The 1,153,433-nt window shown below is 38.2% G+C and overlaps 14 protein-coding genes, 2 long non-coding RNA genes, 10 other non-coding genes and 4 pseudogenes across 42 annotated transcripts; 11 read left to right on the top strand and 19 right to left on the bottom strand.

Moving 5' to 3' along the window:
• Window positions 1-55,887: 55,887 nt before the first annotated feature.
• On the bottom strand, window positions 55,888-60,601 carry LOC143379218 (uncharacterized). Its single transcript, XR_013154495.1, has 4 exons — window positions 60,472-60,601; window positions 56,573-57,417; window positions 56,340-56,442; window positions 55,888-56,259 (listed from the first exon to the last, which is right to left on the bottom strand). It is a non-coding gene; the product is annotated as an uncharacterized LOC143379218 (long non-coding RNA).
• Window positions 60,602-64,855: 4,254 nt separating this feature from the next.
• Window positions 64,856-75,139, top strand: Prdx6 (peroxiredoxin 6). Its single transcript, XM_076832438.2, has 5 exons — window positions 64,856-65,015; window positions 67,881-68,037; window positions 71,825-71,971; window positions 72,637-72,783; window positions 74,068-75,139. The coding sequence occupies exons 1-5, from the start codon at window positions 64,921-64,923 to the stop codon at window positions 74,194-74,196; spliced, it is 675 nt and encodes a 224-aa protein (XP_076688553.2). The 5' UTR covers window positions 64,856-64,920; the 3' UTR covers window positions 74,197-75,139.
• Window positions 75,140-79,823: 4,684 nt separating this feature from the next.
• Slc9c2 (solute carrier family 9 member C2 (putative)) lies at window positions 79,824-130,090 on the bottom strand. The gene is made up of 26 exons (XM_076872943.2): window positions 129,961-130,090; window positions 128,410-128,510; window positions 127,012-127,140; window positions 121,714-121,879; window positions 116,591-116,707; window positions 115,126-115,287; window positions 114,248-114,347; window positions 113,846-113,989; window positions 112,351-112,519; window positions 110,819-110,900; window positions 109,018-109,184; window positions 108,292-108,402; window positions 105,020-105,117; window positions 103,992-104,111; window positions 102,717-102,915; window positions 101,862-102,050; window positions 98,447-98,596; window positions 93,441-93,492; window positions 91,245-91,393; window positions 89,123-89,248; window positions 88,012-88,110; window positions 86,352-86,519; window positions 85,239-85,370; window positions 84,022-84,207; window positions 82,091-82,175; window positions 79,824-79,900 (listed from the first exon to the last, which is right to left on the bottom strand). The coding sequence occupies exons 1-26, from the start codon at window positions 130,088-130,090 to the stop codon at window positions 79,824-79,826; spliced, it is 3,408 nt and encodes a 1,135-aa protein (XP_076729058.2).
• Window positions 130,091-136,003: 5,913 nt separating this feature from the next.
• Window positions 136,004-162,233, bottom strand: Ankrd45 (ankyrin repeat domain 45). 2 transcript variants are annotated; one of them, XM_076831444.2, is made up of 6 exons: window positions 162,208-162,233; window positions 155,374-155,713; window positions 148,846-149,013; window positions 142,490-142,584; window positions 139,860-139,998; window positions 136,004-136,804 (listed from the first exon to the last, which is right to left on the bottom strand). In XM_076831444.2, exons 2-6 carry the CDS (start codon window positions 155,696-155,698, stop codon window positions 136,773-136,775), a joined length of 759 nt encoding a protein of 252 aa, XP_076687559.1. In that variant the 5' UTR covers window positions 155,699-155,713; window positions 162,208-162,233; the 3' UTR covers window positions 136,004-136,772. The 2 variants fall into 2 exon arrangements, with proteins under 2 accessions (XP_076687559.1, XP_076687558.1); XM_076831443.2 differs by lacking the exon at window positions 162,208-162,233 and adding an exon at window positions 161,622-161,860.
• Window positions 145,826-147,315, top strand: Tex50 (testis expressed 50). The gene is made up of 2 exons (XM_076832132.1): window positions 145,826-146,152; window positions 147,082-147,315. The coding sequence occupies exons 1-2, from the start codon at window positions 145,826-145,828 to the stop codon at window positions 147,313-147,315; spliced, it is 561 nt and encodes a 186-aa protein (XP_076688247.1).
• Window positions 162,234-176,009: 13,776 nt separating the features above from the next.
• Window positions 176,010-216,466, top strand: Klhl20 (kelch like family member 20). 2 transcript variants are annotated; one of them, XR_013088470.2, is made up of 13 exons: window positions 176,010-176,125; window positions 177,030-177,093; window positions 189,135-189,708; window positions 194,702-194,860; window positions 195,831-195,925; window positions 198,418-198,533; window positions 203,459-203,642; window positions 205,808-205,951; window positions 207,163-207,296; window positions 208,155-208,363; window positions 210,383-210,489; window positions 212,692-213,127; window positions 214,005-216,466. XR_013088470.2 is itself a non-coding variant. In XM_076831890.2 (12 exons), exons 2-12 carry the CDS (start codon window positions 177,071-177,073, stop codon window positions 212,774-212,776), a joined length of 1,830 nt encoding a protein of 609 aa, XP_076688005.1. In that variant the 5' UTR covers window positions 176,010-176,125; window positions 177,030-177,070; the 3' UTR covers window positions 212,777-216,466. The 2 variants fall into 2 exon arrangements, 1 of the variants encoding a protein (XP_076688005.1); XM_076831890.2 differs by having other exon boundaries at window positions 212,692-216,466.
• A 2,461-nt stretch (window positions 216,467-218,927) lies between these two features.
• LOC143412148 (putative monooxygenase p33MONOX pseudogene) lies at window positions 218,928-219,723 on the top strand (annotated as a pseudogene).
• An 11,506-nt stretch (window positions 219,724-231,229) lies between these two features.
• Window positions 231,230-241,773, bottom strand: Cenpl (centromere protein L). Its single transcript, XM_076831707.2, has 5 exons — window positions 241,437-241,773; window positions 239,555-239,743; window positions 237,963-238,214; window positions 233,670-234,212; window positions 231,230-232,012 (listed from the first exon to the last, which is right to left on the bottom strand). Exons 2-5 carry the CDS (start codon window positions 239,738-239,740, stop codon window positions 231,941-231,943), a joined length of 1,053 nt encoding a protein of 350 aa, XP_076687822.1. The 5' UTR covers window positions 239,741-239,743; window positions 241,437-241,773; the 3' UTR covers window positions 231,230-231,940.
• A 277-nt stretch (window positions 241,774-242,050) lies between these two features.
• Window positions 242,051-265,559, top strand: Dars2 (aspartyl-tRNA synthetase 2, mitochondrial). 3 transcript variants are annotated; one of them, XM_076831679.2, is made up of 17 exons: window positions 242,051-242,694; window positions 243,340-243,439; window positions 244,936-245,002; window positions 246,824-246,925; window positions 247,294-247,389; window positions 248,815-248,938; window positions 249,656-249,702; window positions 250,355-250,461; window positions 251,541-251,610; window positions 252,445-252,624; window positions 253,776-253,883; window positions 255,913-255,975; window positions 258,803-258,955; window positions 261,039-261,257; window positions 261,471-261,581; window positions 263,545-263,620; window positions 264,315-265,559. In XM_076831679.2, exons 1-17 carry the CDS (start codon window positions 242,568-242,570, stop codon window positions 264,527-264,529), a joined length of 1,965 nt encoding a protein of 654 aa, XP_076687794.1. In that variant the 5' UTR covers window positions 242,051-242,567; the 3' UTR covers window positions 264,530-265,559. The 3 variants fall into 3 exon arrangements, with proteins under 3 accessions (XP_076687794.1, XP_076687795.1, XP_076687796.1); XM_076831680.2 differs by lacking the exon at window positions 263,545-263,620 and having other exon boundaries at window positions 264,315-264,392; XM_076831681.2 differs by lacking the exons at window positions 263,545-263,620; window positions 264,315-265,559 and having other exon boundaries at window positions 261,509-261,582.
• Window positions 265,560-268,694: 3,135 nt separating this feature from the next.
• LOC143379236 (uncharacterized) lies at window positions 268,695-272,786 on the bottom strand. 7 transcript variants are annotated; one of them, XR_013088443.2, is made up of 10 exons: window positions 272,753-272,786; window positions 271,961-272,043; window positions 271,761-271,787; window positions 270,894-271,566; window positions 270,602-270,639; window positions 270,210-270,322; window positions 269,555-270,025; window positions 269,267-269,289; window positions 269,040-269,079; window positions 268,695-268,863 (listed from the first exon to the last, which is right to left on the bottom strand). It is a non-coding gene; the product is annotated as an uncharacterized LOC143379236 (long non-coding RNA). The 7 variants fall into 7 exon arrangements; XR_013088448.2 differs by having other exon boundaries at window positions 269,040-270,025; window positions 270,894-270,931; window positions 271,214-271,243; window positions 271,534-271,566; window positions 272,753-272,774; XR_013088446.2 differs by having other exon boundaries at window positions 269,040-269,672; window positions 269,979-270,025.
• LOC143379796 (small nucleolar RNA SNORD81) lies at window positions 268,928-269,005 on the bottom strand. Its single transcript, XR_013088571.1, has one exon. It is a non-coding gene; the product is annotated as a small nucleolar RNA SNORD81 (small nucleolar RNA).
• LOC143379720 (small nucleolar RNA SNORD47) lies at window positions 269,147-269,224 on the bottom strand. Its single transcript, XR_013088507.1, has one exon. It is a non-coding gene; the product is annotated as a small nucleolar RNA SNORD47 (small nucleolar RNA).
• On the bottom strand, window positions 269,794-269,873 carry LOC143379724 (small nucleolar RNA snR60/Z15/Z230/Z193/J17). Its single transcript, XR_013088510.2, has one exon. It is a non-coding gene; the product is annotated as a small nucleolar RNA snR60/Z15/Z230/Z193/J17 (small nucleolar RNA).
• Window positions 270,091-270,172, bottom strand: LOC143379797 (small nucleolar RNA SNORD79). Its single transcript, XR_013088572.1, has one exon. It is a non-coding gene; the product is annotated as a small nucleolar RNA SNORD79 (small nucleolar RNA).
• LOC143379741 (small nucleolar RNA SNORD78) lies at window positions 270,714-270,778 on the bottom strand. Its single transcript, XR_013088524.1, has one exon. It is a non-coding gene; the product is annotated as a small nucleolar RNA SNORD78 (small nucleolar RNA).
• On the bottom strand, window positions 271,002-271,063 carry LOC143379722 (small nucleolar RNA SNORD44). The gene has a single exon (XR_013088509.1). It is a non-coding gene; the product is annotated as a small nucleolar RNA SNORD44 (small nucleolar RNA).
• Window positions 271,331-271,397, bottom strand: LOC143379740 (small nucleolar RNA SNORD77). Its single transcript, XR_013088523.1, has one exon. It is a non-coding gene; the product is annotated as a small nucleolar RNA SNORD77 (small nucleolar RNA).
• LOC143379794 (small nucleolar RNA SNORD24) lies at window positions 271,632-271,712 on the bottom strand. The gene has a single exon (XR_013088569.1). It is a non-coding gene; the product is annotated as a small nucleolar RNA SNORD24 (small nucleolar RNA).
• LOC143379742 (small nucleolar RNA SNORD75) lies at window positions 271,866-271,927 on the bottom strand. The gene has a single exon (XR_013088525.1). It is a non-coding gene; the product is annotated as a small nucleolar RNA SNORD75 (small nucleolar RNA).
• On the bottom strand, window positions 272,465-272,545 carry LOC143379721 (small nucleolar RNA SNORD74). Its single transcript, XR_013088508.2, has one exon. It is a non-coding gene; the product is annotated as a small nucleolar RNA SNORD74 (small nucleolar RNA).
• A 2,119-nt stretch (window positions 272,787-274,905) lies between the features above and the next one.
• Window positions 274,906-284,298, top strand: Zbtb37 (zinc finger and BTB domain containing 37). Its single transcript, XM_076831901.1, has 3 exons — window positions 274,906-275,828; window positions 277,530-277,629; window positions 283,287-284,298. Exons 1-3 carry the CDS (start codon window positions 274,906-274,908, stop codon window positions 283,773-283,775), a joined length of 1,512 nt encoding a protein of 503 aa, XP_076688016.1. The 3' UTR covers window positions 283,776-284,298.
• A 15,790-nt stretch (window positions 284,299-300,088) lies between these two features.
• On the bottom strand, window positions 300,089-312,663 carry Serpinc1 (serpin family C member 1). Of its 2 annotated transcripts, XM_076831775.1 has the most exons (7): window positions 312,623-312,663; window positions 310,323-310,692; window positions 307,112-307,327; window positions 306,142-306,279; window positions 303,991-304,381; window positions 302,726-302,790; window positions 300,089-300,265 (listed from the first exon to the last, which is right to left on the bottom strand). In XM_076831775.1, exons 1-7 carry the CDS (start codon window positions 312,661-312,663, stop codon window positions 300,089-300,091), a joined length of 1,398 nt encoding a protein of 465 aa, XP_076687890.1. The 2 variants fall into 2 exon arrangements, with proteins under 2 accessions (XP_076687890.1, XP_076687891.1); XM_076831776.1 differs by lacking the exon at window positions 306,142-306,279.
• Window positions 312,664-320,099: 7,436 nt separating this feature from the next.
• On the bottom strand, window positions 320,100-405,124 carry Rc3h1 (ring finger and CCCH-type domains 1). Of its 3 annotated transcripts, none has more exons than XM_076831886.1 (20): window positions 404,874-405,124; window positions 372,173-372,582; window positions 366,253-366,373; window positions 364,983-365,222; window positions 364,325-364,500; window positions 359,670-359,870; window positions 355,137-355,269; window positions 350,026-350,144; window positions 348,450-348,562; window positions 343,765-344,046; window positions 343,266-343,477; window positions 340,761-341,128; window positions 339,907-340,077; window positions 335,143-335,295; window positions 333,032-333,245; window positions 332,569-332,659; window positions 332,317-332,449; window positions 329,745-329,915; window positions 328,576-328,691; window positions 320,100-327,481 (listed from the first exon to the last, which is right to left on the bottom strand). In XM_076831886.1, the coding sequence occupies exons 2-20, from the start codon at window positions 372,401-372,403 to the stop codon at window positions 327,331-327,333; spliced, it is 3,396 nt and encodes a 1,131-aa protein (XP_076688001.1). In that variant the 5' UTR covers window positions 372,404-372,582; window positions 404,874-405,124; the 3' UTR covers window positions 320,100-327,330. The 3 variants fall into 3 exon arrangements, with proteins under 3 accessions (XP_076688001.1, XP_076688003.1, XP_076688004.1); XM_076831888.1 differs by having other exon boundaries at window positions 355,137-355,263; XM_076831889.1 differs by lacking the exon at window positions 328,576-328,691 and having other exon boundaries at window positions 327,423-327,481.
• A 95,857-nt stretch (window positions 405,125-500,981) lies between these two features.
• Rabgap1l (RAB GTPase activating protein 1 like) lies at window positions 500,982-1,113,949 on the top strand. Of its 4 annotated transcripts, none has more exons than XM_076872863.2 (27): window positions 500,982-501,127; window positions 561,957-562,026; window positions 563,630-563,816; window positions 568,800-569,010; window positions 570,124-570,298; window positions 578,296-578,453; window positions 580,278-580,388; window positions 601,116-601,182; window positions 611,380-611,482; window positions 614,304-614,470; window positions 636,626-636,767; window positions 675,138-675,231; window positions 684,802-684,952; window positions 849,374-849,487; window positions 881,114-881,188; window positions 893,954-894,079; window positions 896,116-896,259; window positions 937,892-937,933; window positions 978,972-979,100; window positions 1,080,017-1,080,109; window positions 1,086,882-1,086,968; window positions 1,091,042-1,091,152; window positions 1,098,445-1,098,549; window positions 1,101,360-1,101,443; window positions 1,105,793-1,105,864; window positions 1,109,940-1,110,137; window positions 1,111,331-1,113,949. In XM_076872863.2, exons 2-27 carry the CDS (start codon window positions 561,970-561,972, stop codon window positions 1,111,481-1,111,483), a joined length of 3,156 nt encoding a protein of 1,051 aa, XP_076728978.2. In that variant the 5' UTR covers window positions 500,982-501,127; window positions 561,957-561,969; the 3' UTR covers window positions 1,111,484-1,113,949. The 4 variants fall into 4 exon arrangements, with proteins under 4 accessions (XP_076728978.2, XP_076728976.2, XP_076728977.2 ...); XM_076872861.2 differs by having other exon boundaries at window positions 561,957-562,137; XM_076872862.2 differs by lacking the exon at window positions 1,086,882-1,086,968 and having other exon boundaries at window positions 561,957-562,137.
• LOC143412147 (translationally-controlled tumor protein-like) lies at window positions 512,895-513,267 on the bottom strand (annotated as a pseudogene).
• LOC143379509 (elongation factor 1-gamma pseudogene) lies at window positions 693,770-721,425 on the top strand (annotated as a pseudogene).
• On the top strand, window positions 728,861-729,946 carry Gpr52 (G protein-coupled receptor 52). The gene has a single exon (XM_076832247.2). The coding sequence runs from the start codon at window positions 728,861-728,863 to the stop codon at window positions 729,944-729,946; it is 1,086 nt and encodes a 361-aa protein (XP_076688362.1).
• Window positions 744,547-744,894, top strand: LOC143379600 (large ribosomal subunit protein eL30 pseudogene; annotated as a pseudogene).
• Window positions 1,113,950-1,123,259: 9,310 nt separating the features above from the next.
• On the top strand, window positions 1,123,260-1,132,147 carry Cacybp (calcyclin binding protein). Its single transcript, XM_076831812.1, has 6 exons — window positions 1,123,260-1,123,464; window positions 1,127,987-1,128,206; window positions 1,128,784-1,128,880; window positions 1,129,375-1,129,474; window positions 1,130,676-1,130,773; window positions 1,131,823-1,132,147. Exons 1-6 carry the CDS (start codon window positions 1,123,444-1,123,446, stop codon window positions 1,131,977-1,131,979), a joined length of 693 nt encoding a protein of 230 aa, XP_076687927.1. The 5' UTR covers window positions 1,123,260-1,123,443; the 3' UTR covers window positions 1,131,980-1,132,147.
• Window positions 1,132,148-1,135,726: 3,579 nt separating this feature from the next.
• Window positions 1,135,727-1,138,871, bottom strand: Mrps14 (mitochondrial ribosomal protein S14). The gene is made up of 3 exons (XM_076831375.1): window positions 1,138,776-1,138,871; window positions 1,137,900-1,138,058; window positions 1,135,727-1,136,227 (listed from the first exon to the last, which is right to left on the bottom strand). The coding sequence occupies exons 1-3, from the start codon at window positions 1,138,818-1,138,820 to the stop codon at window positions 1,136,045-1,136,047; spliced, it is 387 nt and encodes a 128-aa protein (XP_076687490.1). The 5' UTR covers window positions 1,138,821-1,138,871; the 3' UTR covers window positions 1,135,727-1,136,044.
• Between the last annotated feature and the right edge of the window lie 14,562 nt (window positions 1,138,872-1,153,433).

Below are 1,153,433 nucleotides of genomic sequence, written 5' to 3'. Positions count from 1 at the left end.
GGGAAACAATTTTTTTTAAAAATCCAAGTATATGATAATTCAAAATAAACTTAATTGTTTATAAGTGTTTAAAAATAAATAAACCTGGGGAATAAAAAGACCACAAATACTTGGAATCTCTTAAGTACTGTGCTGGTAATCCCCTCCTCAGTAAGATAGTTTGGGGAGGAAATATTTTATGTTCCAGATTCTCAGGAACATAAGAAATTGTGAGTAGACATAAGAAATTGTGAGTAGTACCAATTTGAGTACTCACAAATTGTGAGTAGAAGGAAAAGCTCTTCTAAGTTTTTAAATTAGAGCAACATAATTATATACATGCATGCAATAATTTGCATGCAATAGTATACATGCAAGTAGCAAAAGCAAGGGCTGGGGATGTGGCTCAAGCGGTAGCGCGCTCGCCTGGCATGCGTGCGGTCCGGGTTCGATCCTCAGCACCACATACAAACAAAGATGTTGTGTACGCCGATAACTATAAAATAAATATTAAAATTCTCTCTCTCTCTCTCTCTCTCTCTCTCTCTCTCTCTCTCTCCCCTCTCTCTTAAAAAAAAAAAAAAAGTAGCAAAAGCAAGACACTAACCAAGATTTTCAAGAACTCCCTACTCCTTCCTAGACTATAAAGACCTGGTATAAACTTCCCTTGAAATATAATCTTCAGTCTAGAAACGGGAAATAGGAAAAGTCTTTCCTCTCTCTCTTTCTTTTTTTTCAAAAACACATGATATACCCAGGTTAGGCCAGCCCAATCCAACCCATATGCCCCCTTCTTGTAATCCTGGCCAGTGGCAGCACAGCAGAATCAGTGCAGGATGCAAACACATTCCATGGCTCTGCCTGGGGCCCGTGTCAGAGCTAGAAAGGCAGCAGCCCAAGAGCCGCTGTTCAAACTGTCCCTCAGCTTCCATCTGATGGTCAAGAAGCCACTGTACGTATTAAAGAATGAATTAATCAGGAAAAGCTAGGTTATGCCGTAGCACCACCAAAATGCCAAATTAACACAACAGAGACTATATCCTCACAGTTTTCTGCAGGTCCAAGAGGCTCTGAGGCAACTCCTCCACGCAGCGGCTCAGGAGTTGAGATTCCTGAGGTGTCCACCAGCCCATAGCTGCAACGGCTAGAACACACAGCCTCCCCGCTTGACACAACAGGAGAAAAAACCCTGGGCCTTCTCCCTGGCAATTAAACGTGACAACCTACAAATAATAACTGAAACCCAGAAATGGGGAATTTTTATTCATTTCTGGGAGTTTGGCATTCGATTTGCAAATAGCAAGAGGCCCTGGGCAGCTACCCGCAACCTGTCCTTGTGTGAGATGTAGCTAAACCAAGAGGAACAGCCCAAGGAAATAATGACTTTTGTGAGATTTGCCAAAACTGAAAACCTCTCATGACTAGGCAACAAGGGTCAGAGGCGCATCGTGAGGCCTCCAGCTTTGGGAAGACGTCCGTCCCCCGTGACCCCGTCCTCCACCTTCATAGACATTCAGAAATCAGCTTCCTACCCAGAGGAGCCATGTGGCAAGAGACCCCTCTTGTCCTCTCGTGAGCTTTTGCAAGGAAGCCACCTTCTTTGCCTCAATATCTCGTCTCTTGACGGATCGGCCTGTTGTGCAGCGAGCAGCCAGACAGGGTCCAGAAACGTCACTTCTGCTCCCAGCAGAAGTAGCCACCTGGCCCTGTTACCTGCAAAAAGGTAGCGCAGTGCAGCATCTTCCTGCTTCTGGAAGACGGGCAGAGAAGAGGGTCTGGATAAGCTCCAAAATCCCCCTGGCAAGATGACCCCCACCTCCCTGAAGATGAGAGGAAGCTCCAGCTCTGCCACTCAGCCGTCCGCGGGGAAAACGCGTCCCGGGTGCTTCCTGTGGCTTCAGAAAACAGACTCCAAGGTCTTGACATGGGCTCAGTGTGGTCATCACCATCTAGGCCTGCCTGCCTCTCAGCCTCTTCACCCTCCACCCTTCCCACATCCTCAGCGTGCCAGTTACACTAGGTTTTCTTCCTCCCCAAACACACCGCGTTCACCCGAGTCTTCCCCGTTCTGTTGCCTCCGCCTGGAACACTCTTGCTGGCCCCTTCTCATGGCTAATTACCACCATCACTCGGATCTCAGCTGTGCATCCCTTTCCAGTCACCCCAGGCTAGGCCCAGAGTACCCTAAATTTCTCTGCCTCATTTCTTACACTTCTAATTGCTCAGCTACTATTTATAAGCACTTGTTTAACATTTGTGTTTCTTAAAGAATGATGTTTAAGGACCACATCTGTCTCTTATTTTGAGACAATTTTAAAAATCCCCATTTCTGGGTTTCAGTAACATTATTTGTAGGTTGTCACGTTTAATTGCCAGTAGCTCAAAACAGGTGCTCAATAGCTGTTGACTCGCTATGCCGTGTCCTATGGTTGCTACAATGAACTGCTACAAACTGGATGTCTTAGAACAGCACGAATGTTTCATCTTATGCTTCTCAAGTTCAGAAGTCCAACACAGGTCTCACTGGGCTGAAGTCCAGGGGTGGAGTAGGCTGGGTGCATCGCTACCCGAGGGTCTATGGGAGCATCCCCTTGCCCTGTCCACTTCTGGAAGACACGGCATCCCTGGGCTCTGCCCGCTCCTCCAGCGAAGCATCACTCTGACTGCTGCTCCTGTCGGCCTGTGACCTTCTCGGGCTCTGGCTTTCCTGCCTCCCTCTTTCCATCATAAGATCCCTGTGGTTACACTGAGCCCAGCTGGACACAGAATGCAGGATAAGCCCCATCTCAAGGACCTTAACTCAGTCACCCTACAAAGTCCCTTCTCGCACAGTGGCAGGTTCACAGGTTTGGGGATTTAAATGTGGACTTATTTAGAGATGAGGGAGCACGACTCTTCCTGCCACAGCGACTGGCCCTTCGTTTCCACCTCTCTCACCAAGGAGTTGTAACCCTCAACCCTCTTACAGATGAGAATTGTGGAAAGGGCAGAAAGTCCCCTCTTGCCTATGACAGGTCAGAAGAAGCCACAAACGGACCTTCTCACTTCAGATCCCAGGGAACACACACTCACTTGATGCCTGCATGACAGGAGCTGGGGAACCAGGATGCTCTGCTCTCTGGAGCTGTGGACCAGGGCCAGACACCTGATGGAAAGAAGCCACCGTTCCCATCTGCAAATGGCCCCAGCAGGCCAGGCAGAGAACTCGAAACGTGTGATGACATCAGGTGGAGGCCACAGGAGTGGTGGTGATGCTGAGCTGGAGTTGCTGCTTGCCTAAAGACATTCTGACTCAAAATCAATGTAGACCACTGGGCTGCCCAAAGCAAACAAGCCTGCAACTTCCATCAGCACCCCCGTCCCCCACGAGGTTGTCAGTCCCAAGGAAATCACACAGATGAAGGGACGTCAGGTACCAATACGATTTGTGAAGAAAGCAAGACAGAGCCAGGTGGTGGCAAACACCTGCGGGGGGGGAGGGACGTTCTGGCCTTTCAGGGAAGGTGACCCATTCCGGGCACCTCACTTTAACATCTCTATCAAGAATTTCCAGGGAGGAACTCACACCACAGAAGAGGCATCTTCTCTGGCCTGTGGTTATGATATGAAGCCACCCAAAGTTCCACTTTGATGAGAAAAGCTATAAGAAAGAGCAGAAAGATTGTCTCTTCTATGGAAAATCTTGCAAACCAAAAATAGAGTTGAGAGTCAGGTTCAGCAGATCTAGGCAGAAGCCTACAGGCACAATTGTTTTAATAGAAAATTGCTTTCATTTCTCATAATTCCTTCCAGAAATCACATACCATAAACAGTGTGATCGACTCTTCTTGGGCTTTTTGGTCTAGAACCTGACTTTGATCCTTGTGAGCAGCTTAAATCCAGCTGTGTATTTTTTATATTACATTTCTTCCAGTAGAAGGGGGTTCACATCCTGCCTCATAGTTTTTTCCATGGCCTGAGCTATATTTCTTTGGTGTTTTTCACCCACCCTCAGCAAGATGTTTCACATTTATGGTCATGTCTGGTTGCCAATTACTTTTGCGAGTTTTTCTGACTTATAGGCCTGACAATGAGCGGCATAACTGGCCGCTGTGCTCTCTGGGTATTTATTAGGAAGAGGTGAACTGTGTCTGGAAATCACTGTTGCGGGGGAGGACATGAGTTTTTAAGAGTAAGAGTAGGCAGAAGTATAAATATAAGCACAGGTGCACACCAGGCCTGGTGCTCACAGGGTCTTGGGTTGGTGGCAGAGTGGGGTTTCTGTGTGAGCAACTCTCATTTATACCTGGTTGAGAAGGCAGCTCGGGATCTTTCAGTCCTTCTCTATCTATCTACCCTCCTATCTCTCCATTCTCTCTTGGAATCAGGGATAAATGAAATACTGATTCATCCCATTAATGGGCCTAAATAAAAGTCCAGGGCAGAAGGGAAATGAAAAGAAAGTCAGTTGACTTTGGCATTCAGTGACAGTCAGTGGAGAGTTGTGTGTGTGTTTCAACAGCTTAATTCTCAGGCCTTGAGGTGATTTGTTCAGGGAGAGAAAAAAGATTTCCTCTCAGTAACAGCTCACATCGTTCAGTGTGAGTGGTCAGGCTCCAGCCCTCGGGAAGGCGGGGGAGATAGGAGGGTGCGTCTTCTCCCTGGTAGGGACAGAATCCAGCAGTGCATACGATATTTATGCTTATATTGCATTAGATCTGCTAATATCTGCATACTGGCCAGAACTTTGCAGTAAGGAGACTTGGAAATACATCTTTAACTCCCTCCAGTGTAAAATCAGGGGTTCTGTACTAAGATAATGGAAAGAAAACTCATGTGATAGGCAAATTGAGTCTATCATAACTAGAAGACAGAGCCACAGAATTAAGGTCCACAGCAGAAGCTGAATGACCCTGGAGAGACTGTGGAGGACATCACTCCTCTTGTCTCCAAAGATATCCTGTGGGTGGGTCCCCTGCTTCTATCATTGTCATCAGTCTGTCCACCTGTACCAATGCACAAGCCATGGTCGCCACAGGGTCTTACTTTGGAGGTGCCATTTGTTCACCCTTTCAGGGCTGGAACCTACAACCATGCTTGACTCCTCAGCTAATGCAGCTGGCATTGCTAGAAAGCCCACGTCCACCACACACCACTGTGCTCCACTCTGGAGACACAGCCCTGTGCGTTGGACTTCCCTGCACCTCCCCTGACTTGGGGAGCTTCACGTCTGGGTACATGGTGCGTTGGATTTGTCCCATTTCACTCAGCTAGACACGTGCTCCTTGACGTGCAGTGGGGCTGCGCCCATGAGCCTGCTGAAAGTTGAACGTGTGATCAACACACCTAACCTACTGAATACCGCCACTCAGCAACCCAGGACACTCAGAGTACAGGTTGCCCCGGTGATCTCGCAGCTGAACTTCCTGCCACGGCCCAGCACCATGAGAGGCATCATACTGCACGTCGCCATACAGGGTGAGACCAAAACTCAAAATCCAAAGTACGATTTCTACTGACCATCTATTTATTTTGCACCATGGTAGACTCAAAAAATTATAAGTCAAACCATATAAACCGTCGGTACATGTACATTCCATTTCAATCGACCTTTAAAAAGAAACTCAGTTGAAGGATCATCTCTGGCTTCCTAACTACTCCCAGGAGAAAACAGCCCATTCCCCTCTAGGTGTTTAACTGACCTTGTGCAGCCTCTGGTAAGGTCTTATCAGTTGGCCTCGTCTTCTAAGCTAGAGAGTCCTGGAGAACTACGGCATTTCTAATTCATCTGAATTCCCAGACCCCAGCACACAATCGTGTTTCTAAAATGTGTGCGGAGTTGAAGGCATAAATAGATTTCTGCTTGTGCAATTCCTTCACATCCAGTCCTTTTAATAAACATTTATTCAGTAAATATTGATACATGTCAGGCACTTTGTTAGATTTCAGGATAAAAATTCATAAATAGTCCTTTTTTCTCAGGAAGTCCAGAGTCTAGAGGAAATGACAAACAAATGTTAGTTGGACTCCTAGAGTTAACAAAAAAAGGAAAAAGGAAAAGGAAAATTCAAGGACTTTATTTCCCCCTGTTAATATGTATGTATGCATGGGCTGGGGTTGTGACTCAGTGGTAGAGCACTTGCCTAGCATGTGGGAGGCACTGGGTTTGATCCTCAATACCACATAAAAATAAATAAATAAAGATATTGTGTCCATCTACATTTTTAAAAATATTTTTAAAAAAATATGTATGTATGCATACATTACAAATACAGGTATAGACGCCTCTCACCATCTGCTCTCCCCCTGCCATCCCATGGCACTCGCTGTCCTCACTCTTACACATTAGTGTATGGCACTACACTGTCTGGTCTGGTTCACCTTCATTTCTCCTTTCACGCTGTATTTTCCCTCATCCTAAACCCTTTCCTGACTACCAGCCTTTAAGACCCACTGGTCTGTTTCCAATCTTTCCACTTCAGCACACATGGAGAAAATTACAACATAGTGGATATGAAATAGAAGAGGCTACTTGAGGCCCAAAATGAGCCACCCCGTGCTCCCTGGTGCCCCAGGCCCTGCCTGGGCTCAGAGGTCTGGGGTTGACGGCTCAGCATCTTGATAACTCACTCTCTCACACCAGTATTCCACACAACACCAGATGAGAGCATCGGTTAGGCCATTTGACCACAGAGTCAATGATGTGTTCATCACATTGTCCACCCATGCTATGATGACCACTTAGGTCATCCACAGCTATTAACCTTGGCCTCTTCCCAATCCAACTAGCCCAAGTGTTTCCACCCTTGAGAAGAAGCATGAGTCCATATCCTTTGTTTGGAGACTTTTTGTAAGTGTCTGTTGACAGGTGAAGACGATATGATCATGAAGGTGACACCTTTTCCTAAAAGTCTCCTGGATTCCCATTTCAGTGCCTGGGGCCTAGTAAATGAGTGCTGTCAGGACCTCAGAAGTTGTTTGCCTGACGAGCCACTGCTGACTCTGGCAGAAAAAAGCCTTCCAGGCATTAGACATTTCCTTCCACTACATGTGGGCTGCAATAGCTAACCATGTTGATAAAATAAATATGACAATTTTGGAGATCAAAGGTTGCCTGTAAGAGGACACAGTTGATTCCACTTACCATACTTGCTCTATATTTATCAAAGAGAGCTTCAGATCCTGGAATTGTCTGTGTAGCTCCAACCAGCTTTTTGGTTTTTATTGTTGCATTACAAAAAGTGAATCCCTGGGAAATACAGCCCTAGCGATGGTCTGCGAGTGACAGTAACAGGAAGAGGTCCAAAGGCATAGAAAAGAACTTAAACAAGAAACTAGTTGAAGGGGCCCCTCATGGAAAGAAACTTCAGAGCAGGACTCACCGGGCAGCCATGGAACCCAGCTGTGAGAAATTAGGGGGTGGAAAGGAAGTAATAACCCACATAAATTATTAAAGCCATCACGTGAGCAAGAACAAGGCTACAAGGAAAGCTGCTACACTCCACATTGCTGATGGGGAAAAGGGTGACCACACTCAGATGGTAGACGGGCCTCAAACCTGGAGGGGCCTGTCAAGCTGACCACAGGACCACAGTCCTGGGAAGATAAGAGGAGGAGGAGGGTGTGTGTATTAGAAGTCACCTCAGAATGTTGACTAAAAGTGGGTTACAAGAAATAGTTTGACCACCTCTTTCAAAGGAGGAAATGAGAGGTGAATTCCCCATAAAAGTGTGCATGAACGACACCAGATGGTTGTCAAACCCCTCCTCAGATAGGTCCAGCCAGCTGGAGAGTTTTGATCTGCTCCTGAGGTCTACAAATCTGGACCAGAACACCACTGTGGAGGAGATAAAGAAGCAAAGACCTACTGCAGGGACCTTGCCCCCCTGCCCTTTCCCCCCTTCCCACATGAATTTGGCCAGCAGCTCTGAGAATGCCGAGGTCCCCCAGGCTTAGCCAGCTTGGCACAACCGCAGACCCCAGGCTGGCCTGGCTCATAGTAAGACTTTAACCATGTGGAAGCTAGTCCTTTCTGAAGGATGATTTGGTAATAAGCAATGGAAATGTTTAAGCCCATTGTCTTTGCTCCAGAAACTTGGAAGAATTTGGAAGAATTTGGAAGAATCTGACCTCTGGAAATACAAAGACTCTTAGTGAAGCATTGTGTATCATGGAAAGAATAAAAATATCCTAAATATCCTTCTATAGGAGATTAATTCAATTATATTAGATCTAGATTTTGCTTCTCTTAGAAACAGAATAGATATATATTTACTGATACAGAATGGACTGATTGTTCAAAGAGTAAAAGACATGATATTTTATCATTTCATTATGTTTATTTGTTAAATTTTTAAAAAGTTTATGTGTGTACATATTTTGGGGTATATGAATACACACACACACACACACACACACACACACACATATATATATATTATTTTTTCCACAAGTACATAAATTGAAATAGTGTGGGAAACAAAAACACCAAATAATCACCTCTGAGTAACTGGAAGGGGGAGAAAAGAACTTTGATTTACTAATCTATCTATTTTTGCTCTATTTCCTCTATATTATTATAATTTTAAAAATAAAATATTTTACCTTATTAATTTCAAAATCAATAAAGTTACTTTTTAAATTAAAAGCATGTTTTTATGTTGCTATTCAACTGTAATGAACATTACTTTAATGCATAAGAAAATTGTGTAAGGTATTTTTTGTTTTCTTTCAACTTATAACAAATATAGAGAAATGGAACCATCACATCATGAATTGTCCAAGGGGACCCATACGCCATATCAGACAGGCAGGGCAGGAGCCAGGTGTTGTGGGACCTAAAGTTCATCCAGTGGGATTTCCACTATAAATACTCCTCTATTTATTGTGGGATCAGGTCCTGATAGGCCAATTGCAGGTCGTAAATATCATGGGCTGAGAATGCACTGCACACACCTGAGCTGCACAGCACCTTGTAGGTGTGTGGCTTCTATGAATGTACATTGCTTTCACACCATCTTAAAGTCAAAAAATCATAAGTTGAACCATTATAAATCGGGAACCACTTATATATAAATTTAAGAAAAAATACAAAATTATGAATATCAGACATAAGAGTGAATGTTTATTTATAAAAAGGAAGGAAATCACAAATAAAAACTTTAAGAAAGCTGACAAACACCACAATCGCATAATTCAGATAAACAGGATAACTTTTATTAGCTAATATGTTTCTACAAGACTATTGACTTTTCTGAATGGTATTTAACAATGATTTTATAATGTCATTTTGTTTGAAGGGAGTATACTAGTTTTCCCCCTAACACAATTCATGGAATTTTTTTTAATCATTGCTAATTTAAAAGGGTTTTTTGTTTCACAATTCTTTATTGGTGATGGCATTCAAAATATTTAGGATTATTTTCATTTGGGGAGAAATCCCTATCAAGTTCCATATGTGAACTGTAAAATTTCAGGGCATATAAAGTTTTCTGGTAGAGGGAGTAACTAATCTCAAATGATGGTTCTTTAGGATTACAAATTTGTCATCAGTGTCCTAATGGCAGTGGCATATTGAGTTTTAGGCTATTTTTTGTTTGTTAATAATCAGCAAGAGATATTAATTTTTTCAAGTTGTGCTTATACAATTAATTCTCCTTCATTAATTTAATTGTCAGGTAAACTAAAAGTCAATTATTACCTCTGTTGAAATTTATTTCTTCCTTCTAATGAAATAAGTTTTGGGGGTATGATCTGCCTTGTGTTTCACATGGAATCACCAAATTTTTTGTCAGGACAAGATCATCAAATACCGGACCAGGGTGTAGCTCAGTGGTTAGAGCACTTGCCTAGCACAGGTGAGGTATTGGGCTCAATCCTCAGCACCACATAAGAAGTAAATAAATAAAATAAAGTTATAAAAAATATTTTTTAAAAAGGTCATCAAATACACACAGATGTTACACTGGACTGAATCATTCAATGGGAATCTAATTCTTGGCTACACTTCCACAATCTCATGATAACCAGAAGACCTTCCTAGCTTTCATCTTCACTGAGGGACTCCAAACTGTGCCTCCCTTCATGAGTCAAGCCATCTCCTGTCCCTCATTATGTTGCGGCACCAGATGAGCCCACACACCTAGAGGAGCCAGTATTCCTGGAGGCATTCAAGTGCAGGAATATCTAGCAATGATTCACTTGCAGAAATGACAACAAAACATATAAATACAAAACCACTAAACCTAAAATAAACAAATCCTCAATTTAACTTTTCAAAAATGCTCATTGCCAACCCCGACATAAAGGACGTTTGACAGAGGGGATTTTGGAGTATTGAAAGAAAAGGATTTTATCTTATGGTGTAAACATATCTGATTTTTGCAGATTTTGTTAAAACAAACATCATGCAAACCATGGGCTGATATCCTAAGGAGCCCATGTCCTGAGGGACCCTAAGGTTTTAGTTTCTTTAGCTTCATGAAAAGTCTTTCTTTGCATAGAAGACATTGTTGAGGAGGAAACTCTAAGGAAAAGTGATCAGCGCGGTCCAATAATAATTCACCAGTGGGCCAGATGAAGACCCTTAACATGGCCTACAAACCCTGCCAGGTGGATCTCTACCTGCTCTCCAGCCTCATCTCCAACTGCGGAAGCTGGCCCTGTCTACACTCTCCCTCTCTGGCTTCCTTCTGTTACTCCTGTGTCACTCTTCCCTCAACATGTGTTTTGTCTACAAACACGGTTCACAGACCTGGTGGTGCAAAAGAACCTTCTGGGGAGATTTTATAAATATCAATGCCCAGGCCCCATCTCAGGGTAATTAGATCAAAATCTCTAGGACTGGATTGCCAGCTTGAGTGTTGAAAATTCTCCCCAGGTGATTCCAGAGTGCAGCTAGGATAAGAGCCCTACCCTATAGTGCTTCTCTTCAAACACCCATTGACTCCTATTCTTTCTTCACATCCCAGAATGAGACAGACCTTTCCTTGCCCACCTGGACTTTGTCACATCCACCATATTGCCTACCCTCATCAATCATATATGATAATGACAATAGCTAATAACATTGACCAAGTTTTATTTTGTTAGCCACCCTTCCAAGGGCTTTGCTATTGTCAAAAGCAAAGAAAGCATCTGAAAACTAAGAATGAGCAGCTAAAGATGCTGCACCTTTGTTTGTGGTACAAAATCAATGGCAATCACCTGTTTTGAGTACAAACTTGAGCTCTGGTGACCTGCTTTAGAAACTATGCTTGACATCAGATCATGCTTCTATCTTAGTTATCACCAGCATAGGTTAGGGATAAAAATTTGTCATTTCTATTATTCACTATAAGAAGCCAGGGATTGAAGGGCAATATTAGCTTTCAATGGGGGGAAGCCAGCAATGTTGTTAAATACCTTATAATGTACAAAACAGTCCTACCACAAAAAAGAATTCTAAACTCAAAGTATCAATTAAAAATCCTAAATATATAAATAAAAATGAATGTGTTCACACAGAGAATTAGAACATTTTATCAATATTTTCTAAATAGAAGTAATAGAAAAACCAAATTTTTGTGAATACCTTCTTCTGGAGGTACCATTTAAGCCCAGATTCATTATCATACATTGCATGCATAACTTTAATATCAAATTATCTTCTTTAACAAACAAAAAGAAGAAGAAGAAAATTGATTTGTCTCTGCGGTTTGTGTAGCTTGGACTTCTCCATTTATTTATAGTATTAGTATAACATCATCACTACATGTGCACCGTTTCATCTTCTAGGGAAATGTAACTCAAAAGTGACCCAAAGAGATGTTAACTTAAAGAATCCCTTGTTAGCTATCTCTGGTATGTTCTTGGTTATTTCTACATTTTTAACTGACTGATTCTCTCTATAGCTGCATCTAATGTATTATCCAACCCTTCCATTGAGTTTCTATAGTTTCCCTATAATGCTTCTCTTCAAACACCCATAAACATAAAATAAAATAGTTCTATTTTATTCTTTTTTCAAAACTGCTTAGTCTCTCCTGTCTCTAAGATTTTGTTTCCTTCTTGTTTCTTATTCCTTCACTAATTTCTTTATTCATTTTGAACAAATTTACTTTAAATATTTGAATAATCCCCAAAACTGGAGTTCCTAAGGATTAATTCTATGGCTTGCTTTTGGGGCCTGGGTTGAGGATATGTTCTTCCAGAGAGATTTTACATTTGCTTCTATCAAATGTTCAATAATTCACTTTTATGATAATGTCTTGGTTTGGTTGTTATTTCAGCATGTGAACAATATAAGTTTGAACCCCCAAACTATGTGAGAATAGTATTGTAGCTACTTATACGTCAGGAAACTCTTTTTTCAAGTCAGTCCTGAGCCAAAAGCATTCCCTGGTCCATCCTGTTCCCTGTTATTGCTGCCTTTGTTAATGCTACTTTATGCACAGGGATCTCAATTTCATATCCAGCTGGCCTAAGCCTTCATCTTCTGTCCTTTTTGAAGCCATTAAAACACAAATGCAGTGATTACTAAGACCTACAACCATTCTAGACTTTGGTTTTACTACAAAGATTTGGCTCTGGGAATTTTTCTTTTATTGTAAACTCAGCAGTACACTGTATTTTGTGTACAGCATTTCTTGTATAGTATATACATAGCCAGTAACATGGTCTTAAGTCATCATTATCAAGTGTTACGTATCGTATAACACTAGCAGCACAATGGGTTGTTTATACCAGCGTCTCCATAAAGTCGTGAGTAATGTGTTGCACTATGATACTGGACTGGCTACGCTGCTAAATAAGAACTGGGAATTTTTCAACTCTGTTGTGATCTTGTGGAACCACTGTTTTATATGTGGACCTCTGATGACCAGAACATCACTATGCAGTACCATATTGGTTCTATTGCTTGGAGAACCCAGACTGACATAGTCATATGTCCACGCAAGATTTACCACTCAAATTAAATCCATTTTTTAAAAAATATTGGTAATGTCCTATTTTGTGGCCAAGGGCTTGCGAGATCTGATTAGATCATCCTTATTTTGGCCTCATAATGTGATCAACTTGTACTAGAGCTCTCGGCCACTCCAGGTTGTTTGTTTGCACTTGAATTATTCCTATTGTCTTCAAAATCTGTGGTTTCTTTATAAGAATTTTAAAACCATTTGTCTCAAATTCTAAGCTTTATTTTCTATTTTCAAATGTTTTCTATTAAGGAGAGGCATCAGCAAGATGGCTGACTAGAAATGCTGGGCATGCTTCACTACACAGAGGCAGAGGGGCGGGAGAGAGAAGACCAAACAAAGAAATGCAACAGCTATTCCCCCAGAGCCTTGAAGCAGTGCCAGAGTGAGTGGGGATATGGCAGAGACGTCCCAGAGCATGGAGCACATCATGGTCTTTCAAAGAAGAGAACCAAGCACACAGCATCTACGAGCCTGTGTTTTGAGCAAAGAGGCCCTTAGCAGTCCTAAACATCATTATGTGGTTCATGACTGTGTTTACGTGTGTGTGTGTGTGTGTGTGTGTGTGTGTGTGTGTATGTGTGTGTGTGTGTGTGTGTGTGTAAAATCTCCTATTGATTTGATTTCTCTGGAGAATTCAGATCTATATAACTGTATATTTGGGAAAGGCTCATCATTAATAATAAACCCATTTTTTAAGAAACTGCTGACAACTTCTGATCACCACCGATCATGCCACGACACCTGAGCCATTTAGTGCTGGAGAAGCTGCCAGGTTGCCACTACTGCATGGCCCCAGAGAAAGAGCCCAGCCCATGGGAACCCTCGCCCCACCAGCATCCTGCTGCATGGCTCCAGCTTGAGATGAAGCATCCAGGCAGCTGACCTGAGCAGCTTAGCCAATCCAGCTCTGCAAACTCACCAGACAAGGTCTGCCCTGTCCCCAGGTGTCCTTGGAAAGCCTCTGAGCAGCCCTCCCTAATGTAGGGCTTGGCCACTAAGACAGCCCCATCCATCATCCTGTGGCCCCAAGAAGCAATGCGGCAGGCTGTCCTGAGAAACTTCGTCAGTCAAGTACCCAAAAAAGCATCCAGGAAGCCCCACGTCTAACTCTGGGAAGTGGCCAAGCAACCTGCTCTGAAAGGCTCAGCCCACTGACACCCTTAGGAAGCAACTAGGTGGCACCATCCATCCTTCCGCTTCCAAGAAACAGCCAAGCAGCCTATTCTGAGTGACTTGGCCCACTCTTGGCCCTGAGAAGCAGTCAGACAGCCCACCCTGAGCAGGTTTTCCCCTAGAGACACCATGAAGTCACACAGCTAGCCCTCAGGAAGAAACGGGTGCCCTATCAGGGCATATGAATTCAACCTAGCCTCCGTGCAGCCCTCAAAGGGCAGACAGGTGCCCTCCTCTGCTACCAGGCGCGCTGTACCACACCAGTCGAGGCCCACCAGGTGAGCCCCACTTCCACAGGCTCTTGGGACATGACAGCCCCTTGCCTCCACTGCTGCACTGTGTCTCACCTGCCTCCCGAGGACCCCCTCCACCTGGACCATGGAGACTGACAGATGTCCCACCCCTATCCCACGTCTTCCCAAGCACCCTGCATCCAGAGCTTCTGAAAACCCTCCCTGCCTAAGAGAACCACACCCCAGCTGTGGTAAAATCCCACAAGCCCTCCAGCCTAGGCCACTGAGATACCCACAGGCATCACTAGTGTTGACTACAACTCAGAAAGCTACACAGACCCTTCACCAGAGCCCCCACCTGGAACCAAAGCTAAAGCAGTCTATCCAAGCAGTGGCCTTGGACTCCCCGGCAGGAGAAAGTCTTTCTCTAGGAAGGCTACCTATAACATTAGAATATGATTCATCAGATGCACAAATTCCAACATAGGTGCACAGGAGCATGACAAACAGCCAACAGTATGCTTCCAAAAGAACACAATAACTCTACAGGAACAGACTCCAAAAAATGGAAATCGACAAATTTCCTGAAAATAATCCAAATTAATGATGTTAAGGAAACTCAATGAGATACAAGAGAATACTGAGAGACAATGCAATGAAATTAAGAAGGCGATTCATGAACTGAATGAAAAATTTAACAACAACAGATATCATTTGAAAGAAAGAAAGAAAGAGAGAGAGAGAAAGAAAGAGAGAGAGAGAGAGAAAGAAAGAAAGAAAGAAAGAAAGAAAGAAAGAAAACCAAGCTGAACAGGGTGGTACATGCCTGTAATCCCAGTGGCTTGGGAGGCTGAGACAGGAGGATCACAAGTTCAAAGCCAGCCTCAGCAACCTTGTGAGAACTGTCTCAAAACAAAAAAATAAAAATGAGCTGGAGATGTGGCTCAGTGGTTAAGCACCCCTGGATTCAATTTCTGGTACAAAAAAATAATAATAACAACAAAACAGAAAGTTCAGAGTTAAAGAGCACAATAAATAAAATTTTAAATACAGCTTAAAGTCTCAATGGCAGACCATATCAAGCAAAAGAAAGAATTTCTGAGCTTAAAGACACGACTTTGGGGGCTGGGGTTGTCAGCGGTAGAGAGCTCATCTAGTACGTATGAGGCACTGGGTTCAATCCTCAGCACCATATAAAAATAAATAAAATAAAGGTATTGTGTCCATCTACAACTAAAAAGTATTTAAAAAAAAAAAAAGACAAGTCTTTTGAAATAACCCAATCAGGCAAAAAGGGAAAAAAAGAAAGCATATAAGACTTATGGGAACCATCCACACCAGCCTTCACAGGACCCATGCTCTCAGACCACCCTTCCAGCCTCTGGTACAAGACCACCCCTTCCAACCAGCAGACCACCTCAGGAGTTTAGATCCAGCCCAGATGCCCACACCAGCCCTTGCAGGACCCACATTCTCAGCAGGTCCAATTTACCCCTCCCCTGGTGGGGCAGACACCCGCTAGAGCCTAGCCCCTTCTGACCAGCAGACCACCAAGGTAGGTCAAGCCTAGCGGCCCAGATCCACCCACACCAGATCCAGGATGCAGTAGCACTCATTGAGGGACCCCAGCAGGGTCTGGAAGCCCAACATCAAGGTGAGGTACAGACAGTCTGCATGGGCACTACAGGAATATAGGGAAGAAACTGTAATATCTCAGATCCACACTGCAAGAACAAAAGACAACATGAAAAAACAAGGAAGGAAAGTGCCCCAAACAAACCAGACACTATAATAACAGAACCCATGGACAGCAAAGTTGATGAAACGTCAGAGGAGTTCAGAAGGTTCATAATTAAATTTAAAGAATGACCTAAATGAGCAAATACAGTCAAAAATTGATCACTCAACAATGAGATAAGAGAGCAAATACAGGTAGCAAAAATTACTTCAAGAGAGAGATCGAGACCCTGAAAAGAAACCAGTCAGAAATCCTTGAAATGAAGGATACAATAAATTAAATAAAAAAACTCAATAGAAATCATAACCAACAGACTAGATCCCTTGGAAGAAAGAACATCAGATAATGAAGACAAAGTACACAATCTGGAAAATAAAGTTGACCACACAGTGAAGATAGTAAGAAACCATAAACAGAACAACAAAGAATTATGGGACAGCATCAAAAGACCAAATGTAAGAGTTATTGGGATAAAGGAAGGCACAGAGTTCTAAACCAAAGGAATGCACGATCTCTTCAATGAGATAATATCAGAAAATTTCCCAAGCATGAAGAAAACCAAATACAAGAGGCTTATAGGACACCATATGGGCAAAATTAAAACAGATCTACACCAAGGCACATTATAATGAAAATGCCTGGCATACAGAATAAAGGTAGAATTTTAAAAGCTGTAAGAGAGAGAAATCAAATCACATATCGGGGGAGACCAATCCGTATCTCAGCAGATTTTTCAACCCAGATCCTCAAAGCCAGGAGATCATGGAACAACACATACCAAGCTCTGAAAGAAAATGAATACCAACCAAGAATCTTGTATCCAGCAAAACTAAGCTTTAGATTTGATGATGAAATAAAACCTGTCATGATAAACAAAAGTTAAAAGAATTTATAACTAGAAAGCCTGCACTACAGAACATCCTCAGCAAAGTATTCCAAGAAGAGGAAATGAAAAACAATGATGAAAATCAGCAGAGGGAGGGAAAATCTAATCAGAGGAGAAACCAAGTCATATTAAATACCAAAAATAAACAAAAATGGCTGGAATACAAATCATGTCTCAATAATAACCCTGAATGTTAATGGCCTAAACTCACCAATCAAAATACATAGACTAAGAAGTTGGATCCAAAAAAAAAAAAAAAAAGACCCAACATTATGCTGCCTCCAAGAGATTCCTCTCATAGAAAAAGACAACCACAGACTGAAGGTGAAGGGTTGGGGAAAATCATACCACTCACATGGACTGCGAAAGCAAGCAAGGGTTTTCATCCTCATATAAAATAAAGCAGACTTCAAACTAAAGTCAACCAAAAAGAATAAAGAAGGACACTACATACTCCTCAAGGGAACCATACACCGACGAGACTTAACAATTATTAATATATATGTCCCAAACAATGGAGCATCTACATCCATCAAACAAACTCTTCTAAAATTAAAGAGAAAAATAGATCACAACACAATAATTTTGTGTGACTTTAACACACCTCTTTCATCACTAGATAGATCTCCAAACAAAAGCTGAACAAAGAAACTATAAAACTCAATAATACAATCAATAACTTAGACTTAACTGACATATATAGAATATTTCATCCTTCAACAAGAGAATATACTTTCTTCTCAGCAACACATGGATCCTTCTCTAAAATACAACATATACTATTCCATAAAGCAACTCTGAGCAAACATAAAAAAGCAGAGATACTACCCTGCATTCTATCAGATCATAATTGAATGAAAATAGAAATCAATGATAAAATAAGAAATAAAATCCACTCCAACACCTGGAGACTAAATAATATGCTACTAAATGAACAACAGGTTACAGAAAACATCAGAGAGGAGATTTAAAAACTTTTAGAGGTGAATAAGAACACAGATACAACATTTCAAAATCTCAGAGACACTATGAAAGCAGTTCTAAGAGAAAAGTTCATTGCATGGAGTTCATTCCTTAAAAGAAGAAAAAGTCAACAAATAAATGACTTAATATTACATCTCAAAGCCCTAGAAAAAGAAGAACAAATCAACACCAAAAGCAGCAGAAGACAGGAAATAATTAAAATCAGAGCTGAAATAAATGAAATTGAAACAAAAGAAACAATTGAAAAAATTGATAGAACAAAAAGTTGGTTCTTTGAAAAAAAAAATAAAATTGACAGACCCTTAGCTATGCTAACAAAGAGAAGGAGAGAGAGAACTCAAATCACTAACATATGTGATGAAAAAGGAAATATCACAACAGACACTATAGAAATACAGAAGATAATTAGAAATTATTTTGAAAACTTGTACACTAATGAAATAGAAAATATAGAAGGCATCAACAAATTTTTGAGTCATATAATTTGCCCAAATTGAATCAGGATGAGATACACAATTTAAACAGATCAATTTCAAGTGACAAAATAGCAGACACCATCAGAAGCCTACCAACCAAGAAAAGCCCAGGACTGGACGGATACACAGCCAAGTTCCACAAGACCTTTAAAGAAGAACTAAAACCAATACTCTCCAATTTACTTCAGGAAACAGAAAAAGAGGAAGCACTTCCAAACTCATTCTATCAGGCCAATATCACTCTGATTCCAAAACCAGACAAAGACACATCAAAAAAAAGAAAACTTCAGACCTGAAAGAATGAACAAGGCTCATCATCGGAGAAAATGCCCGTTTATTGAGGAACAGCTCTGCATATTTATAGAGCCGGGGCAGTTTGACAGTTATGACAGTTTAATGGTTGAACGGTTTAACAGTTGGCATGGGGTGCTTTCTGATTGGTGGGTAAGGATCATGTGAGTCAGCAGGGCTAGTCTGATTGGTGGGTAAGGATCATGTGAGCCAGCAGAATCAACAAATGGGATGAATTCAAACTAAAAAGTTTCTTCTCAGAAAAAGAAACAATCTGTGAGGTGAATACAGAGCCTACATCTTGGGAGCAAATCTTTACCCCTCATACATCAGATAGAGCATTAATCTCTAGGATATATAAAGTATAGAACTCAAAAAAGCTAAGCAGCAAAAAAACAAATAACCCCAATAAATAAATGGGCCAAGGACCTGAACAGACACTTCTCAGAAGATGATATACAGTCAATCAACAATATATGAAAAAATGTTCATCATCTCTAGCATTTAAAGAAATGCAGATCAAAACCACTCTAAGATTTCATCTCACTCCAGTCAGAATGGCAGCTATTATGAAGACAAACAACAATAAGTGTTAGAGAGAATGTGGGGGAAAAGGTACACTCATACATTGCTGGTGGGACTGCAAATTGGTGCAGCCAATATGGAAAGCAGTATCCAGATTTCTTGGAAAATTAGGAATGGAACCACCATTTGACCCAGATATCCCACTCCTTGGCCTATACCCAAAGGACTTAAAAACAGCATACTATAAGAACACAGCCACATCAATGTTTATAGCAGCACAATTCACAATAGCTAAACTGTGGAGCCAACCTAGATGCCCTTCAGTGGATGAATGGATAAAAAAAAAGGTAGCATATATACACAATGGAATATTACTCAGCAATAAAAGAGAATAAAATCATGGCATTTGCAGGTAAATCATTGGAATTAGAGAAGATAATGCTAAATGAAGTTAGCTAATCCCCGTCAAAAAAAAATGCTGAAAACTTTCCAAATCTTGAGAAATATACTGATATCCAGGCCCACAGATCTCAAAGGACCCTTAATAGAGACACCAAAACAGGTTTTCTCCAAGACATATTTGAGTCAAACTGTCAGAAGTGCAAGACAAAGTGAGAATTCTAAAATTAGCAAGAAAAAAGCATCAAGTCACACAAAAGAATAGCTCTATTAGGCTAAAAGCCTACTTCTCAGCAGAATCCTTATAGGCCAGGAGAAAATGGAATGATACAGTCATAGTTCTGAAAGAAAAAACTTCCAAAAAAGAATACTAACCCCAGAAAAGCGATCCTTAAAAAAATAATGATATCCTTACAAAATAAAGTGTTTGCAAGACAAGCAAAGAGGAGGGAATCCATCACCCCTGGGCAGCCCAACAAGAATGCTTGTGGGAATCCATGTTAGAAGCAGAAGGAACAAAGACAGCAAAGTACAGAACTCATCAACAGAGCAGATACACGAGAGAGAGGAAAATGAAATTTGACCATACAAATAACCACCAAGCCACAACAATGAACAAGAGAGGAAGAAAAGAACAAATCATATGCAAAACAAGGCAGAAAAAATTAACAGGAGCATGTTCCTACTCATGAGCAATAACCTTGCACATAAACAGATTAAATTCCACAAATAAAAGATTTAGATGAATTAATTGGATAAAAAATAAGACCAGATGATGTTGTGCTCAAAAGAAACTAACTTCACCAGCAAAGACATCCAAGGACCAAAAGTGAAGAGACAGAAAAAATTCATACCACAAACGGAAACCAAAAACAAGCAGAAGTAGCTATTTTTATATCAGATGAAATAGACTTTAAGTCAAACATTTTAAAAGGGAGACAAAGAAGGTTCCTATAGAGTGATAAATGGACCACTCAGCAAAAGGAAATAACAGTTGCATCCATGATGAGACAGCCTGTCACATAAAGCCAACGTTACTGGACCTAAGGAAAAGAGGTTTCAATATCTTAATAGTGGGGACTTCAGTGCCCACTCCCATCAATGGACAGATCATCCAGACCAAAAAACAAATGAACAAAGAAACATCAGAGTCAAACTACACTATAGAACAAGTGGACCTAAAAAAAGTTTACAGAAAATTCCATCCCACCAATGCAGAATACACATTCTTCTCATCAGAACATGGGACAGTCTCCAAAATAGGTCATTAGGCCACAAACAAGTCTCAAAATATTATTTTTTAATTTGAGATTATGGCTTGTACCTTATGTGACCACAATAGAATAAAATTAGAAATCAACAAGAAGAACCCTGTAAGTTACACAAACACAAGGAAATCAAACGACATTCTCTTGAATGACCAATGAGTTGTTTATGAAAAACTTGATATTCGTGTGCAGGAAAAAGAAACCAGACCCTTATCTCTCACTGTATTAAAAAAATCAACTCAAAATAGTTCAAAGACTTAAATATAAAACTCCAAACTGTGAAACTACAAGGAAAAAAACATAGGAAAATGCTTCAGGACATAGGTATAAGCAAAAAAAAAAGGGAAAAAAAAAACATGTATGTGACCCAAAAAAAAGGACAGACAATAAAAGCAATATTTGAAAAATAAGTCTGCATAAAACTAAAAAGCTTCTGTTCAGAGTGAAGAGATGAACTACAAAAAGACAGAAAATACTTGCCAACTATTTATCCGAGAAGAGGTTGATATCTGGAAGATATAAAGAACTCAAACAACAACTAAGTCCGATTTTAAAAGGGGCAAACCATCTAAATAGCCATTCCTCAGAAGAAGATATGCACATAACCAGCAAGTATGAGAAAAACACTCAGCATCACTGACCATAAGGGAAATAGAATTCAAAACCACAATGAAATATCTCACTCCAGATAGAAGGGCTTTCATCAAAACGTCAAAAAATAACCAATTCTGGTGAGAAGGGAGAGAAAGGGGAATTCTCAGACACCACTGGTGGGAATGCACATGGGCACGGTTATTGTGGAACACAGTATGGATGGTCCCCATTAAAAATAGATCTACTATACAGTCCCTCAATCCCACTACTGGGCACAGATCCAAAGCTGATGAAATCAGAATATCAAAGGGAAACCAGCACTCCCATGTGTCTTGCAGCACTATTAACAATAGCCAAGACATGCTATCCAGCCAGGTGTCCACGGACAGATGAAGAGATGAAGAAAATGAGGTATACAGACACAGTGGAATATTATCCAGCCATCAAAAGGATGCGATCCTGTCATTTGCAGCAACATGGGTGGAACTGGAGGGCATTGTCTTACATGAATTAAGCAGGCACAGAAAGACAAGGACTACACGTTCTCACTCACATGGGGGAGATCTGATCTCTTAGAAGTGGAGAGCAGAACAGTGATGACCAGAGCCTGGGAAGGGGGTTGGGAAGGTGGATATGGTGAGGATGGTTAACATGTACGAGGTACGGCTGGAGAGGAGACACAGCTTCCGGTGTTCTCTAACACAGTGGGGTAGCTGTGGCTGAAAACAATTAATTATAGATTTCAAAATAGCTGGTAGAGAGGATGCTGAGTGTCCTCAACACAACAGAATGATAAACTTCAGGAGGAATGGACATACCAGTAACCCCGGCCTGATCATTACACACTGTGTCCGTGAATTGAAATGTCAGGCTGTACCCCACAAATAGGCACAATTGTTATAAAAATAAAAATACATCTAAAAAAAGGAAAACAGTATTAGTAACTTTAAATGTCTATTTTAAAGCCAAAAAAAATGATTTTGTGGGTGTCAGGAGGCAGGTCAAAGATACATTCTGAATTATTCTCCCCATGCCCCAGCCAAAAGGCACAGCATGTTCACGAGCCTGAGAGGTTGGAATAATCAATGCCCGCGTTGTCCTGGGGCTGATTTGCCACAGAACACTATAGAATTACTTCACTTACTACTAATCGGCCTTCTGTGCTTTGCAAGAGGAATTTCCAAATCCTAGCCTGCCCAAACCACAGCAAAGCTTCTGTGACTGCACTCTGCTCCTGTGAAAGTCCAGCTGGTGGGAACTTCCAGCCACAACAAAAGCCCAACTAGTATAAGACTTAAAAGTGCCCTTTAGTGCATCACCTGACCTAATTTTGTAATGCCCTGGGCAATTCTTCATGCCAAAGTGTATATCTCCTTCATCGGGCAGATGCAACACGTGAAGCCAACGGAAAAGTGCACAAATTCCAGTTTTCCCCAAAGAGTGCGTCAACCATCCTGCCTTGAGCCCATTACCATGTTTGGCAAGTGAAGCTCCCTGCTTGCACATCAGACAGCTTGGACACGGAGCAGAGAAGGATGAGTCCTGGCCACAAAGTCATAGGTCAGAAGAGGGGCCAGCGGCTTTCAAACAGTCCCCTAGAGGGCTTTCCTTGACATAGATCACAGAGCCCCACCCTGAGTTTCTGATTCAGTGAGTCCCAAGTAAAGCCTGAGAATCTGCAGTTCTGACAAGGTTTCAGGTGAGGTGGACGCTGCTGACCCTGAACCACACTTGGAAGAGGACCCTAGACTAGACCAAAGAATAAACCAGTATTTGTCCAGCATCTTCTGCCCAGTATTTTGCAACATAAAGAAGTTTGAAAAATAGGTTTGGGTCTCTTCTTGGGAATTCCCTAGTTTGTAGGTTCTCTGTGCTTCATATAAGCCCAGAGAACAAGAGACAATCAATTCCACTTGCATTTTCTGATAGATACACACCCATAGCAATTAGGATTTGAAAAAGTGTCATCAGACAAGTTAGGGTACTGAGTGTTCTTCCAACAGTTTTCGTTTCCTGTTTGTTCTTTGCCTGCTTTCTGGCCTATTTGTTTAGTGTCTGATTCTGAAGGGGTAAATGGAAAAAGCAGGGTCCCTGCAGAAAGAGGCCTGGAAATCTACTGAAGGAAACGAGATGCATCCGGATAGGCTCATTGCCAAGCCTCAGGTTGATGGTTTACTGCCTTCCCCTACTGAAGGCAAGTTTCCCCAGATCAGGGGTGACTGTCTGTTTTTCTCACAGAGGCATCCCAGGTACCTAGAAACGGAAGGCCAACTCTCCCGCAGATGGACAGGTTGCAAAGATCTCTGGCCCTGTGAGTGTATGGCTCCCTCTGCAGCTACTCAACTGGCCTTCACCTGAACAAAGCAGCCACCCATGGTGCATGAAGTGGGTGCAGGTGAGGTCCAGTGAAACTTCGTGAGCACTGAAACTTGAACACAACGTAATCTTCACACATCACAGCAGATTTTTTCCCTTTTTATTTTTTTTCCGACTGCTTAAAAATATATAAGCCATTCTTAGCTCACAGACCTCACTAACAGGCAGCGGGCTAGATTTGGCCCCCAAGCCCCAGACTGCCGACCCCTGATTTAGAACACAGCTGGGGTCCAAGTGGAAATCGTGTGCCAAGATACTTGAGCGCACTTGAAACTGGCGTGCCACGTTCAGTGTGGTAAACACGCCGTATGTGATCCTGTATGTGCTCCTGATGTGTTGCCAAGGGCCTTGTGGCTTTGCACACCGTCAGTGTGGCTCATCTGGGTGGGCAAGACTTGCATATGAAGGGTTCTCAAGTTTCCACAGATGGCAAACAATCCTGATGCCAATCTCCTCGCCCCTCTCCCACTGTTCCTCAGCAGTACTAAGCCAGCCTCAGCAAGTCTCAGATTTGGTTTTATTATAGTCTTAAAAAAATTGAGAGAACTAGGAAATGGACAGGTCCCGGGATGTGTGCGCCTTCTGCTGTCACTCACGCTGGGAGGAGAGGGCGCTGCACAGAGCACAGCTGTGCGCCACAGGACCTAGAGAGCCTCTCAACACCGCACCCCCAGCCCCACTGGGGAACAGAGCGCTGGGGGACGGAGGCGGGAGCCACATGGGTCCTCACGCTGCCCCGCACCTCAGGGTGACTTCCTCAGACACTCTGCTGGCCTGCGACTGAACTAGACAGGCACAATCCCACACTGATTCACACCAAGGAAGTAGGTCCTTGGCATACAGTAAGTGCTCCATAAATACCTGAATGAATGAACATACCGGTGGCTCCAAAGTACTTACCCTGCCTACTCCTGTCCCCCAGGGCAGAAACATGAGCTATTTATTGTGCCAGGCCTGACCACTGATTTTTAAACAGAGCTAAGGTTTATTTAGACAGAAAGTCTGGGTCACACCCAAGTCCAGGGAAAATGACCAAGTCAGGTGGTTTTTCAGCCGTCACCTCTACCAGGGACCCAAGGCAGAAAATCCTCTAGGAAGTTGTAAACGTGAGTCTGGGTGGAGATCAAACCTGAGATAGAGAAGTGTTAGGAATGGACGCTCAGACGTGGATGGGGCCACCCAGGGGTGACACAGTGGGCAGTGGCCGGGGGGGGGGTGACACGAAGTTCATCATGGTCGTGAGTGAGCTCCGTGCACCTAACACTGGTGACTAGAGAGCCCCAGAGCCCCAGACCGGGTGTCGGCCCACGCAGGGCAGAGTCGCAGGGAGCAGGGGAGCGCCGGCACCCTCCTGGCCCGTGTGCACAGCCCCCACCCCTCTGTGGGCCACTCACTGCTCAGACATCCCCTGGGAGCCCCTGCTGTGCTCCAGGGACCCACAAGGAGCCTGGCCTGCAGAGCGGACTGGGGCTCCACAGGCTGCACTGAAAGCTTCTCCATTGCAAGATTTAAACTTTTTATTGTGTGTTGGCACACAGGGGAACCTGATTCCGGCTGAAGTCATTGCTGCATTTTTTTATTGTTGTATTCATTGTTTCTTTTGAATTTAAAAGGAATGAACATTAAAATATTTCTGTGAGCTCCCAAGGGAGAGGGCTCTTCTTGCTGCCTTCCAGCCGCTCGCCCTGATGCCTCGGGGGCTGAGCAAGGAAGGTGGGGATGGGGCTGATCCCAGGCGAGAAGGTGCAGAGACAGCAGCAGCCAGTAGAGGGGTGTGGGTTGAGGAAGGGGTCTGGCTGAGGGTCAGTGGGCAGAAGGGCAAGGCAGGAGGAAGGGGGGAGGACTGCATGTGAGTGCCAGCTGCTGCAGCCCCGGTGGGATAAGGAGGAGGACCATGCAGGGAGCAAGGTGACCATGGTGCCCCTGGGGGACCACCATGGGGGGAACGGGACTCAAGAAAGAGAGGAGACAGAAGAAACAGCTCCTCATGGACAGTCTGGCCCAAGCAGGACGGGGAGGACATTAGCAGCGGGTGGGGGGTCAGAGCGTGAGGAGGAGGAATCAAAGGAACTTTGGTCAAAACTTCTCACAGCCAGAAAAAGGACTTTCAGACCTGGAAGGAGAGAAAACCAAAACGACTCTGTGCTAGTAGGTGGGAGTTTTTCAGGATCAGTATGAACTCATGTTCCTCGGTGTACATGAACACACCTAAAACACAGATAAAACACAGATGGGCACGGATGTGTGTGTTCCCAGCTCTGCTCCCACAGAGGGGCTGGGAGCAGCAATCCCTCAACAGCAGTGTTGAGTTGCTGTCCACTGTTTGATTTCTGCTGTGGACCAAACACTTGTGCCTCCCCAAAGGTCACCTATTGAAATCCTAACCCCCAAAGTGATGGCATTAGGAGACGGAGCCTGCAGAGAGGTGACCGGGTCATGAGGATGGCCCCTGTTGAGTGGCAAAGGTGCCTTTGTCAACAGGCCCCAGGGAGATGGCTTGCCCCTTCTGCCATGTGAGGGCACAGCCACAAACCAGTGGACAGTAACTCAAGAGGGCCCTGTCCCAAACTCAACCACGCTGACAGCCTGATCTTGGACATTCTGTGTGAGAAACGAATTTCTGTTGTTTATAATCCATTCAGGCTATGATATTTGTTATAGCAGCTCAAACAGACTCATACAATTTCTGAATACTTTTCTCTACTAAAAGGGAGCATAGATATCCAGAGGATGTAAAGACAATTACAAGAGAAGCTTAGATTACTTTGTCCTGGAAAGCAAGGAAGCCTTCAGAGAACGATAGGGACCTTAGCCAAATCAGGGACAATTTGATGAAAACAGATTTGAACTCAATGAATAAAATCAGACTCTATAAGGAGTTGATCAATTGTTTAATAGGGAAAAGAGAAACATTTTCCTTAGAACAGAATGCCAAATAATAAAAGTACAACAAATGATTAGAAAATTTCTACCAACCGTCATGATGATATTGATTGAGACAAGAATGAATGATTACCAACTCTAATGGGTGAATGTCTGGTGCAGACTGCACATTTTAAATAGTCTCAACGTACTTCCACAAAATATTTACTAATTATAAAGGAGAAAGAATTAAATGGAGAAGTCAGACGCTGTGGTATATGCCTGTAATCCCAGAGGCTCAGGAGGCTGAGATAAGAAGATCAAGAGTTCAAAGCCAGCCTGGGCAACTTAGCAGGAACCTAAGCAACTCGGTGAGACCCTGTCTCTAAATAAAATACAAAAGGGGCTGGGATGTGGCTCATTGGTTAAGCGCCCCTCAGTTTAATCCCTGGTACCAAAAAAAGAAAAAAAATTAAATGGAAAATCTTTAAATTTTTACAGGTAAAGCCAAAGATGACATAATTATTACTGAACTATGGGATTTCCTGAAGGACATCAGCTTTTAGTGCTTCGACATATTCTTAGAGAGGTATTTTTTTCTGACATAGAACATGGCTCCCCCGCGCAGAACTGGTGGACCCTGAGAGACTGAGTGGGAGAACGCCGGTGGCGGGAGATGGAGGAGCTTCTGCCGTCCCACCTGTGACCTGATCCCGTGTTCACCCTCCAGCTGAACATCTAGGATTTGTGCTCTTCTCTGTATATATGTCATATTTCAATAGAATTTAAACTTAAAATAAAAAAGACAGCGTTTGGTCTTTGAAAAATTCACAATCCACCATAAATGCGAGATGATGGATGATAATTCCGTCACGGTTTCTTATCTTTCACCCACAAAACAACAGTGAATCATGGAACTAACCTGCTATGAAACCCTGGGTCTGAGGTTGAACAGGAATTCAAGGGAGAAGGTCACTGGGGCCCAGAAGAGTCAAAAACACACCCGACTCACCAACTTCCTCTGCCATCTTCTCAGCCAAGAGTGGTAGGTGGATATCAAGATCGAATTTTGCTGCTTCATTATGGCCTCCTTCAAAATGTGAGGGATATTTAGAAGCTGTTTATTCTGAAGGGACTGGGTTCATTAGAGAGGCCCCGATGATGCTCTGACCAGTATGGCTTTGTCCAAGAGGTCCCCGTGGTCTGGGATCTAAGCCACGCTGGCCACCAGCATTCCAGAGGGTGTTGGTCAAAGAAGAAATGGCACCCCTGTTCCTGCCTCGGCTGGGGGAGGTTGCAGGGAACACCAGCCAAGTGCTCCTCACCAAGAGGGATTTTCACCTAGATGGGTGGCCCCCGCACCTGGAAAGCACCGTGAGGGTACTAGCACATGGTCCCACTCCCCGGAACAGGCTCCTTGCCTCCCACCACGGCTCTGCCTCTCTAAGTCCCTCTCAGGCCTTAACCTGGCGGTCCTCTTACAACATGGGTTCCCGCTGGGGTCAGGTGAGAGAGTCTGCTTTTCTTACTGGTTGACCACTGGCCTTAAAGCCCAGCCCTCAGCCCATGCATAAGCTTTGACAGATGAATTTGCTGAGCTTCTTTACGGTTTACAATTCATTTCCTCGCTCTATGTAATCAGTTAGTCCGTGTCATTTATTTATTCCTTCACGGTTCTGCAAGCACGAACAGAAGGAGGTCCTGTCGCTGACGTGTGGCGATACTTCTCACGCCTCTGCCCTTCTCAGCTGTAGATGCTCACGGTCCTGCACCAAGACCTTGGCTCTCGATCTTCCAACTGATGTGACTTTGGGGCAAATTACTTACCTTCTGTGAACCTCCTTCCTCATCTATAAAATCACAACAATAATATTTACTTTATGATGCTCGTATCCAGTACAATGCAGCCCGGGAGGCTGACAGAACCCAGCACTGTTCACACCCAGGGCGGGGAAAGAAGGCAGAGCCACGGCCGTGGCAGTGAAGGGCATCGAGGGGCGTCCCCCTGGCAGCACTGGTGAGGGCCTTGCCTTGGCAGGTAGGGCTGGTAAACAGGAGTGGGCAGGCAAGAGGAGCAGGAGGACAGAGAGAGACAGAGACACAGACAGATGCGGAGTAGCTGTTTCTGCTTTCCAATTCCTGGTTCTCACATCTGTGAGTGAAGCCCCGCTTTCTATTTAGGGGTTCTGCAAGATTCCCCGGTATCTTTGGGGGAACTTGTCCTTTTTGGCCACCTGGCATTGTGAACCTCCTATCAGTCTGGGGAAGTCCCCACCCGTGGATCTTGGTGAGAGGTGGAATCACCTTCCACTCTCAGTGCTGGAAGCACCAGGGCTTGTTCCCAGCTCTCCCAGCAGAGATGCTGACGGGTGACCTAGGCTCCGCCGGAGAGCTAGCACTGCTCTGGAACTGCAGGGTCACCAGGCACAGTCATCCTGTGGGACCAGGAGGCAGAAGATCCAGTCCACCTGTGCTGGTGCTGTCCAGCCCTCATGGTGTCTGAGGAACAAGTGGCAGGAGTGATGACCAGCAGCGTGGCCCTATGGTCCTCATGTACCAGTGAATGACGCTTGACCCTTTTGCCCAGCTACGAGGCCCCAAATCTGATGCTCAAGCTTCCTGACAATCCTGTGCTTTATGCTGTCTATATATGAATAGTTCTTTTTGAGCCTAAATCAGCCAGAGCTCACTGACGGTGCTGGACACCAGCAGCCCTGGCGGACACTGGCAGTGCGGTAGTGAGGCTCTCAAATGTCCCCCCAGGCCAACGTGTTACAGGCTGGTCCCCAGCTTGGCACTACTGGGCGTGGTGGAGACTTTAAGATGTGGGGCCTGGCAGAAGGCTTTAGGTAACTGGGGTCTCCACGCTGGACACTGTGCCCACCCTGCAGAAGAGAAGCAGAGGTGCCCACCCCTCCCTCTCCCTTCTCTGTTTTGCTTCGTTCGGCTTCTGGGCCACCAGGAGGCAAGCAGCTGCTCCACCGCCAAGCGCTGCCTCGCCTCAGCCCAGGCAGGAGCAGGCAGGAGCAGGCAGTGCCGACGAGCTGGGCAGAGGATGGTGCGAGCCTTGGGCGGGCGGAGCAGGATCTCCCGAGATCACATCCTGTTACTCAGAGCAGGCATCAGTTTAAGAGGAATTGTTTATTCCTGGGATTTTCCACTTAATAATTTTGGAATAAAGTTTACAGGCATCTGAAACCACAGAAATGAAAACCACAGATAAGGAGGGACCAGTGCGTGGTACTCAAGTTTCACATTAAGTCCTCGACACAGGAATTGAGGAGTCGGGGGCGGGGGGGCTGCCATCAAGAGAGGATCACACTCCAGAGGGATCGACAATGAAGACGTCCAGGATCAGCAGGTCAGAGACTTCAGGCACGGTTCACCTTCTTGTCAGGAGCCACTCTGGAAATACATGCCCTTAGGTCCCAAGCAAGAGATTGTGAACAATTATTGCACCCCACGATAACTCGGGCTTGGCTTCCACTCGGATGATGAGGCGTGGCTCCAGGAGCAGGCGTCCCCTGGTGGGGTTGAGTTACACTCACCGGTTCCTTTGTAATCCTACCCAGTGCCCGTTTTTTGGATAGAATGTTCTAAGAAACAGCATCACCCAATAAAAGCAAAACTTTTATTAAAAGCAAAAAAAAAAAAAACTCCAGAATGTGCACCCCTCCCCCTCTCTCGTCAGCCTCTTATGACTTTCTCTTGTCCCCCTTGTGGGAGCCTAAGGCCAGGGACTGGGGAAGCCATCCTGAAGCTCATATAAAAAGGTATTCCATGTCTGTGTGGTATTTTGCATCACGCCAAATTCACACGAGTGACTTTGGTTCCATTGCCCGTGCTGGATGGGGGCAGCAGACTGGCGCCCAACGTGAGGCATTCGTTGTGAATTTGGCGAGTTCGCTTTGGTTGAGCACACTTCAAAAATTCAGAGTAACGTTGGACTGTGTTGTGAGAGAAAACAGGTTGCAGACAGAGAGTAAGGGATGCTAATCAGTAACATGGGGAATTCATCAATGGTGTCTGTCTGTGGTTTTGTGAGGAAGAATTGCCTAATTTGCATGCATGGGAGAGGGTAGGTAGAAAGCTGGTTAAAGGTTGCCTCTCCACTAAACTACCTAGAAGTTCAATAGAGAATATTCAGAAAGTCTAGACTGCCTTAGGAATGTGTCCATTCCCAGAGCAAGAAAAGGACCCCAGGGAATTGTTGGAAGGGCTGCAGAACACAATTAGGACCTTTGAACATGGCAAACAGCCTTGTGTCCCAAGACGAATTTGTCTGTCTGTGCCTGGACTAAGGGCAGAGTCAAGTCACGCCAGTCTGTAGCTCGTAAACCTCAGACAGAAAGCCTCGGGTCAAGACCCAAGACTATTCAAATTACAGCAGATCAGGGCCAAGAGAATGATTCATACGTATCATCGAAACTTGCTGGGAGTGCATGTGCTGGAGAGACCGTAACCTGGAGTGTCAGGAAGGGAAATCCAAGATGGAAGGAGGAAACCGCACAGGGAAATTCCAGAGAGACCCAGCTGAGGGGTTCAGAGAATTCCCAGTCTGATGGAGAAATGATGAACCCAGCCTAATTCCATCTTAAGATTGGGAGCCATCTCGTCACAAAGTCATGAAAGTTCATTTGTTTTACTATAAATTACTGTGATTTCTAAACTTGCTTGGAATGCCTGCCCATACCTTGAACTCACCCACGCCTGGTTTTCCCTGACCAGATAACAACCCTCTCTGAAACCTTAATGGCTCCTCATAGTTGGGAACTAAATTTACTCCCTAAGTGCTGAACCATTCAGAACATTAACCTACCACCTGCCTTTGTATTATGCTTGTCAAAATCCTGTTATCTGTAAGTTCTCAAGACATCCCCCTTTTTCAACTTTTTGTGCTATAAAACTGCGCTCCTGGAGAGCTGGAGTACTATTCTCTAACCCAAGGATTTGGGAGAGACAGTCCTGGTTGGTGGGGATTACAAGCTTGCTTTAATTTGATTTAAAATTGGAGTCGGTGGTCTTTTCTTTGTGTTGTGGTTTAATAGAAAGTGAGCTGGAAATGAGTTTTAGTAATTATGGAGATCAAACTGGATGGATTTTTGCAATGAACAAATCAAAGGAATCTCCAGACATGGTATTGATAGCCCCGTAGAGATGCTAACAGGAACGGGACAATTTGCTGATTTAGAACAACAGTTAAATTATGACTGGCCAACTTATGATCAGTTGGTACATATACTAGGAGAGCCTGGAGAGAAATACCAAATACAGGTGAAAAAAAATTGAGATTTCAGTCAGATCCGGCAGGGACCAGAGGAGAAATTCTCGATTCTGTGGCACACCTTTACCAGAGAGCTAATAGGACCACTGGTGACTCAAATGCACTGGAGGTTTGGGTCAAACAATCAGCTTTTGAAAATGCCAATGAAGTCTGCCATCGGAAAAAAGGAACTGTTTCTGAATTTATTCGCCTTCGTTCTGACGTGGGTCCCCTGCAATAACAAGGTTTGACCGTCGCTGCGGCTTTAAAGCAAGTTCTATGGCTCCAGGCTAGGAGATGCCATTCTCAGTGGCAATGTTTTAACTGTGGTAAGGCTGGGCACCTGGCTCGGGACTGTGGGTCGCCACACAGCCAGGGAGATCACCTGGTTCACGCTGATGCCATTGGAGAGGTGACCACAGTGGAGAGGTGACCACGTGGCATGGGAGCTCTGGCAGGCCCAGCACAAGTGGCCAGCCACCGTTCGTGGCTTCACTGCCATCACCACTGTCACCACCAGGCCTGCCTCAGCCCCGCCAAACAGTGGGGGCCTCGCAGTTTACGCTGGAACAGGAGCTGCAGGCTCACAGTCAGAAGGCATCAAGACTAGCCCAGCCGGCCCGGCATTACTATCCTTCTGGGTGTTTCTGCATCAGGGTTGGAGAGCTTGGGACTGCGACCAGCCATGGGACTGATTTTAACTCCTGAAATGGGCCCATAACAAATCCCTACAGAGATCCACGGGCCAATACCATGTGATGAGACGAAGCAATTGAACTCAAGGAGGTACGCAGGTGTTGCCAGGTGTCGTTGATCCAAATTTCGAAGGAGAGATCAGGGTTACAGTTCAAACGAATTGCGTATTCAGCTTTCTCCAAGGGATGTGGTAGCACAATTCAGAGTCACTCCTCAGCCCCTGGTGAAAACCTGAGTTCCAGGTCCCAGGACGGGGTGAACTGGGCTCAACTGGTTAGACAGGAGCGCCCTCTGTTGGATCTTAAAATCAACCATAAAAGTTTCAGAGGTGTGCTCCATACAGAAGCAGACAAGTCGGTTATTTCTAGCAGGTACTGGCCAAAGAAGTGGCCTTTACACATTGCACCTGTCAGCTTAGAAGGATTGGCCAAATTTCTCAACCTGCTCAGTATCTTTGGTGGGAGGATAAAGATAGGAATTCTCGAGCCTTTAAGCCCTATGTCCGAGAGACTGTGCCAGTAAATTTATGGGGTTGAGATATTCTAAGCGGCTTGGGTTTGTTATTAATAACTCCAAACTCCATTGTATCATCTCAGGGACTTAATCAAAAAATTATTTGGCCTAGGAAATTTGGAGGGAATTCACATGAAGGGTACTTACCTATAACCCAGTATCCCCAGTGAAGACTACTTAATTCATCCAGTCAAAATTTTTGTAGGAGCACTGACTTTCTGCCAAAAAATAGCAGAAAAGATTAACTGGCTTACAGAAGAGCCAATCTGGGCTTGTCAGTGGTCCTTAACAGGGGAGAAACTTAAAACAGCCAATATGTTGGTCCAGGAACAACTTCAGGCTACAGTTGAAACGAATCGAACTTTCTTTTAGTCCATGGAATACAAAAAGTCTGGTAAATGGAGGTTGTTGCAAGATCTCAGGGCAATTAATTGTGTTATCGAGCCCATGGGAAGCTTCAACTATTGGGTTCACACCACCACAAGAGTTATTCAATTTGTTTCATACTTTGCAGAAGACAGTTCAAATGCATCAACATCCATGTTTTATAGGCCATACATGGGCCCACACTGGTCTCCCAGGGCCTTTACCATCAGGTAATGATAAGATTGATAAAGTGATTGCTGTTTGTCAGCAAATGTCTTTGTGTGACTGGGCACATGCTTCATATTCTTTACATCGTCTTATTCGAGGTACACAAAATGATCTTTTGGATCCTACCTCTTCAGCTGATCAAATACTTCAGGAGTAAAATGGCTCTAACCCTGGAAACATACTGAAACATTCTGTGTGGTATATTATTGAACTGTTCTCTTTGCTATTAATCCTCTCTTGCATTGTAATCACAGGATGCCGTGCCTTCAGAGTAAGAATTCAGGAACTCGAGAGAGAGCGCTCATCACCTACTTCTTCAAAGAAAGAAGGGGGAACATGTGGGAGCCACTCTGGAAATACACACCCTTTAGTCCGGAACAATAGGTACTGAACAATTATTGCGCCCCGCAATAACTCGGGCTTTACCTCTGCTCGGATGATGAGGCGTGCCTCCAGGAGTAGGCATCCCCTGGTGGGGTTGAGTTACACTCACTGGTTCCTTTGTAATCCTACCCAGTGCCCTTTTTTGGATAGAATGTCCTAAGAAACAGCATCCCCCAATAAAAGCCAACTCCAGAATGTGTGCCACCGCCGCCACCACTCCCCCCCCACCCCACCCCCCACCCCCGTCAGCCTCTCGTGACTTTCTCTTGCCTCCCTTGTGGGAGCCTGAGGCCAGGAGCCAGGGAAGCCGTCCTGAAACTCATATTAAAAGGTGCTCCGTGTCTGCATGGTATTTTGCATCACCCCAAATTCACACGAGTGACTTTTGTTCAGTTGACCGTGCTGGACGGGGGTCAACACCTCCTCGCTGACTTCATGTGGCCTTTCTTCTGTGGACGCAGAGTGGAAGAAAAATCCCTGATGTCTCTTCCTCTTCTGATAAAGACATTAGTCCTGTTGGATCAGGGACCCAGCCTCACAGCCTCCTCTACCTTAATTACCCCGTAGAGGCCCTACCTCCAAGTAGTTAGGTGAGGGTTTAGGGCTTCTGTATATGAATTTGGGGAGGGAGGGGCACAATGTCGTCAATGGTGGTGATTGTCTCAATATTGCAGAAGAGAAAAATGAGGTCAGAATCCTTTGTTCAAGGTCTAAATAAAGCCTTTATACTTCTCACTCTTGCTTTCAGTAGAAAGAATCAAAACCCTCGAAATTCAAGCTTATAAAGCACTAGAAGAAAAGTGTGTGGAAGTCGTGGCTGTAAGAGATGAAGGAATGTGAGATGAAGCCAGCAGCCTGTCTAAAGGCCAGTCCTGAGCCCGGGGCTAGAAGAGCCCAGGTATGTCCTCCAGTTGCCCCCAGAGCCCCCCACCCCCGAGCCCCTGCCGTGTCCACGGCTGGCCCACTACACCTCCTGTTGCTCTGGGTTCTGAGTTCAGGTCCCGACTCTCACAGATTTCATGTGTGCTGGCAAAGACTTCCTTCCTGACCAACTTGAGTCAGGCTCCTTACCTTCTTCTAACTAGGCCTCACCCTTGGTCTGCTGAGCCCAGTTTTGGCAATGAATCCCGGGGGCTCAGCCCATTTATTGAGAATTCCCAGCCCTCTTCCTCACACCTGATACCTAAGCACATTCCTCTTGGTAATTTTCCATCCGCCCCCTCACCCTGACCACGGGCTGTGGGATCCTGCTCATTCCAGTTATGTCCGGGTTGAGTTTAACCTCTTACCTGTTGCAATAATCTTGGCCTCGTGCAACTGTCCTGAACAAAGTCCTTCTTGCTGCTTTTTAACAGGTGTCAAATAATCTTTTTTTTCTTTAACGGTTTATTAGGAACAAAGGTACACCTCACATCTCTCTTTAGGTATCTCCACAACACTTGGCATGTGGCTTACCTGTCAAGGGGCAAGTCCGTGGGTGGAGCTAGGTGAGCTGGAGTCCCGTGGACAGTTACAGAGAGAAGTCAAAAGCACCTGGAGGCCTGAGAACAGCTGCTTTCCAACCTTCCGTGTTAGGAACAGAAGGGAACAGAGGTTCCTAAAGGAGGGAACCGGAGGCCTGACGCAGGGGCTGAACTCTGCAGGAGTTGCGCTCACTCTGTGGCTTTGGGCTGCTCTAGGGGCCAAGAGCACCAATCTTGGTAGTCCAGAGGGCCCTGGGTCCCCGGGACAGCATGTGACAGAGGGACCAAAGCTGGCTGGTTGTTCTGGCCTGGCTTTGCTACTCTTCACTGTGTGAGCCAGGCCTCTGAGCTCAGCCTTCCCCGTGGGAAGCGGGGTTAGGACAACCCCCTCACAGTGCACGACCAGGATGCAGGGCGGAGTCAGCTCTTCCTTTGTAGTAGTGCTGGATACTCATTGAAAAGAATGCAAATGCTCTTTCTAGGTGGCCTTCAGGAGCTGGGTTGGTGCCTGTTTTGTCTGTCTTGCTTGGTCTGTGGTCTGAATGTACATCTGTGGGTCTAGGACGTTCTGGGAGAAACTGGAGCTTGGGAGAAAAGGTCACTCTTCCACTGCAGGTACAGGGAGCCCCAGCAGCCCACTGGCCGGACAGGGGCAGGTCCTAGAAGAAGGTCAGGGACTAACCAGGCTGAGACTCTGGCCCTTTTGGGGGCTGATGAACTATCCAAATCAATGTCCAAAAAGGTGTAGCCAACTCTAGCCTCCCCTAGGTCGGGCCTCATCTCTGAAGGCAGTGGTCTTCTGGTGAGGGTGGGGGGTGGCAGGGTAGGTCTGGGCAGATGTAGGCCTGCACTGGGGGTGGGAGTGGGGGCTCAGCAGGGGGGCTCCAGGGTCTGCTCAATTGTTGCAGGGACCTGGCCTGCAGTAGATGCATCCAGATTCCAAGAGAACCCGTCCTGGGGCTGGTCCGAGTAGGCAGGGCAGGCTGCTAATGAGGACTTCATTAAGGACAGGACAAAGGGTTATCCCTGGTGGAAGGGAAGTATCCTTGGCACCCACTTTCCAAATCATCTTGTAATCATTGCAACCTGAGATTACGTTATTCCCTCTAGTTTTTAGTTAGGACATGTATTTCCCCGGGGGGCAGCATTTCCAAATTGTGTCCATGAATGCTAGTAACAATACTGAGAGTAAAGGGTAGCCAATTTTAAAATGTTTCTCTAACCAAATATGTTTGAGAAATAATGCAGAGGAGTAGTAGTACATTCATGAGCACAGAGAGAAATCCCACTAATCAATTTCCTAGTTCCACGTACTCCCTGAACTTCAAAAGAACATATATTTGCTGTAAAGTTTAAATTATTTGTAATGAGCTGTATTGCCCCTTTGTGCATGCGTGTGTGTGTGTGTGTGTGTGCATGGGTGTTACCAGGGATTGAATGCAGGGGCCCTCTACCTTTGAGCTATATTCCAGTCCTTTTTATCTTGAGACTCGATCTTGCTGTGTTGCCCAGGCTGAGCTGGAACTTAGGGTCCTCCTGCCTCAGCCTCCTGAGTAGCTGGGACTACAGGTGTGCACCACTGTGGCGTTGTGTTGCCTTTTTAATGGGGTGCAGGGGACATACTTTAAGAAAATGTTAAAGACTTTGCTTGGTCATGCTGAGCTCCAGGAAGACCTCCCTGGCACCCTTGAGTTAGGCGCCCTCTTCTGAGCTCACAGAGCACCTGCTCCCCACCTGTGCTGCAGAATGCACCCCCAAGATCAGAAACTCTCCAAGAGTTTGTTCGCTGCCTTCCTGGACATCCAGCTACTGATCCTCAGGGGGCCCTGATTCTTCATCTAGGTACCCCCTCCCCAACCCCTCCAATAGTGGGCGGGTAGCACAGCTATTGTTACCAGGCTGCTCCCTGCCACTGGTGAATCTATGCCTATATCTGGACATCTTCCTCGACTTGCAGGGAGGAGTGGGGGGCTAGATGATGCCCCCCACACAGGATGGGCACTCCCACAGTGCACATTCTAAGGCTCAGAGCAGCATTCTTATTAATCCCCAGAAATCCCCTGGTCAGGGGCCTTTGGGGTGACATCTAGTATGTAAATGCCCAAGGTAAGTTCCTGCTGACTGGTAGCAACAGTGCCATGTGCCAGCTGTGAAAGTTCCCTGGCAGGAGGTCTCTTCCATTAGTCATTTCAATGCACACAGCTGAAAGGAACAGGGCAAAGTTAGACTTGGCGGGGGTGAGTGGGGAGCACATTTTCCACTTGCAGGTGTCTCAAAACCTTTCACTCTTAAAAAAAAAAGTGAGCAGGCCCTGGCAAGTGGTCCCTGCTCCAGGTCCTCACTTGCAAACAGAGATCCTAACCCACCCTGAGGCGGTGGGTGGGCAGCCCTCGAAGGTTAGCATGGTTTGAGCTACAGAGGAGGGAAACTGAGAAGTCAGAGGAGGTGGGGGAGGCTGGGGGACAGGTATGGAAGGTTCCTGCCCCGCATGTCCCTGCAGGGCTTGGAAAGAACCACTGAGTCAGAAGACAGGACAAAAGGAAGGAGCCCTTCTTAGGTCAGGAGACCCAAACTAGACTCCAGTTACGTCCCTACAACAATGAACTTACAGATTTGTTACATTTTTTTAATTTTTTTAATGGGGGGGTTTTACGAGACTCCTAGATTCTACTGATAACTTTACCCTGGACACTCCCTGATTTCCACCTCTGCGTATTTGTGTGGAAGAAGAGAAGCCAAGATCCAACTACTGTTTGGTTCTCCTGCTCGCCTTCAGCATCTCTGAACTCACCACACAAGGTTTGATCTTGTGATACAGTTATGCATTTAACACCTGCTGACTGAGTGAGCCACATGCAACGGGATGTGAGCAAAAGCTTTCTTTGTCCCCTTTGTTCTTGGTTCCTTCAGCCCGCTGCCTGGTTTGCCCTCTCCTAGCTTGGGATCAAAGCTAGGCAACCACAGACTCTGCTGACCTCACGTGGCCAGTAAAGGAAGAAGCCCTTTGTCTTGGCCTTTAAGAGAACTGTCATGGCAAGGCTCTGGACTCTGCCCAGCCCAAAGCTTCTCCTGCACTTCTTTGCTTCAGGCCAGAGACCTGCAGCACACAGGAGTGGGAAGGACTTCCTCATTTTCCCTGCTTCACTTCTCTTAGCCAGCTGCAAAGGACACAGTCCCTGGTAGACACAGCTTGGTGCCCTCAGTTCAACAAAACCCCTAGGGTGGCTCTTGGGTACATCAGTTAGAGTACATGGCCACCAGGGGGCAGTAGAAGCCTTTCTTCCCTCACCAACAGGTTTAACACGGCGGCCTGGTTTCTTCAAGATATAGTTAAATGTTTTTTTTCAGCTTCAGAACAAAACTAAGACAATAAATACCTAAAACAAAAGCACAAGTTAAAAATCATTTAGAAACAATACCCCAGGGAACAAACTTTTAAAAGAAAACATAAGTAATTAATTATAATATATAGTGATTATCACTGCTTAATTATCTTACTCCCAGACTTTGATTATGACTCATCTCTCCTTAGTTTAAAGTCAGAACTATCCCCCAAGCTCCCAAGAGGCAAAATGACATTTAGAGACATTTATTAATATTGACTATTATACTAAAAAATGTTCTTTTTAAAATTTTTTTAATCTAATTTGTTATATATGATAGCACAATGCATTGCAAATCATATTGCAAATATAGAGCACAATTTTTCATATCTCTGCTGTACACAAATTCACACCATTTGTGTCTTCTTCATACATGTCCATCTCATTCCACCATCTTTTTTTTTACCCTCTTACCCCCACATCCATTGGTTTTTGACTATACCATAGTTTAAAACCTTACCAGTAGTAAGACATAAATGTAGTATTATTTTATCTCCACAACACCCCTCCTACAAGATACTCATATCAACCCCTCCCAAATACACACACACACACACCACACACACACACACACACACACACACACACACACTTATGTCGCCAGGTAAAAAACAGAATGCAAAGTTAAATCAGAATTTCAGATACATAAGAATTAGTAGTTTAGCATGTCTCCCACGCGACACTCGGGACACAGTTATTTCATGGGACATAAATATTTCATAGAATGTATTTATATGAAAAATAAGTATTATTTACCTGAAACTCAAATTTAACTGATCTTCTTGCATTTTTATTTGCTAAATTTGACAACTCGGCCTGCATTTTACAGATAAGGAAGCAACATCCAGGAAGGCAAGTAAGTTGACCAGGCCAACAGCTGGTGACCAGTGTCCCTGAGCTCAGGACCCCAGGCCCTCCATGAGTTGCCTCCTCCTTGCTGCCCAGGGAGCTATCACCTGACAGCTGCTTCCATCCTCCCGTAAAATAACCCTTGTCCCAGTTCCCGACTCCCTAAAGGACAGCTCTCCTCCTGGCTGAGGACTCCCTGAACAGAGAAGTCCTGTGACTCCTTTTCTCTTTGCCAAACTATCCTTTTTTGGAAAAACAGTGAAAACTTCCCTCTTTTGCTTGTCTGTTTGTTCATTTATGGGGTTTTCATCTGGTTGGGGTTTTGTTGGGTTTGCCTGTTGTTATTGTTGTTTTGTTTTGTTCTTATGCAGGACATTCCTGTTTCTATGACTCTTTCAAGGCTACCTCTTTGAACTCTGAACTGACATTTAAATACAATAGTCCATCCCAACTTGTTCTTCTGGCTTAAATTACATGAAACACAATACAGTAATTTAAACCTAACATAAAGAGGGGAGGAACTACAAGCCTTCGAATTATAAGGAAATAAAATATTCACTACTCTTGATGCACCCACATCTTCAACTTGTATTTCACTATAGGGTTTATTTTCCTAAGGTGGGACCATAACAGGACAGTACCTCCCACCCCAAGGTCAAGGTTAGTCCTTAGTAGGAAAAAAAAAAAGGCAACAAAGGAACTTTTAAAGGAGCTTATAAAAGTAAAGTTGCTGAGCAAATAGTGCAAGATCTAGTGTTACCATTACAATTAACACCTGGGATCATTATTGATGGTCAGAGCAGGAAGTGTCTCTAATGAAAATCCATTAACAATGCTGAACAAGAGAAAAGAAATGCACTGTTGGGCATGACTTTACCCCCACCCCGCTTGGTGTGGGGAGTAAAAAGATAGGGCTGGGAGAGACTGGAGAACTGTACTCACTCATTCAACAGTCACCTAGTAAGTGAGTACTGTGTGCCAGTCTCCAAGGGCAGGGTGGGGTATTGTGCAATGAGAGAGCAGTGCCCTTGGTCAAGGTGAGCTAAGCCAGACTAGGAGGCCAAAAGGACTCCAGAGAGGCACCTCAGCTGGCTCTTACTGGGCCAGTAATTGCTGACCAGGCTAAGAAGATGCCACGTCCCAGGAGAAGAGACACCGATGAGCACAGGTGCAGACTTAAAATGACAAAGCATAGGCAGAGAAGGTGGAGACAATTCAGTTCCCCCTCCCTTGGAAAACCAGGCAGCCTACAGTCCTGGAGTGACGGAACGCCCATCCACGGTGCCCCGCAGAAGGAAGAAAACTGCCGTCTTCAGCAAGCAAGATGGTAGGCATCACAAGGTGGGAACGTAGGTGACGTGGAGAAAGGTGACAGAAAGGTCTGTCACTTCAGTAGTGACCACAGAAGATGCTGGTCCGTGTTGTATCTTAACTTCGTTCAGAGCACTTACAACCAGAAGCCTTCTAACCAATATGGGGCTTTCACACTAATCTTACCACCACCCTACAACATAGATCTGATTACTTCCATGTCACATATGAGGAAACTGATTTCCAAAGCAATTATATGATTCTCTTTTTTCAAGATTACAAAGCCAGTAACAAGAAGAGGAGGAGCTGAACTTCGCCGTCGGGCATAACTTTACCCCCACCCACTTTCTACCTCTTCTATCAGACGCAGCCTCTGATCCTGAATCCCACTTCCTCTGCAGAGCCTTCCCTTCTCCCTTTCATGTGGCAGGGGCTCAGTAACAGCTTGATGGCCGTGTCAAGCTGTCAAGCTGGGTGGTGTGGGCCCAGGAGCAGTTCTCCAGGAAGGGCTGGGCACTGGAGGCGGGAGGGACATCCCCACAGAGGTGGAGAAGAAATGATCTGTGGAAGGACACAGAAGCGAAGTCCAGCCAAACTACACCTCCCTTCTGTGTCTCCAGCTTTAACTCAGTGGCTGTTGCTTAATGACAGGAAGCAGGCTGAGAACTTTGCCTTTAGGCAGTTCTGCTATTGTGCAAGTGCCATGCACTTACACTAACCTCAAGGGTACGGCTCCATCATGCCATGTGGCCTCTGGATGCCACCAGGATGCAGTGGATACAAGGTGTGTGATGCTGCTGCAGGCGTAACTTGTCTTTATAGGTAGAGGGCACGCACACCACGGGAAAAGTACGAAGTAGCAAGTGTGCAAACCAGGAGCACAGTCACGTATCATGAAGTACTGTGAACCGTGTGCGATTGCAGGTGACTTTCATGTGGCAGCACGGCAGGTTGGTCTACACCAACATCCCCATGACACAGGAGCATCGTGTCTCCCGGTGATGTTAGGTGTCTGCCCATCACTAGGCAGTGGGAATTTTTCAGCACCATTATAATCTTGAGGGGGTGCCGTCACGTATGTTAATTAAGTATCTTGGTCCACGGTGCTGCTGTAACAAAATATCTGAGACTGGGTAACATGGAAGAAAAGAAAGTTAGTTATCACTGTTTTGAAGCCTGATGAGGGCCCAAGATGAAGACAGCAGAGGTTTGGTGGCTGGCGAGGGCCTGGTCCCTGCTTCAGGAATGCCACGAGGCTGGGACCTCAGATGACAGGAGAGCAGATGTGAATGACTCCAGTCCCTCACACCCTTCCATCAAGGCCCCAACCCCATCCTCTCGGTCACTGAGTCCTGAGGCCAACAGCTGGTGATCAACAGCTCTTCCCGGTGAGACTCACAGCCTCCTGGGGCCAGCAGTGTGGCTTCCGGGCTTCCCAGGGTTAGGACGGGCTCCAGGACTTTTTAGGCAGAGGGAACCATAGAGGAAAAGAAACAAAGGAGGGACAGTTAGGTCCCAGGAGTGGAGTTTGGCTTCATTGCCACATGGAGGCTCAGAGAAAAGAGTGAGATGCGAGGCTGGGAGCAGGGTGCAGGCAAACCCTGGAGTGGGAAGCACAGGGAACTTGGGTCCTAAAACAGAGGGCCAGTTCTGTCACCTGCTGCCTAGGCGACTTGGGGTGACTTCCACCCTCTGAGCCTCATCTGTGATGGCACCTGACGGTGGGTCTTCAGGCTGCAACCACGGGAAGCCCCTCCAATCAGGTCTCCTTGTATGTTTAGTCAAGCTCTTCAAAAGGAAACGTCGAACCCTGCCCGCCCGGCAGCAATCCCCGGCTTTCCAAGCAGCTTCGACCTTCCTCCCAGCAAAGGTGTCCTTCTCTGAGGCCTCTGCTCTCCTTGAACTGGGTTAAGGGAACTAGAACAGGCGCTCATAGCAAATGTGGCTCCTAATGGTGTCTTCTTGTCTCTGATGGGCTGGTTCCTTGAACTTCTGCCTGGGGCCTGCCCGTGGGCTGGACTCGGCTGTCTTGGTTATGAGGAGCAACAGGATCCTACATGCAGGGCTCCACTAAAGTGACTATTATTGCCACGGACACGGGGTGGGAACTGGAGCCGGGGAGACTGGGCAGGGCAACTAGGAAGACCAGTTCATAACATAAAGTTCTGAAATGAGAAAGTGGCCCTGGGAACAGGGAAAAGGGATGGGTGACAGCATTCTCATGGAAATGGGATCCCTAGGACCTACAATGGTTGTCACAGGAGATGAAGGAAGGGTGGGGCTGGGATCTGGCCAGCAGCACCAGCCAAGAGGAGACGGGTCTGCCAGGGAAGCCGATGACACCCCTGGGGACACGGTCAGTTTGAGGGGCCAGGAAAGAGCCCAGGCGGTTAGAAATCCAGTCCCACCTAAGAGAGAAGTGGGAGAGGGTGAGTGTGTCCCAGGAGAGTCTGTGAACTGGCGGCAAGGAGCCACGCCTGGGACCGTGACCACATCATGGGCCATGCCCACGTTCCCCACAGGCTGTTCTCTGTTAAAATCCCGCTTCCTGCCTCAGTTATACACGCACAGCAGGCAGAATAATAATCCCCCAAAGACACCATGTCCTAATCCCCAGAACCCACGGCCACTCTGCTCACACCTCCTGGCTTTTGGAAACAGCGCAGAGACAAGCCAGTCCCCCAGACTCAGCCCCAGTCCTGAGCGCAGGCCACCCAGGGCCTCCACCAGCTGTGAGCAAGCCCAGCGCTCCTTCTCCCCAGAACCTGCAATTCGAGGGCTTGGTTTTTAAGTGGAGGTGAATAAAAATGCTTTATGGGACTTTTGAAATATCCTCCATCTCCCTCATGGGTCCTTGTGGCAGAAAAACTTCTCCTTAACCACCATGATCCCTTCTAATGGGGTGGCCACAGCAGACACAGGTTTCTGTGTTGGCAAGAACCTTCTGGGAGGTGCTGGGCTGCCTGTCAGCCTTCCTTTGAAAGCGAGACCCGTAATTAAACAGCAGCTCCTCCCAAACCCACCCCAAAGCTACACGTTAGTCTTAACCTTTGTCACAGTCCTCCAGAGGAAGCTGGAAGGCCTCTCCAGGGCGGCTCACTCTAAGGCAGCTGCCCCTTTTCCTGCTCTGCCCTTCCTGCAGGGCCATTTCCACTTGAGAAGGGAGCAGAGCCACAGTTCACACGCTCAGTCACAGGGTCCCAGGACACAGAGAGGCGCTTGCTGGGGAATCTAATATGCAGCACCAAGGAAGCACACTCCGCCAGGTTGCATTCTTTCCTGAGCCAGCCGGGCACCTCAAGTTTGCCAACACAGGTGGTTACATCACCACGGTGCAGGATTCACAGCTGCTTCCTTAGCTAGGTTTATTGCTCACAGATCTTTTTTTAAATTTGCATGTTCATGACCATAGAATCCATTCTGATAAAATCATACAAGCATGGAATATATCTTATTCTAAATAGGACTCCATTCTCACAAGTGGGCATGATGGTGATTCACTTAGGTAATTTCATATGTGTAAATAAGAAAATTATGTGAGATTTATTCTACTGTCTTTCCTATTCCCATTCCCCCCTCTCTCTTTCATTCCCCTTTGTCTCATCTACTAAACCTCTTCTTCCCTTCCCCCACGTTATTGTGGGTTAGCCTCCACATATCAGAGATAACACTCGACCTTTGTTTTGGGGGGATAGGCTTATTTCACTTAGCATGATAGTCTCCAGATCCATCCATTTACTGGCATATGTCATAAAGTCATTCTTCTTTATGGCTGAATAATACTCAATTGTGTATATATACCACAATTTCTTTATCCATTCATCTGTTGATGGGCACCTAGGTTAGTTCCATAGCTTAGCTATTTGAATTGTGCTACTATAAACATTGATGTGGTTGTGTCACTGTATATGCTGATTTTAAGTCCTTTGGATATATGCCAAGGAGTGGGATAACTGGGTCAAATGGTGGTTCCATTCCTAGTCTTTTAAGGAATCTCCATACAGCTTTCCAGAGTGGTTGCACCAATATGCAGTCCCATCAACAATGTATGAGTGTTCCCTTTTCCCCATCATGTATAACACTAAGACAAACCAATTAAAAAAAATAGGAAAAAAAAGGAAGTAATGAAGAATTATGCATATTTCCAAGCCAAAATAATTAAGGCTGATTTTTAAATCACACCCAACAAGAGCCACAAAGATCATTGTAGCATCACATAAGGTAAAAAGCTTATAGTTGAATAACATTTCATTGTTCGTCAGTCAAGCAGCAGGTACAGCCAAAAGGAAACTGCATATTCAGTGTAAATAATTTTCACAAAATCTTCTGCTTTCTCTGTACCAGGCTGATGTTACGAACCTGTTAGCCAGATTGAGACAACAAAGGTATTGGGTTAGGATGCCATAGGAAGGTCAATTTAGAGAAGAGCATTAAAGGGGAACTGATATGGTGGGTTTCTTTGTATGTTGTGAATCTTTTCGTGTTGGTGGTTCTAAGACTCAGCCGGTGTTCCCTACCATGATGTGCTGCCTCACCACAGGCCCCAAAGCAATGGGACCACCCAACCCTGGCCTGAAACCTCCAAACCTGAGCCAAAAGGAACCTTTGTCTTCCTAAGTTCATCATCTAGGTATTTGCTATAGGGACAGAAAGCTGACACACACAAAGACTAGGCATGTTTTAAGCCAACTTGATAAATATTTCCAAAGTCCCCACCAGAAACGCTGAATTGGTTTACACTCCACAAAGGAGAGGATGAGAGTGTCTATCTGCACACATTCCTGCCACGTGTCTTTGTTTTGGTATCTCCCAGAAGCAGACCTTGAGACCAGGATTCAGGTGCAAGACATGTAATAAGTTTATTTGAGTAACATGGATGGAACAGGGGAAATGGATAACGGCATCCAGAGGCACAGGTGGCCCAGAGTCGTGGGTCCCTACGCCAGCTATCTCAATGGACAACCCAAGCCTAGTGTCCCAGGGAGACTGTGGGAGGTGGTACAGAACGCCTCAGACTGTTCCCCAAGGCAGGAGACACCGAGGAGGGCTGCTTGAGGGAGCCGCAAGGTGCGGGGCAGGAGAGGTCTTCTGTAGTTAAAAAATGGAAAAATAAAAGGTCCTCAGGCTGCAGCTGGAAGTCCACTGGGGTGTGTTGAAATGTCCAGGATTGCATCCCAACAATGACACAACTTGATCAACTTGATAGGCACAATATGCTGAGTTGCTCTTTAGTGAAGAACTCACCTCTGGCTGTGGCCCTTGGTTGCTGGGAAGTGATCGCTGGGGCTCTGAAGCCCTGCACTGAGTGTGGCCGCCAGCCAAGGCAAAGATTATTTGACTTGGGATGGGGCTTCGACCCTCTGCACACCAGAGGCCCTGATGAGTCCCTCAGTTGGCAATACTATGTACCCCACTGTGGCCAGGATGTAAGGCTAAGGTAAAGGCCAAAACCTGCACTGGGACCCCCTCAGACCTGCCCTGTGGGTCTCTTCCCTCTGCGGACCTTAGTCTCCTTCCTTCATTGTAATAAAATGGTATGAATATGGCGCTCTCCATGAATTTCCACCCTGAGGGTGCTCCCAGCCAAGCTCTCCAGACTTTTTCAATTTTAAGGAATTTAACTTTGTTGTTTGGGGGAGAGGGGACAAGGGTTGTGAAGAGCCTGTATTGTTTGCCTATTAATTTAGTTTGTGATAGTTTTAAGTTATTGTACAATCAGTGCTATTAGCCTTTTCCTGGATGGCTTTTGTTAATGTAAAAAAAGCCATTCTTCTTATTATAAAATCCTAAAGCATTCATCTTTGTTTTCTCATATCTTATACTGTCATTGTCCTCCATTTAATTAATTTCGCTGGAATTTGTTTTGTTGTGTGCTTTTAGGTAAACCCTTGAAGGGGATTCTGGACGTTGGCTTCTTCCTCTCTTTTTCAGCCATGCAGTGAGTGGTTTTGCTACACCACACACTCCCACCGTGGGGTGTAAAGCAATAGGGCTACGTGTTCACGGCCTGAAACCTCCAAAACATGCGCCCAAACAAGCCTTTCTTCTAAGTTGATCGTCTCAGATGACTGTTACAGTGATAGAAAGGGCTGACCAACACTAGTGCACCTGATTGCATCAGTCATGCTGTGGCTGATGAATGCCCCAGCCAGCTAATGTCATCTGTGAGTCCTCTGAAAGGCTGTGAAAATGACACCATCCTACAATCCCCTCAGAGGGGTCAATCCCCCAAAGGCACACGTTGTGAATGTAGAGTCACAAGGTGGCATTCTTAATAAGAAAGTTGCTCCAGCGGCAAATCTACCCAGCAAAGCTAAAGAGCAGGAAAAAACATCTCCAGAACACCAAGTGCGGTGTCTGAAAACCACGACTGGAGTCCTGACCCCATCACCAATGGCTTCACCTTGACTAAATCACTTGATGAGTTTCCGTTTCCTCTCCCCTAAGCTGGATGAACTCATAGCATTGCTACAAAAACTAAATGAGGAAATCCACGAGTGTTCTGCAGAACCTGTAATCACTGCTCACACAGGTTAGCCTATGAGCTAACCTGAGATATTCTGCTTCTCTTGCTGAGGATGAGACGGTTCACCTGCGTCCTTGGCTGGACAAGCACCCTTTGGTGACCCACTGCCTCCTCGTGGTCACACCTACGTCTTAGCTAAGACACCCACAGCATCTGTATACCCAGGAGTGTCCAGAGCCCTCGGGTGTCCTGCTCTCACCTTCTTCCTTCCCCCTCATCCTTCCAGCCTTTACATTCCTCCTCTCCATGGGCCTTTTCTTAAAATTGGTTCATAATAATCGTACCTATTTATGGGTACAGTGTGATAATTCAATACCTGTCCCATGTCAAACCGGGCAATTAGCCTTTCCACTTCATCAAACACCATTTCTTTGTGTTGCCCTTCCAACTCTTCTAGTTTCTCATAAAATACATTATAAGCAGCTGCATCCCATCGTCATGCCCCTGTGCTTGGAGGGCTGGGACACCTCCTGCCTGTTCTCTGGCTCTGCTGTCAAGTGCCCCTGCTCTCCCCCTCCTCTCCCAGCCTCTGTGACACTGTCCCACTCTCCACTTCCATAAGATCAGACTTTTTAGCTTCCTCATACCAGTGAGAACAGGCAGCATTTGTCTTTCTTCACGGGTCTTTTTAAAACTGCTCTCTGCTTCTCGTTGAAAGTAATTAGATATACAATTTTTAAAATTAAAACTGTACAGAAGAAGATTGACAAATTGTAGCTCTCCCTTCCTCCCAGGAGGAACCACTATACTTTTCTCCTTCCAGAAATCTCCCTGCATATGCGTAGGTGCAGCAGTCAAGTTTTTATGGTCAAAGGGATGCTCTTGTACATCAAAGGAGCACGGCAGTTCCCTGACTCATACGTGATACTTAAGGTTGTAAATTCTTAAGTTCTAAAATGCCTTTAAGTTTATCCCAGTTTAAACTGTTTTAAACCTAGTTCTGAAAGCCCTCAGGTTCAAATTAAGATTATTGTTATTCTATTTATACATCCATAATGTTGATATAAATATCACATCTCTAAATGTAATGTATGTGATCATCTCAGCCCCTTCTAATTTCCCACAGGCCGTCTTAGGAGCAGAGGCTGTGGAAGCCCTTGAGAAACTCCTGCAAACCTGAAAAATCAAACCTGTATGTGACCCATCAGGTTATCTTAAACATGTAACCATTACTTGTATATTGACATTTTTATATATTTCAAATTAAAATAATAAGTCTACTATAAAATATTTCGGAACATTTTAAATTAAAAACACAACTCAATGTATCTGATCATAGTGAAAACTTTTCAAACATCTTCAATAATTAACAAAACATACCACAAAAATGCCCCCACTTATTCTCAACTTAGTACAAAATGTCCACAGCAAGGTTTGCTTTACTTCATCATCCTACACTCACTGCCCCTGAGGCCTGTGTGTTGGCTTGGTCCCCAGCCTGGTGCTGCTATTGGGAGGTGGTGGGACTTCAGCAGGTGGAGCCTCGCAGGAGGTCTTAGGTTCACTGTGGGCACGCCCTGAAAGCCAATAGTTGGATCTCCGTCTTCTCCTTCACTTCCCAGCCGCGAGCTGATCAGTTTTGCTATGGTTTGTGCTCCCTGCCATGGCTGTGTGACACTCTCACCGAAGCCTGAACATAATGTAGGCAACTGATCATGGACTAGAACCTCTAAAACTGTGAGTCAAAATAAACCCTTCCTCTTTATAAGTTGCTTGTCTCAGGTATCTGTTATGGTAATGGAAAGCTGGCTAGCACACTTACTTATGCACCCTCCCAGAGTCGCAGCGTCCTCCATCAAACTAAAGGAGCTAATTGCCCTCCCAGGGGTTGCCGAGGTCACTCAGCGGACTCAGGGCTGAGATCTGGATGTGGATTCAGGTTTTGATCCAAAATTCTCAATAAGAACTAGGACCAGGGCTGGGCTAACCTTTCAAGACATGTCCACCCAGATCATGACAAAGTCAGAACACAGTGGGAAGGCATCCTGGAAGGGAGGGGCATGATCACAATCACGCCCTTAAAAGATCAGAGGGGCTGAGTTACTGGAAGGGAGTGGGCACACCTGAGGGCTGCTGCTGGCTTGTTCTGGTCCAAGAAAGTCAGCTGCACACGTCTCCCATGTCACTTCCAACACGGTGTGTAGGTGGCTAAGAAGGCCACTGTGCGAGGATTGGTACTAGGAAACTTGCAAACGCTAGTCAGACTTCCCCAGCACCTCCCCGGGGGGAGTCTCAGGCCACTGCTGGCTGGAAGGCCTGCAGCCCGGGAGAGAGGAGCATGGGCTGACGGCGGCTTCCGCAGGGGAGCGAAGGGGAGAGAATGGATTTGCAAGGCTATTTGAAGATGTAATCAGAAGGATTTGCTGAGTGATTAAAGATGAGGCGGGGTGGTTGGCAGAGGGCAGAGATAAGAATATCTCCCAGGTTTCGATGAGTCTGTAAATGTGGAATCTTTTAGGCAACAGTTTGAGTTTGGCTCTGAGACTGGGAATGTCCTGGGCTCATGCAGCGAGGGATCTGAAACCCACACACCACAGGTCTCAGGCAAGCAGGACCCGGCCTCAGCCCAGGACTTACCTGGCCACTGTCTTCTCAGCTCTAGACTCCCCAGCCTCAGGGCCTTCCCACAGCCATTCTCTCTGCCCAGAATGTTCTTAACACCACTTTCACTTTCGGCATGGTTGGCTTGTTTTCTCCACCAAGTCCCAGCTAATGGAGTGCTCTAATTGCTCCAACTATGGCTCCAGCCAACCTTGCCCACCAGAGCAGTGCCTAATTTACTTCTTCCCTGGAGTTTATCTCAACTTATAATCTTGTATGATCTGTCTTCCTGTTTGAGTTCTGTCTCCCACACTGGACCGTATGACTTTAAAAAAAATTTTAATTTCCTAGCATCTAAGGCAGTTTGCTGAATAAATTAATAAGCAAGAGGAGGAATGAACAGTCCTGTACCACCCTTCTGCAGTGTAGCCCTCTAAACACCTGTAATAAACATCTGTCCTTAGGACAACAGTCAAGACTGCAAGTAGCTCGTCTGCAGAACAGGGTGGTGACAGGCAGAGGCACGTCCAGACTTGAAGCCACTCAGCTGCCTGGGCTCCCTCACTTTCCCAGTCCAGATCCAGCTAAGGAACTGGGAAGTGCTCACCACGTAGGTGACAAGTGAAGAAAGACCTGTGTGATAAGTTTCTGTAGCAGCCACAGCTCACAAAAGGAGACTGACATTTTTCATGGATTCTTACATGACAGTACAGTAGAGAGATGAGACGCTAAAGGCCAACCTCTTAGAGCTAATAAGTATAAAACTGGTTGAAAGTCCAGGCCACCGGCCTCTGAATTCAGAGCCCAGTGTACTGTTTCCATTTACTCCCAGTAGCTTCATGTGCCCACCACGTGGCAAACAGGCAGGGACCCGACAGCAGGATGAAGCACAGTCCCTGGCCTCATGCAGCCACACAACTGCACAGATCAAACAGGTGGAGCTGCCCCTCCCCAACACAAGCTGGGCTGAGGGGCTTAGAGGAGAAGCAGGAGGCTGGGAGAGCAGGCAGGCAGCAGGGCAGGGCCAGCCTGAGGCCCCCAGGGAGGAGGCGACTGTTCACTGTGTCCCTCCTTAACCTTCACTCACAAGGCATTTCCGAACAAAGAGCCTCTTTTCTAATCAACAGCAAGATATGCAAATGTTTTACATTGTCACAGCAGAACTCTCCTGTTCTAATAGTGCTGGGCCAGCCTCCCGTCTCTGGCCCTTCTGTCATTTCCTTCCAACAGTGAACAACAAACTCGGCAGCACACACTTTTCAGAAATCCACAAATTAGAATCAGAGTCACTCATCGTAGCTGCCACTCCAGCAGCCCAGCCTCTGACCGCCCAAGCAGGTGCCCTCCGCTGGCCTCTGTGGTCCCGACTCCTCCTCGGAGCTGCTTCTGCCACGGCATCACTCTGAAGGCCCTGGTGGTGGCCTGTGGCCATAATCCTGCATCCCTCACAGAAGTCAGGAGGGAAGGAACAACAGAAGGAAAGAGGAAAGTGTGTGATGGGAAGTTAAAGACACCGGGCATTGCTGGAGGTGCCCCAGCCAGTGGACCCTGGACACAGCGGGCAGCACCATCTCTCCCCTGTCACCACCATCAAACACGTGGCTCGTGCCCCGTGAAGGAAATCTACCCTCCCCTGGGTGAGAAGCCGAGATCTGTCCGATCTCAATTCCACTCTGTCTGAGGATGACACTGGAGTCAGTCGCGTCTGCCGAGAAGCTTCAAGTACAACAGAATTTTCATCCTGGTGAAAACACTTACTTTTTTTCTTTTCGTGACACTGGGGATTGAACCCAGGGTCTCGTCCAATGAGTTATATATCTAATCCTTCTCTTTTTTTTTTTTTTTCTTTTTATTTTGACACACAGTCTTACTAAGTTGCAGAGGAAGGCTTCAAACCTGTAATTCTCCTGTCTCGGCCTCAGAGTCACTGAGATTATAGGTGTGCACCACCACGCCTGGCTCAGATTTATGTTTGAACAAACACTGTCTTCGGATGCAATCTGCAGACATTATGAAATGTGGCATTCTAAATCCCTCTTTAAAATTATTAATGCAGCCGCAAATGGTGGTGAATGCCTATAATCCCAGCAATTTGGGAGACCAAGGTAAGCCATTACAAACTGGGGGACCAGACTGGGCAACTCAGTGAGATCCTGTTTCAAAATAAAAAACAAAAAATGCTGGGAATGTAGCTCAGTTGTAGAGCACCCTGGATTCAATACCCAGTGTTACAAAATATTAATAATAATAGTAATAATTAATGCAATCTGTCAGGTATAAAATCCATCAAAGCAAACTATAGGGCTTTTTTAGTATAATGTAATGCCTAAATTACTAATCCAATAGCATTACTAAATTTTAAGTAATTTCATCACAAATATCCCACCCTGATTATAAAGAGTAAATAACAAAGCTGGGAATAAAAGCTACTCCCTACCGGGGATTGCTGCTGACTCCTAGGGCACTGGTCAGAGCAGAGGTCACCTCCTCTCCTTACCTTCCACCCAAGCGAAACCCGCCCAGAGCCCTAAACCACGGGCTCCTCACCCCAGCCTGGCCTCGCCTCCTCCCACCTGCCTCCCCCAGGGCTTTCCTTCCTACCTGCTCCCTTCGGTTGCCTGCTTTCCTCCCCATCTTCTCTACTCTCTCCTCTTTTCCCACTCTTTGCCTTATTCTCATTTCCTCCCCCTTTCGCCATTAAAAGGCTATAAAATAAGCACAAAGATAATTTGTTATGACTTGCTCAGAGAACACTCGATTTTCATCTAAGCCTGGGTGCTTTGAACATTTTCTATCTTTCACTTCAAAATAAAGTCCACTTTCAAGTGTGAGGGTGTACAAGGATGTGTGTGGGGGGGTGTGCAAGGATGTGTGTGTGGGGGGGGTGTACAAGGATGTGTGTGGGGGGGTGTGCAAGGATGTGTGTGTGGGGGGGGGTGTACAAGGATGTGTGTGTGTGGGGTGTACAAGGATGTGTGTGTGTGGGGGGGTGTACAAGGATGTGTGTGTGTGGGGGGGTGTACAAGGATGTGTGTGTGGGGGTGTACAAGGATGTGTGTGTGTGGGGGTGTACAAGGATGTGTGTGTGTGGGGGGGGTGTACAAGGATGTGTGTGGGGGGGGTGTACAAGGATGTGTGGGGGGGTGTACAAGGATGTGTGTGGGGGGGGTGTACAAGGATGTGTGTGTGTGGGGGGGGTGTACAAGGATGTGTGTGTGGGGGGGTGTACAAGGATGTGTGTGTGGGGGGGGTGTACAAGGATGTGTGTGGGGGGGGTGTACAAGGATGTGTGTGGGGGGGTGTACAAGGATGTGTGTGTGGGGGGGTGTACAAGGATGTGTGTGTGTGGGGGTGTACAAGGATGTGTGTGTGTGGGGGGGGTGTACAAGGATGTGTGTGGGGGGGGTGTACAAGGATGTGTGGGGGGGTGTACAAGGATGTGTGTGGGGGGGGTGTACAAGGATGTGTGTGTGGGGGGGGGGTGTACAAGGATGTGTGTGTGGGGGGGTGTACAAGGATGTGTGTGTGGGGGGGGTGTACAAGGATGTGTGTGGGGGGGGTGTACAAGGATGTGTGTGGGGGGGTGTACAAGGATGTGTGTGTGGGGGGGTGTACAAGGATGTGTGTGGGGGGGGTGTACAAGGATGTGTGTGTGGGGGGGTGTACAAGGATGTGTGTGTGGGGGGGTGTACAAGGATGTGTGTGTGTGGGGGGTGTACAAGGATGTGTGTGTGGGGGGGTGTACAAGGATGTGTGTGTGGGGGGGGGTGTACAAGGATGTGTGTGTGTGGGGGGTATACAAGGATGTGTGTGTGGGGGGGGTGTACAAGGATGTGTGTGTGGGGGGGTGTACAAGGATGTGTGTGGGGGGGTGTACAAGGATGTGTGGGGGGGGTGTACAAGGATGTGTGTGGGGGGGTGTACAAGGATGTGTGTGTGGGGGGGTGTACAAGGATGTGTGTGTGTGGGGGGTGTACAAGGATGTGTGTGTGGGGGGGTGTACAAGGATGTGTGTGTGGGGGGGGTGTACAAGGATGTGTGTGTGGGGGGGGTGTACAAGGATGTGTGTGTGGGGGGGTGTACAAGGATGTGTGTGTGGGGGGGTGTACAAGGATGTGTGTGTGGGGGGGTGTACAAGGATGTGTGTGTGGGGGGGGTGTACAAGGATGTGTGTGTGGGGGGGGTGTACAAGGATGTGTGTGTGGGGGGGTGTACAAGGATGTGTGTGTGGGGGGGGTGTACAAGGATGTGTGTGGGGGGGGGTGTACAAGGATGTGTGTGTGGGGGGGTGTACAAGGATGTGTGTGGGGGGGTGTACAAGGATGTGTGTGTGTGTGGGGGTGTACAAGGATGTGTGTGTGGGGGGGTGTACAAGGATGTGTGTGGGGGGGTGTACAAGGATGTGTGTGGGGGGGGTGTACAAGGATGTGTGTGGGGGGGTGTACAAGGATGTGTGTGTGGGGGGGTGTACAAGGATGTGTGTGTGGGGGGGGTGTACAAGGATGTGTGTGTGTGGGGGGGTGTACAAGGATGTGTGTGTGTGTGGGGGTGTACAAGGATGTGTGTGTGGGGGGGGGTGTACAAGGATGTGTGGGGGGGTGTACAAGGATGTGTGTGTGGGGGGGGTGTACAAGGATGTGTGTGTGTGGGGGGGGTGTACAAGGATGTGTGTGTGGGGGGGTTACAAGGATGTGTGTGGGGGGGTGTACAAGGATGTGTGTGGGGGGGTGTACAAGGATGTGTGTGTCGGGGGGGTGTACAAGGATGTGTGTGTGTGGGGGGTGTACAAGGATGTGTGTGGGGGGGGTGTACAAGGATGTGTGTGTGGGGGGGTGTACAAGGATGTGTGTGTGGGGGGGTGTACAAGGATGTGTGTGTGGGGGGGTGTACAAGGATGTGTGTGTGGGGGGGTGTACAAGGATGTGTGTGGGGGGGTGTACAAGGATGTGTGTGTGTGGGGGGGTGTACAAGGATGTGTGTGTGTGGGGGGGTGTACAAGGATGTGTGTGTGGGGGGGGTGTACAAGGATGTGTGTGTGGGGGGGTGTACAAGGATGTGTGTGTGTGGGGGGGTGTACAAGGATGTGTGTGGGGGGGTGTACAAGGATGTGTGTGTGTGGGGGGGTGTACAAGGATGTGTGTGTGGGGGGGGTGTACAAGGATGTGTGTGTGTGGGGGGGGTGTACAAGGATGTGTGTGTGTGGGGGGGGTGTACAAGGATGTGTGTGGGGGGGTGTACAAGGATGTGTGTGTGGGGGGGGTATACAAGGATGTGTGTGGGGGGGTGTACAAGGATGTGTGTGTGGGGGGGGTGTACAGTGTACAAGGATGTGTGTGTGGGGGGGGTGTACAAGGATGTGTGTGTGTGGGGGGTGTACAAGGATGTGTGTGGGGGGGGTGTACAAGGATGTGTGTGGGGGGTGTACAAGGATGTGTGTGTGGGGGGGGTGTACAAGGATGTGTGTGTGTGGGGGGGGTGTACAAGGATGTGTGTGTGCCTGCGTTGTTCATGATGTTCTCCCAGAGATGAGTGAGTGAATCTTGAAAGAGTCCCTGCTCTGGGATCGTATTACTTTGAACAAAACCTCTCAAATATACTTAAACTGAACTTGTGTATAAAGATTCTGCTCCTTCAGCCAGAAAGACATCTTCCCAGAGCCTGCGACCCACACCAAACTGCACCCGCCAGGAGCTCAGCCTCCGGGGCCATCACTTGGACCGAGGCCCTCCCCAGGAACTTCCGCTCTGCGCAGAGTGCCCGAAGCACTGTTCCCCACACAAGCCGTCCCTGCCCAGGACTCCGGCTGCTCTTCCCTGCCGAAGTGCCCTTTGCCCCCCTTCTCCAAGCCCTGCCGGCCGGGCAGTAACGAGCCCAGGTCCTCTTCCTTCTCGGGGCCTTCTCCCACTTTCCAGCCTCGGGATTGGGCCCCCACAGCTCACATATACTTGCATGTCCTTACTCTGCATTTTCTGTGCATACCCAGGAGGTTTTCTTCATCACCAGATTTCCAGTTCCTGAAGTATGTCAGTCAGCTTTCCATCACTATAGCAATGGGCCTGAGGTCATTATAAAGAGAGGGCTTGTTTTGACCCACCTATATGGAGGTTCCCATCCATGGTCAATTAGCCCTGTTGCTGGTGAGCCTACGGTGAGGTAGCCCATGGTGGCAGGAGTCCACGGAGGAGAAAATCATTCACCTCATGGCCACAAAGAGAGGAAAGAAAGAAGCCGGGATCCCACAATGTCCTGCAGGACACACCCCCAAAGTCCTAAAGACCTCCCTCTAAGCCCACCCCGTAAATTCTACCATCTCCCCATAGCCCCCACCTTGGGTTCCCGGGCTTCTGGAGAATATTTAAGATCCAAACTGGAGCCAGGCACTGTGGTGCACACCTGTAATCCCAGCAAATTGGGAGGCTGAGGCAGGAGGATCACAAATTCAAGACTAGCCTCAGCAACTTAGCAAGACCCTGTCTCAAAATAAAAATAAAAGAGGAGTGGGGATGTGTCCCAATAGTTAAACACACCTGGTACAAACCCTGGTACACACACACACACACACAAAAAAAAAAAAATCCAATCTAGAGCAAGGAGTCACCATTTCTACCTCTTCTGTTAGCTGTTTATCCATGAAGGTACTGAACACTAAGAGCTCAATAAACATTTTCCAAGAGGAATGAACAGGCACAAAAGATGTAGTTTTTTCCCTGAACAGGACAGTGTGACAAGACAAAATATCTTGGCCAATTGTATTCCTGGCTACAGAAATCTCCTACAACTAGTAAATGAACTGGTGAAGTGGCAGGATAAATGTTAGGTCAATACACAAAATTCAATCATATTCCTACAGACCAGCAATACAGAGTTAACACTTGAATTAAAAAAAAAGCTACCATTTATAATAGCACCAAAAATAAGAGAAGTACTTAGGTCTAAAAATAATAAAATATGACAGTCTGTCTACTGAATACAAAATGTTGAGAAAATAAATCAAAGAAGAGCTAAGAAAATAGAGATCAACAGTACCCACAGATTAGAAGATTCAAAATTGACAAGATGTCAGTTCTCTCTGACCCAATCTAGACTCGATGCAATTTCAATCAAAATTCCAGCAGGGTGTTGTATAGATTCAGACAAGCCGATTCAAAAATTTTTAAGAAAAGCCAAATAAACTAGAATAATCAAAAAAAAAAGGAGAAGAAAACATGTTATAAGTCTCATATTACCTTATTTTAAGACTTGTAGAATTCAAGACAGTGTGATAGTGTAGTGGCAAAGAGAAATACAGGTCCATGAAATAGAAATGAGAGTCCAAAACGAAATCCTCTCATTTATGGTCAATTAATTTTTTAATAAGGTGCAAAAGAAATTCAACAGAGAAATTATAGTATTTTTGACAAATGGTTCTAGAACGTTTGGATGTTCAAATGCAAATAAACGCATGGATGGATGGATTGAAACACAGGTAGGTAGGCAGGTACCAAGGTAGGTAAGTAGGTACATATATAAGTCTGACTTATACTTTAGAAAACCTTGTACAAAATTAACTTAAAATGGATCATATCACTAAAAATAAAATCTAAAGAAAAAAATAACCCTAGAAAAACAGAGCCCTTCTGTGTCTAAGATGTCTTCCTTCCCACCCACCCCGCAAAAACCCTGTAACCACCTCACTGGGGCAGAAAGAGGATGCCCACCGTCCTGGGAACCTACCCACGCCTCCTTACACACTAGACCCATCCCCAGATAGGGTCAAATTTCAGTGGGATTCAGTGGCAGGAAGTGGCCGTGGGTCTCAGCCCAGGTCCCCAGATCTGCGGCCTCTTCCAGGGAGTCCCTGTGCGCTCTGCAGTTGGAGTCTGGGCCGAGGCAAACTCCCAGTCCTGCTGTCAAGCAGCCAGAGGCATGCCCCGCCTCTCCTGGGCCTTGTTTTCGACGGTCATTTCCCCCTTTGGTCCAGTTTCTGGCTCCAATTTAGGACTCAAAATACAAATCACAAACACAACTCCCAGCTTGGAAAGGAACATGGAGAAGTCATATTGTTTGCTCTCACAGAATATGTCCAGCTCACCGCAATGCCCGGCCTGGCTTCCTAGTTTTTATCCACTGCTATCAGTAAATATTTATTAAGTAACCACAGCAGAACGGGTTGGGCAAGTGAAACAGATCCTGTGCTATGCAGCCAGGAGAAAATGCAAAGCCAAAGTGGTGCTCTCTAGTCCCCTCTAGATCCACAACAAAGGCATGCTTCTATCTTTTTACAGATTGTCCTTATTGGAGCCATTCCAAACTACCTTGGGGGTGTCACATCTGGGTGGAACTGAGTTTTTTCCAACCCCATATGGACAATGTAGCTGGGCAGAGAGTCCTCTCAAAATGAAATTGTCTCCTGGGGAAGCGGGAATTGTCCTTAGCTGAGAGAGGGAACAGGTAGATGGTGAAAGAGCAGAGGGCCAGAGCGTGGGGCCAATGCTCTGCTCCGGCATTATGCAGAAGTGCAGCTTGGCTGTAAAATTACTGCAAACCCAGAGCTTTCTGATTTGAGTTAGTTGAGTCTTAATAAACAAAAACGATTTTTATTACATACCTGAACAGTGTAAAAGAGAGAAAGGAATGGGAAAGAAGAAATGTTTGGGAAAAAGGGAAAGACATATGTACCTACTTACCTTACCTTCTCATCCTTATGAGAAAACAGAGCTGAGGGGAAAGATTGCTTCACTCTACGCTCTGCCTGCCTCACATCTGTGCCCCGTGCACAAAGGCAATGCTTGCTGAACGAAGGAACGAGTGAGTTAGCAGGAAGAGATAAGGCACATACAAATAATTTAACGTTGTAAATAGTCTTAAATATCAAATAAGTCCAACTGTTTAAATACTGATGGAGTCTACAAGTATAACACTCCTCCTCAGCTCCCTGAAGAGAGGAGGCACCTTCAGTTGTTAATCCCATTAGAGATGCTGGCTGTGAACCTGACACCTGTCCTACCCAGCTCCCTCTCTGACCAGGTGCTGATTCCAGAGACAGGACCATGCAAGGGGGCAAAATCAGCAGGCACCCACAGGCCCGCACCCAAGTTTCCCCTTTCAGAACTCATGGCTTGGCTCTCAACTAACACGAGATGGAAATGAGGTCGGGGTGCTTAATGACGAGAACTGACTATGTACCTCAGTGGGCACACAAAAGTAAAAACCAACAGTAAAATGATTAAATTCTGAGCTTCCAATGCATCTATCAATATTTCACAAAGGGTTTTGATTGTTGATTGCAAAATTCACCTAAGTGCCCAGGAGACTCTTGGGAAGGAGTGACCGATGGCACGGGTAAACACTCTGCTTACATAACCCTAACTGTTTAGCCCTCTGTAGGGAAAGGACTTAGTCTAGAGACACTTGGGCTCTGTAGCTAAGGATTAGACATACTCACACTCCTTAGAACAGAGATCCCCTCTTTCCACAGCTACATTCCAGTCATTTGCTAGAGATGACTCAGTGCTCAGAACCTGGAGGGGAAGAGATCTGAGAGAGGCTCCGTCTGCCAGATGCACCATTTCTCCGACCCACGATTACCACCCCCCTGAAGTACCACCGGTACAGTTAGGAAGCTAGAACCATGTCATCGCAGCTGGCGGGGCACAGAGGCAGTCCTGACAAGTGCAGACTTGCCCACAGTCACCAGGCCTGTGTTTCCTTTGAGAGACTTCCATTTACGAGTTAATTTAATATCACTTCGCAATTTTAGTTTTTGAAAAGGTGGTGTCAAAAGAGACTGCTTAAGAATACGGAGCATGGGGCCAGCAAGGCTGTCTCGGCCAACACTCCCTCTGCGGAGCACACAGTGACTCCCTGAGGCGGGGAACCTGGGGACCTGAGCCGGGCACCAGGTTAACTCAGGAACCTGCAGCCACTGGAACACAGTGGAGATGACCCTAATAATGGGCTCGTGAAAAAAGAGATGGGTAAGTTTTGAGGAGAATGGGCATCCTCTCTTTTGTGAGGCATCTGCTCCAGTGAGGTAGTTACTGGGTTCTGGAGGGGAAAGGAAAAGACTGTTCTCGAACACAGAAGAGCCAGCTCCCTGCACTGGCCAGGCTGACCCGGGGTTCAGGGTGCTCAGCCTCATTTGAGTCCAACCACATGTCCCCTGTTTTAGTCAGCTTTTTTACTGCTGGAACTAAAATACCCAACAGAACAATCGTAAAAGAGAAAAAGCTCATTTGAGCGCTCACGGTTTCAGAGGTCATAGTCCACTGAAGTGCGGCTCCACTCCTCGGGGCTCCAGGTGAGGCTGAACATCTCGATGGAGGAGTGTGGCAGAGAAAAACAGCTCATGTGGTGATCAGAAAACAGAGAGAGAGGTCTCCACTGCCAGATACAAAATCTATACCCCATAGCCCCACCACCAATGAACCCCTTCCCCCAGCCACACCCCACCTGCCTCCAGGTACCACTCAGTGAATCCCACCAGGGATTAATCTGATTAGGTCAAGGCTATAACCCGATCATTTCTCCTCCAAACCTTCTTGCCTTGTCTCACACGTGAGCTTTTGGAGAACACCTCACCCTCCAAACCATAACATCCCCACCTGGAGTTTTAGGGTTTCCTGCCTTCCTGAATCAACGGCCCTAACATTTCACATGAAAAAGTGTGAACGGCAAGGCTGTGAATTCAACGGATGTTGTAACTCTGTCACTGCTACAATTAAAATTGGCCTTTGAACTTAACAGTATTAGCCCTGTGGCTACAAGAAGTAAAAGATTATTTTAGGGCTGCCACGGCAGTTCAAGATTTGGACCAACAGTTTAAGGATCGGAGTCTTCAGCCTCATCTGTAAGCACTCCACCACGCTCGGCAATACCCACCCTGCACCGCTCCTGCCCTGACATCAAGTGCAGCAGCCCCCTGGGCCCCCACAGCACAGCTACAGCTAGCATTTCATCACAATCAACCAAGTGTGATCATTTGATTGTGGGGCCAGCGAATGTCAGGGATGACGGCCCTGGGTTGCCCATTAGCAAAGGCTCAGAGCAAAACAACCCCCAAAACAATATTTGAGAGTCTCTTTCTAGCACTACTCCTGGTCCCAACTTCTGTGTCAGTCAGGGTCCAGTCAAGAGACAGAAACCACACACTAACTGAAATAATGAAACTGGGACTGTAATGAACTGTTACCTTGGTTTTAAAAAAAAAAAAAAAGTGGTTAACTACTAAAAAAAATATATTGTATGGTGTAAAAAAAAAGGTGGCAATCAGACTACGGCTATCACTCCTAGGACTGAGGGGAAGATAAACAAGGAAGACATTGAGAAATGCAGAGAAGACCCACAACAGGCCATGATTCAGGCCTCTGAGAAGATGGTCAGCTGCTGCAGAAATATGCCACCCACCACTGCAGTGAAGGGAGACCTCTGGAAGACACCTGCTCACCAGGCCACTGCCAGGGCCAGCTGTGTGATGACCCATTCTGTCATGAACACAACAGGAAAAAGATAAGTTCTTTCTTCCCTCTCCAGCCTCAGGAATCCCTTCAATACCTTCCACTCCAGCTAACCCTACCGTAAGGCCAGACAGCAGGCAGACACACAGCTTGCAGGGCACGGCTCAGTATCCACAGAGCACGAAGAAAGGCAAATCTGGAGCTAAGAGGCAACAAACTAACAGCCCTGAGTGCAGAGGCGAGGAGTAGAGATGGAAACCCGAACAGCTACAAGACATGCTTTGAAGGCAGAATCACTGGAACTTGGTGTTGACTCCTGTGGGGCTTAGGAGAAACCAGGATGATGCTTCTTCTAAAGAGAAAGGGAAAATTGCTATGGATCAAATGAACTTGGGGTGGTTAAGGGTCACATTTTGAACATATTTCAAATGTCTGGGGCACATTCAGGTCAAGGTGTCAAATGGGCACTGGCCGGCCATACAGATGGTAAGCTTGTCTGAAGATGAAAATAGGCATCCTCAGCATAGAGGTGTACTTTAAAGTTACAGGATGAGATAACATCACCTGTACATAGGGAAGAGAGCCATGAGCCATCTACAGCTGTGCTCCTGGGGTTCCTGCCAATCCCCACTCTGTTACCTGGCTGTTAGGACTTTGCTTACTGTCTTATCTGGCCATCGTTCAGCTTCTGACCCTGTGCCCCAGCTGCCTTATTTATATTCCCCGAAAAGAAGCGAATCTAACAAGAAAATTTATAAAACTGTTTTTTAAAACTTAATCCCAACATTCTAACATGAATTTTTTGAGTTTTGCGGGTCCCCTACCACATGCATAAGAATTTTTACCTAATTATAACAGGGATTTTTATTCTCTATTTTGGGGAGACAAGAAAATTTGCAGTTGTGGCTGCAGGAAGGTAACCTTCTATGTTTAACAGGTTACAAATATTTATCAATAAAAAGCAGCCAAATCTTTGAGGGTTCACAATCTAGTAGGAAAGAGATATCATATCATAGTGCTATTCTTCAAAAGGTCATGGCCAATTCCTTCACCTTTTCTTCAATCTGTTCAAAGCAGTAAGGTCAGAAGAGAATGTGAATTATCCAAGCGTCACAGCCTCGGAAGATTCCTGCATCCTCTTCCTTCTTGTCCCTTGGGAGATAGTTCTAAGGATTTCAATGTTCTCTCCAACTCTTGAAGATGCTTGAAAACATTTGTATTTTTCTGGTATCAGCGCTTTCATCTCCCTTCGCCCAGCTCTCCCTTTCCCACATTCTGGTCTCCAGGAGTGCCTCTGCAACTCTCTTCCTTTCCTTCTTTTCCAAGCACTTTTCACTGACCCTTTACAGAGCACCTACCGTGGGTTACAGGTCAGAGGTTAAACTGAATTACCCACAAGGACCAAGCAGAACAGTGCTGTTCCAACTTTGTTTACATATCAAACATACAAGAACCACTCTACTTTTACCAAGAAATGTGCTGATCTAGTTTTTCTTGAAACAGACGGCTCTTGAGTCATTTTGCAGAATTTTGACACACATAGGGAGGCCAGAACTATTTCATTTTCCTTCTAATTCTACTATAACATCAGTAAGTAGTAGAGGACCTTCATCATAATAGCGAACACAAAACTCTAAGAAGGCCACTCTCCAGCGCAGTTTGCCAAGTGGAGCATGGGCCTGGTGTTGCTAGATCTTCTGACTTTTCAGGAGCCAGAAATCCAGGCATTTTTGTGAAAAATCATGTTGTTAAAATGTTAAAAGCTAATTTAAAAGAATTTTAAATGCTGCAAAGGCTAAAGCAACCAAGTTCACAGAATACAGAAGCATTGCCAGTATGCAGCTTCTGGTGCTATAAATTCTAACAAGTGTTTATTATATTTGCTTACTTTACAACACACAGTTATATAATTATGCCTTTGATAAAGATCAATTATCTGTGTCTGAGTTCATTTGTCCATATCTATGGTGTGTCCTGTTTTCTGGCCCATCTCCACAATATGCCATTAACAGTGCCTTAAGGTCAAACTACCCTTCTCTCCCAGTTCTTCATTCTCCCATACAAAAGGAGTGGAAATGTGGTGCTTTTAAAACCAAAGCTTAGAGACAAATTAGAGAGAGTGCATTAGCTATAAGGGGCCTAGCACATAGTAGGGCAAGAACAAGTTGTTGCATGAATCATTGTTATCATCCAAATAACAGCCACCAGTGCTTCACTACTGTGCAGATCTATATTACTCTGGAGTTCTCCCAGACCAGACCACACAATGCAAAGCAACCCTGGATTCACCCTCTAACACATAACCTTATTTTATTTCTCTGCATAGGACTTAAGTCTTTATAATATAGTCTCGTTTACTTACATGCATATTTTCTGACACCTATCATCCTCCCACCCCCCCCCCGCCCACGCAAAAGAATGAAAGCTCTAAGAGAACAAGCTTATCTATGTCGTGCTTGGCACGTTCAAAGGAAATAATGGATCTAAACCTCCCACCTCCCCAGGTGAGAAGTGATTTGTACACACAGATCTCAATTAAGTATGTTTTAAATTTTATAGATTTCAAGATAATTGTATTTAATTTTTCTAAGTTCATAAAGAACCGCTGGGGGGGCGGGGGACAAAATAAAAGTTTGGTTCCATTACCTTAGCACTGACATTGGCCCGGCATTTTTGCTGCAATAAAAAAGCCACTTCCTACGACACAGGGTCCCCCAAACGCCTGGGTCTGGCCACATCCTGATAGAGGCGCGGCTCATCAAGGCTAGGCTGGCCACAGTCACAGGAAAAGAGGGGTGCAAGTGGGAGGTCGCTCGGCCCCACGGTGGGGAGTCGCCGCAAGAAGGTGTACACCGGGGTCTGGGACCCTCCGCGCCGAGGCGCGCAGCTGCAGGAGCCGGCCCAGGAGTCCCCGCCCCGGGGCTCCCCTCTACCGCGCGCCGCTCCTTGCACCCTGGTCCCGGACGCCCTGCAGGGCCAAACCCCGCGCAGCCCCAGCCCTGCGGGATCCACGTTCCCGAGCCCCGCCCGCGCGTGGAGAGGCGGCCTAGGCGCCCGCGGGCTGCGACCAGGTGGGAGGCCCGGCTCCCGGGGACGTCGCGGTCCCCGGAGCCCCGCCCCGGCCCCGCCCCCGGCCCGCCCCGGCCCCGCCCACTCCCCGCGAGCCTGCACCCCTCGGTCCCCGCCAGCGGCTCATTCTGCTGCGGCTGCGCCTGCTCGTCCGCTCGTCACGGTGCCGCCATGCCCGGAGGGCTCCTTCTCGGGGACGAAGCTCCCAACTTCGAGGCCAATACCACGATCGGACGCATCCGTTTCCACGACTTCCTGGGAGGCTCGTAAGTGGCCACCGCAGCCCGGCCCCGGCCTCCGTGCGGCCGGGGCTCCGAGGCGCTTCCCGGTTTCCCCTCGGTCCTGCGCCCGCGCGGCCCCCTGCGCGCCGCCCGCCGCACCGGTTCCCGCACGTGCCTGCCGCGGCGTGTCCCCTGCGCCGCCCCTGCCCGCGCTGCTGCCGCCGCGGCCCGCGGTCCTGCGCGGTCGCTCGGCCCCGGCTCGCCAGGGGAGGGGGAGACCGGGGCCTCGGCGGGTGCTGGCCCTGGAGGCGCTTGTGAATTGGGCGAGCAACGTGGCCCGAGGAGGGAGCGCGGGGAAGGGACCCGGCGGTCAGTTCCCGGGACTAGTGGCGGGTCCCACTGACCTCCGTTCCTCTGCCCTGGAATTTGCTTCCTGGGGGAGGTGGATGCCCAAGGCCCAGGTGGGAGGACACGGCCCGGGTTATCTGAGGGTTCTGCTCGCGCAGTGGTGTTGGCAGATTTCTGGACACAGCGTAAAATTTAAAACCGCCGGCTGGCTGAAAGAGTTTTTGTTCAGGGCCTCCTTCGATGGCCAAGATATGATTTGGTAACAGCTTTGGGAGGAACCAAGACCGTGCAGTGTGTACGTGTGTCCTTCATTCCAGAACTTGCAACACTTGGAGGGAAGTAGCCACAGAGGTGCCAGGACGCGGTAACTCCCCACCCGGAGGCCCTTTTGTTTCCCAGTGGTCCCCTCCCCCTTAGGCCAGCACATGGCCTCTCTGGCCAGATTGACCCATGATCTGGCCTGGCATTCTGTCATCATAATGCCTAGGAATAAACTGATGCCACCCTTTTTTACAGCTCCTGAATCAGCAAAGTGTGCGTTGTTTGGTTTCAATCAGAAACATTCCAGACGAGTCTAATTCTATTTAGTTTTGGAGTTTTGTTGACCCTTTTATACCCCTGCTCCCAGGCTGGAAAATTCCTCCTGGATTTGTGTCCCTTTGTATCCAATGTCCATGCATATATATGTAGAGTGACAGAGAAGCTTATGGAAGGAATCAATAATTGGACAGGCCTGTAGAGAGAACCTGGGAAAGATTCTTACACAACAGGCCCTCCCAACAGCTTTCAACCTCTTAAGTACCTTCTCCACCTTCTGATTAGAGGAAATATTCAGAAAATAAAGGGCTAGGCTAGAAAAGGGGTGACCTTGCCGCAGAAGAGAACTTTAAAAATAGACTATGGCTAGTTCAAACTCCAAGTATAGGTATTCATCTCTTTCCAGGGTGTTCCTTCCCATGCCCCAATGAAACAAAGTCTCACCAGAACTCTTAATTTTGTATGGATTAGGGATACATATTAAAGCATATTCATATTTACTGTGGCAACAATTATGTCCCTTGTTTAAGCCTTCCATACTTTTCTGATTGTTTGTGATCTCTTAATGGCCTCTGGTTTTGATTAAAAGGGTTATCTTTTTAGGGAGCCACAAACAGGAAGACGAGGAAAATATATTGCATCTACAAACAGATACACAAGTCTGCCTAGGGCCAGGCATGGCAGTGCCAACCCTGCCTGGAAAAGAAGTTTTAGGCCTTCATATCATTAAGATTAGCTTTTCCAAAGGCCATTCTGTGTTTGATCTCAGGTCAGACTGTTAATTTCTGATCCAGGTGTCTCTTGGAGAAAAAAAATAAATTAACCCACCCTGAAATCTGGAAACAAAGGGCTTTTCGGTACTGTGTTCTGGGAGTTTACAGAGCACTGTCACTTTTGTGTGTGCTTCTTCATAGCACATCTTCACTGAACAAAACGTCTTTACCAGGGTCTTTCTGGTACATTCTCTTAAAGGGGGAAACCTTTTGTGTTTTGAAAATGAGGAAGGAAGGAAATGGGATAATGTAACTGAATTACTCTTGAATTAAGAGCAGCAACAGAGTAGCAAAGTATTAGGGGAAGGCAGGCCAAGAAGATGGAGGGTCTTTTAATGAAGTGACTTAAAACCAGTTCCCCACCGTGAGTCAGCAAACTCACAATGGAAAAAGACTTCTACTTTCTAACTCATTACCCCCCTTTGACAGTGAGGGAAGAATCGCCCTGTTCAGTTTTTCACAAATTCTGAAGTCTTTTTCTTATTTCTCATCTGATCCTTTCATAAAATCTAAGGCCCGGATGTTACTCATAGCTAGATTATTGCCTGTTATTAAAAACTAAACATGCCACACACCTCTCACCTCTACAGTTAGTATCGCCCCTTCCCCAGCTCGCCTTTTTCCTGTTTGGAGGCCTTTTCCTCTCCTGAAGCTTTGGGAGTTGAGTGGCAGGTGGAGGTGGGAAGGAGGTACCCTCCTCTGTTCTGTTCTTGATGCTCAAGAGACTTGCCAAGCTTTGGGGAGGTTACCTTGGATCAGTAAAGTAGCTTTACAAGAGTTTATATCCACTCTTTGAAGAAACCAAGTGTCAACCTTAATTTTACTTGTAAATGGAGGATAGAAGCCTATTTGTTTTAGATTACATAATCTTTTTTGTTAATGCAGTCAGGCATCTGCTTGGATTTGGGGCATTTGGGGAGCTGAATGTCAACATCTATGCTAGGGAAAAAAAAAAAAAGCCACTTGACTTAAGTAGCACAGATTTTACTAGCCAAAAGAGTCAGGGTGGCTCCGCAGTTATTAAAGAAGGGAACACCCCGAATATTTGATTGAACTGAGCAGTCAGTAGAGTCTTTTCTGGAGCTGGGATTGGAAAGTATTTCTCAACCAAAAGGTTTAAAAGCAAATGTCTTCATAACATTCTTTTAAAGAAGAAAGAATGGAGGGCCTGGTTTAACCCAGATGCTGTGTGGCTTCTTGCGCTGCACAGTGTTTGATGCTTCACTCAGTGGTGACCTCTTCTTCCTTTCAGATGGGGCATTCTCTTCTCCCACCCCCGGGACTTCACCCCTGTGTGTACCACCGAGCTTGGCAGAGCTGCAAAGCTGGCACCAGAGTTTGCCAAGAAGAATGTGAAGTTGATCGCCCTCTCCATAGACAGCGTGGAGGACCATCTTGCCTGGAGCAAGGTATAGTTCTGTGATGTTTGAAATGTACATCTGGCCCTCTTTTGTCCTCCCAAACAACTCCTAAAATTCTTGGCCTCATCCAGTTGAAAAGTGTCTTTTTGTATGCTAACAAGTTGGCAGATGGCTGCCAGGCCCCTTGGTAACTTCAAACTAGAGCTGATCTTTGGAAAGAGCCAGGCAGGATTAGAGGATTGGGACTTTCTGCCCAGCCTTTAGGGAGGGGAAGGTCTGAAGGTTGAGACATCACCCATGGCCAGCGATTTAACCAACCCTGCCACCCTGCCTGTGTAATGAAGCTTGCATAAGAACCCAAAATGACCGGTTCCAGGAGCTGCAGAGTAGCTAACAGGGATCTTCCTGGAGGGTGTGCCTGGGGACAGCATGGGCTCCCCCGTCCTCACCCTATGCAGCCATCCCTCTGTGTCCTTTATAATAGCCTTTTTAATAAGTCAGTAAATGTGAAGGTACCCCTGAGTTCTGTGGGCTACCCTAGCAAAATAAATGAAAAGATTGGGTCGTAGGCCACAGTTTATAGCCCATAAGTCAAAAGCACAGGTGCAGCAACCTGGAACTTGCAGTTGGCATTGGAGGAAGGGGGCAATCTTGTGGCATACGATGCTGGCTCCAGGTACGCATAGTTTCAAAACTGAGTTAGAGGTCACCCGGCAGGTGTCAGAGGCAGAATTGATTGGTTGTTAGTGGGGAGAAAGCCCCACATACTTCTTGGTGACCCGAGGTTTTAAAAGTCTTCTGGGTAGATTGTTCAGTGAGAGAATAGAGGCTGTGTGTCAAGTAAATTGTATCAAGTAGCTTGGTTTTGAGGTAAAGGTACAAGTGAATCTCAGGTTCAAACTGGTTATTTGAAAATCTGACTTGGACGTCACAGTGACATTTCTAAATCCAGTGGTTCTGTGTCAGCCAGTGGTGATTACCACTAGCATCCAGCCCAGCCCATCATCCTGTGTCCTGAAATGAGTCCCCTCCTGGCTTGTGGGATGTCACATCACTGTTCTGCCCCTCAGAACGAGTCTGATTCTTTTCATCTCCTGTCCCTAAGGTCTGCTGAAGTTGCCCCGAGCTTCTTCCTTGGGCCACTTCTAACATCTGAACTCTTTCCCTTGGTGATTCTCAGGTTTCCATCTCTCCTTGCTTCCAGGAGGGTAGAGCCACTTGGCATCTCCGTGGGCTGTCCAGCCATCTCAAGCTGAGCACCTCTCAGAATGGCCCCGTTCCTCAACCCAGGGTCTTACTCGTCTTAGCTAATGGCAACTACATTTTTGTAGTTACTCAGGCCAAAAATCCAGGAGCCATTCTTAATTCCTCTTATTTTTTTCACACCACTTATCTGATTTATCCACAAATTTGTTGGCTCCAGTTGCAAAATCTACCCAGATTCGTGTTTAGAAGACTTGCTCTGCAGATAGATTTAAGCAGCTTGATTTGGGGGGCCTCAACTCAAAGGGCACCCTGTTAAAACCTTCCTTAGACCTCCTTGTCTGTAATTGCAACTCACTCTCCCTCTCCCTTCTCCTCAGTACTTGTGACCAACTAGAACACACTGTGCTTTGCTCTTTTATTGACTCATTCCTTCCCACTGGAGTGGAGCCCAGCAGGGGTGGACTCCTGTTTTGTCCACCCCTGAAACAGAGCCCCAGACTCGGTGCAGCTCAGGCAGTCAGGCGGTGTTTGTTGAATGAATGAACTGAGGAAATTGTCTGCTTGCAGCAGAAGTGTTTACTTGGGACCTAAAATTTGGTCGTCTAAATAGAACTTGAAGGCATTTTAAGGACTTTGCTATGATGTGCTGCTAAGTAATCGCAGCTCCCTTTGAGGAGAGCTTTCCTGTGTTCAAGGCTCTGACGAGCATGTAGGACTAAGTCAAGGACACCCTGATGACTTGTGAGTGCTCACCAGGGCTATATCCCATGGCCAGATCACACCAGTCAATCTGAAAAGTTTAAGATCAGAAGAAACATGTTCAGGAAGAAAGAGGGCAATTATCTTCCTTTAGTTGGTTTTTTTGTTTGTTTCATTCTTTATGTTATTTGGCAGTGAATAACCAGTGTTTCTTAAGGTTTCTCACAGGCAATTTTGGAGACATTTACCCAAGACTGCCTAGCTGGACAATGGTGCTAGTGTGATTTGAACTTCAAACTGATGTTCTCTTTGGTACTAAATGGTGAAAAGTGGAACTGGCCAGATCTTGTATGGATAAAGCCGAAGCATGTGTTCTTCAGTGTCCAGGGGTATGATGTGCATGCTGCCTTTTATGCAAGGGGCAATCATTAAGCAACAGTTGTATAAGGCTTGTAAAGTATAGGAGCACACCCAGGTTCATTACTTCTGGTGAACTTCACAGTTGTAATTGAATCCGAAATTAGGCCAAGTCTCTGGCATAGAACTGGTTATGTAAGAAACCTCCAGGTGCCTCCAACACGAAGCTACACTGGTTTTTCCTTGGTTGTGGTGACTTGATAGGCATCCAGTGATGACAGAGTTCAGGTAATAAAATTTAGAAATATGTCAAAATCTGTTGTCACCCATTTCAGAGTTCATTAGTTTTATCCTGTCTTGGTTGAGAAATGCAAAAAGGTTTTGTACCTGCTGTGCCATGACCTGTTTTACTTTTAAGGCTCCACATGAATTGTAAATAGACTCTTATTTTTGGTACTGGGGGTTGAGCCCAGGGCCTCTGCATGCAAGGAGGCAGTTGCTCTATGCTGAGGTATACTCCCAGCTCGTTTTATTTTTATTTCAAGACAAGACCTCACTAAGATGACCAAGCTGATCTCAGCAGGGATTGCAGACGGCTGCACACCGCTCTCTCCACAGTTTCAAGTCCTCGGTCTCTTTACTTCCTAAATCTACCCAGCTCAGTTCTTCACCCTCCTGCACTAGCTGGAGCGCAAAGCTGCCTCCAGGTCCCATTCATAGTTCTCTCCGTCCTAGAATGCCTGCCTTTCCCAGTGGAGAACCTGACTCCTCCTCCAAGGGTCCAGTCAGAAGTCTGCCCCTTCCTTGGAGCCTCTGCCAGTTCAGCTATGCTGTGAGGATGTCAGTTGCTGCCACCTCCTGTAGGTCCCTCTGAGGCTGAGCCATGTGGTACTTACCTGTATCCCACCTCTGTCACTGGGCTGCTCGGCCCACTTGAGTGTCCTCTCAGCTCCATCAATTAATGCAACTGAACTTTCCTCCAGAAGCCTGAGAGACAGAAAAGAAGACATGAATGAAGTTTTCCTAGGGAGAGGGAGGTGCGTCCGTCTCTTTCCTCTAGTTCAGACTTAAAATGCTTTACCTTTTGCTTGTCCATTCTGTGTTTCTTTTTAAGTTTTGTGACGTACACGCTCATCTCTCAATATCTGTCTTGTAGCCTGATATCTAAGTCACGGGGCTTTTAGGTGGGGACCAGATCCATAGAATTCTCTTTACATGTGACATCATTTCTGGATGTTTGCTGTGAATGATTCCATTGTTTCTGGTGTTCTTTGTAGTGTTCTAGAGTTCCCCTCTATTGGAATCTAAGCCTTTTAAAGCTGAACTGCCTTCTCAAAGCATAAAAGCATGCAGAATTTAAGAGAATTGGGTATAAAAAGGGCTTTGGCCTTATACTCTGCTCTTATTCCTGCCTGAATAATTGGAACAAGAACTGTTTATGAATAATCTTAATAAACTTGCTTGGAGAAAATTAAGCTTACTTTCCCTGCCTTGCAAGATCATGGCCATTAACTGATGAAATTCATTGTGTGTCAGGTTTAGAATTCTCTGCCCCCTTTCCTCTGCCTTCCAGGATATCAACGCTTACAATGGTGAGGAGCCCACAGAAAAGCTACCCTTTCCCATCATTGATGATAAGAATCGGGACCTCGCCATCCAGTTGGGAATGCTGGACCCAGCAGAGAAGGACGAAAAGGGCATGCCTGTGACCGCTCGTGTGGTGAGTTTAGTGACAGCCACACATCCACCTACATGCTCAGGCCCACTGGAGGAAACAGTCCACAACTACGAAATCGCTGTGTATCAATTATGAGATGCTAATGCAAAGTGGCCAAAATACTCACCTAAATTGTTAAGCTGCCCATTTCATAGCTCTTGGAAATCCACAGACTAACAAGTAGTTTGTCCTAAGATGTCATCTAGAATTAAGGAACGTTTTTATAGCCCTCCTGACGGCTCTGTCTTTAAAGTTGGGGGCCATATCCTCCCTCGTAAGACAGCTCAGTGTTTTTTATCCTTATTTGTCTGTCCTCTACCCACTAGGGAGCAAGCCCAATCCCATCTACACAAATGCACAGCCATTAGTATTATTTTCTGGTATTCACCCCTAATTTTGGCATAGATCTCCCAGGGCCTTTTCTGAATTAAATGTGCAGATTGGTTCTTCCTGGGATAGCCAGAGCCAAATACAATTTCCTTCTCTAAGTTTGGAACAATAACATGGAGAAGAAAACAGATGGCAGTTTGGTGTACAGAAGCTTTGTTTCTGTTTTTGTTTTGACATGCCTGAGCACTTTTACCGACTGCAGAGCTTTCTAGGTGGCTTGAATAATCAAAAGCACTGAAAGAACTCTTCGTATTTATGTGCCTCTCTGTGCTTTGCAGGTGTTTGTTTTTGGTCCTGATAAGAAATTGAAGCTTTCTATCCTCTACCCAGCCACCACTGGCAGGAACTTTGATGAGATTCTCCGAGTAGTTACCTCTCTCCAGCTGACAGCAGAAAAGAGGGTCGCCACCCCAGTTGATTGGAAGGTAAAGCTGTTCCAAGGGCAGACCCCCGACTTGCCTGGAAGGCCTGAGCAGGACTCGGGTCTGCGTGACCCGGGGCTCTGTTTCCAGTTCCATGCACTCTCAAGGGTTTTTCTTTGTGGCTGAGTTTAAGATTTGCCACGCCGTCTTTCCACCTTTCATATGTTGTAATATATAATAAAAAGCGACTCCCTAGTTGCTTTCTGACTTTTAGATAATTTGGACAAATTAATTGGTTATGGTGATTTCTTTCTTTCTTTTTTTTAAAAAGTTGAGCATCCCCAATCCAAAATGCCCCCAAGTCTGGAACTTCTTAAGGACATGGTACATTTTAGATTTCAAATTTTTGAGTTAGGAATCATCAGTCAATAAAGCTCATAAAAATATTCCAAAATCTGAAATACTTCTGTCCCCAAGCATTTCAGATGGGGAGACTCAACAGGATTGGGGCGGGGGGAGGTTCTTTTATCTAACCATTGCCTGATGACAGAATATTTCTAACAAAATCTGGATTGGTTATTTTTTTCAAGTCATGGCTGTAAAAGTGTTGGTGTATTCATGTAGTAAGCATTTCATTTCCCTTAAGCTTCCATCTTTTAAACCTATGTAGAAGGCTCTGAAATTTATTCCTAAAACACTGAAGATATCTGCAACTATTTTGGACATGGATAATATCCCAAAATTATCTTCATGTCGATACAGTTTTTAAAATATGCTGCCCTGGATGCCAGGTTTTATTTTTTCTGACAGGCAAATCATTGTAAATTCTGTATCCATTAGTGAAGCACATTTATCAGGCCCAGATAGGGAGCACTGGGGAGGTAGCAGTGAGCAGAAGAGCATGCAGTCTCCGCCCCGTGGACTTACTCTCCAGCGGTGGGCATAGCGGTAGACAGGACTGTGGCCTGTGAGCTGTGACCACCGGTGCTGCCAAGGGTAGGGGAGGAGAGCTGGCTTTGAGATGGCCACCATGGGGAGGACATGAAGCAGGTGGGTGACGGGCATCCAGAGTGAGGGAAGAGCAGTCTGAGGGACAGGAGGGGGCAGGGGACTAGAGCAGGGATCAGGCCAGGTCCCTCCCATGGGGTGTGGCAGGTCACTGGTGGCTCTAAGACAGGACTGCCTCGATGGGAAATGCTTCCCTCACAAAAGGGTCAAAGAGCCACTGCAAACACAGAATTCCTCCGAGGGCAGCAGGGTACTGAGGGCGCCCGTCGGCCCGCGCTGCCCTCCCAGGGCAGCATTACTGTGAGGCTGCTTCTCACCCTTTCCCATGGCTCTCGACAGGACGGAGAGAGTGTGATGGTCCTGCCCACCATCCCTGAAGAGGAGGCCAAAGCACTGTTCCCTAAAGGAGTCTTCACCAAAGAGCTGCCGTCTGGCAAGAAGTACCTCCGCTACACTCCCCAGCCCTGAGGCTGTCTCCGCTAGGGCTGCGGCTGCGGCTCCTGCGGCAGCTCCCCGGGGACATCCAGTGTGATCACGGTGCGGTCGTGGGTCGCTCTGCTTCTGGCTTCTTCAGTGACGTGGCACTAACACCCCTCGGGACCCTACTCTGTGCCTTCACCAGCAGTGTTCTGCTCACACGTCCCAGCTCTCTGAAATAGGTTCCGTGTTTGAGACTCAGATCTGGTTGGGTCTCCGCGGGTTTGTGTTCAGTGTTACTGGTAGATGGTTGTTGAGGAAGCTTGCTTCATGCCTTCGCAGGATGACTAACGTGTGTAGCTGTGTTGATCTAATTTTCGCCTGTCACCCATTTGGGGAGTGTTAGAATGGACGCTCAACCTCCTCTGTAACCGTCTCAGTGTATGGCCCGGAACTTGAAGTAACCCAGACATTCTTTAAGATTCAGTGTTTTGATCACAACTTGGGGGCAAAACTTTTCAATTCTGTACTTTTCTAGTAGATAATTGAAGTGGGAATACAAGGAGAGACATCTATATTTTGCTGTTTAAAAAAAATTTTTTTTTTCAATCAATTTCTTTCAAAAAGGGAGACTGCAGGGGCTGGGGCTGGGGCTCAGTGGTGTGAGGCGTTGGGTTCACTTCTCAGCACCACATAAAAATAAAGGTCCACTGACAACTAAAAAATACTTTTCAAAAAGAGGGTGGGGAGACTTCAGAGAAGATCTTTGCCTGCCAGGGATGTCCCTGTGGGTGTGAGCGAGACAAGTGCCAGGTGCCCTCCGCAGAGTGTTCCCACAAGTCGGGCTGCTCTTGACTGATGATGTGCGTGTGGGAGGGCTCACTGAAGGGAGGCAGATGAGAATGTTTATCATGGACTGTCCTTGCAGTGGGTTGCTGTTTTCTAAATTTTGCTTTTTGGGGATCAGAAAATAAAATCCTTTGTTGAAACTGGATGAGAGAATTCTCATTGTGTTGTTGTATTTTAAAAGCGTATTTTGGACTCAAGCCCCGAAGGGCAGAGGCTTCCCAAAAGACAGTGGAGGGAGGACAGCTGGGGGCTGAGGGGCCTGTGGCTTCCACACACATGTGGCCCACTCTGTCCCTTCGGGTTTCTCCCTCGGGTCCTAGAGTTCTGTGACTGTGATCCCCGGTACAAGGACCATGACCTCAGCCTAAATGGAATGGCGGGGCTTAAAGTCAACCTTGAGGACCATGATAATGGTGCATCCAAGTTCCCTCAGACTTTATTAGACTGTGCCAGCTATCCCATTTGTGGGTCTCGGTCTGGTTGGGCTGTTACAACAAAGACGCCTTAGGTTGGGTGGAACAGTAAAGATCATTTCTCACCATCCCGTAGACGGGAAGCCCAACATCAGACAGTCTGTCTGGTGCGGGCATGCTTCCTGGCTCGTGGACAGCTGTCTTGTCCGATCCTTACCTGACCAAGAGAGGATGATCTCTCCTGCAATCCCAGTCATCAAGGGCCCCATCCTCAGGCTCCAACCTGAATTTTGAGGGGAACATTCCTTCCAGAGCACCAGGTACCTGGCTTCCTCTGTATGAAACTCCTCATCTTTTTATTAAACAGAATTACATAGAACAGGAACCCCAGTGCCATCTGTTTGACAAGTCATCGAGTTTAGTTGCCTTGATTTCTCCGCATGTAAAACTTGAGTGACACTTAAGAATGTTTGACATGTAGGTGAAAATCCCAAGTTGCTCAATATTCTGGGGAGTGCCGGCCTCGGCTAAGAACTGGTGACCTGACTGTGCCCCGGGCCTGTCACTCTCTAGCTTAGGTTCCTCATTGCTCCCCTCCCTTTGACATCTGCCTTCTTCAGTCCTTGCCTCATGGAGAGCCTGGCTTCAGCTTTCTTTTCTGACAGTGCAGAGTCTGAATCTCCAATATTACTCAGATTCTTAAAGTTAATCGTCTGACATTCATTTGCCATTGAATAAGCAAACAGAATCACGTCCTTCAACTTTTCCCCCAACCTCAGTAAACCTATTGCTCCTCACCACTCGGGCATCCGAACCTTGGTGTTCCATTCAGCTGTCTCTTCTCCACACTTTGATGCCATTTAAAAATGCTGAAAGAGCCCAAGGAAAAGAGTCATGTACCCTCAAATCATGTGCTGGTACTTTCACTAAACAGCTTGAAACCATGACACTGCAAGTGTTCCTTTGCAAATATAAAATATTCCATAACGAATATGCATTTTTAGGGCACAAGTGAGCCCAGGTACACTTTAGATACACTATCAGACAGAAAAGGTAGAGTTCCCTTATTGAAAATAGAAAAAGTTCTATTGTGTATCCAAGAATTTATTCATTGAAAGTGAATCAACATGATCATCACAGCTATGTTAGAAACAAGGAATTGGAGAGGCAGTTCACGTGACTTCTCAAGAATCATGAGATGTGTGGGCTGATGGCCTTCTAAGTGATAAATGTGTAACTGATAATGTCCAAAGTCTGGTCTCCCCTTCAACTTCCACAGGAAGGATGGAGATCTGCAGGGAAGCTTGGAGGAGGTACACCAGCAACAATGGCCAGGTCAGAATGGCCACTCAAGCTGCCAATTCCTGGGGGCAGTGAACTGTCAGTCATCTACTCCCTTAGATGTCCATTGACTCCATCTCTGAAGTCGTGCAAATTGCAGAGCAACTTCGATTCTGGTTTGAAGGACAAGGATGTATTAACTGGTTAAAAGATCATTATCACCCTTTTGTTACTGGTTGGGTCAGAAATGGGCACGTGTTTCGCTCTTTGCCTGTGAGATACAAATATGCCCCCACATAGTAGAGATAACGTGTTCTACCAGCAGAGTTGGACAGCACGCGTCTGTTTTCCACCCCTATGCCCTCCGCCTACCTTTGTGGACCCCGAGTTTCAGTATGCACTAAGGCGTCTGAGGAGCCCATCAAAATGCTGAACCCAGGGCCCATTCCCAAAGACCGACACCTCAGATGGCCACAACTCCATTGTTAACAGCCCGGTGATGGTGATGCCGAGCCCAGTGGGCACTACGGTGCCCATTCCCCCCCAGACCTGAAGAAGAGCACCTGACTGTGTTAAGGGTAGCAAGGTCAGGTGCCAGGTCACCTCAGGATGAGCCACGTGGCAGTCTGGCCCTGGAGGGGGCCCTTCCTGACAGAAGGGCAGAGCCTTACCCTCCTCCTGAGAAGCAAAGGGGAGGCCGGGTGTTACAGGTGCTTTGTGGCCAGGAGAGGGAAAGGCCAGGGATGAAGGAGGAGGCTCTTCAGGAGCCTCCAGGCTGACGCTCAGGTAGCAGCAGCAGCAGCCCTGTCCCCCTGTAGGTTGTGGGGTGCTCCTGCAGGACTTCCCACCAGCAGCCCCACCCTGACCCCCACAGGGACACCAAAGGCAAGGTTCTCCTTTCCTTCTATTCTCACCTTGCTATGACTTCCCTAGGTATCATGTGCTCACTGAGATGAGAACGAATAATGGATTCTAAAACATCATAAAAAGTCAACCATAACATGCAACTTTATTTAACTTTTAAAAATAAAATGAAAAGTGACAACCAACAGGACTGGGAACGTAGGAATGTTAACTCCTCAACTTTGCTTTCCGTGACCAGGACTGTGGATCACGGTCCACTTTCCAGTGTTTCCCAGACTGGGGAGGGGAGAGTAACCGGACTTTGACAAATATCAGGAGGCATTAATTATAGTAATTTCACAAATAAAACTTGCAGGTCGTAATGCCTTAGACAGTAGTACATTAATTGTACAACACATTTGATAACTTACTCTCGGCTAGAAGAAGGGTGTCATTTGGTAGGCCATAAGTTTTAAAGTACCTTACATTATCCTGAAGAATTCTGAACAAATCACGTACACTATGCAACTACTGAGAATCGGTTTTTACAGCGGTCCATCCACTGCTTACAGAAGAGATCCAGCAGTGAGCTGTTTCAGCGGTTTCTAAGAAAATCCTTGTCAAGTAATCCTTCAGCACTCGAACCAGGACAGCAGTGCAGCCTTTGACCCAACTCCACACATCCCATTTATGTCAATGCCCTTTTCGAAATTGGTACCTAGTATCCTGCTACAAAAGAAGATCAAAAGTAAAATATTAGACTATGAACATTTCAGGGAAAACGTCTTACCTGCTGAGTGGAACCAGAAAACTTACTGAACAGTTCCCTTTTTAATATCTGGAACATTCCCCCTTAAAACATCTGACTTTGAGTAATGCCTTGTAATTAATTGCACGTGCATCTCTGCACTGGAAGGAGATTCCACGTTAATTCTATCAGTCTGTCAAAAGGTGTGCTTCAGGCAAAGAGGCGTGTTATGAAAGTTAAGTTCCATTTACTGTATGGTTGGTTGCAGAGACTGGAAACTTTGTTTCATTCATTGGTGGAATGAGAGTTTTTGGTTTTTATTTTTGTTTTTAATAACGAATGAGCTCAATTACTTGGCTCTCAATTAGATTTCCACCTGTGAAATAAAGTCCCTTAAAGAGAAAGGAGAGGATGACCCAGGAGGGCTGCATAGAAAGAACCAAGTTGCTTTGTTTGAAGAACTATTGACCATGACCCTGATCAATGCACCTTTCCCTCCCCCAACAAATACACTGCGAACCACCTTGAGGATCAGAAATCACAGGAGTAGGACCAAAATTTTTCTTAGAAGGGTCTTAGGGTGGCTATCTGGTGGGGATGGGGTGGGCCACAGGCCTGCTCTTAAAGCTGCAGTTGCATGATAGATGCATGTTTATTTGGGGTGACCTGACGTCTGGCTTAGAGACTGGCAGGAGGTAGGGCATTGAAGGCCCCTGAAGCTTAGCCCTGTCGCCTACCTGGCCCCACTCTACATTGGCCCAGCACCTGCTGCCCCATCAGAGCTACTGCGCCTCCACTCTGCCCAAACACAGGCAGATGGGCTCTGCTGGGGGGCTAGCAGAGACCCTAGAGCCATAGCGTTGCCGGCAGCACCCACCCACCAGACTCGTCTCTGCTCTGTCCCGGTCCATTGTTTCAAGCCCCCTTCCCTCCCCAGCTCTAGCCCTGGTTTCCAGCACTCCTCAGTCTTTCCTAAACTAGCCGTGATTGCTGAGGAACGTAGAAAAAGATGTGGGGGCCAAAAATACAGGACTTTCCATTTTAAAAATGTTTGGTGTTTTCCTTAAAAATTCATGCAAGTTCGCCATCCTACTCCATAATGTTCACTTTGATATTAAACACTTTAAATAACCCAAGAGTTAAAAGATCTTTCAGCAAAACCGTAGGCAGATGCCCAAGGTCAGTGTGCAGCTACACACCCTGGCCTAGTGCCCTACACACTCCAAGAGAGTGCAGAGTCCAAAGGCAGAAGGAGCATGGGCACCCTGACACTAATGTCCCAGCTCCACCCTGATCCCACAGAGCCTCACTTTTTAACTCAATACCAAGGGAAGAGATCAAGGAAGGGGAAATTGGGTGGAAAAATTACTTATTTCATAAATACTCTATAATTTTAATTTTTAAGTAATCCAGATGAGCTTTATCTTGATTTGTCCAAATTAATGAGCTGCAGCAAGGGGCCTCTTTCCTCAACACCTGCACATTGCTCCTTGACCTCACAGTTTACCTTTGCTCTGCAGTTTAATGCAAAAAGAAAAACCTTTTCAGAGTGCCAAGTTCATTACCATATCTTTTCTCTTCCAGTTGTATTCTTTCTTGGTTGTTCGAAGACCAGTGTTGACTAAGGTGAACCAAGTGCATGTATTGAACAGGAAAAAAAAAAAAAAATGCATTAGGAATTTAAGAGTAAAGACAGCAGAAGAATATTCAAAGTATAGATCTGCTTTCTCCTATAAGCCTCCCCTCACCCCTTTCATTCTCCCTTCCAAATGGGCTCTTCACTTTCTTCCCTCAGAGGTTTGTAAGAGGCTTGCAAAAGCCCAGCACACAGGCTGACAAAAACCCAATGATAAGGTAGGTCACCCAAACACTGGAAGTGGGCTGGGTAAAGGCAGGAGGGAGCATCGTGGACTGCGGCAGATAAGGAGCATCTGTCCCCTCTACAGAGGCCAGCTGGTACTCTCTCCCTAATTGTCACACAGGAATGAGGGCTGAGTGTCCGCAGACCTTGAATTGCAGGGAAAAAAAAAAAAACACCTCAAAATCTGCATTTTAAAAAGGCGAGACGTCTTTCTTCATGTTCCCATGTGGCAACTAATTTTAAAATGTTTAAGAAAATATGTGTGTGGGTCCGACACAGTGTACTGGCTAGATCCCATCCACAGGCTCACCATGTGGGACTTTTCACTCAAACCCACTAAGGAATACAGAGTAATGTGTTTCCCTTTGAATACAAATGATTCCAAGCCAGGCACAGTGGCAATGTCTATAATCCCAGTAGCTCCGTAGGCTGAGGCAGAAGGATCACGAGTTCAAAGACAGCCTCAGCAATGGCAAGTCACTAAGCAACTCAGTGAGACCCTTTCTCTGAATAAAATACAAAACAGAACTGAGGATATGGCTCAGTAGGCCAGTGCCCCTGGGTTCAATCCCCGGTACCCCGCGCGCCCCCCCCCAAAAAAAAAAGATTCCAAAGGGCCTGGTAGAAGTAGGAGGCCTCACGCCCAAGAACCACAGGGCATGTTCCCTGCTTCCTGGTTCCACTCAGTCGCCCTCAGGGTACCCCAAGGGGGCCAATAGTAAGCCCTGAGTCCCCAGCCACCTTGCCACAGACCACAGTGTTCCTAAGTAGCTCTGAAGCAGCAGGGCAGGACAGGGTCAACTTGGACAGTCGACTCAGATGCAGAGGGGGTTCCCTACAACACAGTGCTACCTGTGACCCCAGAACAAGGGATGGAATGTGAGCCATAGGAGTGCCTGAGGTTCAAATTGTTGCTGAGGGAAAATGACAAAGACTTATTTAATGCCTGCCTCTCTTCCTCACCAACTTAGTGCACAGCACACAGTGGGGCTACATCTTACAAGAACTATGCAAATGAGAAATTAGTGACCTATAAACATTTTAATAAAATCTCACTTTTTGCACACAATTTGAAGACAGTGAATTGTTAATTTGGAGGGTTTCCCTAAGAATCGCACACTATTAATTCAGCAGGTCTCACAAGTTGTACACACTGGGATGGTGCTAATCAGAGTTACAAACCAAGGATGACTTCCACAGAAAGATCAGCAGAGTAGGGAAAGGGGGCAGGAGGAGTGGGGGCAGGGACTAAGTACTGGGGACTAAATTGGAGCATACCATATAATGTATAATTGTGGCAAAATGAATCCTAGTGTCGTGTATCACTGATGTGAACCAATACAAAATGAATGTGAATGGGTGGCTCTGTGTCCGTGCTGGGGCGTCGGGGAGAATGCTGGCAGGGACTTGGTGAGGCAGGTGCTGAACGTGGGGGAGGCCTTGCGAGAGTTCTCCCCAGAACAGTCCTGCCTTACTGGTCCTCAGTAGCCCGGTCCACGCAGGTGCTGCAGATGGCCGTCTAGTGACTGCACATACACCGTGACTGGGTAAGAGCACCTCACGCACGTCTGTAGGCCAGAGAACTCGAGGGGTGTGGGCCGGGTTCCAAACTACCTTCAGCTGTCAGGAACACCCCCTTCCCCATTCCCGGGCCCACGTGGGAGAGTCTGCCCTCCGCTTCCTCCACAACCCACAGTTGCACCACCTGGCTCCAGCCTTCCGGGGCAGGCACCCAGCCCAGCCCAGAAGCCGCTCTCCCTTGATGAGAGTATGGAGGGAGAGACGGAGGAGGAGGATTACAGCATCTCCCTGAAACAACGCGGCCACCCCGGGTGGGCCTACGGATGGGCTACTGAGAGCCCACAGGAAGCCCTCTCAGATTGCCTCCTCGGGATCGAGTGAGTCCTCCTTCACCACGACCCTCCTACCACAGGAAAGGGTCTCCCTTACCCATGACATTGGTGTTGCCATCACTTTTGGTTGGCTCAGATGCTTGGATGACCAACAGCTTGCTTACATCTGCAGTTCCCTGGATCTAAAGGGGAAAAAAGTCAAAATCGTGCAAAAGAGCATCTTTGAAGCCTAGGATGGCTGCTTCCCAACTTCCCCCCAAAGTCTAAGAATCGGCCAGAACCTGGGGCTGGGTCTCTAGCCTGACCTCTGTCTCTTTAACTTGGAATCTCCTTTGACGTTGTTTCAAGAAGTCTTAGACCAGCTGATTGTCTCTATGAGTACTTATAAAAACCAGAGAGGAACTTCCTTGGAATCCCCAGGAAACAATGAGGTGCTTTCACTGAGGCTGCGGTGGAGAGCAGGCTCAAGCCCAGCCTCCCCAGGATGCCAGGGCTGACTCCCTCTCCGAGAGGTTTGGCTCCACAGGCCACAAAACCTGTCTTCCAGACGCAAGTCACAGACCAGTAATAACGGCAGCTCTCATTTCTAAATGCTGCCTGTTGTCCCATCTCTTTAACCATCACCCTGGCCAGGGGAGAAGGCCGCCACCCTGACCCTAAGGAGGAACCCAGGGTCAGGGGTCAGGCAGCCTCCTGTGCTTCCCCCCACCCCTCTGGTTGGATTAAGATTTAAATCCAAATTTACCTGACTCTTAACAAACAGGATGGAAGGCAGCCGCCCCCCACCTCTTGTTCCCACCCTTTATTGAAAAGCTAGAGAGATTTCCACTTTCCATTACAAACATTCAAGCCAGGCCCGGGGTGAGCCGTGATCCCTCCACTCAGGAGGCTGAGGCAGGATGAGGAGCTGGCGGCCAGTGGAGCAACCCAGCCAGACCCTGGCTCAAAATCCAATTGAAGGGAGGGGACTGAGACTGTGGCTCAGTGACAGAGCACTTGCCGAGTTTGTAAGAGGCCCTGCGGCCAATCCCCCAGTACTGAAAAAATATTTTTTTAAAAGAAATACATTTTTTAAATTCTATTTTTATTATAAATATATATTTTAATTGATCCTCTGAATTATTGAAATTATTAATGACCTTTCATAGTTTCAACAGACAGAAAAGTTCTCTCCCAAAGAGAAGAAACTTACTACCAGATGAAGACGTCAGCTCTCACAGCCTCCAGTCCTCCTCAGTGGTAGGTTCCACCCTCCCAACCCCCAAGGGTCCAGCAGCAGGTGGCTTAGACCTTTCCTATGCCCCCTGTGTCCTGAGTGTTCCCATTTTCCCCATCCTTAGCTACACAGGCACAGAATAATGAGGCCAGAGGCCCAGGGCCTACTCTCAAGAGGCACCTAGGATCCCAGACAGGACAGCAAATGGTCCAGCCCCTTCCCCACCACCTCGGTCAGCCAGGGAGGACACCACAGAGCACGTGCCGAAGCTGCACTGAGCCCCTCCTTGCACACACGGCCGGGCTTGGCCAGCAGAGAACAGGCGGGTTCCAGCTGTGGACATGCAGCACCGCCTGTGAAGGCCCCACTGCAGAGCAGCAGAGGCCCTGGGGACACACTCACTGTCAGGCTGAGGGCCGGTGAGAACTGCAGGGCCCTCTCAGGGTGGAATTCTTTTTGAGGTTGGCTGAGGTTTATTTGTTTGTTCTTATTTCATTTATTGAATTTATTGTCTTTCAACATCTTTTTTAAAAGTTTTAAATATCTTTTAATTTTTAATTGACACATCATGATTGTGCATGTTTGTGGGGTCACTGTGTGACACTTCAATACATGCATGCAATGTGAAATGGTCAGATCAGGATAACTGGCGTATCCATGACCTCAAATGTTTGTCCTTTCTTGATGTTAGATGCATTTGAAACCCTCTCTACTAGCTATTTTGAAATTCACAATTAATCATCATTTGGGTTTTAAAGCCACTTATGGGCACCATGAACAGCAACTGGCTCTTGAGGAATGGCACCCCTTACCTGCTCACAGGTTTTAGGAATGATGCAAGGTGCCAAATATGGTTCCTCCGTCTTGCTATCAATGACGCTGCCGAACACGATGATGACGAACTTCATGGCCACGTTATCGATAGTCATTTCATTGTAGCTTGATAAAGTCTCCACGTAAGCGTGATTGAGCATCACACACTTCTGAAACCTTAAGTCCTACGATAAAATCACATTTTTTCCATCAATCCTGTGAGCTGACACCTGATATCCAGAAGAAAATGAATTCACAGATCTGAGTTCTTAGAGGGTGTCAGAAGGCCTGGGGACCCTGGGAGCAACAGATTTATTCAGCCTTCAGAATAGCCTCCGACCCCTCCAGAGTGGAAGGCTTCGTGCTCTTGTCTTGGGTCCTTGGATGTAGTTGTCCAGCCCTGACCTAGGAGCTCTCCAACAGCTGCAGCCGGGTGGCCAACCGTGCCCTGTTGGATTTCTAGTTGCACCAAAACCAGTCTTCATTCTCACCCACGGCCCGTGTAGGCAAGGGAAAGGGTTCCCCTCTGGAGGATGGGCTGGCTGAGGAATAAAAGCTAGAAAAGTACTACTACAAAATAACCACAGGGCGCAGAAATACAGGTCCAGAGTGGGGGCAGCGACAGGCCACGCTGACCAGACAGGTACAGCTTCTAGCAAAGAACAGAGCCCGCACCCGGCTTATTTATATCAGAACAGATCAAAGAAATTCGATAGAAAGTTCTTCACCAAACAGGATAGAGGTGTGGGCAGGTAGGCTGCTGGGTTCCTAACGGGTCACGCCCATCTCGGTGCTGCGGGGGACCTCTTGGCAGACAGAAAAGTTCTTGTGACCTTACTGCTCTTTGGAAGAACGGTTCATGGAAGAGGTCTCGTCACCTCAACACACATTTGAAAAGCCAGGAGGTCTATGTTAACGTAGGTAGAGAAACCAGTTAAAAAGTACCAGACAAGTGTTCATTAACTCAGGCCAGTTCATGGTGCGCTTGGCCAAGGGATGTACCCTTTTCACACCTTCTGAATCTACTGTCCTTCTGGAAGGAAGGACTGCAGGTGGCCTGGGAGAACTCACCGTGAGGAAGAGAGTGGTTCCACTGCTAGCAATCCCACTGTGGGGGATCAGACACAACCTTCCTTCTGGCTTTGGACACCATGAAATACATTCTGTGAAAGCTGCAGTACCTAAAAATTCGTCCATATTCAACCATGCAGCTTACCTCATCAGCGAGACTCGATTCAAAGTACTGAGAGGCAGTATTGAGAGCCAGCTTCAGCCAGATTTTATATTCCAGGGATGGCCAGAAGACATCGAAGCCTTCATACAGGTCCTCCAGGGAGATGAAGAAGGCCTGAAACGACACGGACTCGAAGCTAAGCTACAAGAGCCTCGTCCAACAAGACTCCCCCGGACTTAATCTCCATCTTCTCAGAAAAACTCACTGTCAACTCACACAACTGGGATACGCTGCCATTTAAAAATGCCTGTGATGTGAAAAGTCATTGGCCATGTACAACATGATTAATTGTATGGCTGAATTAAAGATCTAGACTTACTAACAGAGCAGGGACATGCCCCTCGGTGGATACATAGAAGAATCTGGTTCATGAGTCCAAGATTCGGGAACTGAAGTCCTATGAACTTATCTGAATGTCACAGCTGGTAAATTCAATTTTACCAACTCATTCACAGCACGTGTTTCCAGAGGCAAACTGCTTACCTGAATGCGGAGCACACTTCCAGGATTCAAGTCAAGGGATGGAAAGAAATCATTCAGCCCTGTGACTAAATTCATGCCTCTGCCCCCTTCCAGAAGGGAAGTGGTATCAAGTTTATAAGGCAATATTCCCTTCTGCTCCTCACACCCCTAAGACCAGATCCTGCTCCGCTGCACCTGACAGCCCCCGTAGATGGGGAGCTCATAGTGGCAGGTGCTCTGGCTCCTTGCTATCTGAATTCTCCACACCTACTGGAGGCTCAAGCTGTCCTTTGATGAACAGATCGCTTCTTATTTGGCAGGTAAAAAAAAAAAAATGGAAGAAAGGACTTTTAAAGCAAACTAAAATTCTTCAGAAACACTGCTCTCTGAATGGCACCATTTACTGAGCACCTACTTGTGACAGCTCAATCTGCATTTCCCACCCCTCAGAACAGCAAGAGGCAGGCCTTCTCTCTAGTGAATAAACATGAAAACAGGACCCAAGGAGACCCACAACCAGGACACAGCAGAGCTCCACACAGCCTGGCAGGGGAGGCTCAGAATCTGCCTTCTTACACCTTTTCCTGGGCCCCCCCAGGATGATGGACACCCTCTGCAGACTGACGGCCTGACCTGTAGCGTGGTTTCGCAGACAGCAGTGTATTCCACCTCATGCTTCAGCAGGCAGCTCAGCTCCCCCAGCACGTCCCCGCTGGTACAGTACTCTGTGAACATGGTTTGGGGCCCTTTATCAGGCTTCAGGCTACTGTCTATCCCAAAGGTAGGAGACGAGCTATGCAGCTGCAAAGGAGAGCAGAAAATCAACACCTTTAATAAGCCTTGGTTAGTCCAAAGGAAGGTGAAGGTTCTTTGTGAATCAGTCAAAAGTGAAGGAAGAATTCGCCTTCACAAAAGTCCTGGTTCCTTTCACATCTCAACTCCAAGAGCAGAGATTCTTCTCATGTTTAAAAAGAAAAGAAGCAGAGGTGCACACCTGTGATCCCAGCAGCTCAGGAGGCTGAGGCAGGAGGATGGTGAATTCAAAGCCAGCCTTAGCAAAAGCAAGGTGCTAAGCAACTCAGTGAGACCCTGTCTCTAAATTAAAAGATAATTTTAAAATTAAATTAATTAAAAAATGGGGATTTGGCTCAGTGGTTGAGTGCCCCTGAGTTCAATGCCTGGTACCCACCCACCCCCCCAAAAGGAAAGAAAAGAAAAATAGGATTCTTATAAGGATTAAATGGTATAACATACTACCTTTCCAGCCACCTTTTGAAATCATAATTAAGCATCCCTAACCTACAAATCTGAAATCCAAAATCTGAATCTTCTTTTGGAGCATTGACATGATCCTTAAGCGAAAAATTTCACACCTGAACTCGAGAGGCAAGGCATGTCACAGTCAAAATGTGGGTGCATTAAAAGTGTTTTATCTAAAACCACCTTCAGCCTAGGTGTGCAAGGTGTGCACAAAACAAAAGCTGACTTCATGTCTAGATGCGGGTCTCATCTCCAAGATACGCCATGATACATAATGGCCTTTTCAAATGTTCCAAGATCTGAAAAAAATTCAAAATCCAGAACCCTTCAGGTCCCAAGCATTTTGGATTAGGACAAGTACCTGGGCATGTTCTACTTTGTTCATTGTCCATCTCCTTCTGTTTCTCCACCAGCAAAGTGCTTGGCAGAGGTGCTTGCCTTGTCCATCTTGTGCCTAGGGTGGACAGTGCCTGCTCCACGGTAGTAACTGGGTAAATATTTGTTGAATGAATGAACCAAACTACTTAGAAGAAGGCTGGATACTTAAAACACCGGAGCTCCAGAGGCTCTGGCTTGAACTCCCACCTGTGTTAGGTGTGCGACTTAAGTCCTGGTCTCCTTGTCTGCCCGTCCCACACGTGACCGCCTGCTCCCAGGACTGCTGAGAGGAAGCAGGCATGGACGCGAGGCCCTTTGTCAAACAGTTCACTCTCAGGTGCAGAGTGTGACATCAGCTCAGCCACCACCATCACCCAGCCAACAAGGCTCATTTGGAAGAGAAGTTCTGACAAAAACTCAATGTTTTCAGTTCCTAAGTTTCTCCTTTTGTTATAATTATACATTTCAAAATATGTCTTAAGAATCAGTAGCTCCTGGGGCTGGGGTTGTGGCTCAGCCGTGGAGTGCTCACCTTGCACGTGTGAGGCCCTGGGTTCCATCCTTAGCTCCACATAAAAATAAATGAAGATATTGTGTCCAACTACAGCTGAAAAATTAAATGTTTTAAAAAGAAAAAGAATGAATAGCTCCTTACACTTGCCATTCCTGAAATTATCAAGTAGATTCCTTGTGGCATTTCCCCTTCTCTACAAATGACATCTCCGTAATCGAAATAAGCAAGTTTAGTTCTTTCCTGAAAGAAAAGAAAAAATAAGAGAGAGAAAAAGTCAATGCAAAATGTTCATAGTCTACTTTCCTAGAAAGAAGTAAAATTTTAAAGTTAGAGTCGTTCTTAAGTAACATAAAAACACAAACTGTATTCTTGGTTTCTTAATTTTAGCATGAATAACTATGTCTTTATTTTAGAAAAAAAGAGATAAGCAAACAAACTATAGACTTTGTGATCAGGACCTAACATAACAAATGATATAAGCACTCAATAAATGCTTTATGGGATGGATTAGTAAATTAATGAAGAAAAACATTTTTTAGCCTTCATCTGGGGCTTGGGCTATAATGGTAACATAAACATATTCCCTGCGGCCAGATGGTCTTTGGTTAGGTTGGGTAGATGCCAATGGGTGTGGTGATTATGTCAAAGGAGACAGAGGCAGAGTACCATGGTACCATGGAACAGTGCAGAAAGGCCACAGGACCTCGTGGTTGTTCAGTGAGACCTTTACAGATGAAGGGATAGCTAAATGGAAACCCAAGAGAAACATTCCAGGATATTCAATAGCTGTTTATTGAAAGGGTCCAAATTCCTGTAGGAAGAGGATGAGCTCTGGAAAGTGCCACAGTCCTCACTGTTCCCTACTGTATTCCACCCCCTTGGGTTTACTTTTATATTATCTGCCTGGCCTGTACAGTCATTTAAGTTTGAGATCCTTGGTATAAAAATATGTTTCTTCCAGAATTCGCATCTGGAAGTCCAGCACTCTAGGTAACAAAATAGAATGCCATTGATAATAATCAGGAAACACAGATGGCCCATCTGGGGAACATGAACCATTGTGAAAAAACAGTCTTTGCCCCCTAGTCCCACAAGCTGTCTGCCCCTAGCTTTGCTGGGCCTCATCTGCTTCTCCTTGGATTGGCCAGTATAGGATTTCCCTTTGGATGTGCTTTTCTGTACATTAGATGGTACAAAAAATGGCGGAATTATTTAACATTTACATCAAGCCCAAGCCAGACAGAAGCTCTACCTTGAAGAACTCAATGAGGACATCTTTATTTTCCATCCAGATGATATTATGAAGGTACTTGTCAGGAGTAGGGGGTGGGATTGCCATTGGAAAATGATTCAGTGCTTTTATTTTCATAAGAAGTACCTAAAAGCAACCAACCAAAATAATGATGATCAGGTACTGTCACAGGAAACGGGCTGTACATTAAAAAAAAAAAAAAAAATCCAACCCTAGGACTCCACATAAATTACTCCTGTGCAGGTTTGACCTTGAGTTAGCTCAAAGCTCCTCTCGCAGGAGCCCATTTGTTTGTCCCCTCCTGCCCTAGTGATCGCCACTGATGTATGAACTCAGATGGAACCTGCCATCTTCCTAACCCCCTGAACATGGTGCCCCAGCTTATCTTAAACACAGATGTCCTAAATCCCCCACTGATTGCTCCACAACCTCCCTGTGTTCTGTTGGTGTGTATAGTCGGCGTCTCTGAGCCTTCTAACTAGGAGCACAGAGTCCTAGCCTGGGGCCTCTGAGAATCCTTCTCTTTTCCAGTGAGAGAAAAATCAGGTCATCACCCTTCTTCCCGGGCACTGCCTCCGTGTCTCCACCATGGGACTCGCTACCCTGTAAGTGCTGTTCTCTCTTCCTTTCTGTCTCACCCCTCCTATTATTCAACTGCCGTTGGTTGGATGAATAAATGACTGAATGAAAAACAAAGAACCGTGGACCTTGGGGTCAGTGTTGTATCCCCACTGGGGTCCCCGAGCGCTTAGTAGGTCTCCAACATGGATTCACTCAATTGCATTGAATCTTCCCCCATGTCCTACGTTAGCCAATCAGTAGGCATTCAAGAGGAGACTGTTGAGGGATGGACTCCTCCAGCAACTTTCTAAACAAACTTACAGGGAAAATAAGTCTCTCTGCTCATAAGAGGTATCGTTTCTTTATAGTAATTAATGGTATTGTTAATTAAGAGGTATCGTTTCTTTATAGTAATTAATGGCAGCGAGCATCCACTTGTCTTATACAAGCTTCAAAAGGACTAATTTTAAAAGGTAGAATATAAGACACAAAAGGGAGAGGACCACTACCAAGTGGCCCTTTCTTCCCTCAGACAGGCATTCGGGGGAAATGGACTGTCCATTTGGTCCTTCCCTGGACCTTACAGAAACTAAAGAGGTAGAGCCCTGAAGGAAAAAGCCTGGCCTGCATCATGTCTTCCCTGAGACCACCGAGAGGGGACCGAGTCAGCGAGTGACCGAAGCACAAAGCAGGTGTCTGTGGCTGGGCGCTGCCGTGAGGAGGAAGAGCGTGTGTCACCAGGGACAGGCTCAGTGAGCAGCACACACGGGCCAGAGCCCCCGTTGCCTGGTACGTGCTAGGACGCAGCTCCTCACATGGGAGCAGAAGGACTCGTACCACACACAGACAGCCTCGGGTCAGAGGTGACAGAGACGCAGGACTGAATGTGGCTTTCTTCCCTTTGTCTTAACTGTTCTGATTTTTTTGCAAGTCTTTTACAAGGTTTAAAAAGTCGATTTCTGTTAGCTGACCGGTCAGGCCACCTTCCGCTCCTCCTCTCGGAGCTGCGTCCTCCGACTCCCACCGACACACATACACACAGGTTGGTCCCCTCCCCGCCATGCGCTATCAGGTGGCTGCCACCTCCAGTGCCACGTCAGTGGGACCAGGACGAACACACTCCACCAGTTGATGGAGAAATTTAGTGAGTCCAGAGCGGAGCCAGAGGAGGGCACCACAGAGGGCACCCCCCGAAAGGAACCGGGACTCTGGAAAGGCCTCCGGGAGTTAGGCAAGTCCTTCCAGAAGCCTGGCCACACAGCCTGGCTACTGTGGGCTCCATGAGATCTCGGTGTCCTTTCGATCAACCCACCAGCCCTATTTCCTTACTAAGCCTCACTCCAGCTGGTTTCTGTTACTTGCATCCAAGCACCTTTGACTAATGGGGTGCAAGAGGTCGAACTGGCATCGTGTGCACGGGAAGCAACCAAGTCCACAGGCAATGCCAGAGGTGGGACCTGCCCGTGAACACTCTTGTCCCCGATCTACCTCACTTGTTACTTCCTGCGAAAGTCATGATGCAGGCCGATGGAATCAGGCAACATGGAAACGGCTTCCTTACCTTATTCAGCTCGATGCCCTCGTGTTCGTCGATGATGCCCCTCGACCTGAGGAAGGTGAGATTCTTCAGAGCTTTAGCGATCACGTTCCGGATTGCCTGCTTAGTCTTCAAAGCAATGACAACATCACGGCCTTCATGCTCTATGAGTCCTGAGGACAGTGTCAATACCCACATGGGCATTCCGCTCAGTTTCCAGGATTCCAGTTCCACACAGAGCCTGTAGGGCTGCCCACCCACTCAGAGGAAAGCACCTCTCTGCCTAACTCGGGCGTCTCCCGCGTCTCCATTATGAGACTCCCCACGGTACAGGGTTGTTTTTACTGACCGCTCTCAACCTCCATGTTGCGTGATTTTTTTTTTTTTTGGCTGGGTGAGAAAATGAAAGACTCAAAGAGGCCCAGGACTTTGGCCATGGGTCTTTCTGAGATCAAGCTGCACATTCTTTCTGCTTTAATAAGCGTGAGGAGTCATGGACTAGAACGTGAGTGGGGGTAAAATGTCCCTGGCTGCTGCTTTGTAACTCTATCACTGAGCCCAACTTGGATGTTACTTGCATCCAAGCACAAGGTTCTCACATCTTTTCATTGAAAAGAGCCGACCAATAAAATGAAGTTAGGCTTGAGGGTCAGGTACTGCAGCAGGAAAGTGAACTCATCGCCCCCTGGCCATAGGGCCTCAGGCAAGTTAACCTCTCTCCTCCTCCGTTGTCGCCTCCTCTGTAAAATGATGAGCACGGTGTTTGCTGACCCAGTAAGCTCCTGACCCAGTAAGCAGGCAATAAGCAGGGGCAATAACTCCTTGGAAACAACTGAGTCCTTTTATGCAACTGAGTCAAGAAACCTTTGTAAGATTCTGTACTGATCTAAAACCTAACACGAAGCAGCCATTCCTAAACCTCTATTCTTTAAAAGTTCAAAAATAAAAATCTGCTAATATATGAATGGCAAGAGTGGGTGTTGGATTTTCTGAAACAGTGCCAAAATATTCTGATCTATTGCCTCCAGACTCACACTTTCATTTATTAGACCGTGTGCTTCTCAGTTAGAATCAGAACGCATGATTCCCAAAAACCCAGGTAGCATTTACAGGGGGGTTAGGCATACAACCTTATCTTTACCGACAGCTCCCATCTATTAAGGGCCCACCCTATGCCAGCCTCTGCCAGATGATTTTGCACCAGCTGAGAGCCTGGCCGTGCCCCACAGGAGGAAAACAGACCCAAGGTGTCCAGCGTGAGACCCTTGAGTTCCCACTCTCTTCTTCAAGGAAAGACGAGTCACTGTAGATGCTCAAAAATAACCTCCCTGCAAGCCACCAAGCCTGGATGCAAAAACTAAGGACACTGTCCTGAGAATTAGTGCCTGGGAAAGAGAGTTCCCCTCCCTTTCTAGTCAGCTTGTCTTCAGGTTAGATAAAGAATTTCCTGTAGGAAAAGTGAACTAATTGATACTTACCCACTCCTACCTTTTGGATTGTAAATGAGTTCCTCTAGGATCTAACTACTTTCCTTTGTAGTGTAAATGCCTCTGTAGAAGCTCTCAGCCCCAGGCTAAAGATTTACCAAGGCCATAGTAAAAAGAAACCAGTTCTTCCTCTTATCACATCCTATGCTTCCCACTTGAAACCAGTTAACAACTGTGTATTGTTCAGATTAGAAAATTTATGACACTAGAGAGCCTATAAATGTGGGGGAATAGGCACTCAGAATTTGGAATCTGATCTCCTCTGTCCCCCACTCCCAGCCTAAAATAAAATCTGGAGTTCTCCTCCTCTCCAAGTGCTGCTTGCTATTTCTTGACCAGTTGGTTTCCCACAACACTAGAGCATCCTTGAAGAAAATAATAATAATAATAATAATAATAATAATAATAATAATAATAAAGCAATCTTGGGTCCCAGGTAACCGTCCCGTGTCTTTTTCTTACAATCTTCAGGATTCTGACCTTGCCACTTCAAAACACTTCCACACTCATCCCCTTCTTTCTTCTATATGCCCCCAGAACCACAGGACCCCCCTTTCTTCCACGTCTACCAGCATGTGCGGATGCTGCGCCAGGTCCTGTCCTCTCCCAAGGATCCAGGTCTACCATCTTGGCTGCCTGAATGAGTGAGCCAGTGGGTGAAATCATGAGCCCAGCTTACTTTGGTTAAATCACGGGACCAGAAGGTCCGATTTCTCAGACTTCAACTACTTACCTAGCTCTTTGATAGCTTCTCTTTTGTTGGTTTCCAGAATTTCATATAATTTCTGTAAGAAATTAAGAAAAACAGACATTTCTTGTTACAACAAGCATTTCCAGATTTAAATTCTGATAAGAAGCTGCATGGTCCAGGAAATCTCTCTTTGTTCGGTTTAAGAGAAATAAATCTTCAGCTCATTTTTCCCCTCCGGTCAATTCTGCTATCTTCCTTGGGCTGAGAATTAAATTGCAGAGGATGTTGTGCAGTCAGTACTTTGCATAGCTACTGTGCCTGAGAGATCTCAAAACAGTCCACCGTGCACCAAGGAGAATTCTCACCGCAGAGCCCAATTTGGAGATGTGCTGAGAAGCTATTTGGAGAGCCAGTCTGTCGGCAGCACACGAACAAGAGTAATAATGGGAAGAAACAGTGCCTATTAGTTCACATTTCCTACAGGGAACTCTGTACCTAACTAAAGACATAGCTTCCCCTCCCTTATCCTCCTCTGTGCTCTTCCTAACACACGCCAATCTGGCTTTTCCGTAGCTCTTTTAATTTTCTTCTGCATTCTACAAAGTAATCCACAACACAGAATTCCGATGCACATTAACGTCTGATCCAGTAAATGCAGGTAACTTCTCAGCCTGCTTCCCTCTGCTGACCTCAGTGAGGAATCAGCCTCAGTTTCCTGGGCTGAGAGCCAGAGGTGACCAATGCTAGCACACACCTTCCACAGACCACGGGCCTCCCGGCCACACACCCAGTCACCCCTTCTAGGGCTTTAAGTTCATTGTTGGGTTTAAAATCCGGAGTTTCATGTGAGCTGAGAAAACTATTGATGCAGTTCAACTATTGACACCATTCAGTTTAGACCCTCATCTACACATACGAAAAGAGAACCCAAATCACCAACCATTGGAGGAAATAAAACAGGACGAAAGCCCCAAAAACAACACATAGGAGAATGAACACCAAGAAGTAGAATCAACACAGGAAGAAACATTTTAAACAAAGGGGTTCAAGAGAATATCACGTTAATTTTTTTAATGAAATGAGAAGCCAAGAGGCAGGGGAGGGCTGTTCCAGTTTCTCCAAGGCTACAAGTGGAAGAACAGTCCCACTGGAGATCTCAGCAAACAGGCCACCCCGTCCTGCCCAGTGCTTGCTGTGGGGACCAGAGTGGCCCCAGGGGAGCGCCATCCAAACGGCACAGAGAAAACCCAATGCAGCGAGGTTGAGGTGGCGGATGGGAGCAGGAGTGCAGTTTATTTTCCCTTTGAATCTGGAGGCTCAGGTGACCAGCTGAGGTGGGAAACTGAAGAGGTGCATGTGACCACCTCTGAGGACTGGGGACGGGTCTCGGGGGGCCACACTCACCTTCTGGGTGTGAGGCGCCTGAGGTACTGATACCTAGGGAGGCCTAGCACCGCCTCTCAGTGTGTCCATCCACACTGTCCGCAGGGAACCTGGCTGATGGAGCAGCCCATTCAGAGCTTGGCGACAGCCCCCAGAACTTGCTGTCCTGGAAGTGCGTGTCAACTCCAGCGGGGGACACTTGCCCTCCCTGTCCTCCTGCAGGAGCGAGGGGTAAGCCAAACGTCATGTCAGCCAGCTTCAGTCCCAGGCCACAGCAGTCAGCCCAGTCCCTCCTCCCTCTAAGGGGTGTGTGCCCAAGAGGACTTGGGAACAGTGCAGATTGGCACAGGAGTGAACGCCGCTGTGGTCCGGTTTCAGCCATCAGCAGAAACAAGCCTTCCATTTTCATCAGGGTATTTTGTATTTGTTGATTGGTTCATATAGTTTTTCTTTCTTTCTTTTTTTATCCTTGACCTGTTTTGTTTGAATTTGTGGTGGGTTTTTTGTTTGTTTGTTTTTTATTTGTTTTGATAGTTTGGGGTTTGAGTTACTCTTTGTCTTCTTCAAATTCTCTTGCTTTCTTTTTATTTTGTTTTAGCTCTTATTTTATCTTTTCTTTCTTTATGGCCTTTATACCTTTTATTCTGCTCTCTTTTTGATTACTCGACCTCCTCTTTTGCCTTCCTCTGCCCATTTTCTTCTTATTATTAATTGCATTTTTACCGTCTCTTAAACTGTGTGGCTTAGATGATTTCTGTCCCCCACCATCCCCATGTGGCTGTTGGTGTAGTGGTGGCCCAGATGGCACCTGGTTTGCTGCTTATCTGGCTCACTGCTGTTTCTTGCTATTGCTGTGGTTCCTGTCACCTTTTCTGTGATGAAATGAGGGGCCCAGCCCAGAGACGGGACTCCCTGCTCAGCACACAGCCCAATCCCACTTGACCTCAGTGAGTACTCAACACAGATGATAGGGAAGATAAACCCCCCAGCCTACAACCAAGCCCCAAGTAGGCATGGCTGGGGGCCTGAAGACCCGCTCCTGGACATCTGTTCCTACAAGTGACAGAGAGAGAAACAAAGATCATGGACACCCCACAGGTAGGGACCTCGACATAGGTCACTCCCCAACCCTTTTAGAACACACAGTGTTGACCAGACAAGAAGAGTAGTCACAAGGATGTGTCCCATATACTTTACTCTTGTGAGACCTACAGAGAAAGTATGTCCCGTGTCAAAGCACACTCTTCCCTGCCCCCGCCGAAAACAAGTCGCAGGGAAACTCTACTCTGAAACCAACTTGGAAATACACTCAACACTTCACAACAATCCCATATCCCAGATCACATCATCCAGAAAAAGCTGATCCCTAAAAAGACCCTCACCGAAAAGTGGAAGAGAACGCTAACCCTACAGATGTGTAAATCTAAACGTAGATGTCCAAGAAATCTGAAAGAACGGGCAGCATGACTTACTCTGAATTTCACAGTTTACAGCCCTCCTGACTTCAAAGAGTGGATTGAATACTGGTCAAAGAATTCTTTGTCTCTTCTGGATTTTAATGCCCAATCTGAGGAGCAGGGCAAAGATGTTCTCCCACTCTGTAGGCTCTCTCTTCACACTCTTTTGTTTCCTTTGCTGTTAAGTTTTTAATATGATGCCATCCACTTATTGATTTTTTAAATTTTACTTCTTGCACTTGCAGAGTTTTGTTAAGGAAGTCAGTTCCTGTGCCAACGTGATGGAGTGTTGGGCCATTTTCTTCCAGCAGTTGCAGGGTCTCTGATCTAATGCCTAGGTTTTAGTGGTCTTTGATCCATTTTGAGTAGACTTTTGTGCAGGGTGAGAGATAGGGGTTAAATTTCATTCTAGTACTTATGGATTTCCAGTTTTTTCAGCACCATTTGTTTAAAAGGTGATCTTTTCTCCAACCTATGTTTTTGGCACCTTTGTCTAGAATCAGATAACTGTATTTATGTGGGTTTGTTTCTGTGTCTTCTCTATTCCATCCATTGGTCGTCATGCCTGTTTTGGTGCTAGTACCATTCTGTTTTTGTTACTATAGCTCTGTAGTATAATTTGAGGTCTGGTATTTTGATGCCTCCTGCCTTCACTTTTCTCAGTAAGGATAGCTTTGACTATTTTGGGTCTCTTTACTATTCCAAATGAATTTCATAATTGCTTTTTCTAGTTCTTAATACACACAAAAACAAACAACCAAATCAATAAATGGGCAAAAGAAGAAGACACTTCTCAAAAGAAGAAATACAAATGGTCAACAAATATGTAAAAAAAAGTTCCACATTTCTACAATTATGGAAATGCTAATTAAAACTACAATGAGATTCCATCTCACTCCAGGCAGAATGGCAATTATCAAAAATATACATAACAGTAAATGTTGGTGAGGATGTGGAGAAAAAGGCACACTCATACATTGCTGGTGAGAATGCAAATTAGTGCAACCACTCTGAAAAGCAGCATGGAGATTCCTCAAAAAAACAAGAATGAAACCACCATAAGACTCAGTTATCCTACTCCACGGTCTATAACTAAAAGATTTAAAATCAGCATACTACAATGATACTGGCACATCAATGTTTATAGCAGCTCAATTCACAATATCTAAGCTATGGACCCAACCTAGGTGCTCTTCAACAGATAAATGGATAAAGAAAATGTGGTATATAAACACAACGGAGTACTAATTGTCCATTAAGAAGAATGAAATGGGGCATTTGCTGGTAAATGGATGAATCTGGAGACTACCATGCCAAGTGAAATAAGATAGTTCCCAAAAGTCAAAGGTCAAATGTTTTGTCTGATATGTAGAAGCTAATTCAAAATAAGAGGGGTGGGAGATTAAAAAGAAAGAAGAAGAAGAGGAAGAAAGACCAGTGAAGTAGTGTAAGGGGAATGAATGAAGTGAAGGATGGGAAATCTGACCTAACATTCCTATATACATACATGAATAAACCTCAGTGACTCTCACCATCATATACAGCCACAAGACACTGACGAAAAACAAAACTATACACACAAAAGATCAGTGGAGCAGATGGAAGGGAATAGGGGGAGGGAGGATGGAAGGGGAAAGGGAAGTACTGGGGACTGAATTAGAACAAAGTATATCCATGCTTTTATAATAATGTCAAAATGAATCTTAGTATTATGTATAACTAAAAATAACTCTTTAGGCCAGGAGGAACCTCTGAATGTTACCAAGTACAAAGTACATATGACATTTAAGATGGGCCTTTTAGGGACAAACCTATTAAACTTCAAAGAATGCCCCGAAAGGACATGTGGGTGTGCGGGAGCCTGGTTAAGAAGTGACTCGCCATCTCCAAGCCTGCCTGGTACTAAGTGCATAGAGCCAGGCAGGATGGGGGTCCTCTTCACCCGCTCCCCAACACCAGCCACCCATGCTGCCCCTGTGGGTGGTTTTCTGCTATGAAGATAACAAGTGAGTTTGATGAGAACAGCTGAAATGTAAAGATGAGAGCTTGTTTCCTTCCTCAGCTCCTTTAGGACATGATAAACAGACCCCTTCAACTTCTGATGTCTGTCTGTTTGGCCGAACATATATAGAAATGATTTAAAAGAAATTAATACATCTAAGTGGTTTTCCCTCCCCTACCCCCCGAAAAACAATGCTTATCTCTCACCTTATAAATTGATTTACGGCCAGAAATTTGTTTTATTAAAAGTTTGGCATCTTCTTGACTTTTGACATAGCCTTTTGTAATATTGTACATCAAGCTGAGGTGTTTTTTGACCTGCACATCTGCAATATTTATCAGCATTGGAACTGCTAACTGGGATTATGGAGAGAGAGAGAGACAGAGAAAAGCTCTGTAAATTTTGTGAAATTTAAAATGGTGCTTTTAGGTCATAAAGCAGAAGTTCCCAAAATATTGTCTCCAGACAAATAACGCAGTATTAGACACTTGTTAGAGATCCAAATTTTGTAAGGATAGCCTGAGGCCTGAGCCTAAATAACTCCTCTTTAAAACTCTGGTTTGAAACCTGCACACCTACAGAGCCCTCCAGTATGGCCCTCAAGCACAATCAAGGGATATGCATCTGCTGGACTTAAAGCCTAAGGCTTGAGACCTTTGATCTGACACTTGAACTTAGCACACAGAGGGAATGTCTGTTATCATGATTCAGTGTGTTTGCAATGCTTAGAATTAATCTAGAATAGTTTGCTGTGAATTGATTATGTCTATCTAGATTAAAGATTGTCATTTCCTTGATTAAGAACCTATAGAGTGAAACTATCTTGAGTGACTTGAGTGAATAAAACATTGGGAAGGGCAGAAGCGTGTGGACATTCTTTATCTCTCCCCTCAACTGCAGATGTCGAACCTTTTGCCCATTGTGACACCCAATCCGACGGTACTTGTGCTCCTAAGCAGGGGATCCAACAGAAACACAGGCATGAACAGAGGGGGCACCAATCAATAATAATGAAAAGGGCGTGGACAGGGGAAAGGTAAGGAAAGGAGGAAATTCCAGAGACCATAGAAAGAACAAGCCAAAACTCTTCCACCAGATTCCTGGCTCCGGGACCCCTGCTCTTTGAAGAATTCTGTCTCTGTCGGTTTTGCAATAAACCTGCTGTATGCATGCTATCTCTGTGTCCTGTTCTTCAATTCTCTGCTGAATGGAGGTAAGTAACCCAGCAACCCTAGATAGTAACATAGTTACTGACTGAAGAACTCACCTCTGTACCAGTGTCTTCTCTTGTGAGATAAGAAACTTAGGGAACTAAGGTCCTTCTTAGCTCTCAATTTCTCTGATCACAGGTTGAGGCAGGCTAACGTAGTGACTTCAAATTTTTAAACATAAACCTGTCTGGCTTCAAATACCAGTGTCCACCAGCTCTGTGACCTGGAGAAAGTTACTTAGTGACTTGGAGGACTCAGTGTCCTCATGTATAAAACGCGGGTAATAATGTGTAAGTACCAGAATTCCAATGGAGACACTGCTCAAAAGCAGAAGCAGTCACTCGCACAACCAGGGAACTTCCCACAGGCTTATAGCTATGTCAAAGCTCAGGGACAGATGGCAAGGGACTGGGTAAAAAGGGGGTTGGGGGGGGCGGGGAGAAAGAACAGGAGAAGAGTATCACAGTGCAGGAATTCAAGATCAGAAAAAAGAAAAAGCTTTTTTAGCCACCATTTGGTTGTGAAACTTGGGGAAAAGGGAGAGCTGTTTAAAGAGGACTTTTCCAAAGCTTTCCCCCACAACACACTGACATTCCCTGAGCTGCCGCAGTCTGGCTGGGCACAATTCACGATCCACTTGTCAAAAGAAAGGAACTTCATTTTTAGTACACACACACCAAACCACACAGCTCCTCAGGAAAACCCTCAGAGCCCAACTGCCACCACCGGTTTCCCACAAGCCCCTCAACCTCCCCCACTCCTCCTGCTCTTGAGGCTGATTGGCTGGGTCGTGTGGGCAGAGCCAAAAAAGCCCCCAATGAGCAGCTCCGTGATCTGAAAGGGCAGGGAAACAGCCCAATGAGCATCACCGCAGAGGAGCCAATCAGTTGGCAGCTAGAAGTTTGCTGGGGCTGCTGTGAGCCAATCATCAGCTGGCAGCTGGAAGTTTGCTGGCAGCTGGAAGTTTGCTGGGGCCCCTTCGGCTGTGGCTCTCAAACTGTGCTGTCCCTTTGAACACAGTGTCAAAATCTCTAATATTCTTCCAAGCTTCCCAATGCAGATTTGTTTATTTTCAAATCTACACGGTGCTGTTAGGGTACCTGTGTATAGTGGTGACATCTGTTATAATAATTTAACTGGATAATGTATGTAAAGTACTTTACACAGTCCCTGGAAAATATATATATAAAAAAAAGCTAACCATAGTAATATTGAGTCCTTAAAGATACTTCATTGAGCTTTGTCTGGAGTATACTAGGAAGATTCCATTTTATTTTTCACAAAGTACAACTTATAAAATAATTGTTTTACATTTATCAGCGTAAGATATCTGTATAAAAACTGATTTCCTAAAGAAAATTCTGTCTTCTATTTTAAGACCTAGCCTCAGTACGTGACTCTTGATTTCTAGAGTCATTTGTATTAGGTAGAGTGATACCTACGTGAGCACTCCACTCTAAACTCAGCCCATACGGTAAAGATCATAGAGAGGGAATTAACCCTAAAAGCAGGTTTTGTGTATACAGCACCGCACAGCAATCCTCATGACATTAATATAAAATTTAAAAATGACCAAAAGGAGTCTATGAGCACAAGCTGGACAAACAATTCTAACTTTAAAAAACAAAACCCTGAAATCTTTCCGAGGAGGGGACTAGGTGGAAAATGCTAGTGCATGAATTTGGCCCCTAGTGTTTACGGCAAGGTTTAAAAATGCCAAACCTCTACCATTTCAATACATACTAATAGACTTTTTTTTTTTTGATGTGATAAGAATTAATAAGAAAAAATGGAGTGGCAGGTATAATCTCTCAACTCCCAAGCTGAATGCTGATGTGGTGCATCTCCATTGGAAAGAGAGAAAGCAGGTGTAAATGTTGAGAATGGAAACATAAAAATCTACCCTCAGAATTCAAACCAGGGCCATGAAGAGAAGGAATAATAATTGCTAATGAACCTGAAGACCACAGGAAAGTTAATTTCCATAGGCAGCATGCTATGTGAGTAGGGGACTGTGGAGGGGGAGAATTTTCCTTGCTATTTCTACATAGTTTGGGTGATAGGAACAAATTCTTCTGACATTTGAAGGACTTGCCCGCTTCTAGAGGCACCTATTTTTTCACCTATTTACTTAACAGGAATATTCACTAAGGACTTAACTACACAGCAGGCACTGTCTTGAGCCAGAGGTTACATCAGTGACCAAAACAAGAAGGCCTGCCTTGGGGGACAGTACAGACAAAAAATGGGGAGAAAAGTAAGAGTTAGCAAACAGAACAGGGTCCAGAGGAAGGAGCACAAGGCTGAAGGTGTGCACAGGTGGCCACTGCTCTTAAAAAAGGAGATTTCTGAAATCACTTAATAAGTGACATAGGAAAAAAACCTAACAATTTAAAATTCAAAGTCTTACCTTGAAGATAGGAAGAAACCTAATTATTCTTAAGTATCCCATCACCACTGTGAGCTGGATAAGGAACAAGTTGCTTGTTCTTAGTCTGACAAAGTATATACAAAAGATATCCACGAGCCCAATAAGCAAAATTAAAAATTCCAAAGTATTCCAATGTTGTTTAAAATAGTTCCTTTTCAGAATAATTAACTGTGTAGAAAAGAAATAGAATATATGTCATTCATAGTACCTATACATGGTGTAAGGGGAAAAATTCTTACAGTTTGATAACTAAGCTCTCGGCTATAAATGAGTTATATTCCAAAAGTTGAGCTTTAAGTTATTCATTTGGAATTTCCCAAAATTCTTTGTAATCTCCAACATCAAAAATTTTAGTGTGAATCAAAATATATAATCTATAATGAAACTGGAGTGCCAAAACCAAGAATATAAAAAATAGCAATAAGCAGATTCATTATAATACCGTTCATAACAAAGTCTGAAAGCAGTTCTGGAGACTGCAGGGAGAGGTCCTCGTGTTATGACAAAGACCAGCAAATCATTGTTGCTTCTGTTTGCTAATTTATTTCTTGTATCACTACTGAAAGTATGTGGAAGAAATCTCTTTGTCTGGATTTTCAACTTTATTTTACCTAATCCTATGATTCTCTCTACTTTTATATTTAGTTAATGTCCAAGACTGTGACTATTCTATTAATTTCATTATTAAACTCAGAAAATTCAAACAAAAGTTACTAAAATTCCAGGACCACATCAACCATAATAACAAATAGCTTCTGTTAACAAATTATTTCAAACTATTCTAAATATCTGCATTATTCTTTTCATGGACTATATTTTTATTTTAAACAGTACCTTCAAAGTTGATTCTAACGCACATAAAAATACAAAATAGTGGTTCATTGATATCAGTGCTGATACATTTAACTCTCTTGCCATTGGCCATAAATGTATTATCATGGGATAAATATACAATAATGTCTTAATATGTCCTGCATATTCAAATTCTTCTGAAAATACAAGGTGATATACAAAAATCAGAAATCTATTATTCCTGGAAAAAAAATCAAATAAAATGTCAGATCACTTCCAAGAATAACAATTAAGAGCTGAAGTTTAACATTTGTTTAAATAAATCATTAAAATTCATTTGAAGACTACAAATAAAATAATAGATAGCAAAAATAAAAGCATAATTTCTGCACATAAAAATCATAATGGAGAAAGATAAAAAAATGTTTCTGTTCATCTATATCCAGGATGGAGAGCATCTTTTTTTAAATAAAAAAAAAATCAATGCTATAGGATACAGGAAATGATGCAAGGATTCATAAATCAAAAGCAAAAACAAAATGACAAGAATATGAGTTACACATCAGCATTATTTAAATGTAAGAATAGAAAAATAACTATTCAATAATTATTATTACATGTATTTCTTAAAACTTTTCAATCCATCTAAAATAGACCCTAATTATTTTTTTGAGCCTGATTTTTTTAAAAATAAATTCCCTGCATATGTCAATATTCTAGGTGTTTGATTTTTCTATTTATCTTTGATTTAATTAAATGGAAGAAAACAAAACAATGTCTGATTTTGTTACAAAAGATCAACACCCACTTAAAATTCAGCAGCTTCAGTGGTGAAGGTATTGTTAAGTCCGAGTTGTATTTCTCCTAAAGACAGACCTCAATACGACCGCCCTGCGGCACAGATGAAATTAAACTGAGCTAGATCTAATGCACCAGCTGGGTACTTCTCACCCTTGCACTGCACCTAGAAGAAGATGTACGCATCCCAGTCCACGACATGACCCCACAAGACCACCCTCTCTTCTTCCTGCCCACGCTTTCATAGAGGCACCAGTGAAGGGGCTGAAACAGAATGAAGGGAAGCAAGCACTCTGTACCTTCACCCCTTCGACAATGAGAGTTGACCATGATTTTAGTTTTATTTTAATAAGGAAAATCAAAGTCATTTATTCAAAAACTATAGAAATATACTATTTTCAAGGGTATTGCTATTAAAAGTTCATAATACTTGTGTGCACGTATGAATATGTCACAACGAATCCCATTTCTAGGTGAAACTATGATGCACAAATTAAAAAACAAGTTCACAATACTTACCCAGGTAGAATAAAACGTCCCTTCTCTCTATGATATTCCAAGTAAGTTAACATGTTTTTAAACTTTATAAGCCAACTTCTAGCTCTTACATAAGTTGAAACATCATGAATATTCATGAATCTAACAAAAATACAACATGCATTATGATAAAAACTGACCATAATAAATAGGGGAATATAAAGGGGAAGTTATACTAAATACAAGTTTAATGAGGATCTACTAAATAAATTCACTGAATCCCAAGCACCCATCCACCTATCCACCTGTGGTCATGGGACATGAGATACCTGTGCCCCCATTCCTAGACCAATCCTTTGGGGTTCTGAAATCCAGCTTCCTTTTGTCATTCACTGCCCAGCCCAAGCCTCCCCCCACAAAGGCCCTGATTTTCATAACCCCAGGGACCAACGACAGCTCTCCCACAAAGATCACTGGGCTGCTGCCCTGCTCACTCTCACCCTCAGAGCTTTGCTGTGAATCACCTGTTACCTAATGCTTGCCAGGACTGTGACCAGATATGCACTTATCTCTGAGACACTGGGTTTTCCCCACCAGATTTCTTCACATCTATCAAAACCAGTTGAGCCGGTTCCCACAGTTCTGTCTACCCCAGAACTGTTTAACCACAGACCCAGGCCTCCGCCTCCTCCTCTAGCAATTTAGTGGATGTGATATGAAAGCAACACACTCATAACATCTGCAGAAGCCACGAAGTTCTCTTCATGGGTCCCCTTGTCTCTCATCTAATTACCTTATAGTAGGACCTTCCTCCAGAGTCCCCTAATGTCACCCAGCTCATAAAACCACACGGGAAAATTAGCAAACAAGAAAAATAGAAAATACATGAATAGATGGATAGATGGACAGATAGATGGATGTGGATAGATAAAATAGATAATAGATTGATCAATCTGGACATTTAACACTCCATTTGTTCATTCTTAATCACATACCAACTCAATTTTGGAAATATCAAATTTAATTAATTAATCAATTAACTGAATTAATCAAAGAAGTATTACACTTACTTTCCTTGGATGGGGCAATAGCTTTTCGTTGCACCAATTAATATCCGGGCTGCCTCTACTCCAAGGATGCCATCATTACACTGCTTTTCAAAGCTACTCTAAACACACAATGTTAAATAAAAATTACAAAAGATCAAAACATGAATATAATCTACTCTGCCTACAACTTACATAGCCCTTGCTATTATTACCAAACTCAATAAATTGGCCCTCTGTATTCATAGTTTCTGCCTCTATGGATTCAATCAACAACTGAAAATATTCAGGGAAAAAACTGATTTATAATGAGAATATATACATTTTTATTATTATTCTTCAAATAATACAGTATAACAACTATTGACATAGTGTTTGTTCTGCATTGTGCATAATTCAGAGATGATTTAAAGAAAACAGGAGGAAAAGCATAGGAAAGTTATATGCAAATGCTCTGCTAGTTCATATAAGCAACAAGAATCTGCAGATTTGAGTGTCCATTTTGCAGCTGGGGATCCTAGGACCAATCCCACGTGGATGGTAAAGCATGCCCACAGATGAAAATATACTACTACAGAGAATCTACAGGAGGAAATAAATTTCATTTGATTCAAATATCTACTCAGAATTCATTTTTTTTTTACTAAGTACAGTCCTAAATGTTATAAGAGATACAGAGGAAAGTTCCTAGCTTTAAGATGCTCAGAACCTACACAATTCAGACTTCATTTCTGCAATATAAACCACACCAGTAGCACCATCCTTGTAGAGCAAAAAGCAGTGCAAAGTATTAATTCAAAGTGTGACTAATATCTCAGCTCCACCAGAAACTACCAAAAGAGAAAGATATTCCCAGGTTAACTTTCGCCTCTAAATAGGAGGCTTACAGGACCACAAGTAGACCTAATCAAATAAGAAGGTCACCAAGACATATCATAATCAAAATAATTAACACAGAAAATAAGGAAAGAATATTAAAAGCCCCAAGAGAGAAAACACCAGGTCATGTTTAAAGGCAAACCAATAAAGCTCACTTCTGATTTCTCAGCTTAGACCCTACAATCAAGGAGGGCCTGGAATGAGATATTCCAAACCCTAAAAGAAAACAACTGCCCTCCAAGATTACTATACCCAACAAAGCTCAGTTTCAAATTTGAGGGGGAATTAAAAATGACAAGAATATACTAAAAGAATTCATGATGGGGGGAAGTACACTTTTACATCATTGGTGGGACTCCAGACTAGTACAACCACTCTGGAAAGCAGTAGGGAGACTCCTCAAAAACTAGGAATGGAACCACCGTATGACCCAGCTATCCCACTCTTCAATATGTAACTAAAAAAACTGAAAGTCAGCACACTACAGCGATGCCACCACATCAGTGTTTATAGCAGCACAATTCAAGAACAAATATGTTCTTCAACAGAAAATTAAAGAAGGATCTACAGATTATAAGAGACTTAATAGAGATATTGGTTAGTTGCAGTGTGTGAACTTCAACAAAACTCAATTTGAAAGTATAAACTGTAAAGGAAGCGTTTATCATGTTTCTAAGACAATTGAAAATGTTAATGATTTGATATCTATTCTTATTAAGTAATTATTAATTTTAGGAACAATATTAGCATTTTACTATGTTCTTAAGAGACTTTAAATTTTAATGTACATTTTTAAATATTTACAGATGAAGTGATATGACACCCAGGATTTATTTCAAAATAATATGGAAGGTGGGGGAGTGATTGAAGAGGCAGAGGGGGCAGGATGGTTGTGTGTGGATAATTGTTAAGGCTGGGTGATGGGCACATGGTGACATATTATACCACTTTTGTGTATGTTAGGAATTCTTCATGACAATGAGTTTTTAAAAGAAAGTAAAAAAGAAGAATGTGAACACAGTAAGTATATTATATACTTGCTATATTGAATAAAATTTGTCCTATTTAAATAGAAACCTAATTTAAAATGTATAATCTGATACAATTGACTCAAACTTGATTTTACCTAGCAATATTCCTGTGTGTATGTTAGAACATGTAAATTATTAATACCAAAATTTGAAGAGAATTTTTGGTTTACCAGATTTACTTTAGCTTATATTTCTAAAAAAAAAAAATTAAAACAAGAGAATTTTGTATGAAAGTCAACCATGTCAAATTCGTAAAAAGCAGTTTCCAATATTTAAAGCTGTTTATCTAAGTATGTAAATGACATTAATAATTACTCTAAAGACCCTCAAAAATAACTACTAGATACAAAATCAGTGTATAAAAATCAATAGCTAGGGACTGACGTTGTGGCTCAGTGGTAGAATCTTGCCTAGCATATTTGAGGCACTGGGTTAGATCCTCAGCAGCACATAAAAAAATAAAGTTATGTCCAGATGGACATAAAAAATTACAACTAAAAAAAATTTTTAAATTTTTAAGTCAATAGCTTTTCTGTAAGCCAATAATGAACCTTTTGAGAAATAAATCAGAAAATTTTCCATTCAAAATAGCTTCAAAAAACAAAATATCTAAGAAGAAACCTAGTTAAGGAGGTAAAGGAACTCTATAAGGAAAATAAAGGAACACTTGAAAGAAAATTGAAGAAGGCATTAGAAGTTGGAAAGATCTCCCATGTTCATGGATTGGCAGAATTAATTTTGTTAAAATAGTCATATAACCAAAGTAATCTACACATTTAATGCAAGCCACATCAAAATACAAATGATATTCTTCACATGATTGGAAAAAACAATTCTAAAATTCATATGGAAGAACAAAAGACCCAGAATAGCCAAAGTAATCCTGAGCCCCCAAAAAGCAATGCTGCAGGTATCATAATACCCAACTTCAAGTTTTACTACAGAGCCCTAGGAACAGAAACCACAGGGTAATGGGGGGGGGGTGGCGGATACAGATGCATAGACCAATGGAACAGAATGGAGACACAGAGTCAAAGCCACACACCTATAGAGCTGGACATGGTGGCCCACACCTATAACTCAGTGGCTTGGGAGGCCGAGGAAGGAGGACTACAAGTTCAAAGCCAGCCTCAGCAACTTAGCAAGGACCTAAGTGAAGGTCCAGGATGTAGCTCAGTGGTAAGGTGTCCCTGGGTTCAATTCTCAGTGAAGGAAGAAAAGAGTCGCTCAGGGAAAGAAGAAAAAGAGAAGGGAGGGGAGGAGGCGGGAGGGGAGAGGAAGGGGTGGAAGAGGAGGAGACGGATGGGGACAGGAGGAGGAGGAAAAGAGGAGGAAGAGAAAGAAGAGGAAGGAGGAGGAGGAAGAGGCGGCGTCAGCAATACCAACCATTTGTATTATCGCCACGTGCAATCTGGCTTCTTCTATTAAAACTTCATCTGTCGGGGACTGCTCTGTTTCATCATCATGTACAACGTGGGAAAGTGGGACAGTATTTGACTAAGTTGTAGAAAACAAAGAGATAAAGTTAAAAATAGGTAAAAAAAAAAAATTATTAGAAGATAGCAAGACTATACTCAGCAAAGATCTCAGTAACTCAGAGTTGCTCAGATAAGGAGCCATGCATAAGCTGGGAACTGTTTCACCATATGAGAAGTGTGTTTTTCAATTGTGATGAAATAAATATTCCTTTAGGTGCATCTAGATAGCCAAATTGTTCTCCAAACTCTCCATGCTTGACTACTCTCAGGATTGTCCTGTTTTGTGCTTCTTAGGACACTTACACTGGGAGCCATCTCTTGGTATCTCTACCCATTGGAAGCATAATCTCTCCTGCTGCCCCATCAGCCAGTTTATGAAAACATCCATTCTCCTCATATTTGGCAAATGAGGCTAACCACCAAGACCTTCTCTTTGGAGAAAGAATTCAAAGTCATTTCCCCAAGGTGGCAAACTCCTGAGTTCTCTGACATTTGGTTAGCAGAATCAGGTTTCTTTTTTCTTTCTTTCTCTCTCTCTCTTTTTTTTTTTTTTTTTTTTTTTACAGACTATAAGGCCAGGCAGACAGACCAAGGGAAGGAAAAGAAGATTATTTTTTGTCAGGCACCAACTCACAGGAATGATGTATTCGATCTTCGCTTTTTCTTCCACTAAAGTCCAGTTGACATTTGTCAACATCTTTTCGGTCTTGTATAAAGTGGTTGTGTTCTGTATTATCTCCTGAATGTGCTGAATGGCATTTTGCATGGCCATTTGTCTTGGGAGGGAAATCGCACAAAAACCTGAGACAAAGAAGAGCAAGGGCCTGAGCCGCACAGTGAGGGCTGCAAGGGAGAACGCACTGGGGGCGACCATGCCGTGAGCTCCCGAGTTCACCTGCAAACCAGAGCATAGGGCAGGTTTTCCACAGAATCACCCTACCCTGTTTCCTTTGGCTATATAACTGAACTGCATCTGGCCCAATTGCTAAAGGCATGACTTAATATTTCAAGGCACCCCACCAGTAATTCTCAAAATGTGGGAAACTACCTGTGTCTTCTCCAGGTAGAAGGGCTGCTGATCAAACTGTCAAATTCCTGGGCTCCGTCCATACCCTCCGAATCAGACTGGCCTGAGAATTTGCATTTTTAACAAGTTCTTCAGCTGTTTCTTATCCATAATAAAATGTGAAAGCCAATAGAGACACCTCACATTTAACATCTTTCTCCTGGCCAGCAAATCTGCACGTGCAAATGTCATCCTCCTCTGTTCTTGCTGGCCTGTGCTCTCCCAGCGTTACTAACTTGGTTTATCAAGGCTATGGGCATTCAGAGGTGGCTACTCTGATAATGATACCAAGTATTTCACACATGGAAGGAAACCATCCCTCTTTAAATTAGCGAGTTGATCTTGTGGTTTATCCGTGAACAAGTGAGTGGGGATATGGAAATTTCTAGTAGTCTGATCAATTCTAGATTCCCTGATGGAATCAGTTCTCGTCCAGCAGAGCTGAGGAGCCGACCCTCCTACAGGACTGCCTAATCCCACCCCAGCTCCCTCCCCCTTGACCACTGCTGCCGCCATCCGATTCTAGATTTCTCTACTGGATGTGTCTCTTGTAACTTTATTATATTTATGCACTTTGTGATAAACAAGTTTCAAATACCTTTTAGATAACAGAAAATGTTCCTGTTTAAATTTAATTACATGTAAACTTATTGCTATTATCAAGCTCAAATTCCTATTAGAAATAGACAACGGTGGCAGAGCTTGGGGCTTGTCTTCCAATGTCCATTCTCTCCTTCTTCCTGTCACCAATAGGATATCTGAACTGGGGGTGAATACATGGCCAGCCAGAAAAAGATGATATTCCCCATCTTCCCTTACAAATGTGTGCCACGTGATTAAATTCTGGATAAATTTATTAAATTCTGGATATTTATATTAAATTCTGGATATTAAGTTCTGGTTATATAGATATTAAGTTCTGGATTGTGCCCTTAAAAGAAAGATGCTTTCCACCCACCCACCTATTCCCATTTCCTCTTCTAGTTGCTTGGATAATAGACATGTGGTAATGAGCAATCTCCTGCCCTGCAGACTAGAGAACAGAGGAGCAACAGAAACAGAAGAACTTGGACCCCTGGATGACCTCGTGCAGCAGAACCATCCCACTCTTTTGGATTCTGCAGTGAGGGGAAAAGAGATTCCTGTGTTTTATTTAAGCCTCTGTTCACTTGGCTTCTGCTAAACCAGATGAACCAATATTGCAATTACACAGCATCATTATTGTTATTAACAAAGATAACGAGTAAATGAAAATAACTGGCCTCTAAACCAGTTCCTTGAACTTCATAAGAAATGTCTGCATTACCCCCAACAATAACTTATTTGCATTTTTCTCCCCAGTTAGGAAACAATTATGCATATACTTTACCTAATGTCCTAGCCGAGAAAGTCATCATGTATGAATTTATTGCCATAGTCAATAGCGATATTACTTGTACATAGAAAATAAACTAAAAACAAAGCATACAGATGATTAGAAAGAAAATATCACCTCAGTTTTCAAAAGGCAAGCATCGCTCATTTAACCACCAACAAAATTCCATCTTAATCTTTTATCTTTAATCTTTACACTGTCTCCAGTGAATAAGCTGAGGCAAAAGGCCAGTTTTGTGGACACTCTTTGAACACGATATACCAGGGAAGACATTATACCCGGAAGAATGTGAACAAAGGAAAAGCAATAGGTCGTGCCAGATAAGGGCACTGAGAGAAGAGTTTTCAGCCATCACAGACGTGGCTGTGAAACACGCAGGTGGGGAGACACCCAGCAACCAAACAGGACGGGGACATACATCTGCTGCCAGCATTTACCGTGGCTACTGAGAGGCTGTGAGGGAGCAGGCTGGAACTGAGGTGCAGTTTGGAGAGGCACCAAACACAAAAAAATAAACAAGTGCCTCTGTAAGTTTGGGCTTTGCCATTTATTGACCATGTGATTGAGGCCAGTTAGCCCCTCTGAGTCCCTCACCATAAAACAGAGTTGATCTCTCCAGGGTGTTTCCCCATCTGACTGGTAACAGTCCCCTCGTGTGCCTGGTGAACACACTGATTCTGCAGATGGTGATTATTACAGATCGCAGAGCCAAGAGGATTCTTAACATCAGACAGAGTTAGGAAACACTATGAAATGGTTACCCAAATGCTAGTTAACATCTTGTCAACTTGGTTTTAAGCCAATTCATTGCTTATAAGAGAATCAAAGGAACTGAAATGTTGGTCATTATGATTTTCCTCTGGTTTACTGGAACTCCCATGTTCCCCTGTGAAGCCCACGTATATAAATCTTCAGGACAGATGCGGTGAGGAATATGATACTCCATCAAGAAAAGCACTTCCTCTTAAAAACTCCTTTAATTCCAGACCACGTGGTAGCAGTTCTTAATGCCACGCTGTTTAAAATCCTTCTTAGTGTGCTTCACTAGCATTTCCGCTCTTGTTCTGACAGATGGAGGGATGGGAATGCTCCTCCATAAAGACATCATTTTTTCCCATGCTTTCTGACATCAATTGAAAAAGAGCATTTGTACACTTAACGACATTTATGGAGCATGTCAAAAGGGTCAGGTGTTTTAGTGAGCATCATCTCCAGCCTCAACTGGAAATTGAGGCTCAGCAAGGCTGGGAACTTCTGCAAGGTCACCAGACCAGGACTGGTGGAGTCAGGACGGTAAGGCAAGTCTCCTTAGCACCCCTGTCCTAAACACATGACCACTGGTCTCTGTCACAATGTCAACCTTAAAGAACTTTCCTCCAAGTTCCCTTCTATTTAAAAGAATGCATTTTAAAAAATCTAATTCAAAACCAGTTAACTTTATTATTTGAGTATAGTAACAAGTGCCACAGAATAAGAAAAAGTGCATAAATACTAGTCACCATGAGACATGATTCTTTTTTCCCTACCATTTGTGGTGCCGCTACTTTTTGATCAGCCATGTTATAAATATCAGGAGACAAAAGTAAGCTAAAAACTCCTTTAATTCCAGACCACGTGATGACAATTCCCCATCGCCAACTATACTCATAGCTGGAATGCATCAAAATCGGGGTCACAAAAATAACAGCAAGCAACCTGTGGACAGAAAAACATTGAAAACAAATAAATCACGCCTCACATATGAATGTTACTTACAGTTGAAACCATCTACTCAATCCTAAATTTTTCAAGATGCCATTCTTAACATCAGACAGAAAGAGAGGTGACACAGTTTATTGGAAAGTCATTCAAGCCTTCTGGGACTGAACAAATCTATCTAAATTTTCTGTGTAATACGAGTCTTGTAAAATAACGCTTGGAGTTCCATGTATGCATACAATGATTTATCATTAACACTATTGTGTACTATTTGCATGTGGGTGGTAAATGCCCGCATGGAAACCTCTTCAAAGAACATTGACAAGATCATCTATTCCCTGAAGGGTCATAAAATGACTGGATTCGGAATCCGGAATGGGAAGACATATTGTAGCTACATGAATAAACTTAATCCAACCAAAATTTTCCTTAGCTTCCATAGAATCATCCACTAAATGTCACACAGATCATTTCAAGTTGTGCCTTCTTTCTATCTAGGTCATTTCTCTGTAGGATCCCAAGGGGATCTGTGCCAAGAGAATATCAGCACTATAGTTCATATGAAGATGAGTGTAATAAGTGTAATGTAATGTAATTGTGGGCTCGAGAACTAAGCTTATGGTGGGACATAAAATTGGTGCAACCACTATGGAAAGCAGTATGGAGGTTCCCCAGAAAACCTGGAATGGAACCACCATTTGACCCAGTCATCCCACTCCTAGGTCTATATCCAAAGAACTTAAAATCAGCATAGTATAGTGACACAGCCCCATGTATTGATAGCAGCTCAATAAACAATAGCTAAGCTATGGAACCAATCTAGGTGCCCTTCAATAGATGAATGTATAAAAAAATTGTGGTACATATACACAATGGAATATTACTCAGCCATAAACAAGAATGAAATGACAGTATCTGCCAATAAATGGATGGAGTAGAGAATATTATGCTATGTTAAATAAGCCAATCCCCCAAAACTAAAGGCTGAATGTTCCCTCTGATATGCAGATGCTAACACACAATAAGGGTGTGGGGGAGAGGGAAGAATAGAAGTTCATTGGATTAAACATAGGGGAAGGAAGGGAAAGGAGGGGAGATGATAACAGGAAAGACAGCAGAATGAATTGGACATAGTTTTCCTATGTTCATATATGAATACAGACCAGTGTAACTCCACATCATGTACAACCAAAAGAATGGGAAGTTATACTCCAGGTATATGTAATACATCAAAATACATTCTACTGTCATGTGTAACTAAAAAACAAATTTTTAAAAAAGAATCTAAGCTCAGTGAAACAAGCTTTAAAATATAATTATTACCTTACAAAATTCACTGTCACAAATAAGATGAAAATGAAAACTACGGTGCTAAAACTAAAATGCTTGATTTCTCCACATCCAACCACGATGCCGAAGAAAGTGTATATCAAATGGTGGTACATAGAGGAAAATATGATCAAGAACCTAGGGCGAAGGAAAAGGATGCCATTGTAAGCAATGCGTTTTAAAACTATTTTCTTTTTACACAAACACATCTGTCTTATGCCAGTCTTTCTCGGCTGAGTGAAGGCACTTGCTTCCATCACTTGTTCTACAGACACCATGTTGCTGGGCGTGGTGGCACACACCTGTGATCCCAGCAGGCTCAGAGCTCCTACAGGGAGTCTAGTGAAGCGCCCACCTTCCATGATCTCTATACCACGTACACAACAGGAAACTTACTTCGTGATTATTAACTCCATCCTCGGCTTGAAGCTTAAGGAATCTAAATTCAGTCCTACAGTGGCCAAAGCAACAATGCCTGACATTCCAAAATATTCCACTGTGGAGAGAAAATACATAAGTAAAACAAATGCATGTAACTCTGCACACTGAGGTACCTTATCTTGGGTGAAGAATTGGGATGCGGGGACTTGAGAATGGTATTTTTTCCTTACAGTGCTGCTTCAGAGGATTTGCCCCCATAGGATCAGAAGCTAGCAAGCAAACTTTTTCTGTAAAGAGCCAGATAGTAAATATCATTCAGGCACCTGTCACAATTTGACTCAGCCACTGTAACGCAAACCCAGTCATAGATAATATGCAGTCAAATGAATGTGTATTCAAATAACTTTGTCTAGACACTGAGATTTGAATTTCACACAATCCTCACACGCCATAAAACTTTTTCTTTCCTTTTATTCTTTTTTAAGCCATCTTATGATGTAAAAAACATTCTTAGTTAGCAGGCTGTCCAAAACCGAGCAGATCTGACCCGGTTGAGGATCGGCTTCGCGATCTCTGCTGAGCACCTCTAGGACACTTGCTTCCCGGGCCAGGGCTGCAGGCCCATCTCAGGGCTTCCTTGACCACAGTGCCCCCAACCCCGAATCCTGTCTTGCTTTCGCCTCCTTAACAACAGCGGGAATTCCCTGGGCTCTACACAAATGGGTAAATCTAGTCTGAGGCAAAAATACCAACCACGAAGAATGTCTGAATATCTCCAAAACCCAACAGCCCCAGGTTGAAAAACCTTCAAATAGCACATTAAAAACATCAGAATCAGACACAAAAGAAGAAAAAGAGTGTGAAAGCATTTTTTTGTACTTATTTTTGCTCACCCACGTAGAAAGTCATATACACCATTGAAAAGCACAGGATGACATTGGTCAGTGTATTGCTAAAAATGTCAGTCAATATAAACTGGATGACTCTTGCACACCAGTATCCACAGATTATGCTTCCAAAAATGTCCAAGCCGAGTCCCACAATGATATGTAACTCTACAGGAAAAAGAAAGAGAGCGCTGAGCTGTCACTTTGGTTTCTTTTACCCATGGCACTTTGGTTTGCACTTGAGATTTCATGTGGGGATCTTGTTCTTCAGCAGAAGGGGGTGTCCCAGGAAAGCCGTTCTGTTGGGATGTCCTTCCTGTGCAGTCTGCAGCTTGAGGCTCACTCACCATCCCCAAGAGTCAGGCAAAGTGTGCAACTGTGAAAACCTGTGCATGTGAATCTCCAAACAAAGGTCAACCAGCTGGGGATGCAACTTGGTGACTGAGCTCTTGCCTAGCAGGTGTGAGGCCCTAGATTTGATCCCCAACATCAGGGGAAAAAGAGAAAAGCAATTCCAATTTTTAAAAAACTATGTCAGGGCCAAATGAAACCTAGCCAGGGTCCTGTCAAACTGCGGTCGGTTTGTGACCCCTGCTCCAGCCCAGGGGCTTTTGAGAAATGGAGAGGTGAAATTTTCATTAACTGAGCTACTAATGGTAGTAAGTGGGTGTGTGTCAGGGTAGTCCTGGACAACAAAGTCCTAAACAGTAGAAATGGCCCACGGCAAACGCCTCTGGTGTCTTCATGGGGACGTGCCCCAAACACGTGCTGCCCACCACTGTCGAGAATTGCCTCCTCTTGCAGTGATCACAAATAGAGATGAGGAGGACACCCTTTCCTCTCCATGCTCTTTCTTTCACCCCTTTCTTCTTTACTAGCACCTCATCTGGAAAATAGTCAGGTAGCCTGCCCCACACCTCAGTGATCGTCAGCCACACAGATCTGGCACTCGCCTCCCTGGTACTGCTGGACCACTTGGCTTTCACCCTCGGGCCCAAATCCAGGACCAAGCCAACGCTTAACATCCATTCACTGAGACGCAGATTGATCCAGGTAAGAAGCAAATCTGCACCAAATGATGCAATTGTGATGTGGGCACGTGTGTGTGTGTGTGGGCACGTGTGTGTGCGTGGGCACGTGTGTGTGCCCACGCACATGCACATGCAAGCACAGTGCTAGGAATCAAACCCAGAGCCTTACACATGTGAAGCAAGCATTCCACCACTGAACCACCCCTCAGCCCCCCCATATATATATGCATATCAAGGGAGATAAAATATTTTTTTCAATGTTCTTTGCTCTATACTGACCAAGAAAACACATAAATGGGCATCTTTTTCTTGTTAACCATTACAGCATTTTAATTGGTTCGAGAGTAAAGTATAGGGAGAGCAGTAGAGACATCTTGGAAGCTTTTTCATTTCAGTAAGAAGGACTTTAGAAAAAGTACAGACCCCCAAAATGGTCCTACCTGTAAACATGGTAATCTGTTCTGAGCTGACCCGAAAAATTCCAAAAAAAATGCAGGCAACACTACAAATGATCAATGATTCTCCTCTAATCATGTCAATATACATTTTAGAAAGGCCTGGAAAAGGAAATAAAGAGTATAAACTACTGAGGTACGTAAAAATGATGCCCTTATTCAGGGAACAAAGAGAAGGAATAGGAGAGAGGGAAATTGAAAGAACAGAAGGAGGGAGGCTGGGGTTGTGGCTCAGTGGTAGCACACTCGTGTGGCATGTGGGTTCGATCCTCAGCACCACGTAAAAAATAAATAAAGGTATTGTGTCCACCTACAACTAAAAAAAATTTAAAATTAAAAAGAAAGAACAGAAGGAGGAAACAGCCATGAGTGGGATGGGTCTCTAAGACAATTACAGTCGTCATTTTTAATTTTCCCTTTGTGCCTTCTGAATTTCCAGGGACAGAGGAACATGACAACAGCACTCCTTGTGTTGGCCAATGTCTCGACCATGCTCGAGCTTCAAGATGAGACAAATCTTAGGACTCTCCATTTAATCTGAATACACATGAATCAGACCCCAAAAGAATATCATTGCTGAGTACAAAGTATGATCCAGCAGTTCTCCTCCTGGGTAGATACGCAAGAGAACTTAAAGATGCAAGTCCACAGGAAGGTTTGTATGTGGACATTTGTCACAGCTTACTCAGCCAGAAAATTGGAACAAGTCTGTGTTCATTGGCTAATGAGTAGATAAACACCTGCGGTCTCTCTCTCCACAGAAAGATATGAAGTACCTACCAACTTGTGTTATAACACGGAGGACCCTGAAGCATTATGCTCAGTAAAAGAAGCCAGACACAGAGCCTCTTACAGTAAGTCCCCCCACCCCCACCCCCCACCATCCGAGGCTTTGCTTTCCATAGTTTTATTCACCCAAGGGCAACTATGATCCAAAAATATTACGTGGAAAAATTCCAGAAATTCCTATGTTTTAAATAACTTATTTTAATATATTGTTATAATTTTTCTAGTCATTATTAGTTATTGTTAATCTTTTTGTGCCCAATTTATAAATTTTTATGATCGTTGTATAAGGCAAAGCATCGTATTTATAGGCTTCAGTACTATGCATGGTTTCAGGTACCCACTAAGGGTTTCGGAATGTATCCCTGTTGAATGGGGGAGGACAACTATATTGTATGGTTTGATTTATATGATTGTCCAGAGCAGACACATAGATACACACCAAAAATGGAGTAGAGTAGAGGTTACCAGGGGCTTGAATATTGAATTCTAAATTTCTGATAACCACTTTCTTCCTGAAGGACTTCCTGTACCTTTTTTTTTTTTTTTTTTTTTTTTTTTTTTTGTGGTGGTGGTGCAAGCTGCTGCTGAGAGATTCTATCAGCTACCATACGTTTAAGGAAGAATTTTGCCTTCACTGTAAGTTGTTTTCACTGAGTGTAGAATTTTAATCTGGGAGTGATGTTTTGGTACTCTAAAAATGTTGCCGCACTGTTCTTGGGTTTGCTTGGTTTCTGAAGAGATTTTCTTTATTATAATTGTTCCTCTGTATATAAAATATCTTTTTCTCAGGCTGCTTTAAATTTTTTCTCTTTATCAAAACTGGTTTTAAGGGATTTATTTTTACGTGCCCTGGCGTAGTTTTGTGTGTGTGTTTGTGTGTTGTGTTAGTCTTGGGGTTTACTAAAATTCTTCAACTTAGGCTTTAGTTTTCATGAAACTTAGAAAATTTTTATTTATCATTTATTCAAATATTTTTGTTTTTTCCTTTTTCTCTCTTTCTCCTTTTTTTGAGACATGTATACCAGGTCACCTGTAGTTGCCCCACACCAATACTCAGTTCATTTGTCCTCTCAGTTCATTTTTCTCTGAGCTTCATTTTGGGTAGTTTCTATTGTGGTGTCTTCAAGTTCACTAACCTGTCTTCTTCAGTGTCTAATCTATCTACAGTGTGGTTTTCATCTCTAGAAGCTTGATTTAGGTCTCTTTTATGTATACAATGTCTGCTGGTGTGCTAATAAACTATCTCTCCAAAATTTAAAAATGCCCAGTTGGCAGTGCTTGCCAATTCCATGAGTACACACTTCAGCCCATTCTAAGCTACCAATGATTAATAATTGTGTTTGCAAAATTCCTGATTATTTAACAATTGGCCCTTATAATCTGGTATGAGCAGGTTCTACACTATGCTCAATCTTTCCTTTATTTTTGAACTCTTGGAATATGTCTGTAATAACTATTTTTTGAGAGAAAGGTTCTTGCTATGTTTACCAAGTTGGCTTTGAACCCCTGGGCTCAAGTGATCCTCCTGCCTCGGCTTTCCAAGTAGCTGGGACAGGGGTGCAGCTGCAGGTCCAGCTTGGGATAACAGTTCTAATGTTTGTCTGTACTAACTATCATCTGGGTTATTGCTGTGTTATTTTCCTGATTATTTTGCATGCTGGGTAATTCTTACGAGATTTCAGACTTGTACATTTCCCCTTCTTAGGTACTGTATAAATTCCTATAAATATTCCTATAAATATTCTTGAGCATAAGAACATAGTTGAGTTACTTGGAAACAATGTGAACACTTGAGTCCTGCTTTTAAGTTGTGAGCACCAGAGCAGCCTTTAGTCTAAAACTAATCCTCCCCACTACGGCGGCAATAACCTTCCAGGGCCTCTCCCTGACGTCCCATGAGTTATACTGTGTGGAAGGAAACCTGGCGGGAGTTACTCCCTTTTCTCTCCCCAGTGCTGGGCACTCTGCTTACATGCAAGCACTGATACTGACCCAGTCAAAGATCCTTCAAGGCAGCTCTGTGAACTCAGGCTGCCTTGGCCCTGGGGGACTCCCGGCTCCAGCACTGCTCAACTTAGAGAAAGTACCAGGCTCCAACCAGGTTGTCCTTCCCCGCCACTGACACCTGAACACTCCTGCCAGGTGATGAACGGAGGCCAGAGCCATCAGGAGTCATGGATCTCTCCCTTTTTTCCCCCCACCCCAGAGGAATCACCGTCCTGCGTCGTCTGATGCCCAACATCTAAGAACTATTTTTTCATACATTTTGTCCAGTTGGTTAGTTGCTTCAGGCAGGAGGGTAAATTCTACCTGAGCCACAGGGGTATAAAAACAGAGGGCCCCCACGTCTCCGGTGAGTTAGGGAACTGCGACTGGGGCCAGCCCTGGACTCCTTTTACTTGACAGCGGAAGCCCCAAACTCAAGAACATGTGACCCAGGGTGGCACATTATGCGCCTAATGCAATGGCCAATTGACAGAGAAAAGATCGCACAACTATACACATTTTAAAAGCAGCTGTTTAAAATAATCCATCATATATATTTTTATAATTATATTTAATATTATATTTAATAAAATCCATCAAGACCTAAACTGATCACATTAGGTGACAATTTTTTTTAAGTGAAAACAAGACCTAATTAACATTCTGATTGTTTTCCTTGGAGGTTTTGAAATGTAATTGAGTAAATGTAGAGAAAAGTCATTTTATATTATTATTATTTCTAAGGACATTATATCTAGTTTAAGAGAAAGGAAATCTCTGCTTTTCGATGTTTGATCTAGATGTAAAACACCAGAATATTCCAAAGCTCAGGGTCAATGTCAGGGGCGCTCAGGTGTGACTGTGGATTAATATTTAGCTGGTTGTGTCTCTCTTCCTGCTTCATTATCATGGCCGACAAAAAAGGCAAGCTCCGCCGCCCTCGACTCTCTCACCACCTGCTGCCAAGTCTGTGATGAAGGCACAAACCCCTGCTTCCTCAGGACTGGGGTCAGCACATGGATGTATCTAGTGAGGAGATCCTTTAATTCTTCTCCCAGATTCAGTGAGATGATGAGGGGCAAGTAGAAGTTTGGCAAATGAGGTTGTATGTTTGATTTGTAGTTGTTTTTAACATTAAAACTTGATAGTAACTACTCTTCAGTGTCTTTATTGTAGAACTAACATATTGGTTCATTGCAAAATTTAGAAAAGGGAAAGAACAAAAATCATCTGAGTCCACAACCCATATACAGCTATTTTAACTTCAAAATCTTTTTTAAGTGTACAAAGAGAAAAAAAGAGCAGAGGATCAGACTCTTGGAGAAATAAAACTACCTGTAGCAATTTAGAACATTACCACCGGGAGTATCTAAAACCCTTCTCTGCTGTCCCAGGTTCAATGAGTGTAAAAATGGGAATATCGCACGGGAAGCCAGGAGGTTTCTCCTCCGGTCATGAGGTGATCTGTTTCCTCTAAATACAACCAGTGCTTTGAAGTTAGTTAGGAAAACATTTGTGAGTCAAAACCAGTAACCATAGCCTCTATTTCATGTTTTTACTGCTATGTTAATAAACATGACAATAGGAGGATATTTTAGGATGAGATCACCTTTCACCTCACTGAGTAATATGGGAAAAAACACAAGACCCCAAACCCTCTTGGAAATAAGCATTTCCTGAAAAAATATATTGAAGTGCCAACCTAAATCTTTACCTCCTCTCTTCAGCTGCCCAACCTGAGTTCTTTCAAAAGGGTACCATTTTTTTGTTGTTGTTGTTGGTTTTTTTATTTTTATTTTTATTAGCATACATGGACCAATATCTTTATTTTATTTATTTTATGTGGTGCTGAGGATGTGGTGCATGTATTTCTATGGTATTACTATCTTATTCCTCACGTATGCAAGGCAAGCTCTGTGCCACTGAGCCACCACCCAGCCCACCAGGGAACCATTTCTAATGAGAGGTAGCAAGGCCTTGGAAAGGGGTCTGTATTTTCTCTCTTTATTGTATTTTCTCTCTTTATCTCACCAATGTGGAATCTTTACCTTGTGGCTTAGAATTCAGTGGCGGAGAACAATAAGGCCAACTTTTGTCACCTTCTAGGAGGGTCACCTTTCCCTCAATTTTATACTGACACTATTTACCTCAGCTCCTCAGTGACCGGCTTCTCTGCTCTGCCTCCTTCAAGTCCAACAGCGCCCTGCCCTCAAGGACGAGAGCACCAATTCCTGCTCTGCTCAATGCACCACTTATGCAAGAAAAATATAATCAAAAGAAAATGAAGTACCCTCTCATCTTCAAGGTGAGAAAAAGAAATAAATGTGACATACCAAGAGTTTTTAGTGAGCTCACAGAATGAAGGGGATCCGTAATGCTGAGAGTGATGCTCAAGAGTAAGCAAGATTGAAAATCCCATGACTCCGAATTGAATTTCATAACCACATATCCAATTATGATGAATGATATAGAAAAGCTAATAAATCCAGTTAACAAAACCTGTGAACCAATTCATAATATGGTATTAGATTTAATATCCAAAGATGGCATGACTGCTTTTTGTTCTAAGAATAAAATCTTGGTTTTATATACCTGTTTTTTTTTCATTTTGTTATTTTTAATTGACACATAATAACCATACATATTTATGGGATACAAAGTATGCATTGTGTAATGATTAGATCAGGGTAATCAGCATATCCACTACCTCAATTTAGCATTTCTTTGTATTAGGAACACATAAATTCCTCTGTACTCTTTTCTGTAATATATAATAAATTCTTGTTAATTAGAGGCATCCTACTGTGCTAGAACTTAATTCTCCCGTCTAACTGTATCTTTGTACCCATAACCAACCCTTTTCTCCCCTCCTCTCTACTCTGCAACAGGGACAGGAGACACCCTGAAATGCTTGAGATACAGAAATTTATGCAATTTTCTATTTCTGTAAATATAAGAAACTTATTTTCCAAAATTATCCCTCAGGGAGAAAAAAAGATGTTACTCAGTCCTTTCATTTTCCACTTTGTCTTTTGTTTTATTTTCTGTGAGTCTCGGCAGCTCTCCCTTTGATCTCTTTCACTGAATTAGTTGAGCTCAACCATCATATTTTCAACTTTCAAGATCTCTTCCTGGTTCTTTGTTCTTTCTATGGTATTACTATCTTATTCCTTATTGTTTCTCCAAGGCTATTAGTTATACATATTTGGAAGTTTTCTGTCCCTTATTTTTATCATAAAGAATGCTAATTTGGGGGCTGGGCTTGTGGCTCAGTGGTAGAGTGCTCGCCTAGCATGCATCAGCCACTGAGTTTGATCCTCAACACCACATGAAAATGAAATAAATATATTGTGTGTCCACCTGTAACTGAAAAATAAATATTTTTTTTTAAAAAGAATGTCAATTTTGTCAAATGCTCTCTTTATATTTATGGTGATATCACATGACTTTTGTACATAAATCTCTTAAGAACATGAATTACATTGAGATTTTTTAAAATGTTAAATTAACCTTATAGTTTTAAATAAACACAATAGGATCATTCTGTTTGATTGTTCGGTGGTGGTTATTGTTTGTGGGTGTTGGGTTTGAACCTAGAGTCGAAAGTGTGCCAGGCAAGCGCAGGGCCTCATCCTCAAACATGCTTTTTATTATCCTTATGTCCCTAGATACATTGTGCCAAAAAAATAGTATAGAATTCTTCTAAGTAGATTTCTGTGAGTGAGATTGGCCCATGAAGTTTCTCTATCATTCTTCTCCAATTTGGGTGTTCAGACTAACCAGGCTTTAAAATAAAAATATGGGAGCATTCCCCCTTATAGTGTTGTTTATAAAACATAAGATTGGGGTTATCTTTTTACTGAATCACAGGTCTTGCATTTAAAATAGTCCCAGTCTCATATTTTCCTTTTTAGGCGATTCTTACCTACTAGTTCAATTCTAATGGTTACAGAGCCATCAAGGTCTTTTAAATTCTAGAGGAAGCCCTTGGCAAGTTGAACATTTTTAGCAATTTTCCATTTCTCTAAAGTTTTTAAATACTTTTGCTGAATCATGGAGAAATTGACATCAGAACCAGAGGGATGCAACTAAAGCCTTCTTAAAGGGAGATTTGTAATTTTAAACGCATGTATTAAAAAATAAAAAGGGAGAAAAGAATAAAGATTGAAAATATCACTAAGATTAAGCAGTAGATTAGACAGTGCTAAAGTAAAAGTGGTAAACGGGAAGCTGCATTTGAGGAAACGGCAGGCGTGCCTTGTTTTCTGTGCTCCTCAGACGCTGGGTTGCTTGTTGCTGTTACCAGCTGAAGGTCCATGGCAAACCTGCATTGAGCAATTCTGTTTTTCCAACAGCAGGGGCTCACCTCGTGAGTCTAGGTCACATCCTGGTATTTCTCAAAACATTTCATACTTTTTCATTATTTCTGGTCTATGTTATGGTTATCTATGAATGGTGACCTTTGATATTACTATTGTAATTGGGGGTGCTACAAACCCTGTCCAAACAAGACGACAAACTTAATCAATAAGCCATGTGTATGGGCTGACTCTTCCTCCAGCCAGCCATCCCCCGACCTCTCTTCTCTGGGCCTTTGTATTCCCTGAGATCCGGCAATCCTGAAAGTAGGCCTGTAAAGTGAAAGGGCCTCACACCTCTTCTCACTTTAAATCAAAGGCTGGAAAATGATCTGGCTTTGGGAAGAAGGCCTTGAACAGCCACAGTAGGCTGGAACCTGGGCCTCTTAGTGCAAAACAGTCAAATTGAGAATGCAGAGGCAATGTTCCTGAAGGAAATAAGAAGGGCTGCTGCACTGAACAGTAACAGACCAGAAATCCAGCAGTCTCTTCCTGATAAGGAGACCCTGTTAGTACATAAGATGACAGCAGCCACCGGTTCCTCTTAGCCAAAGCCCAAACCAGAGCAAGGCCCCAACTCTCTTTAATTCTATGAAGGCTGTGAAAGGTGAGGAAGAAGCTTGAAGACCACAGAGGATGGTTCATAAGGTTTAAAAGAAGAAGCCATCTCCATAACTGCTGCTGCGGGTGAAGCAGCAAGTGTGGCACAAGAAGTTGAAGCCTGTCACCCGGAGACCTAGCCAAGGTCATTGCTGAGGACGGCCTGGCCAAGCATTATTTCCAGTTGAGGTGGAAGAGCCTTCCCTTGGAGGAAGATGCCATTTAGGACTTTCATAGCTAAAGAACAGCAGTGGACGCCTGGACTCTAGTCTTCAAAGGACAGGCTGACCCTCCTAATGCAGCTGGTGACTTGCAGGGGAAGCCAATGTTCCTTGACCATTCTGAAAATCCTGGTGCCCTTAAGAATCCCTCTCAATCTACTCTGTCTGTGCTCTAAAATAAACCAACCAAGCCTGGACAACAGCACATCTATTTACATGATTTCCCTAATATTTTAAGCCCACTATGGAGACCTATTGCTTGGAAAAAAAAAAAAAAAAAAAAAAGATTACTTTCAAAATACTATTGCTTGTTGGCAATGCACCTGGTCACCGGGAGCTCTAATGGAGAGTGCAGAGACTAATGCTGTTTTCATGCCTCCTGTCACAACACCTATTCTGTAGCCTATGGGTCCAGGAGCAATTTCCACTCTCAAGTCTCATTATCTAAGGAACACAGCTCCTCAGGCTACAGCTGCCATTGCCACTGACTCCTCAGATGGCTCGGGGTCAAGGAAACCGAAGACCTTCTGGAAAGGACTCCTCGTTCTAGACACCGTTAAGAATGTTTGTGGGAGAAGGTCAAAATGTCCACCACCAGGAATTTGGAAGAAGTTGATCCCAACCCTCATGGATGACTTTGAGGGGCTCAAGACTACAGAGGCAATAGAAAGAGCTAGAAAGCTGGAAACAGAAGTGGAGCTGAAGATGTGACTGAATCGCTGCAATCTCAGAAGAAAACACGGATGGAAAAGATCTGCCACTCACAGAAAAGCGAAGACAGCGCGTTCTTCAGATGGAAGCCCCTCCTAGTGAAGATGGTGTGCCCCGGGATGGCATGGCAAAGATAGAGCAAACTGTTACACGATCTTAGTTGGGACAGCCGTGGCTGGGTTCGAGAGACCGACTACAGAAGCAGCTCTGTGGTGGCAAAACAGCTACCAAACACCTTGGCCCCATACAGAGAAATTTTTTGTGAAAGGAGGACACAGGAAACTCCTTTGTCACATTAAGGAATTGCCACAGCCATCCCAGTCTTCGGCCATCAGCACCTGATCAGTCTGGACATCTTGAATTAATATCAGTTGATTGACTTTTAGCTTTTGGGGGGATTTTGTGTATTTAAACCTTAAATGTTTTTTGATAGGTAACAGACAGGAGTAGTGGGGACACAAAGTTAAGGGAATCATTCTATAAAGTGGGCCCACTGCGCTGATCCCCCCACATATCCTTTCTTTTAAAAACAAATAAACAATTTACTTGCACCCTGCCTGGCTAAAGTCAATTGGATATGTCACATTCCTCAGCAAACAACCTGTTATCCGAAAGAGAAATGTAGGCCTGAAATGCTGTTGAAGAGAACACAAGTTACCCTGAAAGTTTACACACACCAGATCCCAGAACTCAGGGAGATAAGAATGATGTCCCCAGTCATAAAATCTGCAAGAATAGGTTCAATATAGGATGGGTCGGCATGGGCCACAGTGACCTAGAGTTGTCATGCAGAGTGGGGACTGAGTTGTCCAGCTGTCAGTCAAAATCCAAGAGGTGAACCTGAGCAGGACTCTCTAAACTCCCCTGGAACCGCCAATAAAACTGGGGCGGGGGGGGGGGGGCACACTGTCCTTTTCCTCTGTGTCCCCTTTTCCCAAACCTTTAATAAACTCATGCCTGCTGCTCTGAGTGACTTGTTTAAAATCTTTCTCTTGTGATCACAAGAATGGGGATGAGAAGGGACTGCGGTGGCTGCCTCAGTTTGGCCACTGATGCATGCCCTGGAACAGTGAAAAACCGGGCAGATCTGCAGGTGGTCTATCTCAGGGAGCCTGCTGGCCTCCTGCAGGCTGTATTTGGCTGCCTGCCCCCATAAGAAATAGTGGAAAGATGGGAAGAGAAAAAATGAACTTGATCAAAAGGAGGGAGAGAAACAGCCAGAAGCAGTTACAATTTATAGGAGCAGAAGCCAGGTGACAAACAGGAAATGCACACGTGTGAATTTGGGGAGCTTAGTCAGACCACTGGGGGATGGGGCAGTCTCCACTGTGTTTCCCAGGCACCCCAGGTGGAGGGTTGTAGCCCTTCAGTTTCTACTGTCAGCAGGGGTTGCTCTTAAGTTCAGAGGGGTTCCCCAATTCAGTCTGTTCCAAGCTGAGCCAGGTGTGAGACCAGAACCCAGGTCCTGACATTGATGGATGACTTCTGAGCCACAGTTTGCTTGTGTACAAAATGGAGATGATATTTACCTAGTGCCTTTTCTTGGTGGTCACTAAGCAAATATTAATCCCTCCCACCAACTCTCTTTGATTAGTGGTTCTACACAATGGGAAGAGGGTAAAACAACACAAAAGGCAAAATTCATTAATTCATTAATGAGGAATCTGCTATAAAACAATCATTTTTGATCAACTTGAATAAGCAAGAATGGACTGCAGTTTGTTTCAAAATGTGTTCTTACCTGCCACAACACATTCTTGACTATATAAAAATCCACATCCAAAGCAGCCACAAATACAATTAAAGGCAAAAAATAAGAATAAAGCGAAAAACTTGGTGTTCTTAGAAGAGGGTAAACAACTGGATACACCTAATACAAGGCAAATGAGAAATTAGTTTGCTGCCATTCTCAGATCTTAGAAATTAGGTCAATTCTATGTCCATTCATGTAGACTTTAGAATATTCCCATTTACAACCAGTGAGAGATTATCTCCAAGGTCAGTCTCAGAGTCCTAGAGCAGTAGAGACAGTAGAGAGAGAGATCAGCTGATAGACACATAGGCAAACATACAGTCTTCTATTTACCAGGGAATGTTTAGCCATATGAACACTGCCTGTGGAGGGTAGCCAGTTTATAAAATAGTGATGTGCCTACCATCAGTAATACCTGAAATAATTTTAAGTGATTCACAGATAAGCATTTTTTTATTTGACTATTAGATATTTATTTTAATTGGCTTTAAGCAGGAAAAGCAATACTGCATAGGTACCTGTGGTTTCATATAAATTTCCTTAAGATTGAAAAAATCCTTCAGTTAATCAGTAGAGAAAAATAATACATAATCGTATAATTGGTTATATAATTAGGAAGGCTGCACATAGCATAATGGAAAACACAACAGTGATTGATGTGCTGTAAATATTCCCTCCTAAAAAGTTTATTTTAGCCTAGTCAATGGATTAACTATCATTATTTAACCTCTCTGGGTCTCAGTTTCCTCGTGTGCCAAATAAGAACAGAGAACCACTTCCACTGAATTGCCAAAGAATGAATGTATTAATTCAAGACTTAATTAGTTAATAAATTAGTAAATAATATAACAAACACTCAAAAGATGTTAGCTAGCAAGAGCAGTGGTACATTAGGATGACCAATAGACTCTTGGACAGGTAAAAAACATTATATCTCCATTGTTTAAAAATAAAGAATGAGCAGAGGCAAATGCTTATCAATCATATTGTTATGCAGTTGAAATCAGGAGTTACTAAATCAATGAATTTTTTCTCTTGCTTGGCTTTTACATGCAATCTGCCTCCTCATGGAAACAACTGCTGCGTGTTATAAGGGGCCTCTGCAGGGGAGATAAGAAGCCGGAGCAAGGCTGCAAGGCCAGAGACAAGAACCCAGGGAAGCCAACCAACCCCCTCACTTACCAATTATGGGTTTATCTGGACTTTCCCTAATAATACATCCTGGGTTGTGTTTTTCCATTTGCCAAATGTTTTAGACTAGGTAAGTTTTTTGAATAGCTGTTCACATGTTTTTAAAACATTAATGTTTGGAGATGAGATGAAAGTGGACCTTGTATTTGATATTTGTCCTTTAATTTATTCTCTCATTTATTATACATATAGTACCTCAATGAAATGGTAAGCCAGTTGTCCTATTATAAATCCTGATACAGAAAGAATGGTCAAGACAATGACTTCAGAATTCTTGAAAAACATCCTCGAGAATCCTAAAAAAAAAAAAAAAATTGCACCATTTGAACACAACTTTTACAGTTTCAAAATGCTAATTACCCTCATTTGATCATTACACATGTATCAAATTATACCACACTTCATAAAGTGTCAATTTTTAAAAAATTTGTTAAAGAGTAATTGTGATCACTTTCTGCACTGAAAAAATTCAGAGGGCAGAGGAAAGTAGTTTTACAAACCACCACTCAGGGCTAGGGTGAAGCTCAAAATAGAAAATAATAACGATTTATGGCTTTGAAACGATTTAATGTTCACTCTAGTTACTTATTTTAAACCTTTCTGTGTGTTATATTATTGTGAGAGAATATCTGATGGTCATTACAAATGCTATTATGTGTGAACTTGGAAAATATTGAGGCTTCAACAACGCCTCACTTGCCAACCCAGTGACATATTAGGAACACCATATTGGTATCTTACCAATGGATCTGAAGGTGAGAAATAATGAAAATCCAGTCTTAGTACCTACATCATTCATCTTATTAATAATTGCTCATCCTAAGTTACTTCAATGCATGTTCTATAATTTTTCCTAAAAGCCAGAAATTCTTTTAACTGACTCTAACCATAAAGAAAACTGCCATCACCAGACAAGGAGCAAAAGGTGCTTGCTTTTCTCTAACTGCATTTTTGAACAGCTGACATTTTTCTTAATTTTTCTTTTTCCGAGGTCCGGAAGCTTTTCTCTAATCACTGGTGTTGAATTGTGATCAGAGATACAGCACCTGTGCTATCAAGTGCATCACTGTATCTGCATGAATACCATCTGCCACAACTGTTCGATTCTTCATCATTGTTTAAGAGCCCTTATTTGTAAAGGCTTTCCTAGTTTCCTCTGGGAAGTGGGGTAGGAGTGAAGAAAAAAAAAATCACATCAGGTGCTGTAATAAAATGGGCAAAATTAATGACATCAGCTATGCAAATTGTACCTCGGGGCTTTGCCCAGTTGTCAGGTTTGGTTGGGTCAGGCCTGGCAGGCAGGCACACGAGGTTCTCTCTCCTCCTTGGTGCCAGACACTCAGACAGTACCTTCATGCTGCATGGTAATTTCTGGCTGGCCTGTCCCCACATGAGAGGGCTCCATGAGGCTAAGGACGGTCTCACTCCCCTGGTGTGAGACAGTGCCTACCACACGGCCATGCCCAGCCAATGTGACTGACTGAAGGAACGTCACTAGATGCTACCGAAACCTGAGCGAGGCTAGACTGAAAGCATTCACTCACACGTGAAGAGTCCTGGGCTCTTGATGTGGTTGCAATCACTTTCTGCACCAAGAAAAGTCTCAAAGGACGAAGGAAAGTCGAGTTTCACAAACCGCCGCCCAGGGCTAGGGAGAAGCTCAATGGCACAGTGCCCACCTTACATGTGCCAGGCCAGGGGTTCCATCCTCAGTACTACAGGGCAGGCTGGGGCAAGGAAACCTACCTCCCAAAACAAGAGTGCCACATATAAGCATCATGAAACGGTCTTTCGTGGTGAGGAAACCAACTGGCCTCCCGCAGAGTAAGTCAGGTGTGGTGCCTTCTTTCGGTGCCCAGAAGGAAGAATTCGACATCTTTGCTTCTCCAGACCTAACTTGGTGGATTCACGTGTGTTATGACTTTCTCTGCTACAAACGAACCTGCGATAATGTGCAAAAGAGGAACATGAGGCGGGCCAGGTCTCCTTTCACCCCTCCTGCTTCTGTCTAAGGTTGTCCCAACTCAGACCTGAGTGTTCCTCCTCCACCTGTCTGGGAACACATTACTATGTCCTGTCTGACCTCTTGCTCCAAGAATATTGGAGCAAGCGTCGGCGTCTTTTCCTCTTACCACCACATGCACGTGGGAGAGGGGCTGTATTGATTCCTGCACTTTCTGTGGTCACCAGGTGGTAATGTGTTTCTCAAAGGCCTGGGCGGAACACTGGCTTTCATTAAGGACATGCACACAGCGCGTGGCACAAGATAGGTTCTCCACACACATGTGAGGAGCCAGCCCTGTGAGGGGAAGGAGCAAGGTACCTGGTTCTTCATTCTCTGTGGGTGAAACTCCTTTGAGAATTCCATTTTTCTACTCCAACCCCAATACCTCTTTTGTCTCTCTCCACCTCATCCAAATCCAAAATAGCAAATAGGAAACAAGGTCAGAGTTGAGTGACCGCCAGTCAAGGCTGGGGTGAGGATGGGAGTGAATAAGGTAAAAGCAAAGACCGAGGGTGAAGTCTGATCACACTGCACTGCTGCCTGAACTAGAGACGTCCCCCTTCAGAGGTGCCCGATGACAGGCACACGGCTTGCACAGGAATAACCGATTCAACCCCCACCCCCACTGCAGCTGGTGCCCTGAGGCAGGGCTTAGCCAACCCAGATTCACAGGGTGGTGCGGAGAAGGACTTCCGTGGTTTCATTTTTCCTCACGATTAGCCTTAACCTACCAACTCCTACAAGTTTCTAAGTAGCCCAAATAAAGCTTACAGTTTATCTCTGTTCTCTAGCGTGGTACCTGATTGGTCCACAGGTCACAGTAACGCAGATGTGTAGCCAGGAGTGAGTCAGATGTGGACTCAAAATGCCACATCTTCAAGTCACATCCCCTGTCCCCCAAACGGCTCTTCAGGTCTGTGGCCTCCTCAAACCGCAAATGTCAATGATCCTAAATCAAGTTCTTCTCCAAACCACCAAGACCAAAGACAATGCTCTGCCAAGCCCAAGCGGGTTCAGCGCTGAGAGGAGACAGAGGCTCTCAAAATCCCAAAGCCAGCCCCGCATCTGTTTGCGGGGGACACCTCACCAACCGATAGCCAGCAAGTCTCATTTCCATGCCCCCTTCCCATTGGCTTCTTGCCAACCTGCTCTTGTTCTGATTGGCCGCATGGTTGTCCCCACCCCCGATTCAGAAGAAGCTAAACCCTCTGGTCCCAGGGAAGCGTGTGGTTCTTAAGCTCTTGTCTACACCACAACTGCTGTAACTGACCACCTCGGCTGGCCAGATGGCTGGAATGGCCAAGGATGAAGGGTTTTTCTCCTGCCAACTCTATCCAGTTCAGCCCCGTTTTTAGTCAGCTTTTGTACTGCTGTGACTGAAAGGACCTGACCAGAGCAACTGTAGAGGAGGAAAAGGTTTATTTGAGGCTCAGGTTTCAGAGGTCTCAGTCCATAGACATCAGGCTCCACTCCTCAGGGCTTGAGGCAGGACATCACGGAGGAAGAGTGTGCTGGGGAGGGGCAGCTCTCATCCTGATCAGGAAGCAGAGAGGAGCCCCTCTCCTGGGGGACTGAGGAGAACGTCACAGCAGGAAGCTCACAACCCTGCCCTCAGTCTTCTCTAGCACTTAGGTACTAAGGAAAACGGCAAAGCCCCGGTTCCTAGAGACTAAATGGAATTTCAGTTGACAGCTCTGTACCTGTCCCTGAATATAACCACCACTTTGGCATCCTCCCAGCAACCCCCCAAATCTTCTCTACAACTTTCTATTCTATACAGACTTGTACGGTTGACTTGGGTCTGTTCTTTTAAACCCCTGGACCCCTCCTTGCTGTAAATGCCCAGAGGTCATTTTTTTATTCTAATTTGTTACATACAACAGTGTGGTGCATTGCAATTCATGTTACACATATAGAAAACAACGTTTCATATCTCTGGTTATATTCAAAGTAGAGTCACACCATTCCTGCCTTCACACATGTACTTAGGGTGATGATGTCCATCTCATTCCACCACCTTTTTACCCCCAAGAGGTCTTTCTTTTTTTTAATGTCTTATTCCCAGCGGCCTCCTGAGACCTATTCCTTTACGTGCCCACCTGCCTTTACTTAACTCACCCATCTTCCACTCTCACCCCCACTCATCTGTGCAGGTGGTCACCTCATCTCTCTCAGCACTAAGACCCTCTCCTCGGCTGCACTGCCTCGGGTTATTCTGACCGATGCCCTGTCAGGTTCTCTTCTAGTTCCTGTCCTGCCTTGGTCTCCTCAGGCTCCCTCAGTCCACCTAACCCATGGGTGAGACGTCTGTGATTTCAAGTTTCAGAGCTCAGATTCTCCAAATCTCCACACCTCGGGAAAACATGGAGGAGATTTAGAGTCAGCCCTGGCTTTCGTGTAGTTCTGAGAGACCATCTTCCCAGTTCTCCTGAAAAAGTCCACCTAAAATCCGAGAGGTTCTCGGGGGCACCGTCTTAGGAATTTCTGAGGTCTCAGCAGATAACCTTATAAACCACCCCCCTACCCCGTCCCCTCACCCCGGATTTGATATTTTCCCAGAACTCAATTCTTAGTTTGAGAGAATGAGAAGCAACTTTATTTTCAAACCCAATAAGTACTGACCCCTCTATATTTCTTTTAAAGTTCACTTGAAAGCTGAAATGTTCCTTCTCTTCAACTCCTCTCTCTTCTCTCACATTTTAGAAGCAGCCAGGGGGCACTGGCGCGCTGTCCAGAAAGTCCTTGGCAAGATCTGGGTTCATTACTTCAACAGTGTGGTCACTCACGACAGTCTCATAACAAGGGCCCTGTTCTCCAGCTCCTAATACATTTTCCCCTTTCCCATAAACTCCCACAGGCAGCCTCCTAGAGGCCCTGAAGACTTCTGTAAAAGCTCCACTCAAGGCCGTGGGCTTTTGCTCAGACCCCACTCTGGAAATTTCTGGCTTCTATCTACCATGCAATCCCAAAACCAATGCCACATGTTTTAGGTGTTGTTCTGTCAATTTCTCACTTCCAGTTTCCAAAATGTGCATGTTTTATTGCTTACATAAAAGAACACAAAACTGAGCCTCTTAAAACAACAACTATCATTTATTTAGCTCACAGATCTGCAATTTGGGCAGGGCTCAGCTGAGAAAGTTGGTCTCTGCTGCATTCAGCATCAGTTCAGTGGCTTGACTGAAGAATCCACTTCCAGGATGACTCTCTTCCATGCCTGGCGAGTTGGGGAAGGTGGCTGGCTGGAGGGGGCTGGGGCCTGGGGCTGGGGCCCGAGGCCTCTGTTCTTTTCCGTGTGGCCCTCTCCACAGGCTGGTTTCTAAGTGCAAGGATCTTAAGAGAACTAAGCCAAAGCCATGTCACCCCTTATGATCTAGCCTTGGAGAGCACCTATACTCACTTTTACTGTGGTCACAGGCCTGCCCAGATTCACCAGGAGAGGACAGATACCCCTTCCTCTCACAATCACAAGGCAAGAACCGCACATGAGAAGGGAGAAGGGCCCGTCTTGGAGAGAGCACGGTCCACCACGTATCAGACTGAACACTGAGGTAACTGCCAGTCCTTCACAACTTGGATCACCATGAGAGCCTAACTAGCAGTCCAACTGCTTCGCTTAGTCTAGAGCAGCAATTCTCAAAGGCTGGACCACGCGTCAGTTCTGACTCATAACAGAAGTTCCATTGTATGTGGCAAAATGACAACAAGAAATCTAACATAAAATTCTAAAATAAAGCTTAATTTATTCAATCTAAAGGGTGATCTCCCCAACTTTTCTGATGTTAAATGTATTTTATTAAATGAAAGTAGAATAGGTAGTAGTTGTTTTCTTAATGACATCATATCAATCTCCTCCCTCACTTTTTTTTTTTTTTTTTACATTTTTCTGATCAATGAAACACAAAAGTCTAAAGAACCACTATCTAGAATTTATGCTAACAGAATGCCTCTCAAATACTGTGGAGGCTATCTTGAGTTGTAAGTATGTACTCTGAAGTAGTAATTACTCATGAAGTTCAGGAAAAGACATGCAGCTACCCGGGTAACTGTAACTGAAAAGCACAAGGGAATCTAACTCGTCCACAAATCTATCTATACTTCAGCACAACAGGCAACAAGAAATACCACCTCTCCAAACAGACAAAAGTTATAGATCTATAGAGATGAATAAATGTTCAGATCCCCACATCAAAGGAATCCTGGAAATGAGATCTAGGAATCCCTTGGTGTCACTGGGTTCACATGCCTGAAAGATAGGACACTCCAGAAAAAAGCTTAGGAAACAGGTCGCAGCAGAAACCAGACAAGAGTCACAATGCTGGATGTGTGTGACCTGTACTGTTGGAGGAGGAGGAGTTGAAATGGAGCACAGGCATAAGCAAGGTACGGAGAAAAGGTCTGGGAGTCATTTATAAAGACAGAAGCTCCGGAGATGAATGAAGAGCTCATGAGTTCTTCTAAGAAAAAGGTTGTGTTAACGGTGATTTCATTCACCTACTGTTTACGAAATCTTACAGACTCTTTAGGTATAAGGAAGAACACAGTCTCTCCCTTCAAAAAGCTCTGAATTCACTTGCAGAGATAAAAGTGTGAACAATTGAATAGAACACAGAATGAGGCTACCCGCCTCATTAGTTCCTTATAATATTGGGGACAGGGAGGGTGATGGGGCAGAGAATTACAAATGCTTCACCAGGGGTCAGGACTGAATTCTGAGAGGTTCCCACGGCTGGGCAAGATAAAGAAGAGGAGGTGGTGAAGGGGGTGGAAAGGCAGATTGTAAGAAAGTACAGGAATCGTGATTGGCATAAAGGTGCCGATACAAAGAGTTTTATAAATCGAGCATTAGCAAATCTATCAAAAACTACAAAAGGTTTAAGGATAAAGACTGATAAAAAAAAAAAAAAAAAGGCGGGGGGGAAGAGGAGTTTATTTTATTCCAGGGGGTTTCCAGAAATGCTTCAGTGTTCTTTCAGAATCCCAGAAGTTAAACCCAGGATTCCCTCCACTCCCCAGGAACACGCACCTGGAGAGAGGTGCTGTCCTCAGGATCAAGCTCCGAAAGCAGAGTTAGAACAGAAACAACGAAAATAACCGCCTGCTCTCCCCGGATTATTGCAGTGCTTACAGACACCATGTGGACAGAGTGGAGCAGACAGAGCTCCTTTGTGCTGTTCTGTAAACCCCTGGGAGCCCACCAGAAATGGGGACGTCGCCCTGTGCTGCCGCTCAAGGAAACTGGAACTGCAGGGCTCATGCATAAAATCATCTCAAATTTGAAAAATTTAGGAGACATTTAAAAGTTATCTCAAAATCATGGTTGAGAAAATGTTGAATGGAAAAACATTACCAAATTGCTCATTTATATTCCTTCTTCCTAAAATGGAAAAACTAGCTTTCAGAGCAAGACAGAGAGGAAAAAGTCACAAGAGCAAGGAATAAATGGGATTTTTTGGTTAACATTTTCTTTTCTATTAAAATTTCCCTGAAGGTCACAAGGAAATAGAAGATTCAGGGGCTTCATTGAATACACTAAGAAAAAAAGAAAAGATTTTCCAATCTCCAATGGGAAACCAAGTATGAAATCTAGAAAATATAAAATCTAGAAAATATAAAACAGTTAAAATCTAGAAAATATAAAACAGAACAGGAGGGATACTGGTATGGCATTCCATTTTCTCTATGCTGCCAAACCTACAGAATATGGAGCGCTTCTAAATATAAAACTACACAGATGTGTGTTTATTAATCTAAAAATACAAAGAAGTTAAAGATAAACAGGGATTTTACTCAGAGACTATATCTCACCTTACAGGTAAATTTTAATTTGTAAATAAAAAGTAATACTAAAGGACCCTGATCCAAACAATTACTATTTCCTTGCTCAAAAATGTCTTTCCATAGATTTTTTTTTTTTTCTTTTGGTACCTGAGGATTAAACCCAGGGGGTTGCTTAACCACTGGGCCAGATCCTCAGCCCTTTTTAAAAAAGTATTTTATTTAGAGACAGGGTGTCTCTAAGTTGTTTTAGGGCCTCACTAAGTTGCTGAGACTAGCTTTGAACTTTCAATCCTCTTGCCTCAGCCTCTGAGCTACTGGGATTACAGGCATGCACCACCATACCACGCTAAGATTTCCTTCTGAGAGAAGGAGAATATTCCCCCCCCTCTCTGGAAATAACTATCTTTTTTAGATGGAATTCCCCAGTTGATAAAAATTTCTTGTTTCAGTTATACAGAAAATTATTAAGTTTTCTAAGTGGTTTTCAAAGCCTCCATATGTCTTCGTGAATGATTTCTACCCAGTGAGTTCCTGAAGGAGCCTTTGAAAGCCCTGGAGTTGAGCTTGCAGGAGAGGGGCGAGGCCAGAGTCTGCAGTCAGCAGGCCCCACAGGGGAATAAAGCAAGGATGACTGAGTTTGTACTCGAGCATTTTTATAAAACCCCATATCCAGTTACTTGACTCAAGTGGCATCCATAGATTTATCTTTGATACTGGAGATAAAATGTATGTTCCGTAGAAAGCATGAGCTTGACTTCTCTTCTGACCACGCTTAGGTTACAGATTTGCCACTTTTCACTTGACCTGAAAGGAAGCAGATTTTAAAATTACATTTAATTAGCTGTGGCAGAAAACAGATGAAGCCAGTTTCTTAAAAATGAGCAAAGAGGAAGTCACTAGGTCCTGGCTGGTATCTCAACTGAATACTCTCTCCTCCTTTGTTTTTCAAATATGCAAAGCAGGGAGTCACATTTCCCACATCACTGGCATTAGCCTCCCCAGTTTAGCGGTTGACTAGTCATTCTGCATACACTGTGAACCTCTCTTGTCTCCGTTTCTTCAAGTACAATGAAGACCATGTAGGGGACCCATCAAGATCCAACATTCTATGACACGGACGTGCTCCTTGGGGGATGCACACCAGGGGAGAGAGGTGATCCTACTGCAGGGGAGGGTTTGGAACAGCTAGCAATTGAGGTCTAAACGCCCACTCCTGGGCTGTACTAGTCTCTGTACTATATTCTCCCCTATTTAATTCCTTTCTCTTTACACCAAAGCCTATTTAACAGCACTCCACTGCCCAGAAAATAAAGCCCAAACATCTAAGCTTCCTACAGCAGTTACTTTTTTAAATATTTATTTGTTTTTCCCTGTAGATGGACACAATACCTTTATTTTATTTATTTTTATGTGGTGCTGAGGATTGAACCCAGGGCCTCACACTTGCTAGGAGAGCCCTCTACTACTGAGCCCCAGCCCCAGCCCCTTCCTACAGCAGTTTTAATAAAATGATCAAGAGTGAACGCTGCAGCCTTGTCTCCTGTTGTCCTGGAGGGATGACACGGAGCAGCTGGGCATGGACTCCCCTCTGCTCCCCTCTAGAGCTTTCCTCCTTGCTGGGCTTCCATTCTGGAAGTCTCTTCATATCCCTCCACCCTGGCTTCAAGGGGACAATTCCTCTTGCTCCGTGATGCTTTCTCTCCAGCTTTGGCTTCTCTGAATACATATAGCACTTACTTCACTTTTTTCAGGTGTATGTGTGTTACCTACAACCTAGGGGACATTCCAAAGCCTCTGTCTCCCTCCAGGGTCCCAAGGACAGTGCTACCTGAATGCTAACTAGGTGTCAATTAATGACAGTAAGAAATATCTGCCGCACCACCTAGAGGAGGTGCAGGGTCCTGACCTGTTCAAATCCACAACTTTTGATAAACATAAAAAGGTAAAAGAATGAAACCCCATCTCACACCATTAACAAAAGAAAAACCCACACAAGATGGCTCACAGAACTAAATGTGAAACTAAAACTAAAAACTCTTAGAAGAAAAAGTAGAATTAAATCTTGGTAACCATGGATTAGGCAACAGATTTTTAGATATGATGCTGAAACCAGCAAAAGAAAAAATAGATAAATTACACTTCACAAAATTAAGATCTTTCATGCTTTAAAAGATATAGTTAAGAAAATGAAAAGATAATCCTCAGAATTGGAGAAGATATCAGAATCATACTTCTGATAAGGGGTTTGTATCCAAAATATATGAAGAACTCTTACACTAAATAATAAAAAGCCAACTGCGGTGGCTTATGCCTGCAACCCCAGCTACTTGGGAAGCTCAGGCAAGAGAATTGCAAGTTTGAGGCCAGTCAACAACTTAGCAAGGCCCTGTCTCAGAATAAATAATAAAAAGGACTGGGGATGTAACTTAGTGGTAAAGCACCCCTGGGTTCAATCCTCAGTATCAACAACAACAAAAAAATAATAATAATAAAAAGACAGGAGCTGGCGTTGTGGCTCAGTGGTAGAGCACTTGCCTTGCATGTGCGAGGCCCTGAGTTCTATCCTTAGCACCACATAAAAGTAAATAAATAAAATAAAGGGTATAAAACAATTATATGCTAAAAAAAAAAAAGACAAACCAACTTTAAAATGATGAAGAATTAAACATTTCTCCAGAGAAAATATACAAATGGCCAATAAACACACAAAAGATAATTAGTAATTAGGAAAATGCAAATCAAAACTATGGTAAGATACCACTCCTCAAGATGTTTAAAATGTACAAAAAGACCAAGATGGAGAAATTGGAATCCTCGTAGACTGCTAGTGGGGATGTAAAATGGAACAGTTTGGCAGCTCCTCAAAAGCTCAGACACAGCTACCACGTGACCCAGCAAGTCCACCTCTATTTATATACCAGAGAAAACTGAAAATGTGTGCCCACACAAAAATTCATACATAAAAGCCCACAGCAGCATTATTTAAAAAAAAAAAAAAAGAGTGGAAACTTAAATGTCCATCAACTGATGAATGGATTAAATTTGTATCCATATACAGAATGTTTTCAGTTATAAAAAGGAAAGAAGTACTGACACATGTCCCAACGTGAATGAACCTAAAAAACACACTAAGTGACAGATGTCAGCCACAAAAGGCAACACATAGTTTGTTTCTATTTATGAGATGTTCAGAACAGACAAATCCAGAGATATGGACAGTGGATTAGTGGTTGCCAGGGCTTGGGAGGGAGGGATGGGAAGAGTCTGCCAACGGTACAGGGTTTCTTTTGCGGGTAGTAAAATTTGTACTAAAATTAGAGAGTAGTGATAATTATATAGCTTTTTGACTATACTGAAAACCACTGAACTGGACCCTTCAAAAAGTTGACTTTTATGGTAAGAGAATTGTATCTCAATAAAGCTGTTATTGCAAGAATCTCAGGTATGCCTCCACCAAGACCCGTACACCCACCTTCCCACTCTTGAGCATGGTATTCCCACAGAAGATTTTCCTCCAATACATAATTAAAATTTTAAATTCTGTTACCCCTCTCCCTTACACATTTGGAAATCACTGGCCAAAATCAAAGGCATAGTAATCACATAAAACTTAATGACAGATGATAGTCATATCAATATTATTATTAGGCATTTCCTATATAAAGAATTCAGTTGTTATTAGTAGTTTTATTCATAATGATACCAGGGATCATCATGATACTGTGCCATGGATCAGTGCTGGTAACAAAGTTAATGACTACGTACCGGGTTGTTAAAATCACAGCATCTCAGAAATAACAACACTGAACCTAATTCCATCCTTCTTGACAGTCAGCATCACCTTTCACCTCAAACTTACGTGGCATAGTCATTTTTACAAGGATGGGAGTCACGATATCTTCCAATAGTTGTTTCTGCTCAAAAAGCTCATCAACGGACGCGTCCGGGTGGGTTTCCAGCCACTCGTTTTTTGCCCGACACGCACCGAGGACAATGTTCTAGGGATAGAAATAGAGACTGTATTTTCCACCTATTTGTGAAAATCAAACTCTACAGTATCTCTAGGCGTCTTTCTTTTTTTCCCTGAAGTACCCGGGATGGAACCAGGCTCTTGCTCGAGCTGGGGTCCTCACTGTGTTCTACCTTGGAGCTACAGCCCCCCCATAGTCTCCCCAAACTAGCACAATCCAGGCCTGTGGTTCTGCGTCTGCGTCGGCTGGTGCAGTAGCCATTAAAGATGTCTAGCTGTTGAGCCTAGAAATGTGACTAGTATGACTGAGGAAATGGATTTTAAATTTTGTTTAATTTTAAATCATTCAAATTTAAACAGCAACATGTGGCTTGTGGCTGCTGAGCTGAACAGTGCAGCTCTCACATCGTGGGATAGGAGTTAATGAAACTCACCACCAAGAGACAAGAAGCCCTGTGCTCTCTCCCTAATTCTCTATTTTCTTTAAGCCCTGTGACAAAGAGAAGTGGTTTGCAAAGGCTAGAAAAGGAGCTGATCTCTCCAATGGTTCACTCGGGGAGGAAGTTCATGACATTCAAGAAAAGCTCCGCCTCACCGGAAACCTCTCGACATGCATTGTAAAAACCACCTCACTGCACAATGCAGCAAACTTTTGATGTCTGACTTAAGATATTTATCATGCCATACCTCATAAATATGAACAATGTGACAAAGAATTCAATTAAAAAGTGAAAATAGAGAAAAATGTTCATTGCACTTTGGTTTGTAATAATACAGGGAACTCAATAAGTGTGTGATGTCTCCTGTCCATACTATAAAGTAGCAGCAGATGCAGAAGTGGATTTAGAAAGGTTTCATGAGACATTATTAGGAGCCCAGCATGACCTCACACTCCTGTAAGCCCAACTAGTAGGGAGACTGAGGCAGGAGATGGCAAGTTCCAGGCCAGCCTCAGCAACTTAGGGAGACCTTGAGCGCTGGGGATGGGTTTCACTGGTAGAATGCCCCTGGATTCAATCCCCTCTACCTAAAAAAAGGGGGGGGGGGCGGATATTATTAAGAGGAGGAAAAGCAAATTATAGAATAATATGACTAGTATGATCCCATGTTATAAAACATTTTTTATACACAATATGTTTATTTTATTTATTTATTTTTATGTGGTGCTGAGGATCAAACCCAGTGACTCTCATGTGCAAGTCAAGCGCTCTACCACTGAGCCACAACTGCAGCCCCAATGATCGCATTTTTATAAAAAAAAAAATATATATATATATATATATCCCTTATGGAGCCCTATTATATATGGACATGCATATGTTTTTATAAGTGAAGAAAAAAATATGATGAAATTAGCACAAAATTATTATGAGATCCACATGGTAAAAGACTGGAAATTGAAGCAAGTGTTTTAGTTGTTTCATTTTTTTCTAGTGATTTCTGAGTACACATTTTGTAACTCAGATAACTAAATTTTAAAAAATTGATAAACTGACTTTTCTAATTGCTAACAAAGCACTATTCCTTTGTGCCAAGAAAGTTTTGTTTTGCAGATCTAATAGCTCCAGAAGCTATTCCAATAGAATTTTTCCTTAATGTTGTTTGTTTCACAAGAGATTCTGTAGAGTGTTTTATAAGATTCAAGTGCAATGTGTAACTTATCAAGTTCTCAGAATTGCTGATGTCTTCTTAGCAATGGCTAGTTCTTTTTCATATAAATTGTGTCAGAGAAAATTAAATAAATTATGTCAGAGCATCCTGCACAGAAATACATGAGATAATTTGAAACCAAAATGTATTTCTGATATTTAATACACATCCAAATCAATAAACTAGTTCACAGACAGTACTTAAATATAGCAAGGTGGCAGGCTGGTTAGCAGTTAGCTACCTTCCTATCTATGTATCTTTTTTCCCCATTATGGAAAATTTGATGCACTAAAAAATATGTAATGTATATGTGCATATGCATATATGTTAAAATGTATGATGTACATCTAAGTTTTGAAGGAAAATAATGAAATGAACATCACTGGACCGCAAGGCTGCACCAGAACAGGGCCCTACCAGTAGGACAAGCCCAGCTTTGCTTCCCGCCCCCCACCCCGGGAGAGAAACACCATCTTAGCTCATCCTTTTGTTTGCTTCAAAAAAAAAAAAAAGTTTTGCCCCCATATGTAGGCATTCCTTTATAAATATCTGTGGTCTGTGGTGAGTGGTTTCTACTCAACATAACATTTCTGACTTTCATCCAAGCTGTCAGGGGTGATATTTAGCACATCTCTGTGTCACTGTTCAACACGACTTCATTCCATTTTGTTCAGTCTGTCCCTTGTCCCCAGTTTATGAAGGTAGGAAGCGAAGGAGGCTTCTCTCCGCCTTCTTTCCCCTTTCCCTTCACCCTCCTCCCTCCCTCCCTCCCTCCCTCCCTCCAGGTCTCTACAGCATTAGTGTGTGAATTAAGATGTGAGGCAAAATTCTCAGAATTTTCAGAACAAGAAACAATCACAGTACTGTACCTTGTCTTCCTTAAGAAGCTTCCCTGGTCCCTTTTCTGGGTCCGTAATTGTTAAAGTAACCTTTGTCATGTATTTTTTCAGAGCCAACCTTGCATCTGAAAGACAATAAGAGCAGGGAGTGATGGTACACACCTGGATTCCCAGCTAATTGGGAGGCTGAGAGCCTGGAGAATTTAGTGAGATCCTATCTCAAAATAAAAAGGGCTGGGATGTGGCTTAGTAGTACCTCTGGGTTCAATCACCAGTACAGAAAAAAAAAATATATATATATATACACACACACACACACACACACACACACATTTGGTCAGTTAAGCATATATACATATGTGTACACATATGTGTACACATATGTATATATGCTTAACTGACCAAATGTGTGTGTGTGTGTGTGTGTGTGTGTGTATATAATATATATTATATATTATATATACACACACAACTTTTCATAAAGTATATTACTTATCTTAATTTTGTAAAAATTGTGTGTCCAATATTTGTTGTGGTTTTTGGAGCACTCAGTATGTTCCTAAAATTATGCTAAGTTTTTTGAAAAACAAAAGAAATATAAAACATAAAACTGATTCCAAAGAGAATATATCTATTAAAATTTCTCTTCTGGCAAAAGTAACAACAAAAAAATATTTCTGTCACTTGCTTTACTCCTCTAGATCCCCCCCACAAAAATTCAAAACTAGCTTTTCTCTTAAAAAAAAAAAAAAAAGCTACATTCACTATAGTGCCCATAGCAATGTTATCACAGCATTTGCAAGACCTGTTTAAATAAAGTTATATTTCTTTGTGAGATAAATAAAAGAGTCAAATAAATCAAGGATTTATCATATTCTCAGCTGAAACTACTGAACACTGTAAATTAGATTAGTCCCAGATTAATTTAAATGCTGATGGGTCCGTCTTCTGTGGCTGCTACATAAAACCACCACATATTGGGTGGCATGAAGTGACACAGACTCTTCCCCTTATACTTCTAGAGGCAGCAACCGGAGCTTGGTTCCACTGGTCTAAAGCCAACCTGTTGGCTTGTGACCCCTTAATCTGTCTTCAGTTACACCACTTGACCCCAACTTCCACCGTCAAATTACTTTCTCTTCTATGTCAATCTCCCTCTGCCTTTCAGTTATAAGGCCACCATGATTAGATTTCAATCCCTCCTGTATAATCCAGGATAATCTGCCCATTTTAAGATTCTTAACTGCAAAACCCCCTCCTCCAGAGGAGGCTGTAGCCACAAACTCCAGGGATTAGGCCCTGGATATCTGTGGTACCCATCATTGAGCCTTCCCTCTTGCTCCCTCAGAAGTCACATCTATCCCACATCCAAAATACATTCCCGTCCATCCAACATCCCTATAAATGATTACAACATCAACTCTATCCCAATCCTTATCTAAATAGCACAACTCAAAACTCTCAAACCCTAGACTCCAAATCATCGAAACAAAGTATGGGTGAGATTTGTATGATCTATCCTAAGGCAGAACTCCTCTCCGTCTGTGGACCTGTCAAACTAGAAAACTAGTTACCTTCTTCCAAACTGTAAGGGGGGATGGGCAGAGAATAAGGCATAGACACTGCGGTTCAGAAATGAGCAGAGAGAGGGAAGAAAGGCATCACCAATCCCAAGCAATTTTGAAATGCACAGGGAAAATTCCACTTGGTTTTAAGGCATGGGGATAATCCTCTGTGATTTAAGACTGCCCTCTGGGCCTGAGGTTCTACCCACTCACTAATCCTTCCTTTTTCACAAAAATTGCATGTGCTTGCTGCTAAATACCTCTATTAGTCTATTTATTTAGAATTTTGGGAGAACAGAAACTTTATTTCTTTGTCCTCTCTTTGCCCCTTTGTCTTAGCTGGAGTTTCTCCTGGTGTAACATTTTCAAAAACCTGTGAGTCTCCCAGTATGTCTTAGAGATTCAGTCTATGAGATGAGACTCCTCCACAGATGTTTCATGGAGAATCTCATTTCTACCCCTGACTTCTGCAGAGATGGCTGGGAGGATCCACAATTCACACTCCTATTCTCAAACATACTTCTTGACAGTGGCTTTCTTAAGTTCAAAACCTGTGTTAGTCAGCATTCTGTTACATAATAAGAGAGCTGAGATAGTCAAATATCTCAGCTTGGCTTGTCTGGCTTGGCTCGCAGTTCCAAAGGCTTCAGGCCACAGTCACTTAGGCAGCAAGGAATGGGTGGAGCAAAGCCATTTACCTTGTGGCCAGGAGCAAACACGCAGAGAAGAAGGGGCTGTGGCCCTGCTACCACCTACGAGGGTACACTCCAGTGACCCAAGCTCTCCCATTAGTCCCCACCCTTAAGTTTCCACCAATTCCCAATAGCACCAAGCTGGGAACCAAGCCTTCAACACAGGCCTTTGCCAAATGACAGCAGTACCTTTTGCAATCTGGATTGGCTGGGAATTTCCCAAACCATCAAGCCCTGTTTCCTTTGTGCTTAATAGTTGTTCCCTCAGTTTATCTCTTTCCTTTCACATTTTAGTACAGAATGCCTGGGCTCAATCCCCAGTACTGCAATAAATAAATAAATACATTTATTTCCTGGTAATTCTGAGATGTCCTCTCTGCCTGGCCACCCACCAAAATTCTACTCATTCTTCAAGGCCCCCTCAAGTAACACTCTTGTGAAATTTCCTGATTTTCCCAGGTAGAGCTCATGGCTTCCTCAATGCTGCCTGTTATAGTTTACTCTGTCTCTGAAATCATCTTGGTTTTCCTCTTACTTATAGACCGTTCGCTCCATAAAGGCAAGGACTGAAGGCCACCATTTTGTCACATGCCCACTTCCTTGCCACCTTATCTCTATCCACATGCCATGCCATCTCCCTTGCCCCTTACCCACAGCCTGACAGCACCAGGGGAATATGAGGGACTCATTTCAAGGAGATTTTATTAATATATTGACATTGTTGTTGAATTTACTAATCAGCAAAATATTAGTAAATTCTTCATCTTTAAGAAAATTGAAGAAGCTCAAACCATTCCAGCCAAAAGCAACAAGAGGTAGTTCTAAGAAACCTCAGGGGATTGGTCAGGTGACACCTCTCAGTTCCAGAGCCCTTCTTTATGACATCACCGAGCTTACCCCTGCATCACCAAGCTTTTCCCTGGTATCACCGTGACTGACCAACAGTGGCACAGTGACCATTGCTGCATCTTGCCCACTGTATTTTGCTGACCAACAAGATTTTCTGAAATGCTTCAACTGAAGCATCCTATTAACCAATACTCAGGGCACATTCTGCTCTGTCTTTGATCAATTTTTTAGCTACAAATTTTTCTCCCAAGTGAGAAAGAATGGCGTCTAATGGAGGAGTATCCCTGGTTCTTTTTCTGTTGCTTACCTGCTTCTTCAGGGAGAGTGTCTGCATTTGTGATGGAACAATCTGGACAAAGGTTGGATGGGAGATTTTTCCAGAAGAAGTGCACTATCTGAAAGTTAAGCCTTCTCCCGCTCACTGCCTACCCTACCCCCTGGACAGACTGTGCTGCAGCTTCGCTAACATGGATCTACTTCAGAGTTGTTTGCACCTCACTTATATCATAGCACAAGCTCTCATTGTAATCCTGTCCGTCTTATCTGGGCATTATCTGTGGATAAAATGGAAGAAACACCAAAAAAAGGTGAATTCATGATGTAAATGGTAACAGTCACAGCATCTCAGAGTTTAGAACATAAGATCAGCCATTTCTGTGAAGAAGGGTTATTCCTTTTTGCCACCTGCCCCTCCCGCTCCTCCCCAGCATCCTGCAGAGTGACTTGCTGATACCAGGTGCTCGACAAGTGTGTAATGAATAGAAGGGCCTTAAAATCACCTGGCCCAGCCCTTCTGTTTCAAGTCTCAAAGCACAGCAGAAACTCAGGGTGTCACCGTGGGAGGAATGTGCAGAAAGGGACACCGTCTGTCTGGGCTCTGTTCGCTCCTCCCCGGCTGCCCTGTAAAACCAAGGGTCTGGAACAACAGATCTCTTGCATGACAGTGATCTATCTAAAAAGCTAAGTAAGAAAGTCGGCATGTACTTTTAAAATGGACTGTAAACTCATTTCTAATGTTAGGATGGCTTTCTGGGGAACAGAGCTCCTTAACTAATTCACTACTTTGCCAGCAGATGACACCACAGTTTGAGACAATCTTAAAGACTCACTGACCAAGCCCAGACAACAGACACCAGCCAGAAAACCCCCTGATCTTCAGGAAAACTTAGACATCTACAAGTGTTACCCTATTTTAAAAATGCCTTTGATTTTATGGTCTTGCATGTTTAGGAAGGAAAACATTCTGCTAATATTGAAATAATTCCTCCCAGCAGAGTGCTCTAACACAGACAGCACTAGTTACACGTTGGCTGACAGTGATCGAGGTCATGCTAGTCCGATACCGTGTGTATATAAATGAGCATTTCTTCTGCACTTATACTTTTCTTCTGGAGTAAGTTTTCTTTTACGTAAATAATGGATTGTGTATTTTAATAGAATTTAAGCTTATATGTTCAGAACATGAATTAAATTCAAACTAAGATGCAATCTATGTCATTCGCTTCTCTCCTTTCAGCTGAAAAAGCAAGCCTCCTTAGATAAATCTGGCAATGCTCTAGAAAGCCCATCCATCTATGACATTGACCAAATACTCTGCAGACTGCTGGCCACCACGTCAATGATGACCAAGTACCTGAAGCAGGTGTCCCACCATTCTTCCTCTAAGAAAGTTAAGCACCGCGAATTAAAGAGGAAGAAAAGTGCAGGAGGAGGAGGAGGAGGAGGAGGAGGAGGAGCCAGAGGACACTAAACACGCACACATGCAAATGTAGCTCAGTCAAATATGGAGATTGCAAAGGAATCTGTTGAGAGGAACTTATCTAAGGTTCTTTAGGAGCCTCAACCATTTTTTTTTTTTTTTTTGGCCACAATTATTGCTGAAATTTTCCAAAGATGTCTGGATTTCCCTTCAACTAAGACAGAATCCATACTCACTAACGTGCTCCCAGAACCTAATGAGAGCAGCTGGGCCTGGCACTCAGGGTATGCTCTGGCTGCGGCTGCGGCAGCAGCATTTTCCAAGCGTTGACCACATGACAGGTATTGTGCTCGGTGCTCTGCACCACCTCATTTCACTCTCAAACCCTCAAGAAAACACTGCCACTGCCCCTTTTTCAGAAAGGGAAACTGAGGTATAGAGAACTGAAGTAACTTGTCCAAGGTCACAGAGGTTTCGGGTGGAGACTCCAGAGACCATGTAGTTACCCCTTCCGTTATTCTACCTGTGCTACAGCTTACCTGTGCCAACTATGACCTGCTGCTCCAGTAAAGCGACCTTCCCCCGGACCCCCACATGCCACCTTCATTCCCAGTCGTCTTTGCTCATGCTCCTTCCCTTTTATTGTGCCTTCAAATCCCACCCATCCCCCAAGGCCCAGCTCAGTCCCAATAGGTTGACCTCATCCTCTCCGACGGCCCCATGGCATGGACTACCTGCTCTGCCCTCGACACGATCTTCCTGCTGTAGTTACGTAACCGTTGGCTGTGTTTATCCAACAAATATCCAGAGGCGGGAACCAGTTGTACCCACAAGAAGACTGGCATATGGAATAGTGGGCATTGAATAAATGCTTGCTAAAAACCTGAATGCAGGGCAAAATGCGTGCTGTGGGTTCCATAAGTACTAGGTTTTTAAGCCAATGTTTGCACACATACGAAGTTAGGCGGGCATATTTTCCCAAAACTTCTTTCAGCTATATCTATATGGCCGTAGCACGTAGCTTTCTGAACTTTGTATTGAAATCTGCAATATGCAAACAAAAAAGTGCACAAATTATAAGTATACAGCTCAATAAGTTTTCAGAACCTGCATCCAAATTAAGAAAAAGACACTACATCCCAGAAATCCTCCATGCCCTCAGGGTAACTATTATTATGATTACTAACACCATAGATCAACTTTATCCAAACAAATATTTTCTTAAATATAAAATTTTTTATCTGGGAAATTGAACATATTATTAAAATATGCTAATTTTTAAACAATTAAGGAATCATCTACTTTGCCTGAGTAAGAAAACAGCCTTGAACATGTTGTATGCATAGGCTTATAGAAAATAAGTTGTTAAATCGTTATCAGCTGGTAAGTCCACAATTTCCAATACATACAGCTCCTACTAAGTGCAATAGGTTAGGCCAATAGTGAAATAGAAAAGAAGATTTCATGTTATTGCCAAAAGTTACTGTGGAGGTACCTACAATAAACATCTAGATGGAGGGTGAAGATGCTAACTGTCCCTGTCCATCAGATCAATCCGTTTCCGCTGTGGAGCTTCCTCACCTGCCAGGTCCAGAAACTCAACACACTCAGTCTGGGAATACCGAGCGGCAACATCCCGAGCTCTTTCGTCGTTGTAGTTTAAAGCTTCTATGTCAACATCCAGCTCCACTAGTGCTTTCAAAGTTTCCAGACGACCCCAGGCTGCAGCACAGTGTAGCAGTGTGTACCCTGTCAGACAGAATGAAGATGGTCAGGTCAAACAGCAGACTATGGACAAGTCCCCAACTTAGGATGGTTTGACACGATGTTTTGACTTTAAGATGGCGGGAAAGCTGTATTTGTTCAGTGGAAACCATACTTGGAATTTTGATCTGTGATCTTTCCCAAGGCTAGCAATGGGCATCCAATACTCTTGTGATGCTGGAAAGCAACAGTGAGCCCCAGCTCCCAGGCAGCCTGCAACCAGGCACTCTTCCAGTGTACGGTGTTGATGAGCTGTGAATAGGTCGGATATGTTAAATGCCTTCTCCTTATATGGTATTTTACAATAAGTCTATTGGTCATGACCCCAACATAAGTCAAAGCACATCTGTATATTTTAGGCTATTTTTTGCAGTAGACTATCATAATCACAAGTATTAAACAATTACTATGGGCCAGGTACTAAGTACTTTACATATGGTGAACTCATTTAATTTCATAAAAATTTGATGGTGTCAGAATTATTGTAATTCTCTTCTTACAGATAAGGAAACTAAAGTCCAGAGAAGTTAAGAGACTTGTCAGAGGGACACAACCCGTAAACGATGGACACAAGGCACTGACACAGGCAGCCTGAGGCCTGAGCTCTGACACAGCGTCTGAAGAAGATAACTTCCCCAGTAATTGTCTATTTGGAAGAACTGAATCTCCTAAGTTAAGGAATTTTCATAGAATTCAAAGTACTCTAGCACTACTGATAACAGCGTCACACAAATTGCCACAACTGTGTGTGCTTTGGTTTAGAAATAATTTGTATTAAAGCTAAAATTATGACTTACTAAATTAGAAAGTGATTTCTTAAGTCCTACCGAGGTGACCACCAGAAGGAATGAATTGTAAAGGGGGTGCTTCCTTGCGACTTTTCAGACTGTTTGTTTTTGAATATCAAAGTTCACTGTTTTAATTTACTGTTTTGAGAGCCCCCAGCAGCAGAGCAACTGGCAACCAGGCCCCAGCAGGAAATGACAAGGAACAGAAGGCTGGTGTGCCTTTCATAGGACACTGCTTTCCCTGGTGGACAGCCTAAAGCCGTGACCAATCCATGACCCAGGGTCCCTCACACCTGAAGCGTGTTTACACTGGCGTATGTCCTGTGGCTCTTGTGTGAGTTTCAGCCCATGCTTGCCTGACCATCACTCTGGCACTAGGACCCTGACCTTGCGTCCTCCTCAGTGGCCCCAGCAATGGAAAATGGACTAACACAAAATGTGAGTTAATACAAATGTCAATTAACTAGACTTAACCATTCCTCCGTGTATACATACTTCAACACTCATGTTGTACATGATAAATATATATATATATATATAATCTGACAATTGAAATCAATCAATCAATAAATTTGAAAAACAACAAATAATACGATCATATCTGTTTTCTTAGAGACCACTATTTTGGTTTCTTAAAATGGTAGGTGAGGAGCTGGGGTTATGGCTCAGCTGCACAGTGCTCCCCTAGCATGTGTGAGGCCCTGGGTTCAATCCTCAGCACCACATGAAAACATATAAAAAATAAAATAAAGATATTCTTTCCAACTACAACTTAAAAAAGTAAGTATTTTAAAAAATGGTAGGTGAACATTCCAGAATAGCAGAAATACTGGAACGCTAGTACCTGATCATGCGATCGCTGCTGCTTGCCCTGCCCCATCCCTCCCCTCTCCTTCACTGCTAGGTAAACTCTTAGACCTTCTTCAAGATTCAACATAAACATTTCCCCTCTGTGAAACCTTCCCTGAACGTTCCCAACGCTCCCAGGTAAAGCTGGCTAATCTCGGCCCTGAGATACCGCTGGCCCTTATCCTACCATATGTCGTCATTGGTTTACATTTCTGTTTCTTGCCCAACCACAAACTCACCAAATGGCAATGGGGTCGGATTTGGTGACCAAAGCCTCGCTAGGACCAGACACAGCTCCATGTCAATGAACTGATTGATGCGAGGGCCTGTCCTCGGCTCAGTCACAAAACAAGCCACTTCCAAATAGTCTGAAAGCCGGCAATACACAGAGCTGAGACCAAAAACAGTTTCATATTCCTCTCTCTGGATCAAAACATCCAACTCTCCAAAATTAATATCTAAAGGATATTAATGCAAACATGATTCATCGCTAATCTTGAAAATGATTTTCCTTCTTTCATTTCTGAGTATCATCCACAAATAAACGGCACATATCTTCTCACTTTACAGAGACCCATACACTGCAGTCTTCACCCCAAAGTCTTTTAATTCTGGTGGGTGATTTCTTTTGCCCCAACAGAGCTCTAGCATTCTAGATTCTGGTTGAGTGTATTCCACTGCTATCCCTGAATAACCACAGTCTTTCCTTAATTCACAGAAACTATGATAGTATAAATGTTCTCAATTTTAATTTCTTTCCCTTGAAATATTTTTCTTATGCTGAGTAGCACTTCAAAGTGACATAAAAATTAAACAAATAATGAATGTTATGTTCATAAATAGAAAAAAATGGAGAGGGATATTAGCAGGATGGCTGAACAGAATAGCCTACCACTCATCCACCACCACAAAAAAGACCACAACAAAGATAAACATGTATATTCTGTCCAGAGGGACCGAGGAAGTTCACTAGAGAATAGCTAGGAAGTGGCAGGATCCCTGTGGGATGCAAAACCCAAGGGAACACCATACAGAGGAGAGCAAGACACCTGCCTCTCCTCTCCTGTCTGAATTCTGGATTGATTTGGCCAAGATGGACTTCAAGCTAGAGACCCCCAACAGTCCCTGTTGCTGCGGCAGATGATCACACAGGAGACTCATCAGCCCCCACAGGCCCCAAATACAGTTTGGAGAACTTCCCAGAGTTCACATGGATGTATTGCCACAAAGGGAGCCCACACTGTAAATGCCCCCGACACCCTGAATGAGCTAAGCTGCTATGGTTGGCACCATCCTGAAACTCAACCTACTTCTAGAGGATACCCTGTCCTAGAGGTTAGTGTCCACAGTGTATCTCCATTCCCAAGACTTGGCTGTCATTCTCCCGAGCACACAGCCACAGCACCATGACCCGGCCAAAGAACAGGCCTGGGAGAAAGTCCAAGACCCAGATTTTCAAACCCACATTATACCCCAAACCCCAGAGAATTGGCAGATTTGCACAAAGGTGAAACTAACGTGGCTGGTGGCCCATGTGCACCCACACTCAATGCAACAGCCAGCCGAAAGTCAGCCCTGTCACACCAAGGAGCCTGTCAACACAGCCAGACAAGGTGCAGCACCTGTGCATACAAGAATCCGGTCCACCAGTTAGCCAAACAGGTTAGCTAAATTGCATCTCCAAACCCAGCCTGGCAGCAAGGTGGACAGCAGCACACCCACCATAAAGCCAACAGCCCACAGCATTTGCAAACACCCACAAACGGCCCAGCAGCCAGCCCCGTACCAAATCTCTCCCACAAAATACAGTGTCATACCACCCTGGTTACAAACAGTCACAGCACAGGCCACTGATGCTACTGCAGACATCACTACCAGGACTGCAACTGAACAAATCCATGCCATGGGTCCATCCACAATCAAAGCTGGTACACCCTACCCTCTGTTCACAAGAAAAGGCCTCTCCCTATGGGGGAAAAGACAAAATCACCCATTAAACTGGAAAAAGGAACTATTGCACTAGACGTGTGGATACCATTGTGAGAGACAGAAGAAACATAGAAAAGCAAGGAAAGTACCACCGCCAAGGACATACAAATTCAACAACAACAACAACAACAACAACAACAACAACAGACTCCAAAGAAAAGGAAATTTATAAAGTGCCCAAGAGGGAATTCAAAATAATAATCTTAAGGAAGTTCAGAAAATATAAGATCATACAGACAAAAAAGTTCAATAAAATCAGAAAGAAACTCATGATCTGAATTAAAAGTTCAACAAAAAGATAAATATAAAAAAAGAACCAAGCAGATATTTTGCATCTGGGATAGTCAATGAATGAAATGAAAAAAATATATATACAACTGAAAGCCAAAAAAAAAAAAAAAAAAAAACCAGATCAGATGAAGCAGAAATAATTTTCTGAACTTGAAGTCACGTATTTTGATGAAAAATATAGAAGAAGGAATAAAGAACAAAGAAGAGTGAGGAAAGCTCACAGAATCTATGAGATATCAATAAAGGGACCAGTCACAAGATGGTGGCCCTGAGGCAGGAGAGACAAAGAAAGGCATAAAAAGTGCATGGAAAGAAATGGTAGCTGAAAAAGAAAGAAAGAGTAGTTTAACACTTCCCAAGGCAGATGGATATGGACATCCAGATCCATGAAGCAAAGAAACCCCCATTGAACTCAACCCCAAAAGGCCCTCTTCAGGGCACATGATAATTAAGCTGTTAAAAGCTAAAGTCAGAAAGAGAAAACAGTCACTTATAAGGGAATTCCCGTTAGACTAACAGCAGACTTTTTAGTAGAAACCTGGCAGCACAGGAGAGAATGGAATGATATATTCAGAGCCCTGAAAGAAGAAAAGCTGCCAGCCAAGAATTCTATACCCAACAAAGCTATCCTTCAGAAACGAAAAAGAAGATCTTTATCAGAGAAGCAGAAATTGAAAGAATTCATCACCACTAAACTGGCCTTATAAGAAATTCTTAAGGAGTGTTCCATCCCATCGTGAAAGTATAAAGCTCATTGATAGGGAAAACATCCAAATGACAAGAGAGAGGACTCAAACCTTATCACTACACAAAATCACAAAGGTTTACAATCAGCCACGCATGGTAACATACACCTGTCATCCTGCAGCTCAGGAGGCTGGGCCAGGAGTATGCAAGTTCAAAGCCAGCCTCAGTAATTATCGAGGCCCTAAGCAACTTAGCAAGACCCTGTCTCAAAATAAAATGAAAAAAAGGGCTGGGGATCTGGCTCAGTGATTAAGACCCCTGGGTTCAATCCCTGGTACAAAAAAAAAAAAAAAATTAGTAAATCTTACCTTTACATTTGGAATTTGGTGGCAACGTAAGGGCAAAAGAGACAGATTTAGATTGCTTATTCAATTTCTTTAATAACCATTGATCTAGTCAATAATTCTATTTTTTCCTTGAATCAATTTTGATAATTTATGTTTTTGGAAATATATCCATTTCATCCAAGTTTTCAAGTGCATTGTCACAAAGTTGGTTATAATAGTTTCTAATTATTTTTTTTAATCTTAGGCTTTTATCTGTTCATATTCCATGTTTTCAATTCCAAATACAAATTGTGTTCTCTCTATCTTGCTTGATCGATATTATCACTGAGCCAGATTTTGGCTCCTTATTTCCAGTGTCATTATTCCCCCTACTGCTTCGTGCCTTTCATTTCCTTTGGCTACTCACTTGGTCTTTGTGTCATCATTACTGTGCTGGGGACTGGGCCCAGGGCCTCTGCATGCCAGGCCAGCGATCCACCGCTGAGCCCTCAGGTTTTTTTTTGTTTTTTTTTTTTTCTTCTAACTTCTTGAGTTAGATGCTTTTCTTATTGATCTTAACTGTTTCCTACAGTCAAATATATGCATTTAACTAGAATTTTAATACACAGTGATCCTATTGTCACTTAAAAATTTCTTAATTTCCATGATATCTTCCGTGACCAACAGGTTACTTAAAGTGTTTTGTTTCAAAAATTATGGTTCTTTGGTTACATTTTCTAAGTTTATTTTGTGATGGCCAGAGACCACAGACTGCATGCTATAGATTTTGTGATACTGCTGAGATGTCCCTTATGACTCAACATATGATCAGTTTTTTCAATGTTCCATGTGAGTGGGGAGAGAATATATAATCCTTATTCACTGGAGATGATTGTTTTCTTTCATTTTTCACCAAGATCATGTATCTTATTTGTTATCAGAAAAAAAATTACTGAATTAAAAGAGATAATCCAATAATGACTGCTAAAAGTTAATAAATTTTCAAAAAGAAAACAGTAATACTATTGGGCATTCACAATATATCATGTCACTATGTGCCACGCACAGTGATATTTTTGTATTTATTAGCTAAGTTAAATCCTCAGAACACCCTATAAGAAAAATACAACTATTATCCTCATTTCTGAGATGAAGAAATAAAGAAATGAAAAAGCTTAGGTAATTTGCTAAGCCACAGAGATAATAAATAGTGAAGTCTGTGTTCTTAAAATACTATGCAACACGATATCAACACCGATATATTTACAGGTATACACCATACACATGTTCACATATGTGCATGCATATATGTAAAGTATACAGCAGGCCCATCGAAATTATCTAACCTTAAAGACAGTACCTGGCATCTTTAGGTAGTCATAAGGAATACTGACGAGAGAGAAAAGACAAAATACCTCCAGTGGTTTTCTCGTTCAGATTCACACCATACTTTGCCAAGGCTCTAATGACATCATTTTGCCCAGCCATGCAAGCTGCATACAACAGGTTTCTCCCAATGATGTCTTCTTCCAAGAGGAGCTCCATGGCATGGTCGTGATGAGGATCTTCAGGGTCCTCGAAAATCCTACGCAAGCCTTCTATATCCCCTGTGAGAACAGGCCGCCGGAGAGGGTTCTCCAGGCTCGCTGCCTTTGATTGTTGGGATTCTTCATCTTCTTCTGGCTGTGAGAAGACAGATTTTTCTGAACTCTCTGACTCTAAGTGTCCTTCTGGCTCCATTAACTCCAAAAATACCTAAACAAAAAAAAAAAAAAATGGTAATGATAAGGAATAGAGATTCCAAACCCATCAGTATTTATGTATTCACTTATTTAATCAACTAGAAAATGGGGTGAAAATACTTAATCACTTGAAAACAATTATAAAATTGGATACTTTGGCTATCCAACCAATAAAGCTTATTGTGCATCTATAATGAGTAAATTCATCAAGTGTATACTAAAATGCTACTTTGTGATATCGCAGAGGTCAAAGATCAAAGTGAGCTGAGTTCCTTGGAAAAAGATTGACAGAGAAGGCTGAAGAGACCTACTGGCCTAAACAAGGGCCTCTCTTGGGGAGAAGTGAGATATAGAACTGATCATTAGAACCAACTTGTCAATAGGGTAAGACCATATTTGATTGGCTCCTGTGTTCTGACCCTCCAGAGCGCCCTGGTTCCTGCTCATTTCCAGCCCTCCCCACCCCCCGCCCCCGTGAAGGGCAGCCCCTGGTATGGGACGCAGACTCAGACTCCTGGTTGTCCTCCCAGGGTGTAATCTCCCCTTGTTCAGGGATAGAATTCGTGAGACCGGAACGAACACAAACCTCACAATCAGCTCAGGTTATCCTGAGGGGCGGTCTGGTGGGCACCCAGGGTCTGGGGTTTGTTCCATCTGTCAGTGAAGGGGTCAGTCTGAGTGCTCAGGAATTTGAGCTCTTGGGTCAGAGTCTGTGCTCCGAATCTGGGAGGATTTACTCCAAGGAAGGTCAGTGCCCTCAGAGGCCATCACTTTACTAGGATGAGACACCTCCTTCCTGCCTGCAGTTAGCACAGGAAAGCATCTGTCTTGGGAGATGAAAGCTGTCACTGCATGGCTTTCTATTTTACTCCCTTTTTCTCAGACCACATTATTTGGGGGATTTTTCATTTTCCATAGCTATTAGAATTTCACCTACTTTTCTTGTAACCAGGCTTTTTTAAAACCAGCCTTTGTTGTAGAATAGAACTATCTCCCAGTCTCTCTTACAACATGGTGTGGTCATAGGTGCAAGTGGTAGACAATAATATGGAAGCAGATATGCAGGATGTAACTTCTAGGAGAGCATAACCCCTTCTCACTGGATTATAGGCATGATGGCTGGAGTCTGCACAACTAATTTAGATCATGAGGTAGATATCCTGTCCAAATACAAATATGTTATTTTTACATTGCTTACATTATTTCTATTAGATAATATAGTATATATTATTTGTTTTAATCATACATGCAAATATGTAACTTCTATTAATGGAGTCACTTTTGGGGGGTTTGCTTTATTTTTTCCTTAGTACTGGGAATTGAGCTCATGGGTGCTCTACCACTGAGGTACATCTCTAGCCCTTTCCATTTTTATTTTGATTCAGGATCTTGCTAAATTGCTCAGACTGGCTTCAAACTTGTGATCCTCCTTCCTCAGCCTCCCGAGTCACTGGGATTACACGTGTACACTACTGCACCCAGCTCCAAATAACTTATTGTTCATCAGCTATTACTGTTTTGCCCTGGGTACATTGCATGAATGAGTATATTTACATACATATTTTAAACAAAATAATATTTCTCTTTACTACATGTGACATATTGGTTTTATTTTTTTTAAGGCTGGGTATCACCTACTAAATTGATTTCTTGATCTAATAAATGTTTGCAATCCACAGTGTGAAAAAAAATTAGTCTTGAATATCCTAAGAAACCAATAGGAAGGAAACTAACAGCAGTGCTTAAGGATAATCGCTTGACTGGGAATGGAACCACCATTTGACCCGGCTATTGCCCTCCTCGGACTATTCCCTGAGGACCTTAAAAGAGCATACTATAGGGATACTGCCACATCAATGATCATAGCAGCACAATTCACAATAGCTAGACTGTGGAACCAACCTAGATGCCCTTCAATAGATGAATGGATTAAAAAAAATGTGGCATCTATACACAATGGAGTATTATGCAGCACTAAAAAATGACAAAATCATGGAATTTGCAGGGAAATGGATGGCATTAGAGCAGATTATGCTAAGTGAAGCTAGCCAATCCCTAAAAAACAAATGCCAAATGTCTTCTTTGATTTAAGGAGAGCAACTAAGAACTGAACAGGGGGAAAGAGCATGAGAAAAAGATTAACATTAAACTGAGATGAGTGATGGGAGGGAAAGGGAGAGAGAAGGGAAATTGCATGGAAACGGAAGGAAACCCTCATCGTTATACGAAATCACATATATGAGGTTGTGAGGGGAAAGGGGGGGAAGGGAGAGAACTGAACAACAACAGATGAGGTAGAGAGGGAAGATGGGAGGGGAGGGGAGGGGGGATAGTAGGGGATAGGAAAGGCAGCAGAATACAACAGTCACTAATATGGCATTATGTAAACATTGTGAATGTGTAACTGATGTGATTCTGCAATTTGTATTTGGGGTAAAAATGGAAGTGCATAACTCACTTGAATCAAATGTATGAAAGATGAAAAAAATAGAATAAAATAAAAATAATAATAATAATAATAATAAAAGGATAATCGCTTGAGTGACAAATGTCCCAACATAGCCAGGACGGTACCACATACTGGTAATTTTTAATGGCATCCACCTCCGCTCTCCAACATGTCCGTAACAGACACTAAATGATCTGGTCACACTGTTACTAGCAGCTGTGACCCTCCCTCTGCTACATTTCTGCAGCAGATCTCCATTTTCAAACCTTTGACAAGACAGGCAGGAAGTGTCTGGGATGCCTCGCTGGCCCAGTCGGGGCCCAGACATGAGACCATAAAGACACCAGAAACTCTGCTTGAACCTCAGAGGCACTCCTGCTACTGGGCCTAGAAGAGCTTTTGATCTCTTCCATTCCAACTAACCAAATCCCATCTAGGCCAACCATAAAACCACCTTCTTCCCTGGGCTGCTCTCTTGGAACACCCTGGCCTCTCTCCTCTGCACTCCAAAGGCTGTTACATAGAGTCTATACCACGCAACTTATCAAATACGGTCTTATACTATTATTCGGTGGTTTCAAGTATGTAAAGACGACCCACTTAGATTGCTGGGAACAGGAATGAAGCCTCCCATCTCTTTTCTGTCACTTCTAGACGTAGGACGATTCTTGATAAGTATTTATGTTCAGTAGTTTCCTCCCTCCCAGATGGTACTGGAGATTGAACCCAGGGCAAGAGGAGGTCTCACTAAATTGCTGAGGCTGGCCTCAGACTTGTGATCCTCCTGTCTCAGTCTCCCAAGTCGCTGAGATTACAGGCGTGCTCCACCACACCTGGCTGTATTTGGTAATTATTAAAAGTAAGGTTTGCAATTCCCAATACTTTTCTTCAGACAAAAAAGACTCAAAGCTCCTTTTGGTAGACCCTTCAATAGAGCTCAATCTCCGTATCAGCCCAGAACCAACAAGATCAGGACAAGTGGTTCTCAAATTGTTTGATCTCAGGGCTTTAAACAGTCTTAAAAATTGAGAACCCCCAAGGAATTTTTGTTTATGTGGGTTATATTTATCGATATTTACCATGTTAGAAGTAAAAACTGAAAAATCCTTAAGTACTTATTAATTCATCCTAAACCAATTTTATGTAAACATAAAAATATATAGTTTATAAAAAGCAACTATATTTTCCAAAGCAAATAGAGCAGTGAGCAGAGCGGCACCACTTTACAGTTTTGCAAATCTCCTTAACATTCGGCTTAGCAGAAGACGCGGATCACCAAGTCTGCTCTGCACTGAGGCTGAGACGGGCGGTGCTGTAATGCTACTGGACATCCATCACCCTCGGAGAGCCACAACACACGTGAGTGATGTGCAAGGGCTGGAAATGTCTCACTGGTGAACACTTCTTATGAAAAAAGTTGTACTGGTAGACTTCCTGAAAATGCCTTGGGATCCCCAGGGATTCAAGACCACTGGACCAGGGACAACCCTCAACCCACTGCAGTCTATGGTCAACCCCTTAGGACCAGAAGAATGTCCCTTTTTTTTTTCTTTTCTTTTCTTTTTTCTTCTTCTTTTTCTTTTGTATTTTGAAATATTTGCATAGGCTTTACTGGATTTTGAAGCATTTCAAATTTCTGATTTGGGGATTAATAAATCTTTTTTTATTTATTCACACACACACATTGTATTGGTTCTGGAAAACATCAACTAATACAAAAAAAAACTTGTATTGGCTATACATTGGCTAGTGTGACCATAATAGTTCCCCAGTATTGTTCTGTGATTAGTGGTGATACTAATGAAAGTGGTTTTTAAAAAATATTATAGCAGGGCTGGGGATGTGGCTCAAGCGGTAGCACGCTCGCCTGGAATGCGTGCGGCCCAGGTTCGATCCTCAGTACCAAATACAAACAAAGATATTGTGCCCGCCGATAACTAAAAAATAAATATTAAAATTCTCTCTCTCTCTCTCTCTCTCTCTCTCTCTCTACCTCTCTCTACTTCTCTCTCTAAAAAAAATATATTATAGCATGACATATGCTAATATTTGGAAAACTGATATAACTAAGTGATTTGCTCTTCACCATTTTCCATGATGTCACAAAATAAGGAACAGGTAAAAGATCCAATATAAGACAAGCCAGGAATGGTGGTACACACCTATAGTCCCAACTACTAGGGAGGCTGATGCAGGAGGATCTTATGAGCCCAGGCAACATAGCCGGACCTCATGGCTTAAAACACAAAGATAAGACAGAGAAATAGGTTTTAATGAAACACAGTATGAAAATCTCATTGCTAGAGCTTCAGATTCCACATTGCAACTAGCTTTAATAAACTACCACTTTTCAAGTCTCGGTGCAATCAAATGAAGAACATGCACAATTATCTGATAATACTATCTAAATATTCCTTTTTCCAACTATATCATATGAGAAGGAATTTTCCTTATATATTTCAACTAAAGCAACATATTGCAACAAATGACTAGAGAAGCAAAAAGAAAACCCTGTGCTCTATGAGACCAGGAGTTTAAGACATCTGCACTTGTGTAAAACAACGCCACTTTCTTGTTAATTTTTTAGAAGTCATTTTTTTGTGAGAAATGCACAATTTATGTTATCATATGAGTTTATTTATTGTTTTTAAAAGAATAATTTTTTAAGATTCTCAGTTTAATTTCCAATTTGTACTATATCTCTAATATTGATGATAGATAGAACCCACAAAAGGAAAGCTCTTAGAGATCACTAATATTTAAGAGTATAGTGGAGTCCTGAGACTAAAATGTTTGAGGGAAGGCTGTGTAGAAAACACTCCAACCAGGGCTGAAGGGAATCACAGCAGTAGCTTGGTGCAGTCTGAGAGCCACCAATGAACCACAGGTTGTATCTAACCAAGAGCACCATCAAGGCAAGAAACACCAACTGACCAAGAGAGTGGCCCTAGAGACGGCATATGGCTGCCACTTCTCCAAATTGGTTTCATGAGCCATCACCAGCACCCATATATATACCCAGAGCACCATCTCAAGGAGAATCAGAGACGTTATCTAAGAACCTAAGCATCTGAATCTAAGAAATTAAACACCAGTTGAAGAAGTCAATTGTAGATTGAGCTAAACTTTAAAACCAATTGGACATTTAAATTCTTTCTGTCCAAATACTGAATAAGAAACTAGATGAGTAATAGAAAAAGTAAATTTCTTTGCCCACCCAAGAAATAATATGTAACAAAATTGCAACCCTGCTACATATAACAGGTTTCATAGAGAATATGAGCATTGGAGGGGACAGAGAAGGAACTACAAAGGCATAACGGCAAATCTTAATCCTGATTATTAATGAGGCAACTTTTCTGACATGAGGCAACAACGCTGGGCCTCAAGGACTGCATGGGGGGCAGCCAGTGCAGCAGCTTTTCCTTCCACCTACACGCTCTGCAGCCTTTTGAGACTGCTGAGGCCCGACCTTAGGAAATCACGGAGGTCGCCCGTCAGGCCTTCAGTCTCTGGGGAAGACTCCAGTACGTGAGCAGCGGCCGCAGACGCGGGACACAAAGCCCAGGGCGACGGAGGGAGAAGAGGACGGACTTCCGCACCAGCCGGGTGGCGAGGTCCCGGCGCGCCTCCCCGGAGAGGCGCTGCGGGGTGGAGGGAGGAATCCGGGGCTCCGCAAAAACCAAGGGGCAGGAGGCGACGGGCGGTCTGAAGTTGTGACGCGGGTAGACCCCGAAGGGTCGTTCAAGACAAATGAATTCTTTCTTTAAAAAAAAAAAGAAACAGAAAAAGTCTCCCGTTGTGGTCTCCTCGGACCCCGAGCCGCGGCTCCAGGAGGCCGCGCGCCCCGCTCCGCGCGCCCAGGAGCTGACCCCGGCCCGCGGGATGCGGCGCGGCAGCCCCGCCGCCAACCAGGGGTCCTGCGCGAGGGGCCGCGGCTGCGGGGGGCGGGGGGCCACGGCCGCGCGGGGCGGGGGGCGCGGAGCCCGGGGGCCGCCCGAGACGACGCCCGCCACCCCGCCGCGACCCGGGGCCAGCGGCCCGCCGGCCTCACTCACCGCTCGCCCGCGCGGCCTCGCGTCACCATGGCGACGGCGCCTCCCCCGCGCCCCCCGCGCGAGTCGGCGCTGCAAAGGTGCGGGGCGCCGCGAGGCGCGGGCGCGGGGAGCGGGGCCGGGGGCCGGGGAGCAGGAGCCGGGCCAGTGCCAGGTCGCGGTCCGGACCCCGGCGTGCGGGTTGGGTCTGTGCTCTGTGAATTCTCCGTCATCTGCTCTTCCTTTATTTTACGATTTAAAAGGTGACACTACGGGGTGCGCGTGGGTTGGCGGCGCGTCCCCGCCGCGACCTGTGAGGATGGGAGCCTTTGCCGCAGGGATGATGCTGTCTGCAAACTGCGAGGGACCTGATGACAACGGTGTGCGACTCTAGGTCCTGGGGCTCTTTCTCCTCTGCTTTTGGTCCTCATCACCTCCAGGAGCGTTTCCTGGCCGCAGAGCGCCAACCAGGTCGGAGCAGGGGAACTGGACACCGCATGTCTCCGGATTCAGAAATTTGAGATTCAGAACACCACGGGGTCAGAACACCACGGGGGTAAGGGGAGGCAGAGGAGGAGGATGGGGTATAGAAAGAAACCAGCGAAGAAGGCCAGGCTTGCGCAGTGAGGTACGTAAAAGCTCCCGTCAATCACAGGGTGAAGACTGGGAATTTTTGTGCTGAAGACAAGTGTGAAGGAAAGTATTTTTTTTCTTTCCTATTTTTATAAACAAATCATTAAAAAGGTAAGAGTTTAGAGGGGTCCTGAGGTCCTGAACATTGAGTCAAAGGTTTGAATAACTTCGTTTTTTGTTTTGTTTTGTTTTGTTTGAGACAGAGTCTCCCTAAGTTGCTTAGGGCCCCATAAGTTGCTGAGACTGGCCTCGAACTTGCAATCCTTCTGCCTCAACCTCCAGAGCCTCTGCGATTACTGACATGCACCTCTGCATCCAACTTGAACAGCTTAGTTTTAAAATGAATATTTGGCCTATGGCCCAAGAAAAATATCACCATTGTAAATGTGAAATTCTGGAATATAAGAACAAATCTGAATTTTTAATGTAATTATTGTTAAACTTTTCTTAAGTAAATGGTGGTAGTCAAGATCTTGGAATTCAGCATTATAGACAAGAGCAAAAGTCTAGAAGTTCTGTCAGCTGCAATCTTGCTGCTGACATTACCGTGCAGCACATTGCTCCTCCATACACTCACTTCCTACTGAGATTGGTGATGAGCAAAACTTAGTTATTTCACTTTTAATATGTTCTCTCTTTTTTGTGGGCTTTATTTTTGGGATTTTTAAATATTCAGTCAGAAGATAACTTAGATGAGTAATTTTACATGATTCTGTTTTTGATTCAACTTCACAGGACATGAAGAATTCCCAAATACAAGTGTTTCTTGAAATCTTTTTTAAAAATATTTTTTAGTTGTTGATGGACCTTTATTTTATTTATTTGTATGTGGTGTTGAGAATTGAACCCAGTGCCTGCTAGGCAACCACTCTACTGCTGAGCCACAACCCCAGCCCCTCTTGAAAGCTTATGTTTCATTAAACAACTCAAATTTAGAGTTCTTAAAGATTATTTTTAGAGCTCTGAATGCCAGTACTACAAAGGTGGCAAGACACTAAGTAGGTCTGAGAACCCTAAAAACAAAGCAACCCTGTTCTCTGCTTGAACTCCATGTCAAATAACCATGTGATACATTTAAGTAGGTCGGGTTAAAAATAGGCTTTTGCAGGAGAGTTGAGCCCAGGTGTGGCCCAGATGTAGCAGGAAGGCTCCCTGATCCCCTCTAACCCCTAGCCATGCCCCCTCCAAACTTGACAGGAGAATGCTGTTTTGGAAAAAGACACTGGATCTGAAGGGGCTAAGTACAGTATGCAGGACACACCTCAGCAATTACTTGTGGGTACTAAGTATGGAGATCCATACAAGTCAGTGAAGGCCTGGTGAGCAGATGGCTAAGGAGCAGATGATGTAGGCACTGTTCAGACCTTCTGACTCAGAAATTAGATCAGCTCCAGAAAATCATTACCAGGATAAACTAGTTAAGAAAATTACTCCAAGGTAACTTTACATGCTAAGATACGAAAAGTTATTTGAAGTTATGTTAAGTACATATAAATTGGTGTGTGTGTGTGTGCATGTGTGTGTGTTGCTAGGGGTTGAACCCAGGGCTTTGTAAATACACAGTAAATGTTTTACCCTTGAAATGCATCCCCAGCCCTTTTTTAAAAATTATTTTATTTTGAGATAGAGTCTTGCTAAGTTGCCCAGGCTGGTCTTGAGCTTGTGATCTGCCTGCCTCGGCCTCCCAAGATGCTGAATTTCAGTTATGTGCCATCATGCCTGGCTTCATGCAAATTTTCTGTGATCTTTGTAGCAACCCTGTGAAGGTGATGATGTTCTTGAAACTGATACTTAGGAAGGTTGAGCTACTACCTAAGACCACACAACTAGTAAGGAACTGGACCAGGATTTGAACCCAGTTCAATCTGGTTTGAAACACATGAAAGATTGCCATTGCTTAACTGTAAATTAATTACATATTAGAAGATGCCTACCCAAAGTAGTAATTTTGTGTCAAAATGGTTTATCTTAAGCAAGTATTTCCAGTAGTAATTAGATAATATTAAAGCCACTGCCCTGGTGTGTCGCTATAAACCTGCTTATGCATACAGCTGATATCCACAGCAGGGGAGAAGGAAGTGGGGGACACCATTGTCTTCACCTGCCCATCCTTCCTCTCCTGAGGAAGGGCCTCATGCAGCTAGGCCACCCAGCCATTCAGCCCAATTCAGCCCAAAACCAATACATTGTCAGACCCAAGTTATTTTGTGACTTAATTCTAATTAATGGCCTAGTGGCAAGGAGGAGGGTAACCTACACCTGTAATCTCAGCATCTTGGGAGGCCAAGGCAGGAGGATCTCAAATTTGAGGCCAGCTTCAGCAATTTAGCAAGACCCTCAGCAACTTAGTGAAACCCTGTCTCAAAGTTTAAAAGGTCTGGGATGTTACCAAAAGTATTATACAGATTCAATATCCCATCAAAATACCAATGTCATTCTTCACAGTACTAGAATAAAAACAGTCTTAAAACTCATTTGGAAAAATAAAAGACCCAGAACAGCCCAGGCAATACTGAAAAAGAAGAGTAACACGGGAAGCATTACAATACCTGATCTCAAATTATACTACAGAGACATAGTAACAAACACAGCATAGTACTGACTTCAAAATAGACATGAAGACCAATGGAATAGAATGGAAAACACAGAGACAAACCCACATCAATACAGTCCACCAATACTTAACAAAGGTAAGTAAACCCAAAATATATGTTGGAGAAAAGACAGCCTTTTTAACAGATGATGCTGTAAAAACTGGATATTGGTATGTAGAAGAATGAAGATAGATTCCCATCTCTCACTCTACATGAGAAAGAGAGTAGATGAAAGACCTAGGAATTAGACCAGAAAGCTTGTGACTGCTAGAAGAAAACAAACTCAATACTCCATCATATTGACACAGGCACCAACTTTCTTAACAAGACCCCTAAAGCTCAAGAAATGAAACCAAGAATCAGAAAGTGGGCATCAAATTGACAAGCACCTGGATTGGTTCCATAACTCGGCTGTTGTGAATTGTGCTGCTATAAACACTCATGTGTTTGTTTCACTAAACTATTACCATGCCCAGCTTCTGCACCCGAAAATCTCTAATGACCAAAGTTTCCTGAACTCCAAAAATAATCCCCTCCTCCCTAGGGCTATGTTCTTTGGTTACACCAGCCTTTCCAAGATGAGCCCCTAATCTTTTCCTTCTGCATAACAAAGGAAAGGAAGAGAGAGCCTACAAAAGGGAGAAAATCTTTGTCAGCCGCTTCTCTGACAGGGTATTAATATCCAGAGTACATAAAGAATTCAAAAAACTTAAGACCAAGAAGACAACCCAATCAGTAAGTGGACAAAAGAACCAAACAGACATTTCTCAAAAGAAGAAATAAATGCCCAGCAAATAAATGAAAATTCAGGATGTTCAACATCCCTGACAGTCAAGGAAATGCAAATCAAAACTACATTATGATTCATCTCACTCCAGTTGCAATGGCAGTCATCAAGAATACAAATAATAATTGCTATAGGGATGTGGAGGAAAAGGTACTTTCATACACTGTTGGTGGGACTGCAAATTAGGGCAACCACTCTGGAAAACAGTATGGAGTTTCCTCAAAAGACTAGGAATGGAACCACCATTTGACCTAGATCCATTTCTCAATAGTATTCCAGAGAACTAAAATCCACATTAAGTGACACAGGCACATCAATGTCCATAGCAGCAAACTCACAACAGCCATTATGGAACAGCCCAGGTACCCGTCAACAGATGAATGGATAAAGAAAATGTGTTAATACACACAGTAGAGTTTACTCAGCCATAAACAAGAATGAAATTACATCATTTTCTGGTAAATGGGAGGAACTGAAGAACATGACGCTGAGTAAAATAAATCAGACTCAGAAAGTCAAGGGCCAAATGTTTTCTCTCATAAAAAGAAGCTAGAACAAAGTAAGGAGAAAGGTGCGTGGGGGGACAGATCTCTCCAAAATAGAGGGAAGATAAATCATGGAGTAGAGGAAGATGGTTGAGGAGAAGGGAGGAGGGATTGGAAAAGGGAGGAAATGCAGAATTAAATGACAAAATTATGCTATGTAGGTATATGTTGTACCACAGTGAGTTCCACCTTTCTGTATATCTATACAGCACCAGGAAGACCAGCAGAGTAAAGGAAGGGGAATGGGGGAGGGAAAAAAAGAGGAAAGAGGAAGCCCTGGGACTGAAATAGAACAAATTATATTCCGTGCATGTGTGTCGAAATGTGCCCTGGAAAGCATGAGGCTTGAGCAAGCAGCAGGCTTCAGCCAAGAGGCACCCAGAGAGGGCTGATGCTGAGCCCCTCTGTCAGCACCACCTCCAGCCACTGGTGATGTCCAGATGTCTGCGTGTCACGTTGCAGCATTAACTTTATGCCACCAGTTTGACACAAACTTGAGTTCATTTATTTTTCAACATTCGGGAACTACTTTTTTTCTTTTTTGACTAAATTTTGTTTTAAAATTGTTAAGAAACATTTAAAGAAAATGTTTTAATTTGTTAAAATAAATATAGTGTTAATAAAATAATAAGATGTTTCTTAACACAGATTTTGCTTGAGTGATTTTTAAATTATTAAGACTATTTAATATTAAAAAGATCATATGCTAAATATAGAAAAACTAACATTTTCAAAGCAATCCAGCTTCCATTTCTTAACCTTTCTACCTCATTTCCTCCTTCCCCTACGATGACCCTTTTTATTAATTCTCCATTTATCTTTCCATTTTTACATATGGAAGTAAAGATTTTTAAATATAGGTAAATACATATGCATATGTACATGCTCACAGGTTGTATTTCTATCCCCATCTTAAAAGTTAGCATGCTGGTCAGGGTGGTGGTGCACGCCTGTAATCCCAGCAGCTCTGAAGGCTGAGGCAGGAGGATTGCAGGTTCAAATCCAGCCTCAGCAAAAGCGAGGCACTACGCAACTCAGTGAGACCCTGTCTCTAAAGAAAATATAAAATAGGGCTGGGGCACATGTGGCTCAGTGGTCAAGTGGCCCTGAGTTCAATCCCCAATGTCAAAAAAAAAAAAAAAAAGTTAGTGTGCTGTGAACTTCACTTGGTGCTATAGTTTGGATGATCAGTGTCTCCCAAAGGCCATGTGTTAAAAGTTTGGTTCCTGGTTTGTGCTTTTGGAAGATGGTGGGACCTTTGGAGGCAGGGCCCTAACAGGTCCTTAGTTCATTGAGACAATACCCCTAAAGCCTTTCCTCATTCTGCTTCCTGGCAATGATGTGAGCAACGGTTTTGCTTCTCCACAAGCTCCTGTCATGACGCGCCTTCTCACCCCAGGCCCCAAAACAACAGGGCCAATTGACCATGGGCTTGAACCTCCAAAACTGTCAACCGAAATAAAACTCTTTCTTATAAGTTAACTGTCTCAAGCATTTGGTTATAGGATGAGACATTCCATTTTTATCACTCAACAATATACCTGAGGAGCATGCAATACGTGGATATCCCCTGATTATTTCCACTTTTTGCCATTACAAATAATCCTGCAACGACAAACCTTATGCATAATTTTTTATTTTGTTTCCTTTTATTTACACTTTTTTTAAAATTTACTTTTGCACATGTTTCCTTAAGATAACAGAATTGCTAGGTTAAGGAAAATAACATTGCTAGGTCAAAGAGTAAATATAAATGTAATTTTGCTAGATCTTGCCAAATCTCCATCCATAGGCATTTTAGCATTTTTGTACACACACCGGTCACAAATGTATGTCTGCTTCCCCACAGTTGTGTCAACAAAGCAGATAATCTAATTTTGGATTTTTTCCTACTTTGTAGATGATAAACGGGTCCCAATCTAGCTATAATTTTCATTTATCTTATTGGGAGCAAATAGACATTTTCAAATGAGTAAGGACATTCTATTTTAATGTGAACCGGCTGTTGGTGCATTCTGCCCACTTATCTATATTTTTTGTTCTTCCTCCCTTTTAGAAGCCTTTTTTATATGCCATTATGAACCCTTTATGATACATATTGCAAATACTTTCCTATTGTCATTTTTTTACTTCATTTGTCTTTTTTCTGTGCCATTTTTTAAATGTTTCTTTTAAAAATTTTTTTTTTTATTTTTTAGTTGTAGTTGGAAACAATACCTTTATTTTATTTATTTTTATGTGGTACTGAGGATCGAACCCAGGGCCTCGCACATGCTAGGTGAGCTGCTCTATCACTGAGCCACAACCCTAGCCCTTTCTGTGCCATTTTTATATGCAAATTTATCAATTTTTTTCTAAACTTTTAAATATTTATTTATTTGTTCTAATTAGTTATTCATGACAGCAGAATGCATTTTGATTCATTGTATACAAATGGAACACAATTTTTCATGTCTCTGGTTGTGTAGAGTACAGTCACACCATTTGTGTCATCATACATGTACCTAGGAATGTCCATCTCATTCCACCGCCTTTCCTACCCCCAGGCCCCCTCCTTTCTCCTCCCTCCCCTTTGCCCAATCCAAAGTTCCTCCTTTCCTCCCATGCCTCCCCTTTTTTGCTAAATTGAGTCATGATCAGAGAAGTATTTCTCCACTCTTAAGAAATTCATCCATGTTTTCCTAGTTTTTTAAATGTTTTCATTATTTGTATTCAGATTCCTAATACTTTGGTTGTCATACAATACAAAGACTCAGGCTTCTCACCCCTACAGGAGAAGGGCCATCCCAGCCTCAGAGCTTCCCCTGCGGTATTCAGAGAGCTTTGGTGAGACTGTGGCGGAGTTCAGTCTTTCATATGGAATAAGAAATCAATCCAGTTTCACCGGCTTCCCCAGCTGTCAGCATCATTTGTGAAACAGTGCCTATCTTCCCCTCTGATTTGAGATACTGCCTTTATCACATACTAAATTCCCATTGCTCTTAAGTCTATCTCTGACTTCATTTGTTCATATGCTAAAATCACAGTTTCAATGATACAGGTTTTATATTATATTCTGATATGTTTTTATAAAGTCTCAGTTAACCCCACCCTTTGCATCTTCTATTTTTAGGGCATTTTGGGGTATTCCCATTTGTCTATTCTTTCACATAAATTTATAATCAATTTATCTAGCTCTGTAAAAACTGATGTTGATTTGACTTGATGCTATGGTTTGAATGACTGGGTTCCCTCCAAAATTCCTGGAAACTTAATCCTCAATGCAAAAAGTTCTTAGGAGGTGTTACCTTGGGGGTGATTAAGTCATGAAGGGAATGGGATTAGCTCCTTTATAGAAGGGTTTGAGGTGGGTGTGGTGGTGCACACCTCTAATCCCAGCTACTCAGGAGGCTGAGGCAGGAGGATCATAAGTGCAAGGTCAGCCTCAGTTACTTAGTAAGACACTATCTCAACATGAAAAACATAAAGGGCTGGGGATGTGGCTCAGTGGTAGAGCACCCCAGGCTCAATCCAGTACCACAAAAAGTAAAAAAATAAAACGACTTGAGGTTGAAGGGTGGGCACCTCATGTGCGCACAGAGCATGCATTCTGCTCAGAGTTGCAGCAACAAGGTGGCATCTCAGAAGTAGGGAACAGACTTTGTCAGTCACCAAATGCCAGCCCCTTGATCTTGGATTTTTGAGCATTCAGAACTGTGAGAAAACAGAGTTCTGTTTTCATAAGTCAGTCTAAGGCAATTTGTTATAATGGCACAAATGGACCAGGATACTTGGAGTGTGTTGTGTTTATAAATTAATTTTGGGGATGGTTGGGCTTGGATTTGGTCGAGTGTATCCCTGGAAGGCTCATGAGCTTGGTGCTCAATGTGCCACGTTGAGTGGTGATAGAGTCTTTAAAAGATGAGGCCAACTGCAAGATAATTAGATCACAGGGACATCACCCTGGGCAAGGATTACTGCTTCTCTTGCAGAGAGAGTGAGTTCTCTCACTTATGTTTTGTAAAAGGAGCAAGACTAGCCCCTGAATCTCTGGCTTCCCATGTGTTCTCTTCTGCCTGTGGAGCCACTATAGTGATGCATAAGCTATGAGATCCTGACCAAAGGCTAAACATATGGGGACACACAACCATGTACTTTTCAGCATCCCAAACTCTGAATTAAGAACCCTCTTATTTTATATTCCCTTGCCTCTGGTATTTTATTATAGCAACAAAAAACAGACTGATACAGGGGCACTGTTATCCTTATGAAACTGAGTCATCCTATCCAATAGCATGGAAAGTTTTTCATATATGTTTGAAAGTCTACTTTTGTCTTTTTCAGGAGGGTTTTATAACTTGCCTCATACAAGTCTCATATAACTAATAACTATTGATTCAGAGGTTGTAAGGATTCAAATTTCAACTTACAGATGAGAAACTGAGGATTAAAAGGACTAAGTGATTGCTTGATGTCACAGGGTCAGCTCTGAGACCAGGTCTTCTGGCTCCCATCACAGCACTTCCTGTTATACCACCTGTCTTTGTCAGTTATATGTTGCTCTGATGGAATGCTGGAGGCTGGGTGTTTTAAAAATAAAACAAGTCTGTTTAGCTAATTACTCTGGTGTCTGGAAAGTCCAAACAGCATAACATCTGGCGTTTTGGTGAACTCATTCCCACCCCTTACTCCACCCCCACACTGCGTTAAAAGAAGTGGGAAGGGAAAAGACCATTTTGAAGGGACAAAAATGCACCTGCAAAAGTGGAGGGACATCTTACCACACTTGCCCTTACCCTCTAGTGTAGATAGGATGCCCTGCTGGCTGGTTCTTAGCACCCATCTGTCACTTTCAATTGTGTCTCAATGGTAAACAACTATGTAAGTCATGGTTCAATTTTATAATGCCTATCTTCTCAAGAATGAAAATTCCACAAAATAAGGGGCCTATGGGTCTTGTTTACCACTGAATCTTGGGCCCCTGCACAGTATTTTATCCTCAATGGCTTACATCCTCCAACCACACCCTACCTGCCTACAGTTACACAAGATGTGATTTCTAATTGAACGACTATGAGTTGATGAAATTGAAGGGAGATCAGTAGAGTAGAGGGGAGGGTGAAGGACGGGAGAGAGGGAAAGGGAAGTGTCGGAAAGTGAGTTAGGGGATTGTACAGTTACATTGTAACAACAGATCCCATCATCTTGTATAACTACAATGCACGGTGGAAAATGGGGAGAAACAAAAGACAGAAAGACTTAGAGTTAGCTCAGCAACCCCTGAAGAAGTGCTAGGCTGCTGCCACTGCCTCACACTGAATCTAGGTAACATCTATTTTGGGTGTATCTTCAACTAGAAACTCAAGGCCTCCAACAGCATCATCTTTCTAAAATGATGGAGGTCATGTACTTATTGTAAATGCCAGGTTTGCCATATGTATATTTCTAAATGGAGTTTCCTGCCCTTAACATAAGTAGAAAGAGTGGATTCACATTGAACTGCTCTACTTTAAAAAGAAATAGAGTAGCAGAAGCAGAAGCCAGATTGCAGAGAGTTGGAGAGTGAATCACAGATTCACAAAAGGAGGAGCGACTGCTCTTATCTGGCCCGGAGTTTAAAAATCAGTCTTTGGTTTGCCGTATTCCTTAACATTTTCATACCTTCTTCAATATTATAACTACAAATAATTTAAAATATAATTCACATTTTGGAAAAAGCCTAAGGTCACTTTGAAGATGTTTTTACTATAGGCAATTCACATGTGAAAACCTTAAAGCCAGCTTTTCACACATAAAACATGCTTCACCCAAATTACATTGTTCTATTGTGTGCATGTAGAAATATGTAACAACAAATCCTACTGTTATGTGTAATTACAGTACTCCGTTAGTCTGCTTTTTTTGTCACTGTGACCAAAATATCCAACAAAAATTGATTTTGGCTCATAGTTTTAGAGGTTCAATCCATGGTCAGCTGATCCATTTCTCTGGGCACAAGGTGAAGCAGAGGTACAGCAGAAGGGCATGGCAGAGGAAAGCTACGTGGCACTCAAGACTCAGAAAGAAAGCATCAGGTGCTTGGGACAAAATATAATTCCAAAGGCATGCCTCCAATGGCCTACGTCCTCCATAGACGCCTTTCAGATTATCAGTCACTCAAATGGATTGATTCACTGATTAGTTTATAGCCCTCATAATCTAATTGTGAGCCTTCAGCGGACACCTCATATCCAAACCACAACATGCACCAATAAAAAAAAATGTAAAACAAAATAATTTAAAAAAAAATTTTTTTAAATAATTTTTATTTTTTAAAAGTAAATTGTACATTACAGGAAAAAAAAAAACACAAGCAAAGAACAAAATCATCCAGTCACAAGAAGCTTAGTTGGACGTGCCCCTCTAGGTTGTGTGCATATATACACAATATCCCATTTTGTGTGATTGAGATTGTGGTGTGTATTATGCTTTTCCACACATCATAAATATTCACACAATTCAAAATCCCGAAGCTACATGAGTATTTTTTGATAACCAAGAATACACTACACCAACTCAATCTGTTATCCTTTCTTGGGGACAAAAATTTCACTGAAGACAGAAATGGGAACAGGCCTCTAGATAGACATATTGGCAGAGTTACAACTAAAACAATTCATTCCCTTAATGCTCAATGTAAAATGAAACAGCAACAGAATACACCAAGCTTGTTTCATTAACAGATTTCTACTACTAAAATATTAGCAAGAATGCATGTTCCCAGTGAATTAAAATATTCCTATAGTACAGCCAGAAGAATTTTTTAAAAATTAAAAACATGTTAGCAAATGATAACATTTCAAAGATATTTCACTAGTTATCAGAGAAATATACATCCGAGCCATTTTATACCCATAAGATTGGCATAAACAAGTTGAAAGTTGCGGAACACCAAGTGTGAGGATGATACAGACCAACAAAACTCTAAACCCTTCTTGTGGGAGAGGCAACATAACACTGTGGCTGAAGGCAGAGAGTCCTGAGCCACTGGGCACGGCATCCAGTCCCGGCTCTGACTCTGACTTGCTGTGTATTCCAGAAAGGTGTTTCCCAGAAGCACCTGACTTTGGGCTAGTTATGTATTATCTTGACATCATCTGTAAAATCCGAATGATGATATTAGAACTTTCCTCAAGAGGACTAATGGTTATTGATGAGATAATAAAACATGCTATATTATTTGCTAATGTTATTTAAACAGAACAACTTTCACTAGTGCTAGTAAAGTTGAAGCTGTGCACAGCACACTCAGCAATTTTACTTTAATTGCATACCCTAAAGACATTCTTAGAGGTGCATACAGGAGGCATATGCAAGAATTTACATTACAGCATGTTTGTAATGGAAAACTGGAAACAGTGAAAATATCCATCTGTGAATATTTCAGAAAAAAAAAACATTCTTGGTGTATTAGAACTGGTTGCCAAAGATGGAAGGTGTTGTGAGGCCAAAGAAAAAGGCAAAGAGAGGCAGAATTGCACGTTTACTTTGTTAAGAACTGGCAGAGAGCAGTGTGACTTTAGTGGCAGCAAGACAGCAGGATCCCTGCACCCCTAAACATTAGGAAGGGGGTTGTATGTTAAGGTAGGCAAAGATGGGCTATGGCCAACTAGAATGTATGTGTTTTTTTTTTCAAAAAGTATTAAGTTAAATGTCAGTTAAGAAACAGTCTGGGCATCAGTGACTTTGTCTCACAGGGTTGGGGATGAGTGCTATTGTCACCAGGTGGGAAAAAGGGTGATTATAACCAAGATGGCTGTAGATATGTCAACATGGAACCCTACTGTAGGATAATGGATTTATCAAAATCTGTGGGATATTTATAAAAGATTACCATATAGCAGTGAAAAAACTGTTATTGCAGTGGTTCTTGAACTTTAAATGCATTATAATCACCCAGAGAACTTATTAGAATACAAGTTACTGGGTCTGAGGTTGTAGCTCAGTGGTAGAGCACTTGCCTAGCACATGTGAGGCTCTGGATTCAATTGTCAGCACCACATAAATATAAATAAATAAAATAAATGTATTGTGTCCAACTACAACTAAAAAAATAAATAAATTTTTAAAAGTATTGTGTCCATCTACAACTAAAAAAATCTATTTAAAAAAAATTACAAGTTACTGGACCCCACTTCCAGAGTTTCTGATTCAGTAGATCTGTGATGACCCCCAAGGATTTGCATTTCTCAAGTAATGTTGATGCTTTTGATCCAGGACTACATTTTTAAGAATTATCTGAATTGAACAGCCATTAATCAGCATGGACAGATCTTACAAACAGTGTATTAAGTGGAAAAGACAAGTTGCAAAAGATGGCATACAATTTGATACCATATACGTAATTTTAAAACATAAAAAAAATTTACATGTGTACATGTAGTGATAATCACAGGACTAGGAGTGGAAAGTATAGTTCTTTGGACCTAAACACTATTCATTCCTCATCATATGCTTATTAACAAGAGGCATCCTTTCCTTTTCAGAAACAACTAACTAAATAGACCTAGGTAGATTTCATGTAAAGAACAGCAAAAGAAAAATCCAGTTAAACTAATGCTTAGCCTAGGATAGTTATCAGGAAACCAGCAATGATCTTTTTCTGATATTCTTTAAAATTGTAAAAATATCACACCTTACCTTTGCAGCATTTATTTCATATATATATATATATATATATATATATATATATATATATATATATATATAAAAAATCACAGGGCTATGGGGAATTTGAAGAAAAGACAAATTGAAAGGGGAACACTGTTTTCCCGTAATAGGAAAGTGAGTCCACAGAAGCTGTGCCTGTTGGTAAATACTAGGCACTGCCTTGGAGTCCTGGATAAAATCGTGGTTCCTTGAAAGCTATAGTGTGGGGAATGTGGAGGGTAAGGTCTGTTTCTGATTTGTCTGTGTAGCCTCAGCACTTCACATAGTAAGGGTCTGAGATATAATACACATATATAATATATATTATATTTTTATATATAATATCATTTACATATCTTCATAGAAAGGAGAAAGCTTCAAATACTACCAGTTCAGCAGTAAATAAGGGGTCACTATCCGGGTACAAGAAAGGGACCGAGCACTGGTAGTCTTTGAAGTTTTTGGAATTTCCAACAAAGGGCGCGGCTACTTCCGGAGCGGCGTCGGAATCTCTTGCCGGGATACGTGAGTTTCTGCGGGAAGGATTTAGAGAGAGGACCACTTCCTGCTTCTGGTTAGGGGGAGGGTGCGGGGAAAGGAAATAGTTCGCGGAGCGGCGTCCTGCCTGCGCTAGCGGCGGCAGAGGCGGAGGCAGAGAGGAGAGGAGGGCGGAGGAGGCGGAGGAGGCTGAGGCAGAGAAGAAAGTGTCAGAGCCGGTAAGTGAGCGGCCGTAGAGCCGCGGACACCGGACGGCGCGCCAGGTCTCGCTTTGCAAACGCGGGATCCCAAGTTGCCGAGCTGCCCGCTCGGGTCAAGCCAGAGCGTCGTCGGTCGCCTGTCAGTCGGCGCCGAAAAGAGGCTGTTGGGGCGCCGGGCCGGGCCTCGCGGGGCGCCAGGCTGTGCGCTCGCTGGCTGACAGCCTGTCCTGGACCTGGGGGAGGTGCCGGCCGCCCTGCCGGGGGCGCTGGGGGTCCGCGCCCCGCACGGCTGCCTCCGGCCGTGCGTGAATGCGGGGAAGGAAGCGAGTCCTGGGCGTCCCGTGGAACCCTCGGTCCGGCGAGATCCCGCCGAGTGGGTGGCCAGCAGCGTTTCTGGGGCCAAGGGAAGGGCTCGTGAGTCCGCAGCCGTCCTCTCCCTGCCCCGTGCCAGCTGCCCGGGGCTTCGAGACGAGTGGTTGGGTAAAGGCAGTTGCCGCCCCCTGTGCCTTGTCACTTAGGAGCAAGTTCACACCCTTCAGGTCCCGTGTCAACCCGCGCATTCCCACCCGGTCCGTCCGGTGGGCACTGTTGTGGGTAGCGGCGATTACTCTGGAAATGCACTTGTTGGCCAAGGCGGAATTAAGAGTCTCTGGGGAGTTTTTGAGGAGGGACAAGACTTATCTATAATCAGGACCATTTATCGCACTTTCCTGCACCTCGCAGGTGACCGTCTGAGCCTGCAGAGGAAGGATAGTCCTCCTACCCGCCCTGGACTTCGTGGTGATTAGAAGTCTGAGGGATATTACTATATGAAGTTCTTGATTACTGACAAAATAAGTGAAATTATTATAAAAGTTTTTTTTTGCTGGAAAAATCAGAAATAACTTTTATTAATTTACTGGTTTTTGTTTGTTTGTTTTAGGTTCGGCTTTAGAGTGTAGTGAAGGATACTTTTCATGGTGCATGGAAGGAAAGCCAATGCGCAGGTAGGCATTTAGGAAGAAAACAATAAGTTACACTAAACGAAATTCAGCATGTTTAAACTCAAGGCTTTTTTTAAAAAAGGTTCTCAAATCTTATTAAATTTTGCTTAGAACAAATGATTCTTGTTCTAAAATAAATCATATTCTTTGTTCAAACATGTTTTATGGTTACTGAACTCTATTTAATCATTTGTTATTTAACAGCAAAGGTAACTCCTGGAGCCCTTTTTAAGAGAATCATTTCTTGAGGAGGGTATGAGTAAGAACTAGGAGCTAGAATCAGAATATATTTCCTTTTCTAGTTCTGTTATTTTCAATGGACCTTAAGCTTTACACCTCTGTAGCCCAGTTTACTTTTCTAGTATATCTGATCAGGATGTTGGTAATTCATGAATGTTTGCTGATGTTTTGATATTACTAAATGAAAAGATGTTGTGGAAGTGACATATTCTGTTTTCTTATATGTCTTTCTCTACAATAGAAATATTTGTAAAGTACATGAAGAAACATTAAATGCTTCACTTCATTTTTTTTTAATTTTTTTATTGGTTGTTCAAAACATTACAAAGCTCATGACATATCATCTTCCATACATTTGATTCAAGTGGGTTATGAACTCCCATTTTTTACCCCAAATACAAGTTGCAGAATAAAAACGACAAAATCATGGATTTTGCAGGGAAATGGATGGCATTAGAGCAGATAATGCTAAGTGAAGCTAGCCAATCCTTAAAAAACAAATGCCAAATGTCTTCTTTGATATAAAGAGAGCAATTAAGATCAGAACAGGGAAGAAGAGCATGAGGAAAAGATTAACATTAAACAGAGATGAGTGGGGTGGGAGAGAGGGAGAGAGAAGGGAAACTGTATGGAAATGGAAGGAGACCCTCATTGTTACACAAAATTAAATATAAGAGTTTGTGAGGGGAAAGGGGAAAAAAAAAACAAGGGAGAGAATCACTTCATTTTCTAACATTGCAAAAACCATTGATTGCTTCTCTTCCTCATCTGCCATAAATATCTTATGTAATTGCTAAAATTAGACCTTTTTAAGGAAAGGTAGTGTGTGTGGGAATGTTTTTGGTTTATTAATAATTTCTATATAAAATATTCACTTAATTACTCATATCTGTTCTTTTTTTATCTCTTTTTTTTTTCTTGTTCTATTACATAATACTGTCAGGTATTCAAACTCCTGTTGGATGATTCCAGTGCCATTGTTAAATAACAGCTCTTTCTTCATCACTCTCACTTGGCCAGAGGCTGGCCTGCCTGTTGCTCTCTAGTCTTACTTTTACCTGCTGCCTATTAACTTCTGTCACACTTCCCTACCTTTCTTTGTTTGGCTGTCAGTTGCAGCTGCATCCCAGAAGGTAGTCTCTATAAAATAACGTTGGGTTTATACTCAGCTGCTATTAAAGAAGCTTTGGATGAGAAGTAACTTTATTGAGATTATTTGAATACAAGTTCATTCTCCCTGTTAGATTGGGAGCTGAGTTTCATAGGTCTTTATATGTTTGCACCCCTAACACCTAATGATCACTGAATAATTGAATGAACAGCTTCTGCAGACAATCTGGTAGAGGGCTATGAAAAAGAAGAGACTGAGCTATGCACAATGACTCAGATATACCAGCTATCAAGAGGCTGAGGCAGATGGGTGACAAGTTTGAGGCCAGCCTCAGCAACTTAGTGAATCCTGTCTCAAAATAAAATTTAGAAAGAGCTGAGGATATGGCTCAGAGGCAGAAAGTTCCAGTGCCATACACACATATGTGCGCGCACACATACACATACACACACGCGCGCACACACACACACACACACACACAGAGTTTCAAATTAGTATTAAAGGTATTCTTTTTGTGTGCTTTTTTTTCCCCACTCAGAATTATTTTGAGTTCATATTTATGGAGTAAATTCAATACATGTATACAAGTGTAATAGTTTAATCAAGGTAATTAGCATTTCCATCTTCTGATGTGAATTAGTATAGCCATTATTAAAACAGTAAGGAAATTCCTCAAAAACCTAAAGCTACCATATATCCAACTATCACCTTATGAGATATATATACAAAGGAAATTACTACATCAAAGATATATGCATTCCTGGGCTGGGGTTGTGGCTCAGCGGTAGAGCACTCACCTAGCACGTATGGGGCTCTGGGTTCAATTCTCAGCACCACATGAAAATAAATAAAATAAAAGTATTGCATCTAGTTACAACAAAAAAAATACTAAAGAACAGATATATGCATTCCCATATTTATTATAGCACTATTTATAATAGCTAAGACATGAAATCAATTGAGGTATCCACTGATGGATGAATAGATACAGAAAATGTAATAAATACATGTACACACAGAGGAATATTATGTAGCTATAAAAAAGAGTGAAATCTTGTCACAGCAATCTCAGTGGAACTATAGGACATTTGTTAAATGAGATAAGCCAGGTACAGAAGGACAAATGTTGCATATTCTCATTCAAACGTAGAAGTCAAAAAAAGTTGATTTCAGAGAAGTAGGGAATAGAAGCTGGGCAAGGTGGCCCATGCCTGTAATCCCAGCAGCTCAGGAGGCTGAAGCAGGAGGATGGTGATTTAAAAGCCAGACTCAGCAAAATCAAGGCATTAAGCAACTCAGTGCGACCCAGTCTCTAAATAAAACACAAAATAGAGCTGGGGATGTGGCTCAGTGGTCGAGTGCCTCTGAGTTCAATCCTCAGTACCCCTGCCCTTCCCTGCAAAAAAAAAAAAAAAAGAAGAAGAAGAAGAAGTAGAGAATAGAATAGTGGCTAGGAATTGGGGGAAGGGGAGAGGAATTCAGGGAGGTTAGATAATGGGTACCAAAATACAGTAGATAGGAGGAATAACTTCTAGTGTTTTACAGCACAGTAGGGTAACCATAGTTTACAACACTTTATATTTTATAAACTAGAAGACAAGAATTTGAAGGTTCCCAACACAAATAAATGATAAATGCTAGATATTCTAATTCTTAATTATAAAGTTTATGAAATTAACTGGCATTTTTAATAAAGTTATTCACTTAAGTATTATGTGTACATGATGCAAAGTTTTAAAAATATAGTATATTCAGTGAAAAGTGAATCTCCCAGTGTTGATCCCAGCTCCTAGTTTTCTTTTCCAAAGGCAACCTTATACATTCTTTCAGAGGCATTGTAATACATATAAAACATATGAAGAATATCTGCCCTTTATAAAAAAATTGATGTAGGCATATTATGTACAGTCTTCAATAAATAAGTTATTCAGATATTTTGCTGTTACAACCAGTTCTGCAGTAAATATCTTTTTTGTTGTTGTTTTTATGGTACCGGGGATTGAACCCAGGGCCTTATGCATGCTAGGCAAGCATTCTACCAACTGAGTTGTATCCCCAGCCCTGCAGTGAACATCTTTGTAGGTGGTTTTTACTAAAATGTGTAAGAGTAGAATAAATTCTTAGATGTAGAATTAACCAGGCAGAGTATTGGGCATTTTAAGTTGCTGAGGCTGACCTTGACTTTGAAATCCTCCTGCCACAGCCTCCTGAAACTCTGGAATTACAGATGTGTACCACCACTCTTGATGAGTCTGCACGTTTTAAAATGTTGGTAGATTTTGACTAATTTTCCTCCTCAGAGATTGTATCAATTTGCAATCTTACCAACAATATTATAATAACACTAATAATGTTGTAAGATGTTATTTTTAATAATTTAGAGAAACTAAAACATTTTATAATATAGTTTTCCATTTTCCATAAAAATATAAATTGGAAACTGAGTCTAATTCTATTAGAAATTGGCTCATTTAATCATCAAGTGTTTATATAATACCTGTATGTGTCGGTATACTGATTGTATACAGATGAAGTGATAGAAACAGACATCAGTATTTTAATAGAGATGTAAATCCTGAGGAGGGAACTTCTGCTCTGTAGTGATGTGGAGAGCATCACAGAGATGATGGTATTTAAGCTGGATCTTCTAGAAAGGATAATAACTTACTTCTGAAGAAACAAGTAAATTAATGACACCATAAACAGAAGGAAGAGTTTGTAAAGAAACAAACATAATGGCACCCAAAATCATACATGTATGGAATGTGAGTTTATGGAGTGTAAGGTATATGGGGAACGAAGTGGAAACCAGAAAAACATGGAGAACAAAACTATAGCCATGGGAAAGAGTTTGACCTTTATTCTTTACATATTTAAGAGCCAATAGACCTTGTCTCAAAATAAAATATAATAAGGACTAATTTTCCTCCTCAAAGATTGTACCAATTTGCAATCTTACCAACAATATTATAATAACACTAATAATGTCCTAAGATGATATTTTTAATAATTTAGAGAAACTAAAACATTTTATAATATAGTTTTCCATTTTTCACCCTGAGTTCAATCCTCAGTACCACCACAAAAAAAAAAAAAAAAAGAAGAGGATAGGTTTCAGTAAGCCACGAATACAGTCTGTTTTGTTCACTTGAGGATTATTGTGTCTGTATTCAGCTTATAACTGGATTATGGGTCTGGAACTGAAAAGAGATTTGAACTAGGAATTTCTTTTAAAAATTCTAAGTCATCCTCAGTGGCTAGGGAGGCTGAGGCAAGGAGGATCACAAGTTCAAAGCCAGCTTTAGCAAAAGCAAGGCGTTAAGCAACTCAGTGAGACCCTGTCTCTAAAAAAATACAAAATAGGCCTGGGATGTGGCTCAGTGATGGAGTACCCCTGAGTTCAATCCCCCATTGCTCCCCCCACCCCAAAATTCTAAGTCATAAGTATGCAGAAGGTTCTTCCGGCTACTGACATGAATGAAGGTAGAACAGGAAAGGAGAATGCCAAGGACAGAACCCTAGGCAGTACCAGGGGTGTTTAAGGTGGAACCTAGGAGGAAAACCCAGTAAAAATTCTAAAATGGATAGAGGCGTTAGGTGCTTTGGGTATTATTTACTTGTATCTAGAGATTTTACTGATAACTTTTTACCCATAGTGAAGATCATATAAGCTATTCCATGAATTTACTGATAACTTTTTACCCATAGTGAAGATCATATAAGCTATTCCATGAATTTAATTATCTATTTAGATCTCTTATCTTTAAAGATTTTCTAAAAGGTATACTTAAATATAGTGGAAAATAGATCTGCTTGATCTGATGTCCCCTGGCATGCATATGCAGTAGGTCTGCCTGCTCAGCACCTCTACCCTTCCCACCTTCACGAGGCTCATGAGAAAATTAAATACTGTGCTCTACTTCTTAAGCTTTTTTGCATTTGGGGGTGGCTATGTTATATTATGTTGCCCACAGAGTGTTAGCAGAAGTTGCTGAGAGGTATTCTAGGGAGGTTTTCCTGACACACAAGGAGACCAGCTTGCTGGCATGGCTTCTTGCCCTTCCTCCTCCTCCTTGCCTTGATCCCTGGCCCAAAGCTTATACTCATTTTATCTAGTAAGCAGTGATGAGGTATCTTGAGGCTAAAACATTCACAACCTCTTTTCAGATGAAGGTTAGGCAGCCTGGCTTTTTAGTATGAAATCAGAAAAGGCATACAGTGCCTGGTGGACACCCTTCATATAAGCAGAACTGGAAGAGGGATTCCAGTAGACAGGGAGCACAGTTCCAGTCGAAGGACACATTCCACATATCTTTGGACTAAGAGATAAAATTTGATTACAAATACTTTAGAACCAAGATATGTTTTCTAAACTATTGTGTTTAATTTTAAAATTATCTTAGCCACTTACAGAAAATGATTCAGTTCCTTAATTAAATCATGGATTAGTAGATCTGAGAGTATGATGCAACCTAATAACTCTGAAATTTGAAGTTGACTCTCTTAGGGAGGGCAGAAATGTTATTTGCTTAGCAAGATATAAAAAATTTGTAGCATTTCTTTGGTAAAGGTGAAGTAGTAATTAAGATATTTGATTTGTGGGGCTGGGATTGTGGCTCAGTGGTAGAGTTCTCGCCTAGCACGTGCATGCGAGGCTCTGGGTTTGAGCCCTAGCACCACATAAAAATAAATAAATTAAATAAAGGTATTGTGTCCAACAACAACTAAAAAAATTTTTTTAAAGATATTTGATTTGTTCTTTGGTTCATGCTTTGTACTTGCACATGATTTAATTATTCTCCTCACTGTCATTTTAGCACACATCAGTATTCATGGGATAACCATCTATTTATCCTTGTCTTCCTGAACTCCTGACTTTGACTTCTCTCATTTCAACAGTTCACTTCATCACTCAAAAATCTTCCTGAAATTTTAAACATGACTAATTTGTCCTCTAACCTTCTTGAATATATACTTCATGTCTTCTCTGACCAGTCAGAAACAGCATGCCTGCACTTTTCCTTGTGGTACCTGGGTAGAATCCAGGACCTTGCGTGTGTTAAATGTGTGCTCTGACTGAACTACAACCCTCAGTGAGCTACAGCTGCTGAGCTACAACCACTGCATCCAGTTTCTCATCATCACCCAACTCCTTAGTTTGTCTGAGGCATTTCCCAACTCTAGATTCATCCATGAGTTTATATTCTCTTATCTTGGCTGTTGGGTATTGCTGAATAAAACCAACCACAGGGAATTCATGCTACTGTATCCATGCTCTTCAAAATCATTTGGGCCAACAGTGTCATCATCCCGCAGTGCTGCTGTGAGTCCTGGTTATTGCTTACTTGTTCCACAGCAGGTATTTCACATCCTTACCCATCTTCATGATCCCATCACCACTCTCACTGGGAGCAAATGACGTGTTGCTCCCATTTTTTGGACCTCACAGAAAATAGAGGCCATGAGGTAATGAACTTCCCCAATTTCCTGATGCTTCCCCAGAATAAACACGTCTTTTTTCTGCATTATTTTCCCTGTCATATCCTTCCTCTGATCTCCCAAGGTGAGCTCTTCTTCCTTTATTCTAAGATTCATTTCATCTGCATTTTGGTTATGTGCACTCCCACTCTTCAAGGATCTTGCTCCAGCATTTATTCTCTCCTCTTTATATTTTTAAATTTCTTTGCATCAGTATTTATTCATTTTCAAGTCCTCCCCTGCCCCAGAAGCAAATGGACATCTTACTATATGTCTGCCCTTTTCACACCAGTTTTCTCCAAAAACACTCCATACTCACTGTCTCTCCTCCTTCGTTGATCACTACCATTGAAAGCTTGGTTTCCTCATCACCATGACCTCGGGGCTCTTGAATACCTTGGGGAGGTCATAGAGTTTGTCAGCAATTTACTAGCTGTCTTTCTCCTTATATCACTGTCTGCCACCATTTTTAATCAGTTTTTCTTCTTGTTCTTTCGCCACCTACAACTTTTTAAAATATTTTTTTAGTTATAGATGGACACAATACCTTTATTTTATTTATTTACTTTTATGTGGTGCTGAGGATCAAATCCAGTGCCTCACACGTGCTAGGCAAGTGCTCTACCGCTGAGCTACAACCCCAGCCCTCCACCTACAACTTTATCCCTCCAAATTACTATTATGAGCAGTTTAGTTCTCTTTATTCAATCCTGATATCTCTATAATAGAAGTCTTTTAAATCCTGGTATGTCTTTGGCTGGTGAAATAGCTCAGTGATAGATCTTTTCATGTCTTTTCATTTGTAAGAAAAGGCGCAAATTCAAACCATAGTTCTAAACTCTCAATAGTATCTATAGAAAAACACAGCAATTATAGATAGTGGGGGGCCCCTCTGGAAACAGCAGTAATTAACCAGTCAAAACAATAATAAGTTTCTGTACTTGGTTGGTTAGTAAATTTAGAATATGTGACTAGTTTTGCTGTTACACATTTTAGCTGCTGTATTTTGGATGTCATAATGTTTGGGGCTGAAAGTCACACAAAGTCTTGATGCAGCCCGGCTTCATCACTGGAATAATTTATTTACTGCAAGACCAGAGGTAGGGTGGGCTTCAGGGATGGTTCATTCCATAGCTTGATGATAGCACTTAGACCCAAATTCCTTCCTTCTCTTTCATGTAGTTGCTATTGCATTAGTTTCCTCTCAACCAATCCTTTCTACCACCACTACCAGTGCTGCCTTCTTGTTAATGCCCAGCAAAAGAACCTCTTCCTGAATCTTTTCCTTTGTGTTAACTGCCATCTTAGATAAGGGAATGCCATCAGTTAATGATTTAAGAGAACTGAGAATTCATCCTTAAAACTGGATAAATAGTTAAGTTTTCCTTGACACCTATGGTGGGGTAGAGGAATAAAATCAGAATTATTTTAAAGCTTGAAATAATTGTTGGTAAAATGTCATTACTAGAGTTTATCTTGAAGTTACGTTTTTTTATAACTTCTAAAAGAGTACAATATCTGCTGAAGTTATCATTAGTAGATTTTCTTCCCTTTGATTTTAAAAATACTGATTCTTTCACAAACTTGACATTTACTAAAAATGTTACTTGAGTTTAGTTTCTTTTCCTGTATTTTTATAATGTCATTAATTCAGTTTTTGAATAGAAATCCACAGATTGAAAAGCAAGTAATCTGAGACCCCCCTGGTTTCTCTAGCTGAATTTTTACTTGGACAATAAAGCTTGCTTCCTCAAGCCTTCAGTGAAATCTTTCCTAGGATTCTGCTCCATCCTGGGGAGGGGAGTAGTTAAAGCTTCAAATCAACACATCACCCCTCAGATCTTTAGAGCATTTATTTCATCAGACTCCAAACAAAGAAGTTGTGAACGTAGATGTGGCAAGGTGTGAATACAATCTATTTCTAGGTCTCTTATTATAATTTCCCTTCAAAGGCACCTGGAAAACATATAGAAAAGAATTACTTTCTACCAATAAATCCTTCTGGACATAATGAAAATGATGAAAGGTGTGAGCTTAGATTTTTTTTTTTAAGTGTGCATTTATAGCCAGGCATGGTGGTGCATACCTGTAATCCCAGCAACTCAGGAGGCTGAGGCAGGAGGATCCCAAGTTCAAGGCCAGCCTCAGCAACTTAGCAAGACCCAGTCTCAAAATTTTTTTAAAAATGGACTAAGGATGTGGCTCAGTGGTAGTGAATCCCTAGGCTAAATCCCCAGTCCTCCCCCCCCCAAAAAAAAGTGCATTTAAAAGATGAATAGCACAAATACAGGAAAAAATAACTTTCTGTATAGAATTAAGTACAACTTCTTGTAATATTTAAAATGAGGTGCCTCTTAAATTTTCAGCATACTGGTGATCCCTGTTCTTGTACCCTCTCATTCTCCTAAAAGAGTAGTGTGGTACAATCAAGTGGCCATGTGTTTGCTTTTTCTCCCATTGGAGAATAATAGCAACATAGACCAGATTTCTAAGGTCATTTCCATTTTAAATACTCAGTCCCATTGCCTAAGAGAGTTTGGGATAATAAAGCACAGAATTTGGAGTAAGAGGAGCTAACATTCAGACAAACTCAGCATTGTCATTCCTGGGAGGTACGGAAGGTGATTTCCCCAAGATTATACCTAGTATGTGATAGAGCATAGTGGTTTGTCCGATGCTTGCCTGGCTTCAAACAGAGTACTTTTTCATGAGAACTAGACAAGTAAATTGATGGGTATAACTTATTTTGACAAGAAAAGTTGAATTCATTAGCAATTATTTAGCAGGCCCTGGACTCAGATATTAAAATACAGGAGTGAGCAAGCGGACAAAAGCATTTGTCCTCACCAAGTTTACATTCTGGTTGGGGGAGAGAGCCAGTGTATTATGTCAGGAGGTGATATATTCATGAAGAAGGGTAAAGGAAGTAATTGGAGTAAGAGTTGGGGTTTCATATAGGGTGGTATGTAAGTTGACAATTGAGCAAATATCTGAAAGAAATGAGGGAGAGAGTTCTGCAGATGTTTAGGAGAAGAACCTTTCTGGAATAAGGAGTCAAGCTCTTAAGTAAGAGGAGCTGGGTAACAGATTATGCCAAGTGAGGAAGCACAGTTTGCATACTTAAAGCTTGTACAATGTATAGATGTTGACACGTATATATTGTGCCCTGGTCCTATAATTCAGTGTTCATTGAATTTGGGTAATTTACAGACACTCCTCCAAGGAGTGAGAACCTGTCTCAAAACAAAACAAAACAAACAAAAATGAAATAAAATAAGAAGGGCTGGGGATGGGCTTCGTGGTATAGCTTCCCGGTTTTAATCCCCACTACAAAAACCAAAACAAAATATAATACTTATGTCAATTTTTTTCCACATATCCCTTTTTAAAATAAAATGATTATTTCAGCCTCTGAAAAGTATATCTTTTAACACAGGTAGGCCACACACACTTGAATATACAGTTTATAGTCTTCCACAGTGATGGAGACAAGTATCAGTGTCAATTCCCCAAGCACCAGTGTCACCCTACCCCAAACTGTTTACTTAAAAACCAAAGACAATAGCAGCAAAAAAATCTTTGAGGGGCTAGGGTTGTGGCTCAGAGGTAGAGCATTCGCTTAGCAAGCAGGAGGCACTGGGCTCAATCCTCAGCACCACATAAAGTAAAAGGAGGACCTTGTGTTCACCTGTAACTAAAAAAATAAATGTTTTTTAAAAAGTCTTTTTGAATAATCCAAAAAAAGAAATGTTCTATTTCTTTTCCTTTTTTGTATCTTTTGGCCCTTGTGGCTTAGAACTTTAAATCTTTGGCCAGAACTCCACATAGTGACTTTCAAACTCATTTTTTATAACCTGCAATTTACAAAGGGAACCAGTTATGAAAACATATGTGAACGTGTATATGCACACAGTTGAACATACTTAACTAAATGTATGGAATGTATGCCAGTATTTTCTCATCCTGTCTCATGTTTAATGCTTCTTATAAGGCACTGAATTTTTATAACTAAACCTTGTCCCTATTCATAACACTCTTATTAGGAAAATCTAAACCTCTAAACTGCCAACAAAACTCAAACCTTTGGAAACTACTTACTTACAAATTAAAAAGTGTATGTGGGTTTATTCTTTTCTCCTGTAATCAGAGTAAAGCTTCACTAATTCAGACTGATCTGGAGGGAGAATTTGACATAATGTAGTTTTTTGTTCTGTTTTATTTTGTTTTGGTTTTTGTAGTGGGGATTAAACCCCAACTCTAACGGGATGCTATTCCACTAGCCCAGCCCCAGCCCTTCTTATTTTATTTCACTTTTTTTTTTTTTTTTCCTGACAGGTTCTTACTCAGTTGCCCAGGTTGGCCTCAAACTTGGGATTCTCCTTCCTTAGACTCCCGAGTCTCAGGGATTATAAGCAGGTACCACTTGCTCAGCACATATGTAGTACTTTTAAATGAGGCTCATTGTCATATTTAATGTTTCCAGACCCAAATGAATCTCAAACAATCTTGCTCTAAAGACTCTTCTTTTTTAATTTTTTTAATTATAGATAGGCATAATACCTTTATTTTGTTTATTTATTTTTATGTGCTGTGTGCATCGAGCCCAGTGACTCATATATGCTAGGCAAATGTTCCACCACTGAGACCCCACTCTACAGGCTCTTAAGAGTCCTGCTAGGGGCTGGGGATGTGGCTCAAGCGGTAGCGCGCTTGCCTTGCATGCGTGCGGCCGGGTTCGATCCCCAGCACCACATACAAACAAAGATGTTGTGTCTGCAGAAAACTAAAAAAATAAATATTAAAATTCTCTCTCTCTCTCTCTCTCTCTCTCTCTCTCTCTCTCTCTCTCTCTCCTCACTCTCTCTTTACAAAAAAAAGAGTCCTGCTAAATAAATCAGTACTTTACTGGCCATTTTCTTTACTGTTTTAATATCATCTAATTATTCTGATTATTTTCTGATAACTTCTGGGATGAATTACCCTTTATTTTATAGGATTATGTAGTAAAAGGGCTCTGACTTGGAATTAATGCCAATTTAAGAGACTTTGAAGAAATTTGAGCTTTAGAGTTCTTAGAAAAGGAGTTCTTTAGGGGTGCGTTTCTTTCTCTCAGTAATTGCAAGTTTCCTTACCTCTTGACTTAGGAACACTTTAGTTAGGGCAAAAGAGAGTTTCTAATACTTGTCACCTTCTCTCCTGTTCCCCATTCCCATAGGTGTACCAACATTCGCCCAGGAGAGACTGGAATGGACGTAACAAGCCGCTGCACCCTTGGAGACCCCAATAAACTGCCAGAAGGGGTTCCCCAACCTGCCCGTATGCCCTATATCTCAGACAAGCACCCTCGACAAACCTTGGAAGTGATTAACCTACTGAGAAAGCACCGGGAGCTATGCGATGTGGTGCTAGTTGTGGGCGCTAAAAAGATATATGCTCATCGAGTCATTTTGTCAGCCTGTAGTCCCTACTTCCGAGCTATGTTTACGGGAGAATTGGCGGAGAGCCGTCAGACAGAGGTCGTGATCCGAGACATAGATGAGAGGGCCATGGAGCTTCTGATTGACTTTGCGTATACCTCCCAGATAACTGTGGAGGAAGGCAACGTTCAGACCCTTTTGCCAGCTGCCTGCCTCCTCCAGCTGGCAGAAATACAGGAAGCCTGCTGTGAATTCTTAAAGAGACAATTAGATCCTTCTAACTGCCTGGGCATTCGGGCTTTTGCTGACACACATTCTTGCCGTGAGTTGCTGAGGATAGCAGACAAGTTCACTCAGCATAACTTTCAAGAGGTGAGCTGTACATGGTTGTTTGAATGCATTCTTAACCTATTTGTTGGAAGGACAATATGGGTTCACAATCTCCAATAAATGACATCTGCTTGGATATTTACTACTGGTTTTCATTCATAATATCAAGTTGTTTTAAATTCTAAACCTGGGTTTTTTTTGTTGTTTTGTTTTTTGGGTTTTTTTTTTTGGTATCAAGAATTGAACCCAGCAGAGCTTAACCACTGAGCCACATCCCCAGCCCCTGTTTTTATTTTGTGACAGGGTCTCATTAAGTTGCTGAGCTGGCCTCAAACTTGAAATCCTCCTGCCTCAGTCTCCCCAGTTGTTGGGGTTACAAGCATGCACCACTGCACCTGGCTAAACCTGGTTTTTACTTTAGAGGCCAATGTTGTGTTTTGCCAGTAAAAGTCATTTCTCACTAGCCAATTTATAAAGAGTTAATTTATAAACCAAAATACAGTCCATTAATTCATAAGAGGATCTATTACCTGATAGAATAACTGCAGTCAGTCATTTGCTCAAGGCCTTTTCTTCCTGATTATATGAATTAGTCAGCAGAATAAATTATAGACCAGAGGTTATTTGTGAGTAACCAAAATACCAAGCAATAATCAGAAAAATTTATATGGTATCAAAGAATTTTTCAGTGAACACTATTTTTCACTTATTCATTGAACGGATCTTTATAAAGCCTATTGTGTTTCATCCGCATAGGCTATACAGTAGTAAACGAACACCCGCAGTCTCTACTCATGGAGTTTATAATTTAGCTAATCTAGATGACTATTGTGGGCCTGTTACACAAATAATTATCATCACTGGGGTCTGCAGAGAAGGAAGCCTTGAGTGATTTGGAAGTGTGTAGAAGTATTTAACTTGGATTCTGGAACAGCTCATGCAAAATTCTGAGACACTAAACAAGTTTGAAGAACTGAAAACAAAACAAACAACCTACTCTAGACCCCAAGACCTGGGGTAGGATGTTACCTCATGATTTCACAGAAGGAAGAAGGCCCAATCACATCAGAGTTGATAGACCATGGTAAGAATTTGAGACTTAATCTTTAGAGTAATATAGTTTTAAATTGCATTTCTCTTAAGATAAGCAAAGTCAAACATCTTTTTATGTGTTTAAGGATCATTTTTATAATTCTTGCAAATTATGTAATAATTCTTCCCCATTATTCTATTAAGCTTTTAGGGTTTTCCCCCTATTAACAATAACAACCTTTTATCTATGATATAATGGATATAAATATTTTTTCCAGTTTACATTTGTCTTTCAACTTTGTTTGTTATATTTTTGGTCATGCAAAAGTTTTTGGTTTTGAGTTTGTTTTGTTTTGTTTATTGGGGATTGAACCCAGGGGTGCTTAAGCACTGAGCCACAACCTAGCACTTTATATTTTTCATTTTGAGGCAGGGTCTCACTAGTTTTCAGCCTCACTAAATTGCTGAGACTGGCTTCAAACCCATAATCTTCCTGCCCTAGCCTCCTGAGCCACTGGGATTACAGGCATGTGTCACCACAACCAGCAATTTTTGCTTTTTTAAATGTTGTCAAATGTATCAGTCTTATTACATTTAGAATTTCAAGACAGAATTCAAAAGCCTTCACCTATATCAAGTTACAGAAAAATTCACACAGATTTTTTTTTCTACTATGTATGTGGTCTGTTTATCTTTGTGTATTGTGTGAAATATGAGCCAAGTTTTGTCTTTTTCTAAATGGTCAACTAGTAGTGTGAGGTAGACTGTATCTCAAGGTAGCATCTGTATTATGTACTAGATTTCTGTATGTATTTGCTTTTGTACCTTTGTATTTGACAATGTACTCCACTGTTTTCTGTAATGGTTTATTTATTAAGGCTTTACAATATATCCTTACATGAGATATACATGTGACTCCCACCACCACCACCCTGCAGTGCTGGGCTATGCATGCTGAGCAGGTTCTCTTGTACCTGAACTCTTTTTGCATGTTTATTTTCCCAGATGAACTTTAATATCACCTTATCCAACTCTAAGAAAAAACTTATTTATATATTTATGGAATCATATTAATCTATAAGTTAAGAACAGTCCTATATATGATGTCATATTAAAGAACAAGATTTCACTTCTTTAACTATTTTGAATCACTCAGGAATGTTCTATCATTTTCTTCATGTAGGCTTTACAGATTTCTTTTTTAAGTAGATTTGGTTTTTTTTTCCCTCTCCTATTTAGTTTTTCTCCTCCACTATATCTTCTAACTGGTTATCATTAATGTATATGAAAGTTACTTACTGAATTTCTTATTCTTTGAGTTACTTCTACCATTTTTTTTTTTTAAACTGGGAATTGAACCCTGGCACAGTGGCGCATGCCTGTAATCCCAGTGGCTCCGGAGTATGAGGCAAGAGGATCATGAGTTCACAGCCAACTTCAGCAACTTAGTGAGGCACTAAGCAATTCAGTGAGGCTCTATCTCTAAATAAAATACAAAATAGGGCTGGGGATGTGGCTCAGTGGTCTAGTGCCCCTGAGTTTAATCTCCAGAACCAAAAAGGAAACTGGGAATTGAACCCAAGCACACTTTACCACTGAGCTATATCCCTAGCCCTTTTTGTTTTGTTTTGTTTTGGGAGACAGTCTTGCTAAATTGCCCAGATTGGCCTGATCTTGTAATCTTCCTGCTTTAATCTCCTGAGTAGCATCATCAGCATATACCCTGTTCTTGATTCTTTAGAGTGTTCTTGGCATCCTGTCTTATTTGTGCATATTAATAGTTTATATTTCTTTTCAGTCACAAATTGATTTTTTTAAAGTTCTGCTTTAATCATAACTTTTTCTTAGATCAGAACACTATTAACCATAAGGAAATTCTGCAGTCTCTTCTAGTTCTGAGCTTGCCTTTCAAGGGAATTTGATACATACCATAATGAAATTGCAGTGTATTAGTCCACATAGGTGTAAAACGAGGATCACCATTTGGGGGTTAACACTTATGACACATTTAAATTACTTCTGAACTTTATCAGATTTATCCTTAATTTCCTTCTGTTTTATTAGACCTAGCCTAATGCATACAGTGTCATTCTTATTCAGAAACAAATTTTAAAATTGTCTTTAAACTCAGCAGCACAAAGTTCACCATATACTACATTAGAAAAAGTCTAGGTGACTTTGCTTATTCACTCTGCTTGTTTTTAGCTTTGTTCATTCTCAAATAGTATCTGCGTTCATCTGAAGAAACGGAAAGCAAACTATGATTATCATAATAGTGTGGGTCTTAAAATTCAATCTCCTCAAAACTCTTAGTTAAGAAAAATTTTTAATCATGTTTTCTTAACCTGTCATTTGGTTCAGGGTAGATTTCAGTGCTAGATTTGCCCTGATGATATATTACTAATATCTATTTCTTGTTGCTGAAAAAGAATTGGCATTTTAGCAGACTTTGTCTATCACCAGTATTATTTTTTTACTTTCTGCTCTTATTTTGTGCCAAATATATTTTTACACAAATTTTCATGCCTTCCTGCTATGTCATGTTTTTGTTAAATAATTATTAGTATCATAGTGGTTTATTCATAAACTTTAAACCTGGTGATATTTCAGTAACATTTGGTTTTTAATCAATATGTTGGGAAAAGGAAAAAAATCTTACTCTTTGACAAGATCTTAAAAGAATATTAAGACACTTTACAAAGATACATGATACCATACTTGTACTTAAGAGAGGACATCAGAAAATAAAAAAGGGGAAAGGAAGATTCAGCCATGGCTAAAGTTGTGCTTGATATGAAACCAACACACTAGGAACTAAACTCCAAACGATTCTCGATGTTGTAGCCCTTCACCCACTCCCAACACAGGGAAGCCAGATAAAACAGTACTGTCCATTAAATTTAAATTCCAGACAAACAACAAATAATTTTTAGTATAAGTATGTGCTATATTTTTGTTTGCTAAATCTGGCAACCCTACTACAAAGAATAAAATGCAACCATTCTACTTATTGTTGCCTGACTAAGCAGCCTTAGCTAATATTTATATCCTGAACCCTGGAAAGTATTTCACAGAGATCTTTGAAAACTTGAGCTATTAAAAGGTATAACTGACCTAATGGCCCTTAACTGTTTCATTTTGAGATTTGCGTTTTTTCTAATGTGTTTGAGGAAAACGACCAAATATTCAAATTATTGTTATAGCCTTATATATCCTGCTAAATAGTCTGTTGAGTTTGATGAGGATGAAAATAACCCAATCTCAAGAGAAAACTTGGTCTGCCTCAGGCAGCACAGGGGGAACCAGCTCCCGGCCAATCCTGCTGGACCAGCAGACATTCCAGGTAGCCCCGTCTGGAGGGATGGAGCAGTGGCCACTACCTTTTCTGCTGCATCCTGCCCTTAGTCACACCCTGAGGAGTACACTCAGGAGAGCCTGGAATCTGTGGCTGCCTGCGCCTCCATCTTACAGTTCCCTAGACTTGAGTAAAGATAAATCCTGGCAGTTTGTAGTTCTCATTAGAATATGTATCAGAGTTGTGTGGTCCTCAGAGGTTGGTCTCCTGCTCTCCTCATATTCATGTTGCAGAATTGTAGGCAGCCTCATTCTTTTTTTAAAACTGACCCCTTAGTATTTCTACCCTAAATACTGCTCTTAATCAACTAATCTTCCTCTGAAAGCTTTTCCTGACTCTTTATGTACCTCTGGACATTTGTGGAATTTTAATTTGATATAGTTAATTTGGCTTATTTGATCTTTAAGGGAAAATGTCATTTGTCTTAAATTGCTTAAGTCACAAGTGATTATTTTTGTAAAATTTTGATTGTGATCTCTATACTTTATTTTTAAACCATACTTCAGATATTGTTTTAAACTTACATTCCATTGTGGAATAGTATTGCCAAATAACCCTGAAGAAAAATTAAATCAAATGTACTCATAAGTTTTCTTTCTTTTCTTTTCTTCCCCCCCCCCCCTTTCATTCTTACCTAACTTTGAACAGGTAATGGAGAGTGAAGAGTTCATGTTACTTCCAGCCAATCAACTCATTGATATCATCTCTAGTGATGAGCTGAATGTTCGTAGTGAAGAGCAAGTGTTCAATGCAGTGATGGCGTGGGTCAAGTACAGTATTCAGGAAAGACGCCCTCAGTTGCCCCAGGTAATACTAGAAACACTTCTCTAAACTGCTTTGTACCAGAAGAAACAGTATGCACTTGTCTTGCAAAAATGAAACCCTTGTATTAGACTCCAAGACAGTTTACCTATTTCCAAGGAAGTGTTTAGAAGCATTTGAGTGCTTATCATAGTGAACTTTTTACTTCTTTGCTTCCCTTCTATTTTGGACTCTACTTTTGAGCTATAGCACGATTCAAAAATCTAAATTATATAAAATGAACAAAAAGCAAGGATGCTTTTTGATAGCTTAGAAATCCTATTATACCTTGAATAATAAGTGGATAAATTGGGGCAGGAATGATCACTTGTTATGACTATACAGTAGTCCCCTTTTATCTGCAGGGGATACACTTCAAGATCAGCTAGATGCCTGAAACCTTCAAACCCTATGTATACTAATTTTTTTCCTATACATTGCATACCTGTGGTGAAGTTAAATTTATAAATTAGGCAATGTAGAAGTTTAACAACAATAGTAACAATTACAGCAATATACTGTGATAATAGTTATTTAAAACTTATATTGAATTGTTTATTTCTGGAACTTTCCATTTAAAATTTTCTGCCAAGGTTGACTACCAGTAACTGAAACCACTGAAAGTGAAATTGCAGATAACAGGGGACTATTATACTCTTTAATAATTAACAGAATATTTTTTCAGATTGTGAGTGAATTTGAGTACAGTTACAGAAGAGCTTTAACATTGTTAAAACTTAAAGTAACATTCTAAAGTGATGTTAGTGTATTTCAGTCATTTCACATTACTGACTTGTTAGTTAGAATAAGTCATTTAGTTTTAGTGTTTGTGCCTGTCATCCTTCTTCCTTATCATATTCAACTAGCTACCATAATACTTGGAAGCAGAGTAGGGGAGCATGGGTCTTGTATTTCCTTGACAATCTTATGGGTAGACTTCATGCCTTTAGTATTAATAGTATTTCTTATCTCATAGGTGCTACAGCATGTCCGTTTGCCCCTGCTTAGTCCCAAGTTCCTGGTGGGCACAGTAGGCTCTGATCCTCTCATTAAAAGTGATGAAGAATGCAGGTATGAGTGGCCCTAGAGGAGAAAAATAAACATAAATGTTTTCTTTTAATCTCCTATTGCTTCTAAAATGTTATATTTCTTAGTGCTGAAACCGGGGCGGTTTTTAACAGGTTTTTCTTCTGGGCTAGGGTCAAGAGGAAGAGAATGAAGAAGAGAGGACTGAACCTCCAGTATTCCCTTCCATTAGTTTTTTATGTGTGGTGCTTAGTGGTGTAGAAGTGGCAATAAAGAGGTAGATTTCTAAGATTTTAATGCTAGCTTGACTTTGAAGAGGCAATCTCTGCTTTTTTCTCTTGAGATAAAGTGGACAATGCTGTTGACTCTGTGTTAGTGAGCACTCTTTCATTCCATCACATACGTCTTGTTGGGAAATAGGACCAGACTTGCTTTCTAAAACTGTGGACAGAGTTAAAGACCAACTCCTAAAGTAACTTTGGAAAGATTTCCACTGGAGCTAGTTTCCAAATGTTTTTTGACTAAAACATAACGAAACAAAAAACTATTTTACTAGACTGTCTCTGTAACAGACACAAAATTTAACAAATTAATTTTCCAGTTTGAAATATCTTAAGATTTAGGTTCAAGTCTGAAACCATTAAAAATGAAATCATTTTTAATAATTTTTTTCCAATTATGAAGAATGTTCTAAATAGAAAGGTGAAAGAACAAGTCAGTACTCCTTAAAACTACACTCATCTCTGTGCCTCTCTTGATGATTAAAGAAATTTGGGATTAACCCTAATTCTACAACAGAGGTAGGACATGCAGATTCACTGCATTTCTTCTATAATCCAAGGCCTGTTGTTTAACGGGAGATGCTACAGGGGATTTTAAGATATCTGTCTTTTAAATTTTAATTTTAATAATTCCCCTAAATATTTGCAATAGCAAAAAAGGAAACCATATGAATTATATGCACTGAAATCTGAAGAAACAAAACACTGATAACTCTCCTCCTTCGTTAAGCGTAATCAGATTATTTTAATTCTGATGTAGAAATTTAATGATACTTGTGAAGTTTCTTTTAAAAGAGTCTTCTTGATATCTTAACCTCACAATTTACTAATTTTGTGACCTTGAGCAAGTTACTTTAACCTCTCTGTGCTACAGTTTCTTCATTCAGGAAGTAGGTTAATAATAGTGCCTATTCCATAGAGCTGCTATAAAGATTAAATGAGTTAATATATATGAAGCATGTAAAATAGGGAGCAGCATGTTACTACATTGTTGTTACTATTAATTTTGCATTGGCTTTCTAAGTAGTAGCCCTATAGTGCTCTTTCTAGGAACCCTTGACTGACTTAAAAACTGGCAATTAGGAGATCAAAGTCTTTCAAGTATGGAACTTGAAAAAACTTTTGGCTTTTGGGGCGTTTTTTTCTTTTCTTTCTTTTTTCTTTTTTTTTTTTTTTTTTGTGTGTGTGTTTTGGTGCCAGGGATTGAACCCAGAGGGACTTTACCACTGAGCCATATCCCCAGCCTTTTTTATTTTTTCATTTTGAGACAGGGTCTGGCTAAGTTGCTTAGGTCCTTGCTAAGTTGCCGAGGCTGACTTTGAACCTAGATCCTCCTGCCTTAGCCTCCTAAGTCTCTGGAATTACAGGCGTGCACTGTTGCTCCTGGCCTTTTTGTTGTGTCAATTTTTGTTTTTAGAATAGATAACTCAGAAGGAGCTTTAACAAAAGCTTATGTTGGAAAGTACATTTTTGAGTGATTCTTGGGACTGGTCTGACAGGAATAAATTAACTCTTGGTAACATAAATAATAAGAGAAATCAAAATATAAAGTATTTTAGGCAACACTTTAGCTAAGGAAGAAGAGAGGAACAGAATTTGCAATAAGAAGGCACTGCATTACATGAAGGACTCAAGTGAAGTAAGTACATACACTAACAGTTTGTTTTAGAGTACTGTATTCACAAGCATAATTATCAGGTTCTTAAAGCAACTTAATTAGAAGAAATTTTTATTCATCTCACTGTGCTTGTTAAGATTAAATTATTCATATGATACCAGATAATAAATTAGTATTAAGTAACTCTAGACTATTTCTTTTTAGCAATCCAATATTTGACCCAGTTCTGTTACCTTAATTAATATAGCAAGTATCTAGTGCCCCGGCTAATGTGCTGCTTTTCCAGTATTCTGCAGAATCTAATAAAACTCATTAGAAAGTAGTAACTATGCAAGCTGGTAATTGAGTTGTAATTTTTAGTTTTTCATAAGTTATTGTTGGCTGTAAGCATGTTGAGCTTTAGGCTAAGTCTTCAGAATTATTAAGTCATGATGGAAATCCAATGAATCCACAATTCATAGTGTGACTGGCATCACTGCTTCTATGTTTGTGCCAATTTAATATTGGCTGGCATTCATGATTTGATTTGATTTATGCTTGCTCCCTTTTGCCAATGTATATATTCCTAAACCATATTGGGACTTGAATGGCAATGTTATTTCTACATTAGAATAAAGGCAAAATCTTTTTTTCTACAGAGACTTGGTGGATGAAGCTAAAAACTACCTCCTGTTGCCTCAAGAACGACCACTAATGCAAGGACCACGGACAAGACCACGGAAACCTATTCGATGTGGAGAAGTACTCTTTGCAGGTTGGAATTTTAATATTCCCATAACTAAGTCAAATATTTTCCAATGTGACTTGAATAATTGTTTAGACACTTGTGATATCACTGTACCTATTAAGTCATCAGGTAGCTTAACTCTAAACCCATAATACAACAGTGGTAGTCTCCCAAAGAGTGATGTATTTTTACTGGGCATGGTGACACACACCTGTAATTCCAGCTACTTAGGAGGTAGACAGGATGATAGCAAGTTCAAGGCCAATCTGGGCAACTTAGCTAGACCATGTCTCAAAAGAAAAAATAAAAAGGGCTGGGGCTATAGTTCAGGGGTAGAGAGCCCTGGGTTCAATCCCCAGTACGAAGAAGAGAAAGAGTGCTCTATTTTTATACTTCCAAAAATATCCTGCAGTTATATTTCGTTTAAATGAGTCATATGCAGGCTGGGGTTGTGGCTTCAGAGGTAGAGTGCTCACCTAGCATGCATGAAGCATTGGGTTCAAACCTCAGCACCACACAAATAAAATAAAGATATTGTGTCCACCTATAACTAAAAAAATAAATATTAAAATTTTTTTAAAAAATGAGTCACATGCATTGATTTATATACCAGTGTATGTGTATCAACTTGTAATTTCATGGAGTTGCCAAACAACATCACCTTGTATGTTATATGACACAGACCCTTTCTTGGCTCTGTTATCCTACATTGAGCTCAAGACAGCATGCTATATTGTTTTACTCCTTCTATCTGCCCCTGTCTTTGAGATCTTCCAATTTCATGTGCTTCAGTTCTGCCCTGCAGTCAGCTCCCTTACCCACCTGAATAACACGGAATAACAGCTTTCTTACTATCTATTACAACTTCTTACATGTTGAGTATCCTTTATTGAAAGTCAAAAAATACTCCAAAGTCATGTCCGGACTCAAACTATTTTGTATTTTGGAGCACTTTCATATCTCAGATGTTCAGATTAAGGATGCTAAGCTGGTAATCTATGCAAATACTTCAAAATCTGAAATACTTCTGGTCCCAAACATTTCATATAAGGGATGGATACTCAACCTGCACTCCAGAATTTTTTCAAATCCTGCTTCATCAAACTGGCTGTAACTTATTATAGCCTTTTTTATTTAAGCTTCCAGATTTCAGTAATTCCATGCTCTTAGATATGGCCATTCTCTGATTCTGCTCTTCCATTTTGATACATGAAGTGATCTCTTCTTTTCATCAGAGAATTTTATGCAGTCTTTAGGGTATAATACCCTTTCCTTCCTTCCTTCCCCCTCCCCCTTGGCATTGGAGATTGAACCCAGGGGCTCTATTCCACTGAGCTACATCCCCAGCTTTTTTTATTTTTTTATTTTTAGACTGAGTTTTGCTGAGTTGCTGAGCCTGACCTTGAACTTTTGATCCTCCTGCCCAGGTTCTGGGATTATAGTTGTGCACTACAGACTGGGTGACAAGTTTTCTATTTGTGACTCTCCCTAATAAAATCTCAGTTGCCTCTTTTGATTACATCATGATGATTTTCCTTTTGTACCGTGGATTGAACTCAGAGGTGCTTAACCACTGAGTTACATCCCCAGCCCTTTTTGTATTTTATTTAGAGTCAGGGTCTCACTGAGCTGCTGAGGGCCTCACTAAGTTGCTGAAGCTGGCTTTGAACTCACAATCCTCCTGTGTCAGCCTCCTGAGGCACTGGGATTACAGGTGTGTGCCACCGCACCTGGCTACATCATGATGTTGATGAAGCTACACCCGCTTCACCTTCTTCAGAAGCCTGTTAAATTGGATCTGTTTCATGGTCTCATTGTTGGTTATTGCTGATTTGGTGTCTGGTTCCTCCACTGTATTATCATTAGGTACTGAGGTCAAGGACCATTTCTAATTCGTTCTCATAGTTTCCAGATTGCATTTTGGACTTGTCAGAGTAGGCACTCACTGAAGAATAACTGAACATGAGGAACTCTAATAAGAAATTAGCCCTGATTCTTCAAAAGTATTGGAAAAAGAAAAACCAAAGCCACGTTCTAGCAGCAGTAGTAATTTATGAATTCACTTATATATGAAAGATGGCCTGTTTTTGTAGGTTTGTGGGGTTTTTTGCAGTGCTGCAGTCAGATAACCTACTTTTAAAAAACACATTTTTTTCTCACTATATAAGTAAATGTGCAAGTAGTATAGAAATTTTGATTAGCACAGAAAATATAAAGCAGGAAAATAAAATCATCGGTCACCTTTCTTACACTAGTCAGATTTCATTTGTAGAGAAGAGCCATTAGCTCTTTTCCTTTATCACCAGTATGGGTTTTCTGAACTCTATTTTTTTTTTTTTTCAATGCTGGAGATTAAACCCCGGGGTGCTTTATCACTGAACTACAACTCCATCCCTTTTTGTTTTTTGAGACCAGATCTCGTCGTGTTGCTAAGGGTCTTCTTGCTAAGTTGCCCGAGCTGGCCTCAAACTTTGCAGTCCTCCTGCCGCAGGAGACGCTGGAATTACAGGTGTACACCACCAAGCTCAGCCTGAACTCTTTTTTTTTTTTTTTTTTGGTACCAAGGATTGAACCCAGGAAGCCACATCCCCAGCCCTTTTTTTATATTTATATTTTATTTAGAGACAGGGTCTCACTAAGTTGCTGAGACTTGCTTGGAACTCATGAACCTCTTGCCTCAGCCTTCCAAGCCACTGGGATTACAGGTGTGTGCCACGCCCAGCTCAACTCTGTTCTTGACCAACACTGTTCACCAACATAATTTTAGATCTGGACCCATATGTCTATAATGTTCAGTTTGTTTTTGTTTTTATTTTTATTTTTTTAATCTTTGAAATGCCAAGTCACTAATTTTCACATATCCTTAGAAAATGGAATCCATCTTTCTTCATCACTCTGTGGAAATAAACACTGGAAGCCTAAGAGCAGATGTGTAATCTCAGTAGTTTTTGACTCAGGAGCCTTTTACATCCTATTGATATCTTTGTTTCTGGCTTTTCCTCTTATTTTCTCCTAGTCTTATTGACATCTGTCAGTTTTCAGTTGCCTTAACACTTTTTGACCAAATCTTTGTGAAGTGCTTCTTGTTAGTCAACATCTCATATGTATAAAACTGTATATCCCCCTTCCCCAGTGTTTTTTCTTCAGTATGCTGCTTAACACAAATTGAGAGTTCTAAGAGAGGGACTTGGATTTTGCTAGCTACAGTGTATAAGTCTCCTTGGGCTACCATAACAAAGTGTCATAGCCTAGGTGGCTTAAATAATAGAAATTTATTTATCACAGTTCTTGAAACTGAAGTCTAAAATCAAAGTGTGGACAGGGTTGGCTTCTGCTGAGGCCTCTCTCTTCAGCTTGCAGAGGGTGTCTTCTGTCTCCTTTTTACGTGGCCTTTTCTCTGTGTGCAAAGGTAAAAAGAGAACTCTGATGTCCCTTCCTCCTACATGTACACCAGTCCTAGCAGACAAAGGACTCACTCACATGACCTCATTTAACCTCAGTAATTTCCTGAAAGGCTGTGTCCAAATACAGTGATCATGTGGCTTTGGCATCAACTTGTGAATTTCGAAGGACAGTCCGTAACACCAGTTATGACATCAGTTGCTGCCTTGGAAATCATAATGCACAGATGAATTGCCACAAGGCAGTTTAACAAACATTTAACAAACATTTTCTTGCTTTCCTAAGTCACATGAAAGATTTAAATTTGGTTTCCTAAAGGCCTATTTTTCCCTTTGGTATTGAACATCACCATTTATGAAATATTTATTTGGTTTGGAGCAGTATAAAGCAGTGAACAGCTGTTAGGCTATTTGATAGGTCTCAAGTATTGTAAAACCTCACATTTCCAGTCTGACTTTATTTTAGAGTTAAGAATGCTTTCCCTGATACTGAAATTCCTGGTATATATTTAGTTACAGAATTCAAACTTAACAAATTGCTATTCAAAAAACTTGCTGTGATTTAGTATTAGTTGTACATTCTGATTTAAATAAAAGCATAATAAAGTAAAATTTGTATTTCACATTGAAATTTGAACTTTAAAAAGTGAATTTTTAGATTTATCTTGAAGATGACTAGGAACATTATTGCCTTAGTAGTCTGACTCAGGAATTTACCCGAGACTCTAAGAAACAAGTCATTTTCAAAGGTTTAGAGGTTACAATATCATGACACTTTATTTTTTTTAAGAATCCAGCTCTTATTTTGGATTGAAATAGAGATGATTTAAAAGAAAAACATGTTAAGCTAGGCATAGTGATACACGCCGACAATGTCAGAACCTCAGGAGACTAAGGCAAGAGGATCATAACCAACCTCAGCAACTTAGTGAGGCCCTGAGCAACTTAATGAAACCCTGACTCAAAAAATAAAGAAGGGGGCTGGGGCTGTAGCTCAATGGCAGAGCACTTGCTTCGAATGTATGAGGCACTGGGTTTGATCTTTAGCACCACATAAAAATAAATAAAATAAAGGCATTCTGTCCATTTACAACTCCAAAACAAAATTAGTTGTTTAAAAAAACAAAAGGTACAGGATGTGATTCAGTGGTAGAGCATCCCCAGGTTCAATCCCTGGTTGAAAGAGAAAAAAAAAAAAAAGCAAATTAAGCTTACCTACCACAACTCTACCTTTTTTTTAAGGGTCATTTAGAGGAGCTTCATGGAACTCAGTTTGAAAGTGTTATTCTGAACACTATCTACTCTATTAATATGTTCAGTCTGCCATAATAAAATACTGGGTAATTTAACCAAAAAGAAATTTATTTTCTTACAGTTGTAAAGTGGAAATCCACGACCAAGGTCCAAGCCAACTGTCCTATGGCTGTAATCTACTTTTTAATCTGCTTTTAGACACATTTGTTAGTCCATGCTTTAGGTCCCAGTAAGGTTAGCAGGGATATATTCTGCCTTTAGGACAGGTACTCTCTTAACCTTCTCTTTCCTTCCCAGTTGGTGGTTGGTGCAGTGGAGATGCCATTTCCAGTGTTGAACGATATGATCCTCAGACCAACGAATGGCGAATGGTAGCTTCAATGAGCAAAAGGCGATGTGGAGTTGGGGTCAGTGTTCTTGATGACCTATTATATGCAGTAGGAGGCCACGATGGATCCTCTTACCTAAATAGTGTTGAAAGGTGAGTGAGGCTAATTTGAAATATTTTCATTTTAGATGTCAATCCAGATGTGACTTCTTTACTGTTTCACTGTGGCATCAGTTAGCAACCTAGACCACTTAGCATGACATACAAGTCCTTTATGAACTCACTTCCCCCTGCTTGTCCAGCTTCTCATTGTCATCACTGTTCTCTGCACATGCTACTGCAGACCTAGCAAGTTCCCTGCAGTCCTTTGGGTGTGCTGTGTTTTTCATACCTTTTCCCTACAAGTAGGCATGCTCTTCTTTCTTCCCTAGAATATCTCTGTCCCTTAAGGACTTAGAAATCCTTCAAAAACTCAACTGTTTCTTTCTACATAAAATTTTCTCTAACTATACAGAAGAGTTATTCATTCCTCTGCTCCTCCATGAGTGTTTTAAACATGCGTGTACATATCACATCATGCTGTAATTGTGTGTTGAAACGTCTGTTCCTGTTTCCACGTGCCACAATGCCTAGCACACGGAAAGCTGTGTTTGAGTAGCTTCTTGTTCTCACACACCTTTTTTCATTCTACCATGTTGATTTATTGTGGTTTTTTATATTTACATAATACATCTGTGAAACCCTCTAGCCTATATAAGCTGGGGTGGAATGGGACAGAGGACTCCGTTGAATGGGGCAGGGTTGCAGGGAAGAACTCTTAAAAATAATTGATGAATGAAAGAAATCAGAGTAGAAAAAATTGAATATTTATAACTTAACAGTTAAGCCTGTGCAGGTCGAAATACATAGAATGTAATACAAAGGCAAAGGTAAATGAATGTTAGCTTATATTAATTCATACAACTTGTTACCTGCATTTGAAAATAAGACAGATGAAAAATGAACCTGTGTTTAAATCAAGAAGGAAGGTATACAACAAAGAGCAACAAAATAGAAAGAAAAAAATAATGAGGAGAAAATATTAACAAAATTGAAAAAATTAAAATTGAGAGAATTAGAGCTGGGGTTGTGGCTCAGTGGTTTAGCACTTGCCTCACACATGTGAGGCACTGGGTTTGATCCTCAGCACCATATAGAAATAAATTAATTAACTAAAGGTATTGTGTCCATCTACAACTGAAAATAACTTTTAAAAATTGAAATTACTGTTGGCTGGGCATGGTGGCACACGCCTATAATCCCAGCAGTTTAGGAGGCTGAGACAAGAGGATCGCGGGTTTAAAGCCAGCCTCAGCAATGGCTAGGCACTAAGTAACTCAGTGAGACCCTGTCTCTAAATAAAATACAAAATAGGACTGGGGATGTGGCTCAGTGGTTGAGTGTCCCTGAGTTCAAACCCTGGTACCAAAAAAATAAAATTAAAATTAAATTGAGATAACTGTAAAAAAAAGAGCAATTTGATAGTTTTGGGTTTAATTTATTTTGTTTTTTTGTTACTAGGGATGAAAGCAAGGGCCTTCAAGTTCTCTACCACTGAACTACACCTCCAGCCTAATATTTATTGTTTTTCATAGCAAAAATGTCAAACAGCCTAAGATTCAGTAAGAATTCCTACTGATGTTAGTAGGAATATGATTAAAAAATGGATGGCACATACTGTATAATAAAATAGTTCAGGGGCTGAGATTGTGGCTCAGTGGCAGAGCGCTTACCTGGCACTTATGAGTTGCTGGGTTCAATCCTCAGCACCACATAAAAATAAAGGTATTTATAAAAAAAATAAAATAGTTCAAAGGAAAAATTCTAGAGTTACATTAGCATAATAGATGTCAAAAATTATTGAGAGAAAAAAATAGTGCTTACTATGTGGTATTGTTTTATGTAAAAAAATGCTTGTGCATAAAGAAATACATATGTAGGTACATATTTGCCTTTTTAAGAGCATTTTACTGGAAAGTCTTGAAGATATGTACCAGTTCAAACTGGATAGAGAACAGATTTCAGGTGGAACTCCAGGGATTATAGCTTTATCAATAACATTCTGATTTTTCAAAAAAGAAAATCTACTCATATGTAACTTGTTTAAGTAAAAATAAATTTCAGAAAATAAAAATATAAATTAGATTTTCAAATGCTTCAATTATTAATCCATCCATATTTTGGGGAAAGAATATATAAATCCTTTGATTTGAAATATGTAAACATAGCCAAGCTTCCATTATGCAGTATAAGCTCTGCTCTTGATATGTTCTTTACAGATATGACCCCAAAACAAACCAATGGAGCAGTGATGTGGCCCCTACAAGCACCTGCAGGACCAGTGTGGGGGTGGCCGTCCTCGGAGGCTTCCTATATGCTGTGGGGGGCCAGGATGGTGTGTCTTGCCTCAACATTGTTGAGAGGTAATTTTTTTTTAAAGTCACTTTCAATTAAAAAAAAGAAAAAAACAATTACAGCTGAATTTAGGACACTGATAGATCCACTATTTAGTAGATTTCCCATACGCTTTCAGGAAAATGTTTAAGTCTGGAAAGATGAAAGACATAAAAAAAGATTTTTAAATTTTATGTTTAATCAATAAATTTTATGTAAGTTCATGTTGAACAACATGATGTTTTAAAATATGTATACCATGTAGAAGACCTAAGTCAAGCTGACTGACAGCGTATTACCCCAAATACTTACCATGTTTCATGGTGAATGTACTTAAAATCTCACAGCAGTTTTGAAGTATACAGTATATTATTATGAACTGTAGTCACCATTATTGAACATTAAGTCTCTTGAACTTATTCCTGAAATTTTGCATCCTTTGACTGCATCTTCCCAATGCTCCCAACCCCCCACCCAGCCCAGTAGAGAATAGAGCACATTCTACTTTCTGAGTTAGACTTTCTTTTAGATTTCACATACAAGTAAACTTGTATAAAATTTATTTTTCTTTGCCTGGTTTATTTCACATAATATAATGTCCTCCAAGTTCAACCATGTTGTCACAAATGGCAAGACTTTTCTCTATTAAGAATAAATTCTTGGGCTGGGGATGTGGCTCAAGCAGTAGTGCGCTTGCCTGGCATGTGTACGGCCCAGGTTCGATCCTCAGCACCACATACAAACAAAGAAGTTGTGTCCGCCGAAAACTAAAAAATAAATATTTTTAAAAAATTTAAAAAAGAATAAATGCTGGGTGCTGGGGATGTGGCTCAAGTGGTAGCGCGTTCGCCTAGCATGCTTGAGGCACTGAGTTCGATTCTCAGCCCCACATAAAAATAAAGATATTGTGTCCACCTAAAACTAAAAAATAAATATTAAAAAAAAAAAAGAAGAAATCCTAGGGCTGGGGTTGTGGCTCAGAGGAAGAGCACTTGCCTAGCATGTGTGAGGCACTGGTTCAATCCTCAGCACCACATAAAAATAAAATCAAGGTATGTGTCCACCTAGAACTAAAAAATAAATATTAAAAAAAGGATAAATGCTATTGCATGTGTGTGTGTATGATTTTTTTATACCATTGTAATTTAAATATCCAGTATATCTTAGTGTTATTTTAGACCTTATGGAAACAGCTTCACTCAGTAAGAACATGTACACATCCTGGTCTCTGTCACCATAGGTATGACCCAAAGGAGAACAAGTGGACTCGGGTAGCGTCAATGAGTACCAGAAGACTCGGCGTGGCCGTGGCCGTGTTGGGAGGGTTCTTGTATGCTGTAGGTGGCTCTGATGGGACATCTCCACTCAACACAGGTTAGTCCCTCCCAGAGGCCTTCTGGTTCCCCTCAAACAGCACATTTCCCTGAGGAGACTCCCCCTACAAAAACTATTGAAGGTCCAGGTTATGCTGTAGTTTACTAGGAAAATGTTTTCTCTTCCTTCTAGGAGGATGCAGCTCTTAGCTCCTTCTGCATCCATACTCTTGTATACATTCCTGAAGTATTTCTTTCTCCCTCAGCTTCGCAAACTGATGAAAATTTATAATGAATTAAAACTCCTTTCTGAAAAATTATTTTTAACTCCCCCCACCACAGTCTCCACCTCTCCAAAAAAAAAAAAAAAAAAAAGAGAAAGAGAAAAGAATAATATTACAGTCTGAGAATAAATAAATAAAATTTTAGAACCAGAAACTTTGTGTGTCGTCCTTTCTATTTAGAAGCAGTGGGCGTCTTTGCCTAAGGATATTGCCAGTGGCACTCTCTTCAGACCCGATCAACCGATCCTCTGTTGGGTGGCTTAAACTATAGGAGGCTATAAGCAGGGGAGGCTGTCTATGCCAAAATAATGAGTAGTGAATGGCATTTATGGCTCCTGTAGTCCGGTCTCCTCTGTAAAGGTCAGGAGAGCAAGGCTGAGGCTACCATTGCTGATTAATTATAGCCAAAACGAGAGCTGGAGTATCTTGACTCCAGCACGTGCCCTTTCCACTGTAACACACCTGAGGGCGCTAGTCTGACGAGAACAGATGTGGTTTTGTCCAAAGTCCACAAATCCTACTCAGAAGCAAGTATCAAATTGCTTCTTGGAAATAAGTGTTATCACTGTTTCAGGAAAACTTGCATGAGAGGAAGCGGTTGAGTGGTCACATCTTGGTCTTTCTTTTCCCTGCAGTGGAGCGCTACAATCCTCAGGAAAACAGATGGCACACCATAGCCCCTATGGGGACCCGGCGGAAACACCTGGGCTGTGCAGTGTATCAGGACATGATTTATGCTGTGGGAGGGAGAGATGACACCACAGAGCTCAGCAGTGCTGAGAGATACAACCCCAGAACTAACCAGTGGTCTCCGGTGGTGGCCATGACATCCCGCCGCAGTGGAGTAAGTGCCCAGCTGCCAGGAGATTGGAGCTGTGGAAACCAGGCACCAGGGGAGCACCGTGATAAGGGCGTGCTGGTCTGTGAATCCACTGGTGCCGCAGCGGGGAGGTGACCTGCTGGTGCCTGCAGGTGTTAAGTCTTAAGCTGCGTCACCGGGTGCTGTGGGATGCTTTAAGACAAAATGATGCCTGCTGATTTTATACTAGAAAAAATTCTTTTGATTGCTTTCAACTCTAATAATTATCTTATATCCATTCATTTATTTTATTAGATAATTAGTTTCTTCTGATTTACTTTGAATCAGGTCATTCTCTGGAAGGCATTTCCCTTTATTAGTACTACCTCCTCTAACTTCAGATCCGTTAGAGCTCAGTATTCTTACATAACATTTCTAGCTAGTAGTCCAAAAATTTACATATATTAGTATGCAGATATTTAAGCAAAAATGTACCTGCCCCACCCCCCACTAGTCTCCATATCTGGTTTCAATCAGTCCCACCCAGAGGAGAGGCCAGATCTGGTTGGCCCATGTCATGCTGTAAACCATTAATGACCTCTGGCTACATGCGGCTTCCAGAGTGGAGTACCCAATTCACCCACCCTGGAGCCAGGTGCAGTGGTGCACGCTTGCAATCCCAGCAATTTGGGAGGCTGAGGCAGAAGATTATAAGCTTGAGGACAGCCTGGGCAACTTAGTAAGACCCTGACTCAAAATAAAATAGCCCAGTGGTAGAGTAGAATGCCCCTTGGTTTAGTTCCCAGCACCAAAAAAAAAAAAAATAGAATTCAACAATCCTGGAACATTTGGCTTACTGAAATGTAACCCACATGTAATGACCATGTCAGGAGTCCATCACTATAGGACGCAGCCATAAGAGAAAGGACTGGAGACTCCACAATCTGAGGATGAAATGAATGAATTCAAGTTTGCAGAGATCAAGGACCACAGTGGGAGGTGTCAACAAGTCAAAGCATTCACATGTGGCTTTTCATTACTGGTAACTCGACAGCTTCTTAGTCACATTCCTGTTATTTTCACTGCTATATCCTGTTGACCATATTTTCCCTCATTTAGCAAGCCTTTATTACGTGCTCACTGTGCTGAGGAAGTGGGCTTCTCTTCAAGGAACTCCTAATTTAGGGAAGGAAATTGAAAGGTTTGCCGCCGACTGTAATAAGCCAATGCAGCAGCCACAATGGCGTGCTATTGGAGAGCACGGCAGGAGATGCCTTGGGTTGTGTGGAAATCCGAGTGGGCAGGTAGTGAAGCACCCAGGGACAGTCCACATAGGCTGGGTCATGAAGAAAGAGTAAGGTTTTCCAGGAGGGACAGAAACACCAGTCAAGAAATGACATGTGCAAAGCCACATAGAAATGTACTTAAAAAGACCAGCAGTTAATCCAGTATTTCTGCAGCATGAGTCATGAGAGGAAAAAGGGGACAGTATAGGAGGCTAGACATACAGTGGCCTACAATGGGTTCCTGAAAGGCCTGAGTCACATAGTAAGGACTTCAAACTTATTTTTAGGGGGGAGGGATGCTTAGAAAGTTTTTGTTTTAGGAGGCAGAGGTAGGAGGATTCCAAATTGGAGTCCAGCCTCAGCAACATAGCAAGACCCTGTCTCAAAACTAAATTTTAAAAAGACCTGGAACGCAGTGGTCGGGTGCCCCCATTTCAGTCCGCAGCACTGTGAAAGGGAATCTTAGTAGCAGTGTAGAAAGTGCGTTAGAGCTGGCAGGTACCAGAGGAAGTTAGCAGTTCAGGCCTTAGTGCTTTCTTCTAATGAACATTTCTTCTAAAATTTAAGAAATATGTTTTGGATTCTATAAATATTGTAATTGAATATATAATTTTATGGTTCCCATATTTCACAGATATTGATTGTTACTTTTTTCCTCTGTGTTCAAGTGAACCAGGATGTAAAACCATAAAGAACTAAAGAGATCAATGTAAAATGGGGCTGACGTCTCCCAGTAATTGTCTAGCTCTTCAGCAGCCACTATGCTCTCGTTCTGTAGGTGGGCCTAGCCGTGGTCAATGGACAACTTATGGCCGTGGGAGGTTTTGATGGCACAACCTACCTGAAGACCATCGAAGTGTTTGACCCCGATGCCAATACCTGGAGGTAAACCTAGACTGTGTGCAGTTCTGCTCACTCTGACTCTGACTTGAAATCCTTGAAACTGGGATGGTCAGGGCTTTGAAATCCCCGCCTTTGTACTCTAAAGAGGGCTGAAGCCCAGCATGGTGGCTCACACCTGTGATCCCAGTGGTTCCAGTGGGAGCCTGAGGCAGGAGGATCATGAGTTCAAAGCCAACCTCAGCAAAAAGCAAGTTGCTAAGCAACTCAGTGAGACACTGTCTCTAAATAAAATACAAAATAGAGGATGGGGCTCAGTGGTCGAGTATACCTAAATTCAATTGCCAGTACCCCCCCCCAAAAAAAACCGAATCTGATAGAGGCCCTAAAATGCCAAATTGTCTTAGAAATTATAATTATAAATTATATATATATATATAATTACAAATATAATTATAAATTTGTAAGAGTTAGTTCTCAAACTTAATAAAAAATATTTTTTAACTAAAATTCTAATTCTTCCAAGAGCTGGGTGTGGTAGTATATACCTGTGATCCCAATTAAGCAAGACCCTGTCTCAAAATTTAAAAAGGACCGGTGAAGTAGTTCAGTGTTAGAGCACCCCTGGGTTCAATCCCCAGCACCACAAAAAAAATAAAATAAAATAGAAATAAATTAGTCTTCCAAGAAATCAAATTCACCTTCCAAGCAATTAAGGGTTCTTTTCTTCACAAAATGAGCTTCCTTGCCTCAGCAAATTTTAAAGTTCCCAGCTCTGTGACTGAGGCAGAACATCAAACAGTGTGACGAGTGTGAACGTGAGGTCTCAAACAGCACACTCCAGGAGGTTCTCAGGTCCATCCTGAGAGACAAGCTGAACTCATCTCAGAGGCCATTCCCACTGGGTCCCAGTGAATCACTTCATAATGTGGAGCCTGCAACTAACCACCAAGTTTTTTCCTCTCCCAGTTGGATCAACTAATACATTCACCGAGTTGTTCCCAGTCTTCATCTCGGGAATATCTTACAGATGTTTAAATAAGTTGCTTTATCTGCATGGCTCTCGCAGCTCTGTGTGCCTAAAGTACTAAAGCCAGCCTGCGACACTGGAGTATTTTGTGCTCCAAAACCTCATATTTTCACCACCCTGTTCATTGAAGATTTACTGAGTATTCCAGGCCCTGGAGATCCAAAGGTGAACAAAACAAAGTTCATTGCCCTCCTGGAGCCAGCCTGTGCTCAGGCCAGCTGGGCTCACAGGAGGTGGAAGTGCAGGTGAGCAGGAGAGTGGGGCATTCAGAAGCTAGGGAGGAGTCTGCCGCCAAGGGCCTCACTGACAAGGAAACATTGTGGCAAAACCTACTACAAGTTAAAGGCTGCAGGTTTTCATGAATGGAAGCCTCCTTCTCCTGGGTTTCTTCCATATAGAGTTTTATATTTTTTGTAAGAATTTGTGAGTAAGAATAATTTGGGAAAATTGCCATATTTACTTTTGCTACTTAATCAGGTGTAATCCAATTTATATAAGGACTTGCTGCTCAGTAACCACCACTAGAGTTGTAACATGATGATATCATATTCATGAAATTGTGGAGGGTTGTCTGTAGAGAGATTAATGTCTAAATTTTTGCAGTTATAGATGCCCAGCTTAAAACCAGTTTCACCTCCCTGCTAACTGAGGATCTGGCGTTGTCCATGAAAGTCTGTAGTGTTGAAGATGATCTTGTTGACCTCTGGCTGCCAACACTCTTTGCTTGACTCTAGTTGTGTTCTCTACAGGATTTGAGAAGAGTCAAAAGAGTGCATGGAAGACAAAGAGATAAAAGGAAATCACTGAGAAAGGCTAGGCAGAGGGAATGGGATAGGAAAGTCAACGTAACAGGGCAAAGTTAGACACAAAGCTACAGGGCAGACAGAAGATTCTCTGTCATTGTTGGGTTTGTTTTTTTAACTTTTTATGTACAATTTTAGAAGCCATTCTCTTGTAGAGTTGTAAGGTTCTGATGCACAAAGTAAAATATGGTGCTCTTGACTCTTTAAACAGCCTGTGAATGAGAACTTTTCAGTCGGTGTCTGAAATAATTCTGCTCCTTGCTAGTGCTCAACTCTGGTTTCAAATCTTTGGAAGAGTTGTATGAAGCTGGAAATAATAGTTGTGTAAAACATAGACATGTGTTTGACTTGTGGTTATAGTAGAAACAGTGCTTTTCCCAGCTAGAAAATCTGATTTTGTTTCTATCTTTGCAGGTTATATGGCGGGATGAATTACCGTCGGCTAGGAGGGGGTGTAGGAGTTATTAAAATGACACATTGTGAATCCCATATATGGTGAATATGTAGAAGACTGTCTTGAACCTGCTTCTCTGTATTCTGGAGAGCTCTGACTTTGAAGCTTTGTACAGCTTGAGAAAACATTAGAACAAATTTTATTCTTTGCCGGTGCCTCAACATATGGGAATGCAAATCTGATGACAGTGCTTCACCTGCAAGATGCCACCTTTGCACAATAATTTCCGACTCTGTGCAGAAGAATATTTATTTTTGGTTTTAACTTATCATGGTGTTTTGGTTTGGGGGTGTTTGGGGCTTTGTTTTTTTGTTTTTATTTTTACTTATCCTTCCTCCCAAGAAAAGAAGACAACGACTACAGTTCCAAGCAGCAAAACTTACTTTGATTTTTAAGGTATTAACTTAATTTTGAAATTACAAATACTGATAAGGGCAGAAGGGCTATTATGGTCTGGTGGTCATATCTACTGGACACTCCATCCATGTCCTCCACCACTTACCAGGACTCCCAGTGACAGAGATGGGAATGCACAGTGTGTGAACTACTCGTCATTCTCATACTCAGCACCACAAGACTTGAAAATCTAAAATAAAAAGGAAACATCTCATTAAATAGTACAATTCAGAAGGAATATTAAATCATCAAAAGCAGGAGTCTAATGCTACAGTTTTCATCAGTGGAAGTTTTCGTCTTATTTCCTTCTATCTGAACTTGTTTTCAACTCTAGTTACTAAAGTCTTTTTTTATCATAATATTCTCATGGAGTTTCTGCTAGACCTATACTTTGATCAGTGCCTCTAATAAAAATGGGAATGCATCTCATTTGCTGTCTTGAGACCCCCAACCACAAGCAGCTGTGCAAGAGTTTTCACTCACAGACTTACCAGTGGAAGCCACTTCCCTTGCTGTTTCCTCATTGCTGCCCAGGATAGCAGGGAGAAATGTCCTCTCCCCAGCAGTGAATTCTGTTGTGTAATTTACCCTTGATACTCAGGCCTGGTGAAGCTGAGGCTTACCTTTAATAACAGCCTCCAAAGGAATGAAGTCTTCAGTTCACGTAATCAACTGAGGCATTTTATCAATATCTGGGTTCTTTTAGGCAAACTATATACATCATTAGCTTCACTCTATAAGGCCACTGTTAACTATTTCTCTCAAATTGCATTTTCTGGTGAAAAGTTAAAATTTTTAAGGAAATAAATGATATTCAGTGGTTAAAGTTTTTTTCCCTCATTATATTCATAGACCAATTTTTTCAATTATTTTGCAGGAAAACCTTTGAATAAGACTTTAACCGCACACTGGGCATGGTGGTGCGCGTCTGTAATCCCAGCTACTCGAGAGGCTAAGGCAGGAGGATTGCAAGTTGGAGGCCAGCCTGGGCAACTTAGCAAGACCCTGTCTCAAAATAAAAAGGGCTGTGGATGTGGCTCAGTGGTGGAATGCTTGCCTGTTGTAAGGTCCTGGGTTCAGTCACCAACACCCACAGCAAAAAAAAAAAAAAAAAAAAAAAATTTAACCACAACCAGAAGGAATAACCTTTGCTTTCTCCTCTACAATAAAAGAATAATCTTCACTTTATCCCCTACAAAAAAAGTTTGGCAACTTTTGTGTTTACATTTAAAGATCATTTGCACCTTTTTCAAGGAAAAAAAGTATTTGGTAAACAATTGTTTACATGTATCATTTTATGCTTTTTTCTAGCATGTATAACTTTTTTAAATAAAGGTAGTATTTACCATAAATTCTAATGATTGCTTTTTAATGCTTGTAGTACCTTTGCAATTTAATTTGGGTTTTCTATTTATCATTTGTATTACTTTTATGTAAAGTTGGTTATGAGAGCTTAAACTTGAAAGAACAAAGAGGTTGCCAGCTAGAATTAGCACTTATTATATACTTTATATTACCTGATCTATAATTATATTTTCTGATGTAAAACTTAGAGCCATACAGTTTTAAGTTAAAAAGACATTTAATCCAAACCCATCTATTACGTTGATCTAAATCTGAAAACCAAGTAAGTCTACCTAAAATTAAATAGTCAACTAATGACAGAACTGACATTAGATCCCCACCCCATCTCTCTGTATGCCCCGCTGCCACCTACCAGGAACATGGCCTGGAACAAAATAAGTCATTAGACTGCTGTAGTGTGGATCTAAAATTTCCCCAGCCCCTGGTACTAGTTGAAGGTGATGAACCCTTACAGGAGTAGGACCAAATTGGAGGAAACTAGGTCATTGGAGGTATGCTTTTGAAGGGGATATTGGGCCCCTACTTCCTTCTCACTTCTGCATGAGGTGAACAGCCATCTTCACTATATGCTCCTGCATTCTATGTCTCAACTGGCCAACTGTCCATGGACTGAAACCCCAAGCCAATTATAATAAACCTTTCCTTGTTTTAGGTTGATTACCTCAGCTAATTTGTCACAATAACAGAAAGGTAATACAGACTATAAGTAGTATTTAAGTTAGTCTGGCTAAACATTTTTAAACTAAAAACTCATGAGATCCTTACTATAGTACATCATTATCAGTCTTCAAAGAAAAATCATGTATTTTTCAAGACTTTTTGATTGTATATATTTGAGGGAAAGGGAAAAAATGATAAAAGGAACATAGTTCTCTCATTTAGAAAGTTCCCCGTGGAAGCAATTAATATGGCAGTGATTCAAGAGTAGAGAGAATTGGAGAATCACAGTCTGCAGATAATATTTTTTAACCACTGAAGAAGAGGATTCTCTGGAACAAGCTATGAGAGTTGGGGTAGAGTCTTAGAAACTTTGGTAGGAAACAGACGGGGAAAGGAGACAAAACTGGGATGAGGAAAGAAGTACAAGAAAAAAAAGAGACAAAAAGCAGAAGGCAAAAATGGTGCTTCCTGGCCGTGTTAAGTAGTTTTGACAACTGGCTTTTAAGTCGAAGGCTCCTCTATTCTGGAAATGATTGATATGAGGGGCCCCTAGAAATGACAAAACTCTTCAAATTGTCTCATTTTAGTTATTTAGCCACTTAAGTTAGGAACTTAGATTCTTTTATTTGTATTGTGTGTGGTGCAATTGGACCTAGGGCTCGTGTGTGCCAGGAAGCATTCTACCACTGTGCTACATCCCCAGATTCTCTTAAATGTAAAGAAGAAATGGTATTTATTGTACTAACATTAAGTATTTCAGGTTATTCCAGTAACAGTAACCTGTGATTCTTATCCTAGAAAGATGTGTAAGAACGTTTCATTAGGTTTCAATTCCTAGAACAGATTTGCAGTGTGATTTTAGATCAAGATCTGGACTTCTGCTAAACAAGAAGAGTCCTTTTCTTCGCTTACAGTTGCAAAACTAAGGTTGATCAAGCCTCTAAATCAGTGGTTCTCAAAGTGTGGTCTAAAGACCCTTAAAGTTCCCAAGATTCTTTGATGAAAGAATCCATGAGTCAAAACTATCTTCTTAATAATACTAAGACATTTTTGCCTTTTTTATTGTGGTGATATCTGATGGTGCAAAAGCAATAGTAGGTGAGACTGCTTGAACCTTAGCACAAATCAAGGCAGTGGCACCAAACTGTATAATTAATTATAGTATCCTTCTAAGTGCAAGATAGACCAACAGATCTTATAGGAACAGTATGATATGGTTTCAGATTTCAGCAGACACTTGTTAAGTTTTGATATCCTTATCCAAAGTACATGTATAAAGACATGAATTGGGTGTCAAAACACTTTATATACAAACAGAGATATGAAAAATTGTATATATGTGTAAAAATATATAAAACATATGTATATATTTGTTATATAAATATATATACATATATATGCATATATATTTATACATACAATATATGTGTAAAAATTGTATATATGTGTAATAAGAATTGTAATGCATTCCTGTCATTTTTTTAAAAAATCAATTAAAATTTTTTTAAAAATAAAAAAAGAATATCCATAATTGTCAGGAAAGCTATTAAAATACTCCCTGTTCTAACTTCATGTTTGTGTGAGCCACACTTTCTTCATATACTTCACCAAAGTAATACATTGCAAAAGATTGAATGCAGAAACAGATATGAGAACCCAATTGCCTTCTTTTAGGCCAGAAATTACTGGGATGTGTTAAAAAAAAAAAAAAAGTAAAAGAATGTAACTCATTTTGTTTTTGAAAACAATCATTTAAAAATGTTAATATGTAAGTTTAATTTTTAATTTTTTAATTTATCAGTTTTAAATTCTAATATATAGACATCACTAGATATAGTCCTCATAACCAAAAGCTCTTTTAGAATCCTCAGTAGTTTTTGAAACTATAAAAGGATCTCAGTGAAAAACTGTTTGAGAACTACTGCTCAAAATCTTCCAGTTTATAGGAAATAGAAGAGTGAGTTAACATCATAGGAATTCAATGAACAAAATCCAGAATGTGGGAAACTTTACAAATGATCAGTTTCTCTTAAAGATAAATGAATTGTAAAAAAAAAAAAAAAGTGGAGAGTATGAAAAAAGAATATGTGACTCATAGCATCTAATGCAGTGTACAAACCTTATTTGGATGTTTCAAGCGAATCAATAACAAAAATTTTTGAGTTAAAGAAAATTTCTGGGTATTTGACATTCAAGGATTACTGAAAAATATTTTCAGGAATGATAGTATTATGTTTATGTTATTTTTAGTCCTTTTACAGATGCATGTAAAATATTTGTGGGTTAAATAATTTGGATTTTAGAGAAGTAGAAAGGAGACAGGAATGTAGATGAAATAAGAAGACCAAGTATTGGTCATTGCTGGCATATGAATTCAGTAGGCATTAATAATATTTTGGTATATGTTTGAAATTTTGCATTTAAAAAATATTTTTGAAAAACAAGTTTCAAGTATGAGTCAGGCAATTCTAAAAGTATTGTATTGCAGTATAAAACATGCAAGGACCTAATTATTTAATTAGCCCAGGAGTGACTCAACAGTTGCCCTGATGAGGATTGAAAGAGCCCTCAGAAAGAAGTTGAGCCTGAGAAAATCTGAAAGACATAGCAGTTTTGTTAGGTGGACGAGAGCGGCAAGGACATTCCAGGAAGAGAATGTAGCATGTGTAAATTATACCGAATAAAGGCCACGAGAAAGCATAGGGTATTAGGGGAAAACAAAGATGTCTTCTTTCAGAATGAAGAACAAACAAGCCACTGTGCAGAAATAAGCCAGGAGAAGAAGCAGTTACCATCACAAAGGCCTCTCAACTCAGTAGTTCTTAGCTTTCTTTGCTGCTGCTTTATTGCAATAAATCTTTTGTTCTGTTATGGTGTGGTGCCCAGGCTCCAAGATGGCCCCAAAGACCGCTGCCTCCTGGTATTCACACCCTTTGTAAGCTTCCCCCACTGCACTGGCTGGTCTGATGATCTGTACTCTGGTAGGAGATGTTGATAAGGAAGGAGGTTAGCGTGTCAGGGAGAGGGTGTAGGAGAAATGCCTGCACCTTCCACTGAAGTTTGCTGTGAACCTAAAATAGCTCTAAAAAATAAGGTCTATTTTTAAAGGGAGGAGGACATTTTCTAGTTTTACTTCCAAAACCAGTTTATAAAAAACCAGCCTTCATTTTGTGTGCTTTTTTCTTTTATCTTTCACATTCTGGAAGAAGTAAATACATGGAAACAGAAAATAAACCCATGAACCTCCATGTGCCCATCATCCAATTTCAAAAATTATGAACATTTTGCTAACCCTTTCTTAACTATTTTCTCCTACTCTTTTCCCGTTAAAGCAAATTTCAGTCATGTTATTTCATTCATTCTTGAATAATTTCAATAGATACTATAGCATTATCACACTTGAAAATATTATAATTCCTTAATATCATCTAATACCATCAACGTTAAAATTTCCTTAATTAAAGCTTATGCTCCTTGATCAGTGGTGGGGACCTTCAGGGTTGCCACTTCCCTCACGATGGCTTTAGTCTGGACTGTGCCAGCGCCCCAGAGCCTCATTAGTAGAGGAGTTCAGGCTGCAGACAGAGTGATGGCAGCAGAACAGAACCCCTGGATGGGCTGTTCTGGGAAGCTTTGCTGATGTGCAGCAGCTGGGCAATGTTCCTCATTAACACCAGTTATGAACATCATTATGACATCATTTCACAGTGGTGGCAGGGACTCAGCTCCCAAATATATATAGAAAAAGAACCCAAATCCCAGTCTTTCAATAGTTTCAAGACAACCAGAAGTGCCTGTTCTTGGGCCTAGTGGATCTCTTGGCAAGATGCCCCTGGCTATGGGGATCTGCCACAAGGCATTCAGCTATGATGACCACCTCCAGGGCCTGTGCCCATGCCTCCTCCATTAGACACGGGCAGCATGCCAGGGATCCAGAGCACAAGGATCAACACCTTGCCAAGGCAGAGGAGGGAAAGGCCAGCGTATCCCTCTGCCCTGAACCATCAGTCAACAGTTGCCCACAGTACAGATAAGGTCCCAGGGGTGAAGATTAAAGCTATCCATGTCATCATGAATTCTCTGATCACCAAACAGACTCAGGACAGCATTCAGCAGGTGAGAGGTGCTGGCAACATGCTCCACAAGGGCCTTACCACTGGGGAGACCATGTACCTCCGAGGAGAAGCACGCTCCCCAAGCAGAGACCCAGAGGCTGGTTCACTTCTTGTTCTTCTACATCCTTACCTGCCCGAGGCCTAGCACCATGAGCCCTGGCATTGGGGAGGACAGAGACTCATCAGATATATGAAGCCTCTTTGGGCTCATATCATATCATCAGATATATGGACCCCTTCAGAAGTCTGATTCTGGAGGTTTTGCCATCCAGACCTACAAAAAAAAGCCCTCTCCCTGGAGCTGATCCATGCCCAGACCATCCCAATGGCTGAAGACCCAGCAACCTTCAAGCCACCCAAGATGGATGTCCCATGATTGAAGGGAAGAAACAATTGCTGGGTACCCACAATCTCAAGCCCCAGGACGTGCATGCGTTCATACACTCTGGCTTCTAGGGTGCTTTCCATCCCAGGGATACTGGCTGGGGGGTTTCTTGCTCCTCATTCCACTCCTATGAGATAGACATGGTATGTTTTTTTAAAAAAAAAAAACTCTTACCTGAAGCTAGAGATAGAGACATAATTGGTTTTAAGAAAGATTAGTGCAAGGCGCCCAGCCAGACCGGAGGAGGAAGACGCCAGGTGCCCAGCCAGACCCGAGGAGGAAGTCCGGCCCTCCCCCCAGTGCTAGTCCGGAGGAAGCCCATCAATCCTTAAAACCCATCAAAGGGGGTGTGGCTACCAGCACAGTTCTGCGGCTGATCCAGGTACCCGGTTTCCAACTCCCCCACCCTTAGCTGCAATAACTCAAATTATTTCCCACAAGCTTTTGGGGGCTGTAGCTATCAACACAAAACAACTGTACAGGCACCTGGTTTCTACCTCAGAGACTAGAGTAGGGAAGATACAGGTGGAAGCTCATTTCCTTTCACACTGGCTATACCCACCACCCTGAATACAGAGGCTCAAGCTAGGAATAGACAACGCCACCTACTGGAAGCAAGGAAAACAGTGTTCTGAGAGACTTTTTTTTTTTTTTGCTCTCTTTCTCTTTTCTTCTCTCTCTTCCACAACTTCAGCATGTGTGAAATCAAAAACTGTACATGAACAAACGAATTACCAAAGTGATATAATATAGAGGAATTGCATATACCCCACCTCCCCCCATTTTTTTTTCTTTATTTCTAACTTACTTCCCTTTCCCTTCTCTTACTTCTCTTTTCTTCCTTGTTATTTTTTTCTTCTTTTTTTTAATTCGTATTCTCTCTATCCCACTTTCAATCTCCTAACTTTTGCTCTCTTATACATAGGGTAACTATCTAAATAGATAGGAGGTTGAATATATACATTCTTCCATAAATTACCAGTCTAGTGGTTAGAGTTCTCCAAAGGTGCTAAGTTAGTTTAACCTCATACCCTCACTCCTTTCCCTCTAAGTATAACATCCTTCGTCTGAAATTAAGTTTTCTATATGCCACCAGATATGGTACGCCTTTTATGAACCTAAGGAATATATTCTTAAGTAATAATTAAAACCAATATCTATAGTCTTAGAATGTAACTATAAATGTATCAATAATGAAAACTTGTGCCTAGATAATGTACTGTTGATATTTGGATCTGTTAACATTGTCTTTCTCCGCAAAAGAGGGATTTTGGAGCTATACAAGAACAATACAAATATATAAAGGGAAAAACATTAGCACAACAGTTTCACAAAGCTAGAAAGAATCATGAGCAGTATGAAAAGACAAGGAAAGAAAGGACCACAAACAATACAGGTCAATTTAACATTAGATGAAGTAATATCTGCAGCTGATGGAATGTCAGACAAAGAGTTCAGGATATACATGCTTCAGATGATCTGGAATCTCAAGGAAGACATTATACATCAAATTCAGACAATGAAAAATCACTTTGATAATGAATTACATAAACAAATCCAAGAAGCAAAAGATCAACTCTATAGGGAGATAGAGGATATAAAAAACAAACAGAAATCCTGGAAATGCAGGAAACAATAAACCAAATTAAAATCTCAAATGAGAGTATTAGCAGCAGAGTAGAACACTTAGAAGATAGAACTTCAGACAACAAAGACAAAGTTTTTCAACTTGAAAAAAACATAGACAGCTCAGCGAGAATGTTAAGAAACCATGAGCAGAACATCCAAGAATTATGGGATAACATCAAGAAACAAAACCTAAGAGTTATGGGGATACAAGAGGGTACAGAGGTCCAAACCAAGGGAATGAGCAATCTATTCAATGAAATAATACTAGAAAACTTCCCAGACTTAAAGAATGAAAAAGAAATCCAAATACTAGAAGCCTACAGGACACCGAATGTACAAAATCATAAGAGATCCACACCAAGACACATAATAATGAAGATGCCCAACATACAGAATAAGGAGAGAATCTTAAAAGCCACAAGAGAGAGGAAGCAGATTACATATAGGGGTAAGCCAATCAGGATAACAGCTGATCTTTCAACACAGACTCTGAAAGCTAGAAGATCCTGGAACAACATATTTCAAACGCTGAAAGAAAAAGGGTTCCAACCAAGAATCATGTATCCAGCGAAATTAAGCTTCAGGATTGAAGATGGAATAAAAATCTTCCACAATAAACAAAAGTTAAAAGAATTTACAGCTAGAAAGCCAGCTCTTCAAAACATCCTTGGCAAAACATTACAGGAAGAGGAAATGAAAAATAACAATGAAAACCAACAGCGGGAGGTAGCACAGTAAAGGAAAAACTAAGCAGAGAGGAAAAACAAATCATGTTAAGTATCGTACATAACCAAATATGGCTTTAAATACAAACCATATCTCAATAGTAACCCTAAATGTTAATGGCTTAAATGCACCAATCAAAAGACAGGCTAGTAGAATGGATTAAAAAAAAGATCCAACAATATGCTGCCTACAAGAGACGCATCTGATAGGAAAAGACATACACAGACTGAAGGTGAAAGGTTGGGTAAAATCATATCACTCATACTGACCCCGGAAGCAAGCAGGGGTGTCCATACTTGTATCAAATAAAATAGACTTCAAGCCAAAGTTAATCAAAAGGGATAAACAAGGGCACTACATACTGCTCAAGGGAACCATACACCAACAAGACTTGACGATCATTAATATATATGCCCCAAACAATGGTGCAGCTACGTTCATCAAACAAACTCTTCTCAAGTTCAAGAGTCTAATAGACCACAACACAATAATCATGGGAGACTTCAACACACACCTCTCTCACCACTGGACAGATCTTCCAAACAAAAGTTGAATAAAGAAACCATAGAGCTCAATAATACAATTAATAACTTAGACTTAATTGATATATACAGAATATACCACCCAACATCAAGCGGATACACTTTCTTCTCAGCAGCACATGGATCCTTCTCAAAAATAGACCATATATTATGTCACAGGGCAAATCTTAGCAATTACAAAGGAGTTGAGATACTACCATGCATTTTATCTGATCATAATGGAATGAAATTGGAAATCAATAATAAAATGAGAAAGGAAAAATCCTACATCACATGGAGATTAAACAATATGCTACTGAATGAACAAAGGGTTACAGAAGACATCAAAGAGGAAATTAAAAAATTCTTAGAGGTAAACGAAAACTCAGACACAACATATCGAAATCTCTGGGACACTATGAAAGCAGTACTAAGAGGAAAATTCATTTCATGAAGTTCATTCCTTAAAAGAAAGAAAAGCCAACAAATAAATGACCTCACACTACACCTCGAAGCCTTAGAAAAAGAAGAACAAATCAGCAGCAAATACAGTAGAAGGCAAGAAATAATTAAAATTAGAGCTGAAATCAATGAAATCGAAACAAAAGAAACAATTGAAAAAATTGACAAAACTAAAAGTTGGTTCTTTGAAAAAATAAATAAGATTGATAGACCACTAGCCACGCTAACAAAGAGAAGAAGAGAGAGAACCCAAATTACTAGCATACGGGATGAAAAAGGCAACATCACAACAGACAATTCAGAAATACAGAAGATAATTAGAAATTATTTTGAAACCCTATACTCTAACAAAATAGAAGATGGTGAAGGCATCGATAAATTCCTTAAGACATATGAACTACCCAGATTGAGTCAGGAAGATATAAACAACCTAAACAGACCAATATCAAGTGAGGAAATAGAGGAAGCCATCAAAAGACTACCAACCAAGAAAAGCCCAGGACCGGATGGATATACAGCAGAGTTTTACAAGAACTTTAAAGAAGAACTAATACCAATACTCCACAATCTATTTCAGGAGATAGAAAAAGAGGGAGAACTTCCAAATTCATTCTATGAGGCCAATATCACCCTGATTCCCAAACCAGATAAGGACACCTCAAAGAAAGAAAACTACAGACCAATATCCCTAATGAATTTAGATGCAAAAATCCTCAATAAAATTCTGGCAAATCGTATACAAAAACATATCAAAAAAGATCGTGCACCACGATCAAGTAGGATTCATCCCAGGGATGCAAGGCTGGTTCAATATATGGAAACCAATAAACGTTATTCACCACATCAATAGACTTAAAGATAAGAACCATATGATCATCTCGATAGACGCAGAAAAAGCATTCGACAAAGTACAGCATCCCTTTATGTTCAAAACATTAGAAAAACTAGGGATAACAGGAACTTACCTCAAAATTGTAAAAGCTATATATGCAAAGCCTCAGGCTAGCATCATTCTAAATGGAAAAAAACTGAAGGCATTCCCTCTAAATTCTGGAACAAGACAGAGATGCCCTCTCTCACCACTTCTATTCAATATAGTTCTCGAAATACTGGCCAGAGCAATTAGACAGACAAAAGAAATTAAAGGCATTAAGATAGGAAAAGAAGAACTTAAATTATCACTATTTGCGGATGATATGATCCTATACCTAGAAGACACAAAAGGGTCTACAAAGAAACTACTAGAGCTAATAGATGAATTCAGCAAAGTGGCAAGATATAAAATCAACACGCATAAATCAAAGGCATTCCTGTATATCAGCAACAAATCTTCTGAACTGGAAATGAGGAAAACTACTCCATTCACAATATCCTCAAAAAAAATAAAATACTTGGGAATCAACCTAACAAAAGAGGTGAAAGATTTATACAATGAAAACTGTAGAACCCTAAAGAGAGAAATAGAAGAAGATCTTAGAAGATGGAAAAATATACCCTATTCATGGATAGGCAGAACTAACATCATCAAAATGGCGATATTACCAAAAGTTCTCTATAGGTTCAATGCAATGCCAATCAAAATCCCAACGGCATTTCTTGTGGAAATAGATAAATCAATCGTGAAATTCATATGGAAAAATAAAAGACCCAGAATAGCAAAAGCAACTCTAAGCAGGAAGTGTGAATCAGGAGGTGTAGCGATACCAGATTTCAAACTGTACTACAAAGCAATAGTAACAAAAACAGCATGGTACTGGTACCAAAACAGGTGGGTGGACCAATGGTACAGAATAGAGGATACAGACACCAATCCACAAAATTACAATTATCTTATATTCGATAAAGGGGCTAAAAGCATGCAATGGAGGAAGGATAGCATCTTCAACAAATGGTGCTGGGAAAACTGGAAATCCATATGCAACAAAATGAAACTGAATCCCCTCCTCTCCATGCACAAAAGTTAACTCAAAATGGATCAAGGACCTTGATATCAAATCAGAGACTCTGCGTCTGATAGAAGAAAAAGTTGGCTACGATCTACATATTGTGGGGTCAGGCTCCAAATTCCTTAATAGGACGCCCATAGCCCAAGAGTTAATAACAAAAATAAACAAATGGGACTTAAACTAAAAAGTTTTTTCTCAGCAAGAGAAACAATAAGAGAGGTAAACAGGGAGCCTACATCATGGGAACAAATATTTACTCCTCACACTTCAGATAGAGCCCTAATATCCAGAGTATACAAAGAACTCAAAAAATTAAACAATAAGAAAACAAATAACCCAATCAACAAATGGGCCAAAGACCTGAACAGACAATTCTCAGGAGGACATACAATCAATCAAAAAGTACATGAAAAAATGCTCACCATCTCTAGCAGTCAGAGAAATGCAAATCAAAACCACCCTAAGATACCATCTCACTCCAGTAAGATTGGCAGCCATTATGAAGTCAAACAACAAGTGGTGGCAAGGATGTGGGGAAAAGGGTACTCTTGTACATTGCTGGTGGGACTGCAAATTGGTGCGGCCAATATGGAAAGCAGTATGGAGATTCCTGGGAAAGATGGGAATGGAACCACCATTTGACCCAGCTATTGCCCTTCTTGGACTATTCCCTGAAGACCTTAAAAGAGTGTACTACAGGGATACTGCCACATCGATGTTCATAGCAGCACAATTCACAATAGCTAGACTGTGGAACCAACCCCGATGCCCCTCAATAGATGAACAGATAAAAAAATGTGGCATTTATACACAATGGAGTACTACGCAGCACTAAAAAATGACAAAATCATGGAATTTGCAGGGAAATGGATGGCATTAGAGCAGATTATGCTAAGTGAAGCTAGCCAATCCCTAAAAAACAAATGCCAAATGTCTTCTTTGATATAATGAGAGCAACTAAGAACAGAGCAGGGAGGAAGAACAGGAGGAAAAGATTAACATTAAACAGAGTCATGAGGTCGGAGGGAAAGGAAGAGAAAAGGGAAATTGCATGGAAATGGAAGGAGACCCTCATTGTTATACAAAATTACATATAAGAGGTTGTGAGGGGAATGGGAATAAAATAAGGAGAGAAATGAATTACAGTACATGGGGTAGAGAGAGAAGATGGGAGGGGAGGGGGGATAGTAGAGGATAGGAAAGGTAGCAGAATACAACAGTTACTATTATGGCATTATGTAAAAATGTGGATGTGTAACCGATGTGATTCTGCAATCTTTGTAATGTTTTGAATAACCAATAAAAAAAAAAAAAAGAAAGATTAGTGCAAAGCTTGCTCTTATGTAGAAGAAACCATTTTGTATTGCTTTAAAATCAGACAAAAAAAAATTCTCAGCAGTGGCCTGGGGGCCTCATTGCCATTATTATTTAACCTAGACCAGAACTTTGATCTTTGCTTACTAGGTGAATAATGTTTATGCTATTCTAAAACCCAGGCTTCTTGATTCTTCTCACCGCCATCAGCATGAGCAGGGAGATGCCTTCTGAGTTTGGGCCACTTTGGCCTAGATTCTGCCAATGCTGTGCTCCAGCCTTGTCAATTTGAGGGACCTAAGGCCTCTTTCGGGTCTCAGCATAGTTAATAGCCAGATTTGGCAGGAACTCTTCTTTCTAGGCTGAAACTGGAGTCTCCTTGCTTTTTGATTAACTTTGTCCTGAAGCCAGTTCTTCATTCCTCCTGGGACCTCCTGGGCCACTGCTGTTCGAGGGATGCTTTCTCTTTTACGTGTCACAGAACAAACACTCATCTTGCATATACTTAACTCCAATTTGGGTGGAAACGTCCTAAGAGAAAAAATTAAGTCTATGGATATGATAATGATGAATAGATGTTAAGTTTTGTTTTGTGCTGCTGAGGATCAAACCCAGGGCCTCACACATCAGGCAGGTGCTCTTCCACTGAGCTGCACCCACTCAGGCCCCAGATGTTCAACCTTTTTAGAATAAAAGAGATGGTAAGTACAGTTATATTATAGACTTAAGATTCCTGTAAAATTAGTGTTATTTTGATTTCTTGTCCAGGTCAGGGCCTGAAACATTTTTGGAGGGGAGCTAGAATGTGGGAGGCAACCTTACAGGTGACTGAGTTACACTCCCCAGCTGGGTGCTGAGGCGCTCAGTCACAGATATGGGTGTGTCTTGCTACAGCCCCATGGGTGAAGCTATGCTCACCTGTTCCTTTGTAATATAACCCCTTACCCTGTTTAGGATAGAATCTTCCATGGAAGTGCCTTGTGTGTGTCCCTTCTCCTACTATGCCCTTGGGTGTGGCCTACCCAGATGTCAGTCAACCTGCTGACAGTGGACATCATGAAGATAGACTCAGCCCCCTAAAACCCGACCCCTTGCCTCATATTTGAATAGCTTCTCCTCAATAAAAGGGGTCAGCGCGTGCTCTCGCTCTTTCTGTGGACCCTTAAGGTCAGAGGAGCTGTCACAGCAACCCCAAAGAAAAAGGTATTTGGGTTTCTTGTGTGGTTATTTCGTGCAGCCCAGTTAGCCCAGTTTAACTAGAGTGACCCCTGAGCCTTTTAGTCGTGAGAACAGAAACCCGGCACTAGAAGAATTAAAGTTTTCTATAATAAAAACATTTTCACCAAGATGATTCTCATACCTTTAGTGCAACATATATCCTGAGAAAATGAAACTGAGGAACTTTTTCTTCTCCCTGTACATGTTCATTGTCTTCAACACTATCTTGAATACTTGGTGCTTTCTGTTGTGGATAGCATTTTGTTTACATAAGGAGAAGTTGTTCTCCTAGAGAAGCCCTGGAGTCCAAAACTATCAAAACACCTAACTTGAGTCTGTTATCTTGTTTTGTCAAAAATCCTTACCATGTTCTCAAAAAAATGAAATAAAAAATTTTCCTTAATTGCCATCTTATTTAATGTTTACTAGTATACTTTGGTTTTCTTTTTTCCTCTCTTTTTGCTTACTTAATCAATTTTTTTTTGTTCCTTCACCCTATCATCGTGACAATTTTTCTATATTCTCTATTATAGTTTTATGTGTGTATCCCCAATGTAATAGACATGGTTAAACCTGTATTTCTGCCAGGCATGGTGGTGCACACCTGTAAATCCCAGTTGACTTGGGAGGCTGAGGCAGGAGGATCACAAGTTCAAGATCAGCCTTGGCAACTTAGAGAGACCCTGTGTCAAAATTAAAAATAAGAAGAGTTGGGGATGTAGCTCAGTGTTCAAGCACTTTCCTAGCATGTGTGAAGCTCTGGGTTAAATTACCAGTACCACCAAAAAAAAGGGAAAAGAAGACCCATATTTTTATCTTAAATGTTCAAATTTGTTTAAAAATTAAAGAAGATTCAAATTAAATAATTATAGAAGGGGCTGGGGACATGGCTCAAGCAGTAGCGTGCTCACCTGGCATGCACAGAGGGTGCTGGGTTCGATCCTCAGCATCACATAAAAATAAAATAAAGATGTTGTGTCCACCAAAAACTAAATAAATAAATATTTTAAAATTCTCTCTCTGGGAGGGGGGATAGTACAGGATACGAAAGGCAGCAGAATACAACATACACTAGTATGGCAGTATGTAAAAAAGTGGATGTGTAACTGATGTGATTCTGCAATATATATATACAGGGTAAAAATGGGAGTTCATAATCCCCTTGAATCAAATGTATGAAATATGATATGTCAAGAACTTTGTAATGTTTTGAACAACTAATAATAAAAAAATTTTAAAAAAATAAACTAGGTTTTGCTATTCAAAAGTAAAAAAAAAATAAAAAATAAAAAAATAAAAATTCTCTCTTAAAAAAATAATTATAGAACTAGTTCATAGGTATTCTCTCATTGCATCAATCAGAACATGTTATCTGGACAGTCCCTGTTAGAGGTACTGAGCTTGAGCAGTGTGTTTAGGTGCTACCAGCTGTATCTATTATAAAGTACCCCATCAACTCTGACCTACTGATTTTCACAGACATTAATAATGATTGATGCTTAGACACATTATTTCAGTGGAAGTTTTGGTCATTCATTTACATTTATTGGTTGAAATATCTCTATAAAGAAAAACTTTCCTTAATCATTTATCTTGAAATATAATGTATTTGAAAGACAAAAACCCCTTCAACTTACCAATTTTCAGACGTTATTCCATAGCAACCCCCAAAGGTAAAGCATGAGTTTATAAAATGGCATTTATTATTAGTATGAGCTCAATTTTTACATACTCAGTATTTGAAAATTATCTTTTTGAGAATCATGTTGGAATCTATCCTTGACACAACTTTAAATAGATAGCTACCTTGCTTCTTGATACATAAAATATATTCCACATTTCTTGTCCCAAACCTGAAATAGACTTTAAGAAATCTTAGGGGCTGGAGATGTAGCTCAGTGTTATAGTGTGCTTTAGCATTTGCCTAGCATGTCGACAGTCCCCAGGACTACACATACTCATACACACACACACACACACACACACACACACACACACACACCCCTTTAGTGGGAAATACTTAAAGACCACAGTCTGAGCATCAGTAATGCTCACCGCTAATAAGCTTTCATTGCTTCCTGGCCTGCCCAGTAGAGAGCTAGCAATATATGATTCTGAGCAAAAGAAAAAATAAACCATAAAACATCTCAATGGATGATTTTTTTTTTTTTGGTAAAAAAATTTTGACAAGGTCAGAATAAAAACCCTCAATCAACTAGCAAAGGGAATTTCCTTAACTTGATAAAAGCATCTATGAAAGAAGATACAGTTAACATTATATTTAATAGTTAAAAAAAGACTCAACCTTTCTCATTTAGATCAGGAAGAAGATAAAAATGTACATCCTCCCAACTTCATTCACCATTGAACTTTGAGGGAATTTGGAAAGAAAAAGAGACTGCCTTTATTCATAGAACAAGCTGAACTTATACACAGAAAATCCTAAGGAATTCAATGAAAAAACTACTGAGGATGAACCCAGTGCCTCAGGCATACTAGGCGAGTGCTCTACCTAGCATAGAGTGCTTGCCTAGCATACTTGAGGCCCTGAGTTCACAGTCCCAGCCCTGATTCTAAAATTCTTATGGAAAAGACCCAGAAGAGTCAGAACCACCATGAAAAAAAAAAAAAAAGTTGAAGTTGGAAGACTCACAATTCATGGTTTTAAAACTCACAATGCTACAGTAGTCAAAACTGTGATTCTGGCACAAGCACAGACATATAGATCAGTGAAATAGAATTCAAAGTTCATCTAAAACCAATTGATTTTTTAATGACAATAGTTTTTTCAAAAGATGGTGCTAGAACAACTGAATGTCGATATACAAAAGGATACATCTGAACCTCTACCTCACACTAAATAAAATAAAAGTTATCCCAAAGGGAATCAGACCTAAATATAAGAATTAAAACTATAAAATCCTTAGAAGAAAACATAGGAGCAACGAGGCATGGTGGAGCACACCTGTATAATCCCAGCAACTTGCGGGGCTGAGGCAGGAGGATCCCAAGTTCAAGGCCAGCTTTAGCAACTTAGCAAAACCATGTCTCTAAAAATAAAAGAAGGTTGTTGTTGTAGCATAATGGTAGAGCATCCCCTGGGATAAATCCCCAGTACCACAGCGGGAAGGGGAGCATTATCTTGTATTTTCCGTTTTGATATAATATTGTTTCATAATTTATTGACTTAATATTTTCAGTATTGGGGATTGAACTCAGGGCCTCAAGTATGCTAGGCAAGCACTCTACTTCTGAGCAACATCCCCAGCCCTTATTTCATAATTATATAAAACACTCATATGATTATAAACTATAACCAAAGAACATTCAGGGAAGTCTTAACTTCTGTTAGTGTCTCTTCTACTCAGCTCTTTCCTTTCATCTGTAAACACATTTATTAGTTATTTTGGTTTACCTTTTCATTGTTGCTTGTTCTACAATACTAGGGATTGAACTCGGGGATGTTCTACCATTGAGTTACATCCCCAGGCCTTATTTCTTTGTTTTGAGAAAAGGTCTCACCAAATTGCCCAAGTTTTCCTCAAACTATGATCCTGTCTTTGCCTCCCTGCTGCCTCTGCCTGCTGGGATCAGACATGTGCCACCACAGCTGGCTCTTCCAATGGTTTTTGAAAACATAAGGAAATAAACGCACAACAAAAAACAAAGACACTGAGAAACACACTACTTCATTTTAAAAGTAAATATTTAATTTAACACTGTTATAAGAATTGAACAATATTAAAATCAGAAGCATATTAGTGGCTTTTAAAAAGTTTATTAATCTTTATTTTCCTTTTGAGAGGGTTTTTTTTGTTTGTTTGTTTTTGGTACCAGGGATTAAACCCAGGGGTGTTTAACCACTGAGCCACATCCCCAGCACTTTTCTTCATTTTTTATTTTGAGATAGGGCCTCACTAAATTACTAAAGCTGGCTTTGAACCTGCCTCAGCCTCCCAAGCTGCTGGGATTACAGGCATATGCCATCATACCCAGCCAGAATTTTTGAGAGAATTTTGATGGCCAGTTCTCTACAGCAAAACAATGCTAGCAAAATGTCTTTAGAAGATGAAAATTCTTTGACTCCAAGTCTAAAATGCTTTAAAGGGATTAAAGGTTATAAGATCTAAATCAAAAATACCCAATATTAGATATCACATATGAATTCTAAAAGTTTGATATGAAAAACATTTTTTAAAAAGATAACCAAGAAATTAACAACACAGCATTGCTCCTAGGCATTGAAATCTGAGATCATCATGACCAGTACAAGCGCGAGGCTGTGGTTCACCCAGTGCCACAGTCCTTGTTCTTCTAAATCCTCCTTGGCTTTCATCTGGGCAACTCCAAAGCTACTGTGAGGAAAGCAGAGGCAGAGATACATACCCACTTCTCTTGCAGACCCTTTCAGCGTAGCAACTAACCAAATAATTAGTGAGAAAAGAGTAGATGATCCATAACTTATTGTTCACTCATTCAATTTGAAAAATTGCCAGTTCTGTCAAATATGCCAACACACCAATAAGGTATTTATGACACAGAATCTGTAAAAAAAGAAAGAAAGAAATTTAAAATTAGAATAATATTATAGCAGGGCAGTTTGATATTTGAGTGATCAGTGTTACACTGGTCTAATTTCTGGATTTAGTTCATTGAATTTGGCACATTCAATACACTATTATTTTTATATCTTCTATTTCTTTCTTTTTTAATGCTGATCTCTTCTCAAAATTATTTCCCAGCTTCCATTACATTGTAGCCTCCATTCTTTAAAAGATAATTTATAGAAAACTGTGCTCTTGGAACCTAAGAGAGTTCAAATCTTGACTTCTCTCCTTACTAAGCTATCTTCCATGTATCACTTAAACTTACCTTGACCTTTTTTCTTGTTTTAAAATATAATGTGGATAAAAACACCCAGCTGAGGCACAGTAGTGAACACTTGTAATCCCAACTACTCAGGAGGCTGAGGCAAATGTTAAAGACCAGCCAGGCACAGTGGCACATGCTGAGCAACTTAGCAAGACCCTATCTCAAAAATATAAAATAAAAGGGCTGGGAATGGAGCAGAGTACCCTTGGGTTCAATCCCCAATAAAACATATACGCACACATACACACAATTAAGGTCCTCTAGACAAATATAAGCTTTCCATTTTGTGGAAGCTAAAAAAGTTCACCTCATATAAAAACAGTATAGTGGTCACCAGAAGCTAGGAAGGGGGGGACAGATTAGATAATAAGTACCAAAATATAATCAGATAGGAGGAACTGATTTTGGTGTTCTGTAGCACAATGAGGTAATTATAGTCTACAACTACTTAATATATATTTTAAAATACTAGAAGAGTCTGAAGGTTCCCACACATAGAAAGGATAAATGAAGAGAATAGAAATGCTAATTACTGTGATTAGATCACTAACATTGTACAATCATAAATTATCATACTGTACTCCCATAAATGTGTATCAATTTTAAAAAGAAACAAAAAAATCTCCTAACACAATAACAAGACCATAGGAAATATTCACTGAGAGCATAACATAGCTCTATTTTCAAATATGCTTTAGGGACTAACTCTATTTCTTTTTTTTTAATATTTATCTTTTAGTTGTAGTTGGACACGATAGCTTTATTTATGTATTTTTATGTGGTGCTGAGGATTAAACCCAGGTCCTCCAATGTGTTGGGCAAGTGCTTTATCGTTGCGCCAAACCCCAGTCCTGGACTAACTCTATTTCTGATATTTCTTGTAATAAGCACTTCAAGAGAGTAAAACAAGGTGTCTATTAGTCCTTTCCAATGGGGATAGAAAAGCCTAAAATATAAAGATGATACCTTTTTCTGTGTTTCTGGCTATAAATTTCTTTCTAACATGAAATCTTCTATAACTTTCATAATTATTTCAAAATTTGATAAGAAACAATTTTGAAAGAATTATAACTCATATTATTACAGAATAATAATTTAAATTATTATCCAAGTCTATAGTATACACGTAAAATGTTCTTCCATTATAGGGCTGCACAAACAAGGCTGAAGACTTTGATAAATCATTTATAAAGCATAAAATAAAGTCTATTATCTTCAGTTGGCATACATTCAAATGTTTTTCTTCAATGTGATGATCAAGTCACCATGCATGTTGAAAACTGGCAATAATAAGAAAAAAATTACTTAACCAGATTTGTTCAAACTAACCTTTACTTTTCCATCAGTATGTGCAGAAGCTACAGATGTTGAAACACGGACCAATCTTGTGGCTGATAAATGAATTTTGAAATGCCTATGGAAATGTGAATAAAGGCAGTCCATAAATAAGTCAACTTCCTCCTGGGTAACCTCCCCAGGTGTTTTGTGGACACTATCCCACAGAGCTTTTGCATCCTCTGGATGAATTGCATAAGAAATGTCCAGACTTTGAGGACTACAGGGAACAGACCAAAGAAATTCAGTAGTAGCCATATAGCAGTCCATTTGACATGCAGTCCACATAGCAGCCATCCAGGAAAGATTAAATGCACTGATTGCTAAAGGACTGAAATAACAGTCAAAAGTCTTCTGAAACCAAGTTCCAATTATGGCTGTATTAGACTCTGCTCCATTTGCAAGGAATAAGGGTAGACAAGTGAAATCTTGTGAAACAGTCTCCAGGAGATTATCTCCAAATATACAGCAGAACCAACCAGTCCATAACACTTTACCTTCTCTGTTCTCAGATGGCATTTGAGATTTTGACAAAATCTACAAGGGAAAGTAAAAGTAAAACAAATTCATTAAGTTCAAAAGTACATTTGCTCCTAAATTACATCTTCCCAAAATTAATTAGCACATTAGAAATAAAATGACATATTGTTCAAAAGACAAAAAGGAATAGTTTTGCTAGTCATTATTAGGGTTTCTAAAAATAATGGACTCTTCTTCTAATATTTTATAGAGGTATGTCATATGGCAAGATCTTGGTGCAATGAAAATGCAAAAAAAAGAGATACCTACATAGAATAATTAGGTACAGTTATCTTGAAAAAAAAATCTCAACTTTAGAAGGGATTGTAAGGTCACCAAATTCAACATGCTGAATTCTCCCACTGGGGAAGATACCAACATTTTCTAAGGCAACTCCTTCCATCAACTTAAAATGCAATTCCATACATCAAGCCCCACAGTTTCCACCGAATGGACCTGTTTTCTTTATATGCATGTAAAATAAATAAAATATAATCTCTCCTCCACAGGAAAAGCCCTTCAACTATTTCATGATCCCTACACCACATATACTGCCAAATTTAACATATACAGTTTCTTTTGTGAGAGTAGTGCAGGAATGGGGAACTGGGGCACTTTACCACTGAGCAACATCCCCAGCTCTTTTTAATTTTATTTTGAGGCAGGATCTAAGTTGCTGAGGCTAGTCCAAAACATCCTTCTGCCTCAGCCTCCCAAGTTGCTGGGATTATAGGCATGAGTCACCAAGCCTGGCTCATAACCAGTTTCTTCAACCATTTTTCCTAAATAGACTCACATTATCTTACTATTCTGGACACTCTTTTTTGAAATTCTTATGCATGAGTCATTCATAAGTTAACATGATTATTTCAAAAAAGATCTGATTACAAGATTATCATCATCTTTGATCTATATTACACTTCTATTGGTGTAATCTTAGATTACAGTTTTCTGATTTTTAGTAGACAGTTTTATAAAATTAGCCCTATATATTCAATTTTGCTGTAAATAGGTAAATCTCCCCCAGCTTAGACTGAGGTATAAACTTACTTCTACTAAAATTTTAAGCTCTTTCAATTTAGCCCATTGTACCAATCCATTCAAATTTTGAGGACCTTGATCATATTCCCAGCTTACTGACTAATCCCTCAAACTTTGTAACATGATAAATACCTTCAAGATTTGTTTAAATATTGACCAAGCCAAGGTTAACATCACAGCCATTAGAGATGATCGTTGGAGCAGTTTCTTTTTTTTAATTTTAATATTTATTTTTTAGTTTTTGGCGGACACAACATCTTTGTTTGTATGTGGTGCTGAGGATCGAACCCGGGTCGCACGCATGCCAGGCGAGCGCGCTACCGCTTGAGCCACATCCCCAGCCCCTGGAGCAGTTTCTTTTTACCATAGTCCTCCTTTTTATTTAAGAAATTATGAAAGACTTTTGCATACCTTGAAGCTCAGATATGCTATATTTATCAGACTTCATAACTTAAGAATCCTATAACCTTGTCAAGAAATGAAATTTATAGGACTGGAGTTGTAGCTCAGTGGTAGAGTGCTTGCCTAATATGTACGAAGCACTGGGTTCAATCCTCAGTACCACATTAAAAAAATAAATAAATAAAATAAAGGTATTGTATCCATCTACAACTAATAAAATTAAAAAAAAAAAAAACCTGAAATTTACTTTGAAAACTATCAGAACACTGTACCAGGAATTTATATCATTTCTAATCCTCATGAGAACATCTTTATGATATACAAGTCACAAAATGTCTCTGACATCAGCTATTTTACTTGACAAAGACTGCTGACTACCTGGTATCCATTTTTCCTTCTACAATAAAATAGTCCCTTTACTTAAAGTTGCAAAGTGCCCACTAAAAAAGAAAATTTTCCAGCTTCCTTTCCAACTAGGATGTAAGCAGAAGTTGCTGAATCTCAGCAAGATTCACATTTCTGGGTTTCCTGTTTGTCCCTCTCATCTTCCTTCTACCTCCTGCCTGAAACTTAAATATAATGTTTATAGCTCCAGGAGCCACCCTGGACCATAAGGTGACCTTTAGAATGGAAGTCATCCACTACAGATGGTAGAGAAGAAAGATGAAAGGAGTCTGGGTTGTTAATGACCTCATCATCAAGCGTCATGCCAGCCTTGGACAGTTTGTCTTCATTTACCCTTTCTTTTCAGGAAGACAATGAGCCTATCATTTTTAATCCACTGTTAACTCAGGAATTATGCTATAAACAATGGAACCTAACCCTCAAACACCTTGAGATCTTTGCCAATACCATGACCTATACCAGGAGTTAGCAAACTTTTCCTGTAAATGGACAGATAATAAATATTTTAAGCTTTGCAGTTCATGTGGTTTCTGTTGCAACTATTTAACTCCGCTATCACAGCCCCAAAGTAGCCACACATACATAAGACATAGCATATGAAAGAAGCTACATTCCAATAAAACCTTATTTACAAAACAAAGAGCAGGTCAGACCATGCTTTGCTGACCTTTGATTTACATAAACAAATAAATCCAGTCTTGTTAATTGCTTGAGGATTTCATTTTCTTATTAGTGATTAAGATTAATAAATTCAGAAGAGACTTTATTACAAATAACAAAATAAATCTGTGGTCTTTTTTTAAATTCATCAAAAGATAGCCTTACTTGGGGGTGGGGTGGGGTGGGGGTGGGGTGGATTAAACCCATGGGTACTTAACCACTGAGCCACATCCCAGCCCTTTTCATTTTGAGACAGGGTCTCGCTAAGTTGCTTAGGACCTCACTAAGTTGATGAGGCTGTCTTTGAACTTGTGATCCTCTTGCCTCAGCCTTCTGAGCTGCTGAGATTACAGGCACAGGCCATTATATGCTACCTTTCTAAAATATTACATTTCTAAGAGTAACATGGCATGATATATCACTATATGGAATGTTATATATTTTACTAAAATTCTACTTTTAGGAATTGAATCCTAATAAAAATCAGAGAAAAAAATATATATATATATAAAATCTATAATTATCTACAATGTTGATTGGTAAAAATGCCATAAATTTTAAATGTGATTTTTTAAAAATTTTTTCTTTTTTTCTTTTTGGTACAAAGGATTGAACCCAGGGGCACTCTACAACTGGGTTATAGCTCCATTCCTTTTCATTTTTTTATTTTGAGACAGGGCCTCACTAAGTTGCTAAGGCTGACCTCAAATTTATGATCCTCCTGCTTCAGCCTCCTGAGGTTGCTGGGATTACAAGCATGCACCAGCTTAACTATGATCATTAACTTTCTTTGTACTTTTACATATTTTCAAAGTTTTATAAAATTAACATAATTTTACACATACATATATATGTTAAAAAAATTTACATTGGCCATAATCTAATTATTACACTTTGGTAAAATAACACATAAAATACGTTAAAAAATCACAAGCTTAGGAACTTAAAAAACAGTAAAAATACCACTATTTCCAAACCAAGAAAATGCTGCTGGCCATAGTAGTGCATAATAATTCGAACTACTTGGGAGGCTGAGAGAGGAGGATAAAAAGTTTAAGGCCATCCTTCGAAACTTAGTGAAACCCTGTCTCACAATTTTAAAAAATGGCTGGGGATGTAGCTCAGTGGTAGAAAGTTTGCCTAGTATGTGCAAGGCCCTGGGTTTAATCCCCAGCACTGCAAAATTTTTAAAAAGAACAAAATAAAAACAAAATGTAGATCATTTTTCCCTAGGAAACAAGAATTGTGTATATACTATACTTGGACAAGAAATGCTTCGGGGTCCCTTTGTGTTCCTTTCATTCCCAGGAGAGTAGAGAAAATCACTTTAATGTTGAAGTCTTCTCCCACTTCCACAGCAAGTCCTTTTTGCTTTTCAGCAGCAATAAATGCATTCAGAAGTTTAGAATACTCTTTAAGATTAGTATAGGAGAATTTATATAAGGGAGTTACACTATATAAAGTCCATTGTTTATGCAGGAGGAAAGCAACTTTCTGAGAATCAATATCTTCCTAAAAAAGAAAAAAAAAAGTTTAAAAATTAACAAACATTAGTAAGAAAGAATCAAAGGATTTAAGTATTTATACAAATCTATAACTGAGGTCCAAATCTTTGCATTCCCAAAGATCAAACTAAAGTGGGGTTTGCAAGATTTTTTATAGATCTTCACACTTCGCTGAACATTCCCTTCTAGAATGCTCTTTCCCAGGAGTTTGAATGGCTTGTTCCTTCACTTCATTCTGATCTCTTCCCAATATGCCACTCAAGAGTCTACTCCACTAAAGTAGCACCTGTACCCACTCCAACTTTGTCACTCTATATCTTTATATAAAAATATATATAAAGATCTTTTTATATAAAGATATAGATATATATTATAGATATATATTTTTATATATCTGCTTTATTTTTCTTCACAGCACTTAATTACTGAGTGACAATAAAATACTGTCTGATTTTTATTGTCTGTTTTCCCCAGAAAAGTCCATGCTTTCTAGTATTGTCTCACAGCTCCATCTATTTTTTAAAACTTTACTTGAGAAAAAAATATTTGTTCTGGATAGAACATTTTTGAAACAATTACACTTTTTTCTTATAGTTATCAAAATACATGGCAAAACTATTATAAAGTTTGTAAAGAAGCACAGAATAGGGCATTCCAATCGTCATATAAAATTTCCGTTTTCTGGCTAAAAGCTATCACTTTCATTACCAGCATCAGTAATTTTTCTTTAAGAAAGTTGTTACAAAAATTCAAAACTTGACTCCTATCCCAAGAAATACTAGGCATCAACACTGATAAAAACAGCTACAATGAAGGTCACAACAGCACCTATATGCAGTGCTCCAACAAAGAATATGACTTCATTCTCATCACAAGCAAACATCAGACAAATACAAAATGAGCAGTATTCTATTTAAAAGGGGGAGAAAAGATTGTACTTTTAAAAAAAAATATTATCATACAACAAAGAAATAAAAAAATACAAAGAAAAATACTGTGGAAATGATCCAGATTAAGGAGATAAAAGACAGAATATAGTGCTAATACTATAAAATTATTTAACTGTTTCTCATTTATTTTATTAGTGAAGGGTTAAGAAGATATTATAAACAGTAACAAAACTTGAAATGTTTTGCTCAGATAATCTCAATTATTTATTAATCCACATGGGCTGGGGCAGTAGTTCAATGGTAGATCGCCTGCCTTGCATGTGTGAAGCACTGGTTCAATCCTCAGACCACATAAAAATAAATAAAGATATTGTGTCCATCTACAACATATATATATATAGATATATATATTCTTTTTTTTTTTTTTTTTTTTTCTTTTAAAGAACACAAAGCATACCTGCAATTGTGAACACTGGGGAATTTTCCTTTGAGGCGGGGTTGGGACAAATGAAGTCTTCTTCCTAACTGACTCCAATCGTTTTTGCAGAGGGGTGGCACCTATAAGGTAATCTTTAAGACCTGAGGATGTACTTTGTCTAGGAGTCAATTCAGGTGTTGATTCTGATGCAACATAAGAATCCATGGTCTACATAAAAAAAAAAAAATAATAATAATAATAATTAGACAGAATTCTAAACACTAAAAGATTAACTCATATTCACAGTTCCACAGATTCCTCTACCCACTATAAAATAATTCTTTCTTTTCTTCCCTTTCTTCAACTTTTTCACGAAGTGCTACACTTCTCATTGTCTATAGCCATATTTATGTATACTTTATAGATACCTTCCTTCCAAAAGCTAACTGGCCCACTTTCAAATTCCTATCAATTTTCTAGGAGAACTTAAATGCTTACAGTTCCCCACCTCCACTCTTTCACAAGTAGTCATTCAGCACATTCTATCAAACTCTTCCTTCAACACCTTTGTCATGCATTCCCAAAGCCATGGGCTGGGCTATATTTTTATAACCACAACCAAGAGTCCCAAGAGTGAAACATTTTTCCAGAAATGGCACTCTATTGTTAGTTATCAGAGCAAAAACCTCATGACAATATAAATCCTAAACTCCTCTGCCAGATATTTAAGTCTGTCGAAATTCAGCTTCTCCTTTTTCTCCTCTCCAACCTAGGACATAAATATATTCATATCTTCATGTTTCTGCCTATCAACTGTATCACCTGTCTGAACTGACATTTCCTATTCCACCTCCTTTAAGACCATGTTTGAATGTGACCTCCTTTCAAATTCTGTTTGAAATTTTTTTTTTTTTTGCAAAAATTCCTGTTCGAAAATTCAAACAAGAGGGTTTTTCCAAATCTTTTGCCCCTGAAATGCCTACATTATATGATTCTATCTGTATTGTGGCTCATTCCTGGAAGGTGTGGGGGTGTGGGGGTGTGGGTGTGTGTGTGTGTGAGAGAGAGAGAGAGAGAGAGAGAGAGATCTCATTTCCAAAGGAGTCCAGCAAAATTTTTCAAGAATGTTCTGTAAAATCTTTGGAGATACAGCAGCCACACAGCTCTCCTCACCAAGTCTGAACCACTCATTTTGGCCCCTGTTCATTTATTTTCTTGGTGTGAATTTCTTGTCTCCCCAGCAAGGCTAAGCTGCTTTGACTGAAACAGTGCTTTATAATTTTCTTGCATGACTGCCCTAATACAAAACTGAAGTGCACTTTAATTGTTAACCAAGTATTGGTTTAATCGAACGTAAGTATTCCATAGAGCTCCAACATGAAAATACCATTTCCACTGAAAGGAATAAAGTTATAATTACTCCCAACTACTGTGCTGTTAGTCTTTCAAAAGAGTTTTTCACAAATGAGGTTATACTTACAGTTTTATTTATTTTTGCGGTACTAGGGATTGAACCCAATCTCTACCACCGAGCTACACCCCCTTAGTTGTTGTTGTTGTTTGTTTTTTTGGTCTCGCTAAATTGCCGAGGCTGGCCGGCCTCAGCCTCCGGAAAAGCTGGGATTACAGGTGTGCGCACCATTGCCCCGACGCAGTATTACTACATTTTAATGGTAATTTGTAAGTACCATTTAAAATCCATGGTAGCAAACCAGGACACCCCGAGTTGTCTGTCCTGTAGGTAGTCCGTGCAGAAAGGGGCTTAATCACTTGGGTACACCCCACCAGTCCCTAAGGCCAACAGCTCCGAAGCCCGAGCGCGGTGGAGTGTCGACCACGTAGAGCGAAGCACGTCTGTGCTTAAAGACACAGGCCACAGCCAAGTTCACGGCCAGTCCTGGACCAACACAAAGCAGCTCACCAATAAAGTGTAGTGCTGACGCTGTCAACCATTCCGCGTGCACGAGTCATTCTTCAATCCGGCTCCGGAACTTGGTCGAGGCTGAAACCTCACGAAGTGAAAAAGCCGCCAAAATGACAGCTGAGGGAAAGGCCCGAGTGCCGCCGGCGCTCCCCGAGCGAGCTCCCCCGGACGCCAATGCGCCCAGCTAGGAGGCCGCCGCTCGCTCCTAGCCGGAGGGGGTCGGCAAGAGACACGAGACCATTCGCTCTCCACCCGAGCCCTCCTAAGGTAAAGCCAGATCTGAAAGCCCACGGCCAGAAGCTGCAGCTCGGCTCTCAGCGCCCATCACGGTTTAAAATCATCTCCCGACTCGCTCTGCGGTCCCACGCAGGAAGCCTCCCTGGCGCCCCTCCTATTTCAAGACAGTGAAGTAATCCAGGTCGCCATTTTAACTGAGGTCAAGGCCGGTGTCTTAGTCTTTATCAACTGCGCGGCGCTGCTTCTCGGTTTTCCTCGGGTGCGAAGCGTTCCCCTCCTATTTCCGCCCGTAGTAGGCATGGCGGCGGAAACTTCTTTCTGATTGGTAGAATGCCTTCCTCTAATCCTGGGCGCTGGCTGGGCGGGTACAAGGACCATTGACTCCCCGGGTCTTGCGTGGTTTCTGGCCTAGGAGTGCTCTTGATTTGGTTGCCTTCCTTTTCCTACGGAAAGTCTTAGGTCGGCTGCCAGGTCTAGGAGATTTGGAACGCAGGCTGTTTCTTCCTTGTTTTCCGGTTCTGCCCGTGGGAGCCCTCGTTCTAGCGAAGAGGAGGAAAGCGTGCGCCTGGTGACAGGCCTTTCCGCGTCGCGCTTCACACTGGTCCTATGGTCACTCGGCGCAGCGGCATTGATAGAAGTGGAAGTGATGCCCTGACGGGGAGAGGGCTTTTCCCTATCCACTCATCCAAGGGCCTTCCAAACCTTGCAGATTTATGTAGTTGCTAGACACTCGTACCCGGATGTTCAGCGGAGGAGGGCTTAAATACTGGAGAAGAGTGGGAACTAAAATTTTAAGGGACTTAGGTGCATTTCCAAAACAGAGTTTTGAGCACCGTCCAACACCTGCAGCGTGGAATTTGTGATCATCTCTCGCTGTCCTGGGGTCTCAGCATGTACTTCCTCTCCTGGTTAAGTCAGCTGTGCAGGGGTTTATCCAGACCCATCGGAAGGACAGCCCAGCCAACCTGGGGTTCTTTCTCCCGAAGTCTGGTGCTGAGTTCACAGAGGAGAATTCCAGGTGAAAACAGGGAAGAGCCTGTTCTTTGCAGCCATTTAACCCCAGTCTTGATAGCTGTATGTATGGAGAAATGGAGAAGCAGATCATTTCCTTTTTATATTCCTTATTATGCATTTTTTTCGTTGTTTGTTGTTGTTGTTGTTGTTGCTTTTGTTTTTTAACGACCCTAGAAAGGTAACCGCATTGTAGTCTATTCTGTTTCGTTGATACTACAAGTAGGAAGCCAAAAAAAAAACCTTTCACATTTTTTATATTTTTCCAGTGTCAAGTGGCTATTACACACTAGTTTCATACTACAGCTATATTGTTACTGCACCATCAAACATCTTTAATTCCTAATATATTTCATTTCGGGAAAAAAGTATAATATTTAGAATTGGGCAATTAGGATTTTAGGTCAGTGCAACTGCTAGATCCAGAAAAAGCTAAGTTTCCCAACCCAAAGCAAAAATTTGCATTCAAACAGTTATTCACCTGGCTTTTGACACATTGGCAGATAAATTTAATACTGGATGAATCTACATGCTCTAATTTACACATTTCTACCTGAAATATTTAAGGATCTGTGAATTGAGAATATTTTTAAGCAATCTGCAAGTAATATATTTTTAATATTGCCTTTTACACATTTGTTTTTTTTCCAAGAATTCAATAGCTTTGTTGCCAGGACCAACACATGTGGAGAGTTACGTTCTTCTCACTTAGGCCAAGAAGTCACCTTGTGTGGATGGATTCAGTACCGAAGGTAAATTGAGGTATAAGTGGATGGTGGGCCAAGGAGCAGTGGCAGACCCTGTCTCCTAATAGAAAATAGTTGAGGTATAGCTCAGTGGTAGAGCACCCCTGGGTTAAATCTCCCAATACCACCAAGAAACCCCTGAATGTATGGTAATTGTTTCCCGAAAGCAATTTCAAACCTTTATGAAGTTTTAAGTATTCATGAGAATAAAAAGCTTTCTGTAACCTCTGCAGGACTCTCAAAATTCACTGAATTCTTATTTCTCATTTTTATTTTGAAAGATCCAAATGGTGTCAGTCTTAGTAAGTACCAGAAGAAAATAAAAATGAAGCTTGGTCCTGGAATGGACTAAAAATAGCCCTGGGCTAAATAAATTGGAAGAGTTCCTATGACCAGTAAACTAGAAATGGGCCCACATCCTAGAAACAGCTGGGAAGCTTCAATAGCATGGGGAAAGAGCTTATTTCATCCTAATATTAGGTAGGGAAAAAAACCTAAAAGCACCAACAGTGGTTTCTTGAGATCAGAGACTATTTTTTGTTGTTTAGCTCTGTATTCCAGACCATATGTGAAGAGATTCAAAATACATAGGCTGTGTGACCTTAAAAGCATATGTCCCAGGGCCTGGGGTTGTGGCTCAGTGAGCTCGCCTACCATGCGTGAGGCATTTGGTTCAATCTTCAGCCCCACATAAAAATAAAGGTATTGTGTTCATGTACAACTAAAAAAATAAAAATAAAATTTTTTTTTATAAAGTGTATGTCCCAAGTGGGTGGATATTTACCCCATAAATTTGGTGATTTTTGTTTCCTGAACCCAAAATCTGTACCTCCTTCAGATACTAAAGACAGGATGAGGAGTTTAGATTGAATGTTAAAATTTTGAAATTTGGGGAATTTTTTGGTGATTTGTAGAATTGTTAAATTAGTAGTTGGAACTCTTCTAGGAAATTTCAGATCATATACCTTTTTAGGAAGGAAAAAAACCTTAACATTGCTATATTTCAGAAATGATTTCTAATACCATATTATGTCTGAATTGCACCTTATAAAAAGTTTCCACGTTTCATAAAATTATCTTATGCAGACTTAAGCCAATGAAAAGTTCTTTTAATTTTTTTTTTAATTTTTAGTTTATGTGGTACTGAAGATCAAACCCTGTGCCCCCACGCATGCAAGGCAAGCTCTGTACCACTGAGCCACAACCCCAGCACAAGTTCTTTTAATTTTAAATCTGCTTTTAATAAACTATCTATAGAAGAGTAGTGGGCTATATAAGTGACCAATGAAATTGAAATTTTAAAAAATGACTTTTTTTCATTAATAAGCAATGTAGACAATAATTGCATAAATATAGCTAATGAAAGTACATAGTTATTCATAAAAAAGGAACATGATAAATTGCTTGGGGTTTTTGTTTTGTTATTGAACTTGTTTACTCTGATTAAACTTTGGGCTTAGAGATTTTATCCTAAAATGTTCATTTTATTTTTCATTAATCAGGCAAAACATCTTCCTAGTCCTAAGAGATTGCCACGGTCTTGTTCAAGTTGTCATTCCCCAGGATGAGGTAATAGAAAGTGTCCTACTGTTAAAAGCTTCTTTGATGCTGTGGCTACAGAAAGCTAAGTAGTTTGATATAAGTGTGTTTGAGATTTTAAATTCAGGGGCTTATTGTTGATAAAAACTAAAAACTACCATAAGCAACATTAACATGCCAAACTGGAAAAAAAAAAAAATATGTGCAACTCATGTTACAGAAAATGGCTTCTCTAATAGCTAAAAGGCTATTAGAGCCAGGCACAGTGGTGCACACCTGTAAACCCAGCAGCTGGAGAGGCTGAGGCAGGAGGATCAAGAGTTCAAAGCCAGCCTCAGCCACTTAGGGAGGCACTAAGCAACTCAATGAGACCATCTCTAAATAAAATACAAAAAAGGTTGGGGATATGGCTCAGTGGTTAGGTGTCCCTGAGTTCCATCTCCAGTACCAAAAAAATAAAAAATAAATAAAAATTAAAGAGTACTACAAATCAATTAAAAAAAATAGACCAGTGGGCTGGGGATGCAGCTCAGTGATAGAGCACTTGCCTAGCATGCACAAGGCATTGTACTTCATTCCCAGCACCACAAGAAAATTTACAGAAAATATAAATGGCATGCAGACAAATGAAAGTATACCCAGCCTCACTCACAGGTAGAGCAATATGAATTAAAACTACCCAGAATTGTTTTTAACACTTTGGATTGACAACACACTGTGTTTGGGGAAGCAGGTGCTCATACATTCTTGGAAGGAGTACAATATCATCACTAGCTGTATGGAGAGCAATTTGGCAATATCAAGATTATAATTACATATATACTTTGAACCATTCATTTCACTTCTGGAAAATTACAGTTATCTTACATCTAGACACAGATGCAAAATGTCATACATAAAATGATATTCATTTCAGGTTTATTTTTAATAGAAAAAATGGGAACTACAATGTTCTCAATAAGATATTAGTTTAAAAAATAATGTGCATCTTTACAGTGAGATGTAGAAAAAGAATGAATGGAAAAAGAATGAATCTCTTTACTAATAGGAAAAAAAATCCAAGATATATTGTTAAATGAAAAAAACAAACAAAAAAACCCACAACAGGATATAGACGAACATGTACAGTGCTGTTATCCAGATGAACTATGGTAAGAGATGGAATGTGTGCTCACTGTGTGCATGTTTATACGCATTGTGAAATGAATCTGCTAACATTGGGTGCTTCTGGGAAGGGGAACTGAGGTCCTTGAAGACATGGATAAGATGGAAACTTTTATCTTTTCTATCTTTCTATACCTTTTGCATTTTGAGCCCAGCGAAAGGAAGACCTGCTCTAAATACTTACCATTCATATTAGATAAAAGAACTGCCATCATGCCCATTGGGCACTGTGGGTGCCTAGTTGTGGTAATTTTTACAAATGCTTCTATGTCAAAGGAAAATAAGATTTACTCAGCTAAGTGAAATAGAAGCAGTGAAGAATTTGGAGAACGAGGACTTGGAGGTGAGCATAGCTACCATATAGTCCATTATCGCTATTGGACGTAACTGCCCCTTAGACTAACCCTGGAGACAGTTGTCTTCAAAATATGAGGGAGGTGTTTGCATTACTAATAGTTATTCTTATTTTCCTTTGAGAAAGTTTTTAAAACTCTTAACTGATAGTTTTACTTGCTATATTACATGGAGTCAAAATAAGGATGCAGTTTGCCAAATGTATTATAATACAGTCATCTTATGGGAAGTATTATGGGAGGTAAGTTGTGAATATTAACATTTTTCTAAGCCATAAACTTTCAGATACCTGTAAGTTCATTTGTTTCTTGGAACTGTTTTCCTCCTCTGTAGTCAGCTGCTTCTGTAAAGAAGATTCTATGTGAAGCCCCTCTGGAATCTGTGGTGCAAGTGTCCGGAACAGTCATTTCCCGACCTCCAGGACAGGAAAATCCAGTTAGTAGTTTAGAAACTGTTTATGTAAATTTTACCTGTTTGCATTGGCAATATCTTTATACACATTCAGGCAACATAGACCTGTTGTCTGTTAGGCACTAAATGCTCAGTAAGTTCTACCGATAAACCTATAAATTTCAACATCTTCATTACAAACACATCTATATAAATATGCATGCTAAGACAAAGTATCATCCATGGATAGGCACAAGAACATCAAAGCCATGCACAGACATATATACTATACACTCTAATAAGGACCTACACATTTTACATCTATGAATAAAGTTGTGTGTTTTGTAAATGTGCATCGTGTACATGTCCTGATCAACAGTTTTTAAAATAGGTCTTTTCTCTCTGTCTTTAAGAAAATGCCAACAGGTGAGATTGAAATCAAAGTTAAAACAGCTGAGCTTTTGAATTCCTGCAAGAAACTGCCCTTTGAAATTAAAGACTTTGTGAAGGTACTAACTTCTGTTATTTGATGGCCAGAATTTTCAGAGCTTTTTAAAGAAAAAGTTTACCTTCTACAAAATTAAACATCTTACCAACAAATTGTTCTTAAATAGCGGCAGTTCATTAAGCTGTTGCAGTCTGTAAACACCTAAACTTTTTTCAGACAGGTTGAAATATGGGTCTATCTTTAAGACTAGAGGTGTTATATTTAAGTTCTTTGTTGCTCCAAAATGTTTAATGTTTTGTAAGAAAATTTATATCTATTTTGGAAATCATTGAATGGTGTAGGGGAATCCTGTACCTATTAAATTTAAGCCTCTAAGAGTGATAAAATTGTGGTTAGAGTGACTTCCCAAGCCCAAACATGTAAATAGAATTACTGTAATTCAAGATGTTCTTTGCCAAAGTTTGAGGGATCACCGGAGCTAGATAGCACTGGGTAAGTACATCCAGAGGATTTTCAGCTGGGTCACTGTTACAGGCTTTTTTACTGGAGTGCTGGGGATTAAACCCAGGGCCTAATATGCCATGCCAGTGCTCTATCCAGTCCTATATACCTCATTTTAAAGTGATCTATTCAGGAACTTTTAAATTAATTCTGTAGCCACTTAGTCTTATATTTATAAGTTCTCAATACTCAGAAAAAAACTAATAAAATTACAGAGTTGACCTCAATGTGAGAAAGAAATATACAGATTTCTCAAGATAAGCATTTAGAGGTATTTCTTACTATTTCTGTTTCTATTATCTAAGAAAGGAGCTATTTTGGAGGGAAATGACATTCTTTAAAAAAAGTACTCAGCACAAAGATGGATGCAGATTTTCAGCCTTGAACATAAGCACACCTCACCCATTTCTGCCAGTACAGCAGAGGAGGCTCCACCTGCCATCCCTTTACATTCCTTGCACTTGTAGTCAAGAGTCCCCTCCAGGTAATAATTAAGTCAGCAGTTTTTGATGTGTTTATTTTGTTTTGTTTTTGTAGCAGGGATGGAACCCCAAGGGCACTTAACCACTGAGCCATACTCCCAGCCCTTTCTATTTTTAATTTTGAAACAGCTGAGGCAGACTTTGAACTTGCAATCCTCCTGCCTCAGCCTCCCAAGCCACTGGCATATGCCACCCTGCTGATTGATATGTCTTTTTAAAAGATCTTTAAAATTTTCACTAGTCAATTATGGACTTTAATGAATGGATTAATGATTAATATAATAGGTAAATTTCAATCAGTGAAGGGTGATGTTAATACTCACGAATAGTAAAAAATGTAAAATCTGTATTAGTAACAAACTTAGAAGTTGTAGGAGCTGAGGCTGGCAAGGTGTACACATGGTGCAGATAGCAGGCTGTAGGCTTCCTGGTGATGGAAGCTAAAGACAGAGCTAAAGATAACACCTGTAAAAGTAAACATAAAAATCTTTAAATTTGTTTAGAAAACGGAAGCTCTTCGTTTGCAGTATCGCTACTTAGACCTTCGGAGTTTCCAAATGCAGTACAATCTGCGACTGAGGTCCCAGGTGGTCATGAAAATGCGGGAGTACCTTTGTAATCTCCATGGTAAGGGAAAGCCTGAATATCCTTTGGGGCTTTTTAGCATCTCTTAGGTTGTATTCAGTTTTATTTTATCCTCTCCTTCCGTCACGGGTCAGGTATTGGGAGAAATTTGGAACTGACGCCATGTGTAGTTTTTGAAGAAAATTTATTTTACAGGTGTTTGTCCTAGAGCATAATTTAGTCACTAGGTGCTCACTGGGTCACATATACTTCCTTTTGAAGGTAGTAATACCTGTTACATCATTTAACCTAGCATTTCCCATTGTTATTGAAGGCAGGACAGTCCTTTGGTTGTTTCTACAGCAGAAGTTTTCTTAACGTTTTATTTATTGTTTACTTATTCATCATTTGCTGGAACCTTGGAAATGGCTTGTGAATTTAACTAGATACCTTGGTTAGTTCTGGGGAATATCTGCACTATTTGTGTTATTGTCCCTATGCTTAGAACGTTTTGAATACCAGAATAATTTAGTAAACAAGAATCCATCAAGTATTTAGGATTATTTTGAATCAAAAGTATCAGCTTTATAAAAGAACAGAATCTTTTGAAAAGCTTCAGATTACTTCTTGGACTTATAAAAACCAATAAAACTAGGGTTGGCAGCTTATTTCAGCCCAAGTTATTAATTAAAGGAGAGCCTTTCATTTGTTGGACTGTAGTATAGACATCATATTTGAAAAATTCCTATCTACTAAATTCTGATATTTCTTTCTTTTTAGGGTTTGTGGATATAGAAACCCCAACACTGTTTAAGAGAACCCCAGGGGTATGTATATTCCTGAAATCATTCTATTAATAATGTCTTATTAGTTGTAAAACTGGACCACTTTGCTTTTGTATTCACTTGGTCCACTTTTATTTTTATTTCGTTTTACTTACTGCCACAGGATGGTCACATTAACTAGATTGTCTTAAGAATTGAGAAAATTGAGTCAGTAATTTGAGTCAGAACCTTTTATTCCATGGAGATTTCTTTTCCTTGCAATTCATAGATGTAAATCATTAATGAATTGGTTCCTTAAAAACAAAACCCTTGTTTATTAAGAACTGACATTTTGGGGCTGGGATTGGGGGTGTAGCTCAGTGGCATAGTGCTTGCCTAGCATATGTGAGGCACTGGGTTCAATCCTTAGTACTACATAAAAATGAACAAATAAAATAAAGGTATTCTGTCCATCTACAACTACAAAAAAAAAAAAAAAAAAAAAAGAACTGACATTTCAGCCAGGCATGGTGGCACATGCCTATAATCTCAGTGACTTGGAAGGCTGAAGCAGGAAGATCACAAATTCAAGGTCAGCCTCAGTCACTCTTTAGTTAATTTCATTGATGAGCTGAAGTATACACTTCCATCAGTCAGTTATACCTTGGGTTTATTTTTTTAATAATGTCTCCCCTTTCCTCTCTCTCTTTAAAAGGGTGCCAAAGAGTTTCTAGTACCATCCCGGGAACCTGGAAAGTTTTATTCTCTCCCTCAGAGTCCTCAACAGTTTAAGCAGCTTCTGATGGTTGGTGGTTTAGACAGGTGAGTTTTTTATGTTATAAAAGTTATCAAAAAAATGAAAAGGGAGAAATGAAAGAAAGGGAAAAAATTCAAAAAAATTGTCTGGCCTCTTAAGGTTATAAAATTTATAGGAATTCAAAGAATACTTAATACCCTGAAAACTTCATAGTAGTCCTCATTTAGTAAAAATTTATTGCTAGGCCCAGTGATGAAAGCTAAGGCAGGAGAATCACAAGTTCCAGGCCAGCCTCAGCGACTTAGCAAGATCCTATTTCAAAATAAGAAATAAAAAGGACTGGGGATGTAGCTTAATGGTAGAGCACCCCTAGGTTCAATCCCCAGTACTGAAGGGAAAAAAAGTTTATTTTGTATCTACCATGTACAAAAGTCTATGCTGATAGATGTGACAAGGTTAAAAAGAAGGTTTTGTTGTCATGAGTTAATAAGACTAGCAAAGCAGAATAGAACAGTGAATAAAACCAACTGTAAAATAAACCAAAACATAAATGCATGGAAATTTGAAAACTGTGATCCAGGTTCAGTGGAGTGAGTCTGTAGTCACAGCTACTTGGGAGACAGAAGATGACTTGAGCCCATGAGCTTGAGACCAGCCTGAGCAACAGTGAGGCCCTGTCACAAAGAATAAAAAAGAACTTTACAAACTGAGTGTGAAGAGGTTTGAAATTACATTGAAAGCATCCTGAGTCACACCCTCAGAGAGCTGCATTTCAGCAGGGGTGGGGATGAACATGTAATGGCATAGAACAGGAAACTATAGTGTGTTCCTACAGCAGAAGTACCTCAGTCTGGCTAGAGCAAAAAGGTAAAATGCTGAGAAGCACTGACTAGGAAAAAAAGCATCCAATGGTTTACATGACATTCTAATTACTACTGTCCTAAGGGGCCACAGAATATTTTAGAAACAATATATAGAATAGTAACTTCTCTTGGATCAGCGTGTATCCAATTAAAGTATCATTTTTAAAAAAAAGTTTCTTTTGTCTTTGAGGTATCATTATTAATTTATTTCACAATCTGCCTCTGATAAGTTTGTGTGCTCTTAAACCCATGACTCAGTTGGTGCTTTGTTTCACTTGTAGATACTTTCAGGTTGCCCGATGTTATCGAGATGAAGGTTCAAGACCAGACAGGCAGCCCGAGTTTACTCAGGTACAAAGTTACATGAACACCAGGGAAGTAACTTTATATACCCTTTATATACCTAAGTTCTCATTAAGTATTATCCTGCACATATGTAGTTAAATTCACCTGCAGTTGAGGCTCTCATTATCCAAATTTTGGTCTATTTCATGTGTCCTTTTCATGAGGAGCATGGTCATCAGCTGAGGAATGCCAGAGTTGTCATCAATGTTTGTTCCTGACTTGAAAGTCCTTAAAGCAAATTTCTTGCATAATAAAATCTTATAATTCTAGGGCTGGGGATGTAGCTCAGCAGTAGAGCTCTCACCTAGCACCTATGAGGCCCTGGGTTCGATCCTCAGCACCACATAAAAATAAATAAATAAAATAAAGGTATTGTGTTCAACTACAACTAAAAAATAAATTTTAAAAAAAACTTGTAATTCTGTATATTGATATTTAATTTGTTTATCTGTGGACTTATCAAAGCCATTATGATTTTATTTCTGTATGATAGCATATTAATAAGTATGGTAAAGTATAAAAAATCATACGCTATGGAGTTGGACAAACCAGGGATCACATGTAGTTTCACAACTTCTTGATGGCGGGTACACAGGCAAATTACCCAGCTTCTCTGAGCCTTAAGCCATGAGATGGTTGTGGGAACTAAGCAAGTTAATACAAGGCATTAGCATAGTGCCTGACCTAAAGAAGATATGCAATAATATTTATACTCTCTATATATATTGTAAGTATTTTTGGTACAGAATCCTGTGGTAAATTGAAAGCAGAGAAATGTATATATACATATAGTGTGTGTGACTATTCCAAGTTAGTCTCCCTGTGTTATTTTGGTTTCAGATTGACATAGAAATGTCTTTTGTAGACCAGACTGGGATCCAGAGTTTAATTGAGGGTCTGCTCCAGTATTCCTGGCCCAGTGACAAAGACCCTTTGGTAGTTCCTTTTCCTTCCATGACCTTTGCTGAGGCATTGGCCACCTACGGAACTGATAAACCTGACACTCGCTTTGGCATGAAGGTATTTCTCTACACTTTTCCAGAATCCTGCTCTCAAATAGTTCCACAGTCTCTTAAACCATTTTAATGAAACTTGTGTTACACACTGTTATATTTTTGTTACCTTATTAACAGAACTATAGCAAAAAAGAATAACATGTTAGCATTAAATTGCTTTCTTTCTATCTAATGTGTTCCAAGATCCATTTCCAAGAGCAAGATACTTGCTATAAAGTTTTTATTACAGTACTTACCAGTTATTGATTATAGGGACATGAATAGTAACTTGAAAGAAAAAAAAGTATGCTTTCTATTTCAATTTTTTAAGCCATCATGGTACTTGGAAGGCAAATGATCCAGAGTTCTTCATTTTCCTTGGTCAATAAAAAACTCAAACACTTGAAGACATTTATTCAGATTATTAATATCTATGTGTATGAAAGGACAAGAGTAGAATTTATATAGAGCAGTTTCATTACCAGGCTTTCCATTATTTGCTCTGAGAAAACAGTAGCCCTTGAACTTTGTAATGCTGCTGATATTTCTGAACCTCAGTTCTCACAAAAATTTCTTAGAAATTAATTCTGCCTAGTCAATAAAATCTGTGCTTAGTTTTTAGAATGAAAAAAATATGATGATGGGGTTATAGCTCAGTGGTAGAGTACTTGCCTCGCACATGTGAGTCACTGGGTTTGATCCTCAGCACCACATAAAAATAAATAAAATAAAGCAAATAAAATTGTGTCCATCTTAAAAAATATTTTTTAAAAATAGGATGCATACAAAGTCATAACTGTACATATAGCTACCAACTTAACTACTCATGTCTTCATTTGTAATATGGAATAGTGGGTCTTAAGTCCAACTGCTTGGGTTACATCCTGGCCATTTACTAGCTTTGTCATCTTAGACAACTTTCTTTTCTGTGCCCCAGTTTACTCATTTATGAAATGGGGATAGACTGTCGGCCTAGTACTCTTGTATGAATGAAATAAATATTTGTAAAATACAAGTTATGATGCTCAATTCATGAGCATAGTGCTTAGCCCTCTTTGAATGTAAATATTAACTTATCAAGATCTATTCCCTTCTTTGAAATCTTATTTGTAAAATGTTTTTTGAGATAAAAATGACTTCATGTTTAATTATCTCTTTTTGTTGTCCTTTCACCAGATTGTCGATATCAGTAATGTGTTCAAACACACAGAGGTCAGATTTCTTCAAGATGCACTTAGTAAGCCCCAAGGAGCTGTCAAAGCCATGTGTGTCCGTGAAGGAACAGTAAGTGAAGCATAGTTCTATTTTTTCTATAGTGTATGTTTTGGAAGTAAATATGTTTAACACTGGTACATTTAAACTTGAGGAATAACTGTTCTCTTTAAATAAAAATATGTACTTTTCAAAATCTAGCAGTGTCCCTAAAACTCTAAGTAGAGAACAATAAACCTTAAGAATGTGAGTTTATATTCAAGATCTTGGCCACCCTCTTTTTTTCCTTTCTTTTAAACACAGCTGTACACTGCTATTGTACTTCATTTGAGATAATTTCATTGGCAATACTTTATAAGCATAAATGCTGGATAGGATTTAGCATTTCAATCATAGTGTTGGTTTATCCAAAGACTCTTAGCACCTAGCATAGTCCTGGCCTGATGATTTTTGGTGCTCTGAAAATTCTGGCCTCAATAGGGGAAGCAAAGGAGGTGGCACTAAAAAAGCAAAAGAAAGGGAGGTAAGAGGAGAAAGGAGAGTGGTTGGGCTGAGCAAGCACTAACTGTAAAGTGATGGGACACATTTGGTACTGTAATAAGTATACTTGCTTTGAAAATAATGAGTCATTCCAGAAGTTTCTTCAATCAGATTACTATTTTGAAAGATTATGCTCGTTTGGATACATAGTATATTTAGAATGGGGGAAAGAACTCTTGTCTTATTACTCTATATTCACTTCCTATGTTCAGTGGAAAGTAATTTGGTATCCATACTCTCTCTAGTCCAAATAAAAAGTGTGTTCAGCTATGCCAGGATAACTTATTGCCTGTTGGTATTATTTACCCTGTTTCAAGTGTATCTTTTCGGCTGGGGATATAGCTCAGTTGGTACAGTGCTTGCCTCAAGTGTGTCTTTTCTTCTCTAAGTAGACTACAGGAATATATATTATTTTTCACCTCTTTGTATCTCTTGTTCCTAATGAAATGCCCCATGAGAATAGCTGAGGATGACCAATGTCTCACTTAGACATTAAGATAATTTGAAATTAGATGCAAAGAATTTTAAGAAACTTAATCCAGGGGCTGGGGTTGTAGCTCAGTGGTACCACGCTTGCCTAGCATTGCGTGAGGCACAGGGTTCAATTCTCAGCACCACATACAAATAAATAAAGGTCCATCAACAACTAAAAAATATTTTTTTAAAAAAGAAGAAAACATTAAAAAAACTTAATCCAGTTTATCAAAAGCAAGATATAAAGAATTTTTAAGAAACCTTCAATAAATTCTGAATCCTTTTGTGGATCTGAAATATTTTTTTTCACAGTTCAGTTATATTTTATTTATCCTTTGTATTCCACATCTAAAGACTTCTGGGGAATACAGACACAGCTCTTTCCAATGAGACCTGCATAACTGGGAAAATTAAGACCTATAATAAGTTTTAAAAATGTGTTATTTAGGGCTGGGGTTGTAGCTCAGTGGTAGAGCACTTACCTAGCACATGGGAGGCACTGGGTTCAATCCTCAACACCGTATTGAAAAATCAATCAATCAATAAATAAGAGTTAAATTCTTAAAAAAAAAAATGTGTTATTTAGAAGCCTGTTTAGGTAGCACACACCTGTAAGCCCAGCTACTCAGGAGAGCAAGGCAAGATTACAAGTTTGAGGCCAGCCTCAGCAACTTAGGGAGACCCCGACTCAAAAAGTAATGATTTAAAAAAAGCACTGGGGCTGTAGTTCATATGTAGAACATTCCTGAGTTCAATTCCTCATACAGAAAAAAATATATATATATTTTTGGTCATTTAGAGTTCTAGTGGCTTTGGTGGGGTTTGGGAGAGGTTAAGGTAGGTAAGGAGGTGAGGCAGCTGGGGCCTGGTTTTCCTTACCGCTTCCTGCTCTGGTTTGTGTCTTCCTAGAGAACAGGATCATCCCAAAGGATGGCAGGAAAATTTGTAATTTAGTAGCAGAAATTAAATTTGTATTAAATCTCACTATTGTGATGAAAAAAACAAATATATTTGTGTTCCATTGATGTTATAAACACGTTTATGAAGCTGAGTGTCATATTAATGAGTTTTCTTTATTTTTCATCAGAATTACTTAAAAAAGAAAGACATCGAGTCCATTAGAAAATTTGCAGCTGACCATTTTAATGAGGTAAGGAATTAATTAAAGCAGTTTTCTTCCTTTTGGGAATTCAGTATTTTTAACTGATTGCTTGAGCTTTTAAGATATCATTAATTTTGAGGGTCTTGTTATTTCAGATCACGCTTTGACTTTTCTTCTATTTATCTTTAAAGTTAATGTTACCCCTGGGTATAATTCTAAGACTTCAATTTAATTGAATTAACATTTATCAGAGTATGAAAGCTCAAACATATTCCATTTAAATAAAGGTATTTTTATACAATTTGGAAAGTAAATAGAGCCCTACATGCTCAAGGTTTAATAAAAAGCATTATAAGCATGAATGACTTCCAGTATTCAGGGTTCTTCCTATACCTATTTTAAGACTCTATATCCAACTTCGACAGACACATTTTGTGTTTGAGACCAGCCTGACAACAGTCAAATGAGACTTCACTTTTAGACAATCTCATTCATTTCCTGTTTCTTTATAGTCTATACCTTTGCTTCAGCCAGATCAACATTCTTACAAGCCTGGGATGGTAGTACAGCCTGTTATCCCAGCTACTCATGAGACTGAGGCAGGAGGATTGGCAAGTTTGAGGCCAGCTTGGATGACTTAGCAAGACACTATCTTAAAATAAAAGCATTGGGGATCTTTCTTAGTGGTAGAGCACTCAATTTTTTTTTTTTAATATTTATTTTATTTACTTCTATGTGGTGCTGAGGATCGAACTCAGGGCCTCACACGTGCTAGGCAAGCACTCCACCACTGAGCCACAACCCCAGCCCTGTTTGTTTTTAATATTTATTTTTTAGCTATAGTTGGATGCAATAATTATTTTTATGTGGTACTGAGGATCAAACCAAAGGCCTCGCATGTGCTAGGTAAGTGCTCTACTGCTGAGCCACAACCCCAGCTCCCTTTATTTTTATGTGATCCTGAGGCTCGAACCCAGTGCTTCACGTGTGCCAGGCAAGTGCTCTATCACTGAGCCCCAGCCACAGCTCCTCCAATTCTTTTTTGAGGAGGATTGCTTTAAAACAGGATCTCAATATGGTGCCTAGGCTGTTCATTTGGTCTCAAACTCATGGGCTCAAGTGATCCTCTTGGGTAAGCTCCCAAGTAATGGACTACAGGCATGTGCTGCTGTTATTTTAATTAAATTTAAATAGCCATACCACATAACCATGGTTATTACTTCTCCCATCTGCTGTTACTGATGAGAAGTGTAATATTTGTATGGATTTTTTTCCTTTACAACAGACATGATTATTTGATTATTTTTCTCTTTGGAAGTTTTCAGCCTCCTGAAAACTTTTTTTCGGGGATGGGGGTCAGTGTTGGGGATTGAACCCAGGGAATCATGCATGTGAGGCAAGTACCCTAATGCTGAGCAACACCAGCCCCTCCCAAATCTTGATGTTCTAAAATTTCAAGTTTGGATCACTTTTTTTTGATACCAGGGATTAAACCCAGGAGCACTTAACCACTAAGCCAAATCCCCAGGCCTTTTTATTTTTTATTTTGAGACACAGTCTTGCTGAATTGCTGAGTCTGGCTTTGAATTTGTGATCCTCCTGCCTCAGCCTCCCAAGCTGCCAGGTTACAGGTATGTGCCACCCACCTAGCCTGGATCACTTTTTTATTCAAGTATTGTACACTTGAAGGGCCCTTTCAGTATGAAAGCTCATGTCTTCATCTGGGGAAATTTCTTTTACTATTTAATTATTTTGTTGGATTGTTTTGTTTCTAGGGCTGGGGACTGATGGGGCCTTACACATGCTGCACACCAATTCTATCACTGACCAGCTCTTATTGTTTTGATGTCATCATTTTTTCTGATCTATCTCTAGCATTTCTCCAAGTTGTATGTTGAACCCTTTCACATAGCTTATATTGCTTTTTTTCCCCCCAAGTCCTTTCCTATCATTTTCTCTATCCTTTTATTCTGTTTTCTAGATTTCCTCAAGTCTTCTGTTGAAGTTTTTTTTCATGTTTGTATTTCTATTAGCTCTTTTCATTCTATTTTATTCTGATTTTAACGATTTTTTTAAAAATGTGTGGTGATTGGGCATGTTTAAGTATAAGGCCTTCTAAAAGCTGGTTGGAAATACAGGGTCCTAGGAAAGGCTTTGTAAATGGATAGGTTTAGGGTGAGCAACAAGGTTACTTGGCTGTTATCCTGGGGACTCAAGGGGTATGAGTCCCAAGCCTCTCCAGGATTCTGCTGGATAAAACAGTTCCTTCCTGTGCTGAAGCTGCCTCCATTCTTTCCTAGGCCAGAGCCTTCTTTATCCTGCTTCCTTAACCATCCCTATATCATTCGCTTGGAATCTACCAGAAATTTCTCATCTACTAATATTACTCCCTATGCTTCATTCCCATTTTTTTTTTCATTGTGGTAAGATTATTTTTAAAAATTCCTTTTATGCAGTGCTCAGTGATGCACGCCTGTAGTCCCAGCTACTCAGAAGGCTGAGGCAAGATCACAAGTTGGAGGCTAGCCTCAGCAATTTAGCAAGACACTCTCAAATGAAACAGTCCAGAGATATAGCTTGTGGTAGCATGCCCCCTGTGTTTAGTCCCCAAAACCACAAAAAATAAAATTCCTTTTTATCATTTTGAAGGGATTCAGGGAAGAGAATAGTGATAATCTCATATAAATTCCACTGGGAGCAAGAAATCTTTGTACTATGAGAAAATGAATCAATCTCACTTTTTAAAAAATATGAGTAAGGCTTATGGATGTAGTTCAGTGGCAGAGGTTGCCTAGTATGCATAAGGGCCTGGGTTCAGTCCCCAGTACCACAGATGCACACACACAAAGTAAGTGATTCTTTTTCTTTATCACAGGAGGTCTTACCTGTATTCCTAAAAAACAAGGAAAACTGGAATTCACCAGTTGCTAAATTCATACTGGAGAAACAAAGATTGGAATTAATTAGACTATTGGAGATTCAAGAAGATGATATAGTCCTCCTGACTGCCGGAGAGCACAAGAAAGCAGTAAGAAGTCACCTGCAGGCATCTGTGCAATGGATGCTAAATGTTGCCTCTCTTCTCCTGTGGATGTGCACATTTAAAATGAGTTGTTAATTTCAGAGATGGAGCTGCATCCACTGTTATGTGTCTTTCAGTACTTCTTAATGCACTATGTGAACACTGGAGTCTTTTCATCAGCTGTCAGACTCCATTGGCATCATCACACAAATTAGATCTGACTCAGATTAGGAAATCTGCCTGAGTAGAGGGTCAATAGTTTTAGTTATATAACCATGAAACACTTTTTAAGGTTTGCAGATGAAGGAAATTTGGTAGTTGCTGACTTTTGTATATAGTGCATTACCAAGAGTGGCGGGACGGCTCAGACTGCTGGAGGGCTGCAGGCTGAAAACACTCCTGAACCCGCTTAGTCAAGGCAGGACCCTTTTTTCTCAAGAGCAGTAGTTGTAGGTGGTGAGTGCTACCATGCATTGTGTAAATCACCATTCTTCAGGGGATATGTGGGAGGCTGAATTTACCTTTAAGAATCCTTGAAAGATAGGCAAAAGCGTAGTATAAAAATCAAACATGAGGGGCTGGGGTTGTGGCTCAGTGGTAAAGTGCTTGCCTAGCATGTGTGAAGCACTGGGTTCAATTCTCAGCACCACATATAAATAAATGAATAAAATAAAGGTCCATCAACAACTAAAAATATATTTTAAAAAAATCAAACATGAATATTGAAAATATATTGTAAATGTTAAACATAAATTCAATTTTTTTCACTGTAATTTATATTTTCCCTTACTATTTCTTTCAAAGGAAAGGTTTGTTTTCAGCTTCAAAGCTCAATATAATTCATTATCTTTCCCTTCTGCAATAGCAGAGTGAAGAAATCCATTTAAATACAAATTTTATTATTAATGAATTTCTTAAAAAATACATTGCAATTTTATATAATATAACATTCTGCTGCAAATTAATTTGGTGTGAACCAAACATTCTGCTGTTTCTTTCTAAGGACGGTAGACTACAATTCCTGCTGGACCTTTTTTGAAAGAAAGACACCAGACTGTGGGAAGTAACATTAACTTTCTGAAAAATGTCAGAATGAAGGTGTCCTGTGGGAATAGAATGGATCTCAAAGTGGCCTCCTAGGGGCTGGGTTTGCAGCTCAGTGGTAGAGCACTTGCCTGGCATGTGTGAGGCACTGGGTTCAATTCTTAGCACCACATATAAATAAATTTTAAAAAGAAAGATTTTTTTAAAAAGGTCCATCAAAACTAAAAAAGTATTTAAAAAGTGGCATTCTAGGCATCTCCAGGCATGTGACACTTTTCTGATAAACTGCCTTCTCAGGGAAACTCTGCACACCATAGTTAGCATTTATGAAGTACCTCCTGTTTACCACTGATATAAATACTGTGTACATATTGATTCATTTAATGCCCATGCCAACCCATGAGAGAAGTACAGATGTTATTTTTAAAATAAGGAAACTTGCTGGGCATGGTGGATTACATGCCTATAATCCCAGCTGCCTTTAATCCCACCCACTTAGGAGGCTGAGGCAGGAAGATGCTTTGAGCCCAGGAGTTCAAAGCCAGCCTGGACTACATAGTGAGATCCCGTGTCAAAAACAAATAAGGGGCTGGGGCTGTAGCTCAGTGGCAGAGTGCTTGCCTAGCATGCATGAGATACTGGGTTTAAGCCTCAGCACCACATAAAAATAAAATAAAGGCATTCTGTCCATCTACAACTACATGAATAAATTAATAAGATCACAATAGTGTCTTGGATTAAATATATTCATCCCCACTTTACTGTGGATAAGGGCACAAAAGAGTTCCTAAATAGCCACACTGAGGCTCCAAGCCAAGTCTTTGAAGCTCTGCTGCCTGTGTTCTTAATCACTAGATTACTAGGTGCTCGACACCCAGTTAGCTAAGACTGCTAGTCATCTTCAGGTCTCTGTCTCCTAAGAAAGAACATCTCATTTTCTAGTTGGCTGCTCTTTTCCTAGAGAATAGTGCTTCAGAACCCAGGTGGTGGCATATGCTGCTTATTGTTAAGAAGCTAACTCAATGTTTGTATCTTTTGTTTGCAGTGCTCTCTGTTGGGAAAGTTACGTCTGGCATGTGCCGACATTTTGGAAATGAATGGTATGGTGCTCCGTGACCCAGCCCTGTTCTCCTTCCTTTGGGTGGTAGATTTCCCACTCTTTCTTCCCAAGGAGGAAAATCCCATGGAGCTGGAGTCAGCCCACCACCCATTCACTGCTCCCCATCCTGGTGACATTCACCTCCTGTACACTGAACCTGAAAAGGTACTATATCTGTATTTCCAAATAAAAAGGACATATGTAAATAAAGACAAAGTACTTCAAAGTTCATAGTCTAAAGATAGCTAGGACCAGTTCTGGAAGTCCCAGGAGAAATTGAGCCAGTGGTTAATACATTGTCTAAGTAGCTACAGCATCTTTAATCTGTAGAACAGAAAGCCAGAAGTTTTCCCTAATATAAAGGCTCTGTGAATCTAGGTTCGCAGCCAACACTATGACTTGGTTTTAAATGGCAGTGAGATTGGAGGAGGTTCCATCCGAATTCACGATGCAGAGCTACAGCATTACATCCTGGCGACACTACTGAAGGTAATATACCATCTAACCTGGCCTCACTGTTTTTCCCTTGGTTTTGTTAAACATCCGTCATGATTATTTGCTAGATACAAATAGTTTCAGCTTATCTCTCTACCTTTAGTGTAGGACTTAAAAATGTAAGTGAAATAAGGATAACATTAGTGCTTATTATATGCCAGTAACTATTTATATACTTTCTATGCATTGATACATTTAATCCTCAAAGTAATCTCATGAGATAGATACCTTTATTCTTTGAAATTTCAGAGATGAGAAAGAGGCAGATGAAGTACCTTGACCTATAGTCACACAAAGCACAAGATAAGTAGAGCCAGGAATTGAAGACTGGCTCTTGAGCTCAACTAGCTAACCACTACACTACTCGAAAGTCATTTCCAAGCCAGGCACAGTGGTGCATATCTTTAATCTGGAGGCTAAGGCAGGTAGATCACAAATTCAAGGCCAGCCTCCACAATTTAGCAAGACCCTGTCTAAAAATAAAAATTTTTTAAATGAGCTGGGGGGCCTGGGGGTATAGCTCAGTGGTAGAGCACTTGCCTAGCACATGTGAGGCACTGGGTTTGATCCTCAGCACCACTTAAAAAAATAAATATATAAAATAAAGGTATTATATGCATCTACAACTAAAATAAATTTTAAAAATGGGCTGGGGATATAGCTCAGAGGTGAAGCACCTGAGTTAAATCCCCATTACCATCCCCCGCAAAAAAAGTTATTTCCAGTAAATGAAAATATTGAGAGAGAAAAGTATGAAGAGATTTTATGCCTTTTAATAGATATATTTGAGCTATATGAAAGGTAGGGGTATATTTTAGTGATATAGAGAGTGGGATTTGGTCAGAATTTTAAAAATTGAAAAATAAAGGTCGAGAATTTAAAAATTCAGTGATTTCTCTAGGATAGGATAAGTTTCATGAAGGAAACCATCCATCAATCTGGTCCTAAAAACTAATTTTGTGGGACTAACAGGTATGAAGTAGGATGTGAGAGCCCGTTTGGAAAACTCAAAACATCAGGTGCTCTTTGATTTTAAGGGCATTGTGAAACCTGTGCCCTTTTCTGCCCGAAGCTCCCAGACCTGTTTTCAGCCTACCTTTTTCATTCCTTTCATTGTCAAGCTTTTCAGAAGAGTAAGAATACACTTCTTTGCCTCTGGTGGTTCTTAGCCCTTTCCTACTGCCCATTAGAACAGAATCATCTGGCTGGACATGGTGGCATATGCCTATGATCCCTGCTACTTGGGAGGCTGAGGCAGAAGGATCACAAGTTCTAGGCCAATTTAGTGAGACCTTGTTTTAAAGGCTGGGGGTGTGGTTCAGTGGTAGAGTGCTTACCTGGTATGTGTAAGAGCCTGGGTTCAATCCCTAGGACTGAAAGAAAAAGAAATCTGAATCACCTTTCCAGTTAAAAAAAAAAAAAAAAAAAAAAAAAAAAAAAAAATCCCTGATGCTTGGGCTCCACATAAATAAAACGACTGGTACTCATTTGTTTGAAGTTCCTCACTAGATCCTATCCTCGAGTCTGGCTGGAGAATTATTCCGGTGCTTGGCCTTCAGCCTCTCCTGCCTCTCCGCAGCATTTGATACTTAACGCTTTTCTCTTGGTCCCTGTGACAGCACAGCCTGCTACTCATCTTGCCCTTTTGAGCCTACACCTCCACCTTCCTTGGTCCGTCTTATTCTGTTCCGATTAGCAGAACAGTAATGGCGGCAGTTACTAGGCACCAGGCACTTTTCTACATGTTGTCTGTGATTTGTCTTGTTCCCTTGCTAAACTGTAAACCTCTTTAAAGTTTATTTTTTTGTTTTAACTCTGCTAATGAATTTTCATGATAACTTAGTTAAGTCACGTTAAGGTTAACTCAACTTTATTTCCCATTAGCACCTAAGCCTTGAACGAGTACTTAGTGGACCTTCGGTATTTATATTTACTGGAATAATCTTTTGAATTTCAGGAAGATGTGAAATTACTGTCCCATCTGCTCCAGGCTTTAGATTATGGGGCACCCCCTCATGGAGGAATTGCCTTAGGTAAATAACTTGTACATTTATAAACTACATTTCATTCCATAGCACTGTCTCAAGTTGGGGTTTTTAGCCTATGATAAGTGGCGGGTGGAGTTGAGGTCAAGCGTTCTATGAGAATGTAAGTTTGTTTTAATTTTAGTAATATATTTTTATGTGTGTATTTATTTTTTGGTACTTGAGATTGAAACCAGAACTTCACACATGCTAAAAGCACATGCCCTAAAAGTATATTTTACTAGTTAAAACTTGACATAATTTTGCATTTGAAAGGTTTTTATGGTACTGGGGATTGAACCCAGGGAGACTCTACCACAGAGCTACACCTCGAGCTTTTTTTTTTTTTCCTCCTTTCCTTGAGGCAGAATCTTGCTAAATTGCTCAGGCTGGCCTCAAACTTGGAATCCTCCTTCCTCAGCCTCCAAAGCCACTGGGATTACAGGCATATACCACTACCATGTCCAGTTCAGTTCTGTAAAAACAGAATACTATGGTTGGTGCAGCCTAGATTTTATTTAGAAGTTATATATAGAATTGTAGTTCAGTGTTAAGAGTGCTTGCCTAGCATATGTGATGCCCTGGGTTTGGTCTCCAGTATCACCAAAAATAAAGTTCTCTACAAATTTTATAGAAAAACTAAGACATTCCCAACATTTGATTACTATGTATTTCTCATTGGCTAACTGTATTCTACTCACAGGGTTAGACAGACTGATGTGCCTTATCACTGGAGCTGCAAGCATCAGAGATGTCATAGCCTTCCCAAAATCCTTCCGGGGACATGACCTCATGAGCAACGCCCCAGATTCTGTTTCTCCTCAGGAACTGAAACCTTATCACATCCAGGTCTCCTGGCCAGCAGACTCAGAAGCAGAAAGGAGCTCACTGAATCATTCACACCATCCAGAAAGTTGAACTTGAATTTTGTCCTCTTTGCTTCACCAAGGCTAAAATCAAATCTGGATGTGTCACTCATCTGACAAGTCTGTAGGCGAATATAACCCAGGAAAGATTCTTCACAATAATGTATCAAAATTTCACAACATGCTTTTTTTTTTTTTTTTTTTTTTGGTTGGGACTTTTTTGTAAGTTCCTTTTTTACTTGGAGTTAAAAATATATTTATGGCTCTTTCGCAGGGTATTATGGCTTACACCTGTAATCCCAGCAGTTCAGGAGTCGAGGCAGGAGGATCATGAGTTCCAAGCCAGCCTCAGCAAAAGCAAGATGCTAAGCAACTCAGTGAGACCCTGTCTGTAAATAAAATACAAAATAGGGCTGGGGAGTGGGTCAGTGATTGAGTGCCCCTGCCCTACCACTGCATCCCCCCAAAGGCTCTTTATTGGAGTAATATAGTGGCTTAGTGTTTTCTAATGTTTTTCATGTTTAGATGGTAGATTTACTCAGAACAGGAAATCAAATTATATAGAAAAATGCTTGTCTCTCTAGACTGCCACTTGATGGAGGGTTTCAGTTCATCCAGCCCTGATGACATTTCAACCATCAATATATTAAGTAAGTAGCATAATATAATGCGTGTACACACAAAATCAGTCATGAAGTCTGTTTCACATTAAGCAAATTTTATAGCCTCCCTATTTATGTAAAATGCAAACAGTACTTGTCCTGATTACTTAGTAGGGCTCTTGCAGAAAGAAAAAAGGATTTATGAATCAGTATTCTTTATGTTTTCAATTTTTAGGGATAATCATTAGTCCTTGAATATTTTCCCTCAATTATAAATACTGACCTTAGACCAACTTCAAATATAAAAAAATGTAATTTTGTTTTGATAAAAATAAAAATTTAATAATTACAAAATGAGATTAATCTCAATACTGAAATTCTATTTGATCTTCTGCCTTGATAAAATTCCTTTGATTTATAATTTGTAAACACTATCAGTTTTATGTCCTTATTTTCTCAACACTCTAAGCAATATAACACTATAAGAAAATAAGACTCCACCCCAGTTAACTTGTGACACCTAGAAAGCTATGGAGTGCTAGGCACAATGGCACACACACCCCTATAATGCCAGTGACTTGGGAGGCCAAGGAAGGATCACAAATTCCATGCTAGCCTCAGCAGTTAAACAAAGAACCTCTTTATTTTAAATAAACCTTATTTTAAATGAATAAAAATGGATGGAGATGTGGCTCACTGGTAAAGTGGTACTACTGGTTTCAATTCCCAGTACAGCTTCCCTCTCACAAAAAAAAAAAAAAAAAAAAGCTGTTTTTCCCTACAACAGCAAATTGATTTGCTTTTCCCTAAACTTTTTTTTTTTTTTACCTTGCTTGTGTCTCCCTCATTTGCTGATTCTTGCTGGCAGGGTTCCCTTAGTGAGGTGTCCAATTCTGCCTGCCCTTTGTCAGTAGAATTTCTAGAGATGCCCTTTATTGGATAAGGAAATAAAATTTTACATCCATCAATATTATCTAAGGTTGTTGGCTAATTTCTAAATACATATATATTTACTGTTCAATGCCTAATTCTCACCAACCTGTCCTGAAAGCAAGCTGTATACAGAAGAGACCCACAATCCAGATCTTTTCTGGAATACAAATACCAAAGGCCCTAGGTCTCTGGGAGAGAGTCCTGCCTTGACAAACCAGAAATAATCACTTTGGGCATTACTCAACTTCAGACCATTTGGGGGGGTGGGGACCACTACTGAAATCTAAGGAAATGTTACTATTTAAGGTATCATTGTGGTAAGGTGATATTTGAAATTAAGCATTTTCTTTAAAAAAAAACAATAGATGCATAAGTTTGGAATGCATAAGCTATAGACTGGGAACCAAGAGTATTTCAAATTCAGTCTCCTCAGCCTCCAAGAGAATTTAACTTCTTTTGTCCATTTACGAGACATTCAGCCTTTGTTTTTTTGGGACTGGCTTACTTTGTTTAGCATGATATTCTCCAATTTAAATGGACTAGGGAGCTGAATAGATACTTCCCAGAAGATACACATTTGATCAACAAATATATGAAAAAATGTTCATATCTTAGCAATTGGAGAAATGCAAATCAAGAGATACTCTAACATTGACCTTGTTTGTCATCCAAGAGAACAGGAGTGACAGATGCACTCACCTCTTCTAGAAACTAGGTGCTCTGGCTAGACGTCCTGTCTGAGGTAGGCAAGAAACATGGCACAGGAAACATCATGGCAACATCTGCTAATCTGACTGCCCATGGACAGGCTGATGTGGGAGACAAAAGAGCTACCAAAAAATGAGTGATCTACAGAATCATAGATAGCAAGCCATCAACTCTAGCAAGAGTCATCTATTTTAGATGATCCACTTAGAGGAATCCAAGAAGACCAAGCCTACTCTTACATAATACTGTAGGTCTCCTCAAGACCCAACTAACTTTTCCATGGCCTTGACTATGCAGGCAAGTCTAGTAGGATTAACTCCCAACAAGAGGGACAGAAAAACATGAGAGAAGTTCTTCTAGGCATACAGCTCATCTGTGAATGGGATGAGAACCAATGAGAAAGAAAGGGAATGACTTGCACCCATTGTCCTCAAAGCATAGTGAGTAGTACTATTTAGAAACCATTAAGACAATTTGACAAGGTAATTCTGTTGAATATCAGTAAAAAAAAAAAAAAAAAAAAAAGAAAAAGAAAAAGAAAAAAAAACCAGAATGGCAGTTATTAAGAATACAAACAATTAACATTGTCAAGGATGTGGGGGGAAAGGCACACTCATACACTGCTGGTAGAACTGTAAATTGGTGCAACCAGTCTGGAAAGCAGTGGAGATACCTTAGGAAACTAAGGAACCACCATTTGACCCAACTATCCTACTCCTTGGTAGATACCAAAGACTTAAATCAGCACACTACAGTATCACAGCCATCAATGTTTATAGCAGCTCAATTCATAGTAGGTAAACTGGAAGCAACCAAGATACTCACAGATGGAAATGTGCTGTATATACACACATTGGATCATTACTCAACACTGAGAATAATTGGATGGAGTTGGAAACATCAGACCTTAATTTTTCTTAGATGACTGATGCAGAGGAGCAAACACAGTGACTCACTCATCCCAGACAAGGGCACTACTGCTGAGCCCCAAGTATTTTATTTTTATTGTTGGTTGTTCAAAACATTAGACTTTGATTCAAGTGGGATATGAACTCCCATTTTTAAAAAATGTTAGGTGGGACATCTGAGCAACTGCAGAAACATATTTCTATGACTAGTGATCAAGACATGCCTTGCAAATTCCTATCATTTGGCCAAGCTTCTTGGTTCCATGCAGTCACACATTGGGTTTGTTTTTTTCCAAGTACTGAGGAGTTACACCATGGAGCAAGGATGAATTTAAACCGTGTCCTGAAAGCTTGTATGAATATGGTAAAGGGCATGTTCAAAGACGAATGTGGTAGAAACAGGGCCATTCTGCTTAGCACACAACCAAGTTTGTCAATATTGCCACCCATTATAACAAAAATGACTTATGAAATGCTAATAGATTTCATCAGGAAATTTAGGGAGTTAACTGGCAATTCAGTGACAACACATTGACTCCAGATTTGCAGTTAGACAAAAAAATATAAGGCAAATGCTCCACTGATAAGTACCAATAACCCTAACCCGATCTAATTGCTTTATCTAATGTTATCCATCCTATAGGGTATACCACTTTTGACATAACCATTTATGTCCCTCTTGTCCAAAATATTTGGCTGACAGGTATTTCAATGACCTATTATTTTGAGGTAAATCTCAAAAAACATTTTTCTTTGGGAGGTTTCACTAAGCAGTGATAATCCAAATTTGATATTTCCCTTAGTCTGAAGTTCTCTCCATGACTTGAGATTTTTATTGTCTTTCAGGTACTTTAAGCACTGACCCAGTCTTTCAGCCCCATAACAAACCCTTCAAATATATGGCTCATCCTGAGCAGATCTTATTTCTGTTGGCATTAAATATGGCATTTCAAGCAGAAAAATAACCTTTAAGACATCCAATACCAGTGTATTGCCTACACTGATAATGAAACAAAAGTCTTCATGACTTGTACAGGCTCTACTTCAACTCAAAATGACAAAGCACTAAAATTTTCCTTAGTGACTTTTATTAGGCACCTTTATTCCCTTCCCCATCATGCTTGAAATATACTTCATGGGTTCAACCCCTAACCCAAAACTAGACTCGGATCTCTTCAGAAACAAAGTGATGACATTCAATCTTCTATCCCAAGAGCGAGCATCCATCCAGCTACCTGCAACAAAAAACACTTTTCAGCCACATTTACAGATTACAAATTAAATGGTACTTGGGGAACACAGAATATCAGATCTTTTTACTGTCATCAAGTGATCAGTGAGAGAGTTCAAGTTGGGGTGAGATCATCATGTATTCAGAATAGTATTCAGTGCTGATATTTTCAATACTTACCTAAGGGTTAAGTGATATCCCTGCAGCTGCCACAAAAGCCCTAAAACAAAAAAGCCCATATTAATCATGGCAAAAAAAAATGTTACAGGATGCTTTTTAGGTGTAGTAACCTCAGAATCAAAAATGGAACGGTTTTGAAAGTGATATCATTACATTCATTTGGCAGAATCATCACATCACTGGTTACATACTAAAATATGTAATATATGTACTAAATCTTGACATACCTAGATCTCAGGATGCAGCACACCTGTTAAGAAAACAAGTACACACTTGAAATTTATAGTACTTTATGGTGGAGCATATGAAGCCCAGGGTTCAATCCCCAGCATCCCAAAGTAAATGGTAAAGGTCCTACTCACTTTCATTTTAGTGGCATATTTTTATCTTTAAAAAAAATAGCTAGCTAAGCACCAATTTGGTGCAAGTGAAGTAATTTTTTAAAAAGTACTTATGTTTTAGTTAAGCTAAGTAATTTTGAGTATGTAATAAAATTACCCTGTTTTGGTACTAACCTCCCCAAATCATGAATTCAAGAGTTCTCATTATTGCTTCTCCTGGGCTCATGAGATGGTCAGACCTCAGGATAGTGTAGATAAGAGGATCATAGACACACCTTGTGCAGCTTCACTCCTGGCATTAATGGAAAATACAGGGTAGGACCTGTAAATAGTCATTGCAGTACCAAGTCCACAAAAATTTTGTATGGGTTCAATAAAAGGTCATTTTAACAGAATGAGTTGGATTGTTGAGCCAGATACATCAGATAGGAGCGAAAGACATGATTGCTCATCAGTGAAAATCTGCTGAACTATGTTATCATCATTGTATCGGCTTTGAGAACATCTAGTCTATATTCAACTTGAGGCCTGAGGTGCCCACCTAGTATGTGCAAAGCCTTAGTTCACCCCATCAGTAAAAATCTTGAGACTGATGTACCTTTGCTTAAACTTCTTGCCACTGCTTCCCAAGCTGAGTCTGTGTACCTGCAGGAATTTAGTCTAACTTAGAAATAGGTTTTTAACAAAGATATTTCTAAATATTTTCCAACTACTGTTTCAGTTTAAAGTTAATCTTCATTCTCTTTCAGAGAGATTCCCATCTGTTTCAATTTTAAGTCATCATTAACAGCACCTTACACAGTAAGTATGTAAGATAAATGATACATACCTTTAAATAGTCTCAGGCTGGGGTTGTGACTCAGTGGTTGCACACTTGCCTGGCATGCATGAGGCACTACTGTGTTCGATTCTCAGCACCACATAATAAAGGTCCATCAACAACTTTAAAATATTAAAAAAAAAACAGGTCTCCAATCTGTAAAGTTATTGCTTTAGAAACTTCTTCCCAACAGTTTCATACTAACTTTGAAAACAGTTATTTACCTTATTTACAAATATTTGCAACCCTTGTTAAATCTACTTTATATACAGTAAAGTTATTTCTGGTCTACTGGTCTAACAAGAAATAATCCTTAGACTTAACAATCCATTAGTAAAATTATATTTCAAAATTATAAACCTAAGACATCAGGAACTAAAAAATTGTTTTTGTGGTCTTACCCAATCATGCGATCCAGATCAAAATGTGTTTCCAGGAACTACAAATGAAAGTATGAGGAACTTCGTTAGTATGCTAAATGTCATCAATTCTCTTCAAACTGTATGTCTTGGGTTCTTCAGCATAAAACTTGTCTACATGCTCATTTCAGGTCAGACATTTGAACAACATCATTACAAAAACCCCATTTGGAGCATGCTCTCAAATATGCCAAGTTTTCATTCACTTTTAAATTTATTATGCAACAGGCATGCAGTTTATTGGCATTCTCAGGTAATGCTTTCCAATACTTACTAGAAAAATAAAGCAGATCCAAAGAAATCATCCTCCACCTAATGAATAAGGGGTGATTTTAGAATAGCCAAATATGCAATTTCTCCCAGCCCAAACCAACAATGCCCGAATCAGTTAGAGCTAATTAAAAACTTCAGGTTCAGTCAGTTATCTTCTTATCATCATCCAGGCCACACTGACCTCACAGAAATGGTAACTGGCAAGATACTGGCATTTAATGAATTTAGCCCTCATGCTTGAGTGCTTACTACAAAAAAATGCAATCCAAAAACGCCATCTTTTTTGCCCAGCTACCTATGTTTAGTGGAATGCTTACTCACCATTTCTACTTCTGGTTTTTTATCTAGTGCCTAAAAAAAATATATAAAAAATTTTAAATCTTAAAGTTGCTAATTGCCATATTGCTTATGCTAATTAACAGCATGAACAATAATCCCAGATACATCAGAAAAGGTAAATTTCTTCATGACTTAAATCTGCTGAACTATGCAACCATCACAGTATCTGCCTCTTCCGCCTGCCCCCAGAAGTTTGATTTTGGAATTAGAGCAGATCACATCTGCAAAGGGGGAAATGCTAATAAGATTGTTTTGTCTACTTTCAATTTTAAATAATGCATGAGTATATAAATGTTTCTAACCTCGTGTCCATTGCTGGAGAGGCTCCTTTTTACCTGGGAAGAAACAATTTCATGTTACCGAGGTGCAATCTCTCCAGTCCCCAAATAACTATTTTGTGTGCCTCAGTTAAAATAATGGTGGTTTAGTCTATCGTCATTCTTGCAGTCAAGAGTAGCAAATAAATGTCATCATTGTAGCACATTAAGTAATTAATCTAAATCCTTTAGAGGAAATTTCAGTATCTCACCTTAGTATTCATTCCTTTGGCATGTAACTAGAAAACAAATAATACAAACAATGTGAAACATCCTTGGGTGAATTAAAAAATCAGATTACATGTTCGAAATATTAAAGCCTCAGAATGAAATTTCTCAGAAATCCCTTCTGTCCACTACTCTTACACCATCATAGGCTTAAAAGGTATCTCTATGCATATTTCATTCTTACCTGCACGCAAGATGCCATCCGGAGCCACACTGCAGCTACTTCGGAATGCTGAAGCAAGTAGATAGTTTCAGGGGACACCCTCTCTAAATGGAAAAACGTTTGGAGATGTGGCTCCTGGGTTCAATTTCCAGTGTCCACACAAAATAACCCACATTACATACCTATCCCATACCATTTCTAATACGTTAGACCTTAAATTCATTCGTTCCATTTAAGTTCATATTTGTTACTATCTAATACCGCTAGTTCATACCACCATAGGCTTAAGTAAATGATGCACTTCATGTTGCAAAATAACAATGCAACTAAAGAACCTCTGATAAAATCGTGAGTACATATGAATATGCAGGCAAGAAATACACTGTTATGCACCAAAAATGGTGCACTGCGGAATCCAGCCACCTAAAAGAACCACGTGGGCTCTTCTGTCCTTCCCTCAGATGGAGCCGCTCCAGGCTGGGAGCGCCATTACTGGAACAAAGGCCTACTCTGGCGACTCCGCGCCGGCCGCCTTCAGAGCCGTTGGCAATCTTCAACACTCTTCAGATGTCCCTACCAACAAAGGCTTCATCACAGGCAGGGCACTTGAGCCGCGTCTTCCTCATAGCTTAAGCCCCCAAATCCCAACGCTATCTACGGCGCGCGGGCTCCCAACATGCCATCTCCCCCTCCGCCTTGAGAGGCCTGCAAATGCGCGCCTTGGACCTAGCAAAGCAACCCGTTCGGGAAGGCCCAAACGCTTAAGGGTTTCAAGAGCCGACCGCTTTCAACCACCGCAAAGTAGCAACCTACCTACTACCGACCAGACTCACGGGACCGAAAGACCGATATGGCGCCCGAACTCCAGTATAAGAGCGTTCTGCTTCGTGACGTCACAACGCACGCTCCTCCCCTCGCCGCAGCTGCTCCGCCCCGCACCCTCTCTAAGCCACCTCCTCCTCCTCCAGCCCCACCTCCGGCCCCTCCCGAGGCCCCGCCCGACCTCGTAATTTGGGGCGGGGACACGACCGCTCACGTGACGCTGGGATCCGCCCTGCTCCTCGCCCGGGAGGAAACGCAGAGAGGGGAGGGGGCGCGAACGGAAAGCGCTGGGGGAGGGGGACGGTGTAAGGGTGAGCGATTTCCTTCCGGCACGTCGCCCGCTCCGGGGGAGGGGGCGGGGGGTTTCACTTCCGGGACGGTGTTCCGGCCCATTCCGGCCCATTTCCACCCCCGGAGGTAGGTGCTGCTCCTCTACAGGGCTCGAAACCCGTTCCCCGGCCCCGCCGCCCTGCCCCGTGGCCGCCCCGCCCGTCTGCGCCGCAGCCCGCTCCCGCGACGCCCAGGCGCTTCCCCGCACCGCCCCTCACGGCACCGGCGACCTTCCGCCCCTTTGGCCCTGAGCCGGGCCGAGCCGCAGACCCGCCCTCTCGCGGGGCCCCTCCCTCAAGACCCCGGGTGGGCGGCCCCCTCCACCGGGCCGCCGGGACACACCCAGATGCACACACCCACCTCCGGCCGCTCCCCGCCCGCGACGCACCGCCTGGACCCGGGCCCGGGGCGCCGCCCCCTTCCCAGTGCTCTGCCCTCACCTTTGCGCCCGCTCCCCGTTCCTCCGTGACATGTCGCCCCTCAGCCAGTTCCCTTTCCCCACGCTTCCTAACGCAGACGAAAGCCGCTCAAGTTCCAGAGTGGCCAACCCCATGGCGATCCCGATTCTCCCTCTTTCAGCTCTCACTCCTCCAGTGCCGACGGTAGAGAAAGACTTTACTCCAGGGTCTTCCTCCTCACTGGGGAATTGCCGGAAAGAGCAAACAAAAAAGGCGCTGGTGTAGGCTCCAAAATAAACACATCTGAATTCATGATGGCATCGACAGAGGCTCTTATTGGATTAAAAGTTTCAAAACAAACAATAACGCTTTGGAAAAAGGTCAGATTGGCTAAAGTTGGTTCTTGAAAGCAGTGTGTACACTTCCCTGTTTACTGATAAATGTGTTGTCAATGCGGGGCAATACTGTGAGCTTCTTAGGATGAGTTCCTGCAGTTTCAAGGCATATGCAACTATGAATATAAAACTTTAGATAAGTGGAGGTGCACTGGACTTAAAGCATTGTCTTCCTTATGGGATTTCTACAAACTGAACTCTATAAACTATTAAAACCAATTGGATGCAGTCACATTCTTTCAATGTATTTGTAAATGTTCTATTGTTACCAGCTCTAGGGAAGTAAATTTCAGGATCAAAGTATCATCACCACTCTGAAATTCCCAACCTCAAATTCGAATAGTGGCAGATTTCATGACCTTTCCTAACTTTGAGAACCGAACTTTGAAGTTCTCTGTGTTTTGATCTGATTCCTGACACAGCTGCAGAATTTTTCTTAATGTAGGGTTTGCCTCAGAGTGCCATATCCAAAGGCTTACTGTGGGAGCTCTGACTTCTAAACTTAAAAATTGGCCTGCATTCATATGGGATATTAGTCACTTTACAAAGTAATACGCATAACTCAAGCAGCATGTTTTAAAACGTTAAGAGGTATATCCAGTCAATCTATCTGTGTGTAGATACATTTATTCAAAAAGCTTTCCTCCTTCAAAGTTATAATGTTGTCATAGGATTTTATATTCAGTCTGCAAATACATTGCCATTATTGTCCCTCCTCCCTTTTGTCAAACTTCTGTTTTGATGTTGTATAAAGAAACCATGATCATAGTTTGAATTTTTAGGAGTCTAAAGATTGCTTTTTTGACGTTAACTATCTTGCTGTGAAACAGACTAAAAAACCTGTTGGTAATATCATTTCCATATCTCAACATAAGGTATCTCTTTGTACTTGGAGATTTTACCAAATGATATTTTTAAGTATGTTTGAACTAAAAAGCATCAGGGTAATAAAATTATGATTAATGAGAACACGATTTCTTTCAGCAGGGTTGAATGCCTGCCTGCACCTTCAGGCACGACCATGGAGAAAGGTGGGAACATACAATTGGAGATCCCTGACTTCAGCAACTCAGTCCTCAGCCATCTAAATCAACTGCGCATGCAGGGCCGTCTCTGTGATATTGTGGTCAATGTGCAAGGACAAGCTTTTCGGGCTCATAAAGTGGTACTGGCGGCCAGCTCCCCCTATTTCCGGGATCATATGTCCTTGAATGAAATGAGTACTGTCTCCATTTCAGTCATCAAGAACCCTACTGTTTTTGAACAGCTTCTTTCTTTCTGTTACACGGGGCGGATATGCCTGCAACTGGCAGATATCATCAGCTACCTAACAGCTGCCAGTTTTCTGCAAATGCAGCATATTATAGACAAATGTACACAGATCCTAGAGGGTATTCATTTCAAAATTAATGTGGCTGAGGTTGAAGCAGAATTAAGTCAAACAAGGACAAAGCATCAAGATAGGCCTCCTGAGTCTCACAGGGTTACACCAAATCTAAACCGCTCCCTTAGCCCACGACATAATACCCCAAAGGGAAACCGGCGAGGGCAGGTCAGTGCTGTGCTAGATATCAGAGAGCTAAGTCCCCCTGAGGAGTCCACCAGCCCTCAGATAATTGAACAGAGTTCTGATGTAGAAAGCCGGGAGCCCATTCTTCGAATCAACCGAGCAGGACAGTGGTATGTGGAGACAGGAGTAGCAGACCGGGGTGGCCGGAGTGATGATGAAGTTAGGGTTCTTGGAGCAGTGCACATCAAAACTGAAAATCTCGAGGAGTGGCTTGGGCCTGAGAATCAGCCTTCTGGAGAAGATGGGAGTAGTGCAGAGGAAGTCACAGCCATGGTAATTGACACCACAGGCCATGGTTCTGTAGGACAGGAGAGTTACACCTTAGGGTCTTCAGGAGCCAAGGTGGCTCGGCCAACAAGCAGTGAAGTTGACAGGTAAGTTCTGAGTTTTTTTCCCTTCTAATGGCTCTTGTACAGACATCACTAAGAGGGTCCTCTGTGTGGTACAGACATGTTCACCACATGTACTTAGCCAGAATCAGTTGATGTTGGGGATTTGAGGTGTCCAAAAGACCTGTATCCTTATTTTTTTAAAGCAAGAAGCTCCTAGTCATGACGAATTCACAATGCTGTGAGAACTAGGGTAAAGTTAGACACCTCCATGAATCAACATCTGCAGCCACACTAGGATCAGTCATTGCCAGGGCTTTCTCAGGATTCCCGGCAGGGAACTGATTATCAGTTGGGAACCTGGCAGCATTGCCCTTCCTTGGTTGTCACACAGGTATGTGTCTTGGGGAGTTAAACTTTCCTTTGGAGCACTATATGCTTTTCTTTGTGCCCACCTAACAAATTAGAGGAAGTATGGTATCATCAGTGATTATTTGTTTCACATTAGTGTCAACATAGTACACTGAATCCAAAGAAAAGCTTTTTGGTTATTCTTCATTCTTATTTTCATTTGTCATTTGGTGGTCTCTTATCTGTTCTCTGTCAAAGATGAATGCTACTACTGCAGACTTGAGACTGTCCTTTTTCACCAGTGGTACTGTGCCCTGTGCCTCACTTCTCTCTTCCTAATACATCAAATTTTTTAGAACATTTCTCTTTGATGGAAATAGCACTAATTTTAATCTAAGCCAATTGAAACAAAGAAATAATTTATATTGTAATATTTGTTCTTCCTCCTCTTAAAAGTAAATAAAAATTAGCCAGGCATGGTGGTGCACATCTGTAACCCCAACAACTAAGAAGGCTGTGGGGCAGGAGGATTACAAGTTCAAAGCCAGCCTCAGCAACTTAGCAAGACCCTGTCTCAAATTGAAAAAAAAAAAAAGATGGGCTGGGGATGTGGCTCGGTGGATAAATGCCACTGGGTTCAATCCCTGGTACCAAAAATTTAATTAATTAATTAATTAAAATTGAGCAATGAAAACTAAGGATACCATTTCCTTGGCATATAGCTGATCTTTAGAGACACTACTGTTTCACACATTCAGATGCTATACTGTATCTACTTAAGGTGGTTTTGATTTAAGTACTTAACTATTAAGTGTGCCTTTAATAGTTAAAATATTCTCGAGGGCTGGGGTAGTAACTCAGTGGTAGAATGCTTGCCTAGCACATGTGAGGCCCTGGTATTATGTCCATCTATAACTAAAAAATAGATATTAAAAATATATTTGTATATATATTTTTGAACATTCAACTTATTGGTCCCAATGTTAGCACTGTATTTTCGTATGTTAGAACTTCAACAAAAATATCAATTTAAATGCAAGGATTGTATTTTCCATGATGTATGTCAACAGTCTGAAATACGTAACAGGTTATAATGGGGTCTAGGGGAAAAAACAACCAAAAACCCAATGTTACAGAACCATTTTTTATTTATTCTTTTACCCCTTTTCCAGTACTTATGCAGGGGTAGAAAGTTATATTTCGCTATAGTTTCACCAGCTCATAGGACTTACTATGCATTTTGTACTTTTTTAAATTTACTAGGACAGACCTTTTTACCTTATTTCAAACCAGGTTATGTATTGACTGTGAAAGTATTTTTCAGTCATCAGTTGCTTGGTTGTCCCTTCCTCAGCCACTACTTTTCTATAGTACCTTTATGCTCCTCTCCAACAGATTCAGCCCTTCCGGCAGTGTTGTCCCCTTGGCTGAGAGACACAGAGCCCGAAGTGAGTCTCCTGGGAGAGTGGATGAGCCCAAGCAGCCAAGCTCCCAGGTATGTTGTTGTGGGCTTACAGCTGCTGTATAACTGGAGGAATTACCACTGACTGAACAGAATTTAATGAATGAAAGGAAAGATGTAGTGGCCTTGCTGAAGAAATATTTGATTACTTTATTCTTGTTTATGAGTTTGCCAGAAATACATTTTTGGCATCAATATTGTTTGGGAAGTAGAAAAAAAAAATAACAAGATTGTGATACTCTTTCCTGATTGTAGGGGCCAATCTCTATTCCTGACAGTAAAATTAACTGCTGAAAACTACATGCAGGTAATTTAGGACCCAGAAGAGAAAGTGTATGATTTTGTATGTGTGAGAGTATGACACCAAGCACAGTAACTAATTTATAATAGTATGTATGTATAAACAGATTGCTTATACAATTCAGATGTGTGGTGTTTTGTATGCATGTATTTTCATTTATTCTCTTCCTGAATTTTTTTTTTAAACTTTGTATTAGGGATTGAACCTAAGGATACTTTAGCAATGAGCTATGTCCCAGCCCTTTTTATTTTCTGTTTTGAGACAGGATCTCACTGTGTTGCTGAGGGTCTCGCTAAGTTGCCAAGACTGGCCTCGAACTTGCAATCCTCCTGCCTCAGCCTCCGAGTTGCTGGGATTACAGGTGTGCACCACTGTACCCAGCTTCCTGCATCTTTTGTTAGACTACAGTGTTCTAGAAAGAACAGGAATATCTTCTCTTTTCTTTAGCAACTAGTATAAGAAGTTAATCAATTAATTTTGTTTTTTCTCAAGAATTTCTATAATTGAAGATTGAGCTTTTAGAAAGTGGTAACTCACCAAGTAGAACACAGTAAATTAGATACTTTTGCCTTTTAAAAGAAAGCACTCGGAGCCTGGTTTCGAGCCTCAGTGCCACATAAAAATAAATAAATAAAATAAAGGCGTTGTGTCCAATTACACCTAAAAAATAAATTTGAAAAAGAAAAAGCACTAATAGATTAAGATTAAGATTGCATGGATAATTTTTTTAACCTCTGTATTATACTTGTATCTTGTTAGCTAAACCACTGGATGTTTATGGTATACACGGTAAAGTAGTAACAGACATTGTTACAAACTGTGATTTTTTTTTTTTTATAAGATTTTAGAGAAAATGTCAGGAGCTTGGAGGAAAAGTAGTTTATTCTCATAATTGGGGCCCTTTTTTTCATCTGTCAAATATGGTATGATAACCATGCAAAGATAACTGGTTAAACATATAAATACAGTAATGAGATAATCTTAGAAGCTTAATGGGGGCAGAGATAAGAAAGACCAGTGAATTTTAAAAAAATTATATATATATATATGTATATATATATATATATATGTATGATGTATATAGACTTCAGTAACATTTTTATGGGAATAGATGTACTTAACAGGCTGTAATTAAAATCAGTATACACTTAAGGAAAGTGAATTAACTTTGTTTTTGTTATTTGTTTTCGTGTTTTTTGTTTCATTCTGTTTTTCTTTCTATTTTGAGGGGGAGAGGGTGTGGCAGAGGCAGTACCAGGGATTGAACTCAGGGATACTCAACACTGAGCGACATCCTCAGCCCTATTTTAGAGATAGGGTCTTACTCAGTTGCTTAGTGCCTTGAGGTTGCTGAGGCTAGCTTTGAACGCATGATCCTCCTGCTTCAGCCTCCCATCCTCCTGCCTCAGCCTCCTGAGCCTCTAGGATTACAGGTGTGTGCCACCACACCTGGCTTTTGTTTTGTTTTGTTTTTCTTCTTCTTTAATGAGGTGTCTCACTATGTTGCCCAGGCTAGCATCAAACTCCTGAATTTAGATAATCCTTCAGCGTCAGCCTCCCAAGTAGATGGGACTATAGACACACACTACCACCCTGCCCAGCTATAAATGCAGTTTTTGAAGAAGTTAGGAAGAAGTAATTTACTCTTGTAGATAGGATAGGGATAAGAATTGGAATTCTCAAATTGTTTAGCTGGCTGAAACAAAAGGTATAGGTTATTAAGGAATAGAAAATAAGCAGTACTGTCTGGAGATGATATTAAGGGGTGATATATATGCCTAAACACGTATGAAAGTGTATTGACTCTGCTCCCCAGTTTACCCTGCTGCGGAGGACCAAAGCAGGGCAGGGATTTACATTATAAGAACCTCATTTTATTTTATTTATATATATATATATATATTTTTTTTTTTTTTAATTTTTTTAATTTTTTTTTTTTTTGTACTGGGAATTCAACCCAGGAGCACTTTACTATGGAGCTATGTCCCCAGCCTTTTTATTTTTTATTTCGAAATAGGGTCTTGCCAAGACAGCCAGGCTGACCTCAAACTTGTAATCCTTCTTCCTGCCTCAGCCTCCTGAGAGCTGGGGCTAGAGGTATGCACCAATGCACCTGGCATTGAGGACAAATTTTGATAGACTTTAAGTACTTCCTGATTATAGGGTGAATAAACTATAAGAGACTACTGAAGTCATTTCTTTATTCAAAAACCTTCTGCAGCTTTTTCTTTTTTCTGCCATGTGAAAGTTAAAAATATTTGACCTAATTTTCCTTTTATTTATTTATTTTTTTAATACCAGGGATTGAACTCAGGGATACTTAACCGCAGAGCCACATTCCCAGCCCTTTTTAAATATTTTGTTTTGAGGCAGGTCTCACTGAGTTCCTTAGGGCCTCCTAAGTTGCTGAGGCTGGCTTTGAACTTGTGATCCTCATGCCTCAGCCTCTTGAGCCTCTGTAATAACAGACATGTGCCACCATGCCTGACCTTGACCTAATTTTCTACATAATTTATAATGTTTTTAACCCAATGTTTCCCATCACTCATCAGCATTCACTGTCCATCTCAAACGATCACTTTCTCTATGTGTCACAAGCCCATCATATTATTTCTCTCACTGTGTATCTGATACCCCTCATTCTTCCTGGGTCCTCATGGAGCTCAACTGCTAGTTCTATGTGCCCTAATTAGCCTTGTCTTTTTTGTTCGTGCTTAAACCACTATTACAGCATTTATAATAATATTGCAACTTTACTACAGTAGCCTTTTAAATGAGATTGATCATAATGAATGATTTTTATGATCATAGTTCATCCATATTTACTAAAATACATTACCTTCTGCATGTGGACAATACTTCTTAATGTTAGGAAGGATATTTATGGAATCACACCCTCAAGATTATAAATAATATGAATTTGGGCTGGGGATGTAGCTCAAGTGGTAGCTCGCTTTCCTGGCATGCATGTGGCCCGGGTTCGATCCTTAGCACCACATACAAATAAAGATGTTGTGTCTGCCAAGAACTAGAAAATAAATATTTTTTAAAAAATTCTTTCAAAAAATAAATAAATAATATGAATTTGAAGTTGGTCAGGTGCCACTGAGCAGGGAGGAAACAGGTCAGGAAAAGCTTTTTTTCATATATATGTTTATGTAATATTTAATAATAACTAATAGTTACATTAAGCACATTAGTGTATAAACCCATTCAGTGCTCAAAGCAGCATGTGAGGGAGATTGTTGTTATTATATTCATTTTGGAAATGAGCAAACTGAGGAATAGAATAGTTAAATTTAACTTATTTAAGGTGAAATAATAAATGGAACTTGAATTTGAATCCATGTTCCAGCACCCTTAATTATATGTAATATTATGCATTTAAGATATTTAAGGGTAGCTGGGTGTGGTGGCCAGCAGGAACTTGAATTTGAATCCATGTTCCAGCACTCTTAATTATATGTAATATTATGCATTCAAGATATTTAAGAGTAGCTGGGTGTGGTGGCCAGCATCTGTTGTCCCAGTTATGCAGGAAGCTAACTGAGGAGCATTGCTTGAGTCTGGGGCAACATAGTGAGACCCTGCCAAAAAAATAAATAAGCAAAATTTAAAAATATATTTTAGGGTATTATTATGTTTGATTCTCATGAGAATCCCTAAAAGTTGGCAACACTTAAAATAGCCTTTTCATTTTGCGAATGGGAGGACTAGCTTAGGGAAGTTATCCTGTGCTTTGTCCTTGATCACCTAAGACTTTTTAGTGGGATAATTTATCGTTCTGTATGTGATTTTCGTTTTGATTATCTAGAGAAATAAAGCAGAAAGAAATGTTATATAAAATGAATCAGAAATAAACTTCAGTCTTTCTCTTCAACCCTTTATTTAACATGCTGCTTCCCAAATCTGTTAAGAACTGCCTTTGTTCAAAATGCTTTATAAAAGCACTGTCAGCTAACATGAAGAAAGAGACAAAACAAAAACTCAGGAGAGTTGGTCTGGAGCTGAAGCTCAGAGGTAGAGAGCACTTGCCTAGGACATGTGAGGCACAGAGTTCAATTCTCAGCACCACATAAAAATAAATTAAATAAAATAAACATATTGTGTCCATCTACCAAAAAAAAAAAAAAGCTCGAGATTGATAGATTAATTGCTAACTAGGTAGACTTTCTCTAGTTAATCCAGAGTCAGCTTTGACATTTTACCCTCTTTTCCTTGGTACTTCAGCCTCTGCTATACATATGTCATTCCTTCCAACATATTTTTTTTTAATACAGTAACTTAGAAGTCATAGGCTAAAAAAGTCAGTAGGTGATTTCTTTTCTTTTTAGTAGTAGATAAATACAATACCTTTATTTATTTGTTTATTTATTTATTTATTTTTATGTGGTGCTGAAATGCTAGGTAAGCACTTTACCACTGAGCCACAACCATAGCCCCTCAGTAAGTAATTTCTGAGTAGTGAGATTTTAATACAGAATTTTTGAACCAAAAAGCATTTATAAATCTAAAATTTTAAGTAATTCTCAAAAGGAATATATTCCTTCTCCCACCCAGCTTTCAGATAGGAGAAACCTCACTCTGAAATCAGATAAACTTTGAGTAATTTTTTATTTTCTTTTTGTTTTGTTTTGTTTTGTTTTGTTTTGCAGTAATGAGGATTAAACCCTGGGGTGCTCTACCACAGAACTACATCATGATCCCTCTTTATTTTGTTTTGAAACAGGGTCTCACTAAGATACCAAGACTGGCTTCCAACTTGTAATTCTTCTGTCTCAACCTCCTCAGTAACTTGGATTACAGACATGCACCACCATGCCCAGTTTGAGGAGTTTTTAGAATGAAGATAATCTATTGATATGGTATCAGAATATTTCGGGGTAGAAAGGCATATCATCACCTATAAATTATATACATTTTTATAAAGTTAGATGCTGCTGGTTGAAGTATGGTAATAATGATGTCATAAATATAATTTATATTATGTTTGCCATTATCTCTTCTGTACTGTCTGACACAGTATCCATTGGCTACTGTCATGTGGTGTTTGAATTTATATTTCAGTTAATCAAAAACTGGGTATGGTGGTGCAGATTTGTAATCTCAGCTACTTAGGAGATTAAGGCAGGAGGATGGCAAGTCTGAGGACAGCCTGTATAACTTACCAAAACCCTATCTCAAAAAGTAAAATGTAAGAAAAGAGCCAGGGAAGAAGCTCAAGGGTAGAGCACTTGCCTAGCACACATGAAACCCTGGGTTCAATCCCCAGTGCCATTAAAAAAATATACACACACACACATACATATATAAATATATAGAGAATATTTTGATTGCTTTTAACATGTATGCTTAGTTTATTCTTGCTTATTTTCCTCTCCTGGAACAGGTAGAAGAATCAGCAATGATGGGAGTAAGTGGCTATGTGGAGTATCTCCGAGAACAGGAAGTATCTGAACGGTGGTTCCGATATAATCCCCGTCTCACCTGCATCTACTGCGCAAAATCTTTCAACCAAAAGGGGAGCCTAGACCGCCATATGCGCCTACATATGGGGATCACACCATTTGTCTGCCGCATGTGTGGCAAGAAGTATACCCGGAAAGATCAGCTGGAGTATCATATACGCAAGCACACAGGCAACAAGCCCTTTCATTGTCATGTCTGTGGCAAAAGTTTTCCCTTCCAGGCCATCTTGAATCAGCACTTTCGTAAAAACCACCCTGGCTGTATACCCCTGGAGGGGCCTCACAGCATCTCTCCTGAAACAACTGTCACATCTCGAGGACAAGCTGAAGAAGAGTCACCTTCCCGGGAAGAGACAGTTGCTCCTGGGGAAACTGCGCAGGGCTCTGTGTCCACCACTGGGCCAGATTGAGACATTGAGGGGGAGGGGACAGACCCTCTTCCCCTTTGGGCCGTAAACAGCCTGCATCAGGGCCATGGACTGGTACTTAGATTCACAAAATACCACCTCATTAAACCAGAAGATGCTCCCAAGATGTTGCCAAACTAGAGGATCAACAACATACACAGAAGCACTAAAGGCTCTTCCCCTCCTCCTTCCCTCCTCACACTTTGGAAAAAATCAAGCAAATCAACTTTCTAATTCAGGGATCAACAGCCTTGGTTTGTTAACTTTATAAGAAAAACATTTTTTTTAGCAAAACTATGATAAATGGTCATTTATCTACCAGTTGTGTTTGAACACTGTACTTTGGTCCATAACATCTTGGTGGCTGTAATTGCCAGGATCTAAAAAATGCAACAGGAGTCTTGGCCATCTGAAGCAGCCAGCCACGAGAGAGAAGGAGGTAGTCATAATGATGAGGAGGAAGAATCTTTCCTCTTCCTTCCCTGCCGGAATGTGCATTTTCACATCAAGAAAAAAAGAGTGAATACTGGTGGTTCTTACTGTTCTGCAAGGTTAGACTTTATCTTTGCCCTGACTAGGCATCTGATACTTTGCCTGATCGACTCATGTCGTCAACCATCTTGGAGCAGTATTCTAGTGGGCAGCCTCACCTGAAGCACTTTAGGCACCTGGAAGTAAAATGAGTAGCAAAGTGTTTGCAATAGGTATAGCTGCACTTGGGGGCTTGAGTGATGTATTGAGGAAGAGAGGAGCAGGGAAGGAAGTGTTTCCATGTTTTATAAATGTTGAACAGCACAGAGCCAAACTGCAGCTTCCTGACTGGTATTTGTACAGCGTAGTGCTCATGAATCCTTTGGTATTAAGGAAATGGCTCTAGTTCAGATGAATTAACCTGTTAGGCTGACTACCAAAGTTTCATCCAGTCTCTTTGGCTCCTAGTTTCACATAACAGCAATATTGTACATCAGAAATGTCACTTTCCAGTGAATTGAGCCTGGGTTGTATTTTTAAATCCATAGGTCGTCACGTTTGATAACTTTTATATGAAGTTTTAGACACTTTTTTCCTGCAGTATTGTGGTTGAAGAGATTTAGCACTATTATTCTTACTGCAACCACAATTTCATTTACTTCTACATATGTAGTAGTTTATATTTTCAGTCCAATGAAGAACCTCATTTAAATCTATGTCTTGAGTCTGCAAACCTAGAAATTCATAAACCAACCATCAGCAAATTGCTGCTTACTCCAAGAACTTTGATTTTTAATAACGCACCACAGGGCACTTACCAGAAAACATCATGCACAATCATGTTGCAATAAATGATCAAGGGATCAGTTTTGATCAGGTTTGGTTACTTAATCATTCCTAAGATTTTTAAAACTTCAAGGGACCTTTTTAGTAATTCTGGGTTTTTCTGAGATTCTTAATCCAGCACTGAGATAAAGAACTTACCAAACATGTAGAGCTTTTGATGCCCTGATTTACATGGAGAGAGAAAAGAGAAAATATTGGAACATTAAGGGATGCAGGCAAAGAAATGCTTAAAACTCACAGTGCAAATAACAAGAGAAAAATCTCTCACTTCTCTTGATTTTTAAAAAAATATTTAAATATGTAATGGTTTAACAAATTGTTTTGGTTCAGAGACATAGATGATTGTGAAAGAGATTTGGGAGAAGGCTGGTCATTCCTGCACTGGTGAGCCATTTGTGAGAATGTTAGTCATGTGCTCCTTTCCTGAGGATATTTTGTGGTACATGGAAAGGTGGATAGAAAAGATTTTTTTTTTTTTTTGGTGATAAATTAGAATGCAAAGCGTAGCTTTAAGCAATCTGAGAATTGTACATATGCATACAGCTGCATTCTTTCACTAGAGGAAGGTTTTCTCTTCTGGAAAAGTGTAGAAATTCATCTTTTAGAGGAATGTGATGTTGCTGCCATTTGATAAGAGCCTACCCTGAAGGGCAGCATTGAGGTTGTGTCAGCATTCAGGATACCCAATGGGTCCTTCTCCTCCCTTGTTGGGCAACAGCATGCTAGGGTGAAAACTGTCCCATAGAGCAATATTAGGAATTGACTGTGCTCTGTGGCATCGAAAACATGGAGTTGAGATTAGACTCACATCCTTAGGAAAACGTCTCAGCAGTCAAGAGGCTTTCAGTGACAGAATTTGCCATTACTACATAGGCAGGGATGGGAAAGACAGAAGATGGAGCTTTTAAGCCTACCAAAAAGTTTTCAAGTTCCCTCCTACTTCTGAGAAATAGTATGTGGAAAAGTTCTGTATTGCTTTGTTAATTTCTTAGAATATATATGAGAAAATAGAGTTTTTACACTATTACCAAATTGTAAAGGTGAAGTGCAGTAATTTCTGTAACAAGAAACTGCAGCATCTGGCAGTGCTCCATCCAGGGTAAGAAACAAACATCCTGCCTAAGTAGGGTCTAAGTGGTATGCAGATGCTGTGCGTTTGCTGGGTTCCCCTCCCTTTTCATTCTCCTCTTACAGGTTTTTACTGTGTTGATACTGTGAATGGAGCACTTCCTGGTTATCTAGGACCACATTAGCACAATCAGGTTGGCTCGTTCTCTCCCCTTAGGCCTTGCGAGAGCCATGAAATTCCTTAAAATTCAAGCCAGACTAGCTTGTAAACAAATTGAAGCTTCTAAAAGCAATTTCCCTAGCTTAGTTAGAAGAGATATTATTCTAATTATCTATCCAAGATTCTTATCCAGGTTCACTGTGATTTTTGTCCTATTTCTTAGCTAACATCACTCTTAGCGTCATAGGAGTTTAAGTTCTATGTACGTTAATGAATACTTGTATTGGTGGGTGCATGGACAATACCTCTTAAGGACATACTAAATGGACATTAGCTAATGCTGAAAACTCATTACCAAACTTTAACTTGCACGTGTCACCTTGTGAAGAGAACAGCATTAGCAGTGAGAGCTAATTCATCATTAAGTACCAGTGCCATGAGATTGCAAACACTGGGACTGTTTTCATTTATTGAGTGGCACTTAATAGCAAAGGAGCTATCCAGTATTCTCTGCAGAAGAAGAATATGGCAACATATTAACCTATTTTCATTTTAGGATGTACCTTTCATTCTCTCTGAACTCTGATATCTGTATAAAATGTAGCATTGGCATGACGGTGACACTGTACTTAGGCAGAAAGGCTCTTTCTAATGACTTGTTCTCTCTCTTTACTCAAAACCATATTTACCTCTGAACTGCGTTGAATTTTACTTTATGTAACTTGCAGTCTACCCCACACCATTTATTACGCTAAAGAGTTAATTCTAAGGGTGAATGTATAAAAAAATACTTTGAAAAGGATCAAGATTGGAAAAGAAGAGAGATAGCAGTTAACATTTTCCTGTGTTTTGGCACTTTCTCGTGTTTCAGGTTCCCTCTATCAGTGAAGCAGGACTTTACAAAGGTGGTATGAAAGTAGACCTAGGTTGTTTCCTCATTTCATAGTTGATGACTGACTTTGGTTGGAAGTTATCTGGTGGAGTGTGAAATTTGGAACTTCATTTCTTATAGCTGAGTGATTTGTGGTTGTGAAATGACTTTTACAAAGTTTTAGCTGTTACATGACACTAATTATGTTTCTTTTAATGGGTGAAAACTACATTTTGTTTGACTAGAAGATCAAATTCCAAGAAATGAAAGAAATGGAGAAAGAAAAGTAAATGCAATTGAGTCTTAATCACAGTGGAAAAGGCATCAGAAAGGAGTCAGAATCCTAGATGTTCATTTTTCAGATACAGCAGGCATGATTTTTTTCTCCTCTCAGTTGTTCTCCTTATTTGTTCAAAGAATGACAGATGAGTCTTTATTGAACTTACTCTTTAAAAGTGCAGTTCTTTACTTATGCCATATGAGAAATTGTTTAAAATGTTGAAATAAGCTGGGTACAATAGTACATGCTTATTATCCCAACAACTTGAAAAGCTGAGGCAGGAGGATCACAAGTTCAAAGCCAACTTTGGCAATTTAGTGAGACCCTGTCTCAAAATAAAAAAAATAAAAGTCTAGGGGTAGCTTAATGGTAGAATGTCTCTGAGTTCAATTCCCAATACTGCAAAAAATAATTAATAAACCATTGAACTAATTTGTTAGCTAAGATTTTGAAAAGGGACAATAAGCAATTTTCAGGTAGATTCCTAATTTTAAGAACGTACCCCTTAGCAAAGTATCCCTAGGGCTTTTGGTCAGGGTTCAGCAAACCATAGCCCTGGACTCAAATCTTAAGGCCACCTACTGTATAAAGAAAATCATGTTAGATGATTACAGGGTCACACCTATTCACCTAGGTATTGTTTACAGTTTCTTTCTACTGTAATGACGAAGTTGAGTACATGAACAGCAAAGCTTGAAAATATTTACTGTCTAGAATTTTGACAGAAAAATTTGCAATCTCCTGAATTAGATTTAGAAGATTTGCTCCCAAAATTTGTTATAATAGTTTGATCAAAGTTTTACATTCATACCGTCATATTAAGCATCCATTTCTTTCTCTCTCTCTCTCTCTCTCTCTCTCTCTCTCTCTCTCCCCCCCTCCTTTCACCCCCTCTCTCCCTCTCTGTCTCTCCCTCTCTCTCTCTCTCTCTCTCTCTCTCTCTCTGGGCAGTTTTGGGGACTGAACTCGAGGTCTTGTACAAGCTGTACAAGTGCTCTACCACTGAGCTATATCCCCAACCCCTTTTTAAAAGTTGTTTTTAAACAGGCTTTCACTAAGTTGCTGAGGCTGGCCTCAAACTTGCCATCCTCCTGCCTCAGCCTTCTGAGTCACTGGGATTATTGGCATGCCACCACACCCAGCCAATGAATAGGTATTTTGATTCTTATCCAAAGCACAGTTTCCTAGATTAGAAACCTATAACTTTTCCTTCTTATAAATCTTCAGTTTGATTTCCTCAAGTAAACTTACTGTATTCCTATGTGGAGTAGTAAAAAGCCAAATTTTTCTCCCTTTTTGTTTTTATCTTTTTCTGGATATTTTAAAATAGTGAAACAATCTTGTTTGACTTATATTCCTATCTGTATTGTTGTCTGTAATTCTTTTGAGCTTATATTGGACCATTACATTTTTGCTTTATGAATCTTCATTCTTAGTGTTAAAATAGCTTACCTATATCAGATGGGGATAAAATGGAAAATGTTAGGGTGTTAATAAACAGAAATCCATGCAAGAGGAAATATAATTGCTTCTTGGAAGCAGTATGTGAGCTTCTGAATTTAAATGTTTTTATTTGGACAAAGTTTTCCAGACCATGCTGAAATAGTCCCATGAGTTTGATTTTTTTGTTGTGAGTCCTACCAGCATATGCAAAGTTCAGGTAGGTAAGTGTCTCTTATAGGGTACCTCCTCATGCTTAAAGTTGCCCTCTTCTAATTGGATATTTGTAAATTTTAATATGACATATTCTCTGAATAATAGGTAATCCTCATAATATTCCAGAATGTTTGCCTGGATTAGATCTGCCCTCTCTTAGAGCACTTATACCATAGTAATCATGGCTTCTTAGTATTTGAGAGTATTAATTTTCTGATTTACCTGGAATTCTGATTGATCTGGGATGTAGGACTTGTGAGAGAAATTGAAACTGAAAACATTGGAGTTTGCTAAGCATTGTGATTTTTGATAATTTGCAGTCTTTTTCCTTTTTTGCTTCCTACTTTTTTTTTCCCTGTCTTCAGACTTGTTAATTTTATTTTATTTTTTGTGTTTTGCAGTGGTACTGGGGATCAAACCCAGGACCTCATGCTGTATAGACTTCTTGTTTTCAAATGGTGCTTTTCCAAGGGCCAGTCTTTTTACTTATAAAGTAAGTAGGCTTTCTTGCTCAGGACAAGCTGGAGTTGAATATTATGAGTACTTTGAAACATCTGAATTTGTTACATTCCAAAGAAAGTAATTATTGATAGGGACCATGATATCCAGCCTGAAAGATGTCTGCACAGATTATCCAGTTTTATTGTCTATGCAGACTGTCTTTCTTCAACTGTGACACACAGCATTGCTTAAGAAACATTACTTGAAATCTACATCTTATAGGGGGTACATATGTAAATAAGTTTCCTATCTTACGTCTGTCCCGTTACCTATGTAACAAATACTTCCCATCCTAACCAATGAAAGGAAACCCACTAGCTCAAAAAGCAGAAGCTTTAAACAACAAAGCTATTAGAAAGTCAGAGCACTTAATGGGAAAAAAAAAAAAAATGCTTGTTATCTTCATGTCTACTCAGTAGGTCCTGTTGAAGAGGCTAGAATACACCATCCAGTTAGGAGAATCTCGTGTTCAGCATCTCATATGGCCTCCACCACAATTTAATATACTGTGAAGCTTAGGATCTGAATTAATCCATAATGCCAGAAGTTAAAAGGATCTGTAGGACCCTGTTTCCTATTTGAAATCACTCGTCTTCCATAATAGATAATATATAGGAGAAGCTGTTCCATTAAATAAATATTAAGTACTTTGGTACTAGGCAGCATGCCTGGAATTTGTATAACAAAGTTGACTTTAGACATAGTTTAAATGTGACTTCCCAGACTTGAGAGTCCTAAACTTGCTTTTGGAGTCTGGGATATATGCTTTTAAAAAGCCTGCACTTTTCACTACAGAGATAATATTCAAAAAGAAAAGTCCAGAATTAGCTGTACTGAGTGCTTTAGATGCATAATTGTAGTCGGTCCAGTAATCCTATGAGGTGATAACAGTATTAATAGCCAACTGTTTTATATGCGTGTGTGCTTATTTCTGTATGCTTTACCTTACTTAATGCATCCAAAACTTAGAACCCTCCCATTTCCTCATTTTAGAGGAAAAGAAACAGGCATATCTTGAGCAACACAGCCTAACCTGACACTTAATAGTCTGTGTTACCTCTAGTAGGTAAAATTATTCCACATTTTATAAATGAGGAACCCAACAGGCCCAAGGTTACATACTGGTAAATTGCAGAGCCAGTATTTACCAGTCTTATTCCAAAGACCAGACCATCTTCACTACTCGTGTCATTTGCTTATGAGTTAGGATGAGCTGGATTATATAGTAGCCAATATGGTACTTGTTTTTGTGAATTTGTAATTGAAGAGTAAATGATTACAAGAGCTCTTCAAAAGATAATGCCATTGGTTTCTGAGCAGATCTGAATGGTAAATGTTTGCTGGGGATATTGCCCACTGATTCAGATGAATCACCCATTTGCTAGGTCTAATTGTGAGTCAGTAAATTAGTACCAAGGCATATATTAAAAAATATTTTCCAGTTACCTCTTGCTGTACAATGAACTACTCTAAAGCTCAATGACTTAAAACAACCACCATTTCAAATATCATGATTTTGTGAATCAGAAGTTAAGGGCTTTCTGGACAATTTTCTGCTTCCTATGGTGATGCCTCAGTTCACTTGGTGGTATTCAGCAGATGTTGGACTGGTCTGGAGGGTCCAAGATGATCTCATTCACATGCTTGATACCTTTTGTAGGGAGAATTGCAAGGTTGGACCCAGCAGGGCTTCTCTCACTTTTCACTGTATATCAGGTACTCTCTATATGTTCTTTATGAAGGCATTCAGATGTAATGTGGCAGCACAAGCTTCTGAGATGCTGGGTAGAAAGTGCCAGTCCTCTTAAAGGTCCATAGCTGTCAAGAGTCACCATTTTACTATTTTCAGAGAAGTCTGGTCAGCTCAGATCTGAAGTGAGAGGAAGTACCCTACCATTTTATGAAATACAAGTCAGGGATTTGGGACCTATAATATCTTACATGTAGCATTAGGTTGTTTTTTTCTTAATTCTTCTATCAATTGTTAGTAACATGGAAACCATTTTTTCTGTCTACTGTTGGTCAGTAAAGGATCTACAGGGAGAATGAGACAAACACCTGTAGCACATTTCCTTAGTTGCTCACGTCCTCCCAAGTTTAATTTATAGCAAAATTTCCATTTTTTTCATTTTGTGCTGTATTCAAAGTTGTGAGCATTTGCCCGTCTTTGCTTTGAAGCCACAACTATCAATGCTGATCCAAATAAACTCCAGAGTAAAAAGCTTACTGTTGGAGAATTTGGTTTATTAGAAATGACAGCCAAATTTTACATCTACAAATGGGTGGAAACTCCTATGGTATGGAAAAATATGGCTACTAATTTGTTTTTAATAGGAGTTTCTATTGTGTGACTGGATGGGATCATATTGTTACAATACTAAAAGTTTTACCTGTTTGTCTTGGTCTCTTCTATACCTCCACACCTCTGGCATAATTTTGTGCTTGACTACCTTTTATTCGGGAAAATCTATTGCCCTGTTTTATATTTCATTAATCTTTACAAATTAGCAGTTTCTACTAGCTTCTGTCATTCTAAATAAATCACTGAAGTTTTTGATTTGGGGCTACATTTATCAGATTTAGCATGTTTTATTTAAACTCTTGCTGATGCATAATAATAATTAGGAAAAAATGAGACTATTCCTGCCTTGAGAAGAAATATGAGCAGAGAGTGAGTTTTAGTCTGTGAACATTCATCCCCAAAGCAAAACATGAAGAGAAAAAAAGTTTTGAGATTATCTACTCCCTGGGCAGTGGATCCTGGAGAATTAGTTGTAGAGACTTCTTACTGGCCAGCTCCAGTTCTCGAATAGAAAGAGATCTCTGTCTAAAGTCAGGCCTCAGGAATTGCAATTTTGCAGGAAATAAAAGAGGTGCTCATGGCCAAAGACTTAATTTCAGGCTCTACAAAATTCTGGGAAGGGAAAAAGACATTTGGCATTTCAGTGGATAACCAGAGAGGAAATGATTAAGGTTATTCTAAAGCATAAAGATTAATCACATTAGTTGGGGCAGGGGCTAGGGATATAGTTCCATTGGTAGAGTGCATGCCTCTCATGCACAAGGCCCTGAGTTCAATCCCCAGCACCACACACACAAAAAAAAGATTAGAGCAACGTTTTAATATATGAAAATAACAGTCTTAAAACTCTTTTTGATCCTCATTTCCACCCTGGCATAATCCACTTACCTCAAAATCTGCCCTTTGTCTACAAAGAAAGCCTTTGAAAACAGTCCCAAGGAATGAAAATCTTTATGTTATAGCTTTTGGGTCCTTCTCTAGATTCTCTGGGTGGTTGCACGAGAAATAAGCTCTGTGGTCTTGAAATGAAAAAGAACAAGATCAGAAAAAAAAGGAATCTTATAGATTGACATTATTTTCTTTCTTTTCAGCATCACAAGTCTAAACCATTTCAAGCCAATCACAACAACTCAAGTGAGTAGAAATTGCTTAAGGTTTAGATGTGTGCTTTTAGCCACTTCTTGAAGCAGATATTGATGACATATTTGAAGGTGATCTACCGAGTTTTCTATAGAGTCATAGGAACTCTAGTGGTTAAGAACCACTCAGAAACAGAAATGTTTTGCAGGGACAAAGCTTAAAATGTTTCCTCTGGAAGCCAAGTGCTAAAACAGAGGTTACTAAAAGTGTGGCTAAATCCACCCCTGGAATGGCTATCAGATAGCATAAATATTTAGAATTTATATGGTATTTCTAATATTTTTACAAAAATAATTTTAAATCATGTAACTTGAATTTTTTAAGAATTAGCCTGTTTTCTTTTTGGAAAATTGGCCCAGGAAAAATAGCACTAATATAATTCCAAATGTATATGCATGTGCATTGAACACAAAATGGTATACTAAAGATAGTTCACACAAATAACTTGTGGGAAGTTTAGCTATTTTCTTAATAATTTTTCATAAATGTTTATAAATATATTTACTCATCCACCATGAGCTTGGTAGCATAGAAGCATTTTGTTAGCTGTCTTATTGATTCTAAAAATCAAATTCTTGGCATAGGAGGCTGTGACAGATTTTTGTTAACTTTGTATTTTGGCTAAGAAAATTATTTCTTGCACTTTCTATTTATAAAGATTCTATAACACAATGTACCCACTTAGTGCAGCTGTTCTTTAGAAACAAAAGATGTAGGTGTTAAAATGAAATATATGTCTAGAACCCTGGCAAAAGTAAAGACCTCGGAAAAATAAACGTGGCTTGCATCTACCTGAGAAGGACTGGGGATTGATATGAGATTTAGTTGAAAGTAGCTGTGGGTAGGCTTCCTGTGGCTGTGAATGGCAGTATTGCTGGGTTGCCAGCTGTATGTATTCGCGTTTATGTATGCATGTGAGAAAAAGGTATTTAATGAAGGCAGATAAGTCAGTGTAGAATATTCTACCTCCCACTAGAAACTGAGCACATTCAAGATTGCCCTTAGGCAGGAGCTGGATTCCCTCAGCTACTGTCCACCCCCTTTCTCTTCCATAACTCACTTCAGCTCCTCTACCTCTGAGCACTTGGCTGAAGAAAGAGTGGAGCTTTCTGAAGCAAGCAAAGGATAACCAGGCCCAGAACACAGGCTGCAGTGTCTGAAATTCTTATTATGTGCAGATATTAATGTTTTATGTGTTGCCGAAATGAAAAGTGTCGGAACACTGAGGCTTAACTCTTCTATCCACTGGCTTCTGCCCACCTGTGGAGGTGGGCGCCATTTGTTTTTAAGGATGCACCCAGTGCTTTCTAATGAGGTGAAATATTTGTTTGAGTGCCAGTTTTCTTTTTTAGTTGCCATTTGTGGTCCATTTTGGCAGGACTGGCATATTAACCATCTTTTCCTGATAATGAGTCTCTGCCAATGTCTTACATGGATGTGTGCATGACAAAGGTTTTCAGATGAGCTGTTTTGCTTTTAATCACTCCAAAGAGAGAGTCTCGTTTTTATTGCTGATACTGTTGTAATAGACAAGATGGCTTCACTTGAATGGAGATTTGGTTTTAGTAATAAAAGGCCTTTAGGCAGACCTAATATTAAAGTCCAATGTAGCATTCAATCGATTTCCTGTCTGGGGCATTAGCACATAACACACTGAGTCCAGTCAGCCTGCCTATCTCTTAAACACTTGCGACTGCCACGGGTTAGGGCTGGCCTCAGCAGTCATCCTCAAGTGTGTTCCACTTCTTCATTCCTGTGGTGTTGTCTAACAGGGATTCTCTATTAGGAGTGGAAATGAGAGCATGATTCATTTCAGATGTTTTAGGGGTCACTTTAGGGCACTAATAGATAAGTATTTACTGGTAAGCAAGTGGGGAGTAGAGAACATGTAAACTTCCAAAGAAGGGTTATAATGGATACAGTAATTCCTGCTGGAACGCACCATGAATCCTGAGGAGATGAGGTGGCGAACTATGTGAATCTGTTCCCCACAGCTCTAACTGTAGACTAGTTCTCAGCCTAACAGCCATGCTAACATGCTAGACTCAGGAATTAATTCCTGCTTAGGAAAAATTTTCCCTCTGACTTTTTGATTGATTGTGCTCAGAGTCTTGTCCCAGGCTTGCCTCCTTATGTTTTGCTATAATTCATACTTAAGGTGCAGACTTAACCTAAATCAGTACTTTACTGTTGATGTTGCTGCCTATTCTGGACAAAGGGATTAATTAGGGGAAAAAAAAGTGAGAAATACCTAGGTAGTTTCATTGAAGCATATTAAATCCATGAGTCCAGAAGGAAGCCATAGATAAAATTTTAACTCCCTCTGGCTTGGATGAACACTGAACTTATGCTTTCTATTAAGAAACCTGTTAACCTAGGCCAGTGGTTCTCTATCTTGGATGAGACCCCTTCCAGACATTCACATTTAATTGGTCTGTTGTGCAGCTTGGGCTTTAAAATCTTCCTGTTTCAGGCATGGGGTGCACACCTGTAATCCCCGCTGCTCCCAAGGGTGAGGCAGGAGGATTGCAAATTTGAGACCAACCTCAGCAACTTAGCAACACCCTGTCTCCGAATAGAAAGGTCTATGGATGTAGCTCAGTGATGGAGCATCTTGGGCTCAATACTCAGTGCCAAAAAAAAAAAAAAAAAAAAAGATATGCAGCCAGGGTGGGGAATCACTGCCTAACTAGATAATCTCAAGCTAGTTCTCTTGTCATAAAATATCTTGATTGATATCCTGGCATTAGAGAGGGCCAAGGGTCAGATGATAAATGATACATCCATTTCTCCTCAGAGTAATTCTGGACGGAATTGTTGTGATCCATCCAGCTTCTCCTCTAAACCAAATACTGAGTGTGCCTGAGTAAGCAAAACAAATTTGTGATGTGAATAAAGATTTCTTTCTTTTTTTTTTTTTTGGCAATCATGGATTGAACCCAAGGGGTATTCAACCACTGAGCTACATACATCCCCAGCCCTTTTTTTGTTTGTTTGTTTTTTGTTTTTGAGACAGAGTCTCACTAAGTTGATTAGGGCTTCGCTAAATTGCTGAGGCTGGCTTTGAACTTTCGATCCTCCTGCCGCAGCCACAGCTTCCCTGAGTCGTTGGGATCACAGGCTTATTGCGGGTGGGAAGGTTGAGTAGAGATTTCTCAACTCTGGTAGCTGAAATAGAGTCCTTGAATGTATTAAAGGAGCTATTTGTAAACAGTGAGGTAGCATTGGTGATGGGGAAGAGAAGGATCATGCTTGGGGTCATCTTGATACATTGTCTCCTGGTTTGTCTTCTCAGTGGGATTTCTGTGTTAAGTGACTCACTTTTCCTTGACTTTCTTTGTAAATGAAATTAACTAAGGCATAAATGTTTCTGATTATTATATGAAATGTGAAATGAGTTATTTTAGCATCTTTGTTCCAGTATGACAAAAGATATCACCCAGTAATTCCCAATGAGATTCCATATCTTCCATTCTTCTTACCCCAGGTAGTAAAGGTGTATTTTTCATGGCAGTCAGGGTTTGTTACTGCCTTTGGCAACCTCACACCTGGTAATAGGGAGGGGAGAATTGTTGCATTACCCTTAAAAAGTGAGAACCACTGTTCAAATTAACTAGCCACCGAGTGACTTCTAACTCATGAAAGGAATTTGTGTTTAAGAGCAAGTTCAAATATAGCAGTCTTGTCTTCTCAGTATTCTCAACACCACAGAAAAATTCATTCATGTATTATGTATAACTTACTGATAATTTGAACTTCAAATAGGTGGTGTGTGCAAAAAGAAAAAGTAGGTTGAGGAAAAAGTTGATTAGTGCAGAGGACTGGGTTAGCCTTTGACTATGAAGTTGGTTTGAAGTGCATTTAGGCCTTGCTGTTGCTCAGCATGTCAGTGCCATGGTGTCATCAGACAGGCCTTCTGACCTTAGATTTGCTGAAGTCTTCCTATTAGTGGAAAGACAAAAGCAACAGCCTGTGGGACTCCAAAAAGAGTAGCCCCTGAAGAACATTATGGAGTACTGTGAAATATTGCTGAACTTTATGCAAAGTATATCGCACTGGAATTTTAAGATTTTGAGCAGGGGAGAGTGGTGGGGGAGGATGGGAAAACATTAAAAGATTAATTATAAACACGTACTATGTTTTAAACAAGGAATGAAACAAATTCCTTAAAAGGAATTTCCCAGATGGACTGTGAAGTTAGGTCAACCTCTGCCCTAGTGAGTTGGCTTGCTGATCCCTAAACCTCTAGGGAATCCTTTCTGAAATAGCTAAGCAAATACTAGCCTGACCACAGTCCACCACTGCCCATCCTCCTGCCTTAGCAAAGGAAAAACGTTCCCATATTATAGGCTAACGAAGTGTGTGTTCCAGCTCATCCACCAGCTTTTCATCTGCCTAGATATGCATGCACAATTCTTAGCCTGTCGCATTATTTTGTGATCCAATAGCAGAACTTAAAATGGATTTCACTAGTTCAGTCAGGAACATCAGTATCTTCCTTTCCCTTAAAGAAACCTTAAAATCAGAACTCTGGGTTTTTGGCCTGTCAGCCTACTTGAGTAAAGGGAGAAATAGGGAGAACATTCAGATTTCCTGGTTCCTCAGAATTTGGGGATGGAACCCACTTATGCACTGCCTCCCGAGACACAAAGAGAAGGTTGAGGGTTCAAAGATAGAAAAGTCAGTGTAGCAGAAATGTGGTTTCCTTCAGATGGACACAGTCTGAAAGAAATCCAATGGTTCTCTATGGTGCTTATACGATGGGTGACAGCTCTCCCCATCTACCTGTCCCTGGCACTGTGCCTTCCCACTGGTCACTGTGAAAAGCAGATCACACTGGACTCAGAGGCCAGAACCCAGGACAAGTTTCCCCTTCTCACCTTGAACCCATCACTTTGTACAGCTTATAATGTAGCATTTAACTTCTCTTTGGGAAACTTGGTTCCCCACTCCCCACCAATAAATGAAAAAGCATTGAGAGTAAAATAGAAAATAAGTCTCTGGTGGTAGCTATCAAATAAAGAGATCATAGGAAGATTTCACTCCCCTACAGTTGATATTGATAGCAAGAATCAACTGGGCCTGCTTCTTCCTGAGTTTCTAAAGGCTACTGTAGTATATATAAGTAACGTAACAGTTTTTCACAACTTGCTATTATTTTCACAACTTGGATTCTTATTAAAACAGACAATCAGTTTCTAAAATGTTACCCTGGAAGGGAATGGGATAGAGTATTTTTAACTAAGAACCTACCAGTATGTTTTTTCCTTTTGAAAAACCCTAACATTTGAGACTTGTGTCTTTCATCTGCAGCAGCTACTCCATTAATAATACAGATGCCTCCGAAAGGCCGGTGAGCCAGGATGCCGCTCCCCGCTGGGGATGCCGGACTGGCCTTTCGCATCTTATTTCCTAAGACTATCTATCTGTTTTTATCATGTTCTTAATTATAAATACCTATATATAGGATTAGGACTTTCACCCCACCCTCCCTTAACCATAATCACTTCAGTGTGAATCACCACCTCTCCCCTGTCCCCTTTACTGAAAAATGCACTTTAATTCCTAAGGAGAGTGGCTGTTCTGGCTCTGAAGCCAGAGTACTTCAGGAGGAGAGTGGAGGAGGGAGAACTCTTGCCAGACCCATCAAATTAACCAAATGTCTTATTGTGAACACACAAATAATATCCATTTTTAAGCTGCCTCCCCCGCACCTACTCCCTGCCAAAGGGAGAAAGAAACAACCACCATGTTGAAATTGTTCAAAATGCCTACACTGATTTTGGAAATTTCACTGGAGGGAAGAAAAGGAAAAAACCTAACACTAGGTGATTTTGTCAGCTACCAAATTGTCAGGAACTTCTGTTTGTCTTGTGGGAGGCCAAGGTGTTTTTTGATTAAAATTCAAGTGATAACGATCCAGAATTTCATCATCCCCAAGTATCAGGTTGGTTCTCCCTTTCTTTGACAGGTGTCCTCGCACTCTCCTCCTGCAGACTGTCCTTCCCCTGGTGACAAGCCAGTTATTCTTGGAGGGTAGCATGTCTCCTAGAACCCCAGGAGCCCTGTGGTGTCGGGGAGGGGGGCGGGCAGCAGGGTGGGGGAGGGCAATTCCCAGAAGAATTAAGATGTGGGTTTATATGAACATATTTAAAGCAGTTTAGCAAAAGCTTTCTCGTTGAACAGCTTTAAGAACAATGTGAATGAAATCTTAGCAACTTGGTTAGTAATCCGAAAAGTCTATTAATGTATACTTGAAATTCTGTTTGTATGAAAATGCATTTTTCTCTTTATTTTAACACTGTGTAAAAGACTATTATGCATGTGAGTGGTTTGAGAATTAAATGGTTTAATACTCAGATTTGAATCTGTCTTTTCTGTATATAGAGATCAATTTGTTTATGTTTTTGGAAGTTTTTAATGTGATGGGAATATTGAGAATTCCAGTTAGCCCTACCTTTTCAGGATCGATCTTTCTTTCTTTCTTTTCTTTTTTTTTTTTTTTTTGTACCAGGGAGTGAACTCAGGGATGCTTAACCATTGAGCCACATCCCCCAGCCCTTTTGAGACAGGGTCTCACTAAGTTGTTTAGGGCCTCACTAAATTGCTGAGGCTGGCTTTGAACTCGTGATCCTCCTGCCTCAGCCACCCCAGCTACTGGGGTTACAGGCATGTGCCCATCTTAGTCCTTTTTAAATTTTATTTTAAGACAGGGTCTGGTTAAGTTGCCCAGGCTGGCCTGGGACTTGCAGTTCTCCTGCCCCAGCTTCCAAGTCACTGGGATTGCAGGTGTGAGCCACGGTGCCTCCTCTTTCATTTTCTTGACCTAAGATTGTTCAAGGGGGAGAGAACAGTTGAAAGCATTATTTTACCAAATGCCCCAATAGCCTCTCTTTTTCCTTCCCTTGTCTTCATTTCAGGTAGCAAAGTCCTTTCACAACTGTGGGATGGGAGTAGTTGTATTTATTTTTACTTTTATTCACAAACCAAAATAGGAAGAGGCTCAAAGAATACTAATACTTTAGTGAACACAAGGGTTGGCTACTCTCCCCATGAAGATAATAGTGTTCAGAACAACTTCCCTTATAAGAACAAGGAAGGGCCTGTTGGCCTTGAAGGTCACCCTATTGGGGTTCAGCGAACGGCCGGCGATGCTGACGACAGTGCTTGCTGCTGCTTCGCTGCCTTCCTCGTTCACCTGCAAGTCACACAGGAAACACAACTGCTGTATTAACTGCTCTGGGCTCTCCAAGGCTGGGGCCTCATTCGCAGATGGGCAGCAGTTCCTCGCAAGGCTGTTTGTCTTCCAGTGGTAAAGAATGGGTCAGAGTAAGCTCCCTCCAGAACCCTACTTCTACTCAAATTCTTTTATTTATTTATTTTTTTAAGGTACTGGGGGGGCTGGGGATGTGGCTCAAGTGGTAGCGCGCTCGCCTGGCATGCGTGCGGCCCGGGTTCGATTCTCAGCACCACATACAAACAATGATGTTGTGTCCGCCGATAACTAAAAAATAAATATCAAAAAATTCTCTCTCTCTCTCTCTCTCTCTCTCTCTCTCTCTCTCTCTCTCTCTCTCCTCTCTCACTCTCTCTTTAAAAAAAAAAAAAAAAAGGTACTGGGGATTAAACCCAGGGGCACTCACCACTGAGCCACATCCCCAGCCTGATTTTGTATTTTACTTAGAGACAGGATCTCACTAAGTTGCTTAGCACCTCACTTTTACTGAGAATGGCTTTGAACTCATGATCCTCCTGACTCAGCCTCCCAAGCTGCCTGGATTACAGGTGTGCGCCACCACTGCACCTGGCTCTACTCATTCTTTGACCCAGTGAATGTAATGCACTTGTGTACATCCATCCAAGCCTTGCAAGAGTTCACTCATGTTCCCCTGAGCCAGAAGTCTAAATGTACACAATGATTCCGGCTGGCATCATTGAACATGGTGTCACAAGGTTATTTTGTACTAACTGCCAAAGGAAAGTCTCACCCAAGGTCAGAGCTCCAGATGTAACTACCCCAAATTGCTACTCATGACTCAGCTTATGAAGAGGGTCCTCTGGCTGGATAAGATAGGTTTTTCTTGAAGTAACAGACTGAGACAAAGCTATTTGAACTTGGCTGATAGACAGAATCGCTACATCTAGAAGGACATCAGAAAATGCTGCCTGACTACCCAGAATATCACTAGCTTTGTCCCTGTGGAGAACTTCAGGTCCCTGAGCTTTGTGGTCCTGGTTAATGATGTTTTCCCCTCTCCTGGTCTTCCTTCCACCTTCTTCCTTCTCCCTTCCTTGCCCTCTGTCTCTCCACAGTATCTTTTTCATGCTCATTCTGTTACTAAATTTAATAGCAGATTCGAGCTTTTACCAACAGGTTCAGGATCTTTCAGTCTGCAGACTTCCTCCTGTCCCTTGAGCCATTTCCCTCACAACTAAACCTTTCCTACTGAGCTTGAGCCTTGGAACCATGTTTACTGGCAACACACTCTGCACCTTTTTCTTTGACCACAGCCTTTTTTTTTTTTTCTTTTTGGCACCAGGGATTGAAATCAGGGGCACTCAACCACTGAGCCCCATCCCCAGCCCTATTTGGTATTTTATTTAGAGACAGGGTCTCACTGAGTTGCTTAGAGCCTCGCTTTTGCTGGGGCTGGCTTTGAACTCTCAATCCTCCAGCCTCAGCCTCCCAAGCCACTGGGATTATAGGCATGTGCCAACATGCCTGGGACAACCTCCTTTCTTCACAGCTTCCTCAGTCCCGGGAATATCTCTAACATTGGTCCATCTCCTTTGCCTTACAGTCTGGATTCCATGAAGAATGGTCTACACTGGTAAATCCCAAATCTGATTGTACATCACAATCCCCTAAGAGTTTGTAAATAAACAGATTCTCAAACCCCATCTCAAAATTTCCAATGGTGAAGAGCCCCAGATGACTAACACTGTTGGTCCACAGTTTACCCTCTGAGCACCAGTAGCTCCGTAAGTAATGCAGAGCTATCGTTCTGTCTATGGAGGCCTCTGTTGGGGGAGCGGAAGTTAAGCAGTATTTGACTGTCTTCCTCGGTAAGGGACTTCTCACATCTCAACATGGCAGTATGCATATTAATCTCTCAAGAAGAGGGTACACATTTATTTGTCCACCTAACTTTTCATTTCCTGCAATGTAGTCTAGTGCTCCCATTCTCCAGAACACTCTTCAGGACTGATCCACACCGGTACAATTAGGCATGTTCTGTCCAAGTTCCTCAGCAAAAGGTAACTGCATTCACTTTCAATCTTCTTGCTAGATACTTTCTGTTTTCTTAAAATTCCTCTTGGTTCTCCTCCTCCTCCTCCTCTGAAGTCCTTCTCAGTGGCCTTTGATCGTTCCTTTTCCTGTGTCACCCTCCCCTAAATGTTTGTGTCCCTGTGTCCTGTGTGACCTGCTATGTGGAGTGGGGAAAGGAGGCTGGGACAGCCCCATCATGAGGGTTTCGGAGGAGGGTCGTATGCAGGAGACCTCACAGAGGAGAGGACTACAGTTTTGGGTTGAGGTGCTAGAAGTTGCCCCCTCCACTCCTGTGTCCAGTTGTCCTAGCATCTAGGCCGTAAGGGCTAGTGCAGCAAGACTGCCAGTTACTTGAGATACAGAAAACCGCACTGGAAGGGAACTCACCTCAAGAAAGGCCTTGTGGAATGCATCTGAGACATAGAGGTCATTCCGGCCATCTGCAACAATACCTAGGAGGAAGTCCAGAGAAGGTTCTATGAAATGGGAGGAAGTTGACTTCAACGCACAGACAGGAATTCAGTTGGAATTAAGAGGTCCTTTGGGATTTTTTTGAAAAATAGAAATCCTGGGCCTTCACCTAATAATACCTCCACAGTGAATATGTGTTAAAAATAATAGAGTACTTTGGGCTAGTTCAGCCTGGTTCTTGTGGATCTAACCTCAACCCTCAGCTCTTTGGAGTGGGTGGGGAAAGGTGGGATTTTTGTTTGTTTCCTTGCTACTGGGAATTGAACCCAGGGGGCTCTACCACTGAGCTATATCTCCAGCCTTTTTAATTTTTTTAAATATTTTTTTAATTATAGATAGACACACAATATCTTATTTTTATGTAGTGCTGAGGATCAAACCCAGTGCCTCATACGTGTGAGGCAAGCGCTCTATCACTGACCTATAGCCCCAGGCCCTTTTTTAATTTTCATTTTGAAATAAAGTCTCCCTATATTGCTAAGGCTGGCCTCAAACTTGCTTCAGTCTCCTGAGTAGCTGGGGTTATACTGTGCATCCCCATGCTCAGAAGGATTTTGTTTTTAAAAAAAGGCCCTCACCTACTTTGTAGGAATAGCTTTCTTTTCCATCTAGCCACATTTTTAAGAGGTGGGTTGACCTTCAGAACTAGTTTATAGACGTCAGCCCAGTAAAGATAAATCCAATGACCTACCATCTTATAGAACTTTTTTTTTTTTTTAAACTGGGGATTGAACCTAAGGGTGCTTTACCACTGAGCTCTCCAGCCCTTTTTATTTTTTTATTTTGAGACAGGGTTTCACTAAGTTGACAAGGCTGGCCTCTGTCAGACACTTGCCATCCTCCCGCCTCAGCCTCCTGAGTCACTGACATTACAGGCATGTGCTTCTTCACCTGGCTTCTAATTCCTTTTTGAGTTCTTCTCCACATGGTTCCATCTCCTCTGTAAGATACAGATTCATAGGGCACTAGTGCTAACTGGACCAGTGGCAATACAAGAGCAAATTTCCCCTTTCATAGAAGAAACTGAGGCCTCAAAAGAGGAAGGACTTTCCACAGTTAGCAGAGAGCTGGTACCAGAATCTGATGTCCTCACCCGTGGCTTTGTTCTGCTCTTTCTTCAACTCTTTCCCTTGCTCAGACCACCTTGGGACAGAGAGGAGGAAACTTCCTCCTGTACCCACCTGGGAGCCTGGACTTCTCAGGGGTGAACAGATCAACAAGACCCATGTCTTGCAGCTGTTCCTTCAAACTGAAGTTGTCCTCAATGCGGAAGCGCGGCACGTGGGCCACCAGCATCATCTCTGACAACTCATCCAGCCACTCCTGCAGGACTTCAGGGGTGAGTTCCTGCTCCACCTTGGCCAAGCTCTTCTCAGGCCTGGGCAGGATGAGCACCATGGTGATATCATCTCCTTTGAAAGGCAACTCAAGCACCTGGGTGCCTTCTGCCACACGCCGGTACCGGAACTTGCCCTCCTGATACATCATAGATGCTGAGCATGTCTTCCCATCAGCCATGTAGAACGGCTCCTTCCTTGTGTTCTCAGGGCTGAACTTTGACTTCCACAGCCCCTGGAAGAAGGCGCCAGGTGAGATGGTCACAAAGCAAGAACAAAAACATTCATAGAAGAATATTTATTGAAATGAGAAATATCTTATTACATTAATATATGTAAGTGTAATTATTAGGAAGAATACTGAAGGAGCAGGCCTGAAAAGATTAATAACAACTGTATTGCAGTGATGGAATTATAAATGGGTTTTGTTCTGTGTACTTCCTATATTTCTCAAAATTTCAGCAGTCACTATTGCTTTTATAATCCAGAAAAATAAAAGCTAAAACCAAGAATAACCTATAAACTTCCTCTCAAGTTCACGAGTTTAATCCAAGTTGCCTTTTTTTTTAAAAAATATTTTTAGTCGAACATAGTTCCTCACACATGCTGGGCAAGTGGTCCGCCCTGAGCCCCAGCCCAGCCCTCAAGTTGTCTTTTGCTCTCTGCCTTCCACCAGCCTCATTTTGCAGGTCTAACCTCTGAAGTTCTGGCTCTGCCCCTGACAAGGAGAGGCCAGACAGATAACCGAGGGTTGGCCTGGTGACACCGAGGCAGGGGCTGGGTTCTGACTGACTTCCTGCACCATTCCTTGTCACTTTTTGGCTCTTACCTCTTGGGACAAGTCATTTAACTCTGAGTGATGGCTTCTCTGGGTAAGGTTAGCGGCTGGTGACAGCTAATATTTATAAAATGCTTCCTGTGTACAGTAGGGGCATACAGGTACTACTTCATGCAATTTACATGGATTAATTTTTTCAGTCTCCTCTGTTACCCCATGAGGTAAGTGTATCATTATCATCATCTTATAGATGCCAAAATTTCCAGAGGAAATTCCTGGTGGCTCTCACAAATTCACACACTAGGAAGAGTCAGGATTTGAAACTCATCTATATAAGTGACTCAAGTTCTCTTTTTTGGTGTTGTATCAAAAGGGCTACCAAGCTCTGTTTTCTTTCTTGGATTCCCACTATCTTTAAAAACTACTGAACTCTTGGGGAAATAGAAGAGGAGGCAAACAAATGGTAAATTGTTCTGCAAACTGTAAGGGGTGAGCTACTACACTATGGAAAGGCCCTCAACTCTATTCTTGGAGAGGGGGAACCCAAGAGACAGTGTGATTGGCAACAGCAAAGACTGACTAAACCCCTTGGGCCTCCTGGAGGAAGGAGGGGAGAATGCATATGGAGCATGTCCCAGAATGAATAGTATGCCACAACTCAACTTCTGCTGGTGGGCCTCTTGAAAGCCAGGGATCTGTTTGTTTGCACTATCCTCTTGTTTCTCCTTCTAAATGGAATCAATTATGAAGTCCTTGGAACTCTTGACTCCGAGGAAGACAAGGCCGTCTACATGGTCAAATAACTAGACCTCTGCTAAGGTGAGCCTGGCACATAGAGATTCAGAAGCTTCAGGCAGAGGAGCTGAGTCTCTGTACAAACCACTCCAAACAATCTTGTCACTGAGAATTGTCAACAGATGCTGTCATTTTGTTCCAGATTTCAAATGGAGTCAACAGGATGACAGAAAGGATCACACGTGGGGTTTGTGAGTGTGTGTACTCTGCCCCAAGCTTAGGGATACAATTGAGCCTCCTGGACCTCAGCCCAGCTGTCATGGTCCTAAAAGTTCTATGCTCTCAGCAAATTTATGTCTGCCCAGACCACACATGAACTGTTTCACAGAAGAGAAATGTCTACATGTGCCCAACGGTGTGAAAGAGGGCGAGCAGAAGAGGAAGAGGAAGTCCCTGGGGGCCCCCAGGTCCATTTTGAGTACCTTGAAGTAAATGGTGTTGACCAGCACCAGAACAGTGAGCTCATTGATGGCGTCCCTGGGAATGACGTCAGTGATCCGGCCTTCAGTCTTATTGGCTACCCATTTGTTGATGGTCACTCTGGCCTGCTCTGCATTTTCCTAAGGAGAACAGGAAACAAACCTGTGCTGTTCAGTTGCTTGTCCATAGTCACGTAAAACATTTCATTTTGCTCACCATTTCTCTGCGCTCTCCCACCATTTGGTTTAGAAGCATCACTTTTCCCCAAACTGAGCAAATCTCATTCATCTAATGCAGTGCCACCAAATTTCCATACCGCTAATTAATCTATAAGAAAGAACAAAAAGAAACAGGAAGAAAAAAAGAAACAGAAAAAAAGAAGAGAGTCTGGGAAAAGAAGATAAAATATTTTCTGACTTTGGAAACCTGAACCCACAAAAGCAGAGTTTCCAAACACGCATCCTGTGGGAAGCAGGGAGTTGTGGCAGGCTGAGAGGACAGGGAGGAGGAATGCCCGGCTGGCAAATCAGTTGGAGAAATGCCAGCGTATTTCTTTGTTGCAGAACTCCTCAGAACACTTAATAACTTCTGTGCTTCATGAATTTTTGAGAATGTGAAATGAGCATCATATACCATTTTATTTGACCATGGTAATTGTTTACATTAAATAGGTCTCTTGTAGGACTGGCATCTCCAGAACAGCCTTTGGTATGTGTTTGAACATAGTGATGCAAATGAAGAATCCATGATTTATGCAAGTTTTTCAGAGCAACCTCTACAACCTAGGTATGGGTACCATTGATTTCTGAGGATGTATCAAGTAGGAATATGTATCCCGGGGGTATGGACTTGTACCATCCTCCACCAGTCTTCAGCCTGCAGAGCAGAGTTAATTTGGACCCTGTTTTTCTACCTCCTCAGTTTCTGAGTGGAGAGGAAAAACTCAGGTTAGAGAGGACACCTATACCTCACCTTGAAGTCCAAGGGCTGCAGCTTGGCTCCATAGACCACCTCACTGATATCCTGGTAGGTCTCATTGAAGGTCAGAGATTTGTCTCCAAAGAGGCGGTTAGCTGATACCAATGTGGAAGATTTGTTGGCTTTTCGATAGAGTCGGCAGTTCAGTTTGGCAAAGAAGAAGTGGACCTGATCAGATGTTTTCTCAGAGATGGTGTCAAACTTAAAAACCTAGAGAAGGAAGAGAAGATGCTGGGTTTGTAGGGCAGCCTGGGTGACAAGGTGGTGAGCACAGTGGGGACCTCAGTGTCAGCTACTCCAAGCTCAGTGCCTGGCATGGCATGCGTGCTCAGCTCATATTTCTAAAATGAATAAATGGATAAAAGAAGTCTAAAGGGCAGGAAGGACAAAGGGAAAGACGGAGACTGGGTGCCACCTACACTCTCTAAAGGGCACCCACCAACACAGAGGCACTTTCTCACTGGAATGGGAATGGTCCTCTTGATGATGCTGGACAGGGAGACATGGACACAAGACCACGTCTCCGCTCGTAACAGACACCATCGTGGCATCCTCGGGGTCAGCAGCTCCTGGGGGCTCTGGGATACTGGTTGTGTGAGGGTGAGAAAGGAAGAGAGTCCACCAGTGAGGGAATAAATGGACCCATAATAAAAGAGTCTCCAAGTTGAAAAGGACTCAAAGGTCGCCGTGCCAGTCAGAACCACAGAGTTGTCAGATGCCCGTCCTACCTTCACCATCCCCAGGCGAAACGGTGAGGCTGCTCTTCCCCTCCCAGCCATGCTGTCCTCAGGTGACAAAGGCCTGCCACTTTTATCCTCTGACTGTGGTTTACCTGATTTGTTCCGGTATGCCCCCACTTTTTTCTTTTTAAAGATTGTGCTTTGGGCTGGGGTTGTGGCTCAGTGGTAGAGCGCTCGCCTCGCACGTGCAAGACCCTGGGTTCGATCCTCAGCACCACATAAAAATAAATAAGTGAAATAAAGGTGTTGTGTCCAACTACAACTAAAAAATATATATATATTAAAGAGTTTCTCTTTTCTCTAGAGAGAGAGAGCTCAACCGTACTTCTCTAATACATGGCATCTTGTCTTGGAAGATCTTGTAGAAAGGAGGGCCCGAAGGACATGCTAGTTTGGAAACGGTGTTCTGTTTCTTTTCCCAGCACTAGGGATCAAACCCAGGGCCATGTGCATTGCTAGGCAAGTGTCCTACAAATGAAGCCACCCCCCTAGACCTTGTTTCTGGTCTTATAGGAAAGATCAGATTTAAACTCTCACCTGGGGCGAGAGACAGTGGTATGTGGAAGTGCTTTGAGACCAACACCAATGTATGCAGAGCAACTGAGGAGAAGGCGGTAGCATGGGTCCTAACGGTTTCTGCCAGGTGGGCTCTCCTGTGCTCCCAGCCATTTAGGAGCCTGAGGCAGGAGCATCCCAAGTTCTAGGCCAGCCTCAGAAACCTAGTGAGACTCTCAACAACTCAGCAAGACCCTGCCTTGAAACAAAAAATAAATAAATAAAAATAAAAAGAGCTGGGGATGTAGCTCGTGGTAAAGCACCCCTGGGTTCAATCCCTGGTACAAAAACAAGTTTCTAGCCCAGGTGCAGTGGCCATGCCTATAATCCCAGTTACTGGCAAGAGGATTGTGAGTTCAAGGTCAGCCTGGGCAGCAAGATCCTATCTTAAAATTAAAAAGGATTGGGGATGTAGCTCAGTGGTAGAGTGCCCACTATAACAAAAATAAGTAAATAAATAAGCATTGAGAGTACCTAACAGCAAAAGGATAGTCACTTCAATAAGTCTCTTTTGTGTGTTGGGGTAACACAAAAAAAAATAAATAAATTAGAAGGGCTAGAGGTGGAGTTCTGATGTACAGTGCTTTCTTGGCACACGTGAGGTGCTGGGTTCAATCCCCTCTACGACAAAAAATGAGAAAAGAAAAAAGAGAATAGAAAGAAAGAAGGGGTGGAGGGAGGTGGGGAGAGAGAGAAGAGAAAACCTGAAGAAAGCCAGCCAGGCATTATGGAGGGATTAAGGACCTAGTGTTCCATCTATGACCTCTTATACTGGTATCATTGGCTACTTAATTTATGGCATTTCTTATCTTTTTCCACTTCCCTTCCACAAAAAAAGCAGGATGGGGACTAAGTCACTGATATGAAATGATTAGTTTTTCCCAGAGCAAGAAAAAGCTCTCACATCCTTGGCTTCCCTGGCACCAGATCTCAAGGATCCAAGGTCCTTTTTTGTTTTTTCTTGGTACTGGGGATTGAACCCAGGGGCATTTTACCACTGAGCTACATCTCCAGCCCCAACACTAAGTTTCTTGGGGTCTCACTAAGTTGCTGAGGCTGTAATCCTCCTGCCTCAGCCTCCCAAGTCACTGGGATTACACACTTGTGCTACTGTGCCTGGCAATCCTCGAGTCTTCACCCACAGAGCACATGTGCCCGAGCTCCGCTCCCATAGCAAGTCAGGAACTGAGAGTCTACACCTCCAGGTACATTGTCTGGCACAGAGATAGTGCTGAATAAACACATAACTATGATCAAATGAGTGAATAAATATATAATGAAAGAATGACTGAAAAAAGAAGTTTTAAGAAACACAGGGCTACACCCATTTAAAAACACCCTAAAGAGGCCTGGGGTTGTAGCTCAGTGGTAGTGTGCTTGCCTAGCATGAAGCATTGGGTTTGATTCTCAGCACTACATACACATACAAATAAATAAAGTAAAGGTATATTAACAACTAACTTTTTTTTTTAAAGGGAGTACGATTGGATGAGCATATTTAGGAGCCGACCTTAAAAAAAACAACAAAAAAAAACAACAACAAAAAAACACCCTAAAAGAGGAAACTCGGATTTATAAAGCAGTCATCCAGGTAGTAATTCTCAGTGACTCAGGAGGCTGAAGCAGGAGGATGGCAAATTTAAGACCACCATGGGCAACTCAGTGAGGCCCTGTCTCAAAAATAAAAAATTAGCAGACTGGAGATTCAGCTTAGTGGTAGAGAGCACCTGTCTAGCATGTGCCCTGGGTTCCATCTGCAGTACCAAAAAAAAAAAAAAAAAAAAAAAAAAAAAAATCATGACACATGAAATAGTGACTCAAAGGAAATAATCTGAAATGAGGTCCCTATGTGTTGGTAAACCAAAAGATGCTCCCAGCAAAGAAGCTGAAGAGAGAGCTCCGGGTTGTACCTCCATGAGCTGCTTGAGGGTGTCGTTACAAGCACCCAGCTTGGTCATAGCAAAAGCTGTGGAGATACTCAGGGGCGATAGGAAAATGTTGTCGTTGTCATTCTTGGAGTCTGCCAGGTGCTGATAGAAGGTGGTGGCAAAGCGGGAATTGGCCTTGGACAGCTCCCAGACCCGCCGGTTGGTGGCCTCGGGGATCTTCTGCTCCAAGCCCTCATCCTCAGGCGCTTTTTTCTCTGGGGAGCGGTAAATGCACATGGGATTCACGGGAATGTCCCGGGGCTTGGCTGTGCAGATGTCCTCCACAGGATTCCCATGGCAGGCCACACAGCCCCAGAGGCCAATGAGCAGCAAGCAGAGAAGACACGCTTTCCTGAGAGGGGACAGAAGGCTGAGTTAAGTAGGCTGGGCAGCCCCACCCCACTGGCCACCAGGGGTCTGCCCCAGGAAAGCTGAGGAGGGTGGCCCCCTCCGGTGGCCAGGAGGAGGCCAGGCCTCCAGCTGAGCACAAGCCCAGACTCCTCACAAGCGGATGGCCCTGCCTGGACGGGGTCCTGCTGTTTGACATTCATTAGAATCAGCTGAGGCCCTTGCTGGGCGCGGTGGGGCTTTGGGCTAAGGAAGAGTTAGAAGTGAGGGAGCCGCTTGGCAAGGCTGCTGCGGGAAGCCCTCCCAGATGGAGCGAGATTTCCTGGATCATGAAGGATGTTTAGGATTTAGAACAGAAGGGGTAAGAAAGATTGAGTGGAACCAAGGCTCCGCCCTTCCACTGAGCCCCAGTCCCACTGCTTGGGACACAGGCCCACCTGGAAGTCCTGCAGGTTCCTGTGAAGTAGGACCCGCCAGAGCGTCATTCTCACTGCACCCCTTGTTTCCCTTCCTCAGCTCAGGTCAGGGAATGGGACCCCTGAGTCGCCGCGGATGCCTTTCTTTCACCCTCCTTCTTTAGTTAGACCCCAGAGTTGATTAATTCTGCTCCCTTTTCCTCTCACCAACCGCTGCCCCTGCCTTAACTCAGACCCTCAACCTCTTGTTTGTTCTTCCCCGTGCTGCAGTCTGAACCCTGGGCCTTGTGCATGCCTGGCAAGCACTCTGCCACTCACCTAAAGCCCAGCTCTTTTTTTCAAATTTTGTTTTGAGACAGGGTCTCACCAGATTGCCCAGGTTGGCCTTAGACTTGGTGATCCCCTCCTGCCTGAGCCTCCCAAATGGTTGGAATCAGGCCTTCATTTTTTTTTTTTCTTTGCTTGAAAATTTTAATAGTTTTCAACAGGAGATCACTAGATATAAATGAAGCTAATCCCAGTTTTTAGAAAATGAAGCAGTAGAATTGTAAAAGAGAGAGAGAGAGAGAGAGAGAGAGAGAGAGAGAGAGAGAGAGAGAGAGAATTGGGACACCCAATAAAATAGAGCAAGCGATCACATCTCTGTAATATTTCTATAGATAAGACGGAGCTAGGGCTTCCTCAGGGTGGTTTGGGGTCCCTGGGTCTATAGAAGGGACTCTGTATCTGGGGACTGAGGCTCCTCACCTCCTCCTGGTAGAAAAAGGCAGTAATACAGAGAGCCCCACTGAGGTGGTCTGCTGGGCAAGCAGGAGGCTAGGAGTTGAGAGCAGCTGAGGGACATCTATCTTTTTGTGTGGTTGGAGGCCAACCCTGCAGCTCTGAAGAAAGAGGTGCACCGTGGGAGAGAGGTGGAGGAAGGCAGGGTGGGGAATCTGCCATCCATCTCCCGACTCCATTGCCCTCCGCTTCCCATGTTGTCCTTTAGCATATTTGAAAATACAAATGGAAGCTGGAGGGGCCTTGGAGCTGTGTTAAGCATAAAGAAAAACCATGATGAACTGAGTCACCGCTTCACTTCTAGCCTCCCTTGACAACCCAGATCAAGAAGGGACTGCGCGTGGCATGGGGGTGGGGGTGTCTTGCTGTGAAAAGGGACAGGACTTCAGCCATTGAGTCAAAGGTCAGTGAGACCTCGGGCAGTGGGAACGGAGTGGAAGGAGGAGCAGGGAGGGAGCCAGGAGGTCCTCCAGGCCTCCACGCAGGCAGCCTGGGCAGTCCCCTCCAGCGTCCAGTTCTGCAATCTGCAAGGCATCTTTGCACAAAGGAAGGCACCTCCTGGTGTCTTGGGCTGATCCCGGTGTGGCTTAGGGAAGTGCCTTACCCGGGGAGGGCTGCGGTGCTCCTGCAATGACATCTCTTAACAGGTCCCTAAGTACAAGCCAGGCCTGGTTTTCTCGAGGTGTGGCAGGTGGAAAGCCAGTGAGAGCGTGCAAAGGCCAAGCGCGTCCCTCTTACCTTTCCCCAGCAGCTGCAGTTCCTGTCCCAACGGACCCCATGACCACTGATCCCCCAGGGCGGGCTAGTGGAGATGGTGTGGTCTGAGGCAATCCCTCTGAAAACTGGTTCTTTCCTCTAAATCTGACTAAGGTTCCAGAGGCCAGGGTGGGGGAGGGAGCTGGATAGGAGGGGAGGACTGAGGTCAAAGACTGATGACCAGTTCCCTGGGTTAAGCAAGCATAGGCCCTGGTGTTCAATCAATAGAGAAGCTGAAGTCCAGTCAGCCTAGGGAAGGTAAGACCCACCTTTCCTGTCCACAGTCCCTCACACTCCTCTCCATCTTTATAGAAGAGGAAAAAACATGTTTATGAATACAAACTTGGTTAGGAAATACCTGATTCAGGAGAACCTTGTAGGGATTTTTTTTTAATTTTACTTTATTTATTTTTTTTGCTGGTTATTTAGTTCAGGAAGTCAGAATAGGTGAACTAACTGCCAAATTGGATGTCAGAAACTTCTAGACCTTTGCCTGTTCAGTACAATATCCCCTCTCTCGTGGTTTGGGGGGTTTGATACTGTCTGAATAGAGAGGAAAGCGGAACGAGCTGCAGGTCTCTGGCCAGAGCCAGGACACACATTGGCTACACCTGTGGCCCAGATGGGCCTGTTCCACACTCAGCCCTGAAGCCATGGGAGGGAGACACCAACACAGGAGCTTCAGGTGCAGCCAAGAGTTTATCTGAAGAGTAAGGAGCTGGTTGGGAGCACTTAGCAAAATGGTATGGGGGGATTGGGAGATAGAGTGTGGGGCAGCTGAAAATCTTAATAGTTTCCAACAGGAGGTCACTAACTGTAAATGAAGATAATCTCTGAATAGGGGAACCCAGTTCAGTGTCTGCAGGTGGAAAAGAAGATTTAGTTTTCTGTTTCTCTTCTTCCTCCTCCTTTTTTGGTTTTACACCACTGGGGCTGGCACCTGGGTACTCTACCACTGAGCTACATCCCCAGCCCTTGTTATTTTGTTTGAGTATTGTGAGACAAGGTTTCACCAAGTTGCCTGGTTGACCTGGAACTTGTGACTCTCCTGCCTCAGCTCACCTGGGTAGTTGAGATTACAGATGTGCACCATTGCTCCTGGCTAAATAACACACTTCAAGAGTTTATACTGTTTTTCATTATATTTTCACCTGCTAATTTAAGCCACCCTCAATGACGTTTTGCAAGATTTTGTTGTTGTTACGGGGGATTGAACTCAGGGGCACTCAACCACTGAGCCACATCCCCAGCCCTTTTTTGTTATTTTATTTAGAGACATGGTCTGACCGAGTTGCTGAGGCTGACTTGAACTTGAGTCCTCCTGCCCCAGCCTTCTGAGCTGCTGGGATTACAGGTATGTACTACCATGCCAGGCTTTACAACTTTTTAAGCAGCTTTCCTTCCCTTCCTTGTAATTTGTTTCCTCAAAAAGGGTTCTCACAAAGCCACTAGAATTAAAAGAGATTAAGTCAGACAACACACTAGAATCAGGCTGTGACAAAATAGGATTTTCCTTCCATTACTGTTGGAGTACAAACTGCTATAAATCTTTGAAGGGAAATTTGGAAATATCAAAATTACGAATGCACTTATCCTTTGAGCTGGAATTTCACTGCAGGAAATTCATGCTACAGACACGCTCGCCTGGGTGTAAACAAGGTCACCAATTGTAACCTGCTTCAACATAGCAAAAGATTGGAAATAACTTCCATCTACAAGGGATTATTTTTATAATAACTAATGACAACTATTTATTTACAAGGAAATATGTAGGGAACTAACTTCTAAATAAACCAAGCACCACAATGGAAAACCACACATCGTCAGAAAGAATGAGGGAGCTGTCTACTGCCACGGGAGCATCTCTGGAATAAAGCAGTGGGAAAGCAGCCAGGCAGTGTTCACAGTGGTGCTCCTGTTGTAACAAAGGTGAAGGTGACAGGGTGAGGTGGGCAGGAAGGGGCAGGGTAGGACTCATCAGTATGGACCTTTGAATTTAGTTTCCTGTTTTGAACATGTCTATGTGTCACCTGTGCTGAAAGGTCTTGACTTGCTGGACATCAAGACTGTGGGTGCCATGCAGAGAGGCAGCCCAGGGCAGGGTGAAGGCAATAGCAGCACAGGGAGGACCTGCAGGCTGAGCCCCTGACTGGTGGCAGGAAGAATAGGGGAACCCAGCTCAGTGTCTGCAGGAGGAAAAGAAGATTTCAGGTGCCCTTCCGGCAAAACAATCTCTATTGACTGTATGGTATTTAACCATTGTCTATGATTTAACCATTACTTTGTTAGATATTAGTTTAGGTCAAACTCTTTGAGTATTTAGCAATGATATTACAATGATAGGTGCTATTTTATTTTTATTGTAGCACTGGGGATTGAACCCAGGGGCCCTCAGTTGCTGAGCTAGCTACATCCATGTCACCCCCCCCCCTTTTTTTTTGCAATAGGGTCTTGCTATGTTGTTGATGCTGGCCTCAAACTTGCTATCCCCCTGCTTCAGCCTCCCAAGTAGCTTTGAATACAAGTATATGCCACCATGCTTGGCTGACAGGTGCTATTTTAAAGCACATATCAGTATCTATGCTAAATGCCTCACATACATTGCCTTCTAAAGCTCTCTCATGAGCTCTACCAGGAAGATATTACTATGCCCAGCTTACAGATGAGAAACTGCTGTTTGCTAGGTTTATTACTTGCCCCAAATCACAAAGTTAACAGAGATGTGGGACTATTTTTCTCTGTTATGAGTTGGAAGACGCACAGTCTCCCTGGGCTCTGCTGTTGGGGGTTGGTTTGAAGAAAAAAGAATGATCACTTGGTCACCCTCATGTCTAGAGTTTCTTTCAAGGTCAGTGAGACCTCCTTCCTAGTCTGTCACCTGCCTCAGTGTAACTCCTGTGAGTAGGTCATTTAGCTGGACCTTGCCAGTGGCCTCATATTCTGGGCCGATGTATTATTTTCTTTGGATCCCAGAGTAAGCCCTTGTCAAGAAACCAGAGCCAAGCTCCTCCTGTGGTTACTGAGTAACTCTAAGCTCAACTCTTCCACGGAAATTTGGCAGAACATCTGACACAAAAAATGAAGAAGAGTCTCCAACCCCCCTGAGTTTCCAGTTTATTAGGTGATGACATTTTAATTAAGATGATTTAAAATCAATCAAAATAAAGCCTGCATTATCATTTGACAGCTTTTAGCTGAGACTCAAAGCATCTCACTGGAATTTGTCCCTGTTCTCACAACAGTGAGAAAGTTCAGTTTGGGTTTCAGGGAAATCAAATTAAGACAGTAAATATTTATTGAACACACTCAGTGCACAGCACGGGGCCTTGAGTGTACCAGGTACTCAGTAAACATTGGTGTTTGAAGAAATTCAGATCCAGAATGTCCTATTAACAGAAAATGCTTTAATTTCCTCCTGAACGGAAAGTTCAAATTATTTTTAAAAAAATTTTTTAATATTTATTTTTTTTAGTTATCGGCGGACACAACATCTTTGTTATGTGGTGCTGAGGATCGAACCCGAGCCGCACGCATGCCAGGCGAGCACGCTACCGCTTGAGCCACATCCCCAGCCCCGAAAGTTCAAATTATCGAATCGGGTTTAAAAAAAAAAGAAGAGAAAGAAAATAAAAAATAAAGCAAGCCTATTCATCCAGAGGGATTGTTACCTCACATGAACAGAAACAATGGGCAAGGGTACTCTTAGAAGGTTGAGCAAGAGTTTTGCATGGGGTCAAAGCTCATTGCTTATATATTAGTTCAGGAGTTGGTGGAGGAGAAAAGCAGAGCATAGAGGCAGAGATAGTGGGAGAAAATTCCCTGTAGAGAAACAGGATGGTTTGGACAGAACTAGAAGCAACTTGAAGGAACTCATAGTACAGCTAGTGCTAAGTGCAGACTAGTCATGTGACAGGCCTCTGACCCACATCTTCCAAAGCCTGCTGTAGCAAAATGTGACCAAGTTCATTTGACGGTTGGGGAGGACCAGAGGATCTGGGAATGAAAGCGTGGCAGCTTTATTTTTATTTTTTTGCAGTACTGGGGACTGAAGCTGGGGGTGCTCACGAGCTACATCTCTAGCCTCCCCCCAACCCACCAAGTATTTTGGGACAGGGACTCCTTAAATTACTGAGGCTGGCCTGGAACTTGCTGTCTAATGCCTCTGCCTCCTGACTCCTGGGATCACAGCAGCACCACTGTGCCTGACTCAGCGTGGCAGTTTTGAGCCCTGCCTTCCCAAATGGCCAGTGCTAAAAAACAACAGATGTTGCTTGGGAACAAAAACTAGCACCAAGGTTGGGAAGTAGCCCAGCAAAAGTGCTTGCCTAGCAGGCACAAGGCCCTGGGTTTGATTCAGTACTGCCCAAAACCAATGCCACCTTAGCTTCAGGGATCCTATCTTGAATGGCTGTGTTCAGCTAACCAGGAAAGAAGGGTGCTGGGGGCCAAACCCTTGCGCCTCCCACAGGTAGAGGAGGGACAGCCAGCCCACTCCAGGGAAGCAGATCACACTCTGCTGCATGTTCAGATGTTCTCAGGTTCCCTAACTTGTTGTGGGGAGCAAAAGCCTCAGTTATTTGACAGAATGAGTATAATGACTGAGGAAAATTAGAGGGTTCCTTTTAGATCACAAGGTAAGCATTTGGACCCGAGAATATAAGAGGGTGATGTCAATTGAGGTAACTACAGGTTTTCCTCACAACTGAGCACTTGAAAGGGCTCTGGTACAGGTAATGTATGAACATACCTAGTGTTGGTCATGGGAACCAAGAGAAGCAGCTGACTTTGGCAACAGCCGCCTGTTTTCCTGTTTGATAATGATAATCATGCTTGTGCCATCTGTTTGCATGGACTTGTCCCCATGGCTTCTTCTAAGCCTATTACAACAAACCTTTTTTTGCACTGACAATTGAGTCCAGGGGCATCCTACCACTGAGCTACATACCCAGTCCTTTTTATTTTAATACCAGGGTCTCACTAAATTGCTGATGCTGGCCTCAAACTTGTGATCCTCCTGCCTCAGCCTCCAGAGCTGCTGGGATAACAGGCATATTTGTAATTGGACAAAATACCTTTATTTTATTTATTTTTATGTGGTGCTGGGGATCAAACCCAGTGCCTTGCACATGCTAGGCAAGCACTCTATTGCTGAGCTCCAGCCTTGATCTATTTTTAAAGATAGACCTAATTCCTTTAAGTTCCATAAAAGGACCACATTCTTTTGACTGTACATATATTCCCCTACTCCCCTGGCATTGCCACCCCATCATGTAAACTGTTTCAGACCCCAGCCCTTCAGATGTAAAAACTCCTCAATCACCTTGCTCCTCCAGTTCCTTTCCCTTTGAACAGTCTCCAGGTAGTGCTAATTGTCTTATATATCACTCACTTTATTGTAATTGAAGTCTCTGATAGGCAGAAACAGGATCTTTCTGCTTCTAAAATTACCCATCACATTGAACCTTACTACCCACCAAATACAGCACTGGCACCACCTGCAGCATGATAGCCTCAGCAGCCCCCCTCCACCTTGCAGACCCACGGAGACCCCCGATGAACAGCATGCACATGGAAGTTTGAGGAACTGATGCAGTCTACTGAAGGATTGTGCAAACAGGCACATATCTAGTTCATTTGTTCCCCTGCTTACCACCCTTCCTTGCATTTCCTTTACCTTCAGAATAAATTCAAACCAACATTTTAGCATAATCTACGGGCCTCCATGATCTGGCTCTGCCTTCTCTCAAGCCACTTGGGCCTGCTGTAGCTGCAATGACATGAAAGTTTCTTCAACTCGGCCCCTTTGTTCCTTCAGAATTCATACATCCTATCTTTCTTCTCACTAGCAGTCTTGCCTCCAATATCCACTCTCCCTGCCCCACCATTCTTACCTTCAAGGCAACTTACAGCTGACCAGGCAGGCGAGTTCTTCCTTGTATAGTCTCAGGGATCCTTACTTTTCTGAGAATGGCAATGGTTGAGTAACTTACTTCTCTGCCACTATTTTAAAACTGTGTACTTGGGCTGGGGTTGTGGAGTGCTCACCTAGCATATATGAGGCCCTGGGTTCAATCCTCAACACCACATAAATAAACAAAATGTTAAAAAGTTCTACGATCTTCTCTTTATCTTCTATATTGTTATGCACATGCAGAATACTCAATATTTTTAGGAGGGACTACTGAAGTATTTGAGGAGTAGTTGATAAATTCACTTTTATATGCTAGTTATTCCAAAAAAGGGTGGCAGCCATTTGTGCTATGAGCCAACATGATGGTAAGCAGGAGTTTATACTAGTTGATCACTGCAGATTGCTGGGCACTGGGATTGCAAGTCCATACTAGCCTATGTGTTAGCTAAGAGGTCAGAAAGTGCACTGCTTGTGAGCAGGATAGGCCTAGATAAGTGCAAAAAGACAGGTCTGGTTTTGCAATTCCCACTCTGGATTTTTGTAACCATTAAGGGATGCTGCAGCAGTTACCATCTCCTATGAACAACTTTCTTTACTCTGGCCTCTTCCCTCAAGGTCAGATGTGACACCACTGGATACTTAATTGCTAATTGATGGTAAGGTTTATAACCTTCACTGGTAATGATGTCTATTATTTTTAAAAAAATATTTATTTTTTAATTTAGTTGTTAATGGACCTTTATTTACTTATTTTTATATGGTGCTGAGAACCAATATGTGTAACGTGTGAGGCAAGCGCTCTACTGCTGAGCTACAACTCCAGCTCCTTAAAAATATTTATTTTAAAGGAAACTCCAGCCATTGTCAGTTCTTGCTTCTTTAAAAAAAAAAAAAATGTGGATTATTTTCTTTAGTAACCATGTTGTTATTATTATATTGAACAAAACCAACATTCACCTAATATCCAATACTTGGTCAGATTTCCCTAACTATAAAATGTCAGGGGTAGCGATATGGCTCAGTGATAGATTAATAATCCCTTCTCCTCCCATTTTTTCCCTTTATGCTATTGAGTTGCTGCCTAATGTATATGGTCTCATGGCTATAAACTTACATTTATCCTCTGCCAGGAATGACTAGTGGGCAGGGAATTCAAAAAAATTAGGAAGTCACTAAGAATGAAAAGACATATACTTTGCCTCATGAAGATACCCAGAACAAGACCATTTTGCTTTAGGACAAAAATGGTCCTGATGAGAAGGCATAAAAACCAAGGTGCTGGATGTCAGCTGCGGTCTCACTGAATACTGGTCCTGTGTCTCAGAACCAATGTGCATCAAGTGAAGGAATCTGGATCACAGCATATTTAACAATGAACCCATTCTCATGAAATCCACACAAAGGAGGATGTTCAAGTATGTGTGTGCTTGTGGAAATTAGCCATTTATTTATTTTTCATCTACAAAACACTTCCCCCAAACGGTATAAGAGTATAACCCCAATGATTGAATAAGACGACACAGACTCATTTACAAAACAGACTACACATTACTCATTAATTTATCATTTAATATAAATGCTGACAGAAAGCAGATAAAGACCTTGTAGACACGTTCATATATTTACAATCCAAATGGTGAATCACCTCCTTCTACTTGTTAAAATAAATCCTTTTATCTGCATCTCATGGGAGCCTTAAACATTAATTAGGAGCAACAAGAGGCTGAGTCAGTTTCCAAGGTAATAAAGAAAGGAAATAGCATTTTAACAAAATGTGGCATCTTGATACAAACAACATGCACACAAATAATAGAAAATAGAAAAAGATGGTCCTAATCCTCTCAAATCTGCAAAAAGTGGAACTTGTACTTATTCAGTCAGAGTTTTGCTGCTCTAAACAGTACTATCATTTCTTTTTTTTTTTCCACCTCATTTTGTTCTGAAGGCTGCTTAAAAATTAGAAATACTAAATAGATTTAAAAAGAGAGGAAATGGTCCATTTCAAACAAGGTTCCCTGCCCCCCCATTCCAAAAGAACTTTCAGAGAAGTCATTACAAAGTCTTCAAACAAGATTTCACAGTTTGCCAGATGCTACGGAATTATTCACAGCTTGTGAAATCCCAACCCATTGTCTACTTTCACTTTTTTAAAAATTGGAAACATCTGGAAAAAGTAAAATTTCACAAAATTCAGCAATTAAAATCAGCTGTCACTTTAAGGAAGAACATTAAGTTTTTAAAAATTTCTGAACAGGTGGGTAGAGACAGGCCAAAAACAAACAAACAAAAAAAAAAACCCCTCAAACTAAACAAACCAACCCAGGAATACAAGAAAACCTTTTAAAAAATGACATTTTATCTAGCACTCATTTATAAGAATAAGAGAAAGAATTCTTACTATCCAAAATTCTAAGTGATTTTATTAAATCTCTTATAACCTGACTCAAATCTCAAGGGCTCCTTTATTCACCTAGATTATTTTTGTCTTGTTAAGTATACCTCTGCAGGGCACAATCACATACAATCAATACGATTGGTAAATTACACAAGCTCTATCCCAAGCAAATATGCATCAATGTTAAAAAGTTATTATTATTATTTTTTTTTAAAAAACAAAACAAAATAAAATCCACCCAAAAAGGTGATAATGACTGCAGAATGTCTCTGGGAGACTGGTATGAGCCTAAAGACCAATTGAGCAGAGAAAAAAGGGTTGCAGGGGGCAATGTGAAGAGACCACACACATCAAGAGGAATCTGACAACTGGAAAATGTTTAAGTGGGTGAAAGGTTTTTGTTCATTATCTTAATTCACTTTTTCCATTGTTCATGTTTCCAAGTCATAGATTTATCATAAAGCTAATGAAGTCCATGACCAATAAATAAAATGAAAGAAAAAATTTTTCTTCAAGTTCCATTCTTTCCCACAAAGGATGAAAAAGGGGTAAGTATGAACACTCAGGCAACATCTGAAAAAAGTAGTCTGAAGATAGTGTTTCAGTTGAACAGATAAAGGTAAATATTAGAGGCAAAAAAGCTTAAAATGCCTTTAAATCAAAGGAATATTTTATGGGCTAATTCAGATATTATTGTGAGAAAGGCAACAAATAATTAAGAGAGGTAACACTAAAACATTTTTAGTTTTTAAAAACCCAGGCCAAAAAACAAAAACAAAACAAAACAAAAAAACAACCATCCAACCAATTATCAACCCACTATTTGTTCCCACCCTTTTTTGACCCTCTCACATGCCCCACCTGACAGTTTCCAGTTATAAGACAACTCTGAGTGTACAACCTAAAACGGATGCCAAAGACTTGTGAGCTCTGTCTGCTTAGAGTTAAAAAAAAAAAAAAAAAAACAAGAACACAAAACCAAAGAAAAGCCAGAGACAGTGGAATTTCAATATAAGAAAACAAGTCAACGTTATCTAGTATATAATAAACATACATTAGGATAACAAACTCCACAGGATTTTATTTCTCTAAACACACATTTTAGACACAATATTGTCTACAGGTTTAAGTTTTCCACCTTGGGTTGTTGTGCCTTAATTTCTAGTGAAAATAAATTATTACTTTAGGGATGTTTTGCTCAGGACAAAATTTAGGGGAAATTCAGTGTTTGGCTGAAAACTCTGAGGCTCTGAAAACCAGGGTTCCAGTAGTGAGGTAACCCTGCGACCACAATATGGTTGCAAAGGGCTCTGGACCCACTCTGCTCAGTGCAGTATTGAAAACCCACCTATTGGGAACATTACTGATTAATAAAAGGTGTCACTTATTCCTGGTGTTGGCAGTTTCTTATTCTTAATTAACATTATAGCTAGTATTACTTATTAATTAGAATTTACTGTGAAAAGATTTTTAGCAATCACAAAAACAAAAATCTTAAAATTTCAAATCTTAAGTTATTTACTATAGTAAATAGTACCTTTTGACAAAATAGCTTTAAGTGGCTCAGAAAAGCGGAATTGAGAATTTAAAAAAAAATAACTGCAATTCATCTACAATTCCCAATAAGTCATTTCAGCAGAAAAATTTCATAAAGCTGAGCTGAAGCAACAATAAATATAAAAATAAAAGCTGTCCAAGGTAGAAATGTAGATGTGGATCAGCCAGAGGCCATGAGGGACAATGACACTAGCAGTAGACAGTTTGTCTGTTTAGTCCCCAAAGCTGAATACAATCTGTTTTTAATTTGGCAGCTCTGATTTTAACTTCCAGGGGAAGAGATCACTTTACAACACTGTAACCATGTATCATCAATTAAAATTTTAATGAACTAGTACTATTTTTAAGGTAAAGATTTAAGTGAACACTGCAGTTAATTTTCAGACAAGTTATTAATTTCTTCTAAAAGTAACTGGGCCATTTCTCCTAATGAAATATCATTATAGGTGGTTTTTACAGATATCTATGAAGCCTTTACTCAGTTCTTTAAAATGAACGAAAGTGGAAAAAAGATAGCGAGACTTCCATCCACCACCATGGGTGTATACATATATATATTATATATATGTAAAAGGAAATGAATCCTCTTTAGTGAAAAGAATCTTATTTTTCTCTGAATCTGACTACAATTAATTATTTCTCACTAGCCAGATACTCAGGAAGATTACCCAGTTCATGACCTGACCATCCTGAGAGTGTATCATCCTTCAGGCACAAGTGAAAAAACAAAACCATGGGAGATGCTATTATAAGAAGATAGTCTCAAAAAAGGCAGGTGGTTGCTTACTCAATATTGTAAAAGAAGACATTCACTGGTTTAGAAAAAATGATGAATTTCCATTACTTTTTACATTTTATAAGGCCAGCTAACTTTAATAGTTAACTTTAGATAAATCTACACAGTACAGTCAATTCACAAATACTAAAAGGTTTCACAATCAAAATGGCTACTACATCCCCCCCAAACCAAAACAGTAAAGCACAAGTCTTTGGCTCTCCCTTAAAGAAAACAGCAGGTTACCATTCTTAACCAGACCTCTGTTTGCCTACCAGTAGGGCAAATACCACATTTGTGCATCACTGAGTAATAACACCATTAGAAAAGGCAACTTCACAGAAGTTATTGGCTAAGCGAATTCATTTGAATGCTCTGTTTTGAGGCAGCAAACTGTCACTGTTACAGATTGGGAAGGGCAGTGGGTAAGTCAAGGGGAAACTGCAGAATGGAAAAGGGTCAGGGGAAAAAACAAAACGTTCACGGGAAAACTTAGGAATTAAATTTTGAGCTCCAACAATGGGGACCCATGCAAAAATCTGATGGAGTTACATATGCAAATAAGAATCATATCAATTTGTTATCTTTCAGGCAAACAAATAAATACATGGAAAAGTAGGAAAAGGGAAGGGAAATAAGATGGGAGAAGGGAATCACCCATATTAATGCTGTACCAAACCAATTTCTACACATTCTGAGTAGTTGACATTAAGAATAGTGTCATTATCATTTGAGTAATATTACTACTAGGAACTTATTCTATAACTAACTTCTTCTCAATTAGAAAATAAAGAATAGATCTTTGGTCACTTTAGGCTCTGTACATTAGCCAAAAAAGGGCATCTATTAAACTTACCTTTTGACAATATCTATAAATTTAAAAAAAAAACAACAACAACAACAAAAAAAAACTACATGTAAGACAGGAAACTGAGCCTGGACATCGTATTCTCAATTCTTCTACACTTTTCCAGAAACCCCTTGAAAAAATAATCCAAAACACTTTTTCTATTTCTCATTATAATAAAATCTAACTTTGTTATCTAAACAAGAGTGAACACAACGTGCTCATTACTCCTATCTTAACCCTTTCAGAACTGCTGATGGAGTTCATTTGAGATTTCCAAGACTTGCTTTTGAAAAGCACAAGATCATTTCCAGAAGAAACTCATGTTTAAAAGGAAGCACAAAAAAACTATACCTGATTGGTTTCACTTCTAATGTCTCTAAAGGCACAAATAAATTTAAAAAGCCAGGAAAAAAAAATCAATGCTTTCCAGATTTTGATAAAAAAGCAGTTACAGAGTCAAGTGGTTATGCCCTAATAGGCCATTTACCTTTACTGGCTCCTCATAACACAAAGTATATCCAAGAGAAAAACAACAACAAAATGTTCCTCCCCCAAGTTTAGGGGTTTTAGTTAATTCCCAAACCTGTTGGAGGGCACTAGGAAAGCTGTAACAGTTTCCAGCAGGTAAGGCAGAATGGCCAATTTTAAACAGCTAAACAAGAAGATGGTCTACATTCTGCTTTTCTATCCAAACAGACTGCCTCTAGAGTGTGGGGACAGGAAGGGCTAGAGCTAGAATTCATGCCAGAAAAGACTTTTTTTTTTTGCCCCCAAATGAAAATACATTTTTTAAAAGGCATTAGTGTATATGGAGAAAATAAGAACAAGAATGAAAGAATTTGAAATACTAGGGGAATGGAACTATTTTACTTTTATTCCTAACCTCAACAAAATCATTACCCATAAATTCTTTTCTAATACCAGAATCATTCCAACTTCCAAAAGAAACCAACTGCTTCTAAAACTTAGGAATTATCTGACATGTCCAAAGGAGAAATAAGATATGTCCAAATTTGCCTATAGAAGGTTGGAGGCAAATAATATTGGCTTTTATATAAAGAAATGAAAATTCTCAAGACTGTCAGACATAACAAAAGTTTCTTTCCTTCTCCCAATAAACAATAAGTACTTAAAGTGTAAATATAAAAGGGTTTTTATTTTTTAAAAGGTCAAAAAAAGCAAATGTATGAATGCATTTTTTTTAAAAAAAGGAAATGTATGTATCAACTGAAAAAATGCCTCACCTTCGTTTCAGTGCTTCTACCTCCCAATCAGTCATTTTATCGCAACAGCTGCGCTCATGCGAAGAAATCCTTAAAACATACCCAATATATATACAGATATAGCTATGTATATATGTATATATATAATATATATATATAAATTTTTATTTAAATAAAAAAGAAAGCTCGAATCCCAAGCCAAATGTGTATATCAAATCCTTGACCAGCCAGGTCTGTAGGGCATAATCAAATTCAATGTGAAATAGTATATAAACACGGTGCCTTGACTGGGCAAATTAAATAATCGCTACTCAAAAGAGTGTTCGGTTTGGACTCTCCTACTGGTAGGCAATGGCAGGACTGTTTTACCCTTCCCACCCACCCCCATTTGTTTCAGTTAATAATATAATGGACACAGAGCTTAGACTGAGGCTGTTATGACCTCAGCAGGAGTTAAGGGTTAAGAATATAAGAAACAAGAAAAATATAAACTTTTGCTTTTACCCAACCAAAGCAATGCAGTAACTTATTACATAACCAGTGCTTTCTGATTTAGTAGTATAATCCAAAAAGGGAAACTAAAAATATCAGGCAAACAGTGGACAGAGAGAGTGAAATAATCCCCACAAAACATGCTTTATAGGGGTTAAGTATAGACTCAGGGTATCAGAATATGTGCAGCAGAACTAAAAATTAAAAAAAAAAAAAATCTTCCTCTTTGCAAAATTTTCTTGAACAAAGTTTATCAAGGCTGGAATCCAAATCTATGAAAATTGGTTTCAAAAATATTTACTACTTATTTATGCTAATAATTTGGGATAGCAACCAGTGATCAATTCACAAACCAGCCTTAAGATTCAGGCAGTTTTATATCTGCCAAATCTTTTTTGAAATCCGAGGGCTTCAGTACACAGGGGTTTTATTTTATGCTTTTGTAAGTTTTGAGAGTAAAAGAAATAATGTGTCCATATTTCATTTACTGAAAAAAGGTGTCCCTGTTTAAGTTCAAATAAAGTGTTAATTTTAAAACATGGATGATTGTCCTGTTTTTTGAGCATTCTGATTTTAGCAAAGTTTAATACCAAAAAAAAGCTTCAAATTTCCAACCATGAGCTCAACAGCTAATATACTAATTGTGTATTTTTAGTGCTAACAAATTACATTTCACTCTTAATCTTCATTTAAATCTCATCAAAAAGGACACACTGAATTGCCTTTCTGATTACATTAAGAAAATGCAAAGGATCCTTAACAGGGAGCTAAAACATTAGCTGTTAATTCTCTTTCTTAAAAGTTGAAAATAAAACCCTCCTAAATGGTTGGTTAACAACAAAAGTTTTAATGTCATAGCAAAAAACATTTTTTTATCCATGAACCTAGTGATCCAAAAAGGAAAAAATTCTAAATAACAGGTCTGAGAAATTTAGTTTGCTGCACATTTTCTAGTAACTCAGTCTATTGTCTCTGTTTCTCAAGCACCACAGAATTCTAAGAAACACCAGTGCTTTTTGTCTGTTTTAGTTTAAGGAGTGGTGAGAGTTGGAAAGGACTGGAGGTAAGGAATTATACACTGGGTATGTAATAATACCAAAATACAAGAAAAACCTACTTCATTAAGATCATACAATTAATCAAACAGAGTGTATATATAATATCATCATCTTTTTTAAAGCCCTGGATCCAAGGCGTCCAAAGTTATTAAAATAAAGTTCATTCACAGAACAAAAACAAATTTAATCTGAATTGCTTGCAGATACTGCTAATTTTCTTTTTCTTTAAATTAAAAAAAAAATGCGTTAATGTGAACTATGTGCAGGGTTTGTTTTTAGTAGTGGTGTTTGTGCACATTGCCTCTGGTGCTTTTCCTGGATTTCTCTGACCATTCTTAGAGAGAACACATTTAGAAGTCATCCATTCTTCTACCCTTATGCTCCACAAACTGATTAGGAGCAGAAGAGAATATTAGGATTCCTCATGTTTTAGGGAGCAGAACTGGGAGTAACTCCGGATCTCTGGGAGTCATTGTTATCTCCTCCTCCCTCTGGGTCCTCTGATAGGTTCAGAGAGCTGGTCTTGTTTGACAGGAGGCTGATATTCTCTTGTGTCAAGGCTGATCCATTCGGTATATCACTGTCAGCATTAAAAAAAAAAAGGAGTTACAATTTTTAAAAAGAGGAAAAAAAATCAATTATTTAGTAGAATAAAATCAATAGGGTCATCATTGAATACCATAGAAAAATATATAAATGGATTCCAAATTTTAATTTACAGCTCTTCATTCATGTTTTAATATAGGGTCGGCAAAATAAAAGTAGGTAGTTTCCTGATTGTAAATAAAGTTTTACTGGAATATAGCCTGCTCATGTATTTATGTATTATCTGCTACTATTAAGAGCAGAGTTACAAGATGCAACAAAAACTATAAAGCCCATACCTTAAAATTTTAACCAAATGGTCTTTTAGAAAAAGTGCTGACTTCTGATTTAGCGGGTTTACTAGTATAGATTATTTTTTTGCAGTGCTGAGGATCAAGCCCAAAGCAAGCACTAACTCCTGGAAAGTATTTCCTAACCCTAGGAAGTACTTTTCAATCTAAGATAACACATGGATTTAAAATAGCCAAAAGCCAAGAATGAAAATAACAGGGTATTAGAAATTCTTGCTGTCATCAGAAGGTCAACTCAGGACTATGCACTCAAAAAGACTCAAAGTAGCCTAATAAAATAATTAAAGGTATGCAATTAATTTCAACATTATTTATTGCAGGATTATTCAGGATAGCTGATATATATTTTCCATAGCTGTAACAGGATATGAATAGGACAGATGGCTCCCAGCAATATATTTTATTTTTTTTTAGTTGTAGATGGACACACACTTATTTATTTTTATGTGGTGCTGAGGATAAAACCCAGGGCCTTGCATGTGCTAGTCGAGCACTCTACTGATGAGCCACAACCCCAGCCCAAACCAAAAGATTTATAAAGGTTATTCTGGTATGACCACAAAACATAATATTTTCTTTTGGCCATATTGAGGATTGAACCCAGAAGTACTATACCACTGAGCTATATGCTCAGCCTTATTGGTTTTTTATTCTGAGTCAGGGCCTTGGCAAATTCCTCTTGCCTCAGCTTCCTAAGTAGCTGGGATTATAGGCGGCATTATTTTTCTTTTGTATATTTTTTTGTTTAATAAGACTATGAAAATGTCCCCTTCTTTACCTGAATGTCAATGTAAGGTCCTCAGCTGGAACCTTGTTTTGTGGTTCTGGTTGTCCATTTTCTGCTTGCTTACTTGTATTCAATTTGGTTTTCATGTCCAGAGAACACTGGTTCTCCTTTGAAAGAGAAGGAAATAAAAGCCAGTTATCTTGTATTTAATGGTGCTAATGGGAAAGATTAATACAGATGATACAAACTGATGATCCAGAAATTACATTTTTTAAAAAATATTTTTTAGTTGTTGATGGACCTTTATTTTATTTATTTGTATGTGGTGCTGAGAATCGAACCCAGTGCCTCACGTGTGCTAGGCAAGCACTCTACCACTGAGCCACAATCCCAGCCCCTACATTTAGTTTTATAAAAGAACAAGGAAACAGGCAAACTAGAAGAAAAACACACACAAAAGTGTAATGGGTACAACCCACCTGTTTGCTATGGATTTAATCCCTGGCACCAAAAAACTAGAATATATTACTTTTATCATTTAAAACATAAGGCTATATTTAATATAAATTAAAACAAAGAGAAGAAGACAACACAGTAATAAACTTTGTTAGGAATTAATGCTTGGCCATAGGGGAAAATGCATAAAAACTAACATGGAAAAGTCACATGAGAACTGCATCTCACTCACAAAAATAGGTCATCAATAACTTAAAAGGCTGGGGGCTGGAGCTGTAGCTCAGTGGAAGAGTGCCTGCCTTGCACCTGTGAGGCACTGGGTTCGATCCTCAGCGCAACATAAAAACAAAATAGGGGTATTGTGTACAACTACAACTAAAAAAAATAAATACTTAAAAAAAAAATAACTCAAAGGCTGTCAAAACTAGAATGTTACTTGGTAAATATATCTTTATATAACATAATGCAAAATAGTAAACATCATCTCATCTCCTTCCCTATTGATATTTTAAACAGAAATTTAAGAATTCCTAATTAATCACCATGTTTTCCCTAAAGAATCCTACAACAAAGAATATATCCAAATCAAATGAGAGTAAGGAGAGGAAGGATCCAACATAGGCAGAAGCTCATCTTCATGAGAATTATTCTACTCATTAGAATGCCTTAGATGAGCTCCAGATGATTCAAGAACTCTACAGTCATGTGACACACCACACAGGTTTCACTTCACTTTCCCTCTTCTTTCTCATCATAACACTCACCATATTTAGTTCCCGGGTTCTCTTCCCAATTTCCCTTTCCACTTGATGCAGTTCCAAGCTCAACTGCTCACTTGAGATCATTCCAGGCCACTTTGGAGGAGGCGGCGGCGGCTGTGGCTGTCCCGCCAAGGTGTTTGCTTCCCTCTGCAACACCAGCCTGTTACTAACGGCCTAGTGTTTAAAGCCAAGAACATACATATGTCAACACACTTTCACCATGCACAGAATAACTAGGTCCATTTTCAGACCACAGCTATTTAACCTTACCACCCAGGTATTTGCAATAAAAATGATGCAACATAAGGTGCAATCTCTTTCAAGTATCATGGAAATTGAAAAAAATAAAAGGTATTTAAATTAGATAAATAGTAATTCCATCTTAAATATAATATAAACTCTATTTTTTTGTGGTACTAGGGATTGAACCTAGGAGTGCTCTACCACTAAGCTATATCCCTACCTCTTTTTTATTTTTTGAGAGAAGGTCTTGCTAAATTGCAGGGGCTGGCCTTGAACTTGGGATCCTTCTGCCTCAGCCTCCCGATTCACTGGGAATACAGATGTTTGTCACCACACCTGGCTAAAAATTATTTTTTTAAATATTTATTTTTTAGTTATAGATGGATACAATATTTTGTTTTTATGTGGTGCTAAGGATTGAACCCAGTGCTTCACATGTGCTAGGCAAGTGCTCTACTACTTAGCCACACTCCAGCCCCATACTTTCTTATTTAAAAGAGAAATCAACTATCAATTTGTATCTCCCCCTACCTTTTATGATTCTTTTTTTTTTTTTTTTAAACGGCAGCCAGGCACAATGGTGCATGTATATAATCCCAGTGATTCAAGAGGCCAAGGCAGGAGGATCATAAGTTTGAGGTCAGCCTTGGCAACTTAGTGAGACCATGTCCCAAAAATAAAATAAACAGGGTTACACAGTGGCAGTGTGCCCTTCAAGTTTAATCCCCAGTACTGCAAAACAAAACAAAGCAAAGCAAAACCCTCAAAAATGACTAAGACTTTTAAGTATAAAAAGTTAAATATTCAGTAGCTTCCAAATAATACTGATATTCTTCTTTTCTCTTTGTTTCAGTGCTGAATATAGAATCAGGGCCTTGTGCATGTTCAGCAGGAATTCTATTCTGAGCTATACCCCTAGGCCCTAATATTCTTCTTTTTAAAAAATATTTATTTATTTATGTATATTTAATTTTAGGTGGATACATTAGTTTGTTTTTATGTGGTGCCGAGGATCGAACCCAGTGCCTCATGTATGCTAGGCAAGCGCTCTACCACTGAGCCACCACCCCAGCCCCGTAATATTCTTTTTTTATTTTTTGGGGGTAGTGGGGATTGAACTCAGGGACACTCGACCACTGAGCCCACATCCCCAACCCTGTTTTGTATTTAATTTTGAGACAGGGTCCTACTGAGTTGCTTACAACCTCACCATTGCTGAGGCGAACTTTGGAACTCACAATCCTCCTGACTTAGCTTCCTGAGCTGGTGGGATTACAGGTGTGTGCCACCGCCCAAAGAGAGAGAGAGAGAATTTTAATATTTATTTTTAGTTTTCGGCGCACACAACATCTTTGTTTGTATGTCGTGCTGAGGATCGAATCCGGGCCGCACACATGCCAGGCGAGCGCGCTACCGCTTGAGCCACATCCCCAGCCACCCTAATATTCTTTTGATATAGAAAATGGCTCTAGAAACTCCAACAAGACAAAAAGCCATAAATTTGAGGATAAGGAGTACTGCACCCTGTGGGAACAAAAGATCTGAATCTTTTAATGAAAAATTAAAGACCAACATAAGCAAATAGCATTTTGATTTTTGTTTTGTGGTTCTAGAGATCAAACTCAGGGCCTCCCAAATGGTAGGCAGGCACTGTACTACTGTACCATCAGCCCAGCCTTCTGTTTTTATGATAGGAAAATTTCACACAATCAGAAGAGAGAGGCAATACCACCTGCCTACCATTTCAAGGATATTATGAGGGTCAAATAAGATATGTGGTAGTGGGCTGGGAGTGTAGCTCAGTGGTAGTACCGTTGCTTACCTTCTGTGAGTATGTGAAGCCCTGTGCTAGGTCCTCGGCACTGGGGGGAATGTGTGATTATAATTTATAAACTGTAAATAACTATATAAATGAAACATGTTATACTCTTATATAGGAATTATAGGTTAAAGTTCTAAGTTTCTACCTTCTAAAGATTTATAAAAGCTGAGGATTAAATAAAATAAGAGAAATTTAAAAAATTTCTAAAGCTAAAAGTACTTGTTGATAAATAAACATTTACCTTAAACTTGTACCACCAGAGAATAAAAGCTCCTGCTGGGAAATTTAGATAAACTGTTTTCTCTTCGTAGGTGGCTCTTCTTATATTTCCTATTATCCCAGAATTAAACCTAGTACTGAATTCTTTGATGAATGGACAGCTATACCAATTCTTAAGGAAAAGACCTTAAAGTTTTATGTTCATAATACCTCAAAAGTTTCTCCATTTAAAATCTGAGACCGCTGCAAAAATTGGAATGAAAAAGTATCTATACTTTCAGAGGCTAATACCTCTAATCCGCGTAGCTGAGTCTGCTGGCTAATCTGATGATTCAGTTGCTGTAATTCTAGTCGTAGCTGTTCTCTCTCAGCAGATGGAAGGGGTTTTCCGTGACTGGCTACTTCTGGCATGGATACTCGCTCCCTTTTGTGGGAAAAGCATGAAATAAATTTTAGTTTTATTTTATGAAAACGCTACTTACTGAAAAAACAAAATAAGTTGAAAATTTAAAGATCTGTACAAGTAAAAAGTATGATTCATACCTCTCACTGAAGTGTCCCTGAGAAGTTACATTTTGATGAGGTGAATATGGAGAACCTCCCCAGCCACCGTGGGTTCCATATGGACTGTAATCTGTAAGTGAATGATTTATTGTAGTATGATGCAGATTTGATTCTTCTTCTAAAAAGTATAGACATATTCCCTATAAAGCTGTCTAAAAAAGTCATCTACCAAAATGGTAAATAGGGTGTTGCTATTTGTTTCTTTCCCATAGAACCTTCAGTTTTTATATTTTTTCTTCTGTTTAAATTATTACTATTTTGCTTTTTATTGGTGGATTACAGTTATTTATAATAGTTGGGTTCATTTTGATATAATCACATAAAAATTTGAAAATTACTGACTTAGAAAATTGTTGAAAGCACTGGCAGTAAACAGGAAAGAGGAGTTAAACTGGGAAACACGAATATTAATTTGGGTCAGCATACCTCTGAAGATTCTTACCAGAAATGTTAATAGATTTTGTGGGAGCTCCCTGAGGTGCCATAGCCTGCATTGGGCCAGCACCCTGATACAGCGTTTTGGAAGTTCGAGAGATGGCACCAAACCGAGATACTGTTGGTCGGTCTCCAAATGGGATGAGGTCATCATCACTGGTTTCTACTGCTCTTCTCTGAAGTTCCAATCGCTGGTCTCTCATTCCTTTACTTTCCACATTCTGATGAAAAAAGCAGAATGAGAAGTCTATCCCACACTTAGATCTCTAACATAATTTCTTCTCGTTCTGTAATAAGGTTGCATCATGTCCATATTGGTAAAACTGAAATCTTTAGTGTCTTATATAAAACACTGCCTTTTAGACCAATGACCAGTCCTCATAGTCAAAAATATATTTTATATCATGACCAAGTATGCACATATACAAATATACTCTCACACAGATAGTTTTTGTGGTAGACTGAAATCAGGGCCTAAAACATACTAGTTAAATGCTCTACTAATGAGCTACACCATTAGCCCTTTTTATTTTTTTGAGGACAGGGTCTTACTAAGTTGCTGAGACTGGACTTAAACTTGCAATTCTCCTGCCTCAGTCTCCCTATAGTGGCCAGGATTTACAGGCATATGCCACAGCACCTGATAGAAACATGTATTTATCCACATATATATGATGTATAATGTTATACATACAAATTGTATATATGGGGCAGTAGAGAGATATTAATTCCTAGGTAATGTGTATACAGATTAGTGTGTCTGAGAAACACTGAGCTAGAATTTTTGCGCCTCTGTGGGAGATTTTCAATTACATCTAGATTACACCTAGATTGTGTTAAGAACATTTTTATTCTTGACTGATTTAGGGGAAATTAGCTTTATTTTGATAGCATATATGGTACTTTTTATTTTTTAGTTGTAGTTGGACACAATACCTTTATTTATTTATCTATTTTTATGTGGTGCGGAGGATCAAAACCAGGGTCTCACATGTGCTGGGGGAGCACATGTGCTAGCTGAGTCACAACTCCACACCACATATGTACTTAAAAAATTATTAAAATTTATTGGTAATACCTAAAATATCATATATAATAATATTAATACATGATACATGTTATAATATAGTATGCATGTACTTTTAATGTAATAATCCTTTCAGAAAGTACACCATGTCCAAAACAAGGGTTCCTGTTTAACTCCACCTCCTCTTCTTATTTATGGCCTAAATGCAATGTTTCCTGCCACAGAAAAACACAAAGGTGTGTGTACGCGCGCATGCACATGTGCTAGGGATTAAACCCAGGGCCTCACAAATGCTAGGGAAGTACCATAGCACTGAACTATATAAACCCAACACCTAAAGGCTTGTTTTTGCTTGTTCTCCTTTATATCCCTATCTCTGTTTTTTGGAAGCTGTCATCTATTTGTGTTTATACTACAGACATTAAATCATTTATTTATAGTGCTACCAGTGTATCAGTGATTACCACCTTTTTTTTTTTTTTTGCCCAGGAGTTGAACCCAGGGTACTCTACCACCAAGCTAATCTCAACCATTACAGACTTTTAATTTTGAGACAAAGTCTTGCTAAGTTGCCCATGTTGATTTCAAACTTGCAATGCTCCTGCCACAAACTCTGGAAAATTTCATTTCTTTAAAAAATAAAAAGGCAATTAAGATAAAACAGATAACTTAAGTATAATAAATTTCAATGTCAGAGCTCACTTGAAACTAAATCAGCTTTAATTCTGACTCAAATAATACTCTTATTCACTAGATTCAACTTTGTTTTTTAGAGCTGTAAAAAAGTTTTATTTGGTGAAGCCCAAAATCTTAATTACATAAAACAATTTAGCTTGGGTTCTAAATAATTGGTGGGAAATTACCACCTGCACAGAAATACAATAAATGTTCTTTTGTCTAGATAATAAATTTTTACTTTTACTTGAATGAAACAAAAGAACCATATAGTTTCAATGCAGTTCAACGGCAGAGAAGCCTATCATCTGAAACTCTAAAGCAAAGCTCAATTACTTGTGTCTAGACTATAATGAGTAAAAATTTACTTGGTGTCTCTTGATTTGTATTAATTATGGCTTAGCCATTACACATACCATCATTTCCACACTCCCTGCTGCCACAACATCTTTGGGTTTTGCATCTTTGGTTCCAATGTAGGAGCCGATGGTGTCACATGACCAAGGAGAGTATTGGCTATAATCATTTCCTTTGTATTTCCCAGCTACCTTCAATTCTTCATCCAAAAACTACAGATGAAAAAAAACAAACAAACAAAACAAAACAAACAAACAAACAAACAAAAAACAGGAAATGGGTCTATGAGTAACAAGACAGAGAAAGCAAGGAATTTCTCAGAACATTAAGCTGAAGCAATAAAGTGTTTTACTTTTAAAAAAATATTATTTTTTAGTTGTAGTTGAACACAATTACTTTATTTTTATGTAGTGCTGATGATCAAACCCAGGGCCCTGCACATGCTAGGCGAGTGCTCCACTGCTGAGACACAACCCCAGCCTGTATATTTGACTTTTAAGTGTCAATTTTTATAGTTTATGAAACGAATAGCTTTAGTAAAGAATGGTGTTTTTAGCCATCACACTTTGTTATTGAGAGGTCAAAAAGAAGTATCTCAGTTTCCTACAAGGAATCAAGCCAGGATTTTACAGGTTTCCCCATCCTTTTCTTCATTACATTAGATGAAATCAACAGTTAAGCAAATATGTATTAAGGCATGATTTTCCTAGATCCCCCTCAATGCTGCCTTTAATAACAGATAAACAAAAACATTAAATACAGTTTAAAGTGCAGTGGTGTAACAGCAGAAGATGGAACAATTCGGTTTTTTTTAATATTTATTTTTTAGTTGTAACTGGACACATTATCTAATTTATTTTATTTTTATGTGGTGCTGAGGATCAAACCCAGGGCCTTGCACATGCTAGATGAGAGATCTACCACTGAGCCATAATCCCAGCCCCAGATGTAACAATTCTTTATTAAAATTTCTTTAACAGCAATAATTCTTATCTTGAATATCAATTCTGGTTCATAGGGTGATTCAAGGATGTAAAAAGGATAATATGCATAATTTCTATCTTCTTAATGTAAGTTCTGCAATTATCTAGTAAGAGAATAGCTATTGTTATATTCACTTTTATGTAATATTTGGCATTTTCAAAGTGGTTTCCTGTACACTGTCTCATAAATTCTTCAAGTTCAATAGAGAATAATGTAGATGCGATCTAATCAAAGCTAAACCACAACAGAACAAGAACTAGAACTTTAACATTGCTTTCACTTTGTCACAAGAATATGTAGATCTACTGTTATCTATGGGCTGCTGGTACACTTAAGAGGATCTAAGTCTTATATTTAAGGATCTCTTCTGAGTCATAAGTATAGCCTTCTGCACTGAGCAAGGCTATGTGCTCATCAATACTCACTTCAACCACAATTTCTGTTTCTGCTGTTCAAAACATCTTTCCTTTTGATTGCCCTACCACTTTTTAAGAATTTCATCTCCTTTATATTTCCCCTTCATCTTCAAACTTCATGTATAACAGCTAGCTTTTAAAACATACTATCTACTAAAAAGCACACCCTTTTCACCCCAAATATAATGTGCTATGCAGCTGTTAAAGGAACTGGATAAATTTATATATAAACATACAGAGTAACTAATTAAGTAAAAATAAACTGTAAGCAAAAAAATGCAAAACACAGGCATAAAATCTCAAAATGTATGATCAAATCATCCTAGTAGAAAATAATGTTAGTATAGGATCACAAAGAAAATGAAATACATAACAAATTAACAGTAGCCACAGAAAACAGGATTTTGGAAAATTATTTCTATGTTATGTATTTCTATAATGTTTGAATTTAGTACAACTATATGTAAGCTGTTTATAATAAAAATTGAAGCTTAAATATGTAGAGTTTTCTATGTCCTAAGATAGTTCTATATAAAGTTCTTTAACAGCGAGGCATTATTGTTAATTTTAATGAAAATTAAAATATAAAATAAACAGTTATTATTTACCAAATGTCCACTATGTGCTGTCTTTCAAAAAACATATATAACTATAAGCTTAAGTACTATGTATAAAACAACAAAACAAAACAAATAAATAAGATCAACAAAGCAAAAAGCTGGCTTTGTTTTACAAATAAAATGAACAAATCCATAGCAAGACCAACCAAGAAAAAAATATACCAACAGCCGAAGTGGAAAAATAAGTATCACTACAGATCAGATAAACATTAAAAAGATGCAAGACAACATTCATTCACAATAACTATTAGCACTGTTTTGTAGAAATACAAAGAAGGTAAAATCCAAAGTTATGGTTTACTGTCCTATGGTACAATAATTAGTTTTTGGTATTGTTTCAGTAGTGGGGACTGAACCCAGTGACACTCTACCACAGAGCTACCTCCCTGGCCCATTTTGAAAAAATGGGGCCTTCCCTAGGTTGCCAAGGATGGTCCTGACTTTGAGATCCTCTTGCCTCAGCCTCCCCGGCTGCTGGGATTTCAGGTTTATACTACCATGCCTACTACATTAACCAGCTTTTGGTTTGTTTGTTTGTTTGAAGCAACTTTATTTTAGGGTTCTTGTTTTTTTCCAACTTTGACTACCTGTATTTTTTTTTTCTCTTTATTACCATCCTGTTAATTTTCTCATTACTAAGTTAAATACAAAAATTTAAAACAATAAATGGAAACTTAATCTGATAAAGATCTTCTACCAAAAAAACCTAGAGCAAACATAATAATGGTGAATTATTAAAAGCTTTACCTACTCAAAAATTACCAATGAGTAAAGAATACCAGCTATTATACTTCTATGCAACATTATTCTGGAGTAAAAAACAAGAGACAAAAGGAATACAAAGGAAACAGCTAGTAATTATTCAGAGGACATACTATGTGCTCAGAAAACCCAAAAGAACCCACTAACAAATATTAGAATTAGTCAGGAAATTTAGCCTGCTAAAGAGCAGAATACACAAAAGACTACTTAATTTCTCTATGTTAATAACAAATAGAATATAAAATTTCAGAAAGGATTCCATTTAAAGTAGTTCAGAAAAACATTAGTGCTGAGAGTGTGGCTCAGTGGTAGGCCACTTGCAAGACTCTCCATTGGATCATGGGACGCGGGTGGGGGGTGGGGAATCACTTGTACAAATGGAGAGAGATATCATGTTCATGGAAACTTGATTTCTAAACATGTCATTTCTTTCAAAATTGATCTAAAACAACACTATTCTATAGAAATATATTTTACTCAAATACATAGTCTTAAATTTCTAGTAGACACATTAAAAAATAATTTAAAAAACAGTGAAATTAGATTTTTTTGGGGTGGTATTGGAAAACAAACCCACAGCCTTAAACACATTAGACAAGAGCTCCACCAGTTAAAATTAATCTTTAAAAAAAAAAAAAAAATAGCGAGGGGGCGGGGTACAGGGAATTAAACCCAGAGGTGCTTGACCATATCCCCAGCCCCTATTGCCTTTTAATTTGAAATGGGTCTCACCAAGTTGATGAGACTAAGCCTTGAACTTGTGGTCCTCTCCTGCATCATTTTTCCCATTTGCTAGATGCCACTGCATCCATCAAAATTAATCTTAAAAATGCATTTCACAACTGGGCATGGTGGCACATGCCTGTAATCCCAGAGGCTCGGGAGGCTGAGGCCCTAAGAAACTCAGTGAGACCCTGTCTCTAAATACAATACAGAAAGGGCTGGGTATATGCCTCAGTGGTTAAGTGCCGGTGAGTTCAATCTTCAGTACAAAAAAAAAAAAAAAAGAGAGAGACAGGCATTTCACTTAACCCAATATATTCAGATAGTAAAAAATAAAATATTTTTTTGGTACTAAAAAATGTGCTTATAGCACATTTCAATTTGGATGAGTCTCCTCCTATCTCTTTTTCTTGGCAGCTCTGGGGACTGAACCCAAGGCCTTATGTGGTAGGCAAGCACTCTACCACTGATATATCCCTCCAGCCCCTGGACTAGCTACCACATGTTTCAGCACAGCTTCAGAGATTCAATGAATCTTAATCAAAACTGAAGCAAATATTTTTGTGAAATTATGTAAATTCCCCCCGACTCCCCAGTACTGGAAATTGAACCCAGGGGCACTTTATCACTGAATATACAATCCCAAGCCCTTTTTATTTTACACATGGTCTCATCAAGTTGCTTGGGACCTTCCTGCCTCAGCCTCCTGGGCCAATGGATTACAGGTGTGCATGCTGCAACTGGCTAACATGATAAATAAAACTACACTGAAGGAATGTGGCTGGAGGTGGTAGGGGTGGCCGATACATGGTATTGGTGTAAGAGAATCAAATCAATGGTCACCTCATTATAACAAGGTAACTGCAGGACAAGGGGGAAAGGATGCTCATTTCATTAAATGGTACAGGATAAATGAGATGCCCTTAGAAAGAGACACACACACATACCACACACACACAAAAGGATCATGACCCCAACACAGTTTATATAAAAAAAATCGATTCTAAGGGCTGGGGTTGTAGTCAGTGGTTGAATGCTTGCCTTGTATGCGTGAGGCACTGGGTTCAATCCTCAACACCACATAAAAACATAAATAAATAAAACAAAGATATTAAAAAAGAAAAAAAATGGATTCTAAATGGATTATACATCTAAGTATAAAATAAAATAATCTTTAGAAGAAAACAGCAAATACCTTGATAACTCTAGGAATAGGTAGATAACCTTGGGAATATATAAAAACTATTTAAACAGGACACACACATGCACACAAACTGATAAAGGAAAAATTAATAAAAAACTAAAAAGATGTGCTTACTTCCTCTTGATGGAATGTGGGAGGCAATGTTGGTGAAGGTGCAAAAGGAGGTGGAGAGATAACCTTTCTTTCCTCCAGTTGAGCCATAATTTCCTTTCGTCGGCGATGTAGCTCATCTAGACTAGGATGGGGCTGGGGAGGAGGAGGAGGAAGCCGGCTATATGGAGGCTCCTGAAAATGGAAAGAGTAGTTAAAATTGACAGAGAATTTCAGAACACATCAGTTTATTTAGTTTATATTTAAAATTAGAAGCAGCCTGTATACACACTGTAAAATTCAGAAATACTGACTTAAACTAAAGAAAAAGAAATGCACTAAAATGCTCAAGGTTTCCCAAAAGCTAAATCTAGGTTTGTTTTTCTTGGTCAGAGACCATCATTTCCTAATAGAATCAAAATATTCATTCACTCATTCATTCATTCATTTATGATACTGGAGATTGAATCTAAGGCCTTGCTTGCACTAGGCAAGCACTCTTAACACTGAGCTACATTTTCTAGTTTTAAGTTTTATCTTGACACAGAGTCATACTAAGTTGCCTAGGTTGTACTCAAACTTTCAATCCTTCTGCCTCAGCCTTCTGAGCAACTGGGATTACAGGTATATACCTTCATGCCATCCAGGAATTATTAAGACCATCTAAATTCACAAACTAAGAATCAATATTTGGGAGACCTCCCATTAATACTTTAAAAAAAAAACCCTTCTTGAATTATGAATATAATTTTTAAAAGGAAAGAAACCTTCTTATACAAAATAAGTGATCAAATTCTATCAGCATAGCCAAGAAATTAATGAATCACTGCCAAAAATAAACTGAGTCTATGTAATGAGAAAAAAAAAATACACCATACTCTGGGATACGAAGGTCTGATCTGAGTAGGATGAGGGGCTACTGGATAGTAACCCTCCACTTGCTGGTATCTTTCTCTGGACTCTGGTACATATGATGGTACTGCAGCAGGTGGAATCTCAATGGGTATAGGGCTTTCTCGGAAAATTTCCTCTCTTGTATAAGACTGAGCAGGGTACACTCGACGGCCATCATAGTGAGGTGGGTACATAGGTGGGTACTGTTGTGGCTGTGTGCCATACTGAGAGTTCATAACACGATCTTGGAGGTAGGGTGGATAAGGATCCAAGTAGGGAGGACCAGGTTCAGGAGCAGATGGTGGAGGTCGAACAAAGCGGGATACACATGGTGGTGGGGTATAGTACATACCTGTATAATACAAAGAAAAGGAACCAAAGGCAACAATTTGCCAAACTATTTTCATTCATACACAAACACATATTTTAAATACTGAAACACTGAAGCATTAATAATTCACTTATTTCTTCAGAAGTTTTCCCTCCTGTTTACATTGTTAGGTCAGCTTTATGAGAATATGAAGCTAAAATTATCCTTAGGCCTAGCATGTGTGAGACCCTGGGTTTGATTCCTAGTTCAAATAACCCATGCACCTATAGCCACACAATTTAAATATCACTGGAAAAAAAAAACTAAGCTATTTATAATCTACAACAGTAGACTGGTTCTTACTGTTTGACCCTCTTTCTCGTGTTGTCTTAATGTAATACTGAAAATGGAAAACAAAAAGTTCCATTTTACAGAAATCCTTGAAATTCCATTTCTACTACAGATCTGAATATGAAACTGAATTTACTGGTACGAGAGGTAACATACAAAAAGTCCATTTTGCTGGTGCATATCTACTAACTACTACTTAGTTCCAGAGTTGAGATAAAGCTGCAGTAGTAGGTTTTCAATTTCACTGTAGCAGTTAGAACAGAAGTTTTCCACTTCTGTATTTTCATTGTAAAAGATTCAATAAGCATCTAGTTCTGGGATTTATTCTTGGGAGACCTAGCTTAAGTCTGCTTCCCATAGTCCATGGATAGCCTGGGCATTACACTCCTGCACTAAGCCTCTTTCTGCTTAATATAGCTAGAATGACTTCTGTAATCTACAACTGGGTCCTGACTAGTACACAGTATATTTAAAGTTACACATTAGCCAGCTCAATAAAAATAGCTAGATTTTTCCTGGTCAAAAGAAAGATATCAATCAAGTTTTGTCATTTTTTTTGTTAGTAATGTCATATCAATTAAAAATTATTCTCTTGAATGTACAGGAGGTGACATTTCTTGTTTCAAAATTAAAAGCCTTGAGAAAAGGAAACTAAAGACATCTTAATTGCCTATTTATTTATTTGGTACTGGGGATTGAGCCCAGGGTTGTTTTACCTATGGGCTACATCTCCAGAATTTTTTGTTTTTTTAAATTTTCAGACAGGATCTCACTAAGTTGCTTAGGGCCTTGCTGAAGTGCTGAGGCTGGTCTTGAACTTGTGATCTCCTGTCTCAAGACTCCCAAGCTGCTGGGATTACAGGTATGCATACCTGGCCTCCATTTAACAAATTACAGCATTTCATTCTGTTGTATCTGTGACAGAGATACAACACTTCAATTTTAAAATCTTTCAGCATTTTATAATATACTGTAAATATTAAACCTTAGTCATCCCCTTTCTTCTCCATACCTTTACCTTTTTTTGGGGGGAGGGTACTAGGGTTGAACCCAGGAGTACTCTACCACAAATTATATCCCCAAACCTTTTTATTTTATTTTATTTTTTAATTTTTTTTAGTTGTTGATGGACATTATTTTTATTCATTTATTGATATGTGGTGCTGAAAATCAAACCCAGTGCCTCACACATGTGAGGCAAGCATTCTACCACTGAGCTAAAACCCCAGACCCCTTTTTATTTTAAGTTGCCCAGGCTGGCCACAAACGTGTGATCCTCCTAACTCAGCCTCCCAAGTCATTGGTATTATAGGAGGGCACCACCATGCCTAGAGGATTAACAGTTTTCTAACTCTTCCATGACTCTAGACTTTCTAATCCATTCATAAATTTTTCTTTCCATTCCTAATACCTCTATTTAAAGCATTTTTTCATGGGTTTTTCTGACTCAAGTTCTCAATGATGTCCTTTTTGGTCAGCTTCTCTCTCTCTCTCACACACACACACACACACACACACACACACACACACACAAATCATATATATAAATCATATATAAGTATTCTTTACTATTGATTATATACAATAAACTCCAAAAGGATCAATGTTAGTTTTTCATATATATTTTATAGGTCCAAAAAAATACAGATAACTGTGCATAGTTACTAAGGTAGTTTATTTAGTTGATCATAAAAATCTCAAGTTTTTTCCCCAAAGTAAAAACACAATTACTTGTTTTAAGGAAGCCACTATGTAAATCATCACTCTTACCTGCATAGTTTTCTTAACTCCTAAGACAAGTGAGTGATATAAATGAAATATCCATTACCCTGCTGATAAGGTGCTGGTTCAAATGGTGGGGCAGCTCCTCGAGGATCCTGATAATAAACATCTGCTTGTGCTGGATATAACTGAGAACCTCGTGGTACCATCTGAAGTGGTTTGGTGACAGGCATGGGAGGCAGATCTGCCGGCCCCCTTGGAGGTACAGGATGTGGATTCACAGGTAAGGCAGAAATACTCTTAGGGACAGATTCTAGCCTAAGGGAATAAGATTATACAATCTAAGATTTAGATCTCTAAGATACTTCTAATGTACATAAATTGTTCAATGTAAAAACAAGATGGCCACAATTTGATAAACTGGTTTTTCTAATAGTCATTTCCTCTACCAAATTTGCAAATTTTATCATTTTCACACCTATGCTATTTCTTAAAAACTACTAATAGAATAAAGAAAGAAAACATTTTCTTTAACTAAAACATTAATCTTTCCTTCTTCTGCTGCTTTACATTTAAAAGGAAGAAACTGAGGAAAAATGACGTACAGGTCAGGAGGGGATCCTGGAGCACTACTGCTTAGATGATCTATTTTCCCTGGTTTCAGACTAGAATCATAGTTGGGATCTGTCCCCCGTGGAATCAGTTGTGTTACTGTATTTCCTGCTGGCACAATTCCATTTGGTAGAGCAGGGGGTTTTCTGCTAGGTAGATCCACTGCACCTTCTTCTGGAAGGATGGCTGCAGAAGGCAGGCCCACCTCATTCAACTGACCCAAAGAGGCACTCAGAGGTCTTCTGGGAACTAGACGTTTGTTCATTTTACGAAATCTAAAACAAAAAGCAAAGGTACAACCAAAAAAAAAAAAAAATCAAGACAAAACCAAGAACAAAATGCATTTGAAAATATTTTTTCTTTCTTTCTTTTTTGTTTTGGTACCAGGGATTGAACTCAGGGGCACTTAACCAGTAAGCCACATCCTTAGCCTTATTTTTCATTTCTTTTAGAGACAGGGTCTCACTGAGTTGCTTAGCACCTCGCTGTTGCTGAGGCTGGCTTTGAACTCACGATCCTCCTGTTTCAGCCTCCTGAGCTGCTGGGATTACAGGTGTGAGCCACAGCGTCCGGCCTAAAAATCTTATTATATTCTAATGTGAGAGACTGAGGTAGGAAAATGATTAGTTCCAGGTCAGCCTGAGCAACTTAACAAAATAAAAAATGAAAAGAGCTGAGGATATAGCAGAGTGGTAGACAGGAAACACTGGTACCAAAAATGTGTGTGTGTGTGTGTGTGTGTGTGTGTGTGTTGTGTGTGTGTGTGTGTGTTGGCTCTATCAACTCAAGAACTGTGTGTATACATATTTCCTATAAAATCTTAGGTAACAAAACACACTCATAGAGCACAAAATTCCTTCTAATGAACTCATCAGCATTTTACCATTATAAGTCAGTTTATTAAGACTTTTACTATTTGTTGAGATTTCTATTTCCAAAACTTACTGGTAAAAAGATCTTGAGAAGACAGTTTAAAACATTTACTCCAGCTTTTCCTCAAATTTATTCTTGAGATACAGTAAGCCTATATTAAAAATTAAGAATAAAACAGGACTAAAGGGGTAGCTTAAGTGGTAGAGTACATCCTGAGTTCAATATCTAGCACCAAAAAACAAAAACAGAACCAATGCGCATTGTGAAAAAATAATAATTTACAACATTAAAACATTTGAATAACTGAAAATGTTGACTTTTATCAGAAGTGCTACAGAGATGCTGATGCTATTTGTGCCTACATAAAACTGAAATTATTTTAAAAGTAGGTTAATGTAAACAATACAAAATAATGGCTTAAATTTATGCAGATATCATAGTTAAAAAAAAAAAACAAGGGCACAGAAAAACATTTTTTAATATACTGGGGATTGAATCTAGGGCACTATACCACTGAGCTACATATCAAGCTCTTTTCATTTTTTTTTTTAAATTTTTGAGACAATGTCTGAATTGGTTGCTCAGAGTGGTCTCTAGGAAGAACTACCATTTAGAATTTGAAATAGCATCATACACATTTTTTGCCCTATACACCAAGCTTAGTATTCACATTCCTATGTGTATAACATTATTATTTACAAAAACAGGGTCATATATTACTTAGTCATTTTTTTTGCATTTAATCTTGGATATTCCTTTATGACACAGTTAATTTAGGGGTTTTGGCTATTAAATCAGTGTTGTAGCTGATAATTATGTATATGAACTTGCATCCTAATGTGAATAATCAAACACAGAACTGCTAGGCCAAAGAGTATACATGTTGGGATAGGGATACACCTCAGTTTAAAATATCTCTGGGTTCAATATTCAATACCAATAAATAAATTTAAAAAACTGAATAGCAGTTTTTCAATAATTAGTGAGGCTAAATACAGTTTACACATCCAGTGGCCATTAGTTCTGTGAATCATCTATTCATTATGGATTGGTTACGGGTTGAGTGTACTCTCCAAGGGTGTTAAAGTTTGGTCCCAATGGTGGCAATGCTGGGTGGTGGTGAAAGCTTTAAGGAGAAGGTAATTAGGACATAGGGACACTGCCCTTGCAAGGTATTAACGCTGGTCTTGTGGAATGGATCAATTTTCACAAGAGTGAATTGTTATCAAGTAAAATCACCCATTGACTTGGCTGTTTTTGCTTTCTCACTATATTATGACACAACTGGGGAGGTCCTCATAAAAAAACCTGCTCTAAGCTGTTTGAACCTCCAGCCATCAGATTCATGAGCCAAATAAACCACTTTACAAGTAACCCAGCCCCAGATATTTTGTCAAAGCAACACAAAAGTCAGGAATAATACATTTATATTCATGATTCACAAATATACTGGCTCCTCTCTTAAATATTTGCAGTATTGGGCTGGGGATGTGGCTCAAGTGGTAGCGCGCTCGCCTGGCATGCGTGCAGCCCGGGTTCAATTCTCAGCACCACATACAAACAAAGATGTTGTGTCCGCGGATAACTAAAAAATAAATATCAAAAAAATTCTCTCTCTCTCTCTCTCTCTTTTTTAAAAAAAATATTTGCAGTATCTCATTTTGTGTCAGGAATATCAGATCTGCATGTACTTTCTTTTTAAAATTGTGTGTATACACCATATCTGTTTTTACGTAATCAATTTTAAGAAATCTTTTCTTCATGGATCTACAAAAAAATTCTTTCCTTCTTTAAGACTATTTAACAACAAAAATACTTCAGTACTCTATGGTGTTATTCCTATGACATGTCTATACAGACACTGATATAAAAACTCATTGTTTTGTACAAAGACAGGTAAGAATCTTTCAAAGAGACAGCCATTATCTTTTGTCACTGATGTAAAATGTCACCTTGAGCACATAAGTTCTTATGTTTCTCAAACTCTTTTTAGATGCTCTCTATTACACTTTACTAAGCTACCGTTCCTATGCAATACCAGTTTTTATATTTATCTTAACAACTATTAATCTATTCTCTCTTGAAGACATTTTTTTCCCATAATTTTCCTACCTATTTGCATGTATTTATTCTTTTCAAGTGAATGATTTTGTTGGGTCTTTAATAATCACCACGTTGAGATTTTAATTGGGATCTCACAGAACTTACTGTTTATAAGGGATCTGTAATTTCAACTATTTTCTCACATGGTGCTGGGAATCCAACCTAGTTAATGCTTTGCACATCGCTCTACCACTACCTACACCATCCAATACTCAACTTAATTTTTCTTTCTTTTGTTGGTTTTACAGTTTTGAAGATTGAACCCAACAGGGCCTTGTGTATGCTAGGGCCAACAGGGCCTACATGTTTTCCTTTTTATTTTACATGAGAGTGGTTCATTTTGTAACTTTACATATATCAGCTACTACTTCCAGAATGTTAAGAGTCAGGTGAAATGGCACATACCAATAATCCCAGCCACTCAGGAGGCTGAGGTAGGATGATCCCAAGTTTAAGGCCAGCCTGGGTAACTTAGTGAGACCCTGTCTCAAAATAAAATAAAAAGGGCTGGGGGTGTGCTCATTGGTAGAAGGCCTCTGGATTCAATACCAGAACAACAACAATAACAACGACAACAAAGAGGAAAACCCCAGAATGCTAACTAACTTTCTAGGAGAAAAATCTTACCTTTTTACTGACTTAATAAGATGAAATTATTATTGTACTAATTAAATGCACCATGCTACCATGGTGGCTTTTAAGGTATAATTAATTAACTGGCTGAAAAAGTATCTATGATACTATTATTATACTATAATACAAAGTATCTACTATTGTATTAAAGGATTTTGATCTAAAATTGATGTTAGATTTTATTCAAATGACTTCTGCAATCTTTGGGTATGATCATGTTATTTCTTCAGTCTATTTTAATAAATTACTGAATTCTTTTATTTGGAGTGATTTTTAATATTAATATTTTTGTCATTTTCTTTCCCTTTCTTTCTTTTGTTGGTTTTACAGTGTTGGAGATTAAACCCAACAGGGCCTCGTGTATGCTAGGTGAGTGTCTACCTCTGAGCTATACTCCCAATCCCTAAAATTTTAATTGTATTATCTTTGTCAAAATTTGGTGTGTCATACCGGCTTTATTTAAAAAAAAAAAAAAAAAAGAAAGAAAGAAAAAGAAGAAGACAGGCATGGTAATTCATACCTATAATCCCAGTGACTCAGGAGGTTAAAGCAGGAAGATCACAAGTTCAAGGCTAGCCTGGGCAACTTAGCAACCCTCAACAACTTGATGAAACCCCATCTCAAAATAAAAAATTAAAACGGATAGGGATGTAACTCCTTGGTGTCAAAGCATTGATAGGTTCAATCCCCAGTATCTGGTAAAGGAGGGTGGTGAGAGCAGGTAGTCTTTCTTTCTTTCTTTGGTGTGCTAGAAAACTTAACATCACTGTAATTATCCAGCCCTTGAAATTTCAAAAAACTATGAAGTTGAGCCAATGGCAAAATTCTCCTCAGGTAACACATTATACAATTATTAAAAATTAGCTAAAATTAATGAAAATCGCTAACATTCTAACTTTTTTTGTAGTAAAAATGATTCATTTTGAGATAAACCTAAACACAAAATAGTTTTCTCTGTAGAAACAATGTAATTAATGAAAGCCGAAGAAACCACTCTCCTTATTTCTCAAAGTCAGCACATTGTTCTTGTATCTTATTCCAAAGGCTGTCTCATGCTTTTCACACTTACTTTTCCAGTTCCTCTTGTGAGTGTGCAAACGTACAGCTGGCACCACGAGGGCATCCTCCTCTTTGCTTCATATCTCGACACATGTATGTTTTATATTTGCTATGCTGTGGAGGCTAAGACCAAAATCAAAACATCAGACATAAAACAAAAATTACAAAACCAAAATAAATGCAAATTCCATCTTGCCAGTTTAGGATTTTCACAATCTAGATGAATAAGATTAATCCCCATATTCATCTAAATTATCCAGAGACAAAGTTCTCAAGTTATTTTTCCTTAAGTCTCAGAGAGTTAAAAATATATAAGTCCTGGGCTGGGGTTGTGGCTCAACAATAGAGCGTCTACCTAGCACGTGCGAGGACCTGGGTTCTATCCTCAGCACCACATAAAAATAAAAATAAATAAAGGTATCATGTTCAACTATAATTAAAAAAATAAATATTAAAAAAATATATATATATAAGTTCTAATTTTTCTGACATGTTGATGTTAATTCTCAAACACATGACATCATATAAATTCTTAAACCTCAGGGCAACTTTATAATCTTTCTTCCAAATTTTATAACAGAAAAACAAACCAATGGAATTTAAGACCTGCAATGTATAAACTCTCTTCTAATATTTGTTTTATGCAATGTTCAGACAGATATTCATTTCCTATAAAATACTACAAAATGTACAAAAGGTCCAATAACCAATTCGTGACTTGCAGATGAATATGCCAATGACTTAAAATTCTCCAAAGGTACAAATTAAGCTTATTATTTACAACTTGAGGATAGGCATTAGGATGGATTTCAAAGTTAATATCAAATATAACACAAAAATGAACCAAGTTTAACATATTTTATCACTAATGGCAGACCTTAAAAGCTTGTCTCATTGTTTTTGCTATATTCTTTGTGATAGCCAATGGAATAGAAAGCAACTGAAAGTTTTAGGTTTTTTCAAAATTTCTTAGTCATAAAATAAAGCTCTTTATTTGTGTTTAGAATAAATGGGAAAATCATACCCAGATTATTCTACTAAACAGGGTACTTTTGATATTTTTTGCCTTTCCACAGGGGAAAAAAGATAGATTGCATAATCTATTTTTAATATTTACCTAAGTCAGGGAAATTAATAAGAGTATTAAATTCACAGGCTTTTCACTGCACATATAATAATATAGAAAAACCATCTACAGCTGTATGAGCAGTATTGGATTACTTAATACAGCAGTAATACCTACTGTCAAATTAATATATAATACAAAGTCCAGAGAATAATCTTAAATGGAATAAGGTTTAGCACGGAATATGCTTTCTTCATCAAATGTTGATATATTCGATGTGAAAACTGAATCAGTGCAACATCAGATCAGTAAGGATTAGCTTAATGATGTTGGAAAAAATTATTAGGCTAAACCAGTAAATTGGCTGCCAACCATGCTAATTTATAATTTACATAGTTTTGATTGTCAGAGTCTTAAAATATTCATGTTATCTTTTTGACTTCATATCTGTAGATTTACTCACAGTAGTTTCAAGGTATATGCATGGTGACTTAATTTTAAATTTTAAGCTGCATCTTACCTGCTGTTGATCTGCTCCTTTTTTACTATGGTTCTGTATATAATCAACCAGCCCATGTACAACTGTACGCACAGCTACCAGTCCATTTTCTAGTTGTTCCCACGTAGGAGGAGGAGCATCTATAGAACAAATGACAACAAAAATCTTCTTTAGCTATAATGTTATTAAATATTTGGTCCAATATATTAATAAAGAAGTTGCAATCAAGCATAATGCAGCCTTTCAAATAACTTATTCACCTAACCTCCTTTTTAAAGGAATGGACATATTCTTTTAAAAGATGTGTTTACAAACTAAAATTACCACAGGGAAAAAAAAGGTTAACAAAGGAATTAAGGAAGTCAGAAAAAAAAGGCACCTGTCATTAGAACCTTAGTATTGAACAGACCACAGAGTGTGACATGGACTGCACTGACTGGAGAGCATATCTCTGATATAAATGTATGGTTACCACTCAGCGTCTTCAACTAGTTGTTCTTATATAAAGATGCAAGGTTGGTCCTATAGTTTCCCAGGGACATCTGAAATCCGAGATTCCTAAACTTATCAATTTTTTGTTTTTTAAATGCTGAGAATTGAAACCAAGGCCTTGCACCTGCTAGGCAAGGGCTCTCTACTACTTAATTATACCCCTAGTTAAAACTTAAAAACAGTTTTTTAAAATATATTTTTTAAATATTTTAATAGTTGTAGTTGGACACAATACCTTTGTTTTACTTTCAAACCCAGTGTATTGCACGTGCCAGGCAAGCACTCCACCGCTGAGCCACAACCCCAGCCACAAAATTTAACAGTTTTAAATGTTGGCACCTAACAGATTTAGAACATTATACAGACCAACACAGGGGAGTTCACACAAAACTTAACTATGGACTGCCTAGAGTCAGCCAATTTGTATGTTTATTTTGAAGTTTTACATAATTCAGGTATAGGATAAACAAAATGTTTAATAAGCTTAATAGAAGAGGTATTATATAAAGTAACTCAGCTACAGTCTTCATTTAGTATTTGTTAGTACCAGATTTTTATTATATAACAATTAACCATAAAACTAAATATAAAATAATCTCTAAAAGAAATACAAAATCAAGGGCAAACACATTTTTAGACATGACTTCTTGCTGAAGCCATCATGCAAGACTTCTTGGTGACAACATTTGAATGGGGCTTTGAAGAACAAATGGAATTTCAATAGGAGGGGAAAAAGGAGAACACGGAGAAGCTAAAGTGAACAGCTATTCAAAAATTATATTTGGGAACATCTACCATGCCTGAGTATTGTTCTAGTTGCTAGAGAAGCAGTAGTGATAAAACAAAAATTCCCATTATATTCAAGGAAAGGATCCAGATAATAAACAAGAAAAATAATCAAAACAGAGTTTTAATTTTTTTTCACTTAACATTATATTGCAAGCTTTTCTGTGTTTGCTCCACCATTTTTCAATTTTATATTTATTTATTTTGATACTGGGGATTAAACCCAGGGCACTTAACCTATTTGTCACACCCCTAGCTCTTTTTTTTTATTCTTCTTTTATACTTGAGACAGGCTCTTGCTAAGTTGCTTAGGGCCTCGCTAAATTGCTGAAGCTGACTTTGAACTTAAATCCTCCTGGCTCAGCCTCCTGAGCTTCTGGGATTACAAGCATGTGCCACTGTACCCGGCTCAGAGTTTTTAGGAAATGATGAAAACTGAAAAAAGAGAACAAAGAAAAGAAGTGCAGCAAGTTATATAAACTTTCAGAGAAGCCAGAGGAGGCCTCCTTCAGGAGGCTACATTTAGTAAAAGACCTGTAAAAAGGGTTTCAGAGTGTCTTAATAGAGATACTAGGAGACAATCTTTCTAGTTAAGAGGGAAGAAAAACTGCTAAGACCTTGATGTGAGAGTGTGATTGGCAGGTTCCATACTAGCAAGGCTGGAGAGAGATAATGAAAGACCAGACCATGTGAGGACTTATAGGTCATGGGCTAGATTTTAACTTTTACACTGGGTGAAGGAAAGCCACTGAAAAATTTCGGGGCAGAAAATTAATAGGATCACTTTGGCTCTTGTGGTATGTCATACACAAAACAGGAGGCTAGTCTATAATCTATGAGGAGAGATAAAGATTGTAGCAAGGACGGTATTAAGAAGTTCATGGATTCTAAATGAAATTTAAAGGTAAGGCCTACTGATTTAGCTGATGGATCACATATACACTATGAGATAAAGAGAAGGTAAGAATCTTTCTGAGGTTTTGAACCAAACAAATTAAAGTACAGAGTTGCCACTAACAAGATAAGGAGAGAAGCTCATTTTTAAAGTTTGAAATACTAATTAAGACTCATTATGGTGGCTGGGTACACCCACACACACACACACACACACACACACATACACACACACACACACACACAGAGGCTAGGAAAAAAGTCTGAGCTAGATGAACTCTATGTCAGATTTTAAAAGACAATCAGTTATAATGTCTATACTACTTTATATGGCACCAAAAGAGAAACATATTGCTGTAAATTTCAGAAATGCTAAAATCAGGAAAAAAAGGTAGGCCTTAGAACTGATGAAACATGAATAAATTTGTGAACCATATAAATGATATTTAAACATATGAGACTTGCTGATATTGTCTTAGGATTGGATGTAAGTAGAAAAGAGAAGAGGTACAATGATTAAACTTTGAGACCACCCCAAGAGTCATCAGCTATAGATGGGAAATCAGCAGAAAAAATGCTGAGGACAGCCTAATAAAGTAAGAAGGAAATTAGGTGAATGTGGTGGCATGGAAGCCAAGAAAAAAGCATTTCAAGGAAAAGAAAATAAAAAGTAATGACAGATGCTATGGATAGGTCAAATACAAGAATGGAGAACTGAACTCTGGAATTGGTCACAGGTTAGTCACTGTGACCTTGATGATGTAAGTTTAGATAGAATGGTAAAGAAAAATGCCTGACTGGATTGAGTTCAAGACAGTGGCATCAGGGCTGGTGACACAGCTCCGTGGTAGAGTAAGCCCTACGTTTAATTCCCAGAAACATGCACAAAGTGTTATTAAAAAGGTAAAAAACATTTCTAGGTAGGTGGAAAAAGGGGCTAAAAATGAGTTAAGATGAGAGAAATAACTGTATTTAAATGTTGATAGAAGTACTCTAATAAAGGAAAACTAATGATATCAGAAAAAGGACACTGGTGGAATATGCTTGTCAAGGTGAACTAAAGGGTGGCTTTAGTTCAATGAACAGTTTATCTACAATTATACGAAAACAGCAGAATATACTGGCATAGATGTAGATAGGATCGAACCCTGTGCCTCATGCATGCCAGGCAAGCACTCTACCACTGAGCCACAACATCCTTACTGTATATTCTAGGAAGAGATGTGATGTGGTTTCATTGAGCAATCTTGGAAGTATATCTGCAAAAGGAGGCTGCTTTAAAAAAGTAAGATAAGGGGCTGGGGCTGTGGCTCAGCGGTAGAGTACCTGCCTAGCATGCACAAGTCCCTGGGTTCAATCCCCGACCCCACATGAAAACAAAACAAAAAAACACTAAATAAGCAAAATAAAGGTATTATGTCCATCTCCAAATAAAAAAATAATTTAAAAAACCCTAAATAAACAAAATAAAGGTATTGTGTCCATCTACCTTGTGTGTGTGTGTGTGTGTGTGTGTGTGTGTGTGTGTGTGTGCTGGGGATTGAACCCAGGGTTTGTGCATGCAAGGCAAGCACTCTACCAACTGAGCTATATCCCAAGCCCTACAACTAAAAAATGTATAAAAAAAAAAAAAAAAAAAAAAAAAAAGGTAAGAGGATTCCAAATATTCCTCTGAAAGCAATGAGGTATAAGTGAAAGTTTATGAGTGTGGAATAAGTTCCAGTTTGCAGCAGTTAAGTACACTGGATTGGAAGAATTCATAGGATACAAAGTTATAACCATTCAGTCTGAGAGAAAAGGAACCAGGCTCTCATCTCAGTAAGGTGCAATAATAGGTGTGGAATAGAGAAACTTATAAAAGAAGAACAAATAGATCCTGTTGTCTGAAATGATATGTAGAGTTAAGTGAAAGAAAAGGTATGCAGCAAGACAGAATTCTAAGGTTTTTAAGGTTACGTACATCAGAGAATGTTAGTGAGGAAACAGGAGGAAGAGCAGTCATCAAATGAAGATGGTCTTACTTTGAAACACAGAGCAGTTTTTGGGAAATGGATTTGGAGTGAAGAGATAACAGTGATAGAGATATATGGAACTCTATTTCTATGAAGAGGTAATACCCTGATGCTAAAAACCAACAACCATCATCAACAAAGCATGCAGAGAATACCAAGTTCCAAGAGCACAATTCGACTACAAGTTTGTGGATAGGAGGGAAAAGAGTGGTACAAATCAAGACAGAAGCAGCTTTCAAGACAAAAGAGAACATGAGACTGCAGAAATATAAGGTGTCAGAAGAGTTTCTATACCAAGAAATGTTCAACAACATTATTAAATGCTGACGACAAATTTAAAGGTCTGAAGTCTTTGGAATTAGAGACCTAGAAACTTCTAGCAAATATTAACAGAGTTTTAGTTTAGTAGAAATAAACACTGTGATAAACACAAGTTAAAATAGCTTAGATGCAAACATTAGGTAAAAAATTAAGCTTGGGTATATTTTCAGGTCAAGAAACAGAATATAGGAAAAGGCTGACAAAGTAAAGATACCCAAAAAGAGAAAATTAATGAGCAAGGTATCAAGGAAGAGGCAAAAATGAGATTAAGGAAATGCCAACTAAGAATATAGAATATAGAAAAAATGAGTTTTGGCACAGGTGAGAAAGGTAAAATACAGCACAATTTTGTGATGGAAGAAAAAAGAAATATAAAGGAGCCTAAATAGATCTATTTTCGTGGTGAAGTGATTAGCATAGCTAATCATTAAGTAAATGAAAGTGTCAAATAAATATTATTTTAAGTGAAATAAGGAAGAAGATTTGGGACAAAAAGAATACTATAGAAAAGATCTTGAAAAAATATTCTGGGAAATTCTAGAGGAATGTAACAAAAGACAAATGAACAATCACTGAACAGCTGAGGACACACATAAGATATAGTTCATTAGTTTCCTTTGGGTTTACCTGGACTTGGGTCAATGTTTGCTAATAGTTCCAAATGGGGTCTTAGTCGGTTCAAGTTTGCTGGGTCTCCAGTCCGCTGGAGAGCAATTGTTAGTTCCTGAACACTCTGAGCAAAAGAGGCTGGGGTCTGCAACTTAAAAAACATAAATATTAACTTTCTCAGAGACCAGATACTTCTTATAAAATAAAGATTACTTACAACTCATAGATGTTTCTGAAATTTATCTTATTCACATACTCATATGTTTTGGCCAGAGTGAATTACTTATTACCTAAACAAACTCCTTATATCTTCACAACGTTTGAAACAGGGTATAAACAGGCATGTGGTATAAAGCACTATTCCCTCTGCTTACACATTCTTCAAATGTGGGACCTTTCTTAATTTATCAATTTCATAGTACCACTGTTTTTGTTTTTTTAAATTATTTTTTGGTACTGGGGATTGAACCCAGAATCCCTTTACCACCAAGCTACATTCCTATCACTTTTAAATTTTGAGATAGGGTCTCACTGAGTTGCTTGGGGCATCATTAAGTTGCTGAGGCTGGTCTGTGATTCTCCTGTCTCATCTTCCCAAGTCACTGGGATTATAATCACGCACCACTGTGCCTGGCTCTAACTTTGGTCTTCATAGCAGGGTGTGTTATTTTGGCTCTAAGGGGGTCCTTCTAAATAATTAAAATTTGGAAACACAGTCTACAGGGTCTAAGATCATGACACTGAATACAAATCTTACTAACATCAGAAGCTCTTCTGTTAATAGGAATAAACAATTTCAAGAATTCTACCAGCTCAAACAATCTTAGTTTGGGATTCTTGGAAGCACTCTGTTTGTATAGGTCCCAAAAGTTTAATGAGACACATTCTCACATTATCTACTTCAGGTGGGCATAACATGATCTCTTTAATTTGAAAACACTACCACCCTGATTTTGTAATAGTAATTGAGGGTTCTTGATAAATGAAAACACTTCAATGAGAATTTTCCTCCTGAAAATGGTCACTCTTCAAGAGGTAATGTTTTAAACAGCATACATAAAAAAAAAAAAAGGAAAATAACACAATTATCCTTAGAATCCTGATATGCCTTTATTTAATTTTTAAAATATGTACCAAAACTTATTATAATTTAAAAAAATAATTAAATAATTTGTTATAATAAAAAAACATAGCTATTTATATATTTGTTTTGGCTTAATACTATAATTCAAGCATTTTTAGACTGCTAGCCATTTTGATCATAAACCATTTCAGACAAATATATCTAATGTATTCCATCACCAAGACTTAACAAATAATAACATTTAAGTTTTGTTTTTTTTTTCTTTTGGTGGTATTAAGGATTGAACCTAGGGCACTCTACCACAGAGCTACATCCCCAGTCTGTTTCATTCTTTTTTTTTTATTTATAAATAAATAAATACATAAATACATAAATAAATATTTGGACACAACATATTTGTTTATTTTTTATGTGGTGCCAGGGATTGAACCCAGTGCCTCTTGCATACTAGGCAAGTACTCTATCATTGAGCCATAATCTTGGTCCGTTCTTATTTTATCACAGGGTCTCACTAAATTGGTGGGGTTGACCTTGAACTTGTGATACTCCTGTTTCATCCTCTGGAATAGCTGGGATTACAGGTGCATCACCACACCTGACTCACTGTCATTTTTAATAAGAAAATTAAATGCTATGTGTCTGCTGAAGAGCATTTTCCTCTCAACTAACTTTAGGGCTACATTAGTGTTCTGAGCTTATAAATCTTCTTTAATCACTCCCTTATTTTCTCCATTTAAATAATGTAGCAAATAATACTCCTGAGATTATAAACTCTTTCAAATTTTTTAATATTTCCTTAAAATTAATTATTTGGGCCAGCTGTGGTAGTGCATGCCTATAATCCCAGTGGCTCAGGAGGCTGAGACAGGAAGATCATGAGTTCAAAGCCAGCCTCAGCAATGGAGAGGCACTAAGGAATTCAGTGAGAGAGACCCTGTCTCTAAATAAAATATACAATGTAGGGCTGGGGATATTGCTCAGTGTTCAACCTGAGTTCAATCCCCAGTACCAAAACAACAACAAAAACAAAAATTTATTGGCAAAAGCACATTCAAAGGATAAGAGTATTTTTATAGGTTTTTGGTTTTGGGTTGAATCCGGGGGTATTTTATCACTGAGCTCCATGCACAGCCCCCGCTTTTTTTTCCCCCAGATAGGGTCTCTCGATAAGTTACAAAGGGCCTCAATAAATTGTTGAGGCTGGCCTTGAATTTGTGATCCTCTTACTTCAGCCACCCAATCACTGGGAATAAAATGTGTGCTACTGTCCCTGGTTTATAGATTTTTATTCACTGACAAATTGCTTCCCACAACAATCTATAATGTATACTTTACAAACAACCAGCAATGTTATGAGAGTATATATGTGTGTATATACACACACACAAACTTTAATGGGCAATACTTGGTATGTCACTATTTTAAACGTATATTTCTTTAATCATTATTGCTGGTGATATATTTATTTATTTGTTTATCTATTTATTGTATAAACCACATCTGTAGTCCTTTTTTATTCTGAGATGTTGTCTTGCTAAATTGCTGAGGCTGGGTTAAAACTTGCAATCCTCCTGCCTCAGCCTCCCAAGTAGCTTGGATTAAGTTAGACAGTCCTTTTTTTTATTCTGAGATGTGGCCTTGCTAAATAGCTGAGGCTGGATTCAAACTTGCAATCCTCCTGCCTCAGCCTCACAAGGTGCTTGGATTAAGTCATGTGCCACATTGCCCATTCTTGATGTATTCTCTTTGTGAACTGTTAATTCCTGTTTCTCTCTCTATTAATTTATTGGAATTAGTGCTTTAGGGGGACATTTCTAGTAAATTCTATATTTGTACTGTACTGTATGATAGCTTGGCTATCATATTTAGCAATTTAAGTTTAAATTAATTAAATAAAATAATTTATTTTATTTAATTTCAACTGTTCCACAAGTTACATTTCAAGTACTTAGCAGCAGCTGGGGATATAACTCAGTGGCAGAGCATTTGCTTAATATGTGTGGGGCCCTTGTTTCAATCCCCATAACCAAAACATAAAACAACAAAAACAAATAAAACAGAAAAATTAAGTGCTTACAGCTATGTGGGGCTAATAATCAACACAGTGAACAGTATATACAAAGAACATTTCCATTATTACAAAAAGTTCAGTATTATGTATTGCTCTATAAAATGGCAAGATATGAAATACATTACAAATTTTGCTTACCATTTTGTTGTACAAAGATCTCTGGATTTTAAATTTCAAGCAGGATATGAAAAAACTCTTCTAGGACCTATGCCTAATTATATAGTTCAACTGAGACAAAAAGTTTAACCTATTTGTAAAATCTTTTGAAAAGTAAGCTAAGTTTTTCTTCAGAGGTGGAAAGCAACTACTGTAAAGAGATCATTATTAAAGTTCCAACAAATTATAACCAGTCAGTTGCTTAACTTCAAATACAAGCTCCATTCTAACCTAGGCACATATCAACCTTTAAGTTTCAACCAGTGTTATTATTTTTTTAGTTTGACCCTATTACTCTAAATTAAATGTACGGTAGGCTCTAGAATTGGCAATCATTTCTGGAATTATAAGTATTTAAGGTGAAATATTAAAAGATAATACTATTATTTAACATACTATAGTATGTTTTACATGCTGCTTTAAGTCTTTAAATAGCACTTTCATAAATTTCATTATGAATTACAACCAACAGTTCTAGTATTACTGATTTTTTTGTTGTTGTTGTAGATGGATACAACGCATTTATCTGTTTGTTTATTTATTAATTAATTATGTGGTGCTGAGGATGGATCCCAGTGCCTCACATGTGCCAGGCAAACACTCTACCAATGAGCTACAACCCCAGCCCCTTGTATTACTCTAATTTTAAGAGAAATATAGCTTTTAGCATCAGATACAAATAATGAGCCTGATCTAACATTTACATCTACTTGAATGGTCTTTTTATCCTAAAACACAATAGATAAAATAGAAACAAGTTTCCTGAAAATCTGATCTACCTCAGAATGGTAGTAGCTTCATTATATATGAAATTATTCTGGCTAAGAATCATAAGAAACCACAATACACAGATCTAATAGATCATAAAATGGATACTAAAGAAAGACAATAAAGATTTTTAGAAAGTGGGTTTAACTAATCCTGTGATCAAAACTCAAAGAGAATAACAAAGGGAGAGAGGCAATGACTAAATAAAAGACCAGAGACCCCTCCCAAAGCAATGTGGGAGAGTACTAGATAAAGCATTTTAACATTAATCATATATTTAGATAAACAAACTGGTATTCTGATGTGACTAGTTATAACATGACACAGCCACACTGGATACAAATTACAAAAAGCCTGACATACAGTATTTGCTTCAATATGCATTTGTTTTGCAAATGAATTACCAGATCATAAATCATAAAATACCAAAATTCTAAGGGTAGTCTAACATAAAGGACAAAAGAGGCTCTACCTTGTCAATAATGGACTGCATGTGAGATTTGTGAGACTGGTCTCCATAAAGCAAAGAGGACCACTGGTCTGGTGCAATCCTTAAGCCTGCTTCCATAGCAATCTGTACTATCTGGGAGTCATGCTCTCGTCGCAGAGCTTCATAGGTTCTAAATTCTTCTTTCAGCTGCATCAGAGAAGAGTCTTCATCACGTTTGGTGACCTAGTAAGAAACAGTTAATCTCATAATGAGGTAAAGAAATAAGTTTATGCTTTATATAAACACAGATAACAATTTCAAATGTAAAGTTTCTTCCAGCAACCAAGATTAAATGTAATATGCCATTTTGCTTATAAAACATGCTCCAACAGAGATGTCAAAATCTTCTGCTAGGTCTTCCAGAAAGAATGGACATATATGGGAATGAAATTCAAAGACTGGATAAAACTTAATACATATCTGTGTGTACGTATACCTTTTTGAAAAGAAAATACTTACAGAAGGACAATTATTCTAAAAAGCAGTACTCTAGGGGCTTGCCTGACATTGAACTGTGTGGTACCGATAACTTGAAGAACTTTAGATGCTGATGTGATTATAAAGATTACTAATTTGTACTTGGCTCAATTATCTATGTAGTTCTATAAAATGGGCCACCACCAAGTGTAAAGTTTGAGATGCTAGATTAGAATAATCATAATGTTGATAATTATGTATGTATGCGTGTGCATGCGTGCCCTTGCGCGTGGGACCGGGGGAGAGGCAGTTTACCTAGGATTGAACCCAGGGATGCTTAACCACTTCACCACATCCGCGGCCCTTTTTTGTATTTTATTTGGAGACAGGGTCTCACTGAGTTGCTTAGTGCCTCACTAAATTGCTGAGGTTGGCTTTGGACTTGCGATCCTACCACCTCGGCCTCCCAAGTTGCTGGGATTACAGGTGTCTGCCACCATGCCCAGGTGATAATAATATTTTTAAATAATAAAAAAAGCAACTAAGGGCTGGGGATGTGGCTCAAGCGGTAGCGTGCTCGCCTGGCATGCGTGCAGCCCAGGTTCGATCCTCAGCACCACATACAAACAAAGATGTTGTGTCCGCCGAAAACTAAAACATAAATATTAAAAAAAAAAAAAATTCTGTCTCTCTCTCTAAAAAAAAAAAAAAGCAGCAACTATGGATGGGGTTGTGACTCAGTGGTAGAACGCTCACCTAGCACATGTGGGGCCCTAGGTTCAGTCCTCAGCACCACATAAAAATAAATAAATAAAGATATTGTGTCCAACTACAACTAAAAAGTAAATAAATATAAAAAAAATAGCAACTAGTTACTGAGCACTTAGTATTGTGCCAGTCAGTATGTTAAATTACTGAATTAACCATTACACTACTGTAGTAACTCATTTTTTTAACTTACTGACTTAAGTACAAATGTTATCACTCCCAATAAGTCACATTTTATATCAAGCTGCACTTAGACTAACGGTTTAACAAATCAAAATAAAATAATTAATTCTAGCCTAAGATCATCTACATATTTAGCTTTAACTTTTTCTTTCCATAAAGAAACCTAATATTCTAGTGGAAAATTCTGTTTCCTTCCTCCCACCTAAAAAAAAACCCCAGAATATTGTAGTCAGGATTCCATATCACACTGATATTAATTTAAAATATGTATTCCATCCTCATTACAAAGAAATAAAGTCCAATCTATATTTTGTTGGCAAAGTCCACAGAAAGATGAAAATCAAGCCATTAGTTAAAAAATAAACTAAATTACATTCTACCACAGTTCATGGCTCAAAGACCAAATACACACACACACACATATATATATACACACACACACGTATGAAAACACTCCCACTAAAACAGGCAGGTCGACCAATGGTATAGAATAGAGGACACAAGAGACTAACCCACATAATTACAGTTACCTTATATTTAGACAAAGGTGCCAAAAACATACATTGGAAAAAAGATAGCCTCTTCACATATGGTGCTGGGAAAACTGGAAATCCATATGCAACAAAATGAAATTAAACCCCTATCTCTTAACAACTCAACTCAAAGTGGATCAAGGACCTAGGAATTAAACCAGAGACCCGGCATCTAATAAAAAAAAAAGTAGGACCTAATCTTCATCATGTCGGATTAGGCCCCAACTTCCTTAATAAGACTCCTTTGGTGAAAGAATTAAAATCAAGAATGAGATGGACTCAAATTAAAAAGTTTCCTCTCAGCAAAAGAAACAATCTATGAATAGAGCACCTACATCTTGGGAGCAAATCTTTACCCCTCACACAGATAGAGCACTATCTCTATGGTAATATAAAGAACTCAAAAAGCTAAACACCAAAAAAACAAATAACCCAATCAATAAATGGGCCAAGGAAATGAACAGACACTTCTCAGAAGAGAATATACAATCAATCAACAAATATATGAAAAAATGTTTGACATCTCTAGCAATTAGAGAAATGCAAATCAAAACTACTCTTAAGATTTCATTTCACTCCAGTCAGAATGGCAGCTATTATGAAGACAAACAACAATAAGTGTTGGTGAGGATGTGGGGAAAATGTACACTCATACATTGCTGGTGGGACTGCAAATTGGTGCAGCCAATATGAAAAGCAGTACGGAGATTCCTTGGAAAACTGGGAATGAAATCACCATTTGACCCAGCTGTCCCTCTCCTTGGTCTACATCCAAAGGACTTAAGAAGAGCATACTAGAGGGACACAGCCATATCAATGTTTAAACCAGCACAATTCACAATAGCTAAACTGTGGAGCCAATCTGGATGCCCTTCAGTAGATGAATGGATTAAAAAAAATGTGGCACATAGATACAATGGAATACTATTCAGCAAAAAAAAAAAAAAAAAGAATAAAATCATGGCATTTGTAGGTAAATGGATGGAGTTGGAGAAGATAATGCTAAGTGAAGTTAACCAATCCCAAAAAAACAAATGCCGAATGTTTTCTCTGATATAAGACTGATTCGTAGTGGGGTAAGGAGGGGGAGCATAGGAGGAGTAGGAGGAAAAACATAGGAGAAGGAGCTTAGGAGGTAGAGGTGGGAGGGGAAGGGAGGAGGCAGGGGGTTAGAAATGATGGTGGAATGTGATGGACATCATTATCCAAAGTACGTATATGAAGGCACGAATTGGTGTGAATATACTTTATATAAAACCAGAGACATGAAAAATTGTGCTCCATATATGTAATATAAATTGTAATACATTCTGCTGTCATATATAAAAATAACTAAATAAAGGGTTTCAAAAAATAAAACAAAAAACAAAGAAAGAAAGAAAGAACTCTCAAAACAGGCTAACCTTCATTAAAAGATAAAATTTGCTTTCTATATGACACACTGATTCCCCAGACTCAACTCTCAATACTCTTGAGCAGGGCTTTTTCTCTTTCTGGAGTAGCCCACATTCTTGCTTGAATGTATGTTCCTTGCTTTACCCCAAAAGTAGAGTCTTTCTTGAGACTGCTCCCATTCTCCTTTGAATATCATATATCTACTTTCCTAAATAAACCTCTGTCAATACCAAAAATAAAAGTTAAAAAATAAATAAATAAAGTCCTGGAGCTGTATGGTACTAACAAATTATCTCACAGCTTGAAAAAACTTTTCAAATGAAAATTCAGAAGATACTTAAAGAGTACAGCTGGAACACAGTAACATGAACACACATTCCTAAGAGGAATGCTTAAAGTAGAAAAAATTGGTTTTCAAATTTTTGGGGGAGTTACTGGGGATTAAACTCATGGGCATTTTACTACTGAAGTATATCACCAGCCGTTTTTATTTTTTTTAGATTATAACTAAATTGTTGGGGCTGATCTAGAACTTGTGTTATGATCCTCTTGACTCAGCCTCCAAACCTGGCATGGGCCACCACACTTGGCTTCCATTTAAAAAAATTTTTTAATTTACTGTTTAAATATCCATCTCTTTGTGTATGTGTAGGTGGGGGGAGGGGTCCTAGAACTAAACCCAGGCCTTATGCCTGGTAGGCAAACGCCATACCACTAAGTTACACCCCTAAGCCCACTATTTATGCCTTTATTTTAAGATGTTAGGAAAACAAAACAGAGGAATAATAAATGATACATAGCAGGCACCAATACCTATGTTTGAGGTAGTGTTGATTTAACTTGGGATATAAGAGAATAATATGTCCAACTTTACCACACATGCTGAAACTGAAATGGCAACAACAACTCCATTGCATATGTAGAGGAACAAATTTTCAAGAAAACTTGTTTGTGCTCAAATAACTTTCTTCAGACCAATTTTGTTTACAATGTTGGTGAAACACTGACCCAGCTGATTAGTCTCTTCAATATAAAAATCTGTAAGCCTTGGTTTGGTCTATGTTTTTCAATACCCTCGTAGAAAATTTAGGGCTGGGGATGTAGCAAAGTGGTTGAGCATTTACCTAGCATGCATAAAGCCCTGGTTCCATCCCCAGCACTGAAAAGAATGACAAAAAAAAAAAAAAAAAAAAAAAAAAAAAAAACTTCAATAATATATGATCTACATTCTTTACAAAAGAAAAATTCCTGAGATATTCTGTAAAGGTATAGGCAACTTTATTAAATTTAGGGAAAGGACAATGTTTCCTTTCAAGCAGAACTTTTAATTTAGATTCATACCTTGAAGCAGGAGGCTCTGTAAAGGAGCTGAACAACATGCCCAATGCTAGTTTTAGAGGCTTGAGGAAACCGTGGCTCCAACCTTTGCACCACAAAAAGAACCAGTACTTTTCTTGACAAAGCAGAGCCATCTTCTAAGGCCAGTAGAACCAGCTTTAGAGCTTCCTCCTGCATTGCTAGGAAAAGTTGGGCAAAATCAAAAATTCATCAGGTGCAAAGATGATACATTTTATTTAAAGAACAATATATGATAATTTCTGCAGATATCACTCAATTATTGGGAAACACAATAAAAGACATTGAGAACTATGCCTTTTTTATAGTACCAAGGATCAAACCCAGGGTCTCACGCATGCTAGGCAAGCGTTTTACCACTGAGCTAGAACCCCAGTTTTATAGCTTTACATTTATTAAACCATTTTTATGGGCAATTTGGGCTTATATTCTCTATATTTTATTAAGAAAGTAGATTAGGGACTAATGCATTTAGAAAAAAACTTCTCTGAAAATGAACAAACTTTGGTATTGAGAGAAAATTTTTAAGTTCTCTGAGAAACTTGTCGAGTGGGATATTGTAAACCCAGCTGGTATATATCACAGTTCTACATTATACTTTTAGAATTACTAGGACAATAAATACCAAATTTTAATTATATACCTGGTCCAAGGAACTGACAGCCCCTAGCCCTGACTGCTGCCCAAAGATTGGAAGAGAGTTGCTGAGGATTCTGGTGCTGGAGAATGAGTTCTGTAACTGTTCTTTCACCTAAAGAGCGAGCAGCTCTCATGGCACGAATCCTGCCTTCTTCTTCCACTAGTTGGCAGTGAACCAGAGTCACAAGCTTCCTCTGCATTGGGCGACTCAGAACACTCTGGGTAGTGCTATTCAGACCCACTCCTTTAGAAGAAAAAAAAAACATTATTTATAGGTTTACAGTACAATTTTACAGTCCAGGAGCACTTTCTCTGATGGGCTGATTGTAGGTATGTGCATAGTAGTTCTGGGTCCTACTAGAATATTTAAAATAAACAATGTAACTACACAAGTATTTTAAAAGTATACAAATGTTTATATGTATCACATGAAATTCAACATTCATTATGACATCTGAAATACTATTATTCATTTTAAGATTTGAAGAAGAAAAGAAAAAAGACCAACCAACATTAAAAATTGTTCAAAGACCCAAATCTTAAAGTCATAACAGTTCTAGAATATTATTTCATGGTGATTAATCTTACTTTTATGATCAAATAGCAAGCCCCTTCTGGGAGGTAATAGCAACTTCCATTTTTATTACATCCCCTATTGTGCACCATCTAAAACTAGACAGAAGACAAGACTATTGACAATTGTCGAATGATGGAAAGGCTGCCTTTCTGAATCGCTAGTACTTATACATGCTTACACTTTTAGTCATTCAAATAATTTTCCAACAACACAAACTCTAAATTCACTACTTTATTTAATGGCTTTGCAACATTATTTAGTATGAAGTAGGTCTGGCTTACAATAAAAAAAAAATGAATTTCATTCGTTTACAGTTCACAATTTGTGGGGATACTAGGGATTGAACCTAAGGGTACTATGCCACAAAGCTGTATATACAGTCCCCTTTTTTTATTAAAAAATATATTTTTAGTTGAAGATGGACCTTTATTATTTTACTTATATGCAGTGCTCACACATGTTAGATAAGCATGCTACCACTGACCTACAACTCTAGCCCTTACGTAGCCTTTTTTGAGATAGGGTCTTGCTAAATTGCCCAGACTGGCCTTGAACTTGCAATTTTCCTGCCTCAGCCTCCTACACAGCTGGGTTATAATTGCGCACCACCACACCAGGCACAGCTCATAATTTTTATGGTAACGAAAAGTATACTTCATAGATGTTCGCTTGGCATAGATGGTTTCATGAGATTTACCTCTAGCACTGCTGAGCGGTTTCAGGTACAATGCTAATTCTTCTACACATTTCTTGGCTTCTTCATAATGCTTTGTGTCTTCAACCCCACTACACAAAGTAATGGGCTGCTGTTCAGGGACCTGCAGGAAAAGAGTATTCATTAATTAATTAAATGTTTTATTGTGTATAGTTTATGCACTGATAATTTGAATACTGGCAACATCAAAACTACTAAATTTACTTAAAGATCTTCCTCATATACACATCTACTGAATTGTTCCATCTCTAAAATGGCCTTATTGAGAGACAATTCACATACCATATTATGGATTGATTTTTAAGAACACAATTCAATGGTTTTTAGCACATTCCCAGTTGAATAGCTATCACCACAATTAACCTCAGAATTTCATCCCTCAAAAAGAAAACCTCATACCATTTTAACAGTTACTCCATCATGTCATCCCAACCCACTGTAGGAAATACCAATCTATTATGTGTGGGTCTATGAATTTGCTTTTCCTGAATCTTTCATATAAACAAAATTACATAAACATATAATGTGTGATCTTTTTTGACTCTTCTTTCACTTAGCATAATGTTTTCAAGGCCATTCAAGTTATAATATATTCTAGTGTTTTATTACTGAATAACACCTCTTTGTATAGACATACCATATTTTATATGAGTCATCAACTGATAGACAGTTCAGTTTTCTATTTTTTGACTATAATGAATAATGCTGCTACAAATATTTGTATACAAGATCTTGTGTGAACCATTTTTTGTTTTGTTTTTGCTTTTCTTGGGTACCCACACCTAGTGAGTGATAATATTTTGAAAATTTGCCAGACGATTTTCCAAAAGCAGAGTATCCTTTACATATTTACTTGCCACATATGTAATTATATATTTATCACATATACATCCAAATATATTTATGTATATACATGTATATATGTGGGTGTGTGCGTGCGTATTTTTAAAATATACAAACGTGTTTGTACGTGTATCCTGCACACTATACCCAGGATTTTATGCATGCCATTTGATTTTAATTGACAAATAATAATTGTATATATAGACAATATATAATTGTCTATATTTATATGATATATTGTTCTGATAAATTTACAATCTGAAATGATGATTAATTTTGTCACTTCAGATAGATCTGCTAAAATAATTAGTTAACTGGAATATCTGCTTAACTTCAAACTTCTCTACACATTTTAGACGTTTTCTGGAATGATTTTAGATTCACAGAAAAGTTTGTAAGATTCTCTAAACTTCACTTTCTATGTGGTCAGCTCTCTACTACTACTCTTTCCTAAGTCTTGTCCTGCTGATATGGTTATTCCTAGATTTTGTATTTACTATGTGCCAAGCTGTATAGGCATCAAAGAGGAAGGATATCTTTCACCATGTCTTCCACCCTTTTCTTTCTCCTACTCCCCCTCTTATTTCAAGCATTACTGTACATATATGGTATATGGCACAAACAAGCAAGGAAGGACTATGAATTCTTCATCCCTACTTTAGAAATTTCAAGAATTACTGTGATTGTAGCAAAGCATCATGGGGAATCTCTTTTCCAAAAAAATATTTACACCTTTATAAGCAGCTATAAAAGGACAAATCAATATGTGATAATCTGTCTAAGGCGAAAGGAATCCTTCCTTTTCCTCCTACATCATCTGTGCAAACAGCCTCAGTACAGTTGAGAATAAAGCTGGGTTCAAGGCCTAGCCTATGCAATGGGGCCCTGAGACTGTCACTTTAATTCTGTGGCTCTTTTTTTTCACCTATACACTTATAGAATACTAGAAATTTGGACTAGCTCTGATCCTACATACGTGTTCGAGTGTTCTAATACTTATTGTCTTTAAAACTTGAGATCTTTTCATTTTCTTCTCAGATCTCCCTTTTATTCTAAATATTCTTCTGACACAAGCGTTCTCCTAATTTATTGGGTTATAGTCCTACACTGAGAAATGTGACTTTGGTGAGAGTGAGGGCAGTGGGTATTGGGGATTAAACTCTGTTTGCCTTACAACTGAGTTATATCCATAGTCCTTTATATTTTTTATTTTGAAACAGGGCCTTGCTAAGTTGCTGAGGCTGGACTCAAACCCTGTAATCCTCCTGTCTTAACCCCACAAGTTGCTGGGATTGGACATGCACCACCACACTGAGAAATGCTACTTTTTATGGGAGTCTTGTTGGAACACCTACCATCTGAATTAACACCTGTCTCAGTCGTTAAGTAAGATCAAATCCTAAGCACAAAAACAGAAATGCAATTATGAACTTCCTAAGGAAAAATATAGATGTATCTTTGTGTAAGGATGAAGTTAGTCAATTTCCTACTTTCCATACCCTCCCTCCCTCCCTCCCTCCCTTCCTTCCTTCCTTTTTATTTTTTAGTTGCAGTTAGACATCTCTATATGGTGCTGAGGATCGAACCCAGGGACTCGCATGTGTGAGGCGAGAGTTCTACCCGAGTCACAATCCCAGCCCTCCATACACTATTTTCCAAAGGGAGTCACTATGTATAGCCCACATGTGTATTCTTTGAGGGTAGAGTTTATTTAAATTTATTTGGAATTCCGCATGAGAAATCCAGTCTGTTTCTCTATTCATTTAGGTTTTTATCTGTATATACTTGCATAATTATTTTATACTTTGGTAACAATCCAATATAATTCTATTTGTTTTGTTTTCAAACTGTTTCAGATTTGACCACTGAGAGCTCTTTCAGATGATTCCTGTGTGCCTATGACATATCCCCTTCACTGACTGTATTTGAGCTTTTAGACTTTTTAGCACTAGATGCTCCAACTTCCTATTGCAGGGCTACAATCAGCCACTTTTCCAAAGAATGCTGGTTTCTTTTAGTGAAAAACTGTATTTAGAAGCCAAAATTGAACACTAGGTATGAACGCTGATATTGGGGTATTGTGCTTGCTAGTCCATCTTGGCTGACAAGGAGAAAAAAAAAAAATATGTGTATATTATACCCCAGGGGTGTGTGTGTGTGTGTGTGTGTGTGTGTGTAAATATTACTATAAAACCATTTGTATCTATATTCAGTTAAAATCAAGTTTCCACTGATGCCCCAATTCTAAGCCATTAGCACACAGATCATTCTAGCCTCTTCCTCTTTGCATATCTATAAACTTCCAATAATGAGAAATTTCATTCTCTACCATCTGCCTCCCATTTACTTAAAAGTTTAATTCCCATATACATGTACAGCAGTGTCAGAATTAATTCATACTTTCATGGGGAAGACACTTTTATCAATTAGAACACACTGTTCATATATAATATCTAATGCCTTTAATTTTCTGAGAATTTACTTACTTTGAACTAGTAAGTATCTAAAGTTAATTAGGTTAGCACCTTTCCTCTATAGCCCTTACAGTGAAGTTGTTTCATTTATTTCAGATCATTCTCCATAAACTTTGTAAAGTTTTGTGTTTTAGCTAGGTGTGGTGGCAAACTTCTGTAATTTCAGTGATTTGAGAATCTGAGACATGAGAATCCCAAGACAACATTAGCCTCAGCAACTTAGTGAGACTATCACAAAATAAAAAATAAAAGGGGCTAGGGATGAAGTTCAGTGGTAAAGCGCCCCTGGGTTAAAATCTCTTTTTGAAAAATGCAGAATATCATACATCCAACAAACACAGAATCATATAGTTTAACTGCCCTAAGAAATACCCTACTTTTCATCAATCCTCCTGCCTTCCTACTGAATCCTAGCAACCAATCATTTTTATTGTGATTTTTAATTTTGTATATAATATCACATATTTGGAATCATACAGTATTGTAGGATTTTCAAAGTGGCATCTTTTACTCAGAAATGTATATTTGAGGTTTATCTGTGTCTTTTTGTGGCTTAACTACTACTTCCTTTTATTATTTCATTTTATACAATATTCTAATTATATGAATATACCAATGTTTATTCATTTGCTTATTGAAAGACATCTTGATTACATTTTTTTTGCAATTCTGAATAAAATTGGTGTAAATAGTCAAATAAAAGTTTCTGTGTAAACATATTTTCAAATTAGTTGGGCAATTATCAATAATAAACTAATAAGAGACTACCAAACTGTCTTCTAAAGTGGTTGTTAGATTTTTCATTCCTATAAGTAAAAAATAAAAGTTTGTGTAGCTCCATTCTCTTCAGCATTTGTTGTCCATGTTTCAGAATTTGGTTTTTCTAATAGGTAAGCAAAGGTATGAAAAACTGTGAGCAGTTGCTTTAATTTGCTATTCCTAGTGATAGTTAGCAATTTTTTCCCTATTTTTATTAGTGCATTATAGTTGTACACATTGGTATGATTTGTTGTTATGTATTTGTACATGCATACAATACAAAAATATAATTTGGCCAATATTATTGCCCAGTATTTCCTCTTTCCCTCCTCTTCCTCCTCCCCTTATTTCCTTTCTTCTACTAATGTGAGAAACTTTTCATCTCCATATTTGTGTCATCTTTGCTGGGATGTCTATGTAGATCTTCACCCATTTTTAATTGGCTTGTCTTTTAAACATTGAGTTAAAAATTGTATATATTCTAGATATAAGTCCCTTATATGATTCTAGTATTATTTTCCTCCATTCAGTGGGTTGTTCTTTTTTGTGATACTAAGGATTGAACCCAGGGCCTCCTGAATGCCAGGCAAGTCTTCAACCACTGAGATAATAGTCAAATAAAAGATTCTGTGTAAACATATTTTCAAATTAGTTGGGCAATTATCAATATTAAACTAACAAGACTACCAAACTGTCTTCTAAAGTGGTTGTTAGATTTTTCATTCCCACAAGTAAGAAATACTCAGCCCATTTTATTTTATTTTGAGACATGGTTTTGTTTAATTGTCCAGGCTGGACTTGTAAACCTCCTGCCTTAGTCTTCTGAATAACTGATATTACTGGCTATGTGTCACCAAGACAGGCTCTGTACTTTCATACTTAATAAATATTTAGTAGTGCTGGTGGTAATATCAAGATAGGCATATAAATAAAGGTTTCCTTTTGAATAAACTATCCTAGAATAGCTCTCTTTATCTTCGACACATGTAATAACATCAATTTTTGTCATACTTTAGCAATTTACAGAAGATTAAACTTTTATACTAAATATATGGGACTTCAGACTTAAACTGAACAAATCAATAGTGAAGAATTATCTAAATGAATCATATCTAACACTTGTCTTTAAATCTTGTGAGGAAAATGACCTTTGAGAAGACTAGGGGCTGGGAACGTAGCTCAGTAGTAGAGTGCTTACCTCATATGCATGAAGCCCTGAATTTAATCCCCAGTTCGCTGGAGTGCACGGGGCGAGGGGGGGGGCACAATCCCATCATCTAATTTGAGAACACTTACATAAAACTTTCAAAGTATTACCTTCAGAATTACCAGACTAACTTCCAAATGTAGCTAACCAGGGATATTTGATCCTCTTTTAAATAAGTGCTTCTTAAAAGCTGTGCTTTGTTGATTTTGTCACCTTTTTCATCATTTCAGTTAGTATCTAATATGTAAAACTGCCTGAAGCAGCTTTATCTCTTCTATTAATTCAGTGCAAGGGTTTATGAATAGTATTTTCCTCCATGCAAAGAATTCCTTATGACTTATCTCTTAGGTTTCTCTAGTAATCTGAATAGCTAGGGTTCTTAAAAAAATCTAAGAATAAATGAACATTTCAAAACTATGAATGAAAAATACTGAATTACTAGTGTATCTTGTAATATACTGAAATAAAGGATCAAAATAGTACAAGAAAGCATCATATCTACTTAAATAGAAGACAATGTTATTCAATTCTAGTTCAACAAGTTTTTGTCAAGATCATGCATGTAAACACACAAACACACACACACTCAATTTAAAAACTATTAAGTCACCCATCTTACCTGAGCACCCACTAGCTGCAGCAATGCTGAGTTCACGGGAAGGAGCTCAATGTCTGTATTGATAGTGGTCTGGTCAAATGGGCAAGCCTTGCGGTGGAGTTTGTTCAGGCACATCTTACAGACAGTATGGCCACAGCCCAAACTGATGGGCTTTCGAATTGTTTCGTCGAAAGTCTGAGTGCAAATTGGGCAGGAGAGGAAATCCGTCCATTGTGGAGCTTGTACAGGCATTGCTTCTGGAGTTACAATTCACTAATATACACACACACACACACACACACACACACACACACACACACAAATCTAAAGCAAAGATTCCACTGGAATCAAAATCTTTGAAAAAAGTTTATCTTTTTTTTTTTGTTAAATATCTTCTGTAGATACAGTCAGCACATAGTGTGAAATATAACCTGGAAAACAAAGAAAAATGAAAAAGTTTAGAGTATGTTTCATGTCAATTCAACTGTTGAAGTCAAAAGTGCAGTCTCCACCCTACAACTTCTCATAACAGTTTTATGAGTACAGTAATCCATCTTTTTGCACTTTCACAGAATTAAAGCCATAATAAAAATGTCTAGTCTCATTCCTTCATTTTAGAAATGGGGACTAGTCCCACAGAAAGATGAAATAACTTGCCTAAGGCGATGCTTTAAAAGTTAGTAATAAAATTAGATCTAGGACCTATGTTTCTCAAGTTGATCCATGTCTCTGACTTTATATATGCATATATTTAAAAAGTAACTGTTCGTTGGGGGGGAGGGGTTGGGGTTGTGGCTCAGTGGTAGAGCGCTTGTGAGGTTCACATGTGAGACACTAGGTTCGAGCCTTAGCATCACATAAAAATGAATAAACAAAGATATGTGCAAAAAAAAATAAGCTTCATTTAAAAAGAAAAAAGAAAGTAATTGTTTGGAGGGGGCTATTAATATTTTGTTTCCTGATCTGAATATGTTACATGGGTGTGGAGTGTTCAGTTGTGAGAATTTATCAAGCTCTTCATTTTATGTATGCTATAAATCAAGAGGCCTTTTAAAACTGGCCTAAAATTAAAAATACCTTAAAAAATATTTTACCATCAAATTTGGTGAAATTAATAAGAAAAAAAGAGATGGTATCCTACTCCTCAGTTTACACCCAAAGACTTAAAAACAGCATATTACAGGGACACAGCCATATCAATGTTTATAGCAACACAATCCACAATAGCTAAATTATGGAACCAACCTAGATGTCCTTCAGTAGATGAATGGATAGGAAAACTTTAGTATATATACACAATGAAACATTATTCAGCATTAAAAGAGAATAAAATCATGGAATTTGCAGGTAAATTGATGAAGCTGGAGACTATAATGCTAAGTTAAGAAGCCAATCCCCCCCAAAACAAAGTGTTTTCTTTGATATGAGGATGCTGACTCATTATAATGGTGATGGAGAAGAGCATGGGAGGAATGGAGGAACTTTAGATAGGGCAAAGGGGAGGGAAGGAAAAGGAGGGGGTAAGAGGGTAGGAATGATGGTGGAATGAGTAGACATCATTACCCTAAGTACATGTATGAAGACACAAATGGTGTGAAAATACTTTGTGTACAATCAGTGACTTGAGAAATTGTGTTCTATGTGTATAATATGAAATTAATTGCATTCTGCCATTATGTATAATAAATTACAATAAATAAATAATTTAATAAAAAAGAGACGGTGAAGTTTTTCAGGGTTTATTTTTAAGGTTTACACATTCCTAATAGTCTTACATAATGGTGGCTAAGGCAGGAGGATTGTGAGTTCAAAGCCAGACTCAGCAACTTACCAAGACCCTGTCTCTAAATAAAATATTAACAATAGCTAGGAAGCAATACATGGTGGTGCACATCTGTAATACCAGCAGCTCAGGAGGCTGAGGAAGGAGGATCATCAGCACAAAGTCAGCCTCAGCAACAGTGAGGTGGTAAGAAACCAAGGGAGACCCTGTCTCTAAATAAAATACAAAATAGGGCTGGGGATGCAGTTCAGTAGAAGGTATTTAAAAAAAAAGGATTTTTCAAATCTCCAAATTAAAGAATCAGAACAATTACTATTAACCAGAACTCATATGCAGTTCAATTTTACTATTGATCTATTTTTGGTGGGCTAATGAAAAACGAATCATAAAATTCATTTCTGTGTCTATCAAAAGTTTTCATCAAATAAATATAAAACCCAACCTGAAACCTCTAACATATTTTAAACAATACCCACTACATACTACATTTACAAATAACCGTAGTTTTAAAAAAATGAGAACTGACATTCAGAATAAAGTACAATAGTATTACAACTCATTAAAGATTTAATTATGCTCAATAGTCTGCTTACAAAGATGAATCATTTAAAGTGTAATGAAACAGAAGTCAATTATTTATACTTGTTATTCTTCAAGTATTACATTTAATTCACGTTTTATTGAAATTACTCAACCTTGAATAGAAGCCCATTATTGATGAGAGAATGGTTTCTATTATGTATGCTAAAAACTTTTTGTACATTCATTCAACAAATATTGACAAGCACTATTATGTGCCAGGCTCTTTAAATTATGGGTAAGCCAATTATGGTGGCACACACCTATAATCCTAGTTATTCCAGCTGCTTAGGAGTCCTGTGAGGCAGGAATATTGCAAGTTAGAGGTCAGACCGGCAACTTAGCCAGACCTTGTCACAAATAAATTTTTTTTAAAAAGGGCTGGGGCTGTAGCTTGGTGGTAGTTGCCCCTAGGTTCAATCCTCAGTACCACAAAATATAAATAAATCAACTTAACTTTGTTTGGGTTTTTACAATGTATGCTACCAGAAAATAAAAATGAACACTGGGGACTGGGGGTTTAGCTGAGCAGTATATGCTTTGACTAGAAGGTGTGAGGTCCTGGGTTTGATCACCAACAAAAATTAAAATTTTTTTAATTGTCTATTTTCATTTCAGCCCCACCGGCCCATGCTGGGGATTGAACCTAGCACCTTGCACACACTAGGCAAGCACTCTACCACCAACCGATACCCCTAGTTCCTAACTATTTTACAGAAAGCTCTCAAATTAATTTTAATTCTATAGTTAGTTATTTGCATATATATCCAAATGGATCTCACAACACTAAGAGTAAATTGTGAAACTGACTATATTTTGACTTCTTTAATAAAGCACTATAAATAGTTATTACTATTTGATAAATTGAGACTGTCTTCTAGATGCTAAAAAAGAAAAATCTATATCTATTTGTAGAGTGAAATGCTACATTGGTACATGGGGTTATAACAGGCTCAAAATTAAACAGCCGAAAAGGTGTTTAGAAGATATATTCAAAATGAGAGCTGGACACTACATGATGTTTAATAAAGTTGATTAAGTTGCTAAAGCATCATCCACAGGAATTATTTATAAAGGGAAAACAGCACTTTATTCCTATAAACAATACCAACTCCAAACAGCACAAATATATTTTATTGCATATCATTATAATTTTTATTGTTCATATAGCCATGCACCACACACTATGCTAAATGCTTCACACAGAGCAAATCCATAAGTATATTATCCCATTTGCAGGTAAGAGAAATGGAGATTTAGAAAGGTTGAATAGGCTGGGCTGGGGATGTAGCTCAAGCGGTAGCGCGCTCACCTGGCATGCGTGGGGTGCTGGGTTCGATCCTCAGCACCACATTAAAAAATAAAATAAAGATGTTGTGTCCACCAAGAACTAAAAAATAAATATTAAAAAAATTCTCTCTCTTTCTCGCTCTCTCTCTCTCTCTCTTAAGAAAGGAAGGAAGGAAGAAAGAAAGGTTGAATAAGCTAAAAAGGCAGATACTAACTCAGATATTTTTGCTCAAAACCCATACTCTTGACTCATACCACCATGCCCAGGTTAAAGATTAACACATAACAAAGGGAAAACTACTTGCAGTTTCATTAAATAAACCATATAAGACAGTAAAGTTGGTATAAATTGTCCCAAACCTGCATTTTGTTCTAACAGCTACTGACTTCACAGCCATTAGGTCCTTTTGACAAACTTGTTGCCAAATCTAATGGTCAGGTTAATCTAATCTTACTTGTATTCTCAAAAAGATATGAAACACCTACTCTCACCATGTCATGAATGTTGTCATGAACAAACAACATTCCTCTCCTTTTGAATTCACTTGCTATTTTTCTGAACTCTTATTTTTTTTTTATTATTTATTTTTTAGTTTTCGGTGGACACAACATCTTTATTTGTATGTGGGGCAGAGGATTGAACCCAGCTCCGTGAGCACGCCAGGTGAGCGCACTACCGCTTGGGCCACATCCCCAGCCCCCTGAACCCTTAAATTTTGAAAGGGCTTTATCTTGAGTTTTCTTTTCTCATCGTTTTCCATGTTAAAATCCTGAAATAGTTTCTCATTATATTTAGAATAAAATGCAGATTTCTTACTCTGGTTTAAAAAGTCCTGAATGATATGACTTCTAATTATCTCTCAAACTACTTTTTTTTTTTTTTTTTTTTTTGGGGTATTGGGCTTTTAACCCAGGCGCTCTTTACGTTCTCAGCTACATCCTCGGCCCTTCTGATTTTGAGACAGGGTCTCACTAAGTTGTGTAGGGCCTCAGGCACTAAGTTGCTAAGACTGGTCTCAAACTTGCCTTCTGCCTCAGCCTCCGGAGTCACTCCAACTTAATTTTTGAACACTGTCCCCATCACTGGATCTGAGTGCTAACTATTCTGTTAATCTTTGAATCAAAGGCCACTCTAGATAATTTCCAAAACACAAAAAATGTCAGCCAGTCTTGGTAATTTCCAAAGCACAAAAAAAGTCAACTTCTCAGCTTTCCCTGACCACTTATACTACCTAACAATCTTTATTATTACTCTCATTCTACCACAACGTTTAAATTCTCTGAAACATTTCTGCCATTTAAATTCTCTGAAACATTTCTGTCATCTGTAAATTTACTGATATTTTGTTATTCAAAGTCTATTTTCTCCTATTAGAATACTATCTTCAGGAGGGCCGGGATTGTGGCTCAATGGCACAGCACTTACCTCACACATATGGGGCACTAGGTTCCATCCTCAACACCACATAAAAATAAATAAAAAAATAAAGGTATTGTGTTCACCTACAACTTTAAATAAAAGAATACTATCTCCAGCAAAGTAGAAACCAAATCTGTCTTATTCACAACCAAAGTTATAGATACTCCCTCCAATTCAAGTACACTAAAAAGTTTAGAATTCAGAGACCTGCCAACAATCTCAACAGATTCATAAAACCTTCTCATGAATCTCAAAGTATTTAAAGTCTTCAGATTAAGAAATTCTAACCTGTACTGCTCCTTTACAACTCTTAAAAGTCTAATAAGCACTTGAGATTTATTACATGTTTAGCACTCTGAAATATGAAAAGCAAGGAGTTAAATATTTAATATTTCCTTGCTTTCCCATGAAATTTCATGTAAATGTGGCTCTAAACAAGATTTGTAAATTATTCTGTTGTAACATAAAACTGTATTGGTGAAAGATACCTCAAAGAACATCTAGTTCTAGCTTAATTAATTTTCTAACATAAGATGACTAACTTTACATATGTCCCTACTAGTAATAAGTATTGTTATGCTTTTCAAATACTTTTCATTTGCGTAAGTAGTTGGCATAATTCCCTTTATTTTTATTAAAGGTTACATAGGGAATAAGCAGGTCAACTCAACTCACAATCACCTTAGGCCTACTTGACACTAAAATCTTTGAGGTTTCCACCGCATCAGTTTTAACATGGAGTAGGCTGAAGAAAAGAGAAGTAAAAATTTTACTCAAAAGTCACACACTTGGGCTGGGGATGTGGCTCAAGCGGTAGCACGCTCGCCTGGCATGCGTGCGGCCCGGGTTCGATCCTCGGCACCACATACAAACAAAGATGCTGTGTCCGCCAATAACTACAAAAAATAAAAAATTAAAAAAAAAAAAGTCACACACTTTCTAAAGGCAGAAATGGGATTAAAAGCCAAGTACACAGATTTGTGTGTTAGTGTCCCTTACAACCTAATTAGATTAATTTTACATACAAACTCATCACTGATAGCGTCATATTGAAAATATAACAAACAATATGTGGCCTAGATTAAGTCATCCATTAGCCTTGGAGAAACAATGTAAAACTGTTTCGTGCTCATTCTCTTTATCACATTCTCAAAGGCTTTGTTGATGGGGAAAATAAGGATCACTGGCCTAAGCATATTGAAATAACTGTAGAAAACATAAAGGTATATAAAAAAGAAGAAATAATTCATATAAACATGTGTTCTGTATTTACACAATCTCAACAGACTCTTTCAAAAATCTTTTCAAATAATATTTATGTGGGTCAATGTTTTTTAAATGATTACAGTGAAATATCTCCCTCCTACCTCTATCTCCTATCCCCCTAGTTCTCATTTATCTCACAGATAAACCATTATATTACTTTCCTTTTAATTAAGCATGTAGATCAACATATAATTAATTGGAAAGAAAGTACTTTAAATGCTATTATTCAAAATTTTCTGTCTCTTCATTAAGTTTTCTTAGAAATTATAGCTAAAAATATTTTTTCATTCTCAGTAAAAATTAAATATTCAGTTTTATGACACAACATGTTTTACTATATGTCCAGTAAAAAATGATGAAGCTAAGTTATTCCATGCCTACATGGAACTTACTTGTTTCTTTATATTATATAAAAATAATAATTGGGGCTGGGGATGTGGCTCAAGCGGTAGCGCGCGCTCCTGGCATGCGTGCAGCCCGGGTTCGATCCTCAGCACCACATACAAACAAAGATGTTGTGTCCGCTGAAAACTAAAAAATAAATATTAAAAGAATTCTCTCTCTCTCTCTCTCCATCTCTCACTCTCTCTTAAAAAAATAATAATAATTGTACAACTAAACACATGACTGCAAATTATGGTACATTATAGGATGGTAAAGTACAGGGAAATATAAGATAAAGTGTTAAGAGATGAGACTAAAGAATTAGCCAAGGACTGAGAATGTAGCTCAGTAGTGGAATGCTTGACATTATGGGTCAGATCCTTCCCTCTGGGAAAAAGGAAGGAGGTGGGGAGAAAAAGAAAAGAATTAGCAAGGATCAAATAACACAGGACCTTCCAACTCCTATTATGGTCATTAAGTGAAGAGTAACACACCTAATAAAATAGTTCTTAGGGACAATTATAACAAGCTTGATACATGTACTGTGTATATTGTATATGCTGTTAATTGTATACACTGTGAGTATAAGAACAATTTCCACTCCCTCATTTCCAAACATTTTTTTAAGTTTCTCAAACAGTTGTTTTTATCATCTTTAAACACAAAATATATCTGAAATACACAGGAAATATAGTTGAATAAATATAATAAGTGTTTTTTCAGTCAAGAATAAACATATGAGCTAGATGCATTGGTGCACACCTGTAATTCCAACAGCTAGGGAAGCTAAGGTAGGAGGATTGAGAGTTCAAAGCCATCCTCAGCAACTCAGCACAACCCTGTCTTTAAATAAAATATTAAAAAGTGGCTCAGGAGTTAAGCGCTCCTGGGTTCAATCCCCAGTACCAAAAAAAAAAAAAAAAAAGAAAAGAAACCAACAACATCAAAACCAATAAAACACACACATGAAATGAAATATTAAAATACCAACACCCTTATGCAGGACAAAGAGATGACTCATGTCCCAGACAGCACGAGATTTCATCATGATACTCAGAACAGTGAACAATTTAAAACTTCTTAATTATTCTGGCATTTTTCATTTAATATTTTCTGGTCCACTACTGACCATGGGTAACTTTGTCCAGCATATCCATATTGCATATGCTACCTGCTTATTAGCTGCCTGTCTTCTGGTTATCAGATCAACACTGTGGGATCACAATGTTTATGTTGAAGTAACCCTTTTACTTAAAAATGGCCCCAAAGAAAAAGATTAGTGATGCAAAGGAGGCACCAATACATAAAACAGAAGGACAGGGGCTGGGGTTGTGGCTCAGCAGTGGAGTGCTTGCCTGGCATGTGCAGGACCCTGGGTTCGATCCTCAGCACCACAAAAAAATAAATAAGTGAAATAAAGGCATTGTGCCCAACTACAACTAAAAAATAAATATTAAAAAAAAAAAAACAGAAGGACAGATTAACTTTGGTCCTTTGTGGCAATGCTGCGGGGTATAAAGGAAAAAACACATACATGTATGTGAACACACGTGACACAGTACCATACATATTAATATGTATTAAGTTCCATATGATTCATGATTTCAGGCATTCACTAGGGGTCTTAGAAAATATCCCAAGGATAAGGGGAATATAAATAAATGTTTAAAGCAAGGCTGTAATGCAGTTATCATCCCAATTTTTAAAAATAAAAAACCCTCAGTATAGAGAAATACCCAATGTCGGTAAGTGGCAGGAATATGATTCAAACACAAGCCAAAATTTTAAGCTGGTACTTTTTTTTTTTTGGTACTGGGGATTGAACTTATGGGTACTCAACCACTAAGCCACATCCCCAGTCCTATTTTGTATTTTATTTAGAGACAGGGTTTCACTGAATTTCTTACCATCTCACTTTTGCTGAGGCTGGCTTTGAACTCCTGATCCTCCTGCCTCAGCCTCCCAAGTTACTGGGATTACAGGCATTCACCACCACACACTTTTATTTTTTATTTTATTTTAAAAAATTTATTAGTTATTGATGGACCTTTATTCATTTGTATGTGGTGCTGAGAATCGAACCCAGTGTCTCACTCATGCTAGGCAAGTACACTACACTGAGCCACAACCCCAGCCCCTACCACCGCACACTTTTAAACACTACAGTTTGTTTCACCTTACAGATAGAAGTTAATAGTCACTAACATGAAGAAAATTTGGGGAATGATGGAAATGTTCTAAAACTGGATGGCAGTGATGGTTACAATTGTTTATTATGATTACTATTATAAATCATATATTATTATGATTTGTACAATTAAAATAAGTGAATTTTATGCTATGCAAATTAATTTCAAGAAAGCTATTAAAATAATCACTAAACTTTTTTAAAAATAAAATTTAGTTTTCACATTTTTAAACATAATAATTTAGCTAGGCATGGTAGCGCACATCTGTAACACCAGCTACTCGGGAGCAATTTCCAGGTCAGATTTGGGCATCCTAGTGAGACTCTGCCTCCCCACAAAAATGGCTGGAGATTTGGGGAATGATGGAAATGTTCGAAAACTGAACAATGGTAGGATACCCCTAGGTTCAATCCTCCTATATCTTAAACTATCATAAAAATATATGTGCTCATCTGTTCTATGAGCACAGCAATAGATTTATTAAATAGCTCAATTACTTTGCTTTGAAGATTTCATTTAAATGTATTACAAATTTACTGCCATCTCCTCTATTACAGGTTTATTTTATCTGTCTGATTTAGAGAGAAAATGGAAACTAAAATCCATTAACTATCTATTCTGGGCTAATCATTATACCCATTTTATATATAAAAACTCGAGGTTGAGTAGCATTATTGGCCCAAAGCTAATAAATCATTGAACTGGAACCCAGGTCTTAGGTGAATGTAAAATGTAATTTTGCCTGAGAAAAACATTAAACAAACCTTATTGCCTGTAAGAAAATCTTCAATCTCTTCCCATCCCAGAAATTAGTTTTTAGAATCATAATTTTTGACCTTAATTTCCATTTCTCTGGAACGTTTCAATAGCAAGCAGAACCACATTAGAGAAAAAGAAAAAAATTTACCTTGAAAAATGAAGGCAGGAAATAACACAAAGAAAAATAAACATTTATTTTTATATTTTGTGTTTGAATTCTCAGCAGAACATCAATCAACTGAGAAGAAATAGAGTCTTAAGATTTGAGGAAACCTGAGGTTTTTCAAGTAATAATATCCTGTGGAGAACCAATTTTGTTGGAAAAATTTCTTCCCCTAATATATAGATTTAATTATAACCCTATAGTATACAACACCCTATATCTGAATAACCTAATATGCTAATGTTGGTACAAATGGACAAGTACCTGAGACAGATATAAAGAGAAGGGCTATTGAGCTAGAGAAAAGCCTGAAAGTGGAACTTGCTAAACCGGTGAGGAAATATGAAAAGTATTAATTCAGATGACTTAATTTTTCACAGTGTTCAGGCAAAAAGAAACATTTTTAGCTCCAACTAAATTTAGGAGGAAATGCAGTAAAGTGGGACAAAAACCATTAATGGGGAAGCTGCCTGACCTTCAGCTGAAACAGAGAATCTCATGAAAATGTTAAATGACAGCCTTTATTTAACTTCATGTATATAGTTTGAATCTTCGGACTCAAGTTATGTATTGTATGTAAATGTGCTACACCAAAGAGGACATTAGCAATTATTACAGAGGTGATGAAATGAAATGGTCAGACTCAAAAGCAACATCTTTAAAGGAGCTCTGAGATAAAGGAAAATTTAAGAAATATATCAAAAAGCAAAGTTATTCTTTTTTTCAGTTTTTGCATTAACACTATTGAATATTACATAAACTATACTATACTGTCAAGTATATAACTATGTCATCACCATTTAGTGGTAGGCCAAAACCAAGGATATAATGAAAACTGATTACTAAAATCAAGAATATTCTGGAATATACTATACATTTAAGCTTATTCATTTTTTTGTTAATTGCTTTTAAATTAAACAGATTTCTAAAACTGGTTGTTTTCTTTGTGAAATTTGATGTCTTTTCTTAATTATGCCTTTAAAAAAATTAAGGGGCTGGAGTTGTGGATCAGCTGTAGAGTGCAAGATCCTTAGCACCACATAAAAATAACTAACTAACTAACTAAATAAATAAATGTATTGTATCCAACTATAAGTTAAAAAAAAATCATCAATATAATTTGGTCCCAATACAAAAGACACATGAATAAATGAGACTAGGCCAAGTGTTTTAACAAGACCTAATTTTTCAAGTCATCTTTGCAATTAGTTCTGCTACTGCAATAATGCTCATCTTTATACAGGAAGTTTGCTCCTCCTGTTCCAGAAGTTATTTTGAGATACAATGATAAATCTGATTGGCAAATAACTGATAATTTTAAGTAGTGAGGACAAATGCTCACAAGGAAAAGAAAACCTTAACCTGTGCCAAATATATGTTTCAGATCATTTGTTAAGCACTATCCCATGGAATTCTGAGGGATCTGATAAAATTGAGACATTTTATAGGATGGCACTAACATAGTTGGCGCTCTATATCCTTGAATTCAACCAATCAGGAATAGAAAGTGCAGTTAGGCTGGGCATAGTGGCTCACACATGTAATCCCAGCTTCAGGGAGGTCTGAAACAGAAAGATACAAAGCTTGAAGTCAGCCTTGGCAACTTAGCTAGACCCTGTCTCAAAAGTAAATAAGTGAGAAAGACTTGAGGATGTAATGCAGTGCACAGATGACTGTTAGTAGTTTTTAGCAATAAAGAATGTTTGAAATAAGGTATGCAAATTAGGGGCGGGGCACTGCAGATCAAATGTGGGGCACTCTAACCACTGAGCAATATCCCCAGACTCCCATGTATGCTAGGCAAGCGCTTTACCACTGAGCTACATCCTCAGCCTCCAAAGGCCCCCAGCCCTTTTTATTGTTTGTTTTGAGACAGGTTCTTGTGAATCTGCTGAGGATAGTATCAAACCTGTAATCCTCCTACTCTGGCTCCCAAGTCACTACCACACCTGCTATATATTTATTTCTTTAGATATAATGCTACTCTACAGTCAATGGACTACAAGGTTGTATAAAGTAACTTTTAATGCATTGGGCAATCAAAAAAATTTGTACTACTACCTTTATTCCAATATTTGCTTTACTGCTATAGCCTAGAACAGAACTCCCTCCCAGAATCCCCAAGGTATACCTATAGATACTCCAAGTTCCTTAGAAATCAGAGAATATTAGAGTTTTTTCCTATTTTCTCTATGGTTCTAATACATATGAAGTCATCCTACATATATTAGAAATCCTATTAATTAGGCTTCTAGGAAGCTACTAGTTAAGAAATCTAGGGAAGGGTGCGGTGACACACATCTGTAATTCCAGAGGCTTGAGAGGCTGAGGCAGGAGAATCATGAGTGCAAAGCCAGTCTTAGCAACTTAAGAAGACCCTAAGCAAATCAGCAAGTCCCCATCTCCAAATAAAATATTTCTTAAAAAGGGTTGGGGATGCGGCTCCATGGTTATGAGCCCCTGAATTCAATCCCCAGTACAAAAAAGGGGGGGGGGAATCAATCAATCAATCCATGAATCTAGGGCCTTAACATTTAGAGTGACACACAAAGGTCAAAATGATATGGACATCCCTCTAAAATCTGGAACAAGACAGGGATGCCCTCTTCACCACTTCTATTCAATATAGTTCTCGAAATACTGGCCAGAGCAATTAGAAAGACAAAAGAAATTAAAGGCATTAAGATAGGAAAAGAAGAACTTAAATTATCACTATTTGCGGATGATATGATTTTATACCTAGAAGACCCAAAAGGGTCTACAAAGAAACTACTAGAGCTAATAAACGAATTCAGCAAAGTGGCAGGATATAAAATCAACACGCATAAATCAAAGGCATTCCTGTATATCAGCAACAAATCTTCTGAACTGGAAATGAGGAAAACTACTCCATTTACAATATCCTCAAAAAAAAATAAAACACTTGGGAATCAACCTAACAAAAGAGGTGAAAGATTTATACAATGAAAACTACAGAACCCTAAAGAGAGAAATAGAAGATCTTAGGAGATGGAAAAATATACCCTGTTCATGGATAGGAAGAACTAACATCATCAAAATGGTGATATTACCAAAAGTTCTCTATAGGTTCAATGCAATGCCAATCAAAATCCCAATGGCATTCTTGTAGAAATAGATAAAGCAATCATGAAATTCATATGGAAAAATAAAAGACCCAGAATAGCAAAAGCAATTCTAAGCAGGAAGTGTAAATCAGGAGGTGTAGCAATACCAGATTTCAAACTGTACTACAAAGCAATAGTAACAAAAACAGCACAGTACTGGTACCAAAACAGGCGGGTGGACCAATGGTATAGAATAGAGGACACAGAGACCAATCCACAAAATTACAACTATCTTATATTTGATAAAGGGGCTAAAAGCATGCAATGGAGGAAGGATAGCATCTTCAACAAATGATGCTGGGAAAACTGGAAATCCATATGCAACAAAATGAAACTGAATCCCCTTCTCTCGCCATGCACAAAAGTTAACTCAAAATGGATCAAGGACCTTGATATCAAATCAGAGACTATGCATCTGATAGAAGAAAAGGTTGGCTCCGATCTACATATTGTGGGGTCGGGCTCCAAATTCCTTAATAGGTCACCCATAGCACAAGAGTTAATAACTAGAATCAACAAATGGGACTTAAACTAAAAAGTTTTTTCTCAGCAAGAGAAACAATAAGAGAGGTAAACAGGGAGCCTACATCATGGGAACAAATATTTACTCCTCACACTTCAGATAGAGCCCTAATATCCAGAGTATACAAAGAACTCAAAAAATTAAACAATAAGAAAACAAATAACCCAACCAACAAATGGGCCAAAGACCTGAACAGACAATTCTCAGGAGGACATACAATCAATCAACAAGTACATGAAAAAATGCTCACCATCTCTAGCAGTCAGAGAAATGCAAATCAAAACCACCCTAAGATACCATCTCACTCCAGTAAGATTGGCAGCCATTATGAAGTCAAACAACAACAAGTGCTGGCGAGGATGTGGGGAAAAGGGTACTCTTGTACATTGCTGGTGGGACTGCAAATTGGTGCGGCCAATATGGAAAGCAGTATGGAGATTCCTGGGAAAGATGGGAATGGAACCACCATTTGACCCAGCTATTGCCCTTCTCGGACTATTCCCTGAAGACCTTAAAAGAGCGTACTACAGGGATACTGCCACATCGATGTTCATAGCAGCACAATTCACAATAGCTAGACTGTGGAACCAACCCCGATGCCCCTCAATAGATGAATGGATTAAAAAAATGTGGCATTTATACACAATGGAGTACTACACAGCACTAAAAAATGACAAAATCATGGAATTTGCAGGGAAATGGATGGCATTAGAGCAGATTATGCTAAGTGAAGCTAGCCAATCCCTAAAAAACAAATGCCAAATGTCTTCTTTGATATAATGAGAACAACCAAGAACACAGCAGGGAGGAAGAGCAGGAGGAAAATATTAACATTAAATAGAGTCATGAGGTGGGAGGGAAAGGGAGAGAAAAGGGAAATTGCATGGAAATGGAAGGAGACCCTCATTGATATACAAAATTACATATAAGAGAATTTGAGGGGGAAGGGAAAAAATAAGGAGAGAAATGAATTACAGTAGAAGGGGTAGAGAGAGAAGATGGGAGGGGAGGGGAGGGGGGATAGTAGAGGATAGGAAAGGTAGCAGAATACAACAGTTACTATTATGGCATTATGTAAAAATGTGGATGTGTAACGATGTGATTCTGCAATCTTTGTAATGTTTTGAATAACCAATAATAAATAAATAAATAAGAATATCATTTGGGAAACCAAGTAAAAAAAAATTCATAAAATATTCCTTTTTCAGATATCATACTTTTCATTGACTTAGAATGTTAATATAACCATAAAGCCTTGAGGTCATCCCTTTTTATTTCTTCTACCCCGTTCTCAGGTTCTCCTTTAAAAAAATAAAAATAAAACCACTTAAAAATGTTTAAAAAAAAATGATATGGACAAAAATAACTGGTACACAGTAAACCAATTAAACCTAATTTACCCCCAAAACCAATTCTTCTCAAGTGTATTTGAAACATTCTCCATGCTAGACCATATACTAGACAATTAAGCAAATCTCAAAAAAATTTTGAAGCATTAAGATAATAAGAATGTTCTCCAGGGGCTGGGGATGTGGCTCAAGCAGTACCGCACCTGCCTGGCATGCGTGCGGCCTGGGTTCGATCCTTAGCACCGCATACAAAAACAAAGATTGTGTCCGCCGAAACTAAAAAATAAATATTAAAAAATTCTCTCTCTCTCTTAAAAAAAAAAAAAAAAAAAAAAAAGAATGTTCTCCAACCATGATGGAATGAAAGAAATTTGGAAAACTCTTAAATATAGGGACGTTAACCCTAACCAACAGGCCAAAAAAGAAATCAAAAAGGAAATTAGAAAATGTTTTTAAATGAATGAAAAAAACACACATACCAAAACTTACACGATACAACTAAAGAGGGTCCAATAGGAAATCTACATAGTTTTAATACTTGTATTTAAAGAGAAAAATGTCAAATCAATAACCTAAGACAGTGGAAAAAGAACAAACTGAACCTAAAGCAAGATGAAGGAAGAAAGTTAACAGTGGAAATTAGAACACAACACAGAAAATCAACAGGGAAAAAAAATAATGAAATACAAAACTTTTCTTTAAGAGCATTACATTTTTTTAGGGGAAACAAATGAAAGGAAAAACAAACTGACAAATCTGAAATGCAAGACTGACCAAGGAGGGGGGAAAAAAGAGAGAGAGAGAAGATTCAAATTACTAGAATCAGAAATGAAAGAGCAACACTACTATTATCCTTACAGGAATAAAAACGTTTATAAAGAATACTATAAGGAACTGAGGTTGTGGCTCAGTGGTAGAGTGCTTATCTAGCACACAAGGCACTGGGTTCAAACCTCAGCACCACAAAAAAATAAATAAATAAAATAAAAGTATTGTGTCCAACTACAACTAAAAAAAAAATTTTAAAAATAGATGAAAAAAATCTAGATGAAATGGGACAAATTCCTTAAAAGGCATAATAAGCTGGGAAAAACTGACTAAAAAAGAAATAGGTAATGGAAGATCTGTTACAACTGAAGAGACTGAATTTTAATTAAAAAACTATGACCTAAGAAAAGTTCAGGACCAGATGGATGCAATGGAAAATTCTATTAAAAAAGTTTTTTAAAGAATTGATACTAATCTTTCATAAACTCTTCAAACAATAGAAGGTACAATAGTCAGCTCATTCTCCAAGGTTAGAATTATGCTGATACTAAAATGAGACACAGAAAAAACAAAACCAAAATACCACTAATATCCAGAAGTCCTCAACAAAACATTAACAGAATCTAGCAGTATATTTTTAAAAACATTATACACCACAACCAAATTGGGTGTGTCCCAGGAATGCAAGGTTAGCTTGACATATGAAAAAAAAAAAATCAATGAATGTAACATGCTACAATGATAGAATAAAAAATAAAACCACATGATTATTTCAAGAAACACAGAAAAGGTATTTGAAAAAATTCAATATCCTTTATCATGATAAAAACACTCAAGAAATTAGAAATTAAACAAACCATGGTCAATTATTTTTCTCACGAGGATCCTAAAACCACTCAATGGGGAAAGAATAACATTTTCAACAAAAGGTGTAGGGACAACTGGATAGCCACATATGCAAAAGAATGAATTTGTACTCCTAAATCATACTGTATTAAAAGAAAGAAGAAGAAAAAGCCCTTAAAGCAGATTAGAGATCCTTAAATATAGGATCTAAAACAATATTTTAAAAATTCACAGGGATGAATTTGCAAAGTGGCACACACTTCTTAAACATTATCTTCTAAGTTAAGGAAACTGGAACAATTTAAGTAACAAAATATAGTTGTACTGTATTATAACCCAAAATATAAAATATCTATTAATGAATCCATATTGGTATAAATAAATGACTGAATAAATTAAAGGGGAAGGAAGAGACAAATTTCCCCATGTAGAAGAATTCCAAATAAATTATGTAAATACACTACCCTGAGGTATAGTTGGCAGAACTCCTTAAGTGTGAGCTAAGTATAGTGATTTCCTTTCAAAAAATACAATATGGAAGGCGGGTACAATTTTACAGTAAAGAAACCTGTCACACACCACTTCAGCCAGGTGATCATGGTCAACATCAACATCTATAAATTATGTTAACAGTGTTAACTCTGTAGTTTTCTTCCCCAAAACTCCTAATCCAGTTTAATCAAGAGAAAAATCATATATGTCAAATTCCATTACAGGAGCATCCTACAATATATCTGAGCAATGCCTCTGTAAACTGCCAACATCATCAAAAATAAGAAGTCTAGGGGATTGTGGCTCATCGGTAAAGCGACCACCTAGCACATGTGAAGCACTGGGTTTGATCCTCATCACCATATATGAATGAATAAGATAAAAGTATTGTGTCCACCTACAAATAAAAACAAATTTTAAAAAATAAGTCTAATAAACTGTCAGAGCCAAGAGAAAGCTGGGGAGATGTAATGACTGAAAGTACTGAGGTATTCTGGATAGAATTCTGGACCAAAAAAGAAAAAAAGGACATTAGGTAAAAATCAAGGAAACCTGAATAAAAATCAATTTTAATTATATCAATATTGGTTCAACTGTAACAAATGTACTAGTCTAATGTATGATGCTAATAATAAGGAAAACTTGGGGAAGAAGTAAGGAAATTCTACCTGCTCAATTTTTCTGTAAACTACTCTAAAATAAAAATGTAAAAAAAAAAAGACTTACATAGTACAACTGAAATTCATATTTGGGTTTGCCTAACTTTACTAATATAAAAATTGCTCCTTAGGTTTGTTAATCATTTGTTGTGGTACTTTGCAAAAATAATCATAATTCCTCCCATCCCTGTAAATACACTCTTTTGTAATTTGACTTTGCTGTTCTTACCATCAAGGGATGGATTCTTTTCCCCAAATGTTCAATCCGGGGGACCATGACTTACTTTGAACAGCTGTATGCAACAGAAGTGATACTGAGAGAATTCCTAAACCTAGATTTTCAGTTTCCATTCTCACTCTCTCAGGATGTGAGGAAGCTTAAACTGACCTGCTTGAGGATGAGACCACAAGAACAAGGGGGGGGGGGGGGGGGGAGTCTTAGCTCATACCACTAAAATGACCAGTTCCAGTCTGAGAAGCCAGATGACTGAAGTTACATTAAATAGCCCCAGTGGAAACCAGCAGAATAACCACTCAGCTAAACCCAGCCCAAATTGCTGATTCATAGAATTGTAAGCAAATAAAATGTTTAAGTGATTTAAGTTTTAGTGTGGTTTTTTCAATAATAGATATCTGATAATTGTTTACATAATGAAAACATGATTTTACATTTATAAATTTCAACACAGCCTTCTGAAGAAACAGTAATACTAAATATAATGTTGATACTGAGTAAGTATATAATTTTTCTGAGTCGTGTTCTTTTCATCACACGACTAAACTACCTGACAATAGAACAATTTAGAGGAGGAAAGATTTATTTTGGCTCATGGTTTCAAGGTTTCAGTCCATAGTCAACTGGTTCCATTGCTCTCACCTGAGGTGAGGTAGAACATCATAGAGAAGGGTATGGAAGAAGGTAGCTGCTCAGTTCATGGCAAGTAGGAAGCAGAGAAAGAGGTGAGGGTGGAAGAGGAGAAGAAGGAACAGTAGAATACAGTCCCCAAGGGCCTGCCCTCAGTGACTTAATTCTCCAAATGCCCCCTGTCTATCATTACCACCTAGTCATCCTTGCAAACTATTAATCCATCAAATTAATCCACTGATAATGTTAAAGTCCTCATGATTCAATTTAATCATGATTCAATGATTCCTACCTCTGAACATTTGCTGCATTGCCTTTAACCCATGAGCCTTTGGGGCATTGCAGATCTAAATCATAACACACATTAACAATCACAACATGCTCAAATTTAGTTTTGTAATTCTGAATCATAATCATCAGTAACTAAATGGAAAAGCAAAATAGTATGTTCTCAAAAGCACAGCAGGACAACAAAGCCCTTTTGATTTAAAAATATGTACCACTTATGCTGGATGTAAATCTATTAAAATTTATTATTTTCCAAATTCAACATACTTAAGTCTTCATCCATGCAGTAGTTTTAATCTCTAAGCAGCATTAACTCTTTTAATGCTGATAAGGATTCATATGCTCAAGTATGTTATCAGTCCTTAATGTTTACAATCTAAAGACTGACGTTTTCCTTACTATTGTCACTTTAGATATCTTCAGCAAGTGAAGCTTGCTTTTCCCTACCTACCTACAAATAATATTTTCCCCTACCAATCACTTAAAGACTATCTCATTTAATCCAATATCATTCTGAGAGTAGCTCTACTAATGAAAGGAAGAAAACAGATAATTAATATAACTTAATGATCTAGTCAAATGTTAACCTTCATCTGTCAACTCCAAAGCCTTTACCTTTTCCACTATAACACAATGCCTTCCAACTTTCAGTATGGGTAATTTTTTATAATCCTTAATAATTATCATAATAGTATGCTACAACTGAACTAAAATCATGCCTGTTTTTGTCTTAACCAGACGATGACTAGACTGATTGAATGATTCTGGCGATCAAACCTGGAGCTTTGTGTATGCTAGGCAAGTGCTCCACTACTGAACTATATCCCCAGCCTCATGACTGGTTTTAAATAGAAACTCTGGAACTGATTTAGCCTACATATTAAAAACAAACAGAAAACCAAACCAAACCGAACACAACAAAAACAAAAACACAACAGGTTGCAGAACTACTCTTTCTTTAGAAGATAATTACAAGGATAACTCTGTTTTGTTTTGAATATTTTATTAGAACATTTCCATTGGGAAATAATCTGGGCAGTAAAACAAAATGAATCCAAATTTAATATATACATTTTCCCCCCTTTGGATACTATAGGATGAAGTATAATATACTTACAAAAGAATGTACTGATCAAGAGTGTTCAGCTCAATGAATTGCCACAAAGACATACATTACCAGCACCCTAAAAGACTCCCTTACCACAATCCCCTCCTCAAAGTCAATACTATTCTAATTTCTAACAGTTTTATGATCATCAGTATTTATTCTTTCCTGCAACTTTTTTTTTAACCTTTCCACTAGATTTTCATTTTAAACTGTTAAAAAGCACTCCAGTTAATATGACCACGATTATTAAGCTATCCTTTATGAACTCATTTTTGGAACAGTGATGACATGTATATTTTGAACATAGCAGATTTCTGAAGAACTATGAATGAATCTAGAAGTGGTCAACAAAGAGAAAACAGACTCAGAACAAGTGAACTGCACATGCAACATATCTCTTTTGCAATAGGTGGGTAATACCTGAGTATACATTCTGACCCCCGGATTTTTTTTTTTTTTTGCATTAAAGAAAAAAAATCGAATGCATTTTATGATAAAAATAACATAACAATATCAGTATTACTAAAATATATGGTCTCTTTAATCTACTGACCAGAGTTTAATAACATTTTCATTAACTTCTGGGGTTTTTTTGTGCAGACTGACTATATTCCTGCCCTTTTTTCACTCTTTACTTTTAGACAGGGCCTCCCCAAACCACCAAGACTGTCCTAAAACTTACAATCCTCCTTCAGCCTCCTAAATTACTGAAATTACACACATGCCACCATGCCCCAAATTTGTTCATCTTTATGGACTATGCCTTATTGAATTTCCAGAAAATAATGTTACAATGAATTTTAATAGAAAATACTTTTAAAATATTGCTTCAAGTAGCCAGGCCTGGTGGTGTACAACTGTAATCCCAGTAGCTCAGGAGGCCGAGGCAGAAGGATTGTTGAGTTCAAAACCAGACTCAGCAACTCAGGGAGGCCCTAAGCAACTCGGCAATTAAGCGCCCCTGGGTTCAATTCCTGATACCAAAAAAATGCTCTAAGAAAAGGAGGAAGAGGAAGGGGAAAAAAGAACAGCTCATTGTTCCACTTTAGAATTATTTCTAGACTATTATTGCAGACAAAATTTCATTTTGGAGAATTTAAAAGAATGAAGAAATTGCTACATGAACTCCAAGTGCAGAAGCTTACAGCTACAATGTATATTATTTATACTGCATTATTTTTATCTTTGCATAAAGTGGTTTGGGAACAGGAATATGAATTGCAGAAGATGACGGTTTTGCTAATTTCCAAGTAGCTGCTACTGTAAGAAACTTAAGGATTTGTTGCTAATATATCAGAATATAAAACACTTCTTCAAATGGTGTAATGATAATCTTCTAGGGATTAAATTCATGCTTAGGTTTGTACAGTGTGTTCAGGGAAGTGGGACTAAAAGGGCAAACTAAGTCTAACTGCTGTGGGATACACAACAAACATAAATCTACTCATATTACTCTTCATTCTTTGGCAAAAATAGGAACCATGGTTTTTCTTCCACCAAAAAATTATGAACAGGGCTGGGGTTGTAGCTTAGTGGTAGAGCACTTGCCTAGCATGGAGGCACTGGGTTCAATTCCCAGCACCTCATCTAAATAAATAAAGGTAAATTGACAACTGAAAAAATTTTTTTTGAAATGAATAGCTTGTCCCACTCTTAACCCAACTCTAAGCCTTTCCCCATTTCTCTACACATTCATGTGAATTCCCTCAGAAGGCCTTCTCTAATTACCTTATCTAAAACTGATACCCTAATCCCAACCCCTCTTCATCCAACATGCTATGATGCTATGCTTTACTTATTTTGTTATAGTATATACCAGCCATTACTAAATTCCATAAAGACATGGATTTTTTTTTTTTGTTTCTATCTCTAACCTTTTTTGAGTCATTCTATGTGCCAAGGACTATTTCTAAGTATTGTTCATCGATTATCTAACTTAATCCTCAAAATAACTCTGTTAGATACCATTATTAGATTAGAGCTCAAGAAATTGAAGCATGGATGTTAGTGCTAATCACATGGTAACTAAACTTATCCCATTATTAAATTTGTAATTCCTTCTGTAATTTTTATTTCTTTGGTGAAACCATTTTTAGACAACCTGACATATCTGGTAAGCATCTCAGATTCCATCCTCTTCTACCCCCATTTAAATATTAACTCTTGCATCTATAGCTTACTTTCTATCCCTATTTCTCTGGTTGAACTCTTATTTGCTCATTTATTTAAAAAAAAAAAAACAAACTTATTGAGCATCTACTATGTGCCAGACAGTGCCCTAGGAACTCAGGATACAGCCCTGATGATCTGGACCACACAGTAACTTCTTAACTGAGCTTTTAGTCCAGCCTACTTCTTGACTTCCTCCATCCTCATCATAATTGCCAGTCATTTAACTATGTAATATTATTTTACGACAAACAACTCAATGTATATAAAGAGCAAAAGATTTGAAAAGACATTTCACAGAAGACGATATCTAAATGGTCCATAAGTATACAAGATGTTGTATGAAGAGTTATTATAAGGTAAAATTTTATTTTAACACTCTGAGTACAATGAATTAATGTTTAGTCAATTACCAGGGGAACAGGTACTATTTAACATTCAGTGATGCTTAGGGTTGGGGGTATAGCTCAGTGGTAGAACAAATGCTTGGCACATTTAAGAACCTGGGCTTAATGCCTAGCACCAAGGAAAAAAATTCAACAATGCCTTCAAAAGAATATTACCTGTACTAGGCTTTGTAAAATTCAAAGTCGTTATTATTATTATTTACTATTTTAGTTGTAAATGGACACAATATCTTTATTTTGTTTATTTTTTTGTGGTGTTGAAGATCGAACTCAGTGCCTCACACATGCCAGGCAAATACTCTACCACTGAGAAAAAACACCAGCCCCTAAACTATTCTTATATGCATTTAAAAAAGATTTCGGCATTTTTTATTCTAAGAATTTCCTTATTTCAAAAACCATCAAATGCATGTCTAGCATATATAAAGCCATGGGTCCAGTCCCTAGATCCCCCACTACACACACACACATCCTTATAATATAATCTACAGAAGCTATCTTAGTTAATTTCTGTCTATAATTCTGTTATGATGATAAAATATTTTCCCTTCAGATGTAATCCTTTTTAGGCTACAAAAATAATTTCCATTACTAATATAAATTGGCTTAGTTATAGAAGTAGGCTTTCATCAACTCTAAACATACACAGTAAAATGACATTTCCCTTCCCCCATGAAACTGACTCAAATAATGGATCAATTCAAAAACCCCACAATATGCCAGGTGCAGTGGTACATGCCTATAATCCCAGCAATATGGAAGACTGAGTCAGGAGGACCGAAAGTTCAAGGTCAACCTCAGCAACTTAGTAAGATACTGTCTCAAAATAAAAAAGGGGGATGTAGTTCATTGGTTAAGTACCCCTAGGTTCAATTACCAGTACTAAAACAAACAAAACCCACAACTTGACTTCTTAAAAAACGATTTATTTTTTTATTTTGGTGTTGGTGTGTGTGGGGGGGGTGTGGGGGGATTAAACCCAGGGGCACTTAACCATTGAGTCACACCCCTAACCCTTTTTATTTTATTTAGAGACAGGGTCTCAAGTGAGTTGCTTAGCATCTCACTAAATTGCTGAGGCTGGCTTTGAACTCTTGATCCTCCTGCCTGAGCCTCCCAAGCTTCTGGGAGGCATTATTTTTTTAATAAATTTAATTTAATGATAGGCTAGATTTAAGCAGAATGACAGTTTTAATCAAAACAGATGAGGCCCGGGGATACAGTTCAGTTGGTAGAGTGCCTGCCTTGTGTGCACAAGGCCCTTGGTTCAATCCCCACCAAAAAAGAAAGAAAGAAAAAGGCAAACTGCTCTCAATGAGGTATTTAGTATAAAAATTCACATATGGGGCTGGGGTTGTGGCTCAGTGGTAGAACACCTGCCTCACACACATGAGGCACTGGGTCTAATCCTCAGCACCACATAAAAATTATGTCCATCTACAACTAAAAAAAAATAAATAAAATTCACATATACAATAAGGATTTTAAAAGCAGTAATTACAGGGAAAACATTTCAAAATGAAGATTAAAATTTAGGTGTTTTAAAAGTATAGTACATACATATGAAAGACTACTATGTTTTTTTCCCCTCTGTGATACTAGGAATTGAACCCAAGGGGGTATTCTACCATTGAGTTACATCCCCAGACCTTTTTATGTTTTAGTTTAAGACAAGGTCTCACTAAGTTAATCAAACTGGTTTTGAACTTGCCTTAGCCTCCCAAATTGCTGGGACTACTACTACAGAATGTCCTCACAAAAAAGGCTTTGTCAGCAAGTATAACTAGTACAGAGAGGGTAAAATCAAGACCATATACAGTGTAGCCACCTTTACCAAAAGACTAAGTACAAATACAACTTACCTGAAAAGTAAAAGAGACTGATATAAGGCATACACACGTGTGTGTGCACACGTGTGTATGCGCACGTGCGTGTGCATGTGAGAGAGACAGAAAGACAGAGATACACACTGGAGATTGAACCCAGGAGTGAGAGACAGACACTGGGGATTGAACCCCGGGGGAGAAAAGGAGGGGGGGAGAGAGAGGGAGAGTGAGAGGGACACACACACACTGGGGATTGAACCCAAGAGAGAAAGAGAGAGACAGACACTGGTGATTGAACCCAGGAGAACACTGGACTACACTAACCCCCATATCTTTCTTTCTTCCTTTATCTCTTTTTCTTTCTGCAGACAGGTTCTTTCTATGTTGCTCAGGCTGGTCTTGAACTCCTGAAGACTAGAGTCATCCTCACGCCTCATACCTGACAGCATAATATTTTAAATTACAAAGTATATAATTAGTCCCAAATAACCTCTTCAAAGGTGCTTATAACTTATAAAAGCAACCCAGTGGCAATCCCAAGAGAAAACCAGAAAAAGGAGATCCAGATTTTAATCCCAACTCTGCCATTTATTGGTTCTGAGACCTATATATCATCCCTAAATATTCAAAAGGTTTAGAGAAAAATACAAAAGAAAAAGATAGCTCCAGATTTTAGGGACAAAGAAGAATGGAATAAAAGATGTTATGAAGAGAAACATGAAAAACCTTACTATTAGGATTAGAAAGTACTGAAAATACAGGCTTAAGAAAAAAATGTAAATTGTTTAAGTTCCTCAGAGTGAAGATAAATAAAGAACTAAACCTTGAACATGTAAGTGCTTTTCAATGTGCAGCCATTTACCATGTGTGTTTATTAAGCCCTTGAAATGTGCTGGTGAGACTGCGGACTAAATTAAACGTTATTTAATTAAAATGTAAATTTATCCAAACATCAGACTATTATTCAGTGGTAAGACGAAATGGGCTTTCAAGTCATGAAAAGATATGAAAGAACCTTAAACACATTTCGCTAAGTGAAAGAAACCATTATGAAAAAGTTACATACTGTATGACTTCAACCATGTGACATTCAAGAGGCAAAACTATGGAAACAGTAAAAAGATCAGTGCTCACCAGGGGTTTAGAGGGAGATGAAAGAGAGAAAGAAAAAATGAAACTCAAGGCATTTTTAAGGCAGTAAAACTGTTCTTCAAGACTCTACAATAGAGTGGACACATAACATCAGCCATATGACAAAACTCACAGAATTGTACAATGACACAAGCATGAAACCTAACGTAAACCATGGGTTTTATTTGTTTTAACCCAAGGGTGCTCTAATACTGTACTGTATCCCCAGATCTGTAAATTTATTTTTATATTTTAGACAGGGTCTTGCTAATGTGCCCAGGCTGGTCTAGAACTTACAATCCTCCTGCATCAGCCTTCCAGAGTAGCTAACCTAATATCTGTAGTTAATTATGATTAATAATGGTTCATCAAATTTAACAAATGCATTTTAAGAAATGCACTATACAAATACAAAATGCCAACACAGGAAACTCTGAGGGAATTCTACTTTTTATACATTTTTTCTATAAACCAGAACTTAAATAATACATGCAGCCAGCAGCTGGTATTGAACAGCACAGGCAAATGTAAAAATGAAAGATTGAGGGCTGGGGTTGTGGCTCAGCGGTAGAGCGCTTGCCTGACAAGTGTGAGGTCCTGGGTTCAATCCTCAGCACACATATAAATAAATAAATAAGAGATCCATTGATAACTAAAAAATATTTTTTAAAAAATGAAAGATTGATATGGGAAGAAAATGAGAATGGTAATATTAAGAATTATTTCAGGAATGGGGCTGGGTTTTTAGCTCAGCAGTAGAGCGCTTGCCTCACACATGCAAGGCACTGGGTTCGATCCTTAGCACCACATAAAAATAAATAAAGATATTGGTCCATCTAAAACTAAAAAAAAATAATAATTTTTTTAAAAAAAGAATTATTTCAGGAAGAGGGTAGAAGAAAGTGGATGAACATGATCAATGCATGATATGCAATATCAGCGAATCCCATAAATGTGTACAATTAATGTTTTAATAATTACTTTAAAAAATACTTTATTTCTGACTGCCACTACATGTACAGTTAATTCTAAATTATACAGTTTTTATGTTGCTTTAATATTAAAATATTATACAAATTTTTCAAACATTTTAAATAAAAACCTTTCTAAAATTACTTTTGTAAACAGAACTTAAAGAACATAAAATGTATTAAATGGATACTAGTTATTAGGTACGACAGTAAAAATATATATTATATCATTTAAATTTCCAAACAACCTTTAAAAAAAGATATTACAATTTCTGTTTTTAGAAATGAGGAATTATAAAGTTTGAAGCAGAGCCCCTGCCTAGCATGCATGAGGCCCTAAGTTCACTCCCTAGAACTGCAAAAAAATAAAAACTCCAAATGCTACTGACGCAAATATGAAAGCACAGAAATTCAAATATTATAGACTTGATCTTTTCCTACAAAAAATTTACTTTACTGAGTTGTGAATATTTCTGTAAAAAGGAGAGAAAGATTAGTTTCAAAATTTAAATCCTTATTTTGGACTAGACAGAGGGGAGTGAAAATAGGGGAGGGGACGTGGGGGTAGGAATGACAGTAAAATGAATTGGACCCTATGTGCATATATGATTACATGACCTGTGTAACTCTACATCATGTACAACCAGACAAATGAGAAGTTATACTCCATTTATATATGATTTGTCAAAATGCATTCTATTGTCAAGTATATCTAAGTAGAACAAATTTTTTTTAAAAAATTAAATTCTTCCATTTAGATCTCTCCACTACAAATCTTTACTAATAACAAGAAATGTACTTTTCACTGTTCATCATACATTTCAAGATTTCAATTAATTAGAAGTATTATTCTGAATTAAAGATATTAGTCCATTTTTATTATTCTTTATTTTTTTTAAAAAAGCGTTACAAATCAATCGCCTCCATAATCATCTCAAAAATAGGATCAAGACTAAGGTTTCTAGAATTTATTCAAAACACCAGTTGTGGTGGCACAGACTTGTAGCCCCAGCTACTCAGGAGGCTGAAGAAACAGGAGGATCAATTGAGGAGCTCACAAGTTTGAGACCAGCCCAGGCAACACAACAAGACTCCCTAAAATTATTCAACAATAAATTAATAAACGTCATGTCAGGCAAATCATAACTTTAGTGTTCTCAAAGATTAACTGAGTAGTTATAAAGTTGGAGTCAAAGATATGAAAGAATTTCAATCTAATTCTAAAAGTCTAATTCTAATGTAACCTCAAGTAACGTATTTCAATTTCTTCTGTATATTAAGAAAAACTAAAAGGCAAACATGTTCTAGATAAGAGATTAAATAAGTATCAATTGCTCACATTTGTATAGAACATTAAATTTTAGTTAATTTCCACAACTCAATGAAGAAATAGAGTTTAAGAAACTAAACTCTTTTGATTAAAGCTAAAACCAAAAACAGCTGTGGCTCTCAACAGTTTCTTCCATATTGAGTTCCTGACAGCATGTTTATGGTATCTAAAGAAGGGATGCAAAGAATGAGCAACCCTACATGCATGATTATTCCCAGCAAGCACACCCCAAAGGTTTTTTGTTGTCATTGTTGTTTTTGTTTGTTTTTGGCAATTTCACTTGTACGTAGTGTCTTCCTCAATCTTGTTTGAATTTAATTTCATTTAAATCCACAGAAATAGAAAGCAGAATAGTGATTGCTAGGGATTAGCAATTGCTAGGGGAATTTGGGGGTGATGAATTAAAGTGGTAGTTGCACAACACTGTAAATATACTAAATGCCACTAACTGTTCACTTTGAAATGGTTAATTTTATGTAATGTGATTTTTTTCCCCTCAGTAAAAAATTGTATGCTAATACATAGATAAAACTGACTCCCTGAAAAATCTTTACTTCTTCAAAAACACTGCTGAGCTGGGCGTGGTGGTGCATGCCTGTAATTCCAGCCACTGGCTGGAGGTAGGAGGATCCTGAGTTCAAAGATGGCCTCAGCAACTTAGGGAGGCACTTGCAACTTAGGGAGACCCTGTCTCTAAATAAAATATAAAAAAAGGGCTAGGGATATGGCTCGATGGTTAAGCACCCAAGTTCAATTCCCATACCAAAAACAAGGAAAAAAAAAAAAAAAACACTGCTACTATATCCTAATGTTATTTGGATCTTATGAGATTTTTAGATAAAAATGTACAAGTTAAATTATTATTATATATGCACAGTAATAATCACTGAGGGGCATAACCAATGCCAGAAAAACATTATGAATTAATAATTAGTTTCTCACCTAGTATACAGAAAGCAAACAAAAATATTACATAAGAAGTAAACAGGCACAAGTCTAACAATGGATAAAAATAAATATACTGAAGCTAATTGTCTTGGGTACATAGGGAAACATTACTGAAGATTGGTAAACCTCACACTTGAAAATATTAGAAATATAATAAATACTTAGAGGGGCTGGAGTTGTAGCTCAGAGATAGAGCACTTGCTTAGCATGTGTGAGGCACTGAGTTAGATCCTCAGCACCACGTAAAAATAAATAAAATAAAGCTATTGTGTTTATCTACAACTAAAAATATATTTTTAAAAAAGAAATACTTAGAGAAACTCTGGACTCATAAAAATCCCTTTGTGTAAATGCCTATAACTTCCAAGGCCTGTCCAAATCCACTCTGGACTCCTTGATTAAGTAAAAGAAAAGGGGATCTTAAAATGGATCCCAGAGAACAGGCTCATTTTAAAATTTGACTATTTTGTTATACAGGTCAATCTAAGAAGTTAAGTCCTCTGAATCAAATTCTAAAGAATACCTAACCCCTGAGCATAGACAGGGCCAAAGCTAAACCAGGTCAGAATACTGTGCCAAGGAACATCCTGATCTGAGGTGTTCCTCTAACAGGGATCATTTATCAGTTTTCATTTTGTTGGATGCTGACTGCTTTCAAGATATATGCAAAAGAGACTGACTAGATCCCATCAAACTCCACATCAAATCCTAAGATATAAAGAAAAAAATAAAATCCTTCAGAATTCTAAATGCCTAAAGAAAAAAAAATTTAGAAATGAATAATTATAAATATTAGCTGACCAAACTTTAACAGCATTGAATGTTATTAATTTTTAAATTTTCACAAAATATTTTAAAGGTACCATTTAGTAACTATTTACATAACATGTTAAAATCATGAAACAATCACAGCAAGGTCACAAATCTGTCCTATATAAACGATATAAATTTCTATATTTCATAGCATTCAGATCTAATAAAAACAAAAGCAAGTGTTACTTTGTGGTTTGCAAGACTGAACAATTTCTTCACCATATAAGTGAATATTTGGCAGGGTACAAATAATATTAAAAAGGAAATTAGAGGTAAGGGCAAGTACAGTATTATAAAACTGTTCACAGTTAAAAAAAAAAAAAACTGTCATCACTGAAGATGTTTCAAGGTTTTTTTGTTTTGTTTTGCAGTACTTGGGACTGATCCCAGGGGCATGTTACCATGAAGCTGCATTCCCAGGCCTTTTTGAGATAGTCTCCCTAAATTGCCCCACTAGCCTCAAACCTGTGATCCTTGTCCTGCTTCAACCTTCTGAGTTGCTAGGATTACAGGTGAGCACCACTGTGCCCAAGTTGCTTCAAAGTTTAATAGTGACACATGGTGACAGCAGTAAAGCAGCTGGGACATAAAACCCAGGTGGGTCTGAGTAAGCTCTTTTATCTAGTAATTATGTGACTTTTTTGCTAGTTATTTAGCTTTTTCCAGCCTCAGAGTCTACACCAGTAAAATATCTCAGGTGGCAGGATCCCAAATTCAAAGCAGCCTCAACAACTTACAGAAGCCCTGAGCAACTCAGGAGACCCTGTCTCAAAATAAAAAATAGAAAAAACAGAAAGAGTTGGTATATGGCTCAGTGGTTAAACATCCCTGGTACCAAAATAACCCACCAATACTGTAGCATAACTAGAAGGATTAAATGAGACGTTTTTACTCACTCAAAAAATATGCTCTGAAAAAAATGTAATTTTATTTTATCTGAAATTCCCTTTTCCAATATCTTCAAATGAATCAAACATATGTTAATTATAATTCTTAAAATATTGTTCCAAAATAAAGGAAATGTTTAAATATTACTGGAGAAAATATGAACTGAAATGAGACCCACTGAACTTGAAGATATGACAATAGAGGAATCACAAATTACATAACAGGTTTTTCTGGCATTGGGGATTAAACCCAGGGGTCCTTCACCAATAAGCTACATCCATGGTCCTTTTTATTTTTTATTTTCTGTGTGTGTGTGTGTGTGTGTGTGTGTGTGTTGCTGAAAATTGACCTGAGGGCCTCCTGCATGCCAGGCAAGCACTCTACATCCTCAGCAGGTCCTTTTAATTCTGAGACAGGATCTTGCTAAGTTGCTTAGGGCCCTGATAAATTACTGAGGCTGGCCTCGAATTTATAATCCTCCTGCCTCAGCCTCCAGAGTCATTAGGGTTACAGGTGCAGGCCACCTCCATGGGCTTTTATGATAGTTTTGACAGATAAATAAACAATTCCCTAAAAAACTGCTCAATATTAAACAGAAAATAGGGACCCAGACTCAATCCAAAAATTACTGGCTCAATATTCAATTCCAAATAGAAAATTTTCCCACTTAAAAAATCTTTGTTTCAGGAAAATGTTATTAAATGATGTAAATAAATCCATGATACAACATAATGAGTTTTTTTTTTTTTTTTTTTTCCCCACAACCAAGCACACTGAATACTTGAAAATTACAAACTCACAAATCAGTACAATTGTTCTAATAGACTTTGGGGCACAAATAAATTTAAGCATCCCTATAATATAGACTTTACTTGGACTCTATGGGCTGAGAGGAAAAAGTGTTCTTTCTATATTACTTATTCCCAAAAAGGTCACATTAGCAGGAGCCATGTGAAAGCTGAACATCCACAACATTATTTATGGTAGGCATAAAATGAACATTCTTTCACTCCAAATCCTAAACAACTTAGGTTAGACTCCATGTTCACTCAATTGCTAGTGTATTCACCACCAATTTTTGTGGAAGAACTAAGAACTAGGATAGTGTTACTTATTAAACTTCACATAACCCGACAATGCTTTCGATTATTGCAAACAGGAACCCATCCTTATCAGAAATTTACCCTTAAAATAGATCAAAGATAGTAACTGGTTTCTTGTCTGCCCAACTCAATCTTCCTCTCTAGAATATGAATAAATCCCTTAGATGAACCCTGCAATTGAAAGTTAAAAAACAGTGGAAAGCAATGTTCTTGGATATATCCAAGCAATTTTAATATCAATTTCTGTGCTCGAAGTTACAATCTGGAAGATAAATAACTTAGATCTTTTCTTTCTTCTTCACTTGGAAATTAATGTGGTAAATGCCTTGAAAACTTAAGTTTAGAAAAATTAGTGGCTAACTTTGAAGGCTGAGACACTACTACAGTACATAGGAGCAAACAGAATGGAAGAGCTGTCTGTCTCCTTCAGCGTAAACACAACAGAACCATAGCTGTTTCTAATATTTGAAAAGTACTGGTAAAAGTTTTGAAATCTTACAAAATGTGCTTTTGATATTTCAAAGCCAAGAGGCAAAAGTTGGCCTTTTGAATAATTTTAGGACAAAATTAGGAAAAGGCGAGATTAGAACACCAGACAGGACCCCAGAAGCACCTCTCAGGGCTGAAGAAATGCTTCCTGAAGTCCATTTTATGCTGCTTAATGCTCCTTCGGCTGCACGTTAATAATTCAAAACGGCTCGTCTGAATAAAAGTTCTATCCCAACATTACAATTTGCGCGTTGCCAGTCAGTGGCTTTGTCTGAGTTTCTCGGGCTGTTCCGGGCTCTCAAGAGGTATCGCTGCCTGCTCCACAGGGCCCTAGTCTCAGGTCGCCGTCCCCCGGGACGCGGCACAACCGCTGCCGGGAGCCGCCGCTCCGGGCCGTCTGCAGAGGGACACCCTCCACCCCGGCTACAGCCACTCGGCTGCGGTGGTGGTGGCACTTGGGCCGCTTTTTGTTTTTTCCTGAAGACACCTGCACACGCAATTTCCCCTCGCCGACAGGAGAAGGAAGACTGGGCCGTCGTCCCGGAGCCCGGGGAAAAGGACCCCGCGGGCCTCGGCGGCCAGCGGAGCGGCCTGCCCGCTGCCGCCCCGCCCGCCGCCGCCCGCCCCGCTGCACTGGCTGCGCGACCCGGCCCGGCGCCCCCGCCCCGGCTCGCGCGGCGGCCTGAGGCCTGCGGACGCCGGCTGCGGACGGGCCCGGCCGCCGGCGGCGCAGGGCGGGACGAACCTCCGCCGCCGCCCATTGTTCCCCGCCGCGGCCGCCGCTCGCTCACCGCGCTGGTCCGAGCAGCAGCTCCTCTCAGCTCCGCGTCCCCGCGGCCGTCGCCACCGCCGCGGCAGCCGCCGCCGCCGCCGCTGCTACCATCGACGCTGACTCTGTCCCAGGCCGCCGGGCCTCGGCCGCTGCCGCCAGCGCCGCCTCCAGCCCCCCACCTGCTGCTGCCGAGGCCGCTCCTGCAGCAGGGGCCATCTTGTAGGCCGGCCTCCTCTTCCTCCTCCGCGTCCTCCGCCGCCCCGCCGCTCGTTGTCCTCGTCCCCTTCCTCTTCCTCAGACTCCGGCCCGCCCCGGAGACAGGGGCGTGGCCCGGAGAGGCTCCGCCCCCGGGGCGGGGCGGGCGGTGGAGTCGCCCGCGCGCGGCCGGGCGGGGGTGCTGCGAGCGCCCTCGGGCCGGGACAAGTGGAGGTGGGCTGCTCGGCGGCGCCCGCGTCCCGGCTGCGGTCCCACGCTCCCGGAGTGGACCGTCCCTTCCACGTCTCCCCGACGTGTGCGTTTCCCTCTACCCTCTGTCCAGGCTCCCCGCCACACCGGCTTTGCCCTTTCGCCACCCTGCTCCTAACGTCCCCAAAGAGTTGCGCCTCCCCCGCAGGGAACCACCCAGAGGCCAGGCCAGTCGCTGCTCGGAAACGTCTTTGGAACAACATGAACAATAAGAACTATAAGGGGTGGAAAGGGACAGCTTCCGCCTGGAAGAGCTCCTGCATCTGGATGCTAACCTGTGACTGCAAAGTTTCTTGCTCCTTATGAAAAGGATGTTGTCTGGGTTTGAGAATGGGAGAGAGCTTCAAGGCAGGACCATTTAGCCAATCCCCTGCTTTTGAGAAGGGATAGAAATGCAATTCATTTAATATCGTACAAATTTTGTTAATTTCAACACCCATTTAATAGTCTCCACCCCACTCTGCGATTTGCTTCAATTCTTGGCCAAGAGAGCAGAGAATTCGTTCTTCTGTCCTTTCTTCATTATGTACATCAATCAAAGAAAAAAATTGTTAAGGAACTTCTGTCCCTAACTTAATAAAGTGAATCTCTGTGACGCATAGTTTTTATGTTATTTGTAAAACATATCACATATCTTCTTAAACTTGCCAAGGAAGAACTCTTTTTAGTTGATAACACTGCCAGCAACTGAGATTTCAGCTCTTTAGAAGACCTACTGATGTCTCTATATTGATTAAATATATTGCCTTTGAGGTGGGCTAAATCTATACCTTCCTGTCAGCCTACTGAATACAGCAGTGTCCTCTTAGCTGAAGTTTCTGTGATATGTCATCCTTAGAAAACTGCTGTCTGGAAATATTAAATGGAAAATTCCAGAAATAAACAATTCATGAGTTTTAAATGATTTGCTATAGTATAATGTTATAATTGCCCTATTTTATTACTGTTGTTAATCTCTTACTGTGCCTCATTCATAAATTAAACTTTATCATAACTATGTATGTGCAGAAGAAATGTATATATTATGTATTTATTATATAAATATTATATATATGTATGTTATATATATACATACATATATGTATACACACACACAAACACAGAGTTCAGTACTATCCTTTGTTTCAGGCATCAGCTGAACATCTGGGAACATATACCTGCAGATGAGGGGTTAACTTTTATAGTAACTCCAGTGCTACAGAGATTAAATCTCTACTACCACAAGGGGATGAAGTTAGCCTGTGCTAATCTAAAGGCTGTCTCTTGGAGAGAGAGTTCCCACCTCCAACAGCCAGGCCTCTGTCTCCTGCAAGGAAAAACAGATTAATCTGTTCCTCTTGCTTTTCCTCCTCCTCCCTTCTCCCTCCCAGGGAACCTTCCACAACAGAAGGTTTTAGCTGCTGTTGCTAGGCAAACGTGCCAACTTCCCTGTTTAGGTGAAACAAGTGACTCAACTTCCATTATAAGCAACCTAGATAATATAATTTCTTTGAAATATTAATAGCTGTACCTCAGTTGGTAAAGACCCTTCAAAGATCCCTTATAAAATATGATTTTGAAAGTTAAATTTATTTTTATTTTATTAATATCTCAACTAAAATAAGTTTAAAAGAGGAGCTTCTCAAAATTCATTTAAATGATATAGCTAAGCAGAAATATTTTACAAAGAAAGAAGACTGGTTTTGAAGAAACACTTTAAATGTTTACAATGAAAATTAGGAAAAGTCATGTATATTTTGAACTGAAAGTATGAGACATAGAGGACAGACTGCAAGAATGAGATATATTGGCTACTTTGTCCCTTGTGGTAATTCAGCAAGGGGTGAAAAAGACTGAGTTTTATTCCCAAAGAAACAGGTATTTTAAAATTTGACCTAGTGAATTAAGGTCTTTTTTTTTCCTGATTTTGCTGTTTAATTTTTTGTTTGTTTTACTGTTGTTAGGGTATTGAGATTTGTTGTGAATTAATTAATACAAATAAGATTGAATGATGATGGCACACACTTGTAATCCCAACTAGTTGGGAGCCTGAGGAAGGAGGATCACAAGTTCAAGGCCAGCCTGGGTAACTGATACAGCCTCTGTCTCAAAGAAAAAAGACGGAGATATAGCACAGTGGTAGTGCCCTTATCTAGCATGTGGGAAGCCCTGGTTTCAATCCCCAGTACCCTCCACCCAGCCCCCAAAGAAGAATGAGACATTATATTGAAACTTAAATATACATATAATTTCAATACTCTTAAAATTGAATAATTCACTTAATCCAGGGAAATTTGTATTGATACACTGAAATGAATAGTATTTTATGAACTGCCTTGAGCTAAGACAATACATTAAAAATCTATGACTTAAAATAAACATTTTAAATATTTTATAGTCACGTATACCCAGAAATCACTGTTTTGTAGCTTCAAAACAATTTAAAGCACTAGTTTTATTTAATTATGATGTGGAATGCCCAGAAATTTAGATTCTGCCCTTGCTTCCACTATCAATATACTATGAGAATTAAATGAGTAATTTTATATAAAGTACTTAGTATATAGCACATAGTAAGCACACAAAAAAATATTTTTAATTAATTTTATGTATATGTCATTATAGTCTTTAGTTTCTCTTTTTTCCTTTTTTTTTTTTTTTTTTTGTTTGTTTGTTTGTTAACTTGTTTGCAATACTGGGGATTGAACCTAGGGCTTTGGGCATGCTAGGCTGAGCTACATCCCCAGATGTTTTTTACTGTTGTTTTTGTTTTTGAGACTGGGGCTCCATCCATTGTCCAGGTTGTCCTCAAACTTTCAATTCTCCTGCCTCAGCCTTCCAGGTAGCTGGAATATAGCCTTAAGCCCACGTGCCCCAACTAGTGTCAAATACAGTCTTCCTCTTCCCAAAACTCTAAAAAAAAAAAAAAAAAAAGATTAATGTGGTTTTGTATATCATAGTTAAATCAGTTAAAATTGTACCTTGTGAAATTTTTCAATGTATTTTATTTTATGGCTGGATTATATTGTTACTCTTTTGATTAAAAATATGCATTTTCAGTAATGCTTCATTTATATTTATTTTATATTTATATTCATTTATTATTTATTCAACTAGAGATTGAGGGGCATTTAACCACTGAGCCACATTCCCAGGTCTTTTTACTTTTTATTTTGAGACAGGGTCTCACCAAGTTGCTGAAGGCCTTGATAAGTTGCTGACTTTGAACTTTCCATCCTCCTGCTTCAGCCTTCCAAGCCTTTGGGATTACAGTCTTGTGCCAACATGCCTGGCATGCTGCGTGATTGTTTTTAAAGAGACTACTTGCTTTAAAATTGCTCTAGAATGTGTAACTGTCAACCTATAGCATTGTTTGTTATATGAAGGCCAGAAAAACCTTAGATACCCGCTTATTTCAACAGTTGAAACTGGGACTAAGAAAGGTTGGATAGATGACTTATCTACCCAACTCCTTTATAGATAAACACCATGTAATTGAGGAGGGTGTTGGGTTGTGTGGAAGACTGAGGAAAAGGGGAAAAAATGAATAAGTCATCAGTCAGGCCTTGGAGAAATGTAATAATCTAGTAAGAGAAATATAATGAGATGTGCATGTAAAAACTAGTGTTTAAAGTAATTTGATGCTCAGTGCATAGAAAGTTTAAAATTTTATGAGAGTTAAAACCCTCTTCCTCATGTCACTGACTCTACCTTCCAAAGGTGATAGATAATGCCATGATATTAGAAGTACACCCAGGGGGTGCTGGGGCTGTGGCGCAGTGGCAGAGCACTTGCCTAGCATGGGTGAGGCACTGGGTTCGATCCTTAGCACCACATAGAAATGAAACAAATAAAATAAAGGCATGGTGTCTATCTACAACTAGGGAAAAAAAAAGTATTCCCAGGGGCATGGAAGGACAGTTCTCATTTTGGGGCATCAAGGGAACAAAGAGTATGAAAATAGAATTAGGATTAATCTCGAAAAACATCGTTAAAGTACAGCTGGAACCTAAGCCTTCTCCAGTATAAATAATTTGTGTAAGGGGAGAGAATAACACACACATACACAAAATAGGGAGTACAGGAGCTGAGTCACAGGGGTTTCCCAGACCACATTAGGTTAACTAAGGTTGAATCCTCCCCTTCCTCAGAGCCTTTCCTGCCCACATGCACAGATTCTCATGGCCTCCTACTCCCTCCTCCAATTTACAACTGCACCAGTCCTATTAACAGTATTTATTGGAATTAAACTCCAGAAAATAAGAAGCAGAGGAAGATGTCCCAAGCAATCACACTAAGGAGACCAAAAGTGCCTGTCCCACCCTTCACCTTTATTTACATATTTATTTTTGGTACTAGGGATTTAACTCAGGGGTACTTCTCCACTAAGTCACATCCCTAGCTCTTTTTATTTTTTATTTTAAGACAGGATCTCACTAAGTTGCTGAGGTCCTCACTAGATTGCTGAGGCTGCCTTTGAACTTGTGATCCTCCTGACTCAGCCTCCTGAGTTGCTGGGATTATAAGCATGTCCCACTATGCTCGGCCCACCCTTCACCTTTAGAATCCAATCCTAACCAGTCTCAAATCAGAATCTGCAAGCAAGGCCTAAGGGGTTGTCTTAGATTTGGGATAACAATCACATGGCAGGTATAGCCCAAGTCAGTTCTGAGATTTCTAGATCTAAGCCCCATGTAGACTTGATCCCCAAAGAGTTAAAAGGGTGATGGGGGTTGGGGGATCTGGATATAGCTTAGTGGTAGATCACCTCCCTAGCATGCTTGAGGTTCTGGGTTAAATCCCTAGCACCAAAAAGAAAGAAGAGAACAACAACCACAACAAATTTCTGAGTTCTACATGAAATTGCTTCTAAACTGGTCTGCCTTCCACCAAGTCCTCCAGCCCAACTTTGAGCATGTCTGATCTTCAATTGACCCTGGACACTTATCCCAGGGTTAGTGTAAACAGAAAGATCTGAGACATCAGTCAATTTTAAGCAAATGGGTTCCTTCTAGGCACTGCTCTAAACAGTGCTGGGTTGAGAGAACAAAACTCTACTTTCCCCCGGCAACATGCACCAGAATATTGTTCTTATTAATGTACTGTTTTGCTAGGACTGCCATACCAAATATCAGAGACTGTGTGTTTAAGACAACAAAAAATAACTTTCTTACACTTCTGGAAGTTAGAAGTCCAAAATCAAGGTCTTGGGCAGAACTAGTTTCTTCAGAGTCCTCTCTCCTTGGCTTGCAGACAGCCACCTACTTATGTGTCCTCACCCACTACTTCTCTGTGTTTTCTGTATCCAAATCTCTTCTTTAAGGACATCAGTCCCATTGGATTAGGACCTTGTTTTCCCTTAACTAACCTCTTTAAAGGTCCTATCTGCACATAAGTCACATTCCGAGCACCAGGGGTCAGAACACCAATATATGACTTTCTTGCAGCAGGGAGCACAATTCATTCCACAACCCTGCAAATGTCCACTTTAAGGGTATCATACTTGTGAATAAAAGGCATCCTGTGAGGGTATCGTTTTAAATTTCCCCGGTTTGACCTGAAGCTTTTCTTTTTCTAATGACTCCCATATTATAAAACATAAATGCATTATTTGGCATAAATTAGCAACAAAAAATAGAATACTAACCAAAATAATAAAATGGATTATGAAAATTGTCTGAGTCATGTCACAGTGAGAATCACCAGAAGACAGACACCAGAACTTGAACAGACTCAAGAGTAAACTGAGGGCTGGGGATGTGGCTCAAGTGGTAGCGCGCTTGCCTGGCATGGGCGTGGCGCTGGGTTCGATCCTCAGCACCACATACAAACAAAGATGTTGTGTCCGCCGAAAACTAACAAATAAATATTAAAAAAAAAAAAAAAGTAAACTGAAAGGATAATAAACCTTTCATCTAAAACATAGGAGAGGAACTGGGGTTGTGGTTCGGTGGTAGAGCGCTTCCTCAACACGTGTGAGGTACTGGGTTCAATTCTCAGCACCGCCTATAAATAAATGAACAAAATAAGTGTCCATCAAAGTCTAAAAGAATTTTTTAATTAATAAATAAAATATAGGAGAAGTAAAAGTAAAAATATAAAGTTTTGCTTGTGATAAAAATTAAGTTGCAGGTGATAAAAATTAAGTTGTGGCTCAGTGGTAGAGCACTTGTCTAGCATGTGTGAGGCACTGGGTTCGATTCTCAGCACCACATATAAATAAATGAATAAAATAAAGGTCCATCAACATCTTAAATTTTTTTTTTTAAATTAAGTTACTACATTAACTAGGACTTAACAAAATAAATAGTGCTTGAAATAGATAAGTATATGGGCTGGAGGTGTGACTCAGTGTTACAGTGCTTGCTTAGCCTGCATGAAGCCCTGGGTTCCATCCTCAGAACCAAAATAAATAAAAAAGAAAAGTAGACCTAAAAAAAGAAAGAAAGGGCTGGGGATGTGGCTCAAGCAGTAGCACGCTTGCCTGGAATGCGTGCGGCCCGGGTTCAATCCTCAGCACCACATACAAACAAAGATGTTGTACCGCCGATAACTAAAAAATAAATATTAAAATTCTCTCTCTCTCTACCTCTGTCTACTTCTCTCTCTTTAAAAAAAAAAAAAAGAAGAAAGAAAGAAAGAAACCCCAATATAAGATGTTTTAGGTAAGCTTCAGGGTAACTACAAAGCAAAAACCCCATATCAGAAATGCAAAAGATAAAAACAAAAGATTCAAAGTGTACTACTATAGAAAATCATGAAATCACAAAGAAATTAAGCAAGAGAGGAAGAAAAGATGGAAGAATCTACAACTAGAAAACAATTTTCTCATAGCACTTGCACTGGAAGCCTACCATGCATGAGGCCATGGATTCAATCCCAGATACAAAAAAAAAAAAAAAATTATATATATATATATATATATATATATATATATATATATATCACTTGAAAGTTCTTACTTAATCATTACTTCAAATATAAATGGATTTAATTCTCCAATGAATTGATATTGAGTGGCTGCATAGATAAAAAAACAACTTGTATTCCTCCCGCCTCAGCCTTCTGAGTTGCTGGGATTATAAGAATGTCCCACTATGCTGGGCCCACCCTTCACCTTTAGAATCCAATCCTAACCAGGCTCAAAGCAGAATCTGCAAGCAAGTCCTAAGTATACCCTTGCTCACCAGAGGCTTACTTCACCTCCAAGGATAGTAGTAGACTAAGAGAGAAGGGAAGGATGAATCTTCGTCTATGAGGCCAACAAGGGAGTGATTGGAACCTTGTTCTGTGTCTAAATATGTCATTCTGAATGTGTTGTGGTCAAATGTGTTCAGACCAGAATTTAAAGATGCTTTGGTTTGAGTATGGTTTAATTTTGTCCCACAGAATTTGATGAGTTGGAAGCTTGATCTCCAGTGTGGCAATGTGACAGGTGGCAGAACTCTTAAGGGGTGGGGCCTAGTGAAAGGTGGTTAGGTCACTGGGGGTGGCACACTTGAAAGGGATTAATACTGAGTCAGTTCCAAGAGACTGGATTATTAAAAAAGCATGAGCCCTCTGCCCAAAGCTCTCTGACTTCCCGTTTTGCCATGTGATCTCTCCCTCTTGGTATGCACTTCCACCATGATGTCATTTGCCATATTGTGAAACACTCAAGGAGAGAGCCTCACCAGAGGTTTTCAAATGTCAGTGCTATGCTTTGGAATCTCCAAAACTGTGAGCTAAATAAACCTCTTTATACGTTACCCAGCTTCAGGTATTTTGTTATAAGACAGTGGAAAATGGACCAATCCAAAAGGTGTGCTTTAAGCAATTTGGAGGGGAAACTCCCTTTTATTCAATACCTTGCTTTATAATATCTGGTGTTGGAGAAGGCTTTGAAAGTCTATATAATACTTCCAAATATTAGGAATCTAAGATGATCATTGTCACTTGGAGGTAGGTTGTAAATCAGGCAGGAAGCAGTTCCTAGAGTAGACTCTTTGTTGAAGATGAATATAGCTTACTCCATGAATTTATTTTCCTTTTGTTTTATTTATTTATTTATTTATTTATTTTATATGGGGCTATCACTATTATGCCCAGGCTAGCCTCAAACTCACCATCCTCCTGCCTTAGCCTCCTGAGTAGCTGGAATTAGGAGCATCCTGTTGTTATCTTTAATTTGAATAAAGTCTTCGCATGATCCAGTCTTCTCTCAGCTTTGCTACCTTCTGATAATGGGAGAATTCTGAGACATACGTGGGCCAGTTGTTCTCATGCAGACCAGGGTATCACAGGTAACGGGAAGTATCTACAGCCCCCCAGAGGAAAAGGAAATCACAGGAGAGAAGGGTCAGAGCCTTTCTCCACCTTGGAGTTTTTCTTCTCATGTCCATCTGGGACATGCAGAAAGTTCTAGGATTTGAATTAGAACATGGAATCTTGTAAAAGTTAACCCAAGAAAGCTTGTTTTTTTTTTTTATTATAAATAAGGATTATGAAAAGTATCTATGAAAAAAATAAGGATTATGAAAAGTATTTAATGAAATTAAAATGAGAGAATGCATGTAGAATATTTGGTACATGCCAGGTTTGGTGGCGCACGACTATAATCTCAGCTACTCAGAGGCTGAAGCAAGAAGATTACAAGTTTAATGTCACCCTAGGTAATTTAGTGAGACCCTGCCTCAAAACAAAACAAAATTTAAAAATTAAAAATAAAAAGGGCTGGAGGCATAGCTCAGTGATAGAGCACCTCTGGATTTAATCCCCAGAACCACAAATATAAAACTAAACAAAAGCATCTAGTCCATTGCTGGACATCTAGTAAGCATTTGATGAGTAATAATTATTAAAATTATACTAGATACTGTCTTGCATTAAGCTGGAAGTTCTCAATTTTGCTGTGAACTTAAAAAAATATTTTTTGGGCTGGGGTTGTGGCTCAGTGTCAGAGCGCTCGCCTAGCACGTGCGAGGCCCTGGGTTTGATCCTCAGCATCACATAAAAATAAAATAAAGGTATTGTGTCCAATTACAATTCTAAAATAAAATAAAAATTTAAAAAAATGTTTTAGTTGTCAATGGACTTTTTTTTTTTTTTTTTTTTGCTGAGAATCAAACACAGCGCCTCACGCATGCTAGTCTACCACTGTGTCACAACCCCAGCCCTGCTGCGAACTTTTAAAAACTATAATAAATCTTTAGCTCTTTCCCTAGAGGTTCTTATTTGGGGTATTGGTGTGGGCTCAGTCATCTGTATTTTTTTGGGTTTTGCAGGTTATTCCATCCTGTTTGTCAGATGAGAGTCACTGACCTAAGCAATAAGTCACTGGTAAATAATCAGATCATAAATGTTTCTAATTTTGTAGGTCATAGAATCTCTATCACAACTATTTAGCTCATCATTGTAATGAGAGCATTTGCAGACAATCTGTAAATACATGAGAATGAGTATGTCCCAATAAAAAAGTATTTATAAAACAGACAAAAAGAAGTGATGGGCTGCATTTGGGCCCCAGACTATTGCATGGTAACCATATCTTCTATGAAGAAAGATTTTATTTGCTCTTGCTATGGAAAGTCTTTTGTTATCATGTTTAATGGCATCATTAGAAGCCTTATCCGGGGAGCTGGGGTTGTAGCTCAGTGGTAGAGAGCTTGCCCCTCACGTGTGAAGCACTGGGTTTGTTACTCAGTACCATATAAAAATAAATACATTTTAAAAAGCTGGTGTCCATCTACAATTTAAAAAAAAGGGGCGGGGGTGGGGACTGGGGCCTGGGGTTGTAGTTCAGTGCTAGAGTGCTCACCTAGCATGCATGAGGTGCTGGGTTCAATCCTCAGCACCACATAAATATAAAATAAAGATATGTGTCCACCTAAAACTAAAAAATAAATATTATTAAAAAAAGATTTAGTCTTAAAAATGTTTGGAGCTATACACAGTTAATCAACAGGACTCCTGGCTTTCAAGGAATCAATAGTATAAAATGACAGCACAGACATAATATTTATAATGAGTAACTGTCACATGAACAGCTGTATAAAACTAGCTGTGAACCTGAGTTCAAGAGTGGGCAGATTTCCTAGTGCTCTTGGTTTACAAATGTCAGGTAAAAGAAAAGAATAATAAGCCATCTTTCAGGAACTTATATAAAAAGAATGATGCCCCAGATTAGTTCCCCTTTTCTGTAAGTGGCTGTGAGGGAGCATCTTTTACAAGGGGGTCCTTTCAATAAGACTTCATGCCTTTCCACATGGCTACATCTGCCTCTTCTCAATTATAATTTGTCTGTTAAATTACATTATTATTAGATTTACCCTTCGAGTTTAGGAGTTATGTGATGGTTGTACTTTTTGGTTGTGGATTTTTTTTTTTTAAAAAAACTGGATCTTGCTGTGCTGTTCAGGCTGTCCTTGAACTCATAGTTCTCCTGCCTTCCAGGTGGCTAGTTGCAATTTAAAGACATCATATCCTTTAACCCCAAAGAAAAATATCCCCTTCTCTAAATAATAATTGTAAATTTAGGGGAAAAGTCAGCAGATCAGTATGTGTGGTCCAATGTGCATGTATGCAGGGGTTTATCAGGTGACTGGTGATTTAGTAACCTGTTGCTTGTAACTGTAGAAATGATGCAATAGTGGCTGTTGGATGAGGCAAGATTCTCCTGTATCCCTGAAAGGTGGATGAGCATTGTGAACATAAGCAGTTTTTTTTTGGCTGGCCCAGATTCTGATCCTCTCCTCCTTTCACTGAGAATTCTCCATTTGGGAATTTTGGAGGGTAGTAGGTTCTCTTCTCCCACTACAGGACCCAAAAATCTATGCCTAATCCCCACCCCCACCCCCAACTTCCCTACTTAACACCCAATACATCTCCAGCTAGGAAAAGTGATCTCAACTACATGCCCTTGCCTGGAACTCGGAGTGTGGAATGAGTCGTACAGAACTAAATGGAATTACCTCCTTGAGCAAATGTGGTACCCAGAGACAGGTGGCACATCAGAGTCTGATGCAACAATCCCCGGGGCAGCATCTGGGATCACTCGACAATAGCAGTAGTACCTTATCAGGCCATTTCGAAGCTGACTTTTCTATAGTACTGGCTCTCTAGGTTCCTCAATTCTTGATTTTCGAACTCTTGAACTACTCAATCTTCTTCCAGTATCATACCTGTCTGCTTGAGTTAGCCACCAAAATAGTTTAACATAGAAGAGTGCAGAAATTGAGGGACTGAAGAAAGAACTGATTTTTCTATTTCTCATATAGTCACCTTTTTTTTTTTCAGTTTAAAGGGACTATCCATTTTTTTCTCTGTGGGTTTTCAAGCAATTTTTATTGGTGCATTACAATTATACGTAATAGTGGGATTCATTATGTCATAATTGTACACACACATAACGCAAATTGATCAATATCATTCCCCAGTACCTTCCCTTTCCCTTCCTCCCTCCCTTCCCCTGACCCACTTGCCAGACTCTACTGATATATGCCCTGATTTTTATGACCTTAATCATCAGAGTTTCAAAACTTAAGGTACATTTGTATCCATTTCACATAAATTGAAGTGAAGATGTTTTAAATTATGGGTTTCCTTCTGTTAAGTTTGTTCATTGATTAAACCCAAATAATAAGCATTCCTCTCAAGCTGTTGATTTGAATTTTTTATTCACCTGCCAATACTGTTTAGTGTCTAATTTAAAAACTAACATTGCACAGGTTTCTCAAAGAAAAAGTCTTCATATAGATGTCTCTCTTAGCTAAAAATTATTACAAATGCGTAGTGCTTTTTATTCTTTCTTGAATCCCTTTTACTAACAAGAAATTACCTAATCAAACATTTCACTGGGACAATCAAACACTTCCTTGCTAAAATTACATGGAAACAAGATTCTTTGTGAAAAATTTTTGCAAAAATATTTCAACTATTGTGCAGAAGATTTTTTTTCTCAGTACTGGGAATGTAACCCAGGTCCTAACACATACAAGGCAAACACTGAGCTACATCCCCAGGACTTTTCATTTTGAGACAGTGCCTCCCTAAATTGCCCAGGCTGGCCTGGAACTTGCTATTCTCCTGCCTCAGCCTCCTGGTGGCTGGGATTACAGATGTGCTCCACCACACCCAGCTGTGCAGAGATTCTTTTTTTTTTTTTTTTATACTTTTATTATTATTATTTTCTTAATGTGGTACTGAGGATTGAACCCAGTGCCTCACATGTTCTAGGCAAGTGCTCTGCTACTGAGCCACTACCCTAGGCCCTGTGCAGGGATTCTTAACCTTTTTCTGTAACATCTAATCAAGTCACACATGTTCTCTAGTGATAATATAAAATTTACAGAATTCATATAAGTATAATTTGCTAATGTATAATAAAAATTTTAAAGACACAGAACAAAAGTAACTTGCAATCACTGTATTATAAATAACAACAAATCTTGGATAACCTGTTATGTGTCACATAATACCACAAGACACACAAGACACTGTGGTGATACAGCCCTGGACAAGACAGAATTTTTACCTCAGGGGCTTATAGTTCAGCCAGAAAGATAGAATACCATAAATAATTAAATAATCACAACTTTGTTAAATGTCCTGAAGACCAAAGCATATGAGATATTTAACAGTGAGAACTGACCTAGTCTGAGACCAACAGAGAAGATTCTTTAAGAACATGACAGTGAGAGGCTAGGTTTGCGGCTCAGTGATGGAGCAGCTGCCTGGCACAGGTGAGGCACTGGGTTCAATCCTCAGCACCACTTAAAAAATAAATAAAATAAAGGCATTGTGTTCATCTACAACTAAAAGTATTTTTTTAAAGAGAGATAGAGAGAGAGAGAGAGAGAGAGAGAGAGAGAGAGAGAGAGAAAGAGAATTTTAATATTTATTTTTTAGTTTTCGGCGGACACAACATCTTTCTTTGTATGTGGTGCTGAGGATCCAACCCGGGCCGCATGCATGCCAGGCGTGCACACTACTGCTTGAGCCACATCCCCAGCCCTAGTAAAAGTATTTTTAAAAATGTAAATCTTAAAAAAAAATAAAGAATGTGACAATGAAATTGAGCCAAAGGATGAGTAGTAATTTACTACTACAGCAAACCTTTCAGGCAGTGGACAGCATGCATAAATTCTCCAAGGCAGGGAGAATGTGTTGTGTTTAAAGAACTGATATCAACCCAGTTTGACTGGAAAAAGTATAGAAATTCAGAGGGAGCTTAGCAAAGATGATGCTGCAGAGGTAGGCAGATAGACCTGGGAAGCCAAAGTAGGAATTTTAAACTTTAAGATTTTCCAGGTAATATATACAATGTCAAATTAGTTTACACTTTAAGGATATGCCTAAGATTTATAGTTCAGATAATCAGCATGTTTCAAATATTGCACAGAACATACTAATATTGAAAAAAATATTTATTATTTACATGGAATTCAGTGTTTACTGGGTATCCTGTATTCTGATTTGCCAATCCTGGCAACCCTATTTCCTATTTTGAAAGCAATGTGTGGTCTGAGAGGCTGAGGAGGAAATTAGTCTGTAATTATAGAGTGGAAAATGTACTGGAGGCAAACAAAAGAGCATGAGAAGGTCATTATCATCCCTCTTTCTCAAAACCGCCTCTTCTTTTGACTTAAGAAATCTCACTCCTTTTCCTCCTATCTCTTGACTGGGTGCTTCTCAGCCTCCTTTAATAGCTCTATCTCCATTGGATATTTAAAAGTTGATGTTCTAGGCAGACAAAACGAGACTTGCAAGCACATGGAGCAACTTGTTCTCTTATGTGTTATTAGTGGGCATGTGAATGCTTAGAGAAGGATTTTTTGCTGTTTTGCTTTGTTCCTCAGTGCTAGGGATGGAACCCAGGGTCTTGTACAAGCTAAGCAAGCGCTCTACCACTGAGTTATGATCCCAGCCCTTTATATTTTCTTCTGAGGCCAGATCTTGCTAAATTGCCCAGGCTGGCTTCTAACTGTGATCCTCCCTGCTTCAGCCTCCAGAGTAGTAGGGAATACAGGAATGTGCCCCCAGGGCCAGCTAGCAGTTTCTTACAAGCATCTATGATCCAACAATTCCATTTGTGGGCCTAGATCCAAAAGAATTGAAAGCAGAGTCTTGGATCATTGCACAATGTGTTCATTGCAACATTATGCACAACATCAAAGAGAAGGAAGCAAGCCATTGTCCACTGAGGGATGAATGGATAAAGAAAATGTGCCATATATACACAATGGACTATTATCCAACCTTGAAAAGGAGGGAAAGTCTGTCACATGCTATCACAAGGAGGAGTCCTGATGATCTATGTTTTAGTCAAAAGACCTGACAAGAACAATTTTAGAGGAGGAAAAACTCATTTTGCTCACAGTTTCAGATGTTGGTAAACATGGCTCCCAGAGCACTTCTCTTCCGGGAGCTTCTCTTCTCTTCTCTTCTCTTTTCTTCTCTTCTCTTCAGGTCCATGACGCACTGAATGGCGTGAACTTTGAATGGTGCGGAAACATCACCTCCAATCCCTGTGAATGGCATGAACTTTGAATGGCGCACCTCCAATCCCTAGAGTTTCAAGTGGCGGAAACTCTAGGCCAGTGAGGAAGTGACAGCTTACTCGCCCTGCTCCTCCTCACCCCGCGTTGAGCCCATGAATATCAACACCCAGTTCATGCTCACTCTCTCTCAGGACCCCCTTCTCTCCTGTGACTGGCCACTATGGTCCCGAGAGGTAAATGGTTGTTTGGGCTTGTTGAGTTCACGGAGCTTTTCCGCTACCCCTACAGGTCTCAGTTTGTAGATAGCTGGCTCCATTGTTCTGGGCCCAAAGGAAGGCAGAAAGCCTTGGCAGAAGGGTGTGGTGGAGAAAGCAAGCCCGGACATGGCCACCCAGCAGTAGAGAGAGAGACTACTAAACTCAGCTCACAAATTGTAAACCTCAAAGACACACCCCAATGACCCACCTCCTCAAGTCACACCCTGCCTGCCTTCAGTTACCACTCAGTTAATTCCTATTAGTAGATTGATACACTGACTTGTTAAAACTCTCATAACCCAAACGTTTCACCTCTACACTTTCTTGTGTTCTCTCACATTTAATTTTTTTGGGAACAACTTATACCTAAACCATTACAGTATGTAAAGTAATCAAACTCATCGAAATAGAGGTAAGAATCATGGTTGCAAGGACTGGAGATAGACTGGAAAGTTGTTTAATAGGTATAGAGTTTCAGTTTTGTAAGATGGAAAAAGTTCTGAATATTGATATATAACAAAATGAGTATAGTAAACACTACTGAGCTGTAAACTTAAAATTTATTAGGATGGTAAATTTTTTTTTCTCTCTCTCTTTGCATAGTACTGGAGAGTAAATCCAGGAGTGCCATACCACTGAGCAATATTCCCAGTGGCCCACCCCCCAATCTTTTTAGAAATAGGATTTCACTAAGCTACCCAGGCTAGCCTTGAACTCATGATTCTTCTGCCTCAGCCTCCTGAGCAGCTGGGATTATAGGCAGGATGGTAAATTTTATACTACTTGATTTTGTTAGAACAATTATATATATATACAAAATTATAGAAGGATCTGTAAATCCTGTCCAAACAAGGAAGTTTCTTGGCTCCTTGAGCAGCTTCTGCAGATTGTAAGTTGAATTTGCCCAGTAAAAAGGCAAAAGAAAGCTGGGCATGGTAAGCCCAGTGGCTCAGGAGGCTGAGGCAGGAGGATCATGAGTTCAAAGCCAGTCTCAGCAACTTAACAAGGCCCTAAGCAACTGATACTCTGTCTCAGTATAAAATATAAAAAATGGCTGGGATGTGACTCAGTGGTTAAGCACCCTGGGTTCAATTCCCAGTATCAAAAAAAAAAAAAAAAAAAAAAGGTGGAGGGAGGGGAGAAGTCAGACATATTTAATCTAGAAGTAAATTCCATTTAACAGAGAACTAGAAGGTCTATAAGCATCATTTTTCTTTTCATGTTAAATTGGGATGCAGAAGGAGTCATTGTTTTGGTTTTTTTTTGCGTTAATAATCATTGAAGGGCTGGGGTTGTAGCTCGGTGATAGAGCGTTTGCCTAGCACATGTGAGGCACTGGCTTTGATCCTCAGCATCACATTAAAAAAATAAATAAATAAAATAAAGTTTAAAAAAGTAATCATTGAAAAAATTTATGTAAACAAAATAGGTGAGAGTTCAGATCAGTATGATGCATAGAGTGGATCTTCTTGCTGTTATACAAATAGCAAAACATCTATCTCCAAACCTATGAATTAATGGGCAATCCAACTTCTGGATATTTTCTTAAGAGAAATGACAACATGTGTCTATAAAGATTTAGACAAAAATGTTCATAGCAGCTTCATTCATGATGGCCCCAAATTGGAAATAGCCTAACTGTCCATCAATAGGAGAAAAACTAAATAAACCATCATATATCCACCTAAAATTCTACTCATCAATACAAAGGACCAAACTAATGATAAATGCAATAACATTTTGCTGAGTGAAAGAATTCTTACACACAAAAGAAATATAGCCAAGCATAGTGGCTCACTTATAATCCCAGCTACTTTGGAGCCTGGGGCAGGAAGGTCTCAAGTTCAAGGCCAGCCTGGGCAATTTATCAAGGCCATATCTCAAAATAAAATTTAATAAAAGGGATGGGGATGCAGATCAGTGTTCAAGGCCCTGAGCTCAATCTCAATATGGCTAAAAATGAAAAATAAAAGCACATGATTCCACTTATACAAGATTCTAGAACAGGCAATCTTTGGTGGAAAAAAATATCAGAACTATGGTCTCCTTTGGACAGGAGAGGGTAGTGATCAGGAGGGTCGTGAGGGAACTTTTTTAGAGAATTTTCCTATATACTGATAGACGGCTTCAAATCCTGGAAGATTAATATTATAAATTAATTTTATTTTATAAAAATAAAATTAAAAAGGGCTGAGGATGTAGCTTAGTAGTAGAACATTTGCCTAGCATTTGTGAGATCCTGGGTTCAATCCTTAGTACCACAAAAATAAATGAATAATACCATCAATATTTTTATGTGCTTCAAATACACTGAAGTACAGTCTGTTTCACTTGAAGGGAATAATGTACCTATCTTCTTTTAAGGGGAATCTTCAGCACTGTCTGCTAAAGCAAGAGCCCCAGGCATAAGAATAAGTGGATATATTTGTTCCTCTTGACTCTGTCACCATGGTCACCACCAACTGGACCAGGGAAGTGCCTCTGACCCAACAACAGCTAACTATTGGCTGTCTGGCTTCCTATGAGGCAACCTGGGGCCAGAGCTCTGCCCTCAGGTCCTCAGCAACAATCTGTCTGTTTTTTGCACTATAGATTTAGAAGGTTAATTTGTTGGTAGTAGGAACAAAGGCAGTCACTGAAAGGAACAGACACAGAAAGAAAAGATATAATGTCAATAGCTAAGTACTCAGGAAATATGAGCACATTCTTGCTGTAGAGGGTTACTTAATTTGTGCTGGATCCTGAAGAAATTTCCAGTTCAGAAACCACAGTATAGTCTCTGTCCAGTTCAGCTGGACTCAGGTTCCCAATATTCCTTTGTGATCTAGTGATCTTGCCATTTCCTGTTTTCTTGGTTAGCTGAGACTTGTGGCTAAGGTTTGTTTTTATTTTCTTTGTGAAAAGTTTCCCTACGTATGCTTCTTTCAATAAACCATATACTACCTTGTATAATATGAATATGCTTATGGTTTTTGCAACCAATATAACAACCTAAAACAATTTTAAAATCATCCTTATATATTTCCAACTCATCTATACGCATCTTATGAGATAGAAAAAGGTAGGGGTTATTCCTATAATTTAAAAAAGACATTTAAGTTTCATAAACTAAGCTACATCCTCAGCCCTTTTTAATTTTATTTTTATAAAATGGTGATTTATAATATTAATCTTCCATTAGTTAAAGGTCACTGAGACAGGTGACAGGGCTAGGACAGAGTCCAGATGTTTTGATTTTTGTGTCAAGTACCCACTAGCCTATTCTTCCTTGATTCCTTATGAACATACAAGCATACCCACATCATTAGCAACTTATGTGGTAGGAAAAGAGATGTTCAGGTGTATGAGATATCAGATGTTCACTACTAGGTATCTAAGTGTTCTTTCTGACACTCAAGTGGGAAATTTACATTTCTGGGAATATTTTGTGATAATGACTCTCTTTTGGAACAGAGAGAGATCAAGTTGAGACAACAGTCAGATATTCTACAACTGAAAACCAGACACATCTATGTATCCGTCCAATCATTCATTCAGAAATGTTTATCAGAAAATTATTCTGTGGTGAAAACTTGTTAGACTCTAGAGATACAGAGATGAATAAGACATCATCCCTCGTCCACAAGAACTTTTAAGTCCTGCAAAGAGGGGGATATATAAGTAGCAAATAAATAACAGTATAGCATGAGAAGGTCAGCAGAACTGTGGGCACAGCGCATCTATGAAATGAAGACCAAATGAAGGTTTGGTGAGCTCTATGAGGGTGGGTGACAGGGAAGCCTTTCTGGAAGAAACAGCATTTGAGGTGGGTTTGGAAAGTAGAATAGAAAAATTGATACTTAATGATTAAAAAGGGAAAGGATACTGCAGAGAGATTTTTAAAAGAACTCATAATGTGGAGGGAGAGAATGAGGAGAGGTTTTGGCAAAAGCAAGAGGGGCTCCCCACTCCCACCCCCATACTCAGCACAACAAATAGGAAACTCTAGGGAAAAAAAAAAAGATGGGCCCAGCCTGTGCCATGTGCCTATTTTTATAGCTGAGAAAATGGGGACTTTGGTTAGTAACTCCATGGAGACCATGTGAAGCCAGAGGGGGTTGGGCAGACAAATCCATGCTTATGATCATATGCTACAGTGCCTTTTAAAACCACACGCTCACCATTTTTTTTTTTTTTTTTTTTTTGCTTTTTAGGTAAAATGTATTGGAACTCATTTTTAGACAATTCATTGAACATCAACAATGTTTAAAGGTATCAATAGCAACTAATCTTAACCGGATGTTCACGGTGTGAACATGCACTAACTTAAAATTGTTTGAAATGCACTAACTTAAAATTCTGATGGCAGCCTTATGAATTGGAGTATTGCCAAGAGATCACACATCAAAAGAGCAGTAGAAATGGGAACAGGGCCTTGGCAGTGGGGTCCAGAATCTGGACACTTAGGCCCTGATGCCAAAGAGGAGGAGGAAAATTCACCTGATAGTGCTGGATATGCAAAAACACACCTCCAGTTCCAATTAGACTGAGTGAAGACTCTGGAGTCAAACCAAAAAATCAATTTGGTCTTGAATGTTCAGAAGACATCGAGGATTCAGAAATGTTTTTGAAGATCAGAGTAAATTTTTTAAAATTTCCAAATTACCCAAGGAATAGATTGAATGCAATGTATTTCAATATCTCAGAGCAATGTTCACACACAAAAAAGCATATTCCTAGGGCTGGGGCTGTAGCTCCGAGGTAGAGTGCTGGCCTAGCATGCAGGAGGCCCTGGGTTTGGTCTCCACACTGCCCCCACCCCACCCCCCAAAAAAGGCATATTCCTTTTTGGTATTAATCCAAATCTCCCTTGTATCACAAGCAATTTTATCTACTACAGGATTGGAGACTGTCTTTATAGCGCTGAGAAAAAGCATCAGGCCAATCGTCAGTGAAGTCAGAAGTTCCTGTTTGCAAAATCTGAAGTACTGCTTGAGATTTGGTGACACCGGTGGACACCTCTTCCCTCAGGTTCATATGACCTGTCCTGCACTCCTTTGTTCTTCACACTTGCCACCACCCCATCCATGTGTCGCCTCACAAGGTAGTCTGAAAAATGATCTATTCATCTTTCTCTAGCTGTCCTTAAGGACTTCAGAAAAAAAAAAAAAAATCTGAGAGTCCCTTTCCTTTTGGAGCAATTCCTGGTGATTACCATTTCTTTTGTAGTCAAAAGAAATCAACAGAAATGAGGAACTAACAAGTATTCACAAAACTTTAACAAGTTCAACAAGTTATTCCTCACGTTTTGCCAAATGAGTCAGTAGTCTGGGGCTACACTAGTTTTCTCATCATCTTACCTGGTACTTGCTTTTGCGTAGTTGTTATTTATTGAGAACTTCTGTGCTGGGCCCTGGGTAAATGGTTTTTCATATAGTCACTCAGGTGGTTTCCTATTTCAAGTAAGGACACGGGCACAGAGGGTTGGCTGCTGGACTCAGGTGACTGCTGTCATTTGGATGGTAAATGTCTCTCAAAGGCCCCATGTTTTGGAGTGGTGGCCCCCAGGAAGGTGCTCTTGGGAAGTTGTGTAAACTTTAAGAGGTGGGCCTCGTGGGAGGTCTTTGGGCCATCTGGGGCATACTTTGAAAAGGACTGTGGTACTGGGACTCTTTCTCTTTTTTTCTTTGCTACCTGGCTTGTGAAGAGGTGAGCTGTTCTGCTCTGCCACACTCCCACCATGTGTTACTTGCCTCAGGCCTAGAAGCAAAAGGGTCAGCCCGTCATGAGCTGAAATCCCCCAAATTACGAGCCAAAATAAACCTTTTATCTTTATGAAAGATATTTGTTATTGTGACAGAAAGCTGACTAACAGTGACTTAATAAATCACCATGAATCATGAGACATGATTCATGAGGCCACCTAGGTCTAAAGCCTGTGGCTTTGTTGGTGTAGCCCAAATCAGGACAGATGGTTTTCCAAGTGGAAGTGCGTAATGGTTTTGCAGGGAGCCTGTGTGGAAGTAAGGCTTGGAGCTGACCGCTCTGACAGGCTTTCTTTGGCAGAATAGTCGTCAGCTTTGGAGATTCATAAACTGGATTTTTCTCAATTATCCAGAGATGATGAGGATCTTGAAGGCAGTTCACTCTGACCACACTCACTGAGCACTGGTAACAGCCATATGTCATGAGGCATATTCTCTCTCTCTCTCTTTTTTTTTTTAATAAAGATGATTTTTTTTTATTTTTATAGTTATAGACGGACAGAATGCCTTTATTGTATTTGTTAATTTTTATGTGGTGCTGAGGATCGAACCCGGTGCCTTACACATGCTAGGCAAGCACTTTGCCACTGAGCTACAGCCCCAGCCCAAGGCATATTCTTTTCCAGTCTGGAAACTCATGTTCTCTATCTGGGACTCACTCTTCTTGCTATCAGGGAACCTGGAGAACCAGGAAGTTTATTAGTGCCACACAAAGGAAACAGACAAATCTGAGGATAATGTTGCCTTCAGGCTTTGGGCATAACTAATGAAACACTTCTTCTCCTATGTCAAAGAACGCGACCTTTGGTCCTTGTTCCCAGATCTGAAGTCCTTATCCATGGGTCAGGGATAGAATGTAGACATGTCTGGTATTTATATCAGTAGTTCTCTGGATGTTATCAAATTAAAAACGCAAGACTCTTTGAGTAACTAAACTCTATGAGATGCAAATGTATATGAAGAATAGTCCTTGCCCTCCGGGAGGTGATAGCCTCAAGTACATGAGACCAAACATGAAAGCTGAGATTACTGAAAGCAATCATAGTGGAGAGATCTTTAAAATTGATCAGAAACCGGGCTGGAGTTGTGGCTCAGTGGTGGAGCGCTTGCCTGCTTGAATGAGACACTGGGTTCAATCCTCAGCATCACATAAAAATAAATAAAATTAAAAAAATAAGGGTTTAAGGGCTGGGGCTGGGGCTCAGTGGTAACGCACTTGCCTGGCATGTATGAGACACAGGATTTGATTCTCAGCACCACGTAAAATAAATAAAGGATTATCAACAACTAAAAAAAAAATTTTTTTTTAATTAAAAAAAAAAGGTTTAAAAAAATTGGTCAGAAAACTTCAGAATGGGTTGAGTTATCCTAGTGATGTGAGGGTGATGAAAGAGGACACATTTCCAAGGAGAACAGTGCCACTGAGCAAACCACAGGGCAGGTGTGAGGGGTTCTGGGAACTGAAGACCTGCTCCGGTGGAAGAGGAATCAGTGTGATGGGTATGGAATACAGCGTCAAAGTATGTTCAGGGAGGGTGGCCTGGGTCTACTATGGTAATCCAGATCTGAGCTCTGAGAGATCTGACCCAGGCAGATGGGAATGCAAGGAAACATTTTTAGTCCTCATTATTAGTAGGAGTGACATAGAAGCGAGGGTTCGAAATAACTCTGTGGCTTTTCCTGTGCCCACTGATGTTTATGTTTACCCGACTTTCCTCCCTCCTTCCTCCCTTCTGTTTCTCCAAACTGGCTTCTCCCACCCACACAAAACTATGAGAAATAAAATCAGATCAAGTGTTTTCTAATAAACTACTTCTGGCCAGTTTATAATGTTTATCTCAATGGAGAAAGAGTCTTAAGAATCAAGGATTTTCATGGTTGCTTTTTGGCCATCTTCTTTAATCATCGAGTCTATACTCCCCTCCTTTTATTTTTTAATTTTTTTTGTTTTTCTTTTTGATATTTAGGTATTCAAAAGCAAAAAGGCTATATTTCCTTAGGCTTCAACAGAATTATCGTGTACTGCCTTCTTTTATCACTTGCATGTTCACCTGAAAATCTGTTTTGATTCTTCTGCAAACAATGATAAAGATAACTTGAAATTAACACACGATCTTTCATTCAGAAGATCCCCACATTCTTTATGATGTGTTCTCCTGTTATTATTTTATGTAGACATACTACATTCCCTTAGTGCCTTTCATCTGAGGACCACAAAGGGTAGAGCAAACAGTAATTAATTCTTACAACAACCTTGGGGAACTATAATTTGTATGTGTATACAGTAAATGAATCACCTGAAGGACCAGCAAAACACAGCGTTTGTGGTAAGACAAGGCTTGGTATGACTTAATGCATCAGCAACCCTGTCAAATAGTTGAGGGTAGGAAAGGAGTCATCATTTTTTAACTATAGAAAAAAAAAAAAAAGAAAGAAAGAAAAGAAAAAAGGGCCAGGTGTGGTGGTGCACACCTGTAACCCCAATGACTTAGCAAGGTACTTAGCAACTCAGTGAGATCCTGCCTCTAAATAAAATATAAAAAGGGGCTGGGGATGTAGTTTAGTGGTTAAGCACCCCTGTGTTCAATCCTCAATACCAAAAAAAAAAAAAAAAAAAGCGGGGGGAGTTTAAGTGAGAAAATATCTAAATAATGACTTATCTAGGTTTCTACAAAGCAACACTTGAATGTTTGCAGCAAATAACACAGAAAAAGAAGGAGGTGTTATAACCTATTAATAGCTACACCTTCAGTCTTATTGTCACTCCCAAGACAAGTGCTTTAGCAACAAGGCAGCCCTGGTCATTAGCTGAAGCTTTGATTTAGCATCAATGCAGAGAAAGTGTGCCAAGCCCTGACTGTCAACACTGCCTGCCTATATTTCCCCAGAGGGTCTCTCATTTAGGCGAGTAGCAGGCCAAGTCCTATTTAGCTGAAGAGATGAAATCTTCATTATTTTTATGTAGGCCTTTCTCTTTAATAAAAACAAAAAGGAATATAAAGAAAAACACACACAAAAATGGCCTCTTTCTTTTCTAAGCTGACTCATTGAACAATTGAGGACGTATACCAACAAATGCTTCGCCTGGTGAAACTGATTTAACACATTTTCTTTTTGGGGGGAAGCCCAACTTTATTTCAGTTTTTTATTATAAGAATTTTCAAATATGTACTAAATAGATGGAACAGTGTTGTAAAGACCCCACATGATCACCACTTAGCTAGCAATCCTCTCCTTGGCTCCTCTTGTTCAAAACAGCTCTATGAAGTGAACTCGGCAGAAGTTCTCAATCCCTTGGTTTGGGTACAGCAGGGTTGTCTCAAAGCATCTCTTGGAATCTTGAAAGCCAATTTTTAATTCAGTTTATTAAAAAATATGTATATGTCAAAGGTAAACTTATGGGAAGATGAAAAAAACATGTCACAAAATCTAACAGTCTAAATCCTAAATTATGATATTGCCTGGCATTTATTGTCAAGCACCAGCCACTTTGCTAGGTATCTGCCCCACATATCAATTAATTACATTTTTTAATAATATCATATAGTAACTATTGGTAACCCTATTTGAAAGGTGGGAAACTGAGGCTTAGAGAAGCTAAGTGACAGGCTCACAGTCAGAAGCAACAGAATTTGCAAGTGACATCGCCTGATTTCAAAGTCCTTGCTTTCTTATATGAATCAGAGTCAAAGGACCTATTAGAGCTCAGTCCAAAAGACGTATGTTACTAATGTTACAAGGAGAAAGAAAGTGATAACTAATTTTTCTTTTTGGGGGGGAAAAAACTCAAAAAAATTGTTACAGTTAAGCACTGGAATAATTAAGCAAGGAAATTAAGTCTACCTTACTCCATTAAAAAAAACAAAAACCTAGATTTCTTATCATGATCAAATGAATATGTAGATTGCTCAGCAATACAACAATTTACAGTAGCCATAATTGCATAGTGTGGCGTTATCTAACCTTGTCCGCTGTCACAATGCTAAATCAGAAGTTGTGCAAAGTAAATCACTGTGGATGCGTTCCCTAACTCCATCATCAGCCGATTCCTCTGCAGTGCATTAGAATCTGAATTTTATTAGCTTTGTCAGCCTCATCTTATCTAAACAATTGGATTTTATTTGACATTTAAAATAAATAAATAAATGGCTTACAATTATCATTTTGTGTCCAGCTTCTATTGCTTAGTCATTTCTTTCAAAAATATTTCATTAGAGACAATTTTTTTATTTTAAACTTTTTTCATTTTACTCCACTTAAAGACTTTTTTAAAAAAAAAATATGGAGCTGGGGTTGTGGCTTAAGTGGTAGCGCTCACCTAGCATGCGTGAGGCACTGGGTTCGATTCTCAGCACCACATAGAAACAAAATAAAGATATTGTGTTCACCTAAAACTAAAAAGCAAATATTAAAAAAATATATTTTTTTAGGGCTGGGGTTGTGGGACAGCAGTAGAGCTCTCGCCTAACACATGGGAGGCGCTGGGTTTGACCCTCAGCACCACATAAAAATAAATAAACAAAATAAAAAATATTGTGTCTACTTATTTTATTTATTTATTTTTATGTGGTACTGAGGATCAAACCCAGCACTTCCAATGTGTTAGGTGAGCGCTCCACAGCTGAGCCATAACCCCTGCGGCCCCCCACCCACTTAAAGATTTTAATCAAGGAATTGCATACATACAATTTTTAAAAACTCACATTAAAGATTTTTTTTTTTTTTTTTTTTTTTTTGGTGTGCTGGAGATTGAAACCAGAGCATTCTACCACTGAACTACACCCCTAGCCTTTTTAAATTTATATTGAGACAAAGTCTTGCTAAACTGCCCAGGCTGGCCTCAAATGTGTGATCCTCTTGTCTCCGATTCCTAAGTAGCTGGGTTTATAGGTGTGCACCACTGCACCTAGCCACGTTGAATAACTTATGAAGACAAACTATCTTCTTGTCCTTCCCTTCCAAATGATCGCCCATTGATTGTCCCAGAAACACTCTTTGTTTTTCACCATCTTACCTATTTGTATATTTGTGACCATATTCTTAGATGATACCTTTATAAAGGTATCACTTGATGTATTATATTTAACCTTGTCTATGGACTTTCTGGCATCCTAGAAAGGGTTTATTTGTTCAACAAATATTGACGGAGTACCTCTGTATGTTAGACTTGATCTACTTGCTTTGGGCGCCAGAGATAACAAAACAGTCAAATTCTTGACTGTCAAGTAAATAAACCTTCCCTCATACTTCTAGTAAGATTAAGGTCATGCACTACATAATGACATTTTGACTAACTTTGGATAACATATATGACAGTGGTCCCATAAGATTATAATGGAGCTGAGAAATTCCTATTGCTTAGTGGCATTGCAGGTGTTGGAATGTCATAGTGTAATGTATTACTCATAGTGTAATATATTACATATTTGTGGGGATGTATAAACAAACCTACTGTGATGTCAATCGTATAAAAGTATAGTACATACAATTATGTACAGTATATAATACTTGATAATGATAGTAAACACCTATGTTATTAGTTTGTGTATTTTCTATGACATACATTTTATTGTTATTTTATAGTGTATACCTTCTCCTTATAAAAATGTGTGCTATAAAACAGCAGGCGATGTTCTACCAGTAGTAGTGTCCTACAACTTATGTCAACCTCAGCTCTTTAAAAAAATTTTTTTTGTAGCTGTAGATGGACAGAACACCTTTATTTTATTTGTTTATTTTATGTGGTGCTAAGGATCCAATCCAGTGCCTTGCATGTGCTAAGCAAGTGCTCTGCCACTGAGCTGTAGCCCTAGCTCTCAACCTCATCTTTTGATTGCAGAATCTCTTGTGCTGATTCAATCTTGTGTTGTTCTGCTCATCACAGGCTAAACTATACATATATGATACAGCTTAGGTGTGTAGTAGGCTATATATACCACCTAGGTTTGTATAAATATGCTCTGTAACACTCTCACAACAATGAAACCACCTGACACTTTTCTCAGAGTGTATCACATTATTAAGCAACACATGACTATATAATAGTTTTTATTTAAATCAATCATTTATTTATGTTATGACTATGTAAATATTATTCACTACAGTGTTCAGACTGTTCTATAATTATTGTACTTTTTTTTTAAAGAGAGAGAGAGAAACATCTTTGTTTGTATGTGGTGCTGAGGATCGAACCCGGGCCGCACGCATGCCAGGCGAGCGCGCTACCGCTTGAGCCACATCCCCAGCCCCTATTGTACTTTTTTTATGCAACTCTTTTTAAAAACATTTTTTAAGTTGTGTCTTAGTGCGTTTCTGCTGCTATGACAAAATATCACAGACTGGGTAGCTTACCAACAACAGAAACTTACTTTCCACAGTTCTGGAGGCTGGAAAGTCCAAGATCAAAAGAGATAAAAAGTTGCTGACATTTCAGGATCTGACATAGACCTTCTTGCTGTGTCCTCACAGGGCAGAAGGCAGAGGACAAGAAGGACTGAACTGTGTGCGAAGCCTCTTTGATAAGGGCGTTTAATCCTAAGCACAAGGGAGGAGTTCTGGTGGCCCAATCCCTTCCCAAAGGACCCACTTCTTAATACTATTTGCTTGGAAATTAAATTTGAACATGCCTTTTGGGAAAACACATTTAGACCATAGAAAGAAGTTGTCACAACTGCTCAGTTAGAACCATGCTCCAAGGGCTGGGGCTGGGGCTGGGGCTCAGTGGCAGAGTGCTCGCCTAGCACATGGGAGGCCCTGGGTTCAAACCTCAGCACCATATAAAAATGAAATAAAGATATCATGTCCAATGGCCACCTACAACTAAAAAATAAAAATTTAAAAAAAGAACTATGCTCAGTTTTCACTAGTTTTACCTCAAATGTTCATATTAATAAAAATTGATCTATTTCTTGTTTTCCTAGAGACTCGTATGTGGATGATACTGTTGTGTTCCAACCTGTCTTGCCTGCTCTCCAGGCAGATTTCCTCAGTGTTGGATTGCACTGTTTCCTTGATTCCTTGTCTTTCTTCATCTTGGTGTATATCCCTGTTTTGTTGGAATCCATCCTAAGGAAAACCCAGAGAAAGATGAATGGAAAATAATTTTTTTAGGTGCTCGAGTACATGACAAATGAAGTACTTTGAAGTCCACGAAGGCATATTAGTCTTACTTTATTGCCTGGACTCTATTTTCTTCCCTAGCTCAAAGAGAAAGTCTTGAGTATTATTTTGGGCAATCATAGAATAGGCATTTTTCTGCTTCTGTTAGGAATGTGTGTCCTGGGTAGTTCTGCAATATGCTACAAGAACTTTAAAGGAACAAATACTGGCAATTGGAAAATTGCAAAAAAAAAAAAAAAAAAGAAAGAAAGAGAAAAAGAAAAGGAAAGAAAAGAAAGAAAGAAAAAGAAAAAAGGGGAAAAAAGATAAAAAGAACACAGATATAGAACCGTAAATCAATAAATTCCTGCTGTGGGGATCAACCCCGCCTACGTTATTTCCCCAGAAGCAGATGTAGAGTTGGGTGAGGAAGGTTTATTGGAGAATGTTCTCAGGGACATAAACTTTAAGGAGTAAGGGCCAGAGGGAGTAGTTGACCAGGGATGCAATCACACAGAAGCCTCAGTCGATCCCATAGGAAGCTCTGGAGTTGGATCTAGAGTTGTCCCACCTAGACATAAGAAGCCAGATCTTCATAACCTCACATTGGCCAACTGTTAAAACTAGCTAGTTGTCAACAACTAGTCCCAGGAGAGAGGCCTGACCTGGAGATGATCTGAGTAAAGTGTCTCTCTTCTGCTGATGACAATTTGTAAAGAGCTTTGCAGTTGTGAGCCAGCAGCCAACACACCTGGCAGACCACAGTGTCCTCTATAATATATAAAGACCTTGTCTTCTTTTTTATTTTATTTTATTTTTTATTGGTTGTTCAAAACATTACAAAGCTCTTGACATATCATGTTTCATACATTAGATTCAAGTGGGTTATGAACTCCCATTTTTACCCCAAATACAGATTGCAGAATCACATCGGTTACACATCCACATTTTTACATAATGCCATATTAGTAACTGTTGTATTCTGCTACCTTTCCTATCCTCTACTATCCCCCCTCCCCTCCCCTCCCATCTTCTCTCTCTACCCCATCTACTGTAATTCATTTCTCTCCTTGTTTTTTTTCCCATTCCCCTCACAACCTCCTATATGTAATTTTGTATAACAATGAGGGACTCCTTCCATTTCCATGCAATTTCCCTTCTCTCTTCTTTTCCCTCCCACCTCATGTCTCTGTTCTTGAAAGTCCATGAGCTAAAATGTTGGCTCTTTGTTTCATTTCTCCTACATACCTATGAAGAAAAAATGGACAATTCAGTGGCAGGAGTGAAATTATATTTGGAGTGAGAAGGAGCTAAGAACTGTTTAATCCAAAAGCTAGATAATTAGTCTCCAAGAAATAGAACAAATGAAATGAACTCTGAAAAGTTTTAACTATATTATTTGGTTTTGCATTTTGTGTATTTTGGGTGTACTAACTTTAGTTAGCAGTCATTCTTGAATTTTAAACATGAAGTGAAAGCCATTGTGTTTAGGTTTATATAGTATTAAATTGGGGAAAGTTCAAAGACAGTACTTTCAGGATTTGGGGGTTGTGGCTCAGCGGTAGAGCATTCGCCTACTATGTGCAAGACCCTGGGTCCAATCCTCAGCACCACATAAAAATAAATAAAATAAAGGTATGGTGTCCAAATACAGCAACAACAACAAAAAATACTTAAAAAGAAAAGAAAACATTCTGAATGTATTTCAACTGCTCTTAAAAGAGGAGGGAATTGTAGAAGTCAAGACTCCTCACCAAGCCAGTGCGGTGGTGCATGCCTGTAATCCCAGTGGCGGGAAGGCTGAGGCAGGAGGATGGTGAGTTTAAAGCCAGCCTCAGCAAAAGTGAGCAACTCAGTGATACTAAAATAGGTGAGTCTTTAAGCATATAGGAAAAAAAAATCCCCTTTTTTGTACATTATCGCAATGTTTATAGAAGTACTATGCAATACTATCCATCCTTCATTCTGTATCAAATTGTATCTATTCTTTTTTTTTTTAGTTGTAGTTGCATAATATCTTTATTTATTTTTATTGCTGAGGATTGAACCCAGTGCCTCACACCTGTGAGGCAAGCGCTCTACCAACGAGCTACAGCCCCAGCCCTCAAATTGTATCTTGCTGTTGTATTTGTTATACTTTAAAGAAACAGTTGAAGAGGGGCCATGGTTGTGGCTCAGTGGTAGAGCGCTAGCCTAGCATATGTGAGGCACTGGGTTCAATTCTCAGAACCACATATAAATAAATTAATAAACAAAATAAAGGTTCATATACAATAAAAAAAACAGTTGAAGAATAAAGAATATCATATCAAATGCTTACATCTCCAATCTATCCCATGTTTCCCTCTTCTGTCTAATTAAAGGCTCTGTGTGGTTTTTTCTTAATTTTTATTTTGTTGTTGTTATTGTACATGGACACAGTGCCTTTATTTTGTTTATTTATTTTTATACGGTGCTGAGGCCAGTGCCTCACACATGCTAGGCAAGAGCTCTACCACCGAGCCACAACCCCAGCCCTGAGCTTCCGATAATTACATTATACTTCTTGAAAGTGACAGAAATTTAGTCACATCCTTTGATGTCTTTTGTTGTTGCTAAAAAGTCAATATTTTCTAGACAAAGATATGTCAGAAACATTCAAGACAAATAGCTAAGGGAAACAACAATTTGAAACTTTGAGTCCATTACAAACTTCAAATCTGTGGCAAACCCAAGTAAAGGAGGAGAGGGGAACTCAACAGCCTAAAGACCTGTTGTTGGAAGACTGAAGTACGGGGTCAAATAATACAGAATTTCAAAGGAGGGAGGGGTGCATTTCTGTCAGGTCGTGGCTTAGCTGGTTCCTTGTGACAAGACGCACCAGGAAGGCAAACAGCAGCCGGTCATGGCTGGAGCACTGAGCTGCACTCTCAGCCAGTGGCTGAATCCAGCAGCCTGCCCTGAGAACCGAGGCAGTTGGCCTCTCTCCCGGTGAAGGCCAGGGAGACAGTTTAAGCCTCATCTAAGAGCAACTCCAGGAAACTCTTTCTGGATGTTAGGTGAGTTTGGACTCTGTTCCATATGCTCAATGTTTCCTGCCTTTGTTGACACAAAGGCTCCATTACCTGCAATACAGAGCTATAAAATTCAACAGGACTTTAAGAGAGATGGTGAAAAATAAGCCTTCCTCCCTCCTCTGTCCAGCCTTTTCATTCCCTTCCCAGAAGTGAGCACTGTTTCCAACTTGTGGTGTATTTGCCTCAAAGATATTCTAAGGGCTGGGGTTGTGGCTCAGCGGTGGAGTGCTTGCCTAGCATGTGTGAGGCACTGGGTTTGATTCTCAGCACCACCTAAAAGTAAATAAGTGAAATAAAGGTATTGTGTCCTACTACAACTAAAAAATAAATATTTTAAAAACAGATATTCTAAAGTGTTGGTTTAAATAGTTGATACTTTTTATTTTTACTTTGATCACCTCCTTGTCACTTGAAATCAATATGTTAGAAGATGGATTTAGTCTTATGAGTCCATACTAAACTTTTATGAGTCCATAGTAAACTTCTGCCAGCTTTTTTTTTTTTTTTTTTTTAGTACTGGGAACCCAGAGGTGCTTTGCTGCTGAGCCACTTCCTCAGCCCTTTTTGTTTTTTAATATTTTGAGACAGGTCTACTAAGTGGCTGAGGGCCTTGTTAATTTGCCAAGGCTGGCTTTGAACTTGTGATCCTCCTGCCTCAGCCTCCAGAGTGGCTGGAATTACAGGCATGAGCCCCCACTCCAGCCCTCTGTCAGCTCTTAATGATCAATTACTACTTTGTAAATTAAATTATACAATGTGTGACTGTCCTTACGTATCTCCTGGACCAGATTAATGTAGTTTTCAGAGGTTACATATTACAGTTTACTCAGGGACCAGGTAGGGAATAGAAATACATAAAATGGCTGGGAGGAGCCAACTGGTAATTGACAACAAAGGCATTTCGAAGGCCAAGTTTATTATACACATAATACAACTACACTATGTAGTCTTGTGGCCTTTCATTACAGTTTGTCCTTTTATAAAAGTAATTTTATATTTTTGATTGACATAATATTTACACATATTTACAAAGCATATTGTAATGTTTTTGATTCATGTATACATTGGGTAGTGATATATATATATATATATATACATATATGCATACATACATACATACATACATACTCAGGATAATTAGCACATCAATTACCTTTAAATTTCATCACTTCTTTATGAGGATTACATTCCAACCCTCTTTTTATTTTGAGATATGTAATACACTATTGTTAATTATATTCACCCTGCTGTGCCTTAGAACATCAGAATTTACTCCTTTTATCAAATTATGCGCTGTGCATACACTAACTTTGGCCTTTGAAGTACCTTTAGACTGGGCATGTCCATTGGTATCCTCCCTACCACTTCCAGTCTTCTTCTCCCAGCTATTTTACATGTGACATCTTTCCCAGTGGCTGGCCTCTCCCCCTCCGCACTTCCTCCTACTGGTCCAGACTCTGGTAACCCACTACTGAGTCACCCCAAGCCTGGCAGCTTAGACCAATGCCATTTCTGAGTTTACAGTTCTAGGGTTGGAAACCTGACAGAGCCCGACTAGATTCCTGTTAGGGTATAATTACACTGAAATCACTGGACTGGGTTTTTGTCTGGAGGCTGCAGAGAATTTGCTTCTCACCTCAAGCAGGGTGTGGGCAGATTTCAGCTCTTTGTGGTTGTAGGACTAAGATCACCCTTTCCTAGCTAGCTGCCAGCCTGGGGCCACTCTCAGCCCCTGAAACCCCTGCAACCCTGTTGCCCCTCATCTTCAAAGCTGCCATGGAGAATCTCCTTTGCCAGGAACAACCCTTCACTTCCAAGAGCCTGTCTTCAGACTTGTTAGAGCAAGTCTTTTATATTTTTCTTTTTAATGACAACACAATGAAAATGTATTTTTGAAATGTTTTAAATTGACATAAAATTGTACATTTTTGCAGGGGATCTCACATGGTGGTTTTTTTTGGGGGGAGGGTTGGGGGGTACCAGGGATTGAACTCAGGGGTATTCGCTCACTGAGCCACATCCCCAACACTATTTAGTATTTTATTTAAAGACAAGGTCTCACTGAGTTGCTTAGCACCTTGCTTTTGCTGAGGCTGACTTTGATCTTGCAATGCTCCTGCCTCAGCCTCTGGAGCCGCTGGGATTACAGGCATGTGCCATGGTGTTTTAATACACTATGCACATTGTGTCGTGTTCAAATATGGGTCAGTGCATCTATATCCTTAAGCAATTATAATTGTGTGTGATGAATGCATTTAATATTCTTTCTTCTAGATTTCTGGAAATATATAGTGTACGATATTATCTATAGTCACTATTGTGTAATAGCGCACCAGAACTAAATTATTATTTGTTTGCAATTATAACTTTGTATCTGTGGACCAGCCTTTCTCATCCCTCTCTCCCCTACACTTTGCCCAACCTATGGTAATCACTATTCTATTTTCAATCTCTATGAGATCAACTTTTATAGATTCCACATAGGAGTGAGATCATGTGGTATTTTCCTTTCTGTGCCTGACTTATTTAACTTAACATAAGAACCCATGTTCTAAGATGCCCTCTAGTTTCGTTCCTGTTGAGACAAAAGATGGGATTTTGCCCTTTTTGTGAATGCATAGTATTCCATAGTATTCATATGCTATGGTTTCTTTATCCGTTCATCAGTTGATAAGATACAAGCTGATTCGATTTCTTGGCCATTGTGAATAGTGCAACAGTAAAGATGGGATAAGTCAAGTCTTTCTTAAAGGCAACTGTGCATAATAATACAACCTACATATGGTAGTGAAATCAATCACTTTCATAGTACCTGAGATTATACAGGGCATGTGTCCAGGGGTTGGGAATCTTGCAGATCATCCAAGAATTCTGCCTACCACAGAAGTTAAAAATTTCTAACTTGTGATTCATATTATATGTCCTATTGTTGCCTCTGGAAGCTCATCAGGATTTTCCATTGTTCTCAGCTTTCTGAAATTTCATGGTATGCTTTTGTGTGAGTCACAGTAGTGTGCTACACACTACATAAGTCATTTCAGTGTACAAACAAACTCCTCATTAAATTCCCTCTGAATATTTTCATTATTTCCTCCCTTTCGTTTTCTCCGTTGCTTCCTAGAACTGTGATTATCTGGGTGTTGGTCCATCTGGATTTGTCCTCTAGTTCCCTCTCTTCCCATTTCCATTTCTGCTTTATGTCCTACTTTTTACCCCCAATAAAATCTTCCATATATTGATATTTTCACTTGGGTTCTCAAAGCATTAATTTGCAAGCATTGATTTTCTTTTATTTGTATCATGAATTTTCTTTTTATATGACAACAAGTTCTTGTTTTTATGGATAAAATGGTTTCTCTGAGATTGTTAGTAAGGGTTTTGTTTGTTAATTTTTAAGTATTTGCTGAGAGCCATAGCCAAGTAGAAATGACACATGGCATTTTTGGTTGAAAGGTCACCCCAGCAAGCCATTGAGATGATAATGATTATGTTAAGGTGCGCATTCAATTGGAGATTAGACCCCTGCTGTCTGCCTAGGCCTGCTACTTTGGAGCTCTCATGGGACTCCAGGAGAATTCCCATTGGCTGGGGAAGTGCAGTAGGAGGGAATTCCGGAGGAGGGATTTTCCTGTTGGAGTAGTGTGTCCTGGGAGGAGCCGCGTGGCGTGGTTCGGCATTTTTTCCCGGGAGCGTGTGTGGAGTGTGCTGGTGGAGTTCAGAAATAAAGTTTGTTCCTGCTTCAGTGGCTCGTGATTTGTGCCCAGCCAGACTGCGGCATTTGGTGGCCCGTACGGGGAACGCCTGAAGCTCGGAGGTAAGTGAAATTGCTCGCCCCTGAGGGAAGGCGAGAGAATGGGTGACCATTTCAAAAAACAATGTGTTCTGGTTTTGATTTATTTTGTTTTTATTTCAAGCTGCCTATCCCTAGAACTTTCTCAGGCAAACTTGGAAAAATGGTTGGCTCAAGGTTTGAAGTTGTTTGGCCCTGAGGAAGAGAAAATTGACACAACGATTTTTTGTTCAGTTTTTGTTTCATTCTGTTTCAATTTTGTTTTGTGTTATCTTATTGGGTTGCATTATCTTTATAGTAGATTAGAAATTAGTAAAAAAAAAAAAAACAAAAAAACGAAAGAGTGTTAAGTAAATTGTTAGAGGTTCAGACCATGGAGAAAAGACATTTTAGATCAAGCAAAAGAGAAGGTCTCTCGAGCTAGACAGACAGAGGAAGAAAATTTAAAGGAAAAGGGGCCATTAGGGAAAAAGCAACAGGAGGCTGCTACTAACACCGTTCTATCACCAGAGGGCATAATTCAACCAATAGCCCCACCTACAGAAACAGCTGAGTGGCCCTCAACCCCCGTAGTTGAAAGATGGAATCCTGAGACAGGACTTCAAAGATTAGCATGCCCTGTACTTGAGCAGGTAGGAGAGCAGTGAATTCACTGTGCTTTAGATTTCAAAACAGTGAAGCAGTTAAAGGAGGCTATAACAACCTATGGTCCCCAAGCACCCTTCACCGTAAGCATGGTCGAATCCATACCAACTTGGACATGATTGGGCTAGCATATGTAAATCTGTGCTAAATGGAGGACAATATTTGTTATGGAAGGTTGCCAATGAGGAATTTTGCTCAGAGACAGCTAGGCAAAATGCAGCAGCTGGTTACTCTCAAAGAAATCTGGATATGTTGTTAGGAAAAGGACCTAATGAGGGTCAACGGCAACAAATTGAATATGATCCTGCTATATATGCACAAATTGCTGCAGACGCAGTTAGGGCATGGAAGACTTTACAAGGACATGGAGATTTACAAGGTCAATTATCTAAGGTAATACAGAGAGCTAATGAACCTTACGCTGAATTTGTAGATAGGCTTATTCAAACAGCTGCCTGAGTTTTTGGGGATACAGAACAAGCAATGCCATTAATAAAACAACTGGCTTATGAGCAAGCAAATCGTTGGTGCAGAGAGGTCATTCGACCATGGAAACATGAAGATTTAAACACATATATTAAATTATGTAGAGACATTAATGAACAAAGGCAAGTCTTAGCAGCTGCACTACAACAGGCTTTAGATGCCAGGCCAAAAACATGCTACAATTATGAACAAACAGGATATTTTAAAAGGAATTGCCCCATAGGAAAAGGGTTTAACAAAACTAGGTATCAAAGGAATAGAATACCAGGTATTTGCCCACGATGACGTAGAGGGAGACATTGGGCTAATGAATGCTGTTCTCAAACCACCATAGAGGGTATTCCGTTATCAAAAAACGGACAAGGACCAGGTGTTTACCCATGATATTGCGGAGAAAGGCATCAGGCTCCATTGCCAAAAAACGGACTGGGGGGCCCAATACTGGGGGGCCCAATGCTCCGGCGCCCACAAGCACAAATATACGGGGCACTGGAGGAACCCAGCAACACCATCAGGGTAGTGCCCAGGACATATTGTCCATTAAATCCCTCATCAGACAAACCAGAGGGAGCACAGGGTTATAAAGATAAAAACATATTGCTAGAATGTTATGCCACACTTACAAATTTATTAAAAAATTATAATCTAGAGATAGCTATAGATAAAATACAATTAAATTTTCCAATTAATTATTTAGGAGTTCTATTATTCTCAACCATGGTCCATCCACCAAAAATTCAAATACGAGTAGATCAACTCAAATCACTTAATGACTTTCAAAAGTTATTGGGAGACATAAATTGGATAAGGCCTTATCTAGGCATACCAACAGGAGAGTTGGGACCTTTATTTGACATCCTAAAAGGTCCATCAGGTCCAAATTCACCCAGAATGTTAACGCCTGAAGCAAGAAAGGCATTAAAAATTATTGAAACATATATGGAAAATATGCATTTGGATAGAATTGATATAAGTTTGCCTTTATTATTTATTGTACTACCAACAAAAATATTCCTACAGGAGTATTTTGGCAAGAAGGTCCATTATTGTGGATACATTTATCTTATTCTCCTAACACTATTCTTACTAGGTATCCTGAGGCTGTAGGACAAAGGAATAAAAGCAACAAAGAGAGTGTTTGGAATTTCTCCCAATAAAATTATTACTCCATATACTATGGATCAAATTGATGAGTTAACTAATGAGTTAAATACTTGGGCAATAATCATGTGTAAATCTAATGCTTCATTTGATAATCACTTACCATCTAATCCTTTGTTGTCTTTTTGGTCCTCGCATCTTGTAGTTTTTCCAAAAATGACAAGAAAAACACCTATCATGAATGCTCCAAATATATTCACTGATGGGTTAAATAATGGTACAGCAGCAGTAGTTACCCCTGATCAAACTTTTACATTTTTAGTACCCAAACAATCAGCTCAAAAGGTAGAGCTTGATGCAGTATTACAAGCTTTTGTGATGTTTAAAGATTCTGTATTTAATTTATTTTCTGATAGTCAGTATATAGTTAATGCTATAGTATCTCTTGAAGATGCTGGTAGGATTTCTCCTTCCTCTACTGTTTTCTCTTTGTTTTCCACTATACAGGGTCTAATCTGGGACAGAAAAGATCCATTCTTTATAGGACATATCAGGGCACATACAGGATTGCCTGGAGCCCTTAGTTTGGGCAATAATTTAGCAGATAAAACTACACATGACATACATATTTTCTCTACACTAGAAGAAGCTACAAATTTTCATAAAAGATTCCATGTCAATGCTAATACTTTACAAAAGCATTTTAAAATAACTAAGGAACAAGCCAGACATATAACAAAACAACATCAAAATTTTGTGACCTTTTTAGCACAAGTTAATCTTGGAGTCAATCCTAGAGGACTGATACCTAACCATATTTGGCAGATGGATGTCAGACACTTGCCAGAATTTGGAAAATTAAAATATTTGCATGTTACAGTTGATACTTCTTCTGGATTTTTGATGGGCTCCCTTCTTGCTGGAGAAAAAACTAAAGATACTATATAGCTCATTGCTTACAAAATTTTGCCACTGTGGGCGTTCCAAAACAGTTAAAAACAGATAATGGTCCTGGTTATACTTCTACCTCTTTTAAACAATTTTGCTCATCATTTGGCATTACTCACATAACAGGAATTCCATACAATCCTCAGGGACAAGGCATAGTTGAAAGAGCTCATCAAACTATTAAAATGTACTTATTAAAGCAAAAAGAGGGAATTGGAAAGGGGTATATATCCCCCAAAGATAAACTAAAATAACCCTTTTTACTCTAAACTTTTAAAATTTGGATTCATCAGGGCTTAGTGGATTCATCAGGGCTTAGTGCTGCGGAAAGGCATATGTATCCAAAAAATGTACATAAGCCGTCTATTGGCTTGGTGTCGTGGCATTTCTGTATCTTCCTCCCTTCTGCTAGTGATTGTCTAAAATTTGGGGACCAACAGAGGTGAGGCAAAGAACCTCACCCCCCCACTGGCACCAAGGCCAAATTTGGGGGCCAACAGAGGTGAGGCAAAGAACCTCACCTCTCCCACTGGTGCGTAGGCCTATCCACAAGTATGGCTGTATGCTGGACCAGTAGTCAGTGACGGGTATGATCCAATTGCAGTGGTACCAACCTAAGACAGGAGGCTGATGCCTAGAGGTCAGCTCATCCGTTGACAGGTAAGGACCATATGTTGTATTGGACAATCTAACAGGCACGGTCCCTAAGCCACATTGCTTGTTTAATTAAACAGAAGGGGGGAGATGCTGAGAGCCATAGCCAAGTAGGAAAGACACACGGCATTTTTGGTTGAAAGGTGACCCCAGCAAGCCATTGAGATGATAATGATTATGTTAAGATGCGCATTCAATTGGAGATTAGACCCCTGCTGTCTACCTAGGCCTGCTACTTTAGAGCTCTCGTGGGATTCCAGGAGAGTTCCCATTGGTTGGGGAAGTGCAGTAGGAGGGAATTCCGGAGGAGGGATTTTCCTGTTGGACTAGTGTGTTCTGGGAGGAGCCGCATGGCGTGGCTCGGCATTTTTTCCCGGGAGCGTGTGTGGAGTGTGCTGGTGGAGTTCAGAAATAAAGTTTGTTCCTGCTTCAGTGGCTCTTGATTTGTGCCCAGCCAGACTGCGGCATGTATTCTTTCCACAGAGTCTTGTTTCCTCCACATTACTTTTTCCCCTACTTTTGTATTGAGGATTGAGCTCAGGGCTCACAGCATGATAGGCAAGCACTCCAGCACTGAGATAAACCCTCAGCCCCCAAACTACTTTTACGTGTTTCCTAGAGGCTTTCCTCAGGTAACTGTGATCTTTGCTCATTTATTTCAAATCACTAAAAAAGTGCCTGGAAGCTCTGAGCCCCAAAGTAAGGCTTGTTAACTTTGAAGTTTACTGTAGAGACAGTGGTGTGGGCCACTGGGTTAAGGAACACCCACACTGCTCTCTTTTTTTTCCTTTTTCTTTTTTCCCGGTGCTGGGGATGGAACCCAGGGCCTCGGGCATACTAGGCAGGTGCTCTACCAGTGAGCTACATCCCCAGCCCATTGCTAGTCCTTTAGGTCTTTCACCTCGGACAACTCAGACGGTTTTGATTTATATCTCCTGCCTGGATGTTGTTGGTTTAGTTTTCAGTTTCTTGTTGCTGAACAGGAATAAGAATGGAGGATGCATATTCTTGCAGTGTCTGAAATTCAAAATCCTTCACTTTGTGGCATTGACATTAACACATGATGTGCTTTTCTAACTGCACACTTGGTAGAGTACTTAGAGGACTTGCCTCTCTTTTTTGTCTACTGAATTTAGGCCTGCCTGAAAGTATACCTTCCCGCCTTTGCAATTATTTAAAGTATATGGCTCATGCCATTCATAGTGCCCTGAATTGTATGTGATACTTCTTTACTAGGGACAAACTCTTTGAAGGCCACAATTGTGCCTGTACCACAGAGTTTTCAATGATGTTGTCCTTACCTTGTGGGTTTTTTTTTTTTTTTTTCTTGGTGTGTGTTGCAGGGAAGTACTGGGATTGAACCCAGGGGTGCTTTACCACTAAGCTACATTCCTACCCCTTTTTATTTTTTATTTTGAGACAGGGTTGCTTAGGGTCTCACTGAATTGATGAAGCTGGCCTCGAACTTGCAATCCTCCTGCCTGCCTCCAAGTTGCTGTGATTACGGGTGTAATGGCTCCATGGCTCCCAGCCCCTGAGGACTTTTAACAAATGTCTGTTGAATGGATGTCAGATGGATAGTAATGACACAAATTACTTTAATATTCTCCAAGATATATCTCTACTGATTCTTCCACTTTAGGACTTTCTAGAGAGAAGTTTTGAATCTTATTCCTTTGGCATCTTTCAGAAAAGTGCATTATGTGTTTGGAAATGTAACAGGGAAAGAGTAATGTCCTGGTCCACAATCTTCTTGTGTCAAGAAACTCTCACATCAAATAAATAGTTAAACTTTTAAATATGTAGATATCAAGATGATACTTTTTCCATTTCCTTTTCTGCACCATTGTCAGAGACTTTCAGGATGGCAGGCATTACCAATTCTTAAATAATTTGGTGCTAGTTACCAGCATTAGCTACTTTATAAATGGTTCTGACAAGGCACATGAGAAAATGTGTAGTCACTCTCTTTCCTTCTGCAATTCAGTTTCAGCATCCTAATGCTTTTCTCCAGTAAAGAATCTCTCTAGGGCAGAGAATGCATAGCCCAGCTAGGGACAGAGCACTTGCTTAGCTTTCATGAGGCTTTGGGTTGGATCCTCAGTGTGTTGCCAAAAAGAAACTCTAGAAAATTTTGTAAAAATGAATACTAAAATGCCTTAATGTCAGTCATCAAATCTCTTTTTTTTTTTTGAGAGAGAGAGAGAGAGAGAGAGAGAATTTTTAAATATTTATTTTTCAGTTTTTCGTCGGACACAACATCTTTGTTTGTATGTGGTGCTGAGGATCGAACCCGGGCTGCACCCATGCCAGGCGAGCGTGCTACCGCTTCAGCCACATCCCCAGCCCAAATCTCTTTCTTAAAACATCTTGGGAGAAGCAATTTCTTGAACATAGATTTTTCCCATGCTTTATGATTCACTCTAAGAATTATGGCCACAAACCTGAAACCTCATCCCATTAACTTTCTTTTAAAAAATGTTTCTTTTTTTTTTTTTTTTTCCTTTTTAAAGATGTAATCTCACTAAATTTCCCACGCTAGCCTGAAACTCCCCATCCTCCTGTCTCAGCCTTCCGAGTAGCTGGGATTATAGGTGCATGCCACTGCACCTGGCTTTACTTTTCTTTTAATTCTCATTTACTTCTCTTCAAATTTTGGCACAAATTTTACCCCTTTTACTAAGTAATACATGTTAAGTACAAAACAATTTTGGAAATACAGTACAGATAAAGAAGAAAATAAAAAAGTGTAATGCTACCATTCTCTCTCTCTCTCTCATCTCTCTCTCTCTCTCTCTCTCTCTCTCTCTCTCTCTATATATATATATATATATATATATATATAAATTTGTTCATAGTTGTAGATGGACAGAATGCCTTAATTTTATTTGTTTATTTTTTGTGGTGCTGAGGATTGAACCCTGTGCCTCACACACTCTAGGCAAGCACTCTGCCACTGAGCTACAGCCCTGGCCCTCAAAAACATTTTTTTTTTTATTATTTTGTAAAATCTCCTTTCAATCCCTTTTCTACATAATTTAATTTTTAAATTAATTTTTTAAAAATTACATAAAAAGTTATAACAATATCTTACTTTTTTTTACTTAAAATTATTATGGTACTTTTCTGTATTGAAATGGTTTTCAGGAGACAGCCTCTGAAGTCAATGTTTTCACAAGGTTCAAATCTCACTTCTCCCACTTAATAGCTGTATGATTTTGCGTGAGTTATTTAACCTATGTTGCAGCTGCTTTATCCATACAAAGGACATGATAATAACTGCCTCCTTCAGGAGATTTGTATTTATTGAATGCGTTAAGGCATATAAAACACTTAGAGCAATACCTCACACACACAGTAAGCACTAAGTGAACATTAGTTACTGCTATTTCAATACAGCTTCAGGGCTGGGGGTAGCTCTGCAGTAGAGTAGCTTGTCTAGCACACTCAAGGTCCTCAGTTCAATCCCCAGCACAATAATAATAATAATAATAATAATAATAATAATAATAATAAATCTAATTGTAATATATTACTTCATTATTTGGATATAATTTATGTGGTCAATCCCTTATTATTGGACTTCTAGGTTGTTTTCAATTTTCAAAAATTTTTTTCATTTGTTCTTTTCAGTTATATATGACAGCAGAATGTATTTTGGCAAATTATATATACATTGAATATAACTTATTCTATTTAGGATCCCATTTTTGTGGTTGTACATGCTGTGGATTTAAGCTGGTTGTATATTCAAATACAAGGCTGGGAAAGTTATGTCTGATTAATTCTACTGTCTTTCCTATTCCCCTCCCTTTCCCTTCCCTCATTTCCGTTTGTCTAATCCCATGGATTTCTATTTTTCCCTTCCCCAACCTCCCTTGTTTTAGGTTAACATCCATGAATCAAAGAGAACATTTGGCCTTTGTGTTTTGGGATTGGCTTATGTCACTTAGCATGATATTCTCCGTTTCCATCCATTTACCAGCAACTGCCATTATTTCATTCTTTTTTATGGCTGAGTAATATTCCATTGTGTATATATAACACAGTTTCTTTATCTGTTCATATTTTGAAGGACACCTAGATTGTTTCCATAGCTTGGCTATTGTGAGTTGAGCTGCTATAAACATTCACTGTAGTATGCTGATTTTAAGTCCTTTGGGTATAAACCAAGGAGCAGGATAACTGTGTCAAATTATGGTTCCATTCCAAGTTTTCTAAGGAATCTCCATACTGCTTTCCATAATGGTTCCAATGTTTTTTTTTAATTTTTAGGTGTTGTTGGACCTTTATTTTATTCATTTATTTATATACAATGCTGAGACTCAAGTTCACATGTGAGGCAAGTGCTCTATCACTGAGCCACAACCCCAGCCCTCCAATATTTTAAATCTGAAAATAATATTATAATGTGTCAACATCCTTGTGCCTACATCAATGAACATTTGTCTGCTTATTTACTTTGTTAAATTCCTAGAAATTATTTTTGTTATTATTTTTTAATATTTATTTGTTAGTTGTAGTTGGACACAATACCTTTATTTTTTTATTTTTATGTGGTGCTGAGGATTGAACCCAGGGCCTTGCACGTGCTAGGCGAGTGCTCTACCGCTGAGCCACAACCCCAGCCCAAATTCCAATAAATTATTATGAACTATGTTGTAATTAATGTATTAATTTTGTCCTCTACTCCCTCCTCCCCAAGAATGTAAGTCAAACAGGGCAGACCATTTTCCATTATTTTTTAGAGCCATATTTCCAGTACTTAGAAGAGCCCCTCCCAAACATAGGAAGGACTTGATAAATACTCGTTTGTTGAAAGATGTATATCCATTTTAAGAATCTTGATAGAGGGGCTGGGGCTGTGGCTCAGTGGCAGAGCACTTACTGAGCATGTGTGAGGCACTGGGTTTGATCCTTAGCACCACATAAAAATAAACAAAGAAAATAAAGGCATACTGTCCATCAAAAAATAAATAAATAAAAAAGAAACTTAAAAAAAAAAGATCTGGATAGCTATTGCTAAGTTGATCCTCAGAATTAACACTGGCACCTGAGGGCGTGAGTCCTGACTCCCGACTCTCTGCAGCAATGCCTCCAGCGATGCCTGAAGAACCCTGATGCCAGCGTCCCCTTGGGCACGGGCTCTCCTGGGTGCTGTTGGGCACACTCATCAGGTGAGCCTAGCCTGCAGGTTTCCTTTCAGACTTGATTCTGAAGAGAGCAATTGTCTGTGGCAGTCTTCTCTTTGTCATGATCATTCTTATTCTTAGGATTGCTCTGAGCTTGGATAATGCATATTTGTCCTCAGTAACAGCAATTAGCATGAGGTGCAGGAGGCAAGGAGAGAAATTATTTTAAGAAAATGGAGTTGTAGTTTTTTGGTTTTTCCCTCAGAACTCAAGGAGTAGAATGCAGTGAGAATCTTTGAAGGTGCTGGTATAGGCTCTGGAACAAGAAACCGGGACTTCTGTCTTCTCTCTGCAGACTGGCTCTGCCCATTTCTTGATGCATTCATGGACCTGATTATGGTGCTGCTGTGCCGTGCTCAGGGAGCTACCTCCCTGTTTTGAATCTGCCTGGGGAATTTCTGTAATTTCTGGATAAAGACCGTATTGGCCTGACTTGATGTGGGTCAAACATCTGGCACAGTTTAGTCAATCCTGCTACATGAGGAAACATATCAGGTGCCAATTCCTGGGAAGGGAAGGTCAGTTCTGAGAACAAAGGGGGTGATTATTTTGAGCTGAGCAAAAACCTCCTGAAGTCTCTGCCACAATGATCTTGCTCCAATCATTTCTTTATCTAAACCATTTCCATCCTTAAAAGCCCAAGAAGAATCTCCAGTTTTGTAATCTAAAGATTCCAGATTCCTTGATAGTCTATTTTCTGTCCTGTGTAATTTAGTGTTATGTTAAAACAATAGGTGATTTTCTAATTGTTTTATTCAGAAAGCTTTTGATTTTCAAACTAAGGAATCTCCATTCTGCTTTCCATAGTGGTTCCAGTTTTTTTTAAAAAAATTTTTAGTTGTTGAGGACCTTTATTTTATTCATTTATTTATATGTGGTGCTGAGAATCAAATCCAGTGCCTCTCTCACTAAGCCACAACCCCAGCCCTCCAATATTTTAATAATGAAAAAAATTTAAAAATTTTTTTCAGTTGCAGATGGACACAAAACCTTTATTATTTGTATGTGGTGCTGAGGATGGAACCCAGTGCCTCACGCATGCCAGGCAGGCACTCTACCACTGAGCTACAACCCCGGCCCCTCGTAAGCATTTTAAGGTGGAAGAATATCTCTCAAATTTATTTTCTATGGACTTAGAAGGTATTCAATGAATATATAATAATTTGATTAAAGTGTTTGTTAAAAGCTTTAAAGTCTTTTTTTTTTAAAGAGAGAGAGAGAGAGAGAGAGAGAGAATTTTATTATTTATTTTTTAGTTCTCGGCGGACACAACATCTTTGTTGGTATGTGGTGCTGAGGATCGAACCCCGGCCGCACGCATGCCAGGCGAGCGTGCTACCTCTTGAGCCACATCCCCAGCCCAAAAGCTTTAAAGTCTTTGAAAGAAAATCAACATCCTGTCAAGTGACAAAAATTTTATCTACATTTTTTCTGATGTGTATTACCCATATAAATTCTTTACTAATAACTAGTAGAATTATAGAAATCTCCAAAGCACATGTCAAATTTACCAAGTTTTCTTGTCCATTGCTGCCACTGTCGAGTCTAACGTCACTATCTCAGACGGTTGTGTGGAATCCTATGCTACCCCGCTGTTGCCATTCTTGTTCCTTTCCAACCCCTTCTTCCACAGTAGCAAAAATAATTTTCTTAAAATAAAAATACAAAGCTAGGTACAGTGGTACATACCTATAATTGCAGCTACTAGGGAGACTGAAGCAGAAGGGTCCCAAGTTCAAGGCCAGCCTGGGTAACACAGTGAGCGCCTCTGGGTTCAATCCCTGTTACTGCAAAAACCAAAAAGCAAATCCAAAAGCAATCATGCCACTTCTCTGCTTAAAATCTTTCAGCTCCTGAGGCACTTGGAGGTCTTTTTCTTCTCCGTCTTTGCACATGCTATTTATTGTCACAGAAGAGTGACCACTTCCTCAACATTGCCTCTCCTTGGGTCTCAGCTGCAAGGCAGCATCTTTCTTTGACCTGACTTCTGACCACGCTAAGAGTGTTTCCCCTGTTCTGTACTATTTTAACCATGTATTTATTTCCTTACAACTATTTTATTATTCTTCTTACTTTTTTTTTCTTTTCTTATTTTCCCCCACAGCAAGTTTCATGAGTGTGTAGGGATTGTGTTGGTTTTGTTTTTTGGCTTTTTTTCCTAATGTATCCCTAGCACTTCCCACGGGACCTGGCATGAAGTAACTTCAAAATATATTTGATCTCCTAAGCAAGAGTAATAAGATAGATAGAATGCTAATCTACCAGAAGTTTATGTGGTTTCAATAGTGGTTCAGCTGTGACAGGGGTTCACTTCGTCTTTGAAAATTACATGTTTTTTTTCTTTTTTCCCAAACTTCTTCTCCTTGATCTTCTCTGATATTCTTTTCCCTAAACTTCTCCTCCCTGATCTTCTTTTCCCTGATTTTCTGCTTCTTGATCTCTCCTCCCTAATTTCATTTTCTCTGAGTCACCTCTATAAAAGCCCCCAGTTCCTGCTGATCGGCAGAATCACAGTCTTTGGGACAGGAGTGCCCTGTGTTTCCCTGTGCTAGCAAAGTCATAAACCATCTCTTTCCTTTTTCTCAAAACTGGGTCCTCATTATCAGATTGGCATTGGGGACAAGGACCGAGCTTTTGGCAACACTATGATTATTAGAAGGCAAACTTCCATGGTGGATGCTATTTAATTTAAAGCAAAACATTTGATCTCGTTCTTTATTTTCCCATACATAAGTAAAATATAATCGCACCCTATTAGTTTGTTTATAGAAGCATTACTCATAAAAGCAATTTGGAAGTGACGAAGAGTGACCACACTACTAATCAGGCATGCAAACAGTGTGTGTGACTGTTTAAGAACATGAAAAACACACCAGCTGTATGTGCTTTCCTCATGAAAACTGGGAAAATGTTTTAAATGCAAACTGATGAGGATTTGGGAACAGTAGACGATTACATGATAAAAAGACCTTTTAGAAGATCTTATTAATTAATTCATATTTCTTCTTTTTTTTTTCATATTTCTTCTTTGATGTGGAAAAGGGACTTGCAAAAATCTAAGAAGGGACTGGAGAAAATATCCTGAAATCATGATTAAAGATTTCAGCTTTTTATCTTTGTTTATCACTGGAAGATTCCAAGGGCGATCTCCATAAGCCCGGAATCAAAAGGGTGTCTGAAGGATTGCATTTTGTGTCTGGAATTTCTATTCTAACAGCATGGCTTTTCATACTTTAATAATACCTTATGCATCAACAACACTTTGCAACACATTCATAAGCAGGGAAGAAATGGTCACTATTTTAAAGGTGTGGAAGCGAGATTAAGCAATTTGCCCAAAGTCATGTGATTAGTAACAAGCTAGGTGGGGAGGGGTGAAGGTGCTCTCAGACTTCCTGCTTTGGTATCTGGCCCTGGGCTTGGTCCACTACCCTAAGCCTTCTCTCTGATAAGTGCTAGGTGCTAAGCTGACATTTCCTGTTGGCCCTATTAGAGGCTTATAAATAAATAAATAATGGAAATTATTTTATAAGCAGAGTCACTCAAAGAATCTATAATTGTATAAACATCTAGAATATTGACATTAGTGATCTTATCAACACTCATATTTCAAACGTCTTTTATTTGTTCATAGCATATTTTAGTTTTAGGGACATTTAATACACTTTAAAAAAAAACCGTGATTACGCAGTTCAGAAAGATGCTTCTATTAATTATGTTGCCACCTGAAATTCAAAATTATGTAGGTCACCTAGTGCCCTCTGCTGAAACAAGCAGAGAATAACAAATTAATACTTTAGCAGATTCTCTCCAAGGAACTGATTATTAGTGTTATGTCTCAGGATAGCAAAGGAAAGGATCCCAACCGGGTCATAATTCTTCATTTCTAATATATTGAGTACCTAAACTAAGAATTTCCGTTATTAGTGCCTAACTCAATGACAAACTCAGAGGACATTCAACAACTGTTGGGTAAATTGATTTACATATACTTTGCGTATTCTAGAAGTGTTCATGTGACAACCCATGTGGCATTCTTTTGCAGTTTTAATCAGGCCTCGGTAATATTCTCTTCTCCTGGAGCCTTGCCTTGAGACTTGGCAGCCATAGTAATTTCTTATCTTCCCCCAACCCCCAACCACCAGATTGTTATTTTTGGTTTTGCTCAAAATACACTGGAGGTTTACAAGAGCTTAGACACTTGACTAAGACACAGATCTGAGTTTAAATCCAGGCTGTGCCACTTCCTTAAACAAATTACTCATCCTTTAAAAGGTTCTCTATCTGTAGGAGGGAAAAGAGTCTATCCTGATTCACAGGAACTCTGTGAGGACTTGAGTGATGTAATGCAAACAAGGGGCTCAGCACAATACCTGTCACTTAGCAATTGCTCAGTTATTGTTAGCTTTATTGTTGTTTTGTTTTAGCTTAGCAAATCCCCCTCCCTCCAGTGGGAACTGAACCCAGGGCCTCACACATACTAAGCAATCACTCTACCACTGAACTACATCCCCACTTCTTTTTTATTTTGAGACAGGGTCTTATTAATTGACCAAGGTGGTCTATGAACTTGTGATCCTCCTGCCTCGGCCTCCTGAATAGCTGGGATCACAGGTGTGCACCCCTGCACCCAGGTTTAAGTGGGTTTTGTCTTGAGTACCATGTTTACTGGCTTTTTGAGTGCTTTGGAGGCCCACTCTGGTTGTTGATATACTTGACAGCATTTGCAGAATGTATTTGTTCAATAAAAGTCTGTCTCCAAGAAGAAATTTCTGAATTAAACCCCCACATTCTATAATTCTTTTTCATATCTTCTGTTCCAACAATTTCAAGCCAAAAAAAAAAAAAACTTGCCTCAGATTCCTCATCTTTTCAGCAGCTTCTTTATACTTATCAATCATTTTTTATTAGTTCTTCCTCCTTCCTTGTGAAGATGGTAAAATAATCTTCACTTAATAACATGTGAGGGAGCTGGAGCACAGGGGAGAAGAAACTTGGAAATCATGGAACTGGAACAAGACAGGAATGAACAAGGTTTTATTGCTTATTTCATATTAAACTGGTATAAAGAAGTTATACATCTTTTAATTAAATTAGCAATTATTATTACTGTTATTTGCAGTATTGGGGATTGAACCCAGGGCCTTGCATGTTTAGGTAAGCCTTCTATCACTTAATTACATCCCCAACCCTTTTTTAATTTTATTTAGGAACAGGGTCTTACTAAATTGCCCAGGCTTGCCTCAAATTTGCAATCCTCCTGCCTCAGCCTCCAGAGTAGCTAAAACTTTAGGCATAACCACTGTGCCCTGCCTAGTTTAATTTTATTTTAACAAAAAATTTTTTAATTTGCTCTTTTAAGTTTAATTTTAAATTTTACCACAGTACTATCTGTACACAGGTTAAAAATCAAAAGAATTATAAAATTTGTAATGAAAAATGTAATCCCTAGTCCCATCCCTCCCCCAAACTACCACCTCCCTCTATTCTTTAAGAACTACTATTTCATGTCTTTTTTTGGCTGTGTATCTCCAATTGAAGAGGATATATCTATATATTGTCATATTACATATATATGAAATACATATATATCTTTATACAGAAGTTCATTGTAAGGTATTGGCTGCTGTGATTATGGAGGCAGAGTTCCACTGTCAGCCATTTGCAAACTGGAGACTAGGAGGCACAATGGAGTAAGTTGAAGGCCTGAGAGCCACGATGTGGATTCCAGTCTAAGTTTGAAAGCCTGAGAACCAGGAATGCCAAGGGTGGGAGATGTGGGTACCAGCTGATCAGTCAGGCAGAATTAATTTAATCTTCCTTCAACTTTTGTTGAAGGAAGATGTTCACCCATACTGGCAGGAGCCATCTATTGTATTGAGTCCACCAATTCAAGGGCTAACCTCTTCAGAGATACACTCAGAAATTATGTTTAACCAAATGGATGGGTACCTGTGGCCCTATCAAGCTGACACATGCAATCAATCACACAACTATATTTATTTTTTTTTTAATTTTTAATATTTATTTTTTAGTTTTCAGCAGACACAACATCTTTGTTTGTATGTGGTGCTGAGGATCAAACCTGGGCCGCATGCATACCAGGCGAGCGCGATACCGCTTGAGCCACATCCCCAGCCCCGCACTATATTTCTAAGTAACATGCTTATACTGCAGTTTTGTTTTGTCTTTCCAGTATTGGGGATTGAGCCCCAGGATCTCATGCATGCTAGGCAGGCACTCTACCACTGAGTAACATCCTCAGTCCTTTTTATTTTTTTATTTTGAGGCAGAATCTCAGTTGCCCAGCTTGGCCTCAAACTTGCCATCCTCCTGCCTCAGCCTCCAGAGTAGATAATATTACAGGTATGTACCACCATACCCGATACTGCTGTTTCTTGATATTTTGGTTTGAAATATTACCATTTGCTATCAGTTCCTGTCTCTACACTTATCAGATCATTAGATGAACACTCAATATCTCTTATAACTTTTACATGCACAGTATTCAGAGTTGAACTAAGTATAAAGACTGTTTTTTTTTTCTTTCTGGTTCTACTTTTAATTTTTCTTCACTTAATATTCACTTAATAGTAACCTAGTTTCTTTGCTTAGTTTGCTCTACAACTATGACAAATTATTTTCTTCAATCTTAGAAAGAATGATCAATATCCTTTAAGATCATTAAGCACATAAGGTAACCAATTAGTTTCTTTTATCAAATTTTAAGATATCCACCCTGTAGTTCTCCAGTGTCTTGTTCAAATCTGCTACATGGTTTTTCTAGGACTTTACTTCCAACTTCTGGTGCAGAAATCCCTTGGCCTTCATGCCCCTTGCTCTTTCCTTTGATTCTGCTCTGTGCTTTCTCTCGGGGTTCATATTATGACTGTTCTTTTTGGTCTTTGGTTGGGTTCAGCCAAGGAAGGAGGGAGGAAGAAAGTCAAGTTGGGGCACTGATTTCTCCCAACTCCCTCCCTTTATCTAAAGCAGGGCTTCTATCAGGCCACCCTCTTCACCTAGCTCTATCTCCCAGCCTGTTGAGGCCTAGGGTGTTCGCAGGCCCAGAATGCTACACTGCTCCTTGTTCCTTTCCTTAAACCCTCCAAGTAGTCCACAGCTCTGTGAAAAGTCCCTCCATTAAGCTCTTCTCAATTACCTCCATTAAGTGTGTAATCTGGTTCTTTCCCTCTTTTTGGTGACATACATCCACCAGCAGCTTTCTGAGAAAGGGTACATGGGAGGTCATTTCTCACACGTTACTTGTCTAAAAATGTCTAATTTTGCAGGGCGTGGTGGCGCAAGCCTGTAATCCCAGTGGCTCAGGAGGCTGAGGCTAAGCCACTCAGTGAGACCCTGTCTCTAAATAAAATACAAAATAGGGATGGGGATGTGACTCAGTAGTCTAGTGCCCCAAGTTCAATCCTTGGTACCAAAAAAAAAAAAAAAAATCTAATTCTACCCTTATACATAACCAATTGCTTGGTGGGGATGGAATTCTGGGTTAGCGATAATATTCCCTCTTTTCTTTCTTTTTTTTTTTTTAAACCTTTATTTTATTCATTTATTTTTATGTGGTGCTGAGGATCAAACCCAGTGCCTCACACGTGCCAGGCTAGTCACAACCCCAGCCCTCCCTCTTGTCTTTTTTGCTTCATTATTTTCTAGCTTCCGTGATCACTGTGGAGAACATTCTGAGGACATTCACCCATTGCATGTGACTTTTAAATTTCCAAAACCCCTTACAATCTTTTTAATTTTAGGTATGAATTTCAATAATACTGCAGCCTGTAACGGGTCTTTTTCATTTATTGTGCTGGGTACTCAAAACTTTCTTTCAGTCTGAAGGTTTGTTGTTCAGCTGTAGAAAATTTGCATGATTTATTTAATAATTTTCTTTATGTGTTTTTCTTTCTAAATTTGGGCACTGCCACTCAATCTTTTGAGTTTTCTTGTTTTTTAATTTCTCATTTTCCTTTGATTTATCTTTGTTTACTTTCTGAAAGATTTCTTTATCATTAAACTCTTCTCCTTAACCCAAAATTTTTGTTATAGTCTCCATTTCCAAGAGCACTTTCTTGTTCTCTAAATTCAATATCCTAAAATAACACCACAACCACAAACTTTAAACTAGGCATGATGGCACATGCCTGTAATTCCAGCTACTCAGGAGGCTGAGACAGCAGGATCCCAAGTTTGAGGACAGCTTCGGTAACTTAAGAAGAACCTGTTTCAAAAGAAAGAAAGGAAGAAAGAAAAAAGATAAATTAAATTAAAGGACTGGAGATGCAGTTCAGGGGTAGCTTGCCTCTGGCCTCAATCCCCAGTACTGAAACAAACAAACAAACAAAACCCCACAGAACAGTAGTAGCAACCACGGTTTTATGATCTTATTTCATGGATTCTGTCTCCTTTATCTCTTTAAGCATGTCATCATTTTTTATTCAAGAGATTTTCCCCCCTGCTATCTACTTGCCTCAGTTTCCTGAAGTCCTTTTGACTATTTCTTTTGGTCTATTTCATGATAGACTTTCCTAAAAGGTCTGATGATTTTTGACTGTTCACTAATAGTTAAGAGTTAGAAATAAAAATGTCACCCAAATCTTAGCCTATTTGGAGTTTGCCCAACTGTGAAACTTCACAGTAAGAACCCCAGACACAGTTTAGATTGTTAGCTAATTTCTTTAGTAGGAAGTTTTTTAATACAGTTCCACCGAAAGAACTGCACAAGACAAAATGAAATGTTTACGCCAGAATGTAAATCAATGTATTGCTTACCTCCTCTATTCAGAAAATCTTGCTAAGCAGGTTGAGGGAGATAACTCACAGGACACTTAGTGATCTTGTATAAAATCCTTATCTTGTTGCAGATCAGTAATAAAGACCAATTTATAGATCACACATTGGGTAGCATTGCTTTAATCTCTAAGGACTGAAACTCTGGATGCCAAAATTCTGGGGCCCAATGTAGCCCCAGGGGCTAAATGTATTACTTGTAATCAGTTGATTTTCACTTGTTACTGGGAAAAAATCTCACTTGGGCATAAAATAGTATCATTTCTGTACATTGCTGGATTCAGCTTGGTGGAATTTTGTTAAGAATTATTTACATTTATATATATATTTAATAGCTTTTTAAGCTATTTATTTATTTTTATGTGGTGCTGAGGATCGAACCCAGGGCCTCACAGGTGCTAGGCAAGTGCTCTACCACTGAGCCAAACCCCCCACACCTACATCATTTATATTCTTGAGGGATACCGGTCCTTAGTTTGTGCTTGTGTGTGTGTGTTGCTTGTGTATTGTATTATCATTATTGGTGTCAGAGTGATATTAGCCTTGTAGAATCAGTTGGCAAGTATTTTATTCTCTTCAAGGTTTTGGAAGCTTTTGCATAGCATTGGTATTATTTTGGCCTGACTGGTAGAGCGCACCAAAAAATTCATATGGATTCTAAAGCAGTGTTATTTTAGTAGGGGAAAGTTTTAACTACAAGTGCAATTTCTTAGATAGAAACAGGGTTATTTGAGTTTCTATTTCTTTTGAGCACATTTAGGTAGCTTATGTTTCTCAATGAATTTTGGTCAATTTTTTAGTTGTTGTAGGCAGAAGAGTAAACCTGGTTTCAATTATTCTATCTTTCTTTTTAAACTTTATTTTATTTATTTTTTTATGTGGTGCTGAGGATCAAAACTGGTGTCTCACACATGCTGGGCAAGTGCTCTGCCACTGAGCTATAACCCCAGTCCCTGTTATTCTATCTTGATTGAAACCAAAAGTTCTTTCTAGTCTATATTTTATACTATATTAATTAATACATACTATATAATAGTATACTGTTATGATATATTAAATATATATATTTAGTAGATGTAAATCATACTATCATGCTGTTTTGTGTCCCAGCTTTTTCAATAATCTCATTTACTGATCCTGTTCAAATACTTTAAAGTATTTTTTTAAATATCTTTATTTATTTTTATGTGGTGCTGAGGATCAAACTCAGGGCTTTGCACATGTGCAAGGCAAGTGCTCTACTGCTAAGCCACAATTGCAGCCCAATTTAAAGTATTTTTAGTACAACTTGAAAATGAAACTATTAGAATCTTAAAACTCCTAATGTTGTGTCTAATTAATACAGGGCTAGCAAAATGTTTACAAGTATGTATTTTTAAATGATTGCATATTGCTTTTTCTAAAGACCTCCTAGACATTTTCTAAAGCAAAACTTTGATAAGCTGCCCATCTATCTCATTGCCAGGGATCTTGTAATTGTTAATTACTGCCACAAATCTCTTGTGCTAAAACACTTGATTAACATTTCCTCTGTGCAGATTAATGTGGTAATTGCATCTGTCTTGTCTCTCATGATTAAATGCTGCCACCCGGCCTCCTCCTCCTGGATCCTATTATCCTTCTGAAATCAGTATCCTCAATTTCATGGAAACCTTTCTTACCATCATGGCTGACTGTAGTGGAAGCCAACACAGAGCTTTTCAAGGATTGGGGGCCTCCCATATCAAGGCATTTTATTAACTGATTAACCTTTTCCTACTTACTAATTTAGTAATGGCTTGATGAAGGAAAGCCTCCAGGCCACCGAGAGGTTACATTTGATGCATGGATGAAGAGATCTGCTGAACACACCCATTTCCTTGAGCCTTAGGTTTCATTCCTACACAAAAGAAAATTTGGCATTCAGTTTCATTCACTAAGGCTATCCTTGCAGCCAGACTCATGAGCCAACAAAGCAAATTGTTATAGTCACACCCAGGGACTTGGACAAACATATAAAATATTCATATTTTATATATTGATAAATTTAGCTAGATCTAAGCTTACATTTTTTTTCCTCCTTGGACTAACACTTTTAGAATATGTCTGTATGCTCCCCAAATTTCTGACAATCCCAGTTGTCCTTCAACTGATATGTTTTCTATATGTATATAGTTATTTTCTCCCCTACAAAACACCTTGCATTTTTTCCTCTGAGCTATGCTGGGATTAATTAATGTGGGCTTAGAGGTTTGGTGGGATTCTTGAGGTGGGTCTTGAGGAGACAGATTTTTTAAAAATTTAGCTACTGTCAGCATGTAGATTATATTTAAGCTGTAAGACAGATGTCACCACTCAGACACTGAGCATAGGACAGGAAACAGAGGTGCAAGGACCACACCGAACACTTAGGAGATCAGGCTGAGGAAGATGAATTAGCAAAGGAAGAACAGTCCATGAGGTATGAAGAGAACTGTGATTCCTGGCAGCGAGTAACGAGTGTTTCAAGGAAGAAAGAAATCAGTGGACTGGCCACATAAAGGTTACTAATGATCTTTCTTTTTTTTTTCTTAGTTGTAGTTGGACACAATACCTTTATTTTAATTGTTTTTATGTGGTGCTGAGGATCGAACACCAGCGCCTTGCACATATTAGGCCAGCGCTCTACTGCTGAGTCACAACCCCAGGCCCTACTGGTGATCTTAGTAGGCTGTTTGAGTTGAATGATGAAAAATGATGAAAGCAAAACCCTACTTGGAGGGGTTCAAGAGAAGACATGGGTGGGAATTGTAGATACAGAATATAAGCAGCATTTTGAGAGTTTTGTTAAGATAGGAGAAGAGAAATGGGGCAGAAGAGGAAGGAGGATGTCAGGTTAAGGGAAGATACCTTTCTCTCTCTCTCTCTCTCTCTCTCTCTCTCTCTCTCTCTCTTCAGTATTGGGGATTGAACTCAGGGCTAGACAAGCACTGCAGTACTGAGCTTCATCCCTAGCACTTTATTTTATTTATTTCCTGCCTCAGCCTCCTGAGTAGCTGGCAGGTGGGAGCCACTGTGCCCAGCAAGCTAGCTCTTTCTTTAAGATGGGAACTTTTATAGCATGTTTTTATTCTCATATGAATGATTCAGTAGAGACCAAAAATTTATGGAGAAGGGCGAGAGGAGAGTTGCTAGAGTAATGCCCTTGATGAGGTGAGATGAGATGGAATGAGACCTAATGCGAAAATGGAGGAGTTGGCCCTAGGAGCACAGCAGTTCATTTTTAGAAAGAGGAGGAAAGACAGTATCTGGGCACAGATGTAGGGTGGGCAGATGTGATGATGGTAGGAGCTTGTGGAAATGCTCTCCTGAGAGTTTTCTTTTCTTAATAAATTATTGAGTAAAATTGAATCTGAAACTTTATTTTTGAAATTTTCACTAAGATTATATGAAAATTTTACAAAATTTATTTTTCACTGAATAATTTATTTAATTATATACAGTAAAATTCACAAATGTAATGTATACAACTGGATAAATTAAGATAAATCCACCCTCCCATGTAACGAATACCCCAGTCAAGACAAACCTAGGACATTGCCCTTTGGTTCATGCTTCAAAGGACTTGGTTCCTTTCAGTGTCTTCTATCCAAACCCCTTATCCTCACCTCCCTGTACCCCACTTTCAGAAATTCCAGGCAACAACTACTCTGATTTTTGATACTATATATTAATTTTACCTGTTCTTTACCTACATGTAAATGGGATAATGTGGTATTTTGTGTCTGGCTTCTTGTACTGATGTGTTTCAATAGTTTATTATTTATTACTTGGAGTAGTACATCATTGTAGGGTTGTGCCACAATGTGTTTATTCATTCTCCTACTGAACACTTGGATTATTTTTTTTTAAAAGAAAGAGTGAGAGAGAGTGAGAAAGAGTGAGAGAAAGGGAGAGAGAGAGAGAATTTTAATATTTATTTTTTAGTACTTGGCGGACACAACTGTACGTGGTGCTGAGGATCGAACCTGGGCCGCACGCATGCCAGGCGAGCGCGCTACCGCTTGAGCCACATCCCCAGCCCCTACACTTGGATTATTTTAAGTTTGGGGCTATTATTAACATTCTTGGGCTAACCTCTTGACAGTTGTTTTTAATTCCAAAATATGTACATTGGGAAAGATCTATCCCCTTAGCTGCAGATTCATACTCTAGGTTCTTAGGTTTTGTTTTGCAATCTGAGGATTGAACTGGGGTCTTATGTATGTCAGGTGTTATGGTTTAGATGTGAGGTGTACCCCAAAAGCTCACGTTTGAGTCAATGCAAGAAAGTTTAGAGATGACATGACTGGGGTATGAGTCTTAACCTAATCAGTGAATTAATCCCCTGATAGGGATTAACTGGGTGGTAAATGTAGGCCGGTAAGGTGTGGCTGGAGGAGGTGGGTGACCGTGGGTGTGCCTTTGGGGTCTATAATTTGTTCCTGGTCTGCAGTATCTCTCTTTCTCTCTGCTTCCTGGTGTGATGACCTGAGCTGCTTTCCTTTGCCATACCCTTCCGCCATGATGTTCTGCCTCACCTCGAGATTTGAGCTCCATTCAGAGCCAGCTGTCCATTGACTGACACTGTGAACACCAAACTTTTCTTCCTCTAAAACTGTTCTTATTGGGTATTTTGGTCACAGTAACAAAAAAGCTGCATAAAACACTAGGCAAGTGCTCTACCAATGAGCTGCATCCCCAGCTGTGGCCATCATTCTTAACTCCTCCTTTCCCTTACTGCAGTGTCCAATCATTCACCATGTTCTGTCAATTCTATTCTTTAACTATATTTGTTTGTATACATCTTTTGAATCCAACCACTTATCTACCACAATTATCATTTTTTTATATTTATCTATTAGTTGTAGTTAAACACAATACCTTTATTTACTTAATCAATTTATTTTTATGTGGTCCTGAGGATTGAACCCAGGGCCTTGCACATGCTAGGTGAGTGCTCTACCACTGAGCCACAAACCCAGCCAGTTGCTTCTGCTATATACTCCATAGCACATACTTGTTGAATTTTATTTATTTCCCACTAGCTTCAAGACACCAGTTCTTTCACTGTTGCTTTCCAATGCTCAGCACATAGGAAAAACTTAATAAATATCTGTTAACTGAATAAATTAATGATGTTTAATGGGCTTTAATGTCCACACTTAATTTGGAATTCTCAATTTGCTTGCTTTCTTAGATTAGCTGAATACTAATTGTTGTAGATGGGAAAAATTTATTTAATTATTTATCTGGTCTGTGCCTCACACATACTAGGCAAATGCTCTACCACTGAGCCACAATCCCAGCCCTACTTGTGATTTTTTTTTTTTTTAAAGGGAACATTGTTGGCACTTTTCCCCTACAGTTCCTTATGATTTCTCTTGCTATCACACACATACACACACACATTGGTTCTCATTGAAAAGTATCTCAAATTTCAAGTTTTATTCATTCAATTTCAAATTTCAAGTTTTAAAAAAAATTTTAGTTTTTGACAGACCTTTATTTTATTCATGTATTTATATGCAGTGCTGAGAATCTAACCCAGTGCCTCATCTATGCAAGGCAAGTGCTCTACCACTGAGCCACAACTCAGCCCCTCAAATTTCAAGTTTTATTCATTCAAACTTTGTTACAAACCCTGTTATACTGAAATCTGTAAATGAGACCCACCTGATTTTTTTTTAAGAGAGAGAGAGTAGAGAGAATTTTTAAATATTATTTTTCAGTTTTCGGTGGACACAACATCTTTATTTTATTTTATGTGGTGCTGAGGATCAAACCCAGCGCCCCGAGCATGCCAGGCGAGCGCGTCACTGCTTGAGCCACATCCCCAGCCCCCATCTGATTTTTGATCATTTATAAGTAATCTGGTTTAATTTGTTTGAATGCTTATAAAATCCTCATTACCCCTCTCCAACAAGATATGTTTAGATGTGGATCTTTCTCCATCAATTTAATGTTACATTTTTTTCACTCTATTTTAGGCCTTCTTTTAGATCTAGACATTTTTATTTAACTTGTCTTTGATTTGCTGTTACTTCTGTCCAACTTCCTGTAGGTTATTCCTCAGATCTACTCTTTTTTTTTTTAAGAGGAGAGAGAGAGAGAGAGAGAGAGAGAGAGAGAGAGAGAGAGAATTTTAATATTTATTTTTAGGCGGACACAACATCTTTGTTTGTATGTGGTGCTGAGGATCCAACCCTGGCCGCACGCATGCCAGGTGAGCGCGCTACCGCTTGAGCCACATCCCCAGCCCTCAGATCTACTCTTAATTCTCACCTTGGGTTTTAGCTCATCTTCTTTTGTCCTTTGGCTTCTGTTTTGTACAGGCCACAACTTCAGAATTTCTTATGGAGAATTCTGAAGAGAGATATTCTCCATAATTTTTTCCAAAAGAGATATCTGTTTCCTTTGAAATCCACTTTCAGAGATAAGCAAGATTTCTGAATCTTCAGGATCCTTTCCCTTTTTCTATATTATTTTTACATCTCTCTTGAAACAAGCTCTCTTGGCTTGGGATATGGTTCTGGGTTCCAAGGAAGTAGTGCAGGTTATGTGCGAGTCAGTAGGGCCGGCCATCAGCCATGGGTGGTGTCACCGGGAAGTCAAACTCTCAGAGCCTTGCCAAGCAGCCCCAAGGAACAAACAATAATCTGAAACATGAATCTGCAGGGGGAAGATGAATTTAAGAAATGGATCTTTTCCAAAAGTCGTCAGGCAAGATTGACTTTAGTTAGTAGGTTCTGAAGACAGAGCCAGGAATGTTAACCTGAGGAAATAAATGCACCACGTGAGCATGTGGTAGTCTTCATAGGGAATTATTAAGCCCTTAAGGCAGTTTGGATATTTTTTTCTCCCTCTTTGTTTTTCACCCATTTTCAGTATATCCAAAATATATTCCGGCGGAAATATGGACTTCCTTTGGCTCCACTCTTGGGTCTGTAACTAAAAGCCAGATTGATACGCGCAATGTCAGAGTAAGTCCTAGTGCTTTTTCTTTCTGATTTTTTGCTGTATTGCAACAGGACGCGACAGCTGTAATGTCCCGGCCCGAGGGAAGGAAACTGATTCTCAGCCAAACCAGTAGAATCCCTGATTTGTTGTCATCTCAGTAAGCACTGTGACCAGCATGCTGCCCGAAGATTGTGTTCATAGGGACAAATCTGCTAGCGCAAACGGACAACTACTGTCTCTTCATACACCCCATCCTTCCCCCATTGAATTTTGGAAGTTTCAGTCTCCATGTACACAAAAAATGATGATAGCCTCTGACAGTACCACAATCACTTCTCAAAGTAGGATTTCAGATTTTGGAGGCAAAAGATGGACAGCTGTTTTGTTTGCAACTCTGTCTGAACACTGCCTCTCTGATTCAGTGAGCAGACTGTGGGGGAGGGACACTCAGCCCTTTACCTTCTTTCAGATGGGTGGATCTGTTTTGAATCATGAAACAGGGTACTGATAGGCTACCAGTTTGGTTTCTCTGAATCCAACTCCATTAGCCTTATAAATTAGGATAATTCCTCCTAGCAATGGGCAGCCTATCATTCTTCATGCTCTGCATTGGTATAAATGTTCCCATTTTTCTTAATTATTCTATGTATTTTAGGCAGCAGCTGAGACAGGCGGAGTTGGAGGCTGCTAGCCAAATATCATTTAAAACTAGAAATGCCTCATTGATTTTTTTTTAAGATTATGATTGCGTGAGCCTGTTTTGATTTCTTCAGTCTCTGACTCCAGGATTTCCCGGGGTGCAGTCTCTGGCTGGCTGCTCAATCTGTACTCCTCTTTAGAAGAATTATCTGTTCTTACACCTTCATGTCTGACACCTGATGACTCTTGACTGCTGTCTCTAGGTCTGTCTTCTCACTTAAATTGTGAATCTTTATTTTCTGACTAAATCACATTTCCACTTGTTTACCCCACAAAATTCTTATATCCCTGGTGAACATACTCCTACCTTAATTGTTAAAAGTGCTAAGTTAGCAAAGTCAGGAAATAAACATTCTGTGTAAGAGCCACTAAGTGAAAAGTTTTTGCAAAGCAACCCCTTTTATATTCCTGTGGTTCCTGTAGAGGAGAAAGTACACTCTGGATTAGTCACAGGTTCAGAGCATTTACCTCACCTGGCAGGAACACACCCCAGATGCACACCCCAGTAGAGCATGGTCCCTAAGCAGGCAAGGTACCTGAGTTTTCAACAGCCATACCACTGTTCTAGACCAAGGGCACCAAATGCTTTTGACTGATGAGGTGCAAGATAGGACTTGTAAATCCAATGGGCGTCTGACTGTTGACTCAGAGTTCTTTTGTTTGAGGTAATGTGGTATAGAAAATTCACATCCCAAAGGATGTTTCAGTTGCAAAGAGCAGACAACCCAATGAGTTTTAGTCCTTGACATTTCTCCCACAGTGAAGATATCTCTTCTCACCCTTCAGAGTTAATTTGCCCTAATGAAGCTAAATGTCACAGAAGTCCACTTAGGGCAAGAGCTACCATATTGTACAGAACTTTCTATAAACTTGGTTAGACTTTCTCCTTCCAGGCAAGTGATCCTAAGGAAGGACACATGAGGCCACAGGAGTGGGATGTGGGATAAGTGGCAGTGAAAAATGCATGCTGGGAGTGTGAGCCACCTGTCCCTATAAGTTTCTTGTCACCTTGGGCCTGCTTAAAACTAATTCTGTTTATATTGTTTCCATCTAGCCTTTATTATATATCTTATTGTGTTATGTAGTATGTAATTTTTTTTAAAAAAATTAAAATTTATTGGGGCTGGGGATGTGGCTCAAGCGGTAGCGTGCTCGCCTGGCATGCATGTGGCCCGGGTTCGATCCTCAGCATCACATACAAACAAAGATGTTGTGTCCACCAAAAACTGAAAAATAAATATTGAAATTCTCTCTCTCTCTCTCTCTTAAAAAATATATATATATAAATAAAATTTATTTTTATGTGGTGCTGAGGATTGAATCCAGTGTCCCACACATGCTAGGCAAGTGCTCTACCACTGAGCTATAACCCCTGCCCTATGTATATGATTTCTAATGCAAGTATAGATTTTTGTTCTGCTTCAAAGCCCTGCTGTGAATCTTCTAACAAATCTCAGCACACTCTATACATAGCATATTCAACCAGATTTTGAGCACTGTTGGATGAGAACTGTAGCCTGAATAAATGAGAATATTCCTTCAAAAATTAAGATCATGTTGCTACTCTTCCTACCACAAAGAAAGAGACACAGTGGTTTGTATCAGGCATGTGGAGTACATCTGTAATCCCAGAGACTCAGGAGTCTGAGGGAGAAGGATCACCAATTTGAGGCCAGCTTCAACAACTTAGTGAGGTCCTAAACAACTCAGTGAGACCCTGTTTCAAAATAAAAAATAAAGCTGGCTGTGGTGGTTCATGCTTTTAATCCCAACAGCTCAGGAGCCTGAGGTAGGAGGATCTCAAGTTCAAAGTCAACCTCAGCAACTTAGTGAGGTAAGCAACTTAGTAAGACTCTATCTTTAAATAACAAGGGCTGAAGATATGGCTCACCAGTTAAGGGCCTCTGGGTTCAATCTCTGTTACCAAAACAAAACAAAACAAAAAATGGAAATAAAAAAGGGCTGAGTGGCTCAGACGCAAAGTGCCCCTAGGTTCAATCTCAAGTATATACACACACATGTACACACATATATATGTACACACACACACACACACACACACACACACACACACATGCTTGTATACACAAAATGGTTTGTGAGCCCTGTTATGGTTTGGAAATGAGGCATTCCCTATCCCCTAATAGTTGATGTAGGAGAAAATGCAGGAATTTTCACATGATTAGATTATGAGAGATATAATCAAATCATTGGATTAATCCACTTGATGAATTGATAATCTGAGTGGATTAGACAGCAAGGCATGGCTGGAGAAGGTAGCTCCCTGGGTGCATGCTCTTGGGGGTCATGTGATGCCTGGATCCTTGCACTCAAGCTCTCTGCTTCCTGGCTGTCATGAACCTGCCTTGCCTCAGGCCCTGAGCTATGGAATTGGCCCACCACAGACTGAACTTCTGAAACCGTGAGTCATCATAAACTTTCTTCCTCTGCATTGTTTTTGATGTATATATTGGTCACAGAAACAAAAACCTGACTAAAACATATTGGTAGCAGGAGTGGGGTTGTTGCTGTGACTAATCTGCCAATGTGGATTAGAAATTTTGGAAATGGTTTGTGGAAAGAGTTTGGAAAAGTCTGGAGATGCAGGCTGGAGAAGCCTTAGAATGTTGTAAGTAGAACTTAATGGGCAATTTTTTGGGGGGGGAGGTATTGGGATTGAACCCAGGGACTTTATCACTGAGCTACATTCCCAGCCCCTTTTATTTTTAAATTTTGAGATAGTGTCTCACTAAGTTACTTAAGGCCTTGCTCAGTTGCTGAGGCTAGCAATCCTACTGCCGCAGTCTCCCAAACTGCTGGGATTACAAGCACGTACCAACTCACCCAGCTTAATGGGCAATTCTTGTGGAAGCTCAGAAGACCAGAATGCCAATAGGACTGTAGATGGTAAACACTGGGCTCACAATATTTCAGAGGAGAAGGAGGACTCTATTGGAAATTGGACTAGAGGCCATTTATGTTACCTTTTGGCAAAGAACTTTCTACTTTTTGCCTATGTCCTGAGACTTTATATGAGACTAAATTTAAAGGTGATGGATTAATTATTCTGGTGGAAGAAATTTAAGGCAGCATAATATTCAGGTGGTGGCATGGATATTGCTGGTAGCTTTTAGTCAAGTTTATTGTGATAGTCAGGAGAGGAAAGCATGGTAGAAAGATTTGGAAGACTTGCAATTTGGCCAGAAAAGTGCATGTAAAACTGGGACCAAAGAAGCTGTGTTTGTTGAGGTTATTACAGTCACTAAAGAGATGCTAAGTACTTTACACAGATGCAGTCAAAGAGGTGGCTCGGGGACATCTTAGGAATTGGCAAGACCATACCCATCACAGGTTCAAGGGTGTAAAAATAAAAATTTCTTTAAGAGACCATGGAGGTAACTTGGTAGGAAGTTGTTAATCATGCTCAACTGCCCAGGTACTCAGAGGGCATTGGAGTCATGGTCCCAGGAAGCCTGGCTATTGTATAAGCTGATGGTAGACCTTGGTGTTGTTGAGATGGTGCTGGTTCTGCAGGAATTCAGGGTGCAAGAGTTAGGGAGTTCACAGAGGCTTCCACTGAGATTTTAAAGGAAGGTCTAGGAGGTCAGGCAAGGCATTAGTGTTCCTGCAGGCAGCCCCTCAAAGAGGAATGTGTGAAGCTGTGAGAAAGGAAGTTGAAGCTGCAGTGGAGAACCCCCAAATCAAGAGATGCCAGTAACATCGAATATATACTGAGGAAAGTTGCTGAAATCAAGCAGAAGTAAGGCAAGAGTGAGGTCATGGGCATTGCAACCAGCAAGAACATAGGAGCAGGGCAGCACAAACCCTTTGGAGAGAATATCACCATGCCACATGCCCCAGATGCTGGAAGGAACTACAGAGCTGGATTCTGGTCTTGTTTTGGTCCCTTCCCTTCTCTGCATGGAATGGAAACATTTACTTAATGCTATTATATATATTGGATACATATTACTTTCCTTTGGCAAGAGTTTGCTGTGAGTCTGAGATGAGATTTTGAACTTGGTCTTTTGGGAATGCTGGAACTGTTAAGACTATTGGGACTCTTGAAATGGACTAAATTTTCTCCTCTGTTGTATCACATCAAACTCAACATTTTTATAATGATCCTAAGACTACATTATCTGCCCCCTTTTTACTGTTTTTTTTTTTGGGGGGGGGGATGCATTTAGGGATTGAACCCAGGGGTATCTAACCACTGAGTGACATATCCAGCCTTTTTTATTTTTTATTTTGAGACAGGGTGTCACTAAGTTGCTGAGGCTGGCCTGGAACTTGTCTCAGCCTCCTGAGTGACTAGGATTACAGGTGTGCTCTACCACACCTGGCCCCTTCTTCCCTTCTGACACTGTATTCAACCACTCTCACGTCACTGCTATTCTTCCTCTATTCTTCCTCAGGGTCTCTGGACTTGCTACTCTCCCTATCTTATTTGTTCCTTCCAGGATATCTGTATACCTCATCTTATCTTCTCTTGTAAGACTTTACTTAAATGTCAACACCTCAACAAGACCTTCTCTGATTACCCTGTCTAAAATTGCAACTCTCTTGCTCTCCTACAGACTTCCATCACCCTATTTTTCTACTTATTACTCTCTAAGTGATATATTCCTATCACTCCTGATAGAATGTTTGTTCATTGCTATAACTTCAGTGTATAGAAGAGTATCTACAACATAGCAAATGCTCAACACGTACTTGTTGAATTAAGGAATAATACCACTGAGCCACAACCCCAGCTCTGATTAAATTCCTTTTGATTCTCTAATCTCCCAGTTAAAGGAAAATAATCTGGGAATTCCCAGTAAAAGGGAACATGTGCACTTTGTTTTTCTCCCTCCTGAAACTAAATATACTAGACTATTAAAATATAGTTTAAAAATTTGTTTGCAGTGCTGAGTGCATGGTAGAAAAAAAATTTAAGGTTTTAAACTGACAAGCTAGAAAGTAGGAAAGTTAATAAAAAAATCAATGACATTTAGTAACTCATGAAGCAGGCTGATTGGCGATTACTGTCAGAAGTCCAGAGAAAGTGGAATCTTAAAGCAGCCAGGGGAAAGCCAGAACTAAAGTGATCTGTATTGCAGAAATGCTTAAATGGCCAGGAATTAGAAGGATCAGATACCTCTGGAAATGAAAATAAAAGTGGGAGGAACATTTAAGGAGGAGGGTTTCTAGAAGACTAAGAAGTGGATAGTTAAATCTTTTCTCCCATGCCACATCTACTCTGTGCCTTTACAATCTTTGGAGCCTGTGAAACCACATCTCTGGGCTAAGGGTCATCAGGCACAGCTGAATGTGGGCTACAGTACCAAGCATGGAGGAACGTGTGTTTTGAATATTGAGTCCTAAGTCTTCTTACCACAGTTGGCTCCAAGACACTGGCAGCCAGTCTTTTTAGACAGGATAGGATAGTTCTTCCCCTGGGGTTTCAGGTCTCAGTCTAGTCCAAGAGGAAGGGTAAATGTAGCAATTCAAGGATTCCTCAAATAATGACCCAGCCATATCAACTCCCAGTGAAATTAAGAGATGATACATCACTATGGTCTGAATGTTTATGTCTCCCTCAATATTCATATGTTGAAGAACTCATTAATGTGATAATACTAAAAGTTAGGGCATTAGGAGGTGATTAGATCATGAGGGTGGTGACTTCACAATTTGGATTAGCTCCTTTCTAAAATAGGCATTAGAGAGCTACCTTGCTTCTGCCACCATGTGAGGATACAATAAGAAGGTGCCATCAGTGAACCAAAAAGTAGCCTTCACCAGGTACCAAATCTGCGAACATCCTGGACTTGGACTTCCCCGCCTTCAGAAGTATGATCTAGCCAGTTTATGGTATATTGTTATAGCAACTACAACAGTTTAAGATATTCAATCTAATATATATATATATATATATATATATATATATATATATATATATATATTCAATCAACTTTTAAATATGAACAAACAAGCAATGTAGTACCAGAAAACTGGAGAAATCCTCTGGCAGAAATATAAAAATGAAAATGAATAAACACAAGAAAATTTGAGGGAATAAAACTTCAAAAACAAGATATCACATCCATAAAATAAGATGCTATATAAAAAATGATTTTCAGATAACAAAGTATTCTTTGAAAGTAAAATTTTGGTATATTAATGAAAAATTCAGAAGAGTTGGAAGATGTAGTTGAGGATATCTTCCAGACGATAGTGCAAAAAGACCCAAAACTAGATGGGTATGGTGGGCACACCTGTAATCCCAGTTATTAGGGAGGATAAGACAGGAGAATGGCAAGTTTGGGGCCAGCAGGGCAATTTAGTGAGAACTTGACTCAATAAAAAATAAAAAGGGCTGAGGGGCTGGGATTGTGGCTCAGCGGTAGAGCGCTTGCCTAGCATGTGCCAGGCCCTGGGTTCAATCCTCAGCACCACATAAGAATATATAAATAAAATAAAGATATTGTGTCCAACTACAACTAAAAAATAAATATTAGAAAAGGGCTGAGGATGTAGCTTGGTAGTAGAGTGTCCCTGGATTCAAAGCTCAATACTGAAGACGAGTGGTGGGTGGACCAAGAGCTACTAAACAAGAGAGAGAAGGAGAAACAAAAATCCAGAAAACTAGTTCAAAAGGTCTAACCTCTAGCAACATTGAGGCGATCCAGACATAGAGAAATAAGAAAACTATTGAGAAGGCATTAAGAGGATAAGAAAAATTCCCCAAACTGAAGCCCATGAGTTTCGATAGAAAGAGCTCCCTGAGTGCATAGTACAAGGGATGAAAAAGACCTAGACTCCGGCACATTACTACAAAATTTCAGAACACTGGAGACAGAGAAGAGCCCACGTACTTCCCACAAACTTCCAATAAGAATAAAAGAGATCTTATACATGGATCAAGAATCAGAATAGCAAGAGTGGAAGGCAGAAAACAATGGAGAAATGGCCTCAAAATTCTGAAAGGAAATTCCTCCGGCTAGGAATTCTGTACAAGGTATGTATATAAAAAAGGGGAAAAGACATTTCAGACATGCAAGTTCTCAAAAAAATTTTTTCATGGGTCCTTCCTGAAGAAGTTACTGACTATCACATACTATCAAAACAGGAGATCTGTACTGAAAAGGAGAGAAAGAGTTCTCCAAGATGTTTATCAAGGGAGATCCTAAGATGATAGCTATGCAACAAGTCTAATGTGGTCCTGAGACAGAAATCTTTAGGAAGATGAAATTGATAGAATAATTTATGCAAATTTAAACAACTGTTGGAGTTTATTTTCATTATGAACTACAAAATAAAGTCACATATAAAAAATATTAAGTTGAGGGATAGTTCACACATTTTGAAGAAAAGAAAAGTTATCATAGTTAACCATGTTGTTTCATTCTGAAAGCACATATGGTCATAATTATATAAACAATACATTTATATAACCAGAATTATATCACTACATGGTAATGATAAGAATGAGAGCTGCTTGTGTGTATGTGTGTTTAGGTGTTCTGAGGTAAGGAATGACAATTGTGTTTACAACTAAAACAATATAAATAGCAATTTAAGCATACCCTTTACAGTGTGGAGGTCCTTATGAAGGGCATCATCTAGAGTCGAAAGTGGATGTCTTTGCAGACAGGGAAATGATCGGTAGAAAGATGAGGACTGTTGTTTGTTTTTATATATCCTATAGAAGTTGCTGACCTTTAAGAAATGAGAACTGAAATTTAACTGATAATCATAATATTTCAGAGGCATTATTTAGGATACTGCAGTAGGTGGTCTTGTTTCTTGTTTGTTTGGTTTTGTTTTACCATGCCGGCCGGGTACATAATAAGGACTCTTTATTATTTTTTTGAATTCAGTCCTTTGAAATAACCCATTACTAGTCAGTAAGATCCTTGAAATCACAGATTAATTCTTATAAATCTTTATATTTCTTTATATAATTCCAAATTACAGTTTGCATTGTACTTATATTAACGCGTAGACTTTGCCTGTGTCTTAAGGACTAAGTCAAATTCTTTTTAAATCTTAGTTAATGTATAAATAATCCTGTTATGGTTTGGATGTGAGGTGTCCCCCCAAAACCCAAGGGTGAGCAATGCAATAAGGTTTGAAGGAGAAATGATTGGGTCAGAGCTTTAACCTAATCAGTGAATTATTCCCTAATGGAATTAACTGAGTGGTAACTGGAGGCAGTGGGGATGTGGCTAGAGAAAATGGCTCATTGTGGGCATGGCTGTGAGGTATATGTTTTGTATCTGGAGAGTGGACTTTCTCTCTCTCCCCTTCCTGATCATCATGTGAGCAGGTTCCCTCAGTTACACTCTTCCACCATGATGGGTAGCCTCACCTGGAGCCCCTGGAGAATGAAGCTGGCGGTATATGGACTGAGACCTCTGAAACCGTGAGCCCTCAAATAAAATTTTTCTCCTCTACAATTGTTCTGGTCAGGTCCTTAGCAGCAAAAAATGCTGACTAAAACAAATCCTGAGTGAAATATCCCACTTTACTAATAAATTCTATTTTTGGTGCTGTGACTCTAAATGCCTCTCCCAATCAATTATACAAAGCTGTGATCTGAATGTTATCTCCTACCAGATTCAGGTGTTGCCAATGTGGTGGTGTTGGGAGAAGAAGGCTCTTCTCTCATGGGAGAGGGACTGGGTGACCTTGTATTACATTCTCTAAGAAAAGAATCCAAACAATTGCCAAGGTCAGCCAGAAAACTAGGCAGTACCACCTCTTCAGATCATTTGCCCTCATTCAAACTTCTGTGATAAATACACGTTGAGTAGGTGTGAGGAACTTCAGGAGGGGTTAGCCCACTTCACACAACAGGCAGTGCATTTGTCTGCAACTGAGGTGTTGATGGATAAAAGACAAAAACTGATGTGTAAATCCGACTTTCACTTTGTTGAAAGAGGATTAAAAATAGAAAGGAATTCTATTTAGGTTCAGACAGTGAAAGTTGAGAAACAGAAAAAAACTTGTGTAAAGGAATAGGCTTGAGATAGTTCCTTTTCTCTACTCAAGAGCCCAAATTATGGAACTGCCAAAAGAAGCATCCTGCCTGTCTGCTTGTATTTCTGGTGTCTTGATTAATCGCACGGCTGTCCGCATCAGCAATTTTTAATCTATAAATTCACAGCTCCAGAGAGTTAGTATGAGATTATCCAGACACTATTTAAAGGGCTGGAGATCAAAGAAACAAAGAAGCCACTTCATAGGCAGGTATTTGAGTACTTTTCTGGTCCTTAGGAACTTGGTAATTTCACAAAATAGATGTGGTGTATTTGCCAAGCAAATCTCTCTCAACACATTCTCCTCCTCTTCATTTGTTCCCTCTCACTATAAATGGGGCTTATATTCTATGCTTTCAGTAATGGGCACTTATTTTAAATAGAACAATTCTACTATTTTCTACTGGCTGCACTAATGGTTGTCTCCTATATGGAATCTTGAACATCTTAGGTTTAAAACACACACACACACAAAAACACCCTCAGAAGAGCCTCCCTACAACTCAAGGGACTGTAAATATAATTAAGAAAACTTCTGAAAGAATGGAGTCCTGGAAATAGTAAGTGCAAGAAAGCCATATAAATAATTACCATTTAAAAATCTGCCATACTGCAAACTTAAAAGAACTAATGTATTAGCTTTATAATTTTAAACTGATTTTCAGAGAGATATTTTCTAGATAAAAACAAAGAAAGCATTCTATATTTTTTGCAAAAAACGCTAGAAGACATAATTCAATAATTCCACTTCACCTTTCAAATGCTGATACATGCATAATTCAAGATAGTGCAGCTATTATCATTTATAGGTTGAAGAAATTAAGACATGAGAATTTAAGTGATATGGCCAAGCCCTTAAACTGTATCATGAAAGGCAAAACCAGGCTTCTTGCTCCAGTGTTTTGTTCTTTACCATCAGTAAAATTTGTATCTTTAATTATTGACATTTCCATTTTATGTTTCAGTATATGAAGATAAAAAACAAAACAAAACGAAACAAAACAAAACAAAAACCTTCATGGGTTTGTTGACGTTCACTCTGTAAGAGAAATGAACAGCTAAGAAAAATAAACACACACCCTGATTTGAAATCCTTTGTTCAATTACTTGGCCACAATAAATGCAAGAGCGAAGACTGAAGAGTCGTGCAGAGCACACTGTCCATTACTGCACTTCTTAAAGTTTGTCCTAGATAAAAGGTTTCCATTAAAATCCATTTCTTTTTGGCAAACATGGTCACCTTTGTATAACTATTTTCTCCTTGAGAAGTTTCAAAAACAAATAAGGGGAAAACATTTTTCTGGGCAAATAATGAATATAAAGCAATCAAATATGATGAATAAGGGTTGGAAAAATTACATTTCTTATGACCTAAGTATAAAAGTATTTTCATCATACAGTTATGCAGTATATTAACAGGTATAGTCTATTATGTGACCAAATAATTATAATAATATAGTAACATTTTGTTAATCAGACATTTGAAAATTAATTTGAAGTCAAAGAAACTATAAGTATGAGAGAATTAAAAATAACTTGGATCCTATAATGGAAATGAATTATTATTTGGGCCACCTGAACTGCTTCCCTATATTTAGAGTATTCCTTACCATATAAATCTTGGTGGCAAACAAGGACTGTCTACCCTTCTCTCTGCCTCCCTTGCATCCCCCACCTTTTCCATTTCCCCTTAGTGGTAGTAGAGGTTACTGCAAGCTTGAGTTTCAGCATAGAAATAGCCAAAGGTTAAAATTTTGGGTCTAGTTTGATGTCTGCAGTGCCAGCTGTAGGGTGACCACTTTGTCAGTCACATTTTGCCCAGCATGTTCTAGGTTTTTGCAAGGAAGGATGCAAATGTAACTTAGTCCTGGGAAAACCAGAAAAGCTGGTCACATTACCCAGTTTTCCTCATCAGATCAGTTCTGTGGGTGCTGCTCAGCTTCAACCTTCATTTTTTTTTTCAGCTATTTTAGAAATTCTGTGAGCCATGCAATACCCTTTTATAGAAGTATGACTCAATATCTGTAATGGTTTGAATGTTCATGCTCCCAACCCTGATTCTGTTTTTTTTTTGTTGTTGTTGTTGTTGTTTGTCTGTAGTACTGGGGATTGAACCCAGGGTTGCTCTACTGCTGAGCTACATCCTCAGCCCTTATTTTATTTTTTATTTTGAGAGAGGGTCTTGCTAAGTTGCACAGGCTAGCTGGGAACTTGTGATGGTTCTGCCTCAACTTCCCTTTTAATTATCCTTATAATCAATTAGTATTCTGCCTTAATCAGGAGATTTCTCTATTATTCTTCCCAAGACCTTTGACTGAAGTAGAAACCTTTGTGTGAAAGCAGTTTGGAAACCCGTGCTTCACAATTACCCAATGAGACACAGTGGCATAATTCAGATTATACAGTTATAATAGACTCTCTTTGATGTTAATGAACATGTCAGCATTTTAAAAAGTTCTGAAAAAAATCATGAATGATGATTGTTCTTGCTGTATTTTTGAAATCCTGAGACATTTCTGATGGTTGAGACTAATATTTTCTTGGTGATGAGATGAACAAACATTGACAGAATATAAAAATCACTTAAAAATAAAGCTGTTGACAGAAAATCTTTGATTTTTCCCATCTCATCCCATAAAATGCTTATGACAGAAAATCTTTGATTTTTCCCATCCCATCCCATAAAATGCTTATTTCTCAAGATGAAGAACTGTTAAGTCAAAGAAAAGGAAGTGATGGCATAAAAAACAACAAGAACCATTCAATTCTTGGTCTTTGGAGCACAGATAAGAATTCTTTGTGTTTCCTGGTCATTATGTAATCCTCCCGAACACACCCACCTCTGACCAATTCACTCTTATGACACCTTCATATTCGTGGACTTTGATTTTTCTGTATTTCAACACACCCACCTCTGACCAATTCACTCTTATGACACCTTCATATTCGTGGACTTTGATTTTTCTGTATTTCGGAGAGAAGACCTTCAATAAAGACATATATTCCTGTTCATAAAATCATTACTAAAATTTATACAAATAATGCATCTTTTTTAAAGAGAAACAAAAAATACAGGAACACAGATAGAAACAAGCTTCCATTAATTCTTCCATTGCTAACATTTTAATATTCTTTCTACAAACATTCATATCTGTAGTTATAATTGTGTAACTATTATAAATATTTGAGGTCTATACTATTTCATATCCATACTAATTCAGGGTCTGCTTTATCAGTAGTACTTTATCAGTAGTGAATTTCTTTGCAGATATATATATGTATATGTATATATATATATATATATATATATATATATATATATATATATTTACTTTTAACATGTATGTAATGTAGTGTATACAAGTATCACAACATGTCAGCAATGAATTTTGTTGGATATTTTTAACTTTTGTAAAGAATATTGTTAGAAGTTATATATCACTGAATATTTTTCCAATTATTTCCCAAGATAAATACTAGAAGAGGAACTTTTGCACCAGCAAGAGTACTCATTTTTTTTTTTTTTAGTTGTAGATGGACACAATACCTTTATTTTATTTTATTTCTTATGTGGTGCTGAGGATCGAACCCAGGGCCTCGCACATGCTATGCGAGCGCTCTACTGCTGAGCCACAACCCCAGCCCAAGAGTACTCATTTTTAAAAAATTTTCTTTTCGGCTGGGTTGTGGCTCAGTGGCAGAGCGCTTTCCTAGCAAGTGAGGCACTGTGTTTGATTCTCAGCACCACATAGAAATAAATGAATAAATAATGGTCCATCAAAATCTAAAAAAGAATTTACAAAATTTTTTCTTTTAGTTTTAGTTGGACAAAAACTTTACGTTGTTTATTTATCTTATGTGGTGCTAAGGATGGAACCCAGTGCCTCACACGTGGGAGGCAAGCGCTTTACCACTGAGCCACAACCCCAGTCCCAAGTGTGCTCATTTTTGATGCTTATCTTTTGTCAAATTGCTTTCCAGGAAATTTGTGTCTTTTTACATTTCCACTGATGACCTACAAGACTATGTCCACCCTCAACAACATTGAGTATTATCATTCTTTTAATCTGCATAGGCAGATATATCTCATTGTTTTATTGATTTCTAGTGAGGCTAAACATTTTAACATATATTTTGGCCTTATATTTCTTCTTTTGTGAATTATCTGCTCCTATTAAGTGCCCATTTTTCCTCAGTGTGGATATATGTGATTAGCCACATCATTCTGTGTTGAAATGGAGAGAAGCAAACTCAAAATCTGAAAGTAATTACCACCCTCATCAAGAACGACCACTACTTGCTTTGTTGTCATCACCTAGTTCTTTGGGTTTTATAAATTATTTCCTCTCTGAAGTTTCTAGCTGATTTCCACTCTTTTATTCCCTTTTCAGGAAGTCCTGATTTTCAAAATTTATTTTCTTTTATCCCCAAAATTACGATTCTCTGATTCAACTACTTATTTTAAATGTGGATGTCTTGGAATTTATAACTTGTATAGGGAGGAATTAAGCAGGCAGTTCCAAAATACCATTTAATCAGTTTTCTCTTGAGGTTAAAAGTATTATTGTCCTTTTAAAAACTACATCTTTTGGTGTTTTCTTCTATTTATAGAACATATAACCTATTGCAATAGTTATGATAATGGCACTTGTCACAAGGTGGGAGATTAGAGGAAGTGTAATCAGTTATCTCTGGTAGCAGTATTTGCTGGTTATTTCCTAACTGCTGTTTTTCTGCTGACCTTTATGTCCCATATTACCTGAAAATACATCATCACCCACTTCTATAGCCCATTTATGGGGTGTTGCTGGAGGACATTAATATCAGTCACACCAGAGAGGAGAGAGAAACTCTTCAGGGGTTTTGTTTGTGCCCATATTTTCACTCTATTTTTAGCTCTCTGCATTGAATGACAATGACATTGAACATTCATTTAATCTCTGTGCACTCCGTTGCCCTTTCCTGGTCTCATTTGCTCACACCTCAGAACCTTCTCCCCAGCTACACCTTATGCTTCGAGTGACCATATGCTCTCTATTTTTCTGGAGAGTCTCAATTTCAGATATTCTGTCCTGTTGCCAAATCAGATGCCAGACCATATGCTTTGTATTTTCTTTGGGGGAAATATATTAATTTACCTCTGCTTCAGTTCCCTAAACTCTGTTCATGAAGATTTCTGTTGCTTTTGCTAGATACTTCATGAAAATTTTTATTAGTTTTTTTAAAACACAGCTCAGATGTCTTCTTCCTGGGAGTGGGAAGTCTTCCTCCACAGCCTCCTCCCTAAACACTGCCCCCGCCCACTGGATTGCCTGCCTTAGTATGCTTATTTGGTGAAAGTAAAAGGTGAAAGGGGTTGCCCCATCCCATCCGTTATGAGTTTACTCATCTGTACTCTGCTGCTCAGGAAGGAGTTCTTTGCTCAGTTAGAGGACACCTGCATTTTTCTGCTACTAATGGTTTGAATCACAGACTGTAGAAGGCATCTTCTTCCTTCTCCCGGTAGTTGATGGATCTGAATGTCCCCAAGAGCAATTTCTCCATCTTGCACATTTCAATCTAGAATAACATCACAGGGAAGTTATGAAATTCTAGGTGGATTTTCCACTCTAAGTCCGGTTGCATAGCTTAGAGTCAAGAGGGAAAGCTCCGGTACTCTAAGAATCTGGGACACAATCATTGGATCAGACACACGTGCACACATAGAACTTCCAAGGACAAACATCAATTTTCAGAGCAGGAACATTAAGGAGGAAAAGAAATATTTTTCTATTTTATATAACACAGCCCTGGCTTGCCACGAAGTTAGAACTTTATAATACAGGATATTAAGTTTTTAATTCATTCTTCCTTCTCCTCTTCTGCTTTTAAGTAGAGATCTCTAGGCCAACCAGAAATAAGAAAATGGACAAATTGCAGAGTTTAATTTCCTCCTAATGGATGAAAATATAGTATATACTGTGGCTCTTCTCTGCAGACAAAGATACACCTAGTCAACTCACAAAGTATTTTACATAGTTTCAAGGCTCCGTGGACATCTCTAGAAGATTCGTGCATTTCAGAATGCTTCTCATCATATATAAATATTTTTTTACACTGTGTACAACCAGATAAATGAAAAGTTGTGCTTCTTGTCATATTATTTGTACTAGGTACTGGAGAAGCAGACATTAATCAAAGAATCACACAGACAAATGTGAAGTTACCATTTGTGATTTTAGGTCCATTACAGGTTAGTTGCCTTGAGCAGAGAGATCTCTGGTGAGTTTTCTGGTGAAATGATGATTGAAGCAGAGTCAACCAGAAAGACAGCATTCAGACAGAGGAAGAAGTGCATTCAACAGTCCTATAATGTGAAGTGGTAGTAGGCACATTTAGGTAATATTAAGGCCAGGGTGGCGGAAGTACAGAGAATGAGGGAGAGAACTAGTGAAGTTGATGCAGGGTCAGATTATGAAGGGTCTTATAGATGATATAAGGGAATTTGGGCTTCAATCTAAGAACACTGGGAGCTATATTTATTTTTGTACCAGGTATTGAATCCAGGGACGTTTGACCACTGAGTCACATCTCCAGTCCTCCTTATTTTTTATTTTGAGACAAGGTCTTGCTAAGTTGTTTAGGGCCTTGCTAAATTGTTGAGGCTGGCTTTGAACTAGCAATCTTCTTGCCTCAGCCTCATAAGCCACTGGGATTACATACATGTGCCACGGCACTTGGAAGGAACTGTTCTTAGTTCCCTTGATACCTTGTTTTGGCTTTAAATAGAACACCCTGGCTATCATGAAGAGAATGGATTATATGGGAGCAAGAATGGATGAGGACAGATCAGTTAGAACTCTATGACTCCAGGTGAGGTAAGAGAGAATGCCAACTTAGAGAGTTGGTAGTGGAGGAAAAGAGAAATGTCTGGATTCAAGGACTAGAGTTGAAGTGAACTGATAAAACTGAGAAATGACTGAAAAGTAGAGGAACAGGTAAGAGACTGGAAAAATGTTAAGAATAGCTATGGGTTTTAGGCTTCCATAACAGGTTACATGGTGGTGTCATTCAAAGAGATTGATATCAAGTGTGCTAACAGAGGACCAAGCATTGGTTGAGAAGACACTGTGTTTATTTTGTACCTGATGGACTTGAGAGATCATCAATTCTTTCATTTGAAGTGTGCTAGTCTACTCAGGATGCCATAACAAAATACCACAGACTTAATAGATATCAATATTCTCACTGTTATGGCGGCTGGAAGTCCAAGAACAAGGTGTCAGTGGGGTTGATTTCTGGAGAAGCCTCTTTTCCTGGCTTGCAGATAGCCACCTTTCCCATTATGTCTTCATATAGGCCTTTTTTTTTTTTTCTGTGAGAGAGAGCTCTGCTATCTCTCCCTCTTATGAGAATATAGTCCTATCAGTTTAGGGACTTATAACTTCATTAATCTTAGTTGTTTTCTTGGTACAGTGGATTGAACCCAGGGGTACCTAACCACTGAGCAACACCCCCAGCCCTTTTTATTATTTTGAGACAGATCTTGCTAAATTGCTTACAACTTTGGTAAATTGCTGAGGCTGGCCTTGAACTTGTGATTCTCCTGCTCCAGCCCCCTAAACCACTGGGATTACAGGCATGCACCACCTTGTCCAGCTTAGTTACCTTCATATATATATATATATATATATATATATAAAATATACACACACACACACACATACACACACACACACACTCTTTTTAGTTGTTGATGGACCTTTATTTTATTTATTAATATGTGGTGCTGAGGATCAAACTCAGTGCCTCACATGTGCTAGGCATGCGCTCTACTACTGAGCCACAACCCAAACCCCTTAGTTACCTTCTTAAAGGCTCTGTCTCTACTGCAGTCACATTAGGAGTGAAAGATTCAAAATAGGCATTTTGGAAGACATAATTTGACCCATAAGAAAATGTATTATATGGTATGTAAAATGATGGATACTTTACTCAAACAAAACCATATTTAAAACTTGGCTACCATGGTCTACAAAGCCCATGAACAGGTATGTGGATAAATAAGTTGTAGAATATCTATGTAATTAATTATTACTCAGCAATAAAGAGGAAAAAGTATTAATACTCATTATAACATGGGTGAATCTCAAAATAATAATGCTGAATGAAAGAAACCAGACAAAAAGATTCGTTATTATTTAAATAAAATTCTAGAAAATACAAACTATTGTGAGAGAAAGCAAATCAGAGGTTTCTTGGGACAGGCATGGACAGATAAGAGCAGGAGGGAGGGATTGTAAAGGAGCATGAGTAAATTCAGGGGTGATGGACGTATTCATTATTTTGGTTGTGGAAACAGTTTCATAAGTTATAGATACACCAAGAAGTATAAAATTGTATACTTTAAATATGTGAAATGTATTCCATCATTTATCTTAATAAAGTTGCTAAATTGAGGGAGGGAAGACTCAAGAGAGACTGCCTCTGTGCCCTGACAAAGGCCTAGAAGTCTTCCTCTACTCATAGTGAAGGGCACTGGCTTACAGTTCAGGTGGCTAGGCTTCAGACAGGTGCCTGTTCAGGTCTTTATGCTCTGAATCTCTTTAGAAGAACTCTTTTGGGGTCAGTTGAATGTCTCATTATGACTTTCATTTGGGATTCCTCTTGCCTTTCTTTATTGGATTCATTATTTACTATTCTGAAACCAAAGATGGGAATTGATAGTTGGAGACTTCTAGCCCCCAGCAGATGAGGGATAAAATTTACCAATTAGTTGCATTGAAAAGAATGTGTATTAAGATTAAAGATCTTCAATTAAGAACAAATACAAAAATATATATTTTAAAAAAAGATTTAAGGTCTTGGGCTGGGGTTGTAGCTCAGTGGTAGATTGCTTGCCTAGCATGTGTGAGGCACTGGGTTCAGTCCTCAGCAACACATAAAATCAAGGTGTTGTGGGCTGGGGATGTGGCTCAAGCGGTGGCGCGCTCGCCTGGCATGCGTGCGGCCCGGGTTCGATCCTCGGCACCACATACAGACAAAGATGTTGTGTCCGCCAAACACTAAAAAATAAATATTAAAAAAATTCTCTCTCACTCTCTCTTAAAAAAAAAAATCAAGGTGTTGTGTTCATCTACAACCAAAAAAAAAAAAAAAAAGATTAAAGGTCTTATAATTTGTTCAATAAGTATATTTTGAGTACTAAGTACAAGATGCTATGGGCATATATATTAAGCAATATTCCCACCCTTGAGTATAGGCTTTGTGACTTTCCTTGGACAACACAATATGGTAGAAGTGATATTGAATGCCAGTTGTAACTGTAGACTTTAAGAGATCTTGCATGCTTCTATTCTGATGCTCAGAACATGCCAGTCCCAATGAAGAAGCCCAGGCCAATCTGCTGGAGAATAAGCAATATATGACATAGTCATCCCTGTCCCTTCAACCAACAAATTGCTAAACTACAAAGCAGAACCTCTTAGCTTCTTGGTAACTAACCACAGATGCAAGTTCAGTTGCATGAATGAGTTCAGTTGACACCAGAAGAGCTGCCCACCTAAGTCCAGCCCAAACTGCTGACATATCGGCATGATTTGAATATGATTTGTTCCCGCCAAAACTCATAGAGGGGCTGGCTAGGAGTATAGCTCAGTAGGTAGGGTACTTGTCTCACATGCACAAAGCCCTGAGTTCAATCCCCTAAAACACACACACACACACACACACACACAAGAAAACAAAACAAAAACAAACAAAAAAACCTCACTGAGGCTTAATTCCTCAAAGAGTCAGTACTGGGAGATAGGGCCTAGGGAGAGGAATTTGATTCATGAGAGTGGAGCCTAAGTGAATGGATTAATGCCGTCTTAAGGGACCAGTTCAGTTACCAGTGAGAGAGGGTTGTTATAAAGCAAGGTTACTGTCAGGTGTGGTAGCAAATACCTGTAATCCCAGCAACTCAGGAGCCTGGGGTAGTAGAATTTCAGGTTTAAGGCTAACCTCATTAGTTTGTGAGTATCTGTCTTAAAATTAAAAAATATATATATAGTGTCACGATTCATCCTCTACCTTTCACCCCTGATTATAATTTGAGGAAGAACATTGGGAAATATTCCAGGAGAATTATTCCCTAAATTTTAGGCTCAAATAGCAGAGGAGGGAACCAGAAATATCAAATTGTTACATATTGAGATGGAGAGAATTTCAGGAAGAACAGGTTTGAGGGAGAAAAATCAGGAGTGAAGTTTTGGATGTGTTAAGCTTTAGGTGCCTATTAAATATACAAATGGAGATATCAACTAGGCAGTGAGATATAGGAAGTTAGACTTATGACACTGGAGTTCAGGAGAGAGATCTGAATCAGAGATGTGAATTTGGAGTTGCCAGCACACAGGGAAGCTATTTAAAGCCATGAGGTGGAATGATATCCCCAAAGGAGGGAATGCAGATTCTCATAATTTGTTAGGAGACAATGCGAAGGGATAGGATAATTTTTAATACTATATGTGTATCTTGGTGCACACTTTAGAGGACCTGAACTGACATGCTAGGGAGGAAGGAGAGAGAAAATAAATAGATAGTGAAAAATAGAAATGAGAGGTAAAATAGCTCCAGAAAGAAGGAAAGACTAACCTTGGTTCTTAACTTTCCAGTTCCTGGTTCCACCCATATGTGGAGCCCAGATACACTTCCTGCCTGACCTTGAATCTGTGGAAAGCTCTTATTAAAACAAAAAACAATCCAGGCATGGTGGTGTACTTCTGTAATCCCAGCTCCTCTGGAGGCTGAGGCAGGAAGACCATAAGTTCCAGGCCAGCATTGGCAATTTAGCGAAACCCTGTCTGAAAAATAAACTAAAGAGGGCTGAGCATGGAGCTCATGAAGCACTAACCTAGCATGTATGAAACCCTATGTTCAATCCCCAACACTGGAAAAACATTCCATTTTATTTAAAATTGACTGAATAAATTTTATTGTTGCCATCAGATGATTTCTAAAACATACTATTCTTTTCAACATTTTCCATGTTACCTCCAATGTTTTTCTCATATTGTTCCTTCTGCTTCAAATACTTTCTTAATTTTTTAAATTCTGGATGGACACAATACCTTTATTTATTTATTTGATGCTGAGGATTAAACCTAGTACCTTACACATGCTAGGCAAGTGCTCTACCACTGAGCCCCAACTGCACCCCCCTGGAACACTTTCTTTATTCTTTATATTTCAAAATCATGCCATCCTTCAAGTCCCAGTTCAAATATCGTGTTTTCCCTAATGCTTTTTCCATGTAACTATCTGCTGCTCTGTGTTACTGTAGCCTGTAGTTTGTATCAGTATAACACTCATCATATGCTGCTTTATAGGACTATTTGTCTAAACGACTCATCTGGTCTACTATTCAGAAAACCTCTTGAGGGCAGAAATCCTGGCACAATAATTTTTACCACCTTCCCATGCCAATACATGGATGTTGTTTGAGTAATCACAAGTGAATGGATAAGTACACAAAAGTCTTGGCTACCGTATATAACAATGATTGAGGTCTAAGGAACATCTGGGTGTTAAAAGTGGAGCCAGCCATCTGTGATATACTCACACCTATTCTCACATAGTCAGAACCAATGTATACCCCTAATAACTTAGTTATGTATAATCTTGGAATGAGATAATAAAACCACTGAATTAAAAGCTATTTAAGCTATTGGTGCCTCAGAATAGGACAGAAGGGTGAAGTGAGTCAAAAGATTTAAGTTAATACCCCTCTAGATGCAAGGGGGAAAATTTATTCCAGGAATTCCTAAGAGTAAGGAACAACATTCATTTATCATAAAGCCCATAGTTGTATAGTGACAATATTGATAGATGATATTGATTTTACAATTTATTTAGTATTGGTAATTCCTGAACACATTAGTAGTATTATCTCCAAAGGTAATTGGCAATTCTAGGTAAGAAGATATTTTCTTTATATATTTATGTTTTTATGTAAGTATTTCATTATGGTGAAACTACTTTATAGTTATTTTGATTTTTATTAAAATGCAGCTTAAACATTATATAGTTACCATTTTTTAACTCTTTCATGAAATGGTTTGTACCAGGAGTGGTTGTACCTCATACCCCAATACCCTTGACCTTCTCTCCTTTGGTACTTGCTTGGCAAAACCCCAAGCCTGGTGAAATACAACTTCCCTTGCTCAGAGCCTGCACTTAATAAACAGGAGAAAAACAAGTTACATGCTAGTTGGGCTCATTTAAATTATGACCTCCAGCCTCAGGTAGGTTCTCAAGAGTTGCCCATTAATTCTTTACAAGTCCCCAGTCATTTGACTCTTCCACTGTTCAAGATAATGCTGTTCCCCTCAAGCCTTTCCTTCCTCCATCTCAGCTGATGACCTTGCTTTTTATTTCAAGAAAAAAAAAAGAACTTTCTCAGCCTCTCAACACTTCTACTCATTTACTTGAACCTTACCCTTCCTCTTTCTAAGAAGGCTAAACTGTTCCTCTTTGAATCTAACTCTCCTCCTGGTCTATAGGAGATAGACCTATTTCTATATTGCAGATGGCTGGCTCCACTTTAAACACCCATTCCCCCTCTTATTATTATTATTATTTTTTAGTTGTAGATGGACACAATACCTTTATTTATTTTTATGTGGTCTGAGGATCAAAACCAGTGCTTTACACGTGGTAGGCAAGTGCTCTACTACTGAGCCACAACCTCAGCACCCCCATCCCCTTTTGTTCCTTAAATAACCCATCTCTTTCCTGTATCAGTTTTTCTTTCTGTAGGGTCACACCAATATGCAAATATATTTAATGTCTTTCATTAACAAATAAACCTTCTTTTGAATCCATATCCCTTCTTAGCCACTGCCCCATTTATTTACTCTTCTTTATAGGAAATGTAACAGGTAGTATCTATATTGCTATCCTCATATCAAAAGCTTTCTGTGCTCACTATTCCACTGTTAATACTTTCATGAAGTATACTACTACTTTCCATATCACTAAACCCAATGCCAAATTCTGTCTTCATCATGCTTGACCTCTTAGTAGTGTTTAACACAATTGATCTCCTTGGAACACATTTTACATTGGATTCCAAGAAACTTCCTTCTCCTTGTTTTCTCTTTGTCCTTTTAGCCATTTTCACAGCCTTCTTCATTAGTTCCTCCTCATTACTCTGACAAGTAAATGTCAAAGTGGCAGTGCCTCAAGGCTCAGTTCTCCTTTTCTCTACCTTCCCTCATTCCCTAGGAGTTCTTAACCAGTTTCATGGCTTCAAAAACTATACACACACACACACACACACACACACACACACACACACTTTTCTCTTTCCATTTCTTTTTTTGCTCTTCCCTTCCCTTCCTTAATGATTTATTCTCAAAGCCATTGGTGAATGGAACAAAAGAAGGTTGGCATTGAGCCTGAGTTGGGGAGACTCACAGAGGCTCAGAGTTGGGTTTTGGCATTCAATTTGGGAGAGGAGGATACCTACAAAAGAGGACTGCCTCACATACAGTCATAAGCTGAGCAGAAGGGAATCTGGCGTGGCTAATAGCCATCCACTCAGAAAACTGGCCATGAGTGAGGAGTTAAGAGCCTAAGTAGAATGAGGAAGGCATTCACCTAGGAGGGGCAGGTGTTGGAGTCCCAGTGGGTTGAGGAAGCATCTGCACAGGGAAAAGGCGTGGTGGCAACATTAGAAAATTCATCATTCATGGGGTTGATTATATAAGTAAACATATTAGGGCTGGGGTTGTGGCTCAGTGGTAGAGCGTTTGCCTAGTACATGTAAGGCACTGGGTTTGATATCCAGCATCACATAAAAATAAGTAAATAAATAAATAAACAAAATAAAGGTATTGTGTCCATCTACAACTAAAAATAAAAAAAAATAAGTAAACATATTAAAAAGTTGGAGCCAGGTACTGGAAAAGAAGAAAACTAGAATAAATGCTGTGATGTTGGATTGGAATAGAAGGCATTCATTGGTATGACTTTTTGGTTATATATTTAGATAGAGATATATAGAGAAATAAATATAGATATCAAAGTGATATCTTTTATCATTTTTGTACCTCTGTTTCTATCTTCATATTCTTTAGCTCTGTCCATTGAGAGGACCGAGAAGTAACACCACCCTAATAGCAATTGAGTATATGTAGCGCTCAGATTTTTGGCCTTGAATACCATTCTCCACAACAAACAAACAGGGCTCTTGGAGATATAGCTGGTTCCATTAATAGAGATAGCAAAAGTATAAAATAAGTTTGAAACATCTTGCTGAGCCATAAAGAAAAGTGCTCTAAGAATGTGAAAAGAACTGAGAGAAGCCAGCTTAAAAGTATTTCCACTTGCAAAATCTGGGACAATTTGAGCATTAAGTTAAATAATGACAGCAACAGATGATAATTCACTAAATAAACCATGAATCAATATATTAATAAACGAACACATTGAAAAATTGGTAAAGAAAAGATATTTGCCATTTCAAAGTACCCTTTTATAAAACACTTATTAATTACAAAGAAGGAAAAGAATGAACTTTAAAATGGAAAAGCTTTCTAAGATATTGCCTTAATGAGTGATTCAAATGAACATCATTAAAGAGACAAATTGAAATTGTATCCCCACCACCAGACAGGACAAAACTGAACATCTTTACTAGGAATATCACAAAAATTATTTTTTTGTGATATTCCTTGTAAAGATGTTCAATCTGAATCTAATCATGATGAAACACAAAAGAAATATAAATTAGAGGATGTATTTCAAAATAAATGACTTCCAATCTTTCAAAATGGCAAGATCACAAAAATCCAAGGCAAAACTGTTCCTGAAGGAGACTAAAGAGACACAGAAAGTGAAGGCACACGTGCTTCTCGACTGAGTCATTCTGACAGAAAGGGCACTGCAATTTGAGTAAGTTCTGAGAATTAGATGGTAGTAATAGACTACTCTTAATTTCTAGATTTTTTAAAAAATATTTATTTTCTAGCTTTAGGTGGACACAATATCTTTATTTTATTTTTATGTGGTGCTGAGGATTGAACCCAGTGCCTCACGCATGCTAGATGAGCCATATCCCCAGCCCCTCTAGATTTTGATAGTGTATAGTGTGTGTGTGTGTGTGTGTGTGTGTGTGTGTGTGTGTGTGAGAGAGAGAGGGGGGGGTGAAATGTCCTTTCTTGTGGGGTGCATCAGGATCAGGGGGTGATGGGCATTCTCACTGTGTTATTATTAGATCAACCTTGGTAATTTTTCTCAAATGATTAAGGAAAAGATTCTTGTTTCAACGTTTCTGTAATTTTTAAGATTTTTTTTTATTTAAATAAAGAAAACTATATAAATGTTAAATGTTTGAGTCTTAAATTTCTCTCACAATCTTGGATCTAAACCCAAGATCATATATTTAATTTTCTAGTCAAAGTCTTCACTTGGATGTCTAATCATTGCCAAATTAAAGTGTGAAACTGAACTTTAGATTATGTCTGTTTCCTAGTTCACTCTGCTCCTTCCCTAATGTTCCCACAATATACCTAGTTGCTTAGGCTAAAGCTCTTAAAATCTCTGACTATATTTTAGATCTCAGGTTATTAAAAAATCCTATTGACTCAATCTTCAAAATACATCCAGAATCTGATCCTTTCTTACTAGTTCTCCCCCATTACCACTTTATTTCAAGGCACCATCCTCTTTTACCTGGTCTTTTATACTAGCTTTCTAATTAGTCTCCTTGCTCCTACTCTTGCTTCTCTACATTAATCCTCAACACCGGAAACAGATGTTCTTTTTAAAGTGTGGAACTGATCTCACAACTCCGCTACACAAAATGGCTTTCCATCAACTTAGAAGAAAATGTTTCTAGGTTCCCCATCATCATGGTCTTTAGCTATTCCCCACAACTTAACTCCTACCACTTTCCCTTTTTACCTTGGCTCCAAGCTGCACTGGCTGTCCTGCTCTTCCCGGAGCATGCCAAGGCTCTGTCATCTCAGGCCATTTGTACTGAGCTTCATTTCCTGACTATCTTCCAGATTACCATGTCTAAAATGACACTTTTTTTTACACTGTTTTGGTTTTTCTTCATTGCTTTGATTGCCCCTTGATATTACATTATTATATTTGTCTACTTGTTTATCGCTGGTGCTTTCCACAGTATCTGTGAAGGCTTAGACTTCTTTTGTCAATGTTAACTGTTGCATCCCCAATAACTAAAACAATAACTTTTACCTAAGAAGGACTCAATAAATATTTGTTCAATGAATGAATGGAAATAGGTACTATTAAACTACTGTGACCAAAGGAAAATTATATAGTATGCTTTGACCAAGAGAGAAGGGCAAGATTTTGAAGCAATACCCCCAAAAGGCAGAATTTTGATGGTAAGTAAAGGCAAAAAAACAAAAACAAACAAAAAACCAAAAAACAAATATCTTATTCTGATGGGAGGAGGAGTAAGAAGGGAATCATGACAGGGACACAGTATATTTAATGCTTACATTTCCCTTCTTTCTGCTCATCCACTTAGAAGGAAAACAAGTCTTTGGAGCCAAGGAAGTTAAAATATGCAGAAATTGAACTCAGTATCAAGCTGTATAAAGTAGTCATTGGAATTATTGTATAAATTGAAGAAGCTACACATATATCTAGAAGGACACTTGGTTTAAAAGTGGCATTTGTTTTTAAAGAGGTTGATCAAATATATATTCTGAAAGATATTTTTTCCTCTGAGATAAAGAATTCAGGGCTTGGTAGAAGAGAGTTTCTTATGTCAAAGGAATTCCTGATGGAGTGGGAAAGAGAATGTAGGAATTAAAAGAAAGTATTGATAAAGTTTATAGATCAGAGAGAAATATCAAATTTTACTTTGTATATTAGTGACTATGTTGTGATTATTATGATAAGCTTGTTTACTTCCTGTTCTAATTTAAAAAATATTATTTATGTCAGGTATGGTGGTATTTGCCTGTAGTTCCAGCTCCTCAGGAGGCTGAGGTGTGAGGATCCTTTGGTCCAGAGTTTGAGACCAACTTGGGCAATATAATGAAACCTTGTCTCAAAACCAAAAACAAAACAAAACAAAACCCTCAAAAGTAAAAATGTAACATATTGGGAAGCTGTGCTAATCTTCTCTTGTTAAACTTGTCTTTGAGAAGTCTGGCTGTTTGAAACCTAAAGCTATAAGAACTGTAAGAGGTAGGAGGATTGTAGGTTCGAAGCTAGCCTCAGCAACTTAGTGAAGTTGTAAGCAACCTAGTGAGACTCTGTCAAAATGAAAAATAAAAGGGCTGAGGATATGCTCAGTGGTTAAGTGCCCTTAGGTTCAATCCCTGGTACAAAAAAAAATTTTTTTTTTTTTGGCCTAAGCAGGCCAATGCAATAGGTATGATATTCAGAGTGAAGTGCCAGACCACGAAGCAGAAATTTTGAGACAAATTTTTCCACTGGTTAGGTGGTTCTTGAAAATGATAAAGGTCAGATTGTAGAAACTGAGAGTACATTTGTGATGCAGTATTCTTCAGAGAACACCTTGCTATGCATCCTGTGCCCCCCTTATTAGGATGAAAGAAAAGCAGGTATTTCCCCCCTCACCTTACACCCATTGAGTGGGGTTTCTTACAGAATTTTTTCAGAGAGAACAATAGCGGAAAGAATGGAGAATTTAGAGGGTCAGAAAGACGTGGCAGTCTCTTTGCTATTGAGGGGATATGGCCAGCTTCATTTAGCCAGCTCTTCAAAGTTTGTTAAGACAAAGGATACAGGGCTGAAGTTGTGACTCAGTGGTAGAGCGCTTGCCTAGCATGTGTGAGGCACTGGGTTTGACTCTCAGCACTACATATAAATAAATGAATAAAATAAAGGTCCATCAACAACTTCAAAAATTGCTTAAAAAAAAAGACAAAGGATGCATGACGCTTTCCATGGACAGAGGTGGGTCACACAGGGGATAAAGAGCTATTCTGGAGCTTTAGTTGACTCTTGCCCAAGAGAACTGCCTGAGATGTCAATTGGGCTGTAACAGAAAGAACAATGCAGTGTTGATTTCCAAAAAAGCAAGGGCAGTGGAGATGTAGGAATACAATACATAGCCTATATCATAGAAGGTGGAGGAGTGCAGCCTGAGTGGCCAAGCACATGAGCCTCCCAGGAGCTCACAAAAGTGCCCACAAGACAAGAGTCACAGAGAGCACAAAAACCATCACTATACCCCTAGTCAATCCAGACTCTTTTCCTTATTCCCTCCTGCACTCCAATTGGGAGAGTCACTAAGATTAGCCACTGAGCAGGGAGGGAACTGGGCAGGGATGAGAAAAACTAACCACATTCCTTTTCTCTAAGACTTTCCCTTCTAAATATCAAATCAAGGCTGATTTTTTTTGATGATTTTAAAATGTAAAACTTTCTATTTTCTATAAGTAAGCCAAAAGGTCATGAAACTTAGTAATTTTCACTTTAGTAGCAGGGGGAAAAAACTCCCCCTAACTGAGATCATTTCAAGAGAACAGTTATGTTTTGACTGTATCTCACAAGTCACATCAGCTCACTGTAATGAGCACATGATTTTCCACTGTACAGTTGGTGGAAACTTCAGAACTTACAGGTACAGGTCATAGGAGAAAAGAAACATTGCAAGTTCAAATTTATTAAATAAAAATTGTTACAAAATCTGTGTTAATTTCATTCGCTAATCATTATAGTAGAATCCTGAAATAAATGAAATGTAGAATACTCAAACTTTATGGAAGAAATAAATGAAGAATTTTAATGAAAAAGCTCAATCTTTCTAAGGGAAAAATGCAGTATACTTTCACTGAAAAGATTATCTACCAAAATAGACTTAAAAAACCCTTTTAATCATGGTTATTAAGATAAAATAATTTCTAAAATTCTTATCCAAACATCACACATCAGCTATCCTTCTAGATGAGATGGATCTAAATGGAGAATTTTAGTTTTAAAGAAATTATTTTTACTACAAAAACTATTTTAACTCTCTATTCTAAAAATCATGTGACTCAAGTAAGAAGGAATGTGATCCCAAGATAAAGTTTAAGGTTGAGAATAGTGGTTACAGTAATTCAGCTGTACAGAGTAAAATTCAAAAAAAAAAAAATAATAATCAATTAAATGCAGAAGGTTCATTCTCTATAAAAGAAGTTTGGAAGCAGGCATTTCAGGTCAGAGAGAGGTTCCACAAAGTCACAGGGGACCTAGCCTCCTTCTAACTCACCATTCCACCATTCCTGGGATGGCCCTGTCCTTTGGTTCAAGATGGCTGATGAACAATCTAGCAACTTGTTCTAGGTGGCAGGAAAGAAGAAAGGGATAAAAAGGATCCCAGTTCCTCTTTTTTTTTTTTTTTAATATTTTTAGTTGTAGACGGACACAATGCCTTTATTTATCTATTTGGTGCTGAGGATCAAACCCAGTGCCTCACTCGTGCTAGCAAGCACTCTACCATTGAGCTACAACCACGGATCCACCAGTTCCTCTTTTTGAAGAAAATTTCCCAGTTACTTCTCATTTGTCCAAATGTATGGCTACAAGGGGGGGCCAAGAATTACAGTCTTTTATCTGTATAATTTTAAATTTTGAGCAAATTTGGAGTTCTGTTACTTAAGTGGCAGGAGAAAATGGATGCTGAGGCAAGTAGTCAGGAGTAGAGACTTAGCTACGTTTCTTCTAATAAAATGATTAGCTTCAACATATTTTATTAAATTATTTGATCCTTAGCTATACTGTAGATTTAATTTTTAAAAAATTTTTGCTTTATGAATGGAATACTTTTGTTACTTGCAGCTAAGACTAATTTATGGTCAAGTATCAGGAAACTCAATAATGTTTTATACTACTAAAGCTTTCTGTTTCACTGAGAAGAAGCTCAGTAATTTCTAACAAAAATCTGTGAAGTCATTCATTCATTAATTATGATCCTACAATAAACATGAGGGCTTAATACTAGGAAAAAAAATAAACAAGCTTGACAAGGTGGTACATGCCTGTAATCCCAACAACTTGGGAAGCTGAGGCAGGAGGATCACAAGTTCAAGGGCAGCCTGGGCAAGTTTAAGGTCAACCTAGTGAGACCCTGTCTCAAAATTAGTTAAAAATAAAAGGATTGGGGGATGTTGCTTAGGGGTAGAGCACTTGCCTAGTATGAGCAAGGCCCTGGGTTCAAACCCCACTACAATGAAAAAAAAGACATGATTTTTGTCTTCATCATCTAGTGGGGAAAGACAGTCATGAAAAAATTTATATATAAGAAAGTATTATAGACATTATAAAAAAGTATATACCAGGTCTTGTGTGGAATAGAGTGAGAAAGAGATCAATTAAGAAAGACTGACAATTCAAGGTGAGACACAAATTGATGGTGGTATTCGATAAAAAATGATTACATAATTTAAAATATACTAAAAGGAATGGAGAATGAACCATCAAACATCCATTTACTCACCATCTATCTTTTTAAATAACGCACACACATATGTATACATTTATATCTTTGTTTAGTTATTTATTTTTATATGGTACTGATGATTGAACCTAGTGCCTCAGACTTGTGAGACAAGCCCTCTACCACTGAGCTACAGCCTGAGCCCAACATATATTGAATATAATTATAGTACACAGGTCTGATTAAAAATAACCCTAAGCTTGGATTTTGGTATAAAGTTTGAAATTACTAGCAGTGACGTATGTAGACATAAATGCCATAAGCTAAAAATTTTCCACAAAGAAGCTGTTGTTGTCAACAAATTAAAGATTTAAAGAGTAGTAAGGGTCTTCCTGAAATTGAAGAAGTTTTAGAGTGTTAGGGATCTTTTAATATATTCTAAAACAATAGCCCTTGTCATTTAATAATTCTCCTTTATTTTACATTAGAACTTAGAAATCTCTTTTTCAAATTTGTAGGTGATTTTTTATGTGGCAAAGGGAAAAGGGACTAGAAAAATGCCTTGGAGGGAGGGCGAGAGAGTAGTGGAGAGGATGTGTATTTCCCTTGACTCAGAAGAGAAAAGTGGTAATTTTCTTCCCCTTACTATGAATGCAGTTGTAATTTTTGAAGTTGCTTTCCTGCAAAACATATGTATTTAAGGAATATTTCTTATATGTCAAAACCTAGAATTTACTAGGCCTGTGGCAAGTACTTCAAGGGAACTTGTGGTTTTCTGCCAAAGCTGTGTTTGGAGGACTGAGGTAGAAAAAGCGCCAGCCGGGAAGAACTCTGCTAAAATGTCTGACACCACACCCACACAAGGCCAGGCACCTCTCTGAAGAGAGCCCTTTTACATTTATAGAAATGGAGTTCCTGTACAACAGTTTCTTTACACTTTCAAAAAAATTTAATCAATTCAGATTAACATGATAAAGTAGACTGGCAAGGAAAAATTCCCTACTTTTCTAAAAATATAAAAATGTTGGATGATAACTTAAAAAATTGAAAAAAATGATATTTGCCAAGGTTGAAAGTAAGAAAGGGGAATTCCCAGATTCTAGAAAAAGGAAAATAGAAAAGCAGAGCATTAGAAGAAGCTGAAGACAAGAATATACTGAAGCCCTTTGGCTTATGGGGGTACTGGGGGTGGATACCTGCTGTAAAACTGAAAGATCAAAATTTATTTACATGTAACAATATGGATGAATCTCAAGAATAATAAGCATAATAACTATGCTAAGTAAAAAAAGCAATACCAAAAAGAATATGTACTGATGAATCCATTTATAGAAAACTTCAGAAAATGCAAACTAATTTATAGTTACAGCAGATCAGTGGTTGCCAGAGGATGTAGGAGATGAGGCAGAACAGACAAAGGGGTACAAGAACCCTTTTTGGGATGATGGATATGTTCTCTATTTTGGCCACAGTAATTTACAGGTGTGTACATGTTAAAACTTGTTAAATTTTACATTTCAAATATGTATGGTTTGTTTCATGCCGATTATACCTAATGAATCTGTTAAAAAGAAATGAATAAAAAATCCAAAAAGAAGGCCAACATTTAAATTTAAATTTAAATTTATGCAATTTATTTGTTAAAACAATATTGGTGGTCTGTCCTGTAGAATATCCTACATTCTGGGTTTTATTGATTGCAATAGAAGAATCCTTATTTTGTAGAGCTATATACTAAAGTATTTGTGGGTGAAGCTCAAGTGGGGGCAGAGTAGGGAAGAGGTGATTACATTGATATTTTGCAAACTTGGTGACTGGCACAAGAGGGTTCATTATATTCTACTTTTCATGTGCTTTAACAAATTTTAATAATAAAAAATTAAAATAAGTCCTGGATCCTACCCCAGAGGTACTGAATTTCTTAGGGGTTGGATAAAGAGGTACAGATTTTAAAGTAATCTCCAAAACTGATTTTGTTGTACACTATACATAGTAGATCACTATCTCAGTTCAAAGAAAAGAACTCTGATGGTAGGGTAAATTTCAGATACTACAGGGATAGAAAACAGTTTTTGGTAGGTATTCTTTTTATTTCTTATCAAATTATAAAAACAATAGGCTATCTATTCTTCTTTAAAAGACATTTCTGGCTTTGCCTACCTCTTCCATAAGGAAGTTCCCTGATCCTCATATACGTACTGTTTGAGTGTATTCTTATACAGTCTTAAAAGGGTAATAGTAATATAGGTTCCGTTTATCATACAGGTTTAGTATGATTTGTCTAGATTACTCTGAATTTTAGCCCAACATAAAGTGAATTAGAAAGGTTTTTTTCTATGTTTCTAGCCTCATTTCTATTACATCTTTTGCTCCCTCTGCGATGTCCCCCTTCCTCAGGAAGTCAGTGTCATGTTTTCCAGTCTTTCCACTTCCAAAAAATGACTCAGAGACCATGATAAACTCATAAAAGATAACAGATTAGAGTCATTAAGTGCTCTTCCCAGTGAAATTGGTTTAAATAAGGGACAGATTTAAATCAAAGTTAAAAAAAAAGTATAGTGATGATTGCATTAAATAACCTCGTCAGGGAAGGGTTTGGGGGGAGTGGTCAAGTTCCTTTAAGACCCTCTGAAATCTTACCAAACAGGTTGTTACCATCCCATTGGATATGTATCTTTGGAAGAGTCAGATAATACAATGGTAGCTCTTTCTTCTGTAACATGCATAGAAAAATATAGCTTTGGTTGCAAATAATAAAAAGCCAAACTCAAACTTTCTTAAACTGCTAAGAAAATTTATTGATTCAGAAAAGTTACTAAACACAGAGGAAGGCTTCAAACTGGGTTTGAATTCTTCCATTATGTGTCAGTGTCACTCTAAGGCTGGCTTCCCTCATGTTAGCAAAGTGCCTGCAGTAACTATAGGACTCACATTCACCCCTCAGACCAGCCAGAGTGGGAAAGAGAACACTCTTCATTTCCTAACACAGAATCTGGCCTTCCATTTGATTGGACCAATTTAGAGTTGTGCCAGTGCCTAACCATGAATACTGAGTCAGTTGAGGATGAGAAAAGACTGATTATGGTAAAATAGGGCCCACACCTGGAGCTGAAGATGGGCCTAACTCAACTCATTTCCTTGGCTGTATACAATTGCAGAGAGGTGAATATGGATGGTAGGGAATCAACCAGTAATGCCTACTGTAAAACAATATGATATTCTGTTAAATACCACAATTTAAACTCTCATTATTGTCCAATGTCTAACTTGTTTACAGTTTTTTTTATGTTAAGCTATTATATATTGAGAGTTCCAGACCTAAACGAGGGAAACAAAATAGTGTAGGAAATGATATGGAATGCAGAGACAAAACAGAACATATGTCCTAAAAAACGATTGTTGTTGCCTGAGAATGTAAGTTCATTGTTATCAGATCTTCTACTTTTTATTGATTTTAACTTTTTCCATTTTTAAAAGAGAAGCCCAAAATTCGTGTGAAATCTGCTTTTTTAACTTTGGCTTTTGTTTTGTTTTTAAACAAGTATCATGCAGGACAAATAAGTTTGTGTGTTAGATCTGAAACTGGTCCACCAGTTTTTGTCACATTATGAATCATGCTGGAATATTCTGTAACACCTTCTCCCAAAGTGAGACCTTTAGTTCACAGATCAGAGCTCCTAGGACACGCTTAATGCAAAGGAAGCCTCAGTGGAGGGAGAAGTGAGCAGCATTATGAGAAGCTTTGTTATGAATTCATTGACATAAGCTTAGAATTGTTTTCCCTGTGATGAGGATGTATCTGTATCAAATCACATTCATTGTCTTATATTTAAATTTTCTCATGCCTTGTCTCTTATCTAGGGTCTACTTTGAAGAAAAAGTTCAGGTTTACAGAACGATCCCTGGTGTGATATGTGGCCAAGGGACAGGGTTTTTATTTTCTTTCTAGCAAGCTGGTACATGAATTGATCTTACCACATGCTTCACTTAAATAGGAGAACTAACTGGAAACAGTCAATGGTTGTCACTATTATTATTTTTAAAGGCATAAGGAACTGAATTTGGGGAACTCTGAATTTGTTTTGGACTCTCCATCATAAAAAAATTTTATGCTTTTCTTTTTTTGGCTAAATTTCTTATTGAATGCAGATAATTATTTCAGCATTGTCCTTTTGGTCAAAAAGCTCTGCTCTTATGAGAAAATATCAGAAGACAGAAATTGTGGCTTTTCCATTTGTTGATTTCCTCATGGTGCCCAGTGTATCTTTATTCTACTTTATTTAGTAGAGCCTTAGCACCTACTTGTTGAATATTTATAAATAGAACATGTATGTTGTTGGGTGTGGTGACTGACCCATGCATGTAATTCCAGCCGTTTGGAAGGTGGAAAGAAGGATCACAAGTTAGAGGTTAGCCTGTGCAATTTAGTGAGACCCTTCTTAGAAATAAATTAAAAATAAAATAAAATGGTTTGGGGGTGTAGTTCGGTGGTAGAGTGCCTCTGGTTTCAATTCTTAGTACTTGAAGAAAACTGAAACTAAATTTGTCTCAGGAAGTCAACAGATAATTTGCATTAATTTTTAATTTTAATCCTAACTTTATTAAGTATCACTGTTAGCTTTTCATTGCTGTGACCAAAATACCTGACAAGAACAACTTAGAGGAGGAAAAGTTTATTTTGGGGTCACAGTTCCAGAGGTTCAGTCATGTCAGCCAACTCTATGGCTTTGGGCTTGAGAGAGTATAAGAGTGAGAGAGAAAGAGAGAGAAAGGAAGATACAGTTTAGGCCTCCAGTGACCTACTTCTTTTAGCCACACCCTATCTGCCTATAGTTACCACACAGCAGTCCATTTATTAATCCATCAAATAGATCAATCCATTCATGAGGCTACATTTCTCATAATCTAATCCTTTTGCTTCTGAACATTTCTACATTGCCTAACACGTGAGCTCTTTGGAGGACATTTTTAGATCCAAACCACAACAATCACCAACACTACCAGCATTCATTGAGTTAGGCTCAAGGCTAGGAAGGCTCCGGGAATACAGAGCTTAATAAAATGCCCTCTGGGAAGGAGTCCAGCAGGCAGGGAAAACACAAAATAGTTGGAACACTCTTAATATGTCCCAGCACCTTCAGAAATAAACCTTAGGAAAACAGGTAAAAAGAAACTTGGGATTAGATGGCCCTTGGACAAATGTCACATTTCTTAGTAGCTTCTGGATCTGTATGGAGAAACAAGGGCTTAGGAATTGAAGTGGGAGAGAATGGAGCATTTTAAACTAAATAAGTCATCCTAGAGCTGAAATCACTGGACACAATTATTCCTCGCTGCACTATATTCACTTTTATTTACAGTTCTCATAATCCAATCCTTTCGCCTCTGAACTTTTCTACATTGCCTAACACATGAGCTCTTTGGAGTCACATTTATTGAATACTTCTTATTAGGCGTGATCCATCGTGGAAAATACTCAAGAGTTCTTCTGGGGGACAAAATATTGTACAGATCAACCTAAATAAGGTTGACTATATTAGTGTCACAAATCTACAGAAAAAAAAAAGTGCCAAAGAGGTTCAGAAAATGTACAGGTCATTTTTGGCTGTTCAATCTAGGAAGAATATTGACAGTTTAAGGATCAATCGATACATCTGTGGCGAAAAAGAGTTGGCTTGTTTTTATCTCTCTCTCTCTCTCTCTCTTTTTTTGTACTCCAAGACCTATTACCCCAAAGGACGAAAAGGTGCAATCGAGGGTACCGTGTGTCCATTCATACACCGGCACTACGGTGCTCTGCGCGTTCCCGTTCATTCCCTCAGGTTACTTTCCTCTTCAATCTCTGAGTCCCTCAGAACCAACCAAGAGGGGGGCGCTTCAGGTGCACACAAACCTTGAAAAGAGGATGGAAAAGAGTGACTGGTGCAAAGTTTGCTCTGTGAGGTGACTTCTCTGAAGATTAGTGGAAAATATGTAAACCAGGCTTATGAGCAAGAACATAATCTTCTCCAGAAGGATTAATCTTAGAGTTCAGTCCACCTTGCTCGGGCCGTTCGCAGGCACGGGTCCTCTCCTGGGTTCCACCAGCCTCGAGCACTCACGCGCCTTTGCGCGTCCTGGCTCCTTCAACTCCGGTACTGCCAGGTTGTGGCTCCGCGGGCCGGGGCTCAAATGCAGCCCAGCCGGGACGTGCCTGCGCCCGCGCCGCCGGCGCCGGGCAGAGAAGGCGCCTCCGCGGCCGGGAGCGCGCACGCCGCGCCGAAGGGCCGGGTGCGCGCGCGCCCGCCCCGCCTCGCCTCCGCCCGCCCCCTCCCTCGCCTCTTCCTGCCCAGCCGGCCCTTTCCCCTCCCCTCGGCGCTCCCCCGCCCCGCTCCCTCCGCCCTCCCAGGGCTCCGGCGGCGGCTGAGTGAACGGGACCGCCCGGCCGCAGAGCGCGGGGCGGCGGGTGGGACGCGGGTGCCTGGTGGAGTTGTTCCGGCAGCGCCGGCGGAGACGTGAGGAGGTGAGGCGCGGGCGGCCTCCCGGGGCCCGAGGGCGCCTGGCCCCGAGCGGCAGGCCGGGTCGGCCTGCTGGGGGCGTCGGCGTGCGCGCCGCGCCCAGAGGGGTCGCGGTGGGGCTGGGCCGGGGCCGGAGTGCTGGGGGGACGTGGGCGGGGGCGGAGGGCGGGCTCGGGGTGTCGGCCGCCTCTAGGGCGCAGCGGCTCTCCGGGGCGGCCGCTCCTCGCGGCCCGGGCGGGCGGCGGGCGGGGTGGGCGCCCCTCACCTGGGGGCGGGGTGGTGGCTTGGGCAGCCGGAGCCTCCAGCTGCGCTCTCCTGACACTGCCGCTGCCTCAGCTGCCGGCGTCTGCGCTGCGGCCGCTGCTGGGTCGCAGTCCCAGCCTCCCCGCGTCCTGGGGGCGAGTGGTTAGGGCATTACCCACACTCAGGCTTCTATTGGTGGCCGCGTCTCTAGCTCGCTTTTCCCCTTCCTCGGCTGAGCACTTTGCCGGGCTCCTGTTAATGCTTGTGGTTTTTCAGTCTGGGATGGGCTGTGTCCTGGGCAGATCTCTACCTGCTAGGAATGCCCCGCTTCGAAGTTGACCGCCTGGGCAACAAACACCCCAGCACTCCCTCGCCCAGGTCTTGAATGCTCACTATTTTGATAACTGAGTCAAAGTTTTTGAGACTAGGCTAGTACTTGCTTTGGTCGCCAACGGTGCAGGGCTGGGCGGTGCGTCAGCGTGTGGAAAGGGGCCACTGGCCAGTGAGAGGTGGGAGGGAGCAAGGGGCCTGAACAGTTTGTTTCGGATCTCAAGGCAGTGTGTTCAGGTGCTTTTGAATTCTTTCACCTTGAACTTCTCAGTTATCTTAGAAAATGTATCAGTATTTAGGCGGTCACTTGCGGAATTGATGGCTTCATGCAAATGAACTAAAATGCCTACTTCATTTACACTAATGGTAAGGAGAACTTTCGCTTGCTTGACAGATTTCAGTGCTGTTTGAAATCTGATTTCAAGGCCTATATTTTTGGCACTGGTAGGGTTAGGGATATTAAATACATTTGAATTTTCTTGTGCATAAACGGAGGCAAGTAGTTGCTTATTACAATTCATAAAACATAATTTCATGGAAATCTTTTGACTTTTCTCATAGTAGTGTTTACATTTTTTTGTCTCCTGCACTTTTGGAGAAAATCCAGTAGTTTTGACATCAGAAGATATGGACATGAAGTTTGTGGTCAAATTGGAAGTGGTTTTGGTGGAAAATATTGGTTCACAAGCTGCTAGCACAGAAAAACTGGCCTGTGATTCATTATCTCTGTAGAGCTTTCCATATGAAACTTAGGAGATTGCAAAGGAGAAAGACTAGATGAATTTAATGTATACATTATCAAATTGTATTAAATATTTACCTGTTTAGGAAGTTAGCCAAGACTTTGAATCAGACTGGTTTCTCTACTAAATCAGTTCAAGATGTGCTCTGATATTTAGTATTATTAAGTCGTCTGGAGAGAAATAGATGTAATAGTGCAGGGCTTATTCTTGAATATTATATAGCATACATTGTACTCTAGAAAGCTGGAAACAAGGTAGCAGGTCCCAGTACTATTGTGGCAAATAGTAAACATTACAGACTAACCTAAAAAGTTATGACAATAAATGTATGAAGTTTATTATTTTTTTTGACCTGAGTTTTTTGATGGGCATTTCTGTATATTATAGTTATGATATAATTTTTGTTTCTTTGATAATTGTTTCATGATTTAGATCCTTTTCACGCTAGAGGTAATTTTTTTTGAATGACAGAATTTTACTGGGCAGGTAAAACAGGAGTTTTCATGTATATCAGTTCACCAGTTCTGAATTTATGACTTCTAAAAACTTGTACTTAAGCCTTTTTTTTTTTTCTTTGCCTTAACCCAGTCTTGAAATTGCTTAGTTACTATGTATTTATTTGAACTCTCAGATGATATGGCATTGAAGCTGAAAGTTCTAGGGCTGGGGATGTAGCTCAGTGGTAGAATGTGTGAGGCCCTGCGTTTAATCCCCAGCACCGCTATACAAAACAAAATAAAAAAGCTGAATGTCCTTTTATTCATTTTTTTGGGAGTAGTCAGAAGAAGAGATTCTGTTATGCCAAGTAAAAATATTATGTGTGGGAGATAGCCAAACTTGTAGATATTGACTTTGAAGAGAGAGTAGCTAAAGTAGCAAAAATTTCTTGTATTGAGGATGTAGAACTGGCACTGCTTTCTAGCCTACCATTCTCTTCAAATGGTATGGGGATGATTTTAGTGGAGTTAAGGATGTTTGGATATTGAAATCGATACTGTAGCCTGTGTGATTCCCAGGCACACAGCTTTTTTCTCATGTCTCACAAGTTTTAATGAGTTGCTACAAGTTTCTAACTCTCTAGGGCCTGAGGATCATCAGTAGCCTACGGCTATTTTCTTGCTGTACTTCAAAGAAATCTCAGGGATTTCTTAAGGAGATAAGACTTCTAAGCATTTGCCATGACAGTGAAAGCAAAGGACAGATTTGAGCCTGACAGTTTTTAAATAAAGTCTTAAAATTGAGATATGGAGAAAAACATTGCTTGAATTGATGCCTGGGTTTTCTGAATGGGGAATAATTTTGACTTTATAGTTCTTATTTGAATTGGACATAAGTATGTGGACATCAGTGGGCCCTATAATAAGGAAGATTTATTGGAATTAAGCAGAACTTGTATCTCAACATTCTCTTTTTTTATACTTCATTACTTTTTATATTGCTCTTATTCAACAGACAGAATGCCATAATTGAGCATAGCAAGTTTATGCTCATACTGAATCTTTTGGTAAATTTTTGGGATTTTTCCTAGGAAACTTCTGGGCATATATTCAGTTGACTTAGGATTAGATTTGGGTTAAGGTTATTAGTGTACTTGAAATTCTGAGCATTCTTGTTTTCTAAAGAGCCTTAAAAATGGAAAAGACATTTCTTTATAAATACTCATGAAAAATATGGTTATAGGTTATGTTGTGATAGACATAGTACAGCCAAAAATATATTCAGGAAACTTCTTTGCTCCTTACCTGGTTCAGTAAGCTTCAATAAGAATTAAGAAAATAAAGCATTTTTTTTTTTTCAACAAAAGCTTGATTTTCCCAGATTAGCAAGTCTAACAAGTGTTTGCAGAGTTATTTTCCTTTTTGCCTATTGTAAATTCAACAAATACTGTGTGGCTCTAGTGCATGGCAAAAACTTAATTCTGGTAAGAGAGACTTAGTAATAAAGGTTCTATTGAAGAATGACAGCTTGTCCCTGGGACTTTGGGAAACATCAGGTATGGAAAATTTACTTTTTTTTTTTTTTTTTTTTTAGCAGCACTGGTTTTCTCTATTCCAGGTTTCTCAGTTGGACCTAGCATGAACACAAATACCAGAATCACTTGGATGTTTGCTTTTATAGTATAGATTTTATTTTCCTTTTCCCCCAGCCCCTTCCTAAGTGAGCTATTGCTATAGTAGGAGTGTGTTGTGTCCTTTAGGTATATAGGGCTGAACAAAGTCTGAGAACTTGATCTTGGCTGATGATTTCTAAACCAAATTCTTACTCCCTGTCATTTATTTGCTTGCTGGTGATATCAAGAGACATCTGTTACTCTCATTTTTGAAGGAAAATATCAACTGTGGTGAAGAGATAATTAATTGTGTAACCAAGAATAAGAATTATTGAATTATATAGTACAGGTGGAGGAGATTAGGAGATTGTTTAGTTGGGCATTGTTAAACTGTTTTGACTGTAACACACAGTAAGAACTACATTTTATATTGTGTTTCAGCATATGAGTTTGTGCGTGCACACACGAATTTGAAAGAAAAGTTTGTTGAAATACTCCTTATCTTTTCAGGGCTGTATTGAGTTGGCTCACACTGCAAGGGCAGTTATGCCTATCTCTTCCCACCTAGCTCCAAGTTCAGTCATATGTTGTAGCTTGAAACTGGTCAGGGTGGGAGTATTTTACATCAGGGAAGCTAGCAAATAGTATAGCTCTGACCCCCTACTTCCCCACATATTTGTTAAAAATTTATAGCATATAACTGCCTGTATTTTGATATATTCTTTTTATTTCATTTATAAAAAATACTAACCACCAAATTAATTTTACACCCAACTAATGTGTAACAGTCTAGTTAAAATAAACAAACAAACTGGATCAGCCCACCCTTCTAACTTTGCAAATGAACATACTGACAACCTGAAGTCCAAGGTCATATAACTAGTTATTAGCAAAGCTAGGGTTCAGGACTCCTGGAGTTGTTTCTAGTGAGTTTCTCTCCTTTTCTAACTCAAGCCATTCTTTTAATTCAACTGGAGTGCCTAGTGTGTGCAAGACATTTTGTTAAGCAGTTTCAATAGAGATGAATAAGGTGTGGACCTTGCACCATGATCTTTATGCTTATGTGGGGGATTAAATATGGAAACAAAGATAATATGAGGCAGAAAGTTACTGGTGGTAAAGAGATAAAGATAAAGTACTGGAAGAGTTTAGAGAGGACTGAGTGATTACTGTTCTTTGGAAGAATATGGAAGACTTGACATTTTTAACTATGTTTTGAAGAATGGGTAGGATTTGGACATGTGGAAATAGGACAACTAGTATGGAAAGAAAGGCCTTTCTGGGCCGGGGGCTGAGGAGATCAAAGCAGTAAGGTCATGGACAGTGAGTAATGAAAGAGCTAGGCAAGGAGTCAGCTCCAGATGGTTAAGAGCCTAGAATGCCAATTTTCCTTTCTACTGTTAACTTCTCTTTCGTTTTTGTATCTGGAGTCATTTAGTACTTCTTAACATTAAACAGGCTTTATATGCTGTGCTTCTAATTAAAATATGACCTAGAAAGCACTTAAGCATCCTTAGAATAAAAGTTCAAGGGAAAAACTTTTTCAAGGGAAAAGTTCAAGGGAGAAATGTAAGAGAAACAACCTTCAGTTTACCAATCCAAAAAGTGTGGGAAAGGGATTTTTTTAAAAAATTATTTTATTTTATTTTTGTGAGGAGATAAACCAGTGGCTATGGCTGTTTATTTCTTTGCCCTGTACACAGCATCAGATTGGTAGTAGCAAAGCAGGAAGCAGTTTTGAAAATGTTTTCAAAGGACCTTCTAAAATATTATTTCTAAATGACTGGATCTTAATTTTCAGAGACAGGTCTGGTTCAGGAAGGAAGGTAGTTTATACAAATTCACAGTTGAGCTGAGGAGCTTCAGAATTTTAGGGTAGCAAGGCAGGGTGTTTTATACCATACCCAATTGTGAGGAATTCGTGGATTATTCACCAAGAACTTCCTTGGATATCAGTATTTATGTATTTGACTGCCCATATGAATGAGGATGTTTTGAAGTCCTAAATGGAGCTTGCCTTGTTCACACAGGGGAATTGGGTGGGTGAAAGTAAAGATAAATGACAGTAAGTTATGTCTGTTAGTCATACTGAGGCACTGGTGGCACTAATCAAGCTTTTCTGCCTGCTGATTTAATATTTACTACTTCTAATTAAAATGATGCACAGTCATTTTGAAGAAAACTTGCTTCTATTTGACCCATTAGTTCTGTAAAGGTAAAAGCTCTCTTAGAGTGTTGCCCAGGAAACAACACACAGAGACTGTTTTAATCACTCATCACTGAAGTGTGTGGAAAATTTTGGAAATCTTGGTATTGAAGTTGCTAAAGTAAATAACCCCTTGGTAGAAAGCAGAGTTTTGGGGATGACTTTATTTTAGAGTCTTGGTTCTAAAATAGATATGAATTACACCATTGCTATACTGTTTTCTTCTTCTTTTTTTTTAAAGCTTCTAATATGTTAACTATATTGTCATATTATTTTAGGTTTCAGTAGTTTTTAAAAAATGTTTTTAGTTGTGGATGGACACAAAGCCTTGATTTTATTTATTTGTTTTTATGTGATGCCAAGGATCAAATCCACTGCCTCACCTGTGTTAGGCAAGTGCTCTACCACTAAGCTACAACCCCAGTCCAGGTTTCAGTAGTTTTGTATGAAATGTTCTGCAAGACAGTGCACCCCAAGTATCACAATAAGAGTTCAGATGCAGCATACCCTAGTTACCTCTCATAAGTTGAATTAAGTAGCTAAATAAAATTACTACAGTTTTTTTGTTTTTTGTTTTTCTTCTTTTTTGAGACATATTAGGTTTCACAAATTAAGGTTATTAGAATCGAAATTTTTTACCTCTGTTTTTTTGTGGTACAAAGTATGATTGTTGTTAGTGTTCTTAATTAAATTTATCATTTTTAGTGATAGTTGTGTACATGTTTATATGAGTGTGTATATTTGTACATATAACATTAGTCTTTGGAATTTTTGGTGAAAATATAGCACAGTTGGCAAACAACTAGAAACAAGTGGTCTGACTTTTTGAAGACTGTCTTGTGGAAATGTTCACAAATATGAAAATAATGCAAACCCAAAGGGAGTTTTTGTATGCCATATTTCCAGGAAAGAAGCACATTTTAAAAAGTCAAGTATACAATTTATTCATATATTAGGGAAGAATTTCTTAACCAAATTTGCTGTACCCCACACATATTCCATATTTTCCCTCAAACCAGATTTTCTTATATAGGGGATGCAAATGACAAACACTATTTTTAGAAAAAAATGCAAACTTGTGGTTTTTAGTTTTAAGGTTTAAGAGACAATGTACAAGCCTAGTTTTTGGTAAACCCCGTAGAATATTTATTCTGTACTTCAAGATGTATTTGTCATTTTGAGGCCCTCTGTTAAGAACATTATATACAGCAATTCTGGAAGCCAAGGCAGGAGGATTGAGAATTCAAAGCCAGCCCCAGAAACTTAGTGAGGCCTTAAGCAATTTAGCAAGACCCTTTCTCAAAATAATGAAAAAAAGATTGGAGAGGTGGTACTCCTGGGTTCAATACCCAGTACCCAAACCAAACAAACAAGAACATTGTATAAAATGTCAAATTGTCTTTAGAAGGATCATTAGGTATTTTTAAAAATAGTTTATTTGTCGGTAAATTAATCTTGGTTTGACATTTTGTATAGATTACACTGTTGAGTGAAAAGTCAACTGTTGGTGGGAGCCTATACCTGTGCTAACACACAGTATGACTTGTGAGTTTCTTCTAGAGTAATATTTTTATTCAGTAGCCATTTGCACGAGACCTCATTCATCATTGTATTTTCCCAAAGGTCTTCTCTCTTTTTTCTTTCATTTTAAATCATTGTTTTTTATTTACCCTGCTGTCAGTGATTATGTTTAGACTAATGTTTTCATTTGCTTTTGTCTCAGACTTTCTGTGCAAAGGTCTGTTACCAACTTGCATTATCAAGTTGTAGTGAATGGTAATTAAGTCAGTTTTTTTTAATCCTCTACCTTTTCCCCCCTCAGTATTCTAGAACCTAATACTCGATCATCCTGTTGAAGTTAATGGGAAAATGGAATTAAATTTTATTATTCAAATCCTTGAACCACCTATTTGCCAATACTAGTAAAACTACAAAAATTTTTCATAAGAGTTATGCAGCTTAATTTTTTACTGAATCTAGCCCTAAGTTTTATAAATTCTGACATGCATTTCAAGTTTCTCATCAACATTGTCAATGATTTTGGTAGACCTAACAGATTTCTTCTGTTGTACCTTGTATCACAAACAATAGATTAGACATCTCTACCATATGAAGATATCAGATAAAGAATTCAACAAAATTTTTATTTTTATTTTTTAGTTGTCGGTGGACCTTTATTTTCTTTTATTTATATGTGGTGCTGTGCCTTAAACATGCTAGGCAAGTGCTCTGCCACGGAGCCATAACCCCAGCACCCAGATAAAGAATTTTAAAGATAATCTGCTAATAGGTTAGAGAAAACTAGTTTATCTGTTAATCAGTTACTTCCCTGTTTGAGAATAAATTTTATTTTGTGCTAACTTTAACATAATTTAGGTTTTACTGAGACTTTTTTTTTCTCAGAAAACTTCAGCAATTTTTCAACTTCTTAGAATTTCAGTTAGAAATGGAAGAAAATAGTAGCTTTTAGAAATTATTATTGGTTGCCCAATTGGAGCAGTGAGCTGTGCAGAGAAAAATAGTCTTTAAGATGAAAATAGCTAAAAATATTTTTTATTTTATGAAAAACAATGTGGGTTGCACACAGGACAGTTCTTGATCTAGTGCTGCTGTGAGATTCAGAGAGGATAAGTGATTTGGCTAGTTTTTTCCCCCTCTTTGCAGATAATAAGCTAATATTAATTGAGTGTATGGATTAGTTATTACGTAAGACAAATACATTAGCTGGTTAATCTTCACAGTAAGTGAAGTATGAACTATTTTAATATGAAGTATGAACTATTTTAATTTCATTCCTAGTTTGCAGGTGAGGAAACAGAAATTTAGCAATCTAAGCTCATATAGTTTGTAAGAAGTGTCTTTTGCTCCTAAATCTGTCTCGTAGTAACTCTGAACGACTTATTCTGTATTAATTATCGTTAAATAGGAATGATATTACTTGCTTTCTGTATTTCATGGGATCATTATGAGAATCAAAAAAGGTAGTATCAATCCCAGTGGCTCCAGAGTCTGAGGCAGGAGGAACTCGAGTTCAAAGCCAGCCTTAACAACTTAGCGAGGCCTGAAGCAACTCAGTGAGACCCTGTCTCTAAATAAATACAAAATAGGGCTGGGGCACAAAACTAAAGTGGATCACAGACCTAGGAATTAGACCAGAGACCCTGCACCTAATAGAAGAAAAAGTAGGCCCAGATCTTCATCTTGTTGGATTAGGCCCTGACTTCCTTAACAAGACTCCTAAAGCACAAGAAGTAAAATTCAATAAGTGGGATGGATTCAAACTAAAGCACAAGAAGTAAAATTCAATAAGTGGGATGGATTCAAACTAAAAAGCGTCTCCTTAGCAAAAGAAACAATGATGTGAAGAGAGAGCCTACAAAGTGGGAGGAGATCTTTACCACATGTACATCAGATAGAGCACTTATCTCCAGGATGTATAAAGAACTGAAAAAACTTAACACCAAAAGAACAAACAACCCAATCAATAAATGGGCTAAGGAACTAAATAGACACTTCTCAGAAGAATATATATGATAGATTAACAAAATATGAAAACATGTTCAACGTCTCTAGTAATTAGAGAAATGCAAATCAAAACTATTCTAATATTTCATCTCACTCCAGTCAGAATGGCAGTTATCAAGAACACAAGCAAAAAGAAGTGTTGATGAAGATGTAGGGGAAAAGGTATACTCATACACTGTTGGTGGTACTGCGAACTGGTGCAACTGCTTTGGAAAGCAGTATGGAAATACCTCAGAAAACTTGGAATGGCACCACCATTTGACCCAGCCATCTCACTTCTTGGTCTATACCCAAAGGTCTTAACATCAGCATACTATAGTGACACAACCACATCAATGTTTATAGCAGCACAATTCACAATAGCTAACCTATGGAAGCAACCTAGATGCCCTTCAACTGATGAATGGATAAAGAAACTGTGGTATAAATACACAATGGAATATTACTCAGCATTAAAAGAGAATGAAATTATGGCATTTGTAGGTAAATGGATGGAGTTGGAGAATATCATTCTGAGCAAAGTAAGCCAATCACCAAAGGCCAAAGAAGGTTTTCTCTGATTAGTGGATGCTAATCCATAATGAGAAGGATTTTCATGGGAGAATGGAGGAACTTTGGATTGGGGAGGTTGGAGAGGGGAAGGTGCATGGGAGCAGGAAAGATGGCGGAATGAAATGGACATCATTACCCTAGGTACATAAATGATTGTTTGATTGGTGTGACTCTACATTGTGTACAACCAGGTAATTGAAATGTTGTGCTCTATTTGTATACAAAGAATTGAAATTGCATTCTGCTCTCATGTATAACTAAGTTGAACAACTAAAAAAATTGAAAAAAAAATAAAGGTGATGATATGGCTCAGTGGTTGAGTGCCCCTGAGTTTAATCCCTGGTACCCCCTGCCTTCTCCTGCCCCCACCAAAAAAAGTCTTATTGCTGGGTATGTTGGCACATGCCTGTAATCCCTAGCGATTTGGGAGGCTGAGGCACGAGGATTGCAAGTTTGAGGCCAACTTGGATGACTTGGTGAGAACCTGTCTCAGAAAAAAAAAAGGCTGGGGTATAGCTCAGTGGTCAAGCACCCTGCGTCCATCCTCACTCTCATGCACACACACAAACACAAACAGTAATATTTACAAAATAATATAAAACGGTAATATTTACAAAAGAATATAAAACCATTTTTGCTGTATTCATTTTATTGGATGATATTTAAGAAGTCAAAGAAATCTTTAAAATTTTGCACATATATTAGTTTGTAATTAGTAATGCCATAATATAAACTAAAAAAATGAATATTTAAAAGACTACTTTTTTAACAGCTAAATAATCAACTTTATTTTTTTTTTCAAAAATTTTTGTGACTCTTCTAGACCCTTTGCATTTCCATATAAATTTTAGAAGTATCTTGTCCTTAAAAGACTATTATCTGGGGCTGAGGTTGTGGCTTAGCGGTAGAGTGCTTGCCTAGCATGTGCAGGGCCCTGGGTTCAATCCTCAGCACCATATATAAATAAATGAAATAAAGATATTGTGTCCAACTACACCTAAAACAAATAAATATTTAAAAAAAGACTATTATCTGTAATGTAAAAGATATACTTTGTTCATGTAAAGGATGAGTGAGTAAAAGGGAGTAGAAGGCAGAAGTGTAGGGGTGTATTGAATAAAAAGTGGGTTAGTTAATCTCTAGCATCCTGAATTCTTCCGTTTTTGCATTGAGAAGTATACGTGAATGACATTAGGAGACTTAAGATCCTTCCAATGTCAAGAACTTAAGAGTCTTTGTAAGGAATGACTTCTTTTGTGATATCCTCACACTAGCTAGAAACACCCTAATATCTTTTTTGTTTTAGTTTAGGTCATCAACCACCATTCTTTTTTCTTTTTCTTTGTGTATATATGTAATTTTATAACATGCTATTTTAATATGCATGTGCATAGTGAAATGGTTACTATAGCTAATTAATTAGACTCTCACCTTTCATAGTTATTATTTTTTGGCAAGAGCATCTAAAATCTACTCTTAGCAAAATTTCAATAATATATGTGTATATTATTGAAATATATTTCAATATATTTACTGTTTTTAGTTATAGTCTTCATGTTGTACAGTGGGTCTCTAGACTTACTCATCCTAGTAATTGCAAGTTTATACCTTTGACCTACTTCTGCCCATTTCCCCTCCATGTCTATTTGTTTAACTTTTTAAAGATTCCACATATGAGTGAGATCATGCAGTATTTTTTTCTGACTTATTTAATTTACCATAAATGTCTTCTAGGTTCATCCCAAAATGTCTTCTAGGTTTATCCCAAATGGCAGCATCTCCATCTTCCTCCTCCTCTTTTTTTGACTTTATTTTTAGACAACCTGCATGACGTGTTTATTTTCCTTTCTTTAAAACAGTCTCCACGCTAAGTAAATCAAGGTAAAAAATAACGAACACCTCAAGATGGCATTAGTCCTGCCTTAAGTTTTGGTGTTGTGTGGCTTGATAAGCAGTGGCCTTTATTGTTATATAGCATAGCCAGTTGTGATGACAGGTGATAGATTCAAAGTAATTAATTGCCCAATATGTTAACATTTTCCCTTTCTAAGCCATCCTTAAAGAAGATCATCCAGCAGAGCAACCATGCTGTTTAGATTCATGTTATTACCCATAAAGAACTGCTAGTTTTTGAAATTATCAGATATATATATGATTTGTTCTGCAACCACTGTTGTAAAGGGTTTGCCCTTTGTGGTCTCTGTTCTTCAAGTTTGATTGGTTTAATGTAGTCTTCCATGTACTTTTTATAGGCTTCTTCTGTGAAGCTGGTTTCCTGCTAGCGGGTGGTTCGCAACAATGTCAACACCAGCAGTTACCCTCAGGGCCTTCAGCAGGGGCTTTTCTACCACTGAGAGTGTCATCAATGTTACAATCTTCTTGTCTATCTATCACCTTCCCCTCCATGTCCAGGCACAACTAATTTTTGATCTTCTGGATTTTGTAAATGTCAAAGATCACCTTATCGTGTCTGATGAGGTCTGGGTAGATAATCATATTGGCAGTGGAGGGACACAGCAGCAGCACTAGTTTGGCAGAATTTCCAGGGCTTGAAGCTAGCTGGTGCAGATAGTGGGGTGCTGGGAGGTATGGGGTAGGATGTGGTATGGGTAACTAAAGGAAAGGCCTCCTTTTTAAAGGCTAATTTGTATTCCTTTGTGTATGCTTGTGTGTACACCAAAATTTTTGTCCACTTTTATCTGCTTTATTTTAGTTTTATCTGTTGATCAACAGTTTAGGTTTTTTCCACATTAGGTTATTGTCAATAATGCTTCAGTGAACATGTAAATGAATTTATCTCTTTGATGTTCTGTTCTGTAATCAGAGTAATCTGTGGGACAATACTCAACTCTAATTACCATATAGCTTTGATAATGATTTTTTTTGGGGGGGTAATGGGGCTATTGGAATGCTATCAGTAAAGATAGATAAGAGTAAGGAAAGAATAGTGAACATTTGTCATTTTTTTGCCTTCCAGAATTTGAACTTCTCTCCTGCATTTGGGAAATTTTACCAATTATTAGGCACAGGCTTCTTTTCTCTGGAGAAGCAGAAATTGTATTCCTGGCTCCCTTTTCATCTAGAGCATGAGAATACACCTTGGTTCCATCAGTCAAGTATACCTCCAGTTTGGACTGGAAGCTAGTAATATAGAGAAAATGGAACTGTACAAAATCTGTTCTAGTGAGGGGTGGTAGTAGTAGCTCACAATATCTTTTTGTTTCAAAAGCAACAGACAGTGGTGTTACACATGGCATCATTGTTGTGATGGTATGATGTTGTAAGCCCTGGCATCTGTGCCCAGCAGTAGCAGAGGTGTCATCACTGGGCAGGGACAAGCATATCCTTGGTTGTGTGACCTTTATAATTCTGTTTCCTTGCTTTCCTATGGATACTTTTTAATAGTGTCTTTTTCTACATATAGTTTATGTATATGTAGCTATACTTTGCTTTTCTAAATAACAACTCTGATTGAGGAAAACACTTTGGAGGGATAATTTAGATCAGGAGTTGAACCCATTGCCTTCTAAGAACCCATTTGACTCTGTGGTTACATTTTTCTACCCATTCTTAGTTTTAAAAAGTTTTTTCATATTCTGTTTCTTGTTCTTCAAGATATAGTTTGTTATTGTTTATAAATGTTCATTTTTCAAGTATTCATTTTATGCCCACTGTATGTTGAGTTGAAGATACAATGACTAATTTGTCTTCAAGGAACATAAATTACATAGAGAAAATTTTGACAGAAGTTCAGTTAAAGTACATTGGCAAATCAAATAGGAAATAATGTGCAGATGGAGAGGCTGGACACAAGGAATGAAATAGATGTTGAGCTGAGTTTTGGAGGATTGGTAGATCTGAGTGAGGCCATATGAGGAAGGAAGGGTACTTTATATAAAAGGTATAGCATGACCAAAAAAGTAAGATGTTGGATATGTATACAGGAATGCTTACCCTATCAGTAGTTAAGACTGATAACTTAAAATGCTTATTTATTCATTTTAAAATAATAAACCCATGACATTTAATATAAATAGTCATTTTTAATTTTAAAAAGTTACCTCAAACAGCTTAGTGATATGATAATGTTACTTTATATTTTGCAATTATCTTTGATATCTAGTTTAATAAGAAGATAGTTTCTCATATCTGCTACTGTGTTCATCCCATTGTAGTATGTCTTTTGTGTGGAAGTATGTAAAAAAAGAAACTGGCCTTGTATGTAGTCCAAAGAGTGTTTTAACAGCTTTTTAGATGCAGTTGATATTTTCACCAGAATTCTAAAATTGGAAGTTTGTTAATGGTTAATTGTGTTGTGGAATTTGACATATTAATGAATGTTTTGTGCCATGTTTCAGTTAAAATTCATAGATTTGTCTTGTAATAGATCTTTTTTGTATGCATGATTTTGTAACATTGATCAGTAGGAAAACATTGCTTCACTGAATTATATAGATCTTCATAATGTTAACATATTTACTTATACCATTACAAAAGGTCACATTGGTTAATATTACCATTGATTTCATAAAAAAAGTCTTTAAGTAGTGGGAAGCTGTTAAGCTAATTTTTGTGTGAAATTTAGATCACTGTGGCAAGTGATATAAAAAAGCAAAGAGAGAGCCACGGTATTTTTTAAAACCTGGTCTCCAAAATTACATCATCACTTCCTCCACATTCTGTTCTTTAAAAGTAAGTCACTAAACCAATCCACATTCAAGGGGAGGAACATTATACTGCACTCCACTTTTCTAAGCAAGTTATATCAAAAGAATTTGTGGACTTACTAAACTACCAGCGTGCTTTATAAAGCTCTGCAGTGTTGGTCCCCTGTGCTCTCCTCATTTATTTAGCTTAGATTCCCAGACTAAGATGTACTTCTCTTCATTTATTTATTCAGTTTTTGGTAGCCAAGAATAATTAGCTCTTAATTTTTGCATTTGAATGCTAAAAATGCCTACTTTAAGAAGATGCTTACCATTCCACAGCTCATTCAAACAGGTTTCCAAAAGGATCATTTTTACTAATACAGTGTTTAGGAGAATTCTGATTGCTTCATATCCTCAATAACACTTGATATTGAAATCATTCCAGTGTTAATGAATCCCATTAAAAAATAATTGAAGCTGTGCCCAGTGGTGAACTCCTGTAATCCCAGTGTCTCTGGAGGTTGAGTTGGGAGGATTGCAAGTTCAAAACTAGCCTCAGAAATATAGCAAGACCCTGTCTCAATATAAGAAATAAATAGGGTTGGGGATGTAACTCAGTGATTAAGTGCCCTGGGTTCAATCCCAAGTACCAAAAGAAAAAAAGAAAAAAGAGAACGTGAGTTTTGGAGTTTAAAGTATTCATTTTGTCTAAGAACTATGTAATTATCACTATCTTTAAGATCTGTTTATGTAACTGTCACATCTTCTCAGTATCCTTAAAGTCAAACTACTCAGGGAATTGGCTATTTTGCTTATACTAATTCTCTTCTGATTGGTACGTGGTACTCTTAGGAGGCGGAGAAATGGAACTCTATGGAATTGAAGATTTTACTTATAGAAACATAATTGGTTGGATTTTGGAGGTAAAATAATATGTATTTTGCAACTGAGTTAACTAGTTTTTTAGGAACTGATTAGAGAGACTACATCTAGTGTAACACCAAAGAAACTTATGTGAAAGTATATGACAAGTTTTTATAATAAATTTTGATATTTTTATATTAGTAATATACTCAATATGTAAATTTACTATATGCTTCATATGCTGTATACTACATTAAATGTGTACATTATATATCAGTATAAATATGTTATTTTCTGCTTTTTCAAGGATCACTTTATTGAGGACCACTTTATTGAGGACCTTAGCCCATCTGAAATGACGGTGGAGTCTTTATTTTCACTTAAGTTTAAAATGTCCAACTTAGGTATAGGGATGTATCTCAGTGGTTAAGTGCTTGTCTAGCAGATATAAGGCCCTGGGTTCAGCTCCCAGTATGGCAAAAAAAAAAAAAAAAAAAAAAAAAAAAAAAAAGTCCAGTATTTTTCTTGTAAATTAGAACAAAAAGTAAGTATTCTAATCTTAGGAAAGGAGTCATTGGGTAGCAGTTATTGCCTAGAGTCCCCGCAGAGAAGCTACATAAAACTCTGCAGTGTTGATATCATGTATTCTCTTATTTGTTTAATTCAGATTATCCGATTAAGACCTACCTCTTTTTATTTACTTCTTCAATTTGGAGTAGCCAAAGTTTATAAGCTTTTAATTTTGACATTTGTATGCCAGAAATGCCTACTTAACAAGATGCTTGAACTGAGGGTGTGAAAGTTGATTCCAGAGCTCATTCAGTGTTGTGCAGAGTTGTAGTAGCAACCTCTGCTCAGGGTCTGTTTGCTATATAAGACAATGACTCTTGGCCTCTTTGAGTTCACAAACTCCATTAAGGTGTTTTTCTGGGAATGGGAGGGATCTGTTAGTATTCTCTGCTATCCTCTTGCTTCCACTGACTGTATTTGGGAGATATGAGGAGACTTGGAGATGCCTTGTAATCATGTAGCTCTAACTTCAAAATCTGCTAGGGACTTTCCAGTAATAAGTATCTCTTTAAATGAAGCAAATTATATGCATCTTGCCTTGACAATTAACAGAGTTAATGTATATCAAAGGATAATTTAAAAACTTCTTTCTTTTAGAAGGTTTTACTTATAAATAAATTGAGGTTTTTGTTTTAAAACACATTTAAAATTATACATTCAAATAATTTAATTTATTTTATTTATAGTGTTTTCCTTCCTTCCTTCCTTCCTTCCTTCCTTCCATACAGGGGATTGAACTCAGGGGCACTCTACCATTGAGCCACATCCCCAGCCCTATTTTGTATTTTATTTAGAGACAGGGTCTCACTGAGTTGCTTAGGGCCTTGCTTTTGCCGAGGCTGGCTTTGAACTCACAATTCTCTTGTTTCAGCCTCCTGTGCTGCTGGGATTACAGGCATACACCACCGTGCCAGGCTCAAATAATTACTTCTTGAAACTTTTTGCCTGTATGTAAAAATTCAGGGTGGTATGTGATGATTTTTAAAAAAAATTTTAATATATGTTTTTAGTTATAGATGGACACAATGCCTTTATTTTGTTTATTTTTTATATAGTGCTGAGGACTGAACCCAGTGCCTCACATGTGTTAGGCAATTACTCTACCACTGAGCCACAACCCCAGCACCTCTGTATGTGGTTATTTTAACATATTTAAAAAGAGAGTATAATTAAAAAGTGAAATTCTGCTTGTTATTATACATTGTTTAATAACTGTTTTTTTTTAAAAAGAAACAGGCTTATTAGAATGGAGTTATTGAACTGTGTCCTTATTGATAGACATTTATATTGCCCCCTTTTCCCACCTACCTTGCTAAAAACAATGGTAATTTCTTGTAACTGTATTTTCATATATTGACAAGCATTTCCCAGGGGCAGATTTTTGCAAGTGGGTCACTGGATCTTTGTATACATTTACTTTTAAATTCAGTTTAAATTTTTCTTTTAATTCTAATAAAGAAATGTTGTTTTTTTAAACAGTAATACTGAAACTTATTTTATTGGCGATGAAATGTGTTCCATTGAATGATGAAAGATATTTACCAAATAGAATATTGTAGTAGAAACTCCCAAGGAAATTCTCTATGTAGATAAATTTCAGGTAGGGAAGATTCAAGGATAGTTAATCTTAAAGTAATAACTAGTATTTATTTTTCCTTTTTGATTGAATGTTAAATGAAAATATTTCTGAAAGATTTGACAATGTTCTAGGAGAGTGCTTTCTAGTGAGAAATGTAATAAAGTCAGTGTTTTGATTTTAAAAATACTGCATGTGATTATTTTTATTATTTTGATTATTTAAGTACAAGCAGTTTTTGCAAAGACCCCTGTTCTCCTTCTATTTCATTCTATAGAAGAACTGGTCAACCTAATTGCTTAGAGGCTGACTTTCCAGTTTGTCATTTTTTATGTACTTTTATTCACCTTTATATCTGACCATTTTATTGCTCAGGAAAAGGGAATAGAATGTGATCATGTTTGGTAAATGGTGGGTTAATTAAAATAATTTTTTTTCTTTGTTTTTGAGTGCTGAGATTTGAACCTGGGGTCTCATGCATGCCAGGAAAGTGCTATACCACTGAGCCACATCCTCAGCCCAGGCTGTTTGAGTGTGTGTGTGTGTGTGTGTGTGTGTGTGTGTGTGTGTGTGTTGCTGGGAATTGAACCCAGGCTTTTGGGATGCTAGGAAGGTACTCTACCACTGAGTTATATCCCTAGCTCTGAAATAGTATTTTTAATATAGGGAATCATGAAAACATATATATGTATATGTAACATACATTCCTGGAACATACATTTTTTTTTTTTGAGAGAGAGAGAGAGAGAGAATTTATATATATATAATTTTTTTTTTTTTTTTTTTTTTTTTAAGTTTTTGGCAGACACAACATCTTTGTTTTTTGTATGTGGTGCTGAGGATTGAACCCCGGGCTGCACACATGTCAGGCAAGCGTGCTACCACTTGAGCCACATCCCCAGCCTCCTGGAACATTTTTTTAATATATCTTTTTTAGTTGTAGATGGACGTAATACCATCTACAACTGTATTATTTATTTTTATGTGATGCTGAGGCTCCAACCCACTGCCTCACACATGTGAGGCAGGCGCTCAACCACTGAGTTACAGCCCCAGACCCTGTAGTTTGTTTTTGATGACTAGAAATTCTCTGATTTGGAAAGGTATATTTTATGTAAAGAACTGTATATAGTATGAGTTTAGTGTTGTCTTGTCTGTGTAATATGGTTTCTGGACTATGGGTGAGGAAATTAGCCTTTCAAATCTCATTAGCTATAAGTGGATTTGGATTTGGTATTAGTAAGTATTGTTTAATAGTGTTAAAATCTTTTTAAGTTCTCTGTGTTGAAATGATCTTACTAGAGACAAATTACTTTGATTTTTGAAATATGTATGTTTAACCTATTCATTCAACAGATGTTGAATGTGGTGTACTATAATCCTTATACTTTTGAGGGATCTTCTGAGAACATAAGGATGAATAAAATACTGTTGCTGTCCCAGGTGAAATAATTATAATAGATAAATAATTATGATAAATACTAGAATAGGAATATAAATTATATAAAATGTTGTATAAACTGTAGAGGGATTGATTGACTCTTTTGGGGAGAGTTGGAGGAGGTTTCCAGTTTTGTTAATCCAGACATTGTAGAGATTGGGGTTTTAAACCATATCTCCCCATATCTGTAAAACAGATCTTCTTAATGTATCAGCAAAAAAAATCTTTACGGCAGGGGTCAGTAGGTCTGTTGGGATGTGCCTTAGGACATCTTGAAAATTTCTTAACTTCTCTGTTTTAAGAATTCATATGAATTTTACGATTCATTTCATTTCATACTGCTTCTATACATTTTTTTTATTTTTTAATTTTTATTATTGGTTGTTCAAAACATTACATAATTCTTGACATATCATATTTCATACATTTGATTCAAGTGGGTTATGAACTCCCATTTTTACCCTGTATACAGATTGCAGAATCACATCGGTTACACATCCACTGTTTTACATATTGCCATACTAGTGTCTGATGTGTTCTGCTGCCTTTCCTATTCTCTACTATCCCCCCTCCCCTCCCCTCCCCTCCCCTCCCATCTTCTCTCTCTACCCCATCTACTGTAATTCATTTCTCCCCCTTATTTTTTTCCCTTTCCCCTCACTTCGTCTTATATGTAATTTTGTATAACAGTGAGGGTCTTCTTCCATTTCCATGCAATTTCCCTTTTCTCTCCCTTTCCCTCCCACCTCTCGTCCCTGTTTAATGTTAATCTTCTTCTCATGCTCTTCCTCCCTGCTCTGTTCTTAGTTGTTCTTATATCAAAGAAGACATTTGGCATTTGTTTTTTAGGGATTGGCTAGCTTCACTTAGCATAATCTGCTCTAATGCCATCCATTTCCCTGCCAATTCCATGATTTTGTCATTTTTTAGTGCAGAGTAATACTCCATTGTGTATAAATGCCACATATTTTTTTTTTTTATCCATTCATCTATTGAAGGGCATCTAGGTTGGTTCCACAGTCTAGCTATTGTGAATTGTGCTGCTATGAACATCCATGTAGCAGTATCCCTATAGTATTTTTTAGGGAATAGACCGAGAAGGGGAATAGCTGGGTCAAATGGTGGTTCCATTCCCAGCTTTCCAAGGAATCTCCATACTGCTTTTCAAATTGGCCGCACCAATTTGCAGTCCCACCAGCAATGTACAAGTGTACCCTTTTCCCCACATCCTCGCCAGCACTTGTTGTTTGACTTCCTAATGGCTGCCAATCTTACTGGAGTGAGATGGTATCTTAGGGTGGTTTTGATTTGAAATTCTCTGACTGCTAGAGATGGTGAGCATTTTTTCATATACTTGTTGATTGATTGTATGTCCTCCTCTGAGAAATTTCTGTTCAGGTCCTTGGCCCATTTGTTGATTGGGTTATTTGTTATCTTATTGTCTAATTTTTTTAGTTCTTTGTATATTCTGGATATTAGGGCTCTATCTGAAGTGTGAGGAGTAAAGATTTGTTCCCAGGACGTAGGCTCCCTATTTACCTCTCTTATTGTTTCTTTTGCTGAGAAAAAACTTTTTAGTTTGAATAAGTCCCATTTGTTGATTCTAGTTATTTGTTGCATATGGATTTCCAGTTTTCCCAGCACCATTTGTTGAAGATGCTATCCTTCCTCCATTGCATGCTTATAGCCCCTTTATCAAATATAAGATAGTTGTAATTTTGTGGATTGGTCTCTGTGTCCTCTATTCTGTACCATTGGTCCACCCGCCTGTTTTGGTACCAGTACCATGCCATTTTTGTTACTATTGCTCTGTAGTATAGTTTGAAGTCTGGTATCGCTATACTGCCTGATTCACCTTTCCTGCTTAGAATTGTTTTGCTATTCTGGGCCATTTTGATGATGTTAGTTCTGCCTATTCATGAACAGGGTATATTTTTCCATCTTCTAAGATCTTCTATTTCTCTCTTAGGGTTCTGTAGTTTTCATTGTATAAGTCTTTCACCTCTTTTGTTAGGTTGATTCCCAAGTATTTTATTTTTTTGAGGATATTGTGAATGGGGTGGTTGTCCTCATTTCCATTTCTGAAGATTTGTCGCTGATATACAGGAATGTCTTTGATTTATGCATGTTGATTTTATATCCTGCCACTTTGCTGAATTCATTTATTAGCTCTAGTAGTTTCTTTGTAGACCCTTTTGGGTCTGCTAGGTATAGAATCATGTCATCCGCAAATAGTGATAATTTAAGTTCTTCTTTTCCTATTTTTATGCCTTTAATTTCTTTCGTCTAATTGCTCTGGCCAGTGTTTCGAGAACTATGCTGAACAGAAGTGGTGAGAGAGAGCATTCCTGTCTTGTTCCAGATTTTAGAGGGAATGCCTTCAGTTTTTCTCCATTCAGAATGATGCTAGCCTGAGGCTTAGCATAGATTGCTTTTACAATATTGAGGTATGTTCCTGTTATCCCTAGTTTTTCTAGTTTTAAACATAAAGGGATGCTGTACTTTGTTGAATGCTTTTTCTGCATCTGTTGAGATGATCATATGGTTCTTATCTTTAAGTCTATTGATGTGGTGAATAACATTTATTGATTTCCGTATATTGAACCAGCCTTGCATCCCAGGGATGAATTCTACTTGATCATGATGCACCATCTTTTTGATATGTTTCTGTATCCGATTTGCCAGAATTTTATTGAGGATTTTTGCATCTATGTTCATTAGAGGTATTGGTCTGTAGTTTTCTTTCTTTGAAGTGTCTTTGTCTATTTTAGGAATCAGGGTGATGTTGGCCTCGTAGAATGAATTTGGAAGTTCTCCCTCTTTTTCTATTTCCTGAAATAGCTTGAAAAGTATTTGTATTAGTTCTTCTTTAAAGGTTTTGTGAAACTCTGCTGTATACCCATCCGGTCCTGGGCTTTTCTTAGTTGGTAGTCTTTTGATGGCTTCTTCTATTTCCTCAATTGCTATTGGTCTGTTTAGGTTGTGTATATCCTCCTGACTCAATCTGGGCAGATCATATGACTTAAGAAATTTATCGATGCCTTCACTATCTTCTATTTTATTGGAGTATAAGGATTCAAAATAATTTCTGATTATCTTCTGTATTTCTGAAGTGTCTGTTGTGATATTGCCTTTTTCATCCCGTATGCTAGTAATTTGAGTTCTCTCTCTTCTTCTCTTCGTTAGCATAGCTAGAGTCTGTCGATCTTATTTATTTTTTCAAAGAACCAACTTTTAGTATTGTCAATTTTTTCAGTTGTTTCTTTTGTTTCAATTTCATTGATTTCAGGTCTGATTTTAATTATTTCTTGCCTTCTACTACTTTTGCTGTTGTTTTGCTCTTCTTTTTCTAGGGTTTTGAGATGAAGTGTGAGATCATTTATTTGTCGTTTTTTTTCTTTTTTTAAGGAACGAACTTCAAGCAATAAATTTTCCTCTTAGAACTGCTTTCATTGTGTCCCATAGATTCCGATATGTTGTGTCTGTGTTTTCATTTATCTCTAAGAATTTTTTAATTTCCTCCTTGATGTCTTCTGTAACCCATTGATCATTCAGTAACCTATTGTTCATTCTCCAAATGATGCATGATTTTTCCTTCCTTCTTTTATTGTTGATTTCCAGTTTCATTCCATTATGATCAGATAGGATGCATGGTGTTATCTCTATTCCTTTATAATTTCTAAGAGTTGCCCTCTGACATAATATATGATCTATTTTTGAGAAGGATCCATGTGCTGCTGAGAAAAAAGTGTAACTGCTTGATGTTGGGTGGTATATTCTATATATGTCAATTAAGTCTAGGTTATTAATTGTATTATTGAGTTCTATAGTTTTTTAATTCAACTTTTCTTTGGAAGATCTGTCCAGTGGTGAGACAGGTGTGTTGAAGTCTCCCATAATTATTGTATGGTGGTCTATTAGACTCTTGAACTTGGGAAGAGTTTGATGAACATAGTTGCACAATTGTTTGGGGCATATATGTATTTATGATTGTTAAGTCTTGTTGGTGTATGGTTCCCTTGAGCAGTATGTAGTGTCCTTCTTTATCCCTTTTGATTAACTTTGGCTTGAAGTCTATTTTATTTGATATGAGTATGGACACTCCTGCTTGTTTCCGAGGTCCATATGAGTGATATGAATTTTCCCAACCTTTCACCTTCCATCTGTGTATGTCTTTTCGTATCAAATGTGTCTCCTGTAGGCAGCATATTGTTGGATCTTTTTTTTGATCCATTCTACTAGCTTGTGTCTCTTGATTGGTGAATTTAAGCCATTAACATTTAAGGTTATTATTGAGATATGGATTGTAGTTCCAGCCATATTTGTTTATTTATGTTACTTAGCATGGTTTGTTTTTCCTCTTTGATTACTTTTTCCCTTTACTGTACTACCTCCCGCCTTTGGTTTTCATTGTTATTCTCCATTTCCCTTCCTGTAATGTTTTGCCGAGGATGTTTTGAAAAGCTGGTTTTCTAGATGTAAATTCTTTTAACTTTTGTTTATCGTGGAAGGTTTTAATTTCATCTTCCATCCTGAAGCTTAATTTTGCTGGATACACAATTCTTGGTTGGAACCCATTTTCTTTCAGCGTTTGTAATATGTTGTTCCAGGATCTTCTAGCTTTCAGAGTCTGTGTTGGAAGATCAGCTGTTATCCTGATTGGTTTACCCCTAAATGCAATCTGCTTCCTTTCTCTTGTAGCTTTTAATATTCTGTCCTTATTCTGTATGTTGGGCATCTTCATTATAATGTGTCTAGGTGTGGATCTATGTGTGTGAATCTTCCACATTTGGCGTCCTGTAGGCTTCTAGGATTTGGGATTCTGTTTCATTTTTCAAGTCTGGGAATTTTTCTCATATTACTTCGTTGAACAGATTGCTCATTCCTTTGGTTTAGCCTTCTATACCTTCTTCTATCCCAATAACTCTTAAGTTTTGTCTCTTTATGTTATCCCATATTTCTTGGATGTTCTGCTCATGATTTCTTAACAGTCTCGCTGAGCTGTCTGTGTTCTTTTCAAGTTAAAATACTTTGTCTTCATTGTCTGATGTTGTATCTTCTAAGTGTTCTACTCTGCTGATAGTACTCTCATTTGAGTTTTTAATTTGGTTTATCGCTTCCTGCATTTCTAGGATTTCTGTTTGTTTTTTATAACCTCTATCTCCCTGTATAGTTGATTTTTTGCTTCTTGGATTTGTTTATGTAATTCATTGTCAAAGTGATCTTTCATTGTCTGATTTTGCTGTCTAATGTCTTCCTTGAGACTCCAGATCATCTGAAGCATGTATATCCTGAATTCTTTATCTGACATTCCATCTGCTGCAGATATTGCCTCTTCTAACGTTGAGTTGACCTGCATTGCTTGTGGTCCTTTCTTTCCTTGTCTTTTCATACTGCTCATGTTTCTTTCTGCTTTGTGAAACTGTTGTGTTATTGGATTTTCCCCCTATATATTTATATTGCTCTTGTATAGTTGCAAAGTCTCCCTTTTGTGGAGAAAGACAATGTTAACAGTTCTCAATATCAATAGTACATCATCTAAGCACACGTTTTCCTTATTACTACATTTATAGCTAGACTCTATGTCTACAAATGTTGGTTTTGATTATCATTTACAAATATAGTCATTAGTTTCATGAAAGGCATACCGTTTCTGGTATCTTGAAGAGAACTGAATTTCAGGTGTAGGATGTTATGTTTAGGGGGAAAGGAGTGAGGGTATGGGGTTAATCTAACTTAGTAACTTTGGAGAGCTCTAACCAATAGATGGGTAATTTATGGAAGAATGTATAGATTTAAATTCCTATCTGTATTTATAAGATTACCCTACTTATGAATAGTAAAATTTAGGGGGTTGCAAGTGGGATAGAGGGAATAAGAGGGAGGAAAACAAATAACAAGGAAAGGAAGAGAAAAAAGAGAGCGGGAAAAAGAAAATAAGAGAAAAAAGAAAAGAAATAAAAAGGGGGGAAGGAGGTGGGGCATATGCAATTCCTCTATAGTATATTGTTCTAGTGATTCAGTTGTTAAAGACATTTTTCATGCACAATTTTTGGTTTCACATATGTTGAGGTTGCGAGGACCAGAGAGGAAGCGTAGAGGAGACTGGATGAATGGATGATAAGAGAGAGAGAAGAGAAAAAAAGAAAGGAAAAAAAATGTCTCTCAGAATTCTGTTTTCATTTCTTCCAGTTGGTGGCGTTGTCTATTCCTAGCTTGAGTCTCTGGGTTCAGGATGGTGGTGGTAGTCAGTGTGAGAGGACTTGAGCTTCCACCTGTGGCCTCTCTACTCTTATTCTCTGAGATGTAAACCAGGTGCCTAATCTGCTGCAGAACTGTGCTGGTAGCCACGCCAACCGGTTGGTGGGTTTTAAATGTTGGTGGATTTTCCAAGATGAGTTCCATCAGTTTTTCTCATAAGGTGTTTGATGAGGTGGGGGTGTTGGGGAAACCTTATGTTTGTCAAGAGCTCGGTCAGGTGACGGCAGGGGCAGGCAGCAGGGCCCCTCCTCCAGTTGGGGTGGTCTGTCTACCGCACAGGCGGGAGGCTGGGCCCCTTCTCCGGGTCGCATGTTCTGCCTACCGTGTAGGCGGTGGCTGGGCCCCTCCTCTACTCCGGGTGGTCTGTCTACCACGCTGGCGGGCCGCTGGGCCCCTTCTCCAGGTTGCGTGGTCTGCCTACTGTGCAGGCGCAGGTGGCGGCTGGGCCCCTCCTCCAATTGGGGTGGTCTGTCTACCGCGCCGGCAGGTTCCTGGGCCCCTTCTCCCGTTCGTGAGGTCTGCCTACTGCTTATATAAATTTTTAATTGCTAACAACAACAACAACAACAAAATAGAAAAACCCCACATCCTACTTGTCAGTTAACCTTGAAAAACTAGAGCGGATGAAGCATCTCCCTTTTGCTGAGACTGGCTTTGAACTGACACTGCCTCTCTGGATGAGCATTCAGCTTCTCTGTCCTAGTGGTTCCCCAGTGTTTCAGTTTATGCCTGGAGATCTGTGTAATGGGTTGAGGAAAACCAGACTGGTCATTCAGATCATGGAATATTGGCTTCTTTTTTTTTTTTAACCCCCTTTTTTGTCCTGTAACCATGGGGAACATTACTTGAGTTTGTTGCCCTTATAAATTGGGCTAATAATGTGTACTCATACTTTTGTTGGGCGAAGATTATATAGTAGATGCTCGTTAAATATTGATTGTTTGCTTTCTTCTTTCTCTTCCACATACATGCCTGTTGCATTTTTTTCTCTTTAATTTTAACCCTGGTCTTATAACTCTTTGGTATGCTATGATCAACTTGCTTACTGCCCTGCTGGTTTTTATTAGTCAGTGGGCAGAACAATGCTAAAAGATGCTTAGGGAATATCTAGAGAAGTACATAGAATAAGTGACAAGTCAGGGGGCTGGGGTTGTGGCTCAGCAGTAGAATGCTTGCCTAGCACGGTTGAGGCTCTAGATGCGAGCCTCAACACCACAAAAAAGTAAATAAATAAAACAAAGGTACTGTTGTCCAACTACAACTAAAAAAAAAAAAGAGACAAGTCAGGACTGGTAATATTAAGAAAAGAGACAAAGAGACAAGTCAAAGAAAAAAGTCAGAACTGGTAATATTAATTAGACAAAAAAAGAGAGGTACACAGGGAAATGATCAGATTAAGCCAGGGTCTAAGGGGCTTATACAGCAATAAATGGAAAGATGGACTAGATTTATAAAAGTTGCGATTAGACTGTGGAATTGAGTACAGTGGTGGAGTCTAATTTCTGAGCAACAAAAGCAGGTAGCATGGGCTGGGGATATGGCTCTTGTGGTATCGCGCTCGCCTGACATGCATGCGGCCCGGGTTCAATCCTCAGCACCACATACAAACAAAGATGTTATGTCCGCCGAAAACTAAAAAATAAATATTAAAAAAAATTCCCCCCCTGCTTAAAAAAAAAAAAAAGCAGGTAGCATTATCTTAGGTTTTTTTTTCCTCTAAGTGTCAGTCTTAGACCAATTGGTTTGAAGATTTAAATAGATTAAAGTTAATATATGTTCAATAATAGATTATCTTTGAAATTTTTAAAGAAATTAATGTGACCGGTTTATATTGTAAATGATAATAACCATCTCCATAGTTCTCTTGACATTGCTAGTGTGTTTTACTTACTTTAGTTACTTGATCTTAGACTTAATCTGTTTCTGTAACTTTACTGAAGATATCAGTTGGAGGTTTGGCAGAGTTAATGAAGCCACTTTTGCACTTCTCCAGGCTTTCTTTCTTTCTTTTTTTCTTTTTTTTTTTTTTTTTTTAAATTTAGAGACAAGGTCTCACTGAGTTGCTTAGCATCTCCCTTTTGCTGAGGCTGGCTTTGAACTCTCCTTCCTCCTTCTTCCTGCCTCAGCCTCCCAAGCTGCTGGGATTACAGGCATGTGCCACAGTGCCCACCTCTTCAGGTTTTTCACCAAGCACAGAAACAAGTTCTCGTGGTTCATTTTCTGCCATGATAACAGAATACCACAGACTGATTAGCTTTTAAAGAAAAGAGATTTGTTTGGCTCACGTTTGTGAGGGCTGGGAAGTCCAATATGGAGTGTCTTCATCTGATGAAGGCCTTTTTGAGCTGTCATAACATGGCAGAAGACATCACGTGGTGAGAGAACACAGGAGGATGGAGAAGGAAAAGGGTCCAACCCCTGCTTAATTAACATACCACTCCTGAGATAATAACATTAATCCATTTATTAGGGCTGAACCCTTATGACTTCTGGAGGGTCCATTCTCTCAGTATCATCAAACTGTCAACTACATTTTAACATGAGTTTTAGAAGAGATATTCAAAACACAGTAGAAGCCAAACGTGGATGAAAATATTGAGCTTTATTTCTGGTAAAGGTGGATTGGAAAATTTGGTGAGAGTTCTGGAATGTTACTCTTCTTAGCAAGAATTGAGAGATCCTATATAGAAATAGGAGAACAGGGGAACAGAGTTTTCTTTTCAGTGGTGAGTCATGATACCTGCCATTGCCACAGTCCCTTTGGATTGAAACTTTGGGCAGGAAACTCCAAGGAGGCATGCTTCAATTCATTTGACCATATCTTCCCCCCACCAGCTTTGGGGTTGAAGTGGGCAGTTAGTTGACCATTAGGCAGTTATTATCATAGGAGACAGACCACTACCTAATGAGATTGATTATTTTCTTCAAATATAGGTTATATCTTTAGCTATATTAGCTAGAACAAATTATTTAATCTTTTTTTAAAATTTGTTCTAAGTAGCTATACATGATAGTAGAATACTTTTGACACATCATATGTAAATGGAGTGTAACTTCTCATTCTTCTGGTTGTACATGATGTAGAGTTACACCCATTTAATCTTTTGATTATATTCTTTCATTTGTAAGGTTGGATGGAGTACAGTTAGTTCAGTGATTGCTGTGAACATAAAAGAAAATAACAAAATGTTCAGTATTGTTTGAGTCATAGTATGCATTTAGTAAATTATAGTAATAAAATTATAGCTGTCATTTGTAGGTTGTAGTGAGTTTAAACAAGTTAGATCTTAAATATTTAAATCTTTAAAAATTATACTGCCTCATTTAAACACAATTGTTAATTCTGAAATTGTGCTATTAAAATAGAAAACATGTATTCCAGGCTGGGATTGTGGCTCAGTGGTAGAGTGCTTGTGTGGCATGTGTGAGGCACTGGGTTTGGTTCTCAGCACACATATTAATAAATAAAATAAAGGTCCATTGACAACTAAAAAGAAAAAGAAAAAAAGAAGAAAACATGTAGTCTCTTAAACTAATATTGCTTCCTTGAACTATTATATAATGAAAATAAAAGACTACCATTGCCTTTAGTTAATATGTCCTTAAATTGAAGACTTCACCATACATATATATGAAAATTACATAGAGTGCCAGCTATAGGTTTTGATTTTCTTGTTGAATCTCAAAAATATTTTCTATGTTTTTGGAGAAGGGAGTATATGATTTCACCATGCATTAGGGATCATCCAAGTGTCATTTGAAATAAGGTGCTTTTTAAAAATTGTAGGTTTAAGGCATACAACATAGTGTTTTGCTATCATTATGAAATGGTTCTGTGGTGAAATAGGAGCTTTAATTTGTGAGTCAGTCAATTTGTTTATGTAGTGAAAAAGTGTTATTTATATCAGGATATAGAAAAACAAAAAATATTGACCTTTAAACTTTATATAAGATGTCTTGCATGTAATTATTGTTCAGTTGTATTTATTGACTCAGATACATGAATGGAGAACCTAAGGTGCTTTATTAAGATTTGCAGCAGGATGATCCCTTTATGGAATGAAGTAAGGTTAAAACACAAATTTGGGGGCTGGAGTTATGGCTCAGTGGTAGAGTGCTTGCCTAGCATATGGGAGGCCCTGGGTTTGATCCTTGGCACCACATAAAAATAAATTAATAAATAAAACAAAGGTATTGTGTCCAACTGCAACTAAAAAATAAATATCAATAAAGAACCCCACCAATTTGGTTGTATTAGATCTGTTTGATGCTAGTAATCATAATAAGGGACTGAGATTTATTGTATTAAATTTTTGTTTATTTGTTGCTCTTGTTGGGGCAATTGTATTTACTGATATGGTTCTAAAAATGTGTATGAAAAAATCCATTTAATACCTGGCTTTCCTATGTGACCTTCATCATCTGTCTCCTTCATCATTTATTTTCCCCCTTCCCTCCTTTTGTCTTCTCCTCTCTCTTTTGCAGTAATAGGGATTGAGCCCAGGGGAATTCTATCACTGAGCTACATCTTTAGCCTCTTTTTATTATTTTTTAAAATTTTGAGACATTGTCTCATTAAGTTGCTCAGGCTGGTCTTGAACTTGTGATTCTCCTCTTTAGCCTTCTGAGTAGCTGGGGCTATAGGTATGCACCACTTGACTGGCTTATCATTCCTCTGGGTAAAGTAAATTGGAATATATTCTTGGCTTACAGAAGTTTGATGTTTTGATAAGCTTATGAAGAATTGTGAAAGGCCTCATCTTTTTAATTTTTGAAGCATTTGTCTTCTGTGGATTTGTTATAACATCAGATGTTACTGAAGTTGTGGGCCAGGGTTATTATTGAGAGGTCAGTAATATTTAGCAATTTATGCACTGATTGCACAAATGACATCTGTAAATAAATAAGTAAATACTGAGAGGGGCTTACTAGTGGGAAGCAATGTATTTGCCAATATTTAAAAAAGTGAACTTTACATGTGGAGGTAACTATTCTGGCTTCTGGGTTGGTTACTTGAAAGGAATTTCCTATTTATAAAACTTGTTAAAAGGTAATAATTTTGCAGTGTATATGTATTGAAACATTATATGGTTCTCCATAAAGTGGTAACAAAAAAAAAAAAAAAATTGAAGGTGGTAATTTTGACATGAAATACTGAAAATTTTTTTGGATGTCATGAACAGAAGAGGATTTCTACCCCATTTTTTTTAATATTTATTTTTTAGGTGTAGATGGACACAACACAATGCCCTCACTTTCATGTGGTGCTGAGGATCCAAACCCGGGCCCCGCCCGTGCTAGGCGAGCGCACCACCGTTGAGCCACAATCCTAGCCCTCTACCCCATTTTTGCCTTTAGGAGAAAAAGTCAACAGAAACCTTCTCTGACTTTTCACTTTCTGCTTTTACTATTGTCAAATTCTCAAGTGTGGACTTGGGAAGAGGAATTGCTTGTCTGAAGCAGCATTACAGCATTCCCTGAGAGATAATTCACATACCAGATAACCTCAGCTATCTGCTCACAGGTGACATTGGGTAATTACTTAACCTTTCTCTTCCTGTTTTCATATCTATAAAATGAGGATAATAACTACCTTGTAGAGTTTTTGGAAATATTGTAAGTAACACTGATACTCCATAAATGGTAATTAGTATAGTCATGATGTCTAAAATACAGGTCAACTGTATTTTCTTAGGTTGGCAATATGAACAAATTGCCTAGATTTTCCTGACACTGATGGCTAGCTGAATCAAGCTTATGCTTTTTGTATAAAAATACGCTTTATAATAATTGCTTAAATATTTATTTATTTATTTGCTACTGAGGATGAAACCTGGAGTGCTCCACTACTGAGCTATAGCTCCAGCCCACTTTTTATTTAGACACAGGGTCTCACTATGGTGTTGGTTCTGACCTTGAATTTGTAATCCTCTTGCCTTTACTTCCCAAGTTGCTGGGATTACAGGCATGTGCCACCACAGCTATAATTAGAGCATTCTATACACATACACACACATATGTTGTAGATGAACACAATACCTTTATTTTATTTGGTTATTTTTATGTGGTGCTAGGGATTGAACCCAGTGCCTCATGCATGCTGGGCAAGCGCTCTGCCACAACCTCAGCCAATTAGAGCATTCTTTTAGTGTTCCTGTTATTTATTTTTGTAGAACAAAGATAAAAGCAATATCAGTTTGAACTCAGGATAAAGAGATGCTATTTGGACTCTTTCTGTCCTAGAAAAGAAGAATATAGCTTAAAGGGAGTTGTCCCAAGGAGTTAGAATGGTTTCTACAGAAGTGGCAGTCATCTGCTTTTTTGAGGTGGACAACCTAGAATATGTATTGCCTGTGTAACACAAAATCCCTAATCAGAAATGTCAGGTGATTCTCAGCTGCCCTCCCAGTACTGGGGATTGAATCCCGGGGGTGCTTTACTACTGAGCTTTATCTCCAGCCCCTTTTGTTTTTTACTATTTTGAGAAAGGGTCTTTTTAAGTTGCTGAGAGTTTCATCAAATTGACTAGGCTGACCTGGAACTTGTGATCCTTCTGCTTCATTCTCCCAAGTAGCTGAGTGGGATTACAGGTGTCAGACAGGTGATTTTTTTTTTTCATTGTCTGCTCTTATGAACATTGTTAGTGGGATCAGGAGGTAGCTCAGCTCCCAGCTTAAGGTCTGTAAAAGCATGAGCAGTTTTCTCTTAAGAGAGGATCCAGCTATTAGAATTTACCAAGAACCAGTGACCTGTAAAAAACAATCGTGATCATTCTAAACCAAAACTGTAGTAAGTTCTCAAAAAGCTATCAGATATAGAGATGTATTTATGAAGAATATTACAGAAAGTTTGCATGTCCATTCAGATACTAAATCCTTTTGGCTTATTACAAAGACAAAATATATGCTGTATTGGTCCCTCCCCTTTTTTTGAGAAAAGAAAGTTGAGTATACACAGAGACTTAGTCTTTTTTTTTTTTTTTTTTTTTTTAAATCAGTAAGTCTGCCTCTGGCTTTATTGAGCTCACTGAAGGCGAAGAAACTGATTGTTTCTTTATAATTTTTAATGAACTTTCAGATGTAATGTTTGCTTAAGCTAGTAGAATTTTCTAGATTGCCTAAGTCTAAGCCAAAAACAAGTTCCATCTGTCTCTCCATAACTTTTTCTTTTTTTATTTATATATGACAGTGGAATGCATTACAATTCTAATTACATATATAGAGCACAGTTTTCATATCTCTGATTGTATGCACACCAGTATATGCACACCAATTTGTGTCTTCATACATGTACTTTGTATATAATGATCATCACATTCCACTATCATTAATAACCCCATACCCCCATTCCCCTCCAACCCCTCAGCCCTATCTAGAGTCCTTCCATGCTCCTGCTCCCTATCCCACTATGAATCAGCCTCCTTATATCAAATAAAACATTTGGCATTTGTTTTTTTTGGGATTGGCTAACTTCACTTAGCATTATCTTCTCTAACTTCATCCATTTACCATGATTTTATTCTCTTTTTTGGCTGAGTAATATTCCATTGTGTATATATGTCACATTATTTTATTCATTCGTCAGAAGGGCATCTAGATTGTTTCCACAGGTTAGCTATTGTGAATTGTGCTGTTATAAACATTGATGTGGCTGTGTTCCTGTAGTATGCTGTTTTTAAGTCCTGTGGAGAGGGATTACTTTTAGTTGTAAGTGGGCACAATACCTTTATTTTATTTATTTGTACGTGGTGCTGAGGATCGAACCCAAGGTCTCACACATGATAGGCGAATGCTCCACCACTGAGCCACAAGCCCAGCCCAATACTTAGTCTTAATAGTGTATTTTTGTTAACCACACAAGTTCTGGTGAGCAGAAATTTCTTCTCTCTTTTTTTTTTTTTGCAAGATTTTGCATATGTGTTAGTAACACTAATATTTGTTTTTTAAAAAATATTTATTTTTTAGTTGTAGTTGGACACAATATCTTTATTTTAATTTATTTTTATGTGATGCTGGGGATCGAACCCAGGGCCTTGCATGTGCTAGGCAAGCACTCCACCACTGAGCCATAATCCCAACTCAACACTAATATTTTTGAGATACAGTTTGCATGCTATAAAATTCACCATTTAAGAATGTACAGTTGGGTAGTACATTTACAAGATTGTACCACTAATTCCATGTAAACATTTTAAAGAAAGACATGTCTTCTATCATATTTCAATTACCTCTAATTTTTATTCTCTTAAAAATTTTGATCTAAATAGTTATATATGATAATGGAGTACATTCTAACACATCATACATAAATGGAGTATATGACTTCTCATTCATTTGGTTGTATATGATGTAGAATCATACCAGTTGTGTAGTCATATATGCACATAGGGTATTAATGTCTTATTCATTCTACTATCTTTCTTATCCTCCATACCTCCTCCCCTCTGCCTAATCCAAAATACCTCTATTCTTTCCTAGCACCCCTCACTCCTGTTGTGAATTAGTATCTGCATATCAGAGAAAATATTTGGCCTTTGTTTTTTTGGAATTGGCTTATTGCTTAGCATTTTATTCTCCATCTCCATCCATTTAGCAGCAAATACTATAATTTCATTCTTCTTTAAGGCTAAGTATTATTTCATTGTGTATATATACCACATTTTCCTTATCTATTCATCTGATTTTCTTTTCTGCTTTGAGGAAACCTATTTTATGCTTGGCTCTCCTCTGACTTCTTAAGATGTTTGCAGTTTTGCTGTAGTTTCACTTTAGAGTGATTGATCATATAGTTTTGTTTTACCTTAGTCACTGGTAGTTAGTATGTTCTAATTACCAGATTCACTCTTGAAGGAAAACAGCTTTACTAGTTTCGAGTCCTTAAACATCTTTCTCTGTATTGTAATTTCTATTCTGTTTTGGAATAAGAGAAGGTAGAAAACAGTGTCATATTGGATGACTCTACCATAAGACTGAATGTTATTCTTTTAACAGTGCAATATTTCTTGCTAATCATTACTACCTTCCTCTTGCATGACCACTTAAGTTTAATGTATAATAAAACTTATTTTTTTTGTAACCAGCTAAAGGTAATCATTTTCTTTACCTAGAGGCTTATAAGACTGTCATACAAGTATTTTATAAACTGCTGTAGGTTTCCTAAATAATTATCTTCATTCCTAGAGAAGCTTTATATTTTTTCCATTTGATTTCAGTAAGATTCATAGGGGGCATTATAATTTTTTTAATACATTTATTTTCCCTGGACAGTGGAAATGTGTTTATATAACTTTCTTTAGAGGAACAGAGTTAAACAATAGATATAGAACTTAGCTTTGTCCCCTTTATTTGTGTAGCCTATTTTAAGTCTTAGTGACTGGCTTTCTGAAATAAATTTTAAGTGTTATTTTCCAGTGTACTGTTATTCTTGATGTAGACTAAACTATAAATTATCTCATTAACCACAAAGCATGTCTCTTCCAGTTCTTTAGTATATACTGAAGAATTTTTTCACGTTTTATAACTTCTCTTTACCCTTCTGCCGGCTCCTGAGATCTCTTAGGGAACCCGACCCCACATGTCATGCTGCCTAGAGGGAGGGTGGCTTCCTTTTCCTCTCCAGTACCCTCTCTTGTGGGTTTCATCTGATGATTCTTTGCTGAACTCTTGTCAGGAAAATTCTATATTAATTGGCTCAAGTAATGCCCCTCTTTGAATAAAATGTTAAAAGTATTAGGTGAACTGGCTCAGAGTTGAGCCAGAGACTTCCCTCTACCCCTATCCTGAGGCTAAGGATTGGAGCTGTGAAATGTTTGAGAGAGGGATAGAATGGAGGTTAGAAGACTGTTTATTGGTCATTTGTCTTTTTGTCCTTCATTTCATTTTTTATTGGGCTGCTAATCTTATTTTTTTCTTTTTAAAAAGTCTTTAAAATTTTTCATGTATTATATATGATAGCAGAATTCATTACGATTCATATTACACATATAGAGTATAATTTTTCACATCTCTGATTATACACAAAATAGAGTCACACCATTTGTGTCTTCATACATATACTTCTGGTAATGATGGCCATTTCATTTCACTGTCTGTCCTACCCCCGTGCCCCTTTCCTCCCTTTTGCCCTATCTAGAGTTCATCTAATCCTCCCTTGCCCCCCCCCCCAACCCCATTATGAATCAGCATCCTTAAATCAGATAAAACATTTGGCATTTGTTTTTTTGGGATTGGCTAACTTAGCATTACATTCTCCAACTCCATCCATTTACCTGCAAATGCCATGATTTTATTCTCTTTTAATGCTGAAAATATTCCATTGTGTATATATACCACATTTTCTTTATCCATTCATCTACTGAAGGGCATCTAGGTTGCTTCACAGTTTAGCTATTGTGAATTGTGCTGCTATAAACATCGATGTGGCTGTGTCCCTGTAGTATGCTGTTTTTAAGTCCTTTGGGTATAGACCCAGGAGTGATATAGCTGGGTCAAATGGTGGTTACATTCCGAAGTTTTTAAGGAATCTCCATACTGCTTTCCATATTGGCTGCACCAATTTGCAGTCCCACTAGCAGTGTATGAATTTGCCTTTTTTCCCACATCCTCACCAACACTTATTGTTGTTTGTATTCTTAATAGCTGCCATTCTGACTGGAGTGAGGTGAAATCTTAGAGTAGTTTTGATTTGCATTTCTCTAATTGCTAGAGATGTTGAACATTTTTCATGTATTTGTTGATTGATTGTGTATCATCTTCTGAAAAGTGTCTCTAACAGGTTCATATAAATATACTGTTTTGTCACATTTTGTTGTGTTTCAGACTTTTTCCTTTAAATTTTGCTCATGTTATCCTTGATATGCATAAGTCTTAAATGTTCATGGAGTTGAATTTATCAATCTTTTTTCTCGTGATTTCTTCCTTTTATACTTAGTTTTTCCCCATGCTGATATTGGAAATAGTTGTCATTTTCCTTCCTAGTCATTTAAGAAAGAACCAAAATCTTTTTGAAATTTGTTTGGGGTATGGTTGTAGGTAAGGATTAATTAAAAAAATTTCTTTGATAGCTGATTGTTATATACAACTGATTTTATTAAATAACATCTTCTACCATTGTTTATTGCAGTTCTGGGGATTGAACCCAGACCCTGTGCATGCCATGCAGACACTCTTCCACTGAGCCACATCCCCAGCCCAGCTCTACCAGTGTTTTGAATAAACTTTTCTTAGTCCTTAGGGTTACTATAAGAAAATAACCTGAGTCTGCATGATATATAAATAATATGAATTTCTTTTTCTCACTGTTCTGGAGGGTGGGAATTCTGTGTTCTTTAAACTTGCTAGTCCCATTCATGAGAGCTTTGCTTCCATGACGTAATCACCCCCTCCCAGAGGCCACATCTCTTAAATACTGTTGCATGGCATTAAGTTTCAGTGTGCATTTTGGAGGGAACACCTCCATTCAAACCATAGCATTGTCCTTTCAGTAGTGCTTTGGAACATACCTTTATTCTATCCCAATTTATTACTTCCACTGTAGACTTTATTCTGTTTCTTTGATTTTTCCTGCAATTTCGTATACCAGGAGAGCACACTTTTAAAGAATTTGTCTTTTACTCTCTGTAATGTACTTTCTCCCCTGAATGTTTTTTTGATTTCCCCCTACATTGTCTTCCAGATCTTGATCCTACTTGATATTTACTGAGTCAGTTTTTTACATGTTATAACACATGCACTCCTTGTGACAGCCCACTGATATTGAAGTCATAACACTATTTTTTTTTAAAAGAGAGACAGAGATGGTGGCGGGGGGGAGAGAGAGAGAGAAAGAGAGAGAGAATTTTTTAATATTCATTTTTCAGTTTTCGGTGGACACAACATCTCTGTATTTGTATGTGGTGCTGAGGATCGAACCCAGTGCCCCACGAGTGCCAGGTGAGCGCGTTACCACTTGAGCCACATCCCCAGCCCCATAGCACAATTTTATAGATGCAAAAATTAAGAGTACAGATAGGTTCAGTACTTTGGGTGGACACAATCTCTTTCTTTTCTTTTTTTAATGTGGTTCTGAGGATCGAACCCGGTGCCTCACACGTGGTACGTGAGCGCTCTACCCCTGAGCCACAACCCCAGCCCCTTAACCACAATATTTAAGCTTAAATTATTTTGGCAAGTTTCACAAAATCTTTTGTTTAAAAATTGGTTTGAATCTGTATATCCTCTTGTGGAGAACTAGCATCTTTGCAATGTATAGTTTACATAATTATTTTATTTTCTGATTTCTACTATCCTGGTCTTTTATATGTGTCTCTGATTTGTTGGAGTTTATGTACTTCAGTAAGGTTTACTAGTATTCTTTCTAAGTTCTGTGTATATAATTAGTTTTTTCTTAGATATCTATTTTATTGGTATTTTATTATAAATGGATTTCTCTCATCCCTTTTTGATGGATAATGAGATAGACCTGGACGAAAAGAAAACTGTTGAGGTAGTATGTTTTGTATCTGGCAGGCTGGTTTAATAATAACAATACTGATTATATTCTATCTTCATAGGAAATGTATTTCAGAAAATGTTTAGAAATGAGATGTTTAATAATCAGTTTATGTTGGGGGTATGTATCCCATAGGTAGCTTTAAAAAAATATGAAATTTCTAGATAACATACTATATTAAGGCTGAGGTCAATTGTGTAACTGGATAAGATTTCTTTCTAGAACTCATGGTCCCTGGGGAAAGTGTTTCAATCATTTTCTTATTGCCTTGTTGGCTAGAAAGTCTTTAATGGGCGTACACCTGCCCTTTTTGTGGTGAGGGTAGGGATTTTACTTGATGAGCATGGATGCAGAGGAGAGACCTGACCTTTCTCCTTTGGCCAGGGATGTTTCCATAGAAGAATGGAAAATTGATATGTCAAGAGCTTTGTAATGTTTTGAACAACCAAGTAAAAAAAAAAAAAAAAGGAAAATCATCTTTGCCCTGTGTCTATAAATGATTGCATTTGGTGAAAGGAAGGCTGACTTTCCATAGTTTTGTGCTTTAGGATATCATTTATCCTAAAGCACAAAACTATGGAAGGTTTGAAAAGAAATAAGTATTTGTAATAATAATGACTACCAGTGTTTTGTTTACTTAATAAGTCCTAAAAGGTCTGTTGCTTTTCTTAAACCTCTTATTAGTTTTTATAGTTTTCTATGGACACTTTCAGGTTGTAGTGTCAGTTTGTACTGTACTATAATAATAGTCTTGGGCAAAACTAAAAATATTTGATATGTAGTATTCTCATTTTTACAATTTTAAGCAGTCTTATTGGGGTTTTGATGTCTTTATTGCCTCAAGTGTCCAGTGCTTTTTACTTTCATTCAGAACATATGCATTTAGTGTTCACTGTGTGTTAGGAACTCCTAGGTTTTGGGGGTACAGGAAGTAGTACATGAGACAGATCTTATGTTCTAGTCAAGTTTGGGGAATGTTGAACAATAAATGAGCAGTTGTGTCTCCTCTACTCAAAAATTTTTCTAAGTTTTTATGTTCTGTGGTATGATTTTTAAGATGAAACTTTGTCTAAAATGATAGTTCAATATTTATGCATATATCTGTTAACCATAAAAATTGAACTCCACATTCTGTATGCTCATTTCTTACGTGCTTAATCTGTCAACAATTGTCTTTTGCTTGAATTGTGTATCTGTCAATCTGTCATTGTGTTTTGAACAATTTTTGTTTTATATATTTGATTTTAGGCTGTTTTGACCAAGATATCTTCTTGGTCAAAACAGTATAAAAAGGCTTATCGGTATAAAAAGGCCTTGTTTGTACTTTTTAATGCTTTTGGCCTGAATCACATTCTGATTTCAGTATTCTTTTTTTTCTGATGGCTATTTATGCTTTCTTTCTTTCTTTCTTTTTTTTTTTTTTTTAAACTTTCCGTGTACTTTTGTTTCGGGTATGTCTAGTATATTTTAGGTTGAACCAAAAGAAAGTGCCATTTCTGTAACTCAAAAATTACCATTTGTTGGCAATTTCATATGATTCAGCCTATGGTCAATCATTATTTTGTAGTCATCATGTTTTGACCATATATAAGCATATTATAGTAGGCATACAGTGTGTGTATCAATAACAAGTAGCAGGGCTGGGGTTGTAGCTCAGTGGTAGAGTACTTACCTAGTACTTGTGAGGCACTGGGTTCGATTCTCAGCACCATATAAAAGTAAATATGTAAAATAAAGGTATTGTGTCCATCCACAACTAAAAAAGATTAAAAAAAATAATAAGTAGTGCTGGGGTTGTGGCTCAGCGGTAGAGCGCTTGCCTAGCATGTGCGAGGTCCTGGGTTTTGATCTTCAGCACCACATAAAAATAAAAAGTAAAGATGTGTCCAACTAAAAATAAATATTTAAAAAAATAATAAGTAGAATTTACTGAGTACTTATATGTGTTCTTCTGAGCATATTACTTACAGTCAACTCATTTAATGTTTACAACAGTTCTATAAAGTGTGTACATTTATGCTCCCTTTTAAAAAATATTTATTTTTTAGTTGTATTTGCACACAATACACAATTGAGGATCGAACCCAGGGCCTTGCACATGCTAGGCAAGCTCTCTACTGCTGAGCCACAACCCCAGCCCCATATGGTCCCATTTTTATTTCTGAAAAATGAAGATATGTAGAGATTAAATAATTGTATTCAAGGTAAAAAAAAATTGATCAGTGTAGAAGCCATGACTAAAAAATCAGGCATTCCTAGTCTATCCTGGGGCCAATACTGATTAGTTTGGCTTTGAGACCTCTTTAATTGCCTTCATTATGAACTCTCAGTAGTAACCATTCTCTTCTCCCTGGTGGTAGTAAAGAAATCTGCAGGGAGTGTGTCTAGTTTATTCTAAAGATTAGGCCTGAGAGCGGAATTTCTCATCTTAGGGACTGATTCTAGGAAATTGACTTGTTGACTCTATACGTTACTTACAGAAAAGTGCTGAGATTGTTGTCAGTCACTGTAGGTACAGTCTCTCTTTTTCTTTTTGGTACTGAGGATTGAACTCATGGGCACTGTACCACTGATCTGTATCTCCAGTCCTTCTTATTTTTGATTTTGAGCCAGGGTCTCACTAATTTGCTGAAGCTGGCTTCAAACTTGCTGTCCTCCTCCCTCAGCCTCCCTAGCAGCTGCGTTACAGGTGTATGCCACCTTGCCTGGCTGGGTAGATATGGTCTCTTCAATAGTCAAGGAATGGCTAGAAAGTTATAAAAGCAAAAAGCAACTGAAAGAGATGGACAATAGATATGAGGTTGCCAGGAACTTGGGGAAGCAGAGAATGGGGAGTGATTGCTGGGAGGTATAGGGTTTGTTTTGAAAGTAGCTAGTGGTGATGGTTGTACAGTGTAAATCTGGTGTATAAAGAAGAGAAAATAACAGTCTGAGCTTTTTGGCAGATGGACCGTTTGGTGAGGGCCAAAGGCCAGGAATCTTGACCCTCCTATGAGGGAGGACACAGCTGATTTCTATCGTTATTTTATGTTCTTTATTTACATTGATGGAATTTGTGTTTTTGGCCTGTTGATGTCTTTTCATCATTATCATTAGTACAATGCAGAATCCTTTCACATTTATTGCTGAGTTTGGTTTTCTTTCATTATCTATCTAGTTTTGTTCTTGGAATTTTTTTTTTTTTTGGCTGTGCCAGTTTTTTCTTTTTGTTTTTTGTATGTGTCCTAAGTATTAGTAGTTATGGTTTTTAATTTTAAGAAAGTGGTATGTATTTTATTTTTATTTTATTCTTGGTTACATTTTTTTTTTTTTTTTGGTACTAGTGATTGAACCCAGGGACACTTAATTCTGAGCCACATCCCCAGCCCTTTTTTAATATTTTATTTAGAGACAGGGTCTTATTGAGTCGCTTAGGGTCTCACTAAGTTGCCCAGGCTGGCTTTAAACTTGTGATCCTCCTGCCTTAGCCTCCCAAGCTGCTGGGATTACAGGTGTGCCACTGCTCCTGGCACATAAGTGTTCTTTTTTATATATATATATTTTAAAATTATCGATGGACCTTTATTTTATTTATTAGTTTATTTATATGTGTTGTTGAGAATTGAACCCAGTGCCTCACACATGCTAGGCAAGTGCTCTACTACTGAGCCACAACCCCAGCCCACATAAGTATTATTTAAAAAAAAACATTATTTGTAGCAAAAATTTTCTTTAATTTTTAATAAGTATACTCGAAATACAGTTGATCCCCATTATTTAGTAGTTAAAACCCTATATAGTTGTTGAGGACATCAATTTAGTAAATACTGAAGCTAATATTACTTGCAAAGTAAATACAGGGTTAAGTTTTTGGAAATCTGTAGTCTCAATATTTTTGTCCAGCCAGTTAACACATAACATTGTTTTTTCTTTTTCTGTTTAAAGACACCTTATTTAATACATTTTTGATTCATTAATATTTAAATCATGACTGAAGGGTACTTATCTAACACAGATTTTCCTCCATATGTACATCTTAGTGTTTTGTGCTTAAGGAATACTAGATAGTACTTCAGTACTGTTCTTGGAGACTGTTTGAAATAGTAAAATCAGAAATGGACTAATTAAAATGTGAAAAACATGGTACTTAATAGATCATAAAAAGGCTACTTGCTGAAGCTGAAGTCAAAGGATTACCTTGTTTGACCTCAGCTGGGAATATGTGTTATATAACTTATGTTTTGTTACTTGTTGCATGTCTACAGACATGCAAGAACAGGGAAATTAGTCTACAGCGAACTATAGAGAACTAAGAGTGAACAATGAAAATCAATGATACAGTACTAAATTGAAGTTATTCTTGTTGATATAGTGATTTGTTCACATTGCTTCAGGGAAATAACATTGAAGCTGGTTGTAGGAAAGTCCAAAAAGAAATAGTGGCTATTCTAAGAATTAATGGTAATAAAAAAGTTTTTATATTTACTTTAATGGTGATTATTCATAGGAAACATGATATTTATTTGTCTTTATGTAAACACAAAATAAATGTTTGAGTAGTTGTATATTTGTTGTTTTCATTAAGAACTTTAGTTTTTTTTTTGTGTGTGTGTGTATGTGTGTGTGTGTGCCAGTAAGAGGCATGAAAAATCAAATAAGCTAAAATAGGTACTTGAGATGCCTTTGTAAAGTTCTTGTGTAGGTGGTAGTCAACAATCTGGTATTCCTAGATTGGGAAACACATATATGTTACTCTTTGGGAAATTAAGAGAGTAAGCTGGCATACTGTTCTATTCCTCATAAGAAAATTTTATACCTTTTAGTATTCCAGTTACCTGAATATGAGTTAAATTTTTTAACACATGTTTGAGCTAGATGGATAGGTCTAAAAAAACACCAATTTTTCCTCAAAGTCATAAACCCATATGATGATATCATTTTGTGTTGAAATTGCTTCTGGTGGTAGTATGAATTATATTTTGAAGAATGTAGAATTTCTTGTATCTAGTTTATGCTACGTTAGCTTTAAATTTTCTATGTGTTTTTAGTTTTTTTCCTTCTTGTGGTTGTTTACTTGATCATTGTGGAACTAAGATAATTTTTGTTTCTTGCTTTATTTCTTTTCTAGTTAAATTGATCCTTGTGGGAATTGGGGTATAACAGTAGTGGAACACTTATCAGCATACATGAGGCCCTGGGTTCAATCCCCAGCACTGCAACAAACAAATCAACCAATCCTTAATACACAAGGGAGATTGCCATATAAAGATGGAGAAGTGCCGCAGTTTGGCTGTGCACAATTTAGGAGCCACTTGTCAAAAGAAACAAACTTTTTTTTTAGAACACACACACCGCACCACACAGCTCTTCAGGAATTCCCTCAGAGCCCAACTGCCTCCACCGGCTTCCCACAAGCCTCTCAACCTTCCCCACTCCTCCTGCTCTTGAGGCCGATTGGCTGAGTCACGTGGGCAGAGCCAAAAAAGTCCCCCAATGAGCAGCTCCGTGGTCTGAAAGGGCGGGGAAACCCCCCAATGAGCATCACCGCAGAGGAACCAATCAGTTTGCAGCTAGAAGTTTGCTGGGGCCGCTGTGAGCCAATCATCAGCTGGCAGCTGGAAGTTTGCTGGCAGCTGGAAGTTTGCTGGGACCCCTTCGGCTGTGGCTCTCAACATCTCCTCCTCTCTGTTTAAACAACAAGCATGTGGCTTAGGGACTGTGCCTGCCTTAGGTTGTCCAATATTACATATGGTTCTTACCTGTCATCGGATGAGCTGACCTTAAGGCTTCAGCCTCCTGTCTTAGGTTGGTACCATTGCCATTGGATCTTACCCGTCATTGACTACCGGTCCATCATACAGCCATACCTGTGGATAGGTCTTTGTACCAGCGGGGGGCGGGGGTGAGGTTCTTTGCCTCACCTCTGTTGGTCCCCAAATTTTAGCTGAACGACCATCACAAGCAGAAGGGAGGAAGATACACCAAGTCAATTGACGGCTCCTTTTGGAAAAATTGTACCACTGATGACACCATCAGCAAAAATACCCCAACACTACCACAACTCTCTGCACCAACAGATAGTTCACAATGCATACAAGTGAGTTCACAATGCATACAAGTGATACATAGTCCAGGCAAGTTCTGCAAGCAGTTCAGTGATAGCTATTGCAGAAGCTGTAGATTGGTTTTATCTTTGTCTTCACTGGCACTGGGATGAAGATAGGAATTCTGGCAATAATGGCTAAAGAAAAAATTATGTAATATTCCAGAAGGCACTAAAAGAAAACAATTTTCTGAACAATTTACATTATCTTGAACAGAATTATTAAATATAATGGAAAGGAAAGGTGAAAGTAAACAGATCTGTTAACCTCCTTTTTTGTTCACATATTAAAATAATTCTTAACAGCTGTTTACCCAACTTAAATTAAACCATTTAAATCATGTGAATAAAAAAAAATAATATTTGGGAGGGAGGAAGATACACCAAGTTAATTGACGGCTCCTTTTGGAAAAATTGTACCATTTTTTCATGAGCGCTCATGATATATGATATATGGACATAGGTACATACAAACATACAACACAAAACATGAGTGTGCAAACATAATATAATACATTCAACACATAACATAATAGTAAAGGCCTTATAACATTTTACAGGTGAAATCTCCATTGCAATGTTTAAAAACTCTATAGTCAAAAAATAGAACTGATCAGCAAAACATTAACCTAGGTCTGTATGAGCTCAAAAAACAAAATAGAACTTCATGATGTGGGAAATGGCAATCATAAAATAGATATTGAAAAAAACATCCTGGTTCTGTCGCAGATGTAAGGGTAGCCAAACTGGAGTTCTGGATATCAGCTGTTATGGATTTGAACCAAATCGTCTTCTTTTTGGTCTGTAGAATCGCTTTAGTTAATCTCTCTGGAATCCAAATCGGCTGCTGTTTTCCCTGTAGAAACACACAAACAGACCCCCGACTCCAGACAATTACTGGGTCAGGACCTTTCCATTGTCCTGTTAGAATATCCTTTCAAAGTACCTTGGGCTTATGTACACTTTTTGGACACATATGCCTTTCCACAGCACTAAGCCCTGATGAATCCAAATTTAATTTAAAAGTTTAGAGTAAAAAGGGTTATTTTAAGTTTATCTTGGGGAATATATACCCCTTCCCAATTCCCTCTGTTTGCTTTAATAAGTACATTTTAATAGTTTGATGAGCTTTTTCAACCATGCCTTGTCCCTGTGGATTATATGGGATTCCTGTTATATGAGTAATATCAAATGATGAGCAAAATTGTTTAAAAGAGGTAGAAGTATAACCAGGGGCATTATCTGTTTTTAACTGGTTTGGAACGCCCACAGTGGCAAAATTTGTTAAGCAATGCGCTATAATATCTTTAGTTTTCTCTCCGGCATGAAGGGAGCCCATCAAAAATCCAGAAGAAGTATCAACTGTAACATGCAAATATTTTCATTTTCCAAATTCTGGCAAGTGTGTGACGTCTATCTGCCAAATATGGTTAGGTATCAGTCCTCTAGGATTGACTCCAAGATTAACTTGTGGTAAAAAGGTCACAAAATTTTGACATTGTTTTATTATTTGTCTAGCTTGTTCCTTACTTATTTTAAAATGCTTTTGTAAAGTATTAGCATTGACATGGAACTTTTTAATGAAAATTTGTAGCTTCTTCTAGTGTAGAGAAAATATGTATGTCATGTGTAGTTTTATCTGCTAAATCATTGCCCAAACTAAGGGCTCCAGGCAATCCTGTATGTGCCCTGATATGTCCTATAAAGAATGGATCTTTTCTGTCCCAGATTAGACTTTGTATAGTGGAAAGCAAAGAGAAAACAGTAGAGGAAGGGGAAATCCTACCAGCATCTTCAAGGGATACTATAGCATTAACTATATATTGACTATCAGAAAATAAATTAAATATAGAATCTTTAAACGTCACAAAAGCTTGTAATACTGCATCAAGCTCTACCTTTTGAGCTGATTGTTTGGGTACTAAAAATGTAAAAGTTTGATCAGGTGTAACTATTGCTCCTGTACCATTATTTAACCCATCAGTGAATATATTTGGAGCATTCATGATAGGTGTTTTTCTTGTCATTTTTGGGAAAACTACAGGATGCGAGGACCAAAAAGACAACAAAGGATTAGATGGTAAGTGATTATCAAATGAAACATTAGATTTGCACATGATTATTGCCCAAGTATTTAACTCATTAGCTAACTCATCAATTTGATCCATAGTATATGGAGTAAAATTTTATTGGGAGAAATTCCAAATACTCCCTTTGCTGCTTTTATTCCTTTGAGTATTAATTGTCCTACAGCCTCAGGATACCTAGTAAGAATAGTGTTAGGAGAATAAGATAAATGTATCCATAATAATGGACCTTCTTGCCAAAATACTCCTGTAGGAATATTTTTTGTTGGTAGTACAATAAATAATAAAGACAAACTTATATCAATTCTATCCAAATGCATATTCTCCATATATGTTTCAATGATTTTTAATACCTTTCTTGCTTCAGGCGTTAACATTCTGGGTGAATTTGGATCTGATGGACCTTTTAGGATATCAAATAAAAATCCCAACTCTCCTGTTGCTATACCTAGATAAGGCCTTATCCAATTTATGTCTCCTAATAACTTTTGAAAGTCGTTAAGTGATTTGAGTTGATCTACTCATATTTGAATTTTTGGTGGACGGACCATGGTTGAGGATAATAGAACTCCTAAATAATTAATTGGAAAATTTAATTGTACTTTATCTATTGCTATCTCTAGATTATAATTTTTAATAAATTTGTGTGGCATAACATTCTATCAATGTGTTTTTATCTTTGTGTACTAATAATACATCATCCATATAGTGAAATATTTGTAGTTCAGGATTTTGATTTCTAAGTGGCTGGATTGCTTTGTTAACATAAATTTGACACATAGTTGGGCTGTTAGCCATTTCTTGAGGGAGTACTTTCCATTCATATCTCTGATCAGGACCTTCATGATTAAGTGCAGGGATAGTAAATGCAAAACGTGGACTATTCTCAAGATGAATTGGAATTGAAAAAAAACAATCTTTAATATCTATAACTAAAACATACCAGGTTTTTGGCAAAGCAGACAATTGAGGAATCCCCAATTGAGCAGGTCCCATAATAACCATCTCATTATTAATGGCTCTTAAATCTTGCAATAATCTCCATTTACCAGATTTCTTTTAGATGACAAAAATGGAAGTATTATGGGGAGATATGGAAGGTTGTATATGTCCCTCCGCTAATTGTTGTTTGATCAAGTCATGGGCTGCTTGTATCTTTTCTTTAGTCAGGGGCCACTGAGGAACCCATACTGGTCTTTCTGATTTCCAAGTAATTTTTATTGTCTCAGTGACCCCTTCTGAAAACCCAGTCCATGTCTATTTATTTCTTGATCTATTTGAATTGGTGCTGCTATACCTTGTTTTTGTTCTCCTAATCTTTTTTTTTTTCCTAAAACCTTGTCTAGCCCTAATAGTGGGTGCATTTTGATTGATGTTATTTGTTAATGCTAGTCCTAATTGATCCTAGGACATCTTGTCCCCATAAATTTACGGGAAGATGATCCAATACATATGACTGTATAGTTCCTTCACATCCTTCAGGATCCTTCCAATCTAATACCATTGCACTTCTATGGGGATTAGTCGCCACTCCTAGGCCTCGAAGCGTTTGAGTGGCTTGTTGTAATGGCCAATGTTTTGGCCATTCTTGACGAGAGATGATGCTAAGGTCTGCACCTGTATCCAGTAGCCCATTAAATTCATGTCCTTGAATATTTAGTTTTAGCATGGGGCGAGAATCTAAATTTAAAGATAGCATAGCCCAATCTATACCTGTGGAGCCTAATCCCCTGGAACCTCTTTCTACAGTACGACTGGAAAATTTATCAGTAACTGTGATAAATTTATTAGTAACTGTGCTATTCTATCTCCTGGTGAAATTACTGATATACCCTTTGGAGAACTGGCTATAATTTTTATTTCGCCTTCATCATCGGGATCAATTACCCCAGGACTTACCATAAGTCCTTTTAGAGTAGAAGAAGTGCATCCCAATAATAAGCCTACTGTTCCTTTGGGAAGAGGTCCTTTTACCCCTGTGGGAATGATTTGAATTCCAATTTCTGGAGTTAGTACTGTTCTGGCGGAGGCGCAGATGTCCAATCCTGCGCTTCCTCTGGTTTGTCTGGTGAGGGATTTAATGGACAATGTGTCCTGGGCACTACCCTGATGGGGTTGCTGGGTTCCTCCAGTGCTCCGTATATTTGTGGTCTTGGGCCCCGGAGCATTGGGCCCCCCTGTCCATTTTTTGGCAATGGAGCCCAATGCATTTCTCCACGATATCGTGGATAAACACCTGGTCCTTGTTCATTTTTTGATAATGGAGTACCCTCTATGGTGGTTTGAGAATGGCATTCATTAGCCCAGTGTCTCCCTCTATGGCATCGTGGGCAAATACCCGGTATTCTACTCCTTTGATACCTAGTTTTGTTAAATCCTCCTCCTATGGAGCAATTCTTTTTAAAATGTCCTGTTTGTTCACAATTGTAGCATGTTTTTGGCCTGGCATCTAAAACCTGTTGTACTGCAGCTGCTAAGACTTGCCCTTGTTCATTAATGTCTCTACATAATTTAATATATGTGTTTAAATCTTCATGTTTCCAAGGTCTAATGACTTCTCTGCACCAACGATTCGCTTGCTCATAAGCCAGTTGTTTTATTAATGGCATTGCTTGTTCTGTATTCCCCAAAACTCTGGTAGCTGTTTGAATAAGCCTATCTACAAATTCAGCGTAAGGTTCATTAGCTCCTTGTATTACCTTAGATAATTGACCTTGTAAACCTCCATGTCCTTGTGAAGTCTTCCATGCCCTAACCGCATCAACAGCAATTTGTAAGTATATGGCAGGATCATATGCAATTTGTTGCTGCTGATCTTCATAAGATCCCTTTCCTAACAACATATCTAGATTTCTCTGAGGATAACCAGCTGCTGCATTTCGCCTAGCCGTCTCCTTGCAAAATTCCTCATTGGAAATACATAAACAGGTATTGTCCTCCATTTAGCACAGCTTTACACAATCTGCTGGCGTCATGTTCAAGTTGGTAATGGATTTGACCAAGCTTACAGTGAAGGGTGCTTGAGGACCATAGGTTGTTACAGCCTGTTTTAGCTGCTTTACTGTTTTAAAATTTAAAGCATGGTGAATTCGTTGCCCTCCTGCCTGCTCAAATACAGGGCATGTTAATATTTGAGATCTTGTCTCAGGATCCCATCTATCAACTGCGGGGGGTTGGGAGCCTCCCACCATATGGATGTGGTGCTGTTGGTTGGACACTTACGTCCTCTGGTGATAGAAAGGTGTTAGTAGCAGTCTCCTGTTGTAACTTTTCCCCTGATGGCTTTTTCTGCTCTAAACTTTCTTCCTCTGTCTGACTAGTTCGAGAGACCTTTTTTACTTGAATTTTTTTCTCTGTCTTACTAGCTCGAGAGACCTTCTCTTTTACTTGAATATTTTTACTATAACTATAATACAACCCAACAAGATAACGCCAAACAAAACTGAAACAGAGTGAAACAAAATTGGAACAACAAAAAATCATTATAGCCTTTCTATCCTCCTGAAATGTCCATTCGTCCTTTCTCCCTATCTGTTCCTCAGATGTGAGCGGTTTTTCTTCCATCATAAATTACACATCTTTAGGGACAGGCAACTTAAAACAAAAGTGAAGCAAAACAAAAGAAGAATCTTAAAATGGCTACCCATCCTCTCGCCCTGCCCTCAGGGGCGAACAGTTTACCTTATTACTTGCCCTCAGTTGTTCCCCTTGCAGGCCACTAAATGCCGCAGTATGGCTGGGCACAATTCAGGAGCCACTTGTCAGAAGAAACGATGTTTATTTTTAGAACACACACACCGCACCACACAGCTCTTCAGGAATTCCCTCAGAGCCCAACTGCCACCACCGGCTTCCCACAAGCCTCTCAACCTCCCCCACTCCTCCTGCTCTTGAGGCCGATTGTCTGGGTCGCGTGGGCGGAGCCAAAAAAAGTCCCCCAATGAGCAGCTCCGTGGTCTCAAAGGGCGGGGAAACAGCCCAATGAGCATTACTGCAGAGGAACCAATCAGTTTGCAGCTAGAAGTTTTCCGGGGGTGCTGTGAGCCAATCATCAGCTGGCAGCTGGAAGTTTGCTGGGGCCCCTTCGGCTGTGACTCTCAACAGAGAAGGAGCGATGTGACTAAAACCGAGGGGTGCCAAGGACTGCCAGCAACCATCAGAAGATTAGCTGCTGTTAGAAGGAGGATGATAGTAGGTTTCTTTGATGCTTTAAGGTGGAAGAGTGACATGGCTCTGAAGTCTCTCCTTGAATGGACAGGAATCATCATTGCAGTAGTAGAGCGAGTAACTTGCCCTGGGCACAGAGCTTGAAGACAGAAGCTTGATAGGGACTCTAACTCTCTATCTCCACAGAAAACTACCCTCTTCCTAGCAATGATATTGGAATAGTTGATGCCTTGCCACATCACAGCACAAAGAGGTGTTTTCTCAGAGTAGTGGGTGATAACATTTTCCTTAAGTGTCTGGACTTTGACCCAGTGACCCTTAAAAACATTACCTTCACTCAATTTTTAGAGGATTACAGAACAAATGAAAAGGTAGTAAATAAAAAATTTCAGCCATGCTCTCTTGTTCCTTTTTGTTATATTCTGCATTTATATAAATGAGTTTTAGATATTATAGTATCTTTTATCTTGAGAAAAGACAAAAAGTCTTTTCAGTTGGGTCCCTGTTCTGTTCTAGTCATCCATATATGAGGTGACTTTTTCAAAGACTGTAACTTTGCTTGTTTGGGACAAGTTTCTTTTCCTGTCCTTGTTTGTAGCCACCACAAGGGCCATCATTTTCTATGTCATTTTTCTTTGACTCAGAAGGAGGTGCTCATTTTGATCATTATTTTTGTTTTAATCTTTTCCCATCATTATGGTAGTTTCAGCGACTATTCTTTAGTGATACATGTTATATTTTGGTGTCATATAATGTACTATATGCTAAAGGGAATATATACTTGTGTTTTAGTCCGCTTTGCATCATTATGACCAAGATAACCAAAAAGAACAACCTAGAGGAAGAAAAATTTATTTGGGGCTTAGAGTTTTAGGTGTCTCAGTCCATAGATGACCAACTCCATTGCTGTGGACCCAAGGTGTGGCAGCACAGCAAGAGGGAAAAGCTCAGCAGATCAAAGCTGCTTGGCTTATGTTGGGGCCAGGAAGCAGGTAGGGTTGTATGTGTGTGTGCGGAGGTTCCACAGGAAAGATGCTTTCTTCCAATGGTCCACCTTCTCCAGTCACTTTCCGCCTGTCTGCAGTACCACAATCAGTCCATTCAAACTAGGATGGGCTGATTAGGTTACAGTTCTTATAATCTAATCATTTCACCTCTGAATATTCCTGCATTAACAAGAGCTTTAAGAGGATACATCATATCCAAACCATAACAGTCCACCCTATCCCCTAAAAGCCTGTTGTGTACATCACAATACAAAATGCATTTAGTTTATCTCTAAGAGTTCCATAGATCCATAGTTTTAGCTTTACCCAAAAGTCCAGGTCCAAAGTCTCATCTGAGAGGCAAGGCAAACTCTTGGCTGTAGGCCTCTATAAAAATCAAAAAGCAAGTTACATATACAATATACAGTGGTATAGAGTTAAAATGTCCATTCCAAAAGGGGGGGATGGGAACTTAGAAAGAAGAATGGGGTCAAAGGAAGACCTAAATTCATCTGGGCAAACTGGTCTTGTAACTCTGTATACAGCACATAGGGCATATGGTGGTAAGATGTGCTTTCTAGAGGGCTTGGTCATCTGTGCCCTCTTTGTGGATTGAAGCATACCTGGGCTCTCTTTTAGCCTGGCTTTCTCCACAGCCAGCAGCTTTTTGTAGCAGACCATGTTATTGGCATCTCTTAATTCCTGCGGTTTCTATTCCAGTTTTGACTTCATCTTCATAGCTTCACACATTATTTTTATTAGGAACCGCCTCCAGGGACTCTGGCCCTGCTACACTTTACCTGGTCTCCCAGGCCCCCCTTTGAAATCCTGGTGGAAGCCTATGTGACTCCTCAACTCCAGCAGCCTGTATTCTTGCAGACCTTGCACCATGTGTGTAATGCCAAGGCCTGCCACCGGTTTGCACAGGAGCTGGACCGCCTCTAATCACAGTTGCACCTGTCTTTGAGTGTCTGCTGCAACTCTGCATAGTAAAACAACTTCCTGGGCCCCTCTCTGGGAGCAGGGTGCCCTCATGATCTCTTTTCAAAGGAATTTCCTCCTCTATTCCCCACAAGAAGATTGTAGATATAGTCTTGCAAATTCCTGAAATGCTCTTGAGGCATCTTTCTTATTGTATTTGTAGGAAGTACTTAGCATCTCTTCAGGGGCTGTAATTTCTTCAACAAACACATCTTCCTTGCCCCAATTTTACATGTACTCCTCTGGCCAAACTACAAGGGTTTGAAATCCTGTAGCTCTGTTTTTGTTGTTGGAGTAAGGTTAAGTCAGTGTCCAAATTCTTGGCCTCTTGAGCAAAGAATTGAGCAACATATACAGGAGAAGTAGCCAGAGTATATATTTATTGAAATGAAAGTGTAATCTGTCAAGCAGAGCAGGTTGAGCAGGAGAGAATGTCTCAAGGCCCTAAGACCAGAAACCCAGTGGCTTATATCTGCCCTCAGTAGGGGGGGTCCCACCTATGTCCTCCTTGGGCAGTGGAAATGGGGTTCCCCTGGGTGGAATGGGCTGGCTGAGAAATAAAAGCTTGGAAAAATAGAATGAGGAGAAAACCACAGGACATAGAAGGTAGTTTCAAAAGCCAGGGCAGGATGGGCAATCTGATCAGAGGGATTGAGCTTCTAGACTATGGTCAAATGGAGCTCCTACCTGCTTTATTTATTTATTTTTTATTTTTTTCTTAGAGAGAGAGAGAATTTTTAATGTATTTTTTAGTTTTCGGCAGACACAACATCTTTGTTTGTATGTGGTGCTAGGGATCGAACTCGGGCCTCATGCATGCCAGGCGAGCGCTCTACCGCTTGAGCCACATCCCCAGCTCCTGCTTTATTTATATCACAAACATCAAAGGCCTTCCACAAAATGTTCTTCTCCCCGAAAGTTAAAGGTGGTCTGTCCATTTCCCAGCGAGTTACGCCCATCTTTGAAGCTACTATGATGTATCTTCCTAGTAGAGCAGAGATAAAGGTCATATGCATTGGGCAATCTATTGCTGTGGGAGAGCCACACATAGTTCGCAATACCAAACCCAAATCTCTCTGGCTACCATGCTGAGAGAAGGCCCTCTAGCAATTCATGGATGGCTTCCTGCAAGGGGATTTCTAGAAGGGGTAGTACTTGACCTTATATTACTTCCCTTTGTCCCATCAAGCCAGGGCAGGAGTTCCCATAGCAATGTGGATGATGCAGGTAGGTATATTATCCTGGGACTTGAGTAACATCTTAGTATATTCTGCCATCTTGTTATATCTAACCTGCCTCATTTTCTGCTCCTGTTTCTCGAAGTAAACTTGACTTAAAGCCGCCGGCACTATCCATGCTATTGACGGAATGATGTGCTGTCTTGAGATTTCCTCCACCAGATTAGCTAGTCCATCACTTTTAAATTCAGCATCACACAAAGTCTCAAGACATGGGCAAAATGTTGCTAAGTTCTTTGCCAGAATATAACACAAGTGGCCTTTAGTACAGTTCCCAGTAGAATCATAATTTGCCTCTGAACCCTTATGAGCACAGTCTGCATTCCTGTTGGCATTCTGGTTTTCTGAGCTCCCACCAGAATTGCCCATTAATCTCTGCTTACAATAACATTCTAAAGCTTTTCCAACTTGCATCTCTAAACTTTTCAGAATTTCTTCTGCCCACAAGCTCCCGAGTCATCTGAACCACAGGTTAGTCATAGCAGTGACCCCACTTCTCTGTACCAGTTTATGTTTTGGTTAGTTTTTGCATTGCTGTGACCAAGATACCTAACAAGAACAACATAAAGGAGGAAGAGTTTATTTGGGGCTCACAGTTTCAGAGGTCTCAATGACTGAATTTATTACTCTATTGTTTTGGGCCCAAGGTGAGGTATCACACCATGGGGGAAAGGCCCAACAGAAGAGAGGTGCCCAACTCATAGTCGTGCCAGGAAGCAGAAGGTGGGAAGGGCCAGAGGGAAGAACAACCTTTCTAGGGTACACCTCAGTGACCTACCTCCTCCAGATATGCCCCACCTGCCTCAATAAGTCCATTGAAACTGGGATGGACTGATTAGGTTACAATCTTTCATGATCTAATCATTCACCTCTGAATATCCTGCATTAACAGGAGCTTTAGGGTGACACCTCATATCCAACCATAGCTGCTTGTATGTGTGTTTGCACTCGCCCTCTTTGTTTTCTTGGTTAAACTAATTTCATATGCTATTATTACCTTGATTTTTAATTTCTTTTTATTTTGGCAAATTTAAAGCATATATAAGAGGGAATACTATAAATATTTCTATTATCTTTTAACCAACTTCAGCAGTTATCAAGTGGTGACTGATTTTTGTTTCTTCTGTTTCCATTGTCTCCCTTGTTCCACCCAAAATTACATGAAGCAAGTCCCAGATAATCATATCCTTTAATTCATAAGTATTTTAATATATTCTGCTAAAAGACAAGGACTCCCTCATAACTATTACTATTTTCTTCACACATCCCTCAAAAATATCAACAATAATTCCTTAATAGCAATTATCTAGTCTTGCTGTATTCTTTGCATAAATGGGAAATACAGAAAAGAAGTCTGAAACATTTTAATTTACTTTGTCTTTTTTTTTAAAGTTATTTTTTGTTATTAAATTCTTAGCAGTTCAAGAGTGTATGCTAGTTAGTTGTCAGTGTTCATCTCATATTCTTTTAATGGCATTGGGGCTGAGGATATAGCTCAGTGGTAGATCATTTACTTAGCATGGGCGAGACTCTGGGTTTGATCCCCGGGACTACATAATCAATCAGTCAATTAATCACAGTATTGATCAGACTGTGAGGTAAGAATCATTCCTGGAATTTGTGAAACTCGATATATTCATCTTGAATATTTATTCATTTATTTGTGTAGCAAATATTTAACTGTCTACTGTGTGACAGGTTTTCTTATAGGCGAGCACGTGTGTGTGTGTTGTATCAGTGAATTAAAAAAGATCCTTGCCTTTAACAATGGTATATTGTAGTGGGAGAAACAGATAATAAACATTGAATATAATTTAAAATTAGATTATATGTTTGAAAATAAGTACTCTGAAACAGTAGTGTAAGTGGAGCAGTTCAAAGGGCAGTTGAAATTTGTTGGAGGGGGAAAGAAGGTTAGGTGGGGTGTTCAGAGTAGCTCTCTTGAGGGAAGGAGATTTGAGCAAAGAAATGAATGGGGGACTAAGCATGTAGACAAGCAGATAGCTGAGCAGAGTGTTCCTTGGGATGGAGCACCTGGAGCAGAGATGCCAGGCTTGTTGGAGGGAAAGCAAGGAGGCTACTGTAGTTGGAGCTGAGTGAACAAGGGAGGACTGTGGGATATAGGTTGCAGAGGTAAGGTGACGTGGGGTGGGTACTGTGTATAATACTAGGTATGCAATATCTTTGGTGGTCATTTGGCTTTTGTTCTGAATGAAATAGAGGAACAATTGGTGGATTTCGACCAGAGAACTGACAAGAACAAAATTAAAAGAATCACTTTGTGTGTGTTTTTGAAGTAGATCATAGGGGAGTAAGTAAAGAAAGATGATTTAAAATAATATAGGAGAGAGAATGGTGGCTAGGACTGGGAATTGTTAGTGGTGGCGCTAAGAAATAGATGATTTCTAGTGTAATTTGAAGGTAAATTTAGTTTGCTGACTAAATATGAGGGATGTATGTATGAGTTTGAATGTGAGAAAAAGGGAGAGGTGTGTGCGAGTGTGCGTGTTGGTGTCTGTGTGCATGCTTGAGGAAGGAAAGAAAGAGAAAGACAGGAGTAGCATGTTTTTGGCCAGAGTAACTGAAGGATGTGAGTTGCCTTCAGATGAGGTGAGAAAGTCCGCAGGAAGGTTGGTATGGGGGTAGAGTTAGTTCGGAGGTAAGGAAATACCATAGGAAAGAGGAAATTTGACTTTTGAATATATTCAGTTTGAAATGTCTCTTGGATATGTAATTGAAGACTACCATATAACTCTACCTGTCAAATAATAAGTGTTCAGCAATAATGAGTGCTTGTTAAAAGAGTAAATTAACCAGATTTGATGTTAACAGAATTAGAAACCCTGTGGCTACAATCTCTGCCTGCATAGTATGTGGTTTTTGACCCAGGATTTAAATGCACGATGAATGCCAAGATGGGCATCAATATGCAGTTTTAGCAACATGTCTGTCAAATATGGATTCCTGATTGACTTTTCCTGTTTAATCACCAAAAAGCATTTAAAAATATCTAATAAAATTTGTTGATAACATGAATAATTTGCTTTTATAATTAAATATAAAGTACTTTTGGATTTTATATGCTTTGTAAGAATGAACAATTGTAAAATAAAGTAGAAAAATCCAGCGCTAGCACAGTTTTTCACTTTGAAGTTTTGTACATTGTCATGATTATCATGTCTAAGTCAGCTGTGACTTGTGAGCCAGAGTTTGAAAATCAATTTTTTTAGGATTTCAAAGCTCATTTCCACATTTCATAACTTTCCTCATAAGTATCCTGCTGAATCCTTTTGGTGATTCAGCAGTAAATTTTAGGAAGAAGTTTCAAATGTAAACTATCTCTTTTGTGTTACTACTATATCAAATCAAAGGAAAATGCCTTTTCTTGAAATCTATTTATTTGAGGAGTTTTCTGTAGGTTCTCTTCCCCTCATTGATTGTATCTTTTGCTGAGAAGAAGCTTTTCAGTTTGAATCTATCCCATTTATCATTTCTTGATTTTAAAGAAATGCAAATCAAAACTACTCTTAAGTAGTTTTAGGGGCTGAGTTGTGTCTCAGTGGTAGAGTCCTTGCCTAGCATACGTGGGGCACTGGGTTTGATCCTCAGCACCACATAAAAATGAAATAAAGATATTGTGTCCACCTACAACTAAAAAGTAAATATTAAAAAAAAGATTTCACCTCACTCTAGTCAGAATGGCAGTCATCAAGAATACAAGCAACAACAAGTGCTGACAAGAACGTGGGGGAAAAGGCACACTCAGACATTGCTGGTGGGACTACAAATTGGTGCAATCACTCTGGAAAGTAGTGTGGAGATTCCTTAAAAAACTTGGAATGGAACAGCCATTTGACCCAGCTATCCCACTCCTCAGTCTATACCCAAACGACTTAAAAACAGCATACTACAGTGACACAGCCACATCAATGTTTAAAGCAGCTCAATTCACAATAGCTAAACTGTGGAACCAACCTAGATGCCCTTCTATAGATGAAAGGATAAAGAAACTGTGGTATATATACAAGATGGAATATTTCTCAGCATTAAGAGAGAATAAAATCATGGCATTTGCGTGGTAAATGGATGGAGTTGGAGATCATCATGCTAAGTGAAGTAAGCCAATTCCAAAAAACCAAAGGCCAAAGAATGTTTTCCTCTCATTAGTGGGTGCTGATCCATAATGGAGGCGGGGCATGGGAGGAGTGGAGGAACTTTGGATTGTGCAAAGAGGGAGGGAGACGGGGAATGGGGGGTAGGAAAGATGGTGGGATGTGACTGGACATCATTACCCTAGGTGTGTGTATGATTGAGTGAACGGTATTACCCTACTTCGTGTACAAACACAGAAGTGAAAATTTGTGCTCCATTTGTGTACAGTGAATCAAAGAACATTCTGCTATCATGTATAACTGATTAGAACAAATAATTTAAAAAAAGAAATAAAAGACATGATAAATATTTTTTAAAGTGAGGGCTTTGAGGTGGAAAAGACTTGATGGATCTGATCCTAACAAAGGGAAAAAGCCTACAATGCTTTATTTATAGTGAAATACACCAAAGGAATTTATTGTGAGGAAGGGTTCCTCAAGGTAAACAAGAAGCCAGGCAGTGTTGGGAAGTTGGCCTGATTGAGGACTTATCACTTGCTCAGTAATTGTTCCTTCTCCAGGGAGCTGGTGCCCCAGGCTAGTTGGGCACACTGGTGTTTCTTTCAACCTCTGGGGAGTTGATTTTGAAGGTAGGGCTGTTAGAGGCAATAAATTCTGCAGTGTCACAGAATTCTCTTTGAAGAGGACTTTTGCCTAGGCAACAAAACAGTCTCACATGGGTGAGATTACACTGAGAGTTCTCCAAGGGGCTCCCCTCTACTTAGAGATGGCTCAGATAGCACAGTTCATTTGCGCTTCCAACATGAAAACACATTTAAAGTCTCTGTTCAAGTGTTGTCTACTGATGTTTCATTGACAAAAGTAAATTTCATGGCTAAGCACAAAATTATTAGGGAAGGGAAACATGTTCTACTTAATTCTAGTGAGAGGTGTTACAACATCATGTGATAAGAGGCATAGGTTATAATTTTGTAACAGAGTAAAAAAAAACCACAACTGATAGCAATAATGTATTATGCTACAATCATCTGTAAGTCTCACCATTCCAACACAGATTTTTTTTTTCTTGGTACTGGGGATTGAACTCAGGGGCACTCGACCACTGAGCCACATCCCCAGCCCTATTTGGAATTTTATTTAGATACAGGGTCTCACTGAGTTGCTTAGTGCCTCACTGTTGCTAAGATGAACTTTGAACTCTAGATCCTCCTGCCTCAGCCTCCCAAGCCACTGGGATTATAGGCATGTGCCATGTGCCTGGCTCCAACACAGATTTTTTAAATGAAAAAATTTCTTGTATTATGTTATATTTTAATGACATAGTCATATTATGTAGCAATAATCATAACATGCTTATCATTTTAAATTACTTTTTTTGTCCCATTATAGCTTCATGTTTTTATAAGACATTCTTTTATTGCTTTTAAGATCATCCTTTCACTGTAATCACTACTTGTATTACCCACTTTTCCCCTAGAGTTGTTTCAAAAAAGTCTTTTCTCTACTTTCTCCCCTTTTATTTTATGGTTCTGTATTGTTTGGGAAATGATTATCAGCTTCAGATTCTTTATACTTTCTTCACCTAGGTTTCTTTTCTCAAACCTACTATATGAAAACTGTACTACCCTTGACAGCCTTTTTTTTTTTTTTATAGTTTTTTTGGTTGTAGATGGACACAATACCTTTATTTATTTATATATATGTGGTGCTGAGGATTGAACCCGTGCCTCACACATGCCAGGCAAACGCGCTACCATTTAAGTCACATCCTCAACCCTACATGTTGCAATTTTGTAAACATATAACATGCAAAGTGGGGAAAATCCTTAGATGACAGATGAATGCACTTGAAGGGTTTTTAAAAAGGAAGGATATTCATATGCATTAATAGAGATAAATGATGGCTAGATAATTATACTAGCCTCGAGTGTCTTTATTCTTTACTTTGATATTCTTGGTAACTTTGATTTTTTAAACTTTTTTTTAGTTTTTGATGAACACAATATCTTTTTTTATTTACTTGTTTGTTTTTTTATGTGGTGCTGAGGATCGAACCCAGTGCCCTATGCATGCGAGGCAAGTGTTCAACCACTGAGCTACAACCCTAGCCCGGTAACTTTGATTTTTGATAAAGTTGGAGAGTAAGTTTTAAAAGTGTAACTTGAAATGGGAAGGAAATTATTATTTTGCCAAGAGTAATAGTGTCATCTAATGGCAAAATAGAATATTGCAGCCACATTTATATGTGGCAATGAAAAGAACCCAGAATTGGAGAGAAAAAGAGAATATTTCTGAGGGGATTTTATGCATGGACTTTTCATGATTTACAGGGTCCGGTAGTTTTTCAGTGTAGCCTGCTTGTCACATTACCCATTTGGTTACTGTGCATATTGTTTAATATTTAGTTATTTTTTTGTTTTCCAGGTTTTTGCTCATACAGTTTGCTCAGAGAATTGTTTCTACTATCTTTCTTTAAAAAGTTATCCCTACACTCCCTACAGTTTCTCAGTCATATCTCCCCCTTCACCCCAAATTGCCTCTTTTTGCTCACTGGCTTTTTTTTCCTCACTAGTTAAGCTTTAGGTTAGCAGGCTACCCCTCCTTGTTGGCTCATGTCACTCCAGGGCTGAGCAATCTCTACTACATAGTATATATCTTCATTCCGAATTAGTTGTGTGAGTATTTGAACTTTTGGAAATCAAAGAGTGTTGTTTCTATGGGGATAAAGTAGGGATTTATCAAAGAAAACAGGGTTACTCTGTATTTGATTACTGAAACATTGTTTGCTACGTAAGTGTAATATGAAAACCTTCCTTTTTTATGTGTTTACTGTTAAGTACTGGTAAGGGTCTATGTGTTTGGAAAAGAGGAGATACATGACTTAAGGTACTGAATTCTATATTAGTTAACCTCAGTGATACAGAATAAAATATTTAAAAGTACGGTATTTGGTCTTGAGGACATAGCATTTTAAAAAGCATTTGGAGTTATAACGTAATCAAAATGATTTTCTATTTTTGGGTCTTGTTGTGTTGTCCAAGCTGGTCTCAGATTCCTGAGCTCAAGTGATCCTACTACCTCAGCCTCCCAAGTAGCTGGGACTGCAGGCATATACCATTGTGCCCAGCTGAATTGTGTGTGTGTGTGTGTGTGTGTGTGTGTGTGTGTGAGAGAGAGAGAGAGAGAGAGGTGTTTCTAGTATCATGTTTAATTATTTGCTCTATTAAGAAAATAGTCTAGGGCTGGGGCTGTAGCTCAGTGGTAGAGTGCTCACCTCACATGTGAAAGGCACTGGGTTCTATCCTCAGCACAACATAAAAAATAAAGGTATTATATCCATCTATAACTAAGAAACATATTTAGAAAAAAATATTTTTAAAAAAGTCTAAGAGAAATAAGAGTTAAATAAATAGAGGTAAATATTTTTAGTTGAGATGTGGGTAGTTTGTATGTTTTACAGGGAACAATGTGGTGGTTCTTTTATCTGGAAACTCAGAGAAGAGAGTACATTTCCATTATGAGGTCCAGTCTAAGAAGGTAGTAATATTCCTAATCTTGAGATAATTAGCAGGATTTTTCTTCACATGTGCCATTTTTTTAAAGCTTTATTAGTTAATGTTTTTATTTAGCTCAAGTTTTTAATCATTGGGTTTTGTTGTTGTTTGTTTTTTGATCCCTGTAGTTTGGCCAGGTGAATGTGGGAAAGAGAAGTTCTCAGAATTGAAATGGAGGTCAGAGCTTCACTACAGAAGGTTAGTGGGTCATCTGATTCTGTGGCTACACTGAACAGTGAAGAATTTGTTTTGGTTCCTCAGCACACAGATGATGCTTCTACAAAAGATGATGAGAAACCTCAACTGAAGGTATTTTTTTCTTTTCTAATATGGCACTATTTAAAATTATCATTTTTTAAGCTCTCAGGAGATTATAAAGATCTAAGGTTTTTCGCAAGTATAGACCTTGAGAATAAAAGACCTTGAGAATAAAAGTCAAGGTTTGATTTATCCAGAGACTAATTATTTGGTTTGGGGATTTTAAAAGTATTTTGGTCCAGATTATTTTTATCCTTTCATTTGGAATTTTAGGAGGAAATAGAAGGAAAAATAAAAGAGAAGGGGTGATTGGCAAGTTAAACTTAATGGTTAAATCTTACATTAATTTATCTGGTTGTTTTTGTTTCTCTTATGGGTTTTAGAAATTAATTACATGAAAGTCATGTTTTTCTTTAGGGGCTTTTTTCCCCTGTTTTTCATGTTTTAAAGGAGCTGGTAACATTCTGGTAGGTGATTTAATAGGTGACTTATGAATATTCATTCTAAAAGTGTGTTTTTCATTTTTAGCAGTTAACTTTTTCTATAGTCCTTTTTGTCATTTTCAGATTGACTTTTTTAAGTTAGAGAAAAGGAAGTGATAAACCCAGGTGTATGTACATGAAAATTGTATAATCGTCCTTTAGAAACAGGAATAGAAAATAGCCAAAAGTACTATTTATTATTTATGACTTTTACTTATTAGTAAGTATGGCATCAAAAGTATATTAACACATCAGCTCAATAAAATAACTTGTAAAAATGAGATTATTAAATATTCATTTATATTATGTAAAGAACATATAGTTTTTTTAAAAATAATGTTATTATACTTTTTATATATTTATTTATTTTTATGTAGTGCTGAGGATTGAACCCAGCACTTCACACATGTTGGGCAAGTGCTCTGCCACTGAGCTATAACTGCAGCTCTAAAGAACATGTTGTTTTATTAGCTTATTCAAATGATCATGGTTTTACTTTTAGGTTTCTGTATTTTTAGCATTGTGTGTTTAAGATACTTATTTATTTGGGCTTTGTGCCTCACCTGCTTTTAAAAAAAAGATAAGTCAACTTAAATTTAAGGAAATTAGCAGTTCCTTTTGGCAGCTAGCAAACAATTTGTAAAGAAATTGAAAATATGTTTTTACCACGATAAGAGACATGATCATTTAAATGATATTTATAGCAGGTCCTTTTTAAACTTATCTGTTTTTTCTTTAAAACACATAAGTTTAAGATTATGTGATTTTTAGGATGTATTCCTTAAAAAAGAAAGAAAAAGCAACCTCTATAAATAAGATGTATGTCACATGTAGTTGGAAATTGTGAAACTAATAATCTGCCTATTATTTTCTTGATTTTATATTCAGAATTTTAATATATCTATGTGCAATGAAGTGTAACTGAATTAACTCTTACTATTCAGTAACTAAATCTTTAAATATTTAGATTGATTTTATTTCATCTAGAAATTAAAGATTTTCATAACATTAATCTTCAGAACTATAATGAGATTGAAACAGTTATCTTGCTAAATTAATAGATAGTTTCTAATGGTGATGAACAACTAGAAAAAGCCATGGAAGAAATTTTGAGAGATTCTGAGAAGGGGCAAAGCAGTCTTGACTGTCAAAGTTCCAGTGAGATTTCAGACCATTCATTTGGAGATATTCCAGCCAGCCAAACAAATACACCATCTCTTCAGTTAATTTTGGATCCATCTAACACAGGTACTGTAATTAAACTCTTTGAAACCAATCATAATGGAAAGAGAATAAAATGATAATGAAAATTAGCAAACAGTTTTGTTTTACAAGATCAGGACCACTGGGCTTTTTGTTCTGGTTGAGAATCTTCACCTTGGTTTTTGCTCATATATTTGCCCTGAAATCTGGTCTCAATATCTTTCACAATAAAGAGTATGTTTGGGTCCTAATTTTCCCTCCAATATTTGGCACATGGTCGATCTTTAGTACTTAATGAACAAATATTGGGCAAATATTGAACAAATATCGAACTCTTGGGTATTAGAGAATTCCATTTTCTTCAGTTTGGCTACTCTTATTTTAAACTAATTATGGTAAAAATTCTAAGTAAAATAGCACATCAATTTTATTGGTGTATTTAATAATAAATACATCTATGTGTGAGTAGGATTTGTACTATAAATACCAGCTTTGAGGTTAATATGCTTTTGGGTGGGAAAAAAACAAAACTTAAACTGACTCCAACTTCAGCTGGCTTAAACACTAGAGATGTGGTTTGATCTGAGTCTGGGGGTATTTTTTTTTTTTTTTTTTGTAAACTACTCATCTCTGTTTTCTTCATGTTGGCCTTCTCCTTAGTTGACTTCCCTCCTTGGGAGGGTAGGGTTAGGTGATCTGTTCATGCCAGGTGGCAGAGAGAAAAATTTCATTCTTTTACTAATGACTAAGTTCTGAACCTCATTCTGATTTTACCAACTGACCATTTTCTAGTGATCAGGGAATACAGGTATAGGCCTTACTTTTAGACTCCTCAATAAGTCACTTTGACAGAGGGGATGGGATTATTCAAATTGGTTTAAGGTACTAGGGATCCCTTTTTTGAATCTTGGTATAAGGTAAATATAGTATAGGCCAAATTGCTAATCAGGGGGTATGATGGGATATGTATATATACGATCACAAAGCCTACTATGGCAAGGATGATTCAGCAGTAAAATCTGTCAGTGTGATTTACACATACATATTGAGAAGAGAAATATCAAATCAGTAGACATAGAAAAAGTAGCAGACAAAAATCAAGATTTTTTATGTATATTAGATACATAAAGTTTTTGTCAAACTGAGAATAGAAGGAAATTTACTTTACTTGATAAATGATATCTATCAAAATCTTGTTATATATTTTATCCCTCAGATTAGATATATTCTCATTAAGATGCATCTGAACAAAGTGCATTAGCTCTTTGACACTGTTAGCTGTCCTGTTATGTCTCAGTATTCCTCTGCTGGAGACTTCACCCCATGAAAGATGACTGGAGAAAGAAATGATATCTGATGATTAGAAAGAAAAAGATTGGCAGAATTATTCTCACAATTTGGTAGGGGAAATGATGGATAGTCAATAAATGGTGTTGGAGTAGTTGTTTCTCTTAAAATAAAATTAGGTTTTTAGTTTATATACTAGAATTATTCCTAGTGAATCAAAAATTTAAAAGTGGAAAAAATGTGGACCAGGAGGTGTAGCACCATACTAGAGCTTGTGCCTAGTGTGTTCCTTCTAGGTTCAATCATGGGGTGTGGGTTGGGGGACAAATTTCCAAGAAGAAAATATTGAAATATAAGGTGACTGACTCATAGTGGGGTAGGGCGGGGGAGTGTGGGAGGAATAGATGAACTCTAGATAGGGCAGAGGGGTGGGAGGGGAAGGGAGGGGGCAGGGAGTTAGCAATGATGGTGGAATGTGATGGACATCATTACCCAAAGTACATGTATGAAGACACGAATTGGTGTGAACATACTTTATATACAACCAGAGGTATGAAAAATTGTGCTGTATATGTGTGATATGAATTATAAAACATTCTGCTGTCATTTATTTAAAAAAATCAATAATAAAAAGAATATTGGAGAAGTTTTTTTTGTGTGGATCAGGTAGGAAAAGTCAAACCAGAAAAGTAAAAGATAGTTGCATTTTTATTTTTAAAAATGTTTTTATTAGTTGTTCATGGACGTTTATTTTACTTACCTATCTATATGTGGTGCTGAGAATTGAACCCAGTGCCTTGCACATGCTAGACAAGTGCTCTACCACTGAGCCACAACCCCAGCCCAGATAGTTGAATTTTAATAAAGAAAAATTTAAACTTCTTAATGAGAAAGATACCATAAATATTGTTAAACAGCATATGTTTTAGTGATTTGCAAGAAAGATTTAACAGATTTTAGTGTGTAGACATACTTGTGACTAGATTTAAGTTTAGGAGGACTTAACAGCATATATATTTATATGTGTATATAGATATAAACATACACACATAAAATGACTTTATCAAAAATATAACATTAGGAACAAACTTTACAAATTATTCTTTTTTCTTGATTAAGGGTACATGGGAAATTGTATTATTTGTTGCACTTTGTTTTGTCATTGAATTTCTTAAAAATCCCAAAGCATACTGGTAATCTGTATTCATATAGTTATTTTTTAATATATTCCTTGAAAGGAAGAAGTGCCTTTTGCCTTTTATTGTAACACTAATGAGTTATTTGAATGAATTAGCCGTTTCAGTGACTTAAGATATATGATTCTTATTTCCGAGTATATTCTGAGACTATCTATTGTGCATCTTTTTATATTCTCAATCCCCATTATCCCAAATACATTTTAAAAAATGTATCTTTTACTGAATATCTCTATTGGTAAGAAGAATTTCCTTTGCTTTACAGGTAAGTTTTCTGAATTTATTTTCTGAGTCTGTATTTTTAGTTTACATATTGAATAAAAGAACATTTCTGCTATCTTTTCATAGTTGAAATCAGTACCATTTTTGCCAATAGCATTATGGTTGGTTTGAAATGATAGCTTCAGTGGCCAAGAAACTGCCTGGAAATGAGACTGAAGTGGTCTAAACTAAACATTAAATGTGTGTTTTTTTGTTAGTTATAAAACTATATTGATGAGAACTTTTGTTTAAGCATTTTGATACCTTGGTTTTTTTATTTTGTGTTTTTATACCCTGGCTACTTGGGTTCAACTTTAATAGCAAATCATTCCTGGTTTAAATGTGCTAAAATACCATTTGATTATAAAGATGGGTCTTTTCTCTCACTTTCTTTGTTATTCTTTTCATCATTCTACTGAAGAATGGATGAGACAATTGAATATGATTTGATTAGTACTTAATTCTTATTTATTTAGGTGAAATTGAGCACCTTACATTTGTTTGTGATTTTTGTCATTTCTATAAGGTTGGCTTTATTGAAAATATTTTTGCTCTTTACCTGCTTAACTCAGGATTTCCATGAGTCATAATCTGATAGTTACCAGTGAATTTTCGTCTACATGAAGGTTACAGTTATGGTACATTTGATTGTGCCTAGTAAAATATTTATCATCGTTATTATTATCAACATTGGAAACGTTGAACCTGGGAATCAGATCAAATAAAATGTTTCGTCTATACCTAGTAGTTACAACATATCTGCTTGAAATGGATGTGGGGCAGGATGTAGGACCTTCATCTTCACTAAATCACCTTGGTGGACCTCTTAGATTTCTATGGAATAATGCCCTTTAAAAAGCATTTATACTGTCTTATGCTGCTGATACAGTAGCTGGGGACCAGAGGAGTTAAGTGCCTTATTTAGGCTTATACAGCTATTTTACAGCAGATGTGGGATGAGAAATCAGTCCTTTCTGCAACCCAATAAAATGAACCTATGCATAAATTAAAAATATTGGCATATAACAATAGCTCAGCTTTAACTTTCTTTGAGAAAACACTTATGTTCTTGTAGTTAAACTATAAAAATTTAGTTTAATGTATTTCCTATTTCCAGTATATGATTTAGGATCTATTTAAAATCCAGGTTATGAATTTATTAAATAGTAGATACTTTGATCTGTTGTTTTTTTTTTTTTTTGGTGAGCATAATTATTTTGAAATTTATCAATGTTGATGCATGTATCAAGTTTTTTTTTTATTGTTGTAATTCATTTTATGAATCTATTATGTTAAAGGTCTCTGGGTTGTTTCCAGTTTTGGGCTAGTCAGTAAAGCTGCTATGAATATTTGTGAACAAATACACTTTGATTTCTTGGGATTAATACCTGGGAGTGGAGTGGCTGCTTTATATGATAGGGTCTTGCCAAGTTATTGAGGCTGGCCTCAAATTTGTGATCCTTTTCTTAGCCTCCTGAATAGCTGGGATTATTAGTGTGGACCACCAGGCTTGGTGAATATGCTTTGTTTGAAACCTGTTGCCACACTCTACTGTCATATAGATCTAAAAAGAACAAATAAAAATCTATTGCCATATGTGTGTGAGGCTGTTTCTGAACCTTCTGTTTTGTTTCATTGCCTGATATGTCTGTCCTATTTAAAAATTCGTGCTGTCTTGATTATTGTAGCTTTGTAGTAAACCTTAAAATCAGGCAGTATTCTCTTTCAAAGTGTTTTTGACTATTCTATTTCTTTTGCATTTTCATAAAAGTTGTAAATTTGGGGTTTATCTTGATATATCTTGGTGAATATATTATGTAAAGTTGAAAAGAATGTGTGTTCTGTAGTTTCTGGGTTTTCTATAATTGTTAGATCAAGATGCTTGTTAAGTCATCTATACCTTGTTGATTTTCTGTTTAGTTTTTCTCTGCTTTATTGTGTAGTAGTTTGAATTGTCCAAGTATAATTATAGATTTGTCTATTTCTTCATTTGGTTCTATAAATTTTTACTTCAGGTATTTTAGAGCTCTGTTTTAGGTGGATAACTCATTTTTATATTTTCTAGGTGAATTCACTCATCATTATGTAATATTTTTTCTTTATCCCTGTGTATTTTCTTTGTTATGAAGCCCATTTATTTTCTACTGATATAGTCATTGCAGCTTTCTTTCAGTTAGTATTTATCTAAATTTTGTTTGATATATTTCATTTCTCTTTGAGCATTTGGCAAAATTATACTTGTTTTGTATTGACTTTGGAGTGTTTCTGTTTTTTTACCCTTCAGAAATTTCCACACCCAGACCATCTTCTCCAGCTGGACTATCTGAAGAAGATAGTGTTTTATTTAACAAACTGACCTACTTAGGATGTATGAAGGTTTCTTCCCCACGTAATGAAGTGGAGGCTTTACGGGCAATGGCAACCATGAGATTGTCCAGTCAGTACCCCTTTCCTGTTACTCTGTATGTGCCAAATGTTCCAGAAGGTTCTGTGAGGTAAACTTTAATTTTCTTTTTCTTTAGACATGTTCTAAGTCTTTTGAGTGTTGTGAGGGTATTATATCATAAATTCAATGTAGGACTTACTGTGAATTCACTTAATTCTCCGTAGACATGCAAAGTACACATTATTTAGGCTTACATTGTGTTCCTGTTGGTAAGGGATATTTGCAAAATTTTCCTTAGGACATGTAAAATACTTGAGATTTATATTTTCCTGTTTTGCGGGAGCAAGAAGATCTGACTTTAGCCTTTAACAGTCATTCAAAGAAGTAGAGTGATGACTAAGTTCTTTGTATTGAAGTAATAGCTATAAAATTTTACATAGTATTGATTAAAATGCTTTTGAGTTTTTCAGAAGTGTCTTATAAATTATTTTTATAAAGTGTTTTAAAAATTATTAATTTCACAGTATCTCCTAAAAATGCCAAAATGCATTTTAGTGTTATTATTTAGTTTCAGTTTTCTAAACATGCCTTGACAAAGGCTTAAGTGTTGTGACTTACCTCTAAACGATTACTGACAGTTGCTTCTGTATTACTTCAGCCTATCCCTTAGTTTCTTTGTTTGAGATATTGAAATGGTCTTGACTGTTTAGATCAATCCAAGGCATAAGATGTATGTAGGGAACATCAGAGAATTATTTCTAAATCCCTCAAACTACTTTTAAATTCTGTGTTCTGTTCTTGAGTATATGTTTGAAATTTCCTGACATTTTTCTGGGCAAAGAGTAACTTGAGGCTTAGATAGTGCTCTGAAAAGAAATGGATTTCCCAAGATGATCTGTGCTTTTGTTCTAGTATATGTCTTAACCAGTGATAACCAGTGATAGTATTTTACCTAGCCATGCCTGCTTTGCTTTGGAGTAAACGAGTTAGATCTTAGGAAAATAAGAACAAAGAAATTGTCAAAAGAAGATGAAGAATTTATATGTGTATGTGTAAGGTTTGCAGGAAAATATAGATACTCTGTTTTCTAGCATTATTATTACCAATTTATTCTTGTGATTTTAAGATAGTTATGTTTATATATTGTACATTCATATGGTAAAGCTGTCTTTGTTCCTTGCTAGTAACATATTTTATCTCATTTTTCATCACTCTTCTGCAGAATCATAGACCAATCCAGCAATGTGGAGATAGCATCTTTCCCGATCTATAAAGTGTTATTCTGTGTGCGTGGACACGATGGGACAACAGAGAGCAATTGTTTTGCATTTACAGAGAGTTCTCATGGTTCAGAAGAATTTCAGATACATGTTTTTTCCTGTGAAATTAAAGAGGCAGTAAGTATAATATAGTATGGCAATTTGCTATAGAGCTGAATTAGGATAGTATTTTTGAATTCTTAATTTCCCTGATAAGTACATTATATAAATTTGGAGATTGCTTCTAAAGACAAAGTTCATCTTGATAATGGCATAGAACTGAATGCTAAGTCTGATTTATCTATACAATAAAATGATAATTCTAGTTAGGACACTTTCACAATTTAGCAGGAATAAAAGAAAAATACCACTGATAAATTGTCCTACCACCCTACCACAGTAGCAATTGCTTATCAGAAAGGATGAATATTTTTTCACCTTTCATTTTGCTCAAGTAAATTGGTCTATGTGATTTAAAAAAGTGCTTATAACAATACCTGTGTCTCTCATAGTTGCATAATTACTTTCACTTAGATATTGCACTAATATTGTTTCATAGATCTCTGTGGTTTTCACTAGTGATTATTTGTTATCACTTGGAGGCTGTATTCTGCTCTGGAAAACTAACCTAATTAAAAATATAAATGCTCACATACAGCAGGGTTATCAACTTATAGTCTTTTGAAGATGCCAGTAAGTTCATAACAATTAACTATTGTATATTCTTAGGTTGGAGAAATAGCTCAGAATCAAATGGTTGTAAAATACATGGGGAAATATTCTTTGCTGCATCTCTTGAATTGTCCCCAAATTAAAAGAAGTATTATTAGGAGTTTATTACTTGCAATAATTTCAAAGGCATTTTTAAATGGGATTGGATGGGCAATTTTGAAAATATCAATTGTCAGAAAATGCTAAAAGCAACAGTTATTTCTAGTCTCCATTTACCATGAAATATGCACAAACTATTGTAATAATAGTTTTGAGAGTTTTTTATTTCTGGTCACAAAATTAGAATGTATAGAAATGTAGATCTATGTAATTTTGATAAGAAGCACGATGGATATTAATTCTTATGCCCTGGTGATCATCAGTTTGTTTTATACTAAAACGAACATGTACAGACATATAATTTAGATCATAAATATATAAATTTTCTGCCACAACCTATGCTTTGTATAAGAAGTTCAAGTTTTGTGTTTTGTTTTTCAGATAGGCCTTATACTATTTCATCCTGACATTTAGGTATCTATGTATATTTCCATATCTTGCTCAAAAAGATGTGATAGATAGGAAAGTGAAATGAGTACAAGTGTGTTGCTGGTGTGCCTGGTACACAGTAGGCATGCTTCAAAATGTGTGAAAGAATACATGTGTGTTTTGTGAGTGAGGGGGGCTGTTTTTGATCCTTATAAACTCCACTACAGAGGTGGGGAAGCAGATGGTAGAGTCCTGGCATTTCATGTTGGCAGCTGTCATTTAATACACCTGTGTGGTTTCTGGATCACTGGAGCCCAATCTCAAGAAAATGAACTTTGAAGAACTGGACAACCTACTGCTTGGAGAAATAGAAATGCTGCTATAGGAGGAAATTGAAAGGGACCTTGCTGCATTTTCCATAACTGTGATGGTATGAAACTCTCTTTTGGGATTATAGTATCTACTTGTTTCTGAGTTGGAGAAGTGTTTGCTTGTTTTTTTTTTTTTTTTTTTTTTTTTAAGAGCTCTGACAGTGGGTAATCAGTGGGAGAAAAATGGGGAATTCTTAGACTGATCATGTTGCATATTAAAGAGTATTTATTATATATCTAGAGCATTTATTTGGTACATGATTTCCATATTTAGATGATGTTTTTGAAAGTGTTATACTGTGGGCCATTGGTGGTAGGTAATATACAGTGTTTGAAGGAGAAATATATACACACAGTGATCATAGAACCTTATTGTGAGATATCATTTTGAAATGAAGACTAACCCAATATAAATGCAGTGCTTATGCCAGGCATGTGCCAAGCACATACTTGATACTCATAATATCCATGGCATACATATTTATTTAGAGCAGTCCTACTTTATGCCTACTGTCTAGGTCATTTGCCAATATTTTCAAAAGGGTTGTGGTTTTGAATAATGAATTGTGTAGTTACCTTTTGTTTATCCCCAGGCTAAGGGAATGGATAGTAGAGCTGGGTTTGAAGTTAAAGTCATTCACTCTAAGGAGTAATATGTTTTCAGCAACAACTTACTTGTTGCTTAAATATTATAGAAAATGTGAATTTTTGTCTTTCAGTTTTTTTTTCTTTTTTCCAAATATTGTTTTTAGTTGTAGATGGATGCAGTACCTTTATTTTATTTATTTTTTATGTGGTGCTGAGTATCAAACCTAGTGCCTCACACATGCTAGGCAAGAGTGCTCTCACAGAGATACAATCCCAGAACCCTCAGTTATGTTTATAAGGGGATTTATCAGGAACATATTTTGCCTTTCACCTACCTTTGTGGTTTACTCAAGTTTTTTTTTTAGAAGCTATAAGCATCATCTTGTCTTCCCTAAAATTTATAGTTAATCCAAAGCCATTTAATTACTTGTTATCTGGTTCCTGGAAATTTCCTGTTTTGTAATAAAGGGACAACTGTAGTCCTCAGTAGTTAAGTCCCTTTTGGTGGTTACAAGCAATTGGCTTAGATAGCCTAGGAGCCATGTGACAGGTATTCTTTTGATTAAGTATGTACTGTGTGGCAATGACACTGATTTATTTTCCTTTTTTTCCTCCCCAGAGTCCCTGGATGACATCTACAGAGGTTTTTCTGTTAAAGGCAAGAAGATGACTTTTCAAGCAGGAGTAACTGCATGGCTACTACTGTCTGTTGTCACTGTGATGCTGTCACTTCACTGTAAAAATCTTCAAGCAGCAGGCACCAATGGTGACAGAAGGGGATCCCAGTGATGGCTCTCTTGGACAGCTGTGATGCAAGGGTTAGGGGTTCCTACAGAAGGGTCAGGACACATTTGACTCTGGATATTCTTCTGCAGGACTCTGTTGGAGTGGATCTCTGTGTCCTATGGCAAAAGAATTGGTCTGTCCAATCAGAATTATCTTAATGTTTGTGCAGAGAGAGTTATGTGGTAGGCTTCTGACAAAGAATTGCAGTCTTAGCAAAATATCAGATATAGTGAAAAAAGCCAAGTCACCAATTCTAGTTGCATCTTTATGGATATGTTATACAGAACTTTTAAAAGATACTTTAGAAGGCTTGATTGACTCTCTGAGATTTTATTTCTGTTATTGAGTAAGAGATTTTATTTCTGTTATTGAGTAAGATCATTTTCTTCAAAACATTTTTTATGATGTTTTTGTGTTATAATTATATTAATACTAGTGACTGTCAGTGTTATTACAAGCACAGTTTTTCCTCATGTGGAGTTAAAGGCATTCAAATGTATTTTGTGCTAAATGTCAATAGTATCAGTTGGGAAGATGAGTTTTTAGTGCAGTACATTTTCTTGGGCTTGCCAGTATACTGCTATATAAAATAAAACTACTTCTTGCATTGGAAAATATTTCTAAAAACATATTCATGTACAGTTACTTGCCTTATTTTGAAAGATGATTCAGAAATATTCTGGTTATGTTTTCTTTGAATTTTATAATTTCAAAAATATTTCTTGAATTTTTTTTTTTAAAAATATATTTTTAGTTGTAGTTGAACACAATACCTTTATTTTGTTTATTTATTTTCATGTGGTGCTGAGGATCGAACCCAGTGCCTCATACATGCTAGGCAAGCACTCTACTGTTGAGCCACAACCCCAGCCCTAATAATTTTTTAAAAAATATTTATTTTTTAGTTATAGGTGGACACAATATCTTTATTTATTTTTTTAATGTGGTGCTGAGGATCAAACCTAGTGCCTCACGCATGCTAGTCGAGCATTCTACCTCCGAGCCACAACCCCAGCACCCCCGATAATTTTTTAATTACAGTGAATGTAATAGGTTCTTTCAATGACACATGTATTTACAAGTTGTTTAAAACAACAAGTTGTTTTAGGATCCTGTTCGTAGAATGTTTTTTCCTACATTTTTTGGATGAACATTTACTTGATACATGATGTTTCTGAAAGAGTAGGTTATCATACACCAATATTAATAGAAAGGCTTTATCTTGGAAACCCTAGCTATATTTAAGTAAATGCTTTGTTATATAATAGCTTTGTTTGGACTTTTAACATATAATACATATTTGAGACTTTGCAAAATACTGAAATAAAGAAGAAAATATAAGGTGACCTGAATTCTACCATGGTTAAAATTTTGGGATATTTCCATTCCAGATACCTATGGGTGCTGTCTTCCCACCCTCATTTAAAAATAACAACAACCCCAAGAAGATAACAAAGTTTTGTGTTTATTAGTGCTTTCTATGGGTACTGCTTTTGGGGAAAAATAGTTCTGTTTTATTTATCAATTAATCTTTGCCTTCTGCAATGAAAATGCCCCTTCTAGATAATTATTTTTGTGTGTATTTCAATAATGTAACATATATGAAGTATTTGCCATGGTATGTAGTTTTAATTTTCTTCACATAATTTTGACTATCCAATTTGTTTCAAGAATCCATAGACATTGAAATCATTTTTTATTAATTTACCTTGACAATCCTTGGGTCACTTATAGGATTCAGCTTGTTCACACACACTGTAGAATTTACAAGTGATTTTAACCTTTTTGGTGGAAATAACAACTTGTATGATAAGGTTAGTATTAAATGCTGTTAATGAAGTTAATATGTTGTTGTATATAATTCTCCAAAAGAAAGGTGCAGTCTGTTTTTTTCCCCATTATTCTTTACCACTCTGGGTTCGCTCCATATACTTAACCTTTTAAAAATAAATTCCTGAGGCCTTACCATCCTCTTTAGAATTTGTCTAATTCTTTGCCTTTTTTGGTGATGTAGCCTTTTGATGTGGCAAGCTTGCTGGTATGTCTGACACAAAGAAAATAAAAGGGTGAGAAGAAGGGATGAGAAGGGACAGGAGAGAATAAATATCAATGGAATTTGACTTAATTTTTCTAAAATTATATATGTGTTTCCCTAATTTCACATATTATGATGCTTGCTTAAAAAACATTTTAATTGCATATGTAAAAAGTAGACATTGGATTTCACATTTTATTTAGGAAGTACATTGTACCCAAAGAACTAAAAGTAATTTAAAGTCATTATTTACACTTCACTTTCTAGGTATAGTCTTCAATAGCATATTTATATTGTGTTGTTTGATTACGTTTTCCTTCTTAACACTAAAATTATTGAGCTAAGTTCATTAAGTATGTATCTTAGGCTAAATATTTTTGGTTTTGGCTTACCTAATTATTTTTACTTTCCCAAACCAAGTATATTCAACTTAAATTTGTTACAATGTAACTTCCATGTTCTCTTCTGTATCCCTAGCACTGTAACTCAAAAATGTCTTGAGTAAGTTAATTTGTTTTAACATTGTTTTAATTGTCTCTAGAGTTGAGGCCTACAGTTCTTATGAATATCAAACCTTTGCTGCTTTTATTGTTTTTACTTGTTTATATATGATTGTAATGGGATAACATAGTAAAATACTTTTAAGCATACATAACCACTGTGAACGAAATATGGTACTACAACCAAAGTTGAACTTTAGGTGGGCAGGAATATTTCTACAGTTGCTAAAAATGTTAAAAAAATAATGTTAATCAGCTAATTTAAGAAACTATTAATTGACATTGAAAAGGAGTTTAGGGTAATCACTGATTAACATGTAAATGTGGGTACTAAAAGTTTGAGGACTAGTTGTTTTTGAATGTGTTAGGCTGTATGTATACAGAAAAAGCTTATGCCAGAATATATGAATAAAAGTAAAGTAGAAAAGTAGAAAAATAAGAAAGACTGCATTCTTTAACAAATTTTTATTGCTGAAGGAGTACTCTTGTTTTAAATGAATTAAAAAAGTTGTATTTGTAAAGCAATATATTCAATGACAATTTGAATTTATCTAATAAGTAAAAGATTTGTTAATATTCAGAGTAATCTTTTTACTTTTAATTTACCATTTTGAGGTATTGAAAATATGACCTTTGCTTAACCCCTCTTGTTTCACCTCATTTTCATTATTCAACCTATGGATGGGATAAGAGATTCGAAGTTGTTGCTTCAAGATCACAAGTATGAGATGTTAATATATTTTTTTTTTGCAGATGAGGAAGAGAATAACTTCTGGAAAGGTGTGGGATTTATAATATTTTGCTACTTTAGGAAAAATATGAGCCATTTATTTCTGTATATAACTATGTGTGTGTGTATATGTGTATATATATATTTAAGTGGACATTAGAAGGACCTAATACTAATAGAATACATTAAGACCATTCACCATCCCTTCATTCGCAGAATCCTTTAGTATTTTTATACTATGACAACATTGAGTAAAAATACTGGAATCTCTTCAAGTGATGTTCTCATGAATGCTTATTTCTGAAAGTGGGATTTGCTTTTATTCTGTGGCTCAGATTCTAGTCCTCTGAGGCTGAGAAGCGAAAAGAGAAATTGAAGACTTGAGCTGAAACCTTGTTTGTGAGCATACATTTGGAAGATGTAGAGCCTAGCATCATCTTAAGATCCAGTCAAAATACTTCAGTGAATTTTAAAGCCCAGAGACGTCTGTAAATTGATATGGCTTCCTTGATGAACCTAAATTAGTTTATTTTTATTACCAAGTTTAAATACCAGAGTTGAAACAAACAAAACAAGAATATTTGAAACATGTCTTTTTTGATTGTTTCTTAAAGAATTCTTTCTTAGTGAGGTGGCCATTCCTCAATATGAATACACTTGGGCATATTTCTCTACTCTAGTGAGGCACATATACATATAAACTTGTTGAATTTATTTCCCTATTTTACTATTCTACAAGAGAAAGTCATTGATAATCAGGGAGCTAATCTAAATAATATTAGGAAGCAGTCTCCTTAAGAAGCCCTCAACTTAGAATTCTAGACAACTCAATCACTTAATAGCTGCATGATTTTTGGAAAGGTTTTGAACCCCATTTTAATCATTTGCAAAAAGTATTGCAAATTCTGTCAGGCGTGCTTTATAAACCTACTTTGGAGAATCAGATATTGTAGTGTGTATTAATGGAGTATGTAAACTAAAAAGATATATATATATATATATATATATATATATATATATATATATATATAAATCATTATTGATAAATAGCAGTAAATAACATCTAAGTTTTCTAACAGTGATAATCTATTTGTGTATCAGATAGCAAAGATACCCTGTTGTCCATACTGGAGAGAAATTTTTCATAATAATAAAATATTCTTCACTCTATAGAATAATTTTTTCCTGACAAATGATGTACATGCTATCTCAGCAATTTCTTGGAAGGAAATCTTGCCTTTTTATTAGGTATTATCAGAGAATTTCTTCAAAGAAAGTTTTTTATAATAATTAAATGATCTCCTTTGATACTGATGGTATTTTTTTCCCCCTCTCCTGGACAGGCGTATCATGCTTTTTTGTACTGGGGCGGATTCTGAATCACTGTTAAAGATATCAACTTACTTTTTCTCCTGAGTGCACCTCCTTGTCTTGTCTCCTAGTTCTCAGGATTCCCAGATCCTTGTTGCAGCTCCTAAATGTTAGTTCTCATCTCTAGTGTTTACATTGGAATTTTATCTGTTGTAAGTTTGAAAACATACATCATACTTGAAATGATGTCCTTTTATTACTTTCATAAAATTAAAATACTCTGTGAAATTAATTTGCCTTTCGAGGGATACTGTTAGCAATATTTTCCCTCTTAGACTTCAAACTGATGATAGTCTGCAGGATATGATTTATTTAGAGTTAGGATGATCTGTCTACATTTACCACATATGGTTTTGACTCACCCCTCTTTAATGCATAAGTGATGAAAAATATTTATGCAATATCTAAATTACTAATGGATTCTTAGATTATATATCTTTTTTCTACTTAAGAAAATTGTGATCATGGAAAGTAACAGACTCAAAAATCAGAGAAGGGTATCAGAATGCAGTTAAAACTCATGCCTAATGGTATTTCCATTTTTATTTTTTTAGGTAAGCAGAATTTTATATAGTTTCTGTACAGCATTCAAACGTTCTTCCAGACAAGTGTCTGATGTTAAAGACTCGATTATTCCTACTCCCGACAGTGATGTGTTTACCTTTGGTGTCTCCTTGGAGGTAAAAGAAGATGATGGAAAAGGAAACTTTAGGTGAGGTTATTTGTGAAGGAAAAAAATATATCATTATGCCTGAAATATAATATTGGCTAATCTAAAATTTCCCCAAGCTAGACAATGTTGGCATAAAATGTTAAACTGGTAAAGGAATATTTGGTGAATATGTTTCATTGTTCTGATGCTTTTCAGATATTTAAATGATTTTCTTAATAATTTAAAAGTACTAAAGTTTATTATAATAAATTTAGTAAAATAATAAAAATAGAAGGAGAAACTTTAATCTTGCCAGCCATAGGTAATTACTTCTAATATTTAGTTTATCCCCTTTCTTTATTTCTAAGGGAATTTTAAAATGATTGTATATATACAAGTAGTTTCTTTACATTTTAAGAATTTCTCATTAAAATATTTTAAAATACTTTTTAATGGTAACTAATAGTATATTATATAGTTCAGCTGTCATTTAGTTGTCCATTTTTTTTCTATTGGACATTTAAAATGTTTTTCTCCAGTTTAAAAACAGGCAATTAATAAGAAATATTTATACTATTTAATAACCACCTATATGCCTTAACTGTGCTTTTAATTCTAACAGTAATTACTAGGAAGATAATTTATCTGTATATTTAAAGATGTAGAAATAGAATCTCAGATCAAATAAGTTGTTCCTGATAGTTTTCCTTTTCAGTTGAGAACTTCTATCTTCAACATTTATTGTTTTAATGAATTAATTCATTATATGAATAATGAGTTTAGCTAGATATGGGGACACATACCTGTAATCCCAGCTACTTGGGATGTTTAAGCAGGAGGATTACAAGTTCCAGGCCAACCTGGCAACTTAGTGAGACCCTGATTCAAAATAAAAAATAAAAAGGGCTGAGGATGTAACTCACTGGTTAAGGTGCTCTGGGTTCAATCCTCAGTATTGGCTTCCCCCCAAAAGAATTGTTTGGTTTAGACTTGAATTTGATTAACTTACTGCTATCTATCTTGGTCAGTCTTTTCTTTGTGTGTTTTTGAATATGTCATAACATCTTGAATGCTGTCTTAAAATTAAAGTTCTCAATGTTTTTGCCTTCTGTTTCACTATATAATAGGCACCCACGACTATCCAGCCAGCTAAACCAGAAATGTGACTGTCTTAAAAATAGCGAATAAACTATATTTAAAAATTTTTTAAACAATAAATAAAACTTGCAATTATAGCTTTAATTTTTTTTAGTTGTAGATGGACACAATACCTTTATTTTATTTATTTATTTAAAAATGGTGCTGAGGATTGAACCCAGTGCTTCACACCTGCCAAGCGAGAGCTCTACCACTGAGCCACAACCTCAGCCCAATTGTATCATGTTACATCTTGGTTTTAAACTTGGTTAGGAGATGAAATGTAAGGCTCTTTTAAGTCCAATTTAAAAATTAATGGAAATTTCTGTTTCTGACAATAAAATTTATAGTTTGTTGTCTGTGGCAAGGTGAGAGTTTAGCACATTGTATTTATTTATTATTTATCTATTTATTTATATATTTGTGGTGTGGGGATTGAACCCAGGGCCTTGTGCATGCAAGGCAAGTGCTCTACCAACTGAGCTATAGCCCCAGCCCAGCACATTTTTTAAAAAATTTTATTTTATTCAATTATTTATATGTGGTGCTGAGGACCAAACCTAGTGCCTCACATGTGCTAGGCGCATTGCATGCTCTACCACTGAGCCGCAAACTCAGGCGAAGAATGTAACACATCTTAAGAGTCATTGCTTAAATACTTGATTGTCTTGTTCAAACCTTGGAATAGGTTATCTTATTTGATTATATTATTATATTGGTAATTTTTGTTCTTTTTGAATATTTCAGCCCTGTGCCAAAGGATAGAGATAAATTTTATTTCAAATTAAAGCAAGGAATAGAGAAGAAGGTTGTGATTACAGTGCAGCAACTTTCTAACAAAGAATTAGCTATTGAAAGGTAAGTATCTTGCTCCTAAATGCTATCAAAACTTGTGTTGACATTGATACTACTTTTAAAAGACAAGCTATTGAATCAACTCTGTTGCTCAGTGTGGCTTTTCATTATACTTTCTCCAATTAAAAATGAAGATGAGAATAATAATGCTGTCTCCAGCGTTATTATTATAACTCTTCAAGTTACATATAACTAAATTCACTGAAAATCTCATTTGATGGGGAAAATATACATGCAATTACCTTAGTTTTTCAATAATTCTTTCAACCCTTTTATTTTCTCTTATTTGCATATACAGCACAAATACCTTAACTTTTGAATTATTTTTCCATTTGAGTAGGCTTAAAATATAGATATATATTTTTAAAATATATAAATGCTTAGACACAAATTGTTTATCTTTCATAGGAAAGGTATTCACAAAACAAAACTTGTAGGACAAACAATACTGTAAACAAAGTCAATAACAGATGATAATTCTGAAAGAATATTCGTATTGTAGTTATCACATTTCTAAACAATTGGAAGAAAACAAAGGAGAAAATCCAGAGTATGAATAAATAAACCATGGAAAAGCTGTTGAGATGCCTAGCATATTTAAAGATGTCTTAATTCACAAATATGGAGATGTAAATGAAAGTAAGCACAAGATATCAGATTGGAAAAATATGTAGTGATGGTACAGATACAGGAAAAAGAATATTCTCATGTTGTTAATGAAAGTGTCTAGTGTGTGTGTACACCCATTTTGAAAAAACAATGTGGCAGCATGTAAAAATATTTTTTAAAAAGTCCTATAATTGGATACATTGGTCTTAGGGAAATTATTCTATTGGAGATAAGAGTAATGCTATATAAAGATATTTTTAAAGATGTTTATTAATAAACAGCACTGCTTGTAGTGGCAAAAAAATTGGAAATGCACATTTTTATTCACTTGGCTTCAAGGAATGGGAGAAATTGGTGATAAGCAAGAGAAAAAAAACCTCTTCATCAAGATTGCTGTATACTGTGACTACTCCGTATGTCTCCCTTCTACATTTCTTGGACTGGAATTATGGTGGAGGCAACCGAGATAACAATTGATGACATCACAGCCCCTTTGTCCTTATGAAAGCTAGGAGAAGATGTGTGGTCCCCAACCATTTTTAGTTTTCTGTAGGAAGTAGAATACTTAGTTCTATTTTGTTCCAATCTTTGGATCCTGCTACCTATTTTCAGGTAACAGAAAAAGTTCAATTCAGCATAAAATCACTACGGTATGGTGATGTATGCATGTTTAAAAAAGTTGTTTGCAAATTTGACCATGTGTAAAAATCATATTTCCTCATTTGTAAGACTTATGTTTTCATATTTAACATCCCTGAAATTGTGATGTGATTTATAGTTGATAACATCTTATAATTGTCACCTTTCTCTGTCATTCTTAGTGGTATAAAAAAGTGTCTTAATTATATAGTCTTAAAATTGATGAAAAATGAGCTGAAGAGAAAAAAATTTGCTAAATATTAAAGTCCTAAAGAATATTCTTTTATTACATATAATAACCTTTCATTAAAAAAAATTGGCTACTGTTAGATAACAGCCATTTTCAAATTTTTTATTTGGAAGCAATTTCAAACTTTCAGGAGCATTTAAAAAAATTAAACTAGTATTAGAGAGAACAATTTTAAGACTATAAAAACATACTGCTCCTTATCAAAATTTTCTCCTTGATCTAGCAATCATTCATGATTCTTGTCTGATTTAGTCTTTATGATTGTGATTACAAAATGATAATTTTTCAACTCCTGTATTACCATCCCTATATTATTATCAGATCATGGCACTCTGCTGTAAAGCAGAGCCTTCTCTTCTCTTCCACTTAGTTATCTATTTGTTTTTGGTATTGACTCCTGGATTTAATTTTTAAAAATTAAAAAAAAAGTTATTTGTCAATGGACCTTTATTTTATTTATTTATATGTAGTGCTGTGAATTGAACCCAGGGCCTCACACATGCCAGGCAAGCGCTCTACCACTGAGCCACAACCCTGGTCCTGGATTTCATTTTTTTTCTCCAATACTTTGTAATTCACTCTTGTACTTAGTAATTTTATTGTTTAATTTGCCTAAGAATTAGCCACTAGGAAACCTTCAAACCCCATTCCAGATGACATACCACATCATTATGTTGAGCACTTCCTTTTGCATGTTACAAAAAAGCAACTTTATATTTAATAAACCTATAGTGACATGTATAATAAGTATTAGGTATTGAATAATTTAACTTTAAATAAGTATTATTTCAAAATATTAGAGTTTTATGATTAAATGGCATATTATACCTAACTATGCAAACTATGCTTGAATGTAAAGCATTTCTTTTCCCAATGAGAAGCCCCAAGTTTGATAAACTTAAATATAGAAAGCTTGATAAATATAGGTGGAATAGTTGAGGGCCTAATTATATATCTTTTTGGTAACTTGGTTAAACATTTACACATACATTTAAAGTAGAAAACAATAGTTTAGAAATGCTACTTTAGCTTACTTTTTCAGAAATTTTTTTTTTAGTTGATGATGGACCTTTATTTTATTTATTTATTTATTTGCGGTGCTGAGAATCAAACATAGTGCCTCACACAGGTGAGGCAAGCACTCTACCACTGAGTCACAACCTCAGCCCTAGCCTACTTTTACATTCATAAAATAGTTTTATTCAGATTTTTCCAATAGTCTCATCATCACCTAAACTACCTTTTGGATGCTTTTTTCAGAATACCAATATTTTTTCAGAGCCTGTTATCTCATGTTACACTTAGGTTCCTTGAGAGGAACCTGTTTTGAATTAGTATGTGTCTGTCATTAGGAAATTTTCCTAAGTATAAAGCATACAAAATCAATAACTTTCCTACATCAATAATTAATTTGCTGAAGAAGAAATCAGGAAAACAGTCCCATTCACAAAAGCCTTAAAAAAATAAAAAGGTACCTAGGAATAAACCTAAACAAGGAGATGAAAGACGTCTTCAATGTAAATTATTGAACCCCGAATAAAGAAATTCAAGTTACTAGAAGATAGAAATATCTCCCACGTTCATGGATACAGAGAATTGATATTGTTAAAATGATCATATTATCAAAACTGATGTACAGATTCAATGTACTTCTCATCAAAATACTAATGAGATTCTTGACAGAATTAGGAAAATCAATTCTAAAATTCTTTTGGAAGAATAAAGAGCCCCAAATATCCAAATCAATCCTAAGTAAAAAACAAACAACAACAACAAAAAAAACAAACATCACAATACCTGAGTTCAAATTATACTTCAGAGCTATAATAACAAAAACTGCATGGTACTGGCATAAAAATGAGTACATAGACCACTGGAACGGAATAGAAGAGATAGAGACAAACCCATACAGATACTGATCCTTGACAAAGGCACCAAAAATGTATGTTGGAGAACAGGTAGTCATTTTAATGTTTTCATGTTGCTGTGAATACTGGCTCTCCATATATAGAAGAGTAAGGCTAGATTCCTGTTTCTTACTTTGCACAATAGCCAACTCGAAATGGATCAAAGACTTAGGAGTTAGACCAGCAACTTTGCAACTAAGAAGAAAGCATAGGGTCAACACTCCAACATATAGGCCCAGGCAATGACTTCCTCAATAGGCCTCCTGAACCCTATAGGAAATAATATTGAGAATTAATAAATGGGATGGCATCAAACTGAAAAGCTTCTACACAGCAGAACAAACAGTTAAAAATGTGAAGAGAGAGCCTACAGAATGGAGAAAAATTTTGCTAGTTTCTCTTCTGATAGGATATTAATACCCAGAATATAGAAAGAACTCGGACCCCTAAAACAGGTAATTCAGTAAATGGGCAAAGTAACTTAACAGACATTTCTCAAAAGAAATACAAATGGCTAACAAATATTTGAAAAAGGTTCAATGTCTTTAGCAGTTAGGGAAATGCAAATCAAAACTATACTGAAATTTTATCTCATTCAGTTACAGTGATAGCCATCAAGAATACAAATGATAAGAATTGCTGAAGAGGAAGTGGGGGAAAAGGGACACTTTTCCAAGTGTTGGTGGGATTGTAATTTAGTACAACCACTTTGCAAATCAGTATGGAGATTCTTCAGAAGACTATGCAGGAAACCAACATATTACTCAGCTATACCACTCCTTGGTAGTTATTCTAAAGAATCAAAGTTTGCTTACTATAGTAGTACGTGCATAACCATGTTTATAGCAGCACAATTCACAATAGCCAAGCTATGGAACCAGCCTACCTGTTTATCAGTGGGTGAACAGATAAAGAAAATGTGGTATATGTATACAATGGAGTTTTATCCAATCATAAAGAAAAGTGAAATACGTCATTTGCAGAAAAGTGGATGGGTATTTTATTAAGTGAAATAAGCCAAACTCATAATGTCAAGGATCATGTGTGGACTCTAGAGAGGATAAAGGAAAAAAGTTGGTGGGGGGAATCTCATGAAAATTGAAGGGAGACCAGTAGAGTAAAGGAATAGGAAAGGGAAAGAACTGGGTAATGATACTTATCAAATTATATTGTTATATCTTGTGCATACATCAATATGTAACAACAAATCTCATCATTATGTATAACTATAATGCACCAATAAAAATATGGAACAATAAGCCGGGAGTGATGGCACATACGTGTAATCCCAGCAGCTTGGGAGGCTGAGCAGGAGGATTGCGAGTTCAAAGCCAGCCTCAACGAAAGTGAGGTTCTAAGTAACTCAGAGAGACTCTGTCTGTAAATAAAATACAAAACAGGGCTGGAGATGTGGCTTAGTAGTTGAGTGCCTCTGAGTTCAATCCCTGGTACCAAAAAAAAAAAAAAAAAAAAAAAAAGGAACAGCAAAAAAAGAAAAATTTCCTACATGTATTCATTTGTATATATCAGGACAGTTGTTTTTAAAATTAATTCCACACATAACTGCTTAGTATATTGTTTTAATTTTATTTCTTTTTAAATTGACACACTGGGCATGGTGGTGCACACCTGTAATCCAACCTACCTGGGAGGCTGAAGCAGGAGGATTGCAAATTTGAGGTCACCCTCCATAACCCTCTCTTGAAATAATACAAAAAATTAAAAATAAATTGACAAAAAATTTTATATGTTTATTTTGTATAACATCTTGAAATTTGGATACATTGTGGGATGCGTAAGTTGTATTGTTTTTATTTTAATATAACTATTGATGATAATATCTAATACAATTCTGAGTTCATGTATTCAGTAATCAGTGTTAAATTTCTTTGCCTACTTTTTCATTCATTCTATCAGAGACCTTTATAAATATCCAAATTAGAATTGACTCACATTGCTTTAGGCTAGTGAGTCTTGTCCTAATAATACTTTGTTTGTTATAACAGAATTACCTGTGATATGGGAGATTTTGTAAATACTCAGATTTTGGAAAATGAAACCTTTGCTTTTTATTGTGTTAAATGTGATATTAATTGTGTTTAAATCACAAACTGTAAATGGTGGTTTAAGTAACCCAGTAGGTGGCACTCTTATCAAGATAGTTCTTTTTTTAAAATTATTTTTAATATTTATTTTTCGGTTTTAGGTGGACACAATAACCCCAGTTTACATTTATGAGGTGCTGAGGCTCGAACCCAATGCCTTGTGCATGTTAGCTGAGCGCTCTACCACTGAGCCACAACCCCAGCCCAAGACAGTTCTTAATATATATGCATCTTTAACACTGCTGCTGACAAAATTAATTTGAAGTGTAAAGACATTATGTGAAAGAAAATTCTTCAAATTACATTATTTGTGCCTATCACTGAAGGAGAAAATAAAACCATTTTAAGAAACTTTTCATTATATAAAATTTCCAACATATACAAAAGTAGAAGGAATCATATAAAATCCCACTGTACCTATCACCTACATGGAATTCTAATAATCAGTATTTTTTTTTAAATATGTTCAAGGGTATCTTGTATATTGATATTTGACAAATTATTAATACAAATTATACTGCAATTGTTTGTCTCAACACCTTTATAGCCAAGTATATTGTTAATCCCAGAATCTTGAGTATCTAGGACTGTGCTTGGAACAAAGAACATTATAATTAGTTATTTAATTATTATGTAGCACTTTCTCTGTGCTGGGTACTTTCTAGGTACTACCTATGAGGTATTATTTTCATTTTACATTTGAGAAAACCTTGAGTTACAGAAGTTAAATAACTTGTCTGAAGTCATACACTTAATTTTGAATTGAGTCCATCTAGTACTAGAATACATACTTTTATTCTCTACTTCCTCTGTTTTTAAACCTTGGATAAATGAATAAAAAGTATATATAATTTTATATTAGAGCATTGGTGAAATTTGTTGTAATATGGAATGAGTTATTGAATGAACATTGAACCTAATAAAAGTCCCTATGTTTTTTAGAGGAGACTTGAAAAACTGATCTCTTCTTTTGACAAATTGTATTCTTTCCTCAGTTATCTGTGCTGGACATCACTTTTAAAGCTTTAAGAATGGGATTTTGGGGCTGGGATTGTGGCTTATCGGTAGAGTGCTCACCTAGCTTGGGCAAGACCCAGGTTTGATCCTCAGCACAACATAAAAATAAAGGCATTGTATTGTGTCCATCTACACCTAAAAAATAAATATTAAAAAAAGAATGGGATGTAAAATAGAGAACAGTAATAATAATGACAAATATTTATTGATGACTTTGTAAGTGGCTGTTTAACAATTCAGTTCTCTCAACATGTGAGGAGGATGTTATTATCATTAATCTAATTTTGTAGATGATGAAACAGAGGCTTAATGAGGTTAAGTAACTTTGGTCATTTGGTCAGAAACTGATCCAGGATTTAACCAAAGCCATCTGATTTCTAGGTATATGTATTCTTAAAGACTGAATCCAGTTAAATCTTGATTATATGCTAGATTTAAAATAAATCAGTTACAAGATAAACAAATTAGTAATCTGTGGTAATTTTCAGCACAATTTGAAAGTGATCATAGGTGTTGGGGCATCTAGGTGATTGCCAGGGATTTCAAATCCACCATGTCCTGGGAGAAAAGCTGACTGGTTTGTAGAAGAGAAAACTAGCATCAACCACTGAGAGGAGAATGTAAGACTACAGTCTGAGATGTGTGAGGTGAGGAAGTTCTGCGCTGAATCATGGAGGAACTCCAGCTGAAACACTGAAGTGTACACAGGGCTGCTCAGGTCAGGTTCTGGTGTTGCCACAGCAGAAACACTGAACATTCTGTCCTTGCACAGCTGACCTGCCCTGTGTTTTAGTACCACCACATGTAGAAATATTGCAGAAGGTTTCCTTCCACTCTGCTGTGTTGATACAGATTAAAAAAGCCTTAATTTGTATTTCAAATACATTATTACTAGCACTATTACCTAGCACCCATTTGGATGCCTAGAATAAATTTTTAGTTCTGCTTGATACCCAAAAAGTGAGAAAGGAGAAGGGGAAATTTTTCAGTTTTGGCCAATGTTAGTGTTCTGACTATTTGATTTTTTCCCACCACATATTAATTTTTATTTTAGCAACTGAACCTCTTTAAATTCCCTAACAGGGGGAGATGTTCTAATGGTGCTAATTTTAAGCCTTGTGGGAGGAAAATTGAGGAGAGATTTTGGTTTCAGGGTTTCACTCTATGGCACATCATTCTGTTCCCAGGGTTTTGCCCCTCATGGTTGCTGTGCTTACTAGAATGAAGTAGTAATAAAAAAAGTTGAGTACAATGATTAGATTGTTTTAAAACACACAACTCAGTTTGTATTGAGTAACAGCCAACACTGATAGAGAAGAAGAATTTCAATGAGTCACTTTTATCACTTTTAATTTGGGAGTGGTTAAAATTCATTATATATACATTAGAAAAATACAACACATCATTACTAGAAAGCAGTCATATATCAGACCATATGGAGCAATGGAGTTAAGACCTATGCACTTTAACCATTTGCAGAGTAATCCTGAGATGTTCCAGCTTCAGATCTTAATTTAGGCTTGTGGCTTACAGCCAAAACCATGTAACAAATTGAAGAAATAAGTAGCATTTATCATACTTATCACTTATCAGGTACCTTGCCTTATCTTAGATTTTTTCTTGGGTAAAAGATTTCCTGGGCAAAGATAACAGAAACAAATTACCGGGGGATCTTTTCTTTTCATTGAACCAACAGTTGATTTGACTAAACTAATACAGTATTAAGACTTTTCTGAAGGTTTTTGGCCAAATTTGCTTAGTGCTTGTTTTTACTTTCACCGTAAGAAATTGTTATAGTTTTATTATTTAAGAAGAAGCTCAAGCTACTGTCTTGAAGTTGCCCAGGTGTTAGTCTAATTTACATGTTTTAATCTCTTATGTAAATAAATTTATGAACTCTTTTTTAGCAAAATCCAATGTTTAGATGTTCTAATATTTTTCTTAATTCCTTTTCTGAAAATGAGAAAAAATTAAGCGGGTGACCTATACTCTCTCTGAGTTGTTCCATGAGCTTATTCATTTGTCCTCTGTTTTTTTCTCAAGACAGTAGAAAGATAATCTTCTTTTTCCTTAGGAAAACACATTATTACTTACACAAAAATATTTTCAGTGTTCTCTCATGATGATTTCAAGTGACAGTTGAAAGAAATTGGCATTATTAAGTGCTTTGCAGAGTGGGTATCTGGAAACTTCTATCTGTCTCTCGATCTTTGGACTAAAACTTGTGATTAGGGCAGAATTTTCAGCATATTCCGTTGCTGGCTTTCTGGCATTCAGTAGAGGGAGGTTTAGTATGAAGTATGAATATATGTAATACTATTATTTATTTTAACATCATATTTTAAGAAATATACCTTTTATATTAGCAATTAAAATATTTTCTGTAATGTGTTTTTATAAGTTGATTGATTTTTGATATCTTAGAGCTGATTTTGAAAAACTTTTTAGTTTGAAATTATGTATTATATACATATTAATATATATATATCATAGATTTAGAGAAAATTATAATAATAGTACAAAATAGCTCTATGTACACTTCCCCCAACTTTCCCCAAGGATAACATCTCACATCACAACAGTATGTTATCACAACTAGGAAATTGACATTGCTACAATTTATAGACCTCTATGGGAGCTCTGTTTTGTAAGTCATAATATACTTACATACTGTAATAATAATTTCTTAACTTATTGGTTTAAGAGATTTGGATTTGTAACCTGGCTGCTAAGTATTAGAAGAGATGGGCTATTTTAACTGTCTTGTGTATTCCAGTGTCAGTTTATTACCTCTTGGCTCCAAATCTACCTTCTTAACCTGGTCATCACTAATGGAGCCTTAAGTGTTCTTTACAGCACGTACAGTATCAGTTGTGACAGTAGAGGATGCTGAAGAAACACTGCAGGAAGAAGGGATTTCTCTTCTTGGTTCTGATGTGCTGATTATTATTTCTTGGTTTTGTCTAAAGGTCTGAGGACATCTAGGGATGCTTTACCCCCAGGTTTGTACAGCATTTGCCCGTGAGCTTATAGCTTTGGTTCTGACTCAGTTAAGTCCTTCTTCAGCCTTACTGACACAGATTCTGTGTGCCCCAGGCCTAACATGCCAGTGAGCTGGCTCAGGGAACCCTCCTTTGCTAGCCTGCCTGCCAATCTGTCTGCCTGATTTCTTCGCTATTCATGGGGCTGCAGTCATACATTCTCTTGGGAGATCTGAATAGCAGCTTTAGGGAAAGGATTCACCTTTCCAAGTTTGCTCTTCCTTGATGCTATCCTTTCCTTTACAGTTATCCTCCTATTACATATAGTTAATAGTTCTTTATAGTTAATTTTCCCTGTTCAAATTACTGTGTTTTTTCACCTGATTGGCCCCCACCAGAAGGTATCTAAATTAGGATCTAATGATATTAGCCACAGATAAAGTTTCTGATACTTTTCTGGGAAAAGCAAAATAAAGAAGCTTTGAAGCCATTAACTGTCATAATTAATGGCAAGGATAATACCTACCGTTTAATGATTTTTTTACCATATGTTTATTTCTTTTCAGGTATTTCATGCATATTTTCTTAACTAAAGCTAGAAACCCTGCAAAGTACTTTTCCTTTTTTAAAATGTTTTTGTTTTTAGCATTTTATTTTTAAGTTATAGTTGGACACAACACCCTCTTTTTATTTACTTTTTTTGTGGTTCTGAGGATCGAACCCAGGGCCCCACACATGTTAGGCGAGCGCTCCACTGCTGAGCCACAACCCCAGCCCCTTTTTTTAAATTTTGGTTGGGTAGCTGAAGCATATTATTTTGCCTTGCTAAGAAATATAGCCAGTCAATAAGAAGCAACACAAGAATTGAATCAGAGCTTTTTACTATTTTTCTTAAAGCCTTTCCATTTTACTCTTGTATGACTTTTGAAGAGGGAGAGATGGACCTAGGAGATTGTACTAATGGCCTGTAATAGGATATAATTATTTTATTAACATTGCTTAGTTATTAATATTTTGTCTTCATTTGTAATTGCAGCATAGTTTTTAAAAAAGATCTTTGGAACATTGAAAAGAAGATAAAGGAAGACCTAAAATGTTATTTTTAACTTATTTTATTTAGGCAGTGAATTAACAAATGTTAAACAAATATCAGATTGTATTTATGCTTTAAATATTGATTTGATCTTTAAAAATTTCAATGTATTATAATAAATTTGCTCATCCTTTTATTCTCATAACTTTTCTAATTGTTAGTCTCATGTTTCCTTTAAGCTTATACATTTAGGTGAATTATTGCATTATTCTACTGTTCTGTAAGAAATTGGTAATTCTTTGGTAAGTGATCAAAACATATCTTGATTAAATTATTTTAAATGGACTTGAGCTTCGAGGCACCTATGGTTTTTTTTTTTTTTTTACACAGACACAGTACTGTTTTATATTAAAATTTTTCTGCATTTAAAATATAGATGCCAAAATAAGACTGTGCAGAAAAGAATGAACATAGGAGGCCAGAAATGGCTATTCCTAAGGCTTGCTTATAAGGTTGGCCTTTGAATGGCATCTGGAAACATTGATTTTTTTCGAGAATTTCTATCATTCCCAGATTGAAAAAAGTGACTCACTGTGCTTAAATTGTTTGCATACTCAATGTGGCTTTTGATGAACACCTGCTTTCCTTCTGGGAGTCTTGAGTTTTTGGTAGGCACTAGGGAGAAAGTGTCTGTGTGAAGAGCTTCCAGTAAAACCCTGGGGTATTGAGTCTCAGTGAGCTTCCATGGCAGACAGTATTTGGCAGGTGTATAGTAATCACTTGTTGCTGTAGGAGTGCCTCTTTGAATGTCCTCTGTGACTCCACTAGGAGAAAGTCGTGGAAGCCTGTGCCTGCTTTCCTCCTGATTTCATTCCTTGTGCCTTTTTCCTTTCCTATTTTGCGTTGTATCATTTCACTGTAATAAATCATATGTGTAATTGCAACTATATGTTGAGTCATGTGAGTCCTGTTAGCCAGTCATGTGAGTCCTGTTAGCCAGTCACATCACAGTGGCATCTGTCATGACTCATTTTCATTCCGGAATTCACATTTAAAATTACTATTTCCCTCCTTGGAATGTGTTTATCCCTAGGTATTGCTTTTATTGACTTCAGGAAATATTTATCTAATTGAAGGTCTATTTATGAGGTATTGCGTAGCTCTGTTGGACCTTTTCTTCAGAGGAGTAGTGTTATTTGTGAGATGAGATTTTGAATTAATGCATAATAAATATACAGTTGGATTTACAATTCTGCAGACACAATCAACTGAGTGTATCTTTGGGCATCTAGAAGGCCATCTTTTCCTGATGCACTTTGAGTAAACCTTATCCACATTTAAACATATTCTGCTTCCTTTCCTCATTGATCCTCTTCCTCACCACTTATCTTCAGTAATGGTAAGAGGATGCCTAGAGCTTCACATTCATCTGGTAATACTGCTCCTTCCTTAGTTGGCCCAAACTGGAGTAGAGCAGTGTACTTGAGAATTATGCACACTTCTTCCAAGATTCTTCTTCCTACTCCCAATATTCAATTTCCCTGAAGTAACTATTCTGTTTTGTCTTTTTCTTCTGGCTTTGTAAGCATTCCAAGACTCCCAGGTTTTCTGTCAATACTCGGATGCTCATTCCCACATTATTCTGTATGTCCCCCCATTTGACTTTGATCTCCTGCTCCTGTCCAGCTTCTTAAACCATTCCATTCCAAACCCTGGAGCTTGTAGTTTATCATCAGCATAATTCCTTTTATCCTCAACTTTCTGAATGTAGTCTCACATTCCTGCAACCTGTTTTCTCACCTGAGTCTAATGTTCCCCTTATAATGGTTTCAAATGATGGCTGTTTTCTTTCACTTCTTGTAATTCTGGCCTGGAGATGTAAGTATTCCTGCTTATTCTTGCTTCTTTTACACTGTTATTTCTCTTTTCTTCTAAAATCTTAGCTGTGAAGTTCAAGCTTTCAGATTTTACTGTCTGCTAAATTCACTTGTTTCAGCTATCTGTGAATCCTTGGGATTACCATTGTTTTTTTGAAGATTTTTAGTTTCTGGCTCTGACATTTATTTGTTTAATTATTTTTATTTAAAACATTTCTCTATTTTTTTTGTCCGTGAATAAGTGGAATTGTCTATTATGTAGATGTTATGTCATATGTAAAACCTTGGAGGAATTAATTTAAAATCTATTAGAATTAATAAACTAGTTAAGTAACAGAAGATCAATTGATAAAAACTCAATTGTACTTTTAAGGATTGGCAGTGAAGTATCTGAATGTAAAATAAAGATGGAATTTTATTCTTTTTTATGGCTGAATGGTATGCATTCATTTATTGATGAACACTTAAATTGATTATCTATTGTGACTGTTGTATATGTGAATAGTGCTAAAATAGGATAGTGCAGACATCTCTTCAGAATAATGATTGCATTTCCCTTGGGTATATATCCAGTGTTGGGACTGGTAAGTCATGTGGTAGTTCCATTTTTCAATTTTGTGAGAAATTGCCACACTCTTTCCTATACTGGCTTACTATGCTATACACTCACCATCCGTGTACAGGATGCCCTATTCTCCATGCCCTCATCAGGACTTGGTGTCTTTTGTCTTTCTGATTGTTTTAGTTAGCCTTTTAGTTTCTGTTACTAAAAGACCTGATGAGTGATTTTAGAGGAGGAAAGTTCATTTGAAGGCTCATGTTTTCAGAGGTCTCAGTCCATGGGCAACCTGTTCCATTCCTCTGGGCACAAATAAAGCAGAACATTATGGTGGAAGAGTGTGGTGAAGGCAAGCAGCTCACATGATGATCAGAGAGCAGAGACAGATACTCCACTAGCCAAATACAAAATATATACCTCAAATGCATGCCCCCAGGGACCTACCTCCTCCAGCCATACTCTACCTGCCTTCCCAGTAGGGGATTAATTCACTGATTACGTTAAGGCTCTCATAACCTAATCATTTCTCCTCTAAACCTTCCTGCACTGTTTCACACATGCGCTTATGGGGGACATCTCACATCCAAACTGACATTGATGATGGTCTCTTTTAAGTGGAGTGAGGTAATGCCTCATTGTGGTTTTGATTTGGATTTCCTTGATAAATAATGACATTGAACATTTTTCTATAGGTCTGTTTGTAGGTCCTCTTTTGAGAACTATTTTGGTTCTTTGTCCATTTGTTAATTGGATTATTTAGGTTTTATTCCCCCCTCAGTTGATTTGACTCCTTACATATTCTATATATGAACCCTTCATATCCTTCATTTTTCCCACTCTGAAGGTTGTCTTGCTTTGCTTTGTTGATTGTTCCCTTACAGGGTCAGAAGCTTTTTAGTTTGATATAATCTCCTTTGTCTATTTTTATGCTTCTTCTTTGTGTTCTTGGGGTCCTATTTAAAACACCCTTGCCTAATTCAATGTTCAAATGATGTGTTTTCTCCTAGAAGTTTTATGTCTTACATTTAATTCTTCAATCCATTTAGAGTTGATTTTTGTATATAGTGAGAGATAAGGTTTAATTTCATGACTCTGGATGTAGATATCTGGTTGTCCCAGCACCATTTATTAAAGGGGCATCTTTTCTCAGTGTGTTTTCTTATTACCTTCATTGAAAGTCAGTTGGTAGTAGATGTGTGAGTTCTGAATGTTCTGTTCTTTGTCATTTGTTTCTCTGTTTTTATGCCAATACCATGCTGTTTGGGTTAATACAGCTTTGTAGTATTTTTTCAAGTCATGTAATGTAATGCCTTCTGCTTTGTCTGTTTGCTCTCAAGAGTGAGGAAATTGGGAATTATTTATGGTTCTGTGTGAAGTTTAAGATTTTTTTCTCTATTTCTGTGATGAATGTTTGATCTTAGGCTTTTCTTTATTGGAAGGCTTTTGATAGCTGCTTCCATTTCATTACTTGATGTTAATCTATTTAGGTTTTCTATATCCTCATCCAATTTAAGTAGATCATACGTCTCTAGGAATTTGTCAACATCTTCAAGCTTCTTTCTTTGACTATAAATTTTCAAAATAGTTTCTGATAATCATCTGAATTTCAGTGGAGACTGTGGTGATATTTCCTTTTTCAGCTCTCATTTTATTTACTTGAGTCTTCTTTCTGTCTTTATTTTGGTTAATTTAGCTGGGGATTTATCCATCTTGTTTATTTTTTCAGAAAACCAACTCTTTGTTTTATTGATCCTTTATATTGTTTTCTGTTTTACTGATTTAAGTTGTGATTTTAATTATTTCCTGTTGTCTTCTGCTTTGGTCTTGGTTTGTTCTTCTTTTTCTAGGGTTTTGAGATGTAATGTTAGGTTGTTTATTTGGTCTCTTTCTGTTCTCTTAATATATGAGCTCAATGCTATGAACTTTTGTCTCTGAGCTGCTTTCATACTGTGCTATAGATTTTGTTATGTTGTATTTCTATTTTCATTTCTTTGTAAGATTTAAAAAAATTTCTCCTCTGTTTTGTTTTTGCTATCCATTCATTATTCAGAAGTGTATTATTTAGTCTCTAGGTGTTAGAGTGGTTTCTGTTTTTCATCTTATGATTAGATTAGAGTGATTTCTTATTTTCTCTCTTTTTTTAAATAGCTTTCTATAGAGACTAAGTTCTCTACATGGGTAGCAGATTTAAGGCAATACTAAGCATCTATTTGAAGTTGTATTTTCCCTAGTAATTTGTGCTAGAATTCTAGGAAATTTTGGGGGAATGTTGTGGTTTGGATAAATGTCTTCCAAAGGCCCATGTTTTAAAGGTTTGGTCACCAGCCTTTGATACAAGTGGTGGTAGGACCTAGTGGGAGGAAATTAGATCACCAGGGGCATGCCCTTGAAAGGGTTCTTGGGACCCTGACTCCTTTCTCTCTTTGCTTTATGGCTACCATGAAATGAACAGACCTCCTCCACTTATGTTCTCTTGCCGTGATATATTGTGTTGCCACAAGCCCAATTTAACAGGGCCAAGTAACCATAAACTGAAATTTCTGAAACTGTGAGCCACAAGAAATCTTTTAATAAGTTGGTTATCTCATATTTTATTAAATCAAACCTTGTTATAGCAAGACAAAGCTAAGAGGGAAGAAGTAGAATTTCCTATCTGCTGAATGAAGATGAAAGAATTAACTTGTTTGTATATATCTTTTGCTGATAAATATAAATTCTAATGGAGAGACTTCTTCTTTCCATTATTGTTGGCACCAAAGCTAGTAGAGTAAAATTATTAAGATCAACAACTATGGAGTCCTCTGTTATGGGTTTGAACCCTGCCTCTGCAGTGACCTTCTTGAAGTTATTTCACTTCTCTGGACTTCAGTTTCCAATTTCTAAATTGTGAATAATACCTGTTAAGATTGTTGGAAGAATGGAGTCAGGTATAGTGTGGGGCCTGTGACACTACCTGTAATTCTAGTGACTCCGGAAGCTCATGCAGGAGGATCACAGTTTTAAGGCTAGCCTCAGAAACTTAGCAAGACCCTAAGCAACTTAGTTGAGACCCTGTTTCATAATGAAAAAATAAAAAGGACTGGGGATATGGCCCAGTGGTAAAGTGCTTCTGAGTTTAAGACTGTTGATTGTTGTAAGGTTAGAATCAGTTAATGACTGTGAAGTATTTGCAATAGGCCCTGATGTGGAATAATGCTTAATAAAATGCTATTATACTGTTAGTAGTGCTCTTACCACCACCTTAACCATGATTTTTACCTTGATGATTGGTGCTCTGCATGTAATAATCGAGAATAAATAGCCTACAGAATCAAAGTAGACTGCTGCTGGGAGAAGGCAGATGTTGGCTAGATTTATTCAGAAACTATGTGGATAATAGGCAGTCCTTGTTTGGCCCAGTTATGATATGTATGAATATCTGTTGTCATGGTTTAGTTAAATAACTGTATCCACTTGTCTGCAAAATTCAAGTTTGTGTTATTGTGGTGTATTAACTGTGATTACATGAAATACAAACTTTACTGTTACTTCTTCTTTTCATAAGTCATAATGTAAATACATGATCAGTCACTGTGTCACTTTTTTCAAAGTGATAGGTCTCAGTGTGTTCTGTTATTCAGTTAACTTACAGGCTGCAAAGCATGTTGCATTGCTTCCTTGTCTCTTAGTGATAACTCCATGTGACATTTCACAAAAAATGGAAAACTGAAAGAGAAAACTTGGCACCCGAGATAAAAATGTAGCAAAGAAGTGAAAAGTAATAGAAGATATGAAAATGGTGATAGTAAATATGAAGACAAGCTGAGACCTAGGTGTCCATGAAGCTGGGATGTGAACCATACTGAAGAAGTCTGCTGAATTCAAAACACATGATAAAGTCACTCCAATGTCTTTTAGTTTAAATTTCACTTGGAATAGGAAGCTGCTCATGGTTGAATTGGAGTAACTCAACTTCTTTTGGTTGAAGACTATTAAAAAATTACAATAAGTTTTGCTAGCATTGAAGCCAAGTAAATCTAGTTACCACATTGAAAGGGAATGGTATTACTAGGATACTGGAGTTCAAGCATCTCTTCAGCTAAATTTTGAAAGCAATATGACATAAAGAATACAACTGAAAATATTCAGACATCATGTCAAGAAGCAACAAAGAACAGTATGTGTGTAGTGTGGCAACATCTGTAGTACACTGTAGAAATATATTTTCAGGATTTGAATAGGACACATGCAGACTGATTCTCTGTGGGAATGTTGACACTGCTGCTATTCAAGGGACTCTAGATAAGCAGCAGAGGAGCTTAGGGAAGATGAACCTATCAACGTGAGTATGGATAGTGGTTCTGTTGAAGGTGGGGGGAAAGAATGTCTCAGAGGTGACTTTGGCAAAATCTTTACATTAGAACAACTTTTGGATATTTTACAACATCGAAAATGCAAAGACTAAATGGAAGCTGATCCAAAATCAGAAAGGAATATGACAATTTGTGTGAGGCACTTGGTTCCATCCTCAGCACCACATAAAAATACATAAAAAAATAAAAGAACAATACCTTTGTGTCCAACTACAACTAAAAAATAAATATTTAAAATAAGCCATAAATACAATAATGAAGTAATGTTTGGCTTAAAGTTAAAACATTTGATAAATAGGAGCTTCTATAATTAATATATTTATTGATATAATCTCATTTTCAGGAGGTTTGATTTCAATTTTTGAGTCAGGTCAGCTATTTACTGTATAATAAATAATGTCTAGTGTGGGTCCATTCTTCTTTGTTAACATTCTGTACTTACAGGCACCATAGAACTTGCTATATGAAATTGTAATTGCCTGTTTACTTATTTTCCTTCCCTACTAGACTGTGAAAGTCTTGAAAAAATAGGTGGGATATGAGTTTGCTTTCTACCTTACCAAGTAAGTTTATAAAAGAAGGTTGAATGCTTTGAATTCCCCAATGAACTGCTTAATCTTCACATTAGGGGTTTATGTTTCTCATAATATCCGTCTATCTAATTCCCTACACATTATTCCTAATAGATCTTGCGGGTCTCCACAGAAGCCTTGTATGCTCTGATGAAGTATAGTTTTGGAAATTACTAATACAGTTTGATAGAAAAAATATGTGATTTTAGTGCTAGAAGAAGTAAATTTTAGTGCCTCTCCCATTTTCTAGAAGAGGAAGCAGAAGCCTAAGGACTAGGTGCTTTCTTTAAGGTCACACTGCTGGTTGGTGGCAGGAATTTTTAAATTCATAAGCCAGGAAGAGTAGTACATTAAAAGATCATCAAGCTAAGGTTAATAAGTATTGCCATTTAAGGGAAATTCAAACCTCTAAGGCTCTTTTTGTGGTAAAGTTTGATACAGGAATATTATGCTAAGAAAATATAAAATTTTATCCATTTTACTTGGATGTGCTTGGGAAACAAAATAATATAAAATTTTAAATTTTTTTTAAAAAGAGCCAAAAGAAAGAAGAGAGGATAATTTTAAACTGTAAGCATTGGTTCCAAAAGGGATTGAGGGACATAGAGAAATTATTATTTTTCAAACGTACAGTGCTTTGGTATTTGTTAACTTATTACGATGAATGTATAATAGCTTTGTAACTTAAGCAACCTTATAATAGTTAAAAAACAACAAAACACCATAATATACCCATGGGAAATGCAAGCTTGAGCAAAGTTTGCAAGAAAGTAGGAGTCAGATCTGTCCTCATTAACCTTAGTTGAGGAGACCAAATTTTACATCTGGAAAAGAATTAACTCTTTTATTAAAAGCAATAATACTGTATAATACCGTGAATTGTGTGATTAATTTCATTAAATTTATGTAGACAGTATTATAGGAGTTTATGGACAAGAGATTGTAGCATTGTATAGTAATCATTTAAGTTTTGAATACTAGAGTATAATTATTTCTGTTATACTAGATTATATTTTGTTCAATGATACAATGATATCTTTGAAAGTTATCATCAAAACTTATAAACTTTAATTGTGGTATATGTCCAAGATAAAGTTGGATGCCAGAAAGGATCCTCAAGCACTCACAGGACATATGTATTTACTACTTCCCTTGCATGTATTGGAATAGGACTAGAAACAAAGCTTGTTCATGGAAAAGAAGACCATGCTGCTGGGAAAGTGAACTTCAGGAAAACAACAAGAATTAGATTAAGGGTTGACTGACAAGCTATCACTATTGTGAAGTTTTAAAAAGTGTTATGTTTAATACAGTTACGTTCTTTACCCTTGTGTAACTCCATAGCATATCTTCAGATTTTGGGAAGATATGATGAAAACATTATTAAGTGTGAGTATGCATTGTTGGCAGAGGAATGCTGTACAGATTACATTGCTTCTTGAGTTATGGAACCTGTTTAACAGCGGTATGAATTTGGGTGAATTGTTTAACTTCTCTGAACTTTACTCTGCCAACTTATAGAATGGAGTTAACAATAGTCTTATAAATATAAAAATCTTGCGGCTGGGGATGTGGCTCAAGCGGTAGCGTGCTTGCCTGGCGTGCGTGCGGCTCGGGTTCGATCCTCAGCACCACATACAAACAGAGATGTTGTGTCCGCTAAGAACTGAAAAATAAATATTGAAATTCTCTCTCTCTCTCTCTCTTTAAAAAAAAAATATAAAAATCTTAGATTTAGGCGAATTTTAGTGCTTATGAAAATGATTTACAAATGAATGGTGGTGTTGGTAGGATTCCTGAAGCTTCTCTAGCATCAGGAAGCACAGAGTAAGTAGTTCATATAACTTTTTTTGTTTCTTTTTAAAAATATATTTTTAATATATATATTATTACTATGTGTCATAATTATACATAGTAATTGGGTTCATTTTGACAAAATCGTTGCATATAAGGAATTTGATTTTGAGCTACATTCTCTACCCTTTTTCCTCCCTCTCCTCCCACCTCTACTCTATAAAACTTCCTTTCTTCTACATATACAGAAAAGTGAAATTCCCTTTGGTATCTTTATAAATATGATTTTATTAAATTCATCCTATTTGTCTTCCCCTTTCCCTTCCTTCCTCCCTCACTTTTGTTCATATAATTTTTTTTTAAAATGGTATTTTTTTTTAATATTTATTTTTTAGGTGTAGATGGACACAACACAATGCCTTTATTTTTATGTGATGCTGAGGATTGAACCTGGGTCCTGTCCGTACTAGGCGAGCGATCTGCCACTGAGCCATAATCCCACCCCTTTGTTCATATAACTTTTATTTAAAAAAACTGAGGATATAGTATGACTATTGAGGGTTAAGGTTTTACTTTACTTTCTGTTAATGTGATCTGATGCAGAGAGAGCTCAATGTCTTAGACTTGTTTTCAGAAATTTAATTTTTAATTTTGCTGGGTTAATTCATCTTGACCTATGTGTTTGGAATAACTTTAAGGCAAAGAAAATCTCTTTTGTATTCCTAGAAACTAATTCCAGTCTCACTACCATATTTTCTTACAGTCAACGAATTGTGGCCATTTTTATGAGGGTTTCTGATTTTGGTTATCTTTATATGCAAAATAAAGATCTGGAAATTTTGATAACTTATTTCTATGGGATTTTATTATATAGCTTAATGAATTCTTATTTTTGATGTTCTTAAAAAAGCTAAAGTTATTTGGAAGTGCAGAGCTCAGATGGTATACTTATTATAAAAAGGTTTTTTGCTCACTGGGCTTCTATATATTCCTGATAACCTTATTTCTCCTTTTTTCTTTCCCCAATATTTTCAGATGTTTTGGAATGTTATTAAGCCCAGGTCGAAACGTGAAGAACAGTGACATGCATTTACTGGATATGGTAATGATAATCTTAAGCACTTTAACCAAGTATAGATACTAGTTATTTTATATTTTTAGAGCATTTCCTATTTTGTCATATTTTCAGAATTGTTTATTTTAGCTATGTAGTATTAATAATTAAATTTGGATACTGATACTTAAATTATGAGGGAGGGATTTAGTATACTTTCTCGTTAAACAAGCATAGGCAAGTTGAAAACAAAAGAAGGACAGTGTTATGATAATGTCCATCTGTTCATCTCTTTCACTTAGGAAAATGTCTCTTCTTTGATCTTACAATATCAAGTATATGATTTTAACAAGCTTCTCCAAAGTGGATATGGTGCCTTTATTTTAATGCACTATTAATTAGAGTACTGTGATGTTTTCTTTAAAGCATTTACCTGTCTCAATTTGGTTTTGATTATGTGTCCTTAGCAAAGTACATTTGCTTTATTTCAGAAGTGCCCTTAAAGATGAACACAGTATTTGGGGTAAAAGTAGCAACCATGTTGACTTTTAAACATCTTTTAAATTTTAAGATTGCATTTAATGAAAACTTTTGCTTTGTGACTTAGAAATGTTATATAGGAAATAATTACCTTCATAAAGCATTAATTTTCCTATTTAGTAAACTGAGATTTTTATGTTTAGTGGTAAGAGGTACTACATTTTTTTTCTTTCAGCTGTGCTTTGTACATGTCACTTAAATATCATTAATTATGTCAAGTTCTTTGAATTATTTCATGATAATGTTAATGCTGATTTTTTAGCAGTTATGGAATGCTTCATTCAGGCTTTGGGAATTTGTGTGCCAGTCATTGTGCGAAGTGATGGGATTGTAGATGTGAGTGGAATGTAGCTCTCTGTCATCTGGGGTTCATAGTCTTGTGATGGAAACAGACTTTTAAAGTATGTACCTGCAGCAGTGGGTTAAGTGGTCTCTCGTGGTACAGTGGGTCACAGAAATATATTGGTCAGGTAAGGGCAGCCAATTACACTGAATGTGGAAACATAAATTAGTTATTGATCCTTCTTTCTTCTATATCTCTCTGCAACATATCAGTAATGAATGTGGTTTTACCCTAGAAAAGCCATAGCATTCTGGAGCTCTGAAAATTCCATGTGGAGGTAATTGGGGAGCACTGAGGCATTAAAAACTTTTAACATCCTAGGTCCTCATTGTGTTTTTTCAGAGCTTAAAATGTCAAGACCAATGATTGATAGAGATTTGTTCACAAAACCTGAATTCAGATGACAGAATTATAGAGCAGGTGTGAACTTTTGTGGCCCCTTTGTCTTATCCAACTTGCAGAGTAGTCTTCACCCCTGAGACCTCAAAATCCAGGGTCTCCTCAGTATTCATGCTCCTAGAGAGAAGTGGATTTCCTTTGCAATAAATAGTGGGGTAGAAAGGGAGGATTTGTGTTTTCACTTATCAACAGTTGTGATTCTTTATTACCTAATGCTATGAATCTTTGTGATATCTTAATATGTGGTCATTGACCCTTGGCTGGATTACATCTAATAAAAAGGAACTCATTACCTTATATTGAAGCCTCAAGGACAGTTCTGGATTTTACAGAGTTATTTCTTTATAATCAGCTGAAATCATACTCCTTGTAACTTTGGCTAATTAGTCTCAGTTTTTTCCCTCTAGAGCAAGATGCTAAAATACTTCTGCTCCTTCTATGACACAACCCAAATGTCGTGTGAAACTGAAAAGAAGTCTTCTACCACTTTATTTGGTCAGACTTTGAAAAAGCATGCAATTACATTTAATTTAACTTAATAACTTGTGAGACTTTCCTATTTGTTTTGAACTATTCTTAAGCAATACTGACTTTTCCTCTCTGAATATTTTCTAATAAGCAAGGTGAATTGAGAATTTTCTAGTTTAATAAATCTGTAAGTGTAGTTTAAGATCTTCATGAAAGAGAAAGTGTTGGTTATAAATGAAGTGAGTGTTTTTGGTCAAATAGCTATATATATATATATATACCACTCATAAATAAAATAAAATATACAAAATTAGTTTGGGTAGGGCAGTACAAGTAACAAAGACTCAGTTTTCTTCTAGTAGGGAGGAGAAGAATATTTTGGTCAAGGAAGCTATAGTGTAGGAAAAAGGAAATAAGAATTTTTGACCCTTAGCTATTAATATCTAGGAAAAGCCTAATAACAAGCTACCAAGAAAAGCAGAAAAGATAGCAGAGCCAGATTTCTTGGAACTGGAACACAATTTAAAAAGTCCTATATGCTTCAGGAATGGATCTTTAAAATCAACCATTTATTAATACTAAACCAGAAGCTGTACCCACAATTAGAAGTACATTCTGACCCAGTATCCTTCTAATGTATGTATAAGAAGCTCAAGTTCTGTGAAGCAGCCCTTAATCCTCACAGGTGTGATGGACGCTGCTGCTTTCTCTCCTGCTTGCTCTGTCCCTGGCCCCTTCTGCCCCTTTCTTTTTGACCCCACTGTCTTTGCATCTTCCTCTTCTCATTTTCACCTCTCAGTATCTGCCTTTGTTTTTTATCTCCATGATTTATAATTTTTAAGGATTATGTGTATTTTCTTCATTTCTCTTTTTCCACTTAACAGTTTCCTAATTCTTTGCTATACTTACGTATTTTTTCTGCTTCATAATAACTTCAATATAACTGTTTTATATGTGGTGTTCATAGCCTAACTTCTCACTAAAACTTTTCAGCTTACATTGCTAACTGTCCACTTTCCTTGGTATTTGCTTTTTGAAAGAGAGATTTTGATTCGTGGAGCTTGTGTAGCTTATCTAGTTGGACTTAAGCACTGCAAAATTCCGGTTCAGTAATGGATTGGAGTCTTTTGGGTCAGAAACCCATTGCTGCTCTTAATGGGGGCCTATGTGGGAGCATGGACAGGGAGAGGGAGGGAAAGGGAGAGAGAGAGAGAGAGAGAGAGAGAGAGAGAGAGAGAGAGAGAGAGAGAGAGAAAGAGATAATGATAAGGCTATATATAATTTATATATTTATTTATATATAGGTTGGAGGTGCTGAGTGGGTTTTCTTTTTTTTATTTATTTATGTTTTAATTGATTTTTATTGTTGGTTGTTCAAAACATTACATAGTTTTTGATATATCATATTTCACACTTTGATTCAAGTGGGATATGAACTCCCATTTTTACCCCGTATACAGATTGCAGAATCACATCAGTTGCACATCCATTGATTTACATATTGCCATACTAGTGTCTGTTGTATTCTGCTGCCTTTCCTATCCTCTACTATCCCTCCTCCCCCCTTCTCTCTCTACCCCCTCTACCGTAATTCATTTCTCCCCCTTATATTTTTTTCCCCTTTCCCCTCACTTCCTCTTGTATGTAATTTTGTATACCCCTGAAGTTCTCCTTCCATTTCCATGCAATTTCCCTTCTCTCTCCCTTTCCCTCCCACCTCTCATCCCTGTTTAATGTTAATCTTCTTCTCATGCTCTTCGTCCCTACTCTGTTCTTAGTTACTCTCCTTATATCAAAGAAGACATTTGGCATTTGTTTTTAAGGGATTGGCTAGCTTCACTTAGCATAATCTGCTCTAATGCCATCCATTTCCCTGCAAATTCTATGATTTTGTCATTTTTTAATGCACAGTAATACTCCATTGTGTATAAATGCCACATTTTTTTATCCATTCGTCTATTGAAGGGCATCTAGGTTGGTTCCATAGTCTTGCTATTGTGAATTGTGCTGCTGTGAACATGGATGTAGCAGTGTCCCTATAGTATGCTCTTTTTAGGTCTTTAGGGAATAGACCGAGTAGGGGAATAGCTGGGTCAAATGGTGGTTCCATTCCGAGCTTTCCAAGAAATCTCCATACTGCTTTCCAAATTGGCCGCACCAATTTGCAGTCCCACCAGCAATGTACACGTGAACCCTTTTCCCCACATCCTCTCCAGCACTTGTTGTTATTTGACTTCCTAATGGCTGCCAATCTTACTGGAGTGAGATGGTATCTTAGGGTGGTTTTGATTTGCATTTCTCTGACTGCTAGAGATGGTGAGCACTTTTTCATGTAATTGTTGATTGATTGTATGTCCTCCTCTGAGAAATGTCTGTTCAGGTCCTTGGGCCATTTGTTGATTGGATTATTTGTTATCTTATTGTCTAATTTTTTTAGTTCTTTGTATATTCTGGATATTAGGGCTCTGTCTGAAGTGTGAGGAGTAAAGACTTGTTCCCAGGACGTAGGCTCCCTATTTACCTCTCTTATTGTTTCTTTTGCTGAGAAAAAACTTTTTAGTTTGAGTAAGTCCCATTTGTTGATTCTAGTTATTAACTCTTGTGCTATGGGTGTCCTATTGAGGAATTTGGAGCCCGACCCCACAGTGTGTAGATCATAGCCAACTTTTTCTTCTATCAGACGCCGTGTCTCTGATTTGATATCAAGTTCCTTGATCCACTTTGAGTTAACTTTGGTGCATGGCGAGAGAAAGGGATTCAGTTTCATTTTGTTGCATATGGATTTCCAGTTTTCCCAGCACCATTTGTTGAAGATGCTATCCTTCCTCCATTGCATGCTTTTAGCCCCTTTATCAAATATAAGATAGTTGTAATTTTGTGGATTGGTTTCTGTGTCCTCTATTCTGTACCATTGGTCCACCCACCTGTTTTGGTACCAGTACCATGCTGTTTTTGTTACTATTGCTCTGTAGTATAGTTTGAAGTCTGGTATAGCTATACCGCCTGATTCACACTTTCTGCTTAGAATTGTTTTTGCTATTCTGGGTCTTTTATTTTTCCATATGAATTTCATGATTGCTTTCTCTATTTCTACAAGAAATGCCGTTGGGATTTTGATTGGCATTGCATTAAACCTATAGAGAACTTTTGGTAATATCGCCATTTTGATGATGTTAGTTCTACCTATCCATGAACAGGGTATATTTTTCCATCTTCTAAGATCTTCTTCTATTTCTCTCTTTAGGGTTCTGTAGTTTTCATTGTATAAGTCTTTCACCTCTTTTGTTAGGTTGATTTCCAAGTATTTTATTTTTTTTTGAGGATATTGTGAATGGAGTGGTTGTCCTCATTTCCATTTCAGAGGATTTGTCACTGATATACAGGAATGCCTTTGATTTATGCGTGTTGATTTTATATCCTGCCACTTTGCTGAATTCATTTATTAGCTCTAATAGTTTCTTTGTAGACCCTTTTGGGTCTGCTAGGTATAGAATCATGTCATCTGCAAATAGTGATAATTTGTGTTCTTCTTTTTCTATTTTTATGCCTTTAATTTCTTTCGTCTGTCTAATTGCTCTGGCCAGTGATTCGAGAACTATGTTGAACAGAAGTGGTGAGAGAGGGCATCCCTGTCTTGTTCCAGATTTTAGAGGGAATGCCTTCAGTTTTTCTCCATTCAGAATAATGCTAGCCTGAGGCTTAGCATAGATTGTTTTTACAATATCGAGGTATGTTCCTGTTATCCCTAGTTTTTCTAGAGTTTTGAACATAAAGGGATGCTGTACTTTGTCGAATGCTTTTTCCGCATCTATCGAGATAATCATATGGTTCTTATTTTTAAGCCTATTGGTGTGGTGAATAACATTTATTGATTTTCGTGTATTGAACCAGCCTTGCCTCCCAGGGATAAATCTTACCTGACCATGGTGCACAATTTTTTTGATATGTTTTTGTATCCGATTCGCCAGAATTTTATTGAGGATTTTTGCATCTAGGTTCATTAGAGATATTGGTCTGTAGTTTTCTTTCTTTGAAGTGTCTTTGTCTGGTTTAGGAATCAGGGTGATGTTGGCCTCGTAGAATGAATTTGGAAGTTCTCCCTCTTTTTCTATTTCCTGAAGTAGCTTGAAAAGTATTGGTATTAGTTCCTCTTTAAAGGTTTTGTAAAACTCTGCTGTATACCCATCCAGTCCTGGGCTTTTCTTAGTTGGTAGTCTTTTGATGGTTTCTTCTATGTCCTCAATTGATATTGGTCTGTTTAGGTTGTCAATATCCTTCTGACTCAATCTGGGCAGATCATATGACTTAAGAAATTTATCGATGCCTTCACTATCTTCTATTTTATTGGAGTATAAGGATTCAAAATAATTTCTGATAATCTTCTGTATTTCTGAAGTGTCTGTTGTGATATTGCCTTTTTCATCCCGTATGCTAGTAATTTGAGTTCTCTCTCTTCTTCTCTTCGTTAGCGTGGCTAAGGGTCTGTCGATTTTATTTATTTTTTCAAAGAACCAACTTTTAGTTTTGTCAATTTTTTCAATTGTTTCTTTTGTTTTGATTTCATTAATTTCAGCTCTGATTTTAATTATTTCTTGCCTTCTACTTCTTTTGCTGTTGTTTTGCTCTTTTTTTTCTAGGATTTTGAGATGAAGTATTAGATCATTTATTTGTTGGTTTTTTCTTTTTTTAAGGAATGAACTCCAAGCAATGAATTTTCCTCTTAGAACTGCTTTCAATGTGTCCCATAGATTCCGATATGTTGTGTCTGTGTTTTCATTTATCTCTAAGAATTTTTTAATTTCCTCCTTGATGTCTTCTATAACCCATTGATCATTCAGTAACCTATTGTTCATTCTCCAAGTGATGCATGATTTTTCCTTACTTCTTTTATCGTTGATTTTCAATTTTATTCCATTATGATCAGATAAGATGCATGGTATTATCTCTACTCCTTTATATTGTCTAAGAGTTGCCCTGTGACATAATACATGATCTATTTTTGAGAAGGATCCATGTGCTGCTGAGAAAAAAGTGTAACTGCTTGATGTTGGGTGGTATATTCTATATATGTCAATTAAGTCTAGGTTATTAATGATGTTATTGAGTTCTATAGTTTCCTTATTCAACTTTTGTTTGGAAGATCTGTCCAGTGGTGAGAGAGGTATGTTGAAGTCTCCCATGATTATTGTATGGTGGTCTATTAGACTCTTCAACTTTAGAAGAGTTTGTTTGATGAACATAGCTGCACCATTGTTTGGGGCATATGTATTTATGATTGTTATGTCTTGTTGGTGTATGGTTCCCTTGAGCAGTATGTAGTGTCCCTCTTTATCCCTTTTGATTAACTTTGGCTTGAAATCTATTTTGTTTGATATGAGTATGGACACTCCTGCTTGTTTCCAAAGTCCATATGAGTGATATGATTTTTCCCAACCTTTCACCTTCAATCTATGTATGTCTTTTCCTATCAAATGCGTCTCCTAAAGGCAGCATATTGTTGGGTCTTGTTTTGTGATCCATTCTACTAGCCTGTGTCTCTTAATTGGTGAGTTTAAGCCATTAACATTTAGGGTTATTATTGAGATATGGGTTGTTCTTCCAGCCATATTTGTTTATGTTACTAAACATGGTTTGTTTTCCTCTTTGATTTTTCCGCCCCCCTTTACTGTACTACCTCCCGCTGTTGGTTTTCATTGATATTTTCCATTTCCTCTTCCTGTAATATTTTGCCGCGGATGTTTTGAAGAGATGGTTTTCTAGCTGCAAATTCTTTTAACTTTTGTTTATCATGGAAGGTTTTAATTTCATCTTCCATCCTGAAGCTTAATTTTGCTGGATACACAATTCTTGGTTGGAACCCATTTTCTTTCAGTGTTTGAAATACATTATTCCAGGATCTTCTAGCTTTCAGAGTCTGTGTTGAAAGGTCAGCTGTTATCCTGATTGGTTTACCCCTAAATGTAATCTGCTTCCTTTCTTTTGTAGCTTTTAAAATTCTCTCCTTATTCTGTATGTTGGGCATCTTCATTATAATGTGTCTAGGTGTGGATCTCTTATGATTTTGCACATTCGGCGTCCTGTAGGCTTCTAGGATTTGGGATTCTGTCTCATTCTTCAAGTCTGGGAAGTTTTCTCTTATTATTTCATTGAATAGATTGCTCATTCCTTTGGTTTGGACCTCTATACCTTCCTGTATCCCAATGACTCTTAAGTTTGGTCTCTTTATGTTATCCCATATTTCTTGAATGTTCTGCTCATGGTTTCTTAACTGTCTTGCTGAGCTGTCTATGTTTTTCTCCAGTTGAAATACTTTGTCTTCATTGTCTGATGTTCTATCTTCTAAGTGTTCTACTCTGCTGGTAGTATTCTCAATTGAGTTTTTAAGTTGATTTATTGTTTCCTGCATTTCTAGGATTTCTGTTTGTTTGTTTTTTATAACCTCTATCTCCCTGTATAATTGATCTTTTGCTTCTTGGATTTGTTTATGTAATTCATTGTCAAAGTGGTCGAAGTGATCTTTCATTGTCTGATTTTGCTGTTTAATGTCTTCCTTGAGATCCAGATCATCTGAAGCATGTATATCCTGAATTCTTTATCTGACATTCCATCTGCTGCAGATATTACCTCTTCTAAAGTTGAGTTGACCCGCATTGCTTGTGGTCCTTTCTTTCCTCGTCTTATCATACTGATCGCGTTTCTTTCTGCTTGGTGAAACTGTTGTGTTATTGATTTTTCCCCCTATATATTTATATTGCTCTTGTATAGTTGCAAAGTCTCCCTCGCAGGCTTTGGTGGTGGTTCTGCCCCTCCTCCCAGGCAGGCCCTGGGCCTGTTCTTTCGGTGGGCCTGTTTTTTCGGTGGTCGCAGGTCCGCCTACCTTGCAGGCGCGGGCAGCGGCTCTGACCCTCTGCAGGCCGCTGGGCCTGTTCTTCCCGTGGGTCGCAGGTCCGCCTCCCTTGCAGGCGCATTGGGTGGCTCTGCCGCTCTGCGGGTTGCTGGGCCTGTTCTGCTGGTGGGTCACAGGTCCGCCTACCTTGTAGGCGCGTGGCAGCTTTGCCCCTCCCCCAACCGGGCGATGTGTCTGGCGGGGCTGCTGGGCCTGTTCTGTTGGTGGTCACGGTTCCGCCTACCTTGCAGGCGCATGGGGCAGCTGTGCCCTTCCGCGGGTTGCTGGGCCTGACCTGCCAGTGGGTGGCAGGTCCGCCTACCTTGCAGGCGCGTGGGGCGGCTCTGCCCCTCCACGGGTTTCTGGGCCTGATCTGTCGGTGGGTCGCAGGTCCGCCTACCTTGCAGGTGCAGTGGGTGGTTCTGCCGCTCTGCGGGTTCCTGGGCCTGTTCTGCTGGTGGGTCACAGGTCCGCCTACCTTGTAGGCGCGCGGCAGCTCTGCCCCTCCCCTAACCGGGCGATGTGTCTGGCGTGGCAACTGGACCTGTTGTGTTGGTGGTCACGGTTCTGCCTACCTTGCAGGCGCATGGTGCAGCTGTGCCCTTCCGCGGGTTGCTGGGCCTGACCTGCCAGTGGGTGGCAGGTCCGCCTACCTTGCAGGCACGGGGGGTGGCTCTGCCGCTCCTCCGGTTGCTAGGCCTGATCTGCTGGTGGGTCGCAGGTCTGCCCTGATTGGATTTTCAAATGATGAACTTTAGTGTACTTTGTGTCTGGAAGGCAAGGTTCTTGCACTCAAGCCATATAATCTAATCAGTGAATTTTTACTAATATACAGAAAATTATACATACTGATTACCAAACAGGTTTTATAGGGATTCTGAGAAGCATCTGTGAGGGAGGTAATAATGCAAAAAGGTTTTTCTCTTTGTTTCCATAAACCCTTTTAGCACTCTATTTACAACAAAAGAAAATACCGAGTATTGCAATACTGTAGATACTATTCTTTCCATATGCATATATTTGTATGCTTTTGTGTTGTTCTCTCATGCTGCACCCTTAATAAACCTGAGTGTTAATTACAAGCCAAAATTGGTCTCCTAATATTGATTTACAATTATTAGAAAGTATATGGATGTCTGACATGGATAATAGAGGAGCAATAAATTTAGAGGAGCAATAAATTTGAAGGTATTACTTACTATAAAGAAATATTTTAGGAATATATTAAAATTGGGTCTATAGTTTTAATAGAGACTATGTTTATCCTTATATGGTGAGGTAACTAAGATTCTGACAACCAACATAAGATCAAGTTAAATTTCATAGCATCATTGTGCTTTTGTGATTCAGCATGTTTGACCATGCCTCCTTTTATCCAAGAAGTGCATGTCTCTACACAGAAACTATGTTCAAATAAAGCTGTAGAAAAATAACATTAAATAACATTTAAGGAAATATATTTGTAGGGTGATAAAAACTTACAAAGAAAATAAAATATCTGTTCAATTGTGAATTCAAATTTTAATATGTGAGATAAAGTAAGAAGTAATTTAAAGCAGTGATTTTCTTGATGTGCAAATTATCAGTGAGTACTGTTTGAATTTTACAGGAATCGATGGGAAAGAGCCATGATGGGAGAGCTTATGTTATTACTGGCATGTGGAACCCTAATGCACCAGTGTTTTTGGCACTTAATGAAGAAACCCCAAAAGGTGACTGTTCTTAGTAGATCTCTTATTATTTGTTTTAAACTTCAAAATATGAACAATCTTGTATTGTTTTGTTTTGAGAAAAATTCCGTTGCTTATTTAAAATGCAGATATTCTTATTTAGAATTTAAGGTTTCCTTCATACTTTATACTACTATTGGAAAATACTTATCATTCAGAAAAATTCCCCCAAATACATGTGAATTAATTTTATTAGATTATGTAGAAGTCATTTGGGCTTTGTGCTTCATTTATGATTATAGAATTGATAAATGCCAACATTCTGGAATTTTGCATATCTTCGGTTACTATTATTATTTTGTACCAGGGATTGAACCTAGGGTTGCTTTACCACTGAGCCATATCCTCAGCCTGTTTTTTATTTTTTATTTAGAGACAGGGTCTTGCTGTGTTGGTTAGGGCCTCACTAAGTTGCTGAGGCTGGCTTTGAACTCACAATCCTCCTGTTTCACCTGGCTTCAATTATCATTTAACCTTTTTTATATTACAGGTTACTTACTTTTTTTCCCCTCATTTTGTCAATTATTGGTTGTAGTATTTTGATCTTTGGGATCCTAGCAATATGTATATATTAAGGACTTCATTGGTAGTAAACATTTTTTCTCTGGTTACATGTTGTTTTTTTTAAATTTTATTTAACATGTCTAGTGTTGGATAGAAATTTATAAATAATTAATAGTCATGTTTCTCTTTTTTCCCATTTCGTTTTTTATTCCTATTTTGTCCAGCATCTGCTAACTGCCTGTGTTTTTTTGCCCCTTCATACCTGTCTGCCTTTAAAGTAAATTTAATGTTTTACTTGATGAGTTATAGTCTTACCCTAAATACTTTCTTGTCATTCAAACAAATATTATATTTAGAATACAGTGGATCGATTTGTTTTGTATTGAATTTTATATCATTTAGTTTTTATCCACAGTAGATTTTTGGTTAAAGAGAAGAAGCATTAATGAATATTAATATGGAAATATATTCTAATGAAGAACATTAAAATAATTATTATTCTTTGTTTTCCTTAAAGAGAGTACTTACCAGTCTTTTAAATTGCATGTATTTGATAGTATAACAAACTATCTGAAAGTGAGGGTTAAAAAGAGAAAGCCACTTTTTATATTTTTAGCAATAAATTATTCTTACACTTAGTTTATTTTTTGAGACAGGCTTGTAAATACCAGTATATAATTTCTTATAGTCATTCAGAAAACACAAAAAATGAGAAAAAGAAGACAGATGGATAATTTTGAAGAATAAAATATAGGAATTTCAAATATTAAGTTATAAAAGTAGCTCCTACTTGCTTTTAATGTAACACATAGTTCTGTTTCATTTTGTATTTTAATATACATTTCATCCTCAAATAAAAGATAATTTATTTATAATTTATCTATTCTATTAAAACAACAGTGCTATATCACAGTAATATTCAGATTCAAAATATAATACATTTTAAATTTAAAATTATTTCATATGCTACACAGACATGTTGCCTTGATTTCTAAATGCCTTGATTTCTAAATTTCCATATGGTGTCCTTAAAACTATACATTACTCACAGAATCCATGAGTTATGTAAGGTTTCAGTTTTACAAAAGATTGTTATGCCCTAAGAGATGAAATGTATTGGATCCTCCACTGTGCTCAATCTAGTTGAGTATTATTCTGTATCCTCTGTTACTCTCTACATTACTCCCTTTAAAGCCCTCTAGTTTAGGAAAAATGTCTAGAACATATTAGTTTCTTTTGAATTGGCAAGTGTAATACTGTGTTTAGTATAATAAAATGTCCAATTTATGATATCAGTGTAAGTGTAGTTAATGAGTGTAGATTTTATAAAATGTCTTAAAAAACAGTATTAAAGATTTCTTCTAATGGTGGGCTTGTTTGTTTTCATTTTTCCTTGAGAACTAAAAAACAGTGGATAAAATTAATTAAAAAATTTTAAAGAGGGGCTGGGGTTGTGGCTCAGTGGTAGAGCACTTGCCTTGCACATGTGAGGCACTGGGTTCGATCCTCAGCACCACATAAAATAAATAAATTAGTAAAACAAAGGTATTGTGTTCATGTTCAACTAAAAAAATTTTTAAAAAAATTTAAAGAGCATCAAGGAAATTACAAAGTGGAATGGAATGACCAAGCTATAACTAAAAAAGTAACAATTTCTCTTATTTTGCTTTTTAAGATGAAATAAGAATATAATGATATAAGAAATCTGATAGTTTTCAAGTAAAGAATATCCTGAAAATTTTATTTATTTAATTTTGATGGTTCTAGTGATTGAATCCATAGCCTTGCCCACACTAGTGCTCTACCATGAAGCCATACCCTTGGCCCAGTTTTTATTTATTTTTATATTAAAGTTGAGATTTGAGGAGTGGAAAAAGACAGCTGTCAGGAACTTCAGACCCTTGATTAAGATAGGATCATAAGTTCTGAGAAACAGACTTGAAATACTTAGTTACCTATTCTATCGAAGTGATAAGAAAAAAAATAAGAAAAATGGTAAGAAAGCATTCAAAAATAAATATATAGAAAGTAATATTATTGTAAAGAACCTTAATTTTGTGGCTTGGGTCGTGCCTCAATGGTAGAGCACTTGCCTAGCATGTGTGAGGCACCACATAATAAATAAGTCCATAAATTAAAGGTCTATCAACAACTGAAAATATGTTAAAAAATAAATAAAATAAAGGTAAAAGAATTTAAAATAAAAGAAACCTTAATTTTTTTTATAAGTGAGGGAATATTGTTGTTTTAATCAAAGAATAATAAAGCCAACATAAACTCCAGAATATTTCTACCACAGATAAGCGTGTGTACATGACGGTGGCAGTGGATATGGTGGTCACAGAGGTGGTGGAGCCTGTCCGTTTCCTCCTGGAGGCAGTGGCACGTGTGTACCCTGCAAATGAGCGTTTTTGGTATTTCAGCAGAAAGACTTTCACGGAGACTTTCTTCATGAGGCTGAAACAGGTGGGACTTTTTTGTTCTCTTCATGTAGTAACATTTTTCTTTATACCTTTTATTTTTAATGCCAAGATTAAATGCCTTAAGTAGCAATAAAAAGTAATATAATTTCTAAAAAAAATGAAATGATATTTGAAGTCAGCCAACAGTACTTTTGAAAAATCTACATATAGTCAATATACAAATTTAAAAAACTTGGGTTAGTGTAATCATTATGTACTTTTTTTTTTGTAGCAATCTGAAACATGTAATGTTGTGAAGAATAAACAATAGAAATACTGACTCTATATAAAACAGGCTTTCTGTCTTTTAAATAAAATTACTTGAAACAAAGAAAATAGAATTCAGAAATGCCATATGCTTATAAAGTTACAATGAAAAAATTTCCTAGACATACCTAATTGCTATAGTTATTTCTGGTTATAATTTTTAATATGTTATTTGGCTTATCACTAAGATTATAAAGTTATTTTCATATTAAATGTACAAAATTAGGTTTCCTATGACATCCTTAAATTAGTCACTATTACTAGGTAAAACTTTTTTTTTGTAGTAAATGAAGAAGGTAACAGTAAAAAATAATTTGAATTCTAATAAGATTAGTTTGTAAAATCAGAGTAAAATGTTCTGTTTGAATAATGAAAATCCTTAGTATGGTGTTTTTTTTAGTATGCTCACTTTTCTAGGTTTTAAAATACTTGCTGCTTCATAACTATAACATGCAAAATGCAGTGTGGCAAAGAAAGCACCAACACAATGAATAAATATAGAAGCCATTTACCCATTTTCATATTAAAACATAACTTGTCATAACTCAGTTAGGCTTCATTAAGAAGATACTTTGCAGTTATTGTGCTTTTCATCTTTCATACAATTATGATAGCTGTGTTTTGAGTCAGCTTTTATTATGTGTGGACTGTTTTTGCAGCATATTATAATGAATGTTATGTGAACAAAATTCAAAACTTCAGTTGCCTGATCATCTTTTAGAGTTTTGTCATGAGGTTTCTTTCCTTTTCTCTCTCCCATTCATTCTTGAAATTCCAGTTTTGGAAATCAGGATTGGGTGCTAATTCCCCTGGTGTTGAAGATTAAATGCCCAAGAAATTCAAGGCAAACATAAAGACCAACAGAGATAGGGAAGAAGAGCTGATGCCAATGGGGGATATGTCTTATCTTTTTATAGACCCCTCACCCTCTCTTTTTTATTGTATAGGTGCCCAAAGGCAGGAAAGAGTAGCCCCAGGAGGGTAATGCCTTGTGTCAGGAAGTGTGATTCTTACCCCTCACTGGAGATGTTAACAGCCAGTTGAGCAGGGAAGTGTTATCCAGAGGTGTTAGTATCCCAATTCCTTTTCCTTGAAAATCAGTCCCTGTCTTTCCTACCTATGCTTTGCCCCGTCTCACTTTTATCCTATTCATCCTATCCTGCCTTCTTTTCTTCCTTTCTTCCTACCTTTTTTTTTTTTTTGATAGTTTAGCTGTTGTCACTATCAAAGATTTCATCATTTTGGGGCTGGGGTTGTCGTTAAGTGGTAGAGCGCTTGCCTAGCATGTGGGTTCAATTCTCAGCACTACATATAAAAAAAATAAAGGTCCATTGACAACACACGCACACACACGGGTGTGTGTGTGTGTGTGTATACATATATATATAAGATTTCATCCTATATATTATATATATAATATATATAGATTTCATCAGTTTGAGCCCAAAGGATTATTCAAAATTGTTTAACAGTTATTAAAGGACAGTAGTGACAGTAAATTATGAATTCTACCTCTTGGAGGCCTGGGAAGGAGTTAGGTTTTTATTGGCCAACTCATGCTCTACTCTGTGCTCATGTGTGCACTTTCTTCCCTGACATCGTGCATGTTTGTGTGTGTGTGTGTGTGTACATGTATAAAGTGGATTATTATTAAACATTATTTTTATATTTTTAAAACCGCTAATGTTGAATGACACTGATAAATACCATGAGAGTTTTCTTAATGATAAAACATTAAAAATGCTACATGGGCCAGGCATGATGGTGCACTTAGTAATACCAGCAGCTCTGTAGACTGAGGAAGGAGGATAGTGAATTCAAAGCCAGCTTCAGTATTTTAATGAGGCCCTAAGCAACTTAGTGAGACCCTGTCTCAAAATAAAAAGTAAAGAACAGACTGAGGATGTGAGGATGTGGCTCCCTGGTTAAGTGCCCTTGGGTTCCATTCCATCCCGGTACAAAAAAAAAAAAAAAAAAAAAGAGATTCATTCATAACACAGTTGTTCTAAATATGAAACTGACTTGAAGTGCATCTTGAATATGAGGAATATGGTTTGCAACGTTAGTATCATATTTTATGTTGAAGAAAAAGTATGAAAATTATGGAAAATACATTATCGATTGGTTCATACACGAAGGCATACCTGCCTTAAGCAGAAATAATATAATTGAAAAAATTGAAATCAAGAGAAGCTAAATGAATTGTTAAAATTCATATTGTTAGTTACAATAAGAGCTGAGACTATAGTTTCTTATCTTAAGCCAGTGTATGCTCTTACCTTCTTCCCATAACTCCAGAAACTGGATTGGCTTATAGCTGTTGATGGTAATGTGGAGCTGTTGGTCTTTATTGAGACAACATTAGTAGGAAGAAGAAATTAGGTGAGCTTCTGATACAATTAGAAGATTATGTTATAGTATATATGTCCAGACCATTTTAAATGATTCAAGAGAGAATGGGTTAGTTTTAGATACCTAGAACTATTTCATTCTTTCTGAGAGTTTTGGACTTGTTGGATAATTTCAGAAGTAGTTCTGTGCCTAAACAGGATTAAATCAGATTCTTGGGGACCCCAAACAAGATGAGATGTTCTGTACACAAATTATTTTTCCTTGAGAGCTTTCCTACTCTCAAATGTAGTGAAATGTATGAACATGTAACTTGTTCTGATTTGTCCAAATGACTCAAATGTCCTAAGGTCAGTCATGATCTTCCTTTCTCTCTCCCTACCTCCTTCTCTCCTGGACTCCCTTACCAGGGATTCAGCCCAGTGATGCTTTACTGCTGAACGGTATCCCCAGGCCTTTTTAAAAAGTTTTGCTAAATTGCTTAGGCTGACCTCAAATTTGTAAACCTCTTGCCTCAGCTTCCTGAGTAGTTGGGATTGCAGGCATGTGCCACAGTACAATATCCTGTTTTAAATTGGTAGTAACTGTGATTGCATACAAAAACTCTATACTTTTACTCTCCCCTCATCTTAAGTCATTGATATTAAAATTTCATATCTTGCTAAGTGAAATAAACCAAACCTAGAAATCCAAAAGCCAAATGTTTTCTCTGATAAGTGGATGCTGAACCATAATGGGGATGGGGGTAGGGAAGAATGAAGGAATTTTGGATTGTGCAGAGAGGAGTGAAAGAAGGGGAGGGGTGTGGGGATCGAAAAAGTGGAATGAGATGGACATTATTTCCCTATATACATGTATGATTACACTACCAGTGTGACCCTGCAATGTATACAGCCAGAGGAAGCAGAAGTTGTGCTCCATTTGTGTACAGTGCGTCAAAAATGCATTCTACTCTCATGTATAACTAATTAGAACAAATTTAAAAATAAAAAATTTCCATTTTCGTCATCTTTTCTTTTTTTTTGGACTGGGAATAGAACCCAGGGCCTCTTTACACTGAGCTATACCCCCAGCACCCCTCCCCACTCCCCTCCACTTTGCTTTTTTTTTTTTTTTTTTTTTTTAATGAATTAAGGTAGGGCCTTGCTAAGTTGCTGAGAGTGGCCTCAAATTTAGATTCTTCTACCACAGCCTCCCAAGTTACTGGGATTACAGGTGTGTGCCACCATGCCCTGCTTACATCATTTAAAAAATATTGTGTATCTCTTAACAAATTATTATAGTTAGTTATAGTATATATATGTACTATTAGCACAAAAAGACCAGGCTGAATACGATCTTCACAGATCCTCACAGCCTTTTATTCAGAAACAGGATTACACCCACAGGAATGGACTCACTCTCTTGGTGGAAAATGAGCCCCTGGACAAAGGAGGGGACTGGGCTTATATAGGTTATACTGAGAAGTGACTTAATTAATGAGCTTGTCAGTTTGGGGCACTCAGGAAATAGGTTTGTGAGAATTTGAAAATTTGTTTTTAACTGGGCAAGATTTTTTTTTGGAGAAGAACAGAGGATCTGGGGGTCAATGTTCAGTACTTATCTTTTTCCCTTCAGAGTCCCATTGTACTGCCATTGGGAAAGGATTTATTTGGGGAAGGATCAGTGCTTTGGTTCTTTCTAGGGATTGTTCTGTCACTGAGAAAGAATCAATGCCATCAACGTGGTGCTTTTCTCTGCATTCCCTCTTCCAAGGCTTCATTATTTTGGGGTTTGTCATTTTCCATATCTAATATGTTCTATATATATTTACCTATATGTATTATGTATATTTATATATGTGGTATAAATACATGTAAAATATATTTTCAATAAATATATGTACTATAAATATATAATATTTAATATGTATTTATATAGATAATATATTTAATATTACTTATATGTATAAAATATATATCTTTTAACTTTTATTCTGAGTTGATTTATGCATCACCATAACAAAATTAGAGAATTCTGATTTTGAATTTTCCATTGAGTTGTATGCATTTACCATTGAGTTGTGTACATTCATGTTTTACATTGTTAATTATTACCCTTTCATTTAACTTTTAAGAAAGAACTCCCTTTAACATTTCTTATAAGGCACGTCTAGCATTGGTGAATTCCCTTTTGTTTGTTTGCAAAAATCTTAGAATGGGGGCTGGGGCTGTGGCTCAGTGGTAGAGCACTGGCTTAGAATGTGTGAGGAGCTGGGTTCGATCCTTAGCACCACATAAAATAAATAAATAAATAAAATAAAGGTAGTGTGTCCACCTACAACTAAAAAAATATTAAAAAAAAATCTTAGAACGACTTTGTTAGGTATAGTATTCTTGGTAGGAAGGTTATTTTCCCTCAATTTTGTGAATCTCAACCTCTTCTGGCCTGCAAGGTTTGTGCTGAAAAAATCCAATTTTAGTCTTATGTAGGCTTCTTTATGTGACAAGCTACTTTTTTCTTATCAATTTTATAATTGTCTTTGATATTTGACAATTACAGTATATAATATGTGTCAGTGTGGAATTTTGGGGTTTCAGTTTATTTGAGCTCTTTGGGTCTCATGAATCTGGATATTCATTTTTCTCCCCAGATTTGACATGTTTTAAGTCATTATTTTTAAAATAGACCTTCTCTTTGTTTTTTTCTCCTTCTGAGACTCCTTTAATGTGTATGTAGTTTCACTTGATGGTATCCTATGATTCCCAGAGATCTTCTTTGCTTTTTTGGATTTTGGCTTCTCTGAGTGGTTAGTTTTAAATGTCTTTGAGTTCACTGATTCTTCTGCTTGATTGAATCTGTTGAGGTTTTCTTTTAAATTTTTCAATTCAGCCATTGCATTTTTCAGTACTATGATTTAAAAAATGATTTCTATTGCTTTCCTGAACTTATTTTGTTGATATGTTGTTTTCCTGATGAATTTATTTGTGTTTTCTTATGGTTTGCTAATCCTGAAGGGGATTATTGTCAGTCCTTGGTCATTTAGTTAATGGTTCTCCATTTTGATTGATTGATTGATGGATGATGCTAGGGATTGACCCAGGGTCTTGTGCATGAGAAACAAGTGCTCTCCCACTATATCCCCAGCCCTCCATTTTTAAGTGGTTAGTTATTGCAGCTTTATTAATTTCCTTTGGTGGTATCATGTTTCCCTGATTTTTGGTGATCCTTGTGTCCTTGTAGTTGAAGAAGTGATCACTTTTTTTCAACCTTTACACATTTACTTGGGCAGGGAAAGACCTTCACTTGTTTACTTTTCCTAGGATTCTAGATGGGCCATCGGGTAGCATCCATGGGAGGGGGAAGTTGCTGGGGTCTTTGATTTGATGTTCCCCCTGCCCCTTTCTGGGAATCACCCCATAATTCTGGGAAAGTTGCACCTATACCTTGTATTCTTCCCCCCCACCCGGCGAAACTATAGGCCCAGGGGATTCCTCTCCATGAAATGCTGTGCTGGCCTAGGGGTGTGACAACATGATCAAAGTGAAGCTATTTCCCTCATTCTTCTAATGCAATTTTTCACAGGTTTGTGCTTCAAGGGGGATGCTTCAGCCTGACTCTCAGGTTCTGAGATCTTTGAAAAGGCATTCTTGTCTATGTATAGTTGCTAATTAGTATTTCTGAGAGGGAGGCAAGAGCTGGGGACTTTGTATGTATGCCCACCTTGCTACCAGAACCTGCATACTTTTGATATTGTTATATATTATATTTTAAAAATTTCAGTTTTAATTGTTCATTATTAGAATATAAAAAGAAAGTCAATTTTTATGTTAATCATATTACCTTCAAAACTTAATGAACTTCCAAATTATTTTCATAGCTTTTCTAGATCCCTTAAAGCTTTATTTATGAGACAATATTATTTACAAATAACGTTTTATAACCTTGTTTTCAAACTGAATACTTGTAATTTATTTTTTTTGTCTTTATAAATTTTTAATTTTTTTCCATGAACAATGTTATATTTTTACCAAATATTATCTCTGTATTTACAAGGCTTTTCCTTTTTCTCCTGTTGATATGTTGGAATTACATTGAGTGATTTTTTTTTTTTTAAGTGTTAAGCTAACTTGAATTCTTTAGGATAAATTTCTCTTGGTCATGTAGTATTGTTTTAATATATCTGTCACAATAGCATTCTTTTTATATGTAGCTCTGTTAGATGAAGTACTGTCAATTAATAATTTGTGTATCTCCTCTATGAGAGATACTGATCTTTAGTTTTCTTGATTTGTATTTTTGGGGCTTTAATATTAATATAATGTTGTTTTCAAAAATGAGTGGACAGGGGCTGGGGTTGTGGCTCAGTGGTAGAGTGCTTGTCTAGCATGTGTGAGGCCCTGGGTTCCATTATCAGCACCACATAAAAATAAATAAAATAAAGGTATTGTGTCCAACTACAACTAAAAAAAAAAATAAATGTTAAAAAAAAATGAATGGACACTTTTGTTGGAAAAGCTTATATTAGATTTGCATTATTTCTTAAGTCAAGGGCTGAATTTTTTTTGAGTTTATTAAAAAATGTTCTTAATAGGGTAAAAACTTTTGACTTGTTATTGAAAAAAGTCATGTTTCTTCATGTTGTATAATAAAGGTAACATAAAAGAATATAGTTTTAAGCTTCTTTTTGCCGAAATTCTCTGATACAGTGCAGTCATTTATGCAATGCTAGAATAAATTTTTAAAAAGTCTCCTCTTTGCTTCTCTTCAAAAAGTGATGAATAATAACAGAAGATGGTCTAAAAAAGTCAATTTCTTTTCAGGTATTCATGTTTTATTTTTTAAAATTAATTCTAATTTGTTATGACAGCAGAATGTATTACAATTCGTACACATACGGAGCATAATTTTTCACATCTCTGGTTGTACACAGAGTAGAGTCATATCATTTGTGTCTTCATACTGTACTTAGAGTAATGATGTCTTTTCATTCCACTGTCTTTCATACATACCCCCAAGCTCTCTCCTTCTCCTTCCTTCCCTTTACTCTATCTAGAGTTCCTTTAATCTTCCCTTGGGTCCCCCCAACCCCCATTATGAATCAGCATCCTTAAATCAGAGAAAACATTTGGCTTTTGGTTTTTTGGGATTGGCTAACTTCACTTAGCATGATATTCTCCAACTCCATCCATTTACCTGCAAATGCCATGATTTTTTTCTCTTTAATTGTTGAATAATATTCCATTGTGTATATATACACCACATTTTCTTTATCCATTCACCTACTGAAGGGTATCTAGGTTGGTTCCACAGTTTAGCTATTGTGAACTGTGCTGCTATAAACATTGATGTGGCTGTGTCCCTCTAGTATGCTGTTTTTTTAAAAAATTAATCAATTAATTAATATTTCATACATGTCAATAGTGGAATGAATTACATTCATGATTATCCATTCACAGCACAATTTTTCATAACTCTGTATATTAAAGTATGTTCCCAGCAAATTATGCCATTATACATGAGCTCTATTATTGATTTTTTTTGCATTATAATTCTTTATACACCTTTACACCACAATTTATCATATCTCTGTTTGTATATAAGGTATGTTGACACCAAATTCACATCTTCATACATGTATTTTGTACAATGATGACCATCTCCTTCCACTATCCTTGCTATTTCCCTTCTCCCTCCCTTTCCCTCCTACCCCTATTTTCTATCTGAAGGTAATCTTCCTCCCCTGCTCTCCCTCCCTACCCCACTTTGAGTCACTCCCCTTGTGTCAGAGAAAACACTTGGCATTTGTTTTTTCGGGATTGGCTAACTTCACTTAGCATAATCTTCTCTAATGCTATCAATTTCCCTGCAAATGCCATGATCTTATTTTTTTAGTGCTGAGTAATATTCCATTGTGTATAAATACCACATTTTTTTTTATCCATTCATCCAATGAAGGACATCTAGGTTGGCTCCACAGTTTAGCTATTGTGAATTGTGCTGCTATAAACATTGATGTGGCTGTGTCCCTGTAGTATGCTGTTTTTAGGTCCTTTGGGTATAGTCCGAGAAGAGGAATAGCTGGGTCAAATGGTGGTTCCATTCCAAGCTTTCCATGACATCTCCATACTGCTTTCCAAATTGGCTGCACTAGTTTGCAGTCCCACCAGCAACATATGAGTGTACCTTTTTCCCTGCATCCTCGCCAGCACTTGTTGTTGTTTGTCTTCCTAATATCTGCCATTCTTACTGGAGTGAGATGGTATCTTAGAGTAGTTTTGATTGGCATTTCTCTGATTGCTAGAGATGGTGAGCATTTTTTCGTATATTTGTTGATTGATTGTATATCCTCTTCTGAGAAGTGTCTGTTCAGGTCCTTGGCCCATTTATTAATTGGATTATTATTATTATTATTATTTGTGTGCTTATCTTGTTGAGTTCTTTATATATCCTAGAGATTAGAGCTCTATCTGATGTGTGAGGGGTAAAAATTTGTTCCCAGGATGTAGGGTTCCTGTTCACCTCACAGACTATTTCTTTTGCTGAGAAAAAACTTTTTAGTTTGAATCCATTCCATTTTTTGATTCTTGGTTTAATTCTTGTGCTATAGGCCCTTATTAAGGAAGTTGGAGCCTAGCCCCACATGATGACAATTAGGACCTACTTTTTCTTCTATTAGATGCAGAGTCTCTGGTTTAATTCCTAGATCCTTGATCCATTTTGAGTTAAGTTTTGTGCATGGTGAGAGATAGGAATTCATTTTCATTTTGTTGCATATGGATTTCCAGTTTTCCCAGCACCATTTGTTGAAGATGCTATCCTTTCTCCAGTGCATGTTTTTGGCACTTTTGTCTAATATGAGATAGAAGAAAATGAATATAATATAAAATAATATGAGATATGAAGAAAAATAACAAGAAAAGAAGAAGAAAAGGAGGAAAAGAGATAGAAAGGAATGAAAAGAAAAAGAAAAAAAGAAAAAGATAAAAAGAAAGAAAGAAAGAAGGAGAGAAAAAGGAGAAAAAAACAACTCTTAGAATTCTGTTTTCTTCTCTTCCAGTAGGTGGTGTTATGCATTCCAGGTTGGGTTTCTGCTCTCAGGGTGGTGGAAGCAACCCCTATGAGGAGGCTTTCCCTCACCTGCCCGGTGCCTCTCTGATTTAGGTCTCTTTGGGTTGCTATCAGTCTCTATCCCTTGCCCACTCCTGCCCACCAGATCCCAATTGGGAGATCACTTGTTCATCCTGGGCGGGTGGAGCCCTGGCTGCCATATGCTCCTGATCAACTGAGTGCTGTCTCTGTGCTGGGTAGTTACCACGTTATCATAGCTGGGGAGAGGGGGAGTTGGAAACCAGCAACCTGTTCTGTTAAATTCCCTCTGATAGTTATGCCCACCCAGAGCTGGCGAGAAAGGTTTTGAGTTATCACAGCAGGGGGAGGGGGAGTTGGAGATCCCGGACCTTCTCAGTTGCACTCTGCTCTGATAGCCCTGCTCACCAAAAGCTGGGGAGAACTGTTCTGAGTTATCAGAGCTGGGGAGAGGGGGTGCTGGGAACCACACACCTGTTCAGACGCCCATGGTGATGTCAGCTACACCCGCCAGAAGTTGACGGTATAGATTTTCCAAGATGGCGACCACCGGGGTGTCAGGTGCGGTGGAGGGAGCTGGGCTTTTCCTTTGCTACGCCCAGAACTCCGTCCTTGGTCCCGTGTCTTGCGCTGATGCGGGTTGCAGTCTGGAACGTTTCAGCCCTGAAGGGGCAAAAGCCCCTGCACCTCTGCTGCCAGAAAGCCACTCAAACTTCACTCAAACTCTGCTTGTCTGTGGCGGGTTCCAGCACCGCGCTGCTGGCTGCTTCCATGACAAAGAGGGACTACGCTCCTCCCCCCCCTCCCCCACCACCTGTGCTGTTCTTGAAATAATCCACTGTTCAGGATCCTGTCACGTGCTCCAAGAAGCTTAAATTCATCAATGGGAGTCCCCATGCCGGAACCGGTCCACCCGCTCCCTGGGAGTCATACACAGAGCCGCCAGTAACGGGTTCTCCTCTACTCGCCATATGCTGTTTTTAAGTCCTATGAGTATAGTCCAAGGAGTGGTACAGTTGGGTCAAATGGTGGTTCCATTTCCAGTTTTCTGAGGATTCTCCATACTGCTTTCCATATGGCTGCACCAATTTGCAGTCTCACCAACAATATAAGACTGTGCCTTTCCCCCCACATCCTTGGTACCCCTTCTTGTTGTTTATATTCTTAATAGCTGCCATTCTGATTGGAGTGAAATGAAATCTTAGAGTAGTTTTTTTAAAAAAAAAAACTTTATTTATTTATTTACATATGGTGCTGAGGATCGAACCCAGTGCCTCTCACATGCTAGGCAAGCGCTCTACTGCAGAGCTACAACCCCAGCCCCAAAACTTAGAATAGTTTTGATTTGCATTTCTCTAATTGCTAGAGATGTTGAACTTTTTTTTCATATATTTGTTGACTGATTGTATATCATCTTCTGAGAAATGTCTGTTCATTTCTTTGGCCTACTTATTGATTGGGTTATTTGTTTATTTGTTGTTAAGATTTTTGAGTTTTTTTAATATATCCCAGAGATTAGTACTCTATCTGATGTGCATGTGGTAAAAATTTTCTCCCAAAATGTGGGCTCTCTATTCACTTCACTGATTATTTCTTTTGCTGAGAAGAAGTTTTTTAGTTTGAATTGGTGAAAGACCTCTACAACGAAAAGTACAGAACGTTAAACAAAGAATCAAAGAAAATCTTAGTAGATGGAAAGATCTACCTTGCTCTTGGGTAGGCTGAATTAAAATTGTCAAAATGACCATATTGCCAAAAGCACTATACAGATTTAATGCAATGCCAATAAAAATCCCAATGGCATTCCTCCTAGAAATAGAAAAAGTACTCATGAAATTCATCTCTAAAATTAGGAGACCCAGAATAGCTAAAGCTATCCTCAGCAAGAAGAGTGCAGCAGGTGGCATAACTATATACCAGACCTGAAACTATACTACAGAGCAGTAGTAACAAAAAAAGCATGGTATTGGCACCAAAATAGATTGGTAGACCAATGGTACAGAATAGAGGAGGATTTTATATATACAATATATATTGCCTCTATATAATTACATATTTTATATAATTATATAGAGGCAAGCCTATATAATTACAGTTATGTGCATATATGTGTATATATGAAGAAGTCAATGAATTTCACTATTAAGTGTATTATAATGTATTAGTGAAATAATGAAGAAAAAAAGGTTTGTATTATTTCTTCCTTAAATGTATAATTTACCAGGGAAACCTTCTGGCTCTGTAGGTTAATTTGTGAGAAGTATTTTACTTTGAATTGAATTTTTTAGTAGATTTGAAGTTATTCTATTTTTTAGTATTTTTAGTCACTTAAAGTATTATATAATTAAGGACTGGACTATGTTTTTATACTTAGGTTTGATGAAGAGTGGACAGGTTGGAAAAGCATGATGGGGGTACAAAAGTGGCTGTTATCTAATGTTGATAAATTGGGCGGAACTCAGCAATGTCTGTTCAGATTCTTCTTGGTTTCCCTATGGAATATGGAGTCATGAATATTCCATGAATTGTCTCATGAATTCAAGGGATAAGATTCATGGACAGGAGAAGGTGAAAAGAAAGTATAAGAATTTATTAAAGTAAACCAGATTAAAGCACCCATGGTGATAGAGGGAAGGTGAGAGTGACTTTTCTGTTCTTGCTGTTGTCTCACGTGCTAAGGTGCTGTATTTTGGGGTAGCATTTTCTAAAGTTTATCAGTCTTATCATGAGACTGCATAATAAATATATTATTTATTTTTAAATATTTTAAAAATTGAATATAGCAGCGTTTCCTGCAAGTATTGAAGTGAGAATAGGTGGTTGATTACAGTCTTCATCAAAAATTGTGGAATTGTTAAGTGAATGAGTAGGATTGATTTTTGAACTTGCAGTGTAAAATTTTGAAATTATAAATTAGGAAAGAATTCTTACATCTACTCTTCTGCAATGCATTAAAAATCTAACATGCTGTTTTTTAAGTAAAGAAAGATGGCAAGCATAGAGACTTGGGATCGTTTCATTAAATGTCAGCATTCTTCTCCTTTCTCTTCCCTTTGTGGCATTTAAGAAAGCACTAACTACCAGGTGGTCTGTGAGTGAAACATAATCCACTTATCTAAAGACTTGTATTCTTTCAGCTTTTTGAAATAAAAAAAAGTATATGACAAAGAGATCATGTTGGATCTAATGTGGAAAGGAGCAGCATAATTGATATTTAATGAAGAAATTTTGACTGTATCATAACACCGCTTATTCAACATTTTGAAGTCTGTTCTTCATAAAAGGCTTCCCACTTTATTCTAGCACTTAAATGTAGTAAAAATGGATGACAACAAAGTAATTTTAAGCATGAGGGAGTGTACACATGGAGAAATGAACTTGGAAAATGTAACACTTCCATAAATGAACTCAGTGATTTTTGTTTTTTTCTTATTTAAGCATCTCTGAGAAGACAGTGTCAGGCGCAGGTTTAGATGATGAGATGAAGTTAGTGTACAGTATTTTCATCTCTAGAGGACAGCTGAGTCAGCAACACTGAGGATGCATTGGGTACTTCTCTAATCTTATTCTGGGGATGTGTGATAGACTGCAAGGAGCAGTTCGAGGCAATTAGAGAAAAAATAATATGATGAAGGAAGAAATGCTCTTTTTTATTTAAAAAATAATCTGAAGCAAGTTTATGAAGGAAGAAATGCTCGTGTTTATTTAAAAAATAATATGAAGTAAGTTTATTTATTTTACATTAACTTAGGATATCCAGAGCCTTTTGAGGCCACCGTAGCATGTTTTCATGCAGACTGACATCTCTTGAGATAAAATTTAAGGTTTAAATAACTGAAATAATTTTTGTTAGCACATATGATGTCATGATGAACAGATTTTTCTGAAAAATATATTACTGCTTATTAAGGAGATTTTTCAACTCTAATTTTAAAAAGTTGTTGTTTAGTTGTTGGGGCATCTGTCCTGGAAATACATACTGAATTTTATATTTACTTGAAAAGAAATCACTTTTTCCCATTTGTATGTGTGGTGAATATCATATATGGTACATGGATATGGTACATGGATATGGTACATGAAGTCTTCTGAATTTATATATAAATAAGTATGGCAGATGACGCTGGTTCTCAATAGATAGTAGCAAGTAAGCCCCAGAAGGAGTCACTATATCTCTTAAATCCATAGTTTACTTATTATAAAATAAGAGTGTGGGTAAATAATGTTCTGAAGTCTTCTATCTCTAAAATTGTGTCATTGAAATTAGTGAGTTACATAAAAGATTTTTAGTACAAATAATTCCATGACTGTTACAGTTGAGTTAATTCAGAGTGTAGGCTTATTTACAGTCTCTGTGTTTTGGTAGTGTTCATAGTAAGGGTACAATGTTTAAAATATAATCCTTCCAAAGGATCTCTGTTTCATCTTGTGTTAATAAGGAAATATGTAAAAGTCACTATTATACAAGGAATCACATGATAAATACCAAATGAAAAGAATATGCATAATGTTATCAAAGCAAAGACCATGAAATAAGTAGACCATAAAGTAACATAGAAAGATAAATCAAAATATTAGTGATTTGGTCCTGATTCTAGGCATGAGGTGGTCTCCTGTTCTGCCATTTGATAATTCTGTCTGTGAGCCTCTGCTTCTTCATGTATAAAAAAAGAGATAAAAAATTACCTACTGCACTGAAGTGTTTGCTCATTTACTCATTCATCTATTTGTTCAACAAACATTTCTTGTCTATTCTGTGACAAATTGCTTTTTAAATGTTGGGGATACAGTGGTGAAAAACACCAAAGAGGTCCCTCTTCAAGGAGCTTGCATTCTCTCAACAGAAGGAGGATACAAGGAAGGGACAGACAGGGAACCAAATGGCAAAATAATGGGTAGTAATAGAATGGTATGGATACTTTATGTTGATTGGGTAGGCCAGGAAGGCCTTCCTGAGGCAGTGCTATTTAAATGTCTGGAAGTCTGAATGACAAGAAGAAACCATATATAGGAAGATCCAGGGAAGGCCTTGCAAAGGATCAGCTAATGCTAAAGTCCTAAAGTTTTTTGTTTTGGCAGTACTGGGTTTGGAATCCAGAACCTTGTGCATGCTAGGCAATCATTCTACCACTGAACTACATGCTTGGCCCTGCTTTTAATTTTATTTTGAGACAGGGTCTCACTATGTTGCCCAGACTGCCCTCAAACTTGTGATCTTCTTTTCTCAGTCTTCCAAGTAATTGCAGGGGGATTGCAGGCATGCAACCACCATGCCTAACTGCGAACATCCTAAAATACAAACATGCTTGGGTTGTTAGAATTGAATATTTGTTATCATTATTATTTCCATTATCATTACCTCTTCAAGAAGATGTACAGAGTAGCACTAGAATAGGGTGTGGAAGCCACTTTTACTTCTTCCTTGTTCCTGAATGTCACTTTCATATTGTACCTTAGGTTAGACTGTCTCATGCCTTAAAGTCTTATATCAAATAGCAGCATAAAACAACAACAAATAATGCATCTGTAGCACTTTCTGTGTATTCAGCATTGTTCCAGGTGTTTTACGTCTATGTTGTGTCTGACTAGGAACAGGATTTAGATTCAGAAAAGGGAGAATTCTCAAGAAAACAAGAGAAAAAGAGAAGTTAGAATTACTTTAGAGGAGTTAAAATGCCAAAGTGAAAGAAAATGAGACTACAGATGAAGGGTTAAGGGGAAGGAAAGACTCCCATCACTTTTTTTTTTTTTTTTTGGTGTCTGATATTGAACCCAGGGGCCGTTTACCATTGAGCTATTCCCCCAGTTCTTTTTCATGTTGAGACACGGCTTTCTTAAGTTGCTGAGGGTCTGAAACTGGCTTTGATCTTGCAGTCTCCTGCCTCAGCCTCCCACATTAACTGGGATTATAGTGTGAACCACCGTGCCAGGCTAAGACTTTTCTCTTGAGAAATCTGTTCTCCAAATGCCATCTTCCGGTCTTTTGTTTTTAGACACAGGAATAGTTTGGAGGGAGGAGGTTTGCTTGTTAGAATAGGATAAGTTCCAAGTTATGATAAAAGTTATAACAATCTTACCTGTTCTCAGAAGTTCCTGTGACTTTACTGTCAGTAAACGAAAATGCACTTCAGTCTTCTCCAGGAGTATTAGAGTCCAGCTGGTGTTAGAAGTGGCTGCCTTTCTTACACTTTTTTCCCTATCTCAGTTCTCCTAAAAGCTTGATTTTGAGTTCTGCACTAAGTATAGTTTTAATGTTATACCCTTTCCACCAAATCTCTTCTTTGCTTTTGGGTATCTCAACATTCCTTTAGTTGTGTTACTGGACCTAGATCAGGATGATTGTTGCTCAAAAGCCAATATATGGGAGGTGAGAATTGATGGGAAGGAAATCAGGTTTATTCTAGGGCCAGTACCCCTGAAGGTGGAGAGGGCCATCCTCCTCAGATTTCTATCTTTGGGAACTAAGGGAAGAACTGGGCCTTTCTAGGGGGGAAAGGAGGAAGGGGTGGGCAGTGATCAGGACAACTACCTGATAAGGCAGGATCTTCATTCAAAGCATGTCTCTGTGTTGTTTGTGTTCTCCTCCCCACACCACCTGCCCCCATGGAACATTGTGATTGACTTTTTAGATTTTGGATTGGATTTTTTATATATATTTGAAACACTAATGCCTACTATTCAGAATCTTTACAGTGAGATCCAGAAATCTGGACTTATTTATTTATTTATTTGAGACAGTGTCTCACTGTTTCCCAGTCTAGTCTTGATCCTAATGCCTCAGCTTCCTGAGAGCTGGGAATACAGGTACACATCCCCATAGCTGTCAGGCAAGTTTTTAAAAGATCACCAATGACTCAGATAAAGCTGGATTGAGAAGTACGGTCTTGAAGAAATCTTGTTTTTAACAAAAATCTATATAAACTATATAATAGAATCAGATAGTCTAAGCTGCACACAAAATCACATGAATACACACACACAATTCCTTATATTTCCTTCTTAACAAGTAAAGATAAAAAGAAAGTCAATGCTAAACAGAATTGCTAACCTAGCCAAAAAACAAAAAGACTTTTATATCCTTTAATTTTCCTAAAATATAAGAGTTCCACCACCTTGTTATTTTTTATCTTCATCTTTCTGCGTATAAAACATTTACTACTATTATTCGGTTACTCTTGGTTATTCATCAAGTTAATACATTTTATTTAAATAGGTTTAAATCAACATGTACCTCCAAAAGGGAATTTTCCTTTTATACTTTTTAAAATTTTTAAGAAGTTACTTTTTAAGGAATACTTTTTGATAGTTAATAAGACTTGGTCTCCAACTGTAATGAGGTGCTCTTTCAGGAGTTGTCCTTGGCAGAGTTACTTTTGCTTCCTATTCCTCTGCCCAGCTTTCTAAATTATAATGAAAGTATATACCCAAATGATTAAGATGTTAACTGCTAAACAATCTTTCTTCAGAATTGCAGAATGCACAACATCTGAATATTTTCAGAACATCAGAATGTGTAACACTCCTTCATATTATTTCAACTAACACAAAGCATACATATTGCTATGATGTTTAACATATAGAAAAATACTGTTTCTAACTAGCCCCGGGGAGGCTAGTTGCATTGTGATGAATCTTTGTAACTTAGTCACATTTATTGAGTGCCTGTCATGTCACTAAATTGATAAATTTTAATATGAATGATGCAATTTATTTTGTAATTACAGATTTTTAAAATTTATCTAATAATAAGTTAATACTGAAAATAAAAAAATTAATGAAGAAATACATTATTTGAAGCCCATTTGCTACGTACATTATTTAGGTTCTATATGAGATCAAAGTAGCATACAATTTCCTTATATTTGCTTCTGAACAGGTAAAGATAAAAAGAAAGTCAATGCTAAACAGAACTGCTAACCTAGCCAAAAAACAAAAAAGATTTGGGCTAGTGCTGTGGCTCAGCAGTAGAGTGCTCGCCTGGCATGTGGGAGGCCCTGGGTTCAATCCTCAGCACCACATAAAAATAAACAAAATAAAGGCATGCTGTCCATCTACAACTACAAAAAAAAAAAAAATTAAAAAAAGTAGCAGAGATTTTATTTGTATAGGAAATAGTTTTATTTCTTCCATTATCCCATCTCCTCCTCTCCCTTCCCCTCCCCTCTCTTTTTCTTTCCTTCCCTCCCTCCCTCCTTGCCTTGGTGTACTGGCCAGGACTTCCACTGAATGTTGCTGAGGAGTGTCACCTTAACAATAAGTGTCAGGTTTTGCTCATCTCAGGAGGAAAGTATTCAATATTTCACCATTATGTATGATGTTAGTTGTAAGTTTTTTGTTAGTTACCATTTAATAAGATGGTAAAGCTCCCTTATATTCCTGGTTCACTGAAAGGTTTTAACCTGGAATGAATGCCGATTTTCTTCAAATGCTTTTCACACATCAATTGATATGATCATGTGGTCTTTCTTCTTTAGTCCCAATCTTTTCATTCCCCAAATAAAATCTCTGGTTGTGACATATTATTATATGTGTTTATAAAATTGATGTATAGAAGTTTTCATTTTCAGAAGGATTTTAACTACATATTCAATTTTGTTCAGTAGATATTTCTTAAGTTATCTGTTTCTTTTTGAATAGAGTGGATAATTAGTGGCATTTAAGGAATTTGTCCACCTAATTGGCAGAATTTATTATCCTTTTGATGTTTATGGCGTCTGTAATGATATCTACTTTTTTGTGTCTTTTTTTTGTCACTGTTACTGGAACCTTCTCAATTTATTCATTCTTTCAAAGAACTGTTTTTTATTTCATTGATTTAAAAATTTTCTTTTCCCAATTTTATTTATCTTGTTATCTTTATTTCCTTCCTTCTGCTCACTTTGGTTTTTTTTTTAAACTTCTTTTCCTAGTTTCTTTAGATGAAAGTTGAGGTATTGAGTTTTTAAAAATATTTATTTATTTATTTATTTTAGTTTTAGGAGGACACAATATCTTTATTTTACATTTATGTGGTGCTGAGGATTGAACCCTGTGCTTCATGCATGCCAGGCGAGCACTCTACCACTGAGCCAGAACCCCAGGCCCGCCCCCGCCCCAATTGAGTTTTTGATGTTTTTTTTGGTAACATTTTATAGCTCTAAATCTCCCCATGTGTATTTTTTAGATATATCCCACTGGTTTTGTTATTTTATTTTCATGTTTTGATTAGTCCAAAATATTTTATAATTTGAACATTCCTCTTTGGCTTTTTTATCCTTGGGTTATTAAAAGTGTGTTTCATTCTAAGTATTTGGGAATTTTTTAGATATATTACTGTTACTGATTTCCAATTTTATTCTGGCCACTGAACATATTTTTCATGATTTTAATTTTTGAACCTTTTATTGTTTTATAAACCAGGAAGTGTTTTATTTTGGTGAATGTTTCATGTGCATTTAAAAAGAATGTTTTCTGCTCTTCTTAGGTAGAGTGGTATGTAAATTTGAGGTTCTATTGATGATACTGCTCAATCTTTTATAACCTTGCTGAATTTTTGTGCTTTTTCTTTTGATTACTATAAGAGGAATGTTGGAAGTCTTTCATTATAAAATTGGAATTGTGTGGTCACTTCATTTCTGTCAATTTTTGCTTTATATATTTGAGACTCTGTTAGGTGCATACACTTGTAGGATTCATAAATGTCTTTGTTGAATTGATCCTTTTTAACATTGTGTAATGTCTTTTATGCTTAGTGATTTCTTGTCTTGCTTGGTAGTCTAGTCTCTTTGGCTCTTTTTTGATTTGTATTTTTTAAGCCTTAGTTCTCATGTTCCAACAAAAGAAATTTCAAGCCAGACATCAGAATCCAGGCAAGGAACTTTATTATAAGTGAAAATATAGTAAGGCTCACTCTCAAGAGAGAGAGTAGGTTGTCTCCAAGCAGAGAATGAAAAAGGGAACAAGTGATGTCTCCAAATTTATTACCATTTGATGTTTGCCTTGAGAACTGGGGTCTGCCTTCTGCACTCTGCCAACCTGTAGGTCAGGCAGTAAAATTTTTGACCCTAGTTTGTCCTCTCAGGTCATGGTGGCCATCCTATTCAGGTGTGCTCATCTGCAAGTCAGTCCTATGTCAGTGTGGATATTGGTCAGAATGTGGCTGGTCAGAATTTAACCTTAGTACACCGGCACTACTAAAGAAACCTCACTTCTGAGATATATGGAGATACCTATGGCCATAAATCCTAGCTTTATAGTGACCTCAGTAAACCCTGTCAGGAGTTAGTCCCATTAATCCTTCTTTCTTGACATATTTCTTTAATTGGTTCCCTTTGTTTCTACCTGTTCATTCTCAAGGTTTGTGTATGTGGTGTTTTTATGAAAGCCATCTAATTATACATTTGACTTCAAAGTAACTTAAAAAAACCTATGACCTTGCCATTTATTTCTCTGCTCATTACTGACTACTATCTAACATGTCCATAAATTTTCTCATTTTATTTTTAACTTACCTATATTATTATATTTAGTGAGATTTTTTTTTGTTTGAGACAATATAATTGATTCTTATTCTCCTTTAATTGGTATGTGTAGGCCATTTAATTTAATATAGTTATTGATATGTTTGCATGTAAGTCTTCCATTTTATTATGTATTTTCAGCTTGTTTCCTATTTTTCATTTCTGTTTTCACCTTCCCTGTTATTATTTGGATTATTCAAACGTTTTGCAAGTATTTCATCTTTTCTGTATTTCTTTTTATGGTTCTTTTAATGGTTCACTATGAATTGAGTCCTCTGTTTCTGGAGTATAGTAGAAATATAGCAATAATTTGGTTGCTTTAAACTTAGCCACTTAACTTTTCATGACTATCTTTTAAAAAATATCTTTATTTTAATGTGGTGCTGAGGATTGAACCCAGGGCCCCACGCATGCCAGTCACATCCTGAGCCCCTCATGACTGTCTTTTATTTCTCTAATTGCTGTTTAATGGACAATTTTAACTTTTGTTATTTGAAGTGATTTTAAAGATATACTTGAAAACTGACTGTCATTCAAGATTAATTCTTGAAAACAGTTAAAAATTAAAATTGTTATATTTTTGTAACTTTAAATGTAGTACAGTAGAGATAATTGTATTTCTGTATATACCTATATTCTTACTTTGTGTCTTTTAGATTCTAGTATGGTGCTGCAAACATAATAATGATGAATTTCTTCCAAATTCTTCTGTGAACTTCAAAAGTGTCATACCTAACCACCTTTTTAAAAAAATATTTATTTTTTAGTTGGACACAATAGTTTTATTTGTTTATTTTTATGTGGTGCTGAGGATTGAACCCAGGGCCTCGAACGTGCTAGGCAAGCACTCTATCGCTGAGCCACAACCCCAGCCCATACCTAACCTTTACAATTTGGAGGAATAGTGGTGATATTTCTGTGTTATTGATACAGATACTATGATTCAACACAGTAATTTGTCTAGTTTCACACATCAGACTGCAAGTGAAATTTGAGTTCAGACTCCAGGTCTTTTTGACCCCAAATCCACGCTTTTTACCATTTTTCTGGTCATTCATTTCACATACATTTACTGTGTGTCATGTACCACCTAATTTTTTATTGAAAACAACACAGTCCTTGCCCTTATTGTTCTTACTATCTTGTGGATGTGATAGATATTAAACAAATAAGTCTAAAAATAAGTGTGTAATTATTTTGTTGCAAGTGCAATGTAGGCAAAGGACAGAGTTTGATGAGAATCAAAAACATAAAGAACTTAGCTTAGATTTGGAATAGAAGTCTGGAAAATTTCTTTTGAAGAAGTAACATTGGAGGTTAGAATCTGGGATGGATGGGAGTTAGCAAAGAGTGGAAGAAAAACTATTAGCAGAGGAAAAAGATGCCCTAAGACCTTGAGTTAGGAAGGATTTTAAAGGGTTGAAGGAGCTAAAGCAAGACAGGTCAGTGGGCTGCAATGTGATGTTAGACTGGGTGGAGACAGAGCTGGAAGGAGAGGTGGGGCGGTTTGTCCAGGGCAGTGTGGGCCTTGTGAAGGTGAGTTAATTGATAGTTGGCTTCATTTTCTCTCCATTTAGAATGCAGACTGTTTATAAGGTAAACACTATTTCCATGAATTAATGAATAGCGAAGCTGATATCTTTTACCTCTTTATGAGATAGTTCCAAGACTCCCGTATGCTTATTTGTCCTACAGCCTGTGATATCTCAAGTTTTTCCAATGAAAAGAAATTGAGTTCTCTCAAAATAGTTAGTAGGTTTCATTGTGTTGGTTAAAATAATGCTAAGGGAACAATACATTTGGAATATCATGTGAAGAATAATGAACTTTAAATGTTTTCTCAATTTCAGACATGCTGTAGGTAAACAGGATGCACTGCTCTAAATTTTAGCTTTTTTAAAAACGAGTTATTGAAATACTTCTCTTTCAGTATTTTCTTTAAATTTCTAATATTTACATGGTTATATCTTTCTCAGTCCGAGGGAAAAGGCCATACCGGTGCTGGAGATGTGATATATGAGGTGGTGAGTCTACAGCGGGAGTCTGACAAGGAGGAACCCATCAGTCCTACTAGTGGAGGGGGTCCCTTGTCACCCCAGGAGGATGAAGCCGAAGAGGGTAAGAAGTTGGACTTACTCATTATCTCTTTAGTAATTGCTTTTCCTATGATCCTCAGAAGTGGGCATGTATATGGATATATATATGTGTGTGTGTGTGTGTGTGTGTGTGTGTGTGTGTGTATTTTGCACTGTCCCTAGTGCCACTTTTTAAGTTGACACTTTGCTGGTTTGCTTCCTATTTTGCTTCAAGTATTTTGAAGAATTTAATGAGAAGTTTCAAATTTTCTCAAGTATTTCTAGATCCTCACTGATATATGTTCTACTTCATGTTTGGCATTATTCAGTTCTGGCTTGATTTTTGTATACTACCTATCCCTTATTATTCACTATTTTGAAATAGCATGCTCTTTGTTCTTTTTACTACATGGATGCTACGAGGAGATACTAACCAACCTCAGGAGAGTCACACAGCCTTTGGCTCCATGCACAGGACACTTTTTTTTAATAGGAATTAAGGGTATATGACAGATCTTTACTTTAGGCGCTTATGTTATCTGCCTATGGGATAGAATTTACCAATAGTGAATTTATGATTTATACTATCTTTGAAATAGAATTCTTAGTCTTTTGCTAGATGAAATTATTTCCGTTTTTTCATTGTCATAAAAATAATAGCTGTTTTTGGTTAATATTTGCTGAATGTTTAGTTTCTGCAAGGTATCATTTTAAGTGTTTCAAATGTGTTAACTTATTTAGTTCTTAATGTCCTACAAGTATTCTTTATTAAATTGGTTTTAGGGATGAGGAACAGAGGCACAGAGAGCGTTAAGTCACTTGCTTATGTCACTTGGCTGGAATTGGCAAAGCTGAAATCTGAACCCAGGCTGTGTGTTCTGATATTGACATTTATAATTACCATATTATTCTTCCAAGTTATCCAAATGACTAAAACATACAAGCAACTCTCTTTAAACTAAGGTAAAATATTCACACAATAGGAAATTAACCATTTAAAAGTGTATGATTCAGTGGAATTTAGAAATTCATGATGTTGAGAAACCATCACTTCTAATGTCAAAACATTTTCATTACCAAAGAAATAAATACCACACCTAAGAAGTCACACCTTGTTACCCCCTTTCCTTTGTCCACAGATACCTCTAATTTGCTTTCTATATTTGTGGGCTTACCTATTCTGGGCAATTTATATGAATGGAATCATACAAAATATGACCCTTTGTGTCTGTCTTTTTTTCACTTTCCTTAATATTTTTGAGGTTTGTCCTTGTTGGTACATGTTATAGTAAGTAGCAGTATTTCATTCCTTTTTATATTCAATTGTATAGATATATACACTTTCTTCTTTTTTTCAACTGATGGGCATTTGAATCGTTGTACCAGTTAACAGTTGTAAATAATATGGTAATATTTGTGTACAAGTATTTCTTTGAATACTTGTTTTCAATTTTGGTAGGTATGTAGCTAGAAGTTGAATTTCTCATCACATGGGAATTCTATTTTCTGTGTTGTTAAGAACTGCCAAACTGGTACACAGCAGTTCAGTCTTCCTGATAGCAGAATACAGAAGTTCCAGTTTGTCTACATCTTTGCCAAAACTTGTTTTATTTTTCATTTTTGAATGTTAGTGCCATAGTAAGTATGAAGTTGTTGCTCATTGTTGTGTTTTACATTTCCCTAATGATAATGATGCTGAGTACCCTTTCATAGGCTTGTTGGCCATTTATGTTATTTTCCTTTTGTGAAATTTCTGTTCAAATCCTTTGTCTATTTTTAAATTGTGTTCTTTGCCTTTTTGTTGTTGAGTTGTAAGAGTTCTTAATGTATTCTGTATAGTAGACTCTTATTAGATTTATGTATTGCAAATGTTTTCTTGCATTGTGTAGGTATTTGGTTTTATAACTTGGCTATTGTCTTTCTTGACAGTGACATTTGATGCAAAAGTTTTTAAAGAAGTGCAGTTTAGGGGCTGGAGTTGTAGCTCAATGGTAGAGTGCTTGCCTAGCATGTGTGAGGCACTGGACTGGGTTCAATCCTCAGTACCACATAAAAATGAATACATAAAATAGGGCTGGGCTTGTGGCTCAGAGGTAGAGCACTCATCTAGCATGCATGAGGCACTGGGTTTGATCCTCACCACCACATAAAATAAAGATATTAAAAAAAAGAATATATACAATAAAGATATTGTGTCTATATCTACAGCTAAAAAATACTTTAAAAAAGTGCAGTTTACCTCTTTTTTTTCTTTTATTGATTGTGCTTTTTGTATCAATTTCATAAATCCATTTGCAAGTTAAGGTCATAAAGATTTACCTCAGTTTTTTCCTAAGGGACTTAGGTTTCTTCTTTTTAGGTCTTTGAGTCTTTCTTTTTTTCAATATGATATGAATTTGGGGTCTGCTATTCTTTTGTATGTGGCTGTCTAACTGCTCCAGCTTCATTTTTTGAAGAGACTATTCTTTCACTATTGAATGGTCTTTGTACTTTTGTTGAAAATTAATTGGTCAAAGATATATGGCTTTGATTCTGGACCCTCAATTCTGTCCTATTGTTTTATATGCCTGTCTTTATCCCAGTACCAAACTCTTTTGATTACTGTAGTTTCATAGTAAGTTTTGAAATTGGGTAAGGTGAATCTTCAATGTTTTTTACTTTTCTAAGATTATTTTGGCTATTTGGGATCCCTTGCAAATCTAGTGTTTTTATTTCCTTTAAAATTTTATTTTATTGATGCATTATAATTGTATAGAATAGTAGGTTTCCTTGTGGCATATTTGTACATGCACATAATATAATTTGATCAATTTTATTCCCTACTACTTCCCCTGGCCTCCACCTTCTACCCTACTGTTTTTTCTGCTGATCCTACCCTCCTGCCCTTTTTAAACTTCATATATGAGAAACAACATATGACCCTTGACTATCTGAGTCTGACTTCTTTCATTTAACATAATACTTTCCAGTTCTATCCATTTTCTTACAAATTACATAATTTTGTAATTATGTATATACTCCATTGTATGTATATACCATATTTTCCTTATCTATTCATATACAGATACTTTGACTGGTTTTATAACTTGGCTATTGTGAATTGTCCTTCTTTTCCTGTTTTGGAAAAAAAAAAGTTTTTAAAACTTTAAAAATCTTTAAATTACTTTAGGTAGTATTATCTTTTTAAAAGTGTGAAGTCTTCCAATTCTTGAACATGGGATGTCTCTGCATATATTTAGGTCATCTTAATTTCTTATTTATTTATTTATTTTGGACAGCATGCCTTTATTTTATTTGTTTATTTTTGCATGTGGTGCTAAGAATGGAACCCAGTGCCTCACGCCTACTAGGCAAGTGCTCTGCTGATGAGCCCCAGCCCTAGGTCATCTTAATTTCTTTCAGCAATGTTTTGAAAGCAGCTCACTTTAAAATCAACCATTTGTTTGTTACAGCCTGCTGGAGCCTTGCTTCTTCAGTACAAGGTCCTGGTAAGATTCTCAGGCTCTCCTAATAGTCATTTTGCTTTCTAGATTGAACCTAGCACTTACAGGTTATTTTTTATTTGATTAAATTGATGGTTAAGAAGGTAGTCTTCTAAATTATTTCTCATTGACAGTAACCTCCTGACATTTTGACATTTTATTTCTTCTTCTTCTTTGTTTTGTTGTAGGTTGAAACAATACCTTTATTTATTTATTTTTTACATGGTGCTGAGGATTGAATCTAGTGCCTCACATATGCTAGGCAGGTGCTCTACCACTTAGCTACAACCCCAGCCCCACATTTTATTTCTTAATACTCTTAAATTTCAAACCTTTTGTTCCCACCAGCTCATCATACCCTTTAATACCTTTGCTCCCCCACTGCACCCCCCCCCCCTTTTTTTTTTGGTACTGGGGATTGAACCTGGAAGTGCTTTAGTGCTATGCTACATTCACAGCTCATTTTATTTTTTATTTTGAGACAGGGTTTCATTAGGTTGCTTAGGGCCTCACTAAATTGCTGAGGCTGGCCTTGTAATTGTAATCCTCCTGCCTCAGCTTCTCAAGTCTCTGGGTTATAGGCATGCACCACCTTGCCAGGCTGTTTTCTCTTTTGTTAAGCAAATGCATACTGAACTGGTTACTTCTTGATTATCCAGTCATCACCCTCAACTTCCTTATGCTTTTCTATCTTTCTTCATCTGTCAGTGTAAATATCCTCTCTGCTCTAATATATGAACTACCACTTACAGTATCATATTTTAACTCTCATTTTTCAAAGCAGGATGTTTTTGAATGAATGTCTTCTAACACAAAGTGGACACTTTAATACGGGGAACAAATAAAAAATAATTACTAGATTTAATGTCTTAGCAAATTTTTAGATCTACAGAAAGTTGAGTATACAGTATAGAGAGTTACCATATAACCATTCTTTTTTCACAGAAAGAATGGTTCAGTTTACCCTATTACACTATTATTAGCATTTTACTTAGTGTGGTACATTTGTTATAATTGATGAAGCTTTATTGATACATTATTATTAAATAAAGTACACAGTTTATATTAGGATTTTTTTTTAGTTCCATAGAATTTGACAAGTGTGTGATATCATATTTTTACCAATACTGAATTATACAAAATAGTCTCATGGCCTTAAAATCCATGTCCTTTTGTGGCTTGACACCTAATTTCTTTTTATTATTTAATTTTTTTAGTTGTAGATGAATATAATACCTCTATGTGGGCTCCACAGCCTTGTCAGAATTTTTTTTTTTTTTTAAGATTTTAGCTATCCAAGGAGGTATATAGTAGTATCTCATAGTTCTTTTTATTTTTAATGCCTAATGACATAAGATTTTGAAGGTCTTTTATATGTCTTTGTCATTTGTATACCTTCTTTAATTGAAATGTCTGTTGAATCTTTTTTCCTTTTTTTCCTTTTTATACTTAAATGTTTTTTATTTTTTAAAATATTTTTTATTTAAAATAGTTTATAAAATATATGTGATGTTTTGATATATGTATACATTTAGGATTAATTAATAAACAGATCTTTCACCTCACATGCTTATCATTTTGGTGTGGTGAGAACATTTAAAATCTACTCTTTTAGCAACCTCAGAAAATACATTATTATTAACACTTGTTACTGTGTATCACTAAAGCTTATTCCTTCTGCCTGATGTCTCTTCTTTTCTTATCACCCCTCTTATCCACCAGCCTCTGATATCTACTGTGTATCTATTCTCTACTCCTTTGATTTTGACTTTTGAAAGATTATACACGTAAATGAGATCATGCAGTATTTGTCTTTCTATGCTTGGCTTATTTCATTTGGCATGTCCATCAGGTTCTTCTATGCTATAACAAATGGCAGAATCTCATTCTTTTTATAGGCAATATAGTATTTCATTATGTATTATATCACATTTTTTTCATCTATTCATGCATCAATGGACCTTAGATTGATCCCATATCGTAGCTATTGTGTATGGTGCTTCAATCAATGTAAGAGTGCAAATATATTTTTCATATACAGATTTCATTTCCTTTGGATATATACCCAGAATGGTATTGCTGGATTAAGTGATAAATTTATTTTTAGCTTTTTGAGGAATCTCCAAACTGTTTTCTAAAATGAGTACGCTAATTAACATTTCCACCAACAGTGTACCAAGGTTGTCTTTGCCCATTTCTTGCCAGTATTTGTTATCTTTTGTCTTTTTGATAAAATAGCTGTTCTAATAGGTATGAATTGATATCTCATTGTGATAGTGATTTGCATTCCCCCGAAGGTAAGTGATGTTGAGCATTTTAAAATTTATGTGTTGGCCATTGACAGTTTTATTAACATGATATATTATTTCTTTAGCTATTGATGTGATGGATTGTATTAATTTGTCCCCCTCTGTGTTTCTAGTCAGCACTGTCTACTCTTCATGCTTTTCCATTTTCCTAATCAGTTCCCTAAACAAAAGTCTCAGGTCACTGTAATTTAGTCCCTTCTTTCAGTTCTCTTACTCTTCAAAATAGGACATCTGCTTGATTTTTGCCTAACAATTTTAATGTAGTGTTTGGATGAAGAAGAAGCATTAAAGCACTGGGAAACGGGATTGATCAAATTATATCGTGTGCATGTATGAATATGGCATAATGAATCCCATTATTATATATAATTATAATGCACCAATAACAAAGAACCATGAAACTATAGGAAGGTGCAATTTGCATACAGTGTGAAGAACCTATTTTGAATGTATTGTTTGTTGAGTTTTGAGAAGTTGATGCATCTGTGTAATCAACTGAGAATTTTAAAACATTTCCCGTATTCCTTAAAGCTTCCCTTGTGTTCTTGAATAGTCTGTTCTTTCTCCTCACTTTTGGCCCCTACAATCCACTGCTCTTCTTCCTCCAATTTTGTCTTTTCTAAAATTTCACATAAATGGAATCATTTAGTATATAGTCTTTTGTGTCTGACTTCTTCACATATCATAATGCTTTTGAGATTTATCTATGTTTTGCCAGTAGTAGTTTCTTTTCATGGCTGAGTAGTAATCTGTTATAGAGGTATGTGACAATTTGTTTAGTCATCAGTTAATGGAATTTTAAGTTCTTTCTAGCTATTGCCTATTATGAATAATACTGCTATTAATATTCATGTGCAATTCTTTGATGAATATATGTGTTTGCCAAGTGCATTTCACTTGGGCAAATACCTTGGAGTGGACTGGCTAGAGTCTTATAGTAAGTGTATTAATTTTATGAGAATCTACCAAGCTGATTTGCAAAGTAGGTATACCATTTATCATCCCTACCAGTGACATATTAGTCCATTGTTCCATAGTTTTATCAATATTTGTCTCTGCCAATTAAAAAAAAATTAGCTATTCTAGTAGGTGTGTTATGGACAAGTCACTCCCTATTTCCTGATCCATAAAAACTTTAAGAAACAAAGTTTCTATGGTATTATTAACTTGCATTTCCCTCATTATTACTGTTATCATACATTTTTATGTGATTTTTACCATTTTTGTATCTTTTTTTAAATCAAAGTATCTATTTAATTATGTTTTTTTTTAAATGGGTCATTCATCTCATTTATAAAGTTCTTTATCAAATGTTTTGTAAACATTCTGTAGTTTGTTTTCATCTTCTGAACTATGTCTTCTGAGGAGAAAATGTTAAATTTTATGAAGACCATTTTTTTCTGTCATTTCTGTCTAATAAATCTTTGTCTAACTCAAATATTTTTTTCTTTGTTTTTCTAGAAGTTTTATAGTTGGGTTTTATATTTAGGTCTGATATGTTCCAATTTTTACATATGAGTTAGAAGACCCCTTTGGCTTATACAACAAAAACATGTTTTGTTTCTTAAAGTTTTTGTGGATCAGGAATTAGGGAGTGATTTGTCTAGGGGAAATGTTGAAAGCAAATTAAAGAGAATACAAAAGAAAAAGACAATAGTGGTGACCTCATAGACCAGTGATGCTTTATTCAGCAGCTGAGGGGCACATCTTTGGGCAAAAATGGTGTCGAGCCTTGGTAGAGCTAGGTCATGGGAGGAGTTAGTTACTTTTGGAGGGCCTTTTTGGCAGCAGGGCCAAGTCATAGCAGGAGATTTGGTGGCTGGATCATTTAGGGTGGGGCAGGAGAGTAGGTAGGGGAACAGAAAGGTCATTTCTTTGGGGCCTATTTTCTGTATCCTCCATTACAGACTCTTGAAAGGGGTATAATGAGTTGGGGCAATATCATCATATCTGGCTACTTCCTGCTGAGAAGGGGTGGAGTAAGGGATCCTCTGCCAGAGATCTGGAGGAGGATAAGGAAGGTATTTTAGGCTTCTAGTCCTGGTGATTATGGCTTCAGAGGAGTGTACTTCGACATCATTGTGGGTGATTCCTTCCTTATGGGGCTTAGGAGAGTCATGTAGTGAGTGAAGGGGAGAATGACTTTTGGTTCTTCTTAGGAGGTAGCCTGGGCTAGATGGATCACCTTGTCAGGAAGTTGCTTCTGTTTAACAGTTAACAAAGCAGAGAAAAAGATTTTTACAAGGAAAATGAATATTAGGTGGGTTAAAGAGCAAAAAGCCAGAAAGTCCACTGTTTTAGGTCTGCCTGTGAGGCCTACCACGAATCAGCTAGTTCTCATTGTCTCTGCTGTTCCAATTAGTCCTGTAGTTGTTTAACCTTATCCCTTGCTAGTCCTAATTGATTGACATAGAAGTAACATTCTTCCCCAAGGAGGAGGCAGAGGCCACCTCATTTTGCAGTAGGGAGATCTAGGCCCTGAAGATTTTGCAGGATGACAGACGATAGGGAATCCAATTGATTTTGTGAAGTCAGTATCAAGTGGCAACCTGTTGGATATCTTCAATAAATTGTAATGATAATTTTTATAGCAATGAAAAGAGCTCCCTAATTCCTCTGCTCCGAGCCAATCCCAGCAGATATCTCTAGCCCTATGAATAAGGGAATAAAGTGAAGGGCTCTGTAGTACACTGATATTAGGAAAGACAAACATTGGTTGTTTGGTAAGACATTAATTTGAGAAGTTAGGAAGACCAAGGTGTAGAGGCCGGTCCAATTTTTGGAAGGCAGGGGTAAACATGAGCCTCACCAAAAAAAAAAAAAAAAAAAAGCCTCAGAATTTGGGGACCATCAGGGCTGTGGGCATAACACAAGTGTATGTCTTTAGTTCCATTAAAAGAACAATTGTCTTTTCTTTTAAATGTGCAAGAATGGCTGTATTTTCGTTATAACTGTTTTTGCTAGGTGTTCAAAACCAAGCTGGTCAAATTGACCTTGTTCCTACCTTTTGTTAAGAGTCAGCTGAGTTCCCTCAGGGGTCACTCTTGGGTACTTGAGAGCAGCCTCTTAGCTCTTTTAGTGCCATCTGCTAGGGTGGGTTAAGGTCTCCTTGATGATGTGGTTTCCCTTGTAAGCATCAGTGATGTCTCCCTTTTCCAATGATGCTCCTCTTTTGCAGCATGTATACCAGTCAGCTTTCTGTTCTCCAGAGTCTCATAGATCCCCCCTGATTGGGAGATCATGTAGCCCAGTGTTGAATAGCCCTTAGAGAAGTTTCCTTATTCTTTGGGTTTAAGCTGACTTAGAGGGCAACTGCCACATATTGGCTATTTTCTTTCTTGGCCCTTTTACTTCCTTAACTTTAATCTTCAAGCCTTGGTCTTAAACATTCAATAAGCCAATTTCACCAGTCTAAGAGTACTGGGTTTTAACTTTAATGTCTATAACTCTATGGTCATTTACTTCTTCTATTTAATTGGGGTCTGTATTAGTACTGGAAGTTAGCCTTACATACTGTCTGTCTATAAATAATGGCCTACTATCTCAAATTAGTTTAGGTTATTATACTAAAAGTTGTACTTCTGAAAGGTGCTAACACTTAACATTTAAGTTTTAAGGAAAATACAAAGTGAAATTAACAAGAGTAAAAATATATTGAGTTTGTATAATAACTTCAAACTAAGAAACATAATTTTTAGAATTTTAAACCTACTTAGTTACATATTTCTTGTCTATTTTGAGATTACAGTAATCTTTACAACAAAAATTTATCCTTTGAACATAAATTTAAATGAGCTTAAGTCTAGCCTACTTTGAAATTATCTTAACATGGACTGAGGTGAGAGGGAGTGTCTTAACTCAGGTGAGGTGGGGTTCTTGGCAAATCGTATGTCAAGTGTTTTATTTCTGAAGCTTATCTTTGCCTCTTTCTTAAATATCATTTTATAAAGTTTATATATTGTTTCTTGAGTTTATATTAATGTTAACTAACACAATATAACATTATATCTGAAACATGAATGAAACCAAAGCTAAGAGAGCTTTTAACCTTCCTTTTTGGGAAAGTGGCAAAATGTTTTTGTGTTTCACGATATTAACCTTTAAACAGATCAGACCCTCATAATCATTATTTTTTATTTTAAGTTTTTTATTTATAAATGGACACAATACCTTAATTTAATTTATTTATTTATATTCAGTGCTGAGATGAAACCCTGTGCCTCACCTGTGCTAGGCAAGTGCTCTACCACTGAGCCACAACCCATGTCCCTATCTTTTAAAAATACCCATAAATTTCTAGCCAGTGTAAAAAGTAACATAAAATTTTACATGCATCTTATTGATAATGGGTCCACTTATAGAACATTAAATGATATAAATAAACCCCAAATTAAATGTGGTGTTTTTATAAGTCTAAAATTACCATTACAGACAACTTTAGTTTTGAGAACACCAGATTGATAAAATACTCTTTTAAACCTCATACTTTAAAGATACCAACAAATTTCTAGAGACATATGGTCTACCCATACTGAATCAGATTAATTTCAAGCAAGGAAATAGAAGACACCATCAAAAACCTACCAATCAAAAAAAGCCCGGGGCCAGATGGATTTTTAGCTAAGTTCTACAAGACTTTCAGAGAAGAATTAATGCTAATATTCCTCAAATTCCATGAAACAGAAAAGGAGGGAACCTTTCCAATTCCTGAAGCTAGTATCACCCTGATAGCAAAACCAGACAAAGACATATCAAGGAAAGAAAACTCAACATCAATATCCCTGATGACACAAAAATTCTCAGTAAAATTCTGGTAAACCACATACAAAAACATATTAAAAAGACAGTGTACTATGATCAAGTGTATTTCATGCCAGGGATGCAAAGTTGGTTAATATATGGAAATCAATAAACATAATACATCACATCAATAGATTTAATGAAAAGAATCATATGATTATCTCAATAGATGTGGAAAAAGCATTTGACAAAATACAGTACCTCTTTCACATTCAAAACACTAGAACAACTAGGGATAATTGGGACATACCTCAACATTATAAAAGCTATCAGTGCTAAGCCAAAGGCCAACGTCATTCTAAATGGAGAAAAATTAGAAGTATTCTCTTTGAAAACTGGAACAAGACAGGAATGTCCTCTTTTACCACTTTTATTCAACACAGTCCTTGAAACTCTAGCCAGAGCAATCAAACAGATGAAAGAAATTAAAGGGATATGAATAGGAAAAGAGGAATTCAAACTATCACTATTTGCCAATGACACGATTCTATATTTTGAAGATCAAAAAAATTCCACCAGAAAACTTCTAGAACTAATAAATGAATTCAGCAAAGTATCAGGATATAATATCAGCACCCATAAATTAAATGTATTTCTATATATCAGTAAGGAATTCACTGCAAGAGAAATTAGGAAAACCACCCCATTCACAAGAGCCTGAAGAAAACAACAATTACAACAACAACAACAATAACAACAACAGACACTTGGGAATCAATCTAACAAAAAGAGATGAAAGACCTCTACAATGAAAACTACATAACACTAAAGAAAGAAATTGAAGAAGACCTTAGATGGAAAGCTCTGACATGCTCTTGGATTTGCAGAATTAATATAGTCAAATGGCCATACTGCTGAAATTGTTATACAGATTTAATGCAATTTCTATTAAAATCCCAATGATGTCAATAAATGGGCTAAGGAACTGAACAGACACTTCTCAGATGAAGATATACAATTGATCAACAAATATATGAAAAAATGTTCAACATCTCTAGTAATTAGAGAAATGCAAATCAAAACTAAGATTTCATCTCAGTCCAGTAAGAATGGTTGCTATCAAGAATCAAGCAATAGTAAGTATTGATGAGGATGTGGGGAAAAAGGCACACTCTTACATTGCTGGTGGGACTGCAAATTGGTGAAACTACTGTGGAAAGCAGTATGGAGATACCTCAAAAAACTTGGAATAGAATCATCATTTGACCTAGCTATCCCACTCCTTGGTTTGTACCCAGAGGAATTAAAATCAGCATACTACAGTGACATAATCACCTCAATGTTTGTAGTAGCTTAGTACACAAGAGCTAAAGTGTGGAACCAACCTTGATGCCCTTCAACTGATGAATGGATAACGAAAATATGGTACATATACATGATAGAATATTACTCTCTAAACAAGAATGAAATTATGGCATTTGCAGGTAAATAGATGGAACTGAGAATATCATTCTTGTGAAATAAGTCAATTTCAAGAAACCAAAAGCCAAGTGTTTCTCAGATAAGTGGATGATGATGATTCATAGTGAGGAGGGGATCGGGGGTGGGTAGGGAAGAATGAAGGAACTTTTGTTTGTGTAGAGGAGAGTGAGGGGGGCTGTGGGTTGGGAAGGATAGTAGAATGACTAAGACATTATTACCCTATATACATGTATGATTACACTACTGGAGTGACTCTGCACCAGGTACAGCCAGAGGAATAAGAAGTTGTGTTCCTTCCATTCATGTATAATATGTCAAATTGGATTCTGGTGTCATGTATAACTAATTAGAACAAATTTAAAAAATTGAAAAAAAGAAGACTTGTATACCTGGTAGATATAAATACATTTATTACATCAAGAAGTCATTAACAGCACCACAATTATACTGATGTTTTATATTAACCAAGTTGAGCTTTTAAAGAAAGTTCTAGACTATAATAAAACTCTAAAATAACAGTTGTTTAGCCAGAGTTGTATAAACCCTAATTACTGTAAAACCAGTTACTCTAATATAGATTAAACTTTGCTTTATACCAGTACATTAATATTTGACCTTAGGAACAAGCCTTGAATCACTTTCATCGATTATGTAATTATATATATGACCAATTTAGTTTCATACTTTTTGAAATTTATCCTTCACAAACATTCTGCAGCTTACAGAAACATTCTCCTTTACCATACAAAAAACTTTCTTATCCAGAAACATTTCCTTTTCCCTCTACTTTCTGTTTTAAAGAAATACATTTCCATACCTAGAACCTCCTTATTTCTCTTTCCTAGCTATTGACCCTTTTTTAAAAAATTATATTCTGGAAGAATCCTATGAAATTTCTGAATTCTGATAAGTTATTCCATTTTAATAAAATGAAATATTTTATTGCTATTTGTAGTACTCTAATTGAAATACAGCTGAAGCTTTTGTACCATTAGAATTGTACCTGTTAGAATTTTAAGTCTTACTAATTTTCTTTTCAGTGAATATTCAGATAAAGCAATCTTAAACTTTTTTCCATTTACCGATTTATGAAAACACATGTTTAAATATATTATCCTATGGAATTCAAGAAGTAATAAATACTTTTGATTTTATATTTAGCAGTGAACACTTTAACTTTTTAAATTAGATGTCACATTTAAGATTAATTTTACTGATTTATCAGACAAATGTAGTAAACAGGATTAACCATTTTTTCCTCATTGAAGAAAAATTGTGGAAACAATGGATATTACATTCTAGATATTTTGAGGAAATTAATATTCCATTATTTGTCTGACCACCTAGAAAAACTTGTGAGTTAGTAATGTTAAAGACATCTTTATTTTTATCTGTTTACCTAATTTAAATCGAACTTTTTTTTTTTGTTTTTGGTACTGGGTATTGAACTCAGAGGCATTCAACCACTGAGCCACACCACATCCCCTGCCCTATTTTGTATTTTATTTAGAGACAGAATCTCACTGAGTTGCTTAGCACCTCATCATTGCTGAGGCTGGTTTTGAACTTGGGATCCTCCTGTTTTAGCCTCCCAAGCCGCTGGGATTACAGGTGTATGCCCTTGTGCCCAGCTTGAACTTTTTAAATCATGTGAACTAAAAGTATTTGGATCCATTTTTTTTTAAAATTTTTACTTGTGAATGCTTATTTATCTATATGCTAATTTTGATACCAGGTACATGATACATGGACACAAGCACATGTGAAGATACAACCCAATATACAAGTGCACAATCATACACAAACAAGAAACAAAGATCTTTTTGTTGGTAGATCTCTATTGTAGTGCTTCATGTGTTTATTAAAGCCTTTATTTGATTGAGAGCTAGCCCTTGAAAAATTTGGCCTCTGAATAAAAACGATGTAAAATCCTCTACAATAGATAAAATAAGACTTATCAGAAAATATACTAATTTAGGTGTGCAGGATCAAATATGAATTCACCATAATACTATGGGCTCAAAAATATAGAATTAAAACCAAAAACAAACCAACCCACAAGAAAGTAACTCGGCCATAAATTAATAAAAGAGTATATGCAGAACATCTTTATTAGATGAGAGACTACTTTTGGCTCAGATTAGTGTAAATTCAGATATTGAAAGAATGAGAGAGAGCTGAAATATTTAGGTAAAAATTCTCAAGGTAAAGAAGTCATGTGGTCTGGATTTAAAGAGGCACATTTTTCCCCCCACCTCTGGTCCCAAATCCTATAAGCTGGGCAGGCCTCTGCAATTTACATTTGAATGTAAGCCTGGGTGAGATCTGGTGGAAGGCAAGGGAGTCTACTGTTTGAGTTACACCTCATGCCCAGGACATTTTAACCATTTTTCTTTTGTGAGACCAGTCTCTTAAAGTATGGTCCTATAATTTATGTTTCCTCTCGAGACCAATTTTATTCCCCAGTTGGTAATCAGGGCAGGTTTGATTCAGAAAAGTATTAGGCATCTCATTTATCTCAGCTATGATTAGGACATCCCTTAGTATTACTTTTGAGGATGAGGCTTCTGACTGAACAAAAATAAATAAAAAGAGAAAAGAAATATGGGTGCCTGTACTAAGAAAACTGTTTCTTTGGCTAGGGAGCAGCTCCCCAATCCTGGAGCCTCTAGGGGTCAGCAGTTTTTGCCTTTCCTTCCATGACCTCTGGCTGAGGCCTCACTCAGAATGAAGGATCCTTACTAACTTTTTGGTAATTATTTTAATTTAAGGGGGGACATTTGCCAACTAGTTGTGCCTTTAAAATTTATTACATGTTCCCTTTGTCCTTTTGGGTCCTCAGACTCACAGGACCATGATTCTATATTATGCTTCCTTAATTTGAAGTGGGAAGTATTGCAATGGGTAAAGGTGTGACTTATGTAGTCAAGTGGGAGAAATAAAGAATGTCCATGCACTTTTCTATGCTTTACTCAATCAAATCACTCAATACAATTTCACTCTATAGGTTCTTAATCAAGAAAATGACAATCCTTAATGCTGGACACTGCAATAGACATAATCAATTCAAAGCAAACAATTCTAAATTAATCCTAAACACTACAAACACACTTAATCCTGACAGACTCATTCCAGACATTCCCTTTGCATGCTAAGCTCAAGTGCCAGATCTGAAGTCTCAAGTCTTAAGCCTTAAGTCCAGCAGATGCACACTTCCTCAGACTGCAGTGATCAGCTCAGGAACTGATGGAGTCTTCTCCTGGTGTGGAGCTGACAGCTGGCTGAGGAGAGGGTCATAAGAAGAAATCACGTTCTCACCAGGGTCAAGTTGTGGCTGTGGAGTTTGAGAGTGGGGAGGATGATTCAGAGGATCAGGCAGATGATGAGAAGAATTGGGATGTCAGTCCAGGTCTTCATTAGGCTCTCCACATGTGAGCATTAGTGTCTGCTTGCTGAATGTCAGTTCATTTGCTCCAGCAGTTGTGCTCAATTTTGGGGCTTCTGACCGCCCTTTCAGTCCCTATCAGCTTTACTAAAAAAGAGTAAAGCAAGGTCTTTCCCTTAGATAACATGCATTTTGCCTTGAATGTGTATCTGTGTATCTACATTCCTAAATAAATCTGTATGTATTTCTAACTGGTAAATTCTGAAATTCTTTTCTATCATGAATACCAAGGACCCCACTGTCCTGAGTCAAGGTCCCCTTCTCTTGGAACTCCTCTGGTGACAATACAAAAAATGCCATTCTCTTTAGAAATGAAAGATATATGGAACTAGAATTGTAAGAGCAAAACTTATTACAATGATAGGTGTTATTTGTTAAAAACAGTATACAATTTAATATCAATATTTCTCTTTTTGCTCTGATTTAGTGAAAAAAGTCTTCTACTTTTATCCTGCTAACTTTGGGGAAGGATAACTACAATGGATTATGGATCTGTTTTGTGGCACATTATATATGAGATATTTAATGGACCTACATAGTTTCATATTTTATTCATATTAAACCTGAAAAATAACTGTCTTTATTCTTTCACTACATATGAGGAAACAGACTGAAAAATTTTAAGTAAATCATTTAAATTCAGAGAGGTAATTACTTAATTAAGTATAATTTTTCAAAACCTTTTGTCAGTCAGACCCTAGAGCCTGTGAGGCTTCATTACACAGAATATGCAGATTTTTACCTTTAAACAACTGAATTGTTATAATCTTACTCATGATTGCTTAAATGATAGTATTTTTAAGATTCCCTTTATAGACAAAATAGTCTATATATTACATATTTCTAGATAATATTCATATTCTACACATTTTGAACTTAAAGTTGCAGACTTTGGATAGAAAAATATAATATATTATATTATGAAAATATAACACAAAATACTGTTTCCAAGCTACATTTAGGGATCTTTCATTATATTTAGAAACATTTTTAGAGAGCAGTTTCAAGCACACAAATAAACTCATGTATTAACAAAGACTTACATAGGTTATTTATATTATGTCAGTCAGAAGCTGCACATACTTCTTGAAAGGGCAAGTTGTAGAAAAATCTGGAAGCCAAAATACTGTCTTCAAAAGAAATGTTCTAGACAACAAGCATTCCTGAAGTTAATTTCTTATGTATTTTGCATGCATGATAAATTACTCATTGTTATTCAAGTCTTAGAAAGATATTTTATGATTCAGAGATGATCACTTTAGAGGTAAGAAGATTTGAAAGTTGTGCAGATGTGCTTTTTTTTTTAAATTTATTTTTTAGTTTTTTCGGTGGACACAACATCTTTATTTTGTTTTTATATGGTGCTGAGGATCGAACTCAGCGCCCTGCGCATTCCAGGCAAGCACGCTACAGCTTAAGCTACATCCCCAGCCCCAGATGTGCTTTTTAAAGGAACATCCATTTACTTTTGAAAAATAGCCTTACTAGAAAATAGATATGTTTAGAAGTAATGGCAAGCCAAATGACCTCACAGCTTTGGCTTATTAATCAGGAATATCCAGAAATATTAACTGCTGGGATCTTAAAATGGTATAGAAGAAGCATTACGAAAATTCATTTTTTAAAAAAATATTTTATATTTTACTTATAATTGGACACAATTCCTTTATTTTATTTATTTATTTTTATGTGGTGCTGAGGATCAAACCCAGGACCTTGCACATTCTAGGCAAGTGCTCTACTGCTGAGCCACAACCCCAGGCCCTCATCATGTTTTTAATCTCAGAGGAGAGCTAAATTTGGTTAGTTTCATTTTTTATATAGCTGCTTGACAGAGCTGTCTTGACATACCTGTTTCAAAATGGCTACCTCAAAATGTCAGAAATGAGGGGCAGAAGAGATAGATTTGAAAATAGTCTAGAGGCAAAATTAATGAGACTTAAAAATGAATGATGTCATCTGTGGCAGAAAAGAAGGGAGGAGAATAATTAAAGGTTTTATTCTGGTTTTTAGTTTAGGTGAGTAGATGATCTTGAAGAGTGAGCATTGTTACTGGCGGTGGTTCTGGGAAATCTAGGGAATCATTTTGTGCCTGTCTGCTCTTGTGTTCTCACAAGAGAAAATTTCAAGCAACATATGAACCACAGTGGACTTACAGCAAAGGATCAGAGGAGAAAGGGAAGGCACCCTCAAGGGAGAGAGTGGGTTGTTTCAAAGAGGAAAGAAACATGGCACCCCTTTATTCTTCAGTATGATTGGGGATCTTAGGGAAGTATCTAGAGAGTCTTGCTTAGGTACTGCCTCTCAACTTCTGACTGATAATAGGATTGCATCAGATTTTTACCCATAGGTACCCAGTGAGCCCACTTTGGGGTGATTTAAATATTATCATGAGATTAAAATTATATAACAGAGATCTAAAGGCAACTTTCAGTCTTCTTGGCTCACAGTGACTCTAATTGAAGTTGTTTTTTTTTTTTTTTTAAAACAGATTTTGTGGTCAGTGGATTTGCTTTTAATTACTCAGTTTTCCTGACCTCAGAATCTCTGGTCTGTGTGAAGGTCACTAAAGTCTTCCTTCAGCAAAATTTATATTCTTATTAGCAGGAAGGAGTCTTCACTTTTTTATCCCCGAGGGAATACCATAAGAATAACAGGTTGTTTGTCAGGGAATGTAGCATGTTTCTACCATTCATGTCTGTCTGTTACCTATTAGATTTGAAGGTGAGGATAAAATTTATTCAGTTTTTACAGATTGGTTTTGAGTTCAATGTGGAACATTAAAGTGAAACTATTTTTCTTTCATTAGAAATAGTCTTAAACTGTGAGAGATGTTTTATAGTTAGAGATGCAGGTTTGAGAGACATCAGCATAAAGCAATGAGAAGGGCTATGAGAAGGGCTGAAATTATTTTAGGGGAAAATGTTTGAGAGGAGGTTAAAAGCAGACATTAGAAAATCACTAATGTTTAAACAGTTGATCTAGGAAGGGAAAGCAAAGCTAAAGAATCTGCAGAAAAGTGACCAGAATTATCTAAGGAGAGCAAAGACAGAATAGTATAGGCTAAGGAGTGGAGATTGTCCAAGGGGGAGCTGTTTGTGGTGCTGTCAGTGGAATAGGGAGGTCCAAAATAACCAAAACCTGTGCACTGAATTTGTTTAATCTGAGAGTCACAAATCTCTGTGAGGGTGATTTTAATAACGTTGGGACAGAAGTCTTTTTAAAGTTTTGAAGACTGAGTAGACGTAGGGAAGGGGGCAACAGTGTTTGAATTTTTCTTTCAGGCAATTTGAGGAGGAGAGGAGATTGAACTAAAAACTAGATTATTCTGACGAAGAGAGGGCATTTTTAGGGAGTAAGATTTGAGCTTCTTTGTAGTTTGAAAGGGAGAACTATAAATAGAGAGGAGTTCACCCACCCAACACAATCATATAGTTTCCTGACATGTTTCTCTGACTTTACAAATGCTATTTATTCTGCTTAGAAGACTTTTTCCTCTTAAGTCCACCTGAGTAAGTCTTTTCAACAAAGGCATGTTAACTGTCAAAAGAAAATAGTAATTTTAGCTTAGTGCCAGTTTCTATTCTTAGAAATGTTTCAAAATATTTTCTATGACTTTTTTTTTTAGTAGGTTACTCAGGCAAATTACATTTAAAATATATTTAATGCAGACTGCCAGAGTGAGGAGTTTGGCAAATTCACTTATCACAAATTAGTGATGAAAGTGGATAAGATTGTCAAAAACAGCCACTTAAGGATTTTGGAAAGTTACCAAAATCAGACAATAGATTAAGAGGCAATTTATTGAAGAAAAACTACTGAACCTTATAGAGGTTCATCACAGTGGAGTCTGATGTTGTAGCCTGTGAAGCTGCTTTCATTCTGAAGTGCCCACCTATGACTTTTGTCATGGTGGCTGTATGTATGTATGTATGTATGGTGCTGGGGATTGAACCCAGGGCCTTAGTGTATGCCAGGCAAGCTCTCTACCAACTGAGCAATAGGGTGGGGCAAACTGTGAAAACCAGTAGCTTTGCTTTTGCTACTGGATGGGGCTCACTTGATTTGGAGCAGAGTGATTTCTGGAGCATTATTAGAAACAGTGATTTTTGTAGCAAGGGAATGAGAGAGCCGGGGTTGTGGGTTACAGGGGATTATAATTCTTGTTGGGAAAGCCACAGATTGGCCAGGATTTTAAAAGGAGATCTGAAGAATGAGTGGATCTTCATAAACTCTTCCACATATCTGGTGTTTTGGAAAGCTGTCTGAAAGTGCAAGACCGCACACACTAAGGAGAGAGCAGAGAGGGCCCCAATTAGTCATATCTTCATGATGGACATGAGGCCTTGCACATAAACAGTGGAATTCTACCTCCTAAATGGTTTTGCTTCTTTTTTATTGAATAAAGACAAACTTGATTCCAGGTTCAATTAATGATTGAAGCCTGATTATCCCTTAATCAGGTTTTCAATCTTTCATTGTCATCAAGTGGTAGCTCTTCGGCTCCAAATGTAGAAATCTAGAATCCAACCTCAGCCTGGCCCTGTCATTTCTGTTGTCAGTTATTCTGATACCTCCAAACTGGTTTCCTGCCTTTTGCCCTTGCCTCTTTACCACACCAACCATCCATCCTTTTGAAATTTGTCAGATGATATTACTTCTCATGTCATTTAGCCAAAGTTATTTTTTTTAACTTTGATTCACAAAGATATACACACTCTTGCCTTTAATTTTAATTTTTACCTTTCTCACCTCATTTCCTCCTGCTCATTCTTCTGCTGTTCCGTAGACCCACCAGGTGCACTCTTGTGTCTGGGTTGTTGCACATGCTGTTCCTGTTGCCTTGCTCTCTTGTTTTTGCGGGTAGCTGCATGATTTCCCCTTCCCGGTCTTTTCTTGACTGCTATCTTCTCAGTGATTTCTTGCCTTTTAGTAATAACTAGGAATAATACTAAATGAATGAGCAAATAATGATTAATGAATAATGAACAACAAATAGTTTTCTTTTCATAATGCTTTAGTATTATTCAATACTGCAGAAGATTTAAAAAACAGATAATATTTCTAGAGTTTATTTGAAAATATGAATATCATACATAAAAATTTTCATTTCTCATTCTTATACAGTCCAAATATGAGCCACTCATCAAATTTCTGTTTTTCACTAATTTTTTTTCGTTTCTGATCTTGACATTTTCTCACTATTTGAGATGTCACTTTTTCTTTTGAAAGATCTATTAGCCATAGCCTGTGTAAAAAAAGCTACAAAAATCACAGAGTAGGAAGTAATAGTTTCTTTTCTTTTATGGATAGGCGTTCATACATTTTCAATACACGTTATTATTAGTTCTGTAATTGACATTTCTGTCAACGCAAACATCAAAAGTTAGAACTGGAGGTGGCATAGAAATGTTTTCCTGCTGGGGGGAATTGGAGTATTCTTTTATTTAATTATTTTCTTCAATTTGCCTGTCAAAGCAAGTGGAAGTTCAAGTCATTTTAAATTGTCTTACCTTAGCCTATAATTTAGCTAAAAAGGGAACACAGATTTGAAATGATGAAAATTGCTCTTAATTTTCTGGAAAAGATCTAAAGTAAAATGAATTAAGGTATCTTTGCGTATTTTTCAAATACTGTTCAAAAAATAAAGTGGGTTAAAGGGTATTAATTTGTATGGTAGGAATCTTAGCAGAAAGTTAAGTCCATTAGTGCAACATTATAGGGATTATTTTAAAATTAGCCTGTCACTGTTAGGCAGTCCCACATGTTCTAAATTACTGTCCTGTTGAAACTTGAGTACACTTGGTATTTTTTCATGTGAATTTTAAGCTGTTATTTTGTTTGTTGACCTCATACTTGCATCTAGTTACTCATAAAAAGGATAGGAAGCTATAGGAAGCTCTTAGAGAGCAACAAATGGAAAAGACAGTATTCTTTCCTTTAAGACACAAGCCCACATAATTGTAAAAGTCCAGGTTCATAGTACCATTATGTGAGCTTAACACTTGACTATACCTTTTAGGTGTATCATAATCTACATTTTTCTTGTTGTTGTTTTGTATTTGGACTGGTAAAAGGAATTCTTAACCAAACTTCTCCTTGGGCTCAAGTGACTCAGTTGACTAGTACCACTTTACATGGCCAGAGAGCAAAATAGTCTAAAACTCACAGGTTTATTTTCTTGTATTTTTAAATCCAAAATCCTTTAAAGAGAAGGTAGTCACGAGTGGCTTTTGGAACAGAAACAGGTTTGTAAATTACAATTATTCAAATAAAAAACAAGATAAAATTTGTAAAAAAGAAATGAATCTTTTTTTTTTTTTTTTTTTAGAAAAGGTAATCATTTAGCACTTAGGTGTGCAGGCACTTGCTAAAGAAGTGCTTCTCACACTGTAAATGTGCACATGCGTGACCATGAGATTTTATGAAGAACTAATAAAAAAAAATGAAGCCCTAATTTTTAGATCTGACCAGGTTTCTGGTCTCTTCGGAGGTGTGGAGTCCTTTTCATATCCATTGTGATTTTGGCAGAATTAATTTCCTTACAGTTTAGGGCTTATGGTGGCTTGCTTCTTCAAGGCTAGCAGAAGATCTCAGGGGAAAATAGAAGAGACAGCATTTTGACATTTGTGAAAACAAGAATGTATTTTAATCAGTTCCCACAACATGCATGTCTTTTTAGTTGTGGAAAATGCACTGGAATCTAGTGTTTTATTTGTTGTAAGGTTTTGGTGGGTTGAGATCTGATTCAGATGCAAGCAGAATCTGAAGAATGGCTGTGATGCAGTGTGATGCTGCAGAGGAGGCTGACAGCAGGTGGCAGAGGGCCCCTTGGAGACACTGAACAGTGTGGGATCCATTGTGTGGATCTTGAAGGTTGGTCAAGGGGTTGGAGCTGGGCGTGGTGAGCAAAGGCTGGAGTTAGAAGACTGAACTGGGAGTAAGTAAGTGCAGTTAAGAACTGAAGAAGCTGTGAGGGATAAGTCCATTTTGAGGAGACAGAGCCTGGATTAGGGCATTGCCTTTGGAAATAGAAAATGGCTGATTTAGGGGAATAACTGATAGGAAAAGGTGACCAAGTCACACCTGTCTTTAATTGCCACATTCAAAGGCTCAGTGTTGGGTTAGCTTGCCCTAGATGAGGGCATTTTTGTATATGAATTAATTTAATTCATTCAGCAAACATTGGTGTACCTACTATATTTTGATCCTGACTATGTTGGATTTTGAAAGATGACAAAACATTCCTTCCAGGGTGTTTACATTTAGGAAGGAATAAACATTTTAAACCACTTTAGAAGTTAAGGAACACTAGGAAACGTCACAGTGTCCATCACATTTGACCCAAATCTCAAGTGTCCAATATGTGATTTAGATTCCAAATGCTGTGATATCAATGAGGAGTACCACTTGGGCTCTTGACTGCTTTACCTACAGTTAACCACAGTTGTTTCAAAAAACAACTAGTTTAACCACTGGATGTCTGAGAGTGAACCCAGGTGTTTAATATTCATTCCCTCCCCTGAACTGTCTTTTAAAAAGTTAAAAATACAAAATAGCAAGGTTAAACTCAAAGAGTGAAAATCTATGGCATTCAAAGAAAGTACATTAGATTTCTGTGTTGTATGTCTTTTATCAGTAAAAATTCTTAATATCATTTTAAGGACTAATTGACCTTTCAATTTGACAAAGCATGTTTTATTTGTAAATTTTTGTTTTGGTCCACACGTGTGCTTAATTTTTTTTGGAAAAAAAAATATTTTGGTCACTATTTACACAGTTTTTTTTTAAAATCCTGAGCCACTTGGTGGTTCTAATCGCCATCACTCTTCTCTTAGAATTCCTTACCCATCTTTTTGCCCTTAGAATGGTTTGAATACACTGAGGACTTTGGAAAATCAAGATTTCTGGCGAACTTGAGAGACTATGAGCAGAGGCCATGCCAGCAGGGTCAGGCAGGTAAACCCTGTAGGAGAGCAGAAGTGTTACCCTCTCTCAGTCCAGTGCTTAGCTGTCTGCTCCACTCAGAGGTCATCTTGAGTCACCACAAGCTCAAGGATCATGCAAGTTAAGCAGAGGGAGATAGGACTGTCCACAGGATTGTGTGAATCATGGTAAGGGTGACAGAATATAGCATTCATGGACTAACCACCTAGCCAATTGCTTTTCAAAATGGTTTATGTTATAAATAACAAAGATATGGGTTATTTTTTTTAACTTACAAATATTGAAGTCACAAAAATATTAGCTTTTCTAGTTTAAAGTAAAAGCAACTATGTATGGTAATGTAGAGAAGACAGCCAAGTTGTACCAGTATATTTAAAACTTTTAAATTAAATTTAGAGTTACCTCATTTCATAGAAATATATGTCAATATACTACTCAACAGAGATCTGGAATACAGAATATTTAAACATATGCTCTCTTGGATCAACAGCAAAAATATCTTTACTTTTTTGTTCTACCCGTGTCAAAATTTTAAGTAAAGATAAGGTAAGATTTTCATAAAAATCATAAACTCCACGAAACCAATTAAAGATATATTCAAACAACTCTCAAATACATTTTGACTTCAAGATCAGGCAGTGAACATGGAAGAACATTATAATGAGTACCACTGAATTAGTAGTAAAACTTTTTTTTTTAAATTTCTTTCTCAATTTCTCTTTTTAGAGTTCTATAAATTTTCTACTTTTCTTTTTTGCCATTTCAAATGTAAAAATATTATTGTAAAGCATGGTAGTTGCACATGTATTGTGAAGCATAACCATAGATTCTGGAAGTAGAATTGTAATGATGTGCACAATCTGTTTTTTTATAGGTAGTACCAAATATCTCCCGCAAAGAGTGCCAATTTATGCCCCTCTCAGTAGCGTATCGGAATACTTTTTCCCCTCGTATTTTCACAGTAGATATTATCAATCTTTAGGTGACTGTTGAACTTCATTAAGAACTGCTCTTCCTCAGGTTGGGGTTGTGGCTCAGCGTTAGAGCGCTCACCTAGCATGTATAAGGCACTGGGTTCCATCCTCAAGCACCACATAAAAATAAATAAATAAATAAAGGTATTGTCTAACTACAACTAAAAAATAAATATTAAAAAAAAAACACAAAAAACCCTGCTCTTCCTGGAGCTGGGATAGTGGTTCAGTAGTAGAGCACTTGTCTAGCATGTTTGAGGCACTGGATTTGGTTCTTGGTACCACATATAAACAAACAAAAAAATAAAAGTTCATCAATAACTAATAAAATTAAAAAAAAAATTCCTATCAGATTAAGTAATTGATAATACCTACACTTGAGTTAAAAATGTGATTTGGTATATAAACCTCTCTGCATATTAGTCTAAAGAGAAGTTAGGAAAAGAGGCTGAGCATTACCTTTATACTAGTGCAGGAAGAGAGCCATTAGAAGCCATTCTTTTCTCCTCTCTCACCCACTTCTTTTGGTGTTTATCAGCATGGATACAACGTTGTATACCATGGATATACAGATCAAAACTACTAGGAAGCCCAGAAATAATCCATTATACTTTAGAGGAGGGGATTTTTGCCTTCCCTTAGAAGTTTTCCTTCCCCCCAAATGTTTATTGAGTGCTGGCTATACTAGTACTATGTCTATTGGTCACTTATGCCTGCTTCATTCTGGACTTTGTCAAGCTTTGCTTGGTATGTTGACAAAAATAATTTTTTTTTTTGTTAGATTAACACATCTTAATCATGCTTCAGCTGACCTAGAAAATTAAATGTTCTGAAGACTTGTCTCTAGTGAAAGCTAAAGACACTATACTTTGTCAGCCTTGCTAAGGTGTATAGGGTCCCTAAAAGCATGTTGTCCTTAAAACTTATTTTTGTGGTGGTCCCTAGGGACAGTAGTCTGTCATAGTTAATTGTTACTGAGCATTTCCAAATGCCTGGGATTATTTTATATCTGTTCTGCAAAATGTCAAGTGAGATCATCTCTGGACTTTTATTCCCATCACCAGTAGCAGAAGGTCCAATTTATGCAGAGTCCACTTCAGAATTAGCCAGGAGTCGAAGAGTGCTTGGCTGGCACCTTAGCCTCTTTTGCTGCCAATTCAGTGATTTAGAATTTAGACTAAATGATTATAGTGATAACATTGATATGATCATTCGTACACCATGGTGATGGTGATTCAACTGCTTATTTTTAGTGAATCTTTGAGTTAAAAGTGATCTTAGAGTCATCTATTACTGGCCTTCTCCTGAAGTAGACTCCTCTAAAAATCTGGTGATTACACTGTGGAAACAGATCGAGTGACTAATTCACAGAGCAGTTAATTCCACTTTTTAGATGATAATGGAAAATATGCATGAAACACTTTGTAAATTATTCATTTACTTCTCTCACCAGTCCTCTAAGGTGGCATTTTATCCATTTTTCAGGAAAGAAAATTAAAGCTTTGTAAGGTTAAGGGCCTTGCACGTGTCACATCATTTGTGAGTATTTCTTGTTAAAACCTTAGGTCTTGCTTCAGTCTCCCTCCCCTTTTTTCTCAGGTGCTGTCTCCATTTCAGGCAGATTTCCCTTGTTTTTTAACCTCCTGCTGGGGTTTGAGGTGCAGGTAGAAATTGCTGATAGCAGTTGCTGCTTCCAAGAACATGTGTATGGATGGGCTTAGGGTTGTAATGTCTGAGGGAGGAAAAACTCTTGAGGAGGAGAGTGCTGGTTGTCTGGGTTCTCCTTATACAATTTAGCAGAGTCAGGGAAATGTCAGTAACCTCAAGACATTAAAATATTTTAAATTCAGAGCCTGACAGTAACTGAGGCATTATGTATTTGCACACATAATTTACTCAATGTATGTTCCTTGAATTTAATTACACTGAATGATCTTATTTGTAGTTCTGGAAACTGAGACTCTAAGTGGCTGGGGATGTAGCTCAGTGGTAGAGTGCTTTTCTGCTTGCCTAGCATGTATAAGGCCCTGGGTTCAATCCTCAGGACTACCTCATCCCCACCAAAAAATTATGTGAAAGGGTGGGGGCTGTGGCTCAGCAGAGCACTTGCCTAGCATGTTCGAAGCCCTGAGTTCTATCCTCAGAACCACATAAAAATAAATAAATAAAATAAAGGTATTTTTGTCCAACTACAACTAAAAAATAAATATTAAAAAAATTATCTGAAAGTGTCAGGACTGGAATCTAGGATACTGATTACATTTTATAATCATGTTTCATAAGGAGTTAACTGCCTTATTTAGCTGGAACCAGATTAAGGATTTATTAACTATTTGCAGAAAGATTATGAAGGTAATTCATATGTCATTCTTTTTAGCAGCAGTTGGTATCTAGAAGGAGGGAAGTTAATTGTTCTGATGGAGAAATTATGGCTCTTGTCACACCAGGGCAAAGTGGTGTTCTAATGATTTGAATATGGCATCAGGAGTTGAGTGACACTGATCCCTTATAAATGTGGGAAGAGTGCTGAGCTTTCTGAAAATTTGGTGCTAATAATATCACGCTGGCTTTATTATAGGGTTTGGAGTAAATATTTGTAGAATTTATGTCAGCGTAAGGGCTACACTGTTGAGATTTTCATTACAATGTAAATAGAGCCAGGGAAACGGTTTTTAAAATTTCTAAACAGGACCCCTTTGAGTACATTAAAATTTTTTAGTAGTATTTTAACAATAATACTAAAGTTTGATACTAGGTAAAGGGTAAATTTGCCCTATCTGTTTTGTATAAAACCCCAAACTTTATAAAGAAATAAACATTTTAGATTTTTCTTATCTCTTCAGAATTGCCTGATCATAATCTGCTTATTAGTAGTCTTTGTAATCACTTCTCTTCTGTAATCTTGATGACTCTCCCGTGCTAGTTTTCTCTTTCTTGCTTCCACCATTTTTACTGCTTTGCTTTGTTCTTCTTACCCTTCCTTTCCAGATTCCTTTCTTCTAACCACATTCAGTTAGAGGGTGCCTTGTGTAGCAAGGTGCTGTATTAAATGTGTAAGATGTACTTCATATCTTCAAGAAGTTTCGCAGTCTAGAGATGGAAAGAAGTGGGTATAAAATGAATGCAAGGTATTGGAGGCACAGATACATGAAGAAAGACAGTTGAATTCCAGAAGTTAAAATGTGTGCGCCTCTTGAGGGCTATGTGCCTATGATCATTCCCAATGTAAGATTTCTGTTCGATAATTATAATGGTAATGCTGTCCAGATAAGGAATTAAAACTCAAATTTAGCTTAAGAAATTTTGGGTTCTACTCTCACTACTTTTCTTGTAAGGACAATGGTATTTTGTGAAGGTAGAACCATAAGTCTTCATTATGGAATGATATGGCAGATCCTCATTTCATTCCTCCATAGTTTAGAGCAAAGGAGCAGAAGTACAGGTTGTGGTTTGAATTTAATAAAGTTTCTGATCTTCATAAGAGGCCACTTGTTATGCTAACCTTTATCACATTTTTTTCAGTAAAGAAAATGTATTTTAAGTTATAAGTACATTCATAAAATGATTAATATCTGAGATTCTTTGTGATCTTTTTCAGCTGAAGTAATGTATGTAGAGTAGTAATTGTTGAGAGCCACAGCCGAAGGGGCTCCAGCAAACTTTCAGACTGCCAGCTGATGATTGGCTCACAGCGGCCCCAGCAACACCTAGCTGATTGGCTCCTCTGTGGAGATGCTCATTGAGCTGTTTCCCTGCCCTTTCAGACTACCAGCTGATGATTGGCTCACAGCAGCCCCAGCAACATCTAGCAACATCTAGCTGATTGGCTCCTCTGCGGTGATGCTCATTGGGCTGTTTCCCTGCCCTTTCAGACCAAGGAGCTGCTCATTGGGGGACTTTTTTGGCTCCGCCCATGCGACCCAGCCAATCGGCCTCAAGAGCAGGAGGATAGTGGGAGTAGGAGGTTGTGGGGGGGTGTGTGGCTTGTGGGAAGCTGGTGGTGGCAGTTGGGCTCTGAGGGTTTTTTCCTGAGGAGCTGTTTTGTTTATCTTGTGTGGTTCTAAAAATAAAGTTAGTTTCTTTTGACAAGTGGCTCCTGAATTGTGCCCAGCCAGACTGCAGCAAATAATTATCAATAATACCTTGTTATCTCCAAATTTTGTATCCCCAGTTGATCATTGAAAAATGCTATTCATTCAAATAAGTTACATATATAAATAAAATAGAGATAGAAAAATTTGAGAATCATTGATTATGGATCACTGATGTAAAGGTTCTATGGCCTTGATCCAAGCATGAATATATGGAAGGATCTTTGATTTTTGTAATGCAGTTTCATTTCTGCCACCCAATACATCTAAGAAATGTTTAGAGCAAACAGATCTCTGATTCACAGTGCCGACTCCCAGTACATTTTGGTACTTGCTAATGAGCTCAGTTTTGAGGGGTTCTACAGTATATGTTCTGTGAAAAAAGGAGAAAATTGATAATCAGGACAGTCCTTCTAAAGGAAACATTAATGACTTATTCTAGAAAGTATGATTCCTCAATCAGTTTACCTCATTTGCAAGCCATCTGTAACACACAGGTTTTATCAAACTTGTAGTAGTGGACAGCCTCTACTCTGCTAAGTGCTATGGACACAAAGATAGAGATATGACTCTTATAGAAATAGACCCACAAATAGGTATTTTTAACAAAATAGAGTAAAGGCAGTAATACTGGATGAACAGGATACCAGGTGAACTGAATGAGAAGAACCTGGGTTGGCCTGGGATTCAGGGAAGGTTTTTGTAAGTTAAGCCTTTGCACTTAGTTTTGATTAATGCATATTACTTAGCTGGAAGTATTTGTATGCTAAGGTAAGGGAGACCTTCCAGGCAGAGGGAAACTTTGGGTGATGGGAAATAACGTTGTATGTGCAATAAAACACGTGTAGTTTACCTGGAAGGGTGGAGAGAGAAAGTCAGTGAGATCAGAGGAACACAGAGGTCAGGGAGGGTCTTTGATGCCATACTAATATGGTATCCTCTGCTTTAATCAAGGGTATTAAAAATAATATGTTGGGCTGGGGAGGTGGCTCAAGCGGTAACATGCTTGCCTGGCATGCACGAGGTGCTGGGTTCGATCCTCAGCACCACATAAAATAAAATAAAAATGTTGTGTCCACCGAAAACTAAAAAATAAATATTAAAAAATTCTCTCTCTCTCTCTCCCTCTCCCCCCCTTCTCTCTCTCTCTCTCTCTCTCTCTCTCTCTCTCTCTCTCTCTCAAAAAAAAAAAAAAATGTTCACAGATGTGGCAAAAATGACTTCCAAGTAGTTAGGTATAAGGTGTTAAGACTTGCTCACATTTTTTAAAAAACTTTTATCAGTAAGAGTTATATGTGCAAGTGTAAATTTTTTTTCTTTACCTTATTTTTGTAGTAGTTTAAAGCTCAATTTTAAACTTTCCTGATGAGTGTTGCACATTTTTGCGGAGGTACATCTTTTGCATACCACCCCAACCCTTGACTTTACTGCTTCTAGTTCCAGGATATCATAGAACAGATTCCTCAAGAGCAGGAAATACGTACATTTTACCTTTTGAAGCTTCACTATTCAATGAGTGCTTAGTAAATATTTGAATGAGTCAATAATGAATTTATTGATTTTGGCTTCAATTTACTTTTAGCTACTTTTTGAAGTTCTTTTAGTAGTTGAAATGGTTTTTTTCTTTTTTTTTTTTTTTGAAACGGGGTTTCACTGTGTTGCTCAGGCTGGCCCTGAGCTCTAAGTGTAAGCAATCCTCCCACTTAGCCTCCAAGTACTTAGGACTACAACTCACATCACTGTGCCTGGCCTTTTTTATTTTTAACTTATGCCTCATATTCTTTTTATAAGTAAGGACATAAATAAGGGTAAGTACAAATAAGATAAAAATATACTAGTAGTATGGGCAATTATATCTAATCTTTTACATTGTCAGTTTCTTAGTACACTAAAAACATGATGTTGTAATAATAGCTACTATTTAATGAATGCCTAGTATATGCTAGATATTTAGAATTTCTCCTCAGGTAAGTCTTCCACAGTGCTATTGCAGGTGTTGGTCCTTGTTTGGCAGGTACTTTCCTCAGAACCATGAGAGCAGCCCTTTGCTGATCATTTAGATCTCTGCTCAAAACTCAGGTGTTCCTACCATCTTGCTCTTTTGATTCTTTGAACACATAATTATAATAATTTTTAAAACACATACTCTACTATCTTTGTTTATTCAAATCTTTCTCCTTCTAGAGTATGAGTTCATAAGGGGCAGATGGTATTTTGTTCTTTTTTGGGTTTCCATTGCCTCATATGTGGCAAATCTTAAGAAAACAGTTAAGAATGAAAATCTTTTTGATATGTTAGATTCAGGGGGGCAGAGGATTAGCAAGGATGGTGGAATATGATAGACATCATTATCCAAAGTACGTGTATGAAGACACAAATTGGTGTTAACATACTTTATATACAACCAGAGATATGAAAAATTGTGCTGTATACATGTAATAAGAATTGTAATGCATTCTGCTGTCATTTATTAAAAAATGTTAAATTCAGAGAAGAATAACATATTTTTGTATTACAGATCTATTATTCGAAGTTAGAATAGGTGACATAGTAGTGAATAAGGGTTCAGAAAAGAATTAACGTAGCAAGCTTCAGACTTCTATTTTTAGAAAAGCCTACTTGTGAAGTTGGCTGTTGGCTAGTTTTAGAGAACTTATATTTGGGGGGGGTTCCCATCTTTTTTCAGTTGATGAGATTGACTAACTGTACTTAAAAGTTTTGTGCTAACAATATGTCTTGTATCAGATAACTGTTTTCCTTCTCAGAGTCTGGAGTTTGGGTATATGCTAGGGAGAGGGTACTTAAGTGACCACCCTGATAGAAACCACAAACACTGATTCTGCAGTGAACTTTCCTGGTAGACAGTGTTTCACACATGCCACATTCTGATGTTGAGGGAATTCAATGCGTCCTGTGTGACTCTTGGGAGAGGACTCTTGGAGGCTTATGCCTGGTTTCTTCTGGACCTTGCTGCTTGTATCTCTCTCTTTGCTGACAATTTTGCTGTGTCTTTTCACTGTAACAAATCCTAGGGGTGTGTATGGCAATGAGCTGAATCCTATCAGCCTGCCTAGTGAATCACTGAGCCTTCAGAGTGATCTTGAAGACCCTTGGCATAACCAGATAATTAAATTCTCTCTGCTTCTTACTGGGGGAGAGATAACAAATAATAATCAAGAAAAACAGGGCTGGGGCTATGGCTCAGTGGTGGAGAGCTTCCCTAGCATGCATGAGGCACAGGGTTCAATCCTCAGCACCACATATAAGTAAACAAATAAAATAAAGGCATTCTTTCCATCTATAACTACAAAAAATAAAAAAAAATAAAGAAAAACACGAGAAACAAATGTTCCATTTAGATAATTTAAATTATTCCATTGGTATATAGTGATTTTGCATCTACTTTCAGACTGGGAATTCAGCAAAATAATTCTTTGAGGAGATAGCTGCATGGCTACATTTTTAATTTTTTGATGAACTTCCAAACCAGTTTTCATAGTGGCTATATACTAATTTGCATTCCTACCATTAGTGTATGGGAGTTCCCCTTTCTTTGCATCATGCAAGCTTTGGTTTTTATTTTTCTCTCTTTGTATGTGTTTGTATCCTATTGATAATAGTCATTCTAATTAGGGTAAGTTAATATTTCATTTTAGTTTTGATTTGCTTTTCTCATATACTCACTGGCTATTTGTTTTCTTTTAAGAATTGTGTATTCTGGTCTTTCTGCTATTTTAAAATCAGATTGTTGTTTTTGTTTTTACTGTTGAGTTGTTTGTATTCATTGTATATTCAGGACATTAACCCTCGTCAGTTACACAGTTTGAAATATTTTCTCGAGTTCTAAAGGTTTTCTTTCACTCTTGATTGTTTCCTTTGCCACACAAAAACTTTTTAGTTTGATGTAGTCTCTTTTGTCCATTTTTGCTTTTTGTTTCCTGTTCTTTTGGATACTATGAAAAAAATCCTTGCCTAGTTCAATGCCATGGAGTATTTCCCCTTTTTTCTTCTTGTGCTTTTACCATTTGGGGTCTTACGTTTAAGTCTTTTTTTTTTTTCCTTTTTCTTTGGGGTCCTGTGAGGATTCCTCTGACCTTAAGGGTCTATACGAAGAGAGAGAGCGACAGCATGCACTGACCCCTTTTATTGAGAAGAAGCTATTCAAATGAGGCAAGGGGTCAGGTTCCTTTAAGTCTTTAATCCCTTTTAACTTGATGTTTGTATATGATGAAAGAGTTTCAGCTTATTTTTCTGCATATGGATGAAGAATTTTCTCAGCAATATTTATTGGAAATACTAATCTTTTCTCTTTTTTTGTATTCTTGGCATGTTGAAAATCCCTTGGCTGTAAATGCATGGATTCATTTTTGGGTTCCCTCAAAATGAATAGCCCATTCCATTGGGCTATGCATCTGTTTTTATGCCCCATGCTGTTTGGGTTACTGTAGCTTTGTAGCCTATATTGAAGCCAGGTAGTGTGAAGTCAGATAGTCAGTTTTGTTCTTTTTTCTCAAGGTTGCTTTGGTTATTTGGGGTCTTTTGTGGGTCCATAAGAATTTTAGAATTTTTTTTTCTATTTATGTGAAGAATGCCATTGGTATGTGTTGTAGGAATTGCATTAAATATGTTGATTGCTTTGCATAATATGGACATTTTAACAATGTTGATTTCTCCAATCCTGAGTATGGGATATATTCCATTTATTTGTATCTTCTTTAATTTCTTTCATCTATGTTTTATAATTTTCAGTGAATATAGATCTTTTGCCTCCTTGGTTAAATTTATTCCTAAGTATTTTATTTTTTGTAGATATTATAACTGGTATTGTCTTCTTCTTGATTTCTATTGATTTTTGTATGTTGATTTTATATCCTGTGATTTTTCTTAATTTTTTCATTCTAACAGTTAAAAAACCCTAAGACTCCAGTTTTTTTTTTTTTTTTTTTTTTTAAATCTTTAAGATCATGTCATCTGTAAACAGGGATAATTTCACTTCTTCCTTTCCCATTTATTTGCCTTTCTTCTTAAAAAAAAAAAGAAAAGAAAAGAAAGAAAGAAAGGAAATGGTTCTCAATGTGTTGCCCAGGCTGACCTTGAATTCATGAGCCTCCTATAGCAGGCTTCTGAGTAGCTGAGATTATAGGTGTATACCTTTGCTCCTGGCTTTTGTATGCTTTTCCCCTTCATTTGCATAGTTGTTTTGGCTAGGACTTCCAGTACTATGTTGAACAGAAGTGGAGAATGCGGGCATCCTTTTCTTTTTCAAGATCAGAAAAAGCTTTGAACTTTTCTTTGTTAAGTGTGATGTTACTGTGTAATGCCATATATGGCCTTTATTGTGTTGGGGTACATTTATTTCTCTTATACCTAATATATGGATGGTTGAATGTGTTAAATCTTGTCAAATGCTTTTTTTTTTTTTTTTTTTGCATTTGTTGGAATGATCACATTGTGTTTGTCCTTCATTCTGTTAATGTGGTCTATCACATTTATTAATTTCTGTATGTGAAGTCATCCCTGTATGACTTAACATACACAACTCAGTTTGAGTAGAACTCATTTAGAGGAATTCTTCTCTAAATGTTTGGTATAATTTATTAGTGAAGCCACCCGTCCTGGGCTTTTCTTTGTTGGGATGAATTTCACTGGGTATGGTGAATGAATCTTAATAGATTCTGCTATTGAAGCTTTATAACTAAAGACTGGATCTATCAGAGGAACACAATTACCTTTGTGTATTTTATTTCTTGGTATACTTCATTTTGGGTTGAATTTGACTGGAAAACTCTGTCCTTCCTGTACCTATATCTATCCCCACATTAGAGGTGTCTTCAATCATAATTTCTTCAAATATCCCTGAGATCCGTGAACCAGGGAAGTAAAGCTCATACCATGAGAAGGAAGGCTGAGGCATGTTACTGTACCCAGACTGCCGACAACTGCCGTCTGTGCTTGGCTAGTCTACTTCCAGACAGAAATGTTACACACCATTGCCATGTACTGTTGAATCTGATTTGCTAGTATTTTGTTAAGGTTTTTATATCTATATCTATCAAGGAAGTTGATCTATAGATCTGTTTTTTTTTCCTTATAATGTTCTTGTTTGGTTTTGATTTTATATCCTGTAATTTTTCTTAATTTTTTTATTCTAACAGTTAAAAAGCCAGAATAATTCTGGCTTCATAGAAGGAGTTTGGAAGACTTCCCTCCTCTTCAAATTTTAAAAATAGTTTGAGTAGAACTCATTTAGAGGAATTCTTCTCTAAATGTTTGGTATAATTTATTAGTGAAGCCACCAGGTCCTGGGCTTTTCTTTGTTGGGAGACTTTGTTACCAAGTCATTGTTGATCTGATCAGATTTTCTATTTCTTCTGAATTTATTCTTGATTCTTTTTGTGTGTCGAGTAATCAGTCCATTTCTTCTAAGTTATGCAATTTATTGGTATAGAATTTCTCACAACGGTTTCTTAGGATCCTTTGAATTTTGTTTGTATCAGGTTTGATGTCTCCTTTTTTATTCTGATTTTATATATTTGAATGTTTTCTCATCTGTTTTTTTTTTTTTTTTTTTTGTGATCAATTAGCTTTTAATTATTGGCTAGTTACATACATTTAAAAGATATCCAAGAAGTAGATACTATAGTTAAGCATAATAATTAAACTAACATTATTATTGAAAATATTTTAATCTTTTATCACTTTTGAGCACTTGGAAAGAATATTTATTATTTTATATATGCAATTATGAAGAGCTTTCATGATTTTTAATTTTCTTTTCTTTTTTTTTTTAATTTTTTTTTATTCAAAACATTACAAAGATTTCAGAATCACATCGGTTACACATCCACATTTTTACATAATACCATAATAGTAACTGTTTTTGATGTAGGCGTTTTTTGCTGTAATCTTTCCTCTTATAACTGTTTTTGCTATATCCTATAGGTTTTGGTATGCTATATTTCATTCTTCTCAAGAAAAACTTAAATTTCCCTTTTAATTTCTTCATCGATGCATTGGTTGTTTGGGAGTGTGTTGTTTAATTTCCATGTATTTATAAATTTTCTAAATTTCCTCCTATATGATTTCTAGTTTTATATCATAATCATAAGTAAAAGTGGAATGATTTTAATTTTCTTAAAGCCTCGTCTTGTGGTCTAAAATATGATCTCTCTGGAGAATGTTCCATATGCAGTTGAGAAGAATATGAATGCTACAGTTGTTGGATGGTGTATTCTGCATGTCTGCTGAATCCATTTGTTCCTGAGTGTAGTTTAAGTCCAGTATTTCCTTGTTGACTTTTTGTCTGGATGATCTGTTCATTGCTGTAAATGTGATTTGAAGAACTCTCTTTAGCATTTCTGATAAAGCAGGTCTGATGATTACATAGTCCCCTGGGTTTTGTTTGGAAAAATCTTTTTCTTTCCTTTATTTCTGAAATATAGCTTTTCTATATCAAGTATTTTTTGTTAGATGTTTATTTTTTTCCTCCAATACTTTGAATATATCATTCCATGCTATCCTAGATTGTCAGCTGAGAAATTCAATGATATTTATATTAACATTCCTTTGTATATGATATCTCCCCATTAACCCCCCCCCCCCATGTATTGTTGCTTATCTCTTGCTGCTTTCAGAATTTTCTCTTTGAGTTTGGATAGTTTGTGTATTTTATTTCTTGTTATACTTTATTTTGGGTTGAATTTGACTGGAAAACTCTGTCCTTCCTGTACCTATATCTATGCCCACATTAGAGGTGTCTTCAATCATAATTTCTTCAAATATGCCTTCTTTTGCTTTTTTCTGGAGCTTTTCTCCTTTTATGTGAAGGTTTGGTCTCTTGATGATGTCTCATAATTCTTATAGTTCTTTTTTTGGTTATTGTTCCTTTTCACTCTTTTATCTTTTTGCTTCTCTGAATAATTTCAAATGTTCTGTCTTCCATCTCATCGATTGTTCTGCTTAATAGATTCTGCTATTGAAGCTTTCTGTTGATTTTTTTTTTTTAGTTCAGTGATTGTATTCTTCATTTTTAGGATTTCTGTTTTTTTTTTTTTGGTGTTTGTGTGTGGCAGTATTCATGCTTTTTTCATGTATTGTTTCCAGGTTTCATTAAATTTTCTATCTGTTTTCTTGTAGTTTAGTGGACTTTGTTTTTTAACAATTAATTTTTAAAATTTGTTCTAAATGAGGACAATTCTGAATTCTTTGTTGATCATTCCATAGGTTTCCATTTATTTGAGTTCTATTATTGGAGCTGTATCAGTTTCTTTTGGAGGTGTCATTATTCCCTGATTTTTCATAATCCTCCTTTCCTTGCATGGTTGTTCACGTATCTGACAAGACAGTCCTTCTTCTGACCTTTACATGTGCTCATTGGCAGGGATACAACTTTGCTGTTTAGTCTAGTCTGTGATTTTGGATAGGTCCATCTGGTGATGACCCTAGGCATGTGGAGCTTGATATGAGTTCTTTAGTTGGCTCACTCCATGCTTTTTATTGGCTGTTGGATGGAACTACTAGCTGGCTCTGTTATCAGTTGGACCTAATTGGCTGGGTATTGTTATTGTTTCTTGTTAGGCTGATCACAGAATGTATTCCTATGCTATTTGGGATCTACAATTGGCAGGTGTGTTAGTTGTGCACTGAGGTTGGATAGAATTGCTGTTTTGAACAAGTGGGACCCAATACTATGTTCCTTAGAAATACATGATTGAACATAGCTCCCCTGTCTTGGAGGGGGTGGGAGCTGTGAGATGGGCTCTTGGCTGAGCTGAGTTACTGTTGGACTTCCTGGATCAAGCAGTTCTAGTCCTTGTGTTTTTCCAAAAAGCACAGAGGTGGAAGTCTCCCTGACTGGGTAGAATTTTGGTTGAATTCTGCCACTGCTTCCCCCCTAGGCCAAGCTAGTATAGCTCCTTTTTTTCTCTGAGATCAGTGGAGGTTGGAGTCTCCCTTCCTGTATGGGGTTATTGGATAGGCAGTTTGACTATGTGAACCAGCTATTTGCCCTCTTGGGTCAAGCCATTTTAGCCCCTTTGCTTCTTTGAAATTCATAAAGGTAGGAGATTCCCTGCTTGGGCAGTATTATCAGGGTGATTCTCAGGCTAGATGTGGAGACCAGCAGTCCAGGGGTTCAAGACAGATTATTTTTTTTTCAGTGTTCTTCTGAAGGTGACTAGCTTTATCTTGCAGGTTTGCCTTGAGGTTGGCCATTGTCTCAGATTGTGTGCTGTAGTTGGCAGGAACATAAATATGCCACCAGCAATTGTGCACTCTTTGTTTCCACCTAATCTCTTGGGAGATAAAGCCATGGTATTTCTCCTCATTGAACTGAACTGGAATGGGTCCCCTGAGAAGTATCTGGGAATGCTAGGGAGACTGGATGACTGTTTCTGGTTCTTTTTCCTCCTGTAGAAGTTGTAAACCCAGGAAACTCCTCTCTATCTGTAGATATGCCCACATGGGAATGAGGGAAAGGGTGGGACAATCACAGTGATACTGTTCCTCTTTCCTTTCTAATTTGATTTGTTTAGTTCTGTGTAACATAGGTGTCTCAGGCTTATTTCCAGGTGATGAGGTTTTCTAGTCTATGGATCATTGTCTTCTGTAGGGAGGAAGGGGCCTAAGACTTCTTACTCTGCCATCTTGCTGACACCTCATAAACTTTTAAAAGATTGCTATCTTTCGATAAAGCTATTTATTATAAATATTTTCAGTTTCATACCAGGTAAATATGGATGAGAATTACATAATTTTTTTGAAAATATTTGTGCACTAAAGATAGATTACATTAATAAAGTTTTAGTGTAATTTTTACAATATTGTTTGACTTTTTTATTAGACACTTAGTTATGCTTCTTGTTTTATAGTATATAAATATCTACTGTAATACATAATGCAATGTTTGTTGGTTTTGATTTTGTGTTTTTTTTTTTTTTTTCAGAGAGTGATAATGAACTCTCAAGTGGAACAGGTGATGTGTCTAAGGATTGTCCTGAGAAGATTCTGTACTCTTGGGGAGAATTGCTAGGAAGATGGTAAAAGTTTATTTTTCTTACTGAAAATTTTATATTTATATAGTTAATATTAACTTGTTAAAATAAATTTTGCTTTGTGTGGTGGCGAACATCTATAATCCCAGCAGTTCAGGAGGCTGAGATATGAGGATTTCAATTCAAACCTATCCTCAGCAATTTGGTGAGGCCCTAAGCAACTTACTGAGACCTTGTCTCAAAACAATAAAATGGCCTGGGGATGTGGCTTAGTGGTTAAGTGCCTCTGGGTTCAGCCCCTGGTATCAACACAAAGCAAAGAAATTTTAATATTAAATCTACCTTAATATTAATATCATAATGTACTTACTTTAAAAAACATAAAATTAAAATGTAACCCATACATACTCCTTATATTTGACTAGGTCGTTCTCTAGTATGTTCTTATTTAACTTGCTTTCAGAAGATATTTGTCTTATTATTTCATTGAGATATAACATTCTTCCAAGTTGTCAATTTTTTTGCTACATTGCCAACACTATATATATATTTACATTTTTGACATTGCCAAATCTATTATCACTTAAAAGGTAATATAGAGGTTAGAATTAATCATTTTATCATCAATTATAGACTGTAACACAGTCTGTTTTATTCTTTCTGTCTTAAATTCTTACTCATTTTGGTGTGGGGGGCTACCAGGGATTGAACTCAGGAGAACTCAACCACTAAGCCACATCCCCAGCCCTATTTTGTATTTTATTTAGAGACAGAGTCTTACTGAGTTACTTAGTGCTTTGCTGTTGCTGAGGCTGGCTTTGAACTCGCAATCCTCCTGCCTCAGACTCCAGATCTGCTGGGATTACAGGCATGTGCCACTGTGCCTGGCAAATTATTACTTTATTTTTTGGAATATTTTCCCTGGAATTATTATTATTTTTTTAAATTAATTTTTATTGTTGGTTGTTCAAAACATTACATAGTTCTTGATATATCATATTTCACACTTTGATTCAAGTGGGATATGAACTCCCATTTTTACCCCGTATACAGATTGCAGAATCACATCAGTTGCACAACCATTGATTTACATATTGCCATTCTGGTGTCTGTTGTATTCTGCTGCCTTTCCTATCCTCTACTATCCCCCCTCCCCCCTCCCCTCCCTTACCTGGAATTATAAAAAAAGATACTCTATTTATGTTATTATGTAATAAATACTCTTGTAATTTTAAGACAGTTTTTTATGTAAGTTTTTAAAATTTATATATGACAGCAGAATGCATTATAATTCTTATTACATATATAGAGCCAATTTTTCATATCTCTGGTTGTATACATAGTATAGTCACACCAATTCGTATCTTCATACATGTACTTTGGATAGTAATGATCATCACATTTCACCATCATTAATTACCCCATGCTTCCTCTTTTCCCCTCCAATCCTTCTGCCCTATTTAGAGTTTGTGTAAGACAGTTTTTTTTTTTTTTTTAAGATGACCAGAACTGTCATATCTCTGTCCTCCATACCAGTACAGACATAGAAACCTCGAATTATTATTTAATCTGTACATCAGGTTAGATGTATGCAGGCTATCCAGGAGAGACTATAAAGTCTAGGCAGAATCACACGTTTCGTATAGAAAAGAGGAATAAAGAATACTTAAACTTTCTTTTATCTTCTTTAGAGATATTCCCTGTGATAGTCTTCTGTATACATCCTAAGAGATTCCTGAGTTAGGATTTAGGGAGTAATTATTTACAGTTCCCAGGGTTGGAAAGTTTGATTTCTCATTGTGAAATCCAGATACAAGGTTTATTTATTCTGACCAAAGTGTTGGACCTATTATGTTTTCAAGGAAATCCCCTGAGATGAAGGGAGTGTCAGCTGCATCTTCTTTTTAAATGAAGAAAATTTTATTTTTGTTTATCCTATACATGTAAATAAAAATGAACATATCAAATACATGTATGAAGATGTGAATTTGGTGTCAACATACCTTATATATAATAAGAGATATGTTAAATTATTGTATAATGGTGTATTACGAATTGTACTGCAAAATAAATAAATAAATGAAACATTAAAAAATATAAAGCGGGGGGGGGGGGATGAACATATCTTAGACAAGGTGTGTAACTCATTAACCAGTAAGATATTACAATTAATCAGAATGACTGTTTGATTTAGAGTCTTAAGATCTTTAGCAGACAGTTCATTTGCACACTAACAGGAACATCTGCATAACTGTGGACAGAAACTATTTGCATTGCTATCAGTTTTCTATACATTACTCCTGTCTGTTGAGAATTTAAACTATAGTCAGAGAGAAATTACTATTCTCCTCAAAACAATCCCAGCTGGAAAACCTAAAGATGCTAGGCTTTTCAAAGAGGTTTTAATGCAGAGAACTAGTTTATATTGAGTTAGAAGTCTGAAAAAATTGAAAGGATATGTTGAAGTAACCAAGATAGAGGAAGCAGCTAAAACCTCTGGAACACGAAAAATAAATTAGAAGTGTTGTTACCAGAATCTAGGAACTCAAAAGGAATCTGAGGATCTGTGTGGAACCTCTGAAGAGGGGTACACATCTGGTTGCTTAGACTCCTGAGGATACTCAGAGCAGCTAAAGTTTGGAAGGAACTGTTAGGAGAGGACATTTGCTTAGTTCTTCACTTTTGAAGTGACATCCCAACTCTGAACTAGAGGAGGGCACTATATGATTGATGGTTGTGCTTCTTGGAGGATGTTAATTGGTATTAGTATTTCTTAGCAATTGTGATATAGCTCGTACTTGGAATGCATTCCCTTATTCCTATTTTCTACTTTCCAACTGCACCTAGCTATTTCTTATTGGCAGAAGTTAACCTGGAAACCATCTTGGCAGTTGAGTCTGGGATATATAGTTCGCAGATTCTCAGGCCTTCCATCATTGAATAAAAATATACGAAGGTGAACTTGTAGTTGAGAGGCAGTACGTTAGGGTTGAAAATAGCTTATTTTAATTCTCACTCATGCATGTATATGGGCTAATTAAATTGGATATTGACTTTTTTTTTTTTTTTTTGGTACTGGGGATTGAGCTCAGGAGTACTGAACCATGAGCCACATCCCTAGCCCTATTTTGTATTTTATTTAGAGATAGGGTGTCACTGAGTTGCTCAATGCCTCCTTTTGCTGAAGCAGGCTTTAAACTTGTGATCCTCCTGCCTCAGCCTCCTGAGCTGCTGGGATTACATGCATGTGCCACTGCGCGCAGCTAATTGTACAGTCTTAAAACCCATGCTCTTAAAGTAGGGACTGATAAATTAGGGGTATTGAAGAATCAAGAAGAAACAGCACCAACAGCTTGCTCTATTAATCTCCTTCATGTTTTTATTTTTTAAGTTTATTTTTCAAGTTTATGGACCTTTATTTTATTTATTTGTTATGTGATGCTGAGAATTGAACCCAGTGCCTCACACATGCTAGGCAAGTGGGTTACCACTGAGCCACAACCTTGGTCCAAATCTCCTTCATCTTTTATCTGAAGGTATACTACAAAACAAACAAGAAAATCCTAGAACTAATAAGTGAGTTTTTTAAGGTCAGTATGTGAACACCACTCTTATTTCTGTATACCAGCAGTGGAAAATCAGAAATGAAAATTTAAAGATGTGTGAATGCACCAGAGGAAAACATGAAATACTTATGTAGAAATCTAGCAAACTATGTGCTAGGTATGTATTTTAAAACACTGGAAAACATTAATGAAAGAAATCAAAGAAGACCTAACTAAAAGGAGAATTATATATATTCATGGAATGAAAGACTCACTATTAATATATCAGTTGTTTCCAAACTAATCTTCATTCTAATTGAAATTTCAGAATTTTTTTGTATTGACCAAGCTGATTGTAAAATTTATATAGAAGGACAAATTAACTAGAGGAGCTAAACTTTTTTTGAAAACGAAGAACAAAGTTGGAGGACACACTGCCAGATTTTAGGGATTGCTGCAATGTTATAGTAATTAAGAAAGTATTGATGAAAGGATAGACACATAGCTTGGTGACATAGAGAATTCAGGATTAGAGCCATACAACCTAAACAGACATTTTCCAAAGAATATACTAATGGCCAACTAGGACATCAAAAGAGTCTCAAGGGTCTGGGGTTGTAGCTCAGTGGTAGAGTGCTTGTTGAGAATGTGTGAGGCACTGGGTTTCATCCTCAGTACCACATAAAAATAAATAAATAAAGGTATTGGTCCATCTAAAAATTTTTAAAAAAGAGTCTCAAAGTAATTAGTCATCAAGGAAATGAAAATCATTTCATGAAATGAAAACAGTGTAATTGATATATTTTGAGGAAAAGCTGATAGAATTAGTTTATGCCTCCTATGTGGCTTGAGAAAAAGAACTAACCAGTAACATGCAAAATTTTTCCTTGAACTTCAAGAAGATGTGCCACTTACTCAAATATGAAAGACAAGGGAGGATAAAGTAAAGATTTTGGAGAGGCTGAAATACCTTTTAAACATCCAAGTGAATGTGTCCATTAGTCAATTTCATGTAAGATTGAATTCAAGAGAAAGATATGGAAGGAAATATGAGCTTGGGAGCCATTACTGCTTGCATATACTTTTAAAAGTTATTAGAGAAGAAGGTGTGAGATTTCTTAGTGAGTATAGATAGCAAAGTCATACAGGGACTGAACCCTTGACCACCCCAGTGTTGGGAAGTTGGAAAGATGTCAAAGATCATGCAGAAAGCAGGTCAGTGAGATAGGAGGACCAAAATAGAAACCAGGTGAACTAAGTTGATTAAGGAAGTAGTAATTAAGTGATGATAGTTCAGTTTACATGAAGCCATAGAATTCCACCGAATTCAGCACTTTGGATGTCACTGGTGTCTTTGGTAAGAACAGCTTCAATAGAGAGGTGGGAGTGAAAGCCCAGTTGTGCCAAAGAGGAAGAGGAATCTGTAGATATAGATAGCTCTTGAGTAGTTTTGCTATAAAGTGATAGTAAAAATTGGGAACACCTTAGGAATCAGATGAGGGTTTAGAAGTCATTAAAAATTGACATGGGCAATATAACATGTTTGCATGTTAGAAATGGTCTAGGAGAGAGAAAAGTTGATGATGTCAGAGGAAGATGACAGTTGCAAGAATAGTTGATAAACAGGGAAGAAGAGGTGAATTTTGTTGACTAATGGAACGGTTATACCCAGGAGCACAGATAGGTGATTGCAACAGGAGGAAAGGTGAGACATGGCTATAAAATCACTGAGTAAAATACTTACGATGTGTCAGGTACTATTTTAAGCACTTTACATGAGTTATTTCATTTAGTCATCACAATAGCACTCTAAAGTAGGTATTATTATTATCTATATTTTAGAGGTGAGAAAACCAAGGCAAACCTATATTAGATATTGAGTATGAAAATGCATAATAACAGGAAATATCAGGAAATGGATAACTTAGTCAAGGTCCCACAGTCAATGTGTAAAGTTGGGTAGGTATGTAGCTGGATCAATTTTTATAGGCACATTAGAAGTACTAGTGAGAGAGTCAATAGACTAGGAAACGGATACCCTTGCCCAAGCAATACTTAAAACTTCTAGTCATAATTTTAAAGAGATCATGAGGATGACAGTTTCATGACCAGTAAACAAAAAATTGAGATATAATTGATACATGCTTCTATAAACATTGCAAACCTACATGTCAACAAATGTGAAAAAAACCCAATAAATCCTCAAGTGCCAACCACCCAACTTCAGTAGTTATCAAAAGAGAGATAATATGAAAAAGGTTTTGAAACTAAGATTGCTCCTGATTATTTTTTTAGTGAGGTAATTTTGAGAAAGGAGGAAAACTGGTTTACAGAGAAGCTAGTTGGGAGGGAGTCACATGGTTGATAGGTCTATGTCAAACTCATTGGCCTTTAGAAAACTTGCTGCATCTTTTCCATTTGAAATGTTTTTCCATTTATTTGAGTCATGACAATGGAAATGAAAAGTGTAAAACTTGCCTAACCTAGGAAAATTTATGTCTGTTAAACAAAGATTGGTAGTTTAAAAAATTGCTCTCAGAATTTCTCTTTAAAACATTAGTATTCATTAGATTTAGAAATTTTCAAAGTCTCAGCAATAAAAGGTGGCATTTATATGAAGATAGTTTTGTAATTTGTTAAGGTAAAGCACTTGTACAGGGGCCTACCTATTGTGCTTTGAGGAAATTTTCTTTTAAGTGGAGAGACAGCCTGTATTCTCAGTGATCTTTTAAATGAAATGTAGCTGAAAATATTTTGAATTTATTCTAACACAACTAAATGAGTCTATTAAAATAAAGCAAAACTGTTATAGACAAAAATTAGAATTCGTGTATTTAATGATACTCCAAAAGCTACAAAGGAAAATATTTAATACTAATTTTAAATCACCAGAAAAAATAAGGAAAATATAGAAAAGAAAACTTAAGAACAGACCATATAATAGTAATGGGTGGCTTTATAAAAGATTGGAGTTTCAGTATAGTGAAGAAAGAGGGAGAACATTTGTCAGGGGAGATCTTACAAAAATCATCTACTGTAACATTTCTTAAGTTATGTATATAAATTCTGCACATCCAAGTCTTCTCATTGGATTGTGGTGACAATTGCTGAGGTTATGACATTTTGGAAAGCAACCAGGTTTTGGGAGAAGCATGTAAGTTCAGACTATGACATGCTGGTATTAAGGTGCTTTGAATCTTCTGGAGCTCAGAATCCCTGTGCAGAAGTGATAATGTGAGAGCGAAAGTGTTAGATCACTGGGGGCAGAGTGGTGAAGGAGCTGGGGACACCTAAGAGACATGGAGGATTTCATGATGGGCATAAAGAAGGAGTGCTTTGTCACTGAGGCCAAGGTTACTAGTAAGAGTGGTCAACAGTGAATGGACTGAACATATCCCCTGAATTTAGTGGCATGGAGGGAGGTCTAGATTACTTTAGTGAAAACTTTTCAAAGAGAAAAAGGGAGAAGCCACATTAAACTGAGTTTGGGGAGAAGAAATAGAAATGAATGAGTATATGACTCTTTTGAGAGATTCCATGTTGAAGGGTAGGAAACAACATGAGATTTATGTGGAATTGAATGAAGATTTCTTGTACCTAGAGGTATTAATTGGAGTTTTAGTAGCTGTAGATTCAGTGATGACTTTTGAACTACATACATCATGTAGCAAATGTTTTATTTAATTATATTGAATCCTTATATGATAATTCAAATCATTTTGCCTTTCAATTTAGAGAAAATGAGCTTATCCCTTTGTGTATTATTGCTTTAATTAATTCAATTTTCTGTACCTCGAGTATAGAAATTCAGTGTCCATCACACCATATGTTTTTCTTATCCAAAATATGATTAGAGCCAAACCTTAAGTTACAAAAGATCATTTCATCACTGATCCTGGTGCTCTTGTGACATAATATTCTTTGGTCATCTCAAATTTAATTGGATAAAAAGAAAAGTCAGGTGGAAGAAAGTTCTAGGTGTCAAATGGTTTTCTCAGCTTTAACTCTTGAAAAGAGTAATTAACACTCTTCTACTTAACATATTTTGTCAATTAGATTTAATTATCATGTTTTTACAAATTATCTGAAGTAATATTTTAATTTAAATCCATAAGAGAAATCTAAAGAATTTAAATCATTATTGTTTTTTGATGATGAAATTATTTAAGCTCATTGCACATACTTCAGGCGCCATAGGAATATAAATGGGACTCTTTCTCTTTTAATTCTGTTACAGATCTTCAAAATATCTTTTTCGAGTATACTGTTCCATATTCTTTTCCTGTGCATGTTTAAAAGCAGGTTTCAAAATACTGTATTTAAAATCATTCCTCTGTACTATTTTGAGACCTGTTTTTGTCACTTAGTATAGTTATGTTCTTTAATAATGTTAAATCATGTAAACCCTGCCTCTTTTTACTTTGAGTTGATTTAAGGCCATCTGTATTATCAGCTTGGGTTCTCTGATCCAACAACGCAAAAGTTTAGCTAGCTGAAAGCAGAATGGGTATAAATCTGATGATTTATTTAAATACTGATTCGACAAGTTTATTTGAATTCGTTGAAGTTATGGAAATGAGTATAGGTTTTGCCAAGATATCCAGATCATGGCAGCGTGAGGAAAAAAAAACAAAACAAAACATTGAACATATTGTGTCAGAGGAAGGGCATGCCAAAACTGGGGTCTGTGCTAGAGATGAAAGAAAGAGTGTGCATAATCTAGAAAAGTAGGTGGGACACCAATTTTGGAAAGCAGACATACGGACTCAGGCTTAAATCTTGAAGCCAGAGCTTGGAGTAGGCCATACCAGAATACATCATCAAGTTTGGAGTCCAGATAGTGGAACCAGAGTCAGCTCTAAGAGATGAGTAAAATCTGAGCAAAAAAGCATAGAATGTAGCTCTAGATTCAAGCTAGGCACCGGGAAAAAGATGAGTAATAGAATTACATGAGACTGGGAACTATAATTCTCTTTCCTGTCAGGTGGCAGGTTATCATAGTATCATACCTGTATGTGTTCATGGATTTTAGGCCAAGAAACATTCACCTTGTTCTGATTTTAAACACCCTTGAGAATGGGTTATGCTCATAGTGTGTGTTGTTCTTGTGGCAAGGTGGACTTGTATAGGTTCTGGTCCCTATAGGGAAGGGTAAGTTCCATCCTTTATGGAGCACTTGTAGTTAAAATAAGGCAACAAGACAAATTCCAAAGTGCAAATAATGAACTATTCTTATCAAGAAGTTCATTTTAGATAATTTTTAATCTGAAAGATCCTTCACATGCTGAAACAGAGTTCCGAGAGAGGTGACCAAGACATAGACTTCCCAGGGGAATATGGGTCAGAATGTAGGTGTCACAGGAAACTAAACTATGTATATTTCATGCCTTCTATACTGTGGAGCATACTTTTCGCGCTTGGTGCAGTGGACCTGACCTCAGAGAAAAGAGTGTAGTCAGCATGTGGTAGGCCTGTGATCCACTTGATAGCCTACTAGCCATCCTACCAAACATTCATCTCGGGGGATTCAAATATTTGTCTTTATGCCTTGAAATGCTGCTAAGAAATATGTAGCTAACATTCATTATTCTGAATAAGTTCACGGGGTGATTCAAAAAGTACATGAGAAGAAGAAAAAGCTTTCCCTTAAGGTAGGATAACATGGCTTACCAGGAACTAAGATAGACTAGACAAAAACAAAAACAAAAGTCAAAAGACATCATAGAGCTTGAACACTACTCTTGTTTCATGCCTGGTCATTTTTCTCTTGACCCAGGCTCATGCTCCCCACCCCACTTTTGTGTTACTAAGAATTGAACACCTCAGGACTGCTGTACCACTGAGCTGCATGCCCAGCCCTTTTCTTTTGTTTTGAGACAGCTTCATTAAGTTGCTGAGGCTGGCCTTGAACTTGTTATCCTCCTGTATTAAGTCATTGGGATTACAGGTGTGCTCCACCATGCCCAAGTCCAGGCTCTAATTTTAATATAAACTAGTCAATACACTTTCCATAGCAACAGCAGTTCAGGAATGGTAAAGGGAATATGAATGGTTTGTTTTCTTTCTTCAGGCACAATAACCTTGGTGCACGACCGAAAGGGCTACTCACTTTGGTGAAGAGTGGTGTTCCCGAAGCATTGAGGGCAGAAGTATGGCAGCTGTTAGCGGGCTGCCATGACAACCAGGCAATGCTGGACAAATACCGAATTCTTATCACAAAGGTAGGACACTCTTTTCATATTATTTTCATGGAGTATCTTAAGTTAATTCTGTTTTTCATAGCTCCCACAAGTCATAATGCTTTGAACTTCTTTAAAAATAGTTATTTTGGTGTTGTGCACTTAATAATTCTGACTTTTGTTTTGAATACTTGTTAAATAGTGGTAAGTGATGTTCATATTATCTATGAGCAATTTATGCCTAGGTTTCATTTTTTTCATTCAAGTGACTTTATGACTTTTTATTTTAAATGTTTTTTTTGATGGACCTTTATTTTATTCATTTATTTATATGTGGTACTGAGAATTGAACCCAGTGCCTCACACGCGTGAGGCAGGTGTTTTACCACTAAGTCACAATCCCAGCCCGACTTTATAAATTTTATTTACCAAATTGAATATACGATTGGCTCTTGGTATCCTGAGTTTTGCATCAGCAGATTCAATGAACTGTGGATCCAAAATATTTGGTGGGAGGGGAAAGCTTGTGTCTCTACTGAACACTTAAGCTCTCCCCCCCTAAACAATACAGACTAATCAGTACTTATATTGTATTTACATTATATTAGGGAATATAAGCACTCAAGAGATGGTTTAAAATATACAGCCGGATTTACATAGGCTGTATGTAGATGCAATTCCATTTTACATAGAGATTTGAACATATTTGGGTTCCCCAGGACCATCCTGACTTCAGATGAGCTAGCTACAAATATGAGGGTTCCCATAGACTCCCTGAGGTTTGATAATTTGTAGCAATGACTTAGAACTCAGCAAAGAGCTCTACTCATGATAGTTTTATTTTTTAATAGCAAAACAGTGCAAATCAGAATTAGCCAACCAAATCTATTGCCCTTTTAAAGAGCTTTCCCCTAAGTCCGAACCATGATTCTACTTATATCCTTTGACCAGAATTCTGTAATAATAAGAAAGAGTAGATATTTGGAGGACAACTGCCATTCTCTGCTTTAGGTTGCTTATTAATAGTATTTGAGATTTGTCTTAGAATAATTTGTTTTTAAAATACATGTACATCTTAGTTTATATTCAGAATGGCGAATGTTACTAGTTGCCATTTGAGATTGACTAGCATTGTGTAATTAAGATTGTAATATAAATATTTCCACATTGAATTATAAATATATGACAACATAAACTTATGTTATTTCTATTGTTAACAGTACAATTAATTAAAAACATAATTTTCCTTCAGACATTATAGAAATGTGTTGCTCTGATCATGTGCCTATATTCAAGCTCTCAAGTCATAACATTTCTAACAGGATGTACAATGGAATACTTAATTTCATTGTCTTCCTTATATCATAGCCAGAGATAATAATAAGATGAATACTGTCATTATTTCTAAAAATGATTTTCTCACTTTTCTGTGTTTAGGAGTAGAAATGAGACAGCAAATGCTTGTAGCCAAGAGTGTATTTGTGTATTTTGGGGCTTACCACCACTTAGTGGGAAGAGAACAAACATGCAGAGGATTTTCAGTAAGAAGTGTTTGCATATTTGGCACTTATTGGTCATGGTTTAGCAGCTGTTAGTCTCCTCTTTTGCTCTAGTTAATTTTTTCTATCTATTAATGGAATAGCAAGATTTAAAGGTCAGTTAATGAAATGTTCCAGCTTGAAGAAACAGTGTTGCTTCATAAAAACCTTACTAGAGGCTCCAGGTTGCAAGAAAAGAAGGAATATAAAGTGTTTATGGAAAAGCTACTTTATGACTTAGCTTCTATGAAAAAGTCATCTCTCATCAATTCTATAGTAGGAGTGCTCTAGATGAGAAGCAGAGGCCACAGATCACCTTCTGAAACACTCATCCAAGGGGAGTGAACATGTAGCCTTCAGGCTGGGTCTAGCCTGCAGAGTTGTTTTGTGTAGCTATCAGAACATCCAAGAATGATATCCATCTCTGGCTCAATTTGACTTTTTTTTGCTGGCACGATGAATCACTGAGCAATAATAACATTTTCATGTATTCTGTGGCATTTGATATGGGGAGGTTATGTATATTTTAGGGCAACTTGAATTTCATCTAGTATAACAGAATTATATATGTAGTTTCAGTAATTATATGACATGTGTGATATAATTTATCAAATCTTGTGGTTAGTGCTTATAGCAAATATTAGGTTATAGCCTTTTGCTCTTTTATAGAAGTGAATTTGTAACATTCATACTTAGTACTTTATTAGAATCCAAACAAACCTTTAATTAAAAAACTTTCTGAAATAACAAAATTACCATAATTTTCTTCCTACCCCTTGAAATTTTGTTTTCTTTCCCCCCCTGAATCGTTTCTTCGAGAAGTCTGTTCCTTTTCATTTTAAGGCATTTGAGCTTTGTTGTTTGAAAGACCTCTCCCAAGTATTGAGTATTGCAATCAGTGTGTATTTCTACTTTAAAATGTAGAAACTTCCAGTCACTGTTAGACCAGGATGCAAGAAAAGACCACTGACTCCAATTAAAATCAAATTAAAGCAAGCTTATTATTTCCACCGGCCAGGCTGCCTCTCCCAACAAAAACCGCAGGAACAAGACAGCCTTGCAGCTTTCTTGCAGCCCATCTTTATAGCCCAGAAAGTTACACAAAGGGGGGTTACATGAAGAGTATAACACAAAGGCTAGTTTACATTTTTGCTGGCCCTGACATCAGAATTTATGAAGGTCATTAGAGCCTCAGAGAGGGTCGTTATCTGGCCAGGGAAGGCCAAGATTTGTGAGGCGTCACTAAAGTTTCAGAGAGGGCTGCTATCTGGTCAGAGAGACCCAGGCATGGGTGAGTTCAAGGCACGGACAGGCATTCCAAGCAAGTTCAGAATTTGCAGTAATTTATAGTAAAGCCAAAATTATCTTCTCATGGCTTTGTGGTGAGATGGCTCCCAATTTTAAGAGAAAATCAGGCTGGGTCTATCATCACCTGACTTTCATAAGGACACATGAAGTGAATAACACCTGATGAAAATCAATTATGAATGGTCAGATTTGTCTGCACCCTCCTGCCCCCAGTGAATATCTTGGAATGTTTGAATCCAAAAACTTGACTTTGTAGTGATTATATGACTTATTATTTTTGTGGATTATGCAAATTCATATATCATAAAGTAAAATGATATCTTCTAAAAAACATTCTTAAAGATTTCTGATATAATCAAGACCACAAGGTAAGTGTTAATCTCATTCACTTATTAATTCATTCAATAACTTCTTTATTATTAACAACATTTTTTCTTTTTTAAAAATTTTAATTTGTTATATATGACAACAGAATACATTATAATTCATATTACAACTATAGAGCACAATTTTTCACATCTCTGATTGTATAAAAAGTAGAGTCACATCCTTTGTGTCTTCATACATGTACGTAAGGAAATGAATACCATCACATTCCATATCCCCTCTCCCTTCCCCTCCCTCCCCTTTTCCTCTTTGCCCTATCTAAAGTTCATTTAATCCTCCCATTTACCTTCCCTGAAGCATATTATGAATCAGCAGCTTAAATCAGAAAAATCACTTGGCATTTGGTTTTTTGGAATTGGCTAATTTCACTTAGCATTATATTCTCCAGCTCCATCCATTTACCTACAAATGCCATGATTTTATTCTCTTTTAATGCTGAGAAATATTCCATTGTGTATATATATCACATTTTCTTTATCCATTTATCTACTGAAGAGCATCTAGGTTGGTTGCACAGTTTAGCTATTGTGAATTGTGCTGCTATAAACATTTATGTGGCTGTTTCCCTGAAGTATGCTGTTTGTAAGTCCTTTGGGTATAGACCGAGGAGTAGGGTTGCTGGGTCAAATGGTGGTTCAATTCCAAGTTTTCCAAGGATTCTCTATACTACTTTCCATATTGGCTGCACCAATTTGTAGTCCCACCAGCAATGTATGAGTGTGCCTTTTCCCCCACATCCTCGACAACACTTACTATTGTTTGTATTCTTAATAGCTGCCATTCTGACTGAAGTGAGATGAAATCTTAGAGTAGTTTTGATTTGCATTTCTCTAATTGCTAGAGATGTTGAACATTTATTTCATATATTTGTTGATTGATTGTATATCTTCTTCTGAGAAGTTCCTTAGCCCATTGATTGATTATTACATGTGGATTTCCAGTTTTCCCAGCACCATTTGTTGAAGAGGCTATATTTTCTCCAATATATGTTTTTGTCCTCTATTCTGTACCATTGGTCTACCAGTCTATTTTGTGTCAATACCATGCTGTTTTTGTTACTATTGCTCTGTAGTATAGTTTCAGGTCTAGTATAGTGATGCCACCTGCTTCACTCTTCTTGCTAAGGATTGCTTTAGCTACTCTGGGTCTCTTATTTTTCCAGATGAATTTCATGACTGCTTTTTCTATTTCTAAGGGGAATGCCATTGGGATTTTGATTGGAATTGCATTAAATCTATATATTGCTTTTGGTAGTATGGTCATTTTGACAGTATTAATTCTGCCTACCCAAGAACAAAGTATATCTTTCCATCTTTTAAGGTCTTCTTTAATTTCTTTCTTTAGTGTTCTGTAGTTTTTATTGTAGTGGTCTTTCACATGTTTCATTACGTTGAATCCCAAGTATTTTATATTTTTTTGATGCTATGGTAAATGGGTAGTTTTCCTTATTTCCCTTTCAAAGGATTTGTCACTGATATACATAAATGCATTTGATTTATGGATGTTGATTTTGTATTCTGCTACTTTGCTGAAGTTTCCTAGAAGTTCTAGAAGTTTTATGGTTGAATTTTTTTGAGTCTAATAGGTATAGAGTCATATCATGGACAAATAGTGCTAATTTGAGTTGTTCTTTACCTATCTGTATTTCTTTAATTTCTTTTGTCTAATTGCTCTGGCCAGTGTTTCAATAACTGTGTTAAATGGAAGTGGTGAAAGATGGCATCCCTGTCTTGTTCCAGTTTTTAGAGGGAATGCTTTCAATTTTTCTCCATTTAGAATGACGTTGGCCTGGTGCTTAGCATAGGTAGCTTTTACGATGTTGAGATATGTTCCTGTTATCCCCAGTTTTTCTAGTGTTTTGAACATGAAGCAGTGCTTCTATTGAGATGATTATATGATTGTTATCTTTAAGTCTATTGATGTGATGTATTACATTTATTGATTTCCATATGTTGAACCAACCTCGCATCCGTGAGCTGAATCCTACTTGATTGTGGTACACAACACATATCTTTTTGGTATGTTTTTTTATTCGATTCACCAGAATTTTATTGAGAATTTTTACATCTATGTTCATTAGAGATATTGGTCTGAAGTTTTTTTTTTTTTTTTTTTTTTTAAAGAGAGAGTGAAAGAGAGAGAGAGAATTTTTAATATTTATTTTTTAGTTTTCGGCGGACACAACATCTTTGTTTTTTTTTGTATGTGGTGTTGAGGATCGAACCCGGGCCGCACGCATGCCAGTGAGCGCACTACCGCTTGAGCCACATCCCCAGCCCAGAAGTTTTCTTTTTTTGATGTGTCTTTGCCTTGTTTGGGAATCATGGTGATATTGGCCTTGTAGAATGAGTTTGGAATTGCTGCCTCATTTTCTAGTTCCTGAAATAAATTGAAGAGTATTGGTATTAGTTCTTCTTTAAAGATCTTGTAGAACTCAGCTATGTATCCACCTGGTCCTGTGCTTTTCTTGATTGGTAGACTTCTGAAGGCATCTTCTGTTTCATTGCTTGAAATTTATCTGTTTTAATTGTGTATATTGGGCTGGGGTTGAGGCTCAATGGTAGAGTGCATGCCTAGCATGTTGAGGCACCTTGTTTGATTCTCAACACCACATATAAATAAATGAATAAAATAAAGATTCATAATGTCTTTTAAAAAATAAATTGTGTATATCATCCTGATTCAATTTGGGCAAATTATATGACTGTAGAAATTTGTCGATGCCTTCAGTATTTTCTATTTTATTAGAGTACAAGTTTTCAAAAATAATTTCAAATTATCTTCTGTGTTTCTGTAGTGTCTTTTGTGATATTTCCTTTTTCATCATGTATGTTAGTAATTTGAGTTTTCTCCGTCCTTCTCTTTGTTAGCATGGCTAAGGGTCTGTCAATTTTATTTACTTTTCCAAAGAACCAACTTTTTGTTTTGTCAGTTTTTTTTCAAGTGTTTTCTTTTGTTTCCATTTTATTTATTTCAGCTCTGATTTTAATTATTTCCTGTCTTCTGCTGCTTTTGGTGTTGATTTGTTCTTCTTTTTCTAGTGTTTTGAGATGTAATGTTAAGTCATTGGTTTGTTGACTTTTTATTTTTTTTAAGGAATGAACTACATGCAGTCAACTTTCCTCTTAGAACTGCCTTCATAGTGCCCCAGAGATTTCAATGTGTTCTATCTGTGTTCTTATTCACCTCTAAAAAATTTTTAATCTCCTTGATATCTTCTGCAATCCATTGTTCATTCAGTAGCATATTATTTAGTCTCCAGGTGTTGGAGTAGATTTTATTTCTTACTTTATCATTAATTTCTTATTTCATTTTATTATGATCTGATAGAATACAGATCTTTTTTATATTTGCTAAGAGTTGCTTTGTGGCATAGTATATGGTCTATTTTAGAGAATGATCCATGTGCTGCTGAGAAGAAAGTGTATTTGCTCATTGAAGGATGTTAGTTAAGTCTGTTATTGATTGTATGATTAAGTTCTGTAGTTTCTTTGTTCAGCTTTTGTTTGAAAGATCTATCCAGTGATGAAAGAGATGTGTTAAAGTCACCCAAAATTATTGTATTCTGGTCTGTTTGAATCTTGAACTTGAGAAGAATTTGTTTGAGGAATGTAGATGCTCCACTGATAGGGGAACATGTATTTGTAATTGTTAAGTCTTTTTTGTGTATGGTTCCTTTGAGCAGTATGTAGTGTCCTTCTTTATCTTTTTTGATTAACTTTAGCTTGAAGTCCACTTTATTTGATATGAGAATGGAAACATCTGCTTGATTCTGTAGTCCATGTGAGTGTTATGATTTTTTCCAACTTTTCTTCTTCAGCCTGTGGATGTGTTTTCCTATGTAATGTGTCTCCTGGAGGTAGCATATTGTTGGCTTTTTTTTTTTTTTTTGATCCAATCTGATAGTCTATATGTCTTTTGATTGGTGGATTTTGGCCATTAACATTCAGTGATATTATTGAATATTATTTGTATTCCCAGCCTTTTAAAACAATTTTTGGTATTTAACATGTCTTGGTTTCTCCTCTGATTAATTTTTGCTTTAGTGTAATACCTCCCTCTGCTGATTTTCATCATTGTTTTTCATTTTCTCTTCGTGGAATATTTTGCTGAGGATGTTCTTTCTGTATTGCAGGCTTTCTAGTTGTAAAATCTTTTAACTTTTGTTTGTCATGGAGGATTTTTATTTCATCATCAAACCTAAAGCTTAATTTTGCTGTATATAGGATTCTTGTTTGAGGTATGAAGACATGAAATGGTGTGAATATACTTTGTAAACAACCAGAGATATGAAAAATTGTGCTCTATATGTGTAATAAGAATTGTAATGCATTCCACTGTCATATATAATAAACAAACAAACAAACAAATAAATATTCTTGGTTGGTATCCATTTTCTTTCAGAGCTTGGTATATGTTGTTCCATGATCTCTGGCTTTGAGTATTTGGGTTGAAAAGTCTTCTGAAATACAAATTGGTCTCCCCCTATATGTGACCTAATTCTTTTCTCTTGCATCTTTTAAGATTCTATCCTTATTCTGCATGCTAGGTATTTTTATTATAATATGCCTGGTATAGATCTGTTGTAATTTTGTACATTTGGTGTCCTGTAAGCCTTTTATATTTGGAATTCCAATTTATTCTTAATGTTTGGGAAATTTTCTGATATTATCTCATTGAAGAGATTGTGCATTCCTTTGATTTGAAACTCTGTGCCTTCCTTTATCCCAATTACTCTTACAATTGGTCTTTTGATGCTGTCCCATAATTCATGGATGTTCTGTTCATAGTTTCTAACTGTCTTCACTGTGTGATCAACTTTATTTTCCTGGTTGTATACTTTGTCTTCATTATCTGATGTTCTTTCTTCCAAGTGATCTAGTCTGTTGGTGATGCTTTCTGTTGTTTTTTATTTGATTTATTGTATCCTTCATTTCAAGGATTCCTGACTGGTTTCTTTTCAGAGTCTCTATCTCTCCCTTGAAGTAATCTTTTGCAACCAGTATTTGCTTTCTTATATCTTTGTTGGAGTGATTAATTTTTGCCTGTATTTGCTCATTTAGGTCATTCTTTAATTCACAGATAATTTTAATTATGAACCTTCTAAACTCCTTCTCTGATATTTTATCAACTTAGCTGTCCATGGGTTCTGGTATTATAGTGTCCTGGTTTGTTTGGGGCACTTTCCTTCCTTGTTTTTTCATGTCGTCTGTGTCTTCCTTTCTTGCAGTGTGGATCTGAGATATTACAGATTGTACCCTATATTTTTGTAGTATCCGTGCAGATTGTCTGTACCTCACCTTGATGTTGGGCTTCCAGGCACTTCTGGTGTCCCTTAGTGTATGCCACTGCAACTACAGGTGGTGGTGGTAGTAGCCAAGGTAACTCGGGATAATAGTGGAGGTGCCCCAAGATGGATGTAGTGTCTTACAAAGATGGGACTGAAAGGGTGGGCTTTCTGTCTTTGGGATGCCTGCTCTGAGATGCAGCTGCTTCTAGCCTGTCTGTTGTCAAAAAGTAGGTGCTACTGCGTGGGGAGGGCTGTGGTGATGTGTGCAGTGTCCCAAGATGAAGTGGGTTAGGCTTGGGCTCCCAGGTGTTGGCGGATGGTGGACTCAGACCTACCATGGGCCTGGGTCCCACATATGTCAATGTAGGTGGATCTGGCCAGGGCCTGGGCTCTGTTGGTTGTCTGCTGATTGGAAGAAGAGGCCCAGTGCTGGAGCCTGAGCTCCAGCAGGTGTGTGACAGTGGCGGGATGGACCTGGGCCCACCCTGGGCTTGGGTCCTGCGCTAGTTGGTGTACTATTGAGAACATTTAGTCAACATAATATTCACCATTTTAGTCATTTTGAAATGTGTAGATCAGTAATTTTTATGCAATGTTGTATAACCATCTCAGTTGATCTAATTGCTGAATATTTCCATCACAGCAGAAATAAACATGGTATCTTCAAGTTCCCCTCTCCTATCCCTTGGCAAGCATTAATCTACTTTGCTGGATTTGCCTGTTAAGCATATTTCATACAAATAGAACCATACAATATGTAATCATTTACGTCTGGTTTCTTTCTTTTAGCATAATGATTTCTATGTTCGTTCAGGTTATAGCATATATCGGTACTTAATTCCTTTTTATGGCTGAATAATATTCCATTTGTATGGATATAATATTTATTTTACTTGAAGGCTTGTTTTTGCTTTTTGGCTACTATGAATAATGCTGCCTCAAACATTTTTGTACAAGTTTTTATGTGAACTTATGTTTTTAGTTCTCTTGAGTGTAGTTGCCAAGTTGTATGGCTGATAAGTTTTAGTATTTAAGGGACCTGCCCAACTGTTTTCCATTACAGATGAGCCATTTTGTGTTCCCAGGAGCAATGTATGAGAGTTCTAATTTTTCCACATCCTCACCAGTACTTGTTATTTTCCTATTTTATTTTATTACAGCCATCCCAGTGTTTATGAAATGGCATCTCAGTAGGATTTTGATTTACATTTCCCTAATGATTAATTATGAGCATCTTTTCATGTGCTTGTTGGCTAGTTGTTTAATCTTCTTTGGAGAATTATCTGTTTAGTTTTGCCCATTTTAAAATTGGGTTGTCTTTTTATTGTTGAGTTGTAAGGGTCTTTATAGATTGAGGATACCAATCCCTTATCATTCAGTTACCCTTAACTGAGCATCATCTATGAACCAGATTCTGATTTCTAGGGCTACATAGAAGAAAAGTGTTCATATCCTTGAGGAGTGCAGCCAAGGAAGAGCCAGGTCTGTGCACAGGTAGAATAAGATGTTATGATGCAAGTTACAATATTTGTCTTAATCAAGAGTACAGAACACAGGAGGTAGTAATGTCTGCTCTGCTTGGGTTGAGCCAAGTAAAACTTCACAGAAGAGAATGTCTGCCCTGGAGACTTGAGAAATGTCTGAGCAGGAGAGGAGAGAAGATGCAGTATAAGGAGTGGCTTCTGTAATAATTCAGCTGCTGATTAGTGATTTAGCCTGGACCATCCAGGGAGCCTTACAGAGTAAAATCAGTGTGTTCTTTTTCCTTCCCCCACTTGTACCCCAGTGGACCAGCTGCAGATACTCACTATTCATGGATCAACCTTTGTCCCCTTCTTAAGTAGGAAGAACTTAATAAAAGTTTCTGTTAGAACAAATATACACAATGGAAATCCTCAGAAAATATGTATTATATCAAAATGGTATCACAAGAGATTATTTAATTGGTCATCTAGATGTAATAAAATTTTAACCAGTAATATTACAGTGTCCAAAAATATTTGAGTACCTATTGTGTGCCAGATATTGTGTGAGGATGGCAATATATAATGATTTTTTAAAATCAATTAGTTGAAAACCATCATTGATGGCTAAAATAAAACATGTATAACTTGCAAAAGACTAGCCCAGTTTTATAAATGATAGAGAGCATTTTCCCTGACCTGTAAGAGAGAGCAAAATGGCCAGTTGTTAAAATGTTAATCTTGGTTGTGATTCCTGCCAAAAATCTTTTTTTTGGGGGGGGAATAATAAGCAAAAAAAATCAACCATGAGAGTGACCTGTTTTAAGGTTCTCCAAGTTCTTTGCTTTCTTGAGCATTGTATGGACAGTTAAAGTTTCATCATGTTTATTCCTGTCAGATTATTGGTACTACGCACAGTAAAGTCTTTCTTCTCTGTTCTCCAGTGTATTATTGTAGCAGATGGCTTTTAATAAAACATCCAAGTAAATAAAGTTTTACTCTAGAGTAGTAGAATGTACTATAAATATAATACTGTAATTTCTCAGAGGGAAATGTTTATATCAGTATTTTTCTTGAGATTGTGTAATATTTACTGAATATTAAATTGAAGAGTAAAATGATTGTATCAGTTCATGTAATTCTCAATTTGATAAATTTTCAACCAAGTAAATGTTTGCTCCTTCTTTACATGGCTTACTTCTTAAAAGTTCTATGCAGCTTGTTAGTCAAATAATACTCAACACGAGATTCCATTGTGAGACCATTGCTTAGTCACATGCTTCTCTGTTCTCTGTCATCACCTGTCTAGTTGTAGAAATTGAGCTTTTTGATAGAATGAGGTTATTCCAGCTGGGTCTGTACTATTGGTATTTGTAAAAACCCCAGGCTTTTGTTCGGATACGTTACTGATGTTTCTTCAAAAAAAAATTTATAGTTCTTTAAAATACACTAACCTGAAAATAGTATAACCAAATAAGTGAATAAATAATGTGGGCAAGGAGAGAAGAGTATTTCTTAATGCTTTGTTCATGTAGCTATAGGAAAGTTTTTCTTTTAAAGAAATAAAAATTTAATTTTTAAATTTTGAGACAGGACATTATTAAGTTGTTTAGGGCCTTGCCATGTTGCTGAGGCTGGCCTTGATCTTGTGATCCTCCTATCTGAGGCTCCCCATTTGCTGAGATTACAGGTGAGTGCCACTGTGCCTAGTAGCCGGATTGTGTTTTCTTATTACATAATTATATCTTTGCTTATTATTATTTTTTTCATACACACACACACAAACACACGTAATTTACTTGTTGAAGGATCTTTAATTAATTAATTAATTAATTAATTAATATGTGGTTCTTAGAATTGAACCCAGTACTTCACACATGCTAGGCAAGTGCTCTACTACTGAGCCACAACCCCAGCCTGCTTATTATTATTTTTCCATGGTGTAGTTTTTATCAAATTTCTTTGGTCCTCATCTCCTGATACTTCATAGTTATAATAATATCTACATGTATAGAAACTATAGTTACATGTGAATGTGAGAACCAATAGTTTCCCCATTAACTCCTTAGCACTGATGTTTGTATAAAAATTAAAATATATTCTTAATTATTTTTATGCACTTAAGCGATTTGTTTAATTAGTAACTAATATAATTTTTGTTGTCCTTTAAGTATTAGATTTTGAGCTACATTATGGAAAATTTTCATGCTCTACATTTAGAGTAGGAGTATATGGTTTTGAGGGAAGCCTTGGTGTTCTTGTTGAGCATAGATCATTTTGTGGCATAATAGAATCTGTACTATCGTATAGCTCTAGCTGTGTTTATAGCTGGAGATTTAAACAGAAAATGAAAGCAATGATATCTCTTAAATCTCATAAATATTCAAGAGCCTATGATTGTACGTACCCTTGGATCCCAATTTCATAATAACTTAATTGGCTTTAGCACAGATTTCTAGAATGTTATTTATGTTTTAGTGGGTAATGTCATGTGGTAAGTTTTTTGCAGGACTTATGGTTTACCTTTTCATTCAAATTTTCATTTAGATATCTTTACTATTGATTAATAGTATCAAGTTAAAAGAGGGGATAGGTAACAGATACCTATGAAATTGGTCTCCCAAATCTACCTTTCTAACCCCCATCCAACATGTTACACATTTTTGCTTGCGTTTGGTAAATTGTTTCATTTAGCAGCTTCTTGCTTGATTAGTTGACAAGCCACTTTCTCAGTGTCTTTTGCTTTCTCTTTACTGTTGTCTTCTGTCTCCCCATCCTACCTCCCATTCTCTTTATTAGTTGTCTCCCTTTTGTAACTGTTGATAATGTGGTTCTGAAAAGTGATTTTCATTATTTCTCGTTTCATGTTTGTTCTCTGTGAATTTCTCAGATAAGCCTGCTTTCTAGTTGTGGGGCTTTTAGTTGATTTTTAAAGGGACAAGATAATATGCTGTGTCATCCTGGAGAAACTGTCATTTTGTTGTACTTTGTATCCCCAGAGTCACCTAATGAGCAGGTGATGAATGATTAAATGAATTAAACTCCATGGGGCAGCACTCTGTGATTAAACAAGAAGCAAACAGCCCCCCCCCCCAAAAGGTAACAAGAAAAAAAACAAAGGAGGAATTAATTGACTATGGTATTATAATTTAGGGAATTGATTAGAAGTTGTTTAATGAGTAGCTCCTAGGGATCAGACAGAAAACTAGTTTTGAAAAACTATCTTTTCAATATTTTTCAGTTTTTTCACTAGAATTAGTTCATTTTACTTATTATTTATGAAATGCATAGTTGTTAATATGCACACAGAAACACATACTCTGAAATATGACTAGTAGTACTTCCCCTGTTGCAGACTCATTTCCTAGGTCCTGCTTCCTTTTCCTATCACATAGAAAAAATAAAAGAAAAACCCAAAAGACCACTGAGTGAGTATATTTAAGGTTATTTTGATCTTGGCAAAATTCAGTTCCTATGTGAAATTTCTGGAGTTTATTCAAAAGAATACTACATACATTCCATAATTGGGATATTATTTGTGGTGCAAAATTTTTTTTAGACTTTAAAGTTTTATTCTGTAAGCTGGCTTTTGATTTAACTAATATGTTATTCACTTAACGTATTTTTTTTTTTTTAATAACTTTGTTTGTTTTTATGTGGTGCTGAGGATCGAACCCAGGGCCTTGCACGTACAAGGCGAGCACTCTCCCGCTGAGCCATAACCCCAGCCCTTAACTTCATTCTTTAGTTTGATTCAAATTAAGTATAAGATCAATTATTTCAACTAAAATAATTATATTATAGCAATTTATTAGGATTCTTGGTTTAATTACCATTCCCTTCTACGCTGTATCTTTACTTTTTCTAGATTCATAGTTTATTTTATTGGTAATATTTCCATTTAGCACATGGTCACCTTTGGTTTTTATGTACACAAATTTTTATTTCTGAGTGGTAAAGAGTCTAGGTTACAGTTGATCAGAATTTTTTGTTCCTGATTTAGAATGTCACGGGAGTGCATGTATTCTTCCCTAAGAGAGCTTTAATTGTTACTATGTCAGAAGAATTCAGTCACTTCTACCCTTTGACAAGCTGATCTCTGACGTGTGTATGGAAACTGCTTAATCTTTTAATAGATGACTAATGTTTTGAAGACAGCATCTTGAAGCTTTTATCCTGATACCTGCAAAAATGATGTGAAAAGGAGCAATTTCCATTTAATTCTTTTAAGTCTTCAGTTCTTGTGTGGAAAAGTAGAATGACAGTTTGGGATCAAAAACTTACTCTAGTTTTCCTACCCAACTGTACAGTGGGTATGTAGGCCTGTAAGCAAGGTGCCAGTTCTTCATAGTGACCTATAACTGAAGTTGCTGTAGCTTTCTTTACATTCTAGGACCCTCAGATCTTCCGTCTTTGATGTGTTTCAAAGCTAAAGTACTTTTGGGGGGTGGGAGGGAGCATGTTTACAAGAGTTAAATGTCATTCAGTCTTATAAATCTAAACTTGCATTCAAAATGGTAATTGATCTTTATTATAAATTATTTCAAATCAATATTTTCTAGGTAAACCATATCAGAACCTTACATTAAGGATTTGCTGAATTTTCCTAGATAATATACATATTCTGTATTCCTGTTGAGATTAATAATACATGTTTTGATATTGAGGTGCAGTTTTTCTAACTCACTTCTGTGAAAAGACCTTTTCCCATTTGAACAGAAAATAGATTGAGCTTAATCCTGGAGAAAAGATGATATGTAACTATTACCAGAAGGGAAATCATTGTTCAGTCCCAGTGGCACTGTGTAGTCTTGCATTAAGTGTTCTGGGACTAATTAATCAGGAAGCAACTCTAATTAAAAAGGAAACTGCTCATCAGCTGCCTGCTTAGGCTATTTGAAAGAAAGAAGCTATAGACTTGGCTACTTGTATTTCAGCTTTCTTTAACTGTCAATGTACCATTGAAGGGAATAATTTAAAGATTTTTAGCAGACATTATTTTGTAGTGATAAACTTTGAAAGTTAATGGACTTCTTTTTGCATGTAAATTTACATAAAAGCAGTAATTTTGGAATTGGAATGTTGTAGCCGATCTATAAGGCTTTTAAACTTTTAATCTTACCATGTTTTTTAAATCCTGGGACAGATCATCTACTTAGAAACAATACTAGTAGACAACATTTGAATATGTGTGTAAATATATTTAAATATAAACAAACTGATATGAATTTGTAATGCAAGACCAAAAATAAAGTCTAATTATAGGTAAATTCAGTTATTTTAATCATATTGACATTTCCAATACCATAACAGTTTATTTGGCTTAGCTGAAGTCTTAGGGAAGTACTATTCAAAAGAGGATTTTAATTTCATGAGAGTATATACATTACATATGTGTTACATGTGTTGTTTCCAAGCTGGTTTGTGTTTGTATGATGATTATTATATCCATCAGATCAGGTCTTTCCTAATTTACCAAATGAAAAGTGATTATGAACTACTAATGAGAATTTTATAATTGTTTTTGATATTGCTTTTGACAGTTTTATCGCTTTTGAAGTTTTTTTTAATACACATACAGAGGTTTTTCAGTTTTTAAAAGGACAACTAGTTGGATGAATTAGGAAGGTAAGAACTAATCAGTATAGGTTGTTACTGTTCTTCCTTGTATCTCTCCTATCTTTTCATCCTCACCCACTGGATAACAATACACTGAACATATTTTTTTGAAGTCAGCTAGAGTTATAGCCCTTTGGGGAATCCATTCCCTGTCTGTTACCTGAAATCAGTTATAGTTCAGGGTGGCAAACTTGTGCAAATGATTGCTACCACAACACAGTATAATGTTTACAAACTTCATGGCACACTTAGCCAGGGCAGTCTTGTGAATAATGGGGCAATTGCTTTTTAACAGGTAGATGCCATTCTAATTCAGTTTGTTTAAACAAAGAAAGAAATTGTTAACCCAGAAAAGCCACTAACTATTTTATATGTGATACATCTGATAGAAATAAAACTGTCTTGAATATCAGTCCTGTAGCCAATCGCTTTTATTTGCGTTTTATATCTCTGGGTTTATTTTTTATTTATTTTAAACAGTGGATATGTGAATTGTATAAAGTATAAATTGTATAAATTGTATAAAGTTACACAACTTAGTTACTCAAATATTCACTCTATTTCAAGTATTGTTGTATGTTCATCTAACATTAATTTTTTAAATTTATTCTTAAGTTTTAGTTGGACACAATATCTTTATTTTACATTTATGTGGTGCTGAGGATTGAACCCAGTGCCTCGTGCATGCTAGGCGAGTACTCTACCACTGAACCACAACCCAAGCCCCACTAACATATTAATTTTAAGAATTGATTTTATGTTACATTAAATTTTGTGACTCATGTATAGATTATATTGATTTTCCATAATGATATTATAGTTAACATAAAAGTGCAAACATTTAAGTAACTGATCAAATAGAAGATATATGCCAGAAAGGGAAATAGAAACTGGGGTTACTAATAAATAATTTATGATTTCTAATTCTAATTTGAAAATTGCTTGGAGAAAATATATATATATATATATATATATATATATATATATTTTTTTTACAGTGATAAAATTTCAGATTTATCAAAGTTTCCATCGATACTTAGAGATACTTAGTTTACCTTCAGGGACTGAACACCAAGAGGTTCTTGCTGGCTTTGCAGTGGTGGGGATTCAGAAGCCAAGGCCTGAGAGCTCTTAGCAGTGCTTGTTTGGCTTGTGGTCGGGTTGCTCACTGGTTCTCAGTGTGCCCTCATTGGTGCATTGAGACAGTGGAGGATGTGAGGGTGCTGCAGCATGGTGCTCAGCCTTTCCCAGTTGACGCTCCTTTTCTAAGTAGATATTATATTCAAACTCAGCAAGGTAGCAGATATTATTTCCACTGATACTGTTCAGGTAACTATAGAATGATCTTGCTGCCGTGTAGAGGAAACATTCCATGTTGGTAATTTTTATCCTATTTGAACCAGGTTCAAGGTGCTTAAGTCATTGGATAATTCTTGAATATGGGGGTTCTCTAATGGCACATCAATATTTGAGAGAGTGACAATTAAATCATGGCTATGTCCTTTTATTTTGAAGGTGGAGATGTTTTCTAAAAATGCCTACAGCAGTGAAGCATCCCTGAAAAATAAGAGAAAGTTGTCCTTAACCTTGGTAGTCTTAGGGACACTTTGAGGAGATTTTAGTCCGATAAAAATATGACAGCAAAATGCATGCCAATATTATATCATTTTGATAGTGGGTAATGTTTAAATTTAGAATATAATTTACAGGACCACTTCTATACCTACCTTCAAGTCTTGATTTAATTATTAAAGCTTTCAATTATTAAAAATCTGTTGTTTATTTACATTCAGTTTTAAATGATTTTTTTTATTTGTCAGAAACAGTATCTAGACAGACTTTTTAAAAATTTAATGTGCATTTATATTACCTGTAGATCATGGTAAGAAAAAAAGACAGGGAGAGACAGAGACAGAGATTGGGATTCTCATTTTTAGCAAGCTGTCAGGTGGTACCAGCTTTTCTCCTAGCTCATGTACTGAACTTTGAAGCAAGGTTCTGGGTCCTGGACTATAAACTGAAATATTCCTGAAATATTTATTTTTAAATACTTTTATTATTGTTGGCAGATCTTTATTTTTATTTATTAATATGTGGTGCTGAGGATCAAATCCTGTGTCTCACACAAACTAGGCAAGTGCTCTACCACTGAGCTACAACCCAGCCCCTGAAATATTTTTTAAATGATTATAGCTTAGTGAATGCACATGATTATTTTTGACTTATTTTAATTTTGAGAAAGAGAAATATGCTAAAAAGTCATACTGTATTTTACTAATAGTTAATTTTTTTGTAATTATGACATTTTCTCATTATACTAGCAAGTCCATAGCATAGTTTGTTCTTGTTGTGAAAAGATAAGACAATATAGTTCAAAATGAAAATAGTTCCCAGGCACAGTGGCTCATGCCTATAATCCTCTCAGCAGCTTGGGAGGCTGAGGCAGGAGGATTGTGAGTTCAAAGCCAGCCTCAGCAAAAATAATGACCTAAGCAATTCAGTGAGACTGTGTCTCTAAATAAAATACAAAATAGGGCTGGGGGTGTGGCTCAGTCGGTGAATGCGCTGAGTTTACCCCTGGTACTAACCCCGCTGCCCCCCCCCCCCCAAAAAAAAAGAGTTATATTTCTTATCAAAAGTATATTAAATAAAATGTTACATAAAATAAAATTATTTTCATAGGCTAACCATGAAAATAGGCTGAAGACTGATGTGTTGTTAGGTCTGAGTTGTTTTTCCATAGCTTCTGTGTTTATGTAACACCGAAATCATCTGATATTTGGCTTTTACTTGATGGAAAAGTACGAAGGAAAGTCAGAGAATCAAAGGAGTGCGATGATGCTTCCAGACAGTTTCTTTCTCTTGGATGTTGGTTGTCCATTTTCATTTTTGATTCAGGCTTCTTCTTTAACTCTCAGAATGTATAGATGCTTTTAAAAACCCAGGGAGCAAAACTTTTATGGAGCCCAAGGAGCAGAATTATATTTTTCTTCTCTTAATTTTCATTCTTTACCACTTAACCCATCACATTTAAAGCATAATGAAGTTATTTCTAGGAAAACACTTTGTTTCCAATTCCTTCTGTCAGGTTAGATTGAGAGAAGATGCCTGTAGTGCAGCCAGAAGCTGTAGTAAGTTAGTGTATTCTATATTGGAGAGAGTCCCTTGTTATGGAGTTTAGGTTATTGGAGGGCTTTTTTTTTTTTCTTTCCAAAGCGTGTAAAATGCAATTAGAAAGATATTTGGACAGCCTTCCAAGAAAACCTGGCCAGTTTCTTTACTGTGGAAATGAAGGGATGCACTAAATGCCTTAACTCAACAGCCTCTTTATCTGCATTACCTTTTAGAAATCACTCCCAAGGCTGGGTGTGGTGGAGCGCCTATAATCCCAGCCACTCCAGAGGCCAAGGCAGGAGGATCCCAAGGTGGAGTGCAGCCTGTGCAACTTGGCAAGACCGTGTCTGGGAATAGAAAATAGAGGGGTCTGGAGGTGTAACTTGATGTTAAAGCTCCATCCAAAATTAAAAAACAAAACAAAATTGAGTTTATAGGTTCTTTTTTTTTTTTGAGAGAGAGAGAGAGAGAATTTTTTAATATTTATTTTCAATTCTTGGCAGACACAACATCTTTGTATGTGGTGCTGAGGATTGAACCCGGGCCGCACGCATGCCAGGCGATCTCGCTACCGCTTGAGCCAATCCCCAGCCCCTAGAGGTTCTTCATGATGTATTTGATCACTGATGTATACAGAATAATGTGAATATTGAATATACTGTATGCTGATCTAGAATGTTGATTAGAGAACACTAAGTTGAATGTTACTAATTTAATTTGTGGGAGTGCCTTATAAATGAAACTTATCACTCAAGTTCATCTCTAGTATTACTCTAAATGCTCAAGAGGATCTATAAAATACCTTTAAGTTTTCATCGCTAACATGCCTTTTATGCATTTTATGGTAATTTTTTTTCCTTTGAGTGTCCAGTGTGGATTCAAGTTTTGTGGGGCCTGAAGCTTATAAAATTTGGAGAGAGAATATTCCTGGATAGGCAGAATTAGTGTTGTCAAAATGGACATTCTACCAAAAGTAACATTCAGATTCAGTGTAATCCCCATGAAAATACCAATGACATTCTTCATAGAACTAGAAAAGTTCTTTAAGTCATTTTGAAGAATGAGACACAAAATAGCCAAAGCAATTCTGAATAGGAAAAGTGATGGAGAAGGCATCATAATACCCACTTTCAAATTATACTGTAGAGTTATAATAGCAAAAACAGTGTGGTATTGGCATCAAAATAGACATGAAGACAAAGGGAATAGAACAGAAGACACAGAGTCGAACTCACATACTTATAGCCATCTGACACTTGACAAAGGTGCCAAAAATATATGTTGTAGAAAAGACAGCCTTTAATACAAATGGTGCTGAGAAAACTGTATATTTATAAGCAGAAGAATGAAATTAGATCTCTATCTTTCACTCTACACAAAAGTCAAATCAAAATGAAACAAAGATTTAGGAATTAAACCAGAAACCTTGCAACTGCTAGAAGAAAACATAGGGTCAACACTCTATCATTATAGATGCAGGCCCCAATTTCATAAACAAGACCCCTAACCAGGAATCAAAAAGTGGGATGCCATCAAATCAAAAAGCTTCTTCACAGCAAAGGAAATGATTAAGAGAGTGAACAGAAGGCCAAATGAATGGGAAAAAATATTTGACAGCTACTTCTCTGACAGGAGACTAATATCCAGAATATATAAAGATGCAAAAAACTCTGTGTCTCCCACCAAATAACCCAATCAATAAAGGAGAAGAATAACTAAGTGAAAATTTCTCCAAAGTAGTACAAATGTCCAACAATATATGAAAAAATGTTCCACATCTCTAGCAATCAGGGAAGTACAAATCAAAACTACACTATGATTTTATGTCAATCTAGTAAGAATATCAGTTTTCAAGAATATGAATATTAATAAATGCTGGTGGTGATGTGGGGGAAATGTACACTCATAACATTGTTGGTGGGACTGCAAATTAGTATAACCACTTTGGAAGGTAGTGTGGAGATTTCTCAAAAATCTAGGAATAGAACTACCATGTGACCCAGATATCTCACTGTTCAATATTTTTCCAAAAGAACTAAAATCAGCATACTATTGTGATACAGCCACTACAGTGTTTATAACAGCACGATTCACAATAGCCAAATTGTGGAATCAACCCAGATGCTTATCAGTAGATGAATGGATCAAGAAAATGTGGCATATACACACTGTGGAGTTTTACTCAGCCATAAAGAAGAATGAAATGGCATTTGCTGATACATAGATGGAAATGGAGAAAATCATGCTAAATGAAATAAGCCAACTCCGAAAATCAAATGTCAAATTTTTTTCTCATATATGCAAGTTAGAGCAAACTAAGGGGAGGAAGGTGGTTGTGGGGAGGATTGGGTATCATAAAGATATAGGGCAGATCAGTGGAGAAAAAAGGGGAGAATGAGAGGGAGGGAATAAGAAAGGTAAAGGGGAAGAGATATGGGATGAATTTAACAAAATAATGTTATATTCATCTATAAAGGTACCAAAGGGAGTTTCACCTTTATATGTAGAAAGTACCAATCCAAAATAATAAAGCAGTGAAAAGATCAGTAGAGGAGGGAGAAAAGGGGAAGGAGGAGGAGAGGATGAGGATTGAAGTAAAATTCCTTGTATGTATAATTCTGAACTCAAATACCATACATGATTATAATACTCTTAATAAAAAGCAAGCAATTTAGAGAGAGGAAGTCTAAGGAAAAGAACATTTTTTAACATAAGTGCACAAAATTTTTAAAAGAGTGATGTGAACATATTTCTAGGGACTATATATCTCCCATAACAGAAGGAAGGTTAAACTAAACTTCATCTTCTGCTGATGTCACAGTCTGAGGAAATACTCTGTAGTTTTTTTTTTTTTTCATGTAGAGGTGTAGTCCAGAGTATTTGAAAAGAGAACATACTTCATGTTACAACTATAATTGAACATGGGCTTCCTCCATCATCTTTGCTATTGCAGAGTTCTAGGAAATCTTCTCCCTAGGCAGTAGGAGTAGCTTCCTAAATGGTCTCCACCCCTCTCTCATCTCACAAGTACCCTTTTCTTGCAGCATGTTCTCCACATTGCAACCAGAGGACTCTTTTTAATCATGTATAGATGAAGAACAAGATACAATTTTTTAAAACTATTTTTAACACTCTGAATTCATTCCTGAAGAGCTAAGTTTCTTTCTGCTACCATTTCCTTTGAGCTTGGAATAATTTCTTTAGCACTTCTTATGGTTCAGGTCTGTTGTTGATGACGTCTCCTAGCTTTCCTTGAATTGAAAGTGTCTTTATTTTGCTTTAGATCTTAAAGGTGATTGTCACTGGTTATAGGCTAATGGGTTAGAAGATTTGCTTTCGATATTTTGCAGATATATGTCCCCTGCCTTTCGGGCTCCGTAACTCCTGATGAATCTATGCCATCATTCCAGGGTTGGTTTCGTGAGCATTGTGATCTCCCAGATGCATAAGATCCCACACTTAGAAGAATCCTTTCTTTGATTAAAAGTTCTGCTATTGCTGTCTTGAAATTTTCAATTTTTGAAAGAGGAGCCCTGTATTTTAATATTTTACCAAATTTGTGTTTTTTTGTAATTTGGACACTTGTATGTTGAAAATGTTACCTACCAAAATATCTTTTCCCCTATTGGGTAAGACTTCTCTTGTATCTAGGCTGCCTGTGTCTGATTAATAAATATCATCAAGATTTAAACAAATAAATGCTTTTAAACATTTGACTAACTTTCAAAAAAATTTTATAAATAGAAAATAAAATTTATAATAAGAATAATCATTTGTTTTTCATAGCTGTCCATTGTTATAAGGTTATTTCCATATGCTTTTTAATTTTATCCTGAAACAAGCCCTTGAGTTAGGCCAGTAGTGATTCTACCCCTTTTAACTGGTATACAAATACAGGCCTAAGGGAACTTAACAGGAAATAATCTTAAATCAGTTATGTAACCATTTATCTCTGATTGAAATTTGGGTTAAGAGTTTCTTTTTCTTTCTTTCTTTTTTTTTTTTTTTTTACTATTGGTAAAAGTAGTAACAACAGCTAAATTTATGATTTCCCCTAATATTTGTAAATGTAGTCTTATTTAATCTTCCATTGTTTAATATCAAATGAGATTAAATATTTAATCATTGGAGATAAACAAGATAATTTGTATATCACAATTTTAAGTTGTGCTTTTTCAGATGGGAAATCTAAAGGTGCAAAAAGTTTTTTATGGGTTACATAAGTAATAATTATAGGATCTGAACCTGTCACCTAAATCTTTAAATCTTTAACAAAGTTTTATATTCATTCTTCTATGCTGCACTATCTTCTTTTGCTTATAGAAGTGAATATGACCATATGCACTATACACTTATCATTATCTCACCAGTATTTTATGTCTTTGGACTGTATCTGACATTATAGGAAGCACTCAACACTATTGCATCAACAAATATTGAATGTAAAAAAATCTTCTGACAGTAACTTCTGATATGATTTGGCCTTTTTTTCTTTATTTTCTGGAAAAGGTACCATAGGTAAAGCTGCTTATTCTCAATCTTAAAATGAGCTTCATGATATTTCCAAAATGCCATGTACTTTGAATTATGAATCAACTAATAAAAATATTTAAAGGACTTCTGGGCCAAAAGGACTGTTTAAGTGCTAAGTTATATGCTTTGGGATAAAAAAGCATTATAAATATTAATATTTAATAATCTTTATTTATAACAGTTTTGGAGGTCTTTTGAATTTTATTTCTTTGTCCTTTATTTCTTTGTTTTCTTTGTTGACCTACTTTCACCTTCCCTCCTTTTTCTAGTTTAGTGAGCTGTTCTCTGGAAGCTATATTCTTTCTTCTGCCAAAACTTCAAATCTAATTTTGGAACAACTTCTGTAGGTAATTTAAATACAGAAGGTAGATTGAGTGCGCATTTTGCTTTTGATTTATATATGACATCTGTTTGGAACCAAACCTTTTCTTTTTTCAGAAACAAAGCAAGAATTTTTTTGGTATACGTAGGGCAAAGGAAAATTACCTGAGAAATAAATTCTTTTGTTTCTAAAAGAAAAGTCAACACAGCTTATAAGAGTGTATTTGATCAAGACCAAAGAGTCCAGAAAGAAAGCATAACATACAGTTGGCTTTCAAGAAAAAGCTTACTGAGTGATGAGTGAAGGAAAATATGTGCCTATATTTTTATGGCCTACATAGAATATAGGATGTAACTTTCTCTTTTCTGACCCACTACTGAAGAAGAGAGAGAGTGCTGTTTTCAGAGCTTGTTCTAGAATCACACTTAGAAAGTGTCTCACTCTCTGACTGAGACATTGTGCCTTTGGGCAGGCAACGGTAATGTCTTACTACAATTTCATTTTCTGTGTGTCACTTAAAATGAGTGAAATGTAGACTTTCATTTCCTCCCATGAATCTTAGTCATTTCTGTGAGCGTGTGTTTTTAGTTATTAGATTCCTTTGGATAATAAGATAAAAATACACATTACATTTAAATTTTAGGGGCATTTTCAGACTTTGTCAAGTTCATTGAAGGGCCTCTCAGCTTATGTGCAATCCAATAATAATCATATTTTACTTCAGGGCTGAGCATCAGTTGGCTTTTTTTACTTCCTTTGTATAAAACAAAAAGGTACTGGAAAAAGGTGCTGAATAATTTTAACTACATGCAATGCAGTTGTTACCTTGACATCATGCACTTTCCCAAGTAATTGCTACTATTAAATAAAAATGGGAATCAATTCTAATCTTTATCACATTTTATTGACTCATATATAGGATCATTCATGGTACATATTTATGTTTCATTTGGGCACATGGTTAACTGTTGGCATTACTGTTACAAAATTGCAGCATACAATCAGAATTCAAGTTTTTGTAGAATTAAAATAGGTTAATACCAGGATTATCATTCTGCATTTAAAACAGTATGGTTAATTAATCCTTGTTACAAATAATAGGATTTTCTACATTTTTTGTTGCTGACTTTAGTTGGTATGAAACATTGTTATATACTGAGTATTATTTGTGATGTGTAGATAATAAATCACATCATTGGGAATCTTTTTGTCATGCTGAGTTTTTGTTGTTGTTGGAATGTGTTATGTAACATTTGCTGTAAGTGGAATTTGATTTCTGAAATCAAAAGATACTATAATATTCTTTTGTTAATAAGTAGTTTCCTGCAACTACTATGTCTAAAGTTGTTTGTGTCTCACCCCACATTTATAATAGTCACATCTCTTAATAGTCACCCTTGTGAATATAAAATGTTAAGTCCTTTCAGGAACTTAAAACCAACAACTAGTTTTACTATCCTATGCTTCAGATAGCTAACATCTTATTTTGGAAATGGGACAGGCATTGAGGACTGGGAGGAGGTGTGACTCCTTCTCTGTCTTTCAAAGAACAAGCGGACTAGAGCTTTCTTCTCTCATTTCTATTATATGCTACAAATGTATTCAAAAGTCTCCATCAATCTAGATTCTCATAAAAATCCCCCCAAATGTGAGGGATAGATTAGATTTAACTAGTTTTTATTCTAATATATTTTAAAAGACGAGTAAAACAAAACAAGAACAGAATCTTGGTCTGATTGTCCTGTCATATTTTCTTAATCAAAAGGTTTAGGCCAGTGTTTGCCATTATTACATACTCATGTTACCTAATAATTAACCATTTGTCTTGGCTCTGTTCATATTAGTTAAATGCATTTTTACAGAATTAAAAATTTACAGATATAAAGATATCCCAGGAATATTGGCTAAATGGTGAGTTCTCCAAAAATTTCTAACACCTATTTTGTATACAGATAAGATTTTTAATTGTAATACTGGCATATATGTAATTCTGCCATTTAGGAAGTTCTAAGGATTACAACTATATTTATAATTAATTTCCATCTACTTAGAGGGAATAATCTATTGGTTGAATAATATTTTCATGGTTGCTACTGCTTGAATGGCATAATTTTACTGCACATTACAATCAATTAGCCGTCATAGTCTTATAAATTTCTGTAAGAAATACTGCCTATTTAATACCTTTGCTCTTGAACAACACCAATAATTTTGTTTCCTTCTGGGACATACAGCTGTTCCCAGCCTACTCAGTGCCATGTCAGGGCATAAAATCATCTTGACAGAAAGCTCTAAATTATAAATAGTCCTATAATGACATTCAGCTTGGGCGGTACATTTATAAAAGGAGTTATTAAGCAAAATGTCATTTCAACCCATTACTGTAAGTAGACTCTCACATTTCTGCAGCCATCTTTTGGTACCCAGATAATATTTGCATATATAGACATTTAAACAATTAGGGATATAAAAATTTATGAATAGAAAGGCACAGGATTTTAAATAAAGGTTTTCCTCAAATTTTCTAAAACTTTTCTGTCACAAGTACTCTTTAGTATACTCCTTTGTCCTGTGAAGACTGCCATAGTCTGGAGAGTTCAGACTCTGTCAAAAGATAAAATTACCATGAATTTAAAGGTATTCATTGACTTTTGTTTGTGATGGTGGGGCCAGGTGACTTCTCACTCTCTGAAATAATATCCTGATGAGCTGAGCAGAGGAGTTTGGCTTTATATACAGAAGAGGCTGAAGAAAACAGAACAGAAGTGGTTGGTTGCTTCAGTTTCTTTCCTTGTCGAGGTTGATGCAGAGACTTTCTTCTTATGTGGTTAAACTTGGGATGTTTGGGGATTTGGCTATTATCTTTCTTTCTCCTGATTTCTCAGAAGGTCAGAGAACTTAGTTTCAGTGTGGTGGGCTTGGAACTAGCATGAGTCACTTCACCCCATTTTCATTTGGTCTTTGTTTGACCTACTGTAGGAGTTGGATCCAAACAATGGGCTCCTGTAAATTTTATTTAATAACTCTGTGGTCTTTGGTGTTATTCAGAAGGCACTGTAGATATTTCATATCTGATAAAAGAAGAAGAAAATGAGAAGTTGTTTTATCTTGTTGTTGTCTTATAAGCAACTTCAGAATATTGGGTATTGAGTAAAATTTTATGATTACTTTATACCTATTATAAATATTAACTGTAAATTACTTGAAGTCATTTAAAAATGTCCAATTAATTTTAAAATGTCCAATTAATTCTGCCATCTTATGAAGACATTCAGATCCTATTAGAATCTACTTTTAACTCAAGACAATTTTTTTTCTGAGCAAAAGTATGTTTTTTTCAAAAAAGCTTTAATGTTTAAGTAACCATTGCTATAAATAATCTTCTGTTTTACCTTGTTATTTCAGTATCTGGAAGTGGGTAAAAGAAAGTGAATTAAAGATCAGAGATCTAATAGTAGGTAATGGTTTGTAATGTGAGTCCCTGTTGCAGACCCAGACTAAACAAACTTCAGCCTGTGTTATGGTCAACACAAGAAAAAAAATCTGGAGCATTAGAGAATGGAAGCTGGCATTATGGAGGGGTTAGTGTGAGATTAATAGCAGCATGTAGCCTCTGTGAATATGTGTGTTTATGTATGTCAACAGTCATGCTATTTCGGTCCCCCAATCCGGAAGTTTGTTAACAGTGTTGCAGAGTGCTGTTTAGCAGGTGAAAAATTGCCCAAGATGATTGGTGATCCCTACTTCTATCTCTAATTGAATTTTTTATACCTTTATTTTATCTATTTATTTTTATGTGGTGCTGAGGATCGATCCCAGTGACTCACACATGCTAGGTAAGTGCCGTACCCCTGAGCCACAGCCACAGCCTCTAATTGAATTTTTAATCACATTTTATTCTTTGATTGCCAATTCCTTCTGATGAGAGGCATTTTCTTACTGGGCTTCTGCCAGTGAAGCAGAGTCCCTTCTTCTTTTAGACATGTCTTGAAAACAGTATAATAAGTTTATTCTTTCCTTTCTCAATTTCTGTCTCTTAGCAGTGATATCTGTCAAGGGTTCAGTGTTCTGAGTTGTTCCCTATGCTTCCTAATCACTTTAAGCCACTTAGCTTTGAAACTGCCTGGTGGAAAAAAAGTTGTACTGGCAGATGTAGGTCAATTCCTTGATGTGTCATTTTTCTCATTCCCCCTTAACATGACCCAAGAATGATGAGAAAGTATAATATTTTTAGCTTTCTTTTAAAAAGCTTTGTATTCTGGGTAAGTTTCAGCCACCTCAATTTCTGATATTTTAAGAGAATCCTGCTGTTTCTTCCAGAGTAGGCTCTTGCTTTATGAAATATTTTTGTGTGTGTTGATATTCAGCAGAAGAGGAATACAATTCAGGCCACTGATTTATTTAGCAAACTTATTATTTTCTATTATGTGCCAGTCACTGTGCTCGCCAATGAAGATAACAGTGTAAAAGATATTTTTAGAGCAGTTCATTGCCTGGCAAAGAAGATGAGTGACTGGCCAAAGATACTCAATTTGTTGATCGGTGAATTTAATTACCTAGTAAGTTATTTCAGGTCCCTCCAACAGAACTTTTTTTTTTTTTTTTTTTTTTTGCCTTCCCTATCATTTTTATTGCCGTGGTATTTAATCATCATCATCAAAAGACATATTTTGAATATCAGCTGTATCTGTCAGGGTCTTCAACTTTGAGTAATTTGTGATACCATTTCATGGAAGCGAGATCCTCAAAGGTCCTCCTGCCACCAGTGTTGACTATATGTATTATTTTAGTATTATCTAAATATGTGGAGGCAGAAGGTTAAGTATAACTTCTTTATACTTTCACCCCTCATGATCATAATCTAATAGGACCAAACAAGAAGATCAATAAAACATATATTTACCATACTAGTTCAATGTTAGGAATAAGTGTTTTTTTGAAACTTATATAAACATGATTCTGAAAGCTACCATGCATATTTTTCCCCCTTGGACTTGGCCTGCTTTTGAGGCCATGTGCCTTCAGATGACTCAGTTTTTTCCAGCACACTTTTCTAACCCACTGGAAATCCTTTGTGTATGGTGTGGTGATAGATCATGTGACCTCCGCTGGGTATATCATTTACATATTAAATCTCTTTATGTTCTGTTTTCTTAGCCTGCAACATAATAAAGAAATACTTGGTTCTAATGTGATGGTAAGTGTTTCAACAAATGTTAGCACCAACATTACATATCGATACTTTGTAATAAAAAGATAGCAGAGATAGAGGGATAGCAGCCAAAGTATCAGAATCTGCTTCTAGAACTTTTAGGTTGTTTTAGAAATAAAAAATGAAAATTTGAAAATTAATGAATGTTCTTAGACAAGTAAAGATAATCTCCCCATGATTTCTTAGACTACAATTTAAGAATTATTTTGAAATATATACTATATACAGATAGGTAGGCAAAGTAATTATGTGGCATAAACAAGTAAAAATCTAACAACTATTACATAATTAATCATATAGGCATCATGTGGATATAAATTACTTTGTAGTTGGAAATAATGATTAAACCAATTACTGAATAATTCACCTTTTTTTGGAGGTACAGTCTAAGTCCTTAATATAATTATATAAATTATATTAGGCTCTTTTTCTGGTACTTTTGAATGCTTATAATTATTTTTTTGAAAAATTAGGAAAAAATGTATTTTGATGAGTGATACTAATAAGCACGGATTAATAATGCAGCAAGTTATTACAAGCCATTCACCTGAAGGACAGTAATAGTTATATTATTTTAATGAAAGGTACTTCAGTTGTATTGGCCTCAGGACCAAAATGACAGTGGTCATGACTACTCATCTTCTTTACTGGGTAAGGTAGTTAAGGAAAGGAGTCTGTGTTTTTGAAGGCATCTTTTCCTACAGGATTACCAGGATCTACAGGAGATAGGGCAGGAAGCTCTCCTTGACCATGTGCCACAGCTCTCCTTGTCCCTGGCACTTTTTCCTACCAAAATCAGTCTAAGCTTCTAAAGTCTTCTTTACTAGTCTCAAGATAGAGTGGGGTCTTACAGGGGAATAACTAAGAAGAAGATTTTCAAAGGGTATTAAAAAAAAAACAGAAGGGTGCACCAATATTACATATCCATAGAGGTATGATATTCTTAGGGGTCTGTTTCCAGCCGAGTCTCTTCAGTCCATGAATGCTGGAGAAATGTGCTATGTTAACAACTTATATATGACCACATTGGCCACTAGCTATTAGCAAGGAACATGTGGAACTGAAGAGTTTTTTGACTTTCTGATACAAAACATCTGAATCTAAAAATTGTTGTTTCCATGTGGCCATTCTCTAGGAAAAAATATTAATTCATGTTACTAACTTGTTTAAATATTTCAAGGGACTTACCACTACGTGTAGAAACTTTATGAATTTTTTTTTCTATGAGAACAGGGTTCCACAACCTTGAGTAACACCTTGCATGTGATGATAGGCCTTCAGTAAATATACATTTCACGTGAACGCTAATTAGATGATTCTGGGTATAGCACTTTGGCAGTAAGTAGATCTTTGAGTGTATTCTAGAGCAGAACAGTGAAGACTGGTTGGATGAAGCAAGTTAGAATACTAGAAAATCCAGATTTGACAAAAACTGAGTAGTTGAGTCCTGTTTAACAGACATTTATGGAAAGATCAGCTCTGCATGGAATTCAGTAACATATAGGGTTATCACAGCCACAGTGTTGAATATGTATAGAACAATGAGGGGTGTAAGTGATGTAAAAAGGAACTTTATGCTGGAGTTTTGTTTTTTGTTTCTTTAATTTGGACTCCAGAAACAACTCATACACACAAAAGCATGAGTCTTTCAAGTTTTCTTTTGAAAACTGAGTCATAGATGTTACATTTCAAGCCAAGTTAAGGTTTGATTATTCTACACTTCATGGCTTTTTAAAATTCTAGTTGCTATAACAACTTTGATATTTCTTTATTATTTTTAGCACTTCAGTTGCCATAACAATAAGATATCTTAAAAAATAGCAATTTTCATTTATAAGGGAAAAATCCCTTTCAATTAAAATGAATTTGAATTAACATTCGTTCCTATAATGTGAACATATTACTTAAAATGTGTGCTCTTCTGTTTTTATACAATGTTAACAGACTTTTGCAGGAGATGTTTTGTGGCTAAACTTTCCCCCTGTGTGTTTACTGTACACCATTTGAAGAGAAATGGCTGATTTGAACACTTTCTGTAAGATAGACTTTTACTGGATTTCTTTGATTAAAAATCTTATTAAGCAATTTCCAGATTTTATTCCATAAAGTAAGAAAATCTCTTAACTTTGGAGATATGATAAAACTTGGGATTTCTTTTTCTTCTATGTTATTTTAAAGTACATTTTAAATATTTTTAGTGTCATACTAAAACAGTTACCACCTTACTAGTCTAGAAATAACTGGCAACCTAGACCTGAAGTATGAGACTTTATTCATAGGGCAGTACTTCTATTTACTCTTTGAGAAAAAAAATTTCCAAGCTTAGTTTCTGATATTTAAGCCTCTAAAAAACTAAAGAAGTAAAAGACAACACTGCTATATTTGCTGTGCAAACAAACTACAAAACATAGGGAGTGATATATTATTTTTTAGGTAACTGGTTACTTATAGAAATTCAACAAATTAAAGCATATATACAGAATGGGATCCTAATTAGAATAAGTTATACACCACATATGTATAAAATGTCAAGATATACCCTGCTGTCATGTATATCTGAAAAGAACAAATTAAAAAATCAGGACAGAAAATATTCATACATATACATCTATCTGTGTGTTTGTGTGGGTACACACATGTATATCTCTAGCAGCTACAGGGGTATAATTGTATTAGGTATGATTGTATAGATTAAATTATGTATAATTATATTAGGTTACAATCTGTACAGATTATATTAGGCATGATTGTACAACGTTATGATGTATTAGAATGCAATGTTGTAATTGATGTTAATCAGGATCCCTGCCTATGAGGCCAACATTAAATTATTTTCATAACACTAGGTTAAGGAAGGTATAGTAGTTAAAACTTCATATAAAAATTTAAATACAGCCAGACATGGTGGCTCATTCCTAAAATCCCAATCACTCTGGAAGCTGAGGCAGGAGGACCACAAGTTCAACTTCAGCCTGGAGAATTTATCAAGATCCTGTTCGAAAATAAAATTTAAAAAGGGCTGATGATGCAGTTCAGTGGTAGAGAGCTTGCTTGCTTAACATGTGTGAGATCCTGAGTTTAATTCTTAGTACTTCCCCCCCCCCCAAAAAATTACATGTGAAATTTGATACAATAAAAAAAAAAAAGCAGGAAATTAACTTAAAAAGTCCCTCAATTTTCTGGGAAATGTAGGATCCTGGTAGCTGAGGTTTTGTGAACTAAGGATTCATAATTTTATATTGTTTTGTTGTTAATCCCAGGATTTTCCTAGCAAGCATGGTCAGGTTTAGACAGTGATACTTCTTTCAAGGATATATTTTTTAAAAAGGCGTATTGAGGAGGTGGAAAAGATAAAGTACTATTATTAATTTCTTATCTCATCAGGCTACCTGTGGGTGTAGTTTCTTAAAAATAATGAAACAGAAAGCTTACTGATAGTTACTATCAGTGAGCTTTGAACAACTGCTATGTGCTTTCTTGTTAATATATAATTTTCATAAACAAATTTTAGAAAGGTTGGCTTTATCATCTTCGTTTTGTAGATGCAAGGTGCGTTACCTGGGGAGAATGATGTACCAGGCCTCTTGGCCCATGTGTGGTACAGCCATCATGCAACCTAGATCTACCCAAAGTCTGTCCCCAAATTACGGTCTCTCTTATCTTCAAACTTAACAAATGCTTATTAAATATGATGGTATGTCTAGTGGGAAATATAGAAAGAAAGATCATACTGTGTATGGTTTTATTTTAGTGTTCTGCATACTATTTTGACCAATTAATTTCATATGAATATTTTATGTTTGAAGGTTCCTCCACTAAGAAAGATTGAAATGTATGTGTAAATAAGCATTTTCTTTTTCCTTTGTAATTGACCCAGTGTATTGGATTCTCTTAAAGGTTTTGCTTATTTTGCAGTTGTCTTAGATCTCCACTGGCTGGGGCAGTCTCAGAGAGTGTTATACCTGACCCTTAATAAAGCTTTCCTCATTTTAGGTCTCATTTGTATCTGGACTCTTGTGTTTGTGAGTACAAGCAGTGAGCCGTAAGTTAGGTATAATGATTATAAAGGTATGCAAAGGCTAGATGTATGTATTCTGTCCACCAAGAGATAGAACACCTTCTTTTAAGGCATTATATTAGCTTTCACTTTCTTTTGGTAGGGGTTGGGGGGGTAGTTACCAGGAAATGAACTCATGAGTACTGAACCACTGAGCCACATCCCCAGCCTTATTTTGTATTTTAATTAGGTCTCACTGAGTTGCTTAGCACCTTGCCCTTGCTGAGGCTGGCTTTGAACTTTTGATCCTCCTGCCCCAGTCTCCCAAGCCACTGAGATTACAGGCATGTGCTATGATGCCCAGGGTAGCTCTCACTCTTGTGAAACATTATGTTAGTTGTTATGGTATTTTGCTTTTTAAACATCAGTTTATATGATTTCCTGGAAATGTGAATTTTCCTAAAATTCACTCATGTAATTTAGGGCTTTCATTTGTTGGGTTTACAGAGAAATGGAGTGCTTAATACATAAAAGTATAATCATAGGTTTATATTTTTCCTTGGTAGAATCGACACAGATTTTAAATGTTCCATTTTGATTTAACATGATACATATACACCTATCATGACACAGAATGTTTCCCTTATTCCTAAAAGTTCCTTTATACCTCTTGCTAGTCTATTCCTTGGTGTGTGCTCATGTGTACACACACAAACATATGCACATACACATGTACACAAACTACCTACTTTTTTGAGCAAAAAATTATTATTTTTTTGCTGTTTCAGAACTTCATTTAAAATCAAGCAGGGTATGCTCTCTGAAGTGTAGAGGTAGGGTTTCCTGTTGTTAGTTTCATCCATGTTGTTCATATCATCAATTTCATTTCTTTTTGTTGCTAAGTAGTATTTCTTTACATGGGCATATCACAATTTGTTTATCCATTCCTCTGTTGGTGAATATATATGTTTTTCCCATTTGTGACTCTTTTATTTTCAAAATATTGATATGAAACTTTTTATGCAAGTCCTTTTTATACATATATATTTTTTTTCTGGATGGCAGTGGAAGGACTCAGGATAGATTTGTTTAATATTGTAAGAAATTCCAAAACTGTTTGTCAGAGTCGCCATTCAGAGTTGGGCCATTTTATAGCAGTGAGAAGGCTGTCATTGTTCTATACCTTACCAACATCTTATACCGTCAGTCTTTGAATTTTAGCCATTCCCATGGGAATATATTGGTATCTCTTTGTGTTTGACTTTGCCTTTAAGATGGCTGTGGCTATGATTGCTGAGCACTTTTTCATTTTCTATCACCTTCCTTCCTTCCTTGACATACAGAACTTGTGCTCTTCACGGGGTACTATAAGATATTTTGATATAAGTATACATTATATAATGTTCCGATGCAGTTTAAGGATATCTATCTCTTAGTGGTGAGGCATTCAAAATGCTTTTTTTTTCCATTAAAAAATATATGGTGCATTATCATTATTATAGTAACCTTTCTGTGCAATAGAACACACAGCTTATTTCTCCTGTCTTAACTGTAGGTAGTATCCACTGACCAGCTTTGCCCCATCCCTACCCATTGCTCTTCCTAGCCTCTGGTAACCAATGTTCTGCTCTTACCTTTCTTTTTCAAGATCACCTTAAAAAAAAAAAAAAAAATATATATATATATATATATATGTGTGTGTGTGTGTGTGTGTGTGTGTGTGTGTGTGTGTGTATGTGTATATATTTATAGTAGTATATATATTCATATATATATGAATATATATAGTTTATATATATAAACTATATATAGTAATATATATATATATATATATATATATATATAGAGAGAGAGAGAGAGAGAGAGAGAGAGAGAGAGAGAGAGTTGTTGATGAACTTTATTTATTTTTATTTGGTGCTGAAGATTGTACCTAGTGCCTCATACATGCTAAGTGAGCGCTCTACCACTGAGCCACAACCCCAGCCTGATTTTTTTTTTTAAATTAATAAATTGTAGGAGTTAGTTGTCTAGTTGGAATTTAGGTCCTTTGTTTGACTAATTCCTTCTCCTAGTACTTTGACTGGCTGATTGGTTTTCTTTTTTTAAAATATTTTGTTTTACTTGTAGTTGTACACAAACCGTCATTTTATTTTTATGTGGTGCTGAAGATCAAAGCCAGGGCCTCTCCTATGGTAGGCGAGGTCTTTACTGTTGAGCCACAATTCCAGCCTCCCCGACTGGTTTCTTAATGTTGTTTTTTATAAACATTTTTTTATTATGACTTAGCCATTAAATTTTATTTTAGGGAGAGCCCCACCCCCTTTCTCTGCGGAATCACCATAGCGGCTGGGACCCTGTACACATACCCTGAAAACTGGAGGGCCTTCAAGGCCCTCATCGCTGCTCAGTACAGTGGGGCTCAGGTCCGCGTGCTCTCTGTACCACCCCATTTCCATTTTGGCCAAACCAACCGTACCCCTGAATTTCTCCGCAAATTTCCTGCTGGCAAGGTTCCAGCATTTGAGGGTGATGATGGATTCTGTGTGTTTGAGAGCAATGCCATCGCCTACTATGTGAGCAATGAGGAGCTGCAGGGAAGTACTCCAGAGGCAGCAGCCCAGGTGGTGCAGTGGGTGAGCTTTGCTGATAGTGACATAGTGCCCCCAGCCAGTACCTGGGTGTTCCCTACCTTGAGCATCATGCACCACAACAAACAGGCCACTGAAAATGCAAAGGAGGAGGTGAGGCGAATTCTGGGGCTGCTGGATGCTCACTTGAAGACGAGGACTTTTCTTGTGGGCGAACGAGTGACACTGGCTGACATCACAGTCGTCTGCACCCTGTTGTGGCTCTATAAACAGGTCTTGGAACCTTCTTTTCGCCAGGCCTTTCCCAATACCAATCGCTGGTTCCTTACCTGCATTAACCAGCCCCAGTTCCAGGCTATCTTGGGTGAGGTGAAACTGTGTGAGAAGATGGCTCAGTTTGATGCTAAGAAGTTTGCAGAGAGCCAGCCTAAAAAGGACACCCCACGGAAAGAAAAGGGTTCGAGGGAAGAGAAGCAGAAGCCCCAGGCAGAGTGGAAAGAAGAAAAAAAGGCAGCTGCCTCAGCTCCAGAGGAGGAGATGGATGAATGTGAGAAGGCACTGCCTGCTGAGCCCAAGGCCAAGGACCCCTTTGCTCACCTGCCTAAGAGTACCTTTGTGTTGGATGAATTTAAACGCAAATACTCCAATGAGGACACACTCTCTGTGGCCCTGCCATATTTTTGGGAGCACTTTGATAAGGATGGTTGGTCCTTGTGGTACGCTGAGTACCGCTTTCCTGAAGAGCTCACCCAGACCTTCATGAGTTGCAATCTCATCACTGGAATGTTTCAGCGATTGGACAAGCTGAGGAAGAACGCCTTTGCCAGTGTCATCCTCTTTGGAACCAACAATAGCAGCTCCATTTCTGGAGTCTGGGTCTTCTGAGGCCAGGAGCTTGCCTTTCCACTGAGTCCAGATTGGCAGGTGGACTACGAGTCATACACATGGTGGAAACTAGATCCTGGCAGCGAGGAGACCCAGACCCTGGTTCGAGAGTACTTTTCCTGGGAAGGGGCCTTCCAGCATGTGGGCAAAGCCTTCAATCAGGGCAAGATCTTCAAGTGAACATCTCTTGCCATCACCTAGCTGCCTGCACCTGCCCTTCAGGGAGATGGGGGTCATTAAAGGAAACTGAACATTGAAAAAAAAATTTATTTTAGTTATTGTTTTCATTATCTTAAAAAATCTACTCTTGTGTTATAAAGATGTTGTTCTTTAATAATATTTTCTTTTAGAGGGTATTGATTTTTAGTTTCCATTTTATATTTATCTGTGTTCCATTGCAACTAAATTTTTGTGTATGGTACAAGTTTGTGTGTGATCTAAGTTCATTTTTCCCCTGAGGAATTAGTATTTCAAATGAGACCAAAAAACTGCATCTGTGGATACCATTTTTCTAAGTACCATTTCTGGATTTTTCTAAGTGCCATTTACTGAAAAGATTTTCCTTTCCCCTTGACTTGTTTTAGGGTTTTTATTGAAATTCAGTTGACCATATAATTGAGGGTTTATTTTTGGACCCGTTATTCTTTTCAGTGTTCTTTTCACTGATGTTTTATGCCAGTCTTGACTACTATGGCTTTATAGTGAGTCTTAAAGGTTGTGCCAGTCTTCCCACTTTGTTTTTTCTTTTCTTTCTCAAGATTGTTTTAGCCATTCTAGATTCTTTTTGTGTACATATACATTTGATAACCAACTGCTTCTTATTTTGAGAAAAAAAAACCCTGTTTGGATTTTAATTGAAATAGCAAGAAATATATACTTAAATTTGGGGAAAACTGACATTCTTAACAATATTGAGTCTTCCATTTCATCAAGATGGGATACCTCTCCATTTGCTTAGGACTTTTTACTTTGCCTTAGTGACATTTTATAACTTTTAGAGTAGAGGTCTTACATACTTTTTTTGTTTATTTCTATTTTCTATCTCTTGAGGCTATTATAAATGGCTTTTTTTGTTTTATAATATCACTTGCTGTTTTTTGTTTAGTATATAGAAATGAAAGATTTTAATATATTTACCATGTATTCCAACAAAATTTACTTGTTCACTCCTTAGTTTAATTTTTTCTTTTTAGTACTGGGGATTGAACGCATGGACACTAAGCCACTGAGTCACATCCCCAGCCGTGCCTCCCCCCTTTTGTGTGGTGCTGGGGATTGATCCCAGGATTTTGTGCATGCGAGGGAAGCACTCTTCCAACTGAGCTATATCCCCTATCCCTTTCTTAAAAATATTTTATTTTGACACCGGTCTAGCATGCGGGCACCCTACCATCAAGCTGCTTCTCAGCCCCAGTATTTCATGTGTAGACAGGCATGTTTGCCTTTTCTTTATTGCCTTGTGTTTCTTTTTTCTTGACTGGCTGGGACCCATAGTACAAGGTGCATAGAAGGGGTGAGAGCATACATCTGTGCCTTCTTCCCATTCTTTGGGGAAAAGCATTTAATCTTTCATATCATACTAGATATAGGTTTTCCCTTACAGTATCTTTATCAGGTTAAGGCATTTTCTTTCTGTACTACCATTAACTTAAATTTTTTAAAAATATTTTTAAATACCAATTACTTTAGTCATAATGAAATGAAGTTAATAATATAAACTTGGTTTTGCCCTTGAGAGGTTACTACATAAATATGATTTGTGATGTATATCACTTCAGAGGGTTTATTTATCTTCTAGTACTTAGACTATGCTACTCCCAACTATATTTGATAATGTGTTTAAAAATGCATTTTCCAGCATTCCAACCATTATTGTTTTTCAAAGTACTAGTCAAAGGTTCATATAGAATTGGATTTTGATAGAGGTGTAGATGACTAATATTGCTCTTAATTTGAATGTATTAGGAGGTTGATTTTCCCCTTTGTAATGAATCATATATTTTTTAGCTTTTTGTTGTGAAGCTTGTATTTCATACAACAGATTACAAGGAACTTTGTTTATTCTGAGCTTCACAAAAACTGGTTACAACTCTTTCAGTCCTCTCATATATTTTACAAAGCATTTTTATATTATGCTCTATATATTAAAGTTAAGTTAAACATTTGTTTGTTTTGTTCCCTTTCTGTGCCTAGTACTATAGTGTGGGCACTTAAGATCTAATGGTAAACAAAATAGATGTTTTCTCCCCTCATGAGGCTTGAAGTCTAGCCAAGAAAACAAAACTGAATAAAGTAAACAATTATAAACTATGATAAATGTGAAATATGGTCTGATACCCTCTGTGAACCCAAGGAAGGTTTCCCGGAGAAATTAGAGCTCAAAAGATTGTATCTAAATCAAATGAAAGAAATGAGATAATATAGCAAGATAGAAATATCCTGAAGCAATGGGGATATAGCCAGGCTATGTAGGATTAGGAGTGAGGGAAATGTGGTTTGCAAATGAGAAATGAGACTAGATAGTTAATGTGGAGCCCAGTTTGTATAGGACCTGTTAACACTTTGTCTAAGAACAGCATAAAAACCCTGAAACATTTTAACACAGGGAAGTGACATGATTGGTTTTGCATTTTGGAAAGAATATCATGTCTGTTTAGTGGATAATGGATTGAAGAAAAGCCATAAACAATGCAGAAAGACCAGACTGGAAGTCACTGCAGTTGCCTAAGCACAAGATGAGGCAAGCTTGCAGAGGGGAGTGACAGTGGCGATGGATAAAAATTAACAAGAGCGAAGGTTGGAGAAATGCAGTCTCCGTGCACATACCTTTTGTGTCTTCTAGAATTCATCAGAAGACAACGGTGTTTACTTTAGTCACTATCTGTTCACCTTCTGGGATACTGCATTGCTTATATAGCTCCCTTTGGTAGTCACTGCCTACTGCTTATCCTATTTGTCATTAATAGCTAGTATCCCTCTCTTGCTTTGCTCTCTGGGTTCTATTGAGTAGTTGCTTGAATTGACTGAATGTTTAATATGAAATAATAATATATGTTAAATAATATATTAAACATATTGAAGGCTTAAATTTAAAAAATCAGATGCTTGTGCTGTGTCATCTACAGTTACACAGTTTTAGCTGTTAGATGTAATTGTAAAGTAATCCTAAATAATGAGTCCTCTCAGATATTTCCTGATTAGCGTTCATTAGTTGAAAGGAGAGGGAGGAAGTTGATGGTGATTATAACAAGAATGGTGCTAGTAAAACATTTAATGACCCCTTAAATGAAGAGAATGGTGCCTAATGTTGAAAACAAAGGATGCTGTATGTACTGAGCTATGTGAACATATGATATTAATGCTTTTTGTCATGATTAGTTCCTATTATAACCAGATCTGAAGATAGAAAAGAAGAGGAAGGGGCCAATAGAGTCAGTCGCTAAAAACAGGAAATTACTGTGTGAGTCCTACTGAAACTCTTGTATTTACTTATCCATTTTTTTAGGAAGTGGAAGGATAAAAAAATGTGTGCAATGTCAGAGTCACTGCTTCTTAGACTTTGCCTCACATTATCAGGTATCTTCGGAAGCATGTACAATTATGGATTATTTCCAGTGTTTTTATGTTCACATACTTGCCAGTGATTTTTAAAAAATAAGTGTCAAACTAAAGCAATCTAATATTTGAATTTCCCTTATTTAAATTTATATTTAAATCTTATTTAGTTTTTTGCCATTTCTCTAATTTTAGAAATATTACACTTTAAAACTATTTTTAAAATGTGTAAGTCTATACTTTTAATAATTTGTCTAAATTTTGGTAACTATAGTAATTAACATTTGATTTCTAATTGTTTTGTTGTAAAGATTCATATTTTGACTTTTCTTTATATGGAATGTGGAACCTAGCTACATTCATGAATATTTATTTATCAAATGTAACTTCATTTTGCATATTTATTGTTGTACTAGGGAATTTTAGATCTGATTTTGTTTGATTTTAGTGCAGTTGGGTATCTCTTAAAATCAAAATGCTTCACTGTAAAATAAGACTTTCTAGCTTTTTTGTGTTAAATTTAAATATTTACTTTCAAACCTAAATATAATATTTATTCAAAGATTGCTGTTCTAACTTGTCTTTAAATATTTCTGGTAATGAGAAATGCACTTATATTCTATAGTTCACCTAAATCCATAAAGGTTTTAACAGTGGCAGTCTTCCTACAAGGCAGTTGTACCTTAGAAATATTTTTTGTAGAGTCTGAGGAAATTTTGGACACTTCCTGACTGGTAGTCACCAGTAGACAGGGGAGGGGAGGGTAGATCTGTATAGCTAAGAATGGCGGTTTCATCTGTTTTGTCTGTTGCCCGACTGTCCCCTGGGCTAGTGATGCTAACCTTCTCCAGTGCCCACTTTCTTCATTTGAGGGTTAGTGACTGGTTCCCTGCTGTAGAGGGGTTTAAGATTCTTACAGGTAAACTCTGAACACGCACAGCACCGTGCATGGCACACAAAACATGCTTTTTGCATGTATTAGGTGTCTTTCCTTTTCATCCTCAGTTTCCTGATTTATTTTAAACCTGACATAATTTTTAAATTCTTTTTAATGTTCTAAGCCATATTTAAGAAAGGTGCTGACCTCATGAGAAATACTTCTAAAACAGATGAATGGTTGTCTATGGTAAGTCAAAATAAATGAAAATGTTTTTAATGTCTGTCAAATATTTGAGCAGGTATTCAATTTGCCTTCTTCTAACTTGGGTGCTGCTTAAGCACTGTATGACAAATTTGTTTAACCCCCTCACCTTTTTTTTGCAAATAGGATAATTGTGGGATAAACAGTCTTTCTATTTTTTCTAATGCTTATATTCTGAGATCATATTTGACCCTAAGTATTTCTCCAAATCGTTTTTAATATAGAGTTGTTAGTTCCAGGGCTTGCTTTTTTTAATATTTATTTTTTAGTTGTAGTTGGACACAATACCTTTATTTTACTTATGTATTTTTATGTGGTGCTGAGGATTGAACCCAGGGTCTTGCATGTGCGAGGCGAGCGCTCAACCGCTGAGCCACAACCCCAGCCCCACCAGGGCTTGCTTTGCACCTCAAACTCACCAATTTTATGTGGCGGTGGCGGGGATTGGAGAAATTAGTAAATGGTTTTTAACTTCTTCTACTAATGGATATACAACTATATATTTTACAGGCAAAAATTTAGTAGTCCTATCACTTGAGTTTACAAAGACTTTACTGATTTTTAATAATTAATAAGTTTTTTCTGCCAAAGAGCATTAGATTACTGCTGACTTTTTGGTGTCACAGTACCTTGTGGTTGTTTTTCTATAGAGTTTAAAGGTGTGTGCCAGTTTTTCTTCTCTCCTGTTCATAGGGAATAATTCTTACAGATGGCATAAAAAGAATAGCTCTAGAAGTTCATAAGTGCCATTAACACATTCTAAGGATCCGTCAGTTCCATTGTTGTCTTCTTGTCAATCTTGATCGGAGCTTGCCGAGTAAGTCTATAAGCCGGCATGTGCCTGGCAACTGTTACCTAGTGACAGTTTCAGCTGCAGTAGCCATTGGCTGTGCTGTTGATTGGGGCAGGAGGACCGAGTCACCTTTCTGATGGTGAGTTCTGCATCAGCTCAGGATGAGGAGGAGGAGCAGGGCTCCGGCTCAGGTGGAGGCAGTGATACTGAGAGATTGTGAAGATCTGCCGACAGCACCCTGGTAACTGCATCACAGTGAATCGGACTTCTGAATCAAGCAGCCCAGGCTAGCAGCTGTAAGAGTGAGCATAGGTGAGAAGCATTACCTTATTCCTGTGATAAGAGAACTATTTTGTGATAAGTAAAACTAAGAATGTACAAGAAGGAATATCCTGTGGCTTTTACAAAGGAAGAAGGACTTCCCTGAATGATGTGGCGGTGCATGAGAAAATAACTTTCAGAAGAATGCTTTTTGTTAAGCTGCTGTATTCTTCCTGAAGGAAATGTTTTCATTTCTAGTGCATGCTATTTCTTCAAAAGCTATGACAACAAAGACTGATAGGAGACTCTCTGAAATGCCTGTACTTTAGAAAAGACTTTGGCAAATGTTAGCCTGATGCCAGAATGACCTTGGAAGCCTTTTGGATGAATTCTGTCCTGCCTGCCTTTCAGTATTTCAAACTCGAGGATTTAAACTCGTCTTCATGCTTTGAGGTATTTTAAAGCAAGACTATCTCACAGCCCACCTAATGGCTCCAGTATTAATTGAGCACTTGCTCAAAATATAATACAGAAATAGAAGAGGCATTTTCTTAGCATATGGCTGCTACATAACTGCAAATATAATACACAAGGTAATTTTCCACTTTCAGAAGATTTAATTTAAGTAATAATTTCATGTGTTAATAATCTAATGGAAATAGAAAAGGTATAGCAAAATGTGAAGCCTACTAGAAATACTTAAGTAATAAACAATGACAGTATTTCTAGTCAAATACTCTCAGTGCATAGGAAAGTTTCTATTATTGTCTAAATTTCATATATGTGTGAGATATAGGAATGGTTGCAAAGATGAGAAAAACTTTGAGCTATGTATTTTATTACCATGCGCCAGTATAAGGAAGGTGGCATATTAAAAAAAATGAAAGTTATCTTTTGTTAAAGATGCTGAAATTTATGGCTAAATAACAGCATTAAGAATTACAATTTACCTGTTTCAGACCCAACTCTGGTAGATTGTAGACAGAATATACTTAAACCTTATTTTTGAAAGGGAAGAGATATAAATTACATTGCTGTTATTAGCACCAGTAACTGAATTGGGCTAAGACTCTTTTCATCTGAATGCTTTAAAAATGCATGCAGAATTAAACCTTCAGAAGTTTATTATATCACTCACAGGCATATGTCATTCTCCCTACTGGAAATATACCTCTTTTCTCATGAGAGTTATAGGGCAATCTTGAGTCTGTTACCCCCATTCTGCTCTTCGTGCCCATGTAGAGATGGTATTTCTTGAAATTAATTTTGCTACAATTATTTTTCTTACCTTTAAAAACAATTAGAGAAATGTATCATAAAGTTTGAACCATCAGCATCAAACTTGAACTGAGCCCTAGGACATTCTTTGCCACAGTGAACTTTTTCTTAGCTTTCCAACCAAATGTGGGATTTTAATTATTTAAATCTAAAATATGAATGCACTTTTCTTCACAGATGAAGCAGGAAGCATGAGACAATATAAGATTCTTCCTTTTTCTTTCTTTCTAGTTGATCCCTAAGAAACTATTTCTCTTATGAGAAAAAACAGCCCACAGAAGATTTTCTTCCCTTGGCAATTGATGTATTTTTTTTTTCCTTCTTCATTTTTCCTTTTTCCAGAATTAGTTTTTCATAGTAAAAGGTAATAAATCCATTTTTTCCAGAAGTGCCTTGTGTCTGCAAAAAAGTTTCTTGGCAGCACTGGAAGAAGCTAATCGGAGACCTCTTTTTTACCTTTCTACCTTCCCCTCCTCCCTACCCCTCAAAGCTGAGGTGCATTACTGGTGAACTAAGACTGATGAAGAAACCTGAGCACTCTCTGGGACATTCAGCTCTAATTGAAACACTGAGGCTTGTTCTGAGATTCATGGACAGAGTTTAACAGATGCTGGAAAGGTCATCTGCTTGCTGGAGCCAGGGCTGCAGATTCCTTAATTCTAAGCCATGAATGAATCCAGGTGGACTGAATGGAGGCTCTTGAATGTGAGCAGTGGCAATGGGAATGTGTCTGAGCGTCACTCCTGCCCACTTGGATTTGGCCACTACAGTGTGGTAGATGTCTGCATCCTTGAGACAGTGGTTATTGTCTTGTTGACATTTTTAATCATTGCTGGGAATTTAACAGTCATTTTTGTCTTTCACTGTGCTCCTCTGTTACATCATTATACTACCAGCTATTTCATACAGACAATGGCATATGCTGATCTCTTCGTTGGAGTTAGCTGCTTGGTCCCTACTCTCTCACTTCTGCACTACTCCACAGGTGTCCACGAGTCACTGACTTGCCAGGTTTTTGGATATATCATCTCAGTTCTAAAAAGCGTTTCGATGGCATGTCTTGCTTGCATTAGTGTGGATCGCTATCTTGCAATAACCAAGCCTCTTTCCTACAATCAACTGGTCACCCCTTGTCGCCTGAGAATTTGCATTGTTTTGATCTGGATCTACTCCTGCCTAATTTTCTTGCCTTCCTTTTTTGGCTGGGGGAAACCTGGTTACCATGGTGACATTTTTGAATGGTGTGCCACCTCTTGGCTCACCAGTGCCTATTTTACTGGTTTTATTGTTTGTTTACTTTATGCTCCTGCTGCCTTCGTTGTCTGCTTCACTTACTTTCACATTTTCAAAATTTGCCGGCAGCACACCAAAGAGATTAATGACAGAAGGGCCCGATTTCCCAGCCATGAAGTCAATACTTCTAGAGAGACAGGACACAGCCCTGACCGTCGCTATGCCATGGTTTTGTTTAGGATAACCAGTGTATTTTACATGCTGTGGCTCCCCTATATCATTTACTTTCTTCTAGAAAGCTCCCGGGTCTTGGACAATCCAACACTGTCTTTCTTAACAACATGGCTTGCTATAAGTAATAGTTTTTGTAATTGTGTGATATATAGCCTCTCCAACAGTGTTTTCCGGCTTGGCCTCCGAAGACTTTCAGAGACAATGTGCACATCTTGTGTATGTGTGAAGAATCAGGAAGCACGAGACCCCATACCTAGGAAGCGGGCAAATTCCTGCTCCATTTGAAGAGAACTCACAGTAAACCACATGGAATCTGACAGTGGTTTTGGATTGTACTCTTGATTCACCTGGAAATTTGCCACCAGAAAAATATTTACTTGAATGGATGACTGTGAAATGAAGAATGAGATTGCAGATCCCTCCCCACAATTTCATGGGGGAAAAGAACTAAAGGAAAGCATGTGTAGGGGGTAATTCATGAGAGAATTATAGCCTGTGAATATAAATATTCAGTAATGGGGAAACTTTAGCATTGTAGATAAAGGAAGGATCTCAAATTTTCAGGACATGGGCAAGCCCCTCAGCGTCTGTTTCTCTGTTTGTCTCTCATTGTGTCTCTTTACATGTCTTTCACTTTTTGTGTTTGTGGAAGTTATTATTTGCATAAATTGCCCTTTACAGAAAAATGACACATATTATATACATGGCCAAGTATAGCATCCAACTATACTTTTAAACACATGAATCTAGAATCATAGTGGTTTCTTTATGGAGGATGCACAGTAAGCCTATTTTATTTTTTTTCCACACAGCCCTTTGTTTATGCTTTCACAGTCTTCTCTGCAGCACAGATTTTTCTGCCACAAACAAAAGAAATGGTATTTTTTGTTTCTTCTGGGTAAAATGACATTTGCTCCCCCACTTTTCCTAGTAGTAGCACCATATATGTTTAAAATATTTATGTATGTATAATTTTCTCTCCCTTTCCATTTTTCTTCATCTGATTTCTGTGGTACTTTACTCCAGAAGTATCTTAATTAATGAAAGACTCTACTGTATAAAGCAATCATAATGGTAAATAATTTATTCCTTCCAACAAAGCAATCTAGTAGCTTGTTTGGGAGATTGTGTTAAATATTTTCAACAGATTTTGGAAACAGTTTTTTCTGTTTTTTTTGAAGTTAGTTCATGTGCCTAATGTGCTGTCTTCCCTGCTGGTGAAGCTTTGTTTTTCTTAAGAAAACCCACGAGTAAGTCTAATGCAAATGCCAATACTCACCCTATAGTGATGTATCACTCTTAATGCTATTTGGAATGTCCTTTTTTTTAAAGCATTAATTTTTTTTGTGTGTTAGGTCTACATCAGCTTACTGTTGTGCCCAGTAATCATTTGTGTGATATGTATTTGCACAAACTGTATTTTTTTACAACAAAGAAAATGTAAATTATATTATGTGATATGTGCCTAATGTTTTCTTAGCACAGTACATAGATCAATGTTGTTTTAAGATGTCAACGTTGAAAAAGTATATACAAAAACTTATTTTAAAAAGAAAATACTTTTGTGTAGTTGTTTAGATATTTATATTAGATGAAGCTGCATTCTTAGTGCTGCTGAGACTATAATGTACTTAATTATCAGACACAGGAAAGAGCTATCAGGATTTTATTTTGTAATGATCTGTTTTCAGATGCAGAGAGCAACTTATTTTTTAGTGTGCTACCTGAGATTGACTAGTACATTTGTCAGGTGTTTAGATGCAGCAAGGTGGCTTTTGGGGAATGAGTGGTGAAAGAGGTGTGAGCAGTAGAACATCTATATCTTACTTTTTTACCTTAAGTTTCCTGACTGGAAAATGTTTGAAAATTTATATCAAACTACTGAGTATTTTTCTTCTCAGCATTTATGATTTCTTTGTTTTATAAAATGCATTTAATGAAATGTGCCTATGACTCCTCAACTTAGAAGCCAACCATGTTTGCATAGTGGTGGTCTGACTTCAGAGGTTCTTCAGTAGAAATGCCGTCATTTTATTGAGGTCATTCTGAACCCCTGTATATTTTTTAAACATGTAAGAAAGATTTAAAATAAATAATAAAATAGTATTCTATATATCAAAATCAGACTTTGCTTCAGTTTAATGAAACACTGAATAGGAACAGAAGTCTGCTTGTTTGGAAAGCAAATTCTGTTTTACACTTTTATAGCTGGGGTTTATTTTTGTCTTTGCCAGTGGTATCTTGGATAACTTGGAGCGCACCTTGTAAATTCAGACCTGTTCAAGGAAGATGTAAAGTTCAAGGAAACCTAGTGCTGCCAACTTTTCAGATATCTGTAACTAAAAGTATCAATATTATACATATTATTTGGGAATCAAATTTTGATTCCTTTAGAGTGTTAGTATAGTTAGAAAAGACCCAGTAGATGCTCTGCGTAGAAAGTCTAAAGCTATGTGTATTACATTTTCCTCTTCTGACTTTTCCTATTAATGATTAACAACAATTGTGTGATAGACTTAGTGTTAAGTTTTACATATATTATAATAGTCAGTTATCACTGTAGCCCTCTGAGATGGTAGTTTCATCTGTACCACTCATCGGATGAGGAAACTATAGAAAAGGGATTCACCTTGCAAGATTAATCAGTTGAGTCAGTGACAGAGGTTCCTGCACGCTCAGCTAGATGGGGCCAGGCTTTCACTATGCACTGTTGCCTTCTTTTCAGATAGTTTATACAAACCTCTGTCTGTAATTTTTACCTACAACATTTCCCTGAGTTTTATTTATTTTTTTCTCACTCTAAGTCTTTTGCTTGAACTCTTTGCTTGTTGATACCTTTTTCTTTGATCTGGTAAATTTCTTTTATTAACAGCAATCTGATAAGCCCAAACTCACCAGCTTAATCTGTGATTAAACTGAAACTTTGGGCCTGGAATGTCCTTGATATTACTCTTGTTCATTTTTGTTAAGTTTTCCTTGAGTAGCTTTTTCAAATCTCTCTGAATTTCTTTTTGAAAAAAAATTTTTGATGGAGAAGAGTAGGAAAGAAAGCCTTTATCAGCCTGAACGAGACAGAATCAGGCAAGTGCTGGTTCAGGTTCTTCATGTATTACAGGGATGCATGTAACAACTTCAGGGAAAGTGACTCACCTTCCTCTTGACATGTTTTAATGCACATTCACATAATAAGATAATACTCATTTTGAAACTACTACAATTTTAGATTAATATGTTTTAAGAATATGAAGCATAACCATTTTTCTATTCTGTAGTAATTACCCAGTTTGGTTATAAATGACAGTCAAAAATAATGCTGTATTTTATCAACTCGGCTTTCTGTTGTTTGTGTAGTTTCTAAAATTATACAGTGTTGAAAGGCTTTATAACCTATAGGTATATGAAATCTGAGCTGAAATCCTGTCCCTTGTAGGCCAGTTGGCCTTAGGTAGGAGAGTGAATGTTCCAAAACCCCAGTTTTTTGTGGATAAAGCCAGAGACTTACTCTCCCTGTTCAGCTGAATTTGAGGATTGAATGAGATTTGTGGTCCATGTGCTCAGCATGGTGCCCTATACACAGAAACTCTTCAGAATGTGGTAACTGCATTTTTATTATCTTTGTGGGTACATATTTATTAACATCACAACTTAAAAGATATCTAATTCCAAGTTAAATAGAATCAATCCATTGAGGATTTAGGGTTTTCTTAGATAACATTTTTTTTTCCTACCAAATTTGTGTAAATTCGGATTTGGGGTTAAACTCAGATGTTTTTAAATAAAAAAAAAAAAAAACTTTCACAATTTTTGAAAGCGAATTTCTCAGAATTTAGTGATGGAGATTTTATTTGAAATTAGATACATAACAAGCAGATGTTAGGATGAGATAGGTATGATTCTGTGGTCTACCTACCTCCTTACACTGCTGTATTAAATATGCTTGAACATTCTTTTTTCCATTATGGTGCTAATAATAGAAAAGGATTGCCCAAGTATGTCTTACCATTTGTTTTTGCAGTGTAATTTTCCTCACTTTTAAAAATGGAATTTGAACTATTTTCATATATAAATTACCTGGAACAAACAATGATTAATAAGTCAGTTTGCTTTACAGATACCACAAATCATATGAGTTCAAAAATAAATAAAATTATTTTCTTAAAGGGATTTTCTGTGGTTCCCCTGTGCCCTCCCCCCTTCCCAAGCTAACTAATCATTAATTGTGAAACCATCCAACTTTATAAGCAATGAGAAAAATCAAGTTGTAGGGAATCTGCTAAGGTAACATTCTAGGAGCTTGAGGCTAGTTTTTTTAAATGAATAATGATGGGTATCCAATCTATATCACATTTAAATTCCACTGGATACATTTAAGAGTAATGTAAGAGTTTCAGTTTAAACATTGATATACTTCCTTTGTAACTTTAGTTTGAGTAAAGTAGATTGTGTTTTTTTTTTTTTTTTTTTTTTTAAAGGTAACATTCTGAGCACAGCATTGCTTCTGTTCAGGTAGGGCTCTCCTGGTACACCGTAACACTGGTGAGCCAATGCTGTGTAAGTTCTAGTGGGTGCTCTTTTTCCCAAAGAGAGCTATGTTTTAGGATTAAGAAGAATATATAGAAAAAGGCATATTATATAACCAGTTGTATAGAGAAAATCAGGTAGATTTTTCAGTTGTATAGATATTAAGGAAAACAAATTGACTAGAAATGAAAGAATGTATTCCTTTTTCAGTATTTTTAATAAACAAAAGTTTTATACATTATTAGCATTGCTCTAAAATTTAAAAGATTCGTAATTTAATTTTAAATAGTAAAATCAGTTGTGTTTTAAAATATTAAAAGTGATGTTATTAGGGTTTTCTTTTTTATTACTGTTCTTTTTAAAAATTTTGTTTTTACAATGATCATTTCTTTTTAAAAAATATTTATTTATTTATTTTTAATTATAGGTGGACACAGTGTCTTTATTTTTTACTTTATATGGTGCTGAGGATCGAACCCAGTGCCTCACGCATGCTAGGCGAGCACTCTACCTCTGAGCCACAACCCCAGCCAGATCATTTCTTTTATAATCAAGAAAATTAATGTTTTATTAAAAGGAATACTGAACATTTAAAAATATTTTGATGTTGTATAAAATAAGCTTATGTTATTATTGCAAACAACTCTAACATACTGCATTTTTATGAAGATAGTTTATACAGTTTTCTGATTTCTGTAATATTTATTTCAGGTAAATTTTTCAGAGAGACTTGATGACCTTCTTCTTGCAATATTAGATGTTCTTAATGCATTTGTGTCTTAACATAAACAGATTGAAGTGCTGTTTGCTGAATCTGAAATCTCATCACTGTAGGATTTTATATTGCACTAACGATGGCATCTTTCATTTTTCATGTCTTTGTAAAGACCAGAGGTTGGCCCTGCACTGGGGATATAGGGTCCAGCTGCTGCATTAAGTGCATTTCCTAAATATCAGCATTCTACTGTAGGTCGTCCATCTCTGAAGATCATATTTCGTGAATTTCGATTTATTTATTTATTTATTTATTTATGTATATGTGTTTATGACTTTTTAGTGATAAATTTTATTTTCTTTTTACATGTGACTCCCAATGTAAAGAAGGTCAAATAAATAAATTCAGCAGGAGTCTGTTATTTTGATAAATACTTAAAAGATGTATGTGATATTAGAACTTTCATTATACTAATTAACATTTTTGAAATTCTAAAATTCTGAAATATTTAGGTGATAAATATCAAGAAACATAGTAGTCATAGTGGAATTCATTGAATGAAAGTATTTTCTAAGATTCTTTCACTTTCAAAAGTGATAAGGATACTTAATCTGAGGGAAATCACATTTATCTAACTTTAAAATTTTTACTCTAGTTTTGCTTTATGTTTTCTACTCGAGTATAAATAAGGTCGATGGCAGTTAAAAATGCCCAAATATACTGTATAAATTCAAGATGGCAAAATTATTTAATTGCAAGGCACAAAAATAAAGTACAAAATTATGTAGCCCACTCTCTAAAATTCAGAATGGATCTGTGAGTGAAACATAGTTAACCAGAGGTGATCTACAGTACACTTGTCTTTGATTATACCTGACATGAAGATGAGCTCATGTACATATTATATGTAAATGCAATTTAAAAGTGTTTACTAGGGCTGGGGTTGTAGCTCAAGAATGCTTGCCTAGCACCTGTGAGGCACTGGATTTGATCCTCAGCACCACATAAAAATACAATAAAGATATTGTATCCACCTAAAACTAAAAAATAAATATTTTTTAAAAAGTGTTTACTTACGTTCCCAATGGAGTTTGAAGTTTAAAATAGGTATTACTAGATCATATATTTTATGCTAATGGTTTCTTCACACACATTCCATTTACTCCTTCAGGAGTTTTATAATTAAAACACTAAATTGATAAGATTAATATTATTAAAAATGATAGATTTTTAGAGGATTAAAAAGTAGTTTGGTAAGGAGCAGGTAGAAATTATTCTGAAAATACTAGCTTTAATATAAGAAGCTAAGTTAGATTTGTTTTTTTCCTTGTATTATTTTGGCAAAGAAAAGTTACTTTAAAATTATGTTTTTAGAATTGTTAAAGTATCCAATTTCAAAATATAGTTTCTTTTGTGTCAGAAAGTATCTTTAATATAATTTATACCTTGGTTTTTGTGAAATGTTCCTCTTGTCATTGATTAGATTTATATAGTAATTTAAAAGTACAAATAGATACACATCAAATTTGTTTTACTAAGAACTGAGTTTTGAAGAAAAAGTTGATATCCCCAAAATTAATTTTATTTCACTCTCTACTTAAGTTGCACCAAAGGCAGTCTTTAAAAAACTCATGACATGTTCAAGACCTTAAAATTTTTCTGAATTTTTAGGGATGTTTATTTGGAAATCTGAAGAAGTACATTTTGAAAATCATATTTAGAATGTAATATTATTAAATATATGTTGTGATGGCTTCTATTTTTTTTAAATCATCAACTTTACCTAGCAGCTCTGCTCTGTGTTTTAAAATAGATTTAATACTTAAAATCAAACAAATTATTAAAATTTATTATTGGACTTTATCTTGATTTACTTCTATAGTTTTAGATATCTGCGGATACGTCAGTAACATGACAACAGATAAGTGTGTGTGGGTTTGCGCGTGCATTTTAATGCTTCATTTGTACCCAAGTTACAAACTTTGGGCAACCCTACATTCTCAATTTGTAGTCATTCTACAGGCTTCATAACTTTTATCCTAATTAAAGATATACATTTTTAAAGAAGACATATTAGAATTTGAAATAATGTCTTTGGGTGGAATTGTACATGATGTCCTACTTTTGCAATAGGGATATGGAATATTGAGGTCACATTCATTGTAACATGAGGAAAATTCAGACAGGTTCCTGCTTCTTCAATCAACTGTGAAGGTTAAGCAATTATTGGAAAACACTGCAAACTGAAATTTGAAAAAGTGTAAAATGCTTTTTGAACATATGTAATAATTCCCTTGATACCATGAATTAGATGTATTTTTAAAGCCTCTGTGAATAAATACTGTCTCATTTCACATAAGGTTTTTTAAAGTGGTCCCAGCAAGACCACTGACACAGATATGTGTAGTGACAGTAATGCTGGTGGGCAGGTTCTTGAATATCCTGTCTGTGGAGAGCTGGTGTTGTAGGGGAAGAATGACCTGAACCTTCTTTTTTGAGTAGAAAATGAGGATTGACTTAATTCATATAAGAAAAATTCTACATGAAATTTTATCTTTTAATTTCTGACATAGGAAAGGTATTTTAAAGTTAACTAAGTGAACAGTAAGGCCTTGAGATCATGGGAAACTTGAATGATATGTATTATTAGCCATGGTCAGTGTGCTAGTATTTCTTAAACACTTTTTTGTCTGTAGGAGGTAATGAAAAATTACCTTTCCCTTTGAAAACATAGTGGTCATCTGCTGACTTTATTAAGAGGTATATAGGCTGAGTTGAACAGTATTTTCTGTGTATTTAAAAAATTAGTAATCTTAATGATAAATAATTGTCAAAGTCATGCTATATTCTTATTTAACTACTTTTCAAAAGTAAATATGTTATAGCTATGCTCTTTTTTTTCTTAATTTTCTTTTGTAGTGGATTTTCAATGTTGTTGAAGTCATCATAGTTTAGATTTTTCTCAAGCAGTATGATGAAAATGTTTTGGTGTTTTTAACTACAGTGCTTTATATATGTTTGTGTGTAGTCTACAAATTTTACTCAGATAATCAGAGAGATCCATCTGAAATAGCGGTGTTTTAAATAAAACCTTTTAGTAATACTTTAGTTTTATTTCAATTAAATAATGGAGTTACAGAAAAATTAAAAGCACTCAAATTAGGGAGACCCAGGATTGCCTTATAAATACCCTTAGATGAAACTTTTTCTTAAATAGTTTCTAGTATGTGCATCAATTGAATATAAATTAATTCCATGGATTTGCTTGAAAGGGTTATTCTCTTAATTAAATTAAATTTCCATGGCAATTTTTTTGTACTTTTTATTTGTTCTTTTTATATATACCATGACAGTAGAGTGTAATCTGACATATTATACATAACATGGAGTATCACTTATTCTAATTAGGACCCCCTTCTTGTGGTTGTACATGATGTACTGTCTTTCCTATTCCCATCCCCACTTCCTTCCCTTCATTCCCCTTTGTCTAATCCAATGAACTCTGTTCCCCCTACCCTCCCCACAATTGTATGTTAGCATCCTCATATCAGAAAGAACATTCGGCCTTTGTTTTTTGGGGGATTGGCTTATTTCACTTAGCATGATAGTCTCCAGTTATACGTTTTCTAAGAACATATTTCAAAGAAATCTTGGAAAATAATGACCATGACTATGATAAAAAGTAATGTAGAGAAAGTATATATCTCTTTAAAATTGATATACAATTGGTGTCAAAAGAAAATATATGAGTAATATGAACCAATAAAAAAATAGAAAAAGATTTGACATCAAGCTGAACTAACAATTCTATACTTTCCCAGCATAGCTACATGATAACATTGGTCCATGAGTATAGCCAAAAGCTTTAAAATGATTATATGTTTTCAGTTATACTTTGGTTTAGATAATTTTAATTTATGAGAATTCTCACAAATTGAAAGAAATTGAAATTTTTTTATTTTAATTCAAAAAGAAATTGAAAGAAAGAATGAGACTCAGCCATAGATTTTGGCACTGGAAACATCATAATATAAGGGCTGGATGATGGTCTACTTAGTTGTATCTAGAACTGGTTGGGTAGTTGTAGATAGAGTGTAGATTATTGGATTTCATGGCAATTTTAAACTACTTAACCTGTGTTACTAACTTAGGAGTTTTCAAGCTGAATCATTGCAAAAGCCAAATTATTACAATTTGAATTACTAGATATTTTTGCATTTCAAATTAACAAATTAGGACAATAAATACTTACTGAGTTGAGTTTGTTATTTTTTTTTTTCTTTTTGGTACAGGGTTTAAGTTGTGGTTCTATAGTACTCCTGGAATCTTTTAAATCCAAGAATAACTTATTGAATTATAGAAAGCCAACAAGGGGACAGAGTATCTAATTCCTAGAATTTGAGGAAGAGATTGCAGAAAAGTCTTAGGAGCAATTTAATAGATTGAAGTGGTAAGGCATCAGTGCATTCTATGAATTATCTCAGTATCTGGCCATATGTGTGGATGCTGTAGTTCCAGAGTATAGCTCAGAGGTGTGAAAAGTGACTAACGTAAAAGCAGAGAGTGATTCTTTCTCTATGATTCCAGCAGTTTGTCAACTGTAAACAAGATACAGGTCTCCTCTTTCTAATAGTTCTTACCTTTATGCAGCTAATTTACATACTTAAATTTAACCATTTTCCTATTTGTGTAATGTTTTTGCATATAAAACTTGCTATTTATTCAACCTCTAATATGACATAAACATAAATTTATTTTACCTTTAAGTATGGAGTCAGTGTTAGTTAGCATTGGATGTAATCTTTGAACATCAGAGGCATCTGTTAAACTTCTCATCAGCAAATGATAATCCTACAGAATTAACAAGTTGATATACTTATAAGCGGCCAGCCTTTTTCATAATACTCCAATAAGCAGTAAAGAAAATGAAGGAACAGAGTATCTAGCAGTATTAAGAGACAAACTTGTATACAATTCCAAAATGTATACAACTTAAGAAAATGTATAATTTACTTTAATGTATGACATTGTTAGTAGGTTCTTGGTAATTTGTAAGTTAGAAAATAAATGTATATAATCATATTGATGGCTAAGATTTATTAGAGCACTAGGAATTTTATGATGTTTGCCACAGTCAATGAATGAGTCAGGATATAAAGTAATTTTGTATGCACCACAATTGACTTTTACCCTGAATTTAGAAGTTTAGAAATTCTTAGTAATTCGGTTAATCACATATGTTTAATGCATTATCTATTAATTTTTGCCATAACCAATACTATTGTTTTAAACTAACACATCAGAAAATTTTGGTGTTCTTCAAGTTTAGTAATTAGGTGGGAAAAATGAATAAATGACCTTGATATTTATCTCAATGACATACTTCATTTGGTCTATTAGGATAAAAACAAACTGTTACATATGCTTTTATGCACAGAGTACTGTTCCAAGCCACTGAAGTGGCAGAACCATCATTGGATCCCATGTAGTCTCAGTGAATTTCTTAATTTTTTTTTACTGGATGTGTTCTTTCTTTTTTAAAATTTTTTCTTTTTATATATACATGACGGAAGAATGCATTTTGACATAATATGCATACATGGAGTATAATTTATTCTAATTAGGATTCCATCCTCTTGGTTGTATGTGATATGGAGTTTCACGGGTTGTGTATTCATATACCAGCATAGGAAAGTAATGCCAGATTCATTCTACTGTCTTTCCTGTTCCTATTACCCCTCCCTTCCCTTCATTCCCTTTTGTCTAATCCAGTGAACTTTATTGTAAGTTTTCTTCTTAAAGTTTTTAAGAGAAATAGAATCAAACTGTATGAGGGTATTTTGAGATTATTTATACATTTTGCCAGCTTGCTTTCTGAAAGGAGCAAGCCAGATTATGTCAGTGATTTATCAAGATATAGTGTTTTACAGCCAACTTGTGGACTTTTGTTTTATTTTAGTAATTAAAGGAAGTGGTTTTTCACTTTATCCTCTCCCAGTCCACTGATTGTTTGTGATATTTTTCTTCCGTATATTTGATTTTTAAAAAATCAAAGAAATACTAACCAGGACGGATCTGCTGAGTCTCTTTTTTTAAACAAAATTGTCCAAGTTCTTTGTTCCAGGAATCTCTGAGCTCAAGATTGTCTTCTCATGTTCATCAGCTCACCACTGCCTCTGTGCTCTGCTTGGCTGTGCAAGGCTGTGTGTGATTTTAGGAACACTGGGTCCGGCAGTGCTCTTCTCCCATTGTTGCTGCAGTCTTCAGCATTGCCTGTTTTATTATATGTGCTACATTTTGGGAAAGGCTTAAGATTTTTTTTCCTTCCCATCCTTACAGCAGTAATATTCATACTGACTTCTTAAGATAGAGGAGAATCTTTTTCTAAGCAAAAGAACTTAAGCCCTGTGTCCTTGAAGAATTTGTGGACATCAAGAATTCAGCTACTAGTGTCTGAGAACCTCAGGCCTGGTTTTGACAGGTAGAGTTTCCCTAACCTGCAAAATGTGGGCCCAGCTCCCACCCTGGTGGCTGGAGCAAGTGAGGGTCTTTACTGCTTCTGAGAGGTCCTACCTGCTTTCAAAGGCATGCCCCTGAGAATTTACGGAACAGGCAGCTCCAGGTCTGTACTTTTCTCCTAGCTATGTCTTTATATCTGAGATTACTCAGAATGCTTTGTGTCTCTGTAGTGCTTATTCCATTATTCATTGAATGCAGAGTACTCTGCCTAGTAAGCTATTTATTTGTTGAGTCAAAGTGAATTTAATTGTTGAGATTAACTATATTTCTTGAGTCTCTTCCCAGCAGTCCTTTTCCCCCCAACTCAGTTAAGAAGTGGTTGGACTGAAGGTACCTCGAAGTTCCTTTTCTCTTCTGCCTTTCTGTTATTATATAAATGGGAAAGCTATTGAAAAGAGTATTTTAGGGGAGTTGAAAGATTATTTAAAATAGGTATTCACTTTAATTGGATTCTTCCTTCCAAAATCCACATTTAGTGGATTTGTAAGGCTTTTCTTGAAGATGATTCTTAAAGAATAGCTGTGGTAGCTCAGGATTTTAGATAATTTTTTAAAAATATTCAACTGAAATGAATGGCTTTGTGACTTCTCTGACTCTGATTATATAGAAAAAAATTAAACTATTTTACCCAAGTGCCTTCTGTATACTTCCATGGAGTCATTGGTTTTCATCAACCCTTGTTTTAGTCTGGAACCATTCTTGTAAAATCTGGTTTTGAAGCTCCTCGCCAGCTCTTCCCTGAATTAGTTCTACTATATCCTTCTTGAAATGGGGCTCAGAGATGAAAATAATGTCCTCTGTGTGATATGACCAGTAACAGATTTGGTTTATGCACAGTACTTCCATTAATTCAACCAGCAAGTAAATTAGGCATCTTTGATAGTTATATTTTATTATCTTAATATATTAAAGTTTAATTTCAATAAACTCATACATCTTTTTTATATATGCTCAAATATGTTTATTCTTCCTGTATGCAAAATAGTTTGTATTTTTAACAATGCAGTTTTACGTTTTGCTCTAGTTTGAATCTTAAATGTCCCCCAAGGGCCCATGTGTTAAAAGCTTGTTCCCCAGTGTAGTCCTCTTGGGTGGTGGTGGGAATTTTAAGAGATGGGGTCTTTTGAGAGGTCTTAAGTCATTAGGGGCATGCCTTTGAAAGCAGTGTAGAACTCTGTCCCTTCCCTGGCCACTTCCAACTACCTCGTCACCACAAGGTAAGCATCTTCCTCTATCTTACCTGCTGCTATGATGTCCTTGACTCACCCCAGGTCCAAAAGCAATGGCCCAAAATAATCATTAAATAAGTTGATTGCCTCAGGTATTTGCTATAGTAATAGAAAGTTGACTGGCATACAACTTTATGTCCCTTAAAATTTACATTGTTAGTATTGGCTAGTTTCTCTAGCCTTTTTCAAATTCTGTTCTTTTTCTAATATGTTCATCAATTTTTTAAAAAAAACTATTTTTAGTTTTCAGTGGACCTTTATTTTTTTAAAATTTATTCATATGTGGTCCTGAGAATTGAACCCAGTGCCTCACACATCCTAGGGAAGCACTCTTATCACTGAGCCACCACTCCAACCCCATATTCTTTAATTTTTCAGCATCTGGAGATGTAGTAAATATATCTTTAATGTGTAAATTTAGATGAATTGATTTAAAAGTTAAATTATCCCCAACCCCATCTTTCTTAGGAGTTCCCAAGACAACACTCATGTTTCAAAATTTTTTGGAAGGGCTCATAATATTTAGCCTATGGTCACACTTAGGGCTAAGATTTATATCATAAGCAAAGGGATTTAAAGTAATATTTAGCAAAGGGCACCAGGCTCAAGTATTTAAGAGTTCTCTCCCAGTAGAGTTATGTGGTACCCGCTTCCAGCAATGAGTTGTGACAACATGTGTAAAGTTTTGGGAGTTGGTCACAGAAGCACCTATCAAGATTCTAGATTTCTAGAAGGAGAGCAGATATTTAATATAGTCCATATGTTGGTACAAACCATCAAGGCTCATTGAGCCACCTGTTCCTTTTAGGGGACATTTTATGTCAGTGTAGGGAACCATTTGCTGGCCAAGTTCCCAAAGCTAGCTAAGGACCAGCCTTGTCAGTGGGCTGCTGAGGACAGGCAGATTTGGGTCTGTTGTCTTGACCATTTTCTCTGCAGTATATGCTGATACTTACTAGAATACATGTATAATGTAAGTGTTTTATGGTATCAGTAGTATACAGTTTCCTGTGGTACATACCAATGGGAGTCATTCAGTTTTCTTTGTGTTCGTAGAAATGACTTTGAATTGAAGGCCTTTTTGATGAGATTAGACCTGTTATTTTTATAACAGTAAACCATTCATTTATAATACACATCACCTCACTACTTGTGTTGATTTCTTCTAAACAATAGTTTCAGTTATATGTTTTTTGTTAAGAATGTTGAGCAACAGTTGCCTCTTTTTCCCCCTCATGACCATTAATTAAAAAATATTGGTTACATGGCTACATTACAAAAATGCTGAACAATTTAAGTTATAGAACCTATTTTTTTCTCTAATGCTTGTTTTTAATCTTGTTTATACTTTTCTAATGTTAATAGGAAAATTAATCAGAAAATCACAATTTGGAAATAAAACCAACTTAATCTTCATAATGTGAATTTCATGAAGTATGTCTTATTTAAGTTCTTGCAGAAAGATACTGCTAATTTTATAACCCTTACATTGATGTAATCCAAGTACATATTTTGGACTTGTCAGAAAAGAATATATTATTTTCTAAGCTTCTATATTGAATTACAGATTTTGAAACAGCCAAGAAACAAAATTTTAAAATCCTTCTGTTATTCATCAAATATAATTAAACATATGGTCATTTGATAGCATTTACCTTGAGAAATATTATCATTTGTATCTCATAACTACCCTTAAAATACAGATGTTTTAATATAGATATCTTTAACATTTGGAACACAGTTTGCAAAAAGATTTCTAAGAATGCCTTTTAGTGGAGATTTTTCAGAGGAAAGATAATGACCTTTGGGATTTTTATTTAAGTACATTTCTGCCCCCCAAAATGAGTGAGTGCTCTAGCTCTCTGGCCATCTTGACGGCTGCTCTTGGTTGGGGCAGGAAGATGGTGGCCACATAAAAGAAGAAAAAGTCTCTGGATTTGATCAACTCTTGGCTCCAGCTTGTTATGAAAAGTGGAAAGTAGGTATTGGGGTACAAGCAGACTTTGAAGATGATCAGACAGGGCAAAGTGAAATTGGTCATCCTCGCCAACAATTGTCGAGCTTTGAGGAAATCTGAAATAGAGTACTATGCCATGTTAGCCAAAGCTGGTGTCCATCACTGCAGTGGCAATAATATTGAATTGGGCACAGCATGTGGAAAATACTACAGAGTGTGCACACTGTCTATCATTGATCCAGGTGAGTTTTATAACATTGGAAGCATGCCAGAACAGACTGGCAAAAAGTAAAACATGTAAAATTTTTCTTTAATAAAACTTGGCAGAGCGTGTTTAAAAACAAAAAACAAAATGAATGAGTAGATAGCATTTCAAAATGATTCTTAGAGAGTGATAATTTTGTGATGCTCTCCCCATACTAATTCATTGTTCTCTTTAAATAATGTCACAGAAAGCACGTGTAGTCCCAGGGACTGAACTATCATCCTTTTGCCAAATAGAACTCTCCAAGTCTGGCCTTATACCTGTTTTCCAGTCATGTATATCTATCTAGCTGCCTTCAACCCACTTACTGTAGGTTTCTCATAGAAATGAATCTGAACAATTACAAAGGGGAGTCATCAACTCTTATCTTTAAATTAATATCTCTTTTGTTTTCTTGTTAAGTTCACTGGTACCAATATTTACTTAGATTTCTAACTTAAGCCTGTGTGTTTTAGATTACTTCTTTTCTTCCATGGAAAGATCACTTTTTTCCCTTTCTTCATGTATAGGTTCATTATGGACTTTATGTGCTTTGAATCTTAGGAATTTTAGATGAACTGGTAAGTTATGGACTACTCCTACCCTAAGGATTGTTTCATAACTTATTAAGTTGGTCTGTTCAGTCATTTGGTGGTTCTGTGACTTAGAAGATACTTCCTAGCCTTGAGCCAAAATCTTATTCCTTGAAATGCCCACCAATATCTTACATCAAATCTCTAGAGAAGCACAGAAATACCTCCATTTATATGTGGTTCTTCTGGTATGAGAAAACTATTTTTACATAATTCTTCTCTTTCTGACTAAGCATCTTTATTTCTTTAGCATTTTGCTTATTTATTCATTTAGCAAATATTTATTGGGCACCTCTTAGGTTGGTAACTACTATCTGGTAGTTACCAGTATTCTTACATGTACATCAAAACAAAACCACCTGAAAGTCACTGTGGTACTTGGCATGTAGTGAACAAGAATAATAAGTTCTGTTCTCGTGGGGTTTACATCCAAACAGAGGTGAACAAACAATATTCCAGTCGAAGTTACCAAGTAAAAAATAAGGTAGTTTCAGATTATAATAATTTCCATGAAGAAAATAAAACAGGGTTACCAGAGAGAGGATGTGGGGATGGAAGGCCACTTCCCCATGTGGTTTGGTTTATAGGGCTTCATGATTATGACTGTACCCCACTCAGAAACGTGAATGGCCTTTACCAATTTGGAATCCCTGTAGTGATGTGCTTCTGACCTGCTTTTGTCCTGTGTGTAACTAGGAAAGTGGGAGCTGCTAATTGGTGTGTGTAGTGGAACTACTGGGATTACCATGTCAGCTAGGCCACCTCTGAAGAAGGCAGGCCAGAGCATAGACTGGTAGGCTACAGTTGGTTGTGGACAGTTTCCTCCTTTGTAATGGGACTAACAGTTGCCTCATCCAGGCTATGTACTTCCCTTAATGCAGCCCAGGTGAACTTAGCTGTGTAAGCAGCAGGGTCATGCTAGTTTCATAGTCTTTTCAGCTCTATGTGGATAGTAAGATCTTCAGCTAGATCTTACTTCTTTTGAATTGGACAGTCAGTTTACTGAACCTAGTTGCAGGACTTTACTGTCATCTCTCACTTAGCCCTTCTTTCTAGTTTTTTTTTAAAAATATATATATATATTTTAGTTGTAGGTGGACACAATGCCTTTATTTTTATTTATTTATTCTTATGTTTACTGAGGATCGAACACAGTGCCTTACCCATCTAGGCGAGCACTCTACCACTGAGCCACAACCCCAGCCTCCCTTCTTTCTAATTTTATGTGATCTTTCTGAATCTGTTATAGATGTGAAAAGTTTACCTTCTTTGTTTAATTCAAGCCAATGATAATGATGTAGACAGGAGTGTACCATAGCAGAATTTACCAAAAAGCTTTCTTCTAAATTTATTTTGCCTTATAAGCAGATTTCAAATATGGCCATTTATCCACTTCTAACTCTATATATTTAAACCTAGCTGCTATGTTTTCCTTTCCTTCCTTTCCTCTACTGTCTCTCTCTCTCTCCTTTTTTTTTTTTTTTTTTTTTGAGGGGGGAGGTGGGTGGCAATATGGGGGACAAAACCAAAGACGTGCACATGCTAGGCAAGTGCTTTCCCACTGAGCTTTTCTAGCTCTTGTAAAATTTTATTTTGAGATAGGGTCTCACTAAAGTTACCCACACTGCTTTCAAAACTGACAATCTTCCTGTCTCAGCTTCATAGAAGATGGAATTACAGGCTTGTACCACCATGCTCAGCCCTTTTATTTTCAGTTATTTCATAGATACTTGTCAAAAAGAATGAAATAGTGTTTCAACCAGGACTCTAGTGTCAAACTGATTTGGGTTTTAATTTTTTTTTTCTACTTTTTGTTAATACTAAGCATGTTGCCTAACCTCTCTGACCCTTGCTTTCCTAATAATCATACCTGCTTTTAGCGGCATGTATGATAATGAATATGAGTCACTGATTATAAGTACCCAACATACAGAAGAACCCAGTAAATGTTAGCATCAGGAATAGTCATTATTGTTGGCCTTTCAGGAATTAAATATACACTGTCTCAGGCTTTCCTGATCTAAAAACTTAAATGAGTATATACACACAGAGACACACAAATATACACACTGCAAGGTTCCCCTTCCCATTTATTCTTAGGGATAGATACAGTTAAAATATCTTTATTTTTAAAGTCTTCAAAGCCATCTGTCCAGAATTTTAGTAGATGAAGCATCACACTTATTGCTGAAATTCATATTTTTTGTTGAAAGCTTAAACTTTGTCTTCTCTTTAGGAATTTATCATCTTTCTAATGGTTCACAGTTTCTCAAATATTAGTATTACCGGATCTGTTACTAGGTACTTTGGTGTATCTTTGTGTCTCATTAAAATGCAGCATGGACATGAGAGTCTGCAAATGATTTTGGGAAATGCTGGATGTTTTACTTAGTCATGGTTCTCAGGTCTCTATGAGAGAAAAATATTGTCTGAAAATGGATGAGAAATGACATTTATACCATAGCTACTGTATGACTAGTACCATGAACATATCTATACATATCTTCATCGTAAACATGTATAATACATATTATTTTATTTAACCCTTTTAGCAATTTCATTTCACAGGTAAGGGTCATACTTCAAATAGTTTGGTTGTCACATATCTAAATGGAAGAATCTATAGAATTTGAATCCACTTTTGTCTGCCACTCAAGACAAATCCTTTCTACTCTATGTTGCCTCCTCTTGCCTCCTACTATCTGGTAGTTACCAGTATTCTTACATGTACATCAAAACAAAACCACCTGAAAACTAATAAAGCAAACTAACCTAATTTGTTGTAGAGGAGATTTCCAAAACCAGAGAATTGATGAGGATCATGATTAAAGTTGCAAATTTCCCTGAATAAGAAAAATTTAGCATCTTAAAAATATTATAAAATCATAAAATCTTAGGATTAGAAGAGACCTCTTTGGTCATAATTTTTTTTCTACCCATGTAATAGTCATATAAGTGGGATTATATTATAAAAAGGTCATTTTAAGTATTTCTTTTTTTATTTTGTTACTGGGAATTAAACTCAGGGGGCGCTTAGCCACTGAGCCACATCCCTAGCCCTATTAAATTTTTTATTTTGAGACAGGGTCCATTAAGTTGCCTAGGGACTTGCCAAATTGCTGAGGCTGGTTTTGAACTTGCCATCCTCCTGCCTCAGCCACTGGAACCACCGGGATTATACATGTGTGCCACCTCCTATGGCCAATTTTTAGTATTTCTATAGTTGAAATATTTTGTTGAGATTTAAGATCAATTCTTACCTTTTTGGTACTTTTCTATAACATCTTGTATCTTTTTAATATATATTTTTTAGTTGTAGCTGAACACAATACCTGTATTTTATTTTTATGTGGTGCTAAGGATCAAACCCAGTACCTCACGCGTGCTAGGTGAGCACTCTACAACTTGCATTTTTAAAGGGTTCTTCTGTATTTCTATAATCTAATGGTCATATAAACTTGATTCATGTGAATAAAGATAAGCAAAAAACAAAAAATAGAGACTTTAGATTTCTTCCACACGAGAGAGATGCTGTGGTGGGTTTTAGGTGTAATAGAGGTGTCCTAGTGACTTAGACTAAAACACCAGCAGAGAGTTTTGCATTAATACACAAAAAAAAGTACAAACAGACTGATTTCACGTTAAATAACTCTGCTTTTTATTTAATTTTTTTTTACTTGTAGATGGACACAATACCTTTATTTTATTTCTAAAATTTATTTTATATGGTGCTGAGGATTGAACCCAGTGCCTCACATTGCTAGGCAAGCGCTCTTCGACTGAGTTACAACCCCAGCCCAAATCTGTTTTCTTTTTTTTTTAAATAAGAATTTCTCCTTGTCATTGTTGAATGATAGATTTGTTAATCGATTCTCTGTATTGATTCTCTGATTTTGTTAGTGTTACAGCATAAAATATTGCTATCATCTACTTAAAGTTTAATAGAATATTATTGATGGGGTAAAATTAAAAAGATACCAAAAACAAAGCAGAATGTATAGATATGTTTGTGAAAACACCAAACCTTGAATTTCAATAGTGATTATTAGTTCCCTAGACTACTATTGGATATTATTGTGCCAAATATTTAAAAAAAAAAACAGAGAACAAAGAATAGACACTGATGTGTGTGTATGCATATTTGTGTGAGTATGTGTATTTATGTATATATGAATATTTTTATATACAAATATATATTCATATATGTCTTATAAATGCATGTATATGTGTGTATGTACATATGTGTATGTATATATGAACTTTTTTCTCTTAAAACAATAAGTCAGTAAGTTTCATGGGGCAAGGACTTTGTGACATTCCACACTGTGTGTCTACCACCTAGAGCCATACTCCATATATGGTAGGTATTCATTAAGTATTTATAGACAGACTGTCTTGACTTTACTGTTAAGTATTATACTAAAAATCAGGGGAATATTTTTGCTTTTGAATAGATTATCCTGCTATTCACATTGGGATTTTGCTTAAATATGTTTATGTTTTTTCTCTCTAACTTTTAGGATGCTATTATCAAAATGTTTTATAAAAAGCTAAAACCAGAATGTATACATACTTGGTGTGTGTGTTATGCTTATGTTTTTTAAATCTAGTATTAGAAATCTGTAGCTGTGACTATACAACAGCCTGTCCTAAATTGCTGAATGTCAGATAAGTATTGCTTTGATTTATTGTCCTCAATAAATGTCTCAAATCTTTGCACTTGTATATATAATTACATATGAATACATTTGTAACAAGGAAATTATTTTAGTTAACAGATAGCAGAAAGTGTCATGTTGTTTCCTGTATTTTTCTAGCAACAAAGTTACTATTTCCTAGTAAATCAAGTCATTTCTCTGTTGTGAATTAATCCTATAAACCACTATTCCAGCATTTTTCGTTTCTTTTCTTTTTTGAGAGAGAGAGGGGGAGAGAGAGAGAGAGAGAGAGAGAGGAAATTTTTTTAATATTTATTTTTTTAGTTTTCTGCGGACACAACATCTTTATTTGTATGTGGTGCTGAGGATTGAACCCGGTGCCGCATGCATGCCAGGTGAGTGCGCTACCACTTGAGCCACATCCCCAGCCCCTATTCCAGCATTTTTCATTAGTGGACAATTTATATCAGGCTCACCGTTAGTTTCTGGGAGTACACCATTCTAATAAGCACTATCTTAACACCCCTTAAGTCAGAGTATCTAGGATGTGGAAATCTGAAACCTGAATTTTTGACAATCTCTTCAGGTGAGTACACTCAGAAAAGTGAAGATCATTATACAAAACTGTTCTGGAAGTGTCTCTGCCCTGGGGGAAGAGCAAGATCCTGGAAGTTCTGCAGAAAGACTCTCTCTCACTGAAAGTTCTTGCCCTGCCCAGTAGTCAGTCTTGGGCCACTGATTGTGCAGTTTGAGTTAGAACCAAGTTTGAGTTAAACTGTTTTCTAAAGCTGTCAACTGGAATAAAACAGAAACATCAAAATGGTTCACCAGACCAGTCCTGAAAAGAAACTAAATTTCATTCAGTTCCAGTTCCTGAAAAGTGTCAGCTAGCTGCCTTCATTGTGGATTGTCACTGACAAATGGGCTTCTCACTCCTTTAAAGCCCAGGGGAAAACCAAATCCTGTAGAACCAAGCTGCAGGGGGAAAGTGCAGTTGTTCCAGGTGGATAAGAGCAGAGCTTTCTCTGGCATTATGAGAATTGTAGCCTACACATGTCCTGTGTGTGTCATCATTTTTGACTCTGGCTGCATGATCTTGCCTACGATACAGCCACCGCCCACCTGAACTCTTTCCTTACTAACACAGGACCAGTGTACTTGCCAGCTGCTTGCCCAGATGTCCTGGCTCAGCATCTCCCCATCTCACAGAGCAGATAGCTTGTCATAGCTGCACTTCCTGTTTACCTCTCTACCATCATCCAGAAACTGAGTCTTACTTTCAGATCTTCCATCAGGTTCTTGTACTTTCTAGTCCCTTGAAAAAAAAAAGTAATTTCACACCTTACTATTTGAGATTTAAGAATAGGGACATTATATATTAAGTAATTTTTTATCATTGAAGCAACTAACTAGCATTTAACTTATACATAGCAGGCATTTAGGAAAAAAATCTTGATTTATTGATACTGATTATGTTTCAATTAAGGCCATTTCAGCTACTTTGTATAGATTTCTTCAGGAATGGTTTTAAAAGGTTTGTATTTATCTGTTTTTGTATGTAGTATTTATGTTTGAATTCAGTCATAGACCTTAGCTGTCATGTGGCTGCAGCTCCCTTTTGATTGAATATGATTATTGCATTGATGATATGTTACTGGTCTTGAATTATTTTTCCTTTCTACTCAGGCTGGGATGTAATGGTAACATTAATGTAAATTGATCTGCTCTAGTAGGGAAAGTAGAACTATTCGGTTCGCTTTCTAATACTGAGTATATCTGGTAGGAAGTAATTTGTGTAAAAAAGGAGATAATCTCTTCATATATTAGGATTATTTTGTGTGTGTGTGTGTGTGTGTGTGTGTGTGTGTGTGTATGCTCACGGTGCCTTGGATTGAACCCAGGGCCTTGTGCATGCTAGGCAAGCTCTTTACCACTGAGCTATACCCACAGCCACATATTAGAAATTTTGCCAAACTTAACAAAATCTTAGAAACCTGGGCATTAATTAAAATTTAATACAAGGCATCTACATTTTTAAAAGAACTTTAACAAGTCCAAAGTAGAACTAAATACTAACACCCAAACAGCTCTAATTTTTGACCTCCAAGCAAACTCCATTCAGGTGTTAGATACAGGTAAAGTTCTGCCTACCATAGGTGTTGGAGTCCCCTCCTTTGAGGACTATGGGCATGGGAGTCTCTCTAATGAAGCTCAATCTGGCTGTAGAATGCAGAATTTATTACAAGAGGTCAAGAGACCAGCTAGGAGACTCTTGTGGATTGAATGAATGTGTCTCCCCCACTAATTCATACATTGAAGCCCTAACCCTAAATGCGACTATATGTGGAGCTGAGGCCTGTTTTAAATGAGGTCATAGTGTTAAGGCATTAATCTGATAGGACTGGTCCTTTATAAGAGGATGAAGGGACACCAAAGCTGGCTCTCCCTGCCATGTTAGGGACATAATGCGAAGGTATCCCTCACAAGTCTTTACTGGGAATCAAGTTGGCCAGCAGCTTGATTGCAGCCCTCCAGCCTCCACAACTATGAGAAATAAATGCCTATAGTTTAAGCCAGCTGTCTGTGGTGTTTTTGTTATGGCAGCTGAGGCAGACTGAGACAGAGAACCCTGTCATAATCTGACCTTGAAGTGAAAGGGAAAGGACAGTGGAAGGAAAGTAAGGAGATGATTATGGTGGGAAGGCAAAGAAAGTGATATGAAAGAAGAGCATGTGAGACCTAAGTGACTAACAACATGGGGGCAAAGAATGCGGTTTAGATTTGTGATGAAGTCAACAGATTATTTGTCCATTTTCCCAAACAGGGGTTAAGTTTTTTGTAATTATGTTGAGGTTCCCCAAATCAGCTTGGATCTGGTGATTTGCTAGAAGGACTCTTAGGACTCAGCATAGTATTTTCATCATCATATTTACTACAGTAAAAGGATACAAGGAACTCAATTAAAGGAAGAGGCATGTGGGCATGTCTAGAGGGAACCAGGCATGAGCTTTCAAGAATCCATTTGAGTTCCATTTGAGTTTCACAGGCTGAGTGATTCCTCCACTATTAACTTGTGAACATGTACAGTGTTGTCTGTCAGAGAAGCTTGCTTGAGCCTGAGTCTAGAGTCTAGGGTGTGTGTGTGTGTGTGTGTGTGTGTGTGTGTCTGTCTGTCTGTCTGTCTGTCTGTCTTGTAGATGGACACAATACCTTTATTTTTTTTATATGTGGTATTGAGGATTGAACCCAGTACCTCACACATGCTAAGCAAGTGCTCTGCCACTGAGCCACAACCCCAGCCTGAGTCCAGAGTTATTATCAAAAGCCCATCTTGTAGGTATCCTTTGCTTAGCATGTACCAAGATTCCTGAACTTTCAGGACAGTAAGCATTTGATATGGGCTGTGTTGGTTGTGTAAAGAGTTAAGTATAGTAAGCCACACTCATCAATTATGAAATAGTGGGAACCCTCCTGCAATTCAAGTCTGCAGATGCCAGCAAAGGGAAAAGCTTCTGAGCAGACCTTACTAAGGTTGTCAGTTTTAGGCTTGCTGTTATCAACTCTTTTCTGCACAATAATGTTCTAATCTTTAGAATTCTGAGTTTAAAATTAAAACGGCTAAATCTATAAACATATTAGTTATATCTATGACATTTAAATTTTAATTATTTTGTTAATGAAATTTTAATAAATTTTGAAGTGATTTACTGACCAATTGGATATTGTAGATATTTTGCCAAAATTTGAATATATTTTATAAAAAGAGAAATTAAAATAGCTATTCAAAAATTTGAGCTATAATTTTAGGTTATTTCTCTTCTAATATCATACCAAATGATCTATTAAGGTAAAAGACAAAGCACAAGAGATTTATGAATTCCTTAATGTTATAAAATACTTTTCAGCTACTATGTGTAACTCATTTAAGTATCTCTTTAATTTTTGAATACCTCCAGAACCAAAAATTAAAACATGAAACAAGAAAATGAACTCTTGGTACTATTGGGAAATGGTTCTTGGTAAGCAGGGATTTATTGTATTCATGATACCTGAGAGGAAATATTGGACAAGTTAATTAATTAGTCTTTTACCTAAGTGCTTTATTTGTTCAAGTCCTCCTGAAGCTCCAGTGCAGTTTCTTTCTCTGTCTTCCACAGTAGCGCAACCCATAAACCTTCATTCTGACACGGGATCTCTTTATTTTGAGAACACAGTGCAAGAGAGGTGAACAGGCATTTCTTTGGATCTTGGAGTATTTCTCTGAAAGTAGACATGTAGGGTTTCTGGTAACACTGTTTCAGTCTGAGCCAGATCCCAGTGGCAGAAAGTATTCTTTAATGTATTTAATTTGGGTTGTTTATGATAGTGAGGGCTGTCTGAAACATAGACTCTGTGACAGTGACCCCTCCCTCTTGGATCTAATGATTGGTACTGCTTGAGTATTGTAATATCATTTGGGTATAAAATAAAGTGTCCAAAGGTGTCATAGGGTAATGCCTCTCACAAATCTCTGTAGCTAATTGATGTGTTTGAAGGCAGCCATATTATTATTATTATTATTTTTAATATCTTTGTTTTATTTATTTATTTTTATGTAGTGCTGAGGATCGAAGCCAGCACCTCGCATATGCCAGGCGAGTGCTCAGTTCTGGGGCCCAGTCTCAGCTCCAGGCAGCCAGACAGCCAGATTATTAAAGTATAGAAACAATAACATTTTTTTTGGACAAATTTACCAGAAGACATTGAGAATCTTCCACATTTCAACAGGGCCTTGCCTTTGACCAGTTTGCTATAATGTGTGTTTCAGATATTTACAATGTCCCTAACGTGTTTTGATGTTTGACTGATGTGGGATCATATCCTAAGTAATCCACATCCAGGGAGGTCAGTTAATCTCAGACTTGATGCAAATACAAATTACCAGAGGATCTTGTTAAAAAACAAATTCTTAATCAACAATGCTGGAATGACCTTGATGGTCTACATTTCTAAAAAGTCTAAAAGGTGATACCATTGTTCTAGTTTAGGGACTGTATCTAGCTAGAAAGTGTGTGTTACATCTCTTTCTTTGCCTCTTACTGCATTACCAAGTGTCTACTTTGTTATTAAGTAGTAGTTAAACCTTAGCATCAGCCAGAATCACATGGGAGAAATTATGCCAAAAATTATACGTGCCTGAACTTCAATCCTCAGAGTCTGTTTGGTAGGGTTTTAGAACACAGGAAACTACATTTTTCAAAGCTTCTCAAATCTTGATGCAGGTGAACTAAAACATGTTGTGATGGGCAAAAATGTGACATATGCAGTCGAGGGGAGAAATAAAGAATGTCCATGTGCTAATGCCCTTAATAGAATTTCACTCTATAGGTTCTTAATTTAAAAAATGACAATCCTTAATGCTGGGCACTACAAACACAATAATTCAAGCTGCTAAAAACAATAAATATAATTAATTCGAAGCAAAATTCTAAGTTATCTCTAAGCACTGCAATCACGACAGACCTATTACAGATATTCCCTCTGCATGCTAAGCTTAAGTGCTAGATTTAAAGCCTTAAGTCTTAGGTCTCAAGTCCAGCAGATGCACACTCACTCAGACCACAGCGACCAGGTCAGGAACTCACAGAGGTTTCTCCTGAGGTGGAGTTGACGGCTGGCTGATGGTGGTTAGGAGACATCCTTTTCTCGCCAGAGTCAAGAGGCTGCTGTAGAGTTTGAGACTAGTGAGGACACTACAGAAGATAAGGGAGATGAAAAGAGTTGGGATGTCAGTCTAGGTCCTCATCAGGCTCTCAGGCTTGTGTGCATAAGTGTCAGCTGGCTGAATGTTCGTTTGCTCCAATATTTATATTAAATTTTGGGACTTCTACCCACCCTTTGGGTCCCTATTAGCTGTTACCAGGTTTCTTAGTGACATCTTTCATTCTTGGAGTCAGGACATAGGGTTTCACCAAATAGGTTTTCCGCCCTGATATCACACTTCTGACTCTTCTCAGGGTTATGACAATTGACATGTGACTTCACCCTGAAAATGACTTGCTTTTATCAGGCTATGCCTGATTGACATATTGGAGAGCTCCATGGCTTGCCTGGTGAGACTGCAGGTTTATTTTAAAATGGAGGCTCTAAGCAATTTAGGGGAGACCCTGTCTCAAAATCAAAAATAAAAAGGGTTAGGGATGTGGCTGAGTGTTTATGTGCCCTGGGTTCAATCCCTGATACCAAAAAAAAAAAAAAAAAGGAATTCAGATAACTAACAGGTTGTTTGTCATTTTAGCTTTAACAATAAACAATAGTTAAATTCTAAAAGTATGTCATTCAAATTCAATTTAAGAAAATTTCATCTTTTAACTTGTAAATTGAGTTTTCTATTTCCTTGTGTTTCTTTCTTTTTTAAAGGTGTGGGTGGTATTCATATAATACCTAATTGAGTCTTTACAAATTATTTAAAACAAAAGGATTATATAGAGGTTGCAGTTATTAGATAATCTTATCAGAAATAGTGGGTGCCATTTAGAATACTAGGCTCAGCATACTGTGTAGTGTCAGCCAAAGTGATTTAAAAGCTTTATTGAGGATAAATCCATCATCTGCTTAAATTTATTAGCTCATTCACTAAATTGCATACTATTTTTCAATTCAAAAATTGTAGGCAAACAGTAGTGCACCCCCAAATGGATTACAGAATGAATTAAATTAAAGCACATTGCCATCAAAGCCAGTCCTTCATGAAGTGTGGGATTAGAGATCTGTGATTACATGGCTTCTTTCTGCTCCTTTGCCCTCAAGAGCAAGCTCCTTTGTGTTACCTCTGGGTAATTTTTTTCCAGCAGCACAATACCCTTGAGGTTTCAGGATCTGCAGCAGAGACAGTTTTGAAGACCATCATGACCACGTATAGCAGAAACTGTGCAAGAAGGACATCTAGCACACAGAATGTGGTAGGATCGCACAGAGATTAGTTCTGTCAGGAGAGGGAAGATAGGGGCAGATAATAAATGTGTCATGGGACAGTTAACAATTCTCTCTTGAGTGAGAATGCTGGACCAAATGACCTTTTTGAGGTGACTGTTGTGATTCTAGTGTATTTATAACCCAAGAACTGTGCTTCACAATTTACAATATTCACACCTCTTAACACAAAGGTGGTAAGAATGGATAGAAGTCGTCTCTACTAATTTTTAAATTTACATTGCATGTTAGAAAGTAGTGTTAATTGAGATACAAGTAAAGATTTTGCTTTGATATTCTCCAGCATAAAATTAGGTCAATTTTTTAAAAAATATAATTTTTTATTTGTTGATAAACCTTTATTTTATTTATTTATATGTGGTGCTGAAAATCAAACCCAGTGCCTCACACATGCCAAGCAAGTGTGCTACCGCTAAGCCACAGCCCTAATCCCTAGGTCAATTTTTAACAAATTGAAAAGGTGCCACCCTTTTCTAGACATTCAGTATATCTACTTAAAAAGAACACATGAATAGACATGTTTAAGTTCCATTAACAGCTGCTAGAGTGATGGATTTCTGATTAAGAAGAAAGGCAGACAGTTTTTTGAACTTGAGTAGAAAATCTTTATCTGGACCCAATATCAGGTTGTCTTCATCTTCACAATTAACAGCTAACGTGTGTTGAGTTTGTGCAGGTTTAGGTTGGCATGTACTCTTAGTAAAACTTCTTTAGCAAAATGTAACTCAGGTATATCTCTTGTGAAAGTTAAGTAATGTTTTTGAATTTACTTTAATGTTATATATAAATTAAGGAAGAATTTTATATCACCTTAATGCAGTTAGAATTTTGATGCTCCTTAGTGCCTAGAGCTAGGTTAGCTAATAAAATAGCTGCTAACCATAAATGGCTATTTAAATTAATTTAAATTAAAATTTCCCATCTATTTCAATTACTAAAAAATATTTTAAGTGTTGGATGGGACAGCAAAAATTCAGAACATTTTCATCATCCCAACAAGTTCTCTTGGTCATTTCTGGTCTAGACCTTAGAGTATATAACAGGAGTGGAATTGTTAGGATATGGCCATTGTGTCAGTTAGGAGAAGGTCCACTTATAAGATAAAAGTGGCTTAAAGAAGGAAGTTTATTTTCCTCCCATGAAAATGAAGCTTTAGGTAGATGATCCAGGGCTTGTGAGGCAGCTCTGTGCTGTGAAAACCTTAGCGGTTTTGTCATGTTGCCACCTTGCCATCACAGAGTTTCTGCCTTGTGGTTTGAGATGGCTGCTCAAACTCTAGCCATTGAGTTTGTATTACTGCCAAGAAGGAAGAAGAAAAAAGACTATTAAGAGAGATTTCCCACTTAACTATAATAAAATAATTAAAAACTACTAGTTCATTGTCTAGGACTTATATTTTTTATTTTTAAAATTTTAAACTGACATATGAAAATTATATATATTTGTGGGGTACCATATGATATTTTGATACATGTATACATTGTGTTATATTCATATCAGTGTGAAAATATTTGTCTGCTCAAACATTTATCATTTCTTTATGGTAAAAAATTCAAATTCCTATTTCAGGCTTTTAAAAAAATATACAATACATTATCATTATCTGTAGTTCTACTACTATGCAATGAAACACCAAAACTTCCGTCTCCTGTCTAATTATAACTCAGTACTCATTAATCATCTTTTCTCTCTCTATTTGTCTCCTCTCTTTTCCCCAGCTCTGGTAACCACCATTCTACTTTGAACTTCTATAAGGTCAAATTTTTAAAAAAAATATTCTATATATGAGTGAGAACATTCAGTACTTCTCTTTCTGTGTCTGGCATTTTTCACTTAGCATAATAAGCTCCACTTCCCTCTATGTTGTCACAAGTGTCAGCATTTCATCCCCTACCATCCATCATTATGGGGGTTGAATCCAGGCCCTTGTGAATGCTAGGCAGTGTTTATCAGTGAACTATACCTCTACTCGTAATTTAATCTTTTTATGTTTAAATAATATTCATGTGTATGTGTGTACACATACTACATTTTCTTTATCCATTCATCAATCAATGGATAGTTAGGTTGTTTACATTTCTTAACTATTGTGAATACTGCTGCAGTAAATATGAGATAGCAGATGGCTTTTTGATGCACTGATTTCATTTTCCTTGAACTTATATCCAGCAGTTACAAAGGATTTCATTTACTTTAGGGCCTTGCACAAGCTAGGTAAACACTTTCACTGAACTATATGCCTAACCCTTTTAAATTTTTTTTTTTTTTTTTTTTTTTTTTTTTGAGGCAAGTTCTGGCTAAGTTGCCCAGGCTAGCCTTAAACTAGCAGCTGGGGACTGCAGGTATGAGCTACCACATCCAGTTTTTTTTTGTTGTTGTTGTTTGTTTTTAAGGAACTTATATACTGTTTTCCACAATGGACATACTAATTTGCATTCCTTTCTACAGTGTGCAGAGCTGGGGAGGAGAGTCCCCTTTTATCTACATCTGTGGCACCCCCACCATTTGTCATCTTTTGTCTTTTTGGTAATATACATTCTAACTAGGGTGATAAGCTGTCTTATTTTGATTTGCATTTTCCTGATGATTAGTGATATTGAACATTTTTTCATATACCTCTTGGCCATTTGTCATTCTTTTCTTTCTTTTTTCTTTCTTTCTTTCTTTCTTTCTTTCTTTCTTTTTCTTTCTTTCAGAAATGTTTATTCAGTTCTTTTGAATAATCCAGTTATTTTGAGTATGTTGTTGTTCTTTACTTGTGAGTTGATGGAATTCTTTACAAAATCTTGCTTTTTTTAATCCCTTATGGGATGAATAGTTTACTAATATTTTCTCCTATTCTATATATTGTCTCTTCAACTCTATTATTTGTTTCTTTTTCTGTACAGATGCTCTTTAATTTGATATAATCTCATTTGTCTATTATTGCTTTTGTTTCCTGTGCTTTTGGGGTTTTATACCAAAAAAAACTTTGCTTGTCCCAGTGTCCTAACGTATTTCCCCCATTTTTTTGTAGTAGTAGTTTCATAGTTTAAGGTCTTAGGTTTAAGTCTTTAATCCATTTTGAGTTGATTTTTGTAACTGATGAAAGAGAGGAGTCTAGTTTTAGTTTTTCTGTGTGTGGATATCCAATATTCCCAGCACTGTTTAGTACCTTGGTTGAAGATCAGTTGACTGAAGACATGTGGGTTTACTTCTAGGCTAGTTGTATTCTCTTCTGTTGGTCTGTGTGTTTGTTTTTATGTTAGTACCATGTTGTTTTGATTAGTATAGTTTTGAAGTCTGATTTCAAAAACTTGCTCCCCCTGCCCCCAACCACCTTGAAGTTGCTTTGGCTGTTTGTGGTTCCATTTGAATTTTAGGATTACTATTTTTAGTTCTGTGAAAAAAAGTTATTGGTATTTTGATAGGGATTGCATTGAGTCTGTAGATTGCTTCAGGTATTATGGACATTTTAACAATACTGATTCTTTCAACCCATGAACATGGAGTACCTTCCTATTTGTGTATGTGTGTGTGTGTGTGTGTGTGTGTGTGTGTGTGTGTGTTTGTGTGTGTGTGTGTGTGTCTCCTATTCAGTTTCTTTCATAATGTTTTATAGTTTTCACATGATTCAATCTCATTCATTGTTATTAACTTGTTCAGGTTTTCTTTTTCTTCATCTTTTACCTCTTTGTTGAACTGTGTTCCTAGGTATTATTTTTTATAGTTACTAGAGGTGGAATTGCTTTCTTGATTTCTTTTTCACATAGTTCACTACTAGTGAATATAAACACTAATGATTTTAGTATTTTGATTTTTGTATTTTGTAACTTTGCTAAATCCATTTATTAGTTATGACAGTTTCTAGGTGGGGTCTTGGGGTTTTTTTTTTTTTCTTTTTTTCTCCCTCTTTTATAATCTTTTGGTTGTATGTTTAAGTGATTTTGATTAATAGTGTGTTTTGAATTCTTGCTCATTTCTCTTAGAGATTTGTCTTTTGTGTTTATCATGAGACTTATAAAAATCATCTTTTGGTTATTACAAGGTATTTTTCAATGATAGTAACTTTACATTGATTCTAAGTACAGAAAGAGGGGAATATTTTCTTCTTACTCATAAGCATCTTTTAGTTTAAAGAACTTCGTTCAGCATTTCTTTTCCTTCCTTCCTTCCTTTCATTTTCAGTCCTAGGAATTGAACCCAGGACCTTGCATATACTATTCAAGCATTGGAATTTAACTACACCTCCTGGCTCAGCTTCCCAAGTAATTGTGATTACAGGTGTGCACCATCATGCCTGGTCTCCCTTTAACAGTTTTTGTAGGACAGGTCTGGTGTTGATAAATTTTTTTAATTTTTTTCTTCAGTTGGGGGACATCTTTATCTCTTTTTTGTATCTAAGGAGTAGCTTTGCTGGGTACTATATTTTTGGTTGACAGTTTTGTGGTTTTCGTCCCTTAAGCACTGTGAACATCTGATCTCATTCCCTCCTGGTAGATTTCTGCTGAGAAATGTGCTGTCAGGTAAATTGATCCTTGTGTATCATTTACTTATTTTCTCTTCTTTCTTTGAGAATCCTCGTTTTTTTCTTTGAGAGCTTCATTATAAGATAATCTAGAGTAGACAGAGTTGATTTATATCTGATTGGCAGCTTTGACTTGGCTATCTCTGGAGGTGTGAATCCTTAGTTTAGGGAAGTTTTCTGTTGTTATCTCTCTGAATTAGCTAACTACCTGTTTGACATTCTCAAGTTTCTTTCTAATCCCAATAACTCAAATATTTGCTCTTAAAGCTGTTCCAAAGTAAAATTTCTTTACTTTTTATTCTCCCTTTTCCTCTATATGTTTTCAAATGCCCTGTTTTTGAGCTCATTGATTCTTTCTTTCATTTGGTCTGTTCTGCTATTGATGACCTTCTCTATGTTTTCATTTGTATCAGTTTTCCCAAATTTGTTTTTCAGTATTACTTACATTTTATTTAGTTCAATTTAACACGTCTGTCTGCACATTCAGGGAGTTTAGAAAAGAGGATGAGAAAATATTATAATTAAAATGACCCAGTCAACAATCATGCTGCTTTCTGATCTCGTGTCTTTCATGGCAGAAGTTGACCACCATTTTTCTTGTTATTTCTTTGGTGGCAGTATTGTTTCAGATCTGTGGGAGATGCAGCAACAGACAAGAGTGGTCTTGGAACATGTAGAATGTAAGTTCAGGGTCAATATAGTTCCTCAATGCCATATAATTAGATATTTCATTATCTTAGTAGTCACTTAAATTAAGGCACTGAAAGGAGCCCGTTATCAGAAGGGAGAAGATGATGGACATAGAAGGACATACAATAACGTATGTAAACTAAAAGAAACCTTACTGCAGAAAGAGAAAGTTTACTGAAGCAAGCTTCTAGGGTTTGTGATTCCTGTGTAACAACTTGTGTTCCAGTGCCTTACAAATAACATATTTTTATTGTTCAAAATCTAGAGGAGACTTCCAGATATCCATGTTTCAAGAATTCCAATAATTGATTTTTTTCCTATAAGGAATCATCAATAAAACTTTGAGGAAAAATTGAGCTTATTATTCTCTTGCTTGCTGGGTGGGAACCATTAATGATATAGCATTACTTATCTGGCTCCTGTCACCAGCACTTGGCTGTGAGTATTTATTTGAAGATCATTAATGACCCACTAATAAAACTCTGGTGACCTTTTCTATGTTGCTTTGTTTCATCATCTGTCACAGTGGTTCATTCACCATTTTCTCCTTGAAATTCTCAGTTCCCACTCCTTCCCATGGAGTGTTGTTTGTTCCACCAAAAAGGTATTTGTTGAATATGTCTTCATTTTTAAAAATCTTTCTTCCATTTAGTCACACAGAGTCCCAGCCTATTACAGATCTTATCTGTGCTTTGTAGGCTGAGTCCTAATATTTTCACTTGTGGAACTGGGTAGGAAATTTCATGTGAGAATCTGAGAATACATACAGTATTTTCAATGGACATAGCCCCACAGTCCATTTGTAAAATTGAGGTTACTGGGTAAAATCTCTCTCACTATTTACTCCAAAACTAAATTTTCAGAGTTTAAGTGATATAGCCATCAACTTTATTAAAATATTCTTGATCTTTAGATATTGATTTAAATGTTGAAACCTTTATCTTCATCTTTTTATTACTCTTGTTTTTATCTGTCCAGCTTTATTTGCATACATCCAAACTTTTCAGCTTACTAGCCTCTCAAACCTCTTTTTATTTTGCTTTGTATAAAGTACACATTTATCAAGAGAGTCATTTACACCTTTTGCTGCCAGCCCACACTGTAAGAGCTGTAATCTGGCTTCTGTCACCAGAACTTGGCTATGAATGCTTATTTGAAGATCATCAGTGATCCACTAATTAAAACTCCAGTTACCTCTTCTCTTTTTGTTCTGTCCTCTTTGCCACAATTGAATCGTTCACCATTTTTTCTTCTTCAAATTCCCAGTTCCTGCTCCTTCGCATGAGTTTTCTTCACTCTACCTGAATAGTGTTTGTTGAATATGTCATCCCTTTTTTAAAAATCTTCCTTCATTTTCATATGCCTGATTCATATGCCATCTTTCCTCTAAGCCTTTGAGCTAATAATGGTCTCTCATTTCTTTAGGTGTCTAATTTCTACTAGAAAAATATGGGTATGTTTCCTTGATAGTATGATTTTGCACACATTTTCTCATACCTTAGCAGATATCACAGGAGAGGGAAGCCATCACTGTACCTTTCTCATGTTGAACATGATCAGTAATCTGTAAATATGTGTTTAAAACACTTTGGTCCCTGACCTACTCCCTGGGACGTCTGAAAATGTTGCATTGCATGGCAGTGAGAATCAAGGTAGCAGGTGGCATTACTTACAGTAGTGAGACTAACCTGGATTGTGCTGGTGTGCCTTTTGTCATCATGAGAAAGGTAGAAGATAAGTCACAGTGCTGCTAGATGAGAAGAACTCAATTCATTTTCACTTTAAAGGTGAAGAAAAGGTCCATGTGCAAGGAATATGGGCAGCCTTTAAAAGCTAGCAAGACAGAAAGGGAGGTTCTCTTCTGGAGTCTCTGATAGGAAGACAGCCCTGCTGACTCTGATTCCAGTTCAGCAAACCCACATCAGAGTTCAGAAGTAATGAACTATAAAATGTACATATTCTGAAATTCAAAGGGAATGGGAAAAAAAAGAAAATAAACAAACCAGTTATTCCAAGGCTTATAAAGTTCTTTGCACAGGGATTGTATTCATTAATACACTGATTTTTTTTTCTGGTTGTTTTACAAAGAATTTCTACTTAATGAAGATATTCTAAGTAGCTTTGACAGCATATATTGATTTTAATTTATTTGAGCTACATAATTTGAAAAAGATAAAGATGGTTTCAGTGTTGAACAGAATTGTCACATATCACATAGTAGGAGCTCAACAAGTATTAATGGAATGAATGAACAGGAGGAGTTGATGAATGAAGACAGATGTCTTTATTCATTCTCCTAAGAACTGAATTACTTTCACTTCCTCCAACACACTGTGTTCCTCTACCCACCCCACTCCACCATAACCTCCTCTCCCCATCTCTTCTCTCATACTTCTTTCTCTCCAATCCCTCTGCCTGCTTCCTGTGGTAAGCTCTGATGTTGGGACAGTCCATGCAGACCACTGTGCCTGCTCCTGCACAGCCACCTCAGCCCAAGAGCAGAGGAGTGCTGCCCTTTTATTGCTTTGTCATCAGCTGTCAGCTCTGTAGGGTCAGCGATGGTCATTTTGCTCCCTGTTGCATTCTCAGAGCTTGGCATAATGTGTACTTAATAAATATGTACTGAATGACATTTATGGAATTTAGTTGTCATCTCAATTGTGTCAAAAATAATATATTCAATTTAGGTAAATATGAAATAGTGATTTCAGGTGCTTCATTTACTTATCACTGACATTCATAACCCTTTCTGGTATTAAAATTGGTAATAGTTTTAGAGAGAGAATGTAATCTTTAATAGTAAATTCCACTTTTATTTATAAATAAATTATTTGAAATCCATCCAGAGTTCAAAGTTAACATTTAATCTCAAGACCTGCAGTTTCATCTTTATATTTGAACTTGATGTTGTTTTTGGCCCTTGTTATTTTACAGTTAGATATTATTTTTCAAGAAAATTATTTTCTTTTTCTGTGATTTTTCTCCATTGGAGTCTAGTATTTTCAAGAGCATATATTTAGAACATTGATTCTGTATATTTTTTTGAGAGAAAATGGCATTGATTTGTTTCTTGCCTTTTGAAAATAATACTCTGTTGGTGGTTCAGGAGGCTTTATGTAGAATTAAGTAGGCTTATGCTGTTGATGGGCTCCTGCAGATAAAGCCACAGCCATCTTCAGCCAGGCTGCTTTTGTGTTGATGTACTGCTTTCCCCTTGGGCCAATAGATGCTGTTTCATGTAAGATAAAAACATGGTAGGGAAGGAAATTTGTTCTGTTTTGCTGCTATTTAAAGCACTGCAGAGCAGGTTGGTAGACCTCGACACACTGTTCATCTCATTCTCAATTGAATTATTGTTGTTGTTTTGTTAGGGGAAAAATATCCCTCTAAGACAATTTTTACAAAGTAGTTAGGATTTATAAGTGGTTTCATGGTTTTCCATGTGAAATGAGATGATTCTCTGAAGGTTTGGGGCTATTAATATCTAGTTTCAGAATTTTAATCATTGGATTGTTTCCCTCCCCTCTTAGATGATTAAAATTAATCATCTAAGCTAATTTATTTCCTCTGCTTTTATTATTAATGTGAAATATTAACTTGGTCAGTAGAAAGATTTCCTAGCAGCCAGATTTTTTTTTTTTTCTGTAGAATGTCATTTTAAAGTGCTTTACCCAGCCCTTCTCCATATGCATGTTACTCTCCCTCCTCCCTGTTCATTTCCCCTGACCTAGGCTGCTTGTGTCACTGACTCAGCATATCCTTTCACTCATGCAGGAGAGAAATTGAACATGGCTAATAAAAAAGGTTTAGAAAGAATCACTTATCACATTGATTTGTATAGCAAGGTGGTTATCCCCTAGTCATAGAACCAAAGAAGTCAAGGGGTGAACAGCATATGTTTTTTGTTTGTTTATTTGTTTATTTTTTGCAGGGGTTTGGGGGGCAAGTGTTTCGGAATCAGCATATATATAAAGTATGGGGCAACAACTATTGTTCCTACCTCAGTTTGTACACAGTGAAAATGTTTCCACATGGTGCACAATGTGCCTATACCTGGGTTAGCTTCCCCCCAGACATATCTTTTAATATGTAGTAAAGTGAGAGTTGGAGGGTCTTCTGGTCAAGGGGTGGTGGTCAGATCTGTTTGCATTGCTCAGGTGCTCTCCCACTGTTTATCTTTAACCATGGCTGCTGTTGGGAGTCCTTTTTTACCATTCATTTTAAGCATAAAGCATGCAGTGCTTTTTCTTTTAATCATTTCCAACTTAAATTTTAACCATATTTTTCTGCCTCTGCCATTTATCTTAAGTATAAGAAGGCCTTTCTTTTAACCCTTTTTTACTTTTGACACCATATTCCTGCCTTACTGAAAGGTGAAGGTAATACCTGGCACCCTCCCTCATTGTGCCATTGCCAAGAAAAGGGAGGATGGGCTCTGGCTTGTATGCATACCAGTCAGAGTGTGGGTGTCCAGGGTGATAAGTTTTTGCCAAGTGCTGCCTACTGAGGGATGCTCAATTTCTGCAGAGCAAGTACCTTTGGAAAGAAAATGGCCTAGCCTCTACCATTTACCACCCTGCATACCCCTTCTCCTTCTGATTAGAACAGTTGAATGTCTCCAAGAAGTGTCTGACTTTGTCTGACCTCTCTTAGGTATATTGTACCCTGCAGCCTGGGGTGTACGGCTTTTTTGAGTGTTTTCTTCAGTCCATGGCTCTCCATCGTGGGAATGTTTGATGCAAACTGCCTCCCTCTGAGAAGCATACCATGAAATCTCATTGTTCACCATTTTCCAGGTTCACAAAATCCATGGAGTAGTAGTATATCAGAGGATCTGTAATATGTGTAATCTTTGGGGAATATTAAAACAATGATCTTCTTTTCCAAATACTCCTTTGTTCCTGTTGAGGGTGTCCCCTTATCCACCCATAATGGCTGGCATTCATTATTTCAGGGTTAGAATAGACGCAGCCTCTTCTTTATACTACTTAGCTCTGAAGTTTTTATTCTGTTTTGTCTATTTTTTAAACAAATTATTATCTTAAAATACTTGTAGAAGAACAAAACTCAAAAGATACAGAAAGATGAACTTTTATATGAATCTCCTCCTCATTTTTCCTTCTCAGCCTGCCACAACACCATCATTCAGTTCTGTACACAAAAAAGATACATAGTTTACATTTTGCTTTTCTACATAATATCTTTATTGTAATTTCTTATCAATGGATATAAGTCTGCCTCATTCTTTTTTATTAGCTATGGCAATCATGTCCTGTTGGTGGACATACCAGTTCCTAATCTTAGATTTAGCAAATAATGATGCAGTGAATAACTCTGACCATACATCATTTTGCACAGAAGTAGAATTGCTGGTTAAAGACAACTATTTTTAACTTTGAGTTTTAAATTAGATTTTTTTGTGTGTGAAACTGTGGCCATGAAAGTCTAGATTTTCTGAATTAATTTTCTAGAATCTGGAAATTTTCCAATGTGTATTAACCAAAATTGAAATCTATTCATAACTTTACTATAAACTATGGTATATAAAAGGACTCAGGATGATACAGGGGCAATTTCTGCCACTCTGAAAGAAGAAATCCTTTCCAGTGCTGAATAGAACCATTGGTCAATGTCTTTTTTTTTTTTGGTTGTTCAAAACATTACATAGCTCTTGACATATCATATTTCATACATTAGATTCAAGTGGGTTATGAACTCCCGTTTTTACCCCATATACAGATTGCAGAATCACATTGGTTACACATCCACATTTTTACATAATGCCATATTAATAACTGTTGTATTCTGCTACCTTTCCTATCCTCTACTCTCCCCCTCCCCTCCCCTCCCATCTTCTCTCTCTATCCCATCTGCTGTAATTTAATTCTCTCCCTTGTTTTTTTTTTTTTCCCTTTCCCCTCACAACCTCTTATATGTAATTTTGTATAACAATGAGGGTCTCCTTCCATTTCCATGCAATTTCCCTTTTCTCTCCCTTTCCCTCCCACCTCATGTCTCTGTTCAATGTTAATCTTTTCCTCCTGCTCTTCCTCCCTGCTCTGTTCTTAGTTGCTCTCATTATATCAAAGAAGACATTTGGCATTTGTTCTTTAGGGATTGGCTAGCTTCACTTAGCATAATCTGCTCTAATACCATCCATTTCCCTGCAAATTCCATGATTTTGTCATTTTTTAGTGCAAAGTAATACTCCATTGTGTATAAATGCCACATTTTTTTTTATCCATTCATCTATTGAAGAGCATCTGGGTTGGTTCCACAGTCTAGCTATTGTGAATTGTGCTGCTATGAACATCGATGTGGCAGTATCCCTGTAGTACGTTCTTTTAAGGTCTTCAGGGAATAGTCCGAGAAGGGCAATAGCTGGGTCAAATGGTGGTTCCATTCCCAGCTTTCCCAGGAATCTCCATACTGCTTTCCAAATTGGCTGCACCAATTTGCAGTCCCACCAGCAATGTACAAGAGTACCCCTTTCCACACATCCTCGCCAGCACTTGTTGTTGTTTGACTTCATAATGGCTGCCAATCTTACTGGAGTGAGATGGTATCTTAGGGTGGTTTTGATTTGCATTTCTCCGACAGCTAGAGATGGTGAGCATTTTTTCATGTACTTGTTGATTGATTGTATGTTCTCCTCTGGGAAGTGTCTGTTCAGGTCCTTGGCCCATTTGTTGACTGGGTTATTTGTTATCTTATTGTTTAATTTTTTGAGTTCTTTGTATACTCTGGATATTAGGGCTCTAAGTGAAGTGTGAGGAGTAAAAATTTGTTCCCAGGATGTAGGCTTCCTATTTACCTCTCTTATTATTTCTCTTGCTGAGAAAAAACTTTTTAGTTTGAGTAAATCCCATTTGTTGATTCTAGTTATTAACTCTTGTGCTATGGGCGTCCTATTAAGGAATTTGGAGCCCGACCCCACAATATGTAAATCAGAGCCAACTTTTTCTTCTATCAGATGCAGAGTCTCTGATTTGATATCAAGCTCTTTGATCCATTTTGAATTAACTTTTGTGCATGGTGAGAGAAAGGGGTTCAGTTTCATTTTGTTGCATATGGATTTCCAGTTTTCCCAGCACCATTTGTTGAAGATGCTATCCTTTCTCCATTGCATGCTTTTAGCCCCTTTATCAAATATAAGAAAGTTGTAGTTTTGTGGATTGGTCTCTGTGTCCTCTATTCTGTACCATTGGTCCACCCGCCTGTTTTGGTACCAGTACCATGCTCTTTTTGTTACTATTGCTCTGTAATATAGTTTGAAAACTGGTATTGCTATACCTCCTGATTCACACTTCCTGCTTAGAATTGTTTTTGCTGTTCTGGGTCTTTTGGTTTTCCATATGAATTTCATGATTGCTTTATCTATTTCTACAAGAAATGCCGTTGGGATTTTGATTGGCATTGCATTAAACCTATAGAGAACTTTTGGTAATATCGCCATTTTGATGATGTTAGTTCTTCCTATCCATGAACAGGGTATATTTTTCCTTCTTCTAAGGTCTTCTTCTATTTCTCTCTTTAGGGTTCTGTAGTTTTCATTATATATATCTTTCACCTCTTTTGTTAGGTTGATTCCCAAGTATTTTATTTTTTTTTTGAGGATATTGTGAATGGGGTGGTTGTCCTCATTTCCATTTCAGAAGATTTGTCACTGATATACAGGAATGCCTTTGATTTATGCGTGTTGATTTTATATCCTGCCACTTTGCTGAATTCATTTATTAGCTATAGTAGTTTCTTTGCAGACCCTTTTGGGTCTTCTAGATATAGAATCATGTCTCCCGCAAACAGTGATAATTTAAGTTTTTCTTTCCCTATTTTTATGCCTTTAATTTTTTTTGTCTGTTTAATTGCTCTGGCTAGTATTTGGAGAACTAAATTGAATAGAAGTGGTGAGAGAGGGCATCCCTGTCTTGTTCCAGTTTTTAGAAGAAATGCCTTCAGTTTTTCTCCATTCAGGATGATACTAGCCTGAGGCTTAGCATATATAGCTTTTACCATGTTGAGGTAAGTTCCTGTTATCCCTAGTTTTTCTAGTGTTTTGAACATAAAGGGATGCTGTACTTTGTCGAATGCTTTTTCTGCATCTATCGAGATGATCATGTGGTTCTTATCTTTAAGTCTATTGATGTGGTGAATAACATTTATTGATTTCCATATATTGAACCAGCCTTGCATCCCAGGGATGAATCCTACTTGATCATGGTGCACAATTTTTTTGATATGCTTTTGTATTCGATTCGCCAGGGTTTTATTGAGGATTTTTGCGTCTACGTTCATTAGAGATATTGGTCTGTAGTTTTCTTTCTTTGAAGTGTCTTTGTCTGGTTTCGGGATCAGGGTGATGTTGACCTCATAGAATGAATTAGGAAGAGCTCCTTCTTTTTGTATTTCTTGAAATAACTTGAAAAGTATTGGTATTAATTCTTCTTTAAAGGTTTTGTAAAACTCCGCTGTATATCCATTCGGTCCAGGGCTTTTCTTGGTTGGTAGTCTTTTGATGGCTTCTTCTATTTCCTCCTTTGTTTTTGGTCTGTTTAAATTGTGAGTATCTTCCTCACTCAATCTGGGCAAATCATATGACTTAAGAAATTTATCGATATCTTTACTATCTTTTATTTTATTGGAATATAGGGTTTCAAAATAATTCCTAATTATCTTCTGTATTTCTTTAGTGTCCGTTGTGATATTGCCTTTTTCATCCCGTATGTTAGTAATTTGAGTTCTCTCTCTTCCTATCTTCGATAGCATGGCTAAGGGTCTGTCGATCTTATTTATTTTTTCAAAGAACCAACTTTTAGTTTTATCAATTTTTTTCAATGGTTTTTTTTGTTTCGATTTCATTGATTTCTGCTCTGATTTTAATTATTTCTTGCCTTCTACTACCTTTGCTGTTGTTTTGCTCTTCCTCTTCTAGGGTTTTGAGATGAAGTGTGAGTTCATTTATTTGTTGTTTTTTTCTTTTTTTGAGGAATGAACTCAGGCAATGAATTTCCCTCTTAAAACTGCTTTCATTGTGTTTCATAGATTCTGATATGTTGTGTCTGTATTTTCATTTATCTCTAAGAATTTTTTGATTTCTTCCTTTATGTCTTCTGTAACCCATTGGTCATTTAGTAACATATTGTTCATTTTCCAGGTGATGCAGGATTTTTTTCTTCCTTCTTTTATCATTGATTTCGCATTTTATTGCGTTATGATCAGATAAGATGCATGGTATTATCTCTACACCTTTATATTTACTAGGAGTTGCCCTACGGCTTAATATATGGTCTATCATTGAGAAGGATCCATGTGCTGCTGAGAAGAAAGTGTATCCACTTGATGATGATTGATGTATTCTATATATGTCGGTTAAGTCTAGGTTATTGATTGTGTTATTGAGTTGTATAGTTTCTTCATTCAGCTTTTGTCTGGAGGATCTGTCCAATGGAGAGAGCGGTGTGTTGAAGTCACCCATAATTATTGTGTTGTGGTCTATTTGACTCTTGAACTTGAGAAGAGTTTGTTTTATGAATGTTGCAGCACCATTGTTTGGTGCATACATATTGATAATTGTTATGTCTTGTTGGTGGCTGGTTTTTTTTAACAGTATATAGTGTCCTTCTTTATCTCTTTTGATTAACTTATGTTTGAAGTTGATTTTATTCGATATGAGTATGGCCACTCCTGCTTGCTTCCGAGGACCATGTGAGTGGTATGATTTTTCCCAACCTTTCACCTTTAGCCTGTGTATGTCTTTTCCTATCTTATGAGTCTCCTGAAGGCAGCATATTTTTGGATTTGTTTTTTTAATCCAGGTTACTAGCCTATGTCTCTTGATTGGTGAATTTAAGCCATTAACGTTTAAGGTTACTATTGATATATGGTTTGTACTCCAGTCATGCTATTTTATTTATTTATTTTAATTTGGCTAGTTTTTCCTTTTTGGTTATTTTTTTTCTTCTTTTTACTGAGTTACCTCCCACTGTTAGTTTTGGGTGCTGTTTTTCATTCCTCTTCTTGTAGTGTTTTGCTCAAAATGCCTTGCAGTGCTGGTTTTCTGGCTGCAAATTCTTTTAACTTTTGTTTATCATGAAATATTTTAATTTCATTGTCAAATCTGAAGCTTAATTTTTCTGGATACAGTATTCTTGGTTGGATTTCATTATTTTTCAGCGTTTGAAATACGTTGTTACAGGATCTTCTCACTTTCAACGTCTGTGATGAAAAATCAGCCGTTAACCTAATTGGTTTACCCCTGAATGTAATCTGCCTCCTTTCTCTTGTAGCTTTTAATATTCTCTCCTTGTTCTGTATGTTAGCTATCTTCATAATTATGTGTCTTGGAGTTGGTCTATTATGGTTTTGTATGTTTGGGGTCCTGTAGGCTTCCAAGATTTGGCAATTCATTCCATCTTTTATATCTGGGAAGTTTTCTAAGATCATTTCATTCAGTAGATTGTTCATTCTTTTGGTTTGAACCTCTACACCTTCTTCTATTCCAGTGGCTCTCAAGTTTGGTTTTTTTATGACATCCTATATCTCTTGGAAGGATAGCTCGTGATTTCTTGGATCTTTTCTGTGTTGACTATATTCTTTTCAAGTTGATAAACTTTGTCTTCATTATCTGATGTTCTGACTTCTAATTGATCTAGTCTATTTGTAATATTCTCTTTGAGTTTTTAATTTAGTTTATGGTTTTCTGCATTTCTAGGATTACTGTTTGATTTTTTTTAAAATCTCTGTCTCCTGGTAGAGCTCATTCTTTGCCATTTGAGTTTGCTTATTTTAATTCATTTTCAAAGTATACTTTCATTGTTTGGACTTGCTGTCTAAGTCTTCTCTAAGATTCCGTTCCATCTAAGTTAGGTACGCCTTGAGTTCTTTCTCTGTCCATTTTTCTGATGCCTCTAGGTTCTCCTGTGAATTTACGTTGTCCTGCATTGTTTGTAATCCTTTTTTCCCTTGTTTTTTCATGGTGCTCATGTTACTTTCCAACTCTTTTTGACTGCTGTGTTTCTGTTTTCTTCTTTAAATTTGTTTTGGTTTTTGTAGTTCCAATATCTCTCCTTTGTGTTGGGAGACAATGTTTAGAGATGTTGGATTTAATTGTGATTTAAGGTAAATTCATTAGTTTCATTAAAGGCCTACAGATTTTGATGGCATATATAGAATTGAGGTTTGAACTTAGGATTTTATGTTGAGGTCGGGCGAAGTGATGGTATGGAGGTTAGTATATGTTAGCTTCTTTGGGGGGTTGCTCAAATGCAGGCGGATATTAACAAGAGAATAGACAGGAGTACTTGGGGATAGTTAAGGGCTTAGGTGGATTATAGACCGATTGATAGTATTCATCTGTTTGCATTTAGTAAGTTGTACGTAATCTGGGTGGTCATGCTTAAGAGGAAAGATGGGGAAAAGGTAAGGAAGCAAACCAAGAAAGAGAGAGGGAGAGAGGAAAGAAAGAGAAAAGAATAGAAAAGAAAAAGAAATGAAAAACAATAATAATAATAATAATAAAATGCAGTAAAATAAAAATTACATTTAAAAAATAATAATATAATTTAAAAAAGAAAAAAAATTAAAACATTAAAAAAAAAGGAAAGAGGAAAAAAAAGGGAGGAGGGGCAGTGTTAGGCTTCTATTTTCTTCGCTTCCAGTGGTTGGTGTTGTGCCTTCCGGGCCAAGATTTTGCCCGCCGGTTGTAGGAAACAATCCCTGTGAGGCCGCTCCCTCCTCCACCCCCGCCCGCCCGGTGTCTCTCTAAACCTGTTTGCTTAGGTTTATTCCTGGTCTCTAGTCCCCTAGCTTCTCCTTCCAGCCAGGCCTTTCCCAGTGTGATACCTCTGGGTAGTTCAAGCTACACTCTGGGCCTGCAGTTTCCTGGACGTGGAGCGCGGCTATTGGGAATCAGCCCCTATTGTTTTGATTCCTTTTGCTAGCCCCTCCTCCGAGATCTGGCGAGACAGGTTTCGTTTCCACCGCTGGTGGCAAGGGGGAGTTGGAGGTCAGGTGCCTTTACCTTTTCCCAGGCCTCTATTCACACTCACTCTGTTAATTATGCCCCCGGAGAGCCAGGGAGAGATTTTATGCGATTTCCCCACTGTATGGGAGATGGTCTAAATGACACACACCTGTTCTATCACTGAATGAGCTACAATCTGTCGAAAACTGGCAATGGTGACGTCAGTTCTCCAAGATGGTGGCCGGTGGCTTCCTCGGTGGGCTGTCCGGTGTGGAGGACAGAACTGGACCGCTTCCTTCCCCGTCTCAAACCCAGAACTCAGCCCAGAGCACAGTGAGGGCACAGCCGGCAGGAGCCCACAGAATCTGCAGCACTGTTCCTCTGCATTGCTGGCATGCCATTTCCCAGCGCGCCACAGTCTCTAGCAGCGGGGTGGGCGGCCGAACAAACAGCTTGAATCTCCGGGCGCACGGTTCACTTGCGGTTGAGCCCCAGTAACCGATCCTCGGGCGATGGAAATCCTTCCTCTAGGTTTCGGTGCACCCCAATTTTGCTGGAAATTCCTAACAAGATAGCTTTTGGCCGTTCTAACTCGTTATTCACCTGCGCAGTGACACGGTACATGGGGGTAATGCACTCTATTTGCCACCATCTTTGGTCAGTGTCTTCATTCCTCTGCATATCTGTGTCTGGATCTCAAAACTAGGAGAGAGGGAGATGTTGACATTTTTCATGATAGTGTCATTCCACCAGTTAGGTAGCCGATTGTCTGAGAAGCTGACTGGCTTATTCCCTTTTCTGCTGATGAAACAGAGTACAATAGACTAGGTAGAATAGAAACAATAGAAGTGTGTTTGGCCTGCAGGTGAGGAGCCAGAAGTCAAGGTGTTGCATCTGGTGAAGGCATCTTGCTTCATCATCTTGAAACAAAGGCATCACATAAATGAAGATGGCCAAACTTTCATCAGAAGTCCACTCCTGTCATAATGGCATTAAGCAGTTCACAAGGGACCCCATGGCCCACCTCTTAATACCATTAGAGTCCACTTAAATCTCAACATGCGTTTTGGATGGAACATTCAGACCTCAGCACTGATCTTCTAGGGATAGAGCCTAAGAGCACTGATAGGCTGGCCAGAGCCTGGACAGAGCCAGGTGGCTGACTGGACCTCTAAACTACAGCTATAGCAAGATTCTGGGTTCTGAATAGTGGCTGCCAAAAATATGAGCCAAATCACAGGAGACACCAGCATGGGGCATTTAGTAGCCAGATTAAATGGCAGATGTCTCTGTGACACCATTCAATTGACTGGTCTTTAGCAAAGGAGTCATGCCATGACCGGGAGATAGTATAGTATAGTCTTCTCCTTGTACCTAGCAGTCATTCTAGGAAAGGAATGGAAAGTTTCTTTGAAGAGGCTGGACATTTATTTGAATTTATTTATTTGGTAAATTTTGACAACTCCCAACCCTAACCGACATCCATCACTATTAGAGGAAATGGATACTGAAGGACAAAATGGAATTATATATTCTTTGTACAACACACTTACACACTTGTGGTCCCTTCTTTTATCAGATGTAATAAAAGCTAACATGGAGTGCTTATTATGTGACAACTGTACCCATAAATACTTTTTGCAAAGATCACCTCATTGTATATGAAGAAAGTGGCATGGGAAGTTAAGGAATTTCATATGAAATTTGACTTTGTAATTCATCTATCTTTAACAGGGAATATATATGGCATCGCACCAACTTGCATTTTGACTTTTAACCCTTTCTTTGTGACCCCACAGTGTTGGTGTGAATCTTTGCCTTGCTATATCCTGCTTCCACCATCTTGTTCCATTTGATTTTCTGGTCTTTCTGGGTCCTATCAGTTCTGTTTCCCTCCTCTTTTTCTCCCCAGCTCTCTCTGGTGCACTGATGTCTGATTCTGGGATCCTGTTCCTTGTGCTGTTCTCTCCCTCCTACTCTTTGCCCTTTTGTCATTGGCAGCTTCTTGCAGATTCTCTTGCTCTTTTTTTCTCTCAGTCCAACAAAAACTGTTTAGAAAGAGCAGCAGCCTTGTCATTTGTACAAAAGATTCTAAGAACCCTTTGTAGGTTGGCTATTGATTTGCTTAGCTAAAAAAACGGATTAGCTACTTCATCAGTTGCTGAGTGTCTTTGTTAATGTCAGGGAGTTACATGTTAACAGCATGAGTATCTGACAGTGACTGCCTTCAAATGAATTCTACTTACTGATTTCCCTCTCCAAAGTCTTAACTATGTAGTGATTACTGCAATATCCAGAAGGGAAATAAAATCCCTGGAAGTGTTTTGCCTTATGGGCTGGATACATTTCAAGATTCTGTCAGTTTCATAGATACAACTTTCGTTGTATCTATGAAATTTTAAATTTTATATTTTTTTCCATATTTTTGGAATTCTAAATTGTGCTTGGGAAAGACGAAAATTTTGCCCTTAACTTTTTTTTTTTTCTTTTAGAGAGAGAAAGAGAGAGAGAGAGAGAGAGAGAGAGAGAAAATTTTTATTTAATTTTTAGTTTTTCAGTGGACACATCATCTTTTTTTGTATGTGGTGCTAAGGATTGAACCCGGTCCGCACACATGCCAGGCGAGCGCACTACTGCTCGAGCCACATCCCCAGCCCTTTTTTTAAAAAAATTTATTTATTTATTTTTATGTGGTGCTGAGGATCTAACCCAGTGCTTTATCCATGCTAGGAAAGCACTCTACCACTGAGCCACAACCCCAGGCCCCCCGGCCCCCCCACCCCCCACCCTGAGCTTTTTTTTTTTTAAACTTTGAACTGATAGATTTTTTTGTTGTTGTTTAGTTTTGAAATGTAGTAATTGAAAGAAATATAATCATTTATTAAGCTAAGGAGTGAAGTAATATATGATTATATATATAAACTTAACTATCTTTTATAGAAATATGGGTATGCTTTTATAAATATTTTTTATAAATATTTGTGATTTTATATGTAATATTCAGATTTTAGGTATGTTCATAATAGGTTTTATTATAATTAGATATATACCATAATCTTCTTTTTAACAATTTCCCAGCATCATTAGGTAGGCCACAACAAATCTAAGGAGTAGATAAAATTAATTGAACTCATGAGTATGCGAAACATGTGTATTTTAACCAAAACAAAATTTTAATTGTGACTGTTTACCATGTTACTAGCATGTTGCTGATACTCCTGATCTGTTTATTATTTTTTTTCTAACTTCTACCACCCTGGCAGAGAATATTTTTAATATGGTTTTATTCAGAGGGCTTTAATTATTGCTCAGATATATATTTAATATATCTGTTAGGTACTTTTGTTTCACAGTCTTTTACCTTCTTCTGAGCCAATACACTTGTGTGATTACTTTGCTATTGAATATCAGTGTGATTTTCTTACTTATTAATGTAGTATTTCATCTCTTCTGTCCTTGTCTCTTTGGAAGAATCTTGATTTTTTAGCTAAATGGTACCAAAGCTAGAGAAAAAGTGGTTAAGAGGTGATGACATTTGATGACTTGGCATGTCATTTGCAATTGTGTCTTCTACCAGTTCTGTGTTAAAAGAGATGTTTTCCCCTGGGAGTCCTGGAGAAATTGTTATAGAATCATTCCTTAGAAAAGTTATTCATAGTAATGTATCTATGACACATACCTGGACCAAGGATAGATCATGGAAATGACTGTTCTTTCCAAACAAATGCCACATTTTTTTAATTGAAAACTTATTTTCTTCTCATCCTGGAAATAATGATATTATTATATGACTTTAATAAACTGTGGTTCTGATGTACAAACAATGCTTGTTTAATTATTCTGGTATAATATGCAAATCTTGAGTTCATTTTGCTAGGAATGAAAAAAACAGCACATTTGCATTTAATTAAATTGAAGCAATGTAGTATTATACCATCTTTTAAAAACTGCAGGCAAGTTTTAAATGTTGACAGCCCTATATAAATAGGGGTAAGAAGAGTCTATTCAAGGCAAGGTAATTAGAGCATCTTTGGCTGGAAGATCTCTGGGTAAAAATAGCTAGTCTCAGATAGTGTTGGAGTAAGATAATTAAAGACTGAAAAATAATGATGAAAACCTTTTGCTCAGATCTCCTTTCTTTATTTTAGGTTGAATGCCTTACATTCAACATAGTGAACCCTAGCCTAGAAATCTTGTGTAAGCAAAACTAGTCCAGTGGGTCCTACTGAGTGAAATAAATTGTAATACCTTATGCTATATCCTTGCTGAAGAAGGGAAATGCAAGTGGTTTAGTAACATAACAGTTTGTAAATTAGAAATATTATTGCCTGTTTTTGACTTATTTCAACTTTATGTACATTTATATACATAAGTACCCTAATGCCTATCTCCTTTTCTTTTTTCCTCTTCCTCTGGTAATGTAGGAGAATGCATTATGGTAATGTAAATTGAGGTTGCTGGATTTTTTTTTCTCTTCTAAACACTCTGCTAACCCATTTATTATCCTTTTTTTCAAACTGTAAATACAGGAATCCTTCAAGGATTCTTCTCTCCCTCCCCCCTCATACCTTAAAAGTCCTTTGTTTCAACCCCACACCATGCATTGACTCTCAAATACTTATTTCTGCTTTTCATGTTTCATGCATTTCTACCTATTGCCTGGGTTTCTGTACTCGAGCTGTAATACATCTTAAACTGAATGCCTCCAGAGGCAGGAGGCTTCTTCCTTTTGCCTTCTCACCTCCACTATATGCAGTCTTCACTATTTCAATTCGTAGTACCATCAGCTACTTTTGATAACTTTGAAAATTTTACATATCCAACCAAAGGCAAGCCAATTCTGTTTTATGTAACCCCATCAAATTTATCTTCTCCATTTCATTCACAGCCAAGTGCTGGAGTTCAGGCCCAGATATCCTCTCATCAAGAATATAGAAAATGTTGCAGTCAATCGCCATGGTCTTTCCACCCACTATTGTAGGTCTGCCTCCTTAAGAACTGGTCTGATGATTCCATTAAGCTGTTGAAAATCTTCCACTGAGTTTTCACTGGCTTTTAACCTGAGGCCATAGTTTCCTCCTCGTTTGCAAGGCCTGTCCCAGTTTAAGCCCCTTAACTTTCTTAACATATATGTATATACTAGAGAAATGAGATTTTCCTAAAATACCTTAAATTTTTCCTATCCCTGCACCTTTTCATGGATTACATGAGCTTCATGAAGATAGTGATTTCCTTTTAATATCTTTTGTTCACTATTCTGTCCCAGGAACCTAAAGCAATGGATCACACATAGCAGGTATTCAATAAATATTCAACGAATGAATGGATAAATAAATGAATAAAAGAAGGAATTGGAAAGTATCTAGCTGGTACCATCACAGGAAACAAAACATTCTTTCCTGACTTTGGGTTCTGAGCAGGAGTCCTGTGCTTACTCAATAAATTCCCTTTGCTTACTGTTAAGTGGATTCTGTTCCTTCTAATCAAATGGTTCTTGACTAAGAAAGCACAGAAAGGTTTCAAAGCCAAGCTGGATAAAGGGACTTGATTTTAGAAGCCTGATGTATTTTGAGAAGAGCTCCTATTATGGCTCCTTTCAGCTCTCCTTTGTCATTCACAAAATTTAAGCAAATAGAACCCCACCCAAAGATCAGGAGTTTCAAACCCAAGTTTTTGGTGAATGAGATTACATCCCAATTTCAATGGAACTGTTTGCTGAACAGATGTGGGGTCTCTCCATGACTATACCATGTTTTTGGTTCCATGTAACAAAGAAATTTAATAAGAGACATGTGTTAATTATATAGCTTATCATAGCTAAAGAAGATAATTTATCCTAAGATACTAATTCAGTTCACCAATTAATTGCTTTTCAAGGTATACTACTTTGGTTGTCAAAATACAATAAATCCCCCATGTTCTATATCCACATCAATTTTAATAAATGACCAAGACTTTAGATGAGAAAGAGACGCAGATCATGATTAAAATGTGAGATAAAAACTCACGTGTTTGCTAGGAGACATGTTTCTTAAGGACTCAGAACCTGAAACGGGGCTTCATGTTCCTAACCGGATAAAGCATTACTTATTGAAATAGATGTTTGGAGCACTGCTAAGAGCCAGCCAAGCCCTTGGCTTCAGTTACATGGAAGAGTATGATGGGCAAAGAACAGCTTAGATTTTAAGCATGAAATCAAAGAATAAATTTATTTATAATGTATACAAGGCTAAATATTCAGGAGAATGGAGTCTTTTTTTCTTTTTCTTTTTTAACCAACAAAACACATTTTTTTTAAAAAAATGTTTTCAGTGAAAAAAGGGGGCTAATAAGTGTAATTTCTTTGGTGTAGAAGAATCTAGGAGATTCATTGGATGCTAAATGTTTACAGTTAAGTAAGCCTACTCAAAAAAGCATTAATTTAGAATACTGGGGGTTGAGGCTGTGGCTCAGCGGTAGAGCACTTGCCTAGCACGTGCGAGGCTCTGGGTTTGATTAAAAATAATAATAAAAATAAATAAAATAAATAAAAATAAACGTATTTTTAAAAATTTAGAATACTGGAACTAAAATAAGTTGTAATCTCCAGGAGAAATCAAAATTTCATGTTTTTTTTTTTTTTTTTTTGTAGCTACTGGATTAATTGTAGGCATACTGAACACGTTTTCTGACTCTCCATCAAGTCCGCTGGTAGATTTCTCTCCTGTTGGGCTTTTAGTAGTTTATGACTTCTTTACATAACATATCATATTATGGAGTGTTTTCAATGAATTTTAATTCTAATTAGGAATAACAAAGCATTTCTCTATTACATTTATTCATAGCATAAGTATGCTTATTAGAAGATAAAATTTACATTTGGAACACACAAAAAAATTTCTGGCCTAGTATTTTGTTCATAGTGATAGCTAATACCTGACATTATTCTAAAGGGCAGTATAGCGGTAGTATTACCACTTTTATAGTTTCTATTGTAGTCATTGGCTACCAGTAAACAACTTCTTCTTATGCATTTTCCAACTAACATTGCACATGATTTCTGAAATGTACATTGGCAGGTGTTTTAGCCCATTTTACTCTCAAATAGAGATATTCAGAGTATAAATGTGTACATAAAAAGTCAGTGCCCTAATGCCCCATCTTCTCAGAAGTGCAGGTGACAGCTAAAATTCATCATCTTGTCATTATAAAAGCCATGTTTTTTTTTCAAAGCATAAATAACTACACTGTAAGTAAGCCTTACAGTCTTACTCTAATTTGTACTTGGACAGCAGGCCAAGATTAAAAATGGATTCATAGCATAAATCAGAATTTTGGCTATCTGCTTTTCTGTGGCTCACTGGGATAATTGGGGGACCACTAGGTCAGTGTTGTTAAATGTACTCTTTCCTAGACCCTTGTAGACTAAAAAGACATTGCTTTAGGCTAGATTGTTCTGCTCAGAGATGAATGAATACATAAACATGCACATGTGGAAGATATATATTGTTCAGCATAGTTAACTTTTATAGACAGAGATATCTCTACTAGTTACCTAGCACTTGCTCATGTTCTTTGTCTGTAGCAATGTATGCCTGCAATACAATGGAATGAAGCCTTTCCAACAGAACCTGTGATCTCCTTGAGAATGTTCCTGTCATTGTACTATCATGATAGATGGTTACACATTGCATTAAGAAAAAACTTCATGACAGTTGTTGCTATTATAACCAAACTATGTTTTTATTCCAATTTAATCATTCATATAAAACCCAGATTGTTAGTACCCATTAAGCACTTTTATTTTAAATTTTTCCTTAATAGGAAATGCACTTAATAGTGCACTATTATTTAAATTCACTTAATAGTGCATTAAAATGCACTTAATTTAAATGCACTTAATGCAGTTAAAACAGTGATTTTAGAGCATTCCTCAATAGTATTAATAATATTTTTCAATGTTAATCTCTTTTGAAATATATCTTCCATTTAACAGACTATTTGCTAGCCAAAGAAATAAACATTAAGCCTAGAAGCTGTTGACAGTTGCTACTTTTCTAGGTAATCATTGTGTTATTACAAGCTAAATCATATTACTGATACTATGTTTTGACTAATGTAGCAAATACTTTAAATACAAAATTTATTCACAGCTTATCTATTTTGATGTAGAATTTTTGGTGCAGAATTTCTTTCTTGCTATGATAAATTCTTTATCAAAGAAGTTAGATAAAATTCTTAATTCAAAATACATAGCACAAATTCCAAACTAATGAATTAGTCATATACATTTGCATGAGTTAGAGGTCTGTTTCATGACAGCTAGTGATATGAAAGTCAGAGGAGAGAAACTTTGAAATTAAAAAGTGCTAACAGTGAGTGCTGCTATTCATTCAGAAATGAAGCTTCTGCTATCAAAGCAGGAGCCAGTAGGCAAAATTTTAAAAGAATAAATCAAGTAATAATAATATCAACATGTATATTTAGGTATAGTGCTAATTATTGCTAGGAAAAGAAATGAGTTGCGTTGGAGAAATCAGGAGCAAAAAGTAGAATCATGGGTTATTTTGTGCTGACTTTTATTTTTTCCTGCTTTTTAAAAAAATCTGTGTTGACAATTATTTAACTGACAAGTTAAACAGAATTACTACATCACTCAGCAGTTCCACTCATAGACATCTACCCCAAAGACTTGAAACAGCTATTCAAACAAATAAACCAGGGCATGTATGTATGCTCAAAGTTGCATTATTCCCAGCAGCCCAAAGAGGGGAGCATTCAGATATCCATCAACAGATGAATGGACAGATAAACAAATTGAGCTTTTTATCTGAATATTATTCAACCATAAAAACAAATTGAGCTGTTTATCAGAATATTATTCAACCATAAAAAGAAAATTGTGCTGATTTTTAGATTATAAACTGTGTTATATTAAACCAGGGAAAGAAGGTATATGGATTTTTGTAATGGTGGGATTCATTTGTTACCTTTAAAGCTTAGGGGAAGAGGCTGGGAGTAGAGGCCAGACTTAAAGGGGGGAAAGTAGAAGAGAACTGCAAACCACTCCTTTAAGAAGCTTCATCTTGAAAGTTAAAGACCTTTAGGAAGAAAGGATAATTTGGTTTAAATTATAACTTATCCAGTTTGCTGATTTTTATCATGAATCAAATATTGTCCCTTCTTTAAACATTGCACTGCCAGTTATCATTTGTTATGTGAATCATAAGGGCCAAATTCTGTGTATAATAAAAAGAAGGGCAGAAACTAAAGTTCCAGGAGGCCAAAGTCTCACTTTGGAGTTTACTTATTTATTTTTCCCCTCAGAAAACATTGTTTTTTCTAGTCCTTCTGTTTTAGCTAGCCTTGGTTTCTAGACCAAGGTGATTTTCCTTCTTTGTTTCCACAAGGCATTTCCAATTGTACCACACTCTTTAAACACAATTCTTTCTGACAGGTTTTGATAGGATCCAAATTTGCAGTCTGTATCCTGAAAATCTAATTTATGTGTCTGTTACAGCAGTTCTCAAACATTTTAGTCTCAGGACTACTTTATACTCTTAAAATATTAAGGATCCACAGATTTGATTTTGGTTCCTATGGACTTCGCTTAATTTTTTCCATATTATAAATCAAAACTGAGAATCTAAAAAATATTTTCAGTTTGCTTAAAACAACATTACTAAGACCATTATATTTTTTTTTAAGGTTCAGACCTTTTTTGGGTTCTAATTAGTTATACATGACAGTAGAATGAACTATGATATATCATACATAAATGGAGTATAATTTCTCATTTGTTTGGTTGTATATAATGTAGAATCCCACTGGTTGTGTAGTCATATATGTACATAGGGTTATAATGTCTGGTTCATTCTACTATCTTTCTTGCGCCTATACCCACCCTCCTTTCACTCCCCTTTACCTAATCTAAAGTGATTCTATTCCCCCTTTTACCACCTTATTGTAAGTTAGCATCCACATATCAAAGAAAACATTTGGCCTTTGGTTTGGGGGGATTAATTTATTTTGCTTAGCATGGTATTCTCCAGCTTCACCCATTTACATGCAAATGCTATAATTTCATTCTTCTTTAAGGTTGAGTAATATTCCATTGTGTTTATGTACCACATATTTTTATCCAGTCATCTGTTGAAGGACACCTAGGTTATTTCCATAATTAAGGTATTTTGAGCTGAGCTGCTGTAAACATTGATGTTGCTATATCACTGTAATATGTTGATTTTAAGTCCTTTGGGTATAAACCAAGGAGTGGGATAGCTGGGTCAAATGGTGGTTCCATTTCAAGCTTTCTAAGGAACCTTCATAACCACTTTTTATAATGGTTGCACCAAAGTGTGGTCTTACCAGCAGTGTATAAGTGTACCCTTTTCCCCTACATCCTTGCCAACACTTATTGTTGCTTGTATTCTTTATAACTGCCATTCTGACTGGAGTGAGATAAAATTTTAGAGTAGTGTTGATTTGTATTTCTGTAATTACTATAGATGTTGAACATTTTTTCATGTATTTGTTGATTCTATTTCTTCTTTTGTGAAGAGTCTTTTCAGTTCCTTAGCCCATTTATTGATTGGGTTATCTGTGTTTTTTTTTTTTTTTGGTATTAAGCTTTTTGAGTTCTTTATGTATCCTGGAGATTAATGCTCTATCTGAGGTGCATGTGGTAAAGACGTTCTCCCATTCTATAGGTTCTTTTTTCACATTATCGATTGTTTCCTTTGCTGAGAATAATCCTTTTAGTTCGAACCATCCCATTTATTGATTCTTGATTTTATTTCTTGCTCTTTAGGAGTCTTTTTAAGGAAGTCAGATCCTAGGCTGACATGAAGATTTGGACCTACTTTTTCTTCTGTTAGGCACAGGGTCTCTATTCTAGTGCCTCTAAGTCTTTGATCCACTGTAAGACCATTATATGTTAACATGAGATTTTAAAAATGATTCTTTTCTAGTGTCATTATAGTTTTGAGAGAACAGTGGTAGTGGTCTATGTTTTTTTGCAGATCTCTTTTTTTTTAATTCTCTTATAATTTTCAAGAATACCATGCCTTGCTATTAACTATGGTTGCCAAGTTTTATGATATATTTTATTATTGATCTTATTATCTTATATTTTATTTGTCCTTTCTAAATGAAATTTCGTATCCTTTGACCAATTCTTCTCAATTTTTTCTTCCATCACACCTTTGGTAACTGCCATTATGTTACTGACACCTATGAGTTAAATCTTATTACACTCCACATGGAAATGAGTTCATGCAGTATTTGTCTTTCTCTGCTTAGCTATTTCAGTTAACTTGATGTCCTCCAGATTTATCCATATTGTTACAAATGATAGGATCTCATTCTTTTTTTAGGTCTGGATAGTATTCCATTGTGCCATTGTGCGCACACACACACACACACACACACACACATATGGCATATTTTCTTTTCCTTTCATTTATTCATCAATATTTATTTTGATTTCATACCTTGGCTATTGTGAAAAATACTTTAGTGAACATGGGAGTGTAGATCTCTCTTCAATGTACTAACATGCTGAGTTGATTTCCTTCAAATATAGGTCTAGTATGGTACTGCTGGATCAATTTGCAAGCAATTGCAAGTCTCTTTAGCATCTAGCTTAATGTAAGATGGTTAGAATCTCAAGTCTACTTCTGCATTTGCTTTGTTACATTATCACATTTCATGTAGCCTTTGAAAAATTCTGCTGTACACTCATGAGAGAGAGTGAAAAATACTAACATCTTAGTATTACCAAAAATTTTTATGGACCCCTGGAGAGTCCTGAGGACCTCTATATTAAGGTTCAAGGCTAATTGTCTATTGTGCTTTTCCGCAATTATCTCGTAAGTATGTGTGTATGCTCCAAGTATGTGCATATGATGCTTGTCTTAGTCAACTGGGGCTGCTATAACAAAATACCAAAGACTGGGTAGCTTATAAACAACAGAAATGTGTAACTCACAGTTCAGGATGTGGGAGGTTTTATTTCTATGTATGTATATTTAAATTACTTAAATATATATGTACATATTACTATACTCAGATATGTATATAGTTATGAGTTCCATATATATACTACTACACTTATATAAAATAGAAATTAATATAGATATTAGAGGGACTGGGGATATGGCTCAGTGGCAGAGCACTTGCCTACCATGTGTGAGGCACTGGGTTCAATTCTCAGCACCACATAAAAATAAATAAAATAAAATAAAGGTATTGTGTCCATTTACAACTAAAAAATAAAAATTAAAAAAATAGAAAGGTCAAATATTTTCTTTTACATCCAAATGGATTATGGCGTATACCCCCTGGCCGCATTTTGTAGACCCAGCCAGTAGTGGCTTGAACCACGAAAGAAAGTGGTGGGAAGATGTTTTGATTTTTTTTTCAATGATTTGAGGAGGGCTTGTAAACTTATAGGAGTTATTTTATTTGCTTGCTTGCCAGAGGCAGAATCTATCAGGGAACCAGTGATGCAAGAGAGTGTTCCCATCATGGATAGGATAGAATATAGAGAGGTAGGAGTGAAGAGACACATGTCTAGAGGTTACACTGAAAAGCAGAAGGATAATTTCTCAATAGCCAGTAAAGAAGAGAGAATGTGTGATTATATAAAGTAGATGTGGGTTGAAGAAGAAGGATGTTGAGAGAATTTCAGTTTTTTAGTGAAGGTAAGATCATCTGCTGAGACTGACTGTAGGAGTGATGGAGCTTGGAGTTAAAGGGAATAGAAAAGATTTTAAGTGACCATTTTAAAAATGTGGGAGGACAAAAGAAAAGCCTACATGAGCTGTTCAGCAATGTAAAAGCCTTACTGGAGTTACATATGTATTTATTTTCTGTATAGGAAGTGTGGCTTAGTGACTTTTTTATCAATACATCCTGGAAAATAAAGTAAAGATTCTATGACAATTAAAAAAGAGAGAAGTAGTAATAGTAGTAAACAGGCATGGTGAGCCACACCTCCAATCCCAGTGACTCAGGAGGCTGAGACAGGAGGATTGCAAGTTTGGGGTCAGCCTGGGCAACTTAGTGAGACCTTATCTCAAAATTAAAAAAAAATGGAAAGGATTGAGATGTAGCTCAGTTGTAGAACACCACTGGGTTCAATCCCCAAGACTGAAAAAAAGTGATAAACTAGAAAATATCCAAGGTTAGAAATGAGCAAGTTTTGTACAGCACCAATTCAAGGGGAGAAGAAGTATAGTATGCTTTTGATGACATATTTGAAATGGTTTCAGATATGAAGGTAGAAAAGCATGTGCAGCCCAAAGGTTTTGATGAGTTAATGGGAGATAATGATGAATATTTAGTAGAATAAGGAATCATACAGGGGAAGTTAGATGCATTTACAGTGTTCAGAATCTGGTATATGAATCAGTTTATAATTACTAGGATGGTAGTGATGGTAGATGGGTGTAGTTAATAGAAATGAAGATCACTGAAGTTCAGGAAGTACTTCTTGTCATTGTGGCTATTAAGGTCTCCTTTGAAGATAAGTAATAAGGCAGATGCTAACCTTATATTTTTATTGGTACATTATAGTCTTACATAACTGTGAGGTTCATTTTGGCATATTCATAAATGCATATAACGTAATTTGCTTCATTTCAATCCTCAGTAATACCTTCTTGCCTCTCTTTCTTTCTCCCCCTGATCTCCTTCAAGCAGAGGCTAACCTTTAAACCATTGATTAAAGGTGAAATGGTCCATAGAGGACAGTTATTTAGTGGAATAAGTAATAGAAATTTAGTGGAATAAATAATAGATATGTCCAAGTAGACTTGAAAAGAGAGAAGTTGAACAGTGGTCTGTGATAGGCAAAAATGAACTAAAGAGTGAGTTAAGTGTTCCATTGTGCCATTGTGTGTGTGTGTGTGTGTGTGTGTGTGCGTGCACACACACACACACACACACACACATGCATGCCATATTTTCTTTTCCTTTCATTTATTTATCAGTATTTATGTATAATTTGCATTGAAGAGGTTAAGAGAGAAAGCAAGATTTCAGTTAAGAGGAGGAGATAAAGGAGCAATCAGTGTGGAAACTTGAAACATATAGGAGAGTTAACTCACTATTCTTGAGGACCTAATGGGATGGACCATCAACATGGTGTAGAGAACTGGGGATGGTGGAGTATGGATGGATACTGACAAACTCTTATCCAGAATGTGCCAAGAATGGATGATAAATATAAAGAACAGAGAAGAAAGAAATGAAAATAAACTGCTGGTGATCCTTAGTGGCCAATTACATAGGACATTTGTTTTTAGACAGTTGTGAAACTAACCAATTTCCATCTTTCTAAATTCAGGTGAGTTTGCCGAGAAGAGCTTTGGCAAATCTGCTTTCATAGGTTCTGATCTTCTCATTGTGGATAACAGCTTTTATAGTACTCTAGTAAGAGTTTGCTTGTTGCCTTTCTGAGAATCAACCCACCAGTATTTATTAAGTTTGAAATATAGTAGAAAGGACTGGTTGTATAAAGACTTAGAACTAGGAATTGGATTTGATTCATCCCTTCACACCAATTCACCCTCTACCCATAGGATCTGAATTGTGTGTATAAACATGCATGTTTGATTTTAGGTATACCATGTTTCTTTAGGATTTATGTATTGACCCTTTAATCCACTCTAGATGTAGTGTCACAAAGGCACTTTGTGGACTTCCAGAGCTGCTTCTATTCATTAAAAGAGTAAAGGAAAATGACCAAGAATTTAAAAGAATAATTTTTAAGGAACCTTACTGAGATACAAGAGCACATAGATAGTTTACTGAAACAGGAAGGTAGTTTATGACATAAACAAGAAATTCAGCAGATAGAGATTATAAACATGAACCAAAAGGAAATCTTAGAGCTAAAGACCTAATTAAATGAAATAAAAAAATACAACTGGGAGCCTTGAAGCAGAATTGGTCAGTCAGAAAAATTGGGGGATTTAAAGACAGATCTTTTGAAGTAACTCAGTTGGATTGAAAAAAATAAATGAAAAAGAACAAAGAATGCCTTTAGACTTATATGACACCATTAAACAAGCAAAAATTCATATTGTGGAAGTTCCAACAGAGAAGAGAAGAGGAAATAACCTCGTTGGACTAAAGAAATAGATGAAAAAAGAACAAATAAAGACTTTGAGACTTTGGGATGACGTTAAGCATGAGAGCATTCACATTGTGGAGATTCCACAGAAGAGAAAAGGCATAAGAAAACCTATTCGATTAAATAATTACTGAAAATTTTTAAAATCCTTGGAAAGATATGGGTAGCTAGATCCATATTGTCAGGGAAGTACCTGACAATTCTAAAACTGGTAGGAGAAAAGCATTAAGTTACTTATTAGTGAAACCCCATTAGACTAACTACAAACGTCTTGCAGAAACCTTATAGGCCAGGATAAAATGTGATGCTATATTCATGGTTCGGAGCCATAAAAAAATATGCCAACCAAGAATGGTATACCTCACAAAGTTATCCTTCAGGAATGAAGGAAGAATAATGGTGTTCCAAAAAGAACAAAAACTGAGGTGCAACCAGACTAGCCTATAAGAAATTTTTAAGGGAGTTCTACCATATAAATGAAAGGGTGATAACCACCATCATGAAAACACTACCAAGTACAAATGCTATCAGTACAGAAAATCACCAAACCACAAAGATGCACAGGAGAAAAAGCCACAAGGTATACAAAACAACCAGATGAAAATTAACAAAATGATAAGAATTTTTTTTACTTATCAGTAATAACATTAAATGTTAATAGATAAAATCTCCCAATGAAAAGATATAGGATTGGCTGAATAGATTAAAAAAAAAGAGAGACTCAACACCATGTTGCCTACAAGCAGCTCACTTTATCAATAAAGATACACATAGACTGAAAGTGAATGGGTAGTTGGAAAAAAATATACCAGGCAAATGGAAATCAAAGTTAGTGGAACCTAGTTATATCACATACATTAAAAAATAGATTTTAAATTTGAAACTATAAAATGAGATAAGGTCACAATATAATGATAAAGGATCATCAATTCAATAAGTGGAAATAACAATTATAAATATATATGTTCCCAGTGCTGGAACAACCAAATATATAAAGCAAACATTATTAGATCTGAAAAGTTAAAAGAAATTCTTACACAATAATAGTTGTAGACTCAACATTTCACTTTCATCACTAGACACATCAGAGAGAAGTCAACAAAGACATATTAAATGCCACTGAAGACCAAGTGGGCCTAACAGACATTTACAGTGTAGCTCATTCAACAGCTGTAGAATGTACACGATTCTCATCCGCACATGGAACACTCTCCAGGAATGACCATTGTGAGGCCACAAAATAAGTCTCAACAAATTCAAAAATGTTGATATAATAATATATATTTTCTATGTCCACTATGGAATAAAACTACAAATTAACAAAGAACCTTTAGAAATTGTGTGAATTAATTGAAATTGAATAATATTCTCCCAAATGACTCATGGGCCACTGAAGAAATGAAATGAAATGAAAATGAAAATATAACATACCAAAATATGGGATTACATACAGCAAAAGCAACCCTAAGAGGGAAGTTTATAATAATAAATGCCTAGAAGAACAGAAAGATTTCAAATGAATAGCCCATTGCTGCATCTCAGGAAACTAGGAAAGCAAGAACAAGTCCAACCCTTTAATAGTAGAAGGAATGAAATAGCAAAAATAAGGGTTAAAATAAACAACATACAAACTAAAATACAAGAGAAAAGGTCAAAGAAATAAAGTGCTGGTTATTTGAAAAGATAAACAAAATTTACACAATTTTGCCTAGGACTAATAAGAGGGGCTGCATAGAGAACCCAAATAAATAAAATCAGAAGTGAATAAAAAGACAATTATGAAAACACATACAGGGACTGGGGTTATGCTCAGCAGTGGAGCACTCACTTTGGATGTGCAAGGCCCTGGGTTCGATCCTCAGCACCATATAAAAATGAATAAATAAACAAAACAAAGTTATTAAAAAAGGAAAAGTAAAATGTTGAAAATTTTTTAAAAACATGCATACAAAGGATTACTAGAGAATTATTTGAATAACTGTACTCCAATAAATTGGAGACCTAGAAGAAATGAATAATTTTCTGGACACACAGAGCCTACCAGAAATGAACCAGAAGGAAATGAAAACCTCATGGACAGATCAATAATAAGTAGCAAATCAGTAATAAAAGTCTCCCAACAAAGAAAATTCTAGGACCAATGGCTTCACTGATAAATTTTACCAAACTTTTAAAGAAGAACTGACATCAGTTTTTCTCAAACTATTCTAAAGTATTCAAAGGAAGACAACTCTTCCAAACTTATTCTACAAGGCCACCCTTGTAACACCAAACCCAAACACAGACACAACAACAACAAAAAAGAAAACCACAGAGCAACACCCTAATGAATATAGATGCACAGTTTCTCAACAAACACTAGCAAATTAAATCCAATAGCCTATAAAAAGATTATACACTGATCAAATGGATTTTAAATCCCCATGGATATAAGGACGATCAACATATGCAAACTGTAAAAGTGATACATCACATCAGCAGAATGAAAGAAAAAACCCTATGATTATCGCAATAAATGCAGATAAAGCATTTGATAAAATTCAGCATCCTCTCATGATAATACAGATGGTCAAAAATAAATATGGAAGGAATGTTCTTCATCTTAAAGGCTATTTATGACTGACCCACCTCCTACATAATTGTGAATGGGGACAAACTGAAACCATTTTCTCTTAGATCAGAAATAAGACAAGAATGTCCACTTCTATCACTTTTATTCAATGTAGTATTGGAAGTCTTAAGAGTAATATGACAAGAGGGTGAAGTAAAGGGCATCTAAACAAGAAAGGAAGGGAGGAGCTCATATTATCCTGTTTGAAGATTATTTGATTTGATATATAGAAAATCTTAAAGATTATAGTAAAAAAACTGTTAAAACTAATTAATTAATTCAGTAAAATTACAGGATACCAAACAAAAAGGTCAATAATTTTTAATGTACATATCAATAATAAAATTGAAAAGAAAAAAAATCAAGAAAGCCAATTCCATTCACCACAGCTGCAAAAATAAAACAAAATACCTAGGAATAAACTGAACCAAGGAAGTGAAAGATCTCACAATGAAATTTTATAAGATACTGTTAAAAAAACAAAAACAAAAACTGAAGAGGATACAAAAAATGGAGACATTCCATCATGTCCATGGATATGAAGAATTAATATTGTTAAGAGGTCCCTACTAAACCCACTATTATGTATTTGTAACACACTAATAAAACATTTAAAAATGCTTCTACTACTCAAAGTGATCTACATATTCCATATGATCTACATGTTCAGCGCAATTTCTGTCAAAATACCAATGGCATTCTTCACAGAAATAGAGGAAAACCCACCACTCCTAAAATTTGTGTGAAATCACAAAAACATTTAAATAATGAGAAAAAAGAGCCAAATAACCAAAGCATTTCAGAGAAAAAAGAACCGAATAACCAAAGCATTTTTAAGAAAAAAGAACAAAGGTATAGGTATCCTAATACATGACTTCAAAACAAGCTACAAAGGAATGGTAAATAAAACAGCATAGAACTGGCATAAAACTATAGTAGTCTAAGCTGAAACAGAGTAGGCAGCCTAGAAGTAAACCCATAGGTCTATAGCAAATTGATTTTCAACAGGGTGTTAAGAACACACGATGGGAAAAGGACAGATTTTCCAATAAATGGTGCTGAGAACATAGATTATCTGTGGCTGGGATTGTGGCTCGGTGGTGGAGCTCCTGCCTTGCATATGTCACTGGGTTCGATCCTCAGCATCACTTAAAATAAATAAATAAAGCTTAAAAAATAGGATATCTGTATGCTGAAGAATGAAATTAGACCCCCCAATTCTTGCCATATATAAGAAATCAATTCATAATGGGTTTAAGACCAAAACACAAGACATGAAACTCCTAGAAGAAAACATAGGGCAAATGCCTCAGGATATTGGTCTGGGCAAATAATTTTTCAATGTAATCCCCAAAGCATAGGTAACTAGAGCAAAAAATGACAAATCAAACTATAAAGCTAGGGGCTGGGGTTGTGGCTCAGCGGTGAAGCACTTGCCTAGCACATGTGAGGTGCTGGGTTAAATCCTCAATACCACATAAAAATAAATAAATAAAATAAAGGTATTATGTCTAACTAAAACTAAAATAATTTTTTTAAATACTATAAAGCTTCTAAACAACAAAGTGACACCTATAGAATGGGTGAAATTATTTGCAAACTATTCATTTGACAAAAAATTACATTCTAGAATATATAAGTAACTCAATAGCTCCCCCCAAAAAGTGGGCGGGGGGGAGGAAGAAACAAAGTTTTCTGATTTAAAAATGGATGAATTACCTGAACAGATACTTCTCAAAAGAGGGAATTCAAATGGGCAGCAAATGTGTACTCAACATCAGTGATAAACAGGGAAATCAAAACCACAGTGAGGTTTCCTCTTACCTTGGGGTATAAGAATGGCTCTTACCAAAAGACAAAACAAGCTGAGTATAGTCGTGCATGCCTGTAATCCCTATGGCTCTGGAGGTTGAGACAGGAGGATTGTTAGTTCAAAGCCAGCCTCAGCAAAAGTGAGGCGCTAAGCAACTCAGTGAGACTGCCTCTAAATAAAATTCAAATTAGGGCTGGGGATGTGGCTCAGTGGTCGAGTGCTCCCTGAGTTCAATCACCAGTACCCCATCCCCCCCAAAAAAAAGACAAATGCTTGCAAAAATGTGGAGGAGAAAGGGAACTCACATACACTGTTGGTGGATGAGTAAATTAGTATATCCATTCTGTCAAACAGTATAAGAGTCTCCTTAAAAAGCTAGAAATAAAAATACCATATGACACAGCAATTCAACTTCTGAGTATATATCCACAGGAATTGAAATGAGTTTGCCAAGAGACATCAGAATTCAAATGTTTATTGCAGCACTAGTTATGGTGACCAAGATATGGAATCCACCTACATATCCACCATGGATGAATAGATAAAGACAATGTAGTACATATACACAGTATAATACTATGAAGTCATAAAAATGAAATTCTATCATTTGCATTAACATGAGAAGATTTCTAGAGCAAATTACATTACGTGATGTAAGTCATGCATGGAAACAAAATACCACATGTTCTTATTTATATGTGGAAGCTAAAAAGTTGACCTCAAAGAAGTAGGGGATATATCTAATAATGTTGATGTAACATACCAAAGTTTTCCATGCATGCTGGATATTGTCTTATTATAACAATGTTAAAGCATAATTATAGAAATTTTTATTCTATATTATTTTAATTTTATTCTTAAAGTAAAAATAATGTAGCTAGCACTCTGTCTTTACTTTGGGTTCTAGTAAAATTTTTGTGATTTGTATCAATTTGAGACATTTCTTGGACACATGTTAAACTGGTTAGTCAAATAGAAATAATAGTTCCTAAAACACTGCTGAAACATATTCATAACTATCTTAATAACTTCTATTAACAGTATAATTCTTAAGGCCAAGAGATTAAGACTGAAGCATTATATTTTCAATATTAATATGAATATCCCTAAAATAATGGCTGTTTTTCTGATATAAAGGCCAAATTTAGACCAGTTTTTAAGTTTGAATCATAATAGATAATTATAGTGGATAATATGTATTTAGTGCACACTGTCTTAAAATGCTGTCTAAATTTTCTCATTTAACCTTCAAAATTAGGATATTATAATTACTCTCATTTTATAGACAAGGAAAGTGAGGCTTAATAAATTTGAATAGCCCTCATAAGTGGCAGAGCTGAGATTTGAACCCAAGGATTGAAGAGAGATTTTTATTATAGATAAAATGTATATTAACATAGTCCTATCCTCAAGTGTTAGTGCATGATTTTTTTTTTTTAAGATATAGAATGAAACCTAACAAAAACTACCTGCAGTTTAACTCACTCAGGGGCAGGACTCAAATACAGATGTGAATGTTTCACTAAGGTATAGCATTTGTTATCATTAATGGCATATTATGGGGATGTGACAGTCTCAGTTAATCTTTAGCATATGTTATTAAGTTTTTTATTGCATCATTAAGAATTCACAGGAATTATTTATTTCATTTAAAATATGTTTTGGAGGAGGTCATTTAAAAGCTGGATTTGGTTAAACAGTTTTTAAGACAAAATTAAAGAGAAGCACTGACATTTTTTTGTAATATTTTTATATTCTTGAAAATCAGTATAAGAGCCTCCATCTTTATTTCTAACAGAGCTAACAATTCTCTCCTGGCTGCTGATTATATAGGTGCTAGAACATTATAAATCTGGAGTGAACAAGTTATATCACTGCAATGCTAGAGAGCTTTCTAGGAAGAGAAGTTTTGAAGTCTGTACTATAGGAATAAGTGCAGTGCAAACACACTCTAGAAAATCAGAGCTGTGCTTGATAAACTCCCCTACTTCATCATGATGTCAAAAATCAGCTACAGCTATTGCATGTAGATGTTATTTGGTTATAATAGACTCTTCCAGGTACTCTCCCACTCAGCTCAGTAAATCTGTTTCTCAAATAAAGCAGCAGAGTTTACTCCCAAAGAATATTTCAGTCTTTGGTATATTATATGATGTTCTTTAATCCCTTTATTTTATACTTTTACAAAAATGGCATTGTTTTCAATGACATTTTTTATATTTGATGCTTGTTAGCATTTATTTATCAGTTAAGAATATTACCAACATTTTTTAATGTTAAAGCTAGGTGAGGGCTGCAATTGTAGCTCAGTGGTAGAGTGCTTCCCTGGCACATGTGAGGCACTGGATTCAATCCCCAGCTCCACATAAAAATTAATCAATAAAACAAAGTTATTGTGTCCATCTACAACTAAAAAAATTTAAAAAAATAAATAAAAAGCTAGGTGAAAGTTGTATATAAAATATTTTGGGATGTCATTGGATACAGATGGTTCAGTTGATTGCCTGTCTTGAAAGTCTTAGGCTTAGATATTGATATCATTAGGCCCAGGGTTTTTTAACCTCAACCATGGTTGTGCATTCAGGGAAAAGCTAAAAATTAGCATGCCAAAAAAAAAAAAACAAACCAACACATTAAACAACCAAACAAAAAAACCATGCCAAGACCTTGATTTTGACCACCTGAGATTCTGATTTCACTGAGACCCAGACAAGAGTATTGTAAAATAACAGAATTATCTGTATACTTTGTACTCATCTCATTGTGGGCATTAAATATACATTTAGCACCACAATTTTGTGCTTTATATGAAAATAACTCCTCTAGGAGTGAGTGGGGCCACCTGAAATTAGCTGTCAGTTGTATAAACAAGCAACTGCAGTCATCAGTGGCACAGGAGTAGTAGTGTATCTGACACATGGACATATAGTAAGGCAGTAGCCTTTTATGAATTCCTCTTCAGTTCAGTATATAAATGACTGCCTTGATGGTCATTCTCTGTTTAAAGTAGGTCAGATGTAAGTAACAGCAAGACCAATATATATATATATATATATGAAAAAAGAAAAAAAGTCTGTATCTTACAGTAGGTGAAGATTCAGAAAATCCCAAGAGGAATAATGGGAACTGTACTTGACATTAAAATTTGCTTGGGATTTTACAACTAAGAATAGAAAAGTCTGGTATAGCAAAAGGGCTTTTGTATCATTGCTGATCATAAAGAGTTACAGCCAGCTTATCTCTTTGAAACAGGAAAATACTTTATAGAAAGAAATGCCTCATTAAATAGCATTAGAATGAAGAATACATGGTACACCTGTTGGGTGTTTTTCTCCAATATGACCGACATATATTCCTAACTGTGTTTAGGTTCGTTATATTTTAATTAATCTTCAGTGACGTAAAATCACTGGGCTTTAACAACATTTTGATTTCAAACCCATTTATGAGGTTCAGATGCAACATGGCTTTAGGCTCTGGGCACCATTGTGTATGCTTTATTGTGGTGAATATCAAAATAGCAGTTAATTATAGTAGTACCATTTCTGTTCTTCGCCTCATTATCTCTGTCTTGCACTATTATTTTCTGTTACTGCTGGCTATACAGCATCAGGCCTGGCACCAGTGAAGTGTGAACACAATGCCAGCACTGCATTCAGCACAAGAATAGAAAGGCAGATGGCAGATTTTGCTATTTATAGTTGGAGGCAATCTGTCTGAGGTGAGCCCTGCTGAAATGGCTCTTATCAAGAATGTTTTCATTCATTAAAGGGATAAGTAAATGAAAGCCAAATAAAAAGCCTCAGTCTTCAGGATTCTGAGCACAAAATTCTTGCTATAAATTGCAAAGCAATTTCAGGTATTAATTAGACATTTATGAACCGGAAAATTATATGCTTTTCTCCCTTTTCTCAAAGACCTCAGGCCAGCAGTACCTTCATGGTGGAACTTGAAGAATTTGTTGTTTAGTGAAGTTGTGCTGCCATAGAAACTGACAGAGTAAATTTCAATTATTAGGAATAAAATTTAAAATAATTATTTTATTTTATCAGGTCTAAAATTAAAAATGGGTTTATGATAACTAATTATTTAGTAGCATCAATTACATAATTTAAACTGAGTAGTTTTTATTGTCATATTATTTCTTGACTGCCATGGAAAGAACACAAAATACCTCTGCTTTATATTTGATTATTTGTATCATTTTCTCAAAAATATTTGTTATTCAGAACTCTGATAAATATTTTATATGGTCAATTAGTATGCGGAGAAAACCTTTGTGTTCTAAATTAAAATTATCTAGGCTTCTTTATCCTTTAGACATCTGATTTTTAAAATGTTTTAATCTGAAGAATAGAATGAGTTAGTAACTAAATGCTCTATCAAAGAACTTGGTAGTCCAGATACTCTGAAATACTGCAGTGAGTTATGATAGTAGCCAATAAAAAGCATGTTTCCCATGGAAATAAATAAGTTTATATTATAGGCTAAAGAAATTAATTTGATTCAATCATTATAATAAAAGAAAAATATTTTGATTGGCTATATTGGAATTTAGCAGATTACTTAGTCATAGTCTAAATTATGCTACAACATCTGCTCATTTTAAATCTTGGTAAAATATCTGTCATGAGTTTATTAAAGGAAGTAATCAGTTGATTTGAATTTTTGAACTTCTTTATGGCTTGTACTTTGATAGATGTTGTTTATGAAAGTCTAGGTTTGGAAAAGGACAGCTACAATCTAAATTTGGAAATTAGACTTCTTGCCTTGTGAACTTTGTATTTATTGTTGAAATATAGCCAACAAGTTATAAGGACTTATGATTACACATAGCAGACTGAACACATGAAGATGTGTCGTATCATTGAAACCTCCTCTAAAAGGAATGTATTTTTAAATAGATAAATTCACTAAAGCAAAGAAAATGGGAGAGTGGATGAGTTATAAAATTTGAAGTTAGAGGGCAGATGGATGAGTGCCAACTATCTCAGACCTAAGAATGCCCTGTTACAGGTTCTCAAAACTGGATTTATGTACCACCATCCCATAATGCTCAGAGATTAGAAACACTGGCAGCCTCTGGAAGTAGGAGTTCAAATGGGGTCATAAACCAGAAAATTAACTTTAATAGTTAAGCAGCATCTGTTTTCCAAAATCCCATCCACCTCACCATGCAGCTGGGTTGCAGTGCCTCTCCTATTTGTCAGAAGACTTGAGTCCAGTTATATATTCTGTGGAGGATAAACTAAAGTTGCCAGTACAAAGGAGACCACAAAACAATAGAAGGCAGAAGTGCAGGTGTATGCTAGATTGAAATCAGAGATGGTAAGTGAAACTTTGAATATTGATATTTCTGGTCTTCTGATAGCCCTCAGTATATTGATGTTCAGGTATGTCATTGCAGCAGGAGATTAGAAGAGTCTTCTCTAGCAAATCTAAGAAATCCAAGAAAGACTTAGAGATTTCTGGATGTTCCCCAAGGAAATAGCTTAGATCATCCTTTACTGAGAGTGCACTGGTCAATAAGCTTCATCCATTCTACTGATTTTCTACTTAGATTTTTGGTGCCCTACTTTTATGAGCAGACAGCCAAATACCATTAGCCATTGTATAAAAGCATTTGGCATTAAAAACAAAAGCAACATGAGGGACACAGAGACTATATAAGGAGAAGAAAGAAAAAACACAAAAAGAAACTATGTTAAAATTACCTCTTGAGAGATAATAGAAAATGAAACAAAACCAAGATTTTATACATACATAAGTATGTTCTTAAAAACAGGAACATTCAGAGAATTAAAATCAGCTTGTGGAAATTTTTAAAACCCATCATAAATTTTAGAAATAATTTAGTAAATTACTAGAAAATGAAGCTGGGGAGGTCTTTAAGAAAATAGACAAAAATCCAAAGAGATAGAAAATAGATTTTAAAAATGAGATAAGATAGATCATAAAGTTAGAAAACTCCTAGCCATGGCGGGGGGCAGGGGGAACTACACACTACAGCATGGTTGAATCTGAAAATACAATTATTGAGTGAAAGAAACTATTCACAAAGGAGTATATAATTCATGGTTTAATTTTCGTGAAGTTCAAGAACAGAAAAAATTATGCTCATGAGTGTTCCTATCAGGGGTGGGTTTAATACAGGAAAGCATATTGGTATGGGGCTGGTTCCCTACATATAAACACATGTGAAAATTATATGTTCTACACACCCAAGTCTTATGTACTTATATATGGACATTATTAACTAAATCAAAATAATATAGGAAAAAAATGAAAAAAATCAGAGAATCAGTTCATGAAGCCCAGTTCTTGAACAATAAGATATGAGATAGAGATATAGAGAATGAGATAGAGAAAAGAGGGAGGGAAATACAGGAAATACATCAGGATGTTTTCTGGTTTTGAGAACCTATGTTTCTAAAATGAAAGAGCACATCAAGTATTCAGGTTATTGCATTAAAAAAGAGCAATGTCAACATATGTTGAATAATATGGAACCCTCAAAAAAAAAAGATCCTCCAGCTTCCAGAGAGAAAACACAGGTTTTACTGTTCTAAGTAGTAAAACTGGAAACTAGGAAACAATGGGAACAGTGCCTTCAACCATCTGAGGGAAAATTATTTCCAACCTAGAATTCCATACCCAGCAAAATTACCAATTGTTATCATGGATGAAGGGCATTTTTAGGCATTGTAGGTTTCTTGTCATCCTTTATTGAGAGGCTACTGTAGTTATACTTACCACCAAAAACTAGAGACAGAAGAAGAGAGAAGATACTAGATATAGGAATCATAAAATCTACCTTGAAAGAAAGGCAAAGGGACCACTCAGGATGAGGGGAAGGAAAACCCCAGCTTAAAGCTGAACGGGCTGATTGAGCACCCAGGTCAGAACAGGAGTCAGATGTATTTGAAGAGAATTTTTTCAAAATGAAAAATATTTTAATATTCATTTTTTGTAGTTGGACACAATGTCTTTAGTTTATTTATTTTTATGTGGTGCTGAGGATCGAACCCAGGGCCTCACCTGTGCTAGGCAAGTGCTCTACTGCCCCTCAAGATGAAATTGATAGGAAAAAAATACACACACACACACACACACACATTTAATATTCATATGTTATTTATAAGGAGTTAGGTCTTAATATATAAGTAGCATTTTCATCATCAAGAGAACTTTGACAATAGAACAAGAGAAAGAAAGCAGGAAAACACAGGATGTTCAGAAACTTGAGAAGAGCCCTCGTGAACTAGGTTTGTCATCTGTAAAGCTTTTCTGATGGATGGGAGAATAAGTATTTAAATCTCTGTGGGCTGTGCTATCTCTGTTGCAGCTGCTTACTCTGTCCTCATAATGCAAAAGCAGCCTTAGGTGATTATCAGTGAATGAGTGTGACTATACTTCATTAGAACTTACTTATGGACACTGGTATTTGAATTTCACAAAATATTCTAATGTCACAAAATATTCTGTTTGACTTTTTAATATGTGGAGGTATATGTGAGTAAAAACTAGAATTTGTTGCATATGATATATGTGTTTATATTTATAATATACAAACATAGATTATGAATATATGTAAACATATTGAATATATATAAACTTATAAATATTTATATATAAAACATGTATTTGTATACACACTTTTATTAACCCATCTGCCCAAATTATAATTCTATTCTTTTCTGGTTTGATACTTTTTGAAAGTTGTCTCTTGCTGTAGTATATATCATCATTTCATGTTTTTTTTAAATATATTTTAAGTTGTAGATGGACACAATATCTTTATTTTATTTATTTTTATGTGGTGCTGATTGAACCCAGTGCCTCATGTGTGTGAGGCAAGTGCTCTACCACTGAGCCACAACCCTATCCCTATCATTTCATATCCACTTATCCTTTATTAGAACCCAATTAGTTTCCTGACCTTTTGTGTAAATGTGTGTGTGTGTGTGTGTGTGTGTGTGTGTGTGTGTGTGAATTCTAATATGTTCTTACTCTTGAATTTTATGCCTTGATTATGTCTTTAAGTGTTTCTATATCTGGTATCAAAAATAAACAAGAATTGATTACTTAAATATTTCAAAGCAAAATTTCCTGATTTCACAGGGTCATTGGGGGATGAAAGGAAATAATTGTTCACTAGTAGGTATGAGTAGAAAACTAAAGACTTACTTTATGATCTTATGCATCTCAAAACAAAAGTTATGAAAATGAAATTAAAGAGATTAAAGCCAAAGTAAACAATATAACAAATAATCTCCATAATTTTGCAGTACCTATCAGAATTATATTTGAGAATTTTGATTAGAATGCAACAACAGCTACAGTGTTATGAAGAAAAATAAATATGTAATAATATAATCTGAAGGTAGAATGTCAAAATACCTACCTGTGATACTGTGGAAACAGACAAAGCATTGGTTACAGTTCTGGTGTTTTGTTAGATATTTGGTCCTGAACGTAGATCATTTTGAGGAGGCTAGTAATTACTATCACCTTTTGTTTTTTGGTTTGTTTTTCTTTTTTCTTTTTCCCACTTATAGGGAAGTACAGGTATTTTTTTATATGTAATGTCGCTTTAAATGTGTGTAAATTTGTTTTTTCTCTATAGAGCTTTCATTTTTTCCTTTTCGCTTGGATATAAACATGGGATTTCCTTAAGGATTAAATCATTTAGAATACTTAAAAAGAAATAGAAAAACACAAAGAAGTGGATATTCATTCTGCCTGTTGGATTCAATTGTGTAATCAATTTTGTTAGTCGACTTGGATGTGTGTGTGTAAAAGAAAACAATATGAAAGTTTTAAGATCTCTTAATGAAATACCTTGTTTTTAGGAAATTATAATGTGTACATATTTTGTTGTTTTGCTTAAATGGTCTTACGATTTCAGGTGTTGAAGCTTATGTGATTATGTCTTCCAGAAACTTATGCATAGTTGTCACTTTCTTTTTGGACTTTCAGACTTTAAAGTGCCACTTTCCTGATAAGACTGCATGGTATTTATTCGGAAATGCCCTAACTTTTGTAACTAGTGTCATTCTAGTTTATTAAACCTTGGATATTCTAAATTACTATTTCTGTTTCTTCTCATGGGAATGAAAATGAAATTAAAGAGATTTCATTACACATGTCAAAATTAAAATAAATATAGTCAGTATAATTTCCATTAGGGTCTCCATTTAGTGTAGAGTTCTAGGTATCTTAGAAAGATATACTTTTTTTTTTAGAAGAAAATCTTTCTGGTTCTGAGTATTTGGGGATGGTCCAGGAGGCCTGGGGCTCTACATGTCTGGAGAGGTGGATTTTCTGAGAACTGCATTCTCTGCACGTTATAAATATTGCCTGAGCAGTGATTTGTGGCATCCACTGCAGGAGCTGCACAGTATCCAGCAGGCAAAGATGCTCAATTAGTAGGTGATTGATTAGCCCCAAGAGGTGTTTTCACCCTGGATACTGGTTATGCAAGAGGTGCCTATTTGGTGTTCGGATCCTTTAGGAAGAAGCTAAGTGTTCGTTCAGTGGGAACATCTTGGATCTTCCCACTATAACCCATGCACAACCCCCATATTCCAATGCCAGGAACCGGCCCTCAAACACATGTTTGCATAGATGAGGAGAAATAGTTTTATATCTAATTCCTAAAAGATTAACAATTAATTTCAAAGGAAAAAAGACTATATTTATGAAAATGCACTGACAGATTCATTCATCTTTCTGAGATGCTTCTCAGGAAAAAGTATTTTTTTCCTAGAATAGTGTCTGTACATAGTAGGCACTCAATGAACATTTTTTAAAAAATTGTAGATGGGCCTAATACCTTTATCTTATTTATTTATTTTAAATGTGGTGCTGAGGATCAAACCCAGGGCCTCAAACATCAGGCAAGTGCTCTACCACTGAGCCACAACACCAGCTCTCAATGAACATTTATTAAAGGGATGTTGTAGTCTCATGTTAATGGAATTCATACATGCTAAAATAATGTATATTCTATAGGAAATCTTATCCTTATTTTCCTCAAGTTTTTCTCATAATGTTTTTTCCCTTTTCAAGTATACTTTCATCAGCCTTTATTTATTGACGAGATCTGAAATTTGGAGAATTTATTCACAAGTAATAATTTCAATATCAGTAGAAAAAATACTATAGAAATTTAATGTATTGTTTTAAATTTTTTTTAGATGTTGATGGACCTTTATCTTATTCATTTATTTATATGGTGCTGAGAATTGAACCCAGCACTTCACACATGCTAGGCAAGTGCTCTACTACTGAGCCACAACCCAGCCCTATATTGACTTCTTTTCATTATTAAATCACTTTTCTTAAAGGGAAAGTTTGAGAATGAATAATTCTAAAGCAAGAATGATTTTTAACATTCTGCAACTGTGTGTGTGTGTGTGTGTGTGTGTGAGAGAGAGAGAGAGAGAGAGAGAGAGAGAGAGAGAGAGAGAGATTAGTAGGGAGAATGAAGGCACAGGGACATAAAGACATTTTTCTTTCATGTGGGAAGAATTATGCTTTTTTTCTTTTAAAAAATTAATTTTCATCAAATTAAGCAGTAGTAGGTTTAACAAATAGAACTTCTAGATCAAACTGAGGGTTGCTTTTAAATAATAGCCTAAGTCATTGACCAGAGGGGAAAATCTTTTTGAAAAGGGTGTATAATTTGTCAAAATAAAAATTAAAATATTTCATGGTCACTTAATATAAAGAAATTTTTAACACTTATCAAGATAAATATTGTGGTTTCTTTTCAGCAGAAGATAAGAATCTCTATTGTTTAATGTGGACTCAACCTAGATATTTACAGTAATTTGTTTTTCCTTTAACTAAATGACATATTTAGATATTGAACGTTTATCTTACATTTTAAAATATTTTTTTGGAAATATATAGGGAAAATTTTTAAATCTCCTTGGTTTTAAAACCAAGGAGATTTTCAAGTTGTAGAGGAGATGTAAATATTGAGAATTTATGTTGCTACTTCAAAGCTGATTCTTTCACTTACAAGGCCAATAATCTCAGTTGCTTTTTCTTTTTTCTTGTTTTTTTTTTTTTGTAGTGAGTCACCTTTCCACTCTCCCTCACCAAACCATAGATAATTTCATAAATGTCTTTCCAGCTGAACTTTTGTATTTTGTCATTTTTTCTTCGACTTAAGATAAAGTTTCAATTTAAAAATAGACTAAGCTTGTATGTGGGTGGCAATTGAATGAGTTGCTATGACAGTTCATATTACCAGGTTGAACCAAGTACAAAGTATCTTAATAAAATGTGTGAAGTAGAAATTGTGTGGGAGGCAGCGATTGCCCTTCTTTAACCCAGGCTGGATGTAAATGAACTAGACCACTTCCCAGTGGATAGAATTTCACTGGTAGAGTCAGTGGAGGCATGGACTTGAGTCCCCAGCACTCAGAATCCTCCTTCCTTTTCAAGTTTTCCAAGGAATCTCCGTGGAGATTGGTTCCAGATTGGTTGCACCAATTTGCAGTCCTACCAGCAATGTATGAGTGTGCCTTTTTCCCCAGTCCTCCCCAACACTTAATTTGACACAGTTATCCCACTCCTCTGTTTATATGCAAAAGACTTAAAAACAACATGAGCTGTAGTGATACAGCCACATCAATGTTTATAATAGCACAATTCACAATAGCTAAATTGTGGAACCAACCTAGATGCCCTTCAGAAGATGAATGGATAAAGAAATTGTGGTATGTATATACACAGTAGAATATTACTCAGCATTAAAAGAGAATAAAATCATGGCATTTGCAAGTAAATGGATGGGATTGGAGAATATCATGCTAAGTGAAGTAAGCCAATCTCAAAAAAAAGAAAAGCCGAATGTTTTCTCTGATAAGTGGATGTTGATCCATAATGGGGGTGGGGGAGAGCATGGGAGGAATGGAGGAACTTTGGATAGGGCAAAGGGGAGGGAAGGGAAGGGAGGGGGAATGGGGGTAGGAAAGATGGTGGAATGAGATGGACATTATTACCCTAGGAACATATATGAAGACATAAATGGTGTGACTCTACTTTGTGTACAACCAGACAGAGGCTGAAAAATGGTGCTCTGTTTGTGTACTATGAATTGAAATGTATTCTGCTGTCAATGTTTAACAATTTAGAATAAATAAATAAAAGAATCCTCCTTCCTGTGGAAGACCCTTCTTTCCCATTTGTGACTATTGGCAAAAGGTCTGAGGGAAACTGAGTCTCATCTATACTTCCCCAGTCCTCTGCAGTTCTCAGAAAAGGAGCTTTATAAATGCTGCACCTCGGGCTGGGGATGTGGCTCAAGGGGTAGCGCGCTCGCCTGGCATGCATGCTGCCCGGGTTCGATCCTCAGCACCACATACAAACAAAGATGTTGTGTCCGCCGAGAACTAAAAAATAAATATTAAAAAATTCTCTCTCTCTCTTTAAAAAATAAATAAATAAATAAATAAATAAATAAATGCTGCACCTCAAGGTCTAGCTCTTGCACCTCCTGCTTCTGGAAGAGAAGTTAGGATTTCCTTCCTTTATGGAGTCATCTGTATTGGATGTGTTCTACATTCTTTATTTCTCAAAGGAAGTTTGGAGTTTTGTTAAGTGTTGGTGAAGTTTAGAAGTATGTAGATGTAAAGTGGAAATCTTAAGCCTTTAGTAATAGCCCTTGAAATCGCAAAAATATGAAACAAGTTGAAGAAGTAAAATGATTGAAAAGCCAAGCCAACATGTTTCTGAATCCCTAAAACTAACAGTAATTCCAGAAGCTTGCAGTTTTTCCTATAAATAGTTCAGAGGGATTAGCTTTACCATTAAATAGGAGTTCAGCACTATTCTGGTCTAAAACCCTTGAGGTTAAAACTAACCAGAGACCAAGCTCTATTTTAGTTTATAATCCCCTCTTTTAACCACTCTCCTTAGTTTCTGGAAGTATGTTTATAATTATTGAGGGATCTCATTTTTGTATTTTTCCTGGATTAATATCATACTTATATAGATGACCTTTCTGTAGTCTGTTTCCTTCTAGACCATTATTCCCCTCCCTTTCTAAAACGTCATCATGTCTTTCCTTGCTTTCAAAAAATATCCATAGTTCTCACTGTCTGAAGTCCAGAATCTTTATCAAGACATGCATATTCCCTCACAACTAAGGTTGCAGCTATCCTGAACTCAGTGATTTTGTTCTACATTTTATATTGGCTTTGTTTTACATTCACAAGACAATAAATGTCTTGTAGTTAACACTTTTCAGTGAATTACTAAAATTCAGTACTTTGAGATATTTTTTCCTCCACAGCAAATGATACCTAAATCGCTTTATAACAGTCTCTGAAAATCATACTTCCTACCTCCACATATACACCTGGACAATAGTTCTTTATGGTCTCTCCTACAGGTTTTGTTTTGTTGTTGTCTTTTTTTGGCAGAAAATAAAAAAGAGGAACTGAGAATTAAAAGTTAATTGTTTTGTAATTAGTTCTTTCTGCATAGTTTCTTCCTGCCATGGATAGTATTTTTTTTTCTGAATAAATGATAACATGGGATTGTTAAAAAAAAAAGTTAATTGTTGTATTCAAGAAAGGGAAAGACTGTTCTTTGCCCAAAGTCCCTAGTCACAAATAAGTGCTCACCAATAGTGAGAAATAACTTTGGATCAATATGTATGCTGTGAAAATGAGCCTGTCAATGACAGCCTCATTCCAGTGGCCATGTTTCTGAAAATCTGCTGGTTAATGGGAGCTTCACTCCAGGAAGTTATCACTTGACTTCTGAAAGTTAGCAAATCCAACATACCAGGCATTTGAAAGTTAGCCCATCAGGGCCTGCTGTTGTACATTCTGTAAGTGGGCTCATATTTGTTATTGAATATACATTGAACAAAAAACAAAGCCTGACGGGTCTAGGGTTGTGGCTCAGCGTAGAGTGCTCACCTAGCATGTGCAAGGCCCTGGGTTAATCCTCAACACCATAAATAAATAAATAGATTGATGGATGGATGGATGGATGGATGGATGTATTTAAAAAAAACAAAACAAAACAAAGTCTGATGTAGCCTCCTCTCAGACTATGTCAATGTAAAAACATACCAGGGACTCCCTTCTGATCAACTGATAGAAGTCCCAGACAGAAAATCAGCAAGCGTATAAAAGATCCAAAAAACACGATCAACTAGTGTAATTAATAGGCACATGTAAAACATTCTACCCAACAAGTATGTAATACAAGTGAAACATTTACCAGGATAGACAGTACCCTGGATCTTAAAACTCAACAGATTTATTGAAACCATACAGGGTTATGTTCCTCTGACCACACTGGTTTCAAAGTAGAAATCAATAACAGCCCACAAAGAAAAAATGATTCATGGGTCAAGGAAAGTCTCAAAGGAAAAAAATTTTAAATGCAATTGAATGAAAGCAAAAATGAAAACAAAACATAGCACATTAATATGTGGAAGGCAACTAAAGCAGTGCCAGCGGGAAAATTTATAGCACTAAGTGCTTATGTTAGAAATGAGCAGGCTCTCAGGTCTGTAATGGAAGTTTCTCGCCTGAGGAACCCAAGTTTCTATCTCAGGAGACTAGAAGAGAGAATAAAGTCAAGGTAAGCAGAAAGAAGGAAAAAATAAAAATAAGAACAAAAATCAAAGAAATTGAAAATTAGAAGAAATACAGAAAATCAATTTTAAAAGATGGTTCTTAAAGAAATTCAGTAAAATTGATAAATCTCTGGCAAGAGTGTAAGAAATGAAAAGAGAGAAAATTTCACCAGTATCAGGAATGGAATAGGAGATGTTAATACAGATACTATAGCCATTAAAAGTAGGGAGAGAACACTATAAACAACTGTGTACTTACTGATGGACAATTTAGGTGAAATGAATCCCATGAAAAATACAAACTATCAAAATTCAGCCAAGATGAAACAGAAAATTTAAATCAACTGTTTTAAACAATTGATGAAGTTGAGTTATTTTAAAGCTCCTGAAAAGAAATCTCCAGATCAAGATGTTTTGCTGCTTCAGAATTCTACCAAACAATTCAAGAGGAATTAACCCGAAGTTTATAGTCTCTTCCAAAAAGGAGGAGGGAATACTTTCTGACATTGTTTTTTTTTAAAAAAAAATAATTATTTTTAATTAGGTATATATGATAGCAGAATGCATTTTGATTCATTGTACACAATTGCAGCACAACTTTACATTTCTATGGTTGTACACAATGTAGTGTCACACCGTATGTGCAGTCATACATGTACCTAGGGTAATGATGTCCATCTCATTCCACCATCTTTCCTGCCCCCATGCACCCTCCCAACCCTCCTCCCCTTTGCCCAAAGTTCCTCCCTTTTCCCCATGCACCCCTGCCTCCCTGTTATGGATCAACATCCATTTATCAGAGAGAACATTCAGCCTTTGGTTTGGGGGGATTGGCTTACTTTGTTTAGCATGCTATTCTCCAGCTTCATCCATTTACCTGAAAATGCCGTAATTTTATCCTCTTTTAATGCTGAGTAATATTCCATTGTGTATATATACCATAGTGTCTTTATCCATCTATTGAAGGGCATCTAGGTTGCCTCCACAATTTAGCTATTGCGAATTGAGCTGCTATGAACATTGATGTGGCTGTGCTACTATAGTATGCTGATTTTAAGTTCTTTGGGATAAACTGAGGAGTGGGATAGCTAGGTCAGATGGTGGTTCATTCCAAGTTTTCTAAGAAATCTCTGTACTGCTTTCTAGATTGGTTGCACCAATTTGCAGTCCCATCAGCAATGTATGAGTGTATCTTTTCCCCACATCCTCGCCAGAATTTATTGTTGTCTGTATTCTTGATAACTGCCTTTCTGACTGGCATGAGATGAAATCTTATAGTAGTTTTGATTTGCATTTTTCTAATTACTAGAGCGTTGAACATTTTTTCATATATTTGTTGATCAAATGTATATATTCTTCTGAGAAGTGTCTGTTAAGTTCCTTAGCCCAGTTATTGATTGGGTTGATAGGATTGTTGTTGTTTTTTGTTTGTTTGTTTGTTTGTTTGTTTTTGGTGTTAAGTTTTTTGACTTCTTTATATATCCTAGAGATTACTGCTCTGTCTAATGTGTGTGGCAAAAATTTGCTTCCAAAATGTAGCCTCTCTGTTCACCTCATTGATAGTTTCTTTTGCTGAGAAGAAACTTTTTAGGTTGAGTCCACCCCATTTATTAATTCTTGATTTTATTTCTTGAGCTTTAGGAGTCTTGTTAAGGAAGTCGGGGCCTAATCCGACATGATGATGATTTGGGCCTGCTTTTTCCTCTATTAGGCGCAGGGTCTCTGGACTCATTTCTAGGTCCTTGATCTGCTTTGAGTTGAGTTTTGTGCCTGATGAGAGATAGGGGTTTATTTTTATTTTGCTGCAAATGGATTTCCAGTTATCCTAGCTCCATTTGTTGAATAGGTTATCTTTTCTCCATGTATGTTTTTGGTGCCTTTGTCTAGTATGACATAAGTGCATTTATGTGGGTTTGTCTCTGTGTCATCTATTCTGTACCATTGATCTACCTGTCTATTTGGTGCCAATACCATGCTGTTTGGACATGCTTTTTATGAAGCTAGCATTATTACCCTGAAACCTAAAATAGACACTACAGAAATATAAAATAGACCTTTTTTCCCCCTTCATGAACTTAGATGTGAAGTCCTCACCAACAGTCATGGACTAGAAGGACTTATAGTCGGTATTCCTTCCCTGTAGGATCAATAATCATGACGGCCACTGCAGAGCAATGTCAATTCACTGTTCTTTAGTTACTCTTATAGCTTCCAAAATGAGTTGATTTGTAGTCAGACTCAGTAGGTTTTTATTGTTTCATTTTATTCTCCTCTTTTGTATCATCAATGTTTTTCAAATATAAAACAATTACTTTTATAAATTAGATCAAGTCTTTGGTCCAGTTTTTAAATTTGGACCTTTTCTCACTTGCCCATTCTTTTTTTTTTTTTAATTTTATTTTAGTAGTAGATGGATACAATACCTTTTTTTTCCCTTAAAGATAGAGAGAGAGAGAGAGAGAGAGAGAGAGAGAGAGAGAGAGAGAGAGAGAGAGAATTTTAATATTTATTTTTTTTAGTGTTCGGTGGACACAACATCTTTGTATGTGGTGCTGAGGATGCCGGGCCGCACGCATGCCAGGCGAGCGCGCTACCGCTTGAGCCACATCCCCAGCCCTTGCCCATTCTTTTTTCAGTATCTTTTCTTCAATTTTTTTTTTTTTGCTTAAAATATTGAACAAAATTAATCTGTATTTCACTCATACGTTTAAAGGAGGTGTCTTAAAAAGTGTTTCTTAGAATGTGTACATAATTAGGTTAGATTCTCCTCTTTAAAACCTGGGATTATAAAACATACCAATTTGAGTGAAAGCTCTCTACCACATCTCTGTCCCCTTAACATTTCTTAAGTGAGCTGCTTGAAATTTTGCAATAGGGGATTGATTGATTATTTATTTATTTGTTTGTTTGTTTATTTATTTATTTATTTATTTATTCCAATAGGGGATTTTTTAAAAAGCAATACTTTTACTTCAAAGTAAAATATCAAATTTATCAAGAGAGCATGTTTCTTTTTGCTGACCATTTTTGAGATTTCAGTCCATAGTCTGTTGGCAACACATCATGGAAAGGAGTATGTGGTAGAACACAGTTGTTCATATCATGGATGGAATGCACAGAGGAAGTCCAGGAGGCCCAATGTCCCTTGAAGGGCTGTCCCCAAAGAACCTAAAATCTCCCACTTGGCCCTATCTCCAATAGTGCCAGTCTGGGTACCAAGCCTTTAACAAATGGACCTTGAAAGGGGACATTTAATATCCAATCTATAGCAGCCAAGTACACACCTTTGGGAGAAATATTGGTGATATGAAGGAGGAACCTGGAGGTTTATATCCATGAGTTAGTGGCATGTTTGTACAGGAAGATTCATGTCTGTAAATTCTTCAACCACCCCAAAATTGAGCATGTCAAGGAGTCTTAATGGCTGATGATAAACTGTAGGTTGATAGATTCCTTAATGCCATATGTCTAAAGAATCCATCTGTATACTTTTGAATGGCATGAATGAACTGGCAAGGTCATGGCTAGAGCTAAGAAATAAACTGCCCTCACTCTTGAATCTCTGGGGCTGGCCAGCTCACCCTGAGTGGCTGTGCAGCAGTCTGAGCTGTTGTCCTTCATTGATGAGGCTGTGAGTTCCCTGTGTTTTCCCAAAGTAGAGCCTAGTCCCTGTGGAGCCTAGGATCACACTTGGGATTTTTCAGTGAACTCTTCAGGGTTGTGACAGGACTGATATCTTCAGTTTGAAAATTACTCCTGATTGGGGCTGAGGGGCACGATGTCCATCTGCTGGATCAGCATCACTGCTATCAGTTTGATGGCTTTATGTATCTCTTGCTTAGGTGCTATCCTCTGGGAATTCATCTTGCTCCCATGACCTCACTTCCAGCCCCTTTATTCTACTTCCACTACTTTGGAGACCTGTACCTCCATCACAGTCTTGATGTAAGGGCAGGTGCTAGCACCCTACCAAATAGTTCCTACCTAGATCAAATAAGAGTCTGTACCTAAATTACAACATCTTGTTGCTCTCCTGGCTAAATATGAGAGCAGCCAGTTCAGACTAGGGTTCCAGTGGTTCCTTTAGCTTCATGCCAAGCTCAGGCAAGCTAGAAATGCTGCCTAAGAATTTCAAGCCTATCTATCTAAATTTCAAGCCTAACCAACTATCTAAACCACTGTAAAAGTCTAGAGCCATTCTCAGGGCCTAAATTTTCACATCCTTCAGGATATACAGTGGAAAAGGAGGCTCGCTCCTTGCCTCACTTTCAAGCTTTGCCTAGTGGAGGGTTTTTTGTTTGTTTGTTTGTTTGTTTTTAACAAGAAAGGTGATGTAGTCATGGAAAGCAGAGACCATAAAGACTTGTGGTCAGAGTGATCAGAGGGTAGGCAGTCCCAGCCCTACTTAGGTAGCCCTCTTCAGAAGAAAAAGAAAGCACTGCAGCTTTATCCTGGCATTATAACTGTTCCCAGTTCAAAGAGTGACATCACAATCTTTTGTAGCCACTTCTTCCTCATCCCCTAAGAGAAAACAGATAAGAAAGATATTCCCCTTTCCCAGTAGTTGAAGAGAGAACATTTTAAAGTCATTGGATAAAGGTAGGGGCAATTCATCTCTACATTTGTCTAGAACTCAAGACTAATAATGACTGAGAAAACTAAAGAAAGTGCCTGGCCTAATTATAAATTCATAGACTTGCCATTCATCTATTGAATTCAATTCAATACTACTCTTTGAGGCATGATATATCTAAATCAAAATCTGAGTTATTCTTTCCGTAATTCTGTTTTGTTGACCTCCTTTTCTGTACAAAATGTCCACCCTGGAGCTGCATGCTACCACCTTCATGCTTTCTGTAAAAACGTGATGTTTTATCCCTCATGCTGTTTTATAGTTTTACTGCCAGAGTAAGTTAAAATTTCCATTGAATCAAATATATATAATAATAAATTTGCTACTTTACCAGAGTTAACCTTGCCTCAATTTCAAGCTTTGCCCAGTGGTAACCTAGACAGAGAGCAATTTTTCCTGTGATGTTTGTTATTCTGTTGACCTTTATAGTTGATTTGCCCAATCTTCTAAAATAAAGGAGGATCAAATGATTGGTTAAAGAGAAGTTCTCAAATTGCCTGCCTGCCTTCCTTCCTTCTTCCTTACTTTCTTTATTTTATTTATTTATTTATGAATGATATGATTGAATCCAGGGGCAATTAACCATTGAGCCATATCCACAGCCCTTTTTTGTATTTTATTTAGAGACAGGGTCTGTGATCCACCTGCCTCAGCCTTCTGAGCCTCGGAGATTATGGGCATGCACCACAGTTTGGGCTGTACTTTTTCATTTCCGATAGTGAAAAGCCCCTGGTAATTTAGAAGGTGAACTCCTGTGGGTTTTGTACAAAGCTACAAGAAAACAAGGAGATGGCAAGTCTGTGAATTTATAATTAGGCCAGGCACTTTCTTTAGTTTTCTCAGTCATTATTAGTCTTGAGCTCTAGACAAATGTAAATGTATTTCCTCCGAGAAAAACATGAAAGGACTCTATAGTAGCATTTAGCTCTCTGTTGACACAGAGAGAAGGAATATTACATCCAGAAATGGGGCCAGCTGGTCATCCTTCCCAAACTCTGTTTTTGTTAGTTAAATATTCACTGAAATTTAAATATTGTATTTTATTATGTTTTATGCTCCAAAAGTACCATCTTATTAAATGTCTCAAAGACATGTACTTTATATTGCATATATCATCATGAACATAAGTCTTAGAACTTTATTTCAAGGTAAGAAAAATCTCAACTTAAGTATGTCTCAAAACCATAGACAGTCAAGTACTGACACATTCACAAAATGCACACACATACAGACACACAGTGAACATGTCATTTAAAAGAAGGCATCATCAGAAATTGAAAATTCAGATTATTTAATACTGAGTGTAAGAGACAGGGACCTCAGATCACTGCACTATCGAGGAGCTTGTCCACATTTTATTCACTGTGTCTGTGAATGAACTTCCTCTGCACCCCAGACTGTGCTGGAACATAGGAATATGCCCAGAATGTTGTTTGAATTGAAATATTAGTTTTTAGTTTACATGTCTTTAATTTCAAGATAATGGAAATTGTTTTTCTTATACTATTGAGTGAGATGAAAGATATGAATAGAGAACTGCATGGAAGCAATAATTGCATTTGAGCCGCTCTATTTCATATCTTTCCTAAGTGGATAGTTTTTCTTGTTCCGATTCTAATGAAGTAATTTTGATAATAATTCAGTTTGATAAGAGTTGTAATAGATTCTTGATTTTGCCAAAAGCATACATATACCAAGGAATTGGCCCTGAAAATGGAGCCAGCACGTGTGTCCAAGTAAGTTCCCTTTTGTGAAAACTGTTTCAGGATTGACAGTTGGAGTCCTCATTTGGGTTTCATGGAGGGCCTGAGGGGAACAGGGATCTTTTTTCTTCCATGTTCCCTGATCCTCCAGACTGAGCTAAAGTGTACCTCTACCCTACCAACGAATGTCCCTAAGTATAGTACTCATGGTAGTCCTGTTTGCCAGTCCTATTTTCAGTTATATCCCAGTTATATAACTGTAGGTGCCCTATCCTATGAGTTAAGAAAAGAATTTAAGAATAGTGAGTAGAAAAGAATATTGGCACTGGTGGATAACTCTGTAAATGAGTAAGCAGAGACTATAGGGGGAAGTGTACTTCATAAGCCATTTGTTAATTGTTATGATTCTTCCCTGTAATTTTTTTGAACAGTGAATTAACATTTCTAGATTTCATTTCTGTCTCCCAGGTTTGAATTCTAAGGTGGGTCAAAACCTAAAAGATGGAACTCAATGTTTTTCGGGGGGGGGGGGGGTGGCGGCCGGAGCTGGGTACCAGGGATTGAACCCAGGGGCACTTTACTACCGAACCATATCCCCAGCCCTTTTTGGCATTTTATTTAGAGACAGGGTCTCATTGAATTGCTTAGGACTTCACTAAGTTGCTGAGACTAGCTTTGAACTTGCAATCCTGGGATTACAACCGCTGGGATTACAGGCGTGTGCCACCATATATGGCTAGCTTCACATTTTGAAAATAAAAAATTTAAACCCTTTCAGGTGTACCTATTATAACATGAGTTAAATCCTGTGAGGTATGAGGAAATGAACATAGGTTGTAAAATAGTAAGACCAGGTTTTGAGTTTTAACTGACACATAATTGGCTTCATGAACCATGTAAACCATTTTAGCTTCTCTGAACATTGATTTTCTCCTGTACGAAGTAAGATAAACTTGCCTACCTTCTTTTCTTTACAGAGTTATCTCAGGATCATAAAGAAAATCTCTTTCAAGAGGAATAGGTAGACATGACCCATTAAAAAAATTGACACTTTTAAAACCAAGCTGTTTCAGCCTTGGCACAATTGACATTTGGGCCTTGAAAACTCTCTGACATGGAGGCTTGTTCTGTGTTCTGTATTATGTGTGGCAGCATACTTGGCTTGGGTCTACTAGATGCCAGGAGCAGTCCCCTGGTTGTGACAACCATAATATTTTCAAATATTGTCCTGGACTACAAACTTGCTGCTGTTCAAAATCCACTGATTAGACCAAATAAATTATTTAAAGCATCTTCATTTTGTAGGGGTGAAATCAGGAACATAAAGTGGTTAAGGTCACACAGACAGTGTGGTAGAAGACAGTAAGGACCCCAGATCTTTCTCACCTTGTCCATTGCAGACATGTGCTCATCTGGGCTGTGATTACTCAGTGTAAATAACACATTTCCTAGCCTCCCTTGCTATTAAGTGTGGTCAGAAAAACAATACCTTTGTGAGTAGTTTGGGGGAACTTGCTTAAGAGAAAGTTGGCTTGCAGAAGTTCTCTGATCCCCTTCCCTTTTCTGTTCCTCCTTTCTACTATTGTAGACATGTGACAAGTAAGGAGACAAGCACATCTTTGACCTTGAAGACCCAGGCTTCACTCTAGGAATGGTAGAGCATAAAGCAGAAAGGAACTGAGACATTGTGAACTTGAACAGAGCCTCTCCCCTGGTCCTAGACTGCCAGTCTTTGGGCATTTATATTAGAGAGTAAATATACTTTTCTTTTGGTTTTCTTATTTTTGCATCTAACCAAATCTTCACTAATAAAGATCACCAGTTACTCTGACTCTGGAGCCTGTTGTAACCCCTGTGCATGCTGAATTGTAGTGCTCTTCACTGTGGTACTATGATGCCCACCAGTTTTCATGAAAAAATGTTGAAAACTAGCTCTGCTGTTGCAACCCAGAAAGCTCAATTTATTGAGGTTAGTCATTTAGTACAGAAATGGGTGCAAGAATCCAGTGCTGCATTTTTTTAGCTTTCTCAAGTAAAAATCAACCAAGTCTTGAAAGCTCTGCTGTTTTTACTTCCTGCTAGATAAGATTTCTTGCATTTCTTTTTCCTTTGCATAAATGTTCCTAATTCTGCAAAAAGTCACCTTGTCACAAAGGAAAGAAGTTAAAGGTAATTTGTTTTAATTATTGAGAGCAGCGATGGCTTTTGGAAGGACGATGTCTATTTTTAAGAACCTGTGCAGTTATTGGGAAAAAGAAGTAAATTTGGAAAGCCATGGATAGAAGGCAAATGTGCTTAGATGCTGCACAACAATCATACTATGATACGTATTTTGAGTAATAATTACAATATGTTAGAATTATGTCAGCTAACCAATTGCTGCAGGCAACCCTAAAATATTGGCTAGAAGTGATCAGAGGTTCCCAGTGCTGTATATTCTTAGGAATACTCACCTGGAAAGGCTTTCTAAAGCCAACAGTTTTGTCATCATTACTTATAGAGGCATCACAGTGAGGAAGCATGGAGTGCTTTAGGTTGGTTTTCTGATAAACTAGATTTTATTAGGCCTCTTTTTCGGAGAGATTGAATAGCTACAGAGCTGTGTATCTTAGTAACTGCTGGGTAAAGATGTTGCATTTAATTATCAGTGGCATGTGCATGTAGTATAAATGCTTTACTCCTAGGACTGGGGTTGTGGCTCAGCGGTAGAATGCTCGCCTTGCATGTGCGAGGTGCTGGGTTCGATCCTTAGTACCACATAAAAAGTAAATAAATAAAATAAAGATAACAAAGTAAGTAAATAAAATAAATTCTTACTCCTAGAGTAGTTCATGATCAAAGGGTCTTTTTAAGTCACACGTTCTATACCAGAGCTCTTTAGACAAGGGTTGTTCACATAGTTTAAATTTAGCTTTTAAAAAATCTCAAAAGAGCAATAAAATTTTTAAAACAATGTGATTAACCCCAAATTCATTTGAATTATATAATTTCGGTGCAGGGAAACAAATAAGTTATAATCTGCTTCAACATAATGATTCCATTTTAATTGCAAACAGAAGTACTTGTATTTCCTTTCAGAATCAGTCTCAATCATTTAAATTTATACTATCCTGAATTTTCTTTAGGAACAGCATGCAAGTAAAAAAAAATGAAATTTTGATGTATTCTGGGCAATGTTTTGCTCTGTTTTCCTATTTGATGGGACTGTAACAGTTAACAAACATTTATTAAAACATTTCCTGCTAAATCAAATGGAGATCTAGGGAATTTGTGTGTACATTTGAGATAGTGTGGTGTAGTAGGCGTGACATGAACTGACAAATAGAACTGAAATGGGTGTGAAGTAATTAATTAGACAGCTCCTAATGCCATCTTGGAACTTGGCCTTTGAAAAATGGGAAATAACAACTCTCCATCTTGTCAAGTTAAAGTGAGGTAACACAGAACTTCCTTAAGGAACACAAATTAAATATTGTTATACTTGGCCTCTTTTCATATGATATCTTATAATTTTCCTTAAAGCCTCTGAACCTTGTGTTTTTGTATGAACTTGTCTTTTTTCTTTTTTCTTACTGCTACTTTGTAATTATGCATAACAGTAGGACTCGTTGTATCATATTCATTACATGAACATAGTGATACAGTCTCATTCCCCAGCACCTTCCCTTTCCTTTGCCTCTTCTCCCAACCACTTGCTCTACTCTACTGATCTCCCTTATATCATTGTTATTTAAATTAGTGTATATTAGTGCATATGTATATGTACACACACACACACAATTAATTTTGGCATCTTCATAATGGACATGGCACATTTATAGATTTCATTCCCCAATATTATTGAAGTCAGAACATGTAGCTTTAAAATGCTTTATTTCTCAATTAAACTTCAGAAATTCCTGAGAATGAATGAAGTTGGTTGAAAATTCCTTACTCTTTTAACAACAAATTTTAAGGCAAAAAAGTAAGTTGGAGATTTTATGTCTTTGAGTTGAAAAACAAATAGTAGTTTTCTTGTTTTAGTAGCCCTTATATGGAATCATAACAGGTTGGAACTGGAAGAGACATTAGTGATCAGTTAAGCCATTTTTTAAAAAATTATCTGGGTAAGTGAACTGAGATCTAGCAATTAATGATACTTTCTAGTCAGATATTTAGTTAACTGCAGAAAAGGCAGTGTCTTGAATCCCAAAACAGTATATAATCATTTTGGCATTATTATACATTGATTTAATACATATAAAATTATTTCCCATAATGGCCACTTAACATTAACTCCAGCCTCAAAAAATATTACCAGAGCTGGAGTTGTAACTCAGTGAGAGAGTTCTTGCCTAACGTGTGAGGCACTAGGTTTGATTCTCAGCACCACATATAAATAAATAAATAAATATCCATTGATAACTAAAAAATATTTTTAATAAAGGTAGCTGATATTCTTGTGATTTGGATCATTATAATGTGGTTATGTAAGAGAAGGTCCTTACTTTAAACACAACTGGAGATACAAATACAAAAAATACAAAACTAGTTTGTGATTAAAAAAATGATAACAATTACTAAATATCAAAATTTATAATAGGTGTTTTTAATGTACTGGAATCTTTTTAAAAATGTATCCATTCTTAGTATGTTATGATTTATTTTAATGTCAGAATGAATATGGTTTTTTCTTTTGGCTTCTGAAATGTGGAATATGTGGGTGACAATAATAAGAAATGGTCTGTATTGGTTGCAAGCCTGTTTTATCTTTTACTGTCATAATAAACTATTGATAAAAAAAGAAAACGTTGTTGAGAATACTAAGTGCTTAACAGAGAAATGTTTAGAAAAAGGTAAATCCAAGTCTAGTGAAGGCCATGTACATGAACTAAAAATTACTCTGGTTCCAGAGTTCTACTTTTATTTCCTATGCAAAATAATAATGTAGTGAGATAGGAAAGAGAATATTTTAAATGGTTAAAAGAACAAAATGTCTTGGGAATCCTGATTAACGTGCACATAAGGTACACACTGACACAACCAGCCATATCGAGTCCTTACAGAAGGTCCCAGGACCTGTTTGTTGCTGGGAAGAACTGGAAAGAAATAAATTTGCTTTTTTTTTTTAAAACAATTATCTATAATTAGAAATTCTCCAGATTTAAAACACAATCGTGGTATTAGCCAGGTTTAACAATTGACATTAAACGAGTAAGTATTTCCTGACATATAGTACAAAATAGATACTGATGAATAAAAAAAAAGAAAGATCATAGACAAATTTGTTAGAAAGCATCATTCTTTCTAGTTTTCCATAGTACCATTTTAAAGAGGAAGTTTAAAATCTTTTTTACATTTGTTTTATTGATCTGTGTCTCAAAGTTCATAGTGATCTTGTTCTTCATTTAAGGAAAGTTAATAACCTTCTTAGATCTCAGGACTAATCTTTTCATTCTTTGATGGATCAAATTATAAGGAAATTTGTCTCTTCTATTGATGTGAAGATTGAAGCCTTAGGAGGGAGATATCAGAAGTTCTACTTTTCAAAGAATATGCCCTTATTTAAATTATCCCACTTATGTTTTTTCATACATAGAACAATCAGATATCAAAGTGGCATGGTATTTTTATTACCTAGAAAAAAGTCATTATATGGGTATTAAAGGTATTGATGTGGCATCTTTTCTTAACTGTGGGAATATTCTTGGTAGAAGTCATTACCAAACAACCGATTGATTTAATCAGTGCCATTTAATTATTGGTTATATCTTATTTTTCCTCATTCTAAATAGCACAAGATGAAAATAGCCTAAGGTTCAGACTTCACTGTTTCACCTAAGAAATTGGTCTGACTTTTTACTAGGTGGGAAAAGTGTGGCCTGGATTTTCTCTTAAGTCTTTTTGCCTCTTTTTTTTAGGTTCCTTTTCTGGAAAGAATAACTTTTTGCCTAGATAGTGGATATGGTACTTATCCTCCCACCCCTGACCCCAGTCTTTTTCTGGACCTCAAAGGAATATGTCTTAGATCTGTTTTTCCCAGAAAATGATTCTTAATTCTTTATTCTTCATTGGTTAACACAACCGGAGAGAGATGAAGATTAAGTGACAGACCATGGGAGTTTCTGTTTCTCCTCCATCATTCCACAGCAAGTACAACTTATTCTCCCCACAGTCCACAGCCAAAGGGGCCATTTTAGTTCTTGTCTAGACTACACTGTCTTCTGCTTTGACCTTCTGATCACTATTCTCTGTTAGTTTCTATTTTTTTTAAATATTTTTTTGTGGCAAATAGTTATGATGCTCCTTACCAGGTCCTGGAGAGTTAAGTTGTGAGGAAAAGATACAGTCCTTGCTCTCAGGGATCCTTTTAGGGCAAAAAATGGGCCAGTACACCATCCCATGCTCTCGTGACTTTCGGTGCTAATTTGTCTGCCTGTCATTTCTCTCCCTCACACATGGACACACTTTTTACACTCTTCTGCCTTTTTGAAAACTTAAGATATAACTCGGATTCTTGAAGAATGAATGTACAAATTCTCCTTTTTATCACAAGGCCTGGATTCTGATCTTGCTCTGTTTTCTAGCCATGTGACCAATTTGTAATTCAATGCTGTAGGAGCTTTTGCTTTCTCAAGTGTGGCATAGCTGCTATCTCTGCCTCATCTGATGCTGTGAGCATTGCATGAGGAGGCAGTATAAAACCAGATGCTTGATAAGCCAGAAGATCCTGTAACAAGGTTAAATGAGCTATGTCCTTCGCTGTGCTCTCTTCTCCTCTCTTTACTTTTACTTCATTTCCCTCTTTTCCTTTTCTTCACCTGACCTTCTCTTCCCCCTTCTCATCCTTCCCTTTCCACCAAAGGAAATCCCATCTTTGACCTTTACCCACACTATCATTGCTCTGACTTCAGTTTGCCTGTTTTAGAACTTCATAAAAATGGAAGCATACAGTGTGTATTCCTTTACACCTAACTTGTTGCACTGAGCATAGGGATTCTCAGCCTGAGCAACCATAGACACTGGGGCAGGATCATTCTGTGTTGTGGGTTGTGGAGGAGCTGGGGTGTGCTGTGGTTGTGCAATGCGTAGCAGCATCCCTTACCTTTACCCACTCAGACCTATAGTAATTCCTTCTCCCAGGTGTGAGAACCAGAGGGTGTCCAGATACTGCCAGCTTCCTCTGAGGGGTAGAATTTCCCTGGTTGAGAACTATGACTTGACCTAGTATTTTTGAGATTCATCCAGGTTGAGATATCATTTTATGGCTGAATGGTCTTCCATTATATGCATATATTTCTATTTTTCTATCCAAGCATCTGATGAAGAGCCTTTGAGTTGTTTGTAATATGATCAAAGCTGCTACATACATTGTTATACAGATTGTGTGTGTGTGTGTGTGTGTGTATGCATGTTTATTTTTTCTTTTGGATAAATATCTATGAGTGGAATATGTTATGTTTAACACCCCATCCATCCCCATATTTTACTGAAGAATTTTCAAACATTCAAAAAATTTGAAAGGATTTTTTTTAGTGAACACCCATTTATTAACCATCCGTATTCTTCTGTTAATATTTTACTGGTTTTGCTTTATCACATCTTTCAATTCCTCCATTAATCCACCTTATATTTTGGTGCATTTCAAAATACATTGCAGATGTCAGTATAATATTCATATTTTTAAGTGCCAATTAGTTTTCCAGTGTGGTTTTATCATTTCAGTCTTTGTTCAGATTCTTCAGATTAGTTAGCAGCTCTGTCTGTAGTGATTTCTGTGGAAAATCTTGAGTTTTGTCTATTTGTGGAAGGCAGAAAGTTAGATCAAATGAACTAGAAGGAAACTTCATTCCACCCCAAAATTTGTATATCTGATTGTACTCTCTATTAAGTTATAAAATGTAGAAATTTTAAGCAAGGTCCTGTATAAAAATTTTATATGTGGGAAAACTTTGTTGAGAAAAAAAAAATGCAACAAAGACCTATTACTGATATTTTTGTTGGTTACAACCAAGGAAAATAATTGCACCGTTTATTTCTTCATGATATTTGGGGATATGTGTATTTAAAACATATTTCTTTGACCACTAAAGTGCTTATAAATGGCTTACTGTATTTATAGCTTTTCCCCTATGTGCCTAATTCTTTTTTGTTTTTTGTTTTTGTACCTGGGATTGAACTCAGAGGGCACTCTAACTCTGAGCCACATCCTCAGTCCTATTGTGTATTTTATTTAGAGACAGGGTCTCTTTGAGTTGCTTAGTACCTTGCTTTTGCTGAGGCTGGCTTTGATTCTCCTGCCTCAGCCTCCAGAGCTACTGGGATTACAGGCATGCACCACAGTGCCCAGCTGTGCACCTTATTCTTAAATATAGTTCTCTAAGATCTCACCAACAGATCACTCTATCTTGGGATTAAGTAGATTTCTAGCACCTTCTCCACAATTAGCATCCTATGATTCATTGATTATGTGAACTTAGTTTTGTTTTGGTGGTGCTGAGGATTGAATCCAGGGCCTTGCTGTGCTAGGCAAGTGCTCTACCACTGAGCTGCATTCCCAGCCTCTGTGAATTATTTGAGCCATTGATGTTAAGGATGCATATCTTCTTATGGAACTGTAAAAGTTACGTAGAAAGGTCTAGTCAATAAATAGAAAACCTATATCTAAGAATTAAAACTGACAAAGAATATTATTAATCGAAGAGCTTATGTACACTAGTAGTATCCAAGTTCACAGCTTTATAGGGTTATGGATAATGTTTTTAAATCTCTCTCTCTCTCTCTTTCTCACACACACACACACACACACACACACACACACACACCAGTGCCTGCCAGCCTGATCAGTGCTGCTAAGTGTTTATTATCACCAATACTTCCATGGATTCAGTAGAACATCCTATGGTAAGTTTTCTTTGTTTTAAAAGTAGTAACTTTGTGCAGTTATCAGAGGGGATATAGCCAATAATTTAATCAGAAAATGCATAGTTTTCTAGTAGCTATCAACTACTTTGAAATCATTCTAAACCAGCCATTACAACCTGAGTTTAATCTGTTTAACACATAAAGAAAGCTGTTTCATAAGACTCTGAAGCTGATTTATAAAATGAACATGCCATGGCATCAAATATTAATATTTTGCCAGCAGCAGGCAGTCCAAATGTTAATGGCTGGTATGCATTTGAAAGCCTATTTAACTGTGAATTTTATTAGGACCATTTCTCAGAGCAAGAGTTATAAATGGGCTTATAAATGAGAAATTAGCCTCCCTCTAGGGAACAGCAGTTTCTTTGAAATCTTAATTAACCAATCACACTGATCTTTTCTGCTTTCAATTGCCAACACTTGGTTAAATGCTCCAGAAAACATTGTCTAGCTGGAAACAGCTTAAATAATCAGAACACCATATTTATATGTTTATATATGTATAGCTTTAGAATAAAAATCAAAAGAAATTTTAAAAATGATTCATATTTGTTTGAGTTTTTAAAGTCTATTGTACTTTAAAAAATGAATCACATTCTAAAAATATACTGTAAAACTAGAAAATTTTTTAAAAATCAAAAATAAGCATAGAAAGGATAGGATGTTTCATGGGTATGATGATGATTGCTTATAACTTTACTTTCTTTCAAACAGAGGATCACAAATTAAGGCAGTTTATTTGTAAAGAAATTTAATGAAATATGAATAAATTGATCCTTTGTAAAGTGATATCTAGAAAAGATTTTGATACAGTGGATTAAAATAGGTGAAAAATACCTTTTAATTACCTTTGTAATTGAATATTTTTTTGTGGAGATACAACATATTTCCTGATACAAATTCTTCTGTGTAACATCATTACTTTTCCTCAAATGAATTTCCAACCAAGATTTTCTTAGAAAACATGAAAAAATGACTTATAAAAGTAAAATGGATTTATAGTCAGTTTACTTTCCTTCGACTTTGAAATTGTTTTACTTGTCCTATGTAGTTTCAGACATACTTATTAGGTTTTCCAATATTAACTGCCAAATCTAAACATAAATGTAACACAGTCATTAAGTCACTCAAATTTCTACAATAAAGCATGGAAATCTGATTTCCCATATTTTTTTCATATTTAACAAACATTATACTTTGTAAGTGCCATACCCATTTGCATTGTTGTCATCTTTGATGTTTAAGACAATCTGTGAGCTACAGGAATATGTTTCAGGCAGAAGGAGCAGCATGTATGGGTAAACACGTATAATTGTAGTGTAGCCTGGTGGTAAATCTTTACAACCTTGGATTTGGCAGTGATTTATTATGTATGAAACCAAGAGGATGAACAACAAAAGAAGCAGATGTTTGTGTGTTACAAAATTTTAAATTTTGTGAATCAGAGGACACCACCAAGCAAATTAAATGATAACCCAAAGAAATAGGAAAAAAATTACAAATCACTTATATAAGGGCCTAGTACCCAGAATATATAAAGAACTCTTAAAATTCCATAAGTAATTAAAAGATGTCCAACTAAAACAATGAGAATAGACATGTCTCCAAAGAAGATATGTAAATGTCTAAACTAGCACATGAAAAAATGCCTAATATTAACAGCTGTTGGGCGAAATGGAAGTCAAAAGCACAATGAGATACCACTTCACATCCACTAGTCTGACTGTAATCACAATCAGCTGTTGACAAGTATATGTGGAAAAATCAGGACCCTCATATGTTGCTAGTTGGGATGTCAAAATGCTGGAACTGCCTTAAGAAACATTTGTATAGTTCCTCAAAAGGTTAGATACAGAGTTCCACTCCTAGGTATATACCTAAGAGAATGGAAAGCAAATCCATGCAAAAATGTGTACAGAATGTCAACAGAAATACTCTTCATGATAGCCAACAAGTGGAAGCATCCCAGGTATCTGTTGAATGATGGATGGTAAATAAAATGAGCTGCAGCCACATGCTAGAATATCACTGAGCAGTAGAAAGGAATGGGGTACCGACACATGCTGCAACATGGACAGATTTTGAAAACAGCCTAAATGAAATAGACCAGTCTCAGAAGACCACACAGTGTCTGATCCTGTCAATATAAAGTGTTGAGAATAGGCAGATTTAGAGAGGCAGAAAGTCAAGGCTGCCAAGGGTGGGAGTATTGTGGGGAGTGATGACTAAAGGGTAGGTTTGTTTTGGATTATGAAGATGTTCTAAACCTAGACTCTGGTGACAAATGCACAGTACTGTGAATGCTCAAAACCAGTGAATTTTACATTTTAAATGGGTGAATATTTTGGTATGTGAATTACAGCTCAATATATTTATTTTAAAAACAAATATTTTTAAATATAATAATATTCTGAGGAGACGAAGCTCAGGTCCCGTGATCAGGGCACACTGTAAATGGAGAAGTGATGAATTTGAGAGTCAATAGTGAGAAAATGGCTTTATGATTGGACACTAAAAGGGTGGAGGTGCTTATGCGAAGAGTCCCAGATTGAGCCACGACGGATGAGGACTGGGTGAAGGAAGGAGTGTTTGGGGAAAAAGATGATGAGTTTGGTTTTTAGTTCACTGAGTTTGAGGTACTTGTGGAGCAACTTTGTGCAGAGGCTTAGTAGGTGTTTTAAAATGTAGGTCAGAAGCCTAGAGACATAATTTGGGAATCATTAATGACTGGACTAAAGTTGAGGCCTTGTGTAAGTAAAAACCGTGCAGAAGTGTAGGTTAAAAAGAAAAAGAGGGCAAGAACTCATGGAAATTTTACAGAAGAGTGACTGGCAGAGAAGACTGAGAAGCTACAAAAAGATGAGAGGAAAATTGGGCAAAAGGTGCCCAGGAGCCAGTAGAGGAAGAGGTTCAAGAAGGAGGGAATGGTCAGTTTGTCATATGCAGTCCATCTCACATGCTGAGAGTGCTGAAAAACAGGGTTGGGCTGTGGCTCAGGGGCAGAGCACTTGCCCAGCATGTGTGAGGCACTGGGTTTGATCCGTAGACCCCCACATAAAAATAAGCAAATATAATAAAGGCATTGTGTCCATCTACAACTACCAAAAAAAAAAAAGGCACTAAAAAATATCCTTTGTGCTGGACAGTACGAAGGTCACTGTCACCTTGACGGGCAGTTGCTGTGCAGGCTGAAGAGAGGGCATGCAGGGCTCCAGGGAGGGCTCCTCAGTGGCAGTGCAGCAGTGGCTCCACGAAAGACGGGCTTGCTCCCCTCATTTCTAGTGCTAAAACCTCTTCCTTTAATCTAGGAATTTCCAGCTCACTGTGCTTCGTTGTTTAAAAATGACATGTACTTTAATCCAGGTTGGCTTTTCTTTTCAGAACCAAAAATAGCAACACAAACTATAGCATCTATATTATACACATTATTAGAATTCTCAAATTATGTAAATCAAACTCCACACACAAAAAGGATTTATATCAGAATCTATTTGTAAAGTCAGAAAAATTCCTCTCACCAGAGCCTTACCTCTTATATTTCCCAAGTGCTATTTTATTTAAAAAAAAAAGAGTGAAGATTAAGGAATTAGGGGGGAATAAATGTTTTACTCAATGAAGATTTCACATAGTATAGCTGACTAGCTGTACTTTATCCATAGTCAGTTGAGGACTTAACACACTGATCAAAGTTTTGATCATGTGTCCTTACCCATGTACCCATCTTTAACAAATCCATCTCACAGTTGTCCTAAAAATTCCTTTCTGAGGGAGTTAGATGCTCTCCTCTTTCCTGCCCATCTGCATCTCTTAGGAAGTGAGAAGTTTCAGGGCTCTTTCAAATTCCAGTGTTGTTGTGAGGCAGTGGTATTCAAACTGTTTGTACTTTCCTCATATATACACATATGTGTGCCTGTCAATTAGAAGCAAAAGTTTCCAGAAGTGAGTCTGTGGGATACATTGTGACACTTGAATTCTAATTATGACCCAGTATGCTGAGTTCTGAGTCATCATCATGAAACACAGTTCACAGAGAAGCAACTGGGGTGGCCACATATTTGTTACTGTGACACCATCTTAGAATTTGAGGGTATGATCTGGCTTCCTGGTAGCATCCAAAGGCTCTAGGATTTACCCAACTTCTAGATGCTAGAATTATTGCCCTCATACTATAGAATTAAAAAAAAAAAAAAAGCAAAAGGATCCCAGGCTTACTAATATCTGCCATAAGTTGAATGCTTACTGTGTATTAGCACTCTGACTGGCAAAGGTGATATCTAATCTTAAAACAATTTCAGAAATTAGAATTAACATCACTTTTTGGTAGAATAGTAGAAGGATTAAAAAAAACAAAGCTTACGAACATTAAGTGACTTCTCTAAGAATATATAGTTTGTAGGTGGCTTTAAAGCCTATGCTTTTTGATTTTTTTCCTATGAAAGGTCATTTTTAGTGTTCTTCTTTATTGCGACTAGAGAAGATTGAAAGGCTTCAGGGGGCCTTAACTGGACTTGGATACCTAGTCTGTAAGCATTCTCACTGCTTAAATGGAGAATTTAGATGATGCCAATGTAGTCAGCTCATTGCTCTCTCAATACAAGATAAATACTACTGCTTCTATAATTTTTGAGTTTGTAGAACAAAACCTATCTCTGAGATCTGCACATTCATACGTGGATCTGTTTGAAGCCAAAGTCTCTGGAAAATGTTTAAGACCACTGCCCTACTTGTGCTTTTTAGTGGTGTTTGGCTGTTAGCCCAGAGTGATAGAATAAACCCTTGTTAATTCCTTAGCCATGTGGTAGCACAGCTAAGGAATGTTTTTCAAAGTGGGATTGCCCACTTTGTAAGAAAGCTGGGTGTGTTGGAGGAAGAAGGAGAGCATCAGTAATTTCTGTCTGAAGCCTTTAGTAGACATAGGGCCAACAGACTCTTGGAGGCAGGTTCCAAGAACAGCCTTCCTTGGGAGCAAATTTTACCCCCCACAATCAGATAGAGCACTAATCTCTGGGGTATATAAAGAACTCAAAAAACTAAACACCAAAAAAACACAAATAACTCAATCAATAAATGGGCCAAGGACCTGAACATTCACTTCTCAGAAGAGGATATACCATCAGTCAACAAATATATGAAAAAATGATCATCATCTCTAGCAATTAGAGAAATGCAAATCAAAACTACTCTAAGATACCATCTCACTCCAGTCAGAATGGCAACTATTAAGAAGACAAACAACAGTAAGTGTTGACAATTATGTGGGGAAAAAGGCACACTCATACACTGCTGGTGGGACTGCAAATTGGTGCAGAAAAGCAGTATGGAAATTTCTTGGAAATCTGGGAATGGAACCACCAATTGACCCAGCTGTCCCTTTCCTCAGACTGTACCCAAAGGACTTAAAAACAGCATACTACAGGGACACAGCCACATCAATGTTTAGAGCAGCACAATTCACAATAGCTAAACTGTGGAGCCAACTTAGATGCCCTTCAGTGGATGAATGGATAAAAAAAATGGGCATATATATACATATATATACAATGGAATATTACTTAGCAATAAAAGAGAATAAAATCATGGCAATTGCAGGTTAATGGATGACGTTGGGGAAGATAATACTATATAAGTTAGTCAATCCCAAAAAACAAATGTCAAATGTTTTCTCTGATATAAGGAGGTTCACTCATAGTGGGGTAGAGAGTGGGAGCATGGGAGGAATACATGAATTCTAGATGGGGCAGAGAGGTGGAAGGGAAAGGGAGGGGCAGGGGATTAGTAAGGATTGTGGAATGTGATAGACATCATTATCCAAAGTACACGTATGAAGACATGAATTGATGTGAACATACCTTACATACAAACAGAGGTGTGAAAACTTATTCTATATGTGTAATAAGTGATGCATTCCTCTGTCATATATTTTAAAAAATAAAACCAATTAAAAAAATAAAAGAAAATGTTTAAAGTAGGGAAAATATTACTAAATTGTAAATTCCCAACATACTGCAAAATGTTTAAGTGCCTCACAAGAGACTTATCTGGAATTCATTTATTATGATTTGCTTTTATGTTCTTGTTTTCTATTCATCCCTATTGACCAATTGACATTTCTCAGTCATTGAAAGGCTTTGTTCCTGCTCCTGCTCAAAGCATGAGAATAAAACAAACAGTAATTCAGCTCTCTTTTTATCTTTGCTACATAAAGGTAGATTTTTTTTTTTTTACAGAACTGGTTTCTGCTTGCTAACTTTCTACTTAAATACTAATCTCTACATAACTAGAGTCATATAAAGATGTATTCATAGAATAAAGAAACAAACAAATGCTCATGATTGACTTCTAATGACATGAACTCAGGTGCATCATTAATTTATTTTTTTCCATAATTCCTTGACCTCTAAAACCTATTCTAATAGAGCATATTCGTTATACTTATATTTCAAAGAATTGGTTTTGTCAAAATATTGCATGTTGATAAATGTAATAAAAGTTAAATGTGTGATTTTTCTTAAGGTCTAATAACAATTAAACAAGAAACTACTACAACATTTTTAATTATTTACAGTTATGAATTTTGTGTCCTACATCCTGCATAGGCTGTTTATACTTGCTAGGAAATAAAGTCCCTATTACAGTGAATTCTTAACTTTTAGTAGCTTCAAGGAGTATTAAAAAATTTCAGTGAAAACAACAAAAAACAAAAACAAAAAAAAGAACATGTTCCATTTCCATTCTTCACTCCTTCCTGTTTTTATTCGTCTAATCAAGGAATAAATTTTTTTTAAAATTTCTGTTCCCCTACTGAGAGAAAAGTTTGTAACAAAAGGTTTGAAGGTATAGGACGTGGCTTCTGTGTTAAAATTTAGACCCATACTCTCTAATACAGTAGCCATGAACCACAAGTAGTGTTAAGCTTTTGAAATGTGGCAAGTCAGAATTAACAAGAGTTAGATGTAAACATTTTCATACCAGGGTTCAGAAACTTACTATGAAAAAGAGAATGCAAATCATTTTAAGAGTTTTTAATGTTGATTACAGTACAGGTTGAGGTAATATTATTTTCAGATATGTTGGGTTAAATAAAATGTTATTAAAATTTTATCCTGTTCCTTTTTATTCTTTATGAGGCTGTAAGGAAATATAATTTTAAATTGTTTCCAATGCTTAGCATTGGATTTCTTTTTGCATAATATTGATTTTTGGCTCAATACTATAGTTATCCAACCTAACATCACTCTGAAATATGGCCCATTATCAGATTTTAGGACCACTCACCCACCCAAAGAGGGCTAAATTTTGTTCAGCCTTTTTTTCTGTGTCTTGTCCAACATTCAAAACAGCAAGATACACCTTTATTTGATAGAAAGAAAAAAATCAAATTTACCAGGCAATCTGGACAATGTGAGAACTCCAGGATCCAGGAAGGGAGTTTCAGTTTTGGTTTTTCCATTACTACTGCTTCACTGGTTTTCTTTCTTTTGAACCATCCATTGACCAATGGAACAGAATAGAAGACAGAAGAGCCAAACCCACATAAATACACAAAGGTGCCATAATCATGTGTTGGAGAAAAGATAACCTCGTCAACAAATGGTGCTAGCAAAACTGGAAATCCATATGTAGCAGAATGAAATTGAACCCCTATCTCTCACCCCGCACAAAACAACTCAAAGTGGATCAGGACCTGAGCATTAGATCAGAGACCCTGCACTTATTAGAAGAAAAAGTAGGCCCAACTCTCCATCATGTCAGCTTAAGAACTGACTTTCTCAACAAGACTTCTAAAGTGTAAGAAGTAAAATCAAGAATCAATCAATGAGATGGTACCAAACTAAAAAGCTGCTTCACAGCAAAGGAAGCAATCAAAAGCGTGAAGAGAGAGCCTACAGAATGGGAGAAAATCATTGCCACCTGCACCTCAGATAGAGCATTAATCTCCAGGATATACAAAGAACTCAAAACAACTTAATATCAAAAAAGCAAATAATCCAATCAATAAATAGACAAAGGAACCAAATAGGCACTTTACAAAAGAAGAAATATAATTAATCAGCAAAGTGTGAAAAAATGTTCAACATCTCCAGCAATTAAAGAAATGCAAATTAAAACCACACTGAGATTTCATCTCACTCCAGTCAGAATGGCAATTATCAAGAATACAAATAACAATAAATGTTGGCAAGGATGTGGGAAAAAGGTACATTCGTACATTGCTGGTGGCACTGCAAATTGATGCAACCACTTTGGAAAGCAGTATGGAGATTCCTCAGAAAGCTTGGAATGGAACCACCATTTGACCCAGTTATCCCACCCCTCAGCGTATACCCAAAGGACTTAAAATTAGCATACTCTAGTGACACAGCCATATCAGTATTTATAGCAGCTCAATTAACAATAGCTAAGTTATAGACTAGCTGCCCTTCATCAGATGAATAGATAAAGAAAACATGGTATATATACACAATGGAATATTAGTCAGCCATAAAAAAAGAATAACTTTATGACTTTTGCTGGTAAATGGATGGATGTATAGACTATTAGGCTAAATGAAATAAGCCAATCTGGAAAAAAATGTCCCATATTCTCTTTGATATGCAGATGCTAACACACATTAAGGGGGGAGGGGAATAATAATAGTTCAGTGGATTAGACAAAGGGGAATGAAAAAGCAGGGGACAGGAATAGGGAAGAAAATAGAATAAATCAGACATAATATTTGGATGTTCATATATGAATAAACCACCAGTGAAACTCCACGTCATGTACAAGAATGGATTCTAACCAGAATAAGTTGTAATCCATATATATACACTATGTCAAAATACACTCTACTGTACTGTTATACCTAAAAAGAACAAATTTTAAAAATTGTTTCCAGAAAATGTTGCTTCTTATTTTCTGTGCTCTTCTTCTGTTTATACCTGAATGTGCACTCAGTTAGTCCTGTTGGTGCGACCACCCCTGAGGCTTGAGATGCTGGTTGTCATTCCTGAGTCTGGGGAACTAAGTTTCTTCTATGGTTGTTTGATTGCAGGCAAAAAGATAAAAGTTGCTGATGAAATTGTTTCAATGGAAGTGGGTTGCTGTGTGTGGAGTGTACACACATGTGGGCGTATTAAAGAAGGTTCTGCTGAAATTACTTTCACTTAAAAAGTTTCTATTTTAAAGTATACAATAGGAGAAGAAGAAAAATTACATCTTTTAATTAAATAATTTGTAATTTAACTCAGAGACTAATTATTTGTTCAAAAGTTTATCATTATAGTCAGATACCTATAGGGCCTGTTAGCTGGTAAAAATTATTCTAAGAAAATTTAAAATCCTTTGGAAAAATAATTAACATATAAGTGTGGAAGTCAACATTTATTTATTTAACTTTTAAATTAAAAATAATTGTTGGGGCTGGGGATGTGGCTCAAGCGGTAGCGCGCTCGCCTGGCATGCGTGCGGCCCGGGTTCGATCCTCAGCACCACATACAAACAAAGATGTTGTGTCCGCCAAAAACTAAAAAAATAAATAAATAAATATTTAAAAATAAAAAAAAAATAATTGTTGATTATGTCTCACCCTAAACGTCCGGTTTTCCTGACTTGGCACTAGTGTATAGCTGCTTGTCGCCATTCCACTCTACCTTGGAGGCCTTTCATGTTGTGCGGTGATCCTTCTTTATATCCGTATGTCCAGTGTGAAACCAGAAAGGTAAAAGTGTCCTGGACAGGCCTAGCCTAGTACTGAACCTCAGGTATGGGTCTATGTCATCAGGCTAATTTTGAAACTACCCTTTTCTGTGGCCAGATAATTTTCTCATATATCACTTGATAAATCTTCCGCTTGGCCTTTGGTCAGAGGTCAGTGTTGATGAAGTAAAATCCTCAGCATCTCTGGCCTGTGTTCACCGAGAGGAATCGTCATCTGTCCCCTGCCTTCTTGTCTTGTTTTCCAGGCCATCAATTCAGTTTTTCTGTGCCTCACAGACTAGTTTCACTAATGGTGATGTCCCTCCATTGTTATCTAGATGTCCTCATTTTGCTTCCAGACTTTTAGAGTTTATATCAGATCTTTCTGAATCTATTCATAGCAGTATCTGTAACTTTTAACTAGTATTTGCTCACTTTTATTAAGTAAATTTAACACTGTTAAATTGAAATGTAAATAGCTTAATATTGAATATTTATTTATTTATTTATTTATTTTTATTTTCACTTTATTTTATTTATTCATTCATCCACTGACAACACCTAGGCTGGGTTCATAACTTGACTATTGTGAATTGTGCTGTTATAAACATGAGAATGCGGATATCGCTACAGTATGACTGCTTTAATTTTTTAGGATAGACACCAAGGAATGGTACAGCCGAGTCATATAATAGTTGCACTCCTAGTCTTTTGAGATTTCGTTGTGTTTTAAATTCATATTTCCCTGCTGGCTAATGATATCAAGTGTCTATTCCTGTGACTGTTGGCCATTTGTATTTGTTCTTTAGAGAATCATCTGTTCAGATTTTTGGCTCACATTTTAATTGGGTTATTTGTCTTTACATTACTGAGTTGTAATAGTTCTTCATATATTCTAAAGATAAGTCTATTACCACATTTACATCTTGCAAATATTTTCACCCATTACATAGGTTATTTTTTCTCTTAATATTGAATATTTAAATAGGATTAAAACCATGTATGAGGATGCTTAGGTTTTTTTTAACTCTGTAATATTAGTAATCTGATTAGTACTGCTAGATTTAGCAAATAAAAATAGAACACTTGCTTAAATTTTAATTTTAGGTAATCAATAAGTAAGTTTTAATATATATATTTCCCATGCAGTGTTTTATCTGGCAAGTCCTAAATCTGAGGCAAAACACTGGGACTTTTAATCCATAGGAGTGAAAACACTGTGGTGTCCCTTAGGGAATCTTAACACTATTAGACAAAGCCTGCAGGATAGTTGAGCATATTGAATTGACTGTTTCTTCACAGAGTACTGATTCTTATAGTAGTTGCCCTGCTGAAATCCTTTAGTGAAATGCAAATGAAAAGCTAACAACTAAGAATTATTCTGCACATGAAATACCTTTGAACCCCATCCTCATGTCGTTCTTTCCTCCTTTCTCCTTGCCCAGGTTTCTTTGATCCTCTCTGTGGGCTATGGTCCAGCACTATTGCAATATCTGCTCTCAGATTAGAGCCAGACTGCTCTTGCTGCATTTTCCCCACCGTATCTCCATTTCTTCCCCACTTTTAGGGGTTGCATACATTCCCCTGGTGACAAAAGCAGATGTGCCCTCTTGATTGATACTCAAGATCACAATGCTGCATCTTTGTTGTTTAAAGAATCAAAACCATTGCTACACCGTCCTTCTCCTTGTTGCTCCACATTTGCTGTTTGTGAAAGTCTCTAGCTTACGCTGTCCCAGCTTTGTTTGAGGGCTGCATCATCTACGTTATGATCTTGAACACAACATCAGAGCTATAATCAGCATTTAGAAATGCTGACTTGGGAGCTGGGGCTGTAGCTCAGTGGCAGAGAGCTTGCCTTGCACGTGGGAGGTACTGGGTTTGATCCTTAGCACTATAAAAAAAATAAATAAATTAGAGGCATGCTGTCCATTTACAACTACAAAAAAAAAATTAAAAAGAAATGCTGACTTGGAAGAGTACTCTTTTCAGTGACTACTTAGATAATCACAACACTGTACCATCTTCAGAAAGCATTTGACTCCTGGTGGGTTGAATGTATACTTAAGCAAAATGTGTGCTTAATATATCTGTGCAAAGTCTTCTTCAGCTGTTCTTTACCACACATCAGGAACTGGCGTTGTAAACTGAGGTGGGATGACTTGCTTTACAGTTAGCTAGAGTAGAGTTTTGAACATGAGACCATTTGTTCTTTGAGAATGAAAGCATTGTGAATCATGAAGTTGGCTGTGGCTGTCGTCCCATCAGCTATCATTCTGTCTTGTGATGGTTTATCAACCTTCTCACAAGGGACCCACCTTAAGGCATTTCACAAGGTAGATGTAAGTGCTAAAAAATGGAAGCTTTGTCTCAGTTCAGCTCATATTTGTGGTTCCGTGTGAGGCATGACCACCCTTCATGTTCCGGCAACATAAACACTGTCTTTATCCTTTTTCTTTCTTATTTTACCATTTTCTTTCTTCATTGAATCATTTATTCAACAAATATTTGTTTACTCCCCACTACATGTAGGGTGGTGGATATGTTATCCTAAGGCACCATCTCTAGCAGCCAGGATTGATCTTTTACTTGGTGGAGATAAGATATGTCTTAGCCCAAGGCAATATGTGTTATGTTTTGTGGAAGTCTACACAACTTGACATCAAAGGAAGCAGGTGCTTTCACCAGAGGTCCACAGGAAAACACTGCAGAAGAAGTCTAATAAGCCTTTACGAATGAACAGGATTTCACTATGGGACAATGTGGAAAGTAGGATCATCCAGCAGGGGAAATTGCTCATAAGCATTGAAGCTTCAGAGAACAGTGCAAGCTTGCAGAATGGACTGTGCTTCAGATGGCATGCAATGAGGTGCTTCTCTCTTTGCACTTAACAAGTGGGACCATATTGTAAATAGATTTGAGTGCTACGAGGGAACAGAGTAGTGCTGTAGGTAGATTAACCTGAAAGGACTGTCCAGGCTCATTTAAGGAGTGAAAACCTAAGGAAGTAACAATTTACAGCCTGTTGAAATAGCCTGGACAAAAAGTCATAATAATGTGAACCAGGTGTGCCGCAGTCTGGCTGGGCAAAATAACCGGGAGGTGACAAGCAACTTGAAGGTTGAAGCGGGAACTGCTTTATTGCAGAACAACAGTGGTATATATACCTAACTGATTACACATAGCTTGACTCAATTAGCATCATCCAGATACAGCAATCAGCCAATAAGGAATTCCCAACATCTTAATGGCTCGGTGGCGTTGCCTCACAAACCACTCCTCTTGGCAAACTGCCAGGCGCCATCCTGACTTGATTTGCGGCCCCCAACACAGGTGGTAGTGCCAGACAGGGACACAACCTGACTGACTCAATGCTAGGTAGTTTGTTTAAAGAAAATATCAGCTTCTTTCATACTGTGAACTGTTTCATGTATACCTAGTTACCATGCAGCACAAAGAACAGTTTTGTATATGCAGCTTGGTATCAACAACTTAAAACTTCAGAAAAACAAGAGAGGTTTTATTTGTAGAACCAGACCTTAATAAAAATGCAGGGCCAGAGAGCCTCCTAAGAAATGTTCTTGTGCCTCCATAGCCACTGACTCAAGTCAGTGGGCCTTCAAAAAGTAGCGCTATGCATGAAGAATAAACAGAGTAAAATTTAGAATATCTAAATTTTTATAGCAATTGCATTTTCTTTCCCTTTGTTAGAAATTAGCAAAAGCCCAGAGGACCAATTGGTCAAGGGAGAAAAAGGGAGCAGAGACTTCCATAACCCTATCAGCTCGGACTGAGGGTAAAGAGAACACTTGATTATATGGGAAATTCTGAATTTTTTTTTTTAATTTTAATTCTAAATGGACCTTTATTTACTTATATGCAGTGCTGAGACTTTAACCCAGTGCCCCACACATGCTAGGCAAGTGGTCTACCACTGAGCGACAACTCCAGTTATTGCTTAAGTTTTAAATGTGGAATGAGGGGTCTGTTAAATGTAAGTTCCCAAACAATAGTTTGTGGACATTTGCTGGTGACTGCATAGATGTTTATGAAAAATACAAATTGCCTGGAGTACCGTGAAGGTTTTGGTAGATTGAATCTGGGTGGCATCTGGGAACATATGTTCTGAAATAGCGTCTCAGATGATAGCCATGGTGTTTGTCATTGACTTTAGTAAAGGTCCAAGGGAGAAAAGTTGAATGACAGTTGCTGTTACAGTGGTGGATGTGATTTCCTAGTGAGGCCACAGAGAGCACGTGGTGTGCAGGCTGAGTACAGAGTGAGATAAGCAAAAAGCACAGAAAGTGAAAAGAATAGTCTTTGGGTGCTCCTAAATTTTAGTAGTCCTCATTTCTAAAACCACATAGAGAAAGAGTATAAAATAAAAAAAAAAAAAAATTTGATGTCTGCTTCAGATTTGGCTTCATTTCAAAACAATCTGACCTATCTCAAAAAGATTTCTTCTACTTCCAAAGGAGTGATAGTTACAAAATCTGTTGAAGAAACAGAAATGGACTGTTTTAAATAGAAAAGAAGAAAAAAAGGAACTCGGTGCCGTGGCACATACCTATAATCCTAGCTACTACTCAGGGAGCGGAGGTGGGAGAATCACAAATTCAAGACCAGCCTGGGAAACTTGGACATTGTGCCCTCCCATGGGGGTGGAATGAAGAGAAGGAGGGAAGGGGAGGGGGGAAGTACACTATCTGAAAAGAAAGTTGTAATATTATCTAGAATGGAATTAGAATACTTAATGTATTGAAATGATCTTTATAATTGAGGACTAGTCTTAAAGTCTCTGAGGACAAATCCTTCATTCTTAGCCAGTCCTATTTCTTTTGTTATTATTGTCATCAGTGCATCTTCTACTCCTAGATGACTAAAATTTTGTGTTAGTAGAAATATGCTGTTATGAAAAATAAGAGAATGGACCATTCATTTCCTATGCCTTTTTGATGCGCCAGATCCTGGTACAATGTTGTCTTCTTTTATTTTTTATTTTTTTCAGTTTTAGATGGTAGATGGACACAATATTTTTATTTATTTTTTATATAGTGCTGATAATTGTGCCTCACATGTGCTACGCAAGCACTCTACCACTGAGCTACAACCCCAGCCCACAATGTCTTCTTGCATAGAATAAATGTTAAATGTTTGAATGGTAAGTTTTCATATGGACATGTGCAACTAGAAGTATATTATTTGAATATATTACTTAAATTATTTTGTAAAAAGCATCTAAACTATACTTATAAATTTCTGAGGTAATGCTCATCTAGAAAAGTCCTGGAGTCATTTTTGGCCATTCACTGAAGACACCTGCAAATGCAAACAAAGCTGAGAAATGTCTAGAGAAGTATTGCCACACCATTCCCACCTCAGGGCCTTGTGCCATCTTTCCCCTGGCTGTAATACCTTCTCTAAGTATTTGTACTTTCACTCAGAGAGAAGAAAATCAACCCTACCCCAAATACCAGCCCTCTCCTCACCATCTCTTTATCTTGTTTATTTTTTGATAGTTTCACTCAGCAACCAACATGGTATACTTGTTTGCTTAATATCTTTCTCCCCTGCTACTAAAATATATCCTCCATAGGAGCAGAGACTGTCTTGTTAAAACCTGGTATCTTCTACATCTTGAATAGTGCCCAATTCTTAATAAGTGCTTAGAAAAGTATTTGTTGAATACATGAATGGATTGGATTCATACTATAAAGCAAAATAGAAAGCTTAATTTTTTATGTATATTTCAGTGTTTATCATTCAACTTAAGAAGGTGTAACTGAGGGGCTGGGGTTGTTGTTTAGCAGTAAGTGCTCATCTAGCACGTGTGAGGCCCTGGTTTCGATCCTCAGCACCACATAAAAATAAATAAATAAATAAAGGTATTGTGTCCAACTACTTCTAAAAAATAAATATTAAAAAAAAAAGAAGGTGTAACTGAGGCGGGCGGAGTGACACATCCTTTAATCCCAGCAGCTCAGGAGGTTGAGGCAGGAGGATTGCAAGTTCAAAGCCAAAGCGAGGTGCTAAGGAATTCAGTGAGACCCTGTCTTTAAATAAAATACAAAAATAGGGCTTAAGATGTGGCTCAGTGGTGGAATTTTCCTGAGTTCAATCTCCAGAAGGGGAAGGGGAAGGGGAAGGAACAGCTTTAAGAGTTTCAAAGAAAAGATTTTAAAGTGATGGAAGGCTCAAGAGGTAGAATATTTTCTAAAAGTTTAACTTGTAAAAATAATTACTGAGTGTACACAAGATCAGAATTAATAAAATTCGAAAATAATGGTTAGGTTAGAATAGGCTTATCAAACTTTTTTTTTTTTTTTTAATCACAGGCATTCCTCAAAGCTTTTTGGAAAAGTTAAAGAATGTGTTGTTGCATGCTGTGATACCACCCCAGGGCTTCTTTCAGGAGCAGAATGGGCATCATGAATCCTGACTGGTCTATAGACACTTTTTCTTCTTCCCTTTGTTCCCCTTTAGTTCTCTTTGCTGCCACTTTCCCTCAAGAGATTTCTTTTTATTTGAAGGCAGAATATATATATATATTTTTTTTAACCTTTATATCAGACTTTGGCTCGGAGGCACTTAGCAGCCGCATGCAGAGCCTGGAAAGCAGCACACTCCTGATGCAACCCAGCTGAGGGTGTTTCTTTTCTTCCATATCCCTCACTTCTGTTAGTACCCATCCCCATATGCAAGTAATGAAGACTGGCAATGACCCAGCCTGGTTTTGTTACTGTTTCTACCTCATAATTGTAGTATCACACTTGAAACTAGAATATACTTTAATACTTTCTCCTTTCATCTCTGACTTTTTGCATTTTTGGCAAACATCAAGGGGAATAAATGAGACGCACCACTGCAAACCCATCTGCCTTCAGGGACATGTAAGCAGACCAGGCTGTGATGTTTAACCACCCAACGCAGAACTGCAGGGGAGTCCCTGGGGAGTAACAGAAGGCACATTCGAAGGTCAAATTTTCTTTAGCTCTGAATCATTTATCTGCCAACTGATTGTGGTAGGGATGGTCTGTATTGGCATTTTCAATGGCACTAACAGATTGGCATGGAACTTATAAAAAACTGCATTGATTTTGTGGTAGATGAAAAGTGAAAGTACAGTTTATACTTTGGGTTTGAAAATAGGAATTAATAAGAAAATATGCTGTTACAGTTTTTAAAATATGGCAAACCCAGGTACAGATGAGTTTATTTGTCAGCATATTACTCTTACACTGCTGCAGCTGCTGTCAAGGTCACATGTGAAAATAGTCATCCTTACCAAAATGCCCTTCTAGTTCTTGACAGCCCAGAAATTGCTTCATAAAAAATAATAGTATGTGGTCTTCCAAACCTATCTTCCCAATGCTTGTTGACACTTGAATGTTGCATTCATTTCTTTTTTTAACAACAAGCTAGTCAGTGGTGATTCTCTTCTGGTAGCAATTCAGATAATTACAAATCCATCAGGGCAGATGTGTTGTACTGGAAGAATAGCTCATAGTATTCTTGACAGCAGGCCTGAAGTGGAACCCACTTTACCATGGTCAAAAGTCAACGAAGCTCTTTATCATACCTCTTTAGAGATAGTTTCCAACTGCTCTTCAGTAAACTGAATCAGATCCTGTGTTTGTAACATGTATTTTAGCCACTGAAAATTGTCTTTTTTTGAGTCATATGACTTAATGGTTTGTAAATTAAAGAGAATCCTGGGAAAGTGGATTTAGTTTCCCAGGATAGGATATAGGGGTATAAAGTATGGGGAATAAAACTCAACTTTTCAGACTTTGTTGCAAACTTTTCACCACTTTGTGGTCCAAAGTCAGCTTTTATGTATGGCCTAATCTACGGCAGGAGAAAGCATGATCTCAAGGGTATTGCATACAAGTTTCATTCTTGGTGGCGATAGTCCAGAAAGGAGGTATATAGTTGTGACAGTGGCATTTATCCTGTTCATAACCATGTGTTCAGTCATTCTCTGATCCTTAGAAGCTAAATTCTAAAGTAATGACGAAATTGGTAATGCTTTGGCAATTTTATCTTCTACCTTACCCTGTCCTTCCCTCCCTTTCTGGGTATATTAATGTACATCTTTCTCTAGCATGTGGGTTGTATGCAAAGCTGATCCCAGATTGTGTATCAGTTAATAAAAGTAGTACTTTATCCAAGTAATTATTGACCTTTGCTTTTACTAGCTATTGAATAGAAACAAAGATAATTTAGAACACATAACACACATGATAGGAAATTAAGAGCAGCATATGTATGTCTTAATATACCATCATGCCACAAATTCTACAAGAATTTTCATAAATATAATGCCATAACAGTTCTTTATTTTATTATTTAGAGTGTACAAATATAGAAGAATGTCTGAAATGTAATTCACTAAAAATAAAACAATCAGTAATGAGTATCTCATTTATACTAGGTAATTTGCTAAACAAGTATTTTATTCTAAATATAATTATGCATTTGATAATATCCTATTTTATAAACAAGGAAACTGAAGGTTAGCAAGAGTAAATAACTTCCTCTCCTTGACATTTTCTCAGAAGATCTAAAATTAGTGTACAACACCAACACAGCCACATCAGAGTTTATAGCAGCACAATTCACAATAGCTATATTATGGAATCGACCCAGATGCTTATAAATAAATGAATATATAAAGAAATTGTGGCATGTGTGTGTGTGTGTGTGTGCGCGCAATTGAGTTCTACTTAGCCATAAAAAAGAAGGAGAGTGTGGCATTTGCTGGTGAATGGATGGAAATAGAGAATATCATGCTAAATGAAATTAGTAAAAGTCAGAATCTCAAAGGTTAAATTTTTTCTCTCATATGCAGAAGCTAGAATCAAATAAAGGATGGAGGTTAGGGGAAGGGTAGGGATAAAATAAAGAGCCAATCAAATACAAATTAATAGACAAGTAAAAGGAAGTCTAGTAGAGGAAGGAGAGGGGAGGGAGAGCTGGAGGGAAAGGAGGAGGTCATGAACTGAAGCCAGTGTCCATGCCTGTAGGAGCTTGTGGAAATGAACCCAATATTGTGTATGACTGTAAAGCTCATTAGGGCTTTATAAACATAATAATGACAAAATAATATAAAATAATAATAATAAAACATAAAAAAGAACCTAAAATATTTTTTTTAAAAAGAATAAATACCTTGTCTGAGATCTTGTAGATATGAATGAGGAAAGCAGAAATGGAATCAATGAGTTTGGCCTCAAATCCCTGAACGACCCTGCTGGACTCTGAGAAGCAGAATGCGAGCAGGTGTCCCCTGAAAAGTCAGCTGTGGGTCAGGTTGTGGGTCTGGATGTTGGTGCAGTGGGGGCACTTGAAGGAGCGACTTTTTCCCTCCTCTCACTGTGAAGAGAGTTGGCAGGATCCAGGGAAGTCTTCTATGGGAACCTCCGGGAAAATGAACTTTCAGTTTTGGTTGTGATATGAAAGGCTTTTAGCCATATAAAAATGAGATGTTTTCACATGAAAGTCTTTAACTCCAGATATTTAAATGGTGAATTTTTTACCTCACTGTCTTTCCTCTGTGTTCATTTTAATTCTTGTACAAATTGGCCACCATAATCAGAATAAGTCTAAAAAGAAAGGAGTCACTACTAAAGAGAAAAATGTGTTTTGTCCTCCTTTCAGAGACTGTTAGATTTTGGTGACTCCTTGAATCAAGTATTTGCTGAATGAGTGGGTGAGTGAATTTGGAAGATTAGGTGTGAATTCCTGAAATATACACTGTTAAAGTGAAGTTCCTGAAATTATTCCAGTAAAAGCAATGTATAGAAAGAAAAATATAGAATTACACATGTGTAGAAAGCATGTAAAAGTCATCCTACAGAAGGAAACTCTCATACATTGTAAGTGAAAGTAAATTAGTGTAGCCATTACCAAAAACAATACGGGAGATTCCTCAAAAAACTAGAACTATGATGTGATTCAGCAATTCCACTCCTGGGTTTACATTTAAAGGAAAGGAAGTCCATATGTTCAACAGATAACCTGCACTCTTGTGTTTTTTGCAACACTGTTCTCAATAGCAACCTAGGGGCCTATCAGCAAATGGATGGATAAAAATAATGTGATATGTGTACAAAACAGAATATTATCCTGCTATGAAGAGAACGAGGCAATGTGGATAAGCTTGGGGACATGATATTAAGTGAAATAAGGCAGGCATACAAACACGTATACCATGTGTGCTCACTGACATGGGAAACTATGAAGTTGATGTCAGAGATGTCAAGGGTAGCATAGTGGCACCAGAAGCCAGGAAGTATATGGTGGGTTGAGAAAGGATGGTTAATAGGTATGGAGAAGTTGGACAGTAAGAACAACTTATACTGTTCTGTAGCACTTTAGGATAATTATGGTTGACAACAATAAATTATGTATTTCAAATGACCTAGTAGAGAATATTTTGAAGTTTTCTAACACAAGAGAAATGATAAATGTCTGAAGTGATAGATTTGTTAATTAACCTTATCCAGTCATTACCATATTGTTGTCAAGGATTGAACTATCATACTACTTTTCTATTGCTGTAATAAAATACCCAAGGCTGAGTAATTTATAAAGAACATAAGTTTATGTAGCTTGTAGTTCTGCTTGGCTTTGGCCAGGGCCTCACAATGGATGGTATTAGACTGGTGGGTGTGTGTGCAAATGAGAGTGATTTCATGGCAAGGCAGGAAGGCAGAGCATAGAGAGAAGCCATATTGCTCTTTTATAGCAACCCCTTGCAGGAACTAACCAGGGACTCACAAGAGCTACACTAATTCCTTCTGGGTAAACACTCCCTGGTAACATAGTCATCCCACACTAGACCCCATCTCTTAAAGGTTTCACCACCTCAGAACATCATTACACTGAGGATCAAGCTTCCAACATGTGTACCCAAACCTTATGCAAACAAAGCATGCCAAACTTCATAAATATGTGCAATCATTTTGTCATTTAGTAATTATTTATAATCAGCCATAGACCAGACCATTCGAGGCCATATCTTGAAGGAACTTTCAAAAAGTAACCCCAGGAAGGGGAAACTTAGGAAATGTTGGTGATTTTATTTTCCTTTGATTTTGCTCTTTATTTCTTAAACAAGAAAGATCAGGTATGCATAGAAAAACTTACTTGGTATTGTGCAAATTTACTTTCTAGACATTTTTATTTAGTTTCCCTTCCTTTGAATCAGTCTGTTGATACCATTTTTTAAAAGTACAATGTTAGGGGCTGGGGATGTGGCTCAAGCGGTAGCACGCTCGCCTGGCATGCATGTGGCCCGGGTTTGATCCTCAGCACCACATACAAAGAAAGATGTTGTGTCCGCCAAAAACTAAAAAATAAATATTAAAAAATCTTTCTCTAAAAAAAAAAAAGTACAGTGTTACACATGTAATCAGTTAAGTAGTTTCTAGGTAATACAAGTCCAATATTTTTCCCTCTTAATATCCTGCAGAGTACAAGGAGTTATTCTGTGAGCCGCTGAATACATGTTTGCCCCTAAAATAGTTTACCAGTGATAGTAGTAACACTTTGTTGGTCAAGATTTTACTATTGGGAAAGAAGCCTATTGGGGCAGGGTGAACTGAAGAATGAAAACTTTGGACTGTCTGGCTACCAGATTTTCATATTCAGACTCGAGAAGGGATAAAATAAACATTTCAGAGAGTATTTTTTTTTTCTTTCTCTCCTTCCCTTTTTCTTCTCTCTCTGTCCTCCTTCCCACTCTCCCTTCTTTCCTGTCTTCTATTTCTATCTCCACACCCTCCCCTTTTTTTAGTAGTGCTGGTGTTTGAACCCAGGGCCTTATGCATGCTAAGCACAGCCTCTACCACAGACTATACTCCTACTCCTCTAATATATTTTCTATGTGTTGCCTTTAGACTTACCCTCTTCTAGACCCCACCCCTAAATTTTCTTTATCACTAGCAGTTGCATTTATCTTGACAGACACAAGTTTTCCATGAATCTATCCTTTTTTTTTGAGGTTTTTTTTTCTTTTTTTTTTAATTGGTTGTTCAAAACATTACAAAGCTCATGACATATCATCTTTCATACATTTGATTCAAGTGGGTTGTGAACTCCCATTTTTACCCCAAATACAAATTGCAGAATCACATCGGTTACACATCCACATTTTTACATAATGCCATATTAGTGACTGTTGTATTCTGCTGCCTTTCCTATCCCCTACTATCTCCCCTCCCCTCCCCTCCAATCTTCCCTCTCTACCCCATCTGCTGTTGTTCAGTTCTTTCCCTTGTTTCCCACCCCTTTCCCCTCACAACCTCTTATATGTAATTTTGTGTAACAATGAGGGTCTCCTTTCATTTCCATACATTTTCCCTTCTCTCTCCCTTTCCCTCCCACCACTCGTCTTTGTTTAATGTTAATCTTTTCCTCATGCTCTTCCTCCCTGCTCTGTTCATATTTGTTCTCCTTATATCAAAGAAGACATTTGGCATTTGTTTTTTAAGGATTGGCTAGCTTCACTTAGCATAATCTGCTCTAATGCCATCCATTTCCCTGCAAATTCCATGATTTTATCATTTTTTTGTGCTGCGTATAATACTCCATTGCATATAAATGCCACATTTTTTTTTATCCTTTCATCTATTGAAGGGCATCTGGGTTGGTTCCACAGTCTAGCTATTGTGAATTGTATTGCTATGATCATTGATGTGGCAGTATCCCTGTAGTACGCTCTTTTAAGGTCCTCAGGGAATAGTCCGAGAAGGGCGATAGCTGGGTCAAATGGTGGTTCCATTCCCAGCTTTCCCAGGAATCTCCATACTGCTTTCCAAATTGGCCGCACCAATTTGCAATCCCACCAGCAATGTACAAGTGTACCCTTTTCCCCACATCCTCGTCAGCACTTATTGTTGTTTGACTTCATAATGGCTGCCAATCTTACTGGAGTGAGATGGTATCTTAGGGTGGTTTTGATTTGCATTTCTCTGACAGCTAGAGATGGTGAGCATTTTTTCATGTACTTGTTGATTGATTGTATGTCCTCCTCTGAGAAGTGTCTGTTCAGGTCCTTGGCCCATTTGTTAATTGGGTTATTTGTTATCTTATTGTTTAATTTTTTGAGTTCTTTGTATATTCTGCATATTAGGGCTCTATCTGAAGTGTGAGGAGTAAAAATTTGTTCCCAGGATGTAGGCTCCCTATTTACCTCTCTTATTGTTTCTCTTGCTGAGAAAAAACTTTTTAGTGTAAGTCCCATTTGTTTATTCTTGTTATTAACTCTTGGGCTATGGGTGTCCTATTAAGGAATTTGGAGCCCGACCCCACAATATGTAGATCGGAGCCAACTTTTTCTTCTATCAGATGCAGAGTCTCTGATTTGATATCAAGCTCTTTGATCCATTTTGAGTTAACTTTTGTGCATGGCGAGAGAAAGGGGTTCAGCTTCATTTTGTTGCATATGGATTTCCAGTTTTCCCAGCACCATTTGTTGAAGATGCTATCCTTCCTCCATTGCATGCTTTTAGCCCCTTTATCAAATATAAGAAAGTTGTAGTTTTGTGGATTGGTCTCTGCGTCCTCTATTCTGTACCATTGGTCCACCCGCCTGTTTTGGTACCAGTACCATGCTGATTTTGTTACTATTGCTTTGTAGTACAGTTTGAAATCTGGTATCGCTATACCTCCTGATTCACATTTCCTGCTTAGAATTGCTTTTGCTATTCTGGGTCTTTTGTTTTTCCATATGAATTTCATGATTGCTTTATCTATTTCTACAAGAAATGCCGTTGGGATTTTGATTGGCATTGCATTAAACCTATAGAGAACTTTTGGTAATATCGCCATTTTGATGATGTTAGTTCTACCTATCCATGAACAGGGTATATTTTTCCATCTTCTAAGATCTTTTTCTATTTCTCTCTTTAGGGTTCTGTAGTTTTCATTGTATAAATCTTTCACCTCTTTTGTTAAGTTGATTCCCAAGTATTTTATTTTTTTTGAAGATATTGTGAATGGGGTGTTTTTCCTCATTTCCATTTCAGAAGTTTTGTTGCTGATATACAGGAATGCCTTTGATTTATGCGTGTTGATTTTGTATCCTGCCAGTTTGCTGAATTCATTTATTAGTTCTAATAGTTTCTTTGTAGACCCTTTTGGGTCTTCTAAGTATACAATCATGTCGTCCGCAAATAGTGATAATTTAAGTTCTTCTTTTCCTATTTTTATGCCTTTAATTTCTTTCGTCTGTCTAATTGCTCTGGCCAGTGTTTCGAGAACTACATTGAATAGAAGTGGTGATAGAGGGCATCCCTGTCTTGTTCCAGATTTTAGAGGGAATGCCTTCAGTTTTTCTCCATTTAGAATGATGCTAGCCTGAGGCTTAGCATATATAGCTTTTACAATGTTGAGGTAAGTTCCTGTTATCCCTAGTTTTTCTAGAGTTTTGAACATAAAGGGATGCTGTACTTTGTCGAATGCTTTTTCTGCATCTATCGAGATGATCATATGGTTCTTATCTTAGTCTATTGATGTGATGAATAACATTTATTGATTTCCATATATTGAACCAGCCTTGCATCCCAGGGATGAATCCTACTTGATCATGGTGCACAATTTTTTTGATATGCTTTTGTATTGTATTCGCCAGGATTTTATTGAGGATTTTTGCATCTAAGTTCATTAGAGATATTGGTCTGTAGTTTTCTTTCTTTGAAGTGTCTTTGTCATAGCTTATCTTTTTAAAAAGTTCCATTTTTATTCAGCTTTAGCCTTCCATTCCTGAATGCCATCAGAATTTCCTCTGGACTGATTTATCGTATGTTCCTTGTTTGTTATTGTTTGCTAGCAAACTTGGATCTCTTCTGTTTGCCTCCTTTGTTTCTCTATATGATATAAGATCTAATTACCACCCAGCATGAAGTAGCAGCTAAGATGAAAAAGGCAGCAAGAGCAGGCAGCAGCTTCACTGAGAGCTAATCAGCTGTCCCTCCTTGTGTATTCAGCTGAAGGAGGAAGGGAAGCAACATTCACCAGAGTGACTCATATTTTAAATGTTTTTTTTTTTCCTTTCGTGATTTGAGACTGAAAAGGGGGATTTGTTCAAATTGTTATGGAAGCAAAACACTGGACAATATTTTTAATTTGCAATTAGTAGTCTTTGATGCTTCTTTGGATTGCACAGAGTATTTTTCATCATCAGGATTACTCAAAGTAGTCCCATCCTATTATCCTGGCATTTAAATGCAGATACAACAAACATTTCCAGGAATAAAAAGAAAATCAAGTGGATAATTAATCATTTTTAATAAGGCTTAGAATTTTACTCAATTTTGAGCTTTTGGTTTCCAAATTTGCCGAAAATTATCTCTAGGTTTATGTATAAAGCATATGGCATCTTACTATAGTAGCTTCTTGGCTTTTTTTTTTTTTTTTTTTTTTGTGGGATGGATGAGTTGGATAATTAACCTTGTGTATGTGGGGAGGGGGGTTGATAGTATTTTTAATTTTTAAATGACTGTGATTCGAATTTTTCCTTTATTAGATTTTTAAAGATTAAAAATTAGAAAATATGTGATATTAGGTTCATGTGAAGAGACATAATACTTGCTTTTGGGGGAGTATATTTTGGTCTGACAATTCTAGAAGGACAATATCTATCAATAATGAAAGTACATATACCCGTGACCTAACAGTGCCACCTCTAGGAATCTACCCTTGAACATCCTGTAAGACACATGTATAAAATATTCCTTATGGTATTATTTTTAGGTAAATATATAATGCAAAAATGGTCATTAATAGATTAATAAATAAAGTAGGATATTTCTCCTCTCTTTGTCCCCCATATAAACACACATGCACATACCCAATCACTTACAGATTGGTGGGTGAAAAGACTTTATAAAAAAGCGCTGTTAGCTCTTAACTCTGGGGAATAGGATTGCAGGTCTCAGGTAAAAGGGTGGATTTGGGGGTGCAGTGATTTTGTGCTTTTTAAAGTTTTTTACCCTGTGTTTATGGTGTTTTTCATAATTGAAAATAAATTTTATGTTAATAACCAAATGTGGGTTTTTCCCCTCTTAGGACTCAGCCCAGGAGAGTGTTATTACTCGAGATATTCATCGTACTTTTCCTGCTCATGATTACTTCAAGGACACAGGAGGAGATGGTCAGGAATCGCTTTATAAGATCTGCAAGGTAGGGCTCTCGCCTCTGTTTTTTTCTAGAATGTTGTACAGGGCTGTTTTAGGAGCCTATTTTAATTCAGCCTTTTAAGTTTTCCCCTATTTTTGTGCCTTATTTGCATAGTACCATATTTTCTGCTGTGTACTCCTGGATCCTCGATCCAGCCCCCTTCTCCAAGGGGACTTTTCTTCCATGTGTTCCTAAGGAGGCACGGCAGAGCTGCAGCCTGGCTCTACTGCTAACAGAAAGGAACAGGATGTCCTCTCAGGCTGCGCTATGAAGGCTCTGAAGAGTCCCAGAGGACTCTGCCCTTCTGACTAGAAAATGTGGTGATTGTCTGAACTTTTGACAGGAAGGCAAGAGTGAGAATCAGTGTGGGGCCTGTTGTTGAATCCTGGCAGGTTCTCTGATTCTGTTGATATACTCTGTGCTAAGTCACATTATACATCCTTTTGTTTATACGTTTCATTTTGAAATCTTTCCTCTCCCTCATTATTAGTAGGCCTGGAAAAACACTGCTTCCTGCTTTCCAGTGAACTCTTAGATACAAAGACCCTGTCTGTCAGTGGAGAATAGCTAACAAGTGATTAATTGCTTCAGGTTATATCAGAAATGCAGAGGGAAGTGTAGTGGATATACTCATCTTGTTCTTACTTGTCATTCTAAGAGAGATTGTTAATAATAGTGAGCTATATAAAAATCAGATAATAATTTGGGGAAAAAGCAACACTGAGGCTAATTTGTAAGTTAGATAATCATTACCTGAGTAGCAAATTTAGCCTTTTTAATGAATAGTGAATACTTGCCAGTAGGTAGTCTGAAGTGTTTTCACAAATCTGTTCGTTTTATATTTACTGTTTTTTTTTTAATAGCACTCATAAAAGCACTCGCCTACATATGCCAACCAAGTACAGTTGTTTAATTTTGCAAATGGCACATGTTTCATTAAAATCTGCTTGTATGTTGGTGGTTTTGCCCTCTTCCCACTCCTCCATCTTTTTTCTTTCTCTCTCCTTTTTTTGGATCTCAATATTTTGGAATAATATAAATATACAATGATCAGAAATATATTTTAGGGGGGTACCGGGGGTGTAGCTCAGGGGCGGAGTGCTTGTCTAGTATGCATAAGACCCTGGGTTTGATTCCTGGCACTACAAAACAAACAAACAAAAAAACAAACAAACATTATTTTTATATAGATGTATCATTTAGAGCCAGAAATACACAAATAACTTAAAATCTGAGGGAATACCAATCTTTGAAAAGTGATGCATTGGGGGTGGGGCTGTAGCTCATTGGTGGCATGCTCGCCTTGCATGCTGGGTTTGATCCTCAGCACCACGTAAAAATAAATTAAAAATGAAGGTATTGTGTCCATCTACAACTAAAAAAAAAAAAAAGAGAGAGAAAAGTTATGCATCATTAAATTGAAAAAAATACCAAAATTATTGCATTGTGTATAATATAGTCATTATAGACTTATAAAATGTAAATTTAATTATTAAAAAATTTTTGAATATTTTTGAAATTCTACAAGCTAACCAGCTTCTGGTTTGTATAAGAAGATGGGAAAAAATTTCTATAGTTTCTGAGTTTATTTAGAAGGATCTAACTTATAGCATATGGAGCAACATTTTCCCCCTAGCATTTAGTGTATTTTCAGCCAATCAGTGTTTTTTTCTCCTCAGTTTTTCTCTGATTGATATTACTTTCTTCATATAACTAAAACAGATGGTTCCATGTTCTTGCAAGTTCTGACTTCTTATTTTTCTCCATTGTAGTAAAATTAGTATTTGCTCCATTATATTAGGGAAGTATCTGAAACATTACCAAACACAAATTTAAAAGTTAAATGATGGCACTATTAAATATTTGATATGCTTTTCTCTGGTACAGCAGACAATAATCCAACTTTAAGTTTATTCAGAAACAGTCATTAGTGCATTATATAGATAAAAGTATAAAAATGTAGATCATTTTATAACAGTCTTTGATGATGGAGGTGAGCAGAAATGTATATATCAGCAAATATTTGAGAAACTAACCTATGGTATGGACCAGTTGGTTTGTTATTAACACAATTCCTTCTCCTCTTGATATACCCTTATTTGGCAGTTTGGTACTCATGTCAGGAAACGTTAGGAGGTAGTGATACCTCACAAATATGATTGCATATTTGTTAGTAACTTAGGACTAAATATTGTTCTCAAGCTTCTACATCTATTTTGTTTTTTGAATCCAGTTTGAGCCATAGTTTTTTTGCATGGTTACAACTCTCATCCCCAATCCCTAAAAGCTGCTTGTGTGTGACCTTAACGTTGAGTATAATCTACCTGCTCTTGATATTTTTGGTCACAGAATGTTATCCAGCATTATATATCATACTCAACAATTTGCCTTTGGATTTTTTTCTAGTTATGATGCACAGAACTGAATAAACATTAATGATACCTTGATCATACATATCAGCCACTTTGGTAAATGATCTGTAAATAAGAACAGTTTTGCTTTTTCTTTACCAAGACTTATTTTTTCCCTGTTTTATTACACTGATCACAACCTCCAGATCAGTGTTAAAATGAAGCAATGATAATAGACATCCTTGTCTTGCTTCTGATTTTAAAGGATTTACCATGAAGAATGGCATGTTTTATTCACATCAGCAAAACAATTATAGACATTTTGTAAAACAAAACTAAACAAAACAGAGTCTTCCATCTGTGGGAATCCTTTCACATGTGTCACCTCATTCTGATAATTCTTCCTGAAGAGAGCTTGTACAATGATGTAATGTGCCGTACTTTTAAATTGAGCAGAAATTTGAAGGAGAATTTCAGTTGCAATAAGTTTAGAAACCAACCTTGGTTTCAAGGATATGACAGTCTGACTTTGTAATTGAAAAGTTTTGTGTGGCTCTGGTGAAATGAGAAATGATCTGGAATGTCAGATTAGAGGGAGACTGTTAAAAATTTACTATCCTGTTTTACTGGTCCTGTCAATTCCAGTTTCACCTCTTAATATCTTTTTCAGAGTAGGAGGAAATCAAAATGGTCCAAAGTTTCTTTTGTCATAAATTTTATATGAGGAAAGTTGAGCTGAAAGTATAATAGTAAAATGAAATTCATAGGAGGCTGCAAATGAGAGTTTTCTGAAAATGAAAACAATTTGATGGGCTGTAGAGCGTTCATCTAGCATGTGCGAGGCCCTGGGTTCGATCCTCAGCATCACGTAAAAATAAAATGAGGGTATTGTGTCCAACTACAACCAAAATAAAATATTTTTTTAAAAAAAAACAATTTGGTCCTTGCTTCTTCCCTCACTCTCTTTCCCATTTAGTTAGGTCAATATTGTATTTTTTTAAAAGTTGTTGTGGAGCAGGTCCCACAGAAAACACAACAAGTCCCAGTTTTGTCCAAATTGAAGAGTTTTTATTTAGTTGGCTGGCCAGTGACTGCCCCCTGCAAGACCCATAACTGGAAACAATTGTGTTTGATTCTTCCACCAGACAGATCTGAAAATATGTCATTTGCTGGTAAGTGGGTGGCAATGAAAAAAGAACATCATGCTAAATAAAACAAGATTCAGAAAGTTATGATGCACAGAACTGAATAAATATTAATGATACCTTGATCATGTATATCAGCCACTTTGGTAAATTATCTGTAAATAAGAACAGTTTTGCTTTTTCTTTACTAAGGCTTATTTTTTTTCCTGTCTTATCACTGATCACAACCTCCAGATCAGTGTTAAAATGCAGCAATGATAGTAGACATCTTTTTCTTGCTTCTGATTTTAAAGGATTTACTGATTTTGAAGGTTTAATGTTTTCTCTCATATGTGCATAGTAGACAGAAAAACTTAATGAAAAGGTGGCTCTTATGAAAACAGGGGGATCAGTAGAGTAGAAGTAGGGGACAAGGGGAAGAAGGTAGATCACTCCTGGTAAGGACATGGGCCTCATGAGACTATTCAAGTTCCAATTTACTATGATTCCAAATGTTGTTTGGATTTTTTCTTATAAAATATTAACAGATAAATGCACAACTTAACAGCTAAATCCTGCGTTGGTTATTTGCTCTGTCTCAATACCAAAGCTTACAAAGCTCTTGAAAATTATTGCCTGTGTTTTAGACTGTCACATCAGTGGTGTTCACTTACTGATTTACTTCTAGATGTACATCTCTTTTTTAAAAATACTTTTTTAGTTATACATGGACACAATATCTTTATTTTGTTTATTCATTTTTATGTGGTGCTGAGGATGGAACCCAGTGCCCCACACGTGCAAGGCAGTCGCTCTTCCACTGAGCCACAACCCCAGCCCTAGATGTACATCTCTTTATAAAACTTATAAACAGTCAGTCAGAGTCATCAGCTAAAATATTATTTATAACAATATAGTTTGAAGTAACTTCAGATGTGTAGTTTAAATTGTGCATAATGCTTTTTCTAATTTTCTGATTAAGGCAACTGCTTTCTCAAAAAGAGGATACTGCTGTAGATTTAATGGGAGAGATTTAATATATTACAGAGAGATCAATATTTTTGTTCATGTGGGTTAATAATTTGAGAGTATAATGGTTTTTGAGAAGACAAAATAAACTTAACCTCTTTTATCAAATGCTTTTGTCAAAATAACATTGGACTTATTGTAAAAATCGGAGCATTTCATGTATTATTGTGATACTAACAGTGATGAAACTGCTGTATGATTTTGAAAAATGCAAAATGTCACTGATTTTTTAAAAATTCTTTTTATATATACATGACAGCACAGTGTATTTTGACATATTATACATACATGGAGTATAACTTATTCTGATTAGGATCCATTCTTGTGGTTGTACATGATGTGGGGTTTCACTGGCTGTATGTTCATAAATGAACATAGAAAAGTTATATCCAATCCATTCTACTGTCTTTCCTATCCATACCCACCTCCCTTCCCTTCATCCCTCTTTGTCTAATCCAATGAACTTCCATTCTTCCCCCCTCCTCCCTTGTTGTGTGTTAGCATCCACATACCAGAGGGAACATTTGGCCTTTAGTTTTTTTGGGATTGACTTATTTCACTTAGCATGATAGTCTCTAGTTCCATCCACTTACCCAAAAAATGCGATAATTTCATTCTTCTTAATGGCTGAGTAATACTTCATTGCGTGTGTGTGTGTGTGTGTGTTTGTGTGTGTGTGTCACATTTTCTTTATCCATTCATCTGTTGAAGGGCACCTAGGATGGCTGCATAGCTTGACTATTGTGAATTGTGCTGGGTAAACATTGATGTGGCTGTGTCACTGGGGTATGCTGATTTTATATCTCTTGGAAATATATTGAAGAGTGGGATAGCTTGGTCATATGGTGGTTCCATTCCTAGTTTTATGAGGCATCTCTATTGTTATTTGTATTCTTGATAATTGACATTCAGACTGGAGTAAAATGAAATCTCAATGTAGTTTTAATTTTTCATTTCTGTAATTGCAAGAGATGCTGAACACTTTTGTATATATTTGTTGACTGATTATTTCTCTTCTTTTGAGAAGTGTCTGTTTTTGGCCTTTTACCCATTTGTTGGTTGGGTTATTTGATTTTTTGATGTTCAATTTTTTAAAATCTTTGTATATCCTGGATATTAAAGCCTTACGGCCCAGGTAGCATATATTGTTTCCCATTCTTTAGGCACTCTCTCCATGCTCTTAAGTATTATCTTTGCTGTGAAGAAGCTTTTTGATTTGATTTCATTCCATTTATTGATTTTTTATTTTACTCCTTGTGCTTTGGAAGTCTTGTTAAGGAAATTGATTTCTGTGCTGACATGATGTTGGGCCTTACATTTTCTTCTAGCAGTTGCAGGATTTCTGGTCTATTTCCTAGGTCTTTGGTCTATTCTGAGTTGACTTTTGTGCAGGGTGAGAGATAAGGGCTAAATTTCATTCTAATACATACAGATATCCAGTTTTCCTGGCACCATTTGTTAAAAAGGCTATCTTTTCTTCAACATATGTTTTTTAAAAATTTTTATTTGTTCTTTTTAGTTATGTATGACAGTAGAATACATTTTGATACATCATATATACATGGAGTATAACTTCCCATTTTTGTGGTTGTACATGATGTGGAGTTACACTGGTTGTGTATTTAATGTATTCATATATGAATATAGGAATGTTATGTCCAGTTCATTCTATTGCCTCTTCTATTCCCACCTCCCTGCAACCCCCCTTCTCTGGTGAACCTCCTCCCTCTCCTCTTCTCCCCATTGTATATCAGCATGTGCATATCAGAGAGAACATTTGGCCTTTGTTTTTTGGGATTGACTTATTTCAGTTGGCATGATAGCCTTCAGTTTCATTCATTTACTGTCAAATACCATAATTTCATTCTTCTTTATGGTTAGTAATATTCTGTTGTATATGGTAACATATTTTCTTTATTCATTCATCTGTTGAAGGGCACCAAGGTTGGTTTCATAGTTTAGCTATGGTGAATTGAGCTGCTATAAACATTGATGTGGCCCCATTACTAGAGTTTGCTGATTTTAAGTCCTTTGGGAATACACCAAGGAGTGGGATACCTGGGTCCAATGGTGCTTCCATTTCAGGTTTTTTGAGGAATCTCCATACTGCTTTCCAGAGTGGTTATACCAATTTGCAGTCCCACCAGCAATGTATGAGTGTGCCTTTCCCCCACATCCTCGTCAACATTTATTGTTACTTGTATTCATGATAATTGCCATTCTGACTGGAGTGAGATGGAATCTCAGTGTAGTTTTTATTTGCATTTCTCTAATTGCTAGAAATGTTGAACATTTTAAAATATATTTGTTGACCATTTGTTTTTCTTCTTCTGTGAAGTGTCTGTTACCGGGTCTGACACCACCCTCTGGGGGACTGTAATGAAAGGTTCAGATGGTTCACCTGGACCCTAGTTTCCACTGCTGCAGGTTGTGAATGGCAGGCATTGATCCCCTCTATTTACTATGTCTGATGCAAGACCCACAAGTATCCAAACAATCCCCTGTCGTACATCAGGTGTTATCATGAGTCAGGCTGGGCACCAGTTAAGGCTGGGAGCAGCAGCCCCTTCCTGTTGCCTTGGCTCTGGTAATTTCCCACTACAGTTGATCTCCTTCTGGCTGTCTTTGCAGATGTCTTCAGCTTAAGTTTCCTGGGATATTTAGGGAACTTATCTTAGCAGCCTTCTGACTGCAGCTGCCACTATCCAGGAACCAGGTCTCTGTGTTACTAGATATTCAGGTAGTTTCCCTTTGGTACTGACCAGGGCCATCCCTAGGCTTCTCATGATGCCTCCCTCATTGTCAGTATTTGGGACCTGATGAATCTGCTTTTCTCTGTTGGGGCAAAAGCTGCTCCATTGCTGTCTCTGTCTGAGTCAAGCAAGTGGATACTGTGCCTGGGTCACGCTGAGCAGGGCTAGGGGCATTTCCTGGCACAGGTCCTCATCAGTCCTCTTCTCTTGTTCATGGTGAGGAGAACGAAAAGGGCATTTCAGTGATTATTGACTGGTGATGGTTCTTCTATAAGTTTTTTATGGCCAGATTTTTGATAGGTCCCAGTTCAGAGACTTCCCTCTGGTTTAATTTGCTGCTGTGTGTGGGAAGACACAAGGTTGATTTAAGGGGTGACTGGTCAGCTGAGGGCTCCATGAGATGGCTGCAGACCCCTGGCTCACTGTACTCACGATTTGATTTTAAGTTGTAGACCCTGTTTTAAGGACCCTACTATTACTGTCACACTTCAGATTTTTTTTTTCAAATGTTTTTATGTGCAATGAGCTTAAGAGATTTTCCACTCCCTCTCCTTCTTTCCCTTTCTGTTGCCCCTCCCCGCCTCCCTGACCCTGGTTTGGGCTTGGGGTTAGGGGGCTCTGAGCTTATTCTACTCTGTTTTCCTATTTTGAAGTCTTTTCTGGACTCTGACTTTGTAACATTGAGTCTTAGAGCATTTATTTTGTCACACACCTCTCAACGCTGCCTTTCCTTCGCTGCCTGCTTTCTGTGTTGTGAGGAGCTCACTTCTGCCATCTTCCCAGAACCTCTCATGGTATTTTTAATATGATTTTTTAGCTCTCTGGCTCTTTGTGATTCAGTTCTCTTCCTTGGGCTACCTGAGTGAGCCCTACTTTGAATGACAGTGCTTACTGAACAAATTATGGCCCACTCACTCCTCTGTACCTAGCCTAGTGTGCTGACTGGGAGCAGCCTGTAGGATTCCTCCTACTCACATCTTTGGAACCTGGTTGATTCCAGAATGAGGGCCCTTTAGTGTGGAGTGGTATTTTCTTGGACTAAAATGAACCCAAAGGGATTTAATTAGGAACAGTACCTTGAGGGATTCAGGAAACCCTTGGAGAATCAAACAGGTTTTAATTCTCTGCATATCTCATCTCTCTTTGCCTTGAGTTTCCAGTGAGTTTATTTGAATTGTGACAGCTTTCTGAGGTGGACCTAAACGTGGACTGCTGAGGAATCCTGTGAACTCCTGGGGCTACCAGCTTTTAAAAATCAATGTAATTAAAACATAATTTACATATAATGAATTGTACCCATTTTACACAGTTTGATAATTATCGACTTAATGTGTACATCTATGCCATCACAATTTAAATATACCCAATCAGAATACCAAACATCTGTATCACTCCACAGAGTTCTCTCATGATCCTTTGCAGTTAGTTCAGAGAGTGAAGCCCTCCCAGGGTCCTAACTAAAACCTGTGATATTTACCAGAGACTTTCATATGCAGCTACCGGGAGGTCACTCAAGTCTGTACATAATTACTCTTCATCCTTGCAGGCCAGTTCTCCCCAAATTTCCCTTCTGTAAGATATCATTTGGCTCTAGTTAGGAAATATGAGTAATCAATTTTTCACAATGTTCATCTCAGACTTTTCAGTAGACAAGGTGTTAGTTAATACTTTCACATTTTTTAAAGGAGAGAAAAATTAGCAATGTTCCTCTTGACTATAGTAGGATAGAGAAGTTACCAGATTTGCATACTGATACATCTTAATCTCTTAGTGTAAGAATTTTAATTCATTCCCCCCCATACATCATTTTTCATTCTCCATATTAGAAGAATTTTCTAGTTTTGCTTCATTGCCAAGGACAGTTTTGCTTATAAACATGTGGTCAAACATATTAAGAAATCTTAGTGCCTTGAAATTGAAAACTTCACATATGGCTTTGTGTGTGTGTGTGTGTATTTGTATGTACTTCATGCTCGGCCTCTGCTTAAAAGACTTCATAGTTGTGTGTTATGTTTGTTAGTATTGATATAGTCTTACTAGAGGGATGATTTTTGTGGGCATTGTTTGTCCTCTTTAATATGTATATTAAAAGGATAGACTTTCTGAGAGTTGGAACTTAACTGAGAAGATAGGACATGATTTTTAAGATATAGATTTTCTTCTGAGACCGTAACAATGCAAAGGTCAGGGCAGTGAAACTGGAGTCTTGAAAGGAGAATGAGTGATTTGTAATGCTCTTCAGAGTACCCAGAGAGATTTGAATTTCTCTATGCTATGGCCCCAGAAGAGCTTTTCTTGAAATAGCTTCGTAGTTTCTTTCACCTGCAATGCCAATTGAAGTCATCACACTATTAAGTAGGATGCAAAAGAGAAAGGGTGGGATTATGAGGATGATAAAAATGGGCAAAATTGGAATAAATGGATTGGTGTGAATCCTAAAAGTCTGTAACAGTCACTTTTTTTTTTTTTTGAGAGAGAGAGAGAGAAAGAGAGAGAGAGAGAATTTTAATATTTATTTTTTAGTTATCGGCGGACACAACATCTTTGTTTGTATGTGGTGCTGAGGATCGAACCCGGGCCGCACGCATGACAGACGAGCACGCTACCGCTTGAGCCACATCCCCAGCCCCGTAACAGTCACTTTTTTAAAGATTTTTTTTTTTTTTTTAGTTGTCAATGGGCCTTTATTATTACTTATTTTTATGTGTTGCTGAAGATCGAACCCAGTGCCTCACAGGTGCTAGGCAAGCGCTCTACTACTGAGCTACAACTCCAGCCTACAGTCACTCTTTTTAGAAAACAATGTTGCTCTTTGAGGAAGTAAGATTTCTTTCGAAACAGAGAAAAAAGGTGGGAAAAACTAACGTGCAGAAAAAACACAAGGAGCTTTCAAATAATATGATATTCATGGTTCCTAGTGAATTTATGATTTTTCCCCCCAGGTGAAATCCATTTGTATGCTAAGTTCAAATACCTTAAATATCTTAGACAATAAACTCTTGGTTATTCTTGAGTGAACTATTTATGTTACAGAATTATGGGGATTTAGCTCATGTTTACTAATTGTTATGCAGTTGGCAAGATCTTTATAATCTTCAAGCCTCCTCCTTAACCAGACCTCTTCCTTCTTTCTTCCCCTAGGAAGAATGTGAATCTGAATTGCCCTACTCCTCCTTTCCATCTGTCCAGATCTTAGTTGCCCATCTCCTCTGTCAAGCTCATCCTTCCCACTCCTCCCACAGTGTAGATTAATGTGCAACCTGAGGGCTATAGTTAATACAATTGTGTTTTGTTAAATAAGTAGATTTTAGCTATTCTTGTCAAACACAAAAAAGTAACCATGGGAAATGATAGATATGTTAATCTACTTCACCATAGTAACCATTTTACTATCTACATGTATACTATAATTATCATCATGTTGTAAACCTCAAAAATATACAATATAATTAATTTTAGAAAGACTCAGAAAATTTTGATTATTGTTACGGATCATATTTTGAACAATACCTAATTTCATTTAAGTTTTTCTGCATTGCACTCAGTCTTAGGGAAAAGTCTTTCTCTGACATTTCTTTTTTGGTATCTCATTCATACTGAGTACTAATCACACCAATGTCAATATAATTAACTCTGTGAACTTGACTTGATGAAACTCACTGTGTTAGTTCAGATCCTCAGAAAAGCCTATCACCAACACTGGATTAAGTGCATAAAAAATATATTAGGGGAAATATTTGTAGACAAAGGAGGAAGAGAGCTGGGAGGGGCCAGGAGACCGTTGCACCACAATGCAGTTCTGCCAAGGGGAGAAGGAATGAAGCTGAGGTGAGATGTTTCAGCTCATCGTATTTTCTAAGGAAAGTTCCACAAGGCCAGTGGGGAGACCTCAGCCACAATTACCTATAAAGTCTCATTTCAGAAGTTGAACTGCTTTAATATGAATTTTTAATATAAGTTCTAAAAGAGATGTGTATTCCTACCATTTCCTTCTTCTGGTTAATACTTTTAAATCATAAAATTTTTTCAGGCTAAATTCCTTTAGGGAAGAGCTCTTTTGTTATAGTTTCTGAGTGGTATTCTCCTCTGTTATACCCTTAAAAAAAAAAGTCAGAAGTCCAAGAATGTAAGCTAATTACCCTCAGCAATTTCCCATAATCCTGTGATAGTTCACTTGTAATAGGGACATTAGAACTTTTTTGGGAGTATGGTAGTCTAGTTATTTTACATTTACTTTTGAAAAAGATTATGTCAGTGTACTTTTAAATTGTTGCCACAGGCCTTTTTATATAAAGTGTTATATAAAAGGAAACTTACATCTAGGAATTTTGCCAGCTGTGTTAGATAAGAAAATTGCTTTGTGAGTGAATATTTGTGAATACATCTAGCCTTCTACATTTGTCTCCAGTGTTTAGATTATTTCATATTGGTGAATCTATTTTTAGAGTTTATGTTGATACTCTCCTTGTTACTAGCATATAGGACAAACTTAATAACTCTTTTTATGCTCAATTTTTTATTATTAGATTCAATAAACAAAATGAAACTGTCAAATATATATTTATGCATACATACATATATATACATTTCCATATATATATTACATATATTTTAAGTGTCTCAAATTTACAGGAAAGTCACAAGTACAGAATTTTGCTTTTCTGAACTATTTTAAGAGTAATTTGCCAGCACAATGTCTCATTACCCCCAAATAGTTTAGGGTGTTTTTCTTATAAGTAAAGACATTCTCCTGCATAGCCATAACCCAACATCCGAGTCAGTAAATTAATGTTGATGTATTGCTTCTGCCTAAGCCTTGGACACCGTTCAGGTTTCAGTAATTGTCCAAATAACACCTCTTATAGAAAGAGGATCCAGTTCAGAATCACTCATTTCATTTAATTGACACATCTCTGATTTCTTTTGGTCTGAAACAGGTTTTTCGTTTTTTCCTTTATTTTCTTGACCTTGATATTTATTAAGATTATAGGTAAGTCATTTTTTAGAAAGTCCTTCAACTTAGGTTTGTGAGATGTTTTGTCCTGGTTAGAATCAGGTTATACATCTTTGGCAGGAATAAAACAGAAGGAGTAATCTGTTCCTACTTGTTCCCCTGAGGTAGTTTATAGTTTCAGCTTTTTCCATTATTGATGAGTATCGCTTTGATCACATAAGTAAGGTATTGTCTACCAGCCTTCTTCACTATAAAGTTACTCCTCCTCCTCTTCCTCTTCTTCCTCTTCTTCTTCTTCCTCCTCCTCCCCCTCCTCTTCTTCTTCTTCTTCCTCTTCCTCTTCTTCTTTTTCTTCTTCTTCTTTTTTTGGTACTGGAGATTGAACTCAGGGGTACTTAACCACTGAGCCACATCCCCAACCCTTTTTTTCAATATATATATATATATATATATATATATATATATATATATAGACAGGATCTCCCTGAGTTGCTAAGTGCATCGTTAAGTTGCTTAGACTGGCTTTGAACTAGCGATCCTTCTGCCTCAGCCTCCCGAGCCTCTGGGATTACAGGTATCAGTCACTGTGCCTAGTTTGTAGTTAATAGATATTTTGTGTAAAGACACTTTGTAACCATATAAATGTCCCATTTTGAATCAGATTTTCAATTTATTCATTATTTATTATCACATCCATGTGAACTTATGAATTCTTATTTTATTCAATCTGTTGTATTCTCTTACTATCACTGTTTGTTTTGGTGTTCAATTTGGCCAGCGAGAGACCCACGAGCTGATTTCTGTGTCCTTGAGACATATTCTGTCATTCTTTGTGTGTGGCCTTTCTTTATGTCTCTTTCAGACACATTAAGGTTTACTTCTCTGCCCCAACTCTGAAATAAGCCATTTCTCCAAAGAGAAACGGCTATTCTTTTAATCAAAATGGTAAGAAGCCAAGATTTGGACCCTAGGCATGATTGTTGTTATTAGAGTGGCATTGCAAACCATGTCATTGGACAGAGCTAGGGAGATATAGGCACATACTGCCTGCATGTGCATACAAGCATGCATTTGTATTCATGTTTTTATTTATTGAGATATAATTTACAAGCCATAAAATTCACCCCTTAAAAAATCATACAATTCAGTGGATTTTAATGTATTCATAAGGTTATGCAACCATCACCACCACTTTAATTCCAGACCATTTCCATCCGTCTAAAAAAGAAACCCTGTGTCCATTTGAAGTCACTTTCTTTCACCCCTTTCCCTCAACCCCTGGCAATAATTAATCTATATTCTGTCTGTATTGATTTTTTTGGATGTTGTTTTTTCTTATAGTAGTATGTTTGATTAGTGATTTTTGTGAATAAATTCTGTAAATTCTGTATTCTTTGTCAAGTATGGCCCCTGAAATCTCTTCTTGGTGCTCAACTAGTAATTTAACAGAGTTTTTTCTTAACTTCCTAGACTCAGTAATTCTCCCAGTCTTTGCTAAGGGGTTTTGTAAGTGTGTTTGGGAACACCTTCCGGTCATTCAGCTAGTTGACTGAAAACTTTGTCTTGCCTTCACTTTTTCAAGGTGAGCCAGAAATTAGAGGTGAGAGCCTTTTCAGGTCCTTCCTGAGCATGCAGAAAGCCTTGTACTGTGGGGGCCTGCACACAAGTTTAGCTCTCTAGATTCTGAGAGGTATGTCTGAGTCTTTCAAAGCCATTATGGAAATTTCATTCCCTAGATTTTCCTTAATTTTAAACTTTTTTAATTAGCATGTTGTGAACTAATTCTGTAAAGTCTGTATTCTTTGTCAAGAGTGGTCACTAAAATCTCTACTTGGTGGTCAGCTAATGATTGAACAGAGATTTTTACTCACCATCTCAGACAGCCACAATATTAAACAATTGCTTGTAACTGTTTTTGAGAATTGCTCCAAGGAAACGGCTTTCGTATTGAGGGAGTGTAACAAATAGAATGTTCCAGAGTACCAGAGTCAAGCCTCTCTGGGAATGAGGCTTTTCAGGAGTCTAACCCTGTCCCTCTGATGGCTGCCAGATTGCTTGTTATCATTCCACATGCAGCCTGTTCATTTTCAAGGTTATCATGGATCTGAAGGTTGGGGGATGGCGCTGTAAAGTAAGTTAAGAATTCTGCAAGGTACCAAAAAAAAAAAAAGCCAGAGTTCCCTGTTCACATCAACATTCATTGTTTCTTGGAGTAAATAATTTCCAGGCTGCTGCAAGCCTTTGGTCAATGAACAGAGTTCCAAAAAAGTTAATTCTGTGACTATTTTTCTTGTTAGGGAGAAGCAAATTTCGCAGATCCTTATTCTGGCCTCTTTTTTTTTTCTTTTTCTTTTTCTTTTTCTTTTGCTGAAGTCATTGTCTAGTTTGTTTCTCTACCAACCTGTGTATGTTGAAAACTAATAGCATTATAGCAACACTTCCAATTCCAATCCAGCACCAGAGGATTAATCTTAGTGTTTTCCCTTCCAGTAGTTTTAGCTCCTTTTTTCTCCCAGTGAGACATGTAGCTTCCATTATCCTAATTATCCTAATATAGTTGTCCATTTGGGCAGCATCTCCCTCTGTCACCACCAGTCTCCCATTGCTGCTGTCATTCCTTGAATAAAGATGCCCTTTTTTAACCCCCTGTGCCAGGGAATCGCTCTATGCAGCCCCCTGCTTGTATTGTCATGTGCTGATTCTCCCTTCTTGATTACCCATTTTCCTACATGTTAGGCCTTTTCATCTGAATGAGGGTGTCATCCTACACTATTCTATCCCTGTGGGTGTCTGTCTTGTTCTACCTAATGGCTTCAGGAAGGGAACAGGAAAGTTAATGACCTTTTAAGGGTGAATTTCATTACCCTTTCTGTTCTTCCTGAATTTTATTTGTGAGATTTTACAAAGTTGTCTTAGGCCTACACTGGCATATCTGGCTTCAAAAAGTGAAAAGAAGGTACAACAAATTGGTGGTTTGTCGGATCTAAAGAAAACTGGTCATTCTCAAGAAGGTAAGGAATCCAAGAATCCATAAGAATTTTTACTCACTAATAAAACCCATCCAGGCAGCTTTTTAATTCATCCTTGATGGTGGATCAAATGGGATGTTTGAAAGAACACAGTAATTCTCCTGAACATCAGCCTGAAATTGCTACCATTTATTCAGCACTTGGCTGTGTGCTGGGCATTGTGTTTAATCCTTGTATAATATGGTGGCTAGCGTTCTTACTTTTATGTAGATAAAGATGACTGCTTCCCTTTACCAAAAACATTCTCAAAAAGATTTGTCTGTATTTACTGAACCTGATTCTGTTCCCACTACTCTCTATTTCACTCTCTTCAGTCCTGATTTCACCTGTACCACTGCTCTGAAAATGGCTTGAACAGAAAACGTGTTCTAATTTATAACTCTAACAACCTAATCTTAATCTTCTTCCCCCGATCTATCAGCAGTATCTTGTGCTATTGATCACTTCCTTATTTTTCATTTACATTTTTCACTCTTGATGTCTTTTGCTCATTCTTTTCTTTCCTAACCTCCCAATTTAAGTCTCTGGACTTTTCTTTTAATCTATATTTATTGCAATGATAAGTCTCATCTAGTCCTGTGGATACTTTGCGTACCGGGATAACTGTTAGATTTTATAAACTTAAACCTCAACTTCTTACTTAAACTTCAGATTTATATATTTAACTGCCTAGCAGATACCTTAAACATAGCCTATCTAAAACTCAAAGTTTGATTTTTCCTATACAGCCGTCTCACCCGTGGACCTTTTGATCTCAGCTGGTGGTAACTCCATTCTTTCAACTGCTTATTCCAGAGACATTGGATCGTCCTTGAGTCTTCCTTCTTTCTCTTTAACCACAAACAGTACAAGGGACACTGTTGCCTACCACCAGTAGCAGCAGTCCCAGGATATCAGCCTGCTGCATGGTTTGCAAGTGTCAGGGTTACCAAAATAGACATGACTCACACAGACCATGGTTGGAACAACTCACACAGAGATGAGACTAAGTGAGATCAGCATCAATATTGAACTTTGGTCCAACATGGCCAGTTTTCTTCCTCACCTGCACCACAGCTGATGCAGGAGATGATCTTTGCTGCAGATCGGGGACTTCATTCCCTCCTCACCAGGAACAGAAGTAGCAGTGGGATCAGCCAGGTGCCATATGACACACATGGTTAAACAGAGCAAAGAAATGCAAATCACACCTGGAACAAGGAAGGACATTCCTAGAGAAGATGACAAGCCCAGTAGACTTAACTCCTTATCTCTATGTAAGGAAATATCCCAGGTCCAACGCATGCTCTTCTGCAGCCATGAAGGATCAGCAGGCTGCATGCATATGACTGCCATCCCCAGCATCTCACATCGAATCCATTCTGAAATCTTACTGGCTTTACCTTCACAGTATATCCATCATCCAGTCATTTCTTATGACCTTCACTACAGCCATCCTGCTTTAACATCATCTCCTACCTGGTCTTCCAGCTTCCAGTGGCTTTTTGTCTCATTCCATGTAAAAGCTAAAGACCCTACAGAGGTTTACCAGGCTGAAGACTTCAAGTCTAACTATTTGTCTCTTGTGCATTCTGTCCCAGCCACTGGGGCCAGATGTGCTCGCACTCAGATCCCTTGTATAAGCTGTTCTCTCTACCTGGTACACTCCACTTCCAGAGAGCTCCATGGCTTGCTCTGTGACCTCTCTGAACTCCTGCTCAGGTGCTTTTCTCCCAGGCAGTCTGACCAACCTTAGCCACTCTCTTTAAAATTGCAATCTCTTCTTAGCCCTTTCCCTGCTTTATTTTTCACCATTGCACTTAATACTTGAAACATACCATATAAATATTTAGCATAACCATTATCTATCTTCCCACTAGAAAATAAGCTTTATGAGAGTAGTTTTCGTGTCCATTTTGTCCTCTGTTTACACCATATAGAATACAAGAAATATTTGTTGCCTCAATGAAAGGAAAGTTTAGAGAAGATAAGCAATTCTTTAACTGGTAGAGCTCAAATTTAAGATGTGGCATTAATTTGAAATTAGTGGCATTCAGAACCCCTAATAGAAAACTTTTAAGTAAATTTTGAAGCCATGATTTTAGAGTACTTCACTATTAACAAATTATTGTTCTGGGCTCTATAGAAATCTAGGCTAGGCCTGGGGTTGTGGCTCAGCGGTAGAGTACTCACCTAGCGCATGCAAGGCCCTGGTCAATCCTCAGAACCACATAAAAGAAATAAATAAATAAAAACAAAGGTATTGTGTACAACTAAAGGAAATAAATATTTTTAAAAAAGAAATCTAGGCTAGTCTGAGATTCTCAAAACTGTATTGCTTTTATGGTAAAACACAGTATGAGTTTCAAAAAAAAGAATATGATAAATGAACTTTTAGGAAATAATCTGTTTATCACCATGGACTACCTATACAGAATACAAAAGGAATAAGAAAACATGTAATTGATAATGATTCCAAAAGCTTGGGAGAAAAGAAATATGATAAAGAATATTGAGTACTGGAAACTTTTAATAAGAGGATTATACATTTAAAATATATAATTATAGTCTGAGACTGTACCTATATTAATACTTAATTTTTCTTGTGTTGGGACCCTTCCAGAAACTAATCAATAACAATTTTGATTCATTAATTAAAAACACTTTGTATTGATTTATTTTGTCAGCTAATGGCAGAGATAAGCTATTTCAACTTAATTCTGAATATGAATACATATATATGTCAATCGTTAGTATTCATGGATTCTATACTTGCAGATTTGCCTACTTGGTATTACCAATTTGTTTGCAGCCTAAAAAATTGGCACTAATTGTGTGTGTTTCTGGTCATTTGCTCACATGTGAATATGCAATGTCAAGAAATTTGAGCCATCTAGTGCGTATATTTTAAGCTCAGGTAGATCAAGTATGTCTTCTTATTTCATCTTTTGTTCTATAAACAAGTATTGCAGTGTATTTATTGTTGTGTTTGTGCATTTTTGTGCTCTTTGTTGCCGATTTTCCTGAAATGGTTCCCAAGCACAGTGCTGAAGTACTTTCTAGTGTTGCTAAGCACTAGGTGATTCTGATCACCCTTACAAAAATGTGCATTAGATAAGCTTTATTGAGGCATGAGGTAGAGTGCAGTTGTCTATGAGTTTAACATTAATGCATCAACAGTATGTATCAAACAAGGTACCTTTAAACAAAAACAAACGTGAAACAAGCTGTGTCTTGACTGGATACTGGCCGTAGGTGCACAGGAGCCTAACCCCCTAATCTGTGGGGCACAAATTCAGTATTCTCTAACTCAATGCAGTGGCTGCCTCATAGGCTATTAAGAACAAGAATCAACTGTGTATATGTAGAGTTATCTCCAAGAAGAGCTCTTTTCATTGAGTATTTGTTTCACTATTTTAACCACTGCATTAAACTCCAATGCAACCTTGACTGGCATCTTTCATGTATTTATATTCTGAAGATGCCACTAAAATTGAAATAACACAAACATTGAATGAATGATTGCTAATAAATAATTTTTTAAATATTCTAATTAAACTTTTAAAATTATGAAATGTGTCACATTCAAATGAGTAAAATAATTTGAATTTATGATTAAAAAAATAAAAATGTAGCATCCTTATGCCTACAAGTTAGGAAATAGAATACTACCAATGTTTTTGTATACCCCCAGGTGTTCCTCTTCTAGCCAGTCTTCCCCCACCAGAGTTACCACTCTGTGAATTTTGTGATTATTATTCCTCTATATTATCTAACAAAAATCTTCTCCGTGATTAGTTTATGAATATTTATGGGGTACATATCAGAATGTGGTAACATATGTCAACAGTCATTTAAGATGCAAAAAATCTAGAAACCAAAAAGACAGCAGTAAAAAGCTTGAACTTTGGAACTTCAAGACTTCCACAGTTTGAAGTACTTTCTAGTGTTGCTAAGCACTAGGTGATTCAGTTTGAATTCTGGCTCTATTTTTCTGTCTGGACAAGTTACTTGTCCTCTTTGTGCCTCAGTTTCTTCATCTTTAAAATGCAAACAGTAATAGTACTTGCCCCAGAGAGTAGTAAAGATTAAATAAATTAACATATGTAAACACTTGGGTCAGTAGGTAGTGCTTTTTTTTTTGGTACTGGGAATTGAACTGCACTTAACCACTGAGCCACATTTTGAGACAGGGCCTTGGTAATTTGCTGAGGTTGACTTGGAACTTGTGATCCACCTGCCTTAACCTCTTGGGTCACTGGGATTACAGATGTGGGCCTCCATGTTTTGCAATGCTAAAGAATTTGTTCCACATATTTTATATTTGATTCTGTGACCTACTCACTAAGAGGCGATTGGTACCAAGAAGAATAATCCAAAGGCTGATGTTGGCAGAAGCTTAGGGTGATAGGTTAAAGAGTTCATCTGTCCAATAAATGACAAATTACTTGTTGTGTATGACAAGGCCCTATTAAAGTGAGAAGGAGGTCTGAGTTACTATTGTCTGTTTACACCATTGCTCTTAGAATTGTTCTGAAAAAAATATTGACAGCTCAATATTTAGATTAGAATTTGGAGAAACATTTATGTCACAGTTAAAAGTGATGAAATCTTCACCACTGTTCATTGATGGCCAATCAGTTATCAAATATGTCAGCTACCTTAGCTGGGCCACAAAGCTAAGCTGTTTGGGGTCTGACTGGTTCTCTCATGCTCAAACAGCAGCCCTTGTATCTGGTCAGAGAATTTTTTATTTAATAACTTTATTTTATTTATTTATTTCTCATATGGTGCTAAGGATCAAACCCAGTGCCTCATAGGCAAGTACTTTACCACTGAGCCCCAGCCCCAGCTCCAGAAAACGCCTTTTGATTTTCCTGTCATTCTTATGAACCTGAGCTTGCCTCATCTTTACCATCAAGTTGCTTGTGTACAAGTGTTCTAGCACTGTATGTATCCATTCCTGGGCCCAGAGAGAAATATCCTGTTCTTTATTTCCTATATCAGGTTTGCATGTGTCACAGAGTGTTTTGGAGGAAAGAGGGATTACAGGCATGAGCCACCATGTAATTTATCTACAGATAATATTTAGGCCTAATCTAGCTGTGAGACTGCAGGCATTCCTTCATGATTCTAAGATAATCCAAGACCAGTGGTAGTTCCACATCTCCACGGGCACTTCTCTCACTGTGGACTTTCCATTGCATGTACTGGTCTCTTCCCTAAGACCCTTAGCTAGCTGTGTCTTTTCATTTTTGCAGCTGCCTTACTAAGTATAGCATTTAATGAATAATAGGTACACAATAAGTCTGGCTTGCTGAATTAATATGTAAAGTACTCTTAGGAACCTGGCCAAAACAATAATCTTTATAGTCCAGGGCAGACAAAGGGACAGGGTATAGCTACAAACTGTTATTTGAAATTTTTAAAATATAAAAGAAGAGTTGAAAGAATTGCACAGTGAACAACTATCAATCTGCTGCCTAGATTCTAGTTAACATTCTGTTAATCACACATCTGTCCATCCACCTGTATATTCTGTTAATTGATTTTAATATATTATGCCATTTCAACGTAAGTTGTGGACATCAGTATACCTATGCCTAAACACAGGAACACGACATGTATTATTGATTAGAGTTTGGTAATTATATTATTAGTAGTTCTTTTTGTAGGCAAAATTTACTTTCAGTGAAATACACATGTGAAGAATGCCATTTCATTATTTACAACTGTATAACAGGGTAATCTAAGACATCCCTCTTATCCTTCCAGTCTTGTATTAGATTGACTTATTATAGAACTTAATATAATTGGAATTGTAGAGTATATACATTTTGCTTTTGCTCTGTTGCTCTCTTTTATTCAAAATTCTCTATCTTACATCCTGTCTTTTAGGGTCACACCACTATGTCCTCTGTCTCATTAAGTCACTGAGACATTAGTTTTATATCTAAGTTTTTGCCACTCCAGTGTGGTACCATTTAATGAATGGAACCTCACCTTTCGTAAAGGACAAAGAATGAGAACTTTACCCATGGTCATTCCCTTTTCCAAGTGTATTCTGTCCTCTAGTTTCTGCCTGCTTTCATTCAATTCTTCAATATTCTCTGGTAATTATTTTCTGTATTTGTCCTGGTACAATTTCAGTTTGTAATCAGGGGAAGATTGGTCCAATAGGAGCTACTCATCCATCACCAGAAGTAAAACCCAGATGGTTTTGTGCTGGTGCAGCAGTCAGCCAGAAAGCAATTAAAGTGAGAGCAGGGAGGGTTCAGGCTTAAGAAGATGCAAGCTTTGAAAAGGGAAAGGATTCTGTTCAACTCAGAGGAAGCCTAGGCTAAAGCAAAATAGTGCTTTTAAGAACTCCAGGGGAAAACTTGCCAGAACATTTTGTTTTTTAAGTGGTGCATAAAAATCTATTATTCATCCATAGTATGATTTTAGAAGGTGGTCTCTGAAAAGTCATTTTTATTGCTAACCCAAACCAAAACATGAAGCAGCTAGAAAGTAAGATTCAGGCATTACTGATTTGTGGTTTTATCCTTAGCTCTCTAGTTAGGAAGTAGGCTGTGGAATTGTTGAATTTATCTTCTCTGATCATTCATGGGCCTTCATGTTTGACTGGACTTCTCTCATAGCAGAAATGGACATAGAAGCAGCGCAATTCTCAACAATATTAAATATATTTGTACAAAAAGGGGTCCAGCATTTGTTAAAATGATGTAGTTCTAATGAAGCATAATTAAATTTTGGAGACCCACAGTTGCAAGGAATCCTTGACTAGACATCTTTTGTGAGGAAGAAGAAGTATTGAGAACATGTTTCTCATTTGTATAAGATGCTTTCTCATCAGCAAGTGTCTTCAGAGTTCCTTCTTCATGAAAAAGGTCTTTATAATCAGAAGTACTCCAAATAGGGATAGAATTAAACTACCTCCTCTTTTCCTCTTGCATTCTTCTGTATCCTTCTGTTCCCCAGTGTGTGCATACCCCGCCACGCATATGAGCTCTGAATGGAAGTGCAAATTAAGCCAACAGAAATATAACTATATAAATCAAAGAAATTAAATGAATTGATCTTCCACTTTTTAAAATTTGGGCTCTGGAAATTGGTAATAATTAGGAAAAGCTTCTTTCAAATTCATTAAAAATTAATAATAACTCCAACAACCTAATTTTTCTCTCATTAGAGGTGAGTGTGATGATTATCATCATTAGCAGAAAAAGGTTAAAAGAGAATAGTACCACAATGATTTTTTGAGTGATTACCCTTTTACTTACTGAAAGACCTAAAAGAGTTTCCAAAATTGAAATTTATGTAAAATGAATAAATACAGTGACCAAGAGGAATGGATATTATAAAGTAGCAGAGATGAGGTATTTTCTAGTGTTGAGTAATGCATTTGATTATTAATTCCTGGCAGTTAAGGCAAAAATAAAACACTGAACTATATATATTTTATTATCTTGTTAGCATATACTTAAAATAAGGGCATGTATTTTTCAGGCACAAAATTAGAGGCTTTTTTGTATTGAGATCCTGATATGTAATAGATGACTCCATGATTTACCATCCTAATTAGGAAACTTTTGAGGTTAAAAGTCGTGTTAGTAATTTTCCTGGGACATATGCAGGGTAATATGGAAGACAGTGACTTCAGTGTGCCTTTACAAAAGGTGCATAGATCTGGCTAAATGGGTAATTCCTGAATGCAACTGGGTCTAGAGTTGAGTTTTTTGAAGTCTGAGGGGTTACATATGTAATGCCAGATAAGAGCTTATTAAAGAGAGTTCTGTGGAATAAAGTATTGTGCTTTCTCATTATTTAGCTTCATACAGGGATAACATTTGAAGACTTGCAGTATTTCTAAGTGTGTGTCTTTCTCCAAAAAAAAAAATGAGCAAAGGGTGAAATACTGTATGCAAATTGTACTTCAGTAAATGCGATATTATATAAAAGACTAAATCATTTTTAAGTGATGAGAGTTTTCAATAGCTGAAAGGCTGCTTCTTTGTCACCTGATTCTAAAATGTCATATGTTGTAGGTGGTTCTAGACAGAAGCTGAGTTATAGTTAAAATATAGTGGTATTTACAAGCTCCTGTAACTCATAGTTCTAGCATATGTTTTGTGTAAATTGAGAGCTTTGAAGGAAACATGTAGTCATTATTTTTTTGTGTGAAAATTTAAGAGCCAGATATGTATCCTAACCCATAAGTTAGGCCAACCTTCTGTAGTATAATTGTGGGTGGTGAAATTATCTCTTAGCAAAGCTAATATCTTTTTTGAAGAAACAAAGCAGCTTTGAGTCTTATCAGGAATGTATACAAATACTACCTTGAATTACCAAATTTCTTTTTTTATTTGTTCCATTTAGTTATATATGACAGTAGAATGCATTTTGACACATCATACATCTATGGAGTATAACTTCTCATTTTTCTGGTTGTACATGATATAAAATCACACGGGTTGTGTAGTCATATGTGTACATAGGCTAATAAGGTCCGATTCATTTTTCTATCCTTCTTACCCCTATGTCCCATCCCTTCCCTTCACTCCCCTCTATGTAATCCAAAGTACCTCTATTCTTCCCTAGTGCCCACTCCCCTTATTATAAATTAGTATCTGCATATCAGAGAAAATATTCTGCCTTTGGTTTTGGGGGGTTGGCTTATTTTACTTAGTATGATATTCCCCATCTCCATCCATTTACCCGCAAATGCCATAATTTCATTCTTCTTTAAGGATGAGTAATATTCCTTTGTGTATATATACCACATTTTCTTTGCCATTCATCTGTTGAGGGGCACCTAGGTTGGTTCCATTGTTTAGCCATTCTGAATTGAGTTGCATTGATGTGGCTGTGTCACTGTAATATGCTGATTTTAAGACCTCTGGGTATATACCAAGGAGTGGGATAGCTGGGTCAAATGGAGGTTCCACTCCAAGTTTTCTGAGGAATATTTATGCTGCTTTCCAAAATGGTTGCACCAATTTGCAGTCCCACCAGCAATGTATGAGTGTGCCTTTTCCCCCACATCCTTGCCAACACTTATTACTGTTTGTATTTTTGATAATTGCCATTCTGACTGGAGTGAGATGAAATCTTAGAGTAGTTTTAATTTGCATTTCTCCAGTTGCTAGAAATGTTGAACATTTTTTCATATATTTGTTGACTGTTCATAGTTCTTCAGTGAAGTGTCTTTTCAGTTCCTTAGCCTTCATTGATTAGGTTATTTGTTTTTTGATATTAAGTTTTTTGAGTTCTTTATATATCCTGGAGATTAGTGTTGTATTTGAGGTGAGTGAGATAAATGTTTTCTCTCATTCTGTAGGCTCTTTCTTCATGTTATTGATTGTTTCCTTTGCTGAGAAGAAGCCTTTTAGATTGAATCCATTCCACTTATTGATTGTTGATTTTGCTTCTTGCACTTTAGGAGTCTTGTTAAAGAAGTCAGGTCCTAAGGCAACATAGTGAAGATTTGGGCTACTTTTTCTTCTGTTGGGCTCAGGGTCTCTATATTTTATAACCTGAAAGAATTGTCCACAGCCTGAGAAAAATAATCTGGATCATTGTTTACCAATTAATGACTTTTTCTATAAAATAATTTAATTATTGTATGGAAACTGATTTTCATTTATAAAACAGATGCTTCACAGGACTGAATATCATTCAGAAAACATTGTAATCACCAAAAAGGCTTTTGATTAAATTTTCTGGGTGTGGTTAATGAAAATGGTGCTTTTATAGTTTTAAGAGGGGAGTTTTTAGCTCTGAATATCTACGTCAGAAAATCAGAGAGTTCTCAAATAAATAACCTAGTAATACATCTCAAGGTCTTAGGAAAACATGAACAAGTGAAACCTCAACCAGCAGAAGGAAGGAAACACTAAAAATCAGAGCTAAAATTAATTAAATAGAGATGGGAAGAACAATACAAAGGATCAATGAGGTACAGAGTTGGTTCTTTGAAAAGACCAACAAGATTGATAAATACTTAGCTGGACTAACCAAAAGAAAGGAGAAAAAGACCAAATTAATAACACTAGAGAAGAAAAGAGGGATATTACTACAATAGATACCACTTAATTCCAGAGGATCGTTAGGGATGATTTTGAAAATTTATATTCCAAGAAAATCTGGAAGAAATATATTTTTAGACATATACAACCTGCCAAAATTGAATCCACAAAATAAAAATCTAAATAGACCAATAACAAGCAATAATTCTGAAGTCGTAATAAAAAGTCTCCCAACAAAATAAAGCCCAGGATCAGATGGATTTGTGGCTGAATTTTACCAGATCTTTAAAGAAGAACTAATATGAATGCTTCTCAAACTATTCCATGAAACAGAAAGGGAAGGAATTCTTACAAACTTATCCTGTGAAGCTGGTATCACTCTAATATCAAAACCAGATAAGGGCAAGACGAAGAAAGAAAGCTGCAGACCAAGATCTTTCATGAATGTAGACACAAAAATCCTTAATAAAATACTTGCAAACTGAACTCAACAGCACATTAAAAAGGTCATATGTGGGCTGGGTTTATGGCTCAGTGGTAGAATACTTGCCTAGCTCATGTGAAGTACTGAGTTCAATCCTCAGCACCACATTAAAATAAATCAAATAAAGGTATTGTGTCCATCTACAACTTAAAAAAAATAACTTAAAAAACAAAATCTTAAATAAAGAAGGGGGGGCATATGCCATAATCGAGTTGGTTTCATGCCAGGAATGCAAAGATGTTTTCACATATGCAAATATACCACTTAAGGATAAAAAAAAAATACACCATCATCTCAACAGATGCAGAAAAGGCCTTTGACAATATTCAGCACCCTTCATTATAAAAGCCCCGAAAAATCTAGGTCTAGAAGCGTCTTGCCTCAACAGAATAAGGGCTATATGTATGACAGATCCATAGCCAGCATCTTACTGAACGTAGAAAAACTGAAAACATTTTCTCTAAAATCAGGAACCAAAGATATGGGTGTCTGCTCTCACCACTCCTGTTCAATATTTTTATATTGAACTTTTATTCCTATTTGTGGATGATATTATCCTATACTTAGACATCCCTAAAGACTGCACGAGAAGGGGCTGGGGCAGAGCACTTGCCTCGCATGTGTGAGGGACTGGGTTCAATCCTCAGCACCACATATAAATAAGTAAAAAAATAAACGTTCATTGACAAGTAAAAAAAATAAAAAGAACAAAGATGCACCAGAAGACTTTTAGATTTGATAAATTCAGCAAAGTAGCAGGATACAAAATCAACATTCAAAAATCAATAGCCTTTATGTACACCAGTAACAAACCAGCTGAGGAAGAAATCAGGAGGATAATTTCATTCATAATAGCTTCAAAATAAATAAATAAACAAAACACCTAGAAATAGACCTAATCAACAAGATAAAAGATCTCTATGATGACAGTTACAGAACATTGAAGAAAGAAATTAAATGACACTAAAATGTAGAAAAACTCATATGCTCATGGATTGGTAGATTCAATATGAAGATGACCATGTTATGAAAAGCAGTCTACAGATTCAATATGTTCCCCAACAAAATGCCAATGACATTCTTTACAGAACTAGAAAAAAATTCTAAAATTCATATGGAAAAACAGAAGACCCGGAATAGCCAAAGCAACAGTCCTGAGCAAAAAGAACAATGCTGGAGGCATCACAGTACCTGATTTCAAAATATACTACAGAGCCACAGTAACAAAAGCAGCATGGTACTGATATAAAAAAAAAAGATATGTAGACGACTAGAATAAAATAGAGGACACAGAAGTAAGCCCATGCTGCTACAGTCCTCTGATCCTTGACAAGGATGCCAAAAACATACTTTGCAGGAAAGACAGACTAGTTAATGAACAATTGTGGAGAAACTGGATATCCATATGTAGAAGATTGGAACTAGTTCCTGTTTCTCACCCTACACAAAAATCAATTTAATATGTAATGTAGAGGAAATATTTCAAGATACGGGCACAAGCAACACCTTCCTGAATAGGATTCCTATAGGTTGGGAAGTAATAGTAAGAATTGACAAATTGAACAACAGTTAATTGAAAAGCCTTTGCACAACACAACGAACAATTAAGAATGTGAAGAGAAAGCCTATGGAATGGGAGAAAATCTTTGCTATCTACTTTCCAACAGAGGATTAATATCCAGAATGTACATAAAGAACTTGAAAACACCAAAAAACAAATAATGCAGTTAATAAGCAGGCATCTAAACTGAACAGATACTTCTCCAAAGAAGAAATATGTTTGGAAAATAGTTATATGAAAAAATAGTCATTATATTTAGCCATCAGGGAAATACAAATCAGAACTATATTGAGATTCTATCTCACTGCTATCAGAATCACAATCATCAAAAATACAAATAACAATAAATTCTAGCAAGGATGGTTGGGGAACCCTTACATGTGTTAGTCCAGCCACTGTGAAAATCAGTGCAGAGATCCCTCAAAACCAAGAGTAGAACTGCCACATGACCCAGATATAGCATGCTATAGAGATACCTGCATGCTCATGTTCATTGCATCACAATTCACAATAGCCAAGTTACAGGCAGCCTAGGTGCTCTTCAGCAGATAAATGGTACAAGAAAATATGGTCTGTATACACAAAGGAGTATCATTCAGCCATAATGAAGAATGAAATCATATCGTTTGCAGGAAAATGGGTGAAACTCGAGATCATCCTGTTGAGCAAAGTAAATCACTCAGAAAGACAAGTATCACATGTTCTCTCATGTAAAATCTAGGAGGAAAAGCAATGAAAGTAGGGGGAGACTTAAACATAAGAAGAAAGGAATCAGGGGACAGGTAGGTAAGGGTGAGTAAGGCAGGGGGGACTGTAAATGAACAAAATGTGTTAAATTCACAATGAATGTGGCAGCGTGAAATCCCCTGTTCTGTATAATTAATATGCACTAATGAAAAAGAATAAGGAAAATGTCCCTTTAAATATTAGGGGATTCTTACTCAATTCACTATCAGCTTTATCATCATGAATGCTGAAATGCTTCTCCTAGTAGTAGAAAGTCAGATGAAACTGTCACTCCTTAGGGTTCTTCCTCAGTTTGCAAATAATGAGAAACTGCTCCTCCATAGAAATGTTAAACAGTTTTTGCAAAAACACAAAAAATAAACAGGCAAAGTTCTTTCTGGGTTGAAGCAGCTTATTAAATATTTTAAATTTGGGAATTTCAACTTCTGAGTAAAAAGATCTCTGACTTAAAAATATAGAGATTATTTGAGAAACATGTATCTGAATGAAGAAATTTATCTGTCAGTGAAGGTTTATATTTTGGTGTTTGGTTTTGGAGATGCAGTAGCACAGTTGGCAACATTCTGACATCTGCTTTGATTGTTGTAGAAGTTTTGGGCATTTGTTTGATTTGTTGGATTTTTCCATATGTTGGAATTCACAGTAATCTTGTCATTTTTTATTTATATAAATTATGTCGAATACATTTTTCTCTTTCCTTCTTTCCCCTTTCCCCTCAAGTGACTATTCAGAAATTTTCTGAAGGCCTAGACCAAAGGGAAATAATTTTTTAAAATAGTCATCTATGAATATTTTATGTTAAAGTTGGACAAAATAGATAGAACATCAAGATTTTAATATTTTCCCCATATGTTTCATTTACAACATAAGGAACAGAAAAGATATATACTCATTTGCTTTAGAACTTACAATAAACCCTTATTAATAACTCATAGACTAATTCAGTCTAAAATTTTGAGCATAAATGCAGCATAGAACCTTTGTTAAGAGCCATTGACAAAATTTATGAATTATCTAGTTCATTTCATCCCAAGAAAAAGACGAGCAGATGGAGCTGAAATAGACCTACTTTAGCCCATCCTCCTCATCCTCCAAAGCAAAGGTAGCCACAGTTGGGCCTGTGTTGGACACATGCCTCTGAGGATAACCCCAGGTTTGTTTGGTTTTTTTTTCCTCTGAGGCTATGGAGTTTGGAGCTGAAATTGCCCAGTTCTTTACAAACACTACTGAGGTAAGATCCACTAAGCTGAGAAGTAGCCTGGGCTGAGACTCTCTACATTCAGGGGTGATGACAGTTGACAAGGATGGGCATTACAACCAGCACATCAGTAAATTAGAGGGAAGCGCATAGCTTCAAATGTCTACATTAGACAAGAAGAAAGATCTAAATTTTTATTTTAATAAGCTAGGAAATTAGCAAATTAAACCCTATTTAAATATAAGGAAATAAATAATAAAGAAAGATAATAACAGAAATCAGGGAAGTAAAAAACATATAAACAAAATGATAATAAAACCCAAAATAAGGTCTTTGAAAAGATCAGACTAAAATTGGAAACAAGAAAATGGATAAGCAAGTCATACAGTATTTGTGCATAAATACACTACTCAGCAACAAAACGGAATGCAGTATTAAGACATACAACAACACAGAAGAATCTCAGAAACATGCTGAATAAAAGAAACTGAATTGATCAAATTATATTGTTACATTGTGTGCATGTATAAATACAGTCACAGAGAATACCACACTTTTGGTGTAATTAAAATGCAGGAAAAAAAGTATTTAAAAAGATAAAAAGAAGCTGGACACTAAAGAGTACATATTTTAAGATTTTGTTTATATAAAAATTTACAAAATCCCAAACTAACATATTATTATAAAAATCAGATCAATGTATGCCTGGGTAGAGGTGTTTGACTACGAAGAGGCACAAAGGAGTGTTCTGGAGTGGTGTGGTCATTCAGGAATGGTGCACTGAAAAAATACCCCAACTTAGGGAGTCATGTAATTAAAGTGTATGCATTTCACTGAGTGTAAATTCTAAAAAAAAAAAAAAAAAAAAAAAAAAAAAAAAAAGCTAATTATTATCTTTTTTTTTAGCACAGTACTTTTATTTTATTTATTTATTTTTATATGGTGCTGAGGATTGAACCCAGGGCCTTGCACATGCTAGGTGAGCACTCTACCACTAAGCCACAATCACAGTCCTTATTATTATATTTTTTAACAAAAAGCAAACAACAAAAAAAACAAAAACAAACACTGCACTGTTACTCCAGACTCCCCCCTGTGACTTGGCAGATAGGAGATACTACCCTTACCCTTCTCAGGTTACCCTCTCTAGTGATCTTTGATAACAGTTGCCCTGGGCAGAAGCAGTTTTTACACTCACAAAATCGCAACACATTGTTTTAAGCAAATTGAAGGAAATTACCTAAGATGAAGTTTACCACATAGGTAGGATACATATCCAGGATTCCAGCAGCACACTTGAGATGTTTATCTTTAAAAAAAAAAAAAAATAGTGGCAGCATCTCAGTTGTTAGTGAGCCCTTCTCACAAAACTTGTTTTTGTATTGCCCTTGATTTAAGAATGGTTTTTATAGTTAACTGCTATCCTACTTGTCCCCCCAAAACCTAAAGTGTTTACTATCTGCACTTTTATAGAAAATGCTAACTTGTTCTTTGTCCTTTAATCAGCATATTCACTTACTGATTAGCCTCCTAAAATCTAGTATAAGGGGTCTTCATTTATTGTTACAATCCCAGCTGTTTGAAGCACTATTAGTGTTTGTTAAGGATACAACCTTATTTCCTTTCCTCTGAAGACAAAGAGGCAAATGTTAGGTTGAATGGTATAGTAGTTACTTTCCAAGGAGTTCTGGACTTCCTGTGAGGGACCTATTTGGGTGTCTTCTGTCTGGCCTGGCTAGAGTGTTGCTAAAGATGTGGGACAGGCAGAGCACCTACAATGGTGGGTGTGATGTGGCATGAGGCACTCTACAACACTGACTATTCTGCCTTGCCTGAGCAAGAGAGATGAGCGGAACATTTCTACTCTTCTGCATTGTGGAAAATGGGAGAGTAGTTCAGAAGGTCTTCAAAAACTTCTAGAGGTTCTACAGGGTAATTTTTTTTTTTTTTTTTTTTTTTGGAGGGGGGTGGTGTGTCTCTCAGAATAGTAGACCTGCACTACACTTCCAGAACTTTCAGGATTCCCTCTTGTAGTGCCTTAGCATTCTAATCAATATCAGAGTCTTACCTTTCCCCACCCTTTGCCCGAGCCTCCCATGATCTGACCTACCTCACCTAAAACCATAATGGGTTTTTTTTTTAAATGAATTCAAATCCTCTGAGGATCTCTTTATTTTCACATTCCAAAGATGAGTCTGGGATAACGGGACATCTTGGAAAAACACAGCCTTCTTGGGACAGCCCACTGAGCTAATGGCACACACATTCAAATTGAAAAATCAGTGAAATTGTGGTGGAAAGCCCAGAATAAGCTTATTCTGATCCCTGATGTGAGCTAACACTTCAGTTACAATCTGTGACTATTTACAGTATTTCTTCATCTCTTCTCTAGGCCTACTCTGTGTATGATGAAGACATTGGTTACTGTCAAGGACAGTCTTTCCTTGCTGCTGTATTGCTGCTGCATGTAAGTAATCTTCCAAGAGACAAATCATGATGCTACCAGCTTTATTTCTACTTGGTTTTGTTCTTCCTTCTGCCTTTCTATTCTCTTGATGACGATTACACATGGCATAGCTTTTATAAAATGTGCCTTGGGTGATGAAGTGAGAGATCTGATGTCACAAACAGGACAGTTTTTCAATAGCATTAATATTGCTGGCTAGAAGCAAATAAATTGCTTATTTGGAGTTATTTTTAACTAGAATAATCTATAATAGATAAGTCATTGTAACTGCCCAAATATCAGGACTTGGACCACTTTAACAAGGAAGTCTTATCTTTTCCATTATTTATTTTCATATACTCTTTTTCCTGTCAGTCACCTTCATTTAACAGAACATTTATGGAGCTTCAGTTGCCAGGTACTGGGCTAAGAAGTGGGATTGCAGAGACGAATCATTTATAATTTGTGTTCTCAAAAACCTTACAGTCTAAGATGGGGCACAGATAATGTTGGCACAGACTTATTATATTTATTCTCTTTTCTTTGTCTTTATTGATTTTTCTAATGACAAAAATAACACATGCTCACTAGAAACGTACAGTGTTCTAAACACAGGGTGAAAGAATGGAGAGGAGAATACTCAACCCAGTTCTGCCAGAACTTTCAGGAAAAACTTTCTGGATGAGGCAGCTGCTTTTCCAAGATATGAATAATTAAGGTTGGGGAAGGGCAGAGGGGAAGCAGAGAGAATAGAGAATTATAGACAAGGGAACAAGAGTAAATGTATGGAAACAAATGGGCCCTGAGCACAAAGGAAACACCATGATGCTGGAGTTTACTGCAGGGAGTGGTGCGAAGTGAAAGTGTAAGATGGGCAGGGGCCAAATGATGGAGACAGTGCATGTAACCATGTCAAAAATGTGGACTTTTTTCCAAAGCCAATGAGAAACCATTGATCTGTTTGAAGCAAGGGATTAACACAGTCTGACATTCATTTCTGTAAACTTCTTGTTATACTTGCATAGAGTATGGGATTGAAAAACATCCAGTAGCAGAGATACCAGTTAGAAAATATCAATCTGAATGAGAGATGTTGAGACCCAGAGAAACAGAAGCAGAATTAAAACACAATTTGGTGGGTTTTTTTTTTTAAAAAAATTTATTTGTTTAGAAGATATGTACTCACATATACTCATGTTTTATTTCAAAAGACAAAAACAAGAAAGGAAGGAGGAGGTAGGGAGGGCAAAAAAGGAAGGAAGAAAGGAAGGAAATATTGAGCAGACAAAACTGATAGGGTCTGTGGATAGTCTGGCAAAGGAATTGCCAAGGTGATGTCTGGTTTTCTAGTTTTGATGACTGAATGCCTGTGATATTTTGATTTGAGAAAATACATTCATTGAGATGGATGGTTGTGAGTTTTGTTTTTAATTCTCTGAGTTTGGGACCCATTGGATACTGGATACTGATGCTGGGGGAAAAAAAATCAAAGCTGAAATCATGGGAGCAGATCAGTCAGTTCACAATAAGTTGACTAAGAAGAGCAGAATAAAGCTTAGGAACACAGAGCATGTAAATGGCTAGAGAAAATAGAACCCCTGCAGTCACAATTTGCAGTGGGGGAAGTAGTATATAGATGAGGTGCAGCTGAGTGGCCTGTGAAGTTTGAAGTTGGTGTACTGAAAATAAAGAGCATTTAGAGTCCATTCTGTCTCTAATGATGATGGTACACAATGGTGCTGGTTTGATTATCCACTTCATCTCACTTTGAGGTTGATTCGTCCTCTCTACATTATCTCTGTTCATGACCTTTTCTGTCTTCTCCTTGGTGTCCTTCTTTGGTATCTCTACATCCTATCATCTTGGGACTCCCTGTGATGATCTGGCACTTTCTAGTCAAAAATTCTCAGAGGCCTTTCTTCAGTTAATAAACTCACCTAGGATCTACAATACTCTGGTCCCTACCTCAGGAGACTGGACACAAGTGTTGTTGTAAGTGTTCATCAAATTCAGAACCATCTTTCTTCTAAAGGAAACCTTTATACCCACTCGGATGAGAAGCTGATACTCAAGTCATGGCTGGGGTTGCTTTATTTTTAACAAAATAATCTTCATATGTACCATAGTTTAGCAATTTTGACCTGCATTCCATTTAGCACATTATAACATACTAATTAAAGTACAGTGAGAAGAAAATCTCTTGAGAAATATGTTCTGAGATTTCTGAAAGGGTTAGATTATTTGAATGTTCCTAATTAGATGGAAACATACCTGTTAAAGAAAGAATGAGTCAAATAACTAGAAAATTCAAATACCCAGATTTTTGTTCTGTATTACTACTCTGTTCTAATGAGGGTCACATGATAAGTCAGGCATTATGAACTTATTCACTTAAAGTATTTCCCCAAGGTATGTCACAAGAGGAACCAAAATTCAGTACAATCTCTTGTACTTTCTATGTTAATATTAATAGAATTATGCATAGTCCCATATTTTGCCTCCATTGTGTAAATAGGTAGAAGAATACAGGTTAGCTTGAATAATTCATGAATTACACTATCTCAGGCTCCAGGGAGATATGTTATTGGTGTCTTGCCGACTGATTTTTTTTTTTTTATCAGTTTCATAAGCTGTTGCTTCTTTTCCTGCCAGACATACTTTGGCAGCTCCGTATTAATCACTATCTGACTGCTGCTTCTTGGGATGCTGCCTTTCCTCACCCATAGTCTTTTTAGGTTTAACATTCATTGTCTAAGAGGAAAGGAGGGCCAAAGCGAAAGTATGTCCAAAAACAAAGTGTTGAATTTTTAAGTTTTTCCATGTCTCAATAGTTTTAAGAAATAGTTTCTCTTTTCCTAGTTTGGAAGTTTCCAGATGCTTTGTAACATGTATCTATTAAGTGGAAGAATTACATGTTTATGCATAGGGATAGAAGAGGAGATTTGTTATACATTTATGTGATTATGACAAAATTATCACTTAGAATTGGAGAATAATGTTTGCGACCATCCTTTCAACTGCCTTCAAAATGAAGGATGCAGTAATAATCCTTCATGTCCTCATTTTAATATTAGTCTTTGCTTAATTGGAGGTTAATACTTACATATTTCATTTATTGTAAAGATCATGGATAATTTTTAACCCAATGTATTTATCTGCCATATTATTGTCAAGTCTTAAACTTTTTTTATTGGACATGGGCTGTTTTTGGACTTTCAGAAAAGCAGGCTCATTTTCAAGTGTATATATAATATATAAATGATAGGACTATGTTCGAATAATCTAGAATGTTTAAACCATTGAATTAAAAAAAAAAACTATAAGCACAGCTCCTCTAGAAACCACTTGGACTTTATCCACATACCCAGCAATTCCATTCCTAGATGGACTTTAATTCCTTGGTAAAATACCTAGCACACATACAACAAAAGCCATGGCCTGGAATTGCCCAAGACCAGTATTTAACATGGAGTTCCAGTATTAGAATTACAGTTAGGCATTAACATGGATACATAGTGGTGTGTCTGTACAGAAGAACTCTGTTTAGCAATGGAATGCTTGTTTGCACACTAATATGAGTGAATCCTATAAACACAAGGTTTAGTTAAAAATGTAAGATTATATTTTATATAAAATGTAAGCTGAATGGTAGGAACTGTGTCTTGTCTTCTTTCCCTCTTGACCCCATTCTTAATACAATGGTTTGCCTTGAGGAAGGTATAATAAATATTTTTTTCAGAAAAATAAATAAATAAAATAAAATATAGTAACAGGCAAAATTAAAAGTTTTAGGATATAACAGAGATGACAAAATGATAAAGCTTGCCATTGAAGCAATTGCTGTTAAAATCAGGATAGAGAAACACAGGGATAATGACTGGAAAGGGGCACACAAGGAACTTCAGGGGAACTGGCAGCATTCTCTTAGCCTTGGTGATGATTGTCTAAGTCCTTCAAAATCATTTGTTTTTCCTTCATAATCAATTATTCATTAAAGTGTATATTTAACTTTTATGCATTTTTGCATGTTATATTTAAAATTTAAAATGATTTAAAAATTATAAAGTCTTTTTTTAAAAAAGTCTTTAATATAACTCCCCACAAAGACATGTTTGGGCTAAGATTTAACTAATAAATGTAAGAATTGAGAAGCAGAGCTACTTTCTAGTTTTCTTGAAAATCAAGATTCCACGAGGGGCTGGGGTTGTAGCTTAGTGGTAAAGTGTCTGCCTATCACGTGTGAGGCACTAGGTTTGAGCCTCAGCACTGCATAAAAATAAATAAATAAATAAAGGTATTGTGTCTATCTACAACTAAAATATATAGGGTCCAATGGCCCAAGATAGAAGTTTCCAGATATCTTTATATATAAGTAGAAGCATTTGGGGCTGGGGATGTGGCTCAAGCGGTAGCGCGCTCACCTGGCATGCGTGCGGCCCGGGTTCGATCCTCAGCACCACATACAAACAAAGATGTTGTGTCCGCCGAGAACTAAAAAATAAATATTAAAAAATTCTCTCTCTTTCTCCCTCCCCCACTCTCTCTCTCTCTCCCACTCTCTCTTTAAAAAAAAAAAAAAAAAAAAAAAAAAAAAAGTAGAAGCATTTGTGAGATTTTGTTATTCAGGACTCTTTCTGGTGCAAGGGACAGAACCCTAACTCAAGGTAGGTAAATTAAAAGGATATTTATTTCCTCATAACTGGAAAATCTAGGACAGAGATGATTTTGACATGATAGGAATCTGGAGTTCCTATTTTATTGTTAGGCGTCTGGGTTTGCGTCTCTGCTTTTGTTCAATTTTCTTGCAGTGGTGTGCATGGGTAGACCATGAAGTGGACACCATGCTATAGCCTGGCCTGGCTTCATATCCTCTAAGTTTTGTGACTTCATTTAAAAGGGGCCATCTTTTGCTCTACCAAAACCAAAACCAAACCAAACAAAAATGACTTCCTTCTCTTTTCCCCTGGAAGGCTCCAGTTGGCCTGGTTTGGAGCATGTGCTCTTCCTTATTCAGTTATTCAATCCAGAGGGATGGGGTTCTCTGATTGGCAAGGTCCAGGTCTTTTGTCTACCTCAGTATTGACAGAGAACTGGATCAGCCCTACTGAGACTTGGAATGGTTTTTATGCAGGACAAGTGATGCAAACACCATCTGATTGGGAGCTGGGTCAGAAACAATCACATCATCTTGGGTGGTGTCTCCACTATAGGAATTTTACTGTATTTTTAAATAAGTAAATAAGTTCTTCTATACTTCTGAACTACGTTTCCTTATAATCCAGGAGGATGCATTCATTTTTCTGTTCTGAGTTAATTCTCATATTGAGTGCTTTTAAGCCACTTCCCAACATCTTCCATGTGTATCCTATGATATATATTCAAGACTCTTTTACCTTAAAAAAAAAATCGTCTTCTAATCCTCCTGTTATATATATATATATATATATATATATATATATATATATGTGGATATATATTTTTAATATTTATGTAGTTGGATACAACACTTTATTTTACTGGTTTACTTTTGTACGTGGTGCTGAGGATCGAACCCAGGGTCCCGCATGTGTGAGGCGAGAGCTCTACCGCTGAGCCACAACCTCAGCCCCTTTTCAAAGGATATTAAAAAGCACAATTGTGAATTTGAATTGTGGCTTAATACCTTTCAAGTTATATGACCTTGGGCAAGATTCCTAAACTGAGCTTCAGTTTCTTCATTTATAAAATGGGAATAATATTATTATCTTTCATTATGAGTATTCAGCACCTTATTTTATAAGTATAAAGAAAGAGCTTTATTTTGTAGTTGGCACAAATCCAAGCTTTACTTAATAGATCTGTAGTTATTGGCAAATCACATAACTTATCTGAAGCTCACTAGACTTATATTTAAAATATAAAAATAGATGGGCACAGTGTCACATGCCTGTGATCACACCAACACAAAGGTCGAGGCAGGAGGAGGGCAAGTTGAGGCCAGCCTCAGCAATATAGCACTTCGCTGCCTCAAAATAAAAACAAAAAAGGGGCCTGGGGATACAGCTCAAAGATAGAGCACCCTGGGTTTAATTCCTAGAACCACAAAAATAAATAAATAAAATAATCGATTATATAAGTAAAATATTTTAATACAAATAATACAACTCTGAGGACTTTTTGAGAATCAAATAGTGATTCATGTGTCTAATAATGTTAGCTGCTGCTACTACTTCTCAAATTAGTAATTATCTGCCCAACATATTTTCGTTGGCTTCACATCCTATTAATTGAAATTGATAACACACAGGAAACTAATATATTATACAATATTTTATGGCTAATAAATAGACATTCAATTTCAATGTATTTTAGCACCTATTTGATTTAAAGGGAAAATAAATGGGTAGCAGTGTTTAGTACAATGAAGTCTTCAGAACAATGAAGACTCATGAGTTTATGACTTTGAAAAGAGTCACTAGCATCTATCTTTGTTTAAGAAAATTTAGAAAATCAGTAGATTGAATGTTCATTGTCTTAATAGAAAAAGGTGGATTGTTCCAAGAAGATCTGAAGATAATGCAGATAGGAAACAGTTTTATCCAAAATGGAGATTATTTTTAATTATCAAAATAGATTCTTACTTCAGAAAAATATCTTGATGTATATGACATCACTTGAGTCTTAAAAGACTTTTGAAGGACTTAGAACTGTTTTGTTTTATGCACTGTTTCATCGTGGAGAGAACCGTGAAGCTTGGACTGTCTCCACTGGTACAGGTGACAGGTTACTTCCATTGGTGCAGGCAGCAGGTCATTGTAAACATTTGTTTCCAAGTGGTGGTTGCATCCTGCTTGATTCTCAGATATGCATGGGAAGCAGGTATTTCGTTCTGTATTTCACAGAGCCATTGATGATAGTTTATCACCATAAATTACAAGAGGCTAGTGTTTGTCCCCTCCTTTTCCCAATTAAACAAGCTTCATTTTATGACAAAGTTCCTGTACCCAGCAAAAATGTGTAGTCAATATTAAAGACCCACTGTGTTCCCATATCTTAATATTTTATTTAAAAATACTTTTTTCAATTATTTATTTTTATTGTATTTTAGACTAATAACATACCAATGATAGATTGTCTTATTTAATAAAACCTTAATCCATGTAATAGGTTAAATAATCATTGTAATATCTTGGTTTTTTTTTTAATAGGCAGATACTACAATACTACCCATAAACTGCATGTAATAAGGTGAGGTTTGTTAGTACAGCCAGGTATTAAGTCTCAGATCTTGATTGATATACTTTGTGCTGATTTATGGATAACAAACCTTGATGGCCAGTATGAAATATAGATGATGCATTTCCTTATGTTTTGCATTTTTGATAATATTACAAGAAATCAAGTGCTACTATGGTTGTGTTTAGCTACTCTTTACTTCCAGCTCTCACACCATTTTTTTTCCTTCTACATTTTTGTTAGCCTTCTTGGAAATTACCAACATGTGGCATGCCTTCATTGCTAAAGTCTGAAGTACTTAGATTTACTGGAGTCATCTCAAACAGATATTTAACACGGATCTTAATTGAAGTCTCTATGTTAAGGTCTGTGAGGAGTAGGGGATGTATGAAGTCCGGAGGTTAGGTGCACCCAAATAGCTATAGTGCATATAACAAAAGGTTTGGAGATTCAGAGACAGCAAAAATCTCATCAGGTTAAAGGGAAATAAGAAAGACCTAAGATCTAAGTGCCTCTTATGATCAACCTTAAAAGATGGGTTGGATCTCAGTGGCAGAACTGTGTTATACAGAAGACTCTCGCCCAATCTCCACCCTGAGCTCCTATGTCTTAACTACAAGGGTAATCTGGAAAGTGCAGCTGGTCACTGGGGAGGGTGGAAGGAGAGGGCATTCCTCCCAGCAACACATAAGAAAAGCAGTCACTTCTATGAAAGAGCACATTTTGCTGCTTCCTTTCAATAAATCATTTTAACAGTAGAAAGGTCTTATGGTAGAAATTTACTTTTGTAATTTGTGATTAGGGAAAATTTTTACCCATTCTTTTATTTATTCTTTGAGTCCTATTATGTAGAGCACTGTGGTAGCTGTTGATGTATTAAGACGTAGTCCCTGTTTTCAAGGAGGGAAAGAGAAGGGAAGTTTACATTTTATGATCACTAACAGCGTTCATATTATCTTTCACGTGTGTTTCATGTCATATTTACTCTATTTCTATGACACATGTATTATTACTTCTAAGTTTTTAAAACTAAAAATATTCAGAGATTACCTGCTTAAGGTCACCCAGCTAATAACAGAAACTTATCTGGGAGGAATTCTCATCTGTTAATGTGACTTCAGTGTCCTGCATTTCCACTGCAGCCTCTTCTCTATATTCACCATGTGCTGCTGGACAACTTTTTTTTTTTTTTTTTTCTTTTTTGATGCTGTGAATTCAATCCAAAGGCTCATGTACAGAAAGCTCTCTATTTGGGCAACCTTTCTTAGAGAGATGGCTGAATGTAGGTACTTATAGATTTCATATCTTACTAAACCAACATGTTTATACCCATCTTTTCCTATGACCTGTTCTCCATATGGAGGCTAAGTGACCTTAGTAAAAATAAAAATTGAGCCCCTGCTTAAAAACTCTGTAGTGATTTTCTATTGCATTTAGAATATAGTCCTAGCTTTTCATTGTGGTCTGTGTCCAACCGTGCAGGAGCCATATCATTCCAGCTCATGTTAAGTTTTCAGAAATTTTGTGAAACAGTTGTTAAACACAGCTATTGTTAAAAAATCAGAGTGCTTTCTTAGCATGCATGAGTCACTGGGTTCGATTCTCATCATCACATATAGATAAGTAAATAAAGTAAATGTCCATCAACAATTAATAAAAATTTTAAAAATCAAGTGGTATAATGTTACAATTAAAAAACTCATATTAAAAACAAAAAGTGTTGAATACTCCAATCTCATTGCTTCCTAATTATTTTACAACTCTTTAGTGTTACCTATGTGCCCTTCAAGGGCAAGGGCACATTGCTGCATTGCGGCTGTATGTCACCTCCAACTCCAGCCCAGGTGTTTTTGAATATTCTGTGAGTTATGAACAGTAGTCAAACATAGCTAAAGCTACAGCAGGGCCCCTGTTGCACAACTTGTCATTGCAATTATTAGTATTCTATTTATTTGCATTGGCAAAGCCAATAATTTATTACTGTCAATAATTTTTTCAGTCATTGTTAAAGTCACTAGTAACCACCAGGAAGTGAATATTGTTTAATATTTCTAAAATGTTTTCATATTACACACATCTTAGGTTACATACTATCACAAATCGAGGCTCAGTGGTCAATCTCTGATACTACCACAGCACTGTGGTAAAACATGCATTCATATCTTCAAAAGGAAAATGCACATTATGTGAATTTACTTTTTTCTTTGCAGCATAAATGTCAACAGAATCTGATGTTGAGCCATATTTTGTACATTTTAAGATGCTTGTTTTCATTTTTAAATTATTTTGTACTTTTGCTCAATTTTGTATGCTTACCCGATGCCGCTGCTGCTGCTAATGAATATATTAATCAGAGGAGAGATATCACAGGAAGCTGAAGTAGACATGCTAAACAGATCCCATTAATCTTTAAACTACAAAGGAAAAGTTGCATTTCTACTTTCCAAAGGATTCTACCCATTTCCCATTTTGGTAGCAATTTTTTTTATCTTCACAATGGTTAATTTTAGTCCATTTTATGAGATAATATCTTTCTATAATTGCCTGCTTAAGGTCACCATATTTGACTTTAGTCTTCAAAGAGTCTGAGGTGTTTCTACCTTAGCTGGACTGGTATTTTATAGTTTTAGTTTAGAATTTTCATGTGGCACTTTGTCCCAAAATTTAGAACTTGGCCATAATGCTGAGATTAGACATAAATTGTAGTAACTTCCAGGACTTTTATCTCTCCCACATATATGCAAGAAAATATGGGTATGTATGTATGTGTGTGTGTGTGCATGTGTGTGTGTGTGTATATATACATACATACATTCATACATATATACATATGAATATTACTCAGTTTTAAAGAAGAATGAAATTATGGCATTTGCCTTGTCAGTAAATGGATGGAACTAGATACTTTCATGCTAAGCAAAATAAGCCAGTCCCAAAAAACTAAAGGCCAAACATTCTCTCTGATATGTGGATGCTAACACACAATAAGGAGAGGAGAGGGAAGACTAGAAGTTTATTGGATTAGACAAAGGGGAATGAAGGGAAGGGATGGGGGTTGGGAATAGGAAAGACAGTAGAGGAAATCAGACGTAACTTTCCTGTGATCACATATGAATATACAACCAGTGTGACTCCTCATCATGGACAACCACAAGAAGGGGATCCTAATTAGGATAAGTTATTACACTCTATGTGTGTATAATATGTCAAAACACACTCTACTGTCATGTATGTCTGAAAAGAACAAATTTAAAATATGAAAAAATAGACAATAGGCTGGGATTGTCAATACTCACAGTTTTTCTTTTTTTAGGTATCAAGTCAAACTTTTAAATGGTTTTATTTTTGAAGGACATTCATTGAATGTTTTCCATGTGAGGAAAGGGGAGGTAGAAGAGAGAGGATATGAAGTTTAAGGTCTGTTTCTGAAAGCAGGCAGAATTTGTGTCCATTTGTCATCTCCCTGTGATTATTCTGAGTAATTTACCTGATGTGGCCCATACTGGCCATTCCTCTGCTGGTACTTTGACTGTGCTGATGTCTTCTACATACCCCTGCTTCCCTCCCCACCTGACCAGGCAGAGCTGCCTGCTCATTCATCTGGGAAGAGACCCAGTACCATCCCCTCTAGGCTTCCAGAGCCTTGCACTGTGCTTGCAGACCATCTCTTCAGTGGCTCCATAGGAAAACAAAAGGGGAGTGAAAGCTTTTATTTGTTTGGTAGTTACCACATTGGAGGAAATAAACCATATCCCCTTTAGGTGATAAAGATAATCTGGTAATATTTACTTAATTGTCAAAGAGAGACTTAGAGTGAGTGAGTTTCTCTAGGGCTGGCTATCATTCTCTTACATGCAGCTTTTTATAGCCATTGAAATAGACATCTCAGAGGAAGATGTAGAGGTTTATTAGAATTTGGTGATAAGAGAATTATCATAGAGGTGCAAGCCGATGTCGCTTGAGACACCAATGACAGAATTGCTGAAGAAACAAAGAATACAGTATACTTATATTCTAAATAAATAGAAGCTGAAAATGCTTCCTGACTTGAACAGCTAAGGTTAGAGACCAAAATTTTTGAAAAGGCCTCCAATAACTTGTAGACCAAAAGAAATAAGCAAATATTTAGAGAATTGAAATGATAATATTGAAATATATTTAATTGTAGAAAATTTTATTTCATTAAAGCACTTCATGATTTGTAAGTAGCAAGTAGAAGTAACTGTTTTGAATAGGAACTTAATAATAATTGCATTTCTAAGTAGATAAAGGAACTCTGTTTGTTCAGTTATTTAGGCATGATGTTAATCTACCAGTGAAAGAGATACAAAATATCATAACCTGTCAATTCCATTTTTTCAGGATGACATTTAAAGTAGATGTTTACATAATAGTTGATCCTAGGACATTGGGTAAATTAAACAGCTTTTTCTGTCTGCTTGGTGTAATTTCTAGAATGTATAAGTCCCTTTCCATATTCTTCAGCTTATTGAGAGATTTGTTCCTGTAACTTAAGACTTTTATTCTTTGTTCAGATTAAAAAAATTGAGAGGGCTAGTAATGTTTTATTGGTCATTGAAATCTCAATGATAGAAACTCATAAGATCTATCCTAAAAACTGTTTCTTACAAAGAAAAATAGCAACAGAAGACGCTATAAGGACACTATCACACTATCCATCAAAATTTTAAATGCAGTCATGGTTTGACTGTTTAATTCCTCTTTGTGGAATAAGCCTTGCCCTACCCCATCCCTCCATGTGTACAAATAATATATATACAAGGTTGTTTATTGCACTATTGGTGATAAAAAACAAATGAGGAACATCTCAAGCTTTCATACAGGAAAGTGATTAACTCTGGCGTGGCCTCATAATTAAATGCTACATAGCCATTTTTTAAAAATAAAGAGGCAGCTCTTTACATCCTGAGAAGGAAATGTTTCTAACATATATTGTTAAGGGGTAAAAAGCAAGATGTATAACAACATATACAGAATGCTCTCTTTTTTATAGAAAGGGGAAAAATTAAAAAAACATACTTTTTTCATAAAACATTGGCAGGGTACTAGAGAAATTTTTAAGAGTAGTCATGAAGTTACACAAAAGAAACAAAGGGGCAGATATGGAGGACTAGTATGTAGATGTAGTGTTTGGATTTTTCATTGTGACTGTATTATCTTTTTAAAAAAAGATAACAATGACAGCATGATTAAAATTTAAAAAGGAGGGGCTGGGGTTGTGGCTCAGTGGTAGAGTGCTTGCCTAGCATGTGGGAGGCACTGGGTTCTATCTCCAGCATCACATAAAATTAAACAAATCATGTCCATCTATAATTAAAAATATTTTATTTTTTTTAATTAACAAAGGAGACAGTTTATCTCAAGTAAAGAGGCTGACAGCTTTAAACACAAAATTTGCCTTGTCACTCTGTAGAAGGCTGGCTGTGAAGGGCTTCATTCTCTGTAGAACTTCAGTCATTCAAGTAGAGGACTAACAGCATGAAGGAATTTTTTTGACATTCTGACCAAATGGTACTCATTCACATTTTACCTGTATATATTTTCCTGTAGATGCCAGAGGAACAAGCTTTCTGTGTTTTGGTGAAAATCATGTATGACTATAATTTGCGAGACCTCTACAAAAACAACTTTGAAGATCTTCATTGCAAATTCTATCAGTTGGAAAGACTAATGCAGGTAAATAAAAATTAGGAACTTTTATCATTCAGATTTGTTATCAAAAAAGCCTAACGGTGTTGATGAGCAATGATGAGTTCTAAGAGTTTAGTGAAACACTACTGAAAATGTAAATAGATTTGGTTTCTGACCAATATTTACATTGATCTTAATATCACAATGTATGTATTTAGCTACTTGACTATTTATAGTTTCATGTTTTAAATATTCAATTTTAATACACTTTGAAGTGAGACTATAGTGAGTTAATCCAGTGAGAAGAATGATGAATATTATTTGTAGAAAAATGAATATATTTGCCAAATAAAAAATACAAACATATAAGATCTTTCTCCATACTAATTAGTGCTACTACCATATTTGGATCTACAGAGGACACTTGGAAAAGACAGAAAGAAGTTGGTAAGAGAATAAAAGGCACCCAGAATACCATACTGTACGAACATAGTTTAATTTTCTTCCATATAATTTTTGTATCCCAAACATTGTTGTTGATGTGCCTCATAATATTTTTTATAAATGTATTTGAGTGAGAAACATTCTTTTATATGTATTAGATATTATAGAACAAAATGTTAAGCAGGGCAAAATTACTGACTAGAGTTGATAAATAGAGTTATTAGGTAGTTTTGAAATTCTGCTCGCAATTGGAAATCTTAAATTTTTAATGGATCTATTCAGCATATTTGTATGACTTTCTAAAGGAGGTGTTGGGAGCCCAGAAAAATGTGAAGGAAATAAATGAATGGATTGATGCGTATGTGAGATAGTTGAGGAAGAAGAGTAGTGGAATGTGAGAATAGAAGATGCTGATAGATGTTCATTGTCATGACCTATCAGGAAATCCCCTGGTGTCTAAAAAGGACAGTGAAACCAGCTGGAGACTGAAAGTCTGGAAGACCAGGGGAGTAAGAGACTGAGAGTTTACAGGGAAGTAGGGAGCAACTTTATTGGGAAGAGTCAAAGACCTTACATATGAAGAAGAAATGGACAGAAAACCTATCAAATGAGCCATAAGACCAATGGTGGATGAGTGTGGAGGGGGAACGATTCTGGTATCTAGTAACAATGGGCATTATAAAGAAATAGGTTCTTTTTTAAAGATTCAATTTTACCAAGTAAATATTGGAGTTACTTACTATTTACCTTTGTTTCACAGAAGTTTCTATTTTTCAAAGGTTAGTATTACTGAGGGCTTTGAAAATAACATGAATATATATAGTACTTGAAGAGCAAGTTTGTGATAGTATAATATTATCTATTTACTTGTTAACTCTTGATGACCAATTGGAACCTTGGCATATTTGTTTTTCAGAGAGCATGTTATATAAAAATGCTTTATTTTGTTGTTGTGATCTCTTTATGAAAACAAAATGAACATGAATTTGTACATCCTTGCCTGTATTTTGGTTATTAAAATAGCTGATACTTTGTACTTGGTGTTTCATGATTTTGAAAAGCATTTGCTTGTTTAACTTGGGAAGAAATTAAAGCTAGCATAAAGGCATGTTTGGGAGATATTCAGCTTTATGTGTTACACTTTGCACAATTTCACTTTGCCATTTTTGATATATTAAAGATAAATTTTTACTATGTGGTTATGCTTTTGAACTTCCCAAGTGTTCAAAAATGCATAGAAATGACATTATAGACCCTAGATGATGTTGATATTAGATGGTATCCAAAGAAACGTGTTTCTTTTCTGACCAGCTAAGAGGTGCACCTTGAATGGGGATGTTGTGATGTGACCCTGTGTCAAGATATTCTTAAGACTGTAGGTGTTTTGTCAGACCTAGCATTTCCCAAAAAATAAGAACACTCAACTAAGCAAGAGATGATCAGCTTTTTGTTTATAACAAGTCAATTATCTGTCATATGATCAATTCTGTTATCACTTCTGTGTAGTTACTTAATATGCAACCAATGCTGGAATACAGTGAAATTGACCACAGAAATCTTGCTATAAACTGCACATGTGGCAGGAAGTAAAGCTTCTTCAGTGTTCCGCCTCCTAAGTTTTTCATTTTGACTTTTAGGAACAGCTCCCAGACCTGCACAGCCATTTTTGTGATCTGAACCTGGAGGCTCATATGTATGCATCCCAGTGGTTCCTCACTCTCTTTACTGCCAAGTTTCCGCTCTGTATGGTGTTCCACATCATTGACCTGCTGCTCTGTGAGGTAGGCTGAGCCCAGCTTTCATTCCCAAGCCAAAATAGAAACCTGTTTCTATTTAAAATGGTTACAGTATGATATAAATGATATAAATCCATATGACAAAAAAAGCTCTATTAAAATATTTAGTAAAGATTTTTCTGTAATTTTATAATTTTGCAGAATAAAAATAGTAAGGCATATATAATTTCACAAAGGAAGGTGAGGTGGTTAAATTTTATATCATTAAATACATAATAAACCTATATCTGTGTAATAGTGTATTATCAACGTAACAGACTTTTAAAGTTAAATGAATTTTGAATCAGGTGTTTTAATATCAATGCAATTCTAATAGTAAATATAAGTGATATTTTTGCAGTAATTAATTCCTCTATTCATAAGATATATCTGTGCATGTGTTTGAGGCTCCTGCCAGATGATGAGAAAAGTTTTAGGTCATATAACTATGTCTTTATTTTATTTTTTGAAGTGTCGGGGATTAAACCCAGGGCCTTGTGCGTGCTAAGCACATGTTCTATCACTAAGCTGTACCCTCGCCCAGTTATACTTTTAAGCAGTAGAATAGTTCAGAACACAGTTTGCAAAATTACTTAGGTATTTGTTCGTTTATTTTATTATTTTTAGTTCCTTAGATGTATGATTATTTATTTATTTATTTATTTATTTATTTATTTATTGTGGATGGTACTGAGGTACTCTCTCCACCACTGAGCCCTCCAGCCCCACTTTACTCTTAAGAAATAAGTATTACACATTTTATATTTACCATCAAATGTTTGAAATTAGCATTATAGGCAAGTTACTGAGTGAGAAGTATGTGTTTCGTTTTTTGTTTTTTGTTTTTTTTTTAAAAATGAACTTGGTGACTTTCAAACCAATGTTAGCTATTTACCTTCACAGAAACTTTTGGCCAATGTACACATGGACATACATTTCATGCAGTCTAAAATATTTATGTTAAGCTACTTATGTTCACAACTCAAAAGAATCATCCATTTTGTGTAGCTACGGTTTTAAAATTCAGAAGTTCAATCAACATGTATAGTGTGTAATACATAAACACTTCATTGTCTAGAAATCATGTAAACTAAATAATTACTCTTCATTTTATAATTAAATGAACATGCCTGGTAAGAATATTACTAGTCAAGTTCAAATCAAGTCCTCTAGCTTAATATATATATATATATATATATATATACACACGAGCACTCCACCTCTGAGCCACACACAACCCCAGCCCAGTCTTCAAGGTCTTTGTTTAGCACTTGCATAGTACCTGCAAGTTGTTGAGCACATTGTAAGCATGTAAGATTTTTGAATCATTTGTAGCATCTTTGATAAACAAGAGAGACCTGATGGGCTCTCAGAAGAGGTTCTTGAATCATAAATATGTAACAGCTAGGGAAGCTGATTGGTAACACATTAATTTCCCTATTCATTTTACTTACAAATTAGTATGTAAAATGCCATTCTAAATTTAACCTAAAGGAAGAATGCAGAATTGATGCTAAAACCTATTCAGAGTCAACATGGTATCATCACAATTGACATGAAGCAAATTTAAGCATTTGTACTAAAAATGCTATTTGGCCTGTTTGTCCCAATTGGTGTGGTGATTAGTTCTGACTCACAAACTTTAGGGCAATATGCTTTAAAGGCAAAAACCATGTTTTTGGGTATTGTGAAAACTAATACTAAAAATTAGTCTTGATAAATAAGTCCTCGTGGACATTATTCTATTGAGTTAAAGTTAGTATTCATGATGTTTTGTAAAAACAAGAAATTGGGAAGTATGGCATTGTAATAGTTTCTGCATTCTATATAGTATGAGCTTGCAAATATTTGTTATCATTGCTTCATTTTTTTCTGAGTTTATCTAATTTCATACTAGATTAGTTCTATGGTATTCATTATAGAAAAGGAAATGAAATTAATGTTCTTAATCATTCAGCTAAATTGGATTTTCTGATCACTTTTTGGTAGAGTGGTAATGCTGTGGTCTAGTTCACTGGAATGGTGACTTACTAAAGTTGTCTCTGCCTGGCACCTGTTCATGGTTCTTCTAGAACCTAGATTCAGAATTGCTCAGGGAATTTCATCTTGAAGGTACTTAAATTTCTAATTTCAATTGCTAAGAAAATTACAGAAAAGCAAACTAAATTCATAAGCCTTCCCATCACTTGTCAACTGTGATTCACAATCACAGTGGGAGAAGGATTTTAATATTCATTAAAATTAATAAAAGCATCATAACTATTATTTTCCTTCCCCTTTAGCCTGTTCTCTGTAGTAGTTAAGGAAGTTGCATAGCTTTCCAAAACATGGGGGTGGGTTTGTAATAACACCATCGTAATATCCAGGGAAAAAACTGAGTGAAGTCAGTTTTCAAAATAAACTTTATTGGGAACAAAGTTTTAGTATGCTCCAGGATGTTCGTTCTTTCCACTAACTTGTCTTTGTCAAGGGTTATTTTGCAAAGGAAATTTTGAATAAACTTTTACTTCCTGCCTGTGTTTTTTCTTTGCTCCTTTCCTTCTTTTAGTTAATAAAATATTTATATCACAAGCTATTCTTTCATATGTGATAGAATATTCTAAGAAATGGTAACATAGTCATAAATAGATTGTCCTTTAGATGTTTGTTTTGTCATTATTTTCTCTCTTTAAGAAAACAACCAAATTTTGATGGTTTGAATCAATATTTAGTTGCAAATGGAAGGTTATGAAATTCTCAAATGGAAAGGTGTTGATTTTTCAAAGTTTATCATTTTGACAAAAATTATTGTTCTGCAAAGCCTTTTACCCAAGGATTCTACTTAAAGTAAAAAGGAAAGACCTTGCCTTGGAGAATTCATTTCCAGAAGGCCTATTGTCATTGTGTGCTTTCCTACCTGCCTTATGTCCTTTTAAAGAGTTCTTTCATCCCCAGATTGAAAATATGGAGCTAATTTAGCAAGAAGGGAATAATTTTATAGATACTGACAATGCAGTCTCACTAAAAAAGCCAAACAAACAAACAAACAAACAAAAAAACACAACAGCAACAACAAAAAAAACCTCCTAGTTATTAATAGCTTTACCTAAAATGTTTACTTAAACTGGAATATATTGCAACTAGGGCTAATTCCTAAGTTTGGTGGAAGAAGGATCACAAAAGAATTTGAAACTAGAGTTCAAAAATACATTCTCTTATATTAAGATGAATAAACTCTCTGTAGATTGTCTTTTAGCCAGTAATTGAAATGAAAATCATTTTTTAAAAGTCTGTTTTATTGTCTCCCTCTATTTGGAGAGATAAGAAAAAAGCTAAATGTGTTAACATTTAAAGTGTAAATGTTGTAATGTTAAACTATCAAGAATAAAAACACTGAACTTTTAAAAATAATTTATTGAAGTATAACAGAATAAAAGAAAATATATAAAAATAGTATAAAACTTGAGAGTTTTTCACAAAAATGTACATATTAAGGTAACCAGCAGCACCCACATCAAAAAAGCAGGATGTCATCTCATGTCAGAATGCCCGCCTTCACTACCCCTTTTTAGTAACTACCTCTCTGAAGAAAGATCACTATTCTGACTTTTTAACACCATAGATCAGTTTTGCTTGTTGTTAAACTTCATGCATGCAGTTTTGGAATATGTATGTTTTTCTGTTTTATTCCTCTTGTTTGTGAGATTTATCCTTATTGTTGCATCTTCCCTTGGTTTATTTGTTCCATTGTGTGACTATTCTACAGTTTATCCATTCTTCCATTCTCTTGTTGACAGACATTTGAATCGTTTCCAGCTTAAGGCTGCTACCAACATTCTTGAACTTACTTTTGATGAACATAGATGTATATTTTTGTGGGTACCTGAGAGTGGAATTGCTGGATTGGGATGTGCACATGTTCAGCTTGAGGAGATAGAGCAAACAACTCTACAAAATAACAAGACTATTTCTTTTTAAAAGTTTTTTTTTTTTCTTAATGCAGTAAAGATCATTCTTTCTTGTGGTCAAAGACAGGCTTTGTTTTGTTTTTAGAAGTAGATACTGGGTCAGACTATAGTTCATGAATATACAACAGAATGAAACCCATTTGGTGATAAAAGTGATTCACTTGATGTCTGAAGCTGCATACAGAAGAGCTGGCCAAGAGCTGGTTCGCTTTGTGTTTACCCTGATGGGGAAAATCTGTCACAGTGTTCAGTTTTAGAAGAAGCAGTATGGAAACAGGTATAACAAGGAAATTAAGATATTGGCCTTTTTAAGTCAAGTCTTCTTGGATCATCATTTTGAAGTTGCTTGTTGTATATGTAAGTTTCAGTGTCTTTATTTGTAAAATGAACTAGCAATACCTATCTTTGATGTTTTGTGTAAGAACTGAGACTGTGATATAAAATGATTGGCATTATGCCTAAATATCAATTAATAAGAATATTTTTCTGAATGGTGTTTATCTGTATAACCCTTCTAGTTACTTCTCACTTTTTTTCTGACTAGCTTTCTACTCACCTTTTCCCCTCTAGTTGAGATACTTCTTTGTTGAAAGCAAAATTTTAGCCAGTGACCTTAATGGAAGTTTTATTCTTTCTCAGCAGTGATTCAAATAATTCTCTAAAAAAAATTTTTTCCCCTTCCCCTTCTCACAAAACACATGAGGAAAACTCCAGTATTTCTCTGAGTCTTGACAGGATAACTGACAGCTGGTGTTTGAAGTTGACTCTTCCCAGATAGTTCAATTTTTAGACTACCAAATATATTCAGCTTTATATAGTAACTTGGCATTTCATGAAATTGACCCTTTAAATTATAATGTATCTCCCTGCATTTCCTTTTTTAGGATAATGGGGGAAAAAGACATTTTTACATTATTTGATTAAATACCACCAGGTATATTTCCCCTTTCAAGGCAGTTTTCTGAACTTATCTGAAGAGTTAATTCATTATATAATATTCTCCCTTTATACCACCAATTTTCCCTAAAACTTCATCAGAATGAGCTGATATAAGGAAAATTAAAACCTCTCATAGACATACATGTTTCTGAAAACTCTAATAGCCACAAGATTAAAGAGAAAGAAAAATGGTTTAACTAACCAATAAAAAACTATGTAGGCTACTTTTAAGTTTTATGTATCCACAGAAATTTTCAGGACCAGAAACTGTTTCTGAAATCTCCTTCCTGGATCATGAAAGAAATCCCATTCAAAATAAAATACAATACTTAGGAGTAAACTTAGCTAAGGAAGTGAAAGACCCCTACAAGAAAATTACAAAATACTAATAAAAGAAATTGAAGAAGACACTAAAAAATGGGAAAACTGCCCATGTTCATGGATTAGAAGAATATCATTTAAAAATGCCTATTCTATCTAAAACAGTCTACAGATCAGTGCGGTCCCTGTCAAATTCCTAATGATTTTATTCACAAAAGTTTGAAAAAGAAGTTTAAAAATGTATATGGAAGCGCAAAAGACCCAAGTAGCTTAAATAATCTTGAGCAGAAAGAGCAAAGCTGGAGGCATCACAATACCTGATTGCAAGACCACTACAGAGTAGTAATAACAGAACCGCATGATATGGCATAACCACAGGCACATAGACGACCAGTGGCACAGAATGGAGATCCCAGAAGTAAATCTATACTTTTACAGCCAAATGGTTCATGACAAATATGCCAAAAATATGGATTGGAAAGAGGAAGTCTATTGAACAAATGCTGCTGGGAAGACTTGAAACTTGACCTCTCACTTTACAGAAGCTAACTCAACAGGGATCAAAGATCTTACTTTGAGACTTGAAACTTTGAAACTGCTAGAAGACAAAAAGGGGAAACATTTCAAGATATTGGAATCAGCAATGATTTTCTGGCTAGACCCCAAAAGCATAGGAAACAAAATAAAAAATTAACCAATGGAATTATATCAATCTAAAAAAACTTCTGCACAGCAAAGGAAGCATCATCAGTACATGATGGGATAACCTGTAGAACAGTAGGAAATAAATTGCCTTATTCTTCTGACAGAGGTTAATGTGCAGAATATATATAAAGAATTCAAAAGGATTAACAGTAAAAAATAAATTACTTAGTTTAAAAAAAGGGAAAAAAATAAATAAAAAAATTAAATATAAAAAAGGGAAATTATCTGAGTAGACCTCAAAAAAATAAAAAAAGATACAAATTGTCAACAAGTATATATAAAAGTGCTTAATATCACTAGCTGTCAAGGAAATGCAAATCAAAACTGTAGTGAGTTGCCATCACTTCCCAGTTAGGATGGCTGTTATTAAATAAATAAACAAGCAAATAAATAAATAAACAAACCACATGCTGGTTAGCCTCAGCAGGAGGAGGAACTCTTACACATCATTAGTAGGATCATAAATTAGTAGAGCAACTGTGGAGCACAGTACAGAGGTTCCTCAAAAACTACAAATAGATGTATCCTATAATCCAGTATCCCACTCCTGGATATATATCCAAAGGAAAGGAAATCAGCATATAAAAGAGATTCCTGCATGTCCATGGTTATTGCAGCACTGTTCACAATAGCTAAGATATGGGATCAACCTAGGTGCCTTACAACAGATAAATGGATAAAGATAATATAGCATGTATATACACAGTGGACTCTTTTTCGCCATAAAAAAGAATGAAATCCTGTTATTTGCCACAAAATGACTGGAACTCAAGAACATCATATTAAGCAAAATAATCCAGACACAGAAATACAAGTACCTCATATTCTCTCTTATATGTGGAAACCAAAAATGTTTACCTGAAAGTAGAATAGTAATTACTAAGGGTGGGAGAAGGATGCCAGGGGATAAGGGGAGAGAGTTGGAGAATGGTGGTCAGATATGTTCAGTGTATGCTGCATGGATGGATGGAAAGATCACATTAAAGCCCATTAATATATATAGTTAATACAGTTTAATACAAATAACAATGTAAGACCTTATTGCTGGACCCCAACTTTTTCCCACATAGAAGAATCTTTATAGTTCTTGAATCCATTGACTTAAAACTCTTTCTTAGGCCTTCATTAAATTTGACTTCACGAGCAGAAATCTCCATTTAAAATGGAAGAACCATTGTCTGTGCTTCTTATGACTTTTAGAAGAATGAACCAACCAACCTATCTTCCTCCCTCCCTCCCTCCCTCCCTCCCTCCCTCCCTCCCTCCTTCCTTCCTTCCTTCCTTCCTTCCTTCCTTCCTTCCTTCCTTCCTTCCTTCCTCAGACATTTATTGATCTAAATAAATTAAAATCTAACTTAATGCCAGGCATTTAACTAATGCCTGTTTAGGTATACAACAATAAAGAAAAGGCAGATAAAACTATTGATCTCATAAGATTTTTGTATTTGTAGAAGAGACAGACAATAAAAAATGGTTAAGTAGGATAGATAGCATATCAGAATTTAAAAGGTATATGGAGAAAAATAAAAGGAAGGAAAAGAAATATAACAGATCTTAACAGGGCCTTTTGACCCTCATAAAGACTTTAGGTTTTACTGGACAGCGATGAGAAACCAGCAGAGAGTTTTAAATATAAGAGTAGGGTGCAAGGATATACATTTGATTCTGATTACTTAGGTTACACTGTTGAAAAAATATTGTGAGAGTGGGTGTGATGGTGCACACCTGTATTCCCAGCAACTCAGGAGGATGAAGCAGGAAGATTGCAAGTTCAAGACCAGCCTTGGAACTTTGTGAGAGCATATTTCAAAAAATAAAAAGGGCTGGGGATGTAGTCAAGTGCTAGAGTGCCCCTGGGTTCAATCCCCATTTTATGGTTTGGTTATAAGTTGTTCCCCAAAAGCTTCTGTGCAAATGAGAAATGTTCAGAGGTGAGATGATTAGATTGTGAGAACTGTGACCTTATTAGTCTATCCTAGTTTGAGTGGACTAGCTGGATAGTAACTGTAAACAGGTGGGTTGTGGCTGCAGGTGGTGAGTTATTGAGGGCCTGCCTGGAAGTGTTCATCTTCCCCAGGGCCCCTGCCTTCTTCCCTCTTCTCTGCTTTCTGGCCTCCATGCCCTTCCATCGTGATGTTCTGCCTCACTTGGGCCCAGAGCAATGAACACCAACCTTGCAGTAAACACCTGGAACCATGAGCCAAATAAACAATTCTTCCTCTAGAATGTTCTTGTGAGGCATTTTGATCACAGTGAAGCAAAGCTGACTAACACACCTAGTACCAAGGAAAAAACTACTGCAAGGACTCAAGGGGGAAAGTAGGATGAATTCGCAGTAACCTGGGTGGGGGACCATGGTTGTTTGGAACAAGGAGGTGACAGTGAAGGTGGTAAACAGTGGTTGAATTGTGGACAGCTTTCAATGGTAGAGGCAATAGGACATGCTGATGAATCAGCTAGGGTGAGTTCATGTTCCCTTTTAATGTAAAGGCTAAAGGAAAGAATGGCTGGCTCTACCATGTCTGTGCTTCTGGGAATATATTAGAAACACTGTTTTTATGGAATGACTGAGAAATGTTATTGTTACTGACATTTCTCAATCATTTATTCTGATAGTGCTCATGTTGCACTTTCTCTGTAGTGTTATATTCTAAAAGCAGGTTTTGATATCCATGGGAACATTTACTGTTAATAGTTGGTGTCTTTAAACAAAAATATAGAGTGAAATAATTATGAAAGATGAACAACAGGACAGTAAATGTGTCAGACTTTATACCTTTAAGTAAAGGTTTATTCTTATTGCATCAGTAATATCAGAACATGCTACTTTGTGGATTCACAAGGACTATGTAGCTTGGACCTGTTCAATAATCCACAGTATTCGGTTGTTGTGTTCTTAGTTCTCATGATCCTTAGAAAAAGGATCACTGACTTATAGTTAAATGGTGACAAAAATTTTGTTGCCCTAATAAAAATCTTCCAGTTCATAATGAATTTAATAACCAAAGTTACTTTGTAGTGTTGTTGTTGCAGACTAGCTTTTAACAGACCAGCAACCTAACTGTTCTTTCCACCTGTCCTCCTGGCTCTTTTATTCTATTGTTGTTCAAAAAACCCATAGAAAACTTTGTAAAAGGCACATCAGATTATGTTACTGTTACGTCAGAAACCCTGCAGTGGTTTCCCACTAAGTAACACATTCATCATTTGGCTTGGTAATCTTGCCCTCCTCCTCCCTAGTGATGTCTAATTGTCTTACTGTGCTTTGAGATCAGTCTTCTTTCAGTTTCTGAACACTTTAGGTTTTTTCAAGATGAATTCATGTGTGGATTCTTTTCCTTCTGCCTATAATATGTTCCTTACTCTTTCCCTGGCTGCGTTTCCCCTCTATGGTTAAATGTTGCTTCCTGTAAGCAGCTTTCCTTGACCATCCATTCTTAGGGAGGTGCATCCTTTTACCTCCTCTGAGAATACTCTGTGGTTTGTGGTTCTTTATGTGCTTTGTATTACTTTTTCCAATGCTTTCCCTAACTAGGTTTTAATTTTCCAAAAGGAAGAGCTATGTCTTTTTTGTGTACTACTGAATACCTAATATCTGTTTGATATATGATAGACACATACAAAGAATCTGTGGAAGAAAAATAGAAAAGAAGAATTAGTGGACAATTCTTATCATTGACAGTTTTTATCATTGTCACTTAAATGCTGAAAGGCAACTTACTTCTTGAGTTGTACAAGCAAAACAATAAATTCATACTTTTAGGGATTCCTTTCTTAGTTATTTTAAGAAATATAAACCCAGACATACAGCTCAAATACAGTGGAGGTTTATAATAAATATAGAGGAAATCCAAAAAAAGTTAACCTGGTTCCTGTGGAAGAACAGGCACCAAAGTAACCCAGGCACTCACTCTATGAATCAGAGAATTGTCCTTTACCTAACCTACTTCTTTTTGGCATTGTGTAGATCCTAAAACATCTTAGAAAGGTCTGCATGACATTTTAACTCTGATGCCAATAGTTTTTAGCAATCTCCTTATGTAGCTTTTAGATAAAATTCCTAGAGAGAATCTGGGTGTTCTTCTACATATTTTAAAATAAGTCTGCATAGTCATTGGTCACAGGTATGGGTCCTCTTTGGTCAGTTGTCCATCTCTTGACTAGTATGCTGTGCAGGGGATTGGAGTGGGGTGAGTCACACCACCTGCAACCTTCATAATAGGAGCTGTACCTGGAGGCAGATTTCCTGAGAAGGAATGTTGGTGAATCTGGCACAGAAAACATCTTCAGTGTAAAAGTAGCTCCTAGGCTTAAGTTCTTAGTGTCAGCAGCATTGAAAGTAGGTGTTTGATAAGAATATTTACAAATAAAACTCATTCATCTCAAAAACAAGTCATATATCTCTTAGCCATGGGTATTTATTTAATTAGATTGGAAGAATGGTTGTGAAATAGGGTAGAATCTTTAAAATTATAATTTGTTCCTCAGAATTGTAATGGTGCTAATACCTATAAAGTAAATTGAAAATGAGATGTTGTATTATAAAGTAGTTAATTACCTTTGCTGCCTTGTTTGATGCATACCCAATTTTTGTTTGTTTTTGGAGCTGGGGATTGAGGGTGCTTTATCAATTAGCTACACCCCCCCAGTCCTTTTATATGTGTGTGTGTGTGTGTGTGTGTGTGTGTGTGTGTGTGTGTGTTTTAGTTGTAGTTGGACACAATACCTTTATTATTTATTTATTTTTATGTGGTGCTGAGGATCAAACCTAGCACCTCCAACATGCTAGGTGAGCACTCTACTGCTGAGCCACAACCCCAGCCCCACCAGTCCTTTTTTTAATTAATTATTTTTATTGTAGATGGATACAATTCCTTTATTTATTTGTTTGTTTGTATATTTATTTTTATGTGGTGCTAAGGTTCTAACCCACTGCCTCTCATATTCTAGGCAAGTGCTCTATCACTGAGCTACAATTGCAGCCCCCTCACCCAAGCCCTTTATTTATTTATTTATTTATTTATTTATTTATTTATTTATTTATTTTTGAGGTCAGTTCTTGCTAAATTACTGAAGTTCTAAGTTGCTCAGGCTGGCTTTGAACTTATGATCCTTCTGCCTCAGTCTCCCAAATTGCTGGGGATTATAGGCATGCACCAACCACATATATACCCAATTTTAGATGATAACCTCTCAGGCTTCTCTTTGTCACAGAGTTTTGAGGCTAGAATGTTGGTAGACTTCATCAATAAGAGTGTTTCTGGACCATGTACTTTACTCAAAACTGGATACATTGTTCTACTCCAAACAGTGCTGACCTTCACATCTTTCACACAGTTGGCCAATTTAGAAATAGGTTTTTGGTTGTTTTTGTTTTGTTTTTTAACTCACACAGGTCTGATGAGTCTTGACCTTTGTGTTCATGGCAAGCAGATAGTTTTGTGTCTCTTATGAAATCATCATTATACCTAGTGTATGTAATCCCAGCAACTCAGGAGGCTGAAGCAGGAGGATTGCAAGTTCAAGACCAGCTTCAGCAATTTCAGGAGACCTGGTCTCAAAATAAAAAAGGACTCAGGATAGAGCTTAGTAGTAGAGTACCCCTGGGTTAAAAAATAAAAAAAGGAAAGAAAAAGAAAAGGTCGGGGTGGGGGAGAAGGAGGAAGGAGAAAATGGAAGAGGGAAGAGAAATAAGCTATGCTCATTATAAGGGTGAAGTCTTGTCAGTTCTCAGCCTCAGTTTGAGTGTTTCATCCAGGACTGTTGATCTCTTATCCCAGGTGCTCCTCCCATCATGCAGCAGGATTTCTCATGTGAATTCTCTTCTCCTGACGCTCCAGGCACTCCGCTCCAGCTGCACTTTTCATGTACTTTATCATCAGCATTCATCATGTGGCGTTTTAACCAAATAAGGATTTGACCTTTTCATCATTTATCCAGGGCCTCTTATATCTCGACATTCTAATACTAGAATTGCCATCATCTAGTGGTCCAGCTACCAGGACAAGAATGCTGATTATATTGGTTAAAAAGAGGCAAAATAGGACCTTCTGGTTTCCTACTTTCTGGGTTGTCTCACCAGAGCATTCAGAAGCTTTTCTGTTTTAGAGGTCCACTTGACATTTTGACTCTCATCCATGTACTAGTAGTATAGACCATTGTATTCTTCTGTTCTGAGGAATAATGCCAGAAAACTTTCCATAGTTGAATAGAGCTATTACCTGCTGGCCCACTGCTCATTGACCTATTGGATTGCAATTTGGTCCACATCATAGTCTGGTAACAACATAGTAATTGTTTCTTAAAGTATTACATTGTTCTTGTAGAAGGTACTTAAAGTATCTGGTAATATGTTTCTTACTCAAGGAATAGTCCTGTTGTTCTCTTAATATCCCAATGCAGGTATGCACTACTTCAGACTAGTTCTTTTGTTTTGCTAATTGACAGATAGTCAATAATTCATTTTAAATACGAATTCTTAATACAGAAGAAAATGTGTGTGTTCTTAGTGTTTGGAATGTCTGTTATTTAAAATATTATTCACTAATAGCAACATATAACTCTTGTAAAAGAATGAAAGATATCTTATAGTACTGAAAAACCCCTAGTTTATGTGTCCTCTATTTTCTCACTAAATACAATCAAAACACATTTTTCCTAATCATTAATAGTCTCTCAATAGTTTAAAATAAATAGCAATGAGTTGAAGTTAATATTGCTGAATATATTTAAATAGTAAGCGTTAACTTGAAACACATCACGTTTTTAGGCTTCTGAAAAAACAGATCACCTTTAGAAACTCCATGTTGCATTGCCTATTCACCTGTCTAGCTGTGATCTTATGCTTGTTCCAGATCCCATATTTGATTTCAATAATCAGTACTGTTTCTGTTTCTAGGTAGTGGTGAACTACATGGAAATTTTACAAATACTTCTTGTTCTGTGAGAACATCTTCCTAATATCAGAAGTGTATAATGATGTGGTTCAGTACCAGTACCGAGAGATACTGTCCAGAACCCACTGCCATTTGGCAGTCACTGACAGCTCTGAAAGCTGGATGGAGTCATTCTCTTCTCCAGGCTCTCATCACCTGCTGTCGTTGGCACAGAACCATCTGGGTGGGGAATTCTGGTGGGTGGGGCTCCTCCATGGGCTTCTCCCTCTCCGCTCTCTCTCAGGGAAGCCTTGGGTCTGTCAGCTCCCTACCCTAGGGACCCCTCAGGGAATGTTTCTATGGAACATCTCTCTCACTTTTTCTCAGATTTTGTCTTTTGCCTTCTGCTTTTACTCCTTCACCCCATTCATTGCCTTCTTTCCCCTCAGGTTTTGGCCTGGGTTTTAGTCAGTCAGTTTTATCTGACTGGAATGAAGAAGAGAGTGAATGCAGCCTCTTGCCCTGGCCCCCGGGCTCTACCATAAATGCATCAAACATGGTTCCCTCTGCCACCATGGCTCCTGGAGCATCTTTGTTCTAAAAGTCTCCACCTCATTTCTGGGCTTAGAACTGTATTCTAGAAGACCCTCTTTGTTTGTCCTTGGTCAGTGGGTGCCTAGTCCCAAAAGGAAATGAGGGAATGATAGAGGAGGAAAAAAATCTAGTCTGGCTTACCTGTTGTCAAACTTGGATTCTAATCGGTACTTAATGTTTAATAAGCTTGGTCATTTTGAGGCCCTTGTCTTCATTCCAGTCTCTAGAGACATTAAAACTTTCCTCCAGCTCTGCCAGGCTGTGTGAAGATAGTAGAGACAGATAGTAGAGACCTGGGAGGTAGGGAAGTACAGGAGAGAAAGCCCTGGCAAAACTGCAGCCACACAACAGAGGGCTAAGAACCAGAGGGGGCCACCCTCTCCTTACAGCAAGGAGGGTTTCTAAGGGCTTCTACCATTTTAAAATTGCGCTAGCCAGTATTTTTTATCTGTGTATTTTTCTCCAAGAAATATGAACCAGTTTTTAATGCTTTGGTAAAGATAATTCGGGATTTTCTTTGAAGATCATTGATAAACCTGAATTACAGATTATCCCCTTCATTACAGGGGATGTAGCTCAATGGTAGAGAGCCTGCCTAGTAGGCATGAGGCCCTGGGTTTGATCCCAGCACCACACAAATACAATAAAAAGAAACAAATTGGCCCTTACCAAAATTTATGTTTCAAGATTATGTAAAAAAAAAGAAAACACACACACACTGTCAAGAATGTGGTGGGATGAAGAATGGGAGAAAGTATTTGCAAATCACAAATCTGATAAAGGCCTTGGTCTAAAATATATAAGGAACTCTTCTTACAACCCGATAAAAAGACAAGTAATGTAATTTAAAAATGGACAAAGTATCTTAATAGACATTTCCCCAAAGAAAATACAAGTAGTCAATAAAATAATGAAAAGATGTTTAATATCATCAGCCATCAGGGAAATGCAAGACAAAGCCACACACAATACTCTGCAGGCCTACTAGAATGGCTACAATAAAAAAAAGATGGATTTAAAACACTGTTGAGAATGTGAACCCAGGCACACCAGTCCAGGATTTTTACTGGAGGAGGAGGGTGAGGATGGGTGTGGGGGGCAACAGAGAATGGAAATGCTCTGGAATTAGTGTTGATAGTTGTACAACCTGTGACTATTAAAAAAAAAAAAACAACACTGAAATGTATACTTTAAACGCTCAAATTTTATCTGTTTTATAAAACTTAGAGTAATAGGAAATACTTGTTAAACATGAAAGTTCTAGAGGCTCATCTCAGGCACAAGATTCTTTCCCCTGAAGCCCTAGGAAATCTGATGCCTAATATATATCCTCAGGTTTTCATTTCCTATTAAAAGAAAGCTGTTAACAGTTGTATGTACATAGTCCTTGAAATGTGCTCAGATTAAAGGATGGGTATTTTTTGATCACTTTAATCAAATGCAAGCAACATAAGCAAAGAATTACTGGGGTGCAATTTTCTGTTACACATGGGAGTTACTGAATGATCTAGGCTTGTCCTTTCTCTGGAAGAGAAAGAGTGAGGTGGAGAGGCATGAGGTAGTGCCCCTTTTTCATTTCTTTGAATTCATTAGTTTTATAAATTCTAGGAAGTAAGCTAATGTCCAAGGTAATGAATTCAGAGAAACAGGAAATTTACAGGAAATATCCAGCAATGTTTCCATGGTGGTTTTAGTGTTGATTCTGGGGGTAAAACCTTGATGTGCAGATTTTTTTTCAAGGTTTGTTAGTTATGTGTTACCATGGGCCTATCAACAAAGCCAAGTTGACAAAGAGCAGATGTGTGTTTTAAGAGCTAAACTTCCTCAGCAATAGTCTCTGGATCAGATTTGTTTCATAGAAGTGCTGCAGCAGGACAAATTGTTATTAAAAATAGGCATACATTTTATTTCATGAAGATTTAGGAGAACAAGGTGGATCCTTTTAGTGTAAGCATTTGACAAATAGAGAATGAAGGTGGGTCTGCTTTTTCCTGTTAAGAGTACCTGTGGGCTTATTCAGATGTGTACTTTCACTGAGTTGGAAAATGTATATGATCATTAATAGCACCCTATAAACAATAAGCTTAAAATTCTCTTGAAAATCTGAAAGTGTTCCTTTCCCCAAATTTAACATAGGTATTTAAAAATTCTATTCACAAGTACCTTTTTTAAAAAAGAGGGGGAAGTACATCTTGATACTCAATAAATTCTTTATGGTTGATTCCAGTCACTCATACTTTGTTTAAACCTATTTCTTTCTTTAACAATAAAAATAGATAATCAAACTTTACAGAGTCCACTCCTACATGGACAGTTTATTAGAATGGTTTTGCTGTGTGTCAGCCCATGTGTGCTATAGAGCAGATATTCTGTTCAATTCAGGTCTGGGAATGTGATTTTGAAAAGCTCTTCTCACTTCCCCACTTTTTCTGAAGCTTGTGGTTACATTAGCTGCTAACAGGCATCTTCTGTGCCTCAGCTTGAAGCATGGGGTTCTATCAAATGGAACTTTAATGCTCGCTTGGACTTGCTGTGTGCAGTGGACCCAGGGTGAGCCCTTAGCCAGCATTTATTGTGACTATTTTATGCCAGTCATAGTACTTGATGATGAGGACACAGAGCCAATAGACATTCTTGGAAAGAGACAGGTTTTGTGATCAGATAAAATAAGATGATTGTATTACTTTGAATCTTACGAATTTGTAAGTCCAAAATTTATTAAATATTATCAATTTCCTGTGCTTCAACCTAATAGTGTACTGAGAATAGTGATCCCTTGTAGATAAGATCATAAGAACAATGTCTAATTCATGCTGGGGGGTGTGTGCAACCGCTGTTCAATTCCATATTACTGGACCATTATAGTTACTATTTATATAATATGAAGACCTCTGTGATTTCTTCTTGTCACACTTATTGAGAGTCTAGTTTGTGTCTGACAGTCCCCCAGACTCAGAATTCCTTTGAGGTTGAATATCATCTGTTAAAAAGGCATGTAAATTCTGCATTTTGCTGCACAATACAGCTATAGTTGTCTTAGTATGCTTTTTCTTCCCATATTCAAATAGAAGTTGTCTGTCTAAAAAGACAGCATATTTGCCCTGGCTTTCCCTCTCCCCACACAGTCCCTCCACCTCAGAGGTCTTGCATACTTCTGTTTGGCAAGTTTAGTTATACAAATGGGAAACCTTTGGAAGGCAAGGGCATGGGGGAATTGATGTTTTTAGAAAGGTATATTTGAGACCACCAAAATAATTGTGTTGAAATATCAACTGTATATACACATTAAGAATAAATACTGACATTGTAGACTATTGTTGTTTTTTAAGTTTGCCTGGTAGCATATGTACCTATCTTTTGTGTTAAGAATACACTTAAGAGTATGTGATATAACACCAGATTGTCTAACAGTGCTAAATTTTTGCAGAATTATGGAGGAGGGAACGCATTACACAATGTATGCAAAATTTTTAGATCAGATTTCCTTTTATAGCCATTTCTCTTATGCACCTTTTATATCTGGGGAAAAGGAACTCATAGAATACATTAATGTGTTATGTTACATCAGCAGGATAACTAGACTTTTAAGGTTAGTTTATTAATGGCTTATATGGGAATTTAAACAGAACATAGTACTTTATTTTAAAGGCATTGAAAGGAGTAAATACATGGATGCCTTTCTAATTCCAAACATGCACATGGATTGGACTGGTGTTTGTAGCAGTTAGCAGGGAGCCAGGAAAGCCAACAGAGGAGCAGCTTGTACTTGTAAAGTGTTTTGAAGTGAGGCTCTGTCTCTAGAACATAGCTGATAACTTATCAATTCAACATCTAGGGAATTGAAGATACTCACTGAAAGGAATGTCATTGTATCTGTTTTTTGTAATCTGTGACAAATATCAGAGAAAAACAACTAAGCAGAGGATAAATTTATTTTGGCCCATAGTTTCAGAGATTTTGGTCCACAAGCTCCCTTGTTTTGGGCCTGGGATGAGGTAGAACATCATGGCAGAAGAGTGTGGCATAGGAAAGCTGTTCAGCTCATAGCAGTTAGGAAGCAGAAAGAGAGAGTTTGAGAGAGAGAGAGAGAGAGAGAGAGAGAGAGAGGGGAAGTGAGGAGGGGCCAGGGTTAAGATATAGTCCCCAAGGCTTGCCCCTAGTGGCGTACCTCCTCCAACCATGCCACTCCTGCCTGCTGTTTCCACTTCCTTCCAGTAGGTCATTTGAATTATTAATCCATTAAGTGGATTAAGCTACTAATGGGGTTATAGCCCTCACGATCCAATCACTTACAAAAAGCCCTGCTCTGGACATTGCTGCATTCAGGATCAAGTCTTCAAAACATGTACTTTTGGGGTACATTTCAGATCCAAATCATAACAGTCATTTATTCATTTAATAAATATTGAATATTTAATATATGCTGACATTGAGCTGTCCTAATGGATATACTATGGTTAACAGAGTAGATATTGTATTTGTATTCATGGAGTGAACAAACCAATGGACATACATATTATAAACACATTTTAAAAGCTACATATGAATAAATCACATATATATATGTGGTTATACATTATGACAAATGCTATGAAGGGAAAATCTAAGTTGCCTCAAGATTTTGTAACAGGGAAATCTATTTTAGATTGGGATTTCAAGAATGGTCAGTTTGAGTAAGTGACATTTAAAGCTGAGATCTGAGGGATGAGTAGGATAAATCCCAGTGATGAGTGAGGGAATTGCATGTTTTAGAGGATCTAAAAGAAAGCCCAGACTTCTAGAACACAGACGGCAGTTGGCTAATTGTGCCAGTTTGCTAATTATGCCAGTTTGATGGCATATTAAAGATGTGCGGTGAGGAGCCACTGAAGATCTGCAGCGAGGAGCCATTGAAGATCTTTAAGCTGCAATTGCAGGGTGATTGGCCTGTTTCTAAAATGCTGTCCCTGTGTGAGTGCATGGAAGGGCTGAGGAGACCAGGGAGAATACCTGTTCTGGTGAAAGCCACCTGTAGGTTAAGCTCTTAAGTGTCACTGCTATATTCACCCAGGAAAAATACCTATCTGGGATAGTAGAAAATATTACTCCTCACAGACCCCAAAAAACACTATGTATATAAATTGAAGCTTGAGAATGAGGAATATAATTCAGAGAAACTTTTGGTGAGGTTTGTTTGCCTTTTGTTATTTACTTCTGAAACTTGACCATTTTTCTTTCAAACAACTTTTCTATCTAGGAAAGAAATTTAGTGAATTTAGACTTATAAAATGGAAGTATCAATGTTTTACCTCACTTTACTTTTTATTTTCATTTTTCCTCTTTGGTTTTTCCTTCTGTAACTTTCATAGCACTTGTATCGGTGGAATGTCTTGTGTCTGTGAGAGGAGACAGAGCAGGTGCCTCATGTCTACAAGAATGAGACAGCCTCTGAAGCTGTGTCCACTCGCTTGCTGGGCCAGGGAAAGGAAGGGCTCGCACTGTTCCCATGGCGTGCCTCCTGTGTTTTTGCTCCGAGAGAGTCTGAGGCAGTTTCTGGAGTCAGAGAATTGCAGTGAGGTTGGTTGGAAAAAAATACAATTCCCCAGGAGGTAAAATGGACAATACCATGAATTACCTTTATTGATTGGCATAATTATTTTATGATCCTTAACTTGTATATTAAATTTGTGTTTGCATAATAATTTAGCACTTTGAATTTTCCCTTTGAGTTTTTATTCTTCTAGAAATCTTCACTAGATTTAGATTATCTTATTAGGATTTGGGGGCTATTAATAAGCTCTACTTTTACATTGATTTTTCAGGAAGCTTTTTATAAATTAGGATGCCTCTTTCCTTTTTTGTTTCCTCACATGATTTTTGATCAGCAAGACTGAATCAAAAGCAACTTACTTTTTCATCTTTACTGAATTATCAAAATGAAGTCTTCTAAATTATCTGTCACTATTGTAAAGCTTAGAAAAAAAAAGCTTTGTCTGACTGAGGTTAGAAAAACCTGAATCATGTCCTCAATTTTGACAGCTTGATTTTTGTGACTTCTTGTCATGCACTCACTGATGCATGGTGCCATCTGCTGTTCATGGAGAGTGGATTGTATTTTGAACCACTTGGTAGAACAGATATATGATACCCAAAAGAAAACTGAAAAAAATAAATTAAGTGAAAAAAATTTAAGTGGAAGAGTAGCCTGTTTGAAACTTGCTGCTCTGTGGTTTATTTACTTGTTTCTATGTAAAATCATTTTTAAATCTGACTGTATCCAGCACATGCATGAACCACAAGATTTTGTGCTCATTGTTTTGATTTTTCTTGCTCATCTTACCTTTCGTCTTAGAGTAGCAATGCTCTGCCCAGAGAGGGCAATCAGTGGATTTCTCTGTTGGCTGTTTGACTTAAGCCCGCTTGGTTTGTTTTGGTCACTCTACGGGCACCTTTGGTGTGAGCTGCTGCTTATGGGCTGTGCAACCTTGTATAAGTCACCTCATTTCTGAGTGCCCCTGTTTTCTTTCTGTGAGAAGATAATATGCATTGCCGCAGTCTGGCTGGGCACAATTCAGGAGCCACTTGTCAAAAGAAACTAACTTTATTTTTAGAATCACTCATGCCAAACAAAACAGCTCCTCAGGAAAAACCCTCAGAGCCCAACTGCCACCACCGGCTTCCCACAAGCCACTCCTAGGCCTCGAAGCATTTGAGTGGCTTGTTGTAATGGCCAATGTTTTGGCCATTCTTGACGAGAGATGATGCTAAAGTCTGCACCTGTATCTAGTAGCCCATTAAATTCATGTCATTGAATATTTAGTTTTAGCATGGGGCGAGAATCTAAATTTAAAGACAGCATAGCCCAATCTACACCTGTGGAGCCTAATCCCTTGGAACCTCTTTCTACAGCACGACTGGAAAATTTATCATGTAGGCTTGGTATTATTAGTAACTGTGCTATTCTATCTCCTGGTGAAATTACTGATATACCCTTTGGAGAACTGGCTATAATTTTTATTTCACCTTCATAATCAGGATCAATTACCCCAGGACTTATGGTAAGTCCTTTTAGAGTAGAAGAGCTGCGTCCCAATAATAAGCCTACTGTTCCTTTGGGAAGAGGTCCTTTCACCCCTGTGGGAATGCTTTGAACTCCCATCTCTGGAGTTAGTACTGATCTGGCGGAGGTGCAGATGTCCAACCCTGCGCTCCCTCTGGTTTGTCTGATGAGGGATCTGATGGACAATGTGTCCTGGGCACTACCCTGATGGGGTTGCTGGGTTCCTCCAGTGCTCCGTATATTTGTGGTCTTGGGCCCCAGAACATTGGGCCCCCCTGTCCATTTTTTGGCAATGGAGCCCAATGCCTTTTTCCACGATATCGTGGATAAACACTTGGTCCTTGTTTGTTTTTTGATAATGGAGTACCCTCTATGGTGGTTTGAGAACGGCATTCATTAGCCCAATGTCTCCCTCTATGGCATCGTGGGCAAATACCTGGTATTCTACTCCTTTGATACCTAGTTTTGTTAAACCCTCCTCCTATGGAGCAATTCCTTTTAAAATGTCCTGTTTGTTCACAATTGTAGCATGTTCTTGGCCTGGCATCTAAAGCCTGTTTTACTGCAGCTGCCACAATTATCCCTTGTTCATTAATGTCTCTGGCATCTAAAGCCTGTTTTACTGCAGCTGCCATGACTTGCTCTTGTTCATTAATGTCTCTACATAATTTAATATATGTGTTTAAATCTTCATGTTTCCATGGTCTAATGATATCTCTGCACCAACGATTCGCTTGGTCATAAGCCAGTTGTTTTATTAATGGCATTGCTTGTTCTGTATTCCCAAAAACTCTGGTAGCTGTTTGAATAAGCCTATCTACAAATTCAGCGTAAGATTCATTAGTTCCTTGTATTATCTTAGATAATTGACCTTGTAAACCTCCATGTCCTTGTAAAGTCTTCCATGCCTTAACTGCATCTACAGAAATTTGTAAATATACACCAGGATCATATGCAATTTGTTGCTGCTGATCCTCATAAGGTCCCTTTCCTAACAACATATCTAGATTTCTCTGAGGATAACCAGCTGCTGCATTTCGCCTAGCCGTCTCCTTGCAAAATTCCTCATTGGCAACCTTCCATAACAGGTATTGTCCTCCATTTAGCACAGCAACCCCATCAGGGTAGTGCCCAGGACACATTGTCCATCAGATCCCTCATCAGACAAACCAGAGGGAGCGCAGGGTTGGACATCTGCGCCTCCGCCAGATCAGTGCTAACTCCAGAGATGGGAGTTCAAAGCATTCCCACAGGGGTGAAAGGACCTCTTCCCAAAGGAACAGTAGGCTTATTATTGGGACGCAGCTCTTCTACTCTAAAAGGACTTACGATAAGTCCTGGGGTAATTGATCCTGATTATGAAGGTGAAATAAAAATTATAGCCAGGTCTCCAAAGGGTATATCAGTAATTTCACCAGGAGATAGAATAGCACAGTTACTAATAATACCAAGCCTACATGATAAATTTTCCAGTCGTGCTGTAGAAAGAGGTTCCAAGGGATTAGGCTCCACAGGTGTAGATTGGGCTATGCTGTCTTTAAATTTAGATTCTCGCCCCATGCTAAAACTAAATATTCAATGACATGAATTTAATGGGCTACTAGATACAGGTGCAGACTTTAGCATCATCTCTCGTCAAGAATGGCCAAAACATTGGCCATTACAACAAGCCACTCAAACGCTTCGAGGCCTAGGAGTGGCTTGTGGGAAGCCGGTGGTGGCAGTTGGGCTCTGAGGGTTTTTCCTGAGGAGCTGTTTTGTTTGGCGTGTGTGGTTCTAAAAATAAAGTTAGTTTCTTTTGACAAGTGGCTCCTGAATTGTGCACAGCCAGACTGCGGCATTTGGTGGCTCATACGGGGAGCGACTGAGGGTAAGTAAACTGCTCGCCCCTGAGGGCAGGGCGAGAGGATGGGTAGCCATTTTAAGATTCCTCTTTTGTTTTGCTTCATTTTTGTTTTAAGTTGCCTCTCCCTGGAGATGAGTGATACGGAAGAAAAACCTCTCACATCTGAGGAAAAACTATTTACGTCTGAGGAACAGATAGGGAGAAAGGACGGATGCACATGTCAGGAGGATAGAAAGGCCATAATGAATTTTTGTTGTTCCCTTTTTGTTTCATTCTGTCTCAGTTTTGTTTGGCGTCATCTTGTTGGGTTGTATTATAGTAGAAATACGGGATCAGAAATTAGTAAAAAAACAAACCGAAAGAGTATTAAGTAAATTGTTAGAGGAAGGAGGCATCTCAGTAAAATCAAGAACAGTCAGGGCATACGTTGATACAATACAAAAATGTAGCCCATGGCTTTTTAAGGAGGAGTTGTTAAATATATCACAATGGAACCATCATGGTGAAGATTTAAAAAGAATAGAAAAGAACAGCCCAGGAACTCTGCCAGTTGGCACATTGCCATTGTGGACATTCGTATCTGGTTTGCTTAGTCCAAAGCCTTCAATTCAGACAAAGGTAGAGGAAGGAGAAGACATATTGATTCAAGTAAAAGAGAAGGTCTCTCAAGTTAGTCAGAAAGAGGAAAAGATTCAAGTAAAAGAGAAGGTCTTTCGAGCTAGTCAGACAGAGGAAGGAAGTTTAGAGCAGAAAAAGCCATCAGGGGAAAAGTTACAACAGGAGACTGCTACTAACACCTTTCTATCACCAGAGGGCATAAGTGTCCAACCAACAGTGCCACCTCTACAGGAGACTGCTACTAACACCTTTCTATCACCAGAGGGCATAAGTGTCCAATCAACAGCACCACCTCCATATGCTCGGGCCCCTTTGGCTGTGGCTCTCAACATCGCAACTCTCAATCCTCTTGCCATGGACATTTAATAACACTTGTCATGTACCTAACACAGTCCTTCCCTTTCACATAAGCATTATTATTTTTAGGTTCTGTTGGTTTCCCTTTTACCTTATTTCAAGGACACAATTAGTAAGAATCAGTTTTGTTGTTGTAGGATTATAAACTCTTCAAGCTAGAAGGAGCATTAGCAAATGGGTCTCAAATTTTCATATACCTTTGATCACCTAGTGGTCTCATGGTTCACTGCCATCCTACCTGGAGATATTTAGATAGCCTTCTAAAATCAGCGTCATGCTAGGTTTATTCAAAAGGAACTTATCCAGTGTACATTGGAATTTTTTTTCCTGGATTTCTCTTGCTTTTCACAACATCTGTGAAAAATAGATTGCAATACTTTTGGGGATATATTTTTCCCAAGGGTAATACAGAAAGCAAAACTAAACAAACACCTTTAACCTAGAACTCCAAATTGAGAATTTTGTTTGGCATTTCCATACCATTACTGACTTTTCATCTTTGGTTTCATTCATAAAGACTCCCCCTATAATCAAATTTGCAAGATGCCTGGAAACTCCTCTAGTCTGAGAAGGCTAGATTCTATTGGCATATTTTCTAAATAAATCTTGGTTTCCAGATTCTGTTCTGGTAATGCTGGTACCTTCCTTGCCACATCTGGGATCTAGAACTTAAAGACTGCCATGTCTCCATGAATCTGGTCAATCTGTTCTTATTTTGAAATCAGAAAACCAAGGATTTATATTTCTAGGGTGGCCACATCATAAAGAAGCATGGATTGTTAGTCCTTACAAGTACCTTACAGGTAGTTTGGACTGATAACTCCCTATTTAAAAGATGAAGTCTTGTATAAACATGTCAGTAAATGTTATAAGATCCTTGGCTGGTCTCAAGGTCTACACAGATATAGGCAGCCCAGTATCGGGGCTTAAGGTTGATACTCTGTGTAGAAAAGGTGATTTTTGAATAGTAGTCTGCACTATTTGAACCATGTTACAGAATTCCTCTAGTCTTATTTTTTTGTTAGGAGATTGATAAGAGTTTTGAAAATTCATCAGAGAACAGCAACAACAGAAGAAATAAAATTAATACCCATGAGGACAGATTAAAGAATTGAGAAGAATATTTAACTGTGGAAAGGATCTCTTCAAAAGCATCTTCAATGGCATGAAAAATTGTGACCAGGTGTTCTCCATTTCCTTTGAGGTTAGAACAAAGGAAGTAAATTTACACTTTATAGCAAAAGCAATACCAGCAATTAAATGTGAGGCAGATCTGCACAGTGAAGTCAGTAAATGCTGCAACAGGAGGGATATTTTACTTCCTGGTTATATCTTTCTTGAATTCTCTGCTTATTATCAATATCTGCTTCGTGTAGTTGGCCTAATGGATACCCTCCCAGGATGCCGTCCAGTTCAGTAATCTCACATGGTTCATCTAAGGGACTGTTAGACACCTATCCATGTCAAACTTCCTATGTCATCAGTTAAGACAGTTAGTAGATATGGTCAATTTGACTGGGAGAGAGAAGAGAGTTTTTTAAAAAGAAGTTAAACAAGAAATACATAGGTCAGCCTTTATCAAAATATGTAGCAGATTCTTGGAATCTTGAATAACTTGCCATAAGTATTCTAAGTTTCATTTGGGGGACTTTAAATGATACTGTCCCAGAACATGCAGTGCTTTACTACGTGTTGGGAACTCTTCTGAGTGCTTTGCATGTGGCAACGATTTCATCCTTGCAGCTGCCCCTTGAGGCAGGTGCTTCTGGTTATGAGGTGCAGAGAGTTTAGGTAACTGGCCCTTAGTTATACAGTTACACGCAGGGGACAGGTTGATTCAGACCTGGGAAGCCTCATTCCAGAGTTCCTCTCTAAATAGCCACAGTCTGTTGCCCCTTCACAAACAAATAAAGCAAGAATTAAGTAAGACTTCAAGGGAACTAAAATTTCTGGTAGGTTGCCCAGGTATCTCTAGGACTGCTTACAACTGGGACCCAGATGTGTTAAGTACAGGAGTGAAGGGGTGCCCTTTCTCTGCTCACTGGATCCCCGCCACTCCCAAAGTGAACCAAGCCACATCATTTCTCTGTCCATTTACAGTTGCTGTGCTCTTGATTCACAGTGCTTCCTCCCAGTGCTTGAACACAACCAACTTGTGTTCATTCCTGAAAACATCACTCAAGCTTCCCCTGCTTTGTGAGCATCCAGGTGTCCCCCAGAGAACTGACCTTTCACTCTTAGGCTCCCTATGCACATGCAGCCTTCCCTTGTACTTGTATTTTTTCTTTTGATACCCACTTATTTAGCACTGTTACATACTAAGCAGGCACAAACAATGAAATCAATAGGTCCAAGCTCTGACCCAATGAAGCTTATAATGCATAAGTTTTTTTTTTTTAAAGGAGGAGTTTGAGAGAGAAATTGATCTGATGTCTGTCAGACTCTCTCTCTCTTTAGAAATGGGATCTTGCTATGCTGCCTAGGCTGGTTTCAAACTCCTATGCTCAGATGATCCTTCTACCTCAGCTTCCCAAGTAGCTGAGATACAGACACCAGTCTCTGTGCTCAGCTGATATCTCTTTTAAAGGGGTCACTCTGGTTACTATGGGGAGAATAATCTGGGAGGGAGAAGAGCAGGGATAGGGAGACCAAGAGGCTGTTGCATTAACCTCATCAAGAGGTGACAGTGGCATGGACTAGGGTGGGCTCAGTGGAGATGATAGAAAATAGTTAAATTTAAGGTATGTTTTACAATTAGAGCCCCCCCCCCCCGCAATTTGCTGATTAATTGATTGTGGGTTGCAATAGAAAGAAAGTATGACTCCAAGGCTCTTGTTAGAGTAGCTAGAAGAATGCAATTGTAATTAACTAAGGTGGCAAAGATTAGAGGAAGAGCAGCTTTGTAGAGGAAATAAAGAATTTAGATTTAGACAAGTCTGAGATTTCTATTACAATCTGAAAATAAAGCTCTTGAAGTACACAAATATATAAAGCTGGAGTTCAGAGGAGATACAGAAGCTAAAGATGCTGATTTGGGACACATCAGTGTATTCTATATATTTAAAGCCACAGGACTTGATGGGGTCATCTAGGAGCCAGCTAGAAGACCATGTATGATTCGGGGAAGCTCAGGAGATGGTAATATTCAGAGAAGAAGATGGGCCCATTAAAATTTCCAGCTGAAGAGATATGATTTTGAGGTAGGGCCTCATTTCTAAAGGAGAAACAGGACAGAGTGAGTAAACTGAGGTGCCTGTCCTAAATGGGCCTGGAGAGCGAGCAAGCTTGTAGACGTGACTAGATAAAATTAAGAATCAGGACCAGAACTGAATTAGAAGACAGAAACTTGGCCTTAGGAAAAAGTCAAATGCCATTTATTAAAAAAGAGGCTCAAGATTAGGGGATGGGCTATAATCTACCTATCCTGATGTTCTGCCTTTTGAATATTGTATTGTAGAACTCTTTACTTTCTTTCTAACCGAAGACATGTGCCAGAGTTAGAAGCAGATCATGAGCTGATCTTTGTTCAGCTATAAAATAAAATAAGAGTGTTTATACAAATAATATCTGCTTATTTTTATGCTAAAAATTCTTGTGCCTTTTCTAATAATTCTTCAGATTGTTTTGGACCACACATATCTATTTAGTTGTTAGGTTTTTTTTTTTTTTAAGTGGAAAGAAAGCTCATTTAATTTTAGAAAGCAATCTTTTTTTCCTTTTTTCAAAATAAAACAACTTTATGTATATGTATATTCTTTATATTTCTTTTATTCCCACATCTTTAATTGGTGCATTATAGTATCACATATTGATGGGATTTGTTATTACATATTCGTACATGCACACAGTATAACAATATAATTTGACCAATATCACTCCCCAGCACTTCCCCCCACCATCCCTCCCTGCTTCCTACTCTTTGTAAAGCAGTTTGACCTTTTATGACTCTTCCCATTTCATTAAGAAATTTAAAGCCTGGATTGTTCTCTCATAAATAGAAATCTTCCCAGTTTTCAGTCATCTAGATAATAGGGCCAACTCAAATTAATATTTGAAATTAATTATTGAAAATTATTAAGCTTTTAAGATATGCCCATATCTAGCTCTGAGGTTATGAAGAGCTGTGAATATGGTCCATGGCCTGAAGGGTTTCCCATCTCCTAGGGGAGAAGGACACACATGAAAACTAAGTGACCATGAAGTGGATATGGCCATGACACTGATGGGAGATGTGTGGGCAAGGGATGGTGGGAGCCTAAGCTGACATTACCAAGGCCCTTTGAGGGTGTTGGAGCCCCGAGATGTTTCAAGGAAGTGCTTACCTTAAGCTGAGCTTCTGTCCTAGTCAGCTGGCCATCTGTGGAAAGGAAATGGGGTCCCTACCACAAAGAACAGGGGAAATTAAGTTCAAGAAGTAGAAAGAAACTGAGCAAATAATCAGACATTTTGCTAGTTTTACCCTGAATTGTCTTGATGGAATGAGTTGTGGACTGAAGCAGAGCAGCCGCAGGTGGAATAAGGACAAGGAGGTAGAATCCAGAGTTGCTCACCTCTCTGAGGCCTTCCTCAGTTGACCTGTGCTAATATTTCTGACTTTTCTCTTTTTGAGTTCTCTTAACCCTAAGGAACATAGAAACCAGTGGTTCCTAAAGCTTGCTTTATTATTAGATAGACTGCAGGTGGGGTGGGAGGAATGCCCATCTTGGACCTGCTGAACTTTTAATAAATCCCTTTTGTGATACTGAAACAGTGCTCTTCATTTTATTGTTTAGGAATCTTATGCACAGAGAGGTTGAGATACTCACTTAAGACAATAGGAGGCAGAAATTGAACTGTGATATTTGTCTTCTAAAGGTTTTGGCTTAGAGTATAGTATTAATGAATTCCTACAGAGAACTTCCATACTGTTTAATATGAGGCTTAATTTACTATGCTTCTATGGCAATGGATTTGACAGGACTTCTAGAGCCTTTCTTAACAATCATAGAATTTTTGCAACAACTGCAGTATTCCAGTTGTTGGGGCACTCTTTGATAATTAGGTGTCTTTACTTTGTTATAGCTCTTACTTTTAACTTGGTGTGGGTGTGTGTGTGTGTGTGTGTGTGTGTGTGTGTGTGTGTTTGTAATAGATCTCAGACCAATTAACTGAACTAATTCTACCATGTTTTTGTAAACAGGGCTATCTCATCTTTACTACAGTAGGTAGATCTGTGATTTCCAGTTTAATTTCTTGATGTGAGGACAGGTCTTCTTGGGAAAGAACTTAAGAGTATGAGTGATTTAATTACCTGCTTCTCTTAGATAGATACCTTTCTCTCCATCAGTTCCTAATAAAGTAACATGCTTTCTCATCCATTTCATAGTTAAAAATGAGTGTGCTGAATGTCCTGAATTACAAACTGAAGCTATTAACTGACTGACTGTATACTTCATGGTACCGTAAGTCATGGATATTTTGTTCCATGATAGCTAATTACTACTGGCAAATGGTTTGCTACATAAATTATGAAAATTTACTGGAAGCTCATTTATTTTTTTCTTTCTTTTCTTTTATCTTTTTTTTTTTTTTTTTTTTGGTACCAGGGATTGAAATCAGGGGCATTTGACCACTGAGCTACATCCCCAGCCCTGTTTTATATTTTATTTAGAGACAGGGTCTCACTGAGTTGCTTAGTGCCTTGCTTTTGCTGAGGCTGGCTTTGAGTTCATGATCCTCCTGCCTCATCCTACCACCCCCACAGGTGTGTGCCACTGCACCCAGTGGGAGTGGATATTTCTTATAGCCCCGCTGGCCAGAGGGTGTTGATTTTACATTTCCCTGATGTGTGAATGGTTAAGTTGAATGAAGAAAGTATGCTCTTAAATTGTTATGCTTGTACTTTTTGCCTGAGTAGAAACATCAAAAGCTATAGAAATAAGACCTTTGCTAAAATCTAAATATTAGCACTGTGGGAAAATCAAAATACTCAATGGAATATGTTGTTAAGTTTAGGAGTTTGTCTCATTTCTGTTGTATTTTATAAACATTTTTAGTCTGATTAAATTTTCAGATTGGAAAAATTATTAACAGTTTCTAAAGCATTATGTGGTTGGCTCTTTCAGTAAGAAATATGCTTTCTGAGAAATCAAGTAGTATGTATTTATGTTAAAATTTGGGAACACATTTGTTATTGATCAAATATGAATTTTCAAGAAAATAATATTGATAGCTTGTTTTCTCTGAAATCTCTTCTATGACCAGTTTTATAAAATTAATCTACTGAGTTTGTTGTGTTGTTTATGTTTCACCATATGCTATTTTTTCCTCATCATTAATATCTCAAAATTTTATCACATTCAGGGCTAGGGATGTAGCTCAGTGGTGGAACACTTAACTAGCATGCATGAGACCCTGGGTTCCATCCCTAGTACTAAAAATAAAGTTATCCCATTCACATCTTCTGTTCATATTTTTGTTAAGCTTAACTCATTTTAGCTTTCAAGTAAGCAGTTGCACAGCTTCCCTTTGAAGTAGAATGGCACGTATACACACAGACACAGATCAGTGAAGATGCACAGGAAATTTGATACAGCCCTCCTATTTTCAACAGCTATCCAAATAATCACTCAGCATTTTTTTTTGCTGCTGCTGTTATGGTGAGATTGCAGTAAATCACCTGCTCAATCTTGAAACAGGACATGAAACATTTATTCACCAGCTGGTGGTCCAGATTGACCTGCTGGTGGGCCAAGGGGCAGACTGCAAGTCTACACCCTTCAACCCCCTCCAAGGTTAGAGCAGATATTTATACCACAAGTAAAGCATGTCAGTACATTAATCATAAATAGCTGTTGCTATGATTCAAGACCATAAACAAAAATCATGAGATCTAAAATCATAAGCAGAAGGGGAAGTGGGTCAAAACGACCCTAGTTGAGTACAATTTAAAGAATGATTACTAAAGGCTAGACAAACATTAACATTCTATGTGGTTAGGGCACATTGCACAAGTACAGTGTATGAGACTAGAAGGAACAATTTTGCCATTGTGTGTTGCCAATATGCTGTGCTAAGCAACTATTTGTAGGTACAGAGGCTGGGTTTTCCCATGAAGAAGCATTTCTTACATCAGATGGAGTCTCAGGGTAAAATGGAGTCGGTTTGCTCATACCTCCTGGCCCATAACACTGTCAAGTAATCTGATAGGACATATAAAAACTAGTCTGCAGAATATCCCAACTTTTATCTTTCTATTAATCATTGTTTTTCTCATAGAATAATATGTATTCATTTTTTAAAATGCATAAATATTACCTTAATATCTTTGGCATTTTATGAGGGTTTTTTTGCATAATTCAAATAAAATCTGATATCATATTAGGGTGGTATGGTAACATGTATTACTAAACAATCTGAAAAGGAGGCTCAGCAATCCAAAAAAAAATGACATTAATATCAAGAAACTATAAGGAGAAATTACTTTGATCAGTATTTCATAATCTTAAATTCTCATTAAAAGTCCATTTTCTTGTTGTAAACAACTCTATTAATTTCATACGTTCATTTAACTAACATCAAGTATCTACTGTGAGTGATGGGAATATACCAATAAAGGCACCGGCAGTATTTGTCCTCACACAACTTAAGGGAACCAGAGGCAGCACCCACAGGATGGGTGCTGGGGTATGGGCAGGGTGGCTTTCAAGAGCACTAACAAGGGAATCTGTGCCAGCTACGGAAGGCGAGGAATGCTTCTGCAGAGGCGTTGACATCTGAGCTCATAGTAGAGAAGAGCCAGGGTAATCAAGTGGAGGGAAGGGTTGCCAAGCACAAAGGGCATCCGCGGTGAGGTCTGGAGGTATAGGATGTGATCTGCGAGAATTCCCTGGGAAGCAGCTATTTTTTCCTCTTTCCACAACCACAAGATCAAGAGTTGGTGGGGAGTGGGGACCACCATGAAATCCCCACCTGCAGCAGGGAAAGGGGTCTCTTCCCAGTTAGTGCTCATCCCTCTCCATTCTTAAACTCTTTAATATTCACTACTAGTTTATGAAAAAAAAAAAGTTTAATAAAAAAGCTATAATAAAAATGGAAATATATAATAAAAGTGAGGGGAAAGGAGTGTGGAAATCATCTAGTTTTTTGTATATTTTATATTAGTAAGGAAGTAGTGGACATAAGGGCAATTTAAAATCACCATTAGAAGCATCTCTCAAAATCCTTTTTTTTTTTTTTTAAAAGAAAAAAGGCTCTTGCTTGATTTTTCAGTGATACACTCCTGACCTCTAGTGGGCATAAAGAAAAAAGCCTCCAAACTCAAATCACATTGTTTTTCTGGTCACTCCCATCAAATTCCAGGATTCAGCCATCCTAACAGGTTGAACTTCAAATAGTTTAAAACATAGGAAGCAGAATGAATAAAGATCCTTTAGCTAACTTGTGCCAATATTCTTGCTATAGAACATATATTTAAGAGCAGCTAATATTTGCTTCCTTATATGGCAATTATCTGTCATTTTCCTGTTCTTTTAAAAAATATACTTCTTAGAGATCATAGAGGAGGAAGTTTATCAAAGAGAAGCCAACAGGATTCTATTCTGGTGACCTGTCATTTGTTATACATAACAAATACACCCAAACTGAGTGACTTTAAGACAGTGATTCTGCACAAGACCCTGGTTCAATCCTGAGCACCCAAATAAGTAAATAACATCCCCCGCCACACACCAAAAAGCAGTGATTGTATGGTTAGACATACTGATGTTATGTCACCTCCTGATAGCATTCACCGAGAAGAACACTGTGTTACTTCTATGCTATTGAATTCACTCACAAAGAAACATCATCAGATAAATCAAATTAAGGGACATCCTACAAAATAATTGGCCAGTACTCTTCAAAAATGTCAAGAACATGTAAGAAAAAGATTGAAGATTGTCGCAGATTACAGGAGACCAAGGAGACACAACGACTAAATTCAGAGGATATAAGTTGTGCATTTGACAACAGTTTCATACTGAGCTCTTGGTTTTGGTTATTGAACTGTGGTTATATAAAATGTCAGATATTTGGGGGAATTTTTCTCTAAGTCTAAAATTATTTCAAAGTGAAAAAAAATTAAAAAGAGCTGTTTATTTTCTTTGAGTTGGGAATTGGAAAGGGTTTGACTGCAGGGTTCCCCTTTGATCTACATGACATTGATTGGACAACCTGATTCACTGCCAGATGACTTCATTCACATGTGCAGCACCCTGGTGATCCTTGGTTTTTTCTTCTGTCAGTGACATCTGGTCCTCCAGATGCCCTAGCGCCTTTTTGGCTTTTTGGAGCACGAGGGTCTGAGTGTAGTTATGCTTCTTTCATGGTGGCTGGCTTCCAAGAGTGATCATGCCATCAGATGGGGACATGGGAGCTGTCAGTCTCTGAAGGACTGGGCCCATACATTGGCGTGGTGTCACTTCCATCACATTCTGTCTGTCAGAGCAGTGGTATAGTTGTCCAGATTCAGAAGAGAGGGCAGAGACCCAGCCTCTCAGTGGGAAAAGTGTCAAAGAATTGTGACCATCTTTAATCTATCACAGATATATCTATAAGTCTCACTGACTATAAACAACTGAGATAAAATTAGTAAACAGAGCATGAATTTGTCTTCATCTGACAGAAAACTAAATTCTAATGCTGGCTTTATCACTTTGTAACAGTTGTGATATCTCTAAGCCTGTCTCTCATCTCTAAGATGATGACGAGTAGTAGAGAGGTTTGAGTGGGAAAAACATAAAATGTTGGAGACAGTAGACAATCAGTACATGATTTAATAGTGATTGCTAGCATTTATCAGTACTTACCAAATGCAGAGTTATCTGCTGTCTAATTTAATCACACCCTTTCCTGGGTGGTATATACCACTTGGGATGGTCAGAAAGGTTGGCACACCAAGCCCTCTGGCTTCGTCTGGGCCTGTCCCGTCCACCTTGGCCACTTTGGATTAGATCATCTCTTGCTGCCTGTTGATCTCCACTTCTGCATAATATTTATTTCCCTGTCACTTTAACTCTAAGGAGCCAAGTGCTGATGTGCATCTGGCACTTTTGACACTACCTTTGCATAGTTTGCTCTCAGTGCCGTCAGTACAGCTTTTTGACAGCTTTTCACATAATCTGTCAGCTCCCTCTGAACCCACGAGTGCCTGCTCATCAGAGCCAAGATGTTCAGTGTCTTTGTTTCAGTGAGTGCTCAGCTGTCAACCTTTATTTATGCAGGAGGGTGGGTGCTCAATAGTTGGCCTACCAAGGAACACTGTGATCTTCACTTCGGAACAATTATTCAATTTGGGGCAATTACTTGTAGGTGTTCTTAAAAGCAAAGATGTTGCCAGGACTGCGACTGAATTTTGACACAGCAATATCCAGATCAGTTAAGGAACCACTGCTTCTTGCTGGTCTCAATCTATTGTCACTGGAGGAAGGTGGTGACCCTTTCTTTCCACAGCGAGCTGAGTTTTTATTGCCTCATGTTCAATCAGCTCCTTTTTGTGAGTGTTTTTAATATGGAGACAAATGATAGAATCTGGTTTGGGTAGGAGTCACATTCTATTGTCCACTCTGAAAATTTACTTGTCTTTAAGTGGAAGGAATCATTTTCATCCTTTAGAAATTAGAGGACACATTAAGGGAGACCCAAAAAAGTGATTTATTCACTGTGTTAGTAGTTTTCATTAATAAAACTAATGCTTTTTTTTATTATTGTTGGTTGTTCAAAACATTACATAGTTCTTGATATATCATATTTCACACTTTGATTCAAGTGGGATATGAACTCCCATTTTTATCCCGTATACAGATTGCAGAATCACATCAGTTGCACATCCATTGATTTACATATTGCCATACTAGTGTCTGTTGTATTCTGCTGCCTTTCCTATCCTCTAATATCCCCTCTCCCCCCCTCCCCTCCCCTCATCTCTCTCTACCCCCTCTACTGTAATTCATTTCTCCCCCTTATATTTTTCCCCTTTCCCCTCACTTCCTCTTGTATGTAATTTTGTATACCCCTGAGGGTCTCCTTCCATTTCCATGCCATTTCCCTTCTCTCTCCCTTTCCCTCCCACCTCTCATCCCTGTTTAATATTAATCTTCTTCTCATGCTCTTCATCCCTACTCTGTTCTTAGTTACTCTCCTTATATCAAAGAAGACATTTGGCATTTGTTTTTAAGGGATTGGCTAGCTTCACTTAGCATAATCTGCTCTAATACCATCCATTTCCCTGCAATTCTATGATTTTGTCATTTCTTAATGCAGAGTAATACTCCATTGTGTATAAATGCCACATTTTTTTTATCCATTCGTCTATTGAAGGGCATCTAGGTTGGTTCCACAGTCTTGCTATTGTGAATTGTGCTGCTGTGAACATGGATGTAGCAGTGTGTCCCTATAGTATGCTCTTTTTAGGTCTTTAGGGAATAGACTGAGTAGGGGAATAGCTGGGTCAAATGGTGGTTCCATTCCGAGCTTTCCAAGAAATCTCCATACTGCTTTCCAAATTGGCCGCACCAATTTGCAGTCCCACCAGCAATGTACAAGTGAACCCTTTTCCCCACATCCTCACCAGCACTTGTTGTTGTTTGACTTCCTAATGGCTGCCAATCTTACTGGAGTGAGATGGTATCTTAGGGTGGTTTTAATTTGCATTTCTCTGACTGCTAGAGATGGTGAGCATTTCTTCATGTACTTGTTGATTGATTGTATGTCCTCCTCTGAGAAATGTCTGTTCAGGTCCTTGGCCCATTTGTTGATTGGGTTATTTGTTATCTTATTGTCTAATTTTTCTAGTTCTTTGTATATTCTGGATATTAGGGCTCTGTCTGGAGTGTGAGGAGTAAAGATTTGTTCCCAGGACGTAGGCTCCCTATTTACCTCTCTTATTGTTTCTTTTGCTGAGAAAAACTTTTTAGTTTGAGTAAGTCCCATTTGTTGATTCTAGTTATTAACTCTTGTGCTATGGGTGTCCTATTGAGGAATTTGGAGCCTGACCCCACAGTATGTAGATCATAGCCAACTTTTTCTTCTATCAGACGCCATGTCTCTGATTTGATATCAAGTTCCTTGATCCACTTTGAGTTAACTTTGGTGCATGGCGAGAGAAAGGGATTCAGTTTCATTTTGTTGCATATGGATTTCCAGTTTTCCCAGCACCATTTGTTGAAGATGCTATCCTTCCTCCATTGCATGCTTTTAGCCCCTTTATCAAATATAAGATAGTTGTAATTTTGTGGATTGGTTTCTGTGTCCTCTATTCTGTACCATTGGTCCACCTGCCTGTTTTGGTACCAGTACCATGCTGTTTTTGTTACTATTGCTCTGTAGTATAGTTTGAAGTCTAGTATAGCTATACCACCTGATTCACACTTCCTGCTTAGCATTGTTTTTGCTATTCTGGGTCTTTTATTTTTCCAAATGAATTTCATGATTGCTTTCTCTATTTCTACAAGAAATGCCGTTGGGATTTTGATTGGCATTACATTAAACCTATAGAGAACTTTTGGTAATATCGCCATTTTGATGATGTTAGTTCTACCTATCCATGAACAGGGTATATTTTTCCATCTTCTAAGATCTTCTTCTATTTCTCTCTTTAGGGTTCTGTAGTTTTCATTGTATAAGTCTTCCACCTCTTTTGTTAGGTTGATTCCCAAGTATTTTTTTTTTTTTTTGAGGATATTGTGAATGGAGTGGTTGTCCTCATTTCCATTTCAGAGGATTTGTTGCTGATATACAGGAATGCCTTTGATTCATGCGTGTTGATTTTATATCCTGCCACTTTGCTGAATTCATTTATTAGCTCTAATAGTTTCTTTGTAGACCCTTTTGGGTCTGCTATGTATAGAATCATGTCATCTGCAAATAGTGAATTTGAGTTCTTCTTTTCCTATTTTTATGCCTTTAATTTCTTTCGTCTGTCTAATTGCTCTGGCCAGTGATTCGAGAACTATGTTGAACAGAAGTGGTGAGAGAGGGCATCCCTGTCTTGTTCCAGATTTTAGAGGGAATGCCTTCAGTTTTTCTCCATTCAGAATGATGCTAGCCTGAGGCTTAGCATAGATTGCTTTTACAATATTGAGGTATGTTCCTGTTATCCCTAGTTTTTCTAGAGTTTTGAACATAAAGGGATGCTGTACTTTGTCGAATGCTTTTTCCGCATCTATTGAGATGATCATATGGTTCTTATTTTTAAGCCTATTGATGTGGTGAATAACATTTATTGATTTCCGTATATTGAACCAGCCTTGCATCCCAGGGATAAATCCTACCTGATCATGGTGCACAATTTTTTTGATATGTTTTTGTATCCGATTCGTCAGAATTTTATTGAGGATTTTTGCATCTAGGTTCATTAGAGATATTGGTCTGTAGTTTTCTTTCTTTGAAGTGTCTTTGTCTGGTTTAGGAATCAGGGTGATGTTGGCCTCGTAGAATGAATTTGGAAGTTCTCCCTCTTTTTCTATTTCCTGAAGTAGCTTGAAAAGTATTGGTATTAGTTCCTCTTTAAAGGTTTTGTAAAACTCTGCTGTATACCCATCCGGTCCTGGGCTTTTCTTAGTTGGTAGTCTTTTGATGGTTTCTTCTATTTCCTCAATTGATATTGGTCTGTTTAGGTTGTCAATATCCTTCTGACTCAATCTGGGCAGATCATATGACTTAAGAAATTTATCGATGCCTTCACTATCTTCTATTTTATTGGAGTATAAGGATTCAAAATAATTTCTGATAATCTTCTGTATTTCTGAAGTGTCTGTTGTGATACTGCCTTTTTCATCCCGTATGCTAGTAATTTGAGTTCTCTCTCTTCTTCTCTTCGTTAGTGTGGCTAAGGGTCTGTCGATTTTATTTATTTTTTCAAAGAACCAACTTTTAGTTTTGTCAATTTTTTCAATTGTTTCTTTTGTTTTGATTTCATTAATTTCAGCTCTGATTTTAATTATTTCTTGCCTTCTACTTCTTTTGCTGTTGTTTTGCTCTTCTTTTTCTAGGATTTTGAGATGAAGTATTAGATCATTTATTTGTTGGTTTTTTCTTTTTTTAAGGAATGAACTCCAAGCAATGAATTTTCCTCTTAGAACTGCTTTCAATGTGTCCCATAGATTCCGATATGTTGTGTCTGTGTTTTCATTTATCTCTAAGAATTTTTTAATTTCCTCCTTGATGTCTTCTATAACCCATTGATCATTCAGTAACCTATTGTTCATTCTCCAAGTGATGCATGATTTTTCCTTACTTCTTTTATCGTTGATTTTCAATTTCATTCCATCATGATCAGATAAGATGCATGGTATTATCTCTACTCCTTTATATTGTCTAAGAGTTGCCCTGTGACATAATATATGATCTGTTTTTGAGAAGGATCCATGTGCTGCTGAGAAAAAAGTGTAACTGCTTGATGTTGGGTGGTATATTCTATATATGTCAATTAAGTCTAGGTTATTAATGATGTTATTGAGTTCTATAGTTTCCTTATTCAACTTTTGTTTGGAAGATCTGTCCAGTGGTGAGAGAGGTGTGTTGAAGTCTCCCATGATTATTGTATGGTGGTGTATTAGACTCTTGAACTTGAGAAGAGTTTGTTTGATGAACATAGCTGCACCATTGTTTGGGGCATATGTATTTATGATTGTTATGTCTTGTTGGTGTATGGTTCCCTTGAGCAGTATGTAGTGTCCCTCTTTATCCCTTTTGATTAACTTTGGCTTGAAATCTATTTTGTTTGATATGAGTATGGACACTCCTGCTTGTTTCCGAAGTCCATATGAGTGATATGATTTTTCCCAACCTTTCACCTTCAATCTATGTGTGTCTTTTCCTATCAAATGCGTCTCCTGAAGGCAGCATATTGTTGGGTCTTGTTTTGTGATCCATTCTACTAGCCTGTGTCTCTTAATTGGTGAGTTTAAGCCATTAACATTTAGGGTTATTATTGAGATATGGGTTGTTCTTCCAGCCATATTTGTTTATTTATGTTACTAAACATGGTTTGTTTTCCTCTTTGATTATTCCCCCCCCCCCACTTTACTGTACTACCTCCCGCTATTGGCTTTCATTGATATTTTCCATTTCCTCTTCCTGTAATATTTTGCCAAGGATGTTAAAACTAATACTTGACACCACTAATAGAGAGAAAGTTTATTTTGGCTCACATACTTTGTTTCGTAGCTTGCTACTTCTACTATCTATAAACTCTAGAATCTTATTGTCAAACTGATTAGAAGTACATATAGAATAAAATCCAAACAAAATTTTCTCTTGTGGTTGTTGAGAGTTGTTTTCAGTATTTAGAGATATTAAGTTTTTAAGACATTTAAACTTTCTTGTTTCTTTTTCGAGGCTTAGTTACCTCATAGTTTGATTCTGAGATAATTGAAGAAAAGAGGCCCTTACTGTATTTTGAGGATAATTCCATAAATTGGTCTAGTTGAATAAACAGGAAAAAGAATCAACCACAGAAAATTTAGACTAGCTAAACACTTCCTATATATATCACACCAGCATTATTTGGTGAAAATGAACATAAGGAGACTTGTGGGGTGATCCTGGCTACTGAATACATATATAATCTTGGGCTTATCACAGTCATTTTGAAAAACAAGAATCATAGTATGGCCTATGAGAATCATAGATTTCGCTGCTGCAATGGAAGCTAGGAGATGGGGGGAATGTTGAGAAGAACAGCAGAGTTGGTGAATGTGCAGGAGTTCCCAAAGAGGAGCATGCAAGGATTTGGAAAGGAAAGGAGGAGTGGAAACCTCGTGTAGCAGGGGAGACCAGCGCAGTATGAAGATTAGAGAACTGGAGACAAGAGAGGCTTACATTTTGAGCATCAACTTAAGAAGCTTGTTGGATCTAGTCCTGGTGGCAGGTTGAGAAACACTGGTTGTGAGAAGTTATTGCTGCCTTGCAGTGTGATATGGGGTAGAAGGACTGGGGAGCAGGGGAGCTGGTCTTCTTTATCTTGTCCTGCAAGATTTGGCAGGTGCTGCTCCTTAGATAGGGCATTGTTATTCAGGATATACAAAGAATTCAAAAACTTAACACCAAAAAACCAAATAACCTGATCGATAAATGGGCAAAGAACTAAACAGACATTTCTCAAAAGTAGAAATATGAATGGTCAACAAATGTATGAAATAAAACCTCTAGCAATTAGGGAAATGCAAATTAAAACCATACTGAGATTCCACTTCACTCCAGTCAGAATGGCAATTGTCAAGACTACAAAGAACAATAAATGTTGGTGAGGCTACAGGGAAAAAGGTACACTCATACATTGTTGGTGGGACTGAAAATTAGTGCAAACACTCTGGAAAGGAGTACGGAGATGCTTCTAAAAACTAGGACTGGAACCTTCATTTGACCTAGTTATCCCACTCCTCAGTATATATTCAAAAGATTTAAAAGCAGCATGCTATAGTGTTGCAGCCACTTCAGTGTTTATATCAGCACAACTCACAATAGTCAAGCTATGGAGCCAACCTAAGTGCCCTTCAACAGATGAATGGATAAAGAAAATGTGCTATATATACACAACAGATTATCACTCAGCCATAAAGAATAATGATATTATAGCATTTGACAGTAAATGGATGGTACTGGAGACTGTCATGCTAAGTGAAATAGGCCAGCCCCCAGAAGTCAAAAGTCAAATATTTTCTCTGATGTGTGGAAGCTAATCCAAAATAAGATTTGTTCTAAAAAAAGGATAGAAGTACCATTAGTACAATGGACAGAGGGAAATTAAGGGAAGGAAAAAGGAATGGGGTAGGAAAAGACGGTAGAATGAATCTGACCTAACAGTGAATCTCACCATCATATACATCCAACAAGACACTAATTTAAAAAAAATATATAGAAGTAAATAGCAGATAGACCAATAAGATATAAGTAAATAGCAGATAGACTGGTAGAGTAGAGGGACAGGAACAGGGAGTGGGAGGAAGGGAGGGGAAGGGGAAGACCTGGGGACTGAATTTGGACAAATTATATTCCTTGCTTTTAAAATTATGTCAAAATGAATTCTTTTGAACCAACAACAACAACAAAGAGATTTGGCAGGTGGGCATCAGCTAGTGGGTGAGAACCAATTTTGCTTAATTATAATCCAAGTTTCTTGATCTAGAATAGTCTTCTTTCTTTTTTCTAACTGGCAGATTATAATCACAGCAGGTCTAGAATCATCATTTGGTATGATAATGAACTATGTCAATTTGTTTTTGTCTCCTGTCCTGGTTATACTTACTTCCTACCATTTTTGGTTTCTTAAAGAATTGACTGAGTAATCCCAAAATCAAAACCTTTAGTTTAATTTTATAGCTTAGCCAACCAAATGTTTTGTGTTCATCATTCACCCTTTCTACATTGTGTCATAGTTTTAGTGGTTGAATATGAAAGGCTGACTTAGCAAATCATAACAGGAATACACTCTGGGATCCAATCCTAATCATCACTTCTGATTTTGGATACAAAAGGCATGGTTTATTATTTCATAATATGTTTGATACAGCTCTGTATCCAAAAGGCATAGATGGTATTTGTCACCACGGTGAAGAGAACACACTGAATGAATCCTATAGTTTTGGAAGCTATCAGCTCACACTTGAAAGATCTTTCCTCTCATGTGTGATGACTTACATGGTGAGAAAACAGCACCTTTCCCTGCAGCCTGTTTCTGATTTTGTCACCTTAACTCTGAAGGTTCCCTATCTCCTAAATGTAACTGCTCAACATCTCCTTCAGTCTTTAGGCTGAGCCCAGACCTCAGCTCCAGTGTTTCTTCTCCAGAGGCTGTTTAGTTTATCCCTACTGAAATAGTGCTCTGGCTTTTTAGTAAAGAAAAGGAAAAGGAAGTCTGGCTGATAGCCCCTGATTTCCACCTCTAGTTTTTGCACTTCAAAGAAAGCACTAGAACAAACAATGCAACACTAAGGACTACGTTGGAAATCCCTTGAGCATCAGGAGCATGGACTGGCTTGGTTTTGTCGGCCACTGGCAGTTTAACTCTGTCACCCAGATGTCTGAACTAGGATTAGGAATTTCAATTAATGGTTTTAGACTTCTGTGTTATTTTTGCCATCTTGAGCAAGGAACTTGACTTTTGCAACCCTTAGCCACAGACAAATAACCCAGAAGTGGATAGAAGAAAAATAATAATTTCATATGAATATTAATTAAATAGCATGTAAATTTTTCACTATGAATCTCAGAGGGGCAGAATACCTTTTCAAAAAATCTTATGGTTTAATTAGTATTGTATTTGAAGATTAAAGCAATTAGGAATTTTATTAATGATGTATGGAAGTCTTGGGTAGTACTTAATAAAACAGTTGTAGGTGTGATAGTATTGATTTTCACTGTCCCTTTTATCTTTCAGGGTTTGAACATAATCTTTCATGTTGCCTTGGCTCTCCTAAAGGTAAGTTTGTTTCAGTCTTAAATTATCAAACTACCTTAGCTCTTTGCGTTTGAAACTGGAATAAGCCTTTGAGTCATTCTAGGTTCTTGTACCTAGAGAAAGATGGCTTCTCTAGGAAACTTGGATCCTCCCTCCTTCTCATCCTTTTTTATTGCTGTGCATTTTGAGTTTGGTTTTCCTATAATGCATCTAATCCTGCTATCCCAGTACTTCTTCCTATAACCTAAAAGGTGCTTTCCCTTATATGAGTTGGATAATGTGAGAAATTTGAAAGTTAAAACATGTTTTCTGTCAAAATGAAGAAAGGGTTTTTTCTTAAAATACTTCTTTCCATAATTACATCCCTGGAGTACCTAAACATATAATTGAATTATTAAAAGGATTCTATAATACACTGAGTTAGAAAGAAACTGCTACATTTCACTTTGCAGTTCTTTGCCTGATAGCTGGAAATTTATAAGACGTTTTAGAATTCTATTATAATTACCTTGTTGGATTTTATATCAACATATTAATACAGCCTTAACAGTGTGGTAACAGCAATATGTTTGCTGCAGAGTTGATGAAAATAACCCAGACAAAGATGGCATCCTGCTATTGAAGGCTATAATTGCCTTGTTCATAAAGGCTCAGGCTTATCCTTTCCCTGAGTCAGATGGTGGTTGAATCGGACTCTGGCAGATTTGGTTCTAATTTCAGTCCTGTTGGATTACCTTGAGCAAATTACTGTAAGTGCTCCGAACCTGGGTTTTGAAATAATAATAAAAATTAATTTATGGCATTGTTTTAATAATTAAGGTAGTATATAAAAGTTCTTTATATAATGTCTAGAAAATCTTACTGCCTAATAAATGTTAGCTGTCATGATAATGATTGATATTGTCATTTACAAAGTACTTAGAATATTTTCCTAGATCCACCATTATTATTTGGAATCCCTCAAAAGTTTTCTTGGGAGGATTTCTTGACAGATTTAGAGAGCTTTGATAGATAACCTCTACACACCTTGATTCTAAACAAAGCATGAAATAACATGGGTTCTCTGAAACTCTAGAAGCAGATTGCTGCTTGTGATTCACAAGCACGTGCTTTTTGTGAAGTTCATAAAATGTGCTTTTTTCATTAAATCATTTTGTGTTTGTATATGGACAGTTCTTTTGCGGAGGCAGTGCATGGTACCAGGGATTGAGCTCAGGAGCACTAAACCACTGAGCTGCATCCCCAACTCAATTTTGTATTTTATTAGAGACAGGGTCTTACTGAGTTACTTAGCACCTTGCCTTTGCTAAGGCTGGCTTTAAATTCATGATCCTCCCGAGCTACTGGGATTACAGGTGTGCACCACTGCACCCAGTGTATATGGACAATTTTTATGCCAGAATACTATAGAAGTTAGGAAAGATATTTGAAATTTTATTTTAAATAAAATAGCACAAACATATTTGCTTTTATCTTTTAATAAAGTCATGAATCTTGATCTTGAATTTTTGTCATTAAAACAAATCAAAACCACTTAGTTGGGGGTGATGGCACATTCCTGTAATCCTAGCTGCTTGGGAGGCTGAGCCAGAAGCATTGCAAATTTGAGGCCAGCCTCAGCAACTTAATGAGGTCCTAAGCTGCTTAGCGAGACCCTATCTTAAAATAAAAAATTTAACAAAGGAGGCTGGTGTTGTAGCTTATTGGTAGAGCACTTGCTTAGCATGTTGAGGCAGTGGGTTCGATTCTCAGCAACACATAAAAATAAATAAATAAAATAAAGGTATTGTGTCCATCTACAACTAAATATATTTTTTAAAAATTTTAAAAAGGGCTGGGGATGTGGCTTGGTGGTGAAGAGCCCCAGGGTTCAGTCACCAGTACCAAAACCGAAACCAAAACAAAACAAATCACTTTCCAACATGCCCTCTCAACAGACAGGGCTAGAATAAGACCTTTATAGACTTAATCAATTAAAGCATTATGTAATTCAGACTAAATGCAATACTACATTCTAAACAAGTATAAGGAAGTTCAACAAAGTTTTGATTTTCCTATTATATCTAATTTTCTTTTTAAGTCTTGGACATTTCATCTTTCCCAAGTTACCTTTCCCATACTTTTGATGGCCTGTCCACTGGTGTTTTCAACACATGCTCATTAGTCTTTTGGGTAACCCAGGCCTACCCCTGTGGATATCAGAACTTTATTTGTCAGCTCAATACTATAGATGTTAATTGTCTTCCTGGTTAACATGTTTACTTTTCTGTATTATGGCCATTTATTTCTGAGCTTGTTAACCTAGACGTGGTTGGGCAGAGGTCATTCTTTGGTCACTGTGCAGAAAAGCTTTTTATATCTTTAGCAATATTTAGGCAGTCTTCAAACATCATCTCTGAGAATTTGGCTAGTTAGAAAAGATAGAAGGAGAGTGGTTTTCACCAGTAGTGACTGATATTTTTTATCTACTTTGTATAAATCCTGAAACTGACTCTTCATGGAGACTGTATATATAGGGCTAAATTGAAGTACATGTCATTGATCTGATTGTCCCCACCTGGCAGAAAGAATAACAGAATGTATATGACAGTAGAATGTTAATAGGGATTACATTCAATCTCTCAATCAGTTGAGGAGTGTGCCACCTTAATATTGAGTCTTCCAATCTGTGAAAACAGAAAGTTCTCATTTATTTAGGTCTTTAATTTTTCTCCATAATATTTATAGTTTTCAGTGTACAAAAGACTTGCCCTTTTTTTTTAAATTTGTTTTGAAATATTTTGTTGATGCTATTGTGAATGGTATTATTTTCTTAATCTAACTTTTCTTCTTAATTGCTAATATCTAAAAATGAATTTGCTCTTTCTAAATTGGTCTTGTATTCCACAACCTTGCTGAACTCATTTTTAGTCATTTTACATGTGGGGAGATCTTAGGATATAACCTGTGTGTATGCAGATTATATTGAGCTATTTCCTCCTGCAGAGGTAATTTGACTCCTTCCTGTCTAACCTAGGGGGCTCACTTTCTAGAAGCAGCCGCAGCAAAATCCCATCTTGTTCCTCATCGCGTTTGCCTTCTTTCAGGAAAATTCGTTCCCACACTCCATTTCTGGATTGCCATGGCCACCGCTGTGGCCATGACTGTCTGCTGCCACAGTTGGCCATAGTCTGACCACCTCTGTTTACTAAGGATCAAATTGCCCCACATGAGGAGTAGAAAGCCTTTTCCATAGTCTGAGAAAGCTTCCCTGTGCAGTTTTTAAATCTGTCATCACCGTGATTCAGAGTGGCTCATGGGAAACTTTATTATACAGCACTTTATTATTTTTTAAAAGATATTTTGTGCATATTGTATTTGTTTGCTTACTTTTGAATTTTTTTCCCTCAAAAATTGTCCTGTCCATTCCATTTACTTCAGTGTTCAGCTTTTTTTTTGGGGGGCGGGGGGTGGTGGTTCACAAACGGGGAGAAGAGGAATGGAGAAAAGAGGCTTCACAGAGAATCAAAAAATAATAATAATCCAGAATTAGGATCTATTTATTAGAGAGTTGAAAAACCAGTTTTTTGTTTAGCAGCAGGCTGATTAGGTAAGTATTTCCTTGTCCTTCGGAAGGACGGCTCCCCCTTCCTTCTCTGCCGTTATAGAAAAGAAGGACTAACTTGGGCTCTAGCGTCTCCACCTGCCACTGTCCCTGCAGGACTTGGGGTACCGCAGGGCAAAAGGGGAAGTGGAAAACCTCATACCTGAGACTGGAAAGGGAACATTACCTCCCTTGGCGTCTGACACGCCCACTGAGCTCAAAGGTCTAGTTTCTATGCTTACAGATGGTGACATAAGGAAGGACTAAAGTTAGGGATGTCATTTCTGCAGTCAACGACCAGGTTAGAAGTCTGAAGACCTGAACAGAATCTGTTTGGGGATGGTTTCTGCACAGTTTTATACTAGCCTGAAGAATGCCTGCTGTCCTGTTGATGGCAGTAAAACTCCACTCCTCGATATTGTGGAAATGGTTTGTCCCAGGGTGCACCTAGAGTTCTGTGACTTGGCCGTTCCTGTCTTCTGGTTCCTGCCCCAACATCATTTGTTGTCTGAGTTGTTTGTTTTTAGCCTTGCTCTGGTGCCCCTTCAGTTTGATAATAGGTTAGTCTCAGGTGCTGTCTAGTAAATGCTACAGCCAACGCAAATGCAGGGCTTCTAGTTCTCTATAGTGAATACTCAAGGAAGTTTAAAGTTTCAGAAATGGTGTATTTAATGAGTTAGAGGTCTATATTAAAAATCTACTATCACAGTACCAATGCATACATTAAATCATACCTAAATTTGTTGAAACAATTTCTCATTATTTGTTTCTCATGAGACAGTCCAGAACTCCAGGAACAAAAGATAGCTGAATAAACACATCATGTTCCAGGTAGTCAGTAATTATTTTGAAGTTAATGTACCTTAAGAAGCATGAGGTCATTTGACATGGATGAGAACAATAATCTGATGTCCTCTTTGCCCTGTTTTTATGATCAAAATAAGCACTCAGCATGAACTCATTCAAGGTTTCATTGCCTTTCTTAAAAATCTTTATCCTCATCCTCCTCTGCTTTGCTCCTGCCTTTAGCAAAGGTGTGTTCTGCATTCACTCCAAGGCTGACTTCCCACCTGTGTCCTTGACCCCACCTTTCCTGCCTGCCTTTGGAGAAGACTGTGTTGGTTGGTTGGTTGGTTTACTTACTCAACAGATGTTCTGAGAGTGCCTCCTGTTTCCAGGTTCTGGGCTGGGTGTGGGGATACTGAGACCATATTTGATGTCCTGCAGTTGTCCTGGATCTAAAGGAGAAGGAAGAAAGGTGGATAGGATTCAGTGGGATTGGTCCTGGGGCTTAAAGGGGTGCTTCAGAAGCGAAAAGGCAGGGTGCCATTTTCATTCTGGGAGAACCAGGAAAGATTTTCCAAAGAGGGCAACTGAACGGAGAAAGGAATTTCAGGCAGGGGAAATACATGCGAAAGAATAGACACAGGGGCAAGTCCTTTGCATGCTGCGTTTGAGGCTCTGCAAGCTGCAGTTACATTTCTGTAGTCAGCTTACTGTGAGACCGTAATCAGATCATCTAACCTTGTAACACTTAACTTTCCTCATTTATAAATAAAGGGATAAGAAAGTATTTTCCATCATCATAATCATTTCTGTCATACATTTTGTGTTGATCTGTGCTATCTGTGCATATGTATGTATATATTTATGTGTATATATGTATATATGTATGAGTGTATGGACTTGTGAGCTGTGTGTCTTATACAACTATCTCAGTCTTTTAATAAATAGAAAAGAATTATAGTTAGCATATTTGTTCAAGTCTTGGTTGAATTTATCTTTGTGTTACTAAAATGGAGTTTATAAAAGAATAAAATTAGGAACAAAGGAATATTTATTACATCTAAAAATAAATGCTAATAACCAGGCATGGTGGTGCACATCTATACTCAGCCATTTGGGAGGCTGAGACAAGAGCATTACAAGTTTGAGGCCAGTTTGGGCAATGTGGCAAGGCTCTGTCTTAAAATAAAAAACAAAAAAGTACTGGAGATATAGGGGATTTAGCTCAGTGATAAAGCGTCCCTGGGTTCAATACTCAGTACTGCCAAAAGAAAGAAAGAAAGAAAGAATAAACCCAGAAAATTGTTTTCAATCAAATTTAAAAGCCTCTTTAGAATCATGCTTGAATGTGAACGGCTCATTTTTCCAAAGTTAAGAGAACTGCTACCCTGTGTCTCTGTGTTTGTGCAAGGTGTGTGCTATGATCATTCTTTCAGGTTTTCTAGACACTTAAGTAATGTGTTGGATCTATGTAAAAAACATAGCAGTTGGGCTGGGGATGTGGCTCAAGTGGTAACACGCTCGCCTGGCATGCACGGGGCGCTGGGTTCGATCCTCAGCACCACATAAAAATAATAAAGATGTTGTGTCCACCAAAAACTAAAAAATAAATATTAAAAAAATTTCTCTCTCTCTCTCTCTCTCTCTCTCTCTCTCTCTCTCTCTCTCTCAAAAAATAGCTGCTGCCATTAATAATGATGTAATTGTGCAGCCTTTACATTTTGTGAGGAACTCCCAAATGCAATTTTAAAATAGTTAATAAATACATTAAATATAATACTCCCATTATTTACTGAGTACCTATAACGTTCCTGGGTCTCTACTAAGCACCATTAAACTAATTCTTATGGCCTTTAATTTTTTCTTTTTCTTTCATTGGCATAAAATAAAAATAAATATAAATATATATATATATCACATAAAATTTACTATTTTAACTCTTTTCAGCACACAATTCAGTGGCATTAAGTGCATTCATAGTCCAACTGCCACTATCATCTATCTCCAAAACTTTTTAACAGTAACTCTATTAATGTTAATAGTGTGTGACTTACTGGTTAAGAAACTTGGCTGAAGTCATTCAGTTAGGCAGATAACATGTCGGCATCACAGTGGGCCTGTCTTACTGCAGAGACAGTGTTCTTAACCCCTAAGCTGTAGTGTGTGTGTGTGTGTGTGTGTGTGTGTGTTAGTTAAACCCTGTAACTTACAACTACTCTGTGAAGAAGTTGTCACCCTACTTAGCTCTCACTCAGTGGTCCATTGCTTTTCACGTTATGGCAAGAGACAAACTAGTGAAATCAGCCTAGGTTTCACAAATTTATATTGACAGGTTACTATGACTGAAAAGGAAGATTTTTAGCCAAGTTGTGTGAAGACTGCATGTCCAAAGATAGTTGTCCCAATTTAAAAATGTCACTGATTAAATAGAATGGAAGCAGAGCCAGAGAAACCAAGAGCCATTATATCAACAAATAATTGAATTTAGGCTAATCAAAATTAATTCACTGTTAAGAATGATGGTAAAATTAAATTCTCTGCTCTGACTGATTAGAATGTTTGAGTTTTGAGTTATGCTGATCCACTACTCTTTAATCACCTCTAAGATGTGAGGTCATCCCTGAAGGGCATCTAATGCTGTAATCAAACTGTTTTACTCTTGACCAGTCACTGTGTGTGAGCTGGTCATAGGGAGATAGGACCAGGAGTCTTTTGTCCGAGGATGTTACTGCTCAGTCAGATTTTATGATCCTTTTTATCTGTAAGAGTTACTAGTATTGCTTTTTAGCACCAAACAGACTACTTTTGTTCATTAAAGTATGGACAGTTTAATAGTTAACAGTGACGCTCAGTTGATATTATCACAACAGTATAACCAGTCAGAGGAAATTCATTGGAAGCATAAACAAATTGATTTGATTTTTTTTTTTTAGAGGGTGGGAAGGGGGTTTGTGGTGTTGGGGATTGAACCCAGGGCCTGTGCATGCAAGGGAAGCCTACCAATTGAGCTACATCCTCAGACCTTATTTGATGTTTGGTTTATGCATGTTGAGAAAAGTTTAGAATATGTTCCTTTTGCAGGAATTGCAATCAAAACTCTATAGGCTTGCTCTTTTTTTTTTTTTTTTCCTGTTGCCTTGCTTTGACTAAGGGATTTAGTTTGAGCAAAAGTAAATGAATTTCAGACAAAATAATTTATTTGTGACATTGAGTGATACAAGGCTTTTTAAAAAGTTTCTATTTAAAAAAACAAGGAGTATATAAGAGAGAAACCATAAGAAATACAGTGGTTTAAATAAGATAGTATATTTCTCTTACAGATCTCAGTTCAGAGAGAATAAAATTTGTTCCAAAAGGCAGGTATCTCAGCTCTATGATATCACTCAGTGACACGATTCTATGTGGGTCCTTTTTTTCACCATTCCCTAGGACATTGTCCTCATGTATGTGGTTAAAGCTAAGTCTACACCCCATCCATGTTGCAATGCAGAAGAAGGGGAAATTTCATGGAAAAGTGGAGGACAAGTAGTGTTCTTTTAAGAAAACAGGACGTTGCACACATCATTTTTGATCACGTTCCATTGACAAAAATTTTATCTGTGGCCACACTCAGATGCAGGGTAACGAGGAAGAATAATCTGTAGCTTAGTAGCCATGTGCCCGTTAAAATTCTTGTGTGTATGAAAGGAGGAAAAAATTTTTTAGACAGGTTAGCAGTGTCCTTGTGTGCCCTGCTGGCCATTCTGTATCTATGATCACCTGTATTCCCAAATAAAAACATGCTGTCCCTTCCAAGGGAGTCTTTCCAAGGCTCCAAGTACTACATCTGCTCAAAGTCAAAGGTCTCTGGATAATGTGTGTTTCTGTCTTTCAAGTTAGGAATTATTCCTCATAGTCCTGTGAATACTTATCTGCTCATCTCACACCAGTGTACAGGAGCAATTGGGAAGATATAGCGCCACAGAAGCTGACGTTCAGAAATGGGAAGAATGGCAATGTGGCACAGTCAGTTGTCCATAGGAATTCCAGGACTTCTTGTGGCAGTACAGAGTTTTCTTGGTTAGCCCATCAGACTGGTTCTGATCTTCAGGAGCACAGCTCCTATACTTTCAATTTTGAATTTTGATGTTGTCCTAAGCTAGTGATATGTGGTATATAGTATGATGGATGCTCTTATGGCACAAGTTTGTAGCAGTGAGCTCCCAGATGATGATCACAAGGGTAAATAATCAGTACTCTGCAGTGTGTTGTGTTGCTAAGCTATGATATAATTTTTGATAGGTTTTTTAAAATGCATTTTTGAGTTAAAATATTTTCAACTTACAGTGGGGTTTATGGGAATATAGGAGTATTCATTTAAATTTGCCATAGCAAATTTGATCCCAAAATACAGTGGTTTCAATAAGAGATAATTGTTTTTTTTTTCTTTTTCATGTGATACTATTTAATAATAGGATGTGGGCTCAGCAACACAGGATCCTGAATTCCTTTCATCCTGTTGCTCCACGGGAGGGTTTCTCAAACTCAGTCCTGTTGACATTTTAGTCAGTTAATTTTTGTGGGGAGAAAATAGTACAGTATTTTAAAATGCAGTATTTCTATTTATGTGATTTTGACATGGAGAAGTAAGTCTTGCTTTAAGATAATGCTAGTTTATCATTCAGATGCCATGATAGTAAAATCAATGGTTTCAGTCAAGGAATTATAAATATAATTGTGGTATCTTGATTTGGTTTTTGGTGCCATGTTTAGGCTTTTTTAGGGTAAAGAAAAGAAGACAAAAGCTCTTGCTCAGCACACTTGCTACTGAGGCATTCTTGTTCGAGAATAATTTTTTTTTCATTTCAGAGCAAAGACAGTAAAGCTGACTCTAGTATTTGGAGTACTAAAGGTGTGGCATCTTTCAAGAAGAGGACTAGTGGAGCCCAGTAGGAGAATTTGTACCTGTACCGTGCTGCTTTTCCACTGTTGGTGCCCACCATAGCCTCTCAGGGCAACTTGCTGTGGGGGCCATTACCTCACACACAGCAGAATGCTATGTATTATATTGTTAGTTCTTGAATCCTGGGTAAATTTTTCAACTTTAAATATTGTGGTCTTCCACGATCACTGCATTATAACCTGAGATATCACTAGTAGGAAAGTAAGAAGAAAAACCATATATGAATACAAAAGAACATGTTTTTGTTTTAAACTTTATTATTTGATTAATTAGCCGACCTAGCCTGCTAACTCCTTTTGGAGCACCTTAGCTACTTTCTTGTAGTTTTAATCTTCTTTAGATTTAACAACTTGTAGAGGAGACATCAGGAAGAGTCTTTCATTTGTCACAGTGATTTCATATCATTTCCTTGAATTTGATTTGAGTCCTGTTATATGTAAGTTCTAAGCATCTGAACTTTTGAGCAATAAACCTATCAATAGATATTTTCTTAAAGGTGTGTTTTTGTGTTAATATTAGTTCAGGTGCATGTTGGCATTATTTGGAAAACTTTGAGTACTTTAAGGATTTAGTTTTGCAATACTTACTACTTATGGCCAAATACGTCAGTACTTTCATCAACATCTATTATGTATTTCCATGTGAGATGGAAAATAGTGTTTTATTTGACACTCCTTTCCCCAGTATATTTTAAACACAAAAATCTAAACCAGAACAGTAACTTGTGGAGTCCTGGGTCCATCCTGCAAGGCATGCAGGTCTGTTCATTGATTCATTCCTGTAGAACCAACCTGTCTGATGATGGAACTCCTCCAATTCAAATTTACATGTTCATGAAAAAGCATCAGCTGGTGGTGAGCATATTGCTAAGTGTCAGTGATTTAATCTTTTTTCTTATAATGTTCACTGAGAAGCAGGGGAGAGGCCAGGTATAGGAATAATTGCTATAGGAGGGTCCTTATAGGGTCATAAATGGGACTGGATGCATAAGCAGGAGGGAAGCAGTTATAGGGATGGCTTGAAAGATAAAGTGACACTTGATATTTGAGTCTTGAAAGCTGAGCAAGAGAAGAGAAGGAATGATATTTTAGGCAGTGAAAATAGTATACATAAGTAGCAGAAGCATTGTAAAAAAGAACTTATTTGGAAAATGGGGAACAGTTCTATGTGAAAACTGGGCATGAGGGATCAAGGTGACAGGTGAAGTTGAAAGGTAGGTGTGGTTTGTCTGAAGGGTGTTTTGTGGTTAGGGTATATGCTAACCTTTGACCTGTGGGTCACAGGATACCTTTAGACAATGACATGCTCAAGGTTGTTTTAGGAAGATGGCCTTGGAGAGACAGAGGGAGAGAACGAAATGTGAAGAAACTGGTAACAAACAGGCAGACTAGTTGGGAGAATGTTAGAATCATCCCTGTGGCAGTAGGGACAAATAGTGGGGCAGAGTGAACAGTGTCTCTTGGGGAGACGTGGGAGCAGCTGGATGTGTCGGATAAGGAGTGCTGAGAGCATTGTTCTTCTCTTCCCGCCTCTTCCTCTCTTTCCTTAACTTCCCTTCCCTTCTCTTCCTTTAAATAACTTTCCTGATATGTTCTTCAATTTGAAGGAAAGTAGCTGCTATAAAGTCTTCTTTTCCTGAGCAGGGTGAGGCACACCTATAATCCCAGCTATTTGGATGGTTGAGGCAGAAGGATGGCAAGTTCAAGGCCAGCCTGGGAAACTTAACAAGACTCTCAAAATAATAATAAGAAAAGCTAGGGCTGTAGCTCAGTGGTAGGGTGCTTGCCTGGCATGTGTGAGGCCCTGGGTTTGACTCCTAGCACTGCAAAAGTACATAAATGCAGTCTTTGTAGGACACCAGCTCCCTGGACCTTATGTATTCCTATTTACGGGTTATATACAGATGACCAGGTGAACTCAGGCAGTTTTTAGTGTCACCACATCAACTTCTTCTTACCTCAGCTTGGTGCACTGTGGTTGACTCCATTAATAATTAGATTTGCAGAGAAAGTGACCAAGTCATCTGATCTTTTAAACAACTTTGTGACTCAGTATCAGGAATTTTGAGATAGCTACTGTATTCATTTATCCAGGCCATTCCCTGTCCTCTTTGGCCTGCCATTCTGTGACTTAGTGAAGAATATTATTTCTCAGGCAGTTTTTTATCAGTGAGTTACTCAAAGGAGGAGACGATAAACCACAAGAACTTTGGAACATTACACTGAAACACTGAAGAGCTGGTTTCCTATATGATGTCTCTTGAATTCAAGCATGGTTCAATTTCCATAGCAACCATACCAGTTAGGCCCTCATTTTCTCATGTTTAGTTACTGCAAGAGCTTTGTGACTTATCTACCTGCAGTCTCTTCCTCTGTTAATCCATGCTTCCCTCTGCTACCAGATTTATCTTTCTGAAACTTATCTTAGTAGTACTGCTCACTTGCCTGTTATATAACATAATTTGTTTTTCTAGCATCCTATTTTCATCATAATCTGACCTCAGATGTACCTACCAACTAAATGTAGCTAATGGGCATGTTATTATACAATGCCATGGGGATCCCCCAGTTGTCCCAATATGTAGTTTTTGTCTCTGCCATACAGTCTATAATGTCATTGAAGGCAGAGATCACCCTATGGGCTGCTTTTGTATTCCACTTAGCACTGAGCACAGTTCTGGACTCTTGGTGTATACACAGAGAATTGAATAGCATTTCCTCTTTCACTCTTTACCCTCTGTGTTCGTCAGCTTTCTTATAACAAATAAGCGAGATAAGTCAACTTAATGAGAGAAAGGTTTGTTTTTGCTTGTAGTTTTGGAGGTTTCAGTCCATCACCAGTGGACCCTTTGCTTGTAGGCCTCTGGTAGGGAGGCAGCACATCATACAGGAGTAATAAAACTGCTCTTCTTGTGGTGTCTGGGATGCAAAAGTGAGGAACTGGGGTCCACTGTCCCCTCTAAGGCATGGCCCCAGCTGACTGGAAGTCCTCCCACTAGCCACCTCATAAAGGTCCCACCACTTCCTAATGGGGACAAGCCTTTAACATGTAGGCTTTTGGGGACGTTCCAGGTCCAAGCTAGGAAATCCTGAGTTCTTTATTCCTCTCTTCCCTACTTGGTCTAAGAGCTGTTTCTAGATTGGTGTTGCTAATTCCTTCTTTCCTAAAGTAGTTGACAGTTATATAGCATGTATTATCCAATGCTCACAGGACACTTGTAATACCAATATTATGCTATCTTTATTTTTAAATTTAGAAGCTTTCCTGTTCTGTACCAAATACTGTGACTCAGCCACTTGCATGTTTAAAATGGTCTCTTCATTTTTCTGTGCTAATCTTTATGATTATACGTTCATAATAGCCTTATTGGAACCATAATATTTGGTATTAATTATGGCATTCCTAAAGAATCACTGCAGTTAACCAGGTAGACAATTTAGTTGGACTGTGATCTGCTTCTTTCTTTTGTATCAATGTGGGTTGAGGGGGAAAACTATTTGGGAAGGATACATTTTAAGATGTTCTTAAATTTCTCGATTTTCTAATACTACTATGATTTTAGCTCATTTTTTTTATGAAATTGAGATAAAATAAATACCTTGCTAGAAGAGCATATAATTGTGAAGGACAAAGACTGTAATTCAAGCTACTCACCATCTGCTACTAGGAATAACTCAATTTATCCTCCTGCAAACTCACAAGTTACTAGATTGTGGCCCTGTTGGGCCTCTAAGGGCGAGAAACATTAAATATTAAATCTGTTAATGTCAGGGGGTCAACTTTAGTTGACTCCTGGTTGCATCAGGAAAAAGAAGTTCAAAGGTCCTATGAGGGCTGGGGCTACAGCTCAGTGGTAGAGTGCTTGCCTTGCAAGTGTGAGACTGGGTTTGATCCTCAGCACCACATAAAAATAAATAAATAAATAAAGATATTGTGTCTATCTACAACTAAAAAATATAAAAAGTAAAAATTTTTAAAAAAGGTTTTATGAAATTATAATTTTAAAGTAAAAATGAATGAAGAAGCTGAGTCAAGATTTTTTTTTTTTGGTACCACGGATTGAACTCAGGGACACTTAACCATCGAGCCACATACCCAGCCCTATTTTGTATTTCATTTAGAGACAGAGTCTCACTGAGTTGCTTAATGCCTCGCTTTTGCTGAGGCTGGCTTTGAACTCCCAATCCTCCTGCCTCAGCCTCCTGCGCTGCTGGGATTACAGGCATATGCCACCATGCCCGGCAAGATTCTTATTTTGGGGTTTTATTTTCCTCTAATACTCTTGACAATGAAGACATTTAAAGCTCTCACTCCTTTCCACTGTGATTCTGTCCTGAGATTTTTTAGTTGGATGAAAGGTAATACTTAAGAAAGCAATAAGCAATTTCTATACTCCACTAGACATGGTGGTAAGAGAAGGCCTCTCTGGGCCAAGTGGGGTTGAATGATGCAGCAGACCTAATTGCATTAGAGTCAGAGTCTGAGTGAGAAAGGCTTTGTATGTTCAAGAAGGCCAGTGTGGCTGGAGCCTTCTGAGGAATGAGAGAGAGGTAGAGAGGAGGGAATTGTATTCAGAGAGGCGAGCAGGGGCCAGGTCAGTGAGCCATATAAGCAATAGCGTTTACATTTGGGTACAGTAGAAGCCATTAGGAACTTCTACCAGGTAGAAATTTGATTTCACATATGGTTTGGGGACATCATTTTGATTGATGAATTCTTGTTTGTGTAATGTGAATGGACAAGGGGTGACAGAAGAGGCATGGCATCTAGTTGTTATTTCAGTAGGCCAAACAGGAAATGACGGTAGCTTGGGCCAAGTGAGATGGAAAAGGATAGATTCGACATATATTTTCAAAATATGTGACAGGATTTGTAGATGAATTAGATTTGGAAGACTGAATAAAAGTGAAAAATAATAGATGTCTTAATCTGTTTTTTGTTACTATATGAGAATACCAGAAGCTGAGTAACTTGAAAAGAGAGTTAATTGGTTGACAATTTGAATGGATGGAGGGTCTGAAGAGCATGGTGCCAGCACTCTAGTGAGGGCCCTCTGACTACATCACAATATAGCAGAAAAGTAAAAAGGGGACTAGCCATGTGCAGAAGGAGATGTGTACAAGAAAGTGAGCTGAGGTACTGAACTTGTTTTATAAGAGAGCCCATTCTCTCAGGAACTTAATCCACTACTATAAGTCCCAACCCATTCCACAAGACCCTCTTTAGTCCACTCATGAGCATGGAGCCCATAACCTCATTTCCTTCTACTAGGCCCCATGTCTTAAATTGCCTACTGTAACACAGAGTATGGGCAGGTGGGTTCTTTGTCTCACAGATTCGAGGAATGGAATCCATGGACACAAGGGTAAGAGCAAAGTAATAGGATTCATTAGAATAGAAGAAAGAAAGCAGAGCTCCCCAAAAGGAAGGGGTTCCAAGAGAGGGTGGCTGTTGTCCAGGGGTTTTAAAGGCATATCTCATTTTTGGGGGGGATGGGGGATAACCAAGGATTGAATTCAGGGGTACTCAACCACTGAGCCATATCCCCAGCCCTATTTTATATTTTATTTAGAGACAGAGTCTCACTGAGTTGCTTAGTGCCTTGCTTTTGCTGAGCCTGGCTTTGAACTTTTGATCCTCTTGCCTCAGCCTCCTGAACCACTGGGATTACAGGCATGTACCACTGCGTCCGGCCTTAAAGGTATATCTCGTGGACTAGCCCAGGTCGGGTGAGGGATACTACATGTACCAATCAAGCTCTTCAAGCTCCCAGCTTCATAAGCTAATCCTAAGTGCATAAGTTTAATCTCTTATTTACATAATTAAGAGGATGGGTCCAACCTTGTGATTTGGCATGTCTTTCAGGAGAGAAAGTGCTTCAAGTAAGGGTAGATCTGATGGTCAGCCATTGCTAGGTTTAGGAGTAGGGGCAACTAAGGAAGAGCCATTGTGGTTGAAGCTGTCAGCAGCAGTGACAGGGTATTCTAGCTAAGGTGTGGTGTTTGAAGCTGTCAGGGGCAATGACAGGATGTTCTTTCCCATGTCACATTCTAGGATGGCAGGGTCTCATTCCCTTTTCCCGACCTCCTAGGCCCTTTTCCTGTCTGCCTGTGCAGGTCTACCTTCAAGCCACGTTTTCTCACCACCACCTCAGTGCTGCCACACTGGAGACCATTCTTCCAGCACATGAACCTTTCGGGACAAAAGGATGTTGTAGAGATAAGGCAAACTGATTTTTGCAAGAGTAGGCAAGTTCACTGGGTGCAAGGCATATGCCTGTAATCCCAGTGGCTGGGGAGGCTGAGGCAGGAGGATTGTGTGTTCAAAGCTAGCCTCAGCAAAAGTGAGGTGCTAAGCAACTCAGTGAGACCCTGTCTCTAAATAAAATATAAAATAGGGCTGGGGATGTGGCTCAGTGGGCTAGTGCCCTGGGTTCAATCCCCAGTACCCCCTCCCCCCCCAAAAAAAAAAAAGAGTAGGCAAGTTCACTGAGTTTGTTGAAATTAACCAATAATAGATAGATTAACAGGAGAAAAGACATGCAAATTTATTAATGTGCATACATGCATGGGAGCCATACAAAATATGAAAAAATAATTGTGGGATGACCAAGGATTCAGTACCCTCTTCATAGGGGAAAAGGAAATGGAGGGCATAGGTAGTCCTGAAGAGGCAGCAAAAGATTTTTAAGGGATAGTAATGGGTCCAAAGAACACATAATGGCCTGGGCAAAGTTCCTCTGGGCTCTAGATGTGGAGTTTGATTTTCACTCTCTTCACATCTCTATGATAGGAGTATAATCTTTCTTGACGAATGACATTTTAGTAAGAAGACTGAAGGAAATTATGTTCATATTTGACAGATCTGGTCTTTAAGTAGATTAGGGAACTCCACAGACAATCCTCATCCAGCATCTTCTGATCCCCAAGTATCTTTAATTTAAAATAATTGGCATACTAAATTGCCATGTTTTAGACTATGATTTTCTGAGCTCCAACACAGAATATGAGCAAATGATTTATTAAAGCCATGACTTTAATACAACATTTTATACGAAATAAGATCATGCTTGAAAGTGGATGGCACAATGTCTGGCTCACAACAGGCACTAGTGACACTTTTTAATATATAGTTTTTATAGTAGTTACACATATTTGTGACATACTGTGTGGCATTCTGCTATATGTACACACTGTATAATAATCAGCAGAGTAATTGATTTGATTCAGAGGAATCTTATCACCTCACACATATGTCATCTCTTTATATTGGGAACATTCAAAATCTTCCCTGCTAGATATTTTGAAATACTCAACGAATTGTTGTCAACTGTATTGTGCTATAGAACATAAGAAGTTATTCTCCTATTCAGCTGCACCCCTGTGTCCACTGACCATCTTCTCTCCATCCTTCTCTCCCCTACGCTCTTCCCAGACTGTAGTAAAGACTATTCCAATCTCAACTTTGAGATCAACATTTTGGCTTCTATGTATAAGTGAGGACATGTGCTATTTGTCTTTCTGTGCCTGATTTATTTCACTTAACAAGTGTTCTCCAACAGTTCCATCCATATTGCCACAAAAGACAAAATTTCATTCTTCTTTATAGTTGAAAAATATTCTGTTGTAAATATACACCACGTTTTCTTTATCCATTCATCAGTTGGTGAACACCTAGGTTGATTCCATATCTTGGTTATTGTGAAGAGAGCTGCAGTAAACATGTGAATGCAGATGTTTCTTCAACATATTGATTTCAATTTCCTTGGCTATATACCCAGTAGTGGGACTTCTGTATCATATAGTAATTGTATTTTTAGTTTTTTCAGAAACCTCCATGCTTTTTCCATAAGGCTGTGCTAATTTACATTTCTATCAATAGTGTATAAGAGTTTTATTTTCTCTATATCCTTTCCAGCTTTTGTTATTTTTTTGTTTTTGTTTCATTATACTGAGATGCAGTTTGATTTGCATTTCCTGGTGGTCAGTGATATTGGGCATTTTTTCATATACCTATCAGTCATTGTATGTCTTCTTTTGAGAAAAGTTTATTCAGGTCATTTGTCCATTTTTAAATAGAAAATTTTTTTCCTGTTGAGTTGTAAGAATTCCTTATGTGTCCTGGAAATATTTCCCTTGCCAGATGAATGTTTGTAAATATTTTTTCCCATTTTATTAATTGTTTCCTTTGCTATACAGAAGATTTTTAGTTTGATAGAATCCCATTTGTCAGTCTTTGCTTTTGATGCCTATGTTTTTGGTATCATATTTTAAAAAGTCTTTGCCCAGACCAATATCCTAAAGATCTCTCCTATACTTTTTTCTAGTAGTTTCAAATCTTCCATTATATCCCTATATTTTGAGTTGATTTTTGTACATAGTGAGAGATAGGGGTCTGGTTTCTTTCTTCTGCATATGGATACCCAGTTTTCCTAACACCATTTATTGAAGAGACTTGTTTTTCTCCAGTGTTTATTCTTGCTGTCTTTATAGAAAATCATTTAACTGTAAATATGTGGATTTATTTCTGGTTATTTTATTCTGTTCCATTGGTCTGTTTGTCCGTTATGCCAGTATCCAACTTTTTTGGTTACTCTATCTTTGTAGTATGTTTTGAAGGCAGATATTATCATGCTTCTAGCTTTGTTGTTTGGACTCATGCTTGCTGTGGCTCTTTGGGGTCTTTTGTGTTCCCATATAGATTTCAGGATTTTTTTTTTTTTAGATCTGTTAAGAATGTGATAGGAATTACATTGAATCTATATATTGATTTTGGTAGTATGGACAATATGAATTCTTGCAATCCATGAAAATGAAATGTCCTATTTTTTTGTGCATCCTCTTCAATTTTTTTATCACTGTTTTGTAATTTTTGTTGCATATATTATGCATTTCTTTGGTTAAAGTTATTCCTAGGGTGGTGGTGGTGGTGGTTGTTTTGGTTTTGAATTTTGTAGCAATTGTGATGTTTTCTTAACTTCTTTCTTAGTAATTTTCCTGTTGGTTTATTAAAAAAACTATTGATTTTTGTATGTTGATTATATCCCGTGACCTTACTGAATTTGTTTATCAGTTCTAACAGTGTTTTGGTGGAGTCTTTAGGTGTCTCTCTATATAAATCATGTCATTTGCAAGGGATAATTTTATTTCTTCTGTCTCATTTAGATGCCTGCCTGCCTTTCATTCTTTCTTTCTTTCTTTCTCTTTTTTCTTTCTTTCTTCTTATCTTATTCCTGTGGCCAATATTTCCAATATTTTGTTGAACAAGAGCCATGAAAATGTACATCCTTGTTTCATTCCTGATCTTAGAGAAAATGATTTCAGGTTCTCCTCATTCAGTATGTTGTAGGGTGTGGGTTTGTCATACGTGGCTCTTATATACCTAATTTTGTTGAATTTTAGCAAATGCTTTTTCTGTGTCTATTGAGATCCTTCATTCTGTTGATATATGATGTATTGCATTTATCAATTTGTGTATATTCAACCTTCCTTGAATTCCTGGGGTAAATCCTACTTGATCATGGTATACAATCTTTTTTTATGTGCTGCTGTGTTTGATTTGCCAGCCTTTTGCTGAGAGTTTTTGCATCTGTATTTATCAGGGATAAATTATTTGTAGTTTTCTTTTTGTGTGTGTTTTCATCTGGTTTTGGTATCTGGGTAATGCTGGCCTTATAGAATGACTGGGAAGATTTTTCTCCCTTTTTTATTATCCCAATGTCAGTACTTTTTACTTAGATTTTATTTCCTCACTTTTACTACTTGTTTGGTCACTAAATTTAAAACAAATTATTAGAAAGGCAATTGGTGCCAGGTGCAGTGGCACATACCTATAATCCAGCAGCTTGGGAGGCTGAGGCAAGAGGATCATGAGTTTAAAGCCAGCCTCAGCAACTTAGTGAGGCTTTAAGCAACTTAGCAAGACCCTCTCTTTAAATAAAATATTTAAGGGGCCTGGGTTGTGGCTCAGTGGTAGGGCGTTTGCCTGGCACGCATGAGGCACTAGGTTTGATACCCGGTACCACATAAAAGTAAACAAATAAAATAAAGGTATTGTGTCCATTTACAACTAAAAAAATTAATAATAATAATAAAATAAAATATTTAAAAAGGGGCTGAGGCTGGGGTTTAGTGGTTAAGCACCCCTGGGTTCAATCCCTGGTACCAGAATAAATGAATAAGTCCATTGCCACATATTCTTTATTAACTCCATTTATCTTCTATTCTTCTCTGTCCTCAGTGATTTCCCTTTATTCTTGCCTGCTTATTACTGCCTTCATTATGGTTGGGAAGACAACTTTTCCCCACCATCTTGAGTTGGAATGAATGGGGGCCTGATCACTAACAGACAACAGACAGATTGACAGGAGAAAGACTGGATCATTACTGTGCATGCTCAGTAATGAATAACTCTCTGATAGCCAGAGAGAGGTGTTTATATATAATGTGATGAAAAGGGGGGAAGGCAAAGCCAAAGGCTTAAATAGGAAAAGTGTAGAATGTTTTAGTTGGCTTTTTGATGCTAATGGATAACTGAATTCACATTTCTTGTTAAGACTGAGGCTTTTTTTTCAATTGGGAAACTCCTTAGAAGTGGTCAGTGGCAGCTATATTTTCAGGAGGATCTTTTGTATTTAGATAATATTTTTTCTACAGCTGCTGGTTTTCCAGGTGTTTTCAATTTTAAGTAATTTTCATAGCACTTTGGCAGGCTATTAATTCCTTTACTATCATCCTAGTTTACCAAGCTAAAAATGTCACAGATGGGGCTGGAGCTGTAGCACAGTGGAAAGTGCTTGCCTTTGGGTGAGGCACTGGGTTCAATCCTCAGCACCACATGAAAATAAATAAAGATACTGTGTGTTCATCTACAACTAACTAAATAAAATATTTTTAAAAACAATGTCACAGATGTTGATAACTAAGCAACTTCATATGATTGCTATTATTAACATCATTTAACTAATGAAAAATAAGACTCAGACTCAGAGAGGTTACTAGGTACTAGAAATCAAATTTTGGGTTTATACCCTGGTCCTTCTGGCATCCCAGCTTGTGTTCTTTTCATGATAACATTTTCAAGGAAAAATGGTGGAGGAGAACATTCTACAAAAAGGGAAAAACCTTTTAAAAGACTCAGAATCATTAAAGTACCAGTACTGCTGCCAGCCCTAGGCACAGTTGCTTGCCATGCGAAAGCCAATTCTCTGGAGATGGGATGATTTGTTCAAGGACTGGTACCTTGGAGGATGGCAGGGTGGACAGCTATTACCTCCCATTAAAAACTATCATGGGGAACTCTGGTACACAAAAAGGGTTATATAGGGAGGTGCAGTGGGCAGAGGGCAGAAAGATTACTTTCTGGGTAGGATCTTCATCATTTAGGACTTGGCCTCCTTTCCCCTTCTTCTCTGGCCAGCACTGGACACTGGACCTTGGTCTTCTGGTTCTTGTGTTTGTTTAGGCAGATATCACTTCTCTACAAATTACTCCTCCTGGAGTAATTTACAAACTTGTATTAGTTGATGCAAAAAACTAAAAAATGAGAGGTTGGGCGCAGTGGTTCATATCTATAATACCAATGGCTCAGGAGCCCAAGGCAGGAGGATTGCAAGTTCAAAGCCAGCCTCACCAACTTAATGAGATTCTGTCTCAAAATAAAAATGGGCTTGGGATGTGGCTCAGTGATTATGCACCCCTGGCTTCAATCCCTAGTACCAAAATAAACAAACAAACTAAGAAGGGGCATTACATCTTCCAGTGGTATCTGAAGGACATCAGATGTCCTGGGTTCCGTAAATCTAAAGGAAGATTAATTAGCAGTTAACATCCTAATCATTTAGATGTGGCTTCTCTTTAGAATCTGGAATGCAGGGCAAGAGAAGGAAAGCAAAAGTAACTCTGCCAAGGACAAATTCCCAAAAGGATCGGTCAGTGTTATAACATCTCTAATCAGAAGGATGCTTATCTGTCTTTTCCATGGACAGTAAGACTATCCATTTTGAATGCCAAACTATTTCAGCGAACATTTATAGGGAATGCCACTGCATGTTAAGTAGCTGCCTCTTCTGGGCTTTTAGGACAAAAAAAAAAGAGAGAGAGAGAGAGAGAGAGAGAGAGAATACCTGGTATTCTTACCCTATTATTATTCCTACAACCTTCACAAGAGAAAATGACCCTAAGCACTGGCCTTGGTGCTACTCGTTCAAGTACAGGTCTGATTGTGCTTTGAGATAGGCAGCATGGACAAAACGGGGCAGACAGGAGGGCCACATGCCACACATTTGGGGAGTGAGGGTACAGCCCCTGCAGGAAGTAATGCCCAGGAACTGAGTCTTGAAAGATTAGGAAAAGGCAAATGAATCGGAGGAGAAACACAGTTCAAGGAAAGAAGAAAACATGAACATAGGTATGGAGACATGCAGTCACCTAGTTTGTACAGTTAACTTCAAGTAACTTGAATATTGCGAATGGTGGAGGTCTATCTAGCATGACACACTAAGGGCTGGTCTCAAATCAGAAGTAATAGAAATGGAGAGGGAGGAATCTTTTAGAGAGATGCTGAGGAGGTTGAATCAAGCAGTCCTGAGTGATGGTTTAGGTATAGATGGAGGTAAAAGAATGCAAGGATGGTACCCAGTTGTCTTCTCGGTAGTTGGGTGGACGAGGTACCAGGAGGAGGAACAGGTGGAATGAGGTGTGGTAACTTTGAGCATGTTGAGGTTAGTTACATGTATTCAATAAGGAGGTAGATATATAGGTTGGGAGTTCTGGAGAGAGGGCTGGTCTCATGATTGGGTTGTTTGGTATTAATTAAGAAGGAAGGTATGGGTAAGATCACCAGGGTACAGATACTGCTCTTTGAGCCCAAGTTTTTACTTAGTTTTCTTTTTGTTTTTGTCATGTCTTTCAGAACAAAAGATATATTAGTTTCTCAGTATATTCATAATTATGTACCTAGGTGAATGGTCTCATGTCCCCTAGGATCTAGCCTGTTTAATTCCAAGTTCATTTTTTTTTCAAATAATTTAAGTTATATTTAAAATACTTAAATATAATATATGTAGTTATCTAAAAAATGTCATTGTAGCTATAATGTAGGAGAGTATCTTTCTTCCACCCTTCCAGATTCAGGCCAGTGCCCCAGCAGGAAGACAGATTAGCAAGAGAAAAAACATATTGCTTCTCAGCCTGAGGTTAAGGGTAGTAACAAGAAAAACATACAAATGTGTTTAATATGTTTTACATGACCCAGGGGCCTTTATACAAAAATAAAGACCCAAAGGAATGGTTAAACTCGAACATTTTTACACCAGAGTTGATAAAGAATGGAGAGGGTGAACTGTGATAGGACAAAGGGTGATAAAGTGGGTTAACAAGCCTGTTCATTCAGATTCTCTCAACACCCTTTCATCCTCTGAGATAATGATGCTCCTTTCCCTCCTACGTAGGTCTTAAGACTTGCTTCAGGGGACTAGGGCAGAGAATCATCCTTCCTGTTATTTTTCAAATTTCTTCAGTGTAAAATATTCAATATGCCAAGATGTCATATTTTGGGGTGGCATATCCTGAGCCCCATAACTAGCTACATATCCTTGGGCAATTCACTTAACTTGTAAGTTCAATGTGCACAGATATTGCTATGATAAAATGCAGGGATACATGGGAAGCACTCAGATAGCTCATGGTTCTTACAAACCCTGAATAAAAATAATGATGGGGGGGGTGCTAGGGATGTGGCTCAAGTGGTAGTACGCTGGTCTGGCATGCGGGAGGCACTGTGTTCCATCCTCAGCACTACATAAAAATAAATAAAGATATTGTGTCCACCTTTAAAAAAAAAAGTAATGATAGGGGATGGTGGCTTAGCTCAGTGGTAGAGCGCTTACCTAGCATGGGTGAGGTACTGGGTTCGAGCCTCAGCACCACATAAAAATAAATAAATATGTCCATCTACAACTAAAAAAAATTTTTAAAGTAATGATGATTCATACTTTTAGTCACTAGATTTTCATCTTAATCTCCACTTGGAGCACTTGCAAGCATGAGATACATAAAAGCATCTGTGAAGCAAAGAAGCCCATGTACACTCATTCACCCATTGCCTTGTCAGATTGCTGTAGCAATACTGAGTGTTTACAAGTGCTGAGCTCACAGAGCTCATCTCCACTCTTGCCATTTGCCACTTCTACCATTCTACTGAATTAGGATATATATTTGTTGGGAGGAGAGAGGGGAGCTGTGCAATCTATTACCACTTTGTCTCAAAATGTGGTCTGTCCATTTAATATATCAAGGCTCCCATATTGACATATTCATTTTTTAGAAACAAATTCGGTTGCTAATACATGGGCTAACCCATATAACTCCTTTGCTGAAAATAATATTTTCATATTGACAGCTGGTATACTACAACTAGCATTCTATATAACATGAATATGCCACAGATTGCAAATTTAATAGAAAATTAGAGATAAGCCTTAGAAGGAAGAGGCAATTCACAAGATGAATACAGTACCTCTTTAAAAAAAAACAAAACAACAATAACAAAACATACATGAAGATTTAAAAAATGCTGATCTAGCTTAGGGGATCGAGGAATAGTTTCGATTCTATATGTCTTCATTTTAATGAGATCAATTTAAAATTTTAAAAAACAGGCTTGTACTAACATATGTTTATCCCTGCTGCTCAAGCTTGAAATGCTTGTGAACATTATATACAGTCCATGGCAGAGAAGGAGAGACCTGAGACCGCATTCCCTCTTCAAGCCTGTGTCACAAGCATGGCTTCAAGAAAGCAGCTCTTACATTTGACACTATAGCTGAGCTGCCAAGGGAGTAGCTGCTTGAACTGTTTGGTTGCAGAAGAGAGTACTTGCCACTCAAAAGCTGAAAAGGCACATGTGCTTTATTATCACAAATGTGTATTTAAAAGTGACTGTTCTCGAGGCAGGTTTGGGGATACTCCACCTCAACTCAAATCTGTGAATTTTAGATTCTTTCACAGCAGGTGGCAGGCACATGCTCCGGACAAGTTATGTGTGGAAAAAATGGTGAAGGATAGTCCTTCTCATAAGATAATTTCTTAGAAACTGTATTAATTGAAAGGTAGCAAATTATAGTGCCGGAAGTGCTGGCTTCCATGCTGTGCTTCTGCACTTTGAGATCTTGCCTTCCTGGCTCTGTCTCCTACAGTTTTTATGATGGCAAGCTGCCTCAGTCTTTTTAGCAATTGGATGGACATGTGTTAGACCTTGATATTTTCTAGAGTCTAACAAGATCCCATTATTTTATGATTCTGCTATCAAATCTAGAGTATTTTTTCCATTGTGGGCAACACTGTATTGAGGGATACTATCTAAACAAGTGTATACTTAGGGCAGCAGACAGAATTGTGTCTGGAATGGTCTAGAAATTAGCTCGGAAGAGATGGATTTGGAAGCGGGCATGATTAGCTTAGAGAAAAAAAAATTAAGACTGTCTTCAAATAATTCTATTAATGTCACATGGAAAAAAGAAGTATACTTATTCTGTTATTATAAAATATATTACTGATGTAGATCTTCTATTAAGTGCTCTAACCACAAAAGAAACAAGGGGGTGGGGACAGAAAAAAATCTGTGGAGATAAAGGTTAAGTTTTGACATTGATAAAGATAATGGTTTCATGGATGTATACTTATGTTCAAATGTATAAGAGTATATTACACAAGTATACACCCTATACATTAATTTCCTACAACTTAAGCCTGGCGAGGTGCCACATACTTGTAATCCCAGTGAATGGGAAGGCTGAGGTAGGAGGATCACAAGTTCAAGGCCAGTCTCAACAACCTAGTGAGACCCTGTCTCATGATTTAAAAAAAAAAAAAATGTGTGGAGTGGATGGGCCTCAGTTGTAGCTCAGTGGTTGAGCGTCCCTGAGTTCTGTCCCTTTACCACAGATATCTATAACTTTCTGTATGCCAATCATGCCTCAATAAACAGTTACAGATACTGATAGATAACTGAATCCACTAAGTAGAAACTTTGGATTTCTGGCTTACTCTGTGTAGTTCTTTTCTAATAAATATAAATGTGTAGTAATAAAACAGGTAGGCTTCTGAGCTACTAGTCAGTGTAGATGTGAAACAGATAAGGTGATCGATCACCTTTCCACAAGGATGCAGAAGTTCTCACATGAATCTGATCATGAGGATAGGAAATGAGGTGTTGGTGATGCTGCCAGGTCTGCTCAGAATGCTATCGTATCACTTTGGGAAGGGGAAAGCGCTGTCTTCTCTTTAAGAGCAAACAACATCCCTCCTGGAACTGTCATAACATCAGTCTCACAAGAGATCAGTGCTTTCCCCACAACACCCAGTAGTCTACGGGGTTTTATAGGAACATGCTTTTTCTTCAAATTCCTATAGATCTATAACCTGAAGGCCCCACTATAGTGCCAGTTAATTATGTAGCATCTTTATTTTGTGCTCTGATTCTTCCACATATGAGTTCCAACTGTAAAATAATGAAACACGTTTTCCTGAGAGATGACGTCTGAGCTCAGTATCATTACATTTCATTTCAATCTTTTCTTCAAGTGCTTTGGATAACCTATAAAGTTGGAAGCAGAGTCTACTGTTTCTTTCTGTATCCAGGATCCCATAGCACAGCACTGAAGAGAATTAAGACTTTGACTGGAAGAGCCAGTGTGACTTCCGCAGGCACCCACAGCACTAAGAGACCCAGGCTACTTACGTGTCATCCCTCTCTGGCCTGTTTGTTGGCTCTTAGGAACTTAACAAATCATTGAGTTCTCCTTTTTGAAAAAGTCACCCATCTGACGAAGAACTAGTAGCTAGGGAAGGACATTTACTCTTTCCTTCTCATCCCTGAGAAGCATTGCTCCTCTTGTTAACATGTCTGTGTCTTAAGAGTGAACTGAAGAGGCAGGTGGTCTCCTAGGAACATGTTCTATCTGTGTTTGGCTGACTGTCCTATTATTAGGATATCCAGAGCCCTTCTCATCTTTCTGAACCCTATTCCAAATGAACACAGTGCATTTTATACATTTTCTCTTCTGTATGACTTGCTGGTAAGAATTAAAAAAACAAGTGATTCCTGAGTATCTGCCTTGTGCTGTGCACTGTGTGAGTCGTCTTCTTCTTGTCCTTCTTCTCCTTCTCCTTCTTCTCCTTCTTCTCCTTCTCCTTCTCCTTCTTCGTGGTGGTGGTAAGGATTTAATCCTAGGCCTTGAGCATGCTAGACAAACACTGTACCACTGAGCTCCACTTAGCTCCAACCCCTGAGAGATTCTTTTATGGGCACAACTTACTATATTTTCACAGCATCTGGGCCAGGTAGGTGATGTTGCTTTTCTACTCAGGCTTGAGGGAATATTAAGTAACTACCCTGTCATTTAGCTAGTAAATACAACTAAAAGATGGTGTAATTAGCAACGACCTATTTTTCTCCTAAAGATGTCTAATCCTCACTCCTCATAGCTTTGGGATAGGCCTGTCCCACCAGCTCAAGCCTACCTCTGCTCCTGCTGTGGATGGCCACAGCACGCCCAGGTTGTGGCAGGCAGCATGTCCCTCCTTTTGGCACTCCTTGTTTTATCTCTGGATACTTCACTGCAGGTTGGAAAGTATTTCCTTTACATCTTTGTAGCCATGGAATGAACAACCTAACATGATTATTATTGGGGAGGTGTATGAGTTCTTAATAATGGGTTTGTGAATTAAGTCAGATATGCTTTTTATATTTACAATGGAAATGTACTGTGTCCAGAATGTGATCTGGAGTCATGACACAGTGGAGTCACAGGAAGAACACTCTTCAGCGCAAGACTCTAATCAGGACTGCACCACTGCCTGCTTCCATCATGCCAGAGAGTGTCAACGTGAGTCCGTAGGCCATGGCTTTTGGACTGTTGCTGGCCCTCTCTTAGTCACTCTCTTTGGGTGTGAAGGAGTTCAGAGTGTGCCACCCCAAAATATGCCCGTTCTTTATAAGGACTATTTTGAGCTAGAGACAGTTGAGAAGAAGGAGGCACAGGACAAGCTGTCTCTGCCTCAGAGTAGAACACTAGTGACCCTGTGAAGGTGCCCCCCAGCCCTGAGTACACATCTCTTCGACCAGGAAGGTGTTAAGAGCCCTGTTGGTGGAAATTAGATGGTTCTGACAGTCTCCATGAAAAGTCTGTGCAGACAGCCTCACCTGAGCAGCCCTTGTGCACGTCGGTTTCCCTTGTACAGTTTGTCACTCCAGAAGCTCAAAATTCTTTTCCTTTGTTTGTCTTGTCACTTCTCTGCAAAATTATTGTTCTTTGTTGAGATGCTGTATAAGCTCAAGATCTAATTGCTTTTTTGAGCTGCTCGTTACTGAATCTCTCCTATCCACACACTGCACGTATTGGACTGCTGTGGTTTTCCTCTCCTCAGACTGTCTTTGATCAGACTTATTTGTGGGACCCAAGGCAGAGCACCTAAAAGAACAGGGAGAAAATGGTTTTCATCTTCTATAGCTGATTTATCCAGATTTCACATATTATCTTTGACTTGCTTTTAAACTGAACTTTCAGAATTAAATCTCTTTTATGATAGGGTAAGATAATTTGGGTATTATTAACTGGTTAATTCAGAAGAGTTTTTACTATCCCATTTTTAGACTACTTTGTAATTAATATTTTTTCCTCAGAAGTGTTCTGTGATTTAATGCTGAATCTCATCAGAAATAAATAAATTATTGGGGGCTTGGGAGAAAAAGGAAGAAATACTGAGGTGAGGGTAATTGTTTAAGGGCTTCAAGAATTCCTGGAATCCATTCTTCCATTTCACTGTGAGGTTCTAAAGAGTTATTTGATGTTAACCATCATCCTGTTCTGAAAGTAGGACCATTACTTAAAACTTGTGGAAATTTTAAAGGTACCTATGATGGATGTTTAAAGAGCAACATTGTGAAGGGATTAGGGCCTCTGAAATTCATGACCACCTGTTATAGAACCGTTTACATAGCATTCTGTTACATGTGCCTAAATATTGTAACTACTGGTTTGCTTACTAGGTATGATAATTTAATCTAGGTATGATATAACAAACCTATAATCCCAGCTACACAGGAGTATGGGGCAGGAGGATTGCAAGTTCAAGGCCAGCCTGAGCATCTTAGTAAGCCCCTGTCTCAAAAAAAAAAATTGTGGGGTGGGCGGGGAGAAGGATGGGGCTATAGCTCTATGATAGACAGCTTGCCTGGCACACAGAGGCCCTGGATTCAATCCCTAATGCTACACATACACACAAACATGTATCATATTTAATAACTACATTCAATACATATACATATACAATACATATAATTTTAACTTCTTTTTTGAGCACAAAGGCCAAATCATACATTTCTAAAATCATTTGATTAATCATTACTTCTTTTTACCAGAATCATTTTGTGCAAATTCTTTGTCTCTGGTTTATATAAATGTTTCTGAAAGTGTTTTGTGGGGACTAGCTAGTCAGATCAAAAATGCCCCCCCCCCTTTAAAAAGCAGATCACAGAAAACCCTGTGAGCTAAGAAGTTGCTCTGTTCTTCCTTTGCCTTCAAACTGCTCCCTTGTTCCTAAATGTGAGATGTCTATGGCTGTGTTCCTCACCCTAATCCTGCAGCAGCAGTCTTTTCAAACAGAATCTAAAGCAGAATGAAAGTGTGCAAAGTAAAAATGGAGCTGTGCTGTGTGCTACATGTGTGTGGTGTGTGCATATGTGTGTGTGGTGTGTAGTGTGAAAGGCCCAGTCTCCCAGTTCTAATAAAACCTATCCCAACCCTAGGCAGCCCATCAGAAGTTTCCTCCAAAACCTTAGGGACTTGGAATACACACACACACACACACACACACACACACACACACACACTATTCTAATGCTTTTGACCATTTGATTAATAAAATTTTTAATTTTTATGGTTTTTAGTTTTGGAAGAAATAAAAGTCTTGATGGTACTCTATAAATATCTCATTTAAGACATTTTGTTCAATAATATTTTAAATTTTTTTAAGTTTTTATTTTTCATGAGATTTTGGAAAAAGAAAACCAAACACTAGCTGGGCTCAGTGGCGCATACCTGTAATCCCAGTAGCTCGGGAGACTGAGGGAGGAGGATTGATAATTCAAGGTCATCCTCAGCAATTTAAGCAAGGCCCTAAGCAACTCAGTGAGATTCTATCTCAAAATAAAATATAAAAAAGGACTAGTGATGTGGCTTAGAGGTTAAGTGCTCCTGGGTTTATTGTCCATACCAAACAAACAACAAACAAGAAACCAAACATTATTTTGTTAATGGAGGCAATATCTCCTTTCCTATTTCTCTTTAATCCTAGTTCCATAATTAATCTATATCTTGCACTAAGATAAATCTGTTTCTATTTAGTTACTTGCAGATTTGTAGCTCTTTTTGTCATAACAGAAAACTAAGACTCAGAAATAACTTGCTCTAGCCTCTTACCCCATTATTCCTTGTACCATGCTAAAACTTGCATGAATATTCTGTTTTGGTGTTTATGAGCCCAATTACAAATTTCAGAATCAAGATGCCAAACATTAAGTACTCAATGGCTCGCATAAAGTTAAGAGATTGTCCCTAAAGGTCAAGTTGTCCTTTTGCTTTTATTTGGCTACAACTTATTACTAGCATCAGAGAAATTAATATAACACTTTAGCATAAAGATTGTAAAATGTTAAACTACATTTAATTTCTGATTTTAGCAGCATTGCTGGGGAAGGATTAATTTGACCAGAGAGTATCAAAACAGTGTTTTAAACTGCTGTTGTTATTAGAGTCTATGGCATAAGAAAGTTATTTTTGCTTTGAGAATCTCAACTTTAGTAATTTCTTATATGTCTGTTCTTAATATTATATTGTAGATTTTTATATTTTATCATATTGTATGTGGAAAAATCTTGCTTTGAATTGCGGCCTGCCTTCCAGCATGCTGGAATGCTGTTGTACATCCTGGCACTGCAAAAAGTCATTATTATTGCATAAACACTTCAGCTTGAGGGTGTGTCTCTTGAATGCTGGGTCCTTGCTCTTCTGTTCATATTCTGTCATTCTACCCTAGCTGCTCTTCTGTAGATTTCAGTGATCTAACAAGGATCTGAGCTTCCCACTTTAAACGCATGGAATGAGATCAGACTTTTATCTGTTCTCCTTGTTAGAAAGCAAGAGTGAATAGGTCAGTCTTTTAGATGGCTGGTTGTCTGATTTTTCTGTGCACGATACATGTTAGGAGAAGCCAGTTCGTTTGTCTGTGGGTTTAAGATTCAACAGCATAAGCTGTCAGACTAACACTGATTGAAGGTGGACTGAGATGGGGAAGCGCATCTGTCCAAAGGCTCGCCATTGGCTTCTTATTACAGCATTCTCCCTTGAGACATACTCTGCATGCTCATTCACCTTCCTCCTCCTCCTCCTCCCTCCCCTTCCTTTCTTACCCCTTCATTACTGATTCACAGCAAGAGGCAGAGCAGCAGTAGCAGCAGCAGCAGTGGCAGCAGCAGCAGCGGCGGCGGTGGCAGCAGCACTGCTTGTCACGAATCGAGGATTGCAATGAGCTCATCCTTTTCTCCTTGCAGCTTCACAACTGCCCTGGCTTCCTGTCCTCACACGCAGAGATAGACACACACGCTCGCTCTCTCTCTCTCACACACACACACATAGCACACACACACTGGAACGTGCCAGACCTTCCAAGCAGCTTGTCCGCTTTCACACGTGTGTCTGAACTCCTGCATCACTCTTGGCCATTTTCTTGCATTTGGTTGTTTTTGCCATTTTTTATTTAGATCAGCATTCGATTCCATTTTCATTTTGAGTCTACTTTGGGGCTCTTGCTCAGTGGATAATTTAGCCAAGATGTTTTTCTCGTGGCGACATTAGCTGACAATTCCCACCACTGACTGTCCTGTGCATCCTCCTGGGGAGACATCAGCCTGGCTCCCCTCCCACTGCAGTTCTTAAGATTGTGGATAAGAGACCCAGCTTTCTCATTCTGGATACCTACTTACTGCTCATGGAAGAAGGGGTGCCCTGCCCAGCCCCAGCTGCGAAGCTCACCCCTCCTGTCAAAAAGTCCCAGGACATGCACGACGAGAGGAGCAAGCTGGTGAATGAGTATGCGTGCAGGGTGCTGGAACTTCTGGGGATGGGGCATCGGCTGTTTGTGCCTCGGCTTCTGGCGGTGAGACTCTTTTTCACTGAACTTCATTTGTAGAGAATCTGCTGTCTTCTATGAGAATGTATCCCTGGAGGAGGCTTGTGATCTCCTGTTTTCTTCCCCTTCTCCCCTTTCTACTGAGAAGGAAGGGCTAAGTGGCCACTGCTGTGCTGCTCCTTTGGAGCCTGGTCCATGCCACTCCTTAATTGGCTGGAGGAAACCATGGCTCTCTTCTCAGAGCCCAGGGTCACATTAGTGGCATTATCTCTATGGAAGCAAAAAAAAATTATTTTCCAAATGACTAGGCTCAGCAATAAAGCAGAATGCCCAAGTGCTTGCTATAGGCATTCTGTTATTTATGTCTTCAAAGGGTTAAATTTTACAACAGACATAGCCTCACATCGAGACTTTGTGTAGCTTGCTTTCTAACCTCCCCATTTGGTTGCCAATTTGAGTTTTTTTTTCCTCTTGGTAGGGAATTTTACGACCTAAGTATCCATGGGTAGGGAATCGTAGGTTTCTCTCCTGGAATGACTGAACTGTATGTTTGTAAAGCAGCCGAAAGCTGCCGAGTCTGTGCTGTGAGTCTGGGAAGTCAGGCTTGCTTGTTATTTGATTTCTCGAACAAGAGAAAATCATCCTTCCTCATATCCTATCAAGGGTTAAAATTAAATACCCACAATCACTGTTGCAGGGTTCTCTTTAGTGGTTTGAGAACCATACCTAGCAACTATTCTATAATGTAATTGGTCTGCGGTAGTCCTATACCATTATTTGGTAGTTGAAGGCGAATAGTTCAGCTTCGTCTGTTTTACCGAATGGAGTTTAATGGCCTTCCAGACTGTTCCCTTGTTAGGGTTCTCTCAGATCCGAGGCTCTTCAGTACAGTATTTACTTGACTGAATTTAACTCTTGCTCTCACGTATCTTCCTTCAGGGTAGTTCATCTCTGCTTGTACTTGTCTTTATAGCTATATTAACTCAAGTCTTCAAGGATATGTGTTAATATCGTCTCTACAGTGGAATTGCAACAGACATGTAGGTGGCCATTTATGTAAGGAATTTCCCACCCTCAAGAAAGTCTGTTGATCTTTGCCAGATGCAATGGCCAGCATGCAATTTCAGGGACGTTATCTTTGAGAAATATAGTTCCTTTTCCATTTAAGGAAGGAATGTTTGAAAGCAAAATACATATGTTTTGATACCTTGGTGAAATCATTACTTCCCTGAGTCACATTTTTTTATTAGTAAAGGAGAAAACTGAATAGTCATGATTCATTTTATTTCAGGGATTTTGACACTATCAAGTGCCAAGGTACATTTCAACAAATTCTCTGCATCTCTGAGGAATCAGCCTTGGTGTGATGTATTTCCATATCTTAGAGATTGCTTAACTTTGTGACTCAAGGGCTTCTACTGGTGACTTTCCAATCATCTGGTGCTGGATTTAAGTTTTCAGGTTTTGAAGGAAAACATACACTGACAACTAAAATTATCTCTCATACTCAAATCTGCATTGGGTATGAATTTAAACTGCCTCTAGTTTAAAAAAAAAAAAATCAGCAATGAAATCCACAAGGAGTTGGGTTCCCAGGCTGAGGTCTTTGGGAGGTCCTCCCTAGCTGTCTGTGGCAATTGTGCCAAGTCTGGCTGCCAAATCAGGCATCTGAGGTCGCTCATCCCTCAGGTTGTGTCAGAGCCACTTCACTATGTGTGAAAAGCGTGTGCTGAGTTGTCTGTGAGGCCCTTTGGAAATCTCTGGCCTTGTTATAGACAGTCACACGCTTTTCACAGGGTTATCGATAGAACCAGGGTAGTCAACATTTTGAGAAGTCACATGCCCTTTAATTAGCAATATGGCTGTGAATTTGTATCTGCTATCCAATGAGTAACTGCTCAAGTTTGGCATGTGTTCCAGGGGCACATAGACTTGGTCGGCCTGGTGCTGTTGTTGGTCAGTGGCCAGTCTGCACAGGGCAGTCCTGAGAGGAATCCTGCCATGTGTGGTGCTGCCCACTTTCCATCCACTCACGAAAATAAGCATTAAAGTTTAAGACACATGTGAGCATTTTTAGCCTTATTTTAAATGTTTCTGAGTAAAATGTGCACAAATACCTTATTTTACTTTAAATTCCCAGTAAAGTTTTTCATTATAAAACAAGTTAATATTTTTAAAAAGAATCAAGACAACATTGTAGATTTGGACTCTGAGCTCTAATTATTGTTCCCTGATTCCCAGAGGAACCATCAGACTACTAGAACACTAGTTTGTGTAAATCCTATTTAGAAAGAAGCCCCTGACTCAATGGAAGATGCACATTTGCAGGGTTTTCTTGTTGCCCTTCAAAGCTGCAGCCAATAAAGAACACATTTCCTTTAGTAAATCAGGACAAGTACTTTGTTTTATATATAACCACAAATCAACAATTCCTGTGTTGATTCACTGAATATTCCTTTTATTGAAATTAAAACATGGGAGAAGGAGATACAAACATCCTATATATCAGCTAGTAGTGTCTCTCTCTTCTAAAGCTCTGCTTCCAAATGACTCTCAGACCTCTAAAAATATTTTTTCTTAAATAGGAATCCTATTGGACATCATAACTGAAGGAGGAAAAAGCCATTTGGGGTAAATGTAATTCAGTTGTGGAAGAGAAACACACTTACAAGTTTTGTTTTGTTTTTTTTAATAATCCCTTAAGAAAATTGAAACCAACAATTTACTACCTATTAGAAGCCCTTAAGGAGAGATTTATAATCCAAGAGTAGTGAGAAGTTCAGAACAGAAGCATCTGCAGCTAACATTAAGATGTTAGAACTGTGCTTCTTAAAAAAAAAAAAATTACTTTAAAATGTGAGATTTTTACGCTGAATTTTTCAGTGAGAAAAACACATTCAAAACGGTATCAGCAGTGACACGTAATAGAGTGCATTCTCTGTAAGTGTGTGAGATTTGGAAAAAGAAGGAAAGCTTTTACTCTGTTCATGTTCAAAATTTTGTCCTTGAACCCCTGGAATTTTTCTTTTTGTTATATACAACATAAGAAGTTATTATTGATAATTATATGTTAAAATTAATGTCGGCTATACTTTCAATACTGACACTTTGGGTACTTTCCACAGTGAGTTCAAAGGACTTTCAGGCCAAGGAGGGTTAAGAAAACACACACACACACACACACACACACACACGCACATGCACACGCACATACACGCTCTAGCTGCCCAGTTATTAGCCATTATAAGATCTCATTTTGATCATATTTCTTATGCTGTCAAATTGCATCCTAATTTTAGTTTGTAGACTTCTTAAAACATTAATTTTAGGCAGAAGTGAAAGAATAGAGGAGAAGAGTGTCTCCCCTTTTTATCTCTATTGCTCACGACCATAAGGATTGCTTCCTGAAGAGACATTGCAACTTTTAAAAAAAGTTACAGACCCAAACACAGAGGTTGCCATGTATACCTCTGATACCCCTCAAAATTCACAAATTAACTTTCATCTCAAAATAATCTCTAAATATACTCCCTAATTTATATTATATAATTTTTTATTGCTGTGTAAACTTGAAGTAGAGCCTTTATGAATTTATGGAGCACATTTGTGTTGATGTCTATGGTTTGCCAGGTAGTTTCCGTAATTCATTTTACTGAGAGAAGTGCAGACGATACTTAAATTATATCTTTTCCCTCTGGGTATTTCTTCCTACCTTCTTGAAAGGAAATAAAAGTAATAGAAGATAGGGCTTGTTTAGGGTTAGGGATGTAGTTTAGGGGTAGAGTGCTTGGCTAGTACGCACAGGCCCTGGGTTCAATTCCCTGTACTAAAGAAAGAAAGAAAGGAAAGGGAAGGGAAGGGAAGGGAAGGGAAGGGAAGGGAAGGGAAGGGGAAAGGGAAGGGAAGGGAAGGGAAGGGGAAAGGGAAGGGAAGGGGAAAGGGAAGGGAAGGGAAGGGAAGGGAAGGGAAGGGGAAAGGGAAGGGAAGGGAAGGGAAGGGGACTTGTTTAAATGCCTTTAATTGTGAAGGTAATCTTTTATATAATTCAAATAAATGAATAGGGTCACCTTTGAAGATGCAGTTGGTAAACATGTCTCAGATTATTTGAAAGGATTTGTTCAAAAGTTTGAGGAGCAAAAAGTGGATGTTCATAGAGCCACTGATTCTCACAGGTGATCCTTTCTCAGTTCTTATTTAAAACATTGAATTCTTTATTTTACAAGGAAGAAAATATGCCTTTGCTTATTCAAATATCCCTAATTCTTGTCTACATTCCTTCTGGCTAACATTACTTAACAAATAATGTCAGGAAAGTAGTTGACTTTCATTATTTTGTTCTTCCTTATTATCCTGAAGACATTATAGAAGAACTAAGAATTTCCCAGTTGAAGAACTGTCTTTCCAGTTTACATCAGCTTTAGCCTGACAGGATTCTATGTAGTGAGTATAGATACATAAAGATAATCCAGGGGCTGGCGTTGTGGCTCAGCAGTAGTGCACTCGCCTAGCAGGCTCGAGGCCCTGGGTTTAATCCTCAGCACCAAATAAAAACAAATAAAGGTATTTGTCCAACTACAACTAAAAAATAAAATTTAGAAAAAAAAATTTTAAAAAAAGAGAGATAATCCAGGAGCCAGTTTGTACAACCTCTTTTTAGTACTTGGTTTGATTCTTGAAGTCTTAGACTGCCTTTTAGGATACCTTTTTAGAGCTTGCGCATTATAATCACAAAAATCATCTGTTAAACCTCTTTTTGTTGTCAGAAGATTAGTATCAGACAATTATAAATGTAATTATAACCATTAAGTTATCATCTCCATAGCCAGATTATTAATAATTCGTATTTGTGAGAACTGGTAGCCTGTTTTATTTTCATAGAAAGCACTGCTACTTATATTTTAGACTGCTATTAGATTAATCCTAGACATTTGTGAACCATATATATTTAATAAATAACATTCAGTATGATTCTAATTTTATTAAATATGAATACGATGTGTGTAGAAACATCAGGCAAAAAAAAGGACAAGTAATGTAAAAAAAAGTTAATTGAGTTTTTTCTAGGTGGTGAGACCTTACATTAAACTTTTTAAAAAATGTTTTCCTTTTAGGGGGGTCATCAATATGTAGTCAGGAAAGAAAATGTATGACCCTTCCACATAGATACACACACATGAATTATAATTTTAAAAAAAAAATACTCTTGTTTTCTCTGTTGTGGATGCTGATCCATAGTGGGGGTTGGAGAGAGCATGGGAGGAATGGAGGAACTGAGGATAGGGCAAAGGGGAGCAGGGGGAAGGGAGGGAGCATAGGGGAAGGAAAGATGGTGGAATGAGATGGACATCATTACCCTAGGAACATGTATGAAGATATGAATGGTGTGACTCTACTTTGTGTACAACCAGAGATGTGAAAAATTGTGCTCTATATGTATACTATGAATTTAAATGCATTCTGCTGTCATGTACAACAAATTAGAATAAATAAATTTCTTTTCTTTTTTTTTTTTTTTTTTAGTTGTAGATGGACAGCATGCCTTTATTTGTTTAGCTTTTTATGCAGTGCTTTTTATTCAGTGCCTCACACATGATAGGCAAGTGCTCTGCCACTGAGCTACAGCCCCAGCCCATAAATAAAAATTTTTTTAAAAGAAAATATTTTTAAAAGGGAGGGAGGGTATTTGAGTGAGACCCTGGGTTCATTTTCCAGAACAACTCCAAAAAAAAAAAAAAAAAAAAAGAATATACTCAAACTACTACTTTCTAATAAGTCCTTAGTGAAGCACCCAAATATTTGCAGAGCAAGGAGAGTCTATCCTTCAATTGTAGAAGGAAAAACCTCTTAGATACAGTTGTCAGAAAAATGAAGAGTTATCCCTATAAGCTTATAATCCTCTTATGGCATTGCAAAGGCATTTGAGGTAATACTTCGTGATTATGGAAGTCTCCTAAAGGTAGGAAATTGGAGGAGACAGCCCATCAGTCTAAGAGTTGGACTGCAGGTTCTTCTAGAACCCCGTATTGTTTTGCTTACTGGCAACCTTTCTTCATTCACAGTGAAATCAGCTGTCTTGCACTCCACCAGAAGAGTATGAGTTTTTACAACTTAGCCACCTTCTTTACATTAGTGATAACAGAGCACTGTTTTTCACCAGTAAAATATCAGTATTCAAGCAACACAGATAACTTAGTGAATATCATCCCTCATATTTGTTTGGTGTTCACAAAATATGCTCATATACCTTAACTTATGTCATTCTCAAATATTTGATATTAAAGACATTCCCATTTTTAAAAAGGGAAAACTTGAGTAATACCACAAGTTAGCTGGAGTTGGTATTAGAATGAATTCATTCCAATATTTGCAGTCTTGTGTACCTTTATGGGGCAAGCATTTTCCAGAGACTGAGGTAGAGAATTGAGTAAGATGAAGTCTCCACAGTTGTGTACCTGAGCCTCCCTTCTTCATGGCTGTCCTCTGTCTGGGCTTAACTGCGTTGGGCAAGCTGTATGATCCAGAGCTTCACCAACACTTGCAGTGTCTTCTGCTGTCCTGAGATTCAGCCTGAGGTGGGCTGAGCAGCACCTCAAGCAGAATCTATGCAAACATGACTATCTGTTTCTGACTAGAGAGAGGTCTAGTCAGATACAGATAGTATCATCTTTCATCCCAGGTTTCTGCTTTTGTATGAGCTCAAAGGCCTTGGAAGTAGACCTTGGACAGTCTACTGTTTCTAATACTACAGTATTAGAAAATTAGGTAACCAAACCACTGCCCCAGTCACATACACCATTTGGGGCATGTGTTTCCAGGAAACTAGAGGTTAGTTGCACTGAAAGTACAAGTGCCCTCAGAGACCTTTGGGTAGTCAGGAAAGGGCTCATCCTTTTCTTTCCTATAAGCTCAATAAGCAGCCCATCTTGAATTTTCCAAACCACTTCTAGAGAACTGTCACCAGGACTGGTGTTATATGTGAAAATGGAAGACTAGAATATGGCTGTGTCCAGTATAACTGGTAGCTGATGCTTCCCAGTAATCCAGCAGCTCCTGTTTCAGTTAGAGGGACTCTTTCCAGTAACTGCCTTTTCCAACTAGATTAAGGTGAGTTGAGACCATGATAAACATTCTCTCCAGCACAACTTGCCGTCAAATAGGAGTCTTTATGAGGAAGGAAATAAATCTTGGATGTACTGAAGTTTTATATTTTTTTCACTGTCACTGTTAGCCCAATTGTTTTTTGTTTGTTTTGATACCGGGGATTGAACTCAGGGGCACTTAGTCATTGAGCCACTTCCTCAGCCCTGTTTTGTATTTTATTTAGAAACAGGGTCTCACTGAGTTGATTAGCTCCGTTGCTGAGGCTGGGTTTGAACTTGAGATTCTCCTGACTCAGCCTTCTGAGCTGCTTGGATTAGAGATGTGCACCACCCCACCTGGCCCTGCTCTATTTTTTGACTACTAATTTGCTGATATAAAGGTGGGCTAACCAAGACTATGTGAAACTGCCCAAGACTATGTGCATGCCAGGTGAGCACGTTACCGCTTGAGCCACATCCCAAGGTGTTAGTTGGTGTATTCTTTTATGTGTTTCTTTAAGGGCCAGAGGAGAAAGGAAGGAAAACTGGTGTGTATGTACATAGTAAAAGAGAGATGAAGGTAGACTTCATTCATTCATTCTGTAACAGATTTTAATTGAGTACCTCCTCTATTTGGGGCCTTGTTCTTGTTGCTGTGGACATAACAGTGAACACGAAAGGAAATCGGGGAGGAGAAAAACTTCCTTAGGGGAGAGAGAAGGGAAACAGCTATAAAATTGCAAAGTGACTTGATGAGGTGGGGGAAGAATTTAAGTCCTCATTCATCTTACATTTGAACCAAAATCTGGATGACAAAAAATTGCTTTCTTTGTAAAGATCTGGGAGAAAAGTATGCCAGGCAGAAGAACCAGCCAATGACCTTCAGCAATGAAGAAACTTGATGTGGAAAGAAACTGGAAAGAAAGCCTGGGCCTTGGTCTTGAGAACAAGGAGGGAGCAGTGGTTCCAGACATGCTGGAGGGAGGGCTGGGACCACAGGAGGCCTGTGTGCCCTGGGAAGGAGTTGGACTGGGTTCTGAGCACACTGGGAACCTTTACCTCCAAAGAATTTTTTTTTTTTTTGGCAATAAGGACAGTAGATTGAGGGGAGCAAGAGCCACTGAAGTGGCTCAAGCTACGAGATGCCAGTGACTTGGACCTAGTGGTGATGACGAGAAGTTAAGCCCTGTTGTGAACAGAAATTACATGTACTATATACTGTTTTGATTCAGTCTTTAATTTGAAAGGCTGTATCCTTATATTTGAAGTTAAATAAAGTTAGCAGTTTTTAAAAAACATTTTATTTAGTTGTGGTTGGACACAATACCTTTATTTTATTTATTTATTTATTTATTTATTTATTTATTTATTTATTTATTTTTGTGATGCTGAGGATTGAACCCAGGGCCCTGCACATGTGCTAGGTGAGCACTCTGCTGCTGAGCCACAACCCCAGCCCAAATAAAGTTAGCATTTTTTTGAGAGAGAGATAATTTTTTAATATTTATTTTTTAGTTTTCAGTGGACACAACATCTTTATTTTATTTTTATGTGGTTCTGAGGATCGAACCCAGCACCCCGTGCATGCCAGGCGAGCACGTTACCGCTTGAGCAACATCCCCAGCCCCAAAAGTTAGCATTTTTCACTAGCATATAATTCTGTGATTTCTTTTAATTACTGATGCTTTTGACAATTAAATACTGACTCTAACTCATCCAATTTCTTTTTGGTTTACTTCTGGGTAACTATTCCTCCTAAATCTATACTATGTATCAGGGTGTTCACAAAAGGTTGTTTATAAGAACACTTATTATTTATTGCAAAATCATTACTGCAGAAAATACAACAAATATTAAAAAGAAAAACCTGTGATCCCACCAGCCAGATATACATTTTGTTTGTTTCCTTTCAGTCTTTTTTAATGCATCAATATATAAATATTTCCAACTTGTTATTTTTTTAAAAAATTAATTTTGCAAGCAGTAGTTTTTATAAAAAGTCAATAGTTGGCTTAATTTACTTCTTCTGCTGCTGCTGTCATTAGTTGAAGCCATCTTCCCATTAGGCAATGGGCTTCGGTGGCATGGTCTGTGTCTTCAGTCATGTTTGTAGTCCTATCCTTAAGATGCTCATCAAGGTAAAGTCATAGATTATTGCAAGAGTTCTTTTTCCTTTTTTGTTTTGTTCTCAGAGCTGTAACTTAATAAACTTTGCCATGATCCACAATTATAATCTTCAGGTAGTCTAAATCAAATATTAATTCATTAGTTAACTCTCAGATTGCTTCTACAAGTTATAGTGATTTTATTAGCTTATAGCAATATCCTCTAAATATTGGGAAAAGCTTCTAGAACTTTTGGAACTTTTTAGACCTTAGCTAAAAAAATATATTCAGGAAAATAGAAATTCCTTTTGTAATATATATGTCCCAAATGCAGTCTAAAATGTAATGGTAATTCTTGGTGATTTTTTTTTCAGACCTCAAAGGAAGATCTTCTACAGGCTGATTTTGAAGGTGCTTTAAAGTTCTTCAGAGTTCAGCTTCCAAAGAGATACAGGGCAGAGGAAAATGCGAGAAGACTGATGGAGCAGGCTTGCAATATTAAAGTAAGACATGTGAAGTTTTATATGATAAAGGTATACTTTGAATGCAAAATAACATAACAAATGATGTAAATATCATCTTCTCTATACTACAGGGTTTTGACTATTTTTAAGGTTGTGCTAATTTTTCAAGACTTTTTATCCAGCCAGTATATATGTGGTTGCTGTACCTTCTAATGGTACTTAAAGTGAAAGTTGTCTGGTTCAGTTTGTAACAATAGGAAGACAAACATTTATCTTATAGGTGGGGCTCCAGAGAGTGCTGCTGCGATAGTGGTTTCCATGGCAGCAGACTTCATATTTTGCTTTTGCCATCTGTTTTAAGATTATTTAGGACAAAGCAAGAAAAGCCTGTTTTAGACGATGCTTTCAGTTCTCTAAGGAACTTAGAAAGTTTAAATCTTGATCTGCTCATTTCTATCCGGTGCCTGCCAAATGCCTACACATACATTGGTCCTGTCGTATAAAACTAAACAAATCTTCTAAGTAGTTCAAAATTGAAAACTCTATCTACAAAGTTGTGATATTAGGGCTGGGGATAGAGCTCAGTTGGCAGAGTGCTTGCCACACCTGCACAAGGCCCTGGGTTCAATCCCCAGCACAAAAGAAAAGAAAAGGGGAAAGGGGAAAGGGGAAAGAAAGTTGTGATATTAAAGTGAGAATGCACACTTTTAAAAGATTTGGAGCCAGTTTACCAACATTGATTCTTATACCTCTGAAATATACTAAGGGACCTTCTTACCTAAAATAAATTTGTTTGCATTCTCACTTTAATATCACAACTTTGTAGATAGAGTTTTCAATTTTGAACTCCTTAGAAAATTTGTTTAGTTTTATCAGACATTCGACAGGGACCAATGTATGTGTAGGCATTTGGCAGGCGCCAGATAGAAATGGGCAGATCAAGATTTAAACTTTCTAAGTTCCTTAGAGAACTGAAAGCTTTGCCTAAATCAGGCTTTTCTTGCTTTGTCCTGTATAATCTTAAACAAATGGACAGACATGTCTTATGGAACTTACATTCTTGCTTGAAAAAAATGGACACCAAATAATTAACATAATAAATGAATTTAATACTTTTGAAGTGATAAATAGTTGTGAAAAGGGGAAAGATCAGGGTTGGATTGGTGGAGTGGGGAAGGTTGTGGCTGTTCTTGGTTAGTCAGTGTTGTCCTCACTGAGAAGATGAATGAGACAGGAGATAGGGGTTACTGGTAGAGCTGCCCTGGGGAAGAATATTCTAGACAGACACAGCTGCCAGTACAAAGACCCTGAGGCTGGCTCAGGCCTGGTGGGTTTGAGAAATAGGAAGAAGGTCAGTGTATCTGTAGTAAAATAGATGAAATCAGAGAAGTAGAATAGGAAGTCAGTGTGCTCACCAGGGGACAGAAATTGTGATTATTATAAGGACTTAGACTTTATTTTGAAATGGGGAGCCCTTGCAGAGTTTGAATGGAAGAACGATAGGCTCTGTCTGAGGTTCTCAGAGGAGCACAATGCATATTTTGTTAAAAACAGGCAGGAAAAGTAGGGAGATCAGACAGGAGGTTTTTCAGTAATCCCATTGATAGATGATGACAGATTGAATCAGAGTGACCACCTTGGAGATACAGATGGAATGGAGATGAAGATGGTTGGCAACAGGGTGTATCTTGAAAGAAACCAACAAGATTTTATGGTGTGTTAAATGTGGATATGATAATAAAAGAACAATCAAGGCAATTTCATAGATTTTTAACTGAGCAACTAAACATAAGAGTTGCCATCAATTTATTAAACTCATCACGGAAACTGTAGTTACATGAGCTTAATAAATAATTGAGAGAGACTTCTCTTAATTACCATAACCACTATAACACTTTCATGGTGTAATGCCTTTTGTTTTGAGTTTTAACCTATTTTAAAGTACATTGTAAATGTTAAAACACACACACATACACACACACACACACACACACACACACACACACAGAGTTAAATGCTTTGAAAGTTAACAACTGAGCAGGGAAAAATGTTATTTTGTCTTTTCTAATGAAACCTATATTCAAAAAGATCATTTTCCAAGTGTATCAAAAAAGACCTCTGAAGATACAAACTTCTTAAAGCCTTAAAGTATGATGATTGATTTGGCTGGGCCACATATCTAAGCCTAAATCACATCTGTGTGTAGATTTTGGAAGTGTATTCCAGTGGCCATAGTTTCTTTGATTGAATTTTGTAGGAGGTAAGTTTGAAAGTGAGCTTCAGCCACTGATTGCTTCAGAGATGCCAGTACTGTGAACTGGGGTGATGCTGTAGAAATCTATTGAAGTAAAACATAATTTCTAAGAATAAAAGAGTGAGAACTAAGATGTACAGGTAAGGTGAAAAGTTAAGTGTTTTCTAGGAAATCAAATACTATTGGTAAATGATTAAGAACAAAAACTCAGGCAACCAATCCAAAAATATAAAATGTATAAGGAAAGATTATTTTCTCAATATAATTTATGAAATTTCTCAGAGAAGGTAGCTAATGGTTGACAATCCAGAAATATGAGATCTAAGAGATACAGAAACACAAAACATTAGAAAATAAGTCAAAATATGAACCCAGTAGACCATTGCAGGAAAGGAAGTATCTTGCAACCAGCATGATTTATTTGGACATCACTAGATATATGTGAGTATTTTTAAAAAGGTTTGAATAAGATTTTAATAATTAAAAATCTTAAATAATTTAATAATTGTACAATGTATGAATAATGTTTTGTTGGGTTTGGGTTTTGTTTTTGTTTTTGTTTTTCTATATTATCTAAGGTGAGTGTCTATTTCTTAGCTATTTCTATTTCTTAACATCCCGTAGGTACTATTTTAATTCACAACATGATTGTAGAGTGGATGATTGTGAGGCTGATGTGACATGAAACTGTAGAAAGAGATATATTCAGGGATTGGAACATTGGCCACCACACTAAGGTTCAAACAGTTTTTTAAACCAAGACCTACATTTTGAAACTGCTTTTGCATTCCAGACCTGAGCCATAGATAGGTGCACGTATACATTCATACATCCCCGGAGAGATTTACCCCTACATTGCTTGAGGCACTCTGATGCGTTGTGTTTTACTGTATTGTGTTGTATTTTATTTCAAACTTCTCTCCTCATCCCAAGAAAGTCCCCAAACCAAAAAGCTAATCACAACCCACTGAACTGAATTTATAGTAGCTTATTGTTTTTTTAAAAAAAAACTAATATGTATCCTATATTCCACTGTTCCTACCACCTCCCCTCTCCTTATTCTGATCTACTGCAACTAATGAATCTGTGAACAGTGAGGGGTTCCAATGAATGGGGAAGGATGAGAGTCATCTCACCATCATCATAGTGGTGTGCAGTTGGAAAGTTTAGGAGATGGCAGACTTTCAGGTAGAGGCTAAGTGTTAGATAAAGCATTCTTGGACCGAGTTCTAGACCAGCCTGGGCAACTTAGCAAGACCCTGTCTTAAAATAAAAAATAAAAAGGGTGGGAGTATAGCTCAGTGGTAGAGCACCCCTGGATTCAGTTCCCAGTACCAAAAGAGGGGGGGGGGGGCACATTGAAATAAACAAAGATGGCTGAGGCTCTGAGTAGGGGAAATGAGGAGGGCCCTAGTGGCAAAATGCTACACCTAACCTGGAATCTTCCTCTCTCACACCAAAATTGCCTTCCTCCTCCATTCCAGAAAGGTAGCTGCCAATGACACACTGTTGCTATGGTAACTACTAGCCTCAGAAAATTCTAAGCCGTGCTCCAGCTCAGTTTACCTGTACACAGTGCTGAACAATTTCCCACTCTCCCAGAGTGGATGAGTACAGTTCCATCTTACCCTTCACAGTTGATGATTTTAATGGGATAGTGCTGAATCCCTTTTCAACACTTTCCTTTTTTCCCCTTCAAGACCTCCTCCCATACTTGTAACCATGGATTTGAATTATTTGAAAATAACTTTCACTCTAGAGCAAAGAACTTTGATATTTAAAGCAGTTTGCTTCTCCTTTCTTCATGTAGCTTGCTGCTTATCACTGGCCATTGTTTGGTCTGTGAACAAGGACGCTGTCTCCCAAATGGATGCTTTATTTGTATTAGCAGTGAAGCCACACAGAAGCTGTTGTTGACTCCATGCATCTAAAATGTGAACCCTCATGTGCATCACTGAAAAAGTTTATTTTGATGAAAATGCACTTAGTGTTCCTTTCCCATAAAGACCTCTGTACATTGATAGCCACACTTCAGGTATTTAGACGTCATTAAGTCTAACTTCTCCAGTCTTAATCTGCTGCTGGAGAAATGTTAATTGTGCTGTAGGATTCAGTGATGTGATCATTAAGAAACTGATGATGAAGTAGTTTCTATATCAACACCTTTTCCCTTTTTCCCTTAGAGGCTTCTGTTAGTGTTCACAATCCTCAGAGTATATTAGATTAAAGAATTGTTTTTTCTCACTGAGCAAGCAACACATTAGTGTTGGATGAGCTCTGAAACAGCTGACCACAGGTGGAGAAGATTGGCTGCAGCTCCAGGTTCCCAGAACCTGGCACCCTCCATGTTTAGGAAACAGCTTTTATACTGTACTGTTCCTAGCCAGCTGGAATGCACTGATCACCTTTCTTTACTTCTTCTATTTTTTCTCTACCCTTATGCCTACTTCTTTTTGCCAGTCATTTTCTCAAGTCATTAAAAAGAAAATGATACAGACATTTTTAAATTAACTTGATGGGTGAACTGTGTATTGTATCATAAACTGTTCTACATACGAGTCATTAAATCTTCCTTCCCTAAAGAAAACTAAGATAAATGGATGAAAAAAAATGATTTTTTATATGGGTTTATCTTTTATTAGAAAGTGGTAAATAGTAAAATAATATAACATAGGAATAAAGCTTTATGCCCTTATCTACATTCCAAAATTGGTGCTACATACTTTCCACACTTAATTAACACAAAAAGGAACACCAGAGTTGCTACCCCACTTAGTATTTTCTCTTTCTTCAAAAATTTTAGTGTATTCTTTTTTTTCCCTGCACCTAATTCACCCCTAGTAGTCTTGTAAGACTTAGTAAGATTCATGGTTATGCTTTTAAATGGGAATTTTCACATTTTATACACTTTCTGAAGTATTTTGACAATTATCTTTTATCCAGGTGATATGATTTATATTTATCAGTCAGTGTTGAAGAATTAAGTTAGAGCTTCAGGGTTGGGAACAGCAGTAATAAATGATTTCCCTACAACTGTTTACAGTGAAATCCACATTCCTTTGAGTTTATTTATTTATTTATATTAAGATTATATTTTAAGTATGCTTCATTGTTCATGTTTAGGAATCTGATTTAGACAAGAAATAATGTTCCTCCGTGCCCTTGTTGCTGCCTCCTGGAATGATTTACTATTGTTCTCTCAGGCAGAAATAAAAATCAATGTCAATGTCTTAGGTTTAGAAGAGCTTAGGCTGGACCATTGAACCTCCTGAGTGTTTAGAAAGGATGCTCTTCACTGCAAGAGGAGGTGACATCCTGATAAGTCTGTCATAAGTTGGAAACATCATCAAGCCAATATGGACCTGATTGCCTTACCTGTGGGACATCAGGGCACAGCAGTGCCATACACTGCAGTGTCATTGCTTTACCTGTTGGTTGCGTGGTGACTGGGGGGGCACTGTGACAATCTAACACATGTCAGTAACCAGGAAAAGGTCAAAATTAAAAATTCAAAATTTGAAGTATGGCTTTTGCTAATGGTTATTGATTTGGTGCCCTGGTAAAATTGAAAAATCCTTGAAGTTTAACCATCCTAAGTCAGGGATTGTCTCTATTCCAAACACTTAACCACAACTATTTCAGATACCAGTGCCTCTGCTCTGAGATATGAAGGACATTTGCATTATATTTACTTATTAATTGTTGCTATTCTCACTCCTCCAACTCTTGGATCCATGTAGCATTTAGTTAGCAAAGAACTGAACCTAATACTCTGGAGAAGCTACTTATTCTACTAGTGTGCCTTTTTCTCTCCTTTTCCTTCCCTGCTCTCCCCCAACCCCATGAAAAATTTTTGTTTAAGAATGGTGGAAAAAACTTATAAGTGAGCATAGCAACCAGAAAAAGATAGTGGAAATTTTAAGTTGTATTTATATATATCCAAATGTTGTTTGTTAAGCTTTCTGAGATTCCACAGAAGTGCGTACACAGAGGGAAGAATCGTATTCCTCTCTGTCATCCATGGCTACTGTTAACAGGCTGGCTTTTCGCCTGGCAGATTCTCTAGCTAGGGACTTTCTGTTACTCCCATCTTTGGACAGGGTGTCACTTCTTTCATCCCAAATGTCTGCCTTTTCTCTTTCCTCTGCCATAGATATTTCCTGCCCAAATCATCGTATGTAATCCACAGAGTCTCTTTCAAATACTTGTTTTTGATTTTTTGATATCATAACTTAAAGGAATCTTGGAATACAGACCACATGAAGAGGCGGTGTAGTGGAAGCTCGGGAAGCTTCTGCTACCCAACTGGGCACAAGCACAACACGTTTATCAGTGTGGTCTAGCCTGTGTTTTATTCCACGACCCCTTTCCGAGGGTGGCTGCACTCTACTGGCTCTTACTACTTTTATTCCGAGAGTTAAAGCTGACATTCTCAGAGCTTCTTCCTCAACAGGCAGTGCTTTCTGTTCCTCATCAGCCCCCAGCTTCGAGGCTGTCAGTTGCCAAAGCTGCCATAACAAGGCACCACACAGCTGGGAGGCTTAAACAATGGAGGCTTTTTCCTGACTGTTCTGGACACTAATGTCTGAGAGTCAGGTTTTGGCAGAGTTGACTTTTCTGAGGCCCCTCAGCTCTCAGATGGCTACCTTGTTGTGTCCTCATGTGGTAGTCCCTGTGCCCATGAGGTCTGTGTCCTAAACTCTTTTCATAAGCGCACAGGTCAAGTCATGGCCCAACATGATGACTCTATTTCAATTTACTTATCTCTTTAAAGGCCTTGTCTTCAAATAGTTATATTCTGAAGTACTGGGGAGTTAGAGCTTCAACAGGTTTATTTGGAAGGGGATTCAGCTGACCCATACCCTTGTTCTTCTCATGGTCGACCAGACACAAATTTTTTCTCAGTCTCCCAGAAAATGCTCTCTTCTTCTGAACATAAATCTTACGTGGCAGCTCTGAGCTGTAGCTCCAACATCTGATAACACATGGCAGTTTCCTATTTTTGTCAGCATACCCAAGTTCTCTCTTTTCTCCTAAACACTCAGATTATCTAAAATATCTTTTGTTTTTTTTCCCACAACCACCTTGCACTTCCATCAACCCACTTAGCTGACAAGGAATTTCCTCTGGCATGTATGTCAGCTGATTAAAAGTTCTGTTTTACCTTACATACCCTGGGCTGGTGGTCTTGTTACCTTTAAGAGCTCTGCCTTTATGTTGTCTTATATATTACATTAAACCATAGCCTCCCTTGTTCCCTTCTTTTACTAGAGACGGTGAATTGTGCGTGTAAGTCATAGCGTGACTATCATGTTCAGGGGTAGAAGATAGTCTATATTGTATTATAATAGAGTGAATATTTCAAGCAACATCATTTGAATACTATGTAAGACACAGGGTCATAGTTTGTTTTCTGAAATCACTTGAATAAAACTTCTGTGTTTCTGTATGTGTGTGTGATGTTAGAGATGGAACCCCAGGCCTTGTACACACTAAACAAGCACTCTGCCTCTGAGTTTCACCCCAGCTCTGAATAACTTTTTCCTAAAATATTTTAACAAATTCTAGGGTGGCCATTTTTTAAGAAGTCAAATGGCAGACATCGCCCTCCCCTCTCAAAAGAAAAATTTTGTAGATTGTCTGACATAGAAGGCTCTTGTTGGACCCTTCGGAATTCAAGTTCAGGCCCTGACTTGCTGGGCCGACTGCTTTCCCTTCTGTCCTCTCTAGTGTCCCCTATGCTCCCGCACTTGTGTTGTCTACAGGAAACCCCCTCATTGTAGCTCTCCTCAGCACAGAGAAGGCTGCAGCGCCTTCGTGTACAGTATGCCCCATGCCCCTCAGCTGGACACATACCCATTACTTCATGCCAAGATGCCATGCCCCTGTCACATCCTATCGCTCCCTCCTGGAATACTTGCCCTCTGCAGAGTTCCTGGGGAAGGTGGAGGCGTGCTGGTCTGGGTTTGAATTCTGGCTGCAGTTCTAACTGAATGGGGATCCCAAGAAAGTCACAGAATCTCCACAAGTGTGAGCTCCTCCCCATGAAACGAGGTAATGCAGCTGCCCAGGGATGTTGTAAGAAGTGATTAAGTTAGACACATCTGTGAAGCATGGCGGAATGATTTATCAAGTCCTTCTGAGGCCGCGTAGTCAAGCAGACTCTTATTTACACTTTAAAAGCCAGGTCAGAATAATAACAGCCTCTTCATTCTGACTCTGCAGTTCCTCCAGCAGACTACCACTGGGGGATGGTTTGTTTCCTAGTAGTTTTCAGAAGCCATGCTGTTGGAATTCAAGTCTGGGATGCTCTACTTGTTAGCTCTGGCAAGTTTCTATGCTCAGTATACCTCAGTTATCTCTCTGTAAAAAGAATATGGTACTTGTAAGATGGGATTGCTGTGAGGATAACAGAAGTGAGAAACTTTGTATCATGCACTGAATAAGTGCAGGTGTTTTCTTATTATTACAGTTATTTTGAGTCATTTCCCCTGTCTATATGCCCCTTATGGGTACACTCTACCTTGCCCTCCACAGTTGCCTTGTGCCTAATCCAACACCTAGCATATGGATGGTTCAAAGAAGTTCATCTACTACTTGTTTATATATATTCAGTTAACAAATAATGTTCATAAGACATGAAGAATATTGGGTTTTAAATTTTTCTTGAAAATATTTCTGGAAAAAAAAACAGAAAAAAAAAATCCTCCTACATTACACTGAATGGTATGCCAGGTTTCTTTCTATAGAAAGGTAAAATAAAAGATGAAATTGGTTGGAATTCTACCTTTTTTTTTTTTTTTTTTTTTTTGATACTTGAGATTGATCCCAGGGTGCTGTACCACTGAGCCACATCTTCTGCCCTTTTTATTTTGAGACAGGGGTTTCCTCAGTTACTGGGGTCTTACTAAGTTGTTAAGGCTGGCCTCAAATTTATGATCCTCTTGCCTCTGCCTTGTGAGTCTCTGGGATTACAGACTATGTCACCGTGCCCAGCTGAATTCTACTTCTAAGAATGGTGTATAAACTGGCATGGTGGCACATATCTGTAATCTCAGTGACTTGGGAGACTGAAGCAGAAGCATCACAAGTTTGAGGCCAGCCTGGACGACCTAGCAAGATCCTATCTGGAAAAAAAAAAAAGGTCTTATATTATGCAGCTAAATATAAATTTGTGAATATGTGTAGCTAAAATATAAATTTGTGAATTTTCCACTTTAACAGACCCATAAGAGTCTGTTAAGCCCATGAGAGGTTAGCTGTCTCACTTTGTGTTCTAGCTAACCAGATGCCCTCTCTTATCTTTACATATTTTATTTTTTGAATCATTATTCAGTGATTTTTGAATACTTAAATTTTTTCTTCAAGTTTCATTTGCATAAACTTCTTAGTTTCTAAAGTAAAAATAATTATGCCATAAGAATTGACATCAAGATGAATATGCCAATGAAAACTACAGAACACTATAGAAAGAAGATGGAAAGATTTCCCATGTTCTTGGGTAGGCAGAAGTAATATTGTCAAAATGGCCGTACTACCAAAAGTGCTATACAGATTTAATGCAATTCCTATTAAAATGCAAATGACATTCTTCATATAAATAGAAAAACACTCATGAAATTCATTTAGAAAAATAAGAGGCCCAGAATACACAAAGCAACCCTTAGCGAGAAAAGTGAAGCAGGAGGCATCAAAATACCAGACCTTAAATTATACTTCAGAGCTATAGTAACAAAAAATGACAGGTTTTGGCACCAAAACAGTCATGAAGACCAAAGGAACAGAATAAAAGACACAAAGACAAACCCATACTAGACAAAGGTGCCAAAAACATAGCCTCATCAACAAATAGTGCTGGGAAAATTGGAAATCTGTATGTAGCCAAAAAAAATTAAACCCCTATCTCTCATCCTGCCCAAAAACTCAACTCAAAGTGGATCAAAGACTTGGGCATTAGAACAGAGACCCTGTGTCTAATAGAAGAAAAAGTAGGCCCAAATCTTCACCATGCCAGCCCAGGATCTGACTTTCTTCACGAGAAGTAAAATCAGGAATCAAACTCAAAAGCTTCTTCTCAGCAAAGGAGACAATCAGCAATACGAAGAGAGAGCCTACAGAATGGGAGAAAGTCTTCACGACAAGCACCTCATAGCATTAATCTCCAGGATATATAAAGAACTCAAAATACTTAACACACAAAAAAAATAACCCAATCAATAAATGGGCAAAGGAATTAAATAGGCACTTCACAGAAGAACTGTGAACAGTCAACAAATATGAAAAGAATGTTCCGCAATTAGAGAAATGTGGATTAAAACTACACTGAGATTCCACCTCACTCCAGTCAGAACAGCATTTATCAAGAATGGGGCTAGGGATATAGCTCAGATGGGAGAGTGTGCTTGCCTTACATGCACAAGGCCCTAGGTTCAGTCCCCAGTACCAAATAAATAAATAAATAAAAGAATACAAGTAACAATAAAAGTTGGTGAGGATGTGGGGCAAAAAGCTACACTCATACATTGCTGGTGGCATTGCAAGTTGGTGCAGCCACTCTGGAAAGCAGTATGGAGATTCCTCAGAAAACTTGGAATGGAACTACCAATCGACTCAGCTATCCCACTCCTCAGTATATACCCCCAAAACTTAAAATCAGCATCCTATAGTGACACAGCCACATCAATGTAGCAGCTCAATTCATAATAGCTAAGCTATGGAACCAACCTAGATGCCCTTCAACAAATGAATGGATAAAGAAAATGTGGTACATATACACAGTGGATTATTACTCAGCCATAAAGAAGAATGAAATTATGGCATTTGCTAGCAAATGGAAGGAACTATCATGCTAAGTGAAATCAGCCAATCCCAAAAAATCAAAGGCTGAATGTCTCTCTGACATGTGGATGCTAACCCACAATAAGGTGTGGGGAGGGAGAATAGAAGCTCATTAGCTTAGACGAAGGAGAATGAAGGTAAGGGAGGGGGCATAAAGAAGAAAAAAAAAGATGCCAGCCAGGTGCAGTGGCACACACATGTAATCCCAGCTACTTGGAAGGCTGAAGCAAGAAGACCACAAGTTCAAGGTGAATCTTGGCAATTTAGCAAAAACTCAAAATAAAATTTTAAAAGGTTTAGAAATGTAGCTCAGTGGTAAAGTGCCTCAGGGTAAAATCCCCAGTACTAAAAAAAAATTTCAAAAACAGAAGTATATGCCACGGATTTTTAAAACAGAGTAGAATGTCAAATTAATAAAATCAAAGGAATACTAATATAGATCTCAAATGACAGACCAGTCCTTTCTTCTTTTTGTGTGGAGTGATAGTCACATTTTGTATTTAATTATCAATCATATTTTATGCTTCATGAATTAAATTCAAGCAGTGCTTGTGCTTGTGCATATTTATGCTTGTGCGTTGTATCAGTTTTCTGTTGCTGTTTTTCGCTTACAGGTTTTAAGCAGTAGTTAATACTTCTTGGGTTGCGTGAGCATGGCTGGTGGGCAGCTCAGGGTAAGGCTCTTCCCTGTGCCTTTTCATTCTTGGCACTCCACAGCATCATGGTTTCCGAGAAGGCAGGACCCACTGCACCAACACTTGTCGAGCCATGCTGTGTCACCTTTGTCAGCATCCGAGTCCTCAAAACCAAATGTGTGGCTGAGAGCGTATGAAGGCACTGCCCAAGGGAAATGGGGACCAGGATTGATTGGGAGCCACTCCTGTAACAGTCTGCCACATCTGTGCATGGCAAGTTTATGTTTCAGTACATAAAAACAGGACCTTAGGGCTGGGGCCGTAGCTCAGTGGCACAGAGCTTGCCTGGCATGTGTGAGGCCCTTGGTTCCATCCTCAGCACCACATAAAAATAAATAAAATAAAGGCATTCTATCCATTCTGTCCATCTACAACTTAAAAAAAAATTAAAAAAAGAAAAACAGTACCTTAGTTTCTGAGAGTCACAGGGAGAGGGAGACTTCCTTACCATTTAATAAAATTTGCTTACTAAGAGTTTTTGTTTCATAATATCCTTTTTACCATGAGTTGTTATTTTTCAAGTAAAACAAACAAAAAACATTCCACAAAACAAGTGAATGAGTAAACTGGTATCAGTTTATGTTCCATGAGAATAGAAGCTGTAGATGTTTATAAATTGTTAGTAATACTTGAGTCAAGATCTTCTGCTTACATAGAACATCCAGTCTATGACACTCATTTTATTATCTATCAGCCAATTTGGTTTCCAAATTCAGAGGACTCTGAAATTTTAAATGTTTTCTTTTTCTTCTTTTGCATTGCTGGGAATTGAACCCAGGGCCTCTCACACACTAGTCAAGGGCTCTACCACTGACTGCATCCCAGGCCCATTAATATTTTCTATCTCCTGGTTATTAAGATTTATAGAGAAGGCTGGGGTTATGGCTCTGTGGTAGAGTACTTGCCTAGCATATTGAGGCACTGGGTTTGATTCTCAGCACCTCATATAAATAAATGAATAAAATAAAAGTCCGTCAACATCTAAAAATATTAAAAAAAAAAAAAGATTTATAGGAGCTGGATGCATTGGCACATGCCTGTAATCCTAGCAGCTCAGGAGGCTGAGGTAGAAGGATTGAAAGTTCAAGGCCAGCCTCAGCAACTAGTGAGACCCTGAGAAATTTAGTGAGACCCTGTCTCAAAATAAAAAAAGCAGGGTGTTCTGGGGATGTGGCTGTGGCTCAGTGGTTAAAGGCCTCTGGGTTCAATCCTGGTACTGGGGGAGGGGGAATTTATAGGCAATTTAAGGAAAAGTTTAAATTAAGTATTTAATTTTAATTTATTTTCATAAGATATTGTGCTGTGCATGAACTATTGAACAATGTTTACTCTAAAAAGAATAGTTAAGACCACATAAATCAATGCAGAAGAGAAAAATATATTGCCAAAATGAACACCAACATCTTAAGACAATAGCACATGAGAATATTCAGTGAAAGATTTAAAAACTAATCTGAATATTCCAAAATATTTAATTTCCTAGACAAGGTAGAGCAGCAGCTGACCTTTAAATTCACATATTCCTATTTCAATAAGAAGTTTAAGTTGAGTGTTACAGCAGTTTTTTCCAATGCATATTCCACATTTTTTCCCCTGAGTATAGAATGGTTGCATCTTGTTTATTTTTTACAATACTGGGGATTGAACTCAGGGGAGCTTTATCACTGAGTTACATGCCCCACCCTTTTTATTTTTTATTTTGAGACAGGATCTCACTAAGTTGCTGAGGTTTGCCTTAAACTTGTAATCCCCCTGCCTCAGCCTCCATAGCAGTGGAGGTTACAGTAGTGTACCACCATGCCTGCTTAAGTTTAGACTTTTTTTTAAAGGTTAATGTGCTTAAACTTACCTTAAAGTTGTTGTTGTTCTTGCTCTTGTTCTCATTGTTGTTGTTGTTATTTAATGGAATGTCATGAGTAGATGGTCTATCCAAATAAAAAGGTAAAATGTTGTTCTTTATAAAATAATTTACTTAATGAAATATGACAAGATCTAAACTCCAGTGACTATTTTAGATCAATCCAGGACCTGGAATAGGAGAGAAAGGGATGGAGATGAACACATGGCGGGGGGGTTATGTAATATATTCTCAGTGTTTAGAGAAAAATATAGATGAAAAAGGAAGACCCAAGATAATGGGAAAGTTCTAATATTTTGCCGTTTAGAAAATAAAATCCATGAGTACTGCATTTTCCAGGAAGCTGCTGCAGAAGACAGATGTGCCTGTAATGCCCAGAGACTCTGCTGCTGTCCAAGATCCACAACTTAACCTTACCTCCTTGACTGGTGTTCCCAGCTATTCTAGATAAACTGAGGCTAAGAACAGATCCTAAGGCTTTCTTCCCACAGAGTTGCTGATGGATCAGATGAACTAAATGCTATGAGTGTGTTGCAGAAGAATATCATATTTTCCCCTATGATTTTGTGTGCCTTGCCATTTTTTATTTTAGTTTATTTATTTGTTCTAATTAGTTATACATGACAGCAGAATATTCTTTGATTTATTGTACGCAAATGGAACACAATTTTTCATTTCTCTGGTTGTACCCAAAGTAGGGTCGCACCATTTGTGCAGTCATACATGTACCTAGGATAATAATGTCCTTCTCATTTCATCATCTTTCTTACCTCCATGTCCCTTCCCCGCACCTTTGCCCTATCCAAAGTACCTCCACTCAACCCATGGCCTGCCCCCATTATGGATTACTATCCACTTACCAGAGAAAACATTTCGGCCTTTGGTTTCTTGGAATTGGCTTACTTTGCTTACCATGATATTCTCTAACTCCATCCTAGATAGGACAGAGGGGTTGGAGGGTCAGGGAGGAGGCATGGGGTTATTAATGATGGTGGAATGTGATGATCATTATTATCCAAAGTACAGATGTGAAGACACGAATTGGTGTGAATATACTATATATACAACCAGAGATATGAAACATTGTGCTCTATAAGTGTAATAAGAATTGTAATGCTTTCTGCTGTCATATTAAAAAAAAACTTAGGAAATTAAAAAGAATTTTTTTAGTTGTTGATGGACCTTTATTTTATTCTTTTTTTTTTTTTTTTTTTTTTTTTTTACATGTGGTGCTAAGCATCAAATCCAGTGCCTTACACATGCAAAGCAAGTGCTGTACCATTGAGCCACAACCCCAGTCCCCTAGCAAAGAATTTTTAAGTCCCTAACAAAGGCTAGTTGGCTAATTTGTCACAGAGCCAAAGTCTGAATCCAGGCAGTCTGGTTCCAGATTCTGTTTTTTATCGCCAGTCTTAGATCATATTAGATTGGGTTTCATTAGTTCTTTGACTTGAAAAGTATTTCACATTTATTATGTCCTAGCATTATAGTAGGTGTTCTGATTGGTAATAATCACAAGAAAAAAAGATTCGTCTTCTCCTGAAGTTTACAGAATAATGGAAGAGACAAATAATACAAAGATAATATATAGTTACAAGTTGTGATAGAGGTTACAAAGGGAAAGAGAAAGTTGTCACAAGAGAAAAAAAATGTATAAGCTAACTTAGATTGAGGAATGAGCACCAAGGAAAACTTTTCAGAGGAAGTGACATTTTAAGCTCAGGCCCTAAATGATTAATAGGAGCAGCCAACTGAAGAGGGGTGGTTATGTGCACCATACAGGAATTTTTGATCTGATAAAGAGTGGAATATCTGGGCACAGTGGTATACACCTGTCATCCCAGCAACTTGGGAGGCTGAGGCAGGAGAATTGCAAGTTTGAGACCATGACTCAAAATAGAAGATAAAAAGGGCTGGAGCTACAGCAGCGGTGGAGTATCCCTAGGCCAATCCCTAGATTTGTGACCAGATCTCAAAAGTGGTAAGCACTTTTGAGAGAGATGCAGTGGTGGGGTGGAGTTAGTGGAATTGATTCAAGAGTTAGTTTTAGATAAAATAGTTAATTATATTTGTAAATGTGTCTCATGTAATTGGAAAATAAGCAAAATCTGTAGAAGCCAAAAATGACGAGAACACCTGAATCCTGAGCTAGAAGTAAATTCTAAACCCTTTCTTTGTTCTCTGCATATCTGCTGGTTCTTGGTGGCCTACACTTTGGCATTTAATAATAGGCACAGGAGACAAAAGACAGCTATTAAGCTTGACCTCTGAAGGATTCTCTGTCTATAGTGTGCTGGGGGAAACCAGTGCCTTCATACACCTCCTCTTCCAGAGGGGTATAGCTGGGTAATGGCCTGTGTTGGCCTTTGAGCTCAAGTGTGTAGGAGTCATACACAGCAGCTGCTTTTTTTATATGAAAATATATTTGATAATAAAAAGAAAAATATAAAAACCCTCTAAACAGAAAATACTATTTTTCAAGACCCTCAGTCAGAAAGGCATTTAGCCTTTTTCGAGAAATTAAAAGATCAGTATCCAGAGTGGCCTTGGGAGCTACATGTGAAGGCTGACCGAAGGTGGAGTTCCAGAATGACTGCCTGGTTCAGAATCCCCCAAACTCACTCTCCTGCCAACTGAACTTTGAGTGAACAAAACATAAACTTCTGCCTTTTTAAATCACAAAGATTCTGTGATTTAACTATTTCAGCGACTGTCATCACACTAAAAGAGGTTAATTTCCTTTCAAGGTCATATCAGGGACACAATTTCCTTCCCATTCATTTTACTTCTCTTTTTCTTTGTTGACCTGCATTTGCTGTTGTATGAGACTAGGCTATGTGAGTAGATAGGAAGTTAGGAGGTCTGCACAGGGAGTGAGTGACGTTAAGATACTTGAGACATGAGAGAGGAGTGAAGGGAGAGCGTTGCTTACTGTCCTCCATAGACAATCCTCATGCTCCCTGTGTCTGATTCCATGATGCATTTCTGCAGCTACTTCTTCCCACCTGCTAATAGCAACCTCATTGCAAAAGAGGGCTGATGACAACCTTGATCACCTTTCCCTTCTGGCCTAGTTTAACAATTGCATGTAATCAAAATGATACACTGAGATACAAAATAATCATGAATCAGAACTGAGAAATAATTTTTTCTTTCTTTATAGACCTGATGCTAGATGTTACCAGATCTCAAAAGTGGTAAGCACTTTTGAGAGAGATGCAAAATGGGTTGGCAGATGTGCGTGTCTTTGATAGGACATGTTGAAATCACAACTGCCCTCTGGATCCTCAGCCAGTGGACTAGCCAGTCAGCCTGCTCCCCACTGTTTTCTCACAGTCATGCCTTTTGCATTGTTGGACCTTTATGACTCCTTTCTTGAGGGAAAATATGATGTCAAATCACTTCCATATGCTGAATTCCCAGCATGAATCCTAGCAAATTGGTATGTTAAGTGCTCAGAACTCCATGGATGAAAACTGAATGAATGCTGGAAGTAGTGTGGAATGTATCTGATTGAGAAGAGTGTTTCTTATAGTATACATTTTCTGGATTATTCACTACAAAGGATTTCTTTTAACCACATCAGTACTATATTCATATCTGGCAATTGAAAAATTCTTTTATGGAAAACTTCTCATGGTAATGTTTATTATGTAAGACTCTTCCCTAACCTTTTTGTTTGATGAATATTTCTTCACATACTCTTAAAAACATCAGATTATTTTTAGAATTGGCAGAGTTTGTAATTTCACAAGAATCAGGCACATCTCATACAGAGGGACAGGTGGGGCATGTGCCCCCACAGGAGCTTTAAAGGAACACATTCTGGACCTGTGGAGGATTGCTTCCTCTTCAATTCCAGTGGCATATGGTGAAGCTTGGGCAAACAGGTGCTGTAACAAATAAGGCATTGGCTGTCTCAGTGCAGGTGATAGGCCAGGCTGAAGTTTGCAGCTGTGCCCTGACTGAAATTCTGAACCAATAGGAGCTTGTTAACTGAATCTACTGTACCTCTCCTCTAAAATGATGGCATTGTTGGCTTCTGAGATTTTTTTTTCTCATTCCATAAGATGATTTTAAAAAAAAAAAAAAAACCTATTCTTATAGGGATTGTGATAAGAAAACCTAAATTCAGTTCTAAATTGTCATAAATGAAATTTTAAAAAGCTTTTGTCTGTGTGGTCTTAGGTGGCAGAAATGTAATTATAAGTTCTAATTCCTTCAAGGCACCACAGTGCCTGACCCTACTAAATGCATGGTCCCTTTATGCCAGCAGATACATTAGTCACTGTAACCCCTTGACAAACGAGCAAAAGGAATCATTTGATATAGCTGTTTCCAAGAATTTCTAGCTGGTTTGGCTAAATTCTCATATATTTGTGGTATAGCATGTGGACATTTCTCTAGACAATGATACATTTAAGTACGAAAGAAACTTAAAATGCAATAAAACGGGCAGATCTATTTTATAGGATTAATGCTTTTGGCAGTCACAGAGAACCTGGATAAGATGGAAGATGCTTGTCATCAGAACTAAGGAAGACTTGAGCATTGTAATAGGTACCATAGCCTCCTGAGGACGTCAGCCCTAGGCAGATATGGACAGGCTGCCATGCTCTCTACTGTCTTCCCTTACTGTCTTGACCCAGTGCTAGGAGAAAGTGAGACCCAGCCGTCAGATGGTGTGGTGGCTAGCCCATCAGAATCTAGATAAAGTGCTTAATTGAACTGATGATGGTGACATAGTGGACTGGCCTAATGCTCACCCTAAGGAAACATTAAATTTGAGGTTCAGAGAATTATTTGATAGAAACAGAAGTCAAATGCTCAACCAGAAAATGCAAACAATGATGACACAGTACAGTCCTTAGAAGCCATGAGTAAGCAAGAGTGATGAGTAAGCGGAAGCCAATCATGACACTTTAAAAAGAGAAAGATGGGTAATGCTGATAACACAGCTTGACATTGGGAAGATTCCCTTGAACTGTGTGTGTGTGTGTGTGTGTGTGTGTGTGTGTGTGTGTGTGTGTTGGCCAGGAGGGAGGGGATATATGCAGGGAAGAGGGTGGTCAAAAAGTATTCCTGTTGAGGGTTTGAGGAACTGACCCTGCTGTTGCTGTCTGCTTCATCTTGGAATTCTTGGCCTGTGTTCCTGTTCTTCCTATGAAGCTTGTTTAGATTGCTTCTAGTTCTGATGGCCACATGACAGGTTTGGTAGCTTGTGTTTATTTTGTTTTGTTTTTTAGTACTGGAGATTGAACACCCAGGGAGCACTTTACCACTGAGCTGCATCTCCAACCCTTTTTATTTTTAATTTTAAAACAGGGTCTTGCTAAATTGCTTAGGCTGGCCTTAAACTATTGATCCTCCTGCCTCAGCCTCCTGAATTGCAGGGATTACAGGAGTGTGCCACCATGTATAGGCATATAACAGTCTTTTGAGCCTTATTTTAATGTAAAACCCTGGAGTAACTGTCCCTGCTGTACACACACACACACACATACATATACACATACAAGATAACTTGAGTGATCTCTTTTCTTTGTAGCCAAAATATTCTAATTGATAGAACTGCTCTGTGAGTTCATCTTTTATTATTTTGGCTCTGTTACTAAGATGAGGACTGATGAACACCAGCAGCTTTTGTGCCTACTCTAAAAGGTATAGACTTTGAACAAGAAAAAGCAACCTGTATAACTCTGATTGTTTAAGAAAGGTGACGTGATTGTGAGGACCCAGAGAAATATGGGTAATGCTAATAACACAGCTTGACATTAGGAAGACTCCCTTGAACTGTGCACTTAGCAGAAAAGCTTATTGACAACATGGCTACTAACCCAGTTGACTGGGTCCCTGAAGCATTCATCTTGCTGTGACTCATTAGTGCCCAGCAAAGGGCATTGTACAAAATAGGTGAAACACTACTGAGCACATCATGTCGCTGTTATTGTTTTGTTAAGAATTACTTTGAAGTTAACTTGAATTTTTAAAGTTTAAATTTGAATTAGTGGGGGAAAAACAACTTTTTCAGGGAGACTAAACTGACCTGAAGAGAGAGCTAATGTAGAACAAGCAGCTTGCACTTCCTTTCATGGTTCCTAGGCAGCTCTGAACTTTCTTCCTTTTAGATAAGAAACTGCCTTCTTCACTCAGGGAACTAAGGGGCAGAACATAGTGTTATCAAGAACATCTCCATTTTGAACAACCTACAATAAAAATTAATTAAAAAAAAAAAAAAAAAAAAGAACATCTCCAGAGCACGAACAGTATGGCCTTTGGTCAGAGGGCATAATGTAGGGAATGGGACTGTGGAAGAGAATGGGAAGAGAATAAATTCTAGTCTCTGATTTTTAAATGACAAAGCAAAGGTCATAGCATTATTCTCCTTCTCCCTTACAAATCATCCAGCTGCACTAGCAGAACAAAAAAGAAGGCACTTGATCCCTGTCTTCAAAAAAGCAGGAGACAGGCGCAACTGCACACCTCAATATGTGATGAAGAACAGAAGAATGCGGATGAGAAAAGACGCCCACAGCTGTGAACCTCAGACCAGTGGCATAATTCTCAGAGGGGCAAAGCCAAAAGGTCCTGTGTGTGAACCCAGGGGACGGGGCTTAGGGATTGGCAGCAGGAGCTTCCTGGGTCACAATCAGACATCAAGAAGAAGCAGGGTCATGGGCTTCAAGAAGAATCTCTCAGATTAGGTTGAAAACTGGGAAGATACAAGAAAGTAGAAATTATATCTTAATATCAGACAAGATTGAGTTTAAAGGGCTGGGGATACAGCTCAGTTGGGAGAGGGCTTGCCTCACATGCACAAGGCCCTGTGTTCCATCCCCAGCACCACACCCACACACACACACACTCCGGGGAGGGGGGGTGCTGGGGTTGAGGCTCAGTGGTAGAGCACCTGCGTAGCATGCATGAGACACTGAGTCCAATTCTAAGCACCTCATATAAATAAATGAATAAAATAAAGGCCCATCAACAACTAAAGACCTGTTAAAAAAAAAAAAAGATTGAGTTTAGAAGAGAAAGCTTTAATAAGACAAAGAAGAACGATGCACAGCAATGGTGAAGCATGGAGCAGCCGCACAGGAAGCGTGGAGAGACTGGGAGAGGAGTGATGTCCACTTCCTCAGTTCATGAGAGGCAGGCAGACAAAAAACGGGTACAAGAAAACCCAGAACAAATAATAAGTAAAGTTGGTAATTGACATCTGTCAACTTTGTATCCTGAAAACTAAGAATGGGTTTTTAAAAATGTCAAATAAAGCATTTGCAAAAATAGACCATATAGGAAATCCCAATGATTCCAAAAGGCAAAATGAACACATGCTCTGATCTCATTGCAGTAGAACAGGAACTAAAGTCAGAATTAGAAAAAAAAACTTTATATTACCTGGACATTTTAAGATTTCTACTTAAACACGTATTAGATCACAGGGGAAACCAAATAAGTTACAGAAAATCTAGAGAAACAGCATAATGAAAACAGTACATATCAGAACCTGCAGGACAGAACTAAAGTGCAGAAGCACTTATTTTTTTTTAAATTTTTTTAGTCGTAGTTGGACACGATATCTTTTATTTATTTATTTATTTTTTAATGTGGTACTGAGGATCGAACCCAACACCTCGCACATGCTAAGTGAGTGCTCTACCGATGAGTCACAACCCCAGACCCAAAAGCACTTATCTTAATGAAAAAAGAAAGAACTATATTATATATCTAACTCAAAAAATTTGAAAAGTAATCAATGAAATAACCCTAAGCAATTTACTCCTAAAAAAGGAATAAAGATAAAACAGAGAAAATTGATCAGACTAATAAAGAGGCCTTTTTTAAAGTCAAATTAAATTTATATATTTATATTCATTTATAACATTAAAAGATAAATAGGGATGACAGCCTAGACTAAGAAATAATAGGCAAATAACTGAAATACAAAAGAATAAGGGAACCATATGAATATATTTTGTTTAATCCTGTGCAAATTTGAAAACTTGGAAGAAATGGTTGATTTTCTAGGAAAATAGAAATAATCATTACTAACCTCAGATAATTAGAAAATCTAAACTATTTATCACAGAATAACTTCTGTAGTCCTCCACATAAGCCTTAGCCTGCGTGATTTAATAGGGACTTACTTGGTAGAGCCTTTTAAGAACAGGTAAATCCAGTCCTTCCTAGTATTTAAGCTTTAGTAAACATGGATCTCTCTGGGAGGGTAGGAACTAGTAAATAGTAGTCATTCCTAGGGAATTGCAGAACTGGGCTGAGTGATGTGTTAGAAACAAGTTTTACTTTATATATATATATATATATATATATTTTTTTTTTTCTTATAGGTGGACACAATGTCTTTATTTTATTTTTATGTGGTGCTGAGGATCAAACTCAGTGCCTCACACATGGCAGGCGAGCACTCTACCTCTGAGCCACAACCCAGCCCACAAGTTTTACTTTTTTACTATCTATATTTTATGCCTTTTATATTTTATGCCATTTGCACATGTTACTTATCCACCTACGAGTAATCTAAAATATCTTTGTTTTACATTTGGGCAAATACTTTATAGTACCATTTGTCTTTTGTTGTTTTGTTTACCTTTAATTTTTAGTGAATACAGTGGCTTTGTTTCCTAAAAATAACACCCCAGAGATGTCCCAGGGTCATCCCTTGGACCTGTGACAATGCTCAGCTATCATTCAGTGATTTTGTTGTGTTGTACGGCACTGCCTGCATTACAGTAGAGAGGGGCTGGGAGCATAGGTCAGTGGTAGAGTATGTGTCTAGCTTGTGCAAGGCCCTGCATTCCAGCCAGTACCAGATAAATTAATAAGACAGGTAGATTCCATCCTGGGATTGACTGACAGCAGAAGAAGAAGCCAAAGAGAACTGAAGTTTAAGAAGGGTTCAACATATACTGCTTACTTTGGATATGAGGGGACCATAGGAGAAAGAAGGCAGGTAGCCTGAAGAAGTTGAGGGCAGGCAACTCCCGCAACAACTGGCAAGGAGCTGGCCTTGTTCCTCCTACCTCAAGGAACTAGCTTCTCCCAAACAACCTGAAAGAGCTTCAAAGTAGGTTCTTCCTCAGAGCCTCCAAATAGGAGCCTAGCCAAGCAGCCATCTTGACTTGGGCCTTGTGATACCCTGAGCAGAGCACATTTGGACCCCTGACGTACAGAGTTGTGAGTATTATTTTTAGCCACTAAGTTTATGGCAATTTGTTACACAGTAATAGAAATCTAACGGAACAAAATTACATTTTAAAACTTCCATGTAGCCAGGCATGGTGGCCCATACCTTGTAATCCCAGCAACTCAGGAGGCTGAGGCAGGAGGATTGCAAGTTCAGAGCCAGACTCAGCAATTTAGCAAGGCCCTAAGGAACTTGGTAAGATCCTGTCTTAAAATAAAAAATAAAAAGGGCTGGGGATATGATTAAGAGCCTGGGTTCAAGCCCTGATTTAAAAAACAAAAAACTTCCATGCTTGTGGGTCTTCATGAGACATAGAGCTGGGAACCATGTTCCTCCAATCTGGGTGTGGGGGGTAGTGCCACACAGTGTCAGAGCCCACAGAACAGGGCCCTGGGTCAAGTCCCCATCCATGCCCTGAGTCAGTTGTACTCTGCTGTCTTCACTGTGTTCTCCAACACTGATTCTCTGACTAGTTTTTCTAGGGTTTACTTGAATCGACCTGACTTCATTCCAATGGCAATTATATCCAAGACAGAAAAAGGGTAATTTATACCTTTTAAGTTGCCACTTACCAGAACTTATCCTTCACTTAATTGAGTGTTTTAGTTTAATGGTGCTAGAAGCAATTATTTGCTTTTTAATTAGTCGTACTTTTGTAAACTTTTACTTGGAATAATTTTCGCTCTGAGAACCACAGAGGAGAAACATCTTTTTAGGTCTCCAGAGAGAGTAGGAGGGCTGCAGAGCGTGGGAGGTGTGTCTGTGGGTCCACTACCTCACCTCTGAGAACAGAAACACTGCAAGTGGGTGTCGGGATCCAGCTAGTAACGTCACCACCAGGTGCAGTCACATATGGATCTCTAGACTAAGCTTTGTTGCCTTTTCTTCTTGCTGGTCTGTTACAGGATCTGGTTTTCTGTTTGCGGATGACTCCAGGGGCTTGCTGCAAGCCTGCCGGGTCAGGGGAGCTTCTGCCTCCTGTGCAGTGTCACTGCATAGAGTGCTGTCAGTATTCAGCTAGGAGGATGTGAAATGTGTGAACAGATATTTGTACAACTGATTTTAATAACAGCACAGACAGAAAAACGTTTCTATTTTGATTTTATAACCAAATTTCTTTAAAGAAAATATTGGTCAATTTTAGCAGAAATTTGTTATTTTTCTTTATGAAATTAAATTATTTTCTTGTTTTAAAAGTGATATTTCTAAAATGAAGGCAACCATATTATTGATAATTCTGTTGTAGACTGAGACATTCAGAGCAGCAAAAGTAATATCAATGCTCTGTGCCAAATGCAGAAAGTGACTTTGTCACTGACGGCTGCCTTGACTATAGGAAAGTAGTGACTTGCATAGTGTGGCAAGAATGCAGCTTGAAACAAAGCAGGCTAGCTTTTTGAAGACCAGTCAGACTTCACTGAGCTTTATCTTCTGTATAATCAGACTTTACAGATACTGGTTTAAAAGAAATTTAAATTTGGCAGGCTCAGATTTCAGAATTAGCAGTGTAAGTTGAGCTCCTGAGAGCCACACGCCCAAGTCTCAACTCAAAGGCCAGGTTTGCTGGAGAGCCCCAGCCTGGCTCTGGCAGACTGTTTTCTGGGATAGCTGTTGCTGATTGATCTCTGCGGAAGGAAAGGGAGGAATAGCACAGAGTCTTGTGGGGTGCACTCCTGCGTGTGGGGTTTTCCTCTGGCATGTTTACCTTGACAGTACTTCTCTCAGGCTGTACAGAAACTTAGTTTGCTGTCTGAGTTCTCCGTCTAATCACAGGTATGTCACAAGTGTGCTACTAGTCACAGGAGATAAACTTGTAGGATGAGAAGTGTGTGTCACCTTGTGGGTTGCCTGTGGTAAACCTGGCCTCAGCACACTGTAGTTTGCTTCTACTGATTGGGGCCTAGGCCGCTTTGGAGCAGCATTGCAAATAGGTGGTATAATAAGCTGATCAACAGGTTTCCGTCACTTCTTTGTTGTTGTTGTTGTTGTTGTTCATTGATTTCCCAAGTGAACTGTTTGACAGAAAAGCAAGTAACATACTTCTAGACCCCGTGTCACAAATGTGTTGAGGGTAAAGATGGTCACAGAGGTGTGTCCTTATCCCTAAAACACTAGGGGAGGAGAACCTTATCATGTATTATGAAACAAAGACTTTCAATGTAAAAAATGAGATTAGTCCTTTAGAAACCATGTAAATTGCTGAAGGGAATTATGATGAAGAATATGTTTTAGGTGAAGAGTTGCCAAGTGCCCATCCCAATGGATGATAACTATTCTAAATATTTTTCCATTAGCTAGTTTTAGCTCAGGAAATAGATTAGACCCTTAATGGCCTAAGCAACCAGGAAATGAGAGATATATTTATAGATTCCACCAGTGAATTTGAAATAACACTTCTTGCCTTTTAAACATTATGGCTGCAGTAGACTCTAAGTGCTCCCATTTCTAAAAAATGCTTTTTTAAAACATTCCTTCTTTTCTATCCTAACCCTTTCCTCGCATATGTTTTCCCTTGATATTCTCAATAGAATAATTTACCTAAAGTCATGTTATGAAGGGAAGCCTGATATTATATTAAGTATAGTAGAGTCAAATTACCATTGAGTCTCAATCATGTAATACATTTCCAGCCTTGTTCTGTGGGTCTGTGGCAAGTCTGAACCAGAGCAGCCACATGGACATTCAAATGGACCCATGCAGGCCTAGACTTTTTTAGTTTCAGATGGACACAGTTTCTTTATTTTGTTTATTTATTTTTATGTGGTGCTGAGGATCAAACCCAACGCTTCACACACGCTAGGCAAGCGCTCTACCGCTGAGCCACAACCCCAGCCCTAGGAGGAATGTATTCCCACCTCATTTACCCCAAGACTTTAGCTGTGTTGTGTGGACCACAAGGAATAACTGTATCCAGTACATAGGCCAATAGCAAGCCATGCCATGAGCATCCCTTAGGGCCCTACTGAAGAGTCAGAAGGGCCGACTCCCATCTTGATTTTCCACTGAACAGCTCTGTGACATGGAGCCTGTGACACAGCAGTTGAGTTAGGAAACCGCAAAGGGCTGTTCAGCTCTTTTGTCACATGAATCTTCATTCACCTATGATTTCATAGAATCCTGAACTGAGCATTTCACTTCAGTCCTCATTTCTGTACCTGGTAAACAAAGACACAGCCTCTTGAAAAAGAAGACTGTTATATGCAGTAAGGGTTTGAAAAGGCTCAAGTCAAGACATTTTAAAACAAACTGAGATTAAAAGGTATTTGTCATGTGCCTGTGTGCACGCGTAGGTATGTGCACATGTAATGTGGAGTTAATACATTTATTTTTGTTATGCATAGAAATTGTTTCTTATGCTATAGTCAATTGTTAAAAATTCTGGTGGGTTGTGAAAATAAAATAAAGGTCATTAAAACTTAATAGCGGGCTGGGGATGTGGCTCAAGCGGTAGCGTGCTCGCCTGGCATGCGTGCGGCCCGGGTTTGATTCTCAGCACCACATACAGACAAAGATGTTGTGTCCGCCGAATACTAAAAAATAAATATTAAAATTCTCTCTCCCTCTTTAAAAAAAAAAAAAAAACTTAATAGCATAAGCCAGTTGCAGTGGTGTTCCCCTATAATTCCAGCAACTCAAGAGACTATGGGAGGTAGATGACAAGTTCAAAGTTTCAAAATAAAAAATGCAAATGACTGGGAATGTAGCTCAGTGGTGGAGGGCCTCTGGGTTCAATCCCTAATACCCAATTCACTTCCCTTGCAAAAAATGTTGTAGCTTAGCCATGGTGGTCATCATGTACTGCTGGCTAACTCATGGCCTTTTACTCTTACCTGGATAATCAGAACTTCACAGTGAATTCTTTGTTTGGTCTGAGATGAGACATGGTTATTACTATGAGAAAACAAAAAGAAAGCACTAAAAGATCCTACAATCTGGTCATAAGTGCCTCTTCTGAGCATTTTAAAGATAAGAGAGAATATTTGTTTCATAAATAGATATTCTTATATAGCATTAGACTTCAAAGTGGAGTTGAGATAAAGTAGACTTCACCAAACATTTAGTCCAGCACTGCCATTTTAAAATACAGTAAGAAGGACTGGGGCTGTGGCTCAGTGGTAGTGCAATTGCCTGGCATGTATGAGGCACTGGGTTCGATTCTTAGCACCACATATAAATAAATATTATTTTATTTTAAATAAAGTAAAGGTCTATCAACCAAAAAAAAGAAGAAGAAGAAGAAAAGAAAATATAGTAAGAAGCTGCCTGCAGATCTAAGGAAGCCAGAAGTGCTGGGATGTGGCTCAGTGGTAGAGTGCTTGTCCATGTGTGCATGGCTCTGGCCCAATCCCCAGTGCCCCAAAAATAAAAGGAAAGAAGTCTAAAAAGTTGGAATAAGAGCTGACTGTATGTTTGCAGCTCAGACACAAGCTCTTCCATATTCTTCATGGTGATATTCTTCATAAACATGGGTTCTTTTCCTTATCTCACTTATGAAAACTGGCCTCAGTAACTTCTGCATTTGCTTAATGTGAACTTCAGAAAAACTTGGGGGAGAGTTCATTCAGTGAATAAGGGGATTAACATTTGCACTGTGGCACCATTTATACAAAGTATCACATAATATTAAAAGTGGAAAAGGGGAGAAGTAGAGGGTAGGGTGGAAAATTTTCCCTTGATTTTTCAGACTGATGAAACTGTACATTCTCCTTCCTATCTTTTCTCCCACAGTAGTGAAATTCTACAGTAATTTTTCCTTCAGTTACTAAGCCAATTCCTTTTTAATGAGTTTCCTTTGTTATATCCAGTAGATCTGATGACATTCCTTTTTACTTATTAAGTTGACATAGTAAGATCAGGAAGGAGTTCTTATTCTAAAATGCTGATATAAAAGACCAAATTTGGAAATAGGGGTATACTCTGGTGGTAGTGCTTTTGCCATGTGTGTGCAAGGTCCTGGGACTACCAAATTTTTTTTTGGGGGGGGGCGTGGTTCCAGGGATTGAATTCAGGGGCTCTTGACCACTGAGCCACATCCCCAACCCTATTTTGTAATTTATTTAGAGACAGGTCTCACTGAGTTGCTTAGCGCCATGCTTTTGTTAAGGCTGGCTTTGAACTCATAATTCTCCTGTCTAGCCTCCTGAGGCACTGAGATTGCAGGTGTGTACCACCACACCCAGCAAAATTATTTTTTTTATTTAGTTATCGAATAGTTCTTCCCCAACCCCTAGATTTATTGAGGCATAATTGACAAAAATTATATATGTTTAAGGCTTATAATATGATGATTGATATCTTTATGTATATATATATATATATACACACACACACACACACACATTATGAAATAGTTAATGCAATCAAGCTGATTAACACATCTGACATCTCATATAGTTGGTTACTTTTTGTGGTGCAGTGAGAATCCTTAGCATCTATTCTCGTAGGAAATTTCAGTTTACAATACAGTATCACAGTCACCATGCTGCCCATTAGATCCCCAGAAGTTAATCATCTTGCAACTGAAGGTTTGTCCCCTTGATCAACACCTCCCTGTTTTTACCACTCTTACCAGTTTCTGGCAACCACCATGCTATTCTATGCTTCTGTACATTTGATGTTTTTAGATTGTGAATATGACTGAGATCACACAAGACTTGTTTTTTTTGTGTGTGTGTTGGTTTATTTCACTCAGCATAATGTCCTCCAGGTTCATACATGTTGTGTCAAATGGCAAGATTTTCTTCTTTTTGACTTAATAGTATTCCTTTACACATATAAGTATATACTCCACATTTTCTGCATCCATTCACTAATCAACAGACACCTAGATTGTTTCCATATCTGGCTGCTGTGAACCATGCTTCATTTTACACAGGCAGTAAATAACTCCTAACCATGCTGGTTTCCTTCCCTTGGGCACATACCTATAAGTGGAATTTCTGGGTTATATTTGGCTCTGTTTTTAATTTTTTGAGGACCCTCCCTACAGCTTCCCTAGGGGTTAGATTGGTTTGTGTTCCCACCAACGATGTGCAGGTTCCATTTCTACATGCCCTCACCAACGTGCCTTTATCTTTGAGAGGTGTGAAGTCATCTTATGGTTTTGACTTGGTTTCTTTGATTAGTGATGTTGAGCACCTGCTCACTTACCTGTTGGCCATTTGTATATCTTCTTTGTGAAAACATATATTTAGGTCCTTTGCCCCTGAAAACGTTTTTTTTTTTTTTTTAATTGGGTTATTTGTGTTTTGCTATTCATTTGTATGAGTTCCTTATGTGCTTTGATTCTCAATCCCTCATCATATATAAAGTTTGCAAACATTTTCACCCATTCCCTTTCATTTTGTTGATTCTTTTGCTGTGCAGAAGCTTTTTAGTTCGATGTTGTCCCATTTGTTTGTTTTTGCTTTTATTGCCTGTGCTTGTGGTGTCAGACCAAAAAACTAATGCCAAGACTAGTGTGAAGGAGCCTTTCTCTGTTTTCTACTGGAGACTTGTGGTTTAGGGTCTCAGGCCTTTAATCCATTTCAACTCATTTTTCTTATGGTGTAGGTAAGAGTCTTCTTTCTTTTACAATTGAAGATCCTTTCTCCCCTGTTCTGGGTGCCCTGTCAAAGATTAGCCACCTGGTAGTTTCTACACAGCACCATGAAGATGTCACTTTATAATTTCATGTTACAATAATTACATTTTTTAACACAAAAACTATGGTTGTGATATACCTGAAACTAGTGATTTGTAAAATACTCTTAGAAAAAAGTTATCTTTGGAGATCTGTTAGTAGTAGCAAGTAGAGTATCCTGATCTGATTTAATTTGAGGTTTTCAAAATAATTAGACTGTTGAGTGTATAGGTATTATGATCAGTATTTCAATAAAATTAAAATATGAATGCACTAAAGTGCTTGTTTGGTGCTAGTGGCAAAGAAGCACTATTACTAAAGCCACCGAATGTCTTACAGTCTAATTAGCAAGTTAATGCTTTTCCCCTTTCTGTTATTCCCTAATTTTTCATGCAGTTTATCTTTTCCTGAAAACCTGTTAATTTCATGCACTTTAGCCCTCTAGAACAGAATGTTGCTTAGCAACTGTCTGAATAACTAATCTGCAGGACCAAGTAAAGGCTTTACTGTACCTAGTAAAGGCTTGAAGGACTTATTTTAAATTTATATATTTGTATATTGATCATCAAAACTAAGAGGGTGCTTTTCACTTTGAATTTCTTGTGATTTCTGCATTTTTGTGTTAACTCATACATGGGTTGTTTGTAGCAAAATCAAAAAACACAGTATGTAAAACAAGAACGTCTCTTCACCCCTCAGCCTCTGAGCATTGCTGTGTTCATCATTTGCTTTAGTTCCTCTTTTCTAAAAGAATACCCTATCAATGATATAATATGCTGAATTTAAAAAAATGTCAAATTCATTGCATACAGAATTCTACAATATTGCTTTTTAATGCTAAGTTGTTTTTAGAGGAAATATATTAACATATTAAGAGAGAATCACTCAGATTAAATTGCAGTGGTTGGTATTACCTGTAATAATTTTATTTTTGCTTATTTGATCCAGAAGTACCTTAGCAGAGTCACTTGAGCTAAGGTTAGCTAAGGCTCACTGTGGCTGGGGGTACTGTTGTATTGTAATGTCCTGGAAAATCCCACGGAGCCTTGGAGCATTCCACCTGTTTGAGAGTCAAGCTTCGCACGAACATATATGAAGTGTTATCACTATGCAACTCTTAGACCTGTTTTCTTTACTCTGCTTCTGTTCAGCTGCCTTGAAGTAAAAACAAAATACCAAGCAGACTATTTACTTTGTGTTCTGTGATGTTGAAAAGTTAGACAACTTGTAAAGAACACAAGCAACTTCTGTAAACAGTGCTCAGGGAGTCTGCCTGAAAGAGAAACTGTGTGCTCTCAGAGGGAATCTCCACTTAGGAAGACACTCCTTCACAAAATGGCCACTTTAGAAATGAATCTTGTAGAGATGCTTCAACTAAGTTACAGCTTGTTTTCTGTCATAGGAAAGAACTCCTGAGATAATATTCTACGTGTTAGTTGCCCCCTACACATATCAGTTGTTTTTTTTAAGGAATATCTTCAGTAAGACATTACTGGATATAAAATGAGGTGTGTGCTTTTTTTAAGTGATATTGAAAGCCTGGTGATTGCAGTAAATATAAATAATAGAAGAGTTCATCTACAGTGAGTAGTAAACATAGGGCTTATTTATCAACTACAATCATAAGACTGTATACACTGTGTTCACCTCTCACTTATATTATCAACGCTTGTGTAAGGTGAACAGTGTAGGATAACTGGAGTAAAGTTTCCAGATGTCTATTTAGTAAGTTATCTGACAGAAATGGAATATGTGGCCTGGCACTGTAGCTCAGTGATAGCTTGTCTATCCTCCTAAACTAAAAAGAAAAGGTGAAAAAAAATGTAGTATGTGTCGAATCTTTTAGGAGAAAAATAACCTTTTAAGAGAGGTGTGTTTGAAAGAAATGGTGGGGGTGAGGAGGTGAGGGAGAGGGACACTGATACACTGTTGGTGGGACTGCAGTTAGGACAATCAACTGGGAAAGCAGTATGGAGATTCCTCAGAAGACTAGGAATAGACCCACCCTATGTCCTGCTATCCTACTCTTTGGTATGTATCCAAAAGAATATATACCAATCAGCATATAGTGATACAGGCACATCATTGTTTATATCAGGGCAATTCACAAGCAGCCCCAGTGCCTGTCAACAGATGAAGGAATAAAGGAAATATAGTACGTATACACACTGGAGTTTTACTTAGCCACAAAGAGGAATGAAATTATACCATTTGCTGGACAATGGATAAAATTGGAGAACCTCATGCTAAGTGAAATAAGCCAGACTCAGAAAGTCAAAAGTCAAATGTTTTTTCTCATATGCAGAAGCTAGAGGAAAATGAGTGTGGGGATTTCATGAAAATAGAAGGGAGATCAATGGAGTAGAGGAAAGGGATTGAGGGGGAGAGAGATGGACAGAAAAAGGGAAGAACTGAGAATAAATGTGACCAAATTATGCTGTGTACATATATGAATATACCACAATGAACATACCTTTATGAGTATCTATAAAGCACCAATTAAAAAATAATAAATAGAAGGAAGACCAGTAGAGGAGAGCAAGGGGAACCGGGGGAGGAGAGTAGGGAGGGAAAGAGGAGGTACTGGGCACTGAAATGGAGCAAATTATATTCCATGTATATATGATCATGTCAAAATTAACCCCGCTATATGTAACTATAATGGACTAATAAAAAACATTTTAAAAAGGAAGATATGGTGGGTGGAGGGAGGGAGGGATAGATAAGATTAAACAGATAAAAAGATAGATAGTTATGCTAGCATGTTCAAAGAACTTAAACTTCATGTATTTTTATGCCTTTTCTCTTTCATATCTGTTGGTCTCTCTATAGAAAGTATTTTAGATTTAACATAAACTCTCATTCAAATGAATGAATTTAGGATGCTCTGGACATTGCCATTGCTGCTACTATGACTACTCTTTAAAAATTATGAAGAAGCTGAGCACAATGGTGCACACCCTACCCAACTTCAGTTACCACTCAGTTAATCCCTATCATAGGGGATTGAGTCACTGATGGGTTAAGGCTCTCATAACCCAATCATTTCACCAGAATGTTCTTGCATTGTTGCACACAAGAGCTTTTTGGGGACACCTCACATACAAACCATAACATTCTGCCCCTGGTCCCCAAGAAGTTCATGACCCTCTTTCACAATGCAAAATACATTTAGTTCATTTCCAAGAGTCCCCATAGTCCCAACAGTTCTAAGATTGTTCGAAGTTCAAGTTCAAAGTCTTCTCTGAGGCTTAAGGCAATATCCCATTGTTAGCTCCTATAAAAACCAAAAGCAATTTACAAGTATCCAATATATAAAGGCACAGAGTAAACATTTCCATTCAGAAAAATAGGGGCATAGAAAGAAGAGATGAGACCAAAGCAAGACTGAAATCCAGCTGGGCAAACAAGTCCTGTAGTTCTGTGTCTGGCATCTGGAGTGTGTGGCATCGTGATGTTCTCTCCAAAAGACTTATGGCCTTGTAGCCTTGTTGGTCGCAGCCCAAGTGGCCTTTCTGTTGGCTTTCCTAGGAGGCTCAATTCCTGCAGAATTCCTAAAATGATGTCCCACATTATTGGCATTTTGTAATCTTGCAGGTCTCTACTGCATCTTTGTCTTCCTCCTCACATCCCCATGCGTCTCCTTCTCAGGGGGTGCCTGCAGGAACTCTGACCCTGCTGCACTTTGCCTGGCCTCCCAGGCCTTCCTTGGAAATCTTGGTGGAAGTCTCCATAACACCCTAACTCTGGCATCCTACATTCCTGCAGAACGGAACCAGCACCATGTGGTTGATGCCAAGGTCTGCCCCCATCTAGAACAATAGCCAAACCTCCAGGAACCCTGGCTGCATCAGCCTCCCAGTCCCTGGGTAGCTGATCATGTTGAAAAAACTTCCTAGGCCCCCTTGTGCAAGAAGAATACCTCCACTGGTCTCTTCTCCAGAGAATTTTTATTTTCCCTTCCTTAAGTCTGAGATGGATAGAATCTTGCCAATTCAAGAGATACCCTCAAGACATCTTTTTTAAAGTCTCTGGGCAAAGTCTTTAGCATTTCTTTAGGGTAGTAAAGTCTTTAGCAACTACAACTTCTTAGCCCCAGTTTTACTCCTGCCTTTTAGTCTCAAGTTTTTCAAATCTTTCTACTCTACTTTCTGCTACTGAATATCACAAAATAAACTTGGCTATAAGCCTCCAGCAATACCCATTCCACTTCCTGAATGCTGTGCTGCTTAGAAATTTCTTTGCCAGATTAAGAAGTTCATTGCTTTTTAAATCAACTCACGGAAAGTCTCAGAACACTGGCAAAATGCAGACATTCTCAGCCAGAACAAATGGCCTCTAGTCCATTTACCAATAGTGTGTCCTTTTCCTCTAAACACTCTTGAGCCCTCTCTTCACTGTCAGTGTTACTATTGGCATTCTGGTCTTTAAGCTTCCACCAGAATTGGCATTAAGCTCCACTTAAAACAATCTAAAGCATTTCCAGCTTGCATTGATACACATTTCAAAATTCCTTCAACCCATTCATAAGAGCTCCATGGATAAGATCACATAGTCGGTTAATCACAGCAATGACTCCATTCTTGGTACTAGTTTCTATTTTAGTTAGCTTTTTTTCACTGCTGTGACTAACAGATCTGACAAGAACAATTTTGGAGGAGGAAAAACTTATTTGCAGGCTCAAAGTTTCAGAGGTCTTTGCCATAGACACCCAGCTCCACTCCTCAGGGCTCAAAGTGAAGCAGAACCTCATGGTGGAAGAGTGTGGCCGAGAAAAGCAGCTCATATAATGATTGGAAGCAGAGAGCTTATTTCTTATTTTGAGACAGGGTCTTGCTGAGTTGCCTAAGCTGGTCTTGAATTTGGGATCCTCCTATCTCAGCCTCCCAAGTAACTGGAGATTACAGGTGTGTGTGTGTCACTGTACCTGACATATTACTCTAAAAGCCTTTTTTGGGGGGAGGGGGCAGTACTGGTGATTGAACCAGAGTTGCTTAACCACTGAGCCACATCCCCAGTACTTTTTATTTTTTATTTTGAGTCAAGAGCTCACTAAGTTGCTTAGGGCCTCGCTACATTGCTGAAACTGGCTTTGAACTTGCAGTATTCCTGCTCAGGGAAGCTGAGGGATTATAGGCATGTGCCACCATGTCCAGCATAAAAGCCTTTTTTTTTTTTAATACAATACCATCATTTTTATTTATTTATTTTTTTATGTGGTGCTGAGGCTTGAACCCAGTGCCTTACACATGCTAGGCAAGCCCTCTACCACTGAGCTATAACTCCAGCCCCAAAAGCCTATTTTTAACATCATGGAAACCACCACTAAAAGGTTGTTCAAAAAAATACCACCTCAAACCACATTATCTTTTCGGTAGTAGCACAGACAGTTAATTTGTGACTTGTATGCATCAGTAACTTGAGGAGAAATTGATGGCTGATCTTCTGTTTTTTTTTTTCCTTTATATTTGCAAATGCCCTATAAATAATACTAATGGATACAATATGAATTTCAGCTCATTTTTAATACATAATGATATGATATTAAGAGCAAAATATGAAGAAAAGAAATAGAATTTGGTGTGGGAAATTTGAAAGCTTGTTTCTTTCAGTAATTGGACTGTTAAAAAGTTAATTGAGGGGCTGGGCCTATAGCTCAGTTTGTAGAGTGCTTGTTTTACAGGCATAAGGCCATGGGTTCAATCCCCAGCACCACAAAAAAAAAATAAAAATAAAAAGTAAATAAATAAAGTGGCTTGTCACTAATTCACTTAGGAAAAAAAAAAGTGAGGGACTGAAGTTGTGGCTCAGTGGTAGAGCGCTCACCTAGCATGCATGAGGCACTGGGTTCAATCCTCAGCACCACATAAATGTAAAAGATATTGTATACACCTAAAACTAAAAAATAAATACTTTAAAAAAAGTGAATTGAATCTCCTTTCTTCTCTCTTATATTCATTTTATGATGAACCTGATGTAGGTGGGAAAAACCCCGAGATTTATTCCCACATATTTCAGTTTTAATCATAGCTCTGATTTACAGTGGTATAATCTTAAATTACTTGAACTGCTAAGGCCTGGAGCCCCTTATAAATGGGGATGATAGAGCCAGCCCCATGTTTCTGTGTAACAACTAAAAGAGATAATGTGGTTAAAGCCCTGGCCCAGCACAGTAGATGTTAAATGTTTTCCTTCTCCTTCCCAGTCCACCCCTAATTCAAACCCCTTATCATCTTTGAAATGAAGTGGATGGAAGGTTTATTGGTCAGTTCTAAGCTTCAGGATAAGCTGCTACTTTAAACTATCCCATAGGATATTTCTTTTGACTCAAAGGTACAAATGAACTGTGAAAAACCTTTTTATAATACAGTGATAAAGGAGGATTATTTATTTCCACATAATACCATAGTAATAGTGTTGTGTTGATCAGGTTATAACAGATGGACATCATTACACAACAATGTTCTCTTTGTTTCCCGTTCTTGTCACAATTATTTGATTTAATAAGCGGTTAATTTGAAGCTGGGGTTGTGGCTCAGTGACAGAGCACTTGCCCTGCACGTGTGAAGCATTGGGTTTGATCCTCAGCACCACATAAAAATAAAATAAAATAAAGGTGCTGTGTTCTGTAGTCAGGAAACTAGAGAGGGCAGCAAACTTCAGGAGATTGCTCCCCACCTCCTTATCCAGCCTTCCCCCCTCTAACCTGGCTCCCTCATTTCAGAGAAGACTCATGTAAATCACCAAATTGCTCTCAAATAAAGCAATGTCTAGAGGGTTTTAGTTGCTTAGGGAAAACTGGTAGACGATTGGTGGTGTGTGGCACCTTTTGTTTACCCCTCCTGGATTTTTTTACTTAATTTTTAAACTAATAAATAAAAAAATAAAAATCGTACATATTAATTGGCTTTCCCATGATGTTTTAATACATATATACATTGAATAATGTTTAAATCATGTTAAACATCTGTCTCCTCAAACGTCTTTTTTTAATGGTAAAAACAATTAAAATCTGGCTTTTTTTTTTATTAAAGAGTGAGAGAGGGGGAGAGAGAGAGAGAGAGAATTTTAATATTTATTTTTCAGTCATCGGCGGACACAACATCTTTGTTTTGTATGTGGTGCTGAGGTTCGAACCCGGACCGCACGCATGCCAGGCGAGCGCGCTGCCGCTTGAGCCACATCCCCAGCCCCCAAATCTGGCTTTTTTTAACATAGGTGCATCATTATCCGCAGTCACCCTGCTATCAATAGCACCCCAGGTTCACTTCTACTTACCATAACTTAGAACCCAGGGATCAACCTCTCCCCGGCTCCCTAATCCTCACACTCCCAGCCATTCTATGCTAAATTTTTATGAGATCAGCTAAGACTAGTATCACATGAATGAGATCATGTGATACTAGTTTCTCTCTACCTGGCCTGTTTCATTTTGCATAATAATCTCTGGTTCCATTTATATTGTCACAAATTACAGGATTTCTTTCTTTATGTATGTGGGTGTTTGTCTGTCTCATTAGTATCCCACTGTGTGTGTGACACATATTCCTTACTCATTCATCAGTTGATGGACGCTTAGATTTGTTCCATTTCTTAGCTGTTGTGAATAGTGATGCAGTAGCAGGAGAGCAGGTGTCTCGGATGTGCTGATTTGATTTCATTTGAATATATACTCAGCAGTGGGATTTCTGGATCATATGATAGTTCTATTTTTAATTTTTTGAATATCCTTTATACTGGCAATACTATTTTCCATAATGGCAATACTAATTTATTTTCACACCAACAGTGTGTACTTGTTATCTTTAATGTTTTGTATAATAGTCATTGAGGTTGTATCTCATTATAGCTTTAATGTGCATTTTCCTGATGATTAGTGATATTGAACTTTTTTTTATATACCTGCTATTTTTTGTCTTCTTTTGAGAAATGTGTAGGTTTGTTGTCCATTTTATAATAAAAATTTTTGCTATTGAATTTTTTTAGTTCTTATATATTCTGGATGTTAACCCATATAAGATATTCATTTGCAATATTTTATCTGATTCTATAGGTTGTCTCTTCATTCTAATGATTGTTTCCTTGCTGTGTAGAAGCTTTTTAATTTGATGTAACCCTATTTGTCTATTTTTGCTTTTGTTTTCTGTGCTTTTGGGGTATTCTCAAAAAGCAAAAAACAAACACGCTAATTTCAGCTGGTCATGATTGTGCACACCTGTAGTCTCAGCATCCTAGGAGGCTGAGGCAGGAGGACTTCAAGTTCAAAATTCAAAGCCAGCCTCTACAATTTAGCAAGACCCCATTTCAGAATGAAAAATAAAAAATGGCTGTGGATGTAGCTCAGTGGTAAAGCATCCCTGGGTTCAATCCCTAGAACTGTAAAACAAAACAAAAATAAAAATCTTGGTAATTCCAATGTCCTATAGCATTTTCCCCATGTTTTCTTCTGGTAGTTTCAGGTCTCACATTTAAGTCTGGTGTCATTCTCTTAACATGTCTAGATCCAGCATTTCTAGCACCATATATTGAAATTTCTGTCCTTTCGATGGTGCATGTTCTTAGCATCTTTGCTGAACATCAGTTGGCAGTAGATGTACTTTATTTCTTTGCCCTATATTCTGTTGTATTCGTCTATACATATTTGTTTTTATGTCGGCACCATACTGGTTTTTGGTTGGTTGGTTGGTTGGTTTGTTTTTGGTACTGGGAATTGAATTCAGGGGCACTTGACCACTGAGCCACATCCCCAACCCTATTTTGTACTTGGAGACAGGGTCTCATTGAGTTGCTTAGCACCTTGCCATTGTTGTTTGGCTTTGAACTCATGATCCTCCTGTCTCAGCCTCCAGAGCTGCTGGGATTACAGGGTGCGACATCAGGACCAGCTCCATGCTGTTTTGATTACCTCACTCTCTTGATATATTTTGAAATTAGGCAGTATAATGCCTCCTGCTTTGTTCTTTTTGCTCAAGATTGCTTCAGCTCTTCAGGTGTTTTGTGGTTTCATACAGATTTTAGGGTTTTTTTCCTTTCTAGTTCTTCGAAGCATGTCATTGGTATTTTGATAGAGATTGCATTGAATCTATAGATCTCTTTGGGTACTATGGACATTTCAATAATATTGATTCTTCCAGTCCATAAAACAGGATGTTTTTCCATTTTTTGTGTCTTCTTGAATTTTTTTCATCAATGTTTTATAATTTTCATTATAAATAGCCTTTACCTCTTTGGTTAAACTTACTCCTAGGTTATTTATTTATTTATTTATTTGATATTGTAAATGGGATTGCTTTCTTTCTTTCTTTTCTTTTTTTTAAAGTTGTGATGTACCTTTATTTTATTTATATGTGTTGCTGAAACTCAGAACCAAACTCCAATGCCTCACACATGCTAGGCAAGCACTCTACCATTAAACTACAGCCCCAACCTGGAATTGCTTTCTTGATTTCTATTTCAGATAATTTACTAATGGTATATAGCAGTATTACTGACTTTTCTGTGCTGATTTTGTATCCTGTAACTTTTCTAAATTTATTTATTATTTTTAATAGTGGAGTCTTGGGGTTTTCTACATGTAAGATCATATCATCTATACAGAGTAACAATTTGGCTTCCTCTTTCCAATTTGGATGCTTTTTATTTCTTTCTCTTTGGTTAGGACTTCCAGTCCCTTCTGGAGTTTTATTAACTAGAAAAGAAAATGGGGGAAAAAAAATAGAGGTATTAGTTTCATTCTTGCATACTGAGAATGCCCTGCTCCCTGTCCCCAGCCCCCCCCATTCAAGGTTATAATCCCATCTTCTCTTCAGGTTTTGGCAGTTGATCTCTTCCCTCCAGACATAATTTTTATTAGTATTGATAATAATAGTAACTAGCTGGATATGATGGTGCACTCCTGTAATCCCAGCAACCTAGGAGGCTGAGACAGGAGGATTCCCAAATTTGAGACCAGCCTTAGCAACTTAATGAGGCCCTAAGCAATTTAGCAAGTCCCTATCTCAAAATAAAAACATTAAAAGGGCTGGGGATTAAAAGCGCCCCTGGGTTCAATTCCCAGTACCAAAAAGCAAAACAAACAAAACCTCAGTAGCTAACATTTATCAAGTTTTTTATCCAAAGTCAGGTAACTTGCTAGGGACTTTTACATGTGTTATCTTATTATTCCTTATAATATCAGCACTGTTATTATTTCTCATTTTATGGATGAGAAAACCAAGACTGAGTGGCTTATGTAATTTGCTCATGGTCACTGGTGTATACACAATGTTTGTGTCTCCTAAAAACTAATATTGACATCCTAACTCCAGAGAACAGCATTAGGGGATGGGGGCATTGGCAGGTAATTAGGTCATAAAGGTGGAGTCATCTTGAATTGAGATTAGTGTCCTTATAAAAGAGACTCCAGAAAGATTCCTTACCCCTTCCACCATATGGAGACCCAGAGAGTCTTCCCACACCTTGAACACCTTGACTCAGATTTCCGCTTCCAGAACAGGAAGAAATAAACTCTATTGTTCATAAATCATCTGGGCTATGCATAGTATTTTGTCTCTTAGCAGCCCACACAGACTAAGATCCAGCCAGGGAATAGAGGGGCTAGTATCAGGCCAGGTTGGAACTCTAGAGCCCACATGTTAACCATTATGCTGGACTTCCCTCCTCCATGGAGGCCAGAAAGGCAGAAGCCCCAAAGCCTTCTGTGACAGCCCTGGCCTACATGCCAGTTGCCAGTGGCACTATTAAAAATTACTTGGAGGCAGATTGTCTTTAAATGCAAGCATATATTCAGTCACACCAATCATCAAATATAAGCAATAAGTACAAAAGTATTGGCAGTGTGGGAGCACCCCAGCTAGCCTTAAGTGCACACTAATTAAACACTGTAAGCAAATCACAAACCCTAAGGCAACTATGAGCCCCCAAATACCTCCAATGCCCCGTGACTTCTCTTAGCCAAAGAGCAGATGTTGTCCTTGTCTGGTGCTTCTCTCCAGCCGATGGCTGGACATCAGGGAATGGTGGAGTGAGCCCAGGGATGGACAGCAAGGCAGCCAGACTCATTGATGTCCTTGGAGCAAAACTTTTCACTGTGGCAGGACCAGCAATTTAAATACAGTTCCAAGTTGGTGGTGTACGTTGGTACGAAAGTCATTGTCCATTGGTTATATCCGGTGAGGTCATGTAATTGCAACTGGTCATGTTTTTTGTGCATGTCCATGGAGATGTGCTCCCTATGAATTGTAACCAGTCATTGCTAAGCATGCCTGTGGCTAATGCCCCTTATATCTCTTTATCAGTTGTGAGCAGACATGACTAAGCAGTTCAATGGCTGCTGTTCCTTATGGCCAGCAACTTAGTGAGACTCGGCATATCCCAGTATGTCTGTGGCAGATGCTCCTTATAATGCCATGTACGCCAAATCTGTGCAGTTGGCATTTGAAACCCACCTCAGGCCTGTTCAAGTCTACCTTTGAAACCTTTACTCCTATCGTGGTCAACATCAATTCACCACTTTGGTTGGGCTAATTTCATCTTCCCTATATGAAAAAATTGTTTCACTTTGCCTCTTCAGGTCTACCTGTCTTTTTCATGAAGTCTTCCGTGTCTGCAGAGAGACTTGAGTCTGTTACAATCCTCCATCCTTAGTGTTGTATTACTTACAGGATACAGTCTGCTTTATATTCTGTAATATGTGCGCACGCATGTGTGTGTACAAGTGTTTGAGAATCAGCAGTGCCTGGTACTTGGCCCATTCTGGGACTAGTGTGCTTCCTTCATATGTGAAGGACATGCACATAGGAGACAGACGTACCTTTCCAAGTCTTATCAGCACTCTTCCTAGAGGTTAGAATTGAGTCAAATCACTAAACTTTCCCACGCTTTAGTTACCTCATCTGTAAAATAGGGATAATTATAGTACTTTGTAAAGATTAAATGAAATCTGTGTCTAGAACATAGTGCACACTTAGTAAATATTAGCTGCCACTTTTAAATATATATATATATTTTAGTTATAGGTGGACACAGTGTCTTTATTTTACTTTATTGGTGTTGATGATCGAACCCAGTGCCTCATGCATGCTAGGCAAACACTGTACCACTAAGCCAAAACCCCAGCCACAGCTGCTACGTTTTTTAAAACAGGAATGAGAGCACAGATTTTAATATGGACCTAAGCATGGGCTGTAGACTCCTAGCTATATTATTATCATTATAAAATTTCTACTAAATATTCATTATTATAACTAGATGATATGTAACACTGCATTACAAATTCTGCAAGCCCCACTAATGCACATCACCAGCATTCAGTAAATGCTGTGGTGTTTTTTTGTTTTTTTTTTTCAAAAAAACAAGATATAATTCAGATGCTATTAAATTCATCAAGTTTTAACTGTGGGAATTTAGTCAAGTCCACTGCTTATAGCCTCCTGTGAAGACCTGAGATGGAAAGGAGTCATCCAGGCAGGAGAAACTGAGAAAGCAGCACTTGAACCCTTCTGTGTTCTCTGAAGGGTCACACTCTGATCATATGAAAAATTAATATATCACACACAGTGGCTGATTTGGTTGTTAAGACAGTTTTAAAATAATTATTAATTTAAGTCAAGTTCTTTGAAAGTGGAATTCAGTTAAAATACTTTGAACTGAGTGCTGTGGTGCATGCCTGTAATCCCAGTGGCTCCAGAGGCTGAGACAGGAGTTTCTTAGTGCCTCAGCAATGGGCAAGGCACTAAGCAACTCAGTGAGATCCTGTCTCTAAATAAGACACAAAATAGGGCTGGGGATTCTGTTTATTAGTTGAGTGCCCCTGAGTTCAATCCCCAGTACTAAAAAAACACTTTGTGGGAAGAAGTGAGACAAGGTGAAGGTTATTCAAGTTTTCAGATGCATCTGATACTGTCTTCATGTTGGATGAGAGCAGATATCAGTGAATGCTTGGGCAAAGTGAGGCATATTTTTTGATTAGGGTAAAGCTTAGTTTGTGTATTTTGTGGATTACAATGTTATAATTGAGGTGAAAAGCTGAATAAGTTACAGCTTTTCTTTGTGGTCTGGAATCTAGCTCACCCTCATTCTTTGTAGTGAGATGCAAATGAGGCATTAAAATATCCAGTATACCTGGGAAGCAAGTATTTAGGTAGCACTGGTCTTTTTTCCCCTGGTTTAATGTTTTTTTTTTTTTTTTTTTTTTAAGAGAATCTATGTTTTCTGAGGTTTTAAGTTTGCCTAGCAATGCTAGCAACGATAGGAAAGATAATGTGCTGAATGGCTGCAATTCAACATAAGCATAATGGTTTTCTTTATTTACCTTTTCATAATTTAAAGAGAACTAGAATTTCACTTATCTTTGTACTCGTTGTTCTTTTTCCATTGTAAAAACCCAGTAGGTGTTACTAGATTATTCCAAAATCCAAAACATTCTGAAAAGCTTTCTTCTGTTGCTACTTCTATGGTTTCTCATTCACATCTTAATTTATCTTTTCTTCTACTTAGAGTCCTTGAGTTTTGTAATGTATACTTTTAAGCTTAGCTAGAAACCTGCTTGGAATAATGGTTTTCCATGATTAAAAAAGTATTCTTCGAATTTTGTCCTCTTTATGGTTCTTTATTTCTACATCAACAACGAACATTTTGCTCTTGGGTGGGTATATGTAACACTAAGTCATGAGGACTTACTGGATATTTGTGTCCAGTTATTTAGGAGCATGTATAAGGATGTTTGTGGCTGACTAGAGGAAGGTGGCTGGCCAGGAGCAGCGGCTGCAGGGCTCTGCCTGTGGGGGGCGGGGGGGGGGGGCGCTCAGGAGACCTTTTGCCCTCTAGACCATGTTTCTGTCATGGTTGTTTTGTCCTCCTTGCCATCTGATCCTGATTTTATGGTTGTCACGAAGAGAATGTTCAACAAGTAGAACCTGAGACTGGGGAGAGGGCCTCCACAGCCTCTCTGGTGAGGCGAGTTGATTCTGAGTGAGTTGGGATTTAGTGTTTCTGCTTTGGTGCGTATTGCAGTTCTGCTGCCCCAGTCAAACGACTTGGCTTTGCTGCATTTGGGAGAACCCAGGAATAGAAATACGACCACATCTTATTCAGACTTTATCAAGTTTTATTTTGGCTGTTTCTAAGTTAGATACTTGAGAGTGGGTGTTCTCTGAAGGCCAAGATGTGGGGTTTGTTTTTGGTTTTGTTCCTGGCTTCCTGCAGGCTAGGCAGGATCCCACCTGAGCTACATCCCAGCCCTGGGAGATTTGCCTCGTACTCTAGCAGGAGCCAAGTATGTTTTTGTTTAAAGACCATGGTCCAAGAAGGATGACTGTTGGGACAAAATCAGCATGAAATATTAAAACAGTAATTAAAAATTATTGCAGATTTATTATTTATTGATATATTCTTTAAAGAAAAGGCTTTTGAAAATTATTTTATTTAATTCTAATTGGTTTGGCCTCTGAATAAAAAGACTATAAATTGTAATGTAATTGATGAAAAATAAAACTACTGTCATTGAATCCACATTTTTAGACAAAATAATTGAATTTTGAAAATTCTTGACTAGGCTTCAAAGTAGACTGCATTTGTTGAGACCAATTATTAACACTGGAGCAACGTTCTTGATACCTACAATTAGTGTTACTTTTGATTTTTATACTGATAGAGATTTAAAATGTATTCCCACCTTCAGTTCCCCCAGCAAACCTGCTTGGTGGAAGGAAATTGGACACCTTCCTTTTGATTCTTTCTGCACACATGTGAAAACCTCTGATGGAGTCTGTCCTTCTCAATTTACATGACCATGAGGAAGTCGGAACCTGGGGAAGTTAAATGACTTGCCCTGGGTCAGGCAGCTAGCTAGTTCCTGCTGGGACTGTGGACCATCTAAACGGTGAACAGAATGCCATGGTTCCTGCTGCCTGTTTGGGTGCACAACCCTCTTGGTGAACTGTAGCGGTAAATGGTGGTGTCCGCACCACACCCTTGATCTCAGGTAATTTTCAACAGTCTGTTTTTTCTTTTTTCCAGTGCTGTTAGTAGATAACTACAGAAACTCAGGTGTAAACAACCCTGGGAACCCAGCCAGTGGGTGTCAGTCTAGTGTGAGGCAGGTGGGGTGGTGAGAGTCACATCCAAGGGCTGAATGTAAACAGGACTGTCTTCAGTAGCTGCTGAAGTTTGGGAGTTTATTAATGTAGCTTTTGCTTCTGAGACTGGAGAAAATGAGTAAACAAGAAAGAGTCTCTACAGGAACAAGTTTTCCTAATATATCATCAGTTTTCAAAGAGCATGCCTTCTGTTGGAACCGTAGTCATACAATTAATCACATAAGGGGAAGAAAACCTTGAATTTGTCCTCCCAGACTCTGAAAGTACAGTGTATTTTAAGAGTACAGAAAAAAAAAATAAGGTTATAATTCAAATTCAAGAGAGTCCTTGCTCAAGAGAAGGTATGCACTGGGGCTGAGATGGTGGACTTCTTAGATTTAGAAATGCCGTGTTTTTAATATAGTCACTGTGGCTAGTTAAAACAGTCTTTTGAAGGTAAAAGTCAGAAGCTCTTAATGTTTGCATAAGGATTTGTGTAGAAAAAAACAAAGAGAAATAAACAAAAATAAAAGAAAAATTTTGTAGATTTCTTGAAGGACTTATTTGTAGTTGTCAGCTTCAGTTTATATCAAATTGTTTTTTGTAGCCTTTGATTATGTTTCTAAAAATGTTTTTGCACCCTTGTATTCTGATGCCTTAAATGTTTTGTGAGTTTAATATGCAGCACCTCTAGGTGTTATTTGATATTGTTTTCTGGGTGCTTTTTTCTTGACTTATAAGCGTTCTACTTAAGCAAGATTACCTGTTGTTACACTGACTGTGCTCTTAGGCAATTGCTCAAACGTGGTTATGATTCTTGTTTGCCCTTGGGCGGTTGCCAGCAGGGAGTAAGGCATTATGGGAAGCTGTTTTCTTACCTTTCACAACAGGTGTCTTTGTCGGTGCACCTTATTCAGATATCAGCTTAGGAAGCACTGAGTCACTGTAGTGAGGAAAACGTGAGAGCAGGAGGAACTGCTTTCACATCTAGAGAACGGTGCTGCAAGATACTCTGACATCTTCTGGTGCCCAGGAACACAGGAGGAGGCTCACAGTGTCTTTTAAAGCACTACTGAAAAGATAAAAAGGAATTTAAAAGGTATGAACTGCCGGGTGCCTTACAATGCCTTGACTCCTGATTATCATTGAATTGTTACCTGGTTAGTCAGTGTTAAGATGAATGTGCTGGGAAAAAAATTTAATGAAAATAATGCTTTAAACACAAAGCTGGGTTGGGGGAGGGGGGGGAGTAAAAATGCCTTACCAGCTCAACAGGGGTCAAACACGAGTTGAAGCTGTTTTAATCTTGAGGATTTATTTTAAATATTGAATTTTTTTCTTTAAGCCTATTAGACTTGCTTGTTTCCTAGCAATAAGAGGGTTTTCCCTAGTGTGCGCAGGCACTTTTAATCTAGAATGCTGTAGACATTGTAAAACTCTCCTGATCACTTTTAAATGGCACAAGGTACTAGTTAAGTCCTCATGTTAATCTGCGGAAGATGGAGATACGTCAGAAAAATCTGGGGAAATAGACCCTTTAGGTCTCTGAGCTTTGTTTGCTCATTTTCTGAAAAGCAAATCAGTTTAGACAACACAATTCTGCTATTGTTAATGCTATTGGTAATGAAAACTAAAAATTCCAACCAGTCTCTGTATTTCTTTTGATTTAGAAAAAAAAAAGTCATCAAATTGATTTATAGTACTAACAAAAAGTATTTCTCATACCACTGCAGTCTCACCTATAACAACCAGGGAAGATGTTCGGCTTCATCTCGAATATTGGATAAAGAGTTTTTGGAGGAACTTTTGTCTTCCCCCTTTTTTATTTGCTTAATGCCTTTTCATGGAATTAGCATACAGTATACATCCTGGCAGTTGAGGCAGCTTTGGGACAATTCCTCTAGAAATGTGGAGGTTCCTTTACCACTTCCAGCTGTACTTTAAAATACTTCTGGTGGCTGAGGCCCCAGCACACAGTTCATGCTCTCTGCTGATTGGGATAGTCTAACCTTAAAAACAAAAGGTGATAAGACCATTTATCTATGGGAGAAAATAGTTTGTACATGAGTATTGTTTCCTGAGTAATCACAGAAAACTAAGTTCTGTTTAAAAAATTTTTTTGTTAGAGAAATTATTATTAATTGACATTGCTATCCCAAATGAATTTTTTCATTTTTATAATTTATATTTGGTGCCATAATTTTTTAATGGAAATACTCAGAAGGGAAAAATAATCAAATAATCTGTTTCTCATACTTTAGGAGATAAATTTTAACTGTGCCAAGAATTCTATAAATTCGAGAAATTAAAATGGTTGACATGTGTTTATTTTTTAGAGTAGGAAAAAATAAACACTAAGAGCATTAAGAAAATCTACTTTTCCTCCCAGAAGATTTTTCATGTAAATAATACTGAAGTAAGAAGAGGTACTATTACAGAAACATTTAATCACCAAGAACATAGCATATATCAATTTTTATTTTTTTGCTTTGTTTTAAGGGGCATTGATATAGGATATTTCTAGTTAGGAAACATCTCTCTCTTTCTCTCTCTTTTTTTTTAAGTTTAAAGATTTCTAAAAACTGAATTTTTCCATCTGCTGTGCTAAGAATGCAGAGGTGTTGATAATGTGTACTTCCTGCATAGATAAGAGACCTCCTTTAGTTTTCTACTGGGGGTGAATTGCTAGACAAGACAGTGACCGAAGCTGCTTTTTCCCCCCTTTCTTTCTGGATTTTGACACTCAGCCCCCTGGAACTCGGGTGGGTGTGTGTCCTGGCAGTGCTGCAGTAGGAGTTTTCCTGGGAGAGTCTGGTCTGGAGCTGGGGTAGCGCTGCTGCTGCAGGAAGGCCAGCTGGCAAGATGATGGAAGAAATCTCCATTATGGTGGCCTATGACGCCCACGTTTTCAGCCAGCTGCAAGATGAAGACTTCCTCACTAGTCTGGTGGCCATCAGCAAGCCCAGGTCTATGGTAGGTGGCGCCTTGCACTTTGCCCTGGGGCTGCTCTTTCTCTTCTAGATGGTAGTTATACTCCTGTAGCAACTGAGGCATTGCTGCCTAGGAATCGAAATAGAAGTACTGCTGTTGGCTTTGTGTCACAGGCCACAAGGTCTACAGGTTTTCAGTGACTTATTTACATAATTAAACACTGTAGGCTGGGGTTGTGGCTCAGCAGAGTGCTTGCCTAGCATGTGTGAGGCACCGCATATAAATAAATAAAATAAAGGTCCATCAACAACTAAAGACAATTAAAATTACAGTATACGTCATTGTACATTTTAAATGTTAGACTAATGCTTTCCTATGTAGTGAGATTGAGAGGAATTTTATACTGCCAAATATCACTTTGTTCAAAGCATTTGCCTTGTATGTATGTATATGACTATTAGGTGAGACTACGTACATTTACAATTCAGTTCAGTCTATGAAGTGGGCTATGACATCTTTGTGAAATGACCTACCTAAAAATCAAATAGTTTTCGGGATCTTAAGTTATTACCAAGATGTCTGAAAGGAACTTCTAGTACAATTTGAGTTTGGATTTAATATTTGTAAGAAGCTTTTTGTCACCCTTTCAGGGTCTTAATGTACATGCCTGGTATAATAGAAAAATTAAGTTCTTCCTCCCTTGTTGACATACACTTGTAATCCCAGCTGCTCAGGAGGCTGAGGCAGGAGGATTCCAAGTTCAAGGCCAACCTGGTAACTTAATGAGACCCTGTCTCAAAATAAAAATAAAATAAAAAATAAGGACTGGGGTTGTAGCACAGTGGTAGAGTGCTTGCCTAGCATGTGTGAGGCCCTGGGTTCAATTTGTAGTACTGCAAAAAAAAAAGGGTGGGGTGGGGGGTGACTAGGCATGTAGCTCACTGGTAGAGCAACTATGGATTCAATCCCCAGTACCATAATAAATGAATAAATATTCATACCTGTTAGGAAAATTTTTATAATACTCTTTGTTCATTATATTTAATAGTATTCATTGCAAACAACATAATGAAAGAGTATGTCATATCAGTTAAAACTGATATGTATAAAACCCTGCTTCTCTATTTTAAGGCACAGGAACCTTAAAAACATGACAGTTTTTTTAAGCAATAAATTGCAGCAACAACAATAAACAAGTTTGATTTAAAACAACAACAACAAAAAAAAAACTTAAGGGTTATTTCAACCAGATACTATATTTCAACTTTGTATAGCTTCTGATTTGAATAAATTATAAAAATGTTATAAGATAGGGGGAATGTGTTCACTAGTTATTTAAGGATATTAAGGGAATTATTTAATCTTTTTGTGCAGTAATGATACTATGATTTTTCTTTTCAATTACTTATGTCGATACTATGATTTTTTTTTAAAATGCCAGTTCAGAGATATATTTGAATAGTTATGGTTGAATTGTCTGCTGGGATTCAGAAGGATCCAGTGGAGGGATTGGTGATGTAGATGAAACTAAATGACCATGCTGATTATATTGAAACTGGGTGAAGAGGTCATAGGGATTCATTATATTGTCTACTTTTGTAAAAGCTTGAAAGATATAGTTTAAAAGAATCAGATGGGGGGAAAAAAAACAGGAGCAAAATAAACGTGAGACCAGAGCATGCTTCTGGACATGTTTGCTGACATGGAAACATCTGGCCTATCGCTTGTCTTACAATATGGGTACTTTCATTTTTTATAATTTTGTTCTTTTGTGGAGATATTACCAAATCCTAGTTAACTACAGTATTTACACTGACTCAGTAGAAGATAGACTACCTTGGTGTCTATTTAAATTTTATTTTAGGCATTAGGGATGTTGCTTAGTGGTAGAGTGCTAAGGCTCTGGGTTTGATACCTGGTACTGCAAAAACCATTAGTTTAATAATATTTTACCATTAAAATTTATCCAAAGAATTCAGACTTGTTTTATTTTGTCTGATAGTCCCACCAGCATCCTCTTAAATGGTTTGAGCTGACACTTTAAAAACAGAAGTTTTGGGCTGGGGATGTGGTTTAAGCGCGCTCGCCTGGCATGCACGGGGCGCTGGGTTCGATCCTCAGCACCACATACAAATAAAATAAAGATGTTGTGTCCACCAAAAACTAAGAAATAAATATTAAAGGATTCTCTCTCTCTCTCTCTCTCTCTCTCTCTCTCTTTAAAAAACAAAAACAAACCAGGAGTTTTCTAGAACTCAGGGGAGAAGTGAGAACACTTATAGGCTGGGGATACAGCTCCCCTGTAAAGTTACCTACGAAGAAAACCAAAGGCCCCGGTTTCATCCCCAGCACAAAAAAGCCAAAAAACAAAACAGTGAAATGTGAAGTAGCACCTAACAGGACAGGATGACAGTGACTAAGTGCTGAGAGCCATAGCTGAGTCAGAATGATGCATGGCATTTTTGCCAGAATGGAGTGGTTGAGAGGTGACGCCAGCAAGCCATTGAGATGATAATGGTTATGTTAAGCTGTGTATTCCACTGTATATTAGACCCCTGCTGTCCGCCTAGGCCTGCTACTTTGGGGTTCTAGTGCTACTTTGAAGTTCTCTCGTGGATTCCCGGAGAGTTCCCATTGGTTGGGGAAGTGTGAGAAGAGGGATTTCTGGTTGGGGTGTGTGGTGTGTCCCGGGAGAAGGCTGCGTGCGTGGCATTCGCGGGAGTTCGGAAATAAAGTTTGTTCCTGCTTCAGTGGCTCGTGATTTGTGCCCAGCCAGACTGCGGCAACTGAGTAGTAGGGAGCATTCCTCTCAGTGTATGCTTGATCTTGTGCGTGCGTGCATGCATATGTGCGTGTGAGAGAGAGAAAGGAGAGAGAATGCATGCAGAGAGAAAAATGAATATGTAAATGAACAGTAATGCACTTACCAGGACACACTCTCCTATTTGTAGGTTATTAGTATGTATTTGATATAGAATTTGGTCACTAATATGGGAAGCATTGAAGAGACACAGAATATTGCTTTGTATATCAAACTTTTAAATAGTCTAGATGTTGAAGTATTAAATTATACAACTTTCTGAAGATATTTAGATTTCTTTAAACATAGTTGACATTTTAAAATCATCATTTGAAGGTAATAGTTGGTTTTGGTTCATCTGGGAAAGTTATAATAAAGTTGTTCTGTTATAAAATTTCTATCATTTGCTTTTGATTCCATATTGAATGTTTTGCTTTGCTTGAAACAAACCATTTAAATCATATGAAAGAAATCCTTAGGTTTTCTGCTTTTCAAACTGAGCTTTTCCTGTACTGTGAAGCAAATTACTCATGCTAACTTATGAAATACTGTTTTGGTTTAAGTTGACTATTCTGAAGTGGATTTAGAAGTTGTCTTAATACAGGATTAATTAAATATCTTTCTGTAATTGGACTTTGTCTTATTAAAAGAGGAAATATTTTGTTTCCTTGAACCGTAAAAAAAACAGTTAAATACAGTAGTTCTCAGACATGGATATGATGAATTATTTATTTGTTTGTTTGTTTGTTTGTTTATTTATTTTGGAGGCACTAATTGAACCCAGGGCCTCACACATGCTAAATCAAATGTTCTACCACTGAGCTACACCTTCAGCACTTTATAAAAAAAAATTTATTCATTTATTTATTTAATAGCAGGGATTGAGCCCATGGGCTTAACCACTGAGCCGCATCTCCAGCTTGTTTTTATTTTTTTATTTAGAGACAGGGTCTCACTAAGTTGCTGAGTCTGGTTTTGAAGTTGAGATCCTCCTGCCTCAGCCTCCCAAGCCGCTGGGATTACAGATGTGCACCACTATGCTTGACTCTAGCCCTTTTAAAAACTTTGATTTTGAGACATGGGTCTTCAAATTTTAGATGTGCTATTTACCAAAAGTTACTTTATTTCTCTGAGGCTTGGTTTCTTCTTCTGAAAAATGAGAAATGTAATAGTACTACCTCACTGCTTTACTCTGAGAACAAGTGAGAGCATCTGTAAAGGACTCAGCACAATGAAAGCCCTTTCTGATTGTCTCCCTTCCAATGAGGGCACATGGTCTGGCTGTTGGGAGGGGGTCTAAAGGAAGAAGTGGGGATGTAGAAAAAGGAGGAGAGAGGACAAGAGGAGAAAGTAGACTAGTGGGGTGAGTTACTCTGCTTGATTAGGGAATCGCTATTGAGGTATCAGTACTACAGAAAACTTGAGACTTTCTGCCCTGATGGTGCAGAAGATCGTAGGAGTGAACTCAGGACAGTGGGGAGGCCACATAGAGCCAATAGGAGTAAGTGAAATGGGCCAGGCCATCTGCTCAGCAGATGGGATCAATTACTGCAGCAATAATCTGGCAGTGATAGACAGGCAGGGGCCACATTGCCCCTGGAAAAAAAATTTAAAGGGCAACAAAACAATGCAAGCCTAAAGAATGAACAAATATCTGGACCTAGGCACTTGACAGTGGTGGCATGAATAAACAAATTAGTCTGGGGAATTGGATCAGTCTTAAAGTACCCTTTAGTTTAATCCTCAGTACCAAAAAACAAAAACAAAACAAAACAAAAGACCCACCCCCCCCCCAAAAAAAAAAAAAAAAAAACTATACACAAAACTGAGAGAGAGAGAGAGAGAGAGAGATAGATATGAAATTAGTTTTGACATGTTGGTTAGTTCTTATAATGGACAGATAAGGTCATATTGTTTAGGAAGAAGCAGCAATTGCTCTTTATGGGAAGAGTAAGTAAAAGAGAAACATTGAAAATTACTGCAAGCTTCCCATTTTATCAAATTGGAAAGATTGCTGCAGTGTTAACTTGAATGGGAAATTTTGAGATCATGAATACCATGTAGAAAAGTTGATCCTTTCTGGCTTTACCATGTTCCACATCTAGAAATTTGAGGTCATGGCATCTCTGTAAGAGAATTGATTGATCAGTGGTTAGAACACTGTCCTTTAATAAAAGTTGCTCAACCAGATAACACATGCTATTACTCTATTGACATTGGATAGATGTTGTTAACTGACAGATACCAAAATAGCAGGCTTACGCCAGCAAAGGAAGGGCACTCTTTCTGGGAGCTAGTTTCTCTGTTCTATAAATGGGAGAAGATGGTAAGCATTCTGTAATTACTTCCTCCTTATCGGTTTGGCACATAGATTGCATCAAGCAAGCCAAATTAAAAAAAAAAAAATCAGAGTGATTCCATATGCCAGAGATGGGGAAAACAATAAAATCAATAGTTATTTCAAATTATCACCAGATATATGTTTCAAATATTAAATAGAATAAAGCCAGCTAAGATCTATCTATTTTTAAAAAATATGAACTTACTTTATTATGGTTATTGCATGTATGTATTTTGGCACTAGCTTATCAATTTCATCTTCAGCCAAGAAACAAAATCTTCCCTCGTTTGGTTTATTGGTTCAGATGAGTTAAGGTTCTTATGATTGCAAGTAATAAAATCTTGTGCTATCTTAAGCAAGAAGAATTCATCATGCGTACACACGGGTGTGTTCTCTTCAATGCAAGGGCAAGCTTTCCGCTATAGCAGCGCTGGTACTGTCTGATGCTGGCAGGCTTTCTCTCTGTTTCTTGCCATCTAATTAACTTCTCCCTTTGCATCTACTTTATTTATCTCTCTGTCCCCAAGTTCTTATCTTTCTTATTCCCATGACAGTATACTGCTGCCAGTTCTGCCATATGCAGAGAGTTATGTTGCCACCTTTGAATCAAAACTCCAGATTCCTTTGAAGAGAATCTGACTGAGTTATGTCAGGTGAAGAAAGATGGTATAGAGCAGAACTCAAGAGCTCCAGAGATTCTGGACCCACACTAACTGGGTCAAGTTCTACCTCTCCCCCATTAGCTCTTGACATGGAGCTTCATTTTTCTCATATGTAAAATTGAAATCATATCAGCACCTACTATGCTAATTATTATTATAATATAATATATGCAAAGCCTTAAAAATGCCTAGCATAGAGTAAGAGGCATACATATATTAGTTATTATTCTAAACTCATTCTTACTTTTCAAGTCTTTTTTTTTTTTTTTTTTTTTTTTTGCAGTGCTAGGGATCGAATCCCAGGTTCTCATGCATGCTAAGCAAGTATCTACTGTTGAGCTACATTCCTCAGCCTTATTCAAAACCTTGAAATAAAATAAATTTACCATCCAAAAATATTTAGGGTATTTATTTATTAAATATGAAATTCTTAAACTAGCTTCTATTACAAGGGAACTGTACTTAATTCTGTTTTGATGTTGAAAAGTACTCTTTTAAAACTTGTTAGTAGTGTGGGGTTGATTTGCAAGTCAATTAAAAATATGGGAGGCTGAGGCTGGAGGATAATGAGTTCAAGGCTAGCCTCAGCAACCTAGTGAGACCCTGTCTCAAAAAATAAAAAGGCTGGGGATGTGGCTCAGCAGTTAACTACCTTTGGATTCAATCCCCAGTACCAAACAACAATAAAAATCTTAATAGAAGACATTATAGGAACAATCAACATTAAATATATAATACATTAACTTTTATTAATTTGTTTCATAAAATCATAATTTATCCACTATGATTAAAAATTTTACTCTGGGTTTTTTGTTTTAGCAACTCAAATGTGTGTTCAGTAATTGAACAACACTATTCATTGTTGTACCATATGCTTTGTTGTATGACTGGCATTAGGATCTTAGTGTAATAATACATAATATAGTAACTTTCATTAAGCTGTTTCATAAAGTTATAGCTTGTCCACGATGGTTAAAAATTTTACTCCAATTTTTTTGTTGTTTTGTTTCAGCCACCCACATTTGTATTTAATAATCAATCAAAATCATTTTTTTATTTACCGTGTGCTGTGTTTTAATACTGGCACTAGGGATTTGGGTGGAGAAAGATACACATACTATGAATCTAGAGTAGGGAAAGGTAAGATACAAAATAGTCAAATCACATACCAGCTAGTAATAAATGCTATGCAGAGATTTAAAGTGGATTGATGTAATCAAATTAATCGGGTGATTAATTGGATGCTTTGTATTAGATAGTCAGCAAGGGCCTCATTGGTGCCATTTGAGATCTGATTGATATCCATGGGAAAATTAGGAAAAGTATTTTAGGCAGAGGAAACCTCTGAGAGAGGCCCCCACAGAACAGGTGAGTCAGTGTGGTTGGAACACCATGAACCAGGAACAGACTAGTAAGAAATCAGAGGCCAGGCTATGATTAATGCTTTGTAAGCCAGTAGTTCAGATTTTATTACTTACATGCTGTCACTGTATTTTAAAAATCCAATGATCCACATTTTAGGAGTGGTTAATAGAAATTTATATGATTGAATTATTAGAGAAGCCAGGATTTTTAGCAGACTGAAATATTGGTAGATGGCTTCTTTATTCTCTTTCTAAAAATCGTTCATTTTTTAAAAATTGAATTTATTTTTAACTGATACATAAACACATAAAAATGTACATATTATGCAGTATCACATGATGTTTCGATACATGTAGACATTATGGAATGTTTAAATTGGTTCAGTATATCTGTCTCCTCAAACACTTATCATTCTTTTATGGTAAAAACATTCAAATCCTTTCCTCTAGCTTTTTGAAACATCATTATTATTCTCTGTAGCCACCTAACTGTACAACAGTATGCCAGAACCTCTTCTCCTAACTGTAGCTTAGCACCATTGAACAGCCTCTCCCCATTCCTTCCTACCCTCTATTCTACCCTGCCTCTGGAAACTACCATCCCACTTTCATCTGCTGAGATCAACTTTTTTAGATTCCACATATGAGTGAGATCATGCAGTACTTATCTTTCAGTGTCTGACTTATTTCATTTAGCATAATGATCTCCAGTTTCATCTGTATTTTCACAAATGACAGGATTTTTTAGAAGACTGATTAGTTGCCCATTTGTGTATATGTACCGCCTATTCTTTATCCATTCATCAGTTGATGGACACTTAGGTTGTTTCCATTTCTTGGCTGTTGTGCATAGTTCTACAATAACATGGAGGGCAGATGTCTCTGACATACTAATTTCATTTCCTTTAGCTATGTAGTTAGCAGTGGGATTGCTGAATCGTATGGTAGTTCTACTTTTAATTTTTTGAGGACCCTCCATACTGTTTTCTATAATGGCAATGTTTATTTATTTTCATACTAATAATGTACAAGGCTTCCTTTTACTTCACATCCTAGCCAGCACTTGCTATTCTTAGTGTTTCTGACAATAGCCATTCTTACTGGAGTGAGGTTATATCTCATTGTTATTTTGGTTTGCATTTTTGTGATGATTATCTTTGTAGCCCAGGGAGTCTCAACAATTTTGAAGTCATGGTTTTCTTTGGCAATCTGGTTAAAATTTGAACCACCTTACCAGGAAAGTGTTTTCATATGCATGAAATAAAAGATATAAGATAATATTAAAATAGTTATCAAAATAAAGCCAGACTTATGATATAGTAAAATGTTCTTCTTTATTAACAATTAAATAACATGGTAGTCAGTTTGGTAACTACTTTAATTATGTAGTACCCCTAACGTGAATGAAAATATTTGTAATTTCTGTTAGTGATATTGAACATTTTTTCACATACTTGTTATAGAAACCCTCTTATCTCTGACAGGGCTATAGTTGTTCAGTGAATAGAAAAATCTGGTTCAGGAAAAGGAGCAAAACAAATGGTATATACTAACTTAAATATTTATTTAAAAACATGATTCATTCTCAATTTTGTCTTTATGCTCTTTCTTTCCGTAGAATTCTGAAATCGTGTATGTTCTATTTTCAGTTTCTTTAAGAGGAAATTAAATTTGTGAAGCAGACTAATGGCAAAAATTTGTAAATTTTTTATTATTATTATTATTATTATTATTATTAACATTTTGGATGGTAACATTTCCACCATTTAATGGGACAGTGACTTTTTTATTTTATCTCTCATCTTTGTTAAGTCTTTCTAGTCAGCATAGCTTTTATAGAAACAGTAAATTTTTATTTCTGTTCTTTTTGTTATGAACATAGACAGGTTTGGGAACAAATGCAGTTAGCTGTTTTTAAACATAAACTAAATTGTGGGAACAGCCTGGTAGCCACAAGAGTTCACACCCACAATTTAGTTTATGTTTATATGAGAGGTCAACAACATTAATCAGGCAAGGTTTTTAAAGACTATAAGATCATGTTGTTTTGCTACATGTGGTTTCATGGCAGATGACCATAAATCTCAGTGGGATGTAGTGCTCACCACTTATCTTTTTTTTTAATATTTTTTTTAGTTATAGTTGGACACAATACCTTGTTTTATTTATTTATTTTATGTGGTGCTGAGGATGGAACTCAGGTCCTCACACATGCTAGGCGAGCGCTCTACCACTGAGCCCCAGCCCCTCAGCACTTATCTTTCCCTCACAGTCTTTGAATGGTGAGGGCTTGGCTGGTCGTCGTGGGTGTAGCTGAGTTTCATCAGATGTGCTGTTATTCCTAAAGAATCATCATGGAATTTGAAAGTTCCCAGAGGAAAGTTTCCCAGTGGCAACATTTAAGATGTATATGTAGGTATAATATATAGTTATTGACCTTTTATGTGGTCATTATAGTTAAATTAGCTGTGTAAAACATACCTGTATTTTTCAATAGCACACATAGTTTATATTCAGAAAATTATATATTCACAGATTTGTTATCATAAAATGACATAAAATGATTAAAAAATGCAGTAAAACCTGATTGCAACTTCAAACTTACCAAACACAACCTTAATCCTTTTCCTTTTACCTGGAACTTTGAAGTAATGGTCATTCTTCTTTTCTATCTTTCCAAAGGTTATTAAAAACAAATCTTGCACAGTGAAATTCTAGGGCATACTAGTATCATTATCCCAACCTGATTATCTTTGTAGCCCAGGGATGTGCAATAGTTTTTGGAGTCATGGATTTCTTTGGCAATCTGGTTAAGTCCATGAATAAAATAAAATATGTAAGATTATAGAGGAAATCAATTATACTGAAAATCTAGTTATCAAAATAAATAAAAATCAGTTTTATGATAAAGTAACATGATAAGTATTTTGAGATATATACAATGCCTATAATGTAAATGAAAACATCTTAACAAATCACAACTAACACAGAAGATTATTGCCTACATTTATAACTGCAGGAGCTGGCAAATTTTAATTAGGAAAATAGATGCTTTTTTTCCATCTTAGCTCAAGGACAGACCCATGAGCCTTTTTTTTTTTTTTAATAAATCTTTTTTTTTTTTTTTAGGTGCAGATGAACACAACACATTGCCTTTATTTATTTATTTTTTATGTGGTGCTGAGAATCGAACCCAGGTCCCTCCCGTGCTAGGCGAGCGCTCCACCACTGAGCCACAATCCCAGCCCCCATGAACCTTTTATGTAACCTGTAGCTTATATCATCTGACACTAAGTTTTTAAATGACTTCTCTGTTGCTGGCTAGGAGAAATCTTGGCCATGCCTTCAGTTTTTGTTCTTCTATAGCATCAGAATTACACCTGTGCCACTTGTGTGATTATGGCTGGTCCCTCGCTAACCGGTGCCCTCTGTGGAGCAGAGCCCTGTGTCATGGTTCCCCAGCCCAGCGTGTTGTGTGCATAGTGTACACTGCCTGCACAGGGAATGGTACTGAAGAGTAAAGTGCCACATGGGTATGATCATAGTCTGTTGTGTGTTTGTGACAAATAAGTACATTTAGAAACATGTACACTTAAGAATGGAAAGTTATTTTTAACTATTTTTTATCATTTGGCTCATATACTAAATTCTTATAAAATAAATTGTGGAATCAGGTTTGAGTTTAGCTGTGTTAAAAATAATGCAGTGGTTAGCTGGGTGCAGTGGCACACACCTGTAATCCCAGTGAGCCTAGAGGCTGAGGCAGGAAGATCACAAATTCAAGGCCAACTTCAGCAACTTATTAGCAAGATCCTCAGAACTTAGCATGTCCCTGTCTTTAAATAAAAAATAGGGAGCTGGGGTTGTGGCTCAGTGGTAGAGGGCTTGCCTTGCGTGTGTGAGGCACTGGGTTCAAACCTCAGCACCAAATAAAAGTAAGTTAATAAATAAAATAAAGGTGTTCATCTGCAACTAAAAAAGAAATTATAAAAAGAACTAAAATGTTGGCAAATAAAAAAATAAAAAGGACTGGGAAAGTACTCAACAGTGGAGTGCCCCCGGCTCAGTCCCCAATGCCAGCAAAAAGAGTGTGGTGGTTATTTCGGATACAAGGTAACCTATTCAGTAGTTCATTTAACATGCCTGCCTCCTATCTGCACAGCACTGTTAAGTTTTGAGAGATCTCATAGAGATGGCAATTGAAGTTTGAGGAACAGCCATGTAAACTGTCATTATGAGCCAGTGACATGAGCAGCATTAGAAATGTGTGTGGCAGATGTCGCGTCCTGAAACTCCCTGAAATGGGATGTTCTGTTGCTTTTCTGGGTTCTCTGCTGAAGTTCCTTGTGCTTACAGGTGGTTTTGTTCCTGGTTCTGCCTACTACAGCTCCTGGCACGCGTTGTCGGCAGGCAGGAAGGTTCTAGTGAGTAAGCCCAAGAGTGGTGGGAAGGGTGGCCGTTAGTAAGCTGTTTTCATAAATATGTGGACAGGCTTTCTGGTATTTTGATTTTTAAACTTTTAAAGTTTTGCTTTTTGAATAAGTAATATGCTCACATGTGTTCAAAGTATCAACAGCTATAAAGTACTGTCTGGTGGTTTCCCGCCCTTTCCTTTTGTCCCAGCAGTGCTTCTGAAGCTTTTTAGAGGTGTCCTTCAGAAATGTTTTATGTAAGGAAGCCAATTTGTATGTGGGCACCCCTCTCTTTAGAACTTTTTTTCCCCTGGTGCTGGGGATCAAACCCAGGCCTCATGCCTGCTAAGCCCACATTCCACCTCAGCTCACTCCCAGCTGCCTCTTTGTACAGAACTTTTGGTCTCTGTCTCATTTTCGGTATTTTGCTCTTCTGTTTTTTTCTGTATCAGTTGATGAAGAGTGTCCTTGTTCATCCTAAAGCTGTGTGACTGTTTCACTGAATGTACTTCTATGATAAATTTAACCAATTTCCAACATATGGGTATGCAGGTTTTCAATATTTTGCTTTTTTGGTACTGCAATGAGTAATCTTGTATATCATCATTTCACAAAAGTGGGTGTGAGTTTATCTGCAGGTTAAATTTATAGGAGTTAAATTGCTGGGCTAAAGGATACTTGTAATTTTTATACTTAAGGCCAAATTGTTCTCCTTAAATTAATATATCTACTAGCAATGTGTATCTATGCCTATTTAAAGTTGGAAACTCTTTATAGTTGTTGATGGACCTTTATTTTATTCATTTTATATGCAGTGCTGAGAATTGTACCCAGTGCCTCACACATGCTAGGCAAGTGCTCTACCATTGAGCCACAACCCCAGCCCAAGTTGGAAACCCTTGATCAGGATTCTAAAGAAAAAATAAGAGATTGTCAGGTTATCAGGTGAGGGAAAGATGTTCTGGACTGAAAGAACAGCACCTTCAGAGGCACTCAGGAGAGAGGAGCCACATAAGGGAAATTTGACTTTTTGCATATATCTAGAACTGATGTTTTAGTCCAGTTTTGTATCACCATGACCAAAATATAGGCAGAAACAACTTAGAGGAAGAAAAATTTATTTAGGACTCATGGGTTCAGAGTCTCAATCCATAATTCCTTTTTTTCTGGACCCAAAGAGAGGCCCCACATCTTGAGGGAAGGGCCTAGCATAGCAAAGCTGCTCTTCTCAGGATGGGGTTAGGAAGCACAGAGGGAGGGGGGAGGAGGGGGAAAGGGACCTAGGGAAGATGAGCCCTTCCAGAGCACATCTCCCAGTGACCCATCCTCCAGCCACACCCCCCTGCTACAGTTACCACCAGTCAACCTAGAAGGGACTGATTATATTACAGCTCCTAGAGTCGAACCGTTTCACCTCTGAATATTCCTACATTAACAGGAACTTTTCAGGGACATTTCATATCCTAACCATGCCAATTGGGAAGGCCAGGGAGTAGTGAGAGTGGGAGTTGGCCATGAAAAGTGTTGAGTATAAGTGATAGTTTTAACTCTATAGATGAAGGTTTTGAATAAGGAATGATATGAAAAGGTTGATTAATGCATGTCATAAAAATAATAGCCATTTGTATCTATTTTTTTTAAAGTGAAGTTTGCCAACTAGGTCTATTCCCTAAAGATTCTTCTTGTGGTTTAAAGGTTTTTTTCCTCATTAAGGAGTAAATAATATGTTAATTATTGTAAATTTTGAAAATACAAATAAAAGCACAAAACACAAAAAATAATCATAAGTTCAACACTTAGAGATAACCTTCCTTTTTTATTAACTCCTGCTGCTGATAAAATAGTTAAAGAAAATTAATATATGCATCAGGTAGACTAAAAAGAAATTGGTCTCCAAAGACAAAAACTTGGTAGGAAATTTCTTGTGATTCCTTCAGGAAGAAAAGAAAAACCAAAACTGATGAATGTCCCTACATAAGGCACAGCACCATTGTTCACGTATGCACTGCAGTGTATCTGTTAGAAATGATCATTTCATTTTAATTTTCTTTAAGGGCTTTCTATGGACCTTTTAGATAGATCCAAAGCACATGTACTGTGTTGCTCGTCCTTTATGTGACACTTCACTGGCTGGTACTTCTACCCTGGACCTTAACACGGTTTGCCTGGAGGAGTGGGAAGGTTCAGAAGACTGGGCTCCACCATTCAGGCTCTCAGTGCTCTTTTGGAGTTGTCCTACTAATATTAATAGTGGAGACTTCCACTTGTATGGCTTGCTGGAGCAGTTTGTGGTCCACCCTTCCCAGATCGTCTTCGTTGCCTAGAAAAGTTGTAAGTATGTCAGTAATGTCCTGTGTGATATGTGCACCCTTCTGCTGGAGAATTGCATTGAGCTACTTTCCATTTGCATCCCAAGAATCATACTGGGTGAGGATGGGTAGAGGGACGTCTTAAGTGCATGAACTGAGCTATCTATCAAAGTATTCCAAGTTGATAGGTTGTGACAGCAGTTTTAATGATTTGGGATTCCACATTTCTAAGGCAAGGCAGGGTCTAAACTGCACAGTATGTGCTAAATGTGAGGAACCAGGATGATTTCTCTAAATAGTTAGAACGACTGAAAGTGCTGTCTCTGGTGCTCTGCAACCTTACAGCTACATTAACTTGATTCCTATGTAGAAGGAATCCTTGAATTGCTATTGCATGTGCTCTCCCCGCAACCCGACCAGGTGGGCTACTCAGTTTTCCTTTTAGTGAAGAGGCAGGAAATATGAAAGTGTTAATATCATCTGTAAATGTGAAGTGCAAGTTGTCATTGACTGGAACTCTTCAAAGAAAATTTAAGAAGGTATAACCTGTCACTCAAAAGCATTACTCAAGAATTCACTGTTTTCAATGAACGCTTTACAGTAACTGGAAGGGTGCAGAGAGGAGGGTGAGAGGGAAGGCTGGAAAAGATCTGCATACATTTGAACTTTATTCTGAGAGGGATATGACCGAGTTCACTGAACCCACCAAGTTCATTTCTCTTTTTGGAAAGACTTTCACTTTAGGACACATGCGTAGACTTCCTGGCTATCTGAAGGCACTGCATTTGATCCAGGCTGTTTAACAGACACCTGCCCCAAACAAGGACTTTTTCTCAACTTTCTGAGGTCAAGCCATAACAGACATACTATCATATTGGTCAGATAATAACTGGAATCAGAGAGTGAAAATTATTTGTTCCATAAGATCTATTTAAACAGTGTTCTATCAACTCTCAGTGGACTTGAGAATAAAGGATTGGAAATATTTAAAAGTTACACAGACTTGAAGTATCCCACAATAAAGTGCCACTTGTTCCCTTCCTCTAAGGGGAAAATAGAAATAAAAACGATGTAATACAATAGTAATTATTCCACCCAGGGTGAATTCTATTCTAGTCTTTCAATCTGTATAGTAGTTTCTTATACATTGAACATGTTTGAACATTATATGAAATCTTCATATAATTCATAGAAAAATACTTCACTCACCTCTGACCTATGTAAGTCAAACTGTAGCAGGCCAGATGATGACCACATGAGTGTTGTAGACTACAGACAGCCACTCTTTAGGGGTCTGCATGGCCATCTGCTTGTGCAGCTCATTTGCCTCTCTCCACTTAAGAAAATTTCCCATATTGCAGTAAAATGTACTTGTGGGCTGATATGTTTGATGCCCCTTCAAAGGGAGAGAATTCCTGAGTGTCATCTTTTTTTCTTACTCTCTTTCTGTTTTTTGTTGTTGTGGTGGTTGTGGTTGTTGTTGTTTTATTTTTTTGTGGTACTAGGGATTGAACCCTGGGATGCTTCACCACTGAGCTACATCCCCACCTTCCCACCCTTCTTTCAGACAAGGTCACACTGAGTTACCCAAGCTGGGCCTGAACTTGGTATCCTCCTGCCTCGGCATCTCAAGTAGCTAGGAGTACACGTGTACACCACCATACCCAGCTGGGTTTCACCTTAATGGCACTAACAGACGCAGAATGCAAAGATAACATATGCAACATTAATAACATACACAACTCATTTAATCCTCACAACAGCTCTGAGGTAGGCACAGTTTTGTTTAAGGTCTGCATACCTGTATAGATGGTAACTCTGAAGCAGAGATTAAGTAACTTGTTCAAGGTCACAGTGCTGGACTCTAGTAAACTTGGGAATTGAACAGTAGCCCTCTGATTTTAGGCTGGTATCATGCCTCATGCCTATAATCCTACTGACTCTGGAGGCTGAGGCCAGCCTGAGCAACTGATTGTGACCCTGTCTCAAAAAGGTCTGGGGGTGAAGCTCTGTGGTAGAGCACCCCTGGGTTCAATCCCCAGCACTGCCAAAAGAACACAGCATTTGTTCAAAACTATACCATTTATCTCACTTCAGTCAGAATGGCAGTCATCAAAAATATAAATAATAAATGCTTGTGAGAATGTAAAGGAAAAATCTACCAATTAAAAAAGAATACAGTTTAATGAAAGGTAAAACCACGAGTAGATAAATAAATAAATAAAAACTATCCCATGAGAGAAAAAGCACAACATTTGCTTTGTACTCACTTGTTAGATAATATACACAGTATTCCTTTGGTTATCTGAACTTTTTTTTTAAGAGAGAGAATTTTTTAATATTTATTTTTTAGTTTTTGGTGGACACAACATCTTTTTTTTTTTTAATATTTATTTTTTAGTTTTCAGCAGACACAACATCTTTGTTTGTATGTGGTGCTGAGGATCGAACCTGGGCCGCACACATGCCAGGCAAGCGCACTACCGCTTGAGCCACATCCCCAGCCCTGGACACAACATCTTTATTATATTTTTGTGTGGTGCTGAAGATCAAACCCAGCGCCCCACGCATGCCAGGCGAGCGCGCTACCGCTTGAGCCACATCCCCAGCCCCTGAACTTTTCCACACCAACTTTTCTACACAACTTTTCTACAACAGTGTGAAAGGAACACTTTCACACTGTTGGTGAGATTGTTGATTATGGTACAATTTATAATAGCCAAGTTATGGAATCAACCTAGGTGTCTGTTTACAGATGAATGGATAAAGAAAATGTGCAATACATACACAAGAGAGTTTTGCTCAGCCATAACAAGAACAAAATTATGTCTTTTGCAGGAAAATGGTGAGAACTTGACAGCATTGTGTTAAGCTAAATAAGCGAGACTCAAAGTCAAGGGTGGTATTTTTTCCTGCATATGAAGAAGTTAGAAAAAAGGAAAAAGGTGGGGGAATCTCATGAAAATAGGAGAGCAATAGACCAGTGGGAGGAAAGAAGGGAGATAAAGGGGAGGAACTGGAAAATGAAATTCACCAAATTCTGTTACGTGCATGTATCAATATGTAGCAATCCCACTATTGTGTATAATTGTAATCCACCAATTAAAAAAGAGTACAGTTGTGCCAGGCCTAGTGACACATGCCTGTAATCCCAGTGGCTCGGGAGGCTGAGGCAGGAGGATCTTGAGTTCAAAGCCAGCCTCAGCAACTCTGAGGCACTAAGCAACTTAGTGAAACCCTGTCTCTAAGTAAAACACAAAATAGCTCAGTAGTTGAGTGTCCTTTAGTTCAATCCCCAGTATCAATCAATCAATCAATCAATAAGTAAAATAAAATAGAAAAACCACGAGTACCTAAATAAATGAGTAAAAACACATGAAAAAAACCCACAACATTTGCTTTGTATTCACTCATTAGATAATACATTTAGTATTCCTTTGGTTTTTCAGAATCTGAACTTCTCTACACTTCAGCAATTTCTCAGGAAGATGATAAGTTAGATATCAAGCCTATAATTAGAGTTACTTCGTTTTTGAAGCATGGATCTCAAAGGCAAACGATTGCTTTAACAACGATTGGCATTTTTATCAGATTTTCATTCACCTTCTCTCAGGTATTTAGATGGTAAATTAACCATGCATGTCTAAATTCTGAAGGTTCCATGTTCTATGATGTTTCAGCACCCAGATAGGCTTCAGAATTATATATTGTTCTGTGATTGGGGTTGTCCTCTTGACCCTATGGATTAATGAAATGTGTGTCTAAGGAAATGCCTGTGCTTTCACACTAAGATCATGAGGTAGAAGGTGTGAATATATGCTGAGAAACTTTCAGTAGGCATTCTTCTGTGACACAGACCTTTCACAACTTTGCTTTTTAAGTCATCCACAATGGGCTTTTTATGTGTGACAGTGCAACTAGAAAATAAAAACATTCATGTATGGAATAAGGGAGAGATTCTGAGGAAATTAATTAGTTCTATGGGTTGAGCATTCCTAATCCAAAAATCTGAAATCCAAAGTACTCCACAATCTAAACCTTTGTTAGTATTGCCATAATACCACAGGTAGAAAATTCCACACCTAACCCATATGATGGCTGGCAAGTCAAAACACAGGTGCACTAAAAATATTGTATAAAGTTACTTTCAGGCTGTGTGTGTAAGGTGTATATGAAACATGGATGAATTTTATGTTTATACTTGGGCCCCATCCCCAAGATATCTCATTATGCATATGCACATATTCCAAAATCTGAAAAAACCTCCACAATCTGAAACACATCTGGTCCCAGGCATTTTAGGTAAGGGGTACTCAGTCCTTGTCACCAGGTAGAGCTGTGGAGTAGTAGGCAGAGGTCCATAAGAAGGGATAAAAAATGTTTCTGCAGTCAAGGTTTTGCTGAAATATGGTCCAGAGAAGGTTCTGTGGTGTTAAATGGTGGCATCTGAGTAGAGATTGTCCCTTCATGGAGAATGATGGTAGAGTTAGCTTGGAAGGCAAATAGAAATAGTGTTGCTTATAGAGAGTAATTTAAAGTTAGTAGGAGATTTGAGATGATAAAAGTAAGCTGGGGTTGTGGCTCAGTGGCAGAGCGCTTGCCTAGCATGTGTGAGGCACTGGGTTTGATTCTCAGTGCCCCCATAGAAAGAAAGAAAGAAGGAAGGAAGGAAGGAAGGATCCATCAACAGCTGAAAATATATATATAAAACCAACACAAAATTTCAAGATAGGATGTAGCAATAAATAAAGTATTTTACCACCCTTTTGGATGAATGGTAAAGGTAAAACTGTTACATTTGCATTTGGGAAAATCTGGATTTAAAATTTCATATCAAGTTGAGAAACATTAATGTATGTTTTACCTGCTGTTGAATGATGTTGCTATTGACAGAGAGTATGGATTGTGATTTTTTTATGAAGGGTGTCTTATGATAGAAAACCAAAGCCATTATTTTTTCTTTTGGTTCAAAACTCTACATAATTAGAATCTTGACCATGAAAGCAGTGAACTATAATTAGTAGTTCTGCTTTTTAAATTACATTCTGTAATATCTTCAGTTATTAGCTCCTTAGAAAGATTTTTTTCCTAAATAATTTGTTGAAGTGAAATATAACATAAAATTAACCATATCACAGTAAACAATTCAGTGACATTTAGTATGTTCATGGTGTTTTACAACTACTACCTTTGTGTAGTTACAAAACATTTTCATCACTCCACAGTAAAACCTCTTACCCATTAAGCAATGTCTTATCCACTCCATCTTAGTCTTACCATTAGTCTTTCCTGCTTAATTCCTGGCAACTACCAGTCTGTATTATTTTCTGTGAATTTATCTATTCTGTTTATTTCAAGTAAGTAGAGTCATACAATATGTGACCGTTTGTGTTTTGCTTCTTTCATATAGTGTGATTGAGGATACTGTTTTAGTCAGCTTTTTTATTGCTGCAACTAAAAGACCTGACAAGAACAGTTTTTGAGGAGGAAAAGTTATTTGGGACTCACGGTTTCAGAGATATTTGGTCCATAGAGGGTTGGTTGACTTCGTTACTCTGTGCCCAAGATGACAGAAGGGCATGTTAGAACAAAAATCTCAGGACATGATAATAGGAAACAGAGAATTCCTCACCAAGGACAAAATATAAACTTCAAAAGCCAGCCCCTAAGGACCTACCTCCTCTAGTCACACCCTACCTGTCTACAGTTACCATCCAGTTAATCCATTCAACTGGATCAATGCACTGATTAGGTTACAACTTTCATGACCCAATCAGTTCACCTGTAACCTTTCTTGCATTGTCTCACATGTGAGCTTTTGGGGACAACTCATATCTAAACCATAATAGATGTTCATATAAGTTGCAGCATATATTAGTACTTCATTCTTTTTTACTGATGAATAGCATTCCAGGATTTCATTGTATGTATATACCATAATTTGTTTTATCTATTCATCTGTTGATGGGCATTTAGACTTTTCACTTTTTGATTGTTTTATGTAGTGATGTCATGAACATGCACATACCTGTATTTACATGAAACCCTGTTTTGGGGGTACATATAATTATGAGTGGAATTGCTGGATCATTTGGTTATTCTATGCTTAATTATTTTTTTATTGGGGATTGAACCCAGAGTTGCTTAATGTTCTCAATGGAGTCACATCCCAGCCCTTTTTAGAGACAGGGTCTCATTGAGTTGCTTAGGGCCTCACTAAGATACTGAGGCTGGCTTTAAACTCTCCTCCTGCCTCACACAGACTCTGAGATTGCAGGTGTGTGCCACTGCACCTAGCCTTATGCTTAACTTTTTGAGGAACCACCAACTTGGTTCATTTGGGCTGTTATAATGTAAAACCGTAGACTGAGTAATTTATAAACAAACAGAATTATATTGTTTATATTCTGGAGGCTCAGAGATCCGAGGTCAAGGCACCAGCAGATTCAGTGGTATTGTTTTTGCACAAAAATTTTTCATTTTTATGAAGTCCCATTTATTTTTTTAAGAAAACAAACATTTATGTTGTATTATATATTTATTTATGTGGTGCTGGTGATCAAACCCAGGGCCTCATCCCTGTTAGGCAAGCACTGTACACTAAACTAGCTGCATTCCCAGCCCCTTTATATAATTTAATAGTGAGTATCAACTGTCTTGTGGAATATATACAGAAATAATATAATAGCTGATTTAATGCACATTTGTGAGTTGAATCTTTTTTTTTTTACATTTTCTAAGCTTTATCTGTGTGTTTGATTTAGGCTCTCATTCACCTATAAATAATATTCAATATTTATAAAGCTTATAAAACCTAAGAATGTGCTAACAACATTGGCAGTAATTTTTTTTTTAGTTGTAAGTGGACACAATACCTTTATTTTTTTTTTTTTAATGTGGTGCTAAGGATTGAACCCAGTGACTCACACATGCTAGATGAGTGCTGTACCTCTGAACCATAACCCCAGCCCTAGCAGTAAATTTTTGAGCATTAGTATCTGCTTAGCAATGACATCATCTGTCTTATTAGATTTCAATATGTTGAAAATACCCCATTCAAATACTCCTGTTATGGAACTGAATCATTTATGTCTCTAAAAATCAAAGCTCCCTTGTGGATCCTTGGTTTTTTTAAGCTGCTGACTGAGTAGTAGTATGAGTCTCTTTAGGTGTCCACACATCAGGCTGTGCTTGTCTTGATAGTGTAGGGTAGAGATGAAGACACTATGGAAGCAGTAATTTCTACTCTTACTCCTCCCAAAACCAGGACTGATTTTATTCCAGATCCTGCATTCCCCTCAGGAGCTTCTGTGGTGAGTTGAGAGGCTTAGCATAATACAGAAGCCCTGCTGCTTGTGGAGACTTCCTGGTCTCTGATTCTACCGCTGCTATTCACATTAACTGAAGCTCTTGGCAGCTTTGTCTTTCCTTTGTAGACCAAGTGAGGAAGTTGGTAAGATTTGATTTTTACCTTTGTAAAGTCAAAGTATAAATTGAATTGGGTAAACATGTTTTGTAAATTCATTGTGTAGATAAAATACAAACCCTAAGATACTAGTCAAAGGCATTGTCCCTGGTGGCTGGTATTTGTGAAATGTAAGCCCTGTGCTCAATGTCCAAAAGAGACAGATGATAGTGTGCTGTTCTGTACATTTTACTACTTTTCCCTGCAAATTGTCTCTCAAATTTGTCTTATAAAAAATGACTAAGCAAGAGAATATAGAGAGATCAGCTGATGTCCATGATACTGGAAGAGTAAATCAAAGATACATGCCAAAGGAGGGGGGATTCTTGTTTTGTTCTTGCATAAGCTGAAACTGTATTACAATACAAGTGGCCAGATTGTGTCATGTCTTGTTGTAAGAGATCTCAGAAAAAGTAAAAACATGGTCTTTTTTTTCTTTTTTTTTTATTGTTGGTTGTTCAAAACATTACATAGTTCTTGATATATCATATTTCACACTTTGATTCAAGTGGGTTATGAACTCCCATTTTTACCCCGTGTACAGATTGCAGAATCACATCAGTTACACTTCCATTGATTTATATATTGCCATACTAGTGTCTGTTGTATTCTGCTGCCTTTCCTATCCTTTACTATCCCCTCTCCCCTCCCCTCCCCTCCCCTCTTCTCTCTCTACCCCCTCTACTGCAGTTCATATCTCCCCCTTGTATTATTTTTCCCTTTCCCCTCGCTTCCTCTTGTATGTAATTTTGTATAACCCTGAGGGTCTCCTTCCATTTCCATGCAATTTCCCTTCTCCTCCTTTTCCCTCCCACCTCTCATCCCTGTTTAAAGTTAATCATCTTCTCGTGCTCTTCGTCCCTACTCTGTTCTTAGTTACTCTCCTTATATCAAAGAAGACATTTGGCATTTGTTTTTTAGGGATTGGCTGGCTTCACTTAGCATATCTGCTCTAATGCCATCCATTTCCCTCCAAATTCTATGATTTTGTCATTTTTTAATGCAGAGTAATACTCCATTGTGTATAAATGCCACATTTTTTTTTTTATCCATTCGTCTATTGAAGGGCATCTAGGTTGGTTCCACAGTCTTGCTATTGTGAATTATGCTGCTATGAACATCGATGTAGCAGTGTCCCGGTAGCATGCTCTTTTTAGGTCTTTAGGGAATAGACCGAGAAGGGGAAGAGCTGGGTCAAATGGTGGTTCCATTCCCAGCTTTCCAAGAAATCTCCATACTGCTTTCCAGATTGGCTGCACCAATTTGCAGTCCCACCAACAATGAACAAGTGTACCCTTTTCCCCACATCCTCGCCAGCACTTGTTGTTGTTTGACTTCATAATGGCTGCCAATATTACTGGAGTGAGATGGTATCTTAGGGTGAAAAACATGGTCTTTGATCTCAAGAAATTTAAGCAGTCTCAGAAAGAACACATTCACATATAGAAATGTCTTTTGAGGGCTGGGAATATAACTCAGTTGGTAGAGTGCTTGCTTTGCAAGCACAAGGCCCTGGGTTCAATTCCCAGCAACATACACACACACACACACAAGAAATGTCTTTTGACTTAAAACCAGGTATAACTAACCAAGTGCAGATTATAGAGCATAAACTCAATCTGTTTGGGACTGTGCCTGCGGCTGTGTCTGGTCAGATAAGTTTATTTCAATATGGAAAATGTGTATCAATCTAAGAGATAAGGCCTGCTAATTAGTTGAAAATAAATGAATTCTTGTCTTTTCTAGATTGTCAGAAAGGATTTATTTAACAACAAGATTTATTTCAGGTACATGTAAGTTTCAAGATTTTTCTAACCTAGAAGTGATTGAAAATAATTGAAATATGTGCCATTTTAAATAGCATCAGCTTCTGAAAGCTTTCGTTTCCCTGCTCATTAAGCAGCATCAGTATTCCAAGTTTAGTTGTTGCCTAGCAAGAAGGCATATGTCTCATTGTCGCATGTGAGGTGTCCAGCATGGTCCTCCCTGATTGATGGGCTTATTTTTAAGAGTCGTGCAATACAGTAGTCCACCTGTAAGGATCTGGGGTTATTCCTGGAGGTTTTGACTTGCCTATGGTTGCAGTGTGAATAGGTAGCAGCGCTTGTGTTTCTGGAGATAGAAGATTCATCTCTGTGGGCTGTCAGGTGGGACAGAAAGTTTCTCTTGTTTTGCCTGAAAAACAATATACCTTTTTTTAATATACAATATTCCTGTTAAAGTAAATATGTTTAGCCAATCCTTAGTTCCTGGAAATTTTACATTGCGTAGGCCTGTGTCCTCCAGGTGGAGGAAATGGCACTACTTCCCGGCTTCCCATTCTCCTGGGTGATCTTGCCACAGTTTCATTTTAAATCAGATGGCTGATAAGTAAATACCTAGCTTCTTTCTATAAATGGAGCTGTTTGCTAAAGCTTTTTTATACTTTATAACTGTCTTAAAGTTTCCTTGGACTAACTATAGCAAAAAGAACAAAGACAAGTTTTTACTCAGCACTGTTAATGCCAGTGTTTGTATGGAATAGAAATGGCTGGTGATTCATTGCTTCAGAAAATAGGTCTTGATACCCGAAAGATAGAAGCAAATGACAAAACTTCCATAACTTGCTGGAACATTCTTTAAAGACATGCACTTTAGATATATAGTGGCCAGGATAGATTTCCCAGCATATTTATCTGCATCAGATCTTAAATATTGAAAACCAACAGCAATTGTTGCATACATTTTTCTTTAATTAGATAAGAGCATTTTTTTATTGCTAGTCTGCAAATGGCTCATAAAGATAGTTGCTGCCTAAGATACTATACATTTGACAAATGTTGAGGGATGAACTCTAGTCTTCATTTTCTACATTGTAACTGTATTATCCTGAAATCTAGTCGATTTTGGTACAGTCCAAGGTTGAAAGGCCCATGGGGGGAGGAAACAAGGACACACCACTTCACTTTTAGGGTCACAAGTATGAAATGGGATACATTGCCTTTGCTTGCAGCTAGATTTAATCATGTGGTCACAGCAGTAGTCTAATAATTCAAATGAATATGACAACCAGAGTTCGAGTTAAAGAATTTTAATAGATTCCCCAAATGGAGAATAGTTTGGTGTTTTACCCCCAAGTTTAGTAGAGTTTTGTTTTTATTTTTACCAGAAACATTTAAAAACCATCCCACCTCTGTCCCTCTTTTTAAAACAATGACAAAGAAATGTGGTTGGTTGCTCGCAATGTATAATATCACTTGTTCTCAGCATATTTCATAGTGCACATAAGCCTTTTCCAGGCCTTGCTCAGGGTGGTGGTAGTGAATGTTTGTGTCCAGCAAAACTTGGTATTTTCTCATGTGATGAATATTTCCCGTTCTCTTTTAAAAGAGAAAGGTGGTAGGATGTCTTTTACACTGTATTCTTCTAAGAATAAAATTCAGAATCCCTGCCGCTAATGGTGAGATGAGTTTCTCATACTCTAGGTTTAGACCTCACTTTGAATGCTCTGAATAAAGGAAGTCATTGCTTATAACTTCTAATAGATAATGCTTTTTCTCATTGATCTTCTTTCAGGATTTTCTTTGTGCAGCTTTTAAAGCTTGATAGAAGCCAGTACCCTTAAAGCTAATCAAAGTTTACTTTGGCCTGGCAAGTCTTACATGTTTTTTTTAAAGACATTAAGGAAGAGACAGTTACTGCCATGTGTTTCACTAGGCTTTATTAAGACAGAATTAGTCTTACAGCTAATCAGACTATGAGGAGGGGGAAGGGCAGGGAGCTTTTGTATCTATAACACCATAAACCAAGTAGAATTGATAAACCAAAGGACCTAGAAAAATCATCTGGTACTTTTCCTTCTCCATGTAGAATTTTATAAATAAATATATGTGTGTGTGTGTGTGTGTGTGTGTGTGTGTGTGTGTGTGTGTGTGCATGTGCATATATATGCATGCGTATGTGTGTGTATATATATGTATGTGTGTGTATGTGTATATATGTATGTGTGTGTATATATACACACATGTATTTACATGTAGAATCAATATAGACAGGATTTCATAAGTTATTCAGTGCCATATTTTTTATTATCACTTATTTAATGCTGAAATTGTCCCTTATTTGCTTACTGGGAACTCTTTCAAGATGGCCTTTGTGTTCTTTTGATATATTTCCTTTACTCTTAGAGCACAGCTTGCTTTTGGAACAGGATTTTCTAGCTCTGGTTTGGTCTTTACCTAAAGATTTTAAGGATTCTGACTAATTGGTAAGTTGTAGCCATCTCAAGTTCAGATGTAAAGTAAACTAATGATACTTTAAGTGCACTGTTACTATTTGCCACAGGTCTCCTGGTAACTGTAGGAACAAAAAGATGGCTTTTCTTTTATACCAGAAGGTTTTATTAATTTTTAACTTAAAAAACATTTAGATGGGCTGGGGATGTGGCTCAAGTGGTAGCGCGCTCGTCTGGCATGCGTGCGGCCCGGGTTCGATTCTCAGCACCACGTACAAACAAAAATGTTGTGTCCACCGATAACTAAAAAATAAATATTAAAAAATTCTCTCTCTCTCTCTCCTCCTCTCTCACTCTCTCTTTAAAAAAAACAAACATTTAGATGTATTGTTTTTATTACTTCCTGGTTGAGCCTACAATCAAGTGGCAGAAATACTACGTGAAAGATTTTATGTGCTGGCCTCTGTGGTTGAAGACAGACTGCCTCCTGTTTTGCATCTAGGTATAGGTTAAGATAAGATTAAATTATTAAACAGCTTCATTTGATTTATTACTTTTTTGATATGTAGTTATTTGCCTGTGCAGTGAAGTTTTGAGCTACATATGCTCAAAACTCTACTCTTCAGTGAGCTCTGAATGGTACACAGGCAGTTAGTAAAAAGGAGGAGAATTGGTAAACCAAGAAGGACCCAGAAAAGTCATCTGGAACCTTTACTTCTCCACAACAGGTTATACCAAAACCACTCTGGAAAGTCAGTCCTTTCTTTAAAGTTTTCAAAGAGGTATCTATTCCTTATTTAGTAGAATTTCTTAAGAACTTTGAGCCAGGGGCTGTAATCACTCTTCTCTCTAGCCGCCATCCTCCGGGAACAGTTTCTCAGTCTGATGCTTGAAATTACATAAATATTCTATTCCTAATCAGAGATTTAGTTGACTCCATTCATATCTGTATTGTGCCGGGGTCCAGCCCCAGCGGGGTCCAGGGAGTCCTGAAGGATGAGTGGCATCGGCGAAAAGATGAGACAGGAGTCGTTCTGTTCGAGCAATCTCCAGAGAGAGAGCTAAAGCGGCTTTCTCTGGGTCCCCTTTTATTACAATTTTTCTCATTATTATAGATTCACAATACGTCATTAATTATATAATTTAAAACTTTGCCAAGACATGACATTTCCTTAACCATGATTGAGGGTACATTAATTTACATTTTTTCCGGGATGTGACCTTCAGTTATATAATTATTAAAAGTACAGAATCATTAATAAAATATGTCACTAATTTACATTCTTCAGATTTTCCCAAGATTTACTATTTTTCCCAAGATATGTTATTTTCTTATTAACTAATGCCAAACTACGTAACCAGACTCTAAGTCTCCTAATCAATCATTAACCTAAAGTACACTTGTACTTTATTTCTAATTTATAATTCCCATCTAAAAAAGTCCCTTTAAATCTTATATTTAAAATATCCTGAAGTTTATGAATCATCCTTAAAACATATCAGAAACCTATACAACTAAAGACTTAAGAATTTCTAAACTTAAGAATCTAAATAAAATAATATTTCTTACATTATTCTAAAACTGTGTCTTATAAAGCTATTTTAATTAATTCCTAAATTTATTCTCATAAAACTGGTTGAGCTGCTTTCTCGAAGAGTTTCTTTGTTTCTCAATCAAGGTTCACTAGTTCTCAAAGAGTTTGTTTCTCAGTCGAGGTGCACTAGTTCTCATGACCTATCAGAGGATGATTGTTGTCCGTAATTGGGTTTGTCCACAATGTACTAAGATAGAAGAACAGCCTTTTACTTTGTCCTAAATATGCTGAGGGGTGGTAGAACAGCCTCCAAGGCATGAACTACCTGTTATGTTCTAGCCATCTGAAATTTGTTTGGCATTTGACATACTCATGCCTCCTGTGAGAAACATAAGCATGAAAATGCAAAGTCCCAATTACATAAAAAAGGGTCTCATGGTTTCGGTTACCCACCAACCAGCGTGGCTTTGCCAGCATTCATCCCCACTGTGACCCTGTCAAGACAGTGGGAGAGCGGCTTTGCCAACACTTTTTCTCACTGTGACCCTGTCAAGACAGTGAGTGGGGGATTGCCTCCACCAGTATTGACTCATGATTTCCAATTTTATGAATGACCACTGGGAGCTCCTTCAGGATTTTTTTGTGTACTTTTGACATGTTCCAGTATACTTTAGGTTTAACTTGCTTTGGGGAGAGCAAGATATCCAGGCCTTTTGTATTTTCCACATATCCCTGGTTGTTTGAATAGACAATGATATTTAGAAGCTAAGACCTATGCAACAGTGTGTTCATTGTTCCTGGGGTAAGTATTATTGCTTCTAGTCTCTCAGCAGACAGGACTGGGGAATGAAAACACACACACACACACACACACACACACACACACACACCCCTCTTATGTGTGCTTGAATCTGTTATTTCTCTGACCATGCACCTGGAAAGCTCCGACTTTGCACTGTTACCTCCATTTCCATTCCAGCCCCGCAGAGCTCTTTCTAGTTCTCTTTCTAGCTCCCTTCACTTATTTGACAAGTGCTCTTGTATGTGCCATGTCTGCTATTTCTGCTGTCACCTCCTGGATGGTAGAACATCATCTTCTCCTTGTACTACCTCCTCACATTGGGTTGTACCCTTCCCACAGATGCCTTCCTCATTCTGCTTGGGTTCTGATACACCCATAATGGGTTGCCACTCTAAATGTCCTTGTCACCCTTACTGTGCTGTGACACACAGGCAGAGCCATCCCTTTGCATGGATACCCTTCTCACCTCTTGGACCCTGTCTTCCTGTACTCTGTTTTCATAGATTTGGATATACATGAGAATTGGATACTTAAGAACTGACTGTAGAAGCCAGGTGTGGTGGTGCACTCCTGTAGTCCCAGTCACTGGGGAAGCTGAAGCATGAGATAGATTGAGACTTGGATTTGTCCTGAGTAAGCTGTGTCATTAACAGACAAACCTGTATGTGTCTTTCCACAATATCAGAATAAATTCATAGGTTACACCACTTTCTTTCTTTTTTATTTTGGTACTGGGTTAGGGTTAAGGTTGAGGTTAGGGTTAGCCTAGGCCTTGAACTCCTAGGATTAGGGTTAGGGTTAGGGCCAGATCCTGTATCCAAACAAAGAATTTACTCCAAAGGGAGGAAACAGGAGCACAGGTTTTCCAGGTATGATACCTAGACCTAGATTATGAGTGGCTTTTGGAAACTTTTAGAAATACAAATCTTACTCTTCACCTCAGATCCATTGAATCTGGAACTCTGGGAATGGAGCCCAGAGATCAGTCCTTTTATAAGCCCTCAAGGATTTTGAGGCATGCTAGTGTTTGATACTCACTGTCCTAGAGAGGGGAGGAGGGAGAGTCTCCACTCTGATCTGGGTTGCCCATGCCATGGTGAAGGCAAGGCCCCTTTCTTAGGGATTTGGAGCTGTCCCATAAAATAAAGGCTTTCAATTGGCTCAGGACGGGAATATCTACTCAGTTCAACCTACCATCCACGGAAAGTTCAATCCTCTAGGGAAACTCTTAGAAATATAGAAGAATTAAACTTTGTTTTACCATTTTGGTAGAAACCTTTTTTTAAAAAACATTTTTTTTAATTGTTGATGGATTTTTAAATTTATTTATTGGTACGTGGTGCTGAGAATCGAACCCAGTGCCTCACACATGCTAGGCAAGCGCTCTAACACTGAGCCACAACCCAGTCCTAGAAACCTTTTTTTAAAGGCTAATAGAGGGGCTGGGGTTATAACTCAGTGGTAGAGTGCTCGCCTAGCACATGCAAGGAGCTGGGTTCGATCCTCAGCACCACATAAAAATAAATTAATTAATTAAATAAAGGTTTTGCGTCCAACTACAACTAAAAAAAATATTTTAAAAAAAAGGCTAATAGAAACAATGTAGGAGTCAGAGATGGTAGGTAGCATCAACATCATAGAAATGGAAGTTGCACAGTTTTTATTTCAAGTTCACATCTGGTGTAAGAATGCACAATTAATACTCTGCTATCCTGGCTATATTTTTGTTTGGTTTTATACTATGGGCCTTGTACATGCAGGGCCAGTGCTACCAACTGACCCCATGGCTGTTCTTTGCAGTGTCACTAATATGGTTCATAAATTTGATTCTCTACAGACATGGAGGTTTATTTTCAGGCCAGTAAGACAGGCTCTGAAGTAAAACCACTTGACAGAAAGTTGGGTATCTTTTTTTGTGAGTGGCATGAATGTATGAGTGAGATCTGTGTGTGATAGAGCAGAAAGCACAGTCAAGTTCAGCCTCTCCACTCTTGCTGTAGTGGGCCTGGCCAGGGAAGGTGTGCTGTTGGACAGACTCCTGAGCTAGGTGTGTCCTGCATTCTTTGGCTTTTTTGACAGTCCAGAGGGGTAATGGCCACACAGTACCTGGACTTGAGAACACTTCCATTCTTTCTTGAGGTTCCTGAACTAGAGCTGATGCCCTTCCTAAGAGGTGATAATAGTTCTGATTTTCATTTTCTTTGTTCTCAGAAGATTTTTATTTTTTTGGTGGTGTTGGGGATTTATCATGAGTAAGCTGTGTCATTAACAGACAACCTATGTGTGTCTTTCCATAATATCAGAATTTATGGATAACAATAAATGATTATTGTATCACAGGCTACACCACTTTTGTTCTTCTTCTTTTTATTTTGGTACTTGGGATTGAACCTGGGTGCTGTACTATGAAGTTACCTCCTCAGTTCTTTTTATTTTTTGAGACAAGGACTTACTAAGTTGCTGAGGCTGATCTCTAACTTGAGATTCTCCTGTCTGAGCCTCCCTAGTTGCTGGGATTATAGGTGTGTGCCACTGCACACAGTTCATAAATGTTTTTGATTCAGGCTCAGTGGTGCACACCTGTAATCCCAGTGGCTCGGGAGGTTGAGGCATGAGGATCGCAAGCCAGCCTCAGCAAAAAGCAAGGAGCTAAGCAACCCAGTGAGACTCTGTCTCTAAATAAAATTCAAAATAGGGCTGGGGATGTGGCTCAGTGCTCGCGTGCTGCTAAGTTCAATCCCTGGTAACCCCCTCCCCGCAAAAAAAAAAAAAAAAGGTTTTTGAGATCTGTGTTTCTGAGTTCATGTGATTTATAATTTTAAAAATATCTAGGTATAAGTAATTTGACTTTTTCCTGACAAGAAACAACAAATGAATATGTAATGTAATAAATGCCCACTCAGCATTTACAAGCCCAAGAGATTAAATAAATCACTTAATGTGGACTTTGGCTTAATTTTTTGTTGTCCTTAAGTGTTTTCATTTATAAGTAGTTCCTTGAAAATGTCTCAGGAAATTGTTGGCATTAGATAAGAACTCAGAGCCGAATATGGTGCTGTACACCTATAATCCAAGTGAATTGGGAGGCTGAGGCAGGAGGATGGCAAGTTAGAGGCCTGCTTCAGCTATTTAGCGAGGCCTTAAGCAACTTAGTGAGACCCTGTCTCAAAATAAAAAGGGATGAGGATGTGGTTCAGTGGTTTAGTCCCCTGGTGTCAAAAAAAAAAAAAGAAAAGAAAAGAAATGAAAGAAAAGAGCAGACCTAGGAAAAACTTAGAATTCTGAAAATTACAGCACAGGAGGTTTTTAATTTATGAATTTATCACCTGTGACTTACCACTCCCCCAAGCTTCTCTTACAAGCCTTGGTACTATGACGACACTTCATGACTTTGTGGACTTCCTGAGGCTGGGCCAGAAGTCAGTCTTGATGAACACAGCTGTCTTTTCAGCATCTAGATTCAAATTTAACTTCATTTCTGGATAACAAAGATGTCTTCAAAAGGAAAGCCTACCGCTAGTACGTAAACAGAATTGATGAGAATATGAAGTCCAAGGGAATGATGGTTTTTAGCAGGAAAAGAGCAGCTCAGATTAAGTCGAGGCATTCTTTAATTTGGTAAGTTTCACAGAGGTTTCCATGTATGTTAATGAACCTAAACTATTGTACACTTTATAGAGACAGCAAAGTGCTTCTAATACTAATTTATAATGTTAGCTAGTAAAAATGTGTTTACGAAAAGAGAAGAAACTTTACTGATAATTTAAAAATACCCCAATCTACCAATTACTTAGGTTCCATATTTATAGACTCACCTTGGGTCCCCCCAAGAAGTCACTATTTTTTTCAAATATTTACCTGTATTTTATAATTTTATAGCTTAAATTATATGTTACACTGTAACACTATAATGACATTTCCAAAAAAGTTGCAACCTTCATGTGTAACAAGGTCTGTGGTGAGAAATAGGGAAGGAGAGCTGTCATATTAATTTAAAAATTGCAGTGCCTTTTTTTTTTTTTTTTTTTTTGTACTGGGGATCGAACCCAGGGGTGCTTAATCACTGAGCCACATCCTCAGCCCTTTTTAAATATTTTATTTAAAGACAGAGTCTTGCTGAATTGCTTGTTAAGTTGCTGAGGATGGCTTTGAATTTACCATCCTCCGGCTTCAGTCTCCTGAGCTGCTGGGATTACAGGTGTGCACCATTGTGCCCGGCAGCAGTGCCTTATTTTAAAAAACTGATATCTAGCAGTGGGAAGTTCTGTCTTCATTTTAAATGTTGTTATCACCAATACCTGGTGCTAGGTGATCAGCTAAGTGTGTGCTTCTTGAAATAGAATTTAATTGAGTAAGCAGTGAAAACCAGAAGTCTTAACTTGGAGCTCTTCCCTTTGGAAGTGTCACCTTGGAGATATGGTGAGAACCAGAAGCCTAAAGTCTAGTAGATACTTCCTCTTCATCCTGTTAGCTACTGCTCTGGACACTGTTCTGCTGAACTGTTTTAGAAATTCAATAGCATTTGCATTTGCCTGAGGCATATGTGCGTGGGAGCCAAGTTACAGTGAACAATTTTGGATAGCAACCTCTCCAAAAATAGTAAAAGAAGACCTTAGAGATAAAATCAAATTGTGGACATGAAAAAAAAATCATTTTTTTTTTCTTTTTCATCCTTGTCATGTCACATGTTGGCATCATTTCAGGTGATCAAGGAGGATGTTTCCCCTTGAGCTAAAAGCTTGTAACACAGATTTGCACCATGAATCACTTTACATGTGTATTCTAAAGCCCTTGGATGTACAGGAGAAATAGGTAATCTTTAGCAAGTTCTGGCCAGTCCTTATCAATTATAGTAGCTAAAGAAATAAAGGTGTACCTCACTATTCAAATTCAGGAACCGAAGTCTTTTGGATAGCTGAACTGTGTGTTTATAGATTTTACTCCAAAAGCTTAAGTCTAGATCTCTGGCCAAGTTCAACTGGCTCACTGTTCCAGCTCTGGGTGTAACTGACAATTTTCTCATAGTTTCTAGTAATAAAAGATAATTAAATAGCACTTAAATGTTCAATTTGACCCCTTCCTTCCTCCTTCAGTTTAAGTAGTTCCTCAGTACTTTTTCTACATCCACTATTTGGAAGAAGTTTGTGCCATCGGAGTGACTTGTGTGTCCTCTCATGTCATTTCACTGTATTTCCTAGTGCAGTCAATTTTTTTCCTTTATCTTTTTTCCTTTTTGTACAGGGTCTCATAAGTTGCTCAGGCTGTACTCAAAATGCCTGATCCATCTGCCTCAGCTTCCTGAATGGCTGGGATTACAGGTATGCGTCGCTGCACCTGCAACAGGCATTCTTTTGATATGATAAATGATATTAGAATTATGAAAGACAGCAACATCTAGTCCTCAGGAGATCCCCTTGAGTATTCTTACTTGTACTAGTTAAATAGTCAGTTTCCCCCAGTAAATTATTACAGTGGGGAATTTATTAGGGAAAACATCATTTAAAAATTTTACCAGCAGCTATAAACTGTCATTTGCAGCTCTCGGCTGACATTCAAACAGCTGCAGTCTATGAGTGAGCTTTTACTTTCAGCTGCTGGGGAGGTTGTTCAACTTCTGTTCCCATGGAAACGCGGCTGGGTGGCAGGGAGGGAAGTGAGGGTTGAAATGCATATTTCCCCATAGCTTATTTTTCCCACTTCCCTGCAGTTCCCACAGAAATGGGGACATGAAGAGCAGCCCATCCTGAACTTTGGAGAGCAAGCCTCCATGTGTGCAGTAGATGGACCTTAAAGAGGCACATGAAAAAGCCCTCCCTTTGGCCTCTCCTTTACCTGTGGATGGCCAAGCATGATCTCAATTACAGTCTCTTTGGGTCTATTCAACATCTTAAAAACGACCCAATTTTGTTTTCAATCAATTTTTGGAGAGTCAGTTTGATATATTACCTTTTTTCCAAAATGAGAATTCTCTTAAACATCCTCTTATTATTAGGTGTATAATTCTTCATGGGTTTAGAATTTAGCATGTTTTTGTTTTTTTTTTTTTTTTTTTACTTCTTATGGTTGTTTTTTTTTTTTTTTTTTGGTCTCCCAAGAATTTTGATTCAGGGAGCACTCCTATTGTGTAACATAAAAAGTCTCCTCAAATAGTCCCATTCTCCTGTATTTTAGAAGTTACCCCACAGAGCAGAGGTAATTATTGGCTCTGTCAAATATATGAGAGAAGTCTGCTATTTTAATTTGTTACCACAATTTTCTGGTTTAGGTAACAAAAATATCCTGTTAGGTGGGTTCTGTGTCTTTCCACCGATCAGCTCCGGGTCATCCCACATCTCCTGTAATACCCATACTCCAGGAACACACAGGACATGGGCTTCAGCTGTCTCTTTTTCCGGTACTAGAACTGACTAGAAAATTCCATTGGAACCAGTAGACGTTAGGACTATATTTACCTGACTGAATTTGCTTTAGGCAATATTAGGCATTCAGCTTGTTAGGTTGAAATGGATTCCAAGCTTGATAAGGGGTTTTGCCTTAAGCTGTCCCAGTGGAGATAGGAAAGTGGATTCCCCGAGGAAAGCTCATCACAGTCCTGTGTGATTATTGGTGGCCTGGTGTAGTCTGATTTTAGGGAGGCTCCAGGAAGGGAGGGATCTCTTGACTGAAGTGACAGGGAAAGACTTGACTTTTCATTGGTTCCTTCCCTTCCATTTTTCCTGTCACCTGCTTCACAGAGGCCATTGTCCTCACCTATTTTCATAACCTCCTGAGTGTTCCAGTTTCTTCTTTTCTCCTTTTCTTTATTCTCTCTTCTGGTTTAGCATACACACTGTTTCCAGATTAACATTCTTTTTACAATGTTGCTGGTACTGGGGATTGAACCCAGAAACACTGCCACTGAGCTACATCCCCAACCCTTTTGATTTTTCATTTTAAGACAATCTCACTAAGTCGCTCAGGCTTGTCTCATACTTGAGATCCTCTTGCCTCAGCCTCCTGAGTAGCTGAGATTGCAGGCATGTGTTACCATTCCCAGCCAGATTAACATTTTGCGGGGCGGGTACTGGGTATTGAACTAAGGGCACTCGACTACTAAGCCATATTCCCAGCCCTACTTTGTATTTTATTTAGAGACAGGGTCTCACTAAATTGCTTAGTGCCTCACTTTTGCTGAGGTTGGCTTTGAACTCTTGATCCTCCTGCCTCAGCCTCACGAGCTGCTCAGGCATGCGCCACCATGCCCACCTCAGATTAACATTCTTAAAAGCACAGTTTGATCCTTTTCTGTCCTATTTTATTATTAATAATTTTATTATTACTTATTTTTGTGGGTTGTGCTGGGGATCAAACCCAGATCAAACCCTTGTGCTCTACCACTGAGCTACACCTTGACTCCTACTGTTCTACTTTAAAACCTCGTTGATTTCTTAACATTACTCTGCCAAGACTTTCTTTTAAAAGACAGTTCTAATGTCATATATTTTGCCTCATAAGTCCTATAAGTTACCCAAACAATCCAAAGGTGCTTAGTACTTTTTAGGTGTTCTTTCCTATTCCAAATTGCTTCTCCCATCCACAGTGGATGCAAACATCTGTTAAGACCATGTGCTTGCTTTCATTTTAGAAAATGTAGTGCTGAGGAACTACTACCAAAGTATTCTATAGGTTCACACTCCATCAGTTGACAGCCACCTAGGCCATCTGTACTCTGGTCCAGAGTGTTCTTTTCAGCCTGCTGTGCTGGTGCCTACACAAGGTCTTTTAGCTCCTCATGCAGGTAACACAACTCTTAGCGCAATTAATAGGACCACATTATTATTTTGTGTTTGCCTTTGGAAGTTTCTTTCTGCTCCCTTAGGAATAGAGAAAGAAATTGGTACTAGAGAGTTTGTTCCTTCAATGGGAACATCTTACCCTTCTGGGTACTTCTCATAGTCCTACTCCACTGTAATGCTGTCTGTCCTTTACAGGAAAATACTCCAGCCTAATGTGGTTGTCCATACCTGAACCATAAAGAGGATCTGAAGCACCTGATTTGATTTGGGAGTAGCACTCTAATTGGATTGAGGGGTAGATGGTTGGCACTGGAAAGACCCTAATTAGGAGATAACTACTGTAAATTAAACCTACTTTAAATCTACACCAGAGGGTTTTCAAATTAGCATAAAGAAATGATTTTGAATTGCATTGGTTAGAAATATTACATAGGATCTTCTGGCTCTGTGAATTGAATATAAGATTCTGGCAAGCCAACCAATGGAACACCTATAGAACAAATTATATGGTGTGGCACTCTGGGCCTGTGGCTACCACCTGTCAGAAGATGCTTCCTACCTGGTACTAAGGAAAAGTGCCATGGAATGCCTCTCTCCAGTCCTGAGAGGGTACTGTATATCTGTGTTCCTCCACACCCCAAATCCTGACACTTTTGAATGGTCAGCAACAAAACCTTTGTACAGTTCTTACCTGTTAGCTTCTCTGTAGAGTCTGTCCTAAATTTCTTGATGAGTTTGTAAAAACCTTCTCTAAACCATAATAGCATAAGACTGATATTTATGTTATGGCATTAACAAAATGTAAAAATTTATTGTAAGTTTCTTAATGGCAGGACTATGCCAGAACTGTCTTTGTAGCCCATACAGTACATGCACACACTAGACATTTGCTGAATTACTGAGGACATACATGCACTTCACAGTTCTGTGCAGAATACATCCAGCACTGGGCTCTGGGAATACTAGCAGCCAATACACGAGCTTCCAGAGTTCCATGATTTGATGTTCACAGTTCTCAGGGATCAGTAGAAATTGTCCACAACTGCATGGTCTCTAGTTGGACATCGTGCAGACACACTGGGATTGTTCTCAACAGCCGAGGAAAGTAGTGTTGTCTATATTGCATCTTTTAGAAATTCAGATCTAAATTATCTCATACTGCTTTTCCTGTCAAGTCTGAATCCAGCTAATAAAGATGGATCAATCCTTAGAATGATTGCTCTTGTTGTGTGTATCTCCTAGTTAATTTGAAGCAGTATATATAAAAAACTTAGTAGATAAAAAGATTAAAGTGAGAACAGGAGACTGGAAGAAAAAATTAAAGAATCACACCTATAGTATATAGATTTTTAAGCAAAGCAAAATAAAGCCTGAGCTAAGACTTTGGCTGTCTGTCTGCGTGGATGTGAATACATCCCTACAGTACTAGATGTGCGGCCCTAGGCAAGTCATTTCATCTCTCTGTGCCTCAGAGGAAGAGGATGACAGCACCTTCTTCATAGGGATCATAGGGATCAGTCTCAAGGGAATCAATACACAGGCAGCGCACAGCACTCCGCGCCCAGCTTGCAGTGAGCGCTGGGTGGGTTTGCTGTTCCTGCAGTGCTGTGGTGAAATTGTGGGTCTAAAGGCAGCAGAAAGCCAATTTCAGTAGTTTATGGTTCTTCTGTCTCTGTATATGTAGTTTCTTACCCCAAGCAAATAATCTTCATGCCTCGAATCCCCTGCAAATGGTGCTTATACCTTTCTGTGCCATTTAGCAGATTCAACTCTTGTACAATTATTTGTGAGCTCCTTAAAAGCAGGGGCTGTCTTCTCTGTCTTCCTCACAGCAGCCCGCAGAACGATTACATAATAGCCTCATTTGCACAGGAGCTCTGGGGGAACGGTTGGGGGAAGTGTGATGGAGACAGTGCTGGGCGCTCCCTGAGCTAGCCCCTGGAGGCCTCTCCTTGATCTGGTGCCCTGTCGCGTTCCTGTCTCTTCAGTACCCACCAATGGACAGTACATTTGTTCCAGGATGTCCTTCCAACATGCATTTTCTTTCTTAGATCCAGCCTCATAGGTGGGTGATGTTATGAGATGTCCCCCAAAAGCTCACATATAAGAAGATGCAAGGAGGTTTAGAGATGAAATGATTGGGTTATGAGGACCTTAACCCAATCCATGAATTAATCCCCTAATTGGGATTAACTGAAAGCAGGTGGAGTATGGCTGGAGGAGGAGTCATTGTGGGTGTGCCTTTGGGTTTATATGTTGCTGTGGTGGTGAGGGCTCCACCTGGCTTTTGGTAATGTCCTGAGCTGCTTTTCTCCAACACACCCATTCCCCCATGGTTTTCTGCCTCACCTCAGACCCTGAGGAATGGATGTGGCCATCTACAGACTGAGACCTCTGAAATTATGAGCCCCAAAATAAACTTTCCTCCTCTGTTATTCTTGTCAGATCTTTTGGTAACAGCAGTGGAAAAACTGACTAAAAGAGTTGACCTGTGCAGTTGCATAGATCATGCTTCATTCAATGCTGTGTCACCATCTTTTTATTTTTAGTTGTAGATGAACACAATACCTTCATTTTATATATTTATGTGGTGCTGAGGATCGAACCCAGTCTTCCACACATGCAAAGCAAGTGCTCTACCACTGAGCCACAACCCCAGCCCCTGTGTCACCATCTTGAAATTCCTCATTTCACCCAAGTGGCTGTGTTAATCAACTTTGGGTTGCTGTGACCAAAAAGCCTGACAAGAATACATCAGAGGGGGGAAGGTTTGAATAAACTTTGAATAAACAGTCTGTAGTGGACTGACTTCATTTCTCTAGGCCTGAGGTGATACAGAGCATCATGGCAGAAGGGTTTGGCAGAGGAGAGCTGCTCTGTTCATAGAAGCCTAGAAGCAGAGAGAGAGAGAATGGGAGAGAGGAAGGGGCTGCCAGGAAGAACAACCCTTCCAGGACACACCCCCAGTGGCCCACCTCCTCCAGCCCTGCCCCACCTGCATACAGGTACCACCAGTTAGTCCATTCAAAGTGGGATGGACTCACAATCCAGTCATTCATCTTGACCTACTTAAGCACAGGAGCTCTTGGGGGACACCCCATGTCTAAACCACAACAGGGAATTTGGGCTTCATTTTTCTGACTTGGGAAATGGTGTAGCTGATCTTGCTCTTCCCCACCTGTACCCATTGTTCCCTGCACCTGGAGCATCTCCCTACACTGGCTACCTTATTCAGAGCTCAGCTCCCTTGTCATTTCCCAGAGAAGCAATCAAAATAAGAGCCGTGTGTTATTACCCCTCTACCTTTACTTCTCCCTCAGAGTGTTTTACTTTGTAAGTACCAGAGTGTATTTAAGTTGTGTGACTATTTTTTAAGACTTTCTCCCACCAGATTTATAAGGTCCTTGAGGGGACAGTACATTTGTTCCAGGATGTCTACATTGTAAACAGTCAACACTTTGTGAATGAGTAAGCAAATAGATGATTTTTAGAACTGTTAGACTATTGGAATAAGCTTTTCTCCCCATGTTACAAATTGGTGCATAAAAATGGCAAAGTGATCCACTTTGTGGTTTAATGCTGCTGGTGGTGACTTTTAGCCAGTTTTATCTGCTATTGCTTTTAAAGGTAGATGAATACAGTGAAGGTTGCCCATTTCCCTTCCTTTCCAACTGTTTGTCCTTCTCAGATGGACTGGTATAGTAAAGCTCAGCTTCTCTAAAGGAAGGTTTACAATATATTGTTTTGTACATTGTTCTCGAATTCATTTTCTTATGGCATAAAATGTCTGTAGCCTGCTGCCCATTGTGGGTGTTTTTAACAGGAGATACATTCGCTTTTGATCTAATTGCCAGTAACAACCGATATAAAAGTGCTGCTGAAGGTTTTGTAGTATTCTGTAGTGGAAGAGCACTATGGGAGTGAGCATGGTGTTTGATGGTAATAGAGAACAGTGTCCCACGTGGCTCCCCAATTGTTCTTTCTCTCCTGTCTTGTCTAATTTTAAAATAAGTTGAATGAGCTCCTTCTGAATTCACAGCTGTGTTGTCTTCCTATCGCCCAGCTTTGGAACTACATCTAATTAATCTGCTTCCTGGAATCAGACTAGCACTGTTCAACATGCAACCAGATTGAGTGAATGAATACATACCATTTTATAATCTTGATTTTTTAGTACTTGGTATTCATTCTATTACTCTCCAAACATTTTGCTAAATTTTTTAGGTGATAACCTGAAAGTAATTTAAAAGAATTTTTCTTGTGATATATAGAAGATTTTGAGGACTTCCCCCCCCCAAAAGAAGAGAAATACAAACATCCAGCATAGTATACTAACTTATTATTGCTTCTTAATTTTTATCAAAGAGAAAAAATATCAGAATTTTCCTAAGTTAGCCTTCAAGTGAAGATAACCAATATAGTAACAGAAGAATCATTATTGCTTAAAAGAAAAGCAAGCTAAATATCTTTTCCTCCCTTTCCTACAAGTGCAAAGAATCCGAGAAAAAGAGATTTAAAGATGAGTAGAAAGAGGAATAGTTATGGTCCCACAGCAGCTGTGACATGTCAGTGAGAAGGAGGACCCAGCATTATTTGCCTAAATCAGTATGGGTCACAGAGAGAACAGAAAAGAATCAAGAAGTAGAGGAAGTAGTATCAAGGCAGATGTATACCTCAGAAGTTCCACTGAAGCACTGGAAGACCCAAGAGGCTTAAGATGATTTGCTGTAAGCTGGAAATCACTGGCTTGTTTATGCCTTCAGTGCTTTTCTGGGAAGGCTGTGAAAGAAGGAAAATCTGTCATTTCCACTTGCTTCCTCTTAAGACTTTATGGAATTTTAAGCAGACTTCTCCCAGAATTAAGTTCCCGACTCAACAACCCCAGAAACTATTTGACCAGCTCTTTTCTTCTTGCTTGCCCAGAAAGATCAGGGCAAAGATGTTCATTTTCTTTTTATGCCAGTAATATGGCAAGTATTATAGATTCCTGATCTCTCCGTCAGGTGTTAAAATGACAATATATCCACCCTTGAGTGGCTTGGTTAGTTGCAACAGGCTGCTGAGAGGGCATGTCAGGTTCCTGAATATGAGAGCTAGTGTGCTGGCTAGGTGACAGGCAGTGTAGATGATGGTCACATAACCCTACAATCAAGGCTTAGCTTTGGTATCAAAAGGGCCTGTTGAGCCCCCGTCACTCTCATGTGCCTGTGCATGTCCCTTTAGTTCTTCACAGTTTATTAATTTATAGAATGGGCATAGAATACCAGTTCTCCTTGTGAGGCTTAAAATTTATTTTGAGTGCTTTTCCCAGTTTTGTGTCATACGTTATGTGCTCAATAAAAGGAGATGGCTTTAGTAGTAGATGTTTGTGTTACTCCATTACAAAACATTAAAAAAAAGAGGTTCTGCATAAGAGGCCTAAATGAATTTCTTGTAAAATTATATAGCTAGTATTTGGCAGAGCAGACTTTCAAATGCAAGACTATTTAACTCCTAAACCACTGTGCATAGAGTATCAAAAAACAAATGTGTGCTCAAATACTTGCTCTTGAAGAGTATGATTTTCCCCATCTTTAAAATTTAATTTTGTTTTTATATGCAAACTGTGTATACAGATTCTTGAAATATTTTATAACAATAAAAATAGTCCTTTTATTTTTATTTTTTTTATTTATTTTTTTGTATCGGGAATCGAACCTAGATGTGCTAGGTTCAAGGAGCCACATCCCCAGCCCTTTTTATTTTTTATATGAGACAGGGTCTTGTTAAGTAGGGCCTTGGTAAGTTGCTGAGGCTTTGAATTTGCTATCCTCCTGCCTCAGCCTGCCAAGTCGCTGGGAGTGCATCACCGTGCCCACCCTAGTCCTTTCTAACCTTTTAATTTTATTCTTTCCTAAAGTTGATTTCTAAGTTGGTTGCTCTATCACAGAATGTGTTTCCTTAGAAACAGGTGGGTGTAGCCTCAGGCCGATTAGTAAAAACTTGTCTAGCCTGTTTCTACTCCTCCCGGCTTGGCAGTCAGTGTTTCCCTGCAGTGGTTTTCTAGTGGACCATGTACCAGAACTGCCTGGGGAGCTCTGTGAAAGTAGACTGGCCTGATCACACCTCAGACCTCTCAATTTCTGGTGAACCTGCTGGACCCATCCCAGCAGAAGCAGGGCAGAGCAGGAAGCATCAGTTAAAGGAACTAAAAGAAGCCCAGTATGGTGGGAGCAGAGGCTTGTCCAAACTCTGTACATCCCTGTCAGTAAAAGTCAGTTGAGCCTATACTTCCCATGTATAAATTCTATTTTGCAATAAATTATGTACCTGCAATATCATAAAATAGGCAAATGTGGATTTTGAAAAATATGAGGTAAAAAAAATTAAATAGGGCCAGAAATTCTAATGATCACCTTTTTCTGTTGCAAGATGTGGGCATTGAGAAAGTGAGAGAAGCAGGCTGAGAGCAGGCCCTGTTGCACCAGCTGAGTCATGCCGAGTGTTTCTTTTTTATCCTAAGCACTGAGAAGCAAATGAAAATTTTTAGGAAGAATTATTTCAGATTTGTATCAGAAAAAAATTTCCTTTTGCTCTATGATGCAGAGATTCATAGTACAGCAAGCGTGGACACAGAAGGCCAGTTTGGGGGTTATTGCAATAGTTCTGATTATAGGTAATTATGAATTGAGCCAGGGCCTTGCAGTGAGGCTCAATCTCATGATTGCAGGAGTGTTGGTGTGGGAGAGGTCAACGGTGACTTCTGGGTTTATGGCTTGGATTTCTGGTTGGAAGATTAACAATGGAAGAAGAAGAGCTGGAGGTGAGTAGGGGTGGGGCATGAGTCCACGTTTTAAATTTCTGAAATGTAAAACACCCAAAGGATAATATGAAGCTAGCTGGATATGTAGGTTGAGTTTAGAAGTTCTAGGCTAGAAACTGTAACTTTGGAAGTTGTCAACACAATTAGTACAGTAATTTCTCCCCTTCCAGACAGTATTTACTAATAAGGCATCCTTATAGCAGAAGTGTCACAGAGTTTCACAGAAACAGCATGCAAAATTAGATTTATGGAATAATTAGAAATGAATAGATAAGCAGATCCTATAAAGTGAAAGAGTCTCCTCAGTTTGCCGTAGCATTCAAACATGGTGAAGAAAGTAGAAATCAACATTTCAGAAGCTTGCAGAAATACTTGAATGAGCATGCTCCATTCTGGAGTGGGCCATGAATGTTGGAAAGTGGCTGTCATCAATTACTCATGATTGGACCTAGGAACCTGTCTCAGGTGTGTGCACCATTAGTTAGTGAGGAAATTTGAACATGTTGGAGGAGAGGAGAACAAGAGGTGTTCTGAGTTTGTGTTACTATGAATTCAGGAAAAGAGTACCTGGAACTTGATGTCTGTGAGCCTGGAACTTATGTTAGTATTGCAGTAAGAGATAAATACCTTCTTTGTCCTCACTGCTTAAACCATGTGCTCCTCAAGTATTAGAATGTACCCGATCAACCAGGTATGGTGGTGCATGCGTATAATCCCAGTAGCTGGGAGGCTGAGGCAGGAGGATCGTGAGTTCAGAGCCAGCCTCAGCAATTTAGCAAGGCCCTAAACAACTTAGAGAGACCCTATCTCTAAAAAATATAAAAAGGTCTGGGGATGTGGCTCAGTGCTTAAGTGCCCCAGGTTCAATCCTAGTACCAAAAAAAAAAAAAAAAAAAAAAAAAAAAAGGATGGGGGTGCATCTGGAGTTGTAGCTCAATGGTAGAGCACTAGCCAATGTGAGGCACTGGGTTCAATTCTCAGCACCACATAAAAAATAAAGGTATTGTGTTCATCTACTAAAAATATATATATTAAAAAAATACACCTAATAAACTGGATTTGGTGGCACACTCCTGTAATCCCAGTAACTCAGAAGGCTGGGGCAGGAGGATGGCAAGTTCAAGCCAGCCTGGGCAACTTAGTGAGCTCTTGTCTCGAAATAAAAAGGACTGGGGGTTCAGCTCAGTGGTAAAGCACCCTTGGGTTCAATCCCCAGTACCAAAAAAAAAAAAAAAAAAAATCCATCTAATAAACTCTTATGTACTATGACGGATTTTCTTCCCCTGGTCTCATGCAGTAAAACATTGACTAACAGTCACCCTCTTAGTGCTAAAAATCTCACAAAGAATCTAAGTTGCATCCTTTGCTTACCCATAAAAAGAGGATTAGGTTAAACCTACAGGAAGTCTCTCTCTTCTTAGAAGTTGTCTCCTGATTTCTTTCCATCTATTTCTTCTTGGTCCTTAACGTTACTGCACAGTGACAATTTTGGTTGTCACTGATCCATATCCGGATCTTGATAAGTTCTTGCAGAAGTTCTGTGATTCTTACTTAGAAACACTTAGAACCCACTAAATTTCCAAGGAATGTGATATTATACTTTTTCTTGATCCAATCGTTAATATAGTAAATGGAATAATTTATATTCATCCTAAGAAATTATCTGGAGTGAACAAGAACAGTACATGAATGAATAGTCATTTGTTCTATTATATTAAAATTTTAAGCTCTTGAATATCTGATCACAGGGAATATTTATTTTGAAAAACATTAACCTGAGTCATATGATTCTTTAAAAAGCCAAAAAAAAAACCCAACAGTGTGATTTACAAATATCTGCATCCATCAATAAATATTTTTATCTTTTATTTCTAAAGTAGAGAAACAGATTCCTTAGGCCCTAAATTATAGGTCTTACAGTTGGCTGGCCCAGTGCTCATTTTGAGCATGGGGGAAAACCAGCTTTTTAGTTTGGCAAGGAAGCTTGTCTAAACCAGTGTTAAAAAAAAAAAAAAAGCCCTGATAGCTGTGCTTCCTCTGCCTCTGACCCCACACATTTCATTTTGGTCATCCTTGTACCTTGTATGAACATCTGAACATTTGTTACTGTACCATGAAACCATGTGGTAATCAGACACATACTTGGCACTCTGTCTAGACCCTCAGCTTCTCAAGTTTCTTTGCCTTCATGCTCTGGTCCCAGACAGTAAAGCTAAGTAGTTTCAAGAGCAGGCTCTGCAGGCAACTGTCTGGATCTCATTCCTGACTCCATTTACCATCTGTGTGACTGTACCTTCTTATATGTAGAATCTGAATAATACAGAGTTGTTGAAAATATTAAATATAGATTTTTCTAAGTTACTACTATAAAACTGTTGGTTTTTTTTTTTAAACTTGAAACAATCCCATACTTAATGCCAATTACTGCTGACTGAAAGCTGCAGAGGGAAGCGGGCGTCAGGGTGTACCAGTGGGCTGCTGGGAACCGAGCATGCCGTGCCTGTCTTCATCTTTCTTTATTGACAGGTTAGCTCATTAATTCTCAGTACAAATTCCATGCTGAGCAACTACCTACCCCTCAGATCTTGCAGACTCCTGTGTCCACCCCTAGTTTGAAAAGGCATATGGCATCCTTTGTCAATGACAGGAGGGCACTATGTATTTACTAGGTAAAATGTTAAATGGCATGCTGCGCCCCTCCCCTGACTCAGGCAATGGCAAGGCCCTACTGAGGTGGATGGCGCAAGGCGTCCATCCTCTGGAGGAGCGCAGTATGTTTCTGGGAATGGGCTAATTTGTTTTTGTATTCCTTTAATAAGTATAGTTGTGACTTCTCATATGACCATTAAGTATGAAGGAAAAAACATGACTTTCCCAATTAATACAACTACTTCTAAAGAATGGATCTGTTTGCTCTAAATGCAATGATTCAGCTGTGGAGTGTAAATTGTTAATGTCTAATGAAAAACTCCCTGTATTCCTGTCAAGGAAGTTTTTGAGAAATTAAATTAAAATCTAGAGAAGAAAAATTAATGTTAAGAAGACAGATTAGTGCTTAGTACTGGGCAACTTGTTCTTGTTCCTGTGCACAATGGTTTGTGCTCTTACTCTTGTTTGATTAAAATTAATAACAAGTCAACCACTTGCCATAACCATGGCACCGGTTCCAGTCAGTAAGTCAAGAAAGAATAGTCAAGGTATAGGCCAATAGTTTGGGACATTTGTAATTATTATTAAAAGTTAACTAAGCAGAAACAGCTCAAAGCAAAACACGAACTGAAAGTACAAATGTTTGCTTATACATAAGCCAAGATACATTCTTCTATTCTGATTGTAGCTAGGTAATATTTTGTTTCTTTGAATAATGATTCCTGTTTTGTAACCACAAAGTACTGTGAGCCTGCCAAAATGAAAAGTATATATGATCAAGTTCACAAGTAAAGATTGGGATCAACACCTGCACTTTGGTGTCTGTGTTGTTTCTCCACCCCTCTTTCGCCGACTCCTCACCATCCGTTCGTCTCCTGAGACCCCCTGTTGGAGCTGGTCTCCGACAATGGCACCAGCATTGCCAGGTACTCAGAATTGGAAAGTGGAATCTATACAAACAAGAATCATTCCACCCAAATGCCAGTGGTACCTTACCCTGAGAAACACTGGTGGCTCCTAGGTTCTCTTCTCTGTTTAAATTTAAAAACCATTTTTTTCATGAACTTGAGACACTATTCCATAAAATCCATATAAACCAAAGATCTTATATGCATTGCAGAGCAAGTTGAAAAATCTCCATGTGTGTTCTATTATTTCTCTGCTTTCTGTGTATAAGTTTCCTGTAAGTTCATATAGTTGGGGTGTTCAAATTTGTTACTTAAGAGTTCTATTATCCTAATTATCCAAAGTTTAAGATCTGTAGTGTTGAAAAGCACTTGAGCTCTTAAATGTACAAAGGTTGTATTTGTAGTCAGGAAACTTACCTAAAACTTAAATGTAAGAAAATATATTTTTATTTTGTAATAATTAATGATGTGAAATTCAAATATTAATGAGTATTCAAAATTAGAGAAAGAAAATAAAAATACAGGGGCTGGGGATGTGGCTCAAGCGGTAGTGTGCTTGTGTGGGCATGCGTGCGGCCCGGGTTCGATCCTCACCACCACATACAAACAAAGATGTTGTGTCTGCCGAAAACTAAAAAATAAATATTAAAATTCTCCCTCTGAGTCACAAATAAAAATAAGAAATATAGACCTTGAATGAGAAGATGAGAGACCATGGGGAGTGAAGAGGTTGGGTGTATAGGTTGAGCATTCCTAATCTGAAAACCCTAAATCTGAAATGTTCCAGAATCTGTTAGTTTCTAAGCACTGACATGATGCCAGAAATGAAAAAGTCCACACCTGACTTTAGAAGTCAGAGCACAGTCAGAACCCAAGTGCACTGGAAATACCATGTCAAGTCACCTTCCGGTTATATACACGAGGAGTATCTGAATCATAAATGAATTTTATGTTTAGACTGGATGCCCATCCCCAAGATATCTGGAGGGTGTATGTGTGTGTGTATGCACAGATATTACAAAATCTGAAACATTTGGAATCCAAGTGTTCCCTCTGAGGGAGACTCAACCTGTTCTTCCTGCAGCCTTTCCTCTCTATCTTCTGAGGCCAGCATGATAACATGGGGGAGAGCAATTACTGTGCTTCGTCCTTTACTGTCATGAAGGTCACTGCTTAACACTCCTCGCCCTTTCTCTTCCCTCCGCTTTGCCTTAGCTCACCAGGCTCTTGTCTTTATTGTTTCCAGGTAACAGCTGAATAAGGCTCAGTAAGTGGCAGATGAGGTGTTGGTGGCCGGGAGTGGAGTTAATAAAGATACCCCTGGTTTAGAATTGTAACCCATTGTTATCAGGGGAACCATTGAAAAAGCCCATTCAATTCAGTGCAGTGTCTTTCAAAATGCTGCCATGAAATCATTTTAGAGGGTCTGAACAGGCATTTTAACAGTAGAATACAATAAACCCATCATGGAAATGCCAGTGGATACTGGACCAATCCTTAGCAAGAACTAAAAAAGTACCTTGTGGGTACCACTTGGCCAACACCACAGCCAGTTGCGGGTGGTTATAGGAGGAGAGAGCAGCAAGGGACCACATGAGTCTGCGCATTGGCTGGGACCAGTGGTTTTTATCTTTGCTTACTGCTGTCTAGTTTGATCCCCTGCTGTTTTTAATGTAAGGATTAGTAGTTTACAGTTTATTTTATATTGGCATATTTATTGTTGACTATAAAATGAAGAACGAGGGAATTTTTATCTTGCTTTTAGCAAGTGTTGACTTTCAACTGAATTTTGTAAACATTAAATAGTTCCATGAATAGCAGTTATTATTTATAATATTTTGGTTTAGTTTCCTGTGGTTACCATAAAAGATAACTACAGACTTAGTGGTTAAAAGAACATGCAATTCTCTAGGTTAGAATAGGACATGGGTCTCGCTGGGCTAAAATGAGGGCATTGAGGGGCCGCATTTCTCCCTGATGTCATTGGGAAGAATCCATTCCCTCCCATTTTCCAGCGTCCAGAGACTGCCCACATCCCCTACTTGGAGGACTTTGCTTCCGTCATCCAAGCCAGCAACGTTGACTTGGGCCTCCATCTGTAGCACTCACAGCTTCCTTTGAGTAAAATCTGGAAAAGTTCTCCTCCTTTAAAGAACTGTGTCATTTCACCGCATCACCTAATAATCTAAAATCTTTCTGTCTCAAGTCCTTAGCTTAAACCACGTCTGCAAAACCCATTTTGCCATGAAGATAGCGTATTCACAGGCTCCAGGGATTAGAATGCAGACATCTTTGAGAAACGATTGTTCCATTTTGACTCCAGTTTCCAAATTGTTTTCTTGCAAAATAAATTTGTTTTTTTTTTTAATGATTGATTTAAAGAAAAGTAGTAAGTAAAATGTGAATAGACAGCAAAAATAGAGAAGGAATATTCAAATGGCTAATATTTGAGAAGCATTTTACCAGAGTTTGCCCAGTCTCAGGAAGGAGCAGTGTGCATGAGGGAGCTGACCCCCCCCAGGCCCAGACTGCTCTGCTGCAACTCGTGGGTCTTCCTCAGCTCTAGCCACAGGTGTTCAGTGTCCGCATCCTGCAGAGAGGATGCACCAAGCAAGCAATCTCTGAAAGCCCGGCCCGTTGCCATTTACTAATTCCATGCAAATAAATATTTATGATATGAATTTAAATGTCAGGGGCAAGCACAGTGTGAAATATCACTAAATGCCATAAACCCAGTTCAAGAGATGAAACTGGTTCTCTCTTAAAATGCTGTCTTCCCAAACTAGTTGTCAAGTCCCAAATGTTGAGCTTGGCTGGGTGTTAAAACAATCCCTGTCATAGTCATTTGCAGGTGTCGTGCCAGGGTTGGATGTTCCATTTTTCTCTTTCTGTTCATTTGGTTGTTGTTGGTTGTTGTTGTTTTTAAGTTGTAGATGGACACAGTTCATTTATTTATGTGGCACTGAGGATCAAACCCAGGTCCTCACACATGCTAGGTAAATGCTCCACCACTGAGCCACAACCCCAGCCCTGGTTGGTTGTTTTTAATAAATACCATTTCTGAGTGGTGAGTGCTCATTATCAGTTGAACTCATGGAAACAGTTGTGGATTCTTCCAGATTTCTGAACATAGCCAAACAGTGAATGCTGGAGAGGCTGAGGATAGATAGCTGGTAGAACAGTATCTCCACATTAGGTAACCATTAAAAAGGAGGGATAGCTGGACTTGGGAGGCTGAGGCAAGAGAATCATGAATTCAAAGCCAGCCTCAGAAAAGGTGAGGTGCTAAGCAATTCAGTGAGACCTCTCTAAATAAAATATAAAACAGGCTGGAGATGTGACTCGGTGGTTAAGTGCCCTTGGGTTTAATTCCCAGCACCAAAAAAAAGGAGGGGTGATTCTTAATATCTTCACATATTCTTCAAGAGCACACCTTCATTAAATTGATTTAACTTTAATTTTAAGAGGAGAAATACCTATGCTGCTCTTTAGATAATGGGTGGTTTTAATCTAGTAATTTTTATGACCTTTTTAATTAATTAAAACTACCTAATGGAGAGGTTTTTCTTATTCCTTTATCTAATAAGAATTTCTAGCCTCAATATTCCATTCCCTAAGATAAAATGCAAATTTGCCCTGAAATGTAGTTTTAAAAACAAAAGTCTGTTTTCTTAGATTACTTCATAAATAACGAGTACCATATCAGCTCTCCTCTCTTCCTTCTCCACGCCTCTCCCCCTTCACATTGTGGCAATTACAGGTGGATGCTCAATATCACCGCACAGCACAAGATAAATAAGCTTCCAAGGTTTCCTAGCAACATATTGTTCTGGGAACCTGCTGTTTCCCTGAACAAAATGAAGCCAAACATCCTAGAATCTCAGCCAGATGGGAAAGGATTAGCTGATGGAGGATGTTTCGTGTATTTTTTTAAAAAAAATTTCACTTGGAAATGAACCTTTTAACATAAGTAGCAAGCTTGACTTAAAAAAAACAACACTCTTTTACGTGTAAAAAAAAAAATCTTAGTGATAGAATTTTTTTAAAATATGGTTTTAGAAGAATTTTCTAGGAACAAATTGCAATATGTAATTCAGTCATTGATGAACAGATCCATTTTAGAATAGTAGAAAATGCTTCCACCTGGGACTGAAATTCAGCCTTCACCCTGCGGTACGGCATCCCAATTGCAAAGATGTTGAACACCTCCCATCTGGTGGGTTGGGGCTGCTGAGTAGACGCTTCAGCTGCCCCCAGGGCCCTGCTTCTGGGGATACACTCAACACCTTGCCACTGCATAAAACCCTGGGACTTCTCCCCTCTTTTCCAGGGTTCCAGGGTTGTTTCATTTGATCTTCAGAGTCTATGTCTGGTTTTTTGATTAGCTCATACAGAGAAAGGGAATCACAATCGAATTCTAGAAAAATATGGTTGTTTTCCTAGCACCGGTCTGTGTGTTTCCCTTGTTTATCTGGCATCTGTGAAGTCACACAGTTGGTAGGTGGTGCTTTCCTTCCTGCTGCGCTCTGGTTGGTCACAGTGCATTGTGGAAGGTCTCTGGAGATGAATTAGTGTTTCTCATGACCGCACTCAATGGTGGCCTTGTAATTCAGTTACACCCTCGAAAGTGTCCCATTTGTTTGAAAGGGAGATATTTTTTCATCAGCCAAATGAAAAAATTCTCACAATGTGGTTGTCTAGTGGTTTGGACTGAGTTTGTGAAACTTCCCAATTGTGCTCAGAAGCAGAAAATTCCAGAATTTCACAGTGCTCCTGGATAGAAATAACAAAGTAATTAGAATGAAGAGAATGATACCTGGAGTCTGCTTTTTTTTTAATATTTATTTTTTAATTTTAGGTGGACACAATATCTTCATTTTATTTTTATGTGGTTCTGAGAATCGAACCCAGGGCCTCACGCATGCTAGGCAAGCACGCTACCACTTGAGCCACATCCCCAGCCCTGTAGTCTGCTTTTTAATTTAACTCTCTAGTCAGATTCCAGAGTATTAAAACTGTCTTTAAAATTATAAAATAATTATGAATATGCTGGTTGCTTTCCATTCTCTTTGGCTGTCTGTCACACACATACATGTTTTCCAAACGTCATACTTTGAACCGAGGAAGAACCTGTCGAGGGCCCAGGATAGATCCATCCTGTGCTCATTGTCGTGGTGGATACTGAGGGTACAGACCACATCCTTGCCTTCCTGCTCCTCAAGATGTTTGCAAAATGGCATGTTTATAATCTCAAAAAAAAAAAAAAACTGCTTTTCTTCATTTCAAGTCCCTTTCTCAGGCATCTAAACACTAAGGAAAGATTTTGATGTTTAAAGGAATTACATGGGGCAGTGTGGCTCAGCGGTAGAGCACTTGCCTTGCAAATTCGAGGCCCTGGGTTCGATCCTCAGCACCACATAAAAATAAATAAATACAATAAAGGCATTGTAAAAAGAAAACTTGGTATATATAGACAATGGAATATAAAAATAAAAAATAAAGGCATTGTGTCCAACTACAACTTATAAAAAATAAATAAATAAAGGAATTACATAATTTGGCCTTTTAAGGAAAGGCTGAAAGTAGACCTGATTTGTCATGTGGAGCAGAATAGGTTGTAATATGTTCATTTCGACTAAAGCTTTTTTTTTTTAATTCAAAATTTTCTATTATCCAAGCATTTCTTTAGATTTCTCATTTATATGTTATTTAACTCTCCTGTCAAGCATTATGAGGTAGAAATTTATTTACCCATCATTTTATAGATGAACAACTGAGGCCGAGAAGTTAAATACCTCTTTGCAGAGAGATTACAAAGTTTGTAAATAAGTAATGAGCACTGGGACCCAGGTTTGTCCAGTGCCAAATTCTATGATCTTTATGGTATGCTGTGTTTATTTATTTATTTTTAAAATCAAAGATTCTATATGATTCCAGTCCTTTCAGAAAGAGTCAACTACTGTCTTTTGAGGATGACATTATTTTAGCAAGAAGTAGATGAGTTGCTTATAGATGTTGAGATGATTTACTGTTGTTTCAGTACAGTGATACTGTATTTTTTCAAGTTTTATCGTCAAATTTTAGATCTTTGTTTTTGGTATATTAACCCATTTAAAGACATTTATTATTGCTCAACTTTTTACTTCTAGTAAACAATTTTTATTTTCAATATGATAGAAGACTGAATTACACTTAAAGATGAGTTAAAATTAATAGTACTATTAAATACATAGATAAGAAGAGTTGTGACAACAGTATTTAAAATAGGTGGACAGACCTGGCTGTTTTTGTGAATGGAACTTTGCTGGAACATAGCCACACTCATCCCCTTACGTGTCACCTGAGGCAGCTTTTTTGTTGTTGTTCTATTAAGTTATATATGACAGTAGAATGCACTTTGACACGTCATATATAAATGGGAGTATAACTTCTCATTCTTCTAGTTGTACTTGATGTAGGATCACACCGGTCATGTCGTCATTTATGCACAATAGGGTAATTATGTCTAATTCATTCTACTACCCTTCATACTCCTCCCCTCCCTTCACTCCCTTCTGCCTAACCCAAAGTAACTCTATTCTTTCATAGCTCCAGCATCCCCGCTTTATTTTGAATTAGCATCCACATATCAGAGAAAACATTTGGCCTGTGTTTTTTTGGGATTGGCTTATTTTGCTTAGCATGATATTCTCTAGTTCCATCCATTTATTGGCAAATGCCATCATTTTATTTTTCTTTAAGGCTTAGTAATATTCCAGTGTGTGTGTGTGTGTGTGTGTGTGTGTGTGTGTACATTTTCTTTATCCATTCATCTGTTGAAAGACAACTAGGTTGGTTCCATAGTTTAGCTATTGTGAGTTGTGCTGCTATATACATGGATGTGGCTGCATCACTGTAGTATGCTGATTTTGAGTCCTGGGTATAAACTGAGGAGTGGGATAGCTGGGTCAAATGGTGGTTCCACTCCAACTTTTCTGAGGAATCTCCATACCACTTTTCATAATGGTTGCACTAATTTGCTGTCCCACTAGCAATGTATGAGTGTGCCTTTTCCCCCCATCTTCTTGCAATAGCAAGAGTTGAATGGCTGTGACCTTGATCTTATTGCCTGTATAGCCCAAAGTACACTCTCTGGCCCTTTACGGGAGAAGTTTGCCAAGCCTTGCTGTAGAATCTAGGCTTCTTCCCAGCCAGGTGTGGTGGCACATGCCTGTAATCCTAGAGACTCTGGAGGGCAAGGCAGGAGGATGGCAAGTTCAAGGACAGCCTTGGCAACTTAGTGAGACCCTGTCTCTAAATAAATAAATAAATAGAAAGGACTGGGGATGTAGCTCAGTGGTAGAGCACTCCTGGGTTCAATCCCAGTATTGGGGGGGGGGGAGCGGGGATCCTAAATGATTGTCTTGTCTAATGCAATTTTCTCCAAACTCTGCAGGTACCAACCAAAAAGCTGAAAAAATATGAAAAAGAATACCAGACAATGCGAGAGAGTCAGCTGCAGCAGGAAGACCCAATGGATAGATACAAGGTATGGGAGGTACTGTGCACCTGTCAGCAGCGTGCCTTTTTATCTGAAAGCAGCAGTTGTGGGGATTTCATTTCCCTCTGGCCCACCCCGATCCACCGAGCACTGTCTGGTCATGCTGACTGTCCGGGTGTGTCTTCGTTTCTGGAGACTCCCAAGTAGCCAACCATAATATTTCTTTTCTCTCAGTTTGTATATTTGTAGGTAACTCCAGCTGTTGCATTTATACTGGGAATCTTCATAAGAAGCTGAGAGAAAGGGAAAAAGAAAAAGAGAAAGTGGCTTTCTACTTTCAAAAATGAGAAAAAAAGGAAAATGGCAAAGTGCTGTTTTAGCTGTGCATGATCACTTCCTCAGAGACTTTTAGAAGGTGAACTGTTGCAAGACTGGCACAAGGATGTTTCAAACTTATTTCTGCCTGTAGCAAATGTTAAAAAGACAGACTTACTCGGAAGGAAAAATAAAAAACCACAAAGGTACCTCAAGCCCAGTAATGGAGTTTGTTGCAACATTTATTCTATAAACAAATTCATGGGTAATGGTGACATTTGACACAGTATGCAGTCTTAGAATCAAAGTGATTTTATTTTAATCTCTTAATTGTGGATTTTTTTTTAAATTAGGCCATTTGTGATCACAATAGTAATTAGCAACACTGGTTCCTGAATAGTGTTGGGAAATACTGATTGCCAACTTACCTTTTCCAAGTGAAACATTTTTGTCTTAATTCTTCAGACTCATGCAGATGCACAAGTCCCTCCCTCTCATTACCCCACTAATGCCAAAATGTCCTGCCAAGAGAAGTATTATGGTAGCCTTGTTAATGAAATCACCCAGAGTGGGATGGCTTCCACCGCGGTAACTAGAGTTGCCTTTATGTGGGTAGCACAGTCACACAGTGCATCTTCACTGTGTTGCTGAACTGAACAGCATGGAATGTGTACAGAGGAGCAGGGTGGAAGGAGTGTATGGATTTTGTAGTCAGAAGACCTGAATTGAAATTGTGGCTCTTGAGAGAAAGGGCACAGGATTTGGAAACCTATTTGGAAATTTTAGAATCTATGCTGCTGTTCAGCATCTTCGACTAGTTATTGAACCTTTTTCACATCTGTTAAATGTGTAGTGCACATAATTTCTTGATGGATTTGTGCGAGGTTGAGGGATGTTGTGTGTTAAGTACTCGGCACAGGGTTAGTGTTCAGTAAACTTGGTTATTATTAGCTTATGAAGACTACTACCACAAGTTATCCAAGAATTACTGAAATAACATAACCTCACATTGGTCTGCCCCTCCAGTCCCTCATGGATCTTCCTCTGTTTCTCCCAGGTATTGCTACTGAGTAACCTACCACCAGTCAGTATGCTTCTCCCCTTGCTTATAGAACTGGCTCAGGAGCTGCAAATAAAATCCCACATAGAGCTACAACAGATAACTACCACCAGATAAGAGCTAAAGCTACTTCCCACTACCATTGTTCCACAATAAGTCCAATTTTAATGTTGGTCCTATATCACTCTACTGTAAAAAGTTTTGAAGGTAGTAATGGTAGATCCAGAATGAAACCCTATTACTGCTTATATAGTTTTAATTTCCTTAATGCCACCATCATTATGAAAAAAAAATCTGAAGAGTGCTTTAAAGTAAAAGAGGAAAATGAAAACCCAGCCTTGTACTTTTAAAAACAGGCTAGGACTGAACTGTTACCATGTTTTTCTTTCTTTTGTCAAAGTAGATATGTATAATGTAAAATGTGTGTTATTTTTAAAAAGTGCTTATAACATGTAGGATTATCAGTATATTTTTCATTGAAAGACTAAACTTTCATTGAAAAATTAAACTCTATGGTTTTGTTTTGAATGCAAATATTTTAAATTCAAGTGTTGTAGTGTCTTATTTGCACATAACAGATAACCTCAGTAATCGTTCCTTTGGGATGATTGTAATATCTTCTCACTATATTCTCTAGGGTAGCATCTCTCAGTGTTTTCAAGGACATCCAGGCATTTGTCTGGTGATGGGCGTGGTAAATTATAATTCCATTTTCAATATAGTTGACAACACATTTGACAAGATAGTTTCCAACCATCAACAGATTTGGTCCTTCAGATGATTAACATCTAGTTTAAGAAGCTAATGGTAAGATAGGGGATGTAGTTTAGTAGAGGAGTGCTTACCTTGCATGTAAAGTGTAAAGTGTGTAAATCCCTGGGTTCAATCCAGAATATCAAAAATTTTTTAAAAAGAAACTAATCATTATTTTAATTAAAGTAGTGAAGTATTTTAGAAAATACCTTTATAATACTTAATCTTGTCAAGAATAAGGTCTCTGTGCTGATAATGAACACTTTATAATTTTTAGATTTTGGACTAGGAACCCAGTTTAAGTAAGTGCTTTAAGAATAATGTGGGGGGGTGTGCTGGGGTTGTGGCTCAGTGATAGATTGCCTGCTGAGCATGTGTGAGGCACTGGGTTCGATTCTCAGCACCATATTAAATAAATAAATTAAGATATTTTTAAAAAATAATAACCAGGAAAGATCTTTTAAGGCATTGAGTGAGAATTTTGCATCAGTTCAGTATCCACTCCTCCCTAACTTTGGACCCATACTGCTTAAAATGCCACATCTACCCCTAGTTTGCCATATGGCAACAGAGTTTGGAAGACATTGGGAATTTTTACTTTTTATTTTTATTTTTTTAAATTTTTTTCTACTTCTTTCAATTTTTACTTTTTAAATGCCCAGAAATGTCATACAACAGAGGTATTTCAGATGATGCTATTTCTCATGGTCTTGGTGGCATACATCAAAGTGCTCTTGTAACCGGGCATGGCAGTACACACCTGGAGTCCCAGCTACTTGGGAAGTTGAAGCATGAGGATCACCTGTGCTCACAAATTTAAGACCAGCCTGGACAACTTATCAAGACCCTGTGTTTAAAAAAAAAAAAAGAAAATGTATGGCAGAAAAGGCAGAATTTGAATCAGAGATGGCCCTTAGAATTGCAGTCACACTTCTTGCTGTGTCCGTCTAAGCATGTGCTTGTGCATATTTTTATGACGTATGTAAACTTTACTTTCTCGAGTTACCTAGCCATTCTCACTTTTATCCAACACTTCAATCTCAGACAAAAAAATACAATAAAATAATGTTAGTATAAATTTAAATTCTAAAACCATAATCATGATGAAAAATGTTCAAAGTTTAGGCAGTGATAATGGTCACACAATTTTGTGAATATCCTAAAGCCACTAAATTGTACATTTTAAGAGCATGGTTTTATGGTAGGTAAATTACAGCCCTCCACCAAAGGAAAAACAAACCCAAGCTAAATGTTCTAGTCTACCATCTTCCTTTTTATGGACCCCAAGTCACACCAGATGTACCTGTGTAGAAGCCACACAAGTGGGAAGGAGGTCTTCCTGTCAGAATCTGAGCTAATTAATGATCATCAACCCCATGTGTACCTTTATTTGTAGGGGAAAGACCAACACAAATGGGTGGTATGTTCATTTTTAGTGATGCTTTTTAATTTCTAGATATAACATTAGCAGTGCCTGCACATACATATGCACAGAGACATGTGCATACATGAATAGGTGACACCCACACATCCTGCACTGCCTGTCTTGGCATCAGTTTGTATGTGACCTCAGTGAACCCCACATCACCTGCTTCAGGGTTCTCTTTCTGGTTCATTTCATGACAAGATTCAAAAGACAGAAAGGAATATAGAATATTTTAAATCGTTTTTAACATCCTTCTTAACTTGGGGCTGGCTCAATTTGTGGAATAGTCTTTATCTACTCCAGTATTTTGATTTGTGAATTTCTTGATTGGTCTCTAATGAGGTGGAATGTGGGGTGAGGATATAGCTATAGAAATGCATCAAGTACATTTCCACTTTTGCACAACTCCCCAGAAAACATGTTTATGGATAGGTATAGTTACTTTAGAACATTTTTAAAATTAGTAACCAAGCCCCTAGCAAACACCCATTTCAGAATCAAAATACTGTTTCTATCTTAAGGTAGTGAAATGTTTTTGTTTTGTTTGGGGGGGTGCCCCCCCAGCCACAGGGGTGGAGTACCAGGGATTAAACTCAGGGGAACTCACCTGCTGAGCCACATCCCCAGCTCTATTTTGTATTTTAGTTAGAGACAAGGTCTCACTTTTGCTGAGGCTGGCTTTGAAGTCTGGATTCTTCTCTCCTTCCTCAGCCTCCTGAGCTGCTGGGATCACACGCATGTGCCACTGTGCCCAGCAGTAAAATGAAATGTTATTGTGGGGAAAGGTGGTTTCTAGGGACATAAGACTTCATGCATATGCTCTTCCTTTTAATTAGAGAACTACTCACAAATGGGGGCAAGCCTTGAAAATGCAGCTAAGTAATTTAATTAAGTTCAGTGAATCTCCCAGAGCATAGTCAAGGTTACCTATTCTGGATGGGAAAATCCTAAAGAGTCTGGAAAGCTCAACTCTCTTGAGTTTGAGATACAGATAGTATTTTATTTTCTTCTCCTCCTTCCTTCTTTCCACAACACAAAGGACTGAACTAGGGGCACTTTACTATTTTTGTAGAGCAATTGTTACTATGTATAATTTTTAAAGTTTTTTAAATTATACAAGTAAAAAATCATACAAAATAGTGACATAAAACTTAATTATACTTATGTTATTTGCCATTTTCATGTATTTATTAAAATGATTTAGAGCAACTATCACATTTTAAAAACGTGAACAAATGAACATGTTTAAATTGTAGTAAATTTCTTACCTATAAACTCTTTTGTTTATAGGTACTTTCCTCCCTCTGTGTTGGGTCTTTCCTTATTCATGGAAGTCAAGATAAGTGAACCCATGTTGAAAAATGTTGTTCTGCCAGTGAAAGCTTACATTTTATCATTTTCTCATGAAAGGACACTGTTTCTGGCTTTCAGAAATATTTATTTTAGGACATACATGTTTTTAATGAATAGTAATGGACACAAGTTGCTTGTGATAATAATGGTCTATTTGGGAAGGCTGCCACTTTCTTTTTGACCTGCATAACAATGAGCTTATTGTTGTAGGACCTTGGAGACCACAGCTAGAGCCCTGGGGGCTTCTCAAGCACAGTAGCTAGCAAGGAATTGAGGCTTCTGGGCTCTGGTGTTCTGACTGGCTTGGTCCAGCCCTGAGGGGAGGTGTAAGTGCCAAGCACCTGAATTTTGAGTGTGTTTCTTGATGATCTTCAGAATCCTCCAGATATTCTCTTTAATTTTTAGAAAGTTTTGGTTGCTGTTAACCTGAGAAAATATGACACTAATATGTTTCTACATCTTCTGTAACCTATTTGTTTTTAAAATACTTGTTGGTATGCTAAAGAAGAGCAGAGATCCACAAGTAACAGTCTTCGGGCCAAATCTAGCTCACTGCTGGTTTTTGTAAATAAAGTTTTATTGGAACACAGCCACATCTTTTTGTTTACTTATTGCCTAGGGCTGCTTTAAAAATGACTGTGGTAGAGCTGAGTGATTTCAACACAGATGTGTGACCTGCAAAGCCTGAAATATTTATTCTCTGGCTATTCACATTAAAAGTTTACTGACCTCAGGGGCTGGGGTTGTAGCTCAGTGGTGAAGCACTTACCTAGCATGTGTGAGGTACTGGGTTTGATTCTCAGCACCGCATATAAATAAATAAAATAAATGTCTATCAACAACTAAAAAAAAAAAAAAAAAAAAAAGTTTACTGACCCTGTGCCAGAGTACCATTTAAGATTTTTTTTTTATTTTAATGCTAAGAGAAATGCAGTCTGGTCTGCCAACTGTCAGTTATCACCAAAAAGATTTTGTTTTTAGTTTGACATTTAAATTTTTTAAAGTCTCCACCAGAAAGATAAAATTGGATGTGATGAGAAAGAAATGAAAGCATTAAACAGTTTCAGATACCAGATTTTCTCCTCAGATCTCCATTTACACGCAATATAGACATTTGAACATTTCATCTGTGGACATTTGTCTTTGTATGTCAAAAATTGTATGCTGAAAATTTAAAAATGATTATCAACTCTTTTAAAAGAGGTATCGAAAAGAAAGCATGGATGCATTGCGTGTGTTGTTGCTAATTAAGTTGTACTGGGTCTTTTAGAAAAACATTTTTTCCTGACCCTTAGATGTCTTTAAAAAAGCATGAGCCAAGAATTCATCATAGCAGAGACAACACACCCAAAATATTGAGCCAGGGTTTATGTAGCCACCTCCTTCCCCGTCATTTTTTCCCCTAGCGCTTAGTTTATTTTCTGCTGATTGCCAGTTCACATTTCTCTAGTTTCTCATCTTGGGAGTAAATGATTTCACCCTCCTTTGGACTGCTTTATGCCGGCTTCAGCCTCCAGAAACAAATGAGAACTGGGTTCAGTTTTTCTTTTGGATTTCCCTGCTCAGCGATTTCATTCTTTTGCCTGAAGATGAACTATTTTGCAAGGCTGCTGAACTTGTCATAGAGGGAAGTTCCTCCTGCCAGCATTAATAGCAATATCCACAGCTCACCCTGTAGTTGCTCATACTTCTGCAGCCAGCGTCTTCATCAGTCATAAGAGCTGCAAATAGCAGTGTGGGGAGGGAGGAGTTTGCAAGTAGAGCCTTCCTGGGTTGAGACTTGCCACTTGGCTGCCTCTAGCATACTTTATTCCATCGAATGTTCACAGCGGGAACTTAGAGCATATGACTCTAAGAAAAAATAGCATTAACAAGTGTGTTTTGTTACTGTCATTTCCTGTATGTATTAGTAGGTGTGTGATTTCATTGGATATTCCTTTTTTTCGATTGTCTTTGTACCTATGATTGAAAACGGTAGTTGGTCTATGACTTTTGAGGAGGTAAGTTTTTAATCTGTGTGTGTCTGTATCAGCGTCTGTCTCTTTGAAAATGCAGTATCCTCCTCCCCAAAGTTACTGTGCATTTCTTATGTAAGAGGGGAGGAACTCCTGAGGAAAGTCTACCTTCTGTGGGAATAGTGTAATTTGTGTGAGATGGAGTTTGTTTCAGACAGCGGGAGGCCAGTTTTAAGGATTATGTAACCAACATCTCCTGCACTCTTCTGAAAGGCCAGGGGAACAGTTTTGCTTAGAGTCTGGGCCTTCAGCACGTCTGCTTTTGTAAACGTGCAGCCTGTCAACAACTCCAAGGTGACACAGATTATCTGGCTGAACTAAAGTCTCTCCTGGGCGGACTTCACCAGCATTCAAAATGAACATATTGCCTTTTCCAGGCCCATCAAACCTAACTTAACTTCTTCATTCCAGTGGAAAGGCAAACTTTTTCTGAAATCAGTCAGTTCTGAGAACCGTTTCAGCTCTTGGTAAGGGCTGGAAAAGCCAGCTGAGTGGTGTAATTTCTGCTGCCCCTTGATACACAGGGGCAGGTTCTTTGTAGAAAATCTCCATCTGGGTGGCAGCATCTCTTTGTAGCACTCAGTAGGCATCTGTAGCACCAAACAACATGTGAGGACCCCTGGCCACCCTAGGCTTGTACTTTGGAGGAGAATACTGCACTTTGGCCCCGTAGCTTGCTTTCCCACCTGTCTGTGAGTCAGAGCAGGCATCCTGACACCTCCCACCCTGCTGCTTGCTTTGCAAACACCAACCAGAAGCTTGTTGCTAAAGCAAAAGCCAGTAGGTGCGCCCCAGGCTCTTCTGCTTTTTAGCCCCTCACTTTCTCCCGGTCTTTCCCACCCACACCTGTGCCTTCAGCTGTGGGTCTAGGCAAGGCTGAAGCTACAGTAGTCTTGTAGTGAGAAGTTGCAGTTAGAATTTCGGCGGAACTCACTTCTTTCCTCTGTAATACATAGTTTATCAAATGTTGATCTCTAACCAATAATGAAGTAGCTCCCTGGTACATTTTTAAAATACTTGAACATAGTGCTTTCCCACAAACATCATGTGAATTTACCTGGAGATGATTTAACTCAATTCTAAGCATATTAATGTAGCCTGAAAAACTGGTAGCTGCAACATTTTCACCTGTGCCAGATTAACCTATTTATGTAATAGAGGAAGCGTTTCTAAGGTGGAGTTCTACCGTACAGTTTTGGTAGGAGTGAGGCACTCATCTCAGGATTAGGTTTTGAAATCATCCTATCTTGATTTCTTGAGGGATTTATTGAGAACTGAGAAAAATCTCTTCCCACGTAAGCAGTCTGCGTTGTGAAATCCGTTGTGTTGAAATTGTGCTGGGTGTTGCTGCTCTTCTGTCAAGAAGGAAATTTATTAAAATTTTTGAAACATGTTTTTAAAATCTAAGTGTTCTACAAGTATATAAGTTCAGAAATAGATACATCGGGAATAAATATTAGCTCTCAAGAACCAGTGAGAAATTGAGTTCCTTTGGCTTGCCCACCGTTCGACTATAGAAACTCTGGCTGTGTCCCCTGGATACATAGATTAGTTCCTACATTTATGCTGCTTTGGTAGCATGGACCCTGTGTGGGTTGAGGGAACAGACAGAATTAGATGAGTACGAGTTGCCCCTACAAATACAAATAACTGTCTCTTCAGAAATAGCTTGGGAAAGGGTTACACTATGCCTCTGTCACAAAGGAGATCCAGTATTTCATATGGGGTATGACCTTATAACAGGAATGGACTTAAAACAAAAGTTTATCCTTTTAGATGGAATTTAAATTCTCAATTTCCCCTTTTTTTAAAAACAAAACTTTTAAAAATCCTATTACAAATTTATTATATGTTCCAAGAAAACTTGGAAACTTTCTTTTAAAAAGGAAAAAGACAATAATGAAAATAATCTACTACCCACAGTTAATATTTCTTTTTATACTGTTAAACAAATGGGATTTTCTAGGTGGGCATGGTGGCACATGCCTGTAATCCCAGCAATTCGGTAGGCTGAGGCAGGAAGATTGCAAGTTCAAAGCCAGGCTCAGCAGTTTAGTGAGACCCTGTCTCAATATAAAAAATAAAAAGGGGGGCTGGGCTTGTGGCTCAGTGGTAGAACGCTTGCCTCACACACATGAGGCACTGGGTTTGATCCTCATCACCACATAAAAATAAATGAATAAAATAAAGATATTGTGCCCATTTACAACTAAAAAAAAAAATTAAAGAATAAAATAAAAAGGGTTAGGCATGTGGTTCAGTGGCCCGAATAATTTTCTCATTATTTGTCTTTTTTCCCCCTACAAGGTAATAAGCATTTACTCAGTTACTAGATATTTTTCTCTTAATATTCTAAAACTGAAATTTTGCCACTTAAGAGTATTTAAGTGATTTGGGATTATTTCCTTTTTTTATGTTTAGTAGATATCTTTTTCAAGAATTTTCTGATATCCCCCAACTATCTTAGTCTATTTTTTTTTCCAAAGAAAAAGATATAGTCAAGTTGGCTACACTGGCACATGCTTGTAATCCCAGCAACTCAGGAGGTTGATGAAGAAGGATCAATCGTAAATTCCAGGCCAGCCTTATTAGCAAATTAGCAAGAACTTGTCTCAAAATAAAAAATAAAACGGGCTAGGGGATGTAGCTTAGTGGTAGAATATCCTTGGCCCAGTGTATAATAAGAAAGGGGGAAAAAAAGAAAAAAGGAAAGAAAGAAAAAATAACAAAGAAAAAAAGAAAAGATGCAAAGAGCAGGTTTCTCCCCTATCTTTCTTCTGACCGTCCCTTTTAATGGATCCTCTGCCTCCATGACAACCTCAGATTTTGCCCTTATCATCTGTTTCTTAGCCCTTCTTGGGAGGTGGCGGGGGAGATGCTTACTGTTCTAAAGATAATAGAATTAACTTTGCCCCCTCTATTATACTGTGGAACACTCTCTTCTAAAACATATATTTATCTTCTTGTTTTCTTTTTGTGTGTGTGTGGTTTTTTCCTTTCATCAGTGCTTTGTCTGCTTCTACCTCCCTTGCAGAAAAAAAAGGGGGGTTAGAAGTGTAAATCTAAACTTGGTTTTGTCACATCTAAGTCTTTCCTGTCAGCTCTGTTTTGACTTGCTTGTAATTGCTAACAATAGCAAAGAAAGCACTGCTGATACTCTAGAGTAGAAGTCACTAAACTGCTCTTCTGAGACTAGATATAAACGTAGCAGACTCACAACCTCTAGTAAAGGGGAGACCTTATTTCATAAGCATCAGACACTTGGTTCTTTCATCATATAACTTTGCTTCAGATTTTTTCTGGGAGCAGAAAAAAATGAAAAAACTTTTTTTATTATTTTTTAATGGGGGGAAAGGATCCAAGCTTAGTAATTTATTTTACCCAGAGTCTTTTTAATCTGAAGGAGCAAAATAGACATTTAGAAGACTTTTTATGGGGACTCTTATTGTGTTACTGTGTTATTACTAACACAAAAGTAGATTGTATTCAGAAAAGTCAATGTGCTCTCACTCACAGAATAAAAAATATCAGCTGATAGTAAGTCACAAGCCCAAGTATCTAGACTCTTGATTTAGTGTTCTTAAATATTCTCAATCATCTTGAACCCAGATCTTAGAAAACAATTTGGAGAAATGTCTAGTGTCATCCTTGCTGCGTCTTACCATTTCTCATCAGGTCAGGGTGGAGTTATTGTGCATGTGTCCAAGAATTGCTTGTCGTCTGCATTCTAGGTCTATGTGGGAACTTCATGGGATCGCGGGTATGTTTGGACAGGCTGCTGTTTGTGGTCCACATTTCATGATGAGTCCGTCTGGGGGGCGTAAGGGACAGTTGAAAGCTGCACCGGGTAGAGTTCCGCAGCCGCACCGCTAGCCAGACGCTGCTGTTGCCCAAACAGAGGCCCGCCTCCCTGTGCCACTGCGCCTTCTCCTTTTACACCTTTGGAAGTTCACTTTGTTGGTGTTGCTTGTTTTTCCTCACCAGTTGCTTCTGCTTCCATTTCTGCTGGTGCCTGCAGGCACTCATGCCCACCTCTGGCTCTTGCTCTTTTTGTACAGAGGGAGAACCGAAGATTACAGGAGGCCAGCATGAGGCTGGAGCAGGAGAATGATGACCTCGCCCATGAACTGGTAACCAGCAAAATCGCTCTGCGGAATGACTTGGATCAGGTAAATCTGTCACTCATGAGGTAGACATGAGACTAACTTCCTCAAGGGGGAGGACCAGGTAGTTCTCACCGCATTCCCAGGCTCGCTGTTCTTGAGTGTGCTGCCTGGTAGATGGATGGTGGCTGGCAGGGGGAGGGCAGCTGGCACTAACTGGAGAGAGCGGAAACCCCACACCTTTGAGAATAGGTGGCTCATTTCCAAAAGGCATGTGTGACACTGATTTTTATACCTCTAAATTTCTCTTAGCATCTCTTCTCTTTATCAGTATTTTTATAAACCAAAAGCTGCCCACATAATTACAAAAGAGTATCAGAGTATACTATTGCCACCCTGACATCGTAGGCACCTTGCTGCTTGTTCCAATAATAAATGTGAAGTTTTACATGAAGTGCAAGCATTAAATGTTGGATTGTCGAATTGGCAGACATCTTAGTGGCTGAGAGCCAGAGAGCCTGCACGTGAATCTCTTGGCACCCCCAACTTGCCAACCATGTGACCCTGGGCAGTCCTTTAGCTGCCCGTAGGTGCAAAAGTGTCTACCCTGGAGGGAAGATGTGAGAGTTAAGCTAAAGCACTTCTAGTATGTGTTCAACAAACCTTCACTGTTGCTAAGAGATCTCTAATGCTATAACTTCCCTTGTTCATTCCCAAAATGTTGACAGTCTTAGAACTTCCTGTTGCTACTGCTAGCATTTCCTGAGATGATTGGCAAGGTGGAAGCAGTCTTGTGCAGACTTGAAATTTTTACTCTTTTTTTTTACTTCTAAAAAATAAATATTTTCAATGGTGCAGGGTTAGAAAAATTGAGACTTAGACTGTTGAAGGAAACAAAAAGTCATTGTCTGTGCTTTAACTTTGCATTGACAGTATTTAAAACACAAGTCCACTGATAACATAATCTGCTTATGTGTTCATAATTGAAGCATGTGGTGTTGCTCACTGGTAGAGCTCTTGTGCTCAAAGCACTAGGTTTGACCCCCAGCACTGCAAAAATAAATGAATAAAAATAAAGTTGGTAGAAGTAGTTTCTGTCACATCTTTTCCTCAAATAAACAGCTAATTTTTTAGCTCAAAAGCTTTAACCATAGTAAGGTGGGAGATAAACATAAATATTGAGGAAATGGTGCTAATAAGGAAGGAAGGAAGCTGCGGGGGTGGGGGGTCAGCACTAAAGGAAGTTTGATTTCTATTTTTCTGTGCTGGGGATTAAACACAGGGCTTCATGCATGCTGAGCAAGCACTATACCACTGAGCTACACCTTCAGCCTCCAGGTATAGTTGGTACAAAGCAGAACAACTATGCTGTTTGGGACATAGAAATAGAACAGTAGTCCATTTGAAAAATATTTGTCCTTTTAATCACAAATTCCATGTGGAAGTTGATTGAAATGAGATGAGGGAAGTGTGACCAAGAACCAGCACCAAGGCAAGGGTCCCAGCAGGGCCAGCCTCAGCCTGACCACATACTGCAGCACTAGTCTGGGCTCTGTATTAGCTTCCCAAACAGTGTGGTTCACCCCCAATTCTGCTAGGTTGAATCTTTGACCACTGATAATGTTCTTAAGATGGCTAACTGAAAAAAAAATGTAAGGAGTTGAACTCAGAGGGGCGCAATGAAGTGAAGAGAGCTTGAAAGTTGTTTGAGAGTACCTGTTAAGTCTTGTATAAGATGTAAGCAAATAATAAAATTAATTTTTTAGATTTAATTTTTTTCTCTCTCCATATTTATTATTGGCTCATTATAGTTGCACATGATGGTGGGATTCATTGTTACATATTCATTCATGCACACAGTGTAAAGTTCAGTTTGGCCAATATCGCTCCCAGCACTTGCCCCTCCCTCCTTCACCTCTTACCACTCCCTGGTCCCTTTCCTGTACTGATCTCCCTTTTATTTTCATGAGATCCACCCCTACCTTTCTTTTCTTTTCCCTCTCTAGCTTCCACGTACGGAGAAAACATGAGACTCTTGACCTTCTGAGTTTGGCTTTTTTCACTTAACATAGTGGTCTCTAATTCTATCCACTTCCCTGCAAATGTATAATTTCATTTTTTTTATTGTGTGTGTGTATCATATTTTCTTTATTGGTGGACACCTCAACTGTTTCAATAATTTGGCTATTGTGAATTGTGCTGCTATAAACACAGGTATGCATTTATTGCTATAGTAAGATGCCTTTAATTCTTCGGGATAAGTATCAAGGAGTGGCACATCTGGGTCATATGGTGGTTCCATGCCTAGTCTTTTGAGGAGCCTCCGCATTGATTTTCATAATGGTTGTACTAACTTACTGTCCCACCAACAATATAAAAGTATTACTTTTTCTCCATATTCTCTCTATCATTTATTATTATTTGTATTCTTGATGATCATTATTCTGACTCATGTGAGATGAAATCTCTGTGTAGTTTTGATTGGCATTTCCTTAATGCTAACAGTGTTGAACATTTTTTCATATAGTCATTGGCCGTTTGTATTTCTTCTTTTGAGAAGTGTCTGTTTAATTCATTTGCCCATTTATTAATTGGGTTATCTGATTTTGGAGTGTAAAGTTGTCTGAGTTCTTTATAATTTCTAGGTATTAATCCAGGAGCTAGCAAAGATTTTCTCCCATTCTGTAGGTTCTCTCTGCATTTTCCTAATGATTTCCATTGCTGTGCAGAAGCTTTTTAATTTGATGCCATCCTAGTCTTGGCCTTATTTCCTGATCTATAGGTGTCCTATTGAGAAAGGTGTAGCCTCTGCCTATATGTTGGAGTGTTGACCCATGTTTTCTTCTAGGATTTACAGAGTTTCTGGTCTAATTCCTAGATCTTTGATACACTTTAAGTTGAGTTTTATGATAAGGTAAAAAATAAAGGTCTAGTCTCATTCTTCTACATATGAATAATCAGTTTTCCCAGCACTATTTGCTAAAAGGGCTGTCTTGAGCCAGGCCCGGTAGTGCACATGTGTAATCCAGCAGCTTGGTAGGCTGAGGCAGGAGGATGGAGAGTTCAAAGCCAGCCTCAGCAATTTAGTGAGGCCATAAGCAACTTGGTGAGATGCTGTCTCTAAGTAAAATATTTAAAAAGAGCTGGGGATGTGGCTCGGTGGTTAAGTGCCCCTGAGTTTAATCCCTGGTATCCCCCTCCCCTCCCAAAAAAGGGCTGTCTTTTTCCCAGTGCATGGCTTTTGGTACCTTTGTCAAGGAACAGATGACTGTTCCTTGTAGATGTGTGGGCTTTTTTCTGTGTCTTCTATTCTGCACCATTGTGTATGTGTCTGTTTTTATGCTAGTACCATGCAGTTTTGTGACTATTGCTCTGTAGTATAATTTCAAGATGCTGATTATGATGCCTTAGAATTGCTTTGACTATTCTCAGTCATTTTTTCTTACGAATTTTAGGACTGGTTTTTGTTGTTGTTGTTCTGTGAAGAAGGTAATTGGTATTTTGATGAGGATTGCATTGAATCTGTGTATTGCTTTTTGTAGTATGAACATTTTAATAATATTAATTCTGCCTGTCCATGAACATGGAAGATCTTTTCATCTTCTGAGGTCTTCTTCAACTTCTTTCTTCAAAGTTCTATAGTTTTAATTGTGGAGTTCTTTCACCTTCTTCTTAGATTTATTCCTAGGTTTTTTGGTTTTTTGTTTTTTTTTTTTTTTTTTTTTTTTTTGAGGCTATTGTGAATGGAATTGCTTTCCTGATTTATTTCTCAGCAGATTCATTGTTGGTTCATGGAAAAACCATGGATTTTTTAATGTTGATTTTCGTAACCTCCTATTTTGCTGAATTTGTTTATTAGCTCTAGTTTTTTTGTGTCTTCTAAGAATAGGATCATATTATCTGCAAACAGTGATAATTTGACTTCTTCCTTTCCTATTTTTATCCCTTTTATAAAATTAATTTTGTACTGAGTACCTAGTATGTGCTAACCACTATATGTAGCAATTTATAAGCATTATCTCATTTTAATGAGCCCATGAAGCAAGTATTTTAGGTCCACTATTTAAAAATGAGGAAATTGATCTAACTATACTCGAACTTGGAAAGCTATACTAAAAAGTACAGATTTAGTAAAAAAACTGCATTGATTGTTGTTTACTGCAGTATAACTTAGAAGAATAAAAAGTAGAAATAAAATGCATGTTCAGTATTGGGGGAGAACAGTAGTATACCTATATCTTTTTGGAATAATTTTTGAACCAAAGGGATCAGAAAAACACTGTGCAATGGGATATGGGTGTTATGTAGGAAAATAATATACATAGCTTTAATCATCAGAATAATGTTATTTTAAAAGTCAGTTCACCTCCAAGAGAATCCTTTTTGTGGGTCAGTCTGAAACGGCTGCTATTATGGACACTCCTGACATAATTGAATACTTGGCTGCCTCGTGTGGGCACCACATCCATCCCTAAAGGAAGGACTCCAGCATTCCTTCCTTTTCTCCCTTTTTTCTTCCCTCTTGACTCCCTCTTTCAGAAAAGTAGTAATATCTGGATCTTGCCTTTTGAAGCCAATTATCTAAATGAAAGATAAAACTGCTCTTTTATGCTTATCTCCTCCTAACCTCTGATTTTGCAGTTTCTGCCCCAGCAGAGGTTATGTGCCTATCCAACAGCCATCCCTACAATTCAGGTGTCCTGCCCTTGGTCCGCACAGAAGGGCACCATCACCTGAGAATGACACCAGGCCTTACCTCTTTCCCCCTTCTTTGGAGTCCCAGCTTACCAAAATCACTTTTCTCAACCCAAACAGCAAAACTTGGTAGTAGACATGAAAGCAGATTGTACCTGAGACAATATGGGAAATAAACACACACTCCTAGGTTATTAGGTACTTTCTCTAAACCAAGCATTCTTCACCCTTATTGTTGTAGTCATGGCTTTACCCTCCAGGGCACCAGGCACTAAAGGCTGGTCAGTTTTCCTTTGACAGAAAGATCTCTCTCCGACTCCTTAAATAAGAATTTCTGAGATTAGTAATGAAAAAGACATCTCCATTTCAATTTCTGATGCTACCTGCTCTCAGGCCCTCCCTGCCCTTCCCTGTTCTCAGGGAACAAAAAGGAGAGAGAGAATTGGTACCTTCGCACTGAAGACTGAGCTCTTTCTAACTGGAGTTCTTAGACCAGAAGCTGTAGGTGATAAGTACTTGTTTTCTCTTAAATTGAACAACTGCCTGGCTGATTTCTGAAAGCTCCTCATTCCTGATTTTGACCAGACCTTTCATCAAGGGCAGTGGGTTCACAACCTCGGCACACAGGGCAGAGCTTGTTTTGCGTGTAGGTTGATGTCACAGGAGCCTTGGTTGCAGTCTGAGCTCTCAGCATCAGTAAGACATCTTAAGACATACACATGTGATTAGAAGACTTAAAAATGATGGAGTTCCACTCAGTCCCACTGTCAAATTACAAGGAACGTTTTATAATTTGGGTTCAAAAGTAGAATTTACATAACTATCTGTTTAGTATTATTTTCACTTGACATGAGAGATACCTTGAGGTGGAGCCTCTGGATGTTTAAAGGTCCAGAAGCCTGCTTTTAGAGGAAGCTTAGGTTATTTCAGATCTGATCCTATTTTGATGAGCACAGTTGTTCTATATTTATTATTCAGCACTAAGGAGAAGCTTTGGCTGCGGCTTCCTAGGAAACCGTGAGACTCCTCTTCACTTAGCACCCATGACTGTTGCTACAGTCAGAGTAGGGAGGCCTGAGCTACACCTAATGAGGACTGTTCAACAGAAAATGTGTAAATACAACTAATAGGGCCTTCAACATGAGTGTTCTAAAAAGAGTTCCTGAGGGAAGGGTTTTTCCCCTTTTCTTATAGAGGTTTCCAAAACTAAAACAGCTGGATATACTGCAGGATTCAAGAAGCGTGCTACTGAAGTCAAGGTGGCATTGCCTACTCCTGCTGCAGTAGACCTTGAACCAGTGGGCTGGGGTTAGAGGGCGATAGAGTCTTTTCCACCCAATAGTTCCAAATGCTCTGGAAGCAAGAGTTATTACCACTGAGCCAGAAGGCTCTGGACCTAGGTGGCAGCAAGCACAGAGAAGCAGGGCTGCACTCTCTGCCAGTATCCAGCAGACTGTGCTGGCCCGGCCATCTGGGCGTGGGGGAGATATGGCAAACACAGACAGAAGCCATCTGGCCAGTTTGCATGATTCTTGGACAACCTTTGGCTGCTGTCAGCCAGGGATGGCTTCTTTACATAGCTACCTCTCCTCTGCCTCGGGAGTCTTTCTGCCGGACTCATCCTGTGGCCCGCTGCCCACAGGCTGCTTCTGTAGGGACTTAGGGAACATTCGTTTATTCACTGAGGACTTGGGGGGAAAACCTGCCCCTGTCCCCGATTGTGGGTGTGGTGCTGGGGAAATGGTGAAGAGCAGAGGAGACATGGTTCCTCCTGGAGTTAGAGTGCAGTGGGCAAGACGCGCATCACACATGGAGCTGTTCTAACATGCTATCAGGGAGACTGGAGAGGCGTGGACAGGGGGCTGGTCCAGATGGCAGTGAATAGGGTGGGTCTCAGGTCACACTCCATTGGTGTGCAAATGTGTGGCTGGAACCTGAGGATGAGGTCAGGGGGTCCTGGCGTATAAATAAGACAGTGTCCCCTCAGTTACACACACACCCCAGAGGGCTCTGTGACCCAGGTAGAACCAGCCTGCTCTCACCAGGCACATCCTGGCACCCTGGAAACAGCCTGGAGTCTGGTTTCTGCTTTGGTTTCCCACTCGACTCTCTCTATCTTGGGTTTTGGCTTTAATTTCTCCCTGCTGTACTGACTGACCAGTCTGAGCGGCTTGTGGGCCAGTTAACCGCAAGCCTGGCCTTCGAGTTTTCTCACTTGATTGCTGTCTGTGGACCCGCCTGTCCACTTGCCTTCTCTGAATCCTCCCCATGCACTGCCATTTGGAAGCACCGCCAATGCTGTCATGACATCTGAGAATGAGGGAGAAGGGTGTGGAAAGAGAATGGACTTCGGTGTCATTCAAATCTGAATTCAGATCATAACTGTCATTTTAGATGTGTGACCCCAGACGATGTATTTGGTCTAGCCAAATCTCACTGTCATTAGCTGTAAAGGTGTTGTTGTGAGAATTAGGAATAATGTGTACCAAGTACCTGGCACGTAGATGGTCAGAGAAAGCAGCCCCCGCCACAACCCTGCAGTGAGCTGGGAAGAGAGGAAGGACTTGAGGTAGCTGTAGAGAAATACCTGGGGACAGGGTGTGGAGAAGGTATGTGTGTGTATATTCGCCTTCTTTATGGCTGTGATGTGCCCTGACTTGCAGGCAGAGGACAAAGCAGATGTGTTGAATAAGGAGCTCCTCTTGACCAAGCAGAAGCTGGTGGAGACTGAGGAGGAGAAGAGGAAGCAGGAGGAAGAGACTGCCCAGGTAAAGGTGTTCACAGGCTTTTCTGCACACGGTAGATTGGCAGGGAGTTACGAATATTGTAAAAAAAAAAAAAAGTGACATTTATTCTAAGTCGGGGTGAAGTTGAAGTGTGCTGAGGGTATTGGAAGAGGAGGCAGCATTTCTGCTCTCAATAGCTTTCAGGAATGTGCCTTTACTGAGACATCTCGAAGGAGTGTTGAGTCTTCTCCGAGTTTAGTAACTTGCAGCTATGATCCAAGAGCTCTGACAGTGTGGAAGTTTCATGTCCTGCCTCCAAAATCATCAACTCTTGGGAAGCACTTTATGGCATTGTCACACCGAAAGCCACTGTGGCCTCTGCTGGGACTGCTACAGACCTCTGCGTCAGTCCCCCTAACTCCTCTGATTCATGCCTTAGAAAAGGGAGCCTCAACATTCCCAGCAGAGCTCCGGGTCCTAACCCCTGGGGGAATGTAAAAGCCCTCTGGGAGCCTGCGTTGAAGCTGGTGCCCTGTGCTGTTTGTGGGGGCCAGGAGCAGGTGAGTGGTGGTCTCCATGTGGAGGAGGAGTGCAGGCCCAGGAGAGGGTGCGGGACCTCTGCTCCGAGCTGGAGCTTCCTGCTTCCCTAGGCCCAGAGGCTGCCCACCGTTGCCTCCCCCGTGGGCCCAGCCAGTGGCGGAGGACTAGATTAGCTGGTAGAGTGTCTTCAGAAATGACTGAAGTCTACCGCCCAGAGCTTGCTTGATGTAACTACCTTATATAGTGAGGAGATTTCTTAAATCATGATTAGTGAATTTCATTCTAAGGTATTAATAGTTAGTGCTAAACATAAAACAGAATAGAAATCCTTTGAAAGACTTTCATCCAGAAAAAAATTACACATAGAGAGATGTGCCATTTCACACCTTCCAGGATTTATAAAACATATTCTGTGACGTTTTTTCCCCTGCTGGAATATGTTAAAATGAGTCTTTGGCATTTAGTGTGGTCCAAGTTTTTTCTTTTTTAAAAAACTTCCTCAAAAAACTTTGAGGGCTGATAGATTCTCCAGGCCTCCTCTTGTGTTTTGTTTTCTTCTCTACCTCTGGCTTTCTTTGACCCCTTTAGTACTTCCAGGGAAGAAAACACTATTGGCAAATGAATTAACCCACACTCTGCCTGCCCCATGGCTCTGCGACACACACCAGCCCAGCAGAGGGGCAAGACCCTACGTGTGGCCAGAGCAAAGCCAGATGCTTCATGGTGTCTTCCCTTCACCCTGTCTTGGTTATTGTGATGATGATACTTGTACCGTGTACCTTACTCTTTATTTGTCACCCGAGGAAGCTATGGCTTAGAAAAACTTGCTCCAAGCCTCTGAGCTGCCTGAGTCATCTTAAAGTCAGTGAGGCCTTATTATAGGAAGGGGAGGTTATTGTTTATGTCCAATGTTATGTAAAATAGAGAATAGAGACTTCTATAAACAGCTGCATTTGAAGCAGTATAACCTACAAGTTGTTTTTAGGATTTTAGAATGTAACAAATATGAAGAAATTCAGAAATCCTCTAATGATAGAATCCAATTGTAAATTATTAATTTATGAATTAGCAAGTGTAGAATATTCCCTATGAATATTTGGGGGGCTGGGCATGGTGGCACATACCTATAATCCCAGGTACTTGGGGGACTGAGGCAGGAGGATGCAAGTATGTGACCAGTCCTGGCAACTTAGTGAGACCCTGTCTCAAAATAAAAAATAAAAAAGATCTGTGGTTGTGACTCATAGGTGAAGGGCTTGCCCTGCAGCAAGCATGAAACCGTGGGCTCAATCCCCAGTGCCAGGAAAATAAAATGGGATTCTTCTCTCTCCAGGGTTCGTCCCTTTATTCTGATTATGTACTTAGGACCAACCAGAGTTGTTTTTTGTTGTTTATTTGGCCAACTTGTCAGAATTGAATTCTTTCTTTTTTATCTGGTGGCACCTGAATTTTTTCATCACTCAGTCTTCCTCTGTACCAGAATTCTACAGCCTCTGGGCTATCAAAATACTGTGGTTGTAGCCGGACACAGTGGTGCACACCTGCAATCCCAGCAATTTGGGAGGCTGAGGCAGAAGGATCTCAAGTTCAAGGACAAACTTAGCAACTTAGTGAGTCACTCTCAAAAAAGGGCGGGTTTAGCTCAGTGGTTAAGTCCCTGGGTTCCATCCCCAAAGCCAAAAACAAACACACACACACAAAAAAAAAAACAACTGTGGTTTTGAGTATGACATTGGTCATTTAGCTCTTCAGCAATCTTAGTCAGCACCTGCGGGTTATGTAGCTTGTGCTCCTCCTGAACTCATGACCAGAATCCCCTGTAACTCCCTAGAGTCTCATCTCATCTCTTCCCAACTCCAGAACCTCTTGACCCTGCTTTCAGAGAGGGAGCAATGACGGAGGGGACTGTTAACACAAGGCCCAAAGTTTTTCTCCTTAATTTATAACATAGTATCAAGAGTGAAAAATTTAGCCTGCAATGTTGCCTGGATATATTTTAGTTTACACTTAAAATGAAGACTGTGTCTAAGTGGACACTTAGAGGCAATATGCTTACCAGGCAGGCAGTGAGCATAAGCAGCTTTATAACAGCATGGCTCATATGTCTTTTCTTTACAGAAAAGAAAGATCTCTGTATCTCTGGAGATGCTTGGGTTTTCAGATTATCGAGATGCAGCTTCAGTGAGGAAAATGTGCATAGCCGTGATTGTTACCATTGTTTCTGATCGTGAACCAAGAAGACATGAATGTAGGTGTCTTAAGAAATTTATTAAGATTTTTGCTGAATCCTGCTATTTCTCCTTCCTTTCTAGCTAAAAGAAGTATTCAGGAAACAGCTAGAGAAGGCAGAGTATGAGATAAAGAAGACCACAGCCATCATTGCTGAGTATAAACAGGTATTGTGCCACTGTGGATTTTGTTGTTGTAAAAGTGATTGCCTTTTACTTTTGTGTTTTGTTTGTTTTTAGAGTTTCCAGAACAGTCTTCCAATTTATTAAATCTGTGCCTCACTCTCTCCTAAAACAGTGGTTGGACCTGTTGGCTGGTAACATGGGAGGTTTAATTGACAAACAAACCATTGGTTGTTTAACACTGTTTGGAACCATAATTGCCATTGGGATCCAGCTTCTGCCTTACTGAGAAGCTAATTTACAATAGATCTCACTGGGGACATTTGCCACTTTGCAAAGTTTAGTGATTGTATCAAATGGCAATAGCTAGGGGATCAGTGTATCCTTTGCAATCAAAGAACAGAATGAGGCCCTTTTTTTTTTTTGCACTGTGGCTACGTGGCCTGACCCAGTGCAGGCCCCCACTAGTAGGAGGCTTTCTACTATGCACCTTAAAATTCTCTTTTTAACAGAGAGCTTGCTCTCCTTGAAAATCTCTCTCTCCTGTCACCTGGGTGGCCCCAGAACGCTTCTTATTCCACTCCAGGTACATCTTGCTGTTTCTCCTTTTGGATGCACATGGCAAGGGCCCTCTCAGTTCTGAGAAACCTGAGTTGGCTCCTCACATTCCAGGTTTCCAGAATTAATTAAATACCATGCACTGCCTTCAGATCCAAGGGTTTCCCTGAGATCATCTGTCTCACAAAGGATGTTGAAATCTAATGCATACTGTTTTAGTTTGGTTTTGATGTTTTTTTTTTTTTTATTTTTTATATCAGGGATTGAACTCAGGGATACTTGACCACTGAGCCACATCCCCATCCCTATTTTGTATTTTCATTAGAGACGGGTCTCACAGAATTGCTTAGCACCTTGCCTTTGCTGAGGCTGCCTTTGAACTCGCGATTCTCCTGTCTCAGCCTCCTGAGCTACTGGGATTACAGGCATGTGCCACCATGCCTCGCTTGATGTTTTTGTTTTTGTCTATAAGTGAAATTTATGTTTTTTTAGAAAGTTGGGGAAATGCAAAAAAGCACAAAGAAATATAATGAGAGCAACCAAGAACAGAGCAGGGAGGAAGAGCAGGAGGAAAAGATTAACATTAAGCAGAGTCATGAAGTGGGAGGGAAAGGGAGAGAAAAGGGAAATTGCTTGGAAATGGAAGGAGACCCTCATTGTTATACAAAATTACATATAAGAGTTTGTGAGGGGAATGGGAAAAAAATAAGGAGAGAAATGAATTACAGTAGATGGGGTAGAGAGAGAAGATGGGAGGGGAGGGGAGGGGGGATAGTAGAGGATAGGAAAGGTAGCAGAATACAACAGTTACTATTATGGTATTATGTAAAAATGTGGATGTGTAACCGATGTGATTCTGCAATCTTTGTAATGTTTTGAATAACCAATAAAAAAATAAAATAAAAAATAAAAAAAAAAGCACAAAGAAAACAAACCTCCCTCAATCTTGCCACCTACATAATCTCTATAATGTTGAGTATGTAGCATTGCTACATAAATAAATTGCTACATAAAAAATTTATAATGTATATAAACAGGATGGCTGTACTGTTTATTCTGTTTCTTGGAAGTAGCTTTGGTCTGCTTCATATATCATGAACTTCTTTTCATAAGGTTTCCTTATATGCATGAAACATTTCTTAGAAATAAGACTTCAGAGCATTCTTACTCTCCTTTATAATAATGTGCTTATTTAATGCTTGCTACTTGTGAGGCTTAATAATTCAGGGGGCCCAAGATGAATTAATCTAATCTCTCTCCTAGAAGCTTATTTTGTCATAGGGAGGTCAGACCTAAGCAAGAATAAGAGGAAAGGAAGTTTTTCCCTGTGGGCAATGAGGAGGCCCTTACAGAGCTGGGATAGCTTGAGTGTCTTCAAGGCTGTGTGAGAGTTGGATATGTGGAGACAGTGGAGGATGGGGTGCAAATGGTGGGAAGAGGGAAATGGAAGGCACAGAGGTAGGCTAGTGAACACAGAAAACATTTTATGTGGTAAGAGATTTGAGTATAGAAGAGAAGCACCACTTTGCTGGGGCCCAGATCCAGGACGGTCTTCAGGTTGGGCATAGCCGTCTAGTTTTTGTTGTTGTTGTTGTAGGAATCTTTAAGCAGGAAAATGGCATGCTCAGGGATACGTATTGGCACTACTCTGACCCAGTGAGGAATGTGGAACCAAAGGAGAGATCTATAGGCAAGGACACAGACCATGAGAGGCTAATGTCACAAAATGAGAAGAAAAAGGGAGAAATAGGAAAAATTGGGCCCTGAACTAAAATAAGCAATAGTGAAAACAGAAGAAGGAGATGTCAAATATAGCCCCCCGCCCTTTTTTTTTCTGCTAGACAAGGGAAAACCTGGAAGGCATCCAGGCACTTTGACTTTGGGTAACTAAGACATGGTGGTTAGATATGAACTAATGCAAGGAGCATTTAAGACCATGGCTGCAAAACTCGCCATCACTGCAAATGCATTACCTCATGACCATGTGACACCACAGGTGGCCACAGCCTACCACACTCTTCAAATAGTAATCCTTGGCCCTGGACTTTACATTCCCTGGTAAGAATCCATAATATAAAAGCCAACAGACCCATCTCCTCAAAGACGATTAGGATATAAAACATAACAAATGCATTCTGTAGTGGGAACTGGCTGTTACTAAGTCTATTTCTGAATGCTTTGGTTTACATAAAAGGGGAGATGGTTTGCACAAATGAGCAGGGAAATCCCTTCTTTTTCTGTGTGCATGTGCTGCTGGGGATTAAACCAGGGCCTGGCATATGCTAGGCAAGTGCTCTGCCACTGAGCTGCATCCCCAGCCCTTTTTATCTTTTGTTTTGAGACAGGGTCTCACCAAGTTGCCCATGCTGGCCTCCAGCTTTCAATTCTCCTGCCTTAGCCTACCCAGTTGCTGGTATTACAGGTGTGTGCCACTGTGCCCAGCAGACCCTTCTTTTTAACATCAGTTTAAATACAGTCCTATGAATTATTTGCCAGGTTTAGATCTGGAGAAATTGGAAGCTTAACTCAACAAGCAAGACTTGGCCTTGAGCTATTTTTTAGTAATGAAATTTTTTTTAATGTCTTTTGATGAGAAATAGATCAGACATGTTTCTATTCTAATTTCTTCTTTAAAATTTGACATCCCCTGTTTCTCATCCATTTTTCTGTTTTATTGTTTGCTCTTTATTTTTTTAATTTATTTTTATCCATTTTTTAAAAGATTTTTATTTTAGTCAATGAGGGGATGCATTTTTTTTTTTAAAGAGTGAGAGAGAGTGAGAAAGAGGGAGAGAGAGAGAGAGAATTTTAATATTTATTTTTTAGTATTTGGCGAACACAACATCTTTGTCTGCATGTGGTGCTGAGGATCGAACCCGGGCCACACGCATGCCAGGCGAGCGCGCTACCGCTTGAGCCACATCCCCAGCCCCAAGGGGATGCATTTTTTTAAGCAGAAATTTTCTCCTTTGAAAGCACTTATTTCTACTTGCTCTTGGTACTTATCAGCACCTTATTTCAGAATTAATAATAACAATGGATTTTACTCCATAGGTGCTTTGTATTGGTCAGATGCCATGTAGTACTGAGCCCTTCACATGCATCTTTCTCACAGTACTGTGCAGTCACAAGGGAACTAAGTCTTAGAGATGAATGAGTTTGCCAAGGAGTACATAGATATAAGTAGTAGAGCTGGATGTGCTTTAAACTCACAGTTCGACTCCAGTATTGAAGCTTTTCATTTTATTTGGAGTCAGGGTCTCACTAAGTTGCTTAGTGCCTCACTAAAGCCAAGGCTCCCATATCACTGGGATTATAGTCATGGACCACCGCACTGGCTCTGAAGCTTTTAATTTCTGTGCTGTTTCCCAAACTCTTGATCAGAGTTTTATTTTAATCAGTTTCATTTTCTAATAATTTTAACTTTTATTCACTCTGCTGCTACTTAAGGAAACTAGTGATTGGAAAGAGATTTTTCTGTGGCTGGATGGGAGCTGTAGGAGCTGTTTCTGGTTCAAAATTCTTTTCATCAATTTGTACAAAGTAGATACTCAGCAAGGCCAAAAATTCATTGGAACTCATCACAGAAAGCTAGTGATAGCAAGAAACCCAATCTACGCCAGTGTCTTGTTTTTGTGGATGAAGACAGAGTCTCCACAGGAGATGCCCAGGCTTCTGTTGCTTGTTTCAAAAGTGATCAGCATTTGTAGGGCTGCTCATTTGCAAGATTTCTTCTAGGAGCAGATCTGCTCAAGGCCTTTATGGGTTGCTAAGCAGATGTGTGCATGTGCTCACTGCAGGCATATCTAGTAAAGAGCCTCTTTTATTTGCCTTAGATCTGTTCCCAGTTAAGTACCCGGCTGGAGAAACAGCAAGCAGCCAGCAAGGAGGAGCTGGAAACTGTGAAGGTAAGCAGGGAGCCAGTTCTGGGACCATCTCTGCTCCACACGTGGTCTTGCACGTACCTGAAAGTCTGCCTTCCCCATTTGGTATTAAAGGATTTCAACATGTGAAGAGTAGTGTATCTCTCTTTGACCTGGGGTACAGCTGTCTTCTTGACCAGGTGACAGGTGATGCTCCATAAATCTTACAGGAAGGCAGAAGCTGGTACCAGGAAGGGAAAGATGATTTGACCACTGTCACTAGAGGCCCCTGAGCCGTGTAGCTTTGGTATAAAGTGGGGCCTGGGAGTCCTCAGCAGCCCACCTGTGTCTGAATGGTGCAGCTTCAGTTTGGGACTCAGTAGGATCATCCTGTCGCTCTCTTGAACAGTGAACACTGTGACACTATAGAATTCGGCTGGAAAACATGTTCATAACTGACTCATTCTTCAACCAATTTTTTTTTTTTTTTTTTTTTTTTTTTTTGGTGTAGATGGACACAACACAATGCCTTTATATTTATGTGGTGCTGAGGATCGAACTCAAGTCCTACCTGTGCTAGGAGAGCACTCTACCGCTGAGCCACAATCCCAGCCCCTCAACCAAATTTTTAGTGGTTTTTTTTTAAAAAAAAAAAAACAACAAAACAGTAGCATTTATTTTTATGTTGCCCTCTGGTGGAAGAACTCCTTATGTTACCGCTCTCTTTGAAAAAAAGTGATTGCTTATTCTTCAGAAAATGGACTTACCTACTGATCATACCAGGACTGTACTTTGCCTTGCTAGGCAAGCATTGTACCACTGAACCATATGCCCAGACCATTTTTATTTTTTGTTTTGAGACAGGGTCTCACTAAGTTGCTGAAGTTGGCCTTGAATTTAAAATGCTCCTCCCTCAGCTGCCCAAGTAGCTAAGATTACAGGCGAGTGCTACCCGCCCTCCCCACTGTCCCAGAAATCTGACATGCTCCTATTTGAATATATTCAAGTCATACTAGCAAATGTGTTCTTGGCAATTTAGCATATAGTTTAACAACTTTGAAAAGTTATTTGCCTTTCTAATCTTCATTTTGTCTTCTGTAAAATAGAGAAAACATTGCCGACCTCATAAGACCATTTTGAAGATTGAATTAGATAATGTATACAAAGTGCTTAGATTCCTACTTGGCTACGATATTTTTTTTTTAAGAGAGAGAGAATTTTTTAATATTTATTTTTAGTTTTCGGTGGACACAACATTGGTATTTTATTTTTATGTGGTGTTGAAGATCGAACCCAGCGCCCCGAGCATGCCAGGCGAGCACGTTACCGTTGAGCCACATCCCCAGCCCCACAATAATATTTTTAAGTTAAAATTTGGAAAACCTCATTCTGATATTTTCAGAAACTTTTTTTCTCTTATTTTATGTTACAAAATATCCATCTGAGATTGTTGGTAAGTAAAGGGTTGGTGGTCTCTCTCTCCAAACCTGTTAAAATTTGGGAGTCATATCTTCCCTTTCTGGTCTTTTTCTATTCCTTCTACTTAGTATTTATTGTTATTTATTATTATTTGTTATAGGCCTACTGACAGATTATTGATAAAGTGTCTTGCCATAAAAGGGCCAGCTGTCTTGAACTTCAATCCTTATGGAAATAAAAATGAAACAAGGATTTACACTGGTCACTCAGTAAAGATTGTATTGAGCATCTCTCTGTGCACAGGTATTAGGCCACCATTTCATTACAGAAATTACACAGAAACAGGAGCATAGAATTTTCCTGTAAGACAAGTCATATACTTACAAACATGGAATGTTTGGAAAACAGGTCAAGTGTGCAGAGTTGGATTACACCAACGATCGGAATTGTGGGGAAAGCAGATGCATAAGAACTGCAGACCAAAGGAAGCTTTATGGAGAAGGGTGGATTTAAACAGGATGGTTAGAATTCAGTTGGAGAGAGGTTCAGAAACATGAGGGAAAACTCAAGAGTGTTTTAACGTCTTATTAAGGAAACTGATTATGAAGCAACAGAGAACAATTTTGGATAAGTAGGTAAGACTACCTAATGAAAGCCATGATGTTCCAGGAGAGAAAGGTGAACCTGAGTTAGCCATAATAAAGAACAACTTCATTGGTCCTTACTGTGCACACTGTTCTGATACTTTCCGTGTATTATCCACTTAACCCCAAAACTACCCTAGAAAATAGATACAATTTGTTTTTACTAATGATGAGGCCCCAAACAGGTGATTCTTTTTGATTGAGATTATACTCCTGGTATGTGGTACCAGGACTTGAACCCAGGGCATCAGACTCAAGTCCACATCTTAGACTGTTCTACCTCCCCTTTCTCTAGGGTGCTGCTTCTTCACCTCATTTGGCATGATGTGTTAGCTTCTGATTTGTCCAGCTTCCTATAACAACCCTCTTGATCACTACCACCACTCCAGTTCATCCTTTCCACTGTAATTAGAGTGAGCATGCCCAAGTATAAGTTTGGCCATATCACGATGCCTGTCAGTTTTGGACCACAGACAGGCCCCTGACATTGGCTTACACACAAAAGGTAGTGATTATGTTAAGTAAAAGTGGTTAAGGACTAGAAAGGTGGATCCTTAGTTGTCATTAGTGATCCTCATCCGTCATTAGTGACCACATCCTCTACGTGGGCACCCACCCTCAGATCACCTACAAGCCACACCTGTCAACTGGAGCTTCTGCTTCACATTCACACCCCATGGCAGAATTTGATTCTACAAGGATATAAGGGCCTTGCTGCAGTGGGGGTGTGCTCTCTGAGCAGCCTTCTCAGAAGTTCCATGTCACACTTCTGTTTGAGAATCAGAACTTAGTTTCCAGTCACACCTAGCTTCAAGGGAATTCGAGAAATGCCACCATTTATCAGGACCCATTGCCAGCTCAAATAAAATCAGGGTTCTGTTCCTGAGGAAGAAGGACAGATGGGTGGCCCATGGGACTCAGCACTATCCACCACAATGGACCCCAGCTCCAGGGAGCTTGTTGCTGCTCAGCATGTGGCACAGGGCATGGTGCAGCCAAGAGACACATTTCCTGTGGGTAAAATCAGGACCTTTACAACCTGGCCACAGAGAATGCTCACCTACGTCTTACCTCTCACCGTTACACTCTGCTTTGGCCCTTGCACATTCCTGGACGTTCCCTCAGGATGTTGCAGCTTTGCATGTGGTGTTTTCTCACAAAAATGTTGTCCTCCCTTTTGTGACACCAATCTATTCCTTCATTTGGTTCAATCCAGTATAACTGCTTACCTGGATTGGAAAACTTAAATCAATGAGCTTGTCGTAACAGTAGGACATAAAAATAGAAATAGTATGTAATATCTTTATTTCTGAATTTTATTGAAGTAATTCAGGAAAACATAGCACTGTTAACTTTGGAAAGATTGCTGTCATTCAGTGGAGTGTACTTGATTGGCAACTTAGGCATATAGTAGAGTTATTTTTATCAACTTAAACAATGATGGTCATCTTTGCTTAAAGCCAAACAGTAGGACATTTACTTTATTGTGAGAGTAGATTTAGGTTAGTTATAATGACCGTCCTGGGCATGCTATGCACAAGTTACTTAAATGCTAATGAGTTCTATAGGTATTAAAATGGGGCTGAGAATTGTTCCTCTTCATATAGTTAGTTGCTCTAGAATTAAATTAAATACTATAGGTAGAGTATATGGTATGGGGCTTGGCACTTAATAACAGTAATGGCAGCACAAAATTTCTAGGGCACATTTTTGAAGACTGTGATACTCCTAGAGTCTTCCTACAGCTATTTAAAGAAAAAGAATGGAAGATGGGGAGGTAGCTCAGTACTATAGTGCTTGCCTGGTCCACACAGAGTCCAAGTTTTGATCCTCAGAACTGTAAACGGAACACCTGTTTTGAATAGCTGGATTTGGCACTGAGTGTAACCATTTTGTTTGTGGGGTGTGTGTGTATGTGTGTGTAAATATATGTTATCTGAGATTACACTGCATCTGCTGGGCATGGGCAGTGACTTTAAGAAATCATATATTGTTTCAGGAAGTGACCTGGCTATGAAATACATTTTGATGTTGATTATCAGTTTTGGTTATTTCAGGGTAAAATGATGGCATGCAAACACTGCAGTGACATTTTCAGCAAGGAGGGCACTTTGAAACCAGCAGCCATCAGCAGGGAGGATCAAGGAATTGAAGCAGATGACGAGAAGGACTCGCTCAAGAAGCAGCTGAGGGAGATGGAGCTGGAACTGGCACAAACCAAACTGCAGCTGGTAGAGGCCAAGTGCAAAATCCAGGTTGGTTGGTAAAAGATCAACAGGGAAGAATCACAGGCAGGGACTCAGGTGCTAAGTCAGAATCACAAGCTGTCACTGGATACGTTGCAGATGAGTTCTACCCACTGATGTGTCCTACATGATCACATTGTGTGCCATGTATCTTTACACACTGGTATAAGCAAACACATAATCTAAAGGAACTTTTTGTAATTAACACAGTTTTCCAGTTTATCATTAGATCTCTTGCACATGTCCTGTCACAATGAATTTGGTCACTTTAGAAGCTGATCATGAAAATTAAAGCCAAGTCTCTCCGCCAGCCCTTAACATTGGCTCATACCCCTTCTTTTCTTTGGAGCTTCTTTTTATCTTGATTTTGCCATTTTCTCACTCCATATTAGAAAATAACATGATTAGAAAAAGAGTATGAGTTCTGATGGACTCTTCCCCATTTCCTTTTTACCAGTGATCCTAACCCACCTCCCATGCCTATGTGGCACCAGTCTGTGTCACATTAGGGTCCTCTGCTAAGGTTGTCTCTGCTCTGGACCCTGTATGTTCTCAGGGACAAAGGCCATGTCTTTGGAAATGGAACTCATTATGCTTATGCTAGTAGTATAAATTCTTTCTGTCCTAATGTTCATATTTATTTGTGATTTTAAACATGTTATCTGGGGTTGCATCCTAAACCTAAATTTGGACCTAAGGGCAGAGGGGAAAAGAAAGAATATAACAAGGTTTCTTTTTTAAAAAATTTTTATTATTGGTTATTCAAAACATTACATAGTTCTTGACATATCATATTTCAAACATTTGATTCAAGTGGGTTATGAACTCCCATTTTTACCCCGTATACGGATTGCAGAATCACATCAGTTACACATCCACTGTTTTACATATTGCCATACTAGTGTATGTTGTATTCTGCTGCCTTTCCTATCCTCTACTATCCCCGCTCCCCTCCCCTCCCCACCCATCTTCTCTCTCTACCCCATCTACTATAACAAGGTTTCTTTTCACAGTTCAGAGAAAGGACAGATTTGATTTTCAGTAGAAACTCTTCTAGCTTGAAACTTTTTCTTTCCATGAAGAAGCTGATTAAATTTTTCCTGGATTTGAGGGAAGAATAGTTTGGCTACATAGACCTGGGGATTTAAAAAAAAAACTGCACTCTTCATTTAATACTCAGATGATTTTCTTTCTTTAATTAGGAACTTGAACATCAGAGAGGGGCCCTTCTGAATGAAATCCAAGCTGCAAAAAACTCTTGGTTTAGCAAAACCCTGAACTCTATCAAAACGGCCACAAGCACCCAGCCACTGCAGCCGCCTCAGGCCACCCAGCCGCCTAAGGAGAGCACATAGCTCCAGCCTCACCCAAGCACAAGAGCACAACTATCAAAGCAACGGAAACCCGGGAGCCGTCTTCCTGGTGTCCCTTTGAAGGAAAGTAAAGGAGGCCAGAAAGCAAGCCAGAATCCTTCAGTAGCTCTCATTCTTTCCTGTATGACACTTTTCAAAGGAATGTTATTTAAATTGACCCGATTTATGTTGGATACCTACTGCCCAGCTTCTTCCTGGGAAGCCATGTTCTGATCCATCCTAGTATTACACATTATTTTATATGCCTGATGTTTAGTTGGAAATAAGTAATTCAGAACTAAGTGCTTTTTATTTAGAACTAATTAATTACTCCTAATAATTTTATCCTACAAAAATGGAATCATCTGTCATTCCAAGGTTGACGTGATAGGAAGATCTTTGTCACAGGGAAAAAAATTGAAACCTAAACCTCTTTAGCTTTTCAGGATTTATTCAGATAAAGCACACTGTGGGGCCAGTCATGACCACCGTCAGGTTTCATTCTAAAACCAGGGAGCGATATTCCTGCCCAATGCAAGAACAGACCAGGGGTTGAAAAGTCCCCAAAGGTAATTGGTTTATTTTCATTTTCTTTCATGTTTCATTTTCTGAAGTGCCAAGAACTGTGGAATGGATGGGCTATTGAGAATGCAAACTCAGTGAGTGAACTGAGATTTTGACAAATGTGGAGTAAAATCATTTTGGCTCTGGTGTTCTAGCAGATCCTTTCAAAAATCCACAAGGGACTTGTGTGTTCCTAGTGTGGCTAGCTATGAACACAGATGAGACTTCTGACAAGTGTCCAGTCAAGGTGGCTATTGTGAGTTGCACTTAGGGAACCTTCACCGGAGAGTTCGAGAAAAGCCCAGGTTCAGTTTCTGTGCTTATAGTGAAGTACAGAACCAGCAACAGAGTTCTTTCATTTGGTGTTGACATAGTTACCAAGGAAACACTAATATTCTGTAATTTTGTTAGAGGACATAGTATTGAAATAGAAATCGAGGGCAGCTTCATTACCTTAGTTAATGTTAGGCAACATTTCCTCACTGCTCTAGCTCCCTAGTATGTGCCCTTGGTACCTGTAGATGAAGAGATACAAATGCATTTATAACATTTTTGATTGAATATGAAATCTTTATAGAAATACTTATCTAACAAAAGATAAGGCTATTGTTTAAAATTGGTGGAAATATTTTTAAAAATTATATTTAACATACCTATATAAATAGTCCTTACAAGGAATTCTTTGGTAAGGGCAAAACTAATTTTCCCATTTTCTAAGCTATTTTGAAGATAATCTGATCCTTTCACACCAACAAAACTACTGTCAGCTATGTACAGTAATGTTTACTGATATTCATCCTTGGCTTCTTTGTTGGATATATTGTTTTTAAAGGATCTTAAACTTTGTAGTGCCAGAGTGGTTCTCTTCTGTGCCATATATTGCAGTTATAAGGAACACCACTCTTGAAAGTTAGGATCAAATAAGAACCTTCTCAATCCTAGGAGGATGCACTACAAGCTGCTCACCACAGATCCTTTCCTCTAGAAAGATATTTGAATTCTAAAAAGTTAAATCCCCTTCATCTGTTTCTATCATCTGCAACATAAAACTGTTATGTTTGGTATCCATGACACTTGTCAAATAATATTTTTCTTTGGAACTCTTTTTGTTGTTATTGTTCTGATGTCTTTTATTATAAAATTCATTTCTTTTTACCAAAAAGGAAAATAACTCAGCATTCCAAGTGTCTGTTGACTTTAAATTCCCCTACATGGTGGATTAGGTAAGCTAATATATATATATATTTTTTTTTTGTAAAACATAATGGCTAAAAAATTTCATCTTGGCACCTGACTCTGTAAATCATTAGTGGAGTCTGTTAGCTGAAGTGGTACTTTATGCTTGGTTCCAGGAAGCCCTATACAAGTTGCCTTTGCAAATGGCCAGCCAAATTGCAGATACTCTTATGTCGTGAACTTCATAATAACAACAAGCTCTTTTTAGCTTCCAGAAATAAATACATTCCACAGAATACCAAGTTGCATAATTTTTCTTAAATGTCACAGGGGAAGTAGAAGGCTTTAAGTCAAGTCCTTGTCTGTGGACCTGCTTCAGTTATTAGTCCTGTTCCTTTTAGTCTTTGAACAGAATCGCCAGGAGCATGCATTCCAAAAGTTTGGTAAATTTGTCTTTCTAGTCTTAATTCTTATAAAGGATTATAAGGTCAATACACAGTTTTTCTTCTTTTACAGCCCCGCATCAAACTGGGTATGCATATTGGTGTGGCAAGTCTGAGATGACCCTCACTGCAATGCCTTTGAATTAGTAGCAACAGTGAAGATTAGAAATGGCCAGGCATAGTGACACATACCTGTAATCCTAGACACTTGGGAGACTGAGGCAGGAGGATGGCAGGTTTGAGGCCAGCCTTGGCAACCTGGTGAGACCCTGTCTTTAAACCAAAAATAAAGGGCTGGGCGGGTGGGGGCGGCAGTAAGCTCAGTGGCAGAGTGCTTGCCTAGCATGAGGCCCAGGGTTTGATTCCCATTACAGGGGTGAGGGGGTGACCGGGTGATGGGAAAGAAAAATTAAAATTTTTGGTATATGATATGATTGTTCATAAAATATGTTATAGCAATACTGCAAACTACATGTCCTTTACAGTGTATTGTTTGAGAACTATAACCTTTCTTTTGAATTCCCTTTACAAAGCAGCCTAATATATAGGACATTTTCAAGTAGTGTAATAATTCTCATCCTTTCTTAGGCTGTACTTTGTATAAAACATTCATGCAAAAATCCAGTATTTGCAACATTTGAAAAATGATCATTTCTCTTTTTATTAAATTCTGTAGAAGAATGTGAATAAAATTCAACTCAGTAATTTAGTTCATTAGCTTTTATATCTTAAGAATCTTATTTAACACATTCTTTAAAGCTGAAAGAAACCAAGCTGTTTTTTTAATTCTGCAATGCATGTTTGCCAGCAGCCATGTCACAATTTGGTTATATTTGGGTACATAGAATTTGATGCTAAGAAATCCTAGTTACCTAATGTTTTGGACATGAGAACCTATCAGAAACACTGATAGAGACGCTATACAGGCTGTGACCTACCTTGCCATACAATGAATTTCTCTTTCTCTCTTATAGCTATTAATTGATGATAATTTTTTCTTCACTGGCTTTCTTAAAATTTTCCTGATAAAGTAGAAAAGCAACCTTTATTCTGATGTTGGGATATTTAATGGTATTTATTGTTTCGTTTATAAGAAAAGGTTCATTCTTTCCTACTCTGTATTCATATTTATTTTTCTCCAACCTCTACTGCACATTCTTCAGATATTTTCTAGTTAATAATTAGTGACTTCATTTCCTAGCTGTGGTGAGTAAACTGAGATAATAAAAGTTAAGGTATAGGAGATTAGAGTTAGATCCTTAAAGAAGTCAGTCACCTAGGATAAGAATTATATATAATAACTAATGTGATGGATTGAACTTTTTTTTAGTTGAAATCAGTCTACTGTCTTACCAACTCTGTGCATTAAACACTAAGGTGGCTGTCTGATTTTTAGGACTCCTTTAAGAGAAAAAAAATACTTATTTTATCTTCTGGGAAAGAACACTTTTCATTACTTAGCAAGATGATTGTATTATATAATTTACCCTTTAAAACACTCTAAAATAACTCTGATTCTCTTACTTCAGTTACAAATGAGAGGATGAATTGTATGATTTGAACACTGCTAGATTTATGTGTGTGTGAGAGAGAGATTGGTGGAATATTAATTGGATTATCCCTGCCTCTTCTGTGTAGTTAGATACCATTCATCTAATACATATTGAGATTTCAAGACATGTGATCAAGACCGCAAGGCCAGGGAGTGGCCAGTTTTCCAGCTACGTCGTGGAAAACTCCTAAGTCACCATGCTGCTAGTCACCAGCATGAAAACATTCCCCAACTCTTTATTTCTTCTATGTAATACAGGCCAGGTCTTTCTTCATCTTAGCAACTTCCCTGACTGTCAGAATCTACCAAAATGAGGACTGCATGTGACCGATGCTAATTTTTATAGTAAGGAAAAAAGTGGATGTTTGTGAGATCTTAGTGACTGCAAACAGCTGTCTGGTGTATCTTTTTCACTTTCCATCTAAAAGACCCATGTCAAGCTTATCTCCAAATGAATTTGCTACCTGCTATAAAAATATCTTCATCTGTCTATTACCCAGTCCCTGGCTTATCCTTAGTTCTGAAAAGTTTAAAAAAAAATTAATCAGAAAAGATAATGAATAGTTTAAGTTACTTTCCTTTTCCATTGACAGTTGGTTAATATGTAAAATCTTTTCCATTAAATGTAACTTTTAATAACTATATATTATATATGGAATAAGATAAAGGAAACTGAATTGTGAGAATATAAATGCATCAAAAGACTCTGGTATCATGAAAGCACAAGAACAAAGCTGGAGATGGTCCCAGAATCCAAGATGTCCCAATAGCCTTTTGCATCAGTTTCTCTATTTTTGGTATTTTGCATAATGCATGGATACTCAGTTCAAATGAGAGGAGAAGTTTCTCCGTCAGACCCACCCCCCTCTTCTTTCCAACTCCTACCTTCCTCTTGCTGAAGAGATAGTAGAAATTCTATATTATCTATTTTTATGAAACTTGTGATTTTGCCCACAGCATCTGTAATGAAAGCAGGTTATATAATGACTTAAGTGTGAATAGTGCTAATTGACTAAAAAAAATTAGTTATTAGCCTCTTCCTCTATAAACAATGACCAATTAGATGTTTCCATAATTCCATGTATTATGTATAGTACACTATAAATGTAAATGTAATGCTTGTTAAGGAAAGTGCAATTTATTGTACATTGTCCCAACAAATGTTTACTTTTATAATTGTCATGAACTTGAATTGGAGTAGTATCTTGTTTTCATGTGTGAATGAAGCCTTGTGAAATAAACAACTGCAACCCAAGAAGGTAGCAAGGTGACTGTTTTGTGAGCCAGTGATATTTTCAATGCGTTGTGTTGCCCATTTGGCCCTATTAAGCAGTAATAAACATTTGTTTGAAGTCCACATATGTCTCTAATGTTTTTTCATGTTGTTTTTATCCTGATCCATTTGAAGTTAGTGTTGATATAACACTTCTTATCTGAAGCCAGGCTGCGGTCAACTTAGAAAGAGCAGTTTGTGCCAGGACATACCCTGAAGAATGCTGTCCTGTAGAGCACTATTGCCAACTATCCCACCCTCCTCTCTATTAAAGTTTCTTTTTTTCTTTTTCTTTTCTTTTTTTTTTTTTTTTTTTTTTGTGTGTGTGTGTGTTTGTGTGAGCTGGGGATCAAACCCAGGGCCTTGTGCATGCACTCTACCAACTAAGCTATATCCCCAGCCCTCTATTGAGGTTTCTTAATTGTGAGTAATAGAAATCCTCTCAATAATTATTAATTAGTATTAATTTCCAGGGGCAATTAATTACAAGAAAATCAGAGTTTCTATATCAGGGGTCCCAAAATCAAACCACTGTGCCTAAAGGGATGCTAGGACAAAAAACTGGAATGCCACCCAGAACCCACCCAAGCAACCAACTCTACAGTCCCTCTTCTGCTTGTCTTCCCAGATGATGCTTATCTGCTTTATTCTTCTCTCTGAAAACAAGCATTCTGTGCTTCTAAGTGCACAACTACCAAATTACATGTTCTTCCTTCAAATGACAAGCATAGCTGGACTAGCTATCGGTTTCTTAATCCTAAATTCTTAGAGAAATCTGACTAGCAGCAGTCACCTGACCTGGGATTAGCCAGTCTTTCAAGGTATATAGTAAGGCAGGTAGTATTGCATGGTTCAAAATATAAGTCCAAAGGTTCTCTCTAAAATGGAGGCAATGTGCAGAGAGAGCCCAGTAGTGTCTATTCTGCATTGTATTTTGCCCTGGGAGTCCATGGAACCTAATTGAATGCCAAGAAGTTGGCCAGCTCCTCTAAATCCAGAATGTATTAAAAATATTACAGCTTGTAAAATTGCAGCTTATGGCTCATTCTAGACCACAGGAATCTTTTGTTTGTTTAAACCATGTGTGGCATTTTTCAACAATGAGAAATTTTACATAAGTACAATAGTTGAAATTATCCAGAAAAAAAATCCATTGAGTTTTGCAGGAGGTCATGAGTGGGCTTGACATTGACAGTAAGTGGGGGGGGGGGGGTGCTGATTACAGTGGGATGAATAAGGAGAAGGATTTCATTTTGAAAGGAAAATTACCTAAAACTTGGAAACAAGGCAAAAAGGTGAGTGACATCTTTCAATATCAAATCAAGGGCTGGAGGATAGCATTTTGTTCTCACTTTTTACTATTGATTAAAGGTCATACACTTATTCTATGTTAATTTATAGACTTGTCCAATAGGACTATAAATATCAGTGAAATGAATAACTCTGAAGGTTATGAATTTTTTACTTTGTAATACATTATTAACCCAGTTTTTATCTAACCTTGCAACCTTACACTAATATTCCACTATTAATTTGCCTATGTATACCCAGCTATTCAAATACACCTTGTAAAAGGAAAGTGAGAAAGCAGGAGATTGATGAGCCAGAAATGAAAGATGGAGAGCAGACAGAGATACACAGCAGAGAGTTTAAAACAGAGAGGCAACTCAGGCTTGAGTTGTGGGGCTTTTATGGGGGAGGCTCAAGGATTAGAGCTAGGTGGGCCCTCACGTGGGTGACTAAGGGTGGGGTTAGTGCACCCTTGGGTGGGAAAGAATGCAGTGGTTAAAGGTGAGCTGTATGAGGGAGTGATAATATGCCCTTGGGCAGGAAAATTGTGGCTGTTAGGATGGCCACCCAGAGGCTAAGCAAGGACCTTAACCTTGAAATAGTTTTCACTTCTTACTGATTTCCTCATCAACTAATTGAAAGGTCCTTGCTTAGTATCAGGATGGTCATCTTAAATGACAGCCAGCATCTTAAGAAAAAGTTTTGCTTTCCCGCCCAAGGGCCTTTCTGAGAAAGGCTTGCCACTCCTTCATACCAACCCCAACCTTACCTGCCCACTGGCTCTGTAATCCCTGAGCCTCCCCCACAACAGTCTTCCACCCCAAGCCTGTGTTGCCTCTCTCTGTCTATGGCCTTTGTTTGTAAACTCTGACAAATAAACTCTGCCTGGTGTATCTCTGCCTAGTCTTCCTCTTTCACTTCTCGCTCACCTGTCTCTCAGTTCCTCACTTTCCTTTCACTAATAAGTTTAATAAAATATTTGTCCCATGTTTTATATTTGCATAAGACAATTACAAAGAGTCATTTGTTCATAGTGGGAAAAAGCAATTCTCACATTACTGTCAAATGTTTTCGAACATCAGCATTTCAAACAGTTTGTTTCATTGATTGTAGGGAGGCTAATTTTACAGGTAGGTGTGGAGCAGCAGTTTCCTTTATGAGACTAGAAGTTGAAACATAATCTTGATATGTGTGGTGGTGGTGGTTTCTGTCATCACTTGATTTTATCTGCGGACACATAGGGGTTTTTGTTTTATTTTTCTTGGCTACTGACCTGAGTAATTTGTACCCAATTACTCAGAATGGCAGCCCTGCAAGGAGCTGAGTCTCTTCCTTGGTAGAGGTAAAGAAGCCAAATGAAGTTTGTTTTTTAGACTAAGAAGCATGGGAGATTCAAGCTGTTTTATTTTATTTTTTAAAGGGGCGGGGGAGAGAGAGAGAGAGAGAGAGAATTCTTAATATTTGTTTTCAGTTTTCGGCGGACACAACATCTTTGTTTGTATGTGGTGCTGAGGATCAAGCCTGGGCCGCACTCATGCCAGGCAAGCACGCTAAAGCGCAATACCGCTTGAGCCTCATCCCCAGCCCTCAAGCTGTTTTAAATGCAGACAAAAGGAAAATATATAGGAGGATGAGAAGCAGCTCAAGCCTTGTTCAGGGAAAATTAAAGCAGATGGGGAGTGTGGCTGGAGAGGTACTAAAATGACAAAGAACCCGGAAATGGCCCAGGATTGTGGATAAAATTGATGATCTCCTGACAGGCCAACAGAAAGTGAAAAAATGGAGACTGCAAAGAAATGCAGTATTGATGTGGTAGTAATTAGGGAATACAGTGCTAGAAAAACAAGTGCCTTCAGAACATGGGCTTTTAGGGTTAAGAAGTGGGCAGGTTCTAGTGCTTGCCTCACATGCACAAGGCCCTGGGTTCGATCCCCAGCACCAAAAAAAATAAGAAGTGAGCAGGTTCTAAGGCACAGTCATGGATAAAGACAACAGAATTAAAACCTGAGTTAATATTTATAGCTTATAGATACATATGTTTTTTTTTAATATTTTAATATTTATTTTTCAATTTTCGGTGGACACAACATCTTTATTTTATTTTTATGTGGTGCTGAGGATCGAACCCAGCGCCCCGCACATGCCAGGTGAGCGTGTTACACTTGAGCCACATCCCCAGCCCTACATACGTATTTTTTAAGGAACTATGTTACATCTTGAATTTTTTTTATAGTTGAACACAATACCTTTGCTTATTTTTATGTGGTGCTGAGGATCAAACCCAGGGCCTCACATGTGCTAGGCGAGTGCTCCACCACTGAACCCCAGCCCCAGCCCCTAAATCTTGAATTTAACTGTGCTATCTTGAACTTAATCCCCAAACTCTGTTATTAGGTATTTTGGTCCTCGTTTAGACATAGAAAAACAGGCTTTTGAGAGTTTAAATTAATCCCAACTCACAGGTTGGCAGGCTCATTTAGGGTGGGACAGAAGAGCAGGTAGGGAAATAGTAAAGGAAGTTCCCAGAAGCCTATTGTCCACATCCTTCACCAAGTTTCCTTGATATGAATCATTCACAAGTGTGTTAAAAATAGTTTAGCTGGTCTATTAATTAAAGCTGTACTTGATGATTGCCTACTTTGCCACTCTCTAAGTGAGACTAAAAATGAGAACAAAGAAAATCTTCCTGAGTGGAGCTTAAAGCCTAGAGCAGTGCTTAATCTCAGCACCACTGGTTTTATGGGTTAGATGATGGGAGGGGGCTTCCTATACATTATAGGATGTTTAGTAGTATCCCCGGTGAAACCAAAGTTTTGAGATGAGATTAAATTCCTGCTTCACCAATTTCCTCTGGGTTCTTGTCTTGCAAATTTTGAAGAATGAAGAGTAAACAGAGTAGGATTTATTTAAGCAGGAAGAGAGAAAACTCCCACCATGCGGGAGGGGGCCTGATAGAAAAACCAACTTTGGTGTGCAACCTGAGAAGTTTATATATGGTTCTGGGCATGGAGCAAAAACTATGTAAAATAGGTATTGAAAAGAAATCCTGGCTACCATGGGGTTCACTTTCATCCTTTCTGTAACCCTCCTCCTTCCTGTAATTTCCATCTGGATTCACCCCCACCTTCAGTTCTCCACCTCTGGGGCAAAGGAGTTGGCCAGAGGTATTCCCACAGGCAGGCCTCAAGTCTTTTACATTTGAAATAGGCCTTGGTGGTGCAGGTTGAATGGGGCGCATTATCCTGACAGCCTGGGCATTTTACTGACTATTATTTCATCCTTGTTCACTGGCCTCTACCTACTAAATGCCAATTGTATTTCCCAAAGAGTGACTACCAAATATATCTCCATACTCTTGTGAAAAGTATGGGGTGGGGAAGAGTGAGCAAAATATCCACAATTGCCCCCAAAATAGAGGATAATCAAATTTCGGGTGGTAAAAAGTATTATAAGGAACAGCAGGGTAGGAGAATGGAGGGAGATAGGCTGTTGGGGATGAAACTGGTAGGATGGTTGGTATAAAGGTTTTTGATTTGTAAACTTGGCTGGCCTACACTCACCAGTTACTCAAACACTAAATGTTGCTGAAAAGACATTTTGCATGTGTAATTAAAGCTATAATCAATTCACTGAGTAAGAGGGATACCCTGGATGATCCAGGGGGACCTGATTTGCTGAGTTGAAAGGTTTTAAAAGTAGAACTGAATCCTCTTCACTTCAATGGAGTTCCTCCTGGTTCCTGTTTGTCCCTTCCTAACTTCCTGCGGATAAAAGCTTCAACCAGTTCTCATAGGGCACAGCCTGCCTGTGATCATCTGTTCTAGCCTGGTCTCCAGATTTTTGGACTTGCTTAGCCAATTCTCACAACTGTGTAAGCCAGCCAATTCCTTATTTTTTATTTCATTCTCTATCCTACTAATTTTGCTTCCCTGCGTGAATTAATGCAGTCTAGAAAAGCCCCTCAACAGAGTGAAGATCTGGAGAGCATTCCAGGCAGAGAAAGCACACTGTAAACTTGGAGATGAGAGCAAACCCAGTGGGTGGAAAGAGTAACGAGAACACCAGCGTTCAAATCCTGCAGAGAAAAGGGGTGGTGATAGCTCAGAGGCAGTGGTAAGAAGTCCTTTGATTCCTGACATATTTTGATCCTCCCGTCCAGTTTGTGACATTTATCACACCTTGGGAAATTTCCTCCTGGGCCTCAAGTATAACTTGCAAAAGCAAGGCTTAAATTGACATGCAGCCCAGTGAAGTCTATTAAGTGTACACACCTACAATCCTAATTTAGAAACCTTAGTCGAACCGCAAAAGCCCCCTGGTGGTTCCTTTCTGTCATTGTCCTCCCGACTACAAGTCGATCCTCATTTTGAATGCATCAGGCTACACACAGGCTTGCTAGTTTGAGACGTCATTTAAATGGAACTAAACAATGTGAACCCTGATCTGGCTTCTTTCCCTTCCTGTCCCTGTGGGAGAGAAACTGGACCCGAGCCTTGTGACTATTTGTTCTGCTCTTGCGATTTCTCCCGACCGTGCGGGTCGGCCTGCGCTTTCCCAGCCTTTTGTCCTTCTCGGGTTGCTGATTCTAATCGCCCCCTGGGCCCCCTGCGCAGCGGACTGCGGGCTACCTGACCTCTCAAGGGTACCGTTTTCCATTGTATTGCTGACGTCTTAATGTTGCCGGAAATTAACACCCTGTGAACACCCAGGTTTCCCCGGCCCTGCTGAGAGGGGAGGAACTTGGCTCCGAGAGAGGCGACTCCCGGTTTCCTGAGGGTCTACAGGCCTGCTCATGCCTCATGCGGGGGCGCACTAGGCTCGCGGGATGGTCAGTACACGGGATACGGCACCGAAAAAGCGTGCTTCCACAGCTCGCCTAGGAAGGCGGGGCCGACACTGCAGCCACAGGGGGCGCATTCCGTCAGCTGCCCTAACCCAGGGTAGCGCCCTCAGGCCCTGTCAGGTGGCCAAGGCAGCCGCAGCCCGGGATGACGCCACCACGTCAGACTAGCCGTGTGACGTTTCCAGCGCGCCAAAATCCAGAGAATCGAGCTTTTCTTTTCAGGAATCTTCCATCCTTAACATGTTTATCTTAATATAACTAGGTTGCTCCTTCTTCCTTTTGTGTCCTCTCTTGTGTCCTTTTCTCACACTAGCCTTAGACAAAATGGCTGGCTGGGTGTCCTGCAAAGGGAGAGGGTGGGGGCAGTCCACTCGCCAGCTAGCTTCCGACTTGGACCCCGAATATTTACGTCATTTCCGGGGCGGGGTTAAAATAGCGGTTCTGAGCTGCGACTGCGTAGCCAGAGCAAACACAGTCAAAGCAAAACGCACCAGTCTGCTCGGGCGGAGGGGAAGAGACATTACTCTTCGGAAGCTGCCGCTTAGCTCGCGAAAGTTGAGCGTTGCTAGGCGCTCGCCGGCGGGCGGGGCCGGGCTCGGCGGGGCGGGGCCGGCGGGGAGGGCGGTGCTCGGGGTGGGCGGCGGCATCGCGAAGGTTCCAGAGGCGCCGCGTGCGGAAGGCGGGCCCCGGTCTCGCGCAAGGTCGGTGTGAGCGCGGGCTCCGGCTGTGGGGCCATCGCTCGCGGCGGGCGCGCTTGGCGCGGCGTTTCCTGTCTCCGGTGCACGGCTGCAGTGCGGGCCCGCGGGCTGACCCAGCCGGACCATGGCTTCAGCTCTGGACGAGGTAAGGGTCCGTCTAGGCTCACGCCTTGTGGCCGTCGCGCTTCCCGGGGCTCCCGCGCCCCACCTGCCGCTGCCGGCGGGGGTGGGGCGGTGCCGCCCGCCTGCAGGTAGTGCTGGCGGCGCGGCTGCGAGCGCCGGTCACCTTCACATGTCTGCGGGCCCTGGCGGCCTTGGTTTGCGGGCTGGGGACCGGAAGCTTCGCCAGGCGAAAGGTGGCTGCAGAAGCCTGGGTCAGCTCGCGGCGGGAGGCTGTGGGAAGGTGTTTCTCTAGCCGAACGCGTAGCTTTGTTTCCCTGGGCGAGTGGACTTGCCGCTCCGCCCCGGAGTAGTGGTATCCATCTCCAGGGTTGTCAGTATTGGGAGTCAGGGTTGGAGAAGTGCTTGGCAAACAGCAGAAGGCTATATATGTGCTGTTTTTTAAAAAAATAAATGATTGGAAAATTAGCTGTAATTAATGTAGGAAATTGACCTGTTTTTAGCTCTCCAGACGCTGGAGTGGGCGAATTAACTTTGTGGAGGCTTACTTTTGCTCCGTTACAAAATGGGACGATTAAGCATTCATTTTTCCTGCCTGTGTAGGGTGTCAGTACATGATGCTGCTATCCACGGTTGAGTGCTGGGTATCGAGTAAGATTCGCTTTCTGGGAAATTTCCCTTCCATTTGAATGACATGTACTGGTAAATAAAAAATTTGTGTTTTAAGTAAAAATCTACATGAAGAATTAATCTGGGTGACTTGCACAACTGACTTGGGTACCATGTGACCTGAGGGGAGCCTCGGTGGCTTTACAGTCCTGCATGTGGCTAGCCCAGTGTCATCCCCCATCAAAGTAAGGAACGCTTTCAATTTTAGATACTGAGATACACGTTTAGGGACGCCTCCTTTTTGTGTTGTTTTGAACAATTTTAAAGTGTATATATTCAATGTTGTGCAACCATAAGCATTATCTTGTTCCAGAACATTTTCATCGGCCCCAAAATGAAAGCCCTTAAGTGCTCTGTAAGCCCTCACTCTCCATTCCTCCTTTCCCCTGGCAACCACCATCGCGTTAGTTTTTGGATTTGCCTATTCTAGGCATTTCATATGAGTGGAATCATGATGTATGCGGCCTTTTGTTTTTGGGCTCTTTTATCTAGGATGTGTTCAAGTTCACACATGGTGTAGCATGTGTCAGAACAGAATTCTTTTGTATGGCCACATGATGGGTATTTTCTTTACCCATCATCAGTGGTGGATATTTGAGTTGTTTTCATTTTTTTTTTCTTTTAAGAGTCAGAGAATTTCAATATTTATTTTTCAGTTTTCGGCAGACACAACATTTTTGTTTGTATGTGGTGCTGAGGATCGAACCCAGGCCCTACGCATGCCAGGAGAGCAGGCTACCCCTTGAGCCACATCCCCAGCCCTGTTTTCCCTTCTTGATTAATAGGAATAATACTTTGAATATTTGTGTACAAGTTTGTGGACTTGCTATCAGTTCTGTGGGTTATACACATACTTAAGTATGCAATTGCTAAGTCATATGGCAATTCAGGAAACAGCTAGACTGTTTCCAAAGTCGTTGTACCACTTTATATTCCCACAAGCTCATGAAGAATTCAGTTTCTGCACATGCTCGTCAACATTTGTTATTTTCTGGGGCTTTTTGTTTTTGTTTTTATACCATCCTAATGGGTATGTGAAATGGTATCTCATGCATTTGATGTGTTTCTCTAGTGACTAAACATGTTCAGCATCTGCGTGCTTGGTGTTTAGTTGTATATCTTTGGAGAAAAGTCTCTAATCCTTTGCCCATTTTTGAGGTAGTTTGGTTTTGAGGTCTCTAATGAATAATTAAGAAACATTTGAAGATAAAGGTATAAGAATAAAAGGGAAATGTGGTCTTTGCATTCACAAAACAAATGTAGTCAAGAAAACATACAAGGGATGATTACAAGATAATTAGATAAGAAACTGCATCTTAAATTAATATGTGTTTAGAAAGCACACGAAAGGAATGACCTTTGCTGGTTTCAGGTCTATAAAGAACAAGAACTGGGGTACAGTTCTGTGATTTGTTTCAGTGGATACCTTAACCACAGTACTTCAGAGCCACAACTAGCAATAAAGAGGGCCTGGGAATTCAGCCACTGGGAATCCTAGTCTGATCAAAAATAAAACCTCTTCATAAGGTTTATTTAATACATTACCCATTTTTGACAAATAAATCCCTGCTCTGGGAACAAGTCCACTCATTATACATTTTTAGTATCTTTGTTTTGTTGGTAGAAGAAATAACAGGAGTTTTTGAAATCATTATAGTTTGAAGATTACTTTGAACTAAAACACTGTGCTCAAAAGATGAGTTTGCTTTTTTTTTTTTTTTTTTTTTTTTTTGTCTTAATAGTACAAGTTTTCTTTGGAGGGGAGGGAAGATAATAGACCAGGAACTTGATACTGTTGGGAAACAACAGCATCTGAGTTAGATGAGATAATAAAACACATAGAATGGGGCTGGGACTGCAGCTCAGTGGCAGAGCGCTTGCCTAGCCTGTGTGAGGCACTGGGTTCAATCCTTAGCACCACATAAAAACAAATAAAATAAAGGCATGCTGTCCGGCCTCAGCTACAAAAAAAAAAAAAAATTTAAAGACATAGAATACAAGGAAAGTATTCTTTCTGTTACTACATTTTTATAAGTCTAATAAACTTAAAGGCTTTAAAACTTCTTAGTATTCTGATGGTATACTAAGTTATCAAGTATTTGGTGGGGGAAGGATACCAGGGATTGAAGCAAGGGGCACTTGCCACTGAGCCACATCCCCAGCCCTGTTTCATATTTTATTTAGAGACAGGGTCTCACTGAGTTGCTTAACACCTTGCCTTTGCCCAGGCTGGCTTTGAACTCACAAGCTCCCTGCCTCAGCCTCCCAAGCTGATGGTATTACAGGCTGCTCAAGTATTTAGATTTTTATATTGACCCTTTTATTTAATGTCAAGTTATGAAGTAAGATTTTTCTGATAAAGTTGGCTACTGTGAAACCAGAACTCAGTTATTGGGAAAGATCTTGTGTATTTATTGGCAGTTTTGTCAAAGAAATTTGGGGGGGAGGCGTGTCATTTAAGCCAGCAGTTTTCTAAAAGTGTCTTGGTGGAAATTCATAAAGTTTTGACTTCATGTCCAGAAAGCAGAACACACTTCAGTAGGTGATATATTGGTATAAGAAAACAAGCCTTAAGCCTCCTTTCCAAGATGATGTTGCATTTTGGATCATTTTTCTGGTTTTTTCCTGTGCACAACCAAGTCTCAGATGTCTTACTGTATGACTGACGTAGCTGCCAAACCAGATATAGTCTTTTTTTTAAAATATTTATCTTTTAGTTGTAGTTGGACACAACAACTTTATTTCGCTGTTGAGACCCGCAGCCTAGTCGGAATGGCACCTGGCATATTACCAGAAGGAGTGGTTGAGAGGTGGTGCCACTGAGCTATTAAGATGATGATAATTAAGTTAAGCTGTGTATAATTGCTGTGACTGGATGATGAAATAGGCTGTGTAATCAGTTGTATATGGACCCCTGCTGTCGGGCAATAGGGCGGCTCCTGCTGCCTTGGGCGCCCGGGGGAGGGAGAGGGAGGTGGGTGGTGTGTGCGGGAACGAGCTCCAGAGTTCCAGTTCCAGCAATAAAGGAGTTCCTGTTTGAACCTACAAGTGCCTCCTGGGGGCTCGGTTATTTTGTGCCCAGCCAGACTGCTGCATTTCATTTATTATTTTTATGTGGTGCTGAGGATCGAATCACCCAGGGTCTTGCACATGCAAGACAACCCCAGACCCAGATATAGTCTTAAAAGCAGAATTTTTAAAAATCTTGTCTTAAAAATTCAAACTTTTTCATGTGGGGTATTTAGCATAAGACTATCAGTGAGGATCAAGCACTGAATGAAAATAGAACATTGCTTCAGTAAACCTGCCACAGCCTGTCAGCATGGCTTCCTTCAGCCCTTTTAATATTTTTAAAAATTTTTAGCATTTGATAATGCTGGACTAGGAGTTATAAAGAAATCTGTTGGGCTGGGACTACGTTCAGTGATAGAACGCCTTCCTCGCATGTGTGAATCACTGGGTTTGATCCTCAGCACCACATAAAAATAAATACAGACACTGTCCATCTATAACTAAATTTTTTAAAAATCTGTTAATTTCTTTGAGAAAATTTTTTGTGTTCTCCTTCTTAAATCTCCAAAGTTTCTTGTAATAAATGTCCTAAAACAAAGGCAGATAATAGTTTACCAAATGGAAAATACAGATGAACCTCTTAATGAGTGGTAGGAGCTGGGTATGGTGATGCACTCCTATAATCCCAGAGAGTAAGGAGGCTGAGGCAGGTCAAGGTTGACAACTTGAGGTTGTTTCAGAATTTAAACGGACTGGGGATATAGCTCAGTGGTAAAGTGTCCCTGGCTTCAATCCCCAATATTGCCCCCCAAAAAAGGTGGTAGGTCTTACTTATCATAGCTAATTTACCTTCTGTTTTAACACAGCTGCAGAATGATCTAGAAGAGGTAAAGGTGTTGCTGGAAAAGACCACTAGGAAAAGAGTACGTGATGCCCTTACAGCAGAAAAAAACAAGATTGAGACAGAAATAAAGAACAAGATGCAACAGAAATCACAGAAGAAACCAGAACTTCTTGACAATGAAAAGCCAGCTGCTGTGGTTGCTCCCATCACAACAGGATATACCGTGAAAATCAGTAATTATGGTATGAGTTGGTCCCCTGCATCTAGTTTAACATTTGACAGTTCATGTAAGTTAGTTTGACAATATGTTTTGAAATGGCATTTTGTTAGATATTAGTAGGTTAGTCAGATGAACACATTGAGATGAAGACTAGGACTATTTTTAAACTCACATCTACCATGTCCTGGAAAGGAATTGAGGAAGTTAGGATTGTATTTTACTTATGTAGAGCTGATTGTAGAATCAGTGCTGATGTTTCACCATCCTGTTAGGCAGAGAATTAGTATTACGTAGGCTTAGGAGAAAATTATTTCCCCAGAAAAAGAGTAAATTAATTTATGTAATCGTCATGTTTTTATTTGAAGGAAAATAAAATGGGTTTTTTGGTTCAAAACCTGAATTTGAGTAACTTTGGGTAAAGTGTATTAACTGTTTTGAGGTTTTCTCCACCTAGAAATTTTCTTAAATTTTAATTTTTTCATGTTACTTAATTTTCTTTTTTATTTTACTGAATTTTATTATAAGCCACATTATGTTGGCTGTTAAAGAAGCAGTTTTGGAGACTTAACTCGTGTTCTATATTATATTGGTGTTGCTAGGATGGGATCAATCTGATAAGTTTGTGAAAATCTATATCACTTTAACTGGAGTTCATCAAGTTCCCGCCGAGAATGTGCAGGTTCATTTCACAGAGAGGTGAGTTCTCAACATAACGGGAAAGACAATGCTCATGAAGAGTCTTTTTTTTTTTTTTTGCCTTATCATTTCTGTAAAGTTTCTAAGATTTTGCTTATTTTAATTATGCTTTATAAAGCATAATTGTAAAACAAATTATAATTTTTTGTAGAGGTGAAAATCATCTGGGTTACCCAAATGTACATACTGAAATAAAGTCCGTGGCTTTAAAAAAAAAAAAAAAAAAGGTAGCTGGGTATGGTGATGGTTTGGCTGAGGCAAGAGGTTTGTGAGTTCAAAGCCAGCCTCAGTAATAGCAAGGTACTAAGCAACTCAGTGAGACCCTGTCTCTAAATAAAATACAAACTAGGGCTGGAGATGTGGCTGAGTGCCCCTGAGTTCAATCCTCAGCACCACCACCACCACCCCGCCCCTGCTCAGAAAGAAAGAAAGGCAATTATGAGATTACCTTTTTATACAACCAGAAAGATAATGCATTTGCTGTTGTGTTGTAGGTCATTTGATCTTTTGGTAAAGAATCTAAATGGGAAGAGTTACTCCATGATTGTGAACAATCTCTTGAAACCCATCTCTGTGGAAGGCAGTTCAAAAAAAGTGAGTGCTTTGGTTTTGTTTTTTGTTTTTTTTTTTTTGTCAGAATATTGTGAAACTTACTAAGTTATACCTGGCTGATTTAGAATTCAGATGAATTAGAATTTATTGGCTATATTAGGGAGCAGCAAACTACAGACCATGCCTGCTTTGTAAGTAACATTGGAGCATAGACTTTTTTTATGTGTTGGTGGCTGCCTTTGTACTATATTGACTGAGTTAAGTAGTTGTAACAGATGACTGCTCTGTGAAACCTAAATATTGACTATCCGGCCCTTTACAAAAACATTTACCAACTTATCCTGTAGAAGAATAGATTATTATAACGTTGCATTAAAATCAGGTGGAAAATAAACTTTTTAAATGGTTAAGAGCGAGGCTTGAGTTTAATGCCAACTTTATCATTTACTAGTTGTGACCTTTGGCAGCTTATTTCTGTGCCTCACTTTCCCTATTTGTACAGTGGTAACAATTTATTTCACAAAATTGTAATGATATGCTGATGTGAATTACTATATATAACATGTTTAAATTAGCGGTAGCTATTGTTAGGTATACTGTGTGTATAAAGTTTCTGATACATAAAACGAGGTCTTAACTACTTGACCTAATTGTAGTAGAAGCTATAAAAATAATGGAAGTGTCTTAAATTTCATACTTGTCATGAACTTAGATAATCCTCTTTTCTATCATTTGAATAAATGAGGTTTAATGCATCAGGTATGTACACAAGTCATTCTACAGTGTTAAGGAATATTATAAGAGAATTTATTAGCTTGTGTCTCCTTGCAACCCTCTTCATCCACCAGTCCTATAATTGAAGAAATATTCAGAGACTTCTGGGAATTAATATTGATCACTGTGAAAGGAGTTGGAGGTTCCTTCTACTTCCTCACCCGCCCAACATACTTCATATCATTCTTTCTTTCAGTCATTAAAATTCAGCCACCTCCTCCCTTTCTTCAGACACCAGGATCATCTCATCTTGGGGCCATTCTGTTGGCTTTGCCAACTGCATAGAATGCCCTCTCCAGATCTTGTTTCCTCTCCAGAGAATCCTTCCCAAGTTCCTGCTCATATCCTCCATTAGCACCCTCTTTATCTAGAATAAGTCCCACATATAATAGGCTCTTGAACGAGTAAATGTTTTCTAAATATACTAATCTCCATATGTTTATAAGTTATATTTTTTCCCCGCTTCTAGGTTAAGACCGACACAGTTCTCATCTTATGTAGAAAGAAAGCAGAAAATACACGGTGGGAGTACTTGACTCAGGTTGAAAAAGAATGCAAAGAGAAAGAGTAAGTCTACTTTTATTTCTTTTAAGTATTTTAATCATTTTCTTGGTTGGGATTATTGTTTTATTTTTATGGATAATGGAGCTGTAGAGACTGATTTGGCCATTTATGTTTTTGATGTCCACTGAGTAACCCCATTGTCTTACCTGCTTTCAGCTGCCACAGCCTACTGGAAGAGGTCAGGTTGCTTTGTAGGTGTTTGTAGTTAGAGTTGGCTCTTTAGTACTGGCTCTCAGTCTTAGCATGGTGGTACATCTACAGATACTGTGCCTATTCCTAGGAATTTTGTTTCAGGAGTTCCAGAAAGGCTCAGATATTCATGTATGTGTGTTAGTAATTCTTCAGATGTTTGTGATATATAGTTAGTTTCATCTTTGAATCTCTTTATCCTTCATGACTGCACTGAGTTGGCTGTCTGTGTTTCTCACTTCTTTGGTAGCCACATGCATTTGGGCTGTGGTTGGCTAGAGTGAGGGATACCAAACTATCCGAGGAATAGACTGAAATACCCGAGTATAGGACCCTGTCTTATTGTATCTCCAGTGCCCAGTACAGAATCTGGCAATTAATGAATTAAATACATTTGGACTTTCATTAAACTGGAGGTACTGACCATATTTATTAAGACTATGCTCTCACCACTGGGGCCCAGATCCATGTATCTCAGGCTTAAGAGAAGGGCTTTTCTAATAAAATGTAGGCACTTTGGTATGTATCTTTGTATAATGTTAATGCTTGTGGGTTTTTCCTCAGAGTATTTTTTAAAAACATAACGTAAAAAATTAAAAGCCGAATCCTTATTATTTGGCCTGCTAAAAACAATCACTTGAAATTACAGTGCCCCACAGTAACTCCGTTTTTGATGACCACTCTTTGGTACATGATGTGTACCTGTGTGGCTAGTATATATTTTCATTAAGATAAATTTGTATATTTGGATCGAGGGTACTTTGATACTCTTATCTCTACCCATTTATTTCCTACCAGCATTAATCTGAAATTGTGTCTTTCCATGCTTTGATTTCATTATCACATGTGTTCTTCTTTAATAGAAAGCCTTCATACGACACCGAAACAGATCCTAGTGAAGGATTAATGAATGTTCTAAAGAAAATTTATGAAGATGGAGATGATGATATGAAGCGAACCATTAATAAAGCCTGGGTGGAATCAAGAGAGAAGCAAGCCAAAGGAGATACAGAATTTTGAGACATTTAAGTCTTTTTTGGGAACTGTGATGTGGAAATATGGATGTTTCCAATAAGGGAATGTTGGAGTGCTGCACATATAAATTTGACATAACTATTTACAGTAAAGGCAGTAAATTCTCCTTTACTGGAGGATTTATTTAAATAAAATGTGCTTATTAAATACTTACTCCAAAGATGGTTTCATTGGTACCTGGTTATTCCCATACCCCCAAGAAAGAGTTATATGGCATTTTCATTGAAATGTAAAAAGCAAGTCCTGCCTCATGAAAATGATAAATTATGTATTTTTGTTCAGCTAGAAGTATTTGCTTGCCTGTAAGTTAGTGACATCAGTTCCCACCAATGTAATAAGAGTAAAACCTGAATTTTTGCATAAAATTCAGTTGTACATGTCCTTGGAAGTTGCTGTAGAGTGATTACTTATTTCTAGCTTAAGCAATGCATTACCAAACACTCAGTCACATGCTTCTGTGTAGATTTAAATGCATTTGTTTACGAATACAGAATTGAAATTGAAACTAAATCAAAACAAGGATAAGCTTCTTTGTAGGGGCAATTAGGTCTGCTGTGGATCAGATGGCATATAAAGGTAATAACCATTAAGCCAAAAAGAATTTGAAAATCCATTTATTTCTAGGTTCAATAAAGTTGGGTTTTTATTTAATGAAATAGCTTTTCTCTGTTTGTTCAGAAGTATGTCAGAAAGATTAGGCTTTCCTAAAATCAGAAGCCAGAGCAAAGTGCCATGAGCTCTATCACTACATTTTACAGGAGCATTATACAGTGTAGTTAGATGGAGGAAGCAATTAGAGGATCCAAGAGGACCAACCAAATCTGAAACTATAACAAGAATTTGGTAAAAGTGGCAGGATTTAAAATAGTCTAGATCTAGATATGAAAGTATACAAATATGGGCTGCGGATGTGGCTCAAGCAGTAGCGCGCTCGCCTGGCATGCGTGCAGCCCGGGTTCGATCCTCAGCACCACATATAAACAAAGATGTTGTGTCCGCCGATAACTAAAAAATATTAAAAATTAAAAAAAAAAAAGAATACAAATATGAGAAGACATAAAGGGAAATTCTACAAAAACAAAAGTAAAGGGAAACTCTACATTGATGGTTTTATTCATTCTAAATTTTTAAATCAATTGGTTTTAGCTATATAAAAATACATGGCAGGGGCTGAGGTTGTGGCTCACAGGTGGAGTGCTTGCCTAGCATGCATGAGGCACTGGGTTCACTCCTCAGCACCACATAAATAAAGATCGTGTCCACCTATAACTAAAAAATAATATTTTTTAAATACATGGCAAGAAAAAAACCTACCATAACCAAAAATGACATGTTGAAAATTTTCAACAATTACAATTTATAGGAAAAAAGTAAATGACCTGAAATATAGAAAGATGTTCGTCTGGTTCAGAAAAGAAATTAAGAAACTACACTGTTTCTTATCTATCACTGGGGAAAATTCCAGAAGATAAACATACTGGTGCTATTGTGTTGAGGCTATAGAGAAATAAGGACACGTGGAATGGAATGTGTTTTACCTCTGGCTTAGAATTCTGGGAAAGATAAACTGGCAAAAATTTGGAATGATCTATACAGAAGATTGGAAACACCCAAATATCTAACAATAGCTAAATGCTATGTATGGTTACATCTACATGAGGAAGAGGACCTCCAGCCACAAAAAAAATGATTTGTATGTAGTGACACAGAATCACCAGGTCCAAGTAGTAGAATAGCAAGGCACAAAACAAAGTAGTCCTAACCTTTGTAAGAAATGGTTAGAAATGTAAATACACTTATTTCTATTTTAGAAAATCATTTAGAAACTCAGAATTAATAAAAAATTGCTTCCAACGGGGAAGAAAGGAGATGGAGAAAAAAGTAATACTTTAATAAATGTACTGCTCATTTTTAAGAACTATCTAAGACAATTGAAAATGTAAAAATGACCCTAATTTGAAAGTAAATCAAACTCTTTCCATTCCTGCTGCTATAACAAAATGCCTTAAGATTAATTTGTAAATAATAGAAACTTATTTCTTCATCTGGACACTGGGAAATCCAAGATCAAAGTACTAGCTCTGCATTTGGTGTTTGGTAAAGGCTTTTGACTTCCAAGATGATGCATTCTCAAGAATTCTCACGTGGTTGAATTGCGCAAAAGGGACAAATACAAAATGAGTATTAATCCCATTCATGAAGGTGGTACCTTCCTAACACCTCATTTCTGTACTGTTGCACCAGGGATTGATAAGTCAACATGAATTTTGAAAGGGCACATGCAAACCATAACACATCAAGTTAGCAGTATAAAATTGAATACCAGTGCTAGTGAGATGGACTATCAGACAAAAATAACCACAAAGGAATCTTAAACTGCAACCACTGGGTTGTTTACACAAAATTGGGGGTCAGAGAAATTAACGTCAGTTACTAGTTTAGGTATTAGAGCATTCTAGTTTGTAATTTGTCATAAATTAGAAAATATGAATCTAAGGTATATCACAGTTCCCTCAAATTTTCATTCTTAAACCTGAGTTCCAGACTATGGTACGCAGTGTATACTAGACTTCTCCATCAGATGATAGGTATCTCAAATATTGCATGACTAAAACCTGAACTCAGATCTGTTTTCTCCTAAACCTGTTGTCTTTTCCATTATATTCTGTCTTGGAGTTGCCCTTTCCATTTATCTTACCAGGAACTCAGAGCCATCTTCACTCTTAAATAATATAGTTTCTTAAGTTCTACCTAATTTTCTTTCCTAAGTAATACTTTGCAAATCTGTCCTCTTTTTGCTAATGCCACTATCTTAGTTCAGGCCCTCAATTCCTGAACAATCAAGACATCCTCGTAAGTGGCTGTCTTGCCTACAGATTTACCTTTCAAAGCTTTAAGATTAATTTGTAAATAATAGAATCTTGAAAATTCCTCAGTCTGGAGGCTGGGAAATCCAAGATCAAAGTACTAGTTTGGTGTTTAGGAAATGGCCTACTATAGAACAGCTATCCGAGATCTGTAGATGAATTGTCATCCCTTTGCTTAAAACTTTCTAGTACCTGGCAGTTAAATGAAGTCAACCCCTTCACATAATGTGAAATCCTCCATGACAGGGCTCTTGTGTTGTGCTGATGGTTTTTTTTTTTTTTTTAAATGTTGCCTCACTGTTGCCCAAGCTGACCTCAAATTCCTAGTTTAAGGGATCCTTCTCCCAGCTTCCTGGGTAGCTGGGATTATAAACACCAAAGCACCTAGCTGAAGATTTTATATATGTATTTCACATGTATGTAAATGGGTTCTTTCATAGTAACATGTATTTTTCATCACTGGGCTGATCACACTGTTTAGTTACTGCACAAGAAAACCTAGTGAATATAGGGAATATATATTATTCCAACAAAGCTTAAAGAGGCATATTTTACAGTAAAGATGTAATAAGAACAGATGGTTCTTCTGTTCAGTGTCAACACAAAGCAGTTGAGTATTAGCCAGTAATACAGGTCATCACCTTTAACTTCCAATCCACTGTTTAACAACTAATAGTAAGGCAGCCTCTGCAGGGCAGGGAAACTAACCCAGAATTAAATTGTCTGTCAGTTGGTTGGGTTATCTATAAGATAAATACTGTTTTACAAGTAAAAATTCAAAAAAAAATATAGAAATCCTTATGTGTTACTAAAAGATAACTCTTAAAGGAAAAGTATAGAGAAAAAAAGAAGCATACAAAGCCTGTTTTCACAGAAAATACTTTTTATTGCCTGCCCTACTCTTTACATCATGTATATGAACAGTATGTTTAATCTTTTAGAGAATTTAATGACAGAAGGAAATATCCAAATTTCTTAAAATTTGAAAGTAATTTAACTATATGTATCACAGGGTAGATGAGACAATTCTACTGGACACCTATATAAGCTAGGGTCTCAGGTTGGGGATGTGGCTCAATAGCAGAGCACTTGCCTGGCATGTGGGAAGCTCTGGGTTTGATCCACAGCATCACAAAAAAAGTCTCTTCTTCTCTGAAAGATCAGTTGGTTCTGGAGCTGATTTTTACCACATTGCTCGCTGGACCCCAGAAAGTTGCCCATGGTCAGCTAAGTGTCGGAAGACGATTCGACTAAGCCTCCAGCGTCGCTTTACACCACGTGGACGGGATGTCATAACACATCGATTCCTAATCCTAACAGGACAGCTATCCCGGGGAAGGGCTGCAATTTCTTTATCAGCCATTTCCTAAAGGGAATTACAACATTACTACACAGACCACATGCATTTACTTTTTCTAGATGTTTAAATTTATGCTTAAAGAAAGGGCTGTTCTTTGTCAGCCAGAGCTTCCCAAAGAACCCTGGACAGGTAGTAAACCTTAACCTGAGTAGAAACCCATAAACCCGAAGGCTGCCAGAAATGTCTGACATCCTTCCAGTGTGGTTTATAATTTGAAACTTTAACATAGTCATAAAATTCACAAACCAAGGTCTGGGGACGTGGTTCAGTGTTAGAGCACTTGCCTAATGCGTCTGAGGACCTGGGTTCAAGAAGGAATGTAGTTATGGATGTAGTAACACACCCATAACCCCAACTACCACAGAGCCTAAGGCAGGAGTCCAGCCTGGGCAACTAAGCAACACCCTGTCTCAAAAAAAGAAAGAAAGAAAAAAAGAGTCTTAGGGATGTACTTCAATGGTAAAGTGCCCCGGGTTTAATCCCCAGTGCCAAAAAAACAAAAACCCCACAAGTTGAATGAAATCAATGCATATGAAAGCCACTAAATTAACAAACTATTAAGCATTAAGAATAGTTCCTGATCACCATGCTTGAGCATGTATTGTTATTATGAAATATGTAGAGAATAGAACACTTGCCTACCCACTGGCAAATTCCAAGCACATAGTACAGTATTACTGATGATGGCCACATACTGTGCCTTGGTGTCCCTGCACATTTCCATCCTATAACTGAGTTTGTACCCTTTGACCAACATCTCTCCAACCCTACCCCTGGCCTCCTAGCTCCAAGAAACCACTATTCTACTCTCTGCTTCTGTGATCACAGTGTCTTCAGCTAAGTGTCTCAAGAGACTCTTCTTAGTACTCCTAAGTACAGACAGCTTAAAACCATTATGGTAAAAGCCATAACTGAGCAGTCCAGGAAATTCAGTTTTCTGCTCATTTGGCTTAATCCAGACAAAACTTAAAAGAATCTATAAATGTTATTTATTTATTTATAAATATGAGCTTTTGGTAAAGTGAATGGCCTTGAGTTTAAATTATGTACTCCCTGACAATGTCCCCCCCCACACACACACACAAGGCTCTTTGAAACAAGTGTTCTATGTTGTACTTAGGCATAGGACCTTATGCTTCAAAGGGTCAACTAGGGTTGATTCCATTTTATTCAACTTGAGGAGCATGATAAGAAAAGAAGCCTAAATGGCAGACCACCTCAGCACAGAGGTGGGCAAGGGAGTCCAGGAAGACAGGTCCTGAGCAAGAACAGTTTGGGTCACGTTCAAGCTCCTGAGGCACTTGGCCCCATGCACCAGCAACACTTCCTAATGCCTTGATTGCTAAAAGGATGGGATGAAGGCTAGTTAGGAAACTCACCCAAGTTTCAAGGCTGTTTATGCTGATCTGGACAACTGGATTTTATTCTCCAGAAATGATATGGATAACTAAGTCACAACAAACAGTATCAAAAGTCATCTGATAAGAGGGCTGGGGTTGTGGCTCAGTGGTGGAGTGCTCCCCTAGCATGCAGGGGAACTGGGTTCAATCCTCAGCACCACATAAAAATAAAACATTTTGCCCACCTAAAACTAAAAAAATTAAAATAAATATTTTTTGAAGAAAATTATCTGATGTGAGTTAATGATGTTGGGGTAGGAAGGACTCAATTAGCTAACCTGAAGACCTTTGGGCAAAATGGTATTCTTCCGGAGGGAATTGATCCGCAACCTGTCATCCGCATATTCATAGGCCATTTTTCGTCTCTTCACATCACGCAACATTCTCCAGTCTACATAATAACCTCGGACTTGGCGTGAAGGTAATGAAGGAACCACCTAAAAGACAGGCCAAGAACGAGTGAAGGACATGGACGGTCAGGCCTCAACTCTGCCAGTGTTCCCCAATCAGCAATCTTTCGGTCCCTATTATGAAGCAATTTTTAAAAAATTGTTTGGGATCATTTTATAATTCAAAATAATAGATTTCCTAATTAAAAGATGAATAACTTTTACGGACATAACTCAGTGGTAATAATTAGCATGATGCCAATAATGCGTGTTGGAAAGTGACACATTTTCACACACACCTTTTGCTTGCCTTTACACTAAAATTCCTCCAAAAGGCTCGTCTACACTCACTCTCCAATTTCTTTCCTCCTACTCTCTCGGGAACGTTTCCGTCCTCACCACACTGCTACCCTCCGCGGCCAATTCTCAGCCCTTCTTCTAAGCGGCCGGGCACCTCTCCGCAGGGTCGCTCACCCCGCTCCCGGGAATTCTGTCACCGGCGGCTTCTGCGCCACCGCACCGCCCTGGGTTCTCTTCCTCGACCCACACTCCTTCCGTGTCCTAAGTGTGGTCGGGGTCTCGACAGCATCCGCTTCGACCTGCCCGAGTCGAGCCGGAGGCGGAAGTGGTGGAGAGAAGCCTGGGGTGGTGGAGAGAAGCCTGGGTCTGGCCCTCGAGGGGTGCTACGGTGGTAGGGTCGTGGGGACCGAAGGTTACGCCACTCTGGAATAAGAGGTAGGGAAGTGAGAACGGCGCGGGCCTGACCTGCCGGAACGTCCGCAGCAGCGCGCCCAGCATGGAAGCCGCCATCTTGTCTCCCGCAACTTTATTGACACAAGCGGATACTGCGGTCTTGGGGGCGGGGCCTGGGGCGGGGCGGGCGCGGGGCGGGTCTTTAGCCTACAGGAAAGAGGGCGAGTTGAGGCTGAGCTCTCGCGGGATTTCACGCAAGTTGGGCATATCACAAGTCCACGGGGACGACTTTGGCCGTGTTGGCGGAGTCTGAGGCTTCTCGCATGTCTCTTTGCATACGTCTACACACTTACTTAAACTAGTAGGTCCCCACTCACCTCTTTTCATTCGCCCCCACCTTTCAGTTTATCGTCCCCAGCTGTCCTTCCCCCGCGTCCCTCTGTCCCGCCTCCGTGTTCCGCGGGGAGCAGGACACGGCCTGAGGGAACCGCGGGGTTCCGTGCCGCGGGTCGTGCTTCCGGGAGGCCTTGCGCCTCCCTCCTCTCGCCTCTGTGGAGGTGGAGGTGGTGGTGGTAACAGCGCTGCTGGATTCCCAAGTGTCTCGGGGGCTTTTATAGACATCCTACCTGTGTCGGGGTTCAGGAGAAAAGGACCTGGCGCTGTTTCTTCTCCGGGGTGGGGGACGTCCATTTAAACCCTGGCGTTTTCAGTCTCTAGTACTGGAGACTTGGGGCGTCTTCGTAGCCGCTGCCGTTGTCTGGGATGACCGTTCGAAGGGCCCTCTCCGCAGTGACCGGAGGAGAGGCAAGGAGTGGACCTTGGCCGGTCCTGGGTCGTGGACGTGTTGGTGGGGGCTGAGGAGATGCCGGGTGTCGTTCGCATCTGCAGTCTTACACGCGGGAACCTTCTGGGAGAAAGGAGGGCTCCTTTCTTAGAAGTTCAGGTTTACCGGGAGGAGATGGCATGAGCCCGACATGTAGAATCAGAGAAGTCCTAGATGGGTGTCAGGACGTCTAAGCCCATGTTATATCTTTCCACCCCACAACTAGAGTCATCTTCTGTGACCAGCTCGTGAAATGGGTGCAGTGTGAACTTATGCCTCCTTTTTGTAAGACTAGCTCCCCCCTCCCAGCTACCCAAAATTCCTGAAAAATAAATTGGTACCTTAAAAAAAAATGTAGTGCAACATGCATAAATGTCTTAGTCCACTTTGTGCTGCTATAATGGAATACCTAAGAAGAGACATTCTTACACTTCTGGGAAGTGAAAGTCCAACACCAATACTGCATCATTCGGAGCAGAAGGCAGAATGGCAAGAGCATGGAGAGCAAAAGAGAGCCACACTCGTTTAACAAGCCCACTCTCAAGACAAGGAACCCATTCCCATGGTAGTGACATTAATCCTCTGGAACGTGATATAATAGCCTTTCCAAAGGTCCAGCCTCTTAACACTATTGCACTGGGGATTAAATTCCCAACATATAAATTTTGGGGGTCATGTGCAAACTGTTGCACATAGCACAAAATTTACTATTTAGCCATTTTTTAAACTCTGTTTTTAATATTTATTTTTTAGGTGTAGATTGACATTTTAAGTGCTCAGCTCAGTGGCATTGATTACTTCACATTGTTGTACAACCATCACTACCGTCCATTTCCAGATCTTTTTATCTTTCCAAACCGAAACTCTGTACCATTAAATAATAATTCCCCATTCCTTCCTCTCCGCAGCTCCTGGCCACCAGTGTGCTGCTTTCTTCCTCTGTGAATTTGAGTACTCTAGGTACCTCATATAAGTGGAATCATACAGTATTTCTCCTTTAGTTACTGGCTTCTTTTTAAATAAATAAAATAAAGGTATCACGTCCATCTACAACTAAAAAATTTCTTTAAAAAGTATTCAACCTAATAAAAAAAAGAATTTAGTTGAGATATGAAAAAAAATGTATTCAACCTGACTAGTTTTGGAATGCAAATTTATACAGTGAGATTAATTTAAGTTAGCAAATAATCAAAGATAAATCAGTGCTGTCAGAGGTGTGGGAAAATAGGTAATTTTATCTTCCTGGTTAAAAAAAAAAATAGGCATAACTTGTCCACAAAGTGATTTGGCAAGAATTTTTTCAAAGTTTATACCTATTGATCCAGTTATGCCACTTTGAGGAAACTATTCTAAGGAAGTACTGAGAAACTTTATTTATACAGACATTTACCATGGGATTATTTATAAGAAGAGCAAATTGAATAACTTTAAAGTCCAACAGTGTGTGGGAGAGTTAATGAATTAGGAAATTTGCCCTGCATGGTGGTACATGCCTGTAATCCCAGCTCCTTGAGAGGCTAAGGCAAGAGGATTGCAGATTCATGGCCAGCTGGAGAATATAGGGAGAAATTTGTCTCAATTTTTTTTTTTTTTTTTTTTAAGCTGTGGATAATGCCAGACACAGTGATGCACACCTGTAATCCCAGGGACTCGTAAAGCCAAGACAGGAGGATTGCAAGTTTGAGAACAGCCTTAGCAATTTAGTGGGCCCTGTCTCAAAATAAAAAATAAAAAGGGCTGGGGATGTAGCTCAGTGGTAAAGTACCCCTGGGTTCAATCCCCAAAACCAAAGGGGGGAAAAACATGCTTTGGATACAGCTCAGTGGTAAAACAAAGGAGAAAGGGAGGGAGGGAGGGAGGAAGAATATGTCATAATTCTAAGAAATCTGATGGGTTTTAGCCAGCTGTGGTGCACACCTATAATCCCAGAAACTCAGGAGGCTGAGGCAGGAGGATCACAAATTTGAGGACAGACTCAGAAACTTAGCAAGGCCCTAAGCAACTTTGTGAGATCCTATCTCAAAACAAAAAATAAAAAGGGATGGGGATGTGGCTCAGTGGTTAAGCAACCCTGGGTTCAATCCCTGGTAACAACAACAACAAAAAATCTAATGGGTTTCAAGTGTTAAAGCATATATATTTATAGGTATAAGTATAGATTAGGTATATAGAAAAATGTATGGTTGGAAATATATATATATAATGCAGTAAGAATAAAGACGAGTAAGCAAATTACTTATGGCCTGAATTTTTCCAATTTTCTTAAAATATACATATATTATAGACTCAGGCATGTTAAATTTGATTTAAAAATATTAACCAGTTCTTATCTTATTTTACCCAAAATATTTAAAAAGCATGTTTTTTAAGGGTGAAGGAAAGAGTCATTCCTATCCCCATAAATATGCTTTGCTTCCTTGGGGACAAGGCAATCAGAACTGTGGCCAAAGCAGTAGGAAATTAAGAGTCCAGGGGTATTTTCTTCATTGTTATTTAGTATGACATCATCCTCCCCTTTTTTATTTTCATTTTTCTGGCTTCTCCATGTCTACCATCAAATAGATTGTTGTCCCCTTGGTACATAACCTATACCTAATACAGAATTGATCATTTCCTTAACTTCTCTGTGTTCTGGGAGGATTCATTAATTATTCCCTTTCCTTATCTTCAACTAGTAACTAACAGACCTAACTTGGCTACAGCCCCTGGAGTTGCAAAGAAGGAGCATTTACTTGGCATACTCTTGTCTCAAGAGTCTGGCCCTTGTTGAGTCACCAGCATCCTTGGACTAAAACACTCTCCCTGTCTGCTCTGAAAGTGCTTCACAGAGATGTTCTCCAAGAGGGGTAGTGGCTGCTGGGTATGTTTTGACTTAAAGAACCAGACTTCTTGGACAATCAGAGGAAACTACTTAGAAGAAGAAGGCGGGAATGAAGGAAAATGAATGTGAAGGGAGACAGAAAGGCAAAGGACACACATACACGCACAGAGTCCTGAAATGGTGTATATGGATAGTGGATTAAACCTCTGTTCTCATTACACATCTGTCTTCATTTAAACACCACCAGCAAAATAATAATCCTATTGGCTTGCCAGTTTGGCTACAGAGTATGGGTGGCTCCGCGTTTCTGGAAGCAGCCACAGGGCCCTTGTTTGTGAGCCTCCTCCTGGAGCTGTGTGCTGTGCATCAGATTAGACACAGGATGGCAGTAATACTGCATCTGAGGTCCTACACTCAGCCACCCTCTCCCAGTTCCCATCAGTTTGCCTGATGCATATTGGAAATACACACACAGCTGTGCTCTAAATGAAATGATGGCACTGCCCTTCATCAGTAGGAACTGTGAGATGGAGTTGCCCTCTTTTGTAGGAGTTCCAGGTTAAAACAGGATATGCAGTTTGTAGGGTCCAGTACAAAATACAAATACAGGGCCCCTTGTTCAAAATGCAGGGGGAAAAAGTGTTGTTATAGGAAGTAAAATGTAAAGCTTTTCCTTTTCTCTCCCAGATTCTCAACTTGTCATGGTTTTTTAAATTTGCTGTTTAGCATTGTTCTTAGTAAAGAAAAAATATTACATTTAATTTTAAACCATTGCATGAATTTTACCATTCATCTCTATATTGTATAATGCCAGTTCCCAATGCAAATTAAGAGCATTTAACTTGCATGCAGAATCAATGAAATCATACAATTTATGTTTTATAGTGTGTGCATGCCTACGCATCTCATTCTTAACAGAATGGTGGAAAAAAAGAATTCAGTGGCTTTTATTTCATTTATTTTTGTTTCTTTTTCTTTTGTAGCGCCAGGAATGAAACCCAGGGCTTCCTGCTTGCTAGGCAAGCCATCTGCCACTGAGCTACCCCAGTCTGCTCTGCTTCTTGAAATGTGCACATTCCACCAAAACATTCTCCCTTCAGCTTACTGATGAGTAAGGAGGACTGAAAGGAAAAGATCTGTTCCCCCTCCCCCCAGAAAGCTGTAATCTTCTTTCTATGTAGGAATCAAGGTCTGGTGGCCTCTGGGGACTTCCAGTGCCCCAGGCTGCTCAGTGTCCCCTATATGGTGGGTCCACCAGGATTCTGTCTTGGTGGGCATCCCAGGAAGGAGCAGCAAGGCAGATGGGCACACACATCCCCTCTGCTCTTGAGCATGCTTCATTGTCCCATCAGGTTCCACTCCCAAGTCACAAGTTCAAGGATAAGAATTTCAAAGTAGTGAGCCAGGTGTGGTATCCTCTCATAAGGTTAATCTGTTATCCCACCTACTTGGGAGGCTGAAGCAGACGGATCTAGAGTGTGAAGCCAGCTTGGGTAACTTAGCAAGACCTTGATTTAAAAAAAAAAAGAAAGAAAAATTACATATTTCAAGATAGTAACAGCAGAATGAGCCAAGCATGGTGTTCTATGGAATATCTGGTTCTGTAGGACACACAGGTGGCCTACTCATGAAGCCAGCCCTGGCCATAGCCATCCACACACCCACATTCCCACACTATGCCTCACCTATATCTCCAGAAGGCATTTTCATCCAGGAACCAAAACACCATTTTTCTTTCTTTCTTTTTTTCCCCCCAGTGCCAGGGATGGAACCCAGGGCCTCATGCATCTATGTAAGTGCTGCATCACTGAGCCATGTCCCAGCCAGCCAGAGCACCTTAAACCCTGCCTGAGCTTATGAGCATTCATCCCTTCAAGGAACAGTTTCTGAGAGTTCCTGCTATGTTCTATGTACTATTCTAAGAGCTGGAGATACAGCAGTGTGCAAAACAAAAGTCCCTGTCCTTATGGAACTTACACCATAGTAGAGGGTAAGGAAGAGCTAATTGCCTGGTATTCAATTAAGCATTTGATGAACTAAACAGAACTTAGTGAAAAGGTTTAAGAAAAACTAAAAGGTGCCCCTGGGTTCGTTCCTCAGGACCACGTAAAAGTAAATAAGTAAAAACAAACGTGTACAGTGAAAGTAATAAATATTAAGAAAAAGAAAAAGGTGGATGAAAGCCTTTGAGAGGAAGAACACTTAAAGGGAAACTTGAAATGGGAAAATCCAGTGTGGCCAGAGGCATTTGGGGGGACTGTTGAGAAGTGGTGTGGCAGGGATTGATTTTGGTATCAAATGGTGATATGCTACAGGAAAAAAAGCAGGGAAGAAAGATGAAGAATTTTGGCAGGACGTACTGTCTAATAACATGATTAGAGGACAACTTTGGATGATACCTCTTGAACAGAGACCTCTGGACATGAGGGAGTGACCTAGGAGGCACCTGGAGGAAGAATATGCAAGCTGCAGTAGGAACAGGAGGCCTAAGGGCTGAGAGGTGGGAACGTGCGGGGTGTGTCTGAAGGAGGCAAGGAGGAGCTAAGTGAATGAGAGGGAGAAAGAAGGTGAAGTCTGGAGGTGGGGGTTTCGGGGTAGGTCACAGAGGGTCTTGCATTCCCACCATTTCCTATAAGCGCTTCCAGTTTTTGATTAATGGCATTGTTGACAGTCTGAGCCCCCTTTGGCTCCTTTTCTCTCTTCGTTTCCTGGATGCCATTGCAAACCCTCTTGGGCACCTCTTGCTCTAACTACCAACTGGCTGACCAGTTCTGAGCAGACTACTACTGGCTTAGTTCAGCTGCAGTAAGAGATACCTTCGGTCTTCAGGCCCCTCTCATTTGGCTTCTCTGATGTTGATTTTGGACTCTGAGGAGTCAGGGGCCTGCTCAGCACTTACGCATGTACAGGTACCAAGAGCAGGGGAGGTGACACAGAGGGACACCCTGTTGGTGTTGGAAACCTGTGTGTGACACACTTCACAATGCTCCTGAGGTGCTCTGAGAGACGCGGAGCACCAGCTGCCTACAGCAGTAGCTAAATAGTATAAGAGGTGTCCTTGCATTTCTTTTTTATTCTTTGTTTTCCACTGTCCTGATCCTTCACTACTGGGCCAGGTCACTTCCCAAGTAAATTACATGCACATAATTCTTTATTTTGGATTCTCCTTGGTGGTAGGTGGGGGGAACTAAGGCTAAGAAAAAAGTAACCCACCCAACAGATTGTTCACATCTTAGTGATTCTACTGTGAATTGTGTCATTAATTTTCTCCATTCCTACTCCTGCCTCCCTTGTTATTCAGACCCTTTCTAAACTAGCTGAATTCCTAAATGCATTTTTGCCCTCCACCCCTGGCTTTTAACTGCTTGACCCATCTTCTTCCCTACCACCTTTTGAGTCATGAGAGCAAATATTCTAAAACACTGTGACTACTCACTTTTAGGAATTTCCCATCACCCCCAGAAATGAAGTCCAAATCCCTTAATGCAATATTTGTGACCACAATCAATCTCTGCCACACCATTTCTTATCAGTCCCCCCAAATGCCTCCAGCCACACTGGATTTTCCCATTTCAAGTTTCCATTCAAGTGTTCTTCCTCTCAGACTTTCTTCCATCTTTTGTTTTTTCTTAAACCTTTTCACTCAGTTCAGTTTAGTTTATCAAATGCTTAATTGAACATCAGACACACACCAGTTTTGGTCATCCAAGGAGGGGAGGAGCAGGTGACAAGGTTGGGGGTTAGTGGTGCAGAATGCCATGGGTAAACAGAGTTCCATGTAAAAACTTTTAGCTATTCTGCCCCAGTGTAGGGGCCTGAAAATAATTTTTCACCTGGATAGAAACACTTCTGGGGGTCTGGTAAAAAGAAAAGAAAATGTGCACTTGAAGAACTTGAGATCTTTATGGTAAAGTGGGGTTCTGAGTAAGGCAAATTATGAATGCAGTTGACATTTTGCACATTCTAAATTAGTAAAAGCAGAGATGATACTCAATTTCTGCTTATCATCCCCAACTTTAAAATATATGTTAAATTTCTTCCCAGCAATTTCAAGGAGACACTTGCATGTTTGCTGTGAATGGCTGCAGATCATATGCACGCACAGAGATTTTTCTGAGTCCCATTTCTGTCTACATATTCATTGTCTTCTTGACATGAGTACTTGAGATTGTAGCTCAGTAGTAGAACACTCGCCTAACATGCACGAGAGCTTGGGTGTGATCACCATCACGGGATGGGGGTAGGGGGGTCATAATGCAGCTGTTAGCCAAGAAGGCCAATCTAGCAAACCTTGTGTGCTGGATGTCAGGGGTGTGTGCTCCTTGGCCTGGTCTTATTGTACAGTGCTACATGCTGTGTCCATGGTCCTACAGGCAGAACTAGACACATAAGTGTCTGCTTGAAATAGAAATAAATGGTTTTCAGAATAATCTGATTCACCAATGAAGCACAGCTTAAGTGGGTAGTTTTCAACCCTTCTATCCAGCTCACAGGGCATATAACCACAGCTGGTAGCTGGGGCCTGGCGATTGTGAGCAGATGCTACTATTAATTCCTCTTTTTTAAAATTTTTAGTTGTTGATTGACCTTTATTTATTTACTTATATGTGGTGCTGAGAATTGAACCTAGTGCCTCACACATGCTAGGCAAGCACTCTACCAACTGAGCCACGACCCCAGCCCTGATTCCTCTTTTTAATGTTAGTAGCTTCCTTCCTCTTAGACTAATTCTCAATTCTAGGGACCTGCTTAATTTTCCTCATTGTATTTCCTATCTGCCATAAAAATTAGCCACAAACTTCGTAGTTTGAGACAACAGGCATAAATCCTCTCACAGTCCTGGAAGCCAGATGCCCCATCAAGATATCAACAGGGATATGCTCCTTCAAAGGCCTCAGGGAAGAATCCTCCCTTGCCTCCTACACTTCCAGACTTTGGTGACTCTTTTATCTCCATTTTCCCCTCGTTCTCTTCTGTGTGTATGATTTGGTGTTTTTTCTGCCTCTGATTAGAATACTCTCATTTGGATTTAAGGTCCATTCTGATTCAGTATAATCTCACCTTAATCTTTACTTAATGACATCTGCAAACACTATTTTGAAATAAAGTCGTACTCTGAGGTTATAGGTAAACATGAAATTTGAGGGGATGTTATTTAATCCACTACACTCATCTATCTTACCAAGACTTCAGCTCAAGGACCTCGACTTACACCAGCTGCTTTACCTCTTTCTTCAATTCTCAATTCCCTGTTCCTCTTTTCCTAATTAGCTCCCTTAGGAGTGACTCATAATTCTGTGTGCACAAGACTTGACTATTCTGCATTTTTAAAGCCTATACAAAGTAAGCACATATACAATAGAATTTCTCAGAGAGGTAAGTCAAAGTCAGGGAGGAAAGGCCTGACAGAATCACAAACAACTGTTTTAATATTGCATTTGTGTTATTCCCCCCAACTTATTTGAAAGTTCCTTAAGGAAACATATTGTTTTCAAGTTCCTAGCAGAGTGTCTGATATGTAGTAGGTGCTCCTAAATATTTCTTGTTTTGGAATGAGTCAGACTCTTACCTGTGACCATGTTCTCATCAGCCATTGCCAACCTCTGTGGTGTAGAAGTCTTTGTTGCTCTTTCCCTAAAGGCCATCCTCTGTGGTTGTGACCTGCTGGTCTAGCACTTTATTTTTTTTCCATGTTTTTATTGGTGCATTATAATTACACACAATGGTGGGACTTGTTATCACCATTTGTGTATGTGCATATTCATATATGCACATGATGTAACAGTAAAATTTGGCCAAATCCTTCCCCATGGCCTAGTATTTTAGAAGAAAATGCCCTTGTATCTCTTTTCCCAGGCATTGGCAAAAACCAGTCTAAGTGTTGATAAGCTAGATGTTATATCTCTTCCAGAGAAAAAGAGAAACAAAGTATCCTCAAGAGGAGCACAGGGGGAGTGAAGGGCTTTCAAGAAGCCCCTCTGAAGCACAGCCATGATGTTTGTGTTTGTCTCTCTGGTAAGAAACAACGTTCAGAGGATGAAGCTGAGACTTGGTCTCTGTGTTCTTAAGATCACACGTGCTACTTCACATGAGCTGGCTGAAAGCCAAGCAGATGGCTCACTCTGGAGTCCTCTGGAATGCCCACAGGGGCCCCTTTCCTGCCAACTGGAGAGACAGGGACCCCAGGGCTACCTGGCGTTCGGGGTTCCAGAACTCTTGCCTCTTCAGAGTTCCTGGAGAGCCCCAGCACTCTCTTTTCCTGTTGCCTGAGACTGGTGGACTTCCTGATGGTGCAGCGTGCTGTCTTTCTGTCTTCCACCTTTCCAGATAGGTGTGAGCCCCTTTCTCCTCTTCCCAAGAACAGTCTACACTGGGAGATTTCAAATCTGACTCAGTGTTCTTCCAGGCACTCTCCTCCAACTGCTTGTGGCCTAGGCTGAAACAAAATGTCTTGTGTGGTTTCAGGGATGAGGTCACACCCTTTTTCTTTTCCAACGTCCTTGATGTCTTTTCATTTGGAGGAATAAACAATTGATAGAAAATCAGCTTTTCCATTCTTCCATATATCATTTTTCCTTGTTGTTTCTCTTCCTACTCTTCTTGATTGTTCTAAATTCTAAAGCCGTCTAATGAAAAGGCAAAATGTGAGTCATTTAGCTTGAGTGCATCACTTTTATTAGTCATGGTGACAAAAATATCAAAGAGCTATAAGTTAATGAGACCCAAGTGTAGGAAACTTCTGCAAAGCCACAGATGGGTCCTGATGATGCCAACACAAGGCAGATGTCCCCTTTCCTGGAGAAGATATGTGGTCCATGTGATCCTGCAGGCCACTTAGTAGCCCCAGAACAATAGAAATGTGTACCACGTCATTATGTCCACAGCTGTGTTGGGGCCTGGAAAGGAGCAAGGGGACAGAATGCTCCCTTACCCTTCGGTCACCTTCTCATCATCTTTCTCCCAGGGCCTCATCTCAGAGATCTTTACCCTTGCCCCATCTCCAGGCTAATTTACCTTGGGGTAGGAAAAAAATGTTCTCAGAGAAGCCTGGTCTCCTGCTGAATCATCAGTTGTCAGTCAAACCAGGTGAATTTGCATTTTGTCCTGATTTTAGAAAAGGAAATTAAAATTATATTTCTAGTATATTTCTCATCCTTTGCTCTGCACTGTCATAAAGAGCTAATATAATCTTCTCAAGTTTTCACTAATCGCTCCCTGTCTGATCTCTGAGTGCAGGACTCCTGTCATTGCTCTTTTCCACAGCACACCAGGCTGGACTCAGGCACTAGGAAGGCATTCAGCCTTCAGTATATCCCTCCTGGTCAAATAATCAAGTTGCAAGATTGAGTTATATTCATTGAAACTCTGCTTTCAGATTTCTATTGGAGTTTTGTTTTCTCCCCTTTGGATGTACTTTATGTAAACTAGAACTCTTGGCATTTCTGTTATACCCAAGGAAGAGAGCAAAGGGAAAAGATACAGTGGTGACCATCTAAATTGCAAGCTGTAGGGTCATGTCTTCTCATTGTTTCTTAGTATCCTGTGCAGTACTAAGAAGTCTAGTTTATATGCCTTAAAGGATGCATGACAAAAACAAGGTATCATTAATTCATTTACTTCTTTCATAGAACTACAGAACAATCCTTCACTAATATTGGCTCCCTTCTCCTATAGGGAATAATAGCCTGTTTTCCCCTCTAGAAATGGAAACTCCACAAGGGCAGGGATGATATGAAGAGGAAGAAGATGGTGATGATGATGATAATGAGTTTATTTAATTCTATTTCCCTAGCTCATAGAATGATCCCCAGCACATAGTATATACTAAATCAATACTTATAAAAAGAATAAATAGAATTTAGCTTGTATTTGGTATAATCTCAGAGATTCTGGTAATCAGAAAAGTAGAAATCAGACTTGTCTTCTCATACATATGAAGTTTGTTCTTGGGGTTTGACCTCAGACTGTGTCTCCCACTCTGGTGTGATCTGTGATTCTGTATAAAATCTCAGCCTCATATGCTTGGTGGCCACCCAAGTCTGCTTTTTGAAGAAGAGAAGCATTTTCAGGGACGTAGGGGAATGTTGACCCTACTGGAAAAGCTGATGTAATGAGGAAATAAGAACAGGCCCATAAGTGGAGTCCTCCCTACTGAATGCACTTGGTCCCCACAGAGGCTTCATTTTGTTTTCTGCTAGCCCGCTATAATACCTCTCAGGTTGGGTTCTGACTAATATTGCTTTTAATACTGGAAAGAATCATCAAGGACTGATACCAGTCCTTGTTAACGGTACAATTTGGACAGATAAATCTTGGCAACCTGTACTTCTGAGAAGGTCCAGACACCTCAAACATAGTTGTGAGTTGTTGATGTTGCCGTGTTCCAGTGAAATGCCACTAGCTCCATTTTCAGATGGTGAGATCAAAGTGTGCACATTTGCCTGGTCTTTTTTCCTCATTCCCAGGTCTGTCTGGCCTCCACTGCCAGGCTCCATTGACCCCTTCATGATCCTGTTCATCTCTGACCTTCTCTCTAGTGATTTTTGCCTCTTTTAATCCACTGATTACAATGGGTCTCACCGCCAAACCAGGGGAAAGAAGGGACCTGTTGTCTCCAACATGGCACATCATGAGGAAGGCTAGAGGCCCAGCCACAGGCTTCTTGTGCTTTGGGATCAACTACTCAGGCTCTGGCTTTTCCATCCCTTAGAGCTGGTCCCTCCCTTCTCCAAAAGTCTTCTCTGCCCACGAACCCACCTTTCACTGAGAAGAATCCAGCACGAAGTGAAACTTGGGGGCTAGAGGGAGGGTTAGTCAAAGTTCTGGTCAAAGAATTTCCAGCTCATACTTCATTTGAGTCTCTATAGATTCTGACTTCTGTCAGCGGCTGGAACTTTAGAATTTTTTGAAAGCAACTACACAATGTATGTCTGCAAAGTGTTTTTGCCAAGTGCAATCTCACGCAGATGCTGGTAAACGCACTGCAAGCTACCAACCATCTTGCCATCAGTCCTGATCATTATTCATCTCCCAATCTACAGAGAGGTGCATCCTGCCATGACACACACACTCCCTAACACTTGCCATTCACCACAGCGCCTGAGGAAGTGCCTTCCCTCCTGCAGGTTTACACACTTGCCCTGCACCCCAATGCCTTCTGCAAAGACCCAGCTCATCTGTCTCCCTCTTGTTTATGCTTAACCAGATCCTTCCTTTGTAATTATTTTTGAAGTTTAGCTTTAAACTGCTCCCAAAACCACAGTGGCATGGCAGAAGGTAATTCTGCCAAAGTTGAGTCACGATGTCTCCTTTGCCCTTGCCTCAGGCCATTCCCTTCTTCTTGTAGAACACTGTAATGGAAAGGTGGGCAGACATTCTTCTGCTTTTGTCTGATGGCTCCTTCTGGAACATAAACTAAAAGCCCCATATTTCATGTGGCGCCAAGTCTCTGTGACAGAGGCTTGTCATAGAGGCTGCTGGATAAGCTGCATTTGGTTTTGGACTTGGTGAGACCATCAGGATTCTTGGGGAATTTTTTTGTCCTTTGTCATTGCCAAGGGGCTGGTTATAAGAACCAAGCAAAAATAATGAAAGCCCTTGAAATTCTGGGTTTTCTCTCCATCTTATTCAAGTCAGTGATGATTTGGTTTGGATGACACTTTTTTTTTTTTTTAATGAGGGATATATCCTTAAAAGATCACTCTCTACTTCCTACCTCCAAATCTCAGGTTTTGGAGCCTGGACCCATACTGTTTCTCAGTTCCCTACTGAGGCATGAGTCTCAGCCCACAAAGGCTAGCATGTCTGTATTTATCATCACTACTTATCATGATGGGCCTAGATAAAGAGTCAATTTTATTTTGACTGACATTCAGGGACTTCCAAAAATCTGGCTCCTTATCACTTCATTGAACTCTTCTTAGATTCAAATAGCTTTCCTGTTTTTACATAATTTCTTGATAATCTTATCCTTCTAAGTTTCTTCTCAAACTCCTTTTTTAGGGTACTTCTTTTTCCAAAAATAACAGTCTCCCAAGGGGTTTGATATGATCTCTTTTTTGCCCTTCTTATTTCATACGTTCTCATTCATTCTGACAGTTTCAACCATCACCACTAAGACCATACTACTATCTGCATCCAGAAATATCTCCTGAATTCTAGACATTTATAATGTGTCCCAGTGGACACTTCACTGTGAACATGCCCCAAACAGTCCATTTTTCACCTTGAGCTTGGTCTACCTTATCTATTTCTAGCTTAAGAGAATGACCTATACTTCGAAAACTAGGACTCAAGGTGCATTCTCCCCACTCCTTATTTCTCATCCAAAATTGGAGCTCTCCACCCTACCCGCCTCCACAGTCTTAACATCACACATCCAGATGCCCAAGTCAAAACTCTTGAGGCCTCCTTGAAATCTCCCTATTATTCTTGTATCTAATCCATCAGGAAGAAATAGTTCTACTTCTAAAATATTCCCCAAATTTCTGCTTTTTGTTGAATAAATCTGAGTAGTCACTAGGTTCTATAGACACAATGCTACAACACCTATGTTTTAGTCAGCTTTGTTGCTGCTGTGACCAAAAGACCTGACAAGAACAATTTTAGAGAAGAAAAGTTTATTTGGGGCTCACGGTTTCAGGGGTCTCAGTCCATAGATGTCTGACTCCATTCCTCAGGGCCTGAGGTGAAGCAGCATATCATGGTGGAAGAGTGTAATGGAGATAAGTAGCGCAGGACATGGCCACAAAGAAGGGGAGAGAAGAGGGTTGGGTGAGAAGGAGAGAGGGAGGAAGGAGGGAGCTCCCCACAACTGACAAAATGCATAAACTCCAAGGGCACCTTCCCATCAACCCATCTCCTCCAGCCACACCCTACCTGCCTATAGTTACCACCCAGTTAATCCATTCAACTGGATTAATGCACTGATTAGGTTAAGCCTCTCATAACCCAATCATTTCACCTCTAAACTTTCTTGTATTATTCCACACATGAGCTTTTGGGGGACACCAAACATCTAAACCATAATCTCCATGGCTGTTTTCTCTCCTCCATTCTCTTCCTTTTCTTCACTTTCCCTCCTTTG

Source organism: Callospermophilus lateralis, chromosome 13 (genome assembly GCF_048772815.1).
Source record: "Callospermophilus lateralis isolate mCalLat2 chromosome 13, mCalLat2.hap1, whole genome shotgun sequence".
NCBI lineage: Eukaryota > Metazoa > Chordata > Mammalia > Rodentia > Sciuridae > Callospermophilus > Callospermophilus lateralis.
The sequence above is the reverse complement of the archived record's forward strand: the minus strand, read 5'-3'. Positions and strand labels throughout refer to the sequence as shown.

Excerpts from the sequence above, each read along its gene's own strand:
- Prdx6 (XM_076832438.2), top strand. The coding sequence starts at position 64,921 with ATGCCCGGAGGGCTCCTTCTCGGGGACGAAGCTCCCAACTTCGAGGCC. Across the intron at positions 71,972-72,636 it reads TGCCTGTGACCGCTCGTGTG|GTGTTTGTTTTTGGTCCTGA; the intron begins GTGAGTTTAGTG and ends TGTGCTTTGCAG. Across the intron at positions 72,784-74,067 it reads CCACCCCAGTTGATTGGAAG|GACGGAGAGAGTGTGATGGT; the intron begins GTAAAGCTGTTC and ends GGCTCTCGACAG.
- Slc9c2 (XM_076872943.2), bottom strand. The coding sequence starts at position 130,090 with ATGTCGAATTCTTCCTTCTGGGCACCGAAAGAAGGCACCACACCTGAC. Across the intron at positions 121,880-127,011 it reads TCAAGAATGTGTTGTGGCAG|GTTTTGTTAACTGGATTTAT; the intron begins GTAAGAACACAT and ends ATTGGTTCACAG. Across the intron at positions 86,520-88,011 it reads TAATTTCAGGAATGGCAAGT|CTGCATAGCTCGTCTCCTAC; the intron begins GTAAGGAGCTAT and ends TCTCCTTTGCAG.
- Tex50 (XM_076832132.1), top strand. The coding sequence starts at position 145,826 with ATGGCGTCTAATGGAGGAGTATCCCTGGTTCTTTTTCTGTTGCTTACC. Across the intron at positions 146,153-147,081 it reads GGAAGAAACACCAAAAAAAG|CTGAAAAAGCAAGCCTCCTT; the intron begins GTGAATTCATGA and ends CTCTCCTTTCAG.
- Ankrd45 (XM_076831444.2), bottom strand. The coding sequence starts at position 155,698 with ATGGAGCCAGAAGGACACTTAGAGTCAGAGAGTTCAGAAAAATCTGTC. Across the intron at positions 139,999-142,489 it reads AGCTTCTTAAGGAAGACAAG|AACATTGTCCTCGGTGCGTG; the intron begins GTACAGTACTGT and ends TTCTATCCCTAG. Across the intron at positions 136,805-139,859 it reads TGTAAAAATGACTATGCCAC|GTCAAGTGAAAAGTGGCAAA; the intron begins GTAAGTTTGAGG and ends GCTTCCTTTCAG.
- Klhl20 (XM_076831890.2), top strand. The coding sequence starts at position 177,071 with ATGGAAGGAAAGCCAATGCGCAG. Across the intron at positions 207,297-208,154 it reads GACATCTCCACTCAACACAG|TGGAGCGCTACAATCCTCAG; the intron begins GTTAGTCCCTCC and ends TTTTCCCTGCAG. Across the intron at positions 208,364-210,382 it reads TGACATCCCGCCGCAGTGGA|GTGGGCCTAGCCGTGGTCAA; the intron begins GTAAGTGCCCAG and ends CTCGTTCTGTAG.
- Cenpl (XM_076831707.2), bottom strand. The coding sequence starts at position 239,740 with ATGGATTCTTATGTTGCATCAGAATCAACACCTGAATTGACTCCTAGA. Across the intron at positions 238,215-239,554 it reads CCCAGTGTTCACAATTGCAG|GAAGATATTGATTCTCAGAA; the intron begins GTATGCTTTGTG and ends TTTCTTTTTTAG. Across the intron at positions 232,013-233,669 it reads ATACTGATGGAAAAGTAAAG|ATTCTGTGTCATAAATACCT; the intron begins GTTAGTTTGAAC and ends CTTTTTTTACAG.
- Dars2 (XM_076831679.2), top strand. The coding sequence starts at position 242,568 with ATGTACTTCCTCTCCTGGTTAAGTCAGCTGTGCAGGGGTTTATCCAGA. Across the intron at positions 246,926-247,293 it reads CTCCAGGACAGGAAAATCCA|AAAATGCCAACAGGTGAGAT; the intron begins GTTAGTAGTTTA and ends TCTGTCTTTAAG. Across the intron at positions 247,390-248,814 it reads AAATTAAAGACTTTGTGAAG|AAAACGGAAGCTCTTCGTTT; the intron begins GTACTAACTTCT and ends AAATTTGTTTAG.
- Zbtb37 (XM_076831901.1), top strand. The coding sequence starts at position 274,906 with ATGGAGAAAGGTGGGAACATACAATTGGAGATCCCTGACTTCAGCAAC. Across the intron at positions 275,829-277,529 it reads ACAAGCAGTGAAGTTGACAG|ATTCAGCCCTTCCGGCAGTG; the intron begins GTAAGTTCTGAG and ends CCTCTCCAACAG. Across the intron at positions 277,630-283,286 it reads CCAAGCAGCCAAGCTCCCAG|GTAGAAGAATCAGCAATGAT; the intron begins GTATGTTGTTGT and ends CTCCTGGAACAG.
- Serpinc1 (XM_076831775.1), bottom strand. The coding sequence starts at position 312,663 with ATGGGGTCCGTTGGGACAGGAACTGCAGCTGCTGGGGAAAG. Across the intron at positions 306,280-307,111 it reads TGCAGCCCTTGGACTTCAAG|GAAAATGCAGAGCAGGCCAG; the intron begins GTGAGGTATAGG and ends TGTTCTCCTTAG. Across the intron at positions 302,791-303,990 it reads TGAGAAGTCCAGGCTCCCAG|GTATTGTTGCAGATGGCCGG; the intron begins GTGGGTACAGGA and ends ACTTCCTCCTAG.
- Rc3h1 (XM_076831886.1), bottom strand. The coding sequence starts at position 372,403 with ATGCCTGTACAAGCTCCACAATGGACGGATTTCCTCTCCTGCCCAATT. Across the intron at positions 366,374-372,172 it reads TGCAGCTAGTGGGTGCTCAG|GTCCCTGAACAGCAGCCCAT; the intron begins GTAAGATGGGTG and ends CTTTTCCTGCAG. Across the intron at positions 359,871-364,324 it reads ACAGAGCCTCCTGCTTCAAG|GTCACCAAACGTGATGAAGA; the intron begins GTATGAATCTAA and ends GTTTCTTACTAG.
- Rabgap1l (XM_076872861.2), top strand. The coding sequence starts at position 561,970 with ATGTGGGAAAGAGAAGTTCTCAGAATTGAAATGGAGGTCAGAGCTTCA. Across the intron at positions 562,138-563,629 it reads ATGAGAAACCTCAACTGAAG|ATAGTTTCTAATGGTGATGA; the intron begins GTATTTTTTTCT and ends CTAAATTAATAG. Across the intron at positions 636,768-675,137 it reads GGAGGATGAAGCCGAAGAGG|AGAGTGATAATGAACTCTCA; the intron begins GTAAGAAGTTGG and ends TTTTTTTTTCAG.
- Gpr52 (XM_076832247.2), top strand. The coding sequence starts at position 728,861 with ATGAATGAATCCAGGTGGACTGAATGGAGGCTCTTGAATGTGAGCAGT.
- Cacybp (XM_076831812.1), top strand. The coding sequence starts at position 1,123,444 with ATGGCTTCAGCTCTGGACGAG. Across the intron at positions 1,128,207-1,128,783 it reads CGTGAAAATCAGTAATTATG|GATGGGATCAATCTGATAAG; the intron begins GTATGAGTTGGT and ends TGGTGTTGCTAG. Across the intron at positions 1,128,881-1,129,374 it reads CAGGTTCATTTCACAGAGAG|GTCATTTGATCTTTTGGTAA; the intron begins GTGAGTTCTCAA and ends GTTGTGTTGTAG.
- Mrps14 (XM_076831375.1), bottom strand. The coding sequence starts at position 1,138,820 with ATGGCGGCTTCCATGCTGGGCGCGCTGCTGCGGACGTTCCGGCAG. Across the intron at positions 1,138,059-1,138,775 it reads TGCTGCGGACGTTCCGGCAG|GTGGTTCCTTCATTACCTTC; the intron begins GTCAGGCCCGCG and ends CCTGTCTTTTAG. Across the intron at positions 1,136,228-1,137,899 it reads TTTTGCCCAAAGGTCTTCAG|GAAATGGCTGATAAAGAAAT; the intron begins GTTAGCTAATTG and ends AATTCCCTTTAG.